General features: G+C 38.8%; 7 protein-coding genes, 1 long non-coding RNA gene and 2 pseudogenes across 10 annotated transcripts; 4 read left to right on the plus strand and 6 right to left on the minus strand.

The window, feature by feature from the left end:
- The first annotated feature begins 15785 nt into the window (after positions 1-15785).
- LOC149202208 (uncharacterized) lies at positions 15786-32212 on the plus strand. 2 transcript variants are annotated; one of them, XM_089403123.1, is made up of 8 exons: positions 15786-16118; positions 16243-16291; positions 18468-18700; positions 18850-18964; positions 19190-19987; positions 20171-20681; positions 21091-21172; positions 31815-32212. In XM_089403123.1, the coding sequence occupies exons 3-8, from the start codon at positions 18671-18673 to the stop codon at positions 32016-32018; spliced, it is 1740 nt and encodes a 579-aa protein (XP_089259249.1). In that variant the 5' UTR covers positions 15786-16118; positions 16243-16291; positions 18468-18670; the 3' UTR covers positions 32019-32212. The 2 variants fall into 2 exon arrangements, with proteins under 2 accessions (XP_089259249.1, XP_089259250.1); XM_089403124.1 differs by lacking the exon at positions 16243-16291.
- A 14722-nt stretch (positions 32213-46934) lies between these two features.
- Positions 46935-558000, minus strand: LOC149202209 (uncharacterized). 2 transcript variants are annotated; one of them, XM_089403125.1, is made up of 19 exons: positions 557123-557999; positions 517133-517391; positions 500433-500709; positions 499313-499415; positions 415382-415495; positions 360389-360668; positions 360179-360243; positions 286495-286590; positions 272764-272837; positions 223483-223524; positions 192455-192527; positions 148876-149012; positions 148700-148766; positions 49702-49767; positions 49515-49594; positions 49333-49420; positions 49122-49232; positions 47517-47634; positions 46935-47378 (listed from the first exon to the last, which is right to left on the minus strand). In XM_089403125.1, exons 1-19 carry the CDS (start codon positions 557630-557632, stop codon positions 47236-47238), a joined length of 2703 nt encoding a protein of 900 aa, XP_089259251.1. In that variant the 5' UTR covers positions 557633-557999; the 3' UTR covers positions 46935-47235. The 2 variants fall into 2 exon arrangements, with proteins under 2 accessions (XP_089259251.1, XP_089259252.1); XM_089403126.1 differs by lacking the exon at positions 223483-223524 and having other exon boundaries at positions 557123-558000.
- A 30806-nt stretch (positions 558001-588806) lies between these two features.
- On the minus strand, positions 588807-589942 carry LOC149202210 (chlorophyll a-b binding protein type I, chloroplastic). The gene is made up of 2 exons (XM_089403127.1): positions 589714-589942; positions 588807-589591 (listed from the first exon to the last, which is right to left on the minus strand). Exons 1-2 carry the CDS (start codon positions 589860-589862, stop codon positions 588940-588942), a joined length of 801 nt encoding a protein of 266 aa, XP_089259253.1. The 5' UTR covers positions 589863-589942; the 3' UTR covers positions 588807-588939.
- A 13595-nt stretch (positions 589943-603537) lies between these two features.
- LOC149202211 (chlorophyll a-b binding protein type I, chloroplastic-like) lies at positions 603538-604652 on the minus strand. Its single transcript, XM_089403128.1, has 2 exons — positions 604428-604652; positions 603538-604322 (listed from the first exon to the last, which is right to left on the minus strand). The coding sequence occupies exons 1-2, from the start codon at positions 604574-604576 to the stop codon at positions 603671-603673; spliced, it is 801 nt and encodes a 266-aa protein (XP_089259254.1). The 5' UTR covers positions 604577-604652; the 3' UTR covers positions 603538-603670.
- Positions 604653-667009: 62357 nt separating this feature from the next.
- LOC149202212 (chlorophyll a-b binding protein 151, chloroplastic-like) lies at positions 667010-668276 on the minus strand (annotated as a pseudogene).
- Positions 668277-669351: 1075 nt separating this feature from the next.
- On the plus strand, positions 669352-672951 carry LOC149202213 (laccase-12-like; annotated as a pseudogene).
- An 84455-nt stretch (positions 672952-757406) lies between these two features.
- On the plus strand, positions 757407-758624 carry LOC149202214 (chlorophyll a-b binding protein type I, chloroplastic-like). The gene is made up of 2 exons (XM_089403131.1): positions 757407-757653; positions 757778-758624. The coding sequence occupies exons 1-2, from the start codon at positions 757505-757507 to the stop codon at positions 758427-758429; spliced, it is 801 nt and encodes a 266-aa protein (XP_089259257.1). The 5' UTR covers positions 757407-757504; the 3' UTR covers positions 758430-758624.
- On the minus strand, positions 758371-758778 carry LOC149202215 (uncharacterized). The gene is made up of 2 exons (XR_016253886.1): positions 758641-758778; positions 758371-758593 (listed from the first exon to the last, which is right to left on the minus strand). It is a non-coding gene; the product is annotated as an uncharacterized LOC149202215 (long non-coding RNA).
- A 145334-nt stretch (positions 758779-904112) lies between these two features.
- LOC149202216 (uncharacterized) lies at positions 904113-906933 on the plus strand. Its single transcript, XM_089401520.1, has 2 exons — positions 904113-905530; positions 905940-906933. The coding sequence occupies exons 1-2, from the start codon at positions 904113-904115 to the stop codon at positions 906931-906933; spliced, it is 2412 nt and encodes an 803-aa protein (XP_089257646.1).
- A 229003-nt stretch (positions 906934-1135936) lies between these two features.
- Positions 1135937-1136530, minus strand: LOC149202217 (uncharacterized). Its single transcript, XM_089401521.1, has one exon. It carries the CDS (start codon positions 1136528-1136530, stop codon positions 1135937-1135939), a length of 594 nt encoding a protein of 197 aa, XP_089257647.1.
- Positions 1136531-1153433: the final 16903 nt, after the last annotated feature.

Here is a 1153433-nt window from a genome sequence, read left to right on the forward strand (position 1 = left end):
TATGGGTGACGAAATCCTGGGGGATCTCATTTACTCCTTGGGCATCCTTTCTCGAGGCTCTGAGTTGTCCTCCCACATTCGACCTCTCTATGTCCTTGCTTGAGTTGACATCCCTAGGTTTTTTCCTTTTCAAGGTCTTACTCGAGTAGGTGCTCAGTCATCTAAATTTATTATATCTAGTCCTACTAGTTGGATTCAGGGTGATTTTCTCTAGCTGCCATTATATTGGGATCCATTTATTCCTTTTGTGGGTGGCAATGTCCTAGGGGATCACATTTATTCATTGGGCACCATTGCACGTGGCTCTAGGCTGTTTATTTTTCATCTAGCTTCAATAAGTCTATCCCAGGGTGTTGATATCCCTGAGTTTTTTCTTTTATGGTCATGCCCGAGTAGGTGGTCGTTTCTTTGGAGTTATTGTCACTAGATCACGTTGGATTTGGGGCGATCTTCTCTGGCTACCAATTTCCTTGGGATCGATGGACCATTCAAGGTTGAACTCACCAGACCTAGATGCACTTATTCGTGCCACCATGGTAGTTGAGTTAGTATATGCCAAATCACATTTGGATGATATGTTGTTGATTCACTCTCCTACATGCGTTGGGTCTAGACTTGTTGGCACTCTTTTAGTCTCACCCTAATTGCATGTTTATGCTAGCAGGATTTATGAGTGAGAGGCACGTGGAAAGAATACACATAAGCATAATGTAAAGGTAATTAATTCTAACTCTGATACAAAACTTCTCAGTTTTGTTCATGACGTGCTTTGGGACAGAGTGGTTAGTCTTTAGAAGCGGGCTCTGGTGGGTAGATGGTATTTTACAGATATGACAGAGAAGCGTATGCAATATTGGGTTCAATCCCATTGGACTCCTCTTCTCCAATTCACACCCAAGGTCAATGTTTTGTTAAATAAATGGTTTGGCATTCATTTTCTTCATGAGGATGATGCAACCCGTATCTTAAAATCTCCTTGGGTGAATGGTCTTGCACAGATGATACGTGGGTTTCAATCCACTATCAAGGACTCCACAAAATTGATATATTTGGGTCAAAATACGTGTTCTACCCCTTGAATATTGGTCGAAAAGGGTGTTTGAAGGGATAGGTAATGTAATTGGTCAATTTGTATATTTGGACCCAAAATTCTTGGGCGCTTTGGACAAGAGGGTCACCTGGATGCTTGTGGAGGTTAACTTCTCAGGTGGTCTTCCAGAGAATATTGATTTGGAATGGGGTCAGATTCGAGTTCAACAGAGGTTGGACTTTTGGGGCATCCCATTCAGGTGTTTAATTTGTCATCACACTGACCACCTGATGGCTAGATGCCCTAAAAAAATTTGGGGTTGAAGTGTAACGACATATCAAGAGTCTGGCCGATGGCAGAGTTTGAGTCAAAATTCATACTATCTGGTCAATGATGGGCCTGGTATTTCTCATGTCCCTGTCTCTAGTCATTCCTCTAACCCTTCTCCTTCTTTCTTTTCTATTCCTTCTGCTACTGATGCTTTGGGAAAAAATTTAGGCCTTATCTGGTTGACGATGGGCCAAATATTTATCTGCCCATGTCTCTGATCATTCATCTGACCCTTCTCCTTTTTTCTTTTCGATTCCTTCCACTACTGATGCTTCGAGAAAAAAATTAGGCCTTAGTCAGTGGGCTTTATATGGGCCTCTTAATCAGCCCATTTCTCATGTTTCTAACCCCTTGCATCACATTTCAACACCCCATGCCTCCCTTATTTATGCCCCACCTCCTATTACTGCATTTTATAATTCCATTGGTTGTCATGCCTTAGACTTCCCTTATTCTCCACCTGGACCTCAAATTTGGGGTGTCATACTTTGTTCTTTCTCCTGTGAGGGGTTTAATATTGGGCTTGTCACCCCATTGGTAGATAGTCATGACGACCCTAATTTTGTGGATCCCTCGGGTGTATCTTCCCCTCATAATTCAGTGGGAAGTGATATTGACTTCTTGCTTCACGATCCTTCCCTATATCTGGCCCCCCTTACCAAACATTAGGTTGTCAATCCAACTCGGGCTCCATCCATTAGTCCTGCCTCGGCTATGAACATAATTGTCTGAAGGAAGGGTGACAGGGGTAATAGACATTTTCATGGGAATTTTGCATTGTATTTTGGAAAGGATAATGATCTTAAAGATGTCCCTATCATCTCCTGTTGGGACTCAGAAATGTCATATTTTCATCCACCTTTTTCTTCACTATTCCTTACATTTCATCAACCCATTAACCTTTTATCATATCATTTTCATAAATACATTTGGGTTTCACCTTCTTATTTTCCATTTTATTAATTTTTGTATTACAAGTGAATTTATGATTAAATATTAGAAAATATACATATTTTTATATATATCTCAAGAATATGTGAGTTTTGTGATGTGTAGGAAATATGTGAAGAATTAATTCCAAGAGACTTCTCAAATATCTCCTCCACCATATTAAGGAGATAATTATGCAAGCCTATTCCTAAGGAGAAAATCATGGAGGATTTGGTTGGCATATCTTATCCATATCTCCTCCACCATATTAAGGAGATAATTATGCAAGGAGAAAATCATGGAGGATTTGGTTAGCATATCTTATCCAAGATATGTGAGAGATTTGTGGAGGATTCAAAGGGATCATATTTTGTAATAATGGGAAAGTAGTTAAAAATGCTTGAGAGATTTGTGGGATCATATCTTGTAATAATGGGAAATTAGTTGAGAGTGGTTGAGAGAATATTGAATATGTAATTATGAGAAGGTTATCTTCCTCATGTATATAAGAGAGTGCTCTCTCTTCATTTTAAGAGGGGAATAAGGAATAATGAATAATAGAGAATGGAGATTAGCTTTGATTCATATTCTTTTATTGTTACACTTTCATGATTTTAATTTGATTCTTGTAATATAATTTGAGATAGTTTTATTGTTGTGAGCTCACATATGTTGTTTGTCATTCAATTCTTCACATGTTGTATTGTTTTTCCTTTATGCAATTTCCTGCTTTCATAGTTAGTGTTTCAATGCCTTCCTAGATTAATTTGATTTCAGTAATTTAGATTAAATTAGTTCCACTTCGGTCCTACATACATAGTGCATGTGCCTCGTAAGTCTATGAACCTCGGATTGACAAATTAAATAGTTGGGCAAGTACTACAACAGAATTAAACGAACATATTTTCACCCAACATCTCCATTGACGATTCTTGGGCCCTTAAAGTTGATGTGCCCGATCCTAGGATGCCCTCATGAAAATTTTCTCTATGAACCTTTAGGGGCTGGGGGATGTCTCAAAAAAACTTCCCCTCCAACATCTCATTGTCTCTGTCAAACCTTTTATTGTTTTTATTGAGGAATCTATGTCCTCAGTGGCTAGAGCCAAGTCATACTTTTTTTCTATTTGTCCAGAATGACATCTTGTGGCGACTGACTCTTGGGGATTATTTAGGGGAATTGTGGCTTTATGGGACCCCTGTTGGGTCAAATCAAAAGCTTTTAAATTATTTCAATGAAAACTGTTAACATGGTTTATCAGGGGATTGCCTTGTCAACTTCATTTTGTCAATATATACACTCCATATTGGGACCCTATGGGTTTCTAACACCAGATGGGTGATATTGGTCTCCTTAAAATTGGATCGATGATTTTAGCAGGAGACTTTAATGAGACTTTATTTGGAGGAGACTGTTGGGGGATTTATAGTCATTTTGACCCTCTGGGAAATTTCATTCGGGATTTATTGGCTGAAAATCATCTTGTGGACGCCTAACCCTCCCCCCTGGTCCCGAATTGGAATAATGGTTGCTCGGGTTCCACATACATTGGAAAGAGATTCGGTAGATTTTTTATTCACAAGAATGTTATGGAGATGATGGGTTATGTTTTTTTGTGGGTTTGTCAGGTAAACATATCGGACCACAAGCTAATCATTCTTCAATGGCAAGGGGAGATGGCTTGAAAAGGTATTCCTTTCAAATTTAACATGACCTCGATTCTCGAGGAGGATTTCAATAAAGTGATTCAGGATGCATGGGAGGATATGGGATCACTTGGTGTTAATTCGTCATTGAGCAAGATTCATTGAATCTAAAGTGTTTAAAACATGTTGTCCATGCATGGGAGGACAAGTGAAACACAAAATGAAGGAGAATTTGATCCAGAATGATTTAGATATGAATATACTTGTGGGGCTTATGAATCCTATTTTTCCATCCTCTTCACATATATCTCATCTTCAGGAGTTGGAATGGGAAAAAAGACACATTCTAAAATTGCAGGAGATTACTTGGAGGTTAAAGAGTCAAGTCGTTTGGGTCAAGGAGCGAGATAGAAACACCCACTTCTTCCATCATTTTTCCCACAAAGGAAGAATAGGAACTCCATTTGGGAAATGGAATCGGCGTCAGGAGGATGGGTTTTTAGTAGAGAAGACATACAAAAGGAAGTTGTCATATATTTTGAGGATTTGTTCTCGGCTAGAACAAAAGTGGAAATTCTTGACCATATCTAGGGTGTGCACAATTTTCCTAGTATGTTTGTGTCATCATTAAATTTTGAATTTGGTAAACCCATGACTATTGGGGAGGTTCATAAGACTCTAAAAACATTTGAAAAAGATAAGAGTTCTGGTCCAGATGGGTGGACAGTGGAACTCTATTAAAATTGGAAACCAAGGAAAAACTTCATGTGGGTAATCTTATTCATGGCTGATAATATTTTTATTAGATTCCTCTCGTCGAGAGGTGTAGGATTGATATAAAGATCATCTGATTCTGATAAGTATTCATGGAGATATGAATTTATTTTGATTATGGAATTATTAGCAAGCCGACCTACAACTCATGTAGGCTCAGAAGCCCAACAGTCGCATCTATTCACCCACCAACATTGTGTATAAATATAAGAGGACTTTTCCTCATTTGGACTCACTCATCTCATCACATCTCTCTCTCTCTACTACGCAGAAATGAGTCTCTTCTTTACTGCGCTGAAATGGGTCTCTCTCTCACACATGTGAAGCCGGAAGCTGTTGAATTTGAAGCTGCAACTGCAGAAGTAAAGATTGACTTGCGTGGCCTAGAATATCTCCTCTTTGGAACTGCGCTGTAGGTTCATCTGAACCTCCTTTGAAAGCCGCAACTTTTGGTGGTGGAATGAAGTCAATCCGATGAACGGTTTGCAAGATATCGACTGCCCTAGTTTGAAGCCGGAAATTGCTGAAACTGAAGCTGCAACTGCAGAAGTAAAGAATGACCTGCGTGGCCTAGAAGATCTCCTCTTTGGAACTGCGCTATAGGTTCATCTGGACCTCCTCTGGAAGCCGCAACTTTTGGTGGTGGAATGAAGTCAATCCAACGATCGGTTTGTGAGATATCGTCTGCCCTAGTTTGGTAATGAAGCCGCTAATGCTGATGCTGTTGATCTAGGGTTTGCTACTGCTGATATGAATCAGATTTATTGTACTATTTCTCTCTGCTAAATTATTGAAGATAAAAGAAGATTTGATCAAAGGGTTTCCCCACACATTGTGGGGTTTGTCCCTCGCTAGCCGCCACATCTTGTGTCTCTTGTCTTGGCTTGTTTTCTGTCGATCGTTTAATGTTCTATCTGTACTTTACTTTATGTACGTGCGATTGCTAATCTTTGGAATATAATAAGGAAAAAAAGTAAACTGTTATAAGCATAGAACATACCATAACTTAACATGGTATTAGAGCTTAGGTGAAGACAAAGCCCGAGCAAGAGCAAGCAATCACCAAAGAGAAGATTGGCAATGTTGGAGATCAGATGCACAGCAATATTAAACAAATTACTCAGCAAATCAATTCAAGCACATAAGACACAAGAATTTAACGTGGTTCACCCAACCAATCTGGGCTACGTCCACACAACATAGGCATCGACAATCTTATTAATCAAACAGGAGATTACATAATGAAATCCTCACAAAACTCTCACCCTCATAGCAAACAATCCGAATGGTTGCCTGTTATATAGCAAAGAGAATCTAACCACCTCATTAACTCACTCACATCAAATATAGGAGGCATTAATCATCTCCCAACAACCTGGAGCTAATCTAGGAACTGAATTTCTATTGTTGTCACCTACAGAGATTTTTGCCTATTTTACTCCAAACAGAAAATCTCAACAATCTCCACCTTGACAACAATTAGCCTGATGCCTTGTTATTATTATTTTATCTTTTCTGCAAGCCAAGAGAAGCCAAACACCAGCATAGCTTCTCTAACAAAATTGGTTTCGTGAACATGTCTGCACAGTTCTCCTTTGTATGCACCTTTTCAAGAGAGACTCCCCTTTCAGTGATAACCTGTCTTACAAAATGATACTTGATCGGTATATGCTTTGATTTACTATGATAGGCCGGATTCTTAGCCAAATGTATTGCACTTTGACTATCACAAAGTAACCTGATGTTGTCCTGTAACCTACCAAATTCACCAAGCAAACCTTTCAACCAAACCGCCTCTTTGCAAGCATGCGAAGCAGCAATGTATTCTGCTTCAGTAGTGGATAATGCGACAATGTTCTGTAGCTTTGACATCCAACTTATAGCTCCACTTGCAAGAGTAAAGACATACCCTGAATTTGACCTCCTCTTATCCAAATCACCTGCAAAATCGGAATCAACATATCCGCAAACAAATTCACTACTCTTATTGTAAGTGATACAATAACTACTTGTGCCTCTCAGATACCGAAGCACCCATTTCACTGCTGACCAGTGTTCTTTACCCGGATTTGCCATGTACCTGCTGACAACCCCAACTGCATGTGAAATATCTGGTCGAGTACAAACCATCGCATACATTAAACACCCTACTACATTGGCATATGGAATTCGAGACATATAATCCTTTTCTTCATCTGTATTAGGACATAAACTCGAAGAAAGCTTAAAATGGGAAGCTAAAGGGACTGATACAGGCTTCACGTTATTCATACCAAACCTCAAAAGTATTTTCTCAATATACTTTTGTTGTGATAGCCATAGCTTACCATTGCTCCTGTCTCTGAAAATCTCCATGCCCAAAAGCTGTCTTGCTGCTCCTAGATCTTTCATATCAAATGTCCTTGCCATCTGAGCCTTCAACCTGTTGATTTCTTCTATGCTTTTTCTTGCTAAAAGCATATCGTCAACATACAATACCAAGATAATGAATATGCCATTATTCAACTGTTTAAAATAAACACAATGATCATATTCACTTCTAACATATTTCTGACTCAACATGAAAGAATCAAACTTCTTATACCACTAACGAGGCGACTGCTTCAGGCCATATAATGACTTCTTGAGCCTGTAGACAAATTTCTCATTGCGATGGTGAACAAACCCTTCCGGTTGTTCCATATATATTTCCTCATCTAAGTCACCATGTAGAAATGCAGTCTTAACATCTAACTGCTGCAACTCTAAATCAAGCAAAGCCACTAATGCTAACACAATTCTAATTGAAACAATTTTAACCACTGGTGAAAAAATCTCATGAAAGTCAATACCGGCTTTCTGAGAAAACCCTTTTGCAACCAGCTGTGCTTTGTACCTGTCTTCCGTATCATTCACACCCCGTTTCAGCTTGAAAACCCATTTACACCCCACAGTTTTCCTGCCTTTCGGAAGCTCAACCAGATCCCATGTGCCGTTCTTACTTAAGGCCATCATTTCGTCCTTCATGGCTGCTTTCCACTTGTCACTATTTGAACCTTCTACAGCTTCCTGATAACACAAAGGTTCATCATCATTAGCGGTCAAAACAATTGAAGTAACATGATCATCATACCTTCTCGGAGGGCGTTTGATCCTTGTAGACCTCCTTAAGAATGTTTCTGGTGCTTCCACAATTGGCTGTCTATCATCTGTAGGAACTTCTCCATGATCGCCATCTGAGACCTGTTCATGACCTCCATCTGAACCCTGCTCATAATCTGATTCTGAAACCTGTTCATGACTAGAATCTGAACTTTGGTCGTTATGACTATCATTAGAAATGCTGTCAAACTGAATGTGTTGGAAATCAAATACATCATCCTGTTTCAATCTTCTATCTACATCTAACTGTAGAAGAGAGGATTCATTAAACTTTACATCTCTGTTGATGATGATTTTGCGGGTAGTAGGATCCCACAATCTATATCCCTTTGTTCCATCACCATACCCAACAAAGACATACCTTTTCGATTTCGGATCTAATTTAGTTCGCTGATGTTTAGGCACTAGAGCATATGCTTCACAACCAAACACTCTGAGTTTAGAATAGTCACAAGGGTGTCCTTTCCATACCTCTTGCGGAACCTTGCAGCCTATCGTCGTTGATGGAGATCGGTTTATCACATAACAAGCTGTTGCCACTGCTTCCGTCCACAACTCCTTTTGCAACCCGGCGTTACTCAGCATACACCTTGCTCTCTCTAGAAGAGTCCTGTTCATGCGTTCAGCAACTCCATTCTGCTGAGGAGTATAAACCGTGGTCTTATGTCTTTCGATCCCTGCATCCTTGCAATAGCTGTCAAACTCCTTGGAGGTAAACTCACCACCATTGTCAGTTCTTAAACATTTTATAGTTCTACCAGTGCTGTTTTCTACCAATGCTCTAAACTGCTTGAAAACTGTAAAAACATCAGACTTCCTTTTCAACATGTAGACCCACACTTTTCTAGAAAAGTCATCAATAAACGATACAAAATATGACGAGCCACCATATGACGCTGTAGGGGCTGGACCCCAAACATCTGAATGGATATAATCAAGTATGCCTTTACTAGTATGTTTGCCTGTTTTAAACTTTTGTTTACTTTGTTTACCAAACAGACAATGTTTACAGAAATCTAACTTTCCAGATCTTAGATTAGGAAGTAACTTGCGGTCAGCCAAAATTTTCAACCCTCGTTCGCTCATATGGCCCAACCTTTGATGCCATAGGCGAATGGAACTACTGTCCTGTTCAGACACCGACACATGATCTGACCCAGTTCTACCTTCTAATTGAAAAAGATTTCCTACCTTCTTAGCCTTCATCACTAGTAAAATACCTTTATAGATTTTCATAACTCCACCTTGAATTACAATTTTATATCCATTCGTATCCAGTGCTCCTAATGAAATTAGATTTTTTCTTAGATCTGGTACATGTCTCACATCAGTTAACAATTTGGTTGTGCCATCTAACATTTGCAGTTGTATACTTCCTATTCCAACAATACTGCAAGTGACATCATTACCCATGTACACGACTCCATCATCAACTGATCTATATGTCTTAAACCAATCTTTATGAATACACATGTGGTTAGATGCCCCGGAATCTAACAACCAATGTTGATCATGTTTTGAAACATTAACAGACAATACCTCATCACTCATACCTGAACCAGATACTGAACCTGTATCTGTGGTGTTGGCTTCCTTCTTTTCTGTCAAAGAGCCTTCTTTAGCAGCCTGCTTTCGCTTCCAGCAATCTTTTTTCAGATGTCCAGCCTTGCCACAATGCCAGCACTTCACCTTTGTCTTCTTTCCTTTGGACTTTGAACGAGAGTCGCTATGCTTTCCCCCGGAGTGTCTCTCTCTTGAGCGACCTCTGGCCATCATTACCTCTGACGTAGAGCTGTCTGCATTCGACCTCTTCCTCGTCTCCTCAGACAACAAGGCTCCAACAACATTGTCAAACTCAAGAATGTCTGCTGTACTAAAGCTTATGGAAGTAACAAAGTGATCCCAGGATTCGGGCAATGAACACAATAGAGTTATTGCCTTATCCTCTGAATCAAATTTCACATCTAGACTGTCTAATTGCACCAGTAAGGTATTAAAAAACATTCAGGTGATCAGTAATCGAGGTACCTTCTTTCATCCGCAAACCGTAAAACTGCCGTTTCAGGAGAATCTGATTTGTCAAGGATTTCATCATATACAGCTTCTCCAACTTCGTCCACAAACCAGCTGCAGTCTTCTCTGACACGATGTTAAATAAAACATCATCAGCCAAACACAACCGAATTCCGCTCAAGGCTCTGCCATCCAATTCATTCCACTCATCATCTGTCACGGGGGAAGGCAGTTTGGACCTACCCAACAATGCCTTTGCCACGCCCTGCTGTACCAACAGATCATGCATCTTTACCTTCCAGATCTCGAAATTATTTTTGCCATTAAATTTCTCGATTTCGAACCGGGCACTTTGAGTTTTCGCCATTTGTATCAACCAAAAAACAATAATCTCCAAAATCCACTTTAAATACCAGCAAAAAAAAAAAAAAAAATGCCTATGTCTTTCTGCCTTTGCCTTTAAAACAAAACTTTCAAATCAACTGCTCCATGGCGACCCATTTGTAAATACTTTTGCTCTTTTTAAAGGACCAATTATCAACCAAAAAACATCGAATGTGGTTTGCACAAATGAAACTGCTTTTCACTATCAATCGGACTTTATAAGAGCCTGGGACTTTGCTTGCGTTAATAAACAAGATTCATGCAACTATATACTACCACCAAGTTGCAAAAAAATTGAGGATACAAATGTTGATTTTCAAAGCACAAACGTTGAGTACTTTTTTTTTTTTTTTGACACCGCATACATAAAACAAAGTGGTGCATTATTCCGTGGGAAAAGAACCTTGGCGTTACGCCATACATGTGCGCGCAAGGGACGTTGGCAATCACGCCCTCTGAATTATCAAAAAACAATAAAATCATTCACGCCACACCTGCGGGTTTAATAGATTGAGACAGCGTGCACCTGCGGTTTTTCAGAGTAAACTCACCACAATGTTTTTTTAAATTCCTTCCACTGAACTGCCACATTTTTAAGTTGTCGTCGGGCAATGTTGGGATTGGGGAAATTTTAGATTCTTACTTGTTTATGCTTTGCTGTTTCCCAACCAAATATCTTATTCACAAATTTTAAATGCTTAACATTGTTTCTGGCATGAAATAAAAAATCATTTGACCCAACCTTCCAGCGCCTTTGCGCTCCACCAAATGTTATATCAGCGCATGTTTAACAAAGCACAGTCTTTAAAAAACAATACCTCTATAACGCCAGCGCTAATCCACTGCAGAACATCGTAAATTCAGTGTGAAACAAACGCTGAACCCTGCCTACGCCACGCAACTCCAACAATACAGCAATTTCAAGCCTCCACGCAGGCTCAACCAGCTCCACGCAGCTTGAACAACAAGCTTCCACACGCAGGACTCCAGCATCAGGCAGCGTTTACTTCAGAGAAGACTCCAACATCAGCCAGTCTTTAATCCACCACGCACGCACGCAGAGAATCCTCTCAGCACCAGCACCTCCACGCCTTAGCGCTCCACCTCCAGCACGCACTGCACCTCCAACTCCTCTGATACCACTTGTTGGAGATCAGATGCACAACAATATTAAACAAATTACTCAGCAAATCAATTCAAGCACATATGACACAAGAATTTAACGTGGTTCACCCAACCAATCTGGGCTACGTCCACACAACATAGGCATCGGAAATCTTATTAATCAAACAAGAGATTACATAATGAAATCCTCACAAAACTCTCACCCTCATAGCAAACAATCCGAATGGTTGCCTGTTATATAGCAAAGAGAATCTAACCACCTCATTAACTCACTCACATCAAATATAGGAGGCATTAATCATCTCCCAACAACCTGGAGCTAATCTAGGAACTGAATTTCTATTGTTGTCACCTACAAAGATTTTTGCCTATTTTACTCCAAACAGAAAATCTCAACAGGCAAGGCTATCCTAAAAGAAATATGGGGTCCTCAACACTCTTTCTTGCCGAAGACAAGCTCCGTGAGAAAGCTGACTATCACAGATGGAAGATGTATATCGATCTAACCCTTGAGAATCAAGGAGTGTTGGATCATGTGAGAGGCAATATTGTTGAGCCTCCATCAAATGCATCCGCTGCTGCCTGGAACAAATGAAAAAATGGAGAAGTCAAAACAATAGAAGATCATTCGGGACTCTATCGAAAAGCACTTGGTGGCCTACATCTCTGAACTAGACACCTCCAAGGAAATCTACGATAGACTGGTGAGTTTATTTAAAGTTAATGATGCAAATCAAGTTTTTTTTCTTAGAAATAAGCCGAGGGAAATCAAGAAGGGTAAAGATGAAAGTATGCAAGCATACTTCTTAAGAATCACCGAGATCAAGAACGATCTCCTATCTATTGGGGAAACTATCACTGACAGAGAAATGGCACTCACAACTCTTGGAGGATTGCCATTTGAATGGTATGTGTTCAGGACTACTCTTTTGAACTATAATGTAATTCCTGGTTTCGAGGAATTAATGGCTAGATGCATTTAAGAAGAAACAAGGGAAGAAGTGCAAGAAATGCCCATGCCTAAAGGTCCTCCTGCTGCCTTTTCTTCTCATGCAAAGAAAAGAAATAATTCCGGGACTAAATCAAAAGGAAAGGCTGGACCTAAGGCTAGAAGAAAATGACGATGTTACATTTGCGATAAATCAAGTCACTATGTATGAGATCATGAGCATCATGATGAATGAGATCATGGACATAAAGGGCAACATGAGATCATGGACATATAGGATAGCATGATGATGATGCACACTAGTTTGAGCAGCATTATGATGGATAAAATCATGGACATGGGCAGCATGATGATAATCATGATTAGAGAAGCATGGTACAGTATGCAGTGGTGCAACTCGAAATCCCTCTGATGGCAATCAAAAGAATGACAAATGCAACAGCAAAGGTAAGAGGAGAGCTGGGAAACAAGGAAGAGGACAAGCATTAAGAAGGCTAGAAATTCTAGGATGTATTAAATGCACCTGACCTCAAAAGGAACCTAGTGTCCATCTTGGCAATGGAAGACAGAGGCTACAAGGTAACCTTCAGCAATATCTAAGAATGGCCTCTTCAAATTTTCCAAAATATGCGTGGAGATAGATCTAAGTAAAGAGTTACCAAATTACATAACATTGAATCATGGGGAATTTCACTTGTCACAATTTTTAGACTATGAAAACACAACATTCTGGTGCCGTCTAAGTTTCCAAATAGGTATTTTGTATGACACATGCCCATTGGCCAAGAATTCAATAAAACAGAAAAAAAGACAAAATAGGCCAAAAGTTGGAATTTCTCTGAGATTCCTCCTACATATGATGAAGAGGAAGAAAACAAAGTGACGTAACAAGTACAATCAGAGATAAAATTGGCCAAGTACGCTACGACTCAATTAGTGGTTGACACAGATATATTAGGTTTTTACAACTAATTGCTATTAGACTCCATTAAAACATTAAATAACCACAACACACAATGAGGATGGCATGGCAGGCACAAAACATGTCCATATATTAGAAAGCTTAGATTCAGACAAGGAGCATCCCTCTGAGGTCTATGCGTGACTTGATTATCGTTCCAGTGGATCCCAGTGCAAGGGTGTGGCTTTAGGTCCAAAAAAAGAAAGGGAAGAATGGGAAGACAAGTGTCTCCATTACTTGACCCTCTCTCTTGTATTTTATTTTTATTGTTTTGGTTTTTAGTTGTTTGCGCCTTTAATGGATTTGCACTCTTTCCGAATGCTCTTATGCATATGTATTTGATTTTTTTTTGCCACAAAGGATATGCACATATCCTCGAGGAATGCACATGTTTATAAGTGTATATAGACAAAATGTATTTTCTCTTCAATCATGAATGAAGATACGGGTCTCTTTTCTCAGAACCGGGAAAAAAAATTAAATAAATAAATAAATCACTTTAAGGAGATATGGTTGAAGATAAGAAGGTGCAAATTTTGAAGGTTGACACTTTGAAGAATGTCGCGGACTCATTGACAAAGTCTATTAGTCTCAGAATGCATGCTTTTGTGATTCATGATGATGATGAACCACAGTAAGTGGTTCGAAACTCGTTGACTTACAAATTTCTATGTGATTTAGTCTGGAAAATACTTGATATCAAATCTATTAGTACTAAGAAGTTCTCTTGGTATAGAGAAGTAATGTGCATTGCTACCTTGAATTGTTGATCATGTAATCCTTGTACCCAATGTATGCAAAGTAAACAACAAGTGAGAGAATTATTGGTATGTGTTATATTATTTGCATGGTTAGCCCCACATGTTGTGTTGCATTAGGGAGGCCCAACCGACCCCTTTTGCTTGGGAGTTTGGTGATGGAGCCCTTGATAAAAATATGGCTTTTTTTGGTCTTAATGAGTTTTGGTATTGAAAATACATGTTTGAAAGCTCTTAATGAGTTTTAGCATTTTTGTAATTTATGAAATAGAATAGTGCTTGAGTTATTGAAACATGAATTGCACACTTAACCCACATATATAAGTGACATACATAAGCAATGATTTCACACATAAATGACACAATATCATACAAAATAAGCAATAGATACACTCAAACACCTACATACACACTCACACATATAAATGACACAATATTTGATAATAGATGTACAATACTTCATAAAAAATGTAAAAATTCACATAAAAGAAAAACATACAAATGTAAAAATAAAATCATATATATATATATAATTTCGTTTTCAATAAATTATTTTGAAATGAAAATATATAATTAATAATTTAAAAAAAAATATTAATATAAACTTTTCAAATTAATAATATATATTTAAAAATTAAAACTCAAATTCTATAACACATATTTCACTCTTCTTTCTTTCCGTTATAAAAATATCACAATAATATATAATTAATATAATAATAATAAATAATCAAATATTAATATAAACCTCCCGAACCATAATTAAAAACATGATACATAATAATAAAAAATTATAAAATATTAATTTAAACCTCCTCAACCATAAATATAATAATAATAGATCATCAAATTTTAATATAAACCTCCCCAACTATAATCAAAAACATGATATTAATAATAAAAGATTATAAAATATTAATATAAATTTCCTCAACCATAATTAAGAACATAAAGTATATATTTAATAATTAAAGTATAAATTATATAGCACACTTTAACAGGCTCTTTCTTTTTTCCCCTTACAAAAGTGTTTGTAATACTTGTTCATTATCAACTATAGTGGAAACAGGTTGGTGGAAAATGCCTAAAGAATCTTGGGAAGAGCGGGTGTATATTTTTGCACTTATGGGGCAGTAGAATCGGGTTTCTTGACATTGTCTAGTAGAATCAGGTTTCTTGACATTGTCTTTTCAGTGAGGGGACTACTAGAAAGTTGGGTCACCTCATCATTAATTTGAATAATAAAAGAATTGAATTGCAAAAAGCAAAAACCAGGAAAGCTAGTGATCCCATAAACTATATCTAATCTCGTAAACTTAAAATTTCATTCATAATTAATCTTATAATCATCTAAAATCTGACACAAAATTAAAATTTCATTCATTCATAATTGATCTTATGATCCTCCAAAACCTGACACGAAGCATCTCATGATCATCCAAAACCTGAAACCGAAGCATCTCAGGCTAGATCTATCATCTGAAAATTCCTCCAAAATCAAGAACCTCTTATCTGTTTTCAAAATTTCCCACTTCATCCCAATCAAGTAGACTACCCTACATGACCTTTGATGGATTATATCACGGGCTCGGGGCTCTCTTATTTAGAAAGGAACACGATGGAAAATCATGGACTTAAAAAAAGAGGGCCTACACGGCTGGAAACTTCATCTCTTTTTGAGACAAACTCCTAGCGTCACTCGTTTTTTTAAGATGTGCCATTTAGGCGGGGTAACATAATTTTAAAAAAAATATTTCATTAGAAGAATCTGTTATTACAGTAGGGTAAATGTTAATGGAGTGGGTACATAAAATATTAGACATTTCGGTTAACAGTGTCCAAAAGCGAAGGCTGTTCGTCTTTTACTTTGTCCGTCTTTTTGCAGTGTGATTTCTCGGGACAAGAGCAGTGAAGCGAAGTGCGCGCGTTTTAAGCGCAGAGTAGGAATCCAATGGTTTCCACTTTCCAGACGCATTGTCCCGCAATCAGAGTGTTGCAGGTTGAGGCGTCCGACCTTATGGCACCAATCAGTTTTGGTAATGATGATGCAGATATCGTATCGGGATCAAATATCCAGGTGATGTACTTCTGGATTTCGTAGATTATGTTAGCATCTAATTGTCCTTCAAAAAATGTTATGTTCGAACCCTTTTTCACATGGATTTTATGAAGCTTTGTTCTCTTGCGTGCTTAATTTACAGTTACGAGATTCGGCTGATGGATGCCGGCGCTTCTAGGCTTCACGTTGAGGTGCTTCGTTTGTTATTTTTCTGAACTCTGGCTTACTAAAGCTTTTGTGTGTGTGTTTTTTTAAATATAATTTCTAGCCACCGATGTTTATTTTTTCTTCCATTTCAGACCTTTATTTCGAGTTGTTTTTTTTCAAGTTTATTTAAATTCTTTGGTCTGTGAGTTCCAAATTTATTTAAAGTTTTGGTCTGTGAGAGCTTTATCGTTTTATCGTGCAAAGAATGGACTTTCATGGGTTTGTTATTGTTTCGAACATTTTTTCAGCTTTCGAGACGTTAACTTGCATGCAGTTTTCTGAAAAAGGGACTCTTCCAATTGTTTTCTCTGTTTATCTATTCTTGTATTCCGTAAATATATATCGTGGAAAATATCCTAAAGACGAATTGGCCCTGAGTTCGTTGATAAGTTTGTAATTTTAATATTGTATTCTTTCGCAGTGAGATATTTTTGTCATAATTTTTTACGATTTTGTTCAGACAACTGAATTTTATGGAATAGCTTCACCAAAATATTAATATAACTTTAAAGATTTAGAAGCTTTTATTTGATTTTGGTATCCAATTTAGGTTAAGTTAAAATTTTTAAATGTTCTATAATTTTCCTTTTTAATCCCTAAAATAAAAAGAGGAATTTAATTCCTAAAGTAAAGGAACTGATCTTTTAGGAATTGATATTTTTAAAATTAAAATTTAAATGGATAAAATTGTAAATATGAATCATTGACATTGTAAATTTAGATTATATCGCATTAAAAATATCTGAAAGTGGTAATTCATTTTTATATAAAAATGATTAACATAATTTAATATTATAATTTTAAATGATTTATAATTAAATTTCGGTTATAGTAAATATAGAAAAAATAAAAAAACAAACTCATTAAGATTTTATGTCTAGATGCTTAAATAACAATTTTCTTTTGTGATGATTATTGACTGGTAAATGATATTTTACGGAATTCTTTTAACTTATTTACTTGAACCCTTCCATTTGAAATCTTAACACTTTTCTTTTGTGATGATTATTGACTGGTAAATGATATTTTCCAGAATTCTTTTAACTTATTTACTTGAACCCTTCCATTTGAAATCTTATATCCTGGTCTGCGTTGTGGATAGTATGGTGTTCTATGGTTATATTGTAAAGCTTTTCAAACTGCCGCTTTGCACAGATGTATAGCTTCAGGTGCTCAGTGAGTGGTAAATGATATCTTTGAATTTATATCTTCATCTGTTTTGTGGAGAGTATGTTTCTATGGTTATATTGTAAAGCTTTGATAAATACCGCTTTGCACAGTTGTATCGCTTCAGCTAAATTACATGTTCAACTTTTTCAGATGAACTAATTTAGGTGCACAACTTGGAAAAATAATAAAGCAGCTACTTTCAAATTGAAGATGAAAAAATCAGGTCCTAGCCAAATATAGTTTAAACAGCAAGTAAATCATGTATCTTAACTTACAGAGCAGTAGAATGTAGAGCTTATATCATTGTCTTTTGTCAAATTGCTATTGTCTGATTCATTCAGCAGTGCATAGTGTCGAAGCTCTCATTTGACTTTTCCGAGTTCCTTTCCCAATCCTTTAGCTTTTAATTTCGGGTTTGCTCGGTGGTACAATTTTGGCAGTCTCTGGTGTTTTAACGTTTTTCTTTCACACTCTGAATGATGACTGTGAATATCTCGTCTTTTTCAAATAATATTTTTCTATGGCGTTACTTATATTTTGATGGCGTGGTTGAGCAGTAAACTTGAATATTGAGCTTGGTCTCATCGAGTCATTGTTTTTATTTTTTCGCTGGTTCTTCTTCTTCAGTCATTGTTTTCGTTTTCTGGCCCAATTATTTTATGTTGGCTTCACTATAAATCACTGTCTTTTATCCTTTGTGATTTCTACTTCACACCTGTTTGATTTGGATTCTCGTTTGATAGCTATGCTGACTATCGGTGGTCATTCTTGAAACAGTGAGAGAGCATTTTATAATTGGTGTTTTGGGGTGGAATTTCCAGATGGCATGTTGTGTAGCAAAGGGTGCTTTTGAGCTTGTGTGGCTGTTTTAGTTTTTATTGTTACTCTTCTCATGTTGACTTCCCTTCAGACCAGTTTTTTTAAGATTGTTAAGCTGTATTCACTTTTCCTTTCACATCTGATTGATATGGAGTCTGGTTGAAAGTGCAGAAACTTTGAGAGTTAGTGCTTTTTACTCTGTGGCGGAATGCACTCCAGAGACTGCTGCGTTTGAGCTAATATGCAGTGAAGCCTAGGTATTTATGTAATGTGGAGCAAAATGGTGGCAGAGCCTCGTACAGAATTTTCAGTGACAATGTAGCCAAAACGATTCAATTCTCTGGTATTTCTATGAAGGGAAGCTGTAAGAAGTAATGGATTACAAAACAGTGAACAATTTTCAGGTAGCCATTACAATTAATGCTGGGAAGTACTCAAGGAATTTGAAGCTAAGGTTTTAGTACAAGATTCAAATTTTCCTGTTATAATTATACCTTACCCTCTATCGTTAGTATAGTCAACAAGTGGTGTTTTTGTCTCTTTATTCTTGTAGGTTGGAATGCTATCCTCTCATCAATTAAGGATGCCTGTTCCTCTTGAGGTGCAAAGAGAAAGCAAAAATATAGAAGTGGATGAGCTAGCAGTTGTTGAAAAGCCCAGTCACAAAGGTAACTTTCGTTTCTTGTGTACTGTTTCCATTCCAATTTAGTTGAATATTACTTACTTATATTAAAGCTGGAAGGCTCTTGGCTATAAAAATTCTGTAATGAGCTTACAGTCAGTGTCACTGAAATTGAAATACCCTGTTTTATTTCGTATATTTATGTACATTGCAACATGCTCAGAAGAGTCACATAGTATTAACACCAATAGTTGTGCTACTTTGTCTGAAGCTGGACGCTCACCAGCAACAACAAATTGTGGAAAAGACTCCTTCACAGAGCTCCCATGTGATAAGATTCTAGTTTCAAATATGGTACCTCAAAACATGGCTTCTTTCAAAGATGTCCAAGTTAAAGAAAGCCATCGACTTCATCTGAAAGTGCAGAATCTGACAAAGCCTACGATTGCACAGTTAGGGTATCAAGGTAATTATAATCATGTACAAGCAATGCGACCCTTTGAAGATGATTGTTTCGATTATGGTAGTGGTCATGAAAATGCCATCAATAGTTTTGAGTTTCACAAGGGGAATAAGGCATTTCACAGGTCTGTCTCAGGGTCACATTCCAAACAAGTACCTTCTAAATGGGATGATGCAGAAAAATGGCTGGTTAGTCATTCTTCTGCAGATGGTCCTGTCAAAAATAAATTAAAAACCGTTTCAGTTCAATCCCAAGTCAATACTGCACGTTATTCAAGAAAGGGAAGCAGTTCTCAACAAATGGACTGCCAGATGAATGTTACGAAGGTTGAATTACCAAATGCTACGGTCATATTATCCAGCCACGTGGCCGTTGATGGAAGTGGCTTGTATCAGGATGAAGGGGAGACAAAGAAAATTGATTCAAAGGTTTCCCTTGTGAAAACCGTCAGAAATCCTGTGGCAGAAGATTCAAATTACTGTCTGGATCACCATCCTATGGAGGATATCTTTACTGAAGGTCCACATGACTTAAAGAAAGTCAATGATACTGAACCGTTCTTTCGGGCTTCACTTCGAAATGAAAAACCCTTTTCAGACCCAGCCAGTGAGTACACACCTTCAGCATGGGAGGAAATTAAATATTTAATTTGCTAGTTCTTTTGGTTCTTTTCCTATTTATGCTTACTTAACTGGGAATGTTAATTTCATGCTTTGTATCTGCCATTATGTATTGGGAAAGCTTTGATGTAGATGTGCTTATGACAACGTGAAACTTTTTCTGATGCAGTTGTTTTGAGAAAGCAGGACTACTTTACATCTCTACATAGTCCTGTATCATATTTTCAAACACCTTTAGCCGTCAGATCAGTTTCTATGAGAAACACGGGAACAGATATGACCCCAATTGCTAGCAAAGAACCTTCTAGAACTGGAACTCCTATCAGAGCCAGCACGCTTATGATACGGAGTCCTATTTCTTCTCAACCATCTACTCCAGGAATGGCTGCGCCAGCATCCTCACCAACAGATGCAACAGAAAATGAGCTCAGCGATGAAAAGGAAGTTAGAAATTCTAAATTTGCAGAGGACGATTTGCATCCAAAAACTAGGCGAGACCTTGGGGTCCTGGGTGGACTGCTGGGGAAGGCTAACATTACAGCCTGGTCGAGTCAAGAGGAAGAGGATCAAGACGCATCTAAATCATTGAAAACTAAAGATTTTGAAGAAGCTAAGAAGAACATCTGGGGATTTCGAGCTGCAGCATGGGAGGATGCAGAGCAGGCAAAATATATGGCCAGGTTATTCTGTTATGAACTTCTTTTATATTTATTTATAAAATAAATCACTATCTTCAGCACTATCATCCCGCAATACTTGTTCGTCATCTGGTACCCTAGAATGAGACTGTATCCTTGCACATGACATTTGTACATATTTGTTTGCCAATTTATGTATTCCTTTTAAATTTTTATGACTTTCCAGAAGGCAACAATAGCAAGTAATTTAGTTCTGCTTGTATGCTGAACTGTTAGGAAAAAAATGAGCTGAAATGACTTCAATTGTATTATGTTTAATGCATTATTTTATTTGGCTGTCCCCATGGAAATCTGATTAATTTTGCTATATCGTGTCTGTTCATGTGTTGTTCAACAGCCTTTATGGTTATAACTTATAAGCATCATTTATTTGATGTTATTTACTTTTCAGGTATAAAAGTGAAGCGATCAAAATCCAAGCCTGGGAAAGTCACCAGAAAGCAAAAGCAGAATCTGAAATGAGGAGAATAGAGGTAAATTTGACATGGGATTTCTACTTCTGTAAATTTTGTTTTATGCAGTCTGATGAAGCTTCATTGAATTCCTATTGTGTATCTTCATTGTTATAATACTCTTCTATGTGAGCATTACATTACAAATGGTGAGACAGATTTCAGTTACATATGTTCTTCTTTTATAATTTTTCTTTTATTCTCTGTGAAATATGCATCCCAGAAAAATCCACCTGGCACTTCCCCTCATTCCAAGGATGGTATGGCACTTCCCCTCATTCCAAGGATGGTATCTAGGGTAAACTGGATTATGCAGGAGCTTGAGGCTTTGTCAACATATGGTTTAAGGCCATTACAACAATATACTCATTAAGAGCTTAACATGTCACTTACGGGAATTGAACCTGGGTGGGAGGATAACACTCATTTTCACAACTGCCCAGGCCACCCAATTGACCAATTACATGTGTACTTCTATAAGGGTTAAGTGAAATAGAACTATATTCACTGCGTGTTTGTAACTTTTTAACTTTGTAATAGTTCTTTGTTTTCTTGATTTGGTCTTTTATAAAGTGGAAGGATGAATATTATTACTGGAAACCTCTGTGGGTGGATGTGCAACAGCCATTTTCACTATCTTGTCATGTCTTTGATGTTTTCTTTAGATCAATTATGTGGTAAACCAGAGACCAAATAATTTACTTCCCATGTTCCCTGTTCTCTGTCCTTGCAACTCTATTTTCTGTGATGCAGTGGAAAAGTGGTTAAAATCTCTGGTTACGGGGATGTGTGTAATAGCAACTATCCCTGTCGTTAAATAGCTTGCTATGCAGTTGATGTTTTTGGTTCAGGCAACTAATGAGGCAGATTTTTCACCTGTTCATTCTTCAAGGGGATTATGTAAATTTTTCTGCATTATTCTTTGTTTCAATTATATGGTCTTAGAATGTTATTCTTCGAACTGCAAATTATGATTGCTTGGTGGTCTCCCACTTAACTCCATATCACATAGACCTTAAAAAGTCAAGCATTCACTGGACAGGGTTGCATAAGCGCTAACTGTTAGTGGAAGTTTCAGTAGAGAGGTGTTGGCTGGGAAAGTTTGTTATTAGTACCGTATTATTCACATTGTTTATTTTCACCATTAGATGGAACTAGTTGGGATTCAAACAAGTCCATGTGAGAGGTATTGCCATTGAGTGTAGGCAAGGGCGCATGACTTGGACTCTGTCACGATTCAACAAGTCAAAGCATAAGGATCAACTCCACACTTCGATAAAAGTTGGAAGTTGGCACACTAAGAAATATATAGAATGCTCCAAACTACAAAATATGCGGGTGTAAACCCTTCATTTTCTTCTATCTACTAGTGCAAAAGACCGTTACAAGTTGACTCATCTATGGGACATTCTTCAAGTAACAACTCCCCATTCATTGGTCCAGGATGAATTATCTGATTGGGCTCATCTATTCTCCCTAACCACAAAAGAACAACCGGGTTCGTGAAAGTGGGGTAGTATTATATCCCCACCACAGTTCAATTCCTCAAATAAGTGGCTGGCATGCTCTTGTGAGGGGGCCGTAGATTAGTGAAGTCATCCATTGTTAAGTTACGTTGGGTAGTGCATGCCCAAGATTGAAGCATTTGGAAGTGCTGACCTCTTGAGAGGTGGTTAATGACTACATTATAGGACTTTCTCAACTTTTCTCATCCATTCTCCTCGAGTCTTCAAAACTCTTACTTGATGAGTCTATCTGTTCAAAGTTCAAACTTCACCTATTAACTTTTACTTAATATTAATTGATATTCTCTTTTGGCTTTATTTTATTAGAAATGTAAATTTATGGTGATCATGAATAGCCCAGATTCTTTGTTGTTGGAATTACCAAGAAATCGACAAGAAATATCTAACCTGTTATAAAAACTTCATGTGGCATGAACAATTCCATTTAGTTCTACTGGAGTTTCATTCCCTATCCTCAACCGAACTCTGAGGGGCCATAATGCATGGCTCCTATTCTGATCCATTCTTTTTCTTGAAGGAGATTAATCGTTGATCCCTCATCAAACACGGTATGTTTCATTTTGTGCTCATTGACTGTGATTGTTACTTCACTGAGAGGATCGTCTTTCTTCATTACCAAATTGGTGTCTTCTCCCTTTATGGGGGGATTCTAATTGTTGCATCTTCCGTAATGAGTATGTCTATTTCTTTGTAGTGTGTACTCTACTACAATAGTCACCATTAGTTGTAGCTTCATCGAGTCAACTTCACACAGAGTACTAACTTCTGTACAAAGGTTTTTGCCATTTAAGTTATGTGCTTGATTAGTGTTTCCATGTTTACTAGGGTTTCTATTTACAAAACTTGATTAATTAGGCCAGTCGGCATTTTTTAATCCTCATTACTTTATTCAATTATGGTCATTGACATTTCTCTCTTTTGTGTGTCATGTTTGTACTATCTATGCATTTTTCCTTGTTGACTGAGTCTCATTCTCTTTCACATGTAATTTTCTGTTCAGCTCACTACCATTTTTAACCCAAGCATTCTTTATTACTAAATTCAAGTATTGTACTTTCTTGACTTGTGACCTTGCGATCTATTCTGCACTAGATGCCAATTCTCACAAAATTATGTGTTTATGTGTTTTGGAAAATTGCATCATTCAGTATGTCCAAACCATTGAGACAAAAATGTCTTCATGGTTGGTATTTTGTGCAGTCTTTTGTTGTACTGGCCCCATTTTCCACATCTAAGAAATCTTTCTTCTATTTCCTTTTTTCCAACACTGTTTCTTCATCAATTTGACAATATCTTTAGGGGGAAGGCAAGGATTTGGGGGTGGGGATGTCATTATTGACCTCAGCGTATTTTTTAAGGATTTACTATTTTCCTATATATAGTATTGTAGGCGACTATTCTACTTTGAAAAATCATACGTATAGAATGTAGGGGAATATTCAATAAAAAACATGTAATTTACTATTAAAATTGGTAAATTTTTGGCAAATATCGTCCATTTAATCATATATATGTAAAAAATAGGTGATTTTTTTAACAAAATTGATGGTTTTATTATCTATTATTTATTTGACCTCGAAGGAAATTGTGAAACAAGTTTTGCTTGGGTGATTGGAATTGCAACGAACAATATAGGCATTGGTATTATATCAAGGGCTATCTTCCTTGAAGAACCAAGGAATATATCAAATCACAGAGGTGGGAGACTCAAAATAATTCATCAAATGCACTATCATGCAATCCCTTGAGACATCCAACTAAGAAGAATCTTGGTCTTGAGAGCATATAACACCTTGGTGGACCTAAAAGCCAATGACATTATTGCAATTGAAATAGGAAAAGTTAGGATACTTTTGTTTTTGGGAAGCGGGGATGGGAGGGGGGGAATTACACACGTCCCACCTTTAATGAATCCCCTCCTCCCCCCTAATTATGATAGCTCATATGTATATTAGATGGGATGACAATTAAAGATGTAATGGATAATATAGCTCCTATAGTTAGGAGTATTGCGATGTCTCGTTCCACCTATGTTGAGCATTGAAATTGCATAATGGGTTGGAGGCATAATTGTGGTATTATTTGCCGAGAGGTTTGAAATTTTGGTGTCTACAATTGCTTGATGGGAGGCATGCTTTTGTTAAATTTCCATTAAACCTAGCAGTTGGTGAATCATTAACCTAGCAAATTGAGGATCTACTGAATAATTTACACAACTAAGTTCTTAACATTCAAGAGAAGCAAAAATAAAATAACCAATCTTATAAAAATGACACAGCTTTTTCCCAATCAAAGTTTTTGATTAACAATCTAAACTTACTTGGGCTCGTCTTGGGATAATTGCCCAACTGAGGAATCACTTACAACCCTATAACTGTTCTAGCTGATCCAGATTTCCTTGCTACCCTTCCTGGGACCCAATAGACTCATTGAGAAGCTGCTTTCAATCTTGTGTTGTTGCATTCTGTGTTTGTCCCATCTCCCTAGCCTTGTTTTTATAACTTTACATTGAGCTAAATCCCTAACCCTAACGCTAATCTCCAAAGTGATTAATGGTTGAGATTAGATCTCCCCTCACTTGATATCAGCGACCAAGATTAAACCATAATCACTAAAGTTACATTAGCAACTTGCTTACACTTGAGCAAGTATTCTAAGGAGATCATGGGCGACTTCTTGCATGCCTAGACACAAAGGCCTGCATAGAAGTACTTGCACAAGCTACAAACATCAACGCTCCTTATTAGCAAGGGAGGTACTCCTGACCCCCTAGAACTAGCTCTGATCTTGGGCCTACATTTGTTGCCATGGCTACTCCCTCTGAATTGGAAGACTTCCCTGCCATCATCCTCGAAGACCTGCTCCTTGAGAACTTATTCCTATAAGCCTCCTGCTCATGAACATCTTGTAAAGCCATCTCATAGCAAGAGACTTTATTAGCAGATTTGGAGGAATCTGTTGACTGCTCCTCGCTTGAACTGAAGACCAACTCCCTTTGAATTGCTCAACTTTTGGAGCTACTCACTCCTTTGCTTGTTGCCGTTGCTCAAATAGGTTGGTCCTTTAACCTATACATGTTGCTCTCTCTAACTCTAGTGTCGTGGCCATCGTCAAAGTTAGATCCCCTGGATATGATCAGTGTGTATCCATCTTGGAATGCTACACTAACCCCTTCTTGATCATCGAGACTGAGAGCAAACTTAACTTGAGTTCCGACACCCATAACACGTCCTTCACTTCCATCCTACCTCTTGACTCAAGTTGGAATACTACTATTCCAATTCCCTTTATTGTTTGTATACATGCCTTTCATTTGTGAAGGGACACATTATTCCCTTCATGATGCAGACAAAAAGATTTTTCCATTTAATAAAGAGTGAGATTTTACCATATCACTGTTCTCTTTATTTTATTTCTATGTAATAAGATGTTATTTAGTCTCATTCCTCTTTCGACCCAGTTCAATGGTATCAGAGCAATTTGCTCCTAGTCATTTCCCAATGCATGTCCCCGACGAGGTCAAGGTATATAGAGTTGAATGTCAAGCTAATTTCACTTGAGGACAACCATTCTTGCTAGTCCAAGTGGCTTCCCATGGCGGAAAAAAGGAGGAATGATCGAGTAGGAGATCCTATCAAGTTGTTGCTTGAGGAAGCACTTGCATGAGAGAGGGATGAGACGACGGACAATTTTTCCCAAGTCCTTCGATGATTGTCGACATCAGCCCAAGAATGCTCAACAACCAACGATTTATGAGGTGGGACACCCTTCAATGTGCAAGACAACTTTGATATCCCATTATTTGAAGGCTAGATAGATGCATATGCTTTAGAGAAATGGTTGAACATGCTTGAGGGTTATTACTCTATCTGAAAATTTTCTAATAATAAAAGATTAGTTTTGCACTCCTTAAAGCCCTTCCCCATGTTAAAGCTTGGTGGGAAGGTTACTAGGAGGGATACACTGCAGATGAATCTATGACATTTGGGAAAGAACCCACTTGAGCACAATTTGTGGATTCCCTTAAGGAGGAACTCTACCTTGTGAGGTACTATGATGACCAATACACGAGATGGACCACTCCGTGACAAGAGAGAGACCAAATAGTCCCTGAGTACACCAATATTTTCAATACCTTGTGCTCAAAGTTGGGTATTAGAGATTGAGCGATACTTGGTTCTAAAGTATTGTAGTCGCCTACATAGTTACATCCAAACAAAGATGGATTTTTTGGACATCTCTTAAGATGGAGGTATCTTGTACAACAAACAATAAGAACAAATCATAAGAATGAGTAACAAGTGTTTCTGATTTGGGAGAAACTTGTATCTAGCACAGTGAGTCCTTTTGATTAGGGAGAAACTTGTATCAGGCACAATCTTTTCTAACTTTTTGTCAATTGTGTGGCTTGGGATGGCTTTGCACATTGCGTGAACTCTATCCTTGAACTTGTCCAAATTCTAGATGGCAGTGACTTTGTGTTTGCCAACAAAGCTCAGTGATTCTGAAAGCTTTTGACTTCTTTCCTCTGGTGCAAGGTTGATTTGTTGTACAACGATTTTGGTTACTACGTTTTGGTGGTTATCTATTACCATGAGCTCTAGGAGGGGCCGTCACAGTGTTCATGTCTTCCTACTTAAGATCCCTTGCCTTGGAAATCAAATTGGGAGCACCATAACCCATGCTTGTAAGCTCAAACCCTTGTTTCCTTTAATGACTACTACTCTGTCAATGCTCTCATTATCAATATGTTTACTTCGATAGAGTGATGACAAACACGTAGACCTATGGAGCTAACACATTTTAGAGATGGGCTAATACAATGCCTTATCAACCATGGATAAACGTCACTAGCTTCCATCATAACGGGAATCTTGAGGTCTACAATGGGCCTCTTCAGGAAAATAATAAAATAATGGTTAAAATAATAAAATATGAGATGAATTTCTAAAGGAAAAGAAAAAAACACTTTTTCTTGTTGTACTTTTGACTTATCTTCTAATAGGTTTACTCAAATGTTAAGTGTAGGCACTCATTGGATGTAGAATTCAATTCTGCTTTCATTGAGTGTTGACACTTGACATTTCAGTAAGTCTATAAGTAGATAAGTCTAAAATATGACCAAAAACTAGTTTTCTTGTTCTCCCTCCAAAAATATCTACCTCTAGGGATGATATTATCATCTTCAATCCTATTAGTTCCTTTGCAGTTGATTTTGTAAAACATCTTTTGTTTCGAGACCCATTTTTTACCTCAAAATTCCCCTAATGGATGTTGACTTCATCCTCTGGGGATGATATTATCATCTTCAATCCTATTAGTTCCTTTGCAGTTGATTTTGTAAAACATCTTTTGTTTCGAGACCCATTTTTTACCTCAAAATTCCCCTAATGGATATTGACTTCATCCTCCCTAGTGTAGGCTTCCTCATCTCTTTGCTTGATTGTGAGTAACTAGTCCCATCTCCACTTCAGCTAAGATGAGCTTGGCATCCTCCTATCGCATCACCACCCCCATTTCATGAATTCTACATGTCTTGCCTCCACTTTTCTCTATAAATGCCTTGTCTAGAAGCATCCTTATGACCGATATGGGGGTGAAACGTTTTCTTGGATGATTTTGAGACAACACCTATTGAGTCGTTCTTGTCCAAGTCCTTTCATTTGAGCTCATGATCCCTTTTGACATGGGAAGGACAGATAACCGAGATTTTTGTGATGTTATGGCTTCCATATTGGTAGAAAGGCAACAGTTTGGAGAGACATTTTTTGGATTGGTGCCATTGACAATTTTGGTGATGACATTGATGAGGATTTGAGAGTCCCCTTCCACCACTAGGTAGCTAAAGCCATGGGTGGTAGTCAATTGAATCTGTTTTTCAAAGCTTGAAGCTTTCTGGATTTGTGTCAGGAGTCACGATCTCAGAATCCTGCATAAATGAGGAGAATAAAACTTTGTCATCTTTAAAGACTCCTCCTGCCCGCCTAGTGTTCCTTTGGAGGCACCATTGAAATTGAGCTTAACAATTTTCACTAGATCTGAAATCACATCATCCACAGTACCCACACCTTTTGGCTTTTCCTTTCCCTGCAAAGCCGAGTTAGGTTCTCTGGGGGCAAGCTATCCAAGTAAATACTATTCATATTGTTCACAAAGAACTGTAGAGTCGCCTTGCTTTCATGCTTATTGCAAGTGCTTTACTCCTTTCTTTTCCAATAACTTTTATGTTCCAGTGGATTGTGTTGAATATCTTTGAGGAGACACAAATATCAGTTGTTTTAATTCTATAGTTTATGGATCCAGCTGTTCAAGTAGGCTTGATAGATATTTTGAATTGCTAAATTGATAGAGGGAACACCATCTTCTTTAATTTTTTAATTTTTTGTGTGTCAGTTGGGCATCTTATGTTAATGATAGATCAAAGAAGTACCTGCTGTGTCTATTAGTCTGCCGCATGCTGTGTCTATTCGTTTGTCACATGGCAAACCAGACCAGTAGTATAGCATAGTCTTTTTAGGGCATTCAAAAATATGGAACCACATTAAAAAGCTAAGTACCAAAAATTATAGGCAATTTTCCAATGCCTACTTCCTAAGGCCTAAGAGCCTCCTATATCTAACTGGATAACAAATTTATATACATGATTAAAAGCAAACCAAAGACAACAAGAGACCAACATCTTATTCAGCGGGGGAGTCCACCTGGATGGAGTCTGGCATCCTCCTCAGGATCAGAGAACTCAATATTGGCCAGCTTCTTGACCAGCACTGTGACCTTATGGTCCAATCTTGAAATTTTCCCATCTGCCCTTGTAATTCATCCACTGTTAACAGAATCTCCTATTGCTCCTCAAACCTCTCAATCAGTACCTTACCCATAACAGTCTTGATCTGCCAATACACATCCACAGCTTGCAAATACCGAGTATCCCTGGTCCTTGTATAACCAGTGTTCGGAACCCAACAACCAACTTGATCCAAGTTTCCAACACATCTTAGAAACAAACCAACGTTCAAACCTAGCAGCCCTTCAGCAGCTTCAATTTCCCTGCAGATACGAGGTGGGATGTTCCAGCGATAAATTGCCACTAAGCGCTCCACTGCCTCTTGACCATGGGAGGTGGAAGGAGTTTTGGGGCCACGCCTGCCCCTTCACCCACCTGCACCACGTCCTCTTGGGATGATTGAAAAGTCTGCCTCCAACCAGAGCTTGTTCTATGCAGGCAAGCAGAGAGGCCCTGACAGTGCACCACGAGACTAGAATAAGGTTTGACCAGTGAACCTATAGCCAAAAGACAGTAACAGCAACCAATTGTGTCGGACGCAAATTTCCTGTCAGGGGGAAGGGGAAGGATTTGGAAGAATTCTCCAACTTTAAAAAAGACTGACCAGCCAGAAAGCTCCTTCCCAAGAGACAGATCAACCAGGAGACGGACCAGACTACCAGGACCAAAACAAACTAGAGTGATCCAATCATCTAAAAACCCCAGACTTTCCAAAACTGAAACCAAAAGTTCGAGCAAGAGAAAATGCAGACTACAGAGCCGAGAGATAGGGATCGACCAAACAGAAGTAAATACAAACTTACCCCATACTTCGATAGAGCTAAGAGTTTGGCACCCGGAAAGGTCGAAGCTCTGTACGTCCATAAATAGAAAATTCCTTCCGCAAAAGCCCAAGGAAGTCTAGCCAGCCAAAGAAATAATGCGCTGTGGTGCCTGTAAGGCTGTCCAGATGGCAGCTGATAGGAATCATATACTTATCATCCCCGTGCTGGAATTTTAGGTCATCCCTTGCTATTGACCAGTGGGGCCAATGCACTTCCGTGGTGCTTTCAGACACCAAATACTAATGCTACGGAGGAAATGTTCTTCAGATGAAACCACAAACCCGTATTCTGTTTTGCATGCCGAGCATTAGAGCTCGTATGCCAAGTGGAAGGATCATCGATCCTCTCCCACGCTTCAAGTTCTTGCCATCCATGCGCATTAATTCTGAGTGGATGAGCACCTGATGGGGGGACCATCCTCTTTAATTTAATGGAGGAGGGAATCTCCAAATTCTCTCAGCAATGCTAGCAGTTTCCTGCCCCACTGCCGGCCAAGGGTCACATACATTCAAAACCGCGGACAAAAAATCTAGTTAACAGTCATTCTTAATGCTTCCTCCAATTTCACTAGGTTTGGAAGTTTCATGTCCATTTGGATACGAAATCGAAAGTCATTTACGAATCTTGTAAGGTCCTTAAGAGAAAATTATTTGGGTAGGCACAACTGTTAAATCTCTCTGAGTAAGCTGACTGACTCATTCTCAGTTTGTTATTTACTTGTACAAATTTCTTGAATAGAACGAACTTGTAATTTCATGGCCAATACTTTCAAAATTACCATAATAGAATCTTCCCATGTTGTAGGATGCCTGATTCTCTGTTGTGTTTGTTTAGTGTTCTAACTTTTCCACCACACACATTTGCTTCCGTTTAAATTTTGAATCGAATTAGACTTTATATGTAAAATTAAAAGTATCACCACCATCATATTTGGTTAATCTTTTCCTAGTTTTCAGTTTCAGTGCTCTGACATGATGAGGTTGACCCGGATGTTATTTCTGCGTTACTACTTGAGTACCCCTAAGCTACCTCGATTTTGCAGAATAGTTGCCATTAGCTTCTGCAAATTATCCAAAGTTTGTTGGATAAAATCTGTCCTATTGTTCAAAGCATTCGAAATTTTATATCTTCGGTGCATCTTGTTCTCTTTCATAGGAGATAAAATTCCTCTCTATTGCTACCATTAAAATCAGAATCTGCTCTGGCGCCATTTAGTGCAAAGAAAACCTGAAAAACGACAAAGATATTAACCGAAGAACATCTTAAACAAGAATCTTTATCTTAAGCCACGTACTTGAAACCTGTGGAATTAGTCCAAGAAATTTTCTATTCATCTGGAAAGTGACGAGTATTTTATACCTGTGAGAAGAAAATATAGTGTGCGTATTTATCATTTCTGAGAATACTTGTAGAAGTTAGTCAAAATAGTCAGAAGATATCTGGACTATGCATAAAATATTAAGTTCTTTGGTCACTGTGAAAGACGAGAATATCAACAATAATAATTATTCTGTGCTATCTCTGTTTAGGTAAAAGTGGAAAGAATGAAATCTCATGCCCATGAGAAGCTATTTAACAAGTTAGCATCATTGCAACGGCGGGTGGAGGAGAAACGTGCATCTGCAGAAGCCAAACAAGCTGAGCAGGCTGCCAAAACTAGACAACAGGCAGAGTATATTCGTAGAACAGGACACATACCTATCTCTTTCTTTAATCGCCACTTCTGTTTTTAGGGCTATTGCTTCTGTCTTTTCTCTCTTCCAAAATTTATTTCTTCAAGTTTTATTGGTATTTTATGAACTGCAGATACACTAGGTATTTTGCTATTAAATGATTATTGGAATGCGTGTATGTTCTTTCTTCTGTAGTTGTTCCAATTGAAGCTCTTTATAGAGCTGTGTATGGGCATGGCCAATTTGCAAGCTTCCCTCGCTGCCGCCTGATAGCTTCCTTGATATGGTTTTACAAATCCTTATAAAATTTGTCCCGAGTATGAAGCGTTTTACCATCGTTTTCAATTTTTATTTCTAACGTTTCGTGTGATATGTTCAACCATTTACAGGCCAAAAGAGTCAATGCATTTATCAAGTATAAAATCTACTACTAAATTTTAGTTTATGACTTCTAATGTGTTCTAAAGCATGGTTTTCAGAGCTAAATTAGTTAACTTTCCAAATAAACCATCAGTCGTAACCAAACTATAACCTGGATGAATAAAAAAATACATAAAATATTCAAATTTTAAAGAAAAACATACAATTTTTGTGCATAATCCAAACCATTTATATCTAAATATCTAAAAGTTCTCATTTACATAGCAAGAGTGCATATAACTAAAATAAACATCAACAAAGAGGTTCTACATGGCTTCTAGCATCCAAAAAAAAGTTACTCTAGAACAAATACCTACATGTCATCAAAATCATTGCCAATGTTGGGATCCTCCTCATCAATATCATCACTCTCTAAAAATTAATATAAGATAGAAAAAACTTAACATGTCAAATTGAGATTTTGTTTGAGTAATGGGTATATTTTTACTAGGGTCATCACCTAAGAGTTCAACAATCAATGCCACTAACATCAAGGTACATATAGGGCTTTATGCTCTTGATTAAATGCTAGTTCCATACCCTCGTACATGAAAGAATTCAATGGAAATATTGCAATCCCCTTAATCCCGAAATCTAAAAACTGTTAAGTCTATTGGATTTTGAGTGGGATCTAAAAATCTACTCCATGTGAAATCCAATGATGTTGGAACCACTCTCAAATATCCTAAAACAAATAATGGCAATGTTAAAAAATTAAGAGAAAGTAACAATGAAAAATAAAGGAAAATGCCACTTTTATTTTTAAAATTTAACATTACCATTGATTACATAGCATTAGTAGGGCTTTAGGGTTGATTATTATGTTGCCATAGTCATAAATTATTGTTTTGTTTGTTTTTGTTTTTGTTTTTTAATTTTTATTTTATAAATTGAGTTCGAAAGATCCTTGGTTGCATTGTACAAAATCGGTTAATTCGGTGAGAAAAGGTGGGTAATAACATAATTAGTTGGTATTGAACTGGCCTTTTTTTATTCCAAGCCACTAGCTAGATAGGTGTTGGGGTCAAAATAGCTAGAGCAACAGGTTCACTAGTTCCAATAAAATTAGCGGGGAGGAAAAAATGTCATCATTCCCACCTAGTTTCAATTTCCACATGTAACATGTTAATTTCATAAAAATATATTGTTATAATGGCTTAAAACCTTATTTATGCCCTCAATTTTTAATATATTGAAAGATGATTGAATTTATGCTTTGTTCTATAAAATGTTTATATTTATTTAATGTATCATATCTATGTTTATTTAATATGTGGAAAGATGGTCAAATTTATGCTTCATAAAAATTTAATAAAGATATAGCCTTGAATTGATAGAGTTGAGAGGGGGTATGTTCTAATCCTAAAACATGGGATGTATATCGATTTGATCGATATATTCAATGGGATGGAGTACTTGTGTTTGAGCTCACACGTAGCTAGGGTTTTCTAGCCATTGCTGCTTCATCTTGGCTTGGAGTTGGAGAGAACCACACTTTCATAGTTCAAATGTGCAGATAGAGGGTTGTTTTTCACTTTGTAAGTTTGGATATGGGGTTTCTTCTTCATGTGTATTGACTTTGTGCTTATGCGTAGTTGGATTTGGTTGTTGCTAGTCAAATCTAAATCCATAATGTTGCTAAGTTGCTTTTGCGAGATTGTGGTCAAAGTATTTTCTATCGCTCTAGAATACTCTTATCTTTAAAGAGCTCCTCACATTGTTGTCTCTCAATGAGTTGTCTTGCCAATCTTGTTGCTCCAGGTCATTCCTCTCTGCCCAATGGTTTTTCATTGGATTAGACATGTCTTGTGCAAAGAAGATTTGCAAAAAGGGTGGAAGCAATCCCTTCCCTTGATTTGGGATCCTCTATGGTGAAAAATAACATTGATATCCTTTAGGGAAAAGGGTTAATAGGTAAGTTTACTTGCCTTTGATCTCGTCCTAACTCTGTTTGGATTGGATCTCTAAAAATTGGGTAGATCATGATCCATTTGCTACTTTGTATTGTGGAAAAGGTTTTTATGCTTTTATTTTTGAAATCCAAGAGCACATAGATCTGATCTTCAGATCTGGACCCTACTTCACAAGCTCTAGGGGAATGTTTCTTGCCCATTGGACTCTAGAATTTAACCCCAATATGGGAATTTCTTCTACCCTTGTCTAGATTAGATTGTGATATCTATCTCTCATTTGTTGCGGTGATGGTATCTTTAAAGCTATTGGAGACAAGTTGGACTGCTATATTACATGTTCAGAGTCTAAGGAGAATAATTTCTCATATGCCAGAATTTGTGTAGAAATGGATTTTGCAAAAGAACTCCTTGTTGCAATTCAACTTGACATGGAGAGTTGGAGCCATCTCTAGGCCTTGGATTATGAGCAGATTCTTTTTAAACACAATTTTTGCCACTCCTAAACCTCATTTAGTACCTCATTTTGACCAACCAACTACAGATCAAGTGCCAATAGAGAACATCAATTCTCACACCGAGGAAGAGATTCCATCTAGGGAAAATTAAGAATCCTTACAAGACAACTCATTTTTAGAAAAGAAGGAAGTGGAAGCTGGAAAGGAGAAAGAGGAGGTCATTCTTTCCTCTTCTTCCCCTTCCTATTCAGAGGCTTTATAAAACAATCCAATTTCCTCCCCTCTAACAAGAATTAGAAAAGATCGAAGAAAGAAATTCCCAAAATCTGGTACCAAATACACTCATGACTCCCTTGGATCTAGTGGGAGGTCAATCTTGCTCTAATATTAGAAATGTTTTGTTTTTTTACCATTTTATGCAACAATTTGTAATAATCTACTCTCGTACTCAGGAAATCCTTAGTTCAGTTCTAAAAGATTCAGAGTTGGATCTTCCCTCTTTTTCATTTCATGGGGAGGAGGATGATTTTTTTCCCTCTTCATTTGAGAACCTCTAATTTTTTTTTATTTTAATCTTATAGTATTTTGCCTAACATACTTTAACTACATAATCAAACCAAATATACTTTAATTATCTATTCCAAATAATATAATATATTTATGTTTTACCTTATAATATTCTATCCAATATACTTTAATGACTTATTCCTACCAAATATACTTTAACTATCTATTCCAACCATATATTTTTATAATATAATATATTTATCTCTGTGATATATATATATATATAAATTTATTAGATATAATTTCAAATAAAAATAAAAATATAATATATTTATGTCTGGGATATTATATATATATAAAATATTAGATTTAATTTCAGATAAAAATGTTTATATAAAATTATATGTTATAATATATTATAAAACAATAAAAATAATTAAAAATAATAAATTAATATTTTTTAGATAAAAAGATATTAAATATAATAAAATTAACTCAAAGAAATATCAGTAAATAATATTTTTGAGAGCAATATACTAATAAGTATGTCATGTTATTTATTATTTTTAAAGACAAACAAGGTTTTATACTAAAAAAATAGACTTTAGAACAAAATCCTTACATAATAATGCAAGTTCTAAAATCCTTACATAATAATGCAAGTATTCACTAGACCATATAAAATTTATGCAAACACTACAGTTCCATTTTTTTTTCCCGGATCAAAGATGTATCTACTTTAACTCTGCAAAAAACCATGATATATTTGCATTTCAGCATTCCTTCTTTGGAGATGGCTTATTTCAGGTGCCAGATTTGTTATTTCATTGGAAGGTATATGTATATATATTCAATTTATTAATCCGAGTGGGTTTTTTTTATTTGGTTTAAATAATTTATTTTAAAGGGGGAGCTTTTTTAGGTTTTTGGTTTTAGTTTAATTGAATTTTATTAAGTTAGGGTCAATAATTGTGTACATTTCATCTTTTCAATTTTTCAAAAAAGTTTCGTTGGTTTTTTTTTTTCAATATTTCTTTTTTATAAATTAAAATTATATGTATATGAATTTATTTGTTTGGAGTAAGTTGAGTATATAAAGAATTTTATTATGATTAATTTATTATTAGTTTAGATTTATTTTAATTTGGGATTTATCAAATTTGAGAAGGATTAAATCTCTTGAGGCACATACCTCTTTTAAAGTGAAAAGAGATTTGATCTTTCTCGACACTTGGTACATGCGAAGTTAAGATGGATCTAGGTTGGTCTTCCCCCCTTTAAATAGTCTATATTTCACATGAATACCATGGGTCAATCAGTTATTTTTATTTGAACCTATGGTTATCTTTATTTTTATTGTTTTATTATTTTTGTTTACATAACAAGACATTACAACATCTCTTCCATATTGGGCCGAGAGCCCCTCTCAATGGTTAGTCTAAGCAAATTGATTTTCTTTGTTATTGTTTCAAAAAAATTTCTACAAAAATTCAAGGGTTGTTTCTCTATTTTTTTAAATGACATCTTTAGGAAAATAGTTCATGGAGAGTAGTGCATCTCACTCGAGGGGGATTCTAATTGATTATGTGTTAGCATAAAATTTGTGAAATGCCCAATAATATTGGGGCAATTCATCAAGTTAACTTGTTGTATTAATGTTTCTTTTCAGCAAATATTTTAATGTGTATTATTGGGAGGTCACTTATGATTCCCTTATCCCCTTGAGGCTAGAATTTGTAATGATGATTTCCTACTTACCTTGTTTACCATCCATGAATCATGGGAAAGTAACTGGATGATTTTTCACCAAATTTCCTTGTGTTTGTCTATATATATATGATTTTTTTTTCCACTTATAAGTGTTGAAATATGTGTAACTAGGTTCGGTCTTCATAAATATGAAATGTACTTTTGATTCATGTAAATTGTAAAATGAAAGAAAATTATTATTATTATTTTTGGAGATTGGGTTTCATGCTCAAGGTTTTTTATTTTATAGGTCAAACACCCATTAAGTGCTTCTAGGGTTTGTCCTAGGTCAAGAAGTAAAAAAAGTCATTATCATAAGTTGAAGATCCCTTCAGGCACATTGTAACTTGTAAAGAAAATTATTTTTGTTCTTAAAAGTGTCAAAATACCCTCCAAGATCAAGTTAGCCGACAATTGGCAAGTCGACCTAATTTGAGGAGCCACGACCGCCTTTGAGAAACCTATATAAAGGCGGAAACTCAACCTCCTTGGAGCACATTCATCTCTCACTCATTCAAGCGAAGGAAGAAGAGGAAGAAGGCAACGAAGAAGGAAGAGGACGAAGAAGACTTGGTTTTGGGCTATTTCTCTCTCACATGTGCGAAGGAAGGCTAGGGTTTCTGCAACAGATCTAGGGTTTTCCTCTACAAGTTTGATCTTGAAGAAGAGAAGGCAAGAAGGTCAAGTGAAGATCAGAAAAATCCATCCACAAGCTCCAAAAGTCAGAGAAAACCAAGTGAATGTCTAAGGAAGTCCTGGGATGCTAAAAGAAGCTCACACATGTGGCAACAACAACTACAAGAGGGCCGAAAATTTCAGGCCTGCAATGGAGGCCGAAATTCTGCAGCTGGAAGTCAAAGTTGTGCTACTAGAAGAGATTTGGCTGGGTTTGACTTGGACAATGAAAACACATCACCCAGAAAGGTTGGACTTGGTCTTGGAGGGTATTGGTCTAGGTCTAAAGGTCTTGGAATTCATCAATTGAAGAATCTATAAGGAAGAGAATAGATTTGTGGGTTTTCCTTTAAAGTGGAGAGGTTTTGGCCCTGGCTTGCAACGTATATTTTGTGTTCTTGTTCTTCTTGTTTTTGGTCGTTGTTTGATGATATACAAACATAATAATAATAAGTGAAGATAATAAGTAAGATAAATAAAAAGAAATCACAAGCAGTTATCAAAGAAATATAAATCACTCTAATCATTTCCCTTTAGATTTCTCAACATGGTATCAGAGCTAAGGTTGGCTACGGGCATTATGAAGAAGGTATCAAGAAAGCATTGAATCTTCTATTTACTCCAAAGAAGGAAGTGACCAAGACAAAGGATGAAGGACTCTTCTCAACACTCACTGACACATTTCAAGATGAGAACATTTGGGTGATCGATAGTGGTGCATCAAGACACATGACTGGTCATCACAAGCAACTAAAGACATTGTCAAAAGAAAAATCTTCTTACTCCATAGAACTTGGAGATAATAAGAGCTACCGTGTAAGAGGATTTGGATCAACCTCAATAGAATTGGAGAATGGAGGCAATATTCATCTCAACAACATCCTTTTTGTTCCAGGTTTGCATAAAATCCCTAGTTCACATTGAAATCAACCCATGTGAGCTTGGGCATAGAATATTTGGTCATCTCCATTTCAAAATCCTCCCAACTCTAAGTTCAATAGTAGATGGAATCCCCGAACTGAAAGAAGATTACAAAGGAGTATGTAAATGATGTGCATTGGGTAAGAACACCAAGAGAGCATTTGGAAGCAGTGCTTCACGGTCGAAATAAATCTTGGATCTTATTCATTTTGATGTTTGTGGTCCTCTGACTCAATCACTTAGAGGTCATCTATATTATGGCACATTAATAGATGATCATACAAAGAAGACTTGGGTTTACTTAATGAAATCCAAGGATGAAGTGTTTACAAAATTTCAAGAATTCAAATCTAAAATAGAAAGCCTTATAGAAAGAAGAATCAAGGTATTAAGATCCAATAATGGAGGAGAATATACATCAAAGGAAATCATAGCTTCTTGTAAAGAGTCTGGGATTAAGAGGGAGCCGATAGTCCTATATAATCTCGAAGAAAGTGGAGTTGCAGAACAAAAGAACCAATCCATTGAAGAAAGTGTAAAAGCAATGTTACATGATCAAGACTTATCGAAATTTCTGTGGAGTGAAGCTACAAAGACAACTGTATACATACAAAATCGAAGTCCCCACAAGTCACTAGATAACAGAACTCTTGAAGAAGTATTCACTGGGAAGAAACCTTGTTGAAAATAGCAACAAGAAATGTTAAAAGTAGAATCCAAAAATTCCAATTTAATTTGTCCTTGAATTAAATTGTGAATTAAAATTGTAATTTTTTTCTCATAGCAACTTGTAATAGTTAACTAAGTTAAGTTAACTGAGTTAACTTAGGAATTTCGAGTTTGAAGTCTTTTAGAAGTCATGTATATGTTCTCCCTAAGTTTTAGGGGTCTAGGATGAGTTTATTTATGAGTTGTAATTAGATAACACAGTTTACTGAGTTATGGTGAGTTAAATTAGTTCAACTGTTTGTGGAACTAATAGAGGATTAACAGTCATTTGGTGCACTGGTGCATCCCCAAGTGTTACTCCAGTTAACTAAAGATTCTCTCATCAGAAACTCATGCATGCCAGTTTAGAGAAAGACCCAATTGAGACTAGAGTGCAGAGATAATATGCTATCAGTGGTATGATTTACAAAGTTGTAAATATCATTCTTGCAATAAGAGAATGACCTAATTTTGGATTGCGTAGTTATGGATGAGGAATTTCCTTTTAAATATAGGCTAATTCTCTCAGGAATTGTGTAAAAGAATTAGAAGTTTGGAGGCTTGGAAATTTGGCTAAGTATTGGCCAAAGGAAGTCATCAGGCGGAGGATAGGAAATACTTGCGCAGGTTAAGCTCAAGGTTGAGCAGAGCATATTGTATTCATCCAAATTCTTTGACCAAAGGCGCAAGGAAATAGGGGCTTGGAGAGCTGTTGCATAGGCTAAGGATCTGGCTTGAGCTAGCTTGTGAGTTGAGAGTTGATTATACTTGTGCAGGGATTGTTCTTGTGAGAACAAACATTGTATTCTCATCTTGGATTTATGATTAATGCAATATAGATAATAGGGGTTTTGAGTTGTGGCTTCCCCCGTATACATATTGTGTTATGTGCCATTGATTTATCTTCTTCTTGTTCTTATTGTTTTCATCGATCTATTGGCTTCCGCTGGTTGAAAGTAGAAGTAGATTCTTGTCCCGTGCTTTAGTAAATTACATGAGCTTGTGAATCTACATGATTTTCTACATGGTATCAGAGCTGAGAACAATATATGAGAGGAGATTTCGAAGTTTTTGAGTTCAGGGTTACAGGTGAAATTCGAATTTGCATTACATACTTCAGGATTGGCAGATAGCGTTCTACGGTTTGCAGCTCGAGTATGCCTTGGATGGCAACTCGAATTACATAGCCTAGAAGGATAGGATGGAGGCTGTGTTGGAGGATAATGGCTTGAAGTAATTCATTGACCAAGACATTCCTAAGCCACCAACATCGTATTTGTTGAGTTTCCTTCTTTATTTAATAATTATTCCTTGTCACATTTGACTAAATCCCTTAGGAATATTTAAATAAATCATTATTTATTTGAATTTCCTTAATTATGTTATTAGAATAGTTATTAAATTACTATTCAATAATTATTTTGATTTCACATCTTTGTTGTTTCTCGCGAAATATTTAACAAATCATTATATTTGTTAATTATTTCTAAATAAAGGTATTTAACCATTTTAAATTCCTTTTCACTCTCCAATAAATATAATAAAGTATTCTAAGTAGTTAGATTTGAATTTGGTTAATAATATTTTATTATTCTCCATTTTCAAGATTAACTCCATACTTTGCTATATAAAGGAGTGTTTTTCATTCATTCTTCACCATGATCATAATCACCATCAACATTATCGTCATTTTTCTTAAGCTCCCATTTTGAGTTCTTCACTTTTGTTTGGGTTTTTCACATTGAGAGAGAAGATCATTTTTTTGAAGCGTCAAGGATATCAAAGGACCCATCCCATAGAGGGGGACTTATAGACCAATATGTAGATCTCTTTCATCAGGTGTTATTAAAAGATTTATTTAATTAAAAAAGTTTTTCCAATTGGGTTATTATACTAGATTCTTTATATTGTTGCTTTCTGTTTTGGGTTATATCTTCTTTTACTGCAGGTTTTCTATTTGTGTTTAAGATCTAAGACGACATCAACCATCAACTTGTTGTTAGGGTCACTTGTCACCTAGTGACTTAAGTGAAGTATTTTTGGTACACCTTCCAAGATTTTTCACACTGACAATAAGGATTTTTAGGCCCTTTTCGCTCATGTGATCCAAGCGCTCATGCCATAAATTTGTTGACTTTCCTTCTTTTGCAATAACATCCACATCTAATCTTTTTGTTGTTGCCCTCAATGTGTACAAGGATCCTATCTTGAATCCTTTATCCATGACCAATAACCCTTTACTAATTTTCCAGCCACATTTAATAAAGCTTGTGGAGAAACCTTTATCATCTAATTGTTCAATAGAGAGTAAGCTCATACACATCTATGGAATATACCTACCTTGTTTCAACAAGATATTTTATCCATCCTTCATCTTGATTCAAACAAATCCCACTCTAATAATTTTACAAAAGTGATTGTTTCACAAATTTATTATACCATAATCACCGACTTCATTTGCAACAAATTTGTTTTTGCATGAAGTTGCATGATGAGATGCCCCATATTCAAGTATCCAATCAATGTTACTCATAGAAGTATATAAGCATGCTTATACTAAAACAATAAATAAAACATCACTTTTTGAAGCTACAACTATGGTCTCACCCTTTGTGTTACTGGAATTCTTATTTGTACAGGTGATTCTTTGTTCCTTCTATTCTTTCTTCTAGACGCAACAATCTCTTTTCTTGCTTTCAAATTTTCCACAATGAAAATAAGTAAGTCTTCTGGTTCTTGATTTCAATCTGCCTCTCGTCCCTTTGTGTGTTGCAACAATAATGTTCATGGATTAAATGTATTGGAGGAATTTGATGATAAAGAAGTAAGAATCATCAACTCCAAGGAGGTAACTTTAGATGCTATTGTCATGGATGCTTAAACTACAATTATGTTCACAATCACTAAGGATTAAAATAGTATATATAGGCTTTGAAATTTTATAATTGGTTGAACATTGAATTGCATTAGGCTTTAACGATTCCTAAAAGTTCAAGCCAACCATGGGAAGGTTAAGGGCTCCCAAATGGCCAACACATGCTATCTTAAGAGCAATTATCTTATAGGTTCTACTTGTGCAATCTATACAATGATTTGTCTTGTCTTAACATGTTCACAATGTTCATTGAATGATTTTATTATTTATTATTTATTTATTTATTGTGCCAAGGGGTGTTGTATGGGGAGATGGTGCAAAGTTCCTAAATGAGAGTGTAAACATTTAAATGTTATTGATATGAGAGAGGTGTAGTGTTTTTAAAATGAAGTATTAAACTAAATAATAATTAAACAACATAATATTCATATGAGAGAACTGTAGTGTTTGTAACATGAAGTAGTAAACTAAATAATAATTAAACAACATAATATTAGCTCAATTAAAAAAAGTAATAAAAAGTAAAGAGTAATAAAAATAATAAATCTATTCAATTCAATTGGTTATATTGTTATTGTAATTTTGTTTTTATTAATAAATGAGAAACAATCTAAAAGGTGGAAAAACCTATCAATCAGTTTGTCAATTCTTTGGTGCTATAAATGTCAATTGACACATCATGTTATTGAATAATGGTGGTTAAGTTTCACTTGCCAGATTATGTTTCCTTACGTAAAGACGAGCTCTTAGCCAAGAAGAAGCAGTTTTAATACTCCATAATGAGAAACAATTTATTTGAAAGGAAGAATCATAATATGTATTTCAAATTAATATAAATTGAGTTTTTAATAATGAATATTTCTTTTCTTTTTTATATTTTCATTATTACGTCAAGAGATAACACAATGTAAAATGAAGCTTTAGATCTTCTTCTAATAATAATGATGATGTCAATTCAATTAGAAAAGTAATAAAAATAATAAATCTATTCAATTTAATTTGTTATATTGTAATTTTGGTTTTCTGCATAGAGAAACACTGTACAATCTACTATGCAAGAGATGTTAAAATATGGATAAAATAATGTAAATATTTAAATATCAACTCAATTAAAAAGTAATAAAAATTTAAAAATAATAAATTATTTCAATTCAATTCAATTTATTGTATTACTTTTTTTAATTAATAAAAAATAGAAATAATTTTCTTAGAAAAATTATAATAACATATTACATTAAAATAATAATATTATTGATCAATATTATTAATCATAATATTTTAGAACGTATAATTAATAATTTATACATAATTTTTTCCAAAAAAATCATAACATATATATTACATTAAAATAATAATAATTTATATTATAATCAAAACATGTAAAACTTAGTAATTATAATTGATAAGCATAATTTAAAAAAAGTTTATATATATATTACAATTTAATTAATAACCATATAAAAACTTAATCCGTGTAATAAACTCTTTTTCTAAACTATTTTTTTTCTATATAATATTCATATGAGAGATGTAGTGTTTGTAAAATAAAGTATTAAACTAAATAATAATAAAATAAAAATTAAACAACATAATATTACCTCACTTAAAAAAGTAATAAAAGGTAAAGAATAATAAAAATAATAAATCTATTCAATTTAATTGGTTATATTGTTATTGTAATTTTGTTTTTATTAATAAATGAGAAAAAATTTATTTGAAGGGAAAAATCATAATATGTATTTCAAATTAAAATGAATTCAAAGTTTTTAATAATAAATATTTCTTTTCTTTTTTTATATTTTCATTATTACGTCAAGAGTCTCTTGACAACACAATGTAAAATGAAGCATTAGATCTTCTAATAATAATGATAATGTCAACTCAATTAAAAAAAGTAATAAAAATGATAGATGTATTCAATTCGATTTGTTATGTTGTAATTTTGGTTTTTTTGCACAGTGAGGCACTCTACAATCCACTATATAGATGATGTTAAAATATCAGTAAAATAGTGTAAATATTTAAATATCAACTCAATTAAAAAGTATTAAAAATAATAAATTATTTCAATTCAATTTATTGTATTATATTTTTTTATTAATAAAAATTACAAACAATTTTCTTTAGAAAAATCATAATAACATATCACATTAAAATAATAATAATATTGATTAGTATTATTAACCATAATATTTTAGAACATATAATTAATAATTATAAACAATTTTTTCCAAAAAAATCATAACATGTATATTATATTAAAATAATAATGATTTATATTATAATTAGAACATATAAAATTCAGTAATTTTAATTGATATACATAATTTAAAAAAAGTATATATATATATATATATATATATTTTAGAATTTATTAAAATTTAATTAATAGATATTTTAAAATGTAATTTATAATAAATTTGTTTTCTAAACTATTTTTTTCTTTATAATATTTATATGAGAAATGTAGTGTTTGTAAAATGAAGTATTAAACTAAATAATAATTAAACAACACATTAGCTTAATTTAAAAAGTAAAGAGTAATAAAAGTAATAAATCTATTCAATTTAATTGGTTATATTGATATTGTAATTTTGTTTTTATCAATAAATGAGAAAAAAAATTATTTGAAGGGAAAATCATAATATGTATTTCAATAAATATTTCTTTTCTTTTTGATAATTTATTATTAAGTTAAGAGTTTCTTGACAACACAATGTAAAATCAAGCATTAGATCTTCTAATAATAATAAAAGGTAAAGAGTAATAAAAATAATAAATATATTCAATTTAATTGGTTATATTGTTATTGTAATTTTGTTTTTATTAATAAATGAAAAAAAAATTATTTGAAGGGAAAAACCTTAAAATGTATTTCAAATTAATATAAATTCAGAGTTTTTATAATAAATATTTCTTTTCTTTTTGATATTTTCATTATTACTTTAAGTGTTTCTTGACAACACAATGTAAAATGAAGCATTAGATCTTTTAATAATAATAATGATGCCAACTCAATTAAAAAAGTAATAAAAATGACAAACCTATTCAATTCAATTGGTTATATTGTAATTCTGGTTTTTTGCATAGAAAAGCACTCTACAATCCACTATGGAGGAGATGTTAAAATATCGCTAAAATAATGTAAATATTCAAATATCAACTCAATTAAAAATTAATTAAAATAATAAATTGTTTCAATTCAATTCAATTTATTATATTAGAAAAAATCATAATAACATATCACATTAAAATAATAATAACATTAATTAGTATTATAAACCATAATATTTTAGAACATATAATTAATAATTATACACAATTTTTTCCAAAAAAATCATAACATGTATATCACATTAAAATAATATGATTTAAATATATTTAAGGCATATATTAAAAATTAATTAAAATAATAAATTGTTTCAATTCAATTCAATTTATTATATTAGAAAAATCATAATAACATATCACATTAAAATAATAATAACATTAATTAGTATTATAAACCATAATATTTTAGAACATATAATTAATAATTATACACAATTTTTTCCAAAAAAATCATAACATGTATATCACATTAAAATAATATGATTTATATTATATTTAAGGCATATAATTTAATATATATATATATATATATATATATATATATATCATATTCATAATCATTATATTTTAGAATTTATTAAAATTTAAAATATAAAAACTTAATCTTTATAATATTTTTTTTTTCCTAAACTATCTTTTTTTTTTATATATAAAATTAATATTATGACAAACTAAGTCAATTAAAACAAACACACACACATATGTATATATAAAGAGAGAGAATTTCAAGAGGAATCAAATCTCTACAAGTGCAAACATTTCCCAAGTTTTACAGTAAAAAAAAAGGTTTACATTTTGAGAGATTTGATCCCTCTTGACATTTGATAGATCTGAGATACGAGCATCTATGATGAATAATAATGGGTATGTTTCTTCCCAAAAAAACATTTTAAGGAATAAATCTAGAGATAATTTCGCTTTCCAGCTTTTTTCTTACCCACTTTCTTTTAAAATTATTAAAATAAACTAAACTATTGTATTTTTTTTTTAATTTCCTTATTTTCCATCGTGCATAAGAGTAACATGTCAGATGCTCAAACTAAAATAACATTTTCAAATTATTTTGTGTTACAATCCATTTTTATTTCTTTCCATGTCTATGATGTCATGATGTCATGTCAAATGCTAGTTACATTTTGACCCTAAGTTATATCTAGCCTGAATAAAAAATAATTATTTTGTGTTACAATCCATTTTTATTTCTTTCCATGTTTTGATGACAAATGTTGATCACATTTTGACATCATCATTATATATAATTTATGTTTAGCCTGAGTAAAAAAAATAATATATATATATATAAACTCAAACGCACATTGGTATATATTTATCATCTTAACTCGTGATCTTGTATATATTTATCATCTTAATTTCTTTCCATGTTTTGATGGCAAATGTTGGTTACATTTTGACATCATCATTATACATAATTTATGTTTAGCCTGAGTTAATATATATATAAACTCCAACGCACATTGGGATATATTTATCATCTTAACTCGTGATCTTGTATATATTTATCATCTTAATTTCTTTCCATGTTTTGATGGCAAATGTTGGTTACATTTTGACATCATCATTATACATAATTTAGGTTTAGCCTGAGTAAAAATAATAATATAAACTCGTAAAAAAAATAATATAAACTCAAGCACATTGGTATATATTTATCATCTTAACTCGAGATATTTTAAACATATAGATTTGTATCTCTATTTTTTTCAAATCTCTAGTTGGTTGTTTACTTGATGGGAACTATATGTCATTGAAAGGGGGAGACTACAAGTCGAGAAAAAGAATGAATTATATGACACGGTATCGACATCAAACTAGGATAGTAGTTATACAGTAAGTATTTCAAGTATAAAGAATAAATACGCTGCTCATCAGTGACACTAGTTATTTCTGTCAAACTAGTAACATTTTAATAAGAAGAGCGTCTACTAACATCTGGTCATCGGGCAAGATGAAAGAGACTTCGTTACTTGGTCATGCGAAACACTCTCATATAAAGTTGTCCTTTGCTGAGGTATTCTGCCTATTGACTGGATCATCCTCGCCATTTCGATTGGGTGCAGTTCCTGTCCTGCATTGCATAACATTTGAGAGATTTTACCAAACAATGAAGCAGATAATGTGATTGAAGAATACAAAGATGGGAGGCCAAATTTGCTAAGTTCAATGGAAAAATTGTAAGACTTAATTGTACTGGAAATGATGTTACCATGTGATGCTCCTGCTGCTCGGGTAATGCTCTCATTCATGAGAGAACCACCCATGTCATTACAGCCCACTGAAAGCAAGAATTGTGCTCCACCTGGCCCCATTTTAACCCATGATGCCTAAAGAAAAAAGAGTCATGCAACAACTCCTGAATCATTAGTTCTAGGAAATCATGCATTGGCTGCTACTATGTTACCAACTGTGTATCCGGTCATTTCCCATTCTATAACATGCAGTGGGAGATGAAATATAGAGGCATGGACTGAATAAAGTATTCAAGGACAATTAATGACATTCATTTAGATTGACTCACAACCACATTGAATTTCTCTCAGGAAACAAGCAATTATCTTCTCTAATTATTTTTACTTTCAGTCTAACTCTTGACAGACGAGACCCTTAAGAAAAGTAATAAATGATTGATACAGAGGTGTTCTCAAAATCTACTTAAAATTAGAAGTCCATCTACGGTCAATTTTAGGATGATATCTTGACGATAGTCCCATTGAACTCTTCTTTTATTAGGATTAAGGAGTAAAGAAAAATGATAAAAGATGGAAACAACAGCTAATATGGCCTTATAGTGACACTCTTGGGTTTGATTCATGTACATAGAGTTTACTACCCACTAAGAATGTTGTGGTCAGATGCACAATATGCCCTTCCTCTCAGAGAAACCTTTGCCTTCAAGCAATAAAGGCCAATCCTGAAAAACTGTTGACAAGACTGAAAATTGTCACCCTAATAAAAGTGCAAAGTATGTGGAAAAATAGCTTTGAAAAAATAGGAAGCATGCCTCCGGATCTGCGTGCAGCATCAAATTGCCAAAATTTGGTGCCTAGACCTCCCTATTGATCTCCAGAATGATTTTCTAAAGTGTGTGCAAATAAAAAAGAGTACCCTAATTAACTTCAAGAATAGAGAGCAAAAATTGAATCCCAGAGCACTTATTCCAAAAATTACCAAGTGAACTAAAACATGATTATATGTAAAGCACAATAGGAGAATTTTTTTTTTCTTTTTTCTTAACCCAAGATGGGGATACATTGCAATATGTGCAAACGTGGCCACTGGAGAGATTGTTTGAATTTTTCAAAAAAATCGCCAATTTTTCCTTAAAATGATCGAATCGGACGATTAAATTGACAATTTCTTCATTTTGAAAAATCACGATTTAGTCCCAATATTTTCCAAAAAAATTAATTTTTGTTTGTTTGTTTGTTTTTTTTAAAATTTTGCTGATTTTTACTGATTTTATCCCAATTTTCACGATTTATCTTTTTCCAGACTCTCGCCCATTTAATCCCGATCGCAAGATTACAGTATCAAATAAAAAATTATGTTGGGCTACCACATGATTTTATGTGTATCGTTTAGAGTACTTGGTAGCCCAATGTAGAATCTTTTTCACGATTATATGTGCCCTTTTTCTCAAGTCAAAAATTATATTCACCGTACCATGTGCATTAATTCAAAGATACGCTTTTCTATCTAAGGAAATAACAATTTATGTGTCGTATCTTTGATTTCAATACTTTATGTACTTTCACTTGCTGAGAAAATGAAAATAGAGTAGATGCAAAACCACTTCAACTAGATAAAATACCTGGATGTTTGTGATGAATGGATGAAGAGCAAGCCGTGCAATTGCATGCATTAACAGACATTCCCTCTTGGTTGGTCCTTTCCTAGCCTTTCCTCTCAAATATAATGGAGCCTGCCCATTTATTTACTAGTTTTAATGAGACAAGTTGCATCAGCCGAATTTTTGTCTACTATTACAATTTTACCATGAAAATTTGAGTTTGAGACCACACCTCCATATGAACAAACGGAAGTGGTACAAACTCCGTAAAACCACAAGTTTGTTTTTGCAAATCCCTAATCCGAATAAGATGCCTTGCCCTACATCGAAAACATGAAGAAAAGAATTGATTTCATCATTCAAATTTATTTGCACTTTGAGCTAAGCATGCAAATTGAAACAATATTATGTTACCAATGTGTAGGTTGATCAACATGGCCAAACATGATTGTTGCAGTACTTCGCAACCCAAGACAATGTGCGATTTCCATCACCTATAAACATGATACATGCAACATTGAAATATGCATTGCCAAATGAAAGAACTATAACCAAAGATATTAAAAGACAATCACCCAAGAAGCATAATCTGTAAAAAAACCTCTAGCCACTGTTGTGTTGTAATTTTGTCCGGACAAAGTAATCTTCGTACTTCATCATCTAATACCTGATTCAAGGAATTGCCAGCCACATATCAGGCTGAACCATTGAAGTTCATGAAAAACTGAATAAAAATTTCATCCACATTTATAAATAGTCCTCATTTAGTTGACCAAGAACTCCATGAGATTCAAAGGCTTCACATCAATAGTATTTGAGCTTAGTTAATAAAGCTTAACCAAATCCTTCTATACTATGAATGAAAGATTACTAAATTGTCCCATCTCTACATATTCTACAAGGACAAGCATTTATTGAACTAAGCATTATATTTAAACAACCTTATGAAGTCATTTTGTAGTCCAAAATGGGCTCAAGTAGTTGAACCACAGAGTATTGTTAATTGCTTGTCAACAAGGAATTCAGTCTATCATGAAACCTCTTAGAATCAAAATTTTCAAAATAGCATCTAAAGATATTTTATCTTTTGTCTACATGTTTATAGCCTACAGTTTACTGTCCCTTTAGAACCAAGTTATTGCTACCCATATAAGACATTTTGCATGGAAATGGTCACTGGTGCTTACTTGAAATTTGACCGACTGTTGACAAATTTGCTTGCATAATTTTGGTTATGGGACACCATGACAACTCCTTGAAGAGTAACTCTTATGAGACTATGTAAAAGCCTTAGCTGAAGTCATCATGGTCAATCAATATATCATGCACTTGATGAACAAATTATAAGCAGTATCGTTACTGTTATAAGTTCATGTTTTTTTCTTGTCCACCATAGATTTGGTTATTCTTGAAAGTATCAAGAAAACATTGCTGTACAATATAGGTTTCAAATTGGAAAACAGTATTGCATTCTACCCTGCTTTCTCACTAATCAAGGTATTTTCACAACGTGAATGCATGCTTGTATTGCAACTCGTTATGTATGGATATATAATACTGCTTTAATAGGCTTTGACAACCAAAAAACCATTGGAAATTATTGTGGTATTGCATAAGGATTTGTTGGGATGTCTTGACTCTGCAGTATGGTATACGTCTAAATACCGCTTTAGGAATTCTACTTGTACACTCAACTTCAAATGTAAAGGATTTGCACCCTTCATGGCGTAAGGACTGTGAGGACATTTTTGGAATCAATCATAACTGATCAATGTTTTGGAAATCTGGCTTAACCACAGAGTCTTCAACTTTGGGTCCTTTGGAATTGTGTTTGAATTTCTTGTTAGTTTTTGTAGTGTTAGACAAGTGTTCTAGTCTTGGTTTGTGTCTAAGAGACTAAGGAACATGAGATCTTCAAAACTAGAAATGTTTTTGTGAGATAAACTTGTGAAACGCCTTAATTAAATTAATTAGCCATCATTTAGATTTTTCCTAAGTTTAACTTAGGAAAAGTGGTGAATGAAAAATAATTAATTAAAGAAAGTTGAGAAAGCTCTAGAAATTCACATGGATCGAGTTTGAGATGATCTCTTTTGTTGATAACGATTTAATCATGGCCGTTGGTGATCCAACAAGAAATTATAAGAGCAAGTCAATGGGGATGGAGACGATATAGTTGTGAGACAGAGAGAGAGAGAGAGAGTGAGTTCCTTGGTAGATCAAGTTATCTAGTTGCAAAGATCAAGCAGGGAATAAGAGTTTGAGCTAGAAGGAGAGCATAAGTAAGAGGGAGAAGTAGAGAGAGAAATTCTGGAGGAATTTCCTAGTGATTTTAGTTTTGGAGTGCCAACAGAGAGGAGGCCGAAATATTCTGCAGAAAAGCAGTCCAAGTGGTTCGTTTGTTACAGTTAGCCAAATCAACAGAGCGAATTGCCAGGAAGAGGTTGGATCAGCTGTCGGAGGCCAAAAAGTCATTTTGGAAGGCAAAGCGAAATTTTCCAGTGGCAGGGGAAGGATAGACAACCAGTTTGGAGTAGTTCTAGTAGACCGTATGAATTGTGCAGGTGAGTAGTGCGATTAAGCCAGAAGGAGGCAGAGTTGTTTGGCCGAGAGAGAAATTTTCTCGTAAATATTTTTTAGCGAGATTCTTGCTAGAGGATTGATAGTTCGTATCCAAATATTGTACTTAGAATTTTTGTTGTTGCATAATAAATAAACCCTCATCTGCTGCACCGCTTTTCCATTCACCGTTTTTCCAAGGACTTTTGTCAAAAAATATTGGTGTCATTTTTATTGTGTGTGTGCGCATCTATTTTCTCAATTCCAGTTTATTTTCCATAGCGTAATTTTATTGTGAAAAATTGCAGTGTGATTTATTCATTATTAGCTGTAACAAATAAACTACATAATTAATCAGTTAGAAGAATAAATTTCCAATTGCTGCAATTTCTAGTAAATTTCAGATGGTATTAGAGCATTGAAGATCAGATCAACGACTTAGTAGTGAGAAGGAGAAATTGTGTAGGTTTAGAGGGATTTCTGAGCACGGATTTATCAGATCTGCGCAAGCCACCTGGAAGTGTGAATTGCAGAGGGAGAGGGTTCTATTTCCAATTCCAGGTAGGCAGAAAATTCGATCAGCGTCAGGAGCAGAAATTTGTAGGTTGTGAATTTGTTGGATAGAGGGTTTCGTTGAGCAAATATGGGCGCAGTTGGTTTGTAGCTAGTTTAGCAGCAACAGATCAGTGCTAGGTGGAAGATAAAAGCACTCGGAGAAAAAAAAGGATTCTCAAAATTTCTAAGAGGGTTTCTAGATCTAGTTTTAAGGAGGAGATTTGAGATTTCCAGTTGCCGTAGGTTGTAGTAATTTTTCCAATTAGCTAGTGCAATCTTTAGGAGCATCAAATCATGTGCCAGATTCCGGAGGAGGACTTCCAGAAGGTTGAGCGAGTTTTCCAGTTGAGGTGTTGTAAGTAGTGTGAGTGCTAGAGAAGGATTTCCGGAGGAAATCAGTAACAGATCTGTGCATTCCAGAAGGGAGTGCGAGTAGTAGAGAAAGAGGCAGAGTAGGAAAGGACGAGATTCCTGTTTATTTCCTAGTTTTATTGGGTTTCACAAAGATGGCCGCAACATGTCTCAGAGATCAGGATAGACTTGATGGAGCCTCGAACTTTGGTATCTAGAAGGCTAGGATGTTATTCTTGTTGGAAGAGCATGGCCTGAAAGAGTTCGTGACAACAACTGTAGTGGCATTGGCAGATGCTATCTAGTTCCACGAGTATAGGAAGGATATGGCCAAAGCCAAGAGGATGGTCTTGGATGGAGTCTGAGATCATATTTTTCCACACATTGCAAAGAAAGAAAAAGCAAAGGACATGTGGGATGTCGTTGTGAAGTTATACCAAGATCCATTTGAGAATCGGAAAATGGTTCTCAAGGAGAAGCTGAGGACCACAAAGATGATGAAGGGTTAAGGCGTAACTCTGTAACTCACCAAAATTCGAGATGTTTGAGATGAGCTAGAAGTTGTAGGAGAGAAACCAAAGGAGAGTGAACTTGTACGAACAACACTAAATGAGTTTACCAAAGAGTGGGGCACGTTCATTCAGGGAATTACTGGACGAGACAAAATGCTTGATTAGGAACGTCTTTGGAGTGATTTCACATAGGAGGAGCTAAGGATTAGTCTTGTCCAGGGCACTACTAGTAGCAGTAGAAAAGGGTTAAAGGTTGAGAAAGAGGAGGAGAATGTAGCCCTTCCCAGTAAGGGAAAGGAAAAGAAGGGTTCCAGTCAGGGACAAAGCTCAAAGGGAGGCAAGAAGAAGAAGAAGCATATGTCGAAGATCAAATGCTTCAGATGTGGTGAGTTTGGTCACTACAACACCCAGTGTCCCAAGAAAAAGAAGGACAAGAAGGGGGAGCAACAGACCACAGCTTCGACAGACATAGATGAGTTAACCTCCAGGACGGAAGAGTTTGCATTGATAGCAACTTTACCTCTAGATGGAGGAGGAGCATGAGGCTTTAGAGTTGTAAGAATGATTAGGGTCCAAGGAGGATGCATTGAACAGGTGTTTCTTCTTGCATCATTACCTTGGCTACGAGGGTCTACAATTTTTAGTAGCAGGAGGATCAGCGTTATTGAAAATTGGCAGCTCAGGGATGAATTTCTAAAAAATAGAAAGTCTAAAAATAGGATTTCTAAAAAAAGAAAGTCTAAAATTAGAAAGTCTCAAGATAGTAAATCACCTTGCACCAATTGGTAATCAAGTATTGTTGATGAAAACTGACTTCTTATCATTAATTGATCCTAATAGTTCAATCTCAACTTAATATTTTATCATTAATATTATTATATTATTATTAAAAAGAAATTTAAGTCACTCAATCATGGCTCTCAATAATGTTCATTTTGGCATGGCATATTCCTATTACACTCTCATTAATGCTCTTACACTCTCTTACACTAAATAAAAACATGTCATAAAAGATTCCTCTTATGCATTCTTTAATGCATATGTTACACTCTCTGTTAAAAGCATAAGTTACAAAGGCACACATACCTCCTTAATGGCATGAGTTACATTTCCTAAATGGGCATATGTTACTCTCCCTCTTTGCATGCGAGTTACTCCTCCTTTATGGCATGGATTCATTGCTCCTCCTATATATATGTGCCTCATTCTTTCTCCCCTCACTACTTGTGCATTGTGAAAGAAGAATTCGAACTTGAGAGAGAGTTGGAGAGAGTTGAAGAAGATTGTGAGAGAGAGACTTGGAGAGTAAGAGCAGAACTTGGTGAGCCAAGGTTGATTTTGTGCTGATTCAGTTAAAGAGAAGGTTGATTCAGTGTGTGCATCTGCTGTTGCTACCAATGATCTTCATGCTACAACTTGTTCAGATTTGGGTGAACTTACTCATTCTCTTGATCTCTCATTGTACTCTGTATCTCTACTGAACAATTGATTTCTAATAGAAGAAGAATTTGGTTTGGTTTTCCCCTTGTGGGTTTTTCCCTGGTCATTGGACCTAAATTCTCTGTGTCTCATTTTGTTCTTGGTTGTCTTCTATTGTGCATTTGATTTATGTTCTATCTACAATTTCTTATCTAATATTACAACATAAAGAAGTTTTGTAATAAGTGATTGTTACAACATAGAACATTAGAATTTCAACATAGTATCGGAGCTTGGTGAAGACAAGCTCAAGAAGACAAGTGTTGTTCCAACCCATTTTCTTCTAAAATATCTCCTCTATCCACTCTATTTGCAACCCATTTTCTGCTGAAATATCACTTGCTATTCCTTCTATTTATTGCTCATTTTTTGCTGTAATATCTCCTCTTTTGTCGCTGGAATTTTATTGCTATCGTTCTTCCGAGATTTCAAGGAACCCAAGATATGATAATAATTTTGTAGATGGTAATTAAGGTGTTGCATGTGTTTAATAGTTGTGGTTTTGGTACTTGTTGATGCATGCAAAAGTAAAGAGTAGTTTTACTTCTGTTTATGCATGTGCAAGAAAGTGTTGTCTTGAAAAGAAATATAATGCATAGAAGGTTATGAAAGAATAATTGATAAAAATTGAACGCTGAAGATAGGGGGATTTTCACTTTATCACATTAGACAAGAAAGGTCATAATCTTATGGGTTTTGGTAATTTTGATATTAGAGTTTACTAACAATAGTGGTTGTAGGTAAGAATCGTGACTTTTGCAAAAGATGGAATGATAGTTTTCTAAACTAACCTCTTTTGCAACAATCAAAGATGTATTATAACTAATATCATTGTAGGTAATGAAATAATATGTATAATTATTATTACATGCCTTCACTCTGGGATCAAGATTTGAAGATCTTTATAAAATCAATGGAAGACCTATCCATGCATTGATTCATGATAAGTGATCATCAATATAAACTATGGTACCAAAAGTTCACTCATATTCACTATAAAGCATTACTTCATGTGAGAAAGATGGTTTCAGAAATATTGAGATTATAGTGGATCATGATGGAGTTTGCCAAGTAGTGTTCAAGAAGATGCATTTCTTCTGCCAATGTGATATGACTTATGGACAGTGGTAACGTATAGAGGCCAAATCAAGAGGGGGCTAACAACTTCCTTCAATCCCCATTAAAAAAAAAGTATTTTCAAGTCTTATATTGTTTCTTTGTGTCACTGCTCTTATTTACATTTATCTTTATAGATCATTGTTTATTCTTCCTACATGAGTATTTGAATGATTCTTTCACTAACTTCTTGATGAGGATGTGATCAAGAAAAGAAGATCTTGAAGATCATCAAGGTGCAAAATAGTGCAGGAAGAGTAAACTCGAAGAGGAAGTCGGTGCAAGGATAATAAAGGAGCCACTCTCACATCTAGAAAAGAAAGAAAGACCCGCCTCATCACCAAGTATACTTTGAATATGTTTATTTACTTTGCTACTATTGCTCTCGCTCTTGTTCTGGGATCGACAAGGACATTTGATGAATGTGAGAACTAAGTCCTTTGTATTGAAAGATGTCGATCCATCCCATGACTTGAGTGGACGTGAGGCGGACAAGAGCTCAAGACTTCTACAAGGAAGCTAGAATCAGGAAAGAGACCACCATACCATATAACCCAGAACAAAATGGGCACTTAAGGATCTTTGACTGTCATGTCTACTTTCATGTGCCAAAGGAAAAGAGTACCAAGCTGAAAGCTTCAAGTAAGAAAGGTATGATTGTTGGTTATTGTGAAAATTCTAAAGCTTACAGAATATATGTGCTTGGTGAAAGAACTATAGAGTTTAGTAGAGATTTAACATTTGATGAAGATGCAACTCTTTGAAAAGCCATAGACACTCATCCTCCTGCTAATCTTGAAAGACGTGATGATGTCTTAGATGCACAAGAAGATCCCAAACCTGAGCCTGATCTTGCTTATGAACTCATGGATCCCATGGATTCCTTGGATCCTTCTCTATGTGCTAGAAGGAGACCTTTATGGCTTCGTGACACCTTTCAAGATGCTAATAAACACGCTGCTCCTAGAGGAAATTTCGAGGAAAGCAAGAAGCCACGCCGGTTCCAAGGATATGTTGTAGCCATGAGCAACATTATTCAAAATGAACCTTGCACTTTTGAAGAAGTTGTGAAGGCTCAAGTGTGGAAAGATGCAATGGTTGAAAAATATGAGTCCAACATTCATAATGATGTATGGGAAGTGGTTCAAAGACCACAAGGTAAATCTATTGTGTCTTCTAAATGGCTGTATAAAATTAAACATAGTGTTGATGGCAGTATTGAAAAATATAAAGCTAGATTTGTGACTAGAGGGTTCTCTTAGAAAGAGGGTATAGACTATGATGAAATCTTTGCACCTGTTGCCCGTTATACAACCATTCGATCTATTATGTCTCTAGCTGCTAGCTAAAGATGGTCCCTTCACCAAATGGATGTGAAGATTGCTTTTCTGCATGGCTTCCTCAAGGAAGAAGTATTTGTGGAGCAACCATAAGGCTTTGAAGTACAAGACCGAAAAACTCATGTGTGCAGATTGAGAAAACCCTATGGTTTGAAGTAAGCTCCACGATCTTGGTATGCTTGCATTGATAGCTTCTTGATGAAGCTCGAATTTACTAGTAGTAATGCTGATCCAAATCTTTACTTCAAGACAGTCCAAGGTATGCCTTTGATTTTGGTATTATATGTCAATGATTTATTTCTAACCTGTGGTGAACCTCTTATCCTCTAGTGTAAGAGGGAGTTAGCTTATGAATTTGAAATGAAAGATCTTCATTTGATGCACTACTTTTTGGGTCTTGAAGGATGGCAGAAACCTGGTGAGATTTTCTTTTCTCAACGAAAATATGTTGTCAAGTTGCCAGAAAGATTTGGTATGACAGAGTGTAAATCAATGAATACTCCAATGGAGATGAACTTCAAAAAGCTGTGTGGTGAAGCTGCAGGGCCTGATTTGGCAAATACTTCTGAGTATTGGCAACTGATTGGGGCACTGATGTTCTTAGTGAACACTAGATTAGACATATGTTTTGCAGTCAATACTCTAGGACCATCAATCTTGGATTGAAATATATTGTCGAAGATGTAAGACTACTTGGGTATTGGGATGGTAACTCTACTAATAGATAAAGCACATCTGGGTGCTGCTTCAGCTTAGGATTTGCCATGATATCTTAGATGAGTAAGAAGCAAAAGTCTGTAGTCCTCAGCACAGGTGACGCTGAGTACATTGCTACGAGCATGGCTAGCTGTGAGGCAATATGGTGGAGGAAGCTCTTTGGAGAGCTATTTGAGCATGCTCTGGACACAACATTAATTTACTATGACAATAAGATTGGGATTCGACTTGTAGAAAATCTCCTGTTCCATGAAAAGTCCAAGCATATTGAGATCAAATATCACTATATCCAAGATATGGTGTAGAAAGGAGCAGTAAGACTCCATGATATAGCAAATGATGACTAGATCACCGACATTCTTACCAAGCCTTTGCCAAAAGGGAAGTTAGTTTTCAGAGAGCAGCTTGGACTGATGAATGTCACCCTTCCAAGAGAGGGTAGTCATGGATGATGAGCCTTGGTTGTGCGAGATCCTTGTCATGTGTTGACAAGTGGATCCCCCAAGCAGGGATGAGACTTGGTTGTGCGAGATCCTTTTCATGTGTTGACAAGTGGATCCCCCTAAGTAGAGATGTGAATTGGTTGTGCAAGATCCTTGGAAAATGGGTTATCCCCCCAAGCAGAGATGAGAATTGGTTATGTGATATCCTTGTCAAGTGGGTTACCCCCCCAAGTAGAGATATGACTTGGTTGTGTGAGATCCTTTTCAAGTGGGTTATCCCCCCAAGAAAAGATGTGACTTGGTTGTGTGAGATCCTTGACAAGTGGGTTATCCCCCCAAGCAGAGATGTGACTTGGTTGTGCGAGATCCTTATCAAGTGGGTTATCCCCCAAGCAGAGATGTGACTTGGTTGTGCGAGATACTTGACAAGTGGGTTATCCCCTTAAGTAGAGATGAGACTTGCTTGTGTGAGATCCTTGTCAAGTGGGTTATCCCCCCAAGTAGAGATGAGACTTGGTTGTGCGAGATCCTTGTCATATGTTGGCAAGTGGCAATTCCCCCAAATGAATATAGGGTGATGGATGAATCTCCCCTATGATGATTCTTCTTCATTAGAGTGAGACATCATTGCTTTAGATGATACAAAGCAAAGATGAACAAAGATGAGCAAAGAAAACATAGATCATTATTGCAGAAAGAAATTCCTCCCTCGCTGAGAGGGAGTAATGAAAATTGGCAGCTCATGGATGAATTTCTAAAAAATAGAAAGTTTAAAAATAGAAAGTCTAAAAATAAAATTTCTAAAAATAGAAAGTCTCAAGATAGTAAATCACCTCGCATCAATTGGTAATCAAGCATTCTTGATGAAAAATCACTTATTATTATTAATCAATCCTAATAGTTCAATCTCGACTTAATATTTTATCATTAATATTATTATTATTATTCTTATGATACTATTATATTATTATTAAAAATAAATTCAAGTCACTCAATGATGGCTCTCAATAATATTCTCTTACACTCTCATTATTGGCATGGCATATTCCTCTTACACTCTCTTACACTCATTAAAGCACGTCATAAAGATTCTCTTACACTCTCTTACACTCAATAAAAGCATGTCATATAAGATTCCTCTTATGCACTCTTTAATGCATATGTTACACTCTCTTAAAAGCATAAGTTACAAAGGCATGCGTACCTTCTTAATGACATGAGATACATTTCCCAAATGTGCATATGTTACTATCTGTGAAAATTTACAAGTCTAATTGTAGCAATTGGAAATTTATTCTTCTAACTGTAAATTAATTATGCCTTTTATTTGCTACGACAAGTATCAAATAAATCACATTCCAAATTTTCACCATAAAACTATTGCGGAAAATAAAATGCTGGAAACTAAGAAATATGCTAGCACACACACATAAAAATGACACATTATTTTTGGACAATTGTCCCCGGAAAAATGCAATGTGGGAAAACCGGTGCAACAACTGAGAGTCTTATTGTTATGTAGTAGTGAAATTCTAAGTACAATTTGGATGCTGAAACTAACAATCCAATCTGCGAGAAACACTGACAAAAATCAACTGAGAGAAATTACCCTCTCTCCCTTGAGCAATTCTGCAACAAGTTGCCTCAGAAACTGGCCGTCCAAACCTTGCGCAGGCTCCTCTCCGTTGCCTCTGCACAGGGCTATTCACACTCTTCAAGATCTACTTCTGATAATGATGTCCTGCTTGAGTTTGCCTCTAGAAGTGATTCTCCCAGCCCTCTGGAAATTTTCTCACCCACTTGAAGTTGAATCAACCTCACTGCTGGATGAATCGAACTGCTTGTTGAAGATACTGCGCAACCTCCTAGAGAAATAATACATCCTCCTCTCTTGACTCTCTGGAACTGAAATTCCTCCTTTGAAATCACTGTCTCTGCCCCTTTGTGTCCCTTATTGCTCAAACTCTCTTCCTCTGCTCGACCTCTGAAGTTGGATAGCTTAACTTGCCAAAGAACTCGCTCTTTTTGTATATACTCCATCAACCCCATCCACCTCCTCTTATAATCTCTAGTTGAGACTTCAACAACCAAGATTAAATCTTAATTGATGGCTGAGATCATCTCTAAGTAGATCCATGTGGGCTTCTAGAGAATTCTCACCTTTCTCAATCAATTCCCACTAATTAACCATTTTTCTTAAGTTAGACTTAGGTAAAACTTAAATGATGTTCAATTAATTTAATTAAGCTATCTCTACGTGGAATTTCCAAAAACAATTTATGGGTTTTGGAGATCTCCCGTGTTTTAGTCTCTCCACCAAGTTTGAGACAAGAACACCATCCGATGCTACAAAAACTAACACTCACTCTTAGCGAGGAAGGTGTTCTCTAGTGCTACACTGCTACAACACCTTATCTCTGCATCATCCTCCCATACACATTGTTGATGTTTGACAACTGTCGCTGCCTGCCACTGCCCATTGACTATTGCGCTAACTCTGATTCATTTGCTACTGGTTGTAGTTGAACCATGTTGCATTTGTGTTGCTACTGACACTGCACTATACATCTTGCGCTGTTGCCAACTCTGAATCTGCATTGCAACCCAACTAACACTTCCTCTCACTATTGTTGTTGTTGCTGCTGCAACTACTGCAACTGAGAAGTATCCAAAATACTTTGTCCCTACTACTGAAATGGGTTTTCCACTATACCCAATTGCTATCTAAAATACACGAACTTGGCTCTTCCTAAAGCTTTCGTGAGTATATCTGCAACCTGCTCTTCTATGGGAACATACTGTAGTTGGATTGCTCCACATTGCACACAATCTCTGATGAAATGACACCGAATATCTATGTGTTTCGACTTGTCATGAAACATTGGATTTTCAAAGAGCTTGATGCAACTCTGCTTATCGCAGTAGGCAATGGTCGCTTCCATCCTCTGCCTAAACAAGCTCACTAACAACTTCTGAAGCCATATAACTTTGCACATGGTTGTGCTAGATGCCATATATTCTGCCTATGCAGAGCTCAGTGCTACTGGCTTCTTCCTGCTGCACCAAAAAACCATCCTTGTGTTGAAATTTCTAAGTATTACCCGTTAGAAATTTTATCTGTCTTCTCTGGTTTATTTCACCTACTTGTTAATTACAAACAAGTTATTTAACCATATAAATACTGAAATAAACACAATATAGTCTCAACTATCTACAGATCAACAACTGAAAGAAATAGACAAACACACAAGTGACACTGTTATTTTTGGACAAATCGTCCCCAGACAAACCCAACTTGGGAAAACCAGTGCCACAATTTCGAGGGTTATTTTATTATGTAGTCTTTCTGAGTACAACTGGGTGCCAAATTAGCTCACTTGACAGAGAAAATAATCCGGCAGTAATACCTCTCTATTCGGAAGCAGATATTTGGAAAATCTGCCCCACGAAACCCTCTCCAACACAATCTGAAGCTCAACATCAGCCCTCCTGGTCTCTGCGTCAGCCCGAAACTCACTGTGTTAGCTCTTTGAGGCTCTGCGCAACCTCTACGGCCCTCTACATCACTCCTGTAGCCTCTACGTGGATGACGCAGGCCCTTTTGGCCTCTGTGCAGTCCCTTCTACTTCTGCGTGGCTCCCTTTGGCTCAACGTCTGCCTTCTTCTGCTTTTGTGCTAGTCTATCAGCGCTATCTCTGCCTCTCTGCCTCGAACTCACTGCCCCTCGCTGCAACTGATCACTGATTCGATTTCTCTTAGCAAACCCCGCTCTAGAAAATTGAATGACTGATCACTCTGGTGTGTTCTCCAACTGACCCTCAAGCCTCCTCTTATACTTTTCTAGTTGGTCCTTCAACGGCCGAGATTACATCTTTAATCAATGACTAAAATTAGATTTGGCTTGATCCATGTCCTTTAGAACCTTCTAACCCAATTTTATATTAATATCCATTAATATTTTATTTTTCCTAAGTTTAGACTTAGGAACTCCATTAAAAATATTAATTATTTTAATATCTCCTTAACCAGGTAGAATCTGCCCAAACCATTTCTGGGTCTTGGATACTCATGCGCTTTAGCCTCTCCACCAATTTTCATGTCTAGAGCACATCCGATGCTACCCCAAATCAACACCTTGATCCAACACTGAAGTAGTACCCAGAGGTACTTTTCTTGTCCACTAAACTACCTGCCCAATCTGCATCTGTGAATCCACATAGTCTGACATCATCCCCTCAGATATATTTCAACCCATACTCTATTGTGTCACGCAAATAGCTTAGAAGTGACTTGCTGCTGTCCAATTTGTTGTCTTCGGCTCCACCATAAACTGATTGAGAGTGTTGACCACAAAGAAAATATCTGGCCTTGTGTTGACCAGATACATGAGAGAATTGATGAGCTGTCTATACAAGGTAGGGTTAACATTCTTGTCCTCTAATGCTTCTATCTTCCTCTAGTTGGTGATCCTGGGCGTAGGCCTCGGTCTATAATCCTTTATCTTGAATATTTTCAGAATTTTTGTAGCATATCTTCCTTGACCAAGGAAGATCCCCCTGTTCTTATGCCACACTTCCAAGCCTAGGAAATAGTGCATAAACCCCAAATCCTTCATGTCAAACTCTGCTGCCAAGTTCCTCTTGTAGTCCTCTATGAGCCTTGATGACCTTGTCAAGACGAGGTCATTTACATACAACACTAGGATGAGTGGCACACCCTTTATTATCAAGTAGTAAAGGTTGGGATCTGTGTCACTCTTGATGAATCCCATCTGTTACAAGTAGCTATCAATCAAACCATACCACGCCCTGGGAGCTTTCTTGAGCCCGTATAGAGATTTCTTCAGCTTGCACACATTTTTGCACCTCTCACGTGTCTCGAAACCCTCTGGTTGTTCTATGTATACCTCCTCTATCACCCCATTCAAGAATGTTGTCTTGACATCCATCTGGTGAATCTGCCACCCCATCTGTGTTACTAGGGATATAACTGACCTGATAGAAGTGTATATGGAAACTGGGGCGAAGGTCTCCTCGTAATCTATCCGTTGCTTCTGTGCACACCCCTTTGCCACGAACATAGCTTTGTACTTCTCCACACTGTCGTCTGCAACTACTTGATCTTGTAGATCCATCGAGAACCCACAATTGACATGTCCTTAGGGCTCGGCACCACCTCCCAAACATCATTCGTCATGATAGAACTGTGCTCCTCTATCATGGCATCTATCCACACCTGATGTTGTGCAACCTCCTAATAGCTGGAAGATTCTTCAACCTATGCCAATGCTTGACACTTGTCAGGCTGTCTGCGCTCTCTCTTGTTCGTCCTAGGAGCTCTAATGAACTCCTTTGCATCTCTTGATGTCTGATGAACTTCCTTGCTAGTTCAACCACTAGTGGTGGGAGGTTCAACCATCTCCTCATCCTTCCTTTGATGCTCTGTCTGCTGTGAATTCACTGGATCTCTTGCGCCTCAAGATATGTTGGTATTGGTAACTGCACTGGATCCTTGTGACTGTCCTACTAGTGGTCCCAGTGGTTGCCCCTATGGTTGCCCCTGTTGTTGGACCAATGTAGCTTTTGTTGGCTCACTTTGATCACTTGTTGGCATTTTGCAAGACTTCTTGAAGGCTTTGTCCTCCATAAAATTCACGTCCCGTCTCACTATGATCTTCTTGCTACTAGGAACATAGACCTTGTACGCCTTAGAGGTTTCTCTATACCCAATGAAATAACCTCTGTCTGCAGTCTGATCCAACTTGGTGCTCTTCTCATCTGGTACATGAAAATAAGTTATGCTACCAAAGATCCTAAAATGACTGACTCCTGGCTTCTTCCCTGAGAAGACTTCTTTTGGTGTTATCTTTGCAAACGCCTTGTGAGGAACCCTCTTCTTAATATATACAACCGTGTTACATGCCTTTGCCCATAAGAACCTAGGAAAATCCTCGTCATATAACATTGCCTTTGCAGCCCCGACTATAAATCTATTCTTCTGCTCCGCTACCCCATTTTGTTGTGATTGTATGGCACTATCCACTCCCTTCTGATGCCTTCCTTCGCACGAAACCCTGTGAAGTCACTATCTGTGTAATCACCTCTGTTATCTAAGTGAAGTGTCTTGTTATTTTTCCTTGTCGCATTCTCCACCAGAGCCTTAAACTCCTTGAAGTGATCGCCGACCTCATCCTTGGTCTTCAGGAAATAGATCTAGGTTTTCCTGGAATGGTCATCAATGAAGGTAACAAAATATTCGTACCCTCCTAGAGATCTAGTGGACATAGGGCCACAAATGTCTAAGTGTATAAGTTGCAACACACCATCTGCCTTGTTGTCACTCCTTGGGAATGTTGCCTTAGCATAATTCCCAAGCACACATCATCGTGTTCTGTGCCCAATTTTGGAACACTTGTCACTGTCTCCCTGAGCATCCTAAGTGCCAATGAGACAATACAAAATGCCAATGAAAATTACTCAAAAGAGACAATAAGATTATCAATGTTCTTATACAATTAGAAGCTTTCCAAATAATTGCAATTGGATTCCTCAATGCCAATTATTCAAGAGATATTTAATTAGATTAACAAGTCCTCAAGTTAAGAACACTTAGATCTTTAATGCTGATGTGTAAGAGAACAAGAGACACCAATATCCAACAAACTCTTAGATTAATTTAGGCACCCATTCAACAAGATTATTGGATTATACGTTAAGTGCTTTAGGGAGTGAGCTTATTAGGTGCAAATTTGGAACTTCTTGAAATCACAAGACAACAATATGTTAGCGCCTCTGAAATAATAGAAGCAATATGAAAATTAGCCCAACAATAAACTCACTTCAATGCTAGCTATCCTTTCTACAATGAGCGATTAATGGAGAATAAGCAAGTGAACACTTTTATTTTACTTAAGTTCTAATGATATTGAGTGAGCCACAAGTAAACTTTATGACAGCAGCAAGCTTAATAGTGAGTTATTCTTATGCCAAATGTATCAAACAGTCCCAAATTACTTAATTCCTTGAGAGCACTTAAAATGCAAAGTGTGATATGCAAAATGAAAATAATGGAAACCCAAATGCCAAACCACTTTGCTAAACACAATATCCTTAATGTACATAGCTTCTTTAGGACACCAATGCTCCTATTGGGATCATATTCGATTATATTTATGATAGTCCTCAAACGTCATGAAATATGCCAAATAAATAGCTGCCCAATGAAATATGCATTGGACAATTTATGGATTATTTTTAGGGCACTTTTATGAGTGTTTTATTACTGTTATGAAATGATTATCTTGCTGTAAGGAAACAATGAGGGTTTGAGGGTTAGAAGATGCAAACCAATGGGCCTTTAGGCCTAGTAGAAGGCTAGTCCACTTGCCCAAGTTTCCTTGAGTAGCTGGGCCACCTGCAAACACAAAAATACGACCACTATATCTACAAAAAATCAAGCTCAGAAAATCCAATGATACTCAAACAGTGATGAAGAGAGTAAAACATGGCAAGGAAGAGGCTAGGAGGAGGGGGCAGCAAGGCCAATGTAGGCCACAACAAGCCTCCTAGAGGTTGCGGCCAAGGGAGAAGACCCTACAAGGGGTTGCCGCATGCCCTAGAGGAGCTGTGACTTAGGGAGAAAGTCCCTTTGGGACTATGGCAAGGGGCCAAGGCCTATTTATGGCCACGACAGGGGAAATAAGGGTTGACAATGGGAGGAATAAGGGAGATGGAGGGAATCGGGTTAATATTCCCGAACCGAGACATGGCGGCGGGCGGCAACGTTAGGAAATCCGGAGACGTCGTCGGGAGGAATAAGGGAGATGGAGGGAATCGGGTTAATGGAGGGATTCCCAGCGGTGCATTGGAACAACACCAACGTTACAAAATTACATAGACCAGAGTGAAAAATTTCATCATGACTTGAGAAGCAAAATGGCTTTTAATTTATAGATAAATCCTCCAAGTGGAAAATAATGGCTAGTTGTATTGATCACTGTCAAAATAATCTCGACTGTTGATAAATATTTGATCATCTTTTAATCTTTTCCATCGAAAAATACTTATTTTTGAGGAATTTTCTCATAAAAAACATTTTTTATTAATTCAAAAATTATGTTTTTAGATTAATTTCTTCAAAACTTTGACTTTGACTTAACCACCAAGGTCCAAGGGTTCATTTTTTCTTAAAATATCTATTTTTGCCTTGGTGTTGGACCTCCAAAAATAAACTTCTTTTTGACCCACGAATTTTTTGGTCATTTTCAACTTGGAGAAATTAATTTCTTTAGAATTAATTTTTTGATTCTAAATTAATTAATTTTCTGGCTTAAAAATTAATTTTATTTTGACAGAAAAATTAATTAATGGACACGAGTGAAAATCTCATCTATCACAACAACTAGAAATTATTTTCCTAATTGTTAATTTATTTAACAATTTATCTGCTATGAAAAATATCAAATAATTTACACTGTGATTTTCACAAATAAACTGTGGAAGAAAAAATAACGCTGGAAACTGAGAAAATACTAACATACACACACACACAATAATTAACACAATTATTTTTGGACAATTGTCCCTGGAAAAACCCAACTTGGGAAAACTGGTGCAACAACTGAGGGTTTTTATTATTATGCAGCAATGAAATCTGAGTACAATCTATGGATGCCCAACTGGCAATCCAAATAGCAAGAAAATTTGGCCAAAATTATCTAAGGGAATTTCCCTTCCTCCACAAACAACCCCAACACAACTCTACCTCAACAAACTCATCCCCCTGGGCCCTCTACGCAGTGCTTGAACTGACCCTTGGACGTCTAGCCCAAAACTACCTCTAATGAATTGATATGCTTGTCTCTACTGAGGAAAATGATTCTCCATGCTTTTGGAAGACTTTCCAGGCCTTGCCTCTGCGCTACCTCATTGGGAATAACTCGGTCTCTTGCTGCTGCCTCTTCGGATCTTGAAAACTTCATCCGAATCACTGTCCTTGCTTCCCTACTGAAGCTCGAACTCTCCCAACCCTGCTGGCTCTTTGGAAAATCGAACTCTCTGTTGTTCTCACAGGTTCTCCATCTTCCCATTGACTACTTCTTATAATCCTCTATTGGAGCACCAACGACCAAGATTATAACTTAATCAAGGGCCTAGATTAGTGCCCTGTCGATCCATGTGAGTTTCTAGAGAACTATCACCTTATCTCAATTAATACTGATCAATTGACCATATTCCCTAATAAGTTTCGACTTAGGAAATATTTAAAAATCGGCTAATAATTTAATTGAGCCATCTCTAGGTGGAATTTCCAGAAACGATTTATGGGTTTTGGAGATTTCAAGTGTTTTAGCCTCTCCACAAAGTTTTAAGACTAGAACACCTACAATGCTACAAAATCTAACAAAGAGGGGGTTAATTAATTTATCGACCCTCACATACGTTAGCCATGGTGTCTGATTGTGAGGGACCATGCACTAAAATATTTTTTACACCAGATAATTATGAATTCAACCGTCAAAGAGGGAATACCGATTCGTTATAAAACCTCAAAATAATTACCCAATTCCGTGACACAATATGATCTAGTAGACCAAGTGATCTGTAAAAAAATAATTTAGGCAAATAGCTTGAATTATTCCCAAATCACTTTTACAATAGACTCGACTCAAAACACTAGGACTCATCTAAGACCTTGTTAATGAATTCCACCCTAGCTTTGGGGTTTAAGTTGGAGGGAAAAAAAATCTACTGATTATCTGTGTTTAGAAACACACATAATGTGGTGAGACCAAAAAAACCTTCTAGGATGAAATTCGCCGCCAAAACCAGAGGCTTACCTAGGTTGCTACATGATTAAACAGTCGTACTAGCATCATTTACATTACAATTTGTAGAAATTGTGTTTACAATGACATGAGAACTAGTTGGTTGATGAAAACTTTTGTACAACTGTTTCCTTGAACTTGTGACAAAATAGATGCAACACATTCCTATGCTTTCATCCAATGATCTAGCTTTATGCCTTAAAATGACCCTGCAACCTGATCCCATTGCATTCCTTCATCCCTTTACTAGTATTTATTCCACATTACATGGATGTATACTACTCTTGTCATGATGCCTTTCCTACGGAGCTTTCACAATGATGGCCCTTCCAGGATCATGATGATCCATTTAGGCAATATGACAACTTCTAACATGATGTTAGATAATGCTTGGATGAACATTATGCAAAATGGTCAATCTATTTATCTATGTTATTTTTTGTAGCATCAGAGGTGTTCTAGTCTCGAAACTTTTAGGAAAGGATAAAACACATGAGATCTCCAAAACCCAAAAATAGTTTATGGAAATTCCACCTAGAGATGGCTCAATTAGATTATTAGCCAATTTTTAAAAAATTTATAAGTTTAAATTTAAGGAATATGGTTAATTAATCAATATTAATTGAGATAAGGTGAGAATTCTCTAGAAACTCACACGGATCGACAGAGAATTGATTTGGGCCCTTTATTAAATTCTAATCTTGGTTGTTGGTGCTCCAACGAGGATTATAAGAAGTCGTCAATGGGTGGATGGAGAATACACTTGTTAGAACCACAGAGAGTTTGATTTCCTTAGAGAGTTCAATTTTCCAGAGAGCCATTAGTGCTGGAAGAGTTTGAGCTACAATAGGGAAGTAGGGACAAAGAAGGGAAGGGGCAGTGATCCGGATAAAGTTTTCAAGATTCGGAGAGGCAACAGCAAGAGACCGAGTTATTCCCAGTGAGGCGACGTAGAGGATTGTGTAGTCAGCGTCAGAGGGCAATTCAATTTAGTTGGGGGAAAAATGGATCTAGCTTCGAGAAGGCCAGAGAATCATTTTCCTCAGTAGAGATTGGCATAATGACTTCATTAGAGGCAGTTCCAGGCTAGACATCCAAGGATTTGTGCAAAGGGTCCAAGAGGACAAGTTTTCTGAGGCATAGTTGTGCTGGGGTTGTTTGTGGAGGAAGGGAAATTCCCTTGGACAATTTTGGCCAGATTTTCTTGCTGTTGAGATTGCCAGTTGGCCATCCATAGATTGTACTCAAATTTCATTGCTACATAATTATAAAACCCTCAGTTGCTGCACCAGTTTTCCCAAGTTGGGTTTTTCTGCGGACTTTTGTTAAAAATTAATTGTGTTAATTATTGTGTGTGCTAGTATTTTATCAGTTTCCAACATTATTTTTCTTCCACAATTTATTTGTGAAAATCACAATGTGAAATATTTGATATTTGTTGTAGTAGATAAATTGTTAAATAAATTAACAATTAAGAAAATAATTTCCAGTTGTTGTGATAGATGAAATTTTCACATGGTATCAGAGCGTGAGTAATCAACTAGGAAGCTCAGAAGTAGAGAAGGGAATTTTGCTATTCAAAGGAGCAGCAGGCCGAAATTCTTAGAGGTTGCGCAGTACCTTCACAGGCAGAGTGAATTGCTAGGCAAGGGTTCGATTTTTCAGTAGCATCTTGGCAGAAAAATCGATTTGCCCAGAATAGTGATTTTGGCAGCCAGAGGGAGCAACAACAACTCATTTTTGCTAAGCAGATTTCTGGTTGGACGCAGAGGGTTTTGCAACAGCAAAATTAGCGTCAGGTGGAAGAGTTTCACACGAGGGAAAATTTCTCTGAGGGACTTCGAGTTTCAAAAGTTCATTTTTTCCAAGAAGATTGGCAGTAGCTGAGTGCAGATTTCCTCACTCTAGAGAGGAGTGCGTATAGCAGATCCATCAGCCAAGCAGAGGGAAATACAAATTTTTCAACAGATTTAGAGATGGCTACAACAAGGCTCAAAGATCAGGACAGGTTGGAGGGAGCCTCCAACTATGTCATCTGGAAGGCTAGGATGTCCTTCCTTCTAGATGAACATGGCCTGAAGACCTATGCAGAAAATGTGGTAGCAGTTCCCCAAGACCCCGATCAGTAGAAGGAGTACAAGAAAGAAATGGCTAAGGCAAAGAGGATGATTTTGGATGGTGTCCGAGATCATCTAGTCTCACATGTTGCAGACAAGGGAATGACCAAGGAAATGTGGGATGCTCTTGATGAGCTATTTCAAAGTTCTTCCAAGTTGCGGAAGATGTTTTTCTAGGAAAAGCTGATGAACACCAGAATGCAGAAGGGCAAGAGCATAAATGCCTTTCTCACACGGATTTAGAAGGTCTGAGATCAACAGTTAGTCGTTGGGAAGGCACCCCAATCCACAGAGCTTGTATGATTGGCACTAAATAGTGTCTCAGAGGATTGGCAGGTATTTGTCCAGAGTATCTTGGGCAGAGATACTTTGCCAAAGTGGGACAAGATGTGGTTCGATCTACAACAGGATGAGTTGAGGAGGGCTCCGTTGAAGAGTAGCATCACCGCAAGAACAAGGAGGAACTGACGAGTGAGGAGGAGAATGTGGCCCTAGCATCTAAGGGTCCTAATCAGGGGCAGGGGGAGCAGAAGAAGAAGAAGGGCCTGTCAAAGGTCAAGTGCTTCAGGTGTGGTGAGTTTGGTTACTACAGCACACAGTGTCCTCTCAAGAAGAAGGAGAAGTCAGAGAAGCAAGACCAGGCAGTAGCGTCCACTGAGATCGACAAGCTGTCCTCCAAGATGGTGGAAGAGTTTGCCATGTTTGCAACCATACCTCCAGGAGAGAGGTGGGGTGACATGGAGTTGTAGTCCAGAATTGCAGAGATTGGGCGGGGTCCTTGAGGTGTCCTCCTCATGGATCATTACCTTGCTATGGAGGCCCATAGTATTCAGTAGCAGGATGGATTGGTGTCAGAGATGCAGTCAAATTCTAGAGTGACAGTTGCAGACTAGTAGCAGTGAGGTGCTGAGGAGTGCAGTGCAAAGTCAGCGACAATGCAAATTCCTTTGTGGACAGTGCAGTGGCTAGAAGCAGTTAGATGCTCAGGAGACAGATGCATCATACTAAATGCAGTTAATTCAGTATTTTGGATGCTTCTTAGTTGTAGTTGCAACAACAACAATTGAGAGGGAGTTGTAGTGGTAGATGCAGGGTTGGCAGCGATACGATAGTGTCAGCAACAACACAAATGCAACATTAAATTTGCGCAGTGGCTAGACATCAACAACATGACATGGGGGGGTGATACGGAGACATGGTGTTGTAGAAGCAGTGGTGCAGCACTAGAACACCTTCCTAGCTAAGAGGGAGTGTTAGTTTTTGTAGTATCGGAGGTGTTCTAATCTCGAAACTTTCCAAAGAGACTAAAACACATGAGATCTCCAAAACCCATAAATCATTTATGGAAATTCCACTTAGAGATGGCTCATCTAGATTATTAGCTGATTTTTAAATATTTCCTAAGTCTAAACTTCGGGAATATGGTTAATTAATCAATATTAACTAGGGTGAGAATTCTCTAGAAACTCAAATGGATCGATAGGGAATTAATTTGGGCCCTTGATTAAGTTCCAATCTTGGCCATTGGTGTTCCAACAGAGGATTATAAAAAGAAGTCGATGGGTAGATGGAGAATACACTTGTGAGAACCACAGAGAGTTCGAATTCCTTGGAGAGTTTGATTTTCCACAGAGCCAGTAGTGCTAGAAGAGTTCGAGCTTCAGTAGGGAAGCAGAGACAAAGAGGGGCAGGGACAATGATCCAAAGGAAGTTTTCCAGATCCAGAGAGGTAGTAGTGAGAGACCGAGTTATTCCCAGTGAGGCAACACAGAGGATTGTGTAGTCAACATCAGAGGGCAATTTGATTTAGCTGGGGGGAAATTGATTAAGCTTCTAGAGCCTTGGAAAGTCTTCCAGAAGGCCAAAGAATCATTTTCCTTAGCAGAGACAGAAAGAACGACTTCATCAGAGAGGTAGTTCCGAGCTAGATGTCCAAGGATCAATGCAAGCACTGCACAGAGGGTCCAGGATTTCCAGTTGGGCATCCATAGATTGTACACAGATTTCATTGTTGCATAATAATGAAACCCTCAACTGTTGCACCAATTTTCCCAAGTTGGGTTTTTCCAGGGACCTTTGTCTAAATATAATTGTGTTAATTATTTTGTGTGTGCTAGTATTGTCTTAGTGTCCAACGCTATTTTTCTTCCACAGTTTATTTGTAAAAATCACAGTGTGAACTATTTGATATTTGCCGTAGCAGATAAATTGTTAAATAGATTAACAATTAGGAAAATAATTTCCAGTTGCCGTGATAGATGAAATTTTCACAATCTAGATGATTTCTATACAACTACTTAATCATGTAAATTCCAAATATGCTACTATCATATGCTTTCTTTCTATGATGTTTATGCATAACATACTATCCTAAAAGAAAGATTAATCTTCATAAAGAACCTGACATTCAGTGAACCTTCCTTAGTAGAAAAGATCCTTCACTTCTTCCTTCTTCTCAAGTTCTCCCACTGCTTCGGCTACATGAGCTTCACTCCTTTCTTTTCTCTTGTTGTTTTGTTGGTTTGGGAAGTCCCTCTTAAAGTGTCCAAACTCATTGCACTTGAAACATTGAACCTTGGACATGTCTTTTTTCTCGGACTTACCAAACTTTCCCTTCTTCTGCTTCTTGACTAGGGCTAGAAAGACTTCAGATTGCTCATTTGATTCAATATCATCTTTGACCTTGATCCTTGATTCTTCCAATATGCATTGGGCCCACAACCCATCAAAGGGAGTTGAATCCTTCTTGGAGTAGATGCTTGTTGCAAAGCTATTCCATTCTGGTGGCAATGCATTTAGTACACATATGGTTACTTTTGAATCAGTAATTGGTTCTCCAAGTCCTTGCAGATGGTCTCTTAGTTGAGAGACTCTTATTAGTTTTTGTAGCATCGGATGGTGTTCTAGTCTCGAGACTTAGTGGAGAGGCTAAAACACAGGATTTCTCCAAAAGCCATAAATCATTTATGGAAATTCCACCTAGAGATGGCTCAATTATATTAATTGACCATAATTAAAAATTTCCAAAGTCTAATTTAGGAAAAATGGTTAATTAAAAGCAATTAATGGAGAAAAGTGAGAATTCTCTAGAAACTCACACGGATCGACTTGGAGATGATCTCAGCCATCGATTAGGTTTTAATCTTGGTCGTTGGAGTTCCAACTGAAGATTATAAGAAGAGGTCGATTGGTAGATGGATAACACACCAGTCCAGATACTCAGTGATGTGGCCAGTTCAATTTTCTAGTGCGGGGGATTCAGCAGGACAAATTGAGTCAAAGATCAAGAAGTAGGTGGCAGAGGGGAATCATAGTAGTATTTCAGAGGAGTTTCCAGTTTCAGAGAGTTAGAAAGAGGAGGTTGAAATGATTCTCCGAGACGTTGTGCAGAGCCTCAAGATAGAGAGTTCAATTTGGCTGAAGGTAAGGTCATTTTCAGTTCCAGACACTGGGAAGATTTTCCAAAGTGCCAGAGAGACATTTTCCCAGTCAGCAGTACGCAGGATGACTTGATTGGTAGTAGTTCCGGGTTGAGCGCGAGAGGGTTTGCGCAGAGGTGACGCAGGGCCTGCGCAAAGGGTTTGAACAACTAGCTTTTCAGAGGCAGTCAGTTGTCGGGATTGCTTGGAGAGAGGATAAAATCCCTCTGTATATTTTTGCTAGTATTTCTCTTGGGTAGAATCCCCAGTTTGGTGACATTTTATTGTACTCATAAATTCTTTTGTTGCATAATAATAAAAACCCTCACAGCTGCACCAGTTTTCCCACATTGGGTTTTTTCAGGGACATTTGTCCAAAAATAACGGTGTCATAATTTTTGTGTGTGCTAGCATTTCTCTGTTTTCAACATTTTTACTTCCGCAACGTTTATTTTATTTTGTGAAGAAATCGCAGTTTGATTAATTTGATATTAATCAGTAAATTAATAAATTGAATAATCAGTTAGGAGAATTAATTCCAGTTGTTGCATTTCAAGGAATTTTCACAACTCTCATGAGAAAGGATGCCACATCCTCATCCTTTGATTTCTTCATTCTTTATAACCTATTCCGCAAAGATATCTTTTGTCCTGTTGTACTTATAGAGAACAAATTTACTAGCTTGTCATACATAGCCTTGGATGCCTTCAAGTTTGCAACAAATGGAACAAGAGAATCCTTAATTGATTCAACTATGATCCTTTGAGCCCTTACTTTCCCTTTCTTGTACTTTGCTAGTTCTTGTGTCTTGTCTTTGCTTGTTTCAGTGATTTACCCAGTAACATATTCCATTACTTCTTGTTCTGTGAGTATCAAGTCAATTATTTTCTTCTATGCTAGATAGTTTAATGTCAAATGAGCTTATTGCTCTCCTTGCAGAAAGAACCCATATGACTTGTCGATTCAGACATGATTTAATAATATGATACTTACTTGAGACCAAGATTCTCCTTGATGATGTCTTCAATCTTCTTGATGCCTTCAATATCTTTGAAGAGACTTCCTTGAAAGATGTTCCCTAGGATTCTTCCACCAACAGCTTCCAAGATTGATGCCTTCCAAATAAACTTCTTCTTGCAAGATTGATGTAGTCCTTGGTCTTCTTCAATGTAGAAACCCTAGATCAATAGATCTACCAATGAGTCTTTAACTAGATTCCTTCAAGAGACACTCCTTGAGAGTTTCCTTTTTCCTTTCCCTTTGACAAAAAAATCTTTCTAGTGTACTTCCAGTTGCCTTCCTTGTTCACCTTAGCTTTAATACCATGTTAGAAAAGGTAAAGTGGAAGCTTGTAGTTCTTATTTTCCTTAACCTTAGTATTTGCTTGTGAACTTTGTTAGTCTTCTTTATGTTCTTTAGTTAGATCTCTTCATCAAGCAAATGTCAAGAACGAAACAGTGACAATAGAGGACACAAAAATTAGGCTCTCAGCAAGGGCAAAACCTCTCCAAGGAGAAAACCTAGAAAAACTTCTCTTCTTAGAATTTGCTTCAAATGAGATACAAAGACCTAATCCTAGACCAAGTTCTTCTCCAAGTACCAGGTCAACCCTTTCAACAAGTCCTTCCTTGGACCTGCACCAACTCGCTGCAACTTCGACCTGCCAGCCTCAACCTGCAATTTTCATAGCTACTTTGACCCTTCAGTGTATTACCTCAGTTCTGCACCTTCGGCCTATTATGCACCCAATTTTGTACCTTCGGCCTGTTCAACACCCGGTTATGTACCTTCAGCTTGTTCTGCACCCAGTTTTGTACCTTCAACCCGTTTTGCACTCGGTTCTGTACCTTCAACCTAGTCTGCACCTGGTTCTGTACCTTCGGTAGAAACTTCAGATGTGATGATCGAATTTTCTTGGTTGAATGAGGTCAAACTGCTCCTTTATATAGCCTTCTCAAGGAGTCGAATTCCCTCCTTTACGCTGACTTGATGTTTCCAAGGCTGACTTGTACTTTAGGAGATTCTAGGACTTTCTAAACTTAAAAATAATTCCTTTTATAAATACAATTTGCCCGGAAGGGTCTTATAAACACAATGTTGATTCCTTTAACTCATGAAAATAAATCCTAAGACTTAAAAAACCCTAGAAGCATGAAGAACATGCTTTTACCTAGAAGATCATCAATAAAGAGCATGAAACCCATGCTTTAGTAATAGTAAGTTTTTCTTTTATTTTCTTGTTTGTAACATATGATACATATTGAAATGGGTACAACAACAATTATGAACACTGAAACTAGTTACATTTTCAATAGAGAGGATACAATTTATAGTTTGTGAACAAGGTAGTTTGAATTCCCCAATTCATAGTTTTTAGTGAGGGCGGAGTTCGAGCCAGGGAAGAGATAGAAGTAGGGGTTACGACAGTGAGAATTTCCAGATAAATTCTTAGGAGGGTTTCTAGTTTTCGAGAGGCAGGGAAGGGAGGCCGAATTATCCAGTAGGGATGTTGTATTTTGCAGTGTGAGTTGCTTAGTTTGCCAGTGAGACTTGTCGAAAGGAGGATCGATTTAGTAGCTAGGGACCAAATCTATTCTCGGGAAGTCGAGCGAATTGTTTTCGGAGGTAGAGGAAAGCAGGACGACTCATCTGAAAGTGTTCCAGAGGAACAAATTTTCTCTAGCAAGTAGTGCACATTTCTAGTCCAGTAGTGCAAATTAGCTAGGAAGTGCGAGTTTGCCAAAGAGGCCAGATCAAGTAGCTGTGAGGGAAAAGGATTTTCCCACTAAAATTCCAGTGGAGATAAATTGCCAGAGGATTGCCAGTTGGGAATCTAGTTGTAAATCTGATTGAGGTGGATATTGGTGGCCACCTGCCAAGTCCACTTGGACCCCCACCATTGTTTCTTTCAGCTTTTTCAGTTTCCTTAATTGTAGCATAGTTTACTATTTTTAGTAGTTTTTCGGGTCCTGAACTTCTGGAGTCGTTTTGAGGCCCTAAACGATGTTTCTTGGGACAACTGAGAGCAACATGGGTCCATGGACTAATGTTGCTCTTCCCAAAGTTGTAGTTCTCGGATAGATCTTTTTAACGAGATATTGTGCGCGTCAAATGGAGATCGTATGCTAAAGTTATGACCCCGGGAAGTTGATGCACCAATTTACCCAAACGGGGCCCACAGTTTGGCGTTTCACCTTCTAGGGTTAGGTTTTTGGATGTTTAGGGTTTTCCATTGTTTCTCAACAATAAATAGGCCTTCGAGCCTCATTCTAACACAGTTCAAAGGCATGTAGCCACCACATCTCTTCTCAGAGATAAGCTACCATCACCCTCGCTGGTTTATTTCCATTTCTGTTTGTAAACATATTTCAGTATTTTACATTAATGAAATGAAGTATTATTTCTACTGCATCTCTGTGTTTATGGTTATCTCTGGAATTTGTTGCGTTTCTGTTTAAATCCGGATCAGTGGTATCAGAGCGGTCTAGCTTTTCTCTTTTTTTCTTTGCATGTCCCCAACGAGGTCGGGATATAAGGAGTTAGGGCTTGAATTGGTCGAACCTTTGCAGGGCCAGCCTCGCAAATCCCGACAACCTCCCATGGCGGATGAAAAGAAAGACGAAGGGGCAGGAGATCCTATCAAAATCTTGCTCGAAGAAGCGCTCGAGCGACAAAGGAACGCGATGATGGACAACTTTGCCCAGATCCTTCAGCGACTACCCAGGGGCGACGCATCGGCTTCCAACAGCTACTCTGGAAACGCCACACCGTTTAAGGTACAAGTCAATTTTGAAATCCCCATATTCGAGGGTCAAATAGATGCAGATGCCGTCGATAAATGGTTAAATCTGCTAGAGGGGTATTTTTCTGTTCATGATTTTTCTAGTCGGGAAAATATTATTTTCGCTCTTCTCAAAGCAGCCCCCCACATCAAGGACTGGTGGGAAACCTACTGCGAGCAGAATGATGAAATTACAGGCTCACTATTTTCAGCCACACCCACTTGGAATTCATTCCGGGACACCATCAAGGAGCAGTACTACCCTGTCAGAAGCTATGAGGATCAATACATAAAGTGGACCACGCTGCGGTAGGGAAGGGACCAAGACGTGCCAGAGTTTACCAATATTTTCCATACCCTCCGCACAAAGTTGGGTATCAAGGATTCGGAACAACATTTGATACTCAAATACCGTAGCTGCCTGCACAAGTACATCTAAGAAAAAATAGAATTCTTGAACATCTCCTCGCTCGGCACGGCATACCGATATGCCGTCAAGGTCGAGCAAAAGTTTAAACAAAAGAAGCGAGACTTTGGATCTGTGAATCCGAAGCAAGGGAAAGGTGCCCTCAAACCGCAGAACAAAGGACAAAGCGAAGGCAAGGCGGCTAAAGACAACCTGCCAAAGCTGCAAGCAAAGAACAACGCCGCGAAGTCGAAAAAGGACACGGGAAAGTGGTGTGAGTTCCATAAGAGCTCCACTCACAACACAAGTGAGTGTCGGGCCAAACAGTCACTAGTGGCCGAGCTAAAGGTTTCATAATCAGATGCATATTCTGACTCTGAGTCAAAACCCAACAAGGGGAATGACAAAGGGAAGCAGATATTGATGCAGAGCCCAACGCCACTGTTGCCACCATGAAGATCCAGAAGGAGGAACCCGAAGATCTAGAGGAGGAGGAGCGTCTCTTCCACTCCCAGATGTGGGTAAAGGGCTCCCCACCATAGTTCATTGTCAACAGTGAGAGCCAAAAGAACCTCATTTCGGCAGAGGTCGTGAAGCGGCTAGGCTTACCGACCATAGCACATCCACAACCGTACACCATCGGGTGGCTTCACCAAGGACGGGATCTTTGCGTGAGCCAGCAGTGTCGCCTTCCATACAACATCAAGCCCTTCACGGATGAAGTATTGTGTGACATTGCGCCCCTTGAAGTTTGTGATGTATTATTAGGCCAACCATACTTGTGGAAGCGACATGCTGTGTATGAATCAAGGCCCCGTGCTATTATTGTTACTTAAAAATAAGTTGTACAGGATATTGGAGGTAGCACCCCCTACTGCCATCTCTTTGGTTACTGCAAAACAATGTAGTAAGCTCATTTCCAAAATCGGAAAATTTGTTTTCCTGATGATATGCCCTCAAGGAAAGAAGAAGATGGTAGCCACGGCCTCCAGACAGGGCCCCTTCACACGACAACTACAGATGGACAAGGTTGTGGAGGAGTACGAGGACATCTTCACCTCCCCTGCAGGGGTTCCTCTGCACTGTCAGGTCAAGCACTCCATCGATCTGACCCGAGGTGCGCCGCTGCCCAATGGACCAATCTATCTGCGCTCCGTTCTAGAGAACGATGAAATCAAGAGGCAGATTCAGAAGTTGCTGCAGAAAGGTCACATCCGTCCGAGTTCATCGCCCTATGGGAGCCCGATCGTGTTGGTACAGAAGAAGGATGGGACTTGGAGACTCTGTATTGACTATCGGGTGCTGAACAAGATCACTGTTTGTAATAGGTACCTGATCCCACTGATTGATGACCTCCTGGACTAACTGAAGGGGGCAAAATATTTTAGCAAGATCGATTTGAAGTCAGGATATCACCAGGTACCAATCGAACCCTTCGATGTGTGGAAGATTGCCTTCAAAGCCAATGAGGGCCTTTTTGAATGGTTGGTTATGCCTTTCAGATTGAGAAATGCTCCTACAACCTTCATGAGGCTAATGGATGACATCTTGCGGCCATTCACCAACTCATTTGTAGTGGTATACTTGGATGACATCTTGATCTTCATCTAGAGTTGGGGAAGAGCACCTCCACCACATCCAACAGGTTCTCCAAACACTGCGGAAACACAAGTTATGTGCCAATTTGGATAAATGCACTTTTGGCATGACCCAGGTTCAGTATCTGGGATAAATAATTGATGAACAGGGGGTGAATGTGGATCCAGCTAAGATTCAAGTCATTCGGGATTGGCCATCTCCAACCACTCTGACAGAGCTGCGCAGCTTTCTAGGTCTTGCCAACTTCTACCGCAGGTTCGTGTTGGGATTTTCTCATATCACTTGGCCCTTGAGTCAAGTCACCAAGGGAGGAGCGAAAGCAAATTTTTTTTGGTCTGAATCTCAACAGAAGGCATTCACAGAGTTGAAAGATCGCCTCTGCTCAGCACCAGTGCTCGCATTACCAGACTTGCAACAACCATATGAGGTCAAGACAGATGCCTCTGACTATGCTATTGGGGCAGTGCTTACTCAACACGGGCATCCAATGGCATATCACAGTGAGACACTTTCAGAAACAGTCCGGAAGTATCCCACTTATGACAAAGAGATGTATTCCCTTCTGCAGGCTTGCCGACAATGGAAGCATTTCATTTTAGGGAAGGAAACAGTCATCCACACAGACCACCGACCCCTGCAGTTCATACAAACCCAAGGGAAATTGCAGAATGATCGCCATCAGAAGTGGTCCACACACCTGCAACAGTTCCATTTGAGTATCAAGTATAAGAAGGGCAACACCAATAATGTTGCAGATTGCCTCAGCCGACCACCAATCATGGCACTAACCACCGTGCTTAACTCTTGTGGGCATGAGACTTCTGATTGGCCACTTCTCTACAAAAGCAACCCAGAATTTGGCCACACATACCAGACACTCTTGGAGGGTTAGCATGTTCCAGATTTTCACCTCCAAGATGCCCTATTATGCCACTTGGGTCACCTTTGTGTTCCTTCAAGCGAGCGTGCCAAGATGATTTGGGAAGCACACTGCAGTCAGGTTGCTGAGCATTTCGGGGCCGAGAAAACGGCGTCAGTATTGTAGAAGTATTTCTATTGGTCGAATCTTCGACAGGATGCCAGGAAGTACATCAGATCATGCACTGCCTACGCCATTGCCAAACTGACCATCAAGAAGCAAGGCATCTATACCCCGCTGCCTACCCCTAGTCGACCTTGGGAATCCATCTCCATGGATTACATGTCAGGCCTTCCTATCACTAAGCATGGAAACGACTGTGTTTTCGTGGTCGTCAACAGGTTCTCGAAGATGGCCATTATGGCAGCCTGCAAGAAGAATATCACAGCAGAAGCCACTGCTAAAATCTTCTTTGAACGAGTGTGGGTACACTTTGGGATTCCACAGTCTATCATCTCAGATCGGGACAACAGGTTCCTCAGTACATTTTGGTCCAGTCTTTGGTCGATGCTAGACACCAAACTCATTAAGTCCACAACCTTCCATCCTCAAACTGATGGCCAGACATAGGTTGTTAACAAGATGATCGTACACATTCTGCGCATGTACAACTCAAAGCATCCACGCACATGGGACGAGAGCCTCCCTTATGTTCAGCATAGCTACAACCGGGCTCTCCACAGCTCGACTGGCCACAACGTTTTTCAGGTGGGTTTGGGATTCTAGCCACTATGTCCCATTAATGTGGCCATGCCATTTGCAGCTACTCATGCAGATTCGGCCCATGTTCAGTCCGAAACAGATAAGGCAAACAACTTCATTGAGCACATTTAACATATTCGCCAGTAGGTCCATGACATTCTGGAGAAATCAAATGCCAAGTACAAGCAGCGACATGATCAACATCGGGTGCAACACAAGTTTCAGGTGGGCGACAAAGTCTGGTTGCATTTGCAAAAGGAACGCCTTACCGAAGCCTATCGGAAACTCAGACCACTCCAATATGGTCCTTACACCATTACCAAGGCTGTGGGAGACAATGCATTTGAGCTCAGCATCCCCCATTCCTTGGCCTGCACCCGGTGTTCAATGTGGACCACCTTCGACCATACTTTCCACCATTACTAGACACATCTGACATTGCAGAACAGCTCACACCCACAAAGTTAAATCTAGATTGCATGGAACAAGTTGCAATTGATCGGATCATGGACACACAGATCAAGCACACTCGCCAAGGGAATATCCAACTGTATCGAGTTGTCAAAGCAGGCCAACTCCTTCACCAGGGCAAGTGGCTCACCAGGGACCAAGTTCAGCAGAAGTTTCCTCATCTCATGGAGGAACTCAACGCAATGGGGACCATTGCTTCCTAAGGGGGGAGGAATGATCCAGGTGGATATTGGTGGCCACCCGCCAAGTCCACTTGGACCCCTACCATTGTTTCTTTCAGCTTTTTCAGTTTCCTTAATTGTAGCACAGTTTACTATTTTTAGCAATTTTTTTGGGTCCTAGACTTCCAGAGCAGTTTTGAGGCCTTGAACAACGTTTTTTGGGAAAACTGGGAGCAACATGGGTCCATAGATCGATGTTTCTCTTCCCAAAGTTGTAGTTCTCGGCTAGATCTTTCTAACGAGATATTGTGCATGTCAAACGGAGATCATATGCCAAAGTTACGACCCCGGGAAGTTGATGTACCAATTTACCCAAACGAGGCCCACAATTTGGTGTTTCATCTTCTAGGGTTAGGTTTTTGGATGTTTAGGGTTTTCGATTGTTTCTCAACAATAAATAGGCCTTCGAGCCTCATTGTCACTCAGTTTAGAAGCATGTAGCCACCACATCTCTTCTTAGAGATAAGTTACCATCGCCCTAGCTGGTTTATTTCCATTTCTGTTTGTAAGCATATTTCAGTATTTTACATTAATGAAATGAAATATTATTTCCGCTGCATCTCTGTGTTTATGGTTATCTCTGTAATTTGTTTCGTTCCTATTTAAATTCGGATCAAATTCTCTATATTTGCTGCATAATAATAAAACCCTCATCTATTGCATCGGTTTTCCCTTGGGGGTTTTTCCATGGGCAATTGTCCAAAAACAATGGTGTCATTTTATTGTGTGTATGCATCTATTTCTCAGTTCCTGTTTTATTTTTGTAGCGTGTTTTTATTGGTGAAGAATTGCAGTGTGATTTATTCACTATTTGCCATTAATAATTTAACAAAAGACACATAAACTATTAAGTTAGGAGAATAAAATCCAGTTACTATAGTTCAAAGGAATTTTCAAAAGGAGGGTGATGTTTGTCTATGTCAGAGAGTAGATGGGTATAGTGGAGAACACCTTCCTCGCTAAGAGGGAGTGTTAGTTCTTGGTAGTAGCGGACAGGTGTTCTAGTCTCTATGGTGTCTAAGAGGCTAAGGAAGATGAAATCTCTAAAACCCAGAAAGGGTTTCATCAGAAAAACCTTAGAAATACCTCAATTAGATTAATTAGCCAATAATTAAATATTTCCTAAGTCTAACTTAGGAAATCTGGTTAATTAAATTAGATTAATTGAGGAAGATCAATTTTTCTCTAGAGACTTCCGAAAAAGTTAAATGATGGAGTCAAGACGATCTTAGCCATTAGTTGAGATGTGATAATGGCCATTGAGACTCCAACGAGAGATTATAAGAGCAAGTCGAACGGTTTGGAGAAGGTATCGAATATCATTTGAGCAGTTCAACTACCTAGTTGTAGGTATTTAGTAAGGGCGCAGTTGAAGCTAGGGAAGCATCAGAAGCAGAGGTTTCAACGAAGATTTGGGAGCATGAGTGTGGAGGAAATTTTGTTAGTATTTTCTAGTGTCAGGTGTTGATTTGGAGTAGCATCGGATGTGCTCTAAGCCTCAAATTTTGCAGAGAGGCTTGGACACAGGTATTCCAAAGAACCCAGAAAGAGTTTTGGGAAATTCACCCATAAGTGTATTTATTTTTAATGGGGTTCCGAAGTCTAAACTTAGGAAAATTAAAATATTAATGGGTATTAATCTAATCAGGGGTGAAAATTCTAGAAAAATCCATGGATCAAGTCAAAACGATTTGAGCCTTTGATTATGTTTTAATCTAGGCCGTTGATTGCTCAAGGGGAAGATATAAGAAGAGACTTGAGGGTCATTTGGATAACACGCCAAGCAGATACTCAGTTGCCCAAGAGAAATCGATTTTCTCATTGGTCGAAGTTCGGCAAGAGAAAATCGATTCAGAGGGAGAGTTGCAGGTGGAGGAGAGACAGAAAGGGTTCAACATCAGTCAAGGAGATAGGGACGAAGACACAAAGTAGCAGAAGGAACAACGATGCGCAAATTGACGCTGGGAGAGGCAGCGCTAGCTTGAGTGATGCAGGTACTACGCAGGCCAGTGCAAAGGCCAGAGAAATTGACGTTGGGCAAGCCAGAGAGACGCAGAGGGTCAAGGAACTTCTCTCTTGGGTCAGACACTTGTTCAGGAACGTTTGTAAATATTTCTCAGTTCTATATTGATGGGTGAAATTTTGTACATGTTGATTTTTGTTGAAGAATAATAAACCCTCATCTGCTGCACCGGTTTTCCCGCATTAGGTTTTTTCCGAGGACAATTGTCCAAAAATAATTGTGTTAGTATATGTGCCGACATTTTACTTACATTTAATTTCTGCAATGTATTAATTGTGAAGGCTGTAGTAGAATATGTTTCAATATTTGTCGTAAGAATACAGTAGATAACTTATCTCTGAAGTAATAAGTAGAAGAAGTCATATTAATCACTGTAGTAGGATTTCCATTTTAGAAATTTTCACATGGTATCAGAGCTACAGGAAAGAAGAAGAGAAAAGCCAGAAGATCCAACGTTGAGAAAGGAAGGGAATTCGAAATCCCTGCAAGGGAAAAAATTTGAATCCCCCAAAGGATTGAGCAGTTCAAACCAAAGAGATTGGATTTCATGGGAAAAATCTCTTTGAGTGAGCCGACAGAGAGGTAAGTCTTTTCTAGTCGAAATTTATCAGTGGTAGAAGCAACAACGCAGTAGAAGACTCAGCAAGGAAGACACAGTTTTTCCTAAAACAATTGTTGGGATAGGTTAGTGTTAGATATTGGACAATATGGATACTCAAAATATCCAATATTTGTCCACCAAATTAGATGAAGAATTTGCGTGCTTAGCTAATTCGGCATCAGCGGATGTTTGGTACATTGATCGCAGGGCTTCAACTCATCTCACTGGAGTACGAGAACATTTCTCAAGCTATCAAGAAGAACAAATGGACTTCCAAATAAATGTGGGAAACAGAAGAAAGTGTACTCCCGTAGGGAGAGGCACCATAGCTTTTCAGACGGACGCAAGGACTGACATCTGAGCCACAAATGTTCAGCATGTGCCAGGATTAGGGATGAATCTAATTTCAGTGTCCCAGTTACAGGACAAGGGATATGATGTATACTTCATCGAAAAGAACGTATACGTTAAGCATCTAGGCTGGAAGAGGAAAAAGAAAATTGGGGTTCGAAGCAACAAGTTGTATAGGTTGCAACTCGAATTGCCAATGGCACTGATAGGCAACAACTATAATGGTGAGAAGGAGCGAAATGAATTATGGCACAGGAAAATGGGGCACTTGCACCATGGCGCACTGAGAAAGCTCAGAGAGACTGTTACAGGAGCACCAGTCCTAAGCAATGAACATGATGACTTATGGAGAGGATTTGTACTAAGAAAGTATGCTAAAGCAACTTTTCCCAGAAGTAACAATAGAGCAAGGGATGTATTAGGATTAATACACTCAGGTATCTGCGGTCCTATATCCACAAGGGCTCTTAGTGGTGGCGAATACTTCGTCACTTTTATCGATGATCAATCTAGAAAAACCTAGGTCTATTTTTTAAAGACCAAGGATGAGGTATTTGATCGTTTCTGAGAGTTCAAGGTTCTTGTTGAAAATATGACAGGGAAAAAGATAAATGTATTGCGTTCAGATAACGGTGGAGAATACACAGACAAGGATTTTACAGATTTCTGTGCAAGGGAGGGCATCAAAAGAGAGTGGACAACTCCATATAATCCGGAGCAGAATGGAGTGGCAGAATGGAAGAACCGAACTATTGTTGGGGCAGCCAAGGCCATGTTGTATGATCAAGAACTACCTAAGTATCTATGGGTGGAAGCTTGCAACACGACAGTTTATATTTAGAATAGAATTCCTCATAAAGAATTGGGGCAGAGAACCCCTGAAAGAGTATTGACAGGGAAGAAGCCGAAAGTCAGTCATCTCAGGATATTCGTAAGCGTGGCTTATTACCACATTCCAGACGAGAAGCGTAGCAAATTGGATCAAAATGCAGAGAAGGGGTATCTTGTAGGATACAACGAGACCTCAAAGGCATATAGAATCTACATTCCAGGCAGCAGGAAGATTGTCGTAAGACGAGATGCAAAGTTCATGGAAGATAGAGCTTTAAGGAAATCTCGTGAAATGGCTGCAGAAGATCAGTCGGGAGATGTTCTGTTAGTCCTAGAGCAGCAGGGGCAGCAGGAAGGAGAGCACACAATTGGGACAAGTACAGTGACCAGTACCAGTATTTCCTCAGAGGAAGGAAATGGAGATGCTTCTCAACGGATAGAACAACAAAGTGAGGAGGAAGAATTGGTTGAACCTCCCACCTCCAGTGGTAGAACGAGCAGAGAAGTGCAGCAGACACTGAGGGATGCAGAGAAGTGCGACAACCAGCTAGATACCAAGCATTGGTAGCTCAGGTTGGGGAACCCTCTAGCTTTGAGGAAGTTGTTCAACACCAAGTGTGGGTGGATGCCATGGTGGAAGAGCACAACTCCATCATGACAAATGATGTTTGGGAGGTAGTACCTAGACTGGAAAATAGATCAATTGTAAGTTCGCGATGGATCTACAAGAACAAGTATGTTGCAGACGATAGCATAGAGAAGTACAAGGCAAGATTCGTGGCAAAGGGGTATGCTCAGAAAGAAGGGATAGACTATGAAGAGACCTTTGCCCCAGTTGCTTGTTACACCTCTATTAGATCTGTTATATCCCTAGCAGCTCAAATGGGATGGGAGATTCACCAGATGGACATCAAGACAACATTCTTGAACGGGGTGATAGAAGAAGAGGTGTATATAGAACAGCCCGAAGGCTTTGAAACTCATGAGAAGAAGTCTCATGTTTACAGGTTAAAGAAAGCCCTATACGGGCTCAAGTAGGCACCTAGATTATGGTATGGTCGTATTGATAGTTACTTGTAGCAGTTGGGATTTGTCAAGAGTGATGCTGATCCCAATCTCTACTATTTACTAGTAGAGAATGAGCCACTTATTTTGGTACTATATGTAGATGACCTGTTTCTAACTGGATCATCTAGGCTCATCTAGGACTGCAAGAAGAATCTTGAAGTCGAATTTGACATGAAGGACTTGGGATTGATGCATTATTTTTTGGGGTTGGAAGTTTGGCAGAAGAATGGGGAGATCTTCCTTGGTCAAGGAAGATATGCTACAGAGATTCTGAAGAGATTCAGAATGCAGGATTGCCGACCCATGGCTACTCCCATGATCACCAACTGGAAGAAAATAGATGCATCAGAGGATAAAGAAGTAGATCCCACCTTGTACAGACAGCTCATTGGGTTTCTTATGTATTTGGTCAACACTAGGCCAGACATTTGTTTTGCGGTTAACACTCTTAGTCAGTTCATGGTGGAACCAAAAAGAGTGCATTGGGCAGCAGCTAGACACATACTTAGGTATGTACGAGGAACAGTCGGATATGGGTTGAAGTACTCGAGAGGAGAGGATGTCAGGAAGGGGTTCACTGATGCAGATTGGGCAGGTAATTCAGTAGACTGAAAAAGTACCTCTAGGTACTGCTTCAATGTTGGATCAGAGATGATATCCTGGTGCAGAAGGAAGCAGAAATCGGTAGCACTGAATTCAGCGGAAGCAAAATATATGGTAGACAGCACAGCGACGTGCGAAGCCATATGGCTCAGAAAATTTCTTGTGAGCCTATTCAGGAAAAGGAAGGAGGCGACCAAGGTTTGCTGCGATAATCAGACTTGCATCAAACTCTCTGTGAATCCAATATTTCATGATCGGTCGAAACATATAGATATCCGTTGTCACTTTATCAGAGACTGTGTTCAGCGTGGGGCATTACAGCTACAGTATGTTCCCACAAGAGAGTAGGTGGCCGATATACTCACAAAGGCTCTCAGAAGAGCTAAGTTTACTCAATTTAGAGAGCGGTTGGGTATGATTGAAAATCCGTTTCAGTAGCAAGATGCATTGCAGATGCAGTGTTGGGTGGCAGGACCAGTAGAAGCACGGATATAGAGGGAGATGCAGTACAAATGTAACATTGACAGTGACAATGTCAAAGGCAATAGTACAGTAGCAGCAGTGGCACAGTAGTTGATGGACAACATGTCAGGCATCAATAGTGCAAAGACAATGCTTCAGAGTCGGAGCAATATGCAGAGGTAGTATATTGCTAGAGCACATTCCTCGCTAAGAGGGAGTGTTGATTTGGGGTAGCATCGAATGTGCTCTAAGCCTGAAATTTTGCAGGGAGGCTTGGACACCGGTATTCCAAAGAACCCAGAAAGTGTTTTGGGAAATTCCACCCAAAAGTGATTTTATTAAAATAATTAATATTTTTAATGGAGTTCCTAAGTCTAAACTTAGGAAAATTAAAATATTAATAGGTATTAATCTAATGAGGGGTGAAACTTCTGGAAAAATCCATGGATCAAGCCAAAACGATCTGAGCTTTTGATTATGTTTTAATCTAGGTCGTTGATTGCTCAACAGGAAGATATAAGAAGAGACTTGAGGGTCATTTGGAAAACATGCTAGGCAGATACTCAATTGCCCAAGAGAAATTGATTTTCTCACTGGTCAAAGTTTGGCAAGAGAAAATCGATTCAAAGGGAGAGTTGCAGGTGGAGGAGAGACAGAGAGGGTTCAGCATTAGTCAGAGAAACAGGGACGAAGACACAGAGAAACAAAAGGAACAATGCTGAGCAGATTGATGCTGGGAGAGGCAACGTTGGCCTGAGTGACGCAGGCACTGCACAGGCCAGTCTAGAGGCCCGAGAAATTGACGTTGGGCAAGCGAGAGAGACACAGAGGATCAAGGAACTTCTCTCTCGGGTCAGACACTTGTTCAGGGACGTCGATAAATATTTCTCAGTTCTATACTCATGGGTGAAATTTTGTACATGTTGATTTTTGTTGAAGAATAATAAAACCCTCATCTCTGCACCGGTTTTCCCGCATTGGGTTTTTTCCGGGGACAATTGTCCAAAAATCACTGTGTTATTGTGTTTGTATATGTGCTGGCTTTTTACTTGCATTTAATTTCTGCAATGTATTAATTGTGAAGGTTACAGTAGAATATGTTTCAATATCTGCCGTACGAATAAAGTAGATAACTTATCTTTGAAGTAATAAGTAGAAGAAGTCATATTAATCACTGCAGTAGGATTTCCATTTTACAGGAAGAGCAGGCCAAATTCATCTACAGAGGAGGCCACACCAGCTAGTGTGAGTAGCCAAATTTCCCAATGTGAGTTGCCGAAGGAGACCGCATTTTAGTTGCTAGAGGCCAAATCTATTTTCTGGAGGTAGAGCGAGTGGGTTTTGGAGGAAGGACGACTTGTTGGAAGGAGGTTCCAGAGGTTGAACGAATTTTTTGAGGCAAAAGTGTGCATTTCCTAGAGGTTGTGCGAATAGCCAGGAAGTGCGAGTTGCTGGGAGAGAGGCTGGAAGGCGGAGCAAAAGGAGATAGTTAGTCTCCAGATTATTCTGTCAGAGGAGATCAATATTTGTTGGAGGTTTTCCAGTGAGAGGAAACTAGTTGTAATTTCACCTAAAGTGTTGAGCAATAATAAAACCCTCATTTGCTGCACTGGTTTTCCCTTTTGGGTTTTTCCAGGGACTTTTGTCCAAAAATTACTGTCATAACTTTTATGTGTGTGTGCATATTTCTTAGTTCTAGTTTTTATCTTTCACAAAAATTTTTATTTGTGAAGATTGTAATTGTGAATTCGTTATTTGTTGTAAATTAATTTACAAAAGACAAATAAACTACACAAGTTAGGAAAATAATATCTAGTAATGGAAATTGTGGAAATTTCACAAAGAGTGCCCTTCCTAATACCCTAAGACCTTAGAGGAGGTTCCATCAAACTAAAGTCAAAGAATAATCTCCTAGATAATGTAAGGGAACAAGAATATAGTCAACATTGGTCAATCATCTAGTTTGGCCCGTGAGTCATATTAGTATGCCCATCACATTAAGTGAAAGCACATAATTGCAAAATGGTTAAAGTACCTACCGATGGATGACCCACCTTCCTTTAAGAAGGTATGCCAAATGGGGATAGAAATTTGACCGGAGCAAGAAGTGGAGGATCCTAACTATTGATTTCTGATAGCATCGGATGTGCTCTAAGTCTCAAATTTTGCAGGGAGGCTTAGGCACATGTATTCCAAAGAACCCAAAAAGCGTTTTGGGAAATTCCACACAGAAATAGTTGTATTAAAATAATTAATTATTTTTAATGGAACCCTAAGTCTAAACTTAGGAAAATAAAATAATTAATGGGTATTAATCTAACTGTGGGTGTAACTTCTAGAAGAAGACGAGGATCAAGAAGAAATGATCTTAGCCATTGATTAACTTCTAATCAGGGCCGTTGAATGTCAATGAGGAGATTATTTAATGACGCTTGAGGGTCACTTGGAAAGACACACAGAGAGTTCGAAAGTTCGATTTTCTGAAGCAGAGCAACTACTGGGTGAATTTCAATAGTGAGATGTTGTAGAAAGGGGCAGAGAGAGTTTTGGCTGGAGGATCTTCTCTGGGGCCAAGAATCCTCGGCAGAGAGGTAGAAAAACACACAAAGGAGGTAGCACAAAGGGCAGAGAGGGTGACGCAGAGCCAGGAAGGGCTCACGCAAGCCCCACGCAAAGCAGTGCAACAACTTCCAGTGCAAGGTCCAAATATTTTTAAGGCGCTGTCATTTCTGAGCCGGGAGGGCTGGAAAAGGCTCCTGAAGGTAGATCGATTCTCAGTTGGGCTGACGCAGGGGCAGTGCAGAAGTAGCCGGGAAACTCGTAGTTCAGTTGTCGGATCAGCTAGGATTGGCAGTGTAGAGTGAGGTAATCTCACCAGTCTTTCTTGCCAAGTGATTTTCTCTGTAACTAGATTGTCGAGAGGGAATCCAGAGTTGTATTCATAATACTTCTGCATAATAATAAAAACTCTCAGATCTGCTGCACCGGTTTTCCCGCATTGGGTTTTTTCGGGGACATTTTTCCAAAAAATACTGTGTCACTTATGTGTATCCTATTCTTGTTTTGGGCAAATTAATTAATTAAGTGAAGCCTGCAGTTGTATTAGCTTCGATATTTGCTATAGGAAGCAACAGAGAATTTGTTTCAGTAATTAACAAATAGGAGAAGTTTAATCAATTGCTACAGTAGTAGATTCGAGTGGGATTCTCAAATTTTCACACTAACATCATGTTATGTATTAATCATATAGGGCTGCTGGCTAGCTGGCTATCCAAAAGAAAGGAGAAAAGCATTCTCCTATGGGTTAACCACTTTTTGGTGGTAACAAGTCCAATAATGGAAAGAATGTTATTGGATTGTGTTACCGCCCAAAGTTGCACTAAATTGATAAGGCCCCAAACACAAGTGCAACCCTAGGGAAACTAAGGAAGGCTGCCTATTGTCACCACAACAACTCTTCCTCTCACTTTAGGCCAGCTCTCCTTTGACACTAGGGCTTGTCCATAAGTAAAGAGTGTAAGACGAAATTTTGATTAAAATGGATGGTGGACCAAGACTAGTGCTTTTCCATAGGGCACTAAAATCCAAAAGGCAATTTTAGAGCGTTCAAAATTATGAATGGTAAGCTTGATAACACAGTTACAACATGCTAAAATCAGCTTATATGAATGTTTCTTCTAATTGCAGAAAATTAATTAGGGGAGCCTCCTAAAGGTGTTCTCTTTAGAAACAAAATTATTGCAACAAGGGTGTGTTTTACTAAGAGCAGAAAATTCAACAACCTCCTCTCAAGGCAATGATGGCAGAAAATTTCACTAATTCAGTAATAAACAATATAGGACAATGATAGGTAGAACCTCAATAAGTGACCTTTCTTCATTGACAAAAGTGTCCCTCATACAAAGCTCCTTGCAGCAGATATTGAAGTGTAATTTCCAGCAATGGTGATATGATGGATGAATCATGAAATGATGAACCTCACATTATGAAAGGAACCTTTACCTTCATTCTCCCACAAGATCTTCAACTAGAAATAGGTAAATTTCCCATTAATCCTGTTAGTTTTTGGTAGCATCGGAAGTGCTCTAGCCTTGAAAATTGGTGGAGAGGATAAAGCACATGAGTTCTAAAGAACCCATAAACCATTTGGTGAAATTCCACCCGGATTGCATTTTATTAAAATAATTAATATTTTTAATGGAGTTCCTAATTTTAACCTTAGGGAAATTAAAATATTAATGGGTATTAATCAAAATATGGGTGAGAATGATCTAGAAGGTGGATCAAGTCATGTTTTAATCTTAGCCGTTGATTAGAGATTTAATCTTGGCCATTGAGGACTCAACAGGAAAAGTATAAAATGGAGGCTTGGGGTTCATTTGGAAATACACATAGAGAGATTGAGGAAATCGATTTTCTGAGGTGAGAAGTTCTCAAGAGGAAAATCGATTGGGGAGATCATGCAACTGAGGGGCAGAGAGAATCCGGGAGAAGGACTTTTCGGAAAATACAGAACAGAGAGGCAGAGAAAGCTTGCAGAGGGGCAACGCAGTAGCCGGGAGAGCTGACGTAGAAAAGCTGCTTGTCACGCAGAATCCAGAACTGTTGAAACAACCAAAACTGTCGGAACAGCCAGGAGAGCTGATGAAGAGGCAACGCAGTAGCTGAGAGAGCTGATGCAGAAAAGTTGCCTGTCACGCAGAATTCGAAATTGCCGGAACAACCGAAACTGTCGAGAACTACTGGGCACTGCTGAGAACTACCGGAACAGCCTAGAGAGCTGACACAGAGAGCAAAGAAGGTGACGCAGGGCCGACGCAGAGCCAGAAAGGCTAACGCAGGGCCTACACAGGGCTAGCGCAAAAATAGTCGGGGTTTGCCAGTCTTGTGCTGGATCAACCGAAATTCTAATAAGTGAAGTGAAGTAAAGCCCACTCAAATTTTCCACCAGTATTTTCCTTATAAAGGATTGCTAGATGAGCATCCTAAATTGTATTCAGATATTTACTGCCAATAATAAGAATCCTCAAATTTGCTACACCGGTTTTCCCACATGTGGACGATTGTGCAAAAACAAGTGTGTTAATGTGATTGTTTATATGCTGATATTTCTCTTGCCATTTAATTTTTAGTTCTAGTTTGTGAAGTCTAAAACTTAATTTATTTTGGTATTTACTGAAGTATTGGTAAATAACTTGTCATAAATAAGTAGGAGAAATAAATCAATTATTGCAACAAATTTTCACATGGTATCAGAGCAAGGTTCAGGCAAGATGGAAGCAAAAAAAAGGGCATGGAGAATAGTGGGGATCAGAATATTTCCGAATTAGATTCCACGCTGGAAGATGAGTTTGCTCACCTATGAAGTTCTGCATTAGTCGAGGACTAGTACATTGATAGCAGGGCTTCAGCTCATATGACTGGAGAACGAGAATATTTCTCCATCTATTAGAAGGAACAGATGAACTTTCAAATCACAATGGGTAACAAGATGAAGTGCACCCCGGTAGGAAAATAAACCTTATATTCCAGACAACAACAAGAGATAGTCTTTGGGCCATGAATGTACTGCATGTGCCACGTATGGGAATGAATTTGATTTCTGTCTCTCAATTACAAGATAAGAGATATGATGTATACTTCATTGGTAATAGAGTATATGTCAAGCATCCAAGGTGGAAAAAGAGGGCCCAGATTGGAACTCGAAGCAACAAATTATACAAGTTGCAACTCGAGTCTCCTATGGCATTGATAAGCAGTAATGTTGATGGAGAAAAAGAATTAAATGAGTTGTGGCATAGGAGGATGGGACACTTACATCATGGGGCGTTATGGATGCTCAAGGAAACTGTTACAGGGGTTCCAGTGCTTACTACCAAGCATGATGATACATGCAGAGGCTGCGTGCTAGGTAAGTACACCAAAGCAGCATATTCCAGAAGCAACAATAGAGCTAAGAGTGTATTGGGGTTAATACACTCAGACATTTGCGGTCCGATGTCTACAAGGGCCATTAGTGGCGCTGAGTATTTTGTTACCTTCATAGATGACCATTCCAAGAAAACTTGGATCTATTTTTTGAGAACCAAGGATGAGGTCTTTGATCGGTTTGAAGAGTTTCAGGCTCTAGTGGAAAACTTGACAGGAAGGAAGATCAAGATATTGCACTCAGACAATGGAAGAGAATACAAGGATAAGAACTTCACTGATTTCTGTGCAAGAGAAGGGATCCAAAGAGAATGGACAACACCCTATAATCCATAACATAATGGAGTCGCGGAAAGGAAGAACAAAACTATTGTTGGAGCAACAAAGGCGATGTTATATGATCAGAATCTACCCAAGGTTTTATGGGCAGAAGCATGCAGCATCACTGTACACATTTAGAATAGGACTCGTCACAGGGCTTTAGGAAAGAAGACACCAAAGGGAGTTTTCACAGGAAAGAAGATAGAAGTAAGTCACCTCAGGACATTTAGAAGTGTAGCTTATTGCCATATTCCAGAAGAGAAGCGGAGCAAGTTAGAGCAGACTGTCGAAGTTGGGTATCTAGTAGGTTACAACGAGACTTCAAAGGCGTATTAGATCTACATTTTGAGCAGTAGAAAGATTGTAGTAAGGCGGGATGCAAAGTTCATGGAAGGTAGAGCCTTCAGGAAATCTCGTGAGACGCCATTTGAAGAATAGGATGAGGATGCTCCTCTAGTCCAGCAACAGGGATTAGATATGGCAGTAAGATAAGTATCTAGTTCAAGCACGATAACCAGTACTAGCATCTCATTAAGAGAAAAGGAGCCAGGAGTGTCACAGCAGGTACAGGAAGAGGAACAGATGGAACCTCCCACCACCAGTGGAAGAACTAGCCGAGAAGTACGAAAGACTCTGAGGGATGCAGATGAATTCGTTGGAGCTCCTAGAGACGAGAAAAGGCAGCTTAGACAACTTGACAGGGACTAAGCATTGGTAGCTTAGGTCGAAGAACCCTCTAGTTTTCAAGAAGTCGTACAACATGACGTATGGGTGGATGCCATGGTAGAAGAGTACAGTTCTATCATGACAAATGATGTCTAGGAAATTGTACCAAGGCCAGAGAACAAATCAGTTGTAGGTTCGAGATGGATCTACAAGATCAAATATGCTGCAGATGGCAGCATAGATAAGTACAAGGCTAGGTTTGTCGCAAAAGGATATGTGCAAAAGGAAGGAATACACTATGAGGAAACCTTTGCCCCAGTAGCTCGATATACCTCTATCAGATCCATTATATCCCTTGCAGCACAAATGGGATGGGAGATTCACCAAATGGATGTCAAGACAACGTTCTTGAATGGGGTGATAGAAGAAGAGGTATATATCGAACAGCCAGAAGGTTTCGAAACACATGAAAAGAGAACTCATGTGTGCAAGTTGAAGAAAGCCTTGTATGGGCTAAAACAAGCACCCAGAGCTTGGTATGGTCGAATTGACAACTACTTACAACAATTGGGATTCATCAAGAGCGATGCCGATCCCAATCTTTATTATCTGTTGGTAGAAGGTGAGCTGTTGATTCTGGTATTGTATGTGGATGATCTATTTTTGTAGGATCATCCAGACTCATAGCGGATTGTAAGAAGAACTTGGAAACTGAGTTCGATATGAAGGATTTGGGGCTAATGCACTATTTTCTGGGATTGGAAGTTTGGCAACAGGATGGTGAGATCTTCCTTGGCCAAGGAAGATACGCATCAGAAATTTTGAAAAGATTCTGAATGCAAGATTGTCGACCTATGGCTACGCCTATGATTACCAATTGGACGAAAATAGATGCTTCGGGAGACAAGGAAGTGGACCCCACCTTATACAAACAACTCATTGGGTCACTTAAGTATCTGGTCAACATCAGGCCAAACTTGTGTTATGCTGTCAACACCCTTAGTGAGTTCATGGTGGAACCAAAATGGGTGCATTGGGCAACAACAAAGCACATTCTCAAGTATGTGTGTGGAACAATAAATTTTGGATTAAGGTACACTAAGGGCAATGATATCGAATTGAGTGGATTCACTGATGCGGATTGGGCAGGAAGTTCAGTAGATAGGAAAAGTACCACTCAGTGTTGCTTCGGTATTGGATCTGGGATGACCTCTTGTTGTAGTAAGAAGCAGAAGTCTGTAGCTCTAAGCTCTGCTGAAGCTGAGTATATGGCAACTAGCAAAGCAACATGTGAAGCTATATGGCTCAGGAAACTGCTTGTAAATCTATTCAGGAGAAGGATGGAAGTGACAAGGATCTTCTGTGATAATCAAAGTTGTATCAAGCTCTCTGAAAATCTAGTATTTCATGATCGCTCCAAACAAATTGATATTCGGTGTAACTTTATTAGAGACTGTGTTCAGCGTGGAGCGGTACAGTTGGAGTACACTCCCACAGGAAATTAGGTGGTAGACATACTCAGTAAGGCTCCAGGAAGAGCCAAGTTTGTTCAATTTCGGGACAGATGGGTATGTTGGAAAATCCCTTTCAATAGAATGATGCAGCGTTTGAGAGGGAGCTATAGTACAGATGCAGCAGTGGCAGTGGCAGTGTCATGGGCAGCAGTACAGTAGCAGTAGTAGCACAATGTTGGTGGCAGCAACAATGTAGAAAGGAGGTGCTTCAGAAATAGAGCAGCGTGCAGGTGGACATTGTTGCTAGAGCACTTTCCTCTCTAAGAGGGAGTGTTAATTTTTGGTAGCATCGGAAGTGCTCTAGCCTTAAAAATGGGTGGAGAGGCTAAGGCACATGAGTTCTAAAGAACCCAGAAACCGTTTGGTGAAATTCCACCCGGATTGTATTTTATTAAAATAATTAATATTTTTAATGGAGTTCCTAAGTCTAAACTTAGGGAAATTAAAATACTAATGGGTATTAATCAAAATATGGTGAGAATGATTTAGAAGGCAGATCAAGTCATGTTTTAATCTTAGCTGTTGATTAGAGACTTAATCTCGGCCATTGAAGAATCAATAGGGAAAGTATAAAATGGAGGCTTGGGGTTCATTTGGAAATACACAGAGAGATTGAGAAAATCAATTTTCTGAGGTGAGAATTTCTCAGAGGGAAAATCGATTTTCTGAGGTGAGAAGTTCTCAGGAGGAAAATCGATTGGGGAGATTTTGTAGGTGAGGGGCAAAGAGAATCCAGGAGAAGGAATTTCCGGAAAATACAAAACAGAGAGGCAGAGAGAGCTTGCAAAGAGGCAACGCAGTAGTCGGGAGAGAAGACGTAGAAAAGCTACCTGTCAGGTAGAATCCAGAACTGCTGGAATTGCCAGGAGAGCTGATGCAGAGGCAACACAGTAACCGGGAGTGCTGATGCAGAAAAGTTGTCTATCACGTAGAATCCAAAACTATTGAAATAGCCGAAACTGCTGGGAATTGCCGGGAACTGTTGGAATAGCCAGGAGAGCTGACACAGAGGGTAGAGAAGGTGACGTAGGGCTCATCTTCAATATGATTCTCTTCCAAAATTGGAGAACTTGGTCTCAGGGATTCCAAAGGTTCAAGCTCAACATGATGGAGTATGTCTGGATGTGCTAGTGGAAAAATGACAAGGGGACCATTCCCCTCTAGTGAAAACAAGACCACTGACATCCTCCATCTCATTCATTCTGACATATGTGGACCGATGCCTGTGCACTCTATTAGTGGATATCTCTACTACATCACATTCATTGATGAATTTTCAAGGAAGACATGGATATACTTTTTGAAGCATAAGGATGAAGCCTTCGAAACATTTAAGGAGTTCAAAGCATTGGTTGAAAATCAAATAGGGAAGAAGATCAAAATATTCAGGTCTGATAATGGTGGAGAATACATGTCAAATGAATTCATTGACTTTTGCAAAAAGGAAGGTGTCAAGAAGGAAACAATTGTGCCATATACTCCCAAACAAAATGGTCTAGTTGAAAGGAAGAACAGGTCTATAGTAGAAGCCACTTGAGTGATGCTCCATGATCAAAAGTTGCCTAAATTTCTTTGGGCCGAAGCTTCACATGCTGTCGTATATGTTCAAAATAGGGTGCCTCATCAAGCTTTGGAAAACAAAACCCCTGAAGAAGTATTTACAGGTGTGAAGCTTGACATTAGTCATCTCTGCATATTTGGATGTCCCGTATATTTCCATGTGCTGAAGGACAAAAGGAACAAATTGGAAGTTAAAGGAAGAAGAGGTACGTTTGTTGGGTATTGTGAAAATTCTAAAGCATTTATAATATATAGTCCTGGTCAAAGGAAAGTCGAAATTAGCAGGGATGTTGCATTTGATGAAGATGCACTCTTGGAAAAGAAAGAGACCTTCCTTCGCATCCTCCTCCAGAGAAGAATGGTGATATGGATATCTTGGATGGCCCGTCCGTGCCCGAATCCAAGACTAATATTGTTGATGATCCAATGGAGCCCATGGATCCCTTAGATTCTCCTCCTAGTAATCCTCCTACTAGGAAGAGACAACTTTGGCTTCATGACACTCTTCAGGATGATGATAGTCATGCGCCCGTCCGAAGATCGTTTAGAGAAAGGAAGAAGCCATGAAGGTACCAGGGATATGTTGCAGCTATGAGCACTATGATTCAAGCCGAACCTTCCACATTCGAAGAAGCTGTAAAAGAACAAGTTTGGTAAGATGCTATGGCCGAGAAATATGAATCTATTATGAAGAATGATGTATGGTATGTTGTGCTGAGATCGAAGGGGAAATCCGTGGTAACTTCGAAGTGGATATTCAAGATCAAGCATGGAATTGACGGAATCATTGAAAAATACAAGGCAAGGTTCGTTGTAATATCCCGTTTCAGGGATATTCCCCAAAACCCTAGTAACTCCAACCAAATACGTACAAGTGATATAGTAACCGGGAAGCTCAAAGTGATATAAACAATAGTAATGCAACATACAATGCTATAAACATGGAATACAAGCAGATACTCAAGAAATGCTAAGCCATTTTATTATACTAAGTAATGGAAAGAGTATAGGAAGTGATCAGAAAGATGGCACCTCGACTTGCACACGGCAAGTGAAGAAATACACTTAGAATAGTAAAGGAATGGCCTCTCTCTGAACTGCGTCCAAACTGTCGGAGAACCACTGTGCTGTTGCTACTGCTGGAACCAAATGAGGATTTGGGGCTGTTCCCCTCCTCAGAAAATGTTGAAACTCTGGAATCAACTTCTGCTCAATAAACCCAGAAAAGCCCAAAAAGCTTTTCTCAAATAGCTGACCCCCGAAAATCACCCCCTTGGGGATCTACGCTGTCCCTCCAGGCTCTACGTTGCCATTGAATAGAACCCTCTAAGACTCTGCCTGAAACTCTGCCAAAATCCTCCAATAAGCAAGGGCTGATCCCTTGCTCAATCTCTTAGCTCAAATCCTCCGGAAAACCCCAATCCGGAACTCCCACCAAAAGGAACTGCGTCCCTCTCTCTCAAGACTGCGCAGTCCTCAAATGCTCAACTCCGCCTCAACTCCAATGATCAAACCTACTGCAAAAGATTGCTGGAAACTACCTTTCCCGAGCAGGCACTTGAAGTCCCCCGGGGCTAAGGGTGAGATCTCCGAACAAAGACACTCGATGCACTAAACAGTGCTGCAAACAGGCTAAATAGCCAGCGTGGTCAAGTCGAAGTGACTACCTCAAATGCACATAATCGAATGACAAAATGAGGAGGCTCCTCTCTCCTTTATAACGTTGGCCTCTCTCAATCCCAAGGCCCACCTCCTCCAACGTAGCCTTTCTCTTGCCACGTGTTCCTCTCCATCTGCGCAGTCCCTCCAAGTGTCTACGTGGGCCCCTCCTCTACATGGTCCTTTGGCCCCCTTGGCTCCCCCTTTAAGTTACAATGTTGTGCTACTAGGAAGTGACTTTATTCCAAAAGTGAGTTATGACACCCTTTTCTCACCTTTTTATTTATAAATAACTATAGAAGGCAAAATTGAGCAAAATCGAGTATTTCAATTAGCCATGGCTAAATAGGAATATTACAGTCTCCCCCGACAAAATGTTGCTTGTCCTCAAGCAACTGAAGTGATGGATGCTGCAAGATTTTCTCACTCTCCCAAGTGGCATCCTCATCCAGCAAATTCTTCCACCTCACCAAGAATTCCCGCACTGTCCTGTTCCGCAGCTGCCTCTCCCTGGTATTAATAATAGCCTTTGGCTGTAACACCAAATGCCCCTCATCATCCGTGGGTGGTAGCTCATCTGTCACTATCACCTGCTGCCCCAATGCCTTTTTCAGGCATGATACATGAAAAATGTTATGAATCTTGCTGCCTTGGGGCAGCTCCAACTCATATGCAACCTGTCCAATCCTGCGTATCACCCTGTATGGCCCATAAAAACGGGGCTTGAGCCTCTCAGCCCCCTTCCGCTTCAGTGACGACTGTTGGTATGGCTGTAATCGTAGGTAGACCAACTCCCCTACCTCAAACTGTCTCTCCACCTGACCCCTGTCAGCATACAGCTTCTGCGTTGTAGCCATGTTATCCTTGAGAGCTCGGAGAATATCCTAACTCTCTTGGATCCAAATCGTGGCTCTCGGAGCCTTGTTAGCACCAAACACCACCTCAGCAAAAGATAAAGGATGGTATCCATACAAAGCATAGAATGGTGACATACCAATGGACATGTGATGTGTAGTGTTGTAGCAGTACTCCCCTAGATGCAGCCACTTCAGCCATGCTCGCTGCTGCCCACTGACATAGTTACGCAAGTAGCCCTCCAGCCACTTGTTAACTATCTCTGTCTGCCCGTCCGTTTGTGGGTGATAACTGGTACTCGGTGTCAACTCTGTCCCCAACAACCGGAAAATCTCCTGCCAAAAACTGCCCATGAAACGGCTGTCCTTGTCACTGATGATGGTCTTAGGAAGATCATGTAGCTTGAAGACCTCTTTGAAGAACAGCTCAGCCACTTGTGCTGCTGTGTAGTGTGTGGATATGGCGAAAAAATGTGCGTACTTTGTCAGTCAGTCAACGACGACAAAGATGCAATCCTTGCCCTGTACCATGGGCAACCCTGTGATGAAGTCCATCGAAATACTCTCCCATTTCCCCTCTGGAACGGGAAGAGGCTGCAATAATCCTGCGGGATGGCTCATCTCCCCCTTGTTCCTCTGGCAAACATCGCACTCTCGGACATGCTGGAGTACGTCCTCCTCGAGGCCCTTCCATGAGAACCTCTCTCTAATGGCCCTGTAGGTTTTGGTAAACCCCTGATGGCCGACCAATGGTGATCATGTGATGCCTGAAGTATCTTCTTCTTGAGCTAAGATCCCTTAGTCAAGAAGATCCAGTTCGTGTAGTAGATGATCTCATCGACCACCCTGTACCTGTCATCCGCCACCTGCCCATCTAGAACCTCACATGCAAATCTATCCTTGGAGTACTCTACTAAGAGTTGAGCCCTCCAGTCTGTGTCCAAGCTCATGAGAGACAACGTGGCTAGTCTACGTGAAAGGGCATCTGCTACCACGTTGTTCTTACCCTTGACATACTCAATGTTAAAGTCATACGCTTGGATCTTACTGATCCACTTCTGCTGCTTCTCCTGTAGCTGTTTCTGCTCCAAAAAGAACTTGAGGCTCTTGTGATCAGTCCTCACCCTGAACCTGTTACCCACTAAATACTGCCGGAACTTGGCTAATGCATGCATAATGGCCAGCATCTCCTTGTCGTATATAGGATACAATCTCTCATGCGGAAGGAGCTTCCGGCTCTCGAAGGCTATAGGGTGACCTCCCTGCATCAACACTGCGCCGATCCCCTCTCCCGACACATCACGCTCCAAAACAAATGGCTGCGTAAAATCCAGCAATGCAAGCACTGGGCGGCTACTCATAACCTCCTTGAGTCTGTTAAAGGCTCGCTGCGCTGTATCCGACCAATTGAATGCCCCTTTCCTCGTCAAGTCTGTCACGGGTGCAGCAAGCTATGAGAAACCTTTGACGAACTTCTGGTAGTACGTACAAATGCCAATGAATCCTCGAAATTCCGTCACGTTTCTCGGCTTTGGCCATTCTCTGATGGCCCTGATCTTCTCCTCATGGACTCTCACTCCGTCCACCCTTATGATGTGTCCCAGATATAACATCTCCGTCAACCCAAACTCAGACTTGGAGAGTTTGGCATAGAACTGCTGCTCCTGTAAGATACGCAATACTGTCTCAATGCACTGGAGATGCTCCTCCCAAGTCCTGCTGTAAATGAGGATATCATCAAATAACACCAACACAAACTTCCTTAAGTGACTGCGGAAGATGTGATTCATGCAGGACTGGAATGTAGCTGGGGCGTTGGTTAGCCCGAAAGGCATCACCAAAAACTCAATGTAGCACCTGAAGGCGGTAGTGACACCTGAAGGCGGTCTTGGATCGCAATCAAATCAATCTTTAGAGGAAGAACCGTGCTTCCTCTGCAACTTCACATCTTTGATCAGTGGGTTCACGCGAATGATGGTACCCAGATCTCAAATCAATCTTTGAGAAGAACCGTGCTCCTCTCAACTCATCCATCAAATCATCGATCCTGGGTATGGGGTACCTGTTCTTCAGTGTCTTCTTGTTCAAGGCCCTGTAGTCAATGCACATCCCCAATGTGCCGTCCTTCTTCACCAACACCACAGAAGAAGCAAAAGGACTCATGCTCGACCAAATGTGCCCAAGAGCTAGCAACTCCTGAATGGCCCGCTCAATCTCATCCCGATAGGCCTTGGGATGCCTATAGGGGGTAGTGATCACTGCCTGTATGTCCTGCTCAAGCTCAATGGTGTGCTCAAACCCCCGGTCTGGTGGCTGTCCCGGCTGAATCTCCCCAAACACTGTGGCATACTGGTTAAGGATGGAGTGTATCTCTAGGTGCACCGTCTGCCCTGTAGTCCCTGCCTCTAATGCACGCAGCTCCACTACCCACTGTATGTCTCCCTTCCAGAAGACTGCCTCCATCCGATGAGCCGAAACAGTCTGAGGCGGATATGTCTGTTGTCCCCTTATCTTCTCATGCCTCCCTGTCTTCTCATCATCCCACTCCATCTCTAGGGTCTTCCAATCTGTCATGACCTTCCCTAGAGTGATGAGCCACTGAACACCCAGTATCATATTGGTGTTCGGAATATCGACCACGAAAAAGTGGTCAGTCAATGTGTAGGTGCCCATCGTCACGGATAACTTTGGTACATAATAAGCACACACCATGGTCTGATCTCCTGGGACCAAAACTGAAAATCCATCGAAGCTCTTTGTCTGTATACCACTCCGCTCAACCATCTGTGCATCGATGAAGTCGTGGGTTGCCCCACTGTCAAACAAAACTGATACTCGCTGGCCACGTACTGTCCCCCGTACGTGCAACATCAAATACTTGGGAACTCCTCGCAATGTTGCAAGGGCCCCTCCGGTAGGTGTAAAAGCTGCACCTCCCGTTGCTGGTGGCCCCTCCGGTAGGTGCAAAAGCTGCACCTCCTACTGCTGGTGGTGGAGGTGGCAAAGGATCCTGCGTGGCATGACTATCTCCTGCCTCCACATCATACTCCTCATCCTCTTCCCCGCTGCTCTCGGAGAAGACCTCAATAAAATGTGCTTTGCCAGCAACACATCTATGTCCCGGTGCCCACGGCTCCTGACAGGTAAAGCACAACCACTTCTTCTTCAGCTCCCTCCTGGCATCATCATCAATCTGTGTTTGTCCTGGATTCCCCTTTGGAGGCGGAATCCTCACATCCTTCCCCTTAGGCTGGAAAGTTTGTCTTTGGGGGTAAGGTGTCCGGGTCCTGGGTAAGGCATCTTGTAAGTCCCGGGTCCTGCTAATAGCATCCTGGAGTGTGGCTGGTCTGGTGGATCTGACTAGACCCCGAAGTGGCTCCGCTAACCCCTCAACATACATGTAGATCCTCCGTGCCGCAGATAGATCTGGCACCATCACTGAAACCCTCAAGAAGTCTGCAATGTAGGTCTCTGGGCTCCCGGTCTATTTGAGCCTTGTCAGCTCAACATAGTGTTGTTCCGGATCCCTCCGATCAAACCTCTCTATCAATCTCCTAGTGAACTCGGCATATGTCGTCACTGTGGAGTGTCCGAGTGTAACCAACCCATGGAACCACCAGTCCTGGGCCTCACCATCCAAATGTAATGTCGCCACCTTGATGGCCTCTGTCTCCAACATCTGGTTAAGCTGGAAATAGATATCCAGCTTCTCCACCCAAGACCTTACCAAACTGTGTGATGAACCATCAAACGTAGGCAAGTGGAATCTACTAGCTGTGCGGTGGGTGTCTCTATCATGATAATGCTGGTATCCTCTGTGATGGTCACGGGGTCTACTATCCCGCTGGAGCTGAACAAAGTCTCTGAATGAGAGAGCATCCCTAAACTCCTGCCCATAAGCCTGGTACTCTGCAAAATAATCGCCATATGACTTGGCTCTGCCTCATGCTAGGCTCTGGCCCCCGTGTCTGCTCCTAGGAAAGTGGGCATGGTAGAGCATGTAGGGGCATGTGAGGCCATCTGCTGAGTAGTATCACACTGAGTGGCACCCTGCTCTGGAAAATGGTGGGATGTAACGAATCCCTCACCAACCTGGAAAACCCGTGGGTTCTTACGTTGTCTAGCCTCCACTACCGTGAATCTTTGCCCCATCACTTCGATCTGCCTCGACAGATCCTGCACTGATTTGAGGAGCATGTCCGCAAATCACTTCCCGTCCTCATCTGCCATCTGGTCCTCCTGCTTTGCGTCCACCACAGGCTCCTCCTGTTTTGTGTCTACCACCCAAACATAGTCTCCCTCTCTGTAGGTGTTCTCCAACCTACGCTCAGTGTCTCTGTATTTCCCTATCTTTGTAACAGATGTAGGGCTTTTCCCCCAGTGTCATAGATTGCTAGCTCCACAGGTTGAGTCAGATCTATGCTTTGATACCACTGTAATATCCCGTTTCAGGGATATTCCCCAAAACCCCAGTGACTCCAACCAAATACGTACAAGTGATATAGTAACCGGGAAGCTCAAAGTGATATAAACAACAGTAATGCAACATACAATAATATAAACACAGAATACAAGCAGATACTCAAGAAATGCAGAGAGAAATGCTAAGCCATTTTATTATACTGAGTAATGGAAAGAGTACAGGAGGTGATTAGAAAGATGGCACCTCGACTTGCACATGGCAAGTGAAGAAATACACTTAGAATAGTAAAGGAATGGCCTCTCTCTGAACTACGTCCAAACTGTCGGAGAACTACTGTGCTGCTGCTGGAACCAAATGAGGATTTCGGGCTGTTCCCCTCCTTAGAAAATGATGAAACTTTGGAATCAACCTCTGCTCAATAAACCCAGAAAAGCCCAGAAAGCTTTTCTCAAATAGCTGACCCCCGAAAACCACCACGTTTGGGATTTGCGCCGTCCCTCCAGGCTCTACGCTGCCACTGAATAGAACCCTCTAAGACTCTACCCGAAACTTTGCCAAAATCCTCCAATAAGCAAGGGTTGATCCCTTGCTCAATCTATCAGCTCAAATCCTCTGCAAAACCCCAATCCGAAACTCCCACCAAAAGGAACTGCGTCCCTCTCTCTCAAGACTGCGTAGTCCTCAAATGCTCATCTCCGCCTCAACTCCAATGATCAATCCTACTGCAAAAGACTGCTGGAAACTACCTTGCCCGAGCAGGCACTCAAAGTCCCCCGGGGCTAAGGGTGAGATCTCCGAACGGAGACACTCGATGCACTAAACAGTGCTGCAGACAGGCTAAACAGCCAGCGTGCTCTAAGTCGAAGTGACTAGCTCAAATGCACATAATCGAATGACAAAATGAGGAGGCTCCTCTCTCCTTTATAGCGTTGGCCTCTCTCAATCCCAAGGCCCACCTCCTCCAATGTAGCCTTTCTCTTGCCACGTGTTCCTCTCCATCTGCGCAGTCCCTCCAAGTGTCTACGTGGGCCCCTCCTCTACGTGGTCCTTTGGCCCCCTTGGCTCCCCCTTTAAGTTACAACGTTGTGCTACTAGGGAGTGACTTTATTCCAAAAGTGAGTTATGACACCCTTTTCTCACCTTTTTATTTATAAATAACTATAGAAGGCAAAATTGAGCAAAATCGAATATTCCAATTAGCCATGGCTAATTAGGAATATTACATTCGTGGCTCGAGGATTCTCCCAGAAAGAGGGAGAAGATTATGATTATATATTTGCACTTGTGGCTCGATATACAACCATTCGTTCAATAGTTTCCCTTGTCGCAAGTCAAGGATGGACCCTTCATCAGATGGACGTAAAGACTGCATTCCTCCATGGCATGTTACAAGAAGAAGTATACGTTGAGCAACCATAGGGATTTGAAGTAGAGGATCGAAAGACACACGTTTGTAGATTAAAGAAGGCATTGTATGGTTTGAAGCAAGCCCCAAGAGCATGGTACGCCCGCATAGATAGTTATTTGGTGAAACTGGGATTCACAAGAAGCAATGCTGATCCCAACCTCTACTTCAAGGTAGTCCAACGTATGCCGCTGATTTTGCTTTTATATGTTGATGATCTATTCCTGGCAGGTAGTGAGCCTCTAATGATCAAGTGTAAGAGGGAGCTATCCTCTGAATTCGAGATGAAGGACCTTGGAATCATACACTATTTTCTAGGCCTTGAGGTGTGACAAGGGCCCGGTGAGATTTTCCTTTCACAAGGAAAATATGTTGTGAAGCTGTTGGAAATATTTAGAATGATAGAATGCAAGTCCCTACCCACACTGATGGAAATGAACTTCAAGAAGTTATGTGGAGAAGCTCTAATGTTCCTTGTGAACACTTGTCTGGACATATGCTGTGCAGTGAACATGTTGAGTCAATTCATGACTGAGCCTCTCCATGCACGTTGGACTGCTGCCAAACACATTTTGAGATATTTGCAGGGGACGATTACACTTGGTTTGAGATACTCTACTGAAGATATTCGACTTCATGAATACACCGATGCTCACTGGGTGGGAAATGTTATCGAAAGGAAGGGTCCATCAAGATGTTGTTTTAGTTTTGGATCTACCATGATATCTTGGATGAGCAAGAAGCATAAGTCTGTAGCATTAAGTATTGCCAACGCAGAGTATTGTTAGTTTTTGTAACATCGGATGTGTTCTAGCCACGAAATTTGGTGGAGAGGCTAGAATAAATGTATTCTCCAAAACCCATAAATCGTTTCTGGAAATTCAACCTAAAGACGACTTAATTAAAATAATTAATGAATTTTTAATATTTCCTAAGTCTAAACTTAGGAAATATGATTAACTAAAGGATATTAATTAAGTCATGCTGAGAATCTTCTAGAAAAAGACTTGGATCGAGTTCTAGTTAATCTCAGGCATCAATTAAGTTTTAATCATGGCCATTGATGTCTCAACGAGAGATTACAAGAAGAAACTCAATGGGGCTTGGAGAACACAAACCAACAGTTCGATTTCACTGGCAGATCGATTTCCAGAGTAGCAGCACTGAGTTGCTGGAGAGAGAGCTAGTGAGCTCGAAGCAGTGAGAGAGGGTCAGGGATAGTATGGTTGGAGGAAGTTTTTCTAGTTCCGATTAGTGCATTGTAGAGAGGCAGTAAGTGCGACAGGGAGGCAATGTAGTGCTTCAGAGGGGATTCCATATTTTGTTGGGGAGAAGCATTGATTTAGTGCCAAAAGCTGGAGAGAGAGTCCGGAGGCCAGGAGGATCCATCTTCCAGAGAGCAGTTGATCAGATAGCGAGAGGGAAAGCAGTTCTGAGTTGTGAGGAAGTAGTACTGCATAGGCTGACATAGTGACTACGCAGAGGCAACAAAGAGCAACTCAACTTGAGCCAAGGTCAGTGTCGGATCACTTGTGGGAATGAGATTTGTTTCTTACTAGATTTATTGTCAGTCAATTCTCTGTATGGATTGCTAAATTTGAGCATCCATAGTCTTGTACTCAGATTTACTACTGCATAACATTAAAACCCTCTGCTGTTGCACCGGATTTACTACTGCATAGCATTAAAACCCTCAACTGTTGCACTGGTTTTCCTAAGTTGGGCTTTTCCGGTGACTTAGTCCAAAAATAACTGTGTATTTCTGTGTGTGTGCATCTATTCTTCTAGCATTTTTATTTCTTCCGCAATATTTATTTTGTGAAGGTTTCAATGTATTTGTTTTGATATTTGCCGTAGCACACAACAAATAATTTGTTTAATTAAATTAACAAATAGAAGAAATAACATGAGTTGCTACAATAGGATTCGGGGTTAATCGAATTTTCACATGGTATCAAAGCACAAATTGAAGTCGGAGACCTCGGTTGCAGGCTGGAAGAAGGAGCTTTGAAGCACTGTGTATGCTGTTGTTCGAAACCCCAGGAGCTGCGCAGTCCCTTTGGCTACGAGGGTTAATTTTTGAGGAAAAGTTTATTTCTCTGAGAGAGTCGACAAAGAATAAATTTTCCAAATCAAAGATTACCAGAGGCAGAGGAAGAAGCAGTATTTTCCTTGTAGCGCAGATCTTCAGCTGGGATGCAGTTATTTTGCTGCAGTTTGTTGGTGCAGAATAATGTTAGGAGGAAGGAAGAGCACACATAGAGGGAATTCTTTCCTCACGGAACTTCTAGTCTAGAATTTCGACTTTTCACTGCAGAGCAGGAGTAGTTGTGAGAGGATTTGCCCAATCTAGCAAGGAGTGCGTAGAGCTAGTCAGCAGCTATGCAGAGGAGAAGAGGAGTTTGACTTTTTGCAAATATGGCATCAGCAGGGCTGAGAGATCAGGATCGGTTGGACGAAGCCTCCAACTACGTGATTTGGAAGGCAAGAATTTCCTATCTTCTAGATGAATATGATCTCAAAGCCTACATTGATAACATGGTAGTTGTACCTGTTGACCTCTACTGGTCAACTACCCATGCAGTACATCCCCCTTTTCTTGGCAAAAAGGGGCAGCACCTGATCAGCATGTCCGTGCCATCATCAGCAACTTGATCTTTTTGATTGTAAACCCAGTCTGCATGTATTAATTGTAAATAATCTTAGCAGACATGAGTCATGTATGTAATTTGCCTAGGTGGACCTAACTTTCTGATGATAATCTATGTCCCGGAAGGTTTTTCGTCTCACCGATCCACAGATCGGCAGAGTTTTCCTTCAAACCTGACCCCAAAGCCGGGATTGATTTTGTCATTGGAATTTTAGGAGAATCCTAGTGTGTTGGTCTGCTAGATTATAGTTGTGTCGCAGAACTGGGTGATTTGTGAGGGTCTATGTTAAAGGGGTTTTTTCCCTTAAGATGTAAATTTGTAAAAGTCATCATGAAATGTGTCTTGAGGGTTGAAAATGTTTTAAATCCCCTCATGAGTCCTAAGTCCTAGTTCCTAGGTGATGTTTCCGAAGGCTTAGTTCGGTGATCCATAATAAAATGAATTAAAAAATTAAAAAATGAATAAAAATAATAAAAAAATTAAAAAATTGAGCAAAAAATCCTAACTAATAAAATAATAATTTTTTAAGTGAATGCATTTTTTAATAATAAATCGACGGATGAGATCAAGAGATGTCTTGATCCTCATCAACGGTCGAGATCATTTCAGCATGGATCACTCGAACTAGCCGTTGGAGACATTTCCTTTAAGTAGGGTGCTAGGGCTCATTTTCAGATCATCTGATCTGTGAGTCTGTACTGAAAAAAGCTCTCTTGTAATCTGATTTCTGGTTAATAAAAGAAGACTTTGGGGTCCAAATTGTGCTGGTGTTACTCTCTGGAATTGCTGTGAGATCTTTAATTTTTTGCATATTTCAGTTTTCAGCCATTTATCAAAGCTTGTTTTTTAGGAGTATTGTGAGCACAGGTATCTTGTTCACTTGCTAGGGTTTGAATGTTGTAGGGTTTCTGGAATAATGGCAGGTATCTCCATTATTACTTGAGATCTAGCAGCATTCTCTCTCTCTTTGCTGATGGTTGCTTGAGATGTGCAGGAAAACCTTTCTGAAGGAAATTGTGGGCGTTTGGGGAAGTTCTGGGCTGAACCAGCCGACTCCTACAGGCTTTTCTTTGCAGAGCCTAGCTGATTTTGGCCCTGGGTTAATCATTTAAAGTTTATTTCCTGTTTTGCATGAGAGACTTTCTTTCTGTCCACAGCAAAGTTCAAATTTATGTTTCTTTGAAATATTTCTGTGCAATCATGGTTAAATCTGGCTGTTCTAGAGCTGTAAAATTTTGATTTTAGGTAATTTGAAAGGGTTTTACTCCAAAATTCTGCATATATCTGCCAAAATCTTGTTGTCTGTTTTTTTTTTCAAGGTTATCGTACTGCTGTCCTGAGAATAAAAGCGTTTCTGGGGAATTGGCATAAGGGTGAATTGTTTTGTCACTGAGTAAAAAAGAAAAATCATTAGAGTCAAATCAAAGTCTGGCAACAATACTCTATTTGCTCAGGTAAGTTCCTAAACGTTTTACAATTTTTTTTTTTGTAGTTTTCTGCTGGCAATGCAGATCATCGTGTCATTATACGTCCAAAGCTATTCCTTAGGATTGTCAAACGCATAGCCTGTGTAGGGTTTCTTTCATGTCTGCGATTCCCTCGAATTTGAGCCCTCCACGCTAATTTTTTATGTATGATTTCATTGCTGGGCATCTTCCTCTGCGTTTTCAAAACTCCGATTCAGTTCTTTTTCTCTTATGATCATTAGCGTGCGTCGATTTAGTTTTCTCATTTCTCTGTCCCTAATCACGCCAAGTTGTGCAACATCTGAGCAGTCTTTCGATTAAGTTTCAAAGCTGGTTCATATTTTAGTCTTCGAGTTCTTCAGAATCACGACCCCCTTTTGTGTTTACAGTCGCCGGAGTTTCTTCACGGTTATCATTGTCTTATTGAAATTTGGTGTGGTCACGTATTTTTTTTCTCTTTCAGCATTCACATCTTCGAAAACCCTGTCACGAAAGCCAGTTTCGGTGCTTTCAAACGCTTTCATAGTTTTTGTATATGCGTGAAATCGAATGCATCAGACCAGAAAGTGTCAGCTCAGGTAAATTTAATTCGAGCGTCTCTCAAATCGCTGCATCGACTGTCTCCAGGCATTTTTCTGAGCTTTCAAAAAATTTCAAATCGATTCATTGTGATTGCTGTCGAGAGCCTTGCGTATTCGTGGTTGTGATCACATTTGTGTATGTGTTTACCAAGCTCGATTTACACCATTACAACGCCTTTCATTTGCCAGTGCACTACTCATCGTTTTTTTTTTTACGCTCAGCTATTTGCGTGATTGCATCTTTTCGTTGGGGTTTGATCTGCGGCCGTATCTCATTCGGATTGTCGTTTCCAGTGATGAAATAATCCGCAAGCGTGATTTGGTTTCATCCAGGCTTCGGTCTGATTTCATTCTTCAGCTGCAGTCTTGTCCATTGTTGCCATTCCCTGCGCATTACTCAGTCGCCGTCGAAATCCTCTCACCCCCGCCGTCGAAAGACTGAAAATCGTATTACAGTGGCATCGCTTTTGGTCGTTTTCCTATTTGTTTTCTCTGTTTTGGTTATGCGTAGGTGATAGCATATAGTTAGGGTTAGGTTTATAGAGTTTCGATTTTATTTCATTTACATTTTAAAATTGTATTTTAAAAAAAAAAAAAAAAAAAGAAAGAAAGAAAGAAAAGAGAGTCAAGCAGGTCAGATTATAGTTTAGGTTTATAGATTTTAATTAGATTTCAATTTTTGTTCTATTTTGGTTTTTAAAATAAAAAAAAAATTAAAAAATAGTAAAAAGCTTTTTTTGTTATAGTTAGTTTCAGTTTGAATAGATTTTTAAAAGTTTTGTAAATTTTAGATTTTTTTTTAGGTTTTCTTTTTTTTTTAAATAAAAAAAAAAAAAAAAAAAAAAAAAAAAAGATTTTGGGTTTAGTTTAAATTTTTGTTTATAGTTTAGTTTTAGATTAACCTTTAGATTTTTTTTATTTTTTTTTTTTTTTTTATTTTTTTCTTCTCTAGATTTTATAAAAAAAAAAAAAAAAAAAAAAAAAAAAAAAAAAAAATTTCCTTTTTTTTTGTGGAGAATTACTTTTACCACCTTCAGTTGCTTATCTCCGCATATCTTTCATGCTGAGATCTGAATACAAAATAGACATCTGATTTCACTGTTATGCAAAGCAATTTATTTCTCTTGGTTTGCTGGATATCGTTATTTGATGAACTTTGTGTTTTACTGGATATTTAAAGCATTGTCCTCATTATCTAATGATAAATGATTGCTGTTTATGGTCCATTTTCCTTTATCGTCCTGCAAGTAATCATTTAAGCACCAATATCATAAGGCACTGGTCTATCAAGTCAATAAAATCATCCTAGTGCATTCTCGTCTCCCAGCCCAACTGTTTGGCAGTTGGCCTTCATCGTTTCACAGGGTCTACCCCCCTTAGCCGTGGGAGACTGGCTTAAACGGAGGGACCGGGGATCAGAGTGATAGCCCCCGGTCTGAGCGTTGTCGTGCCGATCCGCGCGACAACATTTTTTGGCGCCGTTGCCGGGGACACTTTGTTCTCGGTGTTTCAAACGACAATCATTCATCTTCTCATCTTTCTCATCTCTCAGTTGAGTTGGCAGATTCAATATTTTGGCATCTTTTCATCACATATCAGCAGCGCCTCTTGGGTTTGTTTCCTGTTTGGGTGGCGACTCCACTTTCTCATTTTTCCCAGACAAGAAGCTTTCCTCATATCTGCTTGTGGTTACTTTTTGGATCTTAGAATCAGATTCATTGTTCAAGTGGCGACTCCACTTCTCTCATCTCTTAATTCTCTTGAGCAGACATCTCTTTCTATCATCCATTTGATCCCTTGTTGTTCATCATGGATTATTCATGTAAACCATGTCATTTTACTAATAATCTCCATGATCTTCCGAAAGAGGCCATTTCTAAATTATTTAAGTTCTCGGGTGATGATCCGGTCGCTGTTAGACATCATTTAAACATGTTTACTTGTGTAATGACCATATATTGTAGACTTCCTCAATATAATCATGAAGATTTCAAGATGCGTCTATTTGTCCATTCTTTAGAGGGTGATGCCTTGAATTGGTTTAATAATTTTCCTAATGATTTTTTCACTTCTTTACAAGACAGTCTCAATGCTTTTAAAGATAGATATGATAGTCCAAACAGCTTGTCTTCTGCCCCTAAGATTGTGCAACAGAAAGAAAGAGTTCAAGATCAGAATGTGTCATCAAACGGAACTATTGCAAATCAAGTTCATGATAGTGAAAAATCAGGGATAAATGACAATGAAAAGGAAGAGCAAAAGCAAATAATACAAGATTTAATGATGCTGGTGAAAAATATGGAAAGCAACCAAACTAATCTTATCAATGAGGTTAAAACTTTACGCACCCATCTGGAAAAACGTAATAAGGAGATTGAGGACACGCAAAATCAGCATGCTAAGGAAATTGAGGCCATGAAAACTAAACATGAAACAGAAATTGGAAACATGCAAGCGAATCATGAAGAAGAAATAAATTCCATGCAGCATTGCTTGATGAACATAAAGGAAGAAAATGTTAAAGTAATAAAAGACATGGAAGAACATCATGCCAGACAAATTAGTGCTATAAAGGTTGAACACTCTAGACAGATGGATGCCATTAGAATACAGGTTCAAAAGTTTCAGCAATTAGAAAATGAAAGAAACCAGATAACATCAATAGATCAGGAGCCTTCTCATTTGTTGCAACAAGCTCCATCTTATTATGAGGAGGTTGTTAGTTCAGTTGAAAGATGGTTGATTAAAGATAGACTTAAGAATGATAAAGATCAGATGCGGGCTAAAGAGAGACATATCACGCATACTTCATCTGATAGTTTCGAGACAGAAAGTTCCAGCTCATCAGTAATTCATCCTGCCAGAAAGAAAAAGCGCAAGAGGAAGAAAATGAGAAGAAGATTTGACGCATCAGACGGCCGCGAGCAGCTTGATTTTCGGATAGGAAAGAGTCCTACCATATGCAAAATTGGACATGGCACATCCGACAAGCAGCCGACAGATTTGCCTGAAAGCAGGCAAATGCTCAGTATGCACTTTATTGAACACATGTGATGCCATGGGGCATTTTTTGTATCGTATTTCTAACCCTACTCCTTGTTTTTTCCGCATTTTTATTTCTGCTTTAGATAGTCAATAAATGAAGAGCTTTTATCTTTCCTGTGCTTAATGCATATGATGATTTTTGGATGGACGCTACTTATTTTTGTGTTGTATGGATGCAGATTCTGGATTCTCACATTCCTGCAAGCAGCAACGTGTCCCCAAGTAGAGCCAGATGTTGACCTCTACTGGTCAACTACCCATGCAGTACATCCCCCTTTTCTTGGCAAAAAGGGGCAGCACCTGATCAGCATGTCTGTGCCATCCTGCCATCATCAGCAACTTGATCTTTTTGATTGTAAACCCAGTCTGCATGTATTAATTGTAAATAATCTTAGCAGACATGAGTCATGTATGTAATTTGCCTAGGTGGACCTAACTTTCTGATGATAATCTATGTCCCGGAAGGTTTTTCGTCTCACCGATCCATAGATCGGCAGAGTTTTCCTTCAAACCTGACCCCAAAGCCGGGATTGATTTTGTCATTGGAATTTTAGGAGAATCCTAGTGTGTTGGTCTGCTAGATTATAGTTGTGTCGCAGAACTGGGTGATTTGTGAGGGTCTATGTTAAAGGGGTTTTTTCCCTTAAGATGTAAATTTGTAAAAGTCATCATGAAATGTGTCTTGAGGGTTGAAAATGTTTTAAATCCCCTCATGAGTCCTAAGTCCTAGGTCTTAGGTGACGTTTCCGAAGGTTTAGTTCGGTGATCCATAATAAAATGAATTAAAAAATGAATAAAAATAATAAAATAATAATAAAAAAATTAAAAAATTGAGCAAAAAACCCTAACTAATAAAATAATAATTTTTTAAGTGAATGCATTTTTTAATAATAAATCGACGGATGAGATCAAGAGATGTCTTGATCCTCATCAACGGTCGAGATCATTTCAGCATGGATCACTCGAACTAGCCGTTGGAGACATTTCCTTTAAGTAGGGTGCTAGGGGTCATTTTCAGATCATCTGATCTGTGAGTCTGTACTGAAAAAAGCTCTCTTGTAATCTGATTTCTGGTTAATAAAAGAAGACTTTGGGGTCCAAATTGTGCTGGTGTTACTCTCTGGAATTGCTGTGAGATCTTTAATTTTCTGCATATTTCAGTTCTCAGCCATTTATCAAAGCTTGTTTTTTAGGAGTATTGTGAGCACAGGTATCTTGTTCACTTGCTAGGGTTTGAATGTTGTAGGGTTTCTGGAATAATGGCAGGTATCTCCATTATTACCTGAGATCTAGCAGCATTCTCTCTCTCTTTGCTGATGGTTGCTTGAGATGTGCAGGAAAACCTTTCTGAAGGAAATTGTGGGCGTTTGGGGAAGTTCTCGGCTGAACCAGCCGACTCCCACAGGCTTTTCTTTGCAGAGCCTAGCTGATTTTGGCCCTGGGTTAATCATTTAAAGTTTATTTCCTGTTTTGCATGAGAGACTTTCTTTCTGTCCACAGCAAAGTTCAAATTTCTGTTTCTTTGAAATATTTCTGTGCAATCATGGTTAAATCTGGCTGTTCTAGAGCTGTAAAATTTTGATTTTAGGTAATTTGAAAGGGTTTTACTCCAAAATTCTGCATATATCTGCCAAAATCTTGTTGTCTGTTTTTTTTTCAGGGTTATCGTACTGCTGTCTTGAGAATAAAAGCGTTTCTGGGGAATTGGCATAAGGGTGAATTGTTTTGTCACTGAGTAAAAAAGAAAAATCATTAGAGTCAAATCAAAGTCTGGCAACAATACTCTATTTGCTCAGGTAAGTTCCTAAACGTTTTACAAATTTTTTTTTTGTAGTTTTCTGTTGGCAATGCAGATCATCGTGTCATTATACGTCCAAAGCTATTCCTCAGGATTGTCAAACGCATAACCTGTGTAGGGTTTCTTTCATGTCTGCGATTCCCTCGAATTTGAGCCCTCCACGCTAATTTTTTATGTATGATTTCATTGCTGGGCATCTTCCTCTGCGTTTTCAAAACTCCGATTCAGTTCTTTTTCTCTTATGATCATTAGCGTGCGTCGATTTAGTTTTCTCATTTCTCTGTCCCTAATCACGCCAAGTTGTGCAACATCTGAGCAGTCTTTCGATTAAGTTTCAAAGCTGGTTCATATTTTAGTCTTCGAGTTCTTCAGAATCACGACCCCCTTTTGTGTTTACAGTCGCCGGAGTTTCTTCACGGTTATCATTGTCTTATTGAAATTTGGTGTGGTTACATATTTTTTTTCTCTTCCAGCATTCACATCTTCGAAAACCCTATCACGAAAGCCAGTTTCGGTGCTTTCAAACGCTTTCATAGTTTTTGTATATGCGTGAAATCGAATGCATCAGACCAGAAAGTGTCAGCTCAGGTAAATTTAATTCGAGCGTCTCTCAAATCGCTGCATCGACTGTCTCCAGGCATTTTTCTGAGCTTTCAAAAAATTTCAAATCGATTCATTGTGATTGCTGTCGAGAGCCTTGCGTATTCGTGGTTGTGATCACATTTGTGTATGTGTTTACCAAGCTCGATTTACACCATTACAACGCCTTTCATTTGCCAGTGCACTACTCATCGTTTTTTTTATGCTCAGCTGTTTGCGTGACTGCATCTTTTCGTTGGGGTTTGATCTGCGGCCGTATCTCATTCGGATTGTCGTTTCCAGTGATGAAATAATCCGCAGGCGTGATTTGGTTTCATCCAGGCTTCGGTCTGATTTCATTCTTCAGCTGCAGTCTTGTCCATTGTTGCCATCCCCTGCGCGTTACTCAGTCGCCGTCGAAATCCTCTCACCCCTGCCGTCGAAAGACTGAAAATCATATTACAGTGGCATCGCTTTTGGTCGTTTTCCTATTTGTTTTCTCTGTTTTGGTTATGCGTAGGTGATAGCATATAGTTAGGGTTAGGTTTATAGAGTTTCGATTTTATTTCATTTAGATTTTAAAATTGTATTTAAAAAAAAAAAAAAAAGAAAGAAAGAAAGAAAAGAGAGTCAAGCAGGTCAGATTATAGTTTAGGTTTATAGATTTTAATTAGATTTCAATTTTTGTTCTATTTTGGTTTTTAAAATAAATAAAAAATTAAAAAATAGTAAAAAGCTTTTTTTGTTATAGTTACTTTCAGTTTGAATAGATTTTTAAAAGTTTTGTAAATTTTAGATTTTTTTTAGGTTTTCTTTTTTTTAAAAAATAAAAAAATAAAAAAGATTTTGGGTTTAGTTTAAATTTTTTTTTATAGTTTAGTTTTAGATTAACCTTTAGATTTTTTTTTTTTTTTTTTTTTTCCTAGATTAAAAAAAAAAAAAAAAAAAAAAAATTTCCTTTTTTTTGTGGAGAATTACTTTTACCACCTTCAGTTGCTTATCTCCGCATATCTTTCATGCTGAGATCTGAATACAAAATAGACATCTGATTTCACTGTTATGCAAAGCAATTTATTTCTCTTGGTTTGCTGGATATCGTTATTTGATGAACTTTGTGTTTTACTGGATATTTAAAGCATTGTCCTCATTATCTAATGATAAATGATTGCTGTTTATGGTCCATTTTCCTTTATCGTCCTGCAAGTAATCATTTAAGCACCAATATCATAAGGCACTGGTCTATCAAGTCAATAAAATCATCCTAGTGCATTCTCGTCTCCCAGCCCAACTGTTTGGCAGTTGGCCTTCATCGTTTCACAGGGTCTACCCCCCTTAGCCGTGGGAGACTGGCTTAAACAGAGGGACTGGGGATCAGAGTGACAGCCCCCGGTCTGAGCGTTGTCGTGCCGATTCGCGCGACAACAGTACCCACGGATGCAAATTAGCTAAAGACCTACAAGAAGGAGATGGCAAAAGCAAAGAGGTTGATTCTCGATGGGGTTCGAGATCACATGGTGTCTCACATAGCTGGCAAAGATACTGCCAAGCAGATGTGGGAAGCGCTCGCTACACTATACCAGGGATCTTCAAGCAGCGAAAGATGTATCTTGAGAAGAAGCTGAGATGTACAAGGATGCAAAAAGGGGAGCGCATAGACCCCTTTCTCACTAGTATTCAGGATATCCAAGACCAATCGTCTGCAGTAGGGTCAATGCCCCAGCCTACGGATTTGTTGCAGTTAGCTCTAAACATCATTTCCAAAGACTAGTAGGTCTTCGTCCAGATTATTCTGGGTAGAGACAAGTTGCCAGAGTGGGATCAAATGTGGGCTGATTTGCAGCACGAGGAGATGAGGTGAGATTTTTTGAAGAGCACCATCAGTGGCAGCAACAGCAATAGTGGGAAAAAGCAAGTGAAGGAAGAGGAGAATGTGGCCCTCGCATCAAAGGGGTAGCGGGAGCAACGCATGAGGAAGAAGGACCTTTCCAATGTCAAATGCTTCAAATGTGGTGAGTTTGGCTAGTACAACACCCAATGTCCTCTCTAGAAGAAGGACAAGGAGGAAAAGCAAGACCAAGCGACAACTCATGCAGAGATCGACAGGTTGTCCTCCAGATTGGAGGAAGAGTTTTCCATGATCACTGATATACATCCAAGAGTGAGGTGGGGTGATTTGGTTTTGTAGCCCCAGAGAGCTACAACATGGGCAGGATTCTTGAGGATGTCCACCTCTTGAATCAGAACCTTGCTATGGGAGCCCACAGTATTTCAGTAGCAAGATGGATTAGTGGCAGATGGTGCAGTCATATGTTAGAGTGACAGATGCAATGGCTAGTAGCGATCAGATACTAGGTAGTGCAGTGCAGAGTTTGCAGCAGTGCAGTTGGCACAGAGCAGAGTTAGCAGCAACGCAAAGGCTTCAGTGACAGCGCAGGAACTAGCAACAGTCAGAGACTAGGGAGAAAGATGCTTCATACTGATCACAGTTGATTCAGTATTTTGGCTGTGTTTCAGTTGCAGTTGTTGCAGTTGCAGCAACAACAGATGGAGAGGGAGTTGCAGGGAAAATGCAGTGTTGGCAGCAGTTCAACAGGGCCAACAACAGCACAGATGCAACGTATATCAGAGTTGCGCAGTAGCTGGCGGGTAGCAACAACCAAACATCAATAGCGTGACAAGAGGTGGTGCAGAGACAAGGTGTTGCTTCAGTGGGTTGCAGCACTAGAACACGTTCCTCGTTAAAAGGGAGTGTTAGTTTTTGTAGCATCAGATATGTTCTAGCCACGAAATTTGGTGGAGAGGCTAGAATACATGTATTCTCCAAAACCCATAAATTGTTGATGGAAATTCCACCTAGAGACGAATTAATTAAAATAATTAATCATTTTTTAACATTTCCTAAGTCTAAACTTAGGAAATATGATTAATTAAAGGGTATTAATTAAGTCATGGTGAGAATCTTCTAGAAAAAAACTTGGATCGAGTTCTAGTTAATCTCAGCCATCGATTAAGTTTTAATTGTGGTTGTTGATGTCTCAACGAGAGATTATAAGAAGAAACTTGATGGGGCTTGGAGAACACACACCAACAGTTCGATTTCACTGAAAGATCGATTACCAGAGTAGCAGCGTTAGAGTCTCAGGAGAGAGAGCTAGTGAGTTTGAAGCAGTGAGAAAGGGGCAGGGATACTAAGCCCAGAGGAAGTTTTTCCAGTTCCGATGAGTGCACTGCATAGAGGCAGTAAGTGCCACAGAGAGGCAATGCAGTGCTTCAGAGGGGATTCCATATTTTGTTGGGGAGAAGTAGTGATTCAATGCCAGAAGCTGGAGATAGAGTCTGGAGGCCAGGAGGATCCATCTTCCAAAGAGAAGTTGATTAGATAGCGAGAGGGAAAGCAGTTTCGAGTTGTGAGGATGCAGTGCTGCGTAAGTTGATGCAGTGACTGCGCAGAGGTATCAAAGAGCAGCTCAACTTGAGCTAAGGTCAATGTCAAATCCCCTGTGGGAGTGAGATTTTTTTCTCACTAGATTTAATGTCAGTCAATTCTCTGTATGGATTGCTAGATTTGAGCATCCATAGTCTTGTACTCAGATTTATTACTGCATAATATTAAAACCCTCAGCTGCTGAACCGATTTTCCCGAGTTTGGGTGTATTTGTGTGTGTGTACATCTATTCTTCCAACATTTTTATTTCTTCCGTAGTATTTATTTTGTGAAGGTAGCAATATATTTGTTTCGATATTTGTTGTAGCACATAGCAAATAATTTGTTTAATTAAATTAACAAATAGAAGAAATAACATCGATTGTTGCAGCAAGATTTGGGGTTAGACAAATTCTCACAAGCATATTGCCGCTAGCATGGCTAGTTGCGAAGCAGTTTGGTTGAGGAATCTCTTTGGAGAGCTATTTGAGCAGGTCCTAGACACTACAGTGATATATTGCGACAACAAGAGTGGGATCCGTCTGGCAAAGAATCCATGTTCCATGACAATTCCAAGCACATAGAGATTCGATACCACTTCATTCGTGATATGGTATAGAGAGAAGCCCTTCGACTCCATCACATATCGACAGATGAGCATATTGCAAATATTATCACCAAGGCTTTGCCAAAAGGGAAGTTCTTGGTCATCAGAGAGCATCTTGGACTAATGGATGTGATCCCTTTTGATAAGGGGCACCACAGATAGAGGACACTAAGCCATACTATTCCCCCCTATTTGAGCTCCTAGGGTGAGGAATTGAGATAGAGGGCTCTTGGGGTTGAGGGAACTTTGGACAATAGGGCATCACCCCTATCTGTTACCCATAGGTTTGGAGTAGTAGCTCACCCTATCTTGGTCTTTGGAGAGTATACCCCAGTTGGCATCATATCCACAAGCTAGGCTTGCTGATATTATCCCTCCCTGTCTGGCCAACGGGTGAGGAGGCTAGGGGGCACGAGATCCTTACTTTTGTTAAATCGGGTATCTCGCCCAAGCTAGGATTATGATGCAGGTGTTCTACCACATGACTCTTAAGGGTCATTGTTGGGAAGATTGATGGGCAATAGGATGGGTTGAGTAGTAGCTCCCCTACATCACCTATTGCTCGATATGGGTTGAGTTGTAGCTCCCCATGACATATTTCCAGGTAGTATCCCAATGACATATTTCCAGGTAGTAGCCCGATGATAGATATTTCGTGTTGTAGCCTGTTGATAGAGGGTGGTAGCTTTTGCTCCCCATGATTCTTCTTCTTTAGATTTGAGAATTTTTTAGCAAATAGAGTTGAGCATATTTGTACACATGATGACAGGATGACACATTGATCGATGGACAGGTTTTACAGGTGGAATTCTCCCTAGTTGAGAGGGAGTGTTAAAAATATGCAACTGCAGTCAAATTCCACTTTGGATTACTCATTTGATGGAGATGATGATGGCATTGAGTTCCTCTTTTTGAGAGGACCAAAATTGACCTAACGATCACCTCTTTTGGACAAGAAAAAGTTGGTTTTTGATTTTGTGCACCCACTCATGGATATTGGATCAAGTTGGCTTCACTCTCATGCACACTTGGACAGGTCAGCCTCAACATCAAATGGACATTGTTGGACACCCCTAGAAGCTTATAAATACAAGTGACCTAGAAGCTCATTTGGACATCATCACATCCAAGCATCTTATTCTCTTCTATCTGATTTGGTTCGACACATTGGCGAAGGAAAAGGTTGTACAAGGGTCTAAAGTCACAGATCTAAAGTTTGCACAAAAATTAGGGTTTTTGTTCCAGACGCACACACAACACAAGGAAATCTCATCCATAAACGCACGCATGCTAAGGACAAGGGAGCGTCTGGGAGCTACAGACGCACACACACTAACTTGAAGGGAGTGTCCAGGTGTTTGACTATAGTTGACCATCATCCAAAGTTTTCTGATGCTGTCTGAAGTCTAAATCAAGTTGTCTCTTATATATTATGCCATTGTAAACTGGTTTCTAAAGTTTTTTTTTTTTCTTAGTAAAGACTAAATCTATTAAGAAAACGTATGGTACAATGAGAGCTTACAACCAAGAGAGACAAGAACAAAGGTAGCCGGAAAGGATAGGCTATCCACCTCGGCTCCTAAGAGAAGAAGAGAAGAGAGCAGAACTGAGCATGAAGAAGCAAGAGGAACAAAGGAGCGAGGAACAGAGGAGCAGGAACCGAACAGAGGATTCTACCCCACATGTGTAGTATCGACTATTCGGCATTTTTTCCCTTTTTTTTTTTCCAACTTTGACCCAATCAAGAGAACTTTGCTGGGCTGGCCTGATCTGCAAACTGAGATGTGCTGGCAGAGAGGCCTCCTTGTCTGAATCCGAGGTGGAGGATTCATGATTCCTTTTCTGTGAGACTGGTAGAACAGATGGATCCACAGGACCAGTCGCTGGCGGATCCTGTGCTGGCTCTGCTGCCAGTCCTTCCATATTCTCTTCCTCTTCATCCGAGCTGGAGTCAAAATCGTCCATGGGGGAAGGATCATGTGGCTTCCAGCTTTTGGATTTCTGTTTATGAATGGATTTCTTCTTTTTGGCCGGCATCGTGGGACAAGAGCTTTGGAGGTGTCCTGTATGATGGCAATTTCGGCAGCGAAAGGTTGTGTTCTCGTAATCCAAGGTTTGAGTCCAGTGGAAGTCTCCAATTTTGAGATTAATCTGGTCCGGGAGACATTTGCTCATATCTATTTCTGCACAAATTCTGGCAAAGGTGTATAAGCCTTTTTCCCCTCTAGTGATGTTTGTGTCTAGGAAGCGGCCTAGAGAATCGCCAATCCCTTGGAATACAGCAAAGTGCCATAGATGCGCCGGAGGTTTGGAAGTCTGACCCAGATGGGAAGTTTAGTGATGACTGCTGTAGAAGGATCAAAATCTGAGAACCAAGGGGTGAGGAATAGGCTCGCTGCACCCCAAAACCATGGGCCATCAGTTAAGGCTTTTTGATAGTCCCCATCGAAGGCAAACACTACGATGAAGAAACCCTTTGAGCATAACAGAACCTTGCAGTTGTTGGTCCAGTTAGTGTGAAGCCATTGGTAGAGATTTGCTGTGCGTGGCCATAACCCATTGAACCTGCAGATAATGGCATGTTCAGCAAACTTTTGAGTTTGCTCATCCAGCGATGGATGCTTTATTTCAATGGATGGGGTTTCGTCTAGTTTGTCCACCAGAAAGGGCTTGGGAGCCGAGCTGGAGGAGCTATTCTCTTGGGCAGCTGAGCATGGACAGCGTCCTTGTATGAAAATGCCCCAGCTGAGGAGGATTGTTCCCCAACTCCCCCTCTCAAACGAAAGGTTGAAACAATGGAGGCATTTCTCTTAATACTGTAAAAAGATAGGGGGTTAAGATCCTCAAGCTGTTTACCTTCATAGAGAAGTCGATGAGCTGCGGATGGAATCCCCACCTTGAGTTTTAGAGCAAGCTTGAGGTCTTGCACTTGATCCGACGTTCTCACCCATTGTAGCAGCGTTTTGCCCGATTTTAGCTTGATCAGAATCTGGAACGAGGCAGTGAGATCAGAGGGTGCTTGCTTCTGCAGATCTGAGACGTGAGAAGGCTGGAACTTTGAAGGGCTTTCTGTTCCTGAACTTGCCGCAGGGGTTTGTGAGGAGATGAGGAGAGAATCCTCAGGTTGATGGTTCTGTCAATGCGGTCCGCCCCAAAGAGTTTCCAGATGGTCGATCCGTGCCGAATCAGGAAGCTTGAAGAGTTCTGAGGGTCAGTAACAGAGAAATGGCGAATCTGGGGGGATAGAGAAGGTGTAAGTATGAATGAGCCGCCTTTCAGGGCAAAGACTTTCTTCCCACAAGCCGCCGCCTGGGAAAGAATGAGAGCATAGACTGCAGGTTCGTGCTTAGCCACTGCATCTGTAGTCATGTGGTTGCTGCTATATCTAGATGCAACAGAAGAGGACCAAGAACGGGCTGCCCCAGCGACCAGATCGACGTAGAAAAGATGGGGGGGAACTCTCAGCAGATATTTGAAATCATGCAAGCCAGAAATGGGAGCGAATACCTGCATTCCCTGTGTTGAACTCGCATCAGCAGCATCGACAGGGCTGAGCAGGGGCCATACGGCGGCCGAAACAGGGGAGGCGGCAGAGAATTGGCTAGGGTCCATCGTCGGCTCCGCCCTGCACCTCAGTTCTAAATTGTTAATTCGAATGGTTTCTAAAGTTTTTGGGTTGTATTGCTAATCATATTGTATTGGGCTCATTGCACTCTCTGCTGAACATTTTATGACAATCTAATAAAAGAAGAATTTCAAAGGGTTTTCCGCCTAGTGGGGTTTTTCCCTGGTCTTCAACCAAATCTAGTGTCTCTTGTTGATGTGTTGATTGTCTTCTTTGTCATTGCATATATTGTTCTATCTCAATTACTGTTGATGAATGGAAAGACTAATTATAATTGGAAATATTGCTAATTGAAGTTTGGAATTGGGCTAAAGTAATTGATACAACATAGAACAATATGAAAATTAACACCTCATCATTAAGTGGTAATACAACTGCTATACATCATACAAAGCAAGCTCTAACCCTTTGAGCTATGAGCAATAATACAAGAAAAATAAAGAGAAATTAAAAGACATGCAAGAGGGGTGGAAAAACAAAGGTTGGGTCGGTAACTCATGCATCCACAATTGCTCCCACCTCACATATATACACTGAGGATGTGGATCCCCATCGTGTTGGTCCCTATGACCATGTCACTTGGCCATGAAGTATTCTCCCCTCAATTACCATCATTATTCACATAACACCTATTGATTGAAGGATGGACTGATGAAATGTCACTTCCCCTTGGGGGCTAGAAACACCTAATAGGGTAATCCTTTGGCCACTCCTAATTAGGGAGTTAACACCTAATAGGGTAATCCTTTTGCCATCTGCAGCATAGTTGATCTTGTAGGTCCATCTAGAACCTACAACTGACCTATCTTCAAGCATTGGCACCACCTCCCAAACATCATTCGTCATGATAGAGCTATATTCTTCTATTGCTATGTAGTTTCCTTAAAGCTGGAAGGTTCTGCAACTTGAGCCACCAATGCTTGGTATCGGTCAGGTTGTCTGCAGTGTGCATTATCTTTTGTTCGTCCTAGGAGCTCCAATGTTTGACAAAACCTCTCCACTGGCTCGATCACTAGTGGTGGGAGGCTCAACCAACTCCTCCTCATATTGCCTCTATTGCTCCATCTGTTGTGATCTCCCCAGATCTCCTGCACCCGAGGAAATACTATACTAGTCACTGTACTTCATCCCTGTGACTATCTTGCTGTCGGTCCCACTAGTTGCCCCTATCGCTGGACCGAAGGAGCTTCTCCTAATTGATTCTGATCACCTACAGGAATCTCACGAGATCTCCTAAAAGCTCGGTCGTCCATAAACTTCACGTCTCATCTCACCACAATCTTCCTACTACTACGAATGTAGATCTTGCATGCCTTTGAGGTTTCGTTATACCCAACGAGAAACCCCTTCTTTGCAGTCTAATCCAATTTGGTACGCTTTTCATCTGGCATGTGGCAATAAGCAACGCTGCCAAAGATCTTGAAGTGACTAACTTTTGGCTTCTTCCCTGTGAAGACCCCTTTTGGCGTTTTCTTCCCCAAAGCTCTATGAGGAGTCCTGTTCTGAATATACACTGTCGTGTTACATGCCTCTGCCCATAAAAACCTGGGAAAATCTTGGTCATACAACATTGCTTTTGCAGCCCCAACTATGGTTCTGTTTTTCCACTCTGCTACCCCATTCTGTTGTGGATTATATGGAGTTGTCCATTCTCTTCTGATGCCTTCCTTCACGCAAAAATCTATGAAGTCTTTATCAATATATTCTCCACCATTATTTGAGCGAAGCAACTTGATCTTCTTCCCTGTTGTATTCTCCACGGGAGCCTTAAACTCTCTGAAATGATCGAATCCCTCATCTTTGGTATTTAAGAAGTAAATTCAGGTTTTCTTGGAATGGTCATCAATAAAGGTAATGAAGTATTCGACACCAATAAGAGCTCTAGTGGACATTGGGCCACAAATATTTGAGTGTATAAGTCCTAACACGCCATCTACTTTGCTGTCACTTCTTGGGAATGTTGCCTTAGCATATTTCCCAAGTACACATCCTCTACACACATCATCATGTTCCGTGCCAAGATCTGGAACCCTTGTTACTATTTCCTTGAGCATTTTGAGTGCTCATGGTGTAGATGCCCGATTCTCGTAAGCCATAACTCATTCAGTTCCTTCCCACCGCTATTGTTATTGCCTAAGCCATAACTCTAAGTCATGCTTGCAACCATGTTCTGGTTATGCTTAAAGTCTTCGCTTCGTATGTGCTTGTTGTATTCTCTATGAAAGCATCTGTCACACTCACACACGGAGTCACATTCACTGTTGCGCAAGCGTCGTCTCGATCAATGAACAAGCAATCATGAGTGTCGCGCTTGTCGCTTACACTGTCGGTCAATCTTGTTGAACATATGTGTCTGGATGGTTTGGTCGTTTCGTCGTCAAGTCATGCGAGTGTGTGTCATATGATCACCTATGCATATTTCGATTGTTCACACACTTAGCCATTTTTGCTGAAGGTTCTGACGACTTGACTCCCCTCTGACAGTTGGACCATCACCCTGCCATCGACTCGATTGACTGTCAACCAGAACAACGCAGAAGCACCAAGCTAGTATTTTCAAGCTACGCTGCTCGCAAGCAATCCTATCAACTCTCATGCTGGTCACCTGGACAGTCGGACCTGGCAGTCACCCCGACACTGACTCCCCTAAAAAATTGCACAGAGGCGACTGATCTCACCCGCTCGACTAACTTAGGAAATTGCGTAGACCGACTGAACAGACACCAAGTGCCTGTCCCTGTCTCACTCAGATAATTGCGCAGTTTTCCCAGTCAGTCATCCCGACAGTGGACCAACTATTCATCTCAGAAATTGCGCAGAGATGATCAGCAGGTTGGCCTCTAGGTCTCAATGTAGTTTTCCTTCCCAGCAGCCCCCAACAGCAAACTGCCAGTTCCCTCTGGGAATTGTGCAGTTTCTGCTGCCAATTTCGCGGGCAGTGAACTAGCAGTTCCCTCTGGAAATTGTGCAGTTTCTGCTGCCAATTTCGCGGGCAGTGAACTAGCAGTTCCCTCTGGGAATTGCACAGTTCTGGCTGCCAATGACCCCAGCAGCCAACAGGCAGTTCCCTCTGGGAATTGCACAGTTCTGGGTGCCAGTGACCCCAGCAGCCAACTAGCAGTTCCCTCTGGGAATTGCACAGTTCTGGCTACCAGTGACCCGGGCTATTCCCCAGAGAAACTGCACAATCCTTGCCTGCTGACCCTTCATGCAGCCTGGCCTGTTCCTCTGGAAAATTACGCAAATCTAGTTGTCCAGCCCCACTACCCATTCATTCTGAAAAATGCGCAGAGCATGCCTGCCTTGCCTTTCAGCAGCGCAGACTGTTCCTCCCAAAATTTGCGCAATTTTTCCTCCCAATCGAGCTAGACCTTACAAACAATCACTGTCAACTCAAATCGCTTGTCTCCATCTCTCAGTGACTCTTGCGCCATTTTCATCAACAGTTCCCTGGAGCCATCCTCCCACATCACAACCCTGCTGCCTCTCCCGATCACCTACATCTGAATGATCATGTGTCATGGTAGACTAGGAGGTTTTAGATTTGATGACGTCTTGTCATGAATGACTGCAGGTACAGGTGTTGTACCTCTGAGATAATAGTGGTTAGCTACCAATGCTAGAGCATCTAAGATAATTGTTTTGGGGATTTTTGTTTAAGTTTGGAAGACCAATGAATAAAACAGATGTAACACTGTAATGCCTAACCTTTTGAATAATATTAATCCCAAAGTAGAGGGCTGCTACAAAACTTCACACAGTGATAACGTTTGAATGGTGGTGAACTGAAACAAAAAATAATATGATCACTACATTTTTCAAACAGAAAATTAAACAATCATAAGTATGAAAACCTCTGACCGATGTTCAGAAGGTTCAAGAGAATATGCTTATGCTTACAACAAGATGTTGATGATTTATTGATTTAGATAGAAGTAATTAAACAGATAGTTCATTAATCCATTCTCTTTAATGATTATCACTTCAGGAGCTTATAGGAGTAAATTGAGACACAATTATTCCTACCTAGGTATCTTTGTAAGACATAAGAATATGAGGAAAGACATAATGTGTGAACTGGAAAAGCTTACGGGAAACACAAACTGTGTAAAACTAAATTTAGAATCCTCTGCTTTGTATTAAGGGTCCAGAAAAGTCAAGTACATCAAGTGTTTACAAATGCTTCATCAAGGTGCAGTCTTCTTCAAGAGTGCAACACTTCTTCAATGGTCAACCTAGTTCAATGGTGAATAGTGAACTTGGTTCAATGATGAACTTGTTTCAATGTTTGAACCCTAAACCTCTCGAGAAGAGAGTTATTTATACAATAGTAGAACTAAGAAAATATCCTAAACTGTTTAAGGATTTATTCTAGGAAAATGAAATATCTTCATGCAAGAAGATAGAGACAGCTATTGAACTGCTGCTTGCTGTCCCTGTTATTTAGGTTCTGCTGCCTTTGGTCTTTGATATTTTGCCCTTTAAGCTGCTTTTCTGTTTGATCTTCGCTGGATGTCATATTTACTTATGACCTTTCATCTGATACACTTTAACCATTTTGTCTTTCATCTGTATGTTCTATCTGCCTCCTCTGTTTTATCTTTTAACTGTGTAAATTGTCTGTTTTAACATTTACTGTGTAAAATGACTTCTTTCTGCTTTGTCTCTGGTTTAAACTTGATCTTCTATTTGTACAAAAACTTCTGATAAATAAAGCCTTTTGAATAGATTTCCTGAGAATCTTGGAGTAAATAGGTTTTTAACTAGTGTCAAAACTGTTTATCCAGTCTCCTGGTCTTTTGCTAATCACCTGCAAAATACAACAATTGTTAAGGAAAACACAGGTTGACAGGGAGGGCCACAATGGCTTCATTTGAGTTGAAAGGTCTGTGGATGGAGTTCGAAGCATTTTCGGGAGGTAAACAATGGCTAAATCAGTTGGAGAGGCTTAGGGTGGCGCAGGAGGGTTATACAGGTTTTACTAAAAAACAAGCGAAAGGAGTGAACATGAGGGTTTTCACGTTTAAACAGGCAAGCAGTTAACTTTTTAAAATTTGGCGCAAGGTGAACAGTGGATGTTTTTGTCATATGCGGGGAGCGGTTTTGGAGACTCATCGCACTGCTTCTGGCCGTGGGGTGGTTTTTCTCCGAGGGCACGCGAGTTAACGTGGGAATGACACGTAACCACAAGGGGCCCGAGCAAAACCACTAATTTCGTGTTCTCTCGGGCAGGTAAAGGTCGGAGATTGAGAGTGCACGATATGGTTGTGGATCGTTTGATTTGGGAGCAGGTGATCAGATGGCTATCGCGCGGTTGAGATGCACAGAAGGAGCATACGCAGAGATTAACGGAGTGGGACCGGGGTTTAACTGCGGCGGGGTTTATTTAACCACACCAAGGGTGGTGGGTTAAAAGTTTTAGTCAGAAAATGGTGAATCATGTAGTTAAATTAATAAAGAGGGGGGAACATAAAACTTAGGCTTAAGGCGTTTTATGGGTTTTTTAGGAAATTTACAAGGGGAAAGTGATTCTTCAAGGGGAAATGGGTTTCACACTAGGAAAAAAGGTTTTTTAACACAAAATGAGGGAAAATGAGGAAATTAGTATGTAGTGGGGAATGAAATGAATGAGGGGAAATTAACCAAATCCACTTGTGAATATCTGTTCATCTTCATAACTGCTCCTGCACATTGAAACACATGATCAAGCATAGTAAATGCGCTTTATGCTTCCATCAACTTTGTTCTTCTACAACCTTTCTTCTACCTACCCTTTACTTACCCTAACATTTTTTTCTTCACTTAATTGGGTGCATTTAAGCTAGCAGACCCTTTCTTTCCTTTTTCTTTTGAAAAATAAACTATCTAATTCTAACCTAATAACATCCAAGGGCTCAGATTAAACTGATGAGCTCCTTATTATTCTTTGCCTAACTACTACTCTGCCATGATTAAACAGGTTGGCTAGATCTTTATTTTCTAATTATAAACATGAAATTTAAAGCATGAACTAGTCAAGGTTAAACAGTTTGACTATCATGGGTTGTGGCATTTATGACAAGTTGCACACAACCATTATTTTGCATAATAAAGTAAAAAGTAGTGGCACTTGGACTTGCACACTTTCACAGTCTATTGCTTTTTGTTTTTCTTTCTAACCTAACATTTTATTTTTGCCTTCATTCTTTAGGACATCTATCCTAACATTTTCTTTGATATGGATATATTTATGAAAATATTTCCTAACATTTTTATTCAGTATTCTTTTTGTCCATATCCTAGCTTAACATTTTTTGAAAAATATTTTCATTTTTTGACTAATTGATTCTAACTTATCAAAACCAAAAAATGCTACAACATTGGCTCCAACTGGGGACTGCTTTCTCCTGTAGAATGTAGAGAACCTGTAGATCCATGTGCCTTCTCCTCGGGCTATGGAGTCTTTGTTGTAAAAAATCACACTGACAGCTTGAAAAGTAAAAGAAACCGGAATTTTTACAATGGAAGTAATGAAATCTAGCTCAACTTCTCAGTACTGAATGTAATGTTTGAGAAACCTTCCATTTACAGGGTAAGTGGAATATAGCCCCTCAAGATTTTGTAGCACAAAAGTGTTGTTTCCCTTTACTTTAGCAATTGCTAAAGGTCCAAACCACAGGTTGTCAAACTTGCCATGTTTTCCCTTTTCTTCTCTCCTAGAGTCCCATCTTAGAACTAGATCACCTTCCTTGAAGCCCCTTTCCCTAGCTCTTCTTTCAAACATACTCTTCATCTTATTCTGATACTTTTTCAATTTGAGTTGAACTTCATCTCTATTTTCATTTAGTTCAATAATCTGATTTATTCTCCTTGAAAAATCATCAGGTTCATCTGTTGAATCCTACAGGAATTTGAAAACAGGGAAGGCCAAATTGGTAGGGAAGATTGCATCTTTCCCATAAACTAACTGGAAAGGAGATTCACTAGCAGATCTCGTTAGAGTAATTCTGTTTGCCCATATTGCATAAATTAAATGAGAGTCCCAGCTCTTTTTATGATCTGCTAGAGTCCTTTTAATTACCTTTACCAGAATTTTATTTGAAGATTCAACAAGGCCATTACCTTGTGGGTAATATGGAGTTGAATGATGTAAAAAAATCTGATATTTCTGGCAAAACTCAATCATTTTAACACTAGAAAAAACCGTTGCATTATCAGTGACAATTTGAGTTGGGCAACCAAATCTAGATAAGATGTTCTCTTCAATAAATTTGATTACTACTAAATCAGTAGCATTTTTCACTAGAATTGTTTCCACCCATTTAGTGAAGTACTCTGTTGCAGTAAGGATCCATCTATGCTGATTACTTGAAGTGGGATGAATCTCTCCAATAAAATCTAATCCCCATTGGCTAAAAGGTTTTGAGACTATTGATGGAACTAGTGGAAGTGCTGCTAGTTTTTGCTTACCAGTGAACATTTGACAAGGAACACAACCTCTGACCTTTGCCCCTACTTGTAAGAACAATGTTGACCAATAGAATCCTCCCCTTAACATCTTATATGTTGTTTCTCTCCAAGCATAATGTCATCCACAAAATCCTATATGAAACTGATCAATGATTTCTTCAGTTTCTGATTCTGTTAAACATAATAACTAAATATTTAGTGGATATTTCCAGTACAAATTTGCGTTTATGATACAGTACTTCACTGCTTTCAGTTTGAGAGTTTTACACTGGATTTTGGAGAATGATGTTGGACATTCAAAATGGATCAAGAAATTTACAATGTCTTGGTACCAATCTGAAAACAAAAATTTTCATCAATGTGTAAAGGGCTAATCTGATCTGAAGGTAAAGGTTCTTGTGAATTCTTTTCTTCGGGATGAAGGGGAGGTTCTTGTGGATTCTCCTCTTCTGCATGGACAAAAGGTTCTTGTGTATTCTTCTTATCTGAAGTTTGAGAAGGTTCTTGTGGATTCTTCCCTTGTATCTCTAAAACAGAATTGATTCTGAGCACTTAACAGTTGGATTCAATTAGAAGCTTAGCTTATCCTTGGCTGTTTACTAGCTTTGTAGATTTGATAGTTAGATCAAACTCCAGAATTTGAGTGATCCATCTACCTCTCTTTCCATTAGTGTCTGGTTGGGTTAAAACAATTTTCACAGCACTATTAGGAACATAAGCAGTAATAGGAGAATGTAGGACGTACATCCTGAATGATTTCAGGGCTTGAATAAGGGCATAGGCTTGCTTCTCAATTTTGTCGTACTTAAGCTCGACATCTCTCATAACCTCGCTGAAAAAGGCTATGGGTTGGTCATGGGAATCTTCATTCTTTTGTAGTAGAACAGCAGCAAGGGTTGTTTCTGAAGCAAAGGAAAAGATACTGAATGGTTTAGTGTAATCAGGAATGGCCAAGGTGGGAGCTTCAAAGATAGCTTTCTTGATCTGATCAAAGGCATGCCTGGAAAAGACAATCCATTTAACTTCATGATCCTTTCGGAGCATGTCAGTTATATCTTTTACAATCTCAACGTAATTTGGGATGAATCTCCTTAAAAAAATAATATTGCCTAGAAAAGCTTGAATCTCCTTCTTGTTTCTAGGTAAGGTCAATGTTTCAATAGCAGACACACGCTTGGGATCAATCACTACTCCTTTTTTTGAAATTATATGGCCCAACAGTTTTCCTTCTTTGATAGCAAAGAGAGACTTTTTAGGGTTCAATGATATTCCGAATTTTCTACACCTGTCAAAAACCTTCATCAAGTGCTTTAGATGTTTTTGATCAGATTTAGAAAAAAACAGATATGTCATCAAGATAAATGACCACAAATTTATTTACCCGACCCACAAAAGCTACATCCATAGCTCTCTAAAATGTCGCTCTAGCATTGGTTAAGCGAAATGGCATTCTGGCACACATGAATGTACCCCAGGGTGTAGTAAAGGTTGTCTTTTCTTTGTCTGTTGAATCAACATTTACTTGATTATAACCTGAAAAACCATCAAGCATAGAAAGTCTTTGTGCTCCTGAAACCATTTGAAGTAACTGATCCATTTTTGGCAAAGGATAGTTATCTTTTAATGATGCTTTGTTCAAATTTCTAAAGTCTACACAAAGTCTAATTTCTCCATTCTTCTTTCTAACAGGAACTAAATTTGCAACCCAATTAGAGTATCTAAGAGGGAGAATGATCTGGGCATCTAGCATTTTCTTAATTTCTCTTTCTACAGTTGGTAGAAGAGCTGGATTGATCCTCCTAAGTTTCTGTTGATAAGGAACTGCTTCTAGCTTTAAAGGAATCTTATGTTGTATTAATGAAGTATCATAGGTTTTAAGATCAGCATAGGTCCATGCAAAAACATCCTTATATATTTGAAGTAACTTAAGATATTTAGTTTTGATCTCAGGATCTAAAGATGCACAGATTTTAATGTTTTTAATATCATCATCTGTCTCAATATTAATTTCTTCTATGTCATATTGTGAAGAAATGGACTAAGGGTTTCTGAGGACATCATTTTGATCAAAATTTTTTTCTAAAGGAATGAGGCCTCTGGGAATAAAATTGTTAGACAATTAAATAATGTCATGATCAGCAATATTTGAATTGAAATTTGAAGTATCATTTTCATTTGTATTTTCATCTATTTCTGTTCTATCTTCATCAATTTGAAGAACTGAAAAATCATCTATAACCTGCAGAAAAGATTTCAAATGTTCATCATCTTCAAATATCTGCCATTGTTTTAGATTGTCTGGGATGGATGGTCTATATTTGACTTGTATTTGATAGAGTACATTGGTCTGATCAAGGATTTTAAATGAACTAGCAGAAACAGCTAAGGCATCTGCATGAATATTCTGATCTCTTGGAATATAAGTCAAATTAAAAGCATCAAAGAAGTTTTCAACTGAATCCCAAAATTCATTTCTATAAGACCTAAGTCTAGGATGTTTAGTCTGGCAAATATTTCTCACTTGTTTGACAATAAGTTCTGAATCAGTAAAAACACATAAGTTTTGAACTTTTAAGCTTTTGGCTAATTGAAGTCCCAAAAGGAAAGCTTCATATTCAGCCACATTATTGGTTACTTCGAAATCGAGTTTGCATGACTGGGTGATATTTTCTTTTTCTGGTAAAATCAAAACTACCCCAGCTCCTGCCCCATCTTTTGTACAAGAAGCGTCAAATAATAGTTTCCATACATCAGTTTGATTTGGTTCAGGACTTTCAATTACATCTTCTATTTTAACTTGAGTTTCATGTTTTTGGTTTGAAGAGAGTTGAAAGCAACCAAAATCCTGATCAATTGCATAAATGGGATGGTTCCTTGGCTGGTCAATTTTGCAAACAGTGTGCACAAATCTTACCTCTCTATATAACCTTAGTTGTTCTCCCCCATAAACTGGAATAGTGGCATAAGACATATCCATCTGAAGAGTTCCCCCTAATTTGGCACAACAAGACCTAGAAAGGAGAATTCCAAATTTGGGAGGGATATCTGTGACAACTATATCAAGCACTACACTTTTCACTAGAATTTGGGCAAGGGTGACTACTAAATCCTTAATCAATCCTAAGCAGGGCACCCTTTTAGAATCAAAGGTGTACAAGTCATGATAGGATCTAGTTATGTCAAGTTTCAAATGGTCCATGATAGTTTTTGGCATGAGGTTATGTGATGCTCCAGAATCAAGCATACAATTATATAACATGGAATCATTTGTCTTAAGAGTTACATAAAAAGGAGGCACTATTTCATCTATTACATCTGAGCTAGGACCAAAGACAACTGCTGGTTTTTCATCTTGGAGGCTAATGATATCACTTTCAGCATCAACCAAGGTGTTTTGTATCCATTTGGAGACTTGATTTTTATACCCAAGGTTTTTGGAAAGTTCTGAAAGTGGAATTGGGATTTTAACTCTTTCTAACTCTTTTTCAACATTAAATGTAGTTAAAGCATTTTTATCAATCTGAGCAGTATTAGTTGACTGATTTTATGGTCAAATAATAGTTGTTTGAGTTTCAACAGCTTTGGTACGAGGTTCAATCATTGGAGTCTCCTTAGGAGGTCTTCCAGGGCCAGGTCTAGGCCTAAGATCATATCTCTTGTTCAACTCTACAATTAAGAATTCAGAGAAGGCATGGTATTTAGAAACGTGTGAGGATTCTTGATCTTCTTGAACCTGATTTTGTTGTGAGAGAGGAATCATAATTGTTTGATTAGAAGAGGTATCCATGTTATTGATATCTTTCGTAATAGTCATAGTATTGTCATCAGGTTGCTGGTCATCTATTAGTAGAGGAGTAGGAACCTGCTGATCATTACTAGGTCTCTGAAGAATTTGTAATTGTGGATTTCTTTTATACTGACCTTGATTTTGATTTTGGGGTCTAGTAACCGTTTGTTGAACTGTCCTAGGTTGAGTCTCAAACTTGGAAATTCTATTACATAGATTTCTAAGAAGAGATGTTATTTCATCTATTTTAGAATCTTCAGTTTTAGTCTTAGAAGAACTAGAGGAACTAGAGGCCTCTTGAGCTTTGAGTTTTCTTTGGGCCTTTTCCTCTTTAGCTTTCAAGGAAGTCGAAGCAGCGCTATTTGCTTCCACCTCTATAGCGTTTTTTTGCATGTCTTCAAGAGCTCTTGAAGTTCTTTCTATTAGCATTACAACAAAATCATCGTCAAAGGCTTTAGAAAACCTAGACTTAGCTGCTGCTACAGGGGGTTTACAATCAGGGGGCATCTTATGATAAAGTTTATTGAACCTTTTGATAAAATCTGATACAGGTTCACCAAAGTTTCTTTTAAGTTCTTCAAATTTAGTCAGAAAGTAAAGAGGATATTTCTTTACACCCCATTGGTTTTTAAATATGTTTGTAAGCTCTTTCCAATTTCTAATGGAATTTATAGGTAACTGCCTAAACCAGATTCTTACATTTCCTTGAAGTGATTGTACAAACAATCTCATGTAAACATTTTCTTGTTCAATATTCATGTTGTTTGCAAAGTCTAGAAAAGCTTGAAGATGGTCCTCAACAGTGGGACCAGTTTCTCCATTATACCTGGGAAGGTATTTCAAGTATCCAGCTGGGAATGCATCAAGGTTAGCAGGTAAGACTAAAGCTGCATATCTAGCCTATACAATAGGTTGGAATGCCATAGTGGCAGGTGGTGTATGAGGTGTTTGTGTGGATGAAAAAGAGGAAGAAGAAGGTGAATGAGGGGGTGTGTGACTATGTGGAGGTGAAGAAGGAGGGGATCTCCTAAATGACTTTAAAGGAGTCTTAAGAACTAACTTTGGGACCTGTGAAGGAATACCCTCTTTTGGTTCAAAGAGTGGATTTGAATATACAATGATGGTCTCTTTAGGTTGTTCAGAAGTAGAAGCTTCAAGTCGTTCAGAAGTGGAAGGAAATGAATAAGTGGTAGGGGATATGAAATCTGTGGGTTTGTATTCAGGTAAATGAACACCCAAGTCAGACTCAGTTTTAGGTGATCCTGGTGGTAATGGGGGTTCTGGATGCTTTTCAAAAGAATGAATGAGGAAAGCTGAATCTAAATCAACTCCCCTATCTAATAGTTCAGAAACCCTAGGAGGTATTTGTGTCAAATCAGGATCAGATGGAATATTACTAAAAGGATCAAATGATGCTAACTCTTCAGACTACAAGGCAAAAGAGGAAGAAGAAGATGGTTGTTGTCTCCTTTTAGAACTGACTTTTCTCAGAAGTTTTTTAGGATCTAACAGAGGATTAACTAAGTCAGATTCTGAATGAGATCTGGTGTGCTTAAAAGGTGCCATTTTGGGCTAGTGGAGTCGCCAGGTGAAAGATTTTAACCTATGTAGATCTTTAATCACCTTAAAGGAATATAATGAATATCGTTGTCCCGGGAAAACTTAATGGAATTCGAATTCCCCAGCAACGGCGCCACGCTGATGTTGTACCTCTGAGATAATAGTGGTCAGCTATCAATGCTAGAGCATCTAAGATAATTGTTTTGGGGGTTTTTGTTTAAGTTTGGAAGACCAATGAATAAAACAGATGTAACACTGTAATGCCTAACCTTTGGAATAATATTAATCCCAAAGTAGATGGCTGCTATAAAACTTCACACAGTGATAAAGTTTGAATAATGGTGAGCTGAAACAAAAAGAATATGATCATTACAGTTTTCAGACAGAAAATTAAACAATCATACGTATGAAAACCTCTGACCGATGTTCAGAAGGTTCAAGAGAATATGCTTATGCTTACAACAAGATTTTGATGATTTATTGATTTAGAGGGAACTAATTAAACAAACAATTCATTAATCCATTCTCTTTAATGATTATCACTTCAGGAGCTTATAGGAGTAAATTGAGACACAATTATTCCTACCTAGGTATCTCTGTAAGACATAAGAATATGAAGAAAGACATAATGTGTGAATTGGAAAAACTTAGAGGAAACACAAACTATGTAAAACTGAATTCAGAATCCTCTGCTTTGTATTAAGGGTCCAGAAAAGTCAAGTACATCAAGTGTTTACAAATGCTTCAACAAGGTGCAGTCTTCTTCAAGAGTACAACACTTCTTCAATGGTCAACCTGGTTCAATGGTGAATAGTGATCTTGGTTCAATGATGAGCTTGTTTCAATGTTTGAACCCTGAACCTCTCAAGAAGAGAGTTATTTATACAATACTAGAACTAAGAAAATATCCTAAATTGTTTAAAGATTTATTCTAGGAAAAGGAAATATTTTCATGCAAGAAGATAGAGACAGTTATTGAACTGCTGCTTGCTGTCTCTGTTATTTAGGTTCTGCTGGCTTTGGTATTTGATATTTTTCCCTTTAAGCTGCTTGTCTGTTTGATCTTCGTTGCATGTCATATTTACTTATGACCTTTCATCTGATACACTTTAACCATTTTGTCTTTCATCTGTATGTTCTATCTGCGTCTGTTTTATCTTTTAACTGTGTAAATCCTCTGTTTTAACATTCACTGTGTAAAATGACTTCTTTCTACTCTGTCTCTGGTTTAAACTTGATCTTCTGTTTGTACACAAAATTCTGATAAATGAAGCCTTTTGAATAGATTTCCTGAGAATCTTGGAGTAGTGTCAAAACTGTTTATCCAGTCTCCTGGTCTTCTGCTAATCACCTGCAAAATACAACAATTGTTAAGGAAAACACAGGTTGACATGGAGGGCCACAATGGCTTCATTTGAGTTGAAAGGTCTGTGGATGAAGTCCAGAGCATTTTCGGGAGGTAAAAAATGGTTAAATCAGTTGTAGAGGTTTAGGGTGGTGCAGGAGGGTTATACAGGTTTTACTGGAAAAACGAGCAAAAGGAGTGAATACGAGGGTTTTTGCATTTAAACGGGCAAACAGTTAACTTTTTAAAATTTGGCGCAAGGTGAACAGTGGATGGTCTTGTCGTATGCGGGGAGCGGTTTCGGAGGCTCATTGCATCGCTTTTGGCTGTGGGGTGGTTTTTCTCCGAGGGCACGCGAGTTAACGTGGGAATGACACGTAACCACAAGGGGCCCGAGCAAAACCACTAATTTCATGTGCTCTCGAGCGGGTAAAGGTTGGAGATCGAGAGCACACAATATGGCTATGGATTGTTAGATTTGCGAGCAGGTGATCAGACGAGTATCGCGCGGTTGAGATGCATGGAAGGAGTATATGTGGAGATTAGCGAGCCCGGGGAATAATTACAAGTGATTTGTAATTATTTTAATGAATAAAGCGTGGTTTTAAAAGTATAATGTGATGGGTTAACGGAGTGGGACTGGGATTTAACTGCGCCGGGGTTTATTTAACCACACCAAGGGTGGTGGGTTAAAAGTTTTAGTCGGGAAAATGGTGAATCACGTAGTTAAATTAATAAAGCGGGGGGAACATAAAACTTAGTCTTAAGGCGTTTTATGCGTTTTTTAGGAAATTTGCAAGGGGAAAGTGATTCTTCAAGGGGAAATGGGTTTCACACTAGGAAAAAGGGTTTTTTAACACAAAATGAAGGAAAATGAGGAAATTAGTGAACATGTAGTGGGGAATGAAATGAATGAGGGGAAGTTAACCAAATCCACTTGTGAATATCTTTTCATCTTCATAACTGCTCCTGCACATTGAAACACATGATCAAGCATAATAAATGTGCTTTATGCTTCTATCAACTTTGTTCTTCTGCAACCTTTCTTCTACCTACCCTTTACTTACCCTAACCTTTTTTCTTCACTTAATTGGGTGCATTTAAGCTAGCAGACCCTTTCTTCCCTTTTTCTTTTGAAAAGTAAACTATCTAATTCTAACCTTATAACATCCAAGGGCTCAAATTAAACTGATGAGCTCCTTATTATTCTCTGCCTAACTACTGATCTGCCAAGATTAAACAGTTTGGCTAGATCTTTATTTTCTAACTATAAACATGAAATTTAAAGCATGAACTAGTCAAGGTTAAACAATTTGACTGTCATGGGTTGTGGCATTTATGACAAGGTGCACACAACCATTATTTTGCATAATAAAATAAAAAGTAGTGGCACTTGGACTTGCACACTTTCGGAGTTTATTGCTTTTTGTTTTTCTTTCTAACCTAACATTTTATTTTTGCCTTCATTCTTTAGGGCATCTATCCTAACATTTTCTTTGATATGGATATATTTATGAAAATATTTCCTAACATTTTTATTCAGTATTCTTTTTGTCCATATCTAGCTTAACATTTTTTGAAAAATATTTTCATTTTTTACTAATTGATTCTAACTTATCAAAACCAAAAGATGCTACAACAACAGGTACACCAACCAACATGGAAAAACGACGAACAGGATGAACGAAGGGGGCACATGCAGAAGGTCAAGTTCACCAACGGACAAACGAACGAAGCATGCAAAGCGGACTAATGTGACGAACATGCACCTTCGCAAACAGATGAGCCTGTCAAGCCTTCCAACATGCAAGCAAGAAACAACATGTTAAAGTGTAATATTCCTAACCCAAAATATTCCTCAAACCCCAACAAAACTCCAACCAAATATGTGCAAATGATATAATAACCCAGAAGTGATAAAATAACAGTGGAACAACATATAATAATGTAAACTGAAAATTTAAGCAGATACACAAGAAATGCAGCGAGAAATGCTAAGCCATTTTATTATAATGAGCAATAAAATGAGTACAAGAGGTGATTAGACAGATGGCGCCTCGACTTGCACAAGGCAAGTGAAGAAATATTCTCAGAATGACAAGAATGGCCTCTCTGTGTGGATGTTGCTGCTGTGCTGTTGCTACTGCTAGAAAACAAGTGATGATTTGGGGTTGCTCCCCTCCTCAGAAAAAGCTGAAACTTTGGATTTGGGCTCTACTAAAAAAACCCAGAAAAACCCATAAAGCTTTCCTGGAATGGCTGACCCCTGAAAAACACCCTCTTGGGGTTCTGCACAGTTCCTCAATGCCTTGCGCTGCCACTGAAGAAAACCCCTCTAAACTCTGCCTGAAACATTGCCTGAAACCCTACCAAAAATCCTCCAATGAGACAAGAGCTGGACCCCTACTCAATCTCCCCGTAAAAATCCACCTGCAAGACCCCAATTTAGCACAACAACCAAACAGAACTGCATCCCTCTCCCAGTGCTGCGCAGTCCTCCAAAACGCTACTAAAACTGCTGTTGGAATGCTGATGAAACTACCGCTGAAATACCGATAGAAATACCTTGCTCAAGCAGGCACTCAAAGTCCCCCGGGGCTAAGGGTGAGATCTTCGAACAGAGACACTCAATGCACTAAACAGTGCTGCAGACTAGCTAAATAGCGAGCGTGCTCAGAAGTCAAAATGACTAGCTCAAAATGCACATAACTGAATGATCCAAAATGAGGGGGCTCCTCTCTATTTTATAGCCTCTGCCTCTCACAATCCCTAGGCTCACCTCCTCCTGCGTGCTTCTCCTCTTGCCACGTGTTCTTCCCTCCTACGTAGTCTCTCCATGTGTCTGCGTGGGCTCCATTTCTGCGTCCCCCTTTGGCCCCCTTGGCTCCCCTTTAAGTCACAACGTTGTGCTACCTAGGAAGTGACTTTTTATTCTAAAGTGAGTTATGTCCCCCTTCCTCACTTTTTATTTACAAATAACTATAGAAGGCAAAAATTGAACAAAATCGAATATTCCAATTAGCCATAGCTAATTAGGAATATCACAGTCTCCCCCAGCAAAATGTTGCTTGTCCTCAAGAACCTAAAGTGATGGATGCTGCAAGATCCTCTCACTCTCCCAAGTGGCATCCTCATCCGGCAAATTCTTCCACCTCACCAAGAATTCTCGGACCGTCCTGCTCCGCAGCTACCTCTCCCTGGTATCAATGATAGCCTCCGGCTACAATACCAAATGCCCCTCGTCATCCATGGGTGGTAGCTCATCTGTCACTGTCACCTGCTGCCCCAATGCCTTTTTCAGGCATGATACATGGAAAACATTATGAATCTTGCTGCCTTGCGGCAGCTCCAGCTCATATGCAACCTGTCCAACCCTGTGTATCACCCTGTACGGCCCATAAAAGCAGGGCTTGAGCTTCTCAACCCCCTTCTGCTTTAGTGACGACTGTGGGTATGGCTGTAATCGTAGGTAGACCATGTCCCCTTCCTCGAACTATCTCTCCACCCGACCCCTGTCGGCATACAGCTTCTGCTGATTCTGTGTTGTAGCCATGTTATCCTTGAGAGCTCGGAAAATATCCTGACTCTCTTGGAACCAAATCTTGGCTTTGGGAGCCTTGCTATCACCAAACATCACGTCAACAAAAGATAAAGGATGATACCCATATAAGGCATAGAATGGTGACATACCAGTGGACATGTGATGTGAAGTATTGTAGCAGTACTCCCCTAGATGTAGCAACCTCAACCATGCTCACTGTTGCCCACTGACATAGTTACGCAAGTTGCCCTCTAGCCACTTGTTAACTATCTCTGTCTGCCCATCCGTCTGTGGGTGATAACTGGTACTTGGTGTCAGCTCCGTCCCCACCATCCGGAAAAGCTCCTGCCAAAACCCGCCCATGAAATGACTGTCCCTATCACTGATGATGGTCTTAGGAAGACCATGTAGCCTGAAGACCTCTCTGAAGAATAGCTCGGCCACTTGTGCTGCTGTATAATGTGCGGATATGGCAAAGAAATGTGCGTACTTCGTCAGCCGATCAACGACGACAAAGATACAATCCTTGCCCTATACCATGGGTAACCCTGTGATGAAGTCCATTGAAATACTCTCTCATTTCCCCTCCGGAATGGGAAGAGGCTGCAATAATCCCGCGGGATGGCTCATCTCCCCCTTGTTCCTCTGACAAACATCACACTCCCTGACATGCTGGAGTACATCCTCCTTGAGGCCCTTCCATGAGAACCTCTCTTTGATGGCCCTGTAGGTTTTGGCAAACCCCTGATGGCCTGCCAATGGCGAGTCATGTGATGCCTGGAGTATCTTCTTCTTGAGCTGTGATCCCTCAGTCAAGAAGATCCGATCCCTGTAATAGATGATCTCATCGATCACCCTGTACCTATCATCTGCCACCTGTCCGTCTAGAATCTCACATGCAAACCTGTCCTTGGAGTACTCTACTAAGAGTCGAGCCCTCCAGTCTGTATCCAAGCTCATAAGAGACAACGTGGTTGGTCTACATGAAAGGGCATCTGCTACCACGTTGTTCTTACCCTTGACATACTCAATGTCAAAGTCATATGCTTGGATCTTGTTGATCCACTTCTGCTGCCTCTCCTGTAGCTGCTTTTGCTCCAAAAAGAACTTGAGGCTGTTGTGATCAGTCCTCAACCTGAACCTGTTACCCACCAGATACTGCCGGTACTTAGCCAATGCATGCATGATGGCCAGCATCTCCTTGTTGTATATAGAATACAACCTCTCGTGCGGAAGGAGTTTCCGGCTCTCGAAGCCTATAGGGTGGCCTCCCTGCATCAATACTGCGCCGATCCCCTCTCTCGACGCATCACACTCCAAAACAAAAGGCTGCGTAAAATCTAGCAACATAAGCACTGGGTAGATGCTCATAACCTCCTTGAGCCTGTCAAAGGCTCACTGCGCTGTATCTGACCAACTAAATGCCCCCTTCCTCGTCAAATCTATCAGGGGTGCAACAAGCTGCGAGAAACCTTTGACAAACTTCCGGTAGTAAGTACAAATGCCAATGAATCCTTGAAGTTCCGTCACATTTCTCAGCTTCGGCCATTCTCTGATGGCCCTAAACTTCTCCTCATGGGCCCTCACTCCGTCCACCCCTATGATGTGTCCCAGATACAACATCTCTGTCAACCCAAACTCACACTTGGAGAGTTTGGCATAGAACTGCTGCTCCTGTAAGATACGCAATACTGTCTCAATGTGCTGGAGATGCTCCTCCCAAGTCCTGTTGTAAATGAGAATGTCATCAAAGAATACCAACACAAACTTCCTCAAGTGACTACGAAAGATGTGATTCATGCAGGACTGAAATGTAGCTGGGGCGTTGGTTAGCCCAAAAGGCATCACCAAGAACTCAAAGTGCCCATAGTGACACCTGAAGGCGGTCTTGGGAATGTCCTGCTCCCTCACACGAATCTGATGGTACCCAGATCTCAAATAAATCTTTGAGAAGAAACATTCCCCTCTCAACTCGTCCATCAACTCATCGATCCTGGGTATGGGGTACCTGTTCTTCAGGGTCTTCTTGTTCAAGGCCCTGTAGTCAATGCACATCCTCAATGTATTGTCCTTCTTCACCAACACCACAGAAGAAGCAAAAGGACTCGCGCTCGGTGGGATATGCCCAAGAGCCAGCAACTCCTGGATAGCCTGCTCAATCTCATCCCGATAGGCCTTGGGGTGCCTATAGGGGGTGGTGATCACGGCCTGTATGCCCTGCTCAAGCTCGATGGTGTGCTCAAACCCCCGATCCGGCGGCTTTCCTAGTGGAATCTCCCCAAACACTATGGCAGACCGATCAAGGATATTCGATAGATTGTATCTCTGGATGTACCGTCTGCCCTGAAGTCCCTGCCTTTGATGCATGCAACTCCACTGCCCACTCTATGTTCCCCTTTCGGAAGACTGCCTCCATCCGATGAGCTGAAACAGTCTGAGGCGGATATGTGTGTTGTCCCTGTATCTTCTCATGCCTCCCTATCTTCTCATCATCCCACTCCATCTCTAGGGTCTTCCAATCTGTCGTGACCTTCCCTAGAGTGATAAGCCACTGAACACCCAGTCTCATGTTGGTGTCCAGAATATCGACCACGAAAAAGTGGTCAGTCAACGTGTAGGTGCCCATCGTCACTGAAAGCTCTGGAACATATCGAGCACACGTCATGGTCTGATCTCCTGGGACCAAGACTGAAAACCCATCGAAGCTCTTTGTCTGTATACCTCTTCGCTCAACCATCTGGGCATCGATGAAGTTGTGGGTCGCCCCACTGTCCACCAAAACTGATACTCGTTGGCTACGTACTGTCCCCCGTACACGTAGCATCAGATATTTGGGTACACCTCGAAATGCTGCAAGGGCCCCTTCGGTAGGTGCAAATGATGCACCTCTTGCTGCTGGTGGTGGAGGTGGTAAAGGTCCCTGTATGGCATGGCTATCTCCTGCCTCCCCATCATCCTCGTCATCCTCTTCTCCACTGCTCTCGGAGAAGACCTCAATAAAATGTGCTTTACTAGCAGCACATCTATGTCCCAGTGCCCACGGCTCCTGACATGTGAAGCACAACCGCTTCTTCTTCAGCTCCCTCCTGGCATCATCATCAAGTTGTACTCGTCCTGGATTCCCCTTTGGAGGTGGAATCCTCACGTCCTTCCCCTTAGACTGGAAAGTCTGTCTCTGGGGGTAAGGTGTCCGGGTCCTGGGTAAGACATCCTCTAAGTCCTGGGTCTTGTTGATAGTGTCCTGGAGTGTGGCTAGTCTAGTGGATCGGACTAGACCCCGAAGTGGCTCTGCTAACCCATCAACATACATATAGACCCTCCGTGCTGTGGATAGGTCTGGCACCATCACGGAGACCCTCAAGAAATCTGCAATGTAGGTCTCTGGGCTCCCTGTCTGTTTGAGCCTTGTCATCTCAATGAAATGCTGCTCTGGATCCCTCCGATCAAATCGCTACATCAGTCTCCTGGTAAACTTGGCATATGTCATTACTATGGAGTGCCCCAGTGTACCCATCCCATGAAACCACCAATCTTGGGCCTCGCCATCCAACTGCGATGTTGCCACCTTGATGGCCTCTGCCTTCGACATCTGGTTAAGCTGGAAATAAATGTCTAGCTTGTCCACCCAAGACTTTGCCAAACTGTTTGATGAGCCATCAAACGTAGGCAAGTGGAATCTACTCGTTGCACGGTGGGTGTCGCCATCATGGTAATGGCGGTACCCTTTGTGATGGTCGCGGGGTCTGCTATCCCGCTGGAGCTGAACAAAATCTCTGAATGAGAAGGCTTCCTTGAACTCCTGCCCATAGGCTTGGTACTCTGCAAAATAATCACCCATATGTCCGGGCTCTACCTCTTGCTTGGCTACGGCCCCCGTGTCTGCTCCTAAGAAAGTGGGCATGGTACAACATGTAGGGGCATGTGAGGCCACCTACTGCGCAGTATCACGTTGCTCTGGCAAGTGATGGGATGCACCTGATCCCTCACCAATCTGAAAAACTCGTGGGCTCTCACGCTGTCTGGCCTCAACTGTCGTGAATCTATGCCCCATCACCTCAATCTGCCTCGACAGATCCTGCACTGATTTGAGGAGCATATCCGCAAATCTCTTCCCATCCTCGTTGGCCATCTGTTCCGCGTCCACTACTGGCTCTCTCTGTTCTGCGTCTACCACAGGCTCCAACTGTTCTGTGTCCACGACAGGAACACAGTCTCCCTCCCCGTAGGTATTCTCCAACCTACGTCCAGTGTCTCTGTACCTCCTACCTCTATAACAAATGTAGGGTTTTTCCCCTGGTGTCATAGATTGCTAGCTCCACAGGCTGACCCAGATCTATGCTCTGATACCACTGTAACATTCCTAACCTAGAATATTCCTCAAATCCCAGCAAAACTCCAACCAAATATGTGCAAATGATATAATAACCCAGAAGTGATAAAATAACAGTGGAACAACATATAATAATGTAAACCGGAAATATAAGCAGATACACAAGAAATGCAGTGAGAAATGCTAAGCCATTTTATTATACTGAGTAATAAAATGAGTACAAGAGGTGATTAGACAGATGGCACCTCGACTTGCACAAGGCAAGTGAAGAAATACTCTCAAAATGACAAGAATGGCCTCTCTACGTGGATGTTGCTGCTGCTAGAAAACAAGTGATGATTTTGGGCTGCTCCCCTCCTCAGAAAAAGTTGAAACTCTGAATTCGGGCTCTACTCAAGAAACCCAGAAAAACCCGGAAAGCTTTCCTGGAATGGCCGACCCCCAAAAAACACCCTCTTGGAGTCTGCGCAGTTCCTCAATGCCCTGCGCTGCCACTGAAGAAAACCCCTCTAAACTCTGCCTAAAACACTGCCTGAAACCCTGCCAGAAACCCTGCCAAAAATCCTCCAATGAGACAAGAGCTGGACCCCTACTCAATCTCCCCGTAAAAATCCACTTGCAAGACCCCAATCCAGTACAACAACCAAACAGAACTGCGTCCCTCTCCCAGTGCTGCGTAGTCCTCCAAAATGCTGCTAAAACTGCTACTAGAATGCTGATGAAACTACTGCTAAATACTGATAGAAATACCTTGCCCGAGCAGGCACTCAAAGTCCCCCGGGGCTAAGGGTGAGATCTCCGAACAGAGACACTCAATGCATTAAACAATGCTGCAAACTAGCTAAATAGCGAGCGTGCTCAGAAGTCGAAACGACTAGCTCAAAATGCACATAACTGAATGATCCAAAACGAGGGGTCTCCTCTCTATTTTATAGCCTCTGTCTCTCACAATCCCTAGGCTCACCTCCTCCTGCGTGCTTCTCCTCTTGCCACGTGTTCTTCCCTCTTGCGCAGTCTCTCCATGTGTCTGCGTGGGTTCCATTTCTGCGTCCCCCTTTGGCCCCCTTGGCTCCCCTTTAAGTCACAACATTGTGCTACCCAGGAAGTGACTTTTTATTCTAAAGTGAGTTATGTCCCCCTTCCTCACTTTTTATTTACAAATAACTATAGAAGGCAAAAATTGAACAAAATCGAATATTCCAATTAGCCATAGCTAATTAGGAATATCACATAAAGCTTCATCAAGCGAACCAAGTACCATCAAAGGCTCAATGCACTTCGCCATGCGGAGGTGAAGCTATGATACACCATGAAGACTTCTATCACTCAACAACGCTGTAGCTCGACATGCACTTCAGCAGCAGCACGAGTGTACCAGCATTGTCATGTCAAGTCATGAGTCATGTCGCCCACATCTCCACCATGGGATTGTTGTCAATTAATGTGATGTAACATGGAAGTCCAAGAGACCCACTTGTTGAACATAGAGTCATGTAAGTTGAAAAGTCATGGAAGTCGAATGGTCATGAGGGTATTCGAACAGCCACAAGGGTCAGTTTCACCCTTGGCTATAAATACCCCCTCATTTGTACATGAATGGACTTTTCACCTCAGCTTCTCACACATAGCCAGGAGAGTTTGTAATCTTTTCTTTGAAGAGTAAGTAGTGGCTCCAATGCCCCGCTGGCGGGGTTAGTGATGTATGGTGTAACGATGTGTCTTGAAACTTTCTCTTCATTCAGAAGCCTGTTAACAGGCCAGCACATTTTCACACATGTATTGAATTTGTTGTAACACTGATCTTTAACACTTGTAATGCATGTTGCTTTAACCTGTGTTCTACATCTGAACTGATTCATTTGTTGTAATGCATAATTTATTAATGGAAATGTATTGTATATGTTGTTAATGCTGTCCCGTCCGTGTTGACTGCTTTGCCGGACATTAGACAGACCTTTCACATGAACCTTGTTGTAACAACCATTGCACTTGTTCGGACTGTTCCGTGAATGTTGTACGTGTTATCTCAGCTTGTATGTTGTGACTGCTGCATCCGAGTGGACTGCTTCGCCGGAAGCTGTGTATGTCATTTTTGTGTTGTGTGTTCCTAGCCGAGTTGGGACTGATCCCTTTCAACCTGGAACTCACCTTCACCTTCTTCCCCTCACAGTGAAAGAACCATTGACACAAGTACACTTACACTCACCAGGCACGTGAACCTCACTTCTCGAAGACAAAGCGAACTACTCTCCTGTGCTGACAAGCAAGAGTTGAGGCAAATCCTTAAGACAATAGCAACCGGGCCATCATACCAGATGGGACTCCCACACCAAATGGGGTGAGGTCTAATTGGGACTTCATACTAGGGTGATCCTCTGAATGTTGGTGATTCTAGCACCGTCAACACACTACTAATTTGAGTGGTAGCAATGTGCAACTTGAAAGTCTGCTAAATATTAGGAACTACCTAGTGAATAGTGAGTTGAGGGCCTGTTTCTGAATAGGCTATGGTTGGGCCCGTTGTTGACTGGTGATGATTGTTGGAACATACTCATCATATCCTACATCAATTTTTGCTGAAACAGCTGCTGTCGTTGTTGGGTAACAAGGGTTTCGAGCTAGATATATTGTTTTGCATTTGTTTGACCAAGTGTTGGGAAGGATGGAATCTTCAGTGCCTCTGGAGTCAATTAAGGCTTGTTGTAAAACCTTGCAACTCTGACTTGTAAATGAAGTTCATGGTCTTAAATTATCACCTTACAATGATGGATATAACAATTTACCACAGCTTAATAAATATGATGTTAAATCATTGAGATTAGTCCATATGTTGTTCCTCTATGAATTATTGTATCCTTTAGCTCATTGACAGTTAGGCTTTTACTTGCAAGGTGGCTGATTTGTGGAGTTATATTATACATCAGGGGGATTCAGATTTTGTTTAAAATTAGGCATCAAACATCGGACTACAAAATCAAGGATGTTTCAAAATCGAAATAACTCAATTACCTCAGCAGCAGTACCAGGAAGTGAACCAAGCCCAGCTTCTTTCAACTGTGAAAGGAATGCTCGAACACTGAAAACACAAGTGAAATGGTAAACTAAGACTGACAAATTCAATATAGTGATGCTTGAAAATTAACTATAGAATGAGGAATTCATATCAATCCACTGAAACTGAGAACCTGATACCCAGTGTGGTTGCTCCCTGAAAAACCTCCAAGGGTGAAAATGCATGAACATGAATTTGAGGAACAACGCTCTTCACAGCATGCAGAATATCCAGATATGTCTTCCCAGAGTATGCTGGATGGATACCTCCCTGCTTTCAAGTAACTGGATATATCAGTAACACTGTTAACACTAAACCACCAATTCAAAAACTTGTCTTTACAAACCAAGTGGAACTTTCCTTCTTTTCTAAGATGGTGAAGATTAGTATTCCTCTAAAGCATTCATACTTTCCAGATAATAGAGGATGATAATAACAGAAAAAAGAGTGAAATGGGACAAAAGACCGAAGTCTATAAATGTCAGTATTAGAATGCATTAGATGATTCCTTCACATGCCACCCAAAGTTAATCACTCCATGCCTTCTTCAACCTTATACATCCATGCATACAGGAATGACAGTCATGCCCAAATACATGCAATCCAAGAATGCAACATTTAAATTACTAACATCGACAATATTAATACATCTAGATTAGACAAAAATTTTCTGCTCTTTTTTATAATTGTTGGCATGAACAAACAAACAACAAAAGGCGTTTTTTCACATTATTCCAATCCATACATCCAATATCCACAGCTGCAGTGTGATCAAGCGCGTATACAGAATATTTGGAAGCTAGGTTTTCTAATGCAGCTGTCGGAACAAATGTATTACTGGATTAATAAAAGCCCATAGATAAGAGCATTACATGAAAAAACAAGATGAGAAAACGTGCAACCCAGTTGTGTGAAAGAAAAAATACTTTACAGGGATCCTAGTCATTGCAATTTACAGTCAATGTGGAGTTAAATGGTGTCCATACATCTAAGTTGTAAGGAAAATCATACAAGAATATTGACAGAGAATGCAGACCAGAATACATTAAAAGAGAGTTATATGCTTGACTCATTCAATAAGGTGTGGATGTCGTTACATACAAGGAAAGCAACGTGCTGTAGCAAAATCCCATCCAACCACTTTATTAATTAAAATTTAATTTAACCTGTAGCTTAACATTAATTTCTATATGTCACTTAAGTCCCTTAATTATTGAGCTCAAGTACAATATCATATAACTATTATTGTCTGATAATTTTAACACACTCTCTTGGTCATATGTAAAACAAATGTTTGTCCCAGAAAACATACATGTTTGGACCAAAGATATCAAATATGTCTGCAGCACAGCTCTCAAATGCCCTCCAAAACACAAGTTTTGCAGTTGTCATAAAATGAGCCAAAATGTTGCTTGCACAACACATCTCTGGCATGGTTGACACAGCACAAAGTATCTCCCCAACCATTTTATCAATCATTGGTTCTGTTGACCACTGGAGTGGAACTTGAAGATATTTTGAAGTCTCCATGCCCAAGGGTGTATCAGAAGCTTTAGTGTACCATCATAGTTCATCATGTCATCAGAATTTTTCAACTCTACTTCTTCTTTTTATCTTTCTCTATTGTACTCAAATTCCATAGATCCTGTGGGGACAATGTAAAAGTGATACTAGTATTAGGAGTCGAGTCATGTAACAGGCCTTGGTAGCCTGCGACCTTGTCATCAAGTGAGTATTACTCTGGGAGGTTTTCTTCACTTGGTTAATTATCATATCCTTTGAAAGACTTAATAATTAATTGAATTTTTTCCTCCAAGCATACCCTAAAGCCAAAGTACAGTTGGATGGTGAGTCCTAGTGTCTAGAGTCATTGTATATTATCGTAATAGATTACACAATTTTTTTGTGGAATTTGATTAAGTCTAGGGGTCAATTTTTTAATTTCCCGCAGGGCAGATATTTGAATAAGTTCTGAAAATAAATTGTAATAAGTGATGTCTAGAGAAGTTGTATGGAGTATGTGTGTTCAAAATTACACTTCTCGCCCTTAACTTTCTACTATGACACACTTGGAGGGGTAAAAAATAAGTTCTAGACTCTCAAAACCCATTTTTCCTAAGTTTTGTGGAAAATGTGGCAAGCAATAAATTGGCTCAACAAGTAAATAAATGGGGAAAATAAATAGCTCCATGTGACAAAATAACATGGAAATGACTTGAAAATTTCTCAAGTGAAAAAAGTGAGTCAAATGACAAGTTGGAGGATGATTTGGCACCTTGCATCATAAATACATGGCCCATTCAAGGAAATCAAATTTCTTGACATAAATGCAACAACTTTTCACTAGGAAATTCGAATTTGTGGAGTTAATGCACATTTGGGAGGATTTGGGAGAATATTTGGTAGAGATGTTTATGGTAAATTGTCCCCACATTGGTTCCCACCCATATACACTTGTCATTTCACCATGTCATTTGATTTTGCTTGAGGGATTCTTGATGCCACTAGGGAAATTCGAATTTGCATAAAGGTGCTTTGGTATTGTCACCGTTTGCCTTGGGATTGGCTCTCAAACTTCTATATAATAAAATCTTTGTGCTCTCACTTATGTATCTTTTTGCAATGAGCTATCATGCTTGGGGAAGCTCTGCTTCTATGTACACTTGTTCTTCATATGAATAAAAAGACTTTGGGGTTCATTCATGACTGTTATTCCATTGAAGCATGTGCTTGGTTTTTTGATGGTATGATCTTCTCTACCTGTGCTTTAATATGTTTCATTTCTCATATGCTTTCATAGAATTGTAGATTATACCTATTTTGCATTTACAATTGGTTTATGAATATGCTCTAGGTGTAGACAATCTATAGTCATTTTCATACAAATTTCTAGAGTTATCTTATCATTGTTTATTGATTAATCCATATAAGCTAATGTGTGTTGGAAGTTTTGTAAAGGACCATTTTTGGATCAACTAGCAAGCGTGAGGGGAAGTCTTCAAGAGACCAACCCACTCTTGGCATTGTTTTCAAGGAGCTCTCATCGTTATTTATATCTCATAAGTCTAATATTTTGAAGTGTTTGTTTTGCAGGGTCCTCCTTTTAACATAGTTTATGCATAAGTTTAAAATCTCAAAAAATTTATTATCTTTTGATCTTGTGCTTTCATTTCATTATCTAGCTATTTAAGAGCTTTTCACAAGCTAGTCAAGTGATGGGATCCTTTCCCATCATTTGATTTAGTTTTTTGTACATTATTTTGTAGTATACTCACTTATTTGCATGCTCTCTTTCTGCACACTATCCATGTCTTAGTTTTGCAGCCCTAACATCTTTCTTGTAGTTTGCCTCAAGCATTCAAGCTTCTTTTCAAGGAGGTCGTGGGAATTTGGAGGACCTATCAAGGAGGCTAGGCCATGTGCCTTTCTAGGAGCTTACTCTCTCAAGTTGTAGAATCATTTCATCTCTTCAGGCTCCCATAGTTTGAAGGGAATTTTGTGTTATTGCAAGACCTTATATTGTATCTTTCCATTATTACGTGGGAATCCCTCTAGGAGGTTCTAACCTCATTGTAACACCATAATAATAATAACCTCATTGTAAAATTTCTGTTTTTGTTGTGGGAGCGTGGGTTTTACCCATGGCATCACATTTCTCCATTTAGGGAGAAAGACTTATGGGTGGTTTGATTGGTTAACATTTCCATTTTTTTCATTTTCACATAATATGCATGCTCTAATTGGAAAGTAACACAAATCACATTTCCTTTCTTAAAGTTTGCTACAAGCTTGCACCATTTATCTTTGTTGCTACAAGCTACAAGTTCACATTCTATTTCAAAGTAATTTACTCTCATGCAAACAACTCTCTTATTTCTAGCAAACTTTGATATATTTAGCTTTGAACTTGTTTAATAATCACTTATGCCTCGTTGTTATGCTACATTTTTCTATCTTGAACATTGAAGCATTGTGTATTGGGAAAGTTTACTTTCCAAAGAAATTGTTTACTTTTATGTCAAACTGTAACATGTATCACACATTATTCCAAAACATAACAATACAAAAAAAATAAAAAATATTATACCTTCATGGCTTAGGTGAAAGGTAAAACATGATTGATTTAAACATTGGGGTTCAGACTTTGTATAATTATACCTCCTATCGTTTTCTTTAAAATTTCAGATGATTAATGCGTCCACAATTGTATATGCTATATGGTAAAGTTATAATCACATTGTTTATTGGGTTAAATCACCACCGCCTTAACCCACAGTAGATGGAGGCCTGGAAACTTCGAGAGAAGGATATGCCACACAACTGTTATGCAATTTCAAGGACAGATGGGTGCATCCCAACCATGGTTTCTTTGACTGCTGATTGGACGGTTTTGGTGCTTCTCCACTCCGTTAGAGTAACCAACCTTGGACTCAACGCCTCCTAGATGTCTCATTTGCCCGCTGAGGCTCTATGCACCGTGCTTTCCAAATCTATGGCGGCACTCCGTTTTTGGTGGGAAGAGGGTCCTTATCTTCTGTGTTTGGCTTATTACTGGTGATCCTTGCACCTCCATCGAACCATGGTTGCAACTTGCACTGTGTCGTCTTCGACGTTCGTCGGGGTTTGAAGGTGGCTTGCCGGTGGCTATCCCTCACAGGTAAACTAATTTTTCACCTGCACAAGTTATCACACATAATTTTCCCGGTTGTGATTAAGGTTATGACCGTGTTGCAAATCTGTTATAGGTTGTGCTACCTCGTGGGCAGGGAGTTTTCACTGCAACTCTATTTCAAAGAGCCGGCCCCATACAACAGGTAATTGGTAATTTCTTTCCTCCTAACTCATTATGGTTGACAAACTCGACTCTCCCCGTTTTCTTACTTCCCCCACTTCTTTTCAGGTTGCATCTACCGGCTTCAGGAGTCGAGCAACTGTTTACATTGATATCCTTGATTTTTCCAGGTGATTTCTCTTATTTTGCCTGTCACTTCTGGTGGTTAGGGTTTTTAGATGAGGGTTTTCTCATTTTGCAAAGATAACCAGAAATCAGTATTGTTTAAGTGATTCTCGCTTGAGAATCCCATCGGGTTTATGAATTCTTTCTGGGTTTGACCGATTAAGTTTAACATATTGGTTTTGCCATTTCTGAGTTTTCATTTGCAATGAGTATACATATATAGTTCATGGAGAAACGCCTCCTCATTGTATTACTTTTCTTGTATTAAAGGAATATGCTATGCAGATTGGAACGGTGGTTTGCATGCGCTGCAATGTTATTTAAGGTTCACCAGTTTGACAGACAATTCTGGAAGTTGTTACTCTTAGAAACTTTGCATGCGCTTTGGAAAAGAATAATGTGCCTTTCTTCTATGTTTGCATAATTTTACCGACACACATAATCATTTCAGAGGTAGTTTACAACTTTCACTTTCTGCATAGTTATTAAGTTAGGAATAAATCTTTGTGTTCAACATTGTCGTTCTTACTTTAGTTTTCGTTTTATGCCACTGAACCACTGCTACATTTTGGTTTTCCAGCAGTTTCAAACACCCAAGAAGGGTTTCTTTGGGGACTGGACAGGGTTGCTTGTATCTAAGGTGACCTAGTCCTAACCCTGTGACCTGTAAATAGGTTGTTAAACCCCTTCTGGCTAATCCTTCTAAATCACCCAGTTTCGTTAATGACTCACATTCTTAAGGATATATAAATGATTTAACAAACATATATATATTTATTTATATATATACATATATAGACTCTAAGTCTTAATGGCTAGTTTGTATAACAACCCAAACCCTCTTCCCAAATTTCACATTCTCTTGTTTTAAAAAAGAAATGTTAATCTCATCTATGACATTCACTGCCAATCACACACAAACCCCTTTATTAACTAAAAGAAACAATATTGGGTTTTCAGTTTCCATTTCATGTTTTATTCCTACCAGTACAATTGGTTCTTTTTCAATTTCCCTTTTTCGGGTCTAATTTAGCAAATACAAAACTAGGTTTCCAATTTTCCATTATAGGTCTATAATGTTGATTTGGGGTAGCATCGGATGTGCGCTAGTCATGAAAATTGGTGGAGAGACTACAGCACATGAGGTCTCCAAGACTTAGAAATGGTTTGGGCAGATTCTACCTGGTTAAGAAGATATTAAAATAATTAATATTTTTAGTGGAGTTCCTAAGTCTAAACTTAGGAAAAATAAAATATTAATGGGTATTAATATAAAACCGGGTTAGAATGTTCTAAAGGACATGGATCAAGCCAAATCTAATCTTAGTCGTTGATTAGAGATGTAATCTCGACCGTTGAAGGACCAACACGAAAAGCATAAGAGGAGGCTTGAGGGTCAGTTGGAGAACACACCAGAGTGATCAGTCATTCGATTTTCTAGAGCGGGGTTTGCTAAGAGAAATCGAATTAGTGATCGGAGTTGCAGCGAGGGGCAGTGAGTACGAGGCAGAGAGGTAGAGATAATGCCAAGAGACCTGTTAGCGCTTGAGATTTCACCCTAGGCTGAAAAGGTAAATCATCAAGGCTACATCAAACCATTTCACCTCGTAGCTAGCCCTACGAGGTATGAGAAGGCTCTCTCGGGTCAGATTTGATAGATCTTTCAATATGTTTAGGCTGACCAATTAAAAATAAAGATTTTAGGCTAGTAAATTGATAGGGGGTTTGATTTGATGATTTGTGGGGGTTTTGGTGGCAATTGGTGGAAGTGCAATTCAAGGTGCGGGGATTGAGCACAGTTTTCACAGGGGGATCTAAGGGGCAAGGTAGGAATGAGTGCTGATGTCTTAATCTGAGATGGATGATCAGAGATGATAGAGGAGAAGCTAAAGAGGGCAAACACACAATTCGAATCCTCTCTAGACAGTAGAAAACATTAAAATTGAACAAACTAAAAAGCTGAGCATGTCAAAACATGAGTTCAAACTTTACCACTTCATCTGTCCAATTTAGAAGCATAAGAGAGATGTGAAACACATAAACAAACTTACAAGAACATGTAGAGAACACACCATCAACAATCAGATCCACAAGAATCCTCAAAGATGTCTGTAAAACCCTGGCTTTCCTTGCCTTCAATTGTAGAAATAGATGCACAATATACAATAAAGCTTCCTTACACAAGAGTCCAACCATGAAAATGAGAAGGAGAGAGCATAATATAGACCATCTAGACCATCTAACTCCTTTCCCCACCTCTAGGGGTCGAGCTCAGCTTCCTAGGAGCAGTTTGAACTAATTCTAAACTAAGAACTAGAAAATAGGCAGCCCAACAACTTGCCTCTATTACTTAGCTAACTCATCCATGCATTAATTTTTCACTTTTTACATCATGGAAGCTTCTAGAAGGGTAAAGAAAGATAAAATCTACCAAAGTGCCATGAAAATATTACATTTATCCATCATCTACAAGTAAAAATAGTCAACCATAGTCAAAACAGTGTTTTTTGACCAAAAATGTGAATTCTGGCAAATCTGGAAGTTCTGGTCGCGCCCCTGGAAGTTCTGGTCGCGCCCCTTTACAGCTGTTTTTGAGTGGGTTCCACTGGTCCAAATCAGGTGCAAGATGGCTCATTGGAAAGCTTGGCCTGTCTACTTTCCATCCCAAGTGGAATTTCTGAATTTGGTGTTGATTTGACCCCTCAAAAACCATTTCTCCCAAGGTCACTTTCTGCAACTCAAAAAGTGGGCAGAAAGTCATTTTTTTGATGTATTTTGAGCTTTTGGAGGCTCAAAACTCAAAATCAGGCTTCTCCCAAGTATTGGTAATTTTTCTTTTTGAATGCCCTTTCCAAAAATGCCAAGTTTGCAAAATTCCGAGCAGCCCTTCAAAATGGTCTCACCCGGGGTGAGACCAAACCGTGGGCAAAACCTGTAATTGCACAAAAAATTCACAAATGACAAAATTTTCTCCAAATTTCTTGAAATTTGGGCTGGGAGTCCCCAATCAAGTACCATGCTCAGTCAAAGAGGCTTTGGCCAAAATTTGGAGTGGATCGGGCGTTTTCCTTCGTTTTTGTGCTTTGGCCAACCGTCCTTGGAGCACCTTCGTTCTCGCCGGTATTTTTGACATTTCTCTCAAACCATGACACCTGTGTAAAAAGTGAAAGAGGTTTTTCTTCCTTGGCATGTTGTGGACAAAAACCTCTCTCAGTTTTGCAAAATTTATCTTTGATTTCTCAGAAACAGCGTTTGAGTGAAACTTGTCCCGATGTGTGAAACAAGGGATTTTGTCGAAATGGAGCGAAATGAAGGGGATAGGGGGCTTCTAAATTCTTGGGGAAATTTTTGGGAGTGGGGAAGGATGTTAGGAAACAGGGGAAAGTGGAATCTCAGTGATTGAGTGAGGGGAAGGGGTCGAAAAGGGCAAAACACAGGCCAAACCTAGAAAATTGCCAGATTGTAGCTAGAAACTAGGGTTTGTGCAAAAATGAGGAATTTGGCGGATCTAAGGGATGGGAAGTGTTTGATAAGGTACTTTAAGGATAGGGGAAGGTGTATGAACATCAGGAAACAAGTTTTGCCGGTGATTTGACCATCCAAGAGAAATTGCCTTCAAAACCCTAGGAGAGGGAAATGACCTTGCCTGGGTGGCAACTGAAGCATGGACAAGGTGTGAAATGACTCATTAGACACTGAGATGATAATGAAAACCCTATGAATGATGATAGACTCAGCTGAATAATGACATGGACCACCATTTGGACAACTTTGAAAACAGTGAGAGCAAACCCTAGACCTAATGCCTAGTGACCAAATTTTGGCTTGAAGACTCACTGAAATGACAAAATTTGACCTTGACACTTCAAAATCACTTTGTAAGAGCACATTTGATCACTGTAGGAAGGCTGGAAAGACTGACACTAACATTGGCTCCAATGGGGATGGTAGCTCCTTGGAGGTGCCAAGAACCTCAGATCTCTTGGGAGAGCAGACCAGTGCCTTATTCATTGGGCAATGGAGTCAATTTATTCACATGTGACCAATTCAAAAACAACTTTATTTGACTTAGACAATTGACAGAAACTTAACTGATGCTTGACTCAAACCGACTCGATGGCAAACTGAAATAACTTGAAAAACTTACTCAACAGACCAAACACAAATGACTCATGACTTGACTTAAAACAAAACTTACAAAGCTTATGAAGGGCAGCAGTCCATCAAGATCTGGAATCATGATGACAACCACCTGCATACTAATGATATATGTACAATCAAGTATAATGAGCTTTCCAATGTAACCAATCCAGCAGATGGCTACATACCAAATTTCTGCTCTCACGTATCTCGAGCAGGCGGAACGATGAACCTGTAGGCAACTCAAAATAACCACTGAAACCAAAGCTTATGATAATGAACCAGGTAAAATTTATCTTCTCTAGTGCTTGCAGAAGAATGCCAAAGGGATCTTGATAATCCTGAAGCACTATCTCGTTTGGAGATCCAGCTGCAAAAATATAAGTAGTTGCTTCATCCTGATCTGAAAGAACAGTGGGTTGCTGATTGATAGGAAGGCACAGAGAGGTGTAAACTTCTGCCATATGAGTGTTGACTGTATATTCTTTGACCGTATTGTCTCTCTCAACTTCATGCTCTAGGTCATTCTTAAACAAAAAACACTCTTCAAGATAATCAAACATGACAGCCTTATCTTTTTGCTGATCTACAAAACTGAGTACAAGACAGTCATCATTTGCAAAAGAGGAAGAAGTTTCACCAACACTTTCCTGACTATGTGTGCACTGCAAATCTGTTGCTGTAGCATGACCTTTCAAAAGCTGATCTATCTCCTCTTCAGACAAAGGAGACAATGGCTTTTGTTTCCCTTTGCTCAAACAAGTCTTGTCTTCTTGAAATAACATTTCAAAACATGAAAAATCTGAATGACAGTCCTGATCTTCTGAAACTTGGAAACATTGTTGATCATCTTCATATGACATGGCAATCAAACTATCCAAAGTATGATTGAAATAAGAGTTTTCACTTACTTGAACAAAGATCTCATCTTGTTTTTCATGAGCTGGTTGAATTACCTCCTCACAAAGGCTTTGGTCAATAGCTTTGTCTTCTTTATTCCGGATGACCTCAACAACAAAACTTTCCGGATTCAACACAAGGTATGCTTGGTTATCACAATCTGAATCCAGAACTGAAGTAGCTGTCCCACATTCTCCAATATGCATGTTGTCCTCTTCCGTGAGCAGATCTGAAACAAGCTCTTCTCTTTCATCATTTTCAGCCATATGGCCATTTTCAACCTGCTGATCTTGACAAGTATCTAAGATTTCTGTGTGCTGCTGAAACGGATTTTCATACAAGGCTTCCATGATCTCTTCATCCATGAAATTATCATCTTCATAAAACTTTTCAAGGCTTTCAATAAAATTATGTGCATGCTTGCAACAGTCTTGAACTAAATTTAATGATGGATAAGAGTCCTTATATCGCTCAATGAACATAACATGAAAATCCTTTAAACAATAAATACAAGCAGGCGGCAAACTTTCATACCATGATTGGGCTTCACCTTCCAAAGTGGCCAAGAATATCTTCATCAAGCAATCTTCAGGAAAATCGATCTTGAATTTGCGAATATGCATGTGAAATCTGACCAGATGTAGAGCAGCGTCCTTCCGACCATCATCTTTAAATGTAGGCAAATTCCTTGACCAATCTACCTTCGGAATTTTATTCGGAAAACCTGGAATGTGATCTCGGCTCAATGGAGCATATCTTCTTGCAATCTGATCCATCTTGAAAATCTCAAAGCCACTGATCTATCTGCAGTGAAGTCACCATGAAACATCGATCTCTGGAGTTTTCAGTGAAGGAGTCGCCAGTGAATGATTTCAGCCTTTCAAGTGTCTGATCGTTGTTCACCATCAACAATCAGATCTGAACTTGATACATGTACTGGGGTAAAGTGTCAATGAAGCGCTATGTTCACAAATTCCACGGAGATAGACTGAAGCAGCGTTTATCTACTTGCGCTGATGTAAAACAAGAGCGTTTTCGAAGGCTTCTGGCGTAACTTCAGGCTCCGTCTAAGACTTATGAAATAACACGACAATGAGCAAACGATTAATATGTTTTCCCCAGTATGGTCGCCACTATGTTAGCGCTTGAGATTTCACCCTAGGCTGAAAAGGTAAATCATCAAGGCTACATCAAACCATTTCACCTCGTAGCTAGCCCTACGAGGTATGAGAAGGCTCTCTCGGGTCAGATTTGATAGATCTTTCAATATGTTTAGGCTGACCAATTAAAAATAAAGATTTTAGGCTAGTAAATTGATAGGGGGTTTGATTTGATGATTTGTGGGGGTTTTGGTGGCAATTGGTGGAAGTGCAATTCAAGGTGCGGGGATTGAGCACAGTTTTCACAGGGGGATCTAAGGGGCAAGGTAGGAATGAGTGCTGATGTCTTAATCTGAGATGGATGATCAGAGATGATAGAGGAGAAGCTAAAGAGGGCAAACACACAATTCGAATCCTCTCTAGACAGTAGAAAACATTAAAATTGAACAAACTAAAAAGCTGAGCATGTCAAAACATGAGTTCAAACTTTACCACTTCATCTGTCCAATTTAGAAGCATAAGAGAGATGTGAAACACATAAACAAACTTACAAGAACATGTAGAGAACACACCATCAACAATCAGATCCACAAGAATCCTCAAAGATGTCTGTAAAACCCTGGCTTTCCTTGCCTTCAATTGTAGAAATAGATGCACAATATACAATAAAGCTTCCTTACACAAGAGTCCAACCATGAAAATGAGAAGGAGAGAGCATAATATAGACCATCTAGACCATCTAACTCCTTTCCCCACCTCTAGGGGTCGAGCTCAGCTTCCTAGGAGTAGTTTGAACTAATTCTAAACTAAGAACTAGAAAATAGGCAGCCCAACAACTTGCCTCTATTACTTAGCTAACTCATCCATGCATTAATTTTTCACTTTTTACATCATGGAAGCTTCTAGAAGGGTAAAGAAAGATAAAATCTACCAAAGTGCCATGAAAATATTACATTTATCCATCATCTACAAGTAAAAATAGTCAACCATAGTCAAAACAGTGTTTTTTGACCAAAAATGTGAATTCTGGCAAATCTGGAAGTTCTGGTCGCGCCCCTGGAAGTTCTGGTCGCGCCCCTTTACAGCTGTTTTTGAGTGGGTTCCACTGGTCCAAATCAGGTGCAAGATGGCTCATTGGAAAGCTTGGCCTGTCTACTTTCCATCCCAAGTGGAATTTCTGAATTTGGTGTTGATTTGACCCCTCAAAAACCATTTCTCCCAAGGTCACTTTCTGCAACTCAAAAAGTGGGCAGAAAGTCATTTTTTTGATGTATTTTGAGCTTTTGGAGGCTCAAAACTCAAAATCAGGCTTCTCCCAAGTATTGGTAATTTTTCTTTTTGAATGCCCTTTCCAAAAATGCCAAGTTTGCAAAATTCCGAGCAGCTCTTCAAAATGGTCTCACCCGGGGTGAGACCAAACCGTGGGCAAAACCTGTAATTGCACAAAAAATTCACAAATGACAAAATTTTCTCCAAATTTCTTGAAATTTGGGCTGGGAGTCCCCAATCAAGTACCATGCTCAGTCAAAGAGGCTTTGGCCAAAATTTGGAGTGGATCGGGCGTTTTCCTTCGTTTTTGTGCTTTGGCCAACCGTCCTTGGAGCACCTTCGTTCTCGCCGTATTTTTGACATTTCTCTCAAACCATGACACCTGTGTAAAAAGTGAAAGAGGTTTTTCTTCCTTGGCATGTTGTGGACAAAAACCTCTCTCAGTTTTGCAAAATTCATCTTTGATTTCTCAGAAACAGCTTTTGAGTGAAACTTGTCCCGATGTGTGAAACAAGGGATTTTGTCGAAATGGAGCGAAATGAAGGGGATAGGGGGCTTCTAAATTCTTGGGGAAATTTTTGGGAGTGGGGAAGGATGTTAGGAAACAGGGGAAAGTGGAATCTCAGTGATTGAGTGAGGGGAAGGGGTCGAAAAGGGCAAAACACAGGCCAAACCTAGAAAATTGCCAGATTGTAGCTAGAAACTAGGGTTTGTGCAAAAATGAGGAATTTGGCGGATCTAAGGGATGGGAAGTGTTTGATAAGGTACTTTAAGGATAGGGGAAGGTGTATGAACATTAGGAAACAAGTTTTGCCGGTGATTTGACCATCCAAGAGAAATTGCCTTCAAAACCCTAGGAGAGGGAAATGACCTTGCCTGGGTGGCAACTGAAGCATGGACAAGGTGTGAAATGACTCATTAGACACTGAGATGATAATGAAAACCCTATGAATGATGATAGACTCAACTGAATAATGACATGGACCACCATTTGGACAACTTTGAAAACAGTGAGAGCAAACCCTAGACCTAATGCCTAGTGACCAAATTTTGGCTTGAAGACTCACTGAAATGACAAAATTTGACCTTGACACTTCAAAATCACTTTGTAAGAGCACATTTGATCACTGTAGGAAGGCTGGAAAGACTGACACTAACAAGACCAACGCAGAAGCAGAGAGAGGCAAACGCTGAGCTAGAGGGAGCCACACAGAGGCAGAAGGGATTGCGCAGAGGCCAAAAGGGCCTGCGTCATCCACAGAGAGGCTGCAGGAGTGACACAGAGGGACGTAGAGGCTATGCAGAGCCTCAGAGGGCTGACACAATGAGTTTCGGGTTGACGCTGAGCTTCAGATTGTGCTGGAGAGGGTTTCGTGGAGCAGACTTTCTGAATATCTGCTTCCGAATAGAGAGGTATTACTGCCAGATTATTTTCTCTATAGGGTGAGCTAGTTTGGAACCTATTTGTACTAAAAAAGACTGCATAATAAAATAACCCTCAGAATTGTTGCACCCGTTTTCCCAAGTTGGGTTTTTCCGGGGATGAGTTGTCCAAAAATAATGGTGTCACTTGTGTGTTTCTCTATTTCTTTCAGCGGTTGATCTGTAGATGGTTGAGACTGTTTTGTGTTTACTTCAGTATTTATATGGTTAAATAACTTGTTCGTAATTAACAAGTAGGCGAAATAAACCAGATAATACAGAGAAAATTTCTAACGGGTTAGACTTAGAAATTTCAACATGGTATCAGAATGTTACAGATCGCAAGAGAGCTGAAGGCACCAGCTGAATCAGAGCATTTGCAGCAGAAACAGTTGTCTCGAGTGACAAAAGTTGTTCCTAGCAGAAAGCGACAGAGAAGGGTTGACGCAGAGGATTGCGTCACCAGTTCGAGCTTGAGGGAGGTCAACACAGAGGCTGAGGAAGGCAGAAAAGGCTCACAAAGAGCCACACAGAGACCAGGATGGTTGACGCAGTTGGCTAGTGGAGCATTTCAGCCAGTGTCGGGATTGCGCAGAGCTTAGAGGATCAGTCCTTCAGTTGCAGGGGCTTAGGAAGCTATGGGTAGTTTGCAGGGAGTGAAGCTGGTGGGGTGCTATTGCTGACGAGACAGAACAATACCTAATGGGGCAAAACCAAGGTAGAGGGAGTCGCTACGTAGGCAGATTTCTAGCCAAGAAATCTAGATCAATGTTGCAAGTGCACATGAGATCGAAGAGGTGCGACTTGATGGTTGGCAGACGGATTTCCAGGAGGGAAATCGAGACTCAGAGGGAGTCTAGCAAAGAACTTCCAGACGGCAAGTAGAGACTAAGGGAGTCGAAAAGAGAACTTCCAAAGGGAAGTAGAGACTCGAAGGAGTCGAAAGGAAGAGCAGAGAGATGGCCATGAATGGATTGAGGGATCAGGACAGGCTGGACGGGGCGTCCAACTTTGTCGTCTAGAAGGCCAGGATCCTGTCCATTCTAGATAGATATTGCATCAAAGCCTTCACCTTGAGAATAATGGCTATCCCAGTTGACCCAGTTGACAATGAAAAGTACAAGGAAGCAATGGCCAAGGCGAAATGCATAATCCTTGATGGGGTCAAGGATCATGTGGTCCAACATATTGTCAAGAAGGAGACAACAAAGGAAATGTGGGACACCTTGAAGACATTGTACCAGCGTACTTTCGTGCAGAGGAAGATGTTATTAGAGAATCAACTGCGGTCATACCAGATGTAGAAGGGGGAGCAGATAGATCACTTCCTCGATAGATTGAAGGAGATCCGAGACCAACTGACTTCCATGGGGGCCACGCTGGATCAGGAGTTGATGGTGAGGACGACCCTAAACACAGTCTCTAAGGAGTGGGAGACATTTGTCTAGAGTATTCTGGGCAGTGCAAATCTTCCAAATTGGAAAGAATTGTGGGCAGCTCTTCGCCAAGAAGAGATCAGACGGTTGTTCAAGATGGGAAGTAGCAGCAATGGAGTCCGGGTCAAGAAGGAGGAGGAAGAGGATGTAGCTCTGGCATCTGCGGGGAAGCAGGAGAAGAGGAAGAAAAAGGACCTATCTAACGTTAAGTGTTTCAACTGTGGGGAACTAGGGCATTATGCGAACCAGTGTCTGAGGAAGAAGAATAAGGGAGAGGCATTTGACTCCAAGGCAGCGCCAGCGAAGCCAGAAAAGGATGTAGTGGAGGATGACGATTGTGCCATGAGTGCTCACGTACCTCTAGAGAAGAGGTGGGGAGACATCAAGCTGTAGTCAACAGGACTACAAGTGATGAGGGGCAGGATCCTTGAGGTACCCAAACTCTTGGATCATACCTGGCTACGGGGGCCCCAAAGTGAGATTTGTAGGATGGCAGATGTCGGTAGAAGCAGATGCGGATGAACCACAGAGAGTGCTACAGTGCAGTAGTCCCAGGGAGCGCAGAGAGGGTTGCAACAATGCGATAGGCATAGAGGAGGTTGCAACAATGCAAGATGGCACAGAGAGGTTTACAACGGTGCGAGAGGCACAGAGTTGTTGCAACAGTGCAGAGGCAGTAGAGGGAGCACAGGATAGCAACAGAGAGAGCTTCAACATCGGGAGTGTTTCTAGCTTGACAAGGATGTCAGTGGTTGGGTGGATCAGTTACTTACTTCTCAGTAACTGAGTTGCAGTGCAGTAGCAGTAGCACAATGCAACATGATGAGAGAGAATTGCAGTGCAGATACAGTGTTGGGAGAAAGGACCAGCAGTGTCACAGATGCAGAGGGAGCTGCCGTATGTATGTAGCAGTTGCAGTGGCAAAGCCATGGGCAGTAGTACAGGATGCAGCAGTGCAGAGGATGTTGGGCAGGGAGGCCTAGCATTAGCACAAGTATTGGTGCCGTATAATCAGGGTGATGCTCAGTGTAGAGTATTACTAGAGCACAGTCCTCGCTTAGAGGAAGTGTTGATTTGGGGTAGCATCGGATGTGCTCTAGTCATGAAAATTGGTGGAGAGGCTAAAGCACATGAGATCTCCAAGACCCAGAAATGGGTTGGCCAAATTCTACCTAGTTAAGGAGAAAATTAAAATAATTAATATTTTTAATGGAGTACCTAAGTCTAAACTTAGGAAAAAATAAAATATTAATGTGTATTAATACAAAACTGGGTTAGAAAGTTCTAAAGGACATGGATCAAGCCAAATCTAATCTTAGCCGTTGATTAGAGATGTAATCTCGGCCGTTGAAGGACCAACAGGAAAAGTATAAGAGGAGGCTTGAGGGTCAGTGGGAGAACACACTAGAGTGATCAGTGATTCGATTTTCTAAAGCGGGGTTTGCTAAGAGAAATCGAATCAGTGATCAGAGTTGCAGCGAGGGGCAGCGCCTACGAGGCAGAGAGGCAGAGATAGTGCTGAGAAACCAGCGCAGAAGCAGAGAGAGGCAAACACTGAGCCAGAGGGAGCCACGCAAAGGCAAAAGGGACTACGCAGAGGCCAGAAGGGCTTGCATCATCCACGCAGAGGCTGCAGGAGTGACGTAGAGGGTCGTATAGGTTGCGCAAATCCTCAGAGGGTTGACGCAGTGAGTTTCGGGGTGACGCAAAGGCCAGGAGAGTTGACGCTGAGCTTCAGATTGTGCTGGAGAGGGTTTCGTGGAGTAGACTTTTCGAATATCTGCTTCCGAATAGAGAGATATTACTGTCGGATTATTTTCTCTGTCGGGTGAGGCAGTTTGGCACCCAGTTGTACTCAAACAGGCTGCATAATAAAATAACCTTTAGAATTGTTGCATCGGTTTTCCCAAGTTGGGTTTTTCCGGGGACGAGTTGTCCAAAAATAACGGTGTCACTTGTGTGTTTGTCTATTTCTTTTAGTTGTTGATCTGTAGATGGTTGAGACTGTATTGTGTTTATTTCAGTATTTATATGGTTAATAACTTGTTCGTAATTAATAAGTAGGTGAAATAAACCAAAGAATACAGATTTTCTAACGGGTTAGACTTAGAAATTTCAACATATAACATACTTATACCCAGGTTGCCCTTAATTGGAATTAACTACTTCAATTTTTCCTTTTAACAGAACGTAAAATCAGAACAACTGCAATCTATTCTGTAAACAATACACTATAATAATCCATCCATGCAGAAAATTTACAAATTCTAGTCATGTACTTATTTGTTATATGCTAACTCCACAATTTCAATAGGTTGACCTTCTCCACCCAACCATAAGAAGGGCAATGACATCCTCTTCTACCCTCGAGCTTCCACTCCAGACATCAGGCAACAGACCTCAGGACTACAGTCTACTCTTCCAGCCTTTGATTCCTTCTCGTAACGAGGTTATCCACTGGAGCAAGTCTAGCTCTAGATATTCCTTGATTACTCGACTTCTGCTTTTCTCCCAAAAATCCAAAACTGAAACCCTTTCTTCCCACTAATATCACCTTTTCTACAGGAAAGAAAGGTGTAACTTTTTTTTTAACTGTTCCTAACTGCCTGGAGGTTGGAATTCCTTTCGGGTCTCCCCTCTTGAATTCTGAATTTCCATAAAATAAAAACAATGTTATTATCATTAAATGTCCATCTATAATTTCATTGGACATTTGAGAGTCCTATTTACCAACCAAAATAAATAAAATAGTCTGACTGCTATCCGGGAGGTGTTGCACAAACTAATTATCTTACATTTTCTAAAGTTAAAGTTTCCTTTTGCAAAGCTATTGTGGGCATCAGTCTTATTTCATTCACTTCAAGCATTGCAATCTACATTGAGAATTTTACATGCATCAAGCATCACTAAAATCGACCTCCAACTTAAGTTGGTTGTATAGACTTTAGGGACTCTCCATCCCTATTGACTCTTCATTGTGAGATCTAAATTTTTGGGCGAGGGTGAAGTCTGGGGATAGGATTTCAATTGAAACTTTGCTTTTGAATGCAACTAATAAAATAAACCAAGAGCACATCTACATCACATCTTTACTTTACTTGCAAATGCAATTTTCCTACTTATGCTATCTTGGATTTACTTGAGTCTTGTTTATATCACTTTATTTCAAGAGGCATTTATTATGCAAGTATTGTGAATTCTTTTACTTTTGCAACATTTAACTTTTTTGTACTTGGAAATTATTTCATTGGTGCAACTCTATTTCAAAGTTATTTCATATATTTGTTGCTTTGATGATCATTTAAGCTCATGAGTAATTGATGTCATTATCTTGTCATTTGGACATTTATTTCCAAGCACTTTTGCCTTTATAGTTGCAATCGATGTTTACATGCTTATCTTGGTCTAATATTTGATTTTGCAGGATTGTCTATCATTGTATCTTGATTTCATTTTTGAGCAAGATATTGTTATTTACTTGAAGGCAATGGTTTGTGCTTTGAATTTATCATTGAAATTGGCTTATTTATTCATATGCTTGCTTAATTCTTGGAAACAAGTTATTTTTGACAGATAATCCAAATTAACCTTTCTCTTAGAGACTCATATCATATAACTTTTTATTAGGGACCATCCCCCTTAGCTAACTTAGGAGATATCTTAAACGGAGAGAGTTGGGAATAGGTGACAACCCCATCTCTTAGTTCTTGCCACCAACCACACCTTGTACGGTTAAGGGCTTTTCACACTAACTGTTAGGTGTGCATGAAAGGCGACAAACATAACAAGTTGTTCAACTGAAAGAGTGTCAATATTGGTTGAACTTTTCAGCCCATATACCACAAATGTAGAAGTTGATTTTGACTTCAAGAATATGCCCTCTTCCATACTTAGGTTTGAGGACATGTCCATCAGCATGGTTTGAGGACTTAGTTGCAGCTTGGACACCACACCTTTGGACCATTGGAGCATTTGCAGATGAGTCGTCCACCTTTTTGGAGTCACACGTACCACAAATGCCACTTGGAAAATTGCTAGCTTGGTTGTTTCACTTCTTGGACATGATGTGCTTGTTTTTATGGGGGTAGTTGAGTCTCACTATTTGCTTCAGTAGGCTACATGTTCCACTCTCACATGCTTGAGGTCGATTTGATGGAGGAACATGCCACGTGTGTGAGGAGTCCCTTATCTACATGATTTCCTCTTGGATATGCTTTATTAGATCCATAATTTTTATTGTATTGTTGAATATATCTCTTTAATTAGTTAAAGAGATAATAGTTCTTTATGGATTTTGTGGCTAGATCTAGGAGTTTTATTATTATTCTACTAAGGAGGTTAGCAGGTTCACTAAGGTCCTAGTAAGCCTACTAGATGGGCACCCACAATGCAAGGAACCATTGTCACCATGGCCCAAGCCCCCATTGTTTAGACACAACAACCAACTAAATGGTCAAGGGAGGAGTCCCAAATACAATCTTAACTAATCCGAAAAAAAAGTAGCACCTTATATGGGGTCAATTGGAGGTGGAGGTGTTAAACTTCCGAAAAACTGTCTAGTTGTTTATGATATAACTATGTAGCGGAAAACTAAACAATGTATAATAGACACCAAATCATTGAAGGTATATTGTGTAACAAATTTTTTTTGGTGCACATAATTTACCTGAACCAAATATGCAATTAGATCTATCCTTGGACCATTGGTTAAGGACTTATGGATCAGAATAGCTTTTGTCTTGTAAAATCAGACTGTAAGCTCTGTGTAAAACATAGGGACAACAACTTGTAAAGCCCAACTGAGGCGCTCTCTTGGACAAATTACCCAAGCATTCCAAATCTAAATATAAGTTTTAAATATAGCTGGAAATTAAATGAAATTCACATTAAACAAGTAAAATAAACAATATTTGGCAGAATAGAATTGTGTGGAAAAAGTCGCGATTAAATCGGCAAAGTCTGATTTTTTGGACTAGCCGATTTAATCGACCGACTTTCTACTGATTTTTTCCTTGTTGAAAAAGTCGGGATTAAATCAGAATTCGATCCAAAAAGTTATGTAGCCCACCCAGGCCGCGGATAAGTGAGGGAAAAGGCAAAAAAAACACTCATTTTTCACTCTTCTGGCTGCCATTTGTCCCTGTGGACAGTAGAGGTGTTTGCCATTGCCCAAGAAAAGGAGATTTGCTAGTTTTGTGGTGTGGATTTGAATATTTGTCCACTGCTGAACGTGAGAAATTCAAGGTGTCGATTTTCTGCTGCCGGGTATGTATTTTAATTTCTCTCTTAGTCTTTGTTACACAAATGGTTTCTTAAATCTTTCTATTAATTTTTTTTACTAGTTTATTTTTACTTACAAATTTGAATAAAAAATTATTTAGAATCTAAATTGAATCAAAACTTCAACTTTCAAGAATCAAATGACAAAAATCCAAACGCTTGTTTAGTGAATCTGAGTGTGTTCAAGTGAGTGAGAAGAGGCATTTAAAATTTAAAATCAACAATTACATTTGTGTTTGCTTCTTATGTGATGGGCAATTTTTAATCTTTTTCAATTTTTTTTGTGCCCAGGTTCAAATTCAAGTTCAAAGTTTCAAACAAAATGCCAAGGCTTTTGGACCCTATGTGGGAATATGGTGAACCTGATACTATACTCGAATTTGGGGGGGTCAATAGAATGTATTTGACTTGCAAGTTGTGTGGCAAGCATATGTCAGGGGGTGTCAACAGATTAGAATTTCATTTGGGGCAAATTCCAGGGCAAAATATAGAACTTTGCCCAAATCCATCTCCAGAAATCGTCCGACAAGCTATTAAATCATTGATGGATAAAGAGGAGGGCAAAGACACCAAGGCAGCACTAAAAAGCCAACTTGTACGGGCCTCCAGAGTGGGGGGAAGTGAGAGTGGTTCCTAAGCATCACCTTCCACACCCACATGTCCCAACCCCTCAACTTTCTCATATTTTTTTGTTCCTAGAACCACCCCTGGTGCACAACCTGTCATCAAATTGGCACTTAAAAAAAGGAAAAGGTAGAAGCTGACAGGTTGGTTAGTAAGTTTCTTCTATGAGTGATGTTCCTTTCAACATTGCTAAGACAAACCCATTCTACCAACCTATGTTTGATGTCACTGTTGTCGTTGGCCCCTACCTTTACAGTGTTGAGAGGACCTCTTCTTCAAGATGAAAGGACTGATTGCACTTCTAGATTGGAGGAGTTTAGGGCATCATGGGAACACGTTGGATGCACAGTCATGTCAAATGGTTGGACTAACTAGAAGAGTAGGACCCTTCTTAACTTCTTGGTTAGTTGTCCCAAGGGGACAATATTTATAAAATCTGTTGATGTATCTGCACACATTAAAGATGCACGTTTATTATGTGAGTTGTTGGACATCTTCATTCAGGAAGTAGGCCAAAAATGTTGTCCAAGTCATAACGGACAACGTTGTAGCTGGCAGGTTGCTTATGGAGAGGTATCCTAACTTGTTTTCGACACCTTGTTCTGCTCATTGTATTCACTTGATGTTGGAGGATATAGGTAAGATTCCTCTTGTGAGGGATATTGTTGAATCATCTAGGAGCATAACAAAATTTATATATAATTATGCATTTGTGCTTACCTTGATGAGAAGATTCACCAACAATAAAGAGTTGGTGCGTCCTGCCATTCCACGATTTGCCACTACTTTCATATCTCTTTAGTCTCTGTTGAATTCTATGTGGGATGTAAAGAGCATGTTTCTTTCACAAGATTGGCGTGTTTTATCTATTAGCCACAAACGAGAGGGAGAAGGCATATGCAAACTAGTTTCTTATGATTAGAGCTTTTGGGCAAGAGTAGAGGAGGTGTGTGACATTTCAGAACCTTTGGTAAGGATTCTTCGGTTGGTTGATGGATACAAGCTCGCAATGGGCTACTTCTATGAGGCCATGGATAGGGCCAAAGAAGCCATTCGTGCTTATTATGAAGACAAGGGAGACAAAGGGTTAGAGAAACCATAGGTCATATGGAGAGTGATTAATGAGTGATGGAACAATTCCCTCCATCGCCCCATTCATGTTGCAGGTATCTACCTCAACCCTGCATTTTCTTACTCCTGTGGTTTCAGATTTAATGCCTTGGTGATGGATGGATTCTTCACTTGTGTTGAGAGGACGGTGGCATATGGGCAAGAACGTGAAGATATTTCTAAAGAAATGGAGATACATAGGATGGCAAGTGGCACATTTGGTATAGCACGACCAAAATGCCAAGTAAACTTTAGTTTGTTTCAACTTTCAAATTTCATAATTCATTGTCTCTTCATAATTTGCTTAAGTTTATAATTACAATGTTTTAACTTTTTTTTTTATGTTTCTCATTTTTCTTTTAACTTGTAGATGCTTGGTGGACAAGCTATGGTGGCAGAATACCCAATCTCCAAAAGCTTGCCATTTGAGTGCTTGGCCAAACATGCAGTTCCTCTTGGTGTGAGTGCAACTGGAGTGTATTTGACAAAATACACAACAAAAAGCACAATAGGTAAAAAAAAATCAAATTAAATTTTTGAATTCATTTTATTATTTTTAATATTTAAATTTTCTAAGTACTAATTTACAATCTATGACCATAATACAGATTCGAGTCCCACCGCCTCAATGATATGATCTACGTCTACTACAATCTTTGATTGTGGGTGAGACAACTTCAAAAAACTCCTGATGTGGAAGCCATATCATTGGACAATATTGATACCACTGTTGCATGGAGGGTCGAGACTGAGAGGCCAACCATGGACTCAATCCTTGATTGGTTAGATGTGGATCCAGAGGCACTAGTGGCATAGGAGGTAGAAATTGCAAGGGAGGGAGAGCCAAAGGTGGAAGAGGAGGAGGTGCAGGGTTAGGAGGCAATGCATGAGGAGGATGAGGAGCAGGAGGTGACACCATCTAGGATGGGAAGCAACAAAAGACAGAGGCCACCTCTTTTATTAGCTTCTAGAGGAGGTCTAAGTTCATTTGTAGCCCCAGGGGCAAGGTCTTCTTCCTCTAGAGGAAAAGGCAAAGCCATTCTCTATTCTCATAAAAAGGATAGAAGATCTTAGTGACTGATTACTTTATGAGATGTAGATCTCATAATATACATTTATTATATTTTTTGTTGATATTTTGACTCTTGAGAGTTAAGATTCAGGACTTGATTCACTATTTTGATATGTGATGTAGCACTAGACTTCATATACATATAATATATTAGCTTTCTTTTCATGTTTATGTGGAAATGTGTTTATTTTGATGTTGTGGATACTTTAGATGCTAAAAAAATAAAAATTAAATGAAAATTTTTGTATTACATTAATTTTGCCGACTTTTTCAAAAACCTCCCAACTTTAACAACTTTTCCAATTTCTGGACTCTTGCCGATTTAATCCCAACTTCGAATTTTTCCACATTGCAATAGAGTTACTACAAAGATCTCTTGAATATGACTTGTAAAGTGCTGGAAATCTCTGGTTTTGTGGTAGATTTACACAGATATAACCAGAAAAACACGCTTAGAGCTGCAAAATATCGGCTAAATACAAGTGGGAAATATACAATATACATGTATCTATCAGGCCCTAGCACTAGATCTATCAATAAACTCGAAATTTTCAAAGAGTTTTAACTTGCTAATAAGATAAATCAATTAAAATCAGCAAGTAAATAAGTCCTAAACTAATGCAGACAGGTAAAAGTTTTGAACTTTTTAAAAGAATAGAGTGGTTTTTGGAATAACACCTTGTTCTGAACTTACCTAACCTTTGTCGGAGTGTGAAATCAGCACCTTATTAAGTTGACCTTGTTGATAAATCAAAGCAGTGGGATTGGTCTCTAGGAGAAGTTGTTGCTACTATTGACTTAATAACCCCAAAAATGTTCTAACCCAGCTAGGAGCAGCCCCTTGGGTGGGGCATCTCCAGCCTTCAGAATGAGTGTGTGATGAATATGAACTCTTGCATGATTTGAAACTCCCCTTGGTAATGGCCCAGTCACTTGGAGTGATCCACATGCAAAATAAGAAAGCCAGGGGGGATTTCCCCCTAGTTCACCCTCTCTGCGTGACTAAGTAGCCCCTTGGTGGCTCAACTTGTTAACTTTGTGCAGTTTTACTTGCATAGAGAAGGTTACTAGATTATATCGAAGATAATACATTTGGTCAAGCAAAAGGATACAAATGAAAGCCACCCCACACAATGAACATAAAAATAAAATATGGACAAGGCTTTGCGAAAGATGAGCTCTTTTTAATACAATGATGGCATTAATCTCGTATGACAACACCAACCATTATAAGAGGGGTGGCTATCCTTTTATAAGACATTGTTAACAACTAGATAATGGATAGTTGGACTCCTCTTCCAAAGTAATATTTTACTAGTCATCCACAAGTTGGAGCCTTAGTAATTGTTTTGTAAAATATTACATTACAATTTTCATTTGCCCATTAAGGGGTCTACTTGACTCAAATTCCCCAATTTAGTCCACAATCCCCTTTGTTGATGGCACGGTATGGTCAACAATGAAGAATAGTAGCAATACTAGCTCAACATTCCATTATTTGGTCTTGGACGAATTCCACTTGGTCCATGAGAACCACGGTTTGGTGGGAGGAAATTAACCTGGTCCTTTGGAGTAATAATTCATTTTCTAAGCCCCGGATGCGGGTGGCGGGACGGCAACGTTGGGCATGCCACATGCTATGCATGGGCTGCCCCGTGTAGACAATACGGCTTCCATATGAAGGCCGTCAACCGGCACTTGAACCCCCAGCTGCGATTAATGGAATTAATGGTGCGGGCGGTAGGTTTATGGATCTGTACAGGGCACTTAATGCGCGCCTGTTTCGAGAGCATGAGGCAGAGCATAACAAGAGCGATGGAGGGCGTAAGGAATGTATGTCTGGAGAATTTGGGAAAAGAAGGAATTGCAGAGAGCCGAGGCGGTGGCAGCTCCGTCGGGTTTCTTGTGGTTACTATCACTGCCATAGCCTCTCTGGTTACTGGTCTTGTAGTCGGTGGCACTTGGCTCAATTGCTGGGTGAGAACCGGAATTGGTCCACCTTGCCACCAAGGAACGGGTCTCAGAGAGGAAATTGGGTACCAGAGAAAGATTTGGGAAGTAATAGGTTCAGTCTTCGACTCCAAGCTCACCTGCACACACACAAGAGCAGAGTCAGTTTCACCATGGTTAAACTCCGTCAGCGACAGCCGTGTAGGAGAGGTCCAGCTAGAGGCTCTTCCTCGCGAGCTCCAGCAGTGGATGAGCATCACCACTGTTGTTGCTGCTATTGCCACCGAAGAGCCAAAGCTACTCCACTTCCCATCAGCCAGTTTTTGGAGGTTGGAAGTGCTAATGAGGACAACTCAGAGCCTCCCTCCTTTGGCTCAGTGGTTTTCACATTGCCAAGTGCTGAGAGCAACCCAGGGCTCAGTGCCCACATCTCAGTTATGTTCACAAGAACTCTGGAAGAAAATGGGGAAACTGCCCCTCAAAACTCGCAGAAGAAGCAAGCGGAGGGCAAAGGCAAAGAAATTGTCCAAGGAGTACAGGAAGCAGGGGAACAAAGCTCCGCTTTGGAGCCACCAGCGTCTGAGGCTGGACAGCACGAATCGTTTCCTCCTATGGGACCAGCTCCTCCGGATATTGATGAAGAAACATGGCGAAAGATGTGGGAGGGTAGACCAGAGGGAGAGGGCTGGGCGTATATCGTGGAGGACAACAGCCTTGCCGACGAAGCTGATGCCTTCTTCGCGTCCCTTCCTTCTTCCTCAACACATCGTAAGGATTAAAATTGACACGGGTAATTCTCTCTGGCGCTTTCGTTTTGATGGCTGGCAGTGGATGCCTACATATTCGCCTTCTGTAATTTTGATTGGGAGCTGGTCTGGTCTTACTTTCAGTTGGTCAATTCTCAATTTCAATTTTGTCTGGTTGCTAAGTCAATCCCATCTGGCAATTCGCCCCTGGTTGTTAAGTCAATCCCATCTGGCAATTCGCCCCTGCGTGGGTAGTAATGTTTTGAATCCTCTTCCTGGGGCTCCAAGGGGAGCCCGCTGACGTCTAATTCTGGTTTTGCATATGTGGTCTGGTGCTGCCCCTGCGTGGGAGCGTTACTTCTGTGCTTGGTCTGTTTGGTTTTGTGAAGGCTTTCCCGGAGAGGGAGACCTCAGAATTTTGTTCTTGGTTCCCAGAGAGCTACCAGAAGCCCTGGAAGACTTGCTTCACAGTTTGTAATTTTCACTTGTACAGTTAATATATGAATTAGATAGCCTTTATGTAGAAAAAAAAAAATAATTCATTTTCTAACTACTTTCTTGGTCCATTTCCCAACCACTTGGTCCATGATGTCTCCAACGACTAATTAGACCCTGTAACGACTACTTAACTTGTCAAACAACTAGTTTGAATGTTTGAATCTAAGTTGCAGGAAACGCCGAAACGTTGCAGAGTTTCCGAAATGGGTACGTATAGAAATGTCACCTCCCAAAAATGGAAATGTCAACTAAAACGCCAACTGAAACGTCACACACACACACACACACACACACACACATATATATATACAAGTTATAAATAAGTGAATAACACATTATCTTGCAAGTAAAAAGGGAATAAGGCCCATAGATGACAATTTAGAAGGAAAATCAAGTCTATATTAACTCTCATAGATGAGTACATGATCGTCGAGTTTTGGGTACGGGTACGGCCCGAAACGTCGGGTTCCTAGAAGTGTCGTGCAACATAGGTTTGAATTGACTTTCTCCCTTTACTAACTCAACCACCTAGAAATTGGTTCTCCAATGCCCTTGAGTATTAGACAATTCAAGCACCTGGGTTTGGCTAAACTAGCCATGATCTGAGCTAGATCTCTCTTGGAATATTCAAATCCTGCCTAGTATTGCCACATCATCACCTGCTTTGTCACAACATCTGCCACCTATGCTAGTCCCATAATGCCATAAGGAATCTTGAGAATCTAACACGGGTATTGTTCCTCTCATTCTACTAATCACTTTTGACACAATACATGCATGATCCTGCCCAATTTCGCCCTTCTTCTGCTAGGCTAGAACCCTATTTTGAATTGTTGACCAAGTTTGACTAAGTGTTGATTTGGGGTAGCATCGAATGTGCTCTAGCCACGAAAATTGTTGGAGAGGCTCAAACACATGAGATCTCCAAGACCCAGAAATGGTTTGGGCAAAATCTAACCAGTTTGGAAGATATTAAAATAATTAATATTTTTAATGGAGTCCCTAAGTCTAAACTTAGGGAAAATAAAATATTAATGTGAATTAATATAAAACTAAGTTAGAATGGTCCAAAAGTCATGGATCAAACCAGATCTAATCTTAGCCGTTGATTAGGGACTTAATCTCGGCCGTTGATGGACCAACAAGAAAAGTATAAGAAGAGGCTTGAGGGTTAGGTCGAAAACAGACTAAGGGAGACCAGTCAGTTCGATTTTTGGAGCGGGGTTAGCTGAGAAATTCGAACTAGTGGTTTGGAGAGCAGAAGGAGGCAGCAAGTACGGAGAAGAGAGTCAACATCAGCAACAAAAGACCAGCGCTTAGGCAGGAGAGGCAGACGCAGGGCCCTTCAAGCAGACGCTGAGACAGCAGGAGACTGCGCAGTGACTAGAGGGTTTGCGTGGGTGATGCGGAGAGGCCCAGGGCTGATGCAGACAAGTAGGGGCTGATGCATAGTGTCTGGGAGCTACGCAAAAGTCAGCCAGGCTGACACTGGGACTGGGAGAAGTGCTGGAGAATTTTTCTCTCTGTTGGGTAAGCCAGTTTGGCACTCGGTTATACTGAAGAATTGTTGAATAATAAAATCCTCCCTTGCTGCATCGGTTTTCCCACATTGGGTTTTTCTGGGGACTGTTGTCCAAAATATATGTGTCGATGTGTTGATTCTTGTGCATGTGTTTGTTTCTGTCTTATGGTGTGATATTTGCAGCAGAATTTATTTTAATGTTTATTGAAGGAATTTCATAAATAACCTATTGAAAATAAGTAGGCAAAGTAAATCAGATGTTGCAGTGATAGAATTTTCACATGGTATCAGAGCGAATAATGAGAGACGGGAAGGGAAAATCACTTATGGGTTGAGACCATGATGCAGAGGCATCCACTTCAGGGGACTCGCATAGATTTTCAAAAAATTGCACAAGAGATTTTGATTTCTCCATGTTGGCTTCTAGATGGAAGAAGAAGTGGCTTGTATGACTAGTTTTGCATCATCAAAAGTATGGTATATAGACAGTGGAGCCTCTTGGCATATGACGGGAATCAAGGAATGTTTCTCAGATTATCTAGAAGAGAAGATGAACTTTCTCACCATGGGGAACAAGGCAGTGTACTCCAATAGGGAAGGGTACCATAGTTTTTCAAACAAAATCAGGAGAACGGTTCCGTGCTACAAATGTGTTGCATGTACCAGGATTTGGGATGAACTTACTTTTTGTGTCACAACTTCAAGGCAAGGGCTATGACGTCTACTTCATCAAGGAGAAGGTATATGTCAAACACACGAGCTAGAAAAAGAAAGTGCAGATCAGGATCAAAAGTAACAGGTTGTACAGATTACAACTAGAATCACCAATGGCACTAATAGGTAGTCATGGCGACAAGGACTTGAACGAACTATGGCATAGAAAAATGGGACATTTGCACCATGGGGCTTTGAGAATTCTCAGGAGCACTGTAACAGGAGTTCTGGATCTTAGTACGGAACGAGATGATGTATGTAGAGGATGTGCTCTAAGAAAGTATTCCAAGGCAGCATTTTCTAGGAGTAAACACAGGGCCAAGAGTGTACTAGGATTGATACACTCAGATATTTGCGGACCTATGTCCACCAAAGCTCTTAGTGGTGCCTCTGGGGTTTCGACCTGCAGCCCCTCAATGAACCATGTGAAAAATCGTAAACCCGACTCCTATTGCAGCAACTGGAAAGAATTCTCCTCATTGTTAAATTAATTTTTAACAATTTATTTACTGTGTGCTACAACAAATACTGAATCAATCACACTGCAACCTGCACAAATAAAACTATAGAAGAAATAAACGTTGGAAGAAATACTGCGGAAGAAAAACCTAACTCGGGAAAACTGATGCAGCAACTGAGGGTTTTATTATTATGAAAGAGAGAAATAATCTGAGTACAACTGGATGCTGAAACTGGCAATCCTACAGAGAAAAACTAGCAAGAAAATATAGTGAGGAATTTCCTCACTCCACAGGCAAATCTGGGCTCTGACCTCAGCTCAAATTGAGTCGTCCAAATTGGCTATGCGCAGTCACTGCATCACCCTAGCACAGTTGCTCCTGCACTCAACTCGAAACAACTTCTCCTCAAGCCGTCTAATCAGCTACTGTCTGGGAAAATGATTCTATAAGCCTCTGGAACTTCTGCCCAGCTTCTGACACTAAAGCTCTGCTTCTCCCCAGCAAAATCGAAATTGCCTATACAAGCTACTGCGCCGCTCTGTGTCAGACTCATTGTGGCTCCTCTTCCTCTCTGCAAATGCACTCACTAGAACTGGAATCATTCCTCTGGCTTCACTGTCCCTACCCCTCTCCCACTTCTTCGATTTCTCTGGCTCTCTCTCCGGCAACTGAATGCTGCTACTCATGAAATCGATTTGCTCATGAAATCGAACTACACAAGTGATTTCTCCAAGCCCTGTCGACTTCTTCTTATAATCCTTTGTTGAGACTTCAACGGCCAAGATTGGATCTTAATCGATGGCTAGGATTAACTTGAAGTCAATCCATGTGAGTTTCTAGAACATTCACACCATAACTTAATTAATTTTGATTAATTAGTCATATACCCTAAGTTTAGACATAGCAAATATTAAAAAACTGACTAATAATCTAATTAAATCATTTCTAGGCAGAATTTCCAAAAACGATTTTTGGTTTTTGGAGATCTTATGCATTCTAGCCTTTCACAAAATTTCAAGGCTAGAACACATTCGATGTTATAAAAACTAACAGCTTCTTCCCAGTGCATGCCTCGTCAAATGTCATCATGCCAAGTGCTCTATGTGGGACCCTGTTCTGCATATAAACCTCCATACTGCATGCCTCTACCCATAAATAGCATGGGAGATCCTGGTCATACAACAATGCTCTCGTTGCCTCCAAGAGAGAGTGCTTCTTCCTCTTAGCAAACCCATTTTGCTGTAAGTTGTAAGGAACCATCCACTCTCTCCTGATTCCTGCCCTGGTATAGAACTCCTGGAATTCTTTGGTTGTGTACTCACCTCCATTATCTGACTGAAGAGTTTGGATTTTTCTTCCTATAACATTCTCCAATAGAGCCTTAAAATCCTAAAAATGACTAAAGACCTAATCCTTGGTCTTCAAGAAACAGATATAGGTCTTCATGCAGAAATCATCGATATAAGTTGCAAAATACTCATATCCCCTGAGAAATTTCATCAACATCAGCCCACATATATCTAAATGCACAAAGTCAAGTATCCCCTGCGATTTGTTGTCACTCCTTGGAAAAGTTGCTTTCACAAACTTCCCCAACACACATCCTCTACAAATGTCATCATGCTCTGTGCTCACCTCTAGAACACCTGTCACCGTCTCACGAAGCAGTTTGAGTGCTCCATGATGAATATGGCCCATCCTTCTATGCCATAGCTCCCCTAATCCCTCGGACTGTTGCTGCTAACTAGTGCCTTAGGAGTATTCATATGCAACTTGTACAACCAACCGCTCCTTACTCCAATTGCTATAGGTGACCTCCAATCCTTGTGCTTCAACAACACCTTCGCCCCTCTAAAGATAACATCATATCCTTTGTCCTAAAGGATTGATACAGAGATCAAGTTCATCCCCAAACCTGGCACATGCAACACGTCATGATCGAAATTTGCTTTCCATTCTCCCTCTAAAATAAAACAGTCCCTCTTGCAACTGGGTTGCACTTGGACTTGTTCCCCATTCGAATCTAAAATCTCATGTCCTCCTTATAACTGGAGAAGTACTCTCTAACTTTTGTCACATGGAATGACGCTCCACTGTCTATATACCAGACAACCTGTGAAGTTGAGCTAGATAGGCAATCTATCTGTGTCAGTTGAAGTTGCTACTTGCTTCTTGCCCTTCTTCTTCCTTTATGGACAATTGTTGACATAGTGGCCAAACTCATGACAACCATAGCACTTGACCTTTGGTAGGTCCTTCTTCTTTTCTCCTTTTTAGCCAGATCCCTTACTAGATCCCTTCTTCGCCTTTCCTTTTCCTGCGAAGGCTATGTCTTCTTGCTCCCTCCCAACCTTCGAACCTTTGGCACTGCTGCTACAAATGCCATTGACCAACCAGAGCCTTAGCTTTTCCTAAGTGAAATCACTCCATAGGTGATACCATCCTAGAAGTGTATCTTGCCCATTGACCACTTGGACGAACACACTCCATTCCTTGGAAAGCTCATTTAGTGTTGAAAATTGGCCACTTCAGTTGGAAATTGGCAAATGATTGAGAAAACTCAATTTTTCAAATTGGACCAAGTCAGCCTAAAAGAGTACAAGTCAGCCCCACAAGTAAAATGATCCCTCAACCACATATAAATACACCATCGTTGGACATCATTGGACACACCACACATCACATTAATCTAATCTGAAATTATAGAGCGAGTTCACACCTATGAAGGAGCAAGGAGTCTTTTTTATGTTTGAGTTGACCAACACTTTCTCTCTCTTTCGACTTGTGTTGACCTGGGCTATTTGACTCCGTTTAACTGAGGGTTTTGGACTGTCTTGGAGGCTGAACTTGTTAGGAGGATGGTGACTCTTTTTGACCGAATGTTTACTTCTGTTCTAGCCATGTTGATTGAGGTTGACTGCACTGTTTGACTAGATTTTGAATGTAGGGCGAATCTCTCTCATTTGACCAAAGATTACAAGAAGGTTTTGCATCTGGTTGGCAAAATCCTTGACCAAGGAAGAAAGTCGAATCTTCGATTCTGCGTGGACCAAATTTCAAACTATTTTGTTGGGCATTGAACGCAGGTTGACTGTGACTTTAATCGAGATTTTTCAGAGGTATTGCAGACTGAAATTCGACCCTTTGACTAGGTTGTTGACTAGTAGTAGATTATTGATCTTTGACTGGTGTTGACATGATTTGACTCTCATTCTCTTGGTAGTCAAAGGTTTGACTTTGATTGGTTTATAAATGTACTATTGGACTATGTATCTCAACTTGAACATTGATTGAATAAGAAGAAGAAGAATTGATTTTGGGCTTACCCCCTTATGGGCTTTTTCCTTAGTCTTTGACCAAAAATCTCTATGTCTCATTGTGCTTAGCTATCTTCGACTGTGCATTATTGTTTATTGTTCTATCTATAATAGCTTAACTATTACTCGAGTGAATAAAATTGTTTTAAGTAATTATTGTAGCATAAAACATGTGAAAAATTAACATGGTACCAGAGCTTAGGTGAAGATTAGCCTTTGGAGAATAGAGAATTCCCCCTTGAGAAACTTTTCATGTTAATTGGTGATCAACTCTCTTAGACAAGATGACTTACTCCTACTTCAAGATTGAAGAGAAATCGAATGATGCATATTGCCCACCACTAGTGGGTGACCCATATAGGAGGATTTTTCTCCTAGATTTCTCTTCATCTAACAGAAAATAGCCACTTGATAGCTCAAAGCGCTACCATTCTCTGCCACCTAAGCCAACTATTGTATACCCTCACTCATCTATCATGATTGTGTCTTTGAAGGTGGGCCTTCGAACCTTGAAGGTATTATTTTTCATTATATAATTGGGTGTTTATGCTTGCTTTTCTTAGGCACAAATGGGCATGGATTAGTGGGGGCATGTGGAGGAAAGAACGAGTTTTGACTGTACCCTTGTTCCCTTACCTCAATTGGGGTGGTTAATCTTGTATCCTAATCCTGTGAGATCTCCTTTACTGGCTACTAGCTTTAGGAGTGGCACTATGTGCAAAACCTTGATTTTGGTTTCGTGGTCCCTATTACCACTCAAAGGGGATCCCTAAAGGGCAAATGCTAGACCAAGGGCAACAAATGGAGGTTTAGTCCACCATCACCTCAGTTAAGGTTCCCTTCTATTTACGAAGTTTCACCAATGGGAGGAGACTCAGTATATTATGGAGTCACCGATGAAGGATAAGTCAATGAATGATGTGGTGTGACCCAAACAATCTCTTTCCTAGAAGAGTTAGAAAGATAAGGCTTTCTTGCCTTCTAAGCAGTGAAGCACCACCCGCATAAGACCCGCGAGTACCCGCGGGTCTTGGCAAGTTCTATAGCGAGTCGGGTCACTCGCATAGAACCTGCGCTTAAGACCCAGACTCGGCGATGTTTTATTAAACCTGGCTACCCTTATAAGACTCACGAGTTTGTCATAAGACCCACATTGGACCCTTATAGGACCCTACAACCTCAGAAGGCAATTTTTTTTTTCTCTTTTTTTTCTTTTCTTTTTCGGAAATGAGGTAGAGGGAAAGGGAAATTGGAGACAAGAAAATGATTTATAAGCACCTCTCTCCCTTCCATTTGTCATTCACTTGTCATTTGAGTGTTTAGCTAATTTCCATGAGTGTTGAGTGACTCTATTGCACAGTGAAGGAGCTCTTGGAGGAGGCTAAAGGAGGCCTCATCTGATCAGAACCAGCTTCAGGTAAGCTTCATGAACCTTGTTTGAATGTTTTCCATGTAATTTTTTTTTAATTTTTTGTATTCAATTTAATCTTTTTTCGGTTTTCAATTTTGTTTTAGTTTGCCAATTTTTTTGGGCCTATGGCTGAGTTTGGGCCCGTGTGTGGCTAACAAACTCAGCTACAGGCCCGTGTGTGGCTGAGAAGTTCAACCATAGGGTCTACGAGCTGAGGAGGACTGCCTTCTCAGCCCGCAGGCCCTGTGGCTAAGTTTCTTAACCACACATAGGACTATGTGGCTGAGAAACTCAGCCACAAAACCAAAGAAAATTGCAAACTAAAAAAATAAAAAACCAAAAAAATATGAATTAAATTTTAATTTTTAATTCTTTTCTTCCAGATTCTGTCACCATGCCACCAAAGGGTTCTTGAAAGTCTCGTGATCCGACATGGGCACATGCTCAACGAATCATTGTTGGTAATGACCACCATGTCAAGCGCAATTATTGCAATGCCACAATGCATGCAGGCATAAACGTGCTAAAATAACACCTAGCTAGAATTCCTGGGAATAGTGTGGGATGTTGTCAAAATTGCCCTAATGAAGTCAGTAGTGAAATGGCAGCTACTTTGGAAGCCATTAAAGAAGAAAGTTCTAAGAGGGCAAAAAGGAAAGATGAGAAGCCATTAAAGAAGAAAGTTCTAAGAGGGCAAAAAGGAAAGATGAGATTATTGGGATAGGTAGATCTTCATCTCAGAGTGGAACACAGATTCAAAGTCGAGGTATTGGTAACTCCTCTTCAAGTGTTGTGGAAAATAGGAGTATAACCTCTTCTTCTTCAGTCCTCTTACAACTCCAGGATCTCAAACAACCTTGGATAGTTTTAATAAAGGAAGAGGAAGGAGGCAGATATGGCAGTGAGGAGGTTTTGGTACTGTTGACCACTATGTGTCAACTACCCATAGCAGTGCACCCCCTTTTCGCAAAAGGGATAGTGCTTGATCAATATGTCCATGCCATTCGAAAGTCATCGTCGACATGATCATGTGATGTTGTAAACCTAGTCTGCATGTGTAAATTGTAAATAATCTTAGCAGATCTGAGTCATGTATGTCAATTGCCTAGGTGGACCTAATTTTCTAGTGATAATCTACGTTCCGGAAGGTTTTTTGTCTCACCGAACCATGATCGGCAGAGTTTTCCTTCAGCCTAACGCGAAAGTCAGAATGAATTTTGTCTTTAAAATCTTAGGGGAATCCTAGTGTGTTGATCTGCTAGATTATATTTGGTTACAAATCTGGGTGGTCTATGAAGGTCTATGTCAAATGGGTTTTCCCCCTTGAGATGCAAAATTGTAAAAATCATGATGTAAAGTGTCTTGAAGGTTAGAAAATGTTTTAATCCCCTCATAAGTCCTAAGTCCTAGGTCCTAGGTGATTTTTCCAAAGGCTAAGTTCAAGGATCCAAAAATAAAAAATAAAAAACAATAAAAAATAAAAGATATAAATAATAAAAAAAAAAAATTAAAAAAATTAAAAATTAAAAATAACTAAAAAATAAAATAAAATAAAATTTAAAAAAAATAAAAATTTGAAAAATAAAATAAAATAACAATAAGTCAAATTTTTGAGTAAATAAATGCAGAATTATAATTGTTTAATATATTAAAATGCATTTAAAAATTCGATGGATGAGATTAAAAGAAATCTTGATCCTCATCGACAGTCGAGATTAGTTTGACATGGGTCACTCGAACTAGCTGTTGGGAATTTTTCCTTTAAATAGGGTGTTAGGGGCCATTTGAGATCAGATTAGATCGGAGAGTCTTGTGTTGAAGAAAGCTCTCTTGTAAACTTTTTCTTATGCAATAAAGAAAGACTTTGGGGTTGAAATCTTGCTGGTGTTACTCTCTTGAAGTGCTATAAGCTGTTTCATTTTTCTGCATAAATTTAGTTTTAGCCATTGGTAATAGCTTGATGAAGAGTGATGTTGAACACAGGTATCTTGTTCACTCACTAGGGTTTTAATGGTAGTAGAATTTTTGGAAATAATGGCAGGTATCTCCATTAGATCTGGAATTTAGTACTGTTTTTTCCCTCTTTATTGATGGTTGAAGTGAGCTGTGCAGGAAATCTAGATTGAGAAGATCAGCGGGCGTTTGGGGAAGTTCTCGGCTGAACCAGCCAACTCCCGCAAAGCATTTTCTTGAAGAGCCCAGCCAGTTTTAATTCTGGGTCTATCATTTTAATTTATCTTTTGAATGCATGAGAAGTTTTCTGAAGTGCCTCATAGTAAATCTAAAGTTCTGAAAATATTTATGTGGATTACTGACAAATCTGGCTGTTGTAGAGTCATAAATCTGTAAATATTGTAACTGGTTTTTAGGGTTTTCAGTTTTGTTTCTTGATGTTCTGTTTTTTCCATTACAGGTTGCAAGTATAGATTTTAAAAGTTCTTCAAGGTTTTCCATCAGGCAATCAGGGTTTCCATTATGCAATCTGAAGCAGGAAGGGTTTAAAGGTTTAATCAATTTTCCGGATTACGGGTCTGCTACCTGTGTTTTTAATTTTCACTGCCGCCTGGGTTTTACTGCTGCAGAAAAATTTTAATTTTTTTTTAGAGACTGCAGGCATTGCTGCTCCCTTCAGCGTGCACAAGACTGGCGTATTCAGCATTCCACGCATCTGCATGTAGCTTCATTTCATCACCCTTCTCAGCGTTTTTCAAACCTGCAGAATCGCAACTCTAAGCTGTTGTACGCAGACCCTGTCCTAGGTATCCACTTAGCCTACTCTTCATTGCTATCCAAAACCGTACCTCACACTGCTTCCTCCGCACTTGCTCATTGCCAAACCTACAAATAAATCAAACTGCCTTTATCGCAGTCCATTCTCCCAATGTTCTTCCGCTGTCCATCCACCTGCAAAAGCAAAGAAAGAGCCTTAAGCCCTCATGCAGTTAGGTTTTCCCTCAGCTCCCTCACTTGCTGGCTGATATCTCTCTTACGTTGCCTCTTCTCCTTTCGCCCTCGCTTGCCCATCCACGCAGCCCTACAAATATCTTCCAACTCCGCTGCAAATCTATTGCTTTCTCCTCAATCCACTGTTGTAGTCGAGTTCACTCCAACATTCGCTCACCTGCAAACTGTAGCATCTCTCTGCCATTCTGCAAACTGTAGCAGTTTGTCAGAGCTGCTAGGACAGACAAGAGAGCGCAGGAAGCCTAAAAAGATATCAAGCTTTGGTAGCTCAGGTTATATAACCCTCTAGTTTTCAAGAAGCCGCACAGCATCAGGTATGGGTGCATGCCATGGTAGAAGAATATAATTCTATCATGACAAATGATGTGTGGGAGGTAGTGCTTAGACTAGAAGGCAGATCAGTTGTAGGTTCCAGATGGATCTACAAGATCAAGTACGCTGCAGATGGCAGTGTAGAGAAGTGTAAGGCTAGATTCGTGGCAAAGGGGTATGCACAGAAGGAAGGGATAGACTATGAGGAGACCTTCGCCCCAATTGCTAGATATACCTCTATTAGATCTGTAATATCCCTAGCAGCGCAATTAGGATGGGAGATTCACCAGATGGACGTCAAGCCAACATTCTTGAATGGGGTGATAGAGGAAGAGGTGTATATAGAGCAGCCTGAAGGCTTCGAAACTCATGAGAAGCACACTCAAGTATGCAAGTTGAAGAAAGCACTATATGGGCTCAAGCAGGCACCCAAGGTGTGGTATGGTCGGATTGACAGTTATTTGCAGCAGTTGGGATTCATCAAGAGTGATGCAGATCCCAATCTCTACTATTTGATGGTGGAGAATGAGCCCCTTATTCTGGTCTTGTATGTAGATAACCTGTTTCTGACAGCATCATCAAGGCTTATAAAGGACTGCAAAAGGAACCTTGAAGAAGAATTCAATATGAAGGATATGGGGTTAATGCACTATTTTCTAGGATTAGAAGTATGGTAGAAGAGTGGGGAGATTTTCCTTGGGCAAGGGAGATATGCTACAAATATTCTGAAGAGGTTTAGAATGCAGGATTGTCAGGCCATGACGAAGCCCATGATCACCAATTGGAAGAAAATAGATGCATCAGGGGACAAGGAAGTCGACCCCACCTTGTACAAAAAGCTCATTGGGTCACTCATGTATCTGGTTAACACTAGGCCAGACATTTGTTTTGCTATCAATACCCTTAGTTAGTTCATGGTGGAACCGAAAAGGGTACATTAGGCAATAGCGAGGCACATTCTTAGATATGTGTGTGGAGCAATCAGATATGGTTTGAAATACTTTCGAGGAGATGACGTCAGATTATGCGGATTCACAAATGCAGATTGGGCAGGTAGTTCAGTGGATAGGAAAAGTACCTCTGAGTACTGCTTCAGTGTTGGATCAGGAATGGTCTCTTGGTGCAACAGGACGCAGAAGTCAGTAGCACTGAGCTCAGCAGAAGCTAAATATATGGCAACTGGCACAGCTACGTGTGAGGCCATATTGCTTAGGAAGTTGCTCGTGAGTTTGTTCAGGAAGAAGATGGGAGCGACCAGTGTTTATTATGATAATCAGAGTTGTATAAAACACTCTGAGAATCCAGTATTTCATGATAGGTCAAATCACATTGATATCAGATGTCATTTCATCTGGGACTATGTTCAGCATGGGGCAGTCCAACTGCAGTATGTTCCCACAGGAGATTAGGTAGCAGACATACTCACGAAAGCTCTAGGGAGAGCTAAGTTCATCCAGCTCAGGGAACAAATGGGTATGTTGGAGAATTCGTTTCAGTAGTAGATGGATTCTCATTTGCAGCAAAAACAAATTAGAGGGAGTTGCAGTGCAAATGCAGTAGTTGACAACAGTTCAGCAGGGTTAGCAACAGCACAAATGCAGCTCACGTCAGAGTTGTGCAGTAGTTGGTGGGCAACAACAACCAAACATCAGTAGCGTGACAGGAGGTGGTGCAAAGACAGGGTATTGCTTCAGTAGGTTGCAGCGTTAGAGCTTAGAATACATTCCTCGCTAAGAGGGAGTGTTAGTTTTTATAGCATCGGATGTGTTCTAGCCACGAAATTTGGTGGAGGCTAGAATACATGTTTTCTCCAAAACCCATAAATCGTTTCTGGAAATTTCACCTAGAGACGCCTTAATTAAAATTATTAATCTTTTTTTAAGGTGCCTAAGTCTAAACTTAGGAAAACTGATTAATTAAAGGGTATTAATTAAGTCATGGTGGGAATCTTCTAGAAGGAGACATGGATCGAGTCCTAGTTAATCTTAGCCATCGATTATGTTTTAATCTTGGTCGTTGATGTCTCAACGAGAGATTATAAGAAGAAATTCGATGGGCGTTGGAGAACACATTCAAGACACTAAGGCAGTTACTCAGTTGCCCAGGAAGATCAATTTTCTCAGTGGCTGAAGTTCATCACAGGAGATAGAGCCAGTGGGTGAGTTGCAGGGCTAAGAAAGGGCATCAACAGTGATCCAAGAAGTGCAAGACGGATTCAGGATGAGACAACATGAGTAGAGAGGGAGAGACGCAGTCACTGTGGAGAGGTTGACGCAGAGATACCTGCGTATAGGCAGAGGGTCCATCTCGGGGTCAGGAAGTCGTTGTGGCGAGTGAGAAATTTGTTCTAACTTTTTCCCAGTATTTTACTTTGTTTGATGTACGAATTCTTGTAATTGAATTAATGCTGAAGAATTAATAAAGAAACCCTCATCTGCTGCATCAGTTATCCCACATTGGGTTTTTCCAGGGACAATTGTCCAAAGATGACAATGCCAATATCTTTATGTGTGTGCTAGAGTTTCTCTAATTTTCAGTATTTATTTTCTTCCGCAGTGTTTGTTTTGTGAAGACTGTGTGTATATGTTTCGATATTTGTCGTAGGAAGCTTAAAATAATTTGTTTAATTAATTTAACAAATAGAAGAAATATTATCAGTTGTTGTAGTAGGATTCTAGGTTTCGGAATTTTCATACCTCTGGTCCTAGAAGTGACTCGCTTTGCTTTCCCAATGATCTCCTGATCTCCAACAACTAAAACAATCATTTTTCGGCACTTCGAATTGGGGTTTCTAGCTGCTCGGCCTCTTTGCAAAAATAATTCAGCCTCCCTGCTACTGCTACTCTGCTGCTGGGAGACTTTTGTTGAAATGACTTTGTTTCTCCCTCAATCTTCCTTGTTTGGCTCGAACTCCCCTTCCTGCTGAATGACTGCACTGGATAGCTCAATTTGCCCAAGAACTCACTCTCCTAATGTGTCTATCGCTATCCCATCATACTGCTCTTATAATCTCTCGTTGGTGAACCAACGACCACGATTAGATCCCCATCGACGGCTAAGATCATCTCAAACACAATCCGTGTGAGTTTCTAGGGAATTCTCACCTTTTTCAATTAATTGTTGTTAATTAATCACTTTTCCTAAGTTAGACTTGGGAAATATTTAACTATTCATCAATTAACTTAATTGAGATATCTCTAAGTGTTCTCTCCTGGAACCTTTTCTAGTTTTTGGAGATCTTGTGTTTCTTAGCCTCTCTGACCAATGTCAAGACTAGAACACCTGCCCGATGCTACAAAAATAACAAGGTTTGCATACTTCAGGGACAAGCTTAGAGTAGTTGAGAATGCTTCCCTTCGTTAGAGGGAGTGTTGTAGCATCAAGGACAGACATTCTCCCTAGGTGGTTTGAGTGAGTGTCAAAATGGTCCAGAGAGCATCCAGTCAGAAGGTTCCAATCATATTGCCAAGCGCTGCTTGGCTAGTGGGTAGAGTGAGTGCCTTTAGCATCAGGTGTGAAAATTTCAATCTATCACAAGAAGTTGAAATTATTTTCCTAATTGTTAATTTATTTAACAATTTATTTGCAGTTTGCCACGACAAATACCAAATAATTCACACGGTGATTTTCACAAATAAACTGCGGAAGAAAAATAGTGCTTGAATCTAAGAAAATCTAGGACACACACACATAAAAATGACACAGTTATTTTTGGACAAATGTCCCCGAAAAAACCTATCTTGGGAAAATTGGTGCAGAAGATGAGGGTTTTATTATTATTCAACAGTGAAATTTGACTACAATCTATGGATGTCCAACTAGAAATCCAAACAACAAGTAAATCTGGCCAAAATTACCTCAGGGGATTTCTCTTCCTCCACAAGCAACCTCGACACAACTTTCCTTCGGAAAACTCGTCCTCCTAGACCCTGTGCGTCAACTTCTCTGTAGTGTTTGCATAGACCCTTAGATGTCTAGACCAAAAATGCCTATGATGGAGTCGTTCTCCCTGTCTCTACTGAGGAAACTGATTCTCCAACCCTCTGGAAGACTTTCCTGGCCTCTAGAAGCTGAATCGATTTTTCCTCTAGCCAAATCGAATTGCTCTTCTAAAGCAACTAAGTAGTCCTCAATGCTGCCTCACTGGAAATAACTCAGCCCCTTGCTATTGCCTCTTCGGATCTGGAAAACTTCTTGCGGATCACTGTCTCTGCCCCTCACTAACTCTCCTTCAATCTCTGGCTCTCCAGCAACTACCGCTGCACTCTGGAAATCGATCTTCCATGGAAATCGAATTGCTGAAGTGTGTTCTCCAAGTGCCCATAGACTTCTTCTTATAATCCTTTGTTGGGGCTCCAACAGCCAAGGTTAAATCTTAATGAAGGGCTATGATCATCTTGAAGTTGATCGTGTGAGCTTCTAGACTATTCTCACCTTGACTTAATTAGTTCTGAATAATTAAACTTAGGAAATATTTTAGAATCGGCTAATAATCTAATTATGTCATCTCTAGGTGGAATTTCCATAAACGATTTCTGGGTTTTTGAGATCTCACGTATTCTAGCCTCTCCACCAGATTTCGTGGCTAGAACACATCTAATGCTACAAAAACTAACATCGGACAATTGTATTACCATTCAATTGGCATGAAGGAATGGTAATTGCCCAGGGTTTCACCATAAGTCAGAGGTACTAACCTAATTCCAAGTGACAACTTGGATAATTGGTGACTTTTCTCGAAGTAACGATTTGTTGAGCATGATGCTAATGGAAGATGCTTTCCACATGAAGTGGTTAGATACATTAACAAAACAAGCTCATTCAATATTTCCTTGGAAGGAGAACTTTTTCAACAAAGTGAAAATCTGAAGAAGTCAAGGTGAATACCTCCTTAGCTAAGAGGGAGTGCTGATTTTTGGGCTAGCTGCGGTTCCCAGCTAATCTGGTCGGCCCTCAAAAGAAATTAAAAAAAAAAAAATTTATATTTAAATTTTGAATTTAATTTGCCTCCAAAATGCTCAAGTCGGCCCCAAAAAGATCAGGTCAGCCCAGCCATAAAGACGCACCACATGAGGCACTTTAGATCACTATATAAAGGCACTAAACCTCATCACTTGGAGACCAATTCACTCACTCTCATTCTATCTATCTCACAAGTGTGAGGAGGACTAGAGAAGAGGCTAAGTTTCATGAGGAAGATGACTTTTCTGTGGCAGCTAAATTTGTCTAAGTATTTGATGAGCGTTGTACAGCATCTTACTCTCACATGTGTGGCCGTAGCAGTTGACTGTTTGACCAAATATTCTAGGCATGATTTTCATCAGTTTGACTAAAATTGACCGAATTCCTGAGGCAACTTCAAGGGGCCGAAATTCAGCCCTGTTAATCAAGGTTGACCAAATTTTTGAGCAGCAACAAGAAGGATGAAATTTGTTACATTTGACCAGGTTTGACTTATTTGTTTTTGTGGTCAGTTTGACCTGTTTTGACTAGAAAATCAAATTGTACCTTTTGTTGAATTGAAGAATTTCTCCTATAAAAGATTGTTGGGTTTTCTCCCGAGGTCGGGTTTCGCAGGTGAAAAATTTGTGTCTCTCTTTTGTGTTTGGTTGTCTCTTTATCATCCTACTATCATTATTGCATTACTATTGAGATTTTCTATGTATAATTGCTTAATGATACATGTGACATAAGAAACTTGATTAAGAAATCATTAGAAGTAATTATCAGATTAGAAGATTAGATTTCTCCTTGAAAAATCAACAGGGATGGTATTTTGCATGGAGATGTTTTCTTGGGATTGAAAGAAGTGCTTCCTTGAATAATTTTGTAAGTTTATTGCTTTATCTTTCATAGCAAATTGTATGTGTGAAGTAGGGTTTCTATTTATGCCATGACTAAATGTTAAATTTATGTTGAAATCTTGCTCCAATATTGCATGCAAAATTGTTTTCTTTGAAGCCTAGAAGGAAACCCTGATTGTGATTCCTTATATTTAATTTCTCCCCTCACAAGAAAAATAGTTATGGTTTTAAAAATGGATGCCCTAGTCATTCCACCTTACTCCATCATAACCTCTTCATAGAATTTTAGCCCTAGAAGAGTCCATTATTTGCATTTAGGTCCTAAAATAAGGCACTAATCATTTATTTGCATTTAGGTCCTAAAATAAGGCACTTCAGTAAGCTATCAGTATGCAAATAAATGCCAAAAATACCAAGGCAACCAAAACATTAATAAATAATGATGGAACATTAGATGGTTGCACTAGTGTTGCTGCATGTCTTTTGTTTACCAGTTACAGGTAGACAGAGTGGGTCCCTAATATTGTTCATCCTAAATGCCAGGCCCAATTGGGAAAAGTTAGATGAAGAAGTTAGAGGCAGAAAGGCAATTTAAAATCATTGTGCAATTCACATAAAAGTAAAGAACTACAACCATAAATCTAAACTTCTCCCACAAAGACTATTTAAGCCAACGCAACAACGTGGAATTCAGAGGATTAACCTGCATACAAATCTCAGTTGCTCCCCTATCCCAGGCTTCAATTGTTCTTTGAGATATTTCCTCTAGTGACATCCTGGAAAGAAGGAAAAAATATTATAATGTGCAACTTCTTCATTATCAGTTTTGAAGACTCTCAAGGTAAAACAAAACCGTAAAAAAAAGGATACCAAAAGTAAGTTTAAACTATATGTCCTTCAAAAAGTGCTAAAACTCAAAATGAATCTGCGTTCTGAGCATTTTTTCCAGCAGGAAAGAGTACAGTAGTTGAAGACTGGTATATCAGCAATTTTCCCGGCAGATTTTGGCAGATTTTAGCAACAGTTGACAGGCTCGAAGATCAGATTTTAAAGAAAATGTTTATAGTGGATATGAATCAGTTTCTAAAGGACATTATTGAAGAGGGATATCTGATAGCAATGATGATGAAGCATCATTGTGTTTCCTTTGATAGTTTTTTTCTGAAGAAAATGTTATGCTTGCTTCCCTGTGGCACGTGATTTATTCCCTACAGTCAAATGGGTTAGACAAAGCAGATGATAACATGATAATTTTCTGTTAAAGAGAGAAGTTTACAGGATCACTGATATTGGCCAGATATGCTTACAGGGGCCATGGTTCCTTTTCTAAATTTATATTGCTGTAAGAGTTGTTTCAGGCTGAAGATAACCAAGTGTATCCTTCCCTGAATTGACGGTCCAATTTGAAATGTATGCAGGGGATTTCAAGTGGCCAGCCGCCAGAGGAATGATATGGAATCCTGTGCAAATTCGTTCAAAGTTGATGCTTTGCAGAGGTTTGAGATTGAAATGTTGTGGGGTTAAAATTCTGTTTAATGAAGGGATTCACTTCAGATTTTATATATGCATAAGGCCAGCTGACTCAAAGTAATACCCATCCTTTGGAGGAACGGCATAGCTCAGACTGGAGAGTGAAGATATTTTTTCTACATTGTATCAACAACACAATTATTGTTTCTCTTGATTTGTTTCTCTTGAGTTATTGTTTCTCTTGATTGATTTGTTGTTTTGCGGGGTTATTTTGAGGGATTTTGTTAGCAAATTTGTGAGGGAGATTTTGGACCTGATTGAAGGGTTTATTTTATGATTTGTGAGAGCTTCTTCTCTTCTCAAAACTTACAAATCTTCTCCAGGTACTTCATGGCTTCTATTTCTCTTTTATTTTTCTCTCAAAAAAAATCCCTATAATTTTGAAGACCCTAGGGTTTTCTATGGAAAATTTTAATTCTTGTTGCAGAAGTTGTCATGGCCCCTGAAAACAAGAATGATTCAACTTGGGTTCACTGTCATTTAAATGAGCAAGGTATAAAAATATGCAACTATTGTGGGAATAAAGTTTAGGGTGGGGAGATCCATAGAATTAAAGAACACCTAGCACATTGTAGAAGGCAAGTAAAACCTTGTAGTTTCCGACGATCTTAAAGCAGAGATGCTAAGTCTAATTGAAGCCTACAACAAAGAACAGGGAAAAATCAAAGGAATTAAAAAATATATAGGCAAAATTCAAAAGGATGATGTTGTTCTTAGTGACTATGAGTTTGAAGAATGTACGCCAAGTTTTGAAGATTCCTCTAGTTTCCCTGTTAAAGTTGGAGAGGCTACTTCTAGCCCTAGTTCAAGCGCTTTGAACTTGAAGAGAGTAACAACCAATAAAGGGATTGAGTCCTTTGTATCCCGCACCACCCCTGTTTCTCAACCCACCATTGATGCTAAATGGAAGAAAATAGATAAGGAGGCTACATATGAATGCATTGCTAAATGGTGGTATTGTGAAAATTTCTAGATAGAAATCTAATTGTAGTGTCTGACATTATTTCTTCTACTTATTAATTCAGAAATAAGTTATTCACAGTGTTTCTAAAACAAATATCGAAATAAATTCTACTGCAGCCTTCACAATTAAAATACTTCGGAAAGTAAATGCAAGGAAAAATACTAGCACAAGTACAATTGTAGGAATTTACAGGGTCAGTTCCTCAGATAGAACACCAAAGGAAACCGCTCACAAACAAATCACAGATCAATACAACAGTATTCTTGACGTGGTTAAAACCCTCAAAGAGGGAAACAGTCCATGGCCTGAGCCAACGAGGCCACTTCAGGCAATTTATTAATAAAAGAAAGAAAATTTACATAAGCTTCTCTCATGAACGGTCACCCTACAAATGACCCTCCATGCTATTTAAATGGAGATCATGAACCAATCAGGTGTTAAGCCATAAATCAAGTGTTGGTAATACCGAGGAGAGAATGAACCGTCAGATCACTTTATGTCTAGAACATATCGTGACCGTTGAATTGTAAGTTACAAAATTACATAGTAAAGAAACACACTTTACCTAACTCTATACTAGACCATGTTATACTTAACTATTTCCTATGTGTCGGAATATCCTAACATCCCCCCTTAAGAACAACTTGGGATAGGATTGAAGGATGTACAAATATGACACAATAGGAAAAGAAAGGAGGCATTAGAGCCTATCCGCCCTTAGTGACAACTTCCTAAACTGCAACCATAAATCAAAGTTTAGTAAACTTCGCCTCCGTGAGAGCCTTTGTAAAGATTTTTGCAACTTGACCATCTGTTGAACAATATTGCACTTCAAGAACATGGTCATGAATGAGCTTTCTAATGAGGTGCATGTGTAGTTCAATGTGTTTGCTGCGCTGATGTTGGACTAGATCTTTGCATAGTTGAATGGCACTTTGATTATCACACCAAAGTGTAGTCGGATGTTGTTGCTAAAAGCCAAACTCTAAGAGGATCTGATGAAGCCACAGGGCCTCTTACTAGCTTCTACGGTGCCACGATACTTTGCTTCTGCTGAAGAAAGAGAAATGGCAGTTTGTTTCTTGCAAGACCATGTAATAGGTCCAGAACCAAGAGTGAAGACATAACCTGCAGTAGACTTCTGATTAGCAGGGTCACCAGCCCAATCAGAATCAGTGAAACCAACCAATAGAGAAAATGCTTCTGCACTGTAATTAATCCCAGACTGAACTGTACCTCGAACATAACGAAGTATTCTTTTAGCTTCTTTCCAATGACTTTCATGTGGGTTTTGCATAAACCGAGCATTAAGGCCAACAGCAAAGGAAAGGTCAGGACAAGTATGGGTAGGATACAAAAGTTTTCCTACAAGCTGACGGTATAAGGTAGCATCAACTTCAGGGGAAGTACAAGTGACTGAAAGTTTGGCTCCAGATTGAAAGGGAGAAGGGGCTGGCTTACAGTCTTCCATGTGAAAGTGGTGTAGAAGATCACAGGCATACTTGGACTGGGAAAGGGAAATACTTTCCTTGGATTGCAAGACTTGAAGACCAAGAAAATAATGCAAGTGTCCTAAGTCTGTCATTTCAAACTACTTTTTAAGGTTGGACTTCACATGGTTTATAAGGTTGGGATCACTACCAGTAAGGATAAGATCATCAACATAAAGAACAAGAATGATAAGATACTTACCCACTTTCTTGGTGTAGACAGTATTGTCAGAATGACACCTAGAAAAGCCAGTATCTAAAAGAAAGCTATCCATTTTGGCATACCAAGCCCGAAGGGTTTGCTTGAGACCATAAAGGAATTTCTTAAGCCGACATACAATGCTGGAGTCTGTTTGTATAAAGACAGGAAGTTGTTCCATGTAGATTTTTTCATGCAAGTCCCCATGCAAGAAGGCAGATTTAACATCCATCTAATGGACTTCCTATTTGAAAGAGGCAGCAAGGGAAAGAACAAGGCAAATAGAGTTCATTTTGGCAACATGGGAGAAGGTTTCAGTATAGTCAATGCCTTCAACTTGTGAAAAGCCCTTAGAAACAAGACGAGCTTTATGTTTATCAACTTTTCCATCTGGTCCAAAATTGGTTCTATAAACCCATTTACATCTAACAAGTTTTCTTCCCTTTGGAAGAGGAACAAGATCCCATGTATCATTTTCCAATAATGAATGATATTCTTCATTCATAGTTGCATCCCAATTTGGATGGCCTGAAGCTTCTGCAAAGGTGTTAGGATCATAATTTGTTGAAGCTTGAGCTAGTAAAGAAGAGGTACTTCGAACTGAGAACGTGTACATCGCTAATCTGTAGCATCACCTGCAAGAGAACTTGCTGCATCCCGTGTAGCATGGACCCATTTTGGAAGCTAAGGAGCTGAAGGAGGATCCTCAAAAGGTGGGGGAGAATTGTCATCCTCGCTATCTTCATCTGAAGAAGAAATATTTTCAGCAGTAGAAGGGATAGAGAGAGGTGGCACATATGCCGAACTAGGCTCATAGGTTGATATATTTTCAACAAACTTTACATCTCTTCTAATGATAACATTTTTGGATTTAGGTGAAAGAAGTCTATATCCTTTGACATCTTCAGAATATCCAACAAAAATACATTTTTCACTCTTAGGTTCTAAGGCTTTATGTTTCTTATCTGGAATATGGGTCCATGCTTCACTTCCACAAACACAAAAGTGACTTACATTTAGTTTAATTGAGCTCCATGCTTCTTCTGGAGTGATATTCTTTAAAACCTTAGTAGGAGTGCGATTTACTATGTAATTTGCACAGTTATTTGCTTCTGCCCAAAAATTAAGACTAAGTCCTTTATATTGAAGCATACAATTAGCCATTTCCTTTAAGGTGTGATTCTTCCTTTCAGCTACACCATTTTGTTGTGGAGTACATGGAACAATATGTTGAATTTGAATTCCATGCTCAGTGCAAAAGTTGATGAATTTGTTGTTAACATATTCTCTGCCATTATCAGATCTTAGCTTAAGAATTTGATGTCCAGATTGTTTCTCAACAAAGGCCTTAGAGGCCAAGAACATGTTAAATACTTCACTCTTGAGTTTTAAGAAGTATACCCAAGTGCGTCTAGAGAAATCGTCAATTAAAGTTAAGAAATACTTGTAGCCAGAGAATGAAACAACTGGAAGTGGACCACATAAATCACTATGCACAAGCTGTAAGGGGGTTGAGGCGTGCCAAGAGGCATGTTTTTCAAAACTATCCCGTGTTGAAGTTTCTAAGTTTACTTAGTTTAGAAACCCTTATGCACTTTTTCTGATTTATTCCTACCTACTTGTTATTTTTCTTTAACAAGTTATTTACAAAGTAAATACTGAAAATAAACACCAGTGCATGCTCAACAAATTACAGATCAGCAACTAAAAGAAAAAAGAACAAACACACCACATGACACCATTATTTTTGGATCAATGTCCCCGGAAAAACCCAATTTGGGAAAACCGGTGCAGCTATCTGAGGGTTTTCTTATTAAGAAATATCAAAGTACAATCTGGGTGCCAAAACCGGCCTACCCAACAGAGAATTTCCTTAGCAGCTATACCTCACAGTTTGAGAGAAATCTCCTGGCTGAAACCTCGGAAAATCCTTCCAGCAGCTCGTCAGCACAAAACTGCTCTACAACCCCAGCGTCTGCCCAATCTGGAATGCATCAGCCCCTCTCTGTCTCACGTTGGCCTTGCGTCAACCTTTCTTGGCCTGCATTAGCCCTAGGAGGCCCTGCGTCAACTTTCTGGGCCTCTGTGTCAGACACGTTGGCCTCTCTGGTGCTCTGCGCAGCACTTGGCTGCCTCAGCGTGGCCCTACGTGAGCCCTTGCTAGCTCTGCGTCAGCCTCCTTGGCTGCTACGCTGCTCTCCAGGCACAATCTCTGCCTTCTCTGTTTCTCTATACTCAATGCCCGTCAGCGACTCTCCCGATCACTGATTCTATCTCTCTTAGCAAACCCCGCTCTAGAGAATAGAATCACTGATCACTTTGGTGTATTCTCTAAGTGACCCTCAAGCCTCCTCTTATACTTTTTGTGTTGACATCTCAACGGCAGAGATTAAGTCCCTAATCAACAGCTAAGATTAGATTTGGTTTGATCCATGTCTTTTGGACCATTCTAACACAGATTCATATTAATACACATTAATATTTTATTTTCCCAAAGTTTAGACTTAGGGACTCCATTAAAAATATTAATTATTTTAATATCTTCTGATCTGTTTAGAATCTGCCCAAACCCTTTCTTGGTATTGGAGATCTCATGTGCCCCAACCTTTCCACCAAATTTCGTGGCTAGAGCACATCCGATGCTACCTCAAATCAACATCCCGATGATGTTTTCCAAGTACACGTCTAGAACAAACACCATCTCTGCAAGATACCATAGGAAGACCTGTCACCATATTTTCTTTATATAGATTTTGAAGGGAGCGATAGTTTAAGTGACCAAATCGCTCATGCCAAAGTTTGCTCACTTTATCATTATGAGCAACAAATACTGAGGGAAGAGTTGATGACCCTAAGTTGTTAAACTTATACAACTTTGTAGAATCATCAGCAATTCCAGTAGCTAAAATCTGTCTAGGATCTCTGAGGTTCTTAATTACAACATCATGAGGTGAAAATTCAATGGTTTTACCTTCACCTGAATGAGTTATCTGATATACAGATAGAAGGTTGTAGGATAAGGTAGGAACACATAATACATCATTAAATTGACCATTGTCTAGATGAATAGTTCCAGTCCCTACAACACTAAGAGATCTATCATCACCAAAATATATATTTTTGGTGTTACAATCATTTAAAGAAGAAAACATGGCCTTGTTTTTGGCCATGTGATAAGAATCTCCAGAATCAATGAGCCACTCATGAGAATGAGAAAAATAAGATACATTTAGTGCATAACCAGACCGAGATGCTTGACAACCACATGCAGAAAGTGTTGTTCCTGAAGATGAAGTTGAAGTTGAAGAGTGCTCCAAATGGATGTTATGTTTCTTCATTGCTGCTTCCAAGGCATCCATCTTCTTAAAGCATTTGGATTCTAAGTGGTCATCTTGATTACAAAAGTTGCAATGTCTATCAGTCTTCTTCCCTTTGTTTTTATTTGCCTTATCATTTTGTTGAATTGATTTTTCATTTTGAGATTGAAAGTGCTTAGGACCCTTGGTTGGTTTAGGACCATTCTTTTTAGGATGCTTCTTCTTAGGATTCTTTGAACTTGGTTATTGTTGGGCGGCTAAGGCTTTCTTAGAAGAGTTTCCAAGATTAAGAAGACCAAGATGTAAGAGTTTTTCTTGTTCTCTTATTAAAGAATCACAAAAGGCATCAAAAGAGGGGGACTTGTAGGCTTGTCCTTGAGAAATAAAGGCTTCTCTAGTAGAATGGAAGGTGGAAACAAACACAGAGTAGGTTGGTCCTAACTTTGTAAGAATGGAATAGATAAGGCTACCATCTTCTTTCTTAACCTTAACACCTTCCAAGAGAAGTCTAAGGGTCTTGAACTTGGATAAAAAATCTTCAATGGAAGAAAAATTATTGGGGTCTAATGTAAACAACTCATTTTCAAGTTGATGGGCTCTAATTTCATTTTTAATTTCAAAAACTTTATTGACCTGTTTTATTGCTTCATCAGGGGTATCAAGTTCTGCGATACGGAATCTAAGGTCTGGGGAAATAGACATCCCTATCAACCCACGTGCTTGATCTTGCCTATTTTCCAATTTGGTTGCTTTATCTTCATCTTTAGGTTTAGATTCTTGGCCTGAGGCTATTATATAAAGACCTTTACTTCTAATTAAATCCACAATGTAGGATAACCATTGGAAGTAGTTGGTGCTGTCAAGAATAACTTGGCATGGACTTTCAAGAAACTGAAGCTATAGATGTTGAAACTAAGTGTTCCAATGGAAATATCTTGAAAAAGTAGGCCGATTAAAAAAAAGTCTCTAAAAATGGCTTCTAATGAAGAAGTTATGGCTTTTTGAAGAAAAGTTGTTGAAGATGCCGATGAAGTACGTGAATGTGCGGAAGTGAATGATAATGTTATATTTAAACCCCCCCAACCCCAAAATTAACTAGCTCACTTTAAAAAAAAATATGTGAACCAATTTTATAAATAAGTGACAGTCACTTTTACAATGGTACTTTATAAGCTACCCACTAAATTATAACTTAAATAAAAGATAAAAAGACTTTAGAATTATAAGCGACTCACCTTTTATAATGGGTGAGAACACTTTTACATAAAGTAACTTTAAAACATAAGTTACATGTGCGTTTTGAAAAAGTAACTCAATAAAAAGACAGACTTGAACCCAAGACCTCTATTCTCATAAAGTAACTTTGGACCAAGTGAACTAGTTTAAAAGGTTAGTAATTTTTGGAAAAGAGGAAGGTTTTTTTTTGTTTTTAGTCACTAAAGCTTTGGGGTGCATGCTTACTTGAAAAAACCCTTTCTGACTACAAGACAAAAAACCACACAACCCAACACGGACATGCAAAAATAACCAAACGTTATGGCTTGAAGTTAGCTTTCGCCGGAAACTAAATATTTTACTCTATGTTTTTGATTTTCCGAGATCAAAATAAGGGTCAGTGGAAAAGAGCATACGCATGAGAAAAATCCTTGCTTTCTGTTTCTGATTAGCCCAGATCGCACAGAGTCGCGGGGCAAAGAGCATATGCATAAATGAGAGGTATAGATAGGTAATAAAAAATCAGAGAACTAAATAAACCAAAATAAACAGAAAGATGAATAACTAAAACTGCAAATAAAGACTATCTACCTCCCAGATCTTAAAAATGACGTAGCTAGGGCTACTGAAACCTTTTCACGTGAAACGAAAGGGGTTGCCTCACTGGAATATATGCTCCTAACACAATAGAGCAGTCCTCTCGGCCCGAAATGTAATATTCCTAATTAGCCATGGTTAATTGGAATATTCGATTTTGTCCAAATTTTTCCTTCTATAGTTATTTGTAAATAAAAAAGTGAGGAAAGGGGACATAACTCACTTTTAAAATAAAAAGTCACTTCCTAGTAGCACAACGTTGTGACTTAAAGGGGAGCCAAGAGAGGCCAAAGGGGGACGCAGAGAGGGAGCCCACGCAGACACATGGAGGGAATGCGCAGGAGGGAAGACACACGTGGCAAGAGGGGAATCACACAGGAGGAGGTGAGCCTTGGGATTGAGAGAGGAAAAGGTTATAAATGAGAGAGGGGCCCCCTCATTTTGATCATTCTGTTATGAGCATTTGTGATAGTCATTTCAACTTGGAGCGCGCTGGTTGTTTAGCTAGTCTGCAGCACTGTTTAGTGCATTGAGTGTCTCCGTTCGAAGATCTCACCCTTAGCCCCAGGGGACTTCGAGTGCCTACTCGGGCAAGGTATTCCTATGGGCATTTCAGCAGTAGTTTTATCAGCCTTTTTCCAGCAGTAGTGGCAGCGTTTTCGAGGACTGCGCAGCACTAGGAGAGGGACGCAGTTCTGAAGGACTGCGCAGTTCTGTGAGAGGGACACAGTTCTAGGTTGACGGTTTTGCAAGAGGTTTGGTGTTGAGAGATAGAGCAGGGGATCAGCCATTGCATATTGAGGAGTTTTGGCAAGGGTTCCAGGCAGGTTTCTGGAGTATCTCATTCAGTGGCAGCGCAGAGCAATGAGGAACTGCGCAGAACCCCAAGGGGGTGATTTTCGGGGGTCGGCCATTCCACGAGAACTTTCTGGGTTTTTCTGGGTTTCTTGAGTAAAGTCTGATTCGAGAGTTTCAGCCTTTTTTGAGGAGGGGAGCAGCCCCAAATCCTCACTTGATTTCTAGCAGCAGCATAGCAGTTTCCCAACAACTTGGACACAGATCAAAGAGGGGCCATTTCTTCGCTATTCTGAGTGTATTTCTTCACTTGCCTAGTGCAAGTAGAGGTGCCATCTTCTTGATCACCTCCTGTACTCATTTTATTACTCAGTATAATAAAATGGCTTAGCATTCTCTCTACATTTCTTGTGTATCAACTTATGGTTTATTTGATATATATCGTATCACTGTTATTTGTATCTCTTTGAGTATTTTCGGCTATTATACCACTTGTGTGTATTTCTATTATACTCTTAGACAGAGTTTGGAAAGGGCCAAGTAGCCTCCGGATCTCGTCCTCTTTTTAGAGGTGACATATCTGGTAAATGCCCTCCCAGTCCATCTCTGGTTGGAGTTTGCTTGTGTTTGAGGTATATTCCTAATAAGGGATATTACAGTGGTATCAGAGCATAGATCTGGCTCAGCCTGTGGAGCTAGCAATCTATGACACTAGGGGAAAACCCTATATCTGTTACAGAGGTCGGAGATACAGACACTGTGGGCATAGGTTGGAGAACACTTACGGAGAGGGAGACTGTGTTCCGGTAGTAGACGCAGGACAGGAGGAGCCTGTAGTGGACGCAGAGCAGAGGGAGCCTGTGGTGGACGCAGAGCAGGAGGCTCCGATGGCAGATGATGACGGGAAGAGATTTGCGGATATGCTCCTCAAATTAGTGCAGGATCTGTCGAGACAGATTGAGGTGATGGGGTAGAGATTCACAACAGTAGAGGCCAGACAGCGTGAGAGCCCACGGGTTTTCCAGGTTGGTGAGGGATCGGGCGCATCCCATAATTTGCCAGAGCAGTGTGATATTGCGCAACAGGTGGCCTCACATGCCCCTACACGCTCTACCATACCCACTTTCTTGGGAGCAGACACAGGGGTCGTAGCCCAACAGGAGGCAGAGCCCGGACATATGGGCGATTATTTTGCAGAGTACCAGGCCTATGGGCAAGAGTTCAGGGACGCCCTCTCATTCAGAGATTTTTTTCAGCTCCAGTGGGATAGTAGACCCCACGACCATCACAGGGGGTACTGGCATTACCATGATGGTGACACCCACCATGCAGCGAGTAGATTCCACTTGCCTACGTTTGATGGTTCATCAAACAGTTTCGCAAAGTCTTGGGTCGAGAAGCTGGACATTTACTTCCAGCTTAATCGGATGTCAGAGACAAAGGCCATCAAGGTGGCAACATTGCATTTGGATGGTGAGGCCCAGGATTGGTGGTTTCATGGGATGGTTACACTAGGGCACTCCACAATGACGACATATGCCGAGTTTACCAGGAGACTGATAGAGCGATTTGATCGGAGGAATCCAGAGCAGCATTTTGTTGAGCTGACAAGGCTCAAACAGATAGGGAGCCCAGAGACCTACATTGCAAATTTCTTGAGGGTCTTTGTGATGGTGCCAGACCTATCCACGGCACGGAGGGTCTATATGTGTGTTGAGGGGTTATCAGAGTCACTTCGGGGTCTAGTCCGATCCACTAGACCAACCATACTCTAGGACGCTATCAGTAGGACCCGGGACTTACAAGATGTCTTACCCTGGACCCGGACACCTTACCCCCAGAGACAGACTTTCCAGTCTAAGGGGAAGGACGTGAGGATTCCACCTCCAAAGGGGAATCCAGGACGAGTACAACTTGATGATGATGCCAGGAGGGAGCTGAAGAAGAAGCGGTTGTGCTTCACATGTCAGGAGCTGTGGGCACCGGGACATAGATGTGCTACTGGTAAAGCACATTTTATTGAGGTCTTCTCTGAGAGCAGTGGAGAAGAGGATGACGAGGATGATGGGGAGGCAGGAGATAGCCATGCCATGCAGGGACCTTTACCACCTCCACTGTCAGCAGCAGGTGGTGCATCTTTTGCACCCACCGGAGGGGCCCTTGCAGCACTGCGAGGAGTACCCAAGTATCTGAGGCTACGCGTACGAGGGACAGTACGTGGCCAGCGGGTATCAGTTCTGGTTGACAGTGGGGCGACCCACAAGGAGATCAGACCATGACGTGTGCTCGTTATGTTCCAGAGCTTTCAGTGACGATGGGCACCTACACATTAACTGACCACTTTTTCGTGGTCGATATTCCGGACACCAACATGATATTGGGTGTTTAGTGGCTTATCACTCTAGGGAAGGTCACGGCGGATTGGAAGACCCTAGAGATGAAGTGGGATGATGAGAAGACAGGGAGGAATCAGAAGATATGGGGACAACACACATATCCACCTCAGACTGTTTCGGCTCATCGGATGGAGGCAGTCTTCTGGAAGGGAGACATAGAGTGGGCAGTGGAGCTGCGTGCATCAGAGGCAGGGACTACAGGGCAATCAGTACATCTAGAGATACAGTCCATCCTTGATTGGTATGCCATAGTGTTTGGGGAGATTCCACTAGGACAGCCACCGGATCGAGGGTTTGAGCACACCATCGAGCTAGAGCAGGGCATACAAGCAGTGATCACCACCCCCTATAGGCACCCCAAGGCCTATCGGGATGAGATTGAGAGGGCTATCAAGGAGTTGCTGGCTCTTGGGCACATTCGACCGAGCACGAGTCCTTTTGCTTCTTCTGTGGTGTTGGTGAAGAAGAAGGACGGTACGCTGAGGATGTGCATTGACTACAGGGCCCTGAACAAGAAGAACCTGAAGAACAAGTACCCCATACCCAGGATCGACGAATTGATGGACGAATTGAGAGGGGCACATTTCTTCTAAAAGATTGATTTGAGATCAGGGTACCATCAGATTCGCGTGAGGGAGCAGTACATTCCCAAGACCACCTTCAGGTGTCACTATGGGCACTTTGAGTTCTTGGTTATGCCTTTTGGGCTAACCAATGCCCCAACTACATTTCAGTTCTGCATGAATCACATCTTCCGTAGTCACTTGAGGAAGTTTGTGTTGGTATTCTTCGATGATATTCTTATTTACAGCAGGACTTGGGAGGAGCATCTCCAGCACATTGAGACAGTATTGCGTATCTTACAGGAGCAGCAGTTCTATGCCAAACTCTCCAAGTCTGAGTTTGGGTTGATGGAGATGTTATATCTGGGACACATCATAGGGGTGGATGGAGTGAGAGTCCACGAGGACAAGATCAAGGCCATCAAAGAATGGCCAGAGCCGAGAAACGTGACGGAACTTCGAGGATTCATTGGCATTTGTACGTACTACCACAAGTTCGTCAAAGGTTTCTCACAGCTTGTTGCACCCCTGACAGACTTGATGAGGAAGGGGGCATTCAGTTGGTCGGATACAGCACAGCGAGCCTTTGACAGGCTCAAGGACGTTATGAGCAACTGCCCAGTGCTTGCATTGCCATATTTTACGCAACCATTTGTGTTGGAATGTGATGCGTCAGGAGAGGGGATCGACGCAATATTGATGCAGGGAGGTCACCCTATAGCCTTTGAGAGCTGGAAGCTCCTTCCGCACAATAGGTTGTATTCTATATACGACATGGAGATGATGGCCATCATGCATGCATTGGCTAAGTACCAACAGTATTTGGTGGGCAACAAGTTCAGGGTGAGGACTGATCACAACAGCCTCAAGTTCTTTTTGGAGCAGAAGCAGTTACAGGAGAGGCAGCAGAAGTGGATCAATAAGATCCAAGCATATGACTTTGACATTGAGTATGTCAAGGGTAAGAACAATGTGGTAGCGGATGCCCTTTCACGTAGACCAGCCATGTTGTCTCTTATGAGCTTGAATACAGATTGGAGGGCTCAACTCTTAGTAGAGTACTCCAAGGACAGGTTTGCATGTGAGATTCTGGACAAGTAGGTAGCAGATGACAGGTACAGGGTGATCGATGAGATCATCTATTACAGGGATCGGATCTTCTTGACTGAGGGGTCAGAGCTCAAGAAGAAGATACTCTAGGCATCACATGACTCACCATTGGCAGGCCATCAAGGGTTTACCAAAACCTACAGGGCCATTAGAGAGAGGTTCTCATGGAAGGGCCTCAAGGAGGACGTACTCCAGCATGTCAGGGAGTGCGATGTTTTCCAGAGGAACAAGGGGGAGATGAGCCATCCTGCGGGACTATTGTAGCATCTTCCCATTCCGGAGGGGAAATGGGAGAACATTTCGATGGACTTCATCACAGGGTTGCCCATGGTATAGGGCAAGGATTATATCTTTGTCGTCGTTGATCGGCTGACGAAGTACGCACATTTCTTTGCCATATCCGCACATTATACAGCAGCACAGGTGGCTGAGCTGTTCTTCAGGGAGATCTTCAGGCTACATGGTCTTCCTAAGGCCATCGTCAGTGATAGGGACAACCGTATTATGGGCGGGTTCTGGCAGAAGCTTTTCCAATTGGTGGGGACGGAGTTGACACCGAGTACCAGTTATCACCCACAGACGGATGGGCAGACAGAGATAGTTAACAAGTGGCTGGAGGGCTACTTGCGTAACTATGTTAGCGGGTAGAGCGAGCATGGCTGAGGTGGCTGCATATGGGGGAGTATTGCTACAATACTTCACATCACATGTCCATTGGTATGTCACCATTCTATGCCTTGTATGGGTATCATCCTTTATCTTTTGTTGACATGATGTTTGGTGATAGCAGGGCTCCTAGAGCCATGATTTGGATCCAAGAGAGTCGGGATATCCTCCGAGCTCTCAAGGATAACAGAATCAGAAGAAGCTGTATGCCGACAGGGGTTGGGTGGAGAGACAGTTCAAGGTAGGGGACATGGTCTACCTACGATTACAACCATACCGACAGTCGTCACTAAAGCAGAAGGGGACTGAGAAGCTCAAGCCCCGCTTTTATGGGCCATACAGGGTGATACGCAGGATTGGACAGGTTGCATATGAGTTGGAGCTACCTCAAGGCAACAAGATTCATAACATTTTTCATCTATCATGCCTAAAAAAGGCATTGGGACAGCAGGTGACGGTGACAGATGAGCTACCACCCATGGATGATGAGGGGCATTTGGTATTGCAGCCAGAGGCTATCATTGATACCAGGGAGAGGCAGCTGCGGAGCAGGACAGTCCAGGAATTCTTGGTGAGATGGAAGAATTTGCCGGATGAGGATGCCACTTGGGAGAGTGAAAAGATCTTACAGCATCCATCACTTCAATTGCTTGAGGACAAGCAACATCTTGCCGGGGGAGACTGTAATATTCCTAATTAGCCATGGCTAATTGGAATATTCGATTTTGTCCAAATTTTGCCTTCTATAGTTATTTGTAAATAAAAAAGTGAGGAAGGGGGGCATAACTCACTTTTAAAATAAAAAGTCACTTCCTAGTAGCACAACGTTGTGACTTAAAGGGGAGCCAAGAGGGGCCAAAGGGGGACGCAGAGAGGGAGCCCACGCAGACACATGGAGGGACTACGCAGGAGGGAAGACACACGTGGCAAGAGGGAATCACGCAGGAGGAGGTGAGCCTTGGGATTGAGAGAGGCAAAGGTTATAAATGAGAGAGAAGCCCCCTCATTTTGATCATTCTGTTATGAGCATTTGTGATAGTCATTTCGACTTGGAGCAAGCTGGTTGTTTAGTTAGTCTGCAGCACTGTTTAGTGCATTGAGTGTCTCCATTCGAAGGTCTCACCCTTAGCCCCAGGGGACTTCGAGTGCTTGCTCGGGCAGGGTATTCCCATGGGCATTCCAACAATAGTTTCATCAGCCTTTTTGCAGCAGTAGTGGCAGGGTTTTGGAGGATTGCGCAGCACTAGGAGAGGGACGCAATTCTGAAGGACTGCGCAGTACTGTGAGAGGGACGCAATTCTGGGTTGAGGGTTTTGTAGGAGGTTTGGTGCTGAGAGATAGAGCAGGGGATCAGCCCTTGCATATTGAGGAGTTTTGGCAGGGGTTCCAGGCAGGTTTCTGGAGTATCTCATTCAGTGGCAGCGCAGAGCAGTGAGGAACTGCGCAGAACCCCAGGGGGGTGATTTTCAGGGGTTAGCCATTCCACGAGAGCTTTCTGGGTTTCTTGAATAGAGTCCAATTCCAGAGTTTCAGCCTTTTTTGAGGAGGGGAGAAGCCCCAAATCCTCACTTGATTTCTACCAGCAGCAGCAGCATAACAGTTTCCCAGCAGCTTGGACGCAGATCAAAGAGGGGCCGTTCCTTCGCTATTCTGAGTGTATTTCTTCACTTGCCTAGTGCAAGTAGAGGTGCCATCTTCCTAATCACCTCCTGTACTCATCTTATTACTCAGTATAATAAAATGGCTTAGCATTCTCTCTGCATTTCTTGTGTATCAGCTTATGGTTTATTTGATATATATTGTATCACTGTTATTTGTATCTCTTTGACTATTTTCGGCTATTATACCACTTGTGTGTATTTCTATTATACTCTTAGACAGAGTCTGGAAAGGGCCAAGTAGCCTCCGGATCTCGTCCTCTTTTTAGAGGCGACATATCTGGTAAATGCTCTCCCAGTCCATCTCTGGTTGGAGTTTGCTTGTGTTTGAGGTATATTCATGATAAGGGATATTACACGAAAGCAGTCAGAAACAATAGATCTAGGAAATGACAATTAGATGCAATTGCAATAGCTTCGGATTTGGATCACCAACAGATGCAGCCCTCAAATAGCTCTAATACCATGTAGGAATCTACAGGGTCAGTTTCTCAGATAGAACACCAAAGGAAACCGCTCACAAACAGATCACAGATAATACACCAGTATTCTTGACGTGGTTAAAACCCTCAAAGAGAGAAACAATCCACGGCCTGAGCCAACGCAACCACTTCAGGCAATTTATTAATAAAAGAAAGAAAATTTACATAAGCTTCTCTTATGAACAGTCACCCTACAAATGATCCCCATACTCTTTAAATAGAGATCATGGAACAATCGGGTGTTAAGCCACGGATCAAGTGTCGGTAATACCGAGGAAAGACTGAACCGTTGGATCACTTCATGTCTAGAACATGTCGTGACCGTCGGATTGTAAGTTACAAAAGTACATAGTAAAGAAACACACTTTACCTAACTCTACACTAGACCAAGTTATACTTAATTATTTCCTGTGTCGGAATACCCTAACAACCATCACAATGACAGTTATTTTTGAAAAATTGTCCTCGGAAAAACCCAATGCAGGAAAACCGGTGCAGCAGATGAGGGTTTCCTTATTAATCTTCAACAAAAATCTCATGTACAAGATACAACCAGCAAAATAGAAGAGAAATCTCTGTGAGAAATTTACTGACAGTTCTCTCACACTTCCCGGCGAGATTATGATCCAGGAGAGGACCTGTTGCCCCCTCTGCATCTCATTGTGTCAGCTTCGGTGTGAGGAGTGTGCAGTCCCAGCGTCAGCCTCTGCGTTGTCCCTTTGCGTCATAGCTTCTGCGTTGTCCTTCTCTGCTCTGCGTCTTCTATTCTTGCACTCCCAACTGATGCTACTACCCTCTCTCTCCTCCTCACCTGCAACTCTACCTCTGAATCGATTTCCTCTTGTCAAACTTCGACCAGTGAGAAAATCAGTTTTACTCGGGTAATAGAGTATTTGCCTGGTGTATTTTCCAAATGCCCATCAAAGTCCTCCTTATAATCCTCCAGTTGAGAACCAACAACCCAGATTAGATTCTAATCAATGGCTCAAATCATTTGGACTCGATCTTTGTCTTCTTCTAGAAGTTTCACCCATAGTTAGATTAGTACCCTTTAATTATTTTAATTTCCTAAGTTTAGACTTAAGGTCCCATTAAAAATAATTAATTATTTTAATAAAACTGTCTCCGGGTGGAATTTTCCAAAACGATTTCTGGCTATTGTGGAATACATGTGTCCAAGGCTCCTTGCAAATTTTGAGACTTAGATCACATCCGATGCTACCAGAAATCAACACTCCCTCTTAGCGAGGAATCTGCTCTAGCAATGCACCATGCTGAAGCATCACCCTGTTCTGTAACATCTCCCTCTACGTTGTTGATGTCTGACATTACTACCCACTAACTACTGCGCAAATGTTGCATCCCTACTACTACTGACTATGCCACTATCAACACTGCATCTATATTGCAACTTTTTGCCACTACAACTAAGAAACCATCTGTTTCTACTACTAAAACGGATTCTCTACCATACCCATCTACTCCCTGAGCTGGATGAAGTTAGCTCTTCCTAGAGCTTTTGTGAGTACGTCTGCTACCTGATTTCTTGTGGAGGCATATGACAACTATACTTCCCCACGCTGAATAGAGTTTCTGATAAAGTGACATATGATATCGATGTGTTTTGACCAATCACGAAATACTGGATTCTCAGAGAGTTTAATACAACTTTGATTATCACAGAAAATACTGGTCACCTCCATCCTTTTCCTGAACAAACTCACAAGCAGTTTTCTAAGCCATATAGCTTCGAACGTAGCTATGCTGGCTGCCATATATTCTGCTTTTGCTGAGCTTAGAGCTACCGACTTTTGCTCCCTGCTACACAAAAGATCATTCCTGATCCAACACTGAAGCAATACCCAAAGGTACTTTTTCAATCTACTGAACTACTTGCCCAATCTACATCTGTGAATCCATTCAATCTGACATCATCTCCTCGGGTGTATTTCAAGTTTCAACGCATATCCGATTGTTCCACGCACATATCTAAGAATGTGCCTAGCCGCCGCCCAATGCACCATTTTCGGTTCCACCATGAACTGACTAAGGGTGTTGACAACAAAACAAATGTATGGCCTATTGTTGACCAGATCAGGGTTGCAGGAATCCCCCCCCCGGATCCTAACCCGGAACCGCGACCCGTGCGGAAGCGTTCCGGAATCGACAGAGGAATCGCGATTCCAATTTTTAGGTTGCGCGCTTCCGCATTTTTGAAACGACTCTTGCCAAATGAGGTTGCGGCCCCCCGGAATCGCGCTTCGGCATGCGGTTCGGGCATGAGGTGGCGCCACGCAACCTGCCCGGAAGCGCACGCCACCCGGGCGCAACCCGCACGCAACCCGCGGATATCAATTTTTTTTTTAATTTCATTTAAAATCTAACTTAACTAAGCATGAGGGGGTGGGTTAGGGGTGGGTTAGGGTCACTTTAGGGTGAGTTTAGAAAAGAATAAAGCCCCCATTCTCTTCTCATTTTCTCACTTTGAGTTTATGAGAGTTGGAGAAGAGAAGAGAGGAGAGGAGAAGAGAAGAGAGGAAAGGAGAGGAGAAGAGAGGAGAGCTTGGAGGAGTGAAGAAGGAGGAGCTAGGAGAAGGAGGAGGAGCTTGGAGCAAGAGCTTGGAGGACTTCATCTACAAGAGCTAAAGAGGTAAGTTCAAACCCCAAACTCCCTTGTTTTTTTGAAAAAAAAATTGTATTTTTCTCCTCCCTCTCCTACTCTTTCCCATTGTTTCTACTTGCTCCTTTATTTACAGGTTGTCCACCACCTATATCCATATTCCAAGATGGTGTTCTTTTGGCTTCTATGTATCATTCCACTCTTGGTTTTAATGATGGCAAGGGTGAGGAATAGAGGGGAAGAGGAAGGGGATGAACTTGGTGACCCAATGTATGATGAGGAGGAAGGGTTTGAAGAGGAAGGGGATGAACTTGAAGGGGACACTGAAGCACAAGATGGGAAAGGTACATCAAATCCCTTGTGGAACTATGTGACCAAACTTGAAGGGGGAAAGGGTGGTGGATCTTACAAATTTTTGTGCCCTCATGGTTGTCATGGAGGAAAACCATATACGGGTTCATATACCCGTCTGAGGAGGCATCTTTGTGGGGTGCTGGACAGTGATGAAAAAAAGGGTTCTGTGGGGGTAACCATTTGCCCAAACATTTCAAGTGAACAAAGAGAAAAATACATCCAAATTGAGATGGCTGCACAACGAAAAAACAAGAAACAAAAAACTCATTCTGAATCAAGTGCAACCTCTAAATTTGGTAGTTGCCCATCTCCTCATGGTACTTTTGCAACCTCTGGAGGTAGAAAAACAATAGGGGATTTCCTTAATGTTGCTGGGAGGGATGATGTGGATGGAAAGATAGTCCGTTTTCTTTGTGCTTGCGGTGTACCATTCAATGTGCTTCGCTCTCCCTATTGGCATGAAATGGTAAAGGCCATCAATGAAGCCCCAAAAGGATACAAGGCCCCCAACTATGAGAAAGCTAGAACAGTGTTATTAGAAAGAGAAAAAGCTAAGGTTCAAAGAGCTTTGACACGTTTTACACATGAGTGGGTGGATTCTGGGGTATCCATTGTATCAGATGGGTGGACAAATATTAGAAACCAACATTTGATAAATGTTCTTGGTGTTTCTTCTAGTGGTGCAGTATTTATTGCATCTCATGACTCCTCCTCCATCAGTGCAACTGCACCAAACATTGCAGATCTCCTATTGAAATCAATCAAAGATGTTGGTCCGAATAATGTGGTTCAAGTGATCACAGATAATGCAGCAAATTGTAAGTTAGCAGGAAAAATTATTGAGCGTACTCATCCACACATCTTTTGGTCTGGGTGCCTGGTTCACACATTGAACCTTTTGATGCATGATATTGTGAAACACAAAGATTGTGGGTGGATTGCTGAGGTTTACAGGAAAGGGAAGCAGCTCATTAAATTCATCACAGGGCATACAAGGGTAAACTACTTCTATGGCACTTACTCCAAGTTGCAATTGCTTAAAATTGCAAAGACAAGATTTGCTAGTTATTACCTCACCTTTAGGTGGCTAGTGAGGGTGAGACAAGGTTTAACTAATCTGGTGTGTGCTGAAACATGGGATGAAATTAACACTGACACAGATGGTGCTAATGAAGTCAAGGACACTGTTCTTGACAGTTACTTTTGGTCACAGGTTAAATATGTTTTGCAATTCACCAAACCAATTTATTACATGATCAAGTTTGCAGATTCAGATCGACCAGTAATTGGGGAGGTGTATGAGCAAATGGATAGCATGTTGGGGCAGATTAAAGACATTGTTGAGCCTAGAGATACCACCTTGTACAATTATATTCGTGAAGAGGTGGAAAAACGATGGGATATGCTAAATGTTCCATTGCATGCATTAGCAGATGTTTTGACACCTAAATACTATCATCCATCATGGCTTTCAAAACCAGCACCTGGGGGGGGAGTCAGGAAAAAACCACACCAAGATAAAGAGGTTCACGAAAAATATATGGCTGCATTGAGTAGATTAATCCCTGATAATGAGGAGGCTGCATTGGTACGGAGACAGGTGAGCAACTATACGAGCAACACTGGTCCATTTGGGAGCATGCATGCAATTCAAGATCGAGAGCATTTTTCTGCTCTTGAGTGGTGGAACATGCATGGAGGGCCTACTCCACTTCTACAGAGTTTGGCATTGCGGGTGCTATCACAGGTGGTAAACACTTCTTCTGCAGAGAGGTGTTGGAGCTCTTATTCTTTCATCCACAGTGTTAAAAGGAACAGGTTGAATTTAGACCGGGCAGAGAGCTTGGTTTATGTTCATTACAACTTGCGATTGTTGTCCCATTACTGTGAAGATGCAAAGTCTAATAAAGACTTGTTGACTTGGGACAAGAATCCAGAGGAGCCCAATTTGGAGGATGGAGTGTTGCGACTAGAGCAATTAGAGGATTCTTTATCCAGGTATGTCCATTGTGGTATGAATTTTCCAATTTTCCCTTATAAAGCATTTCTCTAATTCATGTTTTTAATTCTTTTGTTAACTAGTGTTTTTTTTTTTGCATGAATTTTTTGAGCGATTCTAGGATGATGACACGGGTGTTGATATGCCACAACCCCCCCCCCATCTGGTCCCTTGGTTTCTAGGTTCCATGGTTCAACACCAACGGCAGGGGGTTCTTCTTCATCAGTTCCAGTGCCACGACTTACACAGGGACCATCTTCTTCATTGCCACCACGTGGAGGCCCGCCATCACGTTCTATTCGTGGTGGAAGGAGGAGAGATTAGTAGATATATTCACAATCTACTTCTTTTTGTCATAGATTACTCATTAGACTTGTAGACTTGTGAATTTGAATTTTGAACCTTTTTGGCTTGGCGGTGACCAAGTGACATATTTTGTAAACATTATTATTTGAATTTTGGACATGACAAATGTTGACAGTTGCTCACTTGCTAGATAAATCATAATATGCTCTATGTTTTATGTTTTATAATATGCTTAAATGTTTTATGTTTTATAATATGCTTAAAAATTTGATGTATGTTTGTAATAGCTAGAATATAGATGATTGTTGTACATACTATTAACTACAATGGAATCATGGATGCCATATCTATCTTGATTTATGCAAAAATATGCATGTTTTCATGTCTTCTACAATTAATTTGGTATTTGGGATGTTTGTTTTGAGTATAAATGCAAAAAAATATAAAAAAATATATATATATAGCAGACGCTTCGCTTCCTAGATTTTTGGAAAATGACGCTTCCGCGCTCCGCGCTTCCGCGCTCCGCGCTTCCGCTTCGCTCCCGCTTCGTGCAACATTGGACCAGATACATGAGCTACCCAATGAGTTGTCTGTACATGGTGGGGTCGACCTCCTTGTCTCTAGATGCATCTATTTTCTTCCAGTTGGTGATCATAGGCGTAGCCATGGGCCGATCTCCCCATCCTTCTGCCATACTTCCAACCATACAAAATAATGCATCAACCCCATGTCCTTCATGTCGAATTCTGCTTCAAGATTCTTCTTGCAGTCCTTTATGAGCCTAGATGACCCTGTTAGAAACAAGTCATCCACATATAATACCAGAATAAGTGGCTCAATTTCCACCATTACATAGTAGAGATTGGGATCAACATCACTCTTGACAAATCCCAACTGCTGCAAGTAACTATCAATCCGACCATACCATGCTATGGGTTCCTGCTTCAGCCCATATAGGGCTTTCTTTAACCTACATACATGACTTCTCTTCTCATGAGTTTCGAAGCCTTTAAGCTGTTCTATATACACCTCTTCTTCTATCACCCCATTCAAGAATGTTGCCTTGACATCCATCTAGTGAATCTCCCATCCCATTTGAGTTGCTAGGGATATAACGGATCTGATAGAGGTATATCTGGCTACTAGGGCGAAGGTCTCTTCATAGTCTATTCCTTCTTTTTGTGCATACCCCTTTGCTACGAACCTAGCCTTGTACTTCTCTATACTGCCATTTGCAGCATACTCGATCTTGTAGATCCATCTTGATCCTACCACTGATCTATCCTCTGCCCTAGGTACCACTTCCTAGACATCATTTGTCATGATAGAACTATACTCTTCTACCATGACATCCACCCATACTTGGTGTTGTATGGCTTCCTAAAAGCTACAGGGTTCTTCAACCTGTGCTACCAAGGCATGGTACCTGTCAGGTTGTCTACGCGGCCTCTTCCTGGTTCTAGGAGCTCCAACAAACTCCTCTGCGTCCCTCAATGTCTGTCGTACTTCTCTACTAGTTCTGCCACTGGTGGTGGGAGGCTCGATCAAATCCCCCTCCTGTTCCTGTTGTTCCACCTACTGAGAACTACTTGGATTTCCTTCTTCTGAGGAAATACTGGTACTGGTCACTGTGCTAGTTCCAGGTGTCTGTCCTCTTACTTGTCCTCCTTGCTACCCCTGTTGCTGCTAGACTAAAGGAATATCTATTGATTGATCTTCTGCTGGCATCTCTCGGAATTTCCTGAAAGCTCTATCCTCCATGAACTTCGCATCCCGTCTTACTACAATCTTCCTGCTGCTAGAAATGTAGATTTTGTACGCCTTTGAGGTCTCACTATATCCTATGAGGTACCCCTTTTTTGTAGTCTGATCTAGTTTACTACACTTCTCGTCTGGAATGTGACAATATGCCACACTTCCGAATATTCTGAGATGATTGACTTCCGACTTCTTCCCTGTGGAGATACCTTCAGTCGTTTTCTTCCTTGAGGCTTTGTGAGCAGTTCTATTATGGATATATACCGTTGTGTTGCAAGTTTCTTCCCATAAGAATCTAGGGAAATCCTGATCATACAACATACTCTTTGCCGCCCCAACAATAGTTCTATTCTTATGCTCTGCTACTCCATTCTGCTTTGGATTATATGGATTTGTCCATTCTCTTTTGATGCCCTCTTTTGCACAGAAATCTGTGAAGTCTTTGTCTATATATTCTCCACCATTATCAGAATGCAATACCTTTATATTTTTCCCTCTCATGTTCTCAACAACAGCCTTAAACTCTCTGAACAGATCAAAGATCTCATCCTTGGTCTTTATGAAAAAGATCCAGGTTTTTCTAGAGTGATCATCAATAAAGGTGACGAGTATTCACCACCACTAAGAGCTCTTGTGGACATTGGACCACAGATATCTGAGTGTATTAATACACCCTCTGCTCTGTTTTTACTCCTGGAAAAAGCTTCTTTAGTGTACTTCCCTAGTACGCATCCTCTGCATATATCATCATGCTCAATACTAAGAACTGGAACTCCTATAACAGTCTCTCTGAGCATCCTTAGTGCTCCATGGTGTAAATGTCCCATTCGCCTGTGCCATAGTTCATTCAGTTCCTTTTCACCATTAAGGTTGCTGCCTATTAGTGCCATTGGAGCCTCAAGTTGCAACCTATACACTCTGTTGCTTCGAGCTCCAATTTGTCTCTTCTTCTTCCAGCTTGGATGTTTGACATATACATTCTTTCCAATGAAGTATACATTGTATCCCTTGTTCTGTAACTGGGACACTGAAATCAGATTCATTCTTAACTAGGGCAGATGCAACACATTAGTGGCTTGGACGCTAGTTCTTGCTTTCGTCTGAAATGCTATGGTGCCTCTCCCTACTGGAGTACACTTCGATCTGTTTCCCATAGTAATCTGGAAGTCCATTTTCTCTTCTTGATAGCTCAAGAAATATTCTCGTACTCTAGTCATATGGGCTGAAGCCCCACTATCAATGTACCAAACATTCATTGATGCTGAACTTTCCAAGCATGCAAATTCTTCTTCTTATCTAGAAGATAATCCAGAGACATCTTGATTTTCCATCCTTCTTGTGCTATTTTCCTATTGATTTTTGATGCTTTTCTGCCCCAACAACTACTGCAAAATATCTACGTCCCAGCTAAAGATCTGCTCTGCAAGGAAATGTGTTGCTCCCTTCTGCCTCTAGTAAGCTTTGATTTGGAGATAGAATTTCTTTGTTGACTCACTCAGAGTAATCGATTTCTCCTCAAAACTTCATCCTCCTTGGCCTTCAAACTGCGTTGCCTCTGGAGTTTCGAGTTGTTGCCTCTGCAATAATTTTGAAATCATTTTCCTCTCTACTTTTGAGCTCTTCTGATTACGATCTGTGCTCTGATACCATGTGAAAATTTCTAGATAGAAATCCAGCTGCAATGACTGATATTATTTCTTCTACTTATTAATTCATAAATAAGTTATTGACAGTGTTTCGATTGCAAATATCGAAATAAATTCTACTGTAGCCTTCACAATTAAAATACTGCGGAAAGTAAATGCAAGGAAAAATACTAGCACAGGTACAATCACAATGACAGTTATTTTTGGACAATTGTCCTCGGAAAAACCCAATGCGGGAAAATCAGTGTAGCAGATGAGGGTTTCTTTATTAATCTTCAGAAAAAATCTCATGTACAAGATACAACTAGCAGAATACAAGAGAAATCTCTGTGAGAAATTTACTGACAGTTCTCTCACACTTCCCAGTGACATTTTGATCCAAGAGAGGACCTGCTTCCCCCTCTACGTCTCACTGTGTCAACTTCAGCGTGAGGAAAACGCAGTCCCAGCATCAGCCTCTATGTTGTCCCTATGCATCACAGCTTTTGCATTGTCCCTTCTCTGCTCTACGTTTTTTGTTCTTGCACTCTCGATTGATGCTACTACCCTCTCTCGCCTACTCACCTGCAACTCTACCTCTAAATCGATTTCCTCTTGCTAAACTTCAACAAGTGAGAAAATCGATTTTACTTGGGTAACTGAGTATCTGCCTGGTGTATTTTCCAAATGCCCATCGAAGTCCTTCTTATAATCCTTCAGTTGAGAACCAACGGCCCAGATTAGATTCTAATCAATGGCTCGAATCATTTGGACTCGATCTTCGTCTTCTTCTAGATGTTTAACCCACAATTAAATTAATATCCTTTAATTATTTTAAGTTCTCAAGTTTAGACTTTGGGTCCCATTAAAAATAATTAATTATTTTAGTAAAACTGTCTCCGGGTGGAATTTCCCAAATTGATTTCTGAGTATTGTGGAATACATGTGTCCAATCCTCCCTGCAAATTTTGAGACTTAGAGCACATTCGATGCTACCAGAAATCAACAAGTATAATGCAAACAAACCTTTTAATGCTGTTAATTCTGCATATTATCAGCCTGTGAATGACGTTATAGCTTCATGTGGAGTAGGCTTCAAAGGCCCTAGATTTCAAGATATCACGGGGCTAGTGTTACAAAATGAGGTCCAAAGAATACAAGAGTACCTCACATAGTTCAGGCAATCATGGACCAAAACGAGGTGCAAAATTATGTCTGATGGATGGACTAATGGTATATTTCGCACCAGATTATTTCTTAATTGCTTGTCCAAAAGGTACTATGTCTCTCAAATCTATTGATGCATTTAATAAGGTGAAGGGTGCACAATTACTATTTCGTATTTTGGAAGAAGTAGTTATGGAAGTAGGGGTTGAAAATGTTGTACAAGGGATCACATATAGTGCCTCTAACTATGTTGTAGCTGGAAAGATGTTATAGGAAAAACACCCCACCATTTGGTGGTCTCCATGTGCGGCTTGGCAAAACTAAGTTGGTGAAGAATGTTAGTTTTTGTAGCATCGGACAGGTTTTCTAGTCTAGACTTGCGTTAGAGAGGCTAAGAACATGAGATTTTCAAAACCCAGAAAACAATTCTAAAGATAACCTTGAGAAACACCTTAATTAAATTAATTAGTCATCATTTAAATTTTTCCCAAGTCCAACTTGGGAAAACCAGTTAATTAATAGTAATTAATTAAGGAAATGTGAGAGGGAGCTATAGTAAAAATGTGGTAGTGGTAGTGGCAAAGTCATGGGCAGCAGTATAGGAAGTAGCAGTGCAGTGGATGAAGAGCATTAGGCCGAGCATCAGCAGCACAGAGAACCATGTAGTGTATCATTGCAATGCTTCTATGGGGAAGTATTGCTAGAACACATTCCTCGCTAAGAGGGAATGTTGATTTTGAGTAGCATCAGAGTGCTCCAACTCTGAAATTTTGTGGAGGGGCTAGAATACATGAGATCTCCAGAACCCAGAAATCGTTTGGAGAAATTCCACCCAGATGAGGAGTTATTAAAACAATTAATATTTTTAATGGGTTCCTAAGTCCAAACTTAGGAAAATAAAAATATTAATGGGTATTAATAAGAATATGGGTGAGAAACTTCTAAGTGACAAGGATCAACTTTGTTTTAATCTTCTCCGTTAATTAGGGACTTAATCTCGGCTGTTGATTCATTAACAGGGAAAGTATAAGAGGAGGCTTGAGGGTCAGTTGGAGACACACTTGACAGATCAAAAAGTTTGATTTTTCTAGGTCAAGGTTCGCTGAGAAAATCGAACAAGTGATATGCTGCAGTGAGAGGGGCAGTTCGACAGAGGGACTTCAGTCCAAGGCCGAGAATACATAGCAGAGAGACAGAGAAGCACCAGGAGAGCATTGACGCAGTGACATAGAGGGAGAGCTCTGACGTAGTGTCGCAGTGTCGTAGTGACGCAGAGGGAGAGCTCAGACGCAGCAATGCAAAGAAGAGCTCTGACGCGGTGACACGGTGACGCGGTGTTGCAGTGATGCAGAGGGAGAGCTCTGATGCAGTGACGGAGAGGAAGAGCTCTCACGCAGTGACGTAGTCTCGTAGTGACGCAGCTCCTAGAGAAGGTGACACAGTTCCAACGCAGAGCTTGGAGCAGCGATCACTGCCCAGCACTGGGAACAGCGCAGTCACCTGTGGGGTTGGTTCATCCGTGTCAGGATAGAGGTACTGCTACCGAGTTTATTATATGTTGAGTGAGCCAGATTGGCACCCTAGTTGTATTCAGAAATCTGCTTAATAATACAAACCCTCTATATGCTGCACCAGTTTTCCCGAATTGGGTTTTTCCAAGGACAATTGTCCAAAAATAATGGTGTCCCTTGTGTATTTGTCTCGTTCTATTTTCAGTTCATGATCTGTATGTATGTGTAGTCTGCAATAGTGTTTTCATCGCTGTTTAAATAATTAAACAACTTGTTGAATGTAAAAACAAGTAGGAGATGGTAAACCAGTGATTGCAGTAGGATTTCTGATGTGTAGATTCAGAAATTTTCACAGATTACACCTGGAATGTGCTCCCTGCAGATTGATAATTGGACAAACTGATTTGTTGAACCTCTGAAAGGAATACGACCTTTGAGATATATAAGCTGCTACATGCATGGTTCAAAGACCCAAATCTGAACTGTATGTTCACTCAATTGGCAGTTTCTCCATCTTCAGTCAACGCACAACCCTCCTCTCTGAAATCTGGAAATTTGACACCAATGGACAGAACTTGAATGTTTTTAAAACCAACCCGAATTCTTCAAAAATAAGCTGCTCTAAGCATAGAGAATTCAGATCTGAAATGTCACAGTAAGATAAGCTGCTCCAGGAATGAAACCAGCTCTACTTCTCCCAAAAATAGGCTGCTACAAGCATATAAATTGTGACTTCAAGAGGAACTTCAGATCTGTATAAGAAACTAGTGACTAAGATCTGATTCCTCCTTTAAATGTGATTGGCACCAGTAGTTTTTCAAGCAAATACCATTTGGCTCCTTCAAGAAATAATGCCCAGAATCCTGATTATTCAGCCCTCCTTTATGGACAGTGAGAGGTAAGCAGTGAACAGTTCGACATGCCTTAGAATTAAAGTCTGCTACAGAAAATCCAAGCAGCCCAACATGATGCTAATTTTGGAGCAAGTATATCAATCACACAGATTATTCGTCCCTCCCTTATATAGCCATAATTCGGCCACCAAACATTGCTTCAATGTCAAGAATAACTCGGCTTCTCTCTGAGTGTATGGCTTGAACTTCTTGTTGATAGAAAATACTAATAAGAATAATATTGGAAGCCCTCTTCCTCTTGGAGAAAATATCATGGCTTCAATCTTCCCGATCGATCTCTCAAAAATGAATGCTAAATTCGGCCTCCTAACTGCACTTGCACTTTCTCCCTTGCTTGGTGATAATTTCAGCCCTCCTGAGACTAGATCTCAGCCTTGATGATTTGATGCTTGGGACAAGGAACTAATATCCAAATTCAATCCTTTACTTGGCCCTCTCAGGGATTTACTAAACCCTGCAAACAAACACCAGCTGAAGCCTTCTGTAAACAATTCATTCAACAATGAGAGCTCTCTCCAATAACCACAACTGGAAGATCTGATGTGATCCTCCCCTAGAGCTAACTAAGCTGGCACTCGAAGTCCACCGAAATTAGCTATTGAGTTCCGCTCGAAACTCTTGAAACTCGCTTGAGTTTCTTCACAATGTCAAATGGAAATGATAGAAGAGAATGCCTTCCAATTGAGTCCAATCATCTATTTATAATTCTCCATTGAACCTACTTATAGCTTCTAGATTCTCATTTTCCCTATTATTTTATTGGTGGGGCCCATTTTCCACTAGGAGACTTTTTGCCGCCATTTTAAATAAAATAATAATAATTTGCCCCCTTTCTCAATAAAATATTATTTTGCCGCCATCCTCCAATAAAACAATAATTTTCCTTCATTATCCAATAAAATATTATTTTGCCACCATTCTCCATTAAAAAAGTATTTTGCCTCCCTCCCTCTAATAAATATTATTTTGCCACCATTCTATTAAAATAATAAATTCTTCGTTTTCTCATAAAATAATATTTTTCCCTTTTTAGTATTATCAAAAGTTAGCAAAACTCCTTAGTGATTTTAACATGCACAAAATTGGGAACATCACAATGTGAGGGGGTAACATGGACCTTCTTGGGTTTCCCTTGAACTGAGGATGTTGTTGGCATGATTAGATGAGGAGTTTATGTCTTGGAGACCTTTCATATGACACTTGGAGATATTTTTAGGTGAGGCACATCCTCTTTGAGCCTCCCATGTCCTCACACCAGTGGACTCTCCTCGTTTTGAGCAAAGCCATTGGCATATTTGGTGGATCTATCCTCATTGCAGAGTCACCTTGAGGTGGTTACATTGTATCATTGAGGAACATTAGGTTCTCTTGACCTCCTTTTGACTATTTTGGCGGGACATCTCCCTTTCTTGGGTGAATATTGTACATGTGGTACATCTTTTCTTGTATATTATGTATTGTTCCAAATTGTCTGCTTAGTTGGAAGACAAGTTTTTTGTGAGATTCCGTGGGCTACACCCAAGGAGATAAAGATAATTTTGTAATATAAGGGTTGTTGAAACCTACTCTATAAAAGAAGACCCCCCCTCAAATTTCAACTGGTTGTTGTTGGCTATTGAGAATACAATTTTGTTTTGTGTCTAGCTACTGAGGCAATTTGGTATTAATTCTTGAAGTTCTTCACTCTTGCTTACAATTTGGTGCATAAAGATTGATATTAAATGGTCAAGTCTACTACAAGCTAACAAGATCTTATATTGAAGGGTAAGCTCTACCACTTGGAAGGAAGATGTTTTCTGGTCACTCCACTCCTTCCTTTGCTACTTTTGTAAGTATTTAATTCATTGCTTTGTCTATCCATTTAGGAAACTTAATGAGTATTGACTAAATTTATTAAGCTATAGTTGATCTCCTTTGTGAAGGTGCACTTTTGAAGACCCCTTCTTGTAGGGTCTTGGTCTTCATTGTTTATCTTGATTAGAAAGGACATTATTGAGAGAATGGCACTAGTCTCCTTATTGTTTCATTCCTTTTGGTGTTTATCTGATTACATATGGATCATTTAATTTCTTTGAGGTAATCCTACATTATTTTCAGCCTAATATATATTTGACAGCATAAAAAGTCATTCAACATCTACTTTATGCTTGCTGGTAGCACGGTATTTGGAAGAGGCTTTCCATCCAAGAAAGGACTTAAAAATCAACACATTATAAAATTTCATGTTGTTACAAACACCTTTGTTTCATCCTATAACAGAACATTAAGAAATGGACTATAGAAAACACAAGAAATACCATTACTTACCTAAACAATCTACTAATTTAGATCATTTTCAACTCTTAACATACCAATAAAATTGAGCCTTGATCTCAATGTCATTATCCTCATACATTGAATTTATATAAATCACATCCTCAACATGAATGCTTTCCTTGTCTCAAATACAAACAAAAATAGAAAGCAACATGCGATGAATATTGAGGACTCACTGGTATGGCTTTCCACGCAAGTTATCACCGGATTGGCCCTTACTGCACATATTTATCATAACAAATGCATGTTATTCAAAAACTCATAAACAATGTTTTAAAGAAAAGCCAAATTATAGAATCCTAAACAAACATCAAGAGTGTTTGACTACTATTGAACCAACCATAATGACTACAGAAACTACACCATCTAGAACTGATATTGTATTGTCTTCATGTTTCCCGTTGAAGACACCCAAGTCCATTTGACTCCTTACACATTATAGAATAATAAGGAAAGATAGGCACACCCTGAAATCAAAAAGGAAAGTAGTGACCCATAGCACTTAAGTCAAATGGAGTTCAAAAGCTAGTCTTGCAATTAATTTGGTACCTGTTAACCATGTACATGTGAACAGTCCAGGGCGCAGAGTATATTGCAGCAGACAATATTTTGAGTCAATTTCATCATTGTAATCCCAAATTCTCCAAAATTATTGTAAATGATACTAGTATGACTATTAAGCCATGCAATAACACCTAAGTAAGCCTATGATTCTTCTCAAAGGGTTTCATCCTAGAGAGTTTTTTAACCTCCCCAAATTATGTGTGTTTATAAAAACAGACAATTGGCAGAATTTTTCTCTCAGTATACCACAAAGCTAGAGTGGAATTCATATGACGAGGTCTTAGGTGAGTCCTAGTGTTTATCGAGTCTATGTATTTTTCATATTAGATCAAGTATCTTGCCGTAGAATTTGGTTGAGTCTCAAGAGTCTGTCTATGTGTATTTCCCCTTCCGATGGTTGAAATTGTAATATTTTATGTAAAAGTATGTCTAGGAATAATTTAGAGCATGGTCACTCATGCTTAGACACCATAGCTAAAATATATTTTTTAGATACACTTAGAGGGTGGAAATAATTAATACCCTCTTGAGTCTTTTTAATTTTAATCTTTGACAAAAATAAAATTAAAATTAAGCCAGAAATTATCCAAAAAATAAAATAAAGGAAAATAAAAGTACCCTCCAAGTGGAAAATCATCAAAAATCAATTTTCAAGGAAAGAGAGTTGGAAAATATATTTTTTGCACTTGGATCAAGGCCTTCATCAACAGATGCGAAATTTTTTTTTCAAGATCAAGGGACAGGATTTGATTTTGGCATGGATCAAGAAGCAACTAGTTGTTATGCACTAGGATCGAGTCAAGTTAGTCGTTATTTCCACTTGGAGGGGTTATTTCCTCTCATTTTTTCTATATAAGGAGGTTATCAAACTCTTCATTGTATGAAAACATGATCTAACTAGATCAAAATTATCTTTGTACTGAGCAAGGCTCTGCTAGATTTTGTAGTAAAAGCATAAGACTTTGGGTTTCAATTCAACGTATGTGCTAGATGATTTCTGGTATGTGCTAGATGATTTATTTTTGTTAATTTTCAGATGGTTCTATGTTGCATCAATTACTTTAAGCCCAATTCAGTGCTTCAATTAGCAATCTTTTCAATACCAATTAACCTTTCCAATTATCAACAGTAATTGAAGATAGAACAATAAATGCAATGACAAAGGAGACAATCAACACATCAACAAGAGACACCAGGTTTCGTCAAAGACCAGGGAAAACCCCACAAGGGGAAAACCCTTTGAAATTCTTCTTCTATTAGATTGTCATAAAATGTTCAACAGAGTACAATGAGCCCAATACAATATCATCCAGCAAAATTATTCCAACAATATTTAGAAATATTTTTCTAGCATGAATATAGATCAAAGACAACTTTTCTTGTCTACAATCAACTGCGGTAAATTGTCAAATTTTAGCCATACTTTCCAATCCCATGGAGGAGGATGTATGCAAGTGACTAAGAGCTTCCCATCGCTCCCTTGAGCTTGCAAGCCAATGACTACAGTAAAAAATTTATGTTGACAAGCCAGTGACTATGACTCAAAAACCCTAAAAACACGTGTGAGCTTCAGACCCTGTAATCTTGGATTAGCGCGAACCTCTTTCATCAACCTAGCCTCAGAACTATGCGAACCAATCAATGAAGAAGAGAAGAGGAAGATGCTTGATGATGTCCAGATGAGCTTCAAGCGGTTTTCCTCATGCCCTAATTCCCATGTGAAATTGTTATTGAGGCCTCCTCAACTGAATGAAACCATCCTAATCATTGGAATCTTCTTGACTACATTTCTCCCAAAGGAATAGGCATTGGTCTTCCATAGGTGATCAACATAAATCATATTTTTCTCACCTTTCTCTCTTTCCCTTTAGGCCTAACCTACATATGTCACCTAGGGCAGCAATTATCTCACAATTTAGCCATCCAAACACTTCGATTTTTGGTCCACAACAGTACTAGAGTTTTCTCGAGAGGCCTTGCAAATTTGTAGCAAATCCGACGATGGGATCTCGAGATATTCTAAGCCCTAGCTCGAGGACCGTTTCTTGCCCTAGGTTTCCCTTGGCTAGTGACCTCATCTAGATCATTACATTCTATTCCAAGAAGATTTGTCCATTGATCCTCTTCTCTTCCACAATTAGGTCAAGCCCCTCCTTGAGTGATCAATTCCTCTTACTTGACCTAATTTTGGGTCCACTTGGTCCCTTAACTTTTTGAAGACAATTTCGTAAAGACGACTTGGAATCCAAGTTTCAACAAGGATCTTGGGGTCTAGGAATCACCTTCACAAGTCATATACTCAAACCCTAGCCCTTTGAATTCTCCTAAGCCCTTCCTAGAGAGCCTTTCATCTGTATTCTGATGGTTTATTTCTTCTACTTGTTTAAATTCGAACAAGTTATTTAATACATTAAATACCAAAATAAACACAATACAGTCACAACATCTACAAATCATCAACTGAAGAAAAACAAGCACACAAGTGACAGTTATTTTTGGACAAATGTCCTTGAAAAAACCCAATGGGGGAAACCCGGTGCAACTATTTAGAGGGTTATATTATTATGCAGTCTATTTGAGTACAACTGGGTGCCTAATCATCTCACCCGACAGTCAAAAATACACGACAACAATACCTCTATATCCAGAAACAGGTATTCAGAAAACCTGTCCCACGAAACCCTCTTCGACACAACTAAAGCTCAGTGTTGGCCCTTCTGGCCTTCGCGTCAGCCTTCTGCTGACCTGCATCAACCCCAGGATCCTCTGCGTCAGGCCTCCAAGGCACTGTGTAGACTCTGGGACCCTGTGCATCACTCCAGCAACCTCTGCGTGGATGACGCAGTCCCTTTGGCCTCTGTGCTGTCTTTGTTGGGCTCTGCGTACCTTGGACTGGCCTCTGCTCTCGCTTTCTCTGCTTCTGCGTTGGTCTCTCAGTCTTGCCTCTGCCTCTCTGCCTCGTACTCACTGCCTCTCGTTGCTAATCACTGATTCAACTTTGCTTAGCAACCCCGCTCTAACAAAATGAACAAATGATCACTCTGGTGTGTTCTCCAATTGACCCTCAAGCCTCATCTTATACTTTTCTCATTGGTCATTCAAGGATCGAGATTAAATCTCTAATCAACGGCTAAGATTCGATTTGGCTTGATCCATGACTTTTGGAACCTTCTAACCTAGTTTTATATTAATACCAATTAATATTTTATTTTTCCTAAGTTTAGACTTAGGAACTCCATTAAAAATATTAATTATTTTAATATCTCCCATACTGGGTACAATCTGTCCAAACCATTTTTGGGTCTTGGAGATCTCATGTGATTTAGCCTCTCCACCAATTTTCATGGCTAAAGCACATCTGATGCTACCCCAAATCAACACTCCCTCTTAGCGAGGACTGTGCTCTAGTAATACTCCTCACTGAGTATCACTCTGATCATCTGGCACCAGTACCTGTGTTGATGCCAGGCCTCCGCACCCAACATCCTCTACATTGCTGCATCCTGTACTGTTGCCCATGGCCTTGCCACTGCCACTGCTGCATCCGTACGGCAACTCCCTCTGCATCCGTGTTGCTGCTGGTCCATCCTCACATAACTGCATCTGCTCTGCAACCCCCTCTCATCATGCTGCATCATGCTATTGCACTGCAACTCAGTTACTAAGAAGTATGTAACTGATCCACTCAACTTCTGACATCTTTGTCAGGCTAGAAACACTCCCGATGTTGAAGATCTCTCTGCCGCTAACAAGTGCTCCCTCTACTGACCTCTGCGCTGCTACAACAACTCCCTGCATCTCGCACCATTGCAAACCTCTCTGTGCCATCCTACACTGGTGCAACACTCCCGTGCCTCTCGCACTGTTGCAGCTTGCTAGGTTCGCGCTACCCGGGGACTCCTACAATGTAGCACTCTCTGCCACTTCATCCGCATCTGTCTCTACCTACATCCGCCAATCCTGCTACTCTTCTTCGGGGCTCCCGTAGCAAGGTATAATCCAAGAGGTTGGGTGCCTCAAAGACCCTGCCCCTCATCGCCTGTAGTCCTCCTGACTACAGCTCGATGTCTCCCCACTTCTTCTCAAGTGGCACATGAGCACTCATGGCACAATCGTCATCCTCCTCGACTTCTTTCTCTGCCCTCGCTGGCGCTACCTTCGAGTCAAAAGCCTCTCTCTTACTCTTCTTCCTCGGACACTGATTCACATAGTGACCCAATTCCCCACAATGGAAGCACTTGACCTTGGAGAGGTCCTTCTTCCTCTTCTCCTGCTTTCCTGCAGATGCTAGAGGTGCATCCTCTTCCTCTTCCTTCTTGAACCTGACCCTTTTGTCGCTACTCCCCACCTTGGTCAGCCGTCTGATCTCTTCTTGACGAAGAGCCGCCCATATTTCTTCCCAATCTAGAAGACTCGTCCTGCCCTGTATGCTCTGGACAAATGTCTCCCAATCCTCGGAGACTGCTTTAAGTGCGGTCCTTACCATCAACTCTTGATCTAGCGCAGCCCCTATGGAAGTTAGTTGGTCACGGATCTCCTTCAACCGACTGAGGAAGACATCTATTTGCCCTCCCTTTTGCTTCTGGTATGACCTTAGCTAATTCTCCAAGAGCATCTTCCTCTGCACAGAAGCATGTTGGTACAATGTCTTCAAAGTGTCCCACATCTCCTTTGTCGTTTTCTTCTCAACAATATGCGGTACCACATGATCCTTGACCCCATCAAGGATGATGCACTTTGCCTTAGCCATTGCCTCCTCGTACCTTTCATTAGCTACCGGGTCAACTGGGATAGCCATCACTCTCAAGGCTAAGCCCATGATACGATGTATGTCTAGAATAGACATGATCTTGGCCTTCCAAACAACAAGGTTGGACGCTCTGTCCAGCTTGTCCTGATCTCTCAACCCATTCACGGCCATCTCGCTGCTCTTTTGTCGACTCCTCCAAGTCTCTCTACTTCCCGCCTGGAAGTTCTCGGTTCGACTCCTACTGAGTCTCTCTACTTCCCGCCTAGAAGTTCTCAGTTCGACTCCTGCTGAGTCTCTCTACTTTCGGCCTGGAAGTTCTTGGTTCGACTCTTGCTGCATTTCTCTACTTCCCATTTGGAAGTTCTCTTTTGGACTCCCTCCGAGTCCCGATTTCCCTCCTAGAAATCCTTCTACCAACTGTCAAGTTGCTCCTCTCCGATCGTCTGTGCAACTGCAACACTAATCCAGATTCCTTGGCTAGAAATCCACCTCAGCAGCAACTCCCTCTACCTTGGTCTTTCCCTGTTAGGTATTGTTCTAACCACAGTACCCCACCAGCTTCGCTCCGCAAACTACCCACAGCCTCCTATGCCCCAACAACTGAAGGATTGAGCCTCTTGGCTCTACGCAATCCCGGCATCGGCAAAACAACTCCCTCAGCCAACTGCGTCAGCCCTTCTGGCCTCTGCGTGAGCCAGTTTCTGCCCTCCTCAACCTCTGCGCTGCCTCTCTCTGGCCCAGACTGATGATGCAATCCCTCTGCGTCACTCCTTCCTCTGTCGCTTTCTGCAAGGATCAGCTCTATCACTCGGGACAACTGAATCTGCTGCAAATGCTCTGCTAAGCTGATGCCTTCAGTTTTCTTGTGATCTGTAACCACGCTTTGATACCATGTTGAATTTTCTAAGTCTACCTATTAGAAAATTAATATGTATTCTGTTGGTTTATATCTTCTACTTGTTTAAATTCAAACAAGTTATTTAATACATTAAATACCGAAATAAACACAATACAGTCACAACATCTACAGATCATCAACTGAAATAAAACAAGCACACAAGTGACACCTTTATTTTTTGACAAATGTCCCCGGAAAAACAAAATGCGGGAAAACCGGTGCAGCTATTTAGATAGTTATATTATTATGCAATCTATCTGAGTACAACTAGGTGCCTAATCGGCTCACTCGACAGAGAAAAAATACACGACAGCAATACCTCTATATCCGGAACCAGGTATTCAAAAAATCTGTCCCACGAAACCCTCTCCGGCACAACTGAAGCTCAAAGCTGGCTCTTTTGGCCTCTGCATCAGCCTTCTGCTGACCTGTGTCAACCCCAGGACCCTCTGCGTCAGCCATCTAAGGCACTGCACAGCCTTTGGGACCCTCTGCGTCACTCCAACAGCCTCTACGTGGATGACGCAGTCCCTCTGGCCTCTGTGCTGTCTCTGCTGGGTATTGCGTAGCCTAGACTTGCTATTGCTCTCACTCTCTGTGCTTTTGCACTGGTCTCTCAGTATTGTCTCTGCCTCTCTACCTCATACTCACCCTAGCTTAAACCCCAAAGCTAGGGTGAAATTTATTATCAAGGGCTTTTAATTGTTTCAAGCCTAACTTTGACATCTTCTTGTTTTCCAAGATAGTCTTCATAGTCTTCATCCACATCAAGATCAACTTCATCTGGATCATCATCTTGATCTATATCATCCTCATATTCATCATTATCTATTACATCTTCATGTTCATTATCATCATTTTGATCGAAATCTTCTTCTTTTGCTTCCTCTTGTTTCGTTTCTTCACTATTGCTATCATCTTCCTTATTATCGATTTCCCTTCGACATGCTTTAACCTCTGCAAATGATTTATCTAAATGCTGAAATGCTTCTTGAATTTTACTAAAGTGCTCCAAGAATTCAGGACGTGAACATAATGGCATATTGTACGGCGAACAACGTTCAAAGACCCGCATGACTATATTTTGCACCATGGCTTTGATACCACTGAAGTAACAAAACCTGTAGCTTGTTGGCTTTAAAGTAAAAATACACAAGAGGTATTTTGTAATAATAATTTATTATATATAAAAATGTATAAGTGATGTTGAATGTTACAATGAGGACCTGCATATATACCTAGGCAAGTGTCCTTTCAGAGGAAGCACGGTGAAGCACGGTCTTGGAAGTACGGTGAAGCACGGGCTCTGATACTTGGAAGCACGGTGAAGCAAGAGAGGCCGGGTCTGATACTTCGGCATCGAAGCACGGTGAAGCAAGAGAGGCCGGGTCTGATACTTCGTAGCGGTGTTGAAAGCTTACAGGGGTTTGATACTTTTACCAGACATTTGACGCGTTGGTAATTATATAGGGTTCGCATTTTGCCGGGTCTGATAGATTCGGTCGTTATTCTTTTTTTGTGAACTTGAAGCTCACGAGGGTTGATTGCGAACAGAAAGTTTGCGATTCTGATAAAGTCGGCGTCAGGCTGTTGCAACTTGAGGAGTGGGAGCGTAAGTAAGTATGGTGGAAGGGCGTGACGGAAAGAATTGACAGAGAAAAGCTTTTCCCACTAAACAGAGCAATTTGGGCAGCAGTGAGAGCAGCGAGCAGCGAACAGTGAGCAGTATGAGCAGTGAACAGTGAGCAGAGCAATTTGGGCAGCAGTAAGAGCAGCGAGCAGCAAACAGTGAGCAGTGTGAAAGCAGGGAGTTTTTATGCAGCGGAAGTATTGAGCAGCAAGCAAGCAACAACAAATGCATTCAAACATGACAAAGGAACCAGAAATTTCAGAACATGTGGAGACAAATGATTTAGGACAAGTGAAAATTGCATCATCCGCCAAAGCTGGGAAGTGGGTTTGGGTCAATGCCAAACAATATCGGGGCATTTTAAAACGAAGAATAGCTCGTCTAAAATGGGAGCAAACAAGGAAGAAACTCCCTCGCAAAAAGCACCCAAACAAGTCTCCTCCACAAGCACGTGGCAACAAGAAGCCCAAAGGAAAAACCATTGATGATTTTGCCTTATATAGTCCCACATCCACACCTCTCACCTGGTCATCTGATCTTTATGTGAAAGAATTGTTAAATGCAAAACAAAGGTTGGAGGTTTTAGAAGCTAAAGGGCAGGAAAGAGATCATAAAATTCATATAATAACGGCTGAGAACAAGGCGTTAGCAGAAAGCAATAAAATTTTAGAAGAACAAGTGGCATTGCTACAGGAAGCTCTCCTGATAGGGAAGACAGAATGGCAACGCATGAAGGCGGATGTGCAAAATATAAAGAAATCTGTAGTGGAAAGTACAGAGGCGGTGAATGTGAAATCATCCCAGGATAAAGGGAAAATGATTGTCCAAATAAACAACCATGAAGAGAACGCAAGGGAAGAAATGAAAGAAGATTCCACCAAAGTTTCCAAAACTTGGGCTCAAGTTATTAGTAATTCTGCTAATAAGGTTGACAACATGCAAGATAGTGAAGGCAAGGAAAGACAAAATAGGGCAGCAAACATAATTATTAAAGAGGTGAAAGACTATGGAAAAAATGAATGTACTCTTGACCTTGCAAGAGACTTCTTGAAAGACAAGTTGCTATGGCAAGGACAAATATACCAAGCATGGAGGGTGGGTAAGTTTAACAGGGAGAGAGCCAGGCCCATAAAAGTCATTATGCCTAGCTCACGGGATAAATATATTATTCTAAGCAAGAAGCATCTGTTGAGGGGTTTTCGTTTTTTCCTAGAAAAAGATTTAACTGTAAAACAACAGGAGGAAAGAAGAGAGGAAATTTTAAAGGTTAGGGCAGCAAGAGATGAAGGAAAGAGAGCATGGATTTATAAAGGCAAAGCTGTGATAGCGCAATTTGGACCAGTGTTGAAAATATCGGTATCGGCAAAATATCGGCGAGGGTCCAGAAAATATCTTATCGGCAATATCGGCGAAAATATCGGCAAATATCGGCAAGCATAATTTTTTTTTTTTTCAAATTTTTAAATATAGCCGATATTTTGCCGATATTTTCAAAATATCGCGATATTTTGCCGATATTTTCCGATATTTGCCGATATTTTGAAAATATCGCGATATTTTCAAAACAGAAAATATCGTGATATTTTCTCGGCGATATATCGTTTTGCCGAAAATATCGCGATATTTCCGAATATCGCCGATATTATCAACAGTGATTTGGACCTCTTTCCAAAACAGAGCAGCAAGATGGTAATAAAGAAGAAGCAACAAACTCTTCAACAGGAAATCAGAAAGCAAGGTCAGTACGGGAAAACAGGGACAAAGACTCAAATGTGAGTCTTGCACGTCAAAATAAATAGCAATCAAGTCATACCCAGGTTTCCTTGAGATTAGTTTGTTGGAACTGCAGAGGTTACCCATGGAGACGAGGACCTGGGTTAGGGCCTATTGCGGAAAATAGAGACATAATTTGCCTCATAGAAACACATGAGCATGAAGGGTGCAAGACACCTTTGTTTGAAGGATACTGGAAGATGGTAGTGTGGAACAAGGCAGCAGGGAATGGCAAAGGGCACGGGGGTATCATGGTTTTAGTAAAGCAGAAAGAAGGTCGTCTCATTCAGTTAGAAAAAGAAGACTCAAATAATCAATTCATTTGGTTCAAAATATCAGAAAATGGAAACCACATCAGAATTGCAGCATGCTATTTTGCGCCACAGGTCTCAAAAATCTACAAAGGTAGAGGGCTTGACCACAAAGATCCATTTGCAGCTTTAAAAGCGGATATTGCAACATATTCTCAGCTAGGTGAAGTCCTTATAGTGGGTGATTTCAATGCTAGGACTGCAAGTGAGCAAGCTAGCATTCTTTGTTGTAAAGATGATTGTGACCCTATTTGGCTTACAGAAGAAAGCAATCATCAGTGGGAAAGAATTTCAGAGGACAAGGGCTGCAATCTCTTTGGTGAACAATTGCTTACTCTATGTGGGGCCTTTGATTTAGTCATTTGTAATGGCTTGACTAGATGGGCAAAGTCTGGTAATTTCACTTGCAATACTTACAATGGAGCAAGTGTGGTAGATTATGTAATTTGCTCGCATGGTTTGTGTGAGAAAATGGACGAAGTTCTAGTTGGAGATCAGCTGTGGGATTTGAAATCAGATCACAAGCCAATTTATTTATGTTTCTCTTGGATTGGAAAGAAACAATTAGAGTCAAAAATTCAGCATGTCCAACAAAATCTCCCACAGGGCAGAATTCTTTTGACCCCAGAAAATTGTAATACCTTCAAAATGACGTTAGAGAGGCTCTTTGAGAAGGAGAAAATTACAATTCACAGCCTTCATAGTCATGAATTAACACATTTAATTCAATGCGCACTTGCAAAGTGCAAAAGAACAAAAATTAAGAAGTCTGAAACAAATTGCTTTCCGGTTAATGCTTGGTTTGACGAGGAATGCAAAAAGGCAAGGAGAATCTGGAAAGAGTCAAACAAGGACAACATAAAGCTCAAATCTTACAAGCATTTATTAAGCAAGAAAAAGGCTGATTTCATGGTTTCAAGGAGGGAAGAACTAATCTTCCTTGGGAAAAATAATCCCAAATTATTTTGGAAGGAGCTCCAACCGAAAAAGATACAAATTGGAAATAATATTACAGCTTCTAAATGGTTTGACTATGCAAGACAACTCTATGAGCAGGTTCCCAAGGTTGACCCTCCCCCCTTGGTCAACACGGATACTAAACTCTTCACGATACAAGAGGTAGAGATGGGTATCAAGAAGTTGGGTGTTGGAAAAGCAAAAGACTTAGCTGAACTCCAAGCAGAATATCTAAAGTGGGGCTCAAAGATCCTTGCACCTCACATTACAAAAATTTTCAACAACATCATACAACAAGGGCTCCCCACAGATTGGACAACTAGTCTGGCAATACCTCTTTTCAAGAGCGGTGACATCAATAATCCCTCCAATTATAGGACCATCATGATAAACCCTTTGTTTGCAAAGCTATTTGGAAGCATGCTAGAAAACAAAATTAGCAAGTGGGCAGAAGAAAGAAATAAGCGTGCTAAAGGGCAAGCGGGTTTTAGACCTAAGCATTCAACAGTTGATCATTGCATAACTTTAAGGCACATCATTGAAAAAGTTTGGGAGAATAAGGAAGAAGTCTTTTGTTGCTTTGTTGATTTCAGAAAAGCGTTTGACTCGGTTCCTAGGATAAAACTTTGGCAAAGAATGGAGGAACTTGGGGTTCCTAAACATTTGAGAGCAGCTGTGCATAGGCTGTATGAAGAGGTGAAAGTCAAAATTAGAACTTTGGCAGGCATTTCTGAAAGTTTTAGAAGCGATATCGGGGTCAAGCAAGGTTGCCCACTGTCTCCTACCCTTTTTGGTTTATATATCGATAAGCTTGAGGAGTGGTTAAATTCACAAGGGGGTGATGGTATCTATTTGTGCAAGTTTGTTATAAGGCTTCTTTTGTATGCAGATGACCTTATTCTGATTGCTAAATCGGCGCTTGGTTTGCAAGAGCACTTACTATCCCTTGAGCATTTTTGTAGAAGTGTGGGGATGCAAGTCAATATCAGCAAAACAAAAGTAGTGGTCTTCTCTAAGAAAAGAAAACATAACCAACATAAGTTCTACTTTGAAGGCAACATTCTGGAAGAAGTTGCGGAATACAAATACCTCGGAGTTGACTTCAACAAAAATCTAAGCTGGAATGGTTGTAGAAAGAAAAGAACTTTGGGGGTTGGAAAGCATTTTATGCTTTTCAAAATAGGTGTAGAGAGGCAGAGTTATGGGACTGGAAGACCACTCAAACTCTTTTTGGGCTTCTAGTGATTCCAGTGATTCTATATGGTTGTGAACTGTGGGCTAGCAGTACTTCTGACATGCAGTGGAGACAAATTGAGAAAATTCAGAAGCGTTTGATTACAAACAAATTTAAGATTAAAAGTGCAATGCCTTATGATATCTTGTTAAGTGAAACAGGGGCTGTTCCTATTGAAGCAATTGCTATGGTGCGAGTCATAAGTTATTTAAAAAAAATTGAGCAAATGGAAGAGGGTAGATGGCCTAAGGTTGTCTTTAATGATAGATTGTGCAAGAGCAAAAAAACTTGGATGCAACAAAATAACAAATGGTTTAGTAAATGGGATATTTTCTTGAACGCGTGCCCCATAAACAGCAAAGAGATAAAAGCTTTTGTTATGGAAAAGTTCCACGAACGTACTTGGGAGAAGGAGCTAGGAAGAAAGAAAAATTACTATATTGAAGTGTTTAATCCCACTCATAATCATCAACCAAAAGCATACATAGAGGCCAATATCTCTTGGAGAGCCAAAATTCTTATTGCTCAGTTAAGGACTAATTCTCATCAACTCCGTTGTGAAACAGGGCGCTGGAAAAGGCCAAAGGAAGTGTGGGAGGAAAGGGTATGCATTTTTTGTTCTTCCGGAAAAGTGGAAACAGAAAAACATTTCATTTTAGAATGTGAGGCCTTCAAAGACAATAGGGAAAGTTATGCAGATACGTTGGCAGCTAGCTCTTGGGATAATCTATTTAACGAGGGGTTTGTCGAGAAGACGGGAGCATTTATTGTGAAGCTTCACAAAAAAAGGGCCGAATACATCAAGCAGATGAAAAAGCAATCTGTCCCATAGGCTATCTTTAGCCTCGTGGACGTTAAAATAATTTCTTTCTTTCTTTCTTTCTTCTTTCATGACTGGGCATGTCTTTGTAGATATGCCTTTTCACTTAACTTAATGACTATTTAACCTGATCAATATTTCATTATTTTATTATTTACATTGTTTATTTCAGTTTATTTTATGTAATTTATATTCATAACAGTGAGTCCTAGTGTTTTTAGTCAAGTCTGATGTAAAAGCAGTTTGGGAATAATTTAAGCTAATTGGCTAAATTATTTTATTACAAATCACTTGGTTTACTAGATCATATTGTGTCGCAGATGGGTTATGTGTATTGAGGGTCTAAGCCAAATGTGCATTCCCTCTTTGAGTCTTGTAAATGAAAAATCTTATGTATTAGAGGGTTGAAAAATAATTAAATCCCCTCATGTGTAAATTAACTAATTTTTCTGGAAAAATAAAATTAAATCCCAAGCCAGAAAATTAATTAATTACAGTGAAATTAAATTGTCTTAGGAAAATAAATTCCCCAAATGGAAAAATTCGTGGGTCTTAAAAGAATCAAATTTTAAAGGTCATCCACCAAGGGAATATTGTATTTTTCAAGAAAATTTAGACCCTTGGACCTTGGTGGTTTAAATCAAGGTCAAATTTTTGAGGAAATTAGCTCAAAATAGTTATTTTTGAGCTAATTAAAATGAAATTAAATGATAAATTCGAAAATTCCTCAAAAATAAAAAGCCAAGGGCCAAGATTCAAAGATCTTGAAGTGTTTATCAATGGCCAAGATTATTTTGACAAGGATCAAAGAAACTAGTCGTTATTTTTCTATTTGGAGAATTCATTTATAAATTAGAGAGTGAATTGAGTCTCTAGTCATTTTGATTTCTGGCTAGAATTGTTACTGAAGCATTTTGTAAATTATTGTCCCGCTGGGAACTATTTTTTCTACTATAACAAAACAGTTTGGGGTGCAACTTGAGGTGTTCTTATTCGTTGATCTGTGGTATATATTGACTACGGGCTTCCTATGTGGCGATTTACTTGATATATTTTGAGATAATACATAGTGATTGCAAGTACTCAATCCTTAGTCTCCAAGTTCAGAGACTGTGAGCAAGGATCATCTTGCTTGGATTCCTAGTTTTTATATGGTGAATTAAATCTTCGCCAAGGCTATAGTGAGAAATAAATTTTTTGAGGCATTTTAGCCATTCTTTCAAGAAAAAATATTATAAAAATTATTTTCTCAAAATTTATTTAAAACCCCATGTACAATTTGTAAAATAATTTTGTGATTTTAAGTGAAACTTATATTTCTAACTTGGGTTGGGGGTTTTAGATCTATTTTGTATATATTTGGGTTTTGGGTGTTTTTATTTTCATTTTTGCAGGTTGGATCAAGGGATCAAGTGAGCGAAGAGCTAGATCTAGGCCCTTGAGGGTAACATTTAGTTTCTAGACAATTTAGTAGGGACATTTACTGAAGATTTGATGGCAAAATTCAAATCTGGGAGAGAAAAAAATTTAAACACAGGTTTTCAGTTTTTGGCCTCCTCTTGCCGTTTTAGCCCCTGATTTATCATTTCAGCCCCTTTTATCCCCACAAATTGGCCTTCCTTGGCCTTGTTTTGCCTTTTCTTGCCCTCTTTTGCCCTAATATGGCCTAAACTCTTTCTAAAAATTTTTAAGGCTAAATACTTGGCAGTTTTGCAAGTTTTGAGGCTAAAAAATTCTGATTTTCAAATGGCATCTTCATCCAAAATTTTGGGTCACTTGGGCAAGTGTTTCTACAAGGCCTTCGGCCTAGGGTTTGACCTCTAAACCTTTGTTTTACTTCAGTTTTATTACAGAATTCAAATGAACAAAAATTAAACCCTAAATTCACATACTTAACAATCAAAATCACTTAAAATTGTAAAATCTTAATTTTCATGAGTTTTGGCCACTTAGGCATCTTGGATTTGACCTAGATTTAAATTTTTGCTTGCTGGAATTTTCTGCGTAAATTGTTGAATCAAGGCTGCAAAATTTTTTGAATCAAATACTTAAAGGGGGCCAAAAATTTTGAATTTTCATTTTCCAGCAAATTTTTACTATGTTTTGATATATTGGGGATTATCTTGAGCATTGTTGGGTTGTTGATATGTCATCTGTTTACTATTGTAATAAATAGATCAAATCTTAAATTTCAGAATCACATCCTCCAAATAGCCCTAAATATTAATTTTTTCAAGTTTTGGTGAAATTTTACTATTTTGGACATCTCGGTCACTATTTTGGGCCTCATTAGTTTGTTGATCTGTGATCTATTTACTATTGTTATAAATATTTCATATTGAAATATCACTAAATACTTCATCATAAAGTGGGTTAAACAAGTTAGTTTACATTTGCTAGTCATTGGAAGTTTTTATGTTTCATGGTTGAGCAAAATTTCATGATTTAAAGTGGCTTCTTCATTGTTGTCATAACACTAATAAAGTCTGGAATTTCTGAATTATCACTGCTGATATAGACTATCATAAATTTGAAATTGGCTTATTTCATCTTGGTCTTAAATTTTGTCTAACTTTGCGCTCAAAATCTAAAGGTAATCTTGTTGATAGAGTTATCTTGGGCTTCTAAGTTTGAATTGGCATAATATCTTGTGTTGATAATCATTGGTGAATAAGTTGATTTACTTAAGCATCTTGTGGATTGACCTATAGTTGAATTTTGCACTTGTATCGTTAAAGCACTCATCTTGTATTAAGATCATTTTTCTCATTGTTGTTAAGTACAATTAATTTTAGGCAACAATGGTATGTTCTATGCTTTAGAGCAATTTTACTTCAATTACTTTATTAGACCAATATCAATATCCAATTTAGCAATCACATCAACATGATAGTAAAATGTAGATAGAAAATAAACATAAACAGTAGAAGACAAGCCAAGACAAGAGGACACAAGATGTGGCACCAGCCAAGGACAAACCCCAATGTTGGGAAGCCCTTGATCAATTCTTATTTTAGTCGTCAATAGTTCAGCAGAGAGGGATAATACAATTTACAAATTCTGATAATTTAGAACAACATCAAAAGAGCCCTAACCAGAAAAGTTAGCGCTGGTCAACAGGGCAGATTTGACCCTCAAAGATTTGGTCAACTTCAGTCAACTTTGGCCTCCAAACAGCAAGATGAAACAACCCTCAAAACAACGAAATTCAGCCCAGTCAAAGTTTGGTCAAATAGTCAACCTGCAGTTAGCCCTAACCACGGTCAACACTGGTCAAATAGTCAACGGATTGCCTTGATTTCTATGCCCAAAAATGTGGACTACCCAATCAGAGATAACCCTCACAAAGACGTAGTCAAACAGGTCAACGTTGGTCAAACAGTCAACGGATTGCCTCGATTTTTGTGCCAAAAAATGCGGCCTGCACAATCAGAGATAACCCTCACAAAGATGCAGTCAAACAGGTCAACGCTTGGTCGACGAAGCCCAAAACAACCTTCTGAAAATTTGGTCAAACCTATTCGACGCTAAAACAGAAAATGCCCTTCCTTTTCTTTGCACATGTGGAGAGAGGAGCTACCCAGAAATCTGTACCCAATCAGATAAGGAGAGAGAAAGATGTGTGAAGGTGAGCATGTCCAAATGAGGAGGAGGCATCATGTATTTATAAGCTAACGTTGAGGATGAATAGACGTCATTGTTGGGCTTCTAAGCCTACATGAGTTTGCTGGTCGACCTTGATAATTTGTCCATAATATAAATAAATTCATATCTTCATTTGTACATGTCAGAATCAGATGATCTTTCAATCAATCCTACACCTCTCGGAGAGAGGAACCCAAGAAAAATATCAGTTGTCATAAATAAGATGACCCATGTGGAGTTTGGCCCTAGTTGTCGATTTTAACACTCCCTCTCAACTAGGGAGAACTCCACCTGCTAATCTATCTGCCAATCTGTACTCACTGCCTTCAATGCACATCTCTGCACAACTCTACTCGGTTGAACGATGAAGAAGAAGAAGTGATCGAAAATGTATCATACCATTCTCTACTAACCAGAAATCAGTCCCAATCAAAAAAGAGTGTCTCATACCACTCTTACTAACCCAAAGTAAGTTCCCATTGATCCCAGATCAATATCGTACATCCTAGCATAGGCAGTACGGTAGTACACAACGCGTCCATCGATAGTACTATATGAAAATTTCTGAATCTACACATCAAAAACCCCTACTACAATTACTGGTTTAACATCTCCTACTCGTTCTTTTGCATTAACAAATTATTTAATTACATAAATATCGATGTAAAACACTATTGCAACCTACACATAGATACAGATCATGAACTGAAATACACTGAGACAATCACACAAGGGACATCGTTATTTTTGGACAATTGTCCCCGGAAAAACCCAATTCGGGAAAACCGGTGCAGCATATAGAGGGTTTGTATTATTAAGCAGATTCTTGAATACAACTAGGGTGCCAGATATGGCTCACCCAACAGAGAAAAAATCCCGGCAGAAGTACCTCTATCCGGAGACAGATATTCTGGCAAATTCAGCAATTGGATGATCAAACCCCATAAATGACCCATTGTTGTCAGTGCTGGGCAGCGATGGCTGCTCCAAGCTCTACGCTGGAACTGCGTCACCTCCTCTAGGAGCTGTGTCACCCCACAGTGAGCCTCCCTTGCTCAGAAAGTCGATTTGTTGAACTGCTTCGTCTCTGTCCCATAGAATTTCCCCAACGCTGCCTCTAAGGGCCTGCGTCAGCCCCTACGGCTTTTGCGTCACCCTCTCTAGGACTGCGTTGTCTCTCCCAGTGCTGCTCTGCCTCTCTGCTATGTATTCTTCGGTCTCGGACTGAAGTTCCCTTGCCGAACTACCCCTCACTACAACGCAGATCACTAGCTCGATTTTCTCAACAAACCTCACCCCAGAAAAATCAAACTCTTTGATCAATTCAGTGTGTCTCCAACTGACCCTCAAGCCTCCTCTTATAATTTTACTGTTGATGAACCAACGGTCGTGATCTAATCTCTAATCAATGACTAAGATTAGAACTGACTTGATCCTTGTCACTTAGAACCTTCTCACCCATATTTTTATTAATACACATTAAAAATATTAATTATTTTAATAACTCCTCATCCGGGTGGAATTTCTCCAAACGATTTCTGGGTTCTATAGATCTCATGTGTTCTAGCCCCTCCACCAAATTTCGGAGCTAGATCACATCCGATGCTACCCAAAATCTACACCCCCTCTTAGCAAGCAATGTGCTCTAGCACTACTTCTCAACAAAAATACTACACTGATGCACTACATCAGTCCTCACATCAGTCTTTTGTGTTGCTGATGCTTGGCCTGCTTCCCTTCATCCACTGCATCATTGCTTCCTGTACCGTGGTCCATGACTCTGCCACTACCACTGCCACATATGTACTACAGCTCCCTCTCAAAATGTTGCATTATGCTGCCCATAGCACTGCCATTGCTAACCGCCACACTGCAACTCAGTTGCTGAGAAGTAAGCAACAGAAACTTCACCCAAACACTCACATCCTGATTAGTATGGATGCCTCATGATGCTGAGGATACCTCTGTTGCTAATCTGTGCTGACCCTTTGCTGCCACTATGTTGCTGCAAACTACTATGTGCCTCTCGCACTGCTACAACATCCACTGCGCTGCCTCAGACTTTGGCACTCTAGCTCTGCCATTGTCGCTCCATCACACCTCGCTCCAACTGACACCCATCATTATGCTACTGTCGTTAAGGGCTCTCGTAGTTGTTTGTGATCCAAGAGTTTGGGCACCTCAAAGATATTGCCCTTTTACATGCAGTCCTCTCGACTACAACTCCATATCTCCCCACCTCTTCTCCGGAGGTGCATGAGCACTCATGGCACAATCTTCATCCTTGACATCCTTGTCTGCCTTTGTTGGAGCGGCCTTTGAGTCAGCGACCCCCCTTGCTTTTCTTCCTACGGCACTAAGTGGCATAATGTCCCAGTTCCCCAGAGTTGAAGCATCTGACCTTGGTGATGTCCTTCTTCTTCCTCTTCTGTTGTCCCGCTGATGCGAGAGCTACATCCTCCTCCTCGTCCTTCTTGACTCGGGCTCCCTTGCCACTACTTCCTGCCTTGGTCAACCCCATGAGCTCTTCTTGCCGAAGAGCTGCCCACATCTCCTCCCAACTGAGGAGAGTCGCTCTGCCCAAGATACTTTGGACAAATGTCTCCCAGTCCTCGGTAGTTGCATTCAGGGCAGTCCTGACCATGAACTCTGGATCTGGTGTAGACCCCACGGAAGTCAGCTGGTCGCAAATCCCTTGCAACTTGAGAAGGAAGGGATCTATATCCTCTCCTTTCTACATCTGGTATTGTCTCAGCTGATTTTCTAATAGCATCTTCCATTGCACGGAAGAGCCTTGGTACAAGGTGGTCAGGGTCTCCCACATCTCTTTTGTTGTGTCCTTCTCAGCAATGTGTGGTACAACCTGAGAAGGTAGAGATCTATCTCCTCTCCTTTCTGCATCTAGTATTGTCTCCGCTGATTTTCTAATAGCATCTTCCATTGCACAAAAGAGCCTTGGTACAAGGTGGTCAGGGTCTCCCACATCTCTCTTGTTGTGTCCTTCTCAGCAATGTGTGGTACTACATGATCTTTGACCCCATCTAGGATCATGCACTTGGCCTTCGCCTGGGCCTCCTCGTACTTCTGTGCCACATCAACGTCAACCGGAATAGCAAACACCTTCAAGGCATAGTCCTTGATGCGATGTTTATCTACGATTGCCAGGATCCTACCCTTCTAGATGACAAAATTGGAAGCTCTGTCTAATCTGTCTTGATCCCTCAACCCATTCATTGCCATCTCTGCTCAAAAATAGGATTGGTTCTCTTCTCCCTCTCCTGTTGTCAATCTAGCAAGACTTGGATCTGGATTCCCTGGGCACAAGAAACCCTCTAACGAGCAGCTCCTCTCTAGAATACCTCTGAGTCTTGACTTCCCTCTCGGAAATCCTCTAGCCAACTGTCGAATCGCTCCTCTCCAATCCTCCTTTGTTGTTGCAACCCAGATATAGATTTCTTGGCTAGAAATCTGTCAAGGCGGTGATTCCCTCTACCTTGGTTCAGTCTCCTTAGACATTGTTCTGCACCAACAGAAACAACGTCCCATCAGCGCCTCAAACCAAAAATTTGCTTAGCTTCCTTAGCCTCGACAACTTGAAGAATCTGAGCCCTTCAAGCTCTATGCAGCCACTGTGCGGCCTGGATCAGTTCCTCCTAGCCAACTGTGTCAATCCTTCCTGGCTTAGAAAGATAACGTGGCTCTACGTGAGCCTAATCTGTCCCCCTTGCATCTGCACTGGCCTTGACGGCTGACACAGCTACTGCATGGGCTCCTCTTAGCTACTGCGTCACCTCCACCTGGCTCAAAGTGCTGATGCAGGCACTGCATGAGCCTCTATGTCACTTTCTCTACACTGCATCACTCCTGCATCTTTGGCTTTGGAACAGAGCTGTCACTCGGGACAGCTGCTTTTCTATTGCAAATTCTCTGGATTTCTTGGTTGGTGTCTTCAGTTGCCTATGATCTACAATCACTTTGATACCATGTGAAAATTTCTGAATCTACACATCAGAAACCCCTACTGCAATTACTGGTTTAACATCTCCTACATGTTCTTTTGCATTAACAAATTATTTAATTACATAAATATTGACGTAAAACACTATTGCAGCCTACACATACATACAGATCATGAACTAAAATACACTGAAACAATCACACAAGGGGCACCGTTATTTTGGGACAATCATCCCGGGAAAAACTCAATTCGGGAAAACCGGTGCCGCATATAGAGGGTTTGTATTATTAAGCAGATTCTTGAATACAAATAGGGTGCCAGATATGGCTCACCCAACAGAGAAAAATCCTGGCAAAAGTACCTCTATCCGGAGACAGATATTCCAGCAAATTCAACCACTAGATGATCAAACCCCACAGATGACCCGGCTGTTCCCAGTGTTGGGCAGTGATGGCTGCTCCAAGCTCTGCACTGGAACTGCGTCACCTCCTCTAGGAGCTGTATCACCCCCACAGTGAGCCTCCCTTGCTCAGAAAGTCGATTTGCTAAACTGCTCCCTCTCTGTCCCACATAATTTCCCCAGCGCTACCTCTAAGGGCCTGCGTTGTCTCTCCCGATGCTACTCTGTCTCTTTGTTATGTATTCTTCGGCCTCGGACTGAAGTTCCCTTGCCAAACTGCCCCTCACTGCAACTCAGATCACTAGCTCGATTTTCTCAGCAAACCTCACCCCAGAAAAATCAAACTCTTTGATCAATTCGGTGTGTCTCCAACTGACCCTCAAGCCTCCTCTTATACTTTTCTTGTTGATGAATCAACGGTCGTGATCTAATCTCTAATCAATGGCTAGGATTAGAAATGGCTCAATCCTCGTCACTTAGAACCTTCTCACCTATATTTTTATTAATACACATTAATATTTTTATTTACCTAAGTTCAGACTTAGGAACCCATTAAAAATATTAATTATTTTAATAACTTCTCATCCGGGTGGAATTTCTCCGAACGATTTCTAGGTTCTAGAGATCTCATGTGTTCTAACCCCTCCACCAAATTTCGGAGCTACAACACATCCAATGCTACCCAAAATCAACATACCATGTTCTCTACCCTCATTTCCCTACTCATTGGCCAGATGAGAGGTACTTCCCAAGTTGCAGGAAACGTTGGAGAAGGATCTGTTTCCGACCGGAAACGAAACTGAAATGAGGAAACGCGTACCGTACGGCCTGGAAACTCGTTTCCGGCCATACTGGCCCGTTTCTCGAGGAGGAAACGTGGCCAGTGCGGCCGAAAACGCATTTCCAGGCCGTACGGTGGAGTTTCCTCTTCTAACTTGACTTTTTCTTGTATTTTTTTTATTTTTTCATTTCTAATACTTTATTGGGCGACTAAAATATCTTCTGGATGCTTCTAGATGCCTCTCCAGTTATAAAAAAGAGGATTTTCTGAGTGGGGCAGCCTAATGTTCAAGCCTATGGCCCTAGTGTTGATATGTAGTTCATGGCAATGTCATCCTTTTACTTAAATTTTTAACATTACCATGAAATGACTTAGGATGTTTGAGAGTGGTTTTTCCCTCATTGGATTTCATATCGAGAAAGTAGAATTTTAGATCTCACTCAAAATCCAGAAGACTTATTTGTTTTTCAGGATTTCAAAATTGGGGGGATTGCAATGTTTCCATTGGATTTTGTCATGTACTAGGGTATGGAAATTGTATTTACTCAAGACAACTAAGCCCTCTATCCAGGGGAGACTCCCAATAATCAAGAGCACGTAGGGTACTAGTGCATGGAACTTGTATTTAATCAAGAGCACTAAGGTCGTTCGACTATGTAGGAGGAGATTCCCAATCAAGCACGAGACAAGAAATTAGAAATTTCTCGTGGCTGATTTTGGATATTGCTATTTTCATTATGTGATCATTCATGAGTAAATGTGATGTAAATTTAGAGACTTATAGTTTATGCATTGACAATTGATAATTTAATCATAATGTAATAAATTAGAATGCATCATATATACTTTATGATTGCACATATTTCTTAAATGTCCTAATAGATATATATATATATATATATATATATATATATATATATTGCGTTTCCCTGTTTCCAAAATTTGGGGGTGTCATGTTTCATACCCGTGCCCATTTCGAAAACTTGTACCCATTTCCCCGTTTCGTGCAACTTACGGTACTTCCCATGAGTCCCAGACTACATGGTAGGATGTCTCGGTAGGAGAAGGATGAACCACTCGTCATGCTCACATGTCGCCAAGGGGTATCACAGGGGAAGGATGATGAACCACTCACCCTGTACACAACAAATCACTAGGGGAAGGTTGAACCACTCACCCTGTACACAACAAATCACTAGGGGAAGGTTGAACCACTCACCCTATGGTTGCTCACCGCTCCAAGAAGTACCCCAAGCCCCCAGGAGCTCCCAGAGCTCAATGTCCATCTCATACAGGACTCTCATAAGAGGGTCTCTCCACGACTCCAAGTCGTTCTCGGAAGGCCAAGAATTTGACCTTCCCCAGGGGCTTTGTCAGAATATCAGCGACTTGCTCATCAGTCCCAATGTGATGGAGCCTTATAGCTCCTCGTTGTACCATATCCCAGATAAAGTGGTACTTGATATCTATATGCTTGCAGTGATCATGAAACATGGGCTTCTCTGATAATCGGATTCCACTCTGGTTATCGCAGAAGATCACGGTGGTATCCAGCACATGTCCAAACAACTCACTGAAGAGCTTCCTCAACCACATAGCGTCACAGGAGGCCACACTAGCAACTATGTATTCGACCTCGGCGGTGCTCAAGGAAATTGATTTCTGCTTCCTACTCATCCAGGATATTGAAGCAGAACCCAAACAAAAACAACATCCAAAAGTGCTCTTGTGATCCACCACATTGCTAGCCCAATCAGCATTAGAATAACCATGTAGCCTCACATTTCTGGCAGTGTATCTCAGTCCATGAGTAATTGTGCCCCAAAGATATCTCAGAAGATTCTTGGCGGCAATCCAATGTATATGATGAGGCTCAACCATGTATTGGCTCAATGTGTTCACTGCAAAAGATATGTCCGGACGAGAGTTCACCAAGAACATCAGTGCTCCTATGAGTTGACGATAGTCGGAAACATTTCTTAATTCAGGTCTAGCAGCACTAACACATAACTTCTTAAAGTTGAGTTCCATCGGAGTAGTCATAGGCTTGCAGTCCACCATCCCAAATATTTCCAATATCTTCACAACATATTTTCCTTCAAAGAGGAAAATTTCCCTTGGATTTTGCCAGTCCTCCAACCCTAGGAAATAATGCATCAGTCCTAAGTCCTTCATCTCAAATTTAGAAGCCAACTCCCTCTTACATTTGTGAATGAGAGGGTCTGCACCTATTAGAAAGAGGTCGTCCACATAAAGTACCAGAATGAGAGGTTTATCATTTTCAACCTTGAAGTAAAGGTTCGGATCGGCTTCACTTCTAGTGAATCTCAACTTCATCAGATAGCTATCGATTCTCTCCTACCAAGCCCAGGGTGCCTGCTTCAATCCATAGAGATCTTTCTTCAACCTGCATACATGAGTTTCCCGATCATGAACTTCAAACCCCTCGGGTTGTTCCACATAGACTTCCTCTTTTATTGAACCATGAAAGAAGGCGGTCTTGACATCCATTTGATGTAGGTTACATCCTTGCGAGGCAGCAAGGGCTATCATCGAGCGGATGGTGGTGTATCGGGCAACACGTGCAAATATCTCATCGTAATCTCCACCTTCCTTTTGAGAGAAGCCTCGAGCAACAAAGTGAGCCTTGAACTTTCTTGCACTTACATCAGCTCCATCCTTGATTTTGTAGAGCCACTTAGAAGTGAAAACTAACATGTCCTGGGGTCTAGGGACCACATCCGAGACATCATTATTCATAATTGACTCGTATTCTTCATTCATAACATCCTTCCATACTTATTGCTTCACAACCTCTTCGAATGATGAAGGTTCATTTTGAATGATAATGCCCATGACAGTCAAATATTCTTGGTACCTATTCGGTTTCTCGCTTTCACGGAAAGTCCCCCTTGGTGCAATGTGCCTCTCAGAATCTTCGAGAGTATCCCTAAGCAATGAGGGTCTCCTCTTGGAGGAGGAAGGCTCATAAGGGAGTGGATCAATAGGATCCATATGTTCATCAATACCAGGCATCGTTTCGTCCTCTTTTTCACCCTGATTTCCTGTGTCAGCTTCTTTATCCTTCCTTAGGATAGGAAGGTTGTTGATCTTCCTGAGGGCCATATCTTTGTCGAAGGTGACATTATGACTTATCTCAACTTCCTTTTGACCAGCCACATAAATTCTATATCCCTTAGAATTTTCACTATAGCCCAAAAGATTCCTTTCTTCCCAAATGCACCCAATTTGCTTCTTTTCTCTTTCGGCACATGAAAATATACAGGGCTTCCAAAAATTCTAAAATGAGAGACATCAGGTTCCTGACCAGTGAACATTTCTTTGAGAGTTTTGGAGTCCAATGCTTGATAAGGGCACCGGTTTTGAACATACACGGTTGTATTTGCAGTTTCACACCATAGAAACTTCGGTATGATGAAGTTTCTGAGTTTACTTATTTAGAAACCCTCCATGCACTTTATCTATTTTATTCCTACCTACTTGTTATTTTCCTTAACAAGTTATTTACAATGTAAATACTAAAAATAAACACTAATGCATCCTCAACATATTACAGATCAGCGACTAAAAAGACACAGAAACAAACACACCATATCACACCATTATTTTTGGACTAATGTCCCCGGAAAACCCAATGTGGAAAAACCGGTGCAGCTATCTGAGGGTTTTCTTACTAAACAATATCATAATACAATCTGGGTGCCGAAACTAGCCTACCCAACAGAGAATTTCCTTAGCAGTAATACCTCTCGGTTTCTGACAAATCTACTGGCTGAAACCTCGGATATTCCTTCCGACAACTACTCAGCACCAATCTGCCCCAGAAACCCCAGCGTCTGCCCAATCTGGACTGCGTCAGCCTCTCCTAGCCCAGTGCTAGCCCTGCATCAACCTATCTTGCCCCGCGTCACCTCTCTGAGCCTCCGCGTCAGCTACGCTAGCCTCTCTGGTGCTCTACGCAGCACTTAGCTGCCTCTATGTGGCCCTACGTGAGCACTGGCTGCTCCTGCGTCACTCTCTCTGGCAGCTCTGCTTCTTTCCCGGCACTATCTCTGTCTCTCTGTACTCAATTCCCCCTAGCTACTCTCCGATCACTGATTCTATTTCTCTTAGCAAACCCCGCTCTAGAGAATAGAATGACTGGTCACTCTGGTGTATTCTCCAAGTGACCCTCAAGCCTCTTATACTTTTCATGTTGACATATCAACGGCCGAGATTAAGTCCCTAATCAATGGCTAAGATTAGATCTGACTTGATCCTTGTCTTTTGGACCACTCTAACACAGATTCATATTAATACACATTAATATTTTATTTTCCCTAAGTTTAGACTTAGGGACTCCATTAAAAATATTAATTATTTTAATATCTCCTTATCTGTTTGGAATCTGCCCAAACCCTTTTTGGGTATTGGAGATCTCATGTGCCCCAACCTCTCCACCAAATTTCGTGGCTAGAGCACATCCGATGCTACCCCAAATCAACACTCCCTCTTAGCGAACACTGTGCTCTAGCAATACTCCTCACTGAGTATTACTCTGATCATCCGGCATCGGTACCTGTGCGGACGCTAGGCCTTCCTACCCAACATCCTCTACACTGTTGCATCCTGTACTGCTGCCCATGGTGCTGCATCCTGTACTACTGCCCATGGTGCTGCCACTGCCACTGCTGCATCTGTACGACAACTCCCTCTGCATCTGTGCTGCTGCTAGTCCTTTCTCCCAGCACTGCATCCGCACTGCACCTCCTCTCATCATGTTGCATCGTGCTGCACTGCAACTCAGTTACTGAGAAGTAAGTAACTGATCTCCCAACTGACTTCCCTGTTGGGCCAGAGACACCCACTGATGCTAAAGCTCCCTTTGCCGTTGACAAGTGCTCCCTCTCTGACCTCTGCGCTGCTGCAACAACTCCCTGCATCTCGCATCGTTGCACACCTCTCTATGCCTTCCTGCACTAGTGCAACACTCCTGTGCCTCTCGCATTGCTGCAGCCTACTAGTTCTGCGCTATCTCGGGACTGCTACATTGTAGCTCTCTCTGCCGCTCCATCTGCATCCGTCTCTACCCACTCAGCTAGTCCTGCTGCTCCTCTTCGAGGCTCCCGTAGAAGGGTCTAATCCAAGAAGCTGGGTACCTCGAGAATCCTACCCCTTATCACCTGTAGTCTGCCTGACTACAGCTCGATGTCTTCCCACTTCCCCTCAAGTGGTGCGTGTGCACTCATGGCACAATCATCGTCTGTCAAAACTTCCTTCTTTGCCCTTTCTGGCACTCCTTAGTCTCAGAAGACTCTCCCTTACTCTTCTTCCTTGGACACTGGGTCGCATAATGATCCAGCTCCCCATAGTGGAAGCACTTGATCTTGGAGAGATCCTTCTTCTTCCACTTCTCCTGCTTTCCCTCAGATGCTAGGGCCACATCTTCCTCCTCCTGCTTGACTTTGATCCCTTTGCTGCTGCTACCTGTCTTCGACTGCCGTCTGATCTCTTCCTGGCGAAGAGCTGCCCACATCTCGTCCCATGGTGGAAGTGTTCCTCTGCCCAGTATACTGTGGACAAACACTTCCAAGTCTTTTGAGACAGCATTCAGGGATGTCCTCACCACTAGCTCTTGATCCGGTGTCGCCCTTATAGCAGTCAATTGAACTCGGATCTCATTCACTCTTCTGAGAAAGGTGTCAATCGATTGTCCCTTCTTCATCTAATACGACCTCATCTAATTCTCGAGCAGCATTCTTCTCTACACAGAAGTATGCTGGTACAGCTTCTTGAGAGCCTCCCACATCTCAAATGCCGTTTCCTTCATGATCCTTGACCCCGTCAAGGATAATGCTCTTGGCCCTTGCCATCGCCTCCTCGTACCTATCATTATCACTGGGGTCCACTGGGACAGCTATTACCTTCAAGGCGAACTTCTTGACACAATTCCTGTCAAGTACGGATAAGATTCTGGCCTTCCAGACTGAAAAGTTCGATGCTCCGTCCAGTTTATCCTGGTCTCTTACTCCGTGTAGGGCCATGATTCTCCTCTACTTCCCTCTTGGAAGTTCTCTGTTCGACTCCTCCAAGTCTCTACGACGCGTCTAGAAGTTCTCTTCTGGACTCCCTATGAGTCCTGATTTCCCCTCTGGAAATCCTTCTGTCGCTTGTCGAGATGCCCCCTACTCTGATCGTCTTTATGCAACCGCACTACTGATCCGGGTTCCTCGGCTAGAAACCCTCGGTAGCAACTCCTCTGCCCTTGCTCTCTCAGGTAGTGTTCTGACTACAGTACCTCACTAGCTCCACTCTGCAAAATTCCTGCAACCTTCTAAACCCCAACAACTGCCTCTCTGTGGACTGCGTCAGCCCTGGGAGGCCCTGCGTCAACCCTCTAGCCCTCTGCGTTAGCAACGCTGGCCTTTCTGAGGCTCTGTGCAGCTCCCGGCTACCTCTATGTGGCCTTGGCTGGCTCTACATCACGCTCGTTAGCTTCTGCGTTGCTTAGAAACAGAGTCTGTCACCTCGGGACAGTTGTTTTTTGCTGCTATTGCTCCGCTCTGCTGATGTCTTTTAGTCCTCCTGTGATCTGCAATCACGCTCTAATACCATGATGAAGTTTCTAAGTTTACTTATTTAGAAACCCTCCATGCACTTTATCTGATTTATTCCTACCTACTTGTTATTTTCCTTAACAAGTTATTTACAATGTAAATACTGAAAATAAACACTAGTGCATACTCAACATATTACAGATCAGCAACTAAAAAGAAATAGAAACAAACACACTATATGACACCATTATTTTTGGACTAATGTCCCCGGAAAAACCCAATGTGGGAAAACCGGTGCAGCTATCTGAGGGTTTTCTTATTAAGCAATATTAGAGTACAATCTAGGTGTCGAAACTGGCCTACCCAATAGAGAATTTCCTTAGCAGTAACAGCTTTCGATTTCTGGCAAATCTACTAGCTGAAACCCCAGATAATCCTTCCGACAGCTACTCAGTAACAACTTGCCCCAAAAACCCCAGCGTCTGCCCAATCTGGACTGCATTAGCCTCTCCTAGCCCAGTGTTGGCCGTGCGTCAGCCCCAGGAGGCCTTGCGTCATCTCTCTGAGCCTCTGCGTCAGCGACGCTGGCCTCTCTGGTGCTCTGCGCAGCACTTAGCTACCTCTGCGTGGCCCTACGTGAGCACTCGCTGCTCCTACGTCAATTTCTCTAGCTGCTCTGCTGCTTTCGCGGCACTATCTTTGCCTCTTTGTCTCTCTGTACTCAATGCCCCTTAGCTGCTCTCCGATCACTAATTCTATCTCTTAGCAAACCCCGCTCTAGAGAATAGAATGACTGATCACTCTGAAGTATTCTCCAAGTGACCCTCAGGCCTCCTCTTATACTTTTCCTATTGACATATCAACGGCCGAGATTAAGTCCCTAATCAACAGCTAAAGATTAGATCTGGCTTGATCCATGTCTTTTGGACCACTCTAACACAGATTCATATTAATACACATTAATATTTTATTTTCCCTAAGTTTAGACTTAGGGACTCCATTAAAAATAATAATTATTTTAATATCTCTTGATCTGTTTAGAATCTGCCCAAACCCTTTCTAGGTATTGGAGATCTCATGTGCCCCAAGCTCTCCACCAAATTTCGTGGCTAGAGCACATCCGATGCTACCCCAAATCAACACGGAAGGCCTAGATCATGAAGCATGGCACAGACAACTTCTACAATAGAGCAATTCTTCCTTTCAGCCACACCATTCTGCTCAGGAGTGTATGGCATTGTAGTCTCCCTCTTAATGTCAACGTCTCTGCAATAATCTTGGAATTCATTGGATTCATACTTGGTCCCATTATGAATCCTCAATATCTTGATTTTCTTCCTGGATTGGTTTTTGATCAAGGCTTTGAAATGTCGAAACCAGGTGAACACTTCATCCTTCTTCTTCAAGAAATAGATCCAGGTCTTGTGAGAATAATCATCCACAAAGGTGAGATAATATAAGTATCCTCCCAAGGAGTTTACGGGCATCGTACCAGATATGTCGGAGTGGATCAACTGCAATATGTCTGTGGTCTTGCTATTACTTGAGGGGAATGGTCCCTTTGTAAGTTTTCCTTCGACACATCCAGGACATACACCTTCATGCTCTACTTTTAACTCGGCATACCTGTCACCATCTGTCTCACATTAGGTAGGGCCTTATAATGAAGATGGGCGAATCTCTAATGCCATACTCCAGATTGTAGAGATGTGTCACAAGACATGGCCCCCAATGGACTTCCTCCAACTTGATACAAAGTGTCAACCCTGAACCCAAGAGTAAAAGCATCTTTAAAATTTCTTTTCCAAACACATACCTTTCCATCGATAAAAGCCACCTTGAATCCTTTATCTTCCATTGCTGAAATGGACACCAGGTTCTTCTTGAGATCGGGTACATATAGTACTTCTTGCAAATGAATAGTGTTACCTTGATTCAATTGAAGGGTAACATTCCCTACTCCCTTCACGGGATAGGTGGCATCATCTCCAAGGATGATCTCCAAGTTTGTCTCCTTTTCTATCAGATTAGAGAGGGCTTCCTTGTATCCGGTGAAGTGCCTTGAGGCACCACTATCAATTAGCCAATTTCCCAAAGTGTCCGGAGGAGAGGCAGTGGAGAGGGCCGATATAAGATAGTACTCTTTTTTCTTATTGTTAACAACATTGGATTCATCATACCTGGAGTTTCTTGATTTCTTGGAGGGTTGATCGTTTCCTTGATGTCCCACATTCCTTTTTCCTTTGCCATTGGACCTACCATTCCTTTGATCGTTGTTATTGAAGATGCCCCTGGAGTTGTTAGGGAGGTGTATCCCTTCTATTAAGACACTCCCTTGCATAGTGGCCAAACTTATTGCAAACAAAGCACCTGCCCTTTCTTCCTCCCTTAGATCCAGGCTTTCCATGGAAATGCCCTTTAGACACTTCATTATTCCTCCTTTTGGCATGAGCGGAGAATGCAGTGGGGTTGCTTCTATTAGAAGGCATTTCTTGCTCCACCATTCTTGTTTCTTCTTGAATGCATCTCGACATCAATTCGTCAAACCCTGGAATTCGATCATTGTTGAGTATAGTGGTTCTAAATACATACCACTCAGGTGGGAGTCCTCCAAGGGTAGTGAGAGTAAGTTCCCTGTCAGGAATGACTTCTCCAATCGAGAGCAGATCATTCTTGATCTCAGTAATTCTCAAGAAATAGGATTGCATGTCCTCGTCCTTGCCCCTCTAAATAACCTTCAACTTATTCTTGAAAAATAGAATTTGACTAGCATTACTAACCTTGAAACTGTCAACCAACCTGTCGTATATCTCCTTGGAGGTCTTCAATTCAAAGTTATAGGCCACCAGATGTTTGTCAATAGAATCCCTGATAATCTTCTTCGTTTTGACTTTAGCCCTGTTGTACTTGGTCTTCGTAGCAGCCGGTGCATTTGAGGTAGGCTCAGGGATTTTACCCTGCACATAAGCCATCACTTCCTTCTCATCCAAGGTCAAATCAGGAAACATCTTCCATCCATGATAGTCAGATTTATCATGGAGCTTGTCTTCAGCCAGGAAGTAGGATGAGGAACCCATTGAATCTTTTGTCCTTGTCCAATTGTCTTTGGTGATTGCTCTTTCACTATTGCTTGGGCTTTGTTTTCACCTCAGCTTTGATACCATGTTAATTTTAGGCAACAACGGTATGTTCCAATGTTGCATGACTTGTACTCGTATAAGACTCGACAAGGCATCGACTTGTCTACTCGTATAAGACTCAGGGACGACCCTTATAAGACTCGTCAAAATACAAAAGAAAACTTAAAATGTGGTAAATTTTAAGCACAAAAAAGAAACTAATGACAATTCCAATCCTTAATAGTTATAAAAACCAAAATATATGCAATAATTCATAACATCATCTCATATCCATAAAAGTACAACATAACATATTCAATATTTGTAAGCAAAACATTTAGATACTGAATAAGAAAATCTTGATGGCCTTTTTTGGCCCTGTCCATGCCCTCATAAATATATCCCATTGCAGGTTTCTCTCCATCCATCAATCTCAAGTCTTTCACAAGGGGCTCAGTGAAGCTGATAATCTTAGTCACTTTGTCCCACAAATATCAGCAAAGACAGATGTTTTCACAGACATTGCTTCCAGTTTTGTGCTATCTTTCCAGAATACCCATTTTTGGCTACAAAACATTCTTCTCAAAGCTTGGTACTCATACAAAAGGCTTTGGAGGGAAAGAAAGTTTGTAGCAAACCGTGTGACAGTTGGGCGACTAAGCTCACCTTGTGTGAATTCCCTCATAAGGTTCAACACCCAAGCATGTTTATAAATATACTTGGTAATATGCTAGCATTCTTGCACAATGTCTTGCACCCACTCCAACTTCCCAATGTTCTCTAGCATCAAGTCTATGCAATGGGCAGCGCATGGAGTCCAAAAAATTGTGGGATATTTGGCACAAAGCAACCTTCCAGATGCCACATAATTTGCTACATTGTCCGTGATTGCTTAGACAACATTTGCAACACCAACTTCTTCTACCACATCAGCCAACAATGAAAAAATCAAATGTGCATCTTTTACATTTGCAGATGCATCAATGGATTTTAGGAACATGGTTCCTTTAGTGCAAGCTACACCAAAATTTATTATTGTTCTACCCCACTGATCTGTCCACCCTCTGATATGTCCACCCATCAGACATAAGTGTACAACCTATAGATTTCCATGAGCTTTTAATGCTCTCCAATTGTTCCTTGACACACTCAAGCTCCTCATCTAGCTCTTCCCCCCTAAGTGCATTATAAGTTGGGGCTTTGTATCCAGGGCCAGCACATGCAATGGTATCCACCATGCGCTGATAAAAATAAGACTTTGCATAGTTGAATGAATCACTGTTATGGTACCAAAACCTCCTCACTACCATATCTCCCTCCTTCCTCTTCTTATCATTGAAACTGTCCAAGGTTGGTTGAGATCTAGGAGTTGTTCGAGAACTGAAGAAAGAAGAGGTTATACTCTTGTTTGCGATAGTAGTTGAAGAGGAGTTACCAATACCTGGACTTTGAAACTATGTTTCACTCTGAGATGAAGATCTACCTATCCCAACAATCTCATCCTTCCTTAGTGCCTGCATAGAACTTGCTTCTTTAATGGATTCCAAAGCAGCTACCATTTCAGTAGTGACTTCATGAGGCAAACTTTGACAACATCCCACACCATGCCCAAAAATTCTGGCTAGGTGGTATTTCAGCCTGTTTATGCCTGCATGCATTGTGGCATTGCAACAATTGCACTTGATATTGTGGTCATTACCGGGAATGATTTGTTGACCATGTGCCCATGCTGAATCACGAGATTGTCTGAAACCCTTTGGTGGCATGGTAACAAAATCTGGAAGAAAAAAAAATAAATTTAATTTTTTTTTGGTTTCGATTTTTTTTTTAATTTGCAATTTTTCTTGGTTGTGTGGCTGAGACCCTGTGTGGCTGAGAAACTCAGCCACATAGGGTCGTTGTGTGGCTTAAAAATCAGGCACCTGTGGCTGCATTTCTCAGCCACACAGCGGCCCTATGTGGCTGAGAAACTCACCCACAGGCATTCCCAATCAAAAAAATATTTGCAAACATTAAAAAAAAAAAAAAAAACAAAACAAAACAAAACAAAAACAAAAACAAAACCAAAAATAAATACATGGAAAACATTCTAACTAGGTTCATGAAGCCTACCTGAAGCTTAGTCTAATCCGATGAAGCCTCCTTTAGCCTCCTCCAACAGCTCCTTCACGCTCTTTTAGCTTCACTCTCAAGTTTCAACACTCACACAAATTAGCCAAACACTCAAATGACAAGTGAATGAGAAATAGAAGGGAGAGAGGTGCTTATAAAAAAAAAATTTCCCTCCAATTTCCTTTTTCCTCCACCTCATTTCCAAAAAATAAAAATAAAAATAAAAAATAAAAATCGAATTTTTGGATAGTTTGGGGGTTTTGCTGCCCAAAGGGTCTTATAGGGATCTGATGAGAGTCTTATAGGCTACCCGCAGGTTTAATGCGGGTAGCCAGGTCTTGTAAAAAACCCGCCGATGAAGGGTAAATAACTCAGGTTTAATGAGGGTCACCCGTCGTCCATTCTGACGCGTTCTTACCCGCGGGTTTAACAAGAGTGGTGCTTCACTAGTATGTTCTATGCTTTAGATCAATTTTACTTCAATTTATTTATTAGCCCAATATCAATATCCAATTTAGCAATCACATCAACACGATAGTAAAAGGCAGATAGAACATAAACATAAACAGTAGAAGACAAGCCAAGACAAGAGGACACAAAATGTGGCATTAGCTAGGGACAAACCCTAATGTGGGGAAACCCTTAACCAACTCTTCTTTAGTCTTCAATAGTTCAGCAGAGTGAGATAGTACAATTTACAAATTCTGATAATTTAGAACAGCAACAAAAGAGCCCTGACCAGAAAAGTCAGCACTGGTCAATAGGGCAGATTTGATCCTTAAAGATTCAGTTAACTTCAGTCAACTTCGGCCTCCAAACAACAAGATGACACAATCCTCAAAACAGTCAAATTTAGCCCAATCAAAGTCTGGTCAAACCGTTAACCTACGATCAACGCTAACCATAGTCAACGCTGGTCAAACAGTCAACAGATTGCCTCGATTTTTGTGCCCAAAAATGCAGCCCGCCCAATCAGAGATAACCCTCACAAAGATGCAGTCAAACAGGATAACTCTTGGTCAACGTAGCCCAAAACAACCTTCTGAAAATTCAGTCAAACTTGGTCAATGCTGAAACAGAGAATGCCTTCCTTTTCTTTGCACATGTGGAGAGACAAGCTGCCTAGAAATTCGTACCCAATCAGATGAGGAGAGAGAGAGAGATGTGTGAAGATGAGTGTGTCCAAATGAGGATGAGGCATCATGTATTTATAGGCTAACGTTGAGGATGAATAGACGTGACTATTGGGCTTTTGACCCTACATTAGTTTGTTGGCCAACCTTGACAATTTGTCCACAATATAAATAAATTCATATATTCATTTGTACATGTCAGAATCGAATGATCCTCGTCACTTAGAACTTTCTCACCCATATTTTATTAATACACATTAATATTTTTATTTTCCTAAATTTAGACTTAGGAACCCATTAAAAATATTAATTATTTTAATAACTCCTCATCCAGGTGGAATTTCTCCAAACGATTTCTGGGTCTTGGAGATCCCATGTTCCTTAGCCTCTCCACCAAATTTCATGGCTAGAGCACATTCGATGCTACCCAAAATCAACACTCCCTCTTAGCGAGGAATGTGCTCTAGCAATGCTTCACCATAGAAGCACCACACTAATCCTCCGCATCGGTCCTCTGTGCTGATGCTTGGCCTGCTGCCCCACATCCACTACACTGTCGCTTCCTGTATTGTTGCCCATGACACTGCGACTGCCACAGCTACATCTGTACTACAGCTCCCTGTCAACATGCTGCATCATGTTGCCCATAACACTGCCACTGCTAACTGTTGCACTGCAACTCAGTGATCAAGAAGTAAGTAACTGATTTCACCCAAACACTGACATCTTGGTCATTCTGGAAGCCTCGTGATGCTGAAGCTACCTCAACTGCTGTAATGTGCTCCCTCTGCTGCCACTGCACTGCTGCAAACTCTTCTGTGCCTCTCGCACTGTCGCAACCTCCATTGCGCTGCTACTAAGTTCTACACTCTAGCACTGCCTTGTCGCTCCATCACACCTTGCTCCACCCGACACCTGTCATTTTGCTACTGTCATTAAGGGCTCTCGTAGTCATATGTGATCCAAGAGATTGGGCACCTCAAGGATCCTGCGCCTTTCTATAGTCCTCTCGACTACAACTCCAAGTCTCCCCACCTCTTCTCTAGAGGTGCATGAGCACTCATGGCACAATCATCATCAGTCTTGACATCCTTCTCCGCCTTTGCTGGAGCAGCCTTTGAGTTGGAAGCTTCTCCCTTGCCTTTCTTCCTTGGGCACTGAGAGGCATAATGTACCAGCTCCCCACAATTGAAGCACTTGACCTTGCAGATGTCTTTCTTCTTCCTCTTCTGTACTCCTTGTTGTCCCACTGATGCGCGAGTTGCATCCTCCTCCTCCTTGGTTCGAACTCCCTTACCACTACTCCCTGCCTTGGTCAATCTCCTAAGCTCTTCCCGTCGAAGAGCTGCCAGCATTTCCTCCCAATTGGGGAGAGTTGTTCTGCCCGAAATGCTTTGGACAAACGTCTCTCACTCCTTGGAGACTACATTCGGTGCAGTCCTGCCCATGAACTCTGGATCCGGTGTAGACCCCACGGAAGTAAGCTAGTTGCAAATTCCTTGCAACCTGAGAATGAATGGATCTATCTCCTTTCCTTTCTGCATCTAATATGACCTCAGCTGATTCCCCAATAACATCTTCCGCTGACGGAAGAGCCCTAGTATAAGGTGGTCAGGGTCTCCCACATCTCCCTTGCTATTGACTTCTCAGTGATATGTGGCATTACATGATCCTTGACCCTGTTAGGATCATGCATTTCGCCTTCGCCTGGACGTCCTCATACTTCTCATTTGCATCAAGGTCAATTAGGACAACTATTGTTTTCATGGCATAGTCCTTGATGCGATGTTTATCCAAGATTGCTAGGCTCCTAGCCTTCTAGATGAAAAAACCCCCCCAACCTGTCTTGATCCCTCAATCCATTCACTACCATCTCTGCTCCTCTTCTCTAGACTCCCTCTGAGTCCTGATTTCCCTCTCGGAAATACTTCGGCCAACTATAGAATCACTCCTTTCCAATTCTCCTTTGCAGCTGCAACCCGAATCTACATTTCTTGGCTAGAAATCTGTCGAGGTAGTGCTTCCCTCTGCTTTGGTTCAGTCTCCTTGGACACTGTTTTGCACTGACAGAAACAGCGTCCCACCAGCTCCTCAAATCGAAATCTTCTCAGCTCCCTTGGCCCCGACAACTGAAGAATCTGAGCCCTTCTGGCTCTGCGCAATCACAGTGAGAGCTAGATCGACTCCTCCTGGCCACTACGTCAATCCTTCCTGGCTCAGAAAGATGACTTGGGACCGCTTAAGCCTAGTCTGCCCACCTTTGCCTCTGCGCTGGCCTGGACAGCTGACGCAGCTATTGTGTGGGCTCCTCCTAGCTACTACGTCACCTTCACCTGGCTCAGAGTGCTGACGCAGGCACTGCGTGAGCCTTTGCGTCACCTTCTCTGCATTGCATCACTCCTCCTTGTACATCTCTGGCTACCCGAAGAGGAGAATGCACATGTGATGTTCATCATCACTACCTCTCAATCAAAGAGTACATCCCTATTCTTCCTTAATCTTGAGAATAGAATCTTACTCCTTATTTATGGAGACTCCTTTTGCTCCCTCAAACCAGAGGAGATTCTTTCCTTCCAATAACGAAAGCCAACATCACAAGCCTTCTAGCTTGTCTTCATCAGAGTATCAACTACAATTCTCCATAGCTACATGGTTCCCTCTTTTCTTTGCATCTCTTGCATCGAGCCTGCTTCTTTTCGAGGTATCATGGAACCATCTCCACTCTTCGTTCTTGTGACAAGATCCAGGTCATCTCTCTTGCTCATCACTTTCTTCTTCAATCATGAAGGCATTGCATTGGGCCTTCCCAATCTTCAATCTGAAAAGTGATCTTTCTTGACCTTCAAGTTATCTTCTTGTATAGCTACCCTTTCAATCTCAAGATGGACTCATCTTGACTTTACAATTGTCAGGTACCAGACATTCTCAACATTCTTCGTTCATACAGTTGAACTTGCCTCAAATTGTCATCATGTATTCTTGCAACAAGCTTTTCTTGGTAGCCAAAAATAATATGTTAGCCAGATAATCAAACCATAAATGAAATAGACTTACCTTACCATGGTGACCTTCTCGTACCATCAACATCCTCATCGACCATCTCCGCTTGAACTTTCCTTCTTGCATCAGTGTGCCCAAGGATCGAACTTGATTACCAAGTTACAATCTTTCTTTCGAAGATTATACTAGATGTTAATCAATATCAAATGCATATTCTCGAGAAAGTCCTAATCTTCTATACATTCTTAATTAAGTCATATCCTATTCCTTTCTAGCATCATTATTACTTAAGCATATCTTTATAATTAACCTCATTTAATAATATTCTTGCATATATGAATCTTATCTAAAATTTACTTTTCAACATACATTCCTATGCTTTCATCCAATCATCTAGATATCCATATATCTCACAAAAAGTTTGCATCCTAACCCATTGCAACCTTTCATCCCTTCTTACCAATATGTTTCCACATTACATAGAATACATACTATTCATGTCATGATGCTTTTCCCAAGGACTTTCTAAGATGATCGTCCTTCATGGATCATAATGATCCATTTAAGCAAGATGACAATCTTTAACATAATCTAGATGAACATTATGCAAAATAGTCTAACATTATCTCCTAGATGATCTCTATTGAATTCCAAACATGCTACTATCATATGCTTCTATCCTATGATGTTTATGCAAAACATAACATCTAAAGAGAAATCAACATTCATAAAGAACCTAGAAGTCAGTGAACCTTCTTTCATTAGTAAAGATACTTCACTTCTTCCTTCTTTGCCTTCTTCTCAGGTTCTCCCACTACTTCATCTACATGAGTTTCACTTCTATCCTTTCTCTTATTGTTCTATTGATTTGGACAATCCCACTTATAATGTCCAAACTCATTGCACTTGAAGCATTGCACCTTGGACTTGCCAAACTTTCCTTTCTTAATCTTCTTGACTTGGGCTACAAAGGCTTGAGACTGCTTATCTAATCCAATGTCATCCTTGACCTTGTAAAGGGATTTGAATGCTTCTTGGAGTATACACTTGTTGCAAAGTTGCTCCATTCTCGCGGCAATGCATTTAGAACACATACGGTCACCTCAAAATTAGTGATGGGTTCCCCAAGTCCTTGAAAATGGTCTCTTAACTTAAACACTCTTATGAGGAAGGATGCCATATCCTCATCCTTCGATTTCTTCATTCTATATAGCTTGTTCCATAATGAAATCTGTTGACCTATTATAATTATACTTATAAAGTACAAATTTACTAGCTTGTCACACATTGCCTTCGAAGTATTTAGGTTTGCCACAAATGGAACAAGAGAATCCTCGATTGATTCAACTATGATCCTTTGATCTCTTAATTCCCCTTTCTTGTACTTTGCTAGCTCTTGTGTGAGTATCAAGTCAATCCTTTTCTTCCATGCTAGATAGTTTGAAGCCCTGATGAGCTTATTGCTCTCCTTGCAGAAAGAACCTACATGACTTGAAGATTCAACCATTATGAGATAGTGTGATACTTGAATAATATCTCCAACCTTCTTGATCTCTTCAAGACCTTTAGAAAGTTCTTGATGATGCCCTTGAAAGATGTTCCCTAGGATTCCTCCACTAACAGCTTCCAATATTGATGCCTCACAAAAAGACTTCCCTTTCTGCAAGATCAATACCCTCCCTGCAGGATGGATGTCATTTTGATCTTCTTCAATGTAGAAACCCTAGATTAGAAGGGTCTTCTACCAATGAGCCTTTAACCAAATCCCTTCAAGAGACAATCTTCTTCTTTTAGGCCTTGGGAGCTTCCTTTCCCTTGATGAACAATTCTTTCGTGTATCTTTCTGACTACCTTACTTACTTACCTTAGCTCTGATACCATGTTAGAAAAATGTAACGTGGCAACTTATTAAACTCATTTTCCTTGACATTGATACTTGCTTGTGAATCTTAGTTATCTTCTTTATGTTCTTTTAGTTAGATTTGTTCATAAAACAATATCAACAAACAATAACAACAAAAGAGGACACAGAGGTAGGCTCTCAGCCAGGGCAAAACCCCTCCAAGGGGAAAACTCGAAAGCTCTTATTTTCTTAGAATCTGCTTCAAATGAGATACAAAGACCCAATCCCTAGACCAATTCCTTCTAGTACCAAGTCATCCCTTCCTCAAGTCCTTCTTGAATCTGCACCAGACTGCTACACACTGCAACTCGATCTACCAGCTACAGCACTGCTACTCGACTTGGAAGTTCAACCTGCAACTTTGGCCTGCAATTTCGGCCCTGCAACTCCTAAAGAAACCCTAATTTGACCTCCTTCTAGGACCTTCCAAGAGAAAGACAACTCTTCCTAAGGTCAGCGAGGTCTGGATAGAGTTTACTTCCTTCTAGCTAATAGTTTTTGCACTTCATCCTACTACAACTCAGCCCTGTAACTTTGGCCACTTCACACAACCCAGAAATTTCGCACGTGTGAGAGAGATAGAGCCCAAAAACCAAGAAATTTCATCCTTTCTTCCTTCTTCTTGACCTTAGCTCTCCTTCTGGCAGCTACCCAACTATAGATCAAACTCTCTTTCTTGTAGATCAAACTTGTTAGTTTATCTCCAAATGAAGTCGAAATGCTCTTTATATAGCCTTCTCAAGGAGTCGAATTCCCTCCTTTAGGCCGACTTGAGGATCCTAGAATCGACTTGTACTATTGGAGATTCCAGGACTTTCTAGACTCAAAAATAATTCTTTTTACAATTACAAATTTCCCCGAAGGGTCTTATAAACATGATGTTGACTCCATTGACTTCATGACAATAAATCCCAAGACCCAACAAACCTTAGAAGCACGAAGAACATGCTTTTACCTAGAATACCATAAATAATAAGCATGAAAGTCGTGCTTTAATAATAATAATTTTTCTTTTCTTTTTCTTGTTTGTTGCATAGGATACATATTGAAATGAGTACAATAATTATGAAGACTGAAACTAGTTACATTTCTCAACAACTCAGTCTGCAATTAGGAGAAAACTTAAACGGAGAGGGCAGGGATCAGAGTGACAGCCCTTGCCCTGAGCGTTGTCGCATTCTTGTGTACAATTTGAGCGACAACTTACCTTAAGTCATAACCATTACTTATTCATAATCATAAAACACTTAAATCTTTGTTGAGGTAAAAACATGAAAATAAATAACATTTGTAATACATGGCCATTTTATACAAGTGACATGTGACAAATCTAATATAAATGTTAAATCAGATATGAAGGGTTTAATCCACCGTAACCCACTAGGAGCATCAAAACATGTTAGAGTATGGTGCATTACACTGTGTGAGAAAGATATATAACAGTTAGAAGACCACTATTAAATATGGTCATTTTATTTCCATTCCATATTTGGAGGATTTGATAACTCATTTGGAGTAGATTTGAGAGACATTTTCTACAAACTCATAACAAGTGTTTGCAAGACCCATTGGCGCATGATTGGATCATTTCCCAAGGAGGCCGTGAGCATTTTGGGTCCCTCATTTTCTGCAAGGCTGAGTTCAATTGAGAGCTTCACATAAAGCTAGGTTGTTGGCCTATTAAGGCTGATTCTCCCCTTATAAATTTCAGATTTCGAGGAGGTCTCATTAGCTATTTTGCTTGCCAAATTTTCACATTGTACAAGAAGGAGAATCTAGCTCCTATAGTTCTGATTGTGTAAAAGTTTCTCCTTCATCTTTTGGGCAACCTTTTAAGGCCTTCTCCTCATTGTAATACCTCTAATAAAATAATCTTCTTGGGCTTGAGGGAGCTTGGGATTCATCCCATGGTATCCCACCTCCTCATTTAGAAGGAGGACTCTTGTGGGTGGATTGATTTTCATTCTTAACTTTCACAATTTAGTTTCTCTTGCATGCACTTTCCATTTTCTAATACTCATTCACACATGGTAAATTTTGGGAATTAACACAACCTCAAAACTCCATTTCATTTACTAAATTAAGTTTGCTACATTTTTACTTGAGCTTTGCATCCTTCATTTCATTGTTGCTTTGAGCTACAAGTTAACACTTTGAGAAAATCTTTCTTTACATGCAAGCACTTTACATTCTTGGCAAGCTTTGATTTAGTTTATTAATTCATTTCCATTAAGCTTGGTAAATTGTTTTATGACTACTTCAGTACATGCTTCATTTTTGTCAACTTTTGCTATATTCATGTTTTAAGTATTTTTGATATTTCCTTGGAGCATTATATTGTCATTGTCTACTTGAAACAATTTATTTTTCAAGCAATTTACTTGCATCCCTTTAATTCACTTGCTCACATTACGCTACCATTTTTTTAGCGTAGAAGTCATTGGTGCAATTTTACTTTGGGTATTTCATCATTTATGGAAGCATTACCATCAAGATTTCAAATTTGGAGGGAAAGTAACTGAATGCATCTCACTTAGGCACATTTTATTGCTAATTGGCACTTATAAAATTAACCTCCAACTTAAGTTGTTGTATAGACTTTAGGGACCCTCCACCCTTATTGACTCCTCATCTTGAGATCCGGATTTCCGAGCAAGGATGGGGTCTAGGGACCAGAGTTCAATTGAAACTTTGCTTTAGAATACAACTAATAAAATAAACCAAGAGCATCTCTACATCACATTTTCACTTTACTTGCAATACAACTCTCCTATGTATGCTATCTTGAATTTATTTGAGTTTTATTTGCAAATATTATCTTTTTCTCGAGAAGCATCTGTTTTATATTGCAACTATTTGAATCTTTTACTTTTGCAACTATTAGCTTTCTTGTACTTGGAATATCCTTCGTTGGTGCAACTCTATTTTCAAATTATTTCATATACTTGTTGCTTTGATGGTTATTTAGCTCATGAGTAATTGATGTCATTATCTTGTCATTTCAGCATTTACTTTCGAATACTATTTCCTTTATAGTTGCAATTGATGTTTATATGTTCATCTTGGTTTAACATTTGATTTTGCAGGATTCTCTATCAATGTATCTTGATTTTCATTTCGAGCAAGCAATTGTCATTTTCTTTGAGGCACTAGTCTATACTTTGAATACGTCATTGAATAATGCTCATATATTGTATGCTTGTTAAGATCTTGGAGTCAGGCTATTTTTGATAAGCATCTCCCTCTAACTTTAGTCTCCTAGAAATTCACTTTTCCTTTATTAACTTTCCATTAGGAACCATCCCCCTTAGCTTTAACTAGGAGAGAGCTTAAACGGAGAGAGATGGGAATAGGTGACAACCCCATCTCTTAGTTTTGCCACCAAGACACACCTTGTGGAGTCTAGGTTTTTTTCTCACTAACTTAGGTGTGTGTGTAAGGCGGAAAACAGGATGCAATTGTAAATCTGTACCTTGTGGGGTCTAGGTCTTTTTCTCACTAACTTATCTGTGTGTGCAAGGCGGCAAACAGGATGCAATTGTAAATCTGTACCAAAATCCTATAGAAAATAGGAAATTGATTCTCAGGGAAAAGTTGAGGACCATTAAGATGCATAATGGTGAAGACATCGTATCCTACCTCACCAGAGTTTAATTTGCCAGGGACGAGTTGGTTGCACTAGGAGATAAGCCAAGTGATGACGAGTTGGTGCAAGTGGCCCTAAATGGGTTTCTAAGCAATGGGATGTGTTCTTCCAAGTGACCAATGGATGAGATACACTACCAGGTTGGGATCGCCTATGGAGTGATTTCACATAGGAGGAGCTTAGGCTTAGCTCGGTTAATGGCAGTAGCAGCAGGAACAACAAAACTTTGAAGGTTGCGAAGGAGCAAGAAAAGGGAAGGTGAAGAAAGGTTCTAACAAGGGATCAAGCTCAAAAGGAGAAAAGAAGAAGAAAGGCTTGAGTAAGGTCAAGTGTTTTGGTTGTGGTCAACTAGGACACTATGTAAGCCAATGTCCTAACACCGGAAGAAGGGAGAAAAGAAAGGGAGGCAGATAACAACTTCCTCGGATGTTAAGGATTTGTCTTCGAGGCTAGAGGACAAATTCGCTCTCATAGCTTGCCTCTTTAACTCTACATCCATAGGTATCTGGTATACCGCTAGTGGAGCGTCAGCACATATGACGGAAGTTAAGAGAATATTTTTTCCAATTATAAGGAAGAGCAGATGGAATTCCAGATCCAAATGGGAAACAATACTAAATGTACTCTAGTTGGGAGAGGTACCATCAACATTAAGAGGGAGTCAAGCAAGTGTACTAGTGTTACAAATGTCTTGCATGTGCCAGGTTTTGGCATCAATCTGATTTCAGTTTCTGTCCTACAGGACCAGGGATATGATGTCTATTTCGTGGGGCAGAAGGTGTACATCAAACACCAAAGTTGGAAGAAGGTAAAACGGGTTAGGGTTTGAAGCAACAACTTGTACATGTTCTAGATCGATTCTCCAAAGGCACTGATTAGTAATAGCAGTAGCAGACACTAGGAGAGTTATGGCATAGGAGAGTGGGACACCTACATCATGGAGCACTCAGGTTGCTCAAGGAGACCATGACAGGAATCCCACAATTTAGCACGGAACATGACAACGTGTGCAGAGAGTGCGTGCCTGGGAAATCTACGAAAGCAACATTCCTAAGGAGTGACAGTAGAGCTAGTGGTGTTCTTCAATTGATACACTCAGATATATGTGGCCCATTGTATACTAGATCTCTCAGTGGTTATGAATATTTCATAACCTTTATCGACGACTTCTCCAGGAAAAACTACAACTATTTCTTGAAGACAAAGGATGAAGTCTTCAATTGCTTCCAAGAGTTTAAGGCTCTTGAGGAGGACATAACAAGTAGAAAGATCAAGTTGATTTGGACAGACAATGGAGGCAAGAAAACATATAAGGCATTCACAGGGTTCTGTGTGAAGGAGGGCATCAGAAGAGAGTGGACAAATCCATACAAACAACGGCAAAATGCAGTGATGGAAAGGAAGAACAGGACAATAGTTGGAGCAGTGAGAGCAATGTTATATGACTAGGATATGCCCAAGTTTCCATGGGCAGAGGCATGTAGCACAACAGTGTACATTCAAAACAAGGCTCCTCACAAAGCGTTGGGGAAAATGACACCAAAAGAAGCTTTTACAAGGAAGAAGCCAAAGGATGGACACTAAAGAATCTTTCATAGTATAGCTTATTGTCACGTGCTAGATGACGAATGCACCAAGTTGGATCAGAGTGCATCAATATTGTACACAGATTTTCACTACTGCATAATAATAAAATCCCCCACCACTACATCGGTTTTCCCCAGTTAGATTTTTTTGGGGACAATTGTCCAAAAATAACAATGTCAATTTTATTGTGTGTGTGCTAGTATTTTCTCAGTGTCCAACGCTATTTATTTTCGCATTTTTATTTGTGAAGGTTGCAGTGTGATTAATTTGGTATTTGTCGTAGCAAATAAATTGTTAAATTAATTAACAATTAGAAGAATTAATTCCAATTGTTGCAATAGGATTTCAATTGTGGAATTTTTACATTTCAACCCTCATAATGACCTCCAAACTCCATATGCCCAAAGAGAATATTGGAACTAGTCATTATTGATTTTCTAAGTGCAATAGAGACTAGCACAATATTTCTGAAATAATGATAATTACTTTTCATGTTGGTCTTCTTTTAAATTATTCCAATATATCATTCAACAATTATACTTTAGAAATTCAACCATACAAGAACAGTAGAACAGTAGAGATCACAATGCAAAAAGAGAAGACAAGATTTAACCTAGGAAAACCAACCAAGGGGGAAATCCCAACAACCTTTCTAATAGAGAAATTCTTTTGTTCAACAAGAGACACACCCTAACCTATTGTCACACTTGGTCAACCCCTTCAAGTGAAGCCTCCCAATTTGATCCAAAAATTCGTTATGCTTGATCTAACATAGAAATTACGACCCTCCTACCGCTGCTAATTACCCTAGAATTCTGGCCCCTACAATTGACCAGAATTTTAGCCCCCTGCAACAGAACTACCCAGAAAAATTGCGAGCTAGAATAGAGAGAGAGAGTATCCACACATGTGAGATTGAGAGAGAGAGAAAGAGATGCAAATCGTCCTTTTTCATCCTCCTTGTCCTTCTTGATCTTTGTTAGGATGCCCAAAAATTGTTCTTCACAAGACAATGTGAATTGGTGCCTTGAGGAGGAGGTTGAATAGTCAATATATAGTGTTCTTCCTGGGTCGAATGTGTGTGACTCTGCCTGGGCCGACTTGACAACTTTGGAGACAAAAAATTACAATTTCAAAATTTGAATTCTCTAATTTTAAAAGTCGCAATGGTACTTTGACTCAAAATAAATTTTCTTTTGACTCTAGAATTTAAAATATCATTTACAAAAATTATTACAAGTACATCAAGTGGCCAGATATACATTGTGAAGGCCGACCATAGTTACAAATTCAACAATTCACCTCCAACTACCATAAAATATAAACTTAAGAAACCAACTCAATGTTTATTTTACTAAAGCTTATTCTCCATGTAATATTGAGTCTTCCTTGCATAGCTTTAGTAATCCTAACCCTAGAGATAACCACTTGTACTAGAGGAGAAACAATGTAAACTGAGAAGGGGTGTAGTAGTGGTGACAACAATCACCCCCATTAGTTACCTTGCAAGTTGCATTAACCATTAGTAGTTTGTGTTTCAAGTTCAATTTTTGATGGGTGACAAAGACTATAACATATGTGTCCATTTATGTAATCTCATCTCTCTCTGTCTGGTTTTCTATTCTTGTATCTGAGTATTTGCATTTTTGTTATGTGTCCATATAAATTATTATAGCGATCTATTAGGTGTTATCATTTCGTAGAAGTCTAATATGTTGAAGTTTCTAAGTTTACTTAGTTTAGAAACCCTTCATGCACTTTTTCTAATTTATTCCTACCTACTTGTCATTTTTCTTTAACAAGTTATTTACAAAGTAAATACTGAAAATAAACACCAGTGCATGCTCAACATATTACAGATCAGCAACTAAAAGAAACAAGAACAAACACACCACATGACACCATTATTTTTGGACCAATGTCCCCAGAAAAACCCAATGGGGGAAAACCAGTGTAGCTATCTAAGGGTTTTCTTATTAAGCAATATCAGAGTACAATCTGGGTGCCGAAACTAGCCTACCCAACAAAGAATTTCCTTAGCAGCTATACCTCACAGTTTGAGAGCAATCTCCTAGCTGAAACCTCGGAAAATCCTTCTGGCAGCTCCTCAGCACAAAATTGCTCAGCAACCCTAGCGTCTGCCCAATCTGGACTACATCAGCGCCTCTCTGTCTCACGCTGGCCCTGCGTCAGCCCCAGGAGGCCCTGCGTCAGTTTTCTGGGCCTTTGCGTCAGACACGCTGGCCTCTCTGGTGCTCTGTGCAACACTTGGCTGCCTCTGTGTGGCCTTGTGTGAGCCCTTGTTGGCTCTATGTCACTCTCCTTGGTTGTTGCGCTGCTCTCCCGGCACAATCTCTTCCTCTGTTTCTATGTACTCGATGCCCCTCAGTTGCTCTCCCGATCACTGATTCTATCTCTCTTAGCAAACCCCGCTCTAGAGAATAGAATGACTGATCACTCTGGTGTATTCTCCAAGTGACCCTCAAGCCTCTTCTTATACTTTTCCTGTTGACATCTCAACAGCCGAGATTAAGTCCCTAATCAACGGCTAAGATTAGATCTAGCTTGATCCATGTCTTTTGGACCATTCTAACACAGATTCATATTAATACACATTAATATTTTATTTTCCCTAAGTTTAGACTTAGGGACTCCATTAAAAATATTAATTATTTTAATATCTCCTGATCTATTTAGAATCTGCCCAAACCCTTTCTAGGTATTGGAGATCTCATGTGCCCGAACCTCTCCACCAAATTTCGTGGCTAAAGCACATCCGATGCTACCCCAAATCAACATAATATATGATAAAGATCATGTGATCGCCCTAACCAAGGTGTCAGCATCTTGCACACATCTAATAAAAGACAAAGACAATATCAAAGCACGAACCATAGCATTTGAGCATTGCAAAAATAGTAAGACAATACTTTATAAAACAAACACAAACCCTCGTTTAACAATAAGACTACATAGAGCTCCTAATAAATAAATAGATAAGATATTGGTTATAATATCATCAATACAAATGCTTTCTCACAACATGATCAAATTATCGCAAGTAATATTGGTTTGCTACTCACATTGTCATCTAACCTTTGTCAATGAAATGCTTTTCTAAGCATTAACTCTTTTCAATAAGTTTATTTGCTTGTCGTGAGAATGTGTGACACATTCGCTCTACTCCTTAAGAACATAAGGATATATTCTATCTAGCTTTATACTTCACGTTTTCTAGGTCGCAATAATCTACGATATGTCGTTAACTATTCTACATGTTTCTTTAACCCCTAAGATCAATTAACAAAAAAGTCAATCACCATTGCTATTAACGAAGAATACACATGCCTTTTAATGTCACTTGAGTAAATAGATAACTAACGTAAATGTTTGAAAGGATTTATTATCTGAAAGTGCAAAATGCACAACTATAATAGCATATATTTGTAAAGTTGATATTTCAAGTTGTATCAACCATTAGTAGTTTGTGGCTCAAGTTCAATTTTGATTGGTGACAAAGACTACACCATATGTGTCCATTTCAGTTTGCTACTCACACTATCATCTAACCTTTGTCAATGAAATGCTTTTCTAAGCATTAACTCTTTTCAATAGGTTTATTTGCTTGTCGTGAGAATGTGTGACACGTTAGCTCTACTCCTTAAGAACATAAGGATATATTCTATCTAGCTTTATACTTCACGTTTTCTAGGTCGCAATAATCTACGATATGTCGTTAACTATTCTACATGTTTCTTTAACCCCTAAGATCAATTAACAAAAAAGTCAATCACCATTGCTATTAACGAAGAATACACATGCCTTTTAATGTCACTTGAGTAAATAGATAACTAACGTAAATGTTTGAAAGGATTTATTATCTGAAAGTGCAAAATGCACAACTAGAATTGCATATATTTGTAAAGTTGATATTTCAAGTTGTATCAACCATTAGTAGTTTGTGGCTCAAGTTCAATTTTGATTGGTGACAAAGACTACACCATATGTGTCCATTTCAATAATCTCCTCTCTCCCAACCCTCTTGCTCTGGTTTTCTATTAATGTATTTGAGTATTCGCATTGTAGTTATGTCGCCATATAAATTATTATGGCAATCTATTAGGTGCTATCAATTTGTACAAGTCCTATATATGATAAAGATCATGTTATCACCCCAACCCAGGTGTCAACATCTTGTACACATCTAGTAAAAGACAAAGATAATATCAAAACACGAACAATACCATCTAAGCATTGCAAAAATAGTAAGACAACAATTTATAATACAAACACAAACCCTCGTTTAACAATAATACTACATAGAGCTCTTAATGAAAAAATGGATAAGGTACTGGTTATAATATCATGAATACAAATGGTTTCTCACAACATGATCCAATTATCGCAAGGAATATTGGTCTGCTACTCACACTGTCATCTAACCTTGTCAATGAAATACTTTTCTAAGCATTAATTGTTTTCAATAAGTTTCTTTACTTGTCATGATAATGTGTGACATGTTCCCTCTACTTCATTAACTCTTTTACATGTTTCTTTAACTCCTCTGATCACTTGATGAAAAATTTAATCACCTGTGCTATTAACAAAGAATACACATGCCTTTTAATGTCATTTCAGTAAATAGATATCTAACATATATGTTTGAAAGGATTTATTACCTGAAAGCGCAAAATGCACAACTATAACTGCATATATTTGTATAGTTGATATTTCGATTCACAACATATGTTACCTGCAATAAATTATTCCACGACCATATGGATTCAAAATAACTTTTAGATAAAATAAGTTATATTTCAACTGGAATATTTGTCTTTTATTGAGAAATCCCTTCTATTACAAGTTACAATTAAACAACAAAATATAGATGGGAAAATAAGCAATATTTAAAGAAAGAAAGAAATTAAATAATACGATTGTCCATAAATGTCCAAAACAAGATAATGTGACTTGAAAATACAACAAATAATAAACGCACAAAAAGGATTTTTGAATATGATATAAACAAACTGTTTCATAATTATGCATTCAAGACGGGGGATTTTTTTGGTGGGGTGGATAAAATAAAAGAATTCGTACAAATTAAATAACATATTTTTCGTACTCAGATTTTCACTACTACATAATAAAATAAAACCTTCATCTGTTGCATTGGTTTTCCCGCATTGGGTTTTTCTAGGGACTTTTTGTCCAAAACAATGGTGTTAACTTTTATGTGTGTCTGCTAGTATTTTCTCAGTTCCATCGCTATTTATCTCTGCAGTTTTTATTTGTGAAGGTTGTAGTGTGTTGATTTCAATGTTGTCGTAACAATAAACTGAACAATTAATTTATCAGTTAGAAGAAATAATACCAATTGCTGCAATCGGATTCCAGTATTGGAATTTTCACATGGTATCAGAGCGTAAGTGATCAGTCGAAAGCTCAAAACCAAAGGAAAGAATTTCACTGCTCAGAAGGAGCAACTAACCGAAATTCTTGAGAGAGCGCAAATCATTGCCAAGCATGTCGAGTTGCTTGGGGAAGTTCGATTTTTCAGTGCAGTAAAAAGAAAAAGTTTGAATCTCCCAAATCAATGATTCTAGTAGGGAGAGAAAGCTACAGCAACTAAGTTTTTCGCTGAGCAGATTCTTGGTTGGACGCAAAGGGTTTTCCTACAGGTTGCAGAAGTAGAATTTGCGTCGGGTGGAAGAGAAAAGCACACACAACACAAGGAAAATTTTCCTAAGGGAACTTCGAGTCTTGGAAGTTCGAATTTCCAGTTGTAGATTGGCAATAGCAGCTAGCAAAGCCATGCATTCTAGAAGGGAGTGTGAATAGCAGAGCAGCAGTCGAGCACAGGGAAAGAGGGAGTTTTCAACTTGATCAGAAATGGGCACATTGGGGCTGAGAGATCAAGATAGGTTGGAGGGTTCCTCCAACTATCTCATCTAGAAGGCCAGGATGTCCTTCTTGTTGGATGAATATGGCCTAAAGCTCTACATAGGCAGCGTGGTGGCAGTTCCCAAGGATGCGGATCAGCTGAAGGAATACAGGAAGGAGATGGCGTGGGCGAAGTGGTTTATCCTGGATAGAGTTTGGGACCATCTAGTCTCACACATAGCGGGCAAGGATACAACCAAAGAGATGTGGGATGCTCTCGCCACGCTATATCAGGGCACTTCCGAGCAGCGGAAGATGTTCCTGGAGGAGAAGCTGAGATGTATCAAGATGCAGAAGGGGGAAGGCATAGATCCCTTCCTCACCAGGATAATAGAGGTCCAAGACCAGCTTGCAGCTGTTGGGGCAGTGCCTCAACCAACAAAGCTAGTCAAGTTGGCACTGAATAGTGTCTCTGAGGAGTGGCAAGTTTTTGTCCAAAGCATATTGGGCGGAGACAAGCTATCAGAATGGAGCAGGATGTGGTCAGACTTGCAACAGGAGGAGTTGAGGTGAGCTCTCTTAAAGAGCCCCATCAGTAGAAGCAATAGCAGCAAATTGAAGGTGGTGAAGGATGAGGAGAATGTGGCCCTCGCATCAAAGGGTCCCAGTGAGGGGAAGGGGGAGCAGAGAAAGAAGAAGAAGGGCCTGTCAAAGGTCAAGTGTTTCAGATGTGGTGAGCTTGGTCACTACAACACACAGTGTCCTCTCAGGAAGGACAAGTCGAAGAAGTAGGACTAGGAGCCAGCTTTTGCAAAGATCAACAGGTTGTCCTCCAGATTGGAGGAAGTCTTCGTGATGTTCGCAGATATACCTCCAGGAGTGAGGTGGGGAGATTTTGTACTGTAACCCCAGAGAACTACAAAGATTGGGCAGGGTCCTTGTGGAATCCACCTCATGGATAAGTACCTTGCTACAGGGGCCCATAGTATTCAGTAGCAAGATGGACCAGTGGCAGTTGATGCAGTCAGTACCAGAGTGATATTCGCAGACTAGTAGCAGTCAGGTGCTGAGGAGCGCAATGCAGAGTTGGCAGCAGTGTAGAGTGGCACAGTGCAGAGTCAGTAACAACGTAGATTCCTTGGTGGACAATGCAATCGCTAGTAGCAGTGAGACTCGGGAGACAAATAAATCATATTGAACACAGTTGATTTAGTATTTTGGATGCTTCTTAGTTGCAATAGTTGCAGTTGCAACAACAACAGATGAGAGGCAGTTGCAGTGCAGATGCATTGTTGGCAGCAGTATGGAAACGTCAGCAGTAGCACAGATGCAGCAGAACACGTGCAACATCAGAGTTGCACAGTACCTGGTGGGCAACAACAGCTAGACATCAGCAGCGTAACGGAGATGATACAGACACAGAGTGTTGTGGCAGGGTGTGCAACATTAGAACACATTCCTCACTAAGAGGGAGTGTTAGTTTTTGTAGCATCAAATGTGTTCTAGTCACAAAATTTGGTGGGTAGGCTAGAATACATGAGATCTCCAAGGCCCAGAAATCTTTTTGGAAATTCCACCTAAAAGTGACTTAATTAGATTATTAACCAAAATTTTAAGGTTTCCTAAGTATAAACTTAGGAAAACTAGTTAATTAATCAACGTTAATTAAGTCAAGGTGAGAATTATCTAGAAACTCACACGTATCGATTCCAAGATGATCGTAACCATCGACTAAGTTTAAATCTTGGTCGTTGGTGTAATATTCCTAACCCAAAATATTCCTCAAAACCCAGCAATAACTCCAACCAAATATGTGCAAATGATATAATAACCCAGAAGTGATAAAATAACCGTGGAACAGCATACAATAATGTAAATTGGAAATATAAGCAGATACAAGAAATGCAACGAGAAATGCTAAGCCATTTTATTATACTGAGCAATAAAATGAGTGCAAAAGGTGATTAGACAAATGGCACCTCGACTTGCACTAGGCAAGTGAAGAAATACTCTCAAAATGATAAGAATGGCCTCTCTGCGTGGATGTTGCTGCTGCTGGAGAACAACTAATGATTTGGGGCTGCTCCCCTCCTCGGAAAACGCTGAAATTTTGGATTCGGGCTCTACTCAAGAAACCCAGAAAAACACAAAAAGCTTCCCTAGAATGGCCGACATCCGAAAAACACCCTCTTGGGGTTCTGCGCAATTCCCCAATGCCCTGCGCTGCCACTGAAGGAAACCCCTCTATACTCTGCCTGAAACACTGCCTGAAACCCTACCAAAATCCTCCAATGAGACGAGTTGGACCCCTGCTCAATCTCCCAGCATAAATCCACCTGCAAAACCCGAATCCAGCACTACAACCAAAAGGAACTGCGTCTCTCTCCCAGAGCTGCGCAGTCCTCCAAAACGTTGCTAGAACTGCTGCTGGAATGCTGATAAAACTACTGCTGAAATGCCAAGGAAATACCTTGCCCGAGCAGGCACTCGAAGTCCCCCGGGGCTAAGGGTGAGATCTCCGAATGGAGACACTTAATGCACTAAACAGTGTTGCAAACTAGCTAAACAGCCAGCGTGCTCAAAAGTCGAAACGACTAGCTCAAAATGCACATAACTGAATGATCTAAAATGACGGGGCTCCTCTCTATTTTATAGCCTCTGCCTCTCACAATCCCTAGGCTCACCTCCTCCTGCATGCTTCTCCTCTTGCCACGTGTTCTTCCCTCTTGCGCAGTCTCTCCATGTGTCTGCGTGGGATCCATTTTTGCGTCCCCCTTTGGCCCCCTTGGCTCCCCTTTAAGTCACAACGTTGTGCTACGTAGGAAGTGACTTTTTATTCTAAAGTGAGTTATGTCCCCCTTCCTCACTTTTTATTTACAAATAACTATAGAAGGCAAAAATTGAACAAAATCGAATATTCTAATTAGCCATAACTAATTAGGAATATCACAGTCTCCCCCGACAAAATGTTGCTTGTCCTCAAGCAACTGAAGTGATGGATGCTGCAAGATCCTCTCACTCTCCAAAGTGGCATCCTCATCTGGCAAATTCTTCCACCTCACCAAGAATTCCCAGACCGTCCTGCTCTGCAACTGCCTCTCCTTGGTATCAATGATAGCCTCCGGCTGCAATACCAAATGCCCCTCGTCATCCATGAGTGGTAGCTCATCTGTCACTGTCACCTACCCCAATGCCTTTTTCAGGCATGATACATGAAAAACGTTATGAATCTTGCTGCCTTAGGGCAGCTCCAACTCATATGCAACCTGTCCAACCCTACGTATCACCCTATACGGCCCATAAAAGCGGGGCTTGAACTTCTCAACCCCCTTCTGCTTTAGTGACGACTATGGATATGGTTGTAATCGTAGGTAGACCATGTCCCCCACCTCGAACTGTCTCTCCACCCAACCGCTGTCGGCATACAACTTCTGTTGATTCTTTGTTGTAGCCATGTTATTCTTGAGAGCTCAAAGAATATCCTGACTCTCTTGGATCCAAATCTTAGCTCTGGGAGCCTTACTATCACCGACCATCACGTCAGCAAAAGATAAAGGATGATACCCATATAAGGCATAGAATGGTGACATACCAATGGACATGTGATGTGAAGTATTATAGCAGTACTCCCCTAGATGTAGCCACCTCAACCATGCTCGCTGCTACCCACTGACATAGTTACACAAGTAGCCCTCTAGCCCCTTGTTAACTATCTCTATTTGCCCATCCGTCTGTGGGTGATAACTGGTACTCGATGTCAACTCTGTCCCCACCAACCGGAAAAGCTCCTGCCAAAACCCGCCCATGAAACGGTTGTCCCTATCACTGACGATGGTCTTAGGAAGACCATGTAGCCTGAAGATCTCTCTGAAGAACAGCTTGGCCACCTGTGCTATTGTATAATGTGCGGATATGGCAAAGAAATGTGCGTACATCGTCAGCCGATCAATGACGACAAAGATACAATCCTTGCCCTGTACCATGGGCAACCCTGTGATGAAGTACATCGAAATACTCTCCTATTTCCCCTCCGAAATGGGAAGAGGCTGCAATAATCCCACGGGATGGCTCATCTCCCCCTTGTTCCTCTGGCAAACATCACACTCCCTGACATGCTGGAGTACGTCCTCCTTGAGGCTCTTCCATGAGAACCTCTCTCTGATGGCCCTGTAGGTTTTGGTAAACCCCTAATGGCCTACCAATGGTGAGTCATGTGATGCCTGGAGTATCTTCTTCTTGAGCAGAGACCCCTCAGTCAAGAAGATCTGATCCTTGTAATAGATGATCTCATCGATCACCCTGTACCTGTCATCTGCCACCTATCCGTCCAAAACCTCACATGCAAACCTGTCCTTGGAGTACTCTACTAAGAGTCGAGCCCTCCAGTCTGTATCCAAGCTCATAAGAGACAACGTGGCTGGTCTACGTGAAAGGGCATCTGCTACCACGTTGTTCTTACCCTTGACATACTCAATGTCAAAGTCATATGCTTAGATCTTGCTGATCCACTTCTGTTGCCTCTCCTGTAGCTGTTTCTGCTCCAAAAAGAACTTGAGGCTGCTGTGATCAGTCCTCACCCTGAACCTGTTACCCACCAGATACTGCCGGTACTTGGCCAATCCATGCATGATGGCCAACATCTCCTTGTCATATATAGAATACAACCTCTCGTGCAGAAGGAGTTTCTGGCTCTCGAAGGCTATAGGGTGGCCTCCCTGCATCAATACTGCGCCAATCCCCTCTCCCGACGCATCACACTCCAAAACAAAAGGCTGCGTAAAATCTGGCAATGCAAGCACTAGGCAGCTGCTCATAACCTCCTTGAGCCTGTCAAAGGCTCGCTGCGCTGTATCCGACCAACTGAACGCCCCCTTCTTCATCAAATCTGTCAGAGGTGCAGCAAGTTGTGAGAAACCTTTGACGAACTTCCGGTCGTAAGTGCAAATGCCAATGAATCCTCGAAGTTCCATCACGTTTCTCGGCTCTAGCCATTCCGTAATGGCCTTGATCTTCTCCTCCACGACCCTCACTCCGTCCACCCCTATGATGTGTCCCAGATACAACATCTTCGTCAATCCAAACTCACACTTGGAGAGTTTGGCATAGAACTGCTGCTCCTGTAAGATACGCAATACTGTCTCAATGTGTTGGAGATGCTCCTCCCAAGTCCTGCTGTAAATGAGAATATCATCGAAGAATACCAACACAAACTTCCTCAAGTGACTACGGAAGATGTGATTCATGCAGGACTGAAATGTAGCTGGGGCGTTGGTTAGCCCAAAAGGCATAACCAAGAACTCAAAGTGCCCATAGTGACACCTGAAGGCGGTCTTGGGAATGTCCTGCTCCCTCAGGCGAATCTGATGATACTCCGATCTCAAATCAATATTTGAGATGAAATGTGCCCCTCTCAACTCATCCATCAACTCATCGATCGTGGGTATGGGGTACCTGTTCTTCAAGGTCTTCTAGTTCAGGGCCTGTAGTCAATGCACATCCTCAGCGTACCGTCCTTCTTCTTCACCAACACCACAGAAGAAGCAAAAGGACTTGTGCTCGGTCGAATGTGCCCAAGAGCCAACAACTCCTGGAGAGCCCGCTCAATCCCGTCTCGATAGGCCTTGGGATGCCTATAGGGGGTGGTGATCACTGCCTAGATGCCCTGCTCAAGCTCAATAGTGTGTTCAAACCCCCGATCCGGTCACTGTCCTGGTGGAATCTCTCCAAACACTATGGCATATCGATCAAGGATGGACTGGATCTTTGGATGTACCGTCTACCCTGTAGTCCCTGCCTCTGATGCACGCAGCTCCACTGCCCACTCTATGTCTCCGTTCCAAAAGACTGCCTCCATCCGATGAGCCGACACAGTCTGAGGCGGATATGTGTGCTGTCCTCGTATCTTCTCATGCCTCCCTGTCTTCTCATCATCCCACTCCATCTCTAGGGTCTTCCAATCCATCGTGACCTTCCCTAGAGTAATAAGCCACTGAACACCCAGTATCATGTTGGTGTCCGGAATATCGACCACGAAAAAGTGGTCAGTCAATGTGTAGGTGCCCATTGTCACTGAAAGCTCTGGGACATAATGAGCACACGTCATAGTTTGATCTCCTGGGACCAATACTTAAAACCCATCAAAGCTCTCTGTCTGAATACCTCTCCGCTCAACCATCTGTGCATCGATGAAGTTGTGGGTTGCCCCATTGTCAACCAAAATTGGTACGCGCTGGCCACGTACTATCCCTCATACGCACAGCGTCAGATACTTGGGCACTCCTCACAATGCTGCAAAGGCCCCTCCGGTAGGTGCAAATGATGCACCTCCCGCTGCTGCTGGTGGGGGTAGTAAAGGTCCCTGTATGGCATGGCTATCTCCTGCCTCCCCATCATCCTCGTCATCCTCTTCTCCACTACTCTCGGAGAAGACCTCAATAAAATGTACTTTACCAGCAGCACATCTATGTCCCAGTGCCCACGGTTCCTAACATGTGAAGCACAACCGCTTCTTCTTCAGCTCCCTCCTAGCATCATCATCGAGATGTACTCATCCTGGATTCCCCTTTGGAGGTGGAATCCTCACGTCCTTCCCCTTAGACTAGAAAGTCTGTCTCTGGGGGTAAGGTGTCCTGGTCCTGGGTAAGACATCTTGTAAGTCCCGGGTCTTGCTGATAGCGTCCTGGACTGTGGCTGGTCTAGTGGATCGGACTAGACCCTCAAGTGGCTCTGCTAACCCCTCAACATACATATAGACCCTTCGTGCCATGGATAGGTCTGGCACCATCACGGAGACCCTCAAGAAATCTACAATGTAGGTCTCTGGGTTCCCTGTCTGTTTGAGCCTCGTTAGCTCAACAAAATGCTGCTCTGGATCCCTCCGATCAAATCGCTCCATCAGTCGCCTGGTAAACTCGACTTATGTCGTCACTGTGGAGTGCCCCAGTGTAACCATCCCATGAAGCCACCAATCCTGGGCCTCGCCATCCAAATGCAATGTTGCCACCTTGATGGCCTCTGCCTCCAACATCTGGTTAAGCTAGAAATAGATGTCCAGCTTCTCCACCCAAGACTTTGCCGAACTGCTTGATGAGCCATCAAACGTAGGCAAGTGGAATTTACTCGCTGCACAGTGAGTGTCGCCATCATGGTAATGCCGGTACCCCCTGTGATGGTCGCGGGGTCTGTTATCCCGCTGGAGCTAAACAAAATCTCTGAATGAGAGGGCTTCCCTGAACTCCTGCCCATAGGCCTGGTACTCTGCAAAATAATCGCCCATATGTCCGTGTTCTGCCTCCTGCTGGGCTACGGCCCCCGTGTCTGCTCCTAAGAAAGTGGGCATGGTAGAGCGTGTAGGGGCATGTGAGGCCACCTGCTGCGCATTATCGCGCTGCTCTGGCAAGTGATGGCATGCACCTGATCCCTCACCAATCTGAAAAACTCGTGGGCTCTCTCGCTGTCTGGCCTCTACTGCCGTGAATCTCTGCCCCATCATCTCAATCTGCCTCGACAGATCCTGCACTAATTTGAGGAGCATATCCGCAAATCTCTTCCCATCCTCGTCGACCATTTGTTCTGCGTCCACTACTGGCTCTCTCTGTTCTACGTCTACCACAGGCTCCACTTGTTCTGCGTCCACCACAGGAACACAGTCTCCCTCCCCGTAAGTATTCTCCAACTTACGTCCAGTGTCTCTATACCTCCTACCTCTGTAACAAATGTAGGGTTTTTCCCTTGGTGTCATAGATTGCTAGCTCGACAGGCTAAGCCAGATTTATGCTCTGCTACCACTGTAATATTCCTAACCCAGAATATTCCTCAAAACCCAGCAATAACTCCAACCAAATATGTGCAAATGATATAATAACCAAGAAGTGATAAAATAACCGTGGAACAGCATATAATAATGTAAACTGGAAATATAAGCAGATACAAGAAATGCAGTGAGAAATGCTAAGCCATTTTATTATACTGAGCAATAAAATGAGTACAAGAGGTGATTAGACAGATGGCACCTCGACTTGCACAAGGCAAGTGAAGAAATACTACTGCTGCTGCTAGAAAACCACTGATGATCTGGGGCTGCTCCCCTCCTCGGAAAAAGCTGAAATTCTAAATTCAGGCTCTACTCAAGAGACCTAGAAAACCTAGAACGCTGTCCTGGAATGGCTGACCCTCGAAAAACACCCTCTTGGGGTTCTGCGCAGTTCCCCAATGCCCTGCGCTGCCACTGAAGGAAACCCCTCTAGACTCTGCCTGAAACCCTGCCAAAATCCTCCAATGAGACAAGAGCTGGACCCCTGCTCAATCTCCCAGCATAAATCCACCTGCAAAACCCCAATCCAACACTACAACCAAAAGGAACTACGTCTCTCTCCCAGAGTTGCGCAGTCCTCCAAAACGCTGCTAGAACTGTTGCTAGAATGCTGATAAAACCACTGCTGAAATGCCAAGGAAATACCTTGCCCGAGCAGGCACTTAAAGTCCCCCGGGGCTAAGGGTGAGATCTCCGAACGAAGACACTCAATGCACTAAACAGTGTTGCAGACTAGCTAAACAGCCAGCGTGCTCAGAAGTCGAAATGACTAGCTCAAACTCCACATAACTGAATGATCTAAAATGAGGGGGCTCCTCTTTATTTTATAGCCTCTGCCTCTCACAATCCCTAGGCTCACCTCCTCCTACGTGCTTCTCCTCTTGCCACGTGTTCTTCCCTCCTGTGCAGTCTCTCCATTTGTCTGTGTGGGCTCCATTTCTACGTCCCCCTTTGGCCCCCTTGGCTCCCCTTTAAGTCACAATGTTGTGCTACCTAGGAAGTGACTTTTTATTCTAAAGTGAGTTATGTCCCCCTTCCTCACTTTTTATTTACAAATAACTATAGAAGGCAAAAATTGAACAAAATCGAATATTCCAATTAGCCATAGCTAATTAGGAATATTACAGTTGGTGCTCCAACAGTGGATTATAAGAGGAAGCTAATGGGCACTTGGAGAATACACTTGAGAACACCAGAAATTCAATTTCCTTGGAAGATCGATTTCCAGAGGAGTAGCAGTCATCTGTCGGAGAGCCAGAAATCGAAGCAGTGAGTGAGGGGCAGGGACAGTGAATCCATAGTAGATTTTCTAGATCCAGAGAGGTAGCAACAAGTGACAGAAGTGATCCACACAGAAGTAGCGCAAAGACTACGCAGAGGCTGAGTAGTTTGATTTAGCTCAGGAGGAGGTTGATTCAGTTTCCAAAGGCCAGGAAAGTCTTCCAGAATGCTAGAGAGTCACTTCCAGCAGTAGAGACAGGCTAGACAGTTTGCTCAGAGGTAGTATCGAGCCACACGTGTGAGGGCCAGCGTAGAAGGGCTCACGCTGGGGTTTGGACGACCAGTTTTATGTAGAAACCAGTGCCAGGATTGCTTGTGGGGTGAGAGAATTTTTCTCTCTAATTATTTCTATCAGATACTTGCTGATTGGATTGCCAGATGGGCATACATTGATTGTACTCAGATTTTCACTACTACATAATAAAATAAAACCTTCATCTGCTATACTGGTTTTCCCGCATTGGGTTTTTCCGGGGACTTTTTGTCCAAAAACAATGGGGTTAATTTTTATGTGTGCTAGCATTTCTCAGTTCCAGCACTATTTATTTCCGCAGTTTTTATTTGTGAAGGTTGCAGTGCGTTTATTTCGATGTTGTCGTAGCAATAAACTAAATAATGAATTTATCAGTTAGAATAAATAATACCAGTTGCTGCAATAAAATTTTGGTATTTGAATTTTCACACTGTTAACCACCGGGCACTAGACACTAGGTACTGCTAACCACTGGGCACTGTTAACCATCAGGCACCGCTGACCACCGAGCACTGCTAACCATTGAGCACTGCTAACCACCGGGCACTAGACACTAGGTACTGCTAACCACTGGGCACTACTAACCACTAGGCACTGGGCACTACTAACCATCAAGCATTGTTGACCACTAGGCACTACTAACCACCGAGCACTGCTAACCACTGGACACTGGGCACCGGTCACTCCTAACCATTGGGCACGTTGACCGTGTCACTGGGCCATAAGGGCCATACCACCGTAGGCTCTCAAGCCATACCAACCGTGGGCTTACTGAGCCATACCAACCGTGGGAAAACTAGGCCACACCAACCGAGGGTTCACTAGACCATACCAACCGAAGGTTCATTAGGCCATACCATTGGGCCATGTGGGCCATACACTGTTGGGCCATGAGAGCCATATACCACTAGGCCATGCGAGCCGAAAAACGAGCGAGTGCCATATATGATGCAATACAGAAATCTTATGCGAGAGTTATTACAACACGATGTCATTGAGAGAATTCAACGATGCAGTTCATAAAGTAATGATGCCACATATATATACAGGGTGTCAATGCCATACATATAAATAGAGTATCGATGCCACAACCAAGGGTTCACTAGACCATACCAACCGAAGGTTCATTAGGCCATACCATTGGGCCATGTGGGCCATACACTGTTGGGCCATGAGAGCCATATACTGCTAGGCCATGCGAGCCGACAAACAAGCGAGTGCCATATATGATGCAATACAGAAATCTTATGCGAGAGTTATTACAACATGATGTGATTGAGAGAATTCAACGGTGCAGTTCATAAAGTAATGATGCCACATATATATACAGGGTGTCAATGCCATACATATAAATAGAGTATCGATGCCATAAAGTAACGATGCCACATGAGTGTCAATGACATACATATAAACAGAGTATTGAAGCCAAGAGTGACGATGCCACATAGAGTATCGATGCCATACATATAAACAGAGTGTCGATCCTCATATATATAAATAGTGAGTGCGCTGCCATACACACAGTGAATACAATACCAACAGAGATGCGAGACTGTCATACTACCAGAGATGTGATATACCAACAGAGATGCGAAACTAACAAAAATGTGAAACAGAGATGCAAGACTGTGCGATACTGTTGTAATGAGAACATAACGTAGACTTGCGAGAGAAAAGAACAAGCGTAATCCTGAAGCTTAGGAGCGAGAGCAAAGTCTTGTAGAAAATGTGAAATCCTGATTCCTGTAAGCAATACAAGAGAAGACTCTTCCACAGGAACCTTCGAACCTTAGAATTTCAGAGATCCAACAACCAAACAGAATTCTTTGAGATAGAATGATGGGATTTATATATACATTGTCATGTATTGATTAGGGTACTTCATACAAAGAGCCAATCTGTACGTTTTGGAGGAAAATTTAAATTTTGCTCACAGATATAAATTTGCCTAAAGTAATAATTTTGTTCAATATCATTTCTCATGAGACGCAAGGGTTTGCTCCAGGGGACATAGGGTTTCCCTTGGGAAAATTCGTCCCAAGGCTGCCAAATTTTAACAGCCAAGACTATACGTGTCTACAATAGCAAAAACTTATCACCTCCTTTGCAAAAAATGATTCCCTGGCCCCTAAACTGAATGCAAGCTGATCCACTTTGGGTGCTGAATTCCAAAGGTTTACTTGCTTGAATGAGTTTTGATCAGACAAGTGTCTTACAAACTTAGAATTTTTTATTGGTTAGTAATATATCAAGGGTCACTATAGCATGACTTGCCAAGAGTGCTTTCACAGATGACAAGTGCCTTACATGTTCCAAACTGAGTCACTCAAGCATATCTTTAGGAGTTATATTTTTTGTGCCAATGATGGAGACATGTTCAGCATAAGTTCTCATTTAAGCTTCAACACAGTATTCATTGGGGAGTATCTTAGCATGTAGCATTGTACATTGCTTGCAGCTTTGTTTTCTCTTTGGAAAATCCATTGCAAGTGTTTTTGATGGTTTTATTTGTTCTGAGTCCTGACCCTACTTTGCAAACTTACTGCTAGAGGAGGTATGTGCCAGGATCAAAGCCAAAGCTCATTTGCTTATCCAATATGCTGAAAATGTATCTATGTTGTTATACGCTGAGTATATTGCAGCATTGGTTGCAATAACATTACTAGTACTCGCATATAAATAGTAGTTTGTGTCTCTGTGTGTATAAAAGGCTTACAAACTGTGTACAATGTGAGAGGCACTCGAATATATTTGCATGGTAAAGAAATTCTCAAAGGAGGACTGAAATTAGCATGCAATAGTTCACCAAAAATTAGAAACATGCTAGATGCAGTCAAGCAACAAATTTTAATGGTGAAAATTTTAAATGTTTGACTTGAAGACTCCAGATCCTTCATTATCATTGTATAGAATAGCAAACTCAATATGGCTTCCTACATATGTTTCATTTAAGTTTCAATATTCACTTGGGTTGGCTTAGAAGCATATATTTTAATTGCTTGAAATCATAATCACCAAAAACACACCTTTGCCAAAAAGGTTTGATGCCTTAATCATGTAAGTATATGTTATCCATTCCCGTTTGCATAAATATAATGAAATTAAAATTCCAAAACATGCCATCTTTGTGAAAGGGAATATGAGCAGAAAAATGCAATTCAACTGAGCTGAATAAATTACCTTTTCTCCATTTATCCTAGATCGTAAATCATCTGCTACAGAACAAATCACCTTTACCTCTTCCCCAACTGATGAGAAAAGCGTCTCAATTTCATCCTACATAAAAAAACATTATGTACAAGATTCAATCCATGTGCAAGTACTATAACAGGAGCTATTAAATAAGTGTTCAAAAACCAACTAGAATGAACATATGTTTACATTTCGGATAAATACCCTAGTATGTATGGTTCTGGCTCTGTAATCCATTTAGATGTATATGTTTTTTGTTATGAATAGATCAGAAAATGCATACTTATCTTTAACTACTCTAATTCAACATCTACAAACCAGTTGACTTGTTGGAGTAAAGAAACCAATAATAAAGATCATTGTGTAATACCAGTGTTGCGGGGGAGCGCCCCCCCACCCCTCGATCCCACTCCCAATCCGCGCTCTGGGCAGGAGCAACTCGGGAGCAGGTCAGGAGCGCGCTCCCTAAAAAAAAAAAACACTCCCTGCCTTTTCGGGAGCGTTTAGCCTTTTTTGCAAAAACATTTTTGCAGTAATGTTCCAAATGCAATTTTTTTTCAAAGAAACAAATAAGTTTTGAGTGGGGCAACTTAATGATCAAGCCTATGGCCCTAGATTTGATATGCGATTCATGGTAATGTTAAAGTGACATTCTCCTTAATCTTCATTTTCATCCTTTTACTTAAATTTTTAACATTACCATGAAATGACTCGGGATGTTTGAGAGTGGTTCCGACCTCATTGGATTTCATATGGAGAAAGTAGAATTTTAGATTTCATTCAAAATCCAGCAGACTTGTTAGTTTTTCAGGATTGCAATGTTTCCATTGAATTTTGTCATGTATTAGGGTATGGAACTCGTATTTAATCAAGAGCACCAATCTCTCTATGTACCTTGATGTTAGTGACACTGGTTGTCGAACTCCTCTATCATGACCCTCCTAAAAATGTACGCATCACTCAAACAAAATCTTGACTTGACATGCTATGCTTTTTCTATCTTATGTTAATGATTAGAGGGTGATATTAATGACAAAGATCCCTATACAAATACAGAGGTAATGACAAAGATACCTCTGGATATTAATGCTTAGAGGGTGATATTAATGACAAATACCTGATTTTCCAACAAGACTAAAAAATTAGACATTTCTCGTGGTGGCAAGAGGCCCAAGCATAAGCAATAGATAATAGATTTACTTGTCTTTTCTAGTTTCTAGTAGTTTTTATAACTATTGACTCTTTCATATTTATTATGATATATTTTTAAACAATATATAACAATTTAAGTTTGAAGTTGGCAATTATAACTCATTAGTAATGAATTATGAATATGATGCTTCATGAAAGTTGAAAGTTGTTTCATTTCATTTTAGAACATTTCATTTCATGTTAGATATTATTTGGTGTAATGGTTACACTTAGCTTACAAGTACAACTTTGGTGATCAATGATGATAAATGTTATATATTGAATTTTGAAAGCTCGAAACTTTAAGATTGATGAATCACGAGACTCAATATGTTGTATGTTACTATGTTACTAACTTGTGGACGTGGTTGATGAAGATTATAACTTCTAGATGATTGTTGTTATATGGTTCAATCTATGTTTTTTTATGTTTTTTATATCTAATTCATAATTCTACATGTTTTTGTTGACATATATGTATCAAAATATAAAAATATAAAAAAAATATATATTATATAAAAAACGCTCCGGGATTTGCTCCCAAACCAGGAGCTTCGCTTGCGGACCGTTTTCGCTCCCGCTCCCAAGTAACACTATGTAATACAATGACCTTATTGTTAGCAACAAACAATATTAAACTTAATACACATGACAAAAGTATCGACGCTGATAATTAGATTATCACAAGGCATATACCATATCCCAAATTAAACACTTTTTCAATTCATATTTCTTTTCTATATAGTTGTTCCTTGGTTCAAAAAATATGTTAGTCTGTTTTCTGCATTAACGGAGTTAGTTAGACCTTAATACATGTGGTCATACAACTAAATTTTCCGTCACATTACAAGCACCAAAAACATAATCACACAAATATGTGTAGACCTAAGCAATATAATGATATCCAACAAAAGAATATGTCCAAATGAAGCAACATCTAGCCAATCTAATGAACAAAAAAGGTAGGCGCCAATTGGACTCAAAACTACAATCCAATAGCGAGCAACTCCTAGAACCTATAAGATAATGTGAAAAATAAAATAGATTAAAGCAATTGAATGTGCTGTAGGAGCATCTTACCTCCAAGCCAAAATACATATTGACTAAAGATAAGGGTTTTTCATTTACCAAGGGAGTTGGTTCCCTAATTATTTATTTAATTGTATTTTCCTATGTTTTCATGAGAAAATGTATATAAGTGATGAATATTGTAAATAGGAGAAGTCTCAAGAATAATTGAGAGAGTTAGAGAGATTATAGGGTTGATTAGATCTCAAGGGAGAAGTAAATCTAGGACATATAGTGCTTAGTCTGCTGAGGAAATTGTGGATCTGAACCAGAATTTAGTTCAAAGTCCCTTGTATAATTATGTAGCTAAAGAGAATGAGAGATTTGATAGAGGAGAGAGAGTTGAGAGGCTTAGAGGCCAAGAAGGGTCAAATTAATGTAAATCAAGCCAGGAGAGGCCTTTGTAAACACCTGTATGTGTGTATATTTATTAATGGAAGAATAACTAAGTTCAAGTGTTTGAAGTCTATGTAAACGAGCTACAATCTATTGTTTATGATAATGTGTAATTGCATTTTATTATTGTATAAGAGATTAATGCAAGCCGGTAAAAGTTAAGCTCGGGAGGGAGAACCTTTAATGCAGATGAGGCCAAGAGTCTCTGTACAGTGGAAGAAAGCTCTTATTGATCGTTGATCTTCAATAATGTACTTGAATCATCATGTAATGTACTTGTCAAAAGAATTAAGAAAAGAATTTTTATTATTATTGTTGTGACTTATTAAAGCATGGGTTTCATGCTTGGGTCACCATGTTCTAGGTCAAAGTCCCCATTGAGGACTTCCAGGATTTATTTTGAGTCTATAGAATTATTGTACATTTAAAGAGACCCTTCTTGGGCTTTTGAATCATGTAAAAAGGTTTAGTGTTGAGTCCAATATGAATTATGGAACCTCTGCACTATGACGACCTAAGGGAAGATCAAGTTGGCCTAAGACCCTATTCGACCCCACAAGAAGCCTATAAAAAGAAGGACATCGAATTCATTTGGAGCATCACTTCTCATCAAGTTCGAATTCTCTCAAGTGCGAAGTGGGTAGTTGGGAAAGTCTATTGTCGGGAAACCGAAGTGAATGCGAGTTTGGGTGAGTCTAAGGAGTCAAGGTAAATTGAAGTTTTGGTGGTTGTCTCTCTCTATTTCATGCTCTGGATTGGGAGATCGAATTCTTCCAAGTTAGCCTGCTGCTGGAAGCTATTAGCGGTTGCAAGTTGTTGCATAGCCAAAGTTGCTGGAAAGAGGTCAATCTTCTGGAGGCTAACTTGGTGTGGAGGGAAGGTCTGGTCAAGGTCTAGGGTGAAGAGTCTCAAAGAATACTATTGAAAGGAAGAATTACTTTGATTGGGTTTTCCCCTCGAGGAAGGTTTTTCCTTGGCTTGTGCCTACATCTTTTGTTCATTGTTTTATGTGTTACTGCTTTTAGTAATTGCTTGATGAACTAAAGAAAGAAGATATAAAGAATCTTAATAATAAGAAACATTACAAGTAATTATCAAGGTCAAGAAAATCTTTAGTGCCTTTCTGATTTTCCAACATTGTATTCGAGCTTTGGTGAAGAAGAAAAAGGGAGATCCATTCATAGGCACTATCTCAGGGAAGGAGTCTATCATATTCAAGGAAGATGTCTAACTCTATCAAAGGTGAGAACAAACTTGAAGGAGCATCTAACTTCAGATCCTGGAAGAAGAGGATTGACCTAATCCTCGAGAAGAACAAGGTGCTAGATTTGGTAAAAGGAAATGTAAAGAAGCCTACAGAAGAAGCTAGTGATGTCGACAAAGAAAAATTCAGGGATTTAGAATTGGTGGCTATGACTCTAATGGTAGAAGGGATAAAAGACAATATTGTCCCATTCATAGCTAACATCGATCATGCTCAGGAGATGTATGAAGCCTTGTCAAAGTTGTTCACTATTAAGAACATTGGTCAAGTAGCAAGTTTGAAGAATGAGCTGAGGAATACGAAAATGACTAAAGAAGATATTGTGGCAACTTTCTTTGTGAAGATAGCTAGGCTCAAAGATGACCTTTTGGCCATCAATGAGATTGTTCCGAACAAAGAATTGGTAATCACTGCCATATTAGGATTGCCACCCTCTTGGGGTGCATTTGCTTCAGGTCTCAACAGTTGGAAGGTAACCCCCACCTTTGAAGAATTCCCCACCTTTGAAGAATTATGGACCGCATGTAGTCAAGAAGAATTAAGGATCTCAATGGTTGCCAATCCTGAAGGAGTATCAAATGCTTATGTTGCTCATCATAAAGGAAAGAGATTGAAGGGACCAAGGAAGAAAGTTGACATGTCTAAAATAGAGTGCTATCAATGTCATATGAAAGGTCACTACAAGAGTGTATGTCCTGAGAATCCAAGGAATAAGGAGAGAGGAAGAGATCAAGCAAATTTTGCTAAAGAATGAGACTCAAAGAAAGTCAAGCCTGAAGAATCTGACATTAGGGACTTACACTATTAATTCATTTGCTTTACATAACTTGTTTTATATGTTTTAGAATTTATAGTTTTTAACATATCTTTGGAAAACACATTTTTGTATTACTTTAAGTTTTTAGGTTTCCCTCAAGCTTTGGAGGGAGCTCCCAACAACTTCCAAACATAAGTATTTCATGTCTTTTCAGTTTTGAGTTCATGTACTCATTTAGTTTTGCTTATATTAAATAATAATCACCTTTCTCCCTCTGTTATCTTGATTAAGAAAACATTTGCAAGAAGGAGGATCTCTCAAGACAAGGTTAGTCAAGAAACAAAGGTATGTTTTGAATACATGATTGAAAGGATTATTCATTTGATGATATATTACTAAATTTGTTTTGACTAGCTGTATTGAATCTTAGTTATTCTTGTTTGGGTGATTCATCTGTTGATTTGGGGTAGCATGAGAAGTGCTCTAGCCATGAAAATTGGTGGAGAGGCTAAAGCACATGAGATCTCCAAGACCCAGAAATGGTTTGGGGAAATTCTGCCCGGTGAAGGAGATATTAAACTAATTAATATTTTTAATGGGTTCCTAAGTCTAAACTTAGGAAAATAAAAATATCAATGGGTATTAATATAAAACTGGGTTAGAAGGTTTAAATGACATGAATCAAGCCAAATCTAATCTTAGCCGTTGATTAGAGATGTAATCTTGGTTGTTGAAAACTCAACAGAAAAAGTATTAGAGGAGGCTTGAAGGTCGATTGGAGATACATCAGAGAGATTAGTCAGTGCGATTTTCTAGAGCGGGGCTTACTAAGAGAAATCAAACCAGTGATCAGAGTTGCAGCGAGGGGCAGTGAGTGCAAGGCAAAGAGGCAGAGATAGTGTCGGAAGACCATGAAGAAGCAGAAAGATAGACGCAGAGCCGGAGGAAGCCACGCAGAGGCCAGCAGTGACTGCGAAGAGGCCAGAAGGGCCTGCATGATTGACACATAGGGCCAGAGAGGTTGCGCAGAGCCTCAAAGAGCTAACACGGAGGGTTTCAGGCTGACGCAGAGGCCAGGAGGGCTAACGCAGTGCTTTAGAGTGGGCTGGAGAGGGTTTTCGTGGAGCAGACTTTCAGAATATCTGCTTCCGAAGAGAGGTATTACTACCAGATTATTTATCTTTGTCGGGTGAGCCAGTTTGGCACCCAGTGTACGCAAGAAAAGTTGCTTAATAATAAAACCCTTAGAACTGTTGCACCGGTTTTCCCAAGTTGGGTTTTTCTGGGGACAATTGTCCAAAAATAACGATGTCCCTTGTGTGTTTGTCTATTTCTTTCAATTGTTGAACTGTAGATGGTTGAGACTCTATTGTGTTTATTTCAGTGTTTATATCATTAAATAACTTGTTAGTAATTAAAAAAGTAGGCGAAATAAACCAGAGAATACAGATAAAATTTCTAACAGGTAATACTTAAAAATTTCAACATCATCTCTTGATAAATCTACCCACCCCACTCATATTCTCGATTGACTATGTAGAACACTAGACAAGTTCTGGAAAACCCTAACCGAAGGGTATGCTAATGTGACTGTATGAAATCCTAAGTTGCTTAGGGTGATTATGAAATGCTAAGTGAAGTTTTATTGATTATGTCTTGTTTGGGATTTTGTTGTGATCTGGAAATCCTAACTTGTTAGGGTTGAATGATGAGGTCTAAAATCCCGAACCTTTGAAGTTTTGGTAATGTTGGGTTTCTATGTTTCTACATAGGAACCCTAGCTCATTAGGGTTTGGTGGAACGTGTGAGCAAGGGCCTTATATTGTCTTTAAAATGTTTTCTTTGGTACTTGTGTGTTTATCTGATCAAACCCAAGTATGATTGTGTGTCTAACTCTTATTTGATATTGTTATGAAGTTGGGTTTGAATAACACATGATATGAAATATATTTGCATGATGATGAAATCTAGACATATATAGATATGTCCTTTTGGTTGAAATCCTAGGTTGGTCTCAAGATGTATTAATGTTGTTCGACATATGATATGATTATATATGGTTATGAATTCCTAGATATGCGTTGACCTAGTTATTGATGGTCACAAGTCTTAGGACTTAATGGAAGTCCTTGTTTTAGGATTTAATGGAAGTCCTCGTCTAAGATTCTAGGATGATGATATCTGGAAATCTAGGGTGTTGTAGCTAAACCCTAGTGAAGTAAAATTGTCTAGTACATATGATATAACAATGTGAAATCTATTAAGCGATTGTTGGAAATGAAAATCTAGGGTTTTGCAGTTAAATCCTAATAGTGACATTATCTAGTGTGAAATGTAACAATCTGAGATTGTGAAAAAGGAATTCTAAGGTTTTGGAATTAAACTTTAGTCAAAGTAAAATCTCTGGAATATGATGATTTGAGATTTGTAAAAAGTTTCGTGAATTTGTGAATTCTATGGTTTTGGAGTTGAACCTTAGTTGAAGTAGAAATCTCTGACGAATGTTAACTATATGATAACTTGAGATGTGTGAGGGATTTGTTGAAATTTGAATTTTTGTTTGAGATTGATGATTGCTCAGAAATCTAGGGTTTGCAACTAACCCTAGTAGTAACTGGTCATAGTAGTGACTGATTGATGGTTGATTGAAAAATCTAGGGGTTGGAACTAACCCTAGTGAAAGCTGTTCAAGTTAATGACTAAGTTGTGATTGACTTTGATTGATTTGTTTGTATGAATCTAGGATTTGTATGAATCCCTAGTGAGAAGTCTAACATATGTATTTTGAAAGGTTGTTAGATACTTTGTAAATCTATATTTATGTGAATTGTTTCTAGAGTTTGCTACATGTTGTAGAAAGATATGTCATACCTTTGGAAGACACATTGAAACCCTAGATGGAATGAATGTTGTTATGAGGTAGTATAGGGCATATAAAGTCCCTAGCAAAATGTTGGAGTATATTTCTCTTGTTTGTAATTGAGTCTGGGTATCTGTAATGAATAAAGTTGAAATGCTTCCGTGATTTTGATATGTCTAACATCATGCTTCTGTAGATTTGGTTGTACTTGCTATTGAAGTAGTGCAGGTACACAATCTTCGACTTGGTGAAGATACTCCTTGATGTGATAAGCATGATGGGAATAATAATAACTCTGATGAAAGGGTTGAAAGCCTCGAAAGATTCTCTGATGTCAAAAAGAAGAGGTTGATCTCCCGGAGGAAGCATGAATAGAAGAGATCTCCCTAAGATTAAGAGGGAGTCTGGATAAAGAGCTTCTTCATGATTGAGAAGGAGGGCATAGTTTGGTATTAATTGAAGAATGAATTTCGAAGGATATGTTGTTGCATGTGAAGTAGGAAGGAAAACATGTGATCAAGAAATCTTCTGTCAAAGATTCGGTTGATAGTCCTACTAGAAAAGATGAGAAGAAACATAAAGTTGTCTGTAAGACCCCGAAGGTTTCTGTTTGATTATGAACATGTGAAAGTATATTATTGATTGGGGTTGTGTTTGTACAGGGGAATCTCTCGAAAGATTCTGATAGCATGTTGGTTACCAATCAGTTTGATTGGGAGAGATTGATCATTCTTGATTTGCTAGATCAACGGGTGTTGAGGCTTTGCGAGTGAAGCAATGCCTAGGAAGACATATGGCTGACACTTTGTGTTGATGTCTGAGTCCCGAAGTTGGAAAGGTGGTGTTGATTATTAAGCTCTGTTTTGTATACACACATGGATTTTTGGGTTGGTGGTTAACAAGTAAGCCTGATGGTACCTAGAGGGGATGAAAGCTTGAGTCCACCTTAGTCCCACTTGGATAGATTTCCCTGGTCAAGAATATAGTCCATGGCATTGCGGTGCCTAAATTGTTGAGTGACTGCTTGGATAGATTTCCCTGGTCAGGAATCTAGTCCATGGCATTACAGTGCCTAAAGTTCTTCATGATTCATATAGTTTGAGATCTTCCATTGTATATGTACATTATGAATACATCCCTAGTTAAGAGGGAGTGTTGGAAAAAGTAACTATATTCGGTCTTCAATAATGTACTTGAGTCATCAGGTAATGTACTTCTCAAAAGAATAAAAAAAAGTACTTTTATTATTATTGTTGTGCCTTATTAAAGCATAGGTTTCATGCTTGGGTCACCATGTTTTAGGTCAAAGTCCCCATTAAGGACTTCTATGATTTATTCTGAGTCTATAGAATTATTGTACATTTAAAGAGACCCTTCTTGGGCTTTTGAATCATGTAAAAAGGTTTAGTATTGAGTCAAATATGAATTATGGAACCTCCACACCATGTCGACCTAAGGGAAGATCAAGTTGGCCTAAGACCCTATTCGACCCCACAAGAAGCCTATAAAAGGAAGGACATCGAATTCATTTGGAGTATCACTTCTCATCAAGTTTGAATTCTCTCTACTGGGCAGAAGTGTGAAAATCTTGTTGCTAGGCAGAAGTGTGAAGTGGGTAGCTAGGAAACTCTGTTGCCAAAAGCCGAAGTGAATGCGAGTTTGGGTGAGTCTAAGGAGTCAAGGAAAATCGAAATTTTGGCAGTGGTCTCTCTCTGTTTTGTGCTTTGGATTGGGAGATCGAAGTCTTCCAAGTTGGACTGTTGCAGGAAGCTGTTAGCTGCTACAAGTTGCTGCATAGTCGAAGTTACTGGAAAGAGGTCAATCTTCTGGAGGCTGACTTGGTGTGGAGGGAACATCTGGTCAAGGTCTAGGGTGAAGAGTCTCAAAAAATACTATTGAAAGGAAGAATTACTTTGAATGGGTTTTCCCCTCGATGGGGGTTTTTCCCTGGCATGTGCCTACATCTTGTGTTCATTGTTGTATGTGTTGTTGCTTTTGGTAATTGCTTGATGAACTAAAGAAAGAAGATATAAAGAATCGTAATAATAAGAAACATCACAAGTAATTATCAAGGTCAAGAAAATCTTTACTGCCTTTCTGATTTACCAACAGTGTAGAACTCATAGAGTAAAGTGGGCCCACAAGCATCGTTGACTCCTCTCGAAACATAAAAGGGCTTGCACATTCGAAGAGGATGCAGACTTATGTGGAGACTGATTAATGTGGAGGAAGTCGAGGTGACGTGGAGCACTTTTATTGAGGGAAGAGACTAACAAATGGGACCCGCCAGTACTATTGACTCCTCTAGAGGTCAGCATGTGCACACTTTGGAAAAGGCCCAGGGACAACAACTAACGGAGGCCAGGATCAACACTTGACGGGAAAATCCCAGAGTCTGTCCCCCAGAGATTTCCCTTTGAGCACACTTTGGAACAGCTGGGATGACATAAGTCCGGGATGACACATACAAAACAACAAAACAAAGGAGTAGGACTAAGTCATGTGGTGTGGTCGCATTGTGTGAAGCGAATGTGAAATTTTCAAGTCTATTGCAGCAACTGGAAATTATTCTTCTAACTGATTAAAACTTAAGTGCAGTTTATTTGCTATGACAAATAACAAATAAAATCACAACTGCAATTTTCACCATAAAAATGTTGCGGAAAATAAAATGCTGGAAACTGAGAAATATAGAGCACACACAAAAATATGACACCATTATTTTTGGACAATTGTCCTCAGAAGAGCCCAATGTGGGAAAACTGGTGCAACAGATGAGGGTTTTATTATTATGTAACAGTAAAATTCCGAGTGCAATAAAAAGGATGCCAAACTGGCGATCCTCTCTGAGAGAAATACTGGAAAAATAACTGATGGAATTTTACCCTCCTCCACAAGAAATCCTGGTCCAAACCTGCCACAGAAATCTGCTCTGGAAAACCCATGCGTCAGCCTTCTACATAGTCCTAGCAAATGCCAAACTCGCACTCCTCCAAAACTGTCTCTGAGTCAATCTTTATGCCTGTAGTTGCTGCTAGAAGTCACTAGCCAAACCTTCTAGAAATCTTCGGCACCTGAAGTGACCTACCTCTAAGCCAAATCGAACTACCTCTATGAGGCTTTGCACAAGCCCCTGTGAAGCATCCTAGAGAATAAACTCGGCCTCCTCTCACTGCCTCTCTGGAACTTGAAAACTTCCTCCTGACTCATTGTCTCTTGTCGTCACTGTCTCTGCATGCCCTCTCTAGCTCGAATTTTTATTTGTTGAATCATTGCAACTGGGAAACTCGATTTTTTCCAAGGAACTCGACCTCCAGTGTGTCTAGCTCCAACCCCATCAACCTCCCCTTGTAATCTCTCACTGGCTCACCAATAGCCATGATTAAGTCTTCATCAATGGCTAAGATCATCTCTAAGTTGATCCATGTGAGTTTCTAGAGAAATCTCACCTTTCTTAATTAATTGTTTATAATTAATCAATTTTCCTAAGTTAGACATAGGAAACATTTAATTACTGACTAATTAACTTAATTGAGCCATCTCTAAGTTTTTTCTCCTGAAACTTTTTCTAGGTTCTGGAACTCTAGTGTCTCTAAGCCACTCTAACCAAAGTCGAGACTAGAATGCTTGTCCAATGCCTCAAAACTCAATAGCAGAAAGGAAGTTAAAAGTGTTAAGAGCTTATAGGAAGTATGAGGCACGCACTAATATTTATGCTGGCAGCAGAGATATGATAACAAGGTGAAGCCTATTCCCTTTTGCTTGTGTATAAATAACGTCGACCCTGCAGTGGTTCTGGCTTTAAAAATAAGGAAAAGGTTTGAGCCTTCAATTTAATCCTCCGATTTTTTGCAGACCTTTTCAGAAACGAAAAAATTGCGATTTAATCGTTATATGCCCGATTTAATAGGGAGTCGACCCAAAAATTCGGCCGCCCTCCCAGGCCGCGGATAAAGAGGTCGAAAAGGCCGAAAACGATATCATTTTCTTCTGTTTTTTCTCCCATTCGGCGCCGTGGAGATTCATAGTTGTTTGCCATTGCCCTAGAGGAGAATATTTGTGAGTTTTGTGATGGGGATTTGGAGATTTGTCCACTGCTCAACGTGGGAGATTCAAAGTGTCGAATTGCTACTGCCATGTATGTATTTTAATTTCTCTCTTAGTTTTTTTTACACAAATGATTTCTTAAATCTTTTTATACTTCTCTAAAATTCTACTAGTTTGTTTATATCTTATTTTTGCCTAGAATTTTGAAAGGGAAACATTGTTTAGAATCTAGATTGAAAGAAAACTTCAACTTTCAAGAATAAAATGACAAAAATTCAAACCCTTATTTACTGAATCTGAGTGTTTTCAAGTGACTGAGAAGAGGCATTTAAAATTTAAAATCAACTATTTTGATATGTGATGTAGCACTAGACTTCATATACATATTATATATTAGCTTTCTTTACATGTTTATGTGGAAATGCATTTATTTGATGTTGTGGATACTCTAGATGTTAAAAAATATAATAATAAAAATGAATATTTTTGTGTTTTTTAAATTTTCCCGACTTTTTGCCAACTTTTTCAAAAAACTGCCTACTTTAACGAGTTTTTCAACTCTTGGACCCTTGCCAAATTAATCCCGACTTCGACTTTTTCCACATTGGTTCTAAAATCTGAGAAGAACTCTGATCCTTAGTCATGATTGGAAATTGGGTTTTAGAACCCAACATTTTGTACTGATAGTATAAACGAGTCGACAACTTTGCTTGGGAGAGCACACGAAATTGGGTTTTAAACCAAACCTTTGGGTTTGATGTATGAACGAGTCGGCTGCTAATGGAAATGGGCCTTGAAATGCACCATAGAATTGAAGGAAGCACCTAAGCCTCGATAAAGTGACCCTGCGCACAAATAAGCAAGCTTATCAATGATAAGTGGTTAGGCCTGCATCAAGGAAGTAGCCAAAATCATAAGGATAGATACAACATGATCAAGGATTAAACATTATCTAAAGTAGGTATAAAATGAGGGGGAAGCAGAAGCCCTAACAACCACATCCAAAACAAAGGCAGAATGAAGAGGAAGGTGAAGACATCCTACTCATACAATAAACCACAAACAAGGATCCAAAACACTTAATGATGGCCTAAAGGAAGAGTTCAAGAGTAAAGAATACCTCACAACAATCCCCCCTCGAACTAAAGAGAGATTGGAAAGCTCCATATAATCCACAGCAAAATGGGGTCACTGAGTGGAAGAACAGGTCGATAGTTGGAGCAGCGAGGGTGATGTTATATGACCAGGACATGCCTGGATTTCTCTAGGCAGAGGTGTGCAGTATAGCAGTATATATTCAGAACAAGGTTCCTCACAAGGCATTGCGGAAGATGACACCCAACGAGGAGTTTACAAGGAAGAAGCCAAAGGTCAGGCACTTAAGGATTTTTGGTAGCATAGCTTATTGTTAGATGTCAGATGATAAACACACCAAGTTGGATTTGAGTGTAGAGAAGAGATACTTCGTCGAGTATAGCGAAACGTCCAAGGCATACAGGATCTGCATTCCTTGTAGCAGAAAGATTATCGTGAGACGAGATGTGAGGTTCCAGGAGGAGAAATCCTTCAGGAGATCTCGTGAGTTGCCAACAATTGATTAGAGTGAGCCGGCAGAAGCTCCAAGGGTTAAACAAGGATCTCAGTGTTAGGGCACTAGTACGAGTAGAGTGACTAGTACAGGAGCAAGTACAGGTACAGAGGAGAGTTCACAACAAGTGGAGAAACAATAGCAGGCAAAGGAGCATGAAATTCCACCCACCACCAGTGGCAGAAGGAACAAGGAGGTGCTTGAGATGTTGAGAGATGTGCAGGAGTTTGTGGGAGCTCCTAGATCGATCACCACGAACAGGAGATCGCTAGAAAGGTATTCAGGGTACAAGGCATTCCTGAGTGTGCTCATTGACAGTGAGCCTTCTAGTTATTAGGAAGTTGCACAGCCTCAAGTGTGGTAGGATGCGATGTTGGAGGAGTACAACTCCATCATCTGGATCTACAAGATCAAACACATTGCAGATGGCAGTGTGGAGAAGTACAAGGCTACGTTCGTGGCCAAGGGTTTTGCTTAGGAGGACATATAGAATATGAGGAGAATTTTGCTCCAGTGCCCAAATACATTTCCATCAAGGCCATGATCTCTGCAAATTATTTGTCTTCTGGAAATTAATTCATGACAAATATTAAAAATAACACAATTGCAATTCACAAACAAATAATCACAGGAACTGAGAAAATAACACATAAAAATTTGACACTAGTATTTTTGAAAAAATGTCCTTGGAAAAACCCGAAGGGAAAACCAGTTCTACAGATGACGGATTTATTATTCTTTAGCAAATCAAGGATTTAATAAACTGCTTCTCCATTCTCTAGAAAAAATCATATGTTCACTTTTGCTGGTCAAATCGAACCTCAGGGAGCAAATCGACCCACCAGAAAACAACTCGGCCCAACTTTGGCAACTCGCACTACCTCAAACTAGTTGCCCGCTCCACCTGAACAAACTCGCACCTCCTTCTGGAAATGTGCACCACCTTTTGGGATTTATTCCGAAAAGATAAACCACCTCCAACAACTCACTAAACCTACTCGCACTGCCTCTAGGAAATAGTTCTAGCAACTTGCAACAAAAACGAGCCTCTAGTAATACACAATGGATAATCTGGCTACTCACTTTGGAAATTCGACTATCACTCACTTAGAAACTAGAAGTACTCTGTGAAGAATTATCTTTGGAAATTCTCTTCTCAAATTCTCCTGCTGAAACCCTGTTGCTAGTGTCTCCCACGATATCATTGCGCCCTTGCTATTACTACAAATTTTCTTATTCAAATGATCTCCAAAATCCCCACCGTTCTCCTCTTATAATCTCTCATTGACGAATCAACAGCCACGATCCAAATCCAATCGATGGCTAAGATCAATTTGACTTCCTCAAATCACTTTTTTAGAAGTCACTGGAGAAAAATCGATTTGTCTCTATTAATCATAATTAATTAACTCATTTCCCTAAGTTAGACTCGGGAAAATAATTAAAATTGGCTAATTAATTTAATTAAAACAATATCACTAGGAAACATTTTCTAGGTGTTGGAGATAATTAATCTTTTATGTTCCTTAGTCTCATAAACACCATATGAGACTAGAACACATGTCTGAGCTACAAAAACTAACACACAACAGTGACATCCCCATTAGCATGTGAGGAGTTATACCTCTGTGCTTTACCCAAGATCAGTAAGGGGACGGAAAAGCATATGGGAGCATCACATCTTCGGTCAAGATATCAGTAGATTAGAGACGGAGAGACAAGCATTCACAAGTCCATATGGACTCTTGATCATACCCTTGGAAATTCACATACCTATCACTCTCCATCACTACTTACTATCGCAGAGGGTTTTGGTATCACCCCTTGATGCTCTCATCATGAGCAGCAGAACACGGGAGTCTCACCTAAGACAATTGGATGAGACATGCTGCATCAGGGGAGAAATTTCCCAATTGATTCATATGGTTGTTGCATGAGTTGGTGGATACAAGCTTAGGGATGGCATGATCTACCACAAAGTTAGCATATGTTCCAACCCTGAGTTCACACTTAGTAGATTGATTTCCAGAGTAGCGGTAGTCAGTTGCCAGAGAGACCTAGAGATCGAAGCAGTAAGTGAGGGGCAGAGGCAATGAGGCTGGAGGAAGTATTCCAGATCTAGTGAGTGCAATTGCAGAGAGGCAGAAGAGCCACAGAGAAGTTGATGCAGGAGCAACAACAACTTCTAGAGGCAAGTTTGATTTGTTGAGAAGGAAAGACGTCTTCAGTTCCAGAGCTTGGGAAGGAGTCCCAGAGTGCCAGAGAAGCATCTTTCCAGCCAGCAAAGAGCAAAACAACCTCATCAGAGACCAGTCAGAAGCTTGACGTCAAGCAGGTTGCACAGAGCTGCAAAGAGGTTGACGCAAAGAGTTCGAGATCATATCATCTCACATATAGCTGCCAAGGGAATGATCAAAGAGATGTGGGAAGCTCTCTCCATGCTATACCATGATACTTTCGAGCAGCGGAAGATGTTCCTGGAGGAGAAGCTAAGATGCATCAGAATGCAGAGGCAGGAAGGCATAGATCCTTTCCTCATCAGGATTCGGGAGGTCCGAGAATAGCTGACAGTTGTTGGTGAAGCGCCTCAACCTTTAGAGCTAGTATGATTGGCACTCAACACTGTCTCAGAGTATTGGCAGGTCTTCGTCCAAAGTATATTGGGCAGAGACACGCTACCAAGATGGGATAGAATGTGGGCCGATTTGCAGCAGGAGGAGTTGAGACGACTTTTGTTGAAGAGCTCCATCAGTGGGAGCAGTAGCAACAGATCGAAGGTGGTGAAGGAGGAGGAGAATGTCGCCCTAGCATCTAAGGATCTTAGTCAGGGCAAGGGGAGCAGAGAAAGAAGAAGGACCGATCTAAGGTCAAGTGCTTCGGGTGTGGTGAGTTTGGCCACTACGATACCCAGTGTCGTCTCAGAAAGAAGGACAAAGAGGAGAAGCAAGACCAAACAGTAGCACATGCTGAGATAGACAGGTTGTACTCCAGGTTGGAGGAAGACTTTGCTGTGATTGCCCACATACCTCCAAGAGTGAGGTGGGGTGACATGGAGTTGTAGCCCCAGAGAGCTACAAAGATTGGGAAAGGTCCTTGAGAAGTACACCTCATGGATCATTACCTTGCTACGGGGGCCCACAATTTTCAATAGCAGGATGGATCAATGTTAGTGGATGCGGTCAGTACCAGAGTGACAGTTGCATAGACTAGTAGTTGTTAGGACTATGGAGATAGATGCATCATACTAAACATAGTTGCTTTAGTAATTTGGATGCTTTTCAGTTGCAGATGTTATAGTTGCAGCAGCAACAAAGTTGCAATGTTGGCAACAGTACAGCAGTGTCAGCAGCAGCACAAATGCAACATCAGAGTTGTGCTGCAGTGGTTGGTGGGCAGTATGGCCAGACATCAATGGCGTGACTAGAGGTGATACAATGACAGGGTGTTGTAGCAGGATGTCCAGAACTAGAACACATTCCTTACTACGAGAGAGTGTTAGTTTTTGTAGCATCAGATGTGTTCTAGCCATGAAATTTGGTCGAGAGGTTAGAATACATGAGATCTCCAAAACCCAGAGATCGCTTCTGGAAATTCCACTTAGGGATGGGTTAATTAGATTATTAGCCAATTTTTAATATTTCTTGAGTCTAAATTTAGGGACTATGGCTAATTAATCAGAATTAATTAAGTCAAAGTGAGAATTCTCTAGAAACTCATACGGATCGATCCAGAAATGATTTGAGCCATCGATTAAGATTTAATCTTGGTCGTTGGAGTCCCAACAGGAAGATATAAGAAGGGATCGATGTGGTGATGTTGAATGCAATAGAGTCACTTAGAGAATTGATTTTCCAGAGTAGCAACAGTCAATTGATGAAGAGTTTGAGATTCACTGAGGCCGCAGAGAAACTGAGGGGCAGGGGTAGGGGCAGTGATGTGAATTTTTTATCTATTGCAGCAACTGGAAATTATTCTTCTAACTGAAAATTTAATTATGCAGTTTATTTGATACAGAAAACAACGAATAAAATCACAACTACAATTTCAACCATAAAAATGTTGTAGAAAATAAAATACTCGAAACTAAGAAATTCTAGCGCACACAAGAATTTTGACACAGTTATTTTTGGACAATTGTCCCCGGAAAATGCGAGGAAATCGGTGCAGCAAATGAGGGTATTATTATTATTCTTTAGTGGCAATTCTGAGTATAATAATTTAGATGCACAACTAACGATCTAATCCAAGGAAAATACTAGCAAAATCTAGTGAGGAATTTTCTCTCACCCTACAACTATTTTCTACCTTTGAAATTACCTTTCCAGCCTTTGCACTAAGCCTCCTGTGTCACCCTTTGCGCAGAGCTTATGGCCCTACAAGAATTTTGGCCTTCCTTCCTTTCCCTCTTCCGAGGACTTGAAAACTTTCTCCTGGAATGTTGTTGCCCTCCTCTTCCACCTATTACTCATCCTTTGGCTCTATCTCCTCTGTTGAGCTACTGCTACTAAGAAAATCGAATTCCCTGGGCAACTGAGTATTTGCACTGGTGTATACTCCATCAACACATCGATCTCCTCTTATAATCCATTGTTGGAGCACAAATGACCAAGATTAAAACTTAATCAATGGCTAGGATCATCTCTGGATCGATCCGTGTGAGTTTCTAGATGGTTCTCACCTTATCTCAATTAATACTAATTAATTAACCATATTCCCTAATTTTAGACTTAGGAAATATTTTTTAAAATGGTTAATAATCTAATTGAGACACTTCTAGGCGGAATTTGCAGAAACAATTTATGGGTTTTGGATATTGTGTTTATTCTAGCCTCTCCACCAAATTTCGTGGCTAGAACACATCTGGTGCTACAAAAACTACCACTCCCTCTTAGCGAGGAATGTGTTCTCATGCTGCACATCCTGCCATAACACCATGTCTCTGCATTATCCCCTGTCACGCTACTGATGTCTAGCAGTCGCTGCCCACCAACCACTGCGCAACTCTGATATAAATTGCATCTATGTTGCTGCTGACCCTGTTGTACTGCTACCAACACTGCATCTGCACTGCAACTCCCTCTCATCTTTTGTGGTTGCTAAAACGGGTTCTCCACCATACCCATATGTTCTCTGAAATAGACGAGCTTAGCTCTTCCTAGAGCTTTTGTGAGTATATCTACAACCTGGACATCTCTGGGAACATACTATAGCTAGATTGCTCCATGTTGTACACAATCTCTAATGAAATGACATCGAATATCTATGTGTTTTGACCTGTCATGAAACACTGGATTCTCAGAGAGCTTTATGCAACTTTGATTATTACAGTAGACATTGATCGCCTCCATCCTCTGCCTGAACCAACTCACTAGCAGCTTCTGAAGCCATATAGCTTCACACATAGTTGTGCTTGTTGCCATATACTCTTTTCCTGCAGAGATTAGTGCCATTGATTCTACTTCCTGCTACACCAAGAAACCATACCTTATCCAACACTAAAGCAGTACTCAGAGGTACTTTTCCTATCCATTGAACTGCCTGCCCAATCTACATTTGTGAATCCACATAATCAGACATCATCTCCTCGGGTATATCTCAACCCATACTCAATTGTACCACGCACATACCTCAGAATGTGTCTCGTTGCTGCCCAATGTACCCTCTTCAGCGCTAACAAGAACTAAATAAGGGTATTGACTGCGAAGCAAATATCTGGCCTTGTATTGACTAGATACATGAGAGATCCAATAAGCTGTCTATACAAGGTGGGGTCGACATCCTTGTCATCTAATGCATCAATCTTCTTCCATTTGGTGATCATGGGCGTAGACATTGTGAAAAATTGGAAACCCGAATCCTATTGCAGCAACTGGAAATTATTCACCTAATTGTTAGTTTTAATTAATAATTTATTTTACTATTTCCTACAGCGAATATTGAAAAACTCACACTACAACCTACACAAATAAAATTGCAAAAGAATAAATGTTGGAAGAAATGCTAGCGCACACACATAAAATAACATAGTTATTTTTGGACCCATGTCCCTAGAAAAACCCAACTTGGGAAAACCGGTGCAACAGCTTAGAGTTTTAATATTAAGCAGCAGTGAAATAATCTGAGTACAACTAGATGTCGTAACTGGCAATCCTACAGCGAAATACTGCCAAGAAAAATCTAGTGAGGAAATCTCCTCACTCCACAAGCGAATTCAGGCTCTGACCTCAGCGCAAATTGAACCGTCCAAACTGGCTCTGCACAGTTACTGCGTCACCCTAGCACAGTCACTTCTGCACTTAGCTCGAACCATCTTCTCCTCAAGCCATCTGCTGATGTCAGGGAAAATGTCTCTCCTTGCCTCCAGAACCTCTGCCCGGCTTCTAGCACTGAAACTCTGTTTTTCCCTAGCAAATTCGAAATTGTCTGTACAGGCTACTGCACTACTCTGTGTCAGCCTCACTGTAGCTCACTTGCCTCTCTGCAAATGCACTCACTCGATCTGGAAATCTTCCAACGAATTCACCGTCTCTTTCCCTTTCTCACTACTTCGATCTCACTAGCTCTCTCTCCAACAACTAACTAGTGCTACTCTAGAAATCGATCTTCTCATGAAATCGAACTGCTCAAGTGTCTTCTCCAAGTGCCCTTCGACTTCTTCTTATAATCCTTTGTTGAGACTTCAAAGGCCAAGATTAGATCTTAATCGATGGCTAGGATTGACTTGAAGTCGATCCGTGTCAGTTTCAAGGACATTGACACCTTAATTACTTCTGATTAATCAGTCATATTCCCTAAGTTTAGACTTGTGAAATATTTAAAAACTGACTAATAATCAAATTAAGTCATTTCTAGGCGAAATTTCCAGAAACGATTTATGCGTTTTGGAGATCTCATCTATTCTAGCCTCTCCACAAAATTTTGTAGCAAGAACGCATCTGATGCTACAAAAACTAATAGACATGGTTCTGCAATCTTACATTCTGAACCTCTTTAGAATATCTGTAGTGTATCTTCCTTGTCCAAGGAAGATCTCCCCATTCTTCTGCCATACTTCCAATCCTAAGAAATAGTGCGTCAACCGCAAATTCTTCATGTTGGACTCTGCCGCCAGGTTCCTCTTGTAGGAGCCCTAATGATCTTGTCAAGAAGAGATCATCCACATAAAAAACTAGAATGAGTGGCTCACCCTCTACCATCAAATACTAAAGGTTGGGATCTGTGTCACTCTTGACAAATCCCATCTGCTGCAAGTATTTGTCAGTCCTACCATACAATACCCTGGGAGGTTGCTTTAGTCCGTATAGAGCTTTCTTGAGTCTACACACATGAGTGTGCCTCTCATGTGTCTCGAAGCCCTCTGGTTGTTCTATGTACACTTCTTCCTCTATCACCCCGTTCAAGAAGGTTGTCTTGACGTCCATCTGGTGAATCTGCCATCCCAACTGAGCTACTAGGGACATAACTGACCGAATAGAAGTGTATCTAGCAACTGGGGTGAAGGTCTCCTCATAATCTTTCCCTTCTTTCTGTGCATACACCTTTGCCACAAACCTAGCCTTGTATTTCTCCACATTGTCTTTTGCAGCATATTTGATCTTGTAGATCCATCTAGAACCTAAAACTGATATGTCTACCAGCCTTGGTACTACCTCCGAAACATCCTTCGTCAAGATAGATCTATACTCTTCTACCATGGCATCTACCCAAACCTGATGTTGTGCGACCTCCTGAAAGTTGGAAGGTTCTGCAACCTGAGCTACCAATGCTTGGTATTTGCACATTGGTTGTGCTATCTTTTGTTCATCATAGGAATTTCAATAAACTCCTTTGCATCTCTCAATGTCTAGAGAACCTCTCTGTTGACTCGACCACTAGTCGTGGGAGGTTCAGCCATCTTGTCCTCATCCTACCTCTACTATTCCATCTGTTGAGAACTCCCAGATTTCCTGCACCTAAGCAAATACTGGTACTGGTCTCCTGCCTTTCCCACTGGCTACCCCTGCTGCTGGACCAAAGGAGCTTTGGCTAACTGATTCTGATTACCTGCAGGTATCTCACGAGATCTCCTAAAAGCTCGGTCCTCCATGAACTTCATGTCTCGCCTTACTACCATCTTCCTATTGCTAGGAGTGTATATTATGTATTCCTTTGAGGTTTCATTGCACCCAACGAAGAACCCCTTCTCTGCAGTCTGATCTAGTTTGGTACGTTTATCATCTGGCATGTGACAATAAGCAACACTGCCAAAAATTCTGAAGCGGCTAACTTCTGGTTTCTTCCCTGTGAAGACTCCTCCTGGCGTTTTCTTCCCCAATACTCTATGAGGAGTCTTGTTCTGAATATATATTGTCGTGTTACATGCCTCTGCCCATAGAAATCTGGGTGGATCCTGGCCATATAACATAGCCTTTGCAGCTCCAACAATGGTTCTATTTTTCCACTCTGCTACACCATTCTGTTGTGGATTATATGGAATTGTCCATTCTCTCTTTTAATGCCTTCCTTTGCACAGAAATTTGTGATTCTTTATCAATATATTCTCCACCATTATCTGAACGAAGCACCTTGATATTCTTCCCTGTCGCATTCTCCATGAGAGCTTTAAACTCTCTAAAACGATTGAAGACCTCATCTTTGGTCTTCAAGAAGTAGATCTAGCTTTTCCTACAACGGTCATCAATAAAGGTGATGAAATACTCAGCACCACTGAAAGCTCTAGTGGACATCGGGCCGCAAATATCAGAATGTATGAGCCCTAACATGCCATTAGCTCTCCTGTCACTTCTTGGAAATGCTTCCTTAGCATACTTCCCAAGTACGCATCCTCTGCACACATCATCGTGTTGTGTGCCAAGTTCTCGAACCCCTGCTACCGTTTCTTTGAGCATCTTGAGTGCTCCATGGTGTAGATGTCCCATTCTCCTATGCCATAACTCATTCAGCTCCTTCCCATTGCTATTGTCACTATCTATTAGTGCCATTGGAGGATCAATCTGTAAATGGTACAATCTGTTACTTCGAACTCCAAACTGTCTTACATTTTTCCAACTCAAGTGTTTGACATACACTTTTTTCCCTACGAAGTGAATATCATACCCCTTACCCTGTAACTGGGATACTGAAATCAGGTTCATACCCAATCCTGGCACATGCAATTCATTTGTAGCACTAGTGCTTGCTCCTGACTACCTTTGAAAATCTATGGTACCTCTCCCTATTGGAGTACATTTCGTTATGTTTCCCATAGTAATCTAGAAGTCCATCTACTCCTCCTTGTAGCTAGAGAAATATTATCTAACCCCTATCATGTGAGCGGATGGCCCACTGTCTATATACTAGATACCTTGTGAAGTCGATCCTGATAAGCAAGCAAATTCATCCTCCAATCTAGAAGACAGATTTGACGTCTCCTGAATGTTACTTTTGTCAATGGTTATGTTGAAGAATTTATAGTGTGCTATTCCTCTTTTCCACCCCAACATTGACTCTACTCTAGCGAAATGCTACAAAACCCCTCTTATTCCAACTAGAGATCAACCCAACGAGAAAATTTGATTTGCTCCCTCTACCTCTGGAATCACTTGCTCAAGAAGGATCGAATTTTTCTACCCCTCTCAGAAAAATTGGTCTTCCTCAAGCAATTTGGCCTCCTGGCAAAAAAATTGCACTGCCCCTTGGGAATTTCGACCTGCTACCCACACTGAGCAGCAAAATTCCTTCTTTTTGCTTCTAAGCTCTCCAGCTGATCAACTATGCTCTGATACCATGTGATTTTTTTTTATCTATTGTAGCAACTAGAATTTATTCTTCTAACTGAAATTTTAATTATGCAGTTTATTTGCTATGGCAAACAACGAATAAAATCACAACTACAATTTTCACCATAAAAATACTACAAAATATAAAATACTGGAAACAAAGAAATTCTAGCGCACACAAGAATTTTGACATACTTATTTTTGGATAATTGTCCCCAAAAAAACCCAATGCAGGAAAACTGGTGCAGCAGATGAGGGTACTATTATTATTCTTTAGGAGCAATTATGAGTACAATAATTTAGATGTCCAACTAGCAATCTAATCCGAGGAAAATACAGGCAAAATCTAGTCAGGAATTTTCTCTCACCCCACAACTATTTTCTGCCTCCGAAATTAACTCCCCAGCCTCCCGCATCACCCTCTACGTAGAGCTTATGCTAGACTTATGAATTTCAACCTTCCTTCCTTTGCCTTTTCCGAGGACTGGAAACCTTTCTCCCAGAATGTTGTTGCCCTCCTCTTCCACCTACTACTCACCCTCTAGCTCTATCTTCTCTGTTGAGTTACTGCTACTGTGAAAATCGAACTACCTCAGCAACCGAATTTCTACACTAGTGTATACTCCATCACCACATCGACCTCCTCTTATTATGCACTGTTGGAGCACCAACGACCAATATTAAAACTTGATCAATGGCTAGGATCATCTCTGAATCGATCCGTGTGAGTTTCGAGATGATTCTCACCTTATCTCAATTAATATTGATTAATTAACCATATTCCCTAAGTTTAGACTTAGGTATTAATTAACCATATTCCCTAAGTTTAGACTTAGGAAATATTTTAAAAAATGGTTATTAATCTAATTGAGAGACTTCTAAGTAGAATTTCTAAAAATGATTTCTGGGTTTTGGAGACCTCATGTATTCTAGCTTCTCCACCAAATTTCGTCGCTAGAACACATCTGATGCTACAAAAACTAACAAGTGATTCGGAAGAAGCTTTCCCAATCCGGAGAGGCAACAGCAAAAGAGTCGAGTTATTCCCAGTGAGGTAGCATAGAGGACTATGCAATAGCTTCAAAGAAGCATTTCAATTTGCTGGAGAGAAATTCGTTCTCAGTTCCAGAGCCCAGGCAAAGGGTCCAGAGTTCCGGAGAGGCAATTTCCTCGGCAGAGACATGCAGAATGACTTCATCAGAGGCAAGTTGGAGCCTTGATGTCATAGGGTCTGCGCAAAGCAGCGCAGATGCTGACGCAGAGGGTCTCGGAGACCAAGTTTTCTTAAGGAAGTTGTGTCAGGATTGCTTGTGGAAGAAGGGTAATTACCTTAAAATAATTTTGACCATATTTTCTTGCTATTTGGATTGCCAGTTGGGCATCCATAGATTGTACTCAGATTTTCACTGCTGCATAATAATAAAACCCTCACTGTTGCACCGATTTTCCCAAGTTGGGTTTTTCCAGGGACAATTGTCCAAAAATAACGGTGTCATTTTTATTGTGTGGGCTAGTATTTTCTCAGTTGCCAGCGCTATTATTTCCAGAGTATTTTGTTTGTGAAGGTTGGAGTGTGATTTATTTGATATTTGTCGTAGCAGATAAATTGTTAATGTAATTAACAATTAGAAAAATAAATTCTAGTTGTTGCAATAAGATTTCGGTTTTGAATTTTTTACAGAAGAGTCGTGGTCGAACACCTGCATCTTAATCCGAGCTTGGTCGAAATACCCGACTTACCAAAAGGTAAGGATCACATGCCCCCAAGCCTCCTTTGGCCAGACAGGGAGGGGCAATCCCAACAAGCCCAGCTTGTGGGTATGATGCCAACTGGGGTATACTCTGCAAAGACCAAGATAGGGGAGTGTTGTCGCACAAATTGTCACAACAACGCTCAGATTGGGGGCAGTCACCCTGATCCCCGATCTCTCCATTTAAGCCTGTCTCCTGCGGCTAAGGGGCGTAGACCCTATGGGATAATGAGTGACCAACTAGGGACCAGTTGGGCTGGGAGACACGAGGGGAAAAAGGCACTAAATTGATTTTATTAAGTTAATAGACCAGTGCCTTACGAAATGAATGATTAAACGATTATTTATCAAATGTTGCAGAAATATGAACTCATTAAGAATCGTTTACCATCAAACAATTCAAACAAAGTTTAACTTTTACCAAATGTGAGATAATCAATAAATGCTCGAATGGCTTAATGATACTCCCGCAATTAAAATTTCAAAAAATTAAATGCTTTAAACAACCACGTAATTCCGAATGCTAACCAAATATCACATTCATATAGCTAATCTTCAAAATGATCATTCAAGCATGTAAAAAATGATAAACATTAATTCCCACATCAAAACTTTAGCCTCAGCAGGAAAAATATATTGCAAACATGACGAAGCCTTGAGCCAAGACTGAATCTGGCAAAATATTCCCAATATATATATATATATATAATAAAACAAGACTAAAGACTAAATGAAACTTTAAATCTAAAATCTAAATAATACTAAAATCTAAACTAAATTAAAAGAAACCTTTTTATTTTTTATTTTATTTTTTTTAATTATTTGTATCTTTTATTATTTTTTTTTATTGTTTTTTCATTTTTTCAATTTTTATTTTTTTATTTTTAAATGGATCTTCGAACTTAGCCTTTGGAAAAATCACCTAGGACCTAGGACTTAGGACTTATGAAGGGATTAAAACATTTTCTAACCCTCAAGACACTTTACATCATGACTTTTACAATTTTACATCTCAAGGGGGAAAACCCATTTGACATAAACCCTCATAGACCACCCAATTCTGCGACACAACTATAATCTAGCAGATCAACGCACTAAGATTCTCCTAAGATTCTAATGACAAAATTCATTCCGGCTTTGGGGTTAGGCTGAAGGAAAACTCTGCTGATCATGGATTGGTGAGACAAAAAACCTTCCAGAACGTAGATTATCACTAGAAAATTAGGTCCACCTAGGCAATTTTCATACATGACTCAGCTCTGCTGAGATTATTTACAATTCACACATGCAGACTGGGTTTACAACATAATATGATAAGGTCGACGACGACTGTCGAATGGCACGGACACGTCAATCAAGTGCTATCCCTTTTGCGAAGAAAAGGGGGGTGTACTGCTAAGGGTAGTTGACACGAAGTGGTCAACAGGGAGCAACCTCTCCAACCCTATGGGTAACAGATAGGGGTGATACCCTATTGTCCAGAGATCCCTTAACACCAGGAGCCCTCTATTTCAATTCCACAACCTGGGAGCTCAAACAAGGGAGAAGAGTTACCTCAGTGTCCTCAATTAGCGATGCTCTATGTAGATCAGCGACATATCATCATGTACATATCAAGCATGTCTCAATAGCAGTTGTCTCCTGTTCATACAGGACGTCAAATCAAATATCATATTAGAACAAAAACTACATATCACAAAAAAGGATATCATAATCATCCTCTCTCTCAAGGAGGTGCTAGTCATAAGCCTAAGCTTGTCTTGTACAGCAACATTGTCGCAATGAAAGTATCTCATTCCCAGCTATATACGAGATTCTTTGTCAATCGGTTCCCCTCAAAATTATCGCAATGTATCCCTGTCATATTCAAAACTTTCCCAAAAAACTTTCTAAGGAGCTTTTTCCTCTTGCCTCAAAGTTGGTCATGTCAGCAACATCGTACTCAACCTCCATCGTGCTACGGACCTCTCATCCAAGATATCATGGCAGATCTCATACTAAGGTAGCACCCAGATGTGCTCAATAATAATAATCCCAAACATCATCAGTACATCCATGCAGTTACATATCATAGGAAGAATGTTTCAGACCAAAGATAGATCAACCCATGCAAATATCTCAAAGGGTGCATGGCGGCAAATCAATGTGCATGAAGTGGCTTAAACATGAATTCAAATTAGGTTTTATGCACAACATATATATGGACGGGTGTTGGAACATCAATGCTTGTCGGTTTCCAAGACATGTTCAACAAATACTTCTTGAAATTCAATCGGAATGTCCAAGGATTTTGCATTTCCATTTTCCAAAAATTCATCAATAGCTTCATGATTATAGATTTTATTTTCCCCAACTTCAGGACATGATCAATCATGTCATGATTGTTCATTTCTAACTTCAGAGGCCATCTCCCTCTTACTTTGATCATCAAAGGATCATTACCTGTCAAAGAGTAGATCATCAGTGTATAAAACCAAAATCAAAGCCATACCTTGGACCACTTTTGAAGTAGAGGTTTGGATCGACATATCTTCTTGACTTCATCAGATGACTGTCAATATGGACATATCAGGATTGGGGAGCTTGCTTTATACAATGCTTTCTGCAAACATAACACTTTACCAAACTAATATGCTTTGCCTTACATAAATCAATATTTTACAATCAAATCAACTAAGTCAGCTTATCAGAGTTTAGAAGTCAAATCAGAACTAATCTCAAAATCATCAATATCACTCTATCAAATTCTTTGAACCAGGTGACAGGTAGAGCTCTCATTCAAATATCAAGTTATGACCCCATCTATTGTCATGCCAACAAATTGTCATTTCCAAAGCAATATCAAACATCATCAAGTCATCCTCATGGTCATAATATAAATTATTTTTGTCACTAGATGCAAATGCATACACCAAGGAGAATTCATGCAGGTTCCATCCATTTATTGTGAGATTACTTCATACAATTATCAACACTTCAACAAATGTGTCAAAGCTAATAATGTCAACACTGGTCACTATGCCCATATAGCATTGTTATCAAGGCAAATCATCAGTCGTCAAATCAAATCATTAGTAATCAAGTCAAACCCAAATTTGTTATCACAGGGAGATCTATAGCCCAAAACACATCTCAACATCAAGTCAAAGTTCTAAATCCTTATCAAACATCATGTCAAAATTCCAAACACTACTTATCTATATCAATCAGCCAAATCTAGTCAATCCCTTGCAACTGTTATCAAATACTGTAATACACAAGCCTCAATGGTTAAATCATAGTGATATATTGATATGCATATCCCGGTCACCTACAAACACAAGTTTAGTCAACATATTCACATTATAGTAAATCAAACATTCAAACTTCCCTGCTCATAGGATATTCTATTGTCTGCTCCATGTCTGTAGGACTCTCATCCTTCAAGTGTACTTATGATTTTATGTACAAAGCTTCTCTTTTGTGTCCAAAAGGCATAACCGCACCCATGGGCCTTCTTCCGTGTGATTGAGAGGCTACAGTCGCACCCTTGAGTTTACTTTCGTGCGACTCAAACTTAGAGTAAGGGAAAACACTCTCTTCTTAGATCAGAACTTTGTTGCAGACCAACAATATCAGATATTTATCTATTCATGTCCATAAATCATACTTCAACAATAAGGAATCTTCTATACACATAATGCAAATGATAATAGGAGTAGGGATTTTATGGAGAGATTTTCCCTCTGAATGGGAAGCCACATCAGTCATCTTCATTCAAGTCATCAACCTATCTATAATACTGTCACGCATCAGTAGATCAAGTCACACTATATCACATATTTATCATGGCATATGTTAGCATCAATGACTTTACCATGACATCAATCTTTCATTAAGGGTTAGTGTCTAATAGCTAATAGGAGTATACTTCAAGAATCATGATCACAACATTACATAACTCAATCCTTCAAGTTAGGACATTCAATTTTACCATATGCCATAATTACTAGGCTCATTAAAACTTAACCACGGTCAACAAGAAGATCATTAATATCAATCTCATTGTTACACTTCTATCATCATCACACTCTATTAATAATCGAATCAAGTTACCTTATATAAGAATCAGTGAACTAACCTTCTATATGAAATCCATCATGTTTGTAATGAGAGATGCGTGCCAAATATCAAGTATACCAATCTAAGTCACCACGTTCGTGTTTGTGTTCGAGTTCGAAGACCTTGAAATTCGAATAAAGTTTGGCACCTAACATTTTGCCGATAAAGTTCGACATAAAGAAATTTGAAAAAAAAATGTATATATATAAAAACAATCAATTTAAAGTCAAATTTCAAAATCCATAATGCACATTGCAAACTCATAGGATTATTGTTCAAACTTTTAAATCATTTCCACATATAATTTTATAAACCATGAAAGCTAGTGCCAATAAAGAACCAACTTCCATACATAGTAAACAAGGTGAGAAATTCATCATAGACATTGGCACCCATATCAAATTCAACAAAACCATGGGCCATATTAAATTTCATATATTGAAAAACAATATGATAAAAAGGTATTCAAAATACATAAACTCGAAAGTTTAAAGTAGCTTGGAAGTTTTAGAAAATTGTTCATGCAAAAAGTAAACTAGAAGTCTAAAACGGGAACACAAGTTTTATTCTTGATGTTCCTGTGGCGCACTTGTTATATCAAAATGTTCTATATCATCAAGAGAAGTAGGAGCTGTGGACTCGTTAGATGCTTTAGCATCCGATTCATCACTCAATTCCCTATCAATGTCACTATCAATGTAAAAATCAGCTTCATCCCTCGATGCATTTGGCAGGATCGATCCACGGGTAGAGGAATTGGATGACTCTTTAGCCACATTTTTCAAAGCCAAATACAAGTTACTACGAACATAAACAAGATCTTCTAATCTTCCAGATAACAATCTATTTCTTTTCTTGGATTGAATGTGGTCAAAGGAACTCCAATTCCTTTCACATGTTGATGCACTTAATCCCTGGCTTAAGATACAAATTGCAAAATTTTGCAATTCTGGTGCCCTTGATCCATAAAATTCCCACCATACTGCTAGATCACTTATGCTCCTATCATACTTTGTTGATTGTGTTCCAAATAACTCTTCTTCTAACCTGTATGCCCACAACAAACATCTGACCAAACCTGTAATTGTTGGATCTGGATTTAGCTTCTCAATAGCCTGGATAAGTCCATTCATGACTTCTTCATCCCTATGTCTTGATAACCCAAAAAATCTAGGGTCCAAATAGCATGTTGTTGCATATAATGGACTATGCATCATCTTCCATCTTTGATCAATTAAATCCCATATCTCCTGGTAATCAGTTTCCACATTTAAAACACTTGCAATGGCCTCTTTGCAACAATCAATGCTTTCATAAACAAAACTCATACAAGGTTTGTCACCATCAACCATGCAGAGCACATTAACAATTGGGCCACACATTTTTAAAACCTTGTTTGCATTTTCCCAAAAGCCATTATTGAGCACTATTTGTTCAACATTTTTCGCCTGAGTTTCTTTTGAAAGGGTAGATCTCTCCCACTCAATATAAACAACTCTTGGGCTTGCTTTTTCCTCAACAACTCTTTTCAGAGTAATATAAAATGTGGCAACCTTGTATCACAAACCCTCAACAACTCTTTTGATACATTCTTCCTATATATGCTCAAAGTGAGACGATGGTTGATGATAAAGTTTGCAATTGTTTTGGCTCTTCGGATTGTCTCATTGACCCAAGGAAATTTGGCTAAATCATGCCACATTAAATCCAAGTAGTGAGCTGCACAAGGGATCCAATAAATGTGATTATACTTTTCCATAATCAGCTTCCCTACACCAACACAATTTGATGCGTTATCTGTAATAACATGGACCACATTTTTCTCCCCAACCTCTTGAATTGCTTCATCCAAAATTCCAAAAAATTCTTTTGTCTTCACTCGATCCATTACATTAACTGCCTTCAAGAAAAGTACCCCTTGAGGGCTATAAACAAGCACATCGATCAATGGGCAATGACACAAAAATATAACCAACCATCACTCAAAATTGTGCATCTTGTATACTTCCAAGACTCTTTAATCTGAACCAACTTTTCTGTCACTCTGTCTCTTGTTAGGAAAGTTGTCTTTAAAGCTTCAGATCTGGGAGGAACGTAGCCCTTCCAAAAATCAATGGCCTTTTTAATTACATTTTTAAAATATGGACTCCTCGCCACATTAAAAGGAATTGCACATGCACAAAATAATTCTGCAACAGCATCATCAACTTCTTGTCTCTCCACGGGTTTCAAGAATTGATTTAATGTTTTGGTTCCACCTGTTTTTTCTCAAGTAGAACTTGATCCACCAATGGTTGAGATTGAATTAATGGTGTTTGAGGAAGACATGGCAATCTCCCTCTCAATTCGCTGCCTTTTATTTCCCTTTTCTCCTTTTCCATCTTTGAAGTGAAATAGTCTTTCTCCACTGCGGTTTTTTGTTCATCAGAGATCTTAGTGCAGCCTTTAACACCACCTCCACTTCCATTGCTAATACTGAGAAGGTGATCCACTGTTGTAGTTAAAGAGCCAGTGAATTGAAGTCCACACAGCTGACATAAAAGATTTTTCCCCTCTTTTTTGACAAAATTCCATGCTACAACAATTGATTTTGGGGGTGTCATCGAAATTTGAAGGTTTTGATTGTTGAACACTGAGGTGAAGCCTGAAATATCTGCAGTAATTTTTTTTTAATTTACATTTCAATTAGTTTTATAATTTTTTGTAGAATGAAACTATAGTTTATAAAATAAATTTGAACAGTCTGGATCTCTCAGGCTGAAGCCTAAGAGTCCAGACACTATATTAAAAAAAAAAAAAAACTAAATTTTAGCTACTAAATTGTATATATTAAGTTTAAATTAATAAATTAAAAAATGTGCATTTTGACTACCTGGACTGCTCACTATCATTCCCCTGTCCAGGTCGGATTTGGCCCCTGAGTCTGTGACTGTGTCACTGTGTGAAGGAAGAGGAAGAGGAACGAAAGCCTTTTTTAATGCCACGTGGAGCCTATAGGCTTGTAGGTTGTGAGTCGGGAGTCTGTAGATTGTCTGCCGGCTGCGGCTTGCTGTGACGCCAAGAACCAAGAAGACGCAGATTCCAAACTTGTTGTCACACTGGAGGCTACAGCTTACTTTCACACTGAGCAGGAGTCTAGTTGGTTCCACTGTGTCGAGCGAGAGGTAGAGCGACCACTTGATCGATGAGCGATTGAGTGATGCTCTAGCGATGAGCGATTGAGTGATGCTCTAGCGATGAGCGATTGAGTGATGCTCTAGCGACGAGCAAGAGAGTGAGGTTGAGGGTCGAGGCTTGGCATACACGACGTCGTCGGTCGGGTGGGGGACTAGACAGTGGAGTTGACATCGCGGGAGACTAGAGACAGCGTAGCGTAGGGAGTTGGGTACACAGGTGACGGCATAGCGTAGTCGATGGGTGTCTGTGATTTGTGAATGGGCGTAAACAAAAGGCAAGCGACGACAAAACATAAACGGTGGGTCGGGTGACTGATATTTTTTTATTTATTTTTAATTGTTAAACGATAGCTAGCCTAACGAAACCCTAAGTTCCTAACTCACATACAAATTCGAACTTTTTTAACCGAATCAAAGCGAACATAAACAAATTTTTAGGCAATTTTTAAGGCAAATTTTTTTCTGAGTTCAAGTTCGGCGTTTGAGTTTGGGTTAGGGTTCGGAGTTCGGGTTCGGCGAACAAAATCAAGCTTGTTTGAATTTGCCTGAAGTTCAGCGAATTTCGAATACCAAGGATTAAATTCGCCGAACCTGGTGACTTAGATACCAATATATCAAAAATCAATGTAGCCTTACCATGACTAGACTGTAAGATACTTATTCAATACCAAGTACACCATTTCATCATAAGTACCGTGAATCAAACTTACCTTCGTATGCACGCATGAGTCAAGAGATATCCTCATCATACCTTGCCATCCAATATTACATTTGAAATCATACATACTTTGTAGTATTCAGATACCTGAAAACCTTCTTATTTGACATAGGCAGTGGGAGCACTTTGTCAACGTCCTTGCCATGAGCAACTATTGTTCTTCTCTTCCTACACTAGCCATCTTTTCCTGCATCTCAAATGATCCTCAAGAAGGATCCACTTATCACATCTCATCAAGAGGTTAGATGTATCAAAATACTCAAATATACATGCAGGAAGTAAAAGTAATAATCAAAACAATACCCAGACCAATAAGTATAAACAAAAGTAAAGACATAAAGGAGCAACATAAATCGAAAAAGTACTTATCTTCAATGAGAGGTGATCATCTCCCTCTTGAACCAGCATTCAAGAACCATCAATGTCCATTGTCCATATGATAATGTTGCATTCACTATATATTCATCAACTTCATCATCAACTAGGCCTAATCGATATTAGAAACTATCCCATCTAGGGCTTCATCAAATCTGACACGAGTGCTTGAGCATCTTCACGTTGATCATATTTCATAACTCAAATCTTTGTCATAAACCAGGGTTTCTCTCAAACCCTAACTTCATAATATCCATCAAACCCCAATACATAGATTACCTAAGGTTACCTTCAAACCCTAGTATTCTTTTACGTCTCCACCATCATTTCTTGCTTCTATCAATGGTGTAATCATAGGGGTGATTTCCATGACTTTTCTTCAGCCCAGCTCTGATACCATGTTAATTATTCTTAGGACTATATTATTCTTTGCTTTGATAATTGCAATTCTTCATTTACACATTAAATTCACCCCATAACATCATAACATTATTCATATTTACATCATTATTCAGCAACATATGCAACTATGTAGAAAGAACAATAATATCATCATCAATGCAACAGAACATAAAGGAGCAATAGAAGAAAATCATTCACACATAGAGACACCAGGATTTGGTCGAAGACAAGGCAAAACCCGCTATGGGGAAAACCCTTTCAAATTCTTCTTCTTATTAGATCAAGATTGAATGATTCAACATAAGAGAGTACAATGATCCATATCTTCATCCATACAAATCTCAACGAAAATCAACTAAACAACATCCATGAAATGAACCCAACAATGCTAATACTGAAAACCCTCATTCTGAAGCATGTAATGAACTGCCATTGTCTGCAGTCAACTGTTGAACACTGTGGTCAATAAGCGAACACTCTGGATAACAGAAAAACCAACATTTATGTCATGGTCACATGAAGGAGTCGTCATGTGTGCGACTAGGAAGTTACAGTCACTCCCTTTAGCCTGTAAGCCAGCAACTGTGGTCGAAATCAACCTTTGGAAAGCCTACAATCGTGACTCAGAAACACTAAATGTCAGTCGCATGGAGAACATGTTGAGCGTGCAACTCAAAAACTTCAGTCACACAGATGAGTTGACCAGCAAACAACTGTGGTCGAGTTCTTCCTGTGTCATGCCTACGACTGAGGCCCAAAACCCTAAAACAGAGATGCGAGCTTCAAAACCTACAATTTCACCTTTGTGCGAACCCATACTCCATGGGCGTGCCTCGGACCTATGCGAGCCAAAACAAAGAAAAGAATGGAAGAATGCTCCATGATGATGTCCAAATAAGGTAGAGGTCACTTGTATTTATAGCCTTCCAAGGGTGTCCAATTTTCTTTTGCGTCAACCTGATCAAATATGCACATGTGGGCTCACAATTCAAAAATACATTTTCCCTTGTCCCAATTTGATGATCTTTAGGTCGATTTTGGTCCTCTCAAAAAGAGGAATTCAATGCAATCATTATCTCCATCAAATGAGTTGTCCAAAGTGGAATTTGACCGTAGTTGCATAATTTAACTGACCCCCTGAATGATATGGGTTAACCTTTGCGTAAGCCCTGTGCAGTCCCCTATATGCTCAATTTGGAACTCCCTCTGAATCATACGTCCTTCCTGTCTCTGCTTCTAGAAGTATCTAGCCAGGCCTTCTAGAAATTTTTCTGGCCTCTAGCACCTGAAACAACTTGTTCAACAACCAGATCAAACTGCCCCTCTTGAGGCACTACGCAGCCTCCTGGAGTATAATTTCGGCCTCCTCTTCTGACCCCTCCGGAACTGGAAACTCCTCTAGAAAATCTATATACTACCCCTCTGCCACCTGCTAATCTATCATTGACTTGATCTCACTATTGAATCGCCTGCCACTGGGAAATCGAACTTCCTAGATCAATGAGTATCCGCAACTAGTATATCCTCCATTTACCCATCAACTTCCTCTAATAAACCTTTGTTGGAGCAACAACAGCCAAGATTAGAACTTAATCAAGAGCCTAGATTAATTCCTTGTCGATCCATGTGAATTTCTAGAGAATTCTCACCTTATCTCAATTAATACTGATTAATTAACCATATTCCCTAAGTTTAGACTTAGGAAATCTTTAAAAATCAGCGAATAATCTAATGGATCCATCTCTAGGTGGAATTTCCAGAAACAATTTATGGGTTTTGGAGATCTGAGGTGTTTTAGCCTCTCCACAAATTTTCGAGACTAGAACACCTCTGATGATACAAAAACTAACGCTCACTCTTAGCGAGGAAGGTGTTCTAGTGCTACACCACTGTTGCTACAACACCCCGTCTTTGTATCACCCCTTTGTCACGATGTTGATGTTTGGCCACTGTGCAACTATGATGTTGCATCTTTGTTGCTGCTGAAACTGCCATACTGCTGCCAACCCTACATCTGCACTACAACTCCCTCTCACTTGTTGTTGCAACTGCAACTACTGCAATTGAGAAGCATCCGAAATAATCTATCCCTGCTACTGAAATGGGTTCTCCACCATACCCATCTATTCTCTAAATAGACGAACTTAGCTCTCCCTAAAGCTTTCGTGAGTATATCTGCAACCTGCTCTTCTGTGGGACCATACTGTAGGTGGACCGCTCCACGCTGCACACAACCTCTGATGAAATGACATCGAATATCTGTGTTTTGACCTGTCATGAAACATTGGATTCTCATAAAGCTTGATGCAACTCTGATTATCATAGTAGACACTTGTCACCTCCAACCTCTGCCTGAATAAGCTTACCAGCAACTTCTAAAGCCATATAACTTCGCACGTATCTGTCCTTGCTGCCATATACTCTGCTTCTGCAGAGCTCAATACTACTGAATTTTGCTTCCTGCTACACCAAGAAACCATTCCTAAGCCAACGCTGAAGCAGTACCGAGAGGTACTTTTCCTATCCACTGAACTGCCTACCCAATCTGCATCTGTGAACCCACATAGTCTGATGTCATCCACTCAGGGATATCTCAAGCCATACCCGATTGTGTCGCGCACATACCTCAAAATATGCCTCGCCACTACCTAATGTACCCTCTTTGGTTCTACCATAAATTGACTGAGGGTATTGACTGTGAAGCATATATCTGGCCTTGTGTTGACCAAATACATCATGCAATCGACAAGTTGTCTATAGAAGGTGGAGTCCACATCCTTGTAATCTAATGCATCTATTTTCTTCCAGTTGATGATCATGGGCGTAGACAAGGGTCTACAATCTTGCATTTTGAACCTCTTCAGAATATCTATAGCGTATCTTTCCTACCCAAGGAAGATCTCCTCATCCTTCTGCCACATTTCGAATCCTAGGAAATAGTGCATCAACCCCAAATCCTTCATATCAAACTCTGCTGCCAGGTTCCTCTTGCAGTTCTCTATGAGCCCTAATGATACTATCAAGAAGAGATCATCCACATACAATACTAGGATGAGTGGCTCACCCTCTACCATCAAATAGTAAAGGTTGGGATCTGCGTCACTCTTAACAAATTCCATCTACTGCAAGCAGTTGTCAATCTGACGATACCATGCCCTAGGAGACTGCTTGAGCCCGTATAGAGATTTCTTCAGTCTGCACACATGAGTGTGCCTCTCATGATTCTCGAAGCCCTCAGACTGTACTATGTACACCTCTTCCTTTATCATCATGTTCAAGAATGTTGTCTTGACATCCATCTGGTGAATATGCCATCCCATCTGAGCTACTAGGGATATAACTAACCGAATAGAAATGTATCTGGCAACTGGAGCGAAGGTCTCCTCATAATCTATCCCTTCTTTTTGTGCATACCCCTTTGCCACGAATCTAGCCTTGTACTTCTCCACACTGCCATTTGCAGCGTATTTGATCTTGTAGATCCATCGAGAACCTACAATTGCCTTGTCCTCAAGCCTCGATATCACCTCCCAAACATCATTCGTCATGATAGAGCTATATTCTTCTACAATGGCATCTACCCACACTTGATGCTATGCAACGTCCTAAAAGATGGAAGGTTCTGCAACCTCAGCGACCAATGTTTGATATTTGTCAGGTTGTCTGCGCTCTCTCTTGTTCATCCTAGGAGTTCCAATAAACTCCTCTGCATCTCTCAATGTCATACGAACCTGTCTACTGGCTCGACCACTAGTAGTGGGCAGTTCAACCAACTCCTCCTCACCTTGCCTCTAGTACTCCATCTCCTGAGATCTCACTTGATTCCCTGCTTCTGAGGAAATGCTAGAACTGGTTATTGTATTGCATCCCTGTGACTATCCTTCTGGTGGTCCCACTCACTGCCCCTGTTGCTAGACTAATGGAGCTTCAACTGGCTAATTCTAATCACTTGCTGTCATCTCATGAGATCTTTTCAAAGCTCCATCTTCCATGAACCTTACGTCCCGTCTCACTACAATCTTCCTATTGCTAGGAATGTAGATCATGTATGCCTTGGAGGTCTCACTATACCCAATGAGAAACCCCTTCTCTGCAGTCTAATCCAATTTGGTGCACTTCTCATTCGGCACATGGAAATAACCAATGCTGCCAAAGACCCTAAAGTGACTAACTTTTGGCTTCTTCCCTGTGAAGACCCCTTCTGGCATTTTCCTCCCAATGCTCTATGAGGAATACTATTTTGAATATACATTGTCGTGTTACATGCCTCTGCCCATAGAAACCTGGGCAAATCCTAGGCATATAACATTTCTTTTGCAGCCACAACTACGGTTCTATTTCTTCGCTCCACTACCCCAATCCATTGTGGATTATACGGTGCAGTCCACTCTCTTTTGATGCCTTCCTCTGCACAAAAATCTGTGAAGTCTCTATTAATATTTTCTCCACCATTATTTGAGCAAAGCACCTTGATCTTCTTTCCTATCGCATTCTCCATGAGAGCTTTAAACTCCCTGAAACGATTGAAGACCTCATCCTTGGTCTTCAAGAAGTAGATCCAAGTTTTCCTGAATGGTCATCAATAAAGGTCACCAAGTATTCGGCACTACTAAGAGCTCCAGTAGACATCGGGCCATAAATATATGAATGTGTAAGTCTTAAAACACCATTTTCTCTATTGTCACTTCTTGGGAATGTTGCCTTAGCATACTTCCCAAGTACGCATCATCTGCACACATCATCGTATTCCGTGCCAAAGTCTGGAACCCATGTTATTGTTTCCCTGAGCATCCTAAGTGCTCCATGGTGTAGATGTCCCATTCTCCCATACCATAACTCATTCAGTTCCTTCCCATTACTACTGCCACTACCTATTAGTGCCATTCGAGAGTCGAGTTGCAACCTGTACAATCTGTTACTTCAAACTCCAATTTGTCTTACCCTCTTCTAGCTTGAGTGTTTGACAAACACTTTCTTCCCTATGAAGTGGATATTATATCACTTATCTTGTAACTGGGATACTGAAATCAGTTTCATACCCAATCCTAGCACATGCAATACATCTGTAGCGTTGGTGCTTGCTCCTGACTCTCTCTAAAAATCAATGGTACCTCTCCCCCTACTGGAGTACACTTCGTTCTATTTCCCAATGTAAACTAGAAGATCATCTGCTCCTCACTATAGCTAGAGAAATATTCTCTAAACCCCTGTCATGTGAGCTAATGTTCCATTGTCTACATACCAAACACCCTGTGACGCCGATCCTGACAACCAAGCAAATTCGCCCTTTAACCTAGAAAACAAATATGAAGCCCCCTGAATATCAATTCTATCCATGGTCATAGAAAAGACAACTTTCTCTGTTATTCCTCTTTCACCTCACACTAATTCTACTACCGCAAAACCCTCCGCGTCCAACCAGAAATCTGCTCAGCGAAAATCTGAGTTGTTGTTGCTCCCTCCGACTACTGGAATCACTATTTTGGGAAAATCGATTTTTTTGCCAACCTGCTGCTGAAAATTGAACCCTTGCCCAATAATTCGATCTCCTTGTCAAGATACTACGTAGCCTCTAAGAATTTTGTTATGCTGCTCCTCTGAACGACGAAATTCCCTTCCCTACTTCTGAGCTTCCCGACTGATCACTCACGGTTCAATACCATGTGAAATTTTCATCTATTGTAGCAACTGGAAATTATTCTTCTAACTGTAAATTTAATTGTGCGATTTATTTGCTACAACAAACAATGAACAAAATAACCACTACAATTTTCACCATAAAAATACTGCAGAAAAATAGAAACCTAAAAACTGAAAAACTCTAGCGCACACAAAATTTTGACACAATTATTTTTGGACAATTGTCCCTAGAAAAACCCAACCTGGGAAAATCGGTGCAGCAAATGAGGGTTTTATTATTATTATGCAGTAGAACCTTTCAGTACAATAAAATGATGCCAAACTGGCGTTTCTTTCTGAGAGAAATATTGGCCAAAATATTTGAGGGAATTTAACCCTCCTCTCCAAGCAATCTCGACTCAGTCTGGGCTCATAAACTGATCCTCAGAATGATCTGCGTCAACCTCTGTGTAGCCCCTGTGCAGTCCCTTGTATGTTCAGTCTAGAACTCCCTTTGAATCAGACATCCTACCAGTCTCTACTGCTAGAAGTCTCTAACCAGGCCTTCTAGAAATTTTCCCGCCTCCGGCACCTGGAACAACCAGTTCCACAGCCAAATCGAATTGCCCCTCTTGAGGCACTGCGCAGCCCCTACGTAGCCTCCTGGAGAATAATTTTGACCTCCTCTTCTAACCCCTCTTGAACTAGAAACTCCTCAAGAAAATCTCTACACTACCCCTCTGCCACCTGCTACTCAATCACTAGCTCGATATCACTGTTGAATCACCTGCTACTAGGAAATCGAACTCCCTAGATCACTTGGTATCTTCCACTGGCGTATCCTCCATTTACCCATTGACTTCTTATAATCCTCTGTTGGAGCACTAATGGCCAAGATTATAACTTAATCAAGGGCCCAGATTAATTCCCTATCAATCTGTGAGTTTCTAGAGAATTCGCACCTTATCTCAATTAATATTGATTAATTAACCATATTCCCTAAGGTTAGACTTAAGAAATATTTAAAGATCGGCTAATAATGTAATTGAGCTATCTCTAGGTGGAATTTCCATAAACGATTTATGGGTTTTGGAGATATCATGTGTTTTATCCTCTCCACAAAGTTTCGAGACTAGAACACTTTTGAGGATACAAAAAATAACAAATTCCTCCAATTTGGCGGTCAACTCATCAATCTCTATCAAAGTTGTTGTTTGCTCCTACTTCTTGTTCCTCTTCCTTTGAGGACACTGGGAGACGCAATGGCGAAATTCACCACAGCCGAAACATTTGACCTTCGACAGGTATTTCTTTTTCTTTTCTCCTCCCATTGAGCATTGTCTTTGACTGGGACCCTTCTTCGCCTTTCCTTTACTTGCAAGGGCTATGTTCTCCTCATCCTCATCCTCCTCTACCTTTGGTCTCTTGTTGCCGCTGCCAATAGTACCTGCTACAAGGTTGAGCCTCATAGCTCCTCATGAGTGAAGTCACTCCATAAATGATCCCATCCAGGTAGCATATCTCACCCATAAATAACTTGCACAAAAGTATGCCACTCCTTGGTGAAGTCGTTGGGAGTTGTTCACACTAGCTCACTTTCTTCAAGTTTCTCTCCCATTATTGAGGATTCATCTCTGACTATCTAAATTCTAGTGAGATAGGATGTAACACCTTCTCCCTTCTGCATCTTAGTGGTCATTAGCTATTCCTTAAGAATCAATGTATGATTCTCTAATGGATTCTCATACAATTTTATAACGGCATCCCACATGTCCTTTGTCGTATTCTTGTCTGCAATATGCGAGACTATATGATCTCGAACCCTATCTAGGACCATCCTCTTAGCTTTGGTCATTTCTTTCTTGAGGGTAGCCAACTATTGTAGATCTGTTGGCTCCATCGTAACATTTTTCACGAACTCCTTCAAACCATGCTCATCCAATAGGAATTGCATTTTGGCCTTCCATACGCCAAAGTTAGAGGCTCTCTCAAATCTTTCTTGATCCTTGAGACTTGTTGTGGCCATCTTTGCGGAATTCACGTATGCTTGAGGTAAGGGAAATGGAATTCCCTTTTCTCTTTCCGACAACTGGATATGGCTTCTTTTGTTGCTCGCACTCCTCCTAGAATGCGTAGATTTGGTCTCTGGAAATTCATACATCCCCGGATCTTCCTCCAGGGGGGACCTCCAGCCTCCCTCTGCCTCTAGAAACAAATCGCTTTGCCTTCTAGACCTTGATCGGGTCACTGACAACTGAAACTAATCTTATTCAACAACCTGCACTGCAATTTCTAGCTATTTGATCTACTCTATGCTAGTGGAATTTTGATCTCCTCTCCTTTAGCTGAACAAAAAAAAAAAGAAAAAAAATTGCAAACCCTCTAAAAAATTGTTGGAAATTCCTCTGTATGCTTTTCTCTTTCTTCCCAACACAGATCTACAACTGTAAACCCCTCTGTATGGAGAAAGTAGAATTTTAAATCTCACTCAAAATCCAATAGACTTATCAGTTTTTCAAAATTTCAGGATTTGGGTGATTGCAATGTTTCCATTGGATTTTGTTATGTATTAGGGTATGGAACTCATATTTAATCAAGAGCATTGAGCCCTCTACATGCCTTGATGTCAGGGACATTGGTAGTCGAACTCCTCTATCATGACCCTACTAAAAATGTACCCACCACTAAAACAAATCTTGACTTGACATGCTATGTTTTTTCTATCTTATGTTAATTGCTTAGAGGATGATATTAATGACAAAGATTCCAACATAGGCAATGATTTTGATGATATGTACGTATTTGTTGTAGCATGTTTTTGGATGCTAGAGACCACATCTAGAGCCTATTTGTTGATGTATTTTCGGTTCAGAGATGGATTGCACTTGATGCTATTTTGGTTATGTGCACCCTTACATGTTATATAAATGGGAACTTGTAACTAGTGAACATGTGGTTGATGAAGATTATAACTTCTAGATGATTGACGTTATTCATCATTCTACATGCTTTTGTTGGCATATGTGCATCTAAATATATAAAAACATATATTATATAAACATTCATTCCCAACCCGGGAGCTTTTGAAACTGTCGCTCCCCGCTCCCGCCCAAGCAACCTTGGTACAACATTCCTACAGAAGAAATTAGCCTTGCCTCTAAATCTGGAAATCAGTGGAAAATCTCCCTTGGAAATCTCTCCAATTTCTGTTGAACCCTCTCACTAATGCTTTGTTGGCTCGAACTATTCCTTCACTGAATGTTGTGCACTAGGAAATTCGTACTGCCTTGCTCCCTTTCTCATTCGATGTGTCTTATCCAAGCCCCATCGACTTGCTCTTATAATTCTCTCGCTGGAGCACCAACGACCAATATCTTATCATGATTAATGGCTCAGATCATCTTATACTCCGTCAAATTACTTTCGAGAAGTCTCCAGAGAAAAAGTCAATTTCCTTACTTAATACATTTTAATAAACCAGTTTTCCTAAGTTAGGAAAAATTATTTATCCAGTTAAATAATTTAATTAAGGGGTTTCAGAGACATATCTCATGAAACCATTTCTAGGTATAGGAGATCTCATGTTCCTTAGCCTCTCTGACACCTTAGAGATTAGAACACATGGCCGAAGCTACCACAATAACCAAAAACTAATAGAGTTCACAAATGATGATGATGAGAAATGCAAAAGTCCTCTCCTCTATTTATATGAGGACGAATAATTCCTAATTAACCTAAAATCCCCTAGGAAAACATGTAAAATCCTAATGATGCATTGTGTTACAAGCCAACCCACTAACTTAGAGATAAAACAAATGGTTTTCCCACGTGTGAGATGCAGGGCCTAAAAACGTTGAAATTATCCATGTGTTGAGCTCCATGTAGCATGCGTTGAGGTTCCAAGGTGCTATCAGTGGTGTAGAAGCCTCTAAAAATTGTGATGTGAGGGTTGGCCCTCAAATATCTATCGAAATCAATATGTGGACCCCAAAACTCACATTGTGTGTTAGATGTGAAAATTTCAATCTATCACAGCAACTGGAAATTATTTTTCTAATTGTTAATTTATTTAACAATTTATATGTTGTCTACTACGACAAATATCAAATAATTCACATTGTGATATTCACAAATAAACTGCGGAAGAAAATAGCACTGGAATACGAGAAAATTCTAGCGCACACATAAAAATATGACAATTATTTTTCGATAAGTGTCCCCAGAAAAACCCATTTTGGGAAAACCGGTGCTGCAGCTGAGGGTTTTATTATAATGCAACAGTCAGAAATTATGAGTACAATAATCTAGATGCCGGAATCTGCCTATCTTGCAGAGAAACTACTAGAAAAAATATCTAGAGCGAATTTACCCTCACTCCGAGCATTTTCGGCATTTGACTGCCTCTGAAAAGCAAGTTGTCCAACTAGACCTATGCAAGCTCTGCGTCAACCGGATGTTCCCTGCTACAACTGTTGCCCGACTTGACTGCTAGTCTAGCCGTCCTGCCTGCCACTAGCTGGGAAAACGTCTCTCTGACACTCTGGAACTCATTCCCAGCCTCTAGAATCGAAAACGTCTGCCCCTCTTCAGCGAATCGAACTGCCTTCTTGGGGCTTTCTGCTGCCTTTGCACAGCCTACAAGAGAAATCTCAACCTCTCTGCAAATGCACTCGCTGGATCTGTAAAAATTCCTCCCACCTCACTGTCCCTGCCCCTTACTGTCTCTGCTTTGATCTTTGGCTCTCCAACAACCACTGTTGCTCTCTAGAAGTCGATCTGCCAAGCAAATCGTATGAAAACTCCTACACTCGAATCTTGTTGCAACAACTGGGACTATTTCTCCTAATTGTTAATTAATTAACAATTTATCTGCTACTGCAAATATCGAAATAAACACACTGCAACCTTCACAAACAAAATTATGTGGAAAAATAAAACGGTGGAAATTCAGAAATGCTAGCACACACACATAAAATTAACACAATTATTTTGGACAAAAGTCCCCAGAAAAACCCAACTTGGGAAAATCGGTGTAGCAGCTGGGGATTTTATTATTATGCAATAGTGAGAAATTTTGAGTACAACTAGATGTCGAAAATTGGTAATCCTACAGAGAAAAAAACTGGCAAAAATCTAGTCATGAATTTCCTCACCCCACAGGCAAACTCTAGCACAACTTGCCTTCAGAAACTTGGGCCTCTCACCCTCTACGTCAGCCTCTTCGGTGTCTACTTGACGGCAAGCCTTTGACTGGTCTCTGATGAAGTCATTATGCCCTCTGCTAGCTAGAAAAATTCTTCTCCAGCAGTCTAGGACTCCTTCTCGACCTCTAGAATTGAAGACGTCTTTCCCTCTCAGCAAATCATGCTTGCCTCTAGAAGCTACTGCGTAGCCCCTACATCAGTTTCTTTGTGGCTCTTTTGCCTCTCTGCAAATGCACTCACTGGATCTTGAATACTTCCCCCAGCCCATCTACTACAAGTAGTTTGCTTCACGTCAAGCCTCTAACTAGTCTCTGATGAAGTTATTTTGCCCTCTACTGGCTAGAAAAATGCTTCTCTGGCAACTGTAGGACTCCTTCCCAACCTCTGGAACTGAAGACATTTTTCCCTCTCAGCAAATCCAACTTGCCTCTAGAAGTTATTGCGCAACCCCTGCGTCAGCTTCTCTGTGGCTCTTTTGCCTCTCTGCAAATGCACTCACTGGATCTGGAATATTTCCTCCAGCCTCACTGTCTCTGCCCCTCTCACACTGCTTCGATCTCCAGCTCTCTCCAGCAACTGACTGTTGTTACTGTGGAAATCGATCTACCAAGAAATCGAACTGCTCAAGTATGTTCTCCATCACCACATTGAACTCCTCTTATAATCCTCTGTTGGAGCACCAACGGCCGAGATTAAAACATAATCAATGGCTAAGATCATCTCTGGATCGATCTGTGTGAGTTTCTTGATGATTCTCGCCTTGAGTTAATTAATACTGATTAATTAACCATATTCCCTAAGTTTAGACTTAGGAATTATTTAAAAATTGGTAAATAATCTAATTATGTCATTTCTAGGCGGAATTTCCAAAAATGATTTCTAGGTTTTGGAGATCTCATGTATTCTAGCCTCTCCACCACATTTCATAGCTAGAACACATCTTATGCTACAAAAATTAACATTCCCTCTTAGCGAGGAATGTGTTCTAGTGCTGCACTCCCTGTCATAACACCCTATCTCTGCATCAACTCCTGTCACGCTAGTGATGTCTATCCGTACTGCCCACCAACCACTGCACAACTCTGATATACGCTGCATTTGCGTTGCTGTTGACACTGCCATACTACTGCCAACACTACATTTGCACTGCAAATCCCTCTCATCTGTTGTTGCTGCAACTACAACATCTACAACTGAAAAGCATCCAAAATACTAAATCAATTGTGATCAGTATGATGCATCTGTCTCCTGAGTCTCTAACTGATACTAGCATCTGTACTGTCACTGAAGAATCTGCATTTCTACTGACTCTACACTGTGCCAACTGCACTACTACCAACTCTACACTGCGCTCCATAACATCTGACTGCTACTAGTCTCTGCAACTATCACTCGATCTCTGACTACATCAACTGCCACTGATCCATCCTACTACTGAATATTTTAGGCCCCTGTAGCCAGGTAATGATCCATGAGGTGGACTCCTCAACAATCATGCCCAATCGTAGCACTCTGGGGCTACAACACAAGTCACTTCATCTCACTCCCACAGGTATATCGGCAAACATAGTGAAGTCTTCCTCCAACCTGGAGGAAAGCCTATCGATCTATGTCGAAGTTGCGTGTTGATCCTGCTTCTCTGACGTGTCCTTCTTCCTTAATGGACATTGCATGTTGTAGTGACCAAGCTCACCAAACCTGAAGCACTTGGCCTTTGGCAGGTCCTTCTTCTTCCTCTGCTCCCCCTGTCCCTGACTGGGACCCTTTGATGCAAGGGCCACATTCTCCTCCTCCTTTACCGTCTTCAATTCGTTGTTGCTGCCACTAATGGAGATCTTTAACAGAGCTCGTCTCAACTCCTCCGGTTGCAAATCGGCCTACATTCTATCCTAGTTTGGTAGCCTATCTCTGGCCAATATGCTTTGGAAAAAACCTTGTCAATCCTTTGAGACGTTATTGAGTGCCAATCGCACTAGCTCCATGGATTGAGGCACTGCCCCAACAACTAACAGCTTCTCATACCTCCTGAATCATGGTAAGGAAGGAATCTATGCCTTGCCCCTTCTGCATCCAAATGCATCTCAGCGTCTCCTCAAGAAACATCTTTTGTTGCTCGAAAATTCCCTGGTATAATGTGGAGAGAGCATCTCACATCTGTTTGGTAGTACCTTTACCAACTATATGTGAGACAATATGATCTCGGACTCCATCCAAGATGAACCACTTCGCCTATGCCATCTCTTTCTTGTATTCTTTCTACTGATCTGCATCCTGAGGAACCGCCACTATAGCATAAATGTAGGCTTTCAGGCCATATTGATCTAGAAGAAAGGACATCCTTGCCTTCCAGATGATGTAGTTGGAAGCTCCATCCAACCTGTCCTGATCACGAAGCCCAACAGTGACCATCTCAACGAACTGTCAAAAAATTCCTCTTTCTTTCTAGTCAGTTGTTGCTCTGCTACTCACACTCCCTTCTAGAGTGAGAGGATCTGCTCACAACTACTGTTGATCTGCAAGGAAAATCGAACTTCTTGAGACCAATGTTTTTAAAACAGAACCGATGACCGGACCGGTCCACCTAATGAACCGGTTTACTGACCGGAACCGATTTACCGACCAAATCCGGTCTAACCGGCACTGGTTTGGTCTAAACGAACGGTTTTAGAAAAATACATTAAATAATTAATTTTTAATGAAACAAAACTATTTTTAAGATTTAAAACCATGATTCCAAGCCAATAGAGACAAAATATGCGAAGTTTGCTCATTTATATACCATGTAAAGGTGAATATATCAAAATGGCACCGAGTGCAATACATATCATCGACAAAATAGAAAAATACATAAGCAATGAGGCTCTAAATGGCCTATAAAGTCTGAAAACAATGCTACAATCTATGAGGCCATTGGCCTACTACAAGTCTACAATGTACACATGATCAATCATCAAGTTCATCACCACTACTAGCCACAAGATCATCATCAGGAGCTACATAGACATCATTTGGTTCAGAGTCTAAGGATGCCTCAGCCTGATCTACAACCTTAGTAGCAATGCCACCAATAACAATAGAAGTGGACCTAATGGAAGCACGAGTTTGTCGACCTACACGACTAGTGCCTTCCTCTTGAAGATGCCAACTCCACTGACAACTACAAACTATCTCCAAAATAACTCCAACTCCAACTCCAAGATGACTACTCCAACAAAAACTCAACACTCTCCAAGCTCCCAAGCAAACTCACAAACACTCATAAACACTCCAAATCAGATGTGTGAGACAAATGAGAGGGAGAGGGGCCTCTTAAAGGCTTGGAGAGGGTGTTCTTGGAGGGAAAGCACCCTTAATTTCCCTCCAAAACCCCTAAACTACCTTGGAAAAGCCACACTGTGGGTCCTCGGTGGGCATGGCAGGTAACCAGCTGGTTTAGGACAGAACCGGCTGGTTCCGTCCTAAACCGGACGGTTACAACCAATTAGGGCCAAATTCTCGGCACATCACCTGCTAAACCAGGTTTTTCAACCGGTTCCAACCAGTGGCCCTGTTGACCGGCCGGTTAGACCGGTAACTGATTAGCTAGGCCGATTTTAAAAACTATGCTTAAGACTAGAAGTTCCCTGAGGAAATTATTCCCCCAGTGTGTGCTCCTCTCTTCCACCCCAATGTTGGTTCTGCTTCAGCATACTGCTGCAAAACCCCTGCATCCAGCTAGAGATTTTCCCTAATGAAATTACTGAGCTGCTCACTTTGCCTCTGGAATCACTCGATCTGGAATATCGAATTTTTCTACCCCACTAAGAAAAACAAAACTCCTCAAGCAACTCAGCCTCCTCGCAAAAATACTGCGCTTCCCTTGGGAATTTCGACCGCGAAATTCCTTTCCTTTGTTTATGAGCTCTCCAGTTGATCAAGTGTGCTCTGATACCATGTGTAAATTCCTACACTGGAATCCTATTGCAGCGACTGGTATTATTTCTCCTAATTGTTAATTAATTAACAATTTATATGCTACTGCAAATATCGAAATAAACACACTACAACCTTCACAAACAAAATTTTGAGGAAAAATAAAACGCTGGAAGCTAAGAAATGCTACCACACAAAAATTAACACAACTATTTTTGGATAAAAGTCCCCAGAAAAACCCAACTTCGTAAAACTGGTGCAGCAGCTGAGGGTTTTATTATTATGCAAGAATAAGAATTCTGAGTACGACTCGATGCCAAAATTTGGCAATCCTACAGAGAAAAATACTGGCAAAAATCTAGTGAGGAATTTCCTCACCTCACAAGCAAACTCCAACACAACTTGCCTTCAAAAACTCAGCCCTTTGACCCTCTACGTCATCTTCTGCGCTGCTCTCCGCAACCTGCTTGACGTCAAGCCTCTGACTGGTCTCTGATGAAGTCGTTCTACCCTCTACTGGCTAGAAAAATGCTTCTCGGGTACTCTAGAACTCCTTCCTGAGCTCTGGAACTGAAGACGTCTTTCCCTCTCAGCAAATTGAACTTGCCTCTAGAAGCTACTGCGCAACCCCTGCGTCAGCTTCTCTGTGGCATTTTTGCCTCTGGAAATGCAGTCACTGTATCTGAAATACTTACTCCAGCCTCACTGTCTCTACCCCTCACACACTGCTTCGATCTCTAGCTCTCACCGGCAACTGACTGTTGTTACTTTGGAAATCGATCTGCCAAGAAATCGAACTGCTCAAGTATGTTCTCCATCACCACATCGACCTCCTCTTATAATCCTCTGTTGGAGCACCAACAACCAAGATTAAAACATAATCGATGGCCAGGATCATCTTTGGATCGATCCGTGTGAGTTTCTAGATGATTCTTGCCTTGACTTAATTAATACTAGTTAATTAACCATTTCCCTAAGTTTAGACTTTGGAAATATTTCAAAACTGGTCAACAATATAATTAAGTCATTTCTAGGCGAAATTTCCAGAAACGATTTCTGGGTTTTGGAGATCTCATGTATTTTAGTCTCTCCACCAAATCTCGTGGCTAGAACACATCTGCTGCTACAAAAACTAACAAATAGAACTACTCAAGTGTCTCTAGTGTGTTCTCTAAGTGCCCATCAACTTCTTCTTATAATCCTTTGTTGGAGCACCAATGACCAAGATTAAAATTTAATCAATGGCTAGGATAATCTTGAAATCGATCTGTGTGAGTTTTCTAGACTATTCTCACCTTGACATAATTAATTCTGATTAATTAACCAATTTTCATAGTTTAGACTTAGGAAACATTAAAAAATAGGTTAATAATCTAATTAAGTCATCTCTAGGTGGAATTTCCAAAAACAATTTTTGGGTTTTGGAGATGTCATGCATTCTAGCCTCTCCACCAAATTTTGTGGCTAGAACACATCTGATGCTACAAAAACTAACACTCCCTCTTAGCGAGGATTGTGCTCTAGTGTTGCACACCCTGTCACAACACTTTGTCTCTGTATCATCTCTTGTCACACTATTGATGTCTCATTGTTGCAGCCCATCAACTACTGCGCAACTCTAATGCTACATCTGTGTTGTTGTTGACGCTGCCAACTCTGCATCTACACTGCAACTCCCTCTCATATGTTGTTGTTGTAACTACAACTGAGAAGCATCTGAAATATTGAATCATCTGTGTCTAGTACGATGCATCTATCTCCTGAGTCCTCACTACTACTAGCCTTTGCACTGTCACTGAAGACTCTGTGTTGTTGCTAACTCTACACTGAGCCACCGACTCCGCTATCAACACTACACTGCGCTCCTAAGCACTAACTGCTACTAGTCTGCAACTATCAATTTGGTACTAACTACCTCAACTGCCATTGATCCAACCTGCTGCTGAATACTGTGACCCTCCCATAGCCAGGTAATGATCCTATGAGGTGGAGGACTCAATGGATCATGCCCAATCAATGTAGCTCTTTGGGGCAACAACACCAAATCAACCCACCTCACTCTTGTATGTATATCTGCAAACATAGGAAACTCTTCCTCTAGCCTAGAGGAAAGCTTGTCTATTTCTACAAATGTTGCCTATTGGTCTTGCTTCTCCAGCTTGTCGTTCTTCCTAAGAGGACACTAGGTACTGTAGTGACCGAACTCACTACACCTGAAGAACTTGACCTTTCACAAGTCCTTCTTCTTCTACTCCCCCCTGCCCTTGACCAGGACTGTTAGATGTTAGGGCCACATTCTCCTCCTCCTTCACACCCTTCGATCCGCTACTACTGCTGCCACTAATGGAGTTCTTAAGCAAAGCGTGCCTCATTTCCTCCTACTGCAAATCTGCCCACATTCTGGCCCATCTAGGTAGCGTGTCTCTGCCTAATATACTTTGGACGAACACTTGCCAATCCTTCGAGACACTATTTAGTGCCAACCGTAATAGCTTTGATGGTTAAGGTGCTGCCCCAACAGCCCCAAGCTCATCTCGGACCTCCTGAATCCTGGTGAGGAACGGATCTATGCCTTCTCCCTTTTGCATCCTGATGCATCTGAGCTTTTCTTCTAGGTACATCTTTCACTTCTCGGAAGAACTCTGATATAGCATGGAGAGAGCTACCCACATTTCACTGGTTGTACCTTTGTCTAGAAAATGTGAGACTATATGATCTTGGACTCCATCCAAGATCAACCACTTCACTCTTGCCATCTCCTTCCTGTATTCTTTGAGTTGATCCGCATCTTGGGGCACTGCCAACACATTATCTATGTAGGATTTCAGGCCATATACATATAGAAGGAAGGACATCCTGGCCTTCAGAATGACATAGTTGGAAGCTCCATCCAACCTATCCTAATCTCTGAGCCCTACTGTGGCCATATTTTGATCTGTCAAAAACTCTGTCTTTCCCTTCGCTTGGTTGTTGGTTCTGCTATGCGCACTCCCTTCTGGAGTGAGAAAATCTGCACTCATCTACTGCCAATCTGCCACTGGAAAATTTGAACTTTTGAGACTCGAAGTTCCCTAAGTGAAATTTTCCCTTTGTGTGCGCTTTTCTCTCCCACCCAACGTTGATTCTTCTACTGCAACCTACAGCAAAACACTCGGCATCCATCCAAGGAATATGCTCACCAAAAAAACTAAGTTGTTGTTGCTCCCTCTGACTGTTGGAATCACTATCCCAGGCAACTCGACTTTTCTTGGCAGGGACACCAAAACTACAAAGTTCATCACTACTTTGTCGGTGGCTTGTTTTGTAGGGATGGCTTCTACCCATTCAGTGAAATAGTCAATAGTAGTCAAGATACATGAGTAGCCATTACTCGAATTTTCATTAAATTTCCCTATAAAATCAAGTCCCCAATGTTGAAAGGGAGCTCCCACAACCACAGGTTGAAGACACAAAGAAGCTAACTTTTGCTTCCCAGTGAATAGTTGACAAGCTTAGCAACCTCTAACATACTTGCGCACAACGGCAAAAATAGAAGGCCAAAGATAACCAGCGCTCAAGATTTTGTGGGTAGTAGTCTTCGCAACATAATGTCCTCCACAAAATCCTGAGTGAAACTCAGTAAGAAGCTTTTTGGCTTCAACTTCATCAACACATGTAAGTATCACCCCCTCTGGATTTCTCCAACCTAAACCATCCTTCATAATGCAATGCATAGTTTCTCTAAGCCTTAATGCTCTTCTTTTATGGCCAACTAAATAGTTAGAAAATGACAAATTTTGCAAGTAGTAAATAATGTCTTTATACCATTCAAGTTGACTCAATCTTTGAAGTTCTAATGAAGTTGATTCCAAATCATTCCCAACGCTTTCTCATTCCCCTCAGTCAAGATCTGAGCCAACCCTTGGCCCTTCACTAGCTTGGTAGGTCTAATATCTAAATCATATTCTTGAATCTTTGAGACCCACCTAGCTCTAGTTTCTAAGCAATCAGCTTGAGTTAAAATTTCCTTCTCAGCAAAGTAGGGGACAAATGCAATTATTCTAGAATATCCCACATAAACTCTAAATTGCTTAAGAGACTTGACTAAGGCATAAGCCTACTTTTCCATGGTGCTATACTTCAACTCAGACCCTTGAAGGGACCTACTCATAAAAGCAATAGGTTGCTCATGCCCTTCATTATTCTTTTGAAGCAACACTCCAGCAATAGTATCTTCAGATGCAAAAGAGAAAATCAAAAACTCTTTTGAATAATCAAGGCTCACTAGAACAGGTGCTTTAACAATAGAATCCTTAATTTCTTGAAAACCTTTTCTTCCTTCATTTCCCCAAACAAACTTAGCATCTTTCTTTAAAAGGGTTTGAATGGGTTTAGCAATTTCAGCATAATTTGGAATGAACCTTCGAAGAAAATTGATCTTTCCTAAGAAGGATTGAAGGTTTTAATATTGTGAGGCAAAGGAATCTTTTGAATGGCCTCAACTCTTTCAGGGTCAATCTTGATCCCATCCTTTGAAATGACGTGACCAAGCAACTTCCCCTTAGTCACTCCAAAAATAGATTTAGCATGATTTAAGGATATATTCCATACTCACTACACCTATCAGAAAATTGCCTTAGAGGCCTATATGGGAAATTCCATTTTTAGAAAACAGTTAAATCATCTTGATAAATCTCAACAAAATTTCCCAATCAGACCCTTAAAAGCATAGTCCATGGCCCTTTGAAAAGTTGCTTCAGCATTTGTTAATCCAAAAGGCATCCTCAAATATTCAAAAGCACCCCATGGTGTGGTGAATGTTGTCTTATGTCTATCTTCCTTCTTCACCATGACTTGGTTATATCCTGAAAATCCATCTAATAAAGACATCATTCCAAATCTTGTTACCCTTTGTAATAATGTTTCCATATTAGGTAAACGGCAATTATCTTTTTTACAAGCTAAATTAAGATTTCTAAAATCCACACATACCCTGATTGATCCATTCGTCTTTCTTACAATAACCAAGTTTTAACACCATGTGGAATGCCTAGTGTGAGCTATAATTCCAACTTGGAGCATCTTTTACAACTCCTTTTGCACCAAGGGGGGCTAACTTAGGATTTATTTGCCTAAGTTTTTTCCTAAAGGGTTTGGCATTTTCATCCTTAAGAGGGATAGTATGTTCGATAACATCCTCCCTATATCCTTTCAACTCATCATATGAAAAGACCAAAACATCTCTATATTCTTCAAGGAAATTTATCAATTTCTTCCTTTCTTCTTCATTGGTGCCCTTCCCTATTTTAATAATCTTTGGATCATGAGGACTACCAATGTTTACTTCAATGAATTCCCCGGGGTCAATTTTCTTATCATCTTTTCTCTTTGAAGCAACATGCCTCTCAAACATTTTCTCCATGGCTACACGATCCCTAGGAGTGGGATTTGACACAACATTACACTCCTCATAATTGCAACCCTCTTCTTTGTAGCCAACTCTAAAATTAGAAAATCCCTCCATATTATCCAAAAATTGAATCACTTGGGTTTCATCATTAAAGATTTGTAATGCTCAATATTATCAGGAACTGATGGTCTAAAAATAATCTCCATCTTGATCTTATCATCAATCAAGTTCTCTCCAAGTTGTAAGGTAGATGCAGCAACAGCCAACGCCTCAGCGTGTTTATTTCCTTCTCTTGGAATTGTTTGAAGATCTAATGCATCAAAATATTCTAATTATCCCAAACAACATCACGATACTTCTTCAATCTATCATTCTTGCATGCAAATTTACTCTATATTTGAAGAATGACTAAATCAAAATCCCCCTTGATACTAGGCAATTTAATTTTCAATTCTTTTGCCAACTCTAGTCCTAATAATAAAGTTTCATAATTTGCTACATTGTTAGCTGCATCAAACTCCAATCTATAGGCAAACTTGAATATATGACCAAGAGGGGAGGTAAAGACAATTCTAGCACCCTCACCAAACTTAGAATGGGCACCATCAAAATTCATGTGCCAAATTCCATCTTTCTTACTTTCCACCTCCTTCTCCAAAGGAGAAAAAGAATTAGCCAAGATGGCATAGTTTCCCAAGTTATCAAATTCATACACAATTTCATTATGAGGCTCCTTGGGATTATCCACATTATACTTTATCTCCAACTCCCTATCCAATCTAGCCATCATGCCCTCACTATTAGGAATGGTAGCAAAAGTTAAATCCATTTGCAAACTACCCCCTATATCGACTCCCCACTTTCTAGACAATAACATCCCCCAAGCATTAGGCACGTCAATCACCATGATATCCATGGTGATCACAATATCAAGATGCACAACGAAGTGGACTTGAAGATCCTTTATCAAACCACAAACTTCAATAACCTTTGAATCCATAGCACAAATGGTGTGGTTAGTTCTAGAAATCCTCAAGTTTAACTGATTCATGACCTTCTTAGTCATGACACAAGAGGATGCCCCAAAGTCAAACATACAATTGTGTAAAAGCATTCCATTGACCAGCATAGTGATAAAAAAAGGTTGTTGGTCTCTGTTATCTATACACATATCACTACTTTGCAAAATGATAGGGGCATCCTCATATCTATCCTTAGAAAAAATTGACATTTCCTTCCCATGAGGTGCATCAATAACTTTCAACAACTTATACCTTTGAGAGGGAATCTTCATGATTTCAGTCACACGTACTAAAATATTTGCATTATTTATCCATCCTCCCAAGTCAATATTCCACTTAGAAGTGTGTGGAGTGAAATTTTTGTGGGCATTTTGATTTCTTTCCTTATTTCTTGCCCTTTCTTTATCTTTCGCTATCTCTAAAATTTGATTTGATGAAGGCTTCTCCCCATACAATTCAATAATCCTATCCAACTCTTCAAAGTTATTCACACTAAGGGAGGATGCGGACTTCTTACTTATCTTTTGGCTATTCTCCATAACTCCTATCCAATTCTCCAAGGACAAATGATGCTCTTTTCCATCCACATTTATTTGCTCACTTGTCCCACAAATTTCTCCTTCCCGGATCCTTCTTGCACAAGGACAAGTGAGTTCAACATGTAGTTCATCCAATGTTTTAAAAACAGGATGATTTGAACCAGAAACTGGTCAAACCGGTCAGTTCATTAGCCGACCGGGTCAAACTGGTAGAAAAACTAGGTTCGACCCCTCAATTCGCCAAGAAACCACAAAAACCTGTGCCAACCAGCCTGTTTAGGACAGAACTGGCCGTTTTAGGGTTAAACCGGTCGGTTAGCTGCCAAGATTGCGGAGGACCCACACAGCACAATTTAGGAAGCTTCTAGGGTGTTTTGGAGGGAAAATAAGGGTTGTTTCCCTCCAAAAACACCCCCTCCAAGCCTTTAAAAGGAGCTTGCCACTCTCATTTGTCTCACACATCTCATTTGGATTATTTGTGAGTTTGATTGGGAGCTTGGAGAGTGTTGAGTTTTTGCTTGAGTAGTCATCTTGGAGGCTTGGAGTTGGAGCTGGAGTTGGAGCTATTTTCGAGATAGTATGGAGCTATCAATGGAGTTGGCATCTTCAAGAGGAGGCTAAGGAAGCTAGTTTGCATTTCCAGGTAAGGCTTTTCACTTGAAAAATTCCTCATTTGACTGTTGTCCATGTATTAAAACATTTTATGTGTTCTATGCTATCAAATTTTGTAGGCTACATGTGCATTTTTTTTCCTAAATTAAGCTTTGGTTTTCCATGTTTCTTAGCTGCATTATTTTTAAATGGCAGATTTCTTTGCAAATTCTAATTATTTCAAGCCAACATGGATCCAAAAGCCAACGACAGTGCATGGGCTCGTTATGATTTGATTGATGGAAAAATGATATGCAAATTTTGCCATAAACCTATTGGAGGTGGGGGTATTCTCAAACTGAAACAACACTTCGCTAGGATAAGAGGCCAAGTAAAGCCATGTGAAGCACCAAATGAAGTGTTAGGTCCTCTTAGGGCAAAATTGTTAAAATTGGCAACTAGGGCCAAACTCCATGTGTGTCATCCTATTAATGGCAGCTGATATTTTTCTTGGATCCCTCTCGTCGAGAGGTGTAGGATTGATCTAAAGATCATCTGATTCCGATAAATATTCATGGAGATATGAATTTATTTGTGTTATAGGACAATTTGTCAAGGTCGGCCAGCAACCAAATAACCCCCACATGTGCTCAACGTTTTAGTATAAAAGGAGGTGACTTGATAGTCATTTGAACACACACTTCTTGTGATCTCTTCCTCTCCACTTGTCTTTGGGTTTTTGGTGGGAGGAAGAGATCCTAAGAAACTACGCAGCCCTAAGGAGAGGATGCCCTAGCTCAACGTTGTCATGGAGAAGGCATGCCCTAAATCTAGATGCAGGCAATGAAGAGAAGGCTCTACGACCTTATATGGTAGCCTACATGGAGAGAAACTCTTATGGTGGACACCATTGTATACGTTGTCCATATCAAAGCTTCCCTAAACGTTGTTCATGATATAGCCACCCTAAACATTCTCTGTTTTAGCCGCAACAAAGAGAGACAGAACAGTGTTGTGTTTTAGGGTTGTTTCTAGGGTATATTTAAGGGCCGAATTGTTGTGAGGGGAGGCCAAGATAGCTCCCTGGAGGGCCGATGCAAGGATAGGTTGGTTCAGCCTGCATGGAGGTGTCTTGGGTGCAGAATTCTTGAAGGAAGGGCAGCGTATGGTGCTGTAGGTGGGCCGCAGGTCCTAACTCTATTTGGAGGGCAGCGTGGAGCTGTTTAGGGGCTATCTATGCCCAGGACAACAGCCAAGGGTGCCAGCACCTCTTCAAGACTAGGTCGCAACAAAAGGGAGATTATTTGTGTAGGTATTTAAGGGTTGTTGCAACATGCACATGCCCTAACCAGGGACAGCAGTACAACAAACTTGGAGCAACAGTTGTGTCATGTATTGGGTCAAAGATTTGGCCTGTTTTGGATCAGTTTGTTGAGCATCCATGGGTACATGATGTACAGTGTGAGTACATGTTGTACAGTGCATCATAGTGCACATAGGAGCAGCAATGCATAGCATGTTGTACAGTGCAGCATAGTGCACATAGGAGCAGCAATGCATAAGCATGGTGTAGATCAGTGTTGTTGGACATTGGTGCAGCAATGGGACAGCATGGTAATGATGGACATATAGCAGCAGCAAGAATGTATTGCAGCACCAGGATGATGAGGTATTGCAGCATGCATTTGGGCATAGTGCAATGAAGAGCTCAGCATAGTGCAGCAGTATAGTGATGGGTACAATCATGATTAATGAAGCATGATGAGATGCAGCATAGTGATGACGGGTGCAGCATGGTGCAGCACAGTGAGATGCAGCACGATGATGAGGTGCAGCACAATGATAGGTGATGGAGTCACCATGGAGAATCAGTGGAAGTAACATGTCCTCAACTGAGTTCAGCTACCTCATGTATCATCTTAGAGGTGATCTATGTTCTTATTTAGATAAGTCAAAGTGTTGACTTTTGTTGTAAATGTACTATCTCTCTCTCTGCTGAACTATTGAAAAACATATAAGAAGAATTGATCAAGGTTTCCCCACATTGGGGTTTGTCCCTAGCTAGCACCACATCTTCTGTCCTCTTAACTTGGCTTGTCTTTTGTGATTTATGTTTATGTTCTATCTGCAATTTACTATTACGCTGATTTGATTGCTAATCTGAAAAGATATTGAGCTAACTGTGAAAATTGAAATAAATTGCTCTAAGCATAGAACATACCTAAAATTAACATGGTATCGGAGCTGAGGTGAAGACAAAGCCGAAGCAAGAGTGAAAGAGCAATCACCAAAGACAGTTGGGAAAGAACAAAAGGCTCAATGGATTCCTCAACCCTCTTAAAATTCACCAACGGTGAAGTCGAAGCAGAGAATATTTGTCCGAGTGGTGCAGCGGAAGCATCTGATGGCCTACCTAAAGATCACTTCAATGGGAAGTCTGGATCTAAGGGTGGAAGGAAAGGCAGATGCCTTGCTTGCAATAAGTTCGGCCATTATGCGAAGGAGTGTCTGAATGGTAGGGACACATCACTTGATGATGATAACAATCATTCTAATGGCACCTTCAATGATCGAAGGAATGATAGGTACAATGGCAAAGGAAAAAGTAACGCAGGTCATCAAGGAAATAGCCGACTCTTCAAAGAAAGAAAGGAACCCCAGGGATGAAGAATCAAATGTTGTTTCTGATAAGATAAAGAAGCATTATATTATATTGGCCCTCTCCTCCAGACTCTTTGGGAATCTAGCTTATTGATTGTAGTGATTCAAGGCACTTGATCGGATAGAAGGGTACTCTCTCTAATTTGGTAGAGATGAAAACAATCATGGGATTATACTTGGAGTCAATGCCACCTATCTCGGAAAGGGTGTAGGGAATATTACCCCTCAATTGAATGAGGGTAACTCGATTCATTTATAAGAATCTCTTTATGTACCAGATCGCAAGAAGAACCTGGTGTCCATTTCGGCAATGGAAGTCAAAGGTTTCAAGGTGGCATTCATCGATGGAAAGGTACGTGTTTGAAAATAGAATTTTCAAAGATGCTTTTATCCTTGAGTTCAAGATTGGCAATTTATATCAAGTTGCAGGATGGTCCATTGGGGACCATGTCAGTGGACACATCTCATTTATAGCACGGGAGGTCTGATTATTATGAGGCCCTACACGATGTGAGTCAGATGGTGACGGGGAAGCCTGAATTCAAGAAGAGCATGAAGGTACATGTTCGAGATGTACCGAAGGAAAATCTTACAAGGGGACCATTCCCCTCATACAGCAAGTCCACAGGTTTGGAATAACCCGAGGGGTTTGAGATTCATGATCGGGAATCTCATGTATGCAGGTGTAAGAAAGCCCTCTATGGCTTGAAGCAAAACACCCCAAGCTTAATATGAAAGGATTGATAGCTGTCTGATGAAGCTAAGATTCACTAGGAGTGAAGCCAATCCAAACCTTTGCTTGAAGGTTGTGGATGATAGACCTCTCATACTAGCACCTTTTGAGGACAATCTCTTTCTGATAGGTATAGACCCTCTCATTTGCAAAAGTAAGAGGGAGTTGGATTCCGAATTTAGAATGGTGAACTGCAAGCTCATGACTACCTCGATGGATCTTAACTTTCAGAAGTTATGTGGTAAGGATGCCAGACCTGATTTGGGAAATGCCTCTGAGTTTCAAAACTCATTCTAGCATTGACGTTCTTGGTAAACTCCTGTCCGGATATATGTTTTGTAGTTAGCATGTTGAGCTCATATATGGTTGAGCCTCACTGGATTGGTGCCCAGAATCTTCTGAGATATCTTCAGGGCACAATCTCTCATGGATTGAGATATACTGCCGGAAATGTGAAGTTGCATGATTATTCGAATGTTGACTGGGTAGGCAGTGTGGAGGATCGCAAGAGCACTTCTGAGTGTTGGTTCTTTTTGGGTTCTGCTTCGATATCCTAGATGAGCAAGAAGCAAAAGATGGTTGCTTTGAGCATCACTGAGACCGAATACATAGATATGAGTATGACCTCGTGTGAAGCTGCTTGGTTGAGGAAGCTCTTCAGTAAGTTTTTTGACATATGATAGATACCACCGTGATCTTCTGTGACAACCATAGGGGGATTCGATTGTTAAGGAATCCCGTGTGTTATGATCACTCCAAGCTTATAGACATTAGGTACCACTTTATCTGGGATATGGTACATCAATGAGCAAGAAGGCTCCATTGCATTGGGACTGATGTGCAGGTTGCAGACATTCTTTCGAAGCCCCGAGGAAAGGTCAAATTTGTGACTTTCCTGAACGACTTGGAGTCATTGAGAGACCCTCTTATGAAGGTCCTGTATGATGCATGCATTGAGCTCTAGGAGCTCCGGGGGGCTTGGGGTACTTCTTGGAGCAACAAGCGACCATAGGGTGACTCACCCTCCCCTAATGGTGCACTGTGTATAGGGTGAATGGTTCAGCCTTCCCCTGTGATACCCCGTGGCGACTTATGGACAGGATGAGTGATTCTCCTGTTGAGGCATCTTACCCATGCAGTCTGAGACTCATGGGAATTACATCTCATTTGGCCAATGAGTAGGGAAATGGGGTTAGGGACCATAGTAGTATTAATGGCCGCATCGTGTATCTACCGTACTCCCTATGCTAGGATGACCGACATTGATCTGGGATCAATTGTAACTGACTTCAGGTCAGTAAAAGTGATATAGCTCACTCTCTCTTGGAGTTGATTTGGGATCAGTATGAGTGGTTTGAGACACCCTCTTGATATTGGTCTGGGATCAATGAAACTGACTTCGGGTCAGTATGAGTGGTTTGAGAAACTCTCTTGTGATATTGATCTAGGATCAATGAAACTGACTTCGGGTCAGTAAGAGTGATATAACTCACTCTCTTTTGGAACTGATCTGGGATCAATTGGAACTGACTTCAGGTCAATAAGAGTGATATAGCTCACTCTCTCTTGGAGCTGATCTGGGATCAGTATGAGCGGTTTGAGACACCCTCTTGATATTGGTCTGGGATCAATGAAATTGACTTCGGGTCAATATGAGTGGTTTGAGACACTCTTGTGATATTGATCTAGGATCAATGAAACTGACTTCGGGTCAGTAAGAGTGATATAACTCACTCTCTTTTGGAATTGATCTGGGATCAATAAGAGTGGTATGACACACTCTCTTCATATGGGACTGACTTCGGGTCAGTAGAGAATGGTATGAGACATTCTCGATCAATTCTGTAGAGAATGGTATGAGACATTCTCGATCAATTCTTCTTCTTCATGGTTTAGCATAGCAGAGAAGTACAGGGCACTGATGGACAAGATAGTACAATCTGGCAAATCGATTAGCAGATGGAGTTCTCCCTAGTTGAGAGGGAGTGTTAAAATTGGAAACTAAGGCCAAACTCCATGTGGGACATCTTATTAATGGCAGCGGATATTTTTCTTGGATCCCTCTCGTCGAGAGGTGTAGGATTGGTCTAAAGATCATTCGATTCCGATAAGTATTCATGGAGATATGAATTTATTTGTGTTATGGGATAATTCGTCAAGGTCAGCTAGCAACCAAATAACCCCCACATGTGCTCAACGTTTTACTATAAAAGGAGGTGACTTGATAGTCATTTGAACACACACTTCTTGTGATCTCTTCCTCCCCACTTGTCTTTGGGCTTTTGGTGGGAGGAAGAAATCCTAAGAAACTACGCAACCCTAAGGAGAGGATGCCCTAGCTCAACGCTGTCATGGAGAAGGCATGCCCTAGATCTAGATGCAAGCAATTAAGAGAAGGCTCTACGACCTTATATGGTATCCTACATGGAGGGCAACTCTTATGGTGGACACAAGTCTATACGTTGTCCATATCAAAGCTGACCCTAAACATTGTTCATGATATAGCCACCCTAAACATTCTCTGTTTTAGCCACAGCAAAGAGGGACAGAATAACGTGGTGTTTTAGGGTTGTTTCTAGGGTACGTTTAAGGGCCGAATTCTTGTGAGAGGAGGCCGAGACAGCGCCCTAGAGGACCGAGGCAAGGAGAGGTTGGTTCAACCTGTGTGGAGGTGTCTTGGGTGCAGAATCCTTGAAGGAAGGGCAGCGTATTGTGCTGTAGGTGGGCTGTAGGTCCTAACTCTCTTTGGAACAAAGCGTGGAGCTGTTTAGGGGCTATCTATGCCCAAGACAGCAGTGAAGGGTGCCAGCACCTCTTCAAGTCTAGGCCGCAACAAAAGGGAGACTGTTTGTGTAGGTATTTAAGGGTTGTTTCAACATGCATGTGCCCTAACCAGGGACAGCAGTACAGCAAACTTGGAGCAGCGGTTGTGTCATGTGTTGGGTCAAAGATTTGGCCTGTTTTGGATCAATTTGTTGAGCAGTCATGGGTACATGATGTACAGTGTGAGTACATGTTGTACAGTGCAACATAGTGAACATAGGAGCAGCAATGCATAGCATGTTGTACAATGCAGCATAGTTCACATAGGAGCAGCAATGCATGAGGATGGTGTAGATCAGTGTTGCTAGACATTGGTGCAGCAATGGGACAGCATGGTAATGATGGACATATAGCAATAGCAAGAATGTATTGCAGCACCAAGATGATGAGGTATTACAGCAGCAGGATGATGAGGTATCGCAGCATGCATTTGGGCATAGTGCAATGAAGAGCTCAACATAGTGTCGCAGTACAGTGATGGGTACAGTCATGATTAATGAAGCATGATGAGATGCAACATAGTGACGACGGGTGCAACATGGTGCAGCATAGTGAGGTGCAGCACAATGATAGGTGATGGAGTCACTGTGGAGAATCAGTTGAAGCAGCATGTCTTCAACTGAGTTCAGCTACCTCATGTATCATCTTCTCAAAGATGATCTATGCTCTTATTTAGATAAGTCAAAGTGTTGACTTCTGTTATAAATGTACTATCTCTCTCTCTCTCTACTGAACTATTGAAGAATATATAAGAAGAATTGATCAAGGGTTTCCCCACATTGGGGTTTGTCCCTAGGTAGCGCCACATCTTGTGTCCTCTTGTCTTGGCTTGTCTTCTGCGATTTATGTTTATGTTCTATCTGCAATTTACTATTATGCTGATGTGATTGCTAATATGAAAATATATTGAGCTAACTGTTAAAATTGAAATAAATTGCTCTAAGCATAGAACATACCTAAAATTAACAAGAATACCTTTCCAAGTTTGAAAAGTTTGAGTAGAATAAGGCTAGGGAGAAAGTCATCCAATATGACATTGCAAGGAAGAGGGAATTATTAGAAACCATGAAAGAGAGTGGGGGTATGATGATTATAAGATTCAAGACTCCTTTTCTATCCCTTTCACCATTGACCCCTTTCACTATGTTCCTCCTTCTTTTAGCCAACAATCAAAAGGAAGAAAGAGAACAAACATCCAAAGTTATTTCTCATCCTCTGCCAATATTGTCTCTTCTAATCCCACTTCCTCCTACCAAGTCATCAACCCACTTTGGATCAACATTGGAAAAAACAATGCAAAGAAACTTTTTATCAATACATTGTTAGATGGTGGTATGATGCAGATATCCCATTTAATGTTGCTTGCTCACCTTATTACCAAGCTATGTGGGGCTTTGTTATAGCTACAGAAAAGGATTTCAAACGCCCTAATATGCATGACTTGAGGGGAGATCTTTTGCAAAAAGAGATTTCTTCCATTGATGAGTATTTGGCTGAGTATAGAGATTCATGGCTCAAAACAGGTTCCATCATGTCAAATGGATGGACCAATGGAAAGAACCACACTATCATTAACTTCCTTATTTCTTGCCCTCAAGGAACCATGTTTTTGAGATCAGTTGATGCATCTGATAAGGTGAAGGATGGAACCCTTCTATTTTAGCTTTTGGATGACATTATTCAGGGAGTAGGAGAGAAGACTATTGTGCAGGTCATCACCAATAATGCCTCAAACTATGTTCTTGCTGGAAATATGCTTGAGTCCAAATATAGGACCATATGTTGGTCTCCATGTGTTGCACATTGCATACACCTCATGCTTGAGGACATAGGCAAAGTGGAGTGGGTAAAAAACACTGTATAGCATGCCAAGTGCATTACAAATACATTTACAACCACTCATGGGTATTGAGCCTAATGATGAAAAACACTAGGGGCAAAGAGCTTGTTAGGCCTGCAATTACGAGATTTGCAACTCACTTCCTCACGTTGCAATGTCTCAATGCTCAACAAAAAAACCAGCAAAAAATGTTCTCTTCCAATGATATGACTGAATCTCGGTGGGCTCGCAGACAATATGGCAAAGATACCAAAAAGAAAGTGTTTGACAATTATTTTTGGAAAAAGTTTGCAGAGCTTCTGAAAATTACCGAGCCCCTTGTTAAGGTGTTAAGGATGGTGGATGGGGAAAAAATGGCCATGGGCTACATTTATGAGGCTATGGATCAGGAAAAGGAGCATATATGGGTAGCTTACAAGGACAGGTTAGCTAAATATGGTTGTATATGGGAGATCATTGATAGCAGATGGAACAATCAACTCCATCATCCTATACATGCAGTTGGGTATTTTTTGAACCCAAAGTATCATTATAAAGCTTAGCTAGGAGATTTGCAAGATGGGGAGGTCAGAGCTGAATTGATTGATTGCTTGGAGCGCATGGTCCCTATCCATGTAGACCAATTGGAAATACATAGACAACATACTCTTTCCAATAAGACAGCTGGTACCTTTGGCAAAGATGGCAAGAGATGTGGATCAACCAGGTAAGCAATTCCAATTTCCAATTTGTTTTTCTTTTCAAGTTAAATTGTTTACAAATTTACAATTCAAATTATCTATAAATACTTGTAATTTGTAAATAAGTAATGAAATGAACTAAGTTACTAATTAATGTCTTTTTCTTTGTAGCAAATTGGTGGGAGTCATTTGGTGACCAATGTCCTCAATTGCAAAAGTTTGCAATTAGAGTCCTCCACCAAACTTGTAGTGCTTCAGGTTGTGAGCGCAATTGGTTTGTTTTTTAGCGCATACACACGAAGAAGAGAAACCGTTTGGAACAAAAACGGTTAAATGATCTTGTCTTCGTGCAATACAACCTTCAACTAAGGAGGAACCAAATGATGAACAAAACACCTGATCTAGATCCCATTGTGTTGGACGATATTGATCCAACATCAGAATGGGTGGAGGAGACTAAAGATCCTGTGTTTGATGTTGATTTTGATATTGACATGGCATTAGCGGGGGATGAAGCAGATTTGGTGGTGCCATCAGAACCAGGATCAGTAGCCGCATCAAGGAAAGGCAAACAACCAATGGAAGGCACTAGTCGTGCAGCTCGACCAACTCATGCTTCCATTAGGTCCACTTCTATTGTTATTGGTGGCAGTGCTACTGAGGTTGCAGATGAGGCTGAGGCATCCTCAGACTCTGAACCAGATGATGTCTATGTAGCTCCTGCTGATGATGATGATCATGTGTCTAGTAGTGGTGATGAATTTGATGATTGATCATGTGTAGACTCTAGAGTCTAGACTTGTAGTCTTGTAGTAGGCCAATGGCCTCATAGCTTGTAGCATTGTTTTGGGATTTTATAGGCCATTTAGAGCCTCATTGCTTATGTATTTTTTCGATAAGATGTATTGTACACAGTGCTTGGAATCACAGTTTTAAATCTTAAAAATATTTTTTTCATTAAAAATTAATTATTTATTGTATTCTTTTAAAAACCGGTTCATTGAGATCTGACCAGTCCCAGTTTGACCAGTTCCAGTTTGAAACCCGGTTTATTAGGTGGATCGGTCCGGTCACTGGTTCCGGTTTTTAAAACTATGTAGTTCATCACAAGGTCTACAATAAGGCATTGAATTATCAACTAAGTTGGTAGACTCAAGTGGATTTGGTGGCCTATGCTCATTAGGAGGTCCCCTCTTTTGCCATCTATCATTACCTCGATTTTGGAATCTCCTAGCTTGATTTCTTTCCATGGCTCCCAATCTATTTTGGATGGCTCTCATTTGACTAGCGTGATTTACCTCCATACTCTTAATGAGTTGGGTCAATTATTTTATAGGATCATGTGTAGTCTCTTCCTTGGCCTTGCCTTTGGAATCATTAGATTTTGATGGCCCTCTATTGAAACTAGGAATTTCAGATTTTCCTTATTGCTTTCTAGTCCTTTGCATCTTCAAGGCTTCAGTTTGAGCTACACCCAAATTTGTAGGCTCCTTCCTCCTCAACTCATAAGCAGTGTCAACACCAAAAGCATCCAAATATGAGCATAAGAGAAATTCATTAGGAGGTTTAACAGTAGCAAGCATGTTTTTTACCAAATCATTAAATCTCTTGTTAAACTCCTCCATGGTTTCATTCTCATTTTTCTTCATGTTGCTAATGGCATTGATCAAGTACATATTTTCTTTTTTCTCTCCAAACTTTTCAAAAAAGCATTTATTATGGCTTGTAAGGAGTTATATGAGTTAGCAGGTTGCTCAGTGAGCCAATCAAGAGCATCCTCTTCTAAAGAGAGAACAAAAAGTCTCATCTTTACATCCTCTTCGTCGCAGTGTTACACCATTTAAAAATGCAAACATTGAAGTTCTTCACATGCGATGTAGCACTAATGGAATTGTTACCTTGAAAGGAAGGCAACTTTTCAATAGCCTTGTCAGGGATATTGTGAGGATAACCATTTATGTTAGTAAAATCACAAGGAACAAAAAGATCATTCATGATCCTAGGCTCTACTTGTTCTTGAAAAACCAAATGAATATCACAAATAGTCTGTTGCCCAAGATTAGCAAGACTTCTACTATGAGATAGTCTATTTAACCTCTCTCTAAAAAGCCTTTCAGGCTCAAGAGAGGGGCTAATTAGACCACTTGAATTTCTCCTAGTAGAAACGCTTGCAAAATTTGAATTCACTAGAGTCGCCACATGAGCAAGAATCTAATCCTAAATTTCAATATGCTAAAACCAAAAGTTAGTTGATTTCCCAAGTACAAGAAGACTTGTCCCCGGCAACGGCGCCAAAAGATGTTGACCCTACCGCCTACACCTACCTACAGTTAGTGAGAAAATCATTTAACCCCACAAGGTGTGGTTGGTGGCAAGGAACTAAGAGAAGGGGTTGTCACCTATTCCCAACTCTCTCTGTTTAAGCTATCTCCTAGGCTAGCTATGGGGGGTGGTCCCTAAAGGAAAACTAAGTTAAAGATGTGAGGTTTCTAGGAGAATGTTAGAGTGAAATGGATTACTTTTTAAGATTACAAGCAAATATGATGTGAGAAATATGAAATGAAATAACCATTAACAACCATCAACACATGAGATAAGCATAAGCATATGAAAAACCAGTGCTTTCTAAAGTATTTCTCTTAAAATAAATGAAATGCTTTCAAATGGGAGCACAAGTAATCATGAAAGTGAAGCAAGAAAATGTTAGCACAATAATCAATACAAGATTCAAGGATGCTTCCAAGATATATGATCAATTGCTAAATCAAAGCATACAAGGATATCTTGCAAAAGGAAAACAATTAGTATTCTACTTGCAAACTATAGATGAAATAATGTTTGCCAAAAACAAAGTATTCAATACAGCAATGACAAGTAAAATGACCAATTGCAAGTAAAACCATGAGATGTGTTAATATGAAACGCACCTACACTAGATTTGGATGCAATTTTCTTGCTTACTTTTAATCTAAAATGCCTAACCTAGATGAGAAGTTCTCCTTTTGAGCTCTTACCAAAGGGTAAAACTTGGGGTGACTGTTGTTTATTTCTGGTAGCATCAGATGTGCTCTTAGCCTCAAAATTTGCAGGGAGGCTAGGACACATGTATTCCACAATACCCAGAAATCATTTTGGCAAATTCCACCTGGAGACAGTTTTATTAAAATAATTAATTATTTTTAATGGGTGCCTAAGTCTGAACTTAGGAAATTAAAATAATTAAAGGGTATTAATCTAACTGTGGGTGAAACTTTTAGAAGACGACGAGGATCAAGCCAAAATGATCTGAGCCATTGATTAGGATCTAATCTGGGCTATTGGTGTTTATTTGGGGTAGCATTGGATGTGCTCTAGCCATGAAAATTGATAGAGAGGCTAAAGCACATGAGATCTCCAAGACCTAGAAATGGTTTGGGTCGATTCTAACTAGTTTGGAAGATATTAAAATAATTAATACTTTTAATGGAGTTCCTAAGTCTAAACTTAGGAAAAATAAAATATTAATGAGTATTAATATAAAACTGGATTAGAAGGTTCCAAAAGTCATGGATCAAGCCAAACCTAATCTTAATCGTTGATTAGAGATTTAATCTTGCCGTTGAAGGACCAACGAGAAAAGTATAAGAGGAGGCTTGAGAGTCAGTTGGAAGACATACTAAGGGAGACCAGTCAGTTCGATTTCTGGAACGGGGTTAGCTGAGAAATTCGAACTAGTGGTTTGGAGAGCAGCAGGACGCCGCAAGTACAGAACAGAGAGTCATGATCAGCAACAGAAGACCAACGCAGAGGCAGCAGGAGACTGGGCAATCACTAAAGGGCCTGCATGGGTGACGCAGAGAGGCCCAGGGCCGACGCAGTCAAGCAGGGGCTAACGCAGTGTGTCTGGGAGCTACGCAGAGGTCAGCCTAGTTGACACTAGGACTAGGAGAAGTGCTGGAGAATTTTTCTCTCTGTTGGGTAAGCCAGTTTGGCACCCTGTTGTACTGAAGAATTGCTAAATAATAAAATCCTCCCTTGCTTCACCGGTTTTCGCACATTGGGTTTTTCCAGGGACTCTTGTCCAAAATATCTGTGTCGATGTATTTATTCTTGTGCATGTGTTTGTTTTGTATTACGGTGTGATATCTACAACATAATTTATTTTAATGTTTATTAAAGGAATTTCATAAATAACTTATTGAAAATAAGCAGGCAAAGTAAATCAGATATTGCAGTGATAGACTTTTCACAATTGGTTCTCAACAAAAGGATTATAAGAGGAGGCTTAATTGGCATTTGGAAGACAAATCAAGTGGGAGATCAGAGATCGAATTTCTGAAGTGAGCAACGCAGCAATTGCCATAGAGATTCGAAGTGATTTCTTGCAGAGGGGCAGGGATAGTTCCGGTTGGAGATTTCTTTTGATCCAGGAATACTTAGTTGAGGAGGCAGAGAGAGATTTGGGAGAGGCTATGCCGGCTAGCATAGGCTGACGCAGAGGCAGTGCAAAGCCTTAAGGAGATCTGTATTTTTGCTGGTGAGATCGATTTCTGAAGTCGGAAGTCGTGGTGTGAGACCAGGAGGACATAATCGAAGTCTTAGAGAGGCAAATCGAGCAGTAGAGGGAGTGACGCAGTACCTAGGAGTTGGGACATTGGGCCTACGCAGTGACTGCACAAAGGCAGCGCAGAGGCAACAAGGGACTAGCCATTCTGTGGCTAGATCAGTCAAGATCACCAGTGATAGTGTGAGATATTTCTCACTAATCTTCTATCAGTGATATTCTCTATACTGGATAGCCAGCAAGGCATCCAGAGATTGTATTCAAAAAAACTATTGCTTAATAATACAAACCCTCAACTACTGCACCGGTTTTCCCGCATTAGGTTTTTCCAAGGACTTTTGTCCAAAAACAACGGTGTAATGTGTTGTGTATTTCTTTCTTGCTAAGTTTATTTTTTCGCTTATATAATTTAATTGGTGAAGACTACAGTGTATTAGTTTCGGTGTTTACAGTGGGAAACAATAAATAATTTGTTTAGTAATTAATAAATAGAAGGAACTTAATCAGTTGCTGCAGTGGTGATGCGGGTAATTGAATTTTCACAACTATAAAAAAGAGGGGGCGAGGACACGGTGATATCATTAACGATACTTGTCCCCTGAGTCTTACGAGTCAGTGTGTGCCTTCGTTCCTACAATGGGACAAGCCACCTTCATAACTGCAGGGTCACAATGCTTTTACTGTACTTCGTACCAAATAGAAGAACTTTTCAGAAAAGTTTTTTTCTCTATAACTTCTATCAACCAAGCTTATGCTTGGAGGTTGATTTTAAATGTGCAACTAAGTTAAGATGCCTACTATGATATGTAAGTAAATTTGCAAGTGCTATGTAAAAGATGGAGATGATTTAAACACAAGATTGCATAAGCTTTATAACATGTAAAATTGTGAAGTGAAAGTATTTGATTTGACTTGTGATAAATTAATGATACACTAAAAGCAAACTTGAAACTTATGAGCAATTGATTTGCATGTAAAATAAATGGCAATGCTTGTGAAAAAAAAACTCAAGATTGTACTCAAAATAGCTTTGCAAAAGAAAGAAATTTAACTTGAGAGATTAGCTTGACATAAAATAAATGGTTGCTTTGGAAAGTGAAATTGCCCAAATACACAATGCATCAAAACTTAAGATGTGAAATTGTTGCACAATAGTGAAGCATAAGTGAACTTTAGACAATACCCAAGCTAAAATGTATCAATTTAAAGAGATGTTTGCATAAAAAATGAATTGCTATGAAATAAAATGTAACTTGTGACTTGTAGCAATCAATGTAAATGGCAAGCAAATTGTAGTGAACTTTAGCAAATTAAGTGAGATGTATGGTTGTGTTAATTAGCAAATTGAAGCATGCATGTAAATGAGAAGAGAAGTTAGAATCAACAAATCAAACCAACCACAAGTTCTCTCCCAAAGTGGAGAGGTCAGGATGTCAACAGGTAAAATCCACGCTCCCAAAAATCAATTTTTTTTAATTAAATTACAAAGGACAAGGGCCCATGAAAGCCTCCTCCAAACACAAGGAATATCCTTTACAATGAAGTCTTTAGACCATAGACTTTTCCTTGATGAATCACTGTTGCAAATCAAGCCAAAGAAGGGCCTTGAAATATGAAATTTCAAAGGGCTCGCTTTAGGTACAAGAAAAAACGGATTTTTGGCAAGAAGAAAAGATAGGCTAAGCCTCCTTGAGCCCACAGCCAAGAGAGAGAAGTGCAGCCCCAAAATGGAACTTGGTTCTGCTAAAGAGAGCCTTGAATGCCCACGGCCAAGAGAGAAAATTAGTCTTGAATTGAGAGCCCAAGGTCCTACACACAACTTGTTAATAGTTTCAAATGATAAATCTCGCAAGTTGTCACAAGAAACAAGTTAGAGAGGGCTGCAAGACAAACCAAGTGTTAGCTATGAAATTACTCAATAAAATTACAAATGTATGTGTACAATATAATCTACAAAGGATAAGCTAAAGTGTATGAATAAACTCTCATTTTTTCCTAGCCAAGATTTAGCTCTAAAATAACAAGATATTAGCAAGTGAAGCACAATATTTGAGAAATAAATATTGAATTATGAAGCAAGAGATATGAGACCAAATCCCAAAAGAAATCTCTGCAAGACAAATTCGAAGGATAAGACTTTGGCAATTCACAAATGTGGGTTCTCCTTGAGCACTTTCAAGAGTGGATTGGTTCGCTCGAGAACTTCCCCTCACGCTTGAAGCTTGATCAAAGAAAGATTTCTACACATGTTCACATGAACAAATTAGATCCACATGGGCTTAATCAAATGAAATGAAAAGAAAATTTTAAAGATATATTTGACATCAACTAAAACATTTCTCTATCTAGAGCAACTAAATAATCCTTATGCTAATGTGAGATAACTACACATCAACATAACTTGAAAAGCATAATAGAAATAATAACATAATGAAACAAATAGAATATAAGAGCAAGAATATCAAGAAGTTACCATACACAAGGAGAACCCCTCAAATGTAACCTCAAAGTATTTTGTATTAATTGCAAAGAGAGTACAATCTAGTAGAGTATCCTTCAACACAATAGCTCATATTCCAAATTACAATATGAGAGCCCAAGGATCAATTATATAAGAGAATGGGAGAAAATCCCAATGTAGAGTCCACATGACAAATGGCAATGGAGGAAATCCCAAGAAAAGAAAGTCGAGTTATAAGTGGGGATGAAAGAGCCCAAGTGTAGAGCCTCCACCAAATCGAATTCCATATGTGGCATGAGCAATCTTCATCAAGCAAACCGAATTCTCCAAGTGTGCAATGAGTGGGAGTTAACTCCCCATCCAACTAGCCACAAAGTGCCACCTCAAATGATGATCCCAATGTTCCCAACGTATATCCTCATCCTAAACTGCGTCGGCCTCCAAGTGCAATACGTAATTCCCAAGTGGATGTGCCAAGTGTAGAAGAAGTGAAGCTAAGGTGAGATAACTTTTTACAAAATCCTCCATCAAAATATCCATCAAATATTCCTTTGTGTGAATTAACTCCTCCAAAAGTTCGATTTTCCACATAAGCAGCTTCACAATTAAATGCCAGAAACTCGATTTTCTTGTGGGAGTGGTGCATTTATGATGTAAGGTGCTCAATCATCCTCCACATGTCCCTTGACTCAACTCTTTGACTTGGGATAATTTTCAAGTCATTTCCATGTCATTTTGTCACATGGAGCAATTTATTTCTCTCCATTTAATTTATTTTTGGTTTAATTTATTGCCACTTTTTCCACTAAACTTAGAAAAAGTGGGTTTTGAAGGTCTAGAACACATTTTTAACCCATCAAAGTGTGTCATAGTAGAAAGTTGAAGGTGAGAAGTGCAATTTTTATTACTCATACCCCATACAACTTCTCTAGAAAACACTTATTACATCTCATATACAAATTTTATTGCAATTTCCACCCTGCGAGAAATTTTAAAAATTAAAAAATGACCCCCTAGAGCTAACCAAATTCCACAAAAAATTTTGTGTGATTTAATATTGTAATATACATTGACACTGGACACTAGGACTCACCCAAGGCCTCACCATCAAGCCGTACTCTGTCTTTGGGGTATAATTGGAAGAAAAAACTCAATTATGGTAAGGAGATGATAATTAACCAAGTAAAAAAACCTCTCAGAGTAATACTCACTTGATGATAAGGTCTCAAGCTACCTAGGCCTGTTACATGACTCAAAACTCATCATACTAGTATCACTTGTTACATTTCCCCGCAGGGTTTGTAGAATTTGGGTACAACAGAAAATGATAAAAAGAAGAAGTAGAGTTGAAAAACTCCAGTAATATGATGATGACTGATGGTACAAGCATCCTTTGGTACATCCTTGGGCATGGAGTCTTCAGATAATCCTCAGGTGCCACTCCAATGGTCAACACACCCCATAATCCATATCAAAAGCCCAAATACAAAGAAGCATAAGCACCAAATTGCAAAATGAATAAAGTACCTTTTGATCAGAAGCCCACCTTCGTCCATGTGCTCTTGCCAAATGGGTGAGAAGTTATATGAATGATGCAGGTGGCAGAGATATAATGGCATGTCGTCATCAGTTAGTGGTCGCTGTCAAGGGCTGTTGGATGTGAATTGTGGGAGAAAAAAAATCTCCTATAGGGTCACCTATTTTGGTGGGTAACAAGGTCTTCTCATTGTAAAAATCAATCATTCAACAATCAATTCATTATATATATATATATATATATATATATATATCATCGCATATTCAAATTTACTGTGTAATTGCAAACATCAAGAATTGCTGCCATACAAGTTTTCTATTCTTATTGCTTTATTCCAGTTTTCCTGCCACTCAATCCAAAACACATTTACCAAGTACTATCATACAAAAGGCATAAAAATAAGCAAAATACATTCATCCCGGACCACGTGTATAGATCCCAATACTGCCCATCCAAATAAAGGACGCCTATTTTACCAAATCAGATTCAAACCACCCCTTTACAATGACATGTATGGCTGACCAATCTTAAAGGAAAAAAGTGTTATCTGGATCTTTTCTAGTAAAAATTTCGAACCTTTTATATGAGCAGTGAACTTTTATAAAGCTTCTATGTCTACTTAAAGAAAGAAAAATGTAAAAGGAAAGAGATAAGTCTACTCATTACCCCTGTCAACTCTTTGGCTGACATGACTTTGTCCAGTATCATATCAACATTGGCTCTCCTTCGACCTACACAAGGCATCAAAAACATATGGGTTTCATGACAGCAGGATATTTTATGGTTGCATTCCATCTATTTCCAGTTAATTTGTCTTACTAAATTGCTAGAAGGAATCTAACAAATATTCAAAGAAATATTTGAAGTAGGCCTTACCTCTTGTTTGATTGGATCCTGCGACCATAATTGTGCCATCAAGATCAACAGACAATGTAGCATCATGGTCTCTCGTAATCATCGGCAAAGCTGCTAGGGTCCCTGGTACCCTCATTACGACTGCATTATTTTCTGGTACTTTAACAGATAACTTGTCAAATAAAGAGGAAGGCCCAAAAGGGAAGGAACCTTCTACAGCAAGACCAGGAGACCAAAGATCAGCTCGAGCATAACCTAAGCTATTTGCAGCTGAATGAACCCACTTCATTATCCTTCCATCCTGCAAGCCAACAATAAAGTTGATGAGCTATGTACTTATCAACCAAATCATAAGTTAGGTGAGGCTCAGTGGAATATGTCAACATCCAATGCATTTAGCTCACTGTCTCCAACAAAAGACTTTACTAGGAACAAATTATCTCAGATCCCAGCAAATTGTCACTTAAGGATGAGAAGAATAATAAAGCAACAGTTACGCATTCTTGATATTAAAAGAAGGAGCAATTATATCTCCGCCGATTCAGTACTTGAATTCGCTTAGTCTTGTTTATAACCACCCACCACTCTTGAACTTTGCTCAGACTTGTAGTGTTAAACCCTGAGAAAGGAAATTCAAGAAGAAACATTGCAGAGCTGTGTAAGCTCCAAAACTTAGTGACATCTTCAAAGATACAGATGAACTATTGTAGTATATGGGGTTAAAGTCAAGGGTGTTCCCTTTGACAGCACTGTAACGTACATAAGCTGGTTGAGCATATTTGACTAAAGGAGTTTAATTAAAATTCAATCAAGTAACCAAATCTCAATTTATACTAATTGAGAAGTGTTACACCTCATGATATATGAGATTACACATTGTAATTTTCATCACATTTGTGGAGATTTGCTACTGGCTGCTTGGAGCTTTCAGACCGACTTGGAGGGATTCATCTTCAAGGCCTTGGGATCATTTGATGGAAATCTTTGGTTTGGGGTAGTCTCACTTCTTCTTGGCTATATGATTGTTCTTGCTGCTTGGTGTTCTTTTCACATGTGTTTACCCTTTTGATCACCCCTTGGTTGCACTTATGATGGATGTGGAGCGCACTACCTCTTTATAGTGGTTTGGTATATATGTTTGTCGTGGATAAGAATAATGGTTCTAGCCACCCAAGGGGTTGGATGATGATGTTAGGAGGAACACGTTACATGATGTTGTTGATGTTCCCTACTGACTTCTTGTCTTGATAAATGATGTTGGTTTCACTAGGAGGGGATGTTCTACATGGTCCTTGTCAGCCCTTTATTCCATAAGGGTTAACAACTGTGATATTCATCACACATGGGTAGTTTTCATGATCGATGCTTCTATTTTTTCTACTTGTAACATTGGAGAAGATGCTAGATACTTGACTGCCTTGGTTGATGCTTAGATGGCTATATTTAATGCTTAGTGACAAGCTCCTATAGATGATATGTTGATGGTTATCCATATTGATCAGCTTGCTAGTTCCTTGTATCATGGTAGGGCTCTTTCATTATGGAGGGTTGGTTAAGATATAATTATTGATATCATGGAATACAGTTCTCAAGAAGGAGTGCCCCTAAACATCACGTCTTTTTTTTCTTAAAATGATGTGTAATACTATAGACAAACAACTTCATAGAGAACCCTGATTATTGAAGTATCTATTGTGCTCTGGTAACAAACTTTGATGAAACTGCCAACAAATTACGTAGAGAACTGACCTCCTTTGGCATATTCAAGATCACCCTAAGGTTCTGGACTTAATATGGCGTGATCATGAGGAATACTCCACTTTTTCTCATTAGTTTCGTGTCACATATGCAAACAAATGGGAAATTGTATATCTGTAGCATAAAATAACCTATGAAGCATCAATTTGAATTTGGTTTCTTGGCCGAACTGTCATCTCAGAGTACTCTGTAGATGAGATTGTGTGTTCTGTCCCTAAAAGGAAGTTTTCAAGGAGGAATTGATAAAGTTTTACAGCACATTGATACCTCATCCATATCTAATGGTTTTTGAAGAGGCATGTTAGCAGCTTAGGCACACTGTCCAGGAGTATTATTATAGCTACAGAAGTGGATTGTCCAGAAAGAAATGAAGTCAGTTTGCACATAAAGAATTATATCTACACACCACAAACCCTTAAGGTATTGGGCAGCCAGGACATCCCAAAAAGTATAATTGCAGGCCTGTAGCATTTTTATGCACTTTAACACTTGAAAGGAGATCTGTCCATAATTGTTCATAAAAGAAAGCATTTTCAGGGAAAATCTGATCATATGAACAAAGGAAGGTTACAAGGGAATGTTTTCTTGTATATCAGTTGACTCATCATAGATCAAACAGGCTTCCATCCAGAATCCAAGAGGTTAAAGAGTTTGGATATCAGTGGATAGCTAAAAGAGTTTGTATATCAGTGGATATATGTTGTTCTTCATTTAATTGAGTACTTTCATTAATAATTTCATGTTGTTTTATATGAAAGATCAGTTCCAAGCCTTTTTCCTTGGGAATGATTGGTTTCAGTCTTTAAGACCATGAGTATATATGCAGTTTTGGTATGGGCAGAGTTACCCCTCTTTCAGCAGGGGTACCTATATAGTCATTGGAGCATTCTTAAATACCATTGTAAGCCCAAAGACACAAGTCAAAATCCATGTGAGCCCCTATAGGCATCCTAAACCTTGTCTCATATTGAGTCAGTCTTGGCTTGGTCAGACCATGGCCAGTCCTTTTCAGTTCATCCCGGGTTCTCTTCATCCTATAAGGATTGATGGGCCTTTGATGGGCTTATATGAACAGATGGTTTTATGAGGGGTGATCACCGGTGCACGGACCAATCCAGCCCTCATGGGGTGCACCTATCTCATTCCACGTGGTTATGACTATAGAGTATGTATGTGGCCTTGGCTTTGATGTCATATATCTCAGATGTTTCTCAGACATGGCAATCTCCCAGTCAGCAACATTTCCACCATAATATTCCTAGGGAACTTTTACAGTAAATAGCGAAGCAAACATAGAAAAAAAGCCACAAAAATTAAACACAGGAATCATATCACAAAAATGCACCAAAAACTGCTCTACTAAGCCATTTTATTATAATCTGAAGAGAGTACAATTAGGTACTGGAAACAGTGCACCTGGGCTTGCTCAAGGCAAGCTAGCTAAGCCCAAATGAACAATAAGAAATCCCCCTCAGGTACGCTGCTACTCTATCTTCTAGCTCTACAGTGAACTGCCCAGAAATACTCTAATGGATGAGAAGATCTGCTGCTAGGTCCTCCTCTGGTGCTCAGAAAATTCCGGGAAATTAACTCCGAACTCTCCACCAAATACCCAAAATAACCCACGAAGGAATTGGGCTATGGCTAACCATGGAATTTTGGCCCTCTTTGTCAAAATTCTTAATCCTCTAGGAACCCCTACTGCAGCAAATCTACATCTACTTCACCTACTTGATTTTAATTACATTCATGAAGTTATTCTTCTGAATACTGAAGCAAATTACTTCTGCAGCGTACACTACTTAAATTTGATTTGCATGAAACAAGGAAACTGAGCAAAGAACAAGATACATAGGAAACAGTTATTTTTGGACAAAATAGTCCGTGGAAAAACCCAATGCAAGAAAACCGGTGCAGCAACTCTGAGGGTTTTCTATTATTAAGAAGTAGTTATGAATACAAATGCTGGTAGCCCCCCTAGCAAACTAGTGACAGAGAAATACAATGGCGAAAAATCTGAGTGAGTTTAACCTCACTTCACCTGCCAGATTCCGGTTGACCGGCAGCAAGACTGGCTAACCCCAGCTACTTCTGCGCTAGCCCTACGTAGGCCCTACATCAACCTTTCAAACTCTGCGTCAGCCCTGCATTAGCTCTTCTGCCCACTGTGTTAGCTTTCCCGGCTGTTCCGACAGTTTTGCCGGCAGTTCCGGCTTTCTGCGTGGAAGGCATCTTTCTCCTCTGCGTTGGCCCTTCTGGCTCTGTGTCAAGGCTGTGTGGGCGCAAATTGGCTCAGCGTCAGGGTACTATGTTGTCTCCACAAGCTTCTCTCTGCCTCTCTGTCAGTATTCTCGAACTATGCCTGCCCCTCAACTGCAAGATCTCCCCAATTGATTTTCCTCCTGAGAACTTCTCACCTCAGAAAATCGATTTCCCCAATATCTTTGTGTGTTTCTAAATGAACCCCAAGCCTCCTTCTTATACTTTTCCTGTTGAGACTTCAACGACAGAAATTAAGTCTCTAATCAATGGCTAAGATTAAAACTTGACTTGATCTGTCTTCTGAATCATTCTCACCCATATTTTGATTAATACCCATTAATATTTTAATTTCCTTAAGTTTAGACTTAGGAACCCCATAAAAATATTAACTATTTTAATAAAATACAATCCGGGTGGAATTTCACCAAACTGTTTCTGGGTTCTTTAGAACTCGTGTTCATTAGCCTCTCCACCAATTTTCAAGGCTAGAGCACTTCTGATGCTACCAAAAACTAACACTCCTTCTTAGCGAGGAAAGTGCTCTAGCAACAATGTCCAACTGCATATTGCGCTGTCTTTGAAGCACCTCCTTTCTGCACTATTGCTGCCACCAACACTGTGTTGTTGCTGCTACTGTACTGCTGCCCATGACACTGCCACTGCCACTGTTGCATCTGTACTAAAGCTCCCTCTCAAATGTTGCATCTGCTATGCTGCTAGCACTGTCACTACTAACACTGCATCCATACTGCAACTCAGTTGTTGAGAGAAGCAACTGAAAAACATCTAAAATTAGCTTAACTTCACTGTGTTCAGCATAATACCATGAATGTTGGAATCTGACTGCTCTAGTCTCTGACCCTTTGAATCTTTTGCATTGTTGTTGACTTGTGCATTGTGCCATCTGCGCTGTTGTCAACCCTGCTCTGCGCTGATCAGTCTCTGGTCTCTGTCTACTGCATCTGTCCTCCAAAGAATCCACTGCATCATCTGACACTAAGTCCATCTCGCTACTGTTGAATCTTTGGGTTCCCATAGCAAGGAATTGATCCAAGAGGTGGACTCCTCAAGAATCCTACCCACATGTAGTTCTCCCGACTACAACTCAATATCGCCCCATCTCCCTGGAGATGCGTGAGCACTCATGGCAAACTCATCCTCGTCAATCTTTGCTGAAGCAACTTTAGGATCATATTTCTCATCCTTATCCTTTTTCTTCAAAGGACACTGGGATGCATAGTGGCCCATTTCACCTTCAAAATGTCCTTCCGCTTCTGCTTTTGCTATCCCTTTGATGCTAGAGCTGCATTTTCCTCCTCCTACTTGGTCTTCATGCCACTCCCACTGCTGCCATTGAAGTTGACCTTAACTAAGTCCCTCCTTAATTCCTCATGTTAAAAAGTTGCCCACATCTCCTCCCATGAAGGTAGTTTTTCCCTACCCAATATGCTTTGGACGAAGACTTGCCATTCATCCGAGATTCCATTTAGGGCTATCCTCACCATCGTGGTCGACTGAGGAGTGGACCCCACTGCAGCAAGCTGGTCTCTGGTATCCTGAAGACGTTGAAGATAGGAGTTGACTCCTTCTCCCTTTTGCATCAATGTCTGCTACAACTTTTGTTCTAGGTACATCTTCCGCTGTTCGGAAGAGCCTTCATACAAAGAAGACAAGGCTTCCCACATCTCTCGGGTTGTATCCTTGCCCTGCAAGTGTGAGACCACATAATCTCGAACTCCATCGAAAATGAGCCTCTTCGCCTTCCCCTGCTCGGCCTTGTACTTCTTCTTTTGATCGTTGTCAAGGGGAACAACCACAACATTTTTTACGTAGGCTTCGAGATCATACTCCTCCAGAACAGCTAAGATTTTAGTCTTCCATATGACATAGTTGGAAGCACCTTCCAACCCGTCTTTATCTCTAAGCCCATGCGATGCCATCTCACCCAAATGTCAAACTGACTCCTCTAGTCGCTGCCCAGCAAGTGAGAAATTCGAACTTTCCGGCAAAAAGTTCTTTGAGGAGAAAATTCCCTTTCTATGTGTCTTCATTCTTTTCCAACGGATTTCTGTCCTAGCAAAAAACTACGTCCTTCAAGCACTGCGTTGAGGCTCTACGTCATTCCCTCTGCCTCTACAAACTCACGAACTAGAAATCGTACCTCTGTCAACTTTCAGCGAGAGATTTCCTCTGAATCTCTACTTCCCGACAAGGACTACGCAATCCCTTCAAGGGGATTCAAATTACTGCCACGTGCAGCTTTTGGCCTCTCTGCTCAGCACTAGATTTGCTCTTCCCTATTCCAAAACCAATGCTCTAATACCATGTGAAAATTCCTAATCCTCTAGGAACCCCCTACTGCAGCAAATCTGAATCAACTTCACCTACTTGATTTTAATTACATTCATCAAGTTATTCTTCTAAATACTTAAGCAAATTACTTCCGCAACCTACACTACTTAAATTTGATTTTCATGAAACAAGGAAATTGAGCAAAGAACAAGATACATAGGACACAATTATTTTTGGAAAAAGTAGTCCCCGGAAAAACCCAATGTGGGAAAACCGGTGCAGCAACTTTGAGGGTTTTCTATTATTAAGCAGTAGTTCTGAATACAAATGTCGGTAGCCATCTTGGAAAACTAGTGACAGAGAAATATAATAGCGAAAAAACTGAGTGAGTTTTACCTCACTTCACTCGGCAAATTCCAGCTGATCCGACAGCAAGACTGGCTAAGCCTGACTACTTCAATGTTGGCCCTGCGTAGGCCCTGCGTCAACTCTTCTTCCCACTGCATCAGCTTTCCCGGCTATTCCGACAATTCCGGCTTTCTGTGTGGAAGGCAACTTTCTCCTCTGCACTGGCCCTTCTAGCTCTGCGTCAAGGCTACGTGGGCCCAGATTGGCCTAATGCCAGTCCTCCTGGCTACTGCGCTGCCTCCACAAACTTCTCTCCGCCTCTCTGTTAGTATTCCCGAACTATCCCTACCCCTCAGCTGCAAGATCTCCCCAAGAGATTTTCCTCCTAAGAACTTCTCACCTCAGAAAATCGATTTCCTCAATCTCTCTGTGTGTTTCTAAATGAACCCCAAGCCTCCTTCTTATACTTTTCATGTTGAGACTTCAACGACCGAGAATAAGTCTCTAATCAACGGCTAAGATTAAAAGTTGACTTGATTCACCTTCTAGATATTTCTCACCCCTATTTTGATTAATACCCATTAATATTTTAATTTCCCTAAGTTTAGACTTAGGAACCCCATTAAAAATATTAATTATTTTAATAAAATACAATCAGGGTGGAATTTCAGCAAACGGTTTCTGGGTTCTTTAGAATTCATGTGCCTTAGCCTCTCCACCAATTTTCAAGGCTAGAGCACTTCCGATGCTACCAAAAACTAACACTCTTTTCGCTCTATGGCTCTGCTGCTGGGAAATTCGGCCCACCTATCTATCTTGCTGCAAATGCCCCCAAAAATCGCTGCAAAATCCAAGCAAAGGCTCTCCCAAGTTCCTCCTCAAATCTCAGGCCCAAACTCCCTTCACTCCTCAATTCCCAAGTGTGCCTCCTCCAAGCACTGCGCAATCCCTGCGTTGTTGCTAGTGTCTCCTCCCTACAAACTCGCACTACCACTGCTAGAACAATCAGAAAAGGATGGAACTCCCTCCTTGGATTGGCACTCAAAGTCCACCAAAGCAAGGGTTGAGATCTCCACTTGGAAACACTCGTGTGCTAAACAACACTTGTAGACTTGGCTTCAGCTCAAGCATGTTATGTCAAATATAAGATTTCTGAATAGATGATTGAATGACCAAAAGAGTGCCTTCCCTTCCTTTCTGTCAAGATGCCTCCAACGTACTCATGTGGGCCCCACCTCGATTTTCTCCCGCCAAATTTCCCTCCAAGTCATGCATATTCTCCATGTGGGCGACAATTCTCCAAGTGTGGCCCCCACGCTCCACTAGGGGCTCAATATTCTCCTCCTCCTCTAATGTTTGGGGCTTGCTTTTAATCAAAAATCAATGTGGGGCCTTTTAACCCACATTTCCAAGTGCAAACATGAATGAAGACAAAATTTACCAAAATTGATATTTCACTTAGCAATAATGCTAAGTGGGAATATCACAGTCCTCCTTGCCAAAACGTTGCTTGTCCTCAAGCAACTGTAATGAAGGATGTTGAAGTATTTTCTCCCCTTCCCAAGTGGCATCCTAATCTAGTAGGCTCCTCCATCTGATCAAGAACTCTTTGATGACCTTGTTCCTCAAACACCTCTCCCGAGTGTCCAGAATAGCCTCCGGCTCCAGAACTAAGTGCCCCTCATCATCTGTAGGAGGTAGCTCTGCAGCTGCTGTCACCTGTTGTCCCAGTGCCTTTTTCAGGCAAGACACCTGAAAAATGTTGTGCACCTGACTACCCGAGGGTAGCTCTAGCTCATATGCCACCTCCCCAACTTTGTGAGTGACTTTGTATGGCCCATAAAAACGAGCCTTGAGATTCTCGTCCCCCTTATGCTTGAGCGATGATTGCATGTACGGATGAAGCCTCAAGAAGACCAAGTCCCCCACCTCAAACTGTCTCTCAACTCTGCCCCTGTCTACATAAAGTTTTTGTTGGTTCTGGGTTGTCTGCATGTTGTCCTTGAGAGCATGTAAAATGTCTTGTCTCTCCTGTATCCAATTCTTGGCCCTAGGGGCCTTACTATCTCCAAACATCACGTCAGGAAAACACAATGCGTCGTAACCATATAGAGCTTGGAATGGGGACATACCTATGGACATGTGGTATGTGGTGTTGTATCAATACTCTCCCAAATGTAACCACCGTATCCACGCTCGCTGATGGCCCGTCACATAGTTATGCAAGGAACCCTCCAGCCATTTGTTAACTATCTCCATTTGCCCCTTTGTCTGAGGGTGATAACTAGTGCTTGGAGTGAGCTCAGTGCCCACCAGTCAGAATAGCTCCTGCCAAAATCCCCCCATGAACCTGCTATCTCAGTCACTGACAATGGTCTTCGGAAGACCATGTAGCCGAAACATCTCCCTGAAAAACAATTCGACCACTTGTGAGGCCGAGTACCAAGCTGAGATGGCAAAGAAATGCGCAAACTTCATCAGTCGATCAACCACCACGTAAATGCAGTCTTTGCCTTGTACTATCGCCAACTAGTAATGAATTCTATCGTTACACTCCCCCATTTCCCCTCAGGGATAGGAAGAGGTTGTAGCAACCCGACAGGGTGTCACTGCTCACCCTTGTTCCTCATGCATGTGCCACACTCCCTGACATGCCTCAGAACGTCATCTCCTTCAAGCCCCTCCATGCAAAACGCTCCCTAATGGTCCTATAAGTATTTGTGGAACCCTAGTTCTCGCCTAGTGGTGAGTCATGGGCAACCTACAAAATCTTCTCCCTCAGCTAGCAGTTAGGCACCAAGTAAATCCGGTCTCTGTAGTAAATCACCTTGTTCATAACACTGTACCAGTCATCTGTCACTGCCCCATCAAGGACCTCACATGCAAATCAATCCTTGGAGTACACCAGTAACTGCGCCCTCCAATCCGAGGCCATGCTCATCAACGAAAGGGCAATCGATCCCCTGGACAACGCATCTACAACCACATTGTGCTTCCCTTTGACATATTCAATGTCAAAGTCGTACGCTTGGAGCTTACGCGCCCACTTTTGCTGCCTCTCCTACAACTGCTTCTGCTCCAAGAGAAACTTAAGGCTGTTGTGGTCGGTCTTGACCCTGAACCAATTCCCCACCAAGTACTGTCTGAACTTGGCTACCACATGCATGGTGACTAGCATCTCCTTGTCATAAATAGAGTACAACCTCTCATGGGGCAATAGCTTCCAGCTCTCAAAGGCTATGGGGTGCCCTACATGCATCAAAACTGCGCCAATACCCTCTCTGGATGCATCACACTCCAACACGCAGGGCTGGGTGAAATCTGGAAGTGCCAATATGGGACAACTGCTCATGACCTGTTTGAGGCGATCAAGAGCCTCCTACGTTGTAGATGTCCACTCAAAAGCCCCCTTCTTCGTCAAATTGGTGAGGGGAGCTACCAATTGAGAGAAGCCCTTTACGAACTTCCAGTAGTAAGTGCAGATATGCACAGATCCCCTCAACTTTGTCACATTTCGGGGCTCTGGCCAATCCCGGATGGCCCTGATCTTCTCCTCATGAACTCCCTCCTTGAGCTGGCACTCGAAGTCCACCGAAGCAAGGGTTCAGATCTCTGCTCACAGACACTCGTATGCTAAACAACACTTGCATACTTGGCTTCAGCTCAAGCGTGCTATGTCAAAGACAAGATTTCTGAATAGATGATTGAATGACCAAAAGAGTGCCTTCCCTTCCTTTTTGTCAAGATGCCTCCAACGTACTCATGTGGGCCCACCTCGATTTCCTCCCGCCGAATTTCCCTCCAAGGCAAGCATATTCTTCATGTGGGCCGCAATTCTCCAAATGTGCCCCCCACGCTCCACAAGGAACTCGATATTCTCCTCCTCCTCTAATGTTTGGGGCTTGCTTTTAATCAAAAATCAATGTGGGGCCTTTAAACCCACATTTCCAAAGTGCAAACATGAATGAAGACAAAATTTACCAAAGTTGATATTTCACTTAGAAATAATGCTAACTGGGAATATCACATTCACACTTCCCAATCCAAAGTGGTCCCGAACTCAAAAACTCAATAGGGTGTCAGATTGTAGAGCTCAGTGACAAGATGACATGCCACATGGAATTTTCCCATTTGGTTGAGGCATTCTCAAGATATGGTTGATCAAAGGAAGTCAACAGGGGTGCACAACTTTCAAGGGGCAGAACAAGTAGAGTATTGCACTATTTATGACATGCACTACATCCAAAGTTATCTACTCAGTGAGAGGAACAAAACCCATGTCTCAAAAAATGTTGTTCCTAAAGGGCATTGGAGATCCCCAATTTGACCAAGATTCAGCTGGTTTGATTGGGCTTATGTGGCAATGCCTTCAATTTTTTTCCATGACACGGCATACCACATGGAATTAAGTGGCAAATAGGTCAAAAAAGCATGGAATACTTGGCCAACAAGGCTAGGGCATTGGAGATATGAGTGAGGTAGCACAAATCAACTTGGTAATGCATGAAAAGGTCAACTCAAAAAAGAAATAACTGTTGCAGAGCTCAAAGTAGCCATTAAAGGTTACTACTTCCAAGAAGATAGCTTTGTGGACAAAAAAGCAGCCATTGCAAGCCAAGTTGCTAGTCTTATACAAGTAAAGAAAATTACAAACGAAGATCAACCTCATTCCCTAGGCAAGTCAAGTTATACCCATATCCCTCATAAATTCTGCTCATGGCACATATTTTTATAGGATTTCAAAGGGTGTGAGGATACCACGTGTGGGTGTGCAGGAACAAAAAATTGTGCAACGATGGCACTAGATTTGGAAAGTTCTCAATGGAGTAATCTACACTATCAATTGAAAGATATATTCATGTTTCTTCGGGTAGGTACTTCAGCACATGCCTAACTGTCTAAGCATACAGAAGTCGCCTCTCCGGATCTAGAAAACTTCCTTTGGATCATTAGTGATTAAAGTAATTTCTTATATAAGACAAAAGTGATTTAATCTAATGAAGTGAAAAGGTTATCTGCATTAGTGAATTAGATGAATCTCTGTGAAATGTACATCTATGGCAACAACCAGAAATTATTCTTCTAATTGTTAATTTAATTTAACAATTTATTTGTCCACACAAACAACGAATAATTCTCTACTGCAATTTTCACAAATAAACTATGGAAGAAAAATAGCGTTGAAAACTGAGAAAATCTGACATACACACAATAAAATTGACACAATTATTTTTGGACAATTGTCCCCAGAAAAACCCAACTTGGGAAAACTAGTCCAACAGATGAGGGTTTTATTATTATGCAGCAGTGAATTCCGAGTACAATCTATGGATGCCCAACTAGCAATCCAAACAGCAAGAAAATTGGGCCAAAATTAACGAGGAAATTACCCTTCTTCCACGAGCAACCCTAACACAACTTTCCTTCATAAAACTCATCCTCCTACGTCATATCCCTTTTCAGGGATATCCCTCAAACACAAGCAAACTCCAACCAGAGATGGACTGGGAGGCCGTTTACCAGATATGTCGCCTCTTAAAAGAGGACGAGATCTGGAGGCTACCTGGCCCTTTCCATGACTCCATCTAAGAGTATAAGAGAAAACACACAAGTGGTATAGTAGCCGGGAAGCTCAAAGAGATAAAAATAGCAGCAGTGCAACATACAATAATGTATACATGGAATATAAGCAGATACTCAAAAAATGCAAAGAGTAATGCTAAGCCATTTTATTATACTGAGTAATGGAAAGAGTACAAGAGGTGATCAAGAAGATAGCACCTTGACTTGCACAAGGCAAGTGAAGAAATACACTCAGAATGGTAAGGCAATGGCCTCTCTCTGAACTGTGTCTAAGCTGCCGAAGAACTGCTGTGCTGCTGCTACTGCTGGAATCAAATGAGGATTTGGGGTTGTTCCCCTCCTCAAAAAATGTTGAAACTCCGGAATCAGCCTCTACTCAATAAACCCAGAAAAGCCTAGAAAGCTTCCCTAAAATAGTTGACCCCCGAAAATCACCCCCTTGAGGATCTACGTTATCCCTCAAAGCTCTGCGCTACCACTAAAGAGAATCCTCCAAAACTCTGCCCGAAACTCTGCCAAAATCCTCCAATATGCAAGGGTTGATCCCTTGCTCAATCTCCAAGCTCAATTCCTCCACATAAACCCAATCCGAAGCTCCTACCAAAAGAGACTGCGTCCTCCTCTCTCAAGACTGCGCAGTCATCAAAATGCTCAGTTCCTCCTCAACTCCAAAGATCGATCCTCCTACAAAAGACTGATGAAACTACCTTACCCGAGTAGGCACTCGAAGTCCCCCGGGGCTAAGGGTGAGATCTCCGAACGGAGACACTCGATGCACTAAACAATGCTGCAGAGAGGCTAAAGAGCCAGCGTGCTCTAAGTCGAAGTGACTAGCTCAAATGCAACACAATCCCCTCTCAAAATGAGGAGGCTCCTCTCTCCTTTATAGTGTTGGCTTCTCTCAAACCCTAAGGCCCACCTCCTCCAACGTAGCCTCTCTCTTGCCACGTGCTCCTCTCCATCTGCGCAGTCCCTCCAAGTGTCTACGTGGGCCCCCTTCTCTACGTGGTCCTTTGGCCCCCTTGGCTCCCCTCTTAAGTTACAACGTTGTGCTACTAGGGAGTGACTTTATTCAAAAAGTGAGTTATGTCCCCCTTTCCTCACCTTGTTCATTTATAAATAACTATAGAAGGCAAAATTGAGCAAAATCGAATATTCCAATTAGCCATGGCTAATTAGGAATATTACAGTCTCTCCTAGCAAAATGTTGCTTGTCCTCAAGCAACTGAAGTGATGGATGCTGCAAAATTTTCTCACTCTCCCAAGTGGCATCCTCATCCGGTAAATTCCTCCACCTCACCATGAATTCCCGGACCATCCTACTCCATAGCTGCCTCTCCCTGGTATCAATAATAGCCTCTGGCTACAACACCAAATTCCCCTCATCATCCGTGGGTGGTAGCTCATCTGTCACTGTCACCTGCTGCCCCAATGCCTTCTTCAGGCATGATACATGAAAAACATTATGAATCTTGCTGCCTTGGGGCAGCTCCAACTCATATGCAACCTGTCCAATCCTGCGTATCACCCTGTATGGCCCATAAAAGTGGGGCTTGAGCTTCTCAGCTCCCTTCTGCTTTAGTCACGACTGTCGGTATGGCTGTAATCGTAGGTAGACCAAGTCCCCTACCTCAAACTGTCTCTCTACCCAACCCCTGTCAGCATACAGCTTCTGCTGGTTCTGCGTTGTAGCCATATTATCCTTGAGAGCTCGGGGAATATCCTGACTCTCTTGGATCCAAATCTTGGCTCTCGGAGCCCTGCTAGCACCAAACATCACGTCAGCAAAAGATAAAGCATGATATCCATACAAAGCATAGAATGGTGACATACCAATGGACATGTGATGTGTAGTGTTGTAGCATTGCTCCCCTAGATGCAGCCACTTCAGCCATGCTCACTGCTGCCCACTGACATAGTTACGCAAGTAGCCCTCCAGCCACTTGTTAACTATCTCCGTCTGCCCGTCCGTCCGTGGGTGATAATTGGTACTTGGTGTCAACTCCGTCCCCACCAACTGGAAAAGCTCCTCCCAAAACCAGCCCATGAAATGGCTGTCCCCGTCACTGATGAGGGTCTTAGGAAGACCATATAGCCTGAAGACCTCTCTGAAGAACAGCTCGGCCACCTGCACTGTTGTGTAGTGTGCGGATATGGCGAAAAAATGTGCGTACTTTGTCAGTCGATCAACGACGACAATGATACAATCCTTGCCCTGTACCACGGGCAACCTTGTGATGAAGTCCATCGAAATACACTCCCATTTCCCCTCTGGAATGGTAAGAGGCTGCAATAATCTTGCTGGATGGCTCATCTCCCCCTTGTTCCTCTGGCAAATATCGCACTCTCGGACATGCTGGAGTATGTCCTCCTTGAGGCCCTTCCATGAGAACCTCTCTCTGATGCCCCTATAGGTTTTGGTAAACCCCTGATGGCCAGCCAATGGTGAATAATGTGATGCCTGAAGTATCTTATTCTTGAGTTGAGATCTCTCAGTCAAGAAGATCCGGTCCCTATAGTAGATGATCTCATCGACCACCTTGTACCTGTCAGCCGCCATTGCCCATCCAAGACCTCACATACAAATCTGTCCTTGGAGTACCCTACTAAGAGTCGAGCCCTCCAGTCTTTGTCCAAGCTCATAAGAGACAACGTGGCTGGTCTACATGAAAGGCAATCTGCTACCACGTTGTTCTTACCCTTGACATACTCAATGTCAAAGTCATACGCTTGGATCTTACTAATCCACTTCTGCTACCTCTCTTGTAGCTATTTCTGCTCCAGAAAGAACCTGAGGCTATTGTGATCAGTCCTCACCCTGAACCTGTTACCCACTAAATACTGCCAGAACTTGGCCAATGCATGCATAATGGCCAGCATCTCCTTGTCGTATATAGAATACAACCTCTCGTGCGGAAGGAGCTTCCGGCTCTCAAAGGCTATAGGGTGACCTCCCTGCATCAATACTGCGCCGATCCCCTATCCCGATGCATCACACTCCAAAACAAATGGCTGCGAAAAACCCGGCAATGCAAGCACTGGGCAGCTGCTCATAACCTCCTTGAGCCTGTCAAAGGCTCGCTACGCTGTATCCGACCAACTGAATGCCCCCTTCCTCGTCAAGTCTGTCAGGGGTGCAGCAAGCTGTGAGAAACTCTTTACGAACTTCCGGTAGTAAGTACAAATGCCAATGAATCCCCGAAGTTTTGTCATGTTCCTCGACTCCGACCAATCTATGATGGCCCTGATCTTCTCCTCGTGGACTCTCACTCCGTCCACCCCTATGATGTGTCCTAAGTACAACATCTCTGTCAACCCAAACTCACACTTGGAGAGCTTGGCATAGAACTGCTGCTCCTCCAAGATGCGCAACACTGTCTCAATGTGCTGGAGATGCTCCTCCCAAGTCCTGCTGTAAATGAGGATATCATCAAAGAACACCAACACAAACTTCCTTAAGTGACTGCGGAAGATGTGGTTCATGCAAGACTGGAATGTAGCTGGGGCATTGGTTAGCCCGAAGGGCATCACCAAAAACTCAAAGTGCCCATAGTGACACCTGAAGGCGGTCTTGGGAATGTCCTGCTCCCTCACGCGAATTTGATGGTACCCAGATCTCAAATCAATCTTTGAGAAGAACCGTGCTCCTCTCAACTCATCCATCAACTCATCGATCCTAGGTATGGGGTACCTGTTCTTCAGGGTCTTCTTGTTCAAGGCCCTGTAGTCAATGCACATCCTCAATGTGTCGTCCTTCTTCTTCACCAGCACCACGGAAGAAGAAAAAGGACTCGTGCTTGGCCGAATGTACCCAAGAGCCAGCAACTTCTGAATGGCCTGATCAATCTCATCCCGATAGGCCTTGGGATGCCTATAGGGGGTAGTGATCACTGCCTGTATGCCCTGCTCAAGCTCAATGGTGTGCTCAAACCCCTGGTCCGGTGGCTGTCCTGGCAGAATCTCCCCAAACACTGTGGCATACTGGTCAAGGATGGACTGTATCTCCGGTTGCATCGTCTACCCTGTAGTCCCTACCTCTGATGCACGCAACTCCACTGCCCACTCTATGTCTCCCTTCCGGAAGACTGCCTCCATCCGATGAGCCGAAACAGTCTGAGGCAGATATGTGTGTTGTTCCCGTATCTTCTCATGCCTCCCTGTCTTTTCATCATCCCACTCCATCTCTAGGGTCTTCCAATCTGTCGTGACCTTCCCTAGAGTGATGAGCCAATGAACACCCAGTATCATGTTGGTGTCCGGAATATCGACCACGAAAAAGTGGTTAGTCAGTGTGTAGGTGCCCATCGTCACTGATAACTCTGGTACATAACGAGCACACACCATGGTCTGATCTCCTGGAACCAAAACTAAAAATCCATCGAAGCTCTCTGTCTGTATACCTCTCCGCTCAACCATCTATGCATCGATGAAGTTGTGGGTTGCCCCACTGTCAACCAAAACTGATACTCGCTGACCACGTACTGTCCCCCGTACGCGCAACCTCAAATACTTCAAAACTCCTCGCAATGCTGCAAGGGCCCCTCCAGTAGGTGCAAAAGCTGCACTGCCTGCTGCTAGTGGTGGAGGTGGCAAAGGATCCTACGCGGCATGACTATCTCCTGCCTCCACATCATACTCCTCATCCTCTTCCCCACTGCTCTCGGAGAAGACCTCAATAAAATGTGCTTTACCAGCAGCACATCTATGTCCCGGTGCCCAAGGCTCCTGACAGGTAAAGCACAACCACTTCTTCTTCAGCTCCCTCCTGGCATCATCGTCAATCTGTGCTCGTCCTGGATTCCACTTTGGAGGCGAAATCCTCACATCCTTCCCCTTAGGCTAGAAAGCCTGTCTCTGGGGGTAAGGTGTCCGGGTCCTGGGTAAGGCATCCTATAAGTCCCGGGTCCTGCTAATAGCATCCTGGAGTGTGGCTGGTCTGGTGGATCTGACTAGGCTCCGAAGAGGCTTTGCTAACCCCTCAACAAACATGTAGATCCTCCATGCCACGGACAGATCTGGTACCATCACTGAAACCCTCAAGAAGTCTGCGATGTAGGTCTCTGGGCTCCCAGTCTGTTTGAGCCTTGTCAGCGCAACAAAGTGTTGTTCCGGATCCCTCCGGTCAAACCTCTCTATCAATCTCCTGGTGAACTCGGCATATGTCGTCACTGTGGAGTGTCCAAGTGTAACCATCCCATGGAACCACCAGTCTTGAGCCTCCCAATCCAAATATAGTGTCACCACCTTGATGGCCTCTGTCTCCGACATCTGGTTAAGCTGGAAATAGATGTCCAGCTTCTCCACCCAAGACCTTGCCAAACTGTTTGATGAACCATCAAACATAGGCAAGTGGAATCTACTAGCTGTGCGGTGGGTGTCTCCATGATGATAATGCCGGTATCCTCTGTGATGGTCACGGGGTCTACTATCCCACTGGAGCTGAACAAATTCTCTGAATGAGAGAGCATCCCTGAACTCCTGCCCATAGGCCTGGTACTCTGCAAAATAATCGCCCATATGATCGGGCTCTGCCTCCTGCTGGGCTCCGGCCCCCGTGTCTGCTCCTAGGAAAGTGGGCATGGTAGAGCGTGTAGGGGCATGTGAGGCCACCTGCTGTTAAAATTGGCAACCAGGGCAAAAATTCATGTGGGTCATCTTATTCATGGCTGATAATATTTTTATTAGATTCCTCTCGTCGAGAGGTGTAGTATTGATATAAAGAACATCTGATTCCGATAAGCATTCATGGAGATATGAATTTATTTTGATTATGGAATTATTATCAAGCCAACCTACAACTCATGTAGGCTCAGAAGCCCAACAGTCACATCTATTCACCCACCAACGTTGTGTATAAATATAAGAGGACTTTTCCTCATTTGGACTCACTCATCTCATCACATCTCTCTCTCTCTCTACTGCGCAGAAATGAGTCTCTTCTCTACTGCACTGAAATGGGTCTCTCTCTCACACATGTGAAGCCAGAAGCTGTTGAATTTGAAGCTGCAACTGCAGAAGTAAAGATTGACTTGCGTGGCCTAGAAGATCTCCTCTTTGGAACTGCGTTGTAGGTTCATCTGAACCTCCTTTGAAAGCCACAACTTTTGGTGGTGGAATGAAGTCAATCCGACGAACTGTTTGCAAGATATCAACTGCCCTAGTTTGAAGCCAGAAACCGCTAAAACTGAAGCTGCAACTGCAGAAGTAAAGATTGACCTGCGTGGCTGGAAGATCTCCTCTTTGGAACTGCACTGTAGGTTCATCTGAACCTCCTCTGAAAGCCGCAACTTTTGGTGGTGGAATGAAGTCAATCCGACGAACGAATTTCAAGATATCGACTACCCTAGTTTGAAGCCAGAACTGCTAAAACTGAAGCTGCAACTGCAGAAGTAAAGATTGACTTGCGTGGCCTAGAAGATCTCCTCATCTGAACTGCGCTGTAGGTTCATCTAAACCTCCTCTGGAAGCTGAAACTTTTGGTGGTGGAATGAAGTCAATCCGACAGCCGGTTTGTGAGATATCGTCTGCCCTAGTTTGATAATGAAGCCGCTAATGCTGATGCTGCTGATTTAGGGTTTGCTACCGCTGATATGAATCATATTTATTGTACTATTTCTCTCTGCTGAATTATTGAAGATAAAAGAAGATTTGATCAAAGGGTTTCCCCACACATTTTGGGGTTTGTCCCTGGCTAGCCGCCACATCTTGTGTCTCTTGTCTTGGCTTGTTTTCTGTCGATCGTTTAATGTTCTATCTGCACTTTACTTTATGTATATGTGATTGCTAATCTGTGGAATATAATAAGAAAAAGAAGTACCCTGTTATAAGCATAGAACATACCATAACTTAACATGGTATCAGAGCTGAGGTGAAGACAAAGCCCGAGCAAGAGCAAGAGCAATCATCGAAGAGAAGATTGGCAAGGCTATCCTAAAAGAACCATGGGGTCCTCAACACTCGTTCCTGCCAAAGACAAGCTCCATGAGAAAGCTGACTATCACAGATGGAAGATGTCTATTGATCTAACCTTTGAGAATCAAGGAGTGTTGGATCATGTGAGAGGCAATATTGTTGAGCCTCCATCAAATGCATCCGCTACTTCATGGAACAAATGGAAAGCCGAAGAAGTCAAAATATAAGATCATCCAGGACTCTATCGACAAGCACTTGGTGGCCTACATCTCTGAACTGGACACCTCCAAGGAAATCTACGATAGACTGGGAAATGGTTCTCACGACTCTTGGAGGATTACCATCTGAATGGTACGTGTTCAGGACTACTCTTCTGAACTATAATGTAATTCCTAGTTTCGAGGAATTAATGGCTAGATGCATTTAAGAAGAAACAAGGGAAGAAGAGCAAGAAATGCCCATGCCTAAAGGTCCTCCTGCTGCCTTTAATCAAAAGGAAAGGCTAGACCTAAGGGTGGAAGAAAAGGACGATGTTACATCTGCGATAAAGCAGGTCACTATGCAAGGGAGTGCCCTGATAGAAAAGACTCACAGCGGGACGATGATCAAAATCCCTCTGATGGAAAATCAAAGGAATGAAAAATTCAACAGCAAAGGTAAGAGGAGAGCTGGGGATCGAGGAAGAGGACAACCATTCAAGAAGGCTAGAAAGTCCAAGATGTATTAAATGCACCTGACCTCAAAAAGAACCTAGTGTCCATCTCGGCTATGGAAGACAAAGGCTACAAGGTAACCTTCAGCAATGGCAAGGTATGTATATGGAAAAATAATGTTAAAGATGCCTTTACTCTTGGGTTTAGTGTTGATTCGATGGAAGTCCGCTAGGTGTCATGTCTTGTGACACAACTCTTGAGTCCGAACTTTGGCATCGGAGGTTTGCCCACCTTCATTACAAAGCTCTACCCGATGTAAGACAAATGGTAACAGGGATGCCCGAATTCCAAGTAGAGAAAGAAGGTGTATGTCCGGGATGTGCTGAAGGAAACCTCAAAAGGGGACCATTCCCCTCAAGCCAAAGCAAGACCTCCGATATATTACAGTTGGTTCACTTAGGCATATCTAAAGCTAGCATTAAGAGGGAGACTACTACACCACGTACTCCTGAGCAGAATGGTGTGACAGGAAGGAAGAACTGCACGATTGTGGAAGCTGTCCGAGCCATGCTACATGATCAAAGACTTCCGAAGTTTCTATGGGCTGAAACTACAATCACCGCCGTATATGTACAAAATCGATGCCCTCATCAAGCATTGGGTTCCAAGACTCCTGAAGAAAAGTTCACCGCAAGGTGAACAATCTTCCGACTTTGAGGAGCTCTCAAGAAGCCGACACCAGGGAACCAAAAGAAAAGGATGATGAATCAATGCCTAATGTAGAAGAACCCATGGATCTGATTGATTCTCATCCACATGAGCCTTCCTCTTCTAGGAAGAGGCCTTCATGGCTTAGGGGGATACTTGATGATGCTGAAGGACATGCTGCACCCTGAGGAACCTTCCGTCAAAGTAAGAAACTTAACAGGTATCAGGGATACCTGACCATCATGAGCACGATCATACAAAATGAGCCTTCATCATTCTCAGATGTCGTCAAGCATTAACTATGGAAGGGTGCTATGACCATAGAATATGAGTCTGTTATGGAGAATGATGTCTGGGAAGTAGTTCCCAGACCCTAGACAAGACAATTGTTACTTCAAAATGGCTTTACAAGATAAAGCATGCAGCAAATGGAAGTATGGAAAAGTATAAGGTTCATTTTGTTGCTCGTGGTTTATCCCAGAAGGAAGATATAGACTATGATATTTGCACTTGTTGCCAGATATATGACCATCCGCTTGATCATAGCCCTTGTGGCTTCACAAGGATGGAACCTACATCAGATGGATGTCAAGACCGCGTTCTTGCATGGTTCTATCAAAGAAGAGGTCTATGTGGAGCAACCTGAAGGATTTGAGATTTATGATTGAAAATCTCATGTATGCAGGTTGAAGAAGGCTCTCTATGGGCTGAAGCAAGCACCCCGAGCATGGTATGAGAGGATCGATAGCTACTTGATGAAGCTGGGATTCACTAGGAGTGAAGCCGATCCTAACCTTTACTTTAAGGTTGAAGATGACAAGCATCTCATACTAGTATTGTATGTGGATGACCTCTTTCTAACAAGTGCAGACCCTCTCATTCACAAATGTAAGAGGGAGCTGGCTTCTGAATTTGAAATAAAGGACCAAGGACTTGAAGTATGGCAGAAACCAAGGGAAATTTTCCTATCTCAAGGAAAATATGTGGTAAGGATATTGGAAAGATTTGGTATGATGGACTGCAAGCCTGTGACTACCTCGAGGATCTTAACTTTTAGAAGTTATATGGTAGTGATGTCGGACAAGACTTGGGAAATGCCTCTGAGTTTCAAAAACTCATTCGCATTGATGTTCTTGGTGAACCTCCCTCTGAACATATGCTTTGCAGTTAGCACTGTGAGCCCATATTTGGTTGAGCCTCACTGCATTGATGCTAGGAATCTTCTGAGATGTCTTCAGGACACAATCTCTCATGGATTAAGATACACTGTCGGAGATGTGAGACTACTTGGATATACTGATGTTGATTGGGCAGGCAGTGTGGTGGACCGTAAGAGCACTTCCGGGTGCTGTTTCACCTTGGGATCTGCTTCGATATCCTGGATGAGCAGCAAGCAGAAGTCGATGGCTTTGAGCACAGCCGAAGCAAGATATATTGTTGCTAGCATGACCTCATGTGAGGCAGTCTGGTTGTGAAAGCTCTTCAGTGAGCTGTTTGGATTTACATTGGATACCACTATGATTCTCTATAACAACCAGAGGTGGGATTCGATGATTGAGGAATCCCGTATTCGTCGATTGCTCCAGCAGATAGACATCATCTGGGATATGGTAAGTTGATGAGCAAGGAGGCTCCATCACATTAAGATGATGTACAGGTTGATACACCTTGTCAAAGCCCTGAGGAAAGATCTAATCTGTGATTTTCCCAAATGACTTGGAGTCGACAAGAAACCCTTGTACAAGGGTCCTGCATGTTGCATACATTGAGCTCTGGGAGCTCTGAGGGCTTGCAGTTATCACTGGAGCAACATACGACCACAGGGTGACTCACCCTCCCTAGTGGTGCGCACTGGAACAAGATGATTCGCTCTCTTGTGGGACAAGATGACTCGCTTTCTTGTGGAACAGGATGATTCGCTCTCCTGTGTAGCAGGATGATTAGTTCTCCTGTGAGGCCTGGATTGATGTTTTCTCCATGGCGATTGTAGCAGGATTGATGTGTTCTCCTGTGAGGACGGGAATGATTAGTTCTCCTGTCGAGGCATCCTACCCATGCAGTCTGGGACTCATGGGAAGTACCTCTCATCTGATCAATGAGCAGGGAAATGAAGTTAGGGACCATAGTAGTACCGATGGACGCATCATTGTATCTATCATACTCCCTACGTTAGGATGACCTCCATTGATTTAGGATCAATGACACTGGTCTGGGACCAGTGGTAGGAGTTGTACCATACTATGACGCGGACTTCGGGTCAGTTGAGACTGGTCTGGGACCAGTGGTACATACTCTGAGACTGACTTCGTGTCAGTGCAGTACGGGTCTGGGACCAGTGAGAGTGGTACATACTATAACACTGACTTCGGGTCGGTTGAGACTGGTCTGGGACCAGTGGTACACTCTCTGAGACTGCGATACTGGTCTGGGACCAGTGGAAGGAGTTGTACCATACTATGACGCTGACTTCAGGTCGGTTGAGACTGGTCTGAGACCAGTGGTACATACTCCGAGACTGAATTCATGTTAGTGCAGTACTAGTCTGGGACCAGTGAGAGTAGTACATACTATGACGCTGACTTCAGGTCAGTTGAGACTGGTTTGGGACCAGTGGTACACTCTTTGAGACTGCAATACTGATCTGGGACCAGTGGTAGGAGTGGTACTTACTATGAAGCTGACTTCGGATCGGCTGAGACTGGTCTGAGACCAGTGGTACGCACTCTCAGACTGACTTTGAATCAGTGGAGGATGATACTGGTCTAGGACCAGTGGAGTTGTACTCACTATGACGCTGACTTCGGGTTGGTTGAGACTGGTTTGGGACCAGTGGTACATACTCTAAGACTGACTTTGAGTCAGTATGATACATCCTCGATCATTTCTTCTTCTTCATAATTCGGACAAAAGCAGAGCAGAATAGAACAATGCAAGAGCAGAGCAGAACAGAGAAAAACAGTACCGATCAGTACAGGGCAGAACAAGACAAAGCAGAATAGGTAGAATAGAGCAGAGCAGGGCAAGGGTCAGGCTGTACAGGGCAGTGCATTTGATTGATGAATAGTAACGACCGATAGACAGATTGCAGATGAAGTTCTCCCTGGTTGAGAGGGAGTGTTAAAATTGGAAACCAGGGCAAAAATTCATGTGGGTCATCTTATTCATGGCTGATAATATTTTTATTAGATTCCTCTCGTCGAGAGGTGTAGGATTGATATAAAGATCATCCGATTCTGATAAGTATTCATGGAGATATGAATTTATTTTGATTATGGAATTATTATCAAGCCGACCTACAACTCATGTAGGCTCAGAAGCCCAACAGTCACATCTATTCACCCACCAACGTTGTGTATAAATATAAGAGGACTTTTCCTCATTTGGACTCACTCATCTCATCACATCTCTCTCTCTCTCTCTACTGCGCAAAAATGAGTCTCTTCTCTACTGCACTGAAATGGGTCTCTCTCTCACACATGTGAAGCCAGAAGTTGTTGAATTTGAAGCTGCAACTGCAGAAGTAAAGATTGACTTGCGTGGCCTAGAAGATCTCCTCTTTGGAACTGCGTTGTAGGTTCATCTGAACCTCCTTTGAAAGCCGCAACTTTTGGTGGTGGAATGAAGTCAATCCGACGAACTGTTTGCAAGATATCGACTGCCCTAGTTTGAAGCCAGAAACCGCTAAAACTGAAGCTGCAACTGCAGAATTAAAGATTGACCTGCGTGGCTAGAAGATCTCCTCTTTGGAACTGCACTGTAGGTTCATCTGAACCTCCTCTGAAAGCCGCAACTTTTGGTGGTGGAATGAAGTCAATCCGACGAACGAATTTCAAGATATCGACTACCCTAGTTTGAAGCCAGAACTGCTAAAACTGAAGCTGCAACTGCAGAAGTAAAGATTGACCTGCGTGGCCTAGAAGATCTCCTCATCTGAACTGCGTTGTAGGTTCATCTGAACCTCCTCTGGAAGCTGAAACTTTTGATGGTGGAATGAAGTCAATCCGACGGTCGGTTTGTGAGATATCGTCTGCCCTAGTTTGATAATGAAGCCGCTAATGCTGATGCTGCTGATCTAGGGTTTGCTACTGCTGATATGAATCAAATTTATTGTACTATTTCTCTCTGCTGAATTATTGAAGATAAAAGAAGATTTGATCAAAGGGTTTCCCCACACATTGTGGGGTTTGTCCCTGGCTAGCCGCCACATCTTGTGTCTCTTGTCTTGGCTTGTTTTCTGTCGATCGTTTAATGTTCTATCTGCACTTTACTTTATGTATATGTGATTGCTAATCTGTGGAATATAATAAGAAAAATAAGTAAACTGTTATAAGCATACAACATACCATAACTTAACACCTGCTGAGTAGTATCACGCTGAGTGGCACCCTGCTCTGGCAAATGGTGGGATGTACTCGATCCCTCACCAATCTGGAAAACCCGTGGTTTCTCACGTTGTCTAGCCTCCACCGCCGTGAATCTCTGCCCCATCATCTCGATCTACCTCGACAGATCCTGCAATGATTTGAGGAGCATGTCCACAAATCTCTTCCCGTCCTCATCTGCCATCGGATCCTCCTGTTCTGCGTCCACCACAAGCTCCTCCTGTTCTGCGTTCACCATAGGCTCCACCTATTCTGTGTCCACCACCCGAACACAGTCTCCCTCTCCGTAGGTGTTCTCCAACCTACGCCCAATATCTCTGTATTTCCTACCTCTGTAACAGATGTAAGGCTTCTCCCTCGATGTCATAGACTGCTAGCTCCACAGGCTGACCCAGATCTATGCTCTAATACCACTGTAATATCCCTTTTCAGGGATATCCCTCAAACACAAGCAAACTCCAACCAGAGATGGACTGGGAGGGCATTCACCAGATATGTCGCCTCTTAGAGAGGACAAGATCTGGAGGCTACCTGGCCCTTTCCATGACTCTGTCTAAGAGTATAGGAGAAAACACACAAGTGGTATAGTAGCCGGGAAGCTCAAAGAGATAAAAATAACAGCAATGCAACATATAATAGTGTATACATGGAATATAAGCAGATACTCAAGAAATGCAAAGAGTAATGCTAAGCCATTTTATTATACTGAGTAATGGAAAGAGTACAAGAGGTGATCAGGAAGATAGCACCTCGACTTGCATAAGGCAAGTGAATAAATACACTCAGAATGGTAAGGAAATGGCCTCTCTCTGAACTGCGTCCAAGCTATTGAAGAACTGTTGTGTTGCGGCCACTGCTGGAATCAAATGAGGATTTGGGGTTGTTCCCCTCCTCAGAAAATGTTGAAACTCTGGAATCAGCCTCTGCTCAATAAACCCAGAAAAGCCCAGAAAGCTTTCCTAAAATAGCTGACCCCCGAAAATCACCCCCTTGAGGATCTATGTTATCCCTCAAGGCTCTGCGCTACCACTGAAGAGAATCCTCCAAAACTCTGCCAAATCCTCCAATATGCAAGGGTTGATCCCTTGCTCAATCTCCAAGCTCAATTCCTCCACATAAACCCAATCCGGAGCTCCTACCAAAAGAGACTGCATCCTCCTCTCTGCAGTCATCAAAATGCTCAGCTCCTCCTCAACTCCAAAGATCGATCCTCCTGCAAAAGACTGATGAAACTACCTTACCCGAGTAGGCACTCGAAGTCCCCCGGGCCTAAGGGGGAGATATCCGAACGAAGACACTTGATGCACTAAACAGTGTTGCAGACAGGCTAAACAGCCAGCGTGCTCTAAGTCGAAGTGACTAGCTCAAATGCAACATAATCCCCTCTCAAAATGAGGAGGCTCCTCTCTCCTTTATAGTGTTGGCTTCTCTCAAACCCTAAGGCCCACCTCCTCCAAGGTAGCCTCTCTCTTGCCACATGCTCCTCTCCATCTGTGCAGTCCCTACAAGTGTCTACGTGAGCCCCCTTCTCTACGTGGTCCTTTGGCCCCCTTAGCTCCCCTCTTAAGTTACAACATTGTGCTACTAGGGAGTGACTTTATTCAAAAAGTGAGTTATGTCCCCCTCTCCTCACCTTTTTTATTTATAAATAACTATAGAAGGCAAAATTGAGCAAAATCGAATATTCCAATTAGCCATGGCTAATTAGGAATATTACATCCTGGACCCTCTGTGTTAGCCTCTGTGCAGTGCTTGGGCAGGCCCTATGACGTCTAACCTCAGAATTGCCTCTAATGAAATCGTTCTACCTGTTTGCTAAGGAAATCGCTTCTCTGGCACTCAAGAACCTCTGTCCGGCCTTTGGAACTGAAAACGATTTTTCTTCCAGCTAAATCAAGTTGCTCTTCTGAAGCAACTGTGTTGCCTCACTGGGAATAACTCGGCCCCTTGTTGCTGCCTCTCCGGATCTAGAAAACTTCCTCTAGATCATTGTCTCTACCCCTCACTGACTCTACTTCGATCTCTAGCTCTCCAACAACTGCTGCTCTCTGGAAATCGGTCTGCCAAGGAAATCGAACTGCAGAAGTGTGTTCTCCATCACCGCATCGATCCCTTCTTATATCTTCCTGTTGGGACTCCAACGGCCAAGATTAAATCTTAATCGATGGCTCAGATCATTTCTGGATCGATCCGTGTGAGTTTCTAGACTATTCTCACCTTGACTTAATTAATTCTGATTAATTAACCAGTTTTCCTAAGTTTAGACTTAGGAAACATTAAAAAATAGGTTAATAATCCACTTAAGTCATTTTTAGGTGGAATTTCCAGAAATGATTTTTGGGTTTTGGAGATCTCATGTATTCCAGCCTTTCTACCAAATTTTGTGGCTAGAACACATCCGATGCTACAAAAACTAACAATCGATCTCAAGTGATGTTGAGATCTAATCTCAACCGTGAAATTCTAAATCATTTTCGAGATTAGGGTTGTGGATTGGTTAACAACTCAAGCTTATAAAAGAAATGTTAACTACGGGAGAACACACATTAAGTGAGCACAAGACATTGAGAGGACATCTGAATGATTGAGTGGAGAAAGACTTCCATTCAATTGTGTCGAGCTCAAAGAAGGTGCAAGGGGCAACAATGGAAATCCAAATCAGCAAAGCAGATAGAAGGATTTATCTAGGGCTCGAACCATTTGATTGGCTCCAGTTTATTGTTGTATGTATTTTCCTCGTTGGGCCATGTTACCCACCACCAATGGTTGACCCCAAAGGAGAATTTTTCTCCTATATTTGTATTTAGCCAGTAACCAACAGCTCCTAACAGACACCAGTGTAGCCGATATTGTGCCAGATGTCTCTGCTCCCTAAGCCAGTCATATCTCCCCTCGCCCATTTGTCGAGACAGAATGTTTGAAGGTGGGACATCCAATCCTAAAGGTATGAATTTTCATTATGCAATCGGGTGCTTATGATTGTTTTCCTTGGGCACACTTTGGTATGGACTATTGGGTGACTTGGAAGAAGGAAGGGTTTAGACTATAGCCTTGTTCCCTCACCGTAACTAGGGGGTTAATCCTCAACCCTAGTCCCATGGGATCTCCCCTAATGGCTTACAGCTTTAGGATGGACACTACTTGGGAAACCCTGAATTTTGGTAGCGTGGTCCCATTTTCCCGTTCCACATTTTTCACTCCCCATCGCACAGTACACACCCTATTTCATAATCTTCCCTTTCTAGGTCAACATGGCCACTATGTCCACAAGGCTCTGGTACTCCCCATCCCCTTGTCCACGTCTGGGTTGGGCTTGGAACAATGCCCCAGAGGTTGATGCAGCTAAAAAAAAGATAAAAGCATAATATGTCCACAAGCAAAAGGAAATAATAACACAAAATGCAAAAGATGGCCACGACAATAATATTTAGCAAGTGGGCAAAAGCCAAACATGAGCTCTACCAGCTGGTGGGTGATGAACTGCCCCATCTTAACAGGGTAATCACTGTTATATCATACACATTTGTTGAATTTTCTAAGTCTATCCGTTAGAAAATTAATCTATATTCTGTTGGTTGCAACCTTTGGATCATGCTTCTCATCTTTGCCCTTCTTCCTGAGAGGACACTCTGTTGCGTAGTGACCGAGTTCACCACACCTGAAGCATTTGATCTTCGAGACATCCTTCGTCCACCTCTGTTGCTCTTGTTGCCCCTTGGATGCGAGGGTTGCATTCTCTTCCTGCTCCTTGGGCTTCGACCCACTGTTGTTGCTTCTGTCAAGTTTACACTTGACAAAGTCCCTTCTCAACTCCTCTTTCTTAAGAGCTGCCCATATTTCATCCTAGTTTGGCAAAGTCGCCCTGCCCAGGATGCTCTGGACAAAGACTTGCCACTCCTCTGAGACTGAGCTGAGGGCCAATCTAGCCATCTCGAAACCCTGAGGTGTTGACCCCATAGTTGCTAACTCATCTCGGGTCTCCTAAAGCTTCATGAGGAACGGATCAATGCATTCCTGCTTCTGCATCTGTGTAGATCTCATCTTCTTCTCAAGTTACATCTTCTGTTGCTCGAAAGATCCCTGATACAGTGTAGACCAATGTTACTAGACTCGAAATCGGCAACAAATCGGCGAGGCAAAAGAGCGAAGAGTTTTAATCAGATCGGGAAAAAATCGGCAAAAAATTGTTGAATTCATTAAATAAAAATATACACATATATTGAATTAAAAAAACCATTTTTCATTAATATTGGGTAAAGGCATGTCCAAACAATGCATAATATCAATAGATGTCCAAAATATCATGAATGAATAAGTATCTCATATATGTTATGAGTCCAAACATGATCCAAAGCACTGAGTCTTGAGTCCTTAGAAGCATATGCTTCTAAAAGTTTACAAAAAACTGCATACTAATCAAAATAAAATCAGCAACTAAGAGTCTAAGACTCTTAAGAGTGATAACTAGAAGCGATTCCTTCCACTCCTTCGCTTGCTTGACTCTCAAAGTTCTCCAAGTCATGAAGGCTTAAAAGAGGAGGCTCATCTAATTGAACCCAGTCTGCCGCATTTGTAGGTTGCAAATCTATCTCTTCAAGGTCGATTGGTGAATGATCCATACCTGTCATTATCATGAAACATTGAAATGTGAATTAAAGTTTCACTTTGAAGTTTGAAGTTTGAACTCTAAAGTACGAACTAAATTATGAAACTTTCAAATTCAAGCTCTCGAGTCTCACCTAGTATTTGTTTGTTGTGAAGTCGTAGATTGTAATGGACAAATACAAGGTCATTCAAGCGTTTTTGTGTCAATCGGTTGCGCTTCTTAGAATGTATTTTCTCAAACATGCTCCAATTGCGTTCACAACCTGAAGCACTGCATGCTTGGTTTAAGATTTGAATGGCAAATCTCTTCAAATCTGGCATATCACTACCAAAGTTTTGCCACCAAAGACCTAGCAAGTGGTAAGGGTTTGTGAGTAGAAGTACTAAATAGTAAAAACTTAAAAAGAAAAGAAAATTTAATAAAACATTTAACATACAAAATAAAGTTTAAACAAATTTAATGAATTGATGAAGCCTTCAAGCTGGGTACCTGGCAAAATCTTAGACCTTTGTCTTATAGCACTGGCATAGGCAAACAATTTAGATGGCGTCCTATAATCTTGTAGTTGGGAAAAGACACGACTTTGATGTTTTGGATCAGGGAAGCACCTCTCCATGCATGTCATAAGTCCTCTGCCAACCTCCCCATCCTCATTAAATTTGCTCTTATCATAAAAATATTGTGGGTTTAAGAAGTACCCTGCAGCATGTAAGGGGGAATGCAATTGCCTATCCTAACGTGCATCTATAATGTCCCAAAGGGGCATATACTTTGTCTCATCATCCCCATATCTCCTTTTGATGGCCTCCTTTGCGAGATCCATCGCCTCATAAATGTAACCCATAGCAAATTTGTCACCATCAACCATCCTGAAAGTTCAAGCATTCAAATTTAAAGAAATATGAAACATTGTAAATAAAAAGAAGCTTGAAATGAAATTTAAAAAATGAAAAAGTTAAAAGACTTTAAGTAACTGAGAACTCTAACAAGGGACTCTGTCACAGCAATAATCTCTTCGGCATCTTTCCAGAAACCATCATTAAACACAAGTGCAGCAATTTCGATGCCTTCAAGGGTCTTGGAATGTTTAGATCCCATCCACTCAAGTCCCAAGAACATCCTCTTCAGATTTATCTTTTGCTCAACCACAGATTGCAAAGATATGAAATTTGTTGCAAATCTAGTCACTGCAGGTCGAACAATTTCTTTACCTTTAGTGTATTTTCTCATAGCGTTTAGGACAATAGTGTGGTTGTATAGCTATTTGGTTATGGATTTTGCCTTCTCCACAACCTCATGTATCCAATGAAGCTTACCAATGTCCTCAAGCATTAAATCTATGCAATGGGCAGCACAAGAGGTCCAAAAATTAGTGGGGTGCCTAATCTCAAAAAGTCTACCAGTAGCCATATAATTCGCTGCATTATCGGTGACAATTTGTACAACATGTTCTTCTCCCACTTCTTGAACGACTTCCTCCATCATTTCACAGATAAGTTGGGCAGTCTTAACCTTGTCTGAAGCATCCATTGATTTGAGAAACATTGCGCCTGCGGGACAAGATACAAGGAAATTTATTAAAGTTCTATTCCTCTGATCTGTTCATCCATCACTCATGATGGTGCACCCTGTTTCTACCCATGATGAACGAAACTCAGCTAGCACAAGCATGACATCTTCAACACTCTCTAACAACATATCTGTCCTGAGGCTCTCTAATGTAGGGGCTTTGAACCCTGGACCTGCAATAGCAATTGCATCAATCATAGCTTGCCAATAAGGACTTCTGGCACAGTGGAAAGGTATGTCAGAATAGTACCAAAAGTTAGCAATGGCCTTCCTTGCCTGACTATGGATATTTTTTTTTCCAACCAGTGGCATCCAAGGTAGGTTGAGAACTGGGTTTTGTGCGGGGAGCAAAAAAGGTGTTTATGTTTCCACCTCAAGTGTTGAAGGAAGGAGTCGAAGGACTCATATGGCCTTGAGTTTGACTTGGCCTTGGAGACATGTGTGGGAAACTTGGGAACGACATTGAGGATTCAACAGAGTGAGGTGACATGGGGCTAGTCGTAGAAAAACTATCAACTCCAAGAGTTCCTATTTCAGTATTTCGCTTTGCTTTCTTGGCATTATGCTGATCTAACATATCAAGGGCCAAGGTTGCTTGGTGTTTGACATTATCTTCAACATTGCTGCAAAGACCTATATCATGGCCAAGTATTTGTGCAAGGTGGAACTTGAATCTATAAATGCCTCCACTACATTTCGTTTTGCAAAATTTACAAAGAAGCCTGGGGTCTCCGGGAATCTTGTCACAATAAGCCCAAGCAAAGTCCTTCTCCCTCGGCATTGTTGTTGCTTTGAACTTGTGTTTAATTTGTGGCTTCTGTTAAGATTTGGAGTCGTGGCTGCTATTTAATTTGTGGCTCCTGTGAAAGACAATAAAAAATCAAATTTAAAAATGATAGAAAAATTTAAAATATGCTAGAAATCTAAAAAATTAAATGAAGACAGATGTCAGTAAACATATAGAAATGTTGCCTTTCAATAAAACCAGAAAAACATATTGCTTGATACATGAAATGCAGGTTACATATTGCTTGATATTATATATTATATATTTAGAAAACATGCAGAACCCTGGTTTTATTCAATGGAGCACAACATAGCTCTAAAAATTGGCACAAAAGCACACCAAGAAAGTGCCATGTCATGCTGAAAGGCCAAAGTGCAGTACTGCCTTTTGCTGGTTGAGAACAGTCATAACAGCGGCACAGATGACATGCGAAGCAGACCAAAAAATGGCACTTTAACTGCTTGAAAATTCCTTAAGAAGTGCGTCTCCTTACCAAGCAAACATACTCAACACCCTATCTCATGCGAAAGAGATCCACAAACTATGCTCTCCATCACACCAACAGCGGTAACAGTAGCACCCTGACCCTCCTCTAAGGTTGACTTATCTCTCATTAAATCTCGAAAAAGGTGCTTGGAATAAGTAATTTTCAAGCTTGTTTATTGATCATGCAAAATAACAGAAAGTCTTCACAGGTGAATTTGACTTAGCCTGAGGTGTAAGCAACCTCCATATGTTGGTCCTCCATGTGCATATCCCAAGAACGTAGCTTAGGGAGTAAGCTACCTCATTAGACGTGGATTTGAAATAGATCTGATATGTTTCATATCAAAGTTGGAAAACAGTGCAATTTGTTTCTCAAAGGCAATGGAAATTTATTGTATCAAGCAATATGTTTTTGGCATTTGCAAAATGTTAAAATGAATGTTAAAAATTTGGTGCTTCTTTAAACTTTTCAGATAACTATCACAATTGTAAACTGCCCTATTTTCCCATCTCTTGATACATTATCATCTGAATGGATTGCCATAATTGAGCACCTTGATTCATAATCAGAGTTCCATTTACCCAAGTACTTAGCTTGATCCCTGTAGGATGTTGCACCTTAGTGCTACATAATCTACATGTTGCTCAACAGGTTGCTCAACAGGTGAAAAAGAAAGGTCAGAACTCAAGGCAAATAACAACCACACTGTTAATACATATTCAGGACTAGAAATATTGTTGTAGATAACAAATTTCTGTGAGTTTGCACGCTGTTTGCATGATGAAAGTCGAGACAGGTCCACATTTCAATGATTAGTGGAGAATGCAATCTGAAATTTTCAGCCTGTTGTCGCACAGATTGACACGACAACGCTCAGACCGGGGGCTGTCACTCTGATCCCTGATCTCTCCGTTTAAGCCTGTCTCCCGCGGCTAAGGGGGGTAGACCCTGTAGGCAAGGACGACCAACTGTGAACCAGTTGGGTTGAGAGACACGAAAGGAAACCAGCACTAAATAGATTTTATTAGATTAACAGACCAGTGCCTTATGAAGTTAATGTTTAAATGATTACTCACTAAATGTTGCAGAGGTGTAAACCATGTAAAGCAATCATTTATCATCAAATAACTCGAACGATGCAAGATATCCAGTAAATTCACAATGCTTTAACGATGATCTAACGATTAAACTTCAAGAAAAATTAAATGCTTTAAAAGATCATAAAATTTAAATGCCGGCCGGTTACCAACTTCACATAGCTAACTTTAAATAAACCTTTAAGTGCGTTTAGCTATACCACAACAGAAAAAGACTTTAAAGGAATTTCCAATTTTAATTTTTTTTTAAACAAAATTAAATCTACTTATTCAAAATCTAAAACTAAAGTTTCAAATTTATTTATTTTTTTTTTTTATTTATTTTTTTTTTTTTTTTTTTTTTTTAAATCTAACAAAATTTGATCTATTTAAGAAATCTAAACTAACCCTTTTAAACTAAAAATCAATTCTAAAACTAAGACTTACACTAAATAAAATCAAAAGTAAAAACTAAGATTAAAACTTTATAAAATCAAAAGTAAAAACTAAGGTTAAATTTTTTTTTTTTTTTTTGGATTTTTTTATTATTATTATTATTTATTTTTTTATGATTTTTTATGATTTAAAAAAATTTTAATTTAAAATGAAAAAATTACCAAATAAAATCTAATTTAAAACAAAAAGTTATTTTTGATATATATATATTTTTTTATAAAGATTCAAAAAAAAAAAATAAAAAATAAATAAAACTAAAACTAAATCTAAACTAAGAAAAAGAAATCTAACGAAAACTAAATCTAATCTAAAAGCAAAGTCCTAAATCCCTTTTCTTTATATTTTTTTATATATTTTAATTAAAATCAAAACTAAAGAGAAATTAATTTAAAATCGATACCCAAAAAAAATTTGCCAACGCTTACAAGATATACTTGAAACGTATTTGAGCTGAGAGATTTACCTGATGCCGCCTCATGAAATACCTGGCCCGTGCGTGATATTTTACAGCAGATTTTGACGGCTGAATGAATGCTTGCAACGCAGTTTGAAAAATCGAATGGGCAGATAGACGCAGCAGGGATCGACGCACAAGATGTTATCACCCACGCACGCAGCCTTTTTGAAAACTGATTTGCAGCTACGCTCTGAGAATTTTCACGATTTCTTTGCTTTGGACGGCTTTTGTGTAAATTCTAAATGCGCTGAAAGGCTTCTGCTGATGTTTTCTCACCTGAAACTCCCACACAAAAATGCCCAACGCACGCTGGACGCAGTGACAGGAGAAAACACCCACGATATACACAAATTGATTTTGGTCTAACATTTGCAGGTTAGCATGCGGGTTTCAAGAGAGAGGACGCGTGAAGATGCAGGTGAAACCACAAAGCTACGATGATCTTGTCAGCAAGGTCAAAGGGAAACTGAATCGAAAACAGACCACCGCATACAACGGAGAGTTGCTGGCTGGAACAGTTCGATTGAGGGCAGATCTTCTTACCTGCGTCCGCTGAATGAAAGAACTGATTTGCATGGAAATTTACCTGAGACTTTCTTCTTAACCGGCCAGCAAGCAATACTTTACTGCATTTCCTTTTATTCTGAACGTAGATGGAGCTGAATTTTGATCCTTGTTTACAGAATGAATGAAAATGCAAGTACAATGGTGGGGAGAAAAGCAGTGAAAGATGGCCACGATTTTAAGCAGAGGATTGCTATAATCTGGACAGCCGCAAGCTCCTTCTGAAAATCTTTTTAAAAAAAGAAAAAAAAATTGATCTTGATGAAAATCCTGTACCTGCAATTGCAAAAAAAAAAAAAAAAAAAAACCCTAATGAAGACTGCGTATAAGGCAAAATTTGAAACCCAGAAACAGCTAGTTAATTTACAAATTGTGGCCCCTGAAATGCCAGATTTAGCAATAACAGCAGTAATATTTTCAGAAAATTTATTTTAATGTAAAACGCTTCAGAAAACCCTGCATGTATTCATAAAAAAATATTTCGAATGATAAGCCCGGGATCAAGAACTGGCTGGGCTCATTCAGAAAACACAACCCGGGAGTTGGCTGGTTCAGCCGAGAACTTCCCCTAACGCCCGGTAATCTGAAAAAAGGCTTTCCTGCACAGCTTAAAATCAACCATCAACATAGAAGGAGAAAACAATAGTGAAACCCCGATCAAATGGAGATACCTGCCATTATATTTCAGAATCTGAACTATCATTCAAACCTCAAAGATCAGACAAGATACCTGTGCCTAGATCAATCTTCATTAAGCTATCATTAATGGCTGAAAATAAAATTATGCAAAACAAATAGAACAATCTTACAGCATTTTCAGAAGAGTAACACCAGCAAGATTTTTAACCCCAAAGTCTTCTTTATTGCACAAGAAAAAATAAACTACAAGAGAGCTTCTTCAGCACAAGACTCACAGATCTTATTTGATCTCAACTGACCCCTAGCACCCTATTTAAAGGAAATGATCCCAACGACTAGTGCAAGTGATCCATGTCGAAATGATCTCGACCGTTGATGAGAATCAAGACATCTCTTAATCTCATCCGTCGATTTATTAAAAAAATGATATTTTACATGCATTCACTCAAAATATTATTATTTTATTATTTTAGGGTTTTTGCTTTATTTTATAATTTTTATATTTTATTTTTTATTTATTATTTATTATTATTATTTTTTAATTATTTTATTTTTTTTTATTTTTTAATTCATTTTAAAATGGATCCTCGAACTTAGCCTTTGGAAAAATCTCCTAGGACCTAGGACTTAGGACTCATGAGGGGATTTAAAACATTTTCCAACCCTCAAGACACTTTACATCATGACTTTTACAATTTACATCTTAAGGGGGAAAACCCCTTTATCATAGACCCTCATAAACCACCCAGTTCTGCGACACAACTATAATCTAGCAGATTAACACACTAGGATTCTCCTAAAATTCTAATGACAAAATCCATCCCGGCTTTGGGGTCAGGCTGAAGGAAAACTCTACCGATCATGGATCGGTGAGACGAAAAACCTTCCGGGACGTAGATTACCATTAGAAAGTTAGGTCCACCTAGGCAATTTACATACACGACTCATATCTGCTAAGATTATTTACAATTCATACATGCAGACTGGGTTTACAATTAAAATGACAAAGCTGCTGATGACTGCTGAATGGCACGGACATGTCGATCAAGCGCTGCCCCTTTTTGCAAAGAGAAGGGGGTGTACTGCATGGGTAGTTGACCGGCAGTGGTCAACACAGCCCATTAATACAGATTCTATGTTGGGTTTGAAATAACTTAATAAGATTCGAAATGGAAACCTCTGCTTTATTTACTGCACATTACAGCTTTGAGAACTTAAAATGAATACCTCACCGTTCACGCAGGTTACCTCAAGGCTCACGCAGGTGTATGTCAACAATCCGGCTCTGCGGCGTCGAATGCGGCTCTACGGTGTAACCGTGTCTGTCAACAATCCGGCTCTGCGGTGTATGGAATGCCTCTGCGGCTCTGCGGTGTATGTAATATGTATTGTCAACAATCCGGCTCTGCGGTGTCTGGACTCTGAACTATGAAATAGCTCTACGACGTAACCGATAAACTTACAAAGCGACAATCCGAAACCCAAAACCCGATAAACCCTAAACCCAAAACTGGCGAGACTCGGGAAAAAAACGCGGAATCGGCAAAATCGGAATAATCGCCATACTCGCGAGTCAAACTCGCGTTGACCACGAGTCAAACTCGGTCAACGCGATTTGACTCGCAAAGATTCGACTCGGATCGTTTCATGGGCGAGCAGAGTTGGAATCGCGAGTAATCGGCAAAATCGGCGATTCCTGTTTCACTGGTGTAGACAATGCATCCCACATCTCCTTAGCAGTCCCTCTACTAGCGATGTGACAGACTACATGATCCTTCAACCTGTCTAGGATCATCCTCTTCGTCTTTGTCGTATCTCCCTTGTATTTCTTGAGCGGATTTGGATCCGCGAGCTCAGCCACCACTTTGTCGACATAAACTTTGAGAAAATGCTCATCCAAAAGGCACGACATCCTTGCCTTCCAGATCACATAGTTGGAATCACCATCCAACCTATCATGAACTCTCAATCCACTAGTTTCCATCTCTACCAAATAGAAAGTCGAATTACCTCCTCTCTCTACGTTGTTGTTGGGCTAGCCTACGCATTCCCTACTGGAGTCAGTAGATCTGTTGCTCCTTGCTGCTCCTCAGCTAATGAGAATTCGGACTCCTTGGCTGGAAGCCTTCTGAGGAAGAATTCCCTCAACTGTGTCTCTCTCTTCCCTCTGACATTTGTTTGCCCAGCAACTGCTTGTAGAAAACTGCATCCCACTAGAAAAACCTCTTTGTTGAAGCTACTGCTGTGTTTCTCCCTCTACCGCTGACAGATTTCGATCTGGAAATCTTACCTCTCTATCGACTCACTCAAAGAGAGATTTACCTCGAAAATCTAGCCCTCCGGGCCGGCACTGCACAAACCCTCTAGGGATTCGAATTGTTGCCTCTACACGAATTTCGAATTCCCTTCTTCCTTTAGCGCTGGCTCTTCCGGCTCTGTTCTTCTTGCTTCACATGCAGCTTTGATACCATGTGAAAATTTGGATGCCCAAATTTCTACTGCAACAATTGATAATATTTCTCCTACTTGTTAACTTACATGAACAAGTTATTTGCAGTTTTCTACGACAAACATTAAAATACATACATCGCAGCCTACACCATTTAAATTTATAAGCGAAAACAAGACACTGAACGAGAAATAGATACAACACAATGACACCGTTATTTTTTGACAAATGCCCCCGGAAAAACCCAATGCGGGAAATCGGTGAAGCTCTGAGGGTTTAGTTATTATGCAGTAGTAAATCTAAATACAAACTTTGGATGCCTTACTGGCTATCCAGTACAGAGAATATTGTTGATTTGGGGTAGCATCGGATGTGCTCTAGCCATGAAAATTGGTGGAGAGGCTAAAAGCACATGAGATCTCCAAGACCCAGAACTGGTTTGGGCAGATTCTACCTAGTTTAGGAGATATTAAAATAATTAATATTTTTAATGGAGTTCCTAAGTCTAAACTTAGGAAAAATAAAATATTAATGGGTATTAATATAAAATTGGGTTAGAAGGTTCCAAATGACATGGATCAAGGCAAATCTAATCTTAGCTGTTGATTAGAGATGTAATCTCGGTCGTTGAAGGACCAACAGGAAAAGTATAAGAAGAGGCTTGAGGGTCAATTGAAGAATACACCAGAGTGATCAGTCATTCGATTTTCTAGAGCGGAGTTTGCTATGAAAAGTCGAATCAGTGATTAGTTTGCAGCGAGGGACAGTGAGTACTGGAGAGAGAGACAGAGATAGTGCCGAGAGACCAGTGCAGAAGCAGAGAGAGGCAGACACTGAGCCAGAGGGAACCATGAAGAGCCAGAAGGGACTGCGAAGAGTCCAAAAGGCCCTGTGTCATCCACGCAGAGGGCAGCAAGAGTGACGCAAAGGGTCGTAGAGGCTGCGCAGTGCCTCAGAGGGCTGATACAGAGGGTTCTGGGCTGACGCTGAGGCCAAGTGCACTGACATTGAGCTTTAGTTGTGCTGGAAAGGGTTTCGTGGGACAAATTTTCTGAATATCTGCTTCCGAATAGAGAGGTATTACTGCCGGATTATTTTCCCTGTCGGGTGAGCCGGTTTGGCACCCAGTTGTACTCAAGGATAGACTGCATAATAAAATAACCCTCAAAATTGTTGCACTGGTTTTCCCAAGTTGGGTTTTTCTGAGGACGAGTTGTCCAAAAATAATGGTGTCACTTGTGTGTTTGCTATTTCTTTCAGCTGTTGATCTGTAGATGGTTGAGACTCTATTCTGTTTATTTCATTATTTATATGTTTAAATAACTTGTTCGTAATTAACAAGTACGAGAAATAAACCAGAGAATATAGATAAAATTTCTAACGGGTAGTACTTAGAAATTTCAACATGGTATCAGAGCGTGGTTACAGATCACAGGAGGGCTGAAGGCACCAGCTGAAGCAGAGCATTTGCAGCAGAAACAGTTGTCCCGAGTGATAGAAGTTGTTCCTAGTAGAAAGTGGCGGAGAAGGGTTGACGCAGAGGGACTGCGTCATTAGTTCGGGCCAGAGAGAGGTCAGCGCAGAGGCTGAGGAAGGTAGAAAAACGCTCATGAAGAGCCACGTGGAGACTAGGATGGTTGTCGCAGTTGGTTTGGGGAGCATTTCAGCAAGTGCCAGGATTGCGCAGAGCCTAGAGGCTCGGTCCTTCAGTGGCTGGGGCTTAGGAAGCTGTGGGCAGTTTGCAGTGAGTGAAGTTGGTGGGGTGTTGTTGTTGCCCAGACAGAACAGTACCTAACAGGGCAAAACCAAGGTAGAGGGAGTTGCTACCGAGGCGGAATTCTAGCAAAGGAATCCGGATCAGTGTTGCCAGTGCATAGGAGATCGGAGAGGTGCGACTCAACGGTTGGCAGGCAGATTTCCAGGAGGAAATCGAGACTCAAAGGGAGTCGAAGAGAGAATTTCTAGAGGAAAGTAGAGACTCAAAGGAGTCGCAAGGAAGCGCAGAGAGATGGCCATGAATGGACTGAGGGATCAAGACAGGCTGGAAGGGCCGTCCAACTTTGTGGTCTGGAAGGCTAGGATCCTGTCCATTCTAGATAGACATTGCATCAAGGCCTTCGCCTTGAAAACAGTGGCTATCCCAGTTGACCCGACTGATAATGAAAAGCATGAGGAGGCAATGGCCAAGGCGAAATGCATCATCCTTGATAGGGTCAAGGATCATGTGGCCCAGCATATTGCCGAGAAGGATATGGCAAAGGAAATGTGGGACACCTTGAAGACGTTGTAACAGGATACTTCCGTGCAGAGAAAGATGTTACTTGAGAATCAGTTGCGATCATACCAGATGCAAATGGGAGAGCAGATAGATCACTTCCTCGGTAGATTGAAGGAGATCTGGGACCAACTGACTTCCATAGGGGCCAAGCCGAATCAGGAGTTGATGGTGAGGACCGCTCTAAACGCAGTATTCGAGGAGTGGGAGACATTCATCCAGAGCATTCTGGGCAAGGCAAATCTTCCAGATTGGGAAGAATTATGGGCGGCTCTTCACCAAGAAGAGATCAAACGGCTGTCCAAAACGGGAAGTAGTAGCAAAGGAGTCCAGATCAAGAAGGAAGAGGAAGAGGATGCAGCTCTAGCATCTGCGAGGAAGCAAGAGAAGAGGAAGAAAAATGACCTCTCCAAGGTAAAGTGCTTCAACTTTGGGGAACTAGGGCATTATTCGAACCAGTGTCCAAGGAAGAAGAACAAGGGAGAGGCGTCTGACTCCAAGGCAGCGCCAACGAAGGCGGAAAAGGAGGTAGAGGAGGATGACAATTGTGCCATGAGTGCTCATGTAACTCTAGAGAAAAGGTGGGGAGACATCGAACTGTAGTCAAGAGGACTATAGGCGATGAGGGGCAGGATCCTTGAGGTACCGAAACTCTTGGATTATACCTTGCTACGGGAGCCTCGAAGAGAGAGTAGCAAGACTGGCGGATGTCGATAGAGATTGAGTGCTATAGTGCAAGAGTCCCTGCGTGAGCACTAGTTGCTCCTGCGTCTCTCTCTCTGGCTGCTCTACTGCTATCCCGACACTATCTCTGCCTCTCTATCTCTTTGTACTCAATGCCCCTCAGCTGCTCTCCCGATCACTGATTCTATCTCTCTTAGCAAACCCCGCTCTAGAGAATAGAATCACTGATCACTCTGGTATCTTCTCCAAGTGACCCTCAAGCCTCCTCTTATACTTTTCCTGTTGACATATCAACAGCCGAGATTAAGTCCCTAATCAACGGCTAAGATTAGATCTGGCTTGATCCGAGTCTTTTGGACCATTCTAACACAGATTCATATTAATAAACATTAATATTTTATTTTCCCTAAGTTTAGACTTAGGGACTCCAATAAAAATATTAATTATTTTAATATCTCCTGATTTGTTTAGAATCTGTCCAAACCCTTTATGGGTATTGGAGATCTCATGTGCCCCAACCTCTCCACCAAATTTCATGGCTAGAGCACATCCGATGCTAACCCAAATCAACACTCCCTCTTAGCAAGGATTGTGCACTAACAATACTCCTCATTGAGTATTACTATATAATCCAGCATCGGTACCTGTGCTGATGCTAGGCCTTCCTGCCCAACATCCTCTGCACTATTGTATCATGTGTTGCTGCCCCTGCCACTGTTTCATCTGTACGACAACTCCCTCTGCATCCGTGTTGCTGCTGGTCCTTTCTCCTAGCACTGCATCCGCACTGCACCTCCTCTCATCATGCTACCCACTATTGCACAACAACTCATTTACTGAGAAGCAAGTAACTGATCTCCCAATCTGACCTCCCTGTTGGGCTATAGACACCCATTGATGTTGAAGCTCCCTCTGCCGTTGACAAGTGCTCTATCTCTTACCTCTGCGCTGCTGCAACAACTCCCTGCATCTCGCATCGTTGCACACCTCTCTGTGCCATCCTGCACTAGTGCAACACCCCTGTGCCTCTCGCACTGCTGCAGCCTGCAAGCCTCGCGCTGTCTCAGGACTCCTGCATTGTAGCTCTCTATGCCGCTCCATCCGCATCCATCTCTACCCGACTCAGCCAGTCCTACTACTCCTCTTCGAGAATCCCGTAGCAAGGTCTAATCCAAGAGATTGGATACCTCAAGGATCCTGCCCCTCATCGCATGTAGTCCGCCTAACTACAGCTCGATGTCTCCCCACTTTCGCTCAAGTGGTGCATGTGCACTCATGGCACAGTCATCCTATGTCAAAACTTCCTTCTCTGTCCGTGTTGGCACTGCCTTAGTCTCGGAAGACTCTCCCTTACTTTTCTTCCTTGGACACTGGGTCGCATAATGACCCAGCTCCCCACAGTGGAAGCACTTGATCTTGGAGAGATCTTTCTTCTTTCGCTTCTCCTGCTTTCCCTCAGATGCTAGGGCCACATCTTCCTCCTCCTGCTTAACTTTGATCCCCTTGCTGCTACTACCCCTCTTCAACTATCGTCTGATCACTTCCTGGCGAAGAGCTGCCCACATCTCGTCCCAAGGTGGAAGTGTCCCTCTGCCCAATATACTCTGGAGAAGTACTTCCCAATCTTCTGAGACAACATTCAAGGTTGTCCTCACCATTAACTCTTGATCTGTGTCGCTCCTATAGCAGTCAACTAGTCTAGGATCTCATTTAGTCCTCCGAAGAAGGTGTCAATCGATTGTCCCTTCTTCATCTGATACGACCTCATTTGATTCTCAAGCAGCATTCTTCTCTGCACAGAAGTATGCTAGTACAACTTCTTGAGAGCCTCCCACATCTCAAAATTCTGTTTCCTTCTCGACTATATGTGGTACTACATGATCCTTGACCCCGTCAAGGATAATGCTCTTCGCCCTCACCATCGCCTCCTCGTACCTGTCATTATCACTGGGGTCGACTAGGACAGCTATTACCTTCAAGGCGAAGTTCTTGACACGATTCCTGTCAAGCACTAATAAGATTCTAGCCTTCCAGACGGCGAAGCTCGATGCTCCGTCCAGTCTATCCTGGTCTCTTACCCCGTGTAGTGCCATGATGCTCCTCTACTTCCCTCCTAGAAGTTCTCTATTCGACTCCTCTGAGTCTCTACTTTCCTTCTGGAAGTTCTCTTCTGGACTCCCTCTGAGTCCTGATTTCCCTCGAGGAAATCCTTCTGCCACTTGTTGAGATGCCCCTACTCTGATCATCTTGTGCAACTGCACTGCTGATCCGGGTTCCTCGGCTAGAAACCCTCGGTAACAACTCCTCTGGCCCTGCTCTGTCAAGTATTGTTCTGGCTACAGTGCCTCACCAGCTCCACTCTGCAATATTCCTGTAGCCTTCTATACCCTAGAAACTGCCTCTCTGTGAACTGCGTCAGCCCCTCTCTGCCTCGCGCTAGCCCTGCGTCACCCCAGATGGGTTTGCGTCAACCTTGGGATGCCCTGCGTCAGCCCTCTGGACCTCTGCGTCAGCAACGCTAGCCTCTCTAAGGCTCTGCACAGCTCCTGACTTCCTCTGCGTGGCCCTAGCTGGCTCTGCGTCACACTCCTTGGCTTTTGCGCTGCTAGAAACAACTTCTGTCACCTCGAGACAGCTGTTTTCTGCTGCTATTGCTCCGCTCGGCTGATGTCTTTTAGTCCTCCTGTGATCTGCAATCACCCTCTGATACCATGTTGAAGTTTCTAAGTTTACTTAGTTAAAAACCCTCCATGCATTTTATCTGATTTATTCCTACCTACTTGTTATTTTCCTTAACAAGTTATTTACAATGTAAATACTGAAAATAAACACTAGTGCATGCTCAACATATTACAGATCAGCAACTAAAAGAAACAAGAACAAACACACCATATGACACCATTATTTTTGGACTAATGTCCCTGGAAAAACCCAATGTGGGAAAACTAGTGCAGCTATCTGAGGGTTTTCTTATTAAGCAATATCAGAGTACAATCTGGGTGTCGAAACTGGCCTACCCAACAGAGAATTTCCTTGGCAGTAATACCTCTCAGTTTCTGACAAATCTACTAGCTGAAACCCCAGATAATCCTTCCGGCAGCTACTCAGCACCAATCTGCCCCAGAAACCCCAGCATCTACCCAATCTGGACTGCGTCAGCCTCTCCTAGCCCAACGTTGGCCCTGCGTCAGCCCCAGGAGGCCCTGCGTCAACTCTCTGAGCCTCTGCATCAGCTACGCTGGCCCCTTTGGTGCTCTACACAGCACTTAGCTGCCTCTGCGTGGCCCTGCGTGAGCACTGGCTGCTCCTGCGTCTTTCTCTTTGGCTGCTCTGCTACTATCCCGACACTATCTCTGCCTCTCTGTTTCTCTGTACTCAATGCCCCTCAGCTGCTCTCCGATCACTGATTCTATCTCTCTTAGCAAACCCCGCTCTAGAGAATAGAATGACTAATCACTCTGGTGTCTTCTCCAAGTGACCCTCAAGCCTCCTCTTATACTTTTCTTGTTGACATATCAACGGTCGAGATTAAGTCCCTAATCAACGGCTAAGATTATATCTAGCTTGATCCATGTCTTTTGGACCATTCTAACACAGATTCATATTAATACGCATTAATATTTTATTTTCTCTAAGTTTAGACTTAGGGACTCCATTAAAAATATTAATTATTTTAATATCTCTTGATCTGTTCAGAATCTGTCCAAACCCTTTCTGGGTATTGGAGATCTCATGTGCCCCAACCTCTCTACCAAATTTCGTGGCTAGAGCACATCCGATGCTACCCCAAATCAACAACATCTAGGGTTAGTATTGTTTTTGATAGATGGACTATTACAACACACCACTAACTCATCAACTTCATGGTGTCTTCCTTGAATGGACTAGTTTTCTTGAAATCAATGGATGCACTTGAACAATACAAGGATGCACAATATATTGGTGAGTTGTTCATTAAAGTTATTGAAAATGTAGGTGTTGATTCTTGTGTGCAGATCATTACAGACAATGCACCTGTTTGCAAGGTTGTTGGCATGATTGTGGAAGCTAAATATCCACAAGTATTTTGGACGCCTTGCATTGTCCATTCCTTGAATTTAGCACTTAAATCTATTGCTTTTGATGTGTCTTAGATTGGAAGCATTATTGAGGATGCACCGCATATCTGCAACTTTGTACAAAATCATACAAATGCCCTCACAATCTACAAGGAGTACACCTATCCATCATTGTTAAAGATTGTAGATACATGGTTTTCCTCTTCATTCATCACGTTGAAGAGGTTGAGGGAGGTCAAGACCACTCTTGGGGCCATGGTTATTTCAAAGTTTTGGTCTTTTTGGAGAAAGACAGATCAAACAACCTCAAAAAGAGTCAAGGACACAGTGTTAGATGATGCTTAGTGGGACAGGGTAGACCTTACTATTAAGATCATGGATCCTATCATTGTTTTGCTATGATTTGCATATACAGACCAACCCATCCTAGGAGAGGTTTATGAGGGATGGGATTCCATGATTGAGTCTGTGAGGAACATTATTTTATAGAGTGTGTGCGCTAAGTATGAGACATCATCAGAGGCCTTCTTCACCACCATACAGGATATTCTTGCAAACAAATATGACAAGAATTGCACACCTTTGCATTTTTTGGCTCACTCATTGAACCCAAAATACTACAGCCATGAGTGGCTGAATAGTGGACCTTCGTGCATATTCCCTCCTCACATTGATGCTGAACTTTCATAGGGGGAAAAATTGCAATGAGGAGGATATTTTAGGACAAAGCATCCCTTGATGAGGTGGAGGATGCCTTTGCAGAGTTTTCCACTGGTACTGGGTAATTTGCAGCCTATGATGTGATTAGAGACAAGGGGACTAAGAAGCCCTATTCTTGGTGGTCAACTCATGGGGCAACAAGCCCTCCTCTACAACAACTAGTCATGAGACTCCTCTCTCAGGTGACTTCATCCTCTTGTTGCCAAAGGAATTGAAGCACATATGGGAATTTGTATGGTGTCAAGAAGAGCAGGCTTGAGCAGTGCAGAGTAGAGACAATGGTGTATGTGCACACCAACCTTTGTCTTATTTACAGGCAGAGGAATGAGTGGTTGAAGGGAAAGACAAAGACGTGGGATGTCTTTCCTGATGATATTGGTTTAGACAACAATGTTGAGTTGGCATTGGCCAACTTGGATCTTAATGATCCAGTGCTAGAGCCTATCACTTTTGATGATGGTGATACTCTTGAGGGGTCATCCTCCACACCAGCAGATGCAAAGATTATATTGGATATATAGGAGGAGGATGCAACAGAGGAGAGCAATGGTGACCATGACAGTGGTGTTGATTTTGATGATGATATTGATGATTGATGAGATACCTACTACCTTGTAGACTTGTAGTTGTTTTGTATTTGCTATTTCTATTTGCCATTGGCATTGCTACTAGCTATGTAACACATCTTGATTTTGACGACTTAATTAGAAAACTGCAGTTTCTTATCTTTCTCTAATTGGATCATTAATGAATCTGTCACAATTCTATTTGAATGCATAATGTTACTTTGTAAAACTTACAAATTTTAAATTTACAATGTAGAATCTAGATCTGTCTGAATTTGTATCATGAATGAAAATTTATGTAAGAAATATCTATTTAGTATTATTTTTTAATATATATATTAATAAAATAATATATAACGTGTCCTACGTGTCTTGTTCTGAGGGGTCAACGTGCCCATGTCGGACACTCAAATTTTCATGTAATATTCCTAATTAGCCATGGCTAATTGGAATATTCGATTTTTGTTCAATTTTGCCTTCTATAGTTATTAATAAATAAAAAGGTGAGGAAAGGGGGGTCATAACTCACTTTTAGAATAAAGTCACTCCCTAGTAGCACAACCTTGTAACTTAAGGGGGAGCCAAGGGGGCCAAAGGACCACGAAGAGGGACCCACATAGACACTTGGAGGGACTGCGCAGATGGAGAAGAACACGTGGCAAGAGGGAAGCTACGTTGGAGGAGGTGGGCCTTAGGGTTGAGAAAGGTCAACGCTATAAAGGAGAGAGGAGCCTCCTCATTTTGGCATTCGATTATGTGCATTTGAGCTAGTCACTTCGACTTAGAGCATGCTGGCTGTTTAGCCTGTCTGCAACACTGTTTAGTGCATCGAGTGTCTCCGTTCGGAGATCTCACCCTTAGCCCCAGGGGACTTCGAGTCCCTGCTCGGGCAAGGTAGTTTCTAGCAGTCTTTTGCAGTAGGATTGATCTTCCACGTAGAGGAGGAGCTGAGCTTTTGAGGACTGTGCAGTCTTGAGAGAGAGGGATGCAATTCCTGTTGGTGGGAGTTCTAGATTGGGGTTTTGAGGAGGATTTGAGCTGGGAGATTGAGCAAGGGATCAGCGCCTGCATATTGGAGGATTTCGACAGAAGTTTCGAGCTGAGTTTTGGAGGATTCTATTCAGTGGCAGCGCAGAGCCTTGAGGGACAGCGTAGATCCCCAAGGGGGCGATTTTCGGGGGTCGACTATTTCAGAAAAGCTTTCTGGGTTTTTCTAGGTTTCTTGAGTAGAGTCTGATTCTAGAGTTTCAGCATTTTCTGAGGAGGGGAACAGCCCCAAATCCTCATTTGATTTCCAGCAGTAGCAGCAGCACAACAGTTCTCCAGCAGCTTGGACGCAGTTCAGAGAGAGGCCATTCCTTTACTGTTCTGAGTGTATTTCTTCACTTGCCTTGTGCAAGTCGAGGTGCCATCTTTCTGATCAGCTCCTGTACTCATTCCATTACTCAGTATAATAAAATGGCTTAGCATTTCTCTGCATTTCTTAGGTATTTGCTTATATTTCATGTTTACATTATTATATGCTGCACCACTGTTATTTTTATCATGTTGAGCTTCCCGGTTACTATATCATTTGTACGTATTTGGTTAGAGTTTACTTGGGTTTGAGAGATATCCCGGAATTGGGATATTACAGTGGTATCAGAGCATAGATCTGGCTCAGCCTATGGAGCTAGCAATCTATGACACCGGGGGAAAAATCCTACATCTGTTACAGAGGTAGGAGATACAGAGACACTGGGCGTAGGTTGGAGAACACCTACGGAGAGGGAGACTGTGTTCGGGTGGTGGACACAGAACAGGAGGAACCTGTGGTGAACGCAGAACAGGAGGAGCCTGTGGTGGACACAAAGCAGGAGGATCTGATGGCAGATGAGGACGGGAAGAGATTTGCAGATATGCTTCTCAAATCAGTGCAGGATCTGTCGAGGCAGACCGAGGTGATGGGGCAGAGATTCACAGCAGTGGAGGCTAGACAGCGTGAGAACCCACGGGCTTTCCAGGTTGGTGAGGGATCGGGTACATCCCACCATTTTCCAGAGCAGGGTGCCACTCAGCGTGATACTACTCAGCAAATGGCCTCACATGCCCCTACACGTTCTACCATGCCCACTTTCCTAGGAGCAGACACGGGGGCCGGAGCCCAGCAGGAGGCAGAGCCTGATCATATGGGTGATTATTTTGCAGAGTACTAGGCCTATGGGCAGGAGTTCAAGGATGCTCTCTCATTCAGAGACTTTGTTCAACTCCAGCGGTATAGTAGACCCCGCAACCATCACAGAGGACACTGGCATTATCACGATGGAGACACCCACCGCACAGCTAGTAGATTCCACTTGCCTACGTTTGATGGTTCATCAAACAATTCGGCAAGGTCTTGGGTGGAGAAGCTGGACATCTATTTCCAGCTTAACTAGATGTTGGAGGCAGAGGCCATCAAGGTGGCGACATTACATTTGGATGGTGAGGCCCAGGATTGGTGGTTCCATGGTATGGTTACACTCGGACATTCCATAGTGACGACATATGTCGAGTTCTCCAGGAGGTTGATGGAGAGGTTTGACCGAAGGGATCCAGAACAGCACTTTGTTGAGCTGACGAGGCTCAAACAGACAGGGAGCCCAGAGACCTACATTGCAGACTTCTTGAGGATTTCAGTGATGGTGTCAAATCTATCCACGGCACGGAGGATCTACATGTTTGTTGAGGGGTTGGCAGAGCCACTTCGGGGTCTAGTTAGGTCCACTAGACCAGCCACACTCCAGGACCCGGGACTTACAGGATGCCTTACCCAGGACCCAGACACCTTACCCCCAGAGACAGGCTTTCCAGCCTAAGGGGAAGGACGTGAGGATTCCACCTCCAAAGGGGAATCCAGGACGAGCACAGATTCATGATGACGCCAGGAGGGAGTTGAAGAAGAAGCGGTTGTTCTTTACCTATCAGGAGTCGTGGGCACCAAGACATAGATGTGCTGCTGGAAAACCACACTTTATTGAGGTCTTCTCTGAGAGCAGCAGAGAAGAGGATGAGGAGGATGATGTGAAGGCAAGAGATAGTCATGCCGTGCAGGGTCCCTTACTGCCTCCACCACCAGTAGCAGGTGGTGCAGCTTTTGCACCTACCGGAGGAGCCCTTGCAGCATTGCAAGTTCCCAAGTATTTGACGCTGCGCGTACGGGGGACAGTATGTGGCCAGCGAGTATCAGTTTTGGTTGACAGTGGTGCAACCCACAACTTCATCGATGCACAGATGGTTGAGCGGAGAGGTATACAAACAGAGAGCTTCGATAGATTTTCAGTTTTGGTCCCAGGAGATCAGACCATGGTGTGTGCTCGTTATGTCCCAGAGTTATCAGTGACGATGGGCACCTACACACTAACTGACCACTTTTTCGTGGTCAATATTCCAGACACCAACATAGTACTGGGTGTTCAGTGGCTCATCACTCTAGGGAAGGTCACGACAGATTGGAAGGCCCTAGAGATGGAGTGGGATGATGAGAAGACAGGGAGGCATAAGAAGATACAGGGAAAGCACACATATCCGCCTCAGACTGTTTCGGTTCATCGGATGGAAGTAGTTTTCCGGAAGGGAGACAGAGTGGGCAGTGGAGCTGCGTGCATCAAAGGCAGGGACTATAGGGCAGATAGTGCCCCCAGAGATACAGTCCATCGTTGACTGGTATGCCACAATATTTGGGGAGATTCCGCCAGGACAGCCACCGGACCGGGGGTTTGAGCACACCATTGAGCTTGAGCAGAGCATACAGGTAGTGATTACTACCCCCTATAAGCATCCCAAGGTTTATCGAGATTAGACTGAGCGGGCCATTCAGGAGTTGCTAGCTCTTGGGCACATTTGGCCGAGCACGAGTCCTTTCGCTTCTTCCGTGGTGTTGGTGAAGAAGAAGGACGACACATTGAGGATGTGCATGGATTACAGGGCCCTGAACAAGAAGACACTGAAGAATAGGTACCCCATACCCAGGATCGATGAGTTGATGGATGAGTTGAGAGGAGCAAGGTTCTTCTCAAAGATTGATTTGAGATCTGGGTACCATCAGATTCACATGAGGGAACAAAACATTCCCAAGACCGCCTTCAAGTGTCACTATGGGCACTTTGAGTTTTTGGTGATACCCTTTAGGCTAACCAATGCCCCAACTACATTCCAGTCTTGCATGAATCACATCTTCCGCAGTCACTTAAGGAAGTTTGTGTTGGTGTTCTTTGATGATATCCTCACTTACAGCAGGACTTGGGAGGAGCATCTCCAGCACATTGAGATAGTATTGCGCATCCTAGAGGAGCAGCAGTTCTATGCCAAGCTCTCCAAGTGTGAGTTTGGGTTGACGGAGATGTTATACTTGGGACACATCATAGGGGTGGACAGAGTGAGGGTCCACGAGGAGAAGATCAAGGCCATCAGAGATTCGCCAGAGTCGAGGAACGTGACAGAACTTCGAGGATTCATTGGCATTTTTACTTACTACCATAGGTTCGTCAAGAGTTTCTCACAGCGTGCTACACCCCTGACAGATCTGATGAGGAAGGGGGCATTCAGTTGGTCGGATACAGTGCAGCGAGCCTTTGACAGGCTCAAGGAGGTTATAAGCAGCTGCCCAGTGCTTGCATTGCCAGATTTTACACAGCCATTTGTTTTGGAGTGTGATGCGTCGGGAGAGGGGATCGGCGTAGTGTTGATGCAGGGAGGTCACCCTATAGCCTTTGAGATCCGGAAGCTCCTTCCGCACGAGAGGTTGTATTCTATATACCACAAGGAGATGCTGGCCATCATGCATGCATTGGCCAAGTTCCGGCAGTATTTAGTGGGTCACAGGTTCAGGGTAAGGACTGATCACAACAGCCTCAGGTTCTTTTTGAACCAGAAGCAGCTACAGGAGAGGCAGCAGAAGTGGATCAGTGAGATTCAAGCATATGACTTTGACATTGAGTATGTCAAGGGTAAGAACAACATGGTAGCAGATGCCCTCTCACGTAGACCAGCCACGTTGTCTCATATGAGCTTGGACGCAGACTGGAGGGCTCGACTCTTAGTAGAGTACTCCAAGGACAGATTTGCATGTGAGGTCCTGGATGGGCAGGTGGCGGATGACAGGTACAGGGTGGTCAATGAGATCATCTACTACAGGGACCAGATCTTCTTGATTGAGGGGTCTCAGTTCAAGAAGAAGATACTTCAAGCATCACATGATTCACCATTCGCGGGCCATCAAGGGTTTACCAAAACCTATAGGGCCATTAGAGAGAGGTTCTCATGGAAGGGCCTCAAGGAGGACGTACTCCAGCATGTCCAAGAGTGCGATGTTTGCCAGAGGAACAAGGGGGAGATGAGCCATCCCGCAGGATTATTGCAGCCTCTTCCCATTCCGAAGGGGAAATGGGAGTGTATTTCGATGGACTTCATCACAGGGTTGCCCATGGTACAGGGCAAGGGTTGCATCTTTGTCGTCGTTGATCAATTGACAAAGTACGCACATTTTTTTGCCATATCCGCACACTATACAGCAGCGCAAGTGGCCGAGTTGTTCTTCAGAGAGGTCTTCAGGCTACATGGTCTTCCTAAGACCATCATCAGTGACAGGGACAGCCGTTTCATGGGCGGGTTTTGGCAGGAGCTTTTCCGGTTGGTAGGGACAAAGTTGACACCAAGTACCAGTTATCACCCACAGACGGACGGGCAGACAGAGATAGTTAACAAGTGGCTGGAGGGCTACTTGCGTAACTATGTCAGTGGGCAGCAGCGAGCATGGCTGAAGTGGCTGCATCTGGGGGAGTACTGCTACAACACTACACATCACATGTCCATCGGTATGTCACCATTCTATGCTTTGTATGGATATCATCCTTTATCTTTTGCTGACGTGATGTTTGGTGCTAGCAAGGCTCCGAGAGCCAAGATTTGGATCCAAGAGAGTCAGGATATTCTCCGAGCTCTCAAGGATAATATGGCTACAGCGCAGAACCAGTAGAAGCTGTACGCTGACAGGGCTCGGGTGGAGAGACAGTTGAGACAAGGGACTTGGTCTACCTACGATTACAGCCATACCAACAGTCGTCACTGAAGCAGAAGGGGGCTGAGAAGCTCAAGCCCCGCTTTTATGGGCCATACAGGGTGATACGCAGGATTGGACAAGTTGTGTATGAGTTGGCGCTGCCCCAAGGCAGCAAGATTCATAACGTCTTTCATGTATCATGCCTGAAAAAGGCATTGGGACAGCATGTGACAGTGACAGATGAGCTGCCACCCACAGATGACGAGGGGCATTTGGTGTTGCAGCCAGAGGCTATTATTGATACCAGGGAGAGGCAGCTGCGGAGCAGGACGGTCCGGGAATTCTTGGTGAGGTGGAAGAATTTACTGGATGAGGATGCCACTTGGGAGAGTGAGAAAATTTTGCAGCATCCATCACTTCAGTTGCTTGAGGACAAGCAACATTTTGCTAGGGGAGACTGTAATATTCCTAATTAGCCATGGCTAATTGGAATATTCGATTTTTGCTCAATTTTGCCTTCTATAGTTATTAATAAATAAAAAGGTGAGGAAAGGGGGGACATAACTCACTTTTAGAATAAAGTCACTCCCTAGTAGCACAACGTTGTAACTTAAGGGGGAGCCAAAGGGGCCAAAGGACCACGTAGAGGAGGGGCCCACATAGACACTTGGAGGGACTGCGCAGATGGAGAAGAACACGTGGCAAGAGGGAAGCTACGTTGGAGGAGATGGGCCTTAGGGTTGAGAAGGGCCAACGCTATAAAGGAGAGAGGAGCCTCCTCATTTTGGCATTCGATTATGTGCATTTGAGATAGTCACTTCGACTTAGAGCACGCTGGCTGTTTAGCCTGTCTGCAACACTGTTTAGTGCATCGAGTGTCTTCGTTCGAAGATCTCACCCTTAGCCCCGGGGGACTTTGAGTGCTTGCACAGGCAAGGTAGTTTCTAGCAGTCTTTTGTAGTAGGATTGATCTTCCACGTAGAGGAGGAGCTGAGCATTTGAGGACTACGCAGTCTTGAGAGAGAGGGACACAACTCCTGCTGGTGGGAGTTCCGAATTGGGGTTTTGAGAAGGATTTGAGCTGGGAGATTGAGCAAGGGATCAGCGATTGCATATTGGAGGATTTCGGCAGAGTTTCGGGCTGAGTTTTGGAGGATTCTATTTAGTGGCAGCGCAGAGCCTTGAGGGACAACGTAGATCCTCAAGGGGGCAATTTTCGGGGGTCGGCTATTTCAGAAAATCTTTCTGGGTTTTTCTGGGTTTCTTGAGTAGAGTCTGATTCCAGAGTTTCAGCATTTTCTGAGGAGGGGAACAGCCCCAAATCCTCATTTGATTTCCAGTAGTAGCAGTAGCACGACAGTTCTCCAACAGCGTGGACGCAGTTCAGAGAGAGGCCATTCCTTTACTGTTCTGAGTGTATTTCTTCACTTGCCTTGTGCAAGTCAAGGTGCCATCTTTCTGATCACCTCCTGTACTCATTCCATTACTTAGTATAATAAAATGGCTTAGCATTTCTCTCTGCATTTCTTGGGTATCTACTTATATTTCATGTTTACATTATTATATGTTGCACCACTGTTATTTTTATCACGTTGAGCTTCCTGGTTACTATATCATTTGTACGTATTTGGTTAGAGTTTGCTTGGGTTTGAGAGATATCTGGAATTGGGATATTACATTTCATGTCCTGTGTGTCTCGTGTCCCCGTGTCAAGTGACTTATCTCTCAGGTTACTTCATCCTCTTGTTGCAAGAGGAATTGGAACACATATGGGAATCTGTACAGTTTGAAGAAGAGAAGGCTTGAGCAGTCCAAGGAAGGGACAATGGTGTATGTGAACACGAACCTTCATCCTATCCAAATAAGGAGGGACGAGTGGTTGAAGGAAAACAAAAATATGTGGAATGTGTTTCCTAATGATATGGGTTTGGACAGTAGTGTTGAGTTGGCATTGGCCAACTTGGATCTTAAAGAATCGGTGATAGAGCCAAGCACTTTAGATGATGGTGATCCTCTTAAGGTGTCATCCTCAACACCAATAGATGTGGAGATTAGAATGGACATAGAGGACGAGAACGGAGAGAGCAATGGCAGTGATGCTGATTTTGATGTCGATGACATGGGCAACTATTAACAGCGATAAGCTATGGTTCTAGTATCTACCCTGTTTTGTATTTTCCATTTGTGTTCCCACCTATAGTAGCAGTGACATAGTATCTATGAAATACATTTTGATTTTGGTGACTTAATGAAATAAATGCAGTTTATGGTTTTAATTTTATGTGTTTGTCAAGTTATCATCATCGATGTATTACTAGTTGTATGTATGATTGAATTTGTATCATCATCATGTGAATATTTTAGTTTCTAAATTGAACCTTTGTCTATATTTCATATAACATTTCCTGTGTCCTATTCTAAGGGTTGTTGTGTCACATGTCAGATACTCGTATCTCCATGTCCCATGTTATCGTGTCAGGGGACTTAGGTAATACTTAATCTAAAGTCAAAATATTCACTAATTTAGAGAGTAACAATGGAAATATCTAGGAAAATACATAAAATGATTTGCATTAATTGCAAATTCCCTTCAAACTTTAATAAAATCAAAATGATTGTAGGAAAAATATAAAAGTTATAATATTTATTTACAATTTGACATGTGCTACATGCTTCAAGAAAAAGGTAGAAATAGAGAACACACCAACCACATTTCTGCATGTTGCACATAATATGGATATACAGCTAATCTAGGTACAAGCACTTTCCCCATCTCCAAGGTAACTTTTGCCAAATGTTGTATATGAGGCCAAGGAGCCTACAATGTACAAAACAATGGGATCAACAACATGAATAAAGCTAATAATGATTAAATAATATTAGTATCAACCATTCCAACAGTTTAGTGAATGTAAGAAACTCAGCACGATACTACAGTACAGCTACTTTGCATTAATCACTAAAACGGAAATAACGATTCGCTACAATTTTTTAGTGAAACGTCTTAAGTGACTACTATAGCTTTAAAAAGGCTAGGGTCAGCATAATATTATAAGAAATATTGATAACAAAAATGCGATGTAATAATATAAATCCAAGTTACAATAAAGTACACCATAATTAATATATAAATACTATTAGTAATAAAAGAAGGAATTATGAATAATTGACTCTCTATGAATAGGCACATCGTATGGATGCATTTGTATAAATAAAGAACCATACACTGTACCAACATGATTCATCAATCAATATACATGTTTTATACTTTATTATATCTTCACTTATTACTTTCTAAGTGGTATTAAAACAACACTCATCCTGGGAACTTCTGCATAGATGTCTCTTTATAAATAGTCACATCCTTTGGATGCATTTCTATAAACAGTAGTATATTTTGCATCATTATGATTCATCAATCAATAAATATATTTATATTTCAGTGAATCTTCCATTTTCACTTCCATGAGGTACCATAGTAATAATCATCCTGGAAACTTCGACTGCACACATCCCAACGAGGCATCTGCACCAATGTTGCACACATCCCTAAAGATCATTGCTATAGGTACCATTCCTGAAGACCATGGTTATGATGTTGTGCACAAGTTTCTAGGTTGTATAGCTATATGAAAACATCATAATTTCTAACGTCAGATTACCCCTACTAGACACAAATTTCAAGGTTGTACTGTTGCATGAAAATGGCACAATTCCATAGTTACTGTTGTACCCTGTGTATTAATTTCAAATCCTGCCAAATGACTAGGAAACCCAACCCATACAGATCCACTCTATCTCGAGATCTAAGGGACAGAATTGCTACTTAACTGATCTTAGATTTTGTTACCAAGCTCTTGTTACTGAGAAATCTGATTTGCTTCTACCATGCATATCAAGTCATGAGTTTTGTATCAAACTTAGAAAATATTCTGTCCGGTTGGACAGGATTTAGTGATTTAGTGATGACCCTCCATGGATTCACCTATGTAAGCTGCAGCTAGAGTTGCAAAGATCAGAGCTTGAATACTGTTCATAAATATTCCCAGGAACAAAATCCAAAACTACTTATCCACTTATTGGTTCAATGAAGCAATCAACATGTAGCCTTGACAAATTCAAGTGCCCTACAAATTACAATATAGTCATTTGCATAACAAGATGAGGAAGATGATAATTCAGAATTTGAACTCCCTTATTTACTTAACAATCTGCATCAATACAACGGTGCACACAATATACAGGATAGAGATTATGAACAAGAAATGGAAGAATATGGTAGTTCATTCAATATTGATAAAACTTATAATATTGACCTCTGTTGATTTGGGGTAGCATCAGATGTGCTCTAGGCCTCAAATTTTGCAGGGAGGCTTGGGCACATGTATTCCAAAGAACCCAGAAATCGTTTTCGGAAATTCCACACAGAGGCAATTTTATTAAAATAATTAATATTTTTTAATGGGCCCGTAAGTCTAAACTTAGGAAATTAAAAATATTAACGGGTATTAATTTAATTGTGGGTGTAACTTCTAGAAGAAGACGACGATCAAGCTAAAATGATCTTAGCCATTGATTAGCTTTTAATCTGGGTTGTTGAATGTCAACGAGAAGATTATTTAAGGAAGCTTGATGGTCATTTGGAACACACACTGAGAGATCAAGAGATCGAATCCCTTAAGGAAATTAAAAATATTAATGGTTATTAATCTAATTGTGGGTGTAACTTCTAGAAGACGACAAGGATCAAGCTAAAATGAAATTAGCCATTGATTAGCTTTTAATCTAGGTCGTTGAATGGCAACGAGAAGATTATTTAAGGAAGCTTGAAGATCATTTGGAAAACACACATAGAGATCAAGAGATCGAATTCCTAAAGTGAGAAGTTCTCAAGAGGAAATTCTGATCAAGTAGATTTCTTGCAATGAGGGCAGTGAGTATCCGGAAGAAGGAAGTTTTCTTAGGCCGGAGAGTACGAGGCAGAGAGAGGGCAGAACGATGTCCAGAGAGAGGTAGACACTAGCCCATGCAGAGCTGACGCAGTGGCAGCACAGGCCTTAGAGGGAAATCAAATTCCTGCTGAGGAAATCAAGTTTTAGTAGCCAAGAGCCGGGGTGTGAGAACGAGAGGCAGAGATTCGGATTTTCTAGCCAGCAGAGGGTCCAGAGAAGGAGCAACGTGATACCTAGCAGGGGTGACGCAAGAACTACGTAGGAGTGACACAGTTCTACACAAAGGCTACACAGAGGCTCCAGTTCAGCGTGATCAAACTTAGATTCTCCCAATGACAGGGTGAGAGAACTTCACCATTCGTTTTGTCCAGTTTCTCTCTGTATCATATTGCTAGTTGAGCATCCACGAATTGTACTCGAATTTTCTCCTGCATAATAATAAAACCCTCAAATCTACTGCACCGGTTTTCCCACATTGGGTTTTTCTAGGAACATTTGTCCAAAAATAACGGTGTCATTCGTGTTGTATTTTATTTCTTGCTCAGTCTCTTGTTTCCGCATATAATTTAATTAAGTGAAGGTTGTAGTGTATGTATTATGATATTTTTCGTAGGAAACTGCAAGTAATTTGTTTAAGGAATTTAACAAACAGGAGTAATATCATCAGTTGCTGCAGTAGGGATTCCGGTTGTGGAATTTTCACATGGTATCAGAGGTGCAGGTGAAGCAAGAAGAGCAGAGTTAGTAGATTCAGCACTGAGTAGAAGAAGGAGATCGAAAGCTGCAGGAGCCAGCAGTTCGAAACCCCAGAGGGTTTGCGTAGGTCTAGGCGGAGGGCTGAAATTTCGAAGCAATCTCTCTCCGAGTGAGCCAACGGAGAGAAGGGTTTCCAGATCGAATTTTTGTCGACGCAAAGGAAGCAGCGTTGAAGCCTAAACGTGAGGAGAAGTTGGTGGGACGCAGATTTTTCTATAGGCAGTTTGCTAGGCAGAAAATCGTCAGAAGAAAGAGGAGAAGCACGGTTGATGGAATTTCTTCCTCAAAGAATTTCTAGCCAAGGAATTCGAATTCTCTAGAGCTGAGCAGCAGCAAGGGGCAACAATTTTACTAGCTCCAGCAGGGAGTGCGTAGGCTAGCCCAGCAACAGCACAGAGGAGAGAGGAGATTTTCGACATTTGTGGCAGAAATGGCAACTAGTGGCTTCAGGGATTAGGACAGGTTGGACGAAGCATCCAACTATGTCATCTGTAAGGCTGGAATGCAATTCCTTCAAATGAGCACGCCCTCAAGACATATGTCGACAGCATGGTGGATGTGCCTATAGATCCAAATCCACTACAAAAATACCGAGTTGAAATGGCAAAGGCCAAGAGGATGATCCTGGATGGAGTAAAGGATCACGTGGTGTGTCATGTCGCTTGCAAAGGAACTTCTAAGGAAATGTGGCATGCCTTGGCTACGTTATATCAAGGATCTTTCGAGCAGCAGAAGATGTACTTGGAGCAGAAGCTGAGATCTACTCAGATGCAGAAGGGGGAGCATGTGGATCCATTCCTCACAACGTTGAAGAAAACCTGTGATGAGTTGTCTGCTGCAGGGCATACACCTCAGGATTCAGAGTTGGTTAGACTGGCCCTCAATTCTGTCTCAGATGAGTGGCAAGTCATTGTCTAGAGTATCCTGGGCAGAGCCACATTGCCAAATTAGGATGAGATGTGGGCGACTCTAAAACAAGAGGAGTTGAGGAGAGACTTAGTCAAGGTTAAACTTGACGGAAGTAGCGGCAGTGGGTCGAAGCCCAAGGAGGAGGAGGAGAATGCAGCTCTTGCATCGAAGGGACAGCAGGAGTAGCAGAGACGTAAGAAGGACGTCTTGAAGATAAAGTGCTCCAGATGTGGTGAGATGGGTAACTACACAACTCAATGTCCTCTCAGGAAGAGGAACAAGGATGAGAAACACGATCCAAAGGTTGCGCCTGCGAAGATTGAAGAGGAGGAGTTCGCCATGACAGCTGAAATACCTCCAGGGGGGAGGTGGACTGACTTGGAGCTGTAGTTCGAAGGAGCTACAAATGGGCAAGATCCTTGAGGAGCCCACCTCTTGGATCAATTCCTTGCTACAGGAGCCCAAATCAGAAGTAGCAAGATGGACTAGTGTCAGATGGTGCCGCGGAGTGTCGAAGAGACAGTTGCAATAGCTAGGAGCGCCAGAAACTAAACAACGCAGAGCAGAGTTGGCAGCAGTGCAAATGGAAAAGAGTAGAGATCGGCAGCAACGTAGTAGATTCAGAGGGTCAACGCAGAGACTAGCAGGAGTTAGACTTCAGCATTCACGTGTTATCATACTGAACACAGTTAGTTCGGTAATTTTGGATGTTTTTTCGTTGCTGATAGAGCAGCAACAACAAATCGCAGTGTAGTGGCAGTGCTAGCAGCAACATAGATGCAACACTTCAAAGGGAGTTGTAGTACGGATGCAATGTTGACAGTGGCAGTGTCAGCAACAATACAATTATATCGCAGTAGCGCAGTAGTTGGTGGACAGCATGTTAGACATCCGCAGTGCAGAGGACGATGCTTCAAAGTCAGAGCAATATGCAACAGTGTATATTGCTAGATCACATTCCTCGCTAAGAGGGAGTGTTGATTTGGGGTAGCATCGGATGTGCTTTATTCCTCAAATTTTGCAGGGAGGCTTGGGCACATGTATTCCAAAGAACCCATAAATCATTTTGGGAAATTCCACCCAGAGACAATTTTATTAAAATAATTAATATTTTTTAATGGACCCCTAAGTCTAAACTTAGGAAATTAAAAATATTAATGGGTATTAATCTAATGGTGGGTGTAAATTCTAGAAGAAGACGAGGATCAAGCTAAAATGATCTTAACCATTGATTAACTTTTAATCTGGGTCATTGAATGTCAACGAGAAGATTATTTAAGGAAGTTTGAGGGTCATTTGGAAAACACACCAAGAGATCAAGAGATCGAATTCTTGAAGTGAGAAGTTCTCAGGAGGAAATTTTGACCAAGTAGATTTCTTGCAGTGAGGGGCAGTGAGTATCCGGAAGAAGGAAGTTTTTCTGGGCCGGAGAGTACGAGGCAGAGAGGGCAGAATGACATCCAAAGAGAAGCAGACACTGGCCCACACAGAGCTGACGCAGTGGCAGCGCAGGCCTTAGAGGGAAATTGAATTCCTGCTGAGGAAATCAAGTTTCAGTAGCCGAGAGCCGGGGTGTGAAAAGGGAGGCAGAGATTCGGATTTTCCAGCCAGCAGAAGGTCCAAAGAAGGAGCAACGTGATACCCAGCAGGGGTGACGCAAGAACTACATAGGAGTGACGTAGTTATGCACAAAGGCTGTGCAAAGGGTACGCAGAGGCTCCAGTTCAACATGATCAGACTTAGATTCTCCCTATGACAAGGTGAGAGCACTTCACCATTCGTTTTGTCCAATTTCTCTCTGTATCAGATTGCTAGTTGAGCATCCAAGAATTGTACTCAGATTTTCTCCTGCATAATAATAAAACCCTAAGATCTGTTGCACTGGCTTTCCCGCATTGGGTTTTTTCGAGGAAATTTGTCCAACAATAACAGTGTCATTCGTGTTGTATTTTCTTTCTTGCTCAGTCTCTTGTTTCTGCATATAATTTAATTAAGTGAAGGCTACAGTGTATGTATTACCATATTTTCCGTAGGAAACTGCAAGTAATTTGTTTAAAGGAATTTAACAAATATGAGTAATATCATCAATTGCTACAGTAGGGATTTCGGTTGTGGAATTTTCACAACCTCAATGATATACACAATCAAGTGAACACAAGATTCCTGATGGAGATAGAGACAAGGACAAATAGGGTACCATGGGGTGCAATCAAGAAAAATAACATATACAAATTGGTATTGATGAGTATGGAGCTTTTGATATTGAATATAAATCCATTAAAGATGAATATGAAGAGGAATCTTCTGAACATATAAATGTGAAGCCTCCAAAAGCTTCTCTACAAGTTTAATACCAAGCTCAATACTAAAGTCACTGAACCCTATGCAGATGCAAAAGCTCTACCCCTCCAACAAGAGCGTCTGTCAAAGGTTTTCAACTTCCACAATAGATTTAAACTTCCCTGTTTCTCCCAGCATCCTTGCGACCCACCACAATAAGTTCCTTATCCTCATAGGCCTATTTATTCCATCCACCCACTAACTCCCAACTCTCCCAATTTCCCCCTTCCCTCAACCCTCAATGCTCCCTCCCATGTCCCAACTCTCCCTAATCCTTTGTGTTAGTTTCTGTAGCATTGGATGTGTTCTAGCCACGAAATTTGGTGGAGAGGCTAGAACACATGAGATCTCCAAAACCCAGAAATTGTTTTTGGAAATTCCACTTAGAAATGACTTAATTAGATTATTAACCAATTTTTTTAATGTTTCCTAAGTCTAAACATAGGGAAACTAGTTAATTAATCATAATTAATTAAGTAAAGGTGCAAATTATCTAGAAACTCACAAGGATCGATCCATAAATGCTATGAGCCATCAATTAAGATTTAATCTTGGTCATTGGAGTCCCAACTGTTGATTTGGGGTAGCATCAGATGTGCTCCAGCCATGAAAATTCGAGGAGAGGCTAAAGCACATGAGATCTCCAAGACCCAGAAATGGTTTGGACAAATTCTACCCTGTTAAGGAGATATTAAGATAATTAATATTTTTAATGGAGTTCCTAAGTCTAAACTTAAGAAAAATAAAATATTAATGGGTATTAATATAAAACTGGGTTAGAAGGTTCTAAATGACATGGATCAAGCCAAATCTAATCTTAGCCATTGATTAGAGATGTAATCTCGGTCGTTGAAGGACCAACAGGGAAAGTATAAGAGGAGGCTTGAGGGTCAGTTGGAGAACACACCAAAGTGATCAGTCATTCGATTTTCTCGAGCGGCGTTTGCTAAGAAAAGTCGAATCAGTGATCAGTTTGCAGCGAAGGTAGTGAGTACTGGACAAAGAGGCAGAGATAGTGCCGAGAGACTGCGCAGAGGCAGAGAGGTAGACACAGAAGCCAGAGCAAGCCACGCAAAGGCTAGCTGAGACAACGCAGAGGCCAGAGGGCCTGCGTCATCCACGCAGAGGGCAGCAGGAGTGACACAGAGGGTCGTAGAGGTTGCACAATGCCTCAAAGCGCTGACACAGAGGGTTTTGAGGCTGACGTAGAGGCCAGGAGGGCTGACGTAATGCTTCAGTAGTGCTGGAGAGGGTTTTGTGGGGCAGATTTTCTGAATATCTACTTCCAAAATAGAGAGGTATTACTGTCGGTTATTTTTCTCTGTCGGGTAAGCCAGTTTGGCACCCAGTTGTACTCAAGGATATACTACATAATAAATAACCCTCAGAATTGCTTCACCGGTTTTCCCAAGTTGGGTTTTTTCGGGGACGAGTTGTCCAAAAATAACGATGTCACTTATGTGTTTGTTATTTCTTTCAGCTGTTGATCTGTAGATGGTTGAGACTGTATTGTGTTTATTTCGATGTTTATAAGTTTAAATAACTTGTTTGTCATTAACAAGTAGGAGAAATAAACCAGAAGAATACATATAAAATTTCTAACGGTTAGACTTAGATATTTCAACACCAACAAGAAGATATAAGAAGAGATCGATGGGCACTTGGAGAATGCACCAGAGTCACTTGGAGAATTCGATTTTCCAGAGTAGTAGTGGTCAGTGGTCGAAGAGTTCGAGCTTCAGTGAGGAAGCAGAGACAGTGAGGAAAAGGGACAGTGAGGCTGGAGGGAGTTTTCCATATCCAACGAGTACATTTGCAGAGAGGTCGAGATTTCTCTAGGAGGCAGCGCAGAACCTCAAGAAGGAAGTTCGATTTGCTAAAGAGGGCAGACGTTTTCAGTGACTGAGGTCAGGAAGGAGTCCCAGAGTGTCGGAGAGACGTTATCCTAGCTAGCAGCAAGCAAGACGGCAAGATTAGCAATCAATTTGGGCATCAGTTTCAGCAGGAAGCATCAGGTTGACGTAGAGCTTACGCAAGCCCAGTTGAACAGCTTGCTCTTCAAAAGCAATAAAGTGTTGGAATTTCCTGGAGTGAGGGTAATTTCCCTCTAGTATTTTTTCTAGTATTTTCTCTGTAGGATAACTAGATTTTGGCATCCAATTTATTGTACTCATAATTTCTTACTGCTACTTAATAATAAAACCCCCATCTGCTGCACCGGTTTTCCCAAGTTAGGTTTTTCCAGGGACATTTTTCCAAAAATAATGGTGTCATTTTTATTTTGTGTGCGCTAGTATTTTCTCAGTTTCCAGCGCTATTATTTCCGCAGTTTTATTTGTGAAGGTTGCAATGTGGTTTATTTTGATATTTGTCGTAACAGATAAATTGTTAAAATAATTAACAATTAGAAAAACAAATTCTAGTTGCTACAATGGGATTTCAGTTTTCGAATTTTCACACTTGACACACCTCCCCACCCTCTCCAAGACCTATCTTGGCCCCTCCAGTGTCCCTGAACCGATGTTATATGAAGTTCTCCCTAGGGGTTGCTTGTTAAATATTATAGCTCAGACAAGTGTTCTAGCCTTGAGAGGTGCCACTAAGGCTAGGAACATAGAGAAATGAATTCTCCAAGCCCATGTAACTTTTCCCAAATTTCACTTAGGGAAAATGTCAAGTTAATTATTGATTTTTAAATATATCCTCAATTAAAACTTAGGAAGATTGGTTAATTAGTTGGCATTAGTTGAGATAAGGCCGATTTGCCTCTAGAAGCTTCTTGAAACTTTCTAAGATGATCTTAGCCATTGTCTGAGAGAGAAGAATTTTTCCAGGGTTTATTCTTCATACGAGAGACTTCCAGCTTCTAAGTTTCAGAAGGAGGTTTTGTTGGCCGAGTTATTTTCTGCAAAGGAAGCCTAGATTTTCTCCAGGTCGTGAATGGGTCGTGCTATTTGTTCATTGGAAGTGTAATAGCTTGTTGGAGCCGAAAAGAGAAGGTCTACAGGATGGGATGCTAAGAAATGACTTCCAATGGCCAAAGAAAAAAAGATGGGTGATGTATCATTTTTCCGAGATTAAAAAGTGACTTTAAATTAGTCACTGAATTAAATAAAATAAGGGGAAAATGATTTATTAAAGGAAAGGGGCCAAAAGTGACTTAAGCGCAATAAAATAAAATTAAAAATCACTTAAAAGAGGTAAAGGGGGAGCTTCTAGAATAATAATAAAATAACAAAATAAATACTTCTAGAAGATTGGAGATTTATCTATCAGGCCTTTAAAAGGAGGAGATCGTTTGAGACATCTTGGATTTGTGTATTTTTCTTTGGTGAGGTTTGGAGAACCTGGTTCTCAACTTCAGTAGGGTTGATTTTTGTAGCATCAAATGTGTTCTAGCCATGAAATTTTGTGGAGAGGCTATAATACATATATTCTCCAAAACCCAGAAATCGTTTCTGGAAATTCCATCTAGAGACATCTTCATTGAAATAATTAACTTTTTTTATGGTTCCTAAGTCTAAACTTAGGAAATTTGGTTAATTAAAGGGTATTAATTAAGTCATGGTGAGAATCTTCTAGAAGAAGACATGGATCGATTTCTAGTCAATCTTAGCTATCGATTATGATTTAATCCTAGTCATTGGTACTCCAATAGAAGATTATAAGAAGTCGATGGGTTGATGGTGAACACATCAAGGCAGATACTTAGTTGCTCAAGCAGATCGATTTTCTCAGTGGCTGAAGTTCGGCAAGAGAAAATCGAGTCAGAGAATGGGTTGCAGGTGGGAGATTGAGGGCATCAGCATAGTCTAAGAGTGCTGGACAAATCTAGAAGGGGCAGCACAAAGGAGGGACGCAATTCATCAGCGTAGAAGAGTGACGCAGGCACTATGTTGTCACTGCGCAGAGGGTAACGCAGAAAGGCCAACGAAAGGGCAGGAGGTCCTCTTCGAGGTCAGAAAAATGTTGTGGTGTGTGAGAAATTCATCAGTAAATTTCTCTCAGTGATTCTTCCTCTATTTTGGCTATCTGTATCTTGTACAGAAATTATTGTTGAAGATTAATAAAAGAAACCCTCATCTGTCGCACTGGTTTTCCCACATTGGGTTTTTCTGGGGACAAATGTCCAAAAATAATTGTCATGTGGTTATATATATGTGCTAGTATTTTTCTTGTATTTACTTTACATAGAATTTTATTTGTGAAGGCTGCAGTGTATGTATTTTGATATTTGTCGTAGAAAACTGCAAATAATTTGTTAAGTAATTTAACGAATAGGAGAAATATTATCAGTTGTTGCAGTAGAATTCAAGATCACCAAATTTTCACATGGTATCAGAACATTGTTAAAGGAGGAAGAGCTCGGTCGCAGACGGAAGAAGGATTTCGAAAGCACTGTGTAGGCAGCAATTTGAAACCCCAGAGAGGTTGCCCAATCCATTTGCTAGATGGGCAAATTTTCATGGAAAATTAATTCTCTGAGTCGATAGAGAATAGAATTTTCGGGATCGAGAGTTGTTAGGAAATTATGGATAGTCAAGAAGCCTTAGAATTATCTTACAAACGAAGATGAGTTTGCATGTCTGTCAGGGTCAACATCAGCTGGTGTCTGGTATATTGATAGCGAAGTTTCAGCTCACATGACTGGAGTAAGGGAATATTTCTCGAGCTATCAAGAGGAGAAAATGGACTTCCATATCACTATGGGCAATAGAACTATGTGTACTCCAGTAGGGAGAGGCACCATCGATTTTTAGACAAAAGCAGGAAACAACGCTAACGCCACGAATGTACTGCATGTGCCAGGATTGGGTATGAACCTAATTTTAGTGTCCCAGTTGTAGGACAAGGGGTACGATGTATACTTTGTGGGAAGGAAAGTATATGTCAAGCATCCCACCTGGAAGAAGGTGATACAGATTGGAGCTCGAAGCAACAGGCTATATAAATTACAAATCGATTCTCCAATGGCACTGATAGGCAGTGATAACAACAGTAGGAAGGCACTAAACGAATTATGGCATAGGAGAATGGGACACTTGCACCAAGGAGCACTTAGGATGCTTAGAGAGACTATAACAGGAGTTCCATCTCTCAGCACCGAGCATGATGATCTATGCCGAGGATGTGTACTTGGGAAGTACGCAAAAGCAGCATTTCCCAGAAGTGACAGCAGAGCCAATGGCGTGTTGGGATTGATACACTCAGATATTTGCAGCCCTATGTCCACCAGAGCTCTTAGCAGTGGCGAGTATTTCGTCACCTTTATTGATGACCATTCCAGAAAAACCTGGATCTACTTCTTAAAGACCAAGGATGAGGTCTTTGATCGGTTTCGAGAGTTCAAGGCTCTCGTAGAAAACATGACAGGGAAAAAGATCAAGGTACTACGTTCAAATAATGGTGGAGAATACATGAATAAAGACTTCACAGATTTCTGCGCAAAGGAAGGTATCAAAATAAAGTGGACAATTCCCTATAATCCACAGCAGAATGGAGTAGTGGAACGGAAGAACAGAACTATGGTCAGGGCAGCAAAGGCCATGTTGTATGATCAGGACTTGCCGAGGTTTCTATGGGCAGAATCATGCAACACAGCAGTGTACATTCAAAATAGGACACCTCACAGAGCTTTGGGGAAGAAAACGCCAGAGGGAGTCTTCACCAAGAAGAAACCTGAGGTAAGTCATTTGAGGATATTCGGAAGTGTGTCCTATTGTCACATTCCAGATGAGAAGCGCAGTAAGTTGGATCAAATTGCAAAAAAGGGGTACCCAGGGACAAGAAGCAGGGGGGGCAGTCACAGGATTCGAGTACAGTGACTAGTACCAGCATCTCCTCAGTAGTAGGAGATCTAGGAAGTTCTCAGCAAACAAAGCTACAGGAACGGGTGGAGGAACAAATTGAACCTCCCACCACCAGTTGTAGAACCAGTAGGGAAGTGCGTCAGACCTTGAAGGACGCAGAAGAGTTTGTCGGAGCTCCTAGAACCGACAAGAAGCAACATAGGCAGCCTGATAGATACCAGGCCTTGGTGGCTCAGGTTGTAGAACCCTCCAGTTTTCAGGAAGCCGCAGACATCAGGTGTGGGTGGATGCCATAGTAGAAGAGTACAGTTTTATCATGACAAATGATGTTTGGGAGGTAGTGCCTAGACCAAAGGTTAGATCAGTTGTGGGTTCTAGATGGATCTACAAGATCAAGTATGCTACAGATGGCAGTGTAGAGAAGTATACGGCGAGATTAGTGGCAAAGGGGTATGCACAAAAAGAAGAAATAGATTATGAGGAGACCTTCGCCCTAGTTGCCATATATACCTCTATAAGCTATGTCATATCCCCAACAGCACAGATGGGATGGGAAATTCACCAAATGGACGTCAAGACAGCATTCTTGAACGAGGTGATAGAAGAAGAGGTGTACATATAGCAACTTGAAGGCTTTGAAACTCATGAGAAGCGCACTCATGTATGCAAAGTGAAGAAAGCCCTATATGGGCTCAAGCAGGCACCCAGGGCATGGTATGGTCAAAATAACAGTTACTTGCAGCAGTTGGGATTCATCAAGAGTGATGCAGATCTCAATTGCTAGTATCTGATCGTGGAGAATGAGCCTTTAATTCTGGTTTTATATGTAGATGATCTGTTTTTGACAGGATCATCAAGGCTCATAAAGCACTGCAAAAGGAACCTTGCAGCAGAATTCAACATGAAGGATATGGGGTTGATGCACTATTTTTTGGGGTTGGAAGTATGGCAGAAGAATGGGGAAATCTTCCTTGGGCAAGGGAGATATGCTAAAGAAATTTTGAAGAGATTTAGAATGCAGGATTGTAGACCCATGGAAACACCCATGATTACCAACTAGAAAAAGATAGATGCCTCAGGGGGCAAGGAAGTTGACCCCACCTTGTACAGACAGCTAATTGGGTCACTCATGTATCTGGTCAACACCAAGCCAAACATTTGTTTCGCTGTCAATACCCTTAGTCAGTTCATGGTGGAACCGAAAAGGGTACATTGGGCAGCAGCTAGGCACATTCTCAAATATGTGCGTGGAACAGTCGAACTCGGGTTGAAATATACTCAAGGATATGACGTCAGGTTGACCAGATTCACAGATGCAGATTGGGCAGGTAGTTCCGTGGACAGGATAAGTACCTTCGGGTATTACTTCAGCATTGGATCAAGGATGATGTCTTCGTGCAGCAGGAAGCAGAAGTCAGTAGCACTGAGCTCAACAAAAGCAGAATATATGGCGGCCAACGCAGCTACGTGCAAAGCCATATGGCTTAGGAAATTGCTGGTGAGTTTGTTCAGGAAGAAAATGGGAGCGACCAGTGTTTACTGTGATAATTAGAGTTGCATTAAACTCTCTGAAAATCCAGTATTTCATAAGAGGTCGAAGCACATTGATATTAGATGTCATTTCATCAGAGATTGTGTTCAACGTGAGGCAGTCTAGCTACAGTGTGTCCCCACAGGGAATCAGGTAACAGACATACTCACAAAAGCTCTAGGGAGAGCTATGTTCATCCAGTTCAAAGAACAAATGGGTATGGTGGATAATCTTTTTCAATAGATTCTCAACTGCAATAGTTGAGAGGGAGTTGCAGTGCAGATACAGTAGTTGACAGCAGTTCGGCAGGGTTAGCAGCGACACAAATGCAACACATATTAGAGTTACGCAGTAGTTGGTGGGCAACAGCAGCGTGACAGGAGATGATGCAGAGACAGGATGTTGCTTTAGTGGGTTGTAGCACTAGAACACATTCCTTGCTAAGAGGGAGTGTTGATTTTTGTAGCATCGAATGTGTTCTAGCCACGAAATTTTGTGGAGAGGCTAGAATACATGTATTCTCCAAAACCCAGAAATCGTTTCCGTAAATTCCACCTAGAGACGAATTAATTAAAATAATTAACTTTTTTTATGGTTCCTAAGTCTAAATTTCGAAAATCTGGTTAATTAAAGGGTATTAATTAAGTCATGGTGAGAATCTTCTATAAGAAGGCATGGATCGATTTCTAGTTAATCTTAGCCATCGATTATGATTTAATCTTGGTCGTTGGTAATCCAACAGAAGATTATAAGAAGAAGTCAATGGGTTGATGGAGAACACACCAAGGCAGAGACTCAGTTGCTCAAGCAAATCGATTTTCTCAGTGGCTGAAGTTCGGCAAGAGAATTTTGAGTCAGAGGGTAACTTGCAAGTGGGAGAGAGAGGGCATCAACATACTCTGAGAGTGCAAGACAAATCTAGAAGGGGCAGCACAAAGGAGGGACGTAGTTCATCAGCGTAAAAGAGTGACGCAAACACTACATTGTCACTGCGCAAAGGGTAACACAGAAAGGCCAGCGAAAGGGCAGGGGGTCCTCTTCGGGGTAAAAAAAACGTTGTGGAGTGTGAGAAATTCATCAGTAAATTTCTCTCAGTGATTCTTCCTCTATTTTGGCTATCTGCATCTTGTACAAAAATTATTGTTGAAGATTAATAAAATAAACCCTCATTTGTTGCATCGGTTTTCCCACATTGGGTTTTTCAAGAAACAATTGTCCAAAATAACTTTGTCATTGTGGTTATATATATGTGCTAGTATTTTCCTTGTATTTACTTTCCACAGAAATTTATTTGTGAAGGTTGCACTGTATGTATTTCGATATTTGTCGTAGAAAACTGCAAATAATTTGTTTAAGTAATTTAACAAATAGGAGAAATATTATTAGTTGCTGCAATAGAATTCAGGATCACCGAATTTTCACAAGTAACCCCAGGACGAAATCCTTTGGGTGATTTGGTGAGATGAGATGAAAAACCCATCTCATCCATTAGTGAATTCAGTCAGAATTCACAGGTGCATTTATCAGTTTAGTTTCATTTTGAGGTTGATTCAATATTGTAGCAAATCTTTTAGCAGCAATTATTGCAGTTATTTCCTATGGAGCGATTTGGATGTAATCTTCCCCAATAAATAAATAAAGCTACATTATCTATTTCTCGTGTTATTTATGGGTTTTACTGCAAATTCTACTTCTTGTGCTGCTAATTTTATGGTGTTGATGTGAAATTTTAATTGGGTTTAAAGAGGAAAGTTTATGCCATAAATTTTTAAGCAAAATCTCAAGAAATTGGTAAAAATTAATAATTGGTAGGTTACAAAATCTTAGGAAAAATAGTTAATTAATTGGCATTAGTTGAGATAAGGTCAATTTGCCTCTAAAAGCTTCTTGAAAGTTTCTAAGATGATCTTAGCCATTGATTGGGACAAGATAACTTCTAATCTTGGTCGTTCATTTGTGAATGAGAGATTATAAATGGAAATCGATGGGCAGCATTGGAGTACATTGAGTTGAGTATTGTTGGGTGAGTTTTCAATGTGACATCAAGAGGGTTTCAACAACAATAATTGAGAAGAATTTTTATGGGGTTTATTCTTCATTTGAGAGACTTCCAGCTTCTGAGTTTTAGAGGGAGGTTTTGCTGGCCGAGTTATTTTCTGCAGAGGAGGCTGAGATTTTCTCCAAGTCGTGAAGGGGTCATGCAATTTTCCAGAAGAGGTCGAGTTCTTCTAGGCCGCATGTGTGGGTCGTACAAGGGCCAAGTTGCTTCCAGAGGGTCGTATGTTTTGCAAAAGGAAGGTCGTGGTGTTTTCCTAGTTGATTTGGTTAGCAAGGGGTGAAGATCGATTTGCCAGTATCAGGCAAAGAGTAAATGTAATTTATTATTAACAAATTTGCTAAAGATTTAATAATAAAACCGTCATCCTGAAAATCAGTTTTCCCCACCTTGGGGCTTTTTCAAGGACATTTGTCCAAAAATATGTGTCATTTATGTGATTGATTTCTATATTTTCCGTTGCATTTTAATTTGGTGAATGGCATTGTTCATGTTTTTTATTCATTACTTTCCGCTGAAAATTTAATTTTGTAGTGTATAAGTAATCGGAATAATTTACTGGGTTAATAGCACCTTTTGGATAGTGGAAATTTCACATTGATCACCCCCCAGAACCATGCTCTGAGTGAAAGCATCTCGGTAGTTCACTCCAAACCTTTTTGAGATGCTACTTGCCAATTTGCGAGCATGAAGGACCCTGGAAAACTCCCATAGCCAAGGAATATGTTGATTTGGGGTAGCATCAGATGTGCTCTAGCCATGAAAATTGGTGGAGAGGCGAAAGCACATGAGATCTCCAAGACCCAAAAATGGTTTGGACAAATTTTACCCGGTTTGGGAGATATTAAAATAACTAATATTTTTAATGGAGTTCCTAAGTCTAAACTTAGGAAAAATAAAATATTAATGGGCATTAATATAAAACTAGGTTAGAAGGTTCCAAAAGTCATGGATCAAGCCAAATCTAATCTTAGCCATTCATTAGAGATTTAATCTCGGCCGTTGAAGGACCAATGAGAAAAGTATAATAAAATGCTTGAGGGTCAGTTGGAGAACACACCTGAGTAATCAGTCATTCATTTTGCTAGAGCGGGGTTGCTAAGCAAAGTTGAATCAGTGATCAGCAGCGAGGGGCAGTGAGTATGAGGCAAAGAGGCGGAGAAAATACTGAGAGACTAGCACAGAAGCAGAGAGAGCGAGAGCAACAGCTAGTCCAGGCTACGCAGAACCCAACAAAGACAACGCAGAGGCCATAGGGACTGCATCATCCACGCGGAGGCTGTTGGAGTGACACAGAGGGTCCCAGAGGCTGCGCAGTGCCTTAGAGGGCTGACGCAGGGGGTCCTGGGGTTCACGCAGGTCAGCAGAAGGCTGACGCAGAGGCCAAAAGGGCCAACGCTAAGCTTCAGTTGTGCCGGGTGAGGGTTTCGAGGGAAAGGTTTTCTGAATACCTGTTTCCGGATATAGAGGTATTGTTGTCGTGTATTTTTCTCTATCGGGTGAGCCGGTTAGGCACCCAGTTGTACTCAGATAGACTGCATAATAATATAACCCTCTGAATAGCTGCACCAGTTTTCCCGCATTGGGTTTTTTCGGGAACATTTGTCCAAAAATAACAGTGTCACTTGTGTGCTTGTTTTCTTTCAGTTGATGATCTGTAGATGTTGTGATTGTATTGTGTTTATTTCAGTATTTAAATGTATTAAATAACTTGTTCAAATTTAAACAAGTAGAAGAAATAAACCAGCAGAATACAGAGTAATTTTCTGATGGATAGACTTAGAAAATTCAATAGAGTACACTCCCAAGGTACTCATTGGATGCTCCCAAGATGTTCCCCAAATGCTCCCTAAGGTCACTAGATGCTCTCACACAATAGTGACAAAAAAATCTCTAATTGTAAAGTGGAGGTGGGACCTACGATAGGTTTAGGAAAATCGGGGTGAAACAAAAGAGCTCTTTCTCGTCTCTTTTCCTCATTTTTTCATATTTATTAGTGTGAGCTTAGAAAGGAGAGCTTGGTGACTTTGTCTTCTTGCATATTTTTGAAGGAAGAATTGTGAGAGCTTGGAGAAGAGATGAAAAGAAAGCTTGGAGGAGTGAACAAAGAAGAGCTGGAAGGAGAGAACAAAGGTTGGCATCTATTTCAAGAGTAAAAGAGGTAAGCCCAAACCCAAATTTTCTCCTCTCCTTGTGTTGTTTGTTTATGTTTCTTTCCTCTTCTCCTACTCCTTCCCACTCCTTCATCTCCCTCATTTTATCGCAGGTTGTTCATGTAAAACTAGAGAAAAAGTGGTCTTCTTGTGGTTAATCATTCCATTTTTGGTTCTTAGGGTGTTGGTGGGGCATGGGCATCAAAGGAAGAAAGGGAAGAAGATGAAGGTGGTCATATTCATAGTGACCCAATGTATAAAGATGATAAAGGGTTTGAAGGGGATGAAGATGAAAATGAAGAGGGAAATGAAAGTGGCAAAGCTTCCTTGACACCCTTATAGAGATATGTTACAAAACTTGACAAGGGAGAAGGTTGTCAAACCACGAAATTTTTATGTCGGCAAGGAAACCCTTATACTAGTTCACATACCCATCTGACAAGGCATCTATTTGGGATAACAAAAAGTGATGACAATAAGGGTGCAATTGGGATCTCAATTGTCTCTAGGACATCAAAGGAAGAAAGAGAAAAATACATCAAGATAGACAAAGTTAAACAAAGAAAACATTGTAAAAAAACAAAAGCTTTAATCATCTAGATTTGGTGGCAAAACATCTTTGTCTCCTCATTGTTCTAGAACCTCTGGATCTAGAAGAACAATAGCAAATTTGCCTGATATTGTTCATAGGGATGAGGTGGAAGATAAAGTGAAGGATTTCTCTATGCTTGTGGCATACCATTCAATGTGCTTTGTTCCCCATACTAGCACATTATGGTTAAGGCCATCAATGAAGCCCCCGAAGATACAAGAACCCCAATGATGAGAAATCTACAACTATGTTACTAGACAGAGAAAGAGAAAAAACTCAAACAATTCTCACATGGTTTACCGATGAGTGCGAGGCATCTAGGGTATCCATTATATCTAACAATTGGACAAATGTTAGAAATAAACATTTGATAAATGTTCTTGGAAATTCTACTAGTGGTGTAGTGTTTCTTGTGGTGCATGGATCCTATATCACTGCATCTACTCGAAACATTTTAGAGCTCCGGAGCAACATCATTAATGATGTTGGTCCTTCTAATTTGATTCAAGTAATCTCTAATAATGCAACAAACTGTTAGGGAGCAGGTAAAATCATTAAGCGAGCACATTCACACATTTTTTGATTGTGTGTTTGATGCACACCTTGAACCTTTTGATTTATGATATTATAAAGCATAAAGACTATGTGAGGCTTAAATGACTTGTATAAGACAAGGAAGCAACTCATCAAATTTGCCACCATGCATACAAGCGTCAATTACTTCAATGGCACTAACTTTGGGTTGCAACTACCTAAAATTGCAAAAACTAGATTTCCTGACTATTTTTTGATCTTTAGGCACCTATTGAAGGTGAAACAAGCTTTGGGTGCTATGGTGATGAGTGATGCATGGAATGAACTAACCACTAATAGATATGGTGGCAATGTAGTAAAAGAGACTATTCTTGATAGTCATTTTTGGTTACAAGTTCAGTTTCTTCTGTAATTCATCAAGCCAATTTATCACATAATTTGGTTTGCAGATTTAGATATGCCAATCATTGGGGAGGTGTATGAGCATATGGATAGCATGCTAGGGAAAACTAAAGATATTTTTCAACATAGATATATCAAATTGTATAATCATATTCGTGTAGAGGTGGAAAAATGATGGGAAATGCTAACTATTCCACTACATGTTTTAGCATATGTGCTTACACATAAATACCATGCATAATGGCTTTTATCACCAACACTTGGTGATACGTCCAAGAAAAAATCACATCAAGATATAGAGGTTCAAGATAGTAATCTGAAAGCATCAAACGAATTGGTCCTGAATGAGGGGTAGTGTTACACCATATGGAGACCACTAAGCCACTACATCCTTAGCAATGGTGCCTTTGGGACCAACCATGCAATAAGAGATCAAGGGAATCTGAGTTCTCCCTGGTGGTGGTACATGCATGCGAATGCTACCCCACAACTACAATGTTTGACAACACAGGTGCTTTCACAAGTCGTGAACACTTCTTCTATAGAGAGGCTTTGTAGCTGTTGGAAAATCTGGAGACTTGTAGATTATAACTTATTTTCCTTATCTTGATAATTACTTGTGATGTTAGTTGGCATTTTATTACTTCTTTAATTATATTCATCAAGCAATTACCAAAACAATGTAGATCACAAGCTATAGGCTCTAAGCCAAGGCAAAACCCCTCCAAGGGGAAAGCCCAGAAAATGATTATCTTTTTCTTTAGAATTTGCTTACAAGGAGACTTCCAAGACCCAAAAACCAAAGCCAACCAAACCTCTAAGCCCTGTTACCACTCAAACTAGCAGGGTGTCCTAAAGGGGCACTTGCTAGGTCAAGAGAAACAATGAAGCTAAATCCCACTATCACCATAGATAAAGCTTCCTACTCTTTATGGAATTTCACCGATGAGAGGAGACCCGATATATAAAAAATCACTTATAAAGGATAGATCAACATAGGTGGGTGTGAAGTGATCTCAGGGGGAGGCTCAAAAATGGGACTTGCTTGCTTCTTAAGCAAGGTACAAAGCTTTCTAGGATAAGGGGATGAGGATTTGAGGGCTAAGTCCAAGAAGTGTGAGTTGTAAAGGAGCTTCCAAAACCCTAAAATCCTTACTGAACTTGGTTTCCCAAGTGGTTTTTGAAGAATTGATTTTTCAAAGGTATGGGACCACACGAGACCAAGTGGACCTCGATTAGGTTAAGGGGAGGGAGTTTAGCAACCGAGGATGATCTTAACCTAAACAAGGAAGGGGGTAAAGATCAAAACAAGAGTTTCCACTTACAGGTGCCAAATTGATCCTATGAGGTACTAGCCTAGGGAACGTCAAGGCAAAGTTTGGTCTCACGATTAGGGTTTGGGCTATCTCGCAATCCCACCGTCAGGATTTCCTCGAATTTTGAGGATACCTTGAGGACACACCAGCGCAATAGAAGCCAACAGATCGAACTTTTTCTATGGTTACTTTGTCGAGAAAATGATACCCAAGGTGGCCCATCTTGGTTAGACCTAGAAAAGGAGGTTTTCAGGTGATCACCCTATGGTTGATCAGTGCCCAATTCCTTTGGGATATGGAGGCAAGAAGAATTATGAGAGTGGATCTCGTTTCTAGCTCAACGAGGCTTTAAGGGAAACTTCATTTAGCATTATGGCAAAAAGAAAGTGACCTTAAAGCGTTTATACTTCATTTGCAAATCAAGATGGCTTACCAAGATAACTTCGATCTCTAGGAAATTTTGTTGAAGAAACATGGCCGAGATATGCTATATAGAAACATAATTCCACAATGAAGCAACAAATGCATGTTGCAATTAGCCCTAAAATAGCGAAAATCCCATGATCAATGTATGTGACAAAATAAAAGAAAATAGCATCAAAATTCAACTTACATGTAAGAAAATATATCTAACCAACAATACATTTGTCAATTAAGAAGCTCCAAGATAAGAAAATACAATCCAAACATCAAAATTCATCCATGCTCCAATTTCGTCCACCAAGAAGGAAATATGAAATTCTCAAGAGAGAAAGATCCAATCCAAGTCATGATGAGAAATGAACTCTCATCATTTGTATTTATACTCTCCTAATGAGTTTGATTTACCTATTTGAGCCTACATAAACCCATCAAATAAAAATAATGTGCAACTAACTGACTTTTGGTGACAAACCCACCAAACTAGCTCACAAACAAAATAACAAGCCTCTCAAGAGGTCGAATAATCAATAAAGCATGTCATTGGGCTCTCTAAGAGGCCTGATGAAGTCCATAAGTGCCAAAATGATGAATTGGACTTCCAAAAGTAATGGATAAGGGCCTTTTGTTCTCCACATAATAAACATGTGGTGCTCCCAATGGTAGTGAGAGCACACAAGTGACCTTATGGGTCTCCAAGTAATTCGAAAATGCTTGTAGACCATCTGTAAGAGCTCAGATAATGGTGTAAGTGATGCCACATCAGCATACAAGTCTTGGGTCATCTGCCAAGTGCATGGTACAACTGTGGGGTTGGTTGGGCAAAGGTGAACCAGGGGCATCTCCCTTATCCAATAGGTGAATCTTGAGCAATATCTAAACATCTTTGGGGATCCATGGAGTGTTGTCTACTATTGTGGAGGCCCATGGCTCTCAACACACACCCTACATGTGCCAATGCAGCCCTCTTAAGGGTTAGGACCCCGTATAGGAAGGTCAAACCCAAGATGGAGACCACCTGAAATCATGCATAAGATCCAATGTGTCCCCTAGCCTTCTAGTACAACAAGTGGGGACTTCATAATGGCATGCCCTTCCATAATGGGCTTTGGCATGTGCTAATGTCTCCAAACTCCAAATGGGGTTAATCAAGTATCCTATTAGGTGGCTTCTACTTCTAAAGGGGATAATATGTCCAAGGTGCATCCTTTAAAAGGTGGTGGCATGCGGTAAATGGATGAATGGAGTAGGGAATGAAAAGGGGCAGCCCTGGGCTACATGCTGGGGTACAAGGATAGCTAGTAAAAGGGAAGCCCACACTTGGGTATATAATGTATAGGAGAGAGCAATCGTGGTACATGAGGTGCCTCGGCCCTGATTTTTCTACCCTTCTTTATATGCCTTTTGCCCTTTATGATTTTTCTTTAATTAACTACTCAGGGCTCAAGGGGTAAGAGCATGATGTGTGATATATAGTAGTGGATACCCCTTTTAAAGTAGGGCGGTTCATTGCCCACCAAGGGTTGGGACAATCATGGGTTCCTAACTGATGAAGGAGGCTCATCTAAGGCCTATAGGAACCAGGGTGATGGCCATGATGATGGGGTAGAGCTCATGTATTGGCTTTTGCCCACGTGCTGAATGTGTTTGTCCCAGCCATCTTTTGCATTTTGTGGTACATTTAATTATTGAATGTGGCCAATTATGCTTTTACTTTTCTTTTCGGCTACATCAACCTCTGATGCATCATTTCAGGCTTGACCCAAAGTGTGGGCAAACGGAAGGGGAAAGCTAACCCTATAAGCACCCAATGGAGGAATGTGGACCCGAATGGGAGAAATTATGAATGGGGTTATAATGAGTGTAAAGGGGGCAATATAAGTGGATGAGGGAGTGGGACCATTCAACCAAAATTAGGGTTTCCATGAAGTACCATCCCTAAAGCCAATAGGTTAGTAAAAGAGATCCCATGGGACTAGAATCCAAGGTTAACATCCAAAAGGGGTCTAGGGGACAAGAGCACAGTCCTAGCTCATTCTTTTTGCCGAATCCCCCCATTAATCCTGCCTGAAAGTGTCCATGTTAAGCAAATTATAATACTCGATTACCATATGACAAGGCATACCTTTAGGTTCGAGAGGCCTGCCTTCAAACATACGATCATGGAAGATGGGTGAGGGACCACACGGCTAGCTCAGGTGGCGAAGAAGTGGCACTACGAGCTAGTTGGTGGCTGATGGTTGTTGGTGTTGAAGTTTCTAAGTTTACTTAGTTAGAAACCCTCCATGCACTTTGTTGACCACTACGTGTCAACTACCCTTAGCAGTACACCCCCTTTTCTTCGCAAAAGGATAGCGCTTGATTGACATGTCTGTACCATCCGACAGTCATCGTTGACCTTATCATATTATGTTGTAAACCCAGTGTGCATGTGTGAATTGTAAATAATCTTAGCAGAGCTGAGTCATGTATGAAAATTGCCTAGGTGGACCTAATTTTCTAGTGATAATCTACGTTCCGGAAGGTTTTTTGTCTCACCGATCCATGATCGGCAGATTTTTCCTTCAGCCTAACCCCAAAGCCGGAATGAATTTTGTCATTAGAATCTTAGGGGAATCCTAGTGCGTTGATTTGCTAGATTATAGTTGGTCGCAGAACTGGGTGATCTATGAGGGTTTATGTCAAATGGGTTTTCCCCTTCAGATGTAAAATTGTAAAAGTCATGATGTAAAGTGTCTTGAGGGTTGGAAATGTTTTAATCCCCTCATAGGTCCTAAGTCCTAAGTCCTAGGTGATTTTTCCAAAGGCTAAGTTCGAGGATCCATTTAAAAATAAAAATAAAAAAATTGGAAAAATAAAAAAGCAATAAAAAAATAAAAGATATAAATAATTAAAAAATAAAATAAAATAAAATTTCTAAAAATAATAAAATAATAATAAGTCAAATCTTTTGAGTAAATAAATGCAGAATTTCAATTTTTAATATATTAAAATGCATTTAAAAATTTGACGGATGAGATTAAAAGATATCTTGATCTTCATCGACGGTCGAGATCATTTTGACATGGATCACTCGAATTAGCCGTTGAGAATTTTTTCTTTAAATAGGGTGCTAGGGGTCATTTGAGATGAGATTTGATCTGAAAGTCTGGTGCTAAAGAAAGCTCTCTTGTAGTCATTTTTTGTGCAATAAAGAAAGACTTTGGGGTTGAAAATCTTGCTGGTGTTACTCTTCTGGAAATGCTGTAAGATGATTTATTTTTCTGCATAATTTTATTTTCAGCCATTGATAATAGCTTGATGAGGATTGATTTAGGCACAGGTATCTTGTCTAATCTCTGGGGTTTGAATGATAGTTTAGATTTCTGAAATATAATGGCAGGTATCTCCATTTGATCTGAATTCCACTATTGTTTTCTCCCTCTATGTTAATAGTTGATTTTAAGCTGTGCAGGAAATCTTAGTTTTGAGCTTACCGGGCGTTAGGGGAAGTTCTCGGCTGAACCAACCAACTCCCGGATTGCATTTTCTGAAAGAGCCCAGCCAGTTTTTAACCCCGGGCTTATCATTTGAATTTTTTTTTTTATGAATGCATGCAGGGTTTTCTGAAGTATCTCATATTAAAATTAAATTCTGATAATATTACTGTGATTATTGACAAATCTGGCTGCTTAAGAGTCGAAAATTTGTAAATGCTGTAATTATTTCGCTGATTTAGAGTTTTCAGTTTTGTTTTCTGCGCATATTATTTTTGGGTGTTCCATTTTTTGCCATTACAGGTTGCAGGTACAGGTTTTAAGAAAATTTTCAGGGTTTTCCATCAGGCAATCTGATCAGGGTTTTGCATCAGGGAAATCTGAAGCGGATTGATTTACAATTTTTTAACTCTTCTGAAGAATTTTGAGGGTTTTCAGGTTGTCTGTCTGTTCTTGCTACGTGTTGTTGCCGGGGTTTTTCATTGCTATTACAGAGAAATTTTTTTTCAAAAAAAAAGCAGCAAACACTGCAAGGGAATCGCTGCACCTCTTCATTTTTCTGTGTATCCTCCATCCAGCGTCCTCCTCCATCCACGTGACTGCTCCAAGTCTGTCCTGCAAGGGATCTCCTCCATCCTTGCCATAATTCGTCAACCTGTACACAGTCCTTTCCCAAATTGCTATCCACGCATCTCCAGCTCCACATTCCTCTGCCATCGGTTTTCCAATTTTTTGCAGCAAACCACTCTCGCTTTCCACGCTAGCCTGCAAACAAATTGCCAAACGCTGTCCACCTGCCAAAAGCAACCCGCACTTCCCTTCTTTCCTCACGCGACCCTTGTTGCTTCTCTATTTGCGCAGTCATTCTTTCAGCTCCCTGCGTGCAGTCTCCCCTCCCCACGCAGCTCCTCGTTCGCAGCCGCAGCTCCATACGCACTTCTGCCTTCATTCTTCATCGCTCGAGCCCATCGCTGCAATCGCACGTCCAAACCTGCAAAACACAATAGAAATTCAAAATATTTCGATTTTCATTTTTTTTTTAATTGCCAAACTTTTGATACGTTTTGGGTTTTAAGGATTAGATGTTTCAATTTTATTTTTTTTAATGTATATATTTCATTTACGTTAGTTCTGAAGTGGTGTTAGTTAGGGTTAGATTCTTAAATTTTGATTTAATTCTTTATATATTCAACTAAGGAAATTTTTAGTTAGATTTCATTTAATATAGTTTTAGATTTAGACCTTTTTACTTTTGATAGAATTAACTTAGTTTAGTTTAAATGATTTAAAAGTTTTTGAAAATATATATATCTGTTGCACGGGTACCCGCACCCGAGGGTGGGGTTCTCGAACCCGTCCCGGGTTCCCGCACCCAAGTACCGGATTCGGGTACGGGTTCTTCCCAGACGAACCCAGAAGAACCGGGTTCTTCCATGAAGAATCGGGTTCTTCAAAAAAAAAAATTGGGTTCTTTTCCTTTAACGGGTTCTTGGGTTCTTCGGGTTCTTCGGGTGCTTGTGTTCTTGGGTTCTTCGGGTTCTTTGGGTTCTTCGGGTTCTTCATAAAAAAACTATGTCAAAAATTTAATTTTCAAATAATTTTTTTTATTGAATTTAATAAATAACTTATAACAAAGGTAAACTTAAGAAACCCTAAATCCGGCGGCAGTGGGCAGGGGCAGCTTCAGCAGCAGTGGGCAGTGGGCAGCTTCAGCGGCAGTGGGCAGCTTCAGCAGCAGTGGGCAGTGGGCAGCTTCAACGGCAGTGGACCGTGGTATTTACAAGTTTTCCTTTGCAATTTTATTATTTCAATTTTCCTTAAAAGTTTAAAACCAAAAACCCAGGCCTGTAGACCCGTGTTCTCATTTCCAAAGATTACAGTTTCCGAAGACTGTCTTTGTTCACATGCCTTAGCATTGCTCTGTGCATGACGTGCTGCTCAAGGGTAATGAATCATTGTAAAAATTTATCAACAGTGATAAGTTTTTCAAAACTTATGAGTGACACAGTATTCTGAAATCATATATGATTATGATATCTCAATATTATAAAAGGAACATTATGGGTGTACAATCCTGCAAGCAGAATATCATATCATATTGCCTGTAGCTTTGTGGAAATATTTAATAAGGTGATGACCATAGTTGGAAAAAAAAGGGTAGCTGTTTGCACATTCATGAGTCCCTTCCTACCACAGGAGACTCTTATGATCAGTCTCTCCATTAGTCTTATGCTATAAAAACAATTTCAAAACTTATGCCCAAGGTTTGTTAGAGTCTCAATGTAAATTATGAATCTCCTGTATTTGTAGATCTTCAATGCCTTTAATATTATATGGCATCGAAACCAGAACTAGAAAAGAGACCTCTTACTCTGTAATTTGAGCCTGTAGATTCTTGTAAATCAATTTGGAATGAATTTAATAATTTATGAAACATTCATTCCCAAGCCAAATAAGTTAATAACTTAATAACCATCAAATTATAAACTGTAAATGCACACATACAAGTTCAGACATTTTTGGTCAAATAGAAAGTAGGATTGAGAGTCGAGACCAGCCATAAGCTGTAATCAGCTGATGCTGTTAAATGGCGAAGGGCTATTTTGGACAATGGCTAAATTAAGTATCAAAATCTGCCAATTTCTCACAGCATTCTATAACATCATGTTAAGATTAGAACTAGGAAAATATGCCTAAATGAATAAGCGTGTTTTGTGGAAGGGTAAGGCTGCCACTGTTTTAACTTTTAACTTTTTGGGATTGCTTTACCACAGAGCACACCATGCATGGGGCATTTCCTTCTAATGATGTGCATGTTCAAATTTCATATATATTATTAATTATAAATTTATAATTTATAAAATATAATTATTAAAATTTAATATTATTATATTACCCGACGAACCCACGCACCCTGTTTCCAAAAATGTCGTCCCCCCCGCACCCACGTTTCCTGGCAACATATATATATATATATATATATATCAAAAAGCATAAAAAATTGTTCCTTTACTTTCTATAGATTAGGTTAGTTTTAGATTAAATTTTATTTTTTATTTTTTTAGGTTTTGTTTCAGTTTGAGTTTAAAATTTAAAAAAAAAATCATAACAAATATATAAATCAAAAATCAAAAAAATTTATAAAATTATAAAAAAATAAAAAGTTTTCTTTTAATTTAAATTAGATTTTAGCTTGATTTAGACTGTAAACTTTTTTTGTGAACTTTAAAAAATTTAAAAAAAATTTAAAAAAGAGTCCCTTTTAAGTTTTTTTTTTAGGTTTTAGATTTTTACTTTATTTTTTAGATTTATATTTAGGATTTGAGTTATTAGTTTTTCATTTAACTTAAAAAATAATAATAATAATAATAAAATAAAATAAAAATAAAAATTTGGAAATATCTTGCCGGATTCAGTGTTGGCTCAAGGATTTGTCGTGTTTGCAATATATCTTTTCTGCTGAGGCTAAAATTTTGATGTGGGACTAATATTTATCATTTTCATGTGGTTAAATACACTTAGAAGATCATTTAAAGATTAATTATATGAATCTGATCTCTGGTTAGCATTTAAAATTACGTGGTTGTTTAAAGCATTTAATCTTTTCGAAATTTTAATTGCTGGAGTATTGTTAAACCATTGAGCGTTTATTGATTATCTCACATTTGGTAAAAGTTAATCTTTGTTTGAGTTGTATGATGGTAAACGATTGTTAATGAGTTCATATTTCTGCAGCATTTGATAAATAATCGTTTAATCATTTATTTCACAAGGCACTGGTCTATTAACTTAATAAAATCAATTAAGTGCTTGATGCCCCTCGTGTCTCCCAACCCAACTGGTCCCCAGTTGGTCATCCATTATCCCATAGGGTCTACCCCCCTTAGCCACGGGAGATAGGCTTAAACGGAGAGATCAGGGATTAGGGTGACAGCCCCCGGTCTGAGCGTTGTCGTGACATTCTATGCGACAACACACTTTATCTAATTTATTCCTACCTACTTGTTATTTTCCTCAACAAGTTATTTACAATGTAAATACTGAAAATAAACACTAGTGCATGCTCAACATATTACAGATCAGCAACTAAAAGAAACAAGAACAAACACACCATATGACACCATTATTTTTGGACTAATGTCCCCGGAAAAACCCAATGCGGGAAAACTGGTGCAGCTATCTAAGGGTTTTCTTATTAAGCAATATCATAGTACAATCTGGGTGCCGAAACTGGCCTACCCAACAGAGAATTTCCTTGGCAGTAATACCTCTCAGTTTCTGACAAATCTACTGGCTGAAACCCCGGATAATCCTTCCGGCAGCTACTCAACACCAATCTGCCCCAGAAACCCCAGCGTCTGCCCAATCTGGACTGTGTCAGCCTCTCCTAGCCCAGCGATGGCCATGCGTCAACCTATCTTAGCCTGCGCCAACCCCAGGAGGCCTTGCATCAGCTCTCTAAGCCTCTGCGTCAGCTACACTGGCCCCTCTGGTGCTCTGCGCAGCACTTAGTTGCCTCTACGTGGCCCTGCATGAGCACTAGCTGCTCCTGCGTCTCTCTCTCTGGCTGCTCTATTGCTATCCCAACACTATCTCTGCCTCTCTATCTCTTTGTACTCAATGCCCCTCAGCTGCTCTCCCGATCACTGATTCTCTCTCTCTTAGAAAACCCCGCTCTAGATAATAGAATGACTGATCACTCTGATATCTTCTCCAAGTGACCCTCAAACCTCCTCTTATACTTTTCCTATTGACATATCAACGGTCGAGATTAAGTCCCTAATCAACGGCTAAGATTAGATCTGGCTTGATCCATGTCTTTTGGACCATTCTAACACAGATTCATATTAATACACATTAATATTTTATTTTCCCTAATTTTAGACTTAGGGACTCCATTAAAAATATTAATTATTTTAATATCTCCTGATCTGTTTAGAATCTGCCCAAACCCTTTCTGGGTATTGGAGATCTCATGTGCCCCAACCTCTCCACCAAATTTCGTGGCTAAAGCACATCTGATGCTACCCCAAATCAACACTCCCTCTTAGCGAGGATTGTGCTCTAGCAATACTCCTCACTAATTACTACTCTAATCATCCGGCATCAGTACCTGTGCTAATGCTAGGCCTTCCTGCCCAAAATCCTCTGCATTGTTACTTCCTGTACTGCTGACCATGGTTCTGCCACTACCACTGCTGCATCTGTACGATAGCTCCCTCTGCATCCGTGCTACTACTGGTCCTTTCTCCCAGCAATGCATTCGCACTGCACCTCCTCTCATCATGTTGCATCGTGCTGCCCACTGCTATGCTGCAACTCAGTTACTGAGAAGTAAGTAATTGATCTCCCAACTGACCTCCATGTTGGGCTAGAGACACCCAATGATGTTGAAGCTCCCTCTGCCACTGACAAGTGCTCCCTCTCTGACCTTTGTGCTGCTGTAACAACTCTCCTGCATCTCGCACCGTTGCACACTTCTCTGTGTCGTCCTGCACTGGTGCAACACTCATGTGCCTCTCGCACTGTTGCAGCCTGCTAGCCTCGCGTTGTCTCGGGACTCCTGCACTGTAGCTCTCTTTGTCGCTCCATCCGCATCCATCTCTACCCGACTCAGCCAGTCCTGCTACTCCTCTTCAGGGCTCCCGTAGCAAGGTCTAATCCAAGAGGTTGGGTACCTCGAGGATCCTGCCCCTCATCGCTTGTAGTTGACCTAACTACAGCTCGATGTCTCCCCACTTCCGCTCAAGTGGCACATGTACACTCATGGCACAGTCATCGTCTGTCAAAACTTCCTTCTCTGCCCATGCTAGCGCTGCCTTAGTCTCGAAAGACTCTCCCTTACTCTTCTTCCTTGGACACTGGGTCGCATAATGACCCAGCTCCCCACAGTGGAAGCACTTGATCTTGGAGAGATCCTTCTTCTTCTGCTTCTCCTGCTGTCCCTCTGATGATAGGGCCACATCTTCCTCCTCCTACTTGACTTTGATCCCCTTGCTGCTACTACCCGTCTTCGACTTCTGTCTGATCTCTTCCTGGCGAAGCGCTGCCCACATCTCGTCCCAAAGTGGGAGAGTCCCTCTACCCAGTATACTCTGGACAAATACCTCCCAATCTTCTGAGACAGCATTCAGAGTTGTCCTCACCATCAGCTCCTGATCCGGTGTCGCCCCTATTGCAGTTAACTGGTCTTGGATCTCATTCAATCCTCTGAGGAAGATGTCAATCGATTGTCCCTTCTTCATCTGATTCTCAAGCAGCATTCTTCTCTATGTAGAAGTATGTTGGTACAGCTTCTTAAGAGCCTCCCACATCTCAAATGTCGTTTCCTTCTCGGCTATATGTGGTACCACATGATCCTTGACCCCGTCAAAGATAATGCACTTGGCCCTCGCCATCGCTTCCTCGTACCTGTCATTATCACTGGGGTCGACTGGGACAGCTATTACCTTTAAGGCGAAGTTCTTGACACGATTCCTGTCAAGCATGGATAAGATTCTGGCCTTCCAGACTGCGAAGTTCGAAGCTCCATCCAGTCTATCCTGGTCTCTTACCCTGTGTAGTGCCATGATGCTCCTCTACTTCCTTCCTAGAAGTTCTCTGTTCGACTCCTTTGAGTCTCTACATCCGTCTGGAAGTTCTCTTCTGGACTCCCTCTGAGTCCTGATTTCCCTCCCGGAAATCCTTTGGCCGCTTGTCGAGATGCCCCCTACTCTGATCGTCTTGTGCAACTGCACTGTTGATCCGGGTTCCTCGACTAGAAACCCTCGGTAACAACTCCTCTGGCCCTGCTCTGTCAGGTACTGTTCTGACTACAGTACCTCACCAGCTCCACTCTGCAATATTCCTGCAGCCTTCTAGACCCCAGCAACTGCCTCTTTGTGAACTGCGTCAACCCCTCTCTGCCTCACATTGGCCCTGCATCACCCTGGATGGGTCTGCATTAGCCCTGGAATGCCCTGCGTCAGCCCTCTAGCCCTCTACATCAGCAACACTGGCCTCTCTAAGGCTCTGCGCAACTCCTAGCTTCCTCTACATGGCCCTGGGTGGCTCTGCGTCACACTCCTTGGCTTCTGCGTTGCTAGAAACAACTTCTGTCACCTCAGGGCAGCTGTTTTCTATTGATATTGCTCCGCTCGGCTGATGTCGTTTAGTCCTCCTATGATCTACAATCACGCTTTGATACCATGTTGAAGTTTCTAATTTTACTTAGTTAGAAACCCTCCATGCACTTTATATGATTTATTCCTACCTACTTGTTATTTTCCTTAACAAGTGATTTACAATGTAAATACTGAGAATAAACACTAGTGCATGTTCAACATATTACAGATCAGCAACTAAAAGAAATAAGAACAAACATATGACACCATTATTTTTGGACTAATGTCCCCAGAAAAACCCAATGCTGGAAAAGCGGTGCAGCTATCTGAGGGTTTTCTTATTAAGCAATATTAGAGTACAATCTGGGTGCCGAAACTAGCTTACCCAACAGAGAATTTCCTTGGCAGTAATACCTCTCAGTTTCTGACAAATCTACTAGCTGAAACCCTGGATAATCCTTCCGGTAGCTACTCAGCACCAATCTACCCCAGAAACCCCAAGCGTCTGCCCAATCTGGACTACGCCAGCGTCTCCTAGCCCGCGTTGGCCCTGTGTTAGCGTATCTTAGCCTGCGTCAGCTCTCTGAGCCTCTGCGTCAGCTACGCTGGCCCCTCTGGTGCTCTGCGCAGCATTTAGCTGCCTCTGCGTGGCCCTACGTGAGCACTATGCGTCTCTCTCTCTGGCTGCTCTGCTGCTATCCCGACACTATCTCTGCCTCTCTGTCTCTCTGTACTCAATGCCCCTCAACTGCTCTCCCAATCACTAATTCTATCTCTCTTAGCAAACCCCGCTCTAGAGAATAGAATGACTGATCACTCTGGTATCTTCTCCAAGTGACCCTCAAGCCTCCTCTTATACTTTTCCTGTTGACATATCAACAGCCGAGATTAAGTCCCTAATCAACGGCTAAGATGAGATCTGGCTTGATCCGAGTCTTTTGGACCATTCTAACACAGATTCATATTAATACACAATAATATTTTATTTTCCCCATGTTTAGACTTAGGGACTCCATTAAAAATATTAATTATTTTAATATCTCCTCTAGCAATCTCTTGGTTACCGCAGACCTATTACCTGCACATATAATAGATGAAAAACACGGGCATCATGCTTTCGCGACATCTCACATCGCACATACTTGGATTAGGCCCATAAAATCGACTCATAGAAGTAAAATGCAATTTTTAAATCTAAATGCAGCTAATCTACCATGAGAAATATCATATGACATTAGTTCTAATGCAAAATCAACATGCAGTGCATCCTACTCTACCATGCATATGATACAATATCAAGTCTCAAGGAAAGGGGTGATACGACTTAATTTGATCGGCTCGAGCCGAAATTCGTTGTTGAGTTTAGCAATGTAATAATAGTCCTCCCCATCCTTTCCATGAATCTTGACAGGCATTGGGTCTCTATCAACCAAGACCAAGTTGTAGAAATTTCTGTTTTCCCACCCCGGTTTTCAGTTTCTCCTTATTTCTCCCATATAGTTAAATGTCCTTTCCCATAACCATACATTTAACACGCTGAAAAAAATAAATTTGCTAAAAACACAAATTCTGGAAATTTTACAGAATGCTGGAAATTGCAGAAATAAAAATCAGCAGTAATAAACAGCCATTAAAACACATTTAAACACTGAGATTTTTTGTCAATGTGACCCTAGAAAAACCCCCTACAACTCTTGGGGAAAAATCAGTTTGAGAGCTCTTCTTTATTTCTGAAAATTGCCTTTTACAGTGAGAAATTTTCAGCAAAAAATCAGCAAGCAAATTTACAACTTATCTCTTTTCCCATGCTTCACAGCAAACTGGAAATTACAGCAAACAGGACAGCAATAAATGTTGTACGGTCTCCTCGATTTTCGTGCCCACTTTCAGCATTAAATGCTGTTGTATGGCCCTCGTTTTGCGTGCAGAAAAACCAGCAAACTGCTCCTCGATTTTTGTGCAAACCTCTCATCGAAAATCGTGCCAAAATCTGCCTTTCACTGTGCGCTGAATCAGCTGTACAAATCTGCTCAACTGCTGCCTTGGAATGTGTGCCAAGCTGCTGTCTCTTTCTCCTCCCTGCTCAGAAATCTCTCTTGCTCTCTTGCTCTCCTCCCAATCTGCTCATGAAAGAATTGAATCGAATGTGATCTTTTCCTCCTTTTCCTCCCTTAATATAACTCCAAGTGACTTTTGAGTGATCCAAGTGACTTTTGGGTGATCTCTAAATCCAATGGCTGAAAGAGATTTAGATCAATGGCTGAGATTAAATGCTCATTTAAATCTCACTTTTTATTTTTTAATTCACCCCACTTTAATAAAGACCCACTTAGTCATTTATTTCCAAAGTCACTTTTCCTTTCTAATTTTTCATTGACTTTATAAAAGTCACTTTAAAATTAGACTTAGTAACTTTATCACTTAAAGTCACTTTTAAATTAGATTTAACTTTATAAAATTATAAAGTCACTTTAGGAGAAAAATTAAATTCTTTTGGACACTTTTCCCTAGGCCAAAGATCAAAGCCTGAGGGAACCACCTGTGTTCCGGTACCAAATTTCAACACTCCCTCTTACCGAGGAAGGTGTTCCTCACCACACCCATCTTGTCTCTGAAGTAGACATGCTTGCCCCGTGGTAAGGCTTTGGTAAGGATATCTGCAACCTGCTTATCAATGGAAATATACTCAAGCTTCACAACTCCCTTCTGAACATAGTCTCTGATGAAATGATATCTGATCCCGATATGCTTTGACCTGTCATGAAATACTGGATTCTCCATGAGTTTAATGCAACTCTGATTATCATAGTAAATCACTGAAGGTCTCAACGGCTGACCAAATAAGCCAAACAACATCTTGCGAAGCCAGATAGCCTCACAACTAACTAAACTGGCTGCCATATACTCTGCTTCCGCTGAACTCAGTGCTACTGACTGCTGCTTCCGGCTGAACCATGACACTACTGCTGAACCCAACCCAAAACAACACCCTGAAGTGCTCTTCTTATCAGAAGCACAACCTGCCCAATCAGAATCAGTGTATCCTGCCAATCTCACTCCATCTCCCTGCCTGTAGTCCAGACCATAATCCACTGTCCCCTGCAAGTATCGCAAAATGTGTTTTGCAGCCACCCAGTGAACCTTCCTAGGCTCACACATAAACTGACTCATCGTGTTGACTGCAAAACAGATATCTGGTCTAGTGTTGACCAAATACATCAAGGAACCAATCAGCTGCCTGTACAATGTGGGATCCACCAACTCGGAATCCGAAACATGAAGCTTCTTCCAGTTGGTGATCATTGGTGTCGACATGGGTCTACAATCCTCCATGTGGAATCTGCTAAGGATGTCTACAATATACTTCCCCTGCCCCAGGAAGAAATGCCCCTCCTCCTGCCACACCTCCAAACCCAAAAAGTAATGCATCAAGCCGATGTCCTTCATCTCAAACTCCGTCGCAAGATCTCTCTTGCAGTGCTCTATGAGTCTCTCTGCACCTGTAATGATCAAGTCATCCACATACAGCACCAGAATGAGAGGCTCCTCACCAATCACAATAAAGTAAAGGTTCGGATCTGCCTCACTCTTTGTGAAACCCATCCCCTGCAAATATGTATCTATCCTGGAGTACCAAGCTCTGGGAGCTTGCTTCAGGCCATAAAGGGCCTTCTTCAGTCTGCACACATGGGACTCCTTCCCATGCACCTCAAAGCCCTGTGGCTGCTCAATGTACACCTCCTCCTATATGAAGCCATTGAGAAATGCGGTCTTCACATCCATCTGGTGGATCTTCCAACCCATCTTTGCTGCTATCGATATAATGGAGCGGATCGAAGTATATCGAGCCACGGGAGCGAAGGTCTCCTCATAATCAACTCCCTCTACCTGGGAGAACCCTCTAGCCACAAACCTCGCTTTGAATTTCTCAACGCTGCCATCTGCAGCATGCTTTACCTTGTAAAGCCATCTGGAAGTAACCACGGATTTGCCCTCAGGCCTCAGCACCACCTCCCAAACATCATTCTTCATGACAGAAGAATACTCCTCCTGCATGGCCTCTCTCCAGACCTGCTGGCTAGCTGCCTCCTCATAGCTAGAAGGCTCAGAGTCAAGGATGCTGGTAACCATCGCCATATAGCTACAAAACCTCTCAGGTGGTCTACTCTCTCTGACCGGCCTCTTCGGCTCAGCAACATATGTGGCATCTTTCAAGGTGTCCTGAAGCCACTTGGGCTTCCTCTTCCCTGAGCGCACTTCTCCCACCGGAGAATGAAACTCCTCCTCCTCATCATCATTAGGAGCCTGAAATCCTGACTGTCTATCTGCTATCCTCCTGCCTGCACCTGAACCTATAGAAGCTGAGGTACCGTGTGAACTGTCCATCAATGGACTCCCTAGTGAACTGCTCTGTGAACTGCTCTGCATGCTGCCCGGAGCACCACCCCTCTGGCTCGGCGAGCCCCTGCTCACTGACGGACCTGACATCCTCATAGATGTACCTCCGGATCCTCCTGATCCCTGCTCACTGGATCCCTGCGACTGACTCAACTGCTGCTGAGGGTCTGGCTGATCCAGATACTCTAACTCCCGTGACCCCCTAAAGGCCCTGTCCTCCTCGAACTTCACATCCCGTCTGACAACAACTCTCCTCTGTGCAGGAATGTAAATCCGAAAGGCCTTTGAGGTCTCACTGTAGCCCACAAAGATACCCTTCTCTGCGGTGGGCTCTAGTTTGGTCCTCTTCTCCTTGGGTATATAGGAGTATGTAATGCATCCAAAGATATGAAGATGACCAATATCAGGCTTCTTCCCAGAGAAAGCCTCCTCCGGAGTCATGTGCCCCAAGGCACGATGCAGACTCCTGTTCTGCAAGTAAACAGCTGTGTTGCAGGCCTCTGCCCACAAGAACAATGGCAACCCCTGATCATGTAACATGGCTTTGGCAGCCCCTATGATGGATCTGTTCTTCCTCTCCGCAACCCCGTTCTGCTGGGGGTTGTAAGGAACAGTGAACTCCCTCCTAATGCCTGCCTCCGCACAATAGTCAACAAACTCTCCAAGGGTGTACTCTCCTCCATTGTCCGACCTCAAGGACTTGATCTTTCGACCTGTCTGAGTCTCCACAAGAGCTCTGAACTCCTGAAACCGCTTGAAGACCTCACTCTTGGTCTTCAAAAAATAAATCCAGGTCCTCCTGGAGTGATCATCAATTAATAAAACATAGTACTCATATCCACTCAAGGAAACATGAGACATCCGACCGCTCACATCGGAATGAATCAAATCAAGTATCCCCGTCGCTCTACTGTCACTGCTCGGAAAAGGGGATTTGGCAAATTTGCCCATCGCACAACCTCTGCAAGTATCAAAGTGATCAGTACTGAAATCTGGCACACCTGTAGTGATCTCCCGCAATGTCCTCAAGGCTCCATGATACATATGTCCATCCTGCGGTGCCAAATCTCACACAGCTCAGAACTGCTAGCTCTGCTGTCGGTACTACTGCTCAATGCCAAAAGGGGCTGGAATGCAAACTTGTACACCTTTGCATGGCGTACACCTATCACTCTAGCTGAATCAGCTGGAGTGCCCCTGGGATACATCAACACCTGTCCTCCCCTGAACAGTACCTCATATCCTTTGTCCTCCAAAGCTGAGACGGATATGAGGTTCTTCCTCATCCCTGGCACATAAAGAACCTCTGACACCTTCAAGGGAGGTTTGGACTCCCTCTGAAATGTCACTGTCCCCACCCCGACTGCTCTAACAACTCTGTCATCATCGAGTACTACCTCAATATCAGTGCCACTCTCTGAAAGCTCTGAGAAGTACTCACGGACTTCTGTCATATGACGTGAAGCCCCACTGTCCACATACCAGATACCTGAAGATGCTCCGCTAATCGAGGGAAAAGCATGCTCCCTCTGAACTTGTGTGGCAGGTGATCCTGCACTAGAGGACTCACACGTAGTGAACGCAAACTCTCGGTCAAAACGACCAGCAAAGTCCTCAATCTCTGCTGAAGCTGCCACGTCCTGGTTCTTCCCCTTCTTCTTCTTCTTCTCCGGACACACAACTGCATAGTGTCCCATCTTTTGACAATTCCAACACTTCACCTTGGAATAGTCCTTCTGTGTGTTCCCCTGTTTACCTTTACCTTTGCCTTTGCCCCCACCACTGCTTGTGGAAGCCTGCTTCTTCCCTTTGCCTTTCTTGCCTCCTGCCACCAGTGCTACATCCTCATCCTGCTCAACTGGCTTGGCTGCCCCAAGCTGACCTTTCCTGATCTCTGTCTGAATGCAATCATCCCAAAACCTCTCCCATGTGGGAAGGGTCTCACGTGCACAAACCCCATCAGCAAAGTTCAACCATGAACGGGGGAGGCCATTCACTGCAATCCGCACCAACTCAGTGGGTGGAATGGCCTCTCCAATCGCTGCCAACTCATCTCTCACATTAGTAATCTTTGTGAGATATCCAGCTGCACTATCATTACCCATCTTAATGTTCTTCAGCTTCTCCTTCAAGACCATCTTCCGGTTCTCATTGGTACTCTGGTAGAGATTGGACAATGCTGTCCACATCTCATGGGCATTGCTCTTTCCTCTCACATGAGGAATGCAATGGTCTTTGATTCCGTCTAGAATCAGCCTCTTACCCTTGTTGTTCTTTTTATTATAAGCTGTCAACTGAGTAGCATCAGTAGGCACAACAACAGGGTTCTGTGTGGTATGCACCATGATATCCCAGACTTCTGCCTCCTCAAAGATATTCTGCATTCTCTCCTTCCAAACGCTGTAATTTATATGCCCATCCAGCCTATCCTCCACCCTCAATCCCAATGACATCCTGCTGTCCTAAAACTGAAAAATAGCACTGCTGTAGTAAAGATAAAACTGTTGTTTATGAAAAAATCAGCTTGCTGGAATTTTCTGAGTGAAAAATCAGCAACTTTAATTTTTCTTTTTGCTGTCCCAAACTGCCCTTCAGCACTCAAGCTCCAATACCATGTAGAAATTTCTGTTTTCCCACCCCGGTTTTCAATTTCTCATTATTTCTCCCATATAGTTAAATGCCCTTTCCCATAACCATACATTTAACAAGCTGAAAAAAATAAATTTGCTGAAAACACAAATTCTGGAAATTTTCCAGAATGCTGGAAATTGCAGAAATAAAAATCAGCAGTAATAAACAGCCATTAAAACACATTTAAACACTGAGATTTTTTGTCAATGTGACCCTGGAAAAACCCCCTACAACTCTTGGGGAAAACCAGTTTGAGAGCTCTTCTTTATTTCTGAAAATTGCCTTTTACAGTGAGAAATTTTCAGCAAAAAATCAGCAAGCAAATTTACAACTTATCTCTTTTCCCATGCTTCACAGCAAACTGGAAATTACAGCAAACAGGACAGCAATAAATGTGTACGGTCTCCTCGATTTTCGTGCCCACTTTCAGCATTAAATGCTGTTGTATGGCCCTCATTTTGCGTGCAGAAAAACCAGCAAACTACTCGATTTTTGTGCAAACCTCTCCTCGAAAATCGTGCCAAAATCTGCCTTTCACTGTGTGCTGAATCAGCGGTACAAATCTACTCAACTGCTGCCTTGGAATGTGTGCCAAGCTGCTGTCTCCTTCTCCTCCCTGCTCAGAAATCTCTCTTGCTCTCTTGCTCTCCTTCTCCCAATCTGCTCATAAAAGAATTGAATCGAATGTGATCTTTTCCTCCTTTTCCTCCCTTAATATAACTCCAAGTGACTTTTGGGTGATCCAAGTGACTTTTGGGTGATCTCTAAATCCAATGGTTGAAATAGATTTAGATCAATGGCTGAGATTAAATGCTCATTTAAATCTCACTTTTTATTTTTTAATTCACCCCACTTTAATAAAGACCCACTTAGTCATTTATTTCCAAAGTCACTTTTCCTTTCTAATTTTTCATTGACTTTATAAAAGTCACTTTAAAATTAGACTTAGTAACTTTATCACTTAAAGTCACTTTTAAATTAGATTTAACTTTATAAAATTATAAAGTCACTTTAGGAGAAAAATTAAATTCTTTTGGACACTTTTCCCTAGGCCAAAGATCAAAGCCTAAGGGAACCACCTGTCCTCCGGTACCAAATTTCAACACAAGTCCCTGACCTTATATTGCTTTTTGGGCTTCCACTTTCTGCTTGTTTTGGGAATTGGTCGCACTTGAGAATACGGACTTCTTGAGACGGGAAAATAGGAGAAGGCTCCTCAATTTCATGTGTTTCATAATATGGTCCAGGCTTAATCACATGAGAGAGGTAGGTGGGTTCCCTATAAAGGATAAAAGGGGTTCCATCAAATTGCAGGATGGTAGCAGATGATAAGTCCATTTGAACATGACCCCCAACAGTAGCCCCCCATTTCCTAGATAATAGCATTCCCCACACATCAGGAATATCAATGACAAAAAAATCGATGAGAAGGGATATGTCGGGTGTCATGTCCCTTCTCAAACACATTTGTAACAAGGCGCTGCTACACAATTTTGCACATTTTTGGCTAAGGAAGAGGACCCACCAATTTCGACTTAAGGACTTAGGAGGCCATTCGACTTAGGGACTTGGGAGGCCATTTGACTTAACTTGGTTGCTAGTGGAATGTGGGGGACACCCACATGGGAATTTGAATTGACGCATTCGAATAGCTTGGAGGGAAAGTCGAATAGGTGGATGAAGGGGCCCACATGAGGCGAGGGAGGCCCAAGGAGTTATAAGAAGGGAGCAACTCTCATTTTGGATTCGTTCATACATCTTGTAAACAAAATCACTTCACTGTTCGCTTTGCTATTTCGCTGAGTCAACCGGCTTTTTAGCCACAAATCTCTCAAGCGAGAGATTCAACCTCTACTTCGGGGGACCATCCGTGCCTGCCCTAGAGAGGCAGTTCCACAAGGATTTCAGGAGTTTCGGGGCAATGATATAGCACCATCATCCAGAGCAGAGCAGGGAGTGTGTATTCCTGGGCAGCCAGAGAATACGTAGAGGGAAACAGAAGCCAGCAGAGATCAGATGTTTGTCGAGAGAGTTAGAGAGATGAGGAAGCAGCAATAGGCCAACATTCTTACTGAGTCTTACAGCCAGCAGAGCCAGCATTCCAGCAGTTCGAATTGCTGGGCTAGGGGACAGCGCAGAGGCTACTCAGCAGTTTTTCGTGGAGCTTAGGAGCTGGTGTCTTAGGCCAAGAGCTCATCTAAGAAGTCAAGGATTTGATAGCAAGGGTTAGCCTAGCACTTTGGGGGCATTTCTAGAAGGATTCATAGGTAGTTTCCAGCAGGCCGAGTTTTGCAGTTGCAAGGGGGTCGAATTGCAGATGTCTAAACCAGCCAAAATCCTTGGTGGGTTTTTCTAGGTTTAGGCCAAGAAGTTTGGGGTTAAAAGCACATAATTTTCTAGGCAGTAAAAGTGCACCTTCCATCTATTCGAACTTCAGCAGAAAGGTAGTTTTTTGGGGCAACGCAGTGCAGATTGGTGCAGTGGCTAGACCGTCATCAATTCAACGATTTTCTCACCTAGGTTTGGTCATGCTTGTCCATTGAGACAAGCCCGGCTGCACTATCTTGTCATCTATTGTATTTGGCCTTCAAAAAATTAATAAAATGGCTCAACAGTTCCAAAGTTGCAGCTTTTCCGTGAATGTTTATTGAGTATTTCGTTTTTATAAATTGTTGCACAGATTTTTGCTTTATATCACTTGTATTTCCTATTTTGGATCATTACAGTGGTATCAGAGCATAGTTCTTGGCTCAGCTATGGGGATTGTCTCCTATGAGAGAAGGAGACCAACAGAAAATCACCTACCGAAGGCAGAGGTACCGGAGCAGAGAAAGAGAGTTGGAGATTACTCCAGACACGGAGGAAAGAGGGAAAGCAGCGATATAGGAGGAGGACATGTTGGAACCCAAGAGCAGGGAAGAGATGGCTTTCGATAGCCTCCTGAGGGCCCTGAATGACTTAGCCAAGGGCCAGAAAGACATGTTGGAAGAGATCAAGTCGCAGAACAGAGAGAGGACCACTCCTAGAGGGTTTATGTTTGGGGAAACTTCTGGGGCCTCTCAGCCATTCGATCATCCTTCACCAGCAACGCAGCACCCATCAACCAGTGTACCAACTCGTGCTACACTGCCTTCATTTGTGCTAGTGGCACAAATTGAACCTGCAAGAGGGGAAGACCCCCCTCAGATGGGAGACTATTTCAGAGAGTGGCAATCTATGGATGAAGACTTTAAGGAAGCACTCTCCTTCAGAGATTACTGCAAGCTCAAGTAGAGTGAGAAGAACAAGGGCCATGGAGGACAAAGGACCCCGCACTACGAGCTGCAGAGGACCATAGGGAGGATGTAATTCCCTACTTTCAATGTTACAGCCAAGTGCACAGCCAGGGCTTGGGTTGAGAAGATGGACACCTACTTTCAACTCAACCGGATGACAGAGCAGGAAGCCATCAAGATGGCCACGCTGCACATGGAGGGGGAAGCCCATGATTGGTGGTTTCATGTCTTGACCACCCTAGGGCATGCCCACATGGCTTCTTATGAGGACTTCACCAGGAGGGTGGTGGAGCGTTTTGACCAGAGAGATCCAGAGGCCTATTTCAAAGCGCTGACCCAACTGCGCCAAATAGGCAACCTAGAACAGTACATCTCTAAGTTTCTACAGGGATCAGTGATGGTCCCGGATCTGTCAAAGGCTAGGAGGGTGTACACCTTCATTAAGGGCTTGCTTGAGCCCCTGCATGGACTAGTGAAGTCACGCAGACCCTCCACACTGCAGGAAGCAGTCTTGTGCACTAGAGATCTACAAGGGGCCATCCCCAAGACAAGAGCACCTTTTCCTACACGGACCCCCTTTCCACAAAAGGGGCATGAGACTAGACCTCCAACTTAGAGGACCACACAAGAGAGGGGGCAGCTAGATAATGAGACGGAAGGACCTCAGGAGGAGGATGTTGTGCTTCACATGCAGGGAGCCCCGGGCACCAGGACATCGGTGCACTGCCAGTAGAGCACACACTATATTGAGGTTTTTTCTAATCATGACCAGTAAGACGAGGAGGAGCAAGATTGTGGTGTGGCAGAGGGTAAGAGTCTGACTGATAGAGGGCCACCACCACCACCTCCACAGGGAGGGGAATCCCTTGCCCTAGCCGGGGAAGTTCTTGCTTCCTTATGCGGGATTCCCAAATTTTTGACACTGAGGATCAAAGGCATTGTACAGGGGTAGAGGTTGTCAATTCTAGTTGACAGTGCGGAGGCCCAGTTGGGTCAGAGGAGGGGCCTCGCCACGACTGAGTTCGAGGGATTTTCAATCCTAGTACGAGGTGACCGTACCATACAATGCACTAGGTATGTGCCTTCCTTGACAATAGTTATGGGGAACTACTCAATGACGGATCATTTCTTTGTGGTTGATGTGCCAGACACCAACGTGGTGATGGGTGTCCAGTGGTTGTATTCCCTTGGGCGGGTCATGACAGATTGGAGGAAACTAGAGATGGAGTTCATTAGGCCGGATGTCAAACTGGTAGTTTTGAAAGGCATGCAGTCTTATCCAACTCAGACAGTTTCAGCCCACAGGATGGAGGCAGACCTGCGACATGGGGACATTGCATGAGTAGTTGAGTTGAGGATCTCAGAGGCTGGGGGGCAGGCTCAGCCACCACCAGCAGACATACAGGCTTTGCTAGAAAGATACGCAGTGGTGTTTGGGGACATTCCACTAGGGCAGCCACCAGACAGGGGTTTTGAGCACACTATTGAGTTGGGCTGGGTGTGCAAGCAGTGATCACCACCCCTTATAGGCATCCCAAGGCCTATAAGGACGAGATAGAGAAGGTCATCCAAGAGCTACTAGCATTGGGCCATGTCAGGCCAAGTTCCAGTCCTTTCGCTTCTTCAGTGGTACTGGTGAAGAAGAAGGATGGAACCCTTCGAATGTGCATTAACTATCGGGCCCTCAACCAGAAGACACTGAAGAACCGGTACCCCATTCCCCGCATAGATGAACTGATGGATGAGCTTAGAGGAGCCAAGTACTTCTCTAAGATCGATATGTGTTCACGGTACCACCAGATCAGGGTGAGGAATCAATATATCCCTAAGACAGCTTTTTGATGCCACTATGGGCAATTCGAGTTCCTGTTCATGCCATTTGGGCTGACCAACACTCTGGCCACCTTCCAATCATGCATGAACCATGTCTTCCAGGGACAGTTGAGGATGTTTGTGCTAGTTTTCTTTGATGACATTTTGATTTACAGTCGAACATGGGAGGAGCACCTCCAACACTTGGAGGAGGTACTACGCATTCTGGAAGAGCAGCAGTTTTATGCCAAGCTCTCCAAGTGTGAGCTTGGGTTGACATAGATGCTCTACCTAGGGCATATCATTGGTGTTGATGGGGTGAAGGTCCATGAGGAGAAGATTCGAGCCATCCGGGATTGGCCAGTACCCCGAGATGTGACTGTGCTGAGGGGCTTCTTGGGCATTTGCACCTATGACAGGAAGTTTGTCAAGGGGTTCTCACAGCAGGCAGCACCCTTGATCGACTTGACCAAGAGGGGCTTTTGCATGCACTGATGGGGCACAGGTTGCCTTCGACCGCCTCAAGGAGCGATAAGCAGTTGCCCAGTCTTGGCACTTCCGGATTTTTCCTAGCCATTCACTGTGGAGTGTGATGCATTCGGGGTAAGAGTTGGAGCAATATTGTCACATGAGGGGCATCCCATTGCTTTCGAGAGTTGGAAGCTCCTACCACATGAGTTGTCATATTCCATATATGACAAAGAGATGTTGGCCATCATGCATGCATTGGCCAAATTCTGTCAGTACTTGGTGGGCAACAGGTTTCAAGTGAAGACTGATCACAACAATCTTCGACACTTCGTGGGGCAGCAGGGCCTAAATGACAGGCAACAAAGATGGGTCAGCAAGGTGCATGCCTATGACTTTGCTATAGAGTACGTGCAAGGGAAGCACAATGTGGTGGCCGATGCTCTACCTCAAAGACCAGTTGGGTTATCCCTCATGAGCATCAGCCATGACTGGAAGGCTCAGTTGTTGGTGGAGTACTCCAAGGACAGGAGGGCATGCGAGGTATTGGAGGGTACCCATGCAGATGAGCGTTACCGAGTGATGGATGAGGTCATCTATTACAAGGTGCACATTTTCTTAGTGCCCAACTCGCATTTGAGGGAGAGGGTGCTCCAGGGAGCACATGATTCACCATTATCTGGTCACCAGGCGTTCGGAAAACTTATGTGGCAGTCAGGGAGAGATTCACATGGAAGGGCCTCAAAGGGAACATGTTGCAGCACGTATGGGAGTGTGAGGCTTGTCAGAGGAACAAGGGGGGCGTGTTGCAGCACGTACTGGAGTGTGAGACCTGTCAAAGGAACAAGGGGGGCGTGTTGCAGCACGTACTGGAGTGTGAGGCCTGTCAAAGGAACAAGGGGGAACTGATCCACCCCGCAGGATTGCGACAACCACTTCCCATCCCTGAGGGGAAATGGGAAAGTATTTCTATGGATTTCATCACAGGGCTTCCCACAGTGCAAGGGAAGGATTGCATCTACATAGTGGTCGACAAGTTGACCAAATTTGCTCACTTTTTCGCCATCCCCACCAGATACACGGTTGCACAGGTTGCGAAACTGTTCTTTCGGGAGATTTTCAGATTGCATGGGCTCCCCAAGAACATTGTGAGTGACAGGGACAGCAGGTTCATGGGAGGCTTCTGGCAGGAGCTCTTCAAATTGGTTGGGACCGAACTCACTCCTAGCACCAGCTACTATCCTCAAACAGATGGCCAAATCGAGAGGGTTAATCAGTGGTTGGACAGGTACCAGAGGAACTACATCATGACCGGTTAGCAGAGGGCTTGGATTCGGTGGTTGCATCTGGGCGAGTACTGCTACAACACCACGCATCACATGTCCATTGGTTTGACTCCTTTTCGTGCTTTATATGGATATGATGCACTATCTTTTGCTGACATTGTTTTTGGAGACAGTCGGGCCCCAAAGGCCAAAGATTGGGTCCAAGAGAGCAGGGACATCCTCAAGGCTCTCAAGGATAACTTGGTGACAGCCCAAAATCAGCAAAAGGTATACGCAGATCGGCATAGGATGGAGAGGCATTTTGAGGAGGGGGACTTGGTGTACCTCCGGCTACAGCCTTACAGGCAGTCCATGCTAAAGCAGAAGGGGGCCGAGAAGCTACAGCCACACTTCTATGGGCCCTATCGGGTGGTTAGACGAGTTGGGGAGGTGGCCTATGAGTTAGAGCTGCCTCAGGGGAGCAGGATCCACAATGTTTTTCATGTCTCATGCCTTAAAAAGGTGTTGGGACAACAAGTGACAGCAACAACTGATCTACTCCCACTGGATTATGAGGGCCACTTGGTTTTGGAAGCTGAGGCCATTTTGGAGAGCAAGGAAAGGAAACTGAGGAGCAAGACCATCAGGGAGTTCTTGGTGCGTTGGAAGAACTTGCCGAATGAGGATGCCACCTAGGAGGGTGAGCACATATTGGAGCACCTAGCGTTGAGGTTGCTTGAGGGCAAGCAACATTTGGGAGGGGAGGACTCTCATGTCCTTTCTCAAACACATTTGTAACAGGGTGCTGCTACATAATTTTGCACATTTTTGGCTAAGGAAGAGGACCCACCAATTTCAACTTAGGGACTTAGGAGGCAATTTGACTTAATTTGGTTGCTAGTGGAATGTGGGGGGCACCCACATGGGAATTTGAATTGGCCCATTCAAATATCTTGGAGGGTCAGTCGAATAGGTGGATGGAGAGGCCCACATGAGGCAAGGGAGACCCACGGAGTTATAAGGAGGGAGCAACTCTCATTTTGGATTCATTCATACATCTTTCAAACAGAATCACTTGATTGTTCGCTCTGCTGTTTAGTTGAGTCAACCAGTTGTTTAGTCATGAATCTCTCAAGCAAGAGATTCAACCTCTACTTCGGGGGACCATTCGTGCCCGCCCTAGAGAGGCAGTTCGACAAGGATTTCAGGAGTTCCGGGGCAGTGATATAGCACCATCATCCAACGCAGAGCAGGGAGTGTGTATTCCTAGGCAGCTAGAGAATACACTAAGGGAAATAGAAGCCAGCGGAGATCAGATGTTTTCCAGGAGAGTTAGAGAGCTGAGGAAGCAGCAATAGACCAGCATTCTTGTTGAGTTTTACAACCAGCAGAGCCAGCATTCCAGCAGTACGAATTGCTGGGCTAGGGGACAGCGCAGAGGCCACTCAACAGTTTTTCGTGGAGCTTAGGAGCAGGTGTCTTAGGCCAAGAGCTCATCCAGGAAGTCAGGGATTTGATAACAAGGGTCAGCCCAGCACTTTGGGGGCATTTCCAGAAGGATTTACAGGCAGTTTCCAGCAGGCCGAGTTTTGCAGTTGTAGCTGAAGTTGGGCTCCAAGGGGGTCGAATTTCAGAAGTCTAAACCAGCCAAAATCCTTTGTGGGTTTTTTTGGGTTTAGGCCAAGGAGTCCAGGGTTAAAAGCACATAATTTTTTGGGCAGTAAAAGTGCACCTTCCAGCCATTCGAACTTCAGCAGAAAGGCAGTTTTCTGGGGCAGCGCAGTGCAAATTGGTGCAACAGCTGGACAACCTTCAGTTCAACCATTTTCTCACCTGGGTTTGGTCATGCTTGTCCATTGAGACAAGCCCAGGTGCACTATCTTGTCATCTATTGTATTTGGCCTTCAGAAAATTAATAAAATGGCTCAACAGTTCCATATTTGCAGCTTTTCTGTGAATGTTTAATGAGTATTTCGTTTTTATAAATTGTTGCACAGATTTTTGCTTTATATCACTTGTATTTCCTATTTTGGATCATTACATGGGGGTTCCTAGCTAAAAACCCTTAAGGTCCTTTACGAGACCTTCCACCTCCACAGGCTTGGAGTTAGAACCACATACCTTCTTATACGATCGAGTGATGTTGAGACCCAATTGCTTCATAACTTTTAAGGGCATGATATTCGCAGAAGCCCTTGAATCTAACATACAATTGTGTAAAAAGAGGTCATTGATAGCCAAAGTATGCATAAATGGTTCACACCTAGGTTTTCGGTCAGGAATATGAATGTTTTGTAAGTCTTCGGGTAATTCTTCTTCCTGAATACCTATGGACTTCTTGATTTGTTGTTGTTGCTCGAGAAGTTTTGCAATCTTTTTCAAAGGAACGGGTATGGTTATTTTTCCTATGGCAAACCCTATGTCAATGTTAAGCTTAAGCCTGTTTTCCCTTCTCTTTGTTCTTGATGTTTTCCTTCCTTGGAGGATCCTTTTTTGAATTGGCTTTGGTTGGGGGATCCTTCTTGGGAGAAATTTCAGGGAGAGACTCCTTGGGAGGGGCTTGCTTGGGCAATGAGTCTTCTTTAGATGGTTCCTTAGAGGTTGTGGGGCCTTTGTTATTTTCCTTTCGTGAATATTGGACCCCTTTGAACCTTCCCTTGCTATCAGAGTTAAGAATGGATTCTTCCTTTTCTTCCTTAAGGGTGGCCTCACTAATGGGATGGTGTGTGTAAGGGCCCCCCAGCGAAATGTTGAAGACGTTAGATTCCACAAGGTTAACCTACTCATCAATTTCTTCATCCTCACTCTCTTCCTCTTCACTTCCCTCATCCTCAGAAGATGAGTTTGGCTCAACAACACTAGTTGGAGCCAAAGTGTTTGGAAATTGAGACAAGCTTGGCCTATCTTCTTCACTTTGATTTTTGGGAAAGGGTTTTCCTTTCGGAATATAACTAGAATTTTGAGCCCTTTCCAAGGCAGTGATTTTATTCATGATAACCCTGTCACGTGCGTTAGCTTCTTCAGTGAATTTCTCCATTTTGTTGAGGATGGCAAGGAAGGTTTCTTCGTGTTGATCTTTGGACTTTCCCTCTTGACCTCAGCCTTAGCTCTAGGGTGGTCAGTGACATCTACCTTCGAGATTCATGGGTTTTCCTCAACTTCCAGTACTATCTCTTTAGCTTCAGCGAATGTGGAAGGTTTCTTATACCTTAATACATAGGTCAAATGGGCACCCACAACTTTTATGAATTTACCAAGAATATTAGCTTTGGATGGTTTCAAATGATCTATCATATCCTTGACTACCCTATCAAATTTTTGAATGAATTCCTGTACATCTTCCCTTCCCTTGGTTATTTGATAGAATTTTTCAATGTTAAAGGTTCCTTGGGCATTGCATGACCACCTCTTCATGAATAGATCTTAAAATTCATCAGATTCTTCTATGCATGCTGTGGGAAAGCTAAGGTACCATTCTCTTGCTTGTTCTTCAAGCAATAGAGCAAAAAGCATCATGAGCCTATCTTCACCAAAGATCATCTTAGGGGACATTTTCCAATAGAATTCCTCAATAAAGCCATGGGCAGTCCAAGTAGCATCCCCTTTAAATTTGGGTAACCATCGATTATATTTTGCAGGTAATGGTTTGGGATCATCACTCAATTTCAGAGGGGCAAAGACACTAATCAAGTGTCTTTCACTTTTGGTCATCTTGGGTTGGTCTTGTTTTGGGTTAGTGTTAGAACTAGATGGCATATTTGGGGATGAATCACTGACTTTCTCAAAATTCAGGGAGAAGGGCGGTTCCAATAGGTGATAGAGTTCGTTCTCCCCTTTTTGTACCAGCGCTAGTTAAAGGAGGAATGTTGTCGCCTTCAAGTAAACTAAGGGTTTGGACAATGAGTGGAATCGCCAGAGGAATGCTTATAGATGTCATTAATGAATCAATTCCTCAATGATTCACTAGGGAGGTAGACCTTCTTCCTCCCTGACGACGGTGCCAAAATGTTACCACTTAAACTAGCATGGGGCCCTAGAGGGGCACATGCTAGGTCAAGAGCAACAATGAAGCTAAAACCCACTATCACCACAGCTAAAGCTTCCTACTCTTTATGGACTTTCACCAATGGGAGGAGACCCGATATATAGAGAATCACTTATAAAAGATAGATCAACATAGGTGGGTGTGAAGTGATCTCGAGGACCCTTTCCTAGGAGAGGCTCAAGAATGGGACTTGCTTGCTTCTCAAGCAAGGTACAAAGCTTTCTAGGATAAGGGGATGAGGATTTGAGGGCTAGGTTCAAGAAGTGTGAATATTAAAGGAGCTTCCAAAACCCTAAAATCCTTATTGAACTTGGTTTCCCAAGTGGTTTTTGAAGAATTGACTTTTCAAAGGTATGGAACCACACGGGACCAAGTGGACCCAGGTTAGCAACCGAGGATGATCTTAACCTAAACAAGGAAGGGGGAAAGGATCATAACAAGAGTTTCCACTTAAAGGTGCCAAATTGATCCTATGAGGTACTAGCCTAGGGAAAACCAGGGCAAAGTTTGGTCTCAGGGCTAGGGCTTGGCATATCTCGCACTCTCATCGTCGGAATGTCTTCAAATTTGGAGGAGAACTTGAAGACACCAACGCAATAAAGGCCAGGACATCAAACTTTTTCTATGGCTACTTTGTTCGGAAAATGATGCCCTAGGTGGCCCAGCTTAGCTAGACCTAGAAAAAGGGGGAAAAGTGAAGAAAAGGAGATTTGAAGGTGATCACCTTATGGTGGATCAGTGCCTAATTCCTTTGGGGATATGGAGTCAAGAAGAACTATGAGAGTGGATCTTGTTTCAAGCTCAAGGAGGCTTTAAAGGCAATTTCGTTTAGCATTAGGGTAAAAAGGGAGTGACCTTAAAGCGTTTATACTTCATTTGCAAATCAAGATGGCTTGTCAAGATAACTTCGATCTCTAGGAAAATCCGTTCAACAAACATCGCCCATACATAGAGATATGCTATATAGAAACATAATTTCACAATGAAGCAGTAATGCATGCAGCAATTAGCCCTAAAATAGCGAAAATCTCATGATCAATGTACATGACAAAGTAAAAGAAAATAGCATCAAAATTGTACTTACATGTAAGAGAATATATCCAACCATCAATACATTTGCCAATTAAGAAGCTCCAAGGTAAAAAAATGCAATCCAGACATCAAAATTCATCCATGCTCCATTTTCGTCCGCCAAGAAAGAAATGCGAAATTATCAAGAGAGAGAAAGATCCAATCCAAGTGATGATGAGATATGAACTCTCATCATTTGTATTTGTACTCTCCTAATGAGTTTGATTTACCTATTTGAGACAACATTAGCCAATCAAATAAAAATAATGTGCAAATAACTAACTTTTGGTGACAAGCTCACCAAACTAACTCATAAACAAAATAACAAGCCTCTCAAGAGGCCGAATAATCAATAATGCATGTGTTGGGCTCTCTAAGAGGCCCGATAAAGTCCATAAGTGCCAAAATGATGAATTGGACTTTCAAAAGTAATGGACCCTTGTTCTCAACATAATAAACATGTGGTGCTCCCAATGGCTGTGAGGGCACACAAGTGACCTCATGGGTCTCCAAGTAAGTGGAAGATGCATGTAGACCATCTGTAAGGGCTCAGATGATGGTGTAAGTGATGCCACATCAACATACAAGTCCTGGGTCATCTGCCAAGAGCATGGTACAACTATGGGGCTGGCTGGGCAAAGGTGAACCAGGTGCATCTTCCTCATCCAATAGGTGAATCTCGAGCAATCTCGAACATCTTTGGGGATCCATGGAGTGTTATCTACAACTATGGAGGCCCATGGCTCTCAACACACGCCCTACATGTTCCAATGTAGCCCTCTCGAGGGTTAGGACCCCGTATAGGGAGGCCAAACCCAAGATGGAGACCAACTGCAATCCTGCATAAGATCCAATGCATCCCCTAGCCTTCTAGTACAACAAGTCATCAAAGAAATCGAGTACAAGAACATACAAACCATGGACAACAAGTGGGGACTTCACAATGGCATGCCCTTCCATAAAGGGCTTTGGCATGTGCTAATGCCTCCAATCTCCAAATGGGGTTAACCAAGTAGCCCATTAGGTTGTTTCTACTTCTAAATGGGATAATATGTTCAAAATACATCCTTTAAAAGGTGGTGGCATGTGGTAAAGGGATGAATGGAGTAGGGAATGAAAAGAGGCAGCCCTGGGTCACATGTTGTGGTACAAGAGTAGCTAGTAAAAGGGAAGCCCACATTTCGGTATATAATGTATGGGAGGGAGCAATCATGGTACATGAGGTGCCCCAGCCTTAATTTTCCACCCTTCTTTATATTTCTTTTTGCTTTTATGATTTTTCTTTAATTAACTACTCGGGGCTCAAGGGGTAAGAGCATGATGTGTGAGATATAGCAGTAGATACCCTTTTAAGGTAGGGCAGCTCATTGCCCACCAACGGTTGGGACAATCACGAGTTCCTAAATGATAAAGGAGACTCATCTAGGGCCTATAGAAACCAGGGTGATGGCCATGACGATGGAGTAGAGCTCATGTATTGGCTTTTGCCCACGTGTTGAATGTGTTTGTCCTGACCATCTTTTGCATTTTGTTGTACATTTTCCTGTTGAATGTGGCCAATTATGCTTTTACTTTTCTTTTCAGCTACATCAACCTCTGGGGCATCATTCCAGGCCTGACCCAAGGTGTGGGCAAAGGGAAAGGGAAAGCTAACCCTACGTGGACCTAGTGGAGGAATGTGGACCCAAGCAGGATAAATGATGAATGGGGTTATAATAAGTGGAAAGGGGGCAATATATAGGGAGTGGGACCACGGAACCAAAATTAGGGTTTCCCATGAAGTACCATCTCTAAAGCCAAAGTGTCAGGAAAAGAGATCCCACAAGGACTAGAATCCAAGGTTAACATCCAAAAGGGGTCTGGGGGACAAGGGCACAGTCCTAGCTCATTATTTTCGCTAAATCCCCCTATTAATCCATGCCCAGAAGTGTCAATGATAAGCAAACTATAATACTCAATTACCAAATTACAAGGCATACCTTTAGGTTCGGGAGGTCCACCTTCAAACATATGATCATGGCAGATGGAAAGGGACCACATGGTTGGCTCAGGTGGCGGGGAAGTGGCACAACGAGCTAGTTCGTCGCTACTAGCTGTCGGCTGAGGACCATCTTGGTGAAAAAAAAGTCTCCTCGGGATATCACCCAAAAATGGTGGGTAACAAGACCCAAGCCAGCCCCGAGCAAGATCTTCTTCTAAATTACTTCCAAAACTTCGATACTGTAACTTCGGCTTGTTACCTTAGTTATGTACCTTCAGCTTGTTCTACACCTTCGGCTCAATTTTGCACCTTCGGCTTAGTTTTCTACCTTCGGCCTATTCTGCACCTTCAGCTCTGTTTTGTACCTTCGGCTCACTTCTGTACCTTTGGTCTGTTCTGCACTTGTGGCTCAATTTTGTACCTTTAGCCTATTCTACAATTTCAACTCAATTTTCTACCTTTGCTAGAAACTTCAGATGTGATGATCAATTTTTCCTTTAGTTGAGTGTCCAAATGAGATCGAGGTCCCTCTTATTTATAGCCTTTCTTGAGGGTCGAATAGTCCTCCAATAGGCCGACTTGATCTTGCTCTTGGGCCAACTTGGTCTAAGATTTTACCATGGCTTTTTCTAGAAAAAATAAATATTTTTCTTCATTACAATGAGTTTGTTGAACACACTTTGTCAACAATCCAAAGACGCAGAGTACAAAGTAGCGAAGAAAAGATTTCAAAGATCAAAGTCATCAGCCAGCATGTTTATATCATTGTACACCCAATTTCTGCAAGTTTTATTGTAAATGATGTTAGTATGACCATTTAATTATGTAACAACACCCAGGTAAGCCTCTAATTTTTGCAAAGGATTTCATCCTAAGAAGTTTTTTAACCTCACCAAATTATGTGTGTTTGTAAACATGCTTAATCGACAGAGTTTTTCTTCCAACTTAAACCCCAAAGCTAGGATGGAATTCATTGACAAGGTCTTAGGTGAGTCCTAGTGTTATATCGATTCTATTGTAAAAGTGTGTTTGGGAATAATTTTAGCACAATGGCTAAATTATTTTATTACAAGCACACTTGGTTTCATACTAGATCATATTGTATCGCAGAATTGGGTAAGTTATTGAGGGTCTAAGCCTAAATGTGTATTTACCCTTCTAAGGGTTGAATTTGTAATTATTTGATGTAAAAATATTTTAGTGCATGGTCCCTCACAATCAAAAACCATGGCTAAAAATATTCGAGGGTGGAAAAATCATTAAATCCCTTCTAGAGTCGATTAATTATTTTTTCTAGCTAATTTAAATTAAAATCCTAAGCTAAAAAATTAATTAATTTTGAGTCAAAAAATAATTATAGAGAAATTAATTTCTCTCCAGGTGGAAACTAATCAAAAATTCGTGGGTCAAAGGAAAGTCAATTTTTGGATGTCCCCCACCAAGGGAAAAATGGACATTTTAAGAAAAATTGAGCTCTTGGACATTAGTGGTTAAGTCAAAGTCAAATTTTTTGAGGAAATTAATCCAAAATATTAATTTTTGGATTAATTAAAAGTGATGTTTTAAGAAAAAATCGAATTTTTCCTCAAAATAAAAAATTTGACAGTAGAGATTAAAAGATGATCAAGTTATTTTGAACGGTCAAGATTATTTTGATGAAGATCAAGCCAACTAGTCGTTATTTTCCACTTGGAGGGGTTTCTTTATATAAAGAAGCTATTGATCTACTATTTGATGTCTTTGGATGATCTCTAGATGAGAAAAAAATTGTAACGCTGGTATTGAGCTGTTGCTCTGCTGGGAACATTTTTTTATCATAATATAAATACTTTGGGGTTCAGTTCATGGTGTTCTTATTCTATTGATTTATGTTATGTGTTAGCTATGTGTGATCCTATATTGTGCTGAATATTTTTAATAAATTGCTATTTCATTTGCCGATGATAAGAACATTCTATTGGTACATGCTATCTTAGGTGATCAGATTCACCATATGATCTAACAATTTTACTTTGAAAAAATCATAGAGATTTACCTACGTTGCAAAGTTTCCGGTACGCGGGTACTTTGGGTATGGGGTAAAAAGTATCCAGCACGGCTAGAAGCTTTGCCCAAATTTACAGGAAACGTCAAGTTGGGAGCAACAATAATATAATATATTAAAATTTAATATATATTAAAAATAAAAATAAAATTATTTATTTATTTCCATTCAAAACTTGCCAATCAAATTCCATCTTGCAATGAAATATGTAAAAGATTGAACTTTGAAACACTGACAGAAAAAATCAAAATATTAATCCATCAACAATTTGCCAATGAAATTCCTTGCCAGCAAAGAAACATGTGGAACTCCCAAACCAAAAAAAAGGCTATTATTACTTGATTATTATGTGATTTCATGCAACACTATATTATATTCAACTTCAAAATTCAAGTTTGGAAATTTATAAAATGAAACTGACTAACACGCTACTCTTTCTCTTTCTGACCATCACTGTAATTTGTTGAATCTTATCATTAAAGCTTCAAGATAGACTTCAAGAAAGTAGACTTATTTGCAATTGTTGAACTTCAAGATTTGCAACAGAAGTTGCCAAGGAATGACTGGTAACCTAAGTCACCTGACACGGGGATTCGGGACACGTAGGATTCGAGATTCGTGGTGTCGGATTTGGACACGCTGACCCCCCAGAACAGGACATGTTAGGACACGTTATATATTATTTGATTAAAAATATATATATATATATATATATATATATATATATATATATATATATATAATATATATATATATATATTAAAAATTAGATATTATCATATTTCTTACACAAATTTTAATTAATGATACAAATTTATTGATTTCAAACATAGATCTTCATCTATAGCTATTAGCATGCATAGTACATACAAAATTCAAATACATGTCAATCTATTATCTATTTCTTATGATTGGCCCTCTTGACACCACGAGAAATGTCTAATTTTTTAGTCTTGTTGGAAAATCAGGATCTTTGTCATTAATATCACCCTCTAAGCATTAATATCCAGAGGTATCTTTGTCATTACCTCTGTATCTGTATAGGGATCTTTGTCATTAATATCACCCTTTAAGCATTAACATAAGATAGAACAAGCATAACATGTCAAGTCAAGATTTTGTTTGAGTGATGCGTACATTTTTAGGAGGGTCATGATATAGGAGTTCGACAACCAATGTCACTAACATCAAGGTACATAGAGGGATTGGTGCTCTTGATTAAATACGAGTTCCATACCCTAATACATGACAAAATTCAATGGAAACATTACAATCGCCCAATCCTAAAATCCTGAAAAACTGATAAGTCTGCTGGATTTTGAATGAAATCTAAAATTCTACTTTCTCCATATGAAATCCAATGAGGCCGGAACCACTCTCAAACATCCTGAGTCATTTCATGGTAATGTTAAAAATTTAAGTAAAAGGATGAAAATGGAGATTAAGGAGAATGTCACTTTTACTTTAAGAATTTAACATTACCATGAACAGGACACGTTTCCCAAAATCGCGACACGCTTTTGAAAATCGTGACACGACCTTAGATTCGACGTGTCGAAAAAAGGACACGACGTGTCATATGATTTGGACACGAATCTGGATCGAATCGTGTCGGATTCGCTGGATTCGGGATTTGTAGGGGGTTTAGGACGAATCTGGTGACTTAGCTGGTAACTATCTATATTTTGTTGAAACCTTTGCTACATCTCCACGTCTCTGTCGCTTTACAGAGCCCATGCAATCCAGCCCCCTGTTGACATGTATCACTTAGAAAATAAACAAATGGTACCTTCTATGCTCAAAATAGGTACTCGAAAGGTGAAAATCTGCTCAAAATAGGTACTCGAAACATCAAAATTTGTTGTAGTGAAGCTCCCGAAAAGCTCCAAAGTACCCGTTGAAGCTCCCGACAATTTTGGAACATTCCTACCAACTCCCAAGCTCCCAAGAACGCGGGAGCGTGGGGTATGTGCTCTCCAATTCCCGAGAGCGGTACCTGTGTTACTATGAGATTTACAGATACGCTAGCCCTTCAGCTCCAAGTTCACAACTGTGGGGAAGAACAGACCATGTTTGGGCTCTGAGATGTCATTGTGGTAATTAATTTTGCACAAGGGTTTTGGCCAATCTATCATTCGAAATTATTCATCCATTGTCATTTATTTAAAAAATATTTTCAACATTTTTATTTGATCTTGGCCTAAAAAGAATTTATATGCTAATGAGAGATTGTAATTTAATTTTGTAAATATTGTACATTTGTAAATTATTTTCCTAACCCATTTTATTTTGCAGCACTTGGGTATTTAGGGTTTTCAAATTTTGTATATATATTTGGGGTTTGGAATTCTTTTATTCATTTGTGCAGGTGGATTTTCAATTTCTCAAGAGAATTTGTTCGGGTGTTGAGGCAGATCTAGACCTAGGAAGGCAAGATCTAGCCTTCAATCACCCTCCAAGCTCAACATCCAACTAGAGAAGGGAAGACCTCTAGCATAAGGCAATGATTTTTGGCATTTGTGGCAAGATTTTTGTGTTTGCAATGGCTACAATTTTTTTTAAGCCCTTGGGCCTATCCGTCCTCCTCCTTTTCCTTAGTCGTGAAGCCTAGAGGCCTTCTAAGGCCGTCGGCCCCCCTCCTTTACTTGGCTGCAGCCCCCTAAGGGGTTTTCCCTAGGTCGTTAGCCTTCTAGGCTTAGCGGAAGCCCTATTTAGGGACTTTCACCTAGACGGCAGCCCTTTTAGGGCCTGTCATGAGCCTTAGAGGCTCTTTCCATTGAGTCGCAACCCCTTGGTGGCTTAACCCTTAGCCGCAGGCCCTAAAAGGGCCTTTCCTTGCCCTATGTCAACGCTCTAGGGCTTGATGTCAGCCCTGAGGGGCTTTCCCTCCTTGGTCGTGACCTTCCTGGGCCTCCTTCCCCTCATCGCTGCCCTTTCCTGGCCTCCTAGGCTTCTCATTGGCCTTTTCCTAACTCTACCTCCTCTTCTAGCCCTCATTTGGCCATTTTTTATTCATTGATTTAGTTTGCATTACTATTTCATCTCTAACACTTGGTTTTGCAGCGATTCTAGAGCTAACATTGTGGTTGCAGGTAGCCAAGTTCATTGGGAGCCTCTCTAGTCATCTACAAGGCCACTAAGCCTCTTGGTTTGCTCTCTAATCCTCTCTAATCCTTCATTTTCATCACTGTCCTCGTTTTGAATTTTGAAGCATTTTATGATAGCAGCATATTTAGGGCCTAAACACATTTAAAATAAGCCTAAATTCACTAAATAATTCACCTAAGGCATTAAGAGTTAATCTAAAGTCAAATTGAGTGCATATAAGTGAATTTTTGTGGACTGTTTGGGTAATTTCTAGATCTGATATGTTTGCTACAGCGATATAGATTCACTTACAGCAGTGATAAAATAATATAATCTTAGCATAATAATCATATTTTATCATTGGCATTGCTTAGGCTTACATCTCTTGGCATATTTGATTATTTATTGAAGGTTGTGATAATAATTTAAGGTCTCATATATATTGCATAAACGTATGATATAAAAATTACAGTGGTGGAAAAGGTGTTGAAAGTCATCTAATTTCATTTGGCAATATTTCCTTGAATCTTGTGCATCTTGGATAATTATTTTCTAGTGGAATTGGGTTTCTTTCTTGTTGCTGCAATCGTTTATTTCTTGGCTGCCCCATTTTGCATTTCATTGCATTTTTGCACTTCTTGCATCATTGGCATCCATTTTGCACTCTTGCATAAGCATACTTCTAATTGCATTAATAAACATAAGTGTTATAAATGGATTGATAATCATTTGATGAGATTGGCTCTAAGAATACATTGTGATTAATGCTCTTGTTTCTCATTGCTATCATTGTTATTGGATAAGTGGATACATTGTTTTTTCATTAACATTGTTGAACAAATAGCTCATGTGATTTGCAATTTAAGTCACTCTTAAAGCACTAATCATAATTGTGATAAGAGATCTAATTGTGTCCATAAGGAATTATTTCTTGTATCTAATTAGCATATTGGTTTTCCATTGTTATAATCTTGAAGAATTGCTAATTGTGCATGAAGAATTGTATCTAATTGTTAGATCATTGATCTTGTTTACCTCATAAGAAATTGTCCATTTCTAATCTCGGCAACATTTTTTGGCACCATTCATTTTGAGCACCTTCTCTTGTGGTGAAGATTGTCATTAATTCATTGTCTAAGTACTTCATTGCCTTAAATTGAATATCATTATGACTTGTCTCTAACTACTTAAAAGCTTCAACAATCTCGTCTTAAGAGCATTCACTCATATTTTGCACTTGCATCTTGGTCCTAGTTTTGCTTTAATTAACTTACTTCAAAGCATAAGCTTGGTCGATAGAGACATAGGACCACCTTTCTCACCCTACTTGCAAAGCCTAGGCCCTCTTTAGTGGTTAACACGGTGACCTTGCAATCGTCAGAGCCACAATCTCTGCAACGCCGGAGGCATCGAGTGGTTAGAACTCAAGAGGAAGGATCATTAATCAAGCCATAGCTTGCTTCCCCTTGGTTTCTCTCTCACAACCTACTCTAGAGACTAGTTTCAAAATAGTTGAGAAGAAGGATTCACCTAAGTAGGCATATAATTTAAAATAAACCAAAATTATGCATTTCACTTATCTTAGGGTTTTCATCTCATTTAGGATAGTGAAGCATCCTAAGGCAATGACTGTTCATCCGATTACTTGGTAATAATTTGTATAAAGCAAGTATTTGACTCCATTAAGGCATTGATCTTTCACGATAATCTAATCTAATCTTTAACCTTACTAATTCAACCAATTTGCTAGGCCATTTAGTTGTGTCTCCCGGACTTGTTGGTTGCCAACGAGTCTCTCGTCTTCACATTTCATAGGGACTACCCCCCATAGCATGTTGTAGGGAGACAGCTAGAATGGAGAGGGCAGGGATCAGAATGACAACCCCCGCCCTGAGCATTGTCGCATCCTGCCTATACAATTTGGGCGACAACAGAGTCCAAATGGGACTTTGACACGATCAATAATATTCTTTATCATAAAAAGACCTAAAAGCACAAAGAACATGCTTTTGACTCAAACTTGAGTATGAAACCCATACTCCAAAAATAAAATATAATTCCTTTTTTTCTCTTATAAAGAATATACAATGTCATGATTACAATGAAGACTGAACCTAGTTACGATTTTCAACAGGAGCACCTATAGTTTCATCCATAGCATCAAAAGAAATAGGTTGAATCTCAACCAGTCAAAGAGCATGGTTTATGTTCAATACAGCTTGAGATTGTTGTTCCATTACTGGGAAGAGGAAAAGATAGATAAAAACTTGAAGATCTAGGACACCAATCCTTTGGCGGATGAAGTATTGTTTTTAGAGCAATTGGATAATGCTCTTATGGATGGTGATGATCATGTTGAGATACCACCCCCATCCACTACCGTGGTCCCATGTATAGGACTCTATCTGCAACACTAAGAGGCCTCATCAATTTCCTCCACATCTTCTTTTCCATAGTTTTGTCCTACTTTAGCTCCACTACCACCACGTGGAGGCCCACACAGCAGCCATGGCATGCAAAGAGAAAAGAATAGTAGATAGAATCACAGATATTATATGCAATAGATGATATATTCATAGTATCTAGCAACTAGCTCAATTTATTGTTTTGCTCCTTTTGATCTTCCTACTTCAATGTGCATATGTCCTTATTACCCACCAAAATGGGTAACCCTATGGGAGAAAACTTTTCTCCTATTCTTGACAGCCAGTCAACTAGCCACATAGCTAGCAACCCCTGACAACGACCACTAGTTGATGACATGCCATCATATCCCCGCCACTTGCATCAACCGTATGCTTCTCACACATTCGGCATGAGTACATGGATGAAGGTGGGCTTCATATGCAGAGTACAAGGCAGAGAACTCAAAAAATTTTCAAAGTCGTCATCATCATCATCATCATGCAACTTCCAAATTGTCAATGTAATTCCAAATTTTGTTGCTTTGTGGGCTTTTATTGTAAGTATGTCTATTAAGCCATGTAAAAACATATAGGTAAGCCTTTGATTCTTAGCAAAGAGTTTCACTCTAGGTAGATTTTACCCTCCGCCAATTATTCGTGTTTCTGAACCCTTATAATTGGCAGAGTTTTTCTCCCACACATACCCCAATGCTAGAGTGGGGCTCGATGGTAACGTCTTAGGTGAGTTCTAGTGTTATCGAGTCTATGTAAATTATCATAGTAGATCATTTATCAAGTGGTGCAGAATTGGGTTGAGTCTAGAGGTCATGTTTTAATTGTAAAATTTCCCCTTCTATATGGGATGCTTGTGTAATATTTGCTGTAAAAGGTGTTGCCTAGGAATATTTTAGGTGGATGATTAATCATAATTACACATCATCGCCTAAATATTTTTTTAGACCCACTTTGAGGGTGGAAAATATGTGTAAATCCCCTCAAGTCATTTATTCTATTTTCCAGTGAAAAATGTCAAAAACATTAAGCTGGAAATTTGTCAAAAATTAAAATGAGAGAAAATTAAATTCTCTCCAAGTGGAAAAAATTATTAAAAATTATTGAGGACCTTTTGTTAAAGGGAATCAAATCAAAATATGAGAAAGGTTACATTTTTAAGTAGAAAGTCCCACTCAGAAAATTCGTTGGGCCAGAAAAAATTATTCTCTCAAGTATCGAATTTTTGGTCCAGGTGGTTATGTTGAATGAGGGAATTTCGAGAATTCTATTTTTTTTAAGATTATCCACTAGTCCAAAACCACCCAGAAGTCAAAGCTTAGTCCATCTAGCTCAACAATCAAGGAATTTAATTTTTTTTGGAGATTTGAGCAGCAGTTATCAAGGGTTCAAATTATTTTGACAAGGATCAAGCCATGGATCAAGGGAACTAGCTGCTTTTCCATTTGGAGGGGTCTCATGCTCTCATTTTTTTCTATAGAAGGAAATTATTTGCTCCTCGTTTGATCATAAAAAAAATTGTATTCGAGCTCTAAGTCAAGCTTGTGAAAATTCCTGAACCGGAACTCCTACTGCAGCAAACTGATGTTACTTATCCTACATGTTAATCCATACAAGTTATTTACTCTATTCTACAGTAAATATTGAAGTAAATACACTGCAGCCTTCACTTAATTAAATATATATGCGAAAACAAGAGACTTAGCAAGAAAGAAAATGCAACACAATTGATACCGTTATTTTAGGACAAATGTCCCCGGAAAAACCCAATGCAAGAAAACCGGTGCAGCAGATCTGAGGGTTTTATTACTATGCAGTAGTAAATTTGAGTACAATTCTTGGATGCTCAACTAGCAATCCAATACAGAGAGAAACTGGACAAAACGAATGGTGAAATGCTCTCACCTTGTCACTGGGAGAATCTGAGTTTGATCGCGCTGAACTGGACCCTCTGTGTACCCTCTGCGCAGAACTGCATCACTCCCATGCAGTTCCTATGTCACCCCTTCTGGGTATCACGCTTCTCCTTTTTTGAACCCTCTACTAGCTTGAAAATCCAAATCTTTGCCTCCCAATCTCACACCCCGGCTCCCGGCTACTGAAACTCAATTTCCTTAGCAAGAATTCGATCTTCCTCTAAGGCCTGTGTTGCCACTGCGTCAGCTCTGCGTAGGTTAGCGTCTGCCTCTCTCTAGACATCGTTCTGCCCTCTCTTTGCCTCATACTCTCTGGCCTAGGAAAACTTCCTTCTTCCGGATACTCACTACCCCTCTCTGCAAGAAATCTACTAGATCAGAATTTCCTCTTGAGAACTTCTCACTTCAGAAATTCGATCGCTTGATCTCTTGGTGTGTTTTCCAAATGACCCTCAAGACCCTTCTTATATCTTCCTGTTGGACAACCAATGGCCTAGATTAAATCTTAATCGAAGGCTCAGATCGTTTTGGCTTGATCCATAGCTTTTTCTAGAAGTTTCACCCCTGATTAGATTAATACCCATTAATATTTTAATTTTCCTAAGTTTAGACTTAGGAACCCCATTAAAAATATTAATTATTTTAATAAAATCACTTCTAGGTGGAATTTCCCAAAACGCTTTCTGGGTTCTTAGAAATACATGTGCCCAAGACTCCCTGCAAAATTTGAGGCTTAGATCACATTCGATGCCACCCCAAATCAACACTCCCTCTTAGCGAGGAATGTGCTCTAGTAATACACTGCTACTGCATATTGCTCTGACTCTGAAACATCATCCTCTGCGTCGCTGATGCCTGACATGTTGTCCACCAACTATTGCGCTATTGATGCTACTGTACTGCTACCTTTAACACTGCCACTGCCAATGCTACATCTGTACTATATCTCCCTCTCAAATGATGCATCTGCTATTGTGCTAACATTGCCATTGCTAACACTGCATCTGTACTGCAACTCATTTGCTAAGAGAAGCAACTGAAAACAACCCAAGTCTGGACAAGTATTCAGTGCATACACATCGGTGCTGAAAGCCTGACTGCTGTTATTCCCACGTTGTCTTCTGAAGCCATTGCGGTGTTGAATCTCTTCACTGTGCCTCCACGCACTGCTGCGTCTCTGCTCTGCGTTGCCCACGTTCTAGCGCTACTAACTACTGCATCTGTCGAATCAACACTTCGTGGCACCAACTGAAAAATCCTCCATCCCGCTACTACTGATCTGGGCTCCCGTAGCAAGGAATTAATCCTAGAGTTGGGCTCCTCAAGGATCCTGCCCATCCGTAGCTCTTTCAAACTACAGCTCCAAATCAACCCACCTCCCTCCTGGAGGTATCTCAGCTGTCATGGTGAACTTCTCCTCTTCGATCTTCGCAGGCGCCAGCCTTCGAATCGTGTTTCTCATCCTTGTCCTTCTTCTTAAGAGGACACTGAGTAGTGCAGTGACCCATCTCACCACACCTGAAACACTTGATCTTTGAGACGTCCTTCTTACGTCTCCACTGCTCCTGTTGTCCCCTCAATGCAAGGGTTGCATTATCCTCCTCCTCCTTGGGCTTCGACCCACTGCTGCTGCTACTTCCATCAAGTTTGACCTTGACTAATTCTCTCCTCAACTCCTCTTGTTTTGGAGTTACCCACATCTCATCCCAATTCGGCAATGCTGCTCTGCCCAAGATACTTTGGACAAAGACTTGCCACTCATCTAAGACAAAATTGAGGGCCAGTCTAACCAACTCTGAATCCTGAGGTGTATGCTCCGTAGCAAACAATTCATCACGGGTCTCCTTAAGCTTCGTGAGGAATGGATCCACATGTTCACCCTTCTGCATTTGAGTAAATCTCAGCTTCTGTACCAAGTACATCTTCCGCTGCTCGAAAGATCCTTGATATAGCATTGCCAAGGCATCCCACATCTCCTTAACAGTCCCTCTGCTAGCGACATGAGACACTACGTGATCCTTTACTCCATCAAGGATCATCCTCTTGGCCTTTGCCATTTCTAATCTATACTTCTTCAACGGATTTGCTTCTACAGGGATAGCCACCACGCTGTCGACGTATGTCTTGAGGGCATGCTCATCTAGAAGGAACAACATTCTAGCCTTCCAGATGACATAGTTGGATGCTCCGTCCAACCTGTCTTGATCCCTCAAGCCACTGGTTGCCATTTCTGCCACAAATGTCAAATATCTCCTCTCTCCCTCCTCTGCGCTGCTGCTGGGCTAGCCTACGCACTCCCTGCTGGAGCTAGTAAAACCGCTGCCCCTTGCTGTTGCTCAGCTCTAGAGAGTTCGAATTCCTTCGCTAGGAATTCTTCGAGGAAGAAATTCCCTCAATTGTGCTTCTTCTGTTTCTTTTGACGATTTTCTGCCCAGCAAACTACCTGTAAAAAAATTTGTGTCCCAAGAGCTCTCCTCCCGCTAAGGCTTCAGCATTGCTCCCTCTGCCCCGACAAAAATTCGAACTGGAAGTCCTCTCTGTTGACTCACTCAAAGAGAGACTCCCTCGAAATTTCAGCCCTCTGGCTTAAAACTGCGCAAACCCTCTGGGGTTTCGAACTGCTGCCTCCTGCAACTTTTTGATCTCCCTCTTCTGCTCAGCGCTAGTTTCTCTGGTTCTGCTCTTCTTGTTCCACCTGCAACTCCGATACCATGTGAAAATACCTGAACCGGAACTCCTGCTGCAGCAAACTGATGTTACTTCTCCTACTTGTTAATCCATAAAACTTATTTACTCTGTTCTACGGTAAATATTGAAGTAAATACACTCCAGTCTTCACTTAATTAAATATATATGCGGAAACAAGAGACTGAGCAAGAAAGAAAATACAACACAATTGACACCATTATTTTTGGACAAATGTCCCCGGAAAAACCCAATGCGGGAAAACCGGTGCAGCAGATCTGAGGGTTTTATTATTATGTGTTGATTTTGGCTAACATCAGATGTGCTCTAGCCTTGAAATTTGGTGGAGAGGCCAAGGCACATGAGATCTCCAAGACCCAGAAATCGTTTGGAGAAATTCCACCTAGATGACGAGTTATTAAAATAATTAATATTTTTAATGGCCTAAATCTAAACTTAGGAAAATAAAAATATTAATGGGTATTAATAAAGATAAGGGTGAGAAGCTTCTAAGAGACGTGGATCAAGTCTGTTTTAATCTTAGTCGTTGATTAGACACTTAATCTCGGTCGTTGATTCATCAACGAGAAAAGTATAAGAGAAGACTTGAGGATCATTTGGAGACACACAGGTAGATACTCTGTATCCCAAAGAAAATCGATTTTCAAAGAGGAGCAGATCGATTTCAGAGGGAGAGTTGCAGTGTGGAGGAAGAGGAGGGCATCAGCGGCAGTCAGTGACCGAGGAGGAGGTGACGCAGGGGTATTGAGAGAGAGCGTAGAGGGAGACGCAGTCCAGAAGAGACGCAACACTCAAGCAGGCTGACGCAGAGGGACACAAAACCACACAAAGTGATACACCAGTGACGTTGAAGTGGTTGAAGGGTCTCCAGGGTGTCAGAAAGTTTCCAGGGGAAAGTCTTAGGTGTTTTCTCTCAGTTTCTTTGTAAAATAATTCCTTGTAAAGTGATTGTTGCTGAAGATTAATAAAACCCTCATCTATTGCACCAGTTTTCCCACATTGGGTTTTTCCGGGGACAATTGTCCAAAAACAACTGTGTTGATGTGATTGGTTATTGTGCATGGATATCGTTGTCATTATCTCTGTGTAATTATGTGATAACTACAGTTGAATTTATTTTAATGTCTGCTAAAGGGATTTCGTAAATAACTTATTGTGAAGAATAAGTAGGTGAAATAAATCAGTTGCTGCAGTAGAATTTTGGGTTAGAAATTTTCACATTATGCAGTAGTAAATCTGAGTACAATTCTTGGATGCTCAACAAGCAATCCGACACAGAGAGAAACTGGACAAAACGAATGGTGAAATGCTCTCACCTTGTCATTGGGAGAATCTAAGTCTAATCACGCTGAACTGGAGTCTCTGTGTAGCCTCTGCGCAGAACTGCGTCACTCCCACGCAGTTCCTGCGTCACCCCTTCTGGGTATCACGCTTCTCCTTTTCTGGACCCTCTGCTAGCTGGAAAATCCAAATCTTTGCCTCCCGGTCTCACACCTCAGCTCCGGGCTACTAAAACTCAATTTCCTTAACAAGAATTCGATCTCCCTCTAAGGCCTGCGCTGCCACTGTGTCAGCTCTGCATGGGCCAGCGTCTACCTCTCTCTGGACATCGTTTTGTGCTCTCTTTGCCTCGTACTCTCCGGCCCAGAAAAACTTCCTTCTTCCGGATACTCACTGCCCCTCTCTGCAAGAAATCTACTCGATCAAAATTTCCTCCAGAGAACTTCTCACTTTAGAAATTCGATCTCTTGATCTCTAGGTGTGTTTTCCAAATAACCCTCAAGACCCTTCTTATATCTTCCTGTTGGACAACCAACGGCCTAAATTAAATCTTAATCAAAGGCTCATATCGTTTTGGCTTGATCCGTGGTTTTTTCTAGAAGTTTCACCCCTGATTAGATTAATACCCATTAATATTTTAATTTTCCTAAGTTTAGACTTAGGAACCTCATTAAAAATATTAATTATTTTAATAAAATCACTGTTGACCACTACGTGTCAACTACCCATTAGCAGTACACCCCCTTTTTCACAAAAGGGATAGCGCTTGAGCGACGTGTCCGTGCCTGTCATCATCAGCCCGATCATATTGTTTTATAAACCCAGTCTGCATGTGTAAATTGTAAATAATCTTAGCAGATCTAAGTCATGTATGTAAATTGCCTAGGTGGACCTAATTTTCTAGTGATAATCTACGTTCCGAAAGGTTTTTTGTTTCACTGATCCATGATCGGCAGAGTTTTCCTTCAGCCTAACCCCAAAGCGGGAATGAATTTTGTAATTAGAATCTTAGAGGAATCCTAGTGTGTTAATCTACAAGATTATATTTGGTAGCAGGACTGGGTGGTCTATGAGGGTCTATGTCAAACGGGTTTTCCCCCTTGAGATGTAAAATTGTAAAAAATCATGATCTAAAGTGTCTTGAGGGTTAGAAAATGTTTTAATCCCCTCATAAGTCCTAAGTCCTAGGTCCTAGGTAATTTTTCCAAAGGCTAAGTTCGAGGATCCATTTAAAAATAAAAAATAAAAATTGAAAAAATAAAAAAAAAAAACAATAAAAAATAAAAGATATAAATAATTAATTAAAAATTTAAAAAAAAATTAAAAAATAAAAATAAATTAGAAAATAAATAAAAATTTGAAAAATAAAATAAAATAAAAGAATAAAATAAGTCGAAGTTTTGAGAAAACAAATACAAAGTTTTGATTTTTAATTTATTAAAATTTCGACGGATGAGATTAAAAGATATCATGATCCTCATCGACGGTTGAGATCATTTTGACATGGATCACTCGAACTAGCCATTGGGAATTTTTCCTTTAAATAGGGTGCTAGGGGTCATTTGAGATCATTCGATCTGTGAGTCTTGTGCTGAAGAAAGCTCTCTTGTAAACTTTTTCTGGTGCAAATAAAGAAAGACTTTCGGGTTGAAATCTTGCTGGTGTTACTCTCCTGAAGTGTTGTGAGTTGTTTTATTTTCTGCATAATTTTATTTTCAGCCATTGGTAATAGCTTGATGTAGAGTATTGTTGAACACAGGTATCTTGTTCACTTACTAAGGTCTGAATGGTAATAGAATTTCTGAAATAATGGCAGGTATCTCCATTGCATCTGGAATTTAATACTGTTTTTTCCCTCTTTATTGATGGTTGAAGTGAGTTGTGCAGGAAACTCTTATTGAGAAAATCAGTGGGCATTTAGGGAAGTTCTTGGCTGAACCAGCCAACTCCCACAAGCATTTTCTTGTAGAGCCCAGCCAGTTTCGATTCTGGGTCTGACATTTTAAGTTTATTTTTGAATTACATGAGAGATTTCTAAAGTGTCTCATAGCAAAATTGAAATTCTGAAAATATTATTGAGGATTACTGACAAATCTGGCTGTTGTAGAGTCACAAAGTTGTAAATATTGTAGTTGGTTTGTAGGGTTTCAGTTTTAATCCTTGCATATATATTCTCTGGACGTTTATCTTTCCATTACAGTTTGCAGGTCTGAGAAGAAACCTTTGTGGGAAGCCAGATCTGGCCCCAAAAACTAGCCTTTGCAGGTGCATCATTTCTCCAGTCCAGGATTTTAAAATTTTGTTTATCTGAAGGTGATCTTGCATGAGTTGCAAATACTAAATCTGAAGTTGAACATATAAATCTTATTTCAGAGGTTTTTTGAAGGTTTCGCTGCTAAATTTCAAAGCAGAAATATAATCTGGAAATTTCAGGGGCATTTTAATTTTTTTTTTAGGGAGATCTGCGTTCTATCTTAGACGTTTCTGCAATTACAACACTCAACGCTGCCCGCTGTCTCCAATCACACAGAAAAATCCAGCGGCCTCATTCTTTACCGTCCTGCTACTGTTGTCTTGCTCTTTCCATCCGCAGCCTTGTTCTCCGCCTGCCATCGTTCTTCCTTTCTTCCGCTGACCTACACAGACACACCCGCAAACAACAAGCAAGCATTGGGTTTCTTATTGTATTCACGCAGCAAGCGAAAACTCAAAACACAGCCTGCATGTCCCACGCTGCCCACCTGCGTGCTGCATTTCTGCTGCAAAGAAAACTGTCATCCCTCGCTTGCCCATCCCCTTGCATGAAACCCATCTGCATCTTAATCTACATCCTTCATCCTTGCTGCCATTGATCATCGCTTCTCTACCCGCGTTTTTCCTTCAACCGCAGTCTCCTCGCTTTGCCATCGAGCTCCCTGTCCGCAAACCTTACCTGCGCGTTTTCTCTCCCTTCCTCATCGCCTTCAACCTGCAAAGAAAAATAAAAAAAGGGCGAGTTCTTTTTTTTGGTTTTATTTACGTAGGTTTGTGGGTATATGGATGTATAGCATCATTTTTATTTCAAACTTTTTGTAAAGTTCTGTTTCATTTAAATTTAAATTTTAATTAGATTTAGATTTAATTCTAGTTATAGATCACGTGTTCATTCCTTTAACACTAGAGTAGCTTCTTCTTCTTTTTCATTTTTTAATTGTATAAATTTTCATTTAGTGTATTTAGAATTTAGTTTTGTTTCATTTTTATTTTTCTTCAATAAATCATAAAATATAAAAATCATAAAAAATATATATAAAAAATCAAAAAGTTCCTTTTAAAACTTTAGATTAGATATTAGATCTAATTTAGTTTTATTTGATTTTAGTTTTATTGCATTTTTAGTTAGAAAATCCTTTAAAAAAAAAATTGGAAAATTTTTTGCTAGATTCAGCCTTGGCTCAAGGGGTTGTCATTTTTGCGATATATCTTTTTCTGCTAAAATTTTGATGTGGGATTAATGTTTATCATTTTCATGTGGTTAAACATGCTTGAATGATCATTTAAAGATTAGCTATATGAATGTGATCTCTGGTTAGCATTTGAAATTACGTGGTTATTTAAAGCATTTAATCTTTCGAAATTTTAATTGCTGGAATATTGTTAAGCCATTGAGCGTTTATCGATTATCTCACATTTGGTAAAAGTTAATCTTTGATTGAGTTATTTGATGGTAAACGATTGTTAGTGAGTTCATATTTCTGCAGCATTTGACAAATAATCGTTTAATCATTTATTTCATAAGGCACTGGTCTATTAACTTAATAAAATCAATTAAGTGCTTGTTTCCCCTCGTGTCTCCCAACCCAACTGGTCCACAGTTGGTCATCCATTATCCCATAGGGTCTACCCCCTTTAGCCGCGAGGGACGGGCTTAAACGGAGAGATCGGGGATCAGGGTGACAACCCCCGGTCTGAGCGTTGTCGTGACAATCTGTGCAACAACATTTTTTGGCGCCATTGCCGGGGATAGAGTTTTTCTGTCCTTGGTCCTTTCCTTTCGAGCTTTTCCCTGTTTCACTTCCTATCTGGGTGGCGACTCCACTTCATATATATCTACAAGAGTGTATACTAGAAGATATCCAAGCAGTCTATGCAATCCTGCTCATGATCCTGAAAGGGCTCTCAGGGTACGATTACACAAACTCTCTTCTCGTACACTTCTTGTTAATCTCGGACAAGAAGCCCTCTCTGATATCCATTTGCTTTTTACTAGTCAAGTTGGGCACAACATCATGGATATATACGCCCCTTGCGATTTTTCTAACATTCCAGGGTATCCCAATGATCTTCCATCACTTGGGATAGATAAGTTGCCTAACTTTCAAGGAGATAATGCAATTAGTGCTAATTCGCATTTGAGAGATTTTAGTATATGGATGGCTAAGTATGCAAGGTCTGCTGATTTCGATCATGAGGATGTTAGAATGACTCTTTTCATCTTAACTTTAGGAGGCGAGGCCTATGATTGGTTTGCAGAAAAGCCTCAAAATTCATTTAATTCCTTACAATCGATCATTGATGCCTTTAAGGAAAAGTATGGAGATAAGAGAGAAGGAAGACACCTCGTAAAAGCTATTAGCATAATAAAAAAGAGAGAGAATGAAACTGTTGAAGAATTTAACAAAAGGTTTAATGGTATTGTTAGAGAATTACCGCAAGACTATAAACCTATAGACAAATCTCTCCGAGATTTTTACATTGATGCCTTTAGTCCTGAGCCATCTTATGAATTAAGGCGTGCTAGGCTTAATGATTATAGAGATTGCCAAGCCTTAGCTATAGAGCTTGAAAAGGACAAGGCAGCATCTGGGAAGTCTGAGATCCCAGGTTTCGATAGGGCTGCTACGAAACTAAAAGAACCTAAAGGAAAAGCAGTTCAAGAACCTGAAAGCGAGCTTGTTCAGAAATTGCTCCAAAAGATCGAAAGCATGGAAATCAATCATAATAAGGAGATAGCTACTTTGCAGAATAGGTTGATCCAAATGGAAAGAGCGCAAACACAAAATTTCCAACCTCGAAATAATAATAATAGAAATAACAATTGGCAAAAGAAGGGTCAATCTAGTGAGCAGAGACCTCCTAATCCATTAACTAATTTGGTTGATAATGTTCCTCCTTACTGTCGGGTTTGTGACACTCTTCATGAAGAGGCCACTTGTCCCATCGTTAAAAGAATTTTAGATAATGGAATGTTTGGGGCAGGTGATCAAATAAATGTAGTAGGTAACAAGTTTCCTTTGTCTATGGATGATTGGATAGAGGTCAAGGAAAATAGTCGTGACGTTATGAATCTTTCATCAGCTTTTAGTATAAATAACCTTGAAAATGAAGATGACATTTTGGCTAGGTTATATGGTGAAAAACCTTCTCCCGAGCAAATCATGGAAATTGCTAGAGATAAAGGTTTGACCTATCAGAGAAGGGATAAAGATCAGAGCGGGAATCAAATTCCCCCTCGAACTCTTAACCCTAGTTTAAACTCTGGATAAGATGTCGATTTGGGAAGTTGGTTCAACAATGCGAAAATCTGGGTTCCTGTCTCCGAAATTGCTAAAATCGCTTCCCAAAGAGATAAGTTACTAAAAGCTATTCAAGGTCCTCAAGTAAATACTTCTCAACAGAAGACTCAGGAAGTTGACTATCACAATGCTCCTATATTTTGCAAAGCTTAGATGCAGATAACAAAGATCACTAGCCTTTCTTTATCACCTTGTTAGTTAATGGATATAAATTGAATAATTGCATGTTGGATTCTGGTGCATCAGCTTGTGTAATGACTAAAAGGGTCATGGAACAACTTAACTTAAGAGTTTCTAGACCCTACTATAATATATGTGCCATGGATTCTAAAAAGATTGAAGTGCATGGTTTGATCAAATATTTACAAGTTCATCTATCAGTTTACCCAGACATCATGATTGTTATGGATATAGCTGTTGTTGATGTGCCTGATGCCTGGGGTATGCTTTTATCCAGATAGTGGGCCTCTAATCTAGGAGGAAGTATTCAAATGAATTGGTCATATGCTATGATTCCTTCCCCTAGGAGTGATGGTTTTGTAAGACTTAATAGAGAGCCCGAAAGAAAATTCCATGTTGAAGATCTTAAGAGACCTCACAACAAGATAATTAAAGAGCAATCTGACATTGGAAACTATGCCATCATGTCTAATTTCATAATTCCTCCCGATGATAAGATTAAGGATCTCAATGATAGAGTTTGGTACATGTACTTTGATGGTGCATCGTCTAGGCATGGTAAAGGTGCTGGAATAGTGCTTAAATCTCCCCTTGATCACATTTTCAAGTTTTCCTATCGATTAGAATTTGAAGCAACCAACAATGTCGCTGAATATGAGGCTGTATTGTTGGGTCTTGAATTGGCGAAGTCTTTGAAGATTAAGTTGCTTAGCATTAAGGGAGATTCTGATTTAATTATCATGCAGCTTAAAAATAAATTCACATGTAAAAATCAAAGATTAAGAAATTATCGAAATGTTGTGTGGGATAGTATGGAACATTTTGATGCCCTTGACCTCGAAGCTATCCCAAGAGAGCAAAACAGTTTGGCAGATGAACTAGCCATCGCTGCTACTACCTTCCAGTTATCTAATGAGCTAATTAAGGATAAGATCAAAATGGAAGTAATATTTAGACCATCTGTTCCAGATAACTCAGAGCATTGGCAAGTCTTTAATGATGAAAAACAAGTCATTCGTTTTCTTAATAGTCTGGATGAGTTTGAAGATTTCCGGATAGATTCTGAATAGGATGGATCTTTAAATCATGAGCATGTCATAAATCCTACTCCTAGGAATGTGATTGCCTTAGAGCAACATTTTGATCGTCATGATGCCATGAAGTTGAGAGAGGAAAATAAGATGGACCCAGGCGAATATCTTGAGATAAACATTGGTACTTCTAAGAACCCAAAGATTGTTAAAATTGGTAATGGTACTAGTGTGAAGGAAAGAAAAAAGTTAACTAATTTACTTCGCGAATATCGAGATGTTTCAGCTTTTTCTTATGATGAATTAAAGGGCTATAGGGAAGATGTCATGGAACATACTATCCCCTTAAAAGATGAAAATGCTAAACCCTTTCACCAGAAACTTAGGCAAATTAATCCTAAGTTAGCCCCTTTGGTTCAGAAAGAGCTTGCGAAAATGCTTGCAACTAGAATTATCGCTCAGACAAGGCATTCGACATGGTGTTCAAATCTGGTGATTGTTAGGAAAAAGAACGGTACGATAAGGCTTTGTGTCGATTTTCGAAATCTTAATCTAGCATGCAAGAAAGATAATTACCCTTTGCCAAACATGGAGACTTTATTGCAAAGAGTAACCGGTTCTGGAATGATGTCGTTGCTAGATGGTTTTTCTAGGTACAATCAGGTATGGGTTAAAAAGGAAGATCGTCATAAAACCACATTCACCACACCATGGGGTACTTTTGAATACATTAGAATGCCGTTTGGATTAACCAACGTTGGGGCTACATTTCAAAGGGCTATGGATTATGCCTTCAAGGGGTTAATCGGGAAATTTATTGAGATTTACCAAGATGATCTTACTGTATTTTCTAAAGATGGTATCAGTCATATAAATCATCTTAGGCAGGTTTTCGATAGATGTAGAGAATATGGGATTTCTTTGAATCCAGCTAAGTCTGTTTTTGGAGTAACTGAAGGGAAATTACTTAGCCATATCATTTCTAAGGATGGAATCAAGATTGATCCTGAAAGAATTGAAGCAATCCAAAAGATTCTTCTTCCTCATAATCTTAAATCCCTTCAGTCTTTCCTTGGAAAGACAAATTTTCTTATAAGGTTTATTCCAAATTACGCAGAAATATCCAAGCCTATTCAAAGTCTTCTGAAGAAAGATGTGAAATTTGTTTGGCAAGAAGACGGCAAAAAGGCTTTTCAAGAATTCAAATGCGCTATTGCAAGAGCTCCTGTCTTAGTTAGTCCCGATTATTCCAAGGATTTCATGATTTTTTCTTTCGCTTCCGAAGATACCATTGCTGGTGCCCTGTTACAAAAGAATAAAGATGGTCACGAGCAGCCTATTGCTTTCATGAGTAGAGCGCTTCAAAATTTCGAATTGAAGTACAATACCATGGAAAAGCAAGCCTATGCCCTGGTCAAGTCTCTTAAGCACTTCAAAACTTATGTGGGTTATTCTAAAATCATTGCTTTTGTCCTAAATTCTGTTGTTAAAGATATATTAACTCAAACCGATTGCTTAGGGGCTCGTGCTAGGTGGGTTACTAAAATACAAGAATATGATTTAGAGATCAGTCCCACCAAGCTAGTCAAAGGCCAAGGTTTGGCTCAAATGTTGACTGAAAGTAACGAAAAGACTCTTGCTTTGTTTTGTCTTAGCGATATATCTTCATTGGAATTGCAAAGATTAGGAGAGCATGAGTGGTACAAGGACATCGTTTATTACTTTATGAATCTTACACGTCCCAACCATTTAGTTGCTCATAAGAGAAGGGCTCTTAGACTAAAAGCCACTAAGTACTGCCTTATGAAGGATGGCCTTAGATGGAGAAATCCTGAGGGCGTAGTGCTTAAGTGTGTTGATGACATTGAGTCCAAGAAATTAATCTCTGAGTTTCATTCAAGATTTTGTTGTGGTCATTACGCTGCTAGAACTACTGCCCACAAAATGCTGAGAGCTAGTTATTATTGGCCTTCAATTTTTTCTGATGTGCATAAGTTTGTTAGAACTTGTCAAGCCTGTCAACTATTCACTGGGAAACAAAAGCTTGCTGCCCTGTCCCTACAACCTGTCATTGTAGAGGCACCTTTTTAGCATTGGGGTCTGGACTTCATAGGGAAGTTCCATGAAAATTCTAGCAATGGCTACTCATGGATTTTGACTGCTACGGATTATTTCACTAAATGGGTTGAAGCCATTCCTGCTAAGAATGCCACTGAAAAGGTTATTTATGGATTTCATTGAAAATAATATCATTACTAGATTTGGTGTCCCTGCTAAGATCACTACTGACAATGCCAAAGCTTTTAGTTCCTCAGAATTTTCATCTTTTTGTTTCAAGTATGGCATTGTCTTATCTCATTCGTCAAACTACTATCCTCAGGGTAATGGTCTGGCCGAATCAAGTAACAAGAATCTCATAACCATTATCAAGAAGATAGTAGGGGATAATAAGAGATCATGGGATAGCAAAATCAAGTATGCTTTATGGGAAGATACGATCACTAAGAAGAAAGCTACTAGTAAATCTCCCTTTGAATTAGTTTATGGCTTGGATGTAACCTTACCTGTGCACCTGAAATTGCCAGCTTATCAGCTCCTTCAACATTTTTCTACTAATAAAGATGTTGTTCATAATAGAATAGATCAGATTGTGGAGTTAGATGAAGCTCGTAGGACAGCTTTTGATGCTATATGTAAAAATCAATCTAACATTAAGAAAAGCTTTGATAAATTCTCTCGATCTAGATCTTTGCAGGTGGGAGATATGGTACTTCTTTGGGATCGCAAGAATGAAAAACCAGGAAAACATAAGAAGTTCGACAGTTTGTGGCTGGGACCGTACATCATTCGAGATATAGCTGGACCAAACTCATTCCACTTGAGCAGATTGGATGTCGAACCACTTGATCTACCTGCGAATGGTCAAATGCTCAAGCTGTTCTTCAAAGATGATATATGATGCCATAGGGCATCCTTTGTATTGTATTTCTAACTCTACTCCTTGTTATTTCAGAATTTTTCTGTTTTAGGATTAGATTTACTTTCCTTGTTAATAAATGAAGAGCTTATATCTTTCATGTGCTTAAATGTTATATGATGATTTTTGGATGGACGCTACTTATTTCTATTGTGTGTTGCGTGGATGCAGATTCTGGATTCTCACATTCCTACAGTGCAGCAACATGTCCCTAAGTGGAGCCAGATGTTGACCACTACGTGTCAACTACCCATTAGCAGTACACCCCCTTTTTCGCAAAAGGGATAGCGCTTGAGCGACGTGTCTATGCCTGTCATCATTAGCCCGATCATATTGTTTTATAAACCCAGTCTGCATGTGTAAATTGTAAATAATCTTAGCAAATCTGAGTCATGTATGTAAATTGCCTAGGTGGACCTAATTTTCTAGTGATAATCTACGTTCCGGAAGGTTTTTTGTCTCACCGATCCATGATCGGCAGAGTTTTCCTTCAGCCTAACCCCAAAGCCGGAATGAATTTTGTCATTAGAATCTTAGAGGAATCCTAATGTGTTAATCTGCAAGATTATATTTGATCGCAGGACTGGGTGGTCTATGAGGGTCTATGTCAAACGGCTTTTCCCCCTTGAGATGTAAAATTGTAAAAAATCATGATCTAAAGTGTCTTGGTTAGAAAATGTTTTAATCCCCTCATAAGTCCTAAGTCCTAGGTCCTAGGTAATTTTTCCAAAGGCTAAGTTCGAGGATCCATTTAAAAATAAAAATTAAAAATTGAAAAACAATAAAAAATAAAAGATATAAATAATTAATTAAAAATTAAAAAATAAATAAATAAATAATTTAAAAAAATAAATAAAAATTTGAAAAATAAAATAAAATAATAAAATAAGTCGAAATTTTGAGAAAACAAATGCAAAGTTTTAATTTTTAATTTATTAAAATTTCGATGGATGAGATTAAAAGATATCTTGATCCTCATCGACGGTCGAGATCATTTTGACATGGATCACTCGAACTAGCCATTGGGAATTTTTCCTTTAAATAGGGTGCTAGGAGTCATTTGAGATCATTCGATCTGTGAGTCTTGTGCTGAAGAAAGCTCTCTTGTAAACTTTTTCTGGTGCAAATAAAGAAAGACTTTGGGGTTGAAATCTTGCTGGTGTTACTCTCCTGAAGTGCTGTGAGCTGTTTTATTTTCTGCATAATTTTATTTTCAGCCATTAGTAATAGCTTGATGTAGAGTATTGTTGAACATAGGTATCTTGTTCACTTACTAGGGTCTAAATGGTAATAGAATTTATGAAATAATGGCAGGTATCTCCATTGCATCTGAAATTTAATACTGTTTTTTCCCTCTTTATTGATGGTTTAAGTGAACTGTGCAGGAAACCCTTATTGAGAAAATCAGTGGGCGTTTGGGAAAGTTCTCGGCTGAACCAGCCAACTCCTGCAAGCATTTTCTTGTAGAGCCCAGCCAGTTTCGATTCTGGGTCTGACATTTTAAGTTTATTTTTGAATTACATGAGAGATTTCTGAAGTGTCTCATAGTAAAATTGAAATTCTAAAAATATTATTGAGGATTACTGACAAATCTGGTTGTTGTAGAGTCACAAAGTTGTAAATATTGTAGCTGGTTTGTAGGGTTTCAGTTTTAATCCTTGCATATATATTCTCTGGGCGTTTATCTTTCCATTACAGGTTGCGGGTCTGAGAAGAAACCTTTGTGGGAAGCCAGATCTGGCCCCAAAAACTAGCCTTTGCAAGTGCATCATTTCTCCAGTCTAGGATTTTAAAATTTTGTTTATCTGAAGGTGATCTTGCATGAGTTGCAAATACTAAATCTGAAGCTGAACATATAAATCTTATTTTAGAACTTTTTTGAAGGTTTCGCTGCTAAATTTCAAAGCAGAAATATAATCTGGAAATTTCAGGGGCATTTTAATTTTTTTTTTAGGGAGATCTGCGTTCTATCTTAGATACGTTTCTGCAGTTACAGCACTCAACGCTGCCCGTTGTCTCCAATCACACATAAAAATCCAGCAGCCTCATTCTTTACCATCCTGCTGCCGTTGTCTTGTTCTTTCCATCCACAGCCTTGTTCTCTGCCTGCCATCGTTCTTCCTTTCTTCCGCTGACCTGCACAGGCACACCCGCAAACAACAAGCAAGCGTTGGGTTTCTTATTGTATTCACGCAGCAAGCAAAAACTCAAAACGCAGCCTGCATGTCCCACGCTGCCCACCTGCGTGCTGCATTTTCGCTGCAAAGAAAACCGTCATCCCTCGCTTGCCCATCCCCCTGCATGAAACCCATCTGCATCTTAATCTGCATCCTTCATCCTTGCTGCCATTGATCATCGCTTCTCTGCCCACGTTTTTCCTTCAACCACAGTCTCTTCCCTTTGCCGTCGAGCTCCCTGTCCGCAAACCTTACCTGCGCGTTTTCTCTCCCTTCCTCATCGCCTTCAACCTGCAAAGAAAAATAAAAAAAGGGCATGTTCTTTTTTTTGGTTTTATTTACGTAGGTTTGTGGGTATATGGATGTATAGCATCATTTTTATTTCAAACTTTTTGTAAAGTTCTGTTTCATTTAAATTTAAATTTTAATTAGATTTAGATTTAATTCTAGTTATAGATCACGTGTTCATTCCTTTAACGCTAGAGTAGCTTCTTCTTCTTTTTCATTTTTTAATTGTATAAATTTTCATTTAGTGTATTTAGAATTTAGTTTTGTTTTATTTTTATTTTTCTTCAATAAATCATAAAATATAAAAATCAAAAAGTTCCTTTTAAAACTTTAGATTAGATATTAGATCTAATTTAGTTTTATTTGATTTTAGTTTTATTGCATTTTTAGTTAGAAAATCCTTTAAAAAAAAAAAAAAAATTGGAAAATTTTTTGCTAGATTCAGCCTTGGCTCAAGGGGTTGTCATTTTTGCGATATATCTTTTTCTGCTAAAATTTTGATGTGGGATTAATGTTTATCATTTTCATGTGGTTAAACATGCTTGAATGATCACTTAAAGATTAGCTATATGAATGTGATCTCTGGTTAGCGTTTGAAATTACGTGGTTATTTAAAGCATTTAATCTTTCGAAATTTTAATTGCTGGAATATTGTTAAGCCATTGAGCGTTTATCGATTATCTCGCATTTGGTAAAAGCTAATCTTTGATTGAGTTATTTGATGGTAAACGATTGTTAGTGAGTTCATATTTCTACAGAATTTGACAAATAATCGTTTAATCATTTATTTCATAAGGCACTGGTCTATTAACTTAATAAAATCAATTAAGTGCTTGTTCCCCTCGTGTCTCCCAACCCAACTGGTCCACAGTTGGTCATCCATTATCCCATAGGGTCTACCCCCCTTAGCCGCGAGAGACGGGCTTAAACGGAGAGATCGGGGATCAGGGTGACAACCCCCGGTCTGAGCGTTGTCGTGACAATCTGTGCGACAACAATCACTTCTAGGTGGAATTTCCCAAAACGTTTTCTAGGTTCTTTGGAATACATGTACCCAAGCCTCCCTGCAAAATTTGAGGCTTAGAGCACATCCGATGCTACCCCAAATCAACAAAGCTTTCTTGGTTGTAATATTTTTCTGGAATAATAAAGAAGTCTTTGGGGTTTATTCATGGTGGTGTTCCTCTTCTGCTTCTCGTGGTAATGTTTTCTGGATCATGTTCTTAATGCTCTACTAAATAACATTTTGTAAGTTATTATTTCATTAGCCAGTGGTTGGATTAACTATTTGCACAGGTATCTTGCATTAGTTTTTGAGTTCAGAGAAGCATTCTAACTTGATTGATCTAACAGGTATCTCTAGATCTTGAGGGTTATTATGCATATCTAGCCTCTATTGATCTAATAACTTGATCTTAAGTGTGTAAAGACTTTATGGTATTCAGATCTTGGGCATGGGGGGAAGCCTTCGGTTGGACCAACCAACTCCAAAGACAAGAAGTTTGAGAGCCCATTGTGTTAAATTTCAAGGCTTATCTAATGATTTCTTTTGCAAAGAGCGTGGCCATTACTCACCTATTAAATTATTTCTCTCATGTATTTTTATTTATTTGTGCATTAACTGAATAGATCTACTTATAAGAACCATAAATCATTGTAAATTTTGTAAATTACTTTTGTAAATAATTTCTTCTAACCCTTGTACATATTTCTCTAATTTTTGTATATAGCCATTGGGGTCTCTAGCTTGATTTTCTTGCAGATCTGAAGAGGATGTATAGGGTCTCCATGGATTAGTTTTGCAGGTGGATATACTTCAAAATCAAAGGAGAAAGCGATTTTCAAGAGCTCTAGCCCTTACCTAACCTAGATAGCTAGGGTTTTAGGGTGAATGTCTCACATTTTGAGGGCCGTCTAGCTTCTCTTCAGGGCCGCAAGGTTTTTAGGCCTACCTAGGCCTCTAGAGACTTCGATCCATCACCTTTGTGGCTTCTCATCACCAATAAAAATTTTCTAAAGGGGCTGCTAGGGTCTAAGCCCTTGTTTTCACTTCAAAATTCAATCATTGCAAGCTTTCAAGCTTGAAAATTTTGTAAATTATTTTCTCCATTTTGTCATCAAGATTTAACTTGGGTTTGATTTTGTAGGCTTATAGAATCATTTTTGGGCTCAAGTTTGGATTTTTCTCCTTCCTTTGGCTAGCCACTAGCCTTATTAACCATTTTAGGCCTAGCCACAGACCTAGTAGGGCTTGATTAACCTAGCTGCAAGCCTCTAAGAGGACCGCATACCCTCTAATCTGAAGCATATATTATTTCAAGGGTTTTCACATAAATGTTTGAAGATTTAAGGCTTGAAATAACCATATAATTGTCACATAAAACTTCATAAATTTTCTAGCCTTCTATCCTTACTTGGTTGTGGGTTTTGTGACTAATTTATCAAGGTCGTGAGGGTTTTATGAGGTCTGGTGCAAGTCGTTCATCACTAATGCATACTATACATTGCCTTGTGCCTTCCTCTTTGATGTTTGATAGCTCGAGGAGTGGTTGTTGTTGTTAAAGTGCTATCATTTTTGTAATCTCCTCAAGTGTTTGTGGAAGAGCCTTCTCATTGTCCTAAAGGCTTCTTCTTCATTGTAATCTTGATAATAAAATTGGTCTTCTTTCTTGAAGGGAGCTTGGGATTCAATCCCATGGTATCCCCCTCCTTATTTAAAAGGGAGGAGCCTCTATCTTCTTAGTTAGTTTTTCTAGTTTTGGTTTTAGATGCTAATCCTTTTCTATTGCTCTCATTGATTAGATAGGACTTCATTGATATCATAGTTAGATCTAGTCTTTGAATTGTTTATTTTCATTGAATCACTGTTAGCAATCTCATTTGTCATTGGTTATTTATGTTTGCATCATTAAAATTTTCACTTGTTTCCATTGTAATATTATATAAGTGAAGATCATCTTAAAAAACACTATAACTAAGGCATTTGAAATTGTTGTTAATTGTTTCATTGAGTGATTTCTTGAAGTGCTTCATTGGTTTACTATTGCAACCTTATAATCTTGTGTTCTAAGCGATATTTCATAAGCTTGGTTATAAGTGAATTAATATCTCTTACATTGAAGCATATTTTCATAAGTGTAGCTCTTTGAAACTATCTAATCTCATCATCGTTATCTCTTGCATCATCATTTAGATCTAACTTTACATTCCTAAAATTAACCTCCAAGCATAAGCTTGGTTGATAGAAAATTAGGACCACCTTCTTCATCCAATTTGCAAAGCTTGACCCTTGCTCAACGGTTAAAACAGGTGACCTTGCAGTTCTCTTGTGGGCAATCCCTTGTAGGAATGGAGGCATCTGGGTTGTTAGAACTCCTGGGTAGGTATCGTTAATGAGGCCTTAGCCTCCTTCCCCAGGACTTCCTTCTACAACCTTGTGTGAGACTTGCTTCAAAACAATTGAGAAGGCTTTCATCTAGAATAGGAGTTTTAATTAAAATTAACCAAGATCTTGCATTCATTTATCATTCGATCATTGGTAATTGGAATTGTCAGCTCAATCTATAATTGCAAGTTTTACATTATTGTACGTGTCATTTCAAGCCTATTGTCTCTGAATATTATCTTTACTTGGAAGCACACATTTCCTTTCCTTGCAATTATCCTTTAAGAGTTACTGCTCATATATCTGATTATTTTCAATCTTGATCTATGGGTTTTTTGTACTAATATCTCCTTGCAGCATTGCTTATCTTGTAGCTTGAAGCATTATTTATTATGCAAGTTCTTTGATTTACTTGGGCATTGTTATCAAGGCATTGGTCTCTTCTGTTTCATCTTAAGTGTCATACTGATCTAATCAAGTTTATCTTATCTCTCATTGCTCAATTTAATAACTTAACTTGTCGTCTAAACTTATTTCAAGTTACTAAGAGAAGTGATTACCTTGCCCATAGATCTCCTAGACTTGTTGTTTCAACAAGTTTCGCCTTAGTTTTCCATCTTCTAGGGACTACCCCCTTACCTTGCCTAGGAGAGAACTTAAACAGAATGAGTAGGGAATAGGTGACAGCCCCTACTCTGAGCATTGCGCCATAAAGACTCTACCTTGTGGGGTTGGAAACTTTTCCCATGCTGAGGTGTACATCTTAGGCGACAACACCTCCCATTGGTGAAAATCCATAAAAGGCACAGGAGATTGGTAGTGGTAGTGGGCCATTACCTCATTGTTGCACTTGGTCTAGTGCTTGCCTTGTAGGGTACCCCTCTACAAGACCTGCTATATTTTGAGGCAACAGTCCTATTTTGTGAACATTAATATTTGGTCATGACTCATGTTATTGCTGACAATTGTAGGATAACCTATTTTTTTCCATAAGTTAATGGTCTACTTTCTATCATATGACTTAAAAATTTGTATGTTTGTTTGTGCTTGATAGAATCTAGATGGTTGATGCTCGAATAATTAATCATTAATGAACCATGGATGTCATTTCGATCTTCACTAATGCACAAATATGCAAGTTTTCAGGTATTCTGCAACTAATTTGTTATTCTACATGTTTTATCAATATAAATGCAAAATAATATAAATATGTGTGTGTGTGTAAAACAAATGCTTTTGCACCCAATGTTTTTGGAAAATAACACTCTTGATCCTCCTGCTCTACTCTGTGCTATTGAACCATAGCTCCGAGCTCCCCTCAATCCTCCCCTTCTCCACCACAAGATGGCTCCTCCTTGGATGCTATTTTAATCTTCACTAATGTTCAAATATGCATGTTTTCATGTTCACGGTCAAACCCCCTCATCCTTCCAGGTTACCCAATAATCCATGTCAAATTCTCAAATACAAACAAGCATAAGCAACCTATTGCAAAATGAATAAAGTACGTTTTGATCAAAAACCCACCTTCCAACATGTGCTCTTGCCAAATGGGCAAGGAAATATATAACTGATGCAGGTGGCCGAGATATGAATGGCACATCATCATTGGCTAGTAGTGGTTGTTTTGGCTGGCCGGCTGGAAGAGATGATGAGAGAAAAATTTCTCCTATGGGGTCACCCACTTTTGGTGGGTAATAGGACCTAGAGTTACCAAACAAACTTGCACGCCAATGCAATCGCTCCTCAAGAACAGCAACACACTCTAAAATTTTCACTCACTATTAAAAAGACCTCAACTTTTCTTTCATTTTATTTTATTAGTGTTCTCACCATCCATACTAGTCTCTAGGATGCAGCTTGCTTCTCTTGGTGCAATAAATAGAGGTAAGGCATACACCCAAGCCTTCGCAATGTTCTCCTCAATTGTGTGTACTTGTGTGTTAGAGTGTACATGTTCACTGACACCCTTCGAGCTCACACACCACAGAAATTTGAACTGCAATTTTTGGGCATTGACACAAGCTTTGGAATTCGCTAGAAATATCCTACAAGATGAACTAATTGAACTGTTCATTTCTCTGCTAGCAGAGAGCTGAAAAGACGAAACAGTCACAAGAGTCTTCCAGCATCCAAAATGTTAAACTGAAGATGAAGACACCAACAACCTTAAATGTGCAAAACTATTTTAAGCCTATAACCAATTTTAAGCTTCGGAAGGTATCAAATCCCATGTAACAATTAAAATTATTTTATCCTCACAATTATCCAGAACACACTAATCCAGTTGCTCACCTCTGGATTCACCCAATCTTTGGTAATAGGTGAGATACCACCCCAATCATTTATCCCAGCTTCAATCAACGGCTTCCATTGAGATCCTCTGACAAGGCCATCACTGCATAAATATGTCCATGAAAGAAATGCTTTAAAATAAGAACTTCAGCCATTCTGCTATTTTGTGTTCAAAAATAGGCGCATACTTATCTTCAACTGAAATAAGGACATTAATGAACAAATATGAATCATAATTCAAAGATATAACTTCAGACGCACAAGTTAAAATGTAGCACAATTTGGTCAAAAATGATTCCTTATACTGGTCAGAAAAGGAGCAAAAGTTTGTAAGCTGTCCATGGAAATTGCATAAGAAACTTTGGCCTGAATTAGTGGATCATATACAAAGCACTTCCAAGTTCTGTTGTAGAATTATAAAATAGGGAATCTCAGTTGTAGTCACAAAAGGAATCTAGCTTAAGTATGTGTGCTTTTGTCTGATAGCAAAAGCCAATTGGATGAGTTGTTTAGCATGTGTGCTCCTATTTATAACTACAAATATTTCAGCTCATCCTCTTCAAAAACTGTAACCGTATGCATGCTTCCTTGCCAACTTATCCACCAGTGGCTTGAGAAAATAGTATTTCAAAAAATTGTTTTCATAGTGTTCATAAATGCTAGTGGTTAGTAAGCAGATTATCTTGATCACTTTGTACCCACAATGATCAAAAAAAAACAATAAACAAGAAATGTGTATTAAAAAGGGGGGGGGGGAATGAGTTAAATAAAAATATCTCATAAATAAGATGCCTACACAAATTAGAGGCATATGAAGCAGTTTAAAAATTTATAAATGCTGGCATATTTGCGAAATCATGCATGCTGGTGGTAATTCATTTGTCACAGAAGAAGATGCTATGTAGACCCCAATGGCAACAAGATTGAATCAGATTAGCTTCAAAAGCATAGCTGCAAGAGATTTGATTATGATGATATCCACTTCTTATAAATGCATATACCACTGATGTCCTCAACTATTATCAAAAGGAAGCAACAGAATCTTATAAAATAAGCTTCTTCACAGACTTCAGAGATTTATTACTTCTATAGATAAGACCAGGTCTCATAGTTCACTTACCTTGTTGGGGTTAGATTTGGAGGTGCTTGTATGTTCATTGAAGAACCAAAAGCCAGCCGAGCCATTGCAATAGTCCAAATTAAGTCTTCCAAAGATGGTTCTGCTGCATTTTCCATTCGTGTACCTTTTTTGGAACGAAAATTTTGAACTATGAGCTCTTGTATGTGACCATATTGTTGGTGTAATGAACGAAGTAAAAGTAAACTTTGCAGTCGCTCTTCTCTTGTTTCTCCAATCCCAATAAGTAATCCAGATGTGAAAGGTACTTTCTGCTCCCCTGTAGTTAAAACAAAAGTTACAATTTACCCATATGTGTGAACCATTTTTCAAACCTGATCAACTATGTCCAGCAACAGTACCACAATTTCAAACACCTCAACTTCATTTTGCAATGCAGGGAAAGAAAAGAATAGGATCCATTGTTTAGGAATGCAGGGATTAGATTTCACCTGCGCTTCAACTTGATCCAGTTTCACTAGAATTCACTTTGCCTTCTCTTAATATATTTTCTTTGACCTAGTAGGCAGTTGTTAGTGGGCATAAATCAGAACTTTGGCTGATTAGTGCTGAGCAGTGAGGACCTTCTAATTTTGACTCCTCCAAGCCTGGAAAGTTGAAACATGTTCAGCCTGAGGAAATTGGAAAAAGGATTGGTATTCCTTTTGATATTGATCTTTCACCCTCCTCCAGTGGGACTGGTGCTTAGAGAAGTTTCAGTTTAAGCTCCAGCAATCACATCTCCCTTTTGCACTTAATCTTAATCTTATTTATATAAGTCTGCACGAAAACCAAATCAGTTACATCTCCTGTTGGTTCTCACCATTCATTTGTGTAATCGGAGATTGGAGGGTTATGGAGAGTTTCAGAAGTGATTGATGGTTGGAGCTTGGAGATAATTGATGGGATCTATTGCAAGTCAAACACTTGAAGGCTTAAACAAGAAATTGAGTATTGTATCTACTTTGTTGAGAGGTATATTTTATTGCTCTTTATTTTTTGTTAAATTCATTGTAGAAACCTCCTGTTCTTGTGCTAATAGTAAGCCCTATTTATTGATGACTGTGTCAATGTGAGGAACCTTTTCCCTCTTGACTTCCTTGCTGTTTTATTTCTGCATTATTGTATTTCATCTAACATATTAATTTCTGATTTGAAGGATGATTTAGCCCAATAAAACAGCACCTGCATGTTAACATTGATGAGTGGCATCTATAGCCAACAAGATAAGCTTCCATAACAATTTCCAGCAAACATACTAAGGTTTAATCTGTCATACTAGTCCATTTTTCCTTTAGTATCAAATAGAATGATGAATGTAACATACTAGTTCTCTCATCAATAAGGTTGAATATGGAGAGCTAGCATTTTCCTCCATATTAATGCCTTTCTATGAAGTAGTTGTGAATGTATCAAACTAGAGCTTTCCACTATGTAATATTTCAAGACTCCATTAGCCCAATAGATTGATATGTTGAAGTTTTTAAGTTTACTTAGTTTAGAAACCCTTCATGCACTTTTTCTGATTTATTCCTACCTACTTGTTATTTTTCTTTAACAAGTTATTTACAAAGTAAATACTGAAAATAAACACCAATGCATGCTCAACATATTACAAATCAGCAACTAAAAGAAACAAGAACAAACACACCACATGACACCATTATTTTTGGACCAATGTCCCCGGAAAAACCCAATGCGGGAAAACCAGTGCAACTATCTGAGGGTATTCTTATTAAGCAATATCAAAGTGCAATCTGGGTGCCGAAACTGGCCTACCCAACAAAGAATTTCCTTAGCAACTATACCTCACAGTTTGAGAGAAATCTCCTCGCTAAAACCCCGGAAAATCCTTTCGGCAGCTCCTCAACACAAAACTGCTCTGCAATCCCATCATCTGCCCAATCTGGACTGCATCAGCCCCTCTCTCTCTCACGCTAGCCCTGCATCAGCCTTTCTTGGCTTGCGTCAACCCCGAGAGGCCCTGCATCAACTTCATGGGCCTCTGCGTCAGACACACTAGCCTCTCTGGTGCTCTGCGCAACACTTGGCTGCCTCTGCGTGAGCCCTTGCTAGCTCTGCGTCACTCTCCTTGGCTGTTGCGCTGCTCTCCCAGCACAATCTCTGCCTTCTCTGTTTCTCTGTACTCAATGCCCCTCAGTTACTCTCCCGATCACTGATTCTATCTCTCTTAGCAAACCCTGCTCTAGAGAATAGAATGACTGATCACTCTGGTGTGTTCTCCAAGTGACCCTGAAGCCTCCTCTTATACTTTTCCTGTTGACATCTCAACAGTCGAGATTAAGTCCCTAAGCAATGGCTAAGATTAGATCTGGTTTGATCCATGTCTTTTGGACCACTACAACACAGATTCATATTAATACACATTAATATTTTATTTTCCCTAAGTTTAGACTTAGGGACTCCATTAAAAATATTAATTATTTTAATATCTCCTGATATGTTTAGAATCTGCCCAAACCCTTTCTGGGTATTGGAGATCTCATGTGCCCCAACCTCTCCACCAAATTTCATGGCTAGAGCACATCCGATGCTACCCCAAATCAACACTCCCTCTTAGCAAGGATTGTGCTCTAGCAATACTCCTCACTAAGTATTACTCTGATCATCCGGCATCGGTACCTGTGCTGATGCTAGGCCTTCCTGCCCAACATCCTCTGCACTGTTGCATCCTGTACTGCTGCCCATGGTTCTACCACTGCCACTGCTGCATCTGTACGACAGCTCCCTCTGCATCCATGTTGTTGCTGGTCCTTTCTCCCAGCACTGCATCCGCACTGCACCTCCTCTCATCATGTTGCATCGTGCTGCCCACTGCTGCACTGCAACTCAGTTACTGAGAAGTAAGTAACTGATCTCCCAATCTGACCTCCCTATTGGGCTAGAGACACCCACTGATGTTGAAGCTCCCTCTACCGCTAACAAGTGCTCCCTCTCTCTAACCTCTGCGTTGCTGCAACAACTCCCTGCATCTCGCACCGTTGCACACCTCGTTGTGCCTTCCTGCACTGGTGCAACACTCCTGTGCCTCTCGCACTGCTAAAGCCTGCCAGCCTCACACTATCTCGGGACTCCTGCACTGTAGCTCTCTCTGCCGCTCCATCCGCATCCGTCTCTACCCACATCAGCCAGTCCTACTGCTCCTCTTCGGGGCTCCCGTAGCAAGGTCTAATCCAAGAGGTTGGGTACCTTGAGGATCCTGCCCCTCATAGTCTATAGTCCACCTGACTACAGCTCGATGTCTCCCCACTTCCTCTCAAGTGGCGCATGTGCACTCACGGCACACAGAACAGACAGGATCCTGGCCTTCCAGTTGGATGCCTCATCCAACCTGTCCTGATCCCTCAGCCCATTCATGGCCATCTCTCTGCTCTTCTTGTTGACTCCTCCGAGTCTCTCTACTTCCCTCCTGGAAGTCCTCTATTCGACTCCTGCTAAATCTACTTCCTACCTGGAAGTTCTCTGTTCAACTCCTACTAAGTCTACCTCCCGTCTAGAAGTTCGCTATTCAACTCCTGCTGAGTCTACTTCCTGTTTGGAAGTTCTCTGTTCGACTCTTGCTAAAACTCTCTACTTCTCGCCTAGAAGTTCTCTTCTAGACTCCCTCTGAGTCCTAATTTCCCTCCTGGAAATCCTTCTGCCGCTATCAAGATGCCCCCTACTTTGATCATCTTGTGCAACTGCACTGCTGATCCAGGTTCCTCAGCTAGAAACCCTCCGTAACAACTCCTTTGGCCCTGCTCTATTAAGTATTGTTCTAACTACAGTACCTCACCAGCTCCACTTTGCAATATTTCTGCAGCCTTCTAGACTCCAGCAACTGCCTCTCTGTGAACTGCATCAGCCCTTCTCTGCCTCACGCTGGCTTTGCGTCACCCCAGATGGGTCTGCGTCAGCCCCAGGATGCCCTGAGTCAGCCCTCTGGCACTCTGCGTCAGCCCCGGGATGCCCTAAGTCAGCCCTCTGGCACTCTGCGTCAGCAACGCTGGCCTCTCTGAGGCTCTGCGCAGCTCTCGGCTTCTTCTGTGTGGCTCTGTCTAGCTCTGCGTCACACTTCTTAGCTTCTCCGCTACTAGAAACAGCTTCTGTCACCTTAGGACAGTTGTTTTCTGTTGTTATTGCTCCACTCGGCTAATGTCTTTTAGTCCTCCTGTGATCTGCAATCACGCTCCGATACCATGTTGAAGTTTCTAAGTTTACTTAGTTTAGAAACCCTTCATGCACTTTTTCTGATTCATTCCTACCTACTTGTTATTTTTCTTTAACAAGTTATTTACAAAGTAAATACTGAAAATAAACACCAGTGCATGCTCAACATATTACAGATCAGAAACTAAAAGAAACAAGAACAAACACACCACATGACACCATTATTTTTGGACCATTGTCCCCAGAAAAACCCAATGCGGGAAAACCGGTGCAGCTATCTGAGGGCTTTCTTTTTAAGCAATATCAGAGTACAATCTGAGTGCCGAAACTAACCTACCCAATAGAGAATTTCCTTAGCAGCTATACTTCACAGTTTGAGAGAAATCTCCTTGTTGAAACCCCGGAAAATCCTTCCGGCAACTCCTCAGCACAAAACTGCTCTGCAACCCCAGCGTCTGCCCGATCTGGACTGCGTCAGGCTTCAGCCCCTCTCTCTCTCACGCTGGCCTTGCGTCAGCCTTTCTTGGCCCGTGTCAACCCCAGGAGGCCCTGCGTCAGCTTCCTGGGCCTCTGCGTCAAACATGCTAGCCTCTCTGGTGCTCTGCGCAACACTTGGCTGCCTCTCTGTGGCCCTGCGTGAGCCCTTGCTGGCTCTACGTCACTCTCCTTGGCTGCTGCGCTGCTCTCCCGACACAATCTCTGCCTTCTCTGTTTCTCTGTACTCAATGCCCCTCAGCTGCTCTCCCGATCACTGATTCTATCTCTTTTAGCAAACTCCGCTCTAGAGAATAGAATGACTGATCACTCTGGTGTGTTCTCCAAGTGACTCTCAAGCCTCCTCTTATACTTTTCTTGTTGACATCCCAACGGCCGAGATTAAGTCTCTAATCAACGGCTAAGATTAAATCTGGCTTGATCCATGTCTTTTGGACCACTCTAACACAGATTCATATTAATACACATTAATATTTTATCTTCCCTAAGTTTAAACTTAGGGACTCCATTAAAAATATTAATTATTTTAATATCTCCTGATCTGTTTAGAATAGAGTTGAGGGGAGAGCTCCCCCCCCTTCGAACCCGCTCCCAATCCGCGCTCTGGGCAGGAGCGGCTCGGGAGCACGCTCCTGATAAAAAAATTTACGTTCCCTGCCAAAATCGAGAGCGTCGCTCCCGGGACTCCATTAAAAATATTAATTATTTTAATATCTCCTGATCTGTTTAGAATAGAGTTGAGGGGAGCGCTCCCCCCCCCTTCGAACCCGCTCCCAATCCGCGCTCTAGGCAGGAGCGGCTCGGGAGCACGCTCCTGATAAAAAAATTTACGTTCCCTGCCAGAATCGAGAGCGATCGCTCCCGAGCGTTTAATCTTCGCTCCCAATCGCTCCCGAGCGTTTAATTTTCGCTCCCAGAGCGACACGTGCGATGCCGGGGGCGATTCAGGCGAAAAAAAAATTCCGCGACCCGAAAAAAATTTCATTTAAAAAAAAAAAAAAAAAAGTTTTAAAAGGACTTGAGGGGCAAAAAAAAAATTCATTGTCACTTGAATGAGTTGAGGAGAAGTTGGAGAGTGAAGGAAATTGAGCAAAGAAGCGAGGAGAAGCAAGGAGCAAGCGCCGAGGAGCAAGCCTGCAAAGAGGTTAGTTATGTTAGTAACTTAGTAATTTAGTATTTTAAACCTTAGTTAGGTAGTAATTTAGTATAGTTTAGTTAGTTTGGTTAGTTTAATTTAGTTTAGTTTAATTTGTTTAGTAAAAAAATCATGAATCTAAATAAAACTAATAAATTAAATTAATTAATCTAAAAAAATTAAATTAATTTTCTCATTCATATTCCCATTAAATTTTGCAGATTCAAAAGCCTACAAATATCAAACATCATGGACCTAGCTATATTTATTGGCATTTTCCTCTTCTTGGTCCCTTTTATGGTTATTATGGTGCTAGAGAGTAGGAAATGGAAGGGCCAAAATGAAGAGGGGGATGAAGAAGCTGGAGAAAGTGGATTTGATGAAAACCCCGGTGAGGAGGAGTTGGAGGAGGGTGAACATGACTCTCAAAAACCTAAACAAGACCAAACCCCATTGTGGAAATATGTTAACAGGCCTGAAGCAGGGAAAGGAGGTGGAACCACTAAATTTCATTGCCCCCATTGCAACAATAATTACACAAGTTCATACACCTGTGCCAGAAAACACCTCTGCGGGAAAAGGCCATGGGATGGAGATAAACAAATAGGAATCAAAACTTGTGCAGCTGTGTCAGCAGCAGATAGAGCCAAATACATAAGGGAAGAGGAGGAAGCCCAATACAAATCTAAAAAATCAATGGGTTTCTTTGAACCAAGCTCACAATCACAAGCACAAAGAACTCCTTCAGCATCCTCCCAAGGCAGTGGATATGGAGGCACAGGGTCATCAGCTTTAAGGCGTAGAACCATATCAGATTTCCTTGATGAGGGGTGTAGGAATGATGTGGATTCAAACGTTTATAGGTTTCTCTATGCATGTGGGATACCATTCAATGTTCTTCGCTCACCTTATTGGCACGAAATGGTTTCTGCCATAAATGATGCCCCTAAAGGATACAAGAGCCCTGGGTATGACAAGGCAAGAACCGTTGGACTTGATCATGAAAAAGCAAAAATATCACATTTTTTGAATAGAATGACAAGTTCTTGGACAGACCATGGGGTGTCCATTGTATCTAATGGATGGACAAATGTAAAAGGCAAGCCATTGATAAGTGTTCTTGTTGTGTCTGTTAGTGGTGCCATCTTTCTAACTGCACATGATTACGCAGACAAGTTCAAGACCGCCATCAACATTGCAGAAGCATTACTTGAAACAATTGACCGTATTGGGCCATACAATGTCATCCAAGTCATCACTGATAATGCTCCTAATTGTAAGGCAATGGGAGCAATTATTGAGGATAAATACCCCAACATATTTTGGTCTGGATGTTTGGTTCACACATTGAACCTGCTGATGCATGATGTTGTCAAGAACAAAAATGCACAATACAAATGGATTGGTGATTTGTACAAGAAAGGAAAACAAATGATAAAATTTATTACAAATCATAGCAATACCCATGGCCTTTTCCACAGTCACTCAAGATTGGAGTTGTTGAAGATTGCGAAGACCAGATTTGGTAGCTATTACCTCACCTTCAGGTGCCTTTTGAAGGTAAGAGAGTCATTGGCTAACATGGTATCAAGTCCACATTGGCAAGTATTAAAGGAAAGGGCTACAAATGCAGCTGACAGACGAGGTTTTGAACTGGCGGAGGAGGCCGCTCTTGATGGTCAGTTTTGGAAAAATGTGAGGCAAGTATTGGATTTCACCAAGCCCATTTATCACATGATTCAGTTTTCAGATACAGATAAACCAGTGATTGGCGAGGTGTATGAGCAGATGGATACCATGTTGGGGCAAATAAAAGATATTGTTCATAACAGAGATCCCGACTTGTACATACTGATTCACGATTGTGTGTGTGAACGGTGGAATAAAGTTAATCTTCCACTACATTGCTTGGCGTATATCCTTACGCCAAAATACTACTCTACATCTTGGTTGGGCCAACCTGCACCACAGGGTGGGATTAGGACCAAACCCCATTTAGATGCAGAGGTAACTAGTGGATATTTGCAAACATTAGAAAAGTTGATACTTGACAGGGAGGAATGTGCAGCTGTGTGCCTTGAAATAGGCAAATAATTCAGTGGCACTGGTTTGTTTGGTAACTTCCATGCAATGGAAGACAGAGACAGATACAGATTTTATTCTCTGACATGGTGGGAAACATATGGCGTCCAGGGACTTTTGCCAAAATTGGCAAAAAAAAGTTTTGTCACAGGTTGTAAATACTTCTTCTGCAAAGAGGTGTTGGAGCACCTACAGCTTCATACATAATGTGAAAAGAAACAGACTCAATGAAAACTGAGCAGAAAACTTGGTTTATGTGCACTACAACTTGAGGTTGTTGAGTCATTACTGTGATCGGGCTAATGAGGATCCCACATATAAAATTTGGGACAACCACCCAGAGGAAGACAATTTGGAGGATGGCACTATACATCTTGAAGAACTGGAAGAGGAACTTATAAGGGATGAAGATGAAGCAGCTGCAGCATCCATGCCACCTCCACCATCCAGTAGCAATGCTCGAGTTCCAAGTCTTGTTCCTTTGCTGTCGCCACCTCCATCTACACCCTCACGTGGAGGGCATATGCCTTCTAGTTCTGGTCATCGGTCTGTGCGGGAGACTCCTAGAAGACCACCACGACCTGCTTATACTCCTGGAGACTCTCGTGGCAAGGGCCACAAGTAGACTTACAGTTTACTTGTCTTTTCTAGTTTCTATTAGTTTTCATCACTGTTGAGTCTTGAGTCCTTGACTCTTGACTCTTGACTCTTTCATATCATAATGATATTTTTTGTAAACAATATATAACTATGACAATGAAAATTTGAAGTTTGAAGTTGGCAATTATAACTCATTGGTAATGATTGTGAATTATGAATATGATGCTTCATGAAAGACTAAAGTTGTTTCATTTCATTTCATTATTCATGTTTCATTTTATAACATTTCATTTCATGTTAACAATTAGAACTTAGAAATATCTAAGATATTATTTCTTGTAATGGTTAAACTTAGCTTACAAGTACAACTTTGTTGATCAATGATGATAAATGTTATATATTGAATTTTCAATTTTGAAAGCTTGAAGTTAAAACTTTAAGATTGAATTTGATGAATCATGATTCACGAGACTCAATATGTTGTAGTTGTAATATGTATGTTACTAACTTGTGGACATGGTTGATGAAGATTATAACTTCTAGATGATTGATGTGATATGGTTCAATGATCAATCTATGTTTTTTTTATGTTTTTTATATCTAATTCATCATTCTACATGTTTTTGTTGACATATATGTATCAAAAATTAAAAAATATAAAAAATATATATATTTTTAAAAAATCGTTCCGGGATTCGCTCCCAAACCGGGAGCTTCTGAAAATGTCACTCCCGCTCCCAAGTAACATTGGTTTAGAATCTACCCAAAACCTTTCTGGGTATTGGAGATCTCATGTGCCCCAACCTCTCCACCAAATTTCGTGACTAGAGCACATCCGATGCTACCCCAAATCAACATGATAGGCACTAGTCCCACATCATTTCATTTCCTTGTTCCCCTCATATCCCTTTCCTTTCCTTTCCAAACCCTCTTTCCCATTTCCATTTCCACTTCCATACATTATGCTACAACACTTTGTTTTATCCAGGTTTACTCTTCATTTTCACCTTGAACCCCAAATCCATAGCATTGATAATCTTACCTTTAGGGAAGCCGCTTCGAGTTGGGGAAGAGCCGACCAAAAGAGAGAGGAAGAGCTATTAGGGTGACAATGGGCAGCCTTCCTGACTTACACAAAGCTAACACCTTGTGCTTCGGACTTTAGACTTTTATGGGTGTTAGATTTTGTTGTAACACTAACGATGGGGAGTTCCACATGGTCTCTTTTCTTATGTTGTGCTAAGATTAGGTGGTTGCACATGATTTATATGTTGTGCGGCAATACATGATGCCTAGTGAATGATCATCCTAGCGCTTTGGAAGTCTATTCTACACAAGGATTCTACACTTACATGGCCAACATCATTCATTTGGAGAGTGCCTAACACTTTGAAAGTCTATTCTATATGAGGATTCCCCACTTACATGGTCGATATCATTCATTTGGAGAGTGCCTAGCACATTAACCCCCTTTTCACACTGCTCCAACATGAGGTGATGAGAGCTTCCTAACGTGAGCACCCTAGGCAAATTGAGGGTTTTTGGGATGTATTTCACCTTGTTAGACAGAGATATTCACCCCTATTGCTACACAAACTAGCAGGCCTTATAAAGAGACAAAAGCTAGAGGGCACAACTACACTTGGGACAGAGGCCCACTGTCACCACAGCCTAAGTCCCCCACTCTTCTTGGATTTTCACCGACGGGAAGAGTCCCAGTAATACTTGTTGCACGCATTTTGTCAAAGTTCCAATGAAGCTGTTGTGCCAATTTTTTCAAAGATCAAGGTCATCAGCCATCAGCTATTATGTCATTGTAAAACCATTCTGCAAATTTGTAATGTAAATGATGTTAGTAAGACCATGTATGTATGTAACCTAGGTAAGCATATTATTTTAGCGACGAATTTCATCCTAGGAGGTTTTTCGTCTCACTGATTCATTTGTGTGTCTAAGCACGGATGATTGGCAGATTTTTTCCCTCCAACCTCACCCCAAAGCTAAAGTGAAATTTATTGTCAAAGTCTTAGGTGAGTCCTAGTGTTTTAGTAGAGTCTTATGTAAAAGTGATTTTGGAATAATTTACGCTAATTAGTTAAAATATTTTATTACAAATCACTTGGTCTACTAGATCATATTGTGTCGCAGAATTGGGTAATTAATTGAGGGTGTATAACGAATAGATATTCTCCCTTTGAGGGGTAAATTATGTAAAATCTTATATAAAAAATTATTTTAGTACATGGTCCCTTAGACACCATGGCTAAAATATTTGAGGGTGGAAAAAATAATTAATCCCCTCAAGTGTCAATTAATTAATTTTTCTGGCAAAAATAAAATTAGTCCTAAACCAGAAAATTAATTAATTAGAGTAAAAAAATTAATTGCTAGAGAAATTAAATTCTCCAAGGGGAAAAAATCGTGGGTCTTAAATAAAGTAATTTTTGGAGGTCCCCCACGAAGGGAATATTGAAAATTTCAAGAAAAATCAGACCCTTGGGCCTTGGTGGTCAAGTCAAGGTTAATTTTTTGAGGAAATTAGCTTGGGTTTAATGAGAAATTGGAAAATTCCTCAAAAATAAATATTTTCAACGGCAGATATTAAAAGATCATCAAAGATTTATCAACGGTCGAGATTATTTTGACAATGATCAAGCCAACTAGCCATTATTTTCCACTTGAAGGATTTATCTATAAATTAGAGGTCATTTGTGTCTCAAGCCATCTGATATTTGGCTAATGTAATTCTGCAGAAAAGCTGATGTAGAACTATTGTCCCGCTGGCAATGTTTTTGAATAATCATAATAAAGACTTTGAGGTGTAGTTCATGATGTCTATGTTTCACTGATTTGTGGTATGTGTTGGGTACTGGCATTCCTATATTGTGTTTAAATTTTTAAATTAAATCGTTATTTCATTGTAGATGATAGGAACATTCTATTGATAAGTTTTGGGCTTATCTTAGATGATCTAATTCATTGTTGTTCTAATGGTTTATGCTTGAAGAATTATATAGTGTTTGCAAGTTCCCCAACCCTTGGGCTCCAAGTTCACAAACTGTGGGCATAGGCTGACCTTGTTTGGACTTCAAATATTTTTATGGTTTTTCTAACTTCGCTAAGGCTGTAGCTTGCATTTATTTTTCAAAGTACATCTAGCCATTATAAAAAATCTTCAAAAAATTATCTCTCAAAAATTTCTCTAAGCATTGTATATTTGTACATTTTGTAAATAGAATTTGTATAATATAATTTTGTAAATTATTTTCTAATTCTTATTTTGCAGCTGGGGTTTTTAGGGTTTTGAATTATTTAGAAATTTTGTATATATATTGGGGTTTTGAGATTTTGTAAATTCATTTGTGTAGGTGAGATCAAAGGAAAATAGTTGGATTAGAGCTAGATCTAGGCCCTTGAGGGTAAGATCTAGCCTCTACAAATTTTTGCAGGGCCAGCCACTGAAGAATTTGTGAAAAATTGAAGATCTGAAGCAAATTGATTTTTTGGTGAGGGTTTCGAAATTTTTAGGGCTCTAAGGCTTAGCATCCTCCTCCATCCTCAGCGTTAGCCCTCCTTGCCCCCTGCGTCAGCCTTTTGAGGCCCTATGTCCCCCTTTTCAACCTCTTAGAGATTGGTCGTAAGCCCTTAAGGGCCTCAGCCTCCTCTTTAGCCCTAGTTGTGGGCTTTTAAGGCCATTTTTGGCCTTGCCGTAAGCCTAAAGGGTTTTGACCTTCCTTCTAAACCCTAGATGACAGCCCTAAGGGCTTGTCATGGGCTTTTCTAGCCCTATTTCCCTCTCGGCCTTCTTTGTCCAACCCTTTGCTGCCTCCTTTAGCCCCTATGTCATCCTCTTTGGCATCTTTCCCTAGCCTTCTAGGCCTCTTTAACCCCAACGCTAGCCCTATTAGGCCTAGCGTTAGCCTTTCTTGGGTCTAGTTTGCCTCTCCTCCATCTCTGGTTGATCTCTGAAATTTTTTGGACTGAATATTGGTGCGTTTTGTAGGAAGAAATTGGTTCAAGTTTGGTGTTTTTAGGTGCCAAGTCCATTGGAAAAAATTTGGCAAATTGGGCAAGCAATCTTCAAAGCCTTGGACCTAGGGTTTGATCTCTAAACCCACATTTTCCCTCACTGTTTACTACAACTCTCTAAATCATTCATAACAGTGATAAATCCCATGCTTAAATGCTCTAAAATTCACCTATAAGTTGCCTAAGCACACTAAGAACTCGTGATAAAAATTTACTAGTGTTGGGCATTGATTATTGAGCACAGATCTACTTATTTGTTGACTGAAATATCTCTGCATAATCAATGGATCAGATCTGAAGATTTCGTCACATAAGGCTAAAGAATCCAAAGTTTCAATTTGTTAAGCTTGTTTTTAGCATTTGAGAATTTTCGGCACTTTTTGGCACACTCCAACATAAATAGCTCACTGTTTTCACTATTTTCTTACTGCTGTCATAAGTGTTTTCAGATCTGATATAACAGTGAATAACACATCATAAGAGGATTAGTTAGCTTTTGTTTTCACTTGGCAAGTCACTTAACATTTCATTGATCATAATTGGTTTTCACATGCTTGATAATTTCTTGATCTAGAGTAATTTTCTTGCTGCTGTCCTAAAAGTTTCATAATTGCTCATTTAAACGTGATTGCGATATAAGTAACACAAGATCTCTCTTTGTTCATGCTTCATGATTTTATAGCAGATTGGCTTCTAATTATTGCAAGTACACTAACACATTTGTTGTTGTGAGTTAATCCATAAGTTTACATCTAATAAACACTCACTAAAGCACTCCAGTCCAATCTTAATATCTCTTGGTGTTGAATATCTTAAGTCTCTTTGGGCATATTGATATCTTGTGATCTAAAGCATTGAAGAATCTATTTGGTTGTTTTAATCAAGTATCTCTTAAATAAGTGGCATTGTCTAAAGAACATAACTTCTGACATTATCTTTGGCATAAGATTGTTGATAATCATCAATGGAATATCTCGAGCAATTGTGATTGGTAATCATTGGCTAATTGTTAAGTAATTGCTTTAAATTCCTTTAATTGCTATCATTGATTAAGCATCTTGTGGATTGGTATATTGTTTACATTGGCATTAAGAAAATCAACACATTCTTGGTTGTAAGATTGTTTTATAATTCATCATTAAGTACTCTTGTCATAAGAAGTAATCATAACTTAAGTACTTAAATGATTAAACAATCTCAACTCAAGGTTCACTCACATCCTTTGCATAAGTATTCTAGGCCTAGTTGCATTAATAATTTACCTCCAAGCATAAGCTTGGTCAATTGACTTCTAGGGCCACCCTTCTCATCTAGCTTGAGGGGCTTAGCAACTATTCGGTGGTTAACACGGTGACCTTGCAGTCGTTAAAGCCACGTCTCTGCAGCGTCGGAGGCATCAAGTGATAGGAGCCTAACAGAAGGTATCATTAATCAAACCTTTGCTTGCTTCCTGTTGGCCTCCTTCCCACAACCTACCTTGGAGCCTAGCTTCAAAACAGTTAAGGGAAGGTCATACTTAGATTAGGCATATAACTAAAAGTAACCAAGATCCTTGCATCACACCTAGGTCTTAGGATTTGCATCGCATATAGGTTAGTGAAGCATCTAAGCAGCAGTTGTCCATCTGGTTACTTGGTCTTAATTTAATAATAAGCAAGAGTTTTGACTCCATAAGGCACTGGTCTCATATTTGAATTTAATCTAATCCTTAAGATCTTGCTAAATTTAACCAAGTAGCTAGGCCACTCACTGTGTCTCCCATACTTGTTGGATACCAACTTGTCCTTCGCCTTCACATTTCCATAGGGACTACCCCCCATAGCCTGTTGTTGGGAGACAACTAGAACGGATAGTTCGGGAATCAGGGTGACAGCTCCCAACCTGAGTCGTTGTCGCAGTGCATGTACAATCTGAGCAACAACAATACTCGTGATAAAATATTTCCTTGATAGGTTTGAAGTGAGGAAAGGTGGCTCATTCAATGGAAAGGTTCAACAAAGGTATGAGCTTTAGGAGAAGTTGGAGAGACTTTCCATGAAAAACCCCTTTGACAGATAGCTACACAAGACAAAGGGTTGAGATATCTAACAAAAACTGCATTCTGCTTTCCAGACACCAAAATGTGAGGCTTCGTCAAGTCTACCCTAATCTATGAGACATATTGCGGCCATCCCTGCAAAAAACTCAAAAGCTGGGAAATAAATTGAAATCTCCTCTCTTTCCTGCGACACTGCTTCTACTACTCACACTTCCTCAGGAAATGCGCAGATCTGTTACTGCTTGCCTTCAGATGTCCTTCTCTAGTAATTCACGCTCCTTGTTACCTCAATTGGGCAACTCGCTTTACCTTTCGAAAGTCCTTCTCCGAAACTAGAACACAAATTGTTGCTCCTGAAGCCCGCACTAGCTGACTAGCAAAACTGCTACGGTCTACTGCAACTGGAAAACTTGGATCTCCTCCTGAAAACTAGATCTCAAAACCCTCTGAGAAATTCTGTAAATTCCTCTTCAGTGTGCTTCTCTTCTTGTGCCGACACAAATCTGCAGTTAAAACCCTTGCTACAAAACTTGTGTGCCCATATTTGCTCAACGAATCAACTGATCTGTTCACTAGAACCCTCTATCCGGCAAATCCACTGCCTATTGGAATTTTGCTTTGGGCAAATCGAACTTTTCCTACCCTCTGCCTCTAGAAATTGATTTCTTCCCAGCAATTCGCACTACCTAGCTGGTATGCGCAAATATGGAGAAATTGTGCTCAGATCTCCCTCTGAAATTGCACAATCCTGCTCCTCTTGCTTTTGAGCCTCTAATTTGATCTTCAATGCTTTGATACCATGTGAAAATTCCTTGATTGCAATTACTAGAAATTTATCTACTAATTGTTTAGCAATTTATTTGCTATTATGGCAAATATTGATAAACTCACTATTGCAGTCTTCACCAAAAATAAAACACGTTGCAGAAAATAAACTTGAAGTTGAGAAAATATGCACACATAATAAAAATTGACAAAATAATTTTTGGACTAATAGTCCCCAGAAAAACCCCGAAGGGAAAACCGGTGCAGCAGATGAGAGTTTATATTATTATTATGCAACAGCAAAAATTTTAGTACAATATCTGGATCCCCAACTAGAAATCCTCCAGCATATAATTTAGAGAAAATTTCTCCCTCTGCAAAAATAACTTAGCCTAGCCTACTCACACTACCTCCTGGTTGCTCACACTGTTGGCCTGCACAAGTCTGAACGACTCCTGAATCAGCCTCAAACTAGGTCATCTAGCCTCCTCCTACCTTTAGAAAAATTCGCATTGCCTTCCAAATGATCTTTCCAGCCTCCAGCAACTGATACAAACACTTCTCAGCAATTCACTCAACTAGACTGGCTAACTTGCACAACCTGGACGGCTTTCTCTGTAATAAATTTTGGCTTCCCTTTTCCTGCCTTTCCAACACTGGAAATCTATTGGGAAACTCCTCCGGAATTCTCTCTGTTGCTCCCTCTCTCTGACGCTATCCCTCTAGCTCGAGCTCTTCTTCCTTGTTAAATCACCGAAACTGGATAGCTGGACCTGTCAGGGAAATACGCTCCCCTCTTGTGTCTCTCTACATCTCATTGACTTGTTAGAGCTTCAACGACCATGATTAGATCCTCATCAACGACTAAGATCATCTCAGACTTGATTCATGTGAGTCCCTAGAGCATCTTGACCATCCTTAATTAATTTTCATTAATTAATCAATTTTCCTGAGTTAGACTTCGGCATCTTTTAAGTATTAATCAATTAATTTAAGTAAGGTGTTCGGGTTCCACAAGCTTATCTCACAAAACCTTTCTAGATTTTGGGGATCTCGTGTTCTTTAGCCTCTGAGACACAAATCGAGACTAGAACACCTGTCCGATGCTACCAAAATCTAACACAAGTTGCCCTTGGGTTCTCACATTGTGGTTTGGACTTCAACAAATTGAGTGAGAGTTTGAGCAGTAACACTCACCAAGAGATCTATAGTATTTTAATCGTTATTCTTGAAATTATTTCAAGCAATACACACTAAATTCTGAATTAAAAAAAATGCATTGTATCCTTCAGCCATAGACTTCTAGCGTTGACTCTGTAACAAAACAGTACTGGCAGGGCAGGATGATATCAATAATAGAACTACACTTGCAAGGGCATAAAAGAGTACCTGCTGAAACTATCATCTGAACACGAGTCTGTGGCACTTTATCAACACAGCGGTAATGGGGTCCACCAAACTCCAACAGCCTTTCTGAAATAGATTCCAACATTAACCCCTGGCTGACAGAGACCTGTCTCAGATTTTGCACCTCGGCCCTTGAAATAATTCCAGCATTTATATGGGGAAGAAGTCCAGTTTCTTTAAGGACTGACTTTGCCATTTCAGCCACATATGAAATTGTTGAAGTATGTCCAAGTGAACCTAACTGAAAAAGTAACATATAAGTAAAATTTAATTTCAGTTCTTCCATACAGACATACAATTACTGAAACTCATTTCAACTGCAAGACCAGAAAAAACACTAAAAGAAATGCGTTGAATAAACAGCCAACAAATATACGACTAATCTTGATTTCCTGAGCTATAAATCGCATAAATTACAACCACCTGGTTTAAAGTAATTGTAAACTACTCTGGATGCAACTACAACAATAAGCCAAGATTTGTGCATTTCTAAAGTCACATCAACATCCACAAGACCTGTGTAATACAGAACATGGACTGGCAAAAGATCTAGTTACAGTTCCAATATGTCAGGAAAAATTCAAAAATCCAATACAATTAGAATCACACCTGAGCAATAATGTAGAAAGCTCAGCCGGGAAAAAGCATAGAAATTCCCCACAATTTCTTCATAAAAATCATTTCCACAAGATATATAAGGCCAATTCAACATACGATAACTCGAGGCAAGTTTACAAAGAGCGATTGCTGTGCCAAAGTTTTACCTCATTTTCTGTGTGTGGCTCTCATGGCAAGTACTTGATCGTTCCCAAAAAGACTTCATGCAGTTGACCAACCCACTATCATTGAACTGTCAGGCAATTCCAGAAGACTATTTCTTCAATCTTTGTTAAGATATTCGTGATTCTCTTTGGAAGGATTTGAAACGGTCTTACAGTGAGCCATTTATTGGTCACTGAACCAAAGAACTTCATGACAGGATCCAGCCAAGTTGAGTAATGGCAGTCCATCTTAACAGAAAGTGGAATGTTCAAGATCACAATCAAGGTCAGTCCAAACTAAAAATAATCATGGCTCATTCTACTTGCATGTCCTGCTCTACTTTTAAGACTCAAGTACTTGGATTGCTTGTTCTTAACAAAAGTTTAGCAGTAAACGATGGACTGCATCTCAATAGGCTAATGGAGTGATATGTGATTTGTCACAAGCCAAAAACAGTTAAGCATGTCTTCTGAATTATGAAGTTGCCAAAATATTTTGAACTTGGGTGGTTGTTACTTTGTTAGTGGTCTTAAGCTCTGATTCAAGCATCACCAGGCATCAGGCAACCTTGATCAGCGTACATCTCCATGGGTGCATGTGCCACAACTCTGTATTCAAGGAATTTAGCCTACCGCCAATATATGGCATTTTAATGTATGAGCTCAAGTAATTGGCTGGGGACCTTTGATGCTTTGTTAGTGACCTTGAGATCCAATCCTGGCAACACCAAATGTTGGCCAACCTTAGTTAGCTAACATCTCCATGGGTGTGTGTATGTCCAAACTCCATATTCGAGGAATACCCTCTTGTTAGCGTGTGATTTTAGTCATGTGTTGCTAGAATTGGTTGGGGGCCTTTGATACTTTGTTAGTGGTCTCAAGCTCAAACCCTAACATCATTGGGCACCGGCCAAACTTGGTCATATTACATCTCCAAGGGTTTGATTGTTATAAATCCATATTCAAAGGACTTAGTGTCTTGCCAATAGGTGAAATTCCAATGTCATGCACTGGTGAAACTAGTTGCAATCCTTTATTACTACGTTAGTGGTCTCGAGCTCCAATCCCAACATTGTTGGGGTCCAATGATCTTGGTGATCTTTAATCTCCGTGGATATATGTGCCATAGTTCCATATTCAAGCGACTCACCCTATTACTAGCACATGACTTTTTAGAGTCATGTATTGCTGAAATTGACTAGCAGCCTTTATTACTTTGTCAGTAATTCTGAGCTCCAATCCAATCCTCTTCGGGAATTAGTCAACCTCGGTCAACGTACATCTCTAAGGGTGCATGGGTCACGACCTTGTATTCAAGGGACATATGCTAACATTGACACCTGACTTTAGTACAGGTGGAACTGGTTGGGTGGACTTTCTTAGTGGTTTCAACATCCAATCTTAGGATTGCCAAGCATTAGCCGACCTTGGCCAATGTAGAACTCCTTGGATGCACGTGTCATAATGACATATTCAAGGGACTTAGCTTGCCAACAAATGTGACTTTTTAGAGTCAAGCAATGGTGAAATTGGTGAGGGTTTTTATGATTTGTTAATGGTCTCGATTCTCGAGTTCCAATAACATCATCAAAGGGTAATAGACCTTGGTTAGCTTACATCTTCATGGGTGTGTTTCACAGCTCCATATTCAAGGGACTTACCCTACCACAAATACGTGACTTTTCATAATCATGCATTTGTTGAATTAGTCGGGGAACTCGGTTACTTTGATAGTGGCCTTGAGCTCTAATCCTATAATCATCAGGCATCCTCGGACCTTGACCAACAAACATCTTCGTGAATGTATGTCTCGAAATTTTGTATTCAAGGGACTTAGCAAAATTTGTTTGGGGCCTTTGTTACTTTGTTAATTATATCAAGCTCCAATCCAGCATCCTTGGGCACCAACCAATCTTTGGTCAACATAAATCTTCATGGGTGCGTGTGTCATATCCTTGTATTCAACAAACTCAACCTATAGCCAGCACATCACTTTTTTAAATACCCCATATATCAACAAAGAAATATTTACATAAGAATAAGAAAAAGCAAACAGGCATGTTCAATGATCACATCCTCTTCCACAATCCTACGGATGCAAAATAAAATTAACATAAGTTATAGAATCTAATTCTTTGGCATCTTTAATTAGCAGAAAGCCTTTAGCTAACAATTGCATACATATCTTTTCCCTACAATTAAAACAAAAAGCCTGAAGTGAACTGAACTCATTAGTAAAACCAAATTTGCACATAAGCTTCACTTCGAGAGAGTGAACAATGCAGTGACTTTGAGGGAGTTCTAAATTTCTATGAACTTCAAGAATACAAGATCTCTAAAATCACCAAAGATTGCGACTCTCCAATGCACCTTTCCCTAAAATAAAGCTATGTGTTGGTCTTACATGTGCTGCTAGTAATCCATAGCAAATGGACAATCCCAAAATATGTGCTTCATTGTCTCTTAGTTACAACAAACTAGATAAAGTCCATCTATCAGCCCAATTTTAGCACGGTGAACCTTGGGTGACAATCCCTAATAGATAGCAAGCCATGCAAACACACATACAACATATAAGACAAGCACATGGACCAAATGCTCTAATGTCTATGCACCCAAATATTATCAAGATCAAAAGAAGTCCATCTAGAATTAAGAATAGGTGTCATGACATGCATCTAGTAAAGCAAGGAGTAAAGTTTCCAAGAATCATACCATTAAATATGTTCTCTGAATACACAGCCCCAATCTCTCCAAAAATGAACCCACATATCAATGATCAATTTGAACAACTCCTCGAGGAAAAGTAACCCACTATTGTCCTTCGGGGAACACAACACTTTATAAAGAGATGCATTGTCAAAATTTGTTGGCAACTAAGTTGCACAAAACGCCGAAACGTCTAGAAGTTTCTGAAACGGGGACGGTTGAAACGTGACCCCCAGAAAATGGAAACACGACCGAAACGTCATATATATATATATATATATATATATATATACACATTATTTTGCAAGAAAAGAAAGAATGAGACATATAAATGACATTTTAGAAGGAAATCCAAATTTATATTAACTCCAATAGATGATTACATGATGCAAATATCCAAAATTAGCCTTTATAGATGAAGCTTTACATCCAAGACTCCAAAATCAGCCTTTATATGTGAGGCTATATGTGCTAAAACTGAAATAAAACATGAACTAAAGACAATTATGGCTACATTAACATAAAATTACTAATAAAACTCCTCATCATCAATGGCAAAGATAGAACAATATGTTTGATCAACAGAAGAGGCAACTCTACTAGTGTTAGCTTTTGTAGCATCAAATGTGTTCTAGCCATGAAATTTGGTGGAGAGACTAGAATACATGAGATCTCCAAAACCCAGAAATCGTTTCTGGAAATTCCACACAGAAATAACTTAATTAGATTATTGACCAGTGTTTAAATATTTCCTGAGTCTAAACTTAGGGAATATGGTTAATTAACCAGTGTTAATTAAGTCAAGGCGAGAATCATCTAGAAACTCACACAGATCGATCCAGAGATGATCCTAGCCATCAATTATGTTTTAATCTTGGTCGTTGGTGCTCCAACAGAGGATTATAAGAGGAGGTTGATGTGGTGATGGAGAATACACTTGAGCAGTTTGATTTCTTGGCAAATTGATTTCTAGAGTAGCAGCAGTCAGTTGTCGGAGAGAGCTAGAGATCGAAGCAGTGTGTGAGGGGCAGAGACAATGAGGTTGGAGGAAGTATTCTAAATCCAGCGAGTGCATTTGCAGAGAGGCAGAAGAGCCACAGAGAAGCTGATGCAGGGGCTGCGCAGTAGCTTCTAGAGGCAAGTTCGATTTGCTGAGAGGGAAAGACGTCTTCAGTTCCAAAGGCCAGGAAGGAGTCCCAAAGTGTCGGAGAAGCATTTTTCTAGCCAGCGAAGGGTAGAATGGCTTCATCAGAGACCAGTCAGAGGCTTGACATCAAGCAGAGTGGCGCAGAGGCTGACGCAAAGGGTCAGAAGGGTGAGTTTTTGAAGACAAGTCATGTCAGGGTTTGCCTGTGGGGTGAGGAAATTCCTCACAAGATTTTTGCCAATATTTTTTTCTGTAGGATTGCCATATATTGGCATCTAGTTGTACTTAGAATTTCTCACTGTTGCATAATAATAAAACCCTCAGTTGCTGCACTGGTTTTCCCGCATTGGTTTTTTCCGACGACTTTTGTCCAAAAATTATTATGTTAATTTTATGTGTGAGTGCTAGAGTTTCTCAGCTTCCAACATTTTATTTTTCCGCAGTATTTTATTTGTGAAGGTTGCAGTGTGATTTATTCAATATTTGCCATAGCAAACAACAAATAAATTGTTAAACAAAATAAATAATTAGGAGAATAATTTCTAGTTGTTGCAATAGGATTCTAGTTTGGAATTTTCACATGGTATCGAAGCAAAGTTGATCATCCGGGAGTACAAAGGCGAAAGAAGGAATTTCGCTGGGAGCGGCATAGAGGCGAAAGAAGAATTTCTGTGAGAGCAGCAAGTCGAAATTCCCAGGAGCAACGCAATCCTTTGCCAGGCAGGCCGAGTTATTTGAGGAAATTCGATTTTTTTTTGGCAAAAAGGCAGAAAATTTTGATTTTCCAAATTGAGTGATTCTAGAGGCAGAGGGAGCAGCTTAGATTTTTCATTAAGTTTATTTATGGTTGGACGCAGAGGTTTTTGCAACAATTTGCTAGAGCAAAAACAACGTCGGGTGGAAGAGAGAAAAGCACACAAAAAAGAGGGAAAATTTTCCTCAAGGAACTTCGAATCTCGGAAGTTTGAATTTCCAGTTGCAAATTAGCAGGAGTAGCTAGCAGAGCCCAACATTCCAGAAGGGGGTGCGAATAACAGAGCATCAATCGAGCACAGGGAAAGAGGGAGTTTTTGACATTTTCAAATATGACCACTGCAGGCCTTAGAGATCACGATAGGTTGGATGGAGCTTCCAACTATGTCATCTAGAAGGCTAGGATGTCCTTCCTTCTAGATGAATATGGCCTGAAAGCCTACAATGATAATGTAGTGGCAGTTCCCCAGGATGCAAATCAGCAGAAATAATACAAGAAGGAGATGGCGCCGATGATCCTGGATGGAGTCAGGGATCATATAGTCTCACATATAAATAACAAAGATATTGTCAAACAAATGTGGGATGCTCTCTCCACGTTATGCAAGGAAATTTCGAGCAATGGAAGATGTTTCTTGAGGAGAATTTGAGATGCATCCAGATGCAAAAGGGGGAAGGCATAGATCCCTTCCTTACCAGGATTCAGGAGGTCCGCGACCAGCTGTCAACCATTGGGGCAGCGCCTCAACCCACGAAGCTAGTGCGATTGGCACTCAATAGCGTCTCAAAAGATTGGCAGGTCTTTTTCCAAAGCATATTGGGCGGAGATAAGCTACCAAACTGGGATAGAATGTGGGTCGATTTGCAGCAGCAAGAGTTAAGACGAGCTCTGTTAAAGAGCTCCATCAGTGGCAATAGCAACAGCAGATAGAAGGTGGTGAAGGAGGAGGAGTATGTTGCCCTCACATCAAAGGGTTCCATTCAGGGACAGGGGAGATGTTTCATGAGGAGAAGTTGAGATGCATCCGGATGCAAAAAGGGGACGGCATAGATCCCTTCCTTACCAGGATTCAGGAGGTCTGAGACCAGCTTTCAGTTGTTGGGGCAGCACCTCAACCCACGGAGCTAGTGCGATTGGCACTCAATAGTGTCTCAGATTATTGGTAAGTCTTTGTCCAAAGCATATTGGGCAGAGATAGGATACCATACTGGGATAGAATGTGGGCCGATTTGCAGCAGTAGGAGTTGAGACAAGCTCTATTAAAGAGCTCCATCAGTGGCAGCAGCAACAATGGATAGAAGGTGGTGAAGGAGGAGGAGAATGTGGCCCTCACATCAAAGGGTTCCATTCAGGGATAGGGGGAGCAGAGAAAGAAGGAGGACTTGTCAAAGGTCAAGTGCTTCAGGTGTGGTGAGCTCGGTTACTACTGTACACAATGTCCTCTCAGGAAGAAGGACAAGGAGGAGAAGCAAGACCAGCAGGCAACTTCAGCAGAGATTGATAGGCTTTCCTCTAGGCTGGAGGAAGATTTCGCTATGTTTGTCGATATACCTCCAAGAGTGAGGTGGGTTGACTTGGTGTTGTAGCACCAGAGTGCTACAGGTGGGCAAGATCCTTGAGGAGTCCACCTCATGGATCATTACCTGACAAAGGGGGCCCACAATATTCAATAGCAGGATGGATCAATGGCAGTTGATGCAGTCAATACCAGAGTGACAATTGCAGACTAGTAGCAGTCAGGTCCTAGGGAGCGCAGTGCAGAGTTGGCAGCAATGCGGTTGGCACAGTGCAGAGTCAGTAGCAGCGTAGATCCTTCAGTGATAGTGCAGAGGCTAGTATCAGTCAGAGACTCAGGAGACAGATGCATCATACTGAACACAGTGGGTTCAATATTTTGGATGCTTTTCAGTTGCAGCAACAATAGATGAGAGGGAGTTGTAGTGCAGATGCATTCTTGGCAGCAATATAGTAGTGTCAACAGCAGCACCGATGCAGCATCAGAGTTGCGCAGTAGTTGGTGGGCAGCAGCGGCCAGACATCAACAGCGTAACAGAGATGATACAGAGACGAAGTGTTGCGGCAGGGTGTGCAGCATTATAACACATTCCTCTCTAAGAGGGAGTGTTAGTTTTTGTAGAATCTGATGTGTTCTAGCCACGAAATTCGGTGGAGAAGCTAGAATACATGAGATTTCCAAAACCCAAAAATCGTTTCTGGAAATTCCGCCTAGAAATAGCTTAATTAGATTATTGACCAGTTTTTAAATATTTCCTAAGTCTAAACTTAGGGAATATGACTAATTAATCAATATTAATTAAGTCAAGGTGAGAATCATCTAGAAACTCACACGAATCGATCCAGAGATTATCCTAGCCATCGATTATGTTTTAATCTTGGTTGTTGGTGCTCCAACAAAGGATTATAAGAGGATGCGATGTGGTGAAGGAGAATACACTTGAGCAGTTCGATTTCTTGGCAGATCGATTTCTCGAGTAGCAACAGTTAGTTGCCGGAGAGAGATAGAGGTCGAAGCAGTGTGTGAGGGGCAAAGATAGTGAGGCTGGAGGAAGTATTCCAGATCCAAAGAGTGCATTTGCAGAGAGGCAAAAAAGCGATAGAGAAATTGACGTAGGGGCTACACAGTAGCTTCTAAAAGCAAGCTCAATTTGCTGAGAGGGAAAGACGTCTTCAATTCTAGAGGTCAAGAAGGAGTCCCAAACTGTTGGAGAAGCATTTTTCCAGCCAGTAGAGGGCATAATGACTTCATCAGAGACCAGTTAGAGGCTTGACGTCAAGCAGACATCGCAGAGGCTGACGTAGAGAGTCAGAGGGCCGAATTTCTGAAGGCAAGTTGTGTCGGGATTTTCCTGTGGGGTGAGAAAATTCCTTACTAGATTTTTGCTAGTACTTTTCTTTGTAGGATTGCCAGATATCGACATCTAGTTGTACTCAGAATTTCTCACTGCTACATAATAATAAAACCCTCAGTTGTTGCACCAGTTTTCCCGCATTGTGTTTTTCCCGGGACTTTTGTCCAAAAATAATTGTGTTAATTTTATGTGTGTGCTAGCATTTCTTAGCTTCCAGCGTTTTATTTTTCCGCAGTATTTTATTTGTGAAGGTTGCGGTGTGATTTATTCAATATTTGTCGTAGAAAACAACAGATAAATTGTTCAATAAAGTTAACAATTAGGAGAATAATTTCCAGTTGCTGCAATAGGATTATAGTTTGGAATTTTCACAACGGGTACTTCCAGTTGCAGTTGCATCTCCATTGGCACAAATAGCAAGATCATAAAGAAAGAGCTCTAAATCTGGACATTTTACATCCACATCCCAATCTTCATGAGGTCGACTTGTATATTCTTCACCCCTACGAGACACGAGGCGTAGGTTTGAATGCACATATACAAGGTCCCTTGCCTTCTACGATCCCAACTTGTTGCGCTTCACACCATGAATGAAACTGTAGGTGCTCCAATTTCGTTCTGCTAATGAAGAGATTGCCACTTTTGATCAAATACGAGTGGCAAGACTTTGCAAATGAACACTACTTGCCCCATGACAAGTCCACCACTTAACTGGGTCCATGGTCCTCCTCTCATCCAAAGTTGATATGTCTACAAAATCCTCTAATCCAGCAGCAAAACAAGCAAATTCTTGCCGTACATCAGTTTGTAAATGTTGATTTGGGGTAGCATCGGATGTGCTCTAGCCACGAAAATTGGTGGAGAGACTAAGGCACATGAGATCTCCAATACCTAAAAAGGGTTTGGGCAGATTCTAAACAGTTTGGGAAATATTAAAATAATTAATATTTTTTAATGGAGTCCCTATGTCTAAACTTAGGGAAAATAAAATATTAATGTGAAGTAATATAAAACTGTGTTAGAATGGTCCAAAAGTCATGGATCAAGCCAGATCTAATCTTAGTCGTTGATTGGGGACTTAATTTCCGTCATTGATTTGTCAACGAGAAAAGTATAAGAGGAGGCCTAAGGGTCACTTGGAGAACACACCAAGTTGATCAAGATTTCGACTTTCTGGGGCAGGGTTTGCTGAGAAAGTTGAGAGAGTGATCAGAGTTGCAGCTGAGGGGCAGTGAATACAGAAGAAAAGAGGCAAAGATAGTGCCGGGAGGATCAGGGCAGCAACCGGAACTACCGGAACAACCGAGAAAGCTGATGCAGAGGGCAGAAGTCGGAACTGTCGGGAACAGCCGAAACTATCAAGAACTGCCGGAACTGTCGGGAAAGCTAACGCAGAGGGCAGAAGCTGGAACTGCTAGGAACTGTCGGGAAAGCTGACGCAGAGGGCAGAAGAGGCTGACGCTGGGGTTTTTCGTGGGGAAAATTGGAGCTGAGAAGCTGCTGGAGTGTTTATCCGGGGTTTCAGCCGGAGCATCTGTCTCGGAATGAGAGGTACTACTGCCGAGATTATTCTCTGTTGGGTGAGCCAGTTTTGGCACCCAGATTGTATTCAGAAATTGCATAATAATAAAACCCTCAGATAGCTGCACCGGTTTCCCCGCATTGGGTTTTTCCTGGGACATTGGTCCAAAAACAATGATGTCACTTGTGTGCTTGTTTTGTTTCCTTCAATTGATGATCTGTAATGTGTTGGGCATGTACTTGTATTTATTTCCAGTATTTACATGGTAAATAACTTGTTAATGAACAGAACAAGTAGGTAGGAATAAATCAGAAAGTATATGAAGGGTTTCTAACGGGTTAGACTTAGAAATTCCAACAGTAAAGAAGCTAGAAACATCCTCTTAAAGGCTTTCTTCACTCCATTGGCCACCTCCTTGTCCTTATGTGGAGCCTTCCTCTTCCCATTGCTTTCAGTAATGAATTCTTCATCATAACATTTAGGATTCAAAGCATGTGCCAAAGTGTGCAATGGAGTGTTGAGGCTATTCCACCAGGTAACAATAATGGACCTCACTCCTCTTGTGCAATAATTTCCGCAGTTTTTTCAACCATGGTATCCATGCCATCATAAACCTCTCCTAGGAAAGGTTTCTCTATGTCTGCATCTCGAAGAAGATCAAATGCAGGTGATGTGAACTTGAGCAAGAAATCAATCTTGCTCCACCAATCTTCATCAACCAACACCCTCCTCACCATACTTCCCTTCTCTGGATCTGCCTGTCTCCACTCAGCCCAAGTTGGGCCCACCACCATACTCATTAATGCATTTTTAACGTCAACAAGGCGACGCAACATGATGAAGTTTGAGGCATACCTTGTCTCAGCAAATTTCAACAACTCCAATTTGGAGTATTCTCAATATATTGTTTGAGATAGGTGGTGGTTGGTGATGAATTTTATAATATCCCTAGCCTGCCCTGTGGCCTCCTTAATCCATTATGTTTTTTCCTCAATCTCTTCTAAAATCATATTCAAATTGTGGACAATGCAAGGAGTCCAAAATATGTGATTGTATCTACTCTCAACAATCAATAATCAAGCCTGCAGCTATGCAAACATGTGCATTATCTGTGATAACTTGCACCACATTTTCAGGCCCTACTAGTTCAATATTAGAAATTAAAATATGAACAATGAACTTACTATCCTTTATCTCACCCAAACAATCTTTTGCTTTGATGAACATGGCTCCTTTTGGTGATGACGCAATGACATTAATCAAAGGCCTGCGTCTTGTGTCGGTCCAACCATCTGAGATAATGGAAAACCCTGTACTACCCCATAAGTTACGAATTGGTTTCAGGACCTCAACAAGAAGTTGCCTCTCTTTCTTCAGTGAAATTGTTCTGACTTTTTCATAGTTTGGGCCCTTGTAACCTTGAGGGGCTTTGTTAATCGCTCTCACCAAACCCTGCCAATATGGGGATTGAACCACATTAAAGGGGATGCCACAAGAAAAGATGGCCCTTGCCACTCTTGAGTCAGCTTATTGTCTCCCTTGACTATCAAGCATTTTCAACAATATGTTGTCGTGAATTGGAGTTGATGGCTTTGATAACTCTGCTTCTACTTCTAGTGCCCTCCTCTTTCTTACTTCCTGAAGAATCCTTGGCTCAATGCTATCAGACATACGAGGATTGGTAGTGCCCACGCCGATTTTGCTTCTTTGATCCTTCAACCGTTGAGTATCATCACTCTCTTTCTTGAATTTAGACCTCGCCTTTGCATTTTTGGTATGTGCACACACATCAATACCCTTTATCTCTTCATGCAAAATGTGAGCCTTCACTCTTGTGTAAGAGCCCTTGAAGGTCTTTTCATTTTTGCATAAATTGCACTTCCATTCCCATGTACCACCGGAACCCATCTGCTTCACTTTGGTAACATACTTCCATAGAGGATAATATTCTTGTTGCTTGGTTGCTTGAGTGGATTTAGGGGCACTTGAAACACAACTTTGAGAAGCCATGAATGTTGCAAAATTACAATAATACAAAATGAAAAACTCACCCAATTTAGGGGCACTTGAAACACAACTTTGAGAAGCCATGAATGCTGCAAAATTAGGAAATGAAAAACTCACCCAATTTAGGGGCACTTGAAACACAACTTTGAGAAGCCATGAATGCTGCAAAATTAGGAAATGAAAAACTCACCCAACTAGTTGTTGCCCACACTCTTCCTCTTGTTGCCCACACCCTTCCTCTTGTTGCCCATGCTCCAAAACACAAATAAACTCCTTGTTGCTGCTATAGGAAGCTCTTCTTGCAAAACAATGTGTGAGAAATGAGTGAATGAAGTGCCTTTTTAAAGAAAAGAAGAGGCTCATAGGGTTTCTAGAGAATTCTATTTTTTTCATCTTCTAGAGAATTCTATTTGTAAATTTTTTTATTAAATTTAGCTAACAACCACATAAAAATTGGTTTATTAGTGTGTTTGGGTGTTAGATGGGGCCCACGCCCTTTTTTCACCCCTTGAACTGGCCGAAAAAGGCCAAAAAAAAATATTTTTTGCTTTTCAACTGCTGAAACTCGGGTCTGTAGCGGCCGAATGGGGCCGAAACATCTTCAGTCGTACTAAACAGTGTTTTGAAATCGTGAAACGTCGTACAATACTGTCGGCAACGTTTCAACCCCGTTTCAAGGTCGTTTCAGGTCATCCTTGGTACCGGTACGCCACCATTTTTGGTGTTTCCTACAACATAGGTTGGCAACCTATGTTGCTTTATTAGTGGTCTTAAGATCCAATTCCATAGTCACCTGGACTCCGGGAGTTGGTCATAATAGTCAACGTACATCTCCATGGGTGCATGTGCCACAACTTTATATCCAAGGGTAGCCTATTACAAAAGCATGACTAGAGTCATGCATTGGTGATATTGTTTAGGAACCTTTGTGACTTTGTTAATGATCTCATGCTCCAATTATGCCATCAATGGGGCGTCAACCTAAATTATGCATCATCTCCATGCTTTTGTGTCTCACAACTCTACATTCAAGGAGCTTACCTTATCATCGATGAGTGACTTTTTAGAGTCGTACATTAGTGAAATTGTTTCAGAACCTCTACCACATTGTTAATTATCTTGAGCCCTAATACTAGCATTGGTGGGCATCGAGGTACCTTGGTCAACTTACATGTCCTTGGGTGAGTCGGACACAACTATGTATTCAAGAGACTTAGCCTATCCCCAACATGTGACATTTTAGACTAATGATTAGTTGGGAGCTTTTGTTACTTTCTAGGTCTCAAATTTCAATCCCAACATCATTAAGGGTTGATTGACCTTAGTCAACTCACATCTCCATATCCATGGCACTTACTTTGTGGCAAGCACATGAAATTTTAGAGTCGTGCATTGGAAGAAATGGTTGTAAGCCCTTGTTAGTTTCTTAGTGGTCATGAGCTCCTGGCATCATTAGGTGTTGACCAACCTTGCTCAACATACATCTCCATGTGTACGTGGATGTTACAACTCTATATTCAAGAAACTTACCCTAATTCTTATTACCCACCAAAATGGGTAACCCCCTTTGGAGAAAACTTTTCTCCTATCATGGACAATCAATCAACCAGCAACCCTACACATTAGCTTGATGATAATGATATGCCAGCTCCTCCACCATCTGCACTAGCCACTACACCTCTCACCATCCAACATTCCTCTTGGATGAAGGTGGATTACCACTCAACACGTACTTTAATCATTTGCAATCGGGTGCTTTTACTTAATGTTTTGGGCACTTCATATAGATAAAGGGGGGATTTGGATGATTGACCGATCTTGGTTGTAAATATATTCTCTCAACTTATCAGGGAGGTTAAGTTTTAGCCCTAGTCCAATGGGACCTCCTTCAAGGCCTTACGGTTATAGGAGAGGCACTACTTGGAAGACCTAGATTGAAATAGCGTGTTCATTCTCCCTTCACCATACTTCACACTTTCCATGTCACATTATAAGCCCTTGATACCATCTCCATTCTTCAAGTTCAACTTGTCATTGGTTCATTGGGATTTGACACTCTCTTATCCACATCCTTCAGTAGGGCAGAAAAAACATAGCCCCAGAGGTTGATGTAGCTAAAAGAAAGGAAAAGCATAATATGGCCACAATGAAAGAAAAAGAAAATCAAAATGCAAAATATGGCTAGGACATTAGTTAGCGTGTGGGAAAAATCCTAGCTTGAGCTCTACCCTCCTTATTAGCCATCACCCAATTCCTAAGCACTTGATGCTCCACCTCATTAAAAGGAACCTTTGCATGTCCCAACCTTGATGAGCGATGAACTGCCTCATCTTAAAGGTTAAATTAAATGTATATTAAAGGTTAAATTAAATGTATATCAAAAAGAGCAAGCTTTAATCCTTGAGCTATGCACCAAAATACAAAGCATTATCAAAAAGAAGTAAAAGGCACACCAAAAGGGTGGAAAAATTAGGCCAAGTAGGGTAACTCACGCATCCACAATTGCTTCCTCCATTACATCTATACACCCGAGATGTGGACTCCCATTAGTTGGACTCCTGACCATGGCACTTGGCTATGAAATCTTTCCCTCCATTGCCACATACTTACACCAACACCCATTGATTGAAGGGTAATGCCACCTCCCCTTGGGGGCTGGAAGCAACTAATGGGGTTAATTACTTAGCCACCCATACAAAGGTAGGGAAGACCTTTACAAGAATTAGTCTAGTAAGATATTTGAAGGTGATCTTATTTTGAAGTATTAGTATGCCCTGAACACTAAGTATGGTCCACTTAGATGCATTTATGATCTTGGTTTCTAATGAATGGTTCCTTACACTTGAGTTTGAGTTGATTTTTCCAGGTGGTCCAAAGCAACATAGGCCATGAGGGCACCCCATTCCACATGGCACCCATGTCATACACCACTTTCTAGAGAGCATGATGACTTAGTAAATGCAACATTGCCCACCTTTGGCAGAGCGTTGGGCCTTTTGATGACTTGAGCAGTTGAGATACATCTCAAAGCACCCCCAAAAGCCAAAATGTTGGGCTTCTCTTGCCTAGCATGGAGGATTCTTGATGACGTACCAATGGATCCAGCGTGGCCTTGACATTACTTGATGGGCATGCCATGATCAAGGGCCCAAATGAGGACGATCATCATTTGGATGATTGAGGAGGGCTTGTTGCACCTGATGGAGCCATAATGCTGGAGAGAGGAGGCAACACGTTGCCCACTTGAAACGCATGGAGATGACGTGTGGCACCCATAGTTGGATTTAGACCCTTGGAGCTGCTTTGATGCATGATTTGGGGATTTTCATCAAATGGAGGATGATCATGATGCTCGGAGACATTTTCAGCCTTGACTTTGCCTTGATAGAGCATTTGGAGCCCAAAAAGTGCATGACATCATCACATTTTTAGCCCTATAGCTCACACATGTGGGCTTATTTTGGCAAATTATGTTGTAAAGCTAGTGGGTTGGTTTGTACCCTAATTTTCTTTTTATCCGCTCAAAAATCAAAATTGTGTGGGGGATTTTAGTTAGAAATTAGAAGAGGTAGACCTCATATAAATAAAAAGTCACCTCACTCATTCATTCATCATCACTTGTAGAGAACTCAACCTCTCTTAGAGATTTCAGCCTAGCTTTTTGTACTTTGCTACTTTCTGAAGATGTGATTTTTTGTGGATATTTGGCCAATAGAAACTAGTGCTTGTTGTGGAGACATCACTTTGGGATAAAGAAAGCTTGTTTCTTGGATATATTGTGAGTACCTTTTTATTGAATATCTTTTATAATTATTGCATGTAATGTTGCTAGGTTTTTCTATGTTCCATGTCTAAATGCTTATGTTTATATGAAATACTTGGTTAATTTTTGCATGCTTTAATTGTTATCTTTGAGCTTCCCTAGAGAACCTTCTAGAGAGCTTTTCTCTAGTAAATTTATCCTCGCATAAAGTGATAGCTAGGGTTAGCAAGTGAAAACCTAGGGTTTTCCCCCTTACTCCCTTCAAGGATTTGATATTTCCATGGTTAAATTCCCCTAAGACTCCATCACCCAAGTCTAGAAGGAATTGCATCCATATTGATGGTCAAAATCATAAAACTTTACCTTCTTACCTCTCTCCTAGAATTTTGACACTTCAAGACAAGTCCTTAAGGTTTGGGTTTGAGGCCAAATTCAAGTAGGGCATGAGTGTTGAGCTGACTTGAGACCGTTCTACCTTGTTGAGCCTTAAAACATCAAAATCTAGAATTTTGCATGGTTGAAAGTCCTTCCCTAGGGCTAACATCATCAACCCTAAGCAATTTCAGGGCTAGAAAATCCCTAATTCTGCACTAAGGCTTCAACTTAGAGTCACTTGTAGATTTGTGGCTCCTGTTGTTGATTGTATCCTAAGTTAGCAAGATTCGGATCCGGATACGGATATGGATTTGGATTCGGATATGGATCTGCCAATGTTTTGAAAACCCAAGATCTAGATACGCTAAGGAAACGACAAGTAAAAATAATATAAATATATTTTTTATATTTAAAAAAAATTATAAATATTATAATATATAGTTTATATATATTTGTAAAATGTAAAACTTATATAAATTAATGAATATATATATATAATGTAATACTTATATAAAGCAATTAATATATTACATTGACAAACTTAAAATTAATATATTATTTATAAGTGTTAGATAATAAGTATTCATACAGATCAAAATAGTTTATAATTAATGTAAAACATAATATCAACTATTATAAAAATTATAAACATAAATTAAATTAAAGGGGCACAAACTATTTAGATTTGTTTATAAAGTGAATTGGATTCAAGAATTTAATATAAACCATCCGACTAAACGCTTGGGAGCTAAATAATAAGTTTATGTCAGACCTAGCCGAATACTAAATAATCGTGCGATTTAATAAATAATCGTGTGATTCAACAATGGGTTTTTCAATAATGTTTCAAATGCCTTGACACACATTTACTAATAGGTCTACACATGTTGGTAGTCTGACCGGCACAACTTCCTTTTCCTTTTCAGACTCCTCGATCAAGCCGCATTTTTGCAAGTCTCGCTTACTAGGAGCAGTCCATTCATTGAAAGTGGGTATTTAACCTCAAATGTTTCGACACACATTTATTAACAAGTCTACACATGTTGTTACCCAACTGGTCTGACCGACACACCTTCCTTTGCAAACTCTTCGATCAAGTCATGGTAGAACACATTTGATTTTGTAGGTGTTGCTTACTACGAAGTATCCACTCTATGAGCAGGTTGACCCTCCCCCCTTGGTCAACACTGATACTGAACTCTTCACGGTACAAGAGGTAGAGATGGGTACCAAGAAGTTGGGTGTTGAAAAAGCAAAAGACTTAGTTGAACTCCAAGCAAAATATCTAAAGTGGGGCTCAAAGATTCTTGCACCTCACATTACAAAAATCTTCAACAACATCATACAACAAGGGCTCCCCACAAATTGGACAACTAGTCTGGCAATACCTCTTTTCAAGAGTGGTGACGTCAATAGTCCCTCCAATTATAGGACCATCATGATAAACCCTTTGTTTGCAAAGCTATTTGGAAGCATGCTAGAAAACAAAATTAGCAAGTGGGCAGAAGAAAGAGATAAGCGTGCTAAAGGGAAAGCAGGTTTTAGACCTAAACATTCAACAGTTGATCATTGTATAACTTTAAGGCACATCATTGAAAATGTTTGGGAGAAAAAGGAAGAAGTCTTTTGTTGCTTTGTTGATTTCAGAAAAGCGTTTGACTCGGTTCCTAGGGATAAGCTTTGGCATAGAATGGAGGAACTTGGGGTTCCTAAACATTTGAGAGCAGTTGTGCATAGGCTGTATGAAGAGGTAAAAGTCAAAATTAGAACTTCAGTAGGCATTTCTGAAAGTTTTAGAAGCGATATCGGGGTCAAGCAAGGTTGCCCACTGTCTCCTACCCTTTTTGGTTTATATATCGACAAGCTTGAGGAGTGGTTAAATTCGCAAGGGGGTGATGGTATCTATTTGGGAAAGTTTGTTATAAGATTTCTTTTGTATGCAGATGACCTTATTATGATTGCTAAATCGGCTCTTGGTTTGCAAGAGCACTTACTATCCCTTGAACATTTTTGTAGAAGTGTGGGGATGAAAGTCAATATCAGCAAAACGAAAGTAGTGGTCTTCTCTAAGAAAAGAAAACATAACCAGCATAAGTTCTACTTTGAAGGCAACATTCTGGAAGAAGTTGCGGATTACAAATACATGAGGTATAAACTTCAACAAAAACCTAAGATGGAATGGTTGTAGAAAGAAAATAACTTTGGGGGGTTGGAAAGCATTTTATGCTTTTCAAAATAGGTGTAGAGAGGCAGACTTATGGGACTGGAAAACCACTCAAACTCTTTTTGGGCTTCTAGTGATTCCGGTGATTCTCTATGGTTGTGAACTATGGGCCAGCGGTACATCCAACATGCAGTGGAGACAAATTGAGAAAATTCAAAAGCGTTTGATTACAAACAAATTGAAGATCAAAATTGCAGTTCCTTATGATATCTTGTTAAGTGAAACAGGGACTGCTCCTATTGAAGCAATTTCTATGGTGCGAGTCATAAGGTATTTAAGAAAAATGGAGCAAATGGAAGAGGGTAGATGGCCTAAGGTTGTCTTTAATGATAGATTGTGCAAGAGCAAAAAAACTTAGATGCAGCAAAATAACAAATGGTTTAGTAAATGGAGTATTTGTTTGAACACGTGTCCCATAAACAGCAAAGAGATAAAAGGTTTTGTTATGCAAAAGTTCCACAAGTGTACTTGGAATAAGGAACTAGGAAGAAAGAAAAATTACTATATTGAAGTGTTTAATCCTACTCATAGTCATCAACCAAAAGCATACATAGAGGCCAATATCTCTTGGAGAGCCAAAATTTTCATTGCTCAGTTAAAGACTAATTCTCATCAACTCCGTTGTGAAACAGGGCGCTGGAAAAGGCCAAAGGAAGTGTGGGAGGAAAGAATATGCATTTTTTGTTCTTCTGGAAAAGAGGAAACAGAAAACATTTCATTTTAGAATGTGAGGCTTTCAAAGACAACAGGGAAAGTTATGCAGATATGCTGGTAGCTAGCTCTTGGGATAATCTATTTAGCGAGGGATTTGTCGAGAAGCTGGGAGCATTTATTTTGAAGCTTCACAGAAAAAGGGTTGAATACATCAAGCAGATGAAGAAGCAATCTGTCCCATAGGCTATCTTTAGCCTCGTGGACGTTAAAATAATTTCTTTCTTTATTTCTAAAGTGAATTGAGAAGATCCCGGCGGATCCGGATCCGAATCCATATCTAATCCGCAAATCCAACTAGCCAAACCCACGGGTCTAGTAACATAGATTATACCATTACCACAAACCTTTTCTCTCTTGTATGCCTAGTTGGGCTAATATTGAAGCATACACCGAAAACCCTAGGCTACAAGTCCATATTTGTTGCTTACTTCATAGGTACACATAATTGAGCCTTGTTCTTAGCCTGAGTACCTTGGGTAAGCTTATGTTATTGAAGTGTCACCTTTGAACCCTAGACCTAGAGTATCCTTTAGGTGACCTAAATTGGGAAGCCTCCAGTGTGATGAAATTCCAATAAAGAGAAACAGGTGGATTGCTAAGATGACAATGGCATCCACCTCATTGTACTGTCTTAGTCTGTATTTTTCCTTGTGAGGCATCTCACGAGACCTGCTAGATTGTGAGGCATCTCACAAGACATGAATGTTTAGAGTCATGCACTGACAAAATTCATTGAAGCCTAGTACCCCTCTTTTTAGCAAGGGTGACGATGGTAAAATTTTGCATTTCCACCTTTATGAGTGTTGAATTTTCTACAAGAATGAAGAGTAGAAACTGATTTCATGATCTAATAATTACTTCCTAATGATTTCCAATCAATTCATCTTATGTCACTTATATCATTGAGAAATTATACATAAAATCTCAACAATAATACAATGAAAATAGTAGCATTCTAAAGAGACAACCATGCACAACAGAGACAACAAATTTACTCTAGGAAAACCCAACCTTAGGAAAAACCCAACAAATTTTCTTTTAAGTTGAAATTGTTCTTCAACAATTCCAAAAATACTTTAGAAATTTATGCAAAAATCCAAGTCCAAGATACCAGTCGAACCTGGTCAAATACCAGCGAGTCAATGTTGCAAAAATCACGATTTTTTCGTTGGGTTGATTTAGTCACCCAATTAAATCGACATTTTTTTTCAATTTGAAAAAATCACAATTTAATCACGATTTTTCAAACAAAAAAATCGCGATCCGATCAGTAAAAATCGTCGTTCTCAGAAACGAGTTTTTGAAAGGGAAATTGACCTTTTTTTGTTTCATTTTGCAATTAGAGGGCAACGGTGAGAGCAAAGGAGGAGAGCTAATCTACAAGGGCAAGAGAGGAGAAAACCAAAGGAATTTAGGATCCCAAGAAAAAAAATTGAATTTGGACCAAGTTTCTTCAGCAGGGCATGGATTTCAAGTATGGGCATCAAATTTGGCCCTATTTATTTTGTTTTCTCCTTGTTTTTCCTTATAGGTTTGAGTCACCGATATATTTCCCATGATTTTTGCTTGGGTTTGTGTAATGTTCCTAAACAAGAAATTAAGTGATAAACAAAGCAAGCAAACAGTCCAACAATCAGGAAAACTAAATACACATCAAGCAACCATGAAAACACTGGAAATAGAGAACGGATGAGCCATTTTATTAATTCTTCAGGGGTAAATACAATGATAAAATAGAATGGTTCACCTGGGCTTGTCTCTAAAGACAAGCCTGACAAAACCCAGGTGAACAAATGTTGATCTGATGGCTGCCCAACTGTTGCACCAAAACTAATATGCGTTGCCCAAAAAACTGCACTATTAGTTGGAATCGAAGGGCTGGAATCACTGCTTCCCGTGCTCATAAAATTAAAAGATTTTAGCTTCCATCTCCTTAGCCAAAACCCACCAAAACCTAGGAATGGTTTGGTCTGTTTCAGACTTCTGAAATTCGACCCCCAAGCAGCCCAACCTCAGTTGCAACTGCAAAACTCGGCCTACTGGAATGAAGCTGTAAAACCTCCCAGAAACTGCCCCAAATCACTGAGATGAACCGTCCTATGAATCTCCTTCCTTCCTAGTAGTGATTCCGGGTTGTAGCTCTTCCCCTCAAGACCCACGTGTTGCCTGGACTGGCTCTCTGTGTTGTCCTCCAAGACTAGAATTCGAACTACCTGTTTGCTTCCCTCTCTTGCTCCAAAACTCCTCCTGAGTGCTGACCCAATGATGTCCTTCGAATTCCCTGATTTCTCTGTCTAATCGCTGGCCTAATGAAGCTCTTTCCTCTATTGCATATTCTCTACTGTTGGCCCAGAAATACACACTTCCTAGTCCTAGCTGAATGGATGTGTTGTAGATACTTCTTGGAGCTCCTCAAGATACTATGGCACTGCCTTCCTAGGGTGGCACTCGTAGTCCCCGAAGGTAAGGTTGAATCTTCCGCTTGAGAGATTCGTGGTTGAACAGCTAGTTGACTCGCCTAAGCAACTCGAGCAAACAGTGAATGAATGACCAAGTGAGAGGCTCCTCCTCCTTATGACTTTGTGGGCCTTCCTTTGCCTCATGTGGCCCCCTCCAACAGCTATATGAATTCCCTCCAGGCAATCCAACTTGCCTAGTACGGATTCCCCCGTGGGTGGCCCCCACATGCCACTAGCAAACTAATATGGCAGTGTTTTTTCCTTGGCAAAATTGTGCAAAATTGTGTAGAGACAAAGCCTATTACAAATCCTTTTAGGAAGGGATATGACAGTTTGAGTGTGGTTTTGTTTTGCCATTTTTGTTGCATTTAGTGGAGAGTTTTTTTGGTCAAAAATTCAAAAATCTTGGTTGTTAGTTTTATTTGTTTAAATTCTTCTTGGGCCCTAGTTTTTTTCCATGGTTTTTGCTTGGGTTTGAGTGTGTGTTTTTTTTTGCCATTATTGTTGCATTGAGTGGAGAGAGGTTTTTGTCAAAAATTCAAAATGTTGTATGTTAATTTCATTTGTTTAACTTGAAATTCTTCGTGTGCCCTAGGTTCAAACTTCAATCTTACATTAAGACTCAAGAGTTCAACATAGTTACAAGCATGCCAAGAATATTGGACCCTATGTGATAATTTGGTGAACCCAATGGGGGGTTTGACAGATCAAATTTGACTTGCAAGTTATGTGGGCATCATATGACAAGGGGAGTATACCGATTGAAATTCCACCTTGCACAAATACAAATCATAGATCATCCGTAGAGCCCTCAAATCATTGGAAGATATAGAGACAACCAAATTGACCAAGGAAGCTCTGAAGAGTCAAATGGCGGGCGGTGGAGCGATGGAGGTGACCGTGAGAGTGGTTCTTCGTTAGCATCAATTTCTACAGCCAACCCCACAGCGGCCTGATCATTTTTTATTCCTAGAACCACACCTGGTGCACAACCATCTATCAGTTCAGCTCTTAAAAAAAAATAGAAGGAAGAAGTTGACAAGTTGTTGGGCAGGTGTCTTCTTTGGAGTGATGTTCCCTTTAGCATTGCCAGGAACAACCCATTTTTCCAGCTCGCGATTGATGTTATTGGTATTGTTGGTACATAGCCCCTTACTATGATGACTTTAGAGGACGTATTATTCATAATGAAAAGGGCAAATGCACTAAGATACTGGAGGAGTTCAAGGGCTCAGGAGCACAGACAAGATGCACTGTGATGTGAGTCTTCAAATAGTTGGACTAATCGAAAGGGTAGAACCCTTATTAACTTCTTGGTTAATTGTCCCAAAGGGACAATGTTTATGAAATTTGTTGATGCATCTACACATATCAAAGATGCACGATTATTATGTGATTTGTTGGACGTGTTCATTCAGGAGGTGGATCCATAACATGTTGTCCAACTCATAGCAGACAATGCTACAAATTATGTTGTTGTTGGCAGGATGCTTATGGAGAGGCATCCTAACTTATTTTGGACACCTTGTGCTGCACATTGTATTGACTTGATGTTGGAGGACATAGGAAAAATTCATTTTGTCAAGGATATTGTTGAATCATCAAAAAACATTACAAAATTTATATATAATCATGCATCTGTGCTTCATTTGATGAGAACATTCACCAACAACAAGGAGTTGGTGTGCCCTGCTATTACACAGTTTGCCACTAGCTTCATATCTCTTCAATCCCTCTTGAATTCTATGTGGGATGTGAAGAGAATGTTTCTTTCAGAGGAGTGGCGTGCTTTGTCATTTAGCCGCAAACCAAAGGGAGAGGCCATATGCAAGCTAGTTTCATACTAGGAAAGCTTTTAGGTGGGAGTGCAGGAGGTGTGTAGCATTACTGAACCTTTGGTAAAGGTTCTTCGATTAGTTGATGGAGACAAGCCCACAATGGGCTACTTGTATGAGGCCATGGATAGGGCCAAAGAATCCATTCGCAGCTATTATGATGATAAGGGGGATGAGGGGCTTAAGAAACAACTAATATGGGCAGTGATTGATGAGTGATGGAACAATAAACCCCATCGCCCTATTCATGTTGCAAGGATCTACAAAAACCTCGCATTTTCTTACTCCTGTGGTTTCTTATTTGATGTTGAGGTCATGGATGGATTCTTCACTTGTGTTCAAAAGATGGTGTCATCTCCAGCAAAACGTGCTGAAATTTCTAAAGAAATGGAGATATACAAGATGGCAGGTGGCACATTTAGCTTTGACATGGCTATCCATGATAGGAAAACCAAAATGTCAGGTAAGCTTTAGTTTGTTTCAATTTTCAAATTTCATTATCTTCATACTTTGCTTCAACTTTCAAATTTCAATTTTTTTCTTATGTTTCTCTTATTTGTTGTAGATGCATGGTGGAGAAGCTATGGTGGCAAAGTATTGAATCTCCAGGAGCTTTTGTTAAAATTGGCAACTAGGGCCAAACTCCATGTGGGTCATCTTATTAATGGAAGCTGATATTTTTCTTAGATCCCTCTCATCGAGAGGTGTAGGATTGATCTAAAGGTCATCCGATTCCGATAAGTATTCATGGAGATATGAATTTATTTGTGTTATGGGACAATTCGTCAAGGTCGGCCAGCAACCAAATAAACCCCACTTGTGCTCAACTTTTTAGTATAAATAGAGGTGGCCTTCAAGTCATTTCAAAACACTTGAGATCTCTTCCTCTCTACTTGTCTTTGGGTTTTAGTAGAAGGACAGATCCTAAGGGATAACGCTACCCTAATCCAGAGGGCAGAAGCTGGAACTGGAACTGCCGGGAAAAGACGGAACTGCAGGGAATAGCCAGAATTGCTGGAATTACCGGGAACTGCCAGAACTGCCAGGAAAAGCCAGAACTGCTGGGAATAGCCGGAATTGCCAGAACTGTCGGGAACTGCCGAAAAATGTCGGAACTGCTGAGAATAGCCAGAATTGTTGGGAACTGCGGGAACAGTCGGAACTGCCGGGAACTTCCGAAACTACCAAGAACTGCCGGAACTGCCGAAAACAGTCGGAATTGCCGGAACTGCCGAGAACAGTGAGAATTGCCGGAACTACCGGAACTAGCAGGAACTGCCGGAACAGGCAGGAACGCTGACGCAGAGTGCAGAAGCCGGAACTGTCGGGAACAACAGCAACAGCCGGAATTGCCAGAATTGCCGGAATTACCGGAACAGCCTAAACTGCCGCGAACTACCAAAACTGTTGGGAACAGCCGAAACTGCCGCGAACTACCAAAACTATTGGGAACAGCCGAAACTGCCGGAACTGCCGAGAACTGCCGGAACAGCCAGAGCATCTTCGGAGGCAGCATGCAAGGGAAAACTAACTAACATTGGGACAGTTGTATGGTACTTAGCAGCAAATACACCAAAAAGGATAAGTGGATTCCTCATCCCTCTTCAAATTCACCGAGGGTGAAGTTGAAGCAAAGAATATTATCAGAATGGCGCAGCGGAAGTTTCTGATGGCCTACCTAAATATCACTTCATTGGGAAGTCCGGATCTAAGGGTGGAAGGAAAGGCAGATGCCTTGGTTGCAATAAGTTCGGCCATTATGCGAAGGAGTGTCCGAATGGCAGAGACACATCTCTTGATGAAGATAACAATCATTCTAGGGACATCTTCAATGATCAAAGGAATGACAGGTAATGCAGGTCATCAAGGAAATGGCCGACACTTCAAAGAAAGCAAGGAACCCCAAGTATGAAGAATCAAATGTTGTTTTTTATAAGATAAAGAAGCATTATCTTGTATTGGCCCTCTCCTTCAGATTCTTTGGGAATCTAGCTTATTGATCATAGTGCTTCAAGGCACCTCATCGGATAGAAAGGTGCTCTCTCGAGTATGGTAGAGACGGAAACAACCGTGGGACTATACTTGGAGTCAATGCCACCTATCCCGGAAAGGGTGTAGGGAATGTTACCCCTCAATTGAATGAGGGTAACTCTATTCATTTACAAGAATCTCTTTTATGTACCTAATCGCAAGAAGAACCTGGTGTCCATCTTGGAAATGGAAGTCAAAGGTTTCAAGGTGGCATTCATCGATGGAAAGGTACATGTTAAAAAATAGAATTTTTAAAGATGCTTTTTCTCATGGGTTCAGGGTTGGCAATTTGTATCAAGTTGCAGGATGGTCCATTGGGGTCATGTCAATTGACATATCACATCTATAACACCGGAGGTCTACCTTTGGGGCCCTACCGATGTGAGTCAGATGGTAACAGGGACGCCTGAATTCAAGAACAGCATGAAGGTACATGTCTGAGATGTACCGAAGGAAAATCTTACAAGGGGACCATTCCCCTCATGTAGTAGGTCCACAGGTTTGGAACAACCCAAGGAGTTTGAGATTCATGATCAGGAATCTCATGTATACAGGTGGAAGAAATCCCTCTATGGCTTGAAGCAAAACACCCCGGGCGTAGTATGAGAGGATTGATAATTGTCTGATGAAGCTGAGATTCACTAAGAGTGAAACCAATCCAAACCATTACCCTAAGGTTGTGGATGATAGACCTCTCATACCGGCACCTTATGAGGACGACCTATTTCTGACAGGTGCAGACCCTCTCATTTGCAGAAGTAAGAGGGAGTTGGATTCCGGATGTGGAATGATAAACTGCAAGCCTGTGACTATCTCGAGGATCTTAACTTTCAGAAGTTATATGGTAGTGATGTCGGACCAGATTTGGGAAATGCCTATGAGTTTCATAAACTCATTCGCGTTGACGTTCTTGGTGAACTTCCGTCCGGACATATGTTTTGCAGTTAGCATGGTGAGCTCATATTTGGTTGAGCATCACTGGATTGGTGCCAAGAATCTTCTGAGATATCTTCGGGGCACAATCTCTCATGGATTGAGATACACTGCTGGAAATATGAAACTGCATGATTATTCGAATGCTGACTGGGCAGGCAGTGTGGAGGATCACTAGAGCACTTCTCAGTGCTAGTTCTCTTTGGATTCTGCTTCGATATCATGGATGAGCAGGAAGTAGAAGTCAGTTGCTATAAGCACCGCTAAGACCGAATACATAGCTACGAGTATGATCTCGTGTGAAGTTGCATGGTTGCAGAAGCTCTTAAGTGAGTTGTTTGTACACATGATGAATACTACTGTGATTCTCTGTGACAACCAGAGGGGGATTTGATTATTGAAGAATCTCGTATTCGATGATTGCTCCAGCAGATAGACATCAGATACTACCTTATCTGGGATATGGTAAGTCGATGAGCGAGGAGGCTCCATCGCATTGAGACTGATGTACAGGTCGCAGACATTTTGTCAAAGCCCCAGGGAAAGGTCAAATCTGTGACTTTCTCGAACGACTTGGAGTCGTTGAGAGACCTTCTTATAAGGGTCCTGCATGTTGCATGCATTGAGCTTTGGGAGCTCTGGGGGGCTTGGGGTACTTACTGGAGCAACATACGACCACAGGGCGACTCACCCTCCCATGGTGGTGCGCTATGTACAAGATGACAGGTTCAAACTTCCCCTATGATACCCCGTGGCGACTGTGGAATAGGATGATTAGTTCTCCTATGGGCCGAGATGATTAGTTCTCCCGTGGCAACTATGGAACAGGATGATTAGTTCTCTTGTGGGCCAGGATGATTAGTTCTCCCGTGGCAACTGTGGAACAGGACGATAAGTTCTCCTGTGGGTCGGGATCATTAGTTCTCCCGTGGCAACTATGGAACAGGATGATTAGTTCTCCTATGGGCTGGGATGATTAGTTCTCCCATGGCAACTGTGAAACAAGATGATTAGTTCTCCTATGGGTCGGGATGATTAGTTCTCCCATGGCGACTGTGGGGCAGGATGATTCGTTCTCCTGTGGACAGGATGATCAGTTCTCCTGTCGAGGCATCCTACCCATGCGGTCTGGGACTCATGGGAAGTACCTCTCATCTGATCAATGAGCAGGGAAATGGGGTTAGGGACCATAGTAGTACTATCGATGGACGCATCGATGTATCTATGCTAGGATGACCTCCATTGCTCTAGGATCAATGAAACTAATCTGGGATCAGTATGAGTGGTTTGAGACACTATCCTGTGATATTGATCTGGGATCAATAAAACTGACTTCGGGCCAGTAAAAGTGATGTGACACACTCTCTTCAAATGAAACTGACTTCAGGTCAGTAGAGAATGGTATGAGACATTCTCGATCAATTCTTCTTCTTCATGGTTCAGCAAAGCAGTGCAAGGCACTGATGGCAGCATAGTACAGTCGAACATATGGATCAGTGGATGGAGTTCTCCCTAGTTGAGAGGGAGTGTTAAAATTGGCAACTAGGGCCACACTCCATGTGGGTCATCTTATTAATGGAAGTTGATATTTTTCTTGGATCCCTCTCATCGAGAGATGTAGGATTGATCTAAAGATCATCCGATTCCAATAAGTATTCATGGAGATATGAATTTATTTGTGTTATGGGACAATTCGTCAAGGTCGACCAGCAACCAAATAAACCCCACTTATGCTCAATGTTTTAGTATAAATAGAGGTGGCCTTCAAGTCATTTCAAAACACTTGGGATCTCTTCCTTTCTACTTGTCTTTGGGTTTTAGTAGGAGGAGAGATCCTAAGGGATAACGCTACCCTAATCCAGAGGGCAGAAGTCAGAACTACCGAAACTGCCAGGAAAAGCCGGAACTACAAGGAATAGCTGAAATTGCCGGAACTACCGAGAACTGCCAGGAAAAGCTAGAACTGTCGGAACTATTGGGAATAGTCGGAACTATCGAGAACTGCCAGGAATCGCCGGAACTGCTGGAACTACCGGAACTGCCGAAACTATCGGGAATATAGTCGGAATTGTCGAAACTGTCGAAACTGCCGGGAACAGTCGGAAATGTCGGAACTGCCGAAACTGTCGAGAACTGTCGGAACAGGTGGGAAAGCTGACGTAGAGGGCCAGAAGCCGGAACTGTCGGGAACAACCGGAACAGTCGGAATTGCCGAAATTGCCGGAACTGCCAGAATCGCCAGAACTGCCTGAACTGTAAGGAACTGCCAGGAACAGTCGAAACTGCCAAAACTGTCGGGAACTGCTGGAACAACCAGAGCATTTGTCTCCGAAGGAGAGCAACATGCAAGGGACAACTAACTAACATTGGGACAGTTGTATGGTACTTAGCAGCAAATACACCAAGCATGCAATGTTACAGCTAGCATGCTAGGGACAACAGGCAAGCATGCTAAGGACAACAAGCATGCTAGGGACAACAAGCAAGCAAGATGCAACCAACACATAGGTCAGTATGGCAACATGGTGCAGCAATGGCACATAATGTAATACAGTGATGGGTACAGTCATGATTAATGAAGCGTGACGAGATGCAGTATAGTGATGATGGGTGCAGCATGATGACAAAATGCAGCACAACGATAGGTGAAGGACTCACCTTGGAGAATCAGTTGAAGCAGCATATCTTCAACTGATCTCATGTATCATCTTCTTAGAGATGATCTATACTCTTATCTAGATAAGTCAAAGTGTTGACTTCTGTTGTAAACGTACTATCTCTCTCTTTGCTGAACTATTGAAGAACATATAAGAAGAATTGATCAAGGGTTTCCCCACATTGGGTTTGTCCCTGGCTAGCGCCACATCTTGTGTTTTCTTGTCTTGGCTTGTCTTTTGCGATTTATGTTTATGTTCTATCTGCAGTTTACTTTAATGCTGATGTGATTGCTAATCTGGAAAAGATATTGAGCCAATTGTGAAAATTGAAATAAATTGCTCTAAGCATAGAACATACCTAAAAGTAACAGCTTTCCATTCAAGTGCTTAGCCAAATTGTAGCTTCTCCGGATGCGAGCACAACTAGAGTGTATTTGAAAAAATACACACCAAGAAGCGCAACAAGTTACAAATTTTCCAATTAATTTTTTGAATTCATTAAATAGTTAAAAATATAATTTATAATTTATGACCCTTGTACAGGTTGGAGTCAAACGCCTTAACAACATGGTCTACGTCTACTACAATCTTTGATTAACGGTGAGGCAACTTGAGAGGACACCTAACACAGAGGCCATCTCATTGGATGGGATTGACACCACTTTTGCATGGAGGGTTGAAGCCGAGAGGCCTATCATGGAGTCAGCCCCTGATTGGTTAGAGGGGGAGGCAGTGGAGCATTCGAGCGAATAGCAACTGCAGAGGAGGAGGAGGAGTAACAGGAGGAGGAGGTGACACCACCTACCATGGTCACTAGTAGAGGATGTGGTCCACCTCCTATAGCTCCTAGTTATTTAGCTTCTAGAGGACATCAAAGTCCAATGCCAGCACCAAGGCCTTCTTCATCTAGAGGGAAAGTTGTTACATTTTCTCACAAGGGGGCAAAGGAAATCAGTAGTTAACTGGTTCATTTCATTGTATATGGCTCATGATATGAGATATGTTATTATATTTTTTGTTGATATTTTGAGGTTGAGTCAAGACTCGAGATTCAGGACTTGATTCATTGTTATGTGTGATGTAACACTAGACATATTACACATCTTATATATTAGTTCTCTTTTCATATTTGTGTGTCAATGCATTTATTTTATGTTGTGGATGCTTTAGATACTAAAAAATTTGAAAAAAATAAAATCTTTTGTATTTTTTGTATTTTGCCGACTTTCACAGATTTTTTGGCTATTTTTTCTTATTTCAGACCCTCGCTGCCAATTTGATCTTAATCGTGATTATCGCAACATTGGGTCAAACCACCAAAAATCAAAGAGATCAATGCTAGTCAAACCACCAAAAATCAAAGAAATCAATGTTGGTCAATAGTCTAAATTTCAACCTGAGGTCAGCTCGATCCTACAGTCAAAGCGTTTATGGTCAACTACGGTCAACGGTGGTTGACTATGGTCAAAGCCTTCCTCTTCTGCGGTTAAACTCGCCCCTTTATCTGCTGTCAAATTCAGTCAAACTCTCGATCAAACACAACAAATTCTCGATCAAACAAAGCAAATCAAACTCGATCAAAAGGCAGCTTCTTTATCTTGGTCAAACTTCATATCTCCTCCTCTTGACTTCGCATGTGTGGATCGGAAAATAGAAGAATGCGTGTGATTCGAATTGGTCAAATGAGGAAGTCAAGTTATATATTTCTATTTGTCAAATGGGTGCCCTTTTGACCAAAAGTCACACCCCTTCATGGTGGGGCTGACTTGACCATTTGGGGCCTACATGAAGCCCAAAAATACATAATTTTTATTTTTTTATTTCCATAATTTTCTTTGGCTGACTTGGGAGGCCTTTTGGCATGCGGGAATACCTCCCGATGCTACACAAAAATCAACACTCCCTCTTAGCGAGGGAGGTATTCTCCTCAACAGATTTCTTCTTTGCTAAAATTTCTCCTTCCTTAAGAAAAGTTTTTGAGCTTGTCATGTTGAAGCATATCTATAAGATAACTCCATCCTGGAATGGGTAATGTAACTCCTCATATGTACGTGAGTATCCATGGCTTTTGGCCAAAGTCCTTTATGGCTCCTTAGGCAAATGTATCAATCTCCTTTGGTCATGACCTAGCAAGTCTTTCTGGCATCCAAGTTCTTCTAGTTTCTTAGGAGAGAATTTTCCTTTGGACCATTCACCTTTCTGGTCAAAGTCCTTTATGACCTAGCGAAGTCCTTCTAGCTTCAAAGGTGAATTACATCTATCTCCTTCGATTGACCTAGCCAAGTCCTTCTGGCTTTTAAAGAGAAGATATATTCAATCCTATAATTTCCCAGTTTCATTCACCTCTAATCGACCTAGCCAAGTCCTTCTGGCTTCAAAGAATGTATCCCATAATTTTCCCTTGTAATTGCCTTGGGCCATTAACCTTTCTTGTCAAAGTCCTTGTAGTATTCCTAATAGGAAAATTTTACAGTGATATTAAGCAAAAACACAAGTGCAAACAGAAAATTCCAGCAAACCATTAAACACCCAGAAATTACATCAGAATTGTTCCAAAATCAGCCATTTTATTATATATTTATGAGGAGTACAATGCATGAATGTGTTCACCTGGGCTTGCCAAGGCAAGCTAGACAATCCCAGGTGAAAGAATGTTGCCCAGATGCAAGGGAAAAGACTCCTCCATAAGGTACTGCGCTAGCCCTGGAATTTTTGCACCGCTCGATGAGTGGAACCCTTGTTTGAGCCTCCAAAACTGCCCAAAAAATTCTACCAAATTATTCTCGGGCTCTCCACCAAAAGCCCAAAAAAACCCAGAAAGGGTTTGCTCTAGTTTTGACGCTCCAAAATCACCCCCAAATTCCAAGCACTCCTCCGAATACCAAAAAATTACGACCTGTAGAAATTTGTCTCTGCAGCCCTCCAAAATATCGAGAAATCTCCCCACAACAACTTACTTGCACCCCCCAGCTCAATTCTACCCCACAATCCTTCCCCTAGCCTTCACCACAATTTTCTCCACCATGAACTGTGCAGCCCAGGTCAGCTACTGCACAGTGCACAGGCCTCTGCAAGGGAATTTCGACCTGAGCAAAGTACACTCTCCCAACCTGTAAATCCTTTGGAATCCACTGCAAATTATCCAAGGGAATGACCAACAAGGGCTCAATGCTTTTATCCCCATAATGCTCTCCCACAAGACTGTGTGTCTCTTTGTCTTACGTCCAGCCTAAGGCAAAATAATTCGTACCACTTGTTTCTTGCTTCCCCAAGCCTCTACGAAATTATGGTGAGACCTCCCTAGGGTGGCACTCGTGGTCCACCAAAGAAAGGGTGAGTTTTCTCCTTGGAAAACTCTGGTGCTAAGCAGCACTTGTGACTCAGCTGAACAGCTTGAGCAACAATGGTAAATGTCAAGTTAACAAAAAGCCCCAATAGCTGCCATCCTTCTCTTATTTATACTTGTTGCCTTCCTTCCCCATGTGGGTCCCTCCACCAAATATTTCGACTTTCCCTTAGCAAAATCGATTTCTCTTCCAAGGGGTGCGTATTTCATGTGGGGTGGCCCCCACACTCCAACAACAAAATTATTTCAACCCGCTTTTTCCTAAGTTGGTGTCCAAAATTGTGCTAGCTTCAAAATTGCAAAAATTGTAGTTCTTCCTTTAGCAAAATTTATTGAGAAGGGACATTACAGCCCTTTGTGACCTAGCCAAGTCCTTCTGGCTTCAAAGGTGAATGTATTCATCTCCTCTTGGTCAAAGTCCTTTATGACCCAACCAAAGTCCTTTATGGCTTCAAGAGATGGTCAGCCCAATCCTACAAAGACCTCATCATTCCCTTCCAATGAGGGAGACATTCAGCATCATACTAAGCTCGTCTTTGTCCACAATCTATTCATCTATTGATATGTATTGGAGCTCTATTGCTCCTCTTGCATCATGTCTCGAATGAAATGACCTGGCCATGTCCTTCTGGCTTTTGAAGCCTCAATGCTTCATGACTTGTGATATTCCTGCAAAGACTCACTTCACCTCATGAGGCATATCTCAAACCACATCCAACTGTACAACACGTACCACATTCTTTGTTGTCATCTATTGTATACGCCTTGGTTCAACCATAATCTGGTTCAAGATGTTGCAAAGCAAATATCTAGCCTCATGTTAACTAGGTACTCCACAAATCTAATCGATTGCCTGTACATCATGGGATTCTCCAAATTTGAATCTCCAATCCCAAGAAATAGTGTATCTGTCAGAATCCTTCATTTCAATCTTTGAGGCCAAACTCCCTCTGACACTGAAGTAGGTTTTCTTGTGGTAGTCCTGGCCACCCCCTCTGTCATGGAAGTAAATCTTTCTACTATTGTTGCTCCCTCTGTCACGTAAGCAAGTCCTTTTGCTGTAGCTACTCCCTTTATTACGTAAGCAAGTCCTTCTACTATGGCCTCCTCTGGGAAGACGCATTGCTCCTAGAGACATTCTATCTCTAAGCATCTAATCTGACAATCTCAATCCTATGACATCTTCTTGGAAGGTTGCTCCTTCCACTTTGCCTGACTGTCAGTTCCCTTGGAACTGGAAGCTCTTCCTATTATCTAACACAATCCTAGATGTTAATATGTAGAATTTCTTCCAAACATTCTTAAGAATATGACTATTTGTGACAGGAGCAAAAATTTTCTCGCATTCCACTCCCTCTTACTAGGAGAACCCTCTTGTCACAACCTTGCCTTGTACTTCCTGATGCTGCCAGTTATGTAATGGCAGTGTTTGCAATAGACCTAATTATCCGTGAACCTCATTCAGGGGGTCATGAAAAAGAAAATTGATAATGGAAGTAAGAAAGAAATATCAAGGCCATACAAAAATAGAAAAGACAAGAGGTTGACTAAATAAAATAATAATAATCAAGGGAGAGGAAAAAAATACTTATCATTAAATTTAAAAAAAAAAAAAAAAATTGTTGAGAATTGAAGGGATTTGTCAATTCCTTGACAGATCTAAAGGAAAAAGTTAAAAACCCTTTTGACTTCTTCTCAGGTGGTTACTCATCATCATCATTTCCAACATTGGCTACATAAGCATGCTCCCTTTCCTTCCTTTTTCTTTTAGAGCAATTGGATGCATAGTGTCCAGAATTTTGACAGGTGAAACACTTCACTTTTGACATGTCCTTCTTCTTCTTATCTTGAGCGAGAACAGGGCTTCTACCTAAATTCTTTTTGCTAAATTTTCCAAAGTCCCTTTTGTCGAATTTTCCAAAGTTCCTTCTTCCCTTTCCTTTTCTAGTATGAGTTGCAAGGACTTGTGTTTCTTCATTTTGTGGAGTTTGTGAGTTAATAATCTTGATTCTTCTTGAACAAAATCAGTCCATAGCTCATCACATGTGGGTAGTTTTGATCGTGCATAGATTAATGTGGGTAGTTCATTCTCTTCCAAAATAAGGAGTATTCTAATATTCAAAGATCTGAAATTAATGGCACCATCCAACCTGTCTTAAACTCTAACATTTGGTGCCATTTTAAGCAAGAGACCCAAAAGCCAATTAAGTTGTTTGAACACTTGTCTCTAAGGCTGATATAAATGGCTGCTCTTTCAACAAAGCTCTGATACCATGTTGAATTTTCTACAAGAATGAAGAGTAGAAATTGATTTTCTGGTCTGATAATTACTTCGTAATGATTTCCAATCAATTTATCTTATGTCACTTATATCATTGAGCAATTATACACAGAAAATCTCAACAATAATGCAATGAAAACAATAGGATCATAAAGAGAGCCATGCACAATAAAGGCAACAAAATTACTCTACGAAAACCCAATCTTGGGAAAAAGACCTCTAAGGAGAAATTACTCTTCAACAATATTTACAATTCCAAGAATACTATAGAAATTTATGCCAAAATCCAAGTCCAAGATACCAATCAAACCTGGTCAAATACTAACTAGTCAATGTTGGTCAAACCACCAAAATTTAGAGAAATCAATGCTGGTCAAAGTTGGTCAACAATCTCAATTTCAGCCTGAGGTTAACTCAGTCCTGCAGTCAATGGTGGTTGCTTGTGGCCAAAATCTGCGGTCAAAGTCTTCCTCTTCTGCAGTCAAGCTTGCCCCTTTATCTACTATCAAATTCAGTCAAACTCTTGATCAAACACAACAGATTCTCGGTCAAACAGAGCAGATCAAACTCGATCAAAAGGCAGCTTCTTTATCTTGGTCAAACTTTGTATCTCTTCCTCTTGACTTCGCATGTGTGGATCAGAAAATAGAATAATGTGTGTGATTCAAATTGGTCAAATGAGAAAGTCAGCTTATGTATTTATATTTGTCAAATAAATGCCCTTTTGACCAAAAGTCACACCCCTTCATGGTGGGGCCGACTTCATCATTTAGGGCCTACTTGGGAGGCCTTTTGGCATGCAAGAATACCTCCCAATGCTACACAAAAATCTACAATGAGCACAGCAGATTGGTGACATGGTGTAGCCCTCCTTTATGATTTAGTTGTATTTTAATTTTTTGATACTTTAATGTTTCCCAAAGTAGTTCACATTATTCAAGGCACTTCAAGTGTTTAATCCCACTCATAGTCATCAACCAAAAGCATACATAGAGGCCTGTGTTGCATGGGTACCCGCACCCGGGAGTGGGGTTCTCGAACCCGTCCCAGGTTCCCGCACCCAAGTACCGGATTCGGGTACGGATTCTTCCCAGACGAACCCAGAAGAACTAGGTTCTTCCATGAAGAACCGGGTTCTTCAAAAAAAAAATTGGGTTCTTTTCCTTTAACGGGTTCTTGGGTTCTTCGGGTGCTTGGGTTCTTGGTTTCCTCGGGTTCTTCGGGTTCTTCGGGTTGGGTTCTTTGGGTTCTTCATAAAAAAACTATATTAAAAATTTAATTTTCAAATAATTTTTTTTTATTGAAATTTAAAAAATAACTTATAACAAAGGTAAAACTTATAACAAAACCTAAAAAACCCTAAATCAATTCTTGTAAATCAATTTGGAATGAAACATTCTTCCACGGTCCTTACCATCAAAACCTGTGTTGCACGGGTACCCGCACCCGGTTTTTTAAGTTTTTACAAGTCTTGTTTTTTAAGAATTCTTGTAAATCAATTTGGAATGAAACATTCATTCCCGAGCCAAATAACCATCAGATTATAAACTGTAAATGCACACATACAGGTTCAGACATTTTCGGTCAAATAGAAAGTAGGATTGAGACCAGCCATAAGCTGTAATCAGCTGATGCTGTTAAATGGCAAAGGGCTATTTTGGACAATGGCTAAATTAAGTATCAAAATCTGCCAATTTCTCACAGCATTCTGATAACATCATGTTAAGATTAAAACTAGGAAAATATGCCTAAATCATATATGGTCTCTACAGACTTGTACACCAAGTAATCTCTAAAAACTGCGAAGATGTTTTATGTTTATATAATTAATATTTAGGCAGAGCTTCGCACTCAAAGACAAACTATCCCTCAAGCCATCAGATGGCTGCTGTGCATTTTATTGGGAAACAAAGACTGATAAGCGTGTTTTGTGGAAGGGTAAGGCTGCCACTGTTTTTGGGATTGCTTTACCACAGAGCACACCATGCATGGGGCAGGTGGATGATTAGACATCAAGAAAATTCTAGACCACTATCAGGTTGAGAAGAATCTCCTATGAAAAAATTGTGTTTTTATATGGGAGAGACTAAACATTCAAAGCAAAGTTACAAGCTCAAGCTCTAGCTAGAATGAGCAATTTCAATAAGGAGAGAAGCTGTCTTGAAATTAGAGCAGGAGGCAGAAATGCTAACACTCCTTGGCTGTGTAGGAGGAAGGGTCTGTATGACCACAACCTGATTCATTGATAGGCATCCTTGCAAATGAACCTAAGCTGCATAGTTATTTTAAAGCTTGTGTGTGACAAAATTTGTCCCAAGTTTCACCAAAATAGCTGAGTCTAGCATTTATCCTAGTATGTATTTTGAATTTTCAGCTTTAGTAGTAGCCTTGAGCTCTCTCACATAGCTGTCACAGTGTCATGGTTACACAGAAAAGATTCAAAAGAACAGTTTTTTGGTGATAAATTTTGAAATATCAATGTCAATGTTGAATGTTCAATGATGTGCATGTTTAAATGATTATCATTAAAGTTTTCTTGTTTAAAGTTAAAAAAATATACAAATTCAAATTTCATATATATTATTAATTATAAATTTATAATTTATAAAATTTAATTATTAAAATTTAATATTATTATATTACCCAACGAACCCACGCACCCTGTTTCCAAAAATGCCGTCGCCGTCCCCGTCCCCGTCCCCGCACCCACGTTTCTTGGCAACATAGGCCAATATCTCTTGGAGAGCCAAAATTCTTATTGCTCAGTTAAGGACTAATTCTCATCAACTCCGTTGTGAAACAGGGCACTGGAAAAGGCCAAAGGAAGTGTGGGAGGAAAGAGTATGCATTTTTTGTTCTCCTGGAAAAGTGGAAACAGAAAAACATTTGATTTTAGAATGTGAGGCTTTCAAAGACAACAGGGAAAGTTATGCAAATATGTTGGCAGCTAGCTCTTGGGATAATCTATTTAGCGAGGGGTTTGTCGAGAAGCTGGAAGCATTTATTTTGAAGCTTCACAGAAAAAGGGCCGAATACATCAAGCAGATGAAGAAGCAATCTGTCCCATAGGCTATCTTTAACCTCATGGACGTTAGAATAATTTCTTTGTTCTTTCTTTCTTCATGTATATTGAGGCATTGGTCACACTCTCAAGGTTTTTTGTGGCTATTTGGTAGAGATGGGCATCTCCCTAGCATTCTACCTGGAGAAATTGAAAATGTTATCTTTTATGAGCTGATTGAGACATCTTTTGAGGGCCGATTTAAACCTATAACACACACAGCAGCGGTGGGGTATCGTACTAGTAAAATATATTCTCATTTTATATAAAATATTATATTTTTGAAAATACATTTTCAAATTATATAAAATATTAAAATATAAAATCTTTTAAATAATAATGATAAATTAATTTCTTTTAATTTTTATGTTGAAAGAGTATAGAACATTTAAGAAAGCAAACTCATTTAAATAATAATGATGATAATAGATAAGAGGAGAATTATATTCAAATTACAGAAACGTCAGGTTTGGAGCGAAACCAGCCGATTCGAGCTGGTTGGTATTGATTAGGTACCAAACCGATGGGTTTGGTAATTAACCAGTACAAACCGATCCAAACCAGATTTTTCTACCGGTTAAAGGTTGCTGTTTGACCAGTTACAAGTCCAAAACCTACCAGTTTTGAAAAACTATGTTGTGAGATTTTATTTTTCAATAGTATTAGTTTGGGGTGGGGATGAATACTTTAAAGTGAAAAGTGCTTGGTTTTAAGGCAAAGTCACAATAAATTAAAAAACCATAACCCTCGGGCAAATATTTATGAATTTGTACCTCCTTGGCTCAACTCTTATTTTTTGAAGCCATTAAGCTAGATACCACATTCCTAATAGTAAGGTTTTGCGGGCACCTGCAAGCCAATTAGAGAGATCTTGCAATTAGAGAGATAGATCTGAAAAGTTTGATTATTCATAAATCAACCCCTTCTGTTTCTTATAAAACAATATAATATTGATGATATATAATATTAATAATGGTACTAATAAATGTTGAAAATATACAAGCGAGTTAATTAAACAGTTTAGATTTGAAATTTTTTAATGTTCATAAATTACTATAATAATCATTAAAAAAATTAATGTTCATAAATTAATATAATAATCATAAAAATTTAAAATTTATTTTATTCGCGATTAGTTTTATCAAACTTTTTAACTTATTAAAATTTGGAAGATTATAAAATTCATAATTTTAAAAATGTATTCTCAAATTATATAAAATATTAAGATATAAATTTTAATAATCATAAAAATTTAAAATTTATTTTATTCGCTATTAGTTTTATCAAACTTTTTAATTACAATTTTAAAAATATATTCTCAAATTTATAAATTCTTTTAAATAACAATGATAAATATATAATTATATTTTTTTCTTATTTTTATATATATTTTTAAATAATAATGATAAATATATAATTATATTTTTTCTATTTTTATGTTGAAATATTATAAAATATTTAAAAAGATGATAATAAATAATAATAATGATAAATAAATACAGAATCCGTAAAATTATTAAAATCAGTTTAGATTTATTTTAACTTTGGTTAACTAAAAGTCATTTTAACCAGCTGAGAAATATCAAATTTCTTTATATTTTTTATATAAAAATACCATTAACAAAACTATGAATTATCAACAAGTAGAAAAAAAATAAATTTAGTAATTTACCTAATTTTAATTTTATTATTAATTTTATTTTATTTTTGGCAAAATATTCATAACAGATACTGGAAAACCTCTCTTCCAAGTTTTGGCCCAAAAATAGCGTTCCAACATTGTGCAACATCGATATCTGACTGCTAGTGAAGGGTGCCCGCCTATCCTACAAGCGCCATGTAGTTCAGTGGCGAGCCACGTCTACCAGAGACAGCTTGGCGAGCAACATGGCTGCCAGGGGCAACAGCTCTCGTTCGACTCCTGGTAAGTTAGTTCAAAGTTGGCTAGGTCGATAGCAAATTGCAATCCCAGCTTCTAGGTCCTATCGACGGTGCTCTTGCAATCCCAGCTTCTAGGTTCTATCGACGGTGCTCACCGTAAAAGGGCCTGTAGCTCAGTTGAGGAGGTCTTGAGTTCGATACTATCCCATCTAATTTTGCATACGTCCTCATGTTAGCAACAGAAAGGGCATGTAGCACATCATCAAGGTCTGGGGTTCGATACTTCTCCCATCTAATTTTTAATACGTATTTCATGTCAACAACAGAGAAAACGACGTGGGTTCGATTGATTCCTATCCAGTTTACTTTTAAGAACGTCTCTCGTGCACCGACCAGCAACAGAAAACGATAAACATATATATCATCTTATTTACCAACGTAACCTTGTGATTTGAAGTGAGAAAAATCACATTATTAATGTCATTATAATCCCTGCCTCTTTATCTCATGAATTTACCAGGTCAAACATCTCTAAAGAAAGCTTACAGCTCTATTTAACGGTGCGCTCTAAAGAATCGAAAGCATACGCGGAAAATCCTAGTCTCGGACAATTTCACAGAACAAATATTGCTTAAATCCTACCTCCTCCATGGCTGCTGGATAAAGAAGCTCTGGCTTGTCTCCCAACGTAAACAGCGCCTCGCTGCAACCGACTTTTGCTCCATTGCGCGCAATTTCCAGCACTTCCTCCGAGCTCAAGTACATTTTCTGACCCGCTTTTGGCGGCAGAGCAAAAGTGCAATAGCCACATGAATTCCGGCAGGCCCTGGTTAAAGGTATGAAAACTTTCGGCGAAAACGTCATCACATTGGCGTCCGGCCTCCGATCCCTCACGGCACCCGCGGCTGCCGTGAGTAAATCGAGCGGAGCGTTGCCGATTTCCCACAGAAAATCTTCCGCCGGATAATCCCCCAGCGTGCCGTCTGCAAGTTTTTCAAGTGTCTTCGGCTCAAATCTTTTGAACGAAGCAGAACTCATGCATATCGTTCTTGCTCTCAAACGTTTTGGGCAGGACAAGGGATGCAGGACGTGGATGTTGAATGTTTCGGAGCGGCGAGGAATCGAACCTGGGTTGATTAAAGAGGCGAGCATGGCTGCCTGCCGTGCTGAGAAAATATCTCGGCAATAGAGTATAAGGGAGATAGGGTTTAGAACTGCTGCTTTTTGCAGAAATTTAGCACCAGGTCGATGATGGACTCCTTGTGATGCTGATGCTGATGCTTCTGACAGGATTTAGCACCAGTCACGTCTCATGTAAAAGAACTTGGATTTATGATTAGTGCAAAAGCAGCATGCCTTTATAGATATTGGAAATTGGGGGTTCAATTTTCAGCCCATTCTCTGGTTTTTTTAATATTATGGTGAGCAACGTGACACGCCTGCGTCCCATCGATTATTCACACTGCTAACTTACAGGACAAAGCCGCTATATTAGTGGACTGCTAAGTTGAGTGGAGAGTTCACTCATCTGCAGTGAAAGTTGCAATTAGTGAATATATGGTGGAGTTATTTATGGAGGGATGTTTTATCAGAAAAACCCGTTCACTTCTCCCAAGGAGAATGTTCTAGTCTTAACTAAGTCGCAAAGTAACATATTTGATAATCAAATTAGAGTGGGAAAGTTTAGTTATCGCCCAACTAAATTTTGGAAGCAATGCTACCAACCTTACGGACCGTTACAGAAGCCACATATATGCACGTTTTTGGTAATTGATTTAAGAAAACCCAAGTACACATATTTCCTCTGGATTGTCTAAAATGGAATGTATGACATAAGACTTCGTAAAATGAAACCTTTCCTTTTATGTTAACATATCATAATTCGGCCTATGGGGCTTTGGATTCACTGTGAATGGGTGTCTTGTTAAGGCACTCCTTGCGATAGGTCACCTGTTCAAATCCCCGTGGGTACTTAGGTTAGTCTAATAGATAAAAAAACATATCGTGAATAGTTGTCTTTGGAAAATTTTCTTTAATATAATATTTTAAATTAATGAGTTTTATTGGCCGTATGAATATTGATGTAAAGTTTGAGAACTTTCTTTTTATGTTACATCTCTTCGGTCGTTGTCTTTGGGAAAAATTATTTAATATATTTTTTTCAAATTAATGATTTTTGATAAGCGATATGAATATATTGATGCAGAGGTAATTTGTTATTAGTCCCTGCCTGGGACTATTTGCGATCGATCGATCGCTGACCATAGGTTGACCGTTGTATTTTTTATTATATTAGCATTTTAACCTAAGTCTAACCAAAGTTTTGGTGTGGAAAATTATTGGAGTCTTATTACGGGCTTCACATTGTTCGATGCAAAGGACGGCAAGTTGGGTTGTCGTAAGGCGTGATCGGCACGAATCCAAACCCTTGTCATTGAATGCGTCTGTCACAAATTTAGTAGCTGGTACCAGATGGCATGCCTATGGCTCAAGTGTTTTACGTTACTATGGTACACCTGGGGACTAGCATGCCACTCTTCTCTCGCCATGCCATGAATCATCACCGGAATATCAGATGGAGGGGGATGTTTTTCACACTTTGGGTTTTGGGGATGGTTCAGATCGATCGAGGTGATGTAATGATTGCTAGCTATTCCTCCAATCCTAAACCCTAACTTAATTCCTTCTGGTCATTTGTGTGACGAAAATTAGTTATGTTATCCATGTTTAACTAAGAGGGTTCAACCCGTGTGCATCGGCGAAAAACCCGCCTGGACATGGAGTAGATCTGTCCTTTATCTTTTGTAATGGCCTACACAGGACATTGCATAGTGCCCTGAAGTCAAATTCCTGAACGATAGATATAAGTTCGGATGGTTTTTCTTTTGCACCGCCGTTTGCATAACTCCACGTTGATTTACTGGTAAGTTTTGAAATTTGGTTGGTTTAGCCGAGTTCCCTATGGTTTTTTATGCTTCCAGTTAGGGTCTCGTGTAATCATTCACATGTTTAAAATCATCTACTATAGCAATGGATTAACCCCTAATTTTGTTGTTGTAGACGGTTAATCTTCGAAGCGAATGCTACAGGGTAACTGCTTTGCATAAAATCTGGTAGCACTACCAGGAAAGAATTTATCCCAGACACCATCTGAATATGCCATATATCTGAAGAGTGCTGACATGGTTTCCAATTTACAATCTGAAGAGTGGTCACATGGTTTCCAATCTACAAAGCACGAAGGAGAGAATGGTCGATATACATTTCTGGTAGCTTCCACAGAATTTGCAAACGTCCAGCTGAGTAGTAATGTAGATAATGACTGATATACATTTCTCTGGTTAACTCCAACAGATTTCTCAGATTCCTCTCACGCTGGTGCCCTACCTGCATTAACTACATTTGCACTAAATCTGGAGTGATCTGCCTAACTGCATCAAGTACAACGTGTTACATAATCCTAAATCCTTTTCCTGTGTGTTTAAACCTGAATATAAAGGAAAGGCCGCAATGCTTTGATTTGCAACATTGCTATATAATCCTAAATCCTTTTCCTCTGTGTTGATTCAGGACTGAGATTTCACCTGGTCTTTTGGCTTGCAAATTTATTCACTGCAATAACCATTATGTCATAGAATGGTATAACAACCAGAAGCATGTCATCCTTTTTGAAGAGTATAGTTGCAGCGTAAGTAATCTAAATTCCTATATTCAATGTTCTAGTCTGCTTGATTGAAAAATAGTTATAGAGTAGCTGCAACTAAGATCTTGCAATAGAATGCGCTGACTGGACCTGAAATATATTTGCAGATGGCTTTTCAAAACTTCAAGGGGCACAGAAAATTCAACACCTCCTGGAGGCAATATATCTCAAGCAGCAGGGGAACAATCAATGGCAACAGTGGCCTCTCCTGCCCTGTCAAGATCTGGAGGCACATCAGCAGAGGAGTGTTTTGCTTGCACCCAGATAGAAACTCCAGCTTTCCATTCCATTAGCTGTAATAAGAGCAACCATCTCCACTGGGAAGCCAATGCAGGTTCCTCTGTTTTTCCAACCGAATCCTAAGTTCATCAGCCATGCCTGCACTGAAGGAAGAGAGATAAACGGATACTTGGAATAGTATTGCACCCAAGAAGCAAAGCCATCCAGAGATGGAACAGAATTATTCTTCCTGTGTGTGCCATTGGATTGGCAATTGACCGCCTTTTCTTTTATGTTCTATCCATTAGTAAAGACCTAATGTGCATCTACCTAGATGGGAAGTTCGTTGTTCTCGTCACTGTTCTGCGTTCTACCAATGATGCCTTGCATTTATGGCATATTTGGTTGCAGCTCGGGCTTGCATATGTGTCAAAGGAATCACTTGTAGTGGGCTCTGGGAAACTTGTTTGGGATGCTCGTTTAATTGCTCTCCATTACTTGCGTTCTCTCAAAGGCTTTTGGTTTGATATATTTGTCATAGTGCCACTTCCACAGGTGGCTGTTGATTGACATTTTTCTAAATTCTTACACCAGCTGGGTGTTGATTGACATTTTACTAAAGTCCTAGAGCAGTTGCGTGTTGATTGGCATTTTACTAAATTCTTAGAGCATTTGGATTGATAGTCTTTGGATTTACATATTTCTAGATTCTTAGATTCTCTTATTTTTATTTAAATATAGAGATCCAGATATCTTTTTAGGTGAAGGCAAAGATGAACTTATCTTGAAGTATAAAGAGTTTTTTTATTATAATTATTTAATCTTTTCCATAAATCCTACATACACTTTATCACATTCTAATTCCTATTGCTACTGAATGCCTATTTATTTGTGCAGGTGGTCTTCTGGTTGGTTGTGCCAGACCTTATAAAAAGGGCAGAAATCACTTATATTATGACACTGCTGCTCCTAATATTCTTATTTCAATATCTACCCAAGGCTTATCATTCTGTCTGCCTCATGCGCCGGATGCAAAGAGTAACAGGTTACATTTTTGGTACAGTTTGGTGGGAATTCGCCGTGAATTTGATAAGATATTTTATAGCGTCCCATGTAAGTTCAAGCTTCCAACCGTTCTGAGATCAGAAATTTTTCAAAATAACTTATATATAAACTATCTTATGGTATATTGTGATATTTTATAATATCTGATGTAACTTTAGGCTTCAAACCATAATGAGATCACAAAAATTTCAGTAAGCGTTGTTTATTTCTTACAAATCTTGCAGTTGTTTTGAGTTGTATATTATGTTTTAGTGTTTTGACAAATTTTGATTATATGTAAGTCAAAACCTTGGAACAGTTAAATAACATCCATTTCAATAACTTATATCTGGATTTTTCATTGGATTTTGTCTAAGGGGAAGCTTTTTAATCTTTATGTATGGTTTAAATTTATGTCTGCTGCAAATTTCTCTTAGAGTTTACTGAATTAACGAGGCTGAGCAAGTGCGAGCTCTTCTGAGATTTTGATAGTACCGAAGCTGAAGTCATTTGCTGATTTGGTGATAAATCTCTGTTCAGCCACTAATAAGTTTGTGGGTATTGAACCTCCAGATCTGATGGTGCAAGCACGGAGGGCGTATAGCACCCGTTGATTAGCATTTTCTGCAGGAAATTATGTCTATGAAGAAGGGATGGAAGAGATATGGAATAGTGTTGTTTTTGGTGCTTCTATCCATGCTCGTTCCATTGGTATTCTTGCTCGGACTCAATGCTGGATTTCAGAGTAGTAAGTTTATCTGAACCCATTTCATTTTTTATATGATTTGAAGCCCCCTTCACACAGAATGTCGTGTATGGAGAAGCTGGCTTTGGAGTACTTGGGCAAGGGGACTTAAAGGTTTTTATGAAACCCGTTCCTGGAATTTGTAGTCGGTTGTTTGCATTTTTTTGCACCATTTTGCCCCTTTGTTGTATACTAAGACAATGGGCATTTGATGATTGCCTAGATCCTCAGCACTGTGGAATATTTTGGGCCAATGTTTGTATTAGATCTCATTGAAAAGCAGGCACTGCGAGGCTTATTTCAGAACTTTATGAGTTTGTAGGCTCAGGGTTTTGATCTCTCCTTCTGCATTGTCATGTTTAGCTACTTAGGGTGAGTGTGAGGTTTGAGGGCAGATACAGTTTAAGGCTGTCGCATTTGCGCACATTAGATGCCAAAGATTAGAGAACACAGGATTAGGGCTTCAAAACACCGAGGCCTTAAACCCTGATGTTTGGACACTGAAATGGAATGCATCTTCCTTGGAAAACCCACACGCAATCTTAAGACTATTTTCTTAGAGCTTAGACACAAATGCCAGTGGACTTCAATTCCTGTCGTGTGCATTCAAGGATTTCATCAATAGGTTTGTGGGTTTTTTTCATTATATTTACAAAAATGCAAAATGCAGCTTCTTGAGGAGCATACTAACTGAACAATTTCTTAGTTTTACAGTTATTCTTCTGAACTCTTAAAAGTTGCCCTTCTTTAAAGCTCCTAAAATTATTAAGTAGAACTGAGCCAGAGAGAAAGTAGCAGTCCCCAATCTGATGCCCATTGTGTCATTCCCATCTTGGTGCAACCTTGTGTCATTTGATAATGATAGATCTGTCTTGTGAGTCTGAAGGAGGATTCGTTTTTTTATGGAAGTATAGAGTAAGTTTGGTTTAGTGGTGACTAGGCGATGACAACTGCTAACCAGTAGTAGGATTGCTTAATTTGGCATCTTCAGTAGCCACTAGAAATGCTTTGTGATGAGGAACTTGCATGTGATAGAGTACCTTTGAGCAGCTTGATCTTATTTTGAAATTTTGAATCCTCTTTATCTCTTCAACATCAAAGAAGTCATTTGGTTGTTCTGTAACCTGTTGTATGTTTCTCTTGCAGGCTATATCAATGATGAAGTCCCTCCAACGCTGGTATACATTCTGTTAACTTGTGTAACATCAATATATTGTTAACTTCACATTAAGAATTTGAAGGAAAGACATCCAAAGTCAATAACTTAGTCAATTTTCCTTCTTCTTCTTCTGTGCAAGTCGTATATGTACTGAATTCTGTAATGATGTCATCAAAGTTTTCTAACGTTTTACTTGCTACATTTGGTGTGTTCAGAACCAAACAGATTTTACCAGGACTGTCAGTCTGTCTAAACATGATGATGCTTCACAACAAACAGAGGTAAGGTTTATTACATAAGATTTCACCAAGATCTAGTGGCTATGTATTAAATACAATTTTCTTTCGTGCCTTTTGCCAGTTGGTGGTAAGAAGATCAAATTCTAATGAATCCATGTTATACAATGTACTTGCACAATATGGCACTGACCCCATCAGAAATACAACCCATCTCATAACTACCATAGTTCTTTTGTAAAATTTTCACTGCTTTATTAAATAATATATCCTTGTTTCCATACTATGTTGGTTTGTTGACGTCGGTGATCTATGAAAGAAATGGATTTTGATATTACTGGGCTTTTAAATTATAAATTTTAAAATGAATTTTCTGATTAAAGCCAACTTTTGTTGTCTCCATTTTGCAGAGAAATCTTTCTAGGCATCTCGATGATCTAAACAAATTGGGGTCTGAACTATCAAAGGTTTCCAAAGATGAAGTTGTAACAAAGACCTCAAATTTTTCTACAACGAATGTACGCAAAAAAACTATCTTGCTTTACTTCTATTAATGTACCATCCTTTGTACTTTCCTTAATGATTGCCCACGGATATTTACATCATTCCAATGAATGGTTTTAGGTTATTATTTCCCAGATAAAGCCATATATAGTTGCCAAAGATACTGACTTCAACACTGGTTACAACTTCTCTGGCACGACTCATGGAAATCTGGATATATTATTAACCAGGCATCCACTCTCAGGAGCTACACACGTAAATACTTGTCTACCTTCAATCATCCTCACTTTTCGGTTTCTGAAATTTTTCCAAGACTGAACAAAGTGCTATTTCTAGATGATGATGTGGTCGTGCAAAGGGACATGACACCTCTTTGGAGTATTAATTTGCATGGGAAGGTAAATGGTGCCATGGTGATTTGTGAAGTAAGGTTTCATCACTTGAGTAAGTACCTTAACTCTTCAAAGTTTTTCCCAAATGGTTTTGATAGAAATGCGTGTGCATGGATGTCTGGATTGAATATTATTGATCTTAATGTTGCTCTTTCCCTGTTCGACAGCAAAATAGGTATAATATTCCGTGGAGATTTGGGACATTGCCTGCAAGTCTGATTACATTCTACAATATGACCCAAAGCCTGCAAGACTCTTGGCTTTCAGTTGGTTTAGGGCATGACTTTGGAATTGATCAGCTTGATATAGAAAAATCTCTTGTTTTGCATTTTAATGGCAACTTGAACCCGTGGTTACAGATAGGTATTAATAAATACAAGCCATATTGCGCTAAGTATTTAAAACAAGAGGGTCAATTCATGCTTGAATGCAATGTCAATGGATGATGCTCTGATATATTTATGTGGATCATATCTCAAAATGGCAGATTTGTGAAGGCATAGCGGTGTGTGATGCCATGGAATGGATCGACGTGGTTTTGCAAAAGCCTTATTGGAAGCAAGCATGGATGTGTATTGGCTCATGGGCTAAACCTTTGAAACAAAATTATTCTTTTATTCAAGATTGTAATATCATTTAGTAAGCGCTTCCAATTCTGGAAGCTATTCCAATTCATGAATCGTGTCCTTTTAGGCTCCTACGGTTTTGAATCTCATTGAATCTATGATTAGAATGTTGTTAATTTTCTGATATTGGCCTAGTCATAGGTAACTTATACAATATAGATGATAGAGGAGAATCATAATTTTAAGGACTCGAGACGTACTCTGATCAATTATTTGATTCTTTTTCTACTCAGAACAGTCTCAAAGAGTACAGGGAAACTAGCTTTCTGTATTTCGAGTTCATTCTTCCAGCAGGGCCTGCATTCCAATCAACTATAAAAAATGGTGTGAAAATTGCCTAAATGACATAATTACTTGGCAAGAATATAAATATAGGGTTTTGAATATTTATCTATATTATGTTTCATTCCCATTTGGGGATTGAGCGAACGAGTTTTGGACACAGTTGAAGAGATCCCCCAAATTTTAGGGGATGGCACTCCAAAATATATAAAAAACTGCCAAGTTTTAACATTTTATATCCATTTTGACCTGCAAAAATCTGGTTTTCTCTGAAAAAAACCCTTGTAAATTCAAATTGAGTACCTATCTACCCCGCTGGAAAAAAATGGGGGACTTCGCTCTCTTGCACTTGCATATCAGGTTAATAATATGTCTTCTTTTGCTTTATCCATGGGCTCAATCTTCCCAGCAAGTTCCAAAGGGCAGGAAGGAGAGTCCAGGAGGGCCCTGGCATTTTATTGTTGTAAATGTCAAAACAGCAACTTATGTGAGGTCACTCCATTTATTCTTTCCAAGTTCTGCACTTCCCTGCAGACCCCAGCAGGGACTACTGCCACAGCAGTGGCTCCTTGTTAATATTATAATGATTGAAATTAAATTTAAAAAAATTGGTTTATTTTAGAATTTTAGTTATGTATTTAGTCTATTAAATTTGGAGAAATCTCAAGAATTTGATTTGTTTTGGAATTTTAGTTATGTGTTCAAAAAATTTAAGGTACTTATTTTTTATTATTATAGTTTTGATGAGGTAGAAGGTTGGATTATAATAAATATTTTGAGATTGTGATTTAATGTGAGTGTATGTAAGATATTTTAAGAAAGTGATTTTTATCGTCAATCTTCTTAGTGTCATAAGTGACAAATTAGTTAGACTCACAAAATTTTAGGAATTATCCAACACCCCATTACACTATGTAGCTCATAAAAGATTGTTCATGTTTTTATTATGTTTTTTCTTTTAACTACTCAAAATATAGGGATACTTTTGATTTTTTTAGACTATGATTGATCACCTCTTTATAATATCTTAATTTTCTTGTAGGCTTGAGCGGGCCTAATGGTTAAGAGCATGTGTTTCCTCCTAAGAGGTCACAGGTTCAAAACCGAAGGGGGGTAGAGTATGTATGCCTTCGTAAACTTAGCAGTCAAATCGTTGCGCGGAGGGGGTCTCATACACCAATTTGGTGTCTAGCTTGGTCGTGACCTTAAAATTGGATAATAATAATAATTATTGTTATTTTATAGAGTGGCCTTATAGAGATAATGTCTTAAATGTCTTATTATTTTATGCATTATTTCTATTTGTTTCTTGTAGATATCTATGCTCATGAAGCTTTGAGAATAATGACATTCATCTTCTATGTTACTAGGTGTATTATTGACATCATTTTTCTCAAGTCATCTCTCTTTGGCATATTGCATCATTAAGAAAGTGCTAAAAATGTAAATCTTTCCATGATTATTGACAATCATTCATACAATCCAAAACTTAACTTAGTCTTCTCGAGTGTATGTGTTGTTGAATTCACAACACTTTCAACTCCCTTGAAATTTGTCCTCTACCTTATTAGAGTTCCTTCTATGTGACTTTATTGCTCTTTGAGCTACAAAAAGTGCATTACTCCTTAGAGATTGATCTTCTTCCCATTCAAATCAACTTTGTTGTTTTTGTTCATAGTCATTCCAATTCCATAGTGTTTTTTTATGCTGTGGTTCACTGGTGGTCATTACATCCACAGGAAAATCTAGGCAAATCAACCCCGAAAGGAATCTTTTAAAGCCTGTCGGCCAGACTAGCAAAGCCTAACCCCAAGGCATCGAGGAGAATTGACCCTGTGACCTCCCGATCGGCGAGGCACTTAACAATGGGGACTCGACCAGTTAAACTAACCCTTGGGGCTTATTCCAATTCCATAGTGTTATTACTAATGTTTTAGGGTTTGTTCATTCTTCAAACATGGTTCCATTTACATCACTATGGCATTATCCTTTAAGGTATCAAGCACTACAACTTTGTCCTTACAACCTACTCATGGAAGCTTCATAAAAAATAAGTCCATTATTATATTAAATACTTCTTATCACTTACCTTGTAAAAGACTTAGATCTACTTTCTTCCTTCATGAAGATTTTTCATTCATCGTTAATTATTATATTCATCCTTGACTATTATATTGCTACACGTTAGTGTGTTTGAATCCTTCTTAAATTGGATCTTTGGCATCCATTTCTAATGTTTTTCCTTTCTTCTTATGTAGTTTGGGTTTGGGCTGGGGTTCCTAACATGATTTCTCTAAATGTTCACTCTTCTTGCATGGTATGGAATATTGTTTGTTGTTATCCTTGTTGATTTTATCAGTTTTCTTCTTTTTCCCTCCACTTTAGTTTGAAGAGTGGCATTATGAGCCTTTCTTTTCCCTGAAACACCAAATTCCATCTTTGAAATATTTCTTCCACCAACATGCAACAAAAACACAACAAGTCTCGTCAGAAAATGAGCATGCCTTGTGCTCTTCACACTTGTTTGCATTATTCTCCTTCGAAATGTAACAAAAACAAGTATTGGAACTTAATTTATCATACCTTTGAGGATTTCCCTTTAACTTAGTGGCTTTCTCACTTGGCTCTTTAAGTGCCTAGATAGCTTTGGATATTTAAAGACTTTATTGTTTATTTGTTTCAAAGTTTGCTTGAATTTGTTATGACAATGTTCTGTTTTCCTCAAGCACCTTTCTTTCATTACCATTTTGAGTTAATTTATCTTCCTTAAAGGTGGCTTCATTATCAACTTTTATTACCTTCATAAACATAATTCTCTTAGTAGAAATGGTATCTACACTACCTATATCCAATGGTACTTAGGAAGCATTTGAAGATTAACATCTATCATTATTCCACCAAAATATCTAATATGTTCATTTCATAGATGGAATTCAACTCTTATTGAATCATTTACACTAAAATATTAATTTATCAATATACAATATTAATTTACTTTATTTTATTTATTTATTTGTGTTTTTATAAATATTTTTTTATTCAATTAAATACCAAATACCATATTCCTGCCCACAGATAAATGCATTTAGTGTTTCTTTATATAATTACATGGAAGAGATTAAGATTTATCAACATTATTTTATTTTGTTTATTTACATATTATATATATATAATAAAATAAGTCATTTAATATCTTATTTATTTATATATTTTATGATTCTTTTTAAATATATTTAAATTAAATATTAAATATCATTTTTTCATCTCATATAAAATAAACAACTTGCAAAATGTATTCCACTTCTTACACTACAATTCCTTAATAAGTTAAAACCCTTTAATATTGATTTTTTTTATTTTATTTCTTCTAAATATAAAGTTAGTTTTAAAATATAATTAAATTTTTTAATACAATTATATACCGTGTATATGTCATGATTGATTTCAATCACAGTGTTATTGATGTCCAAGAATGTGTTGTGAAGTCTGCAACATCATTAATTGATATGTTTTTGTATGATTAGTTTTGTTGTGCTAATAACAAATACAAATTTATAACATGCGCTTGCTTCTTGCTTTTTGTGTTGAGGTTTCTTTGGTTGTTGATGCTTACAAATAGGTAAAATTCCTTAAGTTAAACAAGATATTCATGAGAAAAATAGCTTCAAAAATGAATAATGAACAACAAACATGTACAATGCAACAAAACATCAAAGAAACAAATTAACACAGTGTTTTGATGAAGGAGTTCACCCCATTTGGGCTACATCTCCTTGGTCCAGCTTCCATGGCTTGGGCCTCTATATTAACTCAATGTGGAAAAAATGATGCTTACAAAGCTCTATGGCTCTTGATACCTACACCAATGTGTTCAAAAGGTCCAAATTAGCCAAAAACACTTCGTTCTGAGCTCAGTTTGGTCGAAAATTGCTCAAGATAAGCTGCATTCATTTTTTTCTAGAAATCTTCGCTAAATCTGGAGAGACTCCAGTTAAGTCTGCCAAGTTTGGTGGCAGTTCTGGATTTGGTGGCTCCGCCATAAATGCCGCCAACTTAATCAACGGTTTAATTAAATGCTAAATGAAATTAATTAAATTAAGCATGATTAGCGCTAAGTGCTTCCATTCATTGGCCCTTGGTTTTCTGGTGCGCGGTCACATGGGGCGGGGGCTCGCCTGCAGGGTTGGCTCCCACCACCCCACCATTGGTCATAATTGTGGCATTAAATGTAATTTCGTGTAAATTAGAACATTATTTCATAGACTTCAAATATATGCGAATTTGGAATTTGATTTAATTCATATATATATATATATGGGGAATTTGATAAATAGTGTTTAATATATATATATATATATATATATATATATATATATAAACAAATTCGAATTCCATCTTGGAGCCAACTAGGCAATTTCACCTTCTCATAACTACATTGGTGAATCTAAATGTGACAATTGTCACAGCCCCATTGGGCGAAAACTGAAGAATATTCCCCTTGCTGACTAGATTGCCATGTAATCATTCTGTATCATTTTGCGATTTTTTAGTTGTTTAGGAAAACGAACAAGCAGCCTTTTCTCCTTCATCCGGACTTTATTTTCAGTGAAACGAATTGTGTTGCAATCGTCTTGATGAGACGAACGCAGTCATATAGTTTTCGAGCCAATTTGAGAACTTTTATTTTGAGCTAAATACTGAGCACCTGATCATTAATGACTAAAGGAAGTACACAAGGAAGCTTAAGAGGAACCAAACTAAGATCAAGCAACAAAAGCAACGTGATAGATTGTTGAGTGTATGTGATGCATAGAATATTGATATTGATGTCAAAGATGTTGTCATAAGTGTTGTCGTTTAATGTTAATGATGAAGTTGCAGTCTAGGTAGCCTATATTTGAAGATGTTTCTTCTCTAGTTTCTTAGTACGAATCGAAATGAAAGGTGTATAATTGAATAGCTTGTTCTGAGATCTTCCCAACTGTATATGGAACTTTCCCTAACTCCTAAAGAATGTGGAGACAAATATGTTTGAAGTGAAACAATTCAAGATAAGTTTTAGCCTAGTCAAAGTTCTAAAATTTGGGTCATCGAGAGATATACTGAGGCATCCATACATATGAGTCATCTAGGATGCATTGAACTATGGTTCAGCTGAAACGAATCAAATGTTGGACTCATTCAAAATTTTCCTTTGCATCTCGACATTCGAGAATCTAACATAGGAAACAAAGAAACACTTAACCAAATAGTCAATTTTTTGGATTTTTTCCTATACTTACAGGTGGACCCCAGTCCGACATGACAATATAGGTTGCACCAAGTGGAATTGATTGTCAACGTGACAACCTGTGGTTACAATGCATAGCACCAACTTTTGGAATTTTTGGGTAGGCAATTGGACATGTGGCAGTAGCATTGAATGACACATGGCATAATGATTACTTAGCAAACAAATAGGTAGAGATGAGACAAAGATGACTTGGAAAAGAGGACCACATTGGTCCATAGAGGATCAATGTAGCAACTCCTAAGGCCTTGGGATTCATGCCAGGGTATTGGTTTAGTAGAGTTTTCTTGAAAAGTTCGAGAACCTACATATTTATGCCACATGGCAGTTTCAGAGGGGGTAAATCCCTAGTGGGGCATGTACTAGTCCATCTAGGCATCTGGTAGTTTGGAGGTGTAAGCAGCATGAACCTAAGATTAAAGACTAGGACTACATTGAGGCTAACTTAGCAAAGTGCTCGAGGTTCTAGTGTGGTTGTTGTTTTGAGTGAGAGGAGGCATCCAGGTATTGAGGCCTCTGGGTGTGTAGCAAGTTAGTTGTTATCAATTAAAACAAACTTAGATTCAAGCAAAGACAAATGTGTTGATCACAGTTCCATAGGGGGAATGGTTCCATGCTAAAAAAAATTATCTAGCCATCGAACCCTTTGAGGGTATGTTGCCTCAAAATATAGCAGGTTTGGTAGATGGGTGCTCTACAAGGAAAGCACTAGATCAAGTGACAATAATGAGGTGTGGCCCATTGTCACCACAACCACTAACCCTTTCTCTTTATGGATTTCACCAGTGGGAGGCTTCTTAGTAGATAGGTCACTTATGAGAGATATTCTAAGCTTAAAGGTTTAAAGTGAGACTAGAGGCTACTAAAGGATGACTCTTCTTAAGTACAAAGCTCAACCAAGGAGAATAAGGAAATTCACGTCCTTTAGAAAGGCCTAATTAGGTCATGCTAGACCTAGGGCTTGACAAATAGAAAGCAAGTGGAATATCCTGAAGTCATTGTGCCAAGAAAAGGTTTCCAAATTATGAATTGTAGCGAGATAATGGCATATGAAACCTTATAAAATTCCTCAAGTTGAAGCTTAGAAAAACTAGGGTTTTCTTAGGGAAAACTAGTTGGGACAAGAGAATTAAGGCTTAAAATTGATGGATTAACCACCAAAGAAGGTTGTTTTTTAGGAAACCAAGTATTATATTGATGTTGAATCCTTCCACCACCCTAACCCATCTCTCTAAGTTGATTTTCTCTAAGCCCTAGTTAGGTCGCTTATCCTTAAGAGGGACAAAATCAACAGAGAGAAAGAGAGAAAAATTCAAGTTTATGGATAAGATAAGTTTTGATCACCAAATTGATAAGGCCAATGCCTAGTCCTTAGGTTGATGGAGTTTATGGGTGTGATGGATTAGCCAAATCTTGCAAAGGAGTAAGGATGTTTTGATGCCCTAGCACAAAACTCTAACTATTATCTTTATGAGGGATCAAGGTCACATGGGAGAGCTAATACAAGGAGTTCACCAATGGTATTTCCATGCACAATTCATTCATGAATAATGCATACAACGATGATATCTAGATTCTATGCAATTGACCTTCAATAAAAAAAGGCGCAATAGAAAAACCCTAGATTATCAACTCATTGCATACATTAGACAATAAGATAATTTTTTTATCAAATTAAAGGCTCACTTACAAGACAAAATGCATGGACAATCCTTTCATTGATCCAAGGAAACTTCTCAAATGCCAAGAAAATAGGTCCAATAAACAAATTTCTCCATAGATCACATCTCTTTAAGATACAAGAGGGACAAAATTGTCCAAAGAGGGTCAAAATAGTCACAAGTGATGATGAATAGAAATGAATTATTCTCACCTCTATTTATATGAGGATTGGAACCTAATATTAGCCTAATTACACCCTTAAAACAAGTTTAATCACAAAATATGCTTGGGTTACAAGTCGACCTACTAGCTTCAATCATAAATGCTCTAATAAGCCTACACGTGTGAGTTGCTAGCTTTATAGGGTTGATGTCATGCATGAAATAAGATCCAAATGCAATGCCCAAGTGATATGACGTGCCCAAGATGATGTAGAAGCATGTAAAAATCAAGATTTGAGGGTTGGCCCTCAATGGTTCCCTATGGCCCCAAGATCTAGCTAGGTCACCACAAAGTGGCCTCCATGAGTCTCCAACTGCTCAAAATGTCCATCTTTACTCCAAGGTTGAGGGATTTTCAAGTGCAACTTTCCCTTCATAGTCTTTGAAGGTGAGACCATCCTCATCTGAGTCCTAAATCAACTGTCATCCACCAACTGGTGCTAAGGATGACTTGGGGGCATGTTGGTCTAGGTGTGTCATTCTGAAGAATCATCAAATCCAGTGAAAAGTAGTACAACATCCTAGGTGCAAGAGGTGCCCTAGAACATGTGTGAAATGTTGTTATTGTTAGGAGGCCTAAGAGTCTCAAAGCTTCACTTGGCACATTGTTTGTGCCAATATGCTACTCTAATGGGTTGGGTACTTGTGGAAAGGTGCCCAAGACATGGGTTGTTGAACCACCTAACAATCACAACAGAGTTTCTAGTGAAAGCAACCATTCATTAGGGACAAAAATCATTATTGCATCTAAGTGAACCAAGCATGAGTATCATAAGCTATTTAATAGTTCATATGAGGACCCCCCTGCAAAATCAAGGCCTTGAACTATCAATGGTGTTTAACCCCTAGGAAAGAGTAGTTGAAGGACAAGGATATTAGGTTTCTAGCCCCTAAGGGGAAGTAACAATTCTTCAGTCCACCCTTCAATTGATAGGTGTTAGTGAATAATAATTATGGTAACGACGGTGATAAGACTTCATGGCCAAGTGCCATGGTTAACGGGACCAGTTGGCAGGGGTATTTATATCTCGAGTGTGTAGATGTAAGGAGGGAGCATTCATGGATGCACGATTTACCAACTTGGCCATTGTTTTTCCACCCCTCTTGTGCGCCTTTTACTTTTTCTTGATTTTTCTTTGTATTACTGCTCTTAGCTCAAGGGTTAGAGCTTGCTTTAAATGATATAATAGTTATATTACCCCTTATTAATGAGTCAATTTATCACTCATCAAGGTTGGGACATGCAAGGGTTCCATCTTTTGATGTAATGAAGCAACATGGATGTTGGGTCCTTCATTTTTGAAGGAATAGCAGTTGCGGAGGACATTTTGGACAAAGTTGTCGGAAATAGAGCACTGGAAAATCCTAGCGGCAGTGGGATATTTGTTTTATAAATTTTGCAACGGAAAATAAGGACACGTATTAACAAACCAAGAGTCGGTTTTGGTACATTCAATAGCGAAACAAGGTAATGGCCCTAGGTATTTGAAAACCATGGATCAAGCGAGTGAGGGACAAAAGACTAAATCAAGCGAGCACTACTATAAAAGAAGATAGAAGGTAGCGAGAAATAAGTTTAGACAACCTTGCAAAGTTTAGATGGTGTCATGAAGTTCAGATCGTATTGCAAGCATATGCAGTGTTGTATATTTTGGATTGTGTTGCAGATTGTTATGTTAATGTAATGTTTGAGATTTGAGCATGTAATGTTCATTTTGATATTTGCTCTAAGTTACATTAGTTGCATGCAAGTTTGTAATGTGTCGCAAGTTGTAAGGGAGAAATGTTGATGTAATTGGCTCTATTTATTTTATAATACAAGGAGAATGGGAGTTATATCATTTGTCTGTGTATCTTATTGCCCCTTTTAAATTTTTCCACTTATGTCTATTTTATGTTAAATGCATGAGTTAAATAGCTGCAAATGAATGTATCAGCGATTGCGCAAGATGCATAAATAACTAAATCTATATCACTTATATCATTTTATGGTTCTGGATCACCTCGGGTGAGACACTCCTTTGGTGCAAGGGAGTGAAAATGTCAGCGAAGTGCTAGACTATGCGGAGAATTTTGTTGGCATCCTAGGTCGAACCTTGGGTCAAACTTCAATCAAACTTTTACGCCAACAAATGTTTCTGTTGCCGAGACCTCGAGTTTCCTAAGGGGATCTAGATCATGCGCCTGAGGTACATTAGTCAAGACATCCAAAAATGGTGGCATAAAAGAGTTGATTACTTTATCTTGCAGCAGGCAGAATTGAGACAGAAGGATCTAGATTGGGTCAAATAAGAGGTTATGTACGTTGAGTCTACTTGTGACTAGTACGAGATATTTTGGTGTAAATTCCCTGAGGAGTTAGAAATTGGTTAAGTCGATTTCACCATAAATTAAGGGTTGCAGTACAACCAAGGTTGCGTGGGACTTGGACTACAACAGACTTAGTTGATCTTGATCGATTAAATACATATCTGACAAGAGTCATTGACTTTTGGGTTAACATGACTCTCGAAAGTTACATTATTGAATTTTCAACCGAGAAGCACCAATAGTTCTCTTGCGCAAATACTATATTTAAATTTGGTATATGGGGATGACTGTTGAAGGAGACCCCTCTTTGGATCAAATTATTATTGGTCAAAGACAGTTTGTTGGTGTTTCCACAAGATAGGATGGCAACTTAAATCTTTAGTATTGGGGAAATGGATTATAGGAGAGGAATATTGTGTAGTTGCGGGAGGATGAGAAAGCTATTATAATGAATCAAGAAGAGTTGCGGAAGGCATGAGATTTTAGAGCATTGTAGAGGGCAAGAAAAGTTGAAGAGTGGAGAGAGAGGAAATTGCGATAAGTTAGGGCTAGAAGAAGGGAGTTGCAACGCATAAGCGGCGTTGTAAGAAGTTTGGAGTTACGAAATAAGGGTATGGAGACTCTAGAGTGGTGGAATGGAAGCGAGGGAGAAAGTTCTGGCAAAGTAGGAGTTGCCAGTGGAAGAAAACTGAGGGTTTAGAAATGGCTACTCGAGTACAAGAGAAATCATAAGGATTTCGGATGCTTAAGCCGACCGCCCAACCAGTTATGTTATCGGACGAGCACACCCCAGTGGATGATGATTTACATTTTCCAATGAGGCATCTTTCCTTTGAGGATGATTTAGTACCAGAACCTAAAATCCCGCAACGCAGTAATCATCTTTGTGGGGGAATGATTGCTTATGCAGGTGAATGGCATGAAGAGGTTCCTGGTTTTATAAGGAATTAAGTGGGAAGAGTAGCCCTAACAGAATTATGAGGTCAATATCATGTGGATATGATTTGATATTATGTGCTTATAACTATGCCCATGTTTATGTTATGGATGGGATGTGTTGAGGGATACGTCAACGAAATGAAAAATAGTGTGATATTTGGCATGCTGGGACAAGCATGGATAGTGGAAAGAGCCACAAACCCGAGACTTGGATTGGGGATGCACACAGTAAGGTGTGGGAAAGACAACAAAGATGAGGTCGCCTAGTAGAGATAGTGTGGTCTCTGGATGTGAAATACTATTGATGTGTACGTGTTGTACATGTTGTGTTGAGTATATGTGGTACTATGTTATGTGTATTATGTATTCATTGTGTCATGACATGTGTATTCATTGTGTTGAACTATGTGTATGTATATGTATTTTGTTGTACATAGGGTGTAGGTGTATGTGTTGTGTTGAACACTAGGTGTAGGTTTATGTGTTGTGTTGTACACTGTGTATGTGTATGTGTTATACAATGTGATAGGATGGGCAGGTATGGGATTGTCTGTGCCCTTGTTGTTGATATTGAGTGTTGAGGTAGTTTAGTTTTTGGATGCCCTTGTTGTTGATATTGAGGGTTCAATTGGTTTAGTCTTTATATGCCTTTGTTGCTGATGTTGAGAGTTGAGGTGGTTTAGTCTTTGGATTCCCTTGTCACCAATATGGACGCTCCCACAAGCCTGCATGCATGTGTCCAAGGACTATTTCCAGCAGACCCATGCCAAAGTCCATGGGTTTTAAGGCACCTTTTAGGCCCAAAATTTTGGCCACTACACAAAACTTGTTTTAACTTCCAGAATCCATTAAACACACTCCAGGACTAGGCATGACCATCCCCAACTGGGACTGACGTTCTATGAAACACTTGGCATCAATGCAATCTACAAGTATAGGATATAAGACAAAGCGTGAATGATTGAAAACTCTTATGAGACATGAAAAGAAGGATCACCACCTTCTCCTTTGAACTATTATGACATCAATTAGTTCTTGCATCCATCATTTTAACAATTACAAGTAAATACATGAAATAACTATGACATGAACCAATCAATTAACCATGCTTATAACCAACATAAAACCATGAAAATAACAATGAGATAACAACCATTAAATCCACATATAAATAAGTACAAAAGCAAGAGAACTTAGCTTTTATTAGACATAAGAAAATCCGACCAGGTTCGGGACTTGCACGTACCACCTGACTATAGACATGACTGAACCAAATATTTCTTTTAACTAGTCAACCCCTTGCCATATTTTAAGCATGAGTGTGGGATCTCATAACAAACATTAATGAAAACCATCCAGGGCTTCCAGAGGCCAAACCACCTCAACCCATCAAACAATGATTCCACCTCACAGTCGGGCATCACAAAACCATCATCAGATTGGTCTCTACCCAAGCCTTCTAAGGCTCCAGAGCATTTGTTCCAACCCGGCTTCCAGGACTAGTAACTCAACCCACGACTGCTGCCAGGCTCTAGAGCGTTTGTCCAACCAAGGCTCCAGGACTAGTAACCCAACTCACAACTTTTCTAGGCTTCCAGAGCATTTGTCTAACTAGGACTTATAGGACTAGTAACTCAACCCACTAAGGGCTTCCAAAGCATTTGTCCAACCAAGGCTTCCAGGACTATTAACTCAACCCAAGCCATTACAGGGCTTCTAGAGTGTTTGTCGAACCAAAGCTCCAAGAACTAATAACTCAACCCAAGCTAAAGGAAAAATGAGAACCAACTAGAATAATAAATAAATAAACCCGCAACACCATGACTATCCAGGAAATGACAAGGATAGGCAAATCCCACTGTCAATCCAAGAAAGCCTCCATGCCAATGACAAACCATAACCAAGAAACCACATGCATGTGCCATGCATGTCGAAATTAGTGAGGAATATATACATGTAACTCAGTATCTGCAGGTAAACCCGCTGTAGTTCTTGATCCTGATGTCCTCTTACGCTTTCCTGCTCTTCCTTTGCCTTCTTGACCCAAAACTCCAAGTATGCCACACTCTCCAAGAGTGCTCCAAGAAAACTGAAGTGTCCAAGAGTACGAGAGAGAAAGAATAGAGAGAAATCTCCAAAACTTCACTGACCAAGCTTACCAACTGATCTTCAGAAGCCTTTCTATCAATGAGGCATATATTTTCTTCATTTTCCATTATTTTTCTTCAATTTCCTCCTCGCATGCAACCTGTGACCTTTCACCTTCATTTTCTCCTAATTTCCTTTATTTTCATAAATAAAATGCTAATAAATGCCTCATGCCTTTCCAAAGCCTTTGCCGTTGCTTTTGCTAATTTCCTTAGCCATAATAACTGAATGAACACCCACTAGGATGTTTTGCCCACCATTCATCTTGGAATACGTGTCCCATGACCGTGGTCTGATATATATTTTTACAAGTATTTTTAACCAGGGATGTTACAAAACCCTCCCCCTTGGCATCTTCGGTGTTCAATGACACCTATAACCAACAAAACAGTTGGAAACAAAACATACTGTCCATGGAGCTTTATAACACAACTCGTTGCAGTATGTACAATGATCATCTACTAAAACATGACAAACATACTATTTACTGGAGCTTTATAACACAACTCATTACGGTATTTACAATAACCACATATACACATCCACATTTGCTTCACCCAGTAAATAACCATATTGTCTATTGAGCTTTATAAATACAGCCCGATAGAATATTTTCAATAGTATACACATATGCACATTTGCTCAACCAACAAATAAAAGGATATGATTACTGCATTCGCAACGAGGGAATCCAAAGGCTCACACCTCCACCCTAAAAGTAATACCAGGATTCACCTCCTTTCCAGGAAGTCCAGAATTCACTGCATAGTCAAATCTGCATCCAATGTTCAACGCTATAATCCTGCGCCACTTATCCTCTCAGTGAAAAATTTCTGGCTCATTGTTCTAAGGCGCATTCCCAATGTGCATTTGATTCCATCTAGAAATGTTAATGACCAAAACAAATATATCCTCAACCTTCCTTTCTTTGCTATATAGTCCCTCGGGAAATCCGGTCACCCCCTTTTGTGTAGTCACACACCTTCCAAGTTCCGTTGGCACCCCCATCTTGGGTAGTCCATCCCTCGACAAGGTTTTCTCGCATCGGAAGGTCAACAACCAAGGCATATACCTGCCTCAAAACCATCATACCGGTCATGGAAATCATAAGGGTATATATGAGAAGCACTCTTGCACATTTGGGTTGAGAAATAACTATTTATCATATATGTAGTACATTCTTAGATTGAGAAATTTATTTTATATTTATTACACTTTTGGGTTTCAAGGGTTTTGTCATAACTTTGTTATCTTTATTGGATTTGAAGAATTTAAATTATCTTTATTTGAGCTAAATTATTTAAGAACCTTGAACATGAACGGAGATGAACTTCCCAAATCTTCTATTCCTTCAGTGTACTTTGCAACTTTAGGTGCAATTGCTAGTTTAATCCTTTTTATTTAGATGTTAGATACCAAATTATTACACGTTATGTATTATATATAAATTATAAAAAACACTCAACTTTTGTTTAAAATACACTTAATTTTAAATAATTGAAAAGTTATTTTTAATTACTTATTTAAATAAAGATAATACATATTATACATTATATATAATTTACATGGATGGAAAAAAATCATTTTGATCAATGTGTTCAAATCATATTAGAATGTATATCATATATGTAAAATATGTTTTCTAAGTAAATATTATTATTATTTTTTTTTAGGTTTAGACAAAACTTAATTTAAAAAAAAAAAAATCAAATCTAAAATTTAATTTATTTCCTTTTATAAAATTTAAATAATAAAATTAAATATAAATATTAAATCAAAAACTACATAACATCGTCCCTAAGAGTATGCCATACTTATTGTTTAAATCTAAGATTTAAACTCGATAAGTAATAAACAAATAAATTTGACAAATTTACACCTCATGGACATATATTAATTATGTATCGTCATTTACATTTGCATTTTATGGGATATATTCATGATCTAATAATTTTTTACGAAGGAACAATGTTGAAGAGAAGAACAATTAGTTAAATTAGGGACAATTTTAATTTTGAATGGAAGAATAATAATTTTATTTGAAAATTTAAGAATAGTTCTTTTCAGTACGCCCAAAAAAAAAAAAAAGAAGATTTATATTTATGTAAAAGATATTTACATAGAGGAAAAAATTGATAAGTGCTATAGCAAATATATGTAGGATTTTAGCTGTAACCAGAGCACAACAAAAAGTATAATATCTAAACTTTCTAGATAAAGAAGATCAACAGCGTAGACAGATAATGTTCAGCCCAAAACTCATGGATATATGCACTGGACCATCTCATCAAAAAAGAGAATCAAGGAGGAAAAATCGACATACCTTTTATGAAGTGGAAATAGACCATGGAGCATAGAAAGACAAAAAAGCCAAAAAGTAAACTAGGTACCCAGAAGGGAGAAATCTTCTATCTGATATGTTGTAGATTCCATTCGTATCTCCATTTTCCATGAACTACGCTGAATTGCGAGGCCCTTCTTTGATAGTACGTCTGCTCGAGAATTCTGTGACCTGTCCACATGATTGATTGAGTAATCCTTTTTGCTGTTCCATAACATTTTAATCATGTTCATCCATCCAGATAACAAAGGATTCTTAATGGATAATTTCCCTGAAGCCTGTTCTATTATGGTTTTGGAATCCCCATATATCTGAAGGATTTGAATATTTAGAAAGGAGTTGAACTGAAGGAGGCCCGCCAATGCCATAGCTTCGGCCTTATTGTTTGAACCATTACCACCATTCCAATAAATAGAGAAGTGTTGATCTTCATTCATAGATATGAAATATCCACAAGCACACGAACCCCGTTGTGCAGCTCCGTCAAAAAAATCTCACAAATAAACCATCGAAATCTTCCTCTGATACTCTAAAATTCTGGATTTGCTTGGGGACAACTTCTTCGGGATAGAATTATACAACGTTATGATCTGCTCAAAAACAGGGTTTTGATCTTCTCTCCCATCTCGGGATATTATTTTATTTTTTTTGCTTCCAAACTGCCCATAAGAGGAGAAGAGGAATTGATCTAAAAGATGCATTCTGCGAACGCCACCAGCACAAAGCCTCTTGTATCGCTGTGTGATCCACCAAACTGAAACCAATGAAAACTGCTAGATCCCTCCATAACTAATAAGTGATGTTGCAGGTGATGAATATGTGATTATTTTTTTCTTCGTATTTTTGGCATAATAGGCATATACTTGGGCCTGACCAATTCCTTTTTTTGTAGATTTTCCCAAGTAAAATTTTTGTTGTGAAAAACAAGCCAGGAGAAATGAATAATTTTATTTGGCACACTTGTTTTCCACAGAGACAATAAAAAGATGTTCTAGAAAGGGAGAGGTATTTCTTTGAATTAGAGATAATTTTAATCTTGAATAGAAAAATAATAATTGTATTTAGAAAACGTTTTAATGTTAATAAAAAAATGGCCCACTCAATTATATATAACTCTCACTCTCAACACCTTCCATAAAATTTAATAGAAATTAAAAACCATAAAACTATTTAATTTACAATTTTTTTTAACTAAAAAAATATTTTTTTTTTTCTTATTCCATTGCAAAATCATAAAAATTACATTTCCTCACTAAACCCGACTTTTCAGCTATTCACAGAAGGCTGCAAAAAGTTATTTTTGTTATAATAATAATAATAATATCCATTTTTAAGGTCACAGCCAAGCCAGACACCAAATTGGTGTATGAGACCCCCTTGTTTGTGGGACAAGGGACCCACCTCCGCGCAGAGATTTGACTACTAAGTCTACGAAGGCATACATACTCTACCCCCCTCTAGTTTTGAACCTGTGACCTCTTAGGAGGAAACCCATGCTCTTAACCATTAGGCCTACTCAAGCTGTATGGTATTCCATTACAAAATCATAAAAGTTAGATTTCCTTGCCGAGCATATGACTTTTCAGCGATTCACAAAAGGCTACAGTTCAGAAGAGAAGACTGCTAGGGTGAACTTTTCAGCTAATCACTAAATGGTTGTAAAAGCAGAGTGCCATAAAAACAAAGTTACAGAACTATCTGAGCCATACAAAAAATACATCTGCCCTTGGAAGCTAAATGACCATAGAATAAAATTTGAACATGCTTAAAAGTAAACAAATATATATACAGAATGTTCCAGTATCAGAGAACACAGAGACACATAAACACACAACAGAAAGCACATTCAAACAACTCAAAGCATGCTTTCATTCATCGATCATACAGGTATTTATACAAGATGAAGAAGGTTCTAGATATCAATTCGGGCGGTGGCTTCCTGAAGAAGTTTGCCCCTTTGTCAACAATTTCTAGAAACTGCATTAAAATCACTGTTGAATGTTGGTTCTGGGTAGTTGGAATTAATTCTAGTTCCTTCTAACACTCCCCCTTAATTCCAACTATATAACAAACATCTGATATGCCTGCTGGTCTAAGTCTCAGCTAGGCTTACAACATAATTTGGATTTTCTACAATGCACAACTTACTTCTACACATTTCAAATTTAGCCTTTCCAAGAGGCTTGGTGAATATGTCAGCCACATTTTCATTTGTATTACAATATGATAAGTCAATTTCTTTTGATTGCAATTTTTCTCTTACAAAATGATGTTGTGTCTCAGTGTTTTGTCTTGCATGATATATAGGATGGTTTGTCAATTTGATGGTGCTTTGATTGTCACATTTGATTACTGTAAGTGCTTGTTGTGTTTTTCCAACATCTTCAAGTATCCTCCTAAGCCATATTGCTTCACAGGTTGCACTGCATAATGCTTTATACTTAGCTTCAGTGGATGACAATGAAACAATTGGTTGTTTCTTACTGCTCCATGATATTGGTCCTGAACCAATATTGAACAAGTATCCAGTAGTAGATTTCCTATCATCTGGATTTCCAGCCCAATCAGAATCAGAATAACCTGCCAATTCAACATCAAATTCATTAGTATACATAATACCAAAATTAAGTGTTCCTTTTAGATATTGAAGGACTTTCTTTGCTGCTTTCCAGTGGCTTTCACAAGGCTTAGCCATGCACTGACTAAGTATGCTGACAGAATATGCTATATCTAGCCTGGTAGTGGTGAGATAGTTCAGACTTCCCACCAGTTGATGGTACATAGTTCCATTCACCTCTTTGGTTCCATCATTACTGCACAATTTTACATTCTGTTCTAAAGGAGTAGATGTTCCCTTGCATTCAATCATATTGAATCTTTTATGGATTTCCCTTGTATATTTTCTTTGTGTGATTAGTGTTTTACCAGGTTCCCTCCAAACTTCAAGACCTAAACAATAATGCAATTCACCAAGATCTTTCATCTCAAATACATGTGACAACTGATTTTTAATTTCTTCAATCATCTTGCATGCATTTCCTATTATGATAAGATCATCAACATATACAGATATTAAAGCAACATTCTTGCCTTCATCTTCCTTGATGTACAAGTTAAGGTCATTTTTGCTTCTCATAAAACCTTTCTCATAAAAGAAAGAATCAATTTTCACATACCATGATCTTGGTGCTTGTTTCAAGCCATATACAGCTTTCTTTAACCTGCAAACCAGATGCTTCTGTCCTTGTTTCACAAACCCTTCAGGCTGAACTAAATAAACCTCTTCTTTTAACTCACCATTCAAAAATGCAGATTTGACATCTAACTGATGCATTTTCCAATTATATTTTGTAGCTAATGCAATCATGATTCTAATTGTGTTCATCTTAGCTACAGGTGCAAAAGTATCTTCATAATCAATTCCCTCCTTTTGTGAATATCTTTTTGCAACCAATCTAGCTTTATGTTTATCAATACTTCCATCAGCATTAAATTTAGATTTATAAAGCCATTTGCATCCTATGGGAACTTTGTTTTTAGGCAATTCTGTTAATTCCCATGTGTCATTCTTCATTATAGGGTTATATTCTTCATTCATTGCATCTCTCCATTCTTCATATTCTTTAGCTTCCTCATAGCTTGAAGGTTCTACAACATTCATAACAAGAGACATTAATGCATAATGTTTATATCTTACAGGTACCTGACTTTGACGTGATGACCTTCTTGGAGTTTTACTGCTTTCATCTTTCTTTTGGCTTTGCAGAGTCTCCTCTCCTCTCTTTGGAGTGTTATGATTGCTTTATGCCACTTGCTCTTGAACTTGTCCCTGTTCCTGTGCTTGTTCCTGTTCTTGTTCAACACTTGGATCTAATTTGACATAATCATCAATATCATGCCACACACTAGTATTATTTATTTCATCACCTTCATTTGCATTCTCATGAAACACCACATCTCCTACTTGCAAGCAGTCTATGAGTACTGGGATCAAACAATTTGTATGCTTTTTTATTATCACAATAACCAATAAATATGCACTTAATTGACTTTGCATCAAGTTTTCTTCTTTCATCTTTTGGAATATGAGCAAATGCCTTGCAACCAAAAACTCTTAAATGACTCACTTTTGGTTTGTACCCATAAAATGCTTCAAAAGGTGTTTTAAGCTCTAAACTTTTGGTTGGACTCCTATTTTTCAAATAAACAACAGTGTTATGGCTTCAGCCCAAAAAACATTAGAGATATTCTTACCTTGAAGCATACTACATGTACGTTCAACTAGTGTTCTGTTTTTCCTCTCAGCGACTCCATTTTGCTGAGGTGTATGTGGCACTATAAATTGTTGTAGAATCCCATTGCTTTTACAATATTGATTAAATTCTCTTGATTTGAATTCTCCCCCTTGATCAGATCTCAAAATTTTGATGTAATTACCAGTTTGTTTTTCTACCATATTCTTAAATTCTTTAAAGTACTCAAAAACATCACTCTTCTTTCTTATGAAATAAACCCATGTATATCTAGATCTATCATCCACAAAAATAAGAAAATACCATACTCCTCGAATAGATCTAGTTTGCATAGGTCCACATACATCAGTATGAATTAATTCAAGTATTTCCCTCTGCCTTTTTTCTTTATGTATAGAAAATTCCTCCCTATGTTGCTTGCCAAGTACACATGCTTCACATTCAACATGATCATTCTTCAAGACAGGAAGCCCTTCAACCATTGTGTTCTTTTGAAGTAGCATTAAATCTTTGTGATTTAGATGTCCATACCTTTGATGCCATAAATCTACTGTTGATATTGTTGTAGATGCCAACGCTTGATGACTTTTCCGGGTCACATCCAGCTTATACAAGCCTCCAACTCTAGTTCCTGTGGCAATAACCTTGTACTTATCTTGAATGTCTTTCACTACACACTGTGATTTAACAAATTCCACCTTCAAATCTTGGTCAGTAATAGTAGAAACAGAAATTAAATTCTTTTTTATATTAGGAACATACATCACATTATGGATTTGTTTCTCTTGTCCATTAGGCAAATTCACACCTATTACTCCATAACCTTGAACTTTAAGTGATCTGTTATCTCCTAGACAAACATATGTTCCATCAATGTTTTCATGATATTCATCAAACCACTCCTTATTACAAGACATATGGAGTGATGCACCAGAATCAATGAACCAAGCATTCACATTATCGTTTTCCACAGACAATGTAGCATCAGAAACAAACAATTTAAGATTTTTAAATCCATCACTAGTTGAGGTATCTTTGTCCACAAAATTTCCATTATGCCTTATGTTTCTTTGCCTAGACTCATTATATTTCCTTTTATAACAATCTTTAGAATGATGCCCAGGTTTGCCACAATAATAACACTCATCATTTCTCTTATGGATTGGAAATTTAGACTGTGTCATACCTTTTTGTTTTGCTTGAAACTTGCCTCCTTTGTTCTTGTCCCATGGCTTGCCTCTGTATGGATATTTGCCCTTAGCCACCAATGCCAAATCTGAACTGCTAGAGCCCAAATTAAAGCTCTTCATCCTCTCCTCCTCTTGTAGAAGAATTCCTGTCAATTCATCAAATGTAGGGGGTTTCTCTCTAGCTGCAAGACTTGAAACAAAAATTTGATAATCTTGCACTAAGCCATTTAATATGATGGTGACTAAGTCAGTACTAGACACCTTTTCACCAATATCTCCTAACTTATCACTTAAATCTTTGACACGAGATATGAAATTGCTTATATTTTCATTTGCTTCCATTTTTAGAGATAAAAACTTAGTCTTCAAAAACAAGATTCGGTTTGTATTTGTTGTTTCATACAAACCCTTCAACGTATCCCATGTTTCTTTTGATGTCTTGCAATCTCTGATGTGAGGAATAATGTTGTCCTTTACGGACGTACGCAACAACACCTTTGCTTTTGTTTCCCTTCTCTCCCAATCTGGAATAGAACCTGCAACAGTGGGTTTGGGCTCATCCCCACTTACAATGGACCACAAATTATTTCTTTCTAAAATAGTCATTAACTTGAATTTCCAATTCACATAATTTTCTCCATCAAGTTTGGTGGATTCATTCATATAAATATCAAGCAACAAATTTTCCATGATGAAAAAACTTTCTCCAATCCCATTTATTTTTTTTTTTCACAACTTCAATATTTCCATACTCAATAATAACAACCCTCATTTTTTTTAAAAAATCACCAATAATAACACTTTTTTTTTTTTTTTCCTGCCACTAAATCATAAAAAACATATACTCATTCAATCATATCATATTACGTCAAGACAATAAAACAGCGACCAAAACCAACAACCAAACCACATTTTATAGGTAGCATCTTTCATAATGCAAGGTTTTTCGTAATCAGCATCATCCACACGGTCCAGTGTCAAATACGTTCACGAGACACATCCACAACTTTTGCTCAAATAAAAAGCAGGCAAGTCGAAAATTTGAGCCCAATTAGCCAACTCGTGGTTTACAAATTTAAAATTTCCAAATTTTTCAGAATTTTTTTTTTTAAATTACTGTTCAAACGGACTTTGAAGAGATAACTTAAAAACAAAAAGTACTCGCCCCACTGGCTTATTTTGGGCTACAACAACTTCATCTTGGAAATCAAAAAATCTTCACCTCGATTTCCTTGGTAGCACATGGCTCAAGAACCAGCAGTCTGCACAATCACAATGGCTCTTCCTGCAGCAAAAAAAAAATAATAATAAAAAAATTCTTACCAGAACCTACACGACATGCAGTCCTCTATCCACCAGTATTGTCTCTTTGATCGTCCTCCGCTTCAGCAGACTTCTTCACGCAAACCACTATAGTTATGTAGTTATCTTTAGGAAAGCGTGAGCGTGCCTCAGAGACTGACATCCAGAGCGAAACCCTATAGCAAAACCCATGACCATAGCAAAGGCAAGACAAAAAACGGTTTCCACAGAGCCGTAAGAAGTTAAGAATGCGTTGCTTTAAAACAAGGATCTTCGCTCACAACTGCAGAGGATATTCGATTATTGTTACTGCAATAAAATATGCCCATACAAGAACCCCAAACACACTCTTCCGCTCAAACTATCTGACCATACGAGAACCCCAAACCTTGCTGCCGCCACTTGTAAAAAACTCTCAGTGCTCGACTCGCACGCACAGCGGGCTCTCACACTCAGCCCTCAACCTTGCTCCGATACCATATCAGAGAGCATAGAGACACATAAACACACAACAGAAAGCACATTCAAACAACTCACAACATGCTTTCATTCATCGATCATACAGGTATTTATACAAGATGAAGAAGGTTCTGGATATCAATTCGGGCGGTGGCTTCCTGAAGAAGTTTGCCCTTTTGTCAACAATTTTTAGAAACTACATTAAAATCATTGTTGAATGTTGGACCTGGGTAGTTGGAATTAATTCTGGTTCCTTCTAACATCCAGAACATAAATTTTCATTTGAGATTTCGAAAAAAACTGGGGCCAGTCATGTTGAACATGTTCGACTTGTTTTGATGGATTGCTGACAGTTCTAGCAGCCACATGGTTTGTGGAAAAAAATTAATTTACACCTTATATATGCAGACTAATATATTTTAAATATAACAATTATTCTCTTACATATTCAGAACATCTAATTTAAATGTAATAATTATTGAGTTTCAACAATTTTTAGAAACTACATTAAAATCATTGTTGAATGTTAGACCTGGGTAGTTGGAATTAATTATGGTTCCTTCTAACATCCAGAACATAAATTTTCATTTGAGATTTCGAAAAAAACTGGGGCCAGTCATGTTGAACATGTTCGACTTGTTTTGATGGATCGCTGACAGTTCTAGCAGCCACATGGTTTGTGGAAAAAAATTAATTTACACCTTATATGCAGACTAATATATTTTAAATATAACAATTATTCTCTTACATATTCAGAACATCTAATTTAAATGTAATAATTATTGAGTTTCATTTTACGGCTTAAATGTAATAATTGTTGAGTTTTATTTTATTGTTTAGTAAAATTTGTAAGTGAAAAAAATGGATTTCTCTAGGTTTATGTTAAATTTGTATTTAAAATAAATCTATGCTGGTTCTGTTCTTTATTATTGATTTTACTATACATTCGTGGTTTTTAATTAAAGATTGATCACCGTTTTTTAGCACCATCAATACTCTACTTTCAGGTGGTTGGTTGCAACAATTTGGCAGTGAGCATTTACAGAGGCTAAGTGGCAAAAAAACTGACAAGTCTACCCAGGTGGAGGAATTGCCAGGACAGCCATTTTGGGCCAGAAAAGGTGAAAGGCTGTACCAAAATTGATCAAAATATTACCAGAATTTTCCTGATTTCCTAAGAAAAAAACAATCGGTTTAAACTACTGCCAAAATAACTATCCCAATCCTTAAAAAAACCCATTATAAGAGCTTAACTCATAAAAAAAAACAAAATACAAAGATCACCAACAAATACATCCAGCTGAAAGAAACTATTTTATTAACAAAGATCACCAACAAATACATCCAGCTGAAGGAAAATATTTTATTAACACTAAGGCTGTCAAATGATTGATGCATAGATCACAGGCCTCTTTTATTGTCCGTCACTTCCCTTCACTTGCCAGGAACGAAATTGGTGGCGTAGGCCCAGGCATTGTTGGCAGTGGGGTCCGCCAAGTGGTCGTAGAGATTTTCAATGGGGCCCTTCCCGGTCACGATTGCCTGAACGAAGAAACCGAACATGGAGAACATGGCCAGCCGACCGTTCTTAATCTCCTTCACCTTCAGCTCCGCGAAGGCCTCGGGGTCGTCGGCCAGCCCCAGTGGGTCGAAGGCACCCCCTGGGTACAGAGGGTCCAACCCCTCTCCAAGGGGTCCTCCTCCCACTCTGTATCCTTCAATCAATCCCATGAGAACAACCTGGCAGGCCCAGATGGCTAGAATGCTCTGCGCGTGGATCAGGTTGGGGTTCCCCAGGTAGTCAAGGCCTCCCTCTGAGAATATCTGCGCCCCGGCCTTGAACCACACAGCTTCCCCAAATTTCACCCCATTTTTGGCCAACAGCTCCGGGAAAACGCAGCCGAGCGCTCCCAACATGGCCCATCTGCAGTGGATCACCTCCAGCTCTCTGTTTTTTGCGAAGGTCTCTGGACCCGCCGAGAGGCCGGCAGTGTCCCACCCGTAGTCGCCGGGAAATTCTCCGGTGAGATATGACGGCGTCTGTTCCGAGAAGGGGCCTAGGTACTTGGGGCGGTCAGGTCCATACCTGCGAGAACCGACGGACGGCCGGTCACATGGTTTCAAACGGCAGAATGAACATACCATGCATATAAAAGATTGGATAGCTAAATTTCAAAATGGGTGCTAAAGGAGTCCAAAGCAGTTTACCAAATGCTCTCGGGGGCGCTCCTGACGGTTCTTCGCATGGTGATTCGAGCCTGCGACGTGCCCACCTTCTTGACGAGCTCATTCTGCTGCGGCCTTAGGAGGGTCTGGCCTGCCAAGCTTGAGCTTTGGATGGCTGAGGCTGTTGCCATGGTGAACGTGACGACGAGAAAAATGCTCAGACCAAAGTCAGGTAATACGAGTGATGAGCTGTTCTTCCGAAAGACACATAAGGTAAAGAAGGGCTTATATAGCGGATGGTGCTGTCGTGCCTTATCCGAACGCCAGCCTTCTTATTGGATCCCCAAATATCCACATCTCAAGGCCATATTTCTTCGAATCTTTAGCCATCGATTCCAATTTCGAGATCCTATCCAGAGAGGACTTCGTGCTCACAAGAATCTTCTAGTTTCGTCTATTTGACATGGATATCATTTAAAAATAAGAATGTAAAAAATTGGGAAAGGGGAAAGTGAATTAACGCTCTTTGAAAATGAAAATTGCATCAATGCTCTTTAAAAATGAAAAATGAAAAATGAAAAATGTAAGTGAGAATTTCAAAACTTGATGCTGTAGTCTAATTAGTTTGTTTTTTGGTTTGAAAATTATGGAAATCTTAGTTAGATTTTGATAAAATATGGCATAGATTTTTGTAAATTTGGGTTATAACTGTCAAACTTCAAGATTTTGGGTGCTCTAGAAGTTTTTGATGATGCTGAATCTATTTCTACCATCAAAAACATGATTCCACATTATGCTATTAGAAGATTTCTTGAATTTTGTTTGCCCAAATTCTGGCCACTTTTGATGGTTCGCCACTTTTGACCATACGGGCAATTGCTTGGCCTTCACAAATCAATAAAAATGTAATTTAATTAATAAAATTTATGAAAAAATTGATTATTGGATATATCAAAATGCTAAAGTTTTTATAAATGATTATTACATACATCAAAATGCTAAAGTTTTTATAAATGATCATTGCATACATCAAAATGCTAAAGTTTGATTTAGTTATTAGAATATGAAAAAATATAATTAAATAAAGAATAAAGAATTTTAATAAAAATTTCATTAATATGAATGTTAAAATATTATAAAGATTATAATAATTAATTTGATTTATTAAAAAATTAATTATACTAACTTACATTATTAGCTAAATTAATTATATAAATCATATTTATTATGGTAAGTATATTGAATGAATAGTAGTTATATCTAAAGTTTTAAATACATCTCAAAATAGAGAAATATTTAACTGAGTAACTAGGTTTAACACTGAAAATAGCTTCAATAAATAAAAACCTTAACAACTATGTGTAGGTCTAAACTAAAAAATCCATAAACATGTTTATCTATTGGGGGAGTCCACCTAGATAGGAGTATGGATCTCATCATCCTCTTCAGTGTTATGAAAAATCCAAATTTGCCAGTTTTTTGGCAACCACTGAGATTTTATTGTCCATTTTATTGACTTCTCGTTGCGAAGCATTGATGCAAAGGAGGATTTCTCCATGGGCTTCACTCCTTTCAACCAAGACATCTTCCATGATCATTTTTAACTGCCAACGTATGTCCATAGTTTGCTTATATTAGGTTTGCTTAGTATGAATGTTACTCATGTTTAGGACCCATTGCCCCACATCTTCTTCCAACTATATGTCCTATAGAAACTTTCTTTTGATCATAACTTCATGTCTAGAAGCATCCAATTCTTCTTGCATTGAGTGACTAAGTTCCATGTATCTGCAAGTTGCTGCCTTTGCATTTGCTTGAGCTTGAGACTGCGAACATGGCTCACACCCACTAGAACTTGGACCAGAAAGTACAAAACCTCTATAGGACATTGTTATTGATTTGATGAGAGGTTGGCAAGGAGGAGTGAAATGATAAGTCCAATAGGATGACAGAGTCAAAGATTAGGGAGAGGGGTGTGGAAAGCGAACGAATGAGAGGGACCAAGCTTGGTGACTGGGTAGAGGAATTGGAGGAGGTTCAAAATTCAAATCTGGAGTATAGAACCATGAAGGGAGGAGTTTGATAGTGCGAGGCTAAGCGGATGCAAACAACTGGGTGCTAGCAACTCTATTAAACCATCCAGAAAGGGGGAATGTTGAAGTATGGATTCCATGCATTAAAAGAAAAATGTAAGCCAAAGGCTCATGACATATAAGGCGTAGAGGAGGAGTTAAAAAAATGAAGATATAAAGCAAAAAATTGGAGTCTAGAAATAAGAAACAACAGGGCTTGAGATCTTGTATGTTGCCTAGAAATGTATTGTTTATTTGGAGAAATCATTGCCAAAGGGAGGATAGGCTTTACAACCCCATTAAGGAATTCACATGTCGAGGGATGTAGTACTTGAGGCACCTTAATGTCAGATGACACATTATCGTTCTAAATTGAATTATGATTATAGACTCAATCATGGCAGAGAGATGGTGTGGAGTGAAAAGAATAGTCAGGGCCACATTATTTATACCCAAGTTATACTTGTCGCTCTCCATTTGTTACTTGCTTGATAATTGACAAATAGGTGGCATAAATATGTGGCTAGTGGTTACCTTGGCCACGCTCCATTTGTTACTTTCTCAATAGCTAATAGAGAAGTGGTGTAAATGTGTGGCTAGTGATTACCTTGGCATACCTTGATGATCACCCCACATGGAGGAAACAACAAAATGAATATCATTAAAATGAAAGCTATTATTTATAGTTTATATTATTAAACGAGTGATTAGATTCATCTGAATATTGAAATTTGAATTATAAATATTGATTTTTTTCTTAAATATTGGTTATTCTTATAAAAATTAATATGATCTATGTGTCATAATTTGTAAATTGAATAATTAGTTAATAAGATAAGGAGTTCTCTATTAAATTATAATTTTCACGGGTATGTATCAGCTTCCTTAAGAAGTGGGTAAGGTGTTTAATACCACTTTAATACGAAGTGAAATATATGAACTTGATAATGGATCCAAGATCCCTCGTTGTCTAACTAAGTAATGATACTCATCACATATCTCTTTTGTCAAAGAATAGAAATGGACTATTCTTTCATTTTTGTTGATCATATTCCAAAATAACGGGACAACTTAAACAAGTTGCATTGATTGAGTTATAAGCATGGAAGCATGACAAAAATGAAGCAAATAATGAATGTAAACCAATTTATAATGTGGGGATGTTGTATTAATATGTAAATTTCCTATAAACTAGCATGGAAGAAAATAAAGAACTGGTTAATTTTCCAAATGTTATACTTTGTATATTGCATTGTATACATAGGGGGAAATTGAGCTACAAAATCAAGATTCAATTCTTGAAAGAAATTTGATTGTGTGATTGTATATGATTATTTATGTCTTGGATGAATCACATTTGTTGTTCGTATGAATATGTAATCGTCTTGGATACCTTTGCATTTAGGTGTGCACATGAAATGTTGGTTGAGTCTCCACATAAAAGATGGATTGTGTGTGGGATGTTGAAGTGCCCCCCACACGTACTAAGTGTATGGAGGGGCTTTGGAACTTGGAATGTATAACATTTTTTGCACTAAATGTTGTTAGGGTTTGAAGGCACTGTCTTAAATCTTGTTGAATCATTTCCCCTTGGGTCTAGTGATGGGCATTATGCACCTCAACATTAGGACATAAATATTAACTTGGTTGAAGGAGGTTGACACGACACTATGTATCCTTTGGTACACATGAAGTTGTGTGTCGAACATCTATGATTATACTTAGATCATCAATCTCACTATTTCATAGAGTTATAAATAGATTGTTCACATGATATATGAGAGTGGGGGAAGTTGCGGGTGGGGGGAGATACCCCTAACATTTCCCCCTTATTATTTTTCCTTAATATCTTTGCCTTCCTCCATCCTCATATGGGTAGGGGTAGATATAAGGGAAAATTTAATAGTGGGGTAGTTGGGAGATATAAGGAAAACTCAACTTTTGATGCCACTTATGGTGGGCGAAGGGAGAAGATATTAGGGAAAACTAATTAAGTTTTCCTTAATATCTCCTCGATATCCGACCCTCATATATGAGGGTTTCAAAGGAGGGATATATTATGAAAAAAAAATAGGGGAAGGAGAAGATACTAGGGTAAAATTATTAGGGAGAGGGCATGTATTTTGGAAAACTTAATTTAGAGCGCGGGAGGGAAAAAATGTCACGGAAAGGCTCCCCACCCTTATATATGAGGGTGTAATTTTTTCCTAATATTTCTCCCCTTCCCCACCCTCATTAGTAGTTCCATGGGGAGAAAAACAACAGTCCATTTGGGTAACCCAACTGACTAGATAAGAACCATCAAACTTGCTCATGTCAACTTTTGGAAAGTAGTGGCATGAATTGTGATCGTGAAAGGGTATTGAATAACTATGGCTATTTTCAAAGAGTATTTTAGTGCATTCTTTTCATGGGCTAAAGATTCCCCAATGGGTGGATCCATGTGTTTTTCTAGCCCCTTAATCCTTATGGATGTAAATAGTGATCCCATCATATTCTTAAGCTCAACAACCTATTGGCTAACCTATGATGAAAGTTCAACACTTCAATTTTCAACCTTCGGCTAAAGATGAGAATTGAGTCATCAAACTTATAGTATTTAGTTTACAGTTCCTCGATTTTCACCTCCATGATTTTGACCATGGGACCACTTAAGATCCCTTTGAAGTGTTATTCTAAACTAATCTTGATACAATTAGTGGTTCGATAGGACTCCTTTGAAATATATCACTAAAAATTGTATTGTTAGACCCTGAAAAAATGGTTACTAAAGAGGTATACCCATGTGATCAACATGATGCAATAAATCTTTTGGGATAGTTCTCCCACAAAAGTGCTAGCAAGAGTTAGACCTTGATAGATAAACTAAAAAGATAAACCCTTAATTTTAGAAAAAATAAAATACATCAAAAAAGGAATAAACATGAGAATGTAGAGAGAACCCTTAAGATAGGGTAACACCATCAGTTACTGTTTATGAAAGACATCACTCCACAAGCCCTCCTTGCTACAACATAATACTCAACATATAACATGTCTCAATACAATGATATTCATGTGTATTTATACTTTTTTCATGAGTATATATTGGATTCTATAAAATTATCACTTATTATTCTATTATACCCTCTAACTACTTGGTGGGCCTATTTATTACCCACCCACTACCAAGTAAAACTAGTTCACGATTTACGACAATATTACATAAAGTATTCCGCTTGGGTACCTCCCTATGTTCCCCATATTATCTTCCTAGTGTACATTAAATTGTGGAGATCCTCTTGAGGGGCTTAATGGGGGAGGTTGGTGAAGGGCTTATTCGAGTAATAATAGAAAAGGCCAATCAACGTAAGGTGGAATATGTTCACTATGTTTATTATTATTAAATACAAGCCCATATTGAATAAATGTAATGCGGCTTCATTAAATAAGGCCCATTAAATAGTTAGTAGGTTGTTATGATTAAAGTTATTTTGTTATCTATTTTGAAGGATGGAGTTCCTCTTATGAGATATGTGGGAGAATATTATTTGAGTTTTATCTCATTGAGGGTGTGGCCTACCTTAAAATACAAGTGAACATGAGTGAATTCCTTTCATAAAAGTATCATTATATAGTTTTAGATTCCATCAAGGTTTTGGCGATTAATAAACCATGGAACATTTCTTATATCTCTTTTGTGGTTAAAATTGTTGGGCCGAGGATGATAACAATCGATAACAAAGCTCTTTATTATCCTAAAACGAAAGAATTTTCTTCCCCTATGTTTTCCAAGGTTTCAAAGGGAAAAATAAGGTTGCTACACTTAGTTCAATTCATATTTCCTTCTAAGTAGAATTTTAAGAAACTAGCTATAGATTTGAGTCCTTGTTAGAAAACACCCAAATTGTGAAAAAAATGTCTATATTGAAGTCTAAAAAGGGAAACTACCACTAATTTAAAATCAACTATTTTGGGGCTTTTCTATGATAGCCATAGGGATTGTAGAGCATATATCTTTTGATTTGGTGTTGGTATTTTAATCAAACCAATGCCATTGGATAGAGAATATTTGGAGTTTGATTTGATATATTATATGTCATGCTTTTGGTCAATATCCATTGTGCTACAACCCTTTCAAATTTTCACCTACAAATGTAATTGATCCTATGAATGATAATGTGGTGGAATATGCCATGGAAGGAGTGAATATCGGTGATAATAATATTGCATGCTTTGCATGAAAAATTGGAGAAACATGAGATAGACTCCTAAGAGGTTATTGTCAAATTGCAACAAACCAAGGAAATATAACTCCTTAAAGCAACATATCATTTCATTACTAAAGAGTATAACCAAGAAATATATGTTTAGAGGATGATTGTGAGGATTGATATATGTATAGTTGTAATTTTTGGGAAGACAACTACTTCTAGCTTCTATGTAAGGACTCTTCTTCACCTTATGTAGAGAACATTGTTGTGGGAAGCCAAGAGATGGTTATGACTCCTAATTTGGTCTGCTTTAAAATTTTAGTCATGTATTCGAAATGCTTTAAGAAATGTATTTTTAATCATCAAAGTTTTGATGAGTTAAAAGGTTAAGAAAGTTGGTATTATAACAAATACTTTGAAATTGTGATTTAATGTGAGTGTATTGAAGACCTTTTAAGAAAGTAATTTTAATCTTCAACCCTCGTAGTGTCAAAAGTGGAAAATTCCTTAGATCCACAAAGTTTTAGGAATTACCCAACACCCCATTATACTATGTAGCTCATGAAAGTTTGTTCATATTTCAATTATGTTGGATTTTTTAAGCCGGTCAAAATATAGAGATACTTCTGATTTTTTAGATTAAGATTGATCACTCTTTTATAATATCTTAATTTTCTTGTATTCTCTAATTCTTTATAACAACAATTTTCCATAAATTCAAATTCAAATGAATAATATTTTAATATTATTGTTATTTTATAGAATGGCGTTATAGAGATAATGTCTAAAATGCTTCATTAGTGCATAATTTCTACTTGTTTCTTTCACATATCTATGTTCATGAAGTTTTAAAAATAATGACATCCCCTTTTGATGTTAATTTGTGTATTGTTGACATCATTTTTCTCAAGCCATCTATCTTGGCATATTTCATCATTAAATAAAGTGCTAAAAAAAAATCTTTCCATGATTGCCAACAATCATTCATTTAATACAAAGCTTAGCTTATTCTTCCCAAGTGTATGTGCACTAAAATTTACAACACCTAAAACTCCCTTGGAAGTTGTCCTCTACCTCATTAGAGTTCCTTCTATGTGACTTTATTGTTGTTTGAGCTACAAAAAGTGCATTACTCCTTCAAGTTTGATATTCTTCTAGTTGAAATCAACACCAATGTTTTTGTTCATAATCATTCAAATTTCATTGTGTTATTACTAATGTTTTGGTCTTTGTTCATTCCTCAAACATTGTTCCATCTACATCATAGTGACATTATCCTTAAAGATATCAAACACTATAACTTTTTCCTTACAACCTATTCATGTGAACTTCGTAAAAATTAAGTCCATGATTATGTTAAAGACTTCTTACTACTAAGAATGGTGATGTTACTAAACTTGTAAAAGACTTTGATCTACTTTCTTCCTTCATGCTTTTTCGTTCATCCTTAACTACTATATTCATCATTGACTACTATATTGCTACAAGTTAGTGTGTTTGAATCCTTCTTAAATTGGATCTTTGGCATCCATTTCTACATTGTCTTTCGTTTCTTCTTATGGATATTGGGCTTGGGATGGGGTTTCCAACAAGATTCCTCTAATTGCTCATTCTTCTTGCATTTTATGCAATATTATTTGCAGTTACCCTTGTTGGTCACATTATATTTCTTCTTTTTCCCTCCACATTGGTTTGGAGATTGGCATTGTGAACCTTTCTTCTTCCTAAAACACCAAAATTCATTCTCAAAATATTTCTTCCATGAACATGAAACAAAACACGATTAGTCTTGTCGTAAACTAAGCATGCCTTGTGCTCTTCACACTTGTTTCCATTATTACCCTTCAAAGTGTAATAAAAACAAGTATTGGAACCTGATTTATCATACCTTTGGAGACTTACCTTTAGCTTAGTGGCTTTCTCACTTGGATCTTTAAGTTCCTAAATAGCTTTGGATGTGTGAAGGTTCTCTTTTGTATTAGTTTCAAAGCTTGCTTGAATTTGTCGTGACAATTTTCCATTTTCTTCAAGCACCTTTCTTCCATTACCATTCAAAGTTAATTTCTCTTCCTTTGAGGTGGCCTCATTGTCAACTTTTATGGCTTTCACAAACAAAATCTTCTTAGTATAAATGGTATCTACTTTAGCTATACCCATTGGTGATATACATTGGGAATCATTTGAGGATTAACCATCTATCGTTATTCCACCAAAGTATCTAAGATGTTCATTCCATGGATGGAATTCAACTCCTATTGGATGATTTACACAATGGCCATTTCTTTATAGACTTTGACCTACATAGCCCTCTTCATCCATTACTTCAATTTGATTCCTTTGGTATGCCTCTTGAAACTACTGATGGATTCTTTAATTGCTTGACATTGAAATATAGAATTTGGTGAAATGCATGCCTTTTCTTGGCCTGAGCATGTTATACTATGCTACTCAACAATGGAAATTCCATGATTTTTATTCCCTGGACATATTCTTGGAGTTGGGATGAAGAATCATCCCTAGCCACTAACTTCTCTATCGTAAGTGTGTGCCACACTTTCCCAAGTATAAGTAGTCACCAGTACAACACAACCTTGCAATTCAACAAGTTTTGGCTTTCAGGTAGTAGGGGTTTTTTGTTGTTGTTTTTAGCTTAGGTTATAAGTCTTCATTTTCTCTAGTGGTTAGTTGCCACAACCTCCCCAACTCTCAATTCTACTCCTTAATATGCTCATTGATTCCATTAAACTCATCAAGTCACTTAAGATCTTTGCTAAGACATGTATTCTACAACTACTATCAACAAAGGATACATCACTATGACACCATATGATTTGTAATCACTCAACCTATGGTAGATAAAATTCATTTACATGTATTCTATTTCATTTTTTTTATTCTTTCTCTTTTGTCAAACAATAGAAATAGACTTCATTTTTTTTAGCTTTTTTTATGGGACTAATTCAAATTGGAAGCCTTCGAATTCAAACCCATATTTATTGTATATGTTACTAAAAATAAGGTTAACTTCTATATAAAAACTTGTCCATCTATATATTCATACTTACTATTATTTTTATAATGTTACAAATGAATCTCTTTTCATAAATTAATCTCTCTTCATAAATTAGTTCTCTAAATTAAATTATTACATATTACTTTTGGCTTTGATCTTTGTATATGAAAAAAAACAACACAAGAATATATATTATTGAATGTCTTACTTTAAAACTAACATAAAGACCAAGTAATATCTCCTTCAAAGAAAATCCATTATGGACATGGAAAGTTATCAAATGTATGATATAAAGATAAAATCTATTATGGACATGGAAAGTTATCAAATTGTTGTAGCGGCAATAACCACCCTCCAAAATTTTGCCTTAGCTTCATTTTGGAGCCTCCCTACCGACCATCCTTAGCAACATGTCTTGCACTATTAAGTAGATAGGCTTTAGCTAAGTTTCATTGGCTTGCCAGCTTGTGCATGTCAACTTGTTTGTCTCCCATCACAAGTTGCCATTCCGGACCTAAGTAATTTTCTAGCTAAGATGTTCGCTCATAAAATTGTGCAATTATCGGGGGAACCAAACTTCCCTCAAGAAATTGTGCAATCCTATTGGGTTGCCTGCTGGGCTCCAGAATTACGCAATCCAGCTAGGTAGCCCTACCTCAGGAAATTGTGAAATCTAGCCCGACACTGGGCTTCAATCCAGAAATTGCACAATTCTAGGAGGCAATGACCTGTTAACCCCAGAAATTGTGCAATGCCTGAGGGACAATCATCCTTGCTCAACCCAGAAACTGCAAAAATCCCTTTCCCAGGCTTGCAGACTGTTGCATGTGCCTTCAGGTTGATCGGTTCCCACCGGGACTGAGCAATCCTGATTTGCATCAATGGGCTGCTTTTCTTGAAATAGAAGAAAGCAACATGCAAAAGGCATCCCTAATTTTAGGGATCTATTTTTAGCAGCTGGAGGTTACAAGCAAAGATCGTTTTAGAAACCTCCCGCCAAGTGTCGCTTTTTCCTAAATTTGTGGCATTCGCGTCATAACCTCGATCTTATCAAAACTCATTTGCCAGACACTGCAGAGCTCATTCCTCACATTGATCTTGCAGCTTTGACACTCCACATCGCATCTAGTAGTCTTCGACACATTCAACTCATCTTTTTCAGGGTAACTCTGCTTCTCATGTCTTGTGTTGCGTTTCTGTCGCTTTTTGTATTTCGCTTTGTGTAAGTGTTGACTGCTTGATTTCAATGAATGCTTGTTGTTGTTTCAATGCATGTTATCGTGAAGAAGCACTGTTTCAGTTTTTCATTACATCTCACTGTTGTCGCATGCATGACACTGTTTCTGCACTCATGGTTGTTTTTGCGGCAACTCACTTCACGCATGTGCGTGTTTTACCATTTTCTGAATCCTGCACTTGACACTATTTTCATGCATGATCATTCACTCTTGTTTACACTCAATCTCACCATGCATTCCAACCTTCTCATGTTTTCATTCGCCCGTCGGCGGGTTTGGGCTGCCTTGGCCCAAACCTTGCCTTGCCCGGCTAGAAAATGCGCATTTTTTTGGAAGTGAAGGCTCTGCCTTCCCTCCATAAATTGTGCAAATCTAGCTCAACAATGGACTCCAGGCTTGCATTACGCAATTCTGGGACGCAGTGCCTTGCTGGCCCTAGAAATTGCACAATGCAGTTTTCTCGTTTGCATGTCACTGCTGACTGAAATTGTGCATTACGCAATTTTAGTCCTTAGCAGGCTAAGCTGGATTGTGCATTGTGTAGTTCTAGCAGTCAATCAGCCTCCTAATAGCCCGAACTGTGCCTTGCACAGTTTTGGCAGTCAATTTCCCAGCCTCCCGGTGGAAATTGTGCAATCTTCACAATCAGTCATACATGTATGTTGCAAGTCAGTCCTCAAGTTTGTTTTGGTTTTCAACTGACGGATTTCTTTCCATGAGTGTTGCTATGTCTCCAGGTATCATAGGTGTTCATCTGCCTCTCAGTGGCATAGGTACAATGGCCTCCTAGGGAGCAAGGTCAAAGGACATCGTTGAGGGCGCAATTGGAGATGCAGTTGAGCAAGTGTCTATGAGCTTGCCTATAGATGAAGACACCAACTTGTTCATAGACAAGGATATCAAGATGAAATGGTCGTGGCATTGCAAAGAGCAACACCATCAACAGCAACAAAGAGTAGCAGACCTGTGCGCGAAAAAGGCAAGAGGAAGGTTGTTGACAACGCAGAGGCAGAGAAAAGTTGCAAGTTCAAAGAAGATCCACTCGTGATGAAAGCATCTTTGTAGATTGAGGCTAAGAGGTGACAACGCGACAAGAGGATCACACAAGGCAAAGAGACAAACAAAGGATGGAGGAAACAAATAAGGAGTTGCAGGAGTTGAAGCGACAACTTAGGGAAGAACATGAGTTGTGCAGAGCAAAAAAGGAAGCGCAACAGGAACAAATCCAATAGGAGGTGCAACATGCATAGACTGATGAAACTGTGTCATACAGGTTATAGACCCATCCCAGCAGCTGACATAGAACAGATAGGGTGAGCGGTGCTGATGATCGCATGCACGGGTGTTCAACAACATGGATGTCATTGTGCGCACGCATGTGAACCCACCCATCGACACACTCACCAAGGCGAAGACAAGAACCATGTCAGACGAGTTGGACAGAGGAGCCAAATCAGTGTACCCGGATGTAACGGAGGCAAGAATTTGTTTTCAACACGATGTCACCATTGAGCACGCAGACACCATCACGGACTACCAAGATTGACATCAATTTGCCACCATCGATCATTGCGAGGATGTCAAAGAGTTGGTCTTCCCTCAACTGTCTGAGTGTTAGTCAGAGCTTGCATGGCTTGCTCAAGTCTATTTTGTTTCACATGGGTACATGTGCAGATTATAATGTAATATCTTGTAAAAGTGAAAGGCTAAGTGTCGATGGTCGATTATAACAATGATGTAGTAGTTGAAGAGTCATGAGGGTAGGTGAAAAGTCACAAAGGGGAATGTCAAGGGTCACCCCACCCTTTGCTATTTATAGAACCTCATAACTCACTGTAAGGGCTTTTGGGAGCCAAGATTCCTATAGGTGTATCTTAGAGAAAGCTTGGAGTGTATTGTAACGAGCCTTGGCTTCTCCATAGTGAAGAGCTAGTATATCTCTCTGGAGGAGAATTCGACAGTGATTGTAACGTTCCATTATCGGGACTAGTGGTTGGACATGGTTGTGTGTATGATTAGAACTTTCACTTTCTTAATATAACAGAGCCAACACATTTCATACATATGTTGTTATTGTATTTCACTATCTTGGTTACTCTAGTGATATATGTAATTGTTTACTTATGCATGTATGTATGGACTCTTTCTATATATGTATGTATGGATCTTATTGAGATGTGTTGTTGGTTTAACTATCACTTTGGATCATTGGCTAACCTACTTTCTAGCTTGGGATGTATCTTTGTTCGTGTGTTCCTTTTCAAGCTACGTGTTTCCACAGGTTTCTAAAGGGCGCACTCATTCCCCATTCTGTGTGTGTTAGAACCCTTCATGCACCTTCCTTGGCTTACTGCGCTGGTCCCCACTTTCACCTCAAGCATGGGTGGCATAAGGATGCCCAGTCTTGGCTCAACCATTGGGGAATTAAGGAGGAGATCATTATGTGAAGCAAAGATAATGTGAAAGATACTATTGCAACCAATTTTAAGGACAAGCTGTGGGAGGATAAGGAGCTGGAGGGTAAAAGGAAGCTAAGATACTATAAGGAGGTGATCAACGTCACCCTTGATAACCAAAGTTATATCTTTGTGTTGAACAACACTAAGAAAAAAATGAACATCCCTAGGATAAAAACTAATTCTCACGAGCTTCTTCGAAGTGACCAAGACTTCATGGAATGATAGAATCTGTAAGATTTGCGATACTAAGAAGGTGGAAGATGAAAAACACTTCGTTTTAGACTGCCCGACTCTTACTCACATTCGCTCTCAATTCTTTAACATCTGCTAGACTTGCAATCTTCTTGACTTATTAAGCCAACCCAACTATAGCAATCTTGGAGCGCTTATTTTCCTTCTCTTTGATCATAGAAACAATATTTTGAAGAATCACACTTAGATTTTTTTTCTTTTCTTGAGGTCCAATAGGCCTAATTGGTCTTAGTGAATGTTAATCATCATCATCATATATACATTTTAAACATCATCTATCAAATCTATAAAAAGAGAATTTTTGTAAGAGCAATTTTTTAAAAATTTAGTATTATAAAAATGTTTGTATCTCAAAATATTTATCCTTTTACATCTAAATATGTGATTAATATAAATCTTTACTGTCCCTTGAAAAAAATAAACCTATGCTATAATCCATTACATTTATATTTTTCCTTTTTACCGACTTCTGTTTCCACGGTATGAATTTCGATGAGATTGGTTTTCAGAATTTGATATCGCATAACAATGCTCCTACCTTTCACCTTTTCTTTTAATTTATGGTTTCATTTCGTCATTAGGACCCAAATTTATATTACTATTTCCATATTCTTTACCAAAACAAAAAATAATAAATGATTTCAGGCGAAAGCTAAACACATAAAAACTAGACAAGCCACGTCTAGTTTAATGTGAATTGGATTATTAACAGGAAAAACCGTCAAATATTGATACAGAGATTCCAGGCCTCCTTTATTTTCCGTCACTTAACTTATTTGCCGGGAACGAAATTGGTGGCGTAGGCCCAGGCATTGTTGGCAACGGGGTCCGCCAAGTGGTCGTACAGATTTTCAATTGGGCCCTTCCCGGTCACGATTGCCTGAACGAAGAAGCCGAACATGGAGAACATGGCCAGCCGCCCGTTCTTTATCTCCTTCACCTTTAGCTCCGCGAACGCCTCCGGGTCGTCGGCCAGCCCCAGTGGGTCGAAGGCACCCCCTGGGTACAGAGGGTCCAACCCCTCCCCAAGGGGTCCTCCTCCCACTCTGTATCCTTCAATCAATCCCATGAGCACAACCTGGCAGGCCCAGATGGCGAGTATGCTCTGTGCGTGAATCAGGTTAGGGTTCCCCAGGTAGTCGAGGCCTCCCTCCGAGAATATCTGCGCCCCAGCCTTGAACCACACGGCTTCCCCAAATTTCACCCCGTTTTTGGCCAACAGCTCCGGGAAAACGCAGCCGAGCGCCCCCAACATGGCCCATCTGGAGTGGATCACCTCCAGCTCTCTGTTTTTGGCGAAGGTCTCGGGATCGGCAGAGAGCCCGGCTGTGTCCCACCCGTAGTCTCCGGGAAATTCTCCGGTGAGATACGACGGCGTCTGTTCCGAGAAGGGGCCGAGGTACTTGGGGCGGTCAGGTCCATACCTGCGAAGACGGTCGGACAGACGAACGGTCACATGGTTTTAAAAGACAGGATGAATATAAAGAGAAAAGAAAAACAAATAATAAAGGCTGCCCAAAGTCGTTTACCAAATGCTCTCGGGAGCGCTCCTTACGGTTCTACGCATGGTGATTCGAGCCTGCGACGCGCCCACTTTCTTGACGAGCTCATTCTGCTGCGGCCTCAGGAGGGTCTGGCCGGCCAAGCTTGAGCTTTGTATGGCTGAGGCTGTTGCCATGTTTAACGTGAGAATGAGAAAAATGCTCAGACCAAGTGTCAGGTAGTACGAGTGATGAGCCTTTGTTCCGAGTTAAAGCGCAGCTGAGAAGGGTCTATATAGCGGACGATATTGTCATGCCTTATCCTAATGCCAGCTGTTCTATTGGATCCCCAGATATCCACATCAACAAGCTAGATTTCCTGAGAGTATGAGCCACCAATAAAAATTCCATTATCCATTACTAATATTCATTTCATATCGGAGGAAAGCTGGAAGAAATTCCAGTTGTTCTTTTTTAACCTGGATTGTGAGCCACATATGCTTCGGCGGACGGACGAAATTCCCAGTTTTTGTGCCACGTATGCTTGTGCGGACGGACGAAGTTCCCTGTGTTTTTTTTTTTCCTTGGATTGTGAGCCACATATGCTTGGGTGGGCGGGCGGACGAAGTTGAATGAAAGTACAACTACTAGGTATTAAAAACCAAATTAGGCCATGTTCATTGAGCAAAGGACACACAATAGAGTTTAAACAATATAATTCAATGCAAGTAGGGGTCATAAGCCTTACCTTCTGTAAATCAAAACATAAATCAATGACTAATGCTTGTGCTTTGCTATGTTAGAACAACACGATATTCCCAACCCTAGAGTTTTTAGAGTCAATTAATGCCATTTTGGAGATAATAAAAGGTTGATTAATAGTTTGTTGAATGATTGATTTTTTGGTTCGACCAACTAAAAGTGGTATTGACCACGTCAACAAGAGTTCATGTCGAGACATGAATTCAAGATCTTAAGCACACTTAAAGTGATGAAAGTGCATCAAGTCTTCCTCATTCTGTGGAAATTATTTACACTTTCGAGTATATATAAGTCGTCCTATGGATTAGTCAATCATACATCTATTATACACTTTTCCATATATATTGAGCTACGTTCATTTGTCTTTAGTGTTGTAACAATGGTTAAATCATACCATTTCACTCTCTTGGAATTCACAGTTATTCACTATAACTTGAAATGGATTTGAAATAAACATCTTGATTGTGACTTAAATCGGGGTAAATAAGTCAAGAAACTAAGGGTTCATATAATGAATATAGAAGTAGGATTAATGTGTTATGATGATAAAATTCATGGCTATGGAAGATGATGAAAATGTATGAAGTTGTGATTAACAGTGTGAAGTTACCCATGCAAGTTTTTATATCACTTGACCATTAGCATCATGCTATGAATGTAAGTGCCAAAATTAACAGAACACAACAAGAAGAGAACTTGAAATAGAAACATTTCCTACAAAAAGATGAAATGCGAGAGAGTGAGAGCTACAAAAGGGAAATGCATAGCCTTCTAGCTAGCCCAACAAAGCTCAAAGCTGTCCGTGAAGCCATAAATAATGACTTAGAAGGGGTTCTTTGGTAGAGTAATGAAGGAATACTAAATAAATTCATGTTATGTAAATTGCTAAATGCCCCCAGGACCATGAAGCGTGTCAATATGCAATTGTCAAGAATATAAGAGTGAGCATAGTTATTCATGTTTTTCCAAGGTATATTCTACTGTCTATCATTGTTAAATGTAAGTGTGATTAAAATTTATGTATCATTTCTATTACTGAGTATGTTGGTAGTTGTTGTCATTAATGTCAATTTCAGGGGGAGTTTGCTTAGCTTGATAGCCCTCTTAAAGAGCTTTCCAATGGTATATGATGTTAAGCTCCATTAATTTAACACAAAAGCTACCTTGATTTATGGAGTTGCAGCTTTTCTTAACTTATGGAAACCAACTGCAGTAGTTTCCTTAAGTTAAGAAAATCAACTGCAATTACTAAATTAATAATTGGGAGCTACTAAAGTGGTCCATTACTTTGATCTCATCTCTACCTTGATTTGTGGTTTTTCTAACACATAGCATTTAGAAGCTTGATGGAAGCTTAGCTATATGTTCATCTGTTTGGTCCCCAAGCTCCTATCTCAACCCCCTTCAGTTCTACACCATCTAGCTGAGATAGCAGAGCTCGGAAGTGCCTTCAGAATTTTGTGTTCTTTTGCTTGGACAGAAGCTGGAGTGCTGAAGGAGAAGCTTGTGGACTGTGGCCTGCATCAATACATCACCGATGGCTGGAGGTAACTCGTATCCCTGGGCAATAAGGTTTAATGATTCTTTGAGTTTATTCCGCATGCAGAATCATTGCTGAATTTGTAGAAATTCTAACAGTTGGTATCAGAGCCTAGTTTTACCTCTGTCTTGGTGTGAGATTTACTTATAAATAATGGCTTCAAGAGTACCTTGTTTTGCTTCACATTTTTCGATTCGTAATTTCGTTTCTAGATCGAAATTTCGACAGGGCTTGCTATATTTTCATTTTCTCGATTTTATTGGCGGCGGCCATTAGTGTATTATATGGATGGGTTTTTCATATAATTTTGATTTTGTCCCCTTCTCTGGAAAATCAATGTCGGAATTTATTGGTGGCTTTCGTATCGTTATTGTCCATGGGGTTATAAGGGTTGTTTTCCGAGTCTGTTTGTTCGTGGCCATGGAGATTGTAGAGAATTCTGCTTCATCCACGGAAGAAGATACCCCAAGTCTGTTAGACCGTCTGGACTCGGGCTTGGTAGGCCGAATATTCAATTACCTGGATGAGCCTATGGATCTTGCTCACCTTACTGCAGTTTCCCGTTCCTGCCACCGATTTGGTTAGTAATCTAGATTTATCTCCGCTTCTATTGGTTTCCAGCCAATATCACATGGTCGTCTCCATGCCGGGCTAGCTTTCATTCGAACCCTCTGGGGTTTTCTGAGGTTTGCAAGGCGATCGTTTTTTTATAATCACAAAATTACTCTTCTTCTATTTTGTTCCAGATCAGTTGCATGCTATTTATATTCGAATCATTGGTTTTATATAAATCGCTTACTTTCTCGCAATTTTTTTAATAGGAATTTTGTCAAACTTTCTACATGAATTGTGGTGATTGCTTGCTTGATTCGATTTATGGAACTTGGTTTTATTAAATATTGAAAATGTCCTGCAATGTGATTAGCAGAATACCTGAAAAGAGAGTTTACAAATAATCCATTATTGTTTTGTTGCCTAATACAATAAGGAATTATGGTCTAGCCTACAGAAGTCCCTTTATGGTAATTTCTTGTATGAGCTATACATGGGTATAGCTTGGCTTATTAATTTTTTGGTATTACATTAATACCCAGGGTCCTAAGGTAAATGATCGAGTTTCCCAGTTAACATAACTCTGCTAGCATACCTTGGACCGCTAATCTATATGCGGGATTATTTGTACCGAAACAATTAACATAGAATGTGGGGTATAAAGAATATATGAAAAAAGTTTATACCGCTATTATATGTAGGATCATTTGATATGGATACCCGTGTTAATGGATTGCCGGAAGGACCGCTAATCTCGGTTTGACGGGTAATCTACGTGGGGAATTATTTGCCTTTGATTCCAAGTTCCGAAGTTAACATGATTGCTTGACACGGGGAACATTGGCTTTGATATTTCAAATTGGTCTTACCAGCAATGCCACTGAGACCTGGATAGTGAAGTAGAGCCTAGACCAACCTATGTTGACACACTCAATTTGTGAGATGTTAAAGAAAAACCCGGTCAAAATATGTTGAGAACCACTGGACGAGAGTAAACTATTGGGTTATATACTGCTCCGCTCTTTCATCCATGTGTTGATATTGATGTTGCCGTCCAAAATCATTTGCTATAATTCCAATTCTTAATAAATTATTGCATTTTTTAGGATCATTTTATGTTATTTGATAATTTTGGGTGGAGGTAACAAACCATATAATATGGTTATATCATATACCATGCCACGTATTTGTTTAACGTTGGATTTTGTTTATAACACATGGTATTACCCTTTGATTATATACCATAACGGTTTATATGTATTTTAAAGTTTGTTATGGTATATATGTATGTTAAAGTTTGTTATGGTATATGTTATTTTTATTTAATTTGGATAAACTATATAAAATCAACAATGCAAAATGCAAAGTAAATTGATTACATTACATTGAACTTACATTTATGAACATTTGTAATTAAAGAGAAATAAGAAATGGTTTATTTCTCATTTGGGCATTCAGTTCGCATGAAGTTCAGATTAAGCATTGTTGAAAATTAATTTTGTGAGTCAATCTCCGGGTTAAGTTTATAAATTGAACAATCAATTTGTAGTCATTTTGGTAATACTGACTGCTTTAACCTGCTTTTGAATTTGCTGGAGAATTATTACAGTTATATGGAGTTTATTAAAATGTCATTTTGACTTACTCCTTTCAGTAAACATTATTTTTCTCTCTGGTTAAGTTTTGTTTATGAAACAAAATTAATGTCTAGTGATCCATGTAATTTTAATTAATTAGAGAGTAGCCACAGCATCTTTAATTAAATAAAATTATATATTGATTGGCAAGATCACATAAAGATTATTTAGACATTAAATTGTAATTAATTACACTGAATATAATAAATTTTATCCCACAGGAATTTTTATTATATTTATGTGATTAATTAGGATAAAATTTCATAACCTACCCACAGGAGTTATGAATTAATAAGTTTTATCATAAAGTTTTATTGAATCTGCTTGAATTGAAAATTTAGCCCACAGGCAATTTTCATGTCATTTGATTCAATTCTTTTTAGCATCATCATAAAGTTTTATTGAATCTGTTTGAATTGAAAATTTAGCCCACAGGCAATTTTCATGTCATTTGATTCAATTCTTTTTTAGCATGTTTTACATTGGTAAAACATAAAAGTTCATAAAAGTTTTATTGAGTCTGTTTGAATTGAAAATTTAGCCCACAGGCAATTTTCATGTCATTTGATTCAATTTTTTTTTAGCATGTTTTACATTGGTAAAACATAAAAGTTCATAAAAGTTTTATTGAGTCTGTTTGAATTGAAAATTTAGCCCACAGGCAATTTTCATTTCATTTGATTCAATTCTTTTTTTAGCATGTTTTACATTGGTAAAACATAAAAGTTCATAAAAGTTTTATTGAGTCTGTTTGAATTGAAAATTTAGCCCACAGGCAATTTTCATGTCATTTGATTCAATTCTTTTTTGCATGATTTACATTGGTAAAACATGAAAGTTATTAAGCCTCAATTTAACATAAGCATGTGATCCTTTTGATGCAGCAGTACAACCTGCAAATTTCTCTGAAATTCGTTGTGACATTCCTGAACTTAAGGGAGATAACTACAAGATTTGGAAGGAGAGGATTCTCCTTCATTTAGGGTGGATGGACATAGATTATGCTATCAGGAAAGATGAACCATCGGCACTCACTAATACCAGCACTGCAGCGGACGTCGCGCTTTATGAACGATGGGAGCGATCCAATCGTCTAAGCATGATGTTCATTAAGACTAAAATTTCAGCTGGTATTCGAGGTTCCGTTGATCAGCATGACAAGGTCCGAGACTTGTTGAAGGCCATTGATGAACAATTCGTCTCTTCAGACAAGGCACTGGCAAGCACCCTAATCATGAAATTCTCATCCCTGAGGCTCACCAGTGTGAAAGGTGTGCGCGAGCACATCATGCAGATAAGGGACACTGTGGCTCAATTGAAGAAACTCGAGGTTGAAATATCGGAGTCCTTCCTAGTGCACTACATCCTGAACACCCTTCCGCACCAATACGGACCTTTCAAAATCTCATACAACACACATAAGGATAAATGGTCAATTAATGAACTCATGACCATGTGTGTTCAAGAGGAAGAGAGACTGGTGATGGAACTGGGAGAGAGTGCAATGCTGGCAACGCGTGGAAAGGGCAAATCTCAAGCCAATCGGAAAGGGAAAGGTAAAGCACTTCCCCAAGCCGATATCAAGAAGGTTTCCAAGTGTTTTTTCTGTAAGAAGAAGGGACACATAAAGAAGGAATGCCCCAAATATCAGAAATGGCTTGCAGACAAAGGTAATTTAATCTCGTTTGTTTGTTATGAATCTAATATGGTTAACGTTAATATTAACACATGGTGGATTGATTCTGGATCAACAATTCACATTTCGAATTCCTTGCAGGGTTTGCAGAACCTAAGGAAGCCAGTGGGAAGTGAGCAAAGCATCTTATCAGGAAACAAGATGGGCTCGCATGTGGAAGCTATAGGAACATGTTATTTAGCTTTAAGTAGTGGTTTTGTTTTGGAGTTAGAAAAGACCTTTTATGTTCCAAGTTTTCTAGAAACTTGATCTCAGTTTCAAGGCTTGTACCTTTTGGATATTCCTTAAACTTTTCAGAAAAATCTTTCAGTCCATTCTATAAATCTGATTATGTTGGGAATGGTATTTTGTCTAATGGTCTTTACTGCATTAATTACAAAACAATGTCACATATGATTCAATGCATGTTCACATATGATTCAATGCATGTTCACACTGGCACTAAAAGATGATGATTAATAACACTTCTTCATTAATGATTGATAACACTTCTTCATGAATAACACATCTTTATTGATTCCCCTCTAGTCATGGTGAGCAATTGGTTTGCAAGCTCAAGAAGTCATTGTATGGTTTAAAACAAGCATCCCGCCAATGGTATTTGAAATTCCATAGTGTAATTTCTTCTTTTGGTTTTGTAGAAAACATTATGGATCAATGTATATACCTGAAGGTTAGTGGGAGTAAAATTTGTTTTCTTGTTTTATATGTGGATGACCTTTTGCTAGCAACCAATGATAAGGGTTTGCTACATGAGGTGAGACAATTCCTCTCTAAAAGTTTTGATATGAATGATATGGGTGAGGCATCTTATGTCATTGGCATTAAGATCCATAGAGACAGATTTCGAGGCAACTTGGGTCTGTCACAGGGAACCTATATTAATAAAATTTTAGAGAGATTCAGGATGAAGGATTGTTCACCAAGTGTAGCTCCCATTGGGAATGTTGGGACGATGTCAGAGTGATCCAGGTTTAGACCACTGGAGAGCTGCAAAGAAAGTAATGAGGTACCTTCAAGGGACCAAAGACTACATGCTTATGTATATCCTGTTTGAGGCTGCTTTACATGGTGTATGGCTTAAGAATTTCATTTCTGGGCTTAGAATTATGGATTCTATATCTAAGCCATTGAGAATATATTGTGATAATTCAGCTGTTGGTTTTATGGCTAAAAAAGTGGGAGTCGAAATAAACACATCGACATTAAGTTTTTAGCTATAAGGGAACGTGTTAAAGAAAATAAAGTGGTCATTGAGCACGTCAGCACTGAGTTAATGATCAATGATCCTTTGATTAAGGGCATGCCATAGTTAATTTCAAGGATCATGTATTGAATATGGGACTTGGTTCCATTATGCAGTTTTTTCATTGTATGGACAATGTTAATGAAATTCTTAATTATTGTGATGTTTTTTCTCATATTATGTGCACCTTAAGTTGATTTGAGAAAATTCATTTAAGAAGGACCAAGAATAAACATAGGGTTTATTCATTAAGAAATTGTTGCCACATAAATTATAATAAGAATAAATGCATAGTAATACATGGAAGGTAATACTCGTCATTAGAGGACTTATCTCCATGATTCATGTATCTATTACTTAATACAGATTATCAATGGTTTTTAAGTTGAGACATTAAGTTTGGAAGTATGGACCAAGTGGGAGAATGTTAAGCTCCATTAATTTAACACAAAAGCTACCTTGATTTATGGAGTTGCAGCTTTTCTTAACTTATGGAAACCAACTGCAGTAGTTTCCTTAAGTTAAGAAAATCAACTGCAATTACTAAATTAATAATTGGGAGCTACTAAAGTGGTCCATTACTTTGATCTCATCTCTACCTTGATTTGTGGTTTTTTTAACACATAGCATTTAGAAGCTTGATGGAAGCTTAGCTATATGTTCATCTGTTTGGTCCCCAAGCTCCTATCTCAACCCCCTTCAGTTCTACACCATCTAGCTGAGATAGCAGAGCTCGGAAGTGCCTTCAGAATTTTGTGTTCTTTTGCTTGGACAGAAGCTAGAGTGCTGAAGAAGAAGCTTGTGGACTGTGGCCTGCATCAATACATCACCGATGGCTGGAGGTAACTCGTATCCCTGGGCAATAAGGTTTAATGATTCTTTGAGTTTATTCCGCATGCAGAATCATTGCTGAATTTGTAGAAATTCTAACATATGACACTTTGTTTAACTCCTTAAGAATGAAGAGAAACCTAAGCTTGAAGTGACAGAGTCCAGGCATGGTTCCATATGAGACAATATTCTCTTGTGTTTAGTATTTGACCATCTGGGGGTCGAGCTAGGCGAATGTCAAATGTTGGTTGAGTTGGGTGAATTCATCTGGGAATTTGAACCCATCCAAGATGCACCAAGGCATATAGGCATTTGGGCCTCTAGGAGTGCAAGAGGAAATAGACTAAGAAAGTAGCTAGATTTAGATTTTCTAGTACCAAACATAAGGTGTACCCATTATGACATGGAAACACACGTGGAGACGAGTAGCAGTGATAGAGTAGTTGACATGGTAAACATGTGGTAGGTTGATGACATGGGACCTTGGGATGAGGACATGTGGTAGGTGGATTCAACTATTTTGGGTGGCCAATTGGACACATGGAAGTAACAGAGAACGACATGTGGCAGTATACTGACATTGTAGAAATTATGTGACAATGATGTGGCACTTTCTGGTCATGACACATGGCAAGTGAATTCAACATTTTTTGGTGGCCAAGTGGCCCCTTTTCGAGTGACATGTGGCACTGATGTGGCATGAAAGGTGGTAGATATATGACATGGAATTGGCATGGAAAATGATATGGTAGCCTTAGGTTCTAAGAACTTGTTTTATAAGGCTTTGTAGTGTCAAATTATTTCGGAATTTTCTCAAACTTTTGAAGTTTGGAGGCAAAAGGCCACTCAGGCATTTAGGGATTAAGTAGTGCCAATGTTTGGTAATTTAAGAAAGACCCAAATCCATAAATCTAGGACTTAATGCAAGGATTAAAAGTGTCATCCAACCATTAAATAGTGCAATCTAGTATGAAGGGAAGTGGGGATTAGATCCTAGGTCAAGGACTTAAAGCAAGGTTTAAAAGCATTATATAGTCATTTGTCCATTTGATTGTGTAGTGTAATATGGAGGGAAGTGGAGACCATATCTCATATCCATGGATTCATCAGAATGCGAGGATATCTAGAATTGGACCGCATCTAAGTGCACACTACCAAGCACAAAGTTGAAAAGACTAGATGTCAGATTTCACAAGGAAATTCATTATAACAAGAAAGGTTGGATTGCAGAGGTGGTGCCTTTTGAGCTTAAGATGTTGTTTATAGCCCTCTATCGTAGGCTTCAAGGAGCTTAAAACTCGAGGGTTGAGATTAATAAATTTGAGGTTTCAGGTGCACAAAATAGTTAAAACATTATTTGAATTGGGGGAAAATTTCGAGTTATGTGGGTATAAAATAAAAATTAAAAGACGTGATTTGAAGCGTCTCATGTTCTCATGATTTTAAAGGTGAAAATATTGTGGTAGACAAGCAATATTGTGGCAATTTGAGAGAGGGAGTGAAGCTATAGAAAATTTATATAAACTAAGTTCTTGTTGGGAAAAAATGGGAGGGCAAGAGTGTGTGTGTGCACGAGAGTACTTGGAAGCGATTGAAATTGTTAAATGTTAGAAATATGAAGAAGATATGAGATGAGTGTGCAGAGGAGAGCTAAGTAGAGGTTGAACGTCTAGATTCGCTGTCATCTAAAGATGTTGTGTACAAGAAAATTGTTGTTCTAGAGTGTTGAGATTTATGTGTTGAAAAAGAGTTGTGTCCATACAAAAATTGTAAGGGAGCTACTGTGATCTAAAGCAAATCCATTTGAATAAACGAATCAAAGTAAGTAGGTGCTTGCTGATCAAGGGATTGGATTCTCCAACATGTTGGTGCCTACAAATAATGGGAATTGGTGTTTCCAGCAAGTGGGTGCTTGCAAAGACAAGCGAGTTGGTGCCTACATAATTTGATGTAAATTGAAGTTGGTGCTTACATTTACATTATAATTAAAAGAAGATTTGTGTTTTTCACCTATATGGCTTTCCACGTAAACATCTTATGTCCAATTCTTTATTAGATTGATGAATTGTTGTTATTAGATCTATTTGACTAGCTAAATAGTTGTTAAAATTTATATAATTTTGATTCACCCCTCTCTTTGTATTGTTTGATTTCCGACATCTATATCTTTTGTATTTTGGCCTATAAGTCCAATGTCACACACCAATCCTTATAACACACATTTTCTAGGATATTGGAGAGTCATTACATGGATGAATGGATAAATGCTTAGATAACCTAGCAATAAATCCATAATCGATGATTACCATTTCTCCTATCAAACTTGGGATGGACCTTCCTAAACAATTCTTTGTTTCCACATTATGGCCATGTTTTCTCCATATCACCTTTTCCTATGAAGACATGAGAAACACACACAATCTATGAAAGCTAATTAATTCAATTTGATAATTAAAGGAATAAATTTCCACTATGAAGAGTATAAAGAGAGAGTTTAACTTATTAAAAGAAAGTTATTAATGACTATTTTGTAAAAAAAAAATATTCAAAATTGTTATCTAGCCATTTTTAATAAAGTTTATAATTAATTGGTTCTTTTCAATTAAAACGCAGTTATGTATACAACGTTTCTAACATAAAAAAGCGCTTTAAAAAAAATAACCCTTCAAATTTGATGTGTATATATAACTAACAAAGCCCAAGACTGCTTTTGCTTCTGATGTGTGTATATATAAAACTGCTTCTGCTTGGCTAAGAGCTCGTCTTCCTCGGACGTAAGGAAACAGGTTAACTGCCCAAGACCCAGAGGCATCTGGCAGGAGTGAAAGCCTGCTCCCTTACGGACCACCAGCGGGTTATTACAGGTAGCGTGGTTTTCCTTGATAACAGTGATGAGTCAAACCGACATTTGCGGATAGCAGCCAGAGATGGCTGTCCTCACTGTTGGTTTGACACCTGAGTTTGATAGGTTTTGCCACCTTCGAGAAAAAAAAAAAAAAAAAAAAAAACAAAGCCCATGGGTTTGATGGAAAAATATTGTACGTAAAATATATTGTTATATAATTTATATACTTTTAATGCACTTCGTGTATAGATATTTATTATATTTCGTTTGAATATGATACTTATTATTTTGCCGTTGGCAGGGATAACACAATTTACTTTTTACCAAAAAATAAACTAAAATACATAAAGTTTATTTTATAAAATCTAAATAATTTTTTTAAATATATTAATTTTATTTATTGAAAAATTGATTAGTTTTTATAATTTTTTTTTTATTCAGTAATGATGCTTACGCTAGTCCCAAATGCGGATGTGTAACATGTCAATTTGTACGAGGGCGGCGTGGTGGGCTGGCGCGTGGCTTATTACCACTGCCATCCGGCCTCGCATGAAGCCAACTTTAAAGTCTTCAGCCAACATCATCAATGCTGCGTTAATGCAGCTCGTCCCCCCTCTCTAGCCTGCAATTTCATCTGTTATGGCGCCCCTCCTAAATTTCATTCATGCTCCTCCCCTGTGCTCGTGTCATTCCATTGCTGTCGCAGAGCCTCGCTCTCGAACCAGCCTAGGGAATCGTTGTGCTCTGGAACGCTGTGTTGATTTACCGCTGGGATTTCATGCATCTCATAGCCCATTCTGCAATTTCAGTTGTCGTTCATCCTCAGTCTTTCCCAGTGCTCCTCTGCGAGCTCAAGTTAGGCCCCTTTCAGTCCCCCCCTGCCTTTACAGTTCTGCTGCCTGTTCAGCTCTTCTTGCTCTTTTCATTATGCCTAGATTGCACCCGAGAATGAGCTGCAGGAGAGGAAGTTCCCGTGGCCGCGTCATCCGCCAGCCCTCCTCCTCTACCTCGGACTCCTCGTCTGAAGCCTCGGACTTCTGCTCTGACCGCTATCCCGTTACCAGGAGTGGTCGTGGACGGGGTTGAGGGCAGCATAATTCAGCAGCGCGCTCTCATAATTCCCAATCTCACACCGCTCATTTTCGGTTCCCCTTTACCCTCAGTAATTCCTCCTTCATAGCTTCAGTCACCATTGAGCTTCGAGAGGATACTTTTGGTTCGGTTGCTGTGACACCAGGGGTGTCTCTGGAGACGAGGGCGGAAGACAAGCATGGTACTTCTCAGATTGACAATACGCAGAGTAAGGATCCTGGTGGCTCTGCAACCCAGGACATGAACATTCAAGCCGGTCCGAGCGTCCCTACTGGTGGCGGTTCTTCAGGCAAAGAGGGCCATCCCTCTGAGGATGAAGACCCCTACAAATATGGGTGTCGCATCGTTGAAGAATCGCCTTCCACCTCTCATGAAGCTTAATCAGGTCTGCGTTCAATGGTTTTTGATTCTCTGCTGCTCGAAGATGCTCAATTCCCTCCTGGTTTATAGTCATTATATGCTTTACAATTCTCATGCTCAGACCTTTTTTCCAATGTTAAATTGTCGGTTTCCCCTGCGTGGGCGGCATTCTCTTGACTGTGTCTTTGGGTCTCAGTTTCGGATTTAGCTGTTTTATGGGTCAGATTCTAGTTTTGAATGGGCAGCGCTTTCCTGTTTACTTGTACGGGCCCAATCAACCTGTTTTGGTCTAGATTTACCTCTGGTCAGTCTTCAATTTCGACACTGGCATTTTCTGTTTCATGGAAGCTCTTCTAGTCAGTCTTCAGCAAGTCTTTTTGGTCAGTGTTCAAGCGATGTAATGTGAGCATGCCGCATCTCTGGGCTAGACTTCTCGAGGCCACTGCCTCTCTGTAAATTTATTTTTGTATCAATATAGGAGTAGAAAAATTCAAAAAAAATAAAAATAAAATAATAATAATAATAATAAAATAAATAAATAAATAAATAAATGATGCTTACGCTAGCGTTTATGCATGTGATGTGTACGCCATTGTTTATGTCATTTCTCATATTTTTGTGTAATCAGAGCAACCAAATGTGAGGATAAGGATACACAAAATTCAGCATTTAAAAAAATCTCATGATAGGTTTTCTGATTTGGCAATCATTGGGTGACCTGTCTTGCCTACATAAGTCACTAGCTGGGCCGCTATTTTCACAGTGACTTGTCTTTAATTTGTGTTCGCATTTAGCTACAAATTAGCATCTCGGAGAACAACCGCTATTTTCACAGTGACATGTTTTTAATTTGTGTTGGCATTTAGCTACAAATTAGCATCTCAGAGAACAACAAAGATAAAATTGCCGTGAACTTCTTCTCATCATATCTTTTTTTCAGCAATAAAAAAAAGCAGTATTTGTATTAATGTATTTACATACTGAAAAAGTGATATGCTTTATTAGCACTAAAATATAATTAAGGTAGTATAAAATGCAAGACAAAACTATATGCTAAGAGACATGTATGAGTATGAGAGCTCATCAAAATTACCTGGATAACTTCCAGGTACATATGGATATTAGATGGATATAAGATGAAACCACCCAGTTGATATAAAACCAAAGGCTAGAAAAGAGATCATACCTTCCGGATATAGGAAAAAGAAAATACCTGTCAAATACCCAAAACAGAAAAGGATCAAGTACCCGGCCAAGAGACATCTTCAATCTGGATAGAAACCGAGCCCATTAGAATCTCCATTTTCCATATGCCAAGCTCGCTAGTCCCTTCTTTGACAAGATATCAACTTCCTGGTTTTGAAGTCTATCCACATGATCAATACAATAGTCCTTCTTCCGGTTCTATAATGCATATGTCACCTAGCTCCTGTCCACCTAGATCCCTTCTCAATATATGCATGCCACGTGGTTGAATTAAGACCTATACCTTTTAAATCAATTTCGATGTATTGAAATCCAATATACTACTTTTGTATTAATGGAAGTTCTCTTATCGATATGTCCCTTTATCTATGGAAAATAAATCGAAATAAATCCTAACAAAACAAAATTGATAACCGTAAAGTTACAATGTGACACGTAAAGGAAAACTAGTTGAGTTCATAGTTGAAATTAAGAGGGAGATTTCAAGTTTTAGTTTGTTCGAGTTCCTTAGAAGAATACAATTATTGATAAAACTATGCTAAAGGGTATTAATATTGTATATGGTGGAACTTTATTCCTACCTCATTAAATTAAATAGTTATGGTGGCATAGTATAACATATGGTTGTATTTTGTTAGTAGTCATTAAAATAGTTATACCTCATTAAATTAAATAGTTATGGTGGCATAGTATAACATATGGTTGTATTTTTGTAGTACTCATTAAAATAGTTACAGTGGCAAGGTATAAGGATGTTTATAATATAAGTTTACGATTTATTTTTTTTTAATATTTTTTTAATATTTAGATATGTAAAATATAATTTTGGTTATTTAAATAAATTTTGAGATTTGATTAGAATTTAAGATTACAATTTATGGTGTATGAAATTATCATTTATGATTGAGACAAATTTCACAAATAAATTTCTTCTAAATTTCATTAAAATATGTGGCTAGCAAATGAAGAAAAATGATTAAATATCCTTTGTTCCAAGCCAAAATTGGGATGTCCAAAATTAGTACATTATTTTAATAAAACAATATGGAAAGATATCATAGAAGAATTTTGATTAATAGAGGGGATATATTGTCGTATCTTCTATTCTCTATTAATATAAATGTTTTTCAATTACATCTCATTTTCCCCTCTTCTTTCAAATATTTTCCCATTGTCTACAACACATGAAGGAAATTTACTCCAAATTCCTTGATTTTTTTTAATTATATAGGGATTCTATTTCCTTCTCTCTATTGAAATTATCTTAAATTTTCATTTGATTGAAGGGATTTTCCCATAGTGAGTACCTGTATTGAAGGGGAAGATACCTAAAACATATAATTACTAAGAAATGGTTTGGCATATGGATTCATTATGTTAGTTTAGAATTGGGCATCTATGAGTTGATTTTGTTGTTCTTAGTGTTTTTGCATAACTTAGAGATTTTTTCAAGGTTTTTTCTTCAATGGTTGCTATCACATGGGTTTATTGCTTTTATATTTTCCCTCTAAATGGGCACAAGTTATTGGAGATGAAAATTGACTGATGACAGAAAGTTTAGGAATGGCGGTCATGAAAATGAAGGTTTATAGTATTGCAAAGGATGAAGTTTGAACTGAATGACTTCTCTTGAACATGTCGGCGACACTAAAATGAATTGGTAGCATTGACCCAAAACGAAGTAATGGATGGTATGATAGACCAACGATGTGATAACCATCAAGCTGAATGACCCAACCCACATAGTCATGGTGATGAGGTGAAAGTGTCATGTTCAAGAGCGACTTGCTACCATAAAGTGTTTTTCCCTTTTTCCAATTTTCCCCAGTCATTGCTGCCCAGTACCTATTTATTTTTAATCAAGCTTGAGGAGGATAACATATGCTTGTTGTATAATTCCACCCTTTGGGTGAATCCATCGTTATTTGATGCTTTAACTAGTCTAGCGAAGGTAAAATTCGGTCTTGTCTAGATGGACAAGTTTGTCGCTATTTGATGTTTTTAATGAGTTTAACGACAAAGATAACTCAGTCCTTTTCATGTTTAAAGAGTTTGAAAATGGATGAAAAAGAAACTCCAAAAGTTATTTTTTGTTAGATTAATCTCTCAAGTCTGAAAAAGCGTAAAATAATACAAGAGAGATATTGTTTCCAATCCTTTAATGAGTTGGAAAGGACAAGCGCTCAACAATCTTTTCATATTTAAAGAGTCTAAAAAGAGCTTCAAGAGGACTCCATTTTGAAGAACGAGTGGTGTCTAAGATAGCAACTGGTTCCGGTGATGTTGGAACTTCTCAAAACATGTTGATTTATGTGAAGAGGCTGGCTAATAAGACCACTCATTGCAACCGTTCCTCAAAAAAGGTAAAACAACCAAGTGAAAGCGTATGATCGGCTAAAGAGATGGTGGTGATGGAATGAAACAACCAAGGCTCATCTGATAGAAAAGGCTGATAGAATGGCAATCACAAGGGTTAAAATGGAAATGGATTCATTTTTACACAAGCTTGAACCATAGGGAACTATGCTTGGATTCAATTTCATTTTTAAACAAGCTTGAAATGAACAACTATGCTTGGATTCAGTTTCATTTTTACACAAGCTTAAAACAAAAAACTATGCTTGAGATTGGTTTACATGCCCCCAACATGATGAAAGGGAGAGTCTCCTGTAACCAGATGGAAGTCGCTGCGGCGAAGCAGGACGGTTATCCAACACCTTCCTGGCTTCGTCCATATAGGGACAAAGGTGAATGGGGTGATTCCCTTTACATAACCTACAGGGAAACTTAACTTTACCACTAGGTGCATGTCCCCCAAGCTTCATTACATTCACCTAAGTAGACTACTCGTGACTATTAGGTGGATGGAATGAAGGTTCATATACGAGATCAAGTGAAAGACTGGACTGGGATTTTATGAGATATAATCAAAGACTCAACTTGGAACTTTATCTAGGGGACCTTGTTTCATTTTTTAATGAGCTTGACACAAGACAAGGAACTATGCTCATATCCCTTATTTCATTTTTTAACGAGGTTGACACAAGACAAGGAACTATCCTCATGGGAGCTGTTTCATTTTTTAATGAGGTTGACACAGTAAAAGAACTATACTCATAGACCCTTGTTTCATTTTTTAACGAGGTTGACACGAGACCAGGAACTATCCTCATTGGCCTGTTTCATTTTTTAATGAGGTTGACACAAGACAAGGAACTATCCTCATATCCTTGGTTTCATTTTTTAACGAGGTTGACACAAGACAAGGAACTATCCTGATACCCTATGTTTCATTTTTTAACGAAGTTTACACAAGACAAGGAACTATCCTCATTTTTGTTGACACAAGACAAGGAACTATCCTCATTTTTGTTGACACAAGACAAGGAACTATACTCATACTCCTTGTTTCATTTTTTAACGAGGTTGACACAAGAACAGGAACTATCCTCATGGGAGTTGTTTCATTTTTTAATGAAATTGACACAAGACCAGGAACTATCCTCATAATCTTTTCGATCATAATTCATAAGTGGTCATGAAGGAGAGATTTGGTTCTAATGCCCCCAATACATGATGTACAACATCACTGAATTGATCGTCAGTTGATGTAGGTATGGAACGGGTTGCCACATAATTAACCCGTGGCGGGGATGAAACCATTGGTACAAAAGGACCAATTAGGGAAGATGGTTGATTGGAAGCCATATTTGGACCGGGAAATGAAACCTGGTCAACAGTGACAATTTTGCCTTCATGCGGGAAACAAATCACTCGAAAGAGTGTTGAAACAATAGCTCCCATGTTATAAACATAGTCGCGTCCTAGAAGTAAGTTGTAATATAAAGGGCCTGGGACTACCATCACATTCAGATAAACGATTTTTCCTCCCAAAGTATAGGTAACTGAGGGAGGATCCCTAATGGTCGACTAGTTCCTCTTTTAAAAGCCAACAGTTCTGGGTAACAGGCACAAGCAGCGGTGAATCGAGCGCTTGCCAAGCAGTTGAGGAAAGGATACTCACAGTTGCACCTTCATCTATAATAGTGCCAGATACATTCATATTACAAACCTGTACTATGATCTGGAAAGGCACATAAGAAGGAAGGCAGAATCCTTCCAGTCGATTCCAATCAAAGGAAGTGACTAGACTACTTGGAGGGGGTACCGTAGAAACGGGATAATTAACCCCTTGAGTTACGAGAACGGGAGGATTTTCCTCCTATCTTGATGGAACAAGCGGACTGCCCCCAAGCTCATTTGAATTTGAAGAAACAAAAAGAACCTGAGTGGTATCATATTCACTCTCTTCGGGAAAGGTACAATTTACTGAAGGTGAAATCGGGTCAACTGTTACCTCAACCTGTTGATTTGGGTCGGGTATAGACTCATAGGATTCACTTTCAGAGAGAGTGGGTTTGATCGACGGTTGATTTTGGTCAGTCAATTCATCTACTAGTGAAGGATTTAGGGATAGTTTCCTGTAACCAGATGGAAGTCGCTGCGGTGAAGCAGGACGATTATCCAACACTTTTTTTGCTTCATCCAGATAGGGACAAAGGTGAATGGGGTGATTCCCTTCACATAACATACAGAGAAACTTAACTTTACCCTTGTTTCTATGAACTTTACTACCACTAGTTGATGGTGTGTCACCAACATGATCTCCAGAGGTTGATGACACAGGATGGTGTGAACAAGAAGACCATTCTTCTAAGATTTGATGAATATCAGGACAATTTTGAAGAAGATGGTCTCCTGCACAAATTTTGCATGGATATCAAACTTTGTGAGGCTTGATGAGCGGTTTCTCATCAGATGTTGCATTCAAAGCAATGGATGCTTGGTTTCCCCTCTGCTGAATTTGCTTCTTCTTCTTCTTCTTCCCTTTATTCTTCTTCTTAGCCACTTGGTTACTAGTACCAATACTTTCACTAGGCGAAGAGGAAGAAGGGGAGGAAGAAACAACCGAGGAAGAAGGCAAAGGGTCAACTGGAGGTTGATTTTGTCCAGTTGGAGGTGTACTTGATTATGAAGAAAGCACAACATTTTGAACCAAGGAGGTTGAGAACAACCATACTGGCAAGCCAATAGTAAGTCTCGGAAGGGACAATATATCCATATAAGGAGCACCAATATTTCCGAAAGAAGGAAAAGGACTAGGATTCCCATCAAAAGGAATTCCTTGATCGGTGGACTTCGGATTTGTCGCCATATGTTTCGACCTAAGATCAACTAAGGAGCGAGCATGGAGGATGTTATCCAAGGTCAATTAATTTTATTTTAATCAAAGTAACATAACAAAACAAAAGAGAGATAATCTAGGCAAAAGGTTTACCAAGCAACTGTGAACTACAGAATACCTCTTGGCGAACCAAGAAGTACGGGCAGGCAATCTCCTTGAATGCTATGTTCGGTGTATCACAGAGTACAAGGTGGCTGACTCGATTACCTAAGGATGGATAGCAACCTAGTGTTTTCCTCCCATATATACCCGAAAGTACGTGGAGGCCCAATCCGTATAAGCGTTGTCTAATGCAAAACTGCACAGTGAGAGCATTCCCATATACTTTACATACTGTAACATCGCCCTATATACCTGAAGGTACATGGACGAGCTACGATATACTCACGTATGTGGAATGAGGTATCACACTCGGGATGTATTGCAGACAAGTTAGTGACAACTGATTTGTTTTACGACGTCGGAACACATCTCTAGCCTAGACCTCTAAATGTTTTTCGTTAGGTCACAATGCTCCATTAGGTAAATTCAAATAAATTTTAAGTTGATCTTCTTTAGAATTTGCCTTTCAAGGTTCATCATGTGATATATGTTCACAATTCCTAAAATGCAACTAATATGATAAGCATTCTTTCCATTCAATTGAACAATGAAAATCCTTAGCTAGTATGGATAGAGCAATCAGATCTTTGACAAAGAGAAAAGAGCACATCTAATGCAATTTCCCTAGCTATTCCTTTCAAGCATTCAGAAACTACAATATCTATAATGCAAAATGCATGTATTTCTTTTCGATTTCCCTTAATGTGAATGAACAAAAATGAAAACTAATGCACAATCGATCAATAAACTCTTTTCATAAAAATGACGATTTTGCAACAATTTCTTTTCAAGGAAAGGAAGACTTTACGACACTTTCGTTTTCAAAGAAATGATGAATTACGACACTTTGAACGAAAAGACTAATCATATGCACACATCAATCAATCGATCTTTCATGAATGAAGACTTTACGACAATTCAATTTTCAAAGGAAAAGACGATTTTACGACACTTTCTTTTGACAAAGATCAATCAACCAAAACACTAACTTTCGACTATAGATTGAAAATGACAAAGTAAATACATAAGAAACATTTATCAATCCTAGTCTAAGTAGGGCCAACTAAGGAGATGAAAACCTATTTTCTGAGACATGACATCCATTTACAATCAATAAACAAGCAATCAGAATAATTTTGGCAAAAAAATTAATTCCAAGGGTGGGAATCTGACCCTAGGAAGATCAATGCAGGCCAGAGAGGGAGTAACTGCGCTGCAGTGCACTGTCTCTAACTGGAGGGTGCATTGTAGTGCACTGTCTCTAAGGCTAGCCTGCGCTGATTCCTGTGAGGCCACTCAAGAGTCATCTAACCTCAAATTTTGACCAAAATTCAATGCAAAAGGATGAATTACAACAAGTAAAGTATGTCAAGGTGTCTAAGGAGGTGGATTAGCTACTAGGATGGATAATCGATCCCTAGTGGAGTTGCCAATTTGTTTTGGGAAGTTTTAGTGTCTACGGAGAAACGCTTAAACCCCTAGACTAGTAGCTAAGTCTAGAACAACAATGCAAAGCATTCTCTACTTTTTCTATGACCAATAGATTAAATAAGCGGTAAAGAAGCCTACCTATAGCTTTCGCTTACTCCTTATCTCCCTTGATAATTCTGTCGCTCCTCTCCGTAATTAATCCACTTGAAGAGTACCTGCACACAGATAGAAGACAAAAACCGATCAAAGCATATGATAATGATCTATTGATTAAACATAGCATGGAATCAAGTACATGATACACATATGAAAGCATAAATGAATAACACAAGCATATGGAAAAAGCTTTGAACACTTTATTAGTAAAAGGAAGAGTTACAACCCAATTTGCTTGATTCAGCATCACTCCTCCAGCTCAATCCCATCCTCTCCTCATAACAAGCAAGACATTTTGACATCATTACAATACTTGAAATCAACTCAAGTCTCATACTAACAGCATCTCCATATAATTGAATGATTTCCAGCCCTTGATGACTTAGATGAGTGGTCTTTTTATAGGTGAATGAAGGAAGTTATGCCATAAATGGTGATAATAAATGCCCTCCCAAACTTAGGATTTAGTTCCATGGATGAAGGGATAAAGGGATTGATGTTCCTTAACTCCCTCCGTCATCCAATTTTGAGCCTAAAGGAGTGGATAGCCTTAGGAAACTTCTAGAGGCACCTTATGGGTAAGAATAAACTCCAATGCAGATTTCGCTCAAATTCGCCTAGTGCACCCTGGTAGTGTACTGGGTTGCACTATAGTGCACCCTGGTAGTGTATTGGGCTGCACTGCAGTGCACCCTGGTAGTGTACTGGGCTGCACTGCAGTGCACCCTGGTAGTGTACTGGGTGGCACTGCAGTGCACCCTGGTAGTGTATCTACCTGCGTTGATCCTCTTAGAGACAATTTTTCGATGATTTCAGTCATAGAACTTCTTAGGAAGCTAGGCATTCTAATGGTTGAATTCTTTAGGGCATGTAACAACTAAATTAGGGTTTGATGGGCCCTAAAGCATTGATCTATAAGATGGGAGTGATGTGCCCAAATGGATCTGTAACACAAGTTCAGAGGCCCAAGGCACTAGTTTGGAGCAGGAATGGGATCAATTCAATAAGAAATTACAAGACACTCCCAAAGCTCCAAATACTCAAGAAACAGAGGAATTCAAGACTCCTCTGAAAATTCATCAAGATACAGAGCCCAAGTTTGTCAGCAAACAATATACACCTATGGATCAAGAAACAACAACATCCCAACATGCTGAAATTATCCCTGCTCTGCCCACATCAGAAATTGTTCTGAAAGTGACGGAGATACCTCCACTTGATGTATTCTATAGCCCTCTCCACAAGGTTGTAGTCAGAAGGCAAAGGAAAAGGAGAAGGGTAGATGCACCCGAATTTTCACCTGGAGATGAGCCAATGGATGTTGTTTGGAAGGACATGCCTTTCAATCCAACCGAGAACTTGACTAGACTGTCACAGTTCATAGGAGCATACGCATCGGCCTGAGGTGTCTACTCTGCTAGGATAACACAGGTCGAACTGGCAGTCGCGAGGGAAACTGGAGTATCGAAGAACATCATTAAGGCAGTAAATCATACCTTGTTCACTACCAATCTCATGAAGGAGGGTAATACAAAAGAAATGCCTGACTTAACTGCTCTGAGTAAAGGCTGGCAAGAAAAAGCGAGGAATCAAAGAGATGCAATTACAAAACTGACTACGACCGACTGGGAGTCGTATTGGCAGTATTTGGTCAAGCCACATAGCCAGATTATGACCCTCAACTATTCCCTTCATGCGACTCAAAGGATGCTGCCACCTCTTGCCGATGCAATCTTTACAGGACAACTCAAATCTCATTTCGGGCCACCTCCTCAAATTCAACCGATGATCGATATTTGTGATTTAAAGGACAAGCTGGCAGACAACAAGTCATCCTCTTAGTTCTGTTTAGTTGATCTCTGTTTATTTTTGGAGTTAGTTACCTATGTAGGAGGAAGGTTGTTTGAAACCTCCTCAAATTTTGTATAATCTATTTTTGCACACTTAGCTAGAATAGTATTTATACCCTTCTCATGCATTTAGAGAAGGGTCCAAAATTTTATCAAAAACATTTGCAAAGAATGCACTATTGTAAGTTTGTGAATGCTTTGGTGAAATGATGGAACATGATCTTTTCTTTTAGATATCAGACTACTTTCCTTTGTTGATGCACTTCTGTATTCTTGGGAGACAATTTGATTTGAAGGAAGAAGTTGGTCTATGTCATTTGTCAAATGAGCAGGACTTCATACATCTGGTACTATTATCATGTATGCATAATTCTGTCTATATTTAATTAGTGGAAAAACTTTATTTTCATGAATTATATGTGAGATTTATTATTTCTGTGAAGCATTATTTGCACTTTTGTATGATGCCATAACTAAAGTTTTGATTTTCATATATAACTCATTCAACATGCAATATATTTTATAAATTTCTTTGACTAACTATTTTGTCAAGGGAATTATCTTTTATGTTATCATCTCCATTTAATTGTGTTCAATCTTTATTATCACATGTTAAACGAATATCTTTGTAGATCACATACCATACAAGAACACCCTGGTTTATATTAGAATAAGTTAAGTTAGGGAAATTGCATCATAGAATAAGTCACTTAGATTATCATTATTCTATTGCAAAACACTCATGAACCACCCACTCTCATCTTAAAACCCACATTGGGAAACTGGTCCCATTATACCTAGTCGGAGCCACCACTTTACATGGAAAAGGAGTTGTCTTAAGGTATGGACTGGGTGGTTATCCCCCATGTTTCGACAACAGAATTCTGAGGCCACAATAAGACTGTATTATGAAAAAAACCTTTGAGCACAAAAAAGATTCAAAATGTGGGGTCCAAGTGGTGACAATCCATTGAATTAGTGCTTTTGGTTTGGGACAAAACCCATTAAGTCTACATATGATTGCTTTATTTTGGAGAACAATGAAGAGGGAATTTACCTCAGGGAGGTTTACTTCCATAGATGGAGCTTTTTCCATTTTTTCTCATGGGGCTTTTAGCTTCCTTTGGACTTCATCCTTAAAAGATAAATGAGTCCTATCAATAGGTTTTGTACCATGGTGTAAGTTTATTGTTCCTTTCATTGTTTTGGTTCGAGAACAAGCCTTAGGGGCACCCTTACATAATCTTGTATTCAGAATGATAGAAGAATATTTAGATATATTATAATTCTTGAGCATAGAAGTATCAATAAATATCTTCCCTTCGTATTACATAAATTCTAAACCACTGGGGAAACCCCATTTTTCCATAATAGCTTGTTTTAGGGAGGATACAAAAGTATATCTATTAACCCAAAAAATAGAAGAAATGCCATTGTAATTTTTTATAAAAATCTAGAAAGGGTTTCATTTTTCCAAAAAAAAGTTGGGTTGTGGGCATACAACATATGTGGTCGGTGAAACATGGAGGGTTGAAGACATACAGTGTTTAATCCCTATAGGCACAGGGGCCATCGAGACATAGATTGGTTCAAAAATAACAAATAGCAAATATTGGAATAAAATTTTAGGAGTGAATGTAAATGAGATACTAGGTAGTGGAAACCATTGCTCCACCACCAATAAGAAGATCCTGACATTTGAACCATCAAATATGGTCACGTGGGATTTTTGGGAGACACCTTCAGACATTGAGCATACCTAGAATAAATCGTCGATTTCAAAATCAACCCTCTCGCCAGAAATGACCTCCTTTGGGACTACGTTGAGTGCATTCATCCATTCCAGTAGAGAGGAAAAAATAACAAGCCAAGTCCATCGGGAGTGGCAGGCATCACCATGTCCTGGACAAAAAAATGGATTCCAAAAGTAGTAGAGCCAAGTGTTGCTAGAGCGATGGTGTCTAGGGCAGCTTTGAAACAAAATGAAAACTTAGCAGAGTGCACCACCACTCTCCCAATTTGTTAATCACACACACACACACATATACTTTCAAAGAAACCAAGTATCAAACAAGGTTTTGTGAAAGTATTTATTTTTTAATCAACATAATTAAAAAAAAATTCATCAACTTAGAGGGAGAGTGTGTGCAGAGAATAATGACCAAGGCGATGAATACCATATTTGAGGTCGACAAATCTAATGATACAAATAGTTTCAAATTATGGAATTCTTAAAATGGAGATGTGATAATACAACGAGTTGCATAATGTGTTAAACGAAAGAGGAAGAAACCTCTATATATGATCGATGAAGAATGGGAAGACCTAGATGCTAAAGTCCTCATTGAAATTTGATTGTCTTGTAGATGATTTCTTATTTGACATTAACATTGAAATAACAATAGCAAGATTATGGAGAGAGATGGAAATCATTTATATGATGAAGTCCTTAATAAGTTAGATCTATGTGAAGATGCAATTGTATAGAGTAAAAATGAAAGAGGGTATGGAAATTATAGACCAATTGAATTTGTTTAATACTCTTATATGCTAGTTGAATATTATGGATGTTAAACGCAATGACAAAGATAAGGTAGTTACATTATTATGTTCATTTCCTAAATCATAGGATCATTTTTTAGCTTCCATTAAATTTAGTATAAATAAGACTCTTGAATTTGATTTTGTTATTGGAGCATTGTTCTCTAAGAAGGTGAGGAGGAAATTGAGAATTGAAACCTCCATACTAGAAGCAATGGTGGAAAGAACTAGTCTAAAGAAAGAGGCGAGAAGTCCAGAGGTACATCTATATAAAAATTGAAAGGAAAGAAGAGAAAACTTAAATTTTGGTACTATAACAAGTGAGGGCATCTCAAGAAGGATTATGATACGGGCATCCACACAATACTCCAAAAGGAGGCAAATTCGGTTAATCAAGTTTGAGTATGATTGATGAAATTTTGTATATTTGTAATGCTCTTGAATACTATGAATATTGGTTGTTGGATTCTAGTTCTTGTCATCATATGTGTCCACATAGCAATTAGTTTTTTCCATATGAAGTAATTGATGGTGGAATTGTTATTATGGATAATATTATTTCTTGTAAGATTGTTGTGGTGTGAAGCATCAAAATTAACATATGATGATATTATAAGGACATTTAAAAATGTTAGACATGTTCTTGAATTAAAGAAGGATTTTATTTCTTTGGGAGCTTTGGATCTCGAAGGTCATAAGTTTACACGTCAAGGTGGAGCATTGAAAGTGTCAAACGACACCATAGTGGTTATGAAGGCTATGGAAGACAAGAAACTTTTACACGCTGGATGGAAATGCTCAGATCAATGGAGAAACAATAGTATCTAATGAGGCCATTTAATCAACTTGTTTATGGAATCGATGAACAAGTTATATTAATGAGAAATGGCTATAATTACTAATAAATAATAAATTACTTCCAAATTTAAAATTTTCGAGTTTAAAATTATGCAAACATTGTATATTTCGAAAGCAATGTAGACAAAGGTTTAAAGCAAGAAGTCATATTAGTAAAGGTATTCTCTATTATATCCACTTTTATGTTTGGAGGGAATCCCTTATAACTTCTTTTGGAGGAATGTCATATTTTGTAACATTTACATATAATATTTCTAGAAAAGTGTGGGTCTATGTCATGAAAATGAAAGCTAATGTGTTTAATCCATTTAAACCATTTAGAGTTATGGTAGAAAAGAAAATTGATTGAACAATCAAATGTTTAAGAATAAATAATGGAGATGAGTTCACTTCTTTTAAATTCGATAAATATTATAAAGAATCCAAGATCATAAGACATGAAACCACTATATATACTCCCTGTTTAGTCAATTTAGTGTCCTAAATTGCTTGCATGAATTATCAACCGAGGTTTGTAAGCTGATGAAGTGTAGTGCACTATATGTGCTTAGTTAACCCTTCCTACTTCGTTGTTTTGTATTTTTATATTGTTTTTGGGGTTTCTGTTCTTTGATTCCTAATGATGTACAAACTGAACTATGAGAAACTGAATCTAAACTTCCTAAAGGTGAACCAAGAGCTTAAGACTAGTCAAAATCTAAGTTAAAAGAAGGTAAAACAGAGCATATGTCCTATCTTGTCATTAATCCTAAGTCATGAATCTAATTCTTAAAATTAAAAGGTGAAGTTGTAAGGCATGTTGAAATAAATACAGAGAATGAAATTAACTGAAGTACTTCTAGTTACTCTAACCTTCAATTTTGAAAGATAACCTTCTTGAGATGGAATACAAGCAACTTTCTGTACTTTATGATCTAGAGAACAAAATAAAACATGTAGAAAGTAACTGATTGGTTTCAATCATTGTGTAAAGTGAATGTTTAACCATTTAGTTTAGGATGGGTATCAACTTGAAATGTGATGCAGCCCAGGCCACTCCCAGGCCACTTCTACCAGGATCTTTCTCCCATCATGCATATAAGCTTGATTCATGGCTTGTAATATCGTGATCAAAAACCTGGTGGGCTCCAGTATTGTAGCAATAATGCTACAATTCCTGGAGCTCCCTATCTCTAATTTTATCAACCCGGTAGTTCGTACAAACTTGGAAGCGACGGTGCTGTATGCACAAGTACTAGCTCTTGTCGCAGCTGTCACTTGGTCAGCTGGCACAAGTCCGCTAGGGCTCAAGCCAACTTCTATAGGCTCACAGAAGAAGCTTTATGAGTGATGGATGAAAGCTATCTTGAAGGAAGCTAACCTACTTTGCAAAAAGGAAATGGAAAGCCAACAAAGCATAGAAACCCTAATAAACCCTAATTTAACTAGCTTGACCCTTACGATGCAAAAACGTGAATGAAACTTCTACCAATGATGCTATTACATGCAGTGAGTTGAAATACATGAATCTAAGCTACTTGCACTTGAAAAGACATGTTTTTGTATTTTGTCATTAAGTGGTTGGGTTTATTGTGATGGTGCTTTTGATTAGGGTTTGGTTGTGCAGGAGCGGTTGGAATGGAAGGAAAGCATGGACAAGGTCAGGATGGCTAAGGGAGGTCCCAGAGGGTCTCTAGCATCGATCCCCAGAAGTCTACCACGTTCGGATGCTCAGCAACCGAGTTTGCAGACTTCTACAGGAAGTCTGCAGGGGATCCTACAGGAAACTCAGGGGTTTCTACAGGAAGGCTGTGCAATTCTACAGGATGATTGGCCGTGGGAGTTTTGGGAGATGGCGAAGTGTTGGAGTGGTGTGGGAGGATAGGTGAGATGGAGATGGAGCTGGTGATGGCTCAGGAGCAGAAAAATCAGATGGAGGAAGAGTGCATGCAGTGGTTTGATGGTTGGAAGGATGGGATCAACGAAAGTGTAAGTAAATGGAGCTAAGTGAATAATGGATGAGTTGGAGGGTGAAAGAGCTGGACAGAGGCCGAATGAGTGACTTGAGGAGAGATCAAGAAGAAGAAGAAGAAAATGGAATGATATGGAGCAGTGTAAATGAAACAAATGACTTATACACCAAAACGAGGATTCATTAACCTATGATACCTGTGCCATGAAACCTATGAACAGCAATGGAAAACCAAGAAATGAAACTCGTGCATGGAAGTGAAATGTAGAAGTATGGATCTGTGTCAAAAGTGCATGGATGGATCTTCAACGTAAATGTCTATGTTGCAGCTTGCATGGAAGTGAGAAGAACTACGTTTCTTTTTGGTGGCTGATGTAGACTTCACCCCAATCCCTAACAGAGATGGCAGTGAGCCTTTACAACCTTTTTCTGGAGCTCCAATAGATTATATCTATCCTCTTCTAACCTAAGCAGCTGGAAACAAATTCACCATAAACTAATCCTATCTAAGCTCATAAGAAAGTCTAAATTAACAAACTGTAAATTCGAATTGCATGGTAAAGTAAAACTCAAAGTGCTGGAACGAAATGCAACAACATTACAACACTGAGGAGATCTATTGCTCTCAGGTTGGGCCCTAACCTGAGAGCTATAGCTCCTTGAGAAAACTCAGAACTAAATCAAAATCTGCCTTCTTTATTCATAATCTGATGTCATGCCAAATTGGATTACAAAAAGGAACAAAAACCGAGCTCTAGCTCGTACTTCCAAATTACAAAAGCAATACAAAAGTTCAAAAAGCTCCTATCCAAGGCTACGGCCTCAGTATTTATGCAAAATGATCATCCAACAGGTGTCCTTGATTTGAGGAGCTCGGCTGTCCAACTGAAGTCTAAACTACTGATCATGTAGGGCAGTCATAATTGCTGTTCCTGTAGAACAGTTATAACTGTTGTTCCTGTAGAACAGTTGGATGCCTCTAAGCTCGGTGGGGAGATGGATTGGAGCTCGGAGCTATGGTGGGAATCACGAGGAAGGTCCCAAGACTGTGGACATCCTCTCCTAAAAACCAGCAGTGCCACCTCACTGTCTCCTTGTCTCCTTTTCACGTGGTCTTTTCTCCCTTTTAATGCCAAAAACCTGAAAGCATCATGCATTAGTCACGTAGATAAAATGTCTACCCTTCTTCCTACAAACAACACGAATAAACTAAGAAATGCATGCATAAGCAATAAAAAGTGAATGGTTTGAGCAAAGCAAGTAGGCCAAATGAGCCCAAATTATACCAAAAATTGGGGCTCATCAAAACCCATGCTTGGCATCGATCCAATTCATAACTCATTATCCCATAAACAATATCAACATGTATATTGGCTGCGCTCAATTAAAGAGTGCGCCCTTACGGTTCTATCTGACCAGAGTGCAATTGGCAAATAACACAATAGTATAAGCGTATTTTACCATGGCCGCAGGCGTGTATATATGCATACTAATCCACCACTATCCAATTCCTATGATTTATGTTCAATTCATATAGCACCGGTTTATACAGCAACTAATATGCATTCCTTTTACCTTGTTACGCTGTCCAAGCTTCCACCGTAAGCAAACACATAGCAAACTATGTAACCAACGAATATTCAATGGATTTGAACATATAATACGCAGAGAATATGTGTTCACTTACGCCATGCGCATACGCATATACATACTTTCCTTTCCTCGTTCATATCGGTGCTGGTTTAGGCTGGCTTCTTCTCAAAACAGAGATGCAACCGAAAAATATATATATATATGCCACCGGTTATAATCTGTCCTTAATTTAATAAAAGGCTCGGCACAGAATTTCTACAGCACACTCCGATATATATATGACCCGACACAGTTGTAATTGCAACGAACCAATTGTCTCAGCGATATCAAATCGTTCTCAATCTCTGGAACGCCGCCTCTGTTTTAATATGTTTCCATTCAACTGCACTCTTGCAATCTTCTGCTGTCTTCCTCTTGCTGCTTCTGCGACTTCTCTTCTTTGCTGATGTCTTTTTCTGAGACACTTTCAGCATGATTCTTCTGATTAATTCAATTTCCTTGTCCAATAAATCTTCAAGCTGCTGATTTCTTGCTTCTATGTTGGTCTCTGTTCTGACTGCCACCCGATCATCCACCCTCTCTTGTCTTCTGGAACAGAGAACTTCTTTCCCCTTTAATTGACTGTTCAGCCGAGTCAAATGTTTCTCAGCACTGGCGACCATACCTGCATTCACAAAACACATGTTAAAACAAAAATCACAAGGCATCAGTGCCTTACTTCCCTCTGCCAGTATCTCAGTATGCTGTTCCATCCCAATCAGCACATCAGTATGCTGATTTGCCTTCACCATGAGACTGTTAGCTAGTTCTTCCTTCTTACCATCTTCAGCTCTATGATTGTCATTCATAAAGACTCTCTTCCCTTGTTTCTTCATCCAATAAGTCCTCTGTCTCTCCAACTCTCTTCTCTGGAGATCTAGTTTCCTATACAATTCAACAACTTCATTAGGAGTAGACCTTGGAAATTTCACATGATTTTCTATACCTCCACTAGTTTTTGACCAATCATCAGCTGGTCCTTCTCTTTCTGCCTCAACATCCTGATTAGACTCCTTCTTCTCCATCTGCTTCTGAGATCTTGCTAACTCATTATTGATCTGAACAGCTTTCAGGTTCAACTCTTCTTGCACAAACTCTAAAGTTTGTTTATCTTCCTGTTCTGTACCTGCAAACATGCGCAACTCATTAGTTTTTAAATCATGAGACTTTTCAGTCTTGACTGCTTCCTTCAACATTTTTCTTTTAATATATCTGCATGTGGGAATTTCAAACTCCAACTCTGGCGCAAGAACTCTAAGTCCCTTTTTCAACAAGGCAATCATAATTTGCTTCAACCTTCTCTGCAACTGTCGCCAAATCACTCTCTTTCCCTTCAGTGGAAAGATCCATTTTCTATTTTGATTTTTCTGCTCTTGTAGCCATTCTTCCAGTACCTGCAATTGTACCTTCATTACTGCAATCTCTCTTTCTCGAACTCCTGCAGTCATCCCATTTCTGTGCCATTTCTCTAGATCTCTTCTCTGATTCTCCATGATCACCTTCTCCAGCTGTATATAAGGCCTATCTACCTTCTGCTTTTCCAGAACAGAATTTTGATTCTGCTGGTCTTTTTCCTTCTTCATGACAGTATCAGCCAATTGTCTTTCACCTGCAAACATCCACAAATTGTCAGATTTAAAACCATATGACCCTTTGGTCTTACTTGAAGTTTCAGTCTTCAAGCCTTCATCTTCACTATCTCCCAGAAATTCTCCTTGTTCTGGTTCACAAATGTATTCTTCAACTTCCTCTGGACTTATCTTCTTGCCATTTACTTTGGCATCCTCTTTCTTATGTCCTCTATCGTGGCTTTTTCCTGAACCTCTGTTATGACTATCAGTAGTCATCTTCCCCGCCATGAGTTCCTCACCTATGAGTTGCATGAAGCCTCTGCCACAACAAACTCTCTTGCTGCCACTTACCTCACCAATCCTTCCCTCCGGATCTGGTCTTTTGGTAATCATTGGTCCTCTGCTGGAACCTTTCGAGCATTCTCCACTGCTCTTTCAGGCTTCTCTCTTCTGCAACTTTCTTCAACCTCTGTTGATTCTCCTTTGCAACAAGCCTCTGCAACAGCTAGTCCTCCTGGCTGCAATCTTACCTCACTAAGCTCTCCTTACTTAGTCTTTTGGTAAGCACGGTCCTTTGTCTGGAACCTTCTCCTGAGCAACACCTTTGCTCCCTCTAGGCTTCTGCAATCTCCTTCTCTCTCCTGAGAACACTTCAGTTGTCTTCTCTATCCAATTCCTTATTGGATTCTTCAGGTTCACTGCCACTTTTCTGCAACCATAAACTTCAATTACAAATTTCAAGTCAGAAAAATAATCTTACCTCTAAGATCTTGCATGATCTCGTCCTCCCTTTATTTCTGCAATCCTGAAACACACTTCAGCTCTCGACTGTACTCATTCAATAAAAACAAACTTTCTTCAACAAAGTATTCCCGCTCTGATACCACCTGATGCAGCCCAGGCCTCTCCCAGGCCACAACTACCAGGATCTCTGACAACCAAACGTATGGCGATTTATAAAATTTATGCTTGTTAACTCACAGCATTCTTCATGAAACTCTTAAGAGAAAACATGGCCATGCGCACCTATTCCCTTACCATAACTCTCTTATCACAAATGTTATCGGCGGCCTTTATTCTTGTGGTACTGCGTTACCGCAGACAGGCTTTAATATATGTGATTCCACACTATATATATATTATACGCTATCCCATAAGCGTTCCTTCTTAGCCATATAGAATGATTCCCCGGCGCAACCGTGAATATATATAAATGTGACAGTCATAAAACCTGTGACCGTGGCTATATATATATATATGTGACAGTCGAACAGTTTCATAAAACTCTGTTATGCCATTAATCTTCCACCGCAAGCTACCACTAACCACTGAATCTTCAAGGGGATTTTAATATATGATACGCACCCTTTAATACATTGCCAGATCCGCTAGTAAGTCCTCGACATCCGCCTGAAGGCTCTGCTATACATACAGGTTGTAACTTGTTTCCAATTCCGGTCCTCGGCCCTTTTTCCCAGCGATAAATAGGGTTCGATATCGCCACAATCAAAGGCTCAAATGTGAAGTCCGATGACTGTATATCCACGCGTTCTGATTTAATTTGCCATGCTCCTCCTCCGGCGACCCATATGTATTAAATCAAATCAGTATCAATTCTCTGGAACTTGTCACAACAATTTCGCATGGAATCTAAAACTATTAATCACCGAATCGCATTCAATTAACATTAATTGCGTGTAGAACAAACATGACACCATTCAATAAGAGAATTAACATCTATGCTGTCCGCCGTGCAGTTAAACACATATCAAAAGAAATTCAATCGACACGTGAATTTACCCAGATTACATGTGCACCATTGTAATCTCAGTAATCAACCCGTAACTTGAAACACACACAAGGGCGCATTGGAAAATTAGAACCATTATTGATTCATGCCAATTCAATGTTCTATAACATCAGTTCTGCCGCTATGTGCAGAGCTGCAACATATCCATACAGAATTAATTTCGGCACACTCATATATACATAAACAAATATTCACAGAGCATTACATTCATGGCTAGATATACAATCGATGGCCCTTTTACAAACTACCGAAGGCTGAGAACACTTCCTTACTTCTCACACTCACTCCTCCCACTTCTCTGCCTTGGAGGCTTCTTAATTTATTAACTTAGCATGATCTAAAAATCACTCAACTAAAGCTCATGCAATGCATACATATGGCAAAAGCATCTTTTTAGCTTTATTCTGTCTTTTTCCTATTCTAAAATAGAAAAGCTATCCTTATCACTTAATGTCCATATCCACTCCTTTATGCCTAAAAGCTCTCCTAGTTTTATTTGAGAATATCTAATTACTTGGAATTTAGGAAACTAATGCATGACCCCTATGTCTATTATTTACAATAATTTCCTTTTGAGTTGGATGCTCCCGCATCAAAATGGTGATCAAAAACATTCATTAACACAGTGCATTGACAATTTGAACTAGAAAATAAATAACAAAAATAGTGAGTAAACTAGTCAACAATGCATTCTCATTACTTTCAACCTTACTCTGTTTAGAAACAAAGTCGTTTCCTTTATGAAATGGGTTGGAGAAACAAGACTGCACAATTGAATTCTAACATTATGCTACTGATCAAAACTAAAAGAAATCAAACTACAAGAAATCAACCTAAGTTAGAAACACTGCTAAAAGCAAATGGTGAAATTAAAACTAAACAGAAAAACAAATGAAAAGAAAACCTCCTTCAGTGTAGGGGCCCTCTGCAACTGACTGGGTTGAGCTGCTAACTAATTGAAAATGCTCTTTCAAATGATCATTGGTCAACACATGACTTTATATTATAAATAGGAACAAAGTCCAAAAATACAGAGCTAAAAGTATGAACTTAATACATCAAAAACTTCGAACCCCCTCTCGGTTCCGTACAACCAGTGTTTAAAAGAAAATATTCATAACTGTCTTTGAGGAAAATTAGCTACAGGTGGCCTACACGTATCACAACAGGACTGCGTAAATGTTTGATCAGCTATAGGTGACTTGAATTCGAGCGAGATGTTTGCACAGAACCATTAACACAGGTGGCTGATTCGAGTTAATGCTACAATAGAACTGTTGGATTTATTAATTAACCACGAAAGGGTAGACAAAGAGTCCTATTGCTTCCGGGTTTCATATGTTTGACTCCACCTTTGACTATGGTCTTGAGCTTGCTTTCTTATCGATCTGGGCTGAGTGACTAGGATAGAATTCATGTGGAGCCGATTCCAGAGATGCCCATGTGGTTAGTTTCTTCGTTTGACACCTGGAACCATGGAAGTAGCTATGGAATACACAGTTAGCTGCAGAATAGGCTACGTTTTGTAGCTAATTTGCAAAAACTTATTCAAATAGCAAAAACATAAAAATATAACATGTCAATCATTTAATGCCCTCCTTAAGACAAAATCTATCATTTATCATTGATGGGGATCTGTATTCTTATGGAAAAACAAGGGAAAGAAGTGAGAAAAGTTGTCAAGGAGAGGGTAATTCTGAGGTTCAACATACCCCCACTGCAAAATCATTGCATGTCCCCATGCAATTTGCCAAAAATGTGAATTCTTCTTTCCTATTGCATTTGCTCAGACACTTCTGCTAGTACATCTAATTTTCTTCTTTTGCTCCTCTTTGAAGTGACTGCCATCCTGGGTTTCTTCATAAGAAGCTTGTATTTAAGGTTGATGATTGTTCTGTTCAAGCTTCTATTCTTCCTCTTCAACTTCCTATTCTTCTTGTACCATAGCCCTAGGTGCAGTATTGTATTATCATGAATAGCTTTATCCAATTTACTTTGTTCCCTTAGGGTTTCATTTTCTTTCTTGATATGTCTGTTCAATATCTCTAACTCATAGATTTCCTGTTTGAGAGAGTCAGTTAGAGGTTCTTGTGGATTGACAGAGGGTTCTAGATTGGCTGAGGATTCTGGATCCATTGAGGCACTTTTCTTCTCCAATGATTCTATATAATCATATATTTGTTGCTGCACTGGGTCTATGCCTAGAGATCCTCTGTTGGGGTTGCCTTCGAAATACTGTTCAGGAGAATTTTGAGGACTGTGTGTAAATGGAACATTATCAGGAGATGGTACTGGGGTTTCTTCTTCTAGATTTATGAACTCCGTTCCCTTTGATGATATCTTCTTTACCATACCTCGGAGTCTAGAGCTCCTTCTAAGTTGTAGAGGGCTTATGTTCTCCTCCTTTGTACCCTTTTTCTCCTTTCCTATCTTTTCTTTTCTCTTGATTTGTTTCCTAATCTCTATCAATTTTTCAGAGATTAATTGTTCATCATCTTGTTGTAATGAAGATTCAGGTTTGTTTCTAGTAATTCCACCAGCTTTGTTTTTCATCTTCCCTTTTTTCTTGATCTGCTCCCTGATCTCTGTCAAATTTTCAGAGACTAGCTCTTCATCATTTTTTTGTGAGGAGGACTCGGGTTTGCTTTGAATGGTTATATCGGTCTTCTTTCTCCTACTCCTGACATTACCCTCTTAAGGTGATTCTGGTGCCTCTTGGAAATAGTTTCTTATCAGGAATTTTTCCCAAGTATCTCCTATTCTTTTCAAATGAAACTAAACCAGAATTTTTACCAACCCATGACGGTACATGGTTGTGTCTATGAATTCTATTTTTTCTGTACATTTGAAGCCATCCTTCTTAAACTGTTTGGCAGGAAGAAAGGGAGGTTGATGTCTCCATTTTCTAGAAAGTTCATCAATAAACGTATATGATAGACATACATGCACCCGAATCTCCCATCATAGGTAATGAATTTCTATAATATCAAAAGCATGCTTCTCCATTTATTTTTAAGTGCTGAAATAGGAATTCCTTTTCTAAACATAGAGACATCCATACCTGGGTTCCTGAGGATTACTTTCCATGATTCATTGTGGAATTCCTTGTTTTTGAACCATCTCTCACCATGTCTTGGCAGTTATGTAGCCTCTACTATGTAGGATTTTGTTACTGCAAACTTAATGTCTCCAATTTCTACTTTTGTACCATCAAATGATCTAGCAAAATATTTTGTGATCTCTTTGTGGAAGCCATCAAATTTTTCAATGAAATTGAGCCATCCAGCCTTCTGTAGCATCTCCTTGAGTTGTGGGAATCCCTCCATATATTTTGCTCCTACTGGCTCTGTCCTGACAATGAGTCCCATGGCTTCTGTTTCGCAAAATTTCTTAACCTTCAGAATTACTCTCCTGGTCTATGAAATGGACTGACTGCGGGTATGGTGAAAAAGAACTACAGGTTTGCATGGAATAAGTAGATGGTGAGGGTTTGGATAGGCATGTATACATTGGTCACATCGCAGTCTTGACCGTTAACAGATGGAGCTTTTAGGGACCATTTAGGTACAGAGTATGGAGAGTGTAGCGGGGATGTGGTATGATGAAATTATTATGGATCGTTTGGTACCGAGTATGGAAGATGTGGCGGAGATGTGGTATAATGAAGTGACAGTCAAATCAAATGATGACTTGTTAAGGAGACATATGATCATTCATATTATACATGACTTATGTTTTTAACTTGCTGTTTGAAATAAATTTTGCATTTTACCTTTAGAACTTAAACTTTTGTTTGATAACTCCTTTGGTGTTGATCCGTAGGTACTTTTAACATGGTTGGTCTTCAAAGCTTGATTCTTCAATTTCCCGCATTCATGATTTATTTGTGAGTTGTACAATTGTGCCAGAGCTGGTAAGTAAGTTGTAGTTGCAGAATGGAATCAGTTGCAGAATGTGAAAAGAAGGAAAAGTGAAGTATGGCTACGAAATATGAGTGTAAGAATGAAATGGAAATGGGTTATGACAGTGAGATGGAATGAGATGTAAGATAAAATGGGAAATAGGGTGAAATGGAGTAAAAATGTAAAAAATAAAATGTAAATGAAATATGACAGTGAGATGAAATGGAACTGTAAAATAAAATGAAAACAGAATGAGATGGAATGAGACTATGAATTTGCAGACTCTAAACTGCAAATGAATGTAGCTTTTTGTCACTACTTATTACAAAAAGGAAATGGAAAATATAGGATGTCAGAAATCTCTGATTTTCACCCTGTATTTTCTGTATAAGTATGCCAATCAATGATTTGTTTTCAAACTCATAGAATTTTTATTTATTTTATTTTATTTATATTTTTCATCATTTTTTAGGAAAAATAAAGGCTAAGTTAGTGGAGAAGAAGGATTCTTCTTCACTAGCTTCATTTCAGAGTTATTCTGGAAAATCTTAATGAACTCCTCTCTTGAAATTGGTTTCTGATATATCTTCAACCGATGACCATTCACAAGAAGAGGTATTTTGCTTCCATCTATTGTCCTTATCCCTACTGCTTTGTTATGGAATACTTCTTCAATCTCATATGGTGCAAGCCAATGAGTCTGAAACTTCCCTTGAAAATCTTTGAATTTTGAATCGAACAATAGTGCCCAATCTCCTGCTTAAAACTTCTTCTCCTTGATATATTTATCATGCCATTTAGTCCTCTGCTATTGGACTATACTGGTTCTTTGAACTGCATCTTGCCTGATTTCATCAAGCTCATTGAGTTGCTCTTGTAATCTTCCACAAGACTCTTCACCATTTTAGATGTAAATTGAGATCCCTGATCTGTCACAATTTCTCTTGGAACACCAAAACAAGTGAAGATGTCCTTAAAAAGAAAATTAACTACAAATTTTTTATTAGCAAAAGGTAATGCTTTAGCCTCTACCCATTTAGTGACATAATTAGTGCATACCAATATATACTTCTTTTGCTTAGATGGGGGATTAATTGGTCCAACAAAATCCAAGACTCATTTTTCAAAAGGTTCAATGAGTACCTGAATTTGTAGTGGCATTTCATTTGAAGAAGCAAGTTTTCCTACCCTTTCGCAGCTGTCACACCTCCTGACATATTCTTTGGCATCTTTGAAGATGGATGGCAAATAATATCCTAAAGAAAGGATTTTATAGGTTGTCCTCTTGTCAGCAAAGTGTCCACCACACTGTTCATCATGGCATGCCTTAAGAATCTCAGGCATTTCATCTTCCCTAACACATCTTCTGATCATGAGATCTGGACCTGTTTTATACAATTCATTAATGATCCATGAGTATCTTGCACTTATTCGAATGATTTTTCTTTTCTCTCTAGGAAACAAATGTGAAGGAAATTTCCCTGTGACTAAGTAATTGACAATAACTGCAAACCAAGGGGTCTGAGTAGTCACTGCAAAAATATATTCATCAGGAAACTTATCTTCAACCGGAGTGTCATTTTTGATATTTTGAATTCTAGACAAGAAATCAGAAACCCTGTTTTGTTTTCCAGGTCTATCTAGCACAGTAATATTGAATTCTTGCAAGAGTAATAGCCATCTTGTAACTCTGCCATTAGTAATAGGTTTATTCATTAAGTATCTAATTGCAGAGTGATCTATATGAACAAAGGTTTCATAGCCTGTTATATAATGTTTGAACCTGTTAATGGCATGAACAACAACTAAAAATTCCTTTTCAATTACAGTATAATTTAACTCAGTGGGAGTCAAATTCTTACTTGTATAGTAGATGGCATAGGGAATCAAATCTTTTTGTCCTAATACAGCTCCCAGAGCTGTATTTGAAGCATCTGTTGAAATGTGAAAAGGTAGTTTCCAATTTGGACCTCTCAAGATGGGTGATTCATAAATTTTTGTTTTTATAGTCTCAAATGCTATTTGGAAACAATGATTCTAATTGAATTCACAATCCTTGGTGAGTAATTTGAAGAGTGGGGATGCTATTTTAGTGAAATTTTCTATAAATCGTCTATAGTATCCTGCAAATCCTAGAAAACTTCTGACATCCTTTTGACAATTTGGAATTGATAATTTAGAGATGAATTCAACTTAGATTTATCAACTTTAATCCCATCTCCTGAAATGTGATGTCCTAAAACAATCCCTTCTGTAAACATCATAAAACATTTTTCATGGCTTAGTGAAAGGTTTGCTTCCTTACATCTTTTAAGAACTTTTTCCAAATTTTCCAAAGCTTCTTCAAATGTATTCCCATAGATTGTAAAGTCATCCATATATACCTCTACACAATCATGTATTAGATCAGAAAAATTCCTAGTACTACTCTTTAGAATGTTGTAGGTGCATTATATAATCCAAAATGAAGTACTCAGTAGGCATAGGTTCCCCATGGACAAGTAAATGTGGTTTTATCTTGATCTTCAGGTGCCACCTGAATCTGATTATAACCACTAAAACCATCCAAGAATGAGAAATACTTCTTACCTGCTAATGTATCTAACACTTGATCTATAAAGGGTAAAGGAAAATGATCTTTAAGGGTAGCTTTATTCAATTCTCGATAATCAATGCACACCCTCCATTTACCATTCTTTTTAGGCATAATCACTAAAGGGGAAACCCATTGGCTGTCTGAAGTTGGGTAAATGAAGTTTACATTCAACAGTTTTTGCATCTCTTCTTTCACAATTTCCCTAAGATTTGGATTCATCCTTCTTTGAGGTTGTCTAATGGGTTTACAATTTTCCTCAATGTAGATGTGATGTATACAAGTCTTAGGACTAATTCCTTTCATGTCATTATATTCCCATGCATATGCAGCAGAATGTTGTTGTAATGTTTTGATTAGCTTTTCTTGTTTTAATTTCTCCAAGTTATTGTTTATGTTCAATGTTTTCCCTAGAAAGATTTCAATTGTAGAGCTACCAAATTCTTCCATAGAATAAAGAGACATCTGCCCAGATGACAAATATTCAATATTGGATTTTTCTTGGAATTGATAATGTTCATATTCTAGAGATGATTTAAATTTTTCCATTATATTCAAAATTTGACTATCTTCACTAATGTCTGAAATAGTAAAGAGAGGTTGAATGTCATTTTCATCATCAATCCATTCTTTGTCATCTATTTATGTGATTGTTCTTGCTGGAGGATATAGAGTGAATTTCTTTGTTGAATTCCCATCAGAAATATACATGTCACCAGATCTACAACTAATGAAAGCATCAGTTGTGGCCAGCCAAGGTCTTCCTAATATAAGTGGATGTCCTCCTAGATTGTTCTTGGGGGTTAAAATCATAAAATCAACAGGGTATTCCCAAGAATCTAAGGATACTGAAATATCTTCTAACACACCATCTGGTTTGATTACAGATCTATCTGCTAATTGCAGTAATGTAGGTGTGTAAAGAAGATTAGGAAGCTTGAGCTGTTCCATGGTTTGTTTGCTCATGATGTTTATAGCTGCTCCTAAATCAATCAATGTATTTGGAATTTCAACTCCATTGATATGTGTTTTCACAATTGGACTTCCCGGATCTACATATTTTTGTATGGAAATTTTTCCCATCATTATATCTGCTATTTTTCCTACCAGGTGAATTCTTTTTGTTTCCTTTTATTTTCTTCCTAGTTTCTTTATGCTCAACTCCTTTATTGTTTTAGATAGGATTGGAATCTCCTTAATGGCTTGTAACAAAAGGATTTTGATACAGACATTTTTCAATTCATTTAGAAAATCATAATTAGGCAACATAATCTGCTTTTCTACTCCTCTATCAACTTGTAATCTTTCAGGAAAAGGAGGTGCACCAGTAGATACTGGTTGCTCAATAATAGGAGTTGAGTTCACTGTTTCTTTCTGTTTTTCTTTTTCAGTATTTTAGTTTTGCAGAGATGTTCCTTCAAAACTTTTATTGGGTTGTAGAGAATATTCCTCAGAATTGTCTTGTTCCTGAATAACTACAGAAGGCCTTTCCTTTTCTAATATCCTACCAGATCTTAGTTGAACATCATTGAGATCTAGAGGAGTGATCATATAAGTTGGAAATTGTTGTCCTTCCACCATGTAAGTATTCTGAGGATTTTTATTGTTGGGGTTTGGTAATGGTTGGGCAGGTAGCTGATTTGGTCTCTGCTGAAATGGTAGTAAGAGTTGAGGATTTTGGTTTTGTTGTGGAAATGGTAGTGAAAGTTGAGGGTTCTAATTTTGAAGTTGTGGCTGCTGATTTTGTTGTGGAATTTGTGGGGAGGATAATTCTGATATGATGGAGGATATTGATAATATTGAGAAAATCTTCCATAAGGATTTTGTATTCCTTGAACCCAAGGTTGAGATTGAGATTGAGGTTGAGGTTGAGGCCAAGAATTCCAATTTGGTGGGGGCTGAAGATACATTTGATTGTTAAATCCCTAATTTTGTGGCCCCTGCTAAGGTCTTCTAGAGACAAAGCAAAGAGATTCTGCTGAATTTGGAATTGTTTCTTCTTGAAAAACAACCTTAAGACCTGGAATTGAAGGACAACCCTTGTTCCAATGGTTTTTTGAAAAAATCACACAAGTCTCTATGATTTTTACAACCAAAGGGCATTATCTTAAAGCGTGTTTTTTTCTGCATTTGGAACAAAAAATAGTTAAAGCATCAACCTCGGTTTTCTACTTGTTTTGCAACTTAAGGGTGTCTATTTGCTCACTAAGGCTCCCTAGAATATCTATTTTGAATTCATCAAGCATATTCCCAATTTCTGCCCTACTCACTAATCCAATTGCAGATTTATTTACTCTAACAAGAGAAGGATCTCTTGGACCTTTCCCAGTTTTGGATTTCCCTCTTGAGAGATGAACACATAATTCTCCTATGTCACTTAATGGGAGTTGAGAGATATCTCCCTTCCCCATCATGTTAAGGATATATATCCACTCATATCTAATGGCTTTTAATAGAAGAGCTTTTAAGGTATCTTCATCTAAATTATCTATCTTTTCTCTTTTCAAGTTATAGTTGAATCTCTCAATTAAATCCTCTAAATTTTCATCCTCTCTTTGCATGATTTTGAACACTTCATCCTTGTGATTGATAGGCATGCAATAATCCAAATAGCTATCCAAAAACACTTTCTTCATGTCATTCCATGTTCTAATGGACTGAGTGACTAACCCCATGAACCACTTCAAAGCGACTCCTTTTAATGTTGAAGGAAACAACTTAGGTTTTTGAGAGTCTTCTAAGTAATCATAGGTTCTGCACAAGACTTCAAACTCAAATAAAAATGTTTCAGGATCCTCACTTTTTAACCCATGGAAATTTGGGAGGACAGAAGGTGAGATATTTTTCATTATGGCATTTGTTTCTTCATCCACTATAGGGAATCCAAAAGAATGATCTATTTCCCTATTTCCTCTGTCTCCTCCATTATTTCCTCTGCCTCCTCTATTATTTCCTCTACCTCCTCCTTCAAACAATGTGAATTCTCCATCCTCTCCTTCTACCATTATAGTTTCTTCAGAGTCAGTATAAGGTTCAACCTGCAAGGTTACTTTCTCTTCCTATGGTTCCTCTATTAATGGTATGTGGGAGAGAGGTTCTACTTCTTCTTCCTCACTAGGTATTCCTAATTCTTCAACTAAAATGTGCTCCCCTGTGGAGGTGAAAAAGGCTACTCCTTCTGTTGGAGATCCAAGATTTTTCTCCTCTAGGACTGCCTCAGTAGATGAAATAGGAGATCCTTTTGATTGGATTTCTGACCTTAGAACTTCAGGAGTTCTATGGCTAGGAGTATGAGCTTGAGATGGAGGTGTATCTCTTCTTGTTCTTAGTGGAGTAGGTGGTGTTGTAGGAATTGAACTCCTGCCTCTAGCTATAAATCTACCCCTAGAGTCTCTTTCTCTATGCATATCATTTTTTTTGAATGTAAGAGATAAGGTTACCTAATTACACTTCCCCGGCAATGACGCCAAAATGTTTAGTCAATTTAGTGTCCTAAATTGCTTGCATGAATTATCAACCGAGGTTTGTAAGTTGATGAAGTGTAGTGCACTATATGTGCTTAGTTAACCCTTCCTACTTCGTTGTTTTGTATTTTTATATTGTTTTGGGGGTTTATGTTATTTGATTCCTAATGATGTACAAACTGAACTATGAGAAACTAAATCTAAACTTCCTAAAGGTGAACCAAGAGCTTAAGACTAGTCAAAATCTAAGTTAAAATAAGGTAAAACAGAGCATCTATCTTATCTTGTCATTAATCCTAAGTCATGAATCTAATTCTTAAAATTAAAAGGTGAAGTTGTAAGGCATGTTGAAATAAATACAGAGAATGAAATTAACTGAAGTACTTCTAGTTACTCTAACCTTCAATTTTGAAAGATAACCTTCTTGAGATGGAATACAAGCAACTTTCTATACTTTATGATCTAGAGAACAAAATAAAACATGTAGAAGGTAACTGATTGGTTTCAATCATTGTGTAAAGTGAATGTTTAACCATTTAGTTTAGGATGGGTATCAGCTTGAAATGGTGATAAAAAACATTCATTAACACAGTGCATTGACAATCTGAACTAGAAAATAAATAACAAAAACAGTGAGTAAACTAGTCAACAATGCATTCTCATTACTTTCAACCTTACTCTGTTTAGAAACAAAGTCGTTTCCTTTATGAAATGGGTTGGAGAAACAAGACTGCACAATTGAATTCTAACATTATGCTACTGATCAAAACTAAAATAAATCAAACTACAAGAAATCAACCTAAGTTAGAAACACTGCTAAAAGAAAATGGTGAAATTAAAACTGAACAGAAAAACAAATGAAAAGAAAACCTCCTTCAATGCAGGGGCCCTTTGCAACTGACTGGGTTGAGCTGCTAACTAATTGAAAATTCTCTTTCAAACGATCATTGGTCAACACATGGATTTATATTATAAATATGAACAAAGTCCAAAAATACAGAGCTGAAAGTCTGAACTTAATACATCAAAAACTTCGAACCCCTCTCGGTTCTGTACAACCAATATTTAAAAGAAAATATTCATAACTGTCTTTGAGGAAAATTAGCTACAGGTGGTCTACACGTATCACAATAGGACTGCGTAAATGTTTGATTAGCTACAGGTGACTTGAATTCGAGCGAGATGTTTGCACAGAACCATTAACATAGGTGGCTGATCCAAGTTAATGTTGCAATAGAACTGTTGGATTTATTAATTAACCACGAAAGGGTAGACAAAGAGTCCTATTGCTTTTGGGTTTCATATGTTTGACTCCACCTTTGACTATGGTCTTGAGCTTGCTTTCTTATCGATCTGGGCTGAGTGACTAGGATAGAATTCATGTGGAGCCGATTCTAGAGATGCCCATGTGGTTGGTTTCTTTGTTTGACACCTGGAACCTGCCAGACCATGGAAGTAGCTACGGAATACACAGTTAGCTGCATAATAGGCTGCGTTCTGTAGCTAATTTGCAAAAACTTATTCAAATAGAAAAAACATAAAAATATAACATGTCAATCATTTAATGCCCTCCTTAAGACAAAATCTATCATTTATCATTGATGGGGATCTGTATTCTTATGGAAAAACAAGGGAAAGAAGTGAGAAAAGTTGTCAAGGAGAGGGTAATTCTGAGGTTCAACACTCCCCATCAAAATGGTGTTGTAGAACACATGAAAAAGACTCTTCTAGAAAGAAAAAGAAGCATTCTCAACAATGCCAATTTGGAACAAGAGTTGTGGGAGGAAACAATCACTAATATTTGTTATCTTGTAAATTGATCACCATTAGTTGCAATAAATTATAAAATCCTTAAAGAGGTTGTAACCGCCCCTCCCACATTTACCCAATTTCACCGACCTGCCAGGGTAAACATGAGATGAATATTTATTATGACATGACCCGACTTCCAAGATCCAGTTAAGGAAGTGGGGCCTACAAACTAACCACAAATTGATAACTCACAACTTCTCTCAGGGCTACAAGACACTCATGGGCCAAGGAACCACCCTAGATGACCAAACCCTGAGCTAAGGCTCCTTTTCATTGACCTAAACCCCCAACCACATGCATGAAAAGGTTTGGGTGTCATTGAAAGCCTCCAACAACATGGAAAACAATGCATAAGTGTGATTTTTACCCAACTTGCCCAGTTTAAAGGATGCGGTCCCGAGATCTGAGCCACAATTCTAGGTCAACCTCCACACCACTTCCAAAAATTGCTTGAGACTTCTCATAATGATATATTGCATAAGGGCCATGTTAAACATACAAATATCAAACAAGAACTTTAAATAAGCAGGCCTAACCATGACAGTCATTTTGTCAAACATATGGCGAACATGTAAACTACAGGTCATGAATGCATATCTGATCATAGGAATTTGAAACTTATTTGATAATTATCTAGAAGGTCTAATGCCCTCTCATAATAGTTGCAATAACATTTTTTAGTCCATGCATTCATCAACCATTCATACATTCATCAAAACATGGAAATTCAACCATAATATCACCAACATAATCGCTACAAATATACATGAATCACAATAGAATAATAACTCTTATTAACATATGAAAATACCAACCAAGTCAGGGACTTCCACGTACCACCAGACCATAGATTAGGCTGAACCAAATCTCTCTTTCATCCAATCACCCCCGCGCCATATTACAAGCATGGAATAAACCAATACAAAACCAAACTAGGGCTTCCAGAGGCCAAGCCACCTCAACCCTCAAACATAGTGTTTCCACCTTCATGATCAGACATGACTAACACCAACCAAATTGATCTCACCCAAGCTATCCAGGGCTATAGAGCGTTTGTCCAACCTAGCTCCAAGGATTAGTAACTTAACCCACTAAGGGCTCTAGAGCATTTGTCCCAACCTAAGCTCTAGGACTAGTAACTCAACCCAAGTTGTTCCAAGGCTTCTAAAGCGTTTGTTCTAATCCACTACCATAAGGAACATGAGCACCAATCAGAAAAATAATCAAGTAGAAAAACCCACAACACCATGGCTATCCAAGAAATGGCAAGGTAAGACCAAAGCCACTGCCACTCTACACAATCCTCCAAGCCAATGAAAACACATAACCAAATAATCACATGCATATACCATGCATCCATAATTCAATAAAGAAATCACACATGCAACCTATTACCTACAAAGAAATCCAAGTATAGTTGTTGATCCACATGTTCCCTTGCGCTTTCCTGCTTTCCTTTGCCTTATTTCTCCAAATCCAAGGGAAAACTAGAGTGTTCCAAGAATGCTCTAAGTGTGCAAGAGTATGAGAGAATGAATGTGAGAGCCAAAGATTGAACTAAGTAAATCTAAAACTGACAAAAGTTGTGAACTGATACTCATAAGATTTTTTATCATTGAGGCCTCTATTTTCTTCATTTTCCTTCATTTTTCCTTCAATTTCCCTCTTATGCACTTCTGTGATCCGTCATCTCCCTTTTCTCCTGTTTTCCTTTATTTCATAATTAAAATACCAAAATTTTCCACTTTCCCTTTTCCAATTTCCATATCCATTTATTAAGCACCAATGATACCCATCACTATGTTTTACCTAACATTCAACTTGGAATACATGTCCCATGACCTTGGTTTTATTTTTTATTTACACAGGAAATCAATAAGGGGTTGTTACAAAGGTATGGACAAGTCATCCCTACGATTACTCAATTTTCTTTTTGTGAAATTTACATTCTTACGCCTAAGAATCAACATTTTAAGTTAGACCATATATCAAAGAAATATATCTTTGTTGGTTATGATGATGTAGCTAAGATATATAGATTGTGCGATTCTATTGTCACAAAGTCATCATCAATAGAGATGTAATATTTGACGATTTTTCTCTAATTGAATGAGACAATGTACAAGCTTATTTGAAACTGGAACAAATACCATTAAATCAAGAAATTTAGTTGAAGACCTATTCATATAAAGAGACAATGTGGTAAGAAGAAGATTTTGATGATAACAGAGTTATAGATGCTAAAGATATTCAAGAAAATGTGGAAAATATACAACCAACACCAAGAAGATATACACTAGAGAGAAATCCTCGTAAAAGGTATATCAATTTTATTTCATCTATTGCTTTGGTTCCTAATGTGGAGAACCTTCTTGTTATTAGGAAGCGATGATACTAATAATTCCAAATGGAAGGGCAATGAAAGAAGAAATGGATGCCTTGGAGAAAAATAGAACTTGGGACATGGTAGAACTTCTTAAAGATAGAAATGTTTTTGGATGTAAATGGGTGTACAAATTGAAGGAGTTGGTGGTAATTAAAAAGGTATAAAGTTAGACTAGTCACAAAATGTTACTTTCAAATGAAAGGTACAAATTTCTGTGAAATATTTTTTCCAATTGTTAAGCTTGTATTTGTTTGTATCATGTTGGCACTAGTTGTTTTGCTTAATTTGGACTTACAGAAATTATATGTTAAAATATCATTTTTACGTGGAGATTCGCATGAAGAGATATACATGGAATAACCAGAAAGTTTTATGCAACATCACAAAATAAGATTAGTTTGCAAGCTCAAAAAACCATTGTATGGCTTGAAGTATCTCCTAAGTAATGGTACAAGAAGTTTGATTCCTTTATGATGATCCAAAAATATACTAGAAGTGAGACCATTGTGTTTAGTTTAGAAGGTTGAATAATGTATTCATTATCTTGGTGTTATATGTTGAGAATATGCTTGTTACAAGCAAAAGCATGGGCAACATAAATAGCTTAAGGGCTTTTATGGCTAGGACTTTTGATATGTTGGATATAGGAGCAACGAAACAAATATTTGGCATTTAAATACACAAAGATAGGAAAAATGGTAAGTTTAGGTATTCACTATAAAAGTATGTGAGAAAATACTTGTAAAATTCGAGATGATTGATGTGTAGCTTGTAATATCCCTTTTTCTTTCCATTTTAAGCTTTCCTAAAATTTATGCCCCAATATTGAGGAAAAAAAAGATTATATTTTTCATGTACCATATGCTAATGTAGTGGGAAGTTTGAGGTATATGATAATATGTACAAGACCAAATATTTCACACGAGTGGGTGTTGTTAGTAGGGAAATGGAAAACCTAGGAAGAGAATATTGGAATGCAATTAAATGGGTGCTTTGGTATCTTAGAGGCACAAGTGATTATTACAACAAATTTAATGGTGGTAGTGATTTTGTATGTTGCCATGTTGATTCAAATTGTGCTAGTGATTTGGAGAAAGATGAGGCCTACTTCAAGTTATGTCTTTACTCTTATAGAAGGATTTATTAGTTGGATGTCAAAGATTCAGGAAATAATTTCTTTATCCACTACATAGGTCAAATATATTGTTATCTCACATGCTTTCAAAGAGGTAATTTGGTTGAAGGCACTTTTGGGTGAGCTTAGAAGAGCTCAAAACAATACAACAATATTATGTGACACTCAAAGTGGTATTCATTTAGCTACAAATCTAGCTTATTATGGTACAACTAAGAATATTGATATTACATACCATTTTGAAACAGAACTCATTAATGGATGTGGAGTAGATCTTAAAAAGGTCAACAATTAATAAAAGTATGCGTACATCCTTTCGAAACTGGTGTTGTTAGAGAAGTTGTGGTGGTGTTTGAATTCCCTTGGTGTAACACTCCCTCCTCACAGGTCCACCCAAGCAACTGGCCAATTGGGGTAAACATGAGACAAGAAAGGCTACTATAAGGGATTCAACTTCCTTGGTGACCTCAAGGAAATGGAACCGATGGAACATATCAAATGAACACATCCACATCAACAACCTCGTAGGAGACATGTCGGCCACTAAGAAATCCTGTCCTTGAGTCCCATTGATGATTTAAGCCTTTTAACCCCTGGTCACTCTCATGCTATAGGCAAGACAACGACCAAAAAGCAAAGTCGCTCTCATAGCACTGTGTGCCAACATCCCAGGACTTTTTGCAGCCGACTTGTGCCAACGTCCCCGAGATTTGAGCCACTTTTCGAGCCCATAATCCCAACCTCTACCCAGAACTTGTTATAACGTTCAGAATCCATCAAATACATGATGAAAATATAAACACATCCAAAATCAACCTCACGACTAGGCTTGAGCATCCCCAACCGAGACTGACATTTTGTAAAACACTTGGCATTAATGCAAGCTACAGGTCTAGGATACAAGACATAACATAAATGACTAAAAGAACTTATGAAACATAACCAGAAGGATCACCACCTTATCCATTGAACTATTATATCATAAATTAAGTCTTGCATCCATCCATTAACAATTACAAGTAAATACATGAAATAACCATGACATGAACCAATCATTTAACCATGCTTATAACTAACATAAAACCATATAAATATCAGAGATATGACAACCATTAAATCCACATATAAACCAGTGCAAAAGTAAGAGAACTTAGCTTTTATTAATCATAGGAAAATCCGACCAGGTTCGAGACTTCCACGTACCACCTGACCATAGACATGGCTGAACCAAATCTCTCTTTCATCCAGTCACCCTCGTGCCATATTCCAAGCATGAATGTGGGATCTCATAAAACAACCAATCCATGAAAAACCAAGGGAATCTAGAGGTTAAACCACCTCCACCCTCATCAAACCGTGATCACACCAAAACTAATGCTCTGATCACAACCAAACCGAACTTGGAATTCCATCCGAAATCCATCACTATCCTTGAGGAATTTTCCATCTCCTTGTCTCTCAAGCTTTACCACAATCCAATCCCGTATCACTAGGCCCTAAACTGAGACTTCTCCATCAAACTTTACCATGTATCCTGCCAAAACCAGTTAAGGGATTCCTAGGCCTTTAGGAATGAACCTTGAGACCACCTCTACCCGAATTCCGAAATCCATCTGGAAAACCAAAGCTCAAAATTGAAATAAACATCCTAACACCATGGCATATGGAAAAAGGCAAGTCTAGGCTAACAAACCATTGTCATACTCCAGAAAAACCATGCCACCAACAATAATAGAACCATACACCAACATGCAAAGCCATGCATGTCCAAACCAGCTAGGAAATCACACATGAAAAAGGTTACCTGCAAGTATTCCTACTGACGCTGCTTGATCCTGTTCTTCTTCCTTGACCCTTTCTTTCCTTCCTTTCCCTTTGCTTGCTTTTCCTTCCTTGATCCAAAGCTAGAGTGCTCCAAGAAAACTCTAAGTGACCAAGAGTGAGAGAGAGAGAATAATGAGAGAGCTCCAAAATTAAACTGACAAAAGGTTACCATCTGATCCTCAAAAGCCTTTTTATTGATGAGGCCTCTATTTTCTTCATTTTCCATTATTTTCCTTCAATTTCCTCCTCACATGAAACCTATGACATTTCACCTTAATTTTCTCCTACTTTCCTTTATTTTCATAAATAAATGTGCCAAAAATTCCTTTTTTGCCTTTTAATTCCTTTGCCTTAGCCATTATCAATTTTCCTTAGCCAAAACACACATCCAATGATACCCACTAGGGTATCTTTGCCCAACATTCAGCTTGGAATAAGTGTCCCTTAACCATGGTCTAATTTTGCCTTTATTAACTTTTACTACATGAAATTTTCACCAGGGATGTTACAGAACCCTCCCCCTTGGGGAGCACCATCCTCGTTGTTAAACCACACCAAGACCTCAACAAGACTGCTAAAAAGCAAAAATACTGCCCATGGAGCTTTATAACTTAGCTCGTTGCAATATTTACAATGAAAGACGTGCTCAAAATCAAAACATCATGACAAAATGACAATATAACACTCATAATAACATGCACCCATACTGCTTATTGGAGCTTTATAACTTAGCTCATGGTGGGATTTACATCTGTATACATATACTAAAACATCAACAAAAACATATGCCAAACATATACCAACATCAAACCAAAACTGCTTTGCCTCAATCGACAAATAATGAAGGATACAGGGCCCGCATTTGATCCACCATCTCCCATGTAGCTTCGTCAGGCCTAAAGTCTTCCACTGCACTTTAACTTGCTCTATGACTCTATTCCTGAGCATGAGATGTTTTCGTTGCAATATGCACTGAGGCTCCGGCTGAAGCTCTCCTTCTTGTTCCACTTGCAATACAGACCAATCAATAACATGATCAAAATCCTTTATATACTTATTAAGAAATGAAATATGGAAAACATCATGGAATTTCATTGTTGGAGGCAGTGCAGGTCGATATGCCAATGGTCCAATCCTCTCAAGGATCTCAAAAGTCCCGCAATACTGTGATGACAACTTGGCACATGAACCAATCATGAAAGAGCTTTTCTTGGGCTTGATGCACAAATAGACATGCTCCCCAACCTGAAACTCCTTGAATACCCTATGCTGATCTGCATAACTTTGTTGTCTATCCTGTGTTGCATTTAGATTCTTATTTATAACCTGCATTTCCTGCTCCATGTCTACCAACATGTCCGGTCCAATAAGTACCCTGTTCAATGGATCACTCCAGCTAATGGTAGTGTTACAACTCCTTCCATACAATGCCTCGAAAGGACTCATCCTCAATGACTCGTGATAACCATTGTTGTATGCAAACAACCAATGGAAGATAGTCCTCCCATTTCCTCTATTGGTGCATCACTTACATAATCAATATATCCTCCAAAATCCAATTGACCATCTCTGTCTATCCATCTTTCTGCGGATGATAATCTACGCTGAAGGCCAAATCTGTACCCAAGCCTGCAAATAGATCCTTCCAAAACTTGGAAGTGAACTTTGGATCCCTGTCCGACACAATCTTCTTTGGAACACCATGCAGTCTCACTATCTCTCTGATGAACACTTGTGCTACCTCACTGGCTGAATACGTAGTCTTTATTGGAATGAAGTGAGCTACCTTGCTCAACCTGTTAACCACGACCATAATAGAGTCATGTTACCTCTCTGTCCTCGGAAGACCCGTGATGAAATCCATGGAAATGGCATTCCATTTCCATTCTGGAATCACTATAGGCTGTAGTAAACCACCTAGATGCTTACATTATGCCTTGACCTGTTGGCAATCTAAACATCTAGCTACGAACTCCAACACTTCCTTCTTCAGATTTGGCCAATAGTAGAACTTTTTTACCGTCATCAACGTATTCTAATATCCTGGATGACCCAAGTATGGCTTCACATGAGACTCCCTCAAGATAAGATTCTTGATCTCACTACAATTCGACACATAGATCCTGTCTCTAAATCTCACCAAACCATTTGTCGTGAGACAATAGTCTGTATCCCAATCACCTGTACTTGTACCTGCACTTGTACATGTACCTATACCTATGTTCTGCTGTAACCTGTGCATAATATCCATGTATTTTTCATCCCACTGTCCTGCCTGCAAGATTCTATCCTGTAACTCTTTCCCATAAGAGCTCATCGCTTTTATATGATTTACTTGTACCTTCCTGCTAAGAGCATTTGCAACCCGATTCTCCTTCCCTTTGATGTATCTAATCTCGAAATCAAACTCACTAAGGGTGGCCAACCATCTACCTTGCCTGGAATTTAGATTCGGCTGATCAAACAAATACCTCAACCCATTGTGATCACTCATCTATGTAAACCTCTTGCCTAGAAGATAGTGTCTCCACATCTTCAATGCATGTATAATTGTTGGTAGCTCAAGATCACACGTCATATAGTTCTGCTCGTGCTCATTCAGTTTATATGACTCATAACACATTACTTGTCCTTCTTATATGAGAACTCCACCAAGTCCTCTCTTGTAAGAATATGTACACACTACAAACCCCTTGTCTGGATCCACAATCTTTAGCATTGGTGCATGGGTCAACAATTGCTGAAGCTGCTCAAAACTAGCCTCACATTCTTCTGTCCATTCAAACTTCTTACCTTTCCTCTGCAATGATGTTATTGGATATGCAATGCGTGAGAAGTTCCCGATGAACCTCCTGTAGTAACCTGCCAATGCCATAAATGATCTCACATCATCCACATTCTTAGGAGCTTCCCAGTCCATGATAGCACTTATCTTTTCTGGACCCACTGTTATGCCATCCTTGGAGACAACATGCCCCAAGTAATGTACCTCACTCTAAAATAAATTGCACTTGCTAAGTTTAGTATACAACTGATGCTCTCTTAGAAATCTCAACATTGTTGATAAAAGCTCGACTTGTTCTTCCTCATTCTTAGAATATACTAGTATGTCATCAATGAATATAATGACAAACTTGTCTAGATAAGGACACAACACACTATTCATCAAACTCATAAATGTAGCTAGAGAATTAGTTAAACTGAATTAAACAACAACAAAATCATAATGCCCATACCTGGTTCTGAACACAGTCTTGAAAATATCCTCTTCCTTGATGCGTACCTGATGGTATCTCGATCTCAAGTCACTACTACTCCCTTCAACTGATCGAAAAAATCATCAATCCTCAACAAAGGGTACCTGTTCTTGATTGTCACTTTGTTCAGCTGCCTGTAATCGATGCACAATCTGAGAGTACCATCTTTCTTCTTCACGAACAACACTGGTGCACCCTAAGGCATTACACTTTGCCTAATGTATCCCTTGTCCAACATTTCCTTCAGCGTCAACTTTAACTCAATCAAATCAGGTGTGCTCATCCTGTAAGGTGGTTTTTATGCAGGAGCTGCCCCAAAAACAAACTCAATAGATAATTATACCTCCCTGTGAGGTGGCAACTCTGTAATGTCCTCAGGAAATACATCCTGGAACTGCCACAAAACTGTGTACCTGCTCAACACATTAGCATCCTCAATCTCCTTACCCTTGTCACTAGAAATGTGTACTGCAAACATCACACAACCTTTTCTGCAACTATGCTTAACCTACATAGAGATAATCATCCTCATTGATGTGGGTTTCTTCTTCCCCTATAAGGTCCTCTTTCCCCACTATCATCCACACGCTCAACGGCCTTGTCGAAGAAATCCACTTTGGTCATGTGAAGGTATAGCCAATCCATACCCAAAAACATACTATACAATTCCAATGGAAATACATTCAAGTGTGCTATTGTAGGCATACCATTTAGCTCAAATGCACAAGCTCTTACCCAACGATGAACTCTTTTCTTTGTACCTGTAGCCAACTGTACCAACCAAAATTTTGCATGCACTTTTTTTCTCAAACCACACTTATCCATGAGGTCATGATTAATATAACTATAGTTAGATCCAAGATCAATCAAAATAGGAACAACTTGATCACAAAGCTTACCATCCATCTCAATGATCCATACCAGATGGTTTGCCTGCCTATTGTCCACAACTGCATACAACCGAGGAATGTTATGACCAACATCACCAATTGTATGCGCCTCTTGATCACTCTATATATGGGGTCTACCATCACTCTGATATTGCGAGAAATCCCTATTACGATGATCCTTACCACATATTCAACACTGCAATGGTTCCCTACCACCGCCTCTAGCTTGCTGCTCTCCACGTCCCTTCTCAACTGTATTGAATCTCTTGTAAGGAATTACATTTTCTTTCTCACTTGCATCTTGAGGTCTTCCTCTCTTTGGTGTCCATTTTCCTTTAGCTTTCTCATTTCTTTTCAAGTCATGCTTAGGCTCAAATTTTCACTTCAGCTGCTCATAACAATGCTTCAGCTTTCGCATGACCTCCTTCAACGATCTAAGCTCATCTAACTCAATTTGGTCTCTGTATGCAATTGGAAATCCACTGATGAATCTCTGAACCTTGGCCTTCTCCTCTTTGAGGTAAGGCACATACCTCATAAACTCCAAAAATCTACTAGTATACTCATCATCTATCATAAAACCCATCTGCAACTCATAAAACTCCTTAGCTCTATCATCATAGTGCCTCCTAGATAAGTACTTCTTCTTGAAGAGCCTTTCAAATGCACAGCAAGTCAAATCCTCCTCATGTATATCTTGGACATTCTTCACGTCTTCCCACCAAATAGCCGCTTTACCTTTGAGAATGAAAGTGGCTATCTTTGCTTTCATGTTCTCTGAATAAACATGCAATCAGAAGAATTTCTTCATACTAAGAAACCATGCCTCTGCATCCTGTGATTTCTTCATCTCTCCATAAAAGGTAGGTGGCTTTTCCTTCTTAAAATCACCCGACAAGTATCCCTTATCACTCCTCCTGTAAGGATGTAACGATGACGATCACGATGCCTATCAGAATCAAAACTGGAATAATACCTATGTTGATCACCTCTCCTATCCGGAGTGTCCAACAACCTGCCATCTTTGATCATGTCAGATCTATCTGACCTGTGTCGACTAGGATACCTACTACCATATGCCCCATTATTTATGTCTTCATGTCCATGGATGACCCAAAGTGGCCCCTGTCACTGCAATTTTGACAAACTTTGTACTAGTATCGCATTCACCTTTGCTTGTTTCTCTTGTGGCTGCATGATTTTTTCATTGTCTGCTTTGCAACTCCTTATTTCTTCGTCCAGGCTTCTCAATGTGTCTGCCAAGTTAGAAGAGTGGCCCACACCGTGTTGCCCATATGATGCGTAGCGAGATTCTATGTAGTCTACCACCTTGCTAGCCATCTGATCTCTTTCCTACAAGGCATACTATGTTAGCTAAACCAAATCACAACAAACCAACGTACCTTAGCATAATTCGGGGAGGATACCTTGTATGCAAGATTATCAAATCAGTGTGATACATGTATAATATAATCATAACAACATATAGACATATATCGAATACATGCATCAATGCATAAACATCATTTTAGCTAGGGTTCAATCATTAATGCAAGGCCATATCAACAATGCATTCTATGACCTCATGCATGACAACAACCATTACTTCAATGTACACATTTCCACATGCAACTATCAACATGCATAAGAAATGCCTAATCAACTACACATACGTATGAATGCATGTAGTCGAGCATAGGTGATCAATTCTTGTAATTGACCTACAATATTGATACATCTAATCAAACATTCAAGAATGCACCTAACATACAAGGATGTAGTCAAGGGACATATAATCAAGATGTAAGCGACATATAGCCATATTCAACCAGTCATATACTTTCGACGGAACATCCCACAAAATCACATCAAGTTCCTCATGACAACCTTACTACCATCATGATCAACATCATGCAATGAAACACGCATATGGAATGAAAGTGTAAGAGACACCCATGAAACTGACATGCATGCATTACCGATACCCTTCACCCAAGGAGAGCGCAACCACGCTCTGATACCAATTTGTAACACCCCCTCCTCCCAGGTCCACCCAAGCAACTGACCAGCCGAGGTAAACATGTGACAAGAGAGGCTACTATAAGGGATTCAAATTCCTTGGTGACCTTAAGGAAATGGAACCGATGGAACATATCAAACAAACCCATCCACATCAGCAACAACACCCTCAGGAGACATGTCAGCCACTCAGACATCCTATCCCTGAGTCCCACTGATGATTTAAGCCTTTTTAACCCCTGGTCGCTCTCATTCTATAGGAAAGACAACAACTGGAAGCCAAATTTTCTTTCACAGGCCTATGTGCGAGCGTCGCTGGAATTTTTCCAGCAAACCTGTGCAAGCGTCCCCGAGATTTGAGCCACTTTTCTAGCCCAGAATCCCAGCCTTTGCCCAAAACTTGTTATAACCTTCAGAATCCATTAAAGACATGATGACAATATAAACAAATAAAAAATCAACCTCAGGACTAGGCCTAAGCATCCCCAACCGGGACTGACATTCTATCAAACACTTGGCATCAATGCAACCTACATGTCTAGGATATAAGGCATAGCATAAATGACTGAAAACACTTATGAAACATGACCAGAAGGATCATCACCTTCTCCATTGAACTATTATATCATCAATTAGGTCATGCATCCATCCATTAACAATTACAAGTAACTACATGAAATAACCATGACATGAACCAATCATTTAACCATGTTTATAACCATCATAAAACCATATAAATATCATAGATATGAAAACCATTAATCCACATATAAACCAATGCAAAATTAAGAGAGCTTAGCTTTTATTAATCATAGGAAAATCCGACCAGGTTCGAGACTTCCACGTACCACTTGACCATAGACATGGCTGAACCAAATCTCTCTTTCAACCACTCATCCCAGTGCCATATCCCAAGCATGAATGTGGGATATTATAGACCAACCAACCCATGAACAACCAAGGGAATCCAGAGGTTAAACCACCTCCACCCTCATCAAACCGTGATCACACCAAAATCGGTGCTTTGATCACAACCAAACCGAACTTGGAATGCCATCCGGAATCCATCACTATCCTTGAGGAATTTTCCGTCTCCTTGTCTCTCAGGCTTTACCGCAATCTAATCCTGGATCACTAGGCCCTAAACTGAGACCAGACTCTTAGGCTTTACTGCAATCCAAACCCGAATCACTAGGCCCTAAGTCGAGGCTTCTCGTTCAGGATTTACCATGTATCTTTCCAAAATCGATCAAGGGATTCCTAGGCCTTTGGGAATGAACCTTGAGACCACCTCCACCCCAGATTCTGAAATCCATTCGACAAACCAAAGCTAAAAACCGAAGTAAACATCCCAACACCATGGCATCTGGAAAAAGGCAAGGCTAGGATGAAAACCACTGTCATATTCTGACAAAACCATGCCACCGACAACAAGAGAACCATACACCAACATGCAAAGCCATGCATGTCCAAACCAGCTAGGAAATCACACATGCAAAAGGTTCCCTGCAAGTATTCCTGCTAAAGCTGCTTGATCCTGCTCTTATTCCTTGACCCTTGCTTTCCTTTCTTTCCCTTTGCTTGCTTTTGCTTCCTTGATCCAATAAGCTAGAGTGCTCCAAGAAAAATCTAAGTGACCAAGGGTGTGAGAGAGAGAATAATGAGAGAGCTCCAAACTTGAATTGACAAAAGGTTACGAACTGATCCTCAAAATCATTTTTATTAATGAGGCCTTTATTTTCTTCATTTTCCATTATTTTCCTTCAATTTTCTCCTCACATGCAACCTGTGACCTCTCACCTTACTTTTCTTCTATTTTCCTTTATTTTTTTAAGTAAATGTGCCAAAAATGCCTTTTTGCCTTTTCATACCTTTGCCTTAGCCTTTGCCAATTTTCCTTAGCCAAAACGCACATCCAGTGATGCCCACTAGGGTATCTTTGCCCAACATTCAACTTGGAATAAGTGTCCCTTAACCGTGGTCTTATTTTTCCTTTATTAACTTTTATTACATGAACTTTTCACCAAGGCTGTTACACTTGACTTACAAAAGAGGTGATGAATGAGTTTGGACAAGGTTTTAGCACATAAATTTTGTGTTTTGTGTATGTTATTATGAATCTTATCATTATATCTATTCTCTATTTTAATATTGATATGCTTTCAATACCAAAAAAATTGATTGGAAAATATACCAAAAAAGGTCAAAACATAGAATAGTTAGAATACAATTATGTACACATTATACAGATATGAACTCTCTTAAATATATATAACTTTTATATCACGTGTAATATTATAAGTAAGTGTTTTGTTGATGAGTTTCTTCTTTGAGATCCATCACATAAGTAGTTTTAGTGCCGATGTTTTGAACCATAAGTGTGGTTCATTCTTTTGTCTTAAATAAACCTCAAGTTTGAAATGTTCTATTTTAAAATTAGTCAAATTAATTAATTTATTATCATAATAATATGTTAAATAATAACCTTTTATGCATTATTTGATTAATTAGTTTACCAATATTTTTTTTATTTATTATATAATTATGTATAATAAAATAAAGTTTTATAATTTGTTTTGAGATTATCTTTATATATAGGGGTGGCAAGAGGGGGAGTGGTACTCTATAGCTGCAAGGAGGACAAAGTGTTTAGGTACTCATGGGGTCTTGGTGACATGACAAATAATCAACCAGAGATACATGGTCTCTAGTAGGGGCTTCTGTTAGCCAAAGATTATCAGGTGGACACACTTATGATTATGAGAGATTATCTTCTAAACTTGTATCCTCTGATGAAAGGTTCCCTCCCAAAGGAGAATTCTATGGAAAACATCATGAAAAGAATAGGGAAAAGTGTGGAAGATATAAGATCTAAATCATATTTCCATGTCCCGAGGGACTTCAACAGAGAAGCATACAAGTATGCTAACTAAGGTGTATAAATTGAAGATATGTGAATTAAAGATCAATGGCCAAATTAGGCCTACTATAATTCTCTAAAGGTAGATGAAGTATATTAAAATAAATTTAGTTAAATTGGTTCATACAAGAAAATATATAAATGGAAAATGGGGGGTTCAAATGACTTTGTTGTAACCCTGAGAAAACACATGCATGCAAAGAAGCCATCATGAAAGGCTTCATAATCAATTAATAGCATTATATGTTGTAAATTTTGTGTTTTGTTGGAGCAATTTTGTAAAGTATTCACCTAGAAAACCTATCTTTTTGTTGCTCATATACTCTCTTATAAAAAATCATGCATTTTTATTGAAAAAAATAAAAATAAAAATTTATGATAAATTAACTTTGTAATGCAAGATATTTATTATAAAACTAAATACAAAATTATAAAATACAAATATTATATTTTGGTTAAAAAAAATATATCTATATAAATTAATAATAAAATATTATTTTTAAAATTTATAATAAAAAATTAATTAAAAATAAATTGTAAGATTAAAATATTATTATTTAAAATATAAATTAATATTAATTTCTAATAATTATTTATATATAAATTAATTAAATTTTAAGTATTATTTTAGATATGAAATAGAATAAATTATTTTGATAATTAATTTTTTAAATTTAAACTCATGTTGAGTGAATCACATGTGATATCCATCCAATAAGATCAAATAATTTACTCCCATTTAACTCTCTTAAAATAAACCCGTAATTTTTCGGTACACAATATTTGTATTTCACCTTGTTTTGAGCAAGATCAAAGGATATAGTAATCTCATATCCTAGGACAAAGTAATATTTTGGATGCTATGGCCAATACTCAGGAATGCCTACACTCTATGTTCTCTCAAAATATAGAGGCTGCCATTATGAAAATTGACCTGCAAAAAGCATATGATTGCTTAGAATGGGGATTTATTGAAAGTCTTTTGGCGAAGATTGGTCTGAAATCCAACTCCATTCGATGGATCATGGCATGTGTAGCAAATGTTAACTATGTGGTTATTATAAACGACATTCCTTCTCACTTTTTTCAAGCTGAGAGAGGTTTGCGTCAGGGTTGCCCCCTCTCGCCACTATTGTTCATTTTGGCCATGAATTCCATGAGCGCCCACATCAACAAAGCGGTTGCTGAAAATAGGTGCAAACCGGTTAAGATCTGCAGGCACAACTTCATATCGCATAACCTTTTTGTTGATGATGTCCTTTTATTTGCAATGTTATGCAGATCATCATGGATATGCTTAAAAGATATTCTTGAGAGATTCCAAAGAGCGTCTGGGCTCTTTATTAACAAGGCAAAATCTTTTCTATACCATAATGACACCAACATGGATATGGTTATTTGGATTTCTCAGCTTTTTGGCATAGAATCAAAATCGCTTAAGGAAGGACTCAAATATTTAGGATTTCATCTTAAAGCAAAAGCTTACACAAGGAATGACTGGCAATGGTTGATTGATAGATTCTTTAAGAAGATATCAGCATGGGAACATAGATCTTTATCATTGGCAGGCAGAGTCATCCTCTCTCAATCTGTCTTGTTGCAGTTGGTGGTTTTCTGGGCACACCTGTTTATCCTCCCGGCTAGCATTATTCAAAATATGACCAGGATCACGGCTAACTTTATCTGGGGAGCCAAATCTGAACAGAGCAAATTTCATTTATCCAAAATGGACAACATTCATTGCCTAAGCATCTCGGGGGATGGGGTCTAATGGATCTAAGGCTGTTTGGGAGAGCTCTGGTATGTAAATCGATGTGGAGGGGAATCTCCGGGATGGTCCATGGAGTATTACGGTAAAGCAAAAATATATGAAAGGCAGAAGTCTAGAATACTGGTTCAGAACAGGTGCTATTGGAGCCAAACAAGGATCTGCAATATGGCACAGTTTCAGAAAAGTTGAGAAATACTTTTTGAAGAATCTAAAATGGAGGATATTCTCTGGTAGAAATATCTTAATTGGTTTGGATCCTATTGCATGCTCTCAGGGAAGTATAGCTATTCCAGACAGTCTCATCTTTATCTTTCATAGATTGGGTTATTTTACATGGGACAAGCTCATTTCCGATTGGAGGGGCCTATCGCCCTTATGGAAGGATGCCTCCGATATTGGATTGCCAGTCGACTTGTGTTCATCCTGGAACAATGTCAAAGCCGCCTTAGCAATAAGCGGGATTAAACGTGCAGGCCCAAAAGATCACTTAACATGGTCTCTTTCAAACTCTCATATGACAGCACAAGTTAAAGATATTTATTCTGATCTTGTAACTGCAAAGGCCTCGTCTTCAAGATCAAAATTCCCGATGGCTTTCTGGAAAGTGGGCTGCCCTCTTAAAATGATTCTCTTCTCATGGTTAGTTTATAACAATAAAAACTTGACATGGGATAACTTGAGGAAGAGGAGCTGGCATGGCCCAAGTAGGTGCTCGATGTGTGAAGCTGATGAGGAGACAAATCTTCATATGTTCTTTCATTGCAAGGCCTCCCAACAAATCTGGTATGACTTAGCCATCTCTTTTGGTTTTCCTCACCTTGTTTTTATTTCTATCCATGCAGCGTTCGAGTGGTGGGGCAGGCAAGAGGAGTCTACGCGTATCCTCCTGGTCATTATGTTATGGAGTGCGTGGAAATGGAGAAATTACAAGATCTTCAAAGACTCAAAGATCCCTTACAAGTCTATCCTGCATAATATCTCTGCTTTCTATGATTCGGTTCCAAGAAAGATGCCTAAATAAGCATTTGGAATGTCTTATGGTCTTTGTGTTTTTCTGCTCTTGGCTTATCTGTCGTCAGCGCTTTTTCAGGCTCATTTTCAGCCTGCAACAGGTTTCTAGCTTTTGCTATTTTGTGCTTTCTGCCTTGAATCTGTGACTGGTTCCTCACAGTCATTTTGTTATATGTCTCATGTGTCCGGTGTTCTCTTGCATTTCTCAAAATTAGCTTATCTGTAAACTTATGCCTGTTGGGTTTGTCATTCTTATGAGGTCTCACAGGCTGCTACTTTTTGTACCTTATCAGACTTCTTATATTGTCTTAATATAATCTGTTTTGCTTTTTCTTCTGAAAAAAAAGATGTTGCATTATCCATATCTAAAAGTGAAAAGTAACTAAAAGTATGTATATCTATCTAATTATTTATTATAAAATAAAGTTTCATAATTTATATAAATGATTATTTATTAAAATTAATATATACAAATTAATAAGAAAATATCAATATCATTTTTTATAATTTATAATAAAAAATAAAATTAATATTGCTTTGAGAATAGTTTAATTAATAACTTTCATGTTATAAATTATTATTACGTAATTATATAAGTCAAAAAACCGATGCAGGAACTTAACAGGAAATCGAATAACATCTGTTTGAAAGAAAATTGGCTTATTAACAAGAAAGTCTGTCAGATGTATGCTACACAGATTACGGCCATCTTTTATTTTCCGTCACTTTACTTCATTTGCCGGGGACGAAATTGGTGGCATAGGCCCACGCATTGTTGGCAGTGGGGTCCGCCAAGTGGTCGTACAGTTTTTCAATGGGGCCCTTCCCGGTCACAATCCCCTGCACGAAGAAGCCGAACATGGAGAACATGGCCAGCCGCCCGTTCTTGATCTCCTTTACCTTCAGCTCAGCGAACGCTCCCCGGCAAGGGCTAACGGGCCTGCTATCGGGCATTAAATGCTCGGTTAACTGTAAGTTCGATAGCCATATAAAACAAATGCGCGTGGTGCTTTTTTGAACACTCTGTTCCTACTCTGTTTTATATGGCTATCAAGCTGCGCGTGGTGCTTTTTTGAACACTCTGTTCCTACTCTGTTTTATATGGCTATCAAGCTTGCAGCTAAGTGGGCATTTAATGTCCAATAACAAGCTGGTTAACCTTTTCCAACCTCTCTTGGGTACAGAGAGTCCAACCCGACCTCAAGGGTCCTACCCAAGGACCTTTGGATACAGAGGGTCCAACCCCTCCCCAAGGGGTCCTCCCCCAACTCTGTAGCCCTCAATCAATCCCGTGAGCACAACCTGGCACGCCCAAATGGCCAGAATGCTCTGCGCGTGGATCAGGTTAGGGTTCCCCAGGTAATCGAGGCCTCCTCCGAGAATATCTGCGTCCCGGCGTTGAACCACACGGCTTCCCCAAATTTCACCCCGTTTTTGGCCAGCAGCTCCGGGAAAACGCAGCCCAGCGCCCCCAACATGGCCCATCTGCACTGGATCACCTCCAGCTCTCTATTATTGGCGAAGGTCTCTGGATCGGCAGAGAGCCCCGCTGTGTCCCACCCGTAGTCGCCGGGAAATTCTCCGGTGAGATACGATGGCGTCTGTTCGGAGAAGGGTCCTAGGTATATGAGGCGGTCAAGTCCATACCTGTCACCACACCAACCCAACAATATAATTAGCAATTGCCTCAAAAGGTGTAGAGAAAGGTTTATAGAAATGTTAAATTGAAAGAATTGTATTTTGGTTCAAAATAATAAATATTATAATAATTTAATCGTTCAAACTAAACCTCATCAACAAATTGCTCAAAATAAAATAAATCCTTAATAAAAGATAATGTCTATCTATGAAATCTTGAAAAATATGACAGCACGCTGACGTCACCCAAAAAAATTCAGCCAAAAACCTAATGTTAACTGTAGAAATTTGAAAAATTACACCAATACCAACCAATATCAACAAATTAATAACTTAGAAACGATCATAAATATCACTTCATATATGCAAGAGAATATTACATGCGTGAGATATTTAATGTTATCTAAAACGAGGCAATTGGAGAAAGCTAAGTACACACACAAACTTCCAAAACATTTGTGGCTGTAGTAGTTATGCTTGAAATCAGTAGTAATAATAATGTGTTTCAGCAGCTGTAATGAAATTGCTTGAGATCAATGGAAATTAATAATTATGGGTTTCAGCAACAATGTTTGACATGAGCCGCAATAATCATGAGAGATAGCTGGTGAATCATCTTACCGATATCTTGTGGAACAAGCATTTGCAAGAAGCCGCGTTTGAGCTTGCGATAAACATAAAGGCAAACATAAGTGTCCATGCTTGAAACTGTAACGAATCTTTCCCAATCCTTAGCGTAAGGCGCGAAAGTCCAAAGCCTTCAACCACAAGCAAGTACTTTTTATACAAAAGATTGGAAACGTGGGTTGAATTAATAGGTGTTTCGATTAAATATTAAACTGACAAACAAAGTCGACGGAATGATGCCTACATTTTAACGCAACGGAAAAAGCTGGGGAAGAATCACAATGTAGCCTGGCTTATTTGTCAAAACTTTAACATTTGTTTCAAGGCAGGGAATCATGATTTAGAGGTTTCGTTGTTACTATTATGGTGGAGTGGAGACAATGATACAGTTACTATTATGGAATCTACAATCTCTAAAGTGTTTAGTCGACTTTCACTAATGATATTAATTGATGTTAGGGGGACCATTAGACACTTGAAAAACGTATTATCCTTGCATAAGCTGCTTGGGTGTTGTTCAAATGCTTGCATATCACCTCTTCTCCAGTCACCGTCGATGTCAAGTACTTTGTATTTTGATCGTTCAATGTCAAGTACGAAGTTTGTATCTTGATCATTCTGGAACTCAAATCAATGCCTAACTTTACCAACTTCAACCTTTTCTAACAAACTCTATCAACTTCAACGTAGACTAATCACTAAACTGATTGCAATTGGTAATTGGGTTGTATAAATAATTGATCTCCTTACTTTCGTAATCCATGTCTATTTTCTTCTCTCAAATCAGTCGCAGCCAATACATAGTTTCTGAAGTTTGAAGTTGAAGTCGAAATAGTGCAGTATAATAAAACTATTCCGTTTGCTCATTTATTGGATATACCTAGTGGGTAAGTGAATCAAACTGCAATGGAAGTGTTTAATCAGCATGTCTTGATGGCCGTGTAGCACCCAGCGTGCATGATGAGACGGCTGGGGCGGATGGCTTTCGCTCCCCCCAGCCGAGTTCGAACCCTGCAGAGGTCCCCCTTGGGCGCATTGTGACGGCTCTGCCGTATCTGCCAACTGCGGTCGTATCTGTCTGGCTTCGGCCATAATGTAATCATGAGGGCTGCGGCCATATATGGATTTTCGGCCATAATGTAATCATGAGGGCTGCGGCCATATATGGATTTATGGATTTTCACTCTGGCTTCGGCCATAATGTAATCATGAGGGCTGCGGCCATATATGGATTTTTCGGCCATAATGTAATCATGAGGGCTGCGGCCATATATGGATTTATGGATTTTCACTCTGGCTTCGGCCATAATGTAATCATGAGGGCTGCGGCCATATATGGATTTTCACTCGGAAGAAAAAAAATGTCTTGATGGCCGTGTGGCTGACGTTATTAACTGCTATGGCTTCCGCGAAACTAATGACTGAGACATTCGTTGTACGCCTTCTTATCTTCATTATTTTTCACTTATGTATTTTCTCAGTTGGATTCTTGATTGTATCTTGATTTATATATCTTAATTGAATTCAAGTAAGAATTTAAAAATAATTTCAAAGTTTTGTATAGAGTTTTAAGAATATTTTATGTAATTATGATTTATTTTATTTATATTAAATACGCTTCTTTGATCATTAGACTAATGCTGTGGACGTGGTTAATTATACATTCAGCTCCAATCGACATCAGTAAAGAGGCTATGTGGGACGCACAATATAATCACCGTTAACGGTCAGTTTCCAGGTCCAACTCTCCATGTCACCAACGGGGACACTCTTATGATCAAAGTGTACAACAACGCCCAATATAACGCTACAATTCACTGGTATGTCTCAATCAGAGAGAACAAGATTTATATATTAAAGCATTTTAGTCAGAGTCATGTCATGGTAAGTGCGTAGAGACGCATTTTACAGTTTTAATTACAGATAATAAGAGAGAAAAAGATTATATGGTATTTGTAGGCACGGAGTGCGCCAATTCCGCACTGGGTGGTCCGATGGGCCTGAATTTATAACCCAATGCCCCATTCGCCCAGGGGGTAGTTACACATATAGATTCACCATCACTGGTCAAGAAGGGACTCTATGGTGGCATGCCCACAGTTCATGGCTTCGAGCTACTGTCTATGGAGCCTTGATCATCTCCCCAAGCCCGGTTGCTACTTATCCCTTTCCCACACCCAATGGCGAGGTTCCCATTCTTCTAGGTATACTGCCACTGGTTCTAATTTTTTAATCTCCAGTTGGCAATATTCAATTATGTTTGATTTTAATGCCAGGCCCTGTTTGCACTCACAGGAGAATGGTGGAATAGGAATCCTATGGATGTTGTGAACCAAGCAACCCAAACAGGAGCTGCCCCCAACGTTTCAGATGCATTTACTATAAATGGACAACCAGGAGACCTATACCAATGTTCAAGTTCAGGTACATTTCTATCCATCTTCTAGACTGAAATTCCTCTACTATTACTAAATTGAATGGCAAATTAATTCGTTTTTTTCTAGAGATCTGGGCTAATGGAAAAGCATGGATGTAGATACCATTCGCGTCTCGGTGAAGAGTGGGGAAACTAATCTTCTACGGGTTATCAATGCTGCACTCAATACCGACCTATTCTTCACGGTAGGTAGCCACACAATGACAGTCGTGGCTGTGGATGCTTTGTATACGAAGCCTTTCTAGAGACAACAGACGTACTTGTCACTGCTGATCAATCTACAGGTAGATATTACATGGCTGCTCGAGCATATTCCAGTGGACAAGGAGTTCCCTTCGATAACACCACTACCATTGCCATTTTAGAATACGAGGGAAGTTCTAGCAGTACATCAGTTCCAACTGTGCCTAATCTTCCAGCTTATAACGACACCCAGACTGCCACTAAGTTCGCCAATGCTCTCAGAAGCTTGGCCTCACACGACCACCCAGTCTTCGTTCCTCAGAGTGTGGACCAGAATCTGTTCTACACCATCGGTCTAGGATTGATCAACTGTCCAGGACAGTCTTGTGGAGGTCCCAACGGATCAAGATTTGCGGCGAGTATGAATAACGTATCCTTTGTCCTCCCAACGACTATTTCAATTCTTCAAGCTCAACATTTTGGAATGAAAGGAGTGTTCTCTGGGGACTTCCCGGACAACCCTCTCGTGCAATTTGATTATACTGCACAGAGCGTAAGTAGACTCATAGTTACTAAATTCCAATTCAAATACGGATTCGAATTCGATTCGATATAAAAAAATTTGACAATATAAAATTCAATACGAGAAAAATTCGAAAATATACATCTTATAAAAGCTAACAATTTTTTATTTTTTCCAAAATTAAAAAAAAATGAAATGAATCTTTCCTTACTTGATACTTTGAATAATGTTGTACTTATTTCCAATATTAATCTTTTATGTCTATTTAAAATTACATAATAATGAAAGAAAAAATGCATCAAGCAAAATTTATTAGTATTGAAAATTTGAAAAACGTGTAAGTCAAATATAATAATATAAATAACAAAAATTCAAACTTGATATTTATATAAAAAATTAGATATTGAATATTAAAATTAAGTTTCAAGTGATCAACACAGATCAAGAAACTTATATCTCAATCTCTTTCTTCTTCAAATCAAAATTTATTCAATAATAAATATGTATAAATTCTGAACCCTTTAAATTAAATTCGAATTCCATACCAACAATTGCAATGAACCACTATTATCCAATTTACTAATAACTATCATCTAAATAAGAATGAAAATTTTTACACTCTTTTTAATATATAACTTACTGCTGTTTGAACTTTTTAATACTAAAAATTTCTATCACATTATTGAATACAAAAATTATTATTTTTCAGCTTAGATCTATTTTACATTGCATGCTTGCTAATTGATGAAAGGAGATTCAAACGCTATTCCGAAGGGCCGTGCCCTCTCAGCGTCTTTGCTAATAACGGCAACGACGACCAATAAGAACCCGCAAACTTTGGGCATTGTTAACATAAATTGAATCCATAAACTAAAAACTCCGTACCGTATTAAATTTACCGTATTAAAACGCGAACTGAATCGTACTGACGAATTTCCGAATTTTTTGGGCCGATACGGCCGAACTTGGTAACTTAGAAGTAGAGGCCTCTGGGTAAAAGTTCTAAACTATAACACGACGGTGCAAGTAATTCTCCAGGGAACAAACATCTTTGCGGGTGAAAGCCATCCTATCCATCTCCATGGGTATGACTTTTACATTGTGGGATCAGGGTTTGGTAATTATAATCCAAAAACAGATCCTCAGAAGTTCAACCTGGTCGATCCTCCTATGCGCAACACTGTGAATGTTCCGGTCAACGGCTGGGCTGTGCAGATGATACCCTGGAACTCCGACGTAAAAGACTCCAGCATAAAACTGGTGTGAAAGCCGACCTAAATCTGTGCACAGATGTCAAGCAGGATTATAGCCAAATGTGGATTAGGAAAGCATGCCAGATGTCAATAGGAAAATGAAAGTGTTGATGAAAAAGTTGATGCATAGGAAGGCTTATCGGCTTAACAAAAAGATTATAAGAGTGGAATAATTAAGGAGCTAAAAATCAAAATGGGCGCTAAAGAGTCCAACGTCGTTTACCAAATACAAGAAGATTATAAGAGTGGAATAATTAAGGAGCTAAAAATCAAAATGGGCGCTAAAGAGTCCAACGTCGTTTACCAAATACTCTCTGGGGCGATCCCGACGGATCTTCGCATGGTGATTCGAGCCTGCGACACGCCTACCTTCCCGACGAGTTCATTCTGCTGCGGCCTCAGGAGAGTCTGTCCAGTTGGATGGCTGAGGCAGTTGCCATGGTGAGCGGGACGATGAGAAAAACTGAGATGAGTTAGCAAGTGATGATCTTTCAATTGTGAAGTTATGCCGCTGAAGAATAAGTCCAGTCCCCCACGGGCTTTATAGCGGATCAGTTTGTCGGATCTATCCGAATGTGAGGCTGCCTAATTGGATGGCACACTATCCATATCGCATGGCCAGATTTTCTTTGAATTTACAACCACTAATACAGATGTGAAGGTGCTACCCCTGTATTTCTTTCTTATCACGGGAATTTCTCTAAATGATTTTTTTCCTTGGATCCTGAGCCACATATATTCACTGAAGATACATTTCAAATGAGCATTTTGAGGGGTGGCTTGAGGGTGTAAGTTGACTGTAATTATTCTGTCTTTTTCAATGTGTAATAAAATCTTACTTTTTAAAGACCGAGGAAATAAAAAAAATCAAACATCTTCTTTTTCTTTTACATGTATCTTTCTGTAGTTTAGTACTAGTCGATAATATTTTAGTTTTTTAATACTAGTCGATAATATTTATTTATTATTATTATTATTTTTTGAACTTTAGAATATATATCTAATAACATTTGAAATATAAGGGTTTTTATTGTCTGTGGGGATCGATTTAGAAGAAGTTCGAATGTCAGTTAGTCAATTGGGTTTAGAGGTTAGGTATTTTTCAAATGTCCAAAGGTCTAGTGTGTCTAGGGGCGGACTATGCGGGATGTCATTGTGTCATGTCCTCTGTTCATGAACAAAAATGGTTGTCATTAGATATGGAGGATATCCAATTTATTATAAGAACAAATGGTGAGGTAGTAATGCACTTAGAGTTTGGATTACACCATTGTTTAGAGTGATGACTTTAAATAGTAATAAATACCAATAACTTACATAGGTAACCAATCATTTAAGTGTATAGAGTATTCAAAATGTTACAATATATGAGTTGTGTTAATGTGAAAATTAAATTCCTTTATCATACTTAAACCAATAACAAATTAAATATATAAATTTAACATATTGAACAAATGCATTTTTCTTTACATAAAAATGAGATTAGTACTATGTTGCATGAATTTTTGGAACATTTCTCCAAAATTTACAGGAATGGTTAATTAGATGTTGTAATATTATATAATAAAAAATTTAAAATATAAAAAAATTAATTAGCTATATAATTTATATAATAATCAAAATTAATATTGAATCTAAATATTCAAGTATTAAAATCAATTTAAATATATAAATAATAAATATTTAATCTCTCTTATATATATATATATATATGTATATATATGTTGCACTATGTTGCATGAGTTTCTAGAAAGTGCGAATGTTGGAACTTCCATATGGGTGTCAGGAAGGCCTAGAGGTTTCCCCAAAATTTATAGGAAACGACTAGTCAAAAGTTGTATTATTATATAATAAAAAAATAAAAATAAAAAACATTTTGTAATTATATAATTTATATGATAATCAAGATTAATATTGAATCAAAATATTCAAATATCTATTTAAATATATAAATAATAAATATATAATCTCTCTTATATATAAATATATTTTGTGGGTGCCTCTCTCCCCGAGTCTCTCCCTTATATATATATATATATATATATAAATATTAAAATGTCAAGTTCATTATCAATTCTTTGACACATGACCAGTCTTAAAAACAATTTGGCTTAAAAATACAAAGGAACAATTTTACATATGTTTCTCTAGTTATTCTTAAGAGAAAAATTAAAGCAACTCTATTGTTTAAACATTAACTATCACACACAATATGCACACACAATCTTCTGTGATATATATACATAAACAACAAAAAAATACTCATCAACATAACATCCTAGATATCGCCCTTACATCGAGGTGCCACACACTTCCTTAACCCATCAAGAGATTGCTCCAGTTTCTCAATTAAGGATATCGGTGTTAAGGATGTCTTTGGCCTTTCTTCCTGCAAAGGTTTCAACATAGGCTCATGTTTTGTGGGCAGTTCAACATATTTCTCTACATGCTTTGTATTCCCCAACCCTAGGGAACATCAAAACTCCAAAAGAAACAATCTTCAAAGCTCCTGGAACTTTCCCCAACTTCCATTGCGGCTCTCGTTGAAAAGGGAATGTTCCCATACAGCTCCAAATCTCTTGGGAGCATGGGAACCATTGGAATGGGTTTCCGACCTCTCGAGAGCGGTTCCGCTGTAACAAAGGATTAATATATAATTTTACAAAAACTTAAAAAAATGTTTCAGAAAATTAGTAATTAATACAAATTCAAGAAGGATTCACTTCGTGTCCATGGGATCACTGCTATTAAGACACTCCTAGATGTTAATTCATTAGTTCAATTCCCCGACCTACTCGGGTGTTATTCTTGGACATGATCATGATGTAGACTCACCAATGTGAACTTACAGAAAAAATCACTTCGCACAAAAATCTATAGTCTCACTAGAAGTCAGGGAACGACTGGTCGAACGAGCTCGAAGGTCGGTTGGTCGAACAAGCTCGGTCCTCGGAGGTCGAGTATCTCTTGAAAGGTTTAGTGTGCTAAGGGGCCTGATTATGCGGGATGCCATTGTGTCATGTCCTTTGTTCCAATGCCAAGAAAGAAAATAAATATGGATAGTAAAAGGGGAACAAATATGGCAGTATCAGATATGGAAGATATTCAATCTAGTGTAAGAACACGTGCTGAGGTAGAAGTGTGGATAGAGTTTGGACTACATCATTTTTTAGAGTGATCACTTTAAATAGTAATAAATACAAACGACCTACATGGGCAACAAATCATTTAAATTTGCATAGTGCATTCAAAATGTTGCAATATGTGAGTTGCGTTAATGTGAAAATTAAATTTCATCATAATAGTTAAACCAATAGCAAAATTAAATGTATGAATTTAAAATATTCAATAAATGTTTTTTTCTTTACATAAAAATGAGATTAATGTATAATTTTACAAAATTAAAAAAAATTGTTTAAAAAAATTAGTAATTAATACAAATTCGACAAGCACTCACTTCATGTCCATGGCTCTTGGATAGACGATGATCAGGTGCATTGTTTAGGCACTCCTAGATGTTAAGTCATTGGTTCAATTCCCTGCCCTACTCAGGTTATATTCTTGGACATGATCACGGTGTATACTCACCAATGCCGAACTTACAAAAAACAAAAAAATTCACTTCATACCAAAAACTATAGTCCCTAACTAATAGGCTTCCCCACAGAAAAGTTCTTGAAACTCAAAAGCGGTGCTTCTGGGCATCCCCCTTTTGAGGGGGTACGCCCAGAAGCACCCGTTTTAGGGGGACATGTCTCCCACATAGGGGAAATGTTCTCCCTTGTGTCTCCCCAATGTCTCTTCAAAAGGGGGACATGGGGAAACGTTTTCCAAGTCATCCCCCGTCCCAGGTGCGTGGGAAGAATGGAGTGTATGCACCCCACCCTGGGGGACACATACCCGTGGAACACTGATGTTTAATTGCATTAATTAGTTACAACATCAAGTCTAGCAAAAGCCTTCACCTATCACATTGTCACTACATAGAGGCTTTATTTAGCTTTTGATGCTGACAGGTGGAACACTAGACTTTAATCCATACTACTTATAAAACCCTTTATCTAGAATTTACCAAGAGACAACTTTCTCTTATACATCACAATTCTTTATTACACCCTATTACAACATTTCATTCTTAGGTACTAATATTTACTTGACAACTTACAAAGTTGGTTCCACTATCCTTTGGCCCACTTTGTGTGTCTATAGTCAAATACTTACAATTACCAGTACAAATTCACCATACTACAAACATTTATGTTACAATAATATCTTCTCGCATTTGCTACTCCTCCACAATACCTTGCCTATGAACTTCTCCATAAGTTCCTCTCATTCTACTTAAGTTTGACATCAGTCAGACACTTCTTACCAATCATCCAATTATTCATTACACCCCTTTATTCCCTCTCATTCTTAGTTACTAATTATTTACTTGACAACTTACAAAGTCAGTTCAACTGTCCTTTGACTCACACTGTGTGACCGCAGTCAAATCCTTAGAATGCTCAGTCCAAATTATACCATACCAAACACATATATGATATATTAACATATGCTCTCATTAATGGAATGGGGAAAATTAGTGTAATCTAGTTAGAGACAATGTAAAATGTGATTTTTGCACCATAGGATTCATTTGTAATCTAGTTAGAGACAATGTAAAACACAAGCTTTGCACCATAGGTTTCATTCATATCTGAAGGCCAACAGTCCTCTAGGAAGGATCCTGGGAGTGGGTATGCAAAAGTCCATGCCTAAAGACTTAGCTCCCAAAGTTCAATCCTGTAATTGATGAATTCAAAGGAATTCTAGTTCAGGTGAGGTTTATGTATCTCCAATTTTCTCATGGGCAAAGAAGCCCTCCAATGTATAGCTAACCACTTGAAGAAGTTCATCCCATAGGTTATTTAAGATTATGGTGTAGTTACTTAAGGCAATTGCTGTGTGGAAATGAACATCCGAAAGGGGATTTCATAAGCGCTAACTATAAAATTAGATGAAATCATCTGGAGTCCTCAACTATAAAAACATGAACTTTTGCAGATTGTGCCACAAATGGTCGTGTAAACTTCTATTGTAGACTTTGCCAAAAGTATGGCCATGATTTATGCATTCCAAATAGTGTCAAGGACAGGAAGGGCATCAAAAGCAGAGAAGGAGGAGAATGAAAATATGCTAGTTAAAGGAAGTTAGAAGAATTGAACGAACCATTAAGTTCCAAGCAAAAAAAAATTAAGGAAATGAAGAAAATAAAGGACAAGACCAAATTGAAGAAGGAAAGGAAGCTACTAAATAAAATAAAAGAAACCATTTCTAAAGTCCAAGCAAAAGACATCAAATTCAACAATAGAAGAAAAAAGGACCAAACACAAAACTCTACATAATCTAGAACTCTTCTGAAGGTGAGCAAGGAAACCTACACTCCAATGAATCCAAATACGACATCCCTTCAACAACAAAACTTCTTTAAAAGACCAAAAACAAAAGATTAAAATTAAAACCCATAAAGAAAAAAAATGTATAAAAGCGTAGGCTCGGAGTTAAAAGTCAAAGGAGTTTTAGAAGCATGAATTATTAAGTTCACCTAGAAGAAGCAAGCTAAATTACCCTTATGGGTGCATATTTGAGGCATTGTGCATTCATTTGTAAATACTAAATTTAATAAATTTTCTTTTGTTTGTTAAACAATAATCAAAATAATCACCCACTAAATCTCACCATACTAGCATTGGACCTTTTATTCCTAAAGGACTCTGAAGTTATTTCAAGCAATCATGTATAATGAGTTTCAAGAACTTGGCAATAATTTAAAAGCTTTGATGGACATGCAAAATTTTAAGGCCTCTAAAAAGATATAATAATTTCTGTACTTGCTATAAAATGTGAATATTATGCAAAATTAGTATAAATACATTTTTTTCCACCCCATACCCCCTCTCGCACTGCCACACACAAAAGATCATTTCTAAGTGGAGCACACTCTCAGAAAAATTCCCCATGCTCCCAGAAAGATTCTTGTTGCTACTAGACCGAGGGATAAGAAATTAGAAATTTCCCTTGGTAAGAGGCTTAAGAAATCTTAGCATATAATATAGTTATCTATCTTTTTCAACATAGAATTTCGATTTGATAAATTAGAATTAGGTCTTAAGTATGACCCATTTCATAAAAATTACATCATAATTGAAGTTTGAAGTGTCGATTGCATATTACAACTCTTTGGTCATGATGCCTTGTTTCATTTCACAGTTGATGTTATTTGTTAAAGTTTTTTGATGACAAATGTTATCTCTATTTAAAGAGCGTGTAGAGTCATTTGTTGATGATCAATTGTTGAGAGATGTTCTTGTAATCTATTTTCTTTTCACATTAATTAATTGCTTCAAGTGGTCATGTAGGCTGGGGCCATGGACTGTTTCCCTCTTTGGGGATTTTAACCACATAAACACTGGTGTACTGATATTTGATCTCTATGTGTGAGGGGATTGCCTTAATATGTTTGACCTCTGTGGATATACCCCGTTTGTTTAGGAATGTCTCAACATTGTTTGTATGAGGTCATTTTGGGGACTTTCTATTTTAGCAGGTTCTATTTATAGATGTGGCTATATTAAACAACGGACACTTTGTGCATTAAGATTCTAGAATGAGATAGCCTTGCATATCAACATAATGTAATTGGATGAAGAATGGATTAGTGTGGTTGCTTTCTGCTTGGGATTAAGGTTTATTTGGGCAGTCTTTGGATGACAAATCCATGCACATAATCATTTTTAGACTTATCCATTGATATAAGTATACAAAGGTAGGGCAATCCATATGAGGCCAAACTATAAATTCTACATGTGACAATTTGTGCATGCTTGGGTGAGGATTAGACTACCCAACTTCCAAATGAGACACCTCCTTTGGGTTATTTCAGGATGATTTATGTGCATGTTTATCTCTTATGTAACCCTTGCATGGTATGAGATATTTTAAGTAGGGTTTTGTATATGAAGCATGTCACAAATAATCCATACCTCAAGTACAAGAAGAGAAGGAAAAGGAATTGTTCATTGTTGTCATAAATCTTCCATCCTTCCACTTTTCTTCTCCCATTCTTATTCTTCTACTTTAATATTGGGTTCTTTGAATTACATTCAAGCTCTTGTATTGATTGCCTCTTGCATATTACTTCTATGGATTGTATAATATTCAAGTGGTGTGACAAGATAAGAATTCTAAATATTGATCTCTAGACCACCATAGATTCTTGAAAAATTGTGATGTCAATCATAAGTTCTTCAAACTTATGCAATTATTGCACACTTGATTAATCAAGAAAGTATCACCCTTTTTTGGCAACTACTTTGAGCATCTTGGTTGTCAGAGATTTAGCTTTTGGTAACTCTCTTTGCTTAAAGATCCCAATTTGAATGTTTTTAATAGTAAGATTCACTTGTCTCCTTGCTAGTATTCATCTCTCTTCCCTATCCCACGCTCATCAAATTAAAACACCAATCAATATTGTGTTTTAAAAGAATAATGTGTTTGCTATTTTGAATTAATTATTTGTAGTTCCACAACAAAAGCATTGCAAATCTGCGAGTTTTTTCACAGATTACAGAGGAATTTGTCCTAAATTTGTAAAGTTAAAATGTTGATTTCGAGTATCTTCTTGCTAATATGAAATATAAGCTTGCTTGTTTGAGGTTTAAACATGTAGGGATATAAGTTTTATTACAGATTGTAGCAAGTTTCTATTGTATATTTGAAGTGTCTTATTGATGGTTTTGATGGATTTTTTCTTTAAATAGGGTTGCCCCCTTGGAGATATCACGCACCTATTCCAAAGAGAGAGGAGTGGTGTTGGTGGTAGTGACAACATTCCTTGTTTTTCACTTAGGGCCCTTCCAAAGAAGGGGCCACTTCAGGTGCTGACAAAACCCACATATTTTTCATAGTTATGGCAACCTTTGATTATTATAGTCAACTTCTTCCATGATATATAATATTACACATTATATTGCTTAAATCAATAAATTATATAAGAATAGTGGAACTAATATGAAGAATGAAGCCTTCCACTCACTTCAATCAATAAAACCAATACAGAAATAAATTAAACAGATTGCCTTTTATGCCAAAATTAAATACATAATATAAATAATTCAATATTTTTCAAGCTTTTCTTAGATTCTATTTAGAGCTAGCGAACACAAGAAAAATGATGTTGCTATGTTCATTGCTTGGATACAACCTAATGCACCAAAATATTCAACATAATGATAAAGCTCTCAACAATTAAAAGCAAACCTTAATCATCATGTTGCTAATATTCAAAAGATAAGAAGTTTATGGTCAAACTAACATGAATAACAAGTTATTTACATAAATACCAACAAAAAACATTTTACAAAGTTAGAAACACAGAAAATAAACCAATCAACAAGAATTTTACTCCATAATTAAATTTTATAGCGCAATGTATGATGGCCAACCCACATGAAACTAAATTCAAAATTTCATTCAACATATACAGTAAAATTACTTAATCCTTTATTGCTTGCTCAAAATATTGTATTGCAAGGAACTTTCACATGTTAGTTCAATCTTTATATTAATTTATATTCTTTGGGGCCATGGAACAATATTATTTCCCATTAAGCCTAAAACAACATGATATCATAGTGGGAAGTGTCATATTTCGCCCCGACGAAGAAACAAAGACGAAATATAAACTACACTTATGTTGTTGAAACAATTCCTTTAAATGTAAATTGTGTAGAACTTTTGACACATAAAGATTGTTTTACAATAACAAGAACTCTTGAATTCCCTCCACTTTTATTCAATTATCTCTTATCCCTATAAAAGGAGGAATGGGTCAACGAACTTAGTATTTTTTTCCAATCCATTAATTTGCACAATCCTTATTTTTAATTAACATATATTTCTATATCTTTGTCATGGCCTAACTTAGTCAACATTTAAAATGGGTTACACAATTATAACGTTTTTTTTAATCGAGGAGAAGCCCCTTTTTGTGAGATGTTTAATAAAAAATAGAAATTTCTTTTGCTTTAGAGGTGACTAGTTTATTGTCTAACAAATTTAACCATGAAAGATAAGAAATGACAATACATAACATAGTAAACAAGATATATAACCACATAGCAACATTAGTTACATATTGGGCCTATGGTTATATGTTGGGATACTCCATTGGTTCTTCGATATTTTCTTTGCAAGATAAACAAGGAAGAAATCTCACTGTAGTAGAGTATCCTACAAAATTAGTAATTTTTTTAGCAATGGATCCCCAGAGCAATGAATTCATTTCATTGAGCCAATCCATGGAGGTATTCATGTCATTTCCTCTATTCCCATTGACCTACAATAACTTATCTTACTTATACTCACTAACTTCTCGCTTTTTGTCCATTTCCCCTAGGTAAGCTTCTAATCGGGCCTTCCAATAAATAGATTGAACCAGTTTTTAAGTAAGGTCTCCATGCATTAAGGGAATATTGAAGCCTCAAATGAGCCTCCTAAGGAAATAATAAAATAAGATATGATTTTTGAAAGGAAAAGAAAGAGAATTACCTTTTTAATTGTATTATCAGCTTATCTCCTTATAGGTTTACTCGAATGTTAAGAGTAGGAACCATCAAATGCAGAATTAAATTCCACATCCAACGAGTACTGAATCTACATACTTTTGAGTAGACCACACTGGAAAATATTGAAAACACATGAAAAATATGTGTTCCTTCGATTACTTTCAATTTTTTTTGGTGTAGGTCTACTCAAAGTATGCAGAGTTAGTCCTCTTTGGATGTAGAAGGATGAAAAATTTAATTTTATGTATAATGGGTGGCTACACTTGACATTTGAGTAAATATATAAGAAGGTATGTTGAAAATACAATAAAAAAATATTTTTCTTCCTTTCCTTCCAAAAATATTTACCCATGGGGATAACAATGTTATTATATTAAATTTTCTTAGTTATTTTAAAGTTGATTTTGTTAGTGCATTTTTTTATTTTGAGGCTCATTTTTCACCTCAAAAATCCCATAATGAATATCCCATGTGGCCTGACTACACTAAGTGAGATTCCTTTTGAGGTCTCATACTTCCCTAGTCAACTGGAGACAACAGGGTAACACAAATTCTAATGCCATTGATATGCATTAGGGAAGTGTAACACCCTTCTCCGTCTATGGTAATGTAGATATATGTATATTGATATTTAGGTTGGTGAGTTGAAATTTTGTGAATGTTAGGATGGTGAGCCGAGGTTATTTTGGGGGCTTGTGTGCCCATGTATACATGGTTTTAGATTTTTGGGGCCAGTGTATCAGATATGAATGCCTTTAATGGATGTGAGTTAAGAGATTCTAGGAATGTAATTATGATGTAATTACACATATATTAATAAAATAATGGATGGCTATAAAGTCCACTCCACAAAAAAGAGTGTGAGGGGTGAAACTCCATAAAAAGGGCAAAAATTCTAATATGTTTTGGGGAAAAAGTCACCGAGGGCCCAGATGGCTTTGGAGGATGCCATATGGCAAGATAAATCCATGGATATAAAAAAGTGTAGTTTTTGCCCGAGGGAAGTTATGGTTACTAATTAGTCAGTGAGCCTTAGGGTTGGACTCTGGAACTGACGAAGGTGTGGTTATTCAGTTAAACACATCGAATTGGATGCATCCTGGTTTTGTGAGCCTTGGTGGCTCTAGTTATGGCTTGGTGGCCATAGAGTTCTCGTGGAACTCAGTTCGAAAATAGTCAGTGTCTTGGGACTGGACTCTAGCACTGACTAGGGTTATTAGGTATGGATGGTAGGGTACTTGGACATCCATAGAGTGACAAAGATCCTATAGAGAGGCAAAGCTCCTGGAGTTACAAGTTGATATAGTCCTAGCCGATTGTAAGGTGCATTGGAAGGTGGGCTCTACTGAGGGACTTAGGTTGTTCCATTTGGGTGTAGGTCAAGGGAATGTGAGCTTGTGGCTAGAGACTGAGGCTATTGGGGTTGGAACCTTGGATAATGTATGTTATTTATGTTTGGTTTACAAACTATTTTCTATGGAGTTGCAGTCCCAACTTGGGGTGGTAGGTGGTTGAGATTTATGAACCCCGTGGTCTATGACTAGATGGAATGTGGAGAGCCTACAACTAGTTAGCTTTACTTTACAAGATAAGTGCCTATGTTTTATGTGAATTGATTTATATTCATGTATTGTGCTATACAATGAATTTATGATGAAACCCTACTTTCATGGTTCTGTGTTCATTGTCTTTAATCAATTCACATTTTTTTCATTGGCATTCATTTGCACATAAAATATATGCATGAAAACTTCATTATGACATTTAACATTGCATTCATGATAACTAAAAACTACTAGCTACAGGGGAAACCGTGGCAGGGTTAGAGTAATTCTTTCTTCCGTAACAAATTTATATATATTTAAGTAGTGTGAGTGTGGTAGCATTTCCTGATTGGGGACTGAGAACATTACATGAACTATGGGGAGATTGCAAAGATTTTCATCCATTTCCCCTAGGAAGGCTTCTTATTGGTCCTTTCAGTGAGTAGATTGAAGCACTCTATAGGAAAGGTCTCCATTAACATCCCTTGGGGCTTAGTTGCACTAAGTGAGATTCTTATCAATGTCTCAAACTTCCCTAGTGGAAACAATGGTTCAAACAAAATTCTAATGCCATTAATATGCACTAGGGAAGGATAGTGAGATTGGAAAGGCAAATTATGTTCAAGGAGGTCTGGAGGGGAATGAGGGGGATTGCAAATATGTGAAGGAGAATAGGGAGATGGATGGGTGGGTGGCATAAGGAAGGAGGTTACATAGTTGGTGGTAGTTGACAACATTATGCAATTATAAATGGGAGTGAAATAGATGATCATGGTGAAATTATGAATAAAGGGTCCTATTACAGGTTTGGTGACTAAGAAATTTTCTTCTAGTTTCCAAATGAAAATCACTTGTTCTTCTAAGGTCAATAGGATGGTGAGAGAATCTATAATAATGAGACCATTTATTGAGATCTATTACCTTAACAATTTGAGCCTTTAATAAGTTACAAGGGTCTCTACATCATTGTTGAGAGACTGACCAACTTCCCAAAAGAAAGAAAAATATTATTGTTCCTTTGAGTCATAGATGACCCCTCACCTTGCACCTACACCCCTCATAATATTGCATATTATATATACAACTTCAATGAACAATGAAGCATACAAGGTTAAAACATTATTTTTCTCAACTTAAATGATACCAAATATGAAATGTCCATATAATTGTCTGATAATTGCCTTTACCTTTCACACTCTTTATAATTCTTTCTTATATCACTAAAACTCCTTACCACATTCACACCATGAGTTGATCTTTGCACAAGTCCATTTGTGTACTTTTATTTAAATAACCAAACTAGTAAAATGGGGTTTAATTGATTTTTTTTTTTCCACACATATATACTCTTCCTATTATTCTTAGGAATCAAGAAAGAATCACTACATAACTCTGCCCGAGAATGGACCTTGGGGCTTGTGGGGACCAAACCACCACACGTAACCATTGGACCACATCCTTAGAGCTGGGTTTAATCGAATGTTATAGAATGCATGTGTGATTGGTTGTCATATATCTCATTCAAATTTTTTCCTTGGGCTTTACCCCATTAATTTGTTTAACCTCTGAACTATTTTTAAAAACCAGAATACTCGCAAGGTTGTTATTAACATCAACAAAAAAATTTAAATATAAATATTTATACTTATACCTACAATAAATCAAAACATTTCCATCATAATACCCACAAAATCTGTTTTCAAGGCTCATGGTTATATTACCTTAGTGGTAATATTTAGGTCATTGTGTTGAAAGGCTCTCAAAAATTTTATATGATGAAATGGTTGTTAAACGGAGAATTATTAATAAAATTAAAAATAATTAAAAAAAGTGATTTATTATAGTGTAAATTTGTTTTTATTAATATATATATATATATATTATTACACTAATATTAATTAAAAAAAAAAATTCTTTGAAGGGAGTGTACATTGAGGTGAATGGTGATTTTGGAGACTATGCTAGCTACCCTATGGATGTGACAATATTAAATGGAGGGGGTGACATGACCACCTATGTACATGCAAGAGCATGCAAACTCTGTGCCCCTGATTAATTATGTAGAGTGCCAATCGTAGGAGGCAAGGGGGTTCTTAGGTCTGCCTATGGTGCGTATCAATAGGGAAACAACTTGTTGCCTCTAGTAATGTGGTATGGTTAGTTTATTGGGTGTTCTTAGGGATAGAGGGAGTGGATTGTTCTAACTCTATTAGGGAACAATATTGTTTGGCTCCTCTGAGAGCGATCCTAGTTTGCAAGAGGGCCAAAGAAAATTCATATGCCAACTGGGTAAAGGAAAAATTGGTGTGGGCTCTCTGTCGCTTTATACTTAAGGGGAATGCAGAATAATTAGAGTATTTACAAGTTGCAACTTGTTATGGTTGGTTGCTATCACTGTTACTAAAACACAGAGGCAAATGGTGGCCACTTACTTTCACCACGTGGAGGCCATTATATTACAGGTAATTCTGAAGGTCTCTTGAATTTATTATTTCTTTACTGGTATTATATTTGGTTGGTGTTATCTTCTCCAAATGTCAGCTACTAGCTTTGGATTATGGTCTTGGTTTCTTGCTCGGGACTGGGTTTTGTTCTGTTTATACCGAGGCACTTTGTTTAGCCATGTTTATCTATTGTTGGTGTTGACTTCAAGCATTGGTATACAATGGTAAGCTGGGGTTCATATATCTATGCTTGAAAACCCCTTTGCTATTCTAGCTAGGCTCGGGGCCGATTATTTTTTTGGTTATACAGTGGTAGGCTGGGGTTCATATACCTATGGTTTGGAAACCCATTAGCTATTCTAGTCAGGCTTTGTCTGTCCCAGTTGTGTTTGTATATTTGTTATTGGATTTTCCCTCCCTAGAGCAGGGCCACGATCCCTTTGGGGTTTATTCCTATGGTCATGTTCTTTGATTGTGTTTGTGCCTTTAATCTAGTTGCGATTCTCTCTCTCTAGCCAGATTTGTGTGGTAATTCAACGAAGATACCATCTTGTCATTATGCCTTGTCAACGCATGTGTAGTAGGCATGGGGGAGGGGGGAGGTGGTGGTCCACAAGGCTACAATTGAGCCCAACAATAGGCCCACGATGTTGTTGAATCCTTTCACTTAGCCACCGCCCCTATAAAATCGTAATGAAATTCGACACCTGGAAACCCTAATAGATGTAGATAGGAAAGCACTCTTAGAATTAGAGATTATAAAGGATATTAATGGGTTCCTGACCCTGGTCATACCAGGGGTTAAAAAAACAACATTTCCTTACATTAACTCTGTATTGGCAAATGAAGACATTGTTGGGTAGGGTCCTCTGTTTGAAGAAAGCTGAAAGATATAATGTATTTACAAGCCTTGCGAATGTGCAACATGTTTAGAGAAATCAATAGACATGTATTGAGAGAATGGATGTTCTGTTGGCTTGTATTGAGCATCATATTCCATTTATTACTGCTACGTTAGCTCCTCTAAGATGTTGGCTTGTATTGAGCATCATATTCCATTTATTACTGCTACGTTAGCTCCTCTAAGATCTAGTGCACAGGATCATGATCTTGTTACATCCTCTGATTCCTAGCTTTTGAAGTGTTTGCTATCAACTTTGTTTTTTGTGATTATGCAATAGATACTTTAGTAATGCTAGAGTTGTTAATACTTTTGGTATTTTAGACAAATTATTCTATAGGCAAGTGGTCAAAATTACCCGATTTCCCATAGGACAAGTTTAAACCACTAGTCGAAAAGACAGTCTTAGATGTTTGGCTGACTTGTACTAGATGGATGATCTGTTGATGTGAGGAAATACAAAATATAACTTAATTTAAAATTAAAAATAATAATAATAAAAAATCTCTCAATATCAACCACAAATAAATACTTTAATGTCCACCTTAAATAACATAATTTTACATCAATTTTATATATAAAAAGAAAGATAATGTAATTAATAATAAAATATATATATTTTTGTCCATAATTACTTACTATTTTTATCAGAGAGATATGTAATTCATTCATTACATTACAACACAACTATGAAGAAGATGGGTTCATCTCTTGCTGAAGATATTTAAAAAAAGTATTAATAATAAAAATGTACCAATCATAAATAAAATATGTTAACTAATATTTCAATATTATATATATATAACGATAAATACAATACTTCAATATCTATGTTAACTAATATTTCAATATTATATATATATATAAAACTAATATTTCAATATTATATATATATATATATATAGCAATAAATACAATATTTTAATATCTATTTTATGTAAAATAATTTTATCATGAAAAAATTAATTGGAAATAAAATATTTCTTATACCATTGATAATTATTAAGAGAGGAAGAGAGTGATTTCGTATAGGTGATTTGGATCCGTCTATAATAGCATCTGCGATGGCAATGGTTTCACTTTGTTTTTCGTTTGTACGACAAAATTTCTGTGGTTCCTCAATCTCGAAGCTTGATTCTGCACGAATTGCAATGGCTTTCGTTATGCCATCGAGAGTGGGGGTTTCTCATTCTTTTCTGAAGATTTTCTAAGAAGATCAGAGTTGGAAACCCGGCTGAATCTGTTGCACGTTGTGGTTCCTCAGTTAGAGCTTTTAGCTGGAAAATCACCGATCAGATTAAATGGGTCGACTTTGACATTGAGGCACCAACAAATCAAGCCTTTGACTGTTTTCTCTGTGGCAGCAGCCGATGGAGACGAAATTGTTGTCTCTTCGGGGTTAGAGAAGTCGTCATTGAGTTCTGAAAATAATTATCTTGCATTGATTACCGACTTATTCTTTTTTATGAGCATAGCTTTATACCATCCCAATGTAGATCTATTCGTTAAAATGGTGGATCAATTTGCAAAGGAATAAAATATTCCTGAAAAGGGTTTTCAGAATCATATCCGTACCAAACAATCTCGGATTTACATTGAACCAAATCTGGAAGAAACCAATGTAGAAAGGAGCTCCCAATACTCAGATCTAGAGATGTCATTTACAGATCTGATCAGAAAAACATTGGAGGAGGCAAATCCGCAGATGAGACAGCAGAGAAAGGAAGATTTCCCAATTTTTATTAAAATTATAACTGGAAAATTTGTTTCAATGTGAGTTTGGAATGGACATCAGATACAAAATATGAAGCAGAGGATTCAAAATCAGATGGGTATACCAACAGATCTTTAAAATATGATTTATGCAGGGAAATCTTTGCAACATGATGGCAAGATGTAGGACTATGGAATCGAACTATTATCCTAAATATGAGATTACTTGGAGGAGGCCTTAGATCTAGTTCCAAAGGTCCAGTTTCTGTCAAGGACGCAGTTAAAGGTAGGTCCGACTCACAAAAAAACCTAATATTCCTCCCAATCTCTGTGGAACAGATGAACCAAGTTCTGACATTGATAATAAACCTTCTAGAAGTCAATGAGCTCTACTCTGAATTCATTCAAGAACAGTCATATGCAGATTTAATGGATTTTGGCCCAAGACGAAGGACTTACATCAATCGAGAACCTTTAATTGGACTGAATATTGTGGCATTCACCTATGCTCTAGAGGATTTTTATTGTGCAATTTAATACAACAAAAGATAAGGAATTCATCTTAAAAGGGGGACCATGGTTTTGGGGCAGTGCAAGACTTTTTATGATCACATGGTTTCTGAGATTTGATGTAAATATCATGGTGGTCTCCAAAATGTCAGTTTGGGTCAGGGTACATAATCTTCCTTTACATTTATAGCATATCAAAGTGCTAGAAGGAATTGGAAATTCTTTGGGGAAATTCATAAAGGTGGACACAGATAGACTTATAAAAGGAATATTCACATTTGCACAGATTTGTGTTGAGGTAGACCTCAGTAAAGGATTAGGTAGACCTCAGTAAAGGATTATTCATAATATTGTGTAGTGGTAGTGGACTCTAGATTTTGAAAATACAATGTTCAGACGTCGTATATGTCTTCAAACTACATTTCCAAAATTCATGTCCCCGCGCAAAGAATCCTAAAAGAAAAAAGAGAGGATCAAAAGCCAAAAGGATGACAATTCTTTGGTACACAGGAAGAAGGAAGAGGAAGAGGAAATCCCAGAAAATACAACAATTAATACTGAACAAAACCCCTAGGAATTCATAGAGAAGAACGGGGCAAAGCAGATAGAACCGATGACATCATTGAAAGTAACAACACCAACAGTTGGTCAGCGCCAAAATGTGAAGACTTCCAGAAAAAAGAAGCAAGTGGCACCAAAAGAATTCATGTATCAAAGAGTTATGACTCTGAAAAAGAAACAATTGCAAATATAGAGGCAAATCAAATGGCTATTGTTTCTTCCACTCCAAACTCTAATGGAAAGTGGAGAAAAAGAAGGTTAAAAAAGTATAGTTTCGTGAACTTTTGATGATATGTATTTATATGTTTTTATTTTTTCAGCATATGCCTTTCGACTTCTACAACATGTAACTTTCATTATTATATAATGCAAATTACCATTTTTTTTGGGGAAAAAAAGAGATTTCTTATGTAACATTAAAAAAAAATGATTATATATATATATATTCCAAAAACAAGTGTGAGAAAGAGACACTTCCTATTACATGGATATAAACATTTTATTATGGACAATGAAATAAGTAAAATATTTGAATGTAAATTGTGTATATATTATATAAAGCAATTAAAACAAAAATACTGGATGTTTGAAACATTTTATTGGTGCTTTATTCAAAATGGAATAGATGTGTAATTATTTCATTATTCAACTTTTAGTTCACACACACACACACATATATATAATTGAAAATATATTTAGGTGATTTATAGATGAGATTAAGATGCATCTATATTGGTATAATGATATTTCAAAACATATAAAAATATAATAAATTTATTTAATAAAGATATAATTAGACATTTAAACATTTTTATAGATAAATACGAAAAATAATATTCATTTTACCATATAAATTAAAATACTCATAACCATTATATTTCAAAACTTTGTATTTAAATTTAATTAGTAAGCATATAAAACTATATATAAAGAGAAAATATAAAACGTGTCAAATAGAAGTGTCAAGAAAAATAAAAATAAGAGCATTGAGAGTTTTAATAAAATAAAAAATAATATTTTTTTTTGAGATGTGAAATTTATATAATAAAAATCATATTATTAAGAATTAACATAGATTTATCTTAAATTTGGAACCATTAAGCGACGAATCAAATCTTTTTAAATGTAATTTTTTTTTCAAGTTTTGCATTCAGAAAAAGTTTTAATTACTTGATAGATAAGAAGTTATGATATTTAAATTTATGTTGATTTATAATTGCTAAATTATTTTATTTTTTAGAATTTTAAGAAGTTTGAATTTCATAAAAGTTAAAATGTATCTAGATCTAAGTTATTTATTTATTTTTAGATTTTTTAGGAAGTTTTTGTGATAATATTTTGGTCATTTTTATGTTAATTTATAATAGTTAAATTATTTAATATTTTATACTTTTAAGAAGTTTCAATTTCAAGTTATGGTTATAGTACTTAAGTCATTGAGCCAGATGCTTGGCCAATGTGGATGTATGTCCACCCTCCTTTAAAATAAAATGAAAAATGAATTTTTTTTTCTAAATAGAAAAATAATGTTAGCTATAATTAAAAAAAATGAATAGAAGTAAAAAAATGTATGAGTAAGATGCTTAAATCTTATATTTTTTCAAAAATATTTCAAAAAAGATTTAAGTAACTTTTTGAAGAACTGTGTTAACTAATTTATGTCGATATCAACTTCATATATATAAAATAATTGTTAAAATAAAACATTTTAATATTGTGTGTGTATATATATATATATATATATAAAATGGAAGTTATCAATAAAATACTTTCAAAAAAAATTAATATTGACATATACTTAGAAACATATTAATAATAAAAAATCATTTTAATTTGAGGGATAGAATGTTTTAATGTACATGTGATGTAAAATATTTTAATATAAATTACGTATAAATTATATATCATTTTAATTTTTTTATGTATATATCATGAAATTATCTGGTCTTATATATACTCTATTTATCATTTAAATACAATTTAACCAATGAAAAATAACACCTTGTATTTTTCACTCTAAAGAAGTTTGCACATGAAGAAATTTGATCCCTCTCAGCTATGTTATATTTGTACTTAAGATGGATAGCCGCTGGTTTATAATAAGATTCATCTTAACCATGGATCTAGCAAGAGTTGAGAGTGATCCATCTTAAATGGATCTATGCTGGTTTATAATAAGATTCATCTTAACCATGGATCTAGCAATAGTTGAGAGTGATAAAATCTCTTGAGGTGCAAACGATACAAACATTCAAAAAATTGCACTTCCAAAGATTGCATCCCTCTAGAGACTTGATATATGATAGTTAAGATGAATCAAACATTTGTTTCATTCAAAACTAACCATATATGTAAATCGTTGACATTGAAATAATTTAGTTAACATGAGCATTGAGATTTTATTTATGGACTATATTGTCCACATTAAAACTTTTTTCTATTAGTATATTTTTAAATACATTTCAATATTACTTAATTTTATATATTGAAATATTTTATAAATGATGCATTTTGAATTTTTAATTAGTATTAATATTTTTTAAATGCCACATATTAATTTTTTTATTATTAAAAATTGAATTAATGTATTCAATTTTTTTACTTTCAATTATTTCTTCTCTTTACACATTCAAATATTTCACAGTTGTTCATATATATATATATATATGTTTATGTTTTTCCTAGAATTTAATATTAAAATAAATGAGTTAACATGAATAGTAAAATGATTTATTTACATATCTAATTAAAATACCTTATTCTCTTTACACATTCAAATATTTTAGTGTGGTTCTTATATATACATATATTTATGTTTTTTCTAAAGTTGATATTAAAATAAATTAGTTAACACGGATAGTACAATGGTTTATTTACATATTTAATTAAAATACCCAAATATAAATAATATCAACTTTATTTGTTTTTTTAATTACTTTAAAATAATTTTAAAAATTGATATAAAATTAATTTCATATCAACATGGAAATATTTTATTTATAATCAAGAGTGAGAATAAAATATTTTTTCTGTATCTCTTTCGTATTGAATTGTAATATCAACAACCAATAAAGTAAGCATTAGAATAAGACTATGTTTATATATATATATATATATATATATATATATATATATCACTAATTTTATTTTTTCATTTTTAGACTATTTTATTTTTATTTAAAAAAAATATAAACTCACATTGAACACAAACTATAAAATGAACCTCTCTAATAAAAAAATTTAATAAATTAATTAATTTAGCATATATATATATATAATTTTTTATTTTTTATTTTCAAATTAAAAAATTAAAAAATAAATTTAATATAAATCAAATTTTGAAATATTAAAAAAAAAAACAAATAAACAAAGTACTTTTCTTACCTAGCCAATTAAGTTGTTCCCGAAACTTAACCTAACCAATTAAGTTTTTCCCAAAACTTAAGTGGTGGATACTTTGCAAGTCATTATAAATAGTAGGCCATTTAATATTTTAAAGTTTTAGGAAGTTTCAGTTTCAATATTTGAAGGTTTTAAGAAGTTTTAATTCGAAGTATAAAGTACAAATACGAGTTCATATAAAACGAAATTTCTAAATAAAAATAAATTATTAAATAAATTTACATTTTTATATTATTGTAAATAATTTATTTTTAATTATGAAAAGGTATAGGTAAATGAAGATGCTTAAATTGTTTTTATTTTAAAGAATTTAAACCATTAAATGTTTTAGATTTTTAATTGCACAAAATATTTTTTAAGTGTGAATTTAACAAAACAATTTTTTGATAAGTTATAGTTTTTATTATTATTTCTGTTGCATGTAATAGATATAGTTTTAGGTTTTTGGTCAAATCATATTAATTTAATTTGACAAAAAGATCAATATAATATTTCTATAATTGATCATTGGAAATCAAAATTTATTGTTTTTAAAAAATAATTTTATTTGTTTATATTTAATTTGATTGGTTGTCAAATTAAAAATGTTATTGCTCAATGCTTTGAAAACTATGTGATATATTTAAAATATTTATCTTAGTTTGTCAATTTGCTCGGTTGGTTTGTATAAATTGTTGGCTTTACTCAACCTGCTAAATTTTTTTATATATAGATTTATGCCCTCTTCTCCTTCCATTCTGTGGGGTGTCCTGCATTGCATGTGAATGCGCAGTTCAGTATAAAGCTTTGGAGTTTAACCCAATTTGGGAATGATAGAATAATCTGAGATAACAATGACATCATTTTCATGTTTAGGACTTCTTTTGAGATAACGATGACATCATTTGCATGTTTAGGCCTTCTTTTGAGATAACAATGACATCAGTTGCATGTTTAGGACTTCTTTTGAAATAACAATGACATCATTTGCATGTTTAGGCTAAGACTTCTTTTGAGATGATAATGACATCATTTGCATGTTTAGGCCTTCTTTTGAGATAACAATGACATCATTTGCATTTTTAGACCTTCTTTTGAATTAGCTCACCTGACAATTTAGTGACATCTGTCTAATATCTAGTAGTGACATCTGTTTGATAATAGCTCTACAGTCTACATGTGACAATCTCGTCTGCAAGTTAGTGACATCTGTCTAATAATAGCTCAACTCGCTCCATTTTAGGGAGTTCATACACGAAATTTCTACCCATTCTCGCTCCATTTTAACTCATTCTCATCTCGGAATGGAGTTATATCCTCAGAATCCGTCACAAGACTTCCCAGCAAAATAATTCAAAGCCGCTGCATTGTCAGATGCCAATGCGGTAAACCTAACTTTTGTTTTGGCTTAGTCTAATGAGGTGGAGGAGTTGCTTGGAAAATTATGGAAATTTTGGAATTTGGTAAGGATTTTTGTAAATCCAATTTATAGTTGTTAAATTTCAAAATTTTAGGTGTTTTAGATGTTTTTGATGTTGCTGAATCCATTTCCATCATAAAAACATGATTCAAACACTGCGTCTACAAGATTTTAAATTTTTAAACACTGCCTTTACAAGATTAATTTTTTTTCCCAGATTCCAACCACTTTTTGCTTTCCCACTAATTCCTCCACCTCGTTGGAGGACTCCTTTTGTTTCTACTCCCTCTGGGGGCCGACGATTGTAGTTCAGGGAACGAGGACGAGGAAATCGAACCGGTGACGTCTTTTGTGATTGGGAACGATATAACTCTAGAGGAAGGGGACATCTTCTCAGATTCCTGCCATGGTCAAGAAGACTATCGATGATTTGAATCTGTTGGAGCGCAGACTTGAAATTAAATTGAATTTCTGCACTCCTCGAGGGAAGCTCCAGGTTTGTCGATACATCCCGGTTCCATGGAATTTGTTCACCGTGTCGAGAAAGGTCTGCCACTATGCGCTATAGCATATGATTTTGAATTTTTTGTTTTTTATTTTTTATATTAAGCTTTTATAACTGCCAATTTAGCACGTCTTTTTTCTACACTGGGGCTTTGCAAGAGATGGGCCTTGAACCAACATCTCACCCACTGCAATGCTCTGCCCTGCCACTTCTCCACCCAAGCTATATGCTGTTCTCATATTTAAACTAAAGCCGCTGGTTTTTTTTGGTCCTCTTGCACTGCCATACTGATTAGACATGCAAGATTAGGGTCTGCCCATTTCAGATGTTCCACATGGACTTTAATCTATGGAGTTGTCTATAATGCGACTTTTTGAGATTCCGGTGACGGAATCCGGCGGAAGAAATTGAGATGAAATCATGATTTGTTGCAGTTAAAATGGTTTTTTAACTGCATATTCGGATTCAGCACCCTGAAAAACCCCTGGGACAGTTTCATTGTGCAGAAATTAGCTATCAAACTTGGATTCCAATAAATTACTGCCAGATTTTCACCGGAAAAAATCGCTGGAAAAGCTTTCAAAAAGTCGCATTAAAGACTACTCCTTAATCTATTATAGGTTTAGCATTTGTTGAGGTTGACCTCTTACCTGCCTTGGCCAGCTAAGCGCAAGTCATCTATTGTCTTGTCAGTCCAAGTTGGTATCATCTGCACCTTCCTTGGCTGATGAAGCACCTCTCGTTCGTGTCTACGTTGGGAAACCCCATGTTTTGGTGATATAATGACAAGACTTTTCACTACGACAGTCCATTGCCTCCTCTGTCAGCTAGTCTTTTTGTTCACCTTCACCCTCGTCCAACATGGCATGGCCACAATGACATGCTCACATTATGTACTTTTCTCTGTACCATAAATAGAGGGCTCTTGTACAACTAGCATCTAGCATTATACTTGCAATCTCGCTCATGACGAACCTTCCTGCTATTTTTATGTATTATGGTTAATCCAAAGCTGTTTTTTATTGCTAGCAACAAGTTTTCGTATTGGTGATGAAAGATGCAATGGAACGATTACTCCTGTGCAGATGTGAATACGGGTTTGAGAGGAATATGTGGAAGTTTTGGTCCCCCACTGTTGAAATCAAGCATTTTTTGTTCTCACTAAATGACATCATGATGTTAGTTTAGTAACAGAAGAAGAAGTTCACTGCGCTGTCAGGGATTTTTGGATGCTGTTAAGTATGAATCACAGATTCGGCACTAAAAGCTTACCTCTGCACAACACAAAAAACTGAAAAGACAGTCGCCAAAATTGAAAGTATAAAGAGAAATAAGATCGGCATCACACGACTGCAATGGGAGATATGTTAATAACAACCAACCCGCCGAAGGCGCCACCCACTACGCCTGCCAGGGTCGTATTCTTGCCCAAACCAGAGGAGTCGGGCAAATTAGAATATTTCATCTAAGTTAAGTTATTGGACAAAAAGCCTCTCAAATAAATATCAGCCATAAAATTTTGGAATATTTCATCTAAGTTATTGGACAAAAAGGCTCTCTACCCTTCATGGAGATTTGTCCTTTAATTTTTTATTTAAAAATAATAAAATATTATTAGAAAATAGTAATAAGAAATATTTCAATTTTCACTTTAATTTAATCAAATTTATATAGAGAAATAGTAATTGATGGTAAAAAAAATAATAGATTTTTTTATAATTACTTTTAACTTTTGAGTGTGAGTGTGAGGCATAGATGTGTAATTCTTGCATTACTAACACTTTGGCATTTAAAAACAATATTGAACATTAAAAAATGGGATTCATTGCATCATATTTCATTATAATATAAATCCATACCATCATAGATGATTGTGCAATAATATTTTGAAATTAACATTTAGCAAGAAACTTTGATTAATCCATAGGAAGAATATTCTTGCATTACTAACACTTGGCATTTAAAAACAATATTGAACATTAAAAAATGGGATTCATTGCATCATATTTCATTATAATATAAATCCATACCATCATAGATGATTGTGCAATAATATTTTGAAATTAACATTTAGCAAGAAACTTTGATTAATCCACAGGAAGAATGCAAGGGGTTTTTTCAACATGTCATTCCAATATTTGGTTCTGTCTAGAATTTTGCCTAAGAACTTGTGTTTAACGACAATTTTCTTTTTAGTTTGACATAATAGAAATATTTCAGACTTGTGCTTGAGAGGCTCCATAATATTAATGGCAAAGATGATGTTGATTGATTGCAAATCAAACTATGATTTACATATAAATATAAATAATTTAATAGCTCAAATATAATTTTAACAACATAAAATGAGATATACAAAGCAAACATGGATAATAGCTACAAATGATGATATATAGGCTATGTAAATTCTGAAGGGGTAAACATGCATATTTTGGAATTATTGAACAAGAGTCTTGTCAAAATATACATTATTTTAGCGTCAAATATCTATAGAAATAGAGTAAGATAATCAAATTTCGAGGTTTTTTTTTTCAAGCATCATTGAATGATAGCATGAATAGATAAACAAGTAAACGTTCAATTTATAAACATATAAACAATGGAGGGAAAAAAAATGAATTGAAGTTCCTACAATAGACCCTTGAACACGCCCTACTTCCCCAAAGAAAACACTAAAAGGGCACTTCTAGCTATAGTTACCAGATACAAGAAGAAGAAAGAGGGGTGGAAAAAATTACTCATAATTAGAATTATACTTGTGATAGTGAATCAGTCTACAAGAGAGACGCCTTAAGTGGTCTAAAGGATTTTGATATACACGTCAAAGCCATCACGGTAACGCAATTTAATTTCATAGGATATCTCACATAACCATATGTTCAATGGCCATTTCCCCTTACATTATCTTAAATTCAATTCTGATGTCTGTTTTTCCCGGAAGAGTGTCTCTCTTTCCACTTCTGGAAGAGCATCAGTCTACTCCAGTTCCACCTCCTATGTTTTCATTCCCATTCTTCTTGCTCTGACACTGAACTGTACCGAAGAAATTAACAATGACGTCTTTCTGAATACCAAAAATGCCTTCTTCAATCTTAATAGAAGCCTAATAGGAATTAACAATTACGTCTTTCTGAATACCAAGTGTAAAATCGACCCAAAACATGGAAGAAGCTTTAGAGTTGTTACATGGTTGTGGTTTGACCACCTCTGCCTAGATTCCAAGGGTGATTCTTCATAACCCTACATATCTTTCTCTGAGATGCGACAAAAATTTGAAGCCTAAGTTCAGCTTCCTTAGAACTATCATAAAAGAAGAAGATATATCCAAACTTGTTGTTAGAGATGCAAGAATACTTAATCTCAGCGAAGATAAGCTTAAATCGAGAGATTCACTTCTTCTAAGATCAGGCTTTGATGATAAAACATTATCACAGTTAGTCGTGAGGCAACCCTGTGAGAATAATGTAGAAATAGAATTAGTTATGAATTGGTTGAACAGAATTAGTTATGAAATAGTTAGGAATTGGTTGCCAGAATTAGTTGAGAGGTTCATGTATAAATGTGATGTAATTGAGCAAATGAATTAATAAAAATTGTGTGAGCTTTGTCTCACTTTTGCTGGTGTTTCTGCCTGTGACTGTTTTGTTATAATTTGTAAGTTGGTATCAGAGCAAAGAAGGTGTGCTTGCTGTAGAGCAGGCGTTGAGATCCGGTTCTCGAAGGCGATGGAGAGGAATCATCGACTGTAGCATCTGCGGTGGTGTGCTGGTTGAACCTAACTGTCAACCTGATAGCGTTTGGAACTTGGTGGAGGACGAAGAGTCCGTTGTGCACCTGTAGAGAGCCGCGGAGAGTGGCTGTGCAATCCCAGTGGTTGTGCGTGCAGATCAAACCCTTGCGTGCAGTGGTTGTGCGTGCAGAAACGTGCAGAAACCGTTGTGGTCAGTGCCAGAGGTGATCTGTTTTAATTTGAATAGAGGTATTTTCTTTATTTCTCTCAGCTCGAGTACCAAGGGTCAGCCCTGCGTGAAAGGCGACCTCCCCTGCGTCCGTTTTTTTTTGTTCTTTGCTGCGTGTTAAAACAATAAAGTCTTGCTGTGTGATTGCGTGAGGATAAGGACCTCCTCCCTGAGACCTGCGGTGTTAAAACTGAGACCTGCGGTATTGTTGTTTATTATTGTTTACGAAGCGCTGTTTTTGCTTGCTGGAGCTGTCCACTGCCAGAAACCCCAACCGGATTAGAACATAAATTTCATTCTCTGTTTTAGAACATAAATTTCATTCTCCTTGCAGCGCATCCAGTTGTGAATTTGAGAACGAATTGATCTGTTGTAACAGAAAATATTGCAGATTAGCTACCGTGTGTAACAGGATAGAAATACAGACGTGTTTTTTGTTGGCTTGATTAATGCAAACGGTGAGGCAGTGAGGCCTGTGGTATTATTGTTTAAGAAGCTTGTGATTTTTTGTTTGAATTTGGTCATTGGTGGAGAAATGGCTAATCCCCTTGCAGATTCATATTTAAATGAGTCTTCAAAACTTGATGGAGAAAACTATGTAAATTGGAAATTTAAGATCATCACAGTACTGGAGGCATACAATCTCTGGCCGATTGTAAAAGGTGACGAGACCAAGCCTCAACCTCCTACTAACACTCAAGATTGGGAGAAGCGTGAAGTAAGAGCAAGGGTGCTGCTACGTATGTCAGTGAAGGACAATATTATTCCTCACATTCGGGACTGTGAAACTTCGAAGGCGACATGGGACACTCTTAAAAGTTTGTATGAGACTTCTAATGCAAATCGTATTTTATTTTTAAAAACAAAGCTGCTATCTATCAAAATGGATGCCAATGAAAGCATTAGTAACTTTGTTTCCCGAATTAAAGACTTTAGTGATAAGCTTGGTGATATTGGTGAAAAGGTTTCTAGTACAGACTTGGTAACTGTTACTTTAAAGGGGTTAGTCCCAGACTATAAAGTCTTTATTTCAGCTCTCTCAGCTAGACCGACACCTCCTACATTTGAAGAATTGGCTGGAATTCTTCTTCAAGAAGAAGAGCGCATGAAAACTTTTGAACTGGAGTCAAATGGTTCTGATTTGGCTTTCACTGCAAGAGGCCAAAGATCATTCCGAGGGAGACCATGGGACAGAAACAAAGGCCATTTTCAAGCAAAGCAGAAAGGTAAGGCACCTCCTGATTCTTATGTTAAAAGGAACATTGTATGTCATTATTGTGGAAAACCTGGACATCTGGCAAAAGATTGCTATAGGAGAAAGAGTAATGAATCAAATCAAAGACATAACAGGCATAATGGAAACTACATAAACAGAGACACATAAGTGAATGATGGATTTAAAAATCTTAAGTTATTTCTTTCTGATGCTGCATTGTCTGCTGAAACTGATGATGAGAATACTTGGTTTATAGATTCTGGTGCATCGGCACACATGACTTGTAATAAAGAATGGTATGATAAATATTATGAAAAATCTGATGGTACACACATTTACCTAGGAGATGATAGGTCACTTAAAGTTCAAGGCTATGGCATAATAAATGTGTACTTACCTAATGGACAAATGCGACAGATTCATAATGTGATGTATGTACCTGCTCTTAAAAAGAATTTGCTATCTGTTTCCGCTATCACTGATAATCATTTAAAAGTAGAATTTGGTAAACTGGGGTGTATAGTGAAAGATGTTCAGGACCACTACAAGGTTGTTTCTACAGGTACCAGGGTTGGAGGATTGTACAGATTGGATGTGACAGTCAAGCGCCATGATGCTTTGACATCACAAGAGACATCGACAGCAGAATTATGGCATCATAGGTATGGGCACCTCAATTACAATGATTTATCGTTGTTGCAAAGGAAATCAATGGTTGAAGGTCTTCCTGTTATGAAGTGTGAACATTTACCATGTGAAGCTTGTGCACTTGGTAAGCAGCATAGAGAAGAGTTTCATGTTCATACTGAGAAACGGAAGTATGATATTCTTGAATTAATTCACACTGATGTATGCGGACCTATGCAAACTAGGTCTCTTGGTGGTGCTTCATATTTTGTTATTTTTATTGATGATAGATCTAGATATACCTGGGTCTATTTTGTTAGAAGGAAAAGTGACATATTTGAGTATTTTAAAGAGTTTCGAAATATGGTTGAAAAACAAACAGGAAAGTGCATCAAAATACTCAGATCTGATCAAGGGGGTGAATATAAATCCAAAGCATTTAACACCTATTGTAAATCTAATGGAATTCAACAACAGTTCACAGTGCCACATACCCCTCAGCAAAATGGTGTTGCTGTGCGATGGAATAGAACCTTGGTGGAATCTGCTCGTAGTATGCTGCAAGGTAAGAACATCTCTAATGGTTTCTGGGCAGAAGCCATTAACACTGCTGTTTATCTGAAGAATCGATGTCCCACTAAGAAATTAGTTTTTCAAACTCCTTTTGAGGTTCTTTATGGTAATAAACCTGATGTGAGTCATTTCAAAGTCTTTGGATGTACTGCTTTTGCTCATATTTCTGAAGCTAACAGAAGAAAACTTGATGCCAAGCCCATCAAGTGTATTTTCATTGGATATTGTACGGATCAGAAAGCCTATAAATTGTTTGATCCAAGTTCCCATAAACTATTTGCAAGTCGTGATGTATTGTTTCATGAGCAGACTGATAAAAGTAATACAAAGAATGATACATGGCATATTTCTAATGATGATGCACATATCAAGCTTGATACTATGATTAAGCAGGAATAGGAACAGGTCCAGGTACAGGTACAGGATCAGGATGATAGCAACAGTACGAGCACATCTAGCAGCAGTGAGTCATCACAAGGGGGTGATACACCTCAAAGCCGACGAATCATGGATGAAACACCCACACCAAGAAGGTCGTCCCGACAAACTCGGCCTCCTGCAAGGTATAGAGACTATGCCTTAATGTCTAATATAATGAATGTTGAAGAACCAATTGATTATGAGCAGGCTAAACAACATGAACAATGGATTAATGCTATGAATGATGAGTATGCTTCTATTATGAAAAATCAAACATGGGAATTAGTGGAACTTCCTGAAAATAAAGTTCCAATTGGAAGCAAATGGTTGTATAAAACAAAATTTAAAGCAGATGGTACAATTGATAAATTTAAGGCAAGATTAGTAGCAAAAGGATATGCTCAACAGGAGGGCATTGATTATGAAGACACTTTTGCACCAGTAGCTAAGTTGAATACAATTAGATTACTGATTGCCTTAGCCACAAAACATAATTGGAATATACATCAAATGGATGTCAAATCTGCTTTTCTAAATGGTGATTTACAGGAAGAAGTTTATTTGGTTCAACCTGAAGGGTTTGTCAAACAGGGACAGGAGCATCTGGTTTGCAGGTTAAGAAAGGCATTGTATGGTTTGAAACAGGCACCAAGATCATGGTATGTAAAGATTGATACTTTCTTTCTTCAGAATGGGTTTGTGAAAAGCAAAAATGATCCTAACTTGTATGTAAAGAAAGATGAAAAAGGACATGTTGCTTTAATATCTTTATATGTGGATGATCTCATTATAACAGGCAGTGCTCACAAGTTAATTGAAGAAATTAAAGTTCAGTTGTCACAGGTTTTTGAAATGAAAGATTTGGGTGAAATGCATTACTGTTTAGGCATTGAGGTATGGAGAGAAACTGGTAAAACATTGATCACTCAAAGCAAATATACAAAGGAGATTCTTAAAAAGTTCAATATGACAGATTGTAAAGCTATGTCAACTCCCTTAGAACAGAATGCAAAGTTGTACAAAGAAGATGGTTCGAAAGAGGCAGATGGAACATTATATCGTCAGTTAGTGGGAAGTTTGAACTATCTCACCACTACCAGACCAGACATTGCATACTCAGTCAGTATTTTTAGTCAGTTCATGGCTAAGCCTTCAGGAAATCACTGGAATGCTGCAAAGAAAGTTCTCCGATACTTAAAGGGAACAATGAATCTTGGTATTGTGTATACTGATGTTGTACTGACAGGTTTTTCTGATTCAGATTGGGCAGGAAATCCAGATGACAGACGATCTACCTCTGGCTATGCATTCCATATTGGATCAGGGGTCGTATCTTGGAGCAGTAAGAAACAGCCAACTGTTTCTTTATCATCAACAGAATCAGAGTACAAAGCTTTAACCAATGCCACCTGTGAAGCTATTTGGTTGCGGAGAGTTCTTGCTGATCTTGAAGAAGCGCAAAGTGGTGCAACATGTATCAATTGTGATAATCAGAGTGCTATCAAATTAGCACATAATCCAGTTTACCATGCTAGAACAAAACACGTTGAGTTACAGTACCACTTTGTACGTGAGAAAATTGAGTCCAAAGAAATTGGGTTGATATTTTGTAACACCAAGGATAATGTGGCTGATATATTTACTAAGCCCCTTGGTAAAATCAAATTTGAAGTTTTTAGAAGTCAGTTAGGTATTGTAGAGAATCCATTTCTCCATTAAGGGAGGATGTGAGAATAATGTAGAAATAGAATTAGTTATGAATTGGTTGAACAGAATTAGTTATGAATTAGTTAGGAATTGGTTGCCAGAATTAGTTGAGAGGTTCATGTATAAATGTGATGTAATTGAGCAAATGAATTAATAAAAATTGTGTGAGCTTTGTCTCACTTTTGCTGGTGTTTCTGCCTGTGACTGTTTTGTTATAATTTGTAAGTAACCCCGTCTGCTGACGGTTGCAGAGGAAAAAATTATGGAACTCTTTAAGCAGGCCGAGTATCTTGGGTTTATGAAGGGATCAAAATCGTTTAGTGCCGCCGTATGTGCTATTCTCTGTCCCCGTATCAAGGAGGTACGGGCAACAGAAACAACAACAGCAACGTAACTTCCACTGCTCCGACTAGTATCACATTCGACGGTCTTTGTTTCACTACATTGGTGGTTGTTTTTGTCCTTTTGTCGCATGTAACGGTTTCATAGCTCTAACAGTTCTACAACAAGCGTTTTTGTAGGAATTGTTGACAAGTACTTTTCTAAATCACCAATGGTTTATCTACAGTTTTTAATGACATTTGTGCACTATTTTTCTCTTTAGTTGTTACTAATTCTTTTGTATCAGAAAAGCTTCTTATTTATGAGTTCATTCATTTTGTATCAGAAAAGCTTCTTATTTATGAGTTCATGCATGCCTTACCAGTACTGGCCCAGGGTTTGTTATTGTATGAATGGGTAGAATAAACCAATTAAAGTGAAGGAAATAATCTTAAAGTGTTATTATTTACAGTGTAGAACCTATATTTGTCAATGAGACCACCAACTATATCATTCTTTCTTTATAAATAAGATTGTAATGAATAAACACATTTGGTTCCATGCATAAACTTGATTTTTCTATTGTAGTTTATGATTTTGTATTTTACTTTTAAGATTGTTATGATATTCCTATATTTATATTTATGTTGTAATGTTTTATTTATATATAAAATAATACAATGAGTACTTAGCACAGAGAGCTTCTATTGGCAAGTAGACACTCAGTAAGAAACTGTATGATGGAGCTTAATGATGTTTTGGTCTCCACTTTTGGTGGTATTTTGAGTTGGAGTTCTTTGCATCTATATTGTGGGACTCTGCCTTATTGTGGGACTATTTCTTAGGGAGGCTTTTAGGTTATTTGCCCGTGTAGTTTTTTGGTTCAGGGATTCTATCGTTGTGTGGGACCTCTTGTGAGGTTATATCTTTGGAGCTCCATGTCCTCATTGTTGGTCTAAATCTTGTTATGATTATTTATTAAAAGAAAGAGCATGTGGAGGTTCTCTTCTTAAGCATGAAATGGAATGATTTTTTTTTTTTTTTTTTTCAGGTTCTCTGTTTAGAGGCTACTCGTTATGTAATGTTCTAGGAGCAAAATGAATGATTAAAGTGTAAGATGCCTAGACACTGCTACAATCCTTCCTTTAGCTTTTGTTATGCCACTTTGCTATAGACAGGGTAACTGTCATCGATTACTTTGTTGTAGTTTTCAGAATCCTATAAAGAATTGAAGTCTATTCATTATTGTTCCAGGCTTATGGTTGTCAAAAAAGAATGAATCCCTCGCAAGGATAATGATAGGTGTAGTTGTGATGGAGGTCAACTTTGCTAAGCTTAAAGAGGTTCCTGGTGAAGCTAACTTAAATGCATGGGCATGGATGACCAATTATATGATATGCATCAATCTTTTGAAACCCTCGAGGCGAAGGTTTTATTATGAGATTTTAAAACCCTAACCATAATCCAGGGGTGTCAGGGTTTTTAGGTATTTTTGTGTCAAATGAGAGTTCTGATTCTCGACTTGTAAGTCGTATCCTATCTGTTCTACCTACATTCTGTGCTTGTAGTTTAAACTTTAAAGTTGAGAGAAGTTCCTTGTATCTTCTTGAATTGGTTTACAGTAAATGTCCCATGGTCAACGATTTCATTTAGAAAAAACAAACGTATTAAATGATCGCCATGGTAAGTTCTTTTCTCTTCCTCAGGTGACGCCTTTAAAATTATGTATTTAATATGCAGTCTCAAGCTGCCGCACGAAGGTTTGGATAGAAGAAAAGAATGTAATCTCTGTCCGTTTATGGTTGTAAGCATCATTCTGAACTGATGTTTATTCACTCTTTATTGGTGTGAAATTAGTATGATGAACACGATTGTGTAAAAAATGATGTCTGTTTATTCACCCTTTTGCTCGTTTGAAATTAGTATGATGAACGGGATTGTTTAGGAATGATGTTTCAGAAAATATAATGAAAAAATCACCCATATCTGTATATTTCTATATGTCTCTGTTTTTATATCTCTCAATAGTTAATTAAAGATAGCTTCTTTTCCTTCTTCTTTCCATGCTTTTCATTCAATGCCGTTTATATTATAGTTGTACCCATGTTTATATATATATATATAAACTTAATTAAAATCTAAACGAACATTTTAAATATAAACGAACATTTTAAATACAAGCTAATATAACATGATTTATAATTAACAATTTACTTTCTCTTTCCACTCTATGATCACGACTTCAAAATGTACATAATATTTTAAATAATGAAGGTAGTTTTGATTATAAATCTTAACTATTGCAACTGAAGGTATTGAATCTGTTGCAGTGTCACCCCTCTTTGAGCAGGGTCATTTTTTAATTGCATTTTTGTCACGGGTGACTTACTATTGCCACTGCCTCTTATTACAACTGAAGGCACTGAATCTGTTACAGTCTCACCCCTCTCTTTGAGCAGGCTCATTTTTTTAATTGCATTTTTGTCATGGGTGAACATAAATGCTGAAGAGCTCAACGAATTTATGTCTAGCACTAACTCTGGAGATGAAGAATTTCCACATTATTAAACCTTGCAAGGCCAGATGTTTCACAGATTGGTATGATTTTCATGCTGAGTTTGTTGAGAAAGAGAGAAAGAGAAATATGTTGTTAGTGATGCTCTTGCCACTCTATTCAATGATGATTTCTAGTGGAAAAGGTTTGTTACGATTTTACCAGTCTTGTTTAGTTTTGTGGATTGGTTGGATATTCCTTTTGCAGACTATTCAAGGGCTTAGTTTTCAACTTTTCCAGGTTACAGTTTTTGATAAACTCTATTGTTTCCATTTTCATTTTCGTTTTCTTGTATGCTACATTTCAAGATAATCTCTGTGTTTTAATTGGAGGAAATGTATACAAAATTGCCTTTTGAAAAGCCTTTTTATGGCCTTTGTATGCCTTTGTTCATCCAAGGTTTAATCTTCATTACAAAATTTCATTATTTTGTATTTTAATTTGGATTATATATGAAATTAAAATAGCACCACTTATCATTCATATGTAAATTAAAATACGTTGTAAATAAATTTTAATTAATTTAAAAAATATATATTAACTGATAATATAATTTACACTGTAGATGTTATGTGGTTTCCAACAGCCGTTATTCTCTATTTTTAGTATTTTGTTAGAAGTATATCAAATCAATGTTTTTAGTTTGAGCTATATATATATAAACATCCATAAAACTAAAATATCATCTTTTAGAATATTTATATAAAATTTAAATTTTCTAGTACACTTCTTAAACAATGAAGGCTAGAAATAACCTGTTGGATCAGGTGCACAGTAAAATTAAATAAACACAGAATTAACACAGCAGAAGATCAAACACATAGAACACAGCTTTTTACGTGGTTCACCCAACCACTCTGGGCTACGTCCACCAAACAGGCATCGACAATTCTCATTAATCAAATTTGGAGATTACATCAATGAAACTCTCACACTCACTCTTGGCAAATCATCCGAATGATTGCCTGTTATATAGCATAGACAATCTAACTCCCTCACATCAAATATAGGAGGCATTAACTCCCTCCCAACAGCCTGGAGCTAATCTAGGAACTAAATCCCTATTGTTGTCACCCTTCAGAGATTTTTGCCTATTTGACTCAAACAGAAAATCTCAACAATCTCCACCTTGACAACAATTCGTCTGATGCCCTGTTATTATTCTTTTATCTTTTCTGCAAGCGAAGAGAAGCCAAACACCAGCGTAGCTTCTCCAACAAAACTGGTTTCGTGAACATGTCTGCACAGTTCTCCTTTGTATGCACCTTTTCAAGAGAAACTCCCCTTTCAGTGATAACCTGTCTTACAAAATGATACTTGATTGGAATATGCTTTGATTTACTATGATAGGCCGGATTCTTAGCCAAATGTATTGCACTTTGACTGTCACAAAGTAACCTGATGTTATCCTGTAACCTACCAAACTCACCAAGCAAACCTTTCAACCAAACCGCCTCTTTGCAGGCATGCGAAGCAGCAATGTATTCTGCTTCAGTAGTAGACAAAGCAACAATGTTCTGTAGCTTTGACATCCAGCTTATAGCTCCACCTGCAAGAGTAAAGACGTACCCTGAAGTTGATCTTCTCTTATCCAAGTCACCTGCAAAATCGGAATCAACATATCCGCAAACACATTCGCTACTCTTATTGTAAGAAATACAATAACTACTTGTGCCTCTCAAGTATCGAAGCACCCATTTCACTGCTGACCAGTGCTCTTTACCCGGATTTGCCATGTACCTGCTGACAACCCCAACTGCATGAGAAATATCTGGTCGCGTACACACCATCGCATACATCAAACATCCTACTACATTGGCATAAGGAATTCGAGACATATAATCCTTTTCTTCATCGGTATTAGGACATAAACTCGAAGAAAGCTTAAAATGGGAAGCTAAAGGGATCGACACAGGCTTCACATTGTTCATACCAAACCTCAAAAGTATTTTCTCAACATACTTCTGTTGTGATAGCCAGAGCTTACCATTGCCCCTGTCTCTGAAAATCTCCATGCCCAAAATCTGTCTTGCGGCTCCTAGATCTTTCATATCAAACGTCCTTGCCATCTGAGTCTTCAACCTGTTGATTTCTTCAATGCTTTTGCTTGCTAAAAGCATATCATCAACATATAACACTAAGATAATGAACATGCCATTATTCAACTGTTTGAAATAAACACAATGATCATATTCACTTCTAACATATTTCTGACTCAACATGAAAGAATCAAACTTCTTATACCACTGCCGAGGCGACTGCTTCAGGCCATATAATGACTTCTTGAGCTTGCAGACAAATTTCGCATTGCGACGCTGAACAAACCCTTCCGGTTGTTCCATATATATTTCCTCATCTAAATCACCATGTAGAAATGCAGTCTTAACATCTAACTGCTGCAACTCCAAATCAAACAAAGCCACTAATGCTAACACAACTCTAATTGAAACAATTTTAACCACTGGTGAAAATATCTCATGAAAGTCTATGCCAGCTTTCTGAGAAAACCCTTTTGCAACCAGCCGAGCTTTGTACCTGTCTTCCGTATCATTCACACCTCGTTTCAGCTTGAAGACCCACTTGCATCCCACAGTTTTCCTGCCTTTGGGAAGTTCAACCAGATCCCACGTGCCATTCTTACCTAAGGCCATCATTTCTTCCTTCATGGCTGCTTTCCATTTGTCACTATCTGAACCTTCTACAACTTCCTGATAACACAAAGGTTCATCATCATTAGCGATCAAAGCAACTGAATCATCATACCTTCTCGGACGGCGTTTGATCCTTGTAGATCTCCTTAAGAATGTTTCTGGTGCTTCCACAACTGGCTGTCTATCAACTGTAGGAATTTCTTCATGATCGCCATCTGAGACCTGTTCATGTCCTCCATCTGAACCCTGTTCATAATCTGATTCTGAAACCTGTTCATGACTAGAATCTGAACTATGGTCGTTATGACTATCATTAGAAATGCTGTCAAACTGAATATGCTGGAAATCAGATACATCATCCTGTTTCAATCTTCTATCTATATCTAACTGTACAAGAGAGGATTCATTAAACCTTACATCTCTATTGATGATGATTTTGCGGGTAGTAGGATCCCACAATCTAAATCCCTTTGTTCCATCACCATACCCAACAAAGATATACCTTTTAGACTTTGGATCTAATTTAGTTCGCTGATGTTTAGGCACTAGAGCATATGCATCACAACCAAACACTCTGAGTTTAGAATAGTCACAAGGGTGTCCTGTCCATACCTCTTGCAGAACCTTGCAGTCTATTGCCGTTGATGGAGATCGGTTTATCACATAACAAGCAGTTGCCACTGCTTCCGTCCACAACTCCTTTGGCAACCCGGCGTTACTCAGCATACACCTTGCTCTCTCTAGAAGAGTCCTGTTCATGCGTTCAGCAACTCCATTCTGCTGAGGAGTATAAACCGTGGTCTTATGTCTTTCGATCCCTGCATCCTTGCAATAGCTGTCAAACTCCTTGGAGGAAAACTCACCACCATTGTCAGTTCTTAAACATTTTATAGTTCTACCAGTGCTGTTTTCTACCAATGCTCTAAACTGCTTGAAAACTGTAAAAACATCAGACTTCTTTTTCAACATGAAGACCCAAACTTTCCGAGAAAAGTCATCAATGAATGATACAAAATAAGATGAACCACCATATGAAGCTGTAGGGGCTGGACCCCAAACATCTGAATGGATATAATCAAGTATCCCTTTACTAGTATGTTTGCCTGTTTTAAACTTTTGTTTACTTTGTTTACCAAACAGACAATGTTTACAGAAATCCAATTTTCCAGATCTTAGATTAGGAAGTAACTTTCGGTCAGCCAAAATTTTCAATCCTCTTTCACTCATATGCCCCAATCTTTGATGCCATAAGTGAATGGAACTATTGTCATGTTCAGACACAGACACATGATCTGACCCAGTTCTACCTTCTAACTGAAATAGATTTCCTACTTTCTTAGCTTTCATCACTAGTAAGATACCTTTATAGATTTTCATAACTCCACCTTGAATTACAGTTTTATATCCATTTGAATCAAGTGCTCCTAATGAAATCAAATTTTTCCTTAAATCTGGTACATGCCTCACATCAGTTAATATTCTAGTTGTGCCATCAAACATTTGTAGTTGTATGCTTCCAATCCCAACAATATTACATGTTACATCATTACCCATGTACACAACACCATCATCAATTGATCTATATGTTTTAAACCAATCTTTATGTATACACATGTGGTTAGATGCCCCGGAATCTAACAACCAATGTTGATCATGTTTTGAAACATTAACTGACAGTACTTCATCACTCATACCTGAAACTGAACCTGTATCCGTGGTGTTGGCTTCCTTCTTTTCTGTCGAAGAGCCTTCTTTAGCAGCCTGCTTTCGTTTCCAGCAATCCTTTTTCAGATGTCCAGCCTTGCCACAATGCCAACACTGCTTCTTTCCTTTGGATTTCGAACGAGAGTCGCTATGCTTTCCCCCGGAGTGTCTCTCTCGTGAGCGACCTCTGGCCATCATTACCTCTGATGTCGAGGTGTCTGCATTCGACCTCTTCCTCGTCTCCTCAGCCAACAAGGCTCCAACAACATCGTCAAACTCAAGAATTTCTGATGTATTAAAACTTATGGAAGTAACAAAGTGATCCCAAGATTCAGGCAAAGAACATAATAAAGTTATCGCCTTATCCTCTGAATCAAATTTCACATCTAGACTGTTTAATTGCACCAACAAGGTATTAAAAACATTCAGGTGATCAGCAATAGAGGTACCTTCTTTCATCCGCAAACTGTAAAGCTGCCGTTTCAGGAGAATTCGATTTGTCAAAGATTTCGTCATATAGAGCTTCTCAAGCTTCGTCCACAAGCCTGCGGCGGTTTTCTCTGACACAATGTTAAACAGAACATCGTCCGCCAGACATAACCGAATTGCACTCAGAGCTCTATCGTCCATCTCATCCCATTCATCCTCCGTCATGGAAGGAGGTCTTTTGTTTCTACCCAACAGTGCTTTCGCCACACCTTGTTGAACCAGCAGATCGTGCATCTTCACCTTCCAGATCTCAAAATTATTCTTGCCATTAAACTTTTCAATTTCAAAACGAGCACTTTGTGTTTTGGCCATCTTATCAAAGAATCTCCAATTTCAATGTGAAATACCAGCAATTTAAAAAAAAAAAAAATTTGCCTTCTGCCTTTAAAGCAAAAAAATATCTTCCTTTCACAAAAAATTTCTGCCTATGCCTTTGTTTTAAAACAAAAACTGCCTTAAAAAACTCTGCCCTTTTCCAATCACTTTACACACAAAAAAAATATATATATATTTCTTTGCACTTGTGCCCTTATTTAAAAAACTGCCCTTTGCCACTTTGCCATATGCACTTTAAAAAAAAAACAATATCCGTCCTTTTCAAAAAAGGCTTCAATATCCCTTATAACTCCTTTTTGGTTTAATGGCATTTCTAAAAAAAAAATTAAGTATTCCACCACTTACACTTTCCATTATGTGAACATGGTTTATATAATGTGTACCATATGGTTTATAACATATGCGTTTCAATCTTTTATGTTTTTAAACACAACGCATTATGTTCAAAGCCATCCACGCCAGCATAAAAGAATACCACAGGAAAAATAAAGCCACTCGGCTTTGCAGTGGTCCGTGATGAATACCGCGACTCCACAATTGACAGCAAATTCTTGGGCAGACAGTAAAGGAAAAATAGTTTGAAAAGCGCACACAAAACCAACGCTGGATCCTCCAAAAACCGCCAAAACAAACCAGCTTTCAACCGGTTACATTAATTTCCAACAGCGTATCAAATGCAGGAAAAATCCCACATCTATATCTAAAACAGCAGGATGTTCATTCGGTTGACATTTGTTTTGGAAAACACGCATGTTCTATCTCGAAAACACGCTTATTATAATATATGTGTCTGTTTTGCAGGTTCGAATAATAGGTGTCTATTTTTTGCAGGTTCGAATGGAAATCCAAATCGACCGTAAGACTTTGGTGGAGAACACAAACCAATTCGAAAGCACAACTTACAGCCATTGAAAGTAAATGTAGGCAGTCACTGCTGGAACCTTTTGATGTTGACCAATCATCCAGGTATAGCAGCGCTCCACTGCTCCAATCCGTGCCAGGGCTGCCCAGCAAACGCAGCAGCATTCACCTCAGCGGCTGCTCCTTACCACGCACAGCAAAGACACCAGCAGCGCAGTCCGCACGCATCAGCAGTCACGCACAGCGCCTCCAGTCAGCTTCTCCAGCACCTCACCTCCAACGAGCTCTGATACCAATGGTTGAATCAGGTGCACAGTAAAATTAAATAAACACAGAATTAACACCGCAGAAGATCAAACACATAGAACACAGCTTTTTACGTGGTTCACCCAACCACTCTGGGCTACGTCCACCAAACAGGCATCGGCAATTCTCATTAATCAAATTTGGAGATTACATCAATGAAACTCTCACACTCACTCTTGGCAAATCATCCGAATGATTGCCTGTTATATAGCATAGACAATCTAACTCCCTCACATCAAATATAGGAGGCATTAACTCCCTCCCAACAGCCTGGAGCTAATCTAGGAACTAAATCCCTATTGTTGTCACCCTTCAGAGATTTTTGCCTATTTGACTCAAACAGAAAATCTCAACATAACCATCACGTAAAATATTTTGGGATGTTTCCAACTTGGAAGTATGGCCACCACACATCCCTCCATGGTAGTCATTCAATACTTTCTCAGCTTCCTCAAGCATTAAACACTTTCATAATATAGAATCTAAACCTCAACAATAAAGAGTATCACCAATAATCAAGTAGATTTTGGAAATATTCCAAACAAAACATTGGTCATCCCTTGAGAAATACATATGAAACTTCAAATTTTGGAGATATATAAGGATATATCCATACTATGGATCTTCTCAGGAGATGAGAAATAGGTGTTCATTTAGAAATGAATCCTCATCACAATTAGTTTCATTTCATGAGGTAACTCTGAGATAAGTTTTATGAAAACCAATGATTTTTTAGATTTAGACAAAAAGTCAAGATTAAATTCTTACAAAATAACAATCCATTTGTTAAATTTTCCTTCAACCACTCGCCTAGTTATAAAATATTGAACTTAGGATCGACATCAACCACCACTATGGTTTTCTGAAGAAGAATATAACGACAAAGCCACTAGAAAACATGAATCGTAGCCAGTGCCAACATGAACGTGTGAATACTTAAGTTCATGACCCATGAGGCCACGAATGAGGTAATAAATGATGTTCTCTTTGAGTTGATCATCCCTTTAAAATGGAACCATCCCAATGGTAGATTATATCGCTGCTAAGTACAAGAGGAAACATTTTCGATAATTAGGTGGAGTGAGAAAAGAAGCAAAGGTCAACACATTTTTCAAGACATCAAATGATTGTTGGGAATACTCATCTTGTATAAATGGGACCCATTTGTTCAAAAATCATGTAAATCCTTTTGTGGTCTCAACATAATTCATGATAAAGTGCCTTAGAAAGTTGGCTTTACCCTGAATACTTTGATGTTGACAAACATTAATCGAGTGAGGCAACTAAGCTATTACCTCAACCGTTAAAGGATCGAACTTGATCTTCCTTTTGGGAACAATCAACCCTAATAAGTAATCATAGGTCAACCAAAAATTACATTTAATCATATTTAATAGTACTAAAATCATTAAAAAATATGGCAGAGGTGCCGAGGGTGATCAATTCTCTTTCGAGAGTGAGCATCTAAATAATTGAGATACACCTCCACAATGTGCTTGATGTACTGAAAGGCATAAGACATGGCTGACTGGAAGGCCCCTCTAGCATTTTTAAGGCCAAAGGAAATTTTTTTATATGTAAAGGTTCACCGTGGGTATATGAAGGTTGTCTTATGTTGGTCCAAATCTCTATCTGATTATATCCAAAGAATCCATCCATAGAGGAGAAAATCTCACTTCCCACACACTCGTTAATGATTTGATCAATAAAAGATGTAGGGAAACTGTCCTTTGGTCAAGCTTTATTCAAGTAACAAAAATCCATACATACCCATATGCTCCCTTTTTTTAATCTAACAAAATGAGATTCAAAGCCCATTCAATTAATAAGATTGGGTAGATAAATACTACCTTAGCAACTTCTCTACCTCAACTTTGATTATTGTTTCCTTTCTAGGATTAGCCAGTCTCAACTTCTGTCTCATGGGATTTTTATTTTCGTAAGTCCTAATGTGGTTTTGGACAATGCCAGGGTAAATTCTCAGGATTTCTTCATAGGACTAAGAAAATACATTGCAATACTCCTTAAAGAGACCGATATAAATATGGACCTCTTCGATAGAATAATTTGTCCTTATAAAAACATTCTCTACAATGCTTGGGTTCTTGGAAATGTTTATCAGAATAGTATAGAAAATATTATCCATGTTCCCTTCATCATAAATGGAAGGAGATGTTATAGGTTTCACAAGCTGGCTCTCATCCCTCGACATGGTTGAAACCAATTCACCAGATTTAATCCTATACAAATCTAGGATAAAATATGTTTGATGTTGCAAGTAATCCTGTGGTCTCTTTAAACTAGTCATTTCTTTTAGGAGTTCCTCATTTGTTGGAAAAAAATATTGAGGAAAACCATAGATAGGGTTGAATTGGTGGCCCAAATGGGTATCGTACCAAGGTCCAAATCCTCCAAATAATATGGGTTTGGATTGAAATTTGGAGTGCTATCAACTATAGCCTGGTCAACTATCTGAACCGCAGACAAAGGAACAACCATCTCTTCCCATTGACCTTCTTCATATGAGGTAGAAGATGAATTCAATATCCAAGGGTCCTCGAAATAGATGGTATGAAAGAAAAAATTCCGAGGAACCAATATGGATGAAGCAGAGATGGTGTTAATGTATGAAACCGTGGGAGAGAAATGAAAGTTCCCATCAATGGTTGGAACATTCCCACCCCCAAATTCTTGGTAGGATTATAAGATTGATCCAGGAATGGGACAATGGAGTTTGACACCACATTAGGTTCTAGATGGTAATAATTCATTTGATCAATTGTAACAATCTAACCTTAAAAAGGAAGGGACAACGTGTGAAAGAGTATGAAGATAACTAATTGCATCATGTAGAACCATTTGCACCCCAAAAACATGTTATAATCTAGTTTCACATAAATTGCTTCCTTTTCCACATTGAATGTTCCCCCCTCAACTTAACAAAAAGGTGGGAATAATCCCATGAGACCTATGAGAATGAATATTGAATACAATTAATAGTGTCGATGGTGAAACCAACTTAGGAGAACCTATAGCCTTCTAACATGACATCGACAATGTGCATGTGGAATCCTCTTCATTAACAACTATCCTAAAAATATTCTTTGAAGATGAAAAGACATACATTAGATCATACATTACTAACTATTACCCATACCCTAATTGAAAACTATAAAATTATATTTATGTATATACCTTTTAATTTGAAATAAAGCTATTGTTTGGTGGTGTTATAAATTATTTTATTTTATGGAAAATAGTGTACCCTCTTCATGCACACTTTTTTTCTTTTCAACTTCTAATTTTCATATAAAATCATTTTTAAAATAAATATAAAATATATTATAATAAATATAAAATATATTTTTAAAAAATCATTTAAATATTATTCTTCTAAAAAAATTTACCGAACCTTTACCAATTTTATTATTATTATAATAATTAGCTAATTAACATAATTTATAGTTATTATTTAAGTTGTATATGAATAATATTTTTAAATAAGTTTTGGGTATCATTTAAATGAACCCATATGAATAAAATTTGGACTATAAAGCAACTAATTTTTTTTAATTAAATTTGATTAACACACGCAACTCTCCTCCATCCCATATTACTTCATGCTTGTTGTGATAGATTGATTAATTGAAATTCGCTATCATAATTTTAAGAGAGCATGTATGACTGGAGCAATAAAATAAAGTATTTATCTGGCCAAATAAATACTTTATTGCTTACAATTAAAAAATTTGAATGCATAAAGTTAACTACCTAACTACCTTAATGTACATAACTACTTTAATGTGCTCAAAAGGTAAAAAATATGTAAATCATGATTACAAGTTCAACACTTTTTTATAAGATTACTAAAAAATTATAAAAAAATAAAAGTTTCTTTTAAAAATATATATGTGTGTGTGTGTGCGTGCGCGCGCGCAAATTTAAAAGAGAATTGTCTGCATTTAAATAGATTTTAGTAAATCATTGCGTTAAAACAAAGTAGATCACTACGTTAACAACTTCTGGCATTCATATATGAATTAGTAGCCAGACAACCGACATTGTAACCAACAATGGACATTGTAATCACCCTGGATTATTTCGAGGAGTTTCTCAACTGAGGAGTTTCTCAACTTGCTCTTCTCTAAAGCCCTTGTGAACAACGAGACTCACATTCTCACTATAACCGACAATGTAATCACCCTTGATTATTTCGAGGAGTTTCTTAACCTGCGCTTCTCTAGAGTCCTTGTGAACAATGAGACTCACAAGCTCACTATAGTGGCATAAAGCTTCGAGTATAAGGTTCTTTATCCCTGAACATAAAAGATCCCACTTCGAGTATAAGGTTCTTTCTCCCTGAACATAAACGATCCCACTCGCTCAATTTTAATTATTAAAATTAATTAAACTCTAAAGTTAAACTCTTTTTAATTTATTTTAAAAAATAATTCTGTTGAATAGATTCGACACTCATATATTAAAGTTTTTTAATTTTCGATGAAGTTACACATTATTTATTCAGTTTTTTAAGTTTTGAAGGAGTTATAGATTATTTATTTTGTTTGAGATTAAGGTAATATAATCACAAAATGTTGGAATGTCTATATATAATGTAAATTATGTTTATATTATTATTTAATTTATAGTATATAATTATCATATAAAATTATTTGAATAATTTTATATAAATAGAATTATCAAATAATTTTATATAAATAGAATTATAATATAAAATGTCTATTTTAGTTCGATAATTATAAAATTATTTAATAGTTTTATATAAATAGAATTATCAAATAATTTTATATAAATAGAATTATAATATAAGACGCCTATCTTAGTTCAATGAAATGAAAAAATTGAATTTAGCCAAAATGCAGCAATTTAATAACAATAAGTAATTTTAAAAAGAAATAACTAATAAGAAGATAGGGGTATTGTTCTAGATTTATTGAAATACATGGTTAAAGAAGGGTATTTAGCCCTTTTATTAAGAAATGAAGAAAACAAACAAGGGTATTGTTCCTTTCATTAAAAAATGAAAAAAAAAACAGAGCTTTCCTTTATGTGGAACTCGATCTGACATTCAATATCCATAAAATCAAGCCTTTTATTTAGTGGTCAATAAAATGAAGTATTCTAAATGCAGAAAGCTTCCTTAAAATGAGTGTTCAAGGCCACTCAAATTGTACATAAACAAAAGGGACCAATTGTGTTCAGGGTCACAATTGTAGATCAAAATGAGTCTTCAGGGTCACTCAAATTGTAGATCAATTGTGTTCAAGGCCACTCATAAAATGAATCTTCAAGGTCACTCGAATTGTAGATCAATTGTGTTCAAGGCCACTCAAATTGTACATAGAAAGAAGGAAAAATTAATTGCTCACCTGATCCTCTTCAATTTTGTAAAGCATATTTGGATTACTCTACTCTTCAGGGATTTTAAACTCCACATAAGCTTCTAGAATCCTGGTTGGTACAAAACCATACGCAAGACATGTCCCTGTGTTGGGACTTTCTTACACATAAATACTCTCCTTCTAGTTCTATGTATGAATGTTGAGTGTGTTGTAAATAATCACACGTTTCATGTATGAATGTTGGGTGTGTTGTAAATAACTACACGTGTAGAAGAATTGTGAAACATTATGACATATCATCCCAAACAAACTTTATGACTCGCAAAGTATTGCATCTCCATGAGATATTTGTATAAAGAGATGTAGTGAGAGCTAGGGTAGAAACAAACTTCATGACTCGCAAAGTATTGTAGCTCCATGAGATATTTGTATAAAGAGATGCAACACAAGTGAGAGCTAGGGTAGAAAGATAATTGATTGGAGCAAAATTTTATAATTAAAATATGGATATCTCAATGTACTTCAACTACAAAAAATCTCACATTTTGATTTTTAACAATTACCTTTATCTTGAATTTCTCCAAAAGGGTTTGAGCTCTAGATTTGAAGTTTCTTGTACAATGCCACGAGGTAAGGATTTAATTTTTTTTATTGTCAGTGTTCAGTTGATCCTGACAAATATTATAAAAAGTCGTTAATAACAAGGAATAACATATTGAAGGTCCTTCCATTAGAGGACAACTACTATTGAATTTTCAAAAATTCTATTTACCACTATCCACAAGCTACAATACAATAAGTAGAATCCTTAGAGTTATTCGCCAGTTTTTTAGAGAGATATTTCCGATGATTGGAGGCATTAAGATTCAAAGTCCTCACTGAATCAAAGGGTTTCCATCTTCCCTCAGCTTGAAAATAATTTAAAGACTCCTAAATTTCAAATAGACATCATACCCTTTCAGAATCTGTATATAAGATGTTTAATGAGAATTAACAAAATAAGCAATACCATTGTCTTTTCTTATTCTTTCATTGTCATGGCAATAAGAAACAACATAAGCACTGTCAAAATTCCCAAGGAAAGTATCATTTTTATTGTGAGCCCCTTTGAACCTGGTGCTTTTCCATCTCCTTGCATTTAAGAATAAAAATATGTGCTTCTGTAAAATCCTTCGAGAGAAGAAAGATAGTAGATGAAAGTACCATGCCACAATCCAAATAGCAGGAAGAAAATAAATATTAAAAGGCTTTTTGATGACATTTTTCTTCTTTCAAATCCAGGGCAACAGTTAAGGGCAACACCTATACCCTAGAAATGGATCCAATGAAATATTTCGAACAGATTTGCAGTTTTCCAAAAAAATCAAGAAATAAAAAAGGTTATTATCCCCCTTCTAGTTGTTTAGACACTAAATCCTTTACTACTTTCAAAAAAGTTTCTAAGTAATTGAAACACTGGGTTTACAACCGTCAATTTTTAATTTGAAAGAAACATCATTTCCATCCGAGCTTGAAGAAAAAAAAAATAGAAAATAAAAATAATATCTATATATATATATATATATAATAGATAGATAGATATATATATATATATATATCTATATATATATATATATATATATATATATATATAAACTGGTATACGTTCACATGAAAAGTTCCACAACAAAAATTGATATTTTAAATAAAAATTTAGTTTTAATGAATACCAGTTAGCACTCGTTTTTTCGAAAGTAGTATACGATGTGCTTCATGAGCAAGAAATCTGGAACTTAAAAAAAACACACTAAGCATGTTTTTTTAACACCAAATCCAATGGAGTAATAAAGTTGAGTTGAAATCATAGTTACCAAATTTGAATTCGAATTCGGATTCCGATTCGAAAAAAATTCGAATGCTTAAAATACCGTAAAAAACATCTTGTTTTTTACAAATACTTAAATATATTATTTTACCAATATTTTAAAATTATTAAATTTGCAATATAATATTGAAAATCTCAAAAACATCTATTATCAATTATTCATTAATCCAATCAAATCAAATTCTAAATGGTAACAATTAACAACATTTATTACCTATTATTCTATATTTTAGAAAACTTTAAAATTTAATATTTACTCAAATTTTCAATAAATTTAATTTTTTTATTTATCAAAATTTTCTTTCAAATAATTTATATTTTTATTTAAATTTTATGAATATATCACCATTAAATTTAATGAATATATTTATTTTATATTTAATTTTTATTTATTTATTTATTTTTAAATAAGAACTAATAATCTATTCTATGACTTCTACTAACCATCCGATTTTATCTGATTTTATTAACAAAATTCAATTTGCAAATCCTAAGCCTTAAGTCTTTATGGATTTTATTAACAGCCTTCCTAAGAAATTTACCATGCAAAAATCCATTGTATAAAAAGTCAATCAGCCTTATACAACCAGCTTTACCATACATTAAGAGGTAAGCTGCCATCTCATCGATCCAAAAGGAATTTTGAAGAGCGGCTGATGGTACGATAAATCTGTAGTTCTGATTGGAAACCAGCTCCGCTGTGCCTCTAAACAGAATATGCTAAATCCAAAGTCCTTTAATGGAAAGTTGTATACAATTTTAACATTTAACCGTATCCAATTTCATGGATGCCAAAGGGTTTATGAACAGCGAATGGGCATGTGGAAAACTGCTTCTCTTGATTCAATCTTAATAGCAGCCGAAATTATGCAGGTGGAGTCCTCTTAAGATATGTGTATGCCCATTTCTAACGTATCTGAGTGGCTTGAGATATATGTTATCTACATGTTCTTATCGAGAATCAATATAGTTGCACTCGTATAATCTTCCCAAATCTTCTATTCCTTTAATATACCTTTGCACCTTTAGGGAAATTGTTAATTTATATAACTGCTATAATATTTTTATAAAATAAAATTTATGATATTAAAGGTATTATTTACTATTTTGCAAATTAAATTAAATCAAATCATCCAACTTGCTAACAAATTGTGAAGTGGAAGTGAGGGAAAATAAGTAACGATTTTATAAGAATTTTAAAAACTAAAACTAGTTGTGGGAAATCAATCAAAAGTAATTTTAGTGCGAGTTGTAGACAAGTAATCAAAAAGTAATTTAAACCAATATATTAAGAGTAAAACATGAACAAATGTGTTTTCATAATTTGGGTACATGTTTTAAGTTTTTAAAATCTTTCTTCCTTCTAAATCAACAGAATCAATATTATCATTGTCAAATTTTATATAATTATTTTTTATTTTAATATTAATATTTAAAGAATGACTAAAAAAATAAAAAAATATAAATTATAAAGTAATTTTTAAAATATTTAATTTATTTTTTATAAATTTGATGATATATATTTTTAATAAAACTGTAAGTTTTTGAAATACTTAATAAGAAATTGTATTAATATTATTTTTTTATACATTTCAAAATTGTAATTCTAATTAATTTCTCTAACAAAATTAACACCAAAATATACCTCAAAACTTATAAGAATGAAACTCTTCCATATTTTCTTTAATATTAATTTTTAAAAATAAATATAAAATCTTTAAAAAAACTTTACAATAACTACTATTTTATTGAAAATCAATACTTCTTAAATTAGTACTGAAATATTCAACTAAAATACATACCAAAAACTTTTCTATCAAATATATCTGAAAATCTTTATGATAAAAGTTATAAAATAGTGTTGAAATAAATTTCCAATTAGTTGACTCTCAACTAATTTTCATCACTCTATACTTTGTTGTATTTTTTACAAGGATACATCTCTCTTTCTACCACGTCATCAACATTGATGATCAATAAACATAAAAGTGCATCACATAAGATATCCAAGATGAGGTTCATTGGTTCTATGTTGGATTGCTCTGATGATGTAGTCGACATTGGATGAACTCCATTATCAAGTTTTCTGTATTAATTGTCTAGTTTCTTTTCATTTTCCTCTTATTTTATATGTATGCACATGTGCTTTTCATGTTCTTATTATGCAACTATAAATATGAAGTAAACAATCTAGATCAATAGTTTTGTTAATTTCTTTCTTTTCTAAGCAATCATTTTACTCAATTGTCCTTTTCCAGTTAGAACTTTCATGTTTAATTTATTCTTGGTTTATTTCATTTTTTATTTGAAATAGGTTAAGCGCTCAATTAAAATAAAAAATAACAAAAATGTTTCTTTTATTAGTTTGCCTATTTGAATTCTTCGCTTAGTCACAAATTTAAAAGTTAATGTTCATATTGGTTCTAATAACAGCTGCGCACACTAGTAATTTGTCAAGACTTGCATCACTTCTTTTCGAGTTTACGTTAGTTCTATTTTCTAGATAGATTTCCTTATTCATTCTTAGAATAGAATTAATATCAAAGTACTTAGAATAAATTTATTTTCAGTTAAAATAGAATAGATTTATTTCTAGTCATAATAGAGTAGATTTATTTTGAGTCAATTAGCATAGATTTTTAATTCCGCTTAATAAAATAAAATTTTAATTATGTTAAATAGAATAGTCCTTCAATTCATTTCAATAGCATAAGCTTTACATTCTATTCAATAGCATAATCTTTTTATTTTATTCAATAGAATAGATTTCCAATTCTTTCTCTTAGATGATTTTAAAGTCATTCTAGCATATATTTCTTTCAAGCTTATTTTGATTTGAACAAGTCTTATAGAAAGAAAATGTGCATACACTTGATGAGAGTCAGTCTTCAATATATTAGATTTGCAATCTGCATCTGAATTCAACCTTTTGATTAGAAATAAATCTCCTAGCATATTTTGTGCACACACACTTCACAAGTACACGAACCTTGGTTTGATAATTTAATGACGTTATTTAACTAACAATTAAATCGCCCAACATTTTTGGTGTCATTGTAGGGGAAGTGTATATAGGACTTTAGTTTTTATTTCGACTTGCATATTATACTAGATGCATAGTTAAAATCATATTAAAATAATTTAGAATGCATGTATAGAGAATGAAATTCAGGAGGTAGATGTATAAGTAGAGATAGAGGACGTAGTTCAATACCAACATCACAAACCACCCCTACTAGACCACGCAGTGCCACACCATCCACCGACACTCGCATTCTCTCCTTAGTAGGTACGCATAGACCCCCTGAAGATCATAGATCTTAAATTTAACCTAGGGATTCCCTAACCTCATCTACAAAAGTTGTAGTTGAATAACCTACCTCCCCTACTGAAGGATTCATATTTCTTTCTTCAACAAGTGAAAAAATCTTAGAACATAAGTTAGAAGTACCTAGCAAGGAGGAAGAGGAAATGTTTTTTTGACATACCATTAGTAGAAGAACTAGAGGAAGAAGAAGTAGACAACCCTATTTTTGAACCTTACATTATCTCTAAAGAATCTACAATGGCAGGAGAAGGAGAAGGATAAGTACTCAATGGAGAGGAAACACCAAGGATTGGTGGAGGAAGAGGTAGAGGAAGTAATAGAGGAGGTCGAGGTGGAAGGGGAGATGATAGATATTTTCATGAAGAAGACCCTTTTGGCTTCTTCCATGTTTCTCTACATAGTATAAATGAATTTATTTTACCAACAATGCCCTTAAAACAAGTATGAATCATTATCTACAAATTTTAAGTTGATTTGCTATCAATGTGACAAGGAAAGATATTTTAAATTTGATACATCATAAGAAACCAAAAAATTGGGTCAAGTGAAAGAAAACCTTTTAGGTCATGCAAAAATTGTTTTATTTATGTCACATCACATCACAAGTAAGTTTCCTTCCACACAATATGCCATGCCAGTGCAAAGTTCCTATCATCACAACAAAGGAAAAAGTTCATTAGAAATGTTTTCATGGAACCTAGCCAAAACTTCTTTTCACATATTTCAAACATAAATCGATCTAGCAATTTGACCAAAACCCAATTTTGCATGTGACAAACAAAACATGACAATGTAATGTGTTGAACATTACTAACATTAAAATATGATGAACATAACCTGACGTCACATTGTGACAAACATAACTTGACATCACAGTGTGTTAAACAAAACCAATGTTGCAATGTGATGAACATAACTCAATGTTGCAATGTGAAAAGCATAACTTGATGTTGCATTTAAACATAACCATTCAACATCATCACATTGTGATTCAATCCAACATATCCCAATGTCATAATGTGACAAACATTACCTAATGTTGTAATGTGACAAACATAACCTAACATTGTAATGTGTCATGTATTACCCAACATCACAATGTGACAAACATAAGCCAATGGTTGTGATTTTTTTTCAATATTGCAATGTGACAAACATTACCTGACATTATAATGTGATGAATAGAACTCCTGAGTTGATGTCACAATGTCAAGAACTTAACTTATTGTCACAATGTGACAAACATAACCTGACATCTCAATGTGATAAACATAACCCAATGTTACAATGCGATGACTATAGCCTAACAACATTATGTGCTAAACAAAACCCAATGTCCCCATGTGATGAACATAAACTGACGTCACAATTTGACTAACATAACTTGGTGTTGCAATGTGTTAAACAAAACTTGACATTGTGATGCGATGAACATGTCCTGATAGCATAATTGAATATCATTGTTCACCATCATCACATTGTGATGAAACCCAACCATAGTAAACTATTGTCAACTATGTTAAACAATGTTTAACCATGTTCAAACATTGTCAACCATGGTAAACCATAATCAAGCATGGTCACACACAATTAACCATGTTAAATCATAGTCACCCATGGTCAACATGGTCTTCCATAGTCTGCCATGGTATATTTTGGTCAACTATATTCAATCATAATGAACCATGGTCAACCAAAAGCAACCATGGGCAATAATAGTTAACCATGGTAAGCTTGGTCACCATTGTCAAATGTTATCGACCATGGTCATTTATAGTCTTTCATGGGCAAGCATAGTCAACCTTCGTTAAACATGGTTAATTGTGGTCAACCATAGTCAACCATGGTTTCTCCATGTTAAACCATAATCAACCCTACTTAAACATAGTCAACCATGGTCAACCATAGTCACCCATGGTCAACATGGTCATCCATAGTAGACCATGGTCTACCTTGGTCGACTACACTCAATCTTAGTTATTGATAGTCTCTTACTCAACCATATTCAACCATAGTCAATTATGGTTAGCCATATGTTCATCAAAATAAACTCTTATCATACATAACTTAATCATATTCAACTATCATCTACTAAACTTGGCCACACACATTGATCCTCAACTAACACAACTACATTTTAATCATTAAAATAGTTTATATACACTCACCCATGCTATTATTGTAATTTAATTAATTAAACCAAGCGAAGAGGGTGTTTGATCGTCAAGGTGAGTTGCACATGTGTTTTGTTTTGACGGGAGTTGAGAAATGGAATTTCGTAGAACATCTTATCAATAATGTTATCTTCAATGAAGGCATGAGTGAAAGAAATAAAACATGGATGAGACAAAACTACACATAGATGCAAAAATGGAATATCTACCTCAATGGCAGTCCCACAAATAGCAAGGAGCTAAAGAATTTTGTTATGGAGAAGTTTTGTAAACGTATATGGGGAAAGGAGATGTGAAGAGGGTGTTCGACCGTAAAGGTGAGTTGCACATGTGTTTTTTTCTTTTTTAAAGAGAGTTGATAAATGGAATTTTGAATAGCATCTCCATATCAATAATGTTATCTTCAATGAAGGCATGAGTGAAAGAAAGAAAAGATGGATGAGACAAAACTACACATAGATGCAAAAATGGAATATCTACCTTAGTGCTAGTCCCAAAAATAGCAAGGAGCTAGCATTTCGTGGAGGGAAAAGGTTCTTATTGCTCAATTAAGAACTAAATTATAACAACGTCAGTGTGAAACAAGTAAGTGGAAAAGACATAAAGAAGCTTGGGAATAATGAGTGTGTACTTTAAAGTGAATCAGCTTAAACACAAACAGTTTGCCAAGAGGCTTAGTGGATTGGCTAGATAATTGATAGAAAGTTCACGTAGGACTTATTTGTGTTAACGTTTGACGCTATCTTGCAACAATGTATTTTTTCTCTGAATTTGTTTCGAAATGTTTTAGGATGGACTTGGTTTCATTTGACACAACAACCTTCTGGAAAGACTCGAAAACACCCGAAAAAGGTGCACCCAAAGACTCAAAAACACCCGAAAAAGGTGCACGATAAGACAACAAAGTGGGAAATTGCTTAAAACGATGGCAGATGGAAACAGAGGTTTCATATGTGGAGCAGCAAACATAACCGCCAAAAGCAAGGCGAAAGCCTTCAGTGACATGTAATACATAATTCCTGACATTCCAGTTTTCAAAATGGACTGAGACAATAGATTTATCTGGATTTGAGGCACCAAAAATCACACCCGAAAGACTGACACAGAATTCATTTTGTCGTAAATTTAAAGGTTGCCCGAACAGAAAAACTAAGCTTCTGAGCCATAGAGAGGATACATTTGTGAACTTGCATAGCAACAAATCTTTCCTTTAAATAAAATCATGAATCACATTACTGCAACTAAGCAACAAAGAAAACTGAAAGAGATAATACAAACTACATCTATTAAAATACCCACTTAAGAGCCTCCTTGTGTGTAATTTGAAATTTCCCTCCATACTTTTTAATGAATTATAATTCCCTTGACATTATATTTCCTTTGATATGTCAAATTAGTGAAGATGATTGTTTAAATTGAATGTGACAACACCAATAATTTCTACAAGCCATAATGTCATCCAGGTCATGTTTAGACATAATAAAAGATATCATTCATTCATAGCTTGTAATCTATAGTTTCTTTGTGAAAATTGATTAAAGCATTACTATACCTACTGAAAAGCGCATATTTTGTAGCTAATCAATGTTTCTACAACTAAGTCCAAGGTTAAGCAAGTTCCTATAAGCTTGAATGTGAATAAGATACATGGATGGATGCCAAATGTTGAGCACATGGATATCCACCTATCATGCCTACGTCGAAGATCACAAAGCTCGAGAATTTGGTTGGTCAAATCAAAAGTCAACTCTCATTATAAAGCCTATCCTCGTGTAGAATTTTAAGGTGGGTAGTTTCATCATCAAAAGAGTGTGGAATCAAGTGACTGAGACTTGGATTTAAAGTGATGATATGTTGATCTGAAATATTCTCATGATTTTCTCTTCTCATAGAAAATCATGAGAAGCATATTTCTTATTTCAATTAGAACATTTAGTTTTCAATCAAAGAAATACTTTCTTGTCTTGTATTTCTTTGAAGTTGTTAGTATAGAGATATTATAAATTGCTTTGAAAGAGAAGAAAAGGATCGATTATTCTAAGTTTGTAATTTTTGTTATCACCCGAGACTTTGTTTTTAGCAATACAATTACTTTTCTCTTAATAATATTACACCTGAATTGGTCATTTGATTTATTGATCTAAGTTGTAACTTTGCTCGAGCTCAATAGGAGGGACTGCTGAAGAGTTGTGAGACGGTATAGTTGATCCAAGAGGATCCTTAAAGGCTCAATTTTTTAAGTTCCCAGATCTCAAGAACATTGTTACCAAGTTGTATTGTTCGTCATTAAGAACCCAATGGTGCGAACACACCTCAATCAGAGTTTGTATGACTATTCTATAAACCTCAGAAGTTTGCAGGTTATGTGGGATTCACTTTGCTTATGTGGTGATGAATGGCCAATAAGCCATCGACACATGGCGCGTCAGCAATGGCCTCCTAACTTTGCATAAAAGATAGAAAAATAGTTAATCAAATAAAAATCCCAAAAAAATAATAATAACAAAATCTGGTTATTATTTATTATGGTTATAATAACCATAACACATATTAGATTCCGACAATTTAAAATAATGAATTAATATTTTAGAGGTCATGGTCAAAGTTATGATTAAAAATATATGGTGGATGTAACGGGTCATGTTGGAACCATATATGGCATGGTGACAGCGGCATTGACCATGTGAATGGTCAATGGGTTTAAACAAAAGACAAGTGGTTAAGTCCTCAACCACGTGATCAGATATTTTAGAGTATTGTGGTAAGGTGTAAGGGTGAACGATGGAAAACCATGACATATAACCATTGTGGATAAGCCACGTGACATGGTGAAATGAGCGATCAATGACATATTATATAGTGGTGAGCGGTTATGGAACCATACCAAAAACAACATGTGAATGAGGTCAAGTCTTGGAATCATGTGGGTTGGTGGAGGAACCATATATAATATGGTTAACATATAACGACACAATTATATATATCATGGTGGGTCAGCGAAAATATTAACAAACATAATAAAAACTAACGTGGGTCCACGGGTTTGAACCCATGACTCACTCTTTTCCAACTCCTTTACAATAACTTGTCCGTAAGGTTGGATAGATAGGTAAGCTTGTTTTATCCTCCTAATGATATATTACTTAGGCCTTTTTCAGTTTCATGATGGAACAAAGACTGGGTGGCCAGCAAAAATCTGCAACAGGAACCAAGTGCGGAACCCTGATGCAAGGTTCTAAGCGTGGAACCCTGATACAGGGTATTTTTTTAATGCTGAGAGAATCTGAAAGATTCCCTAGGGGTCCAGAAGTGCCATTATCAGAAAGGGGTCATGTTTAAACTCAAATTTCATGTTTGTTTGCCAGGAATTCAACCGTGTAGTTTTATTTTTCATCTAAGAAGCCCATTTTCAAATCATCCCCAGAATTGGAGGTATAAGGTGTAATCTTTCCATGTATTCATTTTGATGTTGTTGACATGAATAAAGAGGCCTCCCCACTTTGAGTAGGTTCTAGAGACATAATCCACATTAGAAAAACTTCGTTATCAATTTCTGTGGGTTCCTCGACTCTTTATGGCTTCCTTTTGATTTTCCTCTTCTTTTATGTGTATGCACATGTGGTTTTCATGCTCTTATTATGCAATTATAAATACATCAATGAAGTAAACAGTCCATATCAAGTTTGGTATCAAAGTGGGTCCTTTGTTGATGTGAATTGCAAGCATGCATGATAACTAGGGAAAAACTCAAACAAGGAGAAGGTAAAATTAAGTCCTTTGATCTAGAAGCAAGGCGTGCAACATGAAGAAGGAATATGATGTTGTTCATACCAAGAATGAGCAAGATTTGTTCAAATATTTTTACACCATGGCCGACAAAGTTGACAAATTGTTTGCAGATTCCGAGAAGAAAATGATTAAGAAGGAAAATGAAGAGAAAGAAGAGGATCATGCCTCGGTAAACCAAGAAAATGGAGGAGAACTTCCTAAACCTCCATCTCCTTCTTCTAGAGAAATATATTCTTCTTCATCTTCTCACTCTCATTCATTTTAAGAGGCAGCATAGGAATGCTTCTAAAAAACATTTTTTTAAGTTGGATGTAAATTTTGATTTGCCTGTGTTTAGCGGAGAGTCCAATGTAGAGAAGTTGAATAATTGGATCAGGTACATTGAACTGTATTGCCAGATTCAACAAATTGAAGAAGACGAGTCCAAGATTTAGTTAACATCTCTTCGACTGGGAGGCACCGCTGTCATATGGTGGGAGAGAAAACATCATAAAGGCAATAATTTTTTTGGTAAACTCCTTTCTTCCTGGTTTGAATTTGTTTCTTCTTTAAAATGACAGTTTTATCCATTAGAGTATCAGTAGAAATCCATGATAGAATGGAAACATTTCAAAAAATCAAAGGATAATATGTTCAAAGCCTCAAAGAGGAATTTAGAAAACAAGCTCCAACATTTGGAATTCCTTTATATTCACCTGATACTTTGATGAATTATATTAGTTCCTTAGATGATTATCTCTAACATTCTTGGTTATTGTTTTTTCCCACTACTCTTGACTTGGTCAGTGTGAAAGCCATTCACCTTGAATGAAGGGGAAAATATGAATAGGGAAACTATGCAAAAAGGGCAACAACAACAAGGAAAAAGGAAGGAAATCCCTCTTTTAGTCATTATAAGAAAGAATGACATGATGAGGATCATTGCTGGAAACTACATCCATAATTGAATCCAGAGAGGAATGGCAGAAAAGAGAAGAAAAAGATGGTAGCCGCCATGCAACAAGACCAATAATTTGATTCAGATGATGAGGTGAAGATCGTAGTTGTTGAGTTTATAGGTGTTGGACCAATTTATGTGGAATATGATTCAAGAGATGAGATAAATATTGCAGCTCTGGGGATTATAGGTGATGGACCTATTGACATGGAACCTGATTCAAGAAATGAGGGGAATATTGTAGCAGATGTTGTGCCAAAGATCAGAAGAGCACCAAAGACTACATGGTTCCAAGAACTTGAGGAGATCAACCAAAGCATTCAAGAAAAAAATGTTGAACTGAGGAGACTCCTACAAGAAGTAGGAGAGGAGAAACAAAGTTTACAGCATTGGCTAAAATATGAAAAATATGCCTTGAAATAGTTGCAATGTGACATGCCATCATCGCCCACTTCAGATTCGACACCTGAGGTAAGAAGTGATTTATCAGTTGCATGTTCTCTTCATGATAGATGTTTTTGGCTGCTATGTAGAGAATCTAATAGAGTATGTCAAAGCTTATGCATGCTTACACTGATGACCAAATAATCTTCTGGAGAAATTTCCATATGTTTTGCTCTGCACTCCCAAATTCGAGTGTTAACAACTTGAAGTATGGTGTCACCTCTGCAACAGAGTTGATACATTTCACAAAACTCAGGAAGCTTTCAGGATTCTAATATCTTTCCAATGACTATAGTTTTTATAATTTGTACTCTAAATAAGGCTGAGGTTAAAATTTTGAAACTGAACTTGCACTTGACTCTGTGGCCATGGTTTTTTATAATGTTTGATCTAAATAGGCTTGGCCATGGTTTTTTATAATGTTTCCTCTAAATAGGCCTGAGATTGAATTGTTGAAATTGAACTTGCACTTGAATTTCAAAACTCAACCAAAGCCATTTACCTTAACCTATTTTTCCCTTTCCAACAGAGTGGTAGGAATGAGTCTGATGAACCTTGCTCCACCTGTTTCCTAGGTAGGTTTTCTTTAACCCGTTAACATTGCATTATTAGAATGAGAGAAAGTCCTTATAGTACAAGGGAAAGGTAATTTGTGATACTTACAACTGAGAGGAAAGAAACATAAGCTTGATTTGTGAAGTATGTGTAGGAGCTACCACTATCAAATATTATTCTTCCTAGCCTTCTTCCATTTCCATCTTTGTCAAGGTGTTTGTTCCCAAACATCATCTGTGCAGCCCCCACATCATAGTGTTTTCTGTAAAACAAGAGAACAATACGTTAGTAGAAGTTCATAGATTATTTTAAATAACAAATTAAATCAAGAAATTTTATTTTAAAGGGATTTCAAGTTAATTATTAAAGCAGAAGAGTCAAGACATGGGAGTTGTTTCTGACTAGAGGCCTATGATGCAACTCAGTGTCCGTATGAATTATTCGCCAAGCCTAAAATGCAAGATGCTATTGTAAGTAAATAACAAACTGGCTTTATGAGGGGAAGATACTTGTGAGAAAATATAGTTACTTTGTAGGAAATTCTGGACTGAGCTTCAAGAACAGATCAGAATATATTAAAGTTAGTGATGTACTTTTCCAAGGCTTAGACAGAATGGAGTTGTATGTTTTCATGTTGATGTTCCTGAAGGAACACATTTGTAACGATGTCTCTTTACTTCATCTTTCTGTTAATAAATATGCCATAGGGTATATGGTAATAATAATTGTTGTATTCCTAAACGAATACAACTCCTACAAAGTGGTTCTTAGTTGATTAACAATTATCTTGCAATGGACATAGTTTTACATCTACAAACAGATCATATAATGTGGAATGGACTGGAAACCCTGTTGACAACATTTGATTAGTAATTTGAACCTAAATTGGATGCTAAGGCAAAAATTATAGGCTTATAGCCACTCATTCTATGAAGTTATTCAAACAGAGTGATGGCTTCCTCAGCATGGATGGAGATAGTTGAATTTCTAATAGTGTGGTATTCATTCTCTATTTGTATTTTATTGTTGGGTGCTATTGTTCTCTCAACTTGCAGCATATATACATCCCAGGTCAGCAAGAATATACTTCTTTGTTACTATTGTATATGAGGCTCATAACCATTATGAACTAACATTATGAATTAATGTTCTCTCAACTGGCATCCCAGGACAGAAAGAATACACTTCTTTGTTACTGTTGTACATGAGGCTCATAACCATTATATAAATTAGACAAGAATATACTTCTTTGTTACTGTTGTATATGAGGCTCATAACCATTATGAATTATTGTTCTCTCAACTGGCAGCATATATACATCCCAGGTCAGCAAGAATACACTTCTTTGTTCCTGGTTAGCAAGAATACAATTCTTTGTTACTGTTGTATATGAGGCTCATAACCATTATAAATTAAGACAAGACAAGTGTGTTACTTTTAACACAATATATATTATTAAAAACCAACATATAACTATGTGTCTATCAATGAACTTATAACCAAAATGATATCAAAGCATTGTAGGAGAACATTGCAATATGATCCACATGAAGGGAGGACCAGAAAAAACTTGCTTAAAAATAATTTGATTTCAGTTTGATAACCTTTCATATATAATGCAAATTTCATTATATATTTTCAAACAAAAAATTATGTCAAATTGTAAGAGGCATATGTTTTTAAATAAAAAACCACATTAACACAAACAAAACAACCATGATAACTAACAATATTACATATGTAGGATATCTATACAACGAATAAAACAACCATGATAACTAACGATCTTACACATGTAGGATATCTATACAACTAGTGTTCACCAATTCTCATAAGTGATGATATTACACCAAGTAAATGATCCCATAAATGTCCAAATGATCATTACCAATTGTAATATGGTGTATTGCAAATCATTAAATAATCATCGTCAGTTGTATTATGGTATATTGCAAATCATTTTAATTTATGAGTAAAGTGCTCAATCCTTATTACAAAATGGGACTAGATTTATGTCATTAAACTTAGAAATCCCTCTCATCTATATTTTAGTAATTCATAAAACTAAAAAATTCCTTCTCATCTATATTTAAGTAATTCATAAAACCAAAAAATTCATCCACACCATGCATTATTGGGTCATCAAGTTGTTCAATGAGAAAAGTGTAATATCCTAATTCTTTGTGATGTCCCTCTATATAGCACTTCATTGTTTGATTATTAGCTTAACATTTTTATTTAATGCATAGGAAAAAGTCAATGATCGTAAATTTGGAATGCTTTATATCATAATGCACAAATTCCAATGTCCCACCATGTTATATTTGCCATCATGCCATCAACGTAAACGGATTAACCATTATTGTTTAATGATAAAAATTCATAGTTCTAAACCGTAAAATTGTAAACCTTCAATGAGGAGAGCTTAATATTTATTGATATATTGTGCCTACCTCTCCTTGATATCTCCTTGATAGCATAGGGAAGCATAGGGAAGGTATCCTAGGCAAAATTGTTGTTCATTATTGTTTAACGATAACAATTCATAGTTCTAAACTGTAAAATTGTAAACCTTCAATGAGGAGAGCTTAATATTTATTGATATATTGTGCCTACCACTCCTTGATATCTCCTTGATAGCATAGGGAAGCATAGGGAAGGTATCCTAGGCAAAATTTTTGTTCGATAGGTGGGGTAGAATTTTAGACCAAATCCCTAGGAATAAATGTTGTTCGATATGGTGGGGTAGAATTTTAGACCAATTTTTTCTTGACAAAAGTTGGGAGTTCAATCACATATTGTGGTAATAGTGTAGGATATATGGTCGTTAAATTTGATTCTGTTCACATCAAATCTTCTGACAATAATTTTATATAATAATACAATACATACATGGTGATTGATGAATTTTATATATGTTTTCTCTCCACCCTAAGTAAATATAATCTTTTCATACCTCAAACAACTAAGCTGACTTAAAAAGTAATTTATTTGTCTTAAATCTAAATTAAAAAATATACAACCTAAACTTTTACCTACATTGTTGATAATAAACATGCAAAAAATTAAGTTGTATTTAATGAAATATAGTGTAAGCATAGAACTCCAAACATCAAATCTCTTTGCTCCTTGTATTATCTACAATTTGTTGGAAATCATTTTTCAAAAAAAACATAATTACAAATATTTATTTATTATCTATTATTGATTATAAATAAAAATAAATTGCTTCAAAAATACATAACTAAAAATATTGATTTAATTTAACTAAACAAAAAATATATAATTTAACAAATGACTAATTAAAATCAATAATAGTAAAGCCCCAAGGGTTAACTCAATTAGTTGAGTTCCCATCACTTTTAACAAATTACTAATTAAAATCAATAATAGTAAGCCCCAAAGGTTAACTCAATTAGTTGAGTTCCTTCACTAAAGCACCTTGCTAATGAGAGGCCACTGGGTCAATTCTCCTCGACACTCGTGTAGTTAGGCCTTGCTAATAAGCTGATAGTATGGATCTACTTGGATATTTCTTCGGAAAAATAAATAAATAAAATCAAGAATAGTAATTTAACAACAATATAAGTAGAGCGAAAAAAATTTCTTTCACCACCCTTTTTTGGATTATTTATCACTAATAAAGTAAATTGAAGATTGTGCTTAAAAAAATAACAAAATAACATCATGGGAAATAACCTAAATTGGTATAGCAATAATTTAAATAGTGAAAAAAATATCAGTTCATTTACTCTTTGCTTTAATTTGTGACATTGTACTCATGATGTTATAATAAAATTTTCAACTGGGTTAATATTCAATTTCCCATGGTAAGGCGAAAAATTAAACCAACAAATTAACACTTATGAGTGTCTTAACAATACAAATCATGTCTGCAAATGCATTCCACCTAAACAAACCTATAGTATTTATATTTTTATAAATTTTTCATCAAGATTTCTTAATTTTTAATGCTTATTTCTTTACAAAAGCCATTTTTCATTACACGAGACAAGAAAAGTGAGATTTCTTTCTTCATTATTGAAATACATTTCAGTGTCTTTGTCTTTACATATAAACCACTCTTCATTATTTTCACTTTGAAGGAGTGTACAAGGTGGGTCCATTTAACAAATTTGTGTGGACAACTTTCTTTCTTCTTGGTAGAGTATTTGGATTTTGCTCTATGTATGTGCATAATTCTTTCCAAAGGCAATTTGTTTGTGTAATTGGCTTGCTTTTCCCTCCCTAAGTATTGAATGGGGTTGGGTAGAGAAGCATTGTCAATTGGTAGGGGATAGTCATGGTGGTTATTGCCTTGGTCACTAGCAAGCCTCGTATATGCTTGGCCATCTATAGAGGTTTCTTGATTTTGGGTAATTTACTTACTCTAATATGAAATAAGACATTTAATGTGTTCCATGTAATATAGATATAAACAAAACATCTAAAGAAAATTAATTGCACAATGATCAAGTCCAAAGAAACAAGGTTTTCCACAAACCAATTAAGCCTTTCAACCTTTTCGGCTTATTTGCTTATATCAAACATTTTGCAGGGTTTCAACCAATTAACATTTCATTGAGTATGTATTTACAAATCAATGATTTTGGGATCAAATCCCACAAAGCAATTCTATACATGCTCTTCAAATTCCTTCAAGCTTTTGAAAGTAAAACCAATGAATTATCAATATAATTTTACCATGATAAAAAACAATTAGAAGGCTTTCAGCCAGCTCAAATTGCTCATCTGTTAGGCTTGAACCAACATCTCTTCTAGAGAAATTCAACAATTCCAATTTAGTAATCCTATCGGCATAAATCCTTAGGGAAATGAATGAATATGCTTTGAGGATATCCAGAGCTCTTACCAATCCTACCAAAATCAAATAAGTTGATAGGGAGGAAATATTTAACATGAATTTAGACTAGGTGGTTTGTGACAACACCAATTACTTAACAACAATATGAGTAGTAGTTATTTTCTTCTTTAGTGATAAAACATAAGAAAATATCACTAAATTCATCCGATAAGAAATTAAAATATTGCACTACTAATGGATTAAGTTGGGTAGGAAGTGGAAGAGTGGAGATACTAATGGTTCAAAATTGTGTTCTAGGCAAGCCTAATTCATTGGGGAACTAAAAGATTGTAATTTAAGGATATGACAGTCATATCAATTTCACCAAAATCAAATAAGTTAGGTAAGAATCCTTTAACATGAATCTAGGCTAGGTGATATATCCTAATATTAGGTAATTAATGTTTGGAATGTGACATTCTTTGCATGGTATATTTTTGATATGTTTTGTGGTTTTTTTTTGACAAAGGTTTTTCTGCATTGTGATTTAATCCCACTTAAGGGATTAGGGTTTTAATGTAATTCAAAGTTAACATATTAGGTTTTCAGATGTTGCATAATACCTAAATGTTATGTATAGTGAAATTAACACAATGAAGAAGATGGAGGTGTGGCTCTAAGGTTTGTTGATTTTCATAATTAAATATTTCTAAAATAAAAATATGTGTATTGTGTATATGTCATTAATATTCTTTTTATTTTCATTACTTAAATGTATGCTTACCTAAATACTATCATATTTTTTCTATTAAATATTTACAATACACGATTATCAAAAATCAATTTAAACCTTAAAAAACAAATAATAATAAAAAAAGTCCAACCTATAGTATTTTATTAAATATATTTTAAAATATACCTTAGTAATAATAAGTAACACTATTAAAATATTGTATATTTACATAAATATATTTTAAAATATACCCTAGTAATAATAAGTAACACTATTAAAATATTGTATATTTACATATAAATATACATATAACACTATTAAAATGTTGTATATTTACATATAATAAGTTATTCTAATGTAACACGAGAATTGCCTAACAAATTTCATTAACATAAAATGGATGAAAAAAATTACAATATTGCACTTCAAGTATAATGTAAAACAAATATTTATTTATTTTATGTTTTTAGTTTCATGTACTTGGGTTTAAAATAACATTGTAAAGTCTTCATACGTGTAAAAAAATAAAAATAAATTAATTAAAAAATGCGAAATGTAAAGGCTTTTTTAATGGAAAGTCCATCGATTTTTCTCTTTCGAAAATAAAAAAATTATAAAATAAAATTGCAAACCTTATTGTAATAGTGTCATATGCATTTTCATGTGGATGTTAATAGTGTCATTTTAATATGGTGGGTAAAATTTAACCAACAGCTTTATAATATAAAACCACATGTTAACTTAATGAGTTAAACAAAGAGGAAAAGCCAAAAAAAAAGTTAGATAACACTTTTGTTTTTATTAGAATAGCATTAGCTCGTTGTCCTTAATAAAATTAATTTTTAATTTTTGATAAAATTATTATTTTTATTTTTTCTGATATTTTTTTAAACGAGATATTAATCCCTATATACAAAAAGGTTGTTCGAGTTTGCAACGTCCACATTGTTTGTGTGGTTGTTCTAGCTAAACTGTTGTTCCAGAGGTGACTGGATACAAGAAGTTACCATTAAAATAAAAATAAAGATATACAATAGATTCTGAGTACGATTGAAATTTGAAGATGAAACAAAACGTTTTCATCCTAGCATTAATATTTTCATACCAATTGGAGAAATTCTTAACCATGCTCACAATTTGTCAAAATGTTTTGCTTACAGTATTATTTTTAAAGAAGAATGGCAAGAAATTTTTGGATTTACAAAAAATTTTGTCTAATTTTCTCTAAATATAACTGGAATTTTCATAACTTTCCAAACAACTCCTCCGTCTAGACTACGCGATTTTTAAGCATCCAGACAATCTGTCAAATTCCGTCCGTGTCTCTACCTTTAACCTGTGACTCTCCCCGTGGGATGACTGCGTAAGTAAACCTTCGAAATTTGACTCACTGACACCGTGTGGCTCAAGCAATGCTTACGTGAACGTGCACGATTCTTCAATTTCATGATCAGATTCCCGCATGTCTGTGCCACTTCATAACTGCTCGTGGATTTTTCAACTTCATGATCACATTCACCGACTCTCTGTGCCACTTTAGAACTTCTGGTCAACGTTCGAAGTGTAGTAATTCAGAAAGGGTGTAGTTTAATTCTTTACGTTTTTGTTTTTTTACGAGGTTGTCGATCATTTTTTAAAAATGTAATTGTGGTTACTGAGCTTCTTTTTAAAATGTGTTTTGATTCCCTAAATAATTTAAATGTTTAAAAAACCTTTCCATTAAGGACACAAATTTTTTAAATCATATTTATTATTTCAATGTGTTTTTTTGTAGAAAATTAATTAGGGAACATGTTTAAAAAGCCGAAATTTATAAAATGTAGCAGTTTAATCCATAAAAATTTGTCTGTTAGTGGAAATCCAATCACACAAGTTTTGGCCAGATTGTGTATTTTAAATCTTTCAAGTGGGAATTTGTCAATGATGTATAGCTTGAGTTGTTGGGAGGGTTTAGTGATAACCTCTCCGTCCGGGTTCCATTCACCACACAAGATGATTATGTTGAAAAAATCTTGAAAAACAGATTCTATGTACTATTATGTAGATAGATTCAGTGCCTTGAAAACTTAGATTTTTACCAATTTATGTGATTTTTACCAATTTTCACAAAGGAAAAAATTTACTACACTGCTGTTCGATTTTGAAAAGGAAATACACTCAAATATTCCACCTAATTTAGAATATTCTAGAATCAGATAAACATGATCCATTATTTCGCGAACCCTCAATAAAATATGTGGGTTTGCGTTGCCTCTTGCCACTTGACTCTTCTAAGTACTAAATAGGTAGGTGTGCGTCGCCTCCTGCCAGTGACAGGGCAACCATTCCACTTCATAGTCAATGACATATTATTTCCCCTTACACCGGAATGCTTATCCCTGGTTGATAGGATTACAACCATCAGTGGGCTTGCTAGGGCTGAATCTGCTAATTTTTTAGCGGCATCTGCTCTCGGCTGTTTTAACCTTGGCAATACCCTGTTAATTTTTTGGGGATTCTGATAGCTTCATATTCCATGGTTGGTTCACAGTTAATCGGTGTGTTATTTCTCTTCTCGGCAGTACTGACAGTGGCCGATCCAGAGGCTAAACTTCTGAACTCGCGATGTAATGAAATGATATTTTAAGGTTCACGAGACTAAAAATAGTCTATGAGACCATTAGTTCCCTGTTTTTCGCTCTTTGCAATTTAGTGCTTTTCCAATTCAACTTGATGTGAGCTGACCCAACCTTCCAACAATCTCCTTGCTAAAAAGACAATGCCAAGAAACTGATGCTAACATGTTCTCATAACTTTCTCTGATGTCTTGAATGCATCACATTCCAAAATGAAATGTTTTTCCGATTCCACAGCCTTAGACCTGCAAAATGTGCACACCCTTTCTTCCCAAGCTTCTTTAGGCCTTTTCCACCGTCTTGTTTCACACCGAAGTTGATGTGAGTTAGTCTTTAATTGAGCAATAAGAACCTTTGCCCTCCACGAAATGCTAGCTCCAATGAACTCTTTTTGTTGTAAATCACACATAGGGTTGAATTCCTCAATGTAATATTTCTTCTTTCTACCCAACTCTTTTCCCCATACCCTTTTACAAAACTTCTCCATAACAAAATCCTTTAGCTCCTTGCTATTTGTGGGATAGGCACTGAGGTAGATATCCCATTTTTGCATCCATGTGTAGTTTTGTTTCATCCATGTTTTCTTTATTTCATTGATGCATTCATTGAAGATAACATTAGGCCATCTACCTACTCTCATTTGTTCAATTCTTTTTAGGTATCTTATGAGCCACACCATAGCAATTGCTTCAATGGAACTTGCTCTTGTTTCACTCAACATTATCTCATAAGGTACCGAACTTTTTATTTTGAACTTGCTCATGATCAAGCGTTTTTGGATTTTCTCAATTTGTTTCCATTTTGAGATGGGAGTGATGCTAACCCACAATTCACACCCATATAGCATCACTGGACAAACTAGGAGTCCAAAAAGCACTTTAATCATTTTCTAATCCCATAACTCTCCCTCTCTACATCTGTTTTGAAGAGCATATAATGCTTTCCACCCTCCTAAAATTCTCTTCTTTCTCCAGTCCTCCTAATTGAGTTTGTTGTTGAAATCAATCCCAAGGTACTTGTACTCCTTTACTTCTTCAAGAATGTTGTCTTCAAAGAAGAAAGTATGTTGGCTATGCTGCTTTTTATTAGAAAAAATCATTATTTTGGTCTTGCTAGTATTGACTTGCATCCCCACTGCTCTACAAAAATGCTCAAGGGCATATAAGTGCATTTGCAATCCATGGGCCGATTTAGAAATCAATATAATATCATCAGCATATAAAAGAAGTTTTATCACAAACTCCCCCAACCAAACACCATCTCCACCTTGCAGATTTAGCCACTCTTCCAATTTATCAATATATAGACCAAAAAGAGTGGGGGATAGAGGGAAACCTTGCTTGACTCCAATGTCACTTCTAAAGCTTTCTAAAATATCTGCTGAGGTTCTAATTTTGACTTTCACTTCTTCATAAAGTCTATGGACAATGGCTCTATAATGCACAGGGATTTCAAGTTCTTCCATTCTACGCCACAACTTATCCCTAGGGACTGTGTTAGATGTTTTTTTGAAGTCAACAAAGCAGCGAAATACTTCTTCTTTGTCCTCCCAAACCTTTTCAACAATGTGTCTCAATGTGATGCCATGATCCACTGTAGAATGTTTCGGCCTAAAATCTGCTTGTCCTCTTGCCCTCTTTTCTTTACTTCTGCCCACTTGCTAATTCTGTCTTCTACCATGCTGCCGAAAAGCTTTGCAAACAAAGGATTGATCATAATTTTCTATAGTTGGATGGATTATTAATGTCTCCACTTTTAAAAAGGGGTATTGCTATGCTAGTTGTCCAGTCTCTTGGGAATCCTTGTTGAATGATGTTGTTGAATATTTTCATGATGTGCAGTGTAATAGCATTCATTCCCCATTTTAGATACTCTGCTTGAAGTTCAACCAAGTCCTTTGCCTTTCCTATTTTCAGCTTCTTAATTCCATTCACCACCTCCTGTAATGTGAAGATCTTTGAATTTGTGTTGATCCTAGGGGGGACTCCGCCTCAGATTCTTTCTCATAGAGTTGCCTTGCATAATCAAACCATTGATTGGCTCTAATATTATTTTCAATTTTCTTCTTCCTTGGTTGCAGTTCCTGCTAGAAAAACTTTGGATTATTCTTGCTTAAATATATTAACTCTTCTTTCCTTGTTTGTATGAACTCATCTTTTTTCCTTTTTAGTATTTGCTTATATAACTTTACATTCCTTTTCTCTTTTCCTACCTTTTTCAAGGTTCTTCTTGCCATTTTGCATTCCTCATCAAACCAAGCATTTACAGGAAAGCAATTTGATTCTGATTTCCTATTTTTTGCTCTTTTGCACTTCTCAAGTGCGCTTTGGATTATATTTGTTAACTCATGGCCACTGAAGCATTTGAAACCAGTTTTCTCTTTCTGAATTAATCTCTCTAACATTGTCTTGAAGATAGTACCATTTTCTTGTGTTAGAAGAATTTTGCCCTTTGATAGTGATTGTCAAGAGCATTGTATATTTCCTCTTATGTTGTCTTTCTTCTAACCATAATAACATTATAAAAAGTGGGTTATGGTCTGATTTGAAGTCCCAAATATGCTCTCCAATACTAACTTCATCTATCTTTTCTATTAAGCTTTGTGAGCACATCACATAGTCAATGACACTTACCCCATTGTATGTGTTGCAAGTGAAGTTCTCAGACCTTTTCCATCTATCTATACCATTGCAAATAATGATGTTGAAAGCCCCACACAGCGTAAGCAACTCATCTCCAAAATGATTGCTAACTTTGTCATTTTCTGAACACCTCACCCATTGGGGATTCTCCTCTTCAGCGAGCCAAATAGGATTTTTATCCTCTTTGCAACACAGGATGCTAGCTTGATTATTTGTTTTTCTAGCATTGAAATCTCCCACTAAAAGAACTTCTCCCTACTGAGAATACATGACAATATCTTGTTTTAAAGTTGGATATGGATCCTTGCTATCAAGCCCCTTATTTTTGTAAGTTTTTAGACTTGAGGGGAAAAATAGCATGCTGCAATTCTTATGTGATTCTCATTCTCTAATATTTTCAACCATAAATATTGTTTATTTACATCTTCTTTAATTAATTGAATGTGACAGCCTTCTTTTTCTTCCACTAAAACTAGTATTCCCCCATACCCTTTGCCATTTTCTTCTACCTTGTTCCGAACTGCCAACTTCAAATAACCGTCAAACACAGGAGTTTTCCAACCATCATGCTCGTGAGTTTCCGTCAGACAAATTATGTCTATACCTTCTGCAATAGGCCCTAACCTAGGTCCCTTCCTTGAAGGGTAACCTCTACAATTCCAACAAACTAAACTTAGGTAGACCTGGGTAGGATTTGACTGCTACGCAGTTTGGCACATAAGACTCAAATTTGACTCACAAGCTCACTATAGTGGCAGAAAGCTTCGAGTATAAGGTTCTTTATCCCTGAACATAAAAGATCCCACTTCCGAGTAAACGATCCCACTCGCTCAATTTTAATTATTAAAATTAATTAAACTCTAAAGTTAAACTCTTTTTAATTTATTTTAAAAAATAATTCTGTTGAATAGATTCGACACTCATATATTAAAGTTTTTTTCATTTCGATGAAGTTACACATTATTTATTTAGTTTTTTAAAGTTTTGATGAAGTTATAGATTATTTATTTTGTTTGAGATTAAGGTAATATAATCACAAAATGTTGGAATGTCTATATATAATGTAAATTATGTTTATCTTATTATTTAATTTACAATATATAATTACCATATAAAATTGTTTGAATAATTTTATATAAATAGAATTATAATATAAAAATGTCTATTTTTGTTCGATAATTATAAAATTATTTGAATAATTTTATATAAATAGAATTATCAAATAATTTTATATAATAGAATTATAGTATAAGATGCCTATCTTAGTTCAATGAAATGAAAAAATTGAATTTAGCCAAAATGCAGCAATTTAATAACAGTAAGTAATTTTAAAAAGAAATAACTAATAAGAAGACGAGTATTGTTCTAGATTTATTGAAATACATGGTTAAAGCAGGGTATTTAGCCCTTTCATTAAGAAATGAAGAAAACGAACAAGGGTATTGTTCCAGATTTATTGAAATACATGATTAAAGCAAGGTATCTAGCCCTTTCATTAAAATAAAAAAATAAAAAAAAATAGAGCTTTCCTTTATGTGGAACTTGATCTGACGTTCAATATCCATAAAATCAAGCCTTTTATTTAGTGGTCAATAAAATGAAGTATTAAAATCAAGCCTTCTATTTAGTGTTCAATAAAATGAAGTATTCTAAATGCAGAAAGCTTCCTTAAAGTGAGTGTTCAAGGCCACTCAAATTGTACATAAACATAACGGACCAATTGTGTTCAAGGCCACTCATAAAATGAGTGCTCAAGGCCACTCAAATTGTAAATCATTTGTGTTCAAGGCCACTCAAATTGTACATAGAAAGAAGGAAAAATTAATTGCTCACTTGATCCTCTTCAATTTTGTAAAGCATATTTGGATTACTCTACTCTTCAGGGATTTTAAACTCCACATAAGCTTCTAGAATACTGGTTGGTACAAAACCATATGCAAGACATGTCCCTGTGTTGGGATGTGTTGGGACTTTCTTACACATAAATACTCTCCTTCTAGTTCTGTGTATGAATGTTGAGTGTGTTGTAAATAATCACACGTTCTATGTATGAATGTTGGGTGTGTTGTAAATAACCACACGTGTAGAAGAATTGTGAAACATTATGACATATCAACCCAAACAAACTTTATGACTCGCAAAGTATTGCAACTCCATGAGATATTTGTATAAAGAGATGCAGCACAAGTGAGAGCTAAGGCAGAAAGATAACTGATTGAAGCAAATTTTTATAATTAAAATGTGGATATCTCAGTGTACTTCAACTCACAAAAAATATCACATTCTGATTTTTAACATTTACCTTTATCTTGAATTTCTCCAAGAGGGTTTGAGCTCTAGATTTGAAGTTTCTTGTACAATAACACCAAGTAAAGATTCAATTCTTTTTTATTGTCATTATTCAGTTGATCTTGACAAATATTATAAAAAGTCGTTAATAACAAGGATTAGCATATTGAAGGTCCTTTCATTAGAGGACAACTACTATTGAATTTTCAAAAATTCTATTTACCACTATCCACAGGCTACAATACAGTAAGTAGAATCCCTAGAGTTATTCGCCAATTTTTTAGAGATATATTTCCGATGATTGGAGGCATTAAGATTCAAAGTCCTCATTGAATTAAAGGGTTTCCATCTTCCCTCGACCTGAAAATAATTTAAAGACTCCTAAATTTCAAATAGACATCATACCCTTTCAGAATCTGTATATAATTTAAAGGCTCCTAAATTTCAAATAGACATCATACCCTTTCAGAATCTGTATATAAGATGTTTAATGAGAATTAACAAAATAAGCAACACCATTGTCTTTTCTTATTCTTTCATTGTCATGGAAATAAGAAACAACATAAGCACTGTCAAAATTCCCAAGGAAGGTATCGTTTTTATTGTGAGCCCCTTTGAACCTAGTGCTTTTCTATCTCCCTGCATTTAAGAATAAAAATATGTGCTTCTGTAAAATCCTTCGAGAGAAGAAAGATAGCAGATGAAAGTAACGCGCCACAATCCAAATAGTAGGAAGAAAATAAATATTAAAAGGCTTTTCGATGACATTTTTCTTCTTTCAAATCCAGGGCAACAGTTAAGGGCAGCACCTATACCCTAGAAATGGATCCAATGAAATATTTCGGACAGATTTGCAGTTTGCCAAAAAATCAAGAAATAAAAAGGTTATAATCCCCCTTCTGGTTGTCTGGACACTGAATCCTTTGTTACTTTCAAAAAAGTTTCGAAGTAATTGAAACATTGGGTTTACAACTGTCAATTTTCAATTTGAAAGAAATTATTGTTGCCAACTCAACATTAATTTTTAATTTGAAAGAAAAGATTGTTTTCAACCGAGCATCAATTTTCGATTTGAACGAAAGATAGTTTCCATCCGAGCTTGAAGATTAAAAAAAAAAAAAACTGGTATACGTTCACATGAAAAGTTTCGCAACAAAAATTGATATTTTAAATAAAAATTTAGTTTTAATGAATACCAGTTAGCACTGGTATTTGGCAATGATAATATTGATTCTGTTGGTTTAGAAGGAAGAAACTTTTAATAGATTTTAAAAACTTAAAACATGTATCCAAATTATGAAAACAAATTCGTTCTTGTTTTACTCTTAATATATTGGTTTAAATTACTTTTTGATTACTTGTCTATAACTCGCACAAAAATTACTTTTGATTGATTTCCCGCAATTCGTTTTAGTTTTTAAAATTCTTATAAAATCGTTAGTTATTTTCCCTCACTTCCACTTCACAATTTTTAGCAAGTTGGATGATTTGATTTAATTTAATTTGCAAAATAGTAAATAAAACCTTTAATATCATAAATTTTGTTTTATAGAAATATTATAGTAGTTATATAAATTAGCAATTTCCCCTAAAGGTGCAAAGGTACATTGAAGGAATAGAAGATTTGGGAAGATTATCTTGCCACTCACTCTAATGCAAGTATTGTTAATCTTTTATACGAGTGCAACTAAATTGCTTCTCGATAAGAATATGTAGATAACATATATCTCAAGCCACTCATATACGTTAGAAAGGGGCATACAAATATCTTAAGAGGACTCCACCTATTAGATTTTAACGACTAATGAGCATAATTTCAGCTGCTATTAAGATTGAAGAAGGCATTTTTGGTATTCAGAAAGATGTCATTGTTAATTCCTATTAGGCTTCTATTAAGATTGAAGAAGGCATTTTTGTATTCAGAAAGACGTCATTGTTAATTTCTTCAGTACAGTCCGTGTCAGAGCAAGAAGAATGGGATTGAAAACATAGGAGGTGGAACTGGAGTAGAGTGATGCAATTCCAAAAGTGGAAAGAGAGACACTCTTCCGGGAAAAACAATCATCAGAATTGAATTTAAGATAATGTAAGGGGAAATGGCCATTGAACATATGGTTATGTGGGATATCCTATGAAATTAAATTGCATTACCGTGTATATCAAAATCCTTTAGACCACTTAAGGTGTCTCCCTTGTAGACTAATTCATTATCACAAGTATAATTCTAATTGTGAGTAATTGTTTCCACCCCTCTTTATTCTTCTTGTATCTGGTAACTATAGCTAGAAGTGCCCATTTAGTGTTTTCTTTGGGGAAGTAGGGCGTGTTCAAGGGTCTATTGTAGGAACTTCAATTCATTTTTTCCCTCCATTGTTTATATGTTTATAAATTGAAAGTTTACCTGTTTATCTATTCATGCTATCATTCAATGACGCTAGAAAAAAAAAAACCTCGAAATTTGATTATCTTACTCTATTTCTATAGGTATTTGACGCTAAAATAACGTATATTTTGACAAGACTCTTGTTCAATAATTCCAAAATATGCATGTTTACCCCTTCAAAATTTACATAGCCTACATATCATCATTTGTAGCTATTATCCATGTTTGCTTTGTATATCTCATTTTATGTTGTTAAAATTGTATTTGAGCTATTAAATTATTTATATTTATATGTAAATCATAGTTTGATTTGCAATCAATCAACATCAGCTTTGTCATTAAGATTATGGAGCCTCTCAAGCACAAGTCTGAAATATTTCTATTATGTCAAATTAAAAACAAAAATCTTATGTTGTCGTCAAACACAAGTTATAAGGAAAAATTCCAGACAGAACCAAATATTGGAATGACATGTTGAAAAAACCCCTTGCATTCTTCTTGTGGATTAATTGAAGTTTCTTGCTAAATGTTAATTTCAAAATATTATTGCATAATCATCTATGATGGTATGAATTTATATTATAATGAAATATGATGCAATGAATCCCACTTTTTAATGCTCTATATGTTTTTAATAGGTAGTTATCCTTATGTTTTGCAATTATTGTTTTTGTAGGTTGATATAATGTGAATCTCTTAGTGGAATTTCGATCCAAAATATACATATCACCATATCTACAACTTATAAATGTGTCAATTATAGCTAGACAAGGTCTACCAAGGATCAATGGATGCCCTCCTAAATTATTCTTGGGAGTCAAAATCATAAATTCAACAAGATATTCCCATGAATATAAATATACATATACATATTCCAATATGCCACCAAGTTTAATAACATATATATTTTCTAGTTGCAATAAAGTTGGGGTATATTGAAGATTGGGAAGCTTCAATTGATCCATAGTTTGTTTACTCGTGATATTAATGATTGCTCCTAAATCAATGAAAGTGTTTGGGATTTCAATACCATTGATGTGAATTTTTACAATGTGGCTACCTGGATCTAAATATTTTTGAACTATTGGTTTCCCCATCATAATATATTAAAAAAAATTACCAATTGAATCTTTTTCATATCTTTTCTTTTCTTCATAGTTTTTTAATGCATAACTCCTTTATTGTTCTTACAGATATGGGTATTTACTTTATATATATAAGTAAAGGAATTTTGATGCAAATGTTTTTAAATTCACCTAGCCTATTATATTTAGGTAAAATGATTTTCCTTTCTATTCCCTTATCAATTTGAAGCCTTTCAGGAAAAGGGGGACTTTGTAAGGAAAACAAAAGGTCGTTTTACTAGAGGAATTGTAGGAGTTGATTTTATTTTGTTGTCACCTAATTGTGTAGGAACATCTTCCTTTGGAGTATTTTCTTGATCAAAAGATGCCTCTTTTTCAAGAACTTAATCCTTCTTATATTCTTGGATGACAACTGGCGGTGATTTATTTTGCAAGGCTTTACCAAATCAAAGTTGGACATCATTTATACCTAGAGGAGTTGTCATTAAAGCTTGAAAAGTTTGACCCTCAACATTATAGATGTGTTGTTGAGGTGTTTTATTATTCGGATTCAGGATTGGTTGATCAAGTAGTTGATTGGATTTATAAGGAAATGGAGTGGAAGGAAAGGGAAGTGGTTGAGTCAAAGTCAATTAGTGGCATAGTGTCTGTGCTGGTGACAATTAGTGGCATAGTGTCCGTGCTGGTGACAATGAAAGCACTTCACCTTGGACATGTCCTGCTTCTTGCCTTTCGCACCGGAATGAGAAGCTTTCTTGTTCTTCCCCTTATTTGCTTTGGCAGCCAAAGCGCAATTTTCTTCATCAGTTGCCTTTGATGAAGATCCGTCCCTGGTATTCCGCCTGATCTCCTCTTGCACAAGATTCGACCAAAGTCTCTCCCATCCTGGCAATTTCTCCCAACCATTGACAGAGTCCTGATAGGAATGCCAACTCTTCGGAAGACCAAGGAGAGCCAAGCTCACCAAATCCTCATCATCGACAATCACCCCCACACTTCCTAGCTCATCTCGACATTGGGTGAACTTCGTGAGATACTTGGGTATACTGTCGCCTTTCTCACATTTGATGTTTCTGAGTTTATCCTTGAGTGCCAGCTTCCTCTAATCTCTCTTGCTTTGGAATAGATCTGTCAACGCTTTCCACATCAAGTATGGAGAAGCCTTTCCATGCAGGCTGGACACAATGTGATCCTTCACGCCCTCCAACAGAATCCTTCGACACTTTGCTGTCTTCTTTTGCCAAACCTCAGCTTCGGCAGCATCAGTAGGCTTAGGGACATCATTCTCTATGAACTCCTTCAACCCATTATCATCTAACACTGCCTCCATCCTGTCTTTCCATGCAATATAGTTCGATCTGCCCTCAAGAGCATACTCCAATCGCAATCCGTTGAAAGACATTGCAACTTTGACACCAAGAAAACACTGCTGCAAATTCGAATTCCACCAGCTCAAAAACTCAACCGCCTCGGATCTAAAATTCATGAGAACAAAGTATTTCTCGTATAGAGATTGACTGTATGGGCATTCACCGTATATCTCACCTTCCAAAAGAAGGATGAATCCAGAGGCTACCTGGCCCGATTACAGACTCTGCCTGAAGAAATAAAATGTAAACACTTTCTGAATAATAGATCTGATGATCAATAGCTCCGATACCATGTAGAAATTTTGAATAATATGACACTTATTCACAGAGATTATCCTGATTATACACTATTGCGGAATACATGCATAATACATAAGCTCCTCTATGTTGATCATCAATTTAGCAGCATTAAAAACAATGAAACATCAATCGCATGTGCACATTAACACAGTATGTAACCCGGGGAAAGCATACAGCTGAAAACCCCACACTATCTGTATATTATAATGATTGAGAACATGTAACAATACATAGTACAATACTCCTCACAAGTACTCAGTACTATCTCCACCTGTTACACACAAAACTAGCTCAGATCCGAACAAGTCATAGGTTCAAATCTCCTCCGCTGCTTTGCCTGCCTCCACTGCACAATGCTGCAAGAAATCACTCACACTGGAAATCACGTGAGCACAAGCTATAATGCTTGGTATTGGCCACAACTGAGCAATACTCATTGGCATAACTCAATCCCATTAATTGTGCAAGATCCCATGCACAACTATAGTCACAACTAATAGCAATCTCAACCTCTAACACCTGTCTCCACTGAACTGTACATGCACTGAGTTAACTGATGTATTCTTTAGTTTCTTTATGAGTTAATAATTAATTCACACAACTCATCATTAGTCTATTTGCAGTTAGACTAATTACAACTAGTTCAACCAAGTCAAACTGAACACAACTCCATCAACTCCACATCCAACTCCACCAAACTCAACTGCTTGAGTTCTAACTGAAGTCATGCATGCAATAGCTCAACTGACTCATAAGAAAAGCGTATTTCCTTCTGACAGCTGCATGTGCCACATCTGTAGCTCAAACTGAAGTGCTCCAAGAGGATAAGATAATGTTTATAGTCCAAATATTATTATGAGACAATAATATTCGGTTGTTTCTATTTTTAGCCTGGTAGTCTAAAAATAGAAACCTGCCCATATGTCTAAAAATAGAAGTCCATCTATTTTTACCAACATGACCAATCATCCACAAATAACATACTGCAACTCATAGACCATGATCCATATGTCTAAAAATAGACATAGTCTAAAAATAGACTTTGCGCCATAATTTGCCTGCGGGCCCACTTAGTGAAGGCGACTCCTTTCCACTAAGCTCCATCATCTTGTTTCATTCTCAACAGCCTGCTACTTGAACCTGGGGCTTGGTCCATGAAGGTTACAAATGGAGATTTCTCATGCTTTATCCAGGACTTCTCTATTCCCGGTTTATGATTGTCCTTTTCTTCTCATGTTTCTCCCTTTTGTTTTAATACTTGTATATGTTAGGCTTTATGGATGTCCAACATCCATGAATCCAGTTCTTTCAATGTTCACACAGATGATGCATGTGCTGCACATATATCGGGTATATGTTATCTTTTGCTTTGTTCCTAGTTTTTCACAAACAACCCAGGTGGTTCAATAGTGAACTGCCTCTATCATGATCATGATCCTCCTGCTTCAAAGAGTTGTTTTTTGTAACTATCTGGTACTATTATATATCCTCAATATAATACAATATTGCTTTTTCTCTCTGAAAAAAAGGGATTAGGGTTTTAATGTAATTCATAGTTAACATATTAGGTTTTCAGATGTTGCATAATACCTAAATGTTATGTATCGTGAAATTAACACAATGAAGAAAATGGAGGTGTGGCTCTAAGGTTTGTTAATTTTCATAATTAAATATTTCTAAAGTAAAAATATGTGTATTGTGTGTATGTCATTAATATTCTTTTTATTTTCCTTACTTAAATGTATGCTCACCTAAATACTATCATATTTTTTCCATTAAGTTTTTACAATACACGATTATCAAAAATCAATTTAAACTTACAAAAAAAATTCCAACCTATAATATTTTTATTAGATATATTTTAAAATATATCTTAGTAATAATAAGTAACACTATTAAAATGTTGTCTATTTACATATAGATATACATGTAACACTATTAAAATGTTGTATATTTACATATAATAGTTATTTTAATGTAACACGAGAATTGTGTAACAAATTTCATTAACATAAAATGGATGCAAAAAATTACAATATTGCACTTCAAGTATAGGGTAAAACAAATATTTATTTATTTTATGTTTTAAGTTTCATGTATTTGAGTTTAAAATAATATTGTAAAGTTAAAATAAATAAATTAAAAAATGACATATTAATGTAAAAAAACAAATATTTATTTATTTTATGTTTTTAATTTCATGTACTTACTTTAAAAAAACATTGTAAAGTCAAAATAAATAAATTTAAAAAATGCCATATTAATGTAAAGGCTTTTTTTTAATAAAAAGTCCATTCGAAAATAAATGAAAAAAAAAAAATTATAAAATAAGATTGCAAACCGTATTGTAATAGTGTCATATGCATTTTCATGTGGATGTTAATAGTGTCATTTTAATATGGTGGGTAAAAGTTTCATGTGGATGTTAATAGTGTCATTTTAATATGGTGGGTAAAAGTTAACCAATAGCTTAATAAAAACCATGTTAACTTAGTAGGTTAAACAAAGAGGAGAAGCCACAGAAGAGTTAGATAACACTTTTGCTCGTTGTCGTTAATAAAATTAATTTGAAAATAAAATAAAATTTTATTTTTGATAAAATTATTATTTTTATTTTTTTTGATATTTTTTTAAACGAGATATTAATCCCTATATACAAAAAGGCTGTTCGAGTTTGCAACGTCCATATTGTTTGTGTGGTTGTTCTAGCTAAACTGTTGTTGGAGAGTTGATGGGATACAAGAAGTCACCATTAAAATAAAAATAAAGATATACCATAGATTCTGAGTACGATTGAAATTTGAAGATGAAACAAAACGTTTTGATCATTGCATTAACATTTCATACTATGAGAAATTTTTAACCATGCCCACAATTTGTCAAAATGTTTTGCTTATAGGAACATTTTCAATGAAGAATGACACCAATTATGAAAAAATTTAAGGGAGTCGTTTTAACGAGGTGGAGGAATTGTTGGGACGGTCAAAAGTGGGTGAAATCGGGGCAAAATTTTAAAAAAATTCTTGTATAAGCAGTGTTTGAATCATGTTTTTGATGGTAGAAATGGATTCAGCAGCATCAAAAACATTTAGGACACCTAAAATTTTGAATTTTAACAACTATAACTTGGATTTATAAAAATCCTTGCCTGATGTTCTCTCAATATAATCAAAATTTCCATAACTTTCCTAGCAACTCCTCCGCCTTGTTAAACTACCCGATTTTTAAGCATTCAGACGATCTGTCAAATTCCGTCCGCGTCTCAACCTTTAACTTGTGACTCTTTCCGTGGGATGACAGCGAGTGACAGCGTAAGTGAACCTTCGAAATTTGACTCACTGACACCATGTGGCTCAAGCAATGCTTACGTGAACGTGCACGATTCTTCAATTTCATGATCAGATTCCCCGCATGTCTGTGCCAGTTTAGAACTTCTGGTCAACGTTCGAAGTGTAATAATTCAGAAAGGGTGTAGTTTAATTCTTTACGTTTTTGTTTGTATACGAGGTTGTCGATCATTTTTTTTTAAATGTAATTGTGGTCACTGAGCTTCTTTTTAAAATGTGTTTTGATTCCATAAATAATTTAAATGTTTTAAAAAACTTTCCATTAAGGACACAAATTTTTAAATCAAATTTATTATTTGAATGTGTTTTTATTATTTCAATGTGTTTTTACTAGATTTTGTAGAAAATTAATTAGCGAACATGTTTAAAAAGCCGAAACTTATAAAATGTAGCAGTTTAATCCATAAAAGTTTTTGTCTTTTAGTGGAAATCCAATCACACAAGTTTGGGCTAGATTGTGTATTTTAAGTTTTTCAAGTGGGAATTTGTCAATGTTGTATACTCTGAGTTATTGGGAGGGTTTAATGATAACCTCTCTATCTAAGTTCCATTCACCAGACATGATGATTATGTTGAAAATATCTTGAAAAAGATATTCTATATATGATTATATGGATAGATTCAGTGCCTTGAAAACTTAGATTGAAAAACAGATTCTATATATGATTATATGGATAGATTCAGTGCCTTGAAAACTTAGATTTTTACCAATTTTTATAAAGGAAAAAATTTACTACACTGTTGTTCAATTTTGAAAGGGAAATACACTCAAATATTCCACCTAATTTAGAATATTCTAGAATCAGAGAAACATGATCCATTAAAAAAATTGACCAAGCCTGCTTTATTCCGGGAACCCTCAATAAAATATGTGGTTTGCCTTGCCTCTTGCCACTTGACTCTTCTAAGTACTAAATAGGTAGGTGTGCATCGCCTCCTGCCAGTGACAGGGCAACCGTTCCACTTCATAGTCAATGACAGATTATTTCCCCTTACGCCGAAATGCTTATCCCCGGTTGATAGAATTACAACCATCAGTGGGCTTGCTAAGGCTGAATCTGCTAAATTTTTAGCGGCATCTGCTCTCCGCTGTTTTAACCTGGCAATACCCTCTTAATTTTTTGGGGATTATGATAGCTTCATATTCCATGGTTGGTTCATAGTTAATCGGCATGTTATTTCTTTTCTCGCCAGTAGTGACAGCGGCTGATCCAGAGGCTAAACTTCTGAATTCGGGATGTAATAAAATGAAATGAAATGATATTTTAAGATTCACAAGACTAAAAATAATCTATGAGACCATTAGTTCCCTGTTTTTCGCTCTTTGCAATTCAGTTCTTTTCTGATTCAAATTGATAGTGAGCTGACCCAACCTTCCAACAATCTCCTCGCTAAAAATACAATGCCAAGAAACTAATGCTAACATGTTCTCATAACTTTCTCTAATGTCTTTGAATGCATCACATTCCAAAATGAAATGTTTTTCCGATTCCACAGCCCCAGACCTGCAAAATGTGCACACCCTTTCTTCCCAAGCTTCTTTAGGCCTTTTCCACTGTCCTGTTTCACACCGAAGTTGATGTGAGTTGGCCCTTAATTGAGCAATAAGAACCTACATTTTCCCTCCACAAAATGCTAGCTCCAATGAACTCTTTTTGTTGTAAATCACACGTAGGGTTGAATTCCTTAATGTAATATTTCTTCTTTCTACCCAACTCTTTTCCCCATATCTTTTTACGAAACTTCTCCATAACAAAATTCTTTAGCTCCTTGCTATTTGTGGGACAGGCATTGAAATAGATATCCCATTTTTGCATCCATGTGTAGTTTTGTTTCATCCAAGTTTTCTTTCTTTCGTTGATGCCTTCATTGAAGATATCATTAGGCCATCTACCTACTCTCATTTGTTCAATTCGTTTTAGGTATCTTATGAGCTGCACCATAGCAATTGCTTCAATGGAAGTTGCTCCTGTTTCACTCAGCGTTATCTCATGAGGTACCGAACTTTTTATTTTGAACTTGCTTATGATCAAGTGTTTTTGGATTTCCCAATTTGTTTCCATTTTGAGACGAGAGCGCTGCTAGCCCACAATTCACACCCATATAGCATCACTAGACAAACTAGGAGCCCAAAAAGCACTTTAATCATTTTCCAATCCCATAACTCTACCTCTCTCTGCCTCTCTACATCTGTTTTGAAGAGCATACAATGCTTTCCACCTTTCTAAAATTCTCTTCTTTCTGCAGTCCTCCCAATTGAGTTTGTTGTTGAAATCAATCCCAAGGTACTTGTACTCCTTTACTTCTTCAATAATGTTGTTTTCAAAGAAGGAAGTACGCTGGCTATGCTTCCTTTTATTAGGAAAAAACATTATTTTGGTCTTGCTAGTATTGACTTGCATCCCCATTACTCTACAAAAATGCTCAAGGGCATATAAGTGCATTTGCAATCCATGGGCCGATTTAGAAATCAATACAATATCATCAGCATATAAAAGAAGCTTTATCACAAACTCCCCCAACTGAACACCATCTCCACCTTGCAGATTTAGCCACTCTTCCAATTTATCAATATATAGACCAAAAAGAGTGGGGGATAGAGGGCAACCTTGCTTGACTCCAATGTCACTTCTAAAGCTTTCTGAAATACCTGCTGAGGTTCTAATTTTGACTTTCACTTCTTCATAAAGTTTATGGACAACGACTCTATAATGCACAAGAATTTCAAGTTCTTCCATTCTACGCCACAACTTATCCCTAGGGACTGTGTCAAATGCTTTTTTGAAGTCAACAAAGCAGCAAAATACTTCTTCTTTGTCCTCCCAAACCTTTTCAACAATGTGTCTCAACGTGATACCATGATCCACTGTAGAATGTTTCGGCCTAAAACCTGCTTGTCCTCTTGCACTTTTTTCTTTTACTTCTGCCCACTTGCTAATTATGTTTTCTACCATGCTGCCGAAAAGCTTTGCAAACAAAGAATTGATCATAATTGTTCTATAGTTGGATGGATTATTAATGTCTCCACTTTTAAAAAGGGGTATTGTTAGGTTAGTTGTCCAGTCTCTTGGGAATCCTCGCTGAATGATGTTGTTGAATATTTTCATGATGTGCGGTGCAAGAGCGTTCATTCCCCATGTTAGATACTCTGCTTGAAGTTCAACCAAGTCTTTTGCCTTTTCTGTTTTTAGCATCTTAATTCCATTCTCCACCTCCTGTAATGTGAAGAGCTTTGAATTTGTGTTGATCCTAGGGTGAGATTCCGCCTTAGATTCTTTCTTATAGAGTTGCCTTGCATAATCAAACCATTGATTGGCTGTAATATTATTTTCAATTTGCTTCTTCCTTTTGAATTTGTGTTGATCCTAGGGTGAGATTCCGCCTTAGATTCTTTCTCATAGAGTTGCCTTGCATAATCAAACCATTGATTGGCTGTAATATTATTTTCAATTTGCTTCTTCCTTGGTTGTAGTCCCTGCCAGAAAAGCTTTGGGTTATTCTTGCTTAAATATATTAACTCTTCTCTCCTTGTTTGCATGAACTTATCTTTTTTCCTTTTTAGTATCTGCTTTATAAGTTAATATTCATCTTCTCTTTGGGTTATTCTTGCTTAAATATATTAACTCTTCTCTCCTTGTTTGCATGAACTTATCTTTTTTCCTTTTTAGTATCTGCTTATATAAGTTAATATTCATCTTCTCTTTTCCTACGTTTTTCAAGGTTCTCCTTGCCATTTTGCATTCCTCATCAAACTCAGCGTTTACAGGAAAGTACTTTGATTCTGATTTCCTATTTTTTTTTGCTCCTTTGCACTTCTCAAATGCACTTCTCAAATGCACTTTAGATTATTCTAAACAATTTCAACTTAAAAAACCTAAGCCTCTAAACGTCTAACGAATAAACGACCACCAAACTAGTTACAATTGAAATGTACCTTCACTTAATGTGGACGGAGTCTGCGAGTAAATATATGTGGCTCACGATCCAGGAAAAAAAATTCAAATTGAAAATTCTCATGATAATGAAAAAAATTCACGGGTAGGACCTTTAAATCTGTATTAGTGGTTGCAATTCAGACAAATCTAACCATGGGATATGGATATTGTGCCATCCAACTAGGGAGGCTCACATTCGATCCGCTATAAGTCTCATTATTCTTCAGCGGCATAACTTCACAATTGAAATCTCATCACTTGCTACCTGACCTCAGTGTTTTTCATTGTCTCGCTCACCATGGCAACAGCTTCAGCCATCCAGAGCTCAAGCTTCGCAGGCCAGACCCTCCTGAGGCCGCAGCAGAATGAGCTTGTCAAGAAGGTGGGCACGTCGCAGGCTCGAATCACCATGCGAAGAACCGTCAGGAGCGCCCCTGAGAGCATATGGTAAAACTGCTTTGGACTCTTTAGCACTGTTTTTTTATTTTTAGCTCCTCATTCCATTTTTTTCCTCTTCTTATTATATTGTTCCGTCGTTCAAAACCATGTAACCGTCTCTCGGTCGTCGCAGGTATGGACCAGACCGCCCCAAGTTCCTGGGCCCCTTCTCGGAACAGACGCCATCGTATCTCACCGGAGAATTTCCCGGCGACTACGGGTGGGACACGGCCGGGCTCTCTGCCGATCCCGAGACCTTCGCCAAAAACAGAGAGCTGGAGGTGATCCACTGCAGATGGGCCATGTTGGGGGCGCTGGGCTGCATTTTCCCGGAGCTGTTGGCCAAAACCGGTGTGCAATTTGGGGAAGCCGTGTGGTTCAAGGCCGGGGCGCAGATATTCTCAGAGGGAGGCCTCGACTACCTGGGGAACCCCAACCTGATCCACGCGCAGAGCATTCTGGCCATCTTGGCGTGCCAGGTTGTGCTCATGGGATTGATTGAAGGATACAGAGTTGGGGGAGGACCCCTTGGTGAGGGGTTGGACCCTCTGTACCCAGGGGGAGCCTTCGACCCACTGGGGCTGGCCGACGACCCGGAGGCGTTCGCGGAGCTGAAGGTGAAGGAGATTAAGAACGGGCGGCTGGCCATGTTCTCCATGTTCGGCTTCTTCGTGCAGGCAATTGTGACCGGGAAGGGCCCCATTGAAAATCTCTACGACCACTTGGCGGACCCCGTTGCCAACAATGCCTGGGCCTACGCCACCAACTTCGTTCCTGGCAAGTAAAGTAACGGAAAATAAAAGATGGCTGTAATCTCTGTATCATACATACGACAGACTTTCTTGTTAACAAGCCGATGTTCCTTCAACGGTTTTTTCTAGTTCGCGGTTGCTTTTTTATCACTTCTTGTATTCTGAACCATGAGTGGCCTTTCGGTTTCTCCTAAAGCCTCAATGATCCAGTTAGTTACTCTTATTTTAGCGGTTTCTCCTAAACCTCAATGACCCAGTTAGTTACTCTTATTTTAGAGGTAGGTGATGCAACGTCATAGTCTTTCTTTCATTTTTTTGGACTTAGGTTATTGTATTTTTTTAAATTAACTCAAAAATTGTTGTGTAAAAAATCATTTTATCTATAAGTTAAACTACACTTATTTAGAAATATGATTAACATAGTCTTTAGATGTCTCTATAATTGGACCAGGTTCAAATGCCCATCACTTTCAACTTAGGTGCATGGTGATGAGAAATGAAACAACTACTAAGTGTTACAGGAAGGCAAACTTGCTCTCATATCCATCAATATGTTTATTATTTTTATGAGTACGAAAACAAGGCACGTGGGTATGTTTATTATTTTATTCAGTTTTATAATTTGAAGATTTGATAAAATTAAATGTTATAGTTTAGGTTGAGTTATCAAGACACTGGAAGAGTTGTCAAAGTATTGTCAAGTATGTTGAATAACTTTGTAATGTGAAGAAGGAAAGCCATAATAAAATCATATTTTTTTTTCTATATTCTATACCATCTCAAAATTGAATAAGGAGGTCTAAGGATAGTGGTTCTTGGAGGTCAAAGTTTAAGTCATTGTAACCAAGGTAAGTGGGTCAATCATTGTTATCAAAATGCAATTTATTGTAACTAGAGTGAAGTGAGTCATCAAATTCAAGATTGTAATCGAATTTCAAGGTGCATGATCAGTGGTACTCGACACCCTTAAGTAACATATAAATCAAGCGAGCTTGAGATAAAAGTACAGGCAAGCGAGTCAAGTGAAAAATGGGTAAAGACAAAAAACATCTACAAAATGCGTTTCAAGGAATTAGATATTTGCAAGTGTGCAACCATAGATTGCACAATAAAATTGAAGTACTTGAGTGGAAACTAAAGCAAAATCAAACTATAATTGATCAAATCCCTAACACACTTGCAGTTGCAAAAGATCTTCAAAGAGATAGAAATGAAAGATCAAATGCTTGATGCTCTTCAAACTTACAAGTTCAGAGAAAAACAAGATCAAATTGATGATATGATTGATGAAGCATCTATAGTGAAGGTAGATGTAATTTTTGACACAAAAGATCTCATCCAAACTGGGAATGCAATTTGTGAAACATATGAACTCATCCAACATGTTGATGAAAGTTATGTCATAGTGTATTTACTAGAGAAAATTGATGCAACAAGTTGTACTAAATACATAATATAAAAGTTTGATGCACCATGTGATACAGTTGAAATAATGACAAAAGTTGATGTAACTTGAGATCCCTCAGACTTAATATAGGTGATTAATGCATAATGTACTACAAATCACTTAATAGAATCAATGCATCAAGCACAAAATATGAGAAGCAATAGCAATTATAAAGAAGGAAAAGAACAAGAAAACGGTATTTCCATGATGGTTATAAGACCTTGGGAAGAAATATCATTCAACAAAAAGCGACACAGATTGTGATACACAAAACACAACATTTTTCATATTCTAGATTACTCTAAACCAAGTCAGTTTGTGAGTGGAAGTTTCCATGAAGAAGTTCATAATTTTGTTAAAAAGTAGCAGCGTTGTAAAAAAAATAGTCACATGGAGAGTTATTGTTTCAGTCTCCATCCTTGTCTTCATCGTGGGAAGACAAATAATTCATCAAAAAGATGTTAAAGGCAAAATAAAGTTAAGAAATAGTTAATTATGGATGGATAAATCCTTGGAGATGGAATCAGGAAATAAAGAAACTACGTCAGTCTTACCACCTAGTTAAAATAATGACAAAGACACAAGACTCAAAGATGGTACTCTCCACGCCTAAAGGGGGGATCACAATAATAAAAGAATCTCACGTATACCTTTAACAGGGCTAGTAATTTGATGAAGTGAAGATTGGTTAGAAATCAGTCAAAAACCACCACAATATTCAAATCAAGTTGGATTGGTTAGTGGTCATCCAAAACCTGCCACATTATTCAAATCAAGTTGGATTGGTTAGTCGTCATCCATAAACCACTACATTCATCGAAGAAAATTAGTTAGTGGTAAACCTTAAACCACCAATTTCCATGGAAAATAGTTAGTGGTCAACCTAAAAAACCACCACCTAAAGGATCCAAACCCCCAGCTTGTATCCTTTCAAGAATCAACTATTGAAATTCAAATCAATCAACAATGGAGAATTTCAGCGTCGCAGTTGGTATCCTCAACAATAATTTCAATGGATATGTTTAGGCATAGTAGATGATCACTTCCAGACATTCAGATATTGGTAATTCTTCAAGCATATTTTCATCCAAACTCAGTGTAATAGTTTCATATGTCAATAATTAACATTGATGAGACAAGAAAGCAAATTGGCAGAAAAGGCTTAAAGCCATTGTGTTATATTGATCTCAATCTTTGAATTTATAATACATCAATGACAATTCCACCTCTTTTAGATCTAGATCTAGATTACTCTAACAACTCACCAGTAGATCATCATGACACCTCATCAAGATAAGAACGAAAATTGTATTCTCAAACTTTGTGATTATCTGGGGACCCATAATCTAACATGGGAGTGGTATCAAATTATAACTCTCCAACAATTATGACAGAGTGAATTTTTCATATTTGTATTTGATCCTTCTACAGATGGGTATGAATATAACAATGTTAATTAGATCTGACATGTGTGCAGTCTATTTCATTTGATATATTGATTAATAGTTCTCCCAAGTTATTCCATGAATCTCTAGGCCTTTGGAATAGGTGCCCCTTATCGCCCTTCTTATTTCTCTTAATGGTTGAAGGCTTGAGCATATTGATGTTAGACATGAGAGAAAAGGGGGATCTTAAGGCAGTAAAGATCTCTCCATCCAAGTGTATTTCCCTTCTTCTATTTGTGGATATGTTATGAAACCAGCTCAAGAGAAGATAGAAAAGATAGATCAACACCCTAGAATTTAGCCTCTTCGAGGGGGCAACCTCCTTTACATTACATAAATGAACAATTCTTGGATGATTCAAATGACAAAACCTCCTTTCTATATATAGGAGTCTAAGGAGTCACAATATAACCCAACCGACCTAACAATAATAATATAAAGCCACAAAAATAACAATAGAGGGATTCTATGGGGCACAGTAATAACAATATGGAGGCAATAGGGGCACAACAATATTAATAAGGGGTACAACTACAATAGTAATGGGGTAATAACTAGTATTATAGGGACCCAACATGCCCCTCTCCTTCAAAAAAGTGTTGTCCTCAATGCTTGAGTAGTTCTGGATACTTCTGTATAAAATTCTCATCCTCCCATGTGGAATCTTTAGTGGATAAGTTCTTCCACTTGATAAGATACTCCGAAATTGATCGATTTCGTAGCTGTCGAGTTCTTGTTTCTGGACTGCTTCCAGTTCTAATATAATTTTTCCTTTCTCGTCAAGTTTTGGCAATATTGTTTGAACTGGGAGCTTGTTGCCTATAACCTTCTTTAAAAATGAAACATGGAAAACTGGGTGCAATCGAGAAGCTGCAGGAAGCTCCAATTTGTATGCCATAGTACCAATCTTTTGCAACACCTTGTACGGACCATAATACTTTGGTGATAATTTATTATCCTTCTTAGCTTGCTTGAGGGACATTTTCTTATATGGTTGTAGCCGTAGGAATACCCAATCACCTACATCAAAACTTCTTTCGCTGCGATGTTGATCTTCCTGTTGTTTCATTCTATTTGTGCCAACACGAGGTTATCCTTTAAGAGTTGGAGGACTTGTTGTTGATGTTCGATGTGATGTTCCACTGCCTGAACCTTAGAATTTTCTCTTAAATATGATGTGATGGATGGTGGTTGATACCCGTAAAGTGCCATAAATGGGGTCATTTTTGTTGCTGTATGGAAGGAAGTGTTATACCACCATTCAGCCAGAGGCAACCATTTGACCCATTGTGTCTGTTTATCATATACAAAGCAACGAAGATATCCTTCCAAACATTTGTTTACTATCTCAGTTTGCCCATCAGATTGAAGATGATAGATGAGCTATGAGCTAACTGAGTACCAAGATAAGAATATAATTCTGTCCAAAAATTTCTAGTGAAAATGGGATCTCTGTCACTTACAATAATCTTTGGGTTTCCATGTAGCTTTTGAATTGTTTCCATAAATGCAGTAGAAACTGTACTAGCTTTAAATGGATGTGATAATGCAAAAAAGTGTGCATACTTGGTAAGTCTGTCAACTACCACCATGATGACACTCTTTCCCCCAGACTTGGGTAAACCTGTGATAAAATCCATTGAAACCTCCTCCCAACGTTGGCTTGGAATGGATAAAGGTTGTAATAGACCCGATGTCTTAATTGTTTCAACTTTATTTTGTTGGTAAACCAAACATTCCGCCACAAACTTTTGAATATCTGATTTAAGGCCATCCCAAAAAAATTCCTTTTTAACCCTGTGGTAAGTTTTTAAAAATCCTGAGTGCCCTCCTAAGGGAGAAGTGTGCAATTCCATAAGAATCTTTTGTTTTAGCTGGGAATTCTTACAGAGGTATAAGCGATCTTTGTACCATAACGAATCATTTTGCCAGCTAAATGTATTAGACGCACTGAAATCTTGTTGTAACTTTCGAATAAGTGCCCACACTTCTTCGTCATTCTTCCATTCCTCCCTTGCTTCGTTTATCCAATCTGGTTGGTTAATAGAAATGGCGCACAACAATGCTTCCACATCCTAATCCTTTCTTGAGAGTGCATCCGCCACCACATTTTGCTTCCCTTTTTTGTAGATGATCTCAAAGTCATAACCCAACATCTTTGTGACCCACTTTTATTGCTCTTCAGAGGATAATCTTTGTTCTAAAAAGTATTTAAGGCTATCATGATCCGTTTTTACCTTGAAGTGTCTTCCCATTAGGTAGGGTCGCCATTTCTTAAGTGCATGGAGTATTGCCAACATTTCATTCTCATAAATAGCTTTGTGTAAAAACTTTCCCTTGATTGGACGACTTTCAAAAGCAATGGGTCTTTCATCTTGCAGTAGAACAACACCAATTCCATTTCCTGAAGCATCACATTCCACAATAAAGGTTTTTGTGAAGTCCGGTGTAGCTAAGACCGGTGCTTGGCACATTGCCTCTTTAAGATGTTCGAAGCCCTTTGTTGCTTCCGGAGTCCATAAAAATGCATCTTTCTTCAATAATGTTGTTAGAGGTGCTGCTATTCTCCCATAATTCTTAACAAAGTTGCGATAATACCTTGTCAACCCGAGAAATCCTCGCAGATGCTTTATGGACGTGGAGATTTTTTATTCCTTAATGGCTTTAATTTTGCTAGGGTCTACTTTAACTCCTTCATGAGATACAATATGACCTAGATATTCCACCTCTTGGACTCCAAAGAAACATTTGGATCTTTTTGCATATAATTGTTTCTCCTCCAATAGTTGTAGCACCCTGTCAACATGTTCAACATGATCCTTCCAAGACTTGCTGTAGATTAGTATATCATCAAAAAATACTAACACAAATTTTCTAAGGAATGGTTTGAAAATTGAATTCATAAAACCTTGAAATGTTGAAGGTGCATTGGTAAGGCCAAAAGGCATGACCAAAAATTCATAATGACCCTCATGAGTTCTAAATTTTGTTTTCGGAATGTCTTCAGTCTTCATTCTGATTTGATGATATCCTGAACGAAGATCCAACTTGGTGAAGTAAATTGATCCATGCAATTCATCCAGTAATTCATCAATGACAGGAATGGGAAACCTATCTTTAATAGTGAGCTTGTTGAGCTCCCTATAATCCGGACACATGCGCCATGATCCATCCTTCTTGTGCACCAATACTATTGGAGCAGAGAAAGAACTTTGACTCGATTGAATTATACTAGCCTCTAGCATTTCTGCAACCATACGTTCAATTTCACTCTTTTGGGCATAGGGAGATCTGTACGGCCTGATGTTTGGAGGAACACTTCCTGGAATCAGATGAATAGCATGATTATGATCACACATAGGTGGGAGACCTTTGGGAGTCTCAAATACCTTGGAATGCTTGTCCAGGACCTTTTGGAGATCTGGAGACATAGATGATTCCGACGTGGAAACATCTAGCGAATGTAATTGTGCAATTACACCTCTTTGTTCCCTTTTTAGAAGCTTTGTCATACCATTAGCGCTGATTATCTTTCCTGGTTTCCCTGCAATACCCTTTAATTCAACTTCCTTTCCTTCCGTAGAAAATTTAATGAAAAGTTCTTGAAAATTAAAAGCTATTGTACCCAGGGATTGTAGCCGTTGGACTCCTAGTACAACATCAGCACCTCGCATTGGAATGGAAAGCATTGGGCTAGTCAATACATATTCTCCCATGGATAGCTTGATATTATGGCACTTTCGAGAGCAATTTATTGTTCCTCCATTTGCAATCATCACTTGACACTCTGGTGTTGGATATATGAAGCAATTCAATTCTTTTGCTACCTTACAATGAATAAAATTGTGGGTGCTTCCTGAATCAATCAACACTATTACCTTTTTCTTCTTGATTTGTCCTTCTATCTTGATGGTTTGAGGAGTGGTAATTCCAGCGAATGCATTACAAGATATGGTCAGATTCATTTCTTCTTTATCTAGGCTTTGTTCCTGGAGTATATCCTCTTCTTTTGAACTTTCTTGCTCCTTTTCTTCTTCCTCTTCACAATCTATGTAGAATAATTTCTTTTCAGCACACTTATGACCTTTAATGTATTTGCTATCACAACTATAACAAAGCCCTTTTGCTCTTTTTTCTTCCAATTGTTGTGGTGTCAACCTTATAGGTTGTGGAAGGCTGGGGGTAACAAAACTTCTATCTTTATAGTTGTAACTGGTATGCTTCCTGGTTGCCATAATTTTGCTTTCCATTTTTCTTGCTAACCTGAATGCCTTCTCTAATGAATCAGGTTCCCAAAGGCGAATATCATGTTGGATATTATCCTTTAAAGTCCCTATAAACACATCAATCCTATGCTCCTCTGGAATATTTTTTACCCTTATGTTCAATTTTTGGAACTCCTCAATGTGCTCCATTATTAAACCCTTTTGTTTGAGACTTATCAATTGGCTAAAAAAAGTGTTGTTTTTTGTATCCTCATAATGTGCTGTCAATTCTTCCGTAAAAATTGCCCAAGTGATAATTTGTTTACGAGAGCAAAGCCATTAATACCATACAAACTGATTTGGTTCCAAATATAAAGTTGCAATACGTACCTTTTGTGTGTTTTGCACATTATTGAGATCGAAAAATTGCTCCATCTGTAATATCCATGTTGTGGGATCCTTGCCATCAAACTTTCTCATATCGATTTTTGGAATATGGTGGGTCTTCGATCCAACATTAGAGTCTATGGAATCATGATTAACATTTCTTTTGTTCTCATCATGAGTTTCCTTTAGAACCCTTTCACCATTAGTGACCATTTCTTGTAGCAGCTTATTCATATCTATCTTCAATTCTTCCATCTTATCATCCATGCCATCAATTTTAGCGTCCATGCCATTCATCTTAGCTTCCATGCCATCTATCTTGGCTTCTACGCCTTTCTTTAAAAAATCCATCTTAGCTTCTACACCTTTCTTTAAACCATGCATCTTAGCTTCTACATCTTTTCTTAAACCATCCATCTTAGATTCTGTTGCTTTTTGTGCAAGTGACACTTGTTGAACTTGTTCTTGTAATTTTGATATATCATATAGCATTTCTTCCTCTTCTTCATGAGTCATGCTAGAGCTTTCAGGTTTCTTACTAGGTGTTTGCATTTTCTTTCCTCGGGGCATAAGTTACCGATAATAATGCTCTACTAGCCCTTTGAATTCCTTCAAAATAAATTTTCAAACCAATCTTAGGCAAAAATTTAAAAGAATCTACACACTTTTTTTTCACTTTGTAGGAGCTCAATATTGCCTCTGATGTATCTCTGTACTTTCAGATCATCCAGTTCTGAAATTGCGACCTGTGGTAGCCCTCTGTGTCCTCTTTCCAATGCCACCAGTCTGATCCAAATTGGATTCTCCAAGGAAGAGTTATGTGAAATCTCCCAAAGTGACCTGATTATAGACTAGTTTAGTGGAGCGAACTTGTACGATGTGCCACGAGTCACTGTTTCAACCTTTGGCTCTGAAAAATATATAAAAGAAACTACAGTCCGTCCTCTTTCTGCACCTTTTTACGAAATTTCAATCCAATGCTCAGATAAAAAGTTATGATGATTTTCCCCAGGTCACCTGTTTGGAATGTAATTCAGGAGTCTGCAAAAAGACCAACTTCCTCAGATCATATCTCCGCAAATATAGCGCAAAAAGCTCTGAAATTTAGACCCGAGATTCAGCGCGATGTCTTCTCAAATGGTTTTTTTTTTAGCTTCTGAAACGTCGCAATGTCTTCTCAAAAAAAAAGTTATAGCGAAAATGCCATGATGACCTATTTGGAGCAACGAAACCCTAGAATCCAAAGCTCTGATACCAAATGTTATGGACCCAGCTCAAGAGAAGATAGAAAAGATAGATCAATGCCTTAGAATTCAACCTCTTCGAGGGGGCAACCTCCTTTACATTACATAAATGAACAATTCTTTGATGATTTAAATGACAAAACCACCTTTATATATATATATAAGTCTAAGGAGTCACAATATAACCCAGCCGACCTAACAATAATAATATAAAGCCACAAAAATAACAATAGAGGGATTCTATGGGGCACAGTAATAACAATATGGGGTCAATAGGGGCACAACAATATTAATAAGGGGTACAACTACAATAGTAATGGGGTAATCACTAGTATTATAGGGACCCAACAGGATGATATCTTGATGCTTTGGTGTTCGATTTGTTGAAATACATAAGGCGTATTTGGTGGCTAAGGGATTTTCCTATTAATAAGGCATTTACTACATAAAGAGGTTTAAATTGGTTGTAAAAATGAACTTTTATTGACCAATTATTTCACTTACTTCTTAGTTTCAATGGGAAGGTACATCAAATCGATGTCAAAAGTTCCTTTCTACATGGTGATGATATTGAAGAAATTGATATGGAGCAACCCCTTAGGTTTGATAAGGATGGAAGTATTGTGTGCAAACTTAATGAATCTCGATATGGTTTAAAATAGGCCCTTCAGTAAGGGAACAAGAATATTAATCTCTCTTTCCTCAATCTTAGTTTTAAACATAGTGAATATGATCTAAGTATCTATGTATTACATTTAAAAAATGAATTTTTAATTGCTGCATTATAAGTGGATATCTTAGTCATTATTGGAAGTAAAGTAAACTCAATTATGGGTCTAAAGAAATAATTAAATGATTGATCTTGGTTTGTTGTATTTCTTTTGGGGTATCCAAGTCATATAGATGAATAATGTTGTCTTTATTTCTCAACTTAGATATGTCTTGACTCCCTTACAAAAGTCCAGGATGGAAGAGTGTAAACCTTATGCTATGGGTTATTAGTAGGGGGTGAAGCTACTAAGGAGCATGATTCTCCAAAATTTGGTGTTGCATTCTATTGACAACTTATTGATTTAACTCACATTCCGACTAATATTTCCTTTGCTATTATTGTGTGGTATATTTTTTCTATAGGATCCATGAAAAAGTCACCTTAAATCCACAAAGAAGTTGTGGATCATATCAAAGGGAGCATATCAACTTGGTATAAAGTATTGTAGTACTAAAGTGAACCAATTAGTTGGTTACACAAATTTAGATTGTGCTAGAGATGGAGATGACATGAAGCTGACATCTGGATATGTGTTTTGACTTGGATTTGGACCACTTGTGTTTTATAAAAGGGAAAATGTGGTTTCTTCATTGACCACATATGTTGAATATCATGGTTTAGTGCATGTTGGCAGAGAAGATGTGTGGATTTGACATCTCATGGTTAAACTTGGATTTCCATTTGATACATTGATTATGGTGTATTGTGATAATCAAAGTGAAATACGGGTTGTTAAAATCCCTGCACATAGTAAAATAAAACATGTGGAGCTTCATTCTCATTATGGATATATTTAGTATAAGAAAATGTTGTGAGTCTTTTACTGCATGACAGATGATTATTTTGTTACTACCTTTACAAAGAATTTATTATAAGATAAGTTTGTGAAACTTTAGGTTATTATTGTGTAACACCCTCCTCCCATATCTACCCAAGCAACCAGCCAACTGGAGTAAACATGAGACGAGATGCCACTATGTTATGATTCGACCTCCCAAGTCACATTAAGGAAGTGGAACCACGGAAAAACACCATACAAGCATCCAACATCAGCTTCAAAATCCTCAGGAGACATGTCAGCCACTCAGGCAGCCTATCCCTCGGTCCCACTAATGTTCTGGATATCTTAGGCCACAATAATTGCCATGCTATGGGTAAAGGAGCAACCAAAAACCCAAAGTCTCTCTCATTGGCTTGCCTGCTAGCGACGAGAGATCAAAGTTGTCAGTGCTATGCCAACAACTCCGAGATTTGAGCCACTTTTTCAGGCCTAGATCCTAGGTCACTGCCCAGAATTGATCCATCTCTTTGAATTAGCAAAATAACATGGAAATGACAGTACTAAAGCAATCACTTGTTCAAGACCTTGATTGGACCCCTATTAGCCATGAAAGGAATTTTTTCAAACATATTGCAAATGTGTAATCTACAGGTGTAATTAGCAGTTCTGAGCATAGGGGTCTCATACTTAGCTGAGAATCATTAAGAACCATTGATGCCTCAACACATCAACTTCCATTCCATCCATTAGGTCATAGATACATTGATCATTCAATTACAAGTAAAAACATGATGAGAGCCACACTGGGCTACTGTCATAAAACACATACATAACCAGTGTAATAGCAACAGAAATACTTATGAAAGTACAGTCATATAGACCACATATAATCCATCAAAATTCTCATAGAAATACAAAGCGAAATAACCTTTCATTAATGATGCAAAATACAAACCCGTGATGGGACTTCTATGTTCCACCCAACCGTAGAATGGTTGAGCTAAATCTCTCTTCATCCATTCACCCCAGTGCCATATTCCAAGCATGAATGTGGGATCTCATAGAACACATCAATCATAACTCATTCCAGGCTTCTAGAGGCCATCCACCTCAACCCATCAAGCAATGGTTCCAACTCACGGTTGGGCATTACAAAACCATCATGAGATTGGTCTCCATCCAAGCCTTCTAGGGCTTCTAGAGCGTTTATTCCAACCAAGGCTTCCAGGACTAGTAACTCAACCCACAACTGTTGTCGGGCTTCCAGAGCATTTTTCCAACCAAGGCTTCTAGGATTAGTAACTCAACCCACCAAGGGCTTCAAGAGAGTTTGTCCAACCAAGGCTTCCAGGACTAGTAATTCAACCCAAGTTGTTATAGGGCTTCTAGAGCGTTTGTCCAACCAGGGCTTCTAGTAACTAATAACTCAACCTAAGCTAAGGAAACATGGGAACCAACCAAAAACAAACAATGAAAGTAAACCCATAATCACCATGGCTATCCAAGAAATGGCAAGGCTAGGCAATCCACTATCAATCTAGGAAATCCTCCATGCCAATGAAAAATCACAACCAAGAAACCACATGCATGTGTCATGCATGCCAAAACTAGTGAAGGAAACATACATGCAACTCAGTACCTGCAAGAAAATCTGATGTAGCTGCTGATCCCGATGCCTTCTTGCACTTTCTTGCTTTTCCTTTTCCTTCTTGCTCCAAAAATCCAAGTATGCCACACCCACCAAGAGTGCTCCAAGAAAACTCTAAGTCTCCAAGAGTATGAGAGAGAGAGAGAGAGAGAATAGAAGAGAGCTCCAACACTAAACTGACAAAAGGTTACCAACTGATCCTCAGAAGCCTTTTTATGAATGAGGCCTCTATTTTCTTCATTTTCCATTATTTTCCTTCATTTTCCTCCTCACATGCAACCTGTGACCTTTCACCTTCATTTTATACTAATTTCCATTTATATCATAAATAAATGTGCCAAAAATTCCATTTTTCTTTTCCAAAGCCTTAGCCATTTCCATTGCCAATTTCCTTAGCCATACACAATTACAAGTGATCCCCATCACTAGGATTCTGCCCAATATTCAACTTGGAATAAGTGTCCCATCATCCGCGGTTATTATTTTTCCTTTATTTAATTTTATTACATGGAAATTTCACCAGGATTGTTACAGAACTCTCCCCCTTGGGGGAACACTGTCCTTGGTGTTCAACAACACCTATAACCACAAAATTGTTTTAAGCAAAATACACTGTCGATGGAGCTTTATAACTTAGCTCGATGCAATATTTATAATGACCAACCTACTGAGAAGCAACCAACATAACAATACAATAACATGACATCATGACAACATAATGCTTAGTGGAGATTTATAACACAACTCGTGGTAGTATTTACATACATATACGTATGTACATAAACCAACATCATCAAAACATATACCAAAGCATATACCAAAACACAAAGCTAAAACTGCTTGCCTCAAACGACAAACAAGGAAGGATACATAGCCTGCATCTGATCCGCCATCTCCCATGTAGCTTCATCGGTCCCTAAGTGCTTCCATTGCACTTTAAATTTCTCGATTTCTTGGTTCTAGAGCATGAGCACCTTTTTCTGCAATGCACACTAAGGCTTCGACTGGAATTATCCATCTGGTTCCACCTGCAATACAGAGCAATTAATCACATGATCAACATCCTTAACATACTTATTAAGCAAAGATACATGGAAAACATCATGGAATTTCACTATTGGAGACAATGCAAGTAAATAGGCTACTAGCCAATCCTCTCAATAATGCTGAAGGATCCACAAAACCGTGGTGCCAGCTTGGCACATGATCCAATTCGCAAGGAGCTCTTCTTCTATTTGATGCACAAGTACACCTATTCCCCGACCTGGGACTCCTTGAAAAAAATGTTCCTATATTCATAACTCTTCTGCCTATTCTTTGTTGCCTTTATATTCTTCTTGATAACCTGCATTTCATGTTCCATGTTCGCCAATATATCTGGCCCAATCAATACTCTGCTAACCAAATCACTCTAACTGCTGGGAGTGTTGCAACTCCGCCCATACAATGCCTCAAAAAAACTCATCCTCAATGACTCCTGATAATTGTTGTTGTATGCGAACTCTACCAAAGGGAGATACTCTTCCCACTTCCTTTGCCGATGCATCACATACATCCTCAACATGTCCTCTAATATCCTATTGACCCTCTCTGCCTGTGGATGATTAGTTGTGTTGAAGGCCAACTCTGTGCCCAAACTTGCAAATAATTTTCCAAAACTTGGAAGTGAACTTCAAATCCCTATTTGACACAATCTTCTTCAGAACACCATTCAGTCTAACCACATCTCTGATGAATACCTTTGCCACATCGCTAGTTGAGAACATAGATTTCACTGGAATGAAGTGTGCAACCTTCGTCAATCTGTCCACAATAACCATAATAAAATCATGTTGTCTTATTGTCTTTGGCAACCCTATGATGAAGTCCATGGAAATAACCTCCCATTTCCATTTTGGAATCACAATCAGTTGTAGCATTCCACCTAGATGTTTACATTTTGCTTTCACTTGTTGACAACCAAAACATCTAGCCACGAAATCTGCTACATCTCTCTTCAAATTCAGCCAATAGTAAAATCTCTTCATTGCAGTTAATGTCTTCTGATAACCTGGGTGACCTGAATAAGGTTTCGCATGAAACTCCCTCAAGATCACCTTCTTGAGCTCACTGTTACCCGACACATATATCTTGTCTCGGAGCCTAACCAATCCATCCGCTATAAGATAATAATACACCCTATGCACCTACACCCATTAGGGGATTTTTGAGGTCTAAAATGGGCCTCCTAAGGAAATTATAAAATAATAGTGGAAATAATAAAATAAGATTAGATGACATCATCAAATTTTAGAGAGAAAAAAGAAAAACTATTTTTGCAACTCATATTTTCAACTTATCTCCCTATGGGTTTACTCAAATTTTGAGCGGAAACACTCGTTGGATGCATAATTTGAATCCTCATCCAGGGAGTACCATGTTTCATACTTTCGATGGACCCTGCTATCCGAAAACTAAGAAATACATGAAAAACGCGATTGCAATCACATTTTTTCATGTATTTCTCATTTTTTGTGTAGTAGGGTCCATCAAAAGTATGCAACATGGGTACTCTTTGGATGAAAAATTAAATTTTGCATCCAATGAGTACTCCCACTCGAAAGTTTAGTAAAACTTTAGGGAGATAAGTTGAAAATACGAGTTGAAAAAATAGTTTTATTATTTTTTAATCTTTTTACTTTTTTAACTCAAAAAATGGTGAATCATCCCCCATGGTTGACATCATCATCTTGAATCCTATTGGTTATTATAAAGTTTATTTTGGTTGTACATTTTTCTTAGGAGGTCCATTTAGACTTCAAAAGTCCCCTAATGTGTCCCTATACCACTACCTATATATGTATGTCCATCTGTACATGTACCCATACCTGTACTACCACTTGTACCTATACCAGCATCCTGTTGCAACTTGTGCACAATCTCCATATACTTGACATCTTGTTGAACTGCCTACAAGATCCTATCTTGTAAGTTTGTCCCATAGGAGCTCATAGTTGCCAAGTGATTTACCTATACTCGTCTACTGAGAGCATAGGCCACCCTGTTCTCTTTACCTTTGATGTGCCTGATCTCGAAATCAAACTCGTTGATCATGACCAACCATCTAGTCTGCCTAGCGTTCAGATTAGGCTGGTCAAACAAATACCTCAACCCAATGTGATCACTCATAACTACAAATCTCCTTCCAAGAAGATAGTGTCTCCACATCTTCAATGCATGTATGATTGCTGCTAACTCCAAATCATGTGTTGAGTAGTTCTGTTTGTGCTCGTTCAATTTCCGGGACTCATAACATACCACCTGCCCATCCTGCATAAGGACTACACCAAGTCCTCTCTTGCAAGCATCTGTGCATACCACAAAATCTTTGTCCAAATCTACAATTTGTAGCACTAGTGCATGTCTCAACAACTGCTTTAGTTGCTCAAAGCTAACCTCACACTTCTTAGTCCATTCAAACTTCTTACCTTTCCTTTACAATGATGTGATAGAATAAGAAATCTACGAAAAGTTCCTGATGAACGTCCTAAAGTAGCCTACCAAACCCATGAAAGATCTCACCTCATCCACACTCTTAGGAGCTACCCACTCCATGATTGGCTCTTATCTTTTTTGGATCTACTGAAATTCCCTCCTTGGAGACAACATGCCCCAAGTAGTGTACCTCAGTCTGAAAGAAACTACACTTAATGAGTTTAGCATACAACTGATGCTCTCTCAACAACCTCAACACTGTTGCTAAGTGCTCAAAATGTTCTTTCTTATTTTTTAGAATATACCAGTATATCATCATTGAACACAATAACAAACTTATGCAAATATGGATGCAACACATTATTCATCAAACACATAAATGTAGCTGGAGCATTAGTCAATCCAAATGGAACAACAACGAACTCATAATGCCTGTACCTGGTACGGAAAGTGGTCTTGTAAATGTCTTCCTCTTTGATGCGTACCTGATGATATCCGAACCTTAGATCAATCTTCGAGAACATTGTTGCTTCCTTTAGCTAATTGAACAAGTCATCAATCCTCGGCAACGGGTACCTATTCTTGATGGTCACTTTGTTCAACTACCTGTAGTCAATGCATAATTTGAGAGTACCATATTTCTTGTTTACGAATAATATCGGTGCGCCCCATGGTGACACACTTAGCCTAATGTATCCTTTGTCCAACATTTCCTTCAATTACAACTTTAATTCAACCAACTCATGTGTGTTCATCCTGTAAGGTGCTTTTGATGTTGGCGCTGCCCCTAATACTAACTCAATAAAAAAATCTACCTCCTTGTGAGGTGGAAACTCTGTAATGTTCTCAGGAAATACATCCTTGAACTGCTGTAAAACTAGGTCCCTACTCAACACATCCATATCCTCAACTTCCTTACCCTTATCACTAGAAATGTGCACTGCAAATAACTTACACCCTTTCATGTGGCTATGTTTTTCTTACGTAGTTGTCACCATCTTAACTGATGTAGCTTTCTTCTTACCCTGTAAGACTCTTGGTTCTCCATTGTCATCAACACACTCAATGGATTTGTCATAACAGTCTACCTAGGTTCTATGAAGATACAATCAATCCATGCGCAACAACATACAGTATGAAGCCAATGGTAACACATTCAAATGTGTTGCGGTAGGCATACCATTCAAGTCAAATGTGCCAGCTCTTACTCAATGATGAACTCGCTTCTTTGTATCTATAGTCAACTGCACTAATGATCCAGATTTAAACAGGAACGCAAAAAATTACAGATATAACCATAAATACAAAGATGCAGTAGAAATAACACTTCATTTCATTAATATCAAATACTGAAATATGCTTACAAATAGAATAGAAATAAAACTAGCTCGGGCGATGGTAGCTTATCTCTGAGAAGAGATGTGGCAACTACATGCCTCTAAACTATGTTACAATGAGGCTCAAAGGCCTATTTGTTATTGAGAAACAATGGAAAACCCTAAACATCCAAAAACCTAACCCTAGGAGATGAAGCACAAAACTATGGGCCCCGTTTGGGTAAATTAGTAAATCAACTTCTCGAGGTCGTAACTTTGGCATATGATCTATGTTTGATGCGCACAATAACTCCTTATAAATATCTATTCGAGTACTACAACTTTTGAATGACCAACATTGGTTAAAAACACATCTTGGTCCCGATTTTTCCAAAAAAGGTCGTTTAGGGCCTCAAAACGGCTCCGGAAGTTCAATACTCGAAAAACTGCCAAAAATAGTAAATTGTGCTACAAATAAGGAAACTGAAAAAATAAAAGAAACAATGGTGGGGGTCCACGTGGAATAGGTGGGTGGCCACCAATATCCACCTAGATCATTCCTCCCCCCTTAGGAAGCAATGGTCCCCATTGCGTTGAGCTCCTCCATGAGATTTGGAAACTTCTACTGAACTTGGTCCCTAGTGAGCCACTTGCCTTGGTGAAGGAGTTGGCCTGCTTTGACAACTTGATATAGTTAGATATTTTGCTGTCGAGTGTTCTTGATCTGCATGTCCATGATCCGATCAATTGTGGCTTGTTCCATGCAATCTGGATTCAACTCTATAGGTGTGAGTTGTTCTACAATGTCTAATGTGTCCAACAATGGTGGGAAGTATGGTCGAAGGTGGTCCACATTTAACATTGCTTGCAAGCCAAGGAAAGAGGGAATGCTGAGCTCAAATGAATTGTCTCCCACAACCTTGTTAATGGTGTAGGAAATATATCGAAGTGGTCTGAGTTTCCTATAGGCTCTAGTAAGGCATTCCTTCTGCAAATGAAACCAGACTTTGTCGTCCACCTGAAACTTGTGTGGCACTCGATGTTGATCATGTCATTGCTTGTACTTGGCATTTTATTTCTACAGAATGTCATGGACCTACTGGTAGATATGTTGGATGTGCTCAATGAAGTTGTTTTTCTTATTGGCTTTGGACTGGACATGAGCCGACTCTGCTTGAATAGCTACAAATTGTATGACCACATCAATGGGACATAGTGGCTGGAATCCCAAGCCCACATAAAAAGGTTTATGGCCAGTCAAGTTGTGGAGAGTCCAGTTATAGCTGTGTTGAACATAAGGGAGGCTCTCATCCCATGTGCGTGGATGCTTTGAGTTGTACATGCATAGAATGTGTACGATCATCATGTTGACGAACTTTGTCTGGCCATCAGTTTGGGGATGGAAAGTTGTGGACTTAGTGAGCTTGGTGTTCAACATTGACCAGAGACTGGACCAAAATGTATTGAGGAACTTGTTGTCCTGATTTGAGACGACATACTATAGGATCCCAAAGTGTACCCACACTCGTTCAAAGAAGAGTTTAGCAGTGGCTTATGATGTGATATTCTTCTTGCAGGCTGCCATAAAGGCCATCTTCGAGAATCTGTCGACAACCACAAAAACACAGTCCTTGCCATGCTTAGTAGAAGGAGGGCCCGACATGTAATCCATGGAGATGGATTCCTAAGGTCGACTAGGGGTAGGCAACGGAGTATAGAGGCCTTGCTTCTTGACGGTCGATTTGGCATTGGTGCAAGCAGTGCAAGATATGATGTACTTCCCAACATCATGTCGAAGATTCGACTAATAGAACTACTTCTGCAGTACTACCACCATTTTCGCGACCCCGAAATGCCTAGCAGCCCGATTGTAGTGCGCTTCCCAAATCATCTTGTCATGCTCGCTTGAAGGAACACAAAGGTGTCCCAAGTGGCATAATAGGGTATCCTTGAGGTGAAAATATGGAACTTGCTAACCCTCTAAGAGTGTCTTGTATGCATGGCCAAATTCTGGGTCACTTTTGTAGAGAAGTGGCAAATCAAAAGTCTCGTGCCCACAAGAGTTGAGCACGGTGGTTAACGCCATGATCGGTGGTCAGATGAGGCAGGCTGAAACATTATTGGTGCTGGCCTTCTTATACTTGATATTCAAATGGAACTGTTGCTGGTATGTGAACCACTTCTGATGGCGATCATTCTGAAACCTCCCTTGCGTCTGTATGAACTGCAGGGGTTGGTGGTCTGTGTGGATGACCGTTTCCTTCTGCAAAATGTAATGTCTCCATTTTCACCAGGTCTACACAATGAAATACATTTCTTTGTCATAAGTGGGATGCTTTCGGACTGTGTCTAAAAGTGTCTCATTGTGATATGCTACTATATGCCCCTGTTGAGTAAGGACTTCCCCAATAACATAGTAAGAGGCATCTGTCTCGATCTCAAATGGTTGTTGCAAGTCTGGTAATGTGAGCGTTAGTGCAGAGCAGAGGAGATGTTTCAACTCTGTGAATGCCTTTTGTTGAGATTCAGACCAAAATAATTTTTCTTTCGCTCCTTCCTTGGTGACTTGACTCAAGGGCCAAGTGATATGAGAGAATCCCAACACAAAACTGCGGTAGAAATTGGAAAGACCCAGAAAGTTGCGGAGCTCTGTCAGAGTGGTTGGCACTGGCCAATCCCGAATGAATTGGATCTTGGATGGATCCACATTCACCCCCCGTTCATCAATAATGTATCCCAGATACTGAACCTAGGTCATGCCAAAAGTGCATTTCTCTTAATTGGCACATAGCTTGTGTAAATGCCGCAGTGTTTGAAGAACCTCTCGAATGTGGTGGAGGTGCTCTTCGCAACTCTCGCTGAATATCAGGATGTCATACAAGTATATCATTACAGATGAGTTGGTGAATAGCCACAAGATGTCATCCATCAACCTCATGAAGGTTGCAGGAGCATCCGTCAACCCGAAAAGCATAACCAACCATTAGAAAAGGCCCTCCTTGGCTTTGAAGGTAGTTTTCCACACATCGGAGGATTCGATTGGTACTTGGTGATATCCGAACTTCAAGTTGATCTTTCTGAAATATTTCCCCCCTTGAGTTGGTCCAGAAGGTCATCAACCTGTGGGATCAAGTACCTATTCTAGACAATGATCTTGTTTAGCGCCTGATAGTCAATATAGAGTCTCCAAGTCCTATCCTTCTTCTGTACCAACATGATTGGGCTCCCATAGAGCAATGAACTCAGCAGGATGTGATCTTTCTATCGTAGCTCCTGAACCTGCATCTTGATTTCGTCATTCTCCAGAACGGAGCATCGATAGATTGGTCCATTGGGAAATGACACACCTGGGGTCAGATCGATGGAGTGCTTGGCTTGATAGGGCACCCCTACGGGGGAGGTGAAGATGTCCTTGTACTCCTCCACGACTTTGTCCATCTATTGTTGTCATGCAGAGGGGCCTTATTTGGAGGTCGTGGTCAACATCTTCTTTTTTCCCAGAGGGCATATCATCAGGGAAACAAATTTCTCGGTTTTGGAAATGAACTTACTGCATTGTTTTGTAGTAACAAAAGAGATGGCGGTAGGCAGTGCTACCTCTGGTATCCTGTGCAACTTATTTCCCAAAGTAACAATAATAGCGTGAGGCCTTGACTCATACACATCATGTCACTTCCACAAGGATGGTTGACCTAATAATACATCACAAACGTCAAGGGGAGAAACGTCACATAATACCTTATCTGTGAAGGGTTTGATGTTGTATGGAAGGCGACACTGCTGGCTAACGTGAAGATCCCGTCCTTGGTGAAGCCACCCGACGGTGTACAGTTGTGGGTGTGTTGTGGTTGGTAAGCCCAGTCGCTTCAAGACCTCTACCGAAATGAAGTTCTTTTGGGTCTCGTTGTCGACAATGAACTATAGCGAAGAACCCTTTACCTACATCTGGGAGTGGAAAAGGTGCTCTTCCTCCTTTGGATCTTCGATTTCCTCCTCCTTAATATTCATGGTGGCAATGGTGGCATTGGGCTCCACATCGATAATATGCTTCCCTTTGGCATTCCCCTTGTCGGGTTCCAACTCAGAGTCGGAACATGCATCTGATTTTGAAGCCTTCAGCTCGACCACCAATGATTTCTTGGCCCGACACTCACTTGTGTTGTGAGTGGAGCCCTTATGGAATTCACACCACTTTCCCGTGTCCTTCTTTGGTTTCGCGGTGTTGTTCTTTACTTGCGGATTTGGCGGGTTGTCTTGGACGCCCCGCCTTGGCTTTGTCCTTTGTTCTGCATTTTGGGGGCACCTTTCCCTTGCTTCAGATTCGCAGATCCAAAGTCTCGCTTCTTCTGTTTAAACCTCTGCTCAATCTTGACGGTGTATCAGTACGCCATGCCAAGCGAGGAGATGTCCAGGAACTCTACATCTTCCTAGATGTACTTGTGTAGACAGCTGCATACTTGAGTACCAAATGTTCTCAGAATCCTTGATACCCAACTTCGTGCGAAGGGTATGAAAAATATTGGTAAATTCTAGCACATCTTGGTCCCTTCCCTGCCACAACATTGTCCACTTTATGTATTTATCCTCATATCTCACGACAAGGTAGTACTGCTCCTTGATGGTATCCCGAAACGAATTCCAAGTGGATGCGGCTGAAAACAATGAGGTTGTACTTTCATCCTTCTACTCACAGTAGGTTTCCCACTAGTCCTTGAAGTGGGGGGCAACTTTGAGAAGAGAAAAAGTAACCTTTTCTTGGCTGGAAAAATCATGCACAGAAAAATATACTTCTAGCAGATTTAACCATTTATCTACAATGTCTACATCTATTTGGCCCTCAGATATTGGAATGTCAAAGTTTACTTGTACCTTAAAAGGAGTGGAGCACTCGAAGTTCGAATTTTGAAGATGGGAAACACAAAAATGATTTGGATTAGTTATGAAATCTCCAAGAAATACATAATCAAGTTTGCGACCAAGAAACAAAACTAATTTTTAGTATATTATCAACTTATGGAGCATAAATAGATGACTTGAAGACTAAAAATAACACGTTGAAGAAAAGAACTGTAGAATTTGCCTCTGAAATTGCATGTGAGAAGTAGACTTTGAAAGGCTCCTCAGGTTTTGGTTAAGAAGGAACATTTTTTTTGTAAGTTAAATTTTCATTGATAAACAACAAATTACGTAGACTATGGGTAGTTGTTCATTGTTGGTCTACCACACAAGAAACTAGACCAGTTGAAGAACAATAATCCATCAATAAAATGCAGTTTCAAAACCAAAATGAAATATATCAAACTAAGTGTTTACAATCAATCCAGTAAATGTGAGGACTTGTTTGAAGTCAATATTTATCATAGAAACTAGTTCCACAGAAGACATAAAATCTTAGAGAAAGCATAGACATAATAGTTAAGAGGAAAGTGAGGTCTCCACGTCAATTGATTTGACCACCACCTTGATGTTGGTATTAGGATCTAAACCAAGAGTAGGGATCACTTCAATGAGAGGAAGCCTTCCCTCTATGTTCACCAACTATAGTTGAATTTCTTCAATTAACTTATAATTTTTTTCCTTGCAGTATTGTGTTCTAGCAAGACCTTGCCAACAAGCATCTTAGGTTGTCATTACAAGTTAATTATGTCGAAATATTGATTATATCTATTTCATGTGTGCCCAATATCTAGCACCCAAGTAGTGAGCTCCTCCAACAACTTTGTATCCACATGGCATTGACATTTGATTTGAATGTCCTCCTCCAATTTTGTAAGCTCTTATTTCACTTCCAGCATAGTTCGGTCATGGTAATGATGAGTAGAAGATTCCTCATGAAACTGAGCTCACATACCACTCAGAGAGCATTATCACCCACTATATTCACAACACCTTACATGCTGTTGTATCATGTCGACTGTAGTAAGGAAGAAAAGTGAAGGATTGAGAGACTAGGCCACTAAGGTGATAAAGAATTGCAGCCAAGGAAATACTTTGAAATTGTCCCTGCTAACCAATTGGCATGTGTCCTCATTACTAGGGCCAAGGCACCATGTAATGAACATCTTACATAGAAAATAGAAACAAAGAACATAAATCAACGATTGGGAGGGCCAAAAAGAGAGGTTGGTTACTAAGGACATCCATTGTGGGAAGGGGCAAAATCCAAGAAAAGAGAAGAGCGAGTGAGAATAAAAAACCTTAGAGAATGGTGAGCATTTCAAAGTAGCGAAGACAAATGAGAAAAATACCTTCTCATATTGTGGAGTATTGGGAGGTGGTGGACATCATTAAATTCGAAATCATGTGTGAGATTATAATATGTGTTTCCTATAGGCTGGATGGCCACATCTTCCATGGGAATTTCTTATCGTGACGATGGTCTAGCTGTGTACCAGCCTGATCACATCATTAGACACCCCCACTATCGAGTTGGCATCAACATCTTTCAAACCTGAAAAAAAATATCCTTCAATCAAGAATTTGGGAGGGTGAGCCACATTCTATTGATGAATGTGGGAATATTCAATCACCCTTCATTTTCCATCTGGTTTGCGAGTTGAAATCCCTTACGCCTAACATGGGAGGTTAGGGCCATTGGAACTCATGAAAACATGACTGTTATTTGAGAAAAATAGATTTTTAATCGCAAAATTATGTGACAACTTAATAGGAACTAATCCACATGAGATGTTTTTGATGAGAGATATTACAAGTTGGAAATTTCCTTTTATGCAAAGCTTGGTGTTCTCATCCTTTATTACTTGCATTAATTTGAATTTAGGAGTGATTAAATTTGTGAAATTGTTGATATTTATCCCCATAGAGCCTACATAGATGTGAGATATGGTCCCATTGTTTCATCCCATAAAATTCCTTCAAACCTAGAAACCCCAGGGTTGCCTTTCGAGGACCCATCAAAATTTAATTTTAAAAATTTTGTCAGAGGAAAATACTAATGCTTTAGAGAGGTAGGTAAAAAGTTAGGGAGGATCTGAGGGAAGGTGATCATGTTCTGAGGAAGCTGCAAGTTCCAAAGAATAAGTGAATTTTTCTATGAAGCCTACCAATCTATAAACAATCGAGTATGTAAGAGGATGATTTCATAGAGGTAGAGCAAGAGACAATGCCAAAAGAGTTTTTTTTAGGAGATGGAATCATGTAAGATTCAATTATTTATTTCCTTCCAAATCAGCCAAAGAAGAAATCCAGGGAGAAAACATCAAGCCCTATTGAGAATGGGGTTATCAAACAAGTTTTTCCTCCAACAAGTGATTCAATTCAAGATATTGGATTGATATCTAGCAGATTTATTGAAAAGCACTATTGTTTGAAGCCATAGAGTGTCAGTGAATGGAAAAATATTAAAAGAGTGTTCCATATCTTCGAAGCTATTGCGACAAAGATATCAGAGGGACAATCCTGCAAAGCCTCTTTTGATTAATTTTTCCCTTGTTAGCGTCTTTTTATGACCTAGAAGCTAGAGAAAATGCACTACCTTGGGCCAAATATTCTATTTGTTGACATTATTCTTGGCATTGATGACAATCCTGGTAATTTGGGAGATTGATGATTGTTTGGATTGTTGTCAATCCTGGTAATGTGGGAAATTGATGACCAAGCCATTAATGTCTTAGGGGGAGACAGGGTGTTGCATGGTTTGAGGTTTGAGTTAATTTGATGTGGCACATATATCCTGATGGATGGAATACCATGATGTTATTTGAAGTTAATTGGTTGACCCAAGTAATTTTATATAAATATTTTTTGTTGTCTGATGTACCATAATGTAGTTAGAAAAATGGTATGGGGCATTGGTTATGAGTGAAAATGGTTAAATACAAAATTAAATCTTGTATGCAAGTGCATGGATCTAGTATTTAATTCGCCAAATATTTGTGGTTATTTGGCAAATAACCATTTATTTAATTTTCCATATAGTGTCAGTGAATGGAAAAATATTAAAAGGGTCTTCCATATCTTCGAAGCTATTGCGACAAAGATATTAGAGGGACAGTCCTGCAAAGCTTGTTTTTATAAATTTGTCCCATGTTAGCGTCTTTTTATGAGATACAAGCTAGAGAAAATGCTCTACCTTGGGCCAAAGATTCTATTTGTTGACATTATTCTTGGCATTGATGACAATCCTGGTAATTTGGGAGATTGATGATTGTTGGGATTGATGTCAATCCTGGTAATGTGGGAGATTGATGACTAAGCCATTGATGTCTTAGGGGGAGACAGGGTGTTGCATGGTTTGAGGTTTGAGTTGATTTGATGTGGCACATGTATCTTGATGGATGGAATACCATGATGTTATTTGAAGTTAATTGGTTGACCCAAGTAATGTTATATCAATAATTATTTGTTGTCTAATGTACCATAATGCAGTTAGAAAAATGGTATGGGGCATTGGTTCCAAGTGAAAATGGTTAAATACAAAATTAAATCTTGTATGGAAGTGCATGGATCTAGTATTTAATTTTCCAAATATTTGTGGTTATTGGCCAAGCATTTAATTTGGTTAGATATGGGATTTGGCCCAACTGTGTAATGAAAAGATTGACTATTTCCATTGCTTAAAAGTTCTTTGATTTTTTCACCCATGGTAAATATCCCATAGTGTTGGTTAGGTAAATCCCCTCTGCGGACAGAGGCGATCCCACTAGCCTAAAACAGAACTAGCCACAACCAAACCACGTTGCTACGCAAGTTCCTAGTTATGCATCAAAGGTGAATTAAGAAGACCAACCTGGAGTCCAATGCTATGATTGAAGCAGAGTTGATATTCCCGCTCCCTTGCCCCAGCAGATCATAAACGAACACCTGCACATGCAAAGGAAGAGACAGATACCAACATAAAATCTACCAAGGCACAACTATATTTCAGTCAGAAAGGAAATAAATCAACACATCACCATAATAGACAATGAGATTGGAACTATAATAGCAGTCGCTCATTAATTAATAATAAACAGGAAAAGTTACAACCATGGTTCTGACGTTGAACCTCTCCTGGCTGGGCGAGTAACTATATGTGTCTTGCAATGCATCTCCTCTCTGGCAGCATAACCTCTCTAGCATTCACTAGCATTCCTCCAAGAACTCAAGGACTCAACATCTAACACTCCATTACTAACAACTATCACCAGCATGTCCAATGCATAAGGACAAGCTTATATAGATGAAGAAGGGAGGAGGATATGATGAACCGGGACACCTATTGTGGATTAACATTATCCCCAAAAGCCATTAAAGATGGAGATAGGATAGAGCTCGACATAAGACTGATTTTTTATCCTCAAAAAGCTCCATGTAATGAAGGAAACAACAGTCGGCGTGCGTTAAGGAAAAAAGCATGACTAAACTTGGTTGGCGCGACTGTTGCTCTAAGACAGAGCGCCAATGGTCGCACCCTCTTTTGAGGATCTCCATGATTGGTGCGGGTAAGATACTGTGGACTTGCGCCAATGGAAAAAGAGCACTTTTCAGGGATAATCAGTAGAAGGTGTCTTCAGGGAATATGAAGTACATACTCAGGGGAACATAATGCAAGTGTTTTTAGACTTTGTCACTTCTTATAACTCCCGGGATGAATCCTCCAAAGTACGACAAGAGGAGTAACAGGGATGGTGACAAATTACTGTGTAACACATAGTTTTATATTCGGCTCGTCTAATTATACCATCGAAGCGTCCAATGTAAATGCCCAAGGTATTTTACATCGACCTGATTCAATCAAGTGGCAAGACGACTATATAACCCAACAACGATCAACACTTGAGTCATCAATTTGAGGGTGATCAATTTGGAAAATAATCTATAGATCAATCATGAGATATGGTGTGATTTGAAGTTTATGCATTCTGAAATCAAAAGTATAGTTTACACAGTGTGATCGATTGTTTGTGTCTAATCTAGTTCCTGGTTTGTTTAATGATCACAATGGTGCCTCTAATCTAGCGCATTCTTCCTATTCTGGGTCATATGACTAATTGGGCATAATCTGGTATGATTTATTCTCTTTTTTCTAGTGTAAGGCCATAAAGTGGTCTGCTGTGTGAGCGATCTATGCAATGGAAGAATCAATATGTCTAGAGAAATAATAGATGAGTATTCATCTCTGTTATGGTGTGATTGTGTTTTCCTTTTTTTTTGTTCTTGTTCTGGTATAGATATGGAAGTGATATTTCACTTGGTGCATTAATTAATTTTGTTCTGGTGCGTTGAAATTATATATGGGAAATGTTGGAGCAGATTATAACTAACATTCATTTCCTCCATTGAATTAATTAAAAGGTATCGATGGAAGTATTGTTGGTGTTGATGAGATCTACTGGATCGAAGGTGTGCGATTGCATCTATCCAAGTGGATTGATCAATTATGTAGCTCATGCTTATGTGTGTGCAACAATGTATGCATCTTGTGTTCGTTAATTTGGAAAATTGTTTTGTAATCAATCAGATTGTAGTGCAAGGAGCATAGTCATAATATAATGTGAAGGAGGATTGATTCAGTAGGTTGCCATATGAGAGTCGTTGTTATGTTTGGGTAGAAAATTCCATTTGCATATGATAGTGTGCCAATTTAGAGTAATGGGTTTTGGAAATTTATATAGATAAATAACTACCAATTTGAATTTCCAGTTAAATAAATTTCGTTTTTACTAGTCTTGTGAGTGTTTTAACAAGTAGATCCACTGTGATTGTTGTGTAGTGATGTATGTATTCTTTTGGACTCTTTGATCTGTTAAATGTTATGTGTAAAAATCTTGTCTTATCCTTCCATTATAATTTTGTGTAGCATAGTCTATTTCCATATATATCTACCAAGGCGAAGGGCTACAAAACGAGGCCAAGACTCAGAAGCAACAAAAAGAGCAGAAATCGTGCAAAGACAATTTCTTAATGAGAAAATAAATATGTAGAGACAAAAATGATAATTTTGAAGTCCCTTAGTAAGATTTTATTGATCTTGGTATAAATATGTTTTTCCCATTGAGTAGCAAGAAAAATGGCTTTTCGAAACATCCACATTTGGCTCTCGAGTTCATTTTTCAAGAAACCTAAAATCCAATTGTGTGTCAAACTAGGAAACTTGTTGAAGATCAATATTTAGGGTTTAAGTAGTTGGTATTTTGAACCAAAGTTAAATGAGTTTAACACTGGTTGATGAATGAACATACAACTTGGTGAGATCTAGTAGAAAGACCCAATATACTCAGTTGGAGTTTTTGGTCTTTTATTTTCTCTAAGCAGGACCATAAGGATTTGTATTCAGAGGTTGAGAACTAATATTTAATAATCTGAACAAAATTAGAGTTTGGAGATTATATTTAATAGCCTGTTTCTACTGTTTGTTGAATTTGATTAGTGGTTCTCTATGCTAAAACTGATGATACGTTTCCTGCTATAAGTATGGACAATTAAGGCTCCCAAGTCAAAGTCAAAGATGTTGTGAATTTTATTTTTGATTGTCTACTAACATATTCATAATAAAATCAGGGTTTGTGATTTGAGTTGTTGTTGGAAACCAATGTTGATGATTGATAATCAAAATTTGTGGGTTGTCATTAGTCTAACATTTAGGGTTAGAGTTGCATATTGAGTTGAGCTAGTTGTTGTAATACTAATATTGATTTGTAAGATATGGCTACTTGAGGATGTATTCAAAGTTTTAGCTGCTTGTTGAAATGTTACTCAGAAGCTTGAAGAATCTAAGGTTTGTGTTGCTAAGATATGACATGATTAGTTGATTGTTCAGTTGGTAATATCTAATTACTTATTTTCTTGGTAAATGGAGCAATGAAGTTTGAGAATTATTAATGGACTTTTAAAAAGGCTACAATAATGTTGTAGAAGGTAGTCGTATAGATCATAGTTTTAAATTCAGGGTTGTGTTGTTGATGATAGTGAGTATATTGTCGATGATATATTGTTCTTGAGTTTGAGTTTCTCGGAATTGAAAGAGCCAGATATGAATGCTAGTGCTGATGATAAGGACCTTTGTCTTGAATCTATTGCAACTATTGTTGATGAGGATTTTTTCTATTGTATTGTCGATAACAAGTTGTTCAACAAGATTAGTATTGCTTGCTTCACATGAGTGATTGTTGGCACTTGAGGATGTTTTCGCTGCTGAAGCAAAGTACAAGGAATCTAGAGATATGTCATTTTGATGATTGCTAGAGATAGTGAGTTGTTGTTGACAAGAACCAATATTGGTCTAATTATTATACTTATATTTTGAATTTGTGACATGCCTGCTAATTGTTCTCTTTGAGATTGATGATGTATTGTTGAAAGTACTATTGTGGTTGAAGAATAAGTGTTGTTGATGACATAAGTGTGAGAGTGTGTTTGTAGAAGACTTTTTATTGATCCTTGTTCTAAGGGGAGTGGATCTATTTTTAAAATGGATAAAAGGGAGGTCCACATCGATTTTGGGGGTCAATGTCATCAATATGATCTAAGGGAGGAGGTGCTTCCTACTAGTCGATGTCAGCGAAACAGTAACGGAAGTGGGTGCTTCCTACTGGTGGGTGCCAACGAAACAGTGAAGGGAGCGACTTCTTCCTCCTAGTGGGTTCCAGTGAAACAATGAAAGGGAGTGGGTGCCAACAAAACAGTACAAGGGATTGGGTGCTTCCTACAGATCAATTCCAGTGAACATATGTAAAGAAATATTTATTAAGAGAAGAAAAAGAATGGTGGTTTTCTCCCTTTATGGGCTTCCACCTAATGTATGTGTTATTGTGTATGACGTTTTTGACTTGCTTATGTGTTTCTTGGTGATGCATATCTATATATATATATATATATATATATTTGAATTAGAATTAATATTGTTTAAATGTTACATATTAATTTTTTTATTAAGAATTGAATTAATGCATTGAATTTTTTTACTTACAACTACTTCTTTTGGTTTTCCCAAAAAACGTCGTTTATGGCCTCAAAATGGATACGGAAGTTCAGGACCCAAAAAACTGCCAAAAATAGTAAATTGTGCTACAAATAAGGAAACCAAAAAACTGAAAAAAACAATGATGGAGTTCCAAGTGGAATAGGAAGGTGGCCACCAATATCCACCCGGATCAACTTGTCGGACGGATAAATCATTCTTGCGGACAAGACCGATCTCCCTAGTATCAACTGATATCTAGTGACGAACAGAACAAGCAAATCTACCTTCTCTAAATATATTGCGATTTATAAATAGAAAACCAAGAGGTGTTTTAGACCCTACCTTAAGTCCAACGCTAGTTTGTGGCAGCCATGCTTCGACCGTCCGAACAAGTTTCCTTTTAAGAACCTACAAACACAAACAAGCACACATCAAATAACACCTGCATAGCCAATATAATAAATCATATTCTTCATGATGATCAAGGAGTTCATGAAATAAACCATAGAAGACAACTTATTGAGAAAAATAAACTTGATTGTATTATCTTTGAAAATAAGAAGAACTTTACAACCTTGGTGCCTTGATGTTGTACAAGCTCCTCCCAGGATCCAGACAAGAATCACCTCTACTTTGACAAGCTTCACTCTCTTCCCAATAGGATCAAAAGGTATGTAATCTCTCCTCTCAAGCTCAATTAGGAATTCTAAATTCCAACAGCATTTACCCTGAAAAATATTCAGCTTTTAACCTCCCTAGTAACCAACCCAATGCCTCATTTTATAGTGTATAGGAAGGAAGTTACAAGGGCCACCAATGAAGGGATAGAGGCCTCCTTCAAAGGGATAAGCTCCTCACATCAAGGGGTTAGCTCCTTTCATAATGGGATGCATGAACCACCAAGGAGCGAACTTGCCACCGCAATATTCCCTCTAGAAGCTTCCAGAATTTACCCAAAGTGAGTTTTTAAGAATAAACTTCCGCCTTTTTGACTTCTACAGGGGTCCGCACCCATTCCTTTAGAGACAGAGCGGGCAGGTCCACAGGGAACATGACCAGTGGGTGCGGGACCGCAGGAAAGGCTAAGAGAAAGTGTGGGCCCAGAGTTTTAGAGCTTTTTAAGGGATTTTTCTCATTTTCAAGGCTTGACATGAAGAACTGAGGCTTAAGACTTGCAAAGGAGGTAAGCATGAGTGGTGATAGACTCACACAGATTGCAGAAAGTCATGGTGACAATTTTTTGTGCAACAGATTTCCCCCTAAAATGCTAAGTCTGTAATAGATGAGGATAGTATTTTTCATCTAAGAAGAGTGAAGTACTTTATCATTTCAAGGATCATCCAGTGGAGAGCCTGGTTGGAACCTGTAAAAACATTCAATACAAAATATATATGTGAACATATCATCGCTGAGGTAGGCATTCCCATACTCAGATCAAAACTGACTAGAAAACTAACTAAACTGCTCTGATACAGGAATGATTTTGTAATACATCACAAGTAGAAACATATGTAGACACAGTATGGACGCATCCATCTGTTAATGAATATTCCACTGTATAATGAATAACAAAATTCCTTGCAGCCTGGATGGTGGAAACTAGATCCAGGGTCTTGATTTCTGCTTGCCGAACTAGTACAATTCTATCCATGTGAATGAATGTGTCGAAGTCGAACATGGTAGAAACCACTTCATTACCAGTCAATGATGTAAACTGTTAACAAGTGTGAGAGAAACCACAAGTAATGCCAATGGCTCTCAAAATACTCAGTACAATCCATGAAATGTGAATAAATGAGTTTATGTCGAACACGTCACAGAATCCTTTGATCGAAGGTCAATGATGCAACCTGTCGTTGAAGGCAAGAAACCTGCCATTGAGGCATGCAGATTCCAAGGTACTGACGATTTCTAGATCATATTTCTAGATAATGAGCTGAAGTCGATAGAAAGAGATCTGTCGTAGGCAAGCCCACAACACGAAATCATAGATCAATTTTGAAGAAATATATATGCAAGGACTAACTCAGGGATGGTCAAGATGGATGACAGATATTTTGTAGATGAATGGTTTATTTGCACTGACCTCTTGAACACATAACGACACTACAGATGGTTTGGTGACAATTGACCCAAAGCTAATACCCAGAAACCGACTGAAGACTTTCAATATGGTTTGATTAACTGTTAGGCAAAGGATTTCCCAACACAGGTGAACAAAAAGTGTCATGTTCAAGAGTGGTTGAATGATTTTCTGAGACACAAAGTATGAAAAATAGGTTCATTTTTCTCTCTTTCCCCCACCATTTCTGGCAAGTACCTCTTTATTTTTGACAAGCTTGAGGAGGATAACATTTGCTTGATTATAAGCTCATCCTTCGGATGAGTCCAACTTAGTTTAAATTCGAACCCTTAGAAGGAGTGGTCCGTTTCTGTTTGTAATTGAACAGGTCCTTTATTGTGAAATTTTAACGAGCCCAATATAGGAGAAACTCGGTGTTTTTCAATTTTAGGGAGTCTGAAGAAAAACTTAAGAAAATTCCATGGTTGTCCTTGTTGGGCCTCAGTTTTGATCTTATTTTGCTTTGAGAAACTTACCTAACCATCTATTTATCCTTCATTTTCACTCCATCCATTCCATTTTAATGAATATTTGATGTCTAATCAGGTATTTAGCTTTAATTTGTCAATTTCTAAAGTTTTTATAAAAGTTTGATTTTAAGTGCAATTTTGGCAATTTCAGAAATTCCCGTAATCACTTCATGGTTGATATGGATGCAGGCCACTTCAGCACGAATGAGATACATGAATGGAAAGCTTGGGAACTAGGACCAAGCCACCTGTGCTTGGTTCCAACAGAATGAGCTTTATTATGCCTATTTGGAGCTAGTCAATCATGACTAGTCATCCAGAAATCCCATCTAAATAGGGCAGTTTTGAGATTCCATGATATTAGTCATATTTCTTGGGATGAGGGGAGTGGATTCGACTTGGATAGGTGGCTTAGAGTAGATAGGTTTGTTAGAGTGAATGTAGATCAGTTTGTTTCATGAAACTCCTTATTTAAGAGCCACAACTTTGATGGCTCAACATATTGACTTATGATACTTTTATGCTGTAATATTTTTGGTTTGAAGACTTAATTTGAAGACTTGTGCTACTCTCATTTTTGCTGCTCAATACATGGATGTGTGACTGATATAAAGCTTCTGATATCATCTTCAAAAGTGTGCAAGGCAAGGGTGGAGGGCCCCCACTCCAAGCTAAGTACACTTCCAAGTTAAACTAGTTTCATTTCCTTGCAATTTGGTTGATTGTAGCTTTAGTTTTTCAAAGTCTTATTTTAGATTGCTTTATGGTTATGCATAGTGATTGATTTTATTTGTTAATGGTTTATTCATCATCTAATTGAGTTGGAAAACAAGTGTTCAAGTTGGGCATTCCCTCTATGAAATGGTGAATCAGAACTAGTCTCTTTTGTTTACATGCAAATAGTTTGTTTCCATTTAGATTTATATCTTGAAATGAATGAGTTATGATGGAAAACTTTAAGTGTCTCTTAAGTTAAGAGCTTCTTTCATGTATAATTTATGCATCTTGAGTTTTTGGTTACAATCTCTAATTCGTTAAGTAATAACTGAGGTGGAAGTGGACTTCTTGAGTTCAAGAACCCTTTCAATGTTTTCTCTTTTGAGCTGATTGAATTAAAGTTATAAGATATATTCTCTTTAGCTTTTAATCATTTATCTTTCAAGGTTTGGTTATATTAGATCTTCACAAATAGTGAATTTGCCTCAAAGAATAAACAACCCGGATTGATAATAAATAATTGTGTTAGTTTAGGAACATAAATTAGCTCAACATTTTGGCGCCGTTGCCGGGGAGGCAAATATCGGCATAGTCAATAGAGAGATAAAATCCAAAATACACAAAAACATTAGTTACATTTCATTTCTTTAATTATGTTTCTTTATGCCTAGAGTTAGAGATCCTCAAGGTAGATTTATCAAAAAACCCCCACAAGTAGAGATAGGATCATCACATACACCTGTTACTGGTAATCCAATCATTGAAGAGCTGATAGAAAAGCAAAGAAGTGGCCAAAGATTAACTTTGATTGAAAGACAAACTTTGTCAGCTTGGGAAGCAAAGCAAAAATTCTCCACTTCCGGAAAACCAAAAGAGAAGGGAAAACAAATTGTTTTTCCATCCATCGATCCTCCTATCTTCCCACAACTTGAACCTCCACCTGAAATTGAAACAACTCAACCGATGGCAGAAGAAGAGGGACATGGATCCATTCATCTTACTCCTGAAGAACAAAGAGCTGAAAATGAAAGACAAGAAAGAGAATGGAGAAGGAAGAGAGAGGAAGAAAGGAAACACGAAAATGATAGGAAGTTAGAAAATGACAGGAAAAGACAAGAAGATGGACTTGACCAAGAATCTACTTTTGGTTTCCCAATAATAGATACAAGTGCAATACTAGGAGAAGAAGTAAAAATGAAAAACATTCCACCTTCTGTGTTGCCAAACTTCTATGGAATGTCTACAGAAGATCCGGATTCATTCATGTTTGAATTCGACATCTTATGTAGAACATATGGTTATACTGATGATGTTCATAAGCTCCGTCTTTTTCCTGCAACATTAAAAGCAGCAGCTTTAAAATGGTTTATGGGTTTAGGAGAACAAACAATAGCCTCCTGGGATGATATGCGAACAATCTTCCTTAAGAAATATCAGCCTTATTGTAGATCTAGAGATTCAAAGGAAGATGTGTTTAGAATGACACAACAAGAAGATGAAAATCTAGAAGAATATTTAGAAAGATTTGCATATAATCTTCAGAAGTCTAAACAACATTCCCTAAATCAAGAAACTGTTCGCACAATCTTCCTCAAAGGCATAAGAGATGAGTACCTTGACATTTTGAATATAATGGGTAAAGGAGATATTTCAAATCTTCCATTTGATGAAATTGTCGAGTTATGTCAGAAATATTCTAGAGGAAGATCAAAAACTGGAAGAAGGGAAGTAAGTTTTAAAGCAGCAAAGTCAGCTGCATGAGGGATAACAAGAGCTGAAATAGGAAGTCTATTGGAAAATTTCAAAACAGATCTTTTGAGTACATTAGGGACACAAGTAGATGTGCTAAAGGCAAACAAAAAGAAAGAAGAACAAGAACAAGCCTTAGCAATATTTTGTTCAAAATGTAAAAAGAAACATCCTTTGAGAGACTGTCCTTTAGATAGCATTCAAGTGTGTGGTCTTTGTACAAGCAATCATTCCACCGAAAATTGTGTAACATTGAAAGACTTACAAACTAATTCAATGGAAGAAATGCCAGGAGCAGAAGGTTTCTATTACGTTGCACCAAGAAGACCATGGCCACCTAGAATGCCTCAACCAAATCAACCACAAATCCCTCAGCAAAATTATGCTTATCCATCTTATAATCCTTGGACCCCTCCAATGCCATGGCAAGCTTGGCCTCCACAACAATATCCACAACAACCTGCACAAGGTTGGAGGGGATATGGTTATGGAAACCAACAACCTCAACAGTCTCAACAGTATCAACAACATTACCAGCAACAGTACCAACAGCCATTTTCATACCCACCATATCCTCCATCCATGCCATTACAAAATTCTGCATATCCATTCCAACAGCAGAATCCACCACCATTGTTAACACAACCACAACAGTTACAGTTACCTTCAAATCAACCCAGACCAACGCAATTACCATCCCAACCGGTGGCCAATCCGAATAACAAAGTGGACAAATCTGCATATACTGTAGAGGAAGCAGCATATTATCCTGCATATTCAATTCTTCCTCTTGATGATGTCCATTTAAGGTCTGGAAAAGTACTTAAGAAGGATTCTCCTCCAATTATAGAAGAACCAACTGAACAAGGAGAATCATCTGAAACAGCACAAACTAAGGTACAAAATCAGAAAGGAACAAATATTACAACACAAACACCACCTTATCCTGAAAGGTTGGTAGAACAACAAACTCAAAATCAAATAACCCTTCCTGAATTTGATATCTTAGATGAGTTAAAAAATGCATATGTTAAAATTCCTTTGTTAAAAGCCATTAAAGAAATACCGATATATGCAAAAACAATAAAGGAATTGTGCATTAGGAAAGAAAGAAAGAAAAAGGATCCTGCAACAATCCAAGTCATTGGTAAATTAGCAAGTCTCATGTCTACTCAAACTGTAATAGAAAAATATATTGATCCTGGTATCCCAATGGTTACCATATCAATAAATAATTTCTCTGTACCTAACACATTAATAGACTTGGGAGCAGCAATAAACGTAATGACAATGGAGACAATGAAAACTTTGCAATTAAACAACATTAGGTCAACAACAACAGTTTTGGAATTAGCAGATAGATCTAAAGTTGTTCCTGAAGGAATGTTAGAAGATATCATAGTCTCCTTGGATTCATGGGAATATCCTGTTGACTTCTTGATCTTGCAACCAAAGACAAACTTAGGAGGACATCCCCTGATATTAGGCAGACCATGGTTAGCCACTGCTGATGCCTTCATTGGATGCAGATCTGGAAGTATGATAATTTCACATGGAGATGAGAGGAAGCATATCACTCTTTATTCACCTGCACAAACCACTTCTTTAGAATCAATACTTGAAACTCAGGAAAAGCAGCAGACAAAAGCAGTTTTAAGTATCAATCAATTCTTTGATTTTAGAGAAGAGGAGGAGAATGAAGATTTTATGGACCTTTTTATCTCAGAACCAAGTATTTCAGAGCAGCTTAGGAAAGTTCAATATGAAGCTGCAAATGAACTTTTGAATCAATGTTTTCAGGAAACATGTACTATTCAAACTTTGCAGAATTCTTTGGGAGACATCTTTCCTGTAAACACAATTAGCAACCCAACAATCAAAACAATTGAGGTACATCCTGGGAAACATTTAAATATTGGAAACCAACTACAAACAAAACAAGAACAACAGGTGATTGCATTACTACAGAAATACTCAAAAGCATTTGCCTGGGATTACACTGATATGCAAGGAATCCATCCTAGCACATGTATCCACCACATCTATACAGATGACAAACTTAAACCTGTTAGACAACCTCAAAGACGAATGAATCCTATGATGAAAGAAATAGTGAAAGAGGAACTGCAAAAACTGTTAAATGTTGGATTCATCTATCCTATTTCAGATAGTCAATGGGTTTCACCACTGGTTGTTGTACCAAAGAAAAATGGAAAATGGAGGGTATGTATAGATTATCGAGAATTAAACAAAGCTACCTTAAAAGATCATTTTCCTCTACCATTCATTGACCAGGTGCTAGATTCTTTGGGTGGAAAGAAATACTTCTCTTTCTTGGATGGGTTTAGTGGGTACAACCAGATTAGAATAGCAACAGAAGACCAAGACAAGACTACATTTACTTGCCCATGGGGAACCTATGCATATAATGTTTTGCCATTTGGTTTATGCAATACACCTGCAACTTTTCAAAGAGCAGTGCTTGCGATATTTGCTGATCTAGTCCATGAATGTGTAGAAGTTTATATGGATGACTTCACAGTGTATGGAAACACATATGATGATTGTCTTAACAATCTTGAGAAAGTCTTGAAGAGATGTATCGAAACAAATCTGTCATTAAGTAACGAAAAATGCTATATGATGTTGACAGAGGGTATAGTTCTGGGACACCATATTTCTGGTTCAGGAATTAAGGTGGATCCAGCCAAAATTCAAGTCCTAGTTAACCTGATGCCACCTACAACACAAAAGGAGGTCAGAAGTTTCTTGGGCTATGCGGGCTATTACAGGCGATTCCTAGAAAACTTTAGCAAAATAGCTCAACCCCTGTTTAAACTATTAGCACGAGATGTTGAATTCCAATGGATGAATAGCTGTCAGAATGCTTTTCAAATTTTAAAAGATAAGCTGTCAGTGGCACCCATACTTCGAGGGCCAAATTGGTCTTTGCCATTTCATATTTCCACTGACGCATCAGATACTGCGATAGGTGCCTCGCTAGGACAGAAAGAAAATTTGTTCAATTATGCAATATACTTTATCAGTAAGAATTTGACACCTGCAGAAACAAATTATACAGTCACGGAAAAGGAAATGTTAGCCGTCATACATGCAGTAAACAAATTCAGGCATTATATAACAGGATATCAAGTTTTTATTCACACAGATCATTCAGCCATAAAATACTTGATGAATAAACCCATCACTAATGGACGAATTACTAGATGGCTCCTGTTATTGCAAGAATTTAACATCACAATCCAAGACCGGCCAGGTAAAGAAAACCAGGTGGCTGACTTTCTGTCCCGCATACAATCACCTGAAGACCCAAATCCAGTTATAGACAACTTCCCAGATGAACATCTGTTTGCCATAACAGTTAAAACACCTTGGTTTGCAGATATTGCCAATTATTTGTCATCTGGAAAATTTCCAACTCAATTCACTAGCAAGCAAAGAAAGAAAATTGTTAGAGAAAGTTCTAGGTATAGCTGGGTGAATGGTGATTTGTTTTATACTGGTTCAGATCTAATGATTAGAAAGTGTGTGCGTGAAGATGAAATAATAGATATTCTCAGGGCATGTCATGACGAACCATGTGGTGGTCATTTTGCAGACAAACGAACAGCATATAAAGTGCTGCAACTGGGCTATTACTGGCCATCTGTCTTCAAGGATTCTAAGGCATATGTCAAGCAATGTGACAGTTGCCAAAGAATAGGGAGACCCATCATGTCAGATGAAATGCCGCTCAAACCGCAGATCCTCATTGAGCCATTTGAGCAGTGGGCACTTGATTTTGTTGGACCCATTAATCCACCATCAAATGGAAAAAGATACATCCTAGTGTGCACGGACTATGTAACCAAATGGGTGGAGGCCAAAGCAGTGAGCAGAGCGACAGAGGACACAGTGGTTACCTTCCTCTTTGAAGAAATTTTTGTAAGATATGGAGTACCAAGACAAATAGTGACAGATCAAGGAACACAGTTTACATCAAAGTTAGTGCGGGATCTGACAGAGAAATATAAGATAAAACATAGGAAGTCTACTTCATATCACGCTCAAGAAAATGGTCAGGTAGAATCCACAAACAAGGTCTTAGAAAATATCATGACTAAGACGGTGCAGCTGAATAGAAAAGATTGGTCTGAAAAGTTAAAGGATGCATTATGGGCCTACAGAATCACATGGAAAAATACAACTGGTTTTAGTCCATACCAGTTGGTCTATGGGAAAGAAGCCTTATTGCCTATTGAATTTCAGATACAAACCTATAGACTAGCAGCAGAATTGGGCATGGACCTGACTGAAGCACAACAACAGAGGATCATGGAACTTAACCAATTGGATGAACATCGTCAACAAGCAATTGAACAGACAACATTAGTACAACAACAGAGAATGAAATGGCATGATAGATACATTAAAACAAAGACATTTCATAAGGGAGACTGGGCCTTATTATTTGACTCCAAATTCAAGGATTTCAAAGCAAAGTTTACAACACACTGGCTAGGGCCATATGAAATTGAGGAAATCTTTGACAATGGAGCAGTAAAGATAAAGACCATTGACCAGGACCCCACCTCATTTGTTGTAAATGGTCATAGGCTGAAAGTTTATCATCAGCCTATTAGTAAAGAGACATTCATGAAACAACTGGTAGAAGAAACAGGACTGGAAATTATGGCTCTGCCATCTTCCAGTTCGAAAAAAGAATAAAAAAAATTGTTGAAAAAAAAAAATATATATATAAAAAAAAAAACAAAAAAAAAAAGAAAAAAGAAAAAAGAAAAAAAGATATATGAAAAAAACAAAACATAAAAAATAATTTGTTTGCTGGTGAAAACCAGGCAACTGGCACCATGCAAACACGAATTCATAGGGGAAAACCAGGGAAACCTGGACTCTATGAATTCTATATTCTTGTTTTACTATTCTCACACAATTTCAATGCAGGACCTTTCCACAATTGACTTGAGGACAAGTCAAACTTTCAGCAAGGGAGAGTCTTGTAGCAAGCTTTTAGCTGCCACAGCTAAGGGATTGTGTTGTCCACTTTGGACCTGAAGCAAATTTGTTGCAGCAGAACCTGAAGGGACCTGAGCTGAAACATTATTACAGAAGGGACCTAAAGAAAACATTAGTTGCAGCAGATGAAATAGTATTGCAGAGGGACCTGAGATGAAATAGTATTGCAGAGGGACCTGAAGCAAACTTGTTGCAGCAGAATCAGATCAAAGCCGACACAATATACCAGAAGCATTGCAGAGGGACCTGAGATGAAATAGTATTGCAGAGGGACCTGAAGCAAACTTGTTGCAGCAGAACCAGATCAAAGCCGACACAATATACCAGAAGCATTGCAGAGGGACCTGAAAGGAAAACATTATTAAAAGGGACCTGAACAATTCAAGAAATGGAGCATAGTGAACAAGGAGCAGTAATAAAAGTCTACTTTTCATCTATCCACAACATTCGACATTCCACCTGTATAAACAGCATTCAACATTCCACCTGTATAAACAGCATTCAACATTCCACCTGTACAAACAACATTCAAGGGAGTATATTCATAGCCATTTTGTGCTTGAAATTCAATTTTTTTTTTAGAAACTTTTAGTTTTGATATAATTGAAGTTAGTATCTGCGAATATTCATTAATATTCATTCCCAATATATATCCCAACTTCCCTATTCATATTCCATTTCATTCACATACATTTCCTATACATCTTCTTATAACCCTAGGTATTTTCCTTAAAAGCAAAAAGATCAAGCTAGGACAACTCTTTTCACCTGCACATAAGCTAATGGTATAAGGTATATATGTTGCAAAGAAAATATAATATACGCATATATCAAATACATTGAGGTATAAGGTAATGCGTATATAACATTGAGGTATAAGGTTTATAAACAAATCAAATGCGCATATCCAAAAGAATATAGCATAGTTATGAAGGGCCGCGGGTTATGATAGCAAAGTTCATGGGTTGCAAAGGAATGATATAAGGTGGAGGCCGTAAGCATTAGAGAATGATAGCGGGAGAAACATGGTATTCAAACAAACATTATGGCATATAAATTTCCAACGCAAACCTATGATATTTAAAATGCAAAGGCGCATATCATATGGAATATAAGGGATGTTATTTGGCACATTTTACGTAACCAGCCATATGATAATAATCAAACAGCAGTGCGGCGGCCAGGTAATGAAATACTGTATGCAAATGTCATTGCAATGAAGGCGCACGATGGTGGCCATAATCAACAAAGGTTGCAGCAATAAACAAAACGATAACCCATAAACACCACGCAGGCCAACACGCAGGTACGGTTTGACACGGTGTCATGGCAGTTTATGGTTATTAGACGGTGTAGCAGCGGAAGAGATATGCGTATGAAACAATAATACGACCATCCTCATGACTCAGTCGGGCGACTGAGTCAATGAGGACGGCCATGTAACCACGCATAACAACACCAATGAATGAAACGCAGGGTACAGTAGTTAAACGGTCATAAACCAACCTCCCCTGCGCTGTTCAAATCACAAATCCTCATTGCCATAGCTCAGAAAATCGTGTTTGAAGCCGCAGCATAGTAAAAGGAGAAAGGAGTGTATTGAGGCGATTTTAAAGAAGAAATCTGAGTCAAATGAGCAGAGGAAGCCGAGTTTTGGAATCAAGCAAGGTAAGACTGGAGTTTATTTCGCTCGGCGACTATGGATATGTATGAGTCCTCGCCATTAAACTGATAGATTTTGTTGCTTTGCCACCAGTTTGACTGACCGAAGAAAAAGGGATTTGAAGTGCTTGTTTGCATTCCACGCGCCCAGTGACAGTCAGGTAACACTAAAACCGTGATAACTCCAAGATGACAGCGCTTATGGATAGATTAAACAGATTTTTATGCGTCAATCATGGTGTAGAAACAGTGGTCAACCGTCCAGCATTTAAAGTTTAGATATTGCATGCATAACACGTTATAAGAATTCGAATTGAATATGGAATATAATGCATCAAACGCGAAGAGTTAGTTTGAATGCCGAAGTGCCGAAGGTTGTTTATATATGAGCGCTGATTGTTTAAACCATTGTTGCATTGAACCTTCCTTTTTGCTGCGCGCTGGTCTTTGTCATGAGTTTTATGTATGTTAATATGTGTTTGACCAGAACAGAGGAACGCATAAAAACATAGGAATGCTTGTCATATGTGTTGTTGACTGCCAAACGAAATCAGATTGTTGAGTAATGTTGAATATGTAATGCTGCCAACAGAGGGACGCATTGTTATTGTTGATTGCATGTGTTATGGGCTGTGAAACAGAGGAATGCTGTAGAGTGCGCATATTTAAAACAAGTGACATGCATTCATGCCTTCACTGCACGCCTGTGTATTGAGATTTTAATGTATTTATGCCATTTACATTAAAGCAGAAGATTGAGATGCGTAGGGATTGGTTGCATACATGCTGTGTTGACTGCAAGATTTAGTTGAATGCCAAAAATTTGCATTGTTCTGTGTCTTGAGGCCGAGAGCCTTTTTCAAAATTTTGAAGCCGAGGATTGAGAATTGTAGTCTGCGTTTTTTTTAAAAAAAAATTGACATTGTTTATAAGCAGTGAGCATAATGAGGCCGAGCGCATGTGAATAGTCCTCTAAGCTTATAACTCTGTTGATTGAGTCCGTGTGCAGTATTTGCTACATTACACAGTCAATTCTTTTTGTGAAAAATGATAAAATGGGATTAGGCCGAGAGTGTTTTTGAGGATCTGTTGTGAGGCCGAGAGCCAATTTTTTTCAAAGTTTTTGTTTAAATACACAGTAACTCATGTTATTTTGAGCTGAGTAAACATGGTTATTGCTGCATGTGTATTTAATTTTCAAAAACAAACAGAGAGCAGTGTATTGATAGATTATATTCAGGTGTTGTTTGCATTAAACAAGGAATTGAAACAATGCTTGTGCAGAGGAAAGATAGCAGAGGTTAAAGAAGGCAGAGTCAAATAGAGTAAAGTTGAGTCAGAGGAGGAAGGTAAGCCTCGTTGCTTCCAGAATGTCATTTAAAAACAATAGTCATAATTTTTGTTAAAATGAAGTTAGTAACAGCAGAGGCCTATATTGATTGGTTCACATAAATCATGACAAACCGGGTAGAACTAAGATTTCAGATAGAAAGCTGGGGAAAAGAAACTCTAGAAAAACTGTATCAGTCAGGGATGATAGGATTTTTACAGAAGCTTAATGGCCATTCTGAGCAGATAACTAAAGATTTTATCAATAATTTCAGCCAAGACCAGACTCAAGTAGGAGAAATCATTGTCCCAGTAACTCAAGAGTACTTGTCCAAAGCCTTAGATTTGCCAATGATAGGGGAGAAGTATCATAAAGGTTTACACTTCAAGGAGAAAGCGTGGACTTTCTTCCTTGAGAAAAACCGGAAGGGGACATTTGATAGGACGAAAGGGATACCCAGGGAGTGGTTTAATGAACCATGGGGGGAATTGGTCTTGGTCATTCAAAAGTTCTTGACTTGTGATCGTGGATACAGCATTGCTCATTTATATCATGTTAGATTACTACAGCATATCAAAGGGGATGATAGGATTAATCTACCATATTTCCTATACAAAAGTCTTGTGAAAATGATTGAAACAGTGAAACAGGAGCATAGGCCAAAGGCAGCACAAATATATCATCAGGGGTTAATCAAAATCTTAGTGGAACACCAGGTGAGATCAAAGGGCCTAGAATGGAAAGAATTCATGAATAAAAATCATTTTACTGAACAGATTATTGGGGTACAGGACAAAGTAGAACAGGAAAACAGGAGCTTGATGACTTCTCCCTTATATCCAAGAACAAGAGCTAGAAATATGGCCATGCATGAGACTGAAACATCTGTCATGTCTGTTCCTAGGAATAGGAATTCTATTGACTTGGAAAAAGAAGTAGAGGCATATTCTCCTAGAAAACCAGAAGAACATGATATGGCACAAGAACCCCTTGAAAGGGATTCCACATATGATAATGATGCAGGAGAATCATTAATGAAAACCACCCAGGACTTTGAAAAGGAAATTAATTTGGCCAAAATCCAAGACTTAACTGATCAGATAGAAATAAGCAAAATTGTGGAAAAGCAATTAAAAACAGAGAATAAGACACATAAAAAGGACAATGCAAAGCTGATCAAAACAAATGAAAAGTTACAAGAAGAAATAAGCAGGTTGAAAAGGAGAAATGAATTACTTTCCAAGCAAGCATTCAAATGGTTAAAGGACAAAAATATGTGGCAAGCCAAATATGAGAAACAAAAGGTTAAAGCAGCAATGTTGAAGGTAAAGCAGGAATCAGAATTTGATTGTTTGAACAGGGAAACAGCTACAGGTACAGCATCCACTTCAGAGGGTAGAAGGTCCAAGAGGAGCAAGCAAGCATGGGGACATGCTTGATCATAAGCATGGGAGAGATGTTGGGCCTCAGTTTTAATCTTATTTTGCTTTGAGAAACTTACCTAACCATCTATTTATCCTTCATTTTCACTCCATCCATTCCATTTTAATGAATATTTGATGTCTAATCAGGTATTTAGCTTTAATTTGTCAATTTCTAAAGTTTTTATAAAAGTTTGATTTTAAGTGCAATTTTGGCAATTTCAGAAATTCCCGTAATCACTTCATGGTTGATATGGATGCAGGCCACTTCAGCACGAATGGGATACATGAATGGAAAGCTTGAGAACTAGGACCAAGCCACTTGTGCTTGGTTCCAACAGAACGAGCTTTATTATGCCTATTTGGAGCTAGTCAATCATGACTAGTCATCCAGAAATCCCATCTAAATAGGGCAGTTTTGAGATTCCATGATATTAGTCATATTTCTTGGGATGAGGAGAGTGGATTTGACTTGGATAGGTGGCTTAGATTAGATAGGTTTGTTAGAGTGAATGTAGATCAATTTGTTTCATGAAACTCCTTATTTAAGAGCCACAACTTTGATGGCTCAACATATTGACTTATGATACTTTTACTCCTTATTTAAGAGCCACAACTTTGATGGCTCAACATATTGACTTATGATACTTTTATGCTGTAATATTTTTGGTTTGAAGACTTAATTTGAAGACTTGTGCTATTCTCATTTTTGCTGCTCAATACATGGATGTGTGACTGATATAAAGCTTCTGATATCATCTTCAAAAGTGTGCAAGGCAAGGGTGGAGGGCCCCCACTCCAAGCTAAGTACACTTCCAAGTTAAACTAGTTTCATTTCCTTGCAATTTGGTTGATTGTAGCTTTAGTTTTTCAAAGTCTTATTTCAGATTGCTTTATGGTTATGCATAGTGATTGATTTTATTTGTTAATGGTTTATTCATCATCTAATTGAGTTGGAAAACAAGTGTTCAAGTTGGGCATTCCCTCTATGAAATGGTGAATCGGAACTAGTCTCTTTTGTTTACATGCAAATAGTTTGTTTCCATTTAGATTTATATCTTGAGATGAATGAGTTATGATGGAAAACTTTAAGTGTCTTTTAAGTTAAGAGCTTCTTTCATGTATAATTTATGCATCTTGAGTTTTTGGTTACAATCTCTAATTCGTTAAGTAATAACTGAGGTGGAAGTGGACTTCTTGAGTTCAAGAACCCTTTCAATGTTTTCTCTTTTGAGCTGATTGAATTAGAGTTATAAGATATATTCTCTTTAGATTTTAATCATTTATCTTTCAAGGTTTGGTTATATTAGATCTTCACAAATAGTGAATTTGTCTCAAAGAATAAACAACCCGGATTGATAATAAATAATTGTGTTAGTTTAGGAACATAAATTAGCTCAACAGTCCTTTTTCGTAAATTTGTGTCTCCCAAGCCCGAAAAAGTATAAAATAATACTTGAGAGAACCGCTTGATCATTACGACCAAGGAGTACTTTTCATATTTAGTGGCCTTGATCTGAAAAAGTAAAAAAGCGATCAAAGTCACGTCGTTTTATTACCAATATCGAACTTGAAACGACAAAAGTCCGGCAATCTTTTCATGTTTATACGGTCAAAAAAAGAGCTGTAAGTGGACCGTCTTTTTAATTCCGTTTTAACGAGTTTAAAAAGAGAAGACTCGGAAATCTTTTCATATTTTAGGAGTCAAAAAAGAGCTTAAAGATGACTTTAATGTTTTTGGTTGAAAATGATCAATTTCGCCTGAAAAATCCGAAATTCTGCACAAAAACTCAAACATTACTCATACCTGTTTAAAATAAATAAAAATGCTTCAAAAGTTACCTTTTCAAAGTGGAAAATAAACAAATTAAAAATTCATTTATTCAAAAAAGCTTATAAAAATGGCTTTTGTAAATTCATTTTTACCGTTTCACTGTGGAGTGAGAAAAAAGAGCTTTTGGGTAAGAAACTTCCCGTGAAGATTCCGGAAAATCCATCCGTTGGAATCAAGATCCGTCACCTCCAGGTAATAGACATCACCTTAATCTTGTATTTGAATTTTGTTTTTAGGTTTTTATTTGATTTTTTGAAGAGAAATTAGGTTAAAATACCGCGCGCAGGGGTCCGCAGGCGCAACATGCGAAACCTCCGGACCCTGACTTTTTCTCACAGAGGAAAGAGCCACTGTCTCTAACTTAGAGAGTGCGGACCCCGCGCCATAGGTTTTATAACATGAATTTCTCAATTTTCGCCCAAAAGCTTTGAACCAAGATGTTCTAATCCGCTTTTTCTTCCAATGCAGGATATACTCAATGCTGAGTTGGCGGGAACGGGAGCACGAAGATGTGGATGCTGCCGCACTAAATCATCAACCTTCAATAGATGCACTTAAACACGTGTTGACCCGTGCACCGTTATTGCATCCTCCCAACTACAACCAGGATCACCTCTTGTATCTCGCCGCCTCTCATTCCACCATCGGGATGGTGTTAGTTCAGGAAGATGAAATCGGTAGTGAACATGTGATTTACTAGCTTAGTCAGACTTTCAATCCGACTGAGTTAAAATATTCACATGTGGAGAAATTGGCCTTGGCAGCTATTCGAGGTGTCCAACGTTTTCGTCATTACATCTTACTACGCAGAACTACAGTAATTTCTGATTGTAACCCTATGATCTATATTTTGACCAAACAATTGCTAGGGGGCAAGTATTCCAAATGGATTGTTATCCTGAAAGAATTTGACTTGGAATTTGAGAAATCTAAGTCAAAGAAATCTTTAGTTTTTGCGGAGTTGATGTGTGACTTCCCGCGTGCTGATACTGAAACTGTGGCGGAAGAGCCCATTGCGGATGAATCCTTGTTTTTTATCAGTACTCATGATCCATGGTATGGAGATGTCATTGTTTATATCCAAACCCAATCTTTTCGGCCTGAAATTTCACGATCTTAGCGACGGAAAATACGTTTCCAATCCCAACAATACAAAATTATTGGAGATACACTCTATCGTCGTGGAGCAGATTCTGTTTTCCGACGCTGTTTAACTCATGAGGAAGCTGAAAAGGTTCTCAATGACTGTCACTCTGGAGCATGTGGCAGTCATATGTCTGGGTATGCCACAGCCCAAAAGATATTGCGCACTGGTTATTTCTGGTCGTCTTTGTTTAGAGATTGTATTTACGTAGTCCCAAAATGCCACAATTGTCAAATTTTTGATCGAAAGATGCATGCTCCACCTGCTCCTCTCCACCCTATAATTACTGTTGGTCCTTTTGCAAAATGGGGTATCGATTTTATTACATGTAACCCTCACTCGGCCGGGGGGCATGCGTATATCATCCTTGCGGTAGATAATTTTACTAAGTGGGCCGAGGCGATGCCTACATTTGCGGCAGACGACAAAACTGCTGCGATTTTCGTTTTCAATCATATAATTAATAGATTCGGTGTTCCTCAAGCGATTATTACTGATCATGGGCGTCATTTTCGAAACATCATGATGACTGAACTGACAGATCAGCTTGGCCTGCGTCACGATAGCTCTACTCCTTATTACCCACAGGCTAATGGCCTAGTTGAAGCCATCAACAAAGTTCTAGTCACCATGATTCGACGGATCATTGGTATTCATCAGTCAAATTGGCATAACATGTTATTTTCAGCGCTTTGGGCATATCGAACCTCAGTAAAAACATCAACTGGTTTCACTCCCTTCCAACTGGTTTACGGTTTGGAAGCTGTGTTACCCATTGAATGCGAAATCCCGTCATTGCAAATAGCCATAGAATTACTCCCAGCCACTTCTGAAGAGAAGAAACGTTTATTGTACTTGGCTTAGCTAGATGAGAATCGACGTGATGCTGCACTAGCGAAATTCATGCCAAACAAATTAAAGCTCAGTACGATCGAAATGTTACACCTCGTAATTTTTGGAAGGAGACCTAGTCTTACTATACGATCAAGCAAATGATAAGCTAAGGGTTGGAAAATTCGTACCCATGTGGCATGGTCCCTATGTTGTCAAGCGAAATTTGGCGAAAGGGGCCTATGAATTGGTAGATTTTGACGGTGTCTCTTTAGGTAAGCCCAAGAATGGTCTTTATCTGAAGAGATATTATGCTTAAATCTGGGTGTGGAGATTTTAGTTAGATTAGTTTTATTTCTAGCTGGTGTGTTTTAGATTAGAAAAGTCTGCTTAGTTAGAGAGTGTTTTTCTCATTATTCCTGCTTATCTTGATTTTACTCTTGATATTGCAGATGTCGACGTCTCTCCAAACATACATTGGTTTCGTTGATGGTGCTTGTCGTAATACACGGAACATTTCTTTCGCATCTTGGGTCATTTATTCACCCTCTGATGAGTTGGTATCTATGCATGGGGTAAGCCTTGGTCAAACAACGAACAACATTGCAGAGTATAGTGCAGTGATTGAGTTATTATCTAAGTCCATCTCATTTGGGATTCGAAGTTTGATTGTGAGGTTAGATTCTGAACTCGTTGTATTGCAGCTTAATAGAGTTTATGCCATTAGAAATCCAGTGTTATTAAGATTATTTTTGAGAGTTTGTCTCTTGGAACATGAATTTGACTATATTGAATATCAGAATATTCCAAGATATTTAAATACATTAGCAGATGCAATTTCTTCTCGAATGTTAAGTAGACATTTTCAATAATTAAACAGTAAATTTAAAAACATTCCATAACATGTTTTACAAGATAAGCCGGTAATAGTGATATAGCATAGCATAGAAGTGTGTCAAATATACATCGTCTTCGATCATAGGTTGAAAAACACCTTATGATCGGCAAAAATGATAGTACAAAAGCAAAAATGTCATATGAGTCTACAAAAGGCGATCATCCTATCACTGGTGATGATCACGATAAGAAACCACTGCTTGGGCCACCCTACAAAGGAAACTCTTGAAAGGTCCTGGGACCCCAATCACATAGCACTGTAACCTAAGAGGAATATCATCTATGCTAGTCTCTGGGATATCTGCTGTCAAACGCTCTAGATGATTCTCCAATTCGGTTAGGGTCTCTGTAGATTCATCCCCTGGGGCTGGTACTGCTGCATCTGGGTGTCTCCTCTCATAGGGCCAGAGAGTGGCTAGTCATCGTGGACCCACATCTGCATTTGAAACTTTTTACTATCAGTTTTGGATGATTTAAAAAAAAATAAAAATAAAAATTAGAAAACGTTGAGAATGATTTTACCTGAGTCATCCCACTGCTCTCCTGGTGGAAGAGCCATGTCTGGGTCACCACGATAATCTATCCCAGCATAAGGAAAATCCTGAATCGCGAAAACTTGGTTCTCCAACCAATAAAAATACTCTAGAGGAAATCGAACAACCTCTGAACCCTCCTCAGGATGACGGGCCATAACTGCAACCCAACGCATCAACTTGGGCTCTCGGGGAAGTCCAGCCTCAACGGAAAGATGCTGTGGGACCAACATCGGGACCCTCTCTAGACCAAAGCTCACAACTAAGAAACCATATCCAAAGTTTTTTAGCTGTCCTTTCTTTGCTCTCGTCAGTTGGCCTTTTACATTAGCCAAGACAGCTTCGCACCAGTTGAAGATGGTGCCTCGATAACAGTCTACTGCCATATGCATTTGGGATCCAGTGGCTACATGCAGTGCTGCGCTTCCGTAGAGTCTAGTTATAGTAAATGTAATCACTTTGAGTTCAGGATGGGAGATGGTTTTTATATCAATCCCTTTGTCCCTCGTTTGGTCATTACAAAACTATAGCCGGAGACTATCGACAGATTGGCCACCTGGCCTAGTCCCGAATAGAGACAATTGTTCACCTCTCTTGGGCAAACTAGTCAAGAAGTAAATGTCCTCTGGCTCCATTTCGAGTTGGTGGCCACCAATAATGAAACATTGGTCCTGTATATTCCATCTGTCCACCAGCCACTGCAAAACGTCTACCTTGGCCATCATGCCAGGTATGGCCCAGAATTTGTATAGCCTGCATGCCTTCAATGCATCTATTGAAGGTTGACAATTTAGTGCGACAACATCCACATCTTCGTGCTCCCCTTCCTGCCAACTCAGCATTGAGTATATCCTGCATTGGAAGAAAAAGCGGATTAGAACATCTTGGTTCAATTTTTTTGGGCGAAAATTGAGTTATTCATGCTATAAAACCTATGGCGCGGTGTCCGCACTCTCTAAGTTAGAGACAGTGCGTAGGTCCGCACTCTGCCTAAACAACAGGTGCGGGCCCGTGGCTCTTTCCTCTATGAGAAAAAGTCAGGGTCCGCAGGTTTCGCATGTTGCGCCTGCGGACCCCCGCGCATGGTCTTTTAACCTAATTTCTCTTTAAAAAATCAAATAAAAACCTAAAAACAAAATTCAAACAGTTGAAATGCAAGATTAAAGTGATGTGGATTACCTGGAGGTGACGGATCTCGATTCCAACAGACGGATTTTCCGCAATCTTCACGGGAAGTTTCTTACCCAAAAGCTCTTTTTTCTCACTCCACAGTCAAACGGTAAAAATGAATTTACAAAAGCCCTTTTTATAAGATTTTTTGAATAAATGAATTTTTAATTTGTTTATTTTCCACTTTGAAAAGGTAACTTTTGAAGCATTTTTATTTATTTTAAATAGGTATGAGTAATGTTTGAGTTTTTGTGCAGAATTTCGGATTTTTCAGGCGAAATTGATTATTTTCAACAAAAAACATTAGAGTCATCTTTAAGCTCTTTTCTGACTCCTAAAATATGAAAAGATTGTCGAGTCTTCTCTTTTTAAACTCGTTAAAACGGAATTAAAAAGATGATCCACTTACAGCTCTTTTTATGACCATATAAACATGAAAAGATTGTCGTACTTTTATCGTTTCAAGTTCGATATTGGTAATCAAACGACGTGACTTTGATCGCTTTTTACTTTTTCAGATCAAGGCGGATTCGCCATTTTTTCGGCCGGATAAATCGTTCTTGCAGACAAGACCGATCTCCCTAGTATCAACTGATATCTAGCAACGAACATAACAAGCAAATCTACCTTTCTCTAAATATATTGCGATTTATAAATAAAAAACCAAGAGGTGTTTTAGACCCTACCTTAAGTCCAACACTAGTTTATGGCAGCCACACTTCGACCGTCCGAACAAGTTTCCTTTTAAGAACCTGCAAACACAAACAAGCACACATCAAATAACACCTGCATAGCCAATATAATAAATCATATTCATCATGATGATCAAGGAGTTCATGAAATAAACCATAGAAGACAGCTTATTGAGAAAAATAAACTTGATTGTATTATCTTTGAAAATAAGAAGAACTTTACAACCTTGGTGCCTTGATGTTGTACAAGCTCCTCCTAGGATCCAGACAAGAATCACCTCTACTTTGACAAGCTTCACTCTCTTCCCAATAGGATCAAAAGGTATGTAATCTCTCCTCTCAAGCTCAATTAGGAAGTCTAAATTCCAACAGCATTTACCCTAAAAAATATTCAGCTTTCAACCTCCCTAGTAACCAGCCTAATGCCTCATTTTATAGTGCAGAGGAAGGAAGTTACAAGGGCCACCAATGAAGGGATAGAGGCCTCCTTCAAAGGGATAAGCTCCTCACATCAAGGGGTTAGATCCTTTCATAATGGGATGCATGAACCACCAAGGAGTGAACTTTCCACTGCAATATTCCCTCTAGAAGCTTCCAGAATTTACCCAAAGTGAGTTTTTAAGAATAAACTTCCACCTTTTTGACTTCTACAGGGGTTCGCACCCATTCCTTTAGAGACAGAGCGGGCAGGTCCACAGGGAACATGACTAGTGGATGCGGGACCGCAGGGAAGGCTAAGAGAAAGTGCGGGCCTAGAGTTTTAGAGCTTTTTAAGGGCTTTTTCTCATTTTCAAGGCTTGCCATGAAGAACTGAGGCTTAAGACTTGCAAAGGAGGTAAGCATGAGTGGTGATAGACTCACACAGATTGCAGAAAGTCATGGTGACAATTTTTTGTGCAACACAACTAACCAAGACTCTACATGCAATTCCTTACTCAAACCACACTTTACCACCAAGTCAGGACTAACATAACTATAATTAGATCCAGGGTCAATCTAAATAGAAATAACTTGATCTCAAAGATTATCGTCCATCTCAATGATAGACATCTAATTATTTTCCTGTTTGTTATTCAATGTTGCATAGATACATAGAGTACTCTGACCAACATCACCAATAGTCTGCGTCTCCTCCACATTGTATATTTGAGGTCTACCACCCTGATTTTGCGGAAAATATCTCCTGCGATGATCCTTGCCACAAATCCAACACTCTATAGGCTTCCATCTTATCTCCTTGTTATGTTCTCCTGATCGGAATCCATGTCCTCTATCTATCGCATTGAACTTCTTAGGTGCTGCAACATTCTTCTTGTTACCTATATTGTGAGGCCTTGTTCTATTTATGTCCCATTTTCCTTTGTTATTTTCATTACATCTCTAGTCTGGCTTAGTCTTGGTTTCGCACTTTGATTGTTCATAGAAATGCCTTAGCTTTCGAATGGCCTCCTATAATGATCTAGGCTCATCGAACTCAATTCTATCTTTAAATGGAACCGGTAACCCTTAGATAAGGTACATGCTTCAGTCACTCCAAGTACCTGCTAGTGTACTCATTATCTGTCATGGAACCCATCTTTAGCTCTTTCATCAAAGTATCTCTTTGAGAAATACTTATTCTTGAATATCTACTCAAACCCACTCCCAGTCAAATTCTCCTCTTAAATATATCTGACATTCTTCACATCTTCCCACCAAATGTTTTCTTTACCTTTGAGAATGAATGTAGCCACTCTAGCTTTCATGTTCTCTGAATAGTCATGCAACCTGAAGAATTTCCGCATGGCAAGAAACCATGCCTCTGCATCCTGTGGTTTCTTCATCTCTCCATCAAATTTTGGTAGCTTCGCTTTCTTAAACTCATCCAGCAAATATCCCCAATCACTCCTCCTGTAAGGATGATAACGATGATGATCATGATGCCTATCTGAATCAAAACTAGAAAAATACACGTGTTTATCCCCTCTCCTATCTGGAGTTTCCAATAATCTGTTGTCTCTAATTGTGTCATCTTTGTCTGACCTGTGACCATCATGTGACCAACTACCATATGCCCCATTAGTTCTCTCCACCTGCTCATAATTGATCCGATGTGGTATGTATCATTGCAAATTTGATAAACTCTGAAGTATTACTGCATTTACCTCTGCTTGTTTCTCCTATGCCTATATGATTTTGTCATTATCTTCCTTACAACTCCTTATCTCTTCCTTTAGCTTCTCAACGTAACTGCCAAATTGGAAGGGTTCCCAACACCATACTACTCTTCAGATTTATAGGGAGAGTCTTTGTAGTCAACCATTTTGCTAGCCATTTTATATTTCTTCCTGCAGAGTGTATCATGTCAGTGAAACCAAATCACAATAAACTAATGTACCTTAGTATAACTTGGGGAGGATACCTTCTCTACAAGATCAACAAATTAGCGTGATACATGTATAACATAATCATGAAAACATATATAAACATATATAAACATAAAACATAAGCATATGATCATGCAACCACCATTCTAGCTAGGGTCCATTCAATAATGCATGACCTCAACAACAACACACACCACAACCTCATGCATGAAAACCACCACCGTTACGTCACTATACACTTGACCACATTCAAACATGAACATGCATAAGCGATGCATGACCATCCACACATATGATCAAGCGTGAATGATACATGCAACCAAGCATACAAAAATGTAACCAGCAAGCAAGATTGCAATCGAAATACTATAATGATACATGTAAGCGACATAAATTGACATGTAACTAGTCATACACTCATGACGATCCATTCCTCCACAACAACCTCAAATTTCCAGTGACGACATCACAACAACCATTGAGAACATCATGAAAATGCAACAAGCACATGGAATGTAAGTGTGAGAGACACATAAGCAAATGACATGCATGCATGACCAACACATAGTCCATTCAGTTCGAGTGGTGAACCACACTCTGATACCACTCTGTAGCACCCTCCTCCCATATCTACCCAAGCAACTAGCCAACCAGGGTAAGCATGCGACAAGAGACCACTATGTTGTGATTCAACCTCCCAAGTCACATTAAGGAAGTGGAATCGACGGAAACACACCATAGATACATCCAACATCAGCTTCAGAATCCTCAGGAGACATGTCAACCACTCAGACAACGTGTCCCTGGGTCCCACTAATGTTCTGGATCTCTTAGGCCACAATCCCTCTCATGCTATGGGCAAGGGAGTGACCAAAATCCTAAAGTTGCTCTCACAGGCTTGCCTGCTAGCAAGCAAAGTCCAAAGTTGCCAGTGCTATACGAGCAACTCTGCGATTTGAGCCACTTTTACAGGCTTAGAGCCCAGGTCACTGCCCATAATTGATCTATCTCTTCAAATCAGCAAAATAACATGGAAATGACAATACTAAAGCAATCACTTGTTCAAGACCTTGACTGGACCCCTACTAGCCATGACAGGCATTTTATCAAACATATTGCAAATGTGTAATTTACATGTGTAATTTATAGTTATGAGCATAGGGTTCTCATACTTAGCTGAGAATCATTAAGAACCATTGATGCCTCAACACATCAAGTGCCATTCCATCCATTAGGTCATAGATGCATTGATCATTCAATTACAAGTAAAAACATGATGAGAGCCACACCTAGCTACTTTCATAAAACACATACATAAACAACATAATAGTAGCAGAAATACTCATGAACATTCATATATACCACATATAATCCATCAAACTGCTCATAGAAATACAAGGAGAAATGACCTTTCATTAACGATGCAAAATCCAAACCTGGGATGGGACTTCCACGTTCCACCCGACTGTAAAATGGTTGAGCCAAACCTTTCTTCATCCATTCAACCACGTGCCATATTCCAAGCATGAATGTGGGATCTCCTAGAACACATAAATCATAACTCATCCAGGGCTTCCAGAGGCCATCCACCTCAATCCATCAAGAAGTGATTCCACCTCATGTTCATACATCAAAAAACTATCATCAGATTGGTCTCCATCCAAGCCTTCCGAGGCTTCCAAAGCGTTTGTTCCAACCAAGGCTTCGAAGACTAGAAATTGAACCCACAATTGTTGTTGGGCTTCTAGAACGTTTGTCTAACCAAGGTTTCTAAGACTAGTAACTCAACCCAAGATGTTATAGGGCTTCTAGAGCGTTTGTCCAACCAGGGCTTCAAGGAACTAATAACTGAACCCAATCTAAGGAAACATGAGAACCAACCAAAAACAAACAATGAAAGTAAACCCACAATCACCATGGCTATCCAGGAAATGGAAAGGCTAGGCAATCCATTGTCAATCCAGGCAATCCTCCATGCTAATGACATATCACAACCAAGAAACCACATGCATGTGTCATGCATGCCAAAACTAGTGAAGGGAACATATGTGCAACTCGGTACCTACAAGAAAATACGATGTAGTTGTTGATCTCGATGCCTTCTTGCACTTTCCTACTCTTCCTTTGCCTTATTACTCCAAAAATCCAAGTATGCCACACCCACCAAGAGTTCTCCAAGAAAACTATGTCTCGAAGAGTATGAGAGAGAGAGGATAGAAGATAGCTCCAACACTGAATTGACAAAAGGTTACCAATTGATCCTCAGAAGCATTTTTATGAATGAGGCCTCTATTTTCTTTTTGTTCCATTATTTTCCTTCCTTTTCCTCCTCACATGCAACTTGTGACCTTTCACCTCCATTTTCTCCTAATTTCCATTATTTTCATAAATAAATGGGCCAAAAATGTCATTGCCTTTCCAAAGCCTTAGTCATTGCCTTTGCCAATTTCCTTAGCCATAAACAATCACAAGTGATCCCCATCACTAGGATTCTTCCCAACATTTAGCTTGGAATAAGTGTACCATCATCCTTGGTTATTATATTTCCTTTATTTACTTTTATTACCTTGAATTTTCACCAAGGCTGTTACATATTGGTCTTTAAGAAGCTATAACTAGGGGGGAGTGTGCAAAAGTAATGTCACCTCCTAAATCTCCATAACATTGTGTCAATGCAAGGTGTTGGAATAACAAGTCTTACTAATTCATCGCACCTCTAGTAATCTAAATATAACAAATCGTCAATTATTTATCAACAAGAAGAGTCAACTGAATGATTGACTGGGTGGGTGGTTGCAGAATTAACTAAGAAACTGACTAAGCATTTAAACTAAAATGGAACTACAAAAAAAAAATATAAAAGTCACTACACAAAACATAATCTTGTAGATTGTACCATGTTTTTTTAGAATCTCCATTCTAGCTCTACTCGCTCTCAAATTTTAATGTCTTATCAATTTACATGTTTTTTTGTCTACGGAGTTCAATTCTTAAACAACCAATGTCGAATAGGAAATCAAGGTGAGGCAAAGTGGAAGACCACAACATCTGAAAACAATCTTCAAATAACAACATGGCAACCAACTGCGAAAGAAACGCCTCTAGAGAAAACCCTCATGTACTACACATAAAAACATAGAAGACATCAACGACAACGTATATATAACATCGACACCAGGCTGACCATAGAAACCCTTAGCAAAGAAAAGGAAACAAATATTGCAACAAAACAAAACCTCCACCAAAACCACCCAAATGATCTACGCAAGCAGATGAGAACCTCACCAACAATTAGAAGGCAGTAGAGGCATAGGTGCATGAGAAACAAAACTCACAAGAAAAGCAACTAGGAATAAGAGCCCAAAATAGGGATCAATGACGACAAAACACCACCAAAACCCCCCCAAAACGAGTCACGTAGGCACACCAAGGAAAGTCACACCAGAAAGGTGATGACGACAAAGGTGAAGGAAACCAAAATTGAAAACGTGAACATTGCAAAAGGGAGCGACAACATGAAACAAACGGAAGTGGAGGCTAGGGTTCCCTAGTGACAACATGAAACCCTAGTAGTGGAGGCTAGGGTTTCTTACTTTAGATGTGATTAGGCATTTAGCAATATATTGGAAGAAAATTAGATCTTCATATCTATCTAATTAAAACTCTACATTATTGACTTCCAAAATGTAGGTGGAAAGACATAAAAGTGTGATTATTAAGTGAAGCACTCATTCATTTGTTTAAGAAAAATTTAGTGCTATATAGAAAATTTTAACTCTATATACCAACAATATTTGGGCCTTGGAAAATTTTCTAATTGGATGTTTTCATCTTGTGCCAACTTTTTTATAGAGCCTTAGTGCTTGCCACATGTCTAAGGTTTCCTATTGGAGGTTTTACATTCTCTTTCCTTGGTTTTACACCATGTTTTGTTGGTACTCACAGGTAGGGGTTCTCCCTCATAACGATGTTAAACTATTAAAATTGGAAACTAGGGCCAAACTCCATGTGGGTCATCTTATTTATGGCAGCTGATATTTTTATTGGATCCCTCTCATTGAGAGGTGTAGGATTGATCTAAAGATCATTCGATTCCGATAAGTATTCATGGAGTTATGAATTTATTTGTGTTATAAGACAAATTGTTAAGTCAGCCAACAACTTTTTTAGGCTCAGAAGCCCAACTTGAAGCCATTTGAGACACACACTCTTCATGTGATCTCCTCCTCTCCATGTTTTGGGTTTTTGGTGAAGGAGAAAGACACTTAGAGTACGCTGGCCGCAATAGATGATGCCCTAGCCGTAGTAGATGATGCTCTAGCCGTAGTGATGCCCTAACCGCAGTAAGACGTAGGCTTATGAGGAAAGCTAAAACGCAGTCAATGGAACAACAAGAAGACCTGTTCATGCAGTCAAGGAGACACGTTCACACAGAGAAAGAATCTTGCATTTCCTCTGAAATCTCGCATGAAGGAGTAGAGCCACTATAAGGATTTGACTGCACCTCGTTTAGGTGAAGTCATGGAGACAGCTAAAACACAGTCAATAGAACAACAAGGAGACTCTATACGCAGTCATGAAGACTCATTTATACGTTGTCATGAAGACTCTTTATACGCAGTCAATAGAGACTCTATACGCAGTCATGAAGACTCATTTATACGCAGTCATGGAGACTCTTTATACGCAGACAATGGAGACTCTATATGCAGTCATGGAAACATTTATACACAGTCAATGGAGACACCTTATGCGCAGTCATGGAGACATTTATATGCATACAATTCAGACATCTTTGCAATGAGGTTTAGGATCTCGGATGCCTCTGAAATCTCAAGGAAAATTACAGTGAGTACAGTATAGAGAACTTAGATACTTCTGATGTTTTGAAGGGCAGTTACAGGATGGATGTCAGAAGTCTGTCCACTATATTTTCGGCCTCCACACTGTCTTGTTATAATTTCAACCTTCTCCCAGCCTCCGTGATCACAGTCATCACTGAAGCAACATTATAGTTTCGAAATACTTGTGAAGACAAGGGTCTTGAAGTGACACTCTTTGTCTCAGACTACTTTCTAGATACAGTCATAGTCCCAATATAATTATGATGAGAAGGATTCCAGTGATCCCACAGAAATGCACTCTGTCTCATGAGCATGGTCATGACCTTGGCATAATGATCTCAGTCATAATGAAGAATGATAAAGATGAACAATCTCAGATCATGATAGCCCACAGTAAGGTGCAGGAATATGTAGAGACCACCTTTGTAGCAATCTCTAAGGGCAACATGATGATGGAAGATGTAGTGTAATGGGCATGTTAAGTAAGGAGCAACATGATGATGAATAGTGTTGCATGATGATGGAAGATGTAGCATAATGGGAGCATGATGATGAGAGCAGATGAGAGCAGCTCAGTCACCAAGGTCTAGAACTGTGATCGTACAACATGGTGCTACACGGTAAGGTGCAGCAAATGGACAAAATGCAACACTACGATAGGTGAAGCAGTCACCTTGGAGAATCAATTGAAGCAGAATGTCTTCAACTGATCTCATGCATCATCATTATAGGAGATGATCTATGCTCAGATCTAAATAAGTCAAAGTGTTGACTTCTGTTGTAAATGTACTATATCTCTCTGTGCTGAACTTTGAAGAACATAAAAGAAGAATTGATCAAGGGTTTCCCCACATTGGGGTTTGTCCTGGCCGGCGCCACATTTTGTATCCTCTTGTCTTGGCTTGTCTTCTGTGATTTATATTTATGTTCTATCTGAAGTTTACTTTAATGCTGATGTGATTGCTAATCTGGAAAAGATATTGAGCTAACTATGAAAATTGAAATAAATTGCTCTAGCATAGAACATACCTAAAATTAACATGGTATTAGAGCTGAGGTGAAGATAATGCCTAAGCAAGAGTAAAAGAGCAATCACCGAACACAGTTGGGAAAGGACAAAAGGATCAATGGGTTCCTCATCCCTCTTCAAATTCACTGAGGGTGAAGTGGAAGCAGAGAATATTATCATAATGGTGCAACAGAAGTTTTTGATGGCCTACCTAAAGATCACTTCATTGGGAAGTTCGGATCTAAGGGTGGAAGGAAAGGCGGATACCTTGGTTGCAATAAGTTCGGCCATTGTGCGAAGGAGTGTCTGAACGACAGAGACACATCTCTTGATAAAGATAACAATCGTTCTAGGGACATCTTCAATGATTAGAGGAATGACAAGTAATGTAGGGCATCAAGGAAACGATCGACTCTTCAGAGAAAGAAAGGAACCCCAGGTATGAAGAATCAAATGTTGTTTATGATAAGATAAAGAAGCGTTATCTTGTATTGGCCCTCTCCTTCAGATTCTTTGGGAATCTGGCTTATTGATTGTAGTGCTTCAAGGCACTTCATCGGATAGTAAGGTGCACTCTCTAATTTGGTAGAGATGGAAACAATCGTGGGATTATACTTGGAGATGATGCCACCTATCCCGAAAAGGGTGTAGGGAATGTTATCCCTCAATTGAATTAGGGTAACTCAATTCATTTACAGAATCTCTTTTATGTACTTGATTGCAAGAAGAACCTGGTGTCCATTGCAGCAATGGAAGTCAAAGGTTTCAGGGTGGCACTCTTTGATAGAAAGGTACGTGTTTGAAAATAGAATTTTCAAAGATGTTTTTGAGTTTAGGGTTGTATCAAGTTGCAGGAAGTCCACTGGGAACCATGTCAATTGACACATGGCACCAAAGATCTGTGAGTCAGATGGTGATAGGGATGCTTGAATTCAAAAAGAGAATGAAAGTACATGTCCAAGATGTACCAAAGGAAAATCTTACAAGGGGACCATTCCCCTCATGTAGCAAGTCCACAGGTTTGGAACAACCCGAGGACTTTGGGATTCATGATTGGAAATCTCATGTATACAGGTGGAAGAAAGCCCTCTATGGCTTGAAGCAAAAATCCCCGGGCGTAGCATGAGAGGACTGATAACTGTTAGATGAAGCTGAGATTCACTAGGAGTGAAACCAATCCAAACCATTACTCGAAGGTTGTGGATGATAGACCTCTCATACCAGCACCTTATAAGGACGACCTATTTCTGACAGGTGCAGACCCTCTCATTTTCAGAAGTAAGAGGGAGTTGGATTCCGGATGTGGAATGATAAACTGCAAGCTTGTGACTACCTCGAGGATCTTAACTTTCAGAAGTTATATGGTAGTGATGTTGGACCAGATTTGGGAAATGCCTCTGAGTTTCATAAACTCATTCGCGTTGATGTTCTTGGTGAACTTCCGTCTGGACATATGTTTTGCAGTTAGCATGGTGAGCTCATATTTGGTTGAGCCTCACTGGATTGGTGCCAAGAATCTTCTGAGATATCTTCAGGGCATAATCCCTCATGGATTGAGATACACTGCCGGAAATATGAAACTGCATGATTATTCGAATGCTGAGTGGGCAGGCAGTGTGAATGATCACTAGAGCACTTCTCAGTGCTGGTTCTCTTTCGATTCTACTTCGATATCATGGATGAGCAAGAAGCAGAAGTCGGTTGCTATAAGCACCGCCGAGACCGAATACACAGCTGCATGGTTGTAGAAGCTCTTAAGTGAGCTGTTTGTACACATGATGAATTCCACTATGGTTCTTTGTGATAACCAAAGGTGGGATTCAATTATTGAGGAATCTCGCATTTGATAGTTGCTCCAACAGATAGACATCAGATACTGACTTATTTGGGATATGATAAGTCGATGAACATTGAGGCTCTTTCACACTAAGATGATGTACAGGTTGTAGACATTTTTTCAAAGCCTCGGGGAAGGTTCAAATCTATGACTTTCCCGAACGACTTGGAGTTGTTGAGAGACCTTCTTATAAGGGTCCTGCATGTTGCATGCATTGAGCTATGGGAGCTCTGGGGGGATTGGGGTACTTACTGGAGCAACATATGATGACAGGGCGACTCACCCTCCCCTAGTGGTGCGCTATGAACAGGATGATTAGTTCTCCTGTGGGCCAGGATGATTCGTTCTCTGTGGCGACTACGGAACAAGATGATTAGTTCTCCTATGGGCCTGGATGATGTGTTCTCCAAGGTGATTATGGAATAGGATGATTTTTTCTCCTGTAGGCCAAGATGATTATTTCTCTGTGGCATCCACTGGACAAGATGATTCGCTTTCCTATGGACAGGATAATTCGCTCTCCTGTGGACATGATGATTAGTTCTCTTGTCGAGGTATCGTACCCATGCAGTCCAAGACTCATGGGAAGTACCTCTCATCTGATCAATGAGCAGGGGAATGAGGATAGGGACCATAGTAGTACCGATGGACACATCATTATATCTACCGTACTCCCTATGCTAGGATGACCTTCATTGATCTGGGATCAATGACACTGGTCTGGGACCAGTGAGAGTGGTACATACTCTAAAATTGACTTCGAGTCAGTAGAGGATTGGTTTGGGACCAGTGGTACACACTCTGAGACTGACTTCGGATCAGTGGAGAATGGTATGAGACATTCTCGATCAATTCTTCTTCTTCATGGTTGAGCAAGAGCTGAGCTGAGTAGAGCTGAGCTAAGTAGAGCTGCGCTGAGTAGAGCTGAGCAAATCTAAGTAGAGCAGAGCTAAGCCGAGCAGAGCAGAGCAGTGTAGGGCACTGATGGCAGAGATAGTACAGCTGGATATATGAATCAATGGATGGAGTTCTCCCTAGTTGAGAGGGAGTATTAAAATTGGAAACTAGGGCCAAACTCCATGTGGGTCATCTTATTTATGGTAGCTGATATTTTTATTGGATCCCTCTCATCGAGAGGTGTAGGATTGATCTAAAGATCATCCGGTTCCGATAAGTATTCATGGAGTTATGAATTTATTTGTGTTATATGACAAATTGTCAAGTCGGCCAGCAACTTGTGTAGGCTCAGAAGCCCAATAGTCATGTCTATTCATCATCTACGTTTTAGTATAAATAGGAGAGGACTTGAAGTCATTTGAGACACACACTCTTCATGTGATCTCCTCTCCACATTTTTGGTTTTTGGTGAAGGAGAAAGACACTTAGAGTACGCTGGCCACAATAAATGATGCCCTAGCCACATTAGCTGATGCCCTAGCCACAGTGATGCCCTAACCGCAGTAAGCCGCATGCTTATGAGGAAAGATAAAACACAGTCAATGGAACAACAAGAAGACCTGTTCACGCAGTCAAGGAGACACGTTCACGCAGAGAAGGATTCTCGCATTTCCTTTGAAATCTCGCATGAAGGAGTAGAGCCATTGTAAAGACTTGACTGCACCTCGTTTAGGTGAAGTCATGGAGACAACTAAAACACAGTCAATAGAACAACAAGGAGACTCTATACGCAATCATGAAGACTCATTTATACGTTGTCATGAAGAATCTTTATACGCAGTCAATAGAGACTCTATACGTAGTCATGAAGACTCATTTATACGTAGTCATGGAGACTCTTTATACGCAGAAAATGGAGACTCTATACACAGTCATGGAAACATTTACACATAGTTAATGGAGACACCTTATGCGTAGTCTTGGAGACATTTATACACATAAATTCATACATCTTTGCAATTAGGTTTAGGATCTCGGATGCCTCTAAAATCTCAAGGAAAATTACAGTGAGTACAATATAGAGAACTCAGATACTTATGATGTTTTGAAGGGCAGTTACAGGATGAATGTCGGAAGTATGTCCACTATATTTTCGGCCTCCACACTGTCTTGTTATAGTTTCAACCTTCTCCCAGTCTCCGTGATCACAATCATCACTGAAGCAACATTACAGTCTCGGAATACTTGTGAAGACGAGGGTCTTGAAGTGACACTCTTTGTCTCAGACTACTTTCTAGATACAGTCATAGTCCTGACATAATTATGATGAGAAGGATTCCAGTGATCCCACAGAAATGCACTCTGTCTCATGAACATGGTCATGACCTCGGCATAGTGATCTCAGTCATAATGAAGAATGATAAGGATGAACAGTCTCAGATCATGATAACCTACAGTAAGGTGCAGGAATATGTAGAGACCACCTCTGTAGCAATCTCAAAGGGCAGCATGATGATGAATAGGGCTGCATGATGATGGAAGATGCAACATAATGGGCATGTTAAGTAAGGAGCAGCATGATGATGAATAGTGTTGCATGATGATGGAAGATGCAACATAATGGGCAGCATGATGATAAGAGCAGATGAGAGCAGCTCAGTGATCAAGGTCCAGCACTGTGATGGTACAGCGTGGTGCTACACAATAAGGTGCAACAAATGGATCAAATGCAACACTACGATAGGTGAAGCATTCACCTTGGAGAATTAGTTGAAGCAAAATGTCTTCAACTGATCTCATGCATCATCATTATAGGATATGATCTATGCTCAGATCTAGATAAGTCAAAGTGTTGACTTCTGTTGTAAATGTACTATCTCTCTCTGTGTTGAACTTTGAAGAACATAAAATAAGAATTGATCAAGGGTTTCCCCACATTGGGGTTTGTCTCTAGCTGGTGCCACATCTTGTGTCCTCTTGTCTTGACTTGTCTTCTGCGATTTATATTTATGTTCTATCTGCAGTTTACTTTAATGCTGATGTGATTGCTAATCTGGAAAAGATATTGAGTTAACTATGAAAATTGAAATAAATTGCTCTAGCATAGAACATACCTAAAATTAACATAAACATTATGGATATTAGAAAATAAATTCTTAAGTCACACAAGTTCTTTGCTACAAGCACTGTAAGTGGTGATAGTTATTATCATTTCCTTTTATTCATAAAAAAATTTGCACATATTAATGTAGTTATCCTTTAGTGGATTTCTAAGCTTATATTCCCCATCTTAATTGAATAATATGAAGAATGATAAATTGTGTGTGAGAAATTTATAGGATTAAATTTGAAAATTATACATTTAGAAGAGAATTCATGTTTGTATCAATATAGTAATAGTGTTATGTTATCTAGAATAGTTACTGCCAACTTTCTTAGGAGTGAACTTGCCACTTCTTTGAGCAAAATAGATCTATGAGCCCTTATTTGAGATTTTTTATTATAGTAAAGTATAAATTTACCACATCCCCAAAGGCTAGCTTAATTGGTTGAGTCCCTATTGTTATAGAAACTTTGCTATTGAGAGGTCACAATTTCAATTCTCTCGAGACTCTTAGTGTTAGTCTTCGTGGTTGAGTTGGCAGGAAGTGATCCCTTCGGGTGGATCTGCCTGGTACAAATATTTTGTGGATGTAGTGGTCGCCGATCTCCAGGGATTGTCAACCACATAGAAAAAAAAGAATTACCCCAAATTTTACATATTTTAGTGATTTAAGCTTGTTTATAAAGCATGGATGATTTTACTAATTTTATCTTTTTTGCTAAATCAAAAATCTTTATGGGTATTTCTAGACTACATTTTGTCATTTGCACTTATTTATTTATTTTATCTTTCAATGAATTTGTAAGGTTTTATTCCTCACCTTCCATCATATAATATGAGGAATGACATTTTATGTGTGTGACTTGTGGGGTGCAATTTACCCGGTACACTAACAAGAACATTTATTTTTATTATTTTTGTAATCACAATATATTTCCCACAATAGTCACCACCAACTTTAGCAAAGACAAACTTTCCACTACTTTAATAAAGGTAAACCTATGACGGTGGGTAGGACCAAGTGGAACCTTGATGAATCCAAAGGGAACAAAAGTGCTTGATTTCTCATGGGGATTTGGACATACAACCAATTATCAAGCATAATGTCTTGCATTGTTTATGGGGCTTAAACTGAAAATCCAAAGGAAATTTACAAAATTGATGCTCCTAGGAGAATCAAAGATTATAATCAAAGCAATGCAAGAACATAAATCGTGTATCTATCCTCAAGAGATTGTTAGAAACTATGTTGGGATTCAATAAGAACTTGTGAAATTTGAAGAGATTTATTTATTTCACATTCTAAGGGGTTGCAATGAATGTGTTGACACCTTAACAAAAGAAGCATCCACCATCCCTCAAGAAAAATTGGTCACTTCATTTGAGAACTTTATGGTCCAAATTCCTTAATCTATTATGCATTATTATTATAAAAATGGGATATTATTTATGTCATCTCTCCTCTCATTTGAATTATTTGCTTCCCTTAACATCAAAGAGACATCAAACATGTCATACCACATGAATCCTTTAGTTTGTGGCATGTTTGACACCTTTGTTGCCTAGTTACTACCCCACCATTTATTCCCTCTCTTATCAATATGATTACTTCCAATGGGATTAATCTTTTGCATGTAGTGGTCTAGTTTCATTGTAAGGTATCCTCTCTTCGCTTCGTTAGGAATTTATTCGAGTTCCTCTACTTTTCTATGGAACATTTCTCCTAGTTGATCAGTGGAATGAATAGACTTGGTCTCGTCCTCTAGATCTGCCTCTATCACACTAGTAAATTCAAGGCATATTTTTATCAAATTTTAGTTTATTTCTTCTTTATTGGTCATATTTGCTTGGTTTCTCAAGGGTTACAAGACCAGTAAATTCTCTCGACAATTTTCCAACAATTCAATATCATATTTTTTAAGAATTCTTCGGCGAAAATCACATGGAGAAATTTTTGTCGACGCGTTTCTAACCAACCAGTGTGGTTCATCGTCAGGACAAGTTGAATGAGCAGATCTGGCTATGCACTTTAAATAGATAGGGCAGAATATCCACTGACTCAGATTTCACGACGAGGTAACAACTAAAAAGACAACAACTAAATTTGACCTGATAACGGCTAGTTTGACCATGATAAGAGGTATTATATTAATTTATATTATTTTTTTATTTTTTTATATATAAAGGAAATTTCAGTTATTAATATAGAATAACATAAAATAAATTAATTACAAATCAATTAATTTTAAATATATTAATAAACCTAACAATTTTTTGTTAGAAATGTATATTAGAATAGGTAAAATCATTAAATAATAAATAAATAAATAATTTTAAATATATTAATTAATAAGAATAAAATTAATTTTGAACTGTTAAATAAAAATTAATTTAACAGTTCAAAATTAATTTTATTCTTATTAATTAATATATTTAAAATTATTTATTTATTTATTATTTAATGATTTTACCTATTCTAATATACATTTCTAACAAAAAAAATTGTTAGGTTTATTAATATATTTAAAATTAATTGATTTGTAATTAATTTATTTTATGTTATTCTATATTAATAACTGAAATTTCCTTTATATATAAAAAAAAAAAAAAAAAAAAATAATATAAATTAATATAATACCTCTTATCATGGTCAAACTAGCCGTTATCAGGTCAAATTTAGCTGTTGTCTTTTTGGTTGTTACCTAGTCGTGAAATCTGAGTCAGTGGATATTCTACCCTATCTATTTAAAGTGCATAGCCAGATCTGTTCATTCAACTTGTCCTGACGATGAACCACATTGGTTGGTTCGAAACGCGTCGACAAAAATTTCTCCATGTGATTTTCGCCGAAGAATTCTTAAAAAATTTGATATGGATCACAGAAGTCTCAATTCAATAATTCAATATCATTTTTTTGGTTTATTTGTGGGAATACCATCCCCTTATTCTTATTCCATCACAATGAGGCATAGAACCCCTCCCTACCCTAATGCTAAATTTTGTGGAAGCACTCGAAGTTCGAATTTTGAAAATGGGAAACACAAAAATGATTTGGAGTAGTTATGAAATCTCCAAGAAATATAGAATCAAGTTCACGACCAAGAAACAAATCTAATTTTTAGTATATTATCAACTTCTGGAGCATAAATAGATGACTTGAAAACTAAAAATAATGCGTTGAAGAAGAGAACTGTAGAATTCACCTCTGAAATTGCACACTAGAAGAAGACATTGGAAGGCTCCTTAGGTTTTGGTTAAGAAGGAACATTTTTTTTTGTAAGTTAAATTTTCATTGATAAATAACAAATTACGTAGACTATGGGTAGTTGTTCATTGTTGGTCTACCACACAAGAAACTAGACCTGTGGAAGAACAATAATCCATCAATAAAATACAGTTTCAAAACCAAAATGAAACATATCAAACTAAGTGTTTACAATCAATCCAGTAAATGTGAGGACTGTTTGAAGTCAATATTTATCATAGAAACTAGTTCCACACAAGGCATAAAATATCAGAGAAAGCATAAACATAATAGTTAAGAGGAAAGTGAGGTCTCCACGTCAATTTATTTGACAACCACCTTGATGTTGGTATTAGGATCTGAACCAAGAGTAGGGATCACTTCAATGTGAGGAATCCCTCTATGTTGGCCAACTACAGTTGAATTTCTTCAATTAACTTATAGCTTTTTTCTTTGCAGTATGGTGTTCTAGCAAGACCTTTCCAAAAAGCATCTTAGGTTGTCATTACAAGTTAATTATGTGGAAATATTGATTATATCTATTGCATGTTTGCCCAATATCTAGCATCCAAGTAGTGAGCTCCTCCAACAACTTTGTATCCACGTGGCATTGACATTCGATTTGAATGTCCTCCTCCAAGTTTGTATTCTCTTATTGCAATTCCAGGATAGTTTGTTTATGGTAGTGATGGGCAGAATATTCCTCATGAAATCGAGCTCACATACTACTCAGAGAGCCTTATCACCCACTATATTCACAACACCTCACATGTTTTTGTATCATGGTGACTGTAATAAGGAATAAAAGTGAAGGATTGAGAGACTAGGCCACCAAGGAGATAAAGAATTGCAGACAAGGTAAAACTTTGAAACTATCCCCGCTAACCAATTGGCATGTGTTCTCATTACTAGGGCCAAGGTGCCATGTGTGATATTATCATTAATGTTTCCTATAGGCCGGATGGCCACATATTCCATGGGAATTTCTTATCATGAAGATGGTCTAGCTCCATACTAGCCTCATCACATCATTAGTCACCCCCACTAGCAAGTTGGCATCAACATCTGCCAAACCCAAAAAAGCCTCCTTCAATCAAGAATTTGGGAGGGTGAGGCACATGATATTGATGAGTGTGGGAAGATTCAATCACCCTTCACTTTCCATCTGGTTTGCGAGTTGAAATCCCTTACACCTAACATGGGAGGTCAGGCCATTGGAACTCATGATAGCATGACTGTTATTTGAGAAAAATAGCTTTTTAATCGCAAATTATGTGACAACTTACTAGGAACTAATCCACGTGAGATATTTTTGATGAGTGATATTACAAGTTGGGAATATCCTTCTATGCAAATCTTAGTGTTCTCATCCTTTATTACTTGCATTAATTTGAATTTGGGAGTGATTAACTTTGTGAAATTGTTGATATTGATCCCTATAGAGCCTACATAGATGCGAGAGATGGTCCCACCGTTTCATCCCATAAAATGCCTTCAAACCCAATAACCATAGGGTTGCCTTTCAAGGAACCATCAAAATATAATTTTAAAAATTTGGTCAGAGGAAAATACTAATGCTTTAGAGAGGTAGGTAAAAAGGGATGGAGGATTCGAGGGAAGGTGATGATGTTCTAAGGAAGTTGCAGGTTCCAAAGAATGAGCGAATTTTTCTGTGCGACCCTACCAATCTATAGTCGATCGAGTATGTAAGAGGATGATTTCACAGAGGTAGAGCAAGAGACAATGCCAGAGAGTTTTTTTGAGGAGATGGAATCATGGAAGATTCAATTATTTATTTCCTTCCAAATCAGCCAAAGAAGAAATCCAGGGAGAAAATGTCAAACCCTATTGAGAATGGGGTTATCAAACAAATTTTTCATCCAACAAGTGATTCAATTCAAGATATTGGATTGATCTCCATCATATTTCTTGAAAAGCACTATTGTTTGAAGCGATAGAGTGTCAGTGAATGGAAAAATATTAAAAGGGTGTTCCATATCTTTGAAGTTATTGTGACAAAGATATCAGAGGGACAGTCCTGCAAAGCCTCTTTTGATAAATTTGTCCCATGTTAGCATCTTTTTATGAGCTAGAAGCTAGAGAAAATGCACTACCTTGGGCCAAAGATTCTATTTGTTGACATTATTCTTGGCATTGATGACAATCCTGGTAATTTGGGAGATTGATGATTGTTGGGATTGATGTCAATCCTAGTAGTGTGGGAGATTGATGACCAAGCCATTGATGTCTTAGGGGGAGACAAGGTGTTGCATGGTTTGAGGTTTGAGTTGATTTGATGTGGCACATGTATCTTGATGGATGAAATACCATGATGTTATTTAAAGTTAATTGGTTGACCCAAGTAATTTTATATCAATAATTATTTGTTGTCTGGCGTACCATATGTAGTTAAAAAAATGGTATGGGGCATTGTTTCCTAGTGAAAATGGTTAAATACAAAATTAAATCTTGTATGGAAGTGCATGGATCTAGTATTTAATTTTCCAAATATTTGTGGTTATTGGCCAAGCATTTAATTTGGTTAGATATGGGATTTGGCCCAACTGTGTAATGAAAAGCTTGACTATGCCCATTTCTTAAAAGTTCTTTGATTTTCTCTCCCATGGTAAATATCCCATTGTTTTATATTCGAATCATCTAATTATACCATCGAAGTGTCCCATGGTAAATGCCCAAGGTATTTTACGTCGACTTGATTCAATCAAGTGGAAAGATGGCTATATAACCCAACAACAATCAACACTTGAGTCATCAATTTGAGGGTGATCAATTTGGAAAATAGTCTATAGATGAATCATGAGATATGGTGTGATTTTAAGTTTATGCATTATGAAATCAAAAGTATAGTTTACACAGTGTGATCGATTGTTTGTGTCTAATTTAGTTCCTGGTTTGTTTAATGATCACAATGGTGCCTCCGATCTAGCACATTTTCCCTGTTCTAGATCATATGACTAATTGGGCATAATTTGGTATGATTTATTCTATTTGTTCTAGTGTAAGGCCATAAAGTGGTCTCGTGTGTGAGCAATCTATGCAATGGAAGAATCGATCTATCTAGAGAAATAATAGATAAGTATTCATCCCTATTATGGTGTGATTGTGTTTTCCTTCTTTTGTTCTTTTTTTAGTATATATATGGAAGTGATATTTCACTTAGTGCATTAATGAATTTTGTTCCAGTGCGTTAAAAGTGTATATGGGCAATGTTGGAGCAGATTATAACTAAGATTCATTTCCTCCATTGAATTAATTAAAAGGTGTCGATGGAAGTATTGTTGGTGTTGATGAGATCTAGTGGATCGGAGGTGTGTGATTGCATCTATCCAAGTGGATTGATCAATTATGTAGTTCATGCTTTAAGTGTGTGCAATAATGTATGCATATTGTGTTGGTTAATTTGGAAAATTGTTTTGTAATTAATCAGATTGTAGTGCAAGGAGCATAGTCATAATACAATGTGAAAGAGGATTGATTCAGTGGGCTGCCATATGAGAGCCATTGTTAAGTATGGGTATAAAATTCCATTTGCATATGACAGTGTGCCAATTTAGAGTAATGGGTTTTGGTAATTTATATTGATAAATAACCACTGATTTGAATTTCCAGTTAAAGAAATTTCGTTTTTACTAGTCTTGTGAGTGTTTTAACACATAGATCCACTATGATTGTTGTGTAGTGATCTATGTATTATTTTGGACACTTTGATCTGCTAAACGTTATGTGTAAAAAGCTTGTCCTATACTTCCATTATAATGTTGTGTAGCATAGTCTATTTCCATATATATCTAACAAGGCGAAGGGCTACAGAACGAGGCCAAGACATGGAAGCAACGAAAAGAGCAGAAATCGTGCAAAGACAATTTCTTAATGAGAAAATAAATATGCACAGACAACAACGATCATTTTGAAGTCCCTTAGTAAGCTTTTCTTGATGGATGAACATACAACTTGGTGAGATCTAGTAGAAAGACACAATATACCCAGTTGGAGTTTTTGGTTTGTTATTTTCTCTAAGCAGGACCATAAGGATTTGTATTCAAAGGTTGAGAACCAATATTTAATAATCCGAACAAAATTAGAGTTTGGAGATTATATTTAATAGCCTGTTTCTACTCTCTGGTGAATTTGATATGTGGTTCTCTATGCTAAAACTGATGATATGTTTCCTGCTATAAGTATACACAATCAAGGCTCCCAAGTGAAAGTCAAAGATGTTGTGAATTTATTTTTTGATTGTCTACTACTATATTCATAATAAAATCAGGGTTTGTGATTTGATTTGTTGTTGAAAACCAATGTTGATGATTGATGATCACAATTTGTGGGTTGTCATTATCTAACATTTAGGGTTAGAGTTGCATGTTGAGTTGAGCTAGTTGTTTTAATACTAATATCGCTTTGTAAGGTAGGGCTACTTGAGGATGTATTCAAAGTTTTAGCTGCTTGTTGAAATGTTACTTAGAAGCTTGAATCTAATGTTTGTGTTGCTAAGATATGACATGATTAGTTGATTTTTGAGTCGGTAAGATCTAATTACTTGTTGTCTTGGTAAATGGAGCAATGAAGTTTGAGAATTAGTAATAGACTTTTAAAAAGGCCACAATATTGTTGCAGAAGGTAGTCGTATGGATCATAGTTTCAAATTCAGGCTTATGTTGTTGATGACAGTGAGTATATTGTTGATGATATATTGTTCTTGAGTTTGAGTTTCTCAGAATTGAAAGAGCCTGGTATGAATGCTAGTGTTGATAATAGGGACCTTTGTCTTGAATCTGTTGCAACTATTGTTAATGAGGGTTTTTTCTATTGTATCATCGATAACAAGTTGTTCACCAGGATTAGTATTGCTTGCTTCACATGAGTGATTTTTGGCACTTGATGATGTTTTTGCTGCTGAAGAAAAGTACAAGGAATCTAGAGATACGTCATTTTGATGATTTCTAGAGATAATGAGTTATTGTTGACAAGAACCAATATTGGTCTAATTATTATACTCATATTTTGAATTTGTGACATGCCTGCTAATTGTTCTCTTTGAGATTGATGATGTATTGTTGGAAGTACTATTGTGGTTGCAAAATAAGTGTTTTTGATGACATAAGTGTGAGAGTGTGCTTGCAGAAGACTTTTTATTGATCCTTGTTCTAAAGGGAATGGATCTAGTTTTAAAATGGATAAAAGGGAGGTCCTAGTTTTAAAATGGATAAAATAGAGGTCCACATTGATTTTGGGGGTCAATGCTATCAATATGATCTAAGGGAGGAGGTGCTTCCTACTAGTTGGTGTCTGCGAAACATAAAAGGGAGTGGGTGCTTCCTGCTGGTGGGTGCCAACGGAACAGTGAAGGGAGTGACTTCTTCCTTCTAGTGGGTTCCAGTGAAACAATCAAAGGGAGTGGTTGCCAAAAAAACATTACAAGGGATTGGGTGCTTCCTACAGATCATTTCCAGTGAACATATGTAAAGAAATATTTATTAAGAGAAGAAGAAGAATGGTGGTTTTCTCCCTTTATGGGCTTCCACCTAATATATGTGTTCTTGTGTATGTTGTTTTTGACTTGTTTATGTGTTTCCTGGTTGAATGGTGAATATAAATGAAAATATAAATTTGTAATAATTCCTAAAATACTAATTCAAACCTCCCCCCCAAAATATTTCCATCAATTGGTATCAGAGCTAGGTCCTTCATAAACCAGTTTAACAACTGAAAGGAGATATGAGGAATTATGGATAAGAAAAGGAAACACAAGAAGTAAACATCTAAGAAGAAACTGGAAATCCATATGAAGGACTCTCACTATGCAAGTAATGTATCAAATGTAGTGGCAATAACAACAATTGTTGGAAAATGACAATTAGATATAGTACAAGTTATTTTAGGAAATATGAGCCATCAAGGCATGCTTCTGCTAAATGATGCAAACTATCACGTATGGAAAGAAACGATTCAATCTAGATTAATATCTCTTGGATCTGATGCTTGGAATTTAGTGAGTAATGGCTATACTAAAAATCCCCTATCAAGTCAAGTATTCTGATGGAATGTTATGGCTTTGAATTCCATTTATTGTTGTATACTTGATTCAAAATTTGAGAAAATTATCCATTATGAATATGCAAATGATGCATGGTACAGGTTGCAATCCCTCCATGAAAAAGAAATTCAATCACCAGGTAAGCTTCTATGTAGGAATATAGACCATCTTGCTTCCTTTTTTGAAAACCATGATAATGGTAAAGAGCATAGGAATGATGAAACATTTAATGTGTTGGAAGAAAATTGTAGTCTATAAGAAGATGAGTGTGGCCATGCAAAAGAATATGTTTCTTTCATGTTTGATGGTGTTTCATATTCAAAAGAAGAAAGGTTAGAAAATGAATTTGATGTTAGAAGGAGACTTGTCTCTTCCTTATAAAATATTAAGAGTCTCAAGGAGATGTTGCAGATACATGAGAATAGGGATCAAGATGTGGATGAATTAAATAATATTGTAATAGACCTACAAGCCCAACAATAAGAAGTTAGAATATCCAATGAAGTAGTGACAGAAAAACTTAATGAAAAAGAAAGTGATTGTGAGAGAATTGAAGTTGAAATCATCTCTCTAAGAACTGTTCTAGAAAAGACAAATGAACTTCAATAAGAAATCATTAGGTTGAAAAACTAGTTAGAAGAGGCAAGATGAGTTAAATAAGTAACAAGTTATCAACTAAAAGAAAGAGAGGGTCACTATGAGAAATTACAAATTGAGGTTGTCTCATTAATAATTTACTTAGAAGAAAAGGTCAAACAAGTGAGATTTCAAGATAGTACCAAGATGTTGGAAAATTTTCTGAACAACCAAAGGTCTCCCTCCATATAATGAGATCCTAGCTTTCATGAAACATATAAGCATGTGAAGGTAGATTATAAGGAAATAAGGCAAAATTTGAAAATGCTATTAAAGAAAAAAACAATAGTAGCAAGATACAAAATAAAGTAATATGATCAACAACCAGTAGATTTAGTAACCAAGAAGAGTGACTTTTTCTAAGATCATTTTCAGCTAGGTATGAGTATGGAAGAAATACAAGATTCTAAAGGAGGAACAATAATTCCTTTTCTCCTTTGATGGATGATGTTAAATGATTTATCTGTCATAACTTTGGACACATTGTAGTAGAATGTAGAAGCATTGTTCAGACCTTACAATCAGATTATGCAACAAAAGAAGATTTCTCAAGCAAGTAGTCAAGCAAGAATACTCCCCATAAAAAGATCATAAGTTCCTATTTATACAAGTTTATTTCATGGCTATTATTTTTCTTGTAATTTATTTGGCCACAAGGCTATAAGCTACAAATCATATGAAAAGAATGTGAGGTGGAAATCCTATATGTACAATGGTTTTAAAATACATGATTATTTTTCCCCTTTCTATGGTCACATAAGATGCTCTACATGCAATAAGTTTGGACACATGGAAAATGAGTGTAGAAACCAATGAGTTCTTTAAGATGATTCAAATAGCAGGAAGAACTTATTCATAAAAATAATTTGAACAAGAAATCAAAAGAGGATCCATTTACAAAAGGTTAGAAGAAGATGCCTCTATCAGCAGTGAACATACCAAATTATGGAAGGAAAAGAAAGAATAGCAAGTGAAGTGTGGCCTAGTGTTATGTGTGCTAGAGGAAGATGATCATTGGTACATAGAAATTGGATGTTCTCATCATATTTACAGAGATAAGAGTAGATTTATCTCTTTAAATAAGACCAATGGCGACAAAATTATTCTTAGAAACAACGCACCAATGAAGGTGATAGGAAAAGGTAAACCCAACCTTGACGTTAAAAATACAAATGTTGTTAATGTCTTATTGGTTGAAGGACTAAAACTCAATGTTCTGAGAGTCTATCAAATGACATATTGAGGGCATTAATTCATATTCAATTCAAGAGGATGCAAAATTATAGAAGAAGACACTGGTAAGGTAATAGCAAAAGGAATCAAAACTCCATACAAGGTATATGTGCTAAAGAGAAGTAAAGGAAGAAATAAGAGATTGAAGTCAATCTCTTCTTCAGAGTCTAAATAAACAAAGCAAGGTCATATGTAATCCATTAGTTCCTAGTATATACACACAAGAAGTGTTTGAAAAGACAAAGATTGGCATAGTATTAGGGGGGGCATAATACAACACTAGTAACCATTGATGATGAAGCTACAACTGAAGAGTGGTATGTGTGCAACGGTTCAAATGTTCAGTCAAATCCACAGGAATAACTCACATCATGTACCAGGAAGGATAATGCATAACCTTAGGGGGAGTTTCACAAGGGTTGATTACTTAAGAAAGCAAGAGCTACACCTTTATGTATTTGTAGGAGGAGAAAGGAAAGATGAATCAACCATTTATCAGAGCAAAGTCCTTTGGATAGACCCCCTAGGGCAACAGGAGCCCAAACAATAGAGATAGTGTTCTTAAAGATGTCATCCAGCATGGACAACCACATTATGTTAAGAAAAATATCATATGTTCAAGGCGAGCATACTCAACAAAATAATGGATCAATTGATACAAGGACAATTATTTGGCATTGATGTCACACTGTTTTGGGGGTTAGCTGCCAAATTTATGGTTTCTAATACTTTGTTTTTAGGTTTATTATAATAACAATAATCTATGATAAGGTTTGTATCTAGAAAGACATAGTTTCCCTTTGCAATTGATGTCAAAGGGGGAGAGAAATACCGACCACAATGGGAGAGACAAATGTTGGCCTCAACAGGTGTCTAGTTTGCACAATGTGATCGATTGTTTGTGTCTAATCCAGTTCCTGGATTGTGTAACGATTGCAATGGTGTCTCTGATCGTATGACTAATTGGGTGTAAGATGGTTTGATTTATTCTCTATGTTTTGGTGTAAGGCCATAGAGTGGTCTGGTGTATGTTATCTGTGCAGTGGAAGATCGATTTGTCTAGAGAAATGATAGATGAGTATTCATATTTTTTATGGTGTGATTGCATTTTTTTATTGTTCTTTTCTGGCATAGGTATGGAAGAGAGATCTCACTTGGTGCATTATTGAATTATATTCTGGTGCATTGAAAGTTTATATGAGCACTCTTGGAGCATATTATAACGAAGATTCGTTTCCACCATTGAATTAATTAAAAGGTACTAGTGGAAGTGTTGTTGGTGCTGATGAGATTTGGTGGTTCAGAGGTGCGTGATTAAATCTATCCAATTGGATAAATACATTATGTAGATTGTGATTATGTGTGCATCATAATGTATGCATCGTGTGTTGGTTAATCTGCCACATTGTTTTGAAATCAATCGGATTACAGTGCAAGGAGCATAGACGTAGTACAAAGTGAAGTAGGATAGATTTCGTGGGCTGACATATGAGCCACTATTAAGTCTAGGCAGTGAAGTCCATTTTCATATGATAGTGTGCCAATTTAGAGTAATAGGTTTTGGTAATTTTATAGTGATAAATAACTACCAGTTTAAATTTCTAGTTAAGGATACGTCATTGTTGTTGGTCTTGTGAGTGTTTTAACCAACAAATTGTTTGTGATTGTTGTGTAGAAATCTGTGTATTCTTTTGGACGCTCTAATATGCTAAAAATTATGTGTAAAAGGCTTATCTTATCTTTTTTTTATAATTTTGCATAGCATGGTCTAATTCCATATAAATCTAACCAGACGAATTGCTACAAAACTAGGCCAAGACTCAAAAGCAATAGAAAGTGTATAATTCGTGCAAAGAAAATTTCCTAATGAGAAAAAAAAGTATGCAGAGACAATAACGACCATTTTGAAGTCCCTTTGTAAACTTTTCTTAATCTTGGTATAAATAAAATTTTGCGTAATCTTGGTATAAATACAATTTTGCGTATTGAGTAGCAAGAAAAATGACTTTTGGTGGCTTCTACATCTAGCTATCTAGTTCATTTTTCAAGAAGTCTGAAAGCGAGTTATTTTCCAAAATAGGAAACTTGTTAAAGATAAATATTTGGGGTTTATTCAATTAATATCTTGAACCAAAGTTAAATGATTTTAATATTTGTTGATGAATGAGCATACAACTTGGTGAAATCTAGTAGAAAGAGACAACATACTCTATTGGATTTTTCGGTTTGCTATTTTCTCTGAGTAGGATTGTCCATAAGGGTTTGTATTCAGAGGTTGATAACCAATAATTAATGATTCAAACAAAATTAGAGTCTGAAGATTATATTTAGTAGTTTGCTTCCATTCTATGATGAACTTGATCAGTGGTTCTTTGTGCTAAAATTGATGATATGTTTCTTGTTATACGTATTGATAGCCAAGGCTTCCAATTCAAAGTTAGGGATGTTATGAACTTATTTTTTGTTTTTTTGTCGATATATTCATAAAAAATTAGGGTTTATATTTTGATTTGTGGTTGAAAACCGATGCTCATGATTAATGATTAGAATTTGTGAGTTGTCGTCAATCTAACATTTAGGGTTAGAGTTACATGCTGAGTTGAGCTAGTTGTTGCAATACTAATATCGATTTATGAGATAGGACTACTTGAGGATGTATTCAGAGTTTTAGCTACTTGTTGAAATGTTACTCTGAAGTTTGAAGAATTAGGGTTTGTGTTGCTGAGATATGACATGATTACCTTATTGTTGATTCAACACTATATAATTACTTCTTGTCCTAGTAAATGGAGAAATGAAGTTTGATAATTAGTAATGGACTTCTAGAAAGTCTACATTATTGTTGTTGAAGGTAGTTGTATAGATCAAAGTTTAAAATTCAAGGTTGTTTTGTTGATGATATGTTGTTACCGAGTTTGAGTTGCTCAAACTTAATATAGTCAGGATATGAATGTTGCTACTAATGACAGGGACCTTTTTCTTGGATCTATTGAAACTATTGTTGATGAGGGTTTATGCTATTGTATTGTTGATAACAAGTTGTTCACCAGAATTATTATTTCCTGCTTCACATGAGCGATTATTGGCACTTGATGATTTTTTTTCTACTAAAGAAAAGTTCAGGGAATCTAAAGATATGTAATTTTGATGATTTATAGAGATGATGAGTTGTTGTTGATAGGAACCAATATTGATCTAATTATTTTACTCATAATTTGAATTTGTGATAGTCCTGTTGATTATTCTCTTTGAGATTTATGATGTATTGTTGAAATACTATTGTGGTTGCAGAATAAGTGTTGTTGATTACAAAAGTGTGAGAGTGTGTTTGCAAAAGGATTTGTTTTGAATTATGTGCTAAAGGGAGTGGATCTAGTTTGAAAATGGATGAAAGGGAGGTCCACATAGATTTTAGGGGTCGGTGCCTCTAGCTAGTTGGTGCCAACAATTTGATCTTAGGGAACATGTGATTCCTGCTAGTGGGTGCCAGCGAAACAGAGAATGGAGTATAGGGTGGTTCTTTCTAGTGGGTGCCAATGAAACACTGAAGGGAGTAAGTGCCTCATGTTCATGATTGCGAGTGAAACAATGAAAGGCAGTGGGTGTTTCTTAATGATGGGTGCCAACAAAACATTGCAAGGGAGTGGGTGCTTCTACTAATCGATGTCAATGAACATATGAGACTCCCGATCAAATGTCTCAAAACCTTTTGGTTTCTCTAACACCTCCTCCTAAATAACGCCATTGAGAAATGTTGTTTTTACATCCATCTAGCAAATCTCCCAACCCATCTGCGCAACCAGTTCAAGAACTGATCTAATGGATGAATACCTTTCTACAGGAGCAAAGGTTTCCTCATAGTCAATTCCCTTAACTTGAGAGAATCCTTTAGCTTCAAATTTGGACTTATACTTCTCTATGATTTTGTCTGCTACATGATTAACTTTGAAGATCCATCTCGAACCCACAACTGATTTATCTATTGATCTTGGTACCACTTCCACCATTGCATCAACCCAAACTGGTTGCTAAATTGTTTCCTAAAAAGAGGATGGCTCAGTCTCTATTAGTGTACCTCTCAGGTGACCTCCTTTTCCTACACAAATTTGAAGGAGCTCCCACATTCTCCCTCACATCCTGCACAAGTCTATCGACTTCCATGGTTTTTTTTCTGCCTTATTTAGATGGTTATGCTTGAGTGGATGTCTCCACTCTCTGCTCCTCTATTTGTGGTTGCTCCCTAACTTCCTAAGGCTCATCCTTTGGAGCTAAAAACTCCTCTTCTGGTGGGATCTGAAGCTCCCTCTCAAGAGAGCACTGTGTCGCTTTCTCCTCAGCGAAATTTACATCCCTTCACACAATTGTCATTTTGAGGGAAGGTAAGTACATATGGTATTGGTGTGGAGTTTAGGTGTAACCCACAAAAACTCCCAACTATGTTGTCGGCTCAAGCTTCTTCCTCGAATCTTTGGAGACATGGCAGTAAACAGAGGCTCCAAAAATTCTAAAGTGAGACACATATGACTTTCTCCTCGAGAAATCCTCCTCCTGTGTAATCATTAGGGGAATTTTGAGGTATAAAATGCGCCTCCTAAGGAAATTATAAAATAATAGTGGAAATAACAAAATAAAATTAGATTACATCATCAAATTTTAGAGGGAAAAAAAATAAAAATAAAAACTATTTTTTCAACTCGTATTTTCAACTTATCTCCCTATGGGTTTACTCAAATTTCAAGCGGAAACACTCGTTGGATGAAAATTTTGATTCCTATCCAAGGATTACCCATGTTTCATACTTTCAATGGACCCTGCTACATGAAAAATGAGAAATCCATGAAAAACGTGATTGCAATCACGTTTTTTCATGTACTAGGGTCCATCGAAAGTATGCAACATGGGTACTCCATGGATGAGGAATTAAATTTTGCATCCAATGAGTACTCCCACTCGAAATTTGAGTAAAACCTTAGGGAGATAAGTTGAAAATGCAAGTTGAAAAAGTAGTTTTATTATTTTTTAATCTTTATACTTTTTTACTCCAAAAATGGTGAATCAGCCCCCATGGTTGACATCATCTTCTTGAATCCAAATGGTTCTTATAAAGTTTATTTTGGTTGTACATTTTTCTTAGGAGGCCCATTTTAGACCTCAAAATTCCCCTAATGCATACCAAGAATTTGATGAGGGCTCTGGTTCTGCAAGTTGCCTGCTGTGTTACATGACTCTAGCCACAAACGTAGTGGTAGGTGTTGGTCATGTAACACAACTCTAGCAGTTCCAACAATGCTCTAGTTATTCCTCTCAACTACCCCATTCTATTGTGGTTTGTGGGGTGTTGTTAGATCTCTTTGAATTCCTTATTTCGCACATAACTCACATCCATTGTTGCTCCTAAGATCCTTCACCTTCTTGTCAATCTCTTTCTCAACTAGTGGCTTGAATTATACAAACTTTGACAATGTCTCGTCCTTCTTCCGCATGAAGAAGATCTAACGCTTCCTTGATAAATCATCAATAAAAATAACAAATACTTATGTATGGTAGTAGAGGATGTCGAGAAAGTTCCACAAACATCAGAGTGGACTCTTTCCAATACTACTTTTGCTTTTCTATCTTGATCATGGAATGTGGATTTCACATAATTCCCTAAAGTACAACCCTTGTAGACATCCTACTTCTCAAGTGCTCCTTTAGGGAGGCCAATGGTATTTGTTGCATAATTTTCAAGGCGCCATGACACAAATGGCCTAATCTCTTGTGCCAGAGATCACTGACATTGCGACTTTGCACTTCGTTTGCCTCACTACTTAATGCAGCGGAATCTTCCACATCCAAATTGTTTAGGTTATTCACCTGAACCTTGATATGCTTCACCTATGTAGTGGCTATGTGTCTCAAGAATGCTTGCCCTTTGCTGAAGATTGCATCATAACCACGATATTCCAAAACCGTTACAGAGATGAGATTCTTCTTTAGGCTTGGAACAAACATGACACCTTTGAGCGAAGAGGGGATCCTGATTCCCGCTTAAAGGTTACTGTACCAATATCGGTAGCACTGTACCTTCCGTCGTCCCCAAGATCAATATGAATTTGGAGATCTCTCTCCTCCAAGTCACTGAAAAACTCTCTACACCTTGTCATGTGGAACGAGGCACCTGAGTCCAAGTACCACACACTCCCCATCACATTGTTGGCCATGCATGCAATAAGGGTGAAGTCAAGCTCAAAATTTGAATCCAATGCCTCACCTGTTGCACCTCCTGAGTTCTTCTTGCTATAATTTTTGTGTGGACACTTAGTAGCATAACGTCTGAATTCATGGTAATTGAAGCATTTTATTTTGGACAAGTCTTTCTTCTTGCACCCTTGGCTAGATTCTGGTTTTGGTTTTGTTAGCACTTCGTAGTTTTCCTAGGATGAAAAGGAAACTGCAGAGGTAACCACAAACCACTTTTAAAGCTGGGATCTAGACCTTCCAGCTTCAGAGAGGGTTCTCTTTATATGATTTTAATTTTACAGTTTAGATCTTAGGCTAGATATGAAAGGTCAAGATAGTTTTTTTTTTTTTCTTAAGTTTTGGTTGTAGAGTGAAAGAAAGCCCATTTGGCATGGATTCATAAAAAATCTTCAATAATCAATCACAAATAAATAGAGTAGTTGAAACAGGGCAAGGTAGGAAAACTCCTGGATCTCGTGAATTATGTGTGGTATGAATAAGATGAATATAAGGTAAGAATCAATTAAATATAAAACATACATAAATGAATTTTATATTTAATCTCAGAAGGAAAACATTAAGATTGTTTAACAAGCTAGAGCAGAGTATTGCAAGTAAATTCAACTCTTAATATTCTTGCAACAACCAAGAAAGAACATCCATATGAAAACTTAGAAGGAAAAACACATTAACAGAGAGGAAAACATCACCATTTATTTGACAAAAGAATCCTGAAACAATATTGCCTCTGTATTTCTGAATTGATTACTTCAAAATAAAGTTCACAACCTATAATTGAAGAAATATCTCCTCTTTTACATAATCCAACCCTTTCTAGATCCTTTTACAAAATACTTATAGATTTTGTTTTCAACTAAATTCAGACTTCAAAATAAAAAAAATTTCAAATAATATTTATTAGAAGATGTAGATATTTCAAAAATAGAACAAAATAATAGCAAATCTGGACTAATTTGGATGTTCTGTTCACACCTTGAGGAGTGTTGTTGTTGATTGTAGCTACATTTCTGTTTCTTTTGTTTGACCGCTCCCAATCTGTAGGATTTCTGTTTGATTTCACTCAACAAGATCCATCAATTTATCCCATCATTCTTCACTATGAATAGAGTAATTCACTATACTTCAAAATCTTTCATCTACTTCTATGTATGTTTGCAAATTTGGCTTATTGAGAAACAATTGATGGACTTCATGTTGAATGTAGAGGTCATATTTTAGGCCTTCTAGGAAAGATTCTTTAGCTATTGTTCCTCTCACTTTAGTGAATCTGGGATTATCTGCATCTATATGGCACAACTGGTATTGATAGTTCTCTAATGGAATCAATTTTCCATTATAGGCTTTCAAAGCTAGAAGCCCTTTCTCTTGCAATAAATTAAACTTTCTGTTAAATCTTTTCACCTGTAATTCTAACTCTTTGCATTTGTTTTCTAGCTGTATCATGAGGTTCTTCTTTGTCATAACTCTCTTTAATTCCACGAATATGCATGTTCTGTCTTGAATCTAGAGTTCTTCGAGCTCATCCTTAGTCTTGGAGTTCAACATCTTGATAATTTTGTGTGCTTCTGTTGGTCTGTGTTCAATTTCAACTTTTGTTTGTTCAACTGCTACTTTAACATTTTGTACTAGTTCCTCCTGCTCAAATATAATCTGAAATGATGGCCAAAACTCTGTAATATTTGCATTAATGTTATGCCATATACTTTTCTTGGCCTCTGCCAACATCTGGGTTGTCAAAGACTGATTTTCATACTTTGCAATTTGTTGAGTCAACTTGAAATTTTTTTGCACTTTTGCTAAATATGCATTTTCAGCCTTGATTTTATTCTCCTCCATTTTTCTCAATGATGCTAACAATCTCTCATTTTCTTGGTTAGTTAATGATAAATCTCCCAAATATTTTACTAACTTTTTAGAAGAATCTGCATTGGATGTTTCTGCCCTTTCCGTTGAAGTTATAGTTGTTGTTTGTTGTACTATTTGCTGTGTTAATGTACCTGTCGCTGCCAACATTTCCTTTTCTTTCAGAAGTGCCTCCATATCTATCTCCATTTCTAGCTGAGTGATTTCTTTGGTCTATGGATGCTCTATGGTTGGAATCTTGAGCTTATTTTTTAGAGCTTGAATATTAGCATTTTTTTATTTTTGATCATCTCAGCAACTGCTTTGATGTCATTAGAATCATATCCTAGTTTAATTACAAAATCTTCAAGAGATTTGGTTCTGGTGTCTTTGGCGAAGGATGACATTCGATCCATATTTAGTTGTTAATGCATGTTATTTAAAGAGACATGCAACTTGGAGGTTGTGATGGATAAACTTGTTAAAGTTGAGTATATCATTTCACCGACCTATTTATGTAAATCAACCTGGTCGATTGCATGAATCTTCTTGGTATCAAAAGAAAAGACTGAGGCTTTGTAGTGTTCTGCACCTTTAGGTACTAGAATTGTAGGTTCCGAAAATGCTAATTGGAATTGTCCCTTCTCTGTGTCAAGTGCAAACAATAACTTGTGCTGACTATTAGAAGTCCGCTTCCAAAATTATGTGTATGTAGTAGCTTCTTATTAATCTCCCTGTACCTAGAAAAAATATTATCTTGTGTTGCAATTTGGGATGTAGAAGACACACATGACTTTGTTGTCTCCTCAACATATGGGAATGAAGTGGTGGGAAGACCTGTTAAAACAACTGTAGCTTGCTCATGTGAGCTCTTTTCTTCTGATGTTTCCTCTTGAATATTTATTATCTGAGTATCACCTTTAGTACCAGTCTTAGTATTTTTCCTTAGATTTGTCTTCTTTCTCCTCTTGAAAACTCGAAAGTTTGCAGCATGAGAACCTGAATCTGCAGGAGACATGCTTTCCATTAATCTCTCAGCTTCTTTTTCCAAAATAGGAGTTTGTAGAGATGTTTGACTGACAATATTATCTTCATCCTCTTGCAGTGTGTTTTATTTCCACTCCTCTTGATTGGCATACTGCTCTATTTCTGGTCTAGGTGTATGTGCATATGGTGTGGTCTTCTGCTCAACTTTTAGTTTTGAAATTATCCCTAATAGATCATAAGACCATGTAAAACTCAGCTTGAAATTCATCTTCTTTAGTAATTCATCTGCTTCATTTGCTTCTACTCTAGTGTTGACAATGCAAGGACCAATATGCACCTTCACTTTAAATTGTACTTTCTTCTTTCTTGACACAAAATGTAGGTCATCCATATTTAACATTTGTCTGATATACTCCAAGGCAAAATTCTTGACTGGTACAAACAATGGCAACCTGTAAGGAGGGAGTTCACATCCATAAATTCAAATTTTCATATAATGTTGATAAATATATTAGTCTCCAACCTTGGCGTGTTCTGTAAGATGCAAAAATCTTTTGATTTTTGATGAAACCCTTGGTATAACATTGCTGCTAAGAAGGCACAAGGATGCATGCGAAAACTAGTCTACAAAATTTCTAAATGAATATTCTTTTGTATTTTTCTGACTAAGGAAGTCCAGTATATCACTGATAGTGGTCTTCCCTTTTCATCCACCATCTACAACAGAAATTTGAACCTATCTTCTTGATAGAACAACATCAAATATATGAGGACTGATTGGTGTTTGAATGCACCTCCAACATTAAACTTTAGAAACTGATCATGAATAATATTTGATAGGTATTGACTGTAGTTAAAAATGAATGATGGCTTCTGAGCAATCACAAACACTGACAAAACTCCTAATACTACTTCATCTACCCATTGATTGGTGGGATAACCTAATAGGCAAGTATCCACATAAATAACCCGCCTTGACATTTCAAGGAAAATAAAAGTAGAATATGGGGTATAGGGGATTATGTCGAGGCAATTCAGAATTTTCAAGCCGAAAAGACTAAAAAATATGGACGTGTTGAGAGAAGATAAGCTTCTGGTATGTTTCCATGAGTGAATAAGTGGAAAATGGATGTAAGGGAGCTTGGGGATTAATCTAAAGAGCTCGGTATATGGCTTATGGTGCAATTGAGAATATAATTTTGCTATTTTGGGCGATTACAACTTGCTAGCTAGGGAGATACCTAAGATGACACCATGTAACAGAAACTGAGGTAAGAATGTCTCCAAGATATTCAATTCATCGTTGTTATCTAAATATTTTTTATTTCCCAGTTATGAAGTTCATACAAGTCGAACTCACACTAGGTTTCTGCTATTTTATACTGCGTGTCGACTAAAGGGAATTCATCTAAATTATGAACAAGAGGAAAAACAAGACTCTCAACCACCATTTTCACCTTTCCTTTATGAGAAAACATCTTCAACTGTAATGGAGGCTCAGAAAAATAGTATTACTATACTGTAATTGATCAATTACAGGAGAGGAAAGCTACTGCAGAGAGTGTTGGTGGACTTGAAAACCTTTGGGTCTTAACCTGTATGGATCAAACAAATGGCAAAAGGAAATAATGTAGGGTGATACAGGATTTTTAAAGCGAGAGGGAGGGGTGATTAATGGAAATATTATTGTTTCAGAGTGTTGCATTAAAGGAATTATACATTGGTGGGTATTGTTAATGGCCAATGCCTATATGATTGTTGGTGGGAAATTTAATAACCAATGGTACTGTGACGTAGGTGGTAAGGTGACGTGGATGGTCGAAGGGATGATGGGTGGCATGTCATGGATGGAATGGGAGAAAACAGGAGCGGGCGGTGGTTTTCGAGTGGGCAGAGGGGGAGGGGTTATGAGCGGTAAATGGTAAAGGGGGGGAGGCCCCCCCAAAACATTGTGGAGTTGCCACATAGCTTTCGATAGTTTTTCATAAACCATTTTTCAGACCCCCCCCGTTAAGTCCCGAATGGAGAGGGCGAGCGAACATCATCCTCCGTCGTTGATCCGGGTGCGGAACGATCTCAGCCTTTCAATGGTGCCAACACTTTATCAAAAGTGGCAAACGTCACATCCACTTCTATTTATAACTTTAAACAAAGTTTACTACTAATTAATCAACTAACATAATTAAAACTCATGGCGACATTTAAACTAGCGCGCCCCTTTGGGGATTTTATTTTTATTTATTTTTTCCTTTATTCCCCTTTATTTTTTCTGTATTTTTCTATTTTTCTAATTTATTTTTCTTTCTACTTTTCTTTCTTCTTTTTTTTATTTTTCTTATTTTTTCTTTTCAAAATCCAAAACAACTTAAAATGAAAAAATAATTTACAGCATCCCATTGGGATAAATAGGTAGATAATCATATCTTGATAATTATATTTATAGGGCCCTAATAAGTTTCAAATTTCTTCCCTTTTCCCTTCTTTCCCTTTCCAACGAATGCAAAATTTTCTTCATCCTCTCCCTTGGATGAGGTTCCATCTCTGGTATTTCGCCTAATCTCTTCTTATACCAAATCGGACCACAAGCGTTCCCAATTCAGTAATTTCTCCCTCCCATTCACTAAGTCTTGGTAGCTATGAAAACTTTTGGGAAGGACTAAAAGACCTAGGCTCACCAGGTCATCTTCTACAACATTCACACCAACCCCTCCAAGCTCATCACGAACTTGTGTAAATTTGCTAAGGTACTGCAGAATAGTATCATTCTTCTGCATCTTAATATTTCAAATTTTTTCTTTGAGGGTCAGTTTTCTATGGTCACTGTTATTTTGTAGTAGATCTGTCAGTTCTTGCCACATTGCGAAAGGAGTTTCTTTCCCATGGATATTTGAGACAATGTGGTCTGGCACTCCCTCCAAGATTATTCTCTTCGCCTTGGCTACATATTTCTTCCATTGGGATAGGTTCTAGGCATCAGCTGATCCTAGTTTTGGAATGGTTTTCTTGACATAATCCAGTAGTCCATTGTCATCAAGCACTGCCTCCATTCGAGCCTTCCATGCAATGAAATTCGAACAACCTTACAAGTCATACTATAATCTCAGCCCGTTGAAGGTCATTTTACTAACCCTGAAGAAATCCCGCTACACTGAAGCTACAAATTCAAATCTCCTGAGGAACAACTTCAAAATTATTGTTCTAATATGAATCCTGCTCTCATACCATGTAGAAAAATGGTGATATAATTGAAAATTCTCAAGAAATTTTAATATAAATCAAGAGACAGAATTATACTCTATTGATTTGCGGAATTCAATTCACAATTTAGAAAAACAATCTCAAACATGCAATAATAAATCACACACACGCACATATTTTTTTCTAGGGGAACCTGACTGGGAAAAACCCCTCAAGCCTTTTTTCATTAATCAGACGAATAAAGCTGCATTACAATTTCTTGCTTGCACTGAGCACAACCTACAAGTGAACAACCAATCTCTCTACTCAATGAGAAGCTTTGACCCAGACTTAGTCAATTTTTGCCTCTGCTTGAGCCCCATTTCCTTGCGCAATTCCTAAAGAATTAGCCCCTATTTTTTAGGAAAATTTCCCCAATTTATTGCAAAATTCCCAAGGTTTGATCATTTGTTTGCATGAAACACCTATACACTCAAACTAGTTTACAACTGCTTGTTACATTGCCTTTGAATCTCCACCAAAACTAGGAACTTGAATTCTCTGCGTGCACTAGTTATTTTAGGTTAATTGATCAGTTAACTGGATGATCACTACGTTAGACTATTGTCCCACTACACAATTGACCTTCCACTAGTTCCTCAAACTATTAACTAGTTGAACTGAACACAACTGGATATAACTGAATTGGATTACTAAAATTTAGCAATCACACATGCTTAACTGAACTCCAAGCCCTCTAACTCGAATTTACTAAGCTAACTGAGTGAATAGAGCCATGTCACACAAGCTAAATGCATCCAAGTTGTTCGCTGATGTGGAAATTTGAATTTTGTCAATTTTACCAAGGTAAAGTCAAATTGAGACTTTCTTGTTGTACTTCTCAATAGAAGAATGGTGGTTTCCTCCCTTTATGGGTTTCCACCTAAAATGTATGTGTTCTTGCATATAATGTTTATGACTTGTTTATGTGTTCTCGGTGATGCATATACATTTGAATGATGAATGAAAAATAAAATCTAAATTTGTAATAATTCTTGAAATATTGATTCACCCCCTTGTCAGTGTTTCCAACATTGTTTCTAGATCTTGCCTCACATTTCCTGCATAGGGATTTTAGCATGGTATGCCTCCAAGCTATAGAATTGTTTTATAGAAAAAGAACCTTTTGGCTTGTAACCCCATCTTAGCTTTTCAATTTATTTCAAAATTAATATATTGCATTGGTGGATGACTTCCAAGAACGTATCCCAATCCACATTGTCTAGACTCTCCCCCCAATGTTTCTTCTGAAACTCCTTGCTAATAATCGATTACAAGGTAGTGGTGCCTAGATACCATCCTCTCATGCAATTCCTTAAGGTTTTCTTGAGTTTCTAGCTTATGGTATTGATGCCACAATTTTTCCTACAGGCCAAGTTTTATACGAGGATCTTGTCAATAATTGTTTCATTCTAGCTCTTGTTTGTAGTGGGGTATTTGACTATGTTTGTGGTTCCATATTTGAAGCCATAATTCCTACCCATATTATATCCACTACCATCAAATTTTGGTCCCCATGACTATGCCGATAGTTTTCAAATCCCAAAGGCCTAGCCCAATTTGCATTTTTGGGAGGTAGAACTTCTCCCAAGGGACAAGGGACCAATTTCTTTCCCTCGCCACTCCATCCCATAGAAATGAACCTTGGAGGTTGAATATTGTATGCAAGATTCCCTTTAGATCTATCAAAACTAAGAAAAGGTAGATGTGAAGAGCTTGAGTGATTGAGTTCAAAAGCACCAAATGGCTTACGATGTTGAGAGAATGAAAATTCCAACTACCCAGCATATTGGCCATCTTCTATATAAGTTATGCCCACAGTTCAACTTTAAGAAAGTTGGGCACAAGCGCAGCTCCAATGTATTTGGATGGAAGAGTGCATTTCTTAAATCCAAAGAGACAAGACATATGACCATGTACTACAAAAGGGGTGTTCAAAAAGAAAATTTTAGATTTCAAAAGATTAATATCCATACTCGAGGTTTCCATAAAATCATTTAATAACCTACCTAAATTTTGTAGCTTCACGGACCGTCGGGAAGCCCACTAACATGGTGTCATCAATGAATTATTGATGACATGCTAGGAGATCTTCTCCACAAAACCCAGGATCTCTAATTTTACCTTATGACACTACTACCTTGATAGCTCCACCCAGACCTTCCACCGCTAGTATGAATATAAAAGGTGAGTCTTGGGTCCTCCTAAAATATACTTCAAGAGGAGTTAAAAGTAGAAAATATGGATTGATTGTCCATGATAGAAAATGGTTGGATGACATTGATTGGATCTATTTTGCGCAACATTCAAAAAACCCAAGATAAAAGAGAATGTGCTAAATGTAAAACCATATCGATTTATCAAAAGCTTTAGACATATCAAGTTTTATAATCATACTTGTCTTCTTAGTTTGTTGAAGTGGATTAACCACTTCATGGGCCACAATTATTCCATATATGATTTTCCTTCCTTCAACATAACCATATTGTTCTATCGAAGTCAAGGAGGACATGATTGGCTTAAGAGGGTTTGCTACCACCTTTTTGATTATCTTGTAGACGATGTTACAAAGAACGATGAATCGGAAGCATCTAGGCTCATCCACTTTATCCACCGTTGGAGAAAGGTTTAGGAATGTGGCATTAAGAACTAGGAGGATGGATGTTAAGGCTTCTTGATTCTTCAACAACTTCCAATATATCTTCACCAAAAAGTGATAACAATCTTGGAAAAAAAAATCTTGTTTGAACCCATTGAGGCCTAGGGCCTTAATTTTTGGTATTTCTTGTATCATGTGTTCCACTTCCTCCAAGGTGATTTTCCTCACGAGCGCTTCTTTTTTCATGGTTACCACCGAATATGGGATGTGGCAAGTGATCTTCTTGATGTCTTCTGCTCGATTCACTTAAGGATCTATGAGGAAAGAACTGAAGTAGTTCCACCTACATGGGTTGGTGGCCCCTTAATTTCTCTCCATCAATACTTTTGAGAGAGGATACATAATTTGGGTGTCTATGCTTCACCATTGATTTGTGGAAAAACTTGGTGTTTTCCCCCCCTCTTTGAGCCATCTTATTTTGGATCTCTATCACCATAAAATTTATCCTTGAAATCTTCATTCCTTAAGTTGTTGGACTAGCGACACCTCCTCCACTGCATACTCTATCCTCTTGCCATCAAGAATGATCTTCTGCTACAGGTCTAACATTTGATTCTCTAACTTTTGTTTCACATGACATATTTTCCCAAATTGCTCTTTATTCCATTTCTTGATACATGATTTTAAGTGTTTATGTTTTTGTTGGAATTTATAGATTGTTGGTTTATTGGTTGATCCACTTCCATCTACCTTTTTCCAATGAGGTGGAGGAATCTTGAAGCAAGAAGCTCCTAAATCTAAAGGGTTTGTTTCTTGGGTTGGACATGATGTATAGGGAAAGACATATGGGTCAGTGATCTGATCCTCTAGATGGTAGTATGGAGGCCTCTTAGAATATATCCTTCTCTAGTAGGGATTTTGTGACAAGAAAATGGTCTGACCTTGAGGCCACTTGATGGGTCCCTCCTTTATGGTTTTTCCACGTAAAACTTCTATTGATTATATCCACATATACCAACTCAAGTTTTCACACTTCTTATTTGAATTGGTGGGCCTTAACATCTAGATGTTAGATCCCTCTATGTTTCCTATGAATGGATTTAATGATATTAAAATCACCCTTAATAATCCATGGGAGGTTGGCTGCCAATGATTTAATATTACATAGCAACCTAAGGAAACCAAGCTTGGCAATATCCATATGTTGGTCATAGGCTTTAGATATTTATCTCCCCTCCATCAATCTAATCAACTATAATTTTGTTGACATTATTTGTGGTGCTACTACAAGATTTGTAAGGAGAAATCCATTCAGGTTCTATAATATTGCTAGCCCTCTAGCTTGGCCATTTGCATCAATTGTTGAACATTGTAAATTTTTCCAACATCTGTATATTACTGTTATTACCAATTCACTTAAGCATTTTGTTTATTTTATCAACATAATAGTTGGTTGTTCCTGCCTAATTTTGTTATCAAGAAGCCTTTTATTTTCCCTTGCAATTTCGATATCTTGTATTCTAGGAAATAATCTTCATTGATGAGAAAGAGAGTCAGATAAAATGCCTCCATCAATAGTGTGATTCTTCAAGAGTTGACAATCATTTCTCCAAATTCCTGCAACAATAATTTATTACTATGTCACCCCCTTCGCTTGTCTTCCTTGGGAGCTTTGGGCAAGTTTTTGAAAGAATGCAAGTGAAACCCCAAATTAGGGTTAGTGGAGCTATTACTTAATTATAACAACCCCGAGATGATTTTCCATGTAAATGGAAGGATATTATAAAGGAAAAAATAAGAGCAAGGTCATGGGACACGTATTCCAAGCTGAATGGAGGGAAAAAAAATTAAAGTGGGTATTATCAGTGGTTAATTAATGGCTATGGAAATTGGCATTAGCATTGGCAAAGAGAAATGAATGGTAATTAATTCAAGGAATAAAGGAAAACAAGATAAAAGGAAGATGAAGAGACAAGAATATGCATGCAAGGGAAATTAGAGAGAAAATAAAGGAAAGTGAAAGGAAGGGACATTAAAAATCAATGATAAAAAGGTATGTGAGAAACAATGGACAATTTTGGATCAATTTGAGAAATCAAAATCCAAGAGAAGAGAGAGAGAACTTGGGCATCCACAAGCAAGCAAGAAAAGGACGTGCAAAGGAAAGCAAGGGAGCGCAAGGAGAAGATTGGAAGAGCAGCTACAACAGGAAGATTTTGTAGATAACAGGTTGCATGTGTGATTTCCTTGCTAGGATTTGAATGCATTGTGCATGCATTTGGTTTACATGATTGTTTTTTTATCATTGGCGTGGGATTTCCCTAGATTAACAGTGGTTACAACTTTGCCTTGCCATTTCTAGGATAGTCATGGTGTGATGAGATTCATTCTTGGTTGAGCTTTGGATTGCCAGAAGATTTTGGATCCGGGTGAAGTGGTCTCAAGAAAATCCCAAGGTTTGGGGTTGGAGAAGGTTTTCTCCAGGAAGCCCTTACTAGGTGGGTGGAGACAGGAAAATTCCTCTAAGTATGGTGAAGAAATTCTAAGGCATCCAAACTTGTGTTGGTTTGGTGATTTCAGGACCGGTTTAGGTGAAATCACTGTGGTTGAGGGTTCAGGTAGTTTAGCCTTTGGATGCCCTGGTTCGTTTTTGTTTTGGTTTACCCCATGAGATCCCACATTCGTGCTTGGAATATGGCACGGGGGTGATATGCTGAAAGAAATATTTGGTTCATCCCAATCTATGGTCAAGTGGTACGTGGAAGTCCCTGGCTTGGTTGGCTTTATGTATATGTTATTGAGTGTTATTTCTTATTGAGATCTATGAGCACATGTATTGGTTATTGTGTTGATTTTATGATTGGTTTGTCATGGATTCAACATGTTGAAATATTGGTTATATTCATGGCTAATTGATGTGCTCTTGTTATGGATCTTGTTCATGATTTATAAGTCATTGAATGGTTATATGAATGTATGAGATAATAAGTGTTGTTACAATTAACATGAGAGGGCAGTGAGCCTTCTTGATGATTCTTTAGTGAAATGAACGAGACAATGATCATATATGCATTCATGACTTGTAGTTACTATGTTTACCATGTGTTTGATGAAATGTTTATCTAGTGTTTGGAAAGTTTGGGCAATATCTTACCCTTAGTATAGATTATACTGACTTATCATCATCATAGACTAGATTCTGGAAAGTTCTGGGTTGTTTTGGGTAGCTAGTTTGTAGCTATCCCTAAAAATCCAGAACAAGGTTTCTATCTACAGTCTCTTAACTGAGAAATCTCAGTTGTAGCCGCATAGAGGAAGGCCTGTGGATGCAACTGGAGCCTTTTGGACATATGCACAACTTGGCATGCATGCGGCTGGGCTGTGACGTCTGGTGAAAAGATAGTTCCTACTCGAGGTAATATCACCAAGGCATGTTGTCTAACAACTGGGTGGTCTGGTGTCCCTTAGAGGTTTCAATAGGTTTTCAGGTTAATAGACCCCACTTCCATAACTTGAACTTGGATGTTGGTTCATGTCATAATAACTCTCAGCTCATATTTACCCTAGGGAGCTTGTAAAAGAAAGTAAATGTGGGGTGGGGTGTTACAGGGTGTTATCAGAGTAGTTTTGTTCCTTGTAAACCTTTCTCAGGTACGAGTGTTCTAGAGTGGTATCAAAGCGAGGTTTATAGTATTAGACCTCGGGATGAATGCAGATGGTTATGGTTATCATGTATTCAGTTATTGTTTCAATTTTGTATTGACATCTTGATTCATGCATGATGTTGATATGTTGTTTCTATGATTATATATCGTGCTAATCTGGACTAACTTGTCCAAATGTAAAAGTCTCCCCTGAGATACATTGAGGTATGATTTTGATTATGTCTTCTATTTGGTTTATCTAACATGGTATGTTTGCAGGAAATATAAGGCCAAAAGATGAAGAGAAGAATGATGGATTACATTTCACATGAGTCCCCATACAAGCCGGAAGTGAAATTAGTAGAATGGGAAAGGTCAGTTAAGCAACAAGGAAAGGAATATTATCCTGATCTAGAAGATAAATTGAGGAGTCTAAGGGCAGAGATCAGAAGTTTTAAAGTAGATAATAACAAGTTGATTGAGGCATAGGAAAGACTTTCAAAGGCTTAAGAAATTCATGTTGCTAGAGTCGGTCTGGTCATCCCTCCGTCAGAGATCAAAACTCTTTTTGCATTTCATGTTTAGGTGTCCCATCGCTTTCAATTAGTTGCATTTCGTTAGGAGCATGCCATAAATCTGACGGAAGGGCTTTTGTCATTCATCCCCCTCATTCTTTGCACTGCTGGCTCAGGTCTGTCCATAAAAATCGAATCTTAAAGTCATTTGCAGTCCTGTTGCAGTTTCTAGGTCATAACAGTCATTTTAGTCATTAGGTCTAGGGTTAGTCAATTTGGTCTTTGACAAAGTCTAATAAAGCCAGCAGGCCAGAGGGAGGTCCTTGATAAGTTGTTATTTCAAAAGATTCTTATCGTCATATGGATGGATTATGACTTCTCTTCAAAACTCTATTTTGAAGATAAGTCGACATTTCGCTTTTTGTAATAATTTTTCAAAATTTTCAGTTCTTGAATTCTCCAGGCGCAGCCCTAGTCTCCTTTGCCAAATTCCATGTCAGCTATCCCTGCAAAAAATTACCAAGAAATTCATTATTTCAACCAAAAATCAAGGAGGAAACAAAAAGGTCAAAGTTCTATTAATTGTGAAAAAGTGTCAATTGCAAAACATTACAAAGTGGGTTTTTGGAGAGACAAAAATCAAATTGATGTCTATATAAAGTTTTTCCATGAAGATGAAAGTCATTTTGCATGCCAAGGTTGGAGAAAAACGTTTCAAGTCGAATTTGTGAGAGCAGTGTGTGTTTTGGAGAGAACTGGCCCGCAGCTAACCGGCGCGGCGCATATAACAGGCGGTGTGACGCACATAGAGCGCGCGGCGCACTGGGAGTTTTTGCCCAGTGTTAATTTGAACGGGCGCGACGCACAAAGAGAGTGCGGCGCACTAGGCTCTTGGCGTGGTGCATATAGCCCAAAGCCCGAAATTGTTTCAAACTTCTCCAAATTGCTCATTCCTTGCATGAAGTTGCCAAGTAGGCCCTTCTTCTTGATGTTGCATCAAATTTTGTGATACATGATGGTGGTTGGGTGGTAAGGTTGAAACTAAAAATCCAAACCCTCCCTCTAAAGTGCCTTCAAAGGAAGATTGTTGTGGGTTCCTAAATCTTTAATTTGTCACCAAGGACTCTCCTCCTTCCCCATTTCTCCCTTGTTTCATCATTTCCTACCCCCCACTAAGCTCATCACATTTTCTTTCCTACATTCAAATCCTAAAACCCCAAAACCCTAGCCCTTATAAAAATCTCCCAACCCTATACAACAATCCCAAACCCTAAACCCTATTCCTATACATAAATCCCCAAACCTCACACTCCTAAAACACAATCAAGTGATTGTCCTCACATTGTAGACTTCACTTGATTGAACCATATCCTTACCCTCACTCCATTATACCTACTGTTCCATATTCCTCACAGCTCCTCATTTCCCTTTGGCATATTTGGCACTTGGAGACAAAGACATCAAGCCTTCATTTCTCATTTTCAACAAATCAAACATACACTTTGCATAGACTTTCAACACCATGGAGGCGGGCACCGATACATCATATGACCAAGACAACGACTCTACAACTGAAACTGCATACACCAGGAGGGTACTGAGGAGGCACAAAACACATGATCGGCTCCAAGTCTTGACCGAAGCTTCTTTGGTTGAGCATGGCACTTGATGGGGGACCTACAGTCCAAATTTCAAGAAATTTGGAGCAATTTTTGACATTTGGGAATTTTTGCACTAAAAAACAGGGTTTTTCTCCCCGTGCGCCGCGCCATGTGGCATGCGCTTACGATAGGAGGCTCCAAATGCAAAAAACTTTATAGTTTTGGGTTTTTCATGAAAAATCATGACTGTTGGTGCATGGCCAAGAAGTTTGGGCAAGTTTTGAGTCCTCAGGAGGTCAAAAACACCCTAAAAATGACCTCTCTGCCCCTAATTTCACACATAGGAAGCAGTCTTGGGAGATTGAGGTTTTTGAGGGGCAAATGGGCACCAAATTCAGAAATTCTACTTGGGATGGAAAGTAGACAGGCAGTGCTTTCCAACAAGCACACTTGGGCTCAATTTAGACTTCAGAAAGTGCCTCAAAATCAGCAGCAAAGTGGCGCGACGCACAAAGGTTTTTTGACCAATTTTCCACCCTCCAGCGCAAAAATTCGGCCAGTTTGACTAGTTTTGCTTTGTGATGTAATTTTTGACTTATCTTGATGTAATTGAGTGAACATGATGTAATTTTGGCACTTAGTTACTTGTTCTAGAGGATTCATTCACCAAAAGGTGAAATGTGAGTGAATGAATCAGTTTCCTAGCATATAGGGGTAAGTTGTTTGACTACCTAGTTTTCAGTTCCTTGTTTAGAATTAGTTCAAACAGCTCCTAGAATGATGAGATCGACCCCTAGAGGCAAGGGAATGGGTTTGGATTGTCTATATTATTTAATTTCTAAGTCATTTTCATGGTGGGACTTTTGGGAAAATCTTGGCACTCTATTGTACATTCATTTCTGCATATTTGGCTAAGGAAAGACGAGGGTTTTGCAGCACTGTTTGTGATCCATGTGGTTTTATGTTTTGATGGTGTGTTTCTCTGAGTAATTGTAAGTTTATCTAGTGTTTTGTGTCTCATTTTCATACTTCTTCTTCTGAATTTGAAATAAATGAGTGATTAAGGTGGAATCCATAATTGTTATGCTCTGCCTTTGAATTTGTTTAAATTTCCATGTTTTCATCTGTTTAAGGAGAATTCTTGAGACTCTCTTGCTCTCCTTAGCTCCTCACCAGTCTGATCTATCCATCTCACTTGCTTTAAAGCATTAAAATGATTGCCTTCCTTGCCCCAATCAGACCTCTGCAGAAACTGTGCCTCATCCCCGAGCCCAAATTTGCCTTTCCCAGTTTTCAACAAAACCCTTAAAAAACCAAATCAAATCCCTGCACTTAATACCTAGCCTAAGATCAGTTGAAAATTTAGTCATCTCGAGCCTCATCGATTACCTTTTGCCGAGATTGACCCGGAGAGAGCCCTCTCCTATCCTCGTAGGGCTAGCTACGAGGCTGAGCGTGGTTTGATGTGGACCTAGAACCTTATCTTTTTAGCCTGATACAAATCTAGGCTCTAACATAGTGGCGACCATACTGGGGAAGAAAGTTTATTTTCATTGTTTGGCTTTGTAGACTACAGACGGAGCCTAAAGTTAGCCAGGTAGCCTTCGAAAAACTCTTGCTTTGCATTAGCGAAAGTAGATAAACCCTACTTCAGTCAATCTTTGGTCTAGTTTATAAACTAAACATCTGATCTAAACGATCACCCCAATACATGTATCAAGTTCAGATCTGATTGTTGATGGTGGAAAACGATCAGACACAGCAAGGCTGAAATCATTCACCCGACGGTTCCAAATCATTTTCGAGATTAGATCCAAAGACTCCACTGGATGATGAACCTGGCGAGCAGAAACATGAAAAGACAATATGGACAGATCAGGTATTCAAGTTGGAATTTCATCCAAGAAATTTTGTTCTTTGTTATAAATTATTTCTTCTCTTTTCCCAAGAATGTCAAGAATGCTTTGCAAAGTATATTGTATTTGAGAAGAGATCCTCAGCCTGCATTTGATTCCTTCCCTTTGAAGATTGTAAATACCAAATATTTGCATGCCTTTGAGCTTGATCAAGACTCTTCCTCTGAATCTTGTGATGACCATCTTCAAATTGATGAGCCCCAAGAGACCAAGACTGATTCTATACCTTCTGTACATACCCCTATACCTTGTAAAATTCCAGATCGGTATAAACCTCTTGTTTTACCTTCTGTTCTTCATGCTTTCCCCAAAAACTATGATCTATACTTGCCGAGGTTTGATGGTGAAAGTAAGAATGTCAACGCTGAGCAACATGTGCAAAATTTTTGAGTCTTTTCTAGACCTTTTTGAGGTTGATGAAGAAGATGTCAGTATTAGGCTTTTTGCTCTTTCTTTGCAAGGCAAAGTCAAGAGTTGGTTCAAAACCCTGCCTGATGCAAGCATCTCAGATTTACAACAATTCGTCAAAGTTTTCCTCGACAGGTGGATGATTGGACAAAACCTTTTCCTTATTATAGAAGAGTATAACCAGCTGAAAAGATTGCCAGGGGAGACAGTACAACAATTTTCTGCCAGATTTAACCAAGTTTATTGTTCAATGCCAGTTGAGATTAGGCCTTCTCCTAAATATGCTCTCTTGCACTACCCAGGTGCCTTTGATCCAGAAATGGAGTTTCAGCTGAGAGAAATGGATGTTGCAACAATTGAAGAGATACAGAACACTGCAGTAAATGTAGAGGCTCACTTGCTAATCCAAAGGGCAAGGTTGAAAGAAGAAGAGACGAAAAACACAGATCCAGAGAAATCGACATCTCTAGAGGTAAAGCTTGGCGTTTTGGTAAGTGCAATGGAAGAGATGATGCAAAAAATCACCGCAAGGAATGATTCTGATGTTCAAGCCCATGGCTCGCTGATTGAAGAAGAACAAGTTGCTGATCCAAAACATCTTCTTTCTTATCCAAGTTGTCATAGATCTGATAATGATTGTTTTATAGATCATCTTGGAGAAGAGACGTCTGTTGATATGACATGTATGCTTGCTGATGTGTTTTATACTGATGATTTGCCTAAGTTTGATCAGTATGGTGATGATTATGTTCTCCAAATAGAAACTAATCTTGCAGACAAATCAACAGCTAGTTTGTGGGAGGAAGAGTTCCACTTTCCGCAGCTCGAATACAATGTTCAACCATCACATATCAGCTATGACAGTGACGAGGAAAGTTCAGCAAATTTTGAAATAAGTGAAGGATATTTGACTTTTTGTTTTGATTCATGTCAGTTCATCAGAGACAACTTCCATGCAATTAGAAATCAACTGTCAACAAGTCTTGATTTGGACCATCTTGAGGGCAATGAAAACCTTGTTTAAGACTTTTCATATCCAGATTTGCAGCCCCCCAAAGCCTTTGATTGTCAAGTTGCAAATAAAGACTTGGAAGCTAGAACATATGCTCAGATGATGCAAGATGATTCCATACCATTTTGTTTCGAATCATTTCAGTTTTTGAAGGGAAAATTGCATAGTACATCTTCAATAAAGAATAAGCAGCATGTAGGCAATCATGTACTCACATTGGAACCAATAGAAAATGGGTTGCAGCAATCTTTTCAATTTTTTCATGATCCAATAGCTGATGTTTTGGATGAGGTTTGCAGTCAAAGTCTTTCTCCATTGACTACATGTGAGCTTGAAACATGTATTGATATAAACATGATCCGGCAGCCAGTTTCTTTGTCATTTTCAGCAGGAGTCTCGTCACAAAGCTCAAATCAAAGTTTGCATTCATGGTATGAAGAGAAGAGAAGTAATCCATTGGATGAGCTAAGTCCCAGTGTCCATGAATTTCAAGATCCTTATGCAGTGTTTTTGGAGGCGGATAGAGAATCCATATCATTCAACGGATCTGTTTCTAAGTTGTCATGGGAGTTGCCTTTCAGTAGTTCTCTCTTGTTGTTCATAAGCAAGCACTTTCGAAGAATTCAAACAACATCCGGAATGCTTACTTGGTTACATTGGTTGTTTCATTTCACTTGATCAGGTGATGAATGAAACTGTTAGAGTAGGGTTTGATGAATAAGCTCCATTTTGAGCATATTTTCCAGTTTTTCGGTTGTGTTTAAGTATTGAGTCAGTTTTTAGTTGAGTTAGAGCTAGTTTGTGTCGGTTTGAGTCAGGTTTCAGTCAATAAATTGAGTCAGAAGTCTTGTATTGTATGTCAAAATAATGACTCCATAGCCCAATGGACAAAGGCACTGTCTAGCTCTTCCAGAGATCTGTCATTCTTGGCACCTCCAAGGAGCTACCATCCCCATTGGAGCCAATGTTAGAGTCGGTCTGGTCATCCCTCCATCAAAGATCAAAACTCTTTTTGCATTTCATGTTTAGGTGTCCCATCGCTTTCGATTAGTTGCATTTCATTAGGAGCATGCCATAAATCTGACGGAAGGGCTTTTGTCATTCATCCCCCTCATTCTTTGCACTGTTGGCTCAGGTCTGTCCATAAAAATCGAATCTTAAAGTCATTTGCAGTCCTGTTGCAGTTTCTAGGTCATAACAGTGATTTTAGTCATTAGGTCTAGGGTTAGTCAATCTGGTCTTCGACAAAGTCTAATAAAGCCAGCAGGCCAGAGGGAGGTCCTTGATAAGTTGTTATTTCAAAAGATTCTTATCGTCATATGGATGGATTATGACTTCTCTTTAAAACTCCGTTTTGAAGATAAGTCGACATTTTGCTTTTTGTAATAATTTTTCAAAATTTTCAGTTCTTGAATTCTCCAGGCGCAGCCCTGGTCTCCTTTGCCAAATTCCATGTCATCTATCCCTGCAAAAAATTACCAAGAAATTCATTATTTGAACCAAAAATCAAGGAGGAAACAAAAAGGTCAAAGTTCTATTAATTGTGAAAAAGTGTCAGTTGCAAAACATTACAAAGTGGGATTTTGGAGAGACAAAAATCAAATTGATGTCTATATAAAGTTTTTCCATGGAGATGAAAGTCATTTTGCATGCCAAAGTTGGAGAAAAACGTTCGAAGTCGAATTTGTGAGAGCAGAGTGTGTTTTGGAGAGAACTGGCCCGCAGCTAACCGGCGCGGCGCATATAACAGGCGGCGCGACACACATAGAGCGTGCGGCGCACTGGAGTTTCTGCCCAGTGTTAATTTGAACGGGCGCGACGCAAAGAGAGAGCGCGACGCACTGGGCTCTTAGCACAACGCATATAGCCCAAAGCTCGAAATTGTTTCAAACTTCTCCAAATTGCTCATTCCTTGCGTGAATTTGCCAGGTAGGCCCTTCTTCTTGATGTTGCATCAAATTTTTTGATACATGATGGTGGTTGGGTGGTAAGGTTGAAACTAAAAATCCAAACCCTCCCTCTAAAGTGCCTTCAAAGGAAGATTGATGTGGGTTCCTAAATCTTTAATTTGTCACCAAGGACTCTCCTCCTTCCCCATTTATCCCTTGTTTCATCATTTCCTCTCCCCCACTAAGCTCATCACATTTTCTTTCCTACATTCAAATCCTAAAACCCCAAAACCCTAGCCCTTATAAAAATCTCCCAACCCTATACAACAATCCCAAACCCTAAACCCTATTCCTATACATAAATCCCCAAACCTCACACTCCTAAAACACAATCAAGTGACTGTCCTCACATTGCATACTTCACTTGATTGAACCATATCCTTACCCTCACTCCATTATACCTACTATTCCATATTCCTCACAGCTCCTCATTTCCCTTTGGCATATTTGGCACTTGGAGACAAAGACATCAAGCCTTCATCTCTCATTTTCAACAAATCAAACATACACTTTGCATAGACTTTCAACACCATGGAGGCGGGCACCGATACATCATATGACCAAGACAACGATTCTACAACTGAAACTGCATACACCAGGAGGGTACTGAGGAGGCACAAAACACATGATTGACTCCAAGTCTTGACCGAAGCTTCTTTGGTTGAGCATGGCACTTGATGGGGGACCTACAGTGCAAATTTCAAGAAATTTGGAGCAATTTTTGACATTTGGGAATTTTTGCACTAAAAAACAGGGTTTTTCTCCCCGTGCGCCGCGCCACGTGGCGTGCGCTTACGATAGGAGGCTCCAAATACAAAAAAATTTATATTTTTGGATTTTTCATGAAAAATCATGACTGTTGGTGCATGGCCAAGAAGTTTGGGCAAGTTTTGAGTCCTCAGGAGGTCAAAAACACCCTAAAAATGACCTCTCTGCCCCTAATTTCACACACAGGAAGCAGTCTTGGGAGATTGAGGTTTTGGAGGGGCAAATGGGCACCAAATTCAGAAATTCCACTTGGGTTGGAAAGTAGACAGGCAGGGCTTTCCAACAAGCACACTTGGGCTCAATTTGGACTTCAGAAAGTGCCTCAAAATTAGCATCAAAGTGGCGCGACGCATACAGAAATTGGCGCAGCGCACAGAGGTTTTTTGACCAATTTTCCACCTTCCAGCTCAGAAATTCGGCCAGTTTGACTAGTTTTGCTATGTGATGTAATTATTTACTTATCTTGATGTAATTGAGTGAACATGATGTAATTTTGGCACTTAGTTACTTGTTCTAGAGGATTTATTCACCAAAAGGTGAAATGTGAGTGAATGAATCAGTTTCCTAGCATATAGGGGTAAGTTGTTTGACTACGTAGTTTTTAGTTCCTTGTTTAGAATTAGTTCAAACAGCTCCTAGAATGATGAGCTCGACCCCTAGAGACAAGGGAATAGGTTTGTATTGTCTATATTATGTAATTTCTAAGTCATTTTCATGGTGGGACTCTTGGGAAAAGCTTGGCACTCTATTGTACATTCATTTCTGCATATTTGGCTAAGGAAAGACCAGGGTTTTGCAGCACTGTTTGGGATCCATGTGGCTTTATGTTTTGATGGTGTGCTTCTCTGAGTAATTGTAAGTTTATCTAGTGTTATGTGTCTCATTTTCATGCTTCTTCTTCTGAATTTGAAGCAAATGAGTGATTAAGGTGGAATCCATAACTATTATGCTCTGCCTTTGAATTTGTTTAAATTTCCATGTTTTCATCTGTTTAAGGAGAATTCTTGAGACTCTCTTGCTCTCCTTAACTCCTCACTAGTCTGATCTATCCATATCACTTGCTTTAAAGCATTAAAACGATTGCCTTCCTTGCCCCAATCAGACCTCTGCAGAAATTGTGCCTCATCCCCGAGCCCAAATTTGCCTTTCCCAGTTTTCAACAAAACCCTTAAAAAACCAAATCAAATCCCTGCACTTAATACCTAGCCTAAGATCAGTTGCAAATTTAGTCATCTCGAGCCTCATCGATTACCTTTTCCGAGATTGACCCGGAGAGAGCCCTCTCCTGTCCTCGTAGGGCTAGCTACGAGGCTGAGCATGGTTTGATGTGGACCTAAAACCTTGTCTTTTCAGCCTGAGACAAATCTAGGCTCTAACACAAGTTCAAGTCAATGCAGTGATTCTTCAAATCATTTCAAACTTACAAAAGCAAAGATAGTTGGGGATCAGTCATGGAGATACGCAAGAGAAGAAGACTAATGGGGAAGATGGTAGCAAGTATGATAAGGGACACATGTTGGAAAAGGATGATACAGTGACGAGTGGAAGAGTCTTTGATACACCTGACAATTGAATTGGTATGCATGTGTTTTGCTCTAGCTCTTCTTCCAGGGAACATCATCACCATCACCATCAACATCATATGAGGAGTGAGTATTTTCCAGAGGAATTTAAGAAATCCAAGCCTCCTACTTTTGATGGGGAAATGAAGAAATCAAAGGATGTAGAAAGATGGCTGCTTGGGATGATGAAATTTTTCAGATTGCATGATTACTTAGAGAACATGAAACCCAAGATAGCCACCTTTAGTCTTAAAGGAAAAACATATATCTGGTGGGAAAATATTAAGAATGTCAGAGGCATCAGAGAAGAGAAGTTGTAATGGGGTGAGTTTGAAAGACTCTTTAGGAAGAAGTATCTGTCTAAGAGATATTATGATTGACATACCAAGGAGTTCTATGAACTCATTATGGGTTCCATGGCAAATGAAGAGTACACAACCAAATTTCTAGAGCTACTGAGATATGTGCCTTATCTCAAGAATGAGAAAGAAAATATCCAAAGTTTTATCAACGAACTACCATTATCATTAAAAGATCATATTAAGTTTGATGAGCCTTTGTCATGGGAGGAAGCTATTAGGAAGTTGAAGCATTGTTATGAGCAGTCAAAGCACAAGCCTGAGTTTAAGCGTGACTGGAAAGGTAATGAGAAGACTAAAGGAAAATGACCCAATAAGCGAGGAAGATCTCAGGATGCAGGTGAGAAGGAAAATGCAACCCCTCATAAGAAGTTTAATGCAACTAAGAAAGTACATGGGTCTCAACCTAGAGAGAAGAAAAATAAAGGCAGTGGAAAGGAACCGTTGAAGTGTTGGATTTGCGGTAAAGACCATCGTAAGAAAGATTGTCCATTGTACCAGGGTGACAGGCCGCACATTTACAGTGCTCAGGAGGCACAAAAATTTGGGGATTTGGGTTAGAGCATTCCCCGGATCTATGCAACACTTGATAATAGGAAGGCATATCATCACGTCTATTATTGAAATGGAAGGTAAGCTTCGTGATCAAGGTGTTTCCATTTTGATTAATCATGGATCTAATTATAGTTATATTAGTATTGACCTAATGGATTAGTGTCGTTTGAATAAAGAAGTGGATGAAAAATCTTGGTTGGTGTAGTTGGCTACATGGACCAAGAGAAGAGTTCATCATTGGATGAAGTCTTGTGCATTTGAGCTTAATGTTATGCCTACATCAACACACTTAAATTTCCTTCCTTTGGGTTCATATAACATGTTTTTGGGCATGGACTGATTGTTCACTCACATGACAAAGGTAGATTGTTATGAGAAGGCCATTGAGTGCCTGGATGATGATGGAGAAAAGAGAATCTTACAAGGAAAGAGGAAGCCTACATCAGTAAGAATGGTTACAACTATGCAAACTAAGAGCATCTGCAGGAAAGGGCGTGTAATGTTCGCAGTTCAATTTTCTAGTGACAAAGGGAAGGATGTCGAGGATGATGAAGTCTTGAGGAAGTGTCTTGTCTTACAACAATTTTAGGATGTGTTTCCTATAGAGATTCCAGAGTTTCCTCCTTAGAGAAAGGTGGATTTCTCTATTGATTTGGAGCCAGGAGCAGCACCAACATGTAAGGAGCTATATAGGATGAGCACTCCCAAGTTGGTGGAATTGAAGTTGCAACTTAAATAAATGTTTGATAAGTGATACATAAGGCCAAGTGTGTCTCCTTGGGGCGCACAAGTGATGTTTGTAAAGAAGAAGGATGCAACTCTCAGATTGTGCATTGATTATAGGCAGTTGAACAGGGTGACTATTAGGAATAGGTACCCATTTCCTCATATTGATGATTTGTTTGATTAGTTAAAGGGAGAAACAATATTCCCAAATATTGATCGAAGACCAGGATATCATCAAGTGCGCATCAAAGAAGAAGACATTTACAAGACTACATTTTGTACAAGGTATGGGCACTATGAGTTTGTGGTGGTTCCTTTTGGTCTTACCAATGCTCCAACCACCTTCATGTGTTTGATGAACAGTGTGTTGCACCCTTACCTAGATAAGTTTGTGATAGTCTTTGTTGATGATATATTTGTATATTCAAATAATGAGGAGGAGCATGTAGGTCACCTGGCAGCAGTGTTGACATTGTTGAGAGAGCATCAATTGTATGCCAAGCTCAACAAGCATAGTTTCTTTCAGTCTCACATTGATTTCTTGGGACATGTTATTTCCAAGGAAGGGATAGCATTGGATCCAGAAAAGATTAAGGTTATCATGGAGTGGCGAGATCCAAAGGATGTGGATGAGATCAAATCATTCATGGGACTAGAAGGTTATTATAGGAGGTTCATTAGGAACTTCTCCAAGATTAGTTATCCTATCACATATTTACAAAGGAAACGAAATAAGTTTGAATGAACTGCTAAGTGTGTAGTTATTTTTGAGTTGTTAAAACATTTGCTTACAAATAATTCAGTTTTGAAGATTGTTGATCTTGATAAGGAGTTTGTGATTTGCACAAATGCTTTTAAGGAAGGACTTAGTGGAGTCTTGATGCAGGAAGGTGTTGTAGTGGCTGCAACACCCTCCAAAATTTTGGCCTACATCCAAATTTCGGAGCCTTCCTTGGTTTTTCCCCTTGATGGTCACAAACACTCAAGCTCATCCCATGAGCTCTTGTCAAGTTTTCACACCCTTTTTCTTGATCGATCAACTAGTCATATTTTGGCATGTTGATCGCTATGTCATGCTTGCGAGTTTGTTCTGGCAATTTTGAAGGTTTGTCTTGTGTGTATGAGTTGTTTTCGCTCTGTTGACATTAGTCACACTCACACACAAAGTTGTAAACACTGTCGCACAAGTGTCGTCATGGTCGTTTGAAGACATATTTCAACTGTCGCACTTGTCGCTCTTAACCTTTGAGTCAGTCTCACTGAGCACATGTTATCTTGTTGGTTTGAGGTGTCTTATCGTTGAGTCATGCTAAGTGTGTGATCACATTGTTGTGTACGCCCAAGTACACTTGCTTTCACACTTAGTCAATTTTCCTGAAAATCTGTAACTGAACAACCCTCTGTCAGCCGGACCCGATCTCAGTAACCTTGCAATGTTGCCCAGAACTACACAATTCTGGAAATGAGCCAGATTACTAACTCCTAGAACTGCACAGAAGTTGTCCTAGAAACCGATCCAGTCTGTGCTTCCCGAAAGATATCCTATCAAGCCTCCCACTGGTTAACCAGAAGAAATGACTTGAGATGTGACCCAGGGCTATACTGATCTCCAAAATTGCGCAAAGCTATCCTCCACCTGCCCTTCTTCCCCACTCTACAACTAGCTCAGGAATTTTGCAAAGCTGTTCATGACCATCCCTCCTTCCCCGCTCTGCAAACAACCCATAAACTATGCAGAATTGTCAGGGAGGCCTCCCAGCTGACGTGTTCCTCTCACTCAGAAAACTGCACAGATCTAGCTTCCACCAGCCCTTCCTCCTCGCTCTGTAATCAGCCCAGGAATTATGCAGCATTGTCCGGGCCCAAATTGTCCACCAGAATTACGCAATTTTGACCAGCAGCTCCCGCGACCAGATGTTGTCATCCTCCGTAAAAATGCGCAGATTTTTCTACCAGTGCCTCCTGTTACCTGCACTGTCTTCCCCAAAGAAATTGCGCAGATCCCAACTCGATGACACCCCTCCTGTCTTTCCTCCCGAAAGTTGCGCAATTCTGCCTCCTAACTGGGTTTTGCCCCGCAGCTGTCATTGCTATCTTGGATTGTGAAAATCTATCTCCTAGTGACACGTGCGCAATTTTTCCCGACAGTGCTCCAAAGCTTCGCATCTAGACCTGAGTTGTTCTCTACGCAGTTTCAATGCCTTGTCCCTCTTCCGGTCACCTGTACTGAAATGAAAAAAAATGCATCATGATAGACTACGATATTTTTGGATTTGATCGCGTCTCGTCATGAATGATTGTAGGAATAGGTACTTCAACGAAACATGGCGCAACGACGAATGAGATGGAAAAGAGGCACATGCTAGAAGCCTTTCTCGTAGTCGAACGAACACATGAAGCACAACAAGCAAGCGAGAGAAAGGGACACATTCACATGCACCATCAAGAAAAGACCAAGACCATCGAAGACTCCACACACTTTTCGATGAGGAGGTGAAGACATATTACACCAATAGAATACCATCACTCAGCAGCACAGCAGCTCGACACGGACACCACAGTCAGCCAGTACATGTTAGCAGTGTCATGTCGAGTTGTGTCATGATTTGTCTTGGCCACATCACTATTATGGGCCATACTTGTTGTAATCAATGTAATGTAAAGTGGAAGTCCAAGAGAACCACATATGAAGTCGAAGAGTCATGTAAAGTAAAAAAGTCATAGGAAGTCAAACAGTCATGAGGGAAGTCGATGAGTCACAAGGATCAGTTATACCCCCTTGGCTATATATATCCCCTCATTGTATGAGAAAAGGAATTTTCACATTGGCTCCTCCCACATAGCCTTGAGGGTTTGTAGTCTGTTCTTTGAGGAGCGAGGAGTGGCTCCAACGTCCCACTACTAGAAATAGTCATGTATGGTGTTCAGATGTGTCTTGGATCTTTTGCTTAATTCTGAAGCATGTCTTAGGCTAGTGTTTTTTGTATCCGTCTGTAATACTATTATTTAAACCTTTGTAATGCATGTTTTCTTAACCTGCACTAAGATAGTTGAACTACTTCAGTTATTTTAAGACTTGCATTGTTGAAGATGTGTTGGATTGTTTATCACTGTTGTCCTATTATAGCTCTGATACCACTTGTTATAGATCTAATCTAAAAATATATGAGAACAAAAATAAACCTAGAAATAACAAGATCTGAATATATAAATGCTTCTCTTTATTGATCAAAACCCTTAAGTTAGGGCAACACCATACCTTAAGGAAAGACAGCAATCCACAAGCCATATGCCTGTTCATACAATAATTCCTTGACCTCCCTCAATGTGGAGTCTCTAGCCTCTATATAGGCCTCATACATACAATACCATGGGTCAATACCATGGTTCCATCAATACCATCTATCTAATACCATGGGCCCATTACATTATTACTAACTACTTGTGGTCCCTTACATGATACGGGTTAACCACCTTATTTATTACTATGGCCCATCCCATTATTACATTATTCCCTTGGGTACATCCCTTTGTACCCCATATTATCCCCCCTAGGTATATAACATGTCCCATCAATGTCAACCACTCCGTCGGACATTAGAAAGAACATATTTATGTTCTCTTGGTTTTAACGGCCATCACCCTTGTGTGGACGATTCCGCTAAACAATGTACGTGTTTTCCCTTGAAATTTGGTTTTTACAACTACCACATACGCTGTGGACTATTCTGTTGGATGCTGGACAAACCCTTGTTTTTGTTCGCATGTGTTTCTTCCTAGGTTGGGTCTATTCCTTCTCATCAAGAGGCTCACTTTACCTCCCGCCTTTTTTGAAAGTAAGAGAACCCAAACACATAGTTACATTACACACTCACCAAGCACACTGACCTCGCTTTCTTGAAGTTATAAGCATAACAATCTCATGTGCTGAACAACAAGAGCTAAGGAAAATCTCTAAGATAATGGAAACTGGGTCATCGTACCAAATGGGACTCCTACACAAAACAGTATGAGGTTTAGTTGGGACTGCGTACCAGGGAGATCCCTTGAATGTTGGCGGGTCCAGCACCGTCAACATTTCTAGAAATAGGAGCACCGCTAGTAGTTTATGGTTGAATGTCCCCTCAACCCCACGTATCCATCATCCAGTCAAGGCAGTAACACAAACCCCCTCTCCCACGTGCAACTCTGAAGTTGGTTACTCCCCACCTCCTAGATCCGAACAAGAAATTTCATATCATGACCTTCGCTCTGTTTGTCCCATAACCTGTCAATTTGCATCCAAGGAGTACATAATCTTCCCTCTTCGAAGAGGAAGCAAATTACTACGCCCAAAGGAGTTGTAGTCTCGTTTGTTGAAGAAGTAATCCTCGCAACTTTTGAAGAGCTGGCAAAAGTTGTTGAGAACAAAGAGGAACCTCCTGTTTTCTTACTAGGAGAAGAAGTTAACAAAGCACTCTTGGGCTCAGATTCTAGCAGAGGCAGCGAAGGGGAAAGAAGTGGAGGAGGCAGAGGTGGAGATGAACCAACAAACTTGGAGGTTTAACCCTCTGATTCAAAAGAAGTGGAGGAGAAAAAAGAAGAAAAATACACGGTTGATCAAAATTTGGAATGGATGACATAGCGCCCATTGGTACTCCACGATGCCTTGACAAGATGCCAAGGCATGCAGAGAAGCTGTTAATGAAATATGACCCTGACAGAGCAGTGAAGGCAGAAGACCATCTAGACACGTTCTACCTACATCTGCAGACACTTGAGCTATGTTACGATGATGTTGCATGTATATTGATTCCATGTACCTTGGATGGAAGAGAAGTTGTATGGTACCACAACATTCCTGTCAACTCCATTCAGAAATGGGGCATGTTCAAGAGAATTTTCCTTGAAAAAATTGCTCATGACAAAACCCTCGCCATGTTGTTGAAAGAATTGGGTAGTCTTAAAATGGAGCCGAAAGAGAAAGTGAAAGACTTTAATGAGAGGTTTAACCGTATCCTGAACAAGTTCACTACAGACACTAAACCTCATGGCTCCATCACAGTCGACTACTACACGTATGCGCTGTTGACTAGCATTGCGTAGTTCGTCAAGCGAGCTTTGAAAACAACATTATCCAAAAATTTCCAAGAAGCACTTGATGTGGAGAAAAACCTACTCGCGATTGGAGTCATTGTAGATGATAAACCAAAGAAGGAATCCAAAGACGCGGGCAGCAAGTCCCAGGCTATTGTGAGTAAGGTGAAGGAAAAAGAAACAAGTGAAATTGAGACCCTTACTTGTCTCCTTAATTCCTTGAAAACTGAAGTAGTAGAACTCAAGAAATGAACAACCGAGACAACAATGAGCAGCTAACCTTCCGAATTTGCACGCAGAAAGAATGTGACGTCAGGTAGTAGCAGTGGTCACCCGGCTAAATCTGCACCGAGTTCCAATGTTGTGTTCCAAATGAGCCTACTTAGTATGGATAAATTTTGTGATTTCCACCAAGCGCAACACTCAGAGAAGACTGGTGCAAAATGGAACCAAGTTATGGGCTCCTTGGCTTCCAGAATAAATGATCATTAAAAAACTAGTGAGCAGGTTCGACCGGAAGATGAAGATGATGAAAATCATGCTGCATCTGATGAAGTTCCAAGTTTTGGGCACATGGTTAAGATGTATTAGTGTCTAAACGTTGCCTAGAAGAAAACAACCACTGAGAAGGAGGCCTCAAAACAGAACAATCAATACAACTTGAGAAGTCAGGGGGATCCTAATGTGATTGAGATACCGAAAGAGAAATTCAAGAAATTTTTTAGAAAATTTAATCCATGGGTACCCTCAACACAGAAAAACAAAGCAAGTCCTAGAAGACAACTTCAACGAAAGATACGTCCATGAGAAGTTCACCTCAAAACACTCCACCAGACGATACAAACACAAGTCTTCCCCTGGACAACTCGATGAGTCTTCCTGCTTTGGACTACAATATTGTTGAAGACATGAAGAATACCCATGTGAACATCTCTCTGTACGTACTCACCAAACTCACGGGTTAGTGGGATATTCTGTTGCATGCACTTGGGCAAACCTCCACAGACAATGTTGCCTCTTCCAACAAGGGACCAAGTAAGTCTCCCGGATCGCTTGCATCTTTACTCAAGCGCTTCACAGAGAAGAAGCAAACTCGCTCTGACCACTATTTTTGTTGTCGTTTGAAATATTCAACTTCAATGTCCACAATTGTTTGGTTGACTCTAGCGCACCAATCAATTTCATGCCTCTCCATTGAGAAACTTATCAATGTGTAATGGAGCAGTACAACTGCACAAATCATCCAAATTGATTGAACATGTGTACCAGCCATTGGTGAACTCCAGGATGTGATCATCTGGTTATCGTTCGACAAACAATTTCACTAGTGCATCAACATTGTGATAAGGAACATCTCGAAATCATATGGCTTACTTCTCAGCAGAGACTAGTCCAGCAAGTTGCAAGTATATTTTTCTACAGACTGGTCACACTTATGGTTTTCGTATCAGGGTATAAAAAACTAGATTCAAGTGTTGTCCGAGAGGTATATGAAGCACAATGTTACTCCCTTGGACAGTCAAAATGAATCGTTAGCTTTCGCAGAACTTTTGTTCAGCAATTGCTTTCTGGAAACATAGCTGGGGTGCTATCTTTCACAGCCAAGCCCCACTCCACCAGATACACAGTTGGGTCTCCTTCCTTGCCCAAATGGTGAAAATGAAACTTGTACAATACTTTGTAACAGTAGTAGCATTAGTGTTAGCAGTACTAGCGCGAAAAACGGTCCTTGTACAAATGACTTGTGGAACTTGTATTTTGATGGATCCAAAACACAGGATGACTCTGGAGCCAGGTGTGTTTTCATCGACCAAGGAAAAAACCATTTAGTCTCAAGCCGCTTGGAGTTTGAGTGCACAAACAACACTGTTGAATATGAAGAACTCATCTTGGGTTTGCACAAATCCCTCAGCGTCAATGTTGCTATGCTAAAAGTGGTAGGTGATTCAAAGATTGTGGTACAACGGGTACGTAACACTATACATTGTGTCTCACCTCATCTTAAATGTTACCAGCAAGAGGTATGACGACATATTTCTAATTTCCAATATTTTAATATCATATATGTACCAAGAATGTGCAATGAAGCTCCAAACTTTTTGGAAAATGCAGCTGCTAGGATGACACCACTTTGGGATAGATTTACTGTTGAAATTTTGTATAAGCTATCTATCCCTGACAACATAAATAATTTGCGTGCTTTTGATGATGATTAATAGATACTACATTTTATGGCCAATGCTGACGTTTTCAAAGACGCGTCCATAGATGAAAACATGCAAGAGCGGTTTCTACAAGACACCTGATGATAGCAAAGGAAACTCCATCCCTAAGGGCATGGTTTCACTTGAGAAACTCTATGACTTGCAAAACCACTTCAAAGGGCCCAATAACACCAAAACCCGCAGTTCCACACTAATGCACGAACATATCAACTTGGGAACAGAGAGAGATCTAAAGTTTGTAAATCTCGGTACATGTTGCACACTAGAGGAGCGGCAAGCCTTTGTCGCCTGTTAAGACAGTACCATAATGTATTCACATGGACATACGATGATTTGAAAACATATGACACACAAATAATCCAACAAATCATTCCAATCAAAGAAGGGGTCAAGTCGTTTCAGATGAAACTTAAGAAAAATCCATCTGTCACTTGAACCCCTCATACAGAAAGAATTGAATAAGTTGTTGGATTCTCGGATCATATACAAGGTTCGTCATTCTACATGGGTTTCGAATTTATTTCCTGTAAGGAAGAATTCGGTGAGATCTACCTGTGTGTAGATTTATGAAATCTTAATAGGGCCTTGAACAAAGACAACTACCCTGTGCCCTCTATTGAGCACATCTTGCAGACATTATCTGAAGCTGAAATGTTCTCTCTCCTTGATGGTTTTTTTGGATATAACCAGGTTCTAGTAGCAGAACTTGATAGACTTAAAACTACTTTCCGTACCAAGTGGGGTATGTTCACTTATTGAAGAATGCCATTTGGGCTCGTGAATACAGTCACAACCTTTCAACGTGCTATGGACATTGCATTCCATGGGCTCATCGGACAGAGTGTGGTGGTCTACCTTAATGACATGACAGTGGCAATGTCGAAGTGCGGGATATCCTTGAATCCCAAGAAGAGCGTATTTTCAGTGTCTCGAGGGGACCTCCTTGGGAATGTCATCACCAAGAGTGGGATAAAGGTTGATCCAAACCAAGTTCGGACTATTACAAAAATTCTTCACCCAGTAAATAAGAAAGCTATGCAGGCATTCTTGGGAAAGATTAACTTCCTCTGGAAGTTCATCTCAGATTATGTGTAGATTGTCAAACCTATCCAAGATATCATCAAGAAAGATGCAATCTAAAACTGGGAGAAGAAGGAAAAGGATGTGTTTACCTGTATCAAGTACGAAATAACAGATGCACTTACGCTATACAACCCATATTTTAGCAAAGATTTGTTGCTATATACATTTGCTTCTGACAACTCACTCGCTGTAGTGCTCACATAGAAGGATGAGCTGAATAACGAATGCCCCATCTCCTTCATGAGCGCGAGCATGCAGGGACTTGAGCTCAACTATCCCATTGTGGATAAACAAGCATATGTTGTATACAACGCGATGAAACTTTTCAGACCCTCCCTGCTGAAAAATCATTACATAGTCTTTGTGCCACACCCAGCAGTTAGAACGCTGCTTGTTCAACAAGAGCTGGTTCAAGGACATGCGAACTGGATGACAGAACTACAATAGTATGATCTTGATATCAAGCAAGCTCATGCTGTCAAGGGTCACGGTCTCTACAGACTTGCAGCAAAAGCAGTACATGCCCAAGAGGAAGAAGAAGAGCTCACCGATTGGGAGCGAGAAATCGATATGTACAATATAGAGCGAGCACCACCCACTTCACACGACAACTCTTGGTACAAAGAAATGCGCCAGTACCTTGAGCACGACACCATGCCCTCTCACTTTTCCATGCAACAGAAAAGGGCACTTAACCTCAAATTCTTATCTTACCAGTTGGTGCATGGAGTGCTTTACAGAAAGCACACCAACAAAATTCTGGTCAAGTGCCTGGGGGCACAAGATTTAGAGAGTGTTACATATAACATGCATGACACACCAGTCGAAGGTCACTTAGTGGGTAACACAACTGCAAATAAAGTCAAGAGAGCCGATTTCTACTGTATTGTTTAAAGATGCACACACTTATGCCCGAAAGTGCCCGGTCTGTTAGCGATGCACCAACAGAACTCGGAGGTTAGCAGCCCCGCTGCAACTTGTTGTAGTGGAAAAACCATTCCAACAATGGGGCTTAGACATCAATGGGGAAATCTTCCCACATTCATCAAAACAACACCACTACATTCTGACTACTACAGATTACTTCATGTGGTGGATGACCAGAAAGTCATCAACTTCCTTCAACATAAGATCATCTCGAGGTTTGGCGTTCCTGTATCACTTTTTTTTGACAATGCAACTTACTTCTCTTCGTTGAAACTGTATGATTTTGCATTGAAATATGGTATTGTGCTTAAACATTCAGCTAACTACTACCCACAAGGAAATGGCCTTGTTGAATCAATAAACAAGAATCTCATTCGCATCATTAAAAAGACCATTTACTCTGAGTAGCAAAAGCCCTCTCTGAACACATATCCATACTTCTTTGTATATGGTAAATCAGCGATCCTCCCACCCAATATCTACCTGTTTGCTCTCTAGTTATATCCCAAGAATCCCGAGGCAAGCCGTGTCTATTGATTCAACAAAGGATTGACACATTACACAGGTTATAGGAAGAACAGATGAAAGAAAAAGAAAAAATTTCACTCCACCATAACCATATCAAGATATGGTTTGATCGTAAGTCTGCAGGGAACGCTAGTTTCGTTGTGGGTGACTTAGTCTTGAAATGGGATAAACCCCATGAAGACAAAGGAAAACACACGAAGTTCTAGTCTCTGTGGATTGGTCCGTACATGGTTCACGAAAAACTTGGCCAACACACGTATCACTTGCAATCACTTGTCAGGAGGATTACCAACCCTCCTGTCAATGGCCAAGATTTAAAATGTTATTTTCAGTGATCTGGGGCCACACCCCACCTATGTACATAGAATTCTTATTGTCGTTTTGTTGCTCTGTTGTTTCGTTTTGTTGTTTTACTTTCCTATTTTTTCTTTGTTTTGCTTTGCTTTGTTTTGGTTGTCTTGTCATTTTGTTTTGTAAATAAGTATTGTAATATACCGTGTTCTGGCTTTTGAATAAGTATGTGGCTAAGTTTAAAAAGTCTTGTGACACTATAAAACTCGGGCTAGTCATGTGTCCGTCTTCTCTATGCTTGGTTGTAACTTTTGTCCAATGAAGCCTGGAAAGAAAACATGAACCATCTGTAAGGGAAGCTCTGGTAAAACCATGAACCTGTGTCCAAACCGGGAAACCCCATGCATGTACTCAATCTTCTTTTCTATGCGTTCAAGCTTAACCCAACTAGTAGAAATGAAGAAGGGGAAAAATCTAAACGAGCAAACCTAAACTAGAGGTCTTACATGCTTCTATGAAGGAACAACCTCTTTTTCTCTCAATAAGTCTGGATCCCTCTTCTGCCCCAAAACCAAATAAGTGTCAATGCATAGTCCTCTTTCAAAAACACAAGGCGAAAGAAGAGAAAGGCTTCCTACATATAGAGGTGAAGCAGGAAACTCCATCGGGGTACTGACGAGGCTCACTGGCAGTGGAGAAATGCTTGTGTTCCTGCGTGACTTTGTCGGGGTACTGTCCAGGCCTACTAGCAGCGGAGCAACACTAGAGATGAAAATTTATACTTTGCAAATCTTAAGCTCACAAACCAAACTACCCTTCCCGATTTTGAAACACTGTGATCTAGTTGAAAATTTTGTTGTGTTTGATTGAGTTGGTACAAGGTGAACCATGTATGTCCATGGGGTAAGTGGGGAAGCCAAAGTAACCTGCAAACCAAATCAATACTCCCTGAAAGGTCAAGGACCTATGTTGCAATTGAACAAAAACAGAGAAGTTGGTATTCAACCAGTGTGTCGCCAAGTGTTGTAGAAGCTACAACACCCTCCAAAATTTTGGCCTGCATCCAAATTCTGGAGCCTTCGTTGCTTTTTCACCTTGATGGTTGCAAACACTCAGGCTCATCTCATGAGCTCTTATCGATTTTTCACACCCTTTTTCTTGATCGATCAATCGGTCGTCTTTTGGCATGTTGATCGGTATGCAATGCTTGCAATTTTGTTCTAACAATTTTGAAGTTTTGTCTTGTGTGTATGAGTTTGTTTTAGCTCCGTCGACATCGATTGCACTCGCACACAAAGTTGTAAACACCGTCACACAAGTGTCATCATGGTCATTCGAAGACATATTTCAACTGTCGCACTTGTCGCTCTTAACCTTTGAGTCAGTCTCACTAAGAACATGTTGTCTTGTTGGTTTGAGGTGTCTTGTTGTCGAGTCGTGCTAAGTGTGTGATCACATTATCGTGTATGCCCAAGTACACTTGCTTTCACACTTAGTCAATTTTCCTGAAAATATATCAACCGGACAACCCTCCATCAGCCAAACCCGATCTCAGTGACCTTGCACTGTTGCCCAAAATTGCACAGAGATTGAGGCTGTCCTCCGGTAATCCTGCACTGCGCAATTATGGAAATGGGCCAGCTGACTAACTCCCTGAACTGCGCAGAAATTTTCCCAAAAAACGATCCAGTCTACGCTTCCCACAAGATCTCCCATCAAGCCTCTCGCTGGTCAACAAGAAGAAATGACTTGAGATGTGAAGCAAGGTAGTATTGATCTCCAAACTTGCACAGAGCTGTCCTCCACCTGCCCTTCTTCCCCGCTCTGCAACCAGCCTAGGAATTGTGCAGAGCTGTCCTTGACAATCCTTTCTTCCCTGCTCTACAAACAACCTAGAAACTACGCAGAACTATCAGGGAGGCTTCCCTGCTGACTTGCTCTGCTCACTTAGAATACCGCACAGATCTGGCTGCCACCAACGATTCCTCACTGCTCTACAATTAGACCAAGAATTATGTAGAATTGTCTCGGCCCGGACTGTCCCCCAAGATTGTGCAATTTTGACCAGCAGCTCCCGCAGCCCGATCTTGTCCTCCTCCAGAAAATTGCACAGATTTTTCAGCCATTTCCTCCTGCTATCTTCACTATCTTCCCCAGAGAAATTGCGCAGATCCTAGCTGGATGACCTCCTAGTGTTCCCCTTGAAAATTGCATAGATTGGCCCAACAACTCCCCGACACCCCGCATGGCCTTCCTCTCGGAAGTTGAACAATTCTACCTCCCAGCTAGGTTTTTCCCTACAGTTGTCACTGCTGTCCCGGATTCGAAAATTTGTCTCCCAATTACATCTATGAAATTTTTCCCGACAGTTCTCTGGAGCCTTGCATCCCGGCCTGAGTTATGCTCTACACAGTTTTAGTGCCTTGTCCCTCTCCTGATCACCTGCATCGAAATGAAAAACAATGCATCATGATAGACTAGGAGATTTTTGGATTTGATGTCGTCTTGTCGTGAGTGATTGCAGGAACTGATACATCGATGAAACATGGTGCGATGACGAATGGGATGGAAAAGAGGCGCATGCCAGAAGACTTGCTCGCGGTCGAACGAACACTTGAAGCACATCGAGCAAGTGAGCGAGAGACACATTCACATGCACCATCAAGCAAAGACCAAGGCCATCGAAGACCCTGCACACTTTTCCATGCAAAGGTGAAGACATATTACACTGAGAGCATACCATCACTCAGCAGCACAGTAGCTCGACATGGATATTATAGTCAGCCAGTACATGTCAGCAATGTCATGTCGAGTTGTGTCATGAGTTTTCTCGGCCACATCACTATTATGGGCCATATTTTTTCTAATCAATGTAATGTAAAGTGGAAGTCCAAGAGACCCACATATGAAGTCGAAGAGTCACATAAAGTCAAAAATTCATAGGAAGTCAAGCAGTCATGAGGGAAGTTGAAGAGTCACAAGGGTCAGTTATACCCCCTTCGCTGTATATACCCCATCATTGTATGAGCAAAGGATTTTTCACCTTGCCTCCTCCCACATAGCCTTGAGAGTCTGTAGCATGTTCTTTGAGGAGTGAGGAGTGGCTCTAACTTCCCACTACTCAGATTAGTGATGTATGGTGTACATATGTGTCTTGGATCTTTTGCTTAATTCAGAAGTCTGTCTCAGGCCAGACCATTTTCACACATGTTTTGTATCTTTTTGTAAGACTATTCTTTAAATGTTTGTAATGCATGTTTTCTTAACCTGTAGTAAGATAGTTGAACTACTTCAGTTATTTTAGTACTCATAGTGTTGAAAATTTGTTGTATTGTTTATCATTATTATCCTGTCCGTGTGGACTACTCTACCAGATATTAGACAGACCATCTTTCTGTTTTCATGGTTTTAATGACCGTCACCCCCATGTGGACTATTCCTATGGACGATCTACTTGTTTTCCCTTGAACTTTGGTTTTCACGACTGCCGCATCCGCTGTGGACTATTCCGCTGGACGTTGGACAAACCCTTATTGTTGTTCGCATGTGTTTCTTCTTGAGTTGGGACCATTCCCTCTCATCAAGAGGCTCACTTTACCTCCCCTATTTTTTGATAGTAAGAGAACCTGGACACAGATTTACATTATGCACTCACCAATCACACTTACCTCACTTTCTTGAAGTTACAAGCATAACACTCTCATGTGCTGAACAACAAGAGTTAAGGAAAATCTCTAAGAAAATGGAAACCGAGCCATTGTACTAGAGGGCACTCCTACACCAAACAGTGTGAGGTCTATTTGGGACTTCATACCGGAGAGATCCCCTGAATGTTTGTAAGTCCAGCACCTTCAACAGAAGGGTAGGTGGTTTTCTATGAATCATTGAAGTTGAACGAGCATGAGCAAAACTATGTGAGTCGTGATCTTGAGTTGGCAGCAATCATTCATGCGCTGAATATGTGGAGCCATTATCTCCTTGGCGGGAGGTTCGTCTTGAGGATAGATCACAGTGGAATGAGGTATTTTTTTGACCAACCCAATTTGAATGCAAGACAATTGAGATGGTTGGTTACTCTTAGTGAGTTTGATTTTGAGATCAAGTACATGAAGGGAAAAGAGAATAGAGTTGTTGATGCTCTTAGTGTAAGAGTTCACGTGAATCATATTTCAGTTGTGAGCTCTTATGGGATGGATTTATAACAACAGATTTTACAGGTAGGGAAACATGATGAGAGGTATCAACAACTGAAGCAGAGATTGCAGCAGCACGGTGAGGGTGATCAGAATTAGGAGTATCACCTCACAATAGATGGCTTAGTCAGATTTAGCAGTAGGACCTATGTGCCATATAACAACGAATTGAAGAAGCTTATTTTGAGAGAGTTCCATGTCAAGCCATATTCAGGGAAACCAGGATATCAAAAGACTTTAACAACTATCAAGAAGTTCAATTATTGGCCAAATTTCAAGAAAGAGGTGGTTTAGTTTGTTGCAAGGTGTTTGGACAACCAACAAGTGAAAGTTGAATGAAAGAATCATATTACTCTATTGCAACCTATTCCGCTTCCAAAATGGAAATAAGAGGTAATTTCCATGGACTTCATTACAAGTTTTCCTAGGACATGAAGGCATAATGACTTCATTAGAGTCATGGTTGACATGTTGAGCAAGGTAACTCACTTCATTGTAGTGAATTCTACTAATTTAGTTAGTGAAGTGGTTCAAATATTCATCGAAGAGATAATGAGGTTGTTAACTTTAGGTATGTTCTATGCTTAGCACACTTAACTTCAATTTTTCATATTAGCCCAATGATAATATTCAGATTAGAAATCACATCACTATGATAGTAAAGTGCAGATAGAACATAAAACATAAATCACAGAAAACAAGCCAAGACAAGAGGACACAAGATGTGGCACCAACCAGGGACAAACCCCAATGCGGGTAAACCCTTAATCAATTCTTCTTATATTCTTCAATAGTTCAGCAGAGAGAGATAGTACATATACATCAAAAGTCAACACTTTGACTTGAAAATATTAGACATCAGAACTAGCCCTGGAAATCAAAACTAGCCCTGGAAATCAAAACTAAAGTTTCTAGTCGTAGTCTCTTAACTGAGAAATCTCTATTGTATCCACATAGAGGAAGGCTTGTGCATGCGGCTGGAGCCTTCTGGCCACACAGACAACTTGGCATGTGTGTGACTGGGCTGCGAGCTCAAGTGAAAAGATAGTTCCATCTCAGGGTAAGATCATCAAGAGATGTTCTCTAACATATGGGTGGTATGGTGTCCCCACTTCTACAATTGGAACCTAGGTGTTGGGTCATGTCATAGTAACTCTCAGATCATGTTTACCCTGGAGAGCTTGTAAAAGCAGATAAATGTGGGGTGGGGTGTTACACTAATGGATTTTGGCGCTGATGAGCAATTGTAGCTAGTAGAGCATGCTTGAGAATTTGGACTTGATGCTAAGGGATTGGTGCCAAATATTTTCCTTTTCAAGTGGCTTTTATTTCTTGGTGATATAGGGAGACCAAGTCCATATCTTCAGGGGCGTCTTGAAATTCTAGAATTGGGGCATATGACATAATCACCTAATTAACAATTGGTGTGGTATTTTCTACTATTGGGATTTTTCATGCAAGTTGGGATGGCTCCTTTCTCTCTAATTGTGGTTGTTTTCCTTCTTCCTCTTCCATCTTATGGATTTTCTTGGACCACATATTTAGAGGTGGGCTCCTTCTAAGAAGCCAATGACTTAAATTTTTTATGAGTTGGGACCTCATGATTAGTTGTAGGAGTTAGTTGTGCTATGAGTTATTGAAGATGTTGAGAAAGTTTGGGAAATCCCTCATCTGCTTTAGCTTCATCGTTCTGGTAAAGCTCTACATTTTGCATAGGGAAATCCCAAAATAGGTTTCCATAGTCATGGAATCTTATATAGTGGAAAGGAATGTGCTCATGGCCTAAAGATTGTTTCCAGACAATGTCTTGATATGATATATCAATTTAGGTCAGGAAGGGTTGTGATATGTCCATATACATATAGATCTGGGAATATGATGTGTGTCATGTTTTTTCATAACCTTTAAGTTTTGAAAGAAATGTCTCGATGCATTTTTTATGCCTAATAGGATTTATCCCTCCCAAAAATCCTTTGAAATGGAAAAAAAAATAGATTTATACCTTTGTAGCTTTAAAATATTCCTTCTCTAGACTAAAGAACTTTGTCTAGAAATAGAGGTAGAATTCAACATAATTAAAGAAGTAAGGTATGTTATCAAAGACCTGACTATCATCCTCAATATTGGCAAAGATGATGGTAAAGAAACCATTTTCCCCTCAATCCAAATATTCCCTTTTGACTTCCATTTGTTTTGGATCCACGTTATAAGTGCTCGTTCCGTAGGACAAAATCCCATAAACTTATAGATGAAGGTGTGATATTTTGTAAACTATATGGATTCTCCAATCTTTTTCAACTTGACCTCATATTTGGGGTAAATGTCTACTTGATCCAAGAGGATCCAAAAAGGGCTCAAAATTTTAAGTCTTCAAATATCAGCAAAACCAACGTCAAGTCGTAGATATCGTCGAGACGATTCCAATGACACAATTGACACCTTAATTTGAGTTTGTAAGAGGAAGATATGTTCATATTACGTTTGGAACAAACAAAAAAATTGTATAGGGAGGATCCACAGGCTACCACATGGCAACCCAGTCAACATGCTAGGTGGGACTCATAAAGTTGATGTGGTAAGGTTGACCATAGTGACATGGCCAGGTTGACCATGATAAGGTGATCAGTGACAGAGCACCACATGGGCCAATGAAATGGTACCACATTGCACCCAGCTGGCAGCGAAATGGGCCAACGAACCCATAGACATATGGCGAGTTCCAAATAAAGTTAATGGCATCATTAAAATTAGAAGTTCAACATAATTAGTGGGGGTAACAACAAATTCGACGACTATATATATATATATATATATATATGTCCAAGAGTTGTTTTAAATTGTCTGGTTCTCCCATTAAGTGGTATTTGTCTGAGCTACTGTCCACGAGTCTAAGTTTGCGATAAGGCGCTGGTAGAGAGCTGTGAAGGCGAAGGACTGCCGTGTTTGCTTTCCTGGTGCACAAAAGCTTTGTTTCTCCTCTGTTCAGGTGCTTACTCATACTTTCTTTCAATGGCTGGTTATATGAATGAGTTTTCTCTTCAGAGGCCCGAAGACAGAAAGATAGCTCATAAGAATCAATGGTCTTTTATGAATAAGTTTTTAAATAAAACCAGAAATGAAGATGTTCTCTATGATGAAAAAGTATTAGTACAAGAGTTTGAACCACAGCCTAACTGGACATTGCCAGAGATAGATATTGATAAGCTTTATAAAATGCCTGTTTTCCAGTTTCGAGCTACTCAGTTATTTAGATTTACATCTGTGAATATTCCTATTTCCACTGGCCAGTCTATATATCAAATCCCACTAATACAGCCAGAAAATATCAAATGGGGTTTGGAAAATGGTTATATATATATCCATATCGGTATCATACAATTTGGAATTAATCCTCTAGTCTGTCCTGGTCTAAATACTTCATGCTTGACATGTGTCCTTGATACAAGAATGAATAACTTCGACGACGCTTTATTGGGAGGATTCCAAAGTCCCCTCAATAATGGCCCTGTTTGGTCATCAGTTATCCCCAGATATCAAGTTTCATTGACATACCCTTATATCAATGAATTCTTGAATGCTTATATTCAATTTTATGGTTTTGACGTTGCCCCACAGTCACAGATTGCTCAGCTCCATGCTTCTATATGCTTGAGATTTGTCTCCACCTCCATGCCTCCTCTGAATCCAAAGTTAGCTGGTAGAGCTTTAAAAGAAGGTGTTATTGTTGGCCCTGGTAACACTGCTCCCCTACAGATTGGTTTTGCAGAATGTACTCTTCCAGATGAATGGAATAGTACTTATATTCCACTTTCACAGAAATATCCTCAACTGCAAACATCTAAAGTTCCTCCGAAATTGTCTCTCGTCCATCATCCTGACGGATCCTCTGGTCTTAAATTTACCACTCCTTCACTTACTAGATCTATGTCATCCTTCCCTAGATCTACAATTTTGGGTGGTAGGAATCCACATATACCCTCTGTTCCCAGAAGTTTATCATCAAGACATTCTGCTCCAAGAGAGGATCATAGAAAATCCACCTCTCATAAACCTGATGATTGTCAGTTTTGTGTTCCATCTTCATATTCTACATTCCAAACTGATGAATCCCCTAGCTTTGAAGTCTTTATACCTGATATCAAAAGTTTCTCACTTCCTAGAGCTTAGTCAGAAGTTACTGCAAAAATACCAGAAAGATATTTAGAATCTGGAAATTCTAGAAGGACATTTAGCAATGGAACGAAGAAAGTAGATTTCCAATGGTTATCTATGAAAGCAACTTTTGATCCAGATCAGAACGAAAATGAAAAGCTGCATAATTATACAAACTACCAAATAGTTTGTATGCTTCAGAATATTGATGATATAGCCCGAGATGTTTTAGAAATTAAAGAGCACATCAAAAAGATGCATACTGGTTATATTGAGACATTGGGAATCCAAGATACACACACACAAAAGTTAAATAATATTCAGTCAAACATGGGTATCATCTCCAAGTCTTTGGAACATCTTACAAATGCACTCCCCACTCCTGCTTCTCCACCTCATTATAGAGAAGTAGATGTCTCAAGTTCAAAGCTGAAATTCTTCTCCAATTCTGATGAATCAAAGCAAATCTTTTTTAAAGGGGTAGAGAATATAGATAAAGCCATACTTGAGAAGATGCAGAAAGGAATCAATCTAGCTAGAGAAAAGACAGAGCTGATGAAGAATAAACTAGCTGATCTTCCTTCTGTTGAAAGTCTAAGACTGCGAAAGAACTATGTCAGCCTTAGTTCTTTGATGAAACAAAATGGCCAACCATCTGCTCCTACAATAATGGCCATGTCATGAGTAACTGGTGAGCAAACACAAGGTGAACCAAGTTCTAAAAGAGATAGAAGTGATTCTTTTTTCCATTCCAACAAAGGAAAAAGAGGTGCTGGTGATACCAATGCACATGAAGCATCAACATCTAGCCCGTTCAGCAGATATACTGAAAATCTGCAATCTATACCTATAAGGCTGGACAATCCTGCTTCCAGAGGATATGGAAATTCATTCTTAGTAAATATTGATTGCCTTGATTATAATGAAGTAATTGCTGTTTTGCATAATGTCCATGCTTGGGCATTACAGAGGAAAGCTGAAGCCAAAGTATCATGGTCTGATGTAGTTACTCAAATTGTATGGTCTTTTACTGGCATACTAAAGCAATGGTGGGAAAGGCTTGCAGAGGAAGAGAAAGATCAAATAGTTGAATATAGTACTGATCCATTAAGAGCACTGTTTGAAGCTTTAAAACATGAATTTGTTGGATTAGTCCCTGAAGATTCAGCCCATCATTCACACCTATTTCTCTCCCAGAAGTTATGCGACATTGATTATTTGCAAGAGTATTTTTGTGTTATGCAAAAACTTCTGTATCAGGCTAGTGATCCACATAATGTTGCCTATCTGAGATATTACATTCAGTCTATGCCTGGTAAAATTCCTGATCTAATTAATCAGTACATAGTAGATCATAAAGTGAATTTGGAAGGACAATCATTTGCAGTTATTCACCAATTGATTGTCACAATTTTGCAGAAAGAATGTGCAGAGAGCAAAGCTAAGAATAATTTTTTCAAAACAGATGCACTTTAGCACAAAGCTTTGCAATAATTTCAAAGAAACCTATAATTTTGGTTGTCACAAGAAAAGTGAAAGAAAGGTTTCTAAAAAGACAAAGTTTGATAACTCCTGCTCCTGCAAGACTGATAAATACTTTCCTAAAAAGAAAAAATACTTTCCTTCCAAAAGATCATTTAAAGGACGAAGGGTAGTATTTAGGAAAAGATCAAAACCTTCTAAAAAAGGTGTGTGTTTTATTTGTGGTAAAGAAGGTCATTATGCTAACGCTTGCAGAGAAAGAAAAGATAAGAAGCAGATGAAGATAATGAATATCTTTTCTACAATACATGATCCACAAGATTGGGATCTCATATCTCACTCTGATGGAGAATATTTTGAAGTTTCAAGTTCTTCTTCAGAATCTTCAGATAGTGAAATTCCTGAAATCAGGAAATTAACAATTGATTCAGAATCATCTGATTCTGATAAAACATTCATTCCTGATATTAAAATGTTCAGTTTGAATTCCTCAGGAGAGATGCAAGCAAAGATTGCAGCAGTCAAAGCTGATCTAGCACAGTTAGATCCAGTTCAATTTACAGCAAGAAGAAGATTGACTGAAAAACTTGAGAAACTTGAGAAACAACTGCCATCCAAAAGGAAAGAAAGATTTTCAGAAGAAGAAAGAGATGATGATGACTTCATCGAGAAAGAGTTCGATTCAATGTTCAGACCTTTGCAGATTTTCGTATCTCCAGGTATGAATCAAATTGATGCTCTTAAAAAGAAGATTACAAATTTGGAATCTTCAATTCATCATACAAGGTCAGAAATGATACAGTTGTCATCCAAACTCCAAATACTTATTTCTGATTATGATGATTGTAATTCTAAATTAACAAGTCTACTGATGAAAAATGTGCCAGTTATTGAAGAGATATCCCCAAAGAAAAATGTTGAGCTTTTTAATGTTATGGGCATCAGAGATAGAGTGGTTATTCCAATAAGAATCAAAGTCCCCAGCATTAAACCTTATACTTTGGATGCTCAAATAGATTCTGGTGCTATGAGTAGCTGCTGCAAATCTAAAGCTATTCCTCATTATTATTGGCAACCTACTAAACTCCAATTCAAAGCTATCACTGGTGACTTAATGGAAATAAGTCATATAGCTCCTGAATTTCCTATTTTCTTGAATGATGTCCAGGTTTTTGTCACTTTGTATAGTTTTGATACTGGTGCTGATGTTCTGTTAGGACAAGATTTTCTGAAGAAATATTTGCCAGTCACTTTTGGACAAGATTATGTTATATTCTCCACCACTACTGGTCCTATCACAGTCCCTGCTTCCAGTGACTACAAAATCAATGTGCAGCCTGAAGATGAGGATCCTCTCCAGTATAGTCTGCAAGATCTGACCAAGATTAATAAGATTGTAAAAAATGCAGAGTTACATGGTCCCAAAACTTTGCAACAAATTTCTGATAAGCTTCGTGCAGATTGTACTTCCAGTAGGCCAGATGCCTTTTGGGTAAGAGAAAAGTATTTTGTTGCACTACCCTACCGAGAAGGATATATTCCTAGGCCACAAAAAGCAAGTGCAAATCATATGAGTCCAAAAGAGCAAGAATTGTGCAAAGCAGAAATTGAAAAATTGTTAGAACAAAAGCTTATTGAACCCTGTAAGAGCCCTTGGGCCTGCCCAACCTTTTATGTCAATAAGCATAGTGAGCAGAAAAGAGGTAAGAAAAGGCTTGTGATTAATTATAAGGCCTTGAATGATGCTCTTCTTCCTATTCGATATCCTCTGCCTAACAAAGAATTGTTACTTGCTAAGATTGCTAATGCTAATGTGTTTAGCAAGTTTGATCTCAAAAGTGGATTTTGGCAGATTGGTATTATTCCCGCTGACAGGTATAAAACAGCCTTCACCATTCCTCATGGCCAATACCAATGGACTGTGATGCCCTTTGGTAAAAAATGCTCCATCTGAATTCCAAAAAAGGATGGAAGACATTTTTGGTGCGATAGAGTACATTATTGTATATATTGACGATTTGCTTGTATTTAGTAGAGATGTAAATATGCACAAGATCCATTTAGAACAATTCTACCAACTTGTATATAAGCATGGGTTAGTACTTTCAGATTCAGAGGAGAAGTTTCAGATTGGGAAAGTCAAGATTGACTACTTGGGTTTACAAATAGAAAAAGGACATGTAGAACTTCAGCCACATGTACTAACCCATCTATTGAAGTTTCCTGATATAATTGCTGATGTAAAGACCCTGCAGAGATTTCTTGGATGTCTGAATTATATAAGAAATTTTTATGCCAAACAATCAGAGGATACAAAGATACTGCTAAACAGACTAAAGAAGAAAGTTGTCAGTTGGACAGATGAAATGACAGCAGCAGTAATTAGTATTAAGAGTAAGCTTAATGAATTGCCAAAACTTAAGCTTCCTGATACTAATATTTCTTTTATACTTGAAATAGATGCTTCTGATCACACTTGGGCTGCAGTCTTGTTACAAAAGCATGGAAGAAAAGAATTGGTTTGTGCCTATTCCTCAGGATATTTTGATGATACAGAGAAAAAGTATCCTTCTTCTCATAAAGAAATACTTGCAGTAAAGAGAGGAATAAAGAGATTTCACTTGTTCTTGAAAAGTGTTAAATTCATTGTCAGAATAGATCTAAAGCATATGAAACAGATGTTGGCAAACAGAAGATTGTTGGAACAAGGTAGTACCAGAGTATTAACATGGGCACTATGGCTTGAAGGTTTTGATTTTGTTATTATTTACAAATCTGGTGCAGAAAATTATCTTGCTGACATGCTTACCAGAGAAGGTGCTCAAGAAATCAAGGAGATCAAGATGTTCAGACCACTTAATCAACACGAAGCCTCTACAAGTCAGTCCAGTCATGTCAAGTTTAAAAGAGTCAAGTATGTCACAGTCTGTAGTAACTGTCAATATGAGTTTTGTCTAGAATTTCTATCAAAACAGGTCTGAGTCTTGCCATTATGCCTAAGACAAATCATTTTGCAAAAATGGTTTGACTCTGAGGAGTCTAGATGGTCATATACAAAAGAGTTACCATATAGAATTAGGCCATGGCGTGTTTATTATGCATTGTCTAGGGAACCAGATCCTGTTTATTTTGGGTGTATTCAAAATACTGACTGGACATGGTCAGACTATTTTTCTATTCACCAGAGAGCTAGGATACATGGTTCAGTTAAGGTCATATTTTATGCTGCAGCTATAGATCCCTCTAACAATTGGTGGAGTCCATGGTTTAAGCTATTCATGTTTAGGTATTTGCCTAGAGCTAAAAATATTTTTGATAGGACTTTTGCTGAGTTTGTCAGAATTTTCCATTGGGAAATGCATGTAGCTGTCCAGAATGATTATGTCTTAGAGTTTGAGTTCATCCACAGACACACAATTGTCATTCCTAATGAAGAAGATGAGTCCTTTAAGCTTTCTGTCAGATTCAAAGGATTGATATCAGTGGACGAGCAAGACAGGCCAACATTCATGTTCACATTCCCATTCTTTTGTTGTACCAGAGATACAGCACCATATTGGCTAGATGAATCTATTCCATACGAAGTGCTTGACCGAAATAATGAAGAAATAATTGAGGAGTTGGTAGAACAAGACCTAATCAGACTTGGCCATAATAATCCAGCTGCTCCAGACACTCATGCACATGATTATGATGACAGAGCTAACAACGACTGATTGAAGGGATCAATCAAATGAAATCCTTTCATATACTGCTTTATTTGTACATATATTGTTCTTTGGTTTCCGTGGGATTTAGTCCGAATAAAATCTCCACTGTGTAATTACTTTTGTATAAGAGTCGATGTCCTAGATTCCAGCCATATTTTCATTTCAGTACATATACTGTTCTCTAGTTTCCGTGGGATTTAATCCGAATAAAATCTCCACTGTGTAATTACTTTTGTATAAGAGTCGATGTCCTAGATTCCGACCATCTTTTCATTTCAGAGATGTCATGATTCGGTTCCCATATGGCTTAGCCTCCAAGGGACGAGATAACAAGTGGTTGTCCCCACTTGCCCGAATCTTTAGAAATATTCATTACTTTTTGTACAAGGTCCTTTCGTGATAGACATCTTGCATGATGTTCTAGCCGAAAGTTTGATTTTTTGGTTCCAAGTTCCAGGTAAAAGTCTTCACCGGATGACCTGCTAGGATATTATAAATACTAGCATTGTAAGCTCATTTGGGGCAGAAGGGTCTTGAGAGTTTTAGAGAGTCTGAGAAGTGTGTTTAAGTCTGAGTGAAGTCTCCCTGCTCTGCATCTGCGAGAAGTTTTCTCGATCTGCTTGCATCACGGAGCGCTATTCTCATATCGGGTCTCATATCTGTAATTATCATAGAAGTTAATATATCATTTATATCTTTTGTTCTGTAATATATATATATATATATATATATATATGTAACGAATAAGGTTCGTATACACAAAAAAATAAGCTTCAAAATACTTCGAAGACAAAGATATCAATTGTAGGACAAGTAATGCATATTAAATATTATATAAAATAATTGGTGAGATGATTACAATGAGGGTGAGGGCCTTCCTATATACCCTAAGTAGATATCTCTTCACCAATGGTTATGTCCTTAGGGACATACATTTCTATTAACTAGTTACTAATTAATCATTATTTATTACTATTGTTGTTTTACATTATTTGTCCTCAAAGCTTATTGATGAAATGGCTTGATCTAGTTTCCCATTTCGAATATCTTCTCGTCTCTGAACTTTCATCTTCGTTGATACTAGATGATATGATGCTCTGAGTGATAAACAAAATTGTCGGATTGAAAATAGATCGGACCATCCTATATTAACCTTCTGTGGAATCTTTTGATCGCTGGAATTTTGTAATGAATTGTTATCATATGACTGAATCTTGCAAATTTTAGTATTCCTTGGAACATAAATTTGTTGCTTCCGTTATGAATCGTTCAAATATGTTGTTGAATTAGATATCTACTCTTGTGATTCAGGTGTCGATAAGGAGCTCTTGCAGTTTGATCTTTCCCTAATTTGTTTCTGGTGATTTCTCAATTTACTTCAAGTATTGTTGTTGTTGAGTTGGTTATTGAATCATCACTTGGAATTTCCATTATTTGAACTACAATATCTGAATTGGTTTTAAATTCTAAAGGTTTCTCTTCTTCTTGAGTTGTGATATTAACTGGGTCGGTATTTATTCCTTTATCTTCAACTTGGATTGAAACAACTAACGACCTCAACACTTGAAGTTGTTCTAACTTGTCATTTAGTGACTTCTTGTCACTTTTAAGCTTTTTTATTTGCGTAAGGAGGTATTGGTTATGATTCTTTAGAAATACAAGTTCGTCATACTTTGAATTGTTGACTTTGTCCTTAATATCCTTCTCTTTATCTTTTATCTTTTTTATTTTTTCTAATAACCTTTGATTAAGGGTTTTTAAGTGCAATTTTTTTTCTTTCTCCGATAGATTCTCGTTGAATTTCTTCTTAGAACTTTCATTTTCTTGGTTTAATGTTTGTTTTTTAGCCTTGGACTTCTTTATATGTTCAAGAAATTTATGCTTATGGTCCCTTAGGCACAAAATTTCCTTGTCATTTTCTTTTGACTTACTATAAAATGTGTCTTCGAAATCTTTATATTTCTTTTCCGAAGCCTTGTTCTTTTGTCCAAACGTCATAATTTCTTCCTCTAATATTTTTATTTTTGTCTATTTATTACCTTGATGATCTTTGGTACTAAATAATCTTCCACATGCTAGACAACGTATATTGAACTTTTTTATAATATATGTATATCTAATTTCGTTTAGACAAATTGGAAATTTAGTCCAAAATAATGATTGTTGTGTTGATCTCATCTTGACTTCCTTCATTATTTTCGAATTAGACTCCATTTGTATTCTTCAACAATTTCGAACACCTTGACTAGGGATTATATATATATATATATATAAGACTCACTTCTTCAAAATATAATTAAGTCCTCATCTTTTTTACTGGATAAACTTAGAGTTTTTTAAGGTAACCATTTTTCCGTTACAAATATTTTTTCATGACAAGCTTAAGTTTTAAAGGTAACCACTTTTTTTTTTTTTAATTTTAACTTCAAATCTCTTTCGTAATTAATATATATATATATAAACTTTAATACTCTCTTTATATATATACATATATATGATCTCCACTTTTCATTGTATATATTCCTTGTTTATTGCCTATAAAAAGAACTTTCATACAAGCCACTTTTTCTTTTCTTTTTTAATTCCCGAAAATACCTTTTAACTTCCTTTATGTTTTATAACTATATATAAATAAACATCTATTTATATTTATGACTTAATATATATTAATTGTCCATATTGAGTCACATGTGTCGATTGGTAGGAAACGGTGGCACTGTTTTCTTCCAAGATAGTCACAACTTCGAGAACGAACTGGCTCACAAATCCATGGGATGGTTCACTTAACTAGAATTCACTAGTTGTATTTATTTTGGGCTGCACGATTTACAACATTCAATGTGGATATTCCTTTAAAGTAAATTGTAACCGACAACAAAATACCAGTGGTGACAAACAACAGTTGACTGGGCACCTGTAGATGATACAAAAACCACTGACCATGGCTACAAAGTTAATGGCGGTCCAGTGGAAGGGAATGGAGAAGGCCATTGGACGACTATGGCAGCGGCTGCAGGGTGTGTACATCGCGAAATGCACGGCTTGTGTGGTTGTAGAATGCATACGTAAGGATGCACATTTGCGATGGCGACGTTGATGGTTGGCAAATGATGGGGAGGAGCAGAAGGAGGGTTGTTGGCGGTCCGATGAAGTAAGTTGTTGCGTTGTTGATTTCTTTTTTTTTTTAATATATATTATTTAATATATATTTTTTCCCTTTTGATATAGATCGATTTTTTTTTTTTTTTCATTTGTTTTACCACTTTCTTTTTCTTTCCCGTCTTTTTTTTCTTTTTATTTTTTTCTTTAAATTATATATATATATATATATATATATCATTTATTTTTATTTTTATTTTCTCTTTATGGCCGAAGGCTTAAATAACGAAACTTGGCAGAATGAGAAACTCCAAAGTTGTGCAACGAAATTATTTGATTATGACGACAACAAAGTTGACAAATAGTTATTGGCCAAAATCTGATGATCAGAAAATGTTGCTCTGATACCAATGTAACAAACAAAGTTCGCATTTCACAGAGGAATGTTCTGATATCAATGTAATGAACAAGGTTCGTATACGCAGCGGAGTAAGCTTCAAAATACTTCGAAGACAAGGACATCCATTGTAGGAAAAGTAATGTATATTAAATATTATATAGAAGAATTGGTGATACGATTATAATAAGGTTGAGGGTTTGCTTATATGCTCTAAGGCAGGTACCTTTTCAACAATGGTTGTCCTTAGCGACATACCTTTTCATTAACTAGTTACTAATTAATCATTGTTTATTATTATTATTGATTTACATTACTTGTGTGTGTGTGTATATATATATATATATATATATATATATATATATATATATTGTATCGAACCAATTTCAATATTAAAACAAACGAATTGTTATAACACACGCCAAACTAGGAGCCTGCGGGGTTTGATCTTGAGTCACCCCCAAAACAAACAATGCAACTTTCTAACAAACTGTGTAGGTTGGACTTGGTAAGTCCCTCTGATGTAAATGATTTAATCCCATGCCATTTGAATGCGATGGGAGGAGGCCATAACCAGGACATGACAAGTGCGCTGAGGACTGGAACTGCGTGAAAGTGGGTGTGGAAATCAAAACAAATTCCTAGTATATTCCAGGAAATATTCTGCAGAAATATACCTAGAATATTATCACTATTGTGGCAACTTGAAGATTCACTAGGAGACCCAAAGGCGAAAGTTACAGAACCTAGTCAAGTTTATACTCATTTTTCAGGAAATTTCACAAAGAATCCACTGGTGCAATCAGAATTTGGATCTAAGAAACAAGATTTTAGGTAACTCCTAGAAGTGAGGTATTGCTATGTAATTTACTATGTACTTTCCTTTCATTTTTTAAAGATAATATAGAGGCCTCTCCAATTTGAAGTTACGCCTAGAGACGTAGCTCACACAATGTGAGTGAGCTTTTTTAACAAACCTTGGTGCATTGTCTATGATGCCTTTATTTTATGTTGTTTCTTCATAGATGTTTCATTTATGGTATTTTCATGTTATTTAAGTAATTATGTTTAATTTTCACCGAATGAAAGAACCTGGATCATGTTGGTATTAGAGCAAACTTCTTTGATGTGAATTGTGAGTGTGGATGCTTACTAGGGCCAAACTCAAGAAGGTGAAGGAAAGGTCAAGCATTTTAACCTCAAGATTAGACGTGCAACATGAAGAGAGAAAATGGAGGATAATTTCATGCATATAGATAATGAGTAGGCTCTCCACAAGGCCTATTACCAGATGGTAGATCATGTGGAAAATTTGTTTGCAGATTATGAAAGGAGAATGGCAAAAGAGGGAAAGAAGGATGGAGCTCCAGTAGACGATAATGCATAAGTACACTAAGGAGGTGGAGGAGAACCTCCTAAATCTCTATCTTCAAGTTCAAGCTCTTCCTCTTCCCCTGATTCCTCTCATTCTCATCATTCACATAGCCATCAAAAAATGCTTCTAAAAAGCCAATTTTTAAAGTTAGATGTGAAATTTGATTTTCCCATGTTTAAAGGAGAAGCTAATGCAAAGAAACAAAACATTTGGATTAAATAGATTGAAGTGTATTGTCATATATAACAAATTTAAGAGGAAGAAGCAAAAGATTCAAGTGGCATCTCTTCGACTGGGAGGCACAACTGTTGTATGGTGGGAGAGCAAACTTCAAAAAGGTAGTCAACATAATCATAAACCCCTTTCTTCATTGTTTGAGTTTGTTTCTGCATTAAGAGTACAATTATATCTATTGTGTTACCGTAAAAAATCCAATATGGAATGGAAAATCTTGAGAGAAGGAAAAGGTCATAATATTTAAAGTTTTATAGAGGATTTCAAGAAGAAAGTATTGGCATTGAATATTACTTTAGACTCACTAGAAACTTTGATGAAATATGTTGGCACTTTACACAATTATCTTTATCATTCATTGTTGTTGTTTGATCCCACTAATCTAGATGAAGCTAGTGTGAAAGTCATTCATCTTGAAAGCACAGGAAAGCATGGAAAATAATATCATCCAAAGAAGTCTTCATCCAAGCCTCAGAATAACAAGTTCAAAGGAAAAGAAAAGGGAAAGAAGAAAACAACAACAAAGAAAGAAGAAGGGAAGCCCTCGTGCACTCATTACAAGAAATAAGGGCACAATGAGGAGCACTGTTGGAAGCTACATCCAAAGTTGAAGTCTAAGAATTTTGGTGGAAAAGGGAAGTAGAAGACAGTTGCTACAACACAATAAGACCTTGGTTTTGATTACAATGATGAGAAGAAGATCACAGTCATTGGGGTGAAAGGTAAAGGTTACTTTCATGCTAATTCAAGTTCTGAAAGTAAATCTCATGTTGATGAAAGAAAAATAAGTGAAATGTTTCATATAAGAGTTGTATCTAAACATACAAAAACAAATGCATTATTTGATCTGGGTTGTGAAGTTAATTTGATCTCAGAATCAATTATTAAGAAGTTTGGTTTGGAAACGAGACCTCAACCAAAACCCTATCCTCTTGGTTGGGTGCGCGACAATGTAAAACCCAATGTCACCAAGTAATGTAGGGTTAGGTTTCCCATTGTTGCAAAACTGATAAATGAGGTCGATTTAGATGTTGTCCCACTTTATATTTGTGGCATGGTCCTGGGAAGCATATACTTGTATGACAAGCAAGCAATGGTTTTTAGGCATGAGAACAAGTACCATCTCACAAAATATGGGGTGGAAAATATTGTCATATAAGCTCACCGTATGGAAGTCAGTTCAACTCTTGTCAGTGCAAGACAAATGAAGAGACTCATCAACTCCAACAAAAGGTGTATGCTCATAATTGTGTGGACAAAATATGTTGAAGCATTTGATACTTTCAAGGGTTGTAATCCTTCTCACAAAAAATAAATGTTTAATATTGTCTATAACTATGATAAAAAAATTAGGAACCAAGTGGGTTTCCTCTTAAAATAGAAACCCAACATGAGATTCATCTTCAACAAGATGACCCTCTGCCAACTATGGGCATGTATAGGATGTCAGTTGTGGAAGTGGAAGAAATCAAGAAGTAGGTGGAAGACTTGTTGGACCAAGGCATCATTATACCTAGATCAGCCCCATGTGGTTCGCCAATTGTGTTAGTGCCAAAAAAGGGTAGCACATGGAGAATATGCGTGGATTATTAGGCTCTCAACAAGATCACAATGAAAAACCAGTATCCTCTCCTTTGAATAAATGATTTGCTTGCTTGATTGAAGAATGTTGTTTACTTCACTAAGTTGGATTTGCGTAGTGGTTACCATGAAAATAAAAATTTCAGAGAATGATGTATGGAAAACCACCTTCACAACAAAGAAAAGGTTATTCGAGTGGTAGGTAATGCCGTTTGACCTTTTCAATGCCCCAACTACATTCATGAGGGTAATGAATAATGTAATTCGACCATTTTTGGATGAGTTTGTGCTTGTATACCTAGATTATATGCTTTTCTTTAGTAAAACATGGGATGATCATCCAAAGCATGTCAAACAAGTACTAGATACTTTGCAAAAGGAGAAACTATATGCAAAATTGTCCAAATGTGAATTTGGAAAAACTTATTTAGTGTATTTGGGTCATATTATTAGAGGAGGTCATCTAAATATTGATCCTTCTAAATTTGACGTAATTTTCGAATGGCCTAAACCTACAAATGTAACAAAAGTGAGAAGCTTCTTGGGAGAAGTTCAATACTAGAAAAAATTCATAGCTAACTTCTCAGTCATTGCATCTCCTTTACATGCCCTTACCAAAGTGAAGCAAATCTTTCAGTGGGGAGGAAAGTAGCAGAAGGCTTTTGACACCTTAAAGGAAAAGATCAACACAATGCTAGTATTATCCTTGTGAGACCTTCAACAACCATTCGAGATTGAGACAAATGCTAATGGATATTCCATGGGTACAATATTAATGTAGCATCAAAAATTAGTTTGTTACCATTTAGAGACTTTCCCTTAAGTTGTTGTAAACTATCCCACGTATGTAAAAGAGTGGTATCCCTTGGATCAAAGTGTCAAGAATTGGAAGCATTACTTAATAGGGAAGGAGACTATCATACATGCAAACCACTAGCCCTCACAATATCTCTAGTAATAGGACAAGTAGCAGCAGGATCATCACTTCAGGTGGATGGGATTCCTTCAACAATTTCATTTGGTAATAAACTACAAGAACGGTACATGTACCAAAGTGGCAGATATGATTTTTAGAACTCATGTTTCTACATCTACAATTTTCAAGAAATTTATGAAAGTCTAAGCAATGGATCACAGGCGGAGAACTACCATTTGTAGGATAAGTTACTCTACCAGCTTGGCAAGTTATGTATTCCTACAAGTGAAGGCATCTATGTAATTCGAGAAGCTCACACTTCTCTTGTGTCTGGTCACTTTAGGGTAGGAAAAACCTTGGCTTGTTTGCAAAGGTTTTTCTATTGGCCTCAGATGAAAGAAATTGTAAACAAATATGTAAATGGGTGTTTGTAAGTCCACTAATAAAAAATTAGGGTTGTACACAGCACACTCCATTCCTTTTCATCCTTGGGAGAGTATCTCCATGGATTTTGTAGGGGGGTTTCCTTCATCGAAAAAGGATCATGACTACTTTTATGTGGTAGTAGATAAGTTTAGAAAGATGTGTGCCTTGATGCCACGTAAAAAACAGATTACCGCTGAGTAGATTTCACAACTTTTCTTTCAATGTTTATGGCTCCATTTTGGATTACCCACATCCATTTTTTCAAATCTCGACTCTCAATTCCTTGGAGAGTTTTGGAAAATCTTGCAGAAGATGATGGACATCAATTTAAAGAGTATGGAATTCCATCCATATATTGATGGACAGACAGAGGTCGTCAACAGAACAATGGTTGATTTGCTCTGAGGGTATTATAGCAAGCATCCTAAGTTGTGGGATGAACAAATACATTATATTCAACATGCATACAATAGGGTTGTGCACTCTTCTACTCAAAGTTCACCATTTGAGAAATGCTTTGGGTACCTACCGAAAGATCCCTTAGATTTGGTCTTTATGAGAGATGATGATTCCAATGAGCGAAGTGATGAAGACAAAGATTGCAAGTTCATTCAGTGGGTCCAGATGATTCATCAAGTAGCGTAGGAACATTTAGAAAAGAGTCAAGCATAGCATAAAGCCCGACATGACAAACACAAAGTTGATCACCAGTTTCAGGTTGGAGACAGAGTATGGCTTCACTTTAGCAAGTATAGGTTGAAGGGAGAAGACAAGAAGTTGAAACCAATAAAATATGGCCCATTCACCATCTTAGGAAACACTGAAACAAATGTGTATTACCATGATCTTTCAACATATATGCAGATGTATTTGATAGTCAACATTAAGAACTTGAAACTTTATGAACCGACTATTATCATGGATCTAGAGGAGAGTGGTCAGATTCCATCAGTGGATCACTTTTCTCTAGAATACGTGGCCAAGTTCCCTGAAGACATCATCCTAGATAGAAGAACTAGGACTTCACACCAGGAGATATGGAGTACCTTCGAGTGAGTTTCAAATGAATGAATCTTAGCAAGGAACAATGGATTGAAAAGGAAAAGGTGAGGGACAAATTCCCTCAACTACATATTGATTGATAAGGCTTTTGTAGGCCCAAAAGATTCTTAGTGGGGAGGAATGATCCAGTCGGATCCAAAAAAGGCTCAAAATTTTGAGTCCTCAAATCTCCGCAAAACTAGCACCAAGTCGTAGATCTCATCGAGACGATTCAAACGACACAAACGATACCTCAATTATAGTCCATGCGAGGAAGGTATGCTCATCTAAAGTTTAGCACAAACATAAAAAAAAAAAATTGTATATGTAGGACCCATAGGGCAAGGTTACCCAAGGTGACAAGGCAGGGTTGACTGGGTTGAGGTGGCTCGTGACAGAGCAACACGTGGACCAATGAAATGGTGCCACATGGCACCCAATTAGTAGCGAAATGGGCCAGCCAACCCATAGGGATATGGCAAGTTACCAAATAAAGTTAGTGGCATCACTAAAATTAGCATTTCCACACAATTAGCGGGGGCAACACCAAATTCGGTTGTGGTTATATATATATATATTAAAACAAACCATTTGTTATAACACACGCCATAATGGGAGCCTACGAGGTTTGACCCTAAGTCACCCTCGAAACAAACAATGCAACTTGCCAATAGACCGCGTGGGTGGGACTTGATAAGTCCGCTCAACACGAATGATTTAAACCCATGCCATTTGAATGTGGAAGGAGAAGGCTAGAACCAAGACGTGACGTGTGGGCCAAGGACTAGAAGGATGCATAGGCAGGGATAGAAATCGAGACAAATTCCTAGTATATTCTAAAGAATATTCCTACAATACTTTCATTATTGTGGCATCTTGAAGATTCCCTAGGGGACCCAAAGGTGAAAGATACAGAACCTAATCAAGTTTATACTTATTTTCATGAAAATTTGCAAGGAATCCATTTGTGCAATCAGAATTGGGATCTGAGCAATAAGATTTTAGGTCACTCCCAAAAGCGAGGCATTTTCATGTATTTTGACATGTACGTGCCTTCAATTTTGTTGAGATAATATAGAGGCCACTCCACTTTAAAGCTGGGCTCGAAGACGTAGCTCACACATTGTGAGTGAACTTTGTTAACAAGTCTTAGTGCATTGTCTATGATGTCTTAATTTTGTGTTGCTTCTTCATGGATGTTGCATTTATGTTATTTCCATGCTTTGTAAGCAATTATGTTTAACATCACCAAAGGAAAGATCTTGGATCACTACTTTTGGTAGGGAATGACTTGTCCCTCATGGTTTCAAGCGGCTCTTACTAACGATTTATAGATGAGCATGATCCCTTCAATTTATCAGTGGTTTCCATTTGGGATTGTTTCTTCATTCAGTTGTCACTAAGGAGGTCCAGGTGGGAAATCTGATGGTGAGGGTTTCTGTTTAGGTTGTCGGATCGTTTACTCTCCCTAGCAATTTGGGACACAAGCATGGTTGCAGGGGGGAAGTTCGTAATCTCCACCGCAGGCTAGAGGAGGGAGTTGCAGCTGATGGGAAATGACACCACTTCCGAAAACATCAGCAGAACATTTTTTTCCTAGATCTACGCTATGTCTCAAAAAAAGGCCAGATACCATCTGATTGGTTCATCCAGCACACTGATCTATCGCCGCATTGGTTAGATCTGGAAGCATATGCTAGATCTAGGCTGCCTCTTTGCAGATCCGTGGATCTAGAGGAAAAATACAAATTTGGGTTATCTGAAAAGCCAGATGGATGGATGAAGTTAGGGTAGAGAAAATATGCAATGGAGGTCCGGGCTGAGAAGACGGATCCCCAGGGCAGAGAGGAGCTTGAGGAGGCGAAGAAAAGGGTTATTTCGGATCCCAACCTACACAGTTGGGGATGCCTAGACACTGATCCCTATATTATGAAGACTGATCCCTATTTTATGAAGACTGATCCCTATTTTATGAAGGACTACAACAGACTCTATTCCTCGAGATAACTTACAAAACCCCAAATCTAGAGTGAAATACTATATCTGCCTCCTTTGGTTGGATTGATACTCCCAAACCAGAGATCCTCACAACAGATCTGGATTCGAGGAGGACATTACCGACAAATGGCCCATGCTTTTGGGGTTTTCCTCAGCCTAAAGACGGGGGTTTCCCACAACAGGCAAAATGGGGCGCCAAGATGAAGATTCACGGAGCAATGGTAGCCGCGATCCATTGTAGGAGGGCAGAGCAGCATACAAGGCCACAGGCTAAGGATCACCTTGGGCCGATATATGATGATCACTGGTGGGTAGCGTGAGTTCACAAGCTAAACGGCCCAGATCAACAACAAGCTCCAATGATTGAGCACGAACACCACGAAGTGGCAAACACCCCAACACTGGATCTTGAAGCCCCTATGTCAGAAATGCTCGAAGCTCGAGTACCCTCTTTATCAGATCTATGGAAGGGAACACAGTATGCTGTATCCCACCTTACAAACAACTTCTGATCCACGTGGCAAATGTATTGCAGGAGGAGTACAAGCTAAAAGAATACGAAATAGGCAGTGACTCAACTATCTACCTCAACACAAGACTCCGTGGAGCCTACCCTGACACAAGCTCAAAAGGACCTGTTTCCCTCAAAGATGCAGTAAAAGGGAAGATGGGACCTCAAATACAAACAAAACAACAAGCCACTACTCCCGGTGCCTACATCGTCGAGCAAACAACTCAGAACCCTGCATTATCGATTGCTATACTTGAGGTAAATGAAATATGACGATTATTTATCTAAAGCAATGATATGCAAGTTTAATGGGTTTTGGCCCAAACCAGAAGCCCTTAGTCAATGGATTTACTCCAAATGGACAGAAAACTGTGATATACACCTCTAATCAAAAGGATTTTTCATTGTCAAATTCTACTCTGTCAATGACAAGGAATATGCATTGAACGAGGGACCACGGTTCTGGGGTAATGCTAACCTTTTCATGACATCATGGTTTCCGGAATTTGACCCAAGCACCATGGTGGTTTCCAAAATGCCTGTGTGGGTAAAACTATATAACCTACCTCTGCACTTTTGGCACATTAAAGTATTAGCAGGCATTGGCAATGCTTTGGGGAAATTCTTAAAAATAGACAACGAGCGCCTTAGCAAGGACATCTACACTTTTTCCAGGATTTGTGTGGAGGTTGATCTCAGTCAAGGTTTACCAGACCGCATCCTCTTACTCCACAACGAAAAGCAATTATCCCAGCCACTTGATTATGAAAATAATGCCTTCAGATGACGCGTTTGTCGTCGAACTGGTCATCTAAAAAGCGTGTGCCCACAAAACAAAAAACACAGGAAAAGAAGACAACCACCAAAAGCCGAAAGGATGGCAGTTTTCAGCCACTCCGGTAGATGACATAGAAGAGGAAGAAAACACAGAAACTACCACAAACAACATATTCCAAGAAACAGAATACCCAGGAAATAACTCAGATCCCAATGAACAAAGCATCCTATTCAGCTCACAAAATGATGAAAATCAGAACTGCTCCGCATTAGTTCCAAGGACAACCATTCCACAGCAGCAAAGTGAGAAACTCATTCCAAGGCAAGAAATTGGTGGCAGCAAGCGAGCACACTCTACAAAAAGTTTAGACTCTGAGAAAGAAACCCCAGCTGCTACCAAAGAGGCTCAAATGTCTATTGTAACATCCACTCCCAACACTGGAGGTTGGCGGAAAGTTGAAAAAAAGAAAGGTAGGAAAGCATAGATAGTCATTAATTTATTGGTTTTTAGATCTTGATGTATCAGGACAATTTTTATAAAGCATATGCTGTTACAACGTCTACAACATGTAATTTTGCTCAATATGAATAAAATTACAATTTTTCCACGGGGAAAAAAAAGATCCCTTCAATTTATCTCCCTATTGTGATGAATGGGAGGTGAGGTTGCTCATATGAGCATTGCAACGTGCACGTTTGGCATCCATGGAGACCATAATGTGATAGAAGGGGTATGAGCCCCCTCCTCCTATGTGTGCTAGGGAAAGAAACCCTAGATAACAATAACCCTAGCAGAGAAAAACATTTCTTATTGGAGAAGGTACAATTAATCAAGGGTAGGTGCATTATGAACATGAATAGTTGAATCAATACTACTCAAAGGACAACAACAATTGGTGAACTTAGACTTAAAATTGTAATCCTAATATTCTCTATATCTTTTGTGAGGTAGCCTTTCTTCAAGGCTCTTTGTTAAGCTTTATACAAATAGTTTTTACATAAAATCAATGCTTAGTAGTCAACTTTTTGGATAAAGAAGGAAAAATGTCATAATAATATATTGTATAGAAATATTATGTAAATTTGTACTTATTTTTTGCTTTTACATGTAGCCTTATATTAATTCAAAATTCAAACATTCTTATAAAAAAAAATTAAATCTATGAACCCTTATTTAAGAAAAAAAATTGCATAATAAAGTATAATTTTTTCAACAAAATTATAACTTCCATTTGTTTGTGTTTTTAAGAAAGCACACACAGGTTTATTTATTTCATGTATTTTTCTTAACTACGGGATTTTTCCTAGATCATAAATTTTCATGGTCATATATTACAATCTTTTGCATAATTATTAGTGGTAGCTGAGCCAAATGTTTGTTCTTTTGCTTAAATTTTAACTATTAGGATTTTCCTAGATAATCAATTTTCATGGGCATATATTACAAACTTTTGATTAGGTTATATGCATGTTCTTTTTGTTTTATACTTGAGTAGTTTTTTATCCATAAACATAGAAAACATTTACTTTGCATATCTCTAAATCAATTGAATTGGAATATATTTGAGATTTCTCGTTATTCAAAAGTTTGAAGATCATTTTTTTGTGTATCTCTAAATTGATTGAATTGAATATATTATTTGGCAAGATATGTAATGTTATAATAATGTGTGGGTGCCTGGTGGGATTTCTCATGATTCGAGATTCATATTAACAGAAAGATTGAAGTGATGAAATGAAAGATAGATATATGGGAGGCTCTCCATGGTATATGATGCCAAAATAAATTTGTGGAGATTCAACCACGACATTGGGTGGTCGACTATGTTTCACCCCATCCCACTTAATGCAACGACAGAAAATATCTTTCGAGAGAGAGTTGAAAATATGTTTCGAGAGAGAGTTTTCTTCTAGTAGGTAATAGAGACATTTTTCTTATGTCATGGGGTGGCGTGGCGTGGCGTGGGAGGGTGAGTGATAGCATGTTTTATTATAAAGTAAGGAATAAATAATGGGTAGTGGAAGGTGATTGTCTAAGAGAGATACATGGATGCAAACTTTCATGGAAATAAATGTTTGCGTGTCTCAAATTTGATAGTAAAGTTAGTTTTTCATACTAGTTGGTCAAACTCCTTTTTTTACATGATATTTTTTATTATTTTATTTTCACAATTTACTAGAATCATAAAATACCAATTTATCGAATGTATGTGGGTTGCAAGAGATGTACCTCCCTTTATATACTTAAACATGTGCAGTTTGCATCAGCCATTTTTGGATAACAATTCTCAGTTTTTTTTTTTTCTCTCAAGAAAAATTGTAATTTCCAGTGTCAAACGGCATTCCGTATATGCACCATGTGCATTGAAAAAGTAGGTTGATATCCACCAAAACCAAAAAATAAAAGGTTTGATCAGCAAGCCTTATTATGTTCATGATAAAAAAATTATGAAATAGAATCAAAATATACGAGCCTAATTTACATGCCCTATCATGTATATGAATTGCTTGAAAAAGATAAGAAAAAGCGTTAATATATACAATAGCCACCCAAATGTACTGGGAAATAACATAAATAAAACAATACTTAAAAATAGATTAACCCTCTTACTTCTCCAATCGCAAGCCCCTTACGAAGGGCTTGTGATAGAACTCTGATTTTGAATCTCCTATCTTCTCAGTGATCTTTCAGGTGCCCAAATCTTGTAGAGCGCTAGCATTAGATAAGGATTATGTTGTTGTGTTTCTTTCCATGTACATGTGACAACCCGATATATAATCCAACGCTTGTTTTAGATGAAAAATCCCTTCTAAAATAGGAGACAATGTCTGCACGTGACATCTCTAAATATTATTGAACCAATTTATGATGATCATAGAAGCTCCAAGAATTTGTATCTGACAATATTCTTTCTCAATAGCAAATAGGAGAAGAAGCTTAACACCAAGTATTTTTGCATAATTGTTGGATCCTCTGCCCAATCCACTTTGAAGGTTGAAAGAACAATTTTCCTATACGTAGAGAACGGTGCCCCCTCCACATTCATCGTTCGATAAAGAGAGGCCCCATCAAAATAGGCCCAAGTGAGAGAATAATCAATATCTTTTGCAATTATATTACGTGGAACATGCGCAAATTTGAAGTTAGGGAGAAGTGAATAAATAGCCAAAACCTATGTTTCCACATTATCGAGGAAGATTTGTCCTGCAAATGCCATTATTTCAAGAGAGCCATATGCCCAAATTTATGATGGGAGTTAGTCTTCTATACTTCTTTGGAATAGCACGATCTCACCATAACTTCCATGCATCAGTGAAATTCTCATTTTGCTAGCTTGTAACAACACCCAATTTGGTTTTATCAAGGCCCATACTCTACCCAAAATGGGCAAGAAAGGAATAAGTGATCCATCATTAACTCCACAACTTTACATAGGATAATTCATTGATATTTTTATTGACATTTTTTTGTTTGTATTGTACATAATGATTGCTTTATTTAAACACCACAAACATTTCTCATCTAGAATTTGTTGATAGTTGTGAATCTCTATCGATTTATGGAAATTTAGTCATTAATCATTTCTAGCATGAAAAACTTTGAGGTTTATAAAAAATAATGTAAGATTTTTCCTTAAATAGAGTTTGTAGAGGTTTCTTGATTTCAATTATTTTTAATGCCTCGATATTATTTAAATATTTATTTTTCTTATTTCAATTTAGTTTATGGTATTTGTTTTTTTTTAACAATTTTTTTGTAAAATTTGCCATTGATGTTTATTAATTATCCAGAGAACATTTTAGCTTAAATATTCTCAAAAATCATTTTCAAAAAACTACCATCAAAACTGTAGCTATTGACGGATAATTCTTCTTATTTACTAGTCCTACCAAAATATATTTTGTACCTGATCACATATATTTTTTCTAAAGACTATATTTCTAACATAAAATTAAAGGTGATACACTATATCATGTAAGTAGAAGTATAAGAGATGATTTCCAATTTATATGACTAGTGAAAAAATTATATGACTAAGGAAATAGAGATTGGCATTTGTTGTAATACTTTAAGAGGGAGAAGATTGAAGAGAAGTTTTCACTAATTTTTATGTTAAGTTTTTGTTTCACGCTAATACTTTCATTCCATAACGTTGCTTTACAAACTTATCTTTATGTTAAGATATTACAGATTGATATATTTTCCTATAACATAGTTTATTTACAATTAATTATTTTGATAAACATTCTCCCTTTTGAGAAAGACCTGAAATTATTCTGATACAAGAAACCAAACAAAGTCAAAGCGAAATGCAGAAAATTGTAGATGCCCAAAAAAACTTCTCAGGGGCCAGTAGCAACTCCGGAGGAGCATCTGGAGGAATCACAACCATGTGGAATAATCAACACTGGGATTGCAAGTCATCCTTCCTCAATCAAAACTGGTTAAGGACCAATCTAAGTAACAAAGAAGAGAGCTGTGACCTCATCATTTACAATGTCTACATCCCCAATCATTATCGAGAAAAGGAACAGTGTTGGAAGGATCTGAAAGAAGATATAGATAACGAGCAGAACCCAAATGTCATACTAGCTGGAGACTTCAACTTAGTCCTCCACGCGAATGAGAAAAGAGGGGGCAATTTCACCTTCGACCCCTTCAGAAGTCAGATGGAAGGGATAATGTCCGAACATGAATTGATGGATATTATTCCAAAAAATCGAAAATACACCTGGAATAATAGAAGGTTGGGACCAGGCAATATCATGGAACGATTGGATAGAATTCTGGTTAATGTCTCCCTCCTTTCCTCCTTTGCTGCTGGTCACACAAAAATTCTCAGTGCTACGGCTTCAGACCACTTCCCCATCCTCTTAACGTTGGACTCCCACTCTCAGCTGGGACCAATCCCGTTCAGGTATAATCCTCTGTGGCGAGACAATGCTGAGGCTGAAGCTATCATAGAAGCAACCTGGAAACATCATGTAGAAGGCTCTCCTAGCCATATATGGGAAACAAAAATCAGAAGCACAAGAAAAGCCCTCAAAGACTGGGCAAAAGTCAGCTATCAAGAGCCAGAAAAGATTAAAAAAAAAATACAGCAGGACTTGGAGGAAATCCAAAAACAAATTGAAGATCAAGGGTTCACCCACCAGCTAAAAAGCAAGGAATGGGAAACACAAGGGCAGCTAATGCACATCAAGAGAGCGGAAGAAATCAAGTGGAGAATTAAATCAAGACAACTATGGCTGAAAGAAGGAGACAAAAACACGGCTTACTTCCACAAGCAAGCCACAGTCAGAAAGGTAAGAAACAATGTAAATGCTATTACGGACAGTCAAGGCAGCCAACATAACGACCAAGAATCCATCAAAAGAGCTGCCTCCCTTCACTACAAAAGCCTCCTCACGGAAAATCAAGAAGAAACCGACTATGCTGCGTTGTTACAGCATCTTCCGAAAGGCATTTCTCAAGAGGCGAATGACAGTCTAAACCGAGAAATAACGGAGGAGGAAATCAGAAAAGCTATCTGGACCCTGCAACTGGACAAGTCTCCAGGCTCAGATGGTTTCCCAATCAATTTTTACAGGGATCATTGGCATCTGATAAGAAAAGACCTTGCAAAGATGTTGAGGGGAATTCAAAGAAAAGGGAAAATGGGGGGTTTCACAAATTCAACCTTCCTCGCCCTCATTCCCAAGGAAAAACGTCCCACTTCCTTCTCCAGGTTTCGACCAATTTCATTGTGTAACTCCTCTTATAAGATTTTCACGAAAATCATAGCTTCTAGACTCCAACCCCTTCTTCCATCCCTTATCTCTGAAAATCAAGGGGGCTTCATATCTAATAGGCAAATTCATGACACAATTACCTTGGTCCAAGAAGCCATTCATTCCAGCACTTCTAGGCAAGAGAAAGGTTTTGTCCTCAAGCTCGACTTAGCCAATGCATTTGACCGGGTAAGACACTCCTTCTTGTTCGCTGTCTTGAGGAAAATGGGATTCAATTCTGCCTTTATTAGTACCATTGCCGCTTAATGGGCGCCCTTGTGATGCTTTCCAATCCTCCCGAGGGTTAAGGCAAGGCTGCCCTCTCTCCCCTTATCTCTTTATTCTTATGGTTGAATCCTTTAGCAGTGCTCTAGATCAAAACAGAAGAGCTGGCCTCATCTCCGGCATCAAATTCGGGAACGGAGTCAAGAACATCAACCACTCCCAATTTGCTGATGACACTCTGCTAATTGGAGGAGCATCCACTACCATTGCAACGCGCTTCAAGATTCTCCTCGATCAATTTATGGAGTACTCAGGGGGAGAGGTCAACTTTCAAAAAAGTTGCATCTATGGCTGGAATATTTCCAACCAAACTGCTCACAGCATCGCCAACATCTTTGGAGTTGCCTACAAAGCAAACTGGGACCACTTCACCTACCTTGGGATGCCGGTCACCCTGGGACCATTAAAAGCTGCTACTTGGAATGAAATAATAGACAAAGTCAAGAGGAAGATCCAGCAATGGGGAACTCAATGGCTCAATCCAGCAGGCAGAATAATTCTACTCAAATCAGGTATATCCTCTTTACCTCTATACCGATTTACTCTTTATCAAGCTCCTGCTACATTTCATCATAAGCTGGAAATCGCCCTCCGAAATTTCTTATGGCAAGGATGGAAAAAAGAAAAAAATAGATTTAATTTGGTCAGTTGGAAAAGTGTAATCCAATCTCAGGACAGAGGTGGTCTGGGAATTAGAGCCCCCAAAAACCTAAATTTGGCATTTGGGATCAAAATGGCCTGGAGGTTAATCAATGAACCAAAAGCTTGGTGGAAACAGGTCATAGAAAGCAAATACCTCAACGGCAAAAGGCAAAGACTTCTTGAAATAGACATTCCCAACAGAGATTCCACCAAAATTTGGCATCTCTGCAAGAAAGCAATCCCCTTCCTCAATCAAAACACCTCAAAGATCCCTGGAGGAGGGGACAGCATCAACTATGCTACTGACAAGATAATGGGTCTTCAACCTCTAAATACAATAGAAGAAGCCATCCCTTTTATACTCCATCTCAATAGTAAAGGCATCCAGAGGCTAGACCAAATATCGAAATGGGATGTAGATACAGGAGCCTAGACTAATTGGGAATTTCCAGCCACTCCATCAGCTCTAGAAGCAAGCCTCAAAGCCCTCCAAAAAAATCTTCAGAACAGAGCCCCCATAAAAAAAGGAGCAGCAGACGGATTTCGATGGGATCCCACGGGTTCAAGCTACACCATCAAGTCTGGTTATCACTATATCTGTAATAGCACTTATCAGATTCCCATTTGGAACCAATGGAGGATAATCTGGAAATCCGAGGCCATCCCCAAAATCAAATTCTTCACCTGGCTGTTGCTAAAAGGCAAAGTCCTCACATCTGAAAACTTAAGAAAGAGAGGGATCAACGGTCCCTCAAGATGCCCCAACTGCTGCTCAGCAGAGGAAACAATTCAACATTTGTTCCTTGACTGCCCCTTCGCCAAGAGATGCTGGATCAATTTGTCCAACTTGGGCAATATAAAATGGCAACCCCAACAGAACATTTCAGAGACAATACATGAATGGAGAAAGAACTGCCCATGGAAAAACAAGAGGAGTAAGATTGTTAAAAGAATTTGGGCTATCATTCCTCATAACCTACTCTGGAAAATTTGGCTCACAAGAAACAAAAAGATCTTCCAAAACAAAGAGAGCAATGTTCGAACGACATGCAATAAAGCCCACACCTTGGCGCAAGAGACAATAGCAGCAAAGTATAAAGGAAAAATCCAAGCAGTAGATTACTCAGTGGAAGAAAGATCAGTTATCAGGCACATACTAGACCGACCAGGTCAACATCAGGATACTCAGAGAACTGATAGACAGCAGCAAGCACAAACCAGGGAGTGGGAAATCAGACTCCCAATTCAGGATTACAAGATGTGGATTCAGAGCAGTAACTGTCCAACTCTATACTTCGATGGTGCATCAAAGTCCAACCCAGGACCAGCAGGAGCGGGAGGAGTTATATTAAATGAGTCAGGGGATGAAATCTGCAGTTATGAATGGAGCTTGGGAAGAAAAACAAACAACAATGCAGAGGCATTAGCCCTTTATCAAGGTCTAATACAATTAAAAAATATGGGTATCAGAAAGGCATTAGTTTTTGGGGACTCTACAATAATTATTCGCCTCATGAACTACAAACAACGATCTCCCAACAGTAACCTCCAACAACACATTGAGCGCATCAAACTCCTCCTCAATCATTTTGAAAACATCAAATTCTATCACATTCTTCGCACGCTAAATACGAAAGAAAACAAGTGCGCGAATAATGCAGTGGGAAAGCAGGAAGGTGTGTTAAGGCACAACAATAGAGAAACTTTTCAACCCCTGCCATGACTCAGAAAAATCCTGGTACTGCCCAGTTTCGCTTGTTCATCAAGTGTGCGAAGGGCATGGTCTCCACAGTCGCAGAACAAACTGCAGAAAGTGTATTATGCACAACCAGTCAAATCCGAACCTCGATAGAGGTAATCACCTGTCAACAAGGAAAAACAACTCAATTCAGCGCCGGCACAAGGCTTGAAAATACAGTAAACGGAGATTGTCTGAAAGATTTGGGGCAGAACCTCACCATTCTCGTGATTCCGACTCCAGTTTGGCATTCTACCCATTGTTTGATCCAATCTATAAATGCGAGCATCAGCAAACAAAGCGTTGCCTATCGCGATCAAGAGACTGTGCAGCAACATCTGTTTGAAGCAGGCGTTTTTACTCAGAGTCTCAGAAGGAACAATCCTCTGGTATCGCCTCACTTTATTCTGTCTAGTTTCATTCTAACTACTGTTGCGGTGATCTACAGGAACGCTCAAGTTTGTCTCTGCAGGGCGTCTCGTCTAGCTGCTCCTCCATCTTTTCATTCTGCGCCCACCTCTCATCGTCTTTGTCCGGCGTTCACAGTTCTTCCCTTCTCATTCTTTCTCTGTCTCTATTCCTCTCCCACCGTCCGTCTCTACAGCGAGCTCTCTCCAGCTCCCTCCACTCTCCTTTTCTCCGCCCTCACCTCTGATATTCCCTTCTGCCCCATCTGCCTCTCTCCCATCAGACCTCTGGTCCATTTCCCCTCAGGTTCGTGCAATAAGCCCCCGCCCAATCTCCCATCTGTATCTGTTGCTCTGAAAGCGGGATACTCTGTTTCTCCCGACAGCGTCTCCAGAACTTATCATCAAGTCAGAGCTTACAATAACGCTCTTAACTCTCCCGCCCACTTGACCTCTATTTTCACCTACCTCCTCAACCGCATCATTCTCCCTTCAATGGCGCCCAGTGATGATTGTTTTCACTGTGCTGATCTGCAAGCTGAGTTAGAAGAAATAAGGACTCAGCAGTCAATGTTAGATGAAAAGCAAAGTCTATTGGATGCAAGATTAGAAGAGCACGATAGGCGTCTTGACAAGCAAAGCAGGAGACTCTTTGATCAGGACCGCATTAACACTGAAAAGTATAAAGCAGAAATCCAGCTTTTTATGCATAAGGCTGCCTCCCTCCAAGAGCAATTCAGGCAGCTCACAAACCGCTGCGCCCATGCCGAAGAATCAATTTCCATTATGAAATTCATGATGAAAAAGAACGCCATTGCCACCAGCTCCTCCACCGTCAAACAAGAAGCTAAAGATGACAAGCCGGAGGAATCAACGGAGGAATCCAACACATCATGATTGACTGAATGAATTTCAAATGTATCTTTTTGTTATTCTCCTTTATTAGAATCTATAATAGTGCTGTCTTTAATAGTCGCAAAAAAAGCAATCTAAGGACCAAGGGGGTAGCCACTTTTTGTAAACCCCTTGCTCCTTCTCAGTCTGCGCAATCTATGTACCAGAGGATTCGAAATCCTTGTTTTTTTCAGAATATAATATATAGCAACCGACCATTTCAAAAAAAAAAACATTCTCCCTTTTGAAAGGTGGTTGAATAATCTCTTTTATAATCATAAACCTTGATATTGTGGTCAAGAATCAAAGATGTTGGCAATATTTTGTCGCCTTCTCTATATTTTTTTTTTGAAATGGTCGGTTGCTATATATTATATTCTGAGAAAAAAAAAACAAGGATTTCGAATCCTCTGGTACATAGATTGCGCAGACTGAGAGGGAGCAAGGGGTTTACAAAATGTGGCTGCCCCCTTGGTCCTTAGATTGCTTTTTTTCCTACTGTTAAAGACAGCGCTAGTATAGATTCTAATAAAGGAGAATAACAGAAAAATACATTTGAATATCATTCAGTCAATCATGATGTGTTGGATGTGTCTTGCTGTTGATTCCTCTGGCTTATCATCTTTGGCTTCTTGATTGATGCTGGAGGAGCTGGTGGCGATGGCGTTCTTTTCCAGCCAGAATTTCAGAGTGGAAAGTGATTCCTCGACATGGCCGCAGCGGTTTGTGAGCTGCATGAATTGCTCTTGGAGGGAGGTCACCCTATGCATGAAAAGCTGGATTTCTGCTTTATACTTTTCAGTGTTAATGCGGTCCTGTTCAAAAAGTCTCCTGCTGTGCTCGTCAAGACGCCTATCGTGCTCTTCTAGTCTTGCATCCAGTAGACCCTGCTTTTCCTCTAACAATGACTGCTGAGTTCTTATTTCTTCTAGCTCAGCTTGTAGATCAACACAGTGTAAACAATCCTCACTGCGCGCCATTGATGGGAGAAAGATACGATAGTGGAGATAGTTGAAAAAAGAGGTCCAGTGGGCGGGAGAGTTTAGAGCGTTATTGAATGCTCTGACTTGGAGACAAGATTTGGAGACGCTGTCAGAGGAGACAGTGCTTCCCGCTTCCAGAGCAACAGGAACAGATGGGAGATTGGGCGAAGGATAATTGCACGAGCCGAAAAGAACCAGAGGTCTATAGGAAGAGAGGCAATTGGGGCAGAGGGGGATATCAGAGGTGAGGGCGGAGAAAAGGAGAGAGGAGGGAGCTGGGGAGAGCTCGCTGAAGAGGCGGGAGGTGTGGAGACAGAATAAGAGGGGAGATGTTGTAAACGGCGGGCAGAGACGGTGAGAGGAGGGCGCAGAATGAGAGGATGGAGGAGCAGCTAAACGAGCCGCCCTGCAGAAACGGGCTTGGGCTTTCCTGAGTAACACCCTGCAGAGACTAGCTTGGGCATTCCTGAAAAGCACCGCAACAGAAGTTAAAATGAATTTAAACAAAATAGAATGAGGCGATACCAGAGTATTGTTTCTCCTGAGATTCTGAGTGAAAGCGCCTGCTTCAAACCGATGTTGCTGCTCTGTCGCTTGATCTTGATTGACAAATCTTTGCTTGTTGTTGCCCACATTTATAGGTTGGATCCAACAATGGATAGTATGCCTAGCTGGAGTCGGACTCTCGGAAATGGTGAGATATTTTTCCAAATCTTTCATGCAATCTCCATTTGCTGTATTTTCAATCCTTATGCCGGCGCTGTATTGATTTATTTTTCCTTGATGACAGGTGATTCTCTCTATCGAGGCTCGGATTTGACTGTTTATGCATATTATGCTCTCTGCAATTTGTCCTGCTACTGTGGAGACCATGCCCTTCGCACACTTGATGATCATGCGAATCTGGGCGGTGCCAGGATTTTCCTGAGTCATGGCAGGGGTTGAAAAGTTTCTCTATTGTTGTGCCTTAGCGCACCTTCCTGCTTTCCCACTGCATTATTCGCGTGCTTGTCTGCTTCCATATTTAGCGTGCGAAGAATGTGATAGAGTTTGATGTTTTCAAAATGTTTAAGGAGGAGTTTGATTCGCTCAATGTGTTGCTGGAGATTGCTGTTGGGAGATCGCTGATTGTAATTCATGAGGCGAATAAGAATTGAAGAGTCTCCAAAAACTAGTGCCTTTCTGATACCCATATTTTTTAATTGTAACAGACCTTGATAAAGGGCTAAAGCCTCTGCATTGTTGTTTGTTTTTCTTCCCAAGCTCCATTCATAACTGCAGATTTCATCCCCTGACTCGTTTAATATTACTCCTCCCGCTCCTGCTGGTCCTGGGTTGGACTTTGATGCACCATCGAAGTATAGAGTTGGACAATTACTGCTCTGAATCCACATCTTATAATCCTGAATTGGGAGTCTAATTTCCCACTCCCTGATTTGTTCATGCTGCTGTCTATCAGTTCTCTGAGTATCCTGCTGATGCCCTGGTCGGTCTAGTATGTGCCTGATAACTGATCTCTCTTCCACTGAGTAATCTGCTGCTTTGATTTTTCCTGTATACTTTGCTGCAATTGTCTCTTGCGCCAAGATGTGAGCTTTATTGCATGTCCTTCGAACATTACTCTCTTTGTTTTGGAAGATCTTTTTATTTCTTGTGAGCCAAATTTTCCATAGAAGGTTATGAGGTATGATAGCCCAAATTCTTTTGACAATCTTGCTCCTCTTGTCCTTCCATGGGCAGTTCCTTCTCCATTCATGAATTGTCTCTGAAATGTTCTGTTGGGATTGCCATTTTATATTGCCCAGGTTGGACAAATTGATCCAGAATCTCTTCGCGAAGGGGCAGTCAAGGAACAAATGTTGAATTGTTTCCTCTGCTGAGCAGCAGTTGGGGCATCTTGAAGGACCGTTGATCCCTCTCTTTCTTAAGTTTTCATATGTGAGGACTTTGCCTTTTAGCAGCAGCCATGTGAAAAATTTAACTTTGGGAATGGCCTCGGATTTCCAGATTGTTCTCCATTGGTTCCAAATAGGAATCTGATAGGTGCTATTACAGATATATTGATAGCCAGACTTGATGGTGTAGCTTGAACCCGTGGGATCCCATCGAAATCCGTCTGCTGCTCCTTTTTTTATGGGTGCTCTATTCTGAAGATTTTTTTGGAGGGCTTGGAAGTTTGCTTCTAGATTTGAAGGGGTGGCTGGAAATTCCCAATTAATCCAGGCTCCTGTATCTACATCCCATTTTGATATTTGATCAAGCCTCTGAATGCCTTTACTATTGAGATGGAGAATGTAAGGGATGGCTTCTTCTATTGTATTTAGGGGTTGAAGACCCATTATCTTGTCAGTAGCATAGTTGATACTGTCCCCTCCTCCAGGGATCTTTGAGGTGTTTTGATTGAGGATGGGGATTGCTTTCTTGCAGAGATGCCAAATTTTGGTGGAATCTCTGTTGGGAATGTCTATTTCAAGAAGTCTTTGCTTTTTGCCGTTAAGGTATTTGCTTTCTATGACCTGTTTCCACCAGGCTTTTGGCTCATTAATTAAACTCCAAGCCATTTTGATCCCAAATGCCAAATTTAGGATTTTAGGGGCTCTAATTCCCAGACCACCTCTGTCCTGAGATTGAATTACACTTTTCCAACTGACCAAATTGAATCTATTTTTTTCTTTTTTCCCTCCTTGCCATAAGAAGTTTCGGAGGGCGGGTTCCAACTTATGATGAAATGTAGCAGGAGCTTGATAAAGAGTAAATCGATATAGAGGTAAGGAGGATATACCTGATTTGAGCAGAATTATTCTGCCTGCTGGATTGAGCCATTGAGTTCCCCATTGCTGGATCTTCCTCTTGACTTTGTCTATTATTTCATTCCAAGTGGCAGCTTTTAAAGGTCCCAGGGTGACCGTCATCCCAAGGTAGGTGAAGTGATCCCAGTTTGCTTTGTAGGCAACTCCAAAAATGTTTGCTATGCTGTGAGCAGTTTGGTTGGAGATATTCCAGCCATAGATGCAACTTTTTTGAAAGTTGACCTCTCCCCCTGAGTACTCCATAAATTGATCGAGGAGAATCTTGAAGCGCCTTGCAATGGTAGTGGAAGCTCCTCCAATTAGCAGAGTGTCATCAGCAAATTGGGAGTGGTTGATGTTCTTGACTCCGTTCCCGAATTTGATGCCAGAGATGAGGCCAACTCTTCTGTTATGATCTAGAGTACTGCTGAATGATTCAGCCATAAGAATAAAGAGATAAGGGGAAAGAGGGCAGCCTTGCCTTAACCCTCGTGAGGATTGGAAAGCATCACAAGGGCGCCCATTTATGAGAGGCGAAATCCAAGGACCTGAAATACAAGCGGCAATGGTGCTAATGAAGGCAGAATTGAATCCCATTTTCCTCAAGACAGCGAACAAGAAGGAGTGTCTTACTCGGTCAAAAGCATTGGCTAAATCGAGCTTGAGAACAAAACCTTTCTCTTGTCTTGAAGTGCTGGAATGAATGGCTTCTTGGACCAAGGTGATTGTGTCATGAATTTGCCTATTAGATATGAAGCCCCCTTGATTTTCAGATATAAGGGAAGGAAGGAGGGGTTGGAGTCTAGAAGCTATGATTTTCGTGAAAATCTTATAAGAGGAGTTACACAATGAGATTGGTCGAAACCTGGAGAAGGAAGTGGGACGATTTTCCTTGGGAATGAGGGCGAGGAATGTTGAATTTGTGAAGCCCCCCATTTCCCTTTTTCTTTGAATTCCCCTCAACATCTTTGCAAGGTCTTTTTTAATCAAATGCCAATGATCCCTGTAAAAAATGATTGGGAACCCATCTGGACCTGGAGACTTGTCCGGTTGCAGGGTCCAGATAGCTTTTCTGATTTCCTCCTCCGTTATTTCTCGGTTTAGGCTGTCATTCGCCTCTGGAGAGATGCCTTTCGGTAGATGCTGTAAAAGCGCAGAATAGTCAGTTTCTTCTTGATTTTCCGTGAGGAGGCTTTTGTAGTGAAGGGAGGCAGCTATTTTGATGGATTCTTGGTCGTTATGTTGGCTGCCTTGACTGTCCATAATAGTATTTACATTGTTTCTTATCTTTCTGACAGTGGCTTGCTTGTGGAAGTAAGCCGTGTTTTTGTCGCCTTCTTTCAGCCATAGCTGTCTTGATTTAATTCTCCACTTGATTTCTTCCGCTCTCTTGATGTGCATTAGCTGCCCTTGAGTTTCCCATTCTTTGCTTTTCAGCTGGTGGGTGAACCCTTGATCTTCTATTTGTTTTTGGATTTCCTCCAAGTCCTGCTGTATTTTTTTTCTAATTTTTTCTGGCTCTTGATAGCTGACTTTTGCCCAGTCTTTGAGGGCTTTTCTTGTGTTTCTGATTTTTGTTTCCCATATATGGCTTGGAGAGCCTTCTACATGATGTTTCCAGGTTGCTTCTATGATAGCTTCAGCCTCAGCATTGTCTCTCCACAAAGGGTTATACCTGAACGGAATTGGTCCCAACTGAGAATGGGAGTCCAACGTTAAGAGGATGGGAAAGTGGTCTGAAGCTGTGGCACTGAGAATTTTTGTGTGACCAGCAGCAAAGGAGGAAAGGAGAGAGACGTTAACCAGAATTCTGTCCAATCGTTCCATGATATTGCCTGGCCCCAACCTTCTATTATTCCAGGTGTATTTTCGATTTTTTGGGATAATATCCATCAATTCATGTTCGGACATTATCACTTCCATCTGACTTCTGAAGGGGTCGGAGGTGAAATTGCCCCCTCTTTTCTCATTCGCGTGGAGGACTAAGTTGAAGTCTCCAGCTAGTATGACATTTGTGTTCTGCTCGTTATCTATATCTTCTTTCAGATCCTTCCAGCACTGTTCCTTTTCTCGATAGTGATTGGGGATATAGACGTTGTAAATGATGAGGTCACGGCTCTCTTCTTTGTTACTAAGATTAGTCCTTAACCAGTTTTGATTAAGGACGGATGACTTGCAGTCCCAGTGTTGATTATTCCACATGGTTGTGATTCCTCCAGAAGCTCCTCTGGAGTTGCTACTGGCCCCTGAGAAGTTTTTTTGGGCATCTACAATTTTCTGCATTTCGCTTTGACTTTGTTTGGTTTCTTGTATCAGAACAATTTCAGGTCTTTCTATTTGGAGAAGATCTCGTAAGGCAGCTGATTTGGAGGGGTGCCCCATACCCCTACTGTTCCAAGATAAGAGCTTCGTCATGAGGCATTCGAGCGGAGAGGTGCTCGCCTCTCATGGTCTTTTCCTGCTGTTTCTTTTTCTTGGGATCCTGTAATGAAGGAGTCCATAGGGGTTTGGATCCCAAGGGCAATATCCTTTTGCGTGCTTTCTTCCCGATGCTGTTTGGCTGACTTTCTTCCTGGTCCAAGCTTCTTGTGGAGGTCACTGGAGGCGCCAATGTCTTTTGAAGAACTTCTGGTAGTTCTGGGAGGGGGAGGGTCAGAGAAAGGCTGAGAGAGGATCGAGGTAATCAAGGGAGGATCGGAAAGTTCCAGAGAGGGCTGGTCAGGTTGAGGATCATCAGAGGATAAAATAGGGAAAGGGTTGGAAGATGAGGGGAAGGAGGGTTCAAGGGAAGGTCCTGGAGGAATGAGAGGGGGAGAGTTGGGGCGGAGGGAGGAAGAGCCCGGATGTTCAGAGGATGGTTCTTGTTTGGACGGGGGTGCTGCTTTCTTTTTTTTCACAGTTTCTCATTGTCCTCCTTGGTCTTCAGATTCCAAATTGGTTACCTTAGTGCATCTATTCGCGAAATGACCGTATTCATGACATACCTTGCATTTAAAGGGTATTTGCTCGTAGTCCAGCTGCTGTATGTAGCTCCAATCATCCACCTTCAGCTTGATGGCTTCTGGCAGTCCTTTTCCGAGGTCCACTTCTACGCAGATCCTTGCACAGGCTTGCATGTTATCTTTGGGCTCGCTTCTATCAATGTATTTACCTACTGCGTTCCCGATTGCTTTGACCGATTCATCTCCCCAACAATGCAGGGGCAGATGGGGAAGACGGACCCATACCGGAACCGCATTAGGGATGTCTAGCTCAGGGTCGAAATCAGGGGTCCACTTGTTCAGATATAGCCCTCGAGAGTCCATAAAATAGGGCCCATTCCTGAATATCAGATCCTTGTCTGCCTTGGTTTCAAAATGAAAGGTATAGTAGCCTTTGCCACAGAAGCGAATCGAGATCTTTCCTTGTATTTTATCGGACCAATTCCTTTCCACCCATCGCTGGACTGTCTTTGGTGAAGGCCATAAGCCTGTAAACTGTCCTATGAGCCCTTTTTCTGCTAGTGATAGAGCTGCCATTCGAGGAAGAGATGGAGGCAGCTGGACTTCTTGGAGAATATCCAACTTCTTAACAAATTTTGAAGTTGCTGGTTTCGGTCGGGCAGGGGGCAGAGACTTTACCAGGTCAGAAAAGGCTTTCTCCGCATCCCCAAGGGAAGGATCTGGTTGGGCCATGGCTGAAGCCAGGGCCCGGAAAGCAGGCCTCGCGGCCCAGGCCGAGGCGGCGGCGCTGCAGCTGCACGCAGTAGGTCTTCAGTCGGCTCGCTCCGCTCCCGCGATCTCCAGCGCTCGGCAATCGTCGCCTTCTCTATATTAACGGATGGAATTTTAAACATTAACTCCCTTGTATCTCTAAATCCACATGTTTATCATTATTGAACTTGTTTACCTTTTCACATTTACCTAATATGATTATAAAATTACCATGTAGCTATCAAATATAAATGGCATGGATTGAGGGTATGTGGGGAGTTTGATCTGGTTCAAGTGATTATGGGTGTTGTCATTGTCAAATGACATGATTTGTGGGTGTGTGGGGAATTCAATCCAATTCAAGTGATTATGTGTGCTCTAATTATGATTGAATATTAACGATCATTGCCCACTTAAACTATCACTGTGCTAGTAATATTTTTATGTTAGCAATTTATTTCACAATAATACTATCCTCTGTGACATTGCTTATTTATATGAAATCTTTTTCTAAATAAAGTGCATGTAAGAGAATATATTTTGTTATATTCATTTTTTAAGTTTGAAAACATAAATAATAATAATAATTTAGTTTTAAGGTCATGGCCAAGCCAGAGCCCAAATTGGCATATAAAGCCTTTTTATTTATGCAACAAGGGACCCACCTTCACATGACAATTCGTCTACTAAAGTCTACAAATGTGTACATACTCTACCACACATTGGTTTCGAAGTGAACTCATACAAGAAATCACGTGTTCTTAATCATTAGGCACACTTGCCATTGAATAGTGATGGTTAACCAATTGTACACACCTATCAAGAATATTTGAGAATCTATGATGTTATTTGCACAAGGTGTACTAAAGAAATGAGCATCATATTTATCAATCCATGATATTATCTTTAAAAAAACTAAGATTTATTGCTTTACAAAACATATATTTAAAGTGAATCTAAACTAATTTTATTTTGAAATAAATATTTATAATACAAATTCTCCATCAAAATATAATAATTTCAATTTAATTATATTAAAATATTAAAATGTAATCGACACATTTATACACCAATTTTTTTTATATCTTCCATACACCGATTTTCTTTTATTCTTTCACAGAAAACTCTACTTATCAAGTCATTATTTAAGCGTGTGTAGACCACCGATAATGAAATATAAGTGATTGTTTAGAAAATGGATGTTGATATGGAGTTGTTGTCTTTAAATTATCATGGAATTGCTTAGTTGCTTTTGAGAGCCTTTTGTAGCTAGTTTTGGAGTTCAAGATCCATATGTCAAGAAGATTGGAGGGAGACTAGAATATGTACAATGTACAATGCTTATTGGTTGTGCTTATTTAGTTGTTTTTCTTGTATTTCTAGTGTAGTTCATAATTCATCAATAATGAATAGGATTGCAATTTCAAATAAGGGTCTTTTTTACCAAAAACCACTATAAAATATAAATGGTCATGTTAAAGCTAATTAATGTGTTCTTGTAATATTTGACCATTAATTGAAACATTAAGAGCATTGGGCACAACCTTGAGCTTTAGCTTAATTGGTCGATGCCTCGTTGTTAAAGCACTTTTGTTATTGAGAAGTCACAAGTTCAATTCTCTCGACACTCTCGGGATGAGGCGCTATGGTTGAGCCAACAAGATGTGGTTCCTTTAGGTAGCTCTGCCTGATAAAAATATTATGTCGACGTAGTAGTCATCGATCCTATTGCAAGTTCTTTGAATTGATATAGTAGTTCACATAAATAACCAAAGAAAAATAATAAAACAATTTTAAAAATATAAATCCCTCTTCATAGTTGATAAATCTAAAATCAAAAGATGGAACTAAGAAGATATTTATAATAATTACATTAAAGATGAATTACGAAATTTATATATTTACTAGTGGGATGGTGCTGAGGGTTCTTTCAATGACCATGACTTGTACTATTTCATAAACTACGATAATTAAACCTTGGAAATAAAATCTTTTTATTTAAAAAACAATTAAATAGGTTTCATTCTAACAAAGGAAAGTAATAAAAAATAAAAACACATTAAAATATTTTTAATTTTTCTTTTTAATTAAATATCTTATGACGTTCTCAGGGTCTTGAATAGACGGTGATCGGGTGCTAGGCTTAGGAAAGAGAGTTTATGACATTAAACTATACTAAGGAAGATATGTCTAATGTTCTGCAGGGACCAGTAGTTGTTATAGTACTGGTCCCACCAAGCCATCAAAAATTGAGACATGTGCAACCAATGTTTAAACAAAAATAAATAACATTACGTGCAACTATATTTTAATTAATGTCCAAAATTTCACAAAATATTAACTGGCCCACAATTCATTCGGCTGCTAATTTTCCAGAATATCTGTCTACGGATAGAGGTACTATTGCCAAGGATATTCTCTGAAAGGTGAGCCATTTCTGGCACCCTAGATGTAGTCAGACTCTGCTTAATAATAAAAGCCTCTATATGCTTCACTGGTTTTCCTGGTGACTATTGTCCAAAAATAACAGTGTCCCTTGTGTTGTCTCAGTTTATTTCAGTTGTTGATCTGTATATTTGTGAAGCTTGCATTTGTATTTACTTTGATATTTATGCATTTAAATAACTTGTTAATGAAAAGAACAAGTAGGAGACAGTGAACTAGAAAATGCAGTAGGGGTTTCTAATGTGTTAGATTCAGAAATTTTCACATGGTATCAAAGCGATTGCAGATCAAAAAGAACTAAACACACCAGAGGAAAAAAATCTGAGAATTCGCAGCAGAGAAGCAGTTATCTCGAGAGACATCGTTGTTCCAAAGCTGAAGAGGCAATAGGATGAGTGACACAGTGCAAAGAGGGTGACGAAGAGGTTCACACAGACCCTGTGTCAGCATTCTGAGCTAGGAGAAGGACCAAGACAGAGGCAAAGAGGGGTAGAACAAGCTCACGCAGAGCCACGTCATCTTTCTCAGCCATGAAGGATTGATGCAATTGGCCGAGAGGAGCATATTCAACCCAAGCCATGCTTGCGCAGAGCCTAAAGGGCTCTAAATCGTCAGTTCCCTGGGGTAAGGGAGTTGTACAAACTGTGATTTGAGGAGCTGGTGGGACATTGTTTCTGTCTGTGCAGAACAATGTTTAAGGAGATAGAACCAAGGTAGAGGGAAGCACTACCTCGACGTATTTTTAGCCAAAAGATCCAGATCCGAGTTGCAGTAGCTTATTCGAAAGTTGGAAAGAGGATTTCCAAAACGGAATTCAAGACTCAGAGGGAGTCTAGGATAGGCGCAGTGATGGTAGTGAACAGATTGAGGGATCATGACAGATTGGACGGGGCTTCCAATTTTGTCATCTCGAAGGTTAGGGTCTTGGAAATCCTAAATAAACATCGCATCAAGAAACATGCCTTGAAAACCGTAGTTATCTCAGTTGACCCGAATGCAAATGAGAAGTATGAGAAGGCCATGGCTAAGGCGAAATGCATGATCCTAGACGGGGTCAAGGATCATGTCATACGACGTAGTGCTGAGAAGAACACAACAAATGAGATGTGGCAAACGTTGACCATCTTATACTAGGACTTTTTCGTGTAGCGAAAGATGTTATTGGAGAATCTGTTGAGGTCATATAAAATGCAGAAAGGAGAGGAGATAGATCACTTCCTCCTCAAGTTGCAAGGAATTCATGACCATCTTACTTCCATGGGGTCTACACCGGATCCAGAGTTCATGGTCAAGACTGCTCTGAATGTTGTCTCCGAGGACTAGGAGACGTTTTTTTAAAGCATTTTGGGGAGAGCAACTCTCCCCAGTTGGGAAGAGATGTCAGAAACTCTACGATAGGAGGAGATCAAGTGGTTGACCAAGGAAGGGAGTAGTGGTAAGGGAGTTCGAATCAAGAAATAGGAGGAGGATGTGACTCTGGCATCTGCGAGACAGTAAGCGAAGAGGAAGAAGAAATACATCTCCAAGGTCAAGTGCTTCAACTGTGGGTAGCCGGGACATTACGACTCTCAGTGCCCCAGGAAGAAAGGCAAGCGAGAAGATTCTAACTCAAAGGCAGCGCCAGCAAAGGTGGAGAAGGATGTCGAAACAAATGACGATTGTGCCATCCAGGGGCATAATCCTTGAGGTGCCCAAACTCTTGGATCACATACGACTACGTGAGCCCTTAACGACAACAGCATGATGACAGGTGTCAGGTGGAGCAAGGTATGATGGAGCGACAACGCAATGCTAGAGCGTAGAGGTCTGCAGAAGTGCAGTGGAGGTTGCAACAGTGCGAGAGCATAGTAGAGGTTGCAGCAGCGCAGTGGCAGCAAATGGAGCACAAGATAGCATCAGAAGTGGCTTCAGTATCACAAGGCTTCCAGCCTGACTACGATGTCAATATTTGGGTGAAGTCAGTTACCTACTTCTCGGTAATTGAGTTGCAATGCATCAGTGACCAGTGGCAGTGTTATGGGCAGCATAAGGCATCATTTTGAGAGACAGCTGCAGTACAGATGTAGCAGTGGCAGTGTCATGGGCAGCAGTACATGAAGCAGCAGTGCAGGGGATGTGAGGCAGTAGGCCAAGCATCAGCACAGGTACCAATAAGTAAGATCAACGTGATGCTTCTATGGTGAGGCGTTCTTCTATGGTGAGCACATTCCTCACTAAGAGGGAGTGTTGATTTTTTGTACCATCAGATGTGCTCTAGCCGTGAAAATTTGCTAGAGAAATTCCACTCGGATGAAGAGATATTAAAATAATTAATATTTTTAATGACTTCCCAAGGCTGAACATAGGAAAATTAAAATATCAATGTGTATTAATATAATATGGGTGAGAAAAAATAATGAGGATCAAGCCGGATCTAATCTTAGTCGTTGATTGGGAACTTAATCTCGATCGTTGAATCATCAACGGGAAAAGTATAAGAGTAGGCTTGAGGGTCAGTTGGAGATACACTAAGAGAGATCAGTCAGTTCGATTTTCTAGGGCAAGGTTCGCTGAGGAATCGAACAAGTGATCTGTTGCAATGAGGGGCAGTTCAGTAGAAGGCCGAAGAATACATATGAGAGAGGCAACAAAGAACCAAGAAGAGGCAGTGCAGAGCCTATGAGGGTTGACACAGAGGCTAAGGAGGCTATCGTAGAGGCTGACGCAAACAACACAGAGGTTGTAGAGGCTAGCGTTGTGCTGAAGAGGTTGCACTGAGGAGGCTTTCTGGGGCAGTCTGAGAGCATATTAGCTGGGAGAGGGTGACGCGGTTCTAGACAGGGTGATATAATTCAAGAGGAGTGTCTGAAGCAACTTTCGCTATCCAACACAAGGAACAGTCAGAGTCGATGTGGGGTTGTTCATCCGACTATTGATTTGCCGAAATATCTGTCTCCGGATAGAGGTACTACTGCCAAGGATATTCTCTGAAGGGTGAGCCATTTCTGGCACCGTTGTTGTATTCAAAATCTGCTTAATAATAAAACGCTCTATATGTTGCACTGGTTTTCCCGCATTGGGTTTTTCTGGGGGATCATTGTTTAAAAATAACGGTGTCCCTTGTGTTGTCCCAGTTTATTTTAGTTGTTGATCTATTGAAAGTTGCATTTGTGTTTACTTCGATATTTATGCATTTAAATAACTAGTTAATGCAAAGAACAAGTACGAAATAGTAAACCAGAAAATGCAGTAAGGGTTTCTGATGTGTTAGATTCAGAGATTTTCACAATATCTCATTGTTATTTTTAAGGTTCAAAATCCATTAACTATATTATCAAAATAAACATGAATATTGCCAATTTAATAGTGAACCATCAAAACATAAACTCGTTGTAAACTTAGTGCTAAAGAGCTGGGAATTTGAAGAAGTAGTTGACCTTTAATGTGTGAATGAACTAGAAAGGAAATCGATCATTTATTACCATGAGAAGCTTAGATTTAGCCATAAAACATGAAATCTGGAAATTTCAGGTGTTCAATTCCTTAGATGCAAATCCCAAACTTCAATTTTCTTAGTGTTTTATTTAGGGGTGAAGTATCATGAACAAGAGATATAACCAAGATTCAAATAAACTTCTTAGCGCATATCACCTCGATTTGCTACTTAAGAGAAGATAATGTTGATAATTAGATTTGTGAGTGTTTCTCTTGAAAAGGTTTATATCTAGATCAATTTTTTCTCTTCAAATTTTTAAGCCAATGATATATGAGAGCAATTTAGAGCATTTAAGTATCTCAAATCTAGGTGAATCCATGTGATCAAAATTTTAAAACCAACGAGCTAAATGGGGGTTAGTGAATAGCAATTTAGCAAGATCTAGCTATGAAACCCAAAATAAATCTCTTGGTGACAAGTCGATCCAACTAATAAACAAGTTAAATTATAAAAATTGACTTGAAGCAAATCTAATAAAGATATATGCAAGTAATTTCCATATTTGCATGAGAAAAAAAAAACAAAACTAAATGACAAAGATTTTAAAGTTTTGGGTTGGTTGGGAAACAAGGAAAACTAGGGCCTACTCCAAAGAAGCAAAAATTATCTAGTAGATCAACTAGTAATAATTATAAGTGCAAACACCATCAAAAAAATGCTTTGGAGGACCTACGCGCGCAATCCAACTGCCTGACCTAGCAGGCTCCCTCCTGCTACACAGCGATTTCTCTGCAGCCTTCTACTGTTGGGCTCCCAGCGACCATGGATCCCTTAGAGGAGGGCGATCCTCTACCAAAGAGTCATCAAGGAAATGAAGAAAACGCAAAGCTTTCGCCTCCCTTATTGCAGCGACTGGAGCTCCAAGGATCAGACCAACAATAAACAAGTTTGTTAAGAAGCTCCAAGATATTCCAACAATTTCTCTTCCACCCACTCTCCCTCGCAGAGCAGCCTTCTCACTTGCGGAACGCGGACTAGTGAGATAGTTCACTGGGCTATGGTCGTCTCCCAAATGTGTTCAAAGATGGGTTGAAAGAAACTGGAGCTCAACCATGAATGGAAAAATAGCTATAAGGTTTTGCAGAAGGGGATACTATACCTTTCGTTTCGAAACAAAGGAAGACAAATCTGATCCTTACAAATGACCCATATTTCCTGGACTCCAGAGGACTAGATCTAAATTGTTGGACCCCAGACTTTGATCCCGAAATGGATGTGCCAAGTGTAGTACTAGTTTTGGTCAGATTACCCCATCTCCCTTTACACTGTTGGGGAGATGAATCTGTAAAGGCCATAGGAAATGCATTAGGAAAGTACATAGATAGTTGCGAACCAAAGGACAATATGCATGGATGTGCCAGAATATGCGAGGAAGTGGATCTAGTGAAAGGACTCCCAGAAGCAATAAATATCTAGGTCGATCAATGGACGCACATACAACAGTTGGACTACGAACAGATCCCATTCAAATGCAAGGTATGTGACAAATATGGTCATTTTGCAAATAGATGTCCTAAAAAAAAGTGAAAATGTTGAGGAACAAGAAAAGACTTGGGAGCAAGTAAAAAGGAAAAAATACACTAACAAGCAACCCATATCAATTTCTTCGTAGCCACAGGAACAAATGAAACCACCGTTCAATCTCCCTCCACTGCTATCCCCCCACCCCTCACAATATCGAATCCCTTCGGGCCTTTGGAAGACTCCAATGAATCTCCCTCACCTAGATCCCCAACGCATTCTCCCAACCCCCTCTCTCTCCCCCACTCCTTCAATCCCCCAGTCTCCTCTTCCCCCTCCTTTAGTGGATCATATCTTAACTAGAAACCAAGCTAAAGAAAACCTCCAAATATATGAACAACAAAAAAAAGCAGGCAAAATTGGCCTTAGGAACCCAACAACCAATGGACTCTTTTCTTGGGAAAAATTAAGGAAATAACAAGAAAAATCAGCAAAGAGGGAAGGGCATTGTTCACCACCATACCATCTTAACTAGAAACCAAGCTAAATAAAACCTCCAAATCAATGAACAACAAAAAAAAGCGGGCAAAAAATCTAATAAGTAAAGAATGAGGCAGCGGCCAAAGAGATGTCCTTAGGAACCCAGCAACCAATGGACTCTTTTCTTGGGAAAAATTCAGGAAATAATGAGAAAAATCAACAAAGAGGGAAGGGCATTGTTCACCACCATACCAGTAAATAATGATGGTGGTCTCTTAGAACTATCGTGGTCTACGCACACCCTTCAAAGAAATGCAGCAAGAGACATACTAACGAAAGATGTTCCGGACATTTTCATGATCCAAGAGACCAAAACAAGCAGACAAGAAAATAGAAAATTGATACTAAAGTTAAGAAATTATGAAGGAATAGTGCTAAAAACAACAGGAGCATCAGGAGGAATATGTACATTTTGGGAAAAAAGAAAATTGGAAATGACAAACAAAAAAATCAGCAAGTACTGGATCAAAAAAGATTTAAAAGATCTTAACACAAAGGAAACATACAACATCATAAATGTATATGCTCCAAACTACTACAAAGAAAAAGAACATTGTTGGAACTTGATAAAAAAAGAATTAACAGAAAAACAAAATGGGAAAATAATTCTGGGAGGGGATCTAAACTTGGTAAGAAACACAAAAGAAAAATTTGGAGGGATTTATCATGCAGATTTGTCAAGAGAAGCCCTAGAAGAAATAATGGAGAAACACAATCTAATCGATATCCCTCCAAGTAATGGGAAATATACATGGAACAACAAAAAATTAGTCAAGAGTAATATAAAGGAAAGGTTGGACATGATTTTAGTCCAAGAAAATATAGTAGCTGACTTCACCACGGTGAAAGCCAAAATCATCCATACAACAGCTTCAGATCACAAGCCAGTAGCAATCAATATGGGCAAATTGGAGAACCAAGGTTCTCTCCTGTTGATATATAATTCAAGTTGGGACAACAATGAATAATTTAGAAATCAAATTAAAGAGGAATGGGCGAAAAGCATTACAGGATCCCCTCACTATGTTTGGGAAACAAAATTAAAAAATCTAAGGGTGAATCTAAAAATATGGGCAAAAGAGAATGATATTAAGAAAAAAGAGGAAAATAGAACTTAAAAAAAATGTACAGCATACAGAAAGAAAAGGAAAACAAAGAGGAGAACAAATAGGATTACTTGCAAGAAAAGAAATTATTTTGGAAAATTTACAAGCAGAATAAAAAGGAAGAAGAAGAGATTAGATTGAAGTCTAGATGTTTATGGATGAATGCAAGGGATAAAAACACTACCTTCTTTCATCATTCAATGAAAATCAGACGTGCCAAAAATCAGATAGACCAAATTAAAGTGGATGGACAAGATATTAAAGTAGTAGAGGAATTAAAAATGACAGCACATAACCACTTCAAAGAGTTATTAACAACAAATGAACAACAAGCAGACAACGAAGAATTTTTACAACACATACAAAAAAAATAAGTGATGAGCAAAATTCAGAAATAAATAAAGAAATCTATGAAGTAGTGTTGGAAGCAATTTGGAGTCTACATCTTGATAAGGCTTCGGGTCCAGATGGGTTCACAATCACCTTCTATAGACAACATTGAAATATCATAAAAAAAGACTTCATAAGAATGAAAAAAAATGTTTTCAAAAAAAAAAAATGGGAGGAAATACAAAATCTTCATATCTAGCTCTTATTCCTAAAGAGTCCAATCCAACAACCTTCAACAAATTTAGACCAATATCTTTTTGTAATTCCTCTTATAAAATTCTTACAAAAATTCTTGCAAATAGAATCAAGAGGGTTCTTCCTGAAATTATCTCAAAAAATAAGGTCATTTTTGTCCCCAATCGACAAATCATAGACACTGTGATTATTGTCCAGGAAGAAATCCATAGTTGCATCCAAAGGAAAGAGAAAGGAATTATTGTAAAGCTAGATATGGCAAACGCCTTTGATAGACTCAACGACAAATATTTAGCAGCAGCCCTTAAAAAGTTTGGATTCTTACAAGACATAATAGAGACCATACATGCATGCATGTCAACCTCTTGGATAAAACCTCTAATAAATGGAAGGCCGAGCAAATTCTTTCAGAGCTCAAGAGGGTTGAGACAAAGATGTCCTCTATCCCCTTTTCTATATATTATCATGGCTGAAACTTTAAGTGCAGCTCCGGAGAAAACAAAAACACAACAGAAATAAAAAACCCAAACAAAATAGAAATCAAAATATAGAATAGAATAAATATAATTAAAATTAAATAAACAGAAAACAACAACAAAAATTACAGGTGTTGAAATAGCAAAAGGTGTCAAAAATGTAAATTATTCTCTATTTGATGATGAAACTCTTCTTCTGAGAGGGGCATCAAGTAGAATAGAAAGAATAATTAAAAAAGTTCTGGATCAATTTCGCTAGGCCTCCGGAGGAATGCTAAACAATACAAAATGTAGAATATATTGCTGGAATATACCTCCAAGAATTATGCAGAACATCTCTCAAATTCTGAAAATCCCAACACAAGAAAGATGGACGCATTTTACATACCTTGGACTCCCAATAGCCAAGGAGAATGTCAATGCGGAAGTATGGAGCAAACATGTGGAAAAAATTCAAAATTGGGGAATGGTGTGGCTTAATATGGCAGGCAAAGTGATTATGATCAAGGCACTCTTGTCAGCCCTCCCAATATATCAGTATGCGATTATCTTGGCTCCGGCAAACGCACACAAGCAAATGGAACTAATCATAAGAAGCTTTCTACGGCAGGGAGGAAAGCAAGAGAATAAAAAATTTAGTCTAGTAAAGTGGGACCAAGTCACACTTCCATATGAACAGGGAGGTCTCTCAATCTGCTTACCAGGTTTAGTGAACGTTGCCTTAGGGATGAAAATAATATGGAGAATGACAGCCAGAAGGGAAAGTTGGTGGAAAATAGCCCTTGCCATGATATATCTGAACCATCACAGAACAAAGCTCATAACAGACTCCATTCCTGTTGGGCCCTGCACGCAAGTTTGGAAACTTGTAAAGAAGATAATTCCCCTAATTAGGGATCACATTTCTAAAAATCCAGGGAATAGAAAATCGGTGGCAATTTGGGAGGATCGAATAATGGGAAGAAAACCCCTAAACCTTCAACCAGACTTCCTTGGGTTACAAATTTGGATGGCAGAAAGAAGGTTTAATACCCTTCATTCAATCTTAGCCTGGGAACAAAATAATTGGCTCAAAGGGCAAATCCCAATAATCCCAAAAAATTTAGAAGGACAATGGGAGAATTTAAAACTCCACCTCAAAGAGGCAACACCCATAAACATTGAGGAAGAGGGTAGATACGTGTGGGACCTAAATGGAGGAGGATACACAGTTAAAACAGGGTATAAAATCCTCCAAGATCAACAAAATCAACAAGAATGGAGCCTATGGAAAGTAATTTGGAAAATTTAATGCCTTCCTAAAATCAAAGCATTTACATGGACTCTCCTCAAAGGGAAAATCCTAACTTCTGATAACTTAAAAAAAAGAAGAGGAAACCAAGGTCCATCTAGGTGTGTCATGTGTATGATAGAGGAAGAGTCAATTCAACATCTCTTCTTGGAATGCAGGGCTACTAGAGAATGTTGGAAGCTGATTACAAGTCCACTAGAAATTAATTTAAATTTCGCAAACCATCTCTCAGATTTTCACAAAACATGGGAGAAGACCTATTGTTACTCGAAAAAATATATGGTCAAAATAACCAAGATTTGAAAATGCCTCCCTACAATCTTGTGTTGGAAGATTTGGGTAGCTACAAACAAAAGTATCTTCAAAAATCAAAAGCCAAGAATAGGAAAAATCCTCTCAAAAACATGGAGTTTAGTTTCAGAAAGTATAAACTCTAAAGGAATGACAGCGTGGACCACAACAACCTTTAGCAAGAAGAGAGCCCCTACAACAAAGAACTGAAAACTAAGGATGACGAAAAAGAACTTGAAGAGTGGAGAAAAAGACAAAATAGTTTCAATTTCTTTTTCGATGGGGCTTCTAAAAACAACCTAGGGATAGCAAGAGAAGGTGGAGTAATCAGAGATCCGGATGGGAAAACGATTGCTTCATACAAATGGGGCCTGGAAGAAACCACAAACACCAAAGCAAAAGCCTACAACCTTTTACTAGGCACAATTAAAAAAACAAGCAATCAAAGATCCTATAATAATTGGCGATTCCGCAATCGTTATTGAAGCAATGGTAAATGGAAAAAATACTAGTAACACTGCCATCAATAGAATATATCAGAGGTAGTGAGCACCAGTATTGCAGCAATAATACTGCAACTCCTGGGCTGCCTAATTTAGTCTTATCAATCGATAGTTCTTAACAAACTTGGAAGCGACGGTGATGTATGCACAAGTACTAGTTCTTACTGCAGATTGTCACTTAGTCAGCGGGCGCAAGATCACTAGGAGATCAAGCCAACTTCTATGGATTCCAGAAGAAGCTTTATATGTGATGAAAGGAGAGAAAGACTTCTCTATATATACTACTCTAACTGCAGAAAGGAGAAACACTGAAATGCAAAGCAAAACTAGTAAACCCTAATTAACCAACTAATCCAACTTTTTCAGAGAGCACTATGAAACCATGAAAGGAATGCCATTACCTACTCAAGAAATTAAACAACATCTAACTAGATATTTCTAAAGGTAAATAAGCAAAAAACATCTTTTTGGATTTTTATGTATTTTTATGTGAATTTGACATGTATGTGATTTATTGTGTGTGAGTGTGGCAACAAATAGGTGGCGTTGGAGGGTGGTTCTGCACTTGAGATGGCGTAGGATGGTGTGGATGGGTCCTAGGAGGTCTCAGGTGGCCTTCTGGATGCTTTTCCCAGACTCGGCCTTCAAAAGAAAACCTACAGGAAAATCTACAGGAGGACACAAGAAATCTACAGCAGGAAAAACGACGTTCTACAAGAGGCCTACAGGAGAAGGCCGAGAGCAGTTTCCATTGTTTTGAAGGTGTGAGAGTGGGTGGAAAAGGTGGATGAAAGTTGGAATAAGGTGTTAGGGCACCTAGGGTCTACCAAGAATCATTAGAAGAGAAATATGATTGGATTTGCTCAAGGAGAGAGGAAGAAATTCTATGGAAAATGCAGGAAACTAAAGCAGAATTGAGAGGAGACTTGGGTGACTTGTAGGGCATGGATTAGATGGAGGATGGGATGGTTGATAGGCTGCCCCGCTACTACAAGGGATCTGCAGCATAAACAACTGACAGTCCACCAATGAGATTAAGAAAGAAATGAAATAAGTGCATCTAAAAAATAACGTTTTGCATCAAACTAGTCTAAACTATGATCTATGAAAGGAAATGTTGAAAAATGTTGCAAGAAAGGAAAGCATGAAAAAAGACTGTTGTAAATAAAGAAGTAAGCATGATGAAGGAGTTCTAAAGCAAAGCAAAACTAGACTATTAACCAACTAAAAAAATGCAAACACTAGAAGTCCTATGAATGAGGAAAATCTATATTTTTGGGGCAGCAAGAGGGTCTTTACCTCAAATCATGGTCCCAAATGGAGAAAGAGAGGCCAAGGCACTATTGCTAGCCCTTTAAATCTTCTCTTTATCACTGTTTAACCTGCTATAAAAATCATAAATGGTAGCAAACTACCAAATCATCAAAAGCAACCTATTCTTAACCATAAAAGAAGTACATCTAACAGAAACCTAATCTACAAATTGGAATAAAACATACAAATACAAGTAAAGATGAGTTTCGTTGCTTGGATTGGGCCCTAACCCAAGAGCTTCAGCCGTCTAAGGTAAATCAATGCTAGCTCAAAAAGGATTCCATCTTTATTATCAAAACAATAACAAGATTACATGACATTGTCACAAAATAATAAGCTCGAAGTTGGAGCAGAGTTTACACAAGCAAAAATACAACAAAAATCTAACCCTAGTGAGGCCCTAGGCCTCTCTACTTATACAAATGAAGCTACCAACAACTTCCTTAAAATCAAGGAGGCTTGGCTCCAAAAACTCGAGATAATCATCAGTCATCCTCCACTTGCTCGACTGCCTTCTAGTGCATGACTTGGCTACTTGTACTCAGAGCTGAATGAAGAGGAATTCGAAGTGACGAGTAATAAATGAGGGGGATTCCCTCCTATAAGTCCTCTCCTTTGTCCACTTCGAGTTATTGCTGCCATTTGTCCACTAGATCCTTGACTTTGACCTAAGAATTCATCAATAATCTGCATTAAACACATGTTAGACCACATGGCATCATAAGTAACTCAACTCACTCTATAAACATAAATATAATCAAAAAATCATACAATAAGCTAAGAGAATGGTTGATATGTCTAGGTTATGACGTAAAATGAGCCCATATAATTACCCATTTATGAGGCTCATCATCACCCCCTACTGAAAGTGTTGTTCATCCTCTGAGCAACTTACTCCATCTCCTCATTATTTATGGCCCTGGTGGCCTCCCAAGCATCCCCAACATCTGATGTGGTCTCCTCTTCCTTGTCATAGAATCATGCCTTCCTTTCTATCTCTTCCCACTTCTCCTCCTCTTCTTCTTCTCTTCTGCCTTACAGCGTGCCTAACAGCAGTGGGGACTCAATTTGAGGCCAATCCAGTTGACCTTCGGCCTCTGCATGGAGTGCTTGTACATTGGCACTCTTCTTAATGCCTCTTTCATCCTCATGGGGGAATGATATTCCCTGATCTGCAGACTATGTGGTAAGGTGTTCCATCTCCTCATTCATGCATGCACACAGTCATCCCCAGGTAACCTTTGCATATCCTCAAAGTGTGCAATGGCTTGCGCTTGATCACTTATATATCTAGGGGCAATCTGAGGATTATCGGCAAGTAGGTTATGTGTGTTGATGAGTGCCATGGGATCTGATGGCTTAGCTCTGATCATTAATGGCTCATTCTGCTCTTTTATCATCAATCCTCTTATTTCTGCTGCCCTTAACACTTCATGGTTCATCCATGAGGCCATGGCCATTAGTTGCATGTCCCCTAGCCTAGCATTGGGTTCCCACACATTCATGTCTGTGAGGGCCATGTTATGTAGGTAGAATTATGTCATCTTTTCCCTATCCTCTGATGTGCTTTGGTCACACAAGTCCATAAACTGCCTGTAATCTTGGAAAGGCATTTTGCCTCTTTGTGCCAAAGTCTCTATCTGAAATTGCAACCATTGGTCCTTGAGATACAAGCCATAGGATTTTGTTGGTGTTCTACATTGCAATGCCTCCTTGGATAAGTTGGCCATGCATGCCAGATGGGTCTCTTTCTCTTGCAGTTGCCTCCTTAGAAATTCATTTTCAGTTTCAAGGTGGCTTCATGTAATTGCTTCCCTGTGTCTGATAGCACTCAACTCTATGCCCATTTCTTTGAGTTTGTTGTCCATATGGCCAATATCCTCAACTCCTTTGGATTTGGCTATTTGCACCCACCTATGTGTTCTTATTCTCTTTCTCTAATTCAAAGAGTAGTGGAATTGCAATTTTTTGTGGAATTATGTTTCCTTCCTCAAGTAGATTGTAGTAGGAGGCAAGACTACGCTGGGGATCAGGTTCTTGTAGCTCTGTTTCTTCCTCCTTTACCTGTAGTTGTCCTTCCATTTCTTTCTCAAGCTTTTGGGTCTCCTGTAGTTTTGACCGTGTCTGTTGTAGAACTATTTGAGCCTCCTATAGGACTGTTTTTGGGTCCTGTAGTTCTACCTTTTTTCCATGTGAGAGATCTACGAGTCCCCCTTTCATATGTGATAGGTGCCTTGGAAGGGGATTCTTTTCCTTGGGTAGAGGGTGAATCTTCGATTGTAATTGGCACTTTTGAAGAGGGCTGAGGTTTCCCTGTTTTGATTCTTGTGCTCTTCCTAGCCCTGAAATACATGGAGGCCTACCTTTTCCTCTTTTGTTTTGGCTTGATTGGTGTATTGAGGGAAGTGAGAGCAGCTGTTGCCTCTCTTTCCAGAGTCTCATGGGACACTTCTCCTTGTTTTGTCTTTTCTGCCCCTTTTTCTCTTCCTTCTGTCTCTTTTTCTGTCTCACTTGATCATTTCTTCCTACTCTATTTCTTCAGCTTTCTCCTCCTCTATCTTAGTTTATTCCTCCTTCCCTTCTTGTTCTGCTAAGTCACCAGTTGCTTCACCTTCTCCCCCTTTATGCTCTTCCTCCTCACTGCCAATAGCATTGATATCATAGGTTAGGGTCTTTATGCCAACCTCAGCTGTCATGTTTCAGAATATTTCCCATGTTATAGGGAGTGTAAATATATGGAGAGTTTCTTCCACTAAAATTTTGATTAACCCATGGTGAGCTAGCTGCTTTGAATTTCCTGCTTGAACCTTAGTGCTAAAGTCAATGAGGCACTGCAGGAGGAAGTAGGGGATGTTGAGCTTCTGAGGGGCTGGAGTGTCCATGCCATACCTTAATTCATGAAGAATTCTAAAGTGGTAACCATAGAAAATGTTGTACCTCCCCTCACAGGAAATATATTTGATTATTCGGTAGCTAACCTCATCCCAAGGATATGGTATGCTAGCCCTTCTAATGCCATTTTTATCCTCTACACGGGTTTAATTGTTTTGGAAAAAGTTTTTCTTAACAGCCTGGCCAATTGGTTTTTCATCCTTACTCCAACGCAGCCCAAGACGAAGGGTAGTGACCCTATTGATAAATTCTAGGGTTATCTCCATGGAAAGACCTCTAAAGGTGACAGTGGCAAGTGTTCTGGTGTGAGGGACCAAAGAGTGGGCAAATTCCTCATCAAACCCTCAGAATTTCTCAAAAAAGTTCATCCAATTTGCTCTTGTGAATATGTCCACTACTTGGGGATGTGCATGGAGCCCAGAGGAGTTGGTGGGCTCCTTCCTCATAAATTCTCCTGTCATTGTGTTTATACTTCTTTGGGAAACCAAATGTGGAGATGGACACAACAATTTTTGCAGAAGAACAGAGAAACAGACGAGACTATGTTTTTTTAAGAAATAAGCAGAATTTTTTTATGTATTTCCTCCACCTAAAGGCTTTATTTCCTCCTCAAATTTAAACAATTGCTTGCATATTTTGATATTAAATGGGGGTATGCATGGAACGTACCTCCTCAAACCGAAAATCATGCTAAAACCCGTGTTTTCCCCCTTCAAACAACTCACTGCCCCTCCTATCGAATTCCTGTAGGTGCTCCTATAGAACCTAAAGTGCTCCTATAGAAAACACCAAGACTAGGAATATCGGAGAGATCAATGGAGGATGATGGTTACGATGTTGTGGGGGCATGAGGACACTGTTGTACCTGAGTTTCGAGGAGAAAATGAAGGAAAAGGTGGTGAGAGTGCTCAGGGAAGAGTACTTATTGCCCTTTATGGATATTTCCGGTGATGGAGGGTGAGATGGCAAAGTATACGTTGGCCATATTCAGACCGTTGGTCCCCACCTACTTTTTCATCACGCCCCTCCTCATAATCATCCCTCATGATTGCATCGGAGTTCACACTTCCTCCACTACCTATCCTTGACATCTTTCTCGAGTTAATTATGTGCACGTGTGGGTGACATCTTCAGATCAGTGGAATCAACTAGCTGAAGGTGGCAAAGTTAACTGGCCACCTTTCGCTTGTTCAACCTCAACCATCTCGTTGCTTTTGCTTGTCTTCTAATTACACAAATGCAAACAGAGGAGCGGGTTAGTTACTTACCTGAGATCCAAATGTATTTTCTATAAGGAGTTGTGGGTCCCTCTCTGTGTTGCATGCCTTTGTTTCTTTTGATGCATGTTGTCTGCTCGCTGATGTGTAGTTGTGCCTTGTGCAAGTTCTTCACTGGCTGGATCTGAGCTTAAGGTGTCTTCTTCAACCTTCATGTTTGCACTTTCTTGTTGCTAATGCTAGATTTTAATGGGATCAACTGCTACAGGAATTCCTACAGGAGATCCTGTCGCTACTTCTCCCCTTCAAACTTCAGCTTATTTCTGTGCTTGGAGCTGTGAGAATGATGCCAGAGATGTAGATAGAGATGAAGAGGTAATAGGTAGGCTTCAGGTGAGGTGGATGGTGTTGTTTCCTTTTTTTTGAAAAACTATTTTTTCTGTGTTTTTCTTGGACAAGAAGAAGAATGATGCTTGGGGTGTGATGCAGGCTTGGAAATGATGGCAAGGAGGTTTGAAGACTGTAGGAGGATTTATAGGTTTTATATGAAGCTTCGCTATCCTTCAAACTGCTTTTTATATCCATTTTTGGCTCTCCTTAATTCTTACAAGAGCCTCCTGTAGAAAACACAGAGCCTCTTGTAGAAAACATAGTTGTTGAAAAGAAGCACAGTGAGGTGAAAGAAATGCCAAGAATGATGGAGAAAGGTGTGGGAAGGTAGGATAGGTGTCGGTGTTGGTTTCAGGGCTCCCTTAGCACCTTCTGCTACTTTCTGTAGTCCTCCTGCAAACCTGCAATGCAAATGAAAAATAATTTTTCTTTTTCTCTTTTTTTTTTGAAAACATCTAGGGCATCTCAGGGAGGTTTTCACCCTGATTGCCTGCACTGGGTGCCTCCAAGGGGGGGTTTCACCCAGGGATCTTATTTTTCTCATTTTTTTTCCTTCACATCACTTGGCCGCCTCAAAAGAGGTTTTCAACCCAATGATGGGACTCAAGCACCTCATGGAGGTCGAGTCCTTATTTTTTAATTTTTCTTTTTCTTCAATGAGTGGGTGAAGTGGAGGCTAAGACATGCTCCACTACCATCACTATCTTATTCAAATATTCAATGAACTCTCGTTTGGAGAGGGGTTTATTGTAGACTTTCAACTAGTGTCCATTGAAAAGCGTGGGAATGGCTTCATCATCAATGGTTCTGATCACAACTGAACCATTGTCATTGCATTTCTCCACAGTGTAGGGTCTCATCCATCATGTCCTTAGCTTGCCCTTGAAATATTTGTATCTTGAATCATAGAGTAGTGCCCAATCTCCCTCTTAGAATTGCTTCTCCTTGGTATTTTTTGTCATGCAATATCTTTCTCTGCAGCTGAACTACCTCCGTATAGAGAAGGCCCTGCATTTTGTGTTCATCCAAAGGAATGTTTTCTTTTTCTTCTTCCCCTATAGGTTCAAATATGTCTGGTTGTTCACCTAAGGGTTCTTACTGATCGTAGCCACCGAAGAAGAGAGAAGGTTGGTTGTGTGAAGCTGTGGGAGTGTTGTGAAAAATTTCTGCTGAGTTATCTCTATTCCTACGAGGCATGAAAGGAAATATTTTTGGTTGGTTTTTGTTTCTTTTTTCCCCACATTGATGGTACCTGCAAAACTGAAATTGATTGAACAAAACAAATTACAACTAGCTAAAATGAACTTACTGAAATAAAATTTGCAAAATTGAAGAGGAAAGCAAGGAAATGCAGAACTTGAAAGAAGAGAAATGACTAGCCTACTTTTGTTGGAATGAAATTTACAGAAGAAGAGAGAAGGTTGGTTGTGTGAAGCAGTGGGGGTGTTGGGAAAAAATTCTCCTGAGTTATCTCTATTCTTATGAGGCATGAAAGGAAATCTTTTTGGTTGGTTTTTGTTTCTTTTTTCCCCACATTGATGGTACCTGCAAAACTGAAATTGATTGAACAAAACAAAATGCAACTAGCTAAAATGAACTCACTGAAATAAAATTTGCACAATTGAAGAGGAAAGCAAGGAAATGCAGAACTTGAAACAAGAGAAATGACTAGCCTAATTTTGCTGGAATGAAATTTGCCGAATTGAAGAGAAATGACTAGTCAACTTTTGCTGAAATAAACTACTAGCAGAATATTGCAATAGAAAATAGAAGATAGTAATCACAAAATAATCTGATGCTTCCCCGGAAACGGCACCAAAAAGTGCTGAGCACCAGTATTGCAACAATAATGTTGCAACTCCTAGGTTGCCTACTTTACTCTTATCAAGCTGGTAGTTCATAACAAACTTGGAAGCGACGGTGTTGTATGCACAAGTACTAGTTCTTACTGCAGGGTGTCACTTGATCAGCCGAAGCAAGATCACTAGGAGCTCAAGCCAACTTCTATGGATTCCAGAAGAAGCTCTATATGTGATGAAATGAGAGAAAGACTTCTCTACAGATACTACTCTAATTGCAGAAAGGAGAAAGACTGAAATGTAAAGCAAAACTAGTAAACCCTAATTAACCAACTAATCCAACTTTTTGCAGAGAACACTATGAAAACTATGAAAGAAATGCCATTACCTACTCAAGGAAGTAAACAACATCTAACTAAACTATTTCTAAAAGTAAATAAGCAAAAAACATCTTTTTGGATTTTTATGTATTTTTATGTGAATTTGACATGGATGTGATTTATTGTGTGTGACTGTGGCAGCGAATAGGTGGCGTTGGAGGGTGGTTCTGGGACTTGAGAGGACGTAGGATGGTGTGGATGGGTCCTAAGAGGTCTAAGGTGGCCTTCTGGAGGCTTTTCCCACACTCTTCCTTCAAAAGAAAGCCTACAGGAAAATCTACATGAGGACACAAGAAATCTACAGTAGGAAAAACAACGTTCTACAGGAGGCCTACAAGTAGAAGCCGACAATAGCTTTCACTATTTTGAAGGTGTGAGAGTGGGTGGAAAAGGTGGATGAAGGTTGTAATAAGGTGTTAGGGCACCTAGGGTCTACCAAGAATCATCAGGAAAAAGAAAGATGATTGGATTTTCTCAAGGAGAGAGGATTAGAAATTCTATGGAAAATGTAGAAAACTAAGGCAGAATTGAGGGGAGACTTGGGTGACCTGTAGCGCATGGATTAGATGGAGGTTTGGATGGCTGATAGGCTGGTCTGCTGCTAGAAGAGATCTGCTACATAAATAATTAACTGTCTGCCAATGAAATTAAGCAAGCAATGAAATAAGTGCATCTAGAAAAACAGAGTTTTGCATCAAACTATTCTAAGCTATGATCTATGAAAAGAAATGTTGAGAAATGCTGCGAGAAAGGAAAGCATGAAAAAAGACTGTTGTAAATAAAAAAGTGAGCATGATGAAGGAGTTTTGAAGCAAAGCAAAACTATACTATTAACCAACTAAAAAGCTACAAACGCTAGAAGTCCTATAAATGAGGAAAATCTGTGTTTTTGGGGCAGCAAGAGGTTCTTTGCCTCAAATCATGGTCCCAAAGGGAGGAAGAGAGGCCAAGGAACTATTGATAGCCTTTTAAATCTTCTCTTTATCATTGTTTAACCTGCTTTAAAAATCACAAATGGGAGAAAACTATTGAATCATCAAAAGCAACCTATTTTTAACCATAAACGAAATACATCTAACAGCGACCTAATCTACAAACTGAAATAAAACATACAAATACAAATAGAGAGGAGCTTGGATGCTTGGATTGGGCCCTAACCCAAGAGCTTCAGCCCTCTGAGGTAACTTAGTGCTAGCTCAAAAAGGATTCCATCTTTATTATCAAAACAATAACAAGATTACATGAAACTGTCACAAAATAATAAGGTCAAAGTTGAAGAAGAGTTGACATAAGCAAAAATACAACAAAAATCCAACCCCAGTGAGGCCTTATGCCTCTCTACTTGTACAAATGAAGCTACCAACAACTTCCTTAAAATCAGAGAGGCTTGGCTCCCAAAACTCGAGATAATCATCAGTCATCCTCCACTTGCTCTGTTGCCTTCTAGTGCATGACTTGGCTGCTTGTACTCCAAAATGAATGAAGGGGAATTCAAAGTGGGGAGTAATAAATGAGGGGGATGCCTTCCTATAAGTCCTCTCCTTTGTCCACTTTGAGTTATTGTTGCCATTTGTCCACTGTATTCTTCACTTTGACTTCAAAATTCATCAATAATCTGCATTAAACACATGTTAGACCACATGGCATCATAACTAACTCAACTCACTCTATAAGCATAAATATAATCAGAAATTCATACAATAAGCTAAGAGAATGGTTGATTTGACTAGGTTAGGAGGTAAAATGAGCCCATATAATTACCCATTTATGAGGCTCATCAAGAGGATCCGATTGAATATAAAAGGATTGGGGAAGGTCAACTTCAAACGTGTTTTGAGAGATCAAAATAAAGAGGTCGACATCCTTGTCAACAAGGCCACAGAAAGAGCATTAAGAAGTGTTAAGGAAAACAATGAAACTTATTGATTCTTCATTCCATGATACTCAACAATCATCAGGATGAAATAGGAAAGAAAAAATGGAAAAAGGCATGAAAAAAATAGGACAAAACATGATCAAAAACATTCAACCAAGAAGAGTACACCATCAAATAAAAAAGAAGATATGTTTTAAGAGACACTCAAATGTTATCTACAGGAATCTAAGTAAAAAAATCCAATAAAAATCCAAAAATATGCAAAACACGCAAACCAAGGATCACATATATCCTCTTATTCAAAGTAAAGTCGATATATGTCTTTTCAAGGTCAAGTTACAGGAAATCAATGGGTTCAAAAATCGTATCCGAATGGTCACTCTCAGCAACAGTACATACATAGTAGCGAGCATCAACAAGTCCAGTACTCTCAAGACAAGCTTAAATATTGATGTAGTGATCGATAAGAAGGCAGAAGTCTCCAGTTCATGGCCTCAAGCCAGTAGCGAAGTCTTCTCTCAATCAAGTTCTCCCATTTATACATGTTTTCTGTTGTTCTGTTTCAACGACAGCCCCTTAGCTATTCCCAAAACCCATCATACCAAGCACGCTTCTGTATTATATTACCAGCTCTCCATTCTTAATATTTCTTTGTGTATCCTTTCTTTGCTGAAACCTAGTATTATTAGGATATATTTCCAACATCATCCCCTTCTTCGCACCCTATCGCATGCTTCATCTCAACGCTCTCATCAATCCCTCATCTACTTCACAACAACGCCCTTTCTTTCAGCCATTCAACATTCACCTCATCTGCCTCATCTTAGTGTCCTCACTATCGGTCATTCTGCTCCTCGTAAAGTTCTAGTATGCAAACAGGGCATAATACAAGCCTAGTGTACATTTTGGTCTTCAGGGGAGCAAATGGGTATATGTAAAGCAACATGCTACATCAGATTGAATTTTCACACCAAGATCAAAGGAGCAAAGCAAAATAACTCTAGCAAGAACGCTCTTAGAAGGAACATAAAAGCTACAAATTACACAATCACTCAAAGAGTCACAATGGCCTGCAATCCAACAGAAAGAGATGAAAATACTGAAAGTTTCCCAACATGGAAGGTAATAGGTTTATCATCGGGAGGTTCAATCAAAACTTAAGAATCTCAAGGCGGAAATGAAAACTGAAAATGTATACAAACAGAGATACATAGACAAGCAGAAATCCAAAATAGCAGAGCTTAAAGACAAGTGCAAACACCTTGAGGAAGTGGTTGAATTTATCAAGTCAATCAACCAGAGCCAGCAAGGGGAAACCTCACTAAACTAAGCAAGAAGCGTCATCCTCAACAAGAGGAATCAGTGAACCAGTTTTGGTGAACTTGTTTAAATTAAATCTACTGCAAGATTATTTTACTTTTAGGACAGTTTGTACAACAATATGCCAAGTCAGTGAATCATACAATATGCCATTTAATGCTCTATACTTGAATCATCTTCCTTCCGAATGTAATAGGAGCCTGCTCCTCCCTTTTTTTGCAATATAATAAATACTCGACAGTAATAAAATATATATACAAGCGCAAACATCTTAACTAGGAAAGCAACCAAGTGTAGTTTTTTTAGTGAAAATTCCTCTTATAACACATAATTTTTTTTAATCCAAAACATACATCGATATAATTGAAGACGTACAAGCAATTCTAGGTCAATTTCAATACATTAGCACTAGTTTTCCAAGTGCAAATACAGTCATGGTATTTTTTTTTCCTTTTAACAATGTTGGGTATTGATTATATTGCAAAAAAAGGAAGGAGCATACTCTTGTTACATTCGTAGGGAAATTGATTCAAGTATAGATCTGAAAATGGGAACGCAGTCCCTGTATCTACACTTGAAACCATTTTTCTATGGATTTCTTCGGCTGCCTTGGCATATTGTCGTACATACTGACATAGAAGTAAAATAAACTTGCAGTACATTTAAAATTAAAAGATTTCACCGACACTGGTTGACTGATTCCTCCTATTGAGGATCATGCTTCTTGCTTTGGTTAGTGGAGGTTTCCGCTTGCTGGCTCTAGTTGATTGACTTGATATATTCGACAGCTTCCTCGAGGTGTTTACATTTGTCTTTAAGCTTTGTTATTTCAGCTCTCTGCTTGCCTATATTTGTCTGTTTGTATGCATTCTTAGTTTTCATTTCCACCCTAAGATCCCTGAGTGCTTGATTGAACCTCCCTATCATGAACATGTTTGCCCTGCATGTTGGGAAACTTTCATTCTTTTCAATTCTTTCTATGGGGTTACACGCCATTTTGATCCTCTGAGTAACTGTGTTTTTTGTAGCTTTTTTGTTCCTTTTGAATGTACTTTGGCTAATCTTCTTTTGCTCTGCTTCTCTGTTCTTGAGGTGAAAGTTCAAGCTGATACAGTCTGTTGCCTCACCAATGCACAACTACGCCCCTGTTGACCCAGAAATACCATGTGTTGGCTTTGGTAAAATGCTATACTGTCTGCTTGAAGATGTATCCACCGAGGCTTTTTTAGGAGCTGAAAGACTGATAGAGAGGGTGTTATGGTGAAGCAGATGAATGGATTGATGAAGGATTCGAAAGGAGGATACCCTGATGATATGTCTAACACAGTCGTGGTTACTCTGTTGAATCAAAGGAGGGATACATAGAGACCTATTGGAAACAGGGAGCTGATTAAATGATACTGAAGCGTTCTTGCTATTGAGGATTTTGGGAATAGCTGAGGGGTCGTCTATGAACTTGCAACAGAACGAAAAGCGACCCGTATAAATGAGAGAGTCTTCTGTGCAATTTATTCATTATAGGCTTGAAACAGAGGACTAAATACTTTTTCCTTTTTTCCATTCGCTGCGACGATATTTAAGCTTGCCTTGAAGTTACTAGGCCTGTTGATGCACGTTGCTATGCGTGTCCTGTTGCAGAGGATGAGTGTGATCATTTGACTGCGATTATTTTTCCCAATTGTATCATGTAACTTGACCCTGATATGACATATTTCGACTCATCTCAGGCAGAGAGGATATCTGTGATCCTTGGCTTGTGAGCTTTGGATATTTTTTTGATTTCTTGCTTAGATTTCTGTAGATACCAATTGAGTGTCTCTGCTAACAAATCTTCATTTTGATCTGCTAGTGTACTCTCCCTGATTGTTTTTTTTTGTCATCCTTTTTCCCATTTCTTTCATACCTTTTCACATTTTTTTTTCTCTTTCATCATGATGAGTGATGTCAATTATGTGATGGGGATACTATAAGTTTCATTGTTTTCCTTTACACTTCCTTCAGTTCTCTCTGTGGCCTTATTAGCAAGGATGTCGGCTTCTTTATTATGTTCTCTTAGAACATGTTTGAAGTTGACCCTCCCCAATCCATTTAAGTTTGATCTTATCCTCTGATATATTCTATTGATAGCCGTGTTACTGGAATTTTTGCCATTAACCATTGCTTCAATAACAATTGCAGAATCACCAATTATAATAGGATCTCGGATTGCTTGCTTTTTTAATATCCTTGTGCCTAATAAAACACTGTATGCTTCTACTTTGTTATTTGTGGTTTCTCCTAAACCCCATTTGTATGAGCCAATATTTTTCCCATCCGAATATCTGATCACTCGACCTGCTCCTGATTTTTCTACATTGTTTTTCGAAGCCCCATCGAAAGAAAGGCTGAAGCTATTTTGAATTTTCCTCCACTCTTCAAGTTCTTTTTCGCTCATCCTTAGTTTCCAATTTCTTGTTGTAGGGGCTCTGTTTGGTCTTGCTTTCCCATTGTTTTCCAATATTGCTTTACCAAACTTATCTCTCTCCTCTTGCTGAAGGTTGTTGTGGTCCACAGCTGACATTCCCATGTTTTTGATAGGATTTTGTCTATTTTTGGCTTTTGATCTTTGAAGATACTTTTGTTTCTAGTTAGCCAAATCTGCCAACACAATACTGCTGGGAGGCATTTCCAAAGCCTGATTATTGTAACCTTGTTTTTTCTTAGAGTAAGGGTAATTCTTCTCCCATGTTTTATGAAAATCTGAGAGAGTGTTTGTGAAATTTAAGTTAATTTCCAATAGACTTATGATCTGCTTCCAACATTCTCTAGCTAACCTACAATCCAAAAAGAGATGTTGAATTGACTCTTCCTCTGTCAAACACATGACACACCTAGATGGACCTTGAATTCCTTTTTTTAAGTTATCAGCAGTTAGAGTTTTCCCTTTGAGAAGAGTCCATATAAATGCTTTGATTTTAGGGAGGCATTCTATTTTCCAGACCACTTTCCATAGGCTCCACTCCTGCTAATTTTGTTGTTCTTGAAGAGCTTTATACCCTGTTTTGACCGTGTAAGCTCCACCATTTGGATCCCACACATATTCATCATCTTCCTCGATGCTTATGGGCATTGCCCCTTTGAGGTGGTGCTTCAGTTTCTCCCATTGTCCTTTTAAGTTTATTGGGAGTAATGGGATTTGCCACTCATGCCAATTGTGTTGATCCCATGCTGAGATTGAATGTAGGGTGTTAAACCTTCTTTCTGCCATCCAAATTTGTATGCCATGGAGGTCCCGTTGAAGATTTAGGGGCTCTTTTCCCAATATTTGATCCTCCCATATTGCCACTGATTTTCCGTTCCCTAGAGTTTTAGAAATATGATTCCTGATTAAGGGGATTATTTTCTTTACAAGTTTCTAAACCTGTCTGCAAAGCCTCATAGGAATGATGTCTGTTAGTATCTTTGTTTTGCAATGATTCAGATATTTTATGCCGAAGGTTTTTTTCCACCAACTCTCCCTTCTGACTATCATTCTCCATATTATTTTCATCCCTAGAGCAGCGTTCATTAGGCCTGGCAAGCGAATTGAGAGACCTCCTTGTTCATATGGAAGTGTGACTTGGTCCCACTTTACCAAACTGAATTTTTTATTTTCTTGCTTTCCTCCCTGCCAAAGGAAGCTTCTTATGATTAGTTCCATTTGCTTGTGTGTGCTAGCCGGAGCCAATATAATCGCATACTGATATATTGGGAGAGCTGATAATAGTGCCTTAATCATGATCACCCTGCCTGCCATATTGAGCCACATCATACCCCATTTTTGGATTTTGTCCTTCATTTTTTCCACTTGTTTGCTCCAAACTTCAGCTTTCACATTCTCCTTGGCTATTGGAAGTCCAAGGTAGGTAAAATGCGTCCATCTTGCCTGTGTTGGGATTTCAAGAATTTGTGAGATATTCTGCATTATTCTTGGAGGAGTATTCCAGCCATATATTCTACATTTTGAGTTGTTTAACAACCCTCCAGAGACCTGAAGAAAGTCATCCAGGACTTTTTAAAATCTTCTTACAATTATACTTGACGCCCCTCCCAGTAAAAGAGTGTCATCAAAAAATAAGGAATGATTGATATTTTTGACACCTTCTGCTATTTCAATACCTCTGATTTTTTTTCTTTCCTTTGATTTTCCAATGCTGCACTTAGAGTTTCAGCCATTATGATATATAGAAAACGGGATAGGGGACATCCTTGTCTCAACCCTCTCTGAATGAATTTTCTAGGTCTTCCATTTATTAGTGGAGCTATCCAAGGAGTTGAGACGCAAGCCTGCATAGTCTCGATTATATCTTGAGAGAATTCAAACTTATTAAGGATTGCTGCTAAATATGTGTGGTTGACTCTATCAAAGGCGTTTGCCATGGCTAGCTTTACAATAATTCCTTTCTCTTTCATTTGTATGTCGCTGTGAATTGCTTCCTGGACAATAATTACATTGTCTATTATTTGCCGGTTAGAGACAAAGCCGCCCTAATTTTTCGAGATTAGTTCAAGAATAACTCTTTTGATTCTATTTGCAAGAATTTTTCTAAGAATTTTGTAAGAGGAATTGCAGAGAGATATTAGTCTAAATCTATTGAAAGTTGTTGGGTTGGGTTCTTTAGGAATGAGAGCTAGATAATAAGATTTTGTATTTCCTCCCATTTTTTTTTGTATACATTTTTGTTCATTCTCATGAAGTCTTTTTTAATGATATTCCAGTGCTGCGTGTGGAAGGCGATTGTGAACCCATCCGACCCCGGAGCCTTCTCTGGATGAAGACTCCAAATTTTTTCCAACACTTCTTCCTCAGAAATTTCTTTGCTTATTTCTGAATTTTGTTCATCACTTATTTTTTTTGGATATGTTGTAAAAAATCCTCATTATCTATTGGCTGATCATTTGCTGTTAATATCTCTTTGAAGTGATTATGTGTTGCCTTTTTTAATTCCTCTACTCCCTTAATTTCTTGTCCATCCACTTTAATTTGATCTATCTGATTTTTGGCTCGTCTGATTTTCATTGAGTTATGAAAGAAGGTAGTATTTTTATCCCCTACTTTTAGCCATAGACATCTGGATTTTAATCTGAGCTCTTCTTCTTCATTTTTATTCTGCCTGTATTTTTACCAAAATAATTCATTTTCTTTCAAATAATCCTGCTTGTCCTCCTCTTTGTTTTCCTTTTCTTCTTGTATGCTGTCCATTTTTTTTGCAGCTCTATTTTCCTTTCTTTTTTTTAATATCATTCTCTCTTGCCCATATTTTTAGGTTCACCCTTAGATTTTTCAATTTTGTTTTCCATACATAATGAGGGGATCCTGGAATGCCTTGTGCCATAATGAGGGGATCCTGGAATGCTTTGTGCCCATGCCTCTTTAACTTGATTTTTGAAGTCTTCATTGTTGTCCCAGCTTGAATTGTATCTAAACGGAAGAAGACCTTGGTTGTCCAGCTTGCCCAGAATGATTGCTATTGGCTTATGATCCGAAGTTGTTGTATGAATAATTTTGGCTTTTACCAAGGTGAAATCAGCTACTATATTTTCTTGGATTAAAATTCTGTCCAGCCTCTCTTTTATGTTGCTCTTACCCACTCTTTTGTTGCTCCATGTGTATTTCCCATTACTTGGAGGGATATCGATTAGATTGTGTTGCTCCATTATTTCTTCCAGAGCTTCTCTTTACGGATCTGCATGATAAGTCCCTCCAAATTTTTCTTCCATGTTTATTTCCAAGTTTAGGTCCCCTCCCAAAATTATTTTTCTATTTTTTCTTTTTGTTAATACTTGTTTTATCGAGTTCCAACATTGTTTTTTATCCTTATAGTGATTTCGAGCATATATATTTATGATGTTGTACATTTCCTTTGTGCTGAGATCCTTTAAATCTGTTTTAATCCAGTGCTTGCCGAGTTTTTGACTTGTCATTTCCCATTTTCCTTTTTCCCATAAAGTCCATATTCCTCGTGATGCTCATGTTGCTTCATGCACTATTCCTTCATAATTTTTCAACTTTTGTATCATTTTTTTTATTTTCTTGACTGGTTGTTTTTGTTTCCTGGATCATGAGAATGTCTGACACTTCTTTCGTTAGTATGTCTCTTGCTACATTTGTTTTGTAGGGTGTACCCAGACCACAATAGTTCCAAGCGACCACTATCATTATTTATTGGTATGGTGCTGTGTGGTACCCTTCCCTCTTTGCTGATTTTTCTCACTGTTTCCTGTATTTTTCCCAAGGAAGGAGTCCATTGGTTGCTGAGTACCTAAAGCCATCTCTTTGGGCACTACCTCATCCCTTATTTCCTTGTTGGATTTTCTACCCGCTTTTTTTTTTTGCTTATTGATTTGGATGGACTCCAGAGGCATATACCTCAACAAATGGACTCCAAATTTCAATTCCGAGTTGGATGTTCCGAGCGTTGTTCCGGTCTGGGTTCGGCTCCCTCATCTTCCCCTCCATTGTTGGGGAGACGAATCTGTTCGAGCTATCGGGAATGTTGTTGGAAGATTCATTGATCGAACTGAGCCGAAAGATAATATGCAACCCTGTGCTCGCATATGTGTAGAAGTTGACCTAGACAAAGCTCTTCCTGAGGCCATCAAGCTCAAAGTGGACGATTGGACTCACATTCAACAATTGGACTATGAACAGATCCCGTTCAAATGCAAGGTATGTCACGAATATGGCCATTTTTCCAATCGTTGTACTAAATTAGTTGTTGTAGAGAATGCTTCACAAGATGAGCAATGGTAAACAATCAAGAAAAAGAAGACAACCCCCATCTCCAAGACTCCCCCTGAAACTGCCCCTCACAATCATAATCCTTCCATTGCCTCCACCTCATCCCACTCTAACTCCTCCCTTCCCTCGCTAGCCCATCCTCCCCCTCCTCCTTCATCATCTAATCCTTTTTTGTCCTTCCCTGCTGAAGATAATCCCCTTCCCTTGCCCGAAACTGATGCCTCTGACCCCCCCTGCTTATCGCCTCCTCCCTCTCCCTTGATCCACCCTCCTCTAGACTAACCAGGAGTTATTCAAAAAACCCCCTGAAGATAATCCCCTTCCCTTGCCCCAAGCTGATGTCTCTGATTCCCCCCCCCCTGCTTATCTCCTCCTCCCTCTCCCTTGATCCACCCTCCTCTAGACTTACCAGGAGTTCTTCGAAAGAGCATGCTGCAACTATGAACACAAAAAAAGCATGGGCCATGAAGGAAGTCTGCCAAGCAGCAGAGAGATGAAAACGCTCAAAAGGATATTGCCATGGGCACTCAGAACCCCATAGAGTCATACATCTTGAGGAAATACGATAAATAAACGGTACACAAGGAGCAAGGAGGGCGAGCAACTCTCCGTACCCCTCACACTCAATGATGAAAGTTCTATCCTGGAATAGTAGGGGACTAGGGCACCCCTCCAAAATAGTTGCCTTAAAAGATCTAATAAATCACGAGAAACTTGGAAATCTACTGGTACAAGAAACAAAACAAGGGTAGCAAGAAATAAAAGGAATCATTGGTCAACAAAAGTAGTATAATGGCAACATCTGCGAATCAAGGGTCACATCCGGGGGAATCACAACCCTATGGAATCACAGTATATGGAATCTCATAATAGACACAGTCAGCCAACATTGGATAAAGACCGTTCTAGAGAACACTACAGATAGCCAAAGGATATTCATTTATAACATCTATGCTCCAAACCATTACAGAGACAAAGAGCAGTGTTTAGTTGCCCTCAAAGCAAATATAGATGAAGAAGAAAACAACAGTATTATTCTTGGGGGAGACCTCAATCTCATTCTACATTCCAATGAGAAAAGAGGAGGTTGCTCCTCTCGAGATCCTTACAGAACGCAGTTGGAGACCATCATGCAGGATCACGATCTTATTGATGTTGTCCCAAAAAATCGAAGGTTCACCTGGAGCAATCACAGGTTGGGAAAAGGCAATATCATGGAGAGGCTGGATAGAATTTTGGTGAATGTCACGTTGCTCTCCTCCTACTCTACTGCCTTTGCCACCATCCTTCCCTTCTCTGCTTCTGAACATTACCCCACAACTCTTATTCTCGAAGCCCACTACCCTTTAAGTTCCATCCCCTTCAAATACAACCCTTTGTGGAACAGCATCCCAACTGCCAAAGAGATCATTCAAAGCACTTTGTGTCAGCACATAGAAGGATCGTCGGGGTACATATAGGAAAACAAGCTCAAAATGACCAAACAGGCCTTAAAGGATTGGGCAAAAAACTGCTACACAGAGCCTGAGAAGGAAAAAAAAGAAATAAAAACCAAATTGGAAAACATTCACAGCATAATAGAGGAACGCGGACTTTTACAGGAAGACAAAGACCATGAAAGCGAACTCTACTTCCAGTTATATCAGGCCAACAGAGAGGAGGAGAAAAAATGGAGACTAAAATCTAGGCGACTATGGCTGCAAGGAGGAGATAAAAACTCTATCTTCTTTCATAAGCAGGCTACTGTTCGGAAAATTAGGAACAATGTTACATCTATCATAGATGGAGAAGGCAATCTTCAAACCACTCAAGGTGCTATTAGAAAGGTAGCTTCAGATCATTACAACGCTCTCTTAACAGAAACGAAAGATGAGGAAGATTACTCAGATTTACTGCAATATCTTCCCACTTAGATCACCAAGGAAATAAATGACAGCTTGATCAAGGAGATTGAAGAAGAAGAAATAAGAGGGGCTATTTGGACTCTCCAACCAGATAGAGCTCCTGGTCCAGATGGCTTCCCCATCTGCTTCTACCGAGCTTACTGGGGAACAATTAAAAAAGATCTAGTCAAAATGATAAAATGGATTCAGCGTAAGGGAAAAATTGGAGGTTTCACCAATGCCACCCATCTCGCCCTTCTTCCCAAAGAGAACCAACCTTCATCCTTTTCCCGATTTCGACCGATTTCTCTTTGCAATTCTTCTTACAAAATCCTTGCTACTCGCCTCAAACCTCTTCTCCCCTCACTTATCTCTGAAAATCAAGGAGGATTTCTGGCCAACAGGCAAATTTCCGACTCAATCCTCCTCATCCAAGAAGCTATTCATTCCAACCAATCTAGAAAATAAAAAGGTTTTATCCTGAAATTGGACCCGGCCAATGCCTTCAACAGAGTCAGTATTCTTTCCTCATTGTCGTTCTAAAGAAAATGGGATTTGCTGTGCCTTTCCTTGATCTCATCAAAGCTTGCATTTCAGGCTGCCCCCTGTCCCCATATCTGTTCATCTTGATGGTTGAATCCTTCAGTAAAGCTTTGGACTACAATCGGCAGGTCGGACTCATTACTGGCATTAAATTCGGGGATGGGGTCAAAAACATAAATCACTGTCAATTTGTTGATGATACTTTGTTAATTGGAGAAGCATCCAACATAATAGCCCGCCGTATCAAAGACCTCTTGGACAAATACATGAGCTACTAAGGAGGAATGGTCAATCAACTCAAAAGTTGCATCTATGGTTGGAACATTGCAGCTCAGCCCTCCATAACATCGCCAACACCTTTGGGGTTCCTTGCAAATTAGACTAGGAGCACTTCACTTATCTGGGCATGCCAATGAGTGTTCCTCTAAAAGCTGAAGTTTGGGATACCATCACAGATAAAATGAAAAGGAAAGTGCAGCGATGGGGTTCCACATCGCTCAATCCAATCGATCGCCTAGTTCTCCTGAAAACAGGTCTTTCTTCTCTTCCCTTACACCAATTTACGCTTCTACAAGCTCCTGCGATTTTCCATCATAAAATGGAAACCATTCTCCGCCACTTCCTTTAGCAAGGGGGGGGGGAATGAAAAAAAGAAGTTCAATCTTGTCAGTTGGAAGCAGGTCATTCAAACCCACGATTGTGGAGGACTAGGAATTAGATCTCCCAAGTTCCTAAATCTGGCTTTTGGTGGCAAGATCATTTGGAGATTCATCAGTGGCCATTCCGCTTGGTGGAAAAGAGTGTTGGAGAAAAAATATCTAAACTTTCCAAGACAGCACCTCTTGGACAGTGATATCCCCAATGTAGTTTGCTCCAAAATCTAGAGATTGTTCAAGAAAGCAATCCCCTTTCTAGCCCAAAACATTTCTAAAGTCCCCAAGGGCGACACCAATATCAAATTCGAAGCAGATGAAATTACGGGACAACAGCCTATCAGCAGCCAACCTGGAACTGATAAAATTCTCTCTCTCTTTGACAACATAGGGCTTCATTATTTGGATCAGATTTCTCAATGGGATACTCAATATCAGATTTGGACGGGATGGACCTTTCTAGCCATTCCCATAGACCTCAAGGCGAGTTTCGCTATTCTCCAAGCTCACCTCATGGCATTGCTCCTATAAAAAGAAATGGTATCGACAGCTTTCGTTAGGATCCTTCCAGCTCCAATTACACAATTCAAGCTGCCCATCAATATATATGTAGCAACAAACACCCCATGCCCATTTGGACACATTCGAAAACTGTTTGGAAGTCGGAGGCCATCCCTAAAATTAAATTCTTCATCTGGGCTCTCCTAAAAAGGAAAATCCTCACTTCTGACAACTTGCAAAAGAGAGGCATAATTGGACCTTCTCGATGCCCAAACTGCCAAGCTGCTGAAGAAACCATCCAGCATATCTTTATCGCCTGCCCCTTTGCCACTTCCTGTTGGAGAGAAATATCATTCAACGCCCAGAGTGGGAGTAACCAGAAAGGAACTTCATAGGCTATTTGTTGGATAAAAGAAATAGTACCCAGAGTGGGAGTAACATCAGCAGCTAGCTCAACAACTCTAATTATAGTTGGAAAGTAAGATTGAAAGAAGAAGAGTTCCCAACTTGGCCCAGAAACAACAACTCGTACTATCTCTTCTTCGATCGAGCCTTCAAATCCAACCGTGGAACAACAGGGGCAGGTGGAGTCATCTACAATTGTTTAGTCAATTTAGTGTTCCTAAATTGATGTCATTAATTGTCAACCCGGGGCTCGTAAGCTGATGAAGTGAAGGTGTACTATATGTACTTAAGCAACCTCTTAGAGCTTTTTGTCGTTTGGGGGTGTTGTTTGTGGTTAATTTATCTTCCTAAAATGGAGTGGTGATTTATAAACAGATGAGTGATGGTGTGTGTAAAGTGAATTCTAGATGACTGAGAGTGTGTGATTAGTGATTTCTAACTACTTGCTGAAAAGGAAAAGCTTGAAGGAAATAAGTAACTTGAAATAACTTGAAAGCAAAGAACCACTTTCTAATGGCATTAGACACCATTCATGCTGCTGCAAATAAAAGGTAAGAAAATCACTTAAAAGACCAATGATAAAGTTTATCTCTTCCTAACTCTCTGCCTCTAACACATAGTACTGTGTAAGACACGATTAGGAAGTAGCTAAAGATAAGTCTAAGAAATGAGAAAAATGAGAAAAATCTATTTTAAAGACTAGTGATGATGTTCAGCTCTTTCTAACTCTCTGCCTCTAACACATAGTACTGTGTAAGGCACGATTTGAAAGTAGTTAAATATTAGTCTAAAAAGCACCCAAAGCCAGCTGCAAGTTATTAGTATTCTGATCTCTAAGAGATAGACAATTTATGATAAAGAGATCATTCATATGTTAGCAGACCACTTTGAGAAATAAATACTAAAAAAAATCAGCTGTGAAAAATAAGTAAAGGCAGCAACTTGAATCTGTCAACTGAAACTACCACTAGATATAAAGCAAATACACAAACACAAAGTCAATTCCGGATTAAAAACCTGCAAAAGAACAAAGGTAATCAGCTAAAAATAAAGGCTGGAAATGAAATAACAAGAAAGTAAATTACGCTGTACATGTTTTAAGAAAAGGAAATGTTGAATGGAAATAAGGAAATGCTGAACATAAAATAATATACAAGGCTAACATGAACAGGGGCCCTCCATTCATATCATCCAAAGAAGACTCAGAGAATTGTAAACTTCAGAACAGCACTGTTTCTATTACTCCATGTGCAGAAAAATACAGTCAAGAGTGCTAGAACAGCACTATAAAAATAGAGTCTTTGAATGCACTAAAATGATAACAAGTCTATAAAATACAGCAACTGAAAAGTAACATTAAGCGTATGCAAACGCTAGTTTTATAGGCATCTGAAAGACGGCCTAATGCGTACAGCTAAAAACTAAAAAACAACTAACTGTCATGCGTAATTAAGGTTCATAACACGTCATAAGTCTGCGTGGATGAGCTGGAGGTTCTGGTCGTTATGGGCATTGAATCCAGAGTTGGATTATGTCCCCCACGGCCTGCATAAGACGGACAAGTCACCGTTTGAACTGACGTGACCCAACAGCTTACGTATCACCGTTAAGCTGCCTTTGTTGACCGTAACTTGACCCTCGTTGACCGGAGGTACAGATGACGTGGATGGCTGAACAGATAGCACAGGAACCTCGAGCACCTTGATTCCTAAGTGCCCATGTGGCTCATTTGGCAAAATGACACGTGGAACCTTGAGATTAACAAAAAGGCTGCGGGATCATCAGATGGCTGCGGAATCAGCAGATGGCTGCGGAATGCCTGTAAATATGTCAAAATCTAAACAAAACAGTCACACATTAGCAAAATTCCTTAATCATGCTTAAAGTCATATAATGTAATGATCTGGGTTGGTTTGCAAGGAAAATGAGGCAAAAGTGAGAGATGAATGAGGGAAAACTGTAGGTAATGGTGGATAATCAAGTGTAAAGTAGAGGCTCTACATACCCCCACTACGAGGGCATTTCATGTCCTCATGCAATCAAAAATATTGCTCAGTCCACCTGTTGGGATGCCTCTGCCAAGACATCCAACCTTCTCTTCTTTCTCTGTGTGGCCACATTGACTCTTGGTCTTTTCATCAAACACCTGAATTTCAGATTGATTAAAGCTCTGTTTAATTTTCTGCATCTCTTCTTGAGCTTTTTGTTTTCCTTTTGCCACAAGCCCATATGAAGCATGGTGTTATCTTGGACCATCTTGTCCACATTGCCCTGTATCTTCAGTTTTTCATTTTCTTGTTTGATGTGGCGATTTAGTACCTCTAGCTCAAATATTTCCTGCTTCAGTGATTGGACTTGCTGCTCCAAGAGTTGAGCAGTGCTTGGCCTAGCCACTGCTTGTTCTAGCGTCTCCAGGTAATTATAAACTTTCTGTTGATCAGGGTCAACCTCTGGTGACCGCCTTGGGCTAGGTTCATACTGAAATTCGGATCCATGTTTAAATTCAGGCTCATGCTCAAAAGGACTTTCCTCACGTGGAGGACTGGTCTCTACATACTCAGCGTGTGAAGGACTTTTCTCCAAGTCAAGACTTGTAGCACCTTTTTGAGGTGTGCTCAAGTCAATAAAGAATGACTGTTTACCCTTTGTGGCCCCTACTTTTCTGTTTTGTAATCTGCTGCTCCTTCTCACAGAGGTGGTACTCTGTTTTTCTTTTGGTACTTTTTGCTTTTGTTTTTCCTCCTTCTTGGAAATGGCAGTTTCATGGAGTTTGGCCATTCTTTGTGCTAAGGGCTGAGTATCTTCTTCACTAGAGTTCTCAGGAGTAGCGTAAGTTTCTTGAGCTACAGCTTTGCCTTTATCTTTCTTTTGTTTCATCCTACTCTCTTTTCTCTTTTGAGCAACTTCTTGGGCAAGTTCTGAAAGGGTTTCTGTGATGATTCCTTGAGCTGTTTGATCAGTGTCCATAGCAGGCTCAGGATCAATTTCATGTTCAGGATGATGTACATCAGTTTCTTCTTCAATCTGTTCTTGGACAGTTTCCTCTTGGACAACAGTTTCAGGGGTAGCCTCTTTTCTTTTTCTTCTACTTTTTCTAGGCACAGAGGTTTCTCCTGCTTCCTCAAAATGGTTTCTCACAAGAAATTTCTCCCAGGTATCTCTTTTTGCTTTCAACTGTTCCTCAACTAGCATTTTAACAAGACCATGATGACATAGATGTGATTCAATGTTTGTTGGGTTCCTTTGGGCAATTGAACACATTTTTCTAAGACTTGAGAGTAGAAAATATGGAAGGTTAATATCATCTCCTAAGAAATGCATCATGACTTTGGCATGGTAAACATATAAGACTCCAAACCTTCCCTCACAAGTAAAGAATTTTTGCACTAATAACAGTAAAGTTGTCCATTCTTCCTTGACATAAGTAACAGGAATCCCTTTTGTAAAAATGCCGGTATCCATACCTGGGTTCTTCAAGATTTGCTTCCACTGTTGGTCTTGTACTGATCGGTTTTTAAACCATCTTTCTCCAGTTTGTGGGAGTGAAGTGGCCTGTGCTATACTGCTCTCAGTGACTGTAAACTTCAGGTCGCCTATCTCCACTTGATTGTCTTTATCTCTGAAGGAACGTGCAAAGGCCTTCGTAATCTCTCTGTGGTAACCTCTGAATTTCTGGATGCATTGGAGCCAGTTTGCTTTCTGCAACGCTTCTTTAACTTGAGGATATCCCTCCAGAAATTTTGAACCCTCGGGTTCTACTCTCAAGAGTTTACCCATTGGCTCTACGGCTCTGTTCTTAAAACTTTTGGAAAAGGGAGGTTACACGGCTTCAACAGTGGCCTTAACACAGTGAATTTACGGCTCTGTTCTAAATCAAAAGGCTACACGGCTTCAACAGTCGCCTTAACACCGTAAAATTACGGCTCTAATGTAACAGCCGTAACACTGATAACCAGAATTAGCAGAGAGGGAGATGTAAAACAGAGTATGGCCAAGGTAGCAGCGTAGTGAGCACAGCGGAATAAGGGAAATATGGAAATGAAACAGCGTGAATGGAATGATATGAGCGTATGAGGGTTATGAAATGATGGGTAGAAACGGTTAGGTCCTTAGGTTTCGGTCATGGGTTTACACTTGGCTGCGGGAATTATGGCACAGAGAGACGTAGTACAGTAGTCTACGTCACTTAGGTACGAAACCCTTAATGGAAGAGCAGCCGCAACTGAGTTTCAAAATCGTGATGAATCATGACCGATGAGTGGGGAGAATACGTGGATTTTTGGTCGTATGATGGGAAAAACTGGTAATCATTACATTAAATGGCAAAAAACATAACCCCATAAATTTTGCAAAATGAGATAACCGTAAGTTTAAGATTTAGATCATACCTCAGATCCGCGTTTGAATTGCCTTTGATTATTTTCCACTAACCCTTCATTGTGTTATTGCTGTTGCATGACCCTTTTCCACTTATTGTTGATGACTTCTGAACTGTAAATTTCTTTTCAAACAGACTGTGTTTTTTTTATGCAGGTGCAGAGAGCTGCGGAATCGTTAGATGGCTGCAGAATCTCCAGATGGCTGCGGAATCTGCAGTGGTACCCTCCGGCTGCACAAAATAACTTTAGTTGTCTAAAAAAAATGACTTTATTGATGGAATGAAATGTAATGAATGGATGGATGGATGGAAAGAAATGAGGTGAGGTGAGAGTGATTAAATGAATGAGATGGTGAATGAGGTGGATAAAATGGCGAAATGAGGTGGAAGAGAGATTTTTTTTTTAGAAAACATGAGGTGTCAGGTGACCCTGATTTTCACCTCAGGTTTTCTGCATGAGACTGCCAATCAGAGATTGGTTTTCAGGCTCATACATTTATTCTTTTTTTTTTTTTTTTTTCTTTTTTTTTTTTCAAAAACCAAAGATTAGGCTGATGGAGGAGAAGAATCCTTCTCCACCAACCTGATTGCAGAATCTTCTTTAAACAATTTGACAAACTCTTCTTTTGAGAGGAGTATGAAATTCATCAATAGTTTTCACTCGAACTGCTCCATTGCAAAAGACTTCATCAATCTCATATGGCCCAAGCCAATGAGTTTGAAACTTTCCTTTGAAGTCTTTGAACTTTGAATCAAACAATAGAGCCCAATCTCCTTTCTGAAACTTTCTTTCTTTGATATGACGATCATGCCATTTAGATCTTTGGTGCTGAACTAGATCGGTCCTTAGAATTGCATCTTGTCTTATTTCATCTAGCTCATTTAGCTGATCCATTCTGTGTCTTTGAGCTTCTGAGAGGCTCATTCCCAATTGGACTGCCATCTTGAAGGTCTTGATTTGGAACTCAATGGGGAGCAGGACTTCCTTCCCATAAACAAATTCATAGGAAGAATGTCCTGTTGTGTTCTTCCATGTAGTCCTATAGGCCCATAAGGCTTCAGGGAGCCTTTCCGCCCAATCTCTTCTATGAAGATGAACAGTCTTGGTGATAATGCCTTCAAGAACATTATTGGTAGATTCCACTTGGCCATTGGATTGCGGATGGTAGGGAGTGGATGTTCTGTGCTTGATCTTATATTCCTCCATCAGCTTCTCCATCAATCTAGATGTAAACTGGCTACCCTGATCTGTCACAATTTCCCTTGGGACACCAAAACGAGTGAAAATATCCTCAAAAAGAAATTGAACAACTGAATTTTCAGTGGCAGAAGGCAATGCTTTTGCTTCTACCCACTTAGTAACATAATCAGTACAAAACAGTATATACTTCTTTTGCTTTGATGGTGGATTAATTGGTCCAACGAAATCTAGAGCCCATTTCTCAAAGGGTTCGATGCATACCTGAGGCTGTAGAGGCATTTCATTTGAAGGAGTTGGTCTCCCAACACTTTGGCAGCTGTCACACCTTTTAACATACTGCTTTGCATCTTTAAAGAGAGAAGGCCAATAATATCCTAGCAGCAAAGTGCCCGCCGCATGGTTCATCATGACATGCCTTAAGGATGTCAGGCATTTCATCTTCCCGAACACACCTTCTGATTATACAATCTGGCCCTGTTTTGAACAATTCATTAGAAATCCAAGAATAATGTGCACTCTCCTGAATGATTTTCCTTTTCTCATTAGGAAATAAGTGTAGAGGAAGCTTCCCTGTAACAAGATAATTAGCCATATCTGCATACCAAGGAGTCTTGGTAGTCACTGCAAACAAGTATTCATCTGGAAACTTATCTTCTACTGGAGAATCCTCATTAGTGTTTTGGATTCTAGACAAGAAATCAGCTACTGTGTTTTGTTTTCCAGGTCTATCTAACACAGTAATGTTGAATTCTTGTAAGAGTAAAAGCCATCTTGTAACTCTACCATTAGTGACAGGTTTGTTCATTAAATATCTTATGGCAGAGTGATCAGTATGGACAAAGGTTTCATAGCCGGTTATGTAGTGTCTAAACTTGTTGATCGCATGTACCACAGCTAAGAACTCTTTTTCTGTAACAATATAATTTAATTCAGTGGGAGTCAAATTCTTACTTGTGTAATAAATGGCATAAGGGATCAAATCCTTTTGTCCCAAAACAGCTCCTAGAGCTGTATCTGAAGCATCAGTAGAAATGTGGAAAGGGAGTTTCCAGTTTGGCCCCCTTAAGATGGGTGCTTCAGATATTCTAGACTTTAAAGCTTCAAAGGCAGATTGACACTCAGGATCCCATTTGAACTCACAGTCCTTGGTAAGCAATTTGAAAAGAGGGGATGCTATCTTAGTGAAGTTTTCAATAAATCTTTTGTAATACCCAGTAAACCCAAGAAAACTTCTAACATCCTTCTGGCAATTTGGAACAGGTAACTTAGAGATGACTTCAACTTTGGATCTATCAACCTTAATCCCATCTCCTGAAATATAATGTCCTAAAACAATCCCTTCAGTAAACATCATAAAACACTTTTCATGACTTAAAGAAAGATTTGTTTCCTTACATCTTACCAGTACTTTTTCCAAATTTTCCAAAGCTTCTTCAAATGTATTACCATAAACTGTGAAATCGTCCATGTATACCTCTACACAATCATGAATCAGATCTGAAAAGATTCCTAATACATCCCTTTGAAATGTAGCGGGTGCATTGCACAATCCAAAAGGGAGTACTCGGTAGGCAAAAGTTCCCCAAGGACAAGTAAATGTGGTTTTGTCTTGATCTTCAGGTACTACCTGAATTTGATTATACCCACTAAAACCATCCAAGAATGAGAAATACTTTTTACCCGCTAAAGTGTCTAGTACCTGATCAATAAAAGGTAGAGGGAAATGATCCTTTAAGGTTTCCTTGTTCAATTCTCGATAATCAATGCAAACTCTCCATTTACCATTCTTTTTGGGCACTATAACCAAGGGAGAAACCCATTGGCTATCTGAAATGGGGTAAATGAAGTTTACCTTGAGTAATTTCTGGAGTTCTTCTTTCACGATTTCCCTAAGGTTTGGATTCATCCTTCTTTGTGGTTGCCTAATAGGTCTGCTATTTTCTTCAATGTAGATGTGATGAATACAAGTCTTAGGATCGATTCCTTTCATGTCAGTGTATTCCCATGCAAAGGCAGTGGAATGTTTTTGCAACAGTTTAGTTAATTCTTCTTGTTGTGGTCTTCCCAAGTTTTTGTTAATGTTCAATGTTTTTCCTGGAAGGATTTCAACTGTAGAACTACCAAACTCTTCCATTGAGAAGAGAGACATCTGTCTAGAGGAGAGATATTCAATATCTGCATCTATCTGAAAATGTGTAGAGTCATATTCTAGAGATACTTCAAAATTTTCTAATGTATTTAGAATTTGACTGTCTTCACTAATCTCAGAGATGGTTAGAACAGGTTGAATAGTATCTTCATCCTCTACCCATTCATCTTCTCCTATTTCTGTTATAGCTTTTGCTGGGGGATACAAGTTGAATTTCTTGGTGGAATTACCATCTGAGATATACATGTCCCCAGACCTACAGCTTATGAAAGCATCAGCTGTGGCCAGCCAAGGTCTTCCTAAAATAAGAGGATGTCCTCCTAGATTGTTCTTGGGAGTTAAAATCATAAAATCAACTGGATATTCCCAAGAATCTAGAGAGACTGGAATATCTTCCAATACACCATCAGGTTTAATGATTGATCTATCTGCAAGCTGCAGCAAAGTAGGTGTAAAGAGAAGGTTAGGAAGCTTTAACTGATCCATGGTCTGTCTACTCATGATGTTGATCGCGGCTCCTAAGTCAATCAAAGTATTTGGGATTTCAACCCCATTAATATGAGTTTTGACAATAGGGCTACCGGGATCTACATATTTTTGCATGGTAATCTTACCCATCATTATGTCTGCAATTTTTCCAACTAGATGTATCCTTTTAGTATCTCTGGTTCTTTTTCCTGTTTTCTTCAAACTCAACTCCTTTATTGTCTTCGCTAGAATGGGAATTTATTTAATGGCTTGTAACAAGGGGATCTTGATACAGACATTCTTCAATTCATCTAGGAAACTATAGTCAGGCACCCATATCTACTTTTCCACCCCTTTGTCAATTTGCAATCTTTCAGGAAAAGGAGGTGTGGCTAAAGGTGTAGGTTGCTCAACTATGGGAGTTGTAGAAATTGATTCTTTTTCTTTTTCTTTTTGGATATTTTGGTTTTGAAGTGATACTTCAGAATCTTTATTGACTTTGAGAGATTCTTCCTCAGAAATGCTTGGTTGTTGAACACTTGTAGAAGGTTGATCTAAGATTCTACCTGATCTGAGTTGTACTTCATTGAGAGGAACAACCATATAGGTAGGGAATGGTTGACCTTCCATCATGTAAGCATTTTGAGGGTTCCTATTATTTGGATTTGGTAATGGCTGAGGGAAGTTCATTTGATTTCTGCTGGGATTGAAGTGATAGTTGAGAATTTTGATTTTGGGGAGGAGGTTGTTGTTGTTGGGGGTATGGCAATGATAGTTGTTGACCTTGGTTTGGAAGTTGTGGAGCTTGCTGATTCTGAAATGATGGAGGATATTGATAGAATTGAGCAAATCTCCCATAAGGATTTTGCATGCTTTGCATCCATGCTTGGAAAGCATTTTGAGGTTGAGGCCAAGGTTGTTGCCAAGGATTCCAATTTGGTTGGGATTGAGAATTCATAGAGTTGTTAAACCCTTGATTCTGTTGTCCTTGCCAAGGTCTCCTTGCAATAAAACAGAGAGATTCAAGTGTATCTGTATCCTCTTGAAAGACTGCTTTGAGGCCAGGAATTGAAGGACAATCCTTGGTCTCATGAGTTTCTGAGCAAATTACACATGTTTCTACAACGTGTGCATCTAAGGGACATTCCCTTAAAGCATGTTTCTTTCTACATTTCGGGCAAAAGATAGCCAAAGCCTCAGCTTCTGCTTTTTGTTTATTGTGAATCTCAAGGGTATCAAGTTGTTCACTAAGACTCCCTAAGATGTCAGTTTTAAATTCATCAAGCATACTGCCGATTTCAGCCCTACTCACTGATCTTGTTGCAGATTTATTTGCCCTAAGGAGAGAAAGATCTGTAGGCCCTTTTTGAGTTTTTGATTTGCCCCTTGAGAGATGGATACAAAGTTCTGCTATATCATTGAAAGAAAGTTGAGAAATATCCCCTTTCCCCATCATGTTTAAGATGTCTATCCATTCATCCCTAATGGCTTTTAATAAGAGGGCTTTTAAGGTCTCTTCATCCAAGGTATTCATTTTTGCTCTTTTCAAGTTATATTGAAATCTTTCAAGTAAATCTTCTAAGCTCTCATCTTCTTTTTGTATCATTTTAAAAACCTCGTCCTTGTGATTAGTAGGCATACAATAGTCTAAATACCTATCCAAAAATGTCTGTTTCATTTCATCCCAAGTCCTAATGGATTGAGTGAGTAACCCCATGAACCATTTCAAGGCTTGATCCTTCAGTGTTGAAGGGAACAACTTGAGTTTCTGAGAGTCATCCAGGTAGTCATAAGTTCGACATACCACTTCAAACTCAAATAAAAATGTTTCAGGGTCCTCAGTCCTTAACCCATGGAAGTTAGGGAGGACAGATGGTGATATGTTTTTCATGGTGGCTCGGGAATCCTCATTAACAATGGGAAACCCAAATGAATTATCCCCATTTCTATTTCCTCCTCCAATGGGACCTCTACCTCCATTATTGTTATTGTTGTTTCCTCCTCCTCCTCTACCTCTACCTCTACCTCCTCCTTCTTCCTCTGCCATGATGATTCTCCTAGGGATTTCAAAATCTTCTGGTTCCTCTACAAAAGGTGAATGAGAAGAGATTTTTCCTTCTTCTTCAGATGATTCCAATTCCTCAATTACAATTGGTCTTTCTGTAGGAGAAAGAGAAGAGTCTCTTCCTGGTTCAAACTCAATAGAAGGTGTAGGAGAGTCAACTGTTGGCTCTTGAATTCCAGGAATTCTAGGACTAGGAGTTTCGGTTGGAGATAAGGGGGGTGTCTCTTGTCTATCCCTTGAAGCAGATGGACTTGTAAAAATTGAACTTCGAGCTCTAGCTAAAAACCTTCCTCTAGAATCTCTAGCTCTATGCATGTCATTTTTTTATTATTTTTCTTCAAGTCAAGTTAATAGTTCTTTTTCTGATCTTCCAGTTCACTCTAGGTGCAAGAAGAGAGCATACTCAAGAAACTACCAAATCAATAACTTTCTTTTTTCTGATCCTCCATATCACCTTGCTGTGCAAGAGGAGAGCATACTTTGACAGGTTATCAACTTCTTTCCTTGAAAATTTTTTATGTTTTTTTTTTCTAAGAATATGGCCACTTAATTTCACCTCCCCGGCAGCGGCGCCAAAATGTTTAGTCAATTTAGTGTTCCTAAATTGATGTCATTAATTGTCAACCCGGGGCTCGTACGCTGATGAAGTGAAGGTGTACTATATGTACTTAAGCAACCTCTTAGAGCTTTTTGTCGTTTGGGGGTGTTGTTTTTGGTTAATTTATCTTCCTAAAATGGAGTGGTGATTTATAAACAGATGAGTGATGGTGTGTGTAAAGTGAATTCTAGATGAGTGAGAGTGTGTGATTAGTGATTTCTAACTACTTGCTGAAAAGGAAAAGCTTGAAGGAAATAAGTAACTTGAAATAACTTGAAAGCAAAGAACCACTTTCTAATGGCATTAGACACCATTCATGCTGCTGCAAATAAAAGGTAAGAAAATCACTTAAAAGACCAATGATAAAGTTTATCTCTTCCTAACTCTCTGCCTCTAACACATAGTACTGTGTAAGACACGATTAGGAAGTAGCTAAAGATAAGTCTAAGAAATGATAAAAATGAGAAAAATCTACTTTAAAGACTAGTGATGATGTTCAGCTCTTTCTAACTCTCTGCCTCTAACACATAGTACTGTGTAAGGCACGATTAGAAAGTAGTTAAAGATTAGTCTAAAAAGCACCCAAAGCCAGCTGCAAGTTATTAGTATTCTGATCTCTAAGAGATAGACAATTTATGATAAAGAGATCATTCATATGTTAGCAGACCACTTTGAGAAATAAATACTAAAAAAATCAGCTATGAAAAATAAGTAAAGGCAGCAACTTGAATCTGTCAACTGAAACTACCACTAGATATAAAGCAAATACACAAAGTCAATCCCGGGTTAAAAACCTGCAAAAGAACAAAGCTAATCAGCTAAAAATAAAGGCTGGAAATGAATTAACAAGAAAGTAAATTACGTTGTACATGTTTTAAGAAAAGGAAATGCTGAATGGAAATAAGGAAATGCTGAACATAAAATACTATACAAGGCTAACATGAACAGGGGCCCTCCATTCATATCATCCAAAGAAGACTCAGAGAATTGTAAACTTCAGAACAACACTGTTTCTATTACTCCATGTGCAGAAAAATACAGTCAAGAGTGCTAGAACAGCACTATAAAAACAGAGTCTTCGAATGCACTAAAATGATAACAAGTCTATAAAATGCAGCAACTGAAAAGTAACATTAAGCGTATGCTAACGCTAGTTTTATAGACATCTGAAAGACGGCCTAATGCGTACAGCTAAAAACTAAAAAACAACTAACTGTCATGCGTAATTAAGGTTCATAACACGTCATAAGTCTGCGTGGATGAGCTGGAGGTTCTAGTCGTTATGGGCATTGAATCCAGAGTTGGATTATGTCCCCCACGACCTGCATAAGACGGACAAGTCACCGTTTGAACTGACGTGACCCAACAGCTTACGTATCACCATTAAGCTGCCTTTGTTGACCGTAACTTGACCCTCGTTGACCGGAGGTACAGATGACGTGGATGGCTGAACAGATAGCACAGGAACCTCGAGCACCTTGATTCCTAAGTGCCCATGTGGCTCATTTGGCAAAATGACACGTGGAACCTTGAGATTAACAAAAAGGCTGCGGGATCATCAGATGGCTGCGGAATCAGCAGATGGCTGCAGAATCAGCAGATGGCTGCGGAATGCCTGTAAATATGTCAAAATCTAAACAAAACAGTCACACATTAGCAAAATTCCTTAATCATGCTTAAAGTCATATAATGTAATGATCTGGGTTGGTTTGCAACGAAAATGAGGCAAAAGTGAGAGATGAATGAGGGAAAACTGTAGGTAATGGTGGATAATCAAGTGTAAAGTAGAGGCTCTACATACCCCCACTACGAGGGCATTTCATGTCCTCATGCAATCAAAAATCTTGCTCAGTCCACCTGCTGGGATGCCTCTGCCAAGACATCCAACCTTCTCTTCTTTCTCTGTGTGGCCACATTGACTCTTGGTCTTTTCATCAAACACCTGAATTTCAGATTGATTAAAGCTCTGTTTAATTTTCTGCATCTCTTCTTGAGCTTTTTGTTTTCCTTTTGCCACAAGCCCATATGAAGCATGGTGTTATCTTGGACCATCTTGTCCACATTGCCCTGTATCTTCAGTTTTTCATTTTCTTGTTTGATGTGGCGATTTAGTACCTCTAGCTCAAATATTTCTTGCTTCAGTGATTGGACTTGATGCTCCAAGGGTTGAGCAGTGCTTGGCCCAGCCACTGCTTGTTCTAGCGTCTCCAGGTAATTATAAACTTTCTGTTGATCAGGGTCAACCTCTGGTGACCGCCTTGGGCTAGGTTCATACTGAAATTCGGATCCATGTTTAAATTCAGGCTCATGCTCAAAAGGACTTTCCTCACGTGGAGGACTGGTCTCTACATACTCAGCGTGTGAAGGACTTTTCTCCAAGTCAAGACTTGTAGCACCTTTTTGAGGTGTGCTCAAGTCAATAAAGAATGACTGTTTACCCTTTGTGGCCCCTAATTTTCTGTTTTGTAATCTGCTGCTCCTTCTCACAGAGGTGGTACTCTGTTTTTCTTTTGGTACTTTTTGCTTTTGTTTTTCCTCCTTCTTGGAAAGGGCAGTTTCATGGAGTTTGGCCATTCTTTGTGCTAAGGGCTGAGTATCTTCTTCACTAGAGTTCTCAGGAGTAGCGTAAGTTTCTTGAGCTACAGCTTTGCCTTTATCTTTCTTTTGTTTCATCCTACTCTCTTTTCTCTTTTGAGCAACTTCTTGGGCAAGTTCAGAAAGGGTTTCTGTGATGATTCCTTGAGCTGTTTGATCAGTGTCCATAGCAGGCTCAGGGTCAATTTCATGTTCAGGATGATGTACATCAGTTTCTTCTTCAATCTGTTCTTGGACAGTTTCCTCTTGGACAACAGTTTCAGGGGTAGCCTCTTTTCTTTTTCTTCTACTTTTTCTAGGCACAGAGGTTTCTCCTACTTCCTCAAAATGGTTTCTCACAAGAAATTTCTCCCAGGTATCTCTTTTTGCTTTCAACTGTTCCTCAACTAGCATTTTAACAAGACCATGATGACATAGATGTGATTCAATGTTTGTTGGGTTCCTTTGGGAAATTGAACACATTTTTCTAAGACTTGAGAATAGAAAATATGGAAGGTTAATATCATCTCCTAAGAAATGCATCATGACTTTGGCATGGTAAACATATAAGACTCCAAATCTTCCCTCACAAGTAAAGAATTTTTGCACTAATAACAGTAAAGTTGTCCATTCTTCCTTGACATAAGTAACAGGAATCCCTTTTGTAAAAACGCTGGTATCCATACCTGGGTTCTTCAAGATTTGCTTCCATTGTTGGTCTTGTACTGATCGGTTTTTAAACCATCTTTCTCCAGTTTGTGGGAGTGAAGTGGCCTGTGCTATACTGCTCTCAGTGACTGTAAACTTCAGGTCCCCTATCTCCACTTGATTGTCTTTATCTCTGAAGGAACGTGCAAAGGCCTTCGTAACCTCTCTGTGGTAACCTCTGAATTTCTGGATGCATTGGAGCCAGTTTGCTTTCTGCAACGCTTCTTTAACTTGAGGATATCCCTCCAGAAATTTTGAACAAGTCACCGTTTGAACTGACGTGACCCAACAGCTTACGTATCACCGTTAAGCTGCCTCTGTTGACCGTAACTTGACCCTCGTTGACCGGAGGTACAGATGACGTGGATGGCTGAACAAATAGCACAGGAACCTCGAGCACCTTGATTCCTAAGTGCCCATGTGGCTCATTTGTCAAAATGACACGTGGAACCTTGAGATTAACAAAAAGGCTGCGGGATCATCAGATGGCTACGGAATCAGCAGATGGCTGCGGAATCAGCAGATGGCTGCGGAATGCCTGTAAATATGTCAAAATCTAAACAAAACAGTTACACATTAGCAAAATTCCTTAATCATGCTTAAAGTCATATAATGTAATGATCTGTGTTGGTTTGCAAGGAAAATGAGGCAAAAGTGAGAGATGAATGAGGGAAAACTGTAGGTAATGGTGGATAATCAAGTGTAAAGTAGAGGCTCTACAACAATACCAATGGAGATATCAGAGCCACTTATGAATGGGGGCTAGGTCCCCTCTCTAACAATAGGGCTGAAGCTCTAGCTCTTTACCATGGGCTCGTCCAACTTCAAAAACTTGGAATTAACATAGCAATGATCTTTGGTGACTCAGCTACCATCATCAGTGTAATGGTCTACAACCAAAATGCCTCCAATGTGCTTCTACAACAAACTGTCAACCGGTGTCAAGTTCTTCTCAACAAGGAATCCGACACTTGTGCAAATAGAGCTTGTAGCAGACCCATAGGCAATACTCTATGCAATTCTGTCGAATCCCAACATTATCTTCCTTGATAAAAAACAATTCAATGCTCTGAATGGCCTGCGACAAATCAATTGGCTCTGACTCCCACAACGTCTTCAAGAAAAGTCTGGTCATGACGACCACCAAAATCTGCCTTGATAGTCAACATAATCATGACCTATCAGCAAAATCTCTGGAAACTCTCCGCTATTCTCATTTTAGTCCCATCACCCTTGCTGCTCTGCCCCATACTTTCCTCCCCCATGATCTTCCCCGTTTTTTTCTTGTGATCACTTCCAGCCCCTCATCAGACCTCTTGTCAGATTCCGCCTTCTTAAGTGCTCTCTCCCTCCCTCATTTCCGCATCTTCCCCTTTCCCCAACAACATTCACTCCTCCCGTCATTAGCTTCCTAATTTTCTTCTGCGCTGAGCCATCGACCCCCTTCCCTTCACTCTTTCACTCCTCCAAGCTTCCTTTTCCCAGGCTCGTCGAATCTGCATCTTCGCAGAGCCCTGCTTCCTCATAACACTGAGAACATAGTTCGTGCTCCCTCAATGGCAAGAAGCGAAGATTATCTCCACTGTGCCAATCTCCAAGCCGAGATGGAACAAATTTGTGCTCACCAGAATATTTTGGATGCTAAAATCGACATTCATTCTCAGACCGCTAGCCAGAAGCATGACGCCGACATCAATCTTTTTCTCCATCGAGTTTATTCATTTCAGGAACAGTTTAACGATTTCTCTAACAGATGCAACCATGCTCAGGAATCCATTGACATTCTGAAGTTCATGATGGAAAAAATAAACGCTCCCAACACCAACTTCTCAAGCCTAAGGAACGCTGAAATCAACAGCAAACTCGAATAGTCTACAACCCACCAGATCTGCCATATCAACACAGACTAAGCATGCACTGGAAATTATGTTCCTTATTATTCCATTTCATTAGAATTTATACTTGTTCAGGTTTTCCAAAAGTTAGAAATGACAGGAGCAAAGAGGAATTTTGTCTTCCTTGTAGTATCTCCCTACTTTGCTTCCTGGGCATAATGCCTTGTAATTCAGGTGCTTAGCCTCCTCAATCTTTTTTATTTTAGAATATAAACATCAACTGATTATGTAAATATATATATATTATCTATTTAAAGATAATAATCCACTGAAAAACAATATACAAAAATATGAACCAGGTGCATGCATCGTTGTACATCCCCATGCATGGATAATTAAAGAACTTTTTTTAAATTGGCTTTGTCACATTGTTGCATCTGTACCAAGTTGTGTCTCACCTAATAACAGACACGTATAGATATAAGATGGCCATTGAAGCCACATTGTTGTGCAAACAATTTGGGCATTGACCTATTAACATTGCCTGCTCATACCACTCATAGATTGAAACCCCTAGATGTCAGTGTGTATGGCCCTTTCACGAACTATTTTAGGTCAAGAGTGTGTTGCATGGATGTCAAAGAATCTAGCAGTTGAGGTGGAAAGCTTCAAGCTAGCAAAGCTTGTAAGTAAAGCGTTTAAAAGGGATTTCTTCGATAGATTCTCGTTTAATTTCTTCTTAGAACTTTCATTTTCTTGGTTTAATTTTTGTTTCTTCACCTTCGGATTCTTTATATGTTTAAGTAATTTACGCTTACGGTCCCTTAGGCGCAAAATTTCCTCATCCTTTTCTTTTGAGTTATTGTAAAATGTGTCTTCGAGACCTTTATATTTCTTTTCTGAAGCCTTGTTTTTTTGTCCGAGCTTTGTAATTTCTTCCTCTAATTTTTTATTTTTGTCCGTGTATTACCTTGAATCTCTTTGGTACTAAATAATCTTCCACATACTAGACAACGTATATTGCACCTTTTTTTTAATATGTATAACCAATTTTATTTAGACAACTTGGACATTTAGTCCAAAATAATGATTGTTGTATATAACTCATCTCGACTGACTTCATCATTTTCGAATTGGCTTCAATTTGTATTCTTCAACAATTTCGTACACGTCGACTAGGGATTTTATATAGATATAAGAATCACTTCTTCAAAATATAATTAAGTCCTCTTTTGCGCTAGATGGACTTGGGTTTTTTTAAGGTAACCATTTTTTCTTTATACATATTTTTTCATGATGAGCTTAAGTTTTAAAGGTAACCACTTTTTTTAATTTTAACTTCAAATCTCTTTTGTAATATATATATATATATATATATATTAACTTTAATACTCTGTTTTTATTTATATGATCTCCACTTTTAGGTATATATATTTCTTGTTTATTACCTATAAAAAGAACTTTCATATAAGCCACTTTTTTTTTTTAATTCCTGAAAATACCTTTAACTTCCTTTATGTTTTATAACTATATATACAAATAAACATCTATTTATATTTATGACTTAATATAGATTAATTGTCCATATTGAGTCATTGTCGTGTCGATAGGTAGGAAATGGTGGCACTGTTTTCTGCCAAGATAGTCACAACTTCGAGAACGAACCAGCTCACAAATCCACTAGATGGTTCACTTATCATACAGGACACTTAGGAGAGGGTCTCTCCACGACTCGTAGTCGTTCTAGAAAAGTCAAGAATTTGACCTTTCCCAGGGGCTTCGTCAAAATATCGGCGACCTGCACATCAATCCCAATGTGTTGCAGCCTTATTTCTCCTCGTTGTACCATATCCCAGATAAAGTGGTACTTGATGTCTATATGCTTGCAGCGATCATGAAACACGGCATTCTCCGAAAACTTTGGTTGTCGCAGACGATTACAATGGTATCTAAAACGTGCCCAAACAACACACTGATGAGCTTCCTCAACCAGAAAGCTTCACCAGAGGCCATACTCTCAGCTATGTATTCGGCCTCAATGGTCCTCAAAGAAACCGAATTCTGCTTCATGCTCATCCAGGATACCGTAGCAGAGCCCAAAGAGAAACAACACTCAGAAGTGCTCTTGTGATCCACAACACTGCTTGCACAATCAACATCAGAATAACCATGCAGCCTCACATTTCCGACAGTATATCTTGGTCCATGAGTGATTGAGCCCCGAGGATATCTCAGAATATTCTTGGCACCAATCCAATGTGTGTGATGAGGCTCAACCATATATTGGTTCAACATGTTAACTGCAAAACATATATCCGGATGGTAGTTCACCAAGAACATCAATGCTACTATGAGTTGACGGATGAGGTTTAACCATATATTGGTTCATCATGTTAACTGCAAAACATATATCTGGACGGTAGTTCACCAAGAACATCAATGCTACTATGAGTTGACGAAACTCATATGCATTTCCCATTTCAGGTCCGACAGCACTACCGCATAACTTCTTAAAGTTAAGCTCCATCGGGGTAGTCACAGGTTTGCAGTCCACCATTCCAAATTCAAAATTCAACTCCCTCTTACGTTTGTACATGAGAGGTTATGCACCTGTCAAAAAAAGGTCATCCACATAAAGTACTGGTATAAGAGGATTATCATCTTCAACCTTAAAGTAAAGGTTTGGATCGGCTTCACTCCTATTGAATCTCAGCTTCATCATATAGCTGTCAATCCTCTCAAACCAATCCCAGGGTGCTTGCTTCAACTCACTCATAAAGAGCTTTATTTAATCTATATACATCAGGTTCCCGGTCATGAACCTCAAAGCCATTGGGTTGTTCCACATCTATGATCTTGCTATTACTTGAGGAGAATGATCCCCTTGTAAGTTTTCCTTTGGTACATCCCAGACATATACCTTCATGCTCTTCCTTGAATTCAGGCATCCCTATAACCATCTGTCTCACATCAGGAAGAGCCTTGTAATTAAGACGGGCAAACCTCCGGTGCCATAGTTCCGATTGTAGAGATGAGTCACAAGATACGTCTCCCAATGGACTCCCTGCAGCTTGATAAAAGGTGCCAACCCTGAACCCAAGAGTAAAATCATCTTTAAAATTTATTTTCCAAACACGTACCTTTCCCTCAATGAATGCCACCTTGTAACCTTTGTCTTCCATTGCCGAAATGGACAGTAGGTTCTTCTTGAGACTAAGTACATAAAAAACTTTTTGTAAATGAATCAAGTTACCCTGATCCAATTGAACAGTAACATTCCCTACACCCTTTATAGCATAGGTGGCATCGTCTCCAAGAATAATCTTCAAGTTTGTTTCCATCTCTATCAGATTAGAAAGCACTTCCTTGTATCCGGTGAAGTGCCCTGAAGCACCACTATCAATAAGGAAATTTCCCACAGTGTTCGAAGGAGAGGTAGTGCAGAGGGCCGATATAAGATAATACTCATTTTTCTTATCAGAAACAACATTTGATTCTTCATACCTATAGTTCCTCGCTTTCTTGGAGGGTCGACCATTTCCTTGATGTCTTGCATTCCTTTTTCCTTTACCATTGTACCTTTCATTCCTTCGATCATTGTTATTGAAGTTGCCCCTGGAATGATTGTGACCATCAGCATGTGATGTGTCCTTTCTATTTGGAAATTCCCTTGCATAGTGGACAAACTTATTGCAAGCAAAGCACCTACCTTTCCTTCCTCCCTTAGATCCAGGCTTTCCGTGGAAATGACCTTTAGACCCTGCATTGTTTCTCCTTTTGGCATGAGCGAAGAAAACGGTAGGGTTACTTCTATTAGAGGGCATCTATTGCTCCACCATCCTGGTTTCTTCTTGAATGCATCTCAACGTCAATTCTTCAAACCTTGGAATTCAATCATTATTGAGAATAGTAGTTCTAAATATATACCACTCGGGTGGGAGCCCTCCAAGGGTAGTAATAGTCAGTTCCCTGTCAGACATGATTTTTCCAATTGCAAGAAGATCATTCTTGATCTCGGTGATTCTTAAGAAGTAGGGTTGAATATCCTCGTCTTCGCCCCTTCTTAATATCCTTCCGCTTAATTTTGAGAAATAAAATTTGATTTGCATCACTAACCTTGAACATGCTTACCATTCTATCATGGATCTCCTTAGAGGTGTTCAAATTGGAGATGTAGGCCACCAAAGGCTTGTCAATGGAATCTCTAATAATATTCTTCGCTTTGACTTCAGCCTTGTTGTACTTTCTCTTTGTAGTAGTTAGTGCACTTGATGGAGGCTCAGGGATTTTTCCCTTGAAATAATCCAATGGAGCTTGCCTTCGACCAGGAAGTGGTAGGAGGAACCCATTGAGCCTTTTGTCCTTTCCAACTGTCTTTAATGATTTCTCTTCCACTCTTGCTTGGGCTTTGTCTTCACCTCACTTTGATACCATGTTAATTTTTGGTATGTTTTGTGCCTAAGAGAAATTTACTTCAATTTTCTTATTAGCCCAATATCAATATCCAGATTAGAAATCCCATCAACATGATAGTAAAATGCAGATAGAACATAAACATAAACAATGCAATACAAGCCAAGACAAGAAGACACAAGATATGGCACCAGCCAGGGACAAACCCCAATGTGGGGAAACCCTTGATTAATTCTTCTTATATTCTTTACTAATTCAGCAGAGAGAGATATAATACACAGATACAAATCTAAGATTTTATGATCGCAGTAGGAAAGTCTTGACCAAAGAAGTCAATGTTGGTCAAACAAGACATAATATTCCTCTAAGGATCATTAATATGTCACCAACAAGATGTTCAGTAAACTAAGCAAATCATGGTCAAACCTTGACTCAAAACATCTCCTAGAACTCTGATCTCCTCTTGCTGCACTAGCTGTCACCGCTTCATGAGATAGGACAACAACCTTCAGTGCTCATTCTCCACACAATCAATAATAGTTTGGCTTATGTCATCATGATGACTAGTTAGGGCACCAAACACTACTGTAAAAATCCTCCAACAATCATCAAAACAACATTTAATCTTTGTGGTATTACCTCACAGTACAACTCCTTGGTTATGTTGTTGAACTGGGGATATATAACCCCTCAAACACCCCTACGCAATCCTTGACTGTGGTGTTATGGCCTGCGACCTAACACACAAACTCCCTGTAGCTTCCAAGCAGCATAAGCCTTATTCCTTGTCCCTCCAACGATACCCCAATAGATTTGTTCCTTAGCTTCTCTAACTCGGTGTAGAGTCTCTACTTTACACCTTATCATCCATCATTACCTACTGTTTTCATCACTTTCCTCTCTCTTTTGCCTCATTTTCCACCCAGATCATTACATTAGTTGTCATTAAACATGATCAAGTGAGCTTTGCTAATGGGTGATTGTTTTGTTTAGTTTTTGACATATTTGCAGAGATTCCGCAGCTGTCTGGCAATTCCGCAGCCATTCAGCGATTCCGCAGCCATTTTGTTGATCTCAAGGTTCCACGTGCTATTTTGCAGAACGAGCCACATGGGCATGTTGGAATATATGTGCTCGAGGTCCCTGTGCCATCAGTTCAACCAGCCACGTCATCTGTACCTCCGGTCAAAGGGGGTCAAGTTACGGTCAAATAAAGGCAGCTTAACGTTGATGCGTAAGCTGTTTGGTCACGTCGGTGGAAAAGATGACTTGTCCGTGTTTTGTAAGCCGTGGGGAACATGATCCAACGCTGGATTCATTGCCCATAACGACCAGGACCTCCAGCTCGACCATGAAGCATATGACGTGTTCACTGCACCTTTAATACGCATGATATTCAGTTTATTTTCTGTTTTATGCTTTACGCATTAGGCCATCTTGCAGATGCCTATAAATACTTGCGTCTGCGTACGCTTATGTTAACTTTTTAGCTGTTGTAGTTTATGAACTTGTGAGAATTTTAGCACCTTTCTGAACTCTGTTTTTATAGAGCTGTTCCAGCACTTTTGACTATGTATTTCTGCATATGAAGTAATGGAAACAATGCTGTTTTGAAGTTTTAAAGCATCTGAGTTTTCTGTGGGTTGTATGGATGGAGGGCCCCCGTTCATGACTGCCCTTGTATAAGTATTGCATGTTTATACTTCTGCAATTTCTTTATTTCACATACAGCATTTCCTTTTCTTGAGTTATGTACAGCTTGATTTCTTTTCATTGCTGCAGCCTTTATTTTCACTGATCAGATTTGCTTCTTCGCAGGTTTTAACCCGGGATTGAGTGTGTTGTATTTGCTTTAATATCTAATGGTAGTTGCAGTTGTCTTATTCGTAATGCTGCCCTTTTTACTCTGTTTTCTAGATTAGTTTTTAGCTTAGTTTTACAAGTTGGATGCTAACTAATTTATGCTCTCTTTATCATGAATGGTTTATCTTTCAAAGAACAGAACATTAATTAATCGCAGCTTGTTTTTAAGTAGTCTTGGCTTGTGGCACTAATACTTTTTCCACTTGTTACACATAATCACATATGTAGGAAGCAGTATGATGGAAAAGGCTTAGTAGTGTTATAATTTGTCATTTAGAGTTTTTATCAATTCTTGGATTTGTCTTCAGCTACTTCCTAATCGTGTTTTACACAGTACTATGTGGTAGAAGCAGGGAGTTAGGAAGAGATAACCATTATCATCAGTCCTTGAAGTGATTTTCTTGTTTCTTTTATTTGCAACAATATGAGTAGAGACTAATGCCATTAGAACGTGGTCATTTGCTTTCAAGTCATTTCAAGTTATTCATTTCTTTCAAGTTCTTTTCCTTTACAAATTCAGCAAGTAATTAGAAATCACCAATCACACACTTTCACTCATCTAGAACTCACTTTTCACACACTTGCACTCATCTTTCTATAATCATCACTCCATCTTAGGAAGATAAGTTAACCATAAACAACACCCCAAACGACAAAAGCTCTAAGAGGTTGCTTAAGTACATATAGTACACCTTCACTTCATCAGCTTACGAGCCCCGGGTTGACAATTAATGACATCAATTTAGGAACACTAAATTGACTAAACATTTTGGCGCCGTTGCCGGGGAAGTGAAATTAAGTAGCCATACTTAGAGAAAAAAAAACATAAAAATTTCAAGGAAAGAGGTTAATAACCTATCCAAGTATGCTCTCCTCTTGCACTTCAAAGTGATCTGGAGGATCAGAAAGGAGAAAGTTATTGATTTAGTAGTTTCTTGAGTATGCTCTCTTCTTGCACCTAGAGTGACCTGGAAGATCAGAAAAAGAACTATTAACTTGACTTGAAGAAAAAATAAAAAATGACATGCATAGAGCTAGAGATTCTAGAGGAAGGTTTTTAGCTAGAGCTCGAAGTTCAATTTTTACAAGTCCATCTGCTTCAAGGGATAGACAAGAGACACCCCCCTTATCTCCAACCGAAACTCCTAGTCCTAGAATTCCTGGAATTCAAGAGCCAAGAGTTGACTCTCCTACACCTTCTATTGAGTTTGAACCAGGAAGAGACTCTTCTCTTTCTCCTACAGGAAGACCAATTGTAATTGAGGAATTGGAATCATCTGAAGAAGAAGGAGAAATCTCTTCTCATTCACCTTTTGTAGAGGAACCAGAAGATTTTGAAATCCCTAGGAGAATCATCATGGCAGAGGAAGAAGGAGGAGGTAGAGGAGGAGGAGGAAATAACAATAACAATAATGGAGGTAGAGGTCCCATTGGAGGAGGAAATAGAAATGGGGATAATTCATTTGGGTTTCCCATTGTTAATGAGGATTCCCGAGCCACTATGAAAAACATATCACCATCTGTCCTCCCTAACTTCCATGGGTTAAGGACTAAGGACCCTGAAACATTCTTATTTGAGTTTGAAGTGGTGTGTCGAACTTATGACTACCTGGATGACTCTCAGAAACTCAAGTTGTTCCCTTCAACACTGAAGGATCAAGCCTTGAAATGGTTCATGGGGTTACTCACTCAATCCATTAGGACTTGGGATGAAATGAAACAGACATTTTTGGATAGGTATTTAGACTATTGCATGCCTACTAATCACAAAGACGAGGTTTTTAAAATGATACAAAAAGAAGATGAGAGTCTAGAAGATTTACTTGAAAGATTTCAATATAACTTGAAAAGAGCAAAAATGAATACCTTGGATGAAGAGACCTTAAAAGCCCTCTTATTAAAAGCCATTAGGGATGAATGGATAGACATCTTAAACATGATGGGAAAAGGGGATATTTCTCAACTTTCTCTCAATGACATAGCAGAAGTTTGTATCCATCTCTCAAGGGGCAAGTCAAAAACTCAAAAAGGGCCTACAGATCCTTCTCTCCTTAGGGCAAATAAATCTGCAACAGGATCAGTGAGTAGGGCTGAAATCGGCAGTATGCTTGCTGAATTAAAAACTGACATCTTAGGGAGTCTTAGTGAACAACTTGATACCCTTAAGATTCACAATAAACAAAAAGCAGAAGCTGAGGCTTTGGGTATCTTTTGCCCGAAATGTAGAAAGAAACATGCTTTAAGGGAATGTCCCTTACATGCACACGTTGTAGAAACATGTGTAATTTGCTCAGAAACTCATGAGACCAAGGATTGTCCTTCAATTCCTGGCCTCAAAGCAGTCTTTCAAGAGGATCCAGATACACTTGAATCTCTCTGTTTTATTGCAAGGAGACCTTGGCAAGGACAACAGAATCAAGGGTTTAACAACTCTATGAATTCTCAATCCCAACCAAATTGGAATCCTTGGCAACAACCTTGGCCTCAACCTCAAAATGCTTTCCAAGCATGGATGCAAAGCATGCAAAATCCTTATGGGAGATTTGCTCAATTCTATCAATATCCTCCATCATTTCAGAATCAGCAAGCCCCACAACTTCCAAATCAAGGTCAACAATTATCATTGCCATACCCTCAACAACAACAACCTCCTCCACAAAATCAAAATTCTCAACTCTCGCTTCAATCCCAGCAGAAGTCAAATCAACTTCCCTCTCAGCCATTACCAAATCCAAATAATAGGAACCCTCAAAATGCTTACATGATGGAAGGTCAACCATTCCCTACCTATATGGTTGTTCCTCTCAATGAAGTACAACTCAGATCAGGTAGAATCCTAGATCAACCTTCCACAAGTGTTCAACAACCAAGCATTTCTGAGGAAGAATCTCTCAAAGTCAATAAAGGTTCTGAAGTATCACTTCAAACCCAAAATATCCAAAAAGAAAAAGAATCAACCTCTACAACTCCCATAGTTGAGCAACCTACATCTTTAGCTACTCCTCCTTTTCCTGAAAGACTACAAATTGACAAAGGAGTGGAAAAGCAAATTTGGTTGCCTGACTATAGTTTTCTAGATGAATTGAAGAATGTCTGTATCAAGATTCCCTTGTTACAAGCCATTAAGGAAATTCCCATTCTAGCAAAGACAATAAAGGAGTTGAGTTTGAAGAAAACAGTAAAAAGAACCAGAGATACCAAAAGGATACACCTAGTTGGAAAAATTGCAGACATTATGATGGGCAAAATTACCATGCAAAAGTATGTGGATCCCGGTAGTCCTATTGTCAAAACTCATATTAATGGGGTTGAAATCCCAAATACTTTAATTGACTTAGGAGCCGCTATCAACATCATGAGTAGACAAACCATGGATCAGTTAAAGCTTCCTAACCTTCTCTTTACACCTACTTTGCTGCAACTTGCAGATAGATCAATCATTAAACCTGATGGTGTATTGGAAGATATTCCAGTCTCTCTAGATTCTTGGGAATATCCCGTTGATTTTATGATTTTAACTCCCAAGAACAATCTAGGAGGACATCCTCTTATCTTAGGAAGACCTTGGCTAGCAACAGCTGATGCTTTCATCAGTTGTAGGTCTGGAGACATGTATATATCAGATGGTAATTCCACCAAGAAATTCAACTTGTATCCTCCAGCAAAGGCTATAACAGAAATAGGAGAAGATGAATGGGTAGAGGATGAAGATACTATACAACCAGTTCTAACCATCTCTGAGATCAGTGAGGATAGTCAAATTCTAAATACATTAGAAAATTTTGAAGTACCTTTAGAATATGACTCTGAACATTTTCAGATAGATGCAGACATTGAATATCTCTCCTCTAGACAAATGTCTCTCTTCTCAATGGAAGAGTTTGGTAGTTCTACAGTTGAAATCCTCCCAGGAAAAACATTAAACATTAACAAAAACTTGGGAAGACCACAACAAGAAGAATTAACTAAACTGTTGCAAAAACATTCCACTGCCTTTGCATGGGAATACACTGACATGAAAGGAATCGATCCTAAGACTTGTATTCATCACATCTACACTGAAGAGAATAGCAGACCTATTAGGCAACCACAAAGAAGGATGAATCCAAACCTTAGGGAAATCGTGAAAGAAGAACTCCAGAAATTGCTCAAGGTAAACTTCATTTACCCCATTTCAGATAGCCAATGGGTTTCTCCCTTGGTTATAGTGCCCAAAAAGAATGGTAAATGGAGAGTTTGCATTGATTATCGAGAATTGAACAAGGCAACCTTAAAGGATCATTTTCCTCTACCATTTATTGATCAGGTACTAGACACTTTAGCAGGTAAAAAGTATTTCTCATTCTTGGATGGTTTTAGTGGGTACAATCAAATTCAGGTAGTACCTGAAGATCAAGACAAAACCACATTTACTTGTCCTTGGGAACTTTTGCCTACCGAGTACTCCCTTTTGGATTGTGCAATGCACCTGCTACATTTCAAAGGGCTGTATTAGGAATCTTTTCAGATCTGATTCATGATTGTGTAGAGGTATACATGGACGATTTCACAGTTTATGGTAATACATTTGAAGAAGCTTTGGAAAATTTGGAAAAAGTACTGGTAAGATGTAAGGAAACAAATCTTTCTTTAAGTCATGAAAAGTGTTTTATGATGTTTACTGAAGGGATTGTTTTAGGACATCATATTTCAGGAGATGGAATTAAGGTTGATAAATCCAAAGTTGAAGTCATCTCTAAGTTACCTGTTCCAAATTGCCAGAAGGATGTTAGAAGTTTTCTTGGGTTTACTGGGTATTACAGAAGATTTATTGAAAACTTCACTAGGATAGCATCTCCTCTTTTCAAATTGCTTACCAAAGACTGTGAGTTTAAATGGGATCCTGAGTGTCAATCTGCCTTTGAAGCTTTAAAGTCTAGAATATCTGAAGCACCCATCTTAAGGGGACCAAATTGGAAACTCCCTTTCCACATCTCTACTGATGCTTCAGATACAGCTCTAGGAGCTGTTTTGGGACAAAAGGATTTGATCCCTTATGCCATTTATTACACAAGTAAGAATTTGACTCCTACTGAGTTAAATTATACTGTTACAGGAAAAGAGTTCTTAGCTGTGGTACATGCAATCAACAAATTTACTTATTACATAACCGGCTATGAAACCTTTGTCCATACTGATCACTCTGCCATAAGATATTTAATGAACAAACCTGTCACTAATGGTAGAGTTACAAGATGGCTTTTACTTTTGCAAGAATTTAACATTACTGTGTTAGATAGACCTGGAAAGCAAAACACAGTAGCTGATTTCTTGTCTAGAATCCAAAACATTAATGAAGATTCTCCAGTAGAAGATAAGTTTCCAGATGAATACTTGTTTGCAGTGACTACCAAGACTCCTTAGTATGCAGATATGGCTAATTATCTAGTTACAGGGAAGCTACCTCTACACTTATTTCCTAATGAGAAAAGGAAAATCATTCGGGAGAGTTCACATTATTCTTGGATTTCTAATGAATTGTTCAAAACAGGGCCAGATTGTATAATCAGACGGTGTGTTCGGGAAGATGAAATGCCTGACATCCTTAAGGCATGTCATGATGAACCATGCGGCGGGCACTTTGCGGACAAGAGGACAGCCTATAAAATCCTTTCTCTAGGATATTATTGGTCTTCTCTCTTTAAAGATGCAAAGCAGTATGTTAAAAGGTGTGACAGCTGCCAAAGAGTTGGGAAACCAACTCCTTCAAATGAAATGCCTCTACAGCCTCAGATATGCATCGAACCCTTTGAGAAATGGGCTCTAGATTTCGTTGGACCAATTAATCCACCATCAAAGCAAAAGAAGTATATACTGGTTTGTACTGATTATGTTACTAAGTGGGTAGAAGCAAAAGCATTACCTTCTGCCACTGAAAATTCAGTTGTTCAATTTCTTTTTGAGGATATTTTCACTCGTTTTGGTGTCCCAAGGGAAATTGTGACAGATCAAGGCAGCCAGTTTACATCTAAATTGATGGAGAAACTGATGGAGGAATATAAGATCAGGCACAGAACATCTACTCCATACCATCCACAATCAAATGGTCAAGTGGAATCTACCAATAAAGTTCTTGAAGGCATCATCACCAAGACTGTTCATCTTCATAGAAGAGATTGGGCGGAAAGGCTCCCTGAAGCCTTATGGGCCTATAGAACCACATGGAAGAACACAACAGGACATTCTCCCTATGAACTTGTTTATGGGAAGGAAGTCCTGCTTCCTATTGAGTTCCAAATCAAGACCTTCAAGATGGCAGTGCAATTAGGAATGAGCCTCTCAGAAGCCCAAAAACACAGAATGGACCAACTGAATGAGCTAGATGAAATGAGACAAGATGCAATTTTAAGGACCGATCTAGTTCAGCACCAAAGATCTAAGTGGCATGATCGTCATATCAAGGAAAGAAAGTTTCAGAAAGGAGATTGGGCTCTATTGTTTGATTCAAAGTTCAAAGACTTCAAAGGAAAGTTTCAAACTCATTGGCTTGGGCCATATGAGATTGATGAAGTCTTCAGCAATGGAGCAGTTCGGGTGAAAACTATTGATGAATTCCATACTCCTCTTATTGTAAATGGCCATCATGGAAAATTTTAGGGGCTAATGTTCGCCCAGTGAGCTAATTTTCCATGATTTTTCCACAAAAAAGATTCGCCAATTTCCAATTTTATAAAAGATGATTCGCCCAAATTTTAGAATATAAAATTATTTTACCTTAAAAATCGCCAACATTATATAAAGACTATATATAAAATAATTATAAATTTGATTAATTTTACAAATATATCAATAAACATTTATAATTTGCATATTAGGGATTAGTGAGATTCGCCAATGTTTTAGACTTCAAGAAAATTTTCCATCCTTAAAATTTTCCTTGATGGCCATCGCTTGAAGATCTATCAAAAGCCATTTTCAAAAGAAGAGTTTGTCAGATTGTTCAAAGAAGATTCTGCAATCAGGCTGGTGGAGAAGGATACTTCTCCTCCATCAGCCTAAAGCTTTGGTTTTGAAAATAAATAAATAAATAAATGTATAGGCCTGAAAACCAGTGTTTGATTGGCAGTCCTATACAGAAAATTTGAGGTGAAAATCAGGGTCACCTGACACCTCACATTTTCTAAAAAAAAAAAAAAAAAAAAAAAATCTTTTTCTCTCCTTATTTCATCTCATTTCATCATCACCACCATTTCATTCATTTTCACTCCACCTCATTTTTTTTCATTCATCCATCCACTCACTACATTCCATTCCATCAATAAAGTCATTTTTAGATAGTTAAAGTTGTTTTTGTGCAGTCGGAGGTTACTACTGCAGATTCCGCAGCTGTTTGACGATTCTGCAGCCATTCAGCCATTCCGCAGCCCTCTGCACCTGCATAAAAAAAAAAAACACAGTCTGTTTGAAATTTCTGTACAGCTCAGTAGTCATCAATAATAAATGGAAAATAGTCATGCAACAGCCATAAATCAGTGAAGGGTTAGTGGCAAGTCATCAAAGGCAAATCTAAGCGGGAATCTGAGGTATGGTTTAAATCCTAAACTTATAGTTATTTCATTATGCAAAGTTTTCTAGGTTATGTTTCTTGCCACTAAATGTAATGATTACCAGTCATGCGACCATATACCCACGTATCTCCCAAGTCTATCAGTCCTTGATTACCACGATTTTGAATTTCACTTGCGGCTGCTTCTTCCATTAAGATCTCGTACCTAAGTGACGTAGCCTAATGTACTACGTCTCTATATGACATTAACTCACACAGCCAAGTGTAACTCTGAAACCGAAACCTAAGGACATAGTCGTTTCCATTCATTATTCCATAACCCTTCTACCCTCTTACGCTCATATCATTTCACTTCCGCTGTTTCATTTCCACTCACACTGTTTCATTCCATTTACGCTGTGCTCACTACGCTGCTACCATTCACCATACTCTGTTTTTCCTCTCCGCTAATGCTAATCACCAGTGGAGGTCTGTTACGGCCGTATCCAGAGCTAAAACCATAATCCACTGTGTAAGGCCGTTTTGAAGCCGTGTTCTAGAACAAAGCCGTGAATTGACTGTGTAAAGCCGTTTTAAAGCAGTGTCTTAAATAGAACAGAGCCGTAAGAGCCAATGGGGAAGCTCTTAAGCGCAGAACCGGAGGGTTCAAAGTTTCTGGAGGGTTATCCTCAGGTTAAAGAGGCATTGCAAAAGGCAAACTGGTTACAATGCATCCAGAAGTTCAGAGGCTACCATAAGGAGGTTACGAAGGCCTTTGCACGGTCCTTCAGAGAAAAAGATAATCACGTGGAGATAGGGGATTTACAATTCACAGTCACTGAGAGCAGCATAGCACAAGCTACCTCACTTCCACAGACTGGAGAAAGGTGGTTTAAGAACCGGTCAGTTCAAGATCAGCAGTGGAAACAAATCTTAAAAAACCCAAGTATGGATACCATCATCTTTACAAAGGGGATTCCTGTTTCTTATGTTAAGGAGGAATGGACAACTTTACTCTTATTAGTGCAAAAAATTTTCACTTGTGAGGGAAGATTTGGGGTCTTATATGTTTACCATGCAAAGGTTATGATGCATTTTCTAGGAGATTATATTAACCTCCCATACTTTCTACTTTCAAGTCTTAAGAAAATGTGTGCAATTGTCCAAAGGAAACCCAGAAATATTGAAGCACATTTATATCATCACGGTCTTGTGAAATTGCTAGTTGAGGAACAATTGAAATCAAAAAGAGACACATGGGAGAGGTTTCTCATAAGAAATCATTTTCAAGAATTAGGAGAAACTTCTGGAGGGTCCCCTCAAGTACCAAAAAGAAGTAGAAGAAAAAGACGAGAGGGGGTTAACCAAGAAACTATTGCCCAAACAGAAACTATTGTTCCTGATACCACTATTCCTGAAACAACTGCCCAAGAGGAAACTGTTCAAGAACAGTTTGATGAGGAAACTGATATACAGCATCCTGAACAGGAAATTGATCCTGGATTTACTGAAGATGATAACCAAGCAGCCCAAGGAATTGTCACTGAAACTCTTTCAGAACTTGCTGAAGAAATTGCTCAGAAAAGAAAAGAAGGGAGGAAGAAACAAAAGCAAGATAAAGGTAAATCTGTAGTCCAAGAAACTTACCTCACTCCTGAGAATTCTAGTGAGGAAGACACTCAGCCCTTAGCTCAAAGAATGGCCAAACTCCATGAAACTGCCCTCTCTAAAAAGGTGGAAAAACAGAAGCAAAAAGTGCAAAAAGAAAAACAGAGTACTACCACCGTGAGGAGGAGCAGGAGAATACAAGATAGAGCAGGGGCCACAAAAGTTAAAAAGTCACTTATCATTGACTTGAGCACACCTGAAAAGGTGGCTACAAGTCCTCCACACGCTGAGCATATTGAGACTAGTCCTCCACGTGAGGAAAGTCCTTTTGAACATGAACTTGAGCATGAACACGGATCTGAATTTGATTATGAACCAAGTCCCAAAAAGTCACCTGAGGTTGACCCGGATCAGCAGAAAGTGTATAATTATCTGGAGACATTGGAGCAAGCAGCTGCTGGCCCAAGCAATGTTCAACCTTTAGAGCAACAAGTCCACTCCTTAAAACAGGAAATTTTTGAGATTGAGGTTCTAAATCGACATATCATGCAAGAAAATGAAAAGTTGAAAGAGCAAGCCAAATTGGATAAGATGATTCATGATAACACCATGTTACATTTGGGCCTGTGGCAAAGAAGTAACAAAAAGTTAAGGAAGAAATGCAAAAGGCTAAGCAGAGCCTTGATCAACCTAAAGTTCAGATGCTTAGTAAAGAAGCCAAGGGTCAATGTGTCTACACAGAGAAAGAAGAGGAGATTGGATGTCTTGGCAGAGGCATCACAGCAGGTTGATTAATCAGTGTTTTTGCATGAGGACATGCAATGCCCTCGTAGTGGGGGTATGTAGAGTCTCTACTTTACACCTTATCATCCATCATTACCTACTGTTTTCATCACTTTCCTCTTTCTTTTGCCTCATTTTCCACCCAGATCATTACATTAGTTGTCATTAAACATGATCAAGTGAGCTTTGCTAATGGGTGACTGTTTTGTTTAGTTTTTGACATATTTGCAGAGATTCCGCAGCTGTCTGGCAATTCCGCAGCCATTCAGCGATTCCGCAGCCATCTGATGATTCCGCAGCCATTTTTTTGATCTCAAGGTTCCACGTGCTATTTTGCAGAACGAGCCACATGGGCATGTTGGAATATATGTGCTCGAGGTTCCTGTGCCATCAGTTCAGCCAGCCACGTCTTCTGTACCTCCGGTCAAAGGGGGTCAAGTTACGGTCAAATAAAGGCAGCTTAACGTTGATGCGTAAGCTGTTTGGTCACGTCGGTGGAAAAGATGACTTGTCTGTGTTTTGTAAGTCGTGGGGAACATGATCCAACGCTGGATTCATTGCCCATAACGACCAGGACCTCCAGCTCGACCATGAAGCATATGACGTGTTCACTGCACCTTTAATACGCATGATATTCAGTTTATTTTCTGTTTTATGCTTTACGCATTAGGCCATCTTGCAGATGCCTATAAATACTTGCGTCTGCGTACGCTTATGTTAACTTTTTAGATGTTGTAGTTTATGAACTTGTGAGAATTTTAGCACCTTTCTGAACTCTGTTTTTATAGAGCTGTTCCGGCGCTTTTGACTATGTATTTCTGCATATGAAGTAATGGAAACAGTGTTGTTTTGAAGTTTTAAAGCATCTGAGTTTTCTGTGGGTTGTATGGATGGAGGGCCCCGTTCATGACTGCCCTTGTATAAGTATTGCATGTTTATACTTCTGCAATTTCTTTATTTCACATACAGTATTTACTTTTCTTGAGTTATGTACAGCTTGATTTTTTTTCATTGCTGCAGCCTTTATTTTCACTGATCAGATTTGCTTCTTTGCAGGTTTTAACCCGGGATTGAGTGTGTTGTATTTGCTTTAATATCTAATGGTAGTTGCAGTTGTCTTATTCGTAATGCTGCCCTTTTTACTCTGTTTTCTAGATTAGTTTTTAGCTTAGTTTTACAAGTTGGATGCTAACTAATTTATGCTCTCTTTATCATGAATGGTTTATCTTTCAGAGAACAGAACATTAATTAATTGCAGCTTGTTTTTAAGTAGTCTTGGCTTGTGGCACTAATACTTTTTCCACTTGTTACACATAATCACATATGTAGGAAGCAGTATGATGGAAAAGGCTTAGTAGTGTTATAATTTGTCATTTAGAGTTTTTATCAATTCTTGGATTTGTCTTCAGCTACTTCCTAATCGTGTTTTACACAGTACTATGTGGTAGAAGCAGGGAGTTAGGAAGAGATAACCATTATCATCAGTCCTTGAAGTGATTTTCTTGTTTCTTTTATTTGCAGCGATATGAGTAGAGACTAATGCCATTAGAACGTGGTCATTTGCTTTCAAGTCATTTCAAGTTATTCATTTCTTTCAAGTTCTTTTCCTTTACAAATTCAGCAAGTAATTAGAAATCACCAATCACACACTTTCACTCATCTAGAACTCACTTTTCACACACTTGCACTCATCTGTCTATAATCATTACTCCATCTTAGGAAGATAAGTTAACCATAAATAACACCCCAAACGACAAAAGCTCTAAGAGGTTGCTTAAGTACATATAGTACACCTTCACTTCATCAGCTTACGAGCCCCGGGTTAACAATTAATGACAACAATTTAGGAACACTAAATTGACTAAACACTCGGCCCTCATACAAGAAGAGGACAGCTTCACGCAGTCACAAATGGATGCCCAAACAGTCCTGCCTCTATGACTGTGTTTTCACCTATAGCAACCTGAAATTCTCTTCTTCTTTCACGCTGTCAACAAGCTTCATTTAGTTGTGTTAGGGTCTCTCCTTGGCTGTTTATTAGGCCTCCTCTTTACTATGGATTAGGCCTCTCTTAATTGCAGTTATAGTGTCCTTTAGTCAACGGATTAGCGCTTCTTTAGACACTCGATTAGGGCTTCTTTAGACAGTGGTTTAGGGCTCTTTTAGACAGCGGATTGGAGCTTCTTCAAACTGCATACTGGAGATCCTCTTCACTACGGCTAGATCTCCTCACAAGTCCGTTGCTAGGGCTCTCCCTTCGACTGCGACTAGGCTTCATTATGACACCGACTAGGGCTTCATTCCAGGACTGTGACAGCTTCAATCCTCATTCTCCACATAGTCAATAATAGTTTTTCTTATGTCATCATGATCACTGGTTAGGGCACCAAACACTACTGTAAAAATCCTCCAACAATCATCAAAACAACCTTTAATCTTTGCAATATTACCTCACAGGACAACTCCTTGGTTCGGTTGTTGATTTGGGCATATATAACCCCTCAAACACACCTACGCAATCCTTGACTGTGGTGTTATGGCCTGCGGCCTAACACACAATCTCCCTGTAGCTTCCAGGCAACATAAGCCTTATTCTTTGTCCCCCCAACAATACCCCAATAGATTTGTTCCTTAGCTCCTCTAACTCGGCCCTTCTACAAGAAGAAAACGACTTCACGTAGTCACAAAAGGATGCCCAAACAGTCCTGCCTCTATGACTGCGTTGCCAACTACAGCAACCTGAAATTCTATTCTTCTTTTACGTTGTTAATAGGATTCATTTGGTTGTGTTAGGGTCTCTCCTTCATTGTGTATTAGGCCTCCTCTTTACTGTGACTTAGGCCTCTCTTAATTGCAATTACGACATCCTTTAGTCAGTGGATTAGCGCTTCCTTAGACACTTGATTAGGGCTTCTTTAGACAACGGATTAGGACTTCTTTAGACTGCATAATGGAGCTTCGTTAAACTACATATTGGAGCTCCTCTTAACTACGGACAAATCTCCTCACAAGACTGCTGCTAGGGCTCTCCCTTCAACTGCACCTAGGCTTTATTATGACAACGACTAGTACTTCACTCTAGGACTGCGGCTAGATCCAAGGGCTCCCTCTTGACCTCTCTTACCACCAAACCCAAACGAATGGAGAGAGAGCATGAGAGATGTGTCACAAATGACTTGAGGTCACCTCTATTTATAATGCAACGTTAAGGTTGAGCTGGGGGTAATTTTCTTGCTGGCCGACCTTGACAAATTGTCAAATAATACAAATAAATTCAAATCTTCATAAATACATGTATGAATCGAATGATCTTTAGATCACTCCTACACCTCTCGGAGAGAGGAATCCAAGAAAAATATCAGTTGCCATAAATAAGATGACCCACATGGAGTTTGGCCCTAGTTGTCAATTTTAACAGGTTCCTAAGTCTAAACTTAGGAAAATTAAAATATTAATGGGTATTAACGAAAATATGGGTGAGAAGAACATAGCAACAAACATAACAAAGAAGAAGAAATCATACACATGAAGCACAGAAGAATACTCTGGGGAAAACCTCAGCTAAAACCCCGCTATCTGTATTATCATACAAGTGGAAATATCTCAGGATTACACAAAGCTTTAGCTCACAAGCTATCCAGCTCTCAGTACAATCCCTCACTGCTGCTTATTGACAGTCAAAGGCTTCTCACAAACCTTCTCCTCTACCCTCCAAGCCTCCTATTTTAATGCACAATTTCTCCCGAGTCCTCTGGCTACTACCTGTGTGAATTCACCTCTCACACAACTCACCAAACTCAGAAATAACTGCGCAATCCTGAAGGAGATAATTCCTTCTGCATGGATGAGTTTCCTATATAGGAAAAATCCTCCAATTGATAGTACATTGTCCCTTCCTCTGATCTCAATTAGGTCTCTGACTGAACTGACATGCATGAGTTATTCATGAGAGAATATTCAATTCTCTGAAACACACTAGTTACATGCATGCATTCACTAACTAGCTGAACTCACAATCAGTTCCACAAACTGTTGGAACTAATCTAACTGGACTTAAATCAGTTAACTGAGCTAACTAATTACATCTCAAAGTACAACTCACACCGATCCCCTTAATTAAGGGATAGCTTCCTCAATCATAGGGATAATTGTTGCATGTCTTCACATAAACTTCATGTTTGATTTTCTGCTCCAAATGGATCCAAGAACACTCTCTAAGTCTTGAAATCGTGCCAAAGATAAAAAAAAAAAATCACATGACCAGAGCCCCTAGAATCGCGCAAATACACTTTCGGGGGGCAAAAACCAGAGAAAACCGTGAAAAAATAGAGTATCAGAGGCAGAACAAATGAATGCACAGTAGCTGTCAGATCTGGCTGATCAACGGTCCAAAGCTGATCGGCAATTACAATCGGCACAAGCAAACAATGTATATCGGCGCAAACCACAGACCACTTGCGACGACGACCGGTGGAATTAACTAGGACCGTCGATCATGCGCGCAGATCGATGGCCCACGTTGCATCGCATGATCACTATCGGAGATTACAAATAGTGCTTGCAAACGGCCTGGGGCACGAGCGATATGCGATTGCGATCAAGCGCATCATGACATCACAATCGGGGCTACACAGAGGAGCGAGCATGTACACATACACATCTGCGACCCGATGAACCGGACCCGACGGTGAATTAAATGTTATTGCATAAGATTTGAGATCCGTAGCAAAGCCATTTTTAATGCATTTTCACAGTTTTCGTTTCTTAAACGAAATGCAAAGGATGAAGGCTGATGCGATAAGCCAGACCTGAAAAGGTTCGTGAAGTTAAATGTATGTTGTTTCAAGTCTAGAGAAAAGCCATTTCTAATGCATTTTCGCAGTCTTGACGTATTTCAAAAATACAAAGGGGAACCTTGGAGCAAGGCCGAAGCAACTTGCGATATTGATTGAGGACGGACCTGATAGGTGAATAGACCATATTTAAGGACTTTTGAAGTCCAGATGAATAGTGTTTGGCAGTTCTTCCTACGTTCGAACGCATTTCTCTGTGTAAACAGAGAATGGTCATTTCAAGGATTTCAGGGGCCCAATGCACTCATCCACTATGGAAGAGGTGGCCACCTCCCCTAAAGGTGTTATGCCATGCATACTAACGCTGAGCATAGGGATTCGAGCGGATAGAGGCCAGGAGATAGAAACTCGAGAAGAGGAAACGAGCAGGTAGCGCAGGATTGGCTTTAGAGCCATAGAAAACAGAAGACAGAGCAGGCAGTATTGAAGGCAGTGCCGAGACAGAGCTAAGATAGAGACAGAGAGTGATTCCGAGACTCTGTGTACTCAGAGAAAGCTTGAGAGGGTCACGGAAACTCTTAATGTTATATCTATTGTGTATTGAGTCTCAAATTGAGCTCATACTATTGTAAAAACTCTGCTTGAAGACTTAATAGAGAGGCCACCAATGAAAGCTGGACCAGGAGATGTAGCCCAAGACTATTGGGTGAACTCCTTATTAAACTTGTTATGTTTCTATGTGTTTGTATATTATAGTCTTTCACTGCTTCATAGTCTATGTATTTCGCAATCTGATCGATCCATTGAATAAAATAACATAGGCAAATCCATGCACATGAGTCTATAATACCTTATTAATTGTCTTAGATTGCATTATCAGATCAAGTGGTATCAGAGATTTAAGCTACTAAGGTTAGACAAGCTTGTGTTGGATTGGTGAATGATAACTAGATCAAAGCTCAAATTAGGAGGAGGAGAACTGGTTGAAAATAACCTAGAAATAAGAAGAGTCTACCGTAGGAAAAAGATGGCAGAAGAAACTCCCTTGGAATCAGCCCCTCAGTTCATAAACAACTTCATGACCATGAAAGCCATGGTAGAAGAGATGTATATAGAATTTAAGAAAGGTAGAGGTGAAGATTCTTCAATCTCCAAACAAGACAAAGGAACTAAAGAATCTCTTCGAGATAGCCATTATGAAGGCAAAGGGAAAGGAAAATAGGCTCCTCTATCCACACCTCCTGATAGCCTTGAAAATAAAAAGAAAACATATTTGATTAAATTAGATGTTAAATTTGATTTGCCAATATATGATGGAGAGTTAAATGCAAAGAAGCTAGATAACTGGAATAGATAGATTGATGTGTATTGCAAGGTGCAGAACATTGATACAGACATAAGTAAAATTCAATTGGCCAGACTACGCCTTGGAGGAACTGCCTTGGTATGGTGGGAAGGCAGGACATAAGATGACTTGAAGAAGCATGGTAAAATTCTTTGAGGCACACCATTATCATGTTTAACCCTACTAGCATAGATGAGGTATCTGTTCAGGCTACCCATCTAGAGGCTAGAGGCAAGAATGTGAACCCAGATATTGGGGGATCATCAAAACCCACTGCAAGCAAGAACAAGGAAAAGAGGAAGCATAAATGGAAAGAGAGGAAGGCAAATGTTGTACAAAAGGCCAAACCTTCATGCACTCACCGCAAGAAGGATGGACATGATGATGAACATTGCTGGTCTTTGCATCCAGAGCTGAAACCCAAAAAGTTCGATCGCAAGAAGAGGAAGACTGTTGCTGCTATACAGAAATATTTGGGGCCAGACTCAGGTGATGAAACAACAATTGCAGCCATAGGTATAAAAGGTAAAAATTCTGAAGCATCTACTAGTAATTATACCCAAACTATTGATAGTGAAGAAAATGAGAGGAAAAGGCATGAGCTTTTTCATATTAGAGTTATTTCCAAGCATCAAAAGATTGATACTTTATTTGATAGTGGCTCACCAGTAAACTTAATTTCTGAAGCAATTGTAAAGAAATTGGGACTATTTACCACACCTCACAAGAAGCCATATCCATTAGGTTGGATATGTGATAAAGCAAAGCTACAAGTGACCAGACAATGTAAACTTAGGTTTTCTTTTGCGTCAACATTTGTAGATGAGGTTGAGTTAGATATCGTTCCCTTGGATATATGTGGAATTGTTTTAGGAAGTCCTTACTTGTATGATAGAAAAGCCATTTTATATACAGCTGAAAATAAGTATCAACTCGTTAAAGATGGAATCGAATATATTTTAAGAGCTCATAAACTCAAGAATAATTATATTCTCATAAACTCAGGGCAGATGGAAAGGATTGTAAATTCATGCAAGCAATTTTTACTAATGGTTGTAAAGGAAAAGAACCCTGATAAAACCAATGTATTTGAGGGCTGTGATGCTAAACAGCACGCTGATTTAGAAAAAGTTGTTTCAGAATATGATATACTATTTCAAGAACCTAAAGGTTTGCCACCCAAAAGGGAAATTGTACATGATATTAATTTGCAGCAAGATGCTCCATTGCCTAACATCAGAATGTACAGGGTATCCGCTTTAGAGAATGCAGAGATCAAGAAGCAGGCACAGGAGCTGCTCGAAAAGGGGTTCATAAGACCAAGCACATCACCATGCGGATATCCAATCGTGTTGGTGAGGAACAAAGATGGTTAGTGGAGGATGTGCATTGATTACCAAACACTGAATAAAATAACGATCAAGAATCGTTATCCCCTTCTCGCATTGATGATCTATTGGATCAGTTGAAAGAAGTTGTTTACTTTTCCAAGTTGGACTTGCATAGTGGTTACCATCAGGTCAGAGTAGCAGTGCAAGATGCATGGAAGACTGCTTTCAAAACAAAGCAAGGGTTGTATGAATGTCTAGTTATGCCTTTTGGCTTAACTAATGCTCCTGCCACTTTCATGCGAGTTATGAATGATGTACTTAGGCATTTTATTGATGATTTTGTAATTGTATATTTGGATGACATTCTTGTATTCAGTAAAACATGGGAAGAACATTTATAGCATGTAAAGCAGACTCTTGATGTTTTGAAAAAATAAAATCTCTAAGTTAAATTATCAAAATGTGAATTTGGCAAAACAACTTTGAATTATTTGGGTCATATTGTAGGGGGTGGTGAATTGAAGATAGATCCCTCTAAGGTTGCATTCATTGTAAACTGGCATAAACCCAAGTCTGCTACAGAGGTTAGAAGCTTCTTAGGGGCAACACAATATTGGAAAAAGTTTATTGCTAACTTTTCCTTAATTGCAGCACCCTTAAATGCTTTAACATGATTAAACAAGGTGTTTCAGTGGGGAGGCAAACAGTAGAAAGCCTTCGACACCGTGAAATAAAAAATTAGTACAGCACCAATACTAGCATTGCCAAATCCTCAACAACCATTTGAGATCGAAATAGATGCCAGTGACTATGCCATGGGAGCAGTGTTGATGCAACATGGTAAACCCATATGCTACCATTCTGAGACTTTTAATTTTGCAGTAGTTAATTATCCTACATATGATAAAGAATTGTATGCATTAGTCCAGAGTGTGAAAAAGTGGAAACATTACTTAATGGGCAAAGAAACAATTATACACACTGATCATCAACCACTTCAGTATTTGCAGTCAAAAACTAAATTGTAGCAATCAAGACACTATAGCTGGATGGGTTTCCTATAGCAGTTTCATTTAGTCAACAAATATAAAAAGGGCATACACAATAAAATTGCAGATATGTTGTCCAGACCAATTATAAATGCATATACTATACTTAAGCATAACTCACTAATGCATGAATATTAAACAATATGCTCAAGATATAGACTTTAAAGATGTATATGCAGCTTTAAGTAATCGCAAAAAGGTAGAAGAATTGGATTATTATGCTAAAAACCAACTCTTATATCATTTGGCAAAGCTATGCATTCCACAAACTAAAAGAGTCAACATAATTAGGGAAGCACATACTTCTCCGATATCAGGTCATTTTGGTGTAAGAAAAACGGTTGCACAGCTGCAAAGGTACTACTATTGGCCAAGAATGCATGAAACAGTTTCTAGATATGTAAGAGGGTGTACCATGTGTTCTAAAAGTAAGCCTAGCAATAGAAAACTAGGCTTGTACACTCCACTTCCAGTGCCTTCTCGTCCTAGGGAACGTGTTTCCATGGACTTTGTTGGGGGGCTGCCAAAATCTAGAAGAGGTAATGACTATTTATATGTTATTGTGGATAGGTTCAGCAAAATGTGTATTTTAATACCCTGCAATAAGCAGATTATAGCTGAACAAACAACAAAATTGTTCTTTCAGCATGTTTGGGTGCATTTTGGGTTACCCACTTCCATAGTATCTGATCGAGACTCCCGATTTGTTGGGAAGTTTTGGTCAAGTCTATGAGAATTGATGGACACCATACTGAAGAAGAGCACAGCCTTTCATCCACACATAGAGGGCCAAACAAAGGTGGTCAACAGGACAATGATCTAGTTGCTCAGGGGTTATTGCAACAAGCATCCCAAGCTTTGGGATGAACATTTATATTATGTGCAACATGTTTACAATCGGGCTAAACATTCTTCTACACAGAGATCTCCTTTTGAGACCTGTTTTGGTTTTATACCAAGGTCTCCCTTGGATTTTGTCTTTGAAATCGACATAGCAGTTGATGCACACATCGATGTGGACAAAGCAACCAAGTTCATTGAACAGATCCAAGAAATTCACCAGGCAATGCAGGAATAGCTGGAAAAGAGCCAAGCCAAGTACAAGGCAAGGCATGATAAACATCGGGTGGAGCACAGCTTCCAAGTTGGTGATCAAGTCTAGCTATATATCAGCAAAGACAGAATGTAAGCTGAAGGAAAGAAGTTGAAGCCAATAAGGTATGGGCCTTTTAAGGTCCTTTAGAAAATTGGTGAGAATGCTTTCCGCCTTGATCTGCCAGCGTACATGCACATCTATTCAGTGGTAAATGCAATAAATTTAAGATTGTTTGAACCTTCATTAATTGAAGATCCCGAAGAGCAAAGTCAATTGTCTTTCATTGATGATCTGTTGCCTGAATATCTCAATGAGTTGCAGGAAGATACAGTTCTGGACAAGAAGGTGAGAACTACACGCAGAGGGGATGTTGAGTACCTCAGGATCGGGCTCAAAGATTCAAACCCCAACAGTGTAAAATGGATAGAGATTGGGCAAGTGAGGCCACTGTATCCTCACTTAAGCGATGCTTGAAAGCCAACCATTGGTGGTCCAAAAGCGTTTTCAATGGGAAGGCATGATCCAAATGGATCCAAGAACACTCTCTAAGTCTTGAAATCGCGCCAAAGATAATAAAAAAAATCACATGACCAGAGCCCCTAGAATGGCCGAAATACACTATCGAGAGGCAAAAACCAAAGAAAACCATGAAAAAAATAGAGTATCAGAGGCAGAACAAATGAATGCACAGTAGCCATCAGATCTGGCCGATCAATGATGCAGATCTGATCAGCAATCGCAATCGGCACAGGCAGACAGCGGATATCGACGCAGACCACTTGCGACGGCGACCGGCGGAGTCAACCAGGACCGTCGATCAAGCAAGTAGATCGACGGCCCACGTTGCATCGCATGATCGCTATCGAAGATTACAAAAAGTGCTTGAAAACGGCTCGGGGCACAAGCGATACGCGATTGCAATCAATCACATCGCGATATCACAATGGGGGCTACACAGAGGAGCGGGCATGTACACATACACATCTACGACCTAATGAACTGGACCCGACGGTGAATTAAATGTTATTGCATAAGATTTGAGATCCGTAACAAAGCCATTTTTAATGCATTTTCGCAGTTTTTATTTATTAAACGAAATGTGAAGGATGAAGGTCGATGCAATATGCCGGACCCGAAAGGGTTCGTGAAGTGAAATGTATGTTGTTTCAACTCCGGAGAAAAGCCATTTCTAATGCATTTTCGCAGTCTTGACGTATTTCAAAAATACAAAAGCGAACCTTGGAGCAAGGCCGAAGTGACTTATGATAACGATTGAGGACGGACCCTATAGAGGAATAGACCATATTTAAGGACCTTTTAAGTCCGGATGAACAGTGTTTGGTGGTTCTTCCTGCGTTCGAATACATTTCTCTTTGTAAACAGAGAATGACCATTTCAAGGATTTCAGGGGCCCAATGCACTCATCCGCTATGGAACAACTGGCCACCTCCCCTAAAGGCGTTATGCCATTCTTACTAATGTTGAACAAGGGGATTCGAGCGAACAGAGGCTGGGAGATAGAAAGTCGGGAAGACGAAACGAGCAGGCAGTGCAAGATTGGCTTTAAAGCCATAGAAAACATAAGACAAAGCGGGCAGTATTGAAGGCAGTGTCGAGACAGAGCTAAGACAGAGACAGAGAGTAATTCAGAGAATCAGTGTACTCAGAGAAAGCTTGAAAGGCTCAAGCAAACTCTTATTGTTATATATGTTGTGTATTGAGTCTCAAATTGAGCTCATACTATTGTAAAAACTCTGCTTGAAGACTTAACAGAGAGGCCACCATTGAAGGCTGGACCACAAGATGTAGCCCAGGAGTTTTGGGTGAACTCCTTATTAAACTTGCTGTGTTTTTACGTGTTTGTCTATTATAGTCTTTTACTACTTCATAGTCTAAGTATTTCGCAATCTGATCGATCCATTGCATAAAATAACATAAGCAAATCCATGCACATGATTCTGTAATAACTTATTAATTGTCTTAGATCGCTTTACCAAATCATTTTCTCTAACTAATTAACTCAAGATGAATTAATTAACTATTTTTCAAACCGCTGCTAAGATCAATTTCAAATTTTAATTCTCACTTTTAGTTTAGGGACTAACTAAAATTGGAATCTATCTTCAAATGCCATTTATAGCAATGCTATTTTTAGCATTTCTATTTTATCATTCCTTGTTTCTATCTTCAACACTGGTACCTGAAATGTTATTTATAGCATTTCTATTTTTAGCATTTCTTGTTGCTATTTTCAACCCGAAGTTGTAGCCGGGGCCAGCCAGTTTCGCTGTCGGATCACCCAAATTCTCTCAAGTAGAGTAAGGTAAAACCCACTCTGGTTCTCGCTATTGTATTTCTCTGTCATTGGTTTGTCGAGAGGGCAACCAGCATATGTATTCAAAACTTTTGCTTAATAATAGAAAACCCTCAGCGTTGTTGCACCGGTTTTCCCGAATTGGGTTTTGTCGCCGACATTTATTCCGAAAATAAGTGTCCCTCGCATGAATGTCTCATTTATTTTTCAGTACTTGATCTATATAGAGGTGTAGGCTGCAGTATATTTACATTTAGATTTTCTGAATATTTCCGAAAATAACTTGTTAAATGAAGAATACAAGTAGGTAATGTAAATCCGTTTACTGCAATAGGATTTCTTGTTTATTAGATTCAGAAATTTTCACATGGTATCACAACGATTGCAGATCAAGGAGGATTGAATCCATCGGCGAAAAAATAGAAGAAAATATGTGCGAAGGAAGTTGTCCCGAGTGACAAAGCAGTTTCCAGCCGACGAGAGCAAAGGAGAGGTGACGCAGTCACCAGGTGAGGCTAATGCAAAGCCTGCGTCACCCTGTTTGTGTGACATTGTTTCTACAGAGGGAAGCACAATGATTGTTATGCAAGCACAGAGACTGTTGAGTCTCGATTTTCCAGTTGCTTGGGGCTAGAGGTGATGCATAGTTTTCATCTAGAGTTGTTGGTGGGGTGATGATTCTGTTAGTACAAAACAATACCTAGTGGGGCAAAAACAAAGTAGATTCCCATAGAAGATTTCTTGCCAAGAAATCTAGATCCAGTGCTGGAAGCAAAGAGAGATTAGAGGGGTGGTTCGACAATTGTTGGCAGAAGGATTTCTGTGAAGGAATTCGAATTTCAAAGGGATCTTGTTCTTTATAGGATTTCTAGCGCCAAAGAAATCCAGATATGATTTTGTTGGGGCAGCAACGAAAGAGGGAGAAGACAACTTGTTTGACACTCATTTGAGCAGAGATGGCAGTTAATGGACTGAGGGATCATGACAAGTTAGATGGAGCATCCAACTTTGTCATCTAGAAGGCCAGGATACTGGCAGTTTGGACAAAAAACGCATCAAGGATTATGCCTTGAAGATGTTTGTTGTTCCAATTGATGTTGATCCTCTTTTAGAAGTACGAGGAGGCTCAGGGAAAAGTGAAGTGCATGATCTTGGAGGGAGTCAACGATCATGTGATCCCACATATTGTTGAGGACCAACCCCACCAAACGTCTACACATAAAGCAACAGGATTAAAATCGCAGCGAAAACATCGCGACCGCGACCATTGTTTAAGATGTGTGCTCCCTTTTAAAGATTGTGCGTTGAATTCTTTGACAAAGGCTGTGACCTGTGAGTTGAGAAATTTTTCGTTGTATGAGAAGCAGCACCAGCTTCAGCCACAACCCCTCTTCTTTGGCCTCCCATGCTTGATTATTGATAGATTTGGAAGAGCGTCGAATTGTTGTGCAGTTAGGCTCAAGAGCGCCGAATTACCAAGTTTTGATCACAAAGAGGTTGAAGTTGTTCCTACCATATATCCGAAACGATTTCTGAGAGAAATATTGAGTTCAGAAGTCAAATATCAGCTCATTAAAGGCCAGGTTCGTTGAAGGACAAGTTCTTTACTAAAAGGGGCAAGTTTTCCCTGGCTTATATTACTGACCGAGTTTACCTCTTGGAGGGACGAATTATTGACCAGCTGGCCAAAATTTCTCTTGCTTGAGCATATCAAGGTTTGCAAAGATACGAATTTCTTTTTGTAGAACAAGTTTCTCATTATCCTACTACCTTGCACCGAGTTTTCAAGTTATATCAGTTCGTGGAGGTTTTTTGTCCAAGAGCGAATTGTATCTTCTCTTTCCTGGGCGTATTATCTCTGCATCTCAAGGTTATGCTCACTTTGGTCAGTGTGCACTGTAACACGTCCTCGGCTTGCTCCTATTTCTGCAGCTCTTACAGTGTCCTTCTTCACCATCCTCTTCGGATTAACGCTCCAGCAGACGAGGCAGGTTCTGACGATTATCGTGTTGAACAACCTCCTGGTATTTTGCCCCATCGAATCTGTGGGATATTTCTCACGTTTCGCAAACGTTAATTAAAGGTTATGCATCTAAAATATGTAGATCTTATGGGACTTACACAATTAATGAATCTTGCCAAGCATTTCAATGGAGGATTGAAATTAAGTAAATCATGATGTGGAGATCTAGATCTCAAGTACTTGACCACCAAATAACCAGGTTTATTTTGCAACATTCATCGTAAGATTAGTTATCTTCTTCTCCATTTATCATAAAATCACTACATTGTTGAATTACTGAAGTAAAATTGATGAGTTCCCACAAATTATCGTGGAAGGATCTAGTCAAGAAATTGATGAATACTTTTCTGATGTGAGTCATTGTTGCTTGCTGGTTGGAGGATTCAGTTTGTACGTTGAAGTCATGTTTCTTTTAAGTGTAAGTTTGATAATGAAGAAAATGAGCAGACTTGATAATGCATTAGGGTTGTTAAATACTCTGATACATTCTAGTGATGATGGGATGGTAAAAATCATTAGGGACACTCTTTTAGCATTAAAATTAATCTACAAAATACACAAGAAAACATGGAATTTTTATAGTTGGAGTTTCAGCTTTAGCAAGATGAGCTACAACAAAAGAGTCATCATTCTGAACTTGTTTGTGTTCGGAACATTGAGACAAACTCTCATTAAGAGCAAATCAATATTGTTGATCTAGTACCCAATGAAAGTGCAGATTTACATAAACAAGCAGAAATTCAGCCTGCACTTCCCAAGTCAATCATCAGACCTGGGGAAGAGTTTGTCCATAACAAGCACAAAAACGGTCTTGGATGGTTCACCTTCACCTGTTCCAATTTTTGCTTCTCCACATTCGCAGTCAAAAGTTGTTAAATGACAACATTGTGACCGAGTTGGCCATATAAAAGATCATTGTTTTGATCTTCATCCATGTAAGCATTGTCATAAATCTAGTCATTCTTAAAATAGATGTTTCAAAAACAAGCCTCTTACAAGAACAAAAATTAATCTTGGATGGATCACTTCTTGGCAATGGGCTACAACAAGATCATATTTCAATCATAAGTCAGAACTTGTTCTAGAGTATTGAACAATCTTGTAGCGGATTTTTTTCCATCATCTCACATTGTATCTGACAAGGGGGGGGGAGTGATTGTCATTTACACGCTTCAAAGCCACATCAAGCGAGCTTGAGCCACTTCCTTCCATAACAGATTCAGAGTTGTAAACAAAGACGAAGATGCCACTGAGCATGCCTTCGGTTGATGATCATCCTTAAACCATCTATGCAGGGTTGAGACGTCTCTTCAAAGAATTGGAGACACTTCCTCTGGCAAAACACTTCATCTTCTTGCCATTTTTGGAAGAGTTCCAAGAATTGCATTAAGCATTCCAAAGTTGGTGGTCATCCTTAAACCATTACAGGTTGAGACATCCCGGGATGAGACCTCCCTTTCAAGGTTGAAGGTTTCCCTCTTGAAAACATGAGGAGCACCTCCACTCACAGAAAACCTCAACTTCATGCAAGATTTGGAAGAGTTCTGGGAACTGCACTAAGCGTTCCAATGTTGGTGGTCAACCTTAAACCACCCCCCTTATACCAACAGTTCAAAGAGCAAATTCAACCTAGTGCTGCGATGCATGTTTATGCACATTTCGTATTACAGTTGCTTTCTTGGACTCATACATACCCCTTCAGATTGGGGGAGGGATGTTAGACACCTAATCCTCTATTGATTAGTGGGGAATGTGAACAACCACTGGAGTCCAAGAGACCATGGAATATGAAACCCAATGGTCGCTCCAATGTTGGTGGTCAACCTTAAACCACCCCCCTTATACCAACATTTCATAGAGCACATTCAGCCTAGTGCCTCCATGCATGTATTTGCACATTTTGTATTACAGATCCCTTCTTGGACTCATACATACCCCTTCAGATTAAGGGGAGGAATGTTGGACACCTAATCCTCTATTGATTGGAGTGCAAGAGACCATGGAATATGGAATCCAATGGCCACTCCAATGTACTATAAATGGATATCATGTCAATAATATGTGCAATCTAATGCTTATCATTTAACTTGGTGGTTAACATTCCATGTGAGTTTAAAAATATGTTCAATGTACCTCCTTTAAAAGGTGGTGCTATGTGATAGAGAAGTGAATGAAGTAGGGGATGGGAAGCATTAGCCCTGGGCTACATGTTGGGGTACAAGTGTAGCCAATAAAAGGTAAGCCCACACTTGGGTATATAACATATAAGAGGTAGCAATCGTTGTACATGATGAACATAATCATGGGGTAGAGTTGATGCAGTGGCCTTTTCCCATGTGATAAATGTGTTTGTCTTGGCCATGTTTTGCATTTTGTGGTAAATTTACCTATTGAATGTGGCCAATTGTGCTTTTACTTTCCTTTTTAGTTGCATCAACCTCCAAGGCATCACTCCAAGCCTGACCCAAGGTGTGGGCAAGGGGATGGGGAGAGCTACCCCTATGTGGACCTAGGTAGGAGAAATGATGAATAGGGTAATCATGAGTGGAAAGGGGATAATATGTGGGATGAGGGTGCAGGACAACGCAACCAAAATCAAGGTTTCCCGTGAAATACCATCCCTAAAGCCAAGTGGTCAGTAAAATGGATCCCACGGGACTAGAATCCAAAATTAATATCCAACAGAGAGTCTAGGGGACAAGAGCAGAAGTTTAGCCCATTCTTTTTGTTGAGTCCCCCCATTAATCCATGCCCAAAAGTGTCCATGATAAGCAAACTATAATACTCAGTTACCAAATGACAAGGAATACCTTTAGGTTTGGGAGGCTCACCTTCAAACAAACGATCATGGGAGATGGGTGAGATACCACATGGCTAGTCAAGTGGCGTCGAAATGATACAATGAGCTAGTTGGTCGCTGAAAGGGGCTGCAGGCTGCCCGCTGAGGACATTCTTGGAAAAAAAATTCTCCTTGGGATATCACCCACAAAATGGTGGGTAACAGAATGTTTGCATCTCCAGCTCCTCAATCTTCCACTATCAACCACTCTTGGTGTTAGTTTTTGGTAGCATCGAAAGTGTTCTAGCCTTGAAAATTGGTGGATAGGCTAAATCACATGAGTTCTAAAGAAACCAGAAACCTTTTCATAAAATTCCACCCACATTGTATTTTATTAAAATAATTAATATTTTTAATCGAGTTCCTAAGTCTAAATTTAGGGAAATTAAAATCAATGGGTATAATCAAAATATCGGTGAGAATGATCTACAAAGAGAATCAAATCATGTTTTAATCTTAGTCGATGATTAGAGACTTTATCTCGATCGTTGAGGACTCAATAGGAAAAGTATAAAATGGAGGCTTGGGGTTCTTTTGGAAACACACACGGAGAGAACAAATTGATTTGGAATTCGATTTCTGGGGCTAGGAAGCTAAGAAATTCGAACTAGGTGATCATTCAGCAGCAGAGGGGCAATGAGAACATGGGAGAAGGATTTTCCGGAGAACACTGATAGAGAGGCAGAGAGAGCTTGCAGAGAGGTAGTGCACTAGTCGGGAGAGCTAACGTTGGGCTAGTCTGGGCCCACACAGCCTTGTCGCAGAGCCAAAAAGGCCAGCACAAAGGGGAAAGTTGTCTGTCACGCAAAAGCTGAAATTGTCGAGAACTCTCAGAACAGTCGGGATAACTGACGCAGAGGGAAGACGAGGTGATGCAACGTTGACGCAAAGCCTGAAAGGTTGATGCAGGGCCAGTGCAAAAGTACCTCAGGTTAGCCAATGTTGTTGCCCGATCAGCCAGAATTCTGTTGGGTGAAGTGAGGTAAAACTCAATCAAATTTTCCTCTAGTATTTTCTCTGTAAGGATTGCTAAATGAGCATCCTGGATTTGTATTCAAATATTTCTCCTACATAATAAAAAACCTTCAGAACTATTGTACTGGTTTTTCCCGCACTAGTTTTTTTTGGGGACTATTTTGTCCAAAAATAAGTGTGTCCTATGTATCTTGTTGTTTGCTCTATTCTCTGTTTCATTAAATCAAATATTTAATTAGTGTAGGTTGCAGAAGTAATTTGCTTCAGTATTCAAAAAAATAACTTGGTGAATGTAATTTAAAAATCAGGTAGGTGAAGTAGATTCATATTTGTTGTAATAGGGGTTCCTTCGAGTCTAGGAATTTTCACATGGTATCACAACATTCATTTTGAAACAGGAAGAGCGGATCCAGTGTTGAGCACTGAGGCCGAACGCTGCACTTGGCAGCGATTCAAATCCTCTTGAAGGGATTGTGCAGTTCTTAACGGGAAGGAGATTTGAGGAAATCTCTCCACAGTCCTTACCGAGAAGTAGATCCGAGGAAATCTCTCTTTGAGTGAGATGATAGAGAGGTACGATTTCCAGTTTGCAGAGGCAAATGGAGTGACACAGAGCCTTAGCGCAGTTTTTGAAGGGCGCAATTTCTTTCAGGGCAGACATCCGCTGGAAAATAATGAAGACACGTAGAAGGGGAATTTTATCCTCAGATAACTTTCCGCCAAAAAGTTCAAATTTCTCTCTTGCTGAGCAGCGGAGCAATGCTAAGAAGTGATTAGAAGAGTGAATTCGACAGTTGGGTAAGATGGCATCGCATGGGCTCATAAATCAGGGCAAGTTGGACGGAGCCTCCAACTGTGTCATATGGAAGACAAGAATCTTAGTTGTTCTGGAGGAATATGATCTTGAGGCCTACGTCAAAAGTGTTGTAGTTGTTCTTACTGACAATGATTAAAAGAAGAAGTACAAAGCCAAGCAAAAGAAGGCAACGATGCTCATTCTCGATAGAGTTCGAGATCATGTGGTCTCACACTTGCAGGGCAAGGATATATCCCAGGAGATGTGGGAAGCCTTGTCGTGATGAAGTTTTTCACTTGTGAGGGGAGGTTTTCGAGGTTGTATCAATATCACATCAGGATTCTCATGCAATTCACAGCTGTGAAACCTTTTAACTTGTGTAACTACTTGTGTAGAAGTGTCATCAAAATGTCTGAAAAGATGCAAATGAAAAACAAAGAGCATTACCCTAGCCTTTTCCACCACAGTTTGATAAAGGTTGTAGTCCTCCATCAGTTGGCAAAAAAGAACATAGCATGGGATACCTTATTGAAGCAGCCTTGCAGAACCATGAGATTACCTCACCAAACCAGCACCAAGACACATCAACACAACCTATGGAGGTAGGGTCATCAAACAAATCAGAGGAGCTTCCCAAGGCACCTAGACCTGAGGTGACCAAAACATACCAGAGGGGAAAAATACTTGTATTTTCTCCTCAAGTTGAGGAAAGGGCCAAGCTTTCTACATTAGTACAACAGGGATCACATTTGCAGTACGAGGAGCTAATTGAGCATGATTTTGACCTAGTTGACTTGGAGGCAACAAATTAGCATTCAAGCTTGCAACAATCTATCAAAGAGAAGGATTCCCATATCACGGAGCTCAAGGACAATTTGGCAGGGGCAGCGGACTTTGATGTAAAATGGAGAAGGGGTAAACCTCTATCTTCAACGTCTTCAAGACACTAGAGACCAATTTGTTGCAGTGGGGTCCACTCCTCAGCCAACCGCGATGGTGAGGATAGCCCTAGATGCAGTCTCAAATAAATGGTCAGTTTTCGTCCAAAGCATATTGGGCAAGGAAAAACTACCTTCATGGGAGGAGATGTGGGCAACGCTTCAATAGGAGGAGTTGAGGGACATAGTGAAGGTCAACCTTAATGGCAATAGTGGGAGTGGCACAAAGATGGAGGAGGAGGAGGATGGGGAGAACGCAACTCTAGCATCAAAGGGATAGCAGAAGCTGAAGCAGAAGGAGGACATTTCGAAGGTGAAATGTTTCAGACGTGGCGAAATGGGTCACTTTGCATATTAGTGTCCTTTGAAGCAAAAGGACAAGGACGAGAAGCATGATCCAAAGGTTGCAAACACGAAGATAGACGAGAAAGACTATGCCATAAGTGCCCACGCATCTCCAGGAGGGAGATGGGGCAATATTTCGCTGTAATCGAGAGGACTACATGTGGGCAGGATCCTTGAGGAGTCCACCTCTTAGATCAATTCCTTGCTATGGGAGCCCAAGATTCGGCAGTAGCGAGATGGACTTAGTGTCAATTGATGCAGTGGAGTGTTTGGAGGACAGATGCAGTAGCTTGGGACGAGACACTGATCAGCACAGAGCAAGTCTGGCAGCAGTGCAAATGGCACGGTGCAAAAGTCAACAACAGCGGAGAAGATTCATAGGGTCAGCAACACTCAAATTCCAACATTCATTGTATTATGCTAAACACAGTTAAGTTTAGTTAATTTTGGATGTTTTTGAGTTGCTTCTCTCAGCCACTGAGTTGCAATACGGATGCAGTGTTAGCAGTGGTAGTGCTAGCAGCATAACAGATGCAGCGTTTGAGAGGGAGTTGTAGCACAGATGCAACAATGGCAGTGTCATGGGCGGCAATACAATAGCAGCAAAAGCACAGTGTTAGTGGTAGAAGATCACAAAAAGGAGGTGCTTCAGAAACAGAGCAACATGCAGGTGGACATCGCTGCTAGAGCACTTTCCTCGCTAAGAGGTAGTGTTAGCTTTTGGTAGATTTGAAAGTTCTCTAGCCTTGAAAATTGGTGGAGAGGCTAAGGCACATGAGTTCTAAAGAACCCAGAAATCATTTATTGAAATTCCACCCAAATTGTATTTTATTAAAATAATTAATAATTTTAATGGAGCTCCTAAGTCTAAACTTAGGGAAATTAAAATATTAATGGATATTAATCAAAATATGGGTGAGAATGATCTAGAAGGCAGATCAAGTCATGTTTTGATATTAGTCGTTGATTAAAGACTTAATCTCGGTCATTGAAGATTCAATAAGAAAAGTATAAAATGGAGGTTTGGGGTTCATTTGAAAACACACACGAAGAGAATGAATTGATCTGGAGTTCAATTTATGAGGCTAGGAAGTTGAGAAATTCGAACGAGGTGATCATTCAGCGGCACAGGTGCGGTGAGAATCTAGGAGAAGGATTTTCCGAATAATACTGATAGAGAGGCAGAGAGAGATTGCAAAGAGGCAGCGCAGTAGCCGAGAGAGCTGACGATGGGCTAGTCTGGGCCCATGCAACCTTGATATAGAGCGAAAATGGCTAGCGCAGAGAGGAAAGTTGCTTGTCATGCAGAATCCAGAACAAATGGGATAGCTGAAGCAGAGGGCAGAAGAGGTGAGGTAGGGCTAACGTAGGGTCTACGCAGGGCCAACACAGAAGTAGTCGAGGTTAGCCAGTCTTGTTGCCAAATCAGCGAGAATTCTGTCGGGTGAAGTGAGTTAAAACTCACTCAGATTTTCCGCCAGTATTTTCTCTATAAGGATTGCTAGATGAGCATCCTAGATTTGTATTCAAATATTTCTCCTGCACAATAATAAACTCTCATAACTACTGCACTAGTTTTCCCGCATTGGGTTTTATCGGCGAATATTCTGTCCAAAAATAAGTGTCCCGTATGAATCTTGTTCTTTGCTCTGTTATGAGCTTCATGAGATGAAATATTTAATTAGTGTAGGTTGTAGAATTAATTTGCTTCAGTGTTCAGAAGAATAACTTGGTGAATATAATTTAAAATTCAAGTAGGTGAAGTAGATTCAGAGTTGCTGCAGTAGGCGTTCCTTCTGTGTAGGAATTTTAACACTTGGCAGCTGCAAGATCACTGAACATAGGCTCATTAAGCTGCCCTCTTACTACACCAAGATGTCTGCTCATAGGGTATTCGACACACTTCCCACTAGCATGATCTGGTTGCTCCATGATTACTGCGCTTACGGAGTTCAGATTTTCCCACTTCTTGTCTCTTTGTTGCTTCAGATATAACCAAACTTAGGCACACGCTCTGCCCTCTTGTTATCTCTTGGCTTCTCTAAGGATAACACACCTAGGGCTTCCACAATGAACCCTCTTATCACCAGTATTTCCCTCTTGAAAACCACTGAACTAGTGGCACAACATCTACAACCCTCTTGATTGTTATTTTTATGCTCAAATACTTAGTCCTATGGGCATATGTAAGAAACCCACTAAAAATGGATCTTGACACGATACCACTGTAACAATACGACCACTTAACTGTTGTTCAAGGCTGCTTCTGGAATAAACCTTTACTACTCTTATCAAGCCTCTAACACCCCTTAGATGACTGGACCTTTAACAATCCTATCAAGCCTCTTTGCAAGGCATATTTTGTAGCCCACATAGAAGTGATTTGATGCACCAAATCAAAAAAAATTGGGCTACTCCTCCACGCTGTCCAAAACCCTATTGGTTAGACCTCAATGTACATCCACTTGAACACATCTCTACCCTTGAATCTTCTCTGCGTTGGCCCTTCTTTCCTCACAATGCATCATCCCTCTTCTTTGTCCACCCACACGCACTTATGTTTCCTTGTGAGACAGATCTTGGCCTCACTAAAGACCAAGACACACACAAAAGTTGTGTACAAACTAGCAGCCCTGATCACAAAGATACTCCAACAATCTAGCCTCTCCTTTAGGGTCTCGGACCTTCCCTTCAAAAAATAACTAAAGCACAATAAACCCAAACTTCAAGAAAAAAATACATGGGCTATGACTTCACTAAACTAGCCTTAACTAGGGCACACAAACCTCTCACCTAAATCCTTTAAGACAAACCCTATCCAACCATAGAAAATAATCAACTTAAGGTCACAAACTTGCCTCCATAAGAAACATGTCATAGCTCATATGGAACCAGAGTTCTAGGCATTCACTTGAATTAATCTCGATCTAATTCATAGTCTCTGCAACCCCACATTTAGGGTTACCTCAAACCTATGGCCACCAAAAACTCACTTGATAATCCTCCTCACAAACATGTCATGTTCTACATTGTTCCTAAGTTTATTTGGCATCACTCCAATAATGTTTCAACCCTCACGACTCTCCTAAACAGACCTCACGGCTCTCCCAAACAGTGGTTACAAAGGTCACGACCTTCGTACAAACACATACTCCTTAGCTCGGCCCTATCACAAAAGATTGCAACAGATCCAATCACAACCATGCGCAAAAAAATCATGTACAACCCTCCATGAACTCGATCACACAGATCATAAGACAAAAGACAAGACTCATCCTTTCTCTCCTTTGCCAACATCGCTCCTTAAGGATTGTGACATTCTTGTGATCCTTCACATGATGATATTGATCTTGTGGATCGCACTTCAAATTGTCTCTCCTCTGGCCTTCTTAAAGTTTTCTATGAGGGCAATGACTAGCCCTCAAAGCGCACCACTCAACCCTAGCCAAATTGACTTTCTTTGCTAAAACCCCAACTAACGTAAGGCGAGAGATCGTTTTCATTTGATTTTTCCACATCATTAAACCCTTAGGTGCCCCTTAGCCCTTCAAGGGTGTCCCTCTCGATTTTGATGATTTAACAATTATTTCTCCAATTCGTTTTGGGCCCGCAACTTTCAGTACAAAACCCACTACTTGGGTACATTGCTCACAAAGCCCTTGCGGGTCAACTTCTCCCAAACCTAATGCCTTAGGGTTGTGGTTGTACCTCCTAAGCTACAAAAATCAACACTCCCTATTAGCGAGAGAGGTACTTCCACTGAACGGAAGTATCCATCATTGTCGGCAACACTATCCCGATCTTTGGCATTCACTACTGCAACATACCCTGCAGAATGAACCCCAGTGTCGTCGATAGTGCATCTATTATAATCTCGTCAAAACGTGAAGATTTGAACAATTATTAATCCACAAATTGTTATGTTACAAACTTTAATACAACAATCTTAGGGCTTTCGTACAAAGTACAATTGACCTACTTGTTGAAGGTGCGCACAACATACCTTTCAATCCACGTACCTTGAACACATATGGTTTGTACTTTGCCTCCCATATCCTAATCCTTGCAACTTCTTCCCATCAAAATGCTTGCATCTCTAGCTCCTTAATCTGGCACTATCAACCACTCATTGTTGCTCCAAGATCACTGAACATAGGCTCATCAAACTGCGCAGTAGAAACCCTCTTGCTCCATCAGGATGTCTGCTCATAGTGTATTCGACAAAATTCCCTCTAGCACTGATGTCTTTGCACCATCATCACTGCTCTTACAAACTTCAAATCTACCTACTTCTCGTCTCTCCGCTGCTCCGAGGATGACCACACTTAAGGCACATAAATTTCACTCTCTTGTTGTCTCTTGGTTGTTCTAAGGATGACACACTTGTGGCTTGCACAATTAGACCTCTTATCACTAGTATTACCCGCTTTCAAACCACCGAACTCGGGCACAACAACTACAACCCCTTTGGTTCCTCTTTAGCTACTCAAAGACTCTGTCCTTAAGACATACATAAGAAACACACTAAACAATGGATCTTCACAAAATACCAGTGTAACTTTAGGGCCACTGAATTGTTGTTTAAGACTCCTTGAATAGACCTTTACTACTCCTCTTATCGGCCCTCTAACACCCTTTAGATGAAAGAACTACGGTTTCCAAATCAACCCACTAACCATCTCTTTACAACTACAAGAAATCACAACCACTTGACTTGGTGCACCAAATCACAATCACTTTGGTTGCTCCTCCATGTTCTACAAAACACTATTAGACAGACATCATTGTACATCCACTGTCACATCTCTACCCTTGAATATGCTCCATGCTGGCCCTTCTTTCCTCATAATGCATCAACACTCTTCTAGGTCCACCCACACAAACTTATGTTTCCTCGTGGGCTAAATCTCGACCTTACTAAAGATCACAACATACACAGAAATTGTGTCCAAACCAATGACCCTAATCACAAAGATACTCTAGCGATCTAGCCTCTCCTTTAGGGTCATGGCCCTTCCCTTCATAATAGAACTAAAGCACAATAAAGTTAGACCTCACTGTACACCCACTACAACACATATCTACACTTGAATCTGCTCCATGTTGGCCCTTCTTTCCTCACAGTGCATCAACACTCTTCTTTGTCCACCCACATGCACTTATTTTTCCTCATGAGATAGTTCTCGGCCTCACTAAATATCAGCACGTACACAAAACTTGTGTACAAACCAACGAACTTAATCACAAAAACACACCTTTAGGGTCTTACGCCTTCCCTTCAGAACAAAACTAAAGCATAATAAACTCATACGTCTGGACAAAAATACATGGTTTGTGACTTCACTAGAATAGCCCTAACTAAGGCACACAAACCTCTGTCCTAAATCATTTAGGAGCAACTTTAGGATAAACGCCTATACAACCTTATAAAATCATCAACTTAAAGTCACAAACTTACATCCAAAGGAAACTCGGAACAACTCATATGGAACCACAGTTCTGGGCATTCACTTGACTGAATCTCAGCCTAATTCACAGTCTCTGTAACCCCACAACTAGTGTTACCTCATACCTGCGGCCAACAAAAACACACGTGAAAATCCTCATCACCAACCTATGGTCTTCAGCAATGTTCCTCAAGGTTATGCAGTCTCACTCCAACAATGTTTCAAACCTCATAACTCTCCTAAGGAAGCCTCACAACTCTCCCAAACCATTGTTATAGGGGTCACAGCCTTCCTACAAACACAGACTCCTTAGCTCAACCTTGTCATAGAAGATTACCACAGATCCAAACAAAACCATGCCTTGAAACTTCACGTACAGCTCTCCATGAACTCGGTCAAACAGATCATTGTTAGTTTTTTTATTTGGTAGCATTGAACAAATGTTTTAGTCTCGATTTGTGTCTAAGAGGCTAAGGAGCACGAGATCTCCAAAAACCAAAACAAGGTTTCACAAGATAAACTTGTGAAAAACCTTAATTAAATTATTTAGCCATCATTTAAATATTTCGTAGGTCTAACTTAGGAAAAGTGATTAATTAAAGTGAATTAATTGATAAGATCGACTTATGCTCTAAAGACTTCCAGAAAACGGGATATCGACTTAGGCTCTAAAGAATTCTAGAAAATTACTTGGATCAAGTCTAAGATGATCTTAGTCGTCGATAAGGATCTAATCGTGGTCGTTGAAGCTCCCGAGAGAGATTATAAGAGCAAGCCAATGGGATGGAGAAAGACACAAGCGGGAGAAAAAGTTGCCTTGGTAGATCAGGCTACCAGTTTGTAGTGATTCAACAAGGGAGAAAGTTTGAGCCAGAGAAAAAGAGTATTAAAGAGAGGGAGAATGTTAGTTTCTGTAGCATCGAATGTGTTTTAGCCACAAAATTTGGTGGGGAGGCTAAAATACATGAGATTTCCAAAACCCCAAAATCGTTTCTAGAAATACCACCTATAAATGACTTAATTAGATTATTAACCGATTTTTAAATATTTCCCAAGTTTAAACATAGGGAATATGGTTAATTAATCAGAATTAAGTAAGTCAAGGTGAGAATTCTCTAGAAACTCACACGGATCTATCCAAAGATTATATGAGCCATCAATTATGTTTTAATCTTGGTCGTCGGAATTCCAACAAGAAGATATAAGAAGGGATCGATGGGCACTTGCAGAAGACACCAGAGCAGATACTCAATGATCTAGACAATTCACTTTTTCAATGCAGGTGAATCAGTAAGCGAAATCGAGTCAGAGGTTGAGTTGCAAGTGGAAGAGGGGCTGATCTCTAATTCTGGAAGAGTAAAAAATGAAGATCAAAAATATTCCTTAGGAGGCAGCGTTGAAATTACGCAATGCCTCAAAATAGGAAGTTCGATTTAGCCAAAATGAGGGTCGATTCAGTGTCCACAAGCCCACAAAATTACCAGGAGGTCGGAAGAATCACTTCAAAGGTTGTCTTTGGGCAGCACAAGGACATCACATCAAAGGTTTTCTTTGGGCAGCACAAGGACAACCTGCGTAAAAGTAGCACAAAAGGCTAACACAGAGAGTTCCAAAGCCAGTTTTGAGGCTCAATTTGTTGTGTGATTGCTCGAGGAGGAGGGTAAATTCCATTAGATATTTTTTCTAGTGTTTTTCTCTGAAAGAAACGTCAGTGTGTCGTCATTTTATTATACTCAGAATTTCTATTGTTGCATAAATACTAAAACACTCAATTGTTGCACCAATTTTCCCACATTGGCTTTTTTCAAGGACAATTGTCCAAAAATAATGGTGTCACAATTCTTGTGCGTGCTAGAATTTCTCAATTTCGAGTATTTTATTTTCTAGAGTATTTTATGGTAAAAACTGTAGTTCTGATTTATTCATTGTTTGTCATAGCAAATAAATTGCATAATTAAATTTACAATTACGAGAATAATTTCCAATTACTGCAATAGATGAAATTTTGACAGAGCAGTGGATAATTCGCTCAGATAGCTTACCACTCTAGCTCAACTTTTCAGGGTGACAAGAGTTAGAGAGTACTTCTCCACCTATCAGGAGGACCAAATGGGCTTCCATATTCAGGCGAAAAACAAAAGTAAATGTACTCTAGTCAAAGTAGATACCATCGAGATTCAGTGGGAGTCAGGAGCAAGCACTAGTGTTACAGACGCACTGCATGTGCCCGACATTGGTATGAACCTTATTTCAATTTCCCAACTACAGGATAAAGGATATGATATCCACTTTGAAGGGAAAACGATGTTCATTAAACACCAGCACTGGAAGAAGGTGAGGCAAACTGGAGTTTGTAGCAACAAATTGTACAAGTTGCAGCTTAACTCTCCAAGGGCTCTAGTTAGCAGCAACATCAGTGATAGCAGTAGAAGTTGGGGAGACCTTAATGAGTTATGACACAGGAGAATGGGGCATTTACACCATGGAGCACTTGGGATGCTTAGAGAGACAGTTACAGGTGTTCCACAACTAGGCATGAAACACGATGATGTGTGCAAGCGATCTGTACTTGGGAAGTATGTTAAGGTGACATTCCCAAGAAGTGACAATAGATCAAAAGGTGTGTTACAACTTATACACTTAGACATTTGCGGTCCTACGTCCACCAGATCTCTCAAAGGGTATGAAAATTTTGTTACCTTCATCAATGACTATTCCAGGAAAACCTAGATCTATTTCTTGAAGACCAAGGATGAGGTCTTCAGTCACTTCAAGGAGTTTAACGCTCTAGTAGAGAATGCAATAGCAAAGAAGATCAAGGTGTTTCACTCAGGTAATGGAGGAGAGTACATAGATAGTGAATTCACGGGGTTCTATATGAAGGAGGGCATGAAGGGGGAGTGGACAACTCCATACAATCCACAATAGAATTGAGTAGCGGAGCAGAAGAATGAGTCTATAGTTGGGGTTACAAAGGCTATGTTATATGACCATGACATGCCCAAGTTTCTATGGGCAGAGGCATGTAACACAGTTGTGTATATACAGAACAGGGTTCCTCACAGGGCGTTGGCGAAGACAACACCAAAGAAGTCTTCTCAGGGAAGAAGCTAGAAGCAAGTCACTTCAGGAACTTTGGCAACATAGTTTATTGCCATGTACCAAATGAAAAACAAACTAAGTTGGATCAGACTGCAAACATTAAGGGACACAAAGGAGTTCATAGGAGCTCCTATGACAAATAAGAGAGAACACAAATAACTATACAGGTACCAACCATTAGTTTTGTTTACCACTGGAGTGACACTTGATGATTATATGAAGACTCCATTCCCAAGGATCTACCAAAGGACACTTGTACCATCAGATATCATTAGATCACCAAAGTTTTTAAACTCTACTGCGACTTCTCATCGATTTCTCTTATACCTAGATTCTACGCCCTACAGGGAATTGTAATAAGTTATCCTAGTAATGATGAGTTTTTAGTTTGTAACAGCCCTAGCTAGTCTGGGACCTTGCCAACAAGTGAGTATTACTCTGGAAGGTTTTTTTTCACCTAGTTATTTATCATCTCCGTACAAGGAGTTAATAATTAATTGAGTTTTTTCCTCCAAATTCACCCTAAGTTGGAGTATGTCTTGATGGTGAGGCCTTGCATGAGTCCTAGTGTCTAGATTCGATGTATATTACCATCTTAGATCATACAAAATATTTCGTGGAATTTAGTTAGGTCTAGATAGTCATTTTTAATTTTTTTAGATTTCTCGTAGGTCAAAAATCACAATAAAAATTGAATATGTAATGTAATAAGTGTTGTCTAGAGAAGTAGTATGGGGTATGAGTAATAAAAAATACAACGCTCACCCTCAAATTTCTATTGTGACACACTTTGAGGGGTTAATAATGTGTTTTATACCCTCAAAACCCACATTTCCTAAGTTTAGTGGAAATTGTGGCGTTTAATTAAGCTAGAATTAAATATAATAGCGAGAAATAAATTATTACATGTGACAAAATGACATGGAAATGACTTGGAAATTTGCCTAAGTTAAAGAGTTGAGTCAAGGGCCATGTCGAGAATGACTGAGCACATTGCATCAGAAATACATAATATTTCATAAAATCAAATTTCTCAGGGATAAAGCAGTAATTGCACATGTAGAAAATTGAATTAATTAGAGGAGTTCATGCACTGAAGGAATGTGTCTATGGACTGAAGATTATGTGGGTTCTCCTCTCACAGTTATCTCAGAGGTTTATTCTCCTAGCACTCCACTCTTGAGGATTACGAGTTTCACTTGCCCAGACTACGAGTTTCACATGGAGGAATCACGCAGTTCCTGGGAAGCTACATAGAGCTACATTAGGATCATCTACAGATGTGGCATCACTTAGTTCAACTTTGCATTGGTTGACTTGTGTTATCACAGTACTTGGATTCACTCATGGATGATTTTACTATGCCATGTATGGATTCGATTTCCCTTGAGGTGCACATATGGAATTCGATTTTGCTCTGGTGTCTCTATCTTCTCCACATCGAAATTGACTTATATTTCCTTGGGATTTGCTCCAAGTTCAGTTATCACATGCATTTTTCCTTGGGGTTTGCTCCCAACTCTCTATATAATAGATCGATGGGCTCTCATATTGCATCATGTTATGAGCAATTGGGCTTGAGGAAACTCTGTCATTTTGTACTTGCATACTTGCTAATATAATCAAGACTTTGGGGCTATTTGGTTGGTGTTCTCTTGCCATTATGAGGTGATGTCCTTCCATGATCTTGCTATTATGTTTAAATTCTTTTGCATATTTTATTGATATTAGTTTATATTTTCCATATAGCTTGGATTTATGTGTGCAATCTACCTTGCACATATCATTGATTTAGAATAGTATTCTAGAAATAAGCTTGCCAATTCATTTTCAAAGGAATGTTTCGTTTATCTTATTTATTATGTTGCTCTAATCCTTTTGCAAACTAATACTTGTTCAAGTGTGTAGGGAAGATCTATTTGTATTTGTGTGTAAGAATCCATATGGGTGTGGGAGAAGTCTCACATAGAGCAACTCACTTCTTGATTCAAAGTGACTCAAGAATCAACTCACTCATTGATTCAAAGCAACTCAAGACTCAAGACTCAACAAAAACAGCAAGAGGAAGTTTTCTTACTCACTAGCTACTTGATCACCTATTTCATTTCAAATTTAAATACTTCTTTGATTTTAGCATTTCAAAGTTATATAAGTTATTCAAGAGCAATGTCTAACCTAGGCAAATATGGGGGTTCACTCTCATTACTTGAGCTAGGGTTCTGTATATTAATTTGTAATCTAGTTTTGTTTACTTTTGCTCTCTTCTTACACTAATACCTCGATTTGCTTTGCAGCCCATAGGTTCTAGCATTGGACTACAAGGGTCTTGAAGAAAAGGTGTTGAAAAACTACTAACCATCCTGCAAGAAGGACCATCCACACACTTGAGGACTGATTTTCTAAGGGAAGCCTAACCATTGTGCATGCAGGACCTTCCACGTACTTGAGGATTGATTTTCTAAGAAAGGTCATAAGCACTATGGTACAACAACAACTTACCTAGGCCGCGAGCCTTTTGGGGCTCGCAAATATGTATTTTAGAGAGTTTTCCATTTTCTTTTGTTGTCATATTTGACAGGGTCATAATGCCAGATGAAACTATTCTTGAATTTCATTTCCTGGAGCATCTTATCAACCTCTCTGGTGTTGCAGAAGAATGGGCCCATTTGGTTTTTCATCTTAAACTGTGTCTTCTTCCTAGCAGCTAGGAATTTGACCTCATCTGCACTTATGATTTGCCTGAAGTATTCAAGGGAAAATATCCTCATTGGGAGGTATTTAGGCAATTTGTAGGGGGCTAGCTCATAGCCATAGATCCTGATTTCAGTGTGATTCTAGTAGAAGTACCAATCTCCCATCCTTGCTTTTTTTGGCCAGTTGCAGTACTCTTTTAATCTCTGGGCTGATTCTAGGCTAAATCTTAGAAGTCAACATGTTCATGACTAGGTATACAAAAAAGTCTATGAAGTCTTTGTATGAGATGGAAAACTTGTGGACCAAGGGTGTCCAGAAGATAATTGATCTTTCCTTTCCCTTTGTGTCCAATTTCTGGATCTACAAAGGGAATTTATATGTCTGATAATAGATGAACATATGAAACAACGCTGAAGAGTATTTGAAAACTCTTTTAGCTGGCAGTCTAGTGAGTTGTTCATGCATTTTGTCTTCAATGAACTCGGCATAATCATACAAAATGGCAGGAGGCTTCCATGGAGTGAAAATGGACACGAAGGCCATGATGACCTCATCCACAAACTCGTCTGATGCGCATCCTAAGATGCATGAAATCATGGTGATTATTCTCCTTCCAGTCTCTAAAAAATAGTGGCAACATAGGGTGGAATGTCTGTAGGAGTATGTGTCCCCTCAATGATGAAATTCTGGAATATTTGTTTGATTTTAACTAGGTCCAGTGTGATGTATAGGTCCAACATGTGTCCAACGTACAAAAGAGTCAAATTAGGACTAGGGTGGATTTGCAACATCTGGTTGATGAATTCAATAGTAATGGGGAATACTATCTCATGGTTTGGTGCCTCAATAGTCCTATGGCTTGGAACGTAACACGCATGACAAAAATGTACTATGTCTGGGAATGGATGGACTTGTGGGAATGTATACTTGGGCAGATTGGATTCCCAAAGGTTTATATTATCAGCATAGTTAAGGAATCTATCCTTGGCCCAGCAGTCGATTCTCAGAAGGTGGCGTGTGGTGGTTGTATCTTTGATTTGGAAGTCTCTGTTTGCCATAGCCAGGTGGTCAATGTCTAAATGAGGGGTTTTCACTGGTCTGACATCTGGAGAGGCCTAGGCAGCCATTTCTGTAATAAACTGTTGAAATTTGAGTTATATGGCTATGGGAGTGAGGTTTTAACAATTCAATAACCAAGGTACGGTATCAGCAGTTTGCAACTAGGGGTTTTGGTATTTTAAGAATGGAAAACTCTCAATTTAAAGTGAAATTAAGTAATTTCATTCAATTATTTCATGAATTCAGCGTACTTTTTAAATGAGAGGGCAATTCTTGGTTTTCTGCTTAAATACCTAGAATGTTACGGTCGGGGTTGCAAACTGGTTTAAAATTGAGACCTGCCGAGGCTTTTGCGGCTTTTAGGTGTGCAGTGATGGCGTTTTGGAACGTCCTGGAAGTTGGTAGTTGGTTGCAAGAGCTCTGAGGGCGCTAGTGTGCTTCGGAGGCTTCAACAATGCAAACGGGCGAAAAATGTCAAAAATGGGGTCTGAGGGGTTTTAATAGCGAAGGGTTGAAATTGGCGGGTAAATATTATGAACAGTGGATGGTTTTCGTGTTGGGCGAGGAGGCAGTTTTCGAGGCCATTCCACCGCTTTTAGAAGCCGAGCGATATTTCCCCAAGCGAAAAGCAATCTATGCCGAACGGTGACATGTAGCAAAATGGGCTCGAGCAACTGCCCATATCGCGTGCTCTCGGGCTGGTAAAGGTCGGGCATTGAGTGGGCACGATATGGGTGAGGGCCGTTAGATCTGGGGGTGGATGATCCAACAGTCGTTGCGTGGCAAAGTTGCACAGTTGGGTGATGGGGCGGAGGTCAGCAGGACCCATGGGATTAATTACGGTTAAGTGTAATTAACCCATGATTAACTGCTAATTTGTGAAAAGGCGACAAAGTTAGTGAGGCGGAAGGGTTTTAAAGTTAGGATAAAGGGTTTTTATGGGTTTTGGGGGTTTTTTGGGTAATTTATCAAGGAGAAAAATGATTTTTCAAAGGGGAGAAAAGGGTTTCACACTTAGGGGAATGAATTTTGAAAGTAAGTGACCAGGGAATGTATGAAACCAAGGCGTAGGAGTGAAAATGAAGGGAAAAGCGGTTTTGATAAGCCATGAATGAGAAAAAGGGAAATTAGTAAGTATATAGTGGGGTGTTAAATGCAATGAAGGGGAAGTTAGGAAAATCAGCTTATGAACATGCTTTTCACTTCGATAACTACTGTTGCACACTGAAACACATAATTAAGCATGATAGTAATGCTTATGCTTCAAATGACTTGTATTTTTGCAACCTTTCTTCTACCTACCCTTTTACCTACCCTAACATTTTTTCTTCACTTTGGTGGGTGCACTTAAGCTACCAAACCCTTGTCTTTCTTTTTTCTTTTTATGAAACAAATTATCTATTTCTAACCTTATATCTTACAAAGGCTCAGACTAAACTGATGAGGACCTTTTATTTCTCTACCTATCTACTGATTTGCCAAGATTAAATTGTTTGGAAAAACTTTCATTATCTACCTATAAACATGAAATTCAAAGCATGAAGTAGTCAGGATTAAACAATTTGACTATCATGGGTTGTGGCATAGATGACAAGCTACACACAACCATTATTTAAAACAGTAAAGTAAAGAATAGTGGCACTTGGACTTGCACACTTTCATGATCTATTTTTTTGGGGGGGTTCATATTTTTTCATTTTTTGATCTTTTCTTATTTTTCCTGTCCTTTGATATTTCTTTTAAGATATACTCTTTTTATATTTTTTAATTTTAATATGGAAAACATTTGCAGAAAGCAAAAGTATGTACAATATTACAAGACTTAACCTCAACCAATTCAAAATTATGAGTCCTATCAGTCGCTCCACATGGGGATAGCATTTCCTGGTGAAATGTCAAGACCTCTAAATACTGGTAGCCCTTGAATTGCGACTGATATTACTTTGTAAACTGTCCTTCTGTGATTCTACTTTATTGATAGTTATCACAGTGAATCCTTCAAAGCTCAAGGCCTTCTCTCCGAGCCTCATCTTCAAAGGATTACCATCCAATCCAATCTACACTCTGCAATGTTATGTACAATGATGCAAAGTAAAGTGAACTATTGTGAGTCAGTGGAAAAATAATGCTTCAGCATCCTACCATTAACAGATCCTCCTGATAAATTCTATCCATCTATTTCTCTCAAGAAAAAGACATTGTTTCCCCTATAACCATAAATGACATAAGGTCAAATTGTCCATGCTTGTCTTTGTCTTCTCTCCTTGAATCCCACTTAAGGATATCAATTACTCATGAGCATAATGATAATCAAAGCAATAACATGAAATAGAACTATACCAATGATCAATATTCTAAGTAAAAGAAAATTAAATTATTGCAAAAGTAAATGACTCACAATACTTGCGTCATAAATGCTTCTTGAAATGAAATGAATGACATTTGCAAATGAAACTCAAAACACATCAAGGTATTAAAATGGGAAATTGCAAGTCATGTAAAATGATGATATAAATGTGCTCTTGGTTTATTTTAAGACTCTAAAACCAAGATTTCAATTGAAATCATATCCTCAAACCTCATCCTCGCCCGAAAATTTGGATATCACAGTGAAGAGTCAATAGAGGTGGAGGGTCCCTAAATGTTTGTACAACTAACATAAATTGGAAGTTAATTTTAAATGAAGCTTTGGAAGCTTGTAAAATGCAACTAATTTGATATGTCTACTATGTCATTTAAGTAAAATTCCAAAAGTTAAGTGAATGGTAGTAATTGCCTTAGACACAAAATTGCATATGCATGTAAGATTTGTGGAAATTTTGTGTTTTGTCTTATGATAGTTTTGTGATTTACGCAAAAGCAAATAAAACTTGAGAGATGTCTCGCATGTAAGTAAATAACAATGTTTGTAAAAAATTAACATAATGAACATGTGAAGAATAGATTGTTCAAAATAAAGTGTTTGTAGCTCAAAATCAACATATAAAATAGAGTCTGCAAAACCTTAAGTTGAATTGTAGCCAACTTATTTGAACAAAATAAAAATGTGATGAATGAGGTTGTGTAAATTTTAAGCATGAATTGGAAAACGAGAAGATGCAAAAGTTAATTCACCCACATGTTTCTCTCCCTATATGGAGAGAAGGAATGTCATGGATAAAACACAAGCTCCCACAAGAAAAATAGATCTTTTATTAACATTTTACAATGAGTAGAAGATTTATTAACGGGCTGACCAAAATATGGAAGAGATAGTTACAAAATAGGAGTTTATAGGAACCAAAATCTCCTTCCAAGAAGTAGCAATCACAATGGTCAAGAAACAACTCTTTAAATCTGAAACTTACAAATGCACAAAATCAAGGATAATTTTAGCGGCGAATGTTCGCCCTTTGGCGAAATTAAAGGGTTTTAAATTTTTAGTGGGCGGATATTTTGTATCATAGTACATTTTTACAAATCACCTCAAATAGCCCACCTTATTCTAAGCGAGAGGATAAAAAAGGTAAATTTAGCCCTTGAAATTAGGACTTACAACCTTCTATTCGCCCATTTTCAAGAATAGGTTTTATTTAAGTGAATCCATTCGCCCATTTTCAAGAATAGGTTTTATTTAAGTGAATCCTATGGGCCAAATACCATATTTATAAAACAGGTATGGTAAATTAATAAAAATATAAATAAATGAGAGGTATGGTAAATAAATAAAACATTTTTATATTTACTCCATAAGTCACCTTATATACATGTAAGGGTGTAAACAAATAAAAATATAAGTGGAGGTATGGTAAATAAATAAAACGTCTTTTTATACTTACTCAAAAGGTATGGTAAATAAATAAAAATATAAATAAACTAGACGTATCATAAATAAATAAAACCTCTTTTTATAGTTAGTCCATAAACCTCATTCTATTTATGAAGGCTCAAGAAAGAGCTTTTATTTAAGTGAATCCTATGGGCCAAATACCATATTTGTAAAAGAGGTATGGTAAATTAATAAAAATATAAATAAACGAGAGGAATGGTAAACAAATAAAACATTTTTTTATATTTACTCCATAAGTCACCTTATATTTACGAACACTCAAAAAATGGGTTATATTTAGGTGAAACCTATGGCCAAAATACTATGGGACAAATACCATGGACTAGATTGTTATTAATACCATGCAAAAAACCATTATTAACCCTAATATTAGAATTAATAAAAATAAAAATGGCACATGGTATTGACCCAAGAGGTATGGTAAATTAATAAAAATATAAATAAACGAGAGGAATGGTAAACAAATAAAACATTTTTTTATATTTACTCCATAAGTCACCTTATATTTACGAACACTCAAAAAATGGGTTATATTTAGGTGAAACCTATGGCCAAAATACTATGGGACAAATACCATGGACTAGATTGTTATTAATACCATGCAAAAAACCATTATTAACCCTAATATTAGAATTAATAAAAATAAAAATGGCACATGGTATTGACCCATGGTATTCACCAAAATGGCACATGGTATTGACCCATGGTATTCACCTGGAATGTAGCCTATTTAAATGGGGGAATTAAACCAACATGTAGCCTATGCTAAGATTCACTAGGACTTTACAAAGTTTTATTATTTAATGAAAGACTCGCCAAGATCTTACAAGATTTTATAATTGAGTAAAATATTATAATAAAAATAAAAATGGCACATGGTATTGACCCATGGTATTCACCAAAATGGCACATGGTATTCAAGATTTTATAATTGAGTAAAATATTATAATAAAAATAAAAATGGCACATGGTATTGACCCATGGTATTCACCTGGAATGTAGCCTATTTAAATGGGGGAATTAAACCAGCGTGTAGCCTATGCTAAGATTCACTAGGACTTTACAAAGTTTTATTATTTAGTGAAAGACTCACCAAGATCTTACAAGATTTTATAATTGAGTAAAATATTCGCCATGCCTCGTGAGAGATTTGCCAAAAAAATATATATACATATTATATTATTGATAAAATCGCCTTCCATTTTTCCTATATACCCTGGCGATTCGCCCATTTATTATATTTATAAATTTAGGGGGGGTTCTTAAAATTTTCCCTACACAAAATCCCACGAACAAGCTAATTTGTTACTATCCAAGATTGCCCACAGCCTCCCTAAAGTTGATCCTCAAGTGCTTTTGTGGTCTTACAACAACTAGTTCGAGTTTCAAGTTTTAGCTTCCTCAATCATGTCAACACAAAAGGTGATCATAGTCCACAAATAGATCCGAATTTTCTACAAAAACAAAAAAAAGTTAGCAAATATAAATTTCAAATATTCTATAAAATTTAAACTAAAAAATTCGAGCAAAACTTCAATTCTTATCTAATTTTAAACATGCTCTTCAGTAGCGAAATAAATCGTTATTAGCATAAGAAATTGAGATTAATGATTTTAATTGAAAATTGATTTTGAAAAACAAGCTAAAAAAATGATCCCTCCAACACAAAATCGTGAGATGGGGCCTTGGGAGATAACAAATGCAAGTTCTTCAATGAACTTGCTCAAGAGTGAGATAATTCCTCCAAGAATTTCCTCTCACGTTTGAGGCTTGACCCAAGAGATGTCTCTACACAACTTCGAATAAAGATTAGATCCACATAAGTTAAAAGAAATACAATGATAAAAAGATCTTAGAGATTTATTAGAAAATCAACTAACATTTTATCTAAAGCAAACTCTCAAAACTAAATCCCAATGTGAAATAGTTGTTCATTATAAAAACGCTAAAAGCATAATGGAAACTAATTAACACAATAACATAAGTTGAAAATAAAACACAATAATTAAGAGATTACCTCACTCAAGAAGAACAACACCTCATATGTGAAACCCCAAAGTCTTTTATTGCAATAGAACATAAGTGTACATAAGAGCAGTGATTCCCCAATCACAATAGCTCATTTTTTCAAATGAAAGTTCAAAGCTTTATTATATAGAACTATGGGAGTCGATCTCAATATAGAATCCATCAAATACGTGGCACATAATTGTCAATCCCAATGTGAAGTCAAACTATATGTGGAAAGATGACTATTTATAGGTTGCCAACGATTTGTAGATTTCAGTCAACAATCTCCTTCAACTACCAATGTATTCATTTTCATCACATGCCAATTTTTTGTAGCTGCCAACTGTAAAATAAATGAGACTCGAGGGGAGAAAACTCCCACAAAATCTAAAGTAAAAATCAATCAAAATCCTCATTTGAGCTTCTGTTGTCAACTATTGTGCGTAACTCCGAAACAGATCTGCATTGAAACTAGGCCTCTGTGGAGTTTATTTGCTTTTGTTCGTATATCTTTGGGACTGGCTGACAACATATGGACTGTTTGCATGGAATCATGTGTATCCAAGTGGCCAACCAAATTTTCAACAAACAAATCATTTAACCCTCAGCAAGCTCGTACTCATTTTCTGTTGGCAGTGTAACTCCCTGTGATATATGCATTGAACATTAAGTGGGACAGCATGGAGTTTTATTTTTAACATGTCCTTTGCTTCTTTGAGTTATATGTAAATCATATATAGTGAGGTGGGGTCCTTTCCCACTCATTTAGTTTACCTTTTCACTTTTAATTCCAAATTTAAATTAAATTAAAAGTGAACTTTAACAATTTGATGTGCCTTCTGAACTTCAACGTGGAACTTTGTTTACTGCATTTTACTACCCTTTGACTTTGATTTGAAACTGACTTGAGATGTGAATTGATTTGGGGGCCCCACATGATTTCCACATCACCTTTGACGTTTAATAGAATTGCCATGTCACTTCTTTGACTTTCTTTGACTCTGGAAAAATTAAAAAAAAATTCCAATTATTAAATTTTTTCCTCAGTTTTGTCATTGTCATTAGGAAAATCGGTATTTGAGGGACTATAAGTCGTTTTTGGACCCCCAAAGTGGGTCCTAGGATAATGTTTGATCTTTCAACATGCATTTCGAATAGTCAGATGCCCAAAATATTTCCCAAGGCCACTTATTTACATCATTACATAGAAAATAATTTTAAAATATCGTTTTGCGAGAAATTTTTAATTATTTAAAAATCCTACTCAGACCTAGCCAAATTCCACAAAAAAAAATTTGTGATCTAATATGGTAATATACATCGACTCTAGATACTAAAATGTGTTAGAGGCTCAACCTTCAAACAGTCACCTCGACTTTGGGGAAAAAGTGAGTGAAAAAATTCAGAAAATCATCCACCTCTCAAAAATAAGGGATAATTAACCAGATAAAAAAACACTTCAAGGTGTACTCGTTTGATGATCGAGTACCAACATCCTAGGCCTGTTACAGACTCAAAAACTCATCATTACTAGTATCACTTATTACAATTCCCCGTATGGTGTAGAATCTTGGTATAAGAAAAATGATGAGAACATAGAAGTAGAGTTAAGAAACTTTGTTGATTGATGATATCTAATGGTACAAGTGTCATCTGGATCATCTTTGGGTCCTGGAGTATTCATATAATCATCAGGTGTCGCTCCCTCCAATGGTCAACAGGGCATAAGTGTTGACAAAGGCAAAAGAGAATCAATGGCAATTAATTAAGACAATAAAGGAAAATATGAGAAAATGAAGATGAAAAGACACAAATATGCATGCAAGGAAAATTAAAGAGAAATTAAAGGAAAATGAAAGAAAAAAATAAAAAGAAAAGGAAAAGACTAGATATCAATAATAAAAAGGCATCAGAGAAACAGTTAGCAGCATTGGTCATTTAGCTTTTCGTCACCTTCAGAAATTGAGCTCTAAGAGGAGAGAAGAAACCCCTGGGCATAAGCAAGCATGCAAGCAAAGGAAAGCAAGAGAACGCAAGGAAAATGTTGGAAGAACAACTACAATAAGAGGACATTGTAGGTAATAGATTGCATCTGTGATTTCATTGTTGAGATTTGGATGCATGGCACATGCATTTGGTTATTTGGTTGCTTTGTTGTTATTGGCATGGGATTTGTTTGGATTGACAGTGATTTTCAGCTTTGCCTTGCCATTTGCTGGATACCCATGGTGTTGTGGGTTCATTGTTTGGGGTTCAACTTTGGACAGTTGGTGGATACCCATGGTGTTGTGGGTTCATTGTTTGGGGTTCAACTTTGGACGGTTGGTAGACTTCGAATGTTGGTGAGGTGGACTTACCAAAATTCCCAAGGGTCAATGGTGGAGATGGGCTTTCTCTTGGAACTCTTGACATATGTGTGGAGACAGGAAAATTCCTCTAGGTATGGTGAAGAAAGTTAGAGGCATCCAAGCTTGTTTGGTGCTAGTGATTTCTGAACCAAATTAGGTGGAATAATTGTGGTTGAGGGTTGAGGCAGCACCAAACCAATGGGTAACAGATGGGGGTTAAACCCTATTGCCAAGAGATCCCTCAACCCCAAGAGCCCTCTATCTCAATTCCAACCTATGTGAGCTCAAACAAGGGGGAAGAGTTGGCTCAGTGTCCTCGATCAGCGATGCCTCTTGTTAGGAGGGGTCACATCCATCAATCCAAGCTTATTCTCTAAAGACTAAGAACTTTCGTTCCAACAAATCTTTGGGGAGAATATCTGCAATCTGCTCATCTGTCAATATGTTATGGAGTCTAACAGCTCCTTTCTGCACCATGTCTCAAATGAACTGATATCGGATCACTATGTGCTTCGACTTGTCATGAAATACATGGTTCTTTGCCAGACGGTTCCAACTGTTGTTGTCGCAATATATCACTGTAGTGTCTAGGACCTGCTCAAATATCTCTCTAAAGAGCTTCCTCAACCAAACTGTTTTGTAGCTAGCCATCCTAGCAGTGATAAACTCTACCTCCACAGTACTTAAATGTTATGGACTTCTTCCTGCTCATCCAAGATATCATGGCAAATCCAAGAATAAAATAACATCCAAACATACTCTTCCTGTCGACAATGTTTCCTACTCAGTCAACAACGGTATATCCATGAAGTCGAACATCTCCAGCAGAATATCTTTAGACCAAGTGTGATTGTCCCATGCAGATATCTCAAAATGTGTTTGGTAGTGATCCAATGTGCATGGAGAGGCTCGATCATGAATTGACTCAATGTGTTCATTGCATAGCATATCTCTGGACAGGTGTTCACTAGGAACATAAGAGCTCCAATCAACTATATATACTCAAATGGATTCACCAAATGTTCCCGATTCATGGGGAATGCGCCTGCCAAGAAAATGGGCATCAGATATAGGTGGTAGCCTTCGAATGGACTTATCATATATAACCATCCCCGTGCTTAATAATACCGTTGTCAGGGTTGATCGGGAGTTAGAGAAAACATATCATGTTGAAGATCCAAGGAAACCCAACAATGAAATTATATATAGAACATGCCAGATAGGAAGTGATGCAGTGTTGACAAATTTTCTTTTCCCCTTAAGAGAACAGATTCAAAATGAACAGATTACGCATAGCTCAAAAAGCTTGGATACTTCAAATCTTCCATCAGAGCATTTTCAAGACAAAGTAGTTGGATTCACAATAATTGCATCATCATCACCATCACAACTAACCAAGAAGAAAAGAAAAAAGATATAAATAATGAACCACCATTTTTTAGCAGGATCAATTCTCAACGCATCAATAGTCGAAAAAGGAAAAGGAAGAGGTTTTCTATATCTGATGGCCACAAACACGTTAATATTAAGCCAAGTCAAAGTCCCAAGATAGTCATACTTAGACCAGGCACATCAAAGAAAAAATCTATGGATTTTCCTGTGAGTAGGCAGGTTCTCAAGATGGATTTCAACGAAGACATCTGATGCCATGCGGCATCTTTTTGTATCATATTTCTAACATTATTCGTCGTCATTTTTGTTTAATTATTTCTATTTCATGAATATATTATCATTTACGCTCTTAAAATAAATTTCAATTTCCTCGTTACTGTACTTGATTTCATTTGATGATATTTTGAACGGATACTGTCGATATATGCCTTTTGTCAGTGGATGCAGATTCCATGTTTTTACACACTATCACTTCATATCTAGCATGCATCCCCATTTGAAGCCAAATGTTGACCACTGGAGTGGCACCTGTTGCACTAAAAATTGTCACCTTGGCATTCTGCAATCTGTGTGTGTCCATTACCACTCATACTTTCCTCCTTTGCAAGTCTTAAGCCTCAATTATTCATATGAAACCTTGAAAATAAGAGAAAGTCCTCAAAAGTCTCTAAAACTCTGGTTCCGCACTTTATCTTCGCATTACCTGCGGCCCCGCACCTAAAGGTCATGTCTCCTGCGCATCTGACCGCTCTGTCTCTGTATTATGGGTGCGGACCCCTGTAAAAGCTAAAAGGCACAAGTATATTCTTAAAAACTCACTTTGAGTCATTTCTAGAATCTTCTGCAAGGAATCTTGAGGTGGCAAGTTCGCTCCCTTAAGGTTCTTGCATCCCATACCTTAAGGAGCTAACCCCTTGATGTGAGGAGCTTATCCCTTTGAAGGAGGACTCTATCCCTTCATAGGTCGACCTGTAACCTCCTTCCTCTGCACTATAAAATAAAGCATTGGGCTGATTACTTGGGAGGTTGAAATATAAATATTTTTGAGGTGAAATGCTGCTGGAACTTGGTCTTCCTAATTGAGCTTTTATGAAGAGAGATTACATACCTCTTTGATCTCATTTGAAAGAGTGTAAGGCTTGTCAAAGTAAAGGAGATTCATGTTTCGGACCCTGGGAAGAGCTTGTTCAACATCAACGCTGAAAAGGTTGTAAGTTTCTTGTACTTCAAAGTTAATACAAATAAGTTTGTTTTTCTCAATAAGCTGTATTTTGTGGTTTATTTTATGGATTCCTTGATCACCATAATGAACATGATTTATGATATTAACTATGCAGGTGTTATTTGATGTTTGTTTGTTTGTGACTGTAGGTTCTCAAAAGTTAACTCTTTCGGATGGTCGAAGGATGGCTGCCACAAACTAGCGTTGGACTTAAGGTAGGGTCTAAACACCTCTATAGTTTTTATTTATGAATCGCATATGTTTAGAGAAAAATAGATTTATTTCTCTGCTTGTTGCTAGATATCTTTTGATACTAGGGAGATCGACCTTCTCCGTAAGATCGATTTATCCGGCCAACAAATTGGCGACTCCACTGGCGTGCTGAATTTGGTTTTTGGTTTTACTTTGTCTTTGACTTGAGAAACTTGTTCTCGTTTCTGGTTTTTGATTGATGTGTGTTGGATTGGGTAGTTTTTATAATCTGGATTATTTTTTGTTTTTTTCGAAGTTTTCAGGGGACCGCACTTTCTCTTTACAGACAGTGCGGGCATCTCCGCACTTTTCCTTTAGTACACAGAGCGGTACCACATCTGGTTCTTCTAGAAGACTGCGAACCCTGTTAAATTTTTTTTAAAAACCTAAAATGTTTTCTTCCAGTTAAGTTTAGGTTTCATTTACGACTTTTACTGTCTACCCAGATCTACATGTGTTCTGTCAAAAATCTCTTGTAAGTGAGTTCCATTGGTATTTTTGTTTTAGATGATTTTCTAGAAATTTTGCATGCTTGCAGTGGTTTTCACTTGGTCTCTGTAGTGACTCAAAGATTAGAAGCCTGAGAAATCTTAGATTACCCTGGTGTCTTTTTGTCTTCTTGATGAGTCTGACTGGGTTGTGAAATCTGTCCTTTGTGAGAAATAGATTTACTTTTCTCCTTCCAAATCTTTGAACAACCTTTTTCATAAGTTTTGTATTTCATTTCTATAAAAGAAAACATATCTGGATGTTTCTTGATTGATTTGTTATTCTGAACAAATGAATCCTTAGTTTACTGAACAACTAAGTAAAATGTCCTCAAAAAGAATTGAAGCTTTTATTCAATTAAGTTTTTAGATCTCAAAATTAGTTTTGTAGTTTTGAGTGTTTTCTAGAACTCATAGATCTCTTTTGAAAGACATTTTTTTTTGTATTTTTGAGTTTTGAAAAAGAAAGGGATTTATTGTGAGCATAATTAGTAGTCTCGTTTTGAGTTCTTATTGAAAAAAACAAAAAGGTTTTTTTTTCCATTTCCATGTTGAAAGAAAGACTAGTTTCTTAAAGAATTGCATTCTCGAACTCTTTCTTTTAGCTAGAAATTCATTTTAAGAAAAAAGAATGGTTTATCATTTTAGGTGCATTTTTTAGTGTTTTTGGAGTAAAGTCTTCACACCATCAAAGTTTCATTTCCATACCTATTGACTTAAAGAACAACCCATAAAAGCAACGCTTGATTAAAATTGATCTAGTAATCTTTTTTATTTTCTAGGGCTCTTATCACCAATATAACTTAGGCTAGTATCTTGGAGTAGAGAGTAATTAACTCTCCAAGATAGTTAAAACAAACAAGTAGCTATATCTTGCGGTAGGAAATAAATCCAATTGTAATTGATACATTCTGGGAAGCTTCTCTTAAAGCAGCCAATCACGAGATTATGTCCGAACCTTTGAGACAATCAAGTCTGTTTCATTGGGAAAGATAGAAGATTTGCGCGTATTATAAATGGTAAACCTCAGATTCACCATTGTCGAGGAGCCTAGGATCACTTGTTGGTAAACCTCAAATTGATCATGTCGATGAGCATTCAAGGGGATTGAGCGTTGTTACTCTGCACTTGCGCATAGATCGGATTGTAGACTGTTCCCCCAGTTGTATTTGTTGTTGTTGGTAACCTTAGTGTCCATAAACTTAAGATTTTTTCCTAAGGTGACAGTGAAGGACGGGTCTCACTATACCTAGAGTAGACATCGACTAAACTCACTTGGCCTCTCTTGGGGATTCTCTTCACTCGAGATGGTTTTGTGAAGAAACTTGTGTCAGTCTGTTTCATTAAGCAGGTTGTCGGGTAACTGTTCCAACCGCCCTTTTTGTATTAAAATTCTACGACGTTGGATTTATCACCAACTAGTGTTTTTAGTACAGGAAGCTACTGTTTGTGTGTGGTTTGAACTCTTAGATTTTTTAGGCGTGTGATTCAGTTGTTTTTTTATTTAGAGACTATTGGCTGGATAAATCAATCTTGCGGACAAAGTCGATCTCCCTAGTATCAAAAGATATTTAACAACAAGCATACAAATAAATCTATCTTTCTTTAAACATATGTGATTCATAAATAAAAACTATAGAAGTGTTTAGACCCTACCTTAAGTCCAATGCTAGTTTGTAGTAGCCGTACTTCGAGCGTCCGAAAGAGTTTCCTTTTGAGAATATGCAATCACAAACAAACAAACATCAAATAACACCTGCATAGCTAATATCATAAATAATGTTCATTATGGTGATCAAGGAATCCATAAAATAAACCATAAAACACAACTTATTGAGAAAAACAAACTTATTTGTATTAACTTTGAAGTAGAAAAAACTTACAACCTTTTCAGCCTTGATGTTGAACAAGTTCTTCCCAGGTTCCGAAAGAGGAATATCCTTTACTTTGACAAGCCTTACACTCTTCCAAATGAGATCAAAGAGGTATGTAATCTCTCCTCATAAAAGCTGAATTAGGAAGACTAAGTTCCAGCAGCATTTCACCTCAAAAGTATTCAGCTTTCAACCTCCCAAGTAATCAGCCAAATGCTTCATTTTATAGTGCAGAGGAAGGAGGTTACTAGTCCACCTATGAAGGGATAGAGTTCTCCTTCAAAGGGATAAGCTCCTCACACCAAGGGGTTAGCTCCTTAAGGTATGGGATGCATGAACCTTAAGGAAGCGAACTTGCCACCTCAAGATTCCTTGCAGAAGCTTCTAGAAATGACTCAAAGTGAGTTTTTAAGAATATACTTGCGCCTTTTAACTTTACAGGGGTCTGCACCCATAATACAAAGACAGAGCAGTCAGATGCGCAGGAAACATGACCTTTAGGTGCGGGACCGCAGGTAATGCGAAGATAAAGTGCGGAACCAGAGTTTTAGAGACTTTTGAGGACTTTCTCTTATTTTCAAGGATTGATATCAAGAACTGAGGCTTAAGACTTGCAAAGGAGGAAAGTATGAGTGGCAATGGACTCACACAGATTGCTAAATGCCAAGGTGACAATTTTTAGTGCAACAGAGACTTTAGGTGCTTTTATTGAAAAAAAAATTGTTTGCGTATGATTATTTTCATTCTAAACCCAGAGATTATTATCCTTGATAATCATGTCAAGACAGTCATCGATGTTTTCCCAATCACCGGAAACATTTTTATATGGTGGTCTTACTATTCCTTTGGGGTACCAGTCACTTTCTGGTACTTTTTCAGGAGCAACTCCTCAACCGACTGAACATCAGTTATTACCTGGTAATAATGGAACTAAAACGTTGAATGCAGAGCAGATTTTTATGATGACAGGTAGTATTCCAAATCCTCAACCTCAAGGTAGTCAGTTACCACCTGGGGGCCAAGGTAGTCGGTTACCTCCTGGGGGGCAAGGTAGTCAGTTACCGCCTGGGGGGCAACCTCAAGGTAGTCAGTTATCGCCTGGGGAGCAACCCCAAGGTAGTCAGTTTCCCCCTGGAGGGCTACCTCAAGGTTGTCAACCTTCAGGACAGTACATACCCCAAGGTCAACCCCAAACTCAGTATAATCCTCACGATGCTTATCAACCCCCGATTCGGTACATGCCTCAGGGTTATCAACCTCAAGGTCAGTACCCAACTCAAGGTTTCCAACCGCCTTCTGGTCAGTGATTTTTACAATGAGCTAGAAATGTACCTCCTAATTATCAGCCCTACGTTCAACCAGGTTATGGTCCTCCATACGCTCAACCTTTTATGGGTCCCGGAATGAATATGGTGTGGGATCCGTCTCAAACTCAACAGACTTTGCAACCTAATGTGCAGTTACCTTATCAAGCTGGACAGCTTTTGGTTTTTGGTCCAATCCAGCAACCTGTCCAACCTACGGTTCAAACCTTTGCACCTGGTTTAGTTCAGCAGCCTGGGCCTAGCTCACCTCAGACTCCGCCTCGAACTGCTGCTGCAACTACTGCATTTTCTGTTCAAACTACCACACCTCTTTCTAGAGTATCTGTAGCTCCGGTTTCTACTATTCCTGCATCAGTGCAAATTCCTCAAGTCTCTGTGCCTCAATCAGGACCTACAGTTCAGACTTCGGTCCAGATGCCTGCAGGACAAGCTGGTCCATGTACAATTGCCACAAGTCAACCGTACCAAGGACAGTATCAGTTCGGTCCTACTATACAAAACCCAGTTTATCAGAATCAACCGTACCCTAGCTATACTTATCAACAGCCTCAACAACCCCAGTTTGGTCCGGTTAATCCTAGTTTTCCAGGAGGTTATAACATTCCTAATGCAAATCCCATTCCAGGTTATCCTGGATATCCTCCTCCTGGAGCTGGTCTCATTACACAAGGTTTTCATAAACCTAACCGTCAGTTACCAGTTATTGCAACTTTGGATTTCCCTGATTTGTCGCGCCTTACGAACGATCCGATTTACTATCTTCTGTATTGGTCGCCAATGCCTAGTAAGTTGCCTAGTGATATCCCGAAATTCGAGGATAAGTCAGGAGAGGATCCGTCAAATCATGTTATGACTTATCACCTTTGGTGTGCATCTAATTCAATCATTGATGATTCAATTAGATTGCGTCTTTTTCAAAGAACTCTTATTGGTCTAGCCGCCAAATGGTACATTGAGTTATCACGAGGCTCTTTTTATAATTTCAGTCAGTTAGCCACTTCTTTCCTAACTCATTTTCAATTGCCTGTTAGATACGACAATGGCACCGAACTGTTAACTTCACTAAAACAATCCACGTCCACATATATTTCTGATCATATTCATGAATGGCGACGTAGACTACGTTTGGTGAAAGTTTTCATTCCGGATCAAATTTTAGTGGAATGGTTCATTAAATCATTGTTACCTAAAATCACTGAAGATGTAGCTACGGCAAGAGTTGTCACTGAAGAGCAAGTCATTGCTCAGGCTCAGTACCTTGGCCTCGTTTATACGCAGTCAGGTACTTTACACGAAAAAACCTGGATCTTACAAAAACTACAACTCCTTCGAGGTCTCATGTCACTGATGGTATGATTGGTTCAGTTAGTATTAAAAGCAAGAAGAAATCTTCAAAGAATTCTTCTCCTACAATTACTTTACCTGATTCCCCGAAAGGAGATTCTTCCGCTGAAGTTTCTGCCGACGTCCATGTCTTAGATTCATCTACGACCAAATCCGGTAGTAAAGAGAAGGGGAAGAACAAAAATAATCAAAATTCAAAAGATAAAACAAATAAAAATGAATCTATTGACGAAAAACGAAAACCTCGCTATCTTTGTTTCATTTGCGACGAGGATCATTTTACCAAAGAATGCCCATATCAAGCAGAGTTTTCGAAATTTGTTAGAGGTTCTCAAACGCCTGTTGTCTTGAAGGATCCTTCTCCTACTCAAGATAGTAAAGTGGTTGCTTCTTCCTCGAATACTTCAGAAGAACCCATTATGATGATGTCTCATGTCAGGATTGCGACGCGATCGAAGGATTATGGTAGTAAAAATCCTCTTGATGGTAAAGAAGCAGAATCTTCTAATCCAAATACATCAACTACAACTCCTCCTGGTTCTGGTCCACTACAGATCGAGAAACCCAACCCTGACTTAGTAACCAAACTGCCTGCTAAAGGTATATTTCAGAAATCAGATTTCAATCCATATATGAGAGCTGCTTAGAATTATAACAATGCTGAAGACTTAGCCGTTGCCCCTTCAGCAATGTTGGCTTTGGAAGTGTCGCAATCATGCCCAGCACAGCGTAAATTACTATTGTCTACTATAGGAGCTGTTGATATTCAGGATTCGAACCTAATAATCTTCGATTTAGAGAATAGTACACGCTGCCTCCCTTATCAAATGGCTTTCCAAATTCCAGTGTTAGTCAAAAACAGACCTTGCTTTCGGACTGTGATTGATGAGGGAGCTTCTACTTGTATTATGTCAATCAAGTGTTGGAGATCGCTTGGTTCTCCTACACTCAATCAGTCTCCGACAAATCTAAAGGCTTTTGATGGCCGAGGGTTCCATCCTTTTGGTATTTTGGAAGATTTACATATCGGGGTCGAAGGCAAAACCGTTAATCTAAATGTGGAAGTGGTTGATACCCCTCTAGATTACAACCATCTCTTGGGTCACAGTTAGTCTTATGCTATGACTGCTATTGTTTCATCGGTCTTTCAGCTTATTAATTTTCCTCATAACGGAAAGACCGTTACGATAGACTAGCTGACTTATTTCTCATCCAACCTAGCCTCTTCAGATAGTATTCAGCGTGTCGGTAAAACAACTATCCCTTACAAGAATGTTGGGGTAGGTTTGATTAAAGATTTGGTTTACTAGGAACTTTTTCCTTCCCTCCTCCTAACGTATCGCCTTCTATTGCAACTATTCATATGATTTCATCAAACACAGTTATTTTTTATGATACTTAGATCGTACCTTCCGATTCTAAGGTGGATCCATTTCATGGCACGATGCCTTTGAGTCCCTTTGAAATTGCATATCACGCTGTACAGTCGTTTTCTGATTCCTGACCTATCGCGAGGATAGTTTTTTCCTGTCTCAACCTCGTTAAAAAATGAAACCGGATATCGCGAGGATAGTTTCATCCTGTATCAACCTCGTCAAAAAATGAAACCGGATATCGCGGGGATAGTTTCTTCCTGTCTCAACCTCGTTAAAAAAAGAAACCGGATGTATGGATCATAGTTCCTTGTCTTGTGTCCAGCTCGTTAAAAAATGAAACAAGGAGTTGTGAGCATAGTTCCTTGTTTTGTGTCAAGCTCGTTAAAAAATGAAACAACGATCATGGAGCATAGTTCCTTGTCTTGTGTAAAGCTCATTAAAAAAAGAATCAAGGATCTAGAGCATAGTTCCTTGTCTTGTGTCAAGCTCATTTAAAAATGAAACAAGGGTTATGAGGATAGTTCTTTTCTTGTGTCAACCTCTTTAAGAAATGAAACAACTCCCTTTCCAAATCGAGTCTTTTAGTCTTTCCAAGATCTCGAAAGTGAACATTCATTCCATCCACCTCGTTGAATGCAATGAATCTTGGGGGGCATGTACCTCGATTTGCGTCATTATGCTAGGAGCATGTGAACTTATAACAAGCATACTTTTTCGTTTCAAACTTGCGTAAACATGAAACCGAATCCAAGCAGAGTTCTCTATGGTTCAAGCTTGTATAAAAATGAACCCATACCCGTTTTACATCTTGTGATTGTCGTTTTTATCCGCTAAATTCTGTTAGATGAGCATTGGTTGTTTTCATTCCATCGCCACCATCTCTTTGGCTGATCATATATTTTCACTTGCTTGTTTTTCCTTTCTTGAGGGACCGTGGCAATAAGTGGTTTTGTTAGCCAACCTCTTAACCATTACATGTTTTGAGCAGTTCCACCATTGCCGGAACCAGTTGCTACCCTTTATACCACTCGTTCCTCTAGCATGAGTCTTCTTTAAGCTATTTTCTGACTCGTAAAATATGAAAAGATTGCCGAGTTTTTCCCTTTTAACTCTTAAACAAAATAAAAAGGCGGTCCACTTTCAGCTCTTTTCTGATCGTATAAACATAAAAAGATCGCCAAACTTTTGTTGTTTCGAGTTCGATACTGGTTATAAAACGACATGTCTTCGATCACTTTTTTACTTTTTCAGATCGAGGCCACTAACTACGAAAAGTAATCCTTGATCGTAATGGTCAAGCGGTTCTCTCAAGTATTATTTTATACTTTTTTGGGCTTGGGGGACACAAATTTACGAAAAAGGACACCCATAGAGTTTTCTTAAGTTTTTCTTCTGACTCCCTAAAATTGAAAAACACCGAGTTTTTCCTATACTGGACTCATTAAAATTTAACAGTAAAGGACCTGTTCAATTTTAAACAGAAACAAACCACTCCTTAGAGTTCGAATTTTAAACTAAGTTGGATTCATCCGAAGGATGAGCTTATAAACAAGCAAATGTTATCCTCCTCAAGCGTGTCAAAAATAAAGAGGTACTTGCCAGAAATGGTGGGGGAAAAGAGAGAAAAATGACCCTGTTTGTTACACTATTTTATAGAAAAGCAGTTAACCACTCTTGAACACGACACTTTTTGTTGACCTGGGTTGGGAAATCCTTTGCCTAACAGTTAATCAAACCATATTGAAAGTCTTCAACCGGTTTCTGGGTATCAGCTTTGGGTTAATTGTCACCAAACCATCTACAATGTCATTATGTGTTCAAGAGGTCAGTTCAAATAAACCATTCATCTACAAAATATCTGTCATCCATTTTGACCATCCCTGAGTCAATCCTTGCAAATATACATCTTCAAAAATTGATCTATGATTTCGTGTTGTGGGCTTGCCTACAACGGATCACTTTCTATCGACTTCAGCTCATTATCTAGAAAGATGATCTAGAAATTATCAGTACCTTGAAATTTGCATGCCCTAATGGCAGGTTTCTCGCCTTCAACGATAGGTTGCATCATTGACCTTCGTTCGAATGATTTCGTGACATGTTCGACTTCAGCTCATTTATTCACATTTCATGAATTGTACTGGGTACTTTGAAAGCCATTGACATTACTGGTGGTTTCTCTCACACTTGTTAACAGTTCACATCATTGACTGGTAATCAAGTGGTTTCTGCCATGTTCGACTTTGACACACTCATTCACATGGATAGAATCGTACTAGTTCGGGAAGCAGAAATCAAGACGTTGGATCTAGTTTCTACCATACAGGCTACGAGGAATTTTGTTATTTATTATACAATGCACTATTCATAAACAGATGGCTGTGCCCATACTGTGTCTACATATGTCTATACTCTTGATGTATTACAAAATCATTCCTCTTCAAAACAGTTTAGTCAGTTTTCTAGTCAATTTTAATCTGAAAATGGGAATGCCTACCTCAGCGACGATATGTTCACATATATATATATATATATATATATATATATATATATATATATTGCATTGAATGTTTTTACAAGTTCCAACTGGAGTGTCCACAAGATGATCCTTTAAATGATAAAGTACTTCACTCTTTATACATCAAAGACTTAATCTTCATCTATTACAGACTTCGCACTTTAGGGGGAAATCTGTTGCATTAAAAATTGTCACCTTGGCATTCTGCAATCTGTGTAAGTCCATTGCCACTCATACTTCCCTCCTTTGTAAGTCTTAAGCCTCAATTCTTCATATCAAGCCTTGAAAATAAGAGAAAGTCCTCAAAAGTCTCTAAAACTCTGGTTCCGCACTTTATCTTCGCATTACCTGCGGTCCGGCACCTAAAGGTCATGTCTCCTATGCATATGACCGCTCTGTCTCTGTATTATGGGTGCGGACCCCTGTAAAGTTAAAAGACGCAAGTATATTCTTAAAAACTCACTTTGAGTCATTTCTAGAAGCTTCTGCAAGGAATCTTAAGGTGGCAAGTTCTCATCCCATACCTTAAGGAGCTAACCCCTTGATGTGAGGAGCTTATCCCTTTGAAGGAGGACTCTATCCCTCCATAGGTGGACCTGTAACTTCCTTGCTCTGCACTATAAAATGAAGCATTGGGCTGGTTACTTGGAAAGTTGAAAGCTGAATATTTTTGAGGTGAAATGCTGCTGGAACTTAGTCTTCCTAATTCAGCTTTTGCGAGGAGAGATTACATACCTCTTTGATCTCATTTGGAAGAATGTAAGGCTTGTCAAAGTAAAAGAGATCCCTGTTTCGGACCCTGGGAAGAGCTTGTTCAACATCAAGGCTGAAAAGTTTGTAAGTTTCTTCTCCTTCAAAGTTAATACAAATAAGTTTGTTTTTCTCAATAAGCTATGTTTTATGGTTTATTTTATGGATTCCTTGATCACCATAATGAACATGATTTATGATATTAGCTATGTAGGTGTTATTTGATGTTTGCTTGCTTGTGATTGCAGGTTCTCAAAAGGAAACTCTTTCGGACGGTCGAAGGATGGCGGCTACAAACTAGCGTTGGACTTAAGGTAGGGTCTAAACACATCTATAGTTTTTATTTATGAATCGCATATGTTTAGAGAAAGATAGATTTATTTGTCTGCTTGTTGCTAGATATATTTGGATACTAGGGAGATCGACCTTGTCCACAAGATTGATTTATCCGGACAACAACACCTAATGATTATATAACTACTCGACGTCCCAAAGAGGATCCAGAAGACACTTGAACCATCAGATATCATCAGTCAACAGAGCATTTTAACTCTACTTCTATATTCTCATCATCTTACTTGTACCTAGATTCCACACCCTGCAGGGAATTGTAATAAGTGATACTCGATCAGCAAACGAGTAGACCTTAGCGTGTTTTTTGATTTGGTTAATTATCCCTTCTTTTTCAGAGGCATAGAATTTTTTGGGTTTTTTCACTCACTTTTTACCTCAAAGTCGGGGTAACGATTTGAAAGTTGTGCCCCTGATACAACTTAGTGTCTAGAGTCTATGTTTATTACCATACTAGATCACACAAAAAATTTCATGGAATTTGGCTAGGTCTAAGTAGTATTTTTCAATTATTTTCTATGTAATGATGTAAATGAGTGGCCTTAAGGAATATTTAAGGCGTGTGTGACTTCTTGAAATCCATCCTCCGTGACCCTGCATTATCATAGGACCCACTTTGGAGGTCAAAAACGACTTATAATCCCTCAAAAACCGATTTTCCTAATAACAGTGGCGAAAATGAGAAAAATATTCAAAAATATGAATAATTGGAAAAAATTTAAATTTTTCCAGAGTCAAAAAGGGCAAACAAGTGACATGGCAATTCTATTGAAGGTCAAAGGTGAAGTGGAAATCATATGGGTCCAACCAAGAAAGCCACAACTCAAGTCAAAGTTTCAAATCAAAGTCGAAAGGTAGTCAAATGCAATCAACAAAGTTCCACGTTGAAGTTCATAAGGCACATTGAATTGTTAAAGTTCACTTTTGATTTAATTTAAATCAAGTTTGGAATTAAAAGTGCAAAGGTAAACTAAGTGAGTGGGAAAGGACCCCACCTCACTATATACGATTTACGTATACTCGATTCACATGCTAAAAATAAAACTCCTTGCTGGTCCACTTAAAGTTCAAAGCGTATGTCACACATAGAGAGTTACACTGTCAGCAGAAAATGAGCACGAGTTTGTTGAAGGTTCAATGATTTGTTTGTTGAAGATTTGGTTGGCCACTTGGATACACTTGACTGCATGCAAACAGTCCATATGCTGCCAGCCAGTCCCAAAGATATATACACAAAAGAAAATAAGCTCCACGCAAGCCCAATTTCAACGCAAATCTATTTGGAAGTTACGCACTGCAGTTGACAACAAAAGATCGCACAAGGATTTTGATTGATTTTTACCTCTGATTTTGTGGGAGTTTTCTCCCCTCGAATCTCACTTATTTCATACTTGACAACCATTAAAAAATTGGCACATGAGGAAAGAAAATACTTTGTAATGAACTTGATAAATGGATAATTATATCGGCTCATTTTACCTCCTAACCTAGTCAAATCAGCGATTCTCTTAGCTTATTGTATGATTTTCTGATTATATTTATGCTTATAGGGTGAGTTGAGTTAGTTATTATGCCATGTGGTCTAACATGTATTTAATGCAGAGTATTAATGGATTTCGAAGTCAAAGTCAAGGATCTAGTGGTCAAACTGCAGCAATAACTCGAAGTAGACAAAGGAGAGAACTTATAGGAGGGAATCCCCCTCATTTATTGCTCTTCACTTCGAATTCCCCTTCATTCAGCTCGGATTACAAACAGCCGAATCATGCACTAGAAGGCAGCCGAGCAAGTGGAAGATGATTGATAGTTATCTCGAGTTTTGAGAGCCAAGCCTCCATGATTTTAAGGAAGTTGTTGGTAGCTTCAGATGTATAAGTAGAGAGGCCTAGGGCCTCACTAGGGTAGACTTCTTTTGCTTCTGTAAACTCTGCTCAAATTTCGAGCTTACTATTTTATAACAGTTTTATGTAATCTTGCTATTTTTTTATAATGAAGATGGAATATTTTTTGATCTAGCACTGATTTACCTCAGAGGCTGAAGCTCTTAGGTTAGGGCCCAATCCAAGCAACCAATCTTCTCTTTACTTGTATTTGTATGCTTTACTTCAGTTTGTAGATTAGTTCACTGTTACATGTATTTCTCTTATGGTTAAGAATAGGTTGTTTTTGATGATTTAGTAGCTTGGTTTCATTTGTGCTTTCTGTAGCAGGTTAAGCAGTGATCAGAGAAAATTCAAAAGGCTAGCAACAGCTCCTTGGCCTCTCTTCCTCCCTCTGGGACCATGATTTGAGAAAAAGACTCTCTTGCTGCCCCAAAAACACAGGTTTTCCTCATTCCTAGGATTTCTAGTGTTTGCATCTCTCTGGTAGGTTGATAGTCCAATTTTTCTTTGCTTTAGATCTTATTTATCATGTTCACTTCCTGATTTGCAATAGTCCTTTTGCATGATTTCCTTTCTTACAACGTTTCCCGGCATTTCCTTTTATACATCATAGTTTAGGCCATTTTAATGTAAAACTCTGTTTTTCCTAGGATGCACTCATTTCATTGGTTGCTTGATTTTCTTGGTTGACTGTCAGTTTATATGAAGCAGATCTCTTCCAGCAGTAGGCCAGCTTACCAGCAATCACACCCTTCATCTGATCCATGCCCTATAGGTCTCCCAAACCTCTCTTAAATTTTGCCCTAGTTTCCTTCATTTTTCATAGAACTTCTTCTTCTCTCCCGTAACAAACCCAACCATCTTTCTCTCTCCTGGTGATTCATGGTAGACCATAGGCACCTTAACACCTCATTCCAACCTTCATCTACCTTTTCCACCCACTCTCACACCATCAAAATAGCGAAAATTGCTCTCGACCTCCTCCTGTACGCCTCCTGTAGTTTCTTTGTTTTTGTCCTGTAATTTTCCTGTGTCCTCCTGTGGTTTTTCCTATAGGATTTTTTTTGAAGGCGAAGTGTGGGAAAAGCCTCCACAAGGCCACCTAAGACCTCCTGGGACCCGTCCACACCATCCTACATCCTCCCAAGCTCCAAAACAGCCCTCTAACACCACTTGTTTGCTGTCACACTCACACACAATAAATTAGATGCATGTTAAATTCACATAAACACAAAGATCCAAAAACATGTTTTTTGCTTATTTATTTCCAAAAATAGCATGGTTAGATGTTGTTTACTTCCTTGAGTAGCTAATGGCATTTCTTTCATGGTTTTCATAGTGTTTATGGCACAAGTAGAATTCGCTTGTTAATTAGGGTTTACTAGGTTTTGCTTTACATTCCAGTCTTTCTCTTTTCAGCAGTTAGAATAGCATCTGTAGAGTAATATTTTTTCCTTTCATCACACATAGAGCTTCTTCTGAAATCTATAAAAGTTGGCTTGAGCTCCTAGTAAACTCGCGGCGGCTGGCCAAGTGACAACCTGCAGTGAGAACTAGTACTTGTGCATATAGCACCAACGCTTCCAAGTTTGTTACGAACTACCTGGTTGATAAAAGTAAAGTTGGTAGCCCAGGAGTTGCAGCATTCTTGCTGCAATACTAACGCTCACCAGTATGGCACCTTAAGGAGATTGTTGATTGAAATATACATCAGTTTGTTGGCAACCTACAAACAGTGCTCTCTCCACATCTAACTTGACTTCACATTGGGATTGACAAGTATGTGTCACTTGTTTGATGTATTATACATTGGGATCGGCTCCCATAGTTCAATATAATAAAGCCTTGAGCTATCATTTAAAAAACAAATGAGCTATTGTGCTTGGGGAATCGTTGCTCTTATGTACACTTATGTTCTATTGCAATAAAAGACTTTGGGATTTCGCATATGAGATGTTCTTCTTGAGAAAAGTAGTATTTTGATTATTGTGTTTCATTTTCTACTTATGCTATTGTGTTCATTATTTTCCATTATGTTTTTAGAGATTTGTTAATGTGCAGCTATCTCACATTGGGATTTGGTTTTGAGAGTTTTCTCTAGATAAAGTTTTAATTGATTTTCCTATAAATCTCTAAGATTTTTTTATTGTTGTATGTCTTTTAACCTATGTGGATTTAATTTCTATTCGAAATTCTATAGAAACATATCTTGGATCAAGCCTTAAGCGTGAGGGGAAATTCTTGGAGAAATCATCTCTCTTGAGCAAGTTCATTGAAGAACCCACATTTGTCATCTCCCAAGGCCTCATCTCATGATTCTGCGTTGCAAAGATCTTTGGTTTTTAACTTGTGTTTCAAAATGTAGTTTCAATTAAAATCATGTCTAAATTTCTTGTCACAATAAATATTTCATTTCACTACTGAAAAGCATGTTGAAAATTAGGCAAGAATTGGAGTTTCACTCCAATTACTTAATTTAAATTTTGTAGAATATTTGTAGATTATATTTGCTACTTTTCTCTTATTTTTACACTAAGTTTGAGTGTGCGTTTTGTAGAAAATTTGGATCTATTTATGGACTATGATCATATTTTGTGTTGAAACTCTAACTATTTATTGTAGGGACCTAAGGGCACTTGACGATCAACTTTAGGGAGGACGTTGGCAATCTTGCTTAACAGCAAATTAGCTTGGCCATGGGCTTTGTGCACTTGTAATTTTCAAATTTCAAAAGTTGTTTCTTGGCCATTGTGGTTGCCACTTCTTTGAAGGAGATTTTGGTTCCTATAGACTCCTAATTTGTAACTATCTCTTTCGTATTTTAGACAACTCATTAATGGCCCTTCTACTCATTGTAAAAAGCTAATAAAATATTTATTTTTCATGTGGGAGCTTGGGTTTTACCCGTAGCATCCCTTCTCTCCATTTAGGGAGAGAAACATGTGAGTTAATTAACTTTTGTATCTTCTCGTTTTCCATTTTAATTGCATGCTCAATATTTACACAACCCCACTCATCACATTTTTTTTCAAATAAGTTTGCTATAATTCAACTTAATATTTTGCATTCTTCATTTTATATGTTGATTTGAGCTACAAGTAGTTTACTTTGAACAATCTACTATTCACATGTTCATTAACTTAATTTTATATAAGCCATTTTAAATTTCATATTGCAAATTCAAGCCCATTTTTTTGCAAAGTTAATCAATCTTGATTTCACTTAATTACAATCGTTATTTACTTACATGCAAGACATCTCTTAAGTTTTATTTCTTTTGGATAAATCATAAAACTATCATAAAGCAAAGCAAATATTTTTCACAAATCCTACATGTGTATGCAATCTTGTGTTTAAGGCAAATTCTATCATTCACTTAACTTTTAGAAATTTACTTGCGTGGCATAGTAAGCATATTAAATTAGTTGCATTTTACAAGCTTCCAAAGTCTCATTCAAAATAAATCTCCAACTTAAGTTGGTTGTACAAACATTTAGGGACCCTCCACCTCTATTGACTCCTCACCGCTAAATCCAAATTTTTGAGCGAGGGTCAGGTTTGAGGATAGGAGTTTAATTGAAATCTTGATTTTAGAGTTTTAAAATCAACCGAGAGCACAATTACATCATCATTTTACATGACTTGCAATTTCTCATTTTGCTACCTTGATGTGTTTTGAGTTTCATTTGCAAATATCATTCATTTCATTTCAAGAAGCATTTATGATGCAAGTATTGTGAGTCATTTACTTTTGCAACAATTTAATTTTCTTGTACTTAGAATATTGATCATTGGTATAGTTCTATTTCATGTTATTTCTTTGATGATCATTATGCCCATGAGTAATTGATGCATCTTGTTATCTGGGGCATTTTCTTCCAAAGTACTATTTCTTTTATATTTGCATTGGTGTTCATGTGCTTATTCTGGTCTACATTTGAATTTTCTATTATTGTATCTTGATTTCATTTTTTGAGCAATTTATTATTATTTACTTGAATGCATTGGTCTATACTTTGAATATATTATCGAAATTTTCACAATAATATGCTTGTTGAATTCTTGGAAACATGTTATTTGTTACAAGTAATCCAAATTAAATTTCCTCCTAGAACTGCATATCACTTTTAACTTAACTTTTCATTAGAGACCACCCCTCTTAAATAACATACGAGATGGCTTAGACATAAAGAGTCGGGAACAATGTGACAACCCCTTCTCTGAGTTCCCTGCCACTAACCACACCTTGTGGGGTTGAAGGCTTTTCTCACTAACCTTTAGGTAGGTGTAGGCAATAGGTGACAACATGTCCCGTGACTTCGTTTAATTTATTTACATAGAAAATCAACCCTGAGTTGCTACAAACCCCTCCCCGTTGAGCGAACACAGTCTTCGATGTTCAATGACACTTATGACCAACAAAACATACTACTTATTGGAGTTTTATAACACAAATCGTTGCAGTATTTACAATGACCAACTGCTAAAAATATAACTAACATACCACTTAATGTAGCTTTATAACGAGACTCGATGCAATATTTGCAATGCCATACATACATAGATATAGATCAAAAACTCATTTGCTTCAACCAGCGAATAAAGGAGGATATTATGCCCACATCTAATCAAGCATCTCCCATATAGCTTCATCTCCCTATAATACTAGTGATTACCCCATTACTATTATAGTTATATCCCTTATTAATATTGTTGTGCCCCTATTGTCCCCATATTGTTATTACTGTGCCCCATAGAATCCCTCTATTGTTATTTTTGTGCCTTTATATTATTATTGTTAGGTTGACTGGGTTATATTGTGACTCCTTAGACTCCTATATATAGAAAGGAGGTTTTGTCATTTGAATCATCAAAGAATCATTCATTTGTGTAATGTAAAGGAGGTTGCCCCCTCGAAGAGGCTGAATTCTAAGGTGTTGATCTATCTTTTCTATCTTTTTGTGAGTTGGTTTCATAACATAATTGTTTTGTCAAAGTATTTTGATATCCTGGGTGGCCTAAATATGGCTTGACATGAAACTCTCTCAATACAGGCTTCTTCAACTCGTCGTTATTTGGCACATAAATCCTGCTTTTGAATCTAAGCAAGCCATCTGTTGTGAGGCGATACTCTTCATCCCTACCACCTTCAACCTGTTGCTGCAATCCCTGCTTCAGTTGTTGGTACATCTCATCATGTAAATTTGTCCTATAAGAGCTCATAACTGAAATTTTATTCAACTACACTCTCCTACTAAGAGTGTCCCCAGTCTTTGTTCTCCTTTTCATTGATGTCTTTGATCTCAAAATCAAACTCACTAAGGGTAGCCAACCTAGCGTGCCGTGCAATCAAATTGGGTTGGTTAGGCAAATTCCTCAGCCCACTATCATCACTTATTAAGACGAACCCCCTGCCAAGGAGATAATGTCTCCACATCCTCAATGCATGAATGATCGCTGCCAAATCAAGATCATGAGTCACATAGTTTTGCTCATGCTCATTCAAATTTCTTGACTCATAGCAAACCACTTGCATTTCCTGCATCAGGACTCCACCAAGTCCTTCCTTGCAAAGATCTGTACAAACCACAAAATCCTTATCCGTATCTGCAATCTTCAAAATCAACACATTTGTAAGCAACAAACTCCACTGATCAAAACTAGTTGCACACTCCTCAGTCCATTCAAACATCTTCCCTTTCCTTTGCAAAGATGCAATAAAATGGTCAATCTTAGAGAAGTTTCTGATGAACCACCTATAATAACCTGTTAGTTCCATGAATGCTCTGATCTCATCCGCGTTCCTCGCAGTTAGCCACTCCAAAACAGCGTTAATCTTTTTTGGATCCACTGTTATCCCTTCCTTGCAAACAACGTGTCCCAAGTAATCAATCTCAGACTAAAAGAAACTGCACTTGTTGCGCTTGACATACAAGTTATGCTCTGTCAACAAATTCAACATCACTACCAGGTGCTCTGCATGCTCTTCCCTCATTATTTAAATATACCAATATATCAGCAAAAAAGACTATCAAAAACTTACCATGATAAGGGCACAAACACATGAATGTGGCTAGAGCATTGGTAAGACCAAAAGGAACCACCACAAACTCATAGCGCCGATACCGTGTATGAAATGCAGTTTTGTATATGTCGCCTTCTTTAATGTGCACTTAATAATATCTTGATCTCAAATCAATATTCAAAAGCATTGTTGTTCCCTTCCTCTAATCAAACAAATTAGCAATCCGCGACAATGGATAGTTGTTCTTAATAGTCACATTGTTCAGCGGCCTATAATCAATGCATAATATTAGAGTACCATCCTTCTTCCTTAAAAACAAAATTGGTGCACCTAAGGGCAACACACTTGGCCTTATGTATCCTTTATCAAGCATCTATTTAAGTTGCAACATCAGTTCCACCAACTTGGCATGCTCATCCTATAAACTGCCTTAGACGTTGGTGTTGCTCTCGACATCAACTCAATAAATAAATCCACCTCCCTTTGAGGTAGCAGCTCTGGAATATCTGTAGGAAACACATCATAAAACTTCTACAAGACGTGATACCTCCTAAGGACCTCATCATCCTCATCCTCCTTCCCTTTGTCCCTAGAAACATGCACAGCTAACAAACAAACATTCTTTTCTGTAGATGCACTTAGCTTGCATATATGTAACCATTCTCTCTGATGTGGGCTTCTTCTTTCCCTACAAGATTCTCTTTTCTCCATTATCATCCAAGCACTCAATGGACTTGTCATGGCAATCCACCTTCGTCCTGTGTATGAACAGTCAATCCATGCTAGAAAGCATGCCATATGATCTCAAAGCTATCACATTTAGGATTTTTTATATATGCATGTAATTAAGCTCAAATGCACAAGATCTCACCCAATGATGAACTCTTGTCTTGGTCCCTATAGCCAACTGCACCAACCAATATTCTGCATACACTTCTTTACTCAATTAACATTGATCTGGTAAGGCCTAATATAGTTATAATTCGATCCAAGTTCAATCAAAATAGAAAAATGATCACAAAGCTTCCCTTCCATCTCAATAATAGACGCTTGATGATTTTCCTACCTATTATCCACAGTTGCATAAATTTGGCGAGTACTATGGCCTACATCTCCAATTGTATGCGCCTCCTAAGCACTGTAAATCTGAGCCCTGCCATCTGGATGCAATGGGCAATCTCTCTTGTGATGTTCTCCAGCACAAGTCGAACACCTCAAAGGTCTCCTTTCGTCACCTTTATTATGTTGCTCCTTAGGCTGAGACCCATGTCCTCTCTCAGTTGTATTAAACTTCCTATGAGATGCCAAACTCTCCTTATCACCTGCATCTTGAAATCTTATTCACTTCTTGAGCAATTTTCCTTTAGTCTTCTCATTACCTTTCCGGTTCCGCTTAAACTCAAGCTTGTGCTTTGATTGCCCATAACAATGCTTCAGCTTTGTAATAGCTTCATCTAATGATCGAGGCTCATCAAACTCAATCCGATCTTTGAATGCTACTAGCAACCCGCTAATGAACCTTTGGGTATTCGCTTGTTCATCTTTGAGACAAGGTACATATCTTAACAACTCTAGAAATCTGGTTGTATACTCTTCATCTATCATGGAACCCATCCTGAGCTCAAAAAATTCCTTGGCCTTTCCATCATAATATCTCTCGGACAGGTATTTTCTTCTGAAGAATCTTTCAAACTCATCCCAAATAAACTCCTCTTCCTTAATGCATCTTACATGCTTAACATCCTCCCACTAGATATCCACTTTTACCTTACTACTAAAAGTAGTTAACTTGGCTTTCATGTTCTCTGAGTAATCATGCAATCTAAAGAATTTCATCCCAAGCAACCATGCTTTTACATTTTCTTAGTTTTTCATTTCTCTGTCAAATATAGGAGGCTTCATTTTTTTGAACTCTTCTGGAAAGTACCCCCTCTCCCTCCTCCTATAAGGATTCTGGTGGTGATGATGATGATGTCTCTCAAAACCTGAGCTACAATAAAATCCATGTGTTAGCCATTCTCTCATGTGTAACCAAGGATCTACCACCCTGTACTGTACCATCTTTGTCCGTCATGTGCCCCCCTTTCAAGACCTACTTTCATATGCACCATTAGTATTTTCTTCATGCCCACCACTAATCCCCAGTTGTCCCTTCTTCTATAAATATAATAGATTCTAATGAATCATTGCATTAACCTCGGCTTGTTTTTCTTGAGCTCTGACAACCCTTTCCTGTGCCTCAATCGACTGCTCATTGTTTGCCTTGCAATTCACGATTTTTGCGTTCAAACTTCTCGACGTATCTTCCAAACCAAGAGAATGTCCCTCTTCTTATTAACCAATTGATCTCTCCCATCCTACCAATGTCTCTTCAACCCTATACCGAGTCATAAGAATTGTTCTCAATTATTCTCTCTTCATATCTAGGCCTTTTATTTCTTATAATATTCTATTGTTATCTTTGTCAAGCACAATTAAAAGCACACCTCAAAATATTTTAGGGGATGTTATTGCATCTACACAGGGATCTCCAGATTAGCACAATACAACATCACAAGCATACCAACTTTTACATGGAACTCATAACCATAAAAGTAACCAACATGCATGCATGATAAACATATAAACAACTGACATGCAAGCATAACAATCTGCAGTTACCCCGAGGTCCAGTGCTGCAAACTCGCTCTGATACCACCTTGTAACCACCCCATCCCACATTTACCTACTTTTATAAGCTTTCCAGATAACACGAGCTAAGAGTTACTATGACGTGACCCAACATCCAAGTTACAATTATGGAAGTGGGATCTACTAACTGAAAGCATACCTAACCCTCTCAAGGAGACCACATCACCTAGGTGTCAGACGACAACCACTGGTGATCAAACCATGAGCTAGAAATTCTTTTTAACTGAGCTCACAGCACAGTTACACGCATAACATGCTGAGTGCGGTTGGAAAACTCCAATCGCACGCACAAGCCTCCCTCCATGCAATTACAACCAAAATTTCCCAGTTCCATGCATACAGCCGCGAAATCAGTGCCACATTTTCAAGGCTAGCCTATAGGCCACTGCCCATAATAGCCCAAAAATTTCCAAAATAAAGTCCAAGATGATGGAAAATCTATATTACAAGTACTAATGTTAAATCTTGCTCAGAAGTTATTAAACACATGAGAACCATTTTGTCAAACACATGGTAAACAGAGTAACTACAAGACAAGAATGCATATTTGTTCAATGTCTCCTTAACTTCATCAAGGAATCATCAAGAAGGATCAATGCCCTCTCAAACTAGTTGCAACAAAACTTGTTAGTCCATGCATTCACATAACCATGAAATACCTTATCAAATCATGAATAGGATCCATAACAAGCGCACATCATTTAACTAGGCTTATAATGAACATGTAACCAAAAGGAATCCATAACAAACCAATCATCAAATCAACACAATAACCAGTACGTGTGGGCATTGATCACAATAACAGAATAACTCATATTAACATATGCAAATTCCAACGAAGTTTGGGACTTTCGCGTACCACCTGACCATAGATTAGGCTAAACCAAATCTCTCTTTTAGCCAATCACCCTCATGCCATATTCTAAGAATGAATGTGGGATCTCATGGGATAAATCAAAATAGAACCAACCAGGGCATCCAGAGGACATACCACCTCAACCCTCAACCACAGTGATTTCACCAAAACCGGTTCAGAAATCACAAGCACTAAATAAGATGAGATGCCTCCAACTTTCTTCACCATATCCAGAGGAATTTTCCTGTCTCAACCACTCTGTCAAGAGTTCTCGGAAAAATCCCATCTCCACTCTTCATCCTTGGGAATTTTCCAAAGACCACCTCAACAAGATTTGAAGTCTTCCGACCATCCAAAGCTTCAACCAAAACAATGAACCCACAACACCATGGCTATCTTGGAAATGGAAAAGCAAGCTTGAAAACCACTGTAAATCCAGGCAAACCCCACGCCAATGACAACAAAGCAACCAAATAACCAAATGCATGTACTAGGCATCCAAATCTCAAGAATGAAATCACACATGTAAGCTGTTACCTGCAAAGTCTTGTTGTTGTCGTTGTTCTACCAACCTTTTCCTTGTGCTCCCTTGTTTTCCTTTGCTTGCTTGCTTGTTTGTGTCCAAATGTTTTATCTCTCTTATCTTAGAGGTCAATTTCTGGGGGTGATCAAAAGTTAAACTGACCAAAGTTGTCAAGTGTTTCTCTGATGCCTTTTTATTGTTGATGTCTAGTCTCTTCCTTTCCTTTTCCCTTTTTCTTTCATTTTCCTCTAATTTCTTTCTAATTTCCCTTGCATGCATATTTGTGTCTCTTTGTCTTCCTTTTCTCCTATTTTCCTTTATTCTTTTAATTAATTGTCATTTATTGTCTTTTTCCTTTGTCAATGCCTTCACCAATTTCTATATATTCATTAATTAACCAAAAGTGATGCCCATTATAATATTTTCCCCTCCATTCAGCTTGGAATAGGTGTCCCATGACTTTGGTTTAATTTATTTACATAGAAAATCAACCCAGGGTTGTTACATTGTACACATATCATGACATATTTCAAATTGTGTCAACCACTGCTCCTCAAGTGTTGCGTGTGTTGTCGCCCGAAGTGTACACCTAAGGCGCAACGCTCAAAATAGCGGTTGACATTTTGATCCCTACTCACAACATTTTATAGTGTCGTTGCCAGGGACCGATTTATTGGACCTTGGCTTTACAACATTCGTCTTGATCATCTTCATCTTTGCATTTACATCTTTTCATTTATCTAGCGAACACCACATTCTTCGGTGTCGTTGCTAGGAAATGTTATTCTCGGCGCTTCTACAACATTTCCTCATCGTATCTTCATTCTTCATCGTTTTTCATCTTTTCATCTCCTTATCTTTTTCCCTCTCCCTAATCCTTTCATCTTCTCTTTAGCACCTGGACATTTCGATCGGTTTCCAGTTTAGGCGGCGACTCCACTTATTCATCCATTATTTATCAGACAAGAAGCCCTACCTAATATCCATCTGCTTCTCCTTGACTAACCTTTTGATTTCTGCCTTTTATGGATCTTAGAGCTAGATTCATGTTCAAGTGGCGACTCCACCTATTTTATTTCTTACAAGAATTTCTACTAGAAGCCCGCTTCTTGTGGATCTCTTAATTTTCTTGATCAAGAATCCCTCTCTCTAGCATCCATTTGGCCCCTCATTTTCCCTTTAAGCAAGTGATCATGGATTATTTGTTTGCTCTTTGTGATTTTATTAAAATTCAGATAGCTTTGCATATTTATCCTTGTGAAGTTGGTGAAGCCATCAATTAATTTCCTCCTTTTCAAGGTGACAAGGCTTTTACTGTCGAAACTCACCTTCAGAATTTCAACGTCTGTATAAGCAAGTGTCACCCATACTCTGACCATCAAAATGTGAAGATAAAAATTTTCGTTCTCACCTTATATGGAGATCCTTTAGATTGCTTTATTGATTTTCCTAATAACACTTTTGATTCTTCACAATCAACCATTGATGCATTTGAACATAAATATGGAGATAAGAGAAACGTACCAAAGTGAAAGTAGAAGTAAAGGAAACTAAGGAAGTTGAAAATGATCTTACAAGCACTTAACTCAAATGGTCAAGGATATGCGACTGAATCAAGCACAAGTAATTAAGAATGTGGAGCTTAATCAAGCAAACTTAATAGCAAATCACACCAAATAAATTTGTTGTGTGAAAGCTAATCAGATCACTCTTCAGAACAGGTTGTTAGTTATAGAAGAAAAACATGCAAAAGAAATGAGTTTTGTGGAAGTTAATCATTATCATCAAATAACCACTATGAAAAATCAATTGATTACCATAGAGGAAAAACACGTCAAAGAAATGAACTCTATGCAAAAATGCTTGAAGGTCATGAAATTGAATATTGATAAAGTGATAAAGACTATAGAAGAAAATCATGCCAATGAAATCAGTACTATGGAAGTTAAGTATTCAAATCAAAAGAGCATCCTTCAGGATAAGTTGGACAAAATCGAAATATCACATATACAGAAGTTCCAACCAAGGTCAGATAATAAGCAACAAGGGAATAAGGAACTTTCAACAAGTCATAGGCCTCCCTTTTCACTGAAGCAAGCTCCATCCTATTATGAGGTCATTTGTTCCATTGAAAAGTGGCTAATTGAAGGTGATCCGAATAAAAGGGAAACTAAAGGAAATCAAGTTAATACATACAAGGTTAATCCATCACCCTTGACAGAACATATGCAAAATGAAGAGAGGCATGTCATGAATCTCTTGGATACGTCAAATTTTTCATCTAAAAATTTTCAAGATCAAGAAGAATGTTTTACATCATCAACATCACATACCGCCACAAAGAAGAATATGAAGCGAAAGAGAAAAAGAAACAAGATTCATAAATACGATGTCCATATAAAACACAATATTGGGATAAGCCAAAGTCCTAAAATGATTAGGATTGCACATGGCACATCAGAGAAACAACCTTTGGATCTACCAAAGACCGTACAGGTTCTCAACATGGACTTCATTGAAAGAATCTAATGTCATTGGGCATCCTCTGTACAATATTTCTAACCCTACTCTCTGTCATTTCAGTTCAACATTTTGTTTCGTATATTAAATTTCATTTTTGTCTCTAGATTAGGTTTACATTTCATGTTATTAGAATTTTTACTGGTTACAGAGCCTCTATTTCATGCACTTAATGTTATATGATGATTTTTGGATTATATTTGAATGAATGCTACTAATATGAAATCGTGTGTTGCTTGGGTGGCAAATTATGGATTCTCACATTCTTTCAGTGAAGCAACATGTCCCCAAGTAGAGCTAGATCTTGACCACTCCATGTTCAAAGACTTTGTGAAGGTGATTGAGTTCTTGATTTAAATGTTCAAGGTCTGAAGTTCTGGATGCTCTAGTTCTGGATGATGCTGATTTTTTGTTTGGGATGGTGATGGGAGTCGACACAGAGATATCTTCTAGTGTGTGTTTTCTTTTTGAAAACCTGAAAACCAAGCTTTCCATTCTTCTTAGTGAGACGAACGTTAAGGAAAGGTAATTGGTTGTCTTTTTCAACTCCAATGGTCAATTTGATACATTCGGAGAGGTTGTTGAGCCCATTTCTTTTCTGTGAGTTTGTTCATAGCTTTTTCCTTTAAAACTAAAATATGATGATTTGAGGCATAATTTAACTAGTTCCACAATTTCATTATCAATGATGGTCTTAAGTATATTAATGGTTTCATCAACAGGGATCATGGTGTAGAGGGAAGTTATATCAAAGTTAAGAATGAAATCTTCATCATTAACTTCTAGGTTTTCTATCCATTGGACAAAAGAAGTGGAGTCTTTAATAAAAGATGAAGATTTACCTATTATGGGTCGATGTTTTTTAGCTATAAATCTTGCAAGAAAGTACGTGGGAGATCTTATGGTGTTAACTATATGCCTCAATGGGATTCCAGTCTTATGGATTTTGGGGGCTCCATATATTCTAGGAGTGATTGAATTGTTAGGCATGATCTTCTTTTTTGTTGCCTCATTGACAGAAGATTCTTTGATTTTTTTGGTTACTTCACGAAGGATTTTATTGTTGGGGTCTTTTTATATAATTTTGTAGCATCCACATTTATTAAGATGTTCCTCCATTTTGTTTTCATATTTTTATTCATTCATGATAACCATTGAATTTCCCTTATCAGCATTTAAGATCACAATATTTTTGTTTTGCCTGATATTTTTTAATACTGATCGTTCCTCCTTGGATATGTTGCAAGCTGGAGGTTTTTCACTTCTGAGAATTTGAGCCACATCTTGTCTTACTTCCTCAGCTTTCAACAAATCATGTCTTTTATGGCTACTTCAATGCTGCTAATTACTTCTTCCACAAGAATTGTTGGGGTTATGGTGAACTTTAGACCCTTTTCTAGAATGGATAACGTGGAATTATTTAATTCATTTTGAGTAAGGTTGAAAACAGTTAAGCCACGATCTTTTTTCATATCGTTTTCATATGCGATCGCGATATTGGACGTGGAATAAAAGTGGTCGTTGGTGATGGGAGTTTCCAGTGAATAATGTATTCTTCAGCATGGAATTGATTAGGCTCTAGGTGGAAATAAGCATCACCAAGTAATATGTTAAATGGAGCACCATCATTTACAAAGTTTAGGTGCTTAGGGGCTTCCTCCTCCTCCATTTGATTGTAGGGACATTCTTCTTCAAAGTGATATTCCTCATAAGGTTGGCACCAGAGAGTCTCTTCTTTCGCTACCAAATTAGTTGGGGCAAGGGTGTTTGAAACACTTTGTTGATTAGCACGATATCCCTTACGAACCTTCTTCTTCAGAGCTTTATCCTTATTAAATTGTGGTTTAGAAGGGAATTATGAATGAGACCCCATTTCTTTCTCCATGATTGCCAATTTCTTCATCAATGTCATATGCCCCTACATTAGCTCATTCATAAATTTATCAAATTTTTGGGAAAATTCCTACAAAGAAGGATCCACTAGGGTGGTAGGCTTAACCTTAAGTTCAATTCTAGACCTGGGATAGTTGAACAAATCAATTCTGGCAACATTTTTGTTTTGCTCTATCTCAACAGTGCTAGGAGATTTTCTTCTGCTAGGTTTTTAGGCCCTTTGTCTCGAAGGGCATATGCCAAATGCCCATGGAGAGATTTCACATACCTATCAAGGATTGTATCATAAGTTGGCTTATATCTCTCGAGGATCTCCATGAGTAGGCTTTCAAATCTTCGAGTAAATTCCTTCACAGTCTCCTTCGTTTTGGTAGCTTGAAAGAACTTCTCAAGCAAGATGACTCCTTACTTGGTTGTAGCCCATTTGTTGTTTAAGGGCTGGTGAAAGTTATCCCGATCAACAATACTACCTTGGGGTAAACTAAGATACCAATCCATAGCACTTCCTTCTAAAGTCAAGGCAAAGGGCATCATTACTGCATCCTCCTCCATTATTAGCTTTGCACTCATTCGCCAATAAAACACATGCATATTTTTTTCCACGGTGTTGGCATCTGTACCATTAAACTTAGGCAACCACTCACATTATTTCTCAGGTAAGGAATCTAGAGCATCAGGAATTCGCTTACATCCAATGGACTAAATGCAATTATAATCCATAAATTTCCCATGACGTTAGGTATGGCGTTATCTACAAAGAGACTTCTAACCAAGCGAGTGTTATGGATAATGGGAGATGTAGCTACTTCAATTGTTTTTTGAGCAGTTTTCCCTTTGGAGCTATAGCATCGTCAAAGAAACTACCAAGGGTTTTGATTGGAATAGATCCAAGAGTCACTAAAAGAGAATCTATTTTGTCATCTCAAATGCTCGCTTTTGTTGATTTTTCTTCACTTTACTACTAAGGCTCAAGGGGATAAGAACATGATGCGTAAGATATAGCAGCGATTACCCCTTCAGGTGGGGTAGTTTTTCGCCCACTAGGGCTAGGGACATTGATGGGTTCCTTAATGATGCAAGGAGCACTCAGAGCGACCCTAGGAACTAAGGTGATGGCCATAATGATAGAAGGTAGAGCTCATGCTTGGATTTTGCCCACATGCTAAATTTAATTTTCCCAACCATCTTTTGCATTTTCTAGTACATTTCTTATTATATGTGGCCATATTATGATTTTATCTTTATTTTTCGCTGCATCAATCTCCAAGGCATCATTCTAGGTCCCAACCAAGGTGTGGACAAGGGGGAAGGGGAGGCTAACACCTTGTGGAGCCGATGGCCAAATGTGAAAATGCCTTGTAATTAGCGAAGGAGAGTGTGATGTATGGTATCAGGAAGTGGAACCACATAACCAAAATCAGGGTTTTCCATGTAATGCTACTCCTAAAGCTAATAGTCAATAAATGAGATCCCACATGACTAGTATTCAAGATTAACACCCCAGTTGTGGTAAGGGAACAAGAGTACAGTCAAATCCCTTCCTCCTTCTAAGCCATCTAGTAATCCATGCCGAGGTGTGCACAAGAAAAAGAAAGCGTAAATACCAAATTACATAACAAAAAATCATACCTTTGAGATCGAATGGCTGTTGAGTCTTGAAAATGTCATTCATTTCCATTACACTTTCACTATTATGTCCATTATATCACCTCCATTTCACCTCCATTTCACTACTATGTCACCACATTCATCCCACTTTCATTATCATTGGGCCACCTTTATGTTTTTCCAATCTTTATTATTTCTAAGCCTTTTAAGTGAATTTGTGGTTAAACATTAGAAAATAATGTGCATATGCTTATACCTAACAAATGGGTTGAGGTTGTTGACATGTGTAGGTTGAAAGGAGACTTCTAGAAGACCCTTATGTGGCACTCTAAGGCCAAATTCGAATTTGGTTGGAAAGAATCATAGGATCATGAGGATATGTGTCACATCTCCTAATTGTATTGTAACTCTAAAAAGACGTGTCTTATCAGTTCCTATTTTGATTAGGACTCTAGAGGTAGAAGGAGAGATTCATGGACTCTCATTAATGAGATGGCTCTCATCTTTTTGTATAAATAGGAGATATCTCTCCTTCATTAGTTAGTCCTTTTTAGTCTTTTAGTTTCTAGTTCTCAAGTTTGTAGTTCTTCCTTGATGGCTTTTGAAAGCTTTTGTACTTTGTACTTTTGAAGAAATTGAATAAAGCTTTGATGTTCTCAACATGGAAGGAGATGTGAAGGAGATGTTATGGAGCATATTAGGATGTAAGTAGAGTAGATTTCATTTTGTAAATATTGCTTTGTAGAATGTAAGGTAGATTAGATTTTTCATTCATGCAATTTCAATTCATGCAAGTGTGTTTAATTTTACTTTGATTTCATGACTAGTGGCATGTGTGATCATCTTGTCTATGTTGCTGACCTTTATTTTTCTGTAGTTTGATTTTCATTAGTATCATTTCTTTAACTTGCACTTCACTTTTTGCTCTTAGATATCAAGTTGTTCATCTATTGATGGTTCTTTTTCCATAATCAAATAACTTTATTGGAGCCAAAATATCACTTAGTACAGCTTGGTTTAGTTTGCTTTAAGACTCACATTGCTGACTTGTTCATAACTAGCTGAAAGGCAAAAAGGTTAAGAAAAGGTTAAAGTAGTGTGATTTGTCTCCTTTATGTAATGTCACTTAGATTTCACATTTCATTTTCATTTTAAATCAGCAACAGAGATACTGGGCCGATGTCATTAGTCCTTTATTTGATGTCTTTATTTTCCTTTAAGCATTTGATTTCATAGGTGGTAGGGGGCCCCTGCCTTGTATAGTTGTCACTTTAATTTATTGTATTTATTTTTCTGATTTTCATGTATATTAATGTACAGTTTGAATTACTGCATTTTATTTTCTTTTTAACATGTATATTATTGTACATAAATTGCTTTCAAGTTGATTGTAGATTAGTGATGCACATAGCCTTTTAATGAACTAATGACGTGATATAATCATCTTGTCCTTTTGCTGAAGCAGCAAGGATACTGGGTCCCATAGTCATTCTTTCATTATTTGATTATTACATTTTATTTCGATTGAACTAGTTGCATTAAACACTTTAGAAAAGCAACAAGAACAAAACCCCAAAAACAACATAAACTATAAAACAACGAAGTAAGAGAAAGGTTAACTAAGCACATATAGTGCACCACACTTCATCAGTTTACGATCCCCGGATTGATAATTTATGTAGAGCAATTTAAGACGTTAAATTGACTAGACATTTTGGTGCCGTTGCCGGGGAAGTGTAATTAGGAGACCTTATTTCTTACATCTGAAAAAAAAAAATATTAACAATTCTTGAGTATGCTCTCCTCTTGCACTTTGTGTGATCTAGAGGATCAGTAAAAGGAATGTTAAGTAAAAAAAGAAAAAATAATAATTCTTGAGTATGCTCTCCTCCTGCACTCTGTGTGATCTGGAGGATCAGAAAAAGATTTGTTAAAAAAAAAAAAAAAAAAAAAAAAAAGGAGACAAAATAAACTTCAACATTTCAATTGATTCAATTAAAAAAAAAAAAAAATGATGATGAAAAAATGAAACTCAACTGCTTTGATAGGTTCAAATTGTCCAAAATCCTCTGGTCATGCTTTGTAGTGGCCTTCAAAACACTGTATCCTGTTCAAATAAGGTTTTGCAACTTAGCTGCGGAAACTCCCCTGATTCCGCAGCTAGCTGAGAATTCCGCAGCTGTTTCAAGGTTTAGCAGGTTACAGGCATCCAATGAAAAAACCGACCACATGGGCATCTCCAGAATCGTCCTGACATGGATCCTATCCTAGTCACTCAGCTCAGATCGATGAAAAACCAGCCTAGGACCTCAGTTAAAGTCTTGTTTTTAGCATGTTTTTCTTGAAGTATTTGCTGAAATTGAAAATCATTAATCCTTTTTATAAAATTTTACAATTTCAAAGAAGAAAAAAAAAAGAAAAGCAATCTATGGCTATCTCCATTCCTAGTTTTCGCTGTGGCTTCAATAGAAAATCTGCCTCCCTGATCAAGCTTTGGCCTTAAAACGAACCTGCAAAAGCATTATGTCCCCTTTAGTTTTTTTCATGTCTCTTGCAAACAGCAGCATCAAATCAATTTCATCTCTGTGTAGGCTCTAAAATTAGAGATGTGTTTTTTTTTGTTTGTTTGTTGAGTAGACAAAAATTGGCAGAATTGTCAATTGTCGTTGGTAGTGGGAATGTTTGGACTTTTCATGATTGCACCTCCGCCTCTTATCTCCATCGCTGACCCAACTATTGAATCGAATTCTGGATCTGCTTTATATTAGCAGCAGCCTCTTTGAATATCTTGACGGTCTTTTTAACTCTCTCTATGCTCGATGCTACTATCAACTTATGAAACATGGCTATAGCTGCTTCCTTTGTTGGCTACTGGTCTTTGCTCCCACCCGCACTTGACTGGCGACGCTTAGGCTGCTAGAGATATAACTGGAGCTTGCTTTAGACCGGGAAAGTGGAAGTTGCACGATATCTAATCGTAGCTGGCATGTTAACTGGCAATGCTTAAGCTGTAATAAAGTAACCTGGTGTTTGTGTCCTGGCTAAGCTGCTGATGCGGTTGGAGAGAGACATGTTGATGTCGATAATGCTGCATGGCGTGAGGTTCTAATAAAACCACCATTTCAAAGGCCGAATGCAACAATTCATAACAGTAAAAATTGATAACTCAGAAAACGTAAACAGCAGAAAAACGTCAAATTTAAAACGCTCGATTTGCCCAAATGGAGGTGAATTTCAAAAAACTAAAACATGGGTTTTTTTGCCAGGTGGATTAATTAGATAACCCAGAAACCGTTTGAGAAAATTCGTGGCGGTCTGGGAGAAATCTTCGGTTCTTTAGAGCCTCTTTCTTGCTGCCGCGTGAAAAAAACTAGAGTTGAATTGATTAACAGATAATTTGAATGTGTTCCGCGTGCCTGAGGAGGAGAAATCCGAATAGGAACCGCATACTCTGTTATTCAAGCTTGATTGCATGTGTTTAATAACTAACAGTCCACGTGTGACTGTGTTTCAGTTTCAGCCATCAATAAACACGTGTTTTAAACTCATACGGCTCTGTTACAGCCGCATAACTCCCGCTGCAAATTCCACGGCTGTGCGTTAAGAATAGCCCCATGTGACCAACAGTTAGCACACTGTGTGTACTTAATTTCACCTGGCATCCCAAGCGATTTCATCAAAACATCGAATGAGATCATCAAAACATCGAATGAGATATCGATGTTGACAAATTTTCCACCAAACAATAAAAAAGTCCGCCAGACGAGATGAGACTAGCGATGCCATCACAACAAGAAAGGTTTACCACAGCTGTTTGCTTGTTACATATGTCGATATACATTTTGAGGATCATATGCAAAGATATCCAGGGAGGGGCTAGAGCCTATAGCCAGAAGACAATGTTTATACGCATGTTGAAACCAGATCTTGTAGACAGAGTCATCACAAGTTTTGGAATGATTGCATGATCTTGTTGGATATGACGTATCTATTGAGGTTGGACAGCAATTTGTTTCAGCCTTCACTCCTCCACATTTGTTTTCTCTTCCACGCACACAGCCACTCCATTTCACAGTACTTTCTACACTCTGCACTTTCCGCAGCCAATACAGCGTTTCCGCAGCCAATACAGCATTTCCGCAGCCAATCCCAGATTCCGCAGTTGTTTTGTTAAACTCTAGGTTGCAGGTGTCATCAGGCAAAACAAGTCACATGGGTAGCTAGGGAAATGTCAGTACATGGATGGTGTCCTATTCATTCGGTCAAATTTGATGAAAAAGACCCCGGTCAAAGGGAAATCAAATTGTGTGTTATCACAAAGTCGCCACAATAAGTCGCTGCATGTCAAGAAAAAATAATAATTTTGAATCAATGAAATGAACAAGTTATTTTCTCACTTCTCTGAAGGTATTGATTAATTTTGGACTGATAATGAAAGATGAATGGCTAACTTTTTATTTAAGATTTTTAGCTACAGAGCTGTTCCTCAATTCCGCAGCCAGAAAAACCTCATTGTTCAAATCAGCCTATCTTTCTCATACAAAATCAGATTTTGATGATTTAAGTACCATTGGAAATGAGAAATATATCATTAGAGTTTGAAATGGCAAATAATGAAATAAATTGCTGAAAAGAAGCAACATCAACTTGAGGCACTAATTCCAAAGCAGGTATAAATTCTTTTGATTTTTCCTTTGAGAACTTGTTTCATTAATACAAATTCTTAGTTTTGTGTGTAAATATCGTAACTAGAGAGATTGATCACCTCTCTCCTTTGATAATCTTACATTCCATTGCAGAAGAAGTATTAGTTTTCTTGCAGGTTTCAGGAGCAAGGACAAATGACTATAAGAGAATGGTGTCTCTCTAAGAGACCAATTTGTTTCATAAGAGGATGATCAGCAACAAAGAGGAAATATGCTGATGTAAAATCAGATCCAGACACTTGAAAAACTTTCAGATACTATTGTCTCCATCACATCCATCCATCACATCCATACTTCATAATAAACCATTCACCTCATTCCACTCCATACTTTTCGCTTACATTCACATACACTTTTCATCTCTTTTTGTCCATTCATAACCCACAAATAAAAGCAAGAGGCTCATTCACATGCTTATTGCCATTGCTATTTCTGTTCTCCATTGCCATCTTCCATTTTCATTTTCCATTCCTTGTCATTTTCATTCTGCAAATAAGCCCTGCTTCAATGCAAATTATTGAGTCCATAGTCCTTTGAGTCTAAGTTATTGTAAAAACACCTTGAGACTTGCATGCCTTAATGGCAAGTCCTCATGCTGACAAACAATGGGAATACATTAATGTCCCTTGTTCGTCAGATCTTCTAGGTGACTCGACTTCAGCAAATTCATTCGTACCTAGCAAGATGTGTTTGGGCATCTTGACTCTCATTGTCATCAATGGTGAGAGTTCTCGTGTTGACTAGTGGCATCCATTAATGGCCACTAAGCCAACAATTTCCTACTATGTTCGACATCAGAACATCTTTTCACATAGTAGGAATTGTGCCAATGAGTTTTGAAGACATGAAGACTATTATTTTCAGCATTTTGGAGCAGATTCAGCAAGTTTTAGTAGAAGCAATAAAAAGTCATCTTATCTCTCTATCCATGACTCCTCTTGTTTAGCCACTTGAAAAAGAATATGATCAGAATTTTTCAGCCACCACACATACAACTCATCCATTCCAAAGGGTAAGTGAAGATACGGCATTTTCTAACTTTTAACCATAGAATTCCATAAAAAGCTAGAATGATAATTGTTGGAAAAACATTTCTCTTCCTCATTTCATAAAATTGCCAATACCATCAGTTGGGGGGGGGGGGGAATACATTTATATTCATATCTTGCCATGTCCATATGATATTTACGAGCTTACATACTTCCAACATATATTAATTATTACATTGCTATTATGAGCATACAATGGCTTTTGAAAGAGTGCTTAAAGGATAAATTGGATACAAGGAAAATCATGGTTGTCACACAAGAACGAACCATCATGCAATCCAATAAAGATATACTTTGCAACAATAATCAAAATATCATTATGCAAAGTTCAAAGATCAAAATAGAAGGCAACAAAAAAAAAATAGTTGTAACACAAGAACCAACCATGTTGCAATTCAAGTGAAACACTTTGCAGAAATATGAAGTTATCAAATGATATCATGCAAAGTTAAGCCAAAGCTCAAGGATCAAAAGAGTCAATGTAATATATGTTGCATGAGGACATGCAATAGCTTCAGTTCGGGGGTATGTTGAGTCTTGAAAATGTCATTCATTTCCATTACACTTTCACTATTATGTCCATTATATCACCTCCATTTCATCTCCATTTCACTATTATGTCACCACATTCATCCCACTTTCATTATCATTGGGCCACCTTTATGTTTTTCCAATCTTTATTATTTCTAAGCCTTTTAAGTGAGTTTGTGGTTAAACATTAGAAAATAATGTGCATATGCTTATACCTAACAAATGGGTTGAGGTTGTTGACATGTGTAGGTTGAAAGGAGACTTCTAGAAGACCCTTATGTGGCACTCTAAGGCCAAATTCGAATTTGGTTGGAAAGAATCATGGGATCATGAGGATATGTGTCACATCTCCTAATTGTATTGTAACTCTAAAAAGACATGTGTCTTATCAGTTCCTATTTTGATTAGGACTCTAGAGGTAGAGGGAGAGATTCATGGACTCTCATTAATGAGATGGCTCTCATCTTTTTGTATAAATAGGAGATCTCTCTCCTTCATTAGTTAGTCCTTTTTAGTCTTTTAGTTTCTAGTTCTCAAGTTTGTAGTTCTTCCTTGATGGCTTTTGAAAGCTTTTGTACTTTGTACTTTTGAAGAAATTGAATAAAGCTTTGATGTTCTCAACATTGAAGGAGATGTGAAGTAGATGTCATGGAGCATATTAGGATGTAAGTAGAGTAGATTTCATTTTGTAAATATTGCTTTGTAGAATGTAAGGTAGATTAGATTTTTCATTCATGCAATTTCAATTCATGCAAGTGTGTTTAATTTTACTTTGATTTCATGACTAGTGGCATGTGTGATCATCTTGTCTATGTTGCTGACCTTTATTTTTCTGTAGTTTGATTTTCATTAGTATCATTTCTTTAACTTGCACTTCACTTTTTGCTCTTAGATATCAAGTTGTTCATCTATTGATGGTTCTTTTTCCATAATCAAATAACTTTATTGGAGCCAAAATATCACTTAGTACAACTTGGTTTAGTTTGCTTTAAGACTCACATTGTTGACTTGTTCATAACTAGCTGAAAGGCAAAAAGGTTAAGAAAAAGTTAAAGTAGTGTGATTTGTCTCCTTTATGTAATGTCACTTAGATTTCACATTTCATTTTCATTTTAAATCAGCAACAGAGATACTGGGCCGATGTCACTAGTCCTTTATTTGATGTCTTTATTTTCCTTTAAGCATTTGATTTCATAGGTGGTAGGGGGCCCCTGCCTTGTATAGTTGTCACTTTAATTTATTGTATTTCTTTTTCTGATTTTCATGTATATTAATGTACAGTTTGAATTACTGCATTTTATTTTCTTTTTAACATGTATATTATTGTACATAAATTGCTTTCAAGTTGATTGTAGATTAGTGATGCACATAGCCTTTTAATGAACTAATGACGTGATAGAATCATCTTGTCCTTTTGCTGAAGCAGCAAGGATACTGGGTCTCATAGTCATTCTTTCATTATTTGATTATTGCATTTTATTTCGATTGAACTAGTTGCATTAAACACTTTAGAAAAGCAACAAGAACAAAACCCCAAAAACAACATAAACTATAAAACAACGAAGTAAGAGAAAGGTTAACTAAGCACATATAGTGCACCACACTTCATCAGTTTACGATCCCCGGATTGATAATTTATGTAGAGCAATTTAAGACGTTAAATTGACTAGACAATGGCCCACCGCCAAAAATACGATCATGAGAGATGAGAGAGGGTACAAAATGACCAGTGCAGATGATAGAGGAAAGGTAGCACATCAGAGCTATCAAGTGATTGGTGAGGGGTTGTTGTTTGCAAACTAAAGACAAATCTAGGGGCAAATTATCCCATGGGGTCACCCACTACTTGTGGGTAACATCTGGCTCCAACTAGCACATGACCTCTCAATAGAGTGCACGAACGATGTACTCAAACAAGGTCAACATTGGCAATCCTATGGGACCATAAACCTATTACCTGCACATCCCAAACAACCAAACAAAGGTAGTATGTATCCTAGGCATACTTTGATCACCCATGTTTTCATCAAATAATAAAACGATACAAGAAATAAAATCTACTCTAAAACGCAAGTCTAATAAAGATGCATCTAATGTAGCACATGAACATAATATGATATTAAATTCGAATGCAAAAATCAATATGCAATGCATCCTACTCTAACATGCATATGATTCAATGTCAAGCGTCAAGGAAAGGGGTGATGCAGCTAACTTTGATCGGGTCCAGCCAAATTTCGTCATCGAGTCTAGCAATATAGTAATATCCCTCACCAACCTTACCATGAATCTTGATAGGCACAAGGTTCTTATCTACCAACACTACATCCCTGACCGTGATCTCCTTCCTAGGCCTTTGCACCCACTTCTTCTTTTGATTATGGCATTTTGTGTCAGGACTTTAAGTATGTGGATTTCTTGAGTAGCGTCCTTAGTCTCGGGCAACCTATTGTAATATGGGACAAGACTAGGTTTTACCGCATGTGTTAGATACATAGGCTCTCTATAAAGAATAAATGGGGTTCCATCAGGTTGCGGGATAGCGACGTAAGATAAATCCATTTGGCGCTGACCTCCCACAGTAACACTCCATTTCCTAGATAATAACATCCCCCATATATTAGGTATATTGATAACCACAACATCGATGAGCAATGATATGTCTTTATCAATGGCCAATGATACCTTAAGATCTTTAATGAGGCCTTCAACATTTACAGATCTAGAATCAAAATCACATACATTCTTATACTTGCGAGGAATGTTTAGATTGAGTTTCTTCATGACTTTCAGTGGCATAATATTCACGGAAGCCCCATAATCTAACATGCAATTATGTACGAGACGGTCATTGATGGCTAATGTGACCAAGAATAGCTCATCACCAGGATTAGCATTAGTGAAGTGTATGTTTTGCAACATGATAGGTAGATCATCTACCTCAAGCCCTAAAGCTCTCTTCACTCGCCATTTTTGGGAAGGAAGCTTCACAATTTCCTTTATAGTAACTCACATAATCATCATTCCTACAACAAAACATGCATCAATGTCTAACTTAACTTCCTTATCTTTGGTCTTCTGATTTGGTTTCCCTTTGGGACAATCCTTTTTGGTGTTATCTTTCTTAGCAAGATCTTTCCTTGGGGGTTCCTTAGGAGGAGATTCCTTACCTTTTCATGTATTGGCAGTTGAAGAGGGGTCTTTGTCTTTTTCCCTAGAATATTTGACCCCTTTGAATCTCCCAACATCATCCGCATTCAATATAGCTTCATTGTTGTGTAGTTTAATTGATCTTAAATTACTTCATTAACTGTCAACCAAGGTTTGTGTACTTCTGAAGTGCTTGCTCACAATATATGCTAGGAATTCTATTTCGAAATGGAACTGATTTGAAGTATGGATGAATGGTAGGCTTAGATCAAAAAGTTATTACGTACATGTTCTCTCATTTAAAGCTACTTCAAAACCAAATGTTGAAGTGAATTGAAAATTAATTTATGAATTAAAATCACAACTTATTCCAATTGCAAAATTGAAGGTCTATCTCTAATTTGCATAAATGAAATCCTAATGCAATATAGCTTCATTGTTGTGTAGTTTAATTGATCTTAAATTACTTCATTAACTGACAACCAAGGTTTGTGTACTTCTGAAGTGCATGCTCACAATATATGCTAGGAATTCTATTTCGAAATGGAACTGATTTAAAGTATGGATGAATGTTAAGCTTAGATCAAAAAGTTATTACGTACATGTTCTCTCATTTAAACCTACTTCAAAACCAAATGTTGAAGTGAATTGAAAATTAATTGATGAATTAAAATCACAACTTATTCCCATTGCAAAATTGAAGGTCTATCTCTAATTTGCATAAATGAAATCCTAATGCTATTTGCAGGAACGAAGTATTAATACTATTTGCAGAACGGAAAGCTTAACACTAATTGTAGAAAAGAAATGCTTAATGCTAATTGCAAAAAAGAAATGCTTGATGCTAATCGCAAAAAAGAAATGACTTGCAAAAAGAAAATAAATCAAATTAAATTGCAGCTTCAAATACTAATGTGTGCAACTAAACTTCGAAAACCATGTATTCATTATCCATGAAATTTCACTGAGTTATGCAATTGAATTGTTGAACAAATTACATTCTGGAAAATAAATCTTTTTTGGTATTTTTATGAGCACTCCATTGACACAAACAACATGTTAGACTAATAAACAAGTGAATGTATTCATAAAAAGGAAAACATTAAGAAATTGCAGTACGAATGAAACTATGTACTCTTACAACTCCCCAGGGGCTATCCCGTTAAGCATAAGTTCATTGTTGATTCAATTAACTCGCTTAGCCATCCATTAACTAAAAACAAAGTATTATATTGATCGCAAAAGTATTTAACAAAGACTGCAAATAATTAACAATAACAACTACAATCTTTTGGTTTCGCCTCAAGGCATTTTATTCATTTCTTATCACAAACTGATCTAAGAGTTCTATGTTGCAAGGCAACTTGACAAATATGACAACTAAGAAGTAATATTAAATTGAAAGTTTATCTCCTCGTGATTTCTTATTGGAAGCGCAAATCATGATGGGTTTTGATCAAACACATCAACTCTTGATCAAACAAATCATTTCCACGCTCACTTGATCTCACCATGATATTTTGTCGAAATCTGCTTGACCGATCGAATTTCATAGCCAAAGTTGTATTCTGGTTTGACCTCCAGATTCTTTGACCTTTGTATCTTTCCAGATCTTGAAGACAGGTGGACATCCATGTGTGGAAAAAATGTCATCTACTAGTACCTTTCATTCATCCTCTACTGCATTGAAACCTGTTTAACCATGGAGATAGCTGCGGAATTCTAAATTAGTTGCAGAATGAGCAAGATTTTGTAGTTGTAGAGATGCTTTAAATATATTGCACAAAGACACAATAGATTCTAAAACATAGGTGATTGATACCTTTTGGATGCTCGAGTATCTCTATGATGACCTTGTTTACACTGAAACTGCAACAAAATGGTCATAGAAAAGGTAAGGGAGAGGAAAAAGGATTGTCAAAGAGAGAACAATTTCGGACTTCAACATTTCCCCATGCCAAAGGTTTTGTATGTCCTCATGCATCAAAAATTAAAACTTAGTTCCTTCTTTCTTTCAGTGTATGATCTCAAAGGCCTGTGCAAGCACATCCAGACTAGTGCTCTTCTTTCTCTTTTTGATGCCAAAGATTGCCCTTGGTTTCTTCCTTAGGATTTTGCTTTGTAACCCCCTAATTATGTTTTTGAGGAATCTATTATTTGCTTTGAGTTTCATGTTCTTCTTGTACCGATGGCATAGATGCAACAATATATTGTCATTATGAGTCCTTAATATTTCATTTTGTATCTTTTTTGCTTCTAGTTCTTATGTAAGATTTTTATCGAGAACTTCCAACTCATATATATCTTGTTTCAAAGCATCCTCGAATCTATATTATTTTTCAGAACATGATCTGACAGAAGGGTTTCTTTAATGAATGTAGTTTCTTGATTCTGAGAAGAGAAAATTACCTTTTGCACTTTTTGCTCTAAGGACTCAACATTATCATGGATTTCTTGTTGTATTGGATCAGTCATTGGTGTCTTCCCTATTGGACTTTGTGTCTGAGGTGGTGTTCTATAACTTTCTTCTTCTTCAAGATAAACAATTTCTAGAGATTGCACATTTGAGAGTTTAGAAATTCTCCTGCTTCTTCTCAATTTTATCCTTGACTCTTCAATGTTTTGGATACTTGTCCTTTTGTTGGTTTGTTCCTGCTTCTTATTTTATGGCTCTTCATTTTCTTCAGATAGTTTGGTACTTGAGCTAGCTTTATTTCTTCTAACATTTCCATTTCCATTCTTTTGTGTACATTTTTCCAAATATTGAGAAATAGGAGTGTCATCTTCAAGTGGATCTTCTAATGTCTTGATTTTCATTAAAACCTGAACCTTAATTTTAATTTTCTTCTTCAGGCTTAGGGTTTGAAAGTGACCTGTGCCGATTTCTTTTAACCATTTTACTAGTTTCCTCTTGCTGAGCTTCTAAAAAATTATTTTGGACTAGAAAGCCCTGCCAATTATCTCCTTTGGCTTCTAGATGTGCTTTTATGAAGATTTTAGTGAGTGCATGATGATAGAGGGCACTTTCAAGATTTTTTTATTATCTCTACACAGTAGAGGCTATCTTCCTAAAAGACTACAAAGCAAGAAATATGGAAAATTTATTTCATTCCCATAAATAAAATGCATTAGGAATCGAGCATGGAAAAAGAACATGGTTTTGAACCTTCCTTCACACGTTAAAAATTTATGAATAACTAGCAATAATTTCCTCCATTTTCCTTTTAATGGACACCTGAGGAATTTTACCCAATCTTTCTCTTTGATTTTTTTGTTCTTAAATCAACTCTCTACATTTCTGGGTAATTTTGTAGCTTCTGCCACTATAGACTCTGTCAGTATAAGTTTGATGTCGCCAATTTCTGCCTCTACCCCGTAAAAAGCCCAAGTAAAAGATTTGGTCACCTCTGTCTCATGCCCATCAATTTTTTAAAGAACCTGAGCCAACCCACTTGTTGCAATTGTTCTCTGACTCGTGGATATGCTTGAAGGAACTTGGCTCCATTAGGTTCTGATCGGATAATAATACCCATGGTGGAGAGAAGTCTCAGTGCTGACCTATTTCTTTATTGACAAAGGTGATGGAGGGTTGGAAAGAGAGATGGTAAGCAGACTAGATGGTGAGATGTATGAAATAGAGTGAAATGATAATGGAATGTGTTGCTCCCAGGGTGTTTAACTTATAATGGGACTAAACCATTTCTCTTGATTCCCACGATTTTTAGATATGATTTCAAAGGATCGATAAGATTCATGTGATTTCGAATGGATTTGATGTTACAGGTTGAGCCATAATGATAGAATAGGGATATAATGGTTAGTATAGTGGCATATAATGTCAAGCAGTTCGTAAGGTTCTTTAATTGCCCAATCCTTTTAATAAAATCATCCATTGAATTAAAATAAAATGCCCTTATATGAAACTAATTTAACATCCTACATACCTCATTATAATATTCTCTGTAGATTCTCTGAATGTAGATTGTTGGACTATATTGCCTTTAGAATTTGGAATCAGCTACAGGATTGAAGATTAGGTGTAGAATGACACTAATTTCGTTGTTGTTTATTCTTTGAGATTTGTTGCTCAATCAAAGGAGAATTTTCTTATTGTTGTTGCTTCCTTGGTGAATATCGAAGACGGTTGGTCTTCAGAAATGTTGTTTTGCCACCTATAGATTTAATAGAAAAAGGAGGGATAAAAAATAAATTGGAAAAAGATAGAGAAATTATGAAAATCCAAACCACCAAGAACTCTTGGTTTTCAGTTAAGATTTTTTGTGTAAGCATGCCAACATTGTTGGTTTTCATGCTTATACCTTTATTATTATTATTTTATTATTGCTTTTTTAATGATAAGAAAAATTACAACAGAGTTGGAAAATCAAGAGAAAAATCTCCCTTCCTGACCAACTTGAATTCAAAATTTTCTTCCAAATATTCGACAAATTCTTCCTTTGTTAGTGGTTTATAATATAATTTTAGTCTATGACCATTAACAAGGAAAGTAACTTGTTCATCATTAATAGTTTTGATTTTCACTACCCCATTATCAAAAAAAGTAGTTATCCCATAAGGACCAAGCCAATGAGTTTCAAATTTCCCTTGAAAGTCTTTGAATTTGGAATAAAAAAGAAGAGTCCAATCACTTGGCTTGAACTTTTTAGTTTTGATAAATTTGTCATGTCATCTTGATCTTTGTTGCTAAACTATTTTGTTCTTTAAATCATTTAACTGTGTTAGTCTTTGTTTTTTAGCTTCAAATAGATCAAGGCCCAGTTTAGTTGTTGTCCTAAACGTCTCCACTTGGAACTCAATTGGAAGCAAAACTTTCTTCCCATAAACAAGCTCATAAGGAGTATGCCCAGTGGTATTTCTCCATGTGGTTCGATATGCCCATAGTACCTCTGGAAGCTTTGCTGCCCAATATCTTCTATGCAGATGCACAATTTTGGTTAAAATTGCTTCAGGTACCTTATTAGTGGACTCCACTTGTCCATTGGCTTGTGGATGATATGGAGTAGAGTTTCGATGTTTGATCTTATATTACTCCATGATCTTTTGCACCAATTTGGATGTGAATTGAGTACTTTGATCTGTTACAATTTCTCTTGGAACACCAAAATGAATAAAGATATCCTCAAAAAGAAATGTAACTACATCATTTTCAGTTGCAAATAAAAGAGGTTTAGCTTCTACCCATTTTGTAAAATAATATGTACAAACAAGTATATAACTTTTTTGTTTAGATGGGGGATTTATTGGCCCAACAAAATCTAGAGCCCATTTTTCGAAAGGATTTACAAGTAAATGTGGTTTTAGAGGCATCTCATCGGGATAGAATAGGCCTCCCCATTCTTTGACAACTATCACATCTTTTGACATATTCCTTGGCATCCTTTAAGAGAGAAGGCCAATAATATCGCAAAATAAGGATCTTGCAAGCAATTCTTTTGTCAGCAAAATTCCCTCCACATGGTTCATCGTAAAGCTTCCAAGATTTTTGGTACTTCATCTTCTCGAACACACCTTCGAATGATCAAATCAAGTCCAGTTTTGTATAATTCTCCATCTATCCAAGAATAAGATGCACTAGTTTTGATAATTTTTTGTTTTTCCCTTGATGATAGTTGTGGAGGCAACTTTCCTGTAGCCAAATAATTAGCAATATCTACAAACCATGTTTTAATAGATACTGTAAAAAGATATTCATCAGGAAAGTTATGTTTTACAGGAACATCTCCATTATTATTCTACATTCTAGAAAGAAAATCAGAAACAATGTTTTCTTTTCCTGGTCTATCACGAAGAGTAATGTTAAATTCTTGCAATAATAACAAACATCTTGTAATTCTACCATTACTAATTGCTTTGTTCATTAGATATATAATAGTTGAATGGTTTGTATGAATGAAAGTTTCATAACCAGTGATATAATGAAAAAACTTATTGATGGCATGCACAACAGCTAAAATTATTGCTTGTATAACAAATAGCGTAAGTAGTTAGGTCCTTTCCCAATACAGCTCCTAAAGATGTGTTTGAAGCATCGGTACAAATGTGAAAAATAAGAGACCAACTAGGTCTTCTTAAAATTTGTGCTTCAGTGATCATCTACTTCAATGACTCAAATGATTTTTGACAGTAAGAATTCCAAATAAATTCACATTCTTTTGTAAGAAGTTTGAAAAGTGAAGAGGTTATTTTTGTGAAATTTTCTATGAATCTTCTATAATAACCAGTGAATTCAAGAAAACTTCTAACATTTCTTTGACAAACAGGAATTGAAATTTTAAAAATTACTTCTAATTTAGATGTATCCACGTTAATTCCATTACTTGAAACATGGTGGCCTAGAACAAACCCTTCATTGAACATCATAAACATTTTTCATGGCTTAATGAAAGGTTTAATTCTTTACATATAATAAGAACTTTTTCTAATTTTTCAGTAGCTTCTTCGAAAATGTTTGCATAAACAGTAAAGTCATCCATATAAAGTTCCACATAATATCAGAAAAAAGATACCTAAAACTACTCTTTGAAATGTTGCACATAATCCAAAGGGAAGTACCTTATAGGCATATGTTCCCCATGGACATGTGAAAGTAGTTTTATATGGATCTTTCAGTGCTAGTTGGATTTGGTTATATCCACTAAAACCATCAAAAAATGAAAATTATTTCTTCCCTGCCAAGGTATCTAATACTTGATCTATAAAAAGCAGTCGAAAATAATATTTCAGAGTAGCTTTGTTCAATTCCCTGTAATCAATACACACTCTCCATTTTCCATTTTTCTTTGGAACAATTACCAATGGTGAGACCCATTGCCTATCTAATATTGGATATATGAATTTCACATTAACTTTTGTAAATCCTCCTTAACAATTTCTCTTATATTAGGATTCATCCTTCTCTAAGGTTGTTTAATTGGTTTGACATTTTCATGGATATAAATATGATGCATACAAGCTTTAGGATCAAACTCTTTCATATCAGTATACTCCCATGCATAAGCATAGGAATGTTTTTGCAACATCTTTATCAATTTCCTCTTCTTAGATTCTTCCAAGTTATCATGGATATTTAATGTTTTTCCTGGAAAGATTTCTACTTGATAATTGCCAAATTTTTCCATAGAATATAGAGCCATTCGGTGAGATGATCGATTTGCATTGTTCTTGAAAACTTTTATCTTGTTTATAGTATGAAGAAGAATCATTATTATTCATTAGATTTATCAATTGATGTTCTTCATCTATTTGTGAAAGAGTAAACACTAGTTGAATATCATCAAAATGTTCATCATCATCTATCCAAAATTCTCTTTCTACTTCAGTTATTGTTTTTGCATGTGGATATAATGTGAATTTTTAGTGGAGTTTCTATCAGAAATGTACATATAACCAGATCTACAACTTATGAAAGCATTAGTTGTAGCTAGCCAAGGTCTACCAAGGATCGATGAATGGCCTCGTAAATTATTCTTGGGAGTTAAAAATCATGAAATCAATAGGATATTCCCAAGAATCTAAAGAAACAAACACATATTCCAATATACCATCTGGTTTGATAACAGATGTATCTGCTAATTGTAACAATGTAGGAGTATATTCAAGATCAGGAAGCTTTAATTGATCCATAGTTTGTTTACTCATGATATTGATGGCTTCTCGTAAATCAATCAAAGTGTTTGGAATTTCATTACCATTGATGTGAATTTTTACAATGGAGTCACAAGATCTAAATATTTTTGAACAATTGTTTTCTCCATCATGATATCAAAAAAATTTCCTACCAGATGGATTTTCTTGATATCATTTCTTTTTCTTCCTAGTTTTTAATGCATATCTTCTTAATAGTTTTTGCAAATATTGATATTTCCTTTGTAGCTTGAAGTAAAGGAATTTTGATGCAAATATTTTTATGTTCATCTAGTGTATCATAATTTGGTAAAAAAATTTGTCTTTCTATTCCTTTATCAATTTTGAGTCTTTTAGGAAAAGGGGGATCTTGTAGGGAAATAGAAGGTTTCTCTACTAGAGGAATTGTAGGAGCTTGTTTTATTTTTTCATCTTCAACTGTATATGAACATCTTTCTTTGGAGAAGTATTTTCTTGATCAATATTTGCATCTTTTTCATGAACTTTATCCTCTTTAGATTTTTGGATGGCAACTGTTGGTGCGTTCTTTTGCATAACCCTACCAGATCTAAGTTGAACATTATTTAGACCTAATGGAGGCAATGATGTTGATGGTAATGAAAGTTGTTAATTTTGGTTTTGAACTTGGAATTGAGGGGATTTGTTTGGTTGAAGAGGGAAATATTGTGGTGGAAAAGAATAGGATTCTTGGAATGAATATACTGGAAATTTCTACCATAAGGATTTTTCCAACCTTGTCGCCAAGATGGATTCTGACGTTATAGTGGCCAAGGTTTTCCAAGGCATATAGGTGCAATCCAGTTATTTTGTGGTTGTGCATATCACTGTTATTGATTATTCAAACCTTGAGTCATATTTGATTATTGATTTTGTAATGGTCTTTAGCAAAAAAACATAGTGATTCAACCTGGCTTGTTCTAGCCTCATCTTGAAAAAAAACTTTAAGACGAATTATCGAGGGATGTTAATTTTTGCAATTGCGGTTAAATTCCACTTTGGATAGCTCATATGATGAAGATAAAGATTGCAATAGATTCCTTTTTTCGAGATGACCAAAATCAACCTAAAGATCACCTAATTTGGTCACGCAGAAGTTGAGTTTCGAATTATTTTATTCATACATTTATTAAGGAATGGGTCAGCCCTAACCAGATGTGTAACTGCTTGCTTCAGCGTTAACCTCAAGTGTACCCTCAAGAAAGCCTATAAATAGGAGAGACCTCAAGATCATTTGGGCACATTCGATTAAGCTATCTTCTCTTCTCTTTTGTCTTGGTTCGCACAGGTTCAACGGAAGAAGTTCGCACAAGGGTTCGAAATCACAGGCGTGAAGTTCACTCTGAGTTAGGGTTTTTAGTTTATGGATACTAGGACATAAAAAGGCATTTTAGTCCCTGGACACTGGCACATAATGGTCATGACAACGTCCTGAGAGCCTTGGAAACTGGCACAGAGGCTTATGGGAGTGTCCAGTGCTTCAGAGGCAGATCTGGAGGTGTCAGTCCCCGGACGCTCGCACAGAGTGGTCTTGAGAGCGTTCAGGGTATCCCAAACACATGCCCAGTAACTACATGGGAGCGTCCAAGGGTTTTTGGGGAGATCTAGTAAGTTGGTCCCAAGACGCATGCACAGAATGGCATGGGAGCATCCGGGTTGCCATAGACGCTCACATAGCTCCTCCTCCCTGCATCTGAGACTCAAACACAAGCTTTTTAATTCCAAAGTTTCCGCTCAGTGATAGCAGTATTCAACAGTGTTCGGCACAGTGACAGCAGTTGACTTCAGTCTGTAAAAACACATTACAGCCATTAGTATAAGGGTTTTGATTTCAAGCATAATTACATTTGTTTCATGGATATCATAGTTGTTTTGTTACATAGATAAAGTTATGGATCATTGTACTCTCTTTTGTTGTATCATTTAATGATGATCTAAGAAGAAGATTTGCAAGGGTTTTCCCCATAGTGGGTTTTGCCCTGGTCTTGGACCAATCCTAGTGTCTCTACGTGTGTGTGCATGTTTTTCTTCTATTGTTCCTTTTATATTCCGCTACAGTGATGATGATAATGATGTTGTTCTTTCTATATAATTGCATATGTTGATGTATAATGGTGTAGATCTAAGCAGTTGACTTCAGTCTGTAAAAACACATTACAGCCATTAGTATAAGGGTTTTGATTTCAAGCATGACTACATTTGTTTCATGGATATCATAGTTGTTTTGTTACATAGATAAAGTTATGGATCATTGTACTCTCTTTTGTTGTATCATTTAATGATGATCTAAGAAGAAGAAGATTTGCAAGGGTTTCCCCCATAGTGGGTTTTGCCCTGGTCTTGGACCAATCCTAGTGTCTCTACGTGTGTGTGCATGTTTTTCTTCTATTGTTCCTTTTATATTCCGCTACAGTGATGATGATAATGATGTTGTTCTTTCTATATAATTGCATATGTTGATGTATAATGGTGTAGATCTAAATAATGTAACGATGATATGGGGTGAACTTAATGTATTAATGATGAAATGCAATTATCAAATCCAAGAACATTATAACCCTATGAAAAATTAACATGGTATCGAAGTTGGGCTAAAGAAAATCCATGGAGATCACCCCAATGATGACACCTTCTATGGAAGCAAGAAGAGGATGGTGGAGACCTAAAAGAATTCTAGGGTTTGAAGAAAACCCTAGGCAACTTGATGTGAAAGTTCCTTAAACCGGAATCCCTAATGCTACCATTGATGATATTTCTCTTACTCGTTAGATTTACATGAACAAGTTATTTACAGTTTCCTGCAGAAAACATTGAAATACGTACACTGCCGCCTAGACCATTTAAAATAATATGTTGAAACAAGAAATTGAACAATAGGGAAAGACACAACACAAATGACAGTTTTTTTTGGACAAACGTCCCCAGAAAAACCCAATGCGGAAAACTGATGCAGCAGATCTCAGGGTTTTTATTATTAAGCAGAAGGTATTTCTGAATACAACCTTTGGATGCCTTTGCTGGAAATCCAGTACAGATAATATCACTTGGTGAATTAGTGAGATTACCTCACTCTACACTGCAATTTTCGACTGATATTGCAGCTGAACCAACGAGTCCCCCGGCTACTTCTGCGCTGCCCCCACGTGGGCCTACGTCAGCTTCTAAGGCACTATGTCACCTCTGTTGGGAACCTATTTTCTCTCACGAGCTAATTCCAGCCCTCTTGGCTCAAAATGTAAGCCTACTAAGCAAATTCAGACTTCTACACGAAAGGCTTCTACATTGCTTTGCGTGGGCCCTTTCTGGCTCTGCGTCACCCTCTCTACCAATTGTGCTACCTCATCTGTGTCTCTCTGCCTCTCTATTGAGTATTCTTGGCTCCGGAGAAGATCCTCCAGCCAAAACTATCTCTACCCCTCTGCGTGAACACCACGAAATCACTACATTTCTCTAGCCTCAACAATTAAAACTGACTAATCAACTCTCTGTGTATCTTCCAAATGACCCTCGAGCCTCCTTAAATAATCTTCTCGTTGACATTCAATGACCCAGATTAGAAGATCATTTTTTCTTGATCCTCGTCTTCTTCTAGAAGTTACACCCACAATTAGATTAAAACCCATTAATTATTTTAATTTCCTAAGTTTAGACTTAGGGACCCATTAAAAATAATTAATTATTTTAATAAAATTGTCTCGGGGTGGAATTTCCCAAAACGCTTTTTGGGTTCTTTGGAATACATGTGCCTAAGTCTCCCTGCAAAATTTGATACTTAGAGCACATCCGATGCTATCAGAAATAAACACTTGATTATTAGGGTTTGATGGATTCTATGAGGTTAGGGTTGGAGAGAAAACCCTGGTTTATGGAAACAATATGAGATATGAAACCTAGTCGATCAATGTGAAGATGCTCAAGCACTTGACAAAGATTCGATGAAGCCTTAGATGGGATAATTTCTAGCGTGCCTTGTTGGATAACTGAAGGCAACATTGACATATGGACCATGGACACTTGAAGATTGGTTCAAGAGGGAGAGGATCACCTCTCATTGAAGATAAGTATTTATTGACTCATGATGCCTCTTACTTTTGTTTAGTATTATGGATCTAATGATTATGTTTATTGCTTGTACTTCATGCATATGTATTTGAGTATATGGATGTTTCTAACCTCCTTGATGAGGTGTGATGACTAGATCCTTCTTGAGGATCATTTTTACATGCAGATATGGAAAGAGATAAAGAGGTACTTGATGAAAAGATGACAAAGTGCTTCAATCGGCCTATGTCTAATGAGAAGGTGCACAAGTTTTTGAATACCACGAGGTATGCATGGTATGTTGTGTTTCATCTATTAGCTCGGTAAGCCCTAAGGTATGATAAGAATGTCTCTTTCTTTAATGGCTTATACATGCATATGAAAGTGACTTCGATCTATGTTTTCTGTGACGAAAAAAAATGCACCTAGAGTTGAAATATATTGATATATTGGTATGGCTAACATCTATCTATTGGATATCTTGATCCTAGAAAGAAGGCTAGCACCTTCACTCTATTAAATGATACTCTTGATACTTGTCATGATGGGTTTCATATAAAAGGATAGCTCATTGACTTCTATACTTGAGTATGTTGATAATGCTTGTGATAAGCATGATGAAAGCATACGAAAAGAGAGGTTGGCACTCTTGTTGTTCTGGTAAAGTTTTATTGAATGACCTTACCTGATCTTATTGGTCATGAAGAGCATGGTAACTTTGATGATAGAAGTATAAGTGTAAAATTGATATCTAGATCTCTTACTAACTATGGACATGTTTTGATTAATTAAGTAACTATGGTTGCCATAACTTAATGGAGTGACTCGATAGAAAGTGTTATTGTGTTCATAATCTCTGATATATGATATTGCATCTATCTGCGGCTTTCAGGGAGTATCCAGAGGTTTGATTACAGTTGACCATCATCTGAAGCTGTTTGAACTATGAATCAAGATGTTTCTGACATATCCTATCACTGTAATCTAATTTCTGAATTTGTTGGGTTATATTGTTGATCACATTAAAATGAAGTATTGTGCATCAGATGGTCCCCCGGAAGATGTCAGCTCTTCAGATGTGTTGCAGATAGTAATATATGCAAGCAGGAAAAGCTTGAATGTTTGCCATAACATGGACATGCAGAATGAACTTGTGTTTGCAAGTGAGCAGGACATACATACATATACATACATATATATATATATATATATATATATATATATATATATGTCACTATGTTTGTACTACTAGAGGTTGGCATGATTTGGCTTATTGATATAAATGAGTAATGTTTAGTGTTATGTCATGATGATTGACTATAGCTTAGAACTGATGATTGAGATATGCTTTGACTATAAATCTCTCTATGATAACAAATTTGTACTTGACCTGATGTCTAATGATCTAACTTGATAATTTTCCCTGATGTCAATGTTATGTGGACAAAATGAATTATGTTATGATTATGAGAATGACTTGATAAAGTTCGAATTGATAATGCAAGGTTGATGACAACTTGTTGGTATGATAATTAATGAAGTCACGACTTGATATGAGCTCTCCCTGTCACCCAATTGAAAGTATTGATACTTTGATAATGGTCTGACATTGATTTATGTAAGGCTGATTATGCTGGCATAGCAAGGCATTATGCTTAGAGAATTGCATGAAGCAAGCTCCCTGATCCTGATATGTCTATATTTGACAGTTATCTGATGAAGTCAAGATGATGAGTTCCAAGGTATGGCTTTGATATTGATTATAGTTTTGGTTTTATATCCCGATGATCTACTTGTGACAGGTGATGAGCCTCGGGTGATCTAAATCAAAAGGAGATGGCTTTTGAATTCTGAAATGATGCATCAGGGCATGATGAATCAATTTCTGGAATTTGGGAAAGAAAATTCATTTTGCAAAGCTATTGGAAATTGTTTTTGAATAATGAAAATGCAAATCCTTGGATACTCCAATTTGAAGTTCAAAGATGTTGAACTTGACATGGCATCAGACTATTGATTGAAGCACTAATGTTCCGTTTTGAACATGCATATATATATATATATATAGATATATATATATATATATATATATATATATATATATATATGATGTGCATAGAACCTGAATGAATTCATGAGTTCATGAATTCATGAATGCATGCATATATATATATATATATATATATATATATATATATATATGATGTGCATAGAACCTGAATGAATTCATGAGTGAGGTTCTTCACTCACATAGAGTTGTTGCCAAGCGTCCTTTGAAATATCTAAATGAGGTGTTCTTTTTTTGAATGAGATATTTCTCTTATGATATGTGACTACATGGATGTATTGTTGACATTTGAGATTATCATTGATAAGCACATTTGGATGTTGCTTTAGCATGATATTTGCCATGATATCTTGGATGAGAGGTCTATAGCATGACCGAGGTTGATCATAATGTTGTGAACATGGCTAGCTATGAGGGAAGATACAAAAACTCCTTAGAGAGTTGTTTGAGCATGATCTAGATATGACATGGGAACATTGCAATGAAAGAGAATCCCATATATATATAGTTGGGACCAATATACTCTCATATATTGAGACAGTGCAGCTATTCGAAATAAGCTAAGGCTTGTGGTTGGCACATCCTTGAGAGGGAGGATGATTATGGTATCCTTTTATTATTTATATCATTATTTATGTTCTAACATGATATTTGATTTGATGTTTTGTATGAACAAGACATAGTGTCTATTGAGACAAGCTGATACCTGATATGAGTATGATGAGCGCAGCGTTGATCGAGGACACTGAGCCAACTCTTCCCCCCTGTTTGAACTCCCAGGGTGAGAAATTGAGGGAGAAGGGCTCCTGGGGTTGAGGGAACTATAGACAATAGGTCATGAACCCTATTTGTTACCCATCGAGTTGATGGTGTTACTCCCTTGTCTGGTCTTTGCAGAGTATACCCCGGTTGGCACCATACACACAAGTTTATGTATGAATAGGAAGCAACTGCTATTGAGACATGCTGGTACTAGATATGAGTATGATGAGAGCAGCGTTGATCGAGGACAATGAGCCAACTCTTCCCCCCTATTTGAGCTCCTAGGGTGAGGAATTGAGGGAGAAGGGCTCCTGGGGTTGATGGAACTCTCAAAAATAGGGCATGACCCCTATCTGTTACCCATGTAGGGTTGATGGTGCTACTCCCCCGTCTAGTCTTTGTAGAGTATAACCCAGTTTGCATCATACCCACAAGCAAGGCTTCTTGGGAATATCTCTCCTCGTCTGGCCAACGAGTTGAGAGTGTACTTGGGGTGTACAACCCAAGGTGATTATGATAAAGGTGTTCTACCAAATGACTATTCACGGTCATTGATGGGAAGATCGGTAGGCAGTAGGATGGGTTTAGATAACCCGATTTGATTCCAAGTTGAAGGTGAGCTCCCAAAAGAGATTCCAAGGTCGAGATGTGTTCCCCTATGTGATTGGATATCCTATTGCTAGAAATGGGGTCGTAATAGTAGCTCTCCCATGGGATTCCGAGTTTAGTAGTAGCTCCCCATTATGTTTCAAGGTTGAGATGTGCTCCTCGATTATATGTTGTCTGATGATGATGCAAGTCATAGCTCTGACTCCTTGTCGATACTTTCGAGTAGTAACTCACTGAAAAAGAATCCAGGTACAATCTTGACGGATAGAGGGTGGTAGCTTGAGCTCAACTCCAGTAACAAATTATTCTTCTTCTAGATTCAAGAATGTTCAGCCCATGAGAAGGAACAATCAAGAGATAAGCAGGAATAAGAAAGAGAAAGATCGAGAGGTACATTGACGATTCGAGATGATGAGATACTTGAAGTTGGACATGTCTTGACGACTACACGACATATATGATCCATGACGATATGTGATGACACTTGAAGATACCGTAATGGCATATTGATCGATGGACAAATATTGGCAAGTGGAATTCTCCCTAGTTGAGAGGGAGTGTTAATTTTTGCAACTGTCATCAAATTCCACTTTGGACAGTGCATATGATGGAGATAATGATTGCAATAGATTCGTCTCTTCGAGAGGACCAAAATTGACCTAAAGATCACCCAATTTGGGCAAGCAGAAGTTGAGTTTTGAATTATTTTATTCATACATGTATTAAGGAATGGGTCAGCCCTAACCACGTGTAATTGCTTGGGTCAGCCTTAACCCCAAGTGGACCCTTAGTAAAGCCTATAAATAGAAGAGACCTCAAACTCATTTGGACACATTCGATCAAGCTATCTTCTCTTCTCTTTTGTCTTGGTTCGCACAGGTTCGACAGAAGAAGTTCGCTCAAGGGTCTGAAATCACAAGCATGAGGTTTGCTTTGAGTTAAGGTTTTCTGGTTTCTGGACGCTGACACAAAACATGGCATTTTAGTTCCTAGATGCTGGCACATAATGGTCACCAAAGCATCCAGAGAGCCTTGGACGTTGGCATAGAGGCTTATGGGAGCGTCCAGGGCTTCCGAGACAGATTTGGAGGTGTCGGTCCTAAGACACTCACACAGAGTGGTCCTGAGAGCGTCCAAGTTGTCCCAAACGCATTCATAGAAACTACATGGGAGCGTCTAAGGGTTTTTGGGCAGATCTATTAAGTTGGTCCTTTGATGCATGCCCAAAATGCTTGCACATCTCCTCCTCCCTGCATTTGATACTCAAAGATGAGATTTTTGTATTTAGAAGTTTTCACTCAATGATAGCAGTATTCAGCAGTGTTGGACATAGTGACATCAGGATGCAACAGTTGACTTCAATCTATGACAGAGCATTACAGCAATCAGTATGAGGGTTTTGATTTCAAGCATGATTAGATCTATTTCATGGATATCATAGTTGTTTTGTTACATAGATAAAGTTACGGATCATTGTAGTCTCTTTTGTTGTATCATTTGATGACGATCTTGTTGGCATTATGATTCTGGTATGGCTCTATGTTACAGGTGTTGTACTTGATGGCAACTCTCTTAAGTGGCAATGCTCTGTTCAAGTTCTCAAAATGTTGGAAATTAAGAAGTACGCAGGTGAATGGTTCAAAAGGTGCGGACCCGCAGGTACGCCGGCCAGGAAGTGGGTACATACACGCAGGTACACCATGTAAAAGGTGCGGACCCCAGTTCACTCACTTCAAGGCAAAAAAAGCACACGTGGGGTTTCTTATGTTTAACCCTTGGTATTTAGCCGACGGTATTGTGTTATTATGGTTTTGGCCCGTGGTATTGTGAAAGGCCTAAGGCTATAAATAGGGAAGGAGATCACTTGGCTAAGGCATCTTTTGCAAATTGAATATCTTAAGATCTGAAATATTGGGTTCTCGGTTTAAAAGCTTGATCTATAAAAGAGAAGTTGAAAGTGAATCTATGAAGTGTGATCTCTCAGGCGCATGATCAGATCTGGGCATCTGACTATCTGTGGCACACTGGTGGATTGCCTACTTGCCCCTAATCAGAGGTACGCAGGTAATTAACTGCGCAACTGCGTGGGTACGCAGAGCAGAAGAAGGCGCCCTGCGTGGGTACGCAGAGCAGAAGAAAGCGCAGTGCGTGGGTACGCAGCGCGATAGAAAGTTCAGGTGCGGAGGATACACGGCGCGACAGAAGCCGCAGGTGCGGAGCTACTCAGAGGTACGCGGCGCGATAGAAGAAACAGGTGCGGAAAGACAGTATATGTACGCGGCGCGACAGAATGTGCAGGTGCGTAGATATGCAGTACAGCAGAAGGTTCTCTGCGGGTATACGCAGGGGAACAGACGGTGAGGTGCGGAGCTACGCAGGCCAGATAAAGGAAAACTGCGGATCTGTCTTAAGACTTTTTGTTGGCTGAATTTTTCTGTTGATAAGGTGTTCTGGGTTTAGTTTACTGTTATTGTTGATCTGGTTATTGCAGTTGACTGTGTGATTTACATGTACTTGATGATCATTTGATGTTCATGGATCCAATTTGAAAATTTATGAAAAGTGGTCCTTGAAAGAAAAGAAGTAAGGGGTTGTATCTCCCTTCCAGGAGAGACTGGAAAACGAGAGAGAGTTGTAGCTCTCTGCAGGTTGCAGCCTGCGTACTGGTAAAGGACTGCACCAGTACAAAATCATTGTAAAAGGAGTTTCTAATTTGAAAGAAGATAGAGACATATTGCAACAGGTGGTTTTCACCCACATTGGGTTTCCACCTTATATCTGGTGTTCCTTGGTGTTCCTTGGTGTTCAGTATTATTTCCAACAATTGGTATCAGAGCAGGTCCTTCAGAGAAGCTTGATCGCTTGAAGGAAGATCACTCATCATGAGCAACTACGAGAGGGAAGCATCAATCAAGCCACCAATTTTTGATGGGACAAACTTAAATTATTGGAAGGTAAGAGTTACTGCCTATCTTCAATCTCTTGGTACAGAAGTTTGGGATATCATAGATACAGGCTACACCTTTCCTTCAGCTACTCCTACAGATTCGGCCGAAAAGAAGAAATATGAAACAAATGCTAAAGCAATGAATACTCTGCTAGGATGCTTATCTCAAACAGAATTTGTGAAGGTTATGCAATATAAATCCGCAAAAGAAATTTGGGACAAGATTGTCTTGAGCTACGAAGGAGATGAACAGGTAAAGCGTGCTAAACTTCAAACCCTCAGGATTCAGTATGAGAATCTCAGAATGTATAATGATGAAAGTGTGGCTAACTATTTCCTTCGGGTAGACGAGATTGTTAATTGCATGAAAAACTTGGGTGAAGAAATAAAAGAGGCTATTGTGGTTGAAAAAGTTCTAAGATCATTGTCCCCCAAGTTTGAATCTAAAGTGTCTGCAATAGAAGAAAAGGAAAATTTACGAACTCTTACCATGTCTCAGCTACACGGAATCCTAACTGCCTATGAAATGAGAAAGGGAGGTCCATCAGACAGAAGAGAAGCTGCTTTCAAGGCTTCAGGCAAAGGAGACTACTATGAAGCAAGTCACGTGCCAGAAGAGGAAGAAGAAGAATCAAATTTTGTCAGAAATATTCAGCGAGGTACTGGAAGGTTCAGAGGTAAGTTACCTTTTAAATGTTTTGCTTGTGGAAGAGTAGGACATTATGCTGCGAAATGTCCTCATAAGAATAAGATTGACAAAGGAAAGGAACCTGCTAGATGGAGCAAGAAACAGAATGCAAATAAGAAAAGCTACTACACTCATGAAGATAGTGATGGTCTATCAAATAGCGATGAAGATGAACGAGGTAATGACTATAAACTTTTAATGGAATTTGAAGATGATGATTACATGGATGCTATAGATGTGAATAGCTTTCATGAAGGAATTTCTAGACTCAAGACATGTATAGCAGAAAAGAACATGATCATTGATACTCTACAACTTCAAATTGATGAAAAAGAAAAATATCTTGAAAAGTTAGAAGGAGAAATTGTTGGTCTTAGAAAAGAGATTGAGAAAACAAAGGATATTAATCTTAAGTTTGTCAAAGGATCTGAAACTCTGGATGAAATCATCAATGTACAACGTTCTCCTCTAAACAAGACAGGTCTGGGCTATAATGGAGAAACTTCTCTAGCATCCACCTCAAGAAGTTATCTTGATGCAGCAAGAAGGAATGAGCAAAAGCATAATGGAAATCACCAGGTAAAGCAGGGACGAAGTGCAAACAAAGACTATTAGGGGCAATCCTTCTTAAGGGTGAACAAAAGCTACAACCAGCCACAAGTAAAATCTTCTCAATTTGTTTCAAGAATGGATGACAATAGAAATTACAATTATTTGGCCGGTAGATTTGATAACCGCAGAATTTTCTTCAATGGACAATGTTTCTCTTGTCATAACTTTGGTCACAAAGCAGCTCAATGTGTTGCATATAAAACAATCATGACTAGAGAAGCTCAAAAACAAAGAAGTATGACCGGGATTACAAAAAGGACCTATAACAACTTTTCGGCTCTTGAAAATGAAGTTGAATGTTCTATTTGCAATAACTTTGGTCATCAAGATTCTGAATGCAGGAGCAGGTTTCAGCAGACAAAGGAACAAGCCTCAAGCACCAAAACATGGAGAATAAAGGAACCACAAACAGAAAGATGTGGGATAGCATTTTATGCAGAGGGACAGGAAAATCTATGGTACATTGACAGTGGATGTTCGACGCATATGACAGGTGATAAAGAAAAACTTGAATCATATTCTGCTTTAGAAAAGGGAAAGAAAGTTTCTTTTGGAAATGATACTCCTACAGCTACAAAAGGAAAAGGCACTGCTCAGTTAAAAGAAAAGGTCAAAGCTGGCAAAGTTTTGTATGTTGATGGATTGAAGCATAATCTTCTGAGTGTCAGCCAGATGGGTGATCAAGGAACCGAGGTGATATTTAGATCAAATGGATGTCTTGTTTGTGATCTTGATACAGGTAAAACAGTGATCAGAGGTGAAAGAACTCCAAATAATCTATACATATTTGAAGAAGGACAACAACAATGCTATCTAAGTAAGGATGATGAGCACTGGTTATGGCACCGGAGGTTGGGGCATCTAAGCTTTTCACAAATAAGGAAAGCATGCAAATATCAGGCAGTTCGTGGTCTTCCAGATATCAAAATTCCAGACAACACCATATGCAAATCATGTCAGTTTGGAAAGCAAACCAGAACTAACTTTCCGGAGAAGGAAGGATCAGCTAGCATGCCTCTTAAGCTAGTACATACAGATACATGTGGTCCATTCAGGAAAAGGACACCTCGAGGAGAAGAATACTTGATATTATTCATTGATGATTTCTCCAAGTTTGTCTGGTTAGGACTTATGAAGCACAAAGATCAAGCATTCGAAAAATTCAAATCCTTTAAAGCCTTGGTTGAAAATGAATCAGGATACAAAATTAAGTGCCTCAGATCCGACAGAGGTGGGGAGTTTACCTCAAATGAATTTTTTTATTTCTGTGAAGAACATGGGATAAGAAGAGAATTCTCTATTGCTAGAACTCCTCAGCAAAATGGAGTGGTGGAAAGAATGAACAGAACAGTCCAACAAATGGCTCGTGCTATGCTTGATGAGTCTAGAACTCCCGCAACTTTCTGGGGTGAAGCAGCATATGCTGCGGTTGTTATTCTCAACAAAACTAATGTCCGGGTGAACAGCACTCAAACCCCTCATGAGCTCTGGTATGGTGAGACTCCTTCGGTAAAGCACTTCAAAATCTTTGGGAGCAAATGCTATATTAAGAATACTGATGAAAAACTCGGCAAACTTGAACCTAGAGCAGATGAAGGCATTCTTCTTGGTTATTCTCCACATAACAAAGCATACAAGTGCTACAATAAAAGACTTGGAAGAATTGTTGACAGCATTGATGTAGTGGTTGATGAGAAGGGATACATTCTTAGGCAAGTACATCATGAAGATATCGAAGAAGATGAAGGCTACCCTCAAAGACAGAATGATGAAGAAGAAGAACCTCAAGAAGAACCAGAGGAGCAGATAAGGATAGAAGAGAAGACTCCATCTAGATATGTTCAGAAGAATCATCCAGAATCTCAGATTTTGGGGCAGAAAGAAGCAGGTGTACAAACAAGAAGAACAATTGCAGAATCTTCAAGCTATTTGGCATTACTCTCTTCCACTGAACCACAAAATGTGAAGGAGGCATGCAAAGATGAATGTTGGGTCAAAGCAATGGATGAAGAACTTGAGCAGATCGAAAAGAACAACACTTGGGAGTTGGTTCCTAGACCAAAGGATAAGAATGTTATAGGGACAAAATGGGTCTTCAAAAATAAATTGAATGAAAATGGAGAAGTAATTAGAAACAAGGCCAGACTTGTTTGTAAAGGGTATGTGCAACAAGAAGGAATAGATTTTGAAGAAACTTTTGCTCCTGTTGCAAGACTTGAGGCCATCCGAATGTTCCTTGCTCTCTCAAGCTTTCAAAACTTCAAAGTATTTCAAATGGACGTGAAATCAGCCTTTCTGAATGGAGACTTGGAAGAAGAAGTATACATTGAGCAGCCAGATGGTTTCATTCTTGGAAATGATCCAAATCTTGTATGCAGATTGAAAAAGGCTCTCTATGGTCTCAAACAAGCTCCAACGGCTTGGTACTATCGTTTGGACAAATATCTTCATCAACAAGGTTTTTCAAAGGGATCAACAGATAGCAATCTTTATATAAAAGTTGAAAACGACAAATTGCTAATACTTGTTGTGTATGTAGATGACATTATCTTTGGCAGCAATGAAAAAGCTATGAGTCAAAGCTTTGCCTTGGTAATGCAGAAAGAATTCGAAATTTCCTTGCTGGGAGAACTGACGTATTTTCTTGGCTTGCAAATCCAACAAAAGCAAGGAGCGATCTTTTTGTCTCAAACCAAGTATCTCAAGCAGATTTTGAAGAAATATGGCATGGAAGATGCAAAACCAGTATGTACACCCATGGTCACAGGATGTAGCCTCAGTGCAAATGATGAATCAGCAGCAGTGCATCAACCAACTTACAGATCTATGATTGGAAGTCTACTTTATTTGACAGGTACCCGACCGGACATCATGCATGCAGTGGGAATAGTTGGAAGATTTCAGGCAAATCCAAAGGAGACTCATCTTCAGGCAGTGAAGAGAATTTTCAAATATCTTCAAGGGACTCAAAATTATGGCTTATGGTATCCTAGAGATACAGATCTCACACCTCATGCTTATACAGATGCAGATTGGGCCGGAAGCGTGGATGACAGGAAGAGCACAAGTGGTGGTGCGTTCTTTATGGGTTCCAGATTAGTATCTTGGTTCAGCAAGAAACAGAGTTCGATTGCCTTGTCTACAGCTGAAGCGGAATATGTTGCTGCTGCATCTTGCTGCACTCAACTACTTTGGATGATGCAGACCTTGCAGGATTTTCAAATCACTTGTACACCACCTATCTCCATTTTATGTGATAACACAAGTGCAATCAGCATCTCAAAGAACCCAGTCATGCATTCAAAAACCAAGCACATACCGATCAAGTATCATTTTCTCCAGGAACAAGTGCTTGAACAAAAGGTCAAGTTGGAGTATGTTCCTTCTAAGGAACAAGTTGCTGATATACTCACCAAACCATTGCCCAGGGAGACTTTTGAATACCTCAGGCAAAAGCTGGGGGTTGTTGATGCATCATCTTGTTGTTGAATCTCTTCTGATTGATGGTTGTACGCAAGGTTCATCTGGGGTATATGCGTACATTTGTTGGGTTGCGGATTGGTCGAAGATCGAATGGCACAGGTTCAGGGGGAGCATATAATGCATTATTGGCATTATGGAGGTAGCTCAGGAGGAGATCATGGATGTTGGTCTGAATATTGCTGCAATATGTCTCTATCTCTTTCATGGTCATTTATGGTATTTGGTGGATTATGGTTCTTCTTGGCAGATCTAATTTATAGTCAGGGGGAGCATGTTCTTAGGGGGAGCATAACCCTTTGCCCTTGATGTCAAAGGGGGAGAATGACGTTGAAGATCTTGAGGTTGCCATCAAGTCCAAAGGGGGAGATTGTTGGCATTATGATTCTGGTATGGCTCTATGTTATAGGTGTTGTACTTAATGGCAACTCTCTTAAGTGGCAATGCTCTGTTTAGGCTCTCAAAATGTTGGAAATTAAGAAGTACGCAGGTGAATGGTTCAAAAGGTGCGGACCCGCAGGTACGCCGCCCAGGAAGTGCGTACATACACGCATGTACACCATGTAAAAGGTGCGGACCCCAGTTCACTCACTTCAAGGCAGAAAAAGCACACGTGGGGTTTCTTATGTTTAACCCTTGGTATTTAGCCGACTGTATTGTGTTATTATGGTTTTGGCCCGTGGTATTGTGAAAGGCCTAAGGCTATAAATAGGGAAGGAGATCACTTGGCTAAGGCATCTTTTGCAAATTGAATATCTTAAGATCTGAAATATTGGGTTCTCGGTTTAAAAGCTTGATCTATAAAAGAGAAGTTGAAAGTGAATCTATGAAGTGTGATCTCTCAGGCGCATGATCAGATCTGGGCATCTGACTATCTGTGGCACACTGGTGGATTGCCTATTTGGCCCTAATCAGAGGTACGCAGGTAATTAACTGCGCAATTGCGTGGGTACGCAGAGCAGAAGAAGGCGCCCTGCATGGATACGCAGAGCAGAAGAAGGCGCAGTGCGTGGGTACGCAGCACGATAGAAGGTTCAGGCGCGGAGGATACGCGGCGCGACAGAAGCCGCAAGTGCAGAGCTACTCAGAGGTACGCGGCGCAATAGAAGAAACAGGTGCGGAGCTACAGTATATGTACGCGGCGCGACAGAAGGTGCAGGTGCGTAGATACGCAGTACAACAGAAGGTTCTCTGCGGGTATACGCAGGGGAAAAGACGGTGAGGTGCGGAGCTACGCAGGCCAGATAAAGGAAAACTGCGGATCTGTCTTAAGACTTTTTCTTGGCTGAATTTTTCTGTTGATAAGGTGTTCTGGGTTTAGTTTACTCTTATTGTTGATCTGGTTACTGCAGTTGACTGTGTGATTTACATGTACTTAATGATCATTTGATGTTCATGGATCCAGTTTGAAAATTTATGAAAAGTGGTCCTTGAAAGAAAAGAAGTAGGGGGTTGTAGCTACCTTCCAGGAGAGACTGGAAAACGAGAGAGAGTTGTAGCTCTCTGCAGGTTGCAGCCTGCGTACTTGTAAAGGACTGCACCAGTACAAAATCATTGTAAAAGGAGTTTCTAATTTGAAAGAAGATAGAGACATATTGCAGCAGGTGGTTTTCACCCACATTCGGTTTCCACCTTATATCTGGTGTTCTTTGGTGTAACTATATGTTTTTCTCGTTCATGCTCATTATTTTATGGTACTGACATGCAAAAATAATTCAAAGTGTAAATAAGGAAGATTTGTTAAAAGAACTTGATAATACTGATTCACCCCCCCCTCTCAGTATTATTTCCAACAGATCTAAGAAGAAGAAGATTTGCAAGGGTTTTCCCCATAGTGGGTTTTTCCCTGGTCTCGGACCAATCCTAGTGTCTCTATGTGTGTGCATGCTTTTCTTCTATTGTTACTTTTATGTTTCTTTGCATTGATGATGATGATGATGTTATGGGGTGAACTTAATGTATTAATGATGAAACGCAATTATCAAAGAAAAGAACAATATAAACCTATGAAAAATTAACAAGGGACAGTCTCTTGTATCATGATTTTCAGAGCATATGACAAAAGTTTCTATATTATCAAAGGGACATTCTATAAAGGCGTTTTATTTCTACGTTTGGGATAGAAACTAGGTAATGCACCATTCTCATTTTTTAGTTTGTTTTGTATCTTGAGAGTATCTAGTTGTTCACTAACATTCCCAAAAATATATGTTTTGAATTTCTCAAGCAAATTACCTATTTTAGCTCTACTTAATGTTCTAGTTTCAGATTTACTAATTCTTGACATGGCAGGATCTCTTGGATTTTTACCAATTCTAGCCTTGCCTCTTAAATATGTTTACACAAATCATAGATTTCACCAACTAAAATTTGAGAAACATCTCTTTTTTCCATTAAATTGAGAAGATCAACACACTCATCTCTTATAGATTTCAACAAAATAGCTTTTAATGTTTCATCATCTAATTCATGCATCCGAGCCCTTTTAACATTGCAGGAAAATATTTCGACTAGGTCTTCAAGGCTCTCATCTTCTTTTTGCGTCATTGTAAACACCTCACCCTTAAGGTTATGGAGCATACAATAATCCTTATATTTTTCTATGAACACCCTTTTTATCTCTTCCCACGTTCTAATAGTATGTGTTCCTAGTCCCATAAACCATTTAAGTGCTCCATATTTAAGAGTAGCTGAAAATAATTTCAATTTCTGAGTATCAAGTAGTCATAAGACCTACACAATACTTCAACTCAAAAATAAACCATGGAAATTAGGAAGAATAGAAGGTGAGACATTTTTCATTGTGGTTGTGATATCTTCATCAAAAGATAGGAAATCCATAAGGATCTGGTTCTCCTCCACCTCCTCTACCACCTCCACCACCTCGTCCTCCACCTTCTCCTTTATTTCCTCCTCTACCTCTTCCACCTCCAATCTTAGGTTCACCATCTACATTGTGTACTTTTCCTTCTCCTTCCCCCTGCCATTGTAGATCGGATTATCTATCCCTTCTTATGCTTCTTCTACTAATGGTATATCAGAATAAACTTCTTCTTCACTAGGTACCTCTAGTTCTTGTCGTATGAGTTGTTCTCCTATTGAAGACAGAAATATTACTCCTGTTGGGGATGTAGGTTCTTCAACTACAAATTCAATAGAAGAAGTTGGTGACTTTCTAGGTTGGATTTCAAACCTATGCACCTCAGGGAGTCTATGTCTAGCTGCTCTGGATGGAATGAGACTATTAGCGGATGTTGTGGCAGTATAAGGTCTAGCAAGAGTAAGTGGTGACGTTGGAAGTCTACTTACAAATATACCCCCAGAATCTCTCTCTCTCTCTCTATGCATAAATGATTTTTATCATGCTTTAATTATGCTTTTATTCCATTGAGTGCATCTAAAATGATATGCAAACCAAGAATGGAATACTATATACACTTCCATGTCAACGGTGCCAAAATGTTGGGTAAGTTAATTGATATTAAATTACTTCATTAATTCTCAACCAAGGTTGTGTACTTATGATGTGCATGCACACAATATATGCTAGGAATTCTATTTTGGAATGTAACTGACTTAAAATATGGATTAATGTAAGACTTAGGTCAAAGAGTTATTACGCACATCTTCTTTCATTTAAAGCTACTTCAAAACCAAATGTTGAATTGAATTGAAAATTAATCTACGAATTGAAGTCACAACTTTTTGTAATTGCATAATTGAAGGTCTATTTCTAGTTTGCATAAATGAAATCCTAATGTGACTTGCAAGAAAGAAGTCTTAATACTATTTGCAGAAAGGAAAGCTTAACACTAATTGCAGAAAATCAATGATTAATGTTAACTGTAGAAAAGAAATGACTTGCAGATGAAAATAAATTAAATTAAAATGTAGCTTCAAATAATAATGTGTGCAACTAAACTTCGAAAACCATCTATTCGTTATCCATGAAATTTATCCGAGTTATAAAATTGAATTGTTGAACGAAATACATTATGGAAGATAAATATTTTTTGGTATTTTTATGAGTGCTCCATTGACACAAACAACAAGAAGTTAGACTAATAAACAAGTGAATGTATTCCAGAATGAAAAACTTCAAGAAATTACTATTTGAATGAAACTATCTACTCTTACAACTCTCTAGGGGGGCTCCCGTTGAGCGTAAGTTCATTACTGATTCAATTAAATCCCTTAGCCACACATTGATTCAAAACAGAGTATAATATTGATCACGGAAGTCTTTAAAAAAGCTTGCAGATAATTAACAATAACAACTATTATCTTTTGGTTTCGCCTCAAGGTTTTTTACATATTTATTATCACAAATTGATCTAAGAGTTCTATGCTAACAGGCAACTTGACTAATATGACAACTAAGAACTAATATCAAATTGAAAGTTTAATCTCCACTTGATTTGTTGTCGGAAGAGAAAATCATGAGGGATTATGATCGAACACATTAGCTCCTAATCGAACAAATCATTTCCACACTACTTGATATTGCCATGATATTTTGCCGAACTCTGCCAGACCGTTGGAACGTCATAATAGCCAAAGTTTACTTCTGGTTTGAATTCCAGATATTTCAACCTTTGTATCTTGCCAGATATTGAAGACAGGTGAACATCCATGTGTGGAACAATTGGCATCTATTGGTACCTTCCATTCGTGCTCTGGTGCATTAAAACCTATCTAACCATGGAGATCGCTGCAAAATTCTACATTCGCTGCAGAATGAACAAGATTTTGTAGTTGTAGAGATGTTTTAATTATATTTCGCAAAGAAACAAAAAATTCTAAAACATGGATGATCAATACCTTTTGGATGCTTGAGTATGTTTATGATGACCTTGTTTAGACTGAAACTAAGACAAAATGGTCATAGAAAAGGTAAAGGAGAGGAAAATGGGTTGTCAAAAAGAAAACAATTTTGAGCTTCAACATTCATCTTTGAGTTTTACTTCACTAATCAAAAAATGTGTATATGTACCACCTAACATAATGTTGAAGGCTTGGGTTTCACCAAATACATTCATTTGCTCACCACCCTCCTCATCTTCACTTTCTTCACGAGCACTATCACTTTGTTCTTCCTCAGAAGATGATTCATTATCTCCCACAGTATTAGTTGGATTTAAGGTATTGGGCACATGGGGTGGACCTTACTTGCCTTCTTCATTTGGTTTCTTGACAAAGGGCTTATTCTTTGGAACAAAGTTTGATTTTTGTGTCTTTTCAAGATTGTTGAATTTATTGATATATAACCTATTTCTGACATATATATCCTTAATGAATTTTTCAGCTTTCTTAACGGTCATCACTAGGGTTTCCTCAACATGATCCTTAAGTTTGCTCTATTTAGACTCAACCCTAGCCCTAATGGATCAAACATTTCAATGTTAGCAGCATTTGGATTTTGTTACACCTCAATGAAAATCTCCTTCGCTTCAGCAAGCATCCTAGGTTTCTTATCCCTCGGGTGATAAGTCAAATGCCCCCCAACAACCTTAATGAATTTATCTAATATTTAAGCTTCAGTGGGCTTAATGTGATTAGGGATGTCTCTGACAATCCTATCAAACATTTGGACAAACTCCCTAACACTTCCATTGCCTTTCTTTTCCATGTGGTTAAAATTTTCAAGGTTAAAAGCTCCATCAACATCAGATACCCATCGTTTCTTAAAAACTTCTTCAAATTTTTCAAAGTTACCAATGCTAGTTGGAGGGAGGCTAAGGTACCATTCCTTATAATTTCCCTTGAAGGTTGAAAATAGCATCATTACAAGATCCTCATCATCAATCCCTCGAGGCTATGTTGCCCAAAAGAAGTCGTCTACATGGGTTTCAGACGTTTGATTAGTAATTCCTTTGAACTTGGGTAACCATTCGTAATATTTCTCTGGCAAAGGATCAGAGTTGTCACTCAATTTCAAAGGTTTGAAAGCAGCAGTAAGATATCTTTTATTCTTAGGGGCATTAGGTTGCTTTTAATTTTAATTAGAGTTGTTATTCATGTTGATATTTGTTTTATCAACTTCCTCAAATTTGGAGAATAGGTTAGTTCAACTAGGTGATGGAGTTCTATCCCCTCTTTGTAGTGGCCCTAGTTCTAGGAGGAATTGTCTTCAAGTTATTCACCTCCAAGAAAACTAGGGGTTTTAAGCAATGGAGTCACCAGAGGAGCATCTATAAAGTTGCAGTATGAATCACCTCTTCTAAATATTCAAACCAAGGAGATAGACCTGCTTCCTCCCCGAGAAAGATGCCAAAAATGTTGTTGCACAAACTAATAGACCTTGTGAAATAGGAAAAAGCTAGATTTTCACCGATCGGAGGAGTCCCAATAGTACTCACTTATGATGGAGGTATATCTATAATAGGTTTGAAGTGAGGGAATATGGTTCTTTTAATGAAAGGGTTCAACAAAGAATGAGCTTTGGTTGAAGCTAGTAAGACCTTCCACGAAAAACCCCTTTGAAAGGTGACTACACGAGACCTGGGGTTGAGATATATGACGAGATATGAGTGCATCTGAGGTCAAGGTAGACAAGAGAAAAGTCAATGTAAAATTTACTTTAACAGGTATTAAAGCATGTGCCTTCAAAGAATCCCCAAGTTAAAGGATTAGCTTCTAGGGTTCCCTCTTGATGCAATGAGCAAGGAAAACTAACAAGCCTTGTGAAATAGGCAAAATCTAGAGAGCATGACAACCTAAGTCCCCTACTGTTCTCAAATTTTCACCGATAGGAGGAGTCCCAGTAGTACTCACTTGTGATAAATGTATATCTATAATAGGTTTGAAGTGAGGGAATGTGGCTCTTTCAATGGAAGGGTTCAACAAAGTATGAGTTTTGGTTGAAGCTAGTAAGACCTTCCACAAAAAATCCCCTTTGAAAGGTGACTACACTAGACCTGGGGTTGGGATATATGATGAGATATGAGTGCATCTGAGGTCAAGGTAGACGAGAAAAGTAAATATAAGATTTACTTCAAAAAGTACTAAAGCATGTGCCTTTAAAGAATCCCCAAGTTGAAGGATTAGCTTCTAGGTTTCCCTCTTGATGTGATGTCCAGGGCATCAAATTTCCGAAAATTCCAACGTCAAAATTCCACCAAAACTTGAGGATCCCTATAGGAGACACTAACTAAGAATCTTTCCAAATGGAACTCGAATTGCCTCCCTCCAAAGGATTTCGTACCAAGCCCTAAAGAGGTATCCTTATCCTTAGAGGATCGACGAATAAATGTGAAAAGGTAGATTATTTTCAAGTTAATTGTGATCACCAAGGATTTACAATCAGTGCCTAGCCATTGAGAGGCTATGGAATAATCAAGGATGATCTCAATTTTATCAACCCACTCTTTTAAGGAGGCCTAAAGGAAGCAACTACCCTACCCTTAATGGAAGCAACTGCACAACACCTCTAGATATTTATACTTCGATGACACTTGTTAATGGAGCTTCAAGCATGCAGATGCAACAAATCCCCTAAGAACATTCATTCACTCACTATCTATGAGTAATACATGCAAAATATCCCCATAGTTACAACTTTTAGACCATATTTCGTCAATTAGGGCAAATTAATAACCATGATACAGTATTCCATGCATTAGACATTAACAAAATCATAAATTCATCAATAAAGAGCACTTACAAGATAGTGAAGAATGTATCCATCCATAACAATGCCAAATAGAAGCTCCAAGAAAGATAATGAATTTATCCAAACATCAAAATTCATCCAAAATCTCCAAAAAACCATCCCCAACAACAGCTCTGAAATTCCTAATAGAGGTATCCAAAATCAAAAGTGTGATGCTAAGATGAGACTAGGTCTTTCCTATTTATACAAGACTTGAGAGTTCAAATTTTTAGAAGACAAAGCTCCCCCATGTGTCTAATATGCTAACTAACCCACCCATGGTTACAAGCCAACCATTATAACTCAAAAATTAAATTGAAATTCCCTCCTAGGCCCACGCAAGGCTGATGTCATACGTGTGTGAATGCCTAGAGGAGCAGCGTTGAGGCCCCATGTGCTAAAAATGTGAGAAAGGGCCTCAAAAATCATGTTGAAGAGGGGGATGTCCTTTGTATGCCGCAAAACATCTCCAAACCCCTAGTTGGGCTTTGTGGGCTCCAAATGGGTCTCATGGGTCTCCAAGTGGCTCAAGATTGAGTTGATGTTCCACCAATGAGCACTAGAACATGACACATGCCTTCCCATGTCTCCCTAGGAAAGACAACCTCCTATGGGCCTTGGAACCACTGTCAAGTGTCGAGTGCAATGTTTAGTCGGTTGGGGCAATGTGCTCCAAATGCATCATCATCTCTAGATAACTGGGGAACGAGCAAGCAAATGGTGGTGTTGAAGAAGCTCGTGGTGTGGCAAACAATGCTCCGCATTAATGGAGGCCCATGGCTCTCAACGTTCACCCTACGAATGCCAATGTGGTCCTCTAGAGGGCTTCGATCCTATATAGTGAGGCCAAGTCCAAGTTGAAAACTCACCTACAATCTTGTATAAGATCCAATGTGTCTCCTCACTTTCCAATACAATAATTCATTAGTGCAACTGAGTAAATACACTAGTAAATCAAGGGCAAAATTGGACACTTTATAGTGGGTTTCCCTTCCAAATTTGAGGCGTTGAGCATGTACTCATGTTACCTTGATCGGTAAGATAGGTTCATGAAGAAACCTGTTGGGTGGTTTCAACCTCTAAGGGAATGACAAGTACAAGTTACACCCTTCAAATGGCAAGTTTAAAGTGAAATAATGATGGAACATAGTGGAGACAAAGGGAAGGCTCTAAACCACATGTCATGCTACAAGAGTAGTTATCGTGAGGGAAGCCCACAACTTGGGTATATGAATGTAGCTGGGAGAAATCATGGTACATGAATTACCCTAGCCTTTGTTTTTCCACTCTTTTTCATTTGCCTTTTGCCTTTTATTGATTTTTCTTCATTTTACTCCTTAGGGCTCAAGGGGATGAGAACATGATGTGTAAGATATAACAACGATTACCCACTTAAGGTAGCACAGTTCATCGCCCATCAAGGGTTGGGACATTCATGGATTCTTTAATGATGCAATAGGCACTCATAATGGCCCTAGAAACCAAGGTGATGGCCATATTTATAAGGGGGAGAGCTCATGCTTGACTTTTGCCTGCGTACTAAAATTTATTATCTCACCCACCTTTTGCATTTTGTGCTGCATTCACTGTTATTTGTGGCCATGTTATGATTTTATCTTTCTTTTAAGCTACATCAACCTTTAAAGCATCGGTCCAGGCCCGACCCAAGGTGTGGATAGAGACGAAGGGGAGGCTAACACCTTCTGGATCCAGTGGACATATGTGGCCCCAAATAGGGAAAATGTGAAAGGGGATTGTAATGAGCAAAAGGGAGTGAAATATATGGTATCGAGAAGTGGGACCACGCAAACAAAATCAGAGTTTCCCATGTAGCATCACTCCTAAAGCTAATAGTCAATAAAGGAGATCCCACGGTACTAGGATTCAGAATTAACCCCCTGTTAAGGTAAGAAAACAACAACCCTTTCTCCTTCCAAGTCACCTAGTAATCCATGCCCAAGCGTGACCAAGGAAAACAAGCATAAATACTCAATTACATAACGAAATATCATACCTTTAAGGTGGGATGGCCTACCTTCAAACATACGATCATGATATATAAGTGAGGGAACACAATGGTCAGCTCAAGTGGCAGAGAAAAGTTAACATATCAGAGCTATAAGGTGGTTAGCGAGGCACTGCTAGCTATCATCAGAAGACAAACCCAAGAGAAAATACTCCTATGGGGTCACCCACTAGTGTTGGGTAACAAGCATCATGAACTTTCGTTAATCAAATGTTTTCTGTTAAAATGCAAGTCTCTTTGACTGCCTTAAATTCTATAGTCACATCTACCATTTATTTTATTTTATTAAGTAAAATATAAGTAATGATTTTATCACATTTTATAGCCCTGTTGATTGTTTTAACTTCTTGCTTTACAAAATGTCGTTACTTTTGCATGGAAGTTTAACTCTCTAGCCAATAACTTTGAACCTGAAATGCTTTCCTAGTAGAGCATACGTTGTTTGTTGTCTCATTAAACTTAGAGGCAAATAGATTTTACTTTACTTCTATGGACCACACAATAAAAGTATGATTTTGTACTTTTTTGTCTATTAATTTTATTTGTTTACACAGTAAAATAATCATTTGTCTCTTTAAACTGATTTAGTTCATTTTTTTTTATAAATTAAATTAATTCTATTAATGTAACAAAACTAGTACAAGGAGGCACCGGCCTTTGCAGAGCAAGCCCCAAATTATGCCATGTTTAACAACAAAATACTAGAAAGAAACTGTCCGCACCGGGGAATCCAGTACAAAACTATAAGAGTTTGCTGCCCACGCAGGGGTAACAGCCTGTAGTGCCAGAGTGGAACAGTTTTTTGAACAATCATCAAAATTAACAACATTGCATAAAAAGAAAAACACTAGAATAGACCCATAGTATTGGGAGCCGGAAACCCAGAACCTGAAAAACATTGAACTGCTAGATATCGTTAGGAGAAGGAGGTTCTCCCACTATCAGACACCTATACGCCTCCATGTCATCTTTTGCATCATGTTTGTCTTTCGGAGTTTCGTCCATGTTCTTGAAGCGGCCTAGATTGGTGCGTCCCTGAGCTATTTCTGTGCGTCCATGAGCTGCTTCCCTACTTCTGTGCGTCCATGAGCTGCTTCGCTACTTCTGTGCGTCCCTGAGCTGCTTCCAGGGGCTTTTCTCTCGCTGGTGGTGTTCCGTGCCTGAGTATTGCGAGCTTGGTCTTCAAAGTTTTGTGGCTCCTCTCTAAATGCCACCGAGATAGTCGTCATTATCCAGGGATGTTCCAGCGGGCAACAAAATTGAAATTGTGCATAATGACTGGGCTGCAAAGATGATACAGAGTCAGCAAGAGGCTGGGGAGCAGCGTCAACAGGTCAATGACCTGCAGTTTGAGCCCTCCCCCGACCGCTGCGAGTAGCTGCTTAGCGTCCAAAGAAATGAGCCGTCGAAGGGGAGGATGAGTCACAGGGGGACGAGTCAGAGAGGGACAAGGAGGGAGGGGCGATCTTCCTCTACTACTGCTACTCTACCACTGCTCCTCCTGCAACGCATTCGATAACGTAGACGAGGCACGCTCACCTGGGCAAAATTGAGCGGACGAAGACGAGAAGGAGCAATGCCAAAGAATGAGTGGTCAATGGGAACAAAAGGACTTGTAATCAGCGGTTCAGAGCAGAGATTCAAGACCGAAAAACCAGTATGTAGGCAACATAGAAGACTCTGCGAGAAATGTGCACCATCCACCATCTCAATGCAGCACAAAACTTGGCAGCGTCTCCCTGTTGTCGTGCGCGAGCTCGACTCTGCAGCAGTAGGGAGACAATTGCAGTTCAGAGGAGGCGGAGCGGGGGAAGACGGTCTGAAGAGGCCATCTTAAAAACCAAATTGATGAAGCCTCGACCCGCGCAGTTCATTAATGTGCCATTAATATCGGCGGTGGCTTTCTGTATATGCTTCTGAGTGGAAGCGTGGGTGGCCAGGTGGCCTCGCCACTTATCAACCTAAGGTCGATGCATAGTACCTGCGTGCCTAAACACCCGCATCCGAGAGATTTAGTTCAAAATTAATACAAATGCAAATAAACATTGTTTTCCCTGCAAACCCTGTCATTTTTTATGCACAGCCATTTCTAGAAAATGAATTGTCTTCAATTTCAGATAATTTTGTATTTGACATTGTATAAACAAATTCAGAAGTTTCAGACCTGAGATATTTTTAATGTATGAAGATCCTTAGAAATCACAAGTCAAATGTAATGTGTCTTATCTATTAGCACTAGTATCTATTATTTCTCTTTAGAAAGTAAAGGTAAGGAATATTTTTTTATATATCATTATGTCATTTTGGAATTAAAAAAGTGCACAAACTTCATTGGAATTTATATCTCATTAAATACGAAATGGGTCACTACATCACATGAATTCACTGAAATGAATTAACACTGATAATGAAAAACATGTATGCTATCTATATATTCACTATTAGTGACCACATACATTTTATATTTACATTTTTACCCATGCAAGAATCTATTTATTGTTGCATTGCAATGTCATTTCTTTTTAAATTTGTTTTTTGTTTACAATTTATCTACGAAGTTACATTGTGGTGTCCCTAAGATATCAAATCAAAAAGGATAACTAGTGGTGTCACCTCTTTATTTCTTTTTTAAACCCAAAATTACTTCTTGATTATTTATTAATTAATTTAATAATACATGTTTTGGTTTATTACGATTCTTTAATATCTTACCATTCTAATTTTAGATCTCAGTGATACCATAAAAAAACATTACAATGCAACTTAAATACATCATAAACAAATGGCCGATTTAAAAATAAATAGAATTACATAATTTAGTAAATAGGTGTTTGCATAGGTATAAAATTAATTATAAAATGTATATAGTTGTTATACCTAGTAAAGATATATATAACATACATATTTTTCATTACGAGTGTAAGTCACTTCAATAGCTTCACTTGATGTAGCGACTTTGTCCTACATTTAACGAGGTAGAAGCTCCAATAAAATTTGTACACATTTTTATTTCCATATTGACACAACAATATATCTAGACATGTTCATTACCTTCATTGTTTAAAGAACACGACAAAAAATATTGATCATAGCCAATATGAGACATCACAACTAATTTGTCATCTTTGAGGATCTGCATACATTAAAATGCATCCACGTCTCAAACTTGTAAATTTATTTACACATTGTCAAATAAAAAATCATCTTTGATTAGAGACAATTTATTTATTAGAATTGAAAATACATGAAAAATATCTAAACTTGCGAAGAAAATAATTTTTATTTGCACTTCTATTAATTCTAAACCAAATCATCCCGGATGCGGGTGTTTAAAAGCGCTGGTACAACACAGCAAATTTGGATTGGCAAGTGGCGCGGCCACCTGGTCACCCACGCTTCCACCCAGAAGATCACCGCCGATATTAATGGCATTTTAATGCAGTGTGCGGGCCGAGGAAACCCCAATCTCGTTCTTAAGATGGCATATTCGGACCGCCTTAAGGGTATATTCTATTGTTTCTTTTATGAAATTGTTGTTAATTTTGATGTTTGTTCAACAAACTATACTACTCTGGCATTACAGACTGTTACCACTGCGTGGGCAGCAAACACTTTTAGTTTTGGACTGATTTTCCCGGTGCAGGCAGTCACTTTCAATTATTGATTATTAAACATGGCATAATCTAAGGTTTGCGCTGTAGAGGTCGGTGCCTCCTTATACCATTTTTGTTACATTAATAGAATTAGTCTTATTTAGAAAAAAAATTCTAAACCGAATCAATTTAAAGAAACAAATAATTATATCACTGTGTAAATAAATAAATATAATAGACAATAAATAAATAAATTTACCCTTATTGTGTGGTCCATGTAAGCAAAATAAAATTTGACAACCCTTGAGACTAATAAAACCACATGTAGTGTATCCCTTGCGAGAGAAGTTTCAAATTCAAAATCAATGATTGGAAAGTTAAACTTCCACACAAAAAATAATGTTAAACTGTGAAACAGGAAGTCAAAATAACCAACAAGACTATAAAATGTTTTAAAATCATTACCTAAATTTTAGATAATAAAATAAAGCAAATAACAAACATGACAACAAAAACCAAGGTAGTTTAAGAGACTTATTTGTGTTCCAACAAAAAAAAAATTGATTAGCAATAGTTCCTAAAGTCAAAGTCAAAGTTACCAACATTGAAGTCATAGTTCCCAAACTCAAGAGTTACCATAGTTGAGGTCATAGTTTCTCCTTTCTCTCAACTATCAAGCGTTACCATATCTCATAAACTATCAAGAGAGTTGTGAGTAAGTGAGAGCTTTGACTTCTTTCTCTAGTGTTATCAAGGTCGATGCCATACTTCGAAAGCCCATAGTTCTTAAGGCTAGTGCTTGAATGCCAATGTCATAGTTCTAGAGGTCACAATTCCCAATTTGTTGTGATTTCTCTAGTTGTGCCCTCCAATTCATGCATAATGGTGTTAAGTTGTAAGATTTGCTTCTTGGTAAAGGAAAAATCTTTGTGCATGTTCAGATCCATATGAAAACTTTTTCTTGCTTGTAGCACTATCATTATATTATTTACATATAAACTTTTAAAACTTTTTATCTCTAGTATTCCTTAAGAGTATATATATATAAACTTTTAAAACGTTTTATCTCTAGTATTCCTCAATGGTTTCAGAAAAAAATTATTTTTGGAAGCATTTTTGCATGGTCTATTCGATAGTGATAAAATTAAAACCAAGGTTCACAAAACAATTTTTTAATTGTTGCATTCAAAGGTTTTCTATGTGTCCTCTTGGGTCTCCAAACGTTCTCTGGGGTATTTTTTTTGTCCTTGTAGACATGAGTAAGGAAAGATGAGTGAACACTAATTGCATATTCCTAATGTCAAGAAATAATGGTTGCAAGATGATATTTTTGAAGGTAGAGTTTTTTTTATCTATTGAATGAATGGAAATGAATCTTCCAAAAAATTAATTTGTGTAACACCTCCTTCTTGAGCCATCATAGAATTAGTTTAAGAGAAATAATTTTACAAAAGTTGTTTGTCATAGGACCAATTTAACTTTGAAGATGGTATGACTTTCGGAAAGATGTATATTTTCCCATGCCCTACCTCTATTAGGAGTATCTAATGAGGCTCCAACCAAAAAGGCATAGGGTAATTTTTGTTTATGCATTCTATTGCCCATCTTTTGTGAGAAAAAAATTGGAAACTAGAGGGAAGAATAGAGGATGTTGAAACTTTGAGTAGTCTTCTATAATAATTTTGTAAAAGTTTCATTAACTTTTAATTAGCCTTGAATTATGGTTTGATGACTTAGAGACACCTAGGTGGGTTCACATAGTCAAATCTCAATCAAAGGCACCCAATAAAAATCATAAAATGTTTGTTACTCAAGTTGAAATAGTATAGAATTGTGGCAATGTTTCACCAAGAATTTTCGAATTGTGATATGTTTCCATAAGTTTCTAATACATAGCAAACACATTTACAAATTTCAGTGTATTTCGAAGCTATCTATAGAGACAAATTCACATTTCCTCCAACTTAACATTATTTATACACAATCATTTAATTTGGCCCTTGTGGCTTAAAAACCATCACATAAACCACATTATTTAAATGACACACAAATTGATGTATTCTATTCCAATAGTCAAAACTAAGATATTGCACACAAGTGCAATAATAAACAAAATCAACAGTTTTTTCCACCACGATGCCTCCCCGGACTCTAACAACAAACGACACTTATTGTTGTTATTCTTCAAACACATTTCCAATCTCGCTTATTATGCACAGAATCAAACGACACTTATTGTTGTTTCTCTTCAAACACATTTCCAATCTCACTCATTATGCACAGAATCAAACGACACTTATTGTTGTTGCTCTTCAAACACATTTCCAATCTCGCTCGTTATGCACAGAATCAACAAAATAAGCTTTTAGATAATATTTATGCCCATTCAAAGATTAACCAACAAACAATCCTTTATGATTTTGTTCTTCAAACGCATTTCCAATCTCACTCATTATGCACAGAATCAACCAAATAAGTTTTTAGATAATATTGATGCCCATTCAAAGATTAACCCACATTCCAAAACGAATGTGAAGCCTCCACACCTAGCGCTGTAGCAAAATATATATATATATATATATATATATATATATATACTAGCACATTGACAAATTCTCCATAATCACCTTAAGGTCTTCACCAAATCTCTTTTTGTAACTCTTTGGGATCGACCAATTTGATGACCAATCAAATTCTGATAACATAGGTTACTATGGCTTCAAAAAGTTCTTCATTATTAAAGATGGGAAATGAATCACAATCAATATAAAAATGATTCATAGGCTAAAAGGGAACTAGAGGACCAAGTTCCTATTGTTGAGGTGATTCAATTGGAAATGCAAATATTTGCTACAACACATTTTGGGTGCAGCTACAAACCATTCCTTGCCAAGTTCCAGCGCTAATTTAGCTTTAAATGAATGGTAAATGTAAAAAACATACTAATATCTAGATTAATCTCTTTAAGGTGTGAAGGCCTAGGGTCTCATTAGTACAACTATTTAGCTTGAATATTAGGATTTATGTTGTATTTTGGTGGAATAACTTTGTAGAACTTAACACCATAAGATCCATTCCAATTTCTAAAACAAACTCAGCTTGATATATTATCCCGAAGTGTATAATATGACTAGGCTCTAATCAATTTTATAAACATGTTCATTTTTACTAGATGCGGAAGAAAACATAAAGCAAAAATATCTGAATTTGAAGTGAAGCTTTTGAGGCCATGCGGGAACAATTGCATAAATGGGTAGACTAAAAATATTTAGATTTCGATCATTGTGCTTCACACTTGAATGACTTAATCTTGAAGAGTGAGTCAATATTAAGTTAAAAATTTATAACTAAATCTACAAGTAATCAAATTAGGCAAGTATATGTAATAACCTTCCCTGTGTAATTCTCATTTTATATATAAATGGACTAATAGTCTAAATATATATTTTAGATGTGTCTTTTATCATTAAACTAAGTAAAGTGCATTGTAGGCAAGGATTCAATAAGAAATGTAAAATTTAGCAACTTGCTCCCAAATTATTCACGGGTTTAGAAAAGAACTACATAGTTGTGACTCTCATGAAGATGATATGAAAATGCAAATCGAAACTATTTATTGGATTAGATTTTGATTATGATTTGGTGCCATAGGGCCCTAATCTTGCCTCTTGTCCTCTAGAATCTCTAAAAAGAGAGACTATGCCACTGACATGAAAAAGCAAGAAAAATTCAATCTGCTCTCAGTGTTCAATTGGAAAAGTTGTGATATTTTTCTAATTTTCAATCAACAAAGTTTTTGTTGAAATTTGGCATAACATGCACCATTTCCATGTGTAGTGTACTATATAATTTGGCAATATTTTCCCAACCATCTGCATGATATGTATGTTAATCCTTAACGTAGACACACAAGGGTGCAGTTGATAAGTGCTTAACCATAAATGCCCGAGAAAAATTTATCGAACCATTTACAGTTGCCTAATTGTTTTGAACCATTAAGATCTCTTATAGTAATTTTACCTAGTCAGAAAAACACAACACAACTTGGGATAAGCCATACTTGAAATAAGAGAACTCGGATTAAACATGGCTTCAAGGACAATTGTTAAATATTAAATTTATTTAAAAGGTAAATGGTCAGTGTGAACCTACCAAGTAAGGCGCCCATTGTTGCTGACATGTAAGAGGTCAAAGTTCCCAAAGTCCTATAAATACCACTCCTACCTCTTCCTCCTCTCTCATATTTGTGTGTCTTAACCACCAATTATGGAGAAGAAATTCTCTAATACTTTTTAACTGACTAAGAGGGGGATGCCCCTGCATCTCCCTGATATTCACATCGATGCAACAAGGCCTTTATTGGTCAAAGATAGCTCAAAATTGTTTTGCATTCATGATTTCCCCAACTGCCCCCCTTCTGACAAGGTCACTAATAAACAACACAGGGGAGGGCATTTAAGTCGTTTTTTTCCCATGTGGATGAAAGCGCTTGAGTCATCAATTTGTTTGAAAATGGATGTAGAAGAAAGAGGGAGGAGCCCCTGTAAACCTGAACAAGATCATCAGAAAGCGGTCAGTTGGGTGGAGTTCAAAAAGGGGCATAATAAAAGCATCATGACATAAATCGTGGACAATAATATGCACAAAAAAGGTTAGCTCACTTGTTATATCAATTACCCTACACCCATTACATCGATTGTCGTTGAAACATGCTACCCATGTGCAAAGTCACTCTTAAGAAGGGTAAGCACCTCATCCTAATACGAAAGAGGGCATTTAAGTCGTTTTTTCCCATGTAGATGAAAGTGCTTGAGTCATCAATTTGTTTGAAAATGGATGTAGAAGAAAGAGGGAGGAGCCCCTGTAAACCTGAACAAGATCATCAGAAAGCGGTCACTTGGGTGGAGTTCAAAAAGGGGCATAATAAAAGCATCATGACATAAATCGTGGACAATACCAGAAATAATATGCACAAAAACGATTAGCTCACTTGTTATATCAATTACCCTACACCCATTACATCGATTTTCCTCAAAACATGCTACCCATGTGCAAAGTCACTCTTAAGAAGGGTAAGCACCTCATCCTAATACGAAAGCAATGCAAAGGAAAAACACATAAAAACAGAACCATAGTTATAAAAATTGACCTGTAAACTTGCCAAACCAATTAAAATTATCCTTAAACCAAAAGCCATGGAAAGGGAATCACCCACATGAAAATTGTTAGGTGTGTGTTATATTCTTTTCACGACTAGGCACAAAAGTTGTTATGTTGTGTCGAGCACAACGAGGGAGTGGCAAACCCCCTGAAAAAAAATTTGCTACAACGCCGCCTGCACGGGTGTCGAGACAGCGCCTCGAGAATTTTTTTATTTCTTTTTATGCAAACCCAGGGATGGTAAGCGGACCTACCAATGGTTTTGTGCATGGTTTTCCCGCATAGTTTTGGGCATGATGACTTTTACCCATAGTATTTTGTAAATCCAATCAAGAAAACTATAGTAATGTTCCAATTTAAGGTTAATGGATTAGGGTTTTTGAATGCTTTGGCATGTATATAATGTATTGTAACATTAAAAGAAATATAATAAAAAATCAATCTGGTTTTCCCGATTTTGGGTTCCAGGAGAAAATCTTTGTGCATATTTTTGATGTTCTCGCCATTATATATTTTTTTGTTTTAAAAAATTGTTTGCGGGCAATTTTTGTACAAGCTTAAAACCTACAAAACAAAACCATAGTTATAAAAAATGACTCATAAACCCTATGCAATTTCAGCTAAATAAACTTGCCAAATCATCTAAAATGATCTTCAAACCAAAAGTAATGCAAAGGCAATCACCCACATGAAAACAAAACCATAACTATAATAATTGACCCATAAAAACCTCTATGATTTCAGCTAAACAAACTTGCCAACCCAATTGAAATGTCCTATAACCTAACTTAACGAATAAACTTTTTTTTTTAGTACTAAAAAAAAACTGTATATATTATGTATATATCTGGTACAGATTAAGTATGTTACAGGAAAATATAAGCTATGTTTTCTCCCGTTTTATAACAGATATAAACATGATAGCATATACGGAGATACATATACAATGGCAGAAAGAGTAAAAATTCCACCATCAGTGTTATGAAACTAACAATATACCTAAGCACGTTATAGTGATTGATAGATTGGTTCATGTTACATACCAGGACATTTTTTAAAATTCCTATATAACCGGCATTGATAAATGTTGAATTTGATGTGTGACGGATCCCACTGTGATGCTCAAGTACCATATTCCGCACTATGAGAGCATGTCCTTCTTTGATAATTCATCAGCGATCATATTCTGATAGCGTTTGACATGGGTGATGAAGAAGTCCTTTGATGATTTCTAGATAGAGCAGATTCTATACATCCATCCAGTGAGATTGACGTTGTTTATGGAGTGATTGCTAATAATATGATCTATAATGATTTTTGAGTCTCCATAGATCTGAAGAGCACCAATATTTAGAAAAGAGCAGAAAAATAGAAGTCCATATAATGCCATGGTTTCAGCTTTATTGTTTGTCCTTGTACCTCCGTTCCAATATATTGCATAGTGCTGGTCCTCCAGAATATTTATGTAAACTCCACATGCACACATACCGTCATTCGCAGCTGCATCAAAATGAGTCCTCGGACATAACAGCTGAGAAGGGGAAGACTCATTTTATTTTTCATTCACTTGATGGGGGATGGAGGGAAAGAGAGTGTGATATAAGGAAATGATACCTTTAAATACGTTCTTGAAATTCTCCTTATAGTCTTGAAAAACAGTCTTACTCCTCCATTTCCAAATGAACTAGAACACAATAAGAGGAATAGGTCTACATATCATTTTATGTTTGATCCACCATTCCAATGCATCTTTAATGGATGTATGTGCATTGTAATTGAAGTCAAAGTATGAAGCCAGCTTTCTCCAAAGACACTGAGTGTGACAGCAATTTAGAAGTGTGTGCAAATTGTCCTCCAACTCAGATAGGCAAATAGAGCAAATAGCAAGTTCGTGCCAATTTTTTTTTTGTAAGTTGTCTCAAGTGAGATTTTTGTTGTGATACACTAGCCATGGGAATAAAATAATCTTGTATGGGCATCCAGACTTACAGAATGTATAAGGAAATATGTTATCAGCACGAGTATATTGTTCCTCTATAATGGAGAGATATACATGTTTAACGACGACACATTTCTTGCCACTCTTACCCTTCTAAACAATGTCGTCATCTTCTTCAGTTCTGTAGATACCACTGTTCTTCATTTTCCAGATAAACATATTCCAGTGAGACGCGTATGGACCATTAAGGCCCAAATCATTAGCAGATTTCTAAACTGGTATAGCACCTTGCCATTCGTGAATAACCTGTGCCCAACAAAATATACCATTTTTAAGGAGAATATGTAAAAGTTGTTGAGATTAGGCAAAACTTCTTCTCCTCGCATAATTGGATCAAGACCAATAAGAATGTTGTTCCCAGACGAAAATTTCCACACACAGTTTTTGAAAAAGAAACGCTGAATCTTATGAAAACTCCTCCATATAGTATATCCTCGAGCAGGCTCAAATGATCTATACCTAAACCAAAAAGATAAATCTTGTTTCTCAAGTATTTAATTCTGATTGCATTACTTCATACTCTGTTTCCTAATACAGAGTTCCATAATGACTTACACAGCAAGGCCAGACCAAATTTTCGTAAGTCCATAATACCCCAGCCCCCCATCTTTTTTGGGAGGGTGAGGTTTGTAAGCTTGGACAGATGGAATTTCATTTTTTCCTTACAACCCCCCTACAAAAATTGCCGTTAACTTATTTAGTTTTTGAATGATGCTGGCCGGAATGTAAAATAAGTGGGCCCAATAGGCTAAAATCTGGATGAGAACAGAGTGCGTTAGAATCATCATTCCCGCCATTAAGAAACATTTCTACTCCCAGCGTGCAAATCCTTTTGTAGAATTTGTTTAAGATCCATGTCCAATCAACTGGAGAATAACCTATAGGCTTCAAATGATAGCCCAAATATTTCATTCCATTTTTTATTGATTTCATTTGAATATTGAAGAGATGTGAAAGGTATTCTATTTCTTCCATATTAACATCCCCATGGTGGAAAGATGATTTACCTTCATTTATACACAGTCTAATAGCCTTTTGAAAGGAAAACAATATTTCATACAAATTAATCCAGGCTTATCTACAGAGCATGGCAAAAATTAATATCTCGTCCACAAAAAGATTATGCGAGAAATGGTTTCCCCTGTTGATAGTAAGTTGACGGAAATTACCCTCGCAAAGAGCCCTTTCTATGTGAATATTAAGCGAGTCCATAACAAAGATGAACAGGAGGGGAGATACGGAACATCCCTGACGGAGGCCCCTAACAGCCGAGAAAAAGGAGTTGAAACACCATTTATGATAATGGGATAATTGACATTCTCCACACATGCCATAATCCAGTTAGTGCAATGATTATTAAGCCCAATTTTAATAAGGAGGCACCACAAAAAACCCCAGTCAAAACAGTCATAGGCTTTTTTTAAGTCTATTTTGAGGATCGTTGCATCAATTTTTTTGATATGCATAGAATGGAGACGTTCTTGAGTAATAGCGAAAACTTCCAAGATATTCCTGCCAATTAAAAAACTGTGCTGCTTACGGGAAAGAAAACTAGACAAGATGCCCCGGATTCTTGGTGCAATGATTTTCGAAATGATTTTATATATGGTATTACATAGGGATATAAGTCTATAGTCTGTGAAGGTAAGAGTAATCTTTTTTTTAAATCAAAACAATATAAGTAGATGATATGACATGATTTATGTTCTCTCTTATTCTGGACTATTCAATCATACCCAAAATATCGTTTTTCATCAGATCGAAAAAATGAATGGAAACGTCAATGGTCCATCTATCTAAACCCAGACATTTGTCTTTTTTGAAAGATTTAATAACGGACAATAGTTCTTGCTCCGTAACTACAGCATATAAACGATCATTTTGTTTGATATTAAACATGGAAGGGAAAGGCTCAATACCCAATATGATATCATCCATCCCAATGTTCCGATACCTTCTATATGCATTCTAAAAAAAAATTATAGCTTCTTTAGATATATCATCATGTGTGTGCAACAGGTGGCCATCATCATTCTTAATTTCCCATATAGAATTAGATTCTCGACTTTTATTAGTAAATCGGTGGAAGAATTTAGTATTATTGTCGCCCTCCTTTAACCAAATGACCCGACTTTTTAGTCTCCAAGTCGCTTCTTCAATGGTCATGAGATTCTGTTTCTTTTTTTCCAACTCCCATATCCGAGAACACACCTCCCAAGAGGTTTTGTGATCTAACATACATCTGGAGATGCTTTCAAGTTCCTTATTAATCTCATAAAGTTCTAATTTGTTATAACGTTTCTTATAAGCTTGCCATTTTTTTCCCTTTTTTCGAAGCCAAGCCATGCGGCTTAACAATGAATCAATATGAGAATGTGCACCTTGTGAATCATACGACAGTCAAATTTCCTAGACAATATTGATGAAATCAGCATCTTCTAACCATATCCTATTAAACTTGAATGGATAATCCTTCTTGTGTTTCAGAGCCGACCATTGCAAGGAGATAGGTTTGTGGTTAGGAATAAAACAATGAAGAATACTAGAAAATGGAAAACCAAGACGCTCCATAAACCTGTCGTGAATAATGAATCAGTCAAGTCTTTTGAGAATGTATGCATCCTCTATCCTCTCATTATCCCATGTAGGAGCTAGTATAGATGGGAAAATATCTACAAAATTATATTGGAGGAGAGTCTCCTTGATGGATCCTCCCATAGGATCAATTTTTCTGCCTTTTCCCCACACTTTTTCAGAGCTTAACGAGCAATTTAAATCCCCCGCAATTAGAAGAAAGTCTATCTCTATAATCTCCGAGGTCAGGAACCGATTCTAATATAATATGCGATCCTTATATGAGGCATAAACGTTCAGGATATGAATAGGGGCAGTCAAACCCCGGAATTTAGCAAGAATCAGGATACCATTTAAACAATGAAAAGTTCTAGCCGATATCCAACCCGGATCCCATAAAACAGCCAAACCCTCAAAAAACCAGTAGCCTCCGTCGCCAAAATATGCCATGTAGGAAACATGCGTCTGAAGTAAGCAATAGTTTCCAAGCAGTCATGCATAGTTTCTTGAATCAAGATAATTTTTGAGGCGGAAGAAAGATATAAATTTTTAAGTGCCAAAAATTTCAGTTCCGCACCTACACCCCTTATATTCATAGAGAGTATTTTGATCATGAGGCCCCATCCCCAAGCATACTGGCTGTAAGAGGCCCGCTTTCTGCAAGATCAGAAATAGGAATGTCTACAACAGATGATTCCTATAGATCGATTTTGGATATATCTTTCCTCCTTCGGAAATGTCTACTACCCATGTTCTGTTTCCTTCGAATCGTGATATTCCCCGCTGAAGTGGGGCTAATGACAAGTGAGGAAGATTTCCTCCGCTTATGGATAGTAAGAGGATGGAAGTGGAGAGATTCTCTTTGCAATAGCAAGTCAAGATCACTGCCAATAGAATTTGTAGAGGATGCAATTGGCGAATTTGAGGGAGTGACCGAAATCACTAGAGCTTTACCTTTTAAAGTAGATTTGTCTTTCTGAACGGTGGCATGACGGAAAATCGAGGAGGAGGTTTTATTCATGGAAACAAAACATATATTAACAGGTAATGAAGATGATGATGGAATTATGATGCGGGTTGAATTGAGAATAGAGTTTAAATGAGTAACAGGCAAATGAGTCTTTATGCCCACCCCGGGAGAAGGTTCCGGAGGATGGGGATTAGAGAAACAATCCAGCACACCCAAAAGAACTCAATTGTCCATAGATAGTGATCTCAGAAAAGTTAGGGGGGCAACCTTCGAATGTTTATTTGTATTGGAGAGGCATTGGGAAGTACCACATGATGTGTCTCACGGTATCGAAAAACTATTTGATAGAACTGGAGATAATTTATCAACAATAGAAGATGACCTTTTATGTTATTTCTTTCCCCACCCGCGTCACAGAATGTCTTATCCATGTCTCGATCATGGAGTTTCACATGGAATTCCTTTCTGTATGCCTTCTCGGACAGATGACGAGGGCAATGCCATTTGTGACAGAGGGAACATCGGAATGGAACACCCCAGCAATCAAGTCTTTGTTGGATTGATAATTCACCTCAAATAAGATCAATGTAATCAGGGAAGCCGCCTTTATACTCTTTCTTGATCAAGATCCATGCCACCCACTTATCTTTGACACCTAAGCACTTAGGATCAACATAAACAAATTTCCCAATGACATTTCCAATGTGAGAAAGCGATTCCTTTGTCTATAGTTTAATAGGGAGGGAAGGCAGCTTGACCCATATCAGATTATTTTGAGGGATGTTCTGCAATGGGTTGAAGCGTATATACCATTTGTAAAGATCCAGAAAATTTTTCTCGTATACCCAAGGGAGAGCCCATATGGTGTTCAGATCTTTAACTTTCAAGAAGTGAAAACTGTACCAATCCTTCATCAACCTGACAATAGTAGGGATGTATCATATCAAAAAGCGTCATTTGGATCCAAGCCAGTGCCTCATCTGAGCATTTTCCATATTAGGAAAATGCAATTTGCCTATCAGAACACGGGACTGTAGACTAACAATGCGATCGGCAAGAGAAACAGTCTAGGGAAATAGCCAACGGAGGTGGAATAATCTTAACAGAATAGTGATTTTGTTTGAGCCGCGGACGAACATGAGCATCAACCCCGAAGTTCTGTCGATGAGGCTGAGGAATCACATGATCTACCAAAGAGGATTGCCAGCAACATGGTTTGATAGTGCCATAGTGGAGAGCCTCTGCCTCCATGGCAGCCCGCATCATGTCTGATGTGTCAGAGTCGAATGAGAAAATCTCCATGTCAACCAGTTGAAATGAGATCACACCATATGATAGGATGATAAGACAAAGGAATAGGAACAAGATATTCGAATCAATCGATCGTTTGTCAGTTTTTTCCATAAATAGTGTCAGGATTTAACTATTCCGAGACGGTTATTTCTTCTGTCGGTAGATACGAATATCTTTTTCCCATCCTTTTGTCTTGTCGTCCTCTCATGTGGTGTGTTCTCCATTCATTCGGATGACATGATGATCTTCCCTGTTGACTCAGACACGTCAGACATGGTGCGGGCTACCATGGAGGCAGAGGCTCTCCACTATGGTACAATCAAGCCGTCTTGCTGGAAATCCTCTTTGGCGGAACCTCTGATTCCTCAGGCCCATCGACAGATCCTCGGGGTTGACGATCATGTTCGTCCTCGACACAAACTCAATCCTCATCCTGCTAAGATCATTCCTCCTCTGCCGACTATTAACCTGGACAGTGTCTTTCTGAAAGACTGCATTGCTAGTTTGCAATCTCGTGGTCTGATAGGCAAATGGCACTTCCTGACATGGAAGAAGCCCAAATGAGGTCTTGGCTTGAAAACAAATGGCGCCCCTTGATAGGATACATCCCTACTATTGTTAGGCTGATGAAGGAATGGTACAGTTTTAATTTCTTGAAAGTATAAGACCTAAACGTCATATCGGCTCTCCCTTGAGTTCACCAAAAAAGTTTTCTGGCCCTTCACAGAGAGTATATAGGTATCATCCTTTGCGGAACACACCTCAAAATAATCTGATATAGGTCAAGCTCCCTGCACTCCCTATTTAACTATGGACTAAAAAATCGCTCTCATACATTAGTAATGCCATTAGAAAATTTGTGTATGTGGATCTCAAATGCTTAGGTGCCAAAGATAAGTGAATGACATGGATCCTAATCGAGAAAGAGTATAGAAGAAGCTTCTCTGATTACATTAACCTTGTTTGAGGAGATTTATTTATTCACCAAAGATTTGATTAATGGGATGTTTCATTCCGATGCTCCCTTTGTCACAAAACTGGTCATCTGAAATTGCACTGCCCTCATCATCCGTCCGGGAAGGAAAAAAGAATGGATTATCATGTGGATCCCCACGCACGCGCCACAGATAGAGATGTTTGTGATGCGGGCGGGGAAAGAAATAATATTAAAGGGTCATTTTTAATTGCTGGTAAATCTTCTCTGATTCTGTCTAATGGTTTTTCAATACCGTGTGACCCATCATGTGGTTTTTCCCAATGGCCCTCTTTAACTCCTAAATATCATAAGGCTATCCTCCTTACTTTTCAGAGATCACTGTCCATGGATAATATAGTTCCATCGGGAGTTCCGAAATTGTTAGCTCATCCCTATCCTTCGGAACCTTCCCCGGGGGTGGCCATAAAGTCTTTGATGCCTGTTCCTCATCCGAACTCTAAACTAAATCCTACCCCCATCATTACCCATATTTCATCCTCATCATCTTCTCCTATCCATGTCAGATTTGTTTCAAAGAAAATATCCCCCTCCTCAATTAACCGTCATGTCACCCCACTAAAAGACATATCTGCTTTAAAAGGTAAAGCTCGAGTGATCTCGGTCGCTCCACCGAACTCACCTATTACTTCCCCTACGAATTCTATCCCCCTCCTCAATTAACCGTCATGTCACCCCACTAAAAGACATATCTGCTTTAAAAGGTAAAGCTCGAGTGATCTCGGTCGCTCCACCGAACTCACCTATTGGCAATGACCTTGACATGCTATTGCGAAGAGAATCTCTCCACATTCATCCTCTTACCATCCATAAACCGACAAAGTCTTCCTCACCTGTCATCAGCTCCACTTCGGTGTAGAATATCACGGTTCGAAGAAAACAGAACAGGGGTACCAAGCACTTTTGTGGAAGAAAGGATATGTCCAAATTTGTTTTACAGGAATCATCCCTTGTAGACATTCATATTTCCGATTTTGCAGCAAGCGAGCCTTTTAGAGCAAATATGCCTGAGGACGGTTCATTATGATTAAAATACTCTATGAATATAAAAGATCTAGGTGCAGACCCGAAATTTTTAGCATTTAAAAATTTATTTTTCTTCAACCTCAAAAATTATCCTAATACAAGAAACTATACACGATTGTCCAGAAACTATTGTCTATTTCAGACGCATATTCCCTACATGGCATATTATAGTGACGGGAGCATCTGGTCTATCTGGGGTATGGTTGTTCTATAAGACCGGAGTTGGATATCGGTCAGGGCCTTTCGCTGTTTGGATGGTACCCTGATTCATGCAAAAATCTGTGTATTGCTAACCCTATACATATCCTAAATATATATGCCCCATATAAGGATGGCATATCTTACTGGAATCGGTTCCTGGCCTCGGAGATCATGGAGATAAACTCCCTTCTAATTGTAAGAGATTTAAGTTGCTCTTTGAGCTCTGACGAAGTGTGGGGCAGAGACAGGAAAGTAACCCAGTGAAAGAATCCATCAAGGAGGCTATCATCAAATATAATTTTGTTGACATTAACCCTTTTATATTAGCTCCTACATGAGATAATAGGAAGACAGGGGATGCATACATTTCCAAAAGACTAGATCGATTCATTATTCATGACAGGTTGATAAAGCGTCTTGGTTTTCCCTTTTCTTGTATTCTTCCTTGTTTTATATCTGACCACCAACCTATCTCTTTACAATGGTCGGATCAGAATCACAGAAAAGATTATCCTTTCAAGTTTAACAGGATATGGTTAGAGGATGGTGAGTTCAACATTGTCCAAGAAACATGGCTGTCGTATGATCCTCAAGATGCATATTCTCAGACTGAATCCTTGTTAAGTCGCATGGCTCAGCTCCGGAAAAAGGTAAAAGAATGGTAAACTTATAAAAAACGTTCTAACAGACTAGAATTGCATAATATTAACAAGGAACTTGATAGCATTCCCAGATGCATGTATAATCACAAAATCTTGTGGGATATGCGCTCCCGGATATGAGAGCTGGAAAAAAAGAAATAGTTTCCTGGCCGTTGAAGAGGCGACCTAGAGACTAAAAAGTCGAGCCATCTAGTTAAAAGAGGACGACAAGAATACTAAATTCTTCCACCGTTTTGCTAATAAAATAAGAGAAATTAACCATTTATGGGAAATTAAGAATAATGAGGGCATTTTGTTGCACTTACATAATGAAATTTTCAAAGAAGCTCTAAACTTTTTTCAGAAAACATACAAAAGGATCGAGACATCAGAAGGGACGATATCATATGGGGTATTGAGTCTTTCCCTACTATGTTCGATATTGAACAAAATGAACGTTTACATATTGTAGTCACGGAGGAAGAACTATTATCCGTCATGAAATCCTTTAAAAAAGACAAATGCCTGGGTCCAGATAGATGAACTATCGACGTTTTCATTTATTTTTTCGACATGATGAAAATGATATCTTGGGTATGATTGAGAAATCCAGAATAAGAGGCAACATAAGTCACAACATATCATCTACATACATTGCCTTGATTCCAAAAAAATGAATACACTTACATTTTTAGACTTTAGTCCTATATCCCTATGTAAGTCCATATATAAAATCATTTCGAAAATCATAACAAGAAGGATCCAGGGCATTCTATCAATTTTTCTTTCCCATGAGCAACACGGTTTCTTAATACACAAGAATATCTTGAGAGCTATGGCTATTACACAAGAATGTCTCCATTCTATGCATACCAAAATTATTGATGCAACCATCCTCAAAATAGACCTAAAAAACCCTATGACTGTCTAGACTGAGCTTATTTGAAGTGCCTCCTAATAAAAATTAGGTTTAATAATCAATGCACTAACAGGATTATGTCATGTGTGGAAAATGTCGATTATACCATTCTCATAAATAGTATTCCTACATCTTATTTCTCGGCTGCCAGAGACCTCCGTCAGAGTTGCTCTCTTTCTCCCCTCCTATTCATCCTTGTTATGGACTCACTCAGCCTGCATATAAAATGTGTTGTGGGCTAGGGTAAATGCCGACCACTTACCATAAACAGGGGCAATCATTTTTCACATAATATTTTTGTGGACAACATATTGATTTTTGTCATGCTCTGTAGACAGACCTGAATATATTTGCATGAGATAATGGTTCTCTTCCAAAAGACAACTGGTCTGAGTATAAACGAAGGTAAATTATCTTTTCATCATGGGGATGTTAATATGAAAGAAATAGAATATCTCTCTCATCTCTTCAATATAAGAGTCAAATCAATCAAAAAGAGAATAAAATATTTGGGTTATCACTTGAAGCCAATAGGGTATTCTTCTACGAATTAGACATGGATCCTTAACAAATATCACAAAAAGATTTATAGTTGTTAGTATAAATGTCTCTCATTCGCTAGTAGGATGATTCTATCGCATTGTGTTCTCGCCCATCGCCTAGTCTATTGGGCCCACTTATTTTTCATTCCGGCCACAATTATTCACAAACTAAATAATTTAATGACATTTTCATTTGAGAGGGCTGTAAGGAGAAAAAATTCCACCTATCCAAGTTTTCTAACCTTACCTACCCAAAAAAGATGGGGGGCTGGGGTATTATGGACCTTCGTAAATTTGGTCTGGGTTTGCTGTGTAAATCATTATAAAATGTTGTTTTAGGAAACAGTATATGGAGTAATGTTATCAGATTAAAATATTTGGGGAAGATAGATTTTTCCTTTTGGTTCAGATTTAAATCACTTGGACCTGCTCGAGGTTCTGCTATATGGAAAAGTTTTCATAAGATTCAACAGTGCTTTTTTAATAACTTTGTATGGAATTTACAATCTAGGAACAGCATTCTTATTGGTCTTGATCCTATTATGGGAGGTGAAGAAGTTCCCCCTATACCTCATCTACTTTTACATATCCTCCATCAAAATGGTATTTTTGTCTGGGCACAGGTTATACAAGAATGGCAAGGTGTTATACCACGCTAGAAATCTACTAATCACTTGGGCCTTAATGGTCTACTCGCATCTCAATGGAATATCATCATCTGGAATATAAAGTGCAGAGGTATCTACAGGACTGAAGAAGCGACCGGCATTGTCTGGAAGGGTGGGGGTGGTAAGATAATTGCCCTTGTTAAAGATATATATCTCTTTATAATTGAGGAACAAAATGCTCATGCCGATAACAATTTTCTAGTTACTTTCTGGAGGTCTAGGTGCCAATACAAGATTATCTTATTCTCTTGACTAGTGTATCACAACATAAATCTCACCTGGGTCAACCTTCAAAAAAGGAATTGACACGGCCTTGTTATCTGCTCTATCTGTTTATCTGAGACGAAGGACAATTTACACATCCTTCTAAACTGATACCACACACAAGTTCTTTGGAAGAAGCTAGCCTCATATATCGGGTTTAAATACTTCGCTCATTCAACTATTAAAGATGTTTTTGAATGGTGGAGTAATCAGTAAATTATATGGAGACATGTCCCACTTATTGTATTCTGGTGCATTTAGAAATGGATAAATAAGGTCATCTTTCAAGACTATAAAGGGAATTTCGAAAACGTATTTGATCAAATCATATCTTTATATCTCTCTTCTTCCCTCCATTCTTCAGAAAGTAAATAAAAAATCAAATGTTACTTCCTCTTCTCAGCGGTTATATCCAAAAGGTCATTTTGATGGAGCAGCAAAATACAGCATATGTGCGTGAAGTTTACATAAATATTCTGGAGGATCGGCACTATGCAATATATTAGAATGGGGGTATAGGGACAAACAATAAAGCTGAAGCCATGGCTCTATATGAACTTCTATATTTTTTCACTTTCATGAATATCGAAACACTTCGAACCTATGGAAACTCGAAAAAAAATTATAGATCATGTTATCGGCAAACACTTCATAAATAATGCCAATCTAGCCGGATGGATGTATAGAATCTCCACTATCTGGAAATCATCAAAGGACTTTTTCATTGCCCATGTCAAACGCCTCCCAGAATATGATCGCTGACGAATTATCTAAGAAAGGCCTGCTTTCCCAGTGCGGTATATGGAATGTGCATCTCAGTGGGGTCCGTCACGCATCAAATACAACATTTCTCAATGCCGAGTATATAAGAAATATCAATATGACCTGATATGTATCATGAACCTGACTATCAAACATCTGTTATATGCTCAGGTATCACTGTTTATTCTATATCTCTGAATGCGGTTTCATTTCTGCCATCAGTTTATTTTTTCCTGTATATGCAGTCATGTTTCCATCTGTTATATGGCTGGAAAAATATAGTTTTCTATTTTCCCTATAACACACTATTCTATAACAAAATTATATATAAAATATACAGCGTTTTTTCGTACTGAATATTAAAAAAAAAAAAAGAGATAAATTTGCATAGTATGAATTGTTATTGTTAGGATCTTATCATTATTATTTTTATATTTTTATAATTTTAGAGATGAGAGTATCTATTATAAAGCTCGCATACTGTCGTCCCCGTGAGTTTTCGTAGACTTTGGGGGTGCTCCCACATATGACATATTCCCCTTATGCATCTCCTCGCCGCAGCACTTCCCGATCTGGAAACTTGGTAAATAATAGCAACAAACAACCTTGATTATAACTTGAATTCACTATCACTTTGCTATTTTCTATACACCATTGGGACTTGACTACACAAAACATTTTCTACTAAATAATTAACCAAAGGTGGAATTAATTTACTTAACCAAAAAGTGGAATTCATTATGTGTAGTGTATTATTTTTCTATAAGATTTCCAATATATTTACCTTTTCATAATCATTTTAGCGTTTTTAATTGGGGTAATGGATTATTTTCATTTCTGAGTAACGTCTTCAAAATATTTTATAAGCTTTGCAACTTCTTAATTCTTAGTTTCTGAGTAACGTCTTCACAAGATTTTATAAGCTTTGCAATTTCTTAATTCTTAGTCGATTGAAACTTATTTACAAAAGTTTAGATTTTATATATATATATATATATATATATATATATATATTGTATAAATAATGTAAATGTTTCTAAAAAATTCATAATCGCACTTTTTCAAATGAACAAAAGTTTTTTTGGCCGAACTATCATTGTTATTTACATTAACGTCGACCATTAAATAAATTTTTGGCTAGAGGTGGAAAAACCGACAATAATTTTTTTTTGGTTGAATTGTTAAATTGATCAAAATAATAAGTCGACCAAAATATTAGTTTGCTCGATTTAATGTTTTATATATCACGGCCTTGATGTCACAGAAAGGCTTTTTACGCTGTTAGTTTACCATTATTGTTCATTCATCCCTTGAGGAATTTTTTGCGCTATTTGTGTGCTAGAGGAATTGATTTGCCGAAAGCGTATGTGTTGGCATGGAGGTTATTTCGGAATTTTTTTGTTTTTTACTGCATTTTTTACTGTTGTTTTTAAAATTTTAATGGGTTTTTTGTAGGATTGGTTGGTGTCATTCTTCATCCTCGTTGGAGGACTTCTGCAACCTCATCTTCCTCCTATCAACCTCCTCCTCGACCGAACCAGGGATGCAAGAAACCGCTGATATGTTTTTTTAACTAGAAATTTCAAGAAAAAATAAAAAGGAAAGCGTGAAAGACATCTAAAGTATTTATCATAAGAGGAACTAAATTGTATTTTTTTCTTTGAGAGGGGAATTAATCTTCCATAGGACCTTCCACTACCAAAGTTTGGGTCCCTCTTAAATGTCACCAATCCATCACATATATGTTCAACCATTGAATTCTTTCTGCGATAGGACGAACAAAGTATTGTAGAGGGATTGGTGTATCCATTGTGATTGTGCTCAAATTTAAAAAAAAAAAAATCACTTTTAGTTAAAGATATCGACATAAAAAAACTTATCGGTGCCTAGACACATGGAAGCCACGTAAATAATGATGTGTCAATTGTTGGTCATGAATACGCATGGAAACCACGAAAATAATGATGTGTGTTATCAGCACCTAAACGCATGGAAGCCTCGCTGATAATGATGTGTCAATTGTTGGTCATGAATTCGCATGGAAACCACACAGATAATGATGTGTCCATTGGTAGTCATGAATACACATATAAATTATATATTAAAAATGAATCACCTTTGAGGTGTGTGAGATTGCACAAAAATAGCTATATGTAGCCATTGAATCACCTTTGAGGTGTGTGAGATTGCACATAAATAAATATAGGTGTAGCCATTGAATTCTTTCCATAATAAGATGATCCCACTGACAGGTTTTATCCAAAGAAATCATCTCTAAGGATAGGCGAACATGCTAAGATATTGACATAAAAAACTTATCAGTGCCTAGACACATGGAAGCCACGTAAATAATGATGTGTCGATTGTTGGTCATGAATACGCATGGAAACCACGAAAATAATGATGTGTGTTATCAGCACCTAAACGCATGGAAGCCTCACTGATAATGATGTGTCAATTGTTGGTCATGAATTCGCATGGAAACCACACAGATAATGATGTCTCCATTGGTAGTCATGAATACAAATATAAATTATATATTAAAAATGAATCACCTTTGAGGGGTGTGAAATAGCATACAAATAGCTATATGTAGCCATTGAATCACCTTTGAGGTGTGTTAGACTGCACATAAATAAATATAGGTGTAGCCATTGAATTCTTTCCATAATAAGATGATCCCACTGACAGGTTTTATCCAAAGAAATCATCTCTAAGGATAGGCGAACATGCTAATGGGTTCTGAACATAGTGTTTGTAATATCCCTCCCCTTAATAATAAATAATAAATAATACAAGAATAATAATTAATAATAAAAATAATGAATAATAATAAATAAATTACTTAATAATAAATAATAAAAATCATAAATCATAAATGTTAAATAATAAATGATATTAAAAATATATACAAAGAAATAAATAAAAAATAATAAAAATAAAAAATAGTAATAACCATATTAAAGCTCTAAATAAGAATAAATAGAAATAAAACAAGAAAACTATCAAAAAGAAGGAAATAAAACAAGAAAGCTAAAAATCAAAAGAAAAGTAAAAAAATAAAACAAGAAAAAAAGTTGCATGCAGACACATGGAGTGTGTGCATGTGGTTCCCCTTCCAATGTTTGTTCTATTTAATAGATGGTGAGGAGGATGGGAGGTATTCTATCATTCCGAAATTCTATCTTTCATTCTCTTGGGAGAATGGTATACTAAGACTTAGGAGTCACTGGCAGTAGTAAATTGATTGAGGGCTCGGGGGTGGCCAGTTGTAGCAGAATCCTTGCACAATTGAGCCTACGATTGGGTGGAGAGTTGTCCCCAAAACCTTGTTGTCATCTGGCAAACCTTGATCACAGGTAATATAGATATGAAATTATTTGTCAGTATATTTTTTTTAATTGAATATAAAACGAATATTTTGTAAACAAAATACCACTAGAAGGTCTAGACTGACCACCTTTCCTTAAGGGGTAAATAAATGCATTTTGTTTATATATCATCTTTGAACTTGTTTTCTATGCAATGCTTGTAATGATTTACATCTCTATTGGAAGAAGAAAGACTGTACACCTCTCTTCCTCCATCTAATATTGTATTGCAGGCAAGTGCTATGTTTTTGCGGGTCATAGGAAGAATGAAGGAGTGAATTCCATGGATGAAGTAATTTTCAAAGTCAAATTCATATTCCGAAATATGAATACAAATGTTCAAGTCAAAGCAAAGTGAAAATTCACCTGATGTTGAGTTCATTCAATGAAACACAAACTCTTGAAGATTGCACTTAGATGCTGACCAACAACATCAACAGACACTACAACATGATCGAAATCGAAGCAAAAAGACATGAAGATAATCATCAAAAGAAGAAATCAAGTTCTGTATCATGTCAAGTCACAATGAAGCCTTTCATAAGCCAAATTGCTCATGATTTCATCCATTATCCATATTGTATTTTAAGCTCCGCGACCATGCATGTTTAAGTCCAAACTTATTATCTCTTCATTTACTACTAAATCATGACTTCAATATAACCTATTTTTATAAGTTTTTCATACTTCCTTAATCCATTACACTCCACCTCCATTCAGAAAAGAAAAGAAAAATAGAAAAAGATAAAAAAAAAAAAAAAAAAAAAAGAGTTTGGTTGTGAGAATCCACGAAAGTGACACAATACAAACTCGAATTCATATAAGAAAACCAACAACCTTGGCCAATATGAATTCTCTATTTTGTTTTACCATTTCTTTAGATTGATTTTCTAGGGATCATCCTTCAAAATAAACAAGACTTGAGGACAAGTCTTCCCATCAGCAAGGGGGAAGGTCGCAAAAGAAACTTAATTGTGCAATTGAATTGACGACATAACTTGTATTGTTAGCAGTTGGGCCCTGAAATATTTTTGAAATCAATAGTAGCTAGGACATGAAATATTAGCAAAAACATGTAAATATTGCATAAAGATGTACATGACAAAAGGGCCCTGAGTTATTATGAATCAATTGCAAAGGGCCTTGAACGACATCAACAAACAATGGACCAAAATCAATGAAGAACGTAGAACATGAAGCATAAATAAGCTCTATGTGTCTATCTATCTACGATATTCGATCAAGACAACTTCATGAATATTGTTAAAGAACAACAGCATTCATCCAATACTATCAGAGGAGTACAAGTATAGTAAGTGCACAATTTTGCTCTTTTAAATTCAAATTTTTGTAAAAATTTTTAGACTTTGTTAAAATTAAAATTAGTACTTGAAGTATATATTTTCTATCCATTTCATTACCTCTACCCACTATCTTAAGTATCATCTTTTAATTATGTACATCTTATAACCCTTACATTCCATAATCTAAAGACATCCTATAATCATTTCATCCCTTAATCCTAAGCCTATACACCTAAGTATTTTTCCTCAAAACAAAAAATGATTAAACCGAATGTAACAAGATGGACCCTGCACAAATGAATCAAACATTAGTACATGGAGATAATTTTAAACATGACCTAAGTGGTCATTTTAAAATTATAAGATATATTGTGTAAACAAAGAAATATATGCGCATTATAAAATATGTTGCAAAGAAATACAAGAGGGAAATGCTCTAAGTACAAAAACTTTGTGCGCATAAAGGAAATATGCAATGATATCATAACGTAAAGAGATGGGGATATAATTAACATGCGCATATGGAAACCATTAAATCAAAATGATTTCAACGTATATGGTTCATATATGTAATGAAGTCATGGGTAGTGGTGAGAATGCAAACAAAGTTATGATGAAACCCAACGCAGAGAGTAATAAACTTGAATGGCAAAGATGGCAGTGGCTGATACAATCAACAGTCCAAAGGATGGTGTGTTGGCATATAGAAGATGGCCACGATTGGTACGTTGGCATATAGAAGGATGGCCACGGCCCGCATGAAGACAAACCTGTAATTAAATGGGAATTTGAATGATGAAAGCAACCTAAAGCATAATAATGCAACGGTAGGTGGCAACTCGTCAAAGGACAGCCACGGAGGCATCATCCAATAAGATTTGCTTACGGCTTATTAGTCAAAGCATGGTAAAAATTGGAAAACGATCGAGAAACAAAACCTCTCACAAACAAAAATGAAACCTCTGCACCCTCTGAAAAACATTCTGCCATTTGCTAAATGCATTTGTCTGCCATCATCGCCCTTGAGAGCTCAAGTGAATAGTAGCAAGAGGATTGAAAAGCGTTAAAACATTTTGACAGAGGAGATAAGGATAAAAATAGCCGAGTCTATGGAGATATAAGTAAGATAAATCAATGGAGATAGCGCCAGATTGTTGCCCGGAATCTCATAGGAAATTTCAAGTAAGACGAAATTTGATTTGCTTCTATTTTGAAGAAGATCGCAGAGATAAAGTCGGGATTATGATCACTTTTTGTTAAGAACTGCCTGTCATTTAAATAACTATTTCTCTGTTTATGCCACCAGTCAACAAGCTAAGGCGTTAAAAACAGAGATTGAACGAGATAAGGGTAATATGGATCGCAACTAAGCAGTCCACGAGTCCAGCATTCGCAATCCTTCTACAAGCAGCCAGATATGCCCAAAAAAATCGCCATGACTTCAGCTAAACAAAGGTTTATAGATGCAAAAATCAAATGTACAAACAGTGAAGTTAATGAAACTAAGGGATAACAGGAGATAAACTTTTGTGCATCTTCCACAAAGAGCTGATTCATAAATTTTGTTTGCATGAACTCAGAACATTGAGTAGGATAAACACGTAGCCTATGTGATCCAAAACAGAACTCGAGTTGCATTGTTGCTAAGCGAATTCAATGACTCAGCTATGAAATGTTTGAGTGCTGGAGTTAAATTGTTGGTAAAAAAATAAATCGTAAATTCACAGCGCAGAGACGGAAAGTTGAGTTTGCATAGGAAATAAAATGCAATCCGTTTGATTTTTTTTTTTTTAATAATATCTGTTGAGCTAATTTATTCACACAAATTAACACAAATATTCTTTATCAATCCGGATTGGTAATATTTGAAGGCAAGTCCATTATATATGAATATCAGATGTAATCAAGCTTGAAAGACAAGTTTTTCAAAAACTAAAGAAGTGGGTATTACAAATATAACTTACATTAACAATTTCCAATTCGCTTTGTAAAGAGGGAAAGCTGAAATGGCTCTTAACTTAAGAGGTCCAATTCTTCCTCAATTATTACTTGATGAAAAGAAATTACAAACTAATAGCTTAAGATGGATAAATCATCAATGAAAGGATGCTCTTAACTTAAGAGACCTTTGGTATTTTTCATCATAATTCATTTACCATAATGCTATCAATTGAACATTGAAAATGCATAAAAAAACCTGCTTGCATGTAATCAAAAAAAAAACTAGTTACAATTCACCAAATTAACAAAATAAGTGCTCAACTTGAACATTTTGTTATCCCGTCTTACTAAAGTGATGAACAAACCGAGATTTAATGAAATAAATCATCACATTAACCATAAACCAATCTGAAATAAAATATGTAAACAAGTTCTAAAATAACCAAATAATGGAAAATTAAACTAGTCTAGACAAAGAAGTGTACTTAGCTTGGAATGGAGACCCTCCACCCTTGCTTTGCACACTTGAAGATTGATATCAGAAGCTTAAACTTCAGTGACACATCCACATTATTAAACAATGAAATAGTAATGAATGGTTCTTAGCTTAAGAAGTCCAATTCTTCCTCAATTATTACTTGATGAAAAGAAATTAGAAACTAATAGCTTAAGATGGACAAATCATCAATGAAAGGAGGCTCTTAATTTAAGAGACCTTTGGTATTTTTCATCATAATTCATTTACCATAATACTATCAATTGAACACTGAAAATACATTAAAAAAAATATGTTTGCATGTAATAAAAAAAAAAACTAGTTACAATTCACCAAATTAACAGAATGAGTGCTCAACTTGAACATTTTGTTATTTCGTCTTACTAAAGTGATGAACAAACTAAGATTTAATGAAATAAATCATCACACATTAACCATAAACCAATCTGAAACAAAGTATGTAAACAAGTTTAAAATAACCAGATAATGGAAAATTAAACTAGTCTAGACAAAGAAGTGTACTTAGCTTGGAATGGAAGCCCTCCACCCTTGCTTTGCACACTTGAATATTGATATCAGAAGCTTAAACTGTTGTGACACATCCACATTATTAAACAGTGAAATAGTAATGAAACAAGCTCTTCAAATTAGCTTTCAACTCCAAAATGTCTCAACATGAAATTATACAAAAGACACTACTTAAGTCATCAAAGTCTTGGCTTTAAATAGGAGTCTTGTGAAACAAACTGATCTATAATCTTTATAACAAATATATCTACTCATATTCACCTATCTAAATTGGATTCATCAAATCCATCCCAAGAAATATGGTCAAACCCATAAAATCTCAAAACTGCTCTATTTCTATAGATTTTCTTAGTGACTAGTCATGGTTGACTAGCTTTAAATGGGCCTAATAAAACTTGTTCTGATCGAACCAAGTGGAGTTAGCTCAGTCCTAGTTCTCAAGCTGTCCATCCATGCATCAAACTCGTGCCCAAGTGCCCTGCAAACATGTCATCTATATAGCTACTACGGGAATTTCTGAATCTGTCAAAATTTAGATTTGAAATAAAATTTTCTAAAAAACTTTATAATTTGAAAAAATAAAATTAAATACCTAAATATACATGAAATACATTAAAATGGGATGGATATAGTGGAAAATAAATGGAAAATATATGGATTAAGTAAGTTTCATTTAGCAAAAATAAACCAAAATTGAGGGCCAACATCTCCCCCTGGCTGATCATCAAGCATGTCCTCATGCTTGCTTATTCCTTTTTGATCCCCTGATCCATGTTGTAGATGCAGTTCCTATCTCTGATGCTTCCTATTGTACTGCTCTTATCAAATAGTCCATACCTGTATCATGTCATTTTCTGTATATAAAGTGGCCTTAACTTTCTGCTTCTCATACTTAGCCTTCCACATGTTCTTCTCTTTTAGCCATTTGGATGCTTGTTTGGAAAACAGATTATTCTTTCTTTTCAATCTTCTTATTTCTTCATTTAATCTTTCATTTTCTTTAATCAATCTAGCATGATTCTTTTTGTTTGCTTTGTTTTCTTTTTTTAAATGTTTTTCCAAGATTTCGCTGATTTCTAGTTGGTCTGTTGACTCCTTAATCTTGCCCAAGTTTATTTCCTTTTCAAGCTATTGTGTAGTTTTGATTAATGATACTGCTGTTGCATCATCATAATAAGAATCTCTCAACAATGCTTCATTTTCAGTATCATCCTCTACTTGTTTTTCTATTGAACGTGTCTACTATCTGAACTTATTTTTCTTTGATATTTATCTCAGTTCGACTTTTGTTTCTAAACCTTCTAGGAATGGACATGATGGACACTTCATTTTTATGCATGACTGTATTATTTTGCTTTTTAGCTCTAGTCCTGGGATAGAAAGGTGAACTCATCATCCCCCTGGTTTCCTGCTCTACCTTGTTCTGTCCCTCATTGACCTGTTCATTGAATTGGTTTCGACTCATGAATTCTCTCCAAATCATCCCTTGTGATCTTACTTGATATTCAACCAAGATTTTTATCAACCGCTAGTGATAAATTTGTGCTTCTCTAGGCTTATGTTCATGTTTTACTGACTCTATCATCTTTAGGAGGCTTCTAAAGAGAAAGTATGGCAGATTAATTTTATCTTCCCCCTTAATATGTTGTAGAAGTCAAATGTGATATAGATGGGCAGCACTATATCCCCTATCACATGTAAGGAATTTTTGTATAACTAGAACCAATTCGCCCCATGGTTCATTGAACCATTCCCTTAGTATACCTTTGGTACCATCAAAAGTTCATTTTCTATTCTTTTCAAGGAAGAAAGTCCACGCTTTCTCCTTGAAATACAAACCTTTATGATAATTCTCTCCTATCATCAGGAGGTCCAGTGCTTGTGAAAAGAATCCCGGAGTCACGGTAATTATTACATTTCCTACTCTTGTTTGTTATTAGTTGTAATTGTTTATAAATTCTCTCGTTACTTCTTCACTGTGGCCACTAAATCTCTGCAAAAATCCTATCAGTCCTGCTTGATATAGCTTCTCTATGGTTTCTTTTTTCCAGTTTTCTATTTGAAACTTTGGCTCTATCCTTGTTGTCATTGTTTCTGTAAACCATTGAATGTAAGCCTCTGTTGTCATTAACTTCATCTTTTGTAATGACAAATAACAAATATTGTTTCGTAAAATAAATTTTTTAAGTCAGAGAAGCTTACCTGCCTTGTTCAACAACTTAATTCAATCTACTTTGGCCTCTGTTTTTTTTCTTTTTGCAGCAACACAGTCTTTTTTAATCCCCTGTTGTGTCCAAACATTCTGCCTTATATATCTCTGTAAAAAGAATTATACTCTGTTTGAAAAATAAATACATAAGAAAACAAAATAATCATATCATAATTTTGTTTCTTAATTGAATCTCAAGACATTTTTTCTCTGCTCTCTGTACAATTCACCATGCAAACCAAGATTCCATTAGCACAATTTTTGATTCAATGTTCTTTGTACAAATTATCATGCAAACCTAATCTTCAGCGCTGTATATAACCGAAATTTTTTTTGTTTTCAACTCTGCCCTGGTTATAACAGCACCATAAAAAAACTCATATGTTCATCGTTCAATAGCTCATACAAACCCCTGCTCTATTTGTGCATTAAAAATGCGCAATACAAACCCAAATACTCTGTTTTAATTACACATTTTCATGCATCAAACTAGGATTTGATTGAACTGTTTGATTACACGCATAAGTGTAATTAACTGTTTGTTTTACACAAATTACGTGCTCCATTCTTATTCAAAACCTTAGTTTATGCAATTAACACTTATGAACAGACCCTTTTTTGGCAATGCATAACTGTTTATTCCCTATTCCATTAATTTCGTTGTTTGTTTATCTAAACCTTGCATTTATAACCTTCTGAAATCATGGTGATTTTTCGGCATTTACCTGGCTACCTGCTGGACTCGTGCACTGATTTAATGGCGCTCCACATTACCCATATCTCCTCAAGCTTTGTTTCAATGTCTTAGCGTGCTGACTGGTGGCATAAACAGATATATAAACGTTTAGATGACAGGCAGTTCCTACAAAAAATGCGGTGATTGTAATCCCGACTTCACCTACCGTTTCATTGTTATGCCCTAACTATTTCCATGATTTAAATTCGAGCTTGTCTGTATGCGGGTCGTGGTTGTCCTTCTATACTGTTTACAGCCCTGCCAACACATCATCCGTTGAATTATTTGAACGCATCAGCCATGCAAGTTTATGATGTTTCGTGTGCATCATAACTCCGTTTACATTCATGCCCCTACCCACGACTTCAATCTCATTATAATATGAACCATATACTGTGAAATCATATTATTTCAATGGTTGCAAGCTCGTATAAATATATTCCTTGCCTAATATCATTTCATTGTTTCACTTTTGTTAAGCGCGCAAAAATGTTATGTTTAATACATTTCCTTTTTGTATTTCCTTTCAAAATGCGCATATAACCCCTTATTTAAATATTTCTCATAATTTTAAAATGACCCCTAGGTCATGTTTAAAATTATCTCCATGTCTAATGTTTGAATTATTTGTGCAGATACCATCATGTTGCATTCTCTTTTGATCCCTTTTTGCTTTGAGAAAAAATACTTAGGGATATAGGTTTAAGGTTATGAATATGAAATGAATATAATATGTACAAGGTTATGACTAGGAAATAAATATAAGATATGCATAAATGTAAGATGATACTTAGGATAACGGGTGGAGGTAATGGGAAATATATACTTCAGGTACTAATCTCTATTTTCACAAAGACTAAAAAATAAAAAATAGAAAATTGAATTTACAAGAACAAAATTGTGTACTTACTATACTTGTACTTCCTTGATAATATCGGATGATGTCAAGCTGAATGAAGTCTTTTGATCAAATGTCTTATAGATAGATTGAAAGATAGAATTTATTTCTGCTTCTTGTTCTACATTCCTCATTGGTTCTGGTTTTTGAATTGCTGGTTGTTGGACAGTTGTTCTGTACAACATTTTTAAACATTATGAAATGGGTCCCTTTTTACCTTTAATTGGTATCAATGCTTTTATGGTCCGAAAGAAATTCATTAATCGAATAATTGCACTTTATAAAGCTTTCGGACAAACCCATTAAAAGAAATCAAGTAATGCTTTGTCATTGCGATAAAGCGATCGCAAGATCGCATATCGCAATGACACATGAATTATAATTTAGCACCCCTAAGCTTTCCGCCGATGCGCATTCGGCGCATTCGGCGATCGGCGATACTCCATGCTCATGTTATAATGCCCCATGCCAATAGTCCCGACGTGATGCGCATTCGGCGATCGGCGACACGCTACAACAGTTGTGATGTTCCCAAAGACTTGTCCCGATGCGATGCGCAATCGGGAATCCGGTATCGTCGACCATCTCACCCAAGTCTTATTGCGCTCAAAGCTTTTCGCCGATGCGATATCGCATTCGGCGATCGGTGGTATCCGATACACACCATTAAAGCACACTAATCATACCCCGATACGATCCGATAAAGTACCGTTTTCAATGTAAAGCCGTTAAAGTGATGGGATGGCTCGATTTCTTTGTATTAAAAGCTCGATCGCTTACGCAATCAGTCACCTGTGCCCAACTGCCAAAACGTCCATTGCATGCTTGAGTGAATCGTTCACCCAAATAACGATATAATGGACATTTAAGGAATGATTGATTGAAAACGGCTAATTAATAAGATCATGTCCTAAAATCTTTTACGGATTGTATCCGCGCCCATTTTAAAAGCCAAAACCTGTATTTACGCATCTATTCATATGTGATGTATCACTTAAGAGCTTTTTATCGCTATCTCTTTGTATTACGCTCAGTTGCCTCTTTGCGCAGAATTCACTCATAGAAGCTAAGCCTGAGAAGATGGGAAAGAAGTCCAAGAAGACTGCAAGTGCTTCCGCAACACCAGTTGCAGGACAAGCATCTGCAAACAAGAAAAAGGGCCTAATATCCGATACTACATGCACGGGGCTCACCAGAGTTACCTGGCAATGCACTTACAACCTAATTGAGGCTGAGCAACCAGAAAAAACAGTGGTAGAGGCTAGCGTGGATTTGCTCCGAAAATCTGATTGCACTCTCAAAGATTTCGCCGATTCATTCCTTCACAGAATCGCGGCCAGGGAGCAAATCCTCCCATACACAGACGTTGTGCGATGGGCAATTGAAGAAATTCCCATCATGGACAGAACTTTTAATACGAGAGATGGGAGGATTTTCGGATCATTCAAGCCAGACGACCTAAGGCAAATGTATCATTTGCCTGAGCCGGAAAAAATATATAACAAGGCCTTCTTGGAGAAGTTTGCGAGCGAGAATGAGATTGAATCTGAACCAATCACGGAGTGGAGGCAAAATCCCAACAAGCACAAGCACGAATCCTCCGGTAAGTACTCGGTCGATTCTTTGGCTTCTCCTTATTGTTATGCGGGGATAATGATGTGTAGGCTGTGGGGTTTGCATGATTCTGCCAATTTTACCATTGAAATGGTTCCTCTAATGGAGGCGGCAGTAAACGGTTTAATTATGGATTGGGCAACAATTCTGTCGGATAAATTAGCAGTAGCTGTTCGTGATTTTAGATCTCAGACTGTTGTTTCAGAAAGGAAAATGCCCCCGTTCTACTATAGTGCATATATTTTAGACACCCTTTGTTTTAATTCCGAATTTCCTGTTCTCGGGTGGAGGTGGACTGTACAGGACCCTTCACCCATTCATATATATCACCAAAAGTTGTGGAAATCTTCTTATAAACACCACCTGTATCAAATATGTAATGGTTTCATGGTGCCCATTTACTATTCCATTTTTGATAAACCCATTTCGGTTTAATAATGGATTGGGCAACAATTCTGTCGGATAAATTAGCAGTAGCTATTCGTGATTTTAGATCTCAGACTGTTGTTTCAGAAAGGAAAATGCCCCCGTTCTACTATAGTGCATATATTTAGGCACCCTTTGTTTTAATTCCGAATTTCCTGTTCTCGGGTGGAGGTGCACTGTACAGGACCCTTCACCCATTCATATATATCACCAAAAGTTGTGGAAATCTTTTGATAAACACCACCTGTATCAAATCTGTAATGGTTTCATGGTGCCCATTTACTATTCCATTTTTGATAAACCCATTCCAAAAATTTCCTATCAAGCTTCCTTTGATTTACCAGCAGTAGCAAGTTGGTTTGGAGAAGAAAATTTCACATATATCAGAGTTTTCAGCAGTGAAGCCGACCCACATGTTCTCCATCTATATGTTCCAGATAAGCTGCTAGCAAGGGAAATTGCATATCAAATCATGGCTGAGAGTACTACACAGACTCTCAAAAGAGAAAAGAAGAAGGGATGGCCATCTTTTCCCTTCAGATGTGGTGTTTATACTCTGCATGATCTTAAACATGCAGAAAAGGAAGCCATGAAGCTTCAGTGTTTAACTCTGGCCACAATTCCAAACAGACCATTTGATCCATATAAAAATGCTTACACTGCATTAGAACAGGCAAAATTACCAAGGTTTGAGCATCAGGAAGATCTGTTTGATGACCTGTTCGTTGCCGCCGAATCAATAGGTCATGCCAAAGAACTCGCTAGGATGCGATATAATGATGGAAGGATTAACTGAGTTCAATAAACTCAGAGAACAGAGGTTGCAAACTCTGCCTCTGTATTCACTGGCATCAACCCTAGCGACATCATCAAGCGGGCCTGTTCGGGAACAGTTAAAGGAACAGGAGGAAAGGCAAAAAAAGGAAAAGGAGGAGAGGCAGAAGAAGCAACAAGCTGAAAGACAGCAGAGAGCCCAAATGGAACAAGAAGAGAAAAAGAAGAAAGAGGTAGAGGAACGGCAGAAGAGGGAACAAGAGGAGAAACAGAAAAAAGAACTGGCAGATAGGCAGAAAAAGGAATATGAAGAAAAACAAAGGAGAGAAAAAGAGGAGCAGCAGAGAAAAGAGCAGGAAAAAGAACGGAGCGAGTCCCAATCCGAAAAGCAGAAACAAACCACCTTCGATCCCGAATTGCTTCAACAGTGGAAGCAATTTGACTTTATTATCAGTGGAAAGGAAGGTTCAAAGGAAACGGACACCTCCAAAACAACTGATACACAGGATGTTACCTCTCCTTAGGTTCTAAGCGGAGCCAGCGGCCCACCAAGTTCTAAGGAGGTTGAAGTTATTCCAAAAGACCCCTCCGACCAGATTATTCTACAGATAGAAGATATTCCACCATTGGATGTTTTCTACAGCCCAAGGCACAGAGCAGTTGTAAAGCGATCAAGGAAGAGACGAAGGATTGATCAACCTTCTAACTTCCCAGAACAAACTGTCACGGGTAATGTAGTATGGAAGGAGGAATTAGACCCCTCCGACGACTTAACAAAGCTATCACAGTATGCGGGCGCCTATTCGGCGGCAACAATTGACAAAGCATCGGAGGTGAGCCTTCTATTGAAGAATAAAGACCAAGAAATCTTTGCGTTACAGGCGGAATTGGCTGATACAAAGCAAAGGGCAGCGCAAGCGGAAGAACAGTTGCTAGCGCAACAGGAAGAGAACAATCAATTGACCCAGCAGTTGCAAGCGGAAAGGCAAAGGATCGATCAGAATGCGATCCAGAAGCAAAAAGAATTGTCAGAGGCATTGGAAAATTTGAGAGCAGCGAATGAACAAATGATAAAGACAAAAGATGAGCAAATTGCTCAAATGTCATCGCAACTAGAAAAGATAAAAGGCGCGTCACAGGTAACAGAGTTTAAATCAGAGGCATTATCGATAAACAATGTGTTGTTATCTCAGGTCAAACTCTTATGTCATCAGATCGCTCAAGCTGAGCCACTGTGTGAATTAACTACATCGATTAATCAGCAGGTAGAAAAGGCCAGGACTGAACTAGATCAAGCGGACGAGGCCATTACAGCATATCTTGACTGGCAAGATACTGATGTAGGAAAAGCAGCAAATTTGCCCAGGATCGTAGAGACATACAAAGATATACTTTTCACGAGCAGCGAATGAACAAATGATAAAGACAAAAGATGAGCAAATTGCTCAAATGTCATCGCAACTAGAAAAGATAAAAGGCGCGTCACAGGTAACAGAGTTTAAATCAGAGGCATTATCGATAAACAATGTGTTGTTATCTCAGGTCAAACTCTTATGTCATCAGATCGCTCAAACTGAGCCACTGTGTGAATTAACTACATCGATTAATCAGCAGGTAGAAAAGGCCAGGACTGAACTAGATCAAGCGGACGAGGCCATTACAGCATATCTTGACTGGCAAGATACTGATGTAGGAAAAGCAGCAAATTTGCCCAGGATCGTAGAGACATACAAAGATATACTTTTCACAGAATGGCACACTCAAGTAATGAAAGCAGAAAGGGCGGCTTCAAGATGTAAATCAACCGCCAACAATCTAGTGGATCTAGTTAATAACACTCTTTACTTGGCCAATATGATTTCTCAATGTACACCGGGAAAAATGACAACTACAAATACATTGGAGCAAACATGCTACCCGGAATTGGAGGAAAAAGGAAGATTAATCGCTGGAGTTAGAAGTTTAACCTTAGATGCATATTGGCTCTTTTTAATCAAGCCACATACACAGAGATCTGCCCTAAAGTGCCTTACAGATGCAATCGGGTGTATAATCCCCGACATTCAAGATGCCACCTACGCTGCACAGCTCAGTTCACGCCTCAACAAACCCCCTGAAGTTGAGCCAATGCTTGCCATAAATCAGCTCAGATTCAAAGGAAAGCAGCCGACTCAATGAATCACCCTCCCGCTTGCCAGATCGCCAGACAAATCAAGATCAATAGTTATTGATACCAGCTTAATAGGATTTCCGTTTTGTAGATATTTAATTAGACTAGTATTTATAGACCCTTTCATTGTTTTGGAAAGGGTCGTAAAATTTTGTAATAGACTTAAAGACTGAGGTTTGCACTACTGTGCTTCAGCCTATATTCTTTTATGAAACTCGACCAATGGTTCTTAATTTTACAAGAAAGCTTCTTTATGGGGATGTTTTCTGAGTTGAATGAAGAACTGCGACATAGCGATTGATATATGGGGGTGTTAAGCAGCTTATATGGTACTTCTATCTGTATCTGTATTCATTCCTTTTATGTGAATTGTTATGCAATTATTCTTGCTATTGTTGAATATATGTATGCGCTGTAACAACAAATCCCTATCTCATTCCACTATTGGATGTTTTGCGATTTGCCTTTTTCTTTAATCATGCATGTAACAATGATATAAATGATAAAGTGTAGTAATTTCGTTGTTATCGCTTTGTGTAACTATTTATGCACAGCAGTCTTGAATGATTTAATATCTATGTCTTAGAGACGGAGTCATCTATATGCATGTCTAAAAGCACAGACCATCAAACGCTACACTTTAGAGATCGATAAGTCCCCGGGGTATATTATAGTTATTATATTCTTGCCGATAGTTTTAGTTATTCGCTTATCACTAGCATAGTCTATAAGTCGCTCATCCATCCCGTTCACTTATAGTTTTTGGGAAACTGGTACCATTATCCCCAGTCGGAGCCACTATTCCAAATGGAAAAAGGGCTGTACTAAGGTCCGGACCGGGTGGTTTCCCCAATGTTGTTGCAGCGATTTTCGAGGCATTAACAAGTCCCTCTGCAATTATTTCATAACTCAAGTCCCAACTGTCATGCACACGTTTATGCAATATGTACATGTTTCTCCTAATATTTTAGGTCCCTCTGCCATGCACACTTTTATGCAAGATGTACATGTTTCTGCTAATATTTCAGGTCCCTCTGCCATTGTTTCAGGTCCCAACTGTGAACAATACAAGTTTCGTCATCAATTCCGCTGCACAACTCAATTTCATGTGCGACATTACCCCTTGCTTGTCATTTGACTTGTCCTCAAGTAATGCTTGTATAGAGAATTTCCTGCAACTCAAAGTTGTGAGAATAATGGAACAAGAAAGTGTAAATTCATACAGTCCAAAACATGTTGGTTTTTCTCTATGAATTATTGTTTGCTTGGCACCAGTTTCCTAGTTTTCACTAGCAAACTGTTTTATTTATTTATTTATTTATTTATTTTATTATTTTTATTTTTATTTTTTTTATTTATTTTTTTAGCTCTGGAAGATGGTTAGGTCTGTTGTGCCATTCTTTCCAGTTCTGTTCCTTGTATCAGTTGTTTCATGAATTCTTCGTTGTCAATAGGCCTGTTGTAAACTTTGAGCCTATGTCCATTTACCAAAAATGATGTAGACTCCTGGTCAATTGTCTTGATTTGAACAGCTCCATTATCAAATATTTTATCTATCTCATATAGCCATAACCAGTGTGTTGTGAATTTGGCCTTGAAATCTTTGAATTTGGAGTCGCACAGTAGTGTCCAGTCTCCTTTCCTGAATGTCTTGTTCTTGATAAATCTGTCGTCCCATTTCATTCGTTGCTGATGTACCAACGTTGTGTGTTCTATTGCCTGATGGCAATGTTCATCTAGTTGATTTAATCCCATTATCTGCTGCTGCTGTGCTTCAGACAGTTCTAGTCCTAGTTCCGCTGCCAATTTATATGTGTGTATCTGAAATTCTATGGGCAGTAAGACCTCTTTTCCATACACTAACTGATATGGACTAAATCCAATTTTGTTTTTACATGTGATTCCGGATGCCCATAGTGTGTCCCTTAGTTTTTCTGACCAATCCTTTCTACTCAACTGCACTGTTTTGGTCATTATGTTCTCTAAGACTTTGTTTGTTGCTTCCACTTGTCCATTTTCCTGAGGACGATACGGTGTAGACTTCAGGTGCTTTATCTTATATTTTTCTGTAAGATCCCGATCAAGTTTTGAAGTAAACTGTGCTCCTTGGTTGGTTACAATCTGTCTTGGAACACCATATCTTACAAATATTCTTCAAAGAGGAAGGTGACTACTGTGTTTTCTGTTGCTTTTGTGACTGCCTTTGCCTCCACCCATTTAGTGACATAATCTGTACATACCAAGATGTACCTCTTGCCATTTGATGGAAGATTTATTGGTCCCACAAAATCTAGAGCCCATTACTCAAATGGTTCTATTAAAACTTTTCGTTTGTGTGGCATCTCATCTGATACTACTGGTCTCCCTATTCTTTGGCCATTGTCACATTGCTTGACATATGCCTTGGAATCTTTGAATATTGTTGGCCAGTGGTAGCCTAATTGCAGCATTTTGTAAGTTGTTCGTTCGTCTGCAAAATGACCACCACATGGTTCATCATGACATGCTTTCAGGATTTCTAATATCTCATCTTCTCTCACACATTTTCTTATTATTAAATCTGAACCAATATAAAACAAATCGCCATTTACCCAACTACATCTAGAACTTTCTTTAATAATTTTTTGTTTTTATTTCTTTGAGAACTGTGTTGGAAATTTCTATTAAAACTTTTGGTTTGAGTGGCATCTCATCTGATACCACTGGTCTCCCTATTCTTTGGCCATTGTCACATTGCTTGACATATGCCTTGGAATCTTTGAAGATTGCTGGCCAGTGGTAGCCTAATTGCAGCATCTTGTAAGTTGTTCGTTCGTCTGCAAAATGACCACCACATGGTTCATCATGACATGCTTTCAGGATTTCTAATATCTAATCTTCTCTCACACATTTTCTTATTATTAAATCTGAACCAATATAAAACAAATCGCCATTTACCCAACTATATCTAGAACTTTCTTTAATGATTTTTTGTTTTTATTTCTTTGAGAACTGTGTTGGAAATTTCTCAGAAAATAGATAATTTGCTATGTGTGCAAACCATGGTGTTTTTATTGCTATTGCAAACAAATGTTCATCTATAAAGTTATCTAAAACTGGATTTGAATCATTGGGTGAATGTATTCGTGAAAGAAAGTCAATCACTTGATTTTCTTTACCTGGTTTATCTTGAATTGTAATGTTAAATTCTTGCATTAACAGTGATCATCTTGTTATTCTCCCGTTTGTGATAGATTTATTCATCAAGTATTTTATTGTTGAATGATCTGTATGAATAAATACTTGGTATCCTGTTATGTAATGACTAAATTTATTTATTGCATGTACTACAACTAACATTTCTTTTTCTATCACTGTATAATTCAATTTTGCAAGTGTTCAATTCTTGCTTATGAAATATATTGCATAATTGAGCAGGTTCTCTCTCTGCCCAAGTGATACACCTATCGCAGTATCAGATGCATCAGTTGAAATATGAAATAGCAGAGACCAGTTTGGTCCACGAAGAATGGGTGCAATTGATAGTTTTTCTTTTAATGTCTAAAAAGCATTTTGACAGTGATTTGTCCATTGAAATTCAACATCTCTTGCTAATAGCTTGAATAGAGGTTGAGCTATTTTACTAAAGTTTTGTATGAATCGTTTATAATAGCTTGCATAACTCAGAGAAATCCTTACCTGTTTTTGTGTTGTAAGTGGCATTAAATTCACAAGGACTTGTATTTTTGCTGGTTTCCCCGGCAACGGCGCCAAAATGTTAAGCTAATTTATTCACACAAATTAACACAAATATTCTTTATCAATCCAAGTTGGTAATACTTGAACGCTGAAAAAAGGAAACCATAAAGAAGCTTTACCAAACAGGTTGATAGGATTCTTGCAAAAGTTTGATGGCCACAGTGAGGAGATAACCAGGGAATTCATAAACAACTACAGTCAGGACCAAACAAGGGTAGAAGATGTTATCATCCCTGTGACTCAAGAATACATTTCCCAAGCTCTAGATCTCCCAATGATAGGCGAAAAATATCATAAAGGCCTGCATTTCAAGGAGAAAGCATGGACTTTCTTCCGTGAAAAGAACCGGAAATGGACTTTTGACAGAACCAAGGGGATACCAAGGGAATGGTTCAATGAACCATGAGGTGAGTTCGTTCTAGTTATACAGAAATTTCTTACATGTGATAGAGGATATAGTGTTGCCCATGAGGTGAGTTCGTTCTAGTTATACAGAAGTTTCTTACATGTGATAGAGGATATAGTGTTGCCCACCTATATCATATCCGACTTTTACAACATATTAAGGGAGAAGATAGGATTAACTTGCCATACTTTCTCTTTAGAAGCCTCTTGAGGATGATTGAGACAGTGAGACATGAACACAAGCCCAAAGCAGCGCAAATTTACCACCAGGGATTGATAAAAATCCTGGTTGAATATTAAGTAAGGTCACAAGGCATAGTTTGGAGGGAGTTCATGACTAGAAACCAGTTTAATGAACAGGTTAATGAAGTGCAGAATAAAATAGAGCAAGAAAACAGAGGACTGATGAGTTCACCCTTGTATCCCAGGACTAGAGCTAAACAGCAAAGTAACATAGCCATACAGGAAAATGAAGTGTCTATTATGTCTGTTCCTAGGAGATTTAGGAATAAAAGTCCCATTGACACAGAAAATGAAGTAGACACATATTCCACAAGAAAACAGGTAGAGGATGACATTGCACAGGAAGTACTTGAGAGACATTCTTCTTATGATGATGCAGCAGCAGCATCATTAATCAAAACCACACAAAATTTTGAAAAAGAAATAAACTTGGGCAGAATCAGAGAATTAACTGACCAACTAGAAATTAGTAAAATCATGGAAAAACAATTGAAAGAGAAAAACAAGGCAAGTAAGCATAGATTGGTCAAGGCAAATGAAAGGTTAAATGAAGAGATAGGGAGATTAAAACAGAAGAATGATCTACTTTCTAAATAGGCATTTAAATGGTTGAAAGAAAACAATGTGGCAGGCTAAGTATGGAAGCAAAAAGTAAAGACAGCTTTGTTCAGGGAAGGACATGATTCAGGTTTGGATTGTTTGGTCAGGGGAGCACAACAGGAAGCATCTACAGGAACTGTATCTACTACAAGGAAAAGAAGATCAAAGAGGAATAAGCAAGCATGGGGACATGCTTGATAATCAGCAAGGGGGAGATGTTGGCCCTCGATTTTGGTCTTGTTTTTGCTTTAGGAAACTTACTAATCCATTTATTTTCCATCCATTTTTCACCCTATCCATCCCATTTTGATGTATTTCATATCCATTCAAGTATTTAATTTTAATTTTTCAAATTCTAAAGTTTTTATGAAAATTTGGTTTTAAGTGCAAAAATTAACAGATTCAAAAATTCTCGTAATCGCTATATGATTGATATGGTTGCAGGACACTTGAGCACGAATTGGATGCATGGATTGACAGCTTGGGAACTAAGACTAAGCCAGCTATGCTTAGTTCGAACAGAACAAGCTTTATTAGGATGGGATTGATAAATTCGACTTAGATAGATGAATATGAGTAATATGTGTTTGTTGGAATTATTATAGATCAGTTTGTTTCATAAGACTTCTATTTAAAAGCCAAGACTTTGATGGCTTATGTATTGACTTTTTATAATTTCATGCTGAGACACTTTTGGATTGGAGAGCTAATTTGAAGACTTGTTCTATTACTATTTTGTTGTTCAATAATATGGATGTGTGACTGAATTTGAGCTTCTGATATCAATCTTCAAAGTGTGCAAAGCAAGGGTGGAGGGCCCCCATTCCAAGCTAAGTACACTTCCTTGTTTAAACTAGTTTTATTTCCTGTAATCTGGTTATTGTAGAACTAGTTTTCATGCTTTATTTCAGATTGATTTATGGTTAATGTATGGTGATTGATTTCATTATATCTTAGCTTATTCATCATTTTAGTAAGTTGGAAAAACAAAGTGTTCAAGTTGAGCACTCCTTCTGTTAATTTGGTGAATTATAACTAGTTTCCTTTGATTGCATGCAAGTAGTTTTCTTATGCATTTTTGGCATTAAGGTGAATGAATTATGATGAAACATGTCGAATGTCTCTTCGTTAGGAGCTTTCTTTCATTAATTATTTGTCCATCTTAAATTATTAGTTTTCAATTTCTGTTCATTAAGTAGTAATTGAGGAAGAATTGGACTTCTTAAGTTAAGAACCATTTCAGTTTTTCCTCTTTTCAAACAAATTGAATTGGGATTGTGATACGTATTTCTTTAGTTTTTATAAAACTTATCTTTCAAAGTTTGATTACATCTGATATTCACATATAGTGAACTTGCCTCTAAGTATTACCAACCCGGATTGATAAGAAATATTTGTGTTAATTTCTGTAAATAAATTAGCTCAACATTTTTGCGCCGTCGCCGGGGAGGCAAATATCGGCATAGTCAATAGGAAAGTAACTTTCAAACTTTTATAAAAAACAAAAACATTAGTTACACTCCTTTTAGTTATGTTTCTTTATGCCTAGATATAGAGATCCTCAAGGTAGATTTGTTAAAAAACTACCACAAGTAGAGATAGGATCATCAAAAACACCAGTTACTGGTAATCCAACAATTGAGAAATTGAAGAAAAACAAAGCACTGGACAAAGGTTAACTTTAATTGAATCAATGTTTTCAGGATACTTGTACTGTTCAAACTCTGCGAAATTCTTTTATAGACATCTTTCATGTAAACACAATCCAATCCAACAACAAAAACAATTGAGATATATCCTGGAAAACATTTGAACATTGGAAACCAGTTGCAATCATCACAAGAACAAGAGGTAATTGCATTATTACAAAAATATTCAAAAGTTTTTGCATGGGATTATACTAACATGCAAGGAATCCATCCCAATACATGTATCCACCACATCTATGCAGATGATCAAATCAAACCAGTAAGGCAACCTCAAAGATAAATGAATCCCATGATGAAAGAAATAGTGAAAGAAGAACTGCAAAAATTAATTAACGTTGGGTTCATCTATCCTATTTCAGATAGTCAATGGGTTTCTCCATTGGTAATAGTACCAAAGAAAAATGGAAAGTGGAGGGTATGTGTAGACTATCGGGAATTAAACAAAGCTCCATTAAAAAATCATTTTCCGCTACCATTCATTGACCAGGGTCTAAACTCATTAGCTGGAAAGAAATTTTTCTCCTTTCTGGATGGGTTTAGTGGGTACAATCAGATTAGAATAGCAACAGAATACCAAGACAAAACAACATTCACTTGCCCATGGGAAACCTATGCAATGCACCTGAAACTTTCCAAAGAGCAGTGCTTGCAATATTTGCTGATCTAATCCACGAATGTGTAGAGGTTTATATGGATGACTTCACAGTTTATGGAAACACATATAATGATTGCCTCAACAATCTTGAGAAATTTTAGGCTTCTGTGGAAGTTTTTTGCAGTGGTATGATCCGTCCGGATTATCCACAGTTTTGTGTTCATTCTGTCGACGTTTCAAACCCCAAAGAAGGTCCATCACAGGACTAATAGAATATCAATATCAATAAGCTTTCATTCATATTCTATTAGTCCTGATGATGGACCCTCTTTGGGGTTTGAAACGTCGACAGAATGAACACAAAACTGTGGATAATCCGGATCATACCACTGCAATCTTAAGAAAGTTTTGAAACGATGTATAGAAACAAATTTGTCATTGAGCAATGAAAAATGCTATATGATGTTAACAGAAGGCATAGTTTTAGGACACCATATTTCCGCTTCAGGAATTAAGGTGGATCCAACAAAAATCCAAGTCCTTGTTCACTTAATGCCACCTACAACACAAAAAGAGGTAAGAAGTTTCTTGGGCTATGCAGGCTACTATAGACGATTCATTGAAAACTTTAGTAAAATAGCTCAACCTCTGTTCAAACTATTAGTAAGAGATGTTGAATTTCAATGAACAAATCACTATCAAAATGCATTTCAAATATTAAAATAAAAACTATCAGCTGCACCCATTCTCCGTGAGCCACACTGGTCTTTGCCATTTCATATTTCAACTGATGCATCCGATACGGCAATAGGTGCCTCATTTGAGCAGAAAGAGAATCTGTTCAATTATGCGATATACTTCATAAGCAAGAACTTAACCCCTACAGAGTTGAACTATACAGTCACAGAAAAAGAAATGTTAGCTGTAGTACATGCAGTGAACAAATTCAAGCACTATATAACAGGATACCAAGTTTTTATTCATACAGATCATTCAGCAATAAAATATTTCATGAATAAACCCATCACCAATGGTAGAATAACAAGATGGTTACTGTTAATGCAAGAATTTAACATTACAATACAAGACCGGCTAGGTAAAGAAAATCAACTGGCTGACTTTCTGTTCCGCATACATTCACCCAACAATCCAAATCCAGTTGTAGACAACTTTCCAGACGAACACCTGTTTGCAATGGCAATAAAAACACCATGGTTTGCAGACATAGAAAATTATTTATCTTCTGGAAAATTTCCAACACAATTCTCCAAGAAACAAAAACGGAAAATTGTTAGAGAAAGCTCTAGATATAATTGGTTAAATGGTGATTTGTTTTATACTGGTTCAGATTTGATAATCAGAAAATGTGTAAGAGAAGATGAAATATTAGACATCCTGAAAGTATGTCATGATGAACCATGTGGTGGTCATTTTGCAGACAAACGAACAGCCTTCAAGGTGCCGCAATTAGACTACTACTGACCAGCAATCTTCAAAGACTCTAAGGCATATGTCAAGCAATGTGACAGTTGCCAAAGAACAAGAAGACCAATAGTATCAGATGAGATGCCACTCAAACCACAGGTTCTAATAGAACCATTTGAGCAATGGGCTCTTGATTTTGTCGGACCTATCAATCCACCATCAAATGGCAAGAGGTATATCTTAGTATGTACAGATTATGTCACCAAATGGGTGGAGGCAAAGGCAGTCACCAAAGCAACAGAAAATACAGTGGTCACCTTTCTCTTTGAAGAAATATTTGTAAGATACGGAGTACCCAGAAAAATTGTAACAGATCAGGGAGCACAGTTTACTTCAAAGCTTGTACGAGATCTTACAGAGAAATACAAGATCAAGCACAGGAAGTCTACACCATATCATCCTCAAGCAAACGGGCAGGTCGAATCAACAAATAAAGTCCTAGAAAATATCATGACCAAAACAGTACAGATGAACAGAAAGGACTGGTCTGAAAAACTAAGGGATGCACTATGGGCCTATAGAATCACATGGAAAAATACAACTGGCTTTAGCCCATACCAGTTAGTATATGGAAAAGAGGTCTTACTGCCCATAGAGTTTCAGATACACACATACAAACTGGCAGCCGAACTAGGACTGGACCTGTCTGAAGCACAGCAGCAGCGGATAATGGAATTAAATCAACTAGATGAGCATCGTCAGCAGGCCATAGAACATACCACATTGGTACAGCAGCAAAGAATGAAGTGGCACAACAGATTCATCAAAAACAAGACATTTCACAAAGGAGATTGGGCACTACTGTTCAACTCCAAATTCAAAGATTTCAAAGCCAAATTCACAACACTGACTAGGCCCATAAGAGATCGAAGAAATCTTTGACAATGGAGCAGTCAAGATCAGGATAATTGACCAGGAATCCACATCGCTTTTGGTAAACGGACATAGGCTTAAAGTTTATAACAGGCCTATTAGCAAATAAGCATTTATGAAACAACTAGTAAAAGAAACAGAACTAGAACTAATGGCACAACAGACTTGGCCATCTTCCAGTGCTGTAGCACTAATGGCACAACAGACTCAGCCATCTTTCGAACTAGGACTGGACCTGTCTGAAGCACATCAGCAGCGGATAATGGAATTAAATCAACTAGATGAGCATCGTCAGCAGGCCATAGCACATACCACATTGGTACAGCAGCAAAGAATGAAGTGGCACAATAGATTCATCAAAAACAAGACATTTCACAAAGGAGATTGGGCATTACTGTTCAACTCCAAATTCAAAGATTTTAAAGCCAAATTCACAACACCAGCTAGGCCCATAAGAGATCGAAAAAATCTTTGACAATGGAGCAGTCAAGATCAGGACAATTGACCAGGAATCCACATCGCTTTTGGTAAACGGACATAGGCTCAAAGTTTATAACAAGCCTATTAACAAAGAAGCATTTATGAAACAACTGGTAGAAGAAACAGAACTGGAATTAATGGCACAACAGACTCAGCCATCTTCCAGTGCTGTAACAGAATGAAAAAATAAAAAAAACTCATAAAAAAAAATAAATAAATAAATAAAACAAATAAAAAATATAATGAAAAATAAAACTGTTTGCTAGTGAAAACCAGGAAACTGGCGCCAAGCAAACACGAATTCATAGGGGAAAACCAAGGCGACTTGGACTCTATGAATTCACTTTCTTGTTCTACTTTTCTCACAACATTCATTGCAGGATATCCTCCACATACATCTGACTTGTGGACAAGTCAAATCTCAAGCAAGGGGGAGGATTGCACAAGAACTTTAGTTGTGCAGCTGAAGTAAAGATGGAACTTGTATTGTTAACAGTTGGGACCTGAACAAACATAGCAGAGGGACCTGAAATATCAGCAGCAAAATGTACATATTACATAAACATGTGCATAACAGTTGGGACCTGAATCATGAAGTCATTGCAGAGGGACCTGAACAACAGTCAGCAATTCAAGAACCAGAGCATGAAGAACAAGAAGCAGCAATAAACTCTACTTTTCAATCTATCTACAACATTTGATCAACTGATTTCATCCCGCTTGTACAGACATCATCCAGGGAAGTATAAGTATAGTCATTTTGCTCTTGAAAATTCAAATTTTTCTTAGAAATTTTTAGTCTTTGTTAAGTTGAAGTTAGTACCTGAAGACATATATCATTACCCCCATTCTTCTAAATATCATACCCTATAACCCTTGTAAATATCATACCCTATAACCCTTGTCCATCCTATCTCATTCCATGTTCATAACCATTAACCCCTAAGTATTTTTCTTTAGAAGCAAAAAAGAACCAAACGAGGACAACATGTTGAAACCTACACATACAATTCAACTATTAGATATGGAAATAATTTTAAATATGACCAAGGTGGTCATTTTAAAATTATAAGTGTAAACGATCATACATGTGAAGGTGCACGTTCCATATTGCATATATATTCAAATTTGAAGTTAGTACCTGAAGACATATATCATTACCCCCATTCTTCTAAATATCATACCCTATAACCCTTGTAAATATCATACCCTATAACCCTTGTACATCCTATCTCATTCCATGTTCATAACCATTAACCTCTAAGTATTTTTCTTTAGAAGCAAAAAAAGACCAAACGAAGACAACATGTTGAAACCTGCACATACAATTCAACTATTAGATATGGAAATAATTTTAAATATGACCAAGGTGGTCATTTTAAAATTATAAGTGTAAACGATCATACATGTAAAGGTGTGCACGTTCCATATTTCATATATATTCAAAGTATTTCCATATATAGTAGGGGTTGTAAGGCCGATTCATTTGAGTCTTTTGTAGGAAATGCGCTGATTGTTTGAAGAGCTATTAACGATGAAAATCCTTTCGTTTTTTATACAGTGCAGGGTGTTAAGCCTGTATGAAGAATTATGAAAATTTTGCCTAATAATACATTAAGAAAAACAAAATTCTATCATGAATATGTTGTTTTCTTATGTATTTCGTTTTCCAAACAGAGTTTAGTGTGTTAACAGAGATATATAAGGGTGTTTCACTGTTTGGACAGGAGATTAAAAACTGTCGCTGCAGAGAAAGGATAAACAGAGGCCAAGTAAATTGAATTAAAATTGTTGCAGAACGCAGGTAAGCTTTTCTGATTTCGGAATTTTATTTTGAAAAAAACAGTAGTTGTAAATTATCATTGTTAAGATGAAATTAATGACGGCAGAAGCATATATCCAATGGTTTTCAGACACAATGTCAGCAAGAATAGAGCCCAAATTTCAAATAGAGAGCTGGAAAAAGGAAACCATAGAGAAGCTTTACCAGGCAGGGTTGATAGGATTCTTGCAAAAGTTTGATGGCCACAGTGAGGAGATAACCAGGAAATTCATAAACAACTACAGCCAGGACCAAACAAGGGTAGGAGATGTTATCATTCCTGTAACTCAGGAATACATTTCCCAAGCTCTAGATCTCCCAATGATAGGTGAAAAATATCATAAAGGCCTGCATTCAAGGAGAAAGCACGGACTTTCTTCCTTGAAAAGAACCAGAAAAGACTTTTGACAGAACCAAGGGGATACCAACGGAATGGTTCAATGAACCATGGGGTGAGTTCGTTCTAGTTATACAAAAGTTTCTTACATGTGATAGAGGATATAGTGTTGTCCACCTATATAATATCCGACTTTTACAACATATTAAGGGAGAAGATGGGATTAACTTGTCATACTTTCTCTTTAGAAGCCTCTTGAGGATGATTGAGATAGTGAGACATTAACACAAACCCAAAGCAGCGCAAATTTACCACCAGGAATTGATAAAAATCCTGGTTGAATATTGAGTAAGATCACAAGGCATAGTTTGGAAGGAGTTCATGACTAGAAACCAGTTTAATGAACAGGTTAATGAAGTGCAGAATAAAGTAGAGCAAGAAAATAGAGGACTGATGAGTTCACCCTTATATCCCAAGACTAAAGCTAAACAACAAAGTAACATAGCCATACAGGAAAATGAAGTGTCTATTATGTCTGTTCCTAGGAGATTTAGGAATAAAAGTCCCATTGACACAGAAAATGAAGTATATACATATTCCACAAGAAAACAAGTAAAAGATCACATTGCGTAGGAAGTATTTGAGAGAGATTCTTCTTATGATGATGCAGCAGCAGCATCATTAATCAAAACCACACAAGATTTTGAAAAAGAAATAAACTTGGGCAGAATCAGAGAATTCACTGACCAACTAGAAATTAGTAAAATCATGGGAAAACAATTGAAAGAGGAAAACAAGGCAAGTAAGCAGGATAATACTAGATTGGTCAAGGAAAATGAAAGGTTAAATGAAGAGATAGGGAGATTAAAACGGAAGAATGATCTACTTTCTAAACAGGCATTTAAATGGTTAAAAGAAACGAATATGTGGCAGGCTAAGTATGAGAAGCAAAAAGTAAAAGCAGCTTTGTTCAGGGAAGGACATGATTCAGGTTTGGATTGTTTGGTCAGAGCAGCACAATAGGATGCATCTACTACAGGGAAAAGAAAATCAAAGAGGAATAAGCAAGCATGGGGACGTTCTTGATAATCAGTAAGGGGGAGATGTTGGCCCTCGATTTTGGTCTTGTTTTTGCTCTAGGAAACTTACTAATCCATCTATTTTCCATCCATTTTTCACCTTATCCATCCCATTTTGATGTATTTCATATCCATTCAAGTATTTAATTTTAATTTTTCAAATTCTAAAGTTTTTATGAAAATTTGGTTTTAAGTGCAAAAATTGACAGATTCAGAAATTCTCGTAATAGCTATATGGTTGATATGGTTGCAGGACACTTGGACACGAATTGGATGCATGGATTGACAGCTTGGTAACTAAGACTAAGCCAGCGATGCTTAATTCGAACAGAACAAGCTTTATTAGGCCCATTTAGTGCTCGTCAATCATGACTAGTCACTCAGAAATCGCATAGAAATAAGGTAGTTTTGAGAATCTATGGGATTGCCCATATCTCTTAGGATGGGATTGATGAATTCGACTTAGATAGATGCATATGAGTAAATGTGTTTATTAGAATTATTAAAGATCAGTTTGTTTCATAAGACTTCTATTTAAAAGCCACGACTTTGATGGCTTAGGTATTGACTTTTTATAATTTCATGCTGAGATACTTTTGGATTAGAGAGTTAATTTGAAGACTTGTTCTATTACTATTTTGCTGTTCAAAATATGGATGTGTGACTGAATTTGAGCTTCTGTCAATCTTCAAAGTGTGCAAAGCAAGGGTGGAGGGCCCCCATTCCAAACTAAGTACACTTCCTTGTTTAAACTAGTTTTATTTCTTGTAATCTGGTTATTGTAGAACTAATTTTCATGCTTTATTTCAGATTTATTTATGGTTAATGTATGGTGATTGATTTCATTAGATCTTAGCTTATTCATCATTTTAATAAATTGGAAAAACAAAGTGTTCAAATTGAGCACTCCTTCTGTTAATTTGGTGAATTGTAACTAATTTCCTTTGATTGCATGTAAATAGTTTTCTTATGCATTTTTTGCATTAAGGTGAATGAATTATGATAAAACATATCAAGTGTCTCTTAAGTTAGGAGCCTTCTTTCATTAATGATTTGTCCATCTTAAGTTATTAGTTTTCAATTTATGTTCATTAAGTAGTAATTAAGGAAGAATTGCACTTCTTAAATTAAAAACCATTTCAGCTTTTCCTCTTTTCAAACAAATTGAATTGGAATTGTGATATGTATTTTTTTAGTTTTTGAAAAACTTATCTTTCAAAGTTTGATTACATTTGATATTCACATATAGTGAACTTGCCTCTAAGTATTACCAACCCGGATTGATAAGAAATATTTGTGTTGATTTCTGTAAATAAATTAGCTCAACAGGGGGTTGGGGAGATGGCCTATAAGCTAGTGTTGCCTCTAGGGAGCGGGATCCACAACATATTTCATGTCTCATGCCTAAAGAAGGTGTTGGAACAATAGGTGACTGCAGCAACTAATATACCCCCATTAAATGATGAAGGCCATTTGGTGCTGGAACCAGAGGCCATACTGAAAGCAGGGAGAGAAGACTGAGGAGCAGAACTATCAGGAAGTTCTTAGTCCACTGGAAGAACTTGCCGGATGATGATGCCACCTCTGAAGGTGAGCACATAGTAGACAACCCAGTTTTGAAGTTGTTTGAGAGCAAGCAACATTTGGGAGGGGACCACTGTCATGTCCTTTCTCAAATGAATTAGTCGCAGGATGTAACAACACAATTTTGGTTGCATTTTTTATTAAGAAGTGGACCCCACACGCAGAAACTTAGGAACTATAGGCAATTTGATTTATTTCTGACAGCTAGTGGAATGTGGGGGCCACCACATGCATAATTTAAACTTGGCCAAGGAATACGTTGGAGCGAATTCGAGCTATTGGAAAAAGGGAATTCGAGCTATTGGAAGGAGGGGCCCACAAGGGGCTAAGGGAGCCCACGGTGATAAAAGAGGATGGAGCTCTCAATTTTGTAGCATTCTGATTATTTGACAAACAAACTCACATTTGTACGCTCTGTTGTTTAGCAAGTCCACCGGCTGTTTAGCCACGGATCTCTCACGTGGGAGATCCAACCTCTTCTTTGGGGGACCATTCGTGCCCGCCCTAGGGAGGTTGTTCACAGAAGTTTACAGGAATTCTGGTATAGTCACACTTCAGCCATCAACACAGGAGGAACTACGTATTCCTAGGCAGCTAAAGAACACGTGGGAGGGGTTGGAAATCAGCGAAGGGGATTCACATCTCGCTGAGAGAGCCGAGAATAGATTAGCAAAGGGGTTCACAGCGTGCTGGGAGAGCCGGGAGTTGAAGAGGCAACATAGAAAAGGCGATTTCGCTGTAGTAATTGCCAGCCAAACCAGTTAAACAGGGGGGTTGTGGAGGTTGCCTATGAGCTAGCGTTGCCTCTAGGGAACAAGATCTACAACATATTTCATGTCTCATGCATAAAGGTGGTGTTGGGACAACACGTGACCGCAGCGACTGATCTACCCCCATTGGATGATGAAGGCCATACTGGAAAGCAAGAAGAGAAGACTGAGGAGCAAAACCATCAGGGAGTTCTTGGTCCACTGGAAGAGCTTGCCGGATGAGGATGCCACCTGTGAGGGTGAACACATAGTAGAGCACCCAGCTTTGAGGTTGTTTGAGAGCAAGCAACATTTGGGAGGGGAGGACGGTCATGTCCTTTATCAAATGAATTAGTCGCAGAATGCAACAACACAATTTTGGCAGCGTTTTTTATTAGGAAGAGGACCCCACACGCAGAAACTTAGGAACTATAGGCAATTTGATTTATTTCTGGCAGCTAGTGGAATGTGGAGGCCACCGCATGCATAATTTAAACTTGGCCAAGGAATACGTTGGAGGGAATTCGCGCTATTGGAAGGAAGGGCCCACAAAGGGCTAAGGGAGCCTAAGGTGATAAAAGATGATGGAGCTCTCATTTTGCAGCATTCTGATTATTTGACAAACAAACTCACCTTTGTACGCTCTGTTGTTTAGCAAGTCCACCGGCTGTTTAGCCACGGATCTCTCACGCGGGAGATCCAACCTTTTCTTTGGTAAACCATTCATGCCCGCCCTAGGGAGGTTGTTCACAGAAGTTCCCAGTTAGTCTGGTACAGTCACAATTCAGCCATCAGCGCGGGAGGAACTACATATTCCTGGGCAGCTAAAGAACACGCAGGAGGAGTTGGAAATCAGCAAGGGGGATTCACATCTTGCTGGGAGAGCCGAGAATAGATTAGCAAAGGGATTCACAGCTTGCTGGGAGAGCCGGGAGTTGAGGAGGCAACATAGAAAAAGAGATTTTGTTGGAGTAGTTGCCAACCAAACCAACGCAGCAGTCAGTGGAAGTTCTAGCCAGAGGTACTATGCAAAGGCCTGTAGCAGCAAACTCGTGCTGCTGAGAGAGCAAGCATCCGAGCCAAGGGTCATTCGAGGAGCAAGGAGTTAGTCAATACAGGTGATCCTAGCATTCTAGTGGTATTTTCAAAGGGATTTGCAGGCTGTTTCCTGCAAGTCGAATCTGACAATAGCAGTCCGGGGAGAGGCTCCAAGGGGACCGAAAATCCAAAGTAAAAACCAGAGAAATTCCCTTTTGGGTTTTTCTTAGTTTTGTCCAAAGAGTCTAAGGCTGAAATGACAAAATTTTCTAAGCAGTTTTTGGGCACATTTCAGCAGGCTGATGTCAGCGGATCAGTGATTTTGTTGGGACAACGCAGTGCAAGTGGTGCAACAACTAAAGACCATCATCTCAACTATTCCATCACCTGCGTTTAGTCCACCATGTCCTTGAGACAAGCCTAGGTGCACCACTTCATTTATATTGTACACATTGCTCTCAGATTTTATAATATATGGCTCCAGAATTACAGTGTCTCATGGGTGTTTGATAAATGTTTTTAATTTTTCACTGTTGCACTGTTTGTTTATCTAAATTATCACTTAAATTTCAGTTTGGGTACATTACAGAGTGAATATCTCAACTACATGGAAATTTTAGGGGAGAATTTTCACGCTTGCGCTAAATTAAGGGGTTTTATATTTGTATTGGGCAAATATTTTGTATCATAGTACATTGTTACAAATCGCCTCAAATTTATTTTATAAAGAAAAGGCATGGAGGTTAGCCCACCTTATTTTAAGGGAGAGGGTAAAAAAAGTAAATTTAGCGCTTGAAATTAGAGTTACAATCTTCCATTCGCCCTCATTTTCAAGAAAATGTATTTATGATAGTTATAAATAAAAATATAAATACATTGGAGGTATGGGAAATAAATAAAAGCACTTTTTATACTTATTCCAAAGGTATGGTAAATAAATAAAAATACAAATAAACTAGAGGTATGGTAAATAAACCTCTTTTTATATTTAGTCCATAACCCTCTTTCTATTTAAGAAGGCTCAAAAACGAGGTTTCATTTAAGTGAATCCTATGGGCCAAATACCATATTTATAAAAGACGTATGGTAAATTAATAAAAATATAAATAAACGAGAGATATAGTAAATAAATAAAACATTTTTTTTATATTTACTCCATATATCACCTTATATTTATGAACACGCAAGCGTGTAAATAAAACATTATTTTTATATTTACTCCATATGTCACCTTATATTTATGAACACGCAAGCGTGTAAATAAATAAAAATATAAATAAAGTGGAGGTATGGTAAATAAATAAAACCTCTTTTTATACTTCAAATAAATAAAAATATAAATAAACTATAACTATGATAAATAAATAAAACCTCTTTCTATATTTAGTCCATAACCCTCTTTCTATTTAAAAAGGCTCAAAAAAGAAGTTTTATTTAATTGAATCATATGGGCCAAATACCATATTTATAAAAGTAGTATGGTAAATTAATAAAAATATAAATAAACGAGAAATATAGTAAATAAATATCACATTTTCTATATTTTTTATAGTTAAGGGGTGAATTAAACTAGCATAGATCCATCTTTACTCTGGATCAAATATCGTGATATGCAAACTAACAGAGTGACAAAATATTCAAGAGTAAAACTGGATCTTGTAATTTAATGTCACTTAAACATTTTAACTTGGTTAAAATAAATAAATAAAATAAAAATCAATTATTAATTTTATTAATTTTTATAAATTACTAATAGTAGTTTTTAAAGTCAGGGTTTATGATAACAATGGTATTCATGTAAGCATAGACTATTTAAAGGGAAAATTCTATCAGCTTAGATCCATCTTAATTCCGGATCTGCAAAGTGTTGGGAGGGATAAATAGATTTCATCCCTCTAAAAGTGGTAGATGTGGAGTTAAAATGGATATAAGTTGGTTTTTATGATAATGAAGATATTAAATAGACTTGGAAAATTATATTGTAAAAAAAATCTCAAGGGTAATGGTTAAAGCTACATTTAATCGCTTCACAAAATTTAGTTAAAAAATACTGATATCTCCATTAACATTGGTTTTTCTAATTTAACCAAAAAAAATTAGAAATCTAAACTCTTTCAGCATCACCCTCGCAAAAGAGAGA

The sequence above is a fragment of the Pinus tabuliformis genome, chromosome 2_1 (assembly GCF_031772625.1).
Source record: "Pinus tabuliformis cultivar Carrire ecotype Pingquan chromosome 2_1, CPIR1, whole genome shotgun sequence".
Taxonomy (NCBI): domain Eukaryota; kingdom Viridiplantae; phylum Streptophyta; class Pinopsida; order Pinales; family Pinaceae; genus Pinus; species Pinus tabuliformis.

Bases quoted from the DNA above. Each gene is read 5' to 3' on its own strand.
- LOC149202217 (XM_089401521.1), bottom strand. From the start codon at position 1,136,530: ATGACCAAAACAGTGCAGTTGAGTAGAAAGGATTGGTCAGAAAAACTA.
- LOC149202214 (XM_089403131.1), top strand. From the start codon at position 757,505: ATGGCAACAGCTTCAGCCATCCAGAGCTCAAGCTTCGCAGGCCAGACC. The intron at 757,654-757,777 runs GTAAAACTGCTT...CGGTCGTCGCAG, and splicing joins AGCGCCCCTGAGAGCATATG to GTATGGACCAGACCGCCCCA.
- LOC149202208 (XM_089403123.1), top strand. From the start codon at position 18,671: ATGGATTACAAAACAGTGAACAATTTTCAG. The intron at 18,965-19,189 runs GTAACTTTCGTT...CTTTGTCTGAAG, and splicing joins TGAAAAGCCCAGTCACAAAG to CTGGACGCTCACCAGCAACA. The intron at 20,682-21,090 runs GTTATTCTGTTA...TTTACTTTTCAG, and splicing joins CAGGCAAAATATATGGCCAG to GTATAAAAGTGAAGCGATCA.
- LOC149202209 (XM_089403125.1), bottom strand. From the start codon at position 557,632: ATGCTCGCCTCTTTAATCAACCCAGGTTCGATTCCTCGCCGCTCCGAA. The intron at 500,710-517,132 runs GTACTCTTTTAT...TTTTAACTACAG, and splicing joins TCAGATGATAGTTTCAGCAG to GGGAGCAGAAAGTACCTTTC. The intron at 49,768-148,699 runs GTAATTGAGTTA...TCCTTGAATCAG, and splicing joins TTCCTGGTACTGCTGCTGAG to GTATTAGATGATGAAGTACG.
- LOC149202211 (XM_089403128.1), bottom strand. From the start codon at position 604,576: ATGGCAACAGCCTCAGCCATACAAAGCTCAAGCTTGGCCGGCCAGACC. The intron at 604,323-604,427 runs GTAAACGACTTT...CCGTCTTCGCAG, and splicing joins AGCGCTCCCGAGAGCATTTG to GTATGGACCTGACCGCCCCA.
- LOC149202210 (XM_089403127.1), bottom strand. From the start codon at position 589,862: ATGGCAACAGCCTCAGCCATCCAAAGCTCAAGCTTGGCAGGCCAGACC. The intron at 589,592-589,713 runs GTAAACTGCTTT...CGGTTCTCGCAG, and splicing joins AGCGCCCCCGAGAGCATTTG to GTATGGACCTGACCGCCCCA.
- LOC149202216 (XM_089401520.1), top strand. From the start codon at position 904,113: ATGCAGAAAATTGTAGATGCCCAAAAAAACTTCTCAGGGGCCAGTAGC. The intron at 905,531-905,939 runs GTTTCGACCAAT...ATCCTTTAGCAG, and splicing joins CGTCCCACTTCCTTCTCCAG to TGCTCTAGATCAAAACAGAA.